General features: G+C 33.1%; 2 protein-coding genes across 4 annotated transcripts; one reads left to right on the top strand and one right to left on the bottom strand.

Moving 5' to 3' along the window:
- Nucleotides 1-131,819: 131,819 nt before the first annotated feature.
- Nucleotides 131,820-132,251, bottom strand: LOC140444300 (uncharacterized). The gene has a single exon (XM_072536050.1). It carries the CDS (start codon nt 132,249-132,251, stop codon nt 131,820-131,822), a length of 432 nt encoding a protein of 143 aa, XP_072392151.1.
- A 180,498-nt stretch (nt 132,252-312,749) lies between these two features.
- On the top strand, nt 312,750-879,422 carry side (motor axon guidance molcule sidestep). Of its 3 annotated transcripts, none has more exons than XM_072534634.1 (14): nt 312,750-313,036; nt 455,242-455,374; nt 484,574-484,788; nt 506,219-506,335; nt 521,936-522,142; nt 525,553-525,704; nt 546,169-546,313; nt 599,741-599,868; nt 649,737-649,896; nt 742,635-742,928; nt 760,921-761,094; nt 765,998-766,156; nt 807,965-808,273; nt 879,074-879,422. In XM_072534634.1, the coding sequence occupies exons 1-14, from the start codon at nt 312,928-312,930 to the stop codon at nt 879,127-879,129; spliced, it is 2,358 nt and encodes a 785-aa protein (XP_072390735.1). In that variant the 5' UTR covers nt 312,750-312,927; the 3' UTR covers nt 879,130-879,422. The 3 variants fall into 3 exon arrangements, with proteins under 3 accessions (XP_072390735.1, XP_072390734.1, XP_072390736.1); XM_072534633.1 differs by having other exon boundaries at nt 765,965-766,156; XM_072534635.1 differs by lacking the exon at nt 807,965-808,273 and having other exon boundaries at nt 765,965-766,156.
- The last annotated feature ends 43,078 nt before the right edge of the window (nt 879,423-922,500 follow it).

The raw sequence follows: 922,500 nt of genomic DNA, 5'->3' as shown, positions 1-922,500 counted from the left end.
CTATATCATTCTAAATCATCTTTGTTTAAAAAAAAAATATAATTTGAAGTCAAGTTCACAAAAATTTTATTATCGCTTTTGTAATATTAACCAAATATAATTCGCCGTTTCTTTTGCGTACTAAAATCATTAAACAAAACAGTTAAACGATATTAAACTAAAAATTGAAGGAATATAAACATTTGTTTTCGCTCTAAAAAGATAGTAAGTGAGGTTATAAATACTTTGACAAACAAACACGTATTAGATCAAGTATTTCTTGTTGCAACTTCACAAAACACTAATTTCATATACTTACTTCAATATTGTATTACGTCATAAATCTAAATCCATTCATATTAGTATTAAACGGTTAAGTATTGGCTTATTTATTGGAAGAATCTTAAATAATTTTTTTATATATTATACAAGATATCGTTGTGTAATATTTAATTGATCACTTGTGAATAATTGCACAGTACATTAAAAATAAAACTTCTTGTGTGGTGAATTTTTGCTTTATATAAATTTGTATTTCTTTATCAAGCACTACAGGTCACAGAACTCGCTTGAGTTAAGAGTCTGCATGTTCTAAGAAAAATAAGTAAAAAAATTCAAATTCAAAATACAGCACGTTTCTTTCTATACTTTAGATAAACAAACAAAATTTTCTTTTATCAATAATAGAAAAGATTCACTTTGCATAAAAAAAAGGCAGTATCCTGTGAGATTTAGGGAATACAAGGTGAGTAGAATAAATGTTTGTCAATTTTTTTTTATATCTTCAGGCGTTCAATAAATTTTATTAAAAGCATTTCTAAATTTATCAATATTACAAATTAATCAACTTAAAAAAAAAATTATTTTTATCTTCATAAAGCTAGCCGGTAAATAAGAGCAACTTGTAGTTTTCTTACATCGCATTCACATATCATAACAATATATATATATATATATATATATATATATATATATATATATATATATATATATATATATAAAGGAGTACAATCGTTTAATACAAAATGTAGTTCAATGTGAGAGTGGAGGGTTATCGGTCAAAAGGTAGAGAATAAAAAATACTGCTACTTTATCCTTTATTTTTTAAAGACGTTTCATTTAGTGGTCCATAAACACCATCATTAAACAGCTACATATCTTTTTATTTTACTCCATACCAGCTCAAATGGATTCAATTCACAGTGATATGGAGGTAGTCGTAACAATTTAACATTGTTTTGTTTTGCAATATTTTCGATAATATAACCGTCATACTGTGACTTAAAAGTTTTAATCACCTGTAACAATTCATAGTTCTTGTGATCTTCTTCAAAATAAAAATATTTTGACAGTAACCATTACTTTATTTTCTCTTTGTTACTACTTATATTGGGAATTTTTTCCAATTCCCTCGAATGGTAGGAAGCACTTCAATGGTCACCACCGTTTTTTCGGGTAGGTTTGGTAGAAGTTGGGTCTTAAAAAAATTTTCAAAAACAGGGCCATCCATTTCATTGTGATAATCTGCGGTGTTCTTTTTTGCCAAAAAAGTTTATTCGGCTCCCAGTGTCCCTGTATGACTTTACAGTACTGTCCACCCACACTACTAACGCTGTGTCCGATATGTACCCACGATTCGTCAATTTAAACTATGTTGTAATTTTCTTACCAAAAACCCCAACACAGTACTTCAAATGAAGGTATTTGGGACTTCTGAAATATTATATTTAGACGGACTGTAAGTTATTCTGCCGACTTAAAACCGGCAATACTAAACTATAAGGTTCCATAAGATTAACATAGCCCTATGCTACTCCTACTTCAAAGTGACTGCGAAACGCGCTCTAGGTAGATATTATCATATCTCAAAAAGTAATTACACTATGTACTTGTAAAAGAGAAATTATATTTCTTAAATAGATCCAGAAATAGTCCTAAGTTATAAAGTTTCTAAAATAACTAGGAATTACTAATACAGAGGGTCAAAAATAAAAAGCGCTTTTGTGTTTCTAGTGGTCAACCAGATTTTTATTTACTAAAAAGTAAATAAACCAAGAGATAAGAAGTAACATGTAAAAAGCAATATCAATTTTGTTCATTGCCGTTTTTGTTCATTACAAAAAAATCGAAATATTTTTTAAGACAAATCTACGAAGAATCAGAATATTCACCTCAATTTTTAAACAGTGTATATATTCTCAGATGTGTTATTTCAGAGCACATTTTAATTTGTCTTTTTTTCCTTTAAAGGAAGAATTTGTCACTGGAAATAATAGACGAACCAGGTTTGCGTTAATTATTTAACAAAAACAAACGGTTACGTGTTACTTCCACTGGGACGTCCCTTAGGAAGGACCACTAACGCATCGCCATAAACAAATGCCGGTTGTTTCTCAATATTACATGGCCCACTTGACCACAACGACTAAGTACAACTGTTTCGCTAACCAGAGTGTTAATTTCGATGTTTAATTATCTTGGCAGAGCAAGAGAGCTGATAATATGTAACCAGCATACGCATTCTGCTTTTCTGGTTTATGGATACGGAAACGATTTAGTAATTTGTTACCGGAAACATTTACAAAACGAGCCATTTGATAAATTTAATTGCATTTTGCAGAAACATCATGCCTTTAATAGTATATTTTAGGTTTTGAATGTTTATTTTTCAAAATAATATAAAAACATAATTCTGAATTAAGTAAATGTTAAGTAAAAATAACAAATTAATATTAGAAAAGTCTCTTTTGTTTAAGTAGGTAATTGAAAAAAATCATTGAAGTCATAATTTACATTAGATCAAATAAATATTGATAATGAATTTTAAAACTTGACTTATAACGTAGCTTTCGATATCCTTAATAATTTATTACACTGGAGAAGACAAAACTGATCATCGATACGGAATAGCTTTCTTCATAAGCAACACTATTAGAAAATCAGTGCTAGGTGTGATTCAAATCTCAGAAAGAATAATAATGCTAAACATTTAAGCACGGAACTGTAATATTAACATGATCCAAGTCTATGCTCCCACAGCTGATAAAACCGAAGATGAGATCGAAAAGTTTTATTCAGAATTGCACAATACAATCAAGTTAACAAAATCTAGAGATATTACTTACATTTTTGCAAAAATTGGAGTAGGTACTGTTAAAAATATAATTGGACAGTTTGGATTAGGAACTAAAAACGAGAGAGGAGACAGGCTTATAGAATTTTGCCAAGAAAAGAATATGGTAATTGCCAATACCTGGTTTCAGCTTCCTATGAGAAGACTATATACATGGACGTCTCCTTCACATACTGAATACCATATTGTCAGAAACCAGATAGACTTTATACTCGTAAATGGCAGATATTAAAACTATATAACCTCAGTTTAAAACTTAGTTAGTTGCTGACGTAAAAATAAAATTAAAAAGAATTGAACTCAGAAAACAACAACTAAAAATTAATGTAAGAATGCTAAAAAACGAAGAAATAAAAAACGAAGTAAAAAATAATGTGAATATTAATATGCAAAAAACAATAACTGACAACAAACAAATTATGGATGTAAATAAAAAGTGGTAAAATATAAAAAATACATTACTGAAACCAAGCTTAAGGTTGATCTGCACCCCCCAAAAGACAAATACCAAATTCAAAAAATTTGAAAAATTTTTAGAAGGTATATGTGATGACTAGAAGTATTTTGACAACTTTTAAACAATCTTCATGTTTTCGTTTTTGAAAAAACTCAAAAAAACTGCTTTTTTCCAAGTATAAAGCGGGAAAACCAAACATAGGATTTTGTTAATTTTTTTACAGCATCAAGATATAATAATAAGAAATAATTATGAATTTTTTGAAAATTTTTGAATTTACAGTTTTGTTCCAATAGGAAAAAATAATATGTTTCGGCTTATAATAAAGTTACCGGTAAGAAACCGAAAAATTTTTTAATAACAACATATATAAAACTGTAAAAGTGGAAAATATTTGCAATAAAACGTTAAATATTTTTTCTTAAACATATGAAAAATCTCGTTAATCAAGAATTATGTCTTGAACTGCCGCCTTCAAATTGTAATGTAGGGAGATGGCTCCATCTGAAGCAATGGTAGTATTTATCATCGATAGATAGCATTACGTTCGGCTTCGAAACGCTTCAACGAAACGTCACACTAACAGGGTTGCCATATCAATTACTTTGTACAACACTTTGGCAGATAACAACAAAATTTAGTTTGATACAACATAGGTCAAAAGCTAAAAAAGAGTTGATGACAGAAGAAATACTATTACAGATAAAAGAAAGAAGGAAATATAAAGAAAAAGATCTACAGAAGTATAAAGAAATACAACGAAAAATTAAGGAAAAAATCAAAGCAGCCAAGGAAATCTATTTGATGAAACAATGTAAAAAAATAGAAGAACTAGAAACAAAATATTATACGAGAAATATGCACAAAAAAATAAGAGAAGTGACTGGAATCGGTAGAAATAGACAGCAAGGACACATAAAAGACAAAAAAGTACTACTAATAGATTTAACAGAGAAATTAAGACGATGGGAGGAGTACCTCAGAGAACTTTTCCAAGATGAAAGAGGTGAAATGCAGAAAATACAAGATTTAAATCCTTTTGAGAGACAGAAGATCACGATAGATGAAATCAAATATGCTATCAAAAACTCTAGAGACAACAAGGCAGCTGGATTAGATGAAATATCATCCCCAAAAAACAAGCACCAAAAGAGTGCTCTGATTACCGAACACTCTGCCTCATGAGTCATACTTTAAAAGTACTGCTGAAAGTAATACATAAGAGAATATACGAAAGGCTAGAGAAGGATATTAGCGAGACGCAGTTCAGGTTCCAAAATGGAATGGGTACTCGGGAAGGACTATTTTCCATCAACATATTGATTCAGGATGTCATGATGTAAACGTTGATCTACACTTGTGCTTTGTTGACTACGAAAAAGCTTTCGTTAAAGTAAGACATGAAAAACTAATATCAATACTTATGAACAAGCGCATTGACAGTAAAATGATAAATATAGTGCAAACATTATATTGGAACCAAAGCCATATTTCAAATTGATGGACAACATTTAGAAGAAATGAAGATCTGTAGAGGAGTTAGACAGGGATGTGTTTTATCTACACTTTTGTTTAACTTATATTCTGAAGAAATTTTCCAAAACACGCTTAATAATATCAAAGCGGGAGTTACCGTTAACGAAAAATTAATTAACAACTTACGATATGCAGACAACACTGTGATCATAGCAACGAGTATAGAAGATCTACAACATCTCATCGAAAGCATAAGCATGAAAAATGCTGAGATGGGAATTACTATAAACGCTAAAAAAACGAAGTACATGCTAATTACAAAAAGACCACAAAATATACATCACATATTGACAATCAATGGTAAAGTGATAGAACAAGTAGAAAAATATCAGTACTTGGGAACTTTGATCAATGAAACCAATGATCATACTGCAGAAATAAACAGGCGAATAGAGATTGCCAGATCAGCATTAATACGAATGAAGCCACTCCTAACGTACAAAAATCTAAATTTGGAGATCAGACTACGTACCATTCGCTGTTATATATTTTCAATATTATTATATTGAGCTGAGACTTGAACATTAAAAAAATGAAATACCTACTAGGTATACCTACAGAAAACTGGAATGCCTACCTAGGTCACGTGATGAGGGGACCAAAATATGAAATTTTGAGACTAATGATACAGGGAAAGATTCAAGGAAGAAGATCTGTTGGCAGAAGGCAGAACTCATAGTTGAAGAATCTACGTGGTTGGTATCAATGCAGATCGATTGATTTGTTTAGAGCAGCAAGTTCAAAAATAAAAATAACCATTATGATTGCCAACCTCAGTAGAGAGACGGCACTCTAAGAAGAAGGTCATAACATAAGTAAACAAAATCTCCAGTGACAGATAAGTCCATAAGGAACAAAGGGATGGAGGACAGTGGTGAATATGCAAAATTTTTGCATATTCAGGCCTGTTGTTTCATTTAGTACAGTTGGTCAACTATAGATCAAATACATATGTTAAGAGATATACATAAACAATGGACCACGAGACAAGAGATATACATAAACAATCTCACCAAGACCATGGTTAGAATACATAGATGGAAATATCATAGAGGTATTTGATATTAAAAATGGTGTTAGGGAAGGTGATGCCTTATCAACACTTTTTAATCTAACTTTGAAAGCTATTGTCAGAAAACTAGATACAGTAAGTCACAATAGAAGGGTATTAGCTGAAGAAAAACAAAAAAGCTAAAGATTTGAAACGGGAAGCCGCTGCATTTGATCCAAACATAAATGAAAAAAAAAAACAAAATATATGCAGTGCACAAAGTCAAATTGACATGATAATCTGAAGGTAGACAACCTTACCTATGTCTCCACCTTTCCTTATCTAGGCTCAATAATAAAAGACTGCATCAACGTTAGTAAAGAAATACAAGCACGGATTCTTGGCGGTAGTAAGTGATTTTATACATAAAAGAACAATGGGAAGTAAATTACCCAGTAGTAAGTCTAAACTTAGAATATACAAAACAGTAATTTAACCATTGGTCATACATGGATGTGAAACGTGAACCCTTTCAACCACTGATAAAAATTAATCAATTGAGAATTTTAAATATGTTGCCTGTGTGAGCACATTTCAATTACTTACTCACAATTAGTTTATTCTACCAAAAACTGGTGCTGTCTGCTAGAAAATATATAGCAATTATGCCAATATTTTATGTGTATAATTGATAGAACGTAAATTTCAATTAAGTGCATAAATAATCAAATGCAAAAATAAAATAAATCTTACTTACATGCCGATGCAAAGAATAATATTAAATATATTTGAGAAAACATAGTGAATTTTGCATAAACGATGTTTACTAGTCTCCAGATTACTATAACGGAATTTTATACTATGTTTTCTATAACATTTATTACTAATCCTTGTATCGGAATGTAAGTAAGAATTAGTTAATTTTTTTTGCATTTAATTATGTATTTAGGGGTTCAAAGGAGTAGTGATGCGCAATATAAGGTGTTGCTTCCTGATAACACCTCTAGCCACTCCTACTCAATTCCTATCCTCACCTCCAAGAAGTGTGACTTAATCACACGGGTGGACCCTGGCAAACCTGAGCAACCCTACCGGAGATTGGGTAACGAACCACAGTGGAAAGTAGGGTCAGGGCCGACGAGGAAGGGAGAAATGGTCCTCCGAAAAGGGGGTTAGGCATAGGGCTAACAACCCTATCCTAGAAAACACACATGTTACGAATGTTCAAGGAATGAAAACCGGACTGATCAAACGACGACGACTGCGCGAGAAAAAGGTACACGATTTAAGAATCGCGACATGGAACATCCGATCCCTATACAGACCGGGAGCCCTCCAAAATCTGCTCGGTGAACTGAATAGAGATGATATAGATATAACAGCTCTGCAGGAAATGAGATGGACCGGGAGTGGCACCATTGACAAAAGACACCACATTATATTCTATAGTTGCGACGCTAAAGACCACGCACTAGGTACTGGCTTCATTGTAAATAAAAAGGTTAAGCACCTCGTACGAGACTTTCGTGCTATGAACCCTAGAATGTGCATCCTGAGACTAAGGGGAACATTCTTTAATTACAGCAACTTAAATGTGCGTGCCCCTACAGAGGAAAAGGAAGACGATGTCAAAGAAAACTTCTATGAAGAACTAGAAGCTGCGTACCATTCATGCCCAAAGAATGACATTAAAATTATTTATGGTGATCTCAACGCAAAAATAGGAAAATAACTATAATACCTACCAACTATAGGTAAGCACAGCCTTCATGAGGTATCCAATGACAATGGCATCAGACTAATAAATCTAGCAACTTCCCTTAAAATGGTCATTGCCAGCACATGCTTCCAGCGAAAAAATATTCATAAGGGGACGTGGAGATCTCTAGATGGGGTTACAGTAAACAGTAAACAGACGTAATAAACGTATGCAGCAGAAGAGAAGCAAATGCAGACTCGGATCACTATCTAGTGGAAAGTAGAATAAGAGAATCTCAAACATTAAAAAAGAAAAGGGATCCAAAATTGAAAAATATGAAATAAAAAACTTAGCAGACAACAACAAAAAGGCAAAATACAAAGAATATATAAAAGTAAGACTAGAAAACAGACAAAACCATCATACAAGACGCGGCCAAAGAGATCCTAGGTCGACAAAACAAGCCCAAATCAACTGAAGGACAGTGGTTCGATGAAGAGTGTCGTAACATAACAGAGAGGAAAAATAATGCATATTCTATATAGTATAACTAATAGTGAACATATGGAATAATAAACAACTGCCGCAAGACTGGAATACCGGAGTAATTATTCCACTACATAAAAAGGGAGATCAGCTTCAATGTAAAAACTACCGAGCAATAACGCTACTGACTGTGGCATATAAAATACTGTCAAATATTGTGTATGACCGATTGAGACCATATGCGGAACAAATAGTTGGGAGATATCAATGTGGTTTCCGCAGGCAGAAGTCCACAATAGATCAGATCTTTGTCTTGAGGCAAATCTTGGAAAAGGCTAGTGAATTTAATATAGACACACATCATCTTTTCATTGACTTTGAGAGTGCCTATGATAGCATCCATCGAGAATTTCTGATTCATGCACTGAAAGAGTTTAATATTCCAACTCAACTCATTAATATCATAAAAAAAACACTTAAAGTAAAAAGCAAAATTCGAATTCAAAATAAACTAACAGATACAAGAGAAAATAATTAGGGAGACAAAAGTCAACACCAGAGGAACAATAATAACAAAAAGTGTACAAATATTGGCATTTGCAGATGATGTTGATATCATAGCCAGAAGCGAAAGAGAGATGATAGAAGCATTTATTGCGATAGAAAGAGCGGCACAAAACAGTGGCCTAAACATTAATGAAATAAAAACCAAATACATGAAGGTCAGTAAATCGACAGGCCAAAGAAACCTACAGAATCTGACAATAGGAGACTATAACATCGAAAGCGTGAAAAATTTTACATACCCAGGTTCACTAGTTACCGCAGATAACAATGTCAGTGAAGAAGTTAAGAGAAGAATACATTTCGCTAATAAAACATATAATGGACTAATTAAACATCTAAGATCTAACAACATCACAAGAAACACCAAATGCAAAATATACAAGACACTGATAAAACCGGTCCTTGTATATGGATCAGAGACATGGACACTATCGAAAAGCGATGAAAACCTATTAGGCACATTTGAACGAAAAATCCTTAGACACATATATAAGGGGGTAAAGGAAAATGACATATGGCGCAGAAGATATAACTTTGAACTGTACACAGCATACAACGAACCCGAGATCATAACATCCATAAAGATCGGACGTCTGCACTGGATGAGCCATGTTGAACGAATGTTGGAGACTGAAACACCAAAACATATTATGAGACAAAAACCAGTAGGACGAAGGTCAAAGGGAAGACCCAAACTTAGATACATGGAACAAGTAGAACAAGATCTGAAAACACTTAAGATTGCCAACTGGAAAAACAAAGCAAGGAACAGAATAGAATGGCGGAAAAGCCTAGAACAAGCCAGGACCCAGAAAGTGTTGTCGAGCTACTGATGATAATGAATTATGTATTTAATTAATTGGAATTTACACTTAATAAGTTGCACATATATCGCCGCCTGAATGTAAGTACTAGGTAACACAATTTTTAACATTTTTGGAGTGGAAGCAAACAGTTGAAACTGATTTTAGTAAGCAAAATTGCTGTATCATCTGAGGAAATTTTGTCATTGCGTTTTATTTATTTTGTTTTAAATTGGTATGGCCCAAAATATCTAGGCAATCATTGAACTTTAAATTTTGTTTTGGCGGTTTTTTACAAAAAAGTAAATGATGCCTACTTCTTACACAATTATTGTATATTTATTCAAATAAAAAACTTACACAGCTAACTAAGAGAACTTAATGTATTAAGATTTAAAGACATTACCTAATAAAAATAAAAAATATTATTTTTCTTTAATGGTGTAACAGAAAATATTAAAATTTTTATTGATCTTCTTCAGTCGTGCCACCATGAGGTAGGTGGAAATCAAAATTATAAAATTATTGGGGTAAAGCGGGTAGCTTAAGATAAAACAAAGAAAATAAATCATTATACTTCATTTCAGAAATTAGATGACTTTAAGGATAGCATGGATCTAATTCTATTACTTGTCTACGTAAAGTTCTTTTTTGGCAATCTACTTATCTAAAGTCGGTTTCCTCAAACGATTCTTTAAATTCAAACTGATAAGGTTTTTCCTTTCTAAATTGAAACCAGCAAATCTTTTGGAATAAAACAGGATTCTTTTTAGTGTCAGTGGTTCTCATTGTAAGATGACTGTTAACAAAGGCTTTCCAATCAAAAAAATCTTTTTTTTTAACATCATGCACAATATAAGGTTTATCTCCTGTTTTGCAAGCACCTCTAGCTATCATCTTCCAATTACCTGACCACAAAGCCTTTCCTACTCGTTTAAATTCTGTTTGAATTGCGGAATGCATTGAGTCACATTCCATTTCACTGTAGCCGTATGTCAAAAATTTAAGTTCAATTTTATTAATATTTTCAATGGTTTGCACAGAATACATGAACATAGCAACGACAAACTTGTTCAAGTTTTGTCCACCACAGTGGTCACTAAAACATGTCACTTCATTAATGGAAGAGGATAGAGACAAAGAGTACTTACAAATAAGGCTGGCTATTTCGCAACTGCCCCTAGCTCCTTGACCCTCGTGCCACATAAAACAATCACCTTCGCGGTTTAAAAATTGTATGTAATGTATGGTTGTAAAATTGTATGTAGGCAAGCGTCTTTTATAAAATAAAGCATTATTTTTTGGGTCACTTAGTGCGAGTAAAACTTACTGCAAGTCAAAATTACAGCTTATCATTGTTTTGATTTCAAGTGTGTTTTCTTTATCTTGCGTCTTGGCCCTTCTGGAATTTTCTGTATTTTTCAAATTTAATTTTTGATCTTCTCTCATTTTCTCTATTCTTTATATGCAGCACAAACGCAGCATCGATCTTTTCTTGGCTTATAAAATCCCAAATTAAAGTTTTCTTTAAAAATATTTCGATACGCCGATAATTTTGCTAAAGGTGTATTGTTTTCTTCACACCAGAATTTGTACATTCGGTACATAGTTTCCAAATTTAAGGTAGAATCTAAGTATTTTCTGTATGTATCCGTTTTTACGTAGTGAAAAGGAACGTATGGAAAACGCTTAATATGGTTTTTGATATTTTCCAGCATCTTTCAGTTATCTACTTTTTACATTATAGAAATTTTCATTAACAACTCTAGCTACTTTGTACACATTTCAATAGATGTCGTCTGAATCATTTTACAAGTTACCTTGTTTGTGTATTCACTTCTACTCTAAACTGTATTATTAAAGAAATAGCTAACTCAAAACAGCCAAAATTTGAGTAACCTATTTCTTACATTCAAGCGGGGATATAATATTGGCATAATTCCTATACACTTTATTCCAGGCAGTACCCTAATACGGGTTATTGTATTTTCAGCATTTAGTTTGCCATGTACCGTTGACCTAAAGATGTAAACCAAATTATAGTATGCGAAACCGGTCGTCGGTAGTAGAATAAATTAATTGTGAGCAAGTCTTATTCTTATTTCTCTTTACATAAATTCAATTGAAAGAGAGATATTTTTACCAAACTGTTGCAGCGATGGTGCGTGGAAAGAAAAATTATTTATGAGATCGCGAATTAATGTAGATGGCAGGTATAGTTAGATTTATAAAGTCATAAAGACTAAACTGGCTTGGCCACTTAGAAAGAAATGCCAGATAATCGAGCTGTCAAAGTAATCCAGAAATGTAAAAGGTAGATAGGCGATGTAGAGAAAGATTTTACAACCATGAACATCAGGCAGTGGCGAAGAAAAGTATTCGACAGGCCAGAAAGTAAGAACGTTGTTAAGCAGGCCAAGACCCTTAAAGGGTTATAGCGCCATTAGAAGAAGAAGAAGATTTGTGGTTTACAATCACTGGGGTAGGACAAAACGGTCTATTTATAGTTGGCGCGTTCTGTCTTGTCGTTTGTCTGTAAATCAACACTATTCAAAGACGGTGGGAAGTTGGTGCACCGCATATACTTACAACTTCTACCCATCCGAAGCGGCTAGGGTCTGCTATGTTCAGAGTAGTGCTAATTTTACAATGGAGGAATCTAACGAACTTGCGCTGTAATTTTTTATCATTGTATGAATTACCCAACTTAGCTAAAATTTTTACCGACAACACTGGTGGAGAACAACAGAAAAAAAACAAACTAAACCCTTGAGTTTGAGAAGACATGTTCCATTTGGGGAGTTATCAAAAAGTAAATATTTATGAATTTTGCAGTAACGTGGCAAGACACACGTGCTCTTGTCCCTTTTCACTATTATCCAGTTTTTATTTCTCTTCTCCGACGTGAACTATAGAAGAGCGCCTCTCCACGCTCCATCAGATCCCAGCTTTAGGAAGGATAAGTCTCAGGCATATTACAGGTAAGCCGTTCTCTCTATTAAAATTATGGGTGATCAAACGAACATATGGATACCTTCTGAAAATTCGTATGTATAGTATTTAATTTATATTGGGTATTCGCCCAAAATCAATTTTAGTTATTTATTCAAATTATCTACATAACTACAGAACAGAAAAAAAATAAAAAAATGTATTTTGTATTAACTAAATACTAAGTATTACAAAAAAAAATTAATATTGTTTTCTACTGAATAATATTCTAAACGCTAATATACCAAAAGCCAGAAAACAAATTGGTGAAACAATAAATCAATATGGCAGTGTGCTTGGGACTCCAGCAAATATTTACAGTTTAATACGTTCCGTGTGTGTTAATGAAGCAGTGCTCTCCACTTAGCAGCTATCTATTTAGATAGCTGCTAGATTTAGAAACTTAGCATATAATGTATATACCAGTATATTATTAGCAAGACGAAAGCCTATCTTATAAAATTTAAATTACGAATGTTAGTATAATATTTTCATCAATCCATTGAAACGAAGATGGGAAAATATAGAAAATTATGTCATATTATTAAAAAAGATTATAAAAAGGGAAGCGATAAAATTAAAGCAAATACAATTAAAAATTATGCATTAAAGTAATGAAATGCATCGCTAAGCTAGTCAAATTTTTCCACCGATTTGTAGTAAGTGTTAAAGTCGCTGTACTATAAGTGGGACTATTTTTTGTCCAAAATACATGAAACATTTATGTCTTCGTGACAAAATAGTTTGTGGCGCATAGATTTATAAGGTATTATGATAGTCAATTTCTGCATCAGATTTATTGCTGCTAGGGACTAAGTTTTTCATATACTTTATCTGGATGTTTTTAAAGTTGTCGTACGGTCGTAGCGTCCTCCTGGTTTTCAGGGGTTTCTGGACGATCTACGGCCGCCGCTCTTGAAGAGGATCTCAGGTTTCGAGAGTCCATCTTCGTTATAAGGAGTTAAATTAAGATACCGGCCTCTACGGGCAAGAAGTTCCGCCGAGCCTTTGTGGTAGGTGAGGGGCCACAGAATTCTCTAACAGTTCGAAATTTCTTACAGACAATATTTCTTACAATGACTTAATTTGTGTTACAATTCTGATACGTAGTGTATGCCTCAAATTCCACAGAGATGTCGGCCTTCTTGCTTCGTGTAGCCGCGTTCCCTCTCCTCAAGAGAGGTACAAGACGAAGTATTATTGCAACTCAACCTGAACCGAAAAGCAATTACAAGTCCCCGTCGGGGCTTTCATTCGCTCTTTACCGTGACAGGCCCGAATAACGCTGTGGTCAGTTCGACACAATTTGAAACAGTTCTAAGACCAATGTCTTTTCTATCTCAGAAAGTCGTGTTCTACTGCAGGAAGCGTTTTGTAGTCGACACGCCGGATCTTGCACACTTGATGATGATTTAACTTCTAAATTGTATAATTAGTCTTGGATAATTATATATAATCTTGAATTTCGACGTCTTCGACGATAGTAGAATATTGGTTGAATAATAAAACTCAAAGGTAGCGTAGTAGCACACCGAGCCAACAAGGTCTAACAAGGCTAGTAGTGAAGAACGACTGGATCCCAATCGGAAAATGTGCTGCCCTTTTATACACATCGTGTTTGAGCATTTGCAGCACATTTCCGCCGAGAGACCAATGACGGCGCAGTTAATAACATGCGCTGTGGTTGGCCGGCCAAAGTAACAATCTTTGTCGTGATTGATTACCTTGGCGACAAAGTTAATTTTTATAGCTACCTAGGCTGCCGCAGAGTTGAATGTATTTAGCAACTCCTACGGGCTTTTTTGTCACTGTCTGAAATTAGCCAGATATTGTTAGCGTGGAATAAGCAGGTGAGATTGATACACATTTTTTTGTAGAGCAAAAAAGCGTGGATAAATTGGATAGACAGTCTAACAGAGAAAGTCCAACAATTTAAAAAAAAATAGGAGCAGTTGTATTAAACTACCTCACCATCGAAGAACTATGGTACAGGCTCAGGAGCAGATTGATACGTTAAGATCTCGTTGATTTAAATCTAAAATTACATTGATTTATATTGAAAATGAACAAGTTTATGTAATAAAACTTTAGGTAATAATATAAGAACAAGTTAATACTAAGAAAAACCAACATTAATAAATATCAAAACTACTAAAATACATTATAATCGGATATGTCAAAAAGAAAGGTTAGCAAGTAATCAGTCTTCTTGGTTCCGTTTGATCCCTTTGAAGTTTTTCTAGGGTATTTTCAATGCTACATCAGAAAAATTTATGAATGCAATATTTTTAACTTGGGGAAATACCCTCAAGTAAGTAACTTGATGTGTCATGGGTGGATCGTGTGACTAATCGAGGTCCTACATAGAATAGGCAAGGAATGCGAGATTATTAACACCATCAAAGAGCGCAAACTAGAATATCTTGGCCATGTTATGAGGAATGAACAGAGATACGGCTTGTTGCAACTCATTCTTCAGGGCAAGGTATTTGGAAAGAGAGGACCAGGGAGAAGAAGAATATCTTGGCTTCAAAATCTGAGAAAGTGGTTTAATACATCGACAACCGGACTATTCAGAATAGCAGAAAGCAAAGTTAGGATAGCCATGTTGATCGCCAACATCCAGAACGGATAGGCATCGTAAGAAAAAGAAGAAGAAGTAATTTGGTATTCAGTTGTACTGTTATTTAATAATAATTTAATACTTTCCCTATGTAGTACACTAAAGACTGCGTTTTTTTTTTAATAAGGAAAAAGTCACCATCAAATATTATATTCAATTACAGGTCTCTTAAAATTTTGTACATTGGGAGTTCCATTTTCCAGCTGTTTTTTATGATCTTTTTTAGTACCCTGTCGTACGGCCGTAGCATCCTCCATGGTATTTGAAGTTTCATGGCGCTCTACAGCCGCCGCTCTGTAGAGGGATCGTAAAGTTTTCGAGTCCATCCTCGTGTTTGTGGAGTTCAACGTAAATCGGGCTTCTACGTTGCGAGAAGTTTGCCGGGCCTCTGTGGTCGACGAGGGAACACCGACAACCAGAATACTCTAACAGTTCGACTTTCTTACAATGATAGTATATAATATATATGGTAAGTATTCTGTGCACAGTGTATATCTCGAATTTCACAGAGATGCCGGCACTTCTCACCTCGTGTGGCCACTTTTACTCTCCTCGAGAGGCACAAGAATGCCGACAGTGTTGATTCTGCTAGTGCTCCTCGCTTCGTCTTACTACCTTTTGTAAACAATATTTTTAATCCTGTAAGGACGGTTATTATTTACGTAAGGTTTTTGTCGACGAAGCATTATCGCAGCTCGTCCACTGAGTGGAAAAACAAATCCAAGCAAACTTGGGGCTTTTATTTGCTCTTTACTGTCAATGACCAAAGGAACGCTTTGTCAGTTCGACACGATCAGCTATAGTTTTAAAGAGCACTGTCTTTTCTATTTTCAATGGTCGTGTCTTGCTGATAGGGAACGTTCTCAATCAACACGCCGGTCCTTGTCCTGTTTTATTTTTTCACGGTTGATTAAGTATTCTTTTGTTCGACGTCTTCGACAAAAATGGGTTACTTGATTAATAATAAAACTCAAAGTGGTGGTAGTGGCACCAAGCCAACAAGGTCTAGCGGGCCTAGTATTGTATGACGACTAGATCCCGATCGGAAGATGTGCTGCTCTTTTATATACTTTGTGTTTGAAAATTCGATGCAATCTTCCAGTTCAAAGCAGTTAATAACGAGCTTTGTGATTGGCCGGCCAAAGTAACAATCATTTCATTATTTATTTTGTTGCAGATATCAAAAAATAGTGGCAAGAAGATGTCTTACAGAAGAAGAATTGGTTCTGGAGTTGGAAAGTTTGTCTGATGTTGACGCAGCAGACTATTCCGACGACGACTTCATTGCAGATCGAGATAATTCATATAAAGGAAATTACGATTTAAGTGAGGATGAATTAGCTGTGTGAGATGTTTATACGATGTAGAAATACCTAAAGAACTTTGATCGCAAAAAAAATTTGAAATTGTTTAAGCTTGTTTAAAAGAATGATCACACATTGTTTACGGCAACATATAAATTTGTTTGCGGTAACTATATATAGCAGATCGTACAAAAAAAAAGAATCAGAATATTTTTCTCATATAAATACATATTTTTATGGATTAATTCGTATCTGTGAAGAACTAGGTGTCAAATAAGAACTGTCACATTCACTATAAAAATATTGTTTGCTTCATTTATATTTTGTTAACCAATAAATAAAATATGACCGCTTGTACCTAATCTGCAATGAAACCATTTAAATATGGTGTATTATTTTTCATTACTCTATCTGAAATATACAAACAATCCCTTTGATAACCGGAATGTCGTTTGTCCGGTTCTCCCGTTTCGTCCCCCATAGCGTCATTGAAGTCGGTAATGTCCAGGAACACGAATTTCTTATCTCTCTTCCTATTGTTCCTTTAATGAATTCAAATCCGGGAGGCGGGTCGCGAAAACGGGGTTTTGCATTTATTTGCATAATTGTATATATTGATGTTCGTTAACGAATGTTGCTTAGTGCACTCTAGAATGAAGGAATCAATAGGCAAGAGGTTCATCCACAAAGATCAATATTCAATCTCTACTCTGATGAGATGAAATTATTTCTCAATTGGATTTGTATTTTGAATTGCTTAAGTTTTGCTTAACTTTAACTTTAACTTTCTATTGTATAAAATAGAATGGGGGCCGAATTTAAAAGTACATAACGTAAAAATTTTTAGTATACAGTAAACTCACTTGAGATTTATAATATTTTAGTATTCAATATATTAATTTATACAGGGTTGTCCTTAAGTAATTATAAAAATAGAAATCGTAGATTCTGCACTTTAAAACATTACGATTTAAACCAACTTGCTTTAATAAAATGTTGATATTAAGAAAAATACAGGGTCTTAAAATGGAAATTTAAAATTTTATTTTTTGTTATAACTTTTACATTTGTAAATATTTATGGACAAAAATTTACAATTAAATGATTTTGAGTAGGATAAATTATAATTTTATACATACTTTAATGTAACTGATAGGAGGAGCGACATATGCCACATGTGTGGCATAAATTTGCGCTTAACTCTTTTGCTCTTTAAGTTAGCTCTATTTGTGTTAAAACATATTAAAAACACATTATTTTTACAAAGAAAAGGTATACCTGTAAATAACCTTAAAATTTAACCATTTTCGAGATAATCGCATTTTATGTGAGCTTAAGTGAGCTGCATAATAATTCTTAGTTGTGATATTAGTGCGATAAAGCACTGAATACCTATGTATAAGCATAACTCATAGTTTATTCTTATTAAAACAACTCAAAGATAATAATGTACCATCAGAAAATGCTTTTTTATGGCTGCTCAAGGTCTCATTGGAGAAAACTTTTTATCTTGTTCTTTAGATGCCGTGTCTGTATTCAGACGTTGGCCGTCATTATGTTTACAATTTCCCTTTTCTTCTGCTTTTTAAGTGTCTATACTGGGTTTGCATTACTTTTTCTCTATTGTAAAATTTTGAGAACTCAAAATATGTGGTTTATGCAAGATAGTACACCACACCACCACATTCTAGAGAGAGGACAGTGGGAACATACTTAAATATAACTTTTCTGAACGTTATATTGGTCGTGGTAGTTATATTCCTTTTCAATGTGGTTAGATATTGATATAATTATTTAGTTAATAAAAAATCCCAAAAGAATACTTATTATTAATTACGTAAGTTGTTTACCCATTTTTATTAGGACAATTATTAGAAACTAGAGCACAGGTATTGAATAACTTTAATTTAATAGAAAACGTAAAATGTTTGATGTAAAATCCTATTATTCTATTATTTTGTCAAATTCTATTATTAATTATCCGGCTGATAAATTTATTTTCTGTAATATTTCGTAAACTATTAACTTTAGTTAAAGGTATTGTATACCAAAATTCAGAAGTATTGATGTTTTTGTCTATTTTTCCTTTATTGTCTAGAGTAATTGCGTTAAATCAGAATTATCCAGCTGATTTGTAAAATACGATTATCTCGAAAACTGTTGAGTTTTGAAGTTATCAATAGGTATACCTTTTTTTGCAGTTTTTTTTATACATAAATGTTTATAAACATGAAAGTTATAGCGAAAAATAAAATATTAAATTTGCACTTTAACACCCTGTATATTTCTTAATATCAACATTTTATTAAAGCAATTTGGCTTAAATCGTAATATTTTAAAGTGTAGAATCTACTGTTTCTTTTTGTACAATATTACTTAAGGACCACCCTGTATATAAAAAAACAATTATTAACACAGAGTTCGGCTCTGACAAAAGTTGTTAACACTACGTTTGTTTCGGCTCTAGACATTTTTGTGTTTATTTGTGAATATTGCAGGTTATAAATTACAGTTAAAGTGTACCAACATTATTTTTTAAGACTATGTCTGAATATTCCTTACTGGTTGAACTTCAAATTGCATTCTAAACTGGATTTATTGGTTTTTTTAATGGTTTATAGTTCATAAATAATTATAATTTAGTCATAAATAAACAACAACCAGTATTGTTTTTTTGCAGAGAGAAGGAGGTACTATTTTTCTGCTACTGTAAAAAATAATTATTCGGTAAGTCGTCCGTAGTCACTATACAGAACGTCTCTTCAAAGAGCAAATCTTATTCAGTAGCAGCCTCACAGCAGAAGTTTTCTACTAAAGCTCAAGAGATAATTTTCTGTGCTACATATAGCGCCCTTCTTTAGGATTATTTTTGATTTCACTAGGTACCTTAATTAATCCAAAAAATATTTTATTTTCTTCTCGTTTATCCGATAACAGAATATGTGTGTACCTAAATAGTAAACTAAACTCACTGTAGATGAATTTATGAAGAAATATGTTTCCATTAAAGTGTAGATAGAAATCTTTTGAGCTAGAAGACTTACAACGCCAGCAGACAGACTAGTGTTATCCATCATCTCTAAAACAATCCCATATAATGTACTTATCCGGGAATTAAAAGAGATGGGCTTAAACGTCGTTTCTCCTGTAACATTCTTAAAAATCAGGGCTACACTACCAGAGTATAACCACAGATTAAGTTTTAGAAGACAAATATTTCTCAGCCCACGTAAAATAACTATTCCAGATTCTATTGACATAAATTGTGAAAACACAATCAACAGAATATTTATATCTCAAGACAATTTGACCAATTATACTGTAACTGGATTTAATTAAGCATCCAGAAATCAGATCTAAGTAACCCAATTCAGTTTAAAAATTTAAAATCCTTTTAATAATATTATTCATTGCTTATTGCTCAATGGGATTGTTTATGTATGACACTGAAAATATTGGTGTAACTAGAAATATTGGTGTAACTGACCTAGTGAAATTTGCAATGTAATCAAAAGCTTATTTAATAATGTGTACAAATTATATTAGAAAAACATGAATGCATAAACAAACGCACGTGAGTTAAATACCCGGAAAATAACGAGAGTAGATCATTAAAAATCAGGAATTAAGAGTTAACAATCAAAGATAGTGTTGTCATCCGTCAACTGCGTACTATCTCTATTATTGTACTTAGAGAACCAATCAATTAATTATGAGTATCCAGTGAGTTCGAGTTAATCAACCCTATGCAGGGGGTAAACTACCCCCAGAGTTCCAGTATATAAAACTCTTGATGGAAGCAATCTAATTAATATTATATGATTATCCAATATTATTATAATACGTGTAAGCAATAATTGTTCAAACAGTACAGCATCAACAACCCAGTCCCAAAATTCAACTATTCCGAATCCTATTTTAACGCCAAATTCGCAGTCTTCTATCGATATTGATAGCCAATTATATTAAGTTTAAGTATATGATCCAAATATTACACATACTCCAAAACCATCTTTAATTTTTTCTACTCCGGAAATTTTTCAATCGCCTTCTGTGTAAAAGAACCGTATTTTCCAACCGTACAACAAAAAACCGTAGAAAGAAAAGAATCCAAAAGCTTCACTGAAAATTACGAAAGAATCACCCTGCTCATCAGTGAAGAGAAGCATTTGCAAAACATTATGTCTCCCATTAAAAACCTATCTTTACGAAAACAGTTGAACATTTTTGGTGAGTATATATTCGATGGAGTAAAGTTAGTTTCTTGTGTTTCTTAAATTTCTGTCTGTAATGTCGTTACCTAGGTAATGTTCCGATTTATTTTTATGTCAGGTGAAACGATGTTTTGTAATATTGTCTGATAGGTATGGATACGATATCATCAACAGAATTATTAGACCAAGAAAATCAACTGTACATTCCTTGAACACTTTTATAGATGATTGACTAGCTTACGTATTTTTAATAAGCCTCATGACTTGATCATAGTTTAACTAATTTGATTCCACAACATTTTTTTTCAATAATACAAGATTTTTTTGAATGTCCTTGTTGTATCTGGGTTAAATAGTAACAATTCATTGTTATTTAACATATTAAAATTAAATTTTTAGCAAAAAGTAGGTGTACTCATACGAGTACAATGGGCTGATCGGGAGACAAAAATATAAAACATTGTGTAAAAATAAAAATATTTTATTTTCTTACAATATAAGTATATACTTGGATATATCCTGTATTATAATCTAAGTAGTATGAAATTGTACAAAACAATCACATTCAATACACAGAGTAACTTCACACTTTATACAAATCCAACGTTTTCTTTGATGGCATAAGCGAAATCGAAGTTGTTTGTCTATTTTCTTTGGAAAATTATCGCTTCCATCCATTTTTAGACTAATTGGTACATATCCTGCTAGTTGTTTCCTAGACTAAGTAGATTTCCCAAAACTTCTTAAATAATGACGTACTACATTTCGTTGAAAAGCCAAAAGATCCATTTCTTTCTTTTCAGCAAATATTTGTAACCTCCACGAGTTAACAAGTGCTCTGAGTTGAGCATATGAGCATAATTGAGCATAACAGCCATTTTTCACCTTGTATACTGACTCGGTAGTTATTAACATATGACCAAAAAGCAACAACGCCCATTGAAGCATTGTATGATGAGAACAATTTTGGTTGGGTTACATAAATTTTTCGTTTGGCAGCAGCACACCAACGATTCACTTTTGAAAGTGGTTCAATACTATCGTAATTTAATGCCATTGTTGTCCTTCCATTTAACAAAAAGTAGTAGACTTGTTTTGTCAAAGCGATATTCGAAATATTCACGATTCTCCTTTTTCGTTACAGCGGAAGGTAACAAAGGACATTTTTTATACTATTTTCTCTTGCTGTCCCTGTTGCCCTAAAGCCCTTATCTTTTAAAGTTTTCATCAAATTATACTGGTTTTTATTGAAAATAATTGACAAAAAATACTTCGTTCTCAGTAGGCACATTAACGACATCAAGCATTTTTAGAACAACTTGTGATCCTAAAGGCAACGCAGCAACTTTTGATTTATCCACTAATGCTCCACAATATGTGTGAAAATTGTAGCAATAACCAGTTGAACTACAAAGCATCCAGTCCTTGTACCCAAATCTTACTGGCTTTCCCCTTATGAACTGTTTAGATGAGTGATGTACAAAATACTTTATCATTGTTTCATCAATTGATGTCTTTGTGAAATATGCCAAATTGTTTAAATTTTTGAATTAGTTTGTTTATGGGAGGCCTCACTTTATACATTCTGTCCCTTGTATTAATTTGCGAATTACCTGCCAAATGAAGGTATTTTTCAATTTCTTGGAAACGGTTCCTTGAAATTGCATTAGTCACGAGGGGAACCTGAAGATCCGCATCTAAACACCAATAGTTGCGCTCTCGTGGCAATCTAGTAAAAAGTAAAATAGCCAGAAATATTTTAATCTTTTCCTGCGTTACACGAAATTGATGATTATTATTTTGAGCGGCATATAAATTTGTCTGCTGGGTAATATATTCAATAATTTCACTGTCGAAACATTTCTCAAATATTTCTATAGTAGATTTACCTCGGATTTGTTCTTTCATATTATCCAGACGACCCTCGTAATCTGTTGTAGATGTCATACTAATATCAGTAATTTCTTCTGTCTAGTCAGATTTTATTTTGTCCCTTCAGTAAATTTTCTCTTTTAATAGCAAGAGGAAGATTCGTCGTCATCAGAGTCATCACTCATGTAATGAACCTCTATTGCTCCGGGAACGTCATTCAGAAAGCTGAGTCTAAAGATCATCCTCATCTATGTCCTCATTGTCAGTTTAATAGTCAGTCTAAGGAGGAATAACTCAGTAGCGTACCTAGAATTTGCCTCTGGGGGGGGGGTTTTGGTTGGTCACCAAAATTTTTTTAATGATGTTACCTCCATTTTGAGTCCTTAAAATGTGTGAGTAACAGTGTCAGAATAGGGTCCTGAGGGGGGGGGGTTTAACCCCCAAAACCCCCCTGGGTGCGCCACTGGAATAACTACCACCGATATATCTTTATGAGTGGAACTCGCTAGGTCATCTGAAGCTAAAGCAAGAGTTCTATAACGCTTTCTATAAAACCCAATGGGACTAATAGGCCGCAATTCTTGAAAATTTACTCCAATACCAATATTGAACCTGAAACAATAAAAAACCAAATAATCATTTTGATCTCATACAAACCCACTGTACTCAGATAAGTACATGTCTATTTCGTAACATAAATACAATAGTAATAAAAAAAATCTTATACTGAATAAATAAACATTAGTAGTACTTTACTACTCTTACTCTTACTGTACTCTTACAACAATTAAAGTTAAAAAAATGATAAATAGTTTCAAAATCACAAAATAACAAACACTTCAATGATACAACAGAAATATGGAGGTTAGCTTATAACTACTGCGGCAAAATTAGGAAGAAGAGCGCCACCTAGGGTATAATTTGTAAAAATCTAATAGAACACTTCCTAATGGAATCGGACATACACGTGGAATACCACTTTTTTACCAAATGTGTCACTACTATGCCATTTTTGCTACTGTACTTAGACGAATACAGTGGGACCAAATGGGTTAATAGAAGCGATGTAAAGTTTTCATTTATAATATTTTAAGAAAGCCAGATGTTGGTGCTGTGTGTTTAGATTTTTTTGGTTTTTGGGCTTTGGTTTTGTAAGATGACAGGAATAAGATAGAGAAATTCCCTGATTCCTCTTTTTTGAACCTAATTATGGATGAAATAATAAAAAAAGCAAAAACTAAAAAAGGATTACAAATGAGAAAAAAACAGCTTAAATCTGCTATGCAGATGATGCAATGACTCTCAGAGTGAAGATGATTTACAACGTATGCTGCACCAATTTAATATAACTGCTAGAAAATTTAACATATTAATTAAACAAAAAGACAAAATGCATGATTATAACAGCAAATTTACTAAGATCTAAATTGGAGCTAGAAGGTCAGATAATAGAACAAGTGATGTAGTTTAAATATCTAGGCATAACAATATCTAGCTACGGAAAGCTCGAAACAGAAGTGAAAGATCAAGTAAATAAAGCAAACAGATCCGCAGGTTGGCTAAATGAAATAATATAAAAAAATAGAAATATCTGGAAAAATGAAAGGCAGAATTTACAAAACAGTCATCAGACTAATAATGACAAACGCGGCAGAAACTTGTCCTGACGTAGAGAGGACAAAAAGGATGTTAGAAACAGCAGAAATGAATACACTTAAAAAATTGATGGTAAAACGCTATGGGCTACAGAGCTAGAAGTACCGATATACGACGTAAATGCAAAGTGAAGAACCTCAAGCCCTGGGTAAGAAATAGAAGAGTAGAATGGAATGATCATATAAGCCTCAACAACAATAGAGTAGTAAAGACGGTAAATACGGTTCCCCAATCGAAAAGCGATCAGTAGGAAGGCCAAGTAAACCATGGAACGACAGACAGATTCATGGCTACATAAAAAGAAGAATAAAAAGTTTCATCTAACAGTCTTAAATTTACAGCATTTTTAGAGGCACACTATTAACAAACATATTTTGTTTGAGCCGCCCGTGCTATAAATTTACAATTTGATTTATTACTCCGTCTTCATTGCCAAAAGATTTAATCCAATACTCCAATAGTTAAGTCGTAATACGTAATAACTTAAACCTATTTGTACTTTCATATGATACAAAGATTTATCCTGTATTAATTCATGTATTAATAGTTTAGATAAAATAAAAAAAAATCAAAGGCAATTGAATTTCATAATTTGTTCAAAAATTTCTGATTTTTCACACATTTCCACACACATTTCCAAGAAAACACGTTATTAAATACTTTTTTCAACAAATATTTGAAAATAATTAAATTACCACTATCGTTTCAAAGGAAAATCTGTTTTCATGTTATATTAAAAAAAATTATCAACGCTTTAAAATTCGATCTCACAATAAGTTGCAATTAATGAAATCCGATATGTTTGTTCCTTTGTGGTTTTACCAGATTTTGTCATATTTGTGTACTAAAAAACATCAAAAACGGGAATATATTTAGAATAAAAGTACCTACCCGAAAGCAAATCTTTCTAAATACCCAATTTTAAATTTTTTTGAAAACTTTTCGGTTGCTTTTTGGTATAATATAAATATTATGATATATTATTTCCAAAATATTATAAATAAAATCATGTGTATACATCTTATAGTACAAATACTTTCTTGTATGCTACACTCCGTTTTGAAATACATGACAGCTCAGTTTTTATGGCAGAAGATTACAACATTAATATACAGGACTTCAAAGCAAAAAATATATAAACATCGATACCTTCTTGGTCATACAAACCAAATAAGATGGACGGGCTACGTACTAAGATCGAGTGACAAAAGACTTCTGAACGCCACATTCTGGGAAAGGCCCGATGGCAGAAGGTCAGTTGGTCACCCAAGAAAGAGATGGAAGGACGCAGTAGCCAGTGATCTACGCAAAATGGGAATACAGCAATGGGAAATAGCTGCTCAGGACCGACAACAATGGAGGGAAATAGTTCGCGACCAATACTCACATAGAGTTGTAGAGCCAAATGATGATGATGACACCTTCTTGCCTTAGCATTGTAGAATCTATCTATATAAATTGCTAGGACAACAATTGACACTATTTTTCCGGTACGATAACTCCTAGCGACACCTAGTAAAGAAATTTGAAGCCAACTCACATTTCAATCATATTTTGTTCTTGATTCATTCTACAAATTGAGGATTCAAACATTTTTGGACTGTGTTGTGGTGGGGAAAGAATACTTCATCGGATTGAGACATATAATACATCATTGGAAAGAAGAGGCAGTAGCGATTACGTTAAGACAGAAAAAACATTGCCAAAAGGGCATTCCATTATGTCTTAATTATTATTGATCCAATAAGAGCCTGTAATGTGTTAAAAAAATGGGAGGATATAACGAATATATTAAGATAGAAAAAAACAAACAAAGCGACTACCAAAAGTACACTATACAGTGTCTTCATTCATAATGAACATATAGTTACATACGAGATATAGATACAATATAATAATAGAGGCACTATAGATAAAAATAAATTTACCGACAATAAATAATTGTACAAAACACCATATGATTTAAAATAGGAAGCCTTAATGGTGGTCTACTTTACTATAGACAAATAGAAAAATATTAATAAGCCCATATATTAATTTGTGCCAATTGTCATATAAAATTTATGATATTGCGTCATCTAATAGTTGACAAATACCATCATTATTATTCTGGCTTTACAACCTTGTAAGGGTACTAGCTACCTCAAGAATATCTCTCCAATCGAAATTTTCATATTTTTCTTATCTTCATCGATGTTATCAACTAATCTTATTTTGGATTTTCCACTTCTTATCTGACCATGGGTCTATCAAGAAGCGTTTTTATAGGTAGATCATTTTATTCCCTCCGCATTACATGCTCTATCTACTTAAAAAGTCCTATCCTAATATATTTTACGATATCTGGTTCCTGGTATATTCTATAAAGCTTTATTCTATAAAATACATTTCTTTCGAAGCATCTTAACATGTTTTCGTTACTTTTTTAGAGTTTAGATCTGTGAATTATGTAAGGACTGGGCATATTATTGTTTTGTTAAGTTTTACCTTTGTATTTCTCCATTTAAATAAGGATTTAAAAATGAGATTCAGTGTTATTTTCAGTATTAATGAGCGCTTCCAGGTATCCAAATTTGTAACTGCTTTAATGAAGTCGTTTGTGTTACATGTACCTCTTGTGCAGCGTCTGGCGTTCTCCCAACAATATTGATATCATCAGTATAGGCAAGTATTTGCACTGCTTTGTTATATATTGAACCAGTTATTGGGATTTTGGACATACGTATTCCTTTTTTCAGAGCGGGATTGAACACCATACAGGAGAGAGGGTCTCTCTGGCGCAGTCCGGTTTTTGTTTAAAAGGTTCAGAGAGTGAATTTTTACTCTACATTTACCCTTTTTACGAGTTAGATTTGGTATGGCACCATAAGGTGGCATGGTATAGTAGAGAATATTGTATACGCTGCATTTAGAAGATTAGATGCATTTAAACCGAGCCGCTCTACTAATGACCAAATATTCACCATAAAACAGATAATGGAAAAATACTTGGAGTTTGATCGTGAGCTTTATCAGATGTTCATTGAATTTAAACAGGCATTTAATAGATTATGCAGGGTTAGACTGTGAAGAGCGATGAAAGAGCTTGGCTTTCCAAAAAAACTAGTCAACTTAATACGATTGTGGATGGAACATTTACGATGTAAGATGAGAGTTGTAAAACAATACTCGGAGACATTTGAAATAAACAATGGACTTAAACAGGGAGATGCACTTTCACCACAGCTCTTTAACTTAGCTCTGGAACGCATAATCAGAAATGCAAAAACCCAAAAACTAAATACAGTATTTCATCGAGAAGTAATAAACTTACTGTTAGCATTTGTAGACAATATTGGTCTAATAGGAAACACTAGATTAAGGATGAAAGAGACTTTCGTCAGGTTTAAGAAGAAAGCAGAGAAGATGAGGCTCCTAATGCAGTTGCATTTATGTCTAACCCGATTTTTGTGTCATTTCTGGGACATCTTCTGTATGCTTGCTCTAGGAATTTGAAAAATTGTTCTTTTATTTCGTCTGGTTTGTCATCAGTTGAAATATGTGCATTGATCAAACTTCAAATTTTTTATTTTCCATTTAAGCGCAAATAGAACATTCTTTGGCTGTAGATTTTAAAGTCGAGAAGTGATAAACAATAATAAGGCCTTTTATTCTTTGGTTTATAATAAATCCCAGCCCATCTATGTATTGACTTTTATTGCATCTATAAAATATAGACTAGGTTATCTTGTCAAGGGTGCTTGTTCCCGTCCACCGTAAAAGAAAAGGATAAGACTTAATAGCAAGTAAGCAAAAAGCATCTGTAAATCAAGAAAACGAAAGGTTATTACAAAAAACATAAAGAAAATAGAAATGTGATTTGTACAAAAAGAAAGTAAAAATTTTTTTCAAGAAGTCCGAAATAACAGCAATGCAATAGGAAAGAGGAGGGAAACGCTAGCAATTATTGAAAGTCTTTCTTACTAAGGTTAAGTGTGGGGTAATCTAAAGTGTATGCAAATGGATATGGATATGGTACTGGGATTAACCTATATATATATATATATATATATATATATATATATATATATATATATATATATATATATATATATATAAGAAATACAGGATATCACGGACTGTCGATATAAACAAAACAACCAGTTTATTAGGGCTGCAGTTAAAAGGTTGGCCAAGATGTTAGAGAAACACTGTTTTGACTTTTTGTCTAGCTTTCGGAATTGTTTTATTCCTTTTTCAAGACACTGTAATATAGATTTATATTTATATGTACAACCTCTCGATTCTATCGCTCTTCTAATTCCTTCATTCCATGAGCGTCGAGGTCTACCTCTTTTTCTTCTTCCAGAGGGCTTCCATCTGTTTGGGGCCAACTTTCGTCAGGCATTCTCAATAGGTGTCCAAACCATTTTAAACCTCTTCCTTCTATTCTGTCAACGACCGATTCTATAGCATTCATGCTATTTCTTATAGATTCGTTGGTCTTAATTTCCAGCCTTAATGTTCTAGCACTTCTTCTCAAATAATCATTTTAACTGCCAACAAATTGCATTAATTGTCCATACTTCAGAGCCATACTTCGATACTGGGATTAACCTTTTTTCAGTTTATTGTATACTCTTCTGCATCCCACGAAATAACTACTTATAACGAATCCAGTATAAACACCGGTCGAGCAATGTATTAGAAAGCATACATTGAGACAGAATACATAATAGTACAGAAATTAAAACCCACCAAATGACATCACAAATGGTGTCGAGATTCTAGTTAAGTTCAGTTGAACTATCGCATTAAATTAACTTAAACGTTTATGTTAATAGAAATGTAAGGCTCTGATGACAGAAGCTGTTTTTTCAAAACTATTTTAATATCATTGGGTCCTAGCCTCCTCAGCCAAGCACATATTTCCATATTTCTCATGTCACTATTAATGTTATCAAAGAACCTTTTTCTGGGTTCTTTTCTGACCAATGAGTCTATTAAGGAGCGTTTTTTTTAGCTGGGTCATTTTGTTTCATCCGCATTATATGCCCTATCCATATCAGACGTCCTATCTTAATGCTTTTGTCCTATGTCTTACGATATCAGGTTCCTGGTATATTCTCTAAAGTTTGAAGTTCTATCATCTTCTCCACAGTCCATTGTCATTCATTGCTCCATAGATTCGTCTTAGTACTTTTCTTTCGAAACATCTTATTTAACCCATATTTTTATTATTTTTTGTTAGAGTCCAGGTGTCTGAACCATATAACCTTAGGACTGGGCGTAGGACTGGGCCTATTATTGTTTGGTAGAGTTTTATTTTTGTATTTCTCGATATAATTGTGGATTTAAGGAGGAGATTGAGCCCAAAATAGCATCTGTTTGTCATGCAAATGCTGCGGTTTATCTTTACGGTAGTATTATTTGCAGTGTTAAGAAGCGCTCCGAGGTATACAAATTCCTTAACTACTTCAATGACCTCGTTTTCTATAACAAGTGGTCGTAGGATTTGTGGTTGTGTACTTATTTTGATACATTTTGTTTTGTTGGTGTTTAATATTAAACCCATTTTGTAGCTGATTTTTTTAATGCTACATACGCCTTTCGTAGAGCGTTTTTCCTTCTCCCAACAATATTGATATCATAAGTATAGGCGAGGATAAGCACTGCTTTATTATATATAGAACCAGTGGTTGTAATTTGTGATATACATATTACTTTTTTCAGAGCCAGATTGAACAGTATAAAGGAGAGAAGTTCTCCCAAGCGCAGCCCTGTATTTATTTTAAAAGGTTCAGAAAGTTATCCCTAAATTTGTACACTGCATTTAACTTTTTCAAGAGTAAGTTTTATTAAATTTACTAAATGACTTGGTATTCCTAGCATTTTCATTTCTCTTCCATTCACATAGTGGTAGGTTGTTTTGTAGTCTATAAATATGTGATAAGTATCAATGACATATTCAAGTGTTTTTATAAAATTTGTTTCGGGGTTACAATCTTTTGAATTGTCGATTTATTAGCTCTTAAACCAACCTGGTATTTCCCTACTGTCCGTTCTGCATATGATGCCATATGGTGACAGTACTGTGGAAAATATTTTATACGCTGCATTTAAAAGCGTAATTCCTCTGTGGTTAGAGCATTCAATGATACCTCCTTTTTTGTGTTTTATGCAAAGTATTCCAATATGCCGATCGTTGTGGAAGGATTTCTATGTCCATATTTCTCTTATAAGCTGCTATAATGCCAGTATGGTATCATGGCCACCTTCTTGATATCTGGGAGAATATCTATTCCGGGTGAGTTATTTCTGGCTAGTTTTTTAACTGCATCTTTAACTTCAAGAATCGTTGGTGGTTCTTCTTCACTCCACTAATTTCATAAGACTATAAAATATTCAATATCTTACATTTTTTGTACGTTTGTAAGTATTTAACATCCTAGAAGGAAATAGGAGTGGTTTGTTGAAAAAATATGGTTGGTGAAAGCAGAGTTATTATTACAAAGGTCTGTGTCTTGGTATTTATTAATTAATTTTAGATGTTCTGTAATGCGGGTCTCTATTCTCATGCCACTTTGGCCGATGTAAACTGCTTTGTTTAAACAATTGTGTATACTATGATTTTTGTTTTAAACATTTTTTTTTCGTACAGATTCTTAGTAAACGGATGATCTTTTCTCGATCCCCTTCCAGTGAAGCGTTTTGGAAGCAGTTAAGAGACAGGAGTGGTAAATTTTGTTGCATCTTTTTGAGGTCCCCAGATTGACTTTTTTCTCGGTAAATTCATATTGTTTGTATAATTTTTTAGGTCAAATCTCTGACGACTGGACTATAATAATTTTCCCAAATAATTGAGCCAACGTAAACAAAAATGTATACGTAAATAGTGTTATATTTTTACATAGTCTCATACATAAATGTACATCCCTACGCTTTCGAATTTGCACAATCTTATTGTTGGTTTAATGAAAATTTGATTGATAACTTGACCTTTAATCTACAGATATTATCAAATTTTGACACTCTGACCTGACCACCGTAATTTTAGCACGTTGTCTAACGTTTGTCATCAAATGCTTTTATACAGGCAGATTGATTAATATCTGATACATAAACCAAAATTTTCCGAGCACCTACAAAGCTGCTTTTAGATATATAATGCTATATACCAGGTAACGTAATGTAAATTTTGATATTTAATCAACTAGACGTGCTTGCAATATTGTGCATACCAGCTTATAAACAATTACGTCAATGTTTAATATAGGTTAACTGTTTGGGTTACATCAATAGTAGATGAATTACTATCGAAGTAGGATTAAAAGCAGAAGATCCCACGGGACTTCTGTATTAGTGCATAACCCTGGTATGTACTAAGCCATCAAATCTAAAATGCAGCGTTTTAATTATTAATGATTAATTAAACAGAGACTATTTTCGAAACCGTAAATTATGTTGATAATAATTATTAATACATATAATAAACTTAACCACAAAAGTTTTGCACGACCAAATAGTTGATTTTTTTTGTGAACCGATAAACGGATTCCGCTAGTTTGTTTTTATTATTTTAGATATTTTCTTTGGTATCTACGCTGTTGGGCAATGTTTTTCCTAAGTTAAAACACCTTGATCTCTGTTATAAACAAAGAACTAAGCAGTGATAAAGAGTGTGATTAAAATTCTTAATTAATGTTAGTCATATTTTACATTTCTCATTGTATAATTGGAATTGTTTTTAATCAAGACTCGGGGACGCTCTAACTAGGTCGAATTTAGTCAATACAAAACTTTAGCAAATACATCATTTTTGCATAGTTGCAAGTAATCTAATGTAATCCGTGGTGGCCTTACTTAAGACGGACTCAAACGACTCGTGTACTTTTTAAGTGCACAATTATTTGCCCACTTTGCAAGTATACGAGCTTTGGATTGCGATGGCAACCAGGGCACTAACACGACGTGTACAATTGACAAGTATACGAGCGTAAACAGACATGGCAAATGTTCGCTCTGTGCGTAACCATGGTAGGGGTACCTTGAAACGATGCCAGCATGCGTAGCGGCGAAATATGACAAAATTGGACCTTTGGATCTTTTTACACATGAATTTTATCAAAAATTAGTGCAGACTGGAACAGTAAGAGGTCCTAAACAGGACCTCCATCCTGGAACAGTAAAAGGTCGACCTTCTATCCTTGCAACATACGATGAAAGAGTTAAACCATAATGTACGACAGATATTACACAGCTTATTTTTCAAGAATAAAATGCCTACTTTAAATAAAATTTTAACTGAAATTAATAACCGCCCAGATAATAAACAACCAATAATATTGTAAAATTCATACGTGATAAATAGTAGTTATTTTAAAATTTCAGTAACTTCTAAATGCAGGCGAATTTTGACAACACGTATTAGCCCGGTTCGTGCTTGTGATTTTACCGTGCAGTATTTTCGATATACGTCTGCACTCAGCAGTTATCGAAAGTTTAAAATAGGTACCATTTAGCACGTATAATTTCAATACAAACTCGTCCGGTTTGTACTTGTGATTCTTCCATCTTTAAGGGCAAAAAGCTGTGTATTTGTTGCTTATTCAATGAAAAAGAAAGATTCCTCAATTTTTGTTTTAATAGTAAATGGTCTAGAGAAAGATGCATCATGTAAAAAGTTATGAGGAACTTTGCTAAATCTTCGACTTCTTGATTTCAATTTTTTAAGAAATTTTAAACAAAGCACCTTTAATTTATATATATATATATATATATATATATATATATATATATATATATATATATATATATATATATATATACCATTTTTAATGCTATTTTTTTTTAGATAAAAATTGGAACCACTTTTTGAGATGGGGGACCTACATACATAAGCGAAATATGTTACATAAGATATAATTGTTTTTAACTATTCATCTTTCCATACACTCTGCGGATCTATTAGCAAAAGTCAGGTGAGTTACATGGTACGAAAGTCCGGACCTGGCAGAATCGCAACCAACACCTACAGCTTACTCCGCAGTTTCCCCAGAAGTTGTCGTATTGTTTCTTTGTTATTTGCATTGTAAAAATTATTATTATTCTCGGTCCTGTTCAGTTTAGATGCATTAAAATTGTAGCTTAGAAATAAAAATATTTTTTAAAAACAAATTTCATTTGTTGAAATTTAAAATTAGCGCAGTCAGTAGGATTTGTGCGAGTCGCGAAACTGTGAATTTCGTATCTATCGGAAAGCAGACTTTTTCGGGACTTTGGTGTTTCAACGCCTTAAGTGCAAATCCAAAGAACATTCCGTTTAGTGAAAAGCAGCCCCCATTGGAAAGCAGCCCTTCAGTGACAGCAGTCCTTCATTTGGGTGGACGAATTTGGAGAAGTAGTTGGCAAAGACTATCGAGGTGAGTGCCAAGTTCCTTCTTGCCTTCCTTATTTATTTTTCATAAATTCGGAAGATAGCTTGTTAAGACATTGTTTATTAGACGATATTTTCATTTTATGATTGACGCTGATTCCTTGGTAGAATCTCCTAAGAATCTAAAGCTTAACTTTAAAGATAGAAAGAATAAAGATAATAAAAATATTAAAATGGCAACTAACCAAACTGTTCAAGCTAATCAAGCGACGGCAACGCCGACGCCGACGTTCGAACGTCGTCCCATTAATTGGAAACTATTTAAGTCAAAAATTTCAAATATTAAACCTTATGATGGAGATACTAATACTTTAAATAAATTTATTTATCTTTGCGATAACTTAATTATTACATATAGAGCATATATAATGACCAAGAATTAAATGATCACATTTTTGAATGTATTCAAGGAAAACTTATAGGAAAAGCTGAGCTTATGGTAGGAAATAGGGTAGAATTAAATAATTGGGCACTTTTAAAAGCCTTTTATACAATGTTTTTCTGATAAACGTAATTTACAATCCTTAACACAAGAACTTACTAGAACTAGGCCACAAAGAAATGAAAATTTAATAGAATTTGGAAATAGATTACAATTGTTAGTAAGTAATATAGTACAAAGAATTAGCAATGATACTAATCTTGATGTAAATCAAAAGGCTGTTTTCATACAATTTTGCGAAAATACAGCATTAAACACTTTTATTACGGGTTGTACCGGCACATTAAAAAATAATATGCATTTAAAAGCACCAGCTTCTTTAGAACACGCCATAGCTTATGTAAATGAATTTGAGAATTTCGAGAAATTTTATTCAAGTAATAATGACAATAAGTCGCACCAAAATAAAGGCAATTTTAGAAATCAGAATTTCCCTAATCCAAACAGGCAATTTTATAATCCCATGAATAATCAAAATTTTCAAACAATCCACGAATTCAATCTGGAAAAATCATAATCTTACCAAAACTAGAAAATTTCTCGACTGAAAAGGTAAATTATCAATTAACCAATTTGAGCAAAATCGATATGAAAGGACTATACGAAATTAACAGAATTACCAGAAATCTTTTACCAGTAGAAGAAATTGGCTTTCCAACTACACCCATTATCAGCACCGGTTAAGTCATCTTATCTATATTAATACTAATCGTTATAATTTACATCATCACCAGATACCGGAAGTATTGCAAAAATAAGAGGGTTCCTGACGAAATTCCATTGGAAGAAAGATGTCCCCAAAATTTGGAATCCAAAAATACCTCCGTTATTTTTTCCTCTTAAGGACGGAGGAGTTACATGGTACGAAAGTCCGGACCTGGCAGAATCGCAACCAACACCTGCGGCTTACTCTGCAGTTTCCCCAGAAGTTGTCGTATTGTTTCTTTGTTATTTGCATTGTAAAAATTATTATTATTCTTGGTCTTGTTCAGTTTAGATGCATTAAAATTGTAGCTTAGAAATAAAAATATTTTTAAAAACAAATTTCATTTTTTGAAATTTAAAATTGGTGTTTATTCGTTGACTTATCAAATAGGAATGAATCAAGTATTTTTTAAGCACATATAAATTTTTTTTTATAATGTATTTTCAACGCAAATATAAAAAATAAAAACTGAATAATATTATTTACAATAAATGTAAAAAATGCTAAACATTTTAAAGTTATCTGTTTGACGATTTTCCTACGTAAATTTGTTTGAAATTCCAACATTAAATTTCCTTGAAAATTATTTTAAAAGTATGTAGGTCGTAAAAGTTAACTTCTTTATGAAATCCTCTCATCCGAGAGACAGGACAAACTAGCTTTTAATGTACGAGACATAGTGTGTTTGGCTTTGAAATTCAAATGCAAGAGCGAGGTACGGAGTTCCAAGATGATGCATGAATGGATAGCCTGTATGTCAGCCGGCCATGAAATTACACAAATAACCAAATTACTAGCCAGTCGAATATTCCATGTTGACTAATTGAAACTCTAATGGAATATGTGGCAAGTCTCATTAGTTAAGGAGGAATAGATATCAGGTAATTTCAGGGAAATTAAAAGGTTTTTAATTCTCCTTGGCTAATTCACCGTGAAAATAAAAGATCAGGACAAAAAGGGAAATGACTCTACGTAGTGCATTACAGTTATTTACAAAAGTATACGTTTGTTTAGAATATATATACATTGCTCTAAATAATATCTTATTTATTAATATACTTTTATTCTCAACCAGATTCTCAAACTACTTTCTTAAGACATTTCTAATTTTAATATACAGTGTGGAAACCACTTATGGAATAAAATTGTTTGTGTCTTTATTTTAAAAAATAATAAAAAATGTTGAGATACCTTAACGTTTAAATTTAAATGTGCGCTTATTAAACATACATTTGAATGTACAGGGTGATCTACGCAAGTCTGGCATAGTCCATAATCTGTATTTTAAATGAAATACCCTGTATATTTTTATGTTTTTAAAAGCTCTTTAACAACCTGATCTCAACGAACTATGTCATGTAGGGTCTATTATGAATAATACAAGATGAAATTTTGAAATTAAGTATAATTTTCTTCAAGACAATAATTCGTAGAATACCCGAGGTAATTAATTGGACTACATTAAAATAAATGCTCAAAATGTTCACACCTTGTTGTTGGCAATAATACAGTCTCCTATAAAACTCGTCCCGAAATTTTTTTAAAGTTTGAGGTGAAATATTTTGTATTTCTGTAGTTACCCTTTCTTTGAGGTCTTCAATGCTAGTTGGTTGTGCTGCATATCTTTTGTTCTTGAGATAACTCCACAGAAAAATCCAAGAGGCGTAAGATCTGACGACCTAGCTAGCGACTCAATAGTACCCCTTCGTCCAATCCATTTATTGAAAACGATTTCATTCAAGTAATTTCTCACCATTAAAGCATAAATTAGTGTTGCACCGTTCTGCTGGAACCAGACAGTTTCATGCGGTATTTCAGATCTATCGAATTGGGATATAAGTTAGCCAACTGAAGAAGAACATCGTCTCTTAGGATTCTTAAATATCTTTCCACTGTCAAATTACCATCTACAAATATAGGACCCATAATATGATCTCCTATAATACCTGCCCAAAAATTCAACTTTTGAGTATACTGAGTGTGTGTCTCACGCATTCAATGAGGATTCTCCACTGACCAATATCTACAGTTTCGTCGGTTTACCTCTCCGTTGGACGTTGGATTCTCTGCGACACTTAAAAAAATATCCACTTTCACCTCATCTTCAATGAAGTTCGGTTTTCTTTTTAACGGTTTGACATGTCCAAGTTCTCTGAATTGTGCATTAATTTTAGACACAGTACCTTGTGTAATATTGAGCAACTAAGGAAACCTTTGATTAAATAAGTCTACTACTTCAACTTGACTTCTACAATTCTCCCCGTAACCGATCATAATTAAAATCTCAATTTTGTGGGTCTCAGTTAAATATTTCATTTTTATTTCTGTAAGAAATTAGCTTTTAATTAGGAATTTATTATTTTAATGTAAAATGTTAACACACCAACAACTGATTGATAATAATCCGCATTATTTACCGATTTAGTTTAATTAGCAGACTATCTAGACAGTTTTTACCTATTCATGACAAAAAATGAATGATGAATGAAGTTTGATCAAGGTACGAAAATTTGGATACCTCGGCCATATTCTGAGAGGAAAAAATATCTCGCAATCCCTCAACTAATAATCCAGGGAAAGATTGAAGACAAGAGAGGAGTAGGTAGCAAACAAATGTCGTGGCTACGGAACATAAAGAACTGGATAGGCATAAATAACACTGGTGATCTTTTGCATGCCGCAAAAGACAGACGTCTGGCCTTAAGATAATTCGCCAACGCACTATAGGTGCACGGCACTATAAGAAGAAGAAGACAAAAAATGTTAACACGGTTACTAAACATAAATTTTCTCCAATATACTGACACTTAGAGTAGAAGTATATTGTATGTAGGTATTTAGCTAATTTAAAATAATATTATAACACGTGATAAATTATTAGTTTTAAAATTTCACCTTGTATTATTCATTATAGACCGTACATGATATAGTTCGTTAAAATCAGGTTGTTAAGAATCTTTTAAAAACATAAAAATATACAGGGTTTTTTATTAAAAATGAGGATTATGGACTATGCCATACTTGCGTAGATCACCCTGTATATTTAAATTTATGTTTAAAAAGCGCACATTTAAATTTAAAAGTTAACGTGTCCCAGAGTTTTTTATTATTTTCTATAATAAGGACAAAAGCAATTTTATTCCATAAGTGGTTTCCACACGGTATATCTATATAAAAGGCTATAATAATAAGTCACACAGTTTGTCCAGTAAGGTAACGACTCCACCTAGAAAAGAAATCTGAACTACCAATACCTGACATTTCAATCATATTTCGTTATTAAAACGATACGGTAGGTTTATTTCTAATTCATTCTATAAATTGATGATTCAGATATTGTTAATTAAAAATTTTACTACTTTACAGTAATTAATTTTTTCGCTAATACCTAAAAATATAAAATACTGTAATTCTAAGTTAAGATAAATGACTATATTGCCTATAAGCTATACCTGTAAAGACTCTGCTATGCCGTTTCTGCTTCCTTTTCCATGCATAATCACAGAAGAAAATGCTAAGATTTATTCGGCTCATTTTTTGAGTTTTTGGTGATAAGAGTAGAATAGTTACATATATTGAGACAGAAAAACACACATTGCGATATTGCTAAGACATGTGTTCTTTGTTATTGGTCCGATTGAAGCGTGTGATACATTAAATGCAAGGGAAGGATATCGCAAATATATTAAGATGGTCGGTTTGGACGGTTCATCAAATGAACCGTCCCCTGGTCCCAGTCGTAGTAGTGAACTAGTGAGTGAACTAGAAGTGACTAGTGAGTGTAGTAGTGTCTGGGGGCTCGGGAGACTGAGACCTCGGAAGCCCTGAAGAAGACATCAGAGAGGATGTCGAAAGCTCGGCAAAATGGATATCGACGCCGTTCAACCCGGAAGACTGGTGAGTTTAATATTAATTTTCATAATAATATTAATCTTAGCTCTAAGTTTAATATATATATATATATATATATATATATATATATATATATATATATATATATATAGGTATATATATATGTATATATATATATATATATATATATATATATATATATATAACGACCAAATCCATTATAAATAAGTCTACTCTACCTCCAGACCTTAAAAAATCTCTTATACCCAGAGAAAAATCATCCCTAATTCCAAAGATATACGGCCTTCCAAAAATCCATAAGCCCAATGTTCCCCTAAGACCCATCGTCAGTGCATACAACTGTCCCACTCAGAAATTGGCAAAACATCTCGCTTCATCCTTACAACCATTAGCCGAAAACGCCTCGTCCATTGTCAAAAACTCTTTTCATTTCATTGATCTTCTGAAAAACTTTCCTATTTCACCCTCAGACATACTAGTCAGTTTTGACGTTGTTTCTTTATTTACCCACATTCCCATCGATGAAACCATTTCGATCTTGGACTCTAAACATCAAATTTCCCAAGACACATTATCTCTTATAAAACTCTGCATGTCTAATACATATTTCACGTTCCAAAATCATTTCTATCGTCAAATCAAAGGTACCCCAATGGGATCGCCCCTCTCTCCCGTAATAGCAGATATCTACATGGAACATTTCGAAACAGTAGCCTTGTCCTCGTCAAATCTCAAACCTACCTGCTGGTTACGGTACGTTGATGACACCTTTGTCATTTGGCCCCATGGTAAAGACACATTATTAAATCTCTTCCTCTACCACCTGAATGGAATACTTCCCAGCATTCAATTCACGATGAAAGTTGAGTCTGAAGCGTCTTTGTCATTCCTTGATGTTCTTATTCGGAAAAATCCACCTCACAGTTTTTCCTATTCCGTGTACCGGAAACCCACTCATACAAACCGCTATCTTAATGCCCAGTCACATCATCACCCGCACAACTTAATTCAGTCATCAACACTCTTATTTCCCGTTCCATAAGACTTAGCGACAACAATCACAGGTCATCCGAAATCAATTCAATAAGATAAACACTCCTACAAAACGGCTACCACAAAACCCAAATCAATAGAAGCATTCAAAAACTTCTAAACCCCATTCCATCCAAAAAAGAAACCTTGCCGCCGGATCAACCCAAAATCTTTTTACCTTTCATTAAAGGTGTCACTGACAAGATCAGTAGAATTCTTACCCCTCTTAATATCAAAACTAACTTCACCACTCACTCCAAATTGTCCAATCTCGTCAGATCCGTAAAAGACCAAATCCCCAATGAAGACCATGGTGTCTACGAGATACCTTGTTCCAGTTGCCCACGTACATACGTAGGACAGACAAACCGACCAATCCATAACCGTATTTACGAACATTCCGAACTCTATCAGTCAAACTTTCCGATACCACTTTAGCCCTAGCCCAACATCATATTCAGACAGGCCACAAAATAGATTTCGAAAAAGCAAAAACCATCGCTTTCATCCGCTCCTTAAAAGCGAGAATCATTCGTGAAGCTATCGAAATCGAAAAACGGCCTAACAGCTTGAACACGCGAGATGACGCGAAACGATTGCCGGCAACATGGCGACCCCTGCTTCAGCGACCTCCCGCCCACACCGCTCAGGCCACGTCAGTTCAGACCACGTCAGCGCATACCGTTCCCGCGCATACAGCGAGTATAAAAGCAGCCACACAGGGTAAGACCAGTTGTCACTCGACACTGAGGAGTAGGCAGATTGAGACCTCAGTGCCGAGAGACAGTTCTTGCAATATAGAACACGATACTGGTACGTGTTGAGTGAGGGGAGTAGGCAGATTGAGACCCCGAACTCGAACCGAACCGTATCACTCTTGATAATGGCTCCAAAATGGGTGCCGAAACGTCGAGTTTTAAATTCTCAACGCGGTTCTTCCCGAAAACTCAGTAATTTTCATTACCGTTGAGTAAATTTAAAATATATTCAATGGTTGAATAGCAGAGGTTTTATCGGTCAATAATTGGCAAATAAAAGTCGTCAACTCCTTTATTGATTTATTCGTATACGTTTCGCTTTTATTTTTAGAATTATCATCAGTTCACTACAAATAAAAAAAAATTTACAATATAAGTAAACAACCAACAGGGTTCATACTTACAAAAACAATTTGTAAGGTTTTTTTTATATATGTTATAAAAACTCTACGATAACTTAACATTAAAGAATAACAACTAGACGAAAGAAAAAGGAAACAAAAAAATCAAAAACAACTGTAAGAACACTAGTTCATTTAATTTTAACAGATGGCTTCATTTGAATGTTGGTTTAAGCTCTTTCGAGGGTCAAACCACACTAATCTTTTTGATTGTTTTCTATCAGCTTTCTTCTCATTACGCCGTCTCCTTTCGAAGGTTGGCGATCCAAATGACAATTGTAGTTTTGGAAACTGCTGCGCCAAAGATCTCTGCAGAAGTATTGCATTTTCCTCTCTTTGATTATTCTTAGTAATTCTTTTTGTTTACACATGCGACGAAGTACCTCAACATTAGTAACTCTTTGTACCCATGGAATCCTCAACATTCGTCTGTATATATACATCTCAAAGGGATCTATTCTTTTTTCTATTTCAGAGTCCATTGTCCAACTTTCACAGCCATACAGTAAGACAGAAAAAACGTAACATCTGATCATTCGGATTATAAGCTGTAGACTAAGATCTGATCTTGTAAAAAATGATTTCATTCTCATGAATGTTTTCCTTGCTTGTTCGATTCTTGATGGGATTTCTTTTTTTGGATTACACTAACTATTGATATTTGTTATATTGTTGTCTATCAGGTCTAGGATGTCATAATTTTCACATGTGACTTTTTGTCGTACATGTGTTTGAATGATTAATTTTTTCTTTTTTTTTTTTAACAAACAAACAACAAAAATGGAAAGAGGAATGGGAATGAACTTACTGTCTAGTAAGGGTTTTTTTTCTTTTTTTTTTATCGTCATACAAAACATCAACAAAAAAACCCTCACAAGACAGTAACTTCATTTCCATTCTTCTTTCCATTTTTGTTGTTTGTTTGTTTTTTAAAGAAAAAGAAAAAATGAATGATTTTTTAAAAAAGGTCTGTCCCCGTTCCTCTCGCTAATTCCCTCAAGAATCGTACCTCTGCCCTGCATTCCAAAGAAACACATGTACGACAAAAAGTCACATGTGAAAATTATGACATCCTAGAGCTGATAGAAAACAATCGAAAAGATTAGTGTGGTTTGACCCTCGAAAGAGTTTAAACCAACATTTAAATAAAGCCATCGGTTCAAATTAAATGAACTACCTTCTTACAGTTGTTCTTGATTTTTTTGTTTCCTTTTTTTTCGTCTAGTTGTTATTCTTTAATGTTTAGTTATCGTAGAGTTTTTATAACATATATAAAAAAATCCTACAAATTGTTTTTGTAGGATTTGTTTTACTTATATTCTAAAATGTTTTTTTTACTTGTAGTGAACTGATGATGCTTTTAAAAATAAAAGCGAAACGTATTCGAATAAATCAATAAAGTAGTTGACGACTTTCATTTGCCAATTATTGACCGATAAAACATCTGCTATTCAACCATTGAATATATTTTAAATATATATAATATATTAGAAGTGATTATTTCGACCAAAAAATAATTTATAAATACGTTGGAATTATCGGGTAAAGTGATCTCTAATAAAAAGCATTCTTTTTTCTAAGGTACTCAATATTTCGCTATTTATTTGCTTGTTTCGTCAAGAGTAAACTGTAAAACAATTTGAACATTACATAAAATGGCGTACAAATACATTTGAAAACACTCACAGAAATTAAAAGATTTCACAAATAAAAACTGACATTGAAGTATCAAGATATCAGATTTCAATATTTCAAATACTTTTTCAGGGAAAGAAAACATTCTCAGGTAGATATGTGCCTTTTCACTCTTATCGTCCGGATGAACAGAAGATTGATCATCATCAAAGGTCTAAAAAACAGAATAAACAGAATTTGTCACCCTTCTAACTACAATAACAACATCAAGTTACTTTATGAGATTCATAGAAAAAAACACTATCCTAAGATGCTACTGAACAAACTGCTCTTCCAAGATATGCCAACGGCAAGAACATACCAACAACAAGCATTAGAAGAAGCAGTAGAACTTTTCTATAGGAGGTTGCCTTACATCAGAAGTCTATCATTACAGATCACAAACCTTCAGTGTATAAAAGATTAGGGACATACTTTACTTATCTGACAGAAAGAGTTAAAAAACTGGATAACTTCAATGCAGTGTATTCTATTCTATGTGGTTCCTTTTCCTTAAGTGTATGTCACTGAAACCAGCCAGAAACTATCGAAAGAATAGCTTTGCACAAGAGTAATGTTTTGAGGGAACCTACAGGTATAATTTTAAGCCAACACATCAAGAATACTGGACACATTGCCAACTATGACAATGTGGAAGTACTAAAAAAGATGAAAAACCAATTCAAAAGAAATTTCATAGAAATGTTCTACATCCATAAATGTAGTTCTTCTATGATCAGTAAGAAAGATGTGGAAAATTTAAGTTGCATTTACTCATTTTTGTTTCAACGAGACCTGACAAGACGTAGCAGACTGGAATATGGAAGCAACTTATCATAACATACACAGAGATGACCTATCTGCACTTAAGAACAAATTTCATCTTCCGGCTGATTGTATTTTTTTTTTAATTTTGTTCCTTCTGTGGGTTCCATATTTGTTGCATGAGGTGTAGATGTAAATATAATCTTATTACATGTGACATCGAGAGGTTGACAAAAGAATGACAAGATTTTCAACAAAATAGAAGAAAAATTCTTCTATTCTAATTTTTCCCCTTGAAGTTACTTTGACATGAAGTTGTGGTTTTTGTTTGTTTTTTATATGTTTTTGTCTTGTAATTGTAAAAATACCCTTTTATGTTGCAATGTTAAATGTTTTTTAACATATTTTTAAGACAATGTTCACTACAAGAACTAACTGAACATTTTCAATGTAAGTTTTAGATGTTAACTTCAACCAATTGTACTAAAAAGTATTCCACTTAGGTGCTGATGAAGGTCTTAGTCTATCACCGAAAATTTCACATTTAGAATAAATTTCTTTACCAAACGGGCTTACACCATTTTTAGCCAATCTTTTACCTGACGCTTTGCCGAAGGTTACCTGCCAAAGAAGTATGTATATATATATATAAATATATATATATATATATATATATATATATATATATATATATGTTGCAGTTTCGCAACGATATATAAACATTTGTAATAAATTAACAGACTTTTTAATAGTTTCGATTCTCCCCGTATATTTAAACGAGATTTGCGTGTACAAGGGCACAGCAGTTTTAAGGGCTAAACATTCCAAGAGGAGCCATCTGCGAGATAAGGGCGAGTTCCATATGCCAGATAAGAATATGTGTTTTTGAAGTTAAGATCAGCGCGTCGAGACACTTCATTGCGGTCAAAATCAGAGTCGAGTTTTATCTCTCAAACCACACACATGTGTGTGCGTTTGGGTTAAGAGTACCTTAAGACACTTGCCAGCGGTCCTTTGACCGAGGAAGTCGGTTTGATGCAGAAAAGTTGAAATTAGAAATTTTGTGGTTCCTGGTGTACGTCGATGAAGACGTCGTTGGTGCTGTGATTTATGGGGTAAGCTACAATACACCATAATTTTGTTGCTGCATATATCAAGTACGTTTACTTGGTATATAGATGTCATATTTGCTTCGAACTTTTTATCAGTTGTGCCGCGATCGCGATTGAACTTGATTGAGAACATTTCATTACCTTTATGTAGATTTGTATATTTTTCATATTATGATAATTTCACTATTCTTTTGTATATATATCACAGTGTTGTGTATTTTATTACCTAATATTAACTCATAATGTGTATTATGAGTATACTTTTGCATTGAGTTTAATAATTTGTTTTTATATGACATATATATTCATATTTTTTATTTGTTGTATATTATTTCTATCTATAACGTGGTATATATATACAATCGACAGTTTTGTTTTGTTTATGGTTCTCTTTTTGTGTGTAAGTTTGTACTACATATATTCTTCTTCTTTTAAGTTTATATTCTTCTTTATTTATAATTGTAGGTATATTGGGTTATGTATATTTATGGTTTATTTCACCTCTTTTTAAAATAGAGTTTTATACAGTCCACTTGTTTTCATTTCTTTTATTTTAATATACATACCCAATCCGAAAGGGGGCAACCAGCGTGTTCTAGAGTGAACAGAATATCTTCTCTCCCCCTTCAGGATGACCAAAATTGTTATATTGAGGTCATCGTATGTGCAGAACGCAACATAATGGTCCTTCGAGCCGGATTTTCTTCTTCTTTTTCTGTTTTTTTGTTTGTTTAGGGTTCTCTGATAGTAGATACCTTTTTTCCATGTTCTTTTTCATGTGTAGTTGCGGTTTCCTTGTGGTAGGAGCCTTGTCGGTTATGATAACCATTTAATATGTCGTTGTTTACGGTTTCCTTATGGTAGGGACCTTATCAATTATGATAACCATTTTATTTGACTTGCTCACGGGTTCCTTATGGTAGGAGCCTAGTTGGTTGTGATAACTATTTGTTGGGGTATTTCTTTTATCTAAAAAGTTACCCAGTCGTCTGCCGAAAGACGATACCTAGTCTGCTGAAAGACTATTTCTTTGTCGAGGTTCTCTTATGCTAGAGACCTTATTGCGGTTATCACAACCATAGTATAGTTGGGGTATTTCTTTTAGCTGGAAAAGATACCCAGTCGTCTGCCGAAAGACGATACCTAGTCTGCCGAAAGACTATTTCTTTATCGAGGTTCTCTTATGGTAGAGACCTTATTGCGGTTATCACAACCATAGTATAGTTGGGGTATTTCTTTTATCTGAAAAGTTGCCCAGTCTGCCGAAAGACATTTTACTTTTTACGTTGTACAAGGTTTATTTACTGTATACCTTTTTGCGGTTATCATAACTATATAGTCAGGTATTTGTTTTATGTAAAAAGATACCTACTCGTCTGCCGAAAGACGATACCTAGTCTGCCGAAAGACTATTTCTTCTTTACATTCTTTGTTCAAGGTGCTCTTCTGACAGAGACCTTCTTTTTGCGGTTTTTATAACCATTTATGGTATATTTCTTTTCTACTAAAAGATACCTAGTCTGCCGAAAGACTATATCTTTTTTAAATTGCTTTCTCGAGGTTCTCTTCTGACAGAGGCCTTTTTTGCGGTTGTTATACCCATTTTACATTACGGTATATCTTGTATACTAAAAGATATCCAGTTGTCTGCAGAAAGACGATTTTGTTCCTTACATTAATTTTCAAGGTGCTCTTTTTACAGAGACCTTTTTACGGTTTTTATAACCATTTTATATTGAGACTGCTTTTATACTAAAAGATAACTAGTCTGTCGAAAGACTCTTTATTTTTTATACACTTTATTCAAGGTGCTCTTATGACAGAGACCTTTTTCGGGTTTGTACACCCATTTCTTGCTGATTTTTTCATAGTGCTTTTAGTGGAGTATTTCTTTTGTCTAAGCATATACTCAGTCTGCCGAAAGACATTCTTACTTTTACTGGTTTAGGGTTTTCTTATGCTAGAGACCTTATTACGGTTAGTATAACCATTTACATTGGGGTATTTATTTTATGAAAAAAGATACCCAGTCTGTAGAGACATTTCTTCTTTTGTATTCGTTAGTGTTTGTGAGGTTGGAAAAAGTATTTTCGGTTATTGCAACCATTTTTTTGTTTAATTTTTCCTGATTGTAGGGACATTAGTAACAGATTGTAATCGTTTTATGTTGGGATATTTCTTTTTCTTGATAAGATACCTGGTCTGTGGAGACTGTTCTTTTTTATTAGGTTTGTAGTTGTCTTATTATAGAGATCTGCTTTCGATTATTACAAGTATCTCTTTGGTTTGTTTCTGTGACAAATCCAGGGATTTACAATTACTTTTACTCATTCACAATCTTTTTCTTTTTGTCTTGTCAGTTTTAAATATTAGCTGCTCCATTTTTGTCTAAACAATGGACACCCTCAAATTCAAGAGACGGTCTGCAAAGAATGCAATTATTCGTCACTGTAATTGGATTGCAGAAAATGTTTCATTGGTCGATATTGATTATCTTTTGAAAGTTCGTCGTGAGTATTTACAGGTTGAATATGATAAATATGAATGCGCACAGGATGCAATCGAGAACTTATTGGTAGATTCCGCTGAAGATAGCGAGGATCGAAACATTGTAGATGATTTGTTTTGTAAGGCAATGGGACTTATAATATGGGAGCCCGTCCTCTCATCATTTACGTATTATAAGGTAGGTAGTGCATCCCATTGTTCTTCTAGGTTACATGTGGGGGAAAGACCTTCCACACTTATTTCAGATTTATGCCATCTACTCAATGTAGTTAAATCTTCTCAAAATTATATGTCAAAAGACTCATCTTTTTCAAAACTTCAACCTTCTTTCGAGACATCCACGTCTCAAATACCTCGTGTGATGGCGCCTAGTTCGTCAGGTCAGCTATTCTCGACTTTAGCTCATGTAGATACTGTCCCTAAGGCGTTACCTAATGGTCTTAGCAGTATTGCATGTTCCCTTCCACCTGTTACAATGGTAAATGATAGTGAGTCCTATAAGACACGTGACGCTCATACAAACGCGAGTTCTTCTACGGGGCTATCCTTTAATGATTTACATCTCTCTGGGCCTCAGGTCCATTCTAATATTCAATCCATGCCCAAGGATTTTTCTTTGTATAATTTCCATGATGGGGTGTCTGACGATGACGCTGCCGATACAGCTTCGCGGGGAGCTAACCCCGATACACTTGCTCGATCGAAATCTTGGCATTGTGAGCCAAAATTCTTATCGTCTCGTGACAGAGACAAATTTAAAGAATCTAATAACTTAGATATTGCGACCCTAATTGGGTCAAAAGTTCCTAGAGTGGCATTACACCCATCTCTAGATTTAGCATTCGGGGTACATATGTTTAAAATGTACTCCTATCTTTCTCGTTTACGCCGAGTAAAGACATTTGTGTTTTGTTTCATCAGAAACGTTCTTAAAAAGCAAGCTGAATTGCTTATCGTTCAAGACTTAAAAAGTCTCTCGTTTCCTCGTATATTGGAATCGTTGCCATCCGGTATTGCCAATCCGGATAATCAGTTGGATATTCCGAATTTATTTCCAGAGGAAATTATTCACCGTGCGAAAGTTAGCGGTATGTTGAGGAATGATACTATTCCTTATGCTAAGAAGCATCCTTTACCTTTTTCTTCGAACAATCTAGTTGTTCTAAAGATGTTTGAAACACACGTATTGGAACATGTAGGGCCCCAAGGTACGTCTAATTGTAGACATCATTTCGGACTTAGTTGTTGCACATTTTATAATGTTGAGAGTCCCATCCATCATTGTGTTACCTGTTCGAGATTTCTTTTTATTGCCATAGATTATGGGATATACTTTTTGCTTAAAGCTTGCGTAGCTTTATTTGTTTATGTATTTGCGCCACGTTATAATAAAATAACGGTTTCAACGTTTGGAGAGTTAAGACATTTTCTATTGACATTGTATGAATTCTTTAGGTACAAAGAATTCTTAGGAGCCGCACCATTTTTGTTTTTGTTCATTTCAAAATTGCATTACTATGTATAAAAGCCTTGTTTATTGAATAGCATAAATGTTCGTATTTTATCTATTCTCTTTATTTCTTTATCGCAATTTTGATTTATTCTAATTGTCTAAGTCTACTCCTAGCTTAGAATTAGTCGCCGCTTTTTTATGAGAGGGAGCTGAGTCTCAACCTGAGATATAATTTTGTTATTTCTGTTCAAATTATCTTTTATAGATAAAGCTTATGGAAGAATACAGTTTCTTCAATTTACATTTTCGTCGTGATTATATCTGTCCAGGTAGATTGCTAATATCTAGGGAGAGTGTTATAATTCATACGATATTTCTTTTGCCTTTGCTGCTTATTCGTTTCGAATATTGTAGTGGCTATTCGGGCTACAATTATTCTGTTTGTTTGTCCTTAACTTAGTTGTTGTTGCGGAGAACCATTTCCTTAGGTTTGTTAACCAGGATATTTGTCTTCTCCCATTTACTTGCTTTTCGAGAACTATTAGAAAGTTATTTGTAGTATTTGTATTGAGTGCCGTCTCTCATCATGTGTCCGAGACTTTCTGATTGTTGCCTTCTAATCATATACATCACTTTTCTTTCTTTCCTCTTTCTTTTTCATACGGTCCCGTTGGTTAACTGGTCCATCCATGATATCCTGAGGCCTCGCTTGAGTAGTTACATCTCGGTGGCGTCAAGTTCATGTATTATATCCTAGGATAATAGAGGAATGCACTTCCTATAAGAGAGGAAATCTGTTTTATGTATAGTACTGAGAATTGTATAATTGTAGTGATGTATATTTAGTATCTAGTTATGTATTTGTAACCTATTATCGTATGTATAAGTTATTGTTCTTTGTGCTCTTCTGTTAATGTAAAGCTTTGTAGTATTTTAAGTGTGGCGTTCGTTTCGTAACCGAAGAAGTGTTTACGGTTTCGGAATTTGTACAGTGCGTCGGGAGTGCAAAGTACAGTTGTGTTTTATTGGCACGTATGCCAACGCGGGGAGAATGTTGCAGTTTCGCAACGATATATAAACATTTGTAATAAATTAACAGACTTTTTAATAGTTTCGATTCTCCCCGTATATTTAAACGAGATTTGCGTGTACAAGGGCACAGCAGTTTTAAGGGCTAAACATTCCAAGAGGAGCCATCTGCGAGATAAGGGCGAGTTCCATATGCCAGATAAGAATATGTGTTTTTGAAGTTAAGATCAGCGCGTCGAGACACTTCATTGCGGTCAAAATCAGAGTCGAGTTTTATCTCTCAAACCACACACATGTGTGTGCGTTTGGGTTAAGAGTACCTTAAGACACTTGCCAGCGGTCCTTTGACCGAGGAAGTCGGTTTGATGCAGAAAAGTTGAAATTAGAAATTTTGTGGTTCCTGGTGTACGTCGATGAAGACGTCGTTGGTGCTGTGATTTATGGGGTAAGCTACAATACACCATAATTTTGTTGCTGCATATATCAAGTACGTTTACTTGGTATATAGATGTCATATTTGCTTCGAACTTTTTATCAGTTGTGCCGCGATCGCGATTGAACTTGATTGAGAACATTTCATTACCTTTATGTAGATTTGTATATTTTTCATATTATGATAATTTCACTATTCTTTTGTATATATATCACAGTGTTGTGTATTTTATTACCTAATATTAACTCATAATGTGTATTATGAGTATACTTTTGCATTGAGTTTAATAATTTGTTTTTATATGACATATATATTCATATTTTTTATTTGTTGTATATTATTTCTATCTATAACGTGGTATATATATACAATCGACAGTTTTGTTTTGTTTATGGTTCTCTTTTTGTGTGTAAGTTTGTACTACATATATTCTTCTTCTTTTAAGTTTATATTCTTCTTTATTTATAATTGTAGGTATATTGGGTTATGTATATTTATGGTTTATTTCACCTCTTTTTAAAATAGAGTTTTATACAGTCCACTTGTTTTCATTTCTTTTATTTTAATATACATACCCAATCCGAAAGGGGGCAACCAGCGTGTTCTAGAGTGAACAGAATATCTTCTCTCCCCCTTCAGGATGACCAAAATTGTTATATTGAGGTCATCGTATGTGCAGAACGCAACAATATATATATATATATATGTATATATATATATATATATATATATATATATATATATATGTATATATATGTTAGTTTGTTTGTAAACGTTTTACAATATTATTCCAAAAAAAATATTCTATTGGAAAAACCTCATTTAAACCTGATTGATCGATCAGTAATAAGTCAAACTAATATTTTCACATTTAATGATAGTTGAAACCGGCTACTGATATATTATTGTTTTTAATTTCACTATTTTCAGAGCGTAAACAAATAAACATAAACTTTTTTTTTATTTTGTGTATATTCCCTGCCATTTACTATATCATCCAAAATAATACTAAATATTTGCAGTGTATTATGTAGATTGCCTAATTTAATTTATCCCATGAATATGTGCACAAACCGTTATTGGTAAATCCAATAATTTATTTTAATATTAGTACTATTCTCTCTGACCGAATACAGTTTGTTTTACTGATTTTCAGATAATATACGACACAAATCAAAACAAATGTGAGAGCACTTTATAAAATATAAATATTTATGTAAATATTTTAGGTAAAAAACTATTTTTTAAAAGATAAAATTAACATTTGGTTAATTATTTTTTAAAACTTTAGTTTTAATACGGAGCCATCATTGTTTTATCTAATAATAATGTATTTATTGAGAACCCTTTTTTATATTCAAGTTCGGATATAGGCCACCTCCTCTGACTTCAACTTTTCTATCCATTGCGAGTGTTTGGGAAAGTATGTAGTATTAATTTTCATATTTTATATTTTTTTTTCTTTCTTTTACTGTGCTATAATATGATCTAGTTTAATGACATTATTCTAACTTATTTGCTTTAAAATATATTGTTTCCTGTTATTCAGTAAAAACGCATTGTTAAACTAGCTAGCTCATTTATTCTGTTTTTAAGTTCAGAGAATTTGACTTTCTCTTTAGTTAAATTTGTGCCGCCAATACACAAAAACGTGTAAAGTATCATATTACTGTAATCATTGAATTGAGTGGTCAATTGGTCAATGGAAGAAGATTTTAACAGAAAGGGTCCACCATAATCTACACCTATTTTTTGAAAAGGTCTTGTTGTAATGGACAACCTATCTTCAGGTAAGTTACCCATTAGTTGTTGTGCAGGAGTGCACGAAAATCGGAAACATGTGGTGCAGTTGCGAATAATTCGTTTTGCTTCCTTTAGAACACTGAGAGGCCAGAATTTCAACCAAAGGTTTGAGAGAACTGTTTGAGCACCAGCATGTCCCAATCTGATATGCTCATTTTTGATAATAAGATTGACGGTATGATGTTTGGATGGAAGTAGTATCGGATGTTTTTGCAAATAGTCTATGTCGGGACAGTTTGTAAGTCTGCCTCCAACTCTGAGAAAATTAGAAGTATCTACAAATGGTTTTAGTGAAACGATGTTTTTATTTGAAATAAATTTGTTATTTTTAAGCTCCGCAATTTCTTTTAAAAATGCATCACCTTGAATTTGTTTGATGATGAAATCCATAGCATAATTTAACTCCGCCACAGAAAGGGGTTCAGAAATTTTTTGTTTTTTACAATTAGAAATAAACCGAAATACGTACGCTACTGGAGGCTTATTTTTCGTTCCTCGGGCAGGTTTTCGAGAACTTTGTTATTTGCTAGATTGGAAACATTGAAATTTTTATCTAGTAAGCATTTAGGGCCTTGCCACCAGAAATCGCTATTGAGAATTTCAGAACCAGATATTCCTCGAGAAAGAAGGTCTGCGGCATTTTGTGCAGACTTTATGTGAAGCTATGTAAAGTTTTGAGTCAACTCTTGGACAAATGCTACCCGGTGAGCCACGAAAACCGACCACCGACTTGGGTGACTTTTACACCACGACAGAGCTACCTGGGAGTCTGACCAGAGGGTGACTGAATGAAATTTTACAGGTTGATTTTCAAAGATAGAAATTATTTTTGAAACAAGTTTTGAAAGGAGAACCATTGCGCACAGCTCAAGCCTAGGAAGTGTTACCGTCTTTAACGGAGTTATCCTTGATTTGGAAGAAACTAATGCACAGGATATGGTCTCATCGGTATAAAAAGTTCTCAGGTATACGCATGCGCCATAAGCTGCCAAGCTGCTGTCTGAAAATCCATGAAGCTCAACCTTTAGAATTACTTTTTCAGAAAAGTAGAAACGAGGAATTTTTAAAATTTTTAATTGTGATAAGTCCTGTAGAAACTTGTTCCAATCGTTTAGAATATTTTTGTCCGAAATTTCTGTGTCCCAGTGAATTTTTTGCAGATAGACTTTCTGCATAAGCATTTTGCCTTTAACAATGAATGGATTGATAAGTCCCAGAGGGTCGAAACATTGTGCTAATGCAGACAGGATTTTTCTTTTTGTTACTGGTGGGCAGAAATTATTTTCGGGGACGGAAATTGTTATTTGGTCTTCCGCAGGGTCCCATTTTAGGCCTAGAACTTTGCTGGAAGTAGAATCGAAATTTAGGTCATATTCCTGAGTAGTATTTTTTGAATGTTTTGGATTGATTTTTTGTAGTAATATGGATGAATTTGAATGAAATTTATGTAATGTAAAACCATGGCGGTTTAGAACAGAATTTAATTGTTGAAGTATTTCGAGCAATTCTTCAATGTTATTTGACCCACATAAACCATCATCTACGTAGAATTGGGTTTCGAGAAAATGTGAGGCCAATGGGAATTGAATTTTATTTTTATTTGAAATCTCTTGCAAGACTCTCGTCGCAAGAAATGGGGGGCTATTCGTCCCGTATGTAACAGTATTAAGTTGAATACATTTTATAGAATCGTGGGTATCGTCCCTCCACAGAATATTTTGTAGAAAGCGTTGATCTTTGTTGATCCACGTCTGTCGAAACATTTTTTGAATATCACAGGAAAATATGAATTTGTATTGCCTGAAACGAACCAGAATATCGAATAGATCAGGTTGCACCTGATACCCTTTTAATGAAATATCGTTTAGACTTTTTCCTGTAGAGCTATTACAACTAGCATCCATGACGACACGTAAAGTTGTACTTTTATTTTGTTCGTTGATGACACATAAATGTGGAATAAAATATTTTTTGTCCGAATTTTCATTCACGAACGAAAGCGGTACATATTTAGCATGCCCTGAAGAAATATATGTGTCAATGAAGTTTTTGTACTCGAAAAATAATTTTTTATCTTTTTGGAATTTATTTTCGAGTGAGAGAAAACGCCGTTTGGCTATGGAAAATGAATCACCCAGTAATTGGTGTTCTTGTGCACTTTTTAATGGAATATTTACTTTAAAGCGTCCATTTTCAAGGATCTTTGTTGTAGTTTGGAATATTTGTTCGGCCAGCTCGTCAGCTTCCGACAGAATAGGTTTTTGAGAAAGTTCTTCCATGTTCCAAAATTTTGTGAGCAGCTCGTCTGTGCTACACGTAGAAAGTAGAGCAACCTCTCCAGAAACATTGTTTGCTACTGTGGGTGCCGTCAAGTGAGGAGCTATCACGCCGGCAATTAGGTACCCCAGATGCGAAGCCTGCAAGATTGGAAGCCTGGGGCCAAGAGGAATTATTTCCGGAAGAATTAGGTCGTAGTACAAATCTGCCCCAACCAAGATGTCTATTTGACTAGGTTTGTGAAAGGAATCATCGGCGAGAAAAACGTCCCCTGGAATTGGTAACTTTTTTGTAAGAATGCGGAACTGTGGAAGATTGCAAGTAATATTTTCTAAGATAGCACATGAAATTTTAAAAGACTTTTTATTATAGTTAGAATGCAATTTTATGTTGACCCTCATTTTTGAAACCGAATTATTTTGGCCTATGCCAGAGATATTTAGAGAAATGTCATACGGCTTATAACCCAGCCTATCAGCGAGACACCGGGTACAAAAGCTATTCTGACTTCCTGTATCGAGTAACAATCGGGCCGTTAAAGGGCTCCCGTTTTTGTCGAAAATGGTGACTTTGGCCGTAGCGAGAAGTATGTTTGAATTTTTTACGGACAAAGCAGAAAAAGAATTTGTAAAAGGTTCTTGCCCTTGAACCGAAGGACCTTGAAAATTTGAATTAGACGAATGCTCACGTTCGTAATTGTTTGAATTTGTAGAAGTTGGCGGACTTTCATTGTTATGAGTCGTAGAAAAAGTATAATTTTTACCCGAAATGTGAAGAACAGTGTTATGGCGCTTTTTAAATATGGTGCATCCATGTTTTGAGGAGCAGTTTTTAGAATTATGCCTACCTAAGCAGTTTACGCAGAGACCTTTTGAATTTACGAATTTTATTTTGTCATCATGCTGAATGTTTTTGAAAAATTGACATTTATAAATTTTATGTCCTTGTTTTTTGCAGTAAATACAATAAAAGTCAGAAACTAAATTATTTGAAATATTATTTTTATTTGAATACTCTGATGTATGCATGATATGAAACTTTTACGTTTTTGGTTTGCCTAGGATTTGTATTTTCCAGACTTTCCAGAACAATGCACCTTTTTTCTAAAAATTTAAGAAAAGCGTCTAAATTTGGTACATCTGTATGATTTCGCTCCGTTTTAAAAAGTCTCCTTGTAGAAAAGTCTAATTTGCTTTGTAGCAGAAAAACTAAAATTATATCAATGAGCTCTGAACTTGAAAATTGCAAATTTTTTAGCAGTTGCATATTTTTTGTTACAGTTGTTACAAAATTTCTGAGGATCTGCGGTGAGCTGTTTCTCAGTATAGGAATGTCTAGAATTTCTGTTAAATAAAAATTTATGATTGTGACCTTATTTTGATAGCGGTTTTTTAGAATATCCAAAGCAATTGAAAAATTTTCATTGGTGACTTTCAAAGAATCCACCAACTTTAGAGAATCACCCTGTAGGTAACTTTTTAAGTAAAGAAATCTTTGGATATCAGAAAGGGACTGATTTTTTATTATCAGTGTGTCGAATAGTTCATAGAAGCTTTCAAAATCACTTACGTTTCCAGAAAATTTGTTTATACTGATTTCTGGGAGTTTTACGGCCATTTCTTTAGTAGCGCTCTCTGTATTGGTAATTTCCAATGATTTAATCCAGTTTTGAATTTTTGAAAGCGTTGCAAAATAATTTTCTTCAAACAAAGCACGGCTCAAATCAGACTCTTGAGAATCGTCCAGGAATTCAATTTCATCCTGTACGCTGTTGAAGTCAGAGAAAAGGTCTTTTAACCTATCTTCTCGTGTTTTGAAGGAGAAAATATCTTTTTCCGAGTCGTGGTTTATTTCTAGCCACGCTTGAATTCTACCAACAGAATCTAGTATAGAATGCTTCTTTTTTGTTAATTTATTTAAACCTTTATTGCTCATTGTAATAACTTTAATTAGTTTATTTTTAAATGAAATTATTATTTATTTTTGAATTAATTAATTCTGAATTATTAATTTTGAATTTTAACAAGCATGCAATAACCTAAACTAAAAATTTAACCCTAAATAGTTCTTTAACAATGTTACTTTATAAAAACACTAATTTGCACTAGATTTTTGAAATAACTTTTTGAATTTATATAAAAAAGTTTGATTTGTACGTCACCCCTGGGTTCTTAGTACTTGAATGTGGGCTGCCTATCCCACTTTGGAATCAGCTAGTCCTGGAACAGCATTTCTTGAAGTAATCACTGGTTTTCTTTAAACTATCACTGTTTTGTTTTGTTTATCGAATATTTATTTGTCCGTAGAATAAACAACGCACTCACTATGTCTCTAGGAATTATTGTCTATCGACGAGAATATCCGAAATACACGAAACTTTTACTGTCTTTTTGAAAGCACAGAATTACAGAAACTTAAATTGAACGTTTTTAGGCCAGAAAGTCGGCTAGTAGGATCAAAATCCGGCTCGAAGTGAACAAATGGAGGGATGCCGGTTTTCAACATCCCTTCAGGGAGAGTATGCTAACAGTGTCTCTTTCAGCGGTTTGTACTTGCTGTTAGTCCAATTGTTTCGCTAGCCTTCGAATGCTCAGTAATAGAAACTTAAATGGACTTTTAAATGTGATTTAGTCTGGCCTGTTGAATAGATTGATAGAGTGAAATAAAACACTAACTTGTTTAGCTAGAACTGTAATTGAAAAGGGACAAGAAATAGAAACTTATAAACTGTGAGTGAATAACTAATCGTAAGGAACCTAATTAGAAATTACAGATTACGAATGAAAACACCATAACACTTCACATTACGGGTTCCTGATATATTACGTAACTTGCGATTGCGAACGTGGAGAAAAACTCTCCGAAACTTGAAAAGTAGGTCTAAGCCCTACGACGATCGCTAATTCACTGGCTTCCCCTAGCCCCTCCGAAATAATTGTCTCTGCATTTTGAAAGATCTACCGGTTTAAGGTCAATATGGGCGGAGATTAACATTCTAAGAAATAATAAGCCAATGCAGACAAGGGATTTATTTAGGTAACCGATGCGGCGGAAATATTTTTATTTATTTTGAAATAGAATTATTTGGTTGGAGATTATTGTTCTCCAACAGCCTGCAAACTTCCAATTTGTGTCTGTTGGTTTTGTACTACATTCTTCATCGTCGTCGTATTCCGTTTAAGTGAAAACAAAACTTGAAGAGTTTTGTTTTCAGTTATTCCAGATATTACCGATTCGTTAATATAAAAGCTAGCTTTGTAAATGGTGTCCAATGTAGTTAATAACCTACTCTATCTTACTATTTTGTATTCCTATTGTGATAACCTCCCAGGTATCATTCATTGCTTTTGTTTCTTATAGGTCATTCTAAGACCGATTTTTCTTGCTTCTTTATCTAGTTCCAAAAGCATATTTGTTAACTCTTTTTCATCACTTCCTACCATGAAGACATTATCAGAGTGTCGTAGATGGTTAAGATATTATCCGTTCGTTCTTATTGTTTTCTCTGGATTTCATTTCTTAAACACATTATCTAAGGCTTTGTTCAACAATTTGTAGAAACATGATCTAAAAGGGAATGAATTTTGAAGTAGCGGTCGTTCGTTTCTAAAGTCACTGCTAAATTATCTTTGAAATTTTCTTAGTTTTTAAAATTTTTAAGAGCAGTTCTTTGAATAAGTGGCCCAAGAATTCTCTATTTCTGGCAGCTACATTACCATAAAAATAAAAATGGAGAAAAAATCTGTTATCTCAGTTTTTGTGTTGAGAGTTACCCCGGTTTTTTATTTACTATATAAATTTTTCTGGTATACAATATCCTTGATTATATTTATTGATCAAAACCTCATAAACTACTCAAGAGGCAAGGCTACCTCTACGCTATTATTGTCTATAGGTTGATTTTCGAACGGAATGGTTTTTATGTCACTTTCAGACCTGTTAAAATATACTGACTACAGTACAGTTTACCAAAAATAGCTGAAAGTCTGAAAATAACCACGCTCATGATGCGCATTCGTCATCCGACGGATCATGCACTGAGCGTCCACTTAATATCTACCGTTTGTGACGTGAACAAGTCGGTACAGTCTGCGAAACATTTTTTGTAAGTCCGAACAAAAGGAGAGTCATTTTCAAATTTGCAAATCTGTGTTGTTTACCTATATTAAACATTTAGTTTAAAACGAATCTGAAGGGAAAAGTCTGAATTATATTTTCGTATTTTTAAATATGTAGGTATACACAGTTCTCTGTAAACCTGTTCTAAGAATTTACACTTTTTTCAGACTTTAGGTAAATATTCAAAGATAAAGACCGCTTTTAACAAAAGGTACTGTTACAAAGACACCATATTTATGCTTCACCGGAACCGAACATCTAATTTCTATTAGTATTGCATTAGACGATTTTATTACTACTTTATTACCCTACTGAGTACGCCTTTTTTCTCCGAAACCTTTTGGTCAATATAATGGTAATATAAAGTATAAATGGTCAATAAAAATATAATTTTTGGTTTAGAATGCCATTAGGTATTGATAGCAACAACAGCGGTTTTTATTGGATCTATTTTTTTAAATCTCACGTTGCATAACAAATACCACAAATATACTGAAATATTCTGAAGAAAAGTAAGACAAAAGCACCACTATGTTAGATCATGTATTTTTATTTTAACAACGCCGTAAATAGAAATTAACAATTAATTATCAGACGAAATATAAAACTAAATATTAAAGTCCGTAAAAATAAAAGAATAAAACAAGGGGTCAGCAAGTCGGATCGGAATTGTAGGAGTCGGTATTCTGTAACTCATTTCGACATCTACTATCGCAGTGTTTCCCAAAGTGGGGGTCGCGACCCCCTGGGGGTTGCATTGCTAAAACAAAGTCAAATATTATAATCGTAATGAGAGCTATGCGTCTGTTTCTGTGAAACTAATCTTTCAAATCTAGTCTGTGTATTTGAGACACACACAATTATATCATTTTCAAGTACGAGACGATTTCTAACTCTTGTTTTAATGGCAGTCATAGACGAGAAACTTAACTCAAACAAATATGATGTTACAAATGGAATCAAACATTTTACAGCTTCACTCGCCAACTGGGGGTATTCCTGCATCTTTTCGGTCCAAAATTGGTCCGAGTTCTGGGAAAAAAATTGGAGCTTCAACATTCCATCACTTGATATTTTAATAAGTTTTTCTTTAATGTTTATTGGTATTTCAACATGCTGAAAGGAATCGGCTTAAAACGGATTTAGTATCCATCTGCAACTGTCGTAACTGTTTTGAATTTCTTCGGGGAAATAATCACAGAGCTGTTGTTTTAAATTGAGCAAAGTAACATGCATGTCAGCAAAAACTTTAATAGTGTGTCTAGATTTGGCTCCTGCTCTTTTTATTGAAAATAGGGTTCTTCTTATATTTGTTTCTGCTGTAAATTTTTAAAGCAGATTTTTACTGCTACACAGGGTCTTCGCAAGCAAAGTTCTATCATGTGCCATTTTTTCATTCAGCTTAAATGACCGATTTTCCGATGTGTGCCTCATCAGCAAGGCGGATGGAGTTTGCGATTTGGGTGACGTATATATCAATATTTTCAGTTAGAGTGAGTTTAGGTAGGAAGAGTTAGGACATGATTGCTATCGTGGAGATCAAGTGTAATGTAGGAGCTAATTTTTGGGTCACTAAAGCTTAAATCAATATTGCAAAAGGAACTAGTAGATATATTAGAATAAGTATGAGAACCCGCATTTAACAGATATGTACCAGAATAGTTAATAACATTTTCGACAATTTTACCTCTACCATATGTGTGATTGGAATCCCACAACAGATTATGAATATTGAAATCCCCGACAAGTATGTAGGGGCTAGGTGGTGGTTTAAATATTAGAATTACCAGTTCTTTTTCCTTGAGAGCGTAGTTGAGAGGTACGTATAAATTATAGATTGTGATTTTATTGGGTCACCAGCTAGTTAAAACTTTGGCTTCTAATTTAGAAGAAAGTGAAAGGTGTGATGAAATATGTCAGAATTAATAAAGATAGAAGTGCCTCCACTGACTCTTATCCAGGTGGTCCTCATATAGTGGTAGCCCCTAAAGTGTTTGATTTTATAAATGAAGAAGTAGGGAATTCTTTAAATTGATTTCTTGAATTAGCTTTCACTGAATTATATTTCACCGAATTAACTTAAATACGAAAATGAGACAAAAGATAAAGTAAAAATATACAGAGAAAAAAAAATAAATAAATGCGAGAGAAACAGAGGGACTTCTATTCATTATGTATGCTATAATTAGATTCGTCATCAGAGGAGTTATCGGAAGAGGCACTTATAATCTTGTAAGCCAGCGGAGTTAGGCTGTTTTTTTTACATTTTTTAAGATTTAGTGATACGGTTCTTTAGTGATCTTAGCTTTGTACCTGTGAAGAGCTGCGATAAGTCCTTTTTAATACTATCGGAGGACAATTTTTGAGCTTGTTATAGGTGCTTGAGAGCTTGGTGGGGGACATCCATAAGAGTCCTCAAGAAAAACAATTAGTTGCGTTGAGTGTTAAATTACCCACATTACCTTTAAAAACCGTTTCTAGAGCAGAAATACAATAAGGTTTCATCAAGTATTCAAATCGAAGATTAGATTTGGACCTTTTTTGGCTGGTTTGGATGGCATGAAGAATTTCGTAGGAGGAAAAGAAGTTGATTGGGCAAAACTAACAGATAGAGAGAGAATAATAGGAGTGTCAGAAGGACTACTGGTAGAGTGCCTCCTTTGTTATCTTACTGTCAATATGAGCTTTGAATTAGTATGACAAAGGATGGATAAATCCATAATGCTAATCGGAGTGGGTGTGTCGTTAACAGGGATGGACTCATTTTCTAAAGAAGGAATTATTTTTCATGATATTAAGGAGCGAGCTCAAACTAAAGAAGAGGGAGGAGCATTAGCTGCAATAAGTATATGGTCTCCACTGGTGATTTTGGGGCAAGACACCGCAGTCTGACTAGTATGCTTACAAAGAAAACACTCTAGTATGTCAGTGGATAAAAATTATCTAAAGGGTGTATTTTCATGGCTAATTAGCAGAGAATATTGCAGTTGTCAGGAAAAGTCGTCGTTGTAGGGAATTAAAACAGTTACATTACGAAAACTCAAGATATGTGCATATTGATCATTTGATGTTCTGCATTTTACAAAAGTAACAGGTGTTACCCGGAGAAATAAGTCTGCGGATAGGGACAGTGCAATTAATTATGACGTACGGTGTATTTTTTATTGAATGATCAACGATGTTGGTAGATGTGAGAAACATGAAGATTCGATTATTCGAAATGCGAGATGCAAAAGTAATATTTTTTAGATGAATTATTTCACCAATTGCTTTATTACATATATTTAAATAAAACTGTATTTAAAATGGACTGCATAACAATAGCTTCTACCCTTTTAGCAAACGCAGGGGGACGAGGCCTAGAGAATGTGGCAGCGACATTCTCCAGCAGGCCAGCAGATTTCCGATCAATTTGGGAATAACAGGCCATGTCGCAACTACAGGGGAAGTACGTGCTATATTTTAAATATTTTTTTATGTTAGAATGTTTGAAAATATCTTGGTTTTGAAATAGTTTTAGGTTATTTAGTATTTTTAAGTTTGATTTAATGCAGTATGTTATTACACAATGGTAGTGATAAAAAAATAATCAAATGACCGCAAAATATAAAGAGCACTAATGATGAATCGATTGCACATGCGAGCTAGGTTCTCAAAGGATTTAAGAAAGAAAAAGGAAGGCATAAGCTTAGCACGCACTGCGTCGGGACGTCACAGTCGGTCGGTACGCATGGAATTTTAAAACAAATTAGCCTTGATTTGCCTTGTATGCACATACTTGGACATCACGGTCAGGACAGGACGATGCGCACTCGCCGCCCTCCTCGAAAAGTATAAAAAAAAGAAAGATTTTCAGGACATTTTGGCATGACATACTGATGACTCATCACCTGTTATGGCATAGCGCGCCGTAATCGGTACGGACTTTCCGCCGTTTCAGCAGAGTTATTCAAGTGATTGATATAATGAATGTCTACAAACTAATTAAATTGCTGTAAGACTACCCTGAACTGTACAATTTGCCGCTTCCGGAATACCTTTATTTCTCCTTGGGGTCTAGTGGTTCTGTGCCATGCTTTCGGGTTAAAAATTGAAGTTATTTTGTGTGGATATAGATGGTTGAGTAATCATAATGTGTGTAGTCCTGGTTATCAAGACCGCAACACAAGATGTGATAGTACCTAATGGACCCTGTCCTAAATTGGAAAGAAAGAAAACAGGATCTCTCGAAAAATAATTTCTTGGGATTTTCACTGGTTTTCTTTAATTACTTATACCAATATAGCCACAATTTAAACTTTTGAAATATTAAACCAAATTATTTACCTGTTATTTTATCCATTGTGATTAAAGCACTTCGCTTCATATTTTCATCTCATCGATGAATGAATTTGTCTGTTTAATATTGTTTAAATCTTTTAAATCTGTGAGGAGTTTCAAAAACCGTGTTTAAACTTTGAGTTAATTGAGGTTTTTTGAATAATTTGTTTATTTTAACTAACATACAGAAACAAGCAACAGTTTTAGTTGGTATAGTATGTTATTCTTAATTTATATTTTTTTAAAATATTTTCAGTGCTAAAAATAATTCAAATATCCTCCGAAGAAAATTATAAACTTTAAACTCTTTGGAAAGTCAGGTTTTTTATGTCAGTGCCATTGCTCATATTTGTTTTTTAACACCGCCACTAATAACAGTTCCATTTTTTGCGTAAGATTTTTACGACACAATATGACAGAAAGCTACAGTCCAACAAAATATGTATAACAATATTTTTGGAGCCGCATTTGTCATTTCGCCGCAAACATTGTTAATTCCGCAGAAATCCTAGCTTACTGCAGTTGTATATCTCTTATCACACCACCAACAATAATAATTTATATTCAGACTATCTCTCTTTAGCAATAGAGTAGAGTAGCACGCAGGTGAGTACTGGCGATTATATTTTAAGTGAACTTTTAATATAATTTATTGTATCATTACATATTATAATCATTTAATCGAAAATTTTTATTAAACATTATAATATAGATTATAATACTGCTAAAACTCTAAAACTAAAATAATATTTTAGAGACAAAGAACCCAATGAAATAGTTCCAAAAAAATATTTATACAAATATTATCTTTATGGAAGTAGGGGAGAGGGGGACAAGTTGTTACATAATTGATTCTATTATTTATTTGGGCAATAGTAGATCTTTTATATGAAAACTAAAATCGGATTAAGGTAGTTGATACATTTACACAAATAATGTTAATTTTAATTTATTTAAAAAATCATATTTAACATTTTGTTATTATCAATTTAACTCAACTTGTAAATTGTAACAACATACCCCACTATGAGGCAAATTGTTACAGTCCATGGGGTAAGCTGTTACAATAGAAAAAAAATTCTAAAAACTTCTCACAACATTATTTAGTGGTCACAGAAAGAACCCTTGCTTAGCTACAAAAAATATTATAAACATAACACAAAATGAAATAAAATAAAAAATGAAAATCTGAACAAACCTGTTTACAAGAATGTTAAACTAGTCACTATCGGACGAGCAGTGAATACAAATATAAAAATCATCGTCTTTTCCACAAGCAATATGTGCCCACTTTTGACACACAATGCACTGAATCCATTCTTCGTTTTTGGACTTCGAAAATGGAACTTAACATACCAGACACGTCGATTCCTCATCCTCTTCCGAGCTTTCAGAATCTGATTTTTTGAAGGTGTTTTTGGTAATGACGGTCCGTTTCTTACATTTTTTAACAGTAGTTTTTACCTTGTTTCTTGATTCACCTGATATGTTTCTTTTGGTTGCCCCCACATTTTTTTTTCTTTGTCTTGCCTTTTCTTCCTCCTCCAAAGCTGATTTAATGGGAGTATCAGTCAAAACAGCGGAAGTTCTTTTCTTCCGACCCCCTTTGGATTTCCTTGGCATTGCTTTTGGATAAGGCTTCAACTCCTGGGGCGTTATATGAGTAGGTGAATCGACAGGTTCATTTATCGCCAAGTTAAAATCTGTGCTTGTAGAAGGGTGCTGTTGGGAAGGAGTTCTATGTGTTTCGGTGCCAATAGGTGCCGGATCTATGACTACTGTTGCGTTTATATTTTCTGTTATTGGCCTATTTGTTACCTCTGCAGGCAAGAATTCATCATCTTGAAAAATTTCTCTGTTGTATGGCCAAATTCCTGTCACACTAAATCCTTTTTGTATATTGAGAGGTGTAACAGCAAGAGGAAATGAATCTTTAAGAACGATAGGTACATCGTAAATGTTCATTACTTTACCGGGATTAGATCTTAACCATGCATCTGCAGCACTATTAAAATATCTTTTAAGTGTGCCAAATACCGTCCTATCAAGTGGCTGCAACTTGTGTGATGTATGTGGCGGGAAACTTAAAAGAACCACTCTATTTTCTTTGCAAAAATTCAACACCGGAATAGACAAATGAGACTCGTGATTATCTAATACCATCAAAACGGGTTTCTCTTTGCTACATCGTACAAACTGGACGAAATGTTTCATAAACAACAATAAGTTATTACATGTCATCCATCCAGAGGAATGAGATGCACCTACACAACCAGGAGGTCCATTGGCTACCATAACATCTTTGAATTTCTTTCTCGGAAATATTAAAAATGGAGGTACAAAATTTCCAGTTGCGTTGACAGCTAATGCCAAGGTAACAAGTTGACCTCTTTCTCCAGATGTGATAGCACCTACCTGCTTAGTTCCCCTTTTTGCAATGAGTTTTGTAGGCCTTTGGACAGTTGTAAGTCTAGTTTCGTCCATATTGTACACTTTTTGGAGCTCAAATTTATATTTATCATAAACTTCGCCGAGATTGTTAAAAAACTGTGACACATTATGACGATTAAACGCGGTAGCTCGACCCATACTAGTAGCTTCAGGTGTCCGGACTGATAAAGTTCGATGCCTCTTCAAAAATCCATATAGCCAGTCTCTGGAAGCTATTTCATTAACCTTCCAATTTTCCGGAACAGATATTTGGTTGGCTGTTGCATATTGAAATGCAAATTTTCGCAAATCAGAAGTTGTAAGACTGTAATAAATTTTAGCAGAATGCTCAGTATATTCGGCAAGTTCCTCTTCTTCAGCATTGTTAAATATTTTTCTGGCCGTAGCGTAGTAGACTAAGTTCTTGTTACTGTTTTCAGCACCTAAGTTTGATTTTCTTTTCATATAGCGGTGCAATGTCATAAAATTAACTCCATAGCGAGTAGCAGCATCCCTAATTGACAAGTGTTCTTGTAAAACCGATTGCGCCGCCCTTTCAAATTGTTCGGTTAGAATAATACCCCTTGTGGTTTTCTTGGTATACGTTCGCACCATGTTAAGCTATCTGAAAACAACCAAAACAATTTCATGATAGAAAAATTTAATAAAACCTAATCTGTGTTTCTAACATGCTTTGCGAAAATAAATGTAGGTAGGTATGCTATTCATTACAAACAAATTACTATCTACAAAATATGTCTGATCATAATATTGGATTTTTAGTGAAATCATAAATTATAGTAACCATATTGTAACCACTGTAGGTATTTCGATATATTCTTACATTAACGTGTTCGGAGCAAATTGTTACAGTAACAACCTGGCCCCAGATTATTGTAACAACTGGCCCCACATGTACGAAATGAGGTTAAGTCAACGTTTTTTGGTAAATATTGAGAATCAATTACTAACAATAGAATGCCAATAACGAGAAATATATACGCTTCAAAACTATATAATACACATATTTATACTACTTACCAATTTCTCACAAATAAAAACAAAAGCCACCTGACAACGGTACAGTTTTAGACCCGAAACCACATTCTAAGCAATAACACTATGATGGATGTCTGACTTGAGTATCAATATCCGTTCACAGATGACGGGTCGGTTGACCCAACTTTCCATAAAATATCGGCAACTCATGATACTTGCTGCGTTTTAAAATAATTGTGTAACAACTTGCCCGTGTAACAACTTGCCCCCCTCTCCCCTACCGTCAATTTCTTAAGCTAACTTTTACATAACCATTTTGAAACACGTCTGGATCACGACGTGTTCTTATATATCGAATTTTTTTTTTTATTTTGAGGTGCATTATTTACTAAATTGTAGGTAGCCTAATTTGTATGTATATATGTAGGGGAAGCCGTGGGTGATTGACGAAATTTTTAAATTTAGACGGTAAGCTCTAAATTAAAACATTTTAACAAATTTTTTTTAAAAAACCGAACAGATTTATGTTTTGCTTATCTCTTTTTATGAAAAAAAAAATGTTTAAGCCGTTCATTTGGATGTAGGATATTTTTTAAAAATATATCTTTATATAACTAGCACCAGGTCATAGTTGGTTAACGCACTACCTGGGTTTGGTTGACACAAACAAAAAAAAACGGGTGTGGCAGTCCAGTGGGACTGCCGGTAAAAATTACACTTCTATACACGCATTCGCCGTTACAAAGTTATTTGGGAGTCAATTTGCATAATCATTACATATGTAATGCTATAGGTCAGACATAGCAGAAAGAAAAACAGAATTAATAACAACTTACTAACAATTAATAAACAACATTTGACCTGTAATAGGAGGATAGTAAATGAAGGATTGAATCAATATTTTGATGAAAATGTATATTTTTATTTTCATATACGTATGAAAGGAGTTGAATGAAAAATTTTATTTACACATACTCTGCAATAAAATTCATTATATTCAATATTCATAAGTATTAAAAAATGGCAATAATATACATAAAAAAATACACTAGAATACAGTGCAACATAATTCAATATAATAATACAATACAAATTAAAATGCAATATTCATAAGTATTTAAAAATGTCAATAATATACATAACTTGTCTACTTACGCATGTGTTTAATTTACTATGTAATAATATTAATAAAAAAGTCCTCCCCGACTGGGAATCGAACCCTGGTCTCCCACGTGACAGGCTGGGATACTGACTACTATACTAACGAGGACATGACACAAACGTATTTTAAAATTGACAGTTCTGGGTCATACAGTGATTTATTGAGATTATTATTTTGAAATACAAAAGACTAATATAATTATAAACATTTAATAAATAATACAAAACATATCACATAAATAATAATATTAATAAATATTTTATTATATATATAATATTATATGTATATATATATATATATATATATATGTATATATATATATATATTTATATATATATATATATATATATATATATATATATATATATATATATATATATATATATATATATATATATATATATAGATACATATATAATATTAAATATAGGTACAAAAGGAATATTTTTATATTCGAGAGAGGAAGAGAGAGAAAATATATCTTCTGTCTGTCTCTTACTCATTATCTTACATATGTAATGATTTCACAGATTCAATCCTATACAAATTTCCAACGTGGAGCGCGCGTATAGAAGTATAAGTTCAAAAAAATAATTTAAAACAAATTTTTACTTGCAATGTAACAATATTTTATTAAACCACTTAAAAAAACCCATAAACTCCTAAAGGCCTAATTTTAAATAACTGCATAACAAACTAACTAAATATATCCATTTAAACTGTAACATATGTACAAAAACATTAAGGTACCCAAGTGTAAGAAAAACATTAATTGCTTTCACAATTCACACACACAAAAAAAATACCAGAATGGTTAACACAAGCGCCTCATGCGTCCACATTTTGCAATTTGTGCATTATATTCAGTTTTTACTTGAAGCAATATCTTTATTTTTATCCATACAATAGAAGAAAAAGCAATCCTCTTCCTCTGAATCAATACAATCATTATCAATATTCTTAATTTTTTTTGTTTTTAATTTTTGTACCTGGTTCTGTTTTTAAACAAATTGATCTTCTGGAAGTTTTCGCATTCGTTGTTCTTCCTCAGGAGCATTTTTTCTAGGTGTATCCGTCAATAATGTAGTATGATGCTTTCTTTTATTATATTTAGGTTGTTCCTTTCTAGCTGGAAATTTTGGTACAGGCTTTAATTTTAATGGACTGATGGGTCCCCCCAATGTAGTTCTATTATTTGTACAATATTATGTAATTTATCATAACGAGTTTCTCGTTAATCATGATAAATTGGGGAATTTTTTATGCAAAAAAATTAATTGGTAACGTGTATTTTCCTAACAGATAATTTTTGTGATTCTGATTTTCTAAACCTAAGAGGCCATTTTTTTATTATATCTAACAAATAATTTACTATACATTTCAATTTGCTCTGCTTTTATTCCAAACATTAAAATCAACTGGAAACATCTTGTCCTTTTAAGACTTATTTATTTATAGTTGTGCAATGGGGCTATATTTCCTCGTGGAGTTTGCATTTGACTTTATGCTGCTTTCTTAATTATCTTATCCAGTACTTGCTCTGAAAGCACTGACATATTATACCAAGTATCATAAATGATTTTCCTTACATTTTTTTTTTCTGAAATCTCTGCATGATATCACTATTACTTGCTTTGGACGATCCCAGAGTTGACTGCTATATACCCATCATACTAGTCGTAGAGTTTGCTTATATACCAGTAATGCATTATGAATAGGTAATCTATAATTGAATTCGTCATTTTAAAAAATGACCTTAAATTTCACAGGAGAGTAAAAAACTTCTTATCCTCTATATGTATTTTTTGGTTTTATGATTTACTATAGAAACCGAGGAATATTATAAAAATGTATTTTTTAATTTGAAAAGACCTAGAAACTGATTTTTTGTTGTAAAAGAGATGACCAGTTTTCAAAATGAACAGGTAATAAAAGTAAAAAGAGTCAATATAATATGAATATTGTTTATGAGAAACATTAATTTAACTGCTACACTAAGTTTAGAAAACAAAAAACAACTACTACTACTACTTATAGTTTATTCGTCTTCTGGGTTTGGACCGTGTCATTTGTGAGTGACCCAAAAGTGGGTTCTTCAGGAGAACAAAAAAAAGAAAACAAAAGACAGGAAGATGGGTAGTTAGCAACGGTAACTCAGTTACTCAACGCAACCAGAGGCGAATACTAACTACCAAGATGGGCATTTGGTCACAGTAACTCAACTACTTAACGCAGCCAGAGGTGAAAACCAAATGCCAGGACAGGGATTCACGTCCAACAGCTCAGAACACTAACGCGTCGAGAGGCGGGGAGTGAATCCGACGATTACTCCGCTACCGCTCTATTTATAGTCGCGGTGACCTGTCGTGTCGGGACGTATCGACACACTCCGTGGCGCGAACGTCAAGAAGCGCGCGCTGGCCTATCATGTGGCTGCATCGTGGTAGCGGGACCGGACGGCGGCTCTAGACTGAGATTCCAGATGGGAGACAAGTAGTATCCTTCCTCTCGATTGATATTATGTGGATTTTTTCGGATCTCTAGAGATTCGCGGATTTTCCTGGAATAAAAGAAGGGGCTCTTAGAAATAATATGGGTTTTTTCGAACAATATGGAATGACCGGTTTCTTGGCAGTGTTCTGCAACTGCAGAATGGGAGAAAAGACCTGATCGAATGCATCTTTGATGCTCTTGAATCCGAGTTTTGACGGAACGACCAGTTTCGCCAATATACACTTGTCCACATGAACAAGGAATAGAATAGACACCACAGGAAGATAGGGGCGGTAATGGGTCCTTAGGAGAGGGTAGATATTGTGAGATTTTCTTGTGTGGTCGAAAAGTAGTCCTGATACCTCTTTGCGAAGAATTTTGCCAATCCTATCAGTGACACTTCGAATATACGGAAGAAAAGCCACAGGAGTATTACCCGAAGATTCTGAATTTGTCGTCCTAGGGTGTAAAGGGGGATCTAGATGTCGGTGTGTAATATTTTGAATTGTGGACTTGGAGTAACCGTTTGCGACAAGGGTTTTTTGCAGATTTACTGACAACCTTAGAGAAGAACTTGGCCATCTGCAAAAAACCCTTGTCGCCAACGGTTACTCCAAGTCTACAATTCAAAATATTACACACCGACATCTACATCCCCCTTTACACCCTAGGACGACAAATTCAGAATCTTCGGGTAATACTCCTGTGGCTTTTCTTCCGTATATTCGAAGTGTCACTGATAGGATTGGCAAAATTCTTCGCAAAGAAGGTATCAGGACTACTTTTCGACCACCCAAGAAAATCTCACAATATCTACCCTCTCCTAAGGACCCATTACCGCCCCTATCTTCCTGTGGTGTCTATTCTATTCCTTGTTCATGTGGACAAGTGTATATTGGCGAAACTGGGCGTTCCGTCAAAACTCGGATTCAAGAGCATCAAAGATGCATTCGATCAGGTCTTTTCTCCCATTCTGCAGTTGCAGAACACTGCCAAGAAACCGGTCATTCCATATTCATTCCCCGCCTCTCGACGCGTTAGTGTTCTGAGCTGTTGGACGTGAATCCCTGTCCTGGCATTTGGTTTTCACCTCTGGCTGCGTTAAGTAGTTGAGTTACTGTGACCAAATGCCCATCTTGGTAGTTGGTTCTCTATATAGTTCTTGTACAGCATTTATCAATGTGTGGTTGATGTTAGATCTTTTCAACGTTGTCCACAGTTTTGTTAAGGGGATGTTGTCATATGCTTTTTGCAGGTCTACAAAAGTAATATGAGTTTCTAGATTCTTAGCCTTTTTTTTTCTATTATTTGTTTAAGACAAAATACGTTATCAGTGCACGATCTTCCTGCACGGAACCCGCTTTGTTCTTCCTCTTCATTGTGCTTATATTCTTCCTCGATCATATTTCTCAAAATTCGTCCATACAGTCTGTTCAGGGTGCTGGTTACCGATATGCCTCTATAATTATTACAATTCCTTTTGTCCCCCTTTTTGTGTATTGAGGACATGTATGCCGTTCTCTATCAGTAGGAAGCGACCACAGACCAGTAAGAGCTAGAATAACGATAAACCTACAAAAAGAAAGAGCAAAGATGATAAACAGTGACAAACGCATAGTTTGGAATTCACCAAATCAGCCAGAAGCGTACATAAAAAATATAGCAGAAACTTTACAGAGTAATAATCCCAAACCTCTAAGTATCGACGATCATAATAAATTAATTACAGACTCAGTTAGAAACGCACAACTTAAATTTTGCAAGAAAAATTACACCAAAAGTGAAAAGATTAGCAAAGACACAAAAGCTCTCATGGAAATACGACGAAACCCAAGCGAGAAAGAAAAGAGAAACAAAGAAGAATATAGAAAACTAAATAAAAGACTTTCAGCGGATATTAGAAGAGATATAAGAAGATATAATACTAATGTAATTACTCAAACAGTAGAAAAGAACAAAGGTTTAAAGATAATGAAAAGAGAACTCACACAAAGTAAAAAAGAAATATACAAGCTAGAAGATAAAGACGGAACGGCAACAACAGATAAACAAAACATTCTGAAAATAACTAGAGAGTTTTATAAAGACCTCTATACCAGCCAAAGACCACAAGAAAATTTACCGACACGAGTAAAGACTCTCATAAATCAGGAATCGGAAATACTTTTACCCATTACTGTGTCAGAAGTAAGATCAGCTTTAAAGGAAATGAAGAACCATCGATCGCCTGGTGATGATGGACTCGTTATTGAGGCAATAAAAGCAGAAGGAGAAATTCTATTAAAATCAGTAAGCGAACTGTTTAATAAATGCTTACATGCGGGTACGATTCCTAAAGACTGGAACAATGCAGTGATAGTCTTGTTACACAAAAAAGGTGATATTACTAAATTAGAAAATTATAGACCCATCAGCCTCTTGACACATATGTATAAACTCTTTATGAAAATCTTAACAAAGAGACTAACACCTAAACTTGATTTCTATCAGCCCAAAGAACAGGCAGGCTAGGAGAGGATATGGCACAAATGACCATTTGCACACCATAAAGATCTTAATTGAAAAATGCATCGAGTACAACATACCACTGGTTCTTGCATTTGTCGATTACGAGAAGGCTTTTGATACTGTAGAGTTTAAAACCGTACTGGAAGCCCTAAATCAAAGCCGAATAGATTACAGGTACACGTCACTAATCAAAAACATCTACGAGAACGCTACATCAAGTATACGACTACACGAAGACACAGAAAAATTCAGCTTAGGTCGAGGAGTAAGACAAGGAGACAATATTTCACCAAAATTGTTCACGGCAGCTCTAGAGTCAATATTTAAGAACACCCAATGGCAAGATATGGGCATCAATATAGATGGAGAAAGATTAAATCATTTGAGGTTTGCAGATGATGTCGTATTAATCGCAGATAACTTACAGGATACAGTTTCTATGCTACATTCGCTTAAAAGTCTGTCTGAAAGAGCAGGATTAAAGATAAACTTTGAGAAAACTAAACTTATGACAAATCTCGTAATGAGTGGAAATATAACTATCGACAATAATACCATACAACAAACAGACACTTACAAATATCTGGGACACGAGATCAAAATAAACAGAGACAATCAAACAAATGAAATACAGAGGCGAATAGGCCTGACATGGGCAGCATTTGGCAAACTAAGCCATATTCTAAAAAGTTCAATTCCCATGTGTCTCAAGCGAAAAGTTTATAACCAATGTGTTTTGCCTGTACAAACTTATGGAGCAGAGACTTTAACACTTACGCAGAAATCTGCGAATAAACTAAGAGTTACACAACGAGCCATGGAACGTGCAATGCTGAATGTGAGCCTCCGAGACCACATAACAAACCGACAAATCAGGCAAAGATCAGGAGTTCAAGACGTCATCGAAAGAACCACGAGACTTAAGTGGAACTGGGCAGGACACTTAGCCAAAACACAAGATGGACGATGGACAAGACGAATTATGGAATGGAGGCCCAAAAATTATAAAAGAAGCCGAGGACGACCACCGACTAGATGGACCGACGACATAAAAAGAGTAGCGGGAAACTGGCTACAAGCGGCCCAGTGTAGAGAACACTGGAAAGAACTGAGGGAGGCCTATGTCCAGCAGTGGACGGGATTGGCTGATTGATGATGCCGTTCTCCATTGTTCTAGTACTGGGTGTCCATTTAGACACTAATTGATCACATAAGTTAATATTTCAAATAGTTTATGAGTTCCATTCTTAAGCATTTCAGCATAGATTTTCTCAGGTCCAGCGGATTTACCATTCTTTAGGGTTATTACAGCCTTCCTTACTGTTTCGATGTCTACCTCGCTTCTTCTCCTTGTATATGTACTGACTGTGTTGGGGAGTTCGCTAGGTATTCTTGTCTTGTCTCTGTCAGCAAGCTTTCGTAGTGATCTTTCATTTTGTTGTTTATCTTTTTCTTCTTCTTCTGGTTCCTATCTGTTTCGGATGTTGGAAATCATATTGGCAATCATGACCTTGCTCGCTGCGGCTCGAAACAGCTACGTTGAGGTTTTCTTAAACCATGTTCTTAAATTCCGCAGCCATGATATTCTCCTTCTACTCTTGTTGTTTATATGTTCTCCTTCTTGTTGTTTATATGTTCATTTAAAAAAGAGCAAAGTTCATCGGGGCTTCTATGTCCTTTGCCTTCGTAGTAAGACTAAAAGGTTGCTTTGTTAGTTTTAAGATTGTGTATTTTGATTCTTCACACCTTTTGTCCGTTTTAAAGGAGGAGATGTACTTGCGCTACTATCACTACACGAGATTGTATTATCCACAGTGTCTGTTTTCAAACAGGTCTATACAATTACTAAATAGATTGCATCGTCAATATAATAAACCCTTATACTGTGGACAGGCCGGATATAATAAACCATTATATTGTGGGTGGGGAAATTCGATAGAAGGCGAAAATGTCAAAATAGTAGAGATGATCCCTTTTTATAATGACCGATTAAATTGTTTACAAAAAAAAAATAAATTTGTATCTGTCTCTCTCGCTTTTCTCTTTTCCTTTAATATATAGTCTCTAGTACAATCCTTTACGTTAACTAATATATTTTAAATTAATTTATTTGTAAAGTTATTGTTTGTGGATATAGTTTTTCATTTTCATGTCGATGAACTAATTTTATTTAGTCACGTCAACTACTGGTTTGCTACTTCTTCACTGATATCTTGTACCGGTATAATCGCTTTATCATATGTCTGCGGTCTGAGCTGGGTAGGACACGTGGCGTGACAAAACAACGAATGATGGACGAGAAATATCATACATTGGAGACCACGTGAGCACGGTCCTAGTCCAAAGTGACCACAAAAACTGTGGTTAGACGATATCAAAGCAAAAGTGGGGAGAAACTGATACCAAAAAGCTCAAACCAGAGAAGAGTGGAGAACTCTTAGGAAGGCCTTTGTCTAGAAGTTGATGCAAACAAGCTGAAGAAGAAAAAGATCATATGCATCAATTCCACAATGTCAAATAACTTAGTTGCTTTCTAGAAATATGGAATAGTGACTTATTTGTTCGATAATTTTTTAATTGCATTATTACGAGAATTTCGTCCGTAACAGATTCATTTTTACGGCAATAAATTTTACTGTAAATGTTCACATTACAACAGTAAAAAAGAAAAGAAAGATTCGAGATCTACTCCGGTACTGGTAGAAAACAACAGGAATAACAATTACAGTGAATTGTCCATTTCGCATTTGCATTACTGCAATTATTGTTATTGGAACTAGCACTACACTTATAAATATTGATATTGTTTAATAAATTATTTATAGGATATCAGCAAAACTGAACATATATATTAATTATATTTCCAATTAACCAGGAACACAATTATCGGTTTTAATTCAGTTTTTAACAACAAAACGGTGATAAAATTAATATGACAGCTTATCATTTACCGCTTAAATATTTGGTGTTTTGGGAATTTTTAAAAATTGGGTGTTTAAAAGTTTCTCATTGAATATTTAGTTGTTTTTTTTGGTTTAACCAAAATTATAATTACCCCAGTCGTCAGATAGCCCAGTCTGGTTATACAAAAATCATCGATTTCACGGCAAAATGTTTCGCAGATATCTGAAGCTTTTAAGACATAGGTGGGGGTTACTAGATGACGAATAGATAAAAAGATACTCCTATTTTTACCTTGCGTTTTTTTTAAACAATAATTTATGGTCAGAATTTGATTTTTTATCCATAAGTTTTTTCCCTTATAATTTAAATGAACAATATTTATACCATTATTTTTATATCAAGAATATCTTTATTTTCCCGTTTTTTCAATTAAAATTGATAAATAATTTACGGAGATATTTGCAAAAAAGCAGTTTTTTTGCACTAATGTATAAATTTAATTAATTTTTTTATTAACAAAATAAAATGTTATTAATATATTTCACCATTAAGGAATTACAGTCCTTTAAATTTGTGCGAAATTTCCCCCTGATCGGTCAAACAGTCAAAATATTTTATAAGTTATTCAATTTGTTTATCCCTGGGACTAATTATTTAAACCATTGATCTTGCCCTATGAATGATGCTAGACACATTTAACAAATTTTATAGGATTCTTTGAGACTTATACTATATCAGAAGTTAAATGAATATTGAGTTTTCATCGAAATTATTTACAAAATAAACGTTTGAAAAAGGGGTATGTTTTTTACTTATAAACAATTGTAATAACTTCTATATTTTTCAAGCTACAGACTTGTACGTACAACCATTAGATAGCTGGTAAAAAACCTCACATTTCACAAAAAAAAACCTTCTATGAACAATAGGAACGAAGTTAGCAACAATTATTTTGTTAATTCTATCTCCATTGTTTATAAACATTAAGAAGTAGAATTTGCAAAAATTTTGAATGAAAATCTAGCCTTTATATTGAATTTAATAGCTATAAAATTCATCCAATTTTTCGAAACTTAAAACCTTTCGAAACGAAGTTACTTTCGAAAGATCGACATAGGAAAGTGGAGGGGAAACTGTTTTAGCTCCTCGCTGCAAAATTTAATATTATGGTTACGGATTTATCATTTAAAAGCTTCAACAGTTCTGTAGGAATTTCATCAGGTCCATTTGCTTTTCCATTTTTAGCGTTTCTTATTGCGTATTCTACTTCTTCTTTCAATATGTCTGGCCCAGTTGCATTGATTATCTGAGTTAAGTTGTTTCTATCGTCTTCAAATAATTCATTCAGGTATTCTGTCCATCTTTTTATTTTATTCTCTAGATGTACAATAAGATTTCCATCTTTGTCTTTAAGTTTACCTATTTGGCATTTATTTATGCTTCCTGTTATCTCTTTTACTTTTTTGTGCATATTGAACGCATCGTACTTTTTCTCATAGGTTTCCATTTCTTCACATTGTTCTTTAATCCACTCTTCTTTGGCTTCTTTTATTCTCTTTTTTATGTGTTTATTTATTTCGTTGTATTTGTCTGGGTAATTCTTCATCTTTCTTCTTTGTTCCATCAAGTCTAGTATATCTTGTGTCATCTACCCCTTATTCTTTGTTGTTGTTTTTGTAAGATGTTTCTTTCCTGCTGTTTGTATAGCTGTATTTATGTACTTTAATTTTTGGTTAACGTTGTTTGTATCGTTAATTTGTTGCTGCACTGAACGGAGGTTTTCATTTATTTCTTCTTCTGTTTCTTGTCGTATATTTTTGTTTCTAAGTTTATTTAAATCTAGTGCCTTTCTATGTGGTCTTCTAATCTTTTTTGGTCTCGCCTCTATCACAGTAACTACCGGGTTATGATCAGAGCCTATATCAGCTCCTGGGTACGTCTTAGTACATTTAACAGCATTATGATACATCCTTGCTATCATAATGTAGTCTATTTGATTTCTCACTATTTTTTCTTTGGTATGTTGTGGAGATGTCCATGTATATAACCGTCGAAGAGGTAATTTGAAAAAGGTATTTGTTATTACAAAGTCTTCACTTTGGCAAAATTGAATCAATCGATCTCCTCTGTCATTTCTGTTTCCAAGCCCATATTTTCCTACTTGTTCTCCTACCTTACCTTGACCCACCTTGGCATTAAGATCGCCCATTAATATGTTAATGTATGGAAAGACTGAATTAATAAGTGAAGACAAACAACCTGCAACAAAAAGGTTCAGACCTGACAGTGAAGTTGAATAAATGAACCAAATTTTAACTTTTAAACCAATGTATGTAAAGAAAATAAAAAAGTAAAGTTCAATAAACATTGTAAAATTTATAAGGCAAGTGATGAAAAAATCGACTTATTTTATCAAAGCAGTAAGGCGATTATATTAATATTGTATATCATATTTGTAAGAAAAATAGAATAAAAATAAATATTGTTAATTATAAAAATACAAACAATTATAAGTAATATAAGGAATATAATAATATAATGTGTAAAAAATTACCTGAAATTTCATTTATAAAATATATAAGTATTATTACATCATTGATATAAAATGAAAAAACATATGTTGATTTTCCGGGATTTTCCGAGATTTATGGGGGTGAAAATTATGTCATCATTATTAATACTAAGACAGACTATTCGAGCAAATTAAAAAAAGTAAGTATTTATGGTGAATTTCAAATGGAATCAATTTTTCCGAGTTTTCCCATATTTTCCGGCCAGTGAAAATTATGTAGTTATTCATATTTCGACGAGCTACCCCGAAATAAAAAAAAGAGGCTTGCAGCTGCAAAGGAAGCCGAGATAATGTAAATTTTTCCTACGTGTTGCAATCTGAAGTTCCGATGCCGAAAAAAAAAACGGAGCTGAAACAGATATCCTCTCCACTTTCCTATGTCGATCTTTCGAAAGTACCGTCATTTCAAAAAATTAGATAAATTTTATAGCTATAAGTTTCAATATAAAGTTTAGATTTTCATTTAAAATTTGTGCAAATTTTACTTCTTAATATTTATAAACAATGGAGATATGATTTTTTTAAAAATAGTCACTAACTTCGTTTATATTGGTCATAAAAGGTTTTTTATTTTTTAATGTGAGCTTTTTTACCAGCTATCCAATGGTTGTACGTACAAGTCTGTAGCTTGAAAAATATAGAAGTTATTACAATTGTTTATAAGTAAAAAACATACCCCTTTTTCAAACGTTTATTTTGTAAATAATTTCGATGAAAACTCAATATGCATTTAACTTCTGAGATAGTCTAAGTCTTAAAGAATCCTATGAAATTTGCTGAATGTGTCTAGCATCATGCATAGGGCAAGCTCAATAGTTTAAATAATTAGCCTCAGGGATAAACAAATTAAATAACTTATAAAATATTAGACTGATCGGGGGGAAATTTCGCACAAATCTAAAAGATGGTAATTCCTTGATGTTTAAATGTATTAATACCATTTTATTTTGTTAATAAAAAAGATAATAAAATTTATAAATTAGTGCAAAAAAACTGCTTTTTTGGAAATATCTCTGTAAATTATTTATCAATTTTAATTAAAAAAACGGTAAAATAACGATAGTCTTGACATAAAAAAATGACATAAATATTGTTTATTTAAAATATAAGGGAAAAAATTTATAGACAAAAAATCAAATTTTGACCATAAATTATTGCTTAAAAAAACGCAAGGTAAAACTAGGAGTATCTTTTCATCTATTCATCATCTAGTATCCCCCACCTATGTCTTAAAAGCTTCAGATATCTGCGAATCATTTTTCCACCTTTTTTTTTAGCCAGACTGGGCTAAGAGACGAAAATGCCACTAAACCTCTAAAAATCATACGAACAAGCTGAATTTTGCGGAGCATATTAATTTTGGAACTACAAAAAATATGCAAAAAAGTTTACCACTTTTATCCCCGGGCTTCCCTCTAAAACCCTCCTCGTAGGAAGGTAAAAACGCAAAAAAATCGATTTACCAAGAATCTATACACCGTAGAAAACAATGTTTTAAATAAAAAACGTAGCTGAGATACTTTTAAACAAAAACGTTTAAAAGCATTTTTTGTGTAGAATGAACGTTTTTCTTAGAAACAACGAGTGAAGCGATCGTCGATTTTGATCAAGATGCATTTTAAAGGTAAACAGTTTAGCTTTTGTATGCAGTTTTTGTATTTTGTTGCAAATAAACTTAGATTTTATACAGGTGTTAAATAAATAAACGTGGCGCGATTTTTGCCATGTTTTATTATTATATATCTCTTTCTTCGGCTAATGACTATGAAGTTTTAATAACTAGAGCCTATTTTTTAAAACCTACAGCGTGAAATTTAGTTTTGAGTTTTGGCAACAAATGTGAAGCATTTGAAATATGCTTAAAATGGCTGGATTTATTAAACTTTCACATAACAAACAATCTAAAATATTTAAAACTAGTTTTTCAATTACACTAGTACGTTTTTTGTAAGAACAAAACGTCTGCAATAAACTACATTTAAAACCGTCTTCCTTAATGCATTTCACGTGATGTGTGGTCGTTTGAAATGCAAAACATTAAATTCTGCGTTTTTTATTCATATTTCAAATCCCTCATATTTGTTACCACAACTCAAAATTGAAAGTTTATGTCAAAGATTTTAAAGATTGATCTCTAAAAATGAAAATTTTACTACAACTGTTTAATGAAAGTGATCAATTTTGTTGACCTCACCAGAATTATAAAAAATCGCAAAAATAGCGCCACGTTAATTGGTTTAACACCTTTATAAAAACTGAGTTTAGTCTTAGCAAAATAAAAAAACATGCATATCAAAGCTGCACTCTTTTCCTCTAAACCGCATCTTGATTTTTGTCGATAGGACATTTGAATCAAAAGATATTGAATTTTTACCGTCAAACTGATACAAATTTTATTGAACATAGATTTCGCGCGCGTAACTGACATGCAAAATCGACGGTTGCTTCAAGCGTCGTTTCTAAGAGAACGGTTCATTCTACTCAAAAAATGCTTATAAACATTTTTGTTTAAAATTATCTCATCTACAGTTTTTATTTAAAACATTTTTTCTACGGTGTACAAATTCTTGGTAAATCGATTTTTTTGTGGTTTTACCCCTCTGCGAAGGGGCTTTTAGGGGGAGGACTGGGAGTAAAAGTGGTACACCTTTTTACATCTTTTTTATGGTTCCAAAATTAATATTCTCTGCAAAATTTAGCTTGTTCGTATGATTTTTAGGGATCAACTTTCTGACGACTGGACTAAATTATATTTTACGTTTAGACTTCCAGCTTGCGAATTATTTTTAAATTACAAATTTTTAAAACATTTATGAAATTATTTTGTTGTTATAACTGGAAAATAAAATTCTAATATTTGAATTTTATCAGTCTATTGTCCATGATTTGAAGGTAAAAATATTAGAAAACCTCTGAATCAAAAGATCATATATACATATATTTAGGGATTCTACAGTATTCACTGCCTTCCCTTGCTCAACCGTTTCCATCTCTCTCTGTTGTTCCATTCTCCATCGTTTAGTCCTCTCTTACTCATGGCGTCGTCTACTTCGTTCCTCTAGGATTTTCGGGGTCGTCCTCTTTTCCTCCTTCCTATGGGGCTCCATTCGGTTATTCTCTTTATCCATCTGCTGTCGCTAGTTCTTCTTACATGTCCATACCACTTTAGTCTTTTTTGTTCTATATATGTTAGTATGTCTGTTTCTATTGGTGTTCTTTGCTTTATTTCGTCATTACTTCTCCTATCCATTCTTGTTACTCTGCAGCATCTTCGCAGGTATTCCATCTCTGTTGCTACTATCTTACTGCTATTTTTCTTGTTTATGATCCAATTTTCAGCCCCATATGTCATAATACTTCGCACTAATGTTTTATAAATCTGCGTCTTTGTCTTCATATTTAGGTATCTATCTCACCATACTGAGTTAAGTTGTCGGATTGCTGTTCTTGTTTGTCCTAATCTTTGTGTAATTTCTTCCTCTGTTGTTGCATTTTTCGTGATTATAAACCCCAGGTATTTGAATTTATCCTTTCCTTTGATTGTTACGTTGTCATCAATCTGCAGATATTCTATGTCTTCTTCACTTGTAGATAGGTACTCTGTTTTTGCGAGGTTAATATCTAGGCTAGCCTTGATATATTCTTCTTGTAGTTTCTTCATCATGTAGCTGAGGTCGTCTTGGTCTTGTGCAATCACTACTTGATCGTCTGCAAAACTTAACGTATATAGGTATTCGTTCCGTACCGGTACTCCCATGCCTTCGCATTTTCTTTTCCATGTAGTCAAGGCTTTCTCTAAGTATATTTTGAATAGGGTTGGAGATGTGGAACAACCCTGCAGGAGCCCTTTTGTTGTGGTGAATTCTCCTATGATTCTTGTTCCCATTTTAATGGACACTTTATTTTCTTTATACGGAGCTTTTGTAGCTTCTATGAGTTCCGTCTGTATTTCTAATTTGTACATTGCCTTCCATAGTTCTGACCTTAGTACAGAGTCATACGCCTTTCTCAGGTCCATAAATGCCAAGTGTATATCTCTATTTTTAGCTTTTTTCTTTTCCAACAGTTGTTCCAGTGTGTATATGTGGTCTATGCATGATCTTCCTGCCGTGAAGCCTGCCTGATCCTCCCCGATTTTGCATTTTATCGCCTGCTCTATCTTTTCTCGCAGTATCTTCCCATATAATCTTCCTATTGATGATATTACGCTTATTCCTCTGTAGTTTTCGCATCTCTTTTCTTTAATATAGATGTCATATATGCCGCCGTTCAATTCTTTGGGAGCTGTTCTCCATTTATGACTTTCTGAAATATCCATTGTATCATCCGGTGTAATTTTTTTATCCATATTTTATAAGCTCAGGTGAGATGCCTCCAGGTCTCGGTGCTTTCTTATTTTTGATTGCTTTTATGGCCGTTCTCATTTCCCTATCTGTTATTCCTATTTCTTGTTGTGGGAATCTGCTTCGTCTTCGCCTGTTTTCTTTTCCAATGAATTGTGGTCTTTGTTCTGTTAATAGTTCCTTGTAGTAGTACTTCCATTCTTTGTCCTGTATATTTCCCAATTAAATTTTTTCTTTTGAGTTTTGTTTCAATCGATTCTATTAATTTTTGGTCTAGACGTTGTTGGTATAGTTCTCTTATAGATCAAAAATCAAAAGATCAAAATTTACCCAATGTCAATATTTGCTTTCCCTGTGGAGGTGGCTATCACTACAACACGGGGATGGAAAAACTTAATAAAAAAAAACCATAGCAGTCGTTAAATTAGTGGATTTTAAAAGAAAAATATGCTTTAGAGTTTTTTTTGAAAAGTCAATATTTTTGGAGTTATTGATCTGCATGTGTTTCAACGGTTTTTCTTCAATAACTTTAAAATTTTTAAAATTTCCCCACTTTATCGGGAAAACTGTTTGGATATAAAATAAAGCTTATAAAACAAAGAGCTTTGTTTTTATTATTACCGTAAACTTTATATTAACAAAGTTATATATGTTCGAAAGTAGACTTTTATTTAGCGAATACAAATATCCAAATACATGATGTTGAGTAACTGGAAAACGGTAAGTTTTTCATTGAAACTTTTTGTAATCTTTCATTCTACGTTTAAATTTTTCAAAAATATTTATGAGTTTTCTCAGGATTCGAAACAAATTGTAACCTCGAAAACCTTTTTTGGATGGTGCTAAAAAGGTCACCAATGGAGACACTGCGGATGATTGGTGGAGAGCGAGTCGTGGGTTCCAAACTAGCTTTTAGAACCGGGAATGGGTCCAACTAACGAAATAATTAAAGATAGATCAGAATAAGATATTATAGAAAAGATACAGAAATAAACAAAACGGTATATGGGTAAAATTACCAAAGATAATATAAGATAGAAAAAGGGCGCCACTTAACTTATTGGAGTTCAAGGGGAAAATTAAGAAACACTAGAATGGAAAGAGATAAGGAAAGATATTTAGGTTCTGAGACCAAATCCAAGGAAGGATATCATTAGTTAATTATTAAATAAACTTTGTCAACACACTACATAAACAAAGAATAATTATAATAGGTGAAGATAATTTAAGGAAAAACGTTGATAATTGCTTAGAATAGGCTGCTCAAAAGTTATAAGATCCTGTGGATTGCGCCAATTTGGGCATTGAAAATACTGCAATTATGTTTGAGCATAAACTAGATGATATAAAACTAACCAATTCGAACGTTGAAAATAATAAGGAGGCAGATCTTGTCGACGAAATAATACCTGCGAATGGAGACGCAAACGGCACAGAAAAAAATATATTTACACTGGATAAAGACGAATTTAAATCTATTTGCTGAAAGCAAGCATGTTTTGAACAAAATGTTCATAGTTTAACATTTAGAGGTGATGAAAATCTCCCAACAAATATAATGGAGTTATCAACACCCTATCAGTTCCTCAGGTAAAACCTAATAAGTCAATTATTCCTTTTACAGTTTAGTATGTAATTTGTTGATTTTTTTTTCAGATACTTTTCAACTGATGAGCTATTTGAGAAAATCACTAAAGAATCGAACCTCTACAGCAATCAAACAATATTTCAAAACCGGCGAATATGACGACAGGAGAAATAAATAAGTACATTGGTATCTGCATTATTTATATGTCGGTAATAAATATGTCAAATATCAGAAGATACTGGTCCGAGGAATATGGATTTGAAAAAATAAAAAACACGATGAGTATCAATCGATTTGAAAAAAATCGTGAAATGCTACACTTCAATGATAACACGAAAATGCTTCTTAAAGATCGTGCATATCATGATCGTTTGCATAAATTGCGGCCAGTTATTGACTCTTTGAACAAAACGTTCCAAAACGTTCCATTTGAAAAGTGTCTATCTGTAGATGAGCAAACGTGTGCAACAAAGGCCCGACACTACATGAAACAGTACATGCCGCATACTAAAGCCGCAGCAAATGGGGCTATACATTATTTGTTTTATCTGGTGTTACGGGATATGTATACCGTATTTGCTCGGGGCTTTGCAATATACTTAGACGAAGAAAATTCTGAGAAGTACCGTTTTCCAAATGTGCCTGACCTTGGGGCTTCAGCAAACGTTATTATATGCTTGTGCCGGTCAATTCCCAAAAACTTCAATTAAATTGTCCATTTTGATAACTATTATACAGGAATTCCTCTGATGCCATATTTATTCTCAAATGCCATTCTTTCGTTAGGAACAGTGAGAAGGAATCGTTTGCCCAACTGCAAATTTTCTAGTGATACTGTTTTCAAAAAAAACCGCGAGGTTCTTTCGAAGAATATGTAACTTCTTTTTAAAATGCTCCGTTTGTCTCAGTTTTATGACTGGATAATAAAGCAATCACATTACTTTCTACATACACGGATTCTTTTCCAGTTCAAGAAGTGAAAAGGTTTGATGAAAAAAGAGAAAAAACGAGTGGAGATACCATGTCCAAAATTAGTGTTAGAACATAACAAACATATGAGAACCAGAAAATGGTACTGCAGATTTTTTTATCATTTAATTGACATTATCATTATCAACGCATGGCTACTCTATCGGAGGGTAGAGAGGCAAATAGAAAACATAGCCACAATGTCAATGGAAAATTTTCGTGCTGAAATCGCCAATGGTCTGTGCAACGTTAGGCAGAATGGTTCAAAAAAGAGGGGAAGGATATCTTCTTCAGTTGACCGAAATTTAGAACAGAAAAAGAAAAAATCATCGTCAACAGCAATTCCTCCAAAAGATGTAAGAACTAACAACTTTGGTTACATTCCGAACTGGAGTAATACCAGGCAACGATGTAAAATACCCGGCTGCAAAAGATTTTCTTTTATTTTTTGTGTAAAATGCAAAGTTCACCTATGTTTGAATAAAAATAAAAATTGTTTTGGTAACTTCCATCAATAAACTGTTAATGAAAATGAAACTCTCCAATATTTTATTTGTAGCAGATATGCTACATGATGCATTGTGGGGTTAAGATTATTTTTCCTTTTTTTTGTATCCTAAGTGTATGTTGTAGCAAATGTGATACATTAAAAAAAATAAAAAAAATATATCGATGGGTTTTTGACAGAACATCGTAAGCGACAATAAAGTATAAAATGCTTTTTTGTTCTCATACGATTGTTGGGGTTGTTCTACATCAGTCCTCATAAAACATCGTACGCTAAACGTACTTGATGTAGCACAATATTGTTTTATTTTGTATCGTAAGTGCCTATTCGGTAAGCTGTCCTAAGAAATTGTAACCGAAAATTATCGTAAGCACCAGTTGATCCCTACAAAACATCTTATGCGACATGAATTCGTGTCGGATACGAAATCAAATCAAATCAGATCAAAAACAATGGGATTATCCTTTACTGTGTATGAAAGAAAAAACAATTTAAAGAAGGCGAACAGGCACTGAATCAAGAAGAAATCGAACATTTAAATATTTTATTGAATGGGATGGAAAAAAAGTCCCAGTATGCCAACAATTCCTTTTAAAAACATTGTGCATATCCCAAATGACATTAAGATACACCAAAGATAATCCAATTGCCGAAACATTTGCTAAAATGGATGAAAGAGGCAGACATGATCCTGCTCACAAAACTAAAGCTCTAGATAAAAATTATGTTCACGAGTTTATAAAGCAGTTACCAGCAGTACCCTCTTATTACTGCAGAGCAAGTTCATCAAGAAAATATTTGCCTACTGAGTTAAGAAATGTATCTTTTTTAAATAAAATTTTTGTAAAGAATCAGCAAGAAAACCATAATCTGCAAGGAAAAACTGTTTCTTTAAAAGTATTTCGTGACATTTTTCATAAGGATTTCAATATTTGTTTTCATCTACAAAAGAAGGACAAATGTAGCATGTGTGAGTCAAAAAAGGATAAAGATATTACGTTTACAACAGAAGAAATAGCAAAACATGACAACCATTTGAAAGATAAAGATGAATGCAAATTACAATTTCTTTCAGATCAAAAACTTTTAAAGCAAGATACTAGTTATTTATGTGTTAGTTTTGATCTTCAAAAAGTTTTAAACACCCCTCACGGAGACAACTTACTTTTGTAATATTCTCGTAAATATGCCATGTATAACGAAACTGTCTATAAAAGTGAAAACAAAGACGTTTTTTGCTACCTCTGGGGTGAAACAGATGGTAATCGTGGTAGTAATAAAATAAATAGTTATTTTTAAATACTTAAAAGAAATTGATGAGAGGAAATATGTCAAAACAGTGGCTTTCTATTGTGACAGTTGTGCTGGTCAAAATAAAAATAGAGCCGTGTTAGGCATGTTGCGTACATTCTTAGAATCATCAAAAAATATATGGTACATTAAAATAACATTCTTTTTTCCTGGCCACATTTATATGCCTGTAGACTCAGTGCATGCTTCTATAGAACGATTCATTTGCAAACGTATTGTATGGGCACCTTACGAATGGCCAACATAAATTGCCAATGCAAGAATTCACCCAATGCCGTTCAGAGTCATTGTTATGAAACCTTTAGAATTTGAAGATTGGAAGACAAGGGCATCGCATAATTTACCTAAAAGTATTAATAAGACGAGTTATGGTCGCGCCTTCCAAATTAGCAAAATAAAAGTAGCATATTTAAAGAAAATGGAAGACTTTATAAAAATAAGATATTCGTATTGCGATTTCGCTGATGCGAACATTCTGCCGATTTCTAGCAAACCAATAGCCAAAGGTAAAACTTATAAAGTAGTTATTTTTAACTTGTAATACTATTGTTACTATATTTTTTAGGCAAATACAACTCAAGAGGTTTTTAGAGGTCAAAATTCTATATCCATCTCCTTTAAGTATCTCGGATAAAAAATATGATAATCTTCAAAAGCTCTGCGAAAATCGTGTAATTTCTGAAAGATTCTGGAATGAGTATAAAACTGTAAGAGCGTAGGCGCAAAATTTCGGGCCAATGCTTTTTAAATGCATTGATTTTTTTCGAATCCTAAAAAAACTAATAATTATTTTTGAAAAATTTAAACGCAGAATAAAAGAATACATTATTACTGAGGGCCTAAAGTCCCTAAAAACTTCTATAATGTTTATTTTAATAAGTTACAGGGGTGAAAAAAAAAGAAAAAATTTAGTGTGATTTTTAATTTCAAATATCTCACTTAAAAACACTTTTTGTTTATTCTAAGGGAATTTCGGCCCTCGATAATAATGTAATCTTTCACTTTGCGTTTAAATTTTTTAAAAACATTAATTAGTTTTCTCAGGATTCGAAAAAAATGATTGCATTTAAAAAGCATTGGCCCGAAATTTGGCGCCTACGCTCTTAAAAGCAAGAACAGATGTACCAGATACCTTAGCAGAAACAGGCGAAGAAAAAACAGAAATGCACATTTCTTAATATTAATAGTATTCTATGAAATAAAATTTCTGAATTTTTGAGGTAACTTATAATAATATTATACTTTATTGTCGCTTACGATGTTCTGTCAAAAACCCATCGATATACCTAATAAAAAAGCAAGATTTTTTTAAATATTTTTTACTCATTCACAGCACTAATACCTAATCAAAAATATTTTTTGAAATAAATTCAAAAAATCATGCATTGTAGGGTTAGTCTTTATTAAACCACTATTAAACTTTCGCCTAGTTCGTATCGATATTTACGGGTCAGAGTCAAATGAATACTCTCTTTTTGAAATATATACTGTTTCTTAAAGATTTTAAAATATGACATTTAATTTAACTGTGTCAAGGACCATAAGCTGTCGAGACACATTAATTTTAAATAAAAAAAAAAAAATTAACTTGTATGTTTAAAAAATTGTCTGTAGCAAAAAGGTTGCCTAATACTATTCCTTTTTTTGAACATACACATTTTATAAGTTTCTATAATGTGAAATTTTAATCTGTTTTTTATTTTTTTTATCGTTTAATATTTTACATGAAAATTAGATGAAAAATGTTCTACTCACATTTTATTCTATTTTTTACACAAACAAAGTTTAAATTAACTACTGTTTAATTTATTATGCATTTTCATATTGTGTAAATACTTGTTCTCGCTATATTTAATAGCGCTTATAAAGTGCAAAACTTCAAAACTACAAGTTTATACAATTTAACGCTAATCGGTAATAGACTGGCAGGCAGAAAAACAACCAAATATCTGAACTGTACTTTATGCACACATAACTCGGCAAAACTAGAAATGTATTAACCTGCCTCATGTATTTTCTATTTCGTGAAATTCATCGTGGCGTGTGCTACTAACTTGAACTTCTGAAATAATTACAACAAAAGCAGCAAATTTCTATATCGAGAATCGAGCGTTAGTTTGCCAAATGAAGTATTGCAGCCTGATTGAATCGCTTGATTATTCTGGTTCCGACAGGCACAACTTCAAAATTATTTTCAGTGGCGTAGCCACCATTTTTAAAGACATCTTTAATATAAAAAAAACATAGAACTAAACAAAAATACCCAGGGATTTTTATTAGGTTACATAGCTTAACTGAAATATATGCACTGTTGTTTATGAAAATGTATAGTTTTGCATGTACCGTAAAACATGGCAACTTTACTTCAAATAATTTACTTTATAAATAATGGAAAACATTTTGCTATTGCTCAAATCAATAATAGATGTGAGGTGTAAGCCAAACTTGCTTCCACGTGATATACCTTAAGAAAAGTTGCAAAATGTCTAAGTAGTTAAGAACCTAGACAATTTTTCTAGGCTATCTTTGACCCTATGAACACATTGACACATATTTGTGCGAAAAAAGAAAACGACCTTCCAGAAACCCACAGGATAAAGATCGCCGGTTCTATCCTACGTACCTGCCAATTCAACATAGAAAACATAAGTAAATCAAAGAGTAAATGTGTACCTCGGAGGTAAAGGACACTATGTCCATTTTTATCAAAATTTAGATTATTGCACTTTTGAATATAACTTTTCTGGCTCTACACATAGGTAAACCATACTATGTCCAGAGACAATTTTACGGCAAGTTACCGACTTTTTAATAAACACCAAGTCCACTTCCAGTCAGAGGTAAACAACACCATGTGGACTTGGTGTTGTTTACCTCTGCTATATGTGTGCACCGTCATTTACCATCCGGACATATTGTTATGTACCCTTCTACACTTCCCGTCATATATAAATGATACACTTTTTTTCCCAATGTAAACCAGTGTTCAGACCAGAGATATATAAGAGAGCCTCTCTTACATATCTCTGGTTCAGACTGGAGACAATGGTTCGTGAAACAATTCATTGTTGCCATCACAGATAACGGAATTGCACTAAATCTAAAAATTAAGAAAATAACGTTCAAAAATGTGTAGATAAATATTATTTTTATTATTAACAACAGAAAGCGGTATCTAATAAATTTAATAACCAGAGAGACGGTTGAGTTAATGTCCAAAATGTTTGACGAATTTTTTAATAATGGAGATATGACAAAATACTATTATTTCAGCAGTTTCGAATTATAAAACATATATTTAAATTCCAGACTTGTTCACTGTAAAAGTTATTCATTTTGTATTAATTTCAAATTAAATTTTTAATTTTTCCAGTGTGTTTTATTTATTCTAGTACGCTACAACTCAATACAGTTTTGTGCTACACTTTACGAGAAACGAACGACAGCTCTCGATTTGAAATTAAACATAATAATTTAAAGTCATGTCTAAATTTTTCATTTTTTAACATTATTTTTGAATTAAAATGTTTTCATAAATTATAATAAAACACGATTCAATTCCTTCTTTTAGCTGGTTTGTTAGCTGGATATTGATAAAATCTATGAGCCTCTAAGTGGTGAAAGCTTAGAATCGGACGACAATGATATGAGACGTATAAGTAAACCAGCGAAAACAAAGGTAAAAGAGAAATCTATTATTACTCCTACAATTAAAGATTAGCGGAGCAACAAAAAAATCTTCTTTAGGACGATTTATCCCTAAGCAGTGATGCAGGCAATTTCAATGAACATTATGGAGTTATTTTAGAAGAAGAGAAAAGTGTTAAAAGAAATGTACAAAATATAACTAAGTGCAAACAAAAAGGTAAAAAACGTGTAGTAAATGAACAAAATTGGGCCTGTAATGTTCGCAAACGAAAAATAGCTGGTGGGAAAGAGTATCTCAGTAAAAGAGGCAAAGACATGCCTGCAAAAATGTTAAAGCCTCCTTGCATGTGTCGCATGAAATGCTCTGAAAGATGACCAGAATACGAAAGACAAAAAATTTTCAACTCATATTGGACTGAGACAAACGTTTCAGATCTTAAAAAGCAATTTATCTTCTCATGTATCGACATCCAACCTACTCTTCGATCAAGAAAAAAAGATCTTTATTCTACCAAATCTAAAAATAATACACTACACTACCATTTTACAACGAACAATCAGCTATTGAAGGTGTGCAAGGTTATGTTTGTAAACACACTTTGTATATCTAATTTAGTAGTAGTAAATATGTTGAAAAAAATTGAGCCAGGAGGTTTAATAAAAGCTGATCAAAGAGGTAGACACACGCCAACCAATTAAACTCCTACCGAAACCATAAATAGTATACATCAACATATTAAATCATTCCCAAAATACGAGAGTCATTATTCCAGAGAAAGGAGTAAGAAAAATTATCTGGGCACAGAACTTACAAAGAACTTACAATAGAAAAGATGTATCAACTATACATTGATGAATGCAATGACAGACATGTAGATCCAAAGCTCAGAGCAAAAAAGTAGTTGTACGCAGATATTTTTAATAAAGACTTCAAGTTGTCGTTTAAAGAGACATTTGCGATACATGCAGTACATTCACCGCTGATCACAGGCTGATCATGATGCTCACCTAATTGAATCTGAAACTCGGTATAACTTAAAACAATTGGACTTTATAATAGCTAAAGAGTCACCAAAATACAAAGTACTATCTGGTGATTTGCAAAATGTTTGCCTTCACCACTAAAAAACAATTGTATTAGTTTCTACAAAAGGAAGCTTTGGATATTAGATTTTACATTACATGATGCCAGTGATTCTTCTGTACAATGTATAATGTGGGACGAATCGAAAGGGGCCTGAGGTGCAAATGAAATTGCCTCGTCAATTTTGAAATGGGCTGACAATACAATTCAAGTCAAGTAGAGAACATCACTCTTTGGACCAATAACTGCTATGGACAAAATAAAAATATAAGTATTATAATGTGCTATTTTTGGATACTGCAAATAAAGATGATCACTCAAAAGTTTTTACTGAAAGGACACACACATATGGAAGCAGACACTGTTCATTCTTTAATCGAAAGAAACTATCCAATTTGGCCATTTTAACACCATGGGACTCGCAATAACTAGTTAGGCAAACATCAGGTAAATACTCAGTGCACAATATGGAACTTGAAGATTTCAAAAACTTCAAAACGCTGTTCGATAAGAAATTGTCATCCAATCCACCTTTTGTAAGTAAAAAAAAATGTTAATAAAGACCTTGTTCTATTTTTAACATGTATTTTCCTACAAGTCCAACAAGAACACATTGGAAAGTTCTTTTATAAGACCGATTTCAATAATCAAAATATGTATGAAGTGGACTTCATGAGGTATCGAAGACAGCAAGTAACGTTTCCAGCCCAATTAAATCAAGTCTCAGTAATCCCATTACCAATCACAAAACAAAAATACAATGACTTAATTGCATTACTGCCTTTTGTTCCGTCAGTTTGTCATGTATTTTATCAAAATTTAACACATAGCGATGTAGCCACAAACGATTATCCACAAGAAGATGAAGATGATATGGAGCATCTTTTAACACTTTTGAAACTTCTCGTCTATAATTTTACTTAATTATTATAACATTATAATATTTACCTCTAATAAAATAATAGTATAGGCTGTTTAATGTGTTTGTATTGTTTATTTCGTAATGACCTTAACATGCAATGCCACATTATTTAAAAAAAGTTGTTAGAGTTAAACAACACTATGTCCAACTACACATTTATAAAAAAAATTTAAATAATGAACGGTAAACATCAGGTATATTACACTTCATGGAATGAAAAACGATTATACACACCACAATAATAATATATTAATCTTGGTTAAATATAAGAAACATTGGAGTATTTACTGATTACAAATTTAAAAATTTTTAAAACTGCTCTCCTGAAAAAGTAGGAAAATGGACATAGTGTCCTTTTTCTAGGTCTCTAGGTACCGAAATATTACTTGAAATTTTTACGTGACAACGAGACAAGATATTAATATCCTCCCTCTACAAAAAACACACACTGCAGACGAAACACAGCTCTAGTAGGGAGGAAGAATTGCAGGGCAAATAATTATTGGTGCAACATACCTTTGAAGCTACATCATCGCCATATATGTGAGGACAAATATCAATAACGCAGAGCTTGTATCTGCTACAGGTAGTCAAAACATTAATGAAACTACGATCATAGTGGGCGATTTGACCATCGTCTATCTACATTTAATCTACATCCAAAAGGATATTGCCACTTTAAAATCAGGCAAATGGAGCATGGAGCTCGAAAATAAACCCTTACCTATGCTCTGTTACCACTGATCAGAAAGCAAAATCCATTTCTGTATATTTCCACATTATTAAATACTTTCCACATATCTAACATAGACCCATCTGTTTCCAGAAACAGATATACAGATTCCTGTATAGTAAGCCGAGTAACATTCTAACATCTAAACTTTGCCAGAGACTTGTATTCTAACATTCGGCCAACACAATAATTAAGCCTGTCGTAAAGACATTCCTTATGAGTTAAAAGAGAGCTAGAAGATATGAGGCTAGAGTGAAAACAGCAAAAGACTGCTTAAGAACTAGGAGAAGAACGAAAGATCAGAAGTTGTTGACGACCTACTGCATAGCCTCAACGAATGAAGAAACGTCAAACGTTATGTTTGCCATTTTCGCTCTGAAACATCCTAAAAACTTGAAAATCCCATTTTTTGGTGGATAAATTCGAATGTAATTATAAGTTCGAATTGTTTCATTACCTGTGTCCGATTCTTCTCGATCAACGATGATAAAATAAAATGTTGAAGTCGTGGAGTAAAACATCAACAAACAAAATTGCTAATAGACTGCGTCCCAAACTAGTACCAAAGCTATCTTTATAATCCCACTAAAATGCTACGATTCATCAAATAAGTGTGTTGCCCTCTGTATAGAACAAAAATCTTTGCCCTTTTGAAAGCTGGCAAATATAATTTGAACCGAGGAACTGATTGCAGGCATTTCCTTAATAAATATTAGGCAATCTATAGTTTGCAGAAAGTTGAACAAACTGTAATTAAGCTACTAGTCGATATGTTTTACAAATACACACGGTAAAACTATACAAATTCAGGAAACTAAGGTTAATGTGGGCTAGCAATTTAATGGACTAATTTGTGATTGAACATTGGTGTTTTACCCATGTTTTTAGCTCATAAATTCAACTGTATATCAATACATAACGATTTTTATTATATTTTTTGAAGTTATACTTCTATACGCGCGCTCCACGTTGGAAATTTGTATGGGAGTGAATCTGTGAAATCATTACATATGTAAGATAATCAGTAAGAGAGAGACAGAAGATATATTTTCTCTCTCATCCTCTCTCGAATATAAAAATGTTCCTTTTGTATATATAATTTAATATTATATATATTATATAAAGATATATATATATATATATATACATATAATATTATACATATAATAAAATATTTATTAATATTATTATTTATGTGATGTGTTTTGTATTATTTATTAAATGTTCATAATTATATTATTCTTTTGTGTTTCAAAATAATAATCTCAATAAATCACTGTATGATCCAGAACTGTCAATTTTGAAATACATTTGTGTTATGTCCTCGGTAGTGTAGTAGTCAGTATCCCCGCCTGTCACGCGGGAGACCGGGGTTCGATTCCCAGTCGGGGAGGACTTTTTTGTTAATATTATTACATTATTGTTATTTTTCAATACCTATGGATATTGCATTTTACTTTGTATTGTATTATTATATGGAATTATGTTGTACTGTATTGTAGTGTTTTTTTTATTTATATTATTGTCATTTTTAAATACTTATTAATATGGCAGATTATTTATATTTTATTATTTTAGGTCTAAATTTTGGTATTTTAAATATCATTTTACCGTTTTCTAAAATAAAATTAGAAGACTTTTCTAACAACGAAAAACAAACTTGTACTAAATATAAGCAAAAGCCTAGCTCGTATATGGAACTTGCTTTGCTAAAACACAGTTCAAATCGAGAAAAGCATATCTACAATAATACTCATAACATTTTATGCCCAAACACAAATGCTGAACAAGATGAAAACGCAATTGTATTATTATATTAATAACAAAATAAACAATGAATTTTACTGCAGAGTATGTGTAAAAAAACTCAAGAAAAACTCCGATTATCGAGAATGACAATGTCTAGAAGTCAGCGTTAGAATACAGGAAGAAAATTCTTGATCCTTTGAGATAAAGGAAGGACTCAGACAAGGGGATGCCTTGGCTCGCCTACAATCTAACATTACCTTGAAAAAGGCAGTCCGAAACACACAAAATAGAGACAGAGGTACTCCTTATAATAGATCGATACAAATTTTAGCATACACTGACGACATTGACATAGTAGGGCGTAGCAAGCGAGATATTGAGCAATATTTCCTAGAATTCTAAATGGCGGCGCAATAGGTTGGTTTAGTCATCATCAAAGACAAAACCAACTACATGCTGGTTACTTCTTACTTCCTAGGATCCTATAGCAAATGAAGAACGGAAGACAAGCGAAGAAATTAAAAGACGAATAAACCTTACAAATAGGGCACTCTAATGACTCCACAAACAATTCCGTTTAAAAAATAAATAAAGAAAACCTAAAATTATTATATACAAAACACTGCTAAGGCCGGTCTTCACATACAGGGCGGAAACATGGACTCTAACTCAGAAGGATGAAAGAGCTCAGGGAATAAATTAAATATGTAAACTAATTTTCGAAATCAATTCAGATTTCTGCTTTAATCTGTGCCTTCTAAGAATTTCAAGGCAAAACAGACGTTGAGGAAGATGTTATTAGAGATCTGGGGAATCTAAAATTGCATTCCACAACATATCTCCTCAACTAAGCAAAAATCCTTAGCGAATTGGTTTCTCGTACTCATAAAGAGTAAACCGGAATTAAAAAAAAACAGTTAAGATTTGATTTCACGTATAGTGCGTCTGTGTATCCACTTATACGTATTTCACCCTAAAAAGGATCTTTGGAGCGGATATTCCCAAACGCTGTGAGCGTTAAAATAAACTTTTCGGGTCATATTAGACGCAAAAACAAAATGGCTTCGATCTAGACGCAACAGCGACATCTGATAAATAAATCCGTAAATTAATTTTCGAAACCAATTCAGATTTTTGCTTTAATCTTGCCTTCTAAGAAAGCTTAATTGGTTTCGAAAATTAGTTTACGAATTTATTTATCAGATGTCGCTATTGCGTCTAGATCGAAGCTATTTTACAGTTGCTTCTAATATGACAGGAAAGATTATTTTCACGTTCAGAGCGTTTGTGAATAGCCGCTCCGAAGATCCCTTTTAGGGTGAAATACGTATAAGCGGATAAACAGACGCACTATACGTGAAATTAAATCTTAACTGCCTTTTCTTTTTATTCCGATTTACTTTTTATGAATACGATAAACCAATTCGCTTAGGATTTTTGCTTAGTTGAGGAGATATGTTGTGGAATGCAATTTTAGATTCCTCATGTCTCTAATAATATTTCTATCAACGTCTGTTTTGCCTGGCAATTCTTAGAAAGCACAGATTAAAGCAGAAATCTGAATTGGTTTCGCAAATTAATTTATAGATTTATTTATCAGATGTCGCTATTGCGTCTAGATCGAAGTCATTTTATAGTTGCTTCTAATATGACAAGAAAGATTATTTTCACGTTTAGAGTGTTTGTGAATAGCCGCACCGAAGATCCCTTTTAGGGTGAAATACGTAAAAGCGTATACGTTGTGCGCTTTTATATGTGAAATCAAATCTTAACTGCCTTTTCTTTTTACTTCAAGGAATATGTGAGCGCAAGATACTCCGCAAAATATTTGGAGCTATAAACGATCACGGACAATGACGTAAAACCAGTTATCGTAACGTTCATTACAACAGATGGACTTAGATGGGCCGGATACATAATACGAATTCCTGATAACATGATTGCTAAAAAGCTAACGACAGGAACACTTATAGGAAAAAAGCACAGGCCGACCGCGAATTAGGTGGTTAGATAGAGTTGAGACCGACTTGGGGATACTAGAGTTCAGAAGATGGCAAAACGTTGCAAGAAACCGAACAGAATGGCGACTAATCTTAAAGCAGGCCAGGATCCACACAGAATTGTCGAGCCAAAGATGATGATGATAACTAACCTTTAAGACTCCGGTTTATTTGGGTCATGGATAATAGATTAACTACGTGTTTTGCAGCACTATCAACACTAATCGCTATCGCATCACTATCGTAACGTCAAGTTCTTTGTGAAACTCAATTTTATCCCCAATATATTGTATTTTGTTAATTTTAATATCTATATTGGTGAGTAGTATAAGCTTCGTCTGTTTAAGCTTTCTTCTGAAGCTTTATTTGCCCTTTTTAAGTTGTTTAAATATTTGAGCTATATCGATTCCTAAAGTTGTAGCTAAACCAGTAGACTTCGTTGTGAGCAATGCTCCAATCCAGCTAAAGCTGTTATTTTTCTTTTCACAAACTTAAAACTGAATAGACTATTGCCTTTTATTTTAGATTTAAAAAACGAATTCTCTCAGATTTAAAAAACGAAATGTGGGAATAACGATTATATATTTCCTAAATCTCGCTATTCAATTTGAAGCACGATTTGCAGAAATTTTTCTGCATGTGTCGGATAATATCTATAAAAGTGTCGAAAGCATCTATCGATATTTCCATATTTCCTATAGCTCTCTCTATCGAATAAAATATTAATTTTTCAAAAAACAGTTTTTTATAATACAATATTAATAAACATTTACACTTATTAAGCAAGACACGGTTGACAAAATAACTCCGTTTTACGGTATGCATTATTTTTGACAAAAATTACAAATTAACCACAGATTAATTTAGTTATTTGTAGAAATATGTTTGTGATTTTTACTTAACGGATTTATTTCACATTCAAATGTTAACCAATGTAAGCCTGTAGATTCTCTCTAGTTAGCCAGAAGACCTGGTTTGTGAAACATATGCAAATCCGGCGGTGAAGCTTTCAGTGGACGACGAGTAAGTTATTTAGTTTATGCGGTAATCAATGTGTCAATGCGGTACTTACACTGCACACTAAATAAAAAAGTAACTTTTTGATTACCAATTAGTATAATGTTAATATCATGTCTGATTTGACTGTCAGTAATATTAAACAGTAAAATAAACTTTTCGTCGTAACAACAAAAAAACTTTATAATTTTTATTTTTAAAATACTTCGTCTTCTTATGGTGCCCTATCCAATTAGTAAATGTTGTCGACAATTCTGGCGTACTCCTCTCGGTCTTGTTTGGCTCTAAAAAGTGCATGGTCATCGAGGTTTGTCCAATCCCTTATTTTTTTAAACCATGAGTATTTCTTCTTTCGATGCCCCGTTTTTCTTCTATCTTATATATATTTAGGGATTCTACAGTATTCACTGCCTTCCCTCGCTCAACCGTTTCCATTTCTCCCTGTTGTTCCATTCTCCATCGTTTAGTCCTCTCTTACTCATGGCGTCGTCTACTTCGTTCCTCCAGGATTTTCGGGGTCGTCCTCTTTTCCTTCTTCCTATGGGGCTCCATTCGGTTATTCTCTTTATCCATCTGCTGTCGCTAGTTCTTCTTACATGTCCATACCACTTTAGTCTTTTTTGTTCTATATATGTTAGTATGTCTGTTTCTATTGATGTTCTTTGCTTTATTTCGTCATTACTTCTCCTATCCATTCTTGTTACTCTGCAGCATCTTCGCAGGCATTCCATCTCTGTTGCTGCTATCTTACTGCTGGTTTTCTTGTTTATCATCCAATTTTCAGCCCCATATGTCATAATACTTCGCACTAATGTTTTATAAATCTGCGTTTTTGTCTTCATATTTAGGTGTCTATCGCACCATACTGAGTTAAGTTGTCGGATTGCTGTTCTTGTTTGTCCTAATCTTTGTGTAATTTCTTTCTCTGTTGTTGCCTTTTTCGTGATTATAAACCCCAGGTATTTGAATTTATCCTTTCCTTTGATTGTTACGTTGTCATTAATCTGTAGATCTTCTATGTCTTCTTCACTTGTAGATAGGTACTCTGTTTTCGCCAGGTTAATATCTAAGCCAGCCTTGGTATATTCTTCTTGTAGTTTCTTCATCATGTAGCTAAGGTCGTCTTGGTCTTGTGCAATCACTACTTGATCGTCTGCAAAATTTAATGTATATAGGTATTCGTTCCGTACCGGTACTCCCATGCCTTCGCATTTTCTTTTCCATGTAGTCAAGGCTTTCTCTAAGTATATTTTGAATAGGGTTGGAGATGTGGAACAACCCTGCAGGAGCCCTTTTGTTGTGGTGAAGTCTCCTATGATTCTTGTTCCCATTTTAATGGACACTTTATTTTCTTTATACAGAGCTTTTGTAGCTTCTATGAGTTCCGTCTGTATTTCTAATTTACATTGCCTCCCATAGTTCTGACCTTGGTACAGAGTCATACGCCTTTCTCAGGTCCACAAATGCCAAGTGTATATCTCTATTTTTTGCTTTTTTCTTTTCCAACAGTTGTTCCAGTGTGTATATGTGGTCTATGCATGATCTTCCTGCCGTGAAGCCTGCCTGATCCTCTCCGATTTTGCCTTTTATCGCTTGCTCTATCTTTTCTCGCAGTATCTTCCCATATCATCTTCCTATTGATGCTTATTCCTCTGTAGTTTTCGCATCGTTTTCTATCTCCTTTCTTAAATATAGATGTCATATATGCCGCCGTCCATTCCTTTGGGAGCTGTTCTCCATTTATGGCTTTCTGAAATATCCATTGTATCATCCGGTGTAATTTTTTTGATCCGTATTTTATAAGCTCAGGTGAGATGCCTCCAGGTCCCAGTGCTTTATTATTTTTGATTGCTTTTATGGCCGTTCTCATTTCCCTATCTGTTATTTCTATTTCTTGTTGTGGGAATCTGCTTCGTCTTCGCCTGTTTTCTTTTCCAATGAATTGTGGTCTTTGTTCTGTTAATAGTTCCTTGTAGTAGTCCTTCCATTCTTTGTCCTGTATATTTCCCAATTTAATTTTTTCTTTTGAGTTTTGTTTCAATCCTCTCTATCTTCCGTTCCATAATAAGCTTTAAGAACTGGTACGTAGAATTTCAAAATATGTGACCCCGATAAGCAGTTTTTTTCTTTTTATTAATAGCAGCAACTCGTTATCTGCCCATTCGATTTAATACTTTTACATGTGTTGTGTGATCTGTAAAGGAATTTTTAAGCAGTCTTATAAATACCCACATTTTAAAGGCCTCCAATCCGTTCATCACATTGGCCTGTATGGTCCAGGTTTCTACACCATATAGCAGTATGGAGTAAATGTAACATTTTACAAAGCGATATCGAAGCGTTTAGTTAAGGCTGCTGTTGCTTCTCATATTAGTAAATGCTGTTCTGTCTTGCTCAATCCTGCTACGTATCTCTATGCCTAGATCTAGATCTTCAGTTATCCAACTACCAAGATATCTTAACTTGGGGACCTTTATTCCCATAGTAAATACTAATCATATTGAACGTAACTTTTAGTTACACACTTTCAATCATTACATTGCTACTTGCATTCAATTGAATTGCAGTTATTGTAAAAAAATATAGAGCAAGCATATCAATTTGCTTACTTGTTTTTTGGTCAGCTGAATTTGCTGAGAAGGTGATTGCAATTTGGCTATCATTCTTTATTTTCAAGATATAGTATTCAAGTGCTTTCAGCTACGAGTAGACGTTCATCTGCTATTTATTGACGCGAACTTTTTATACTGGCGTTGTTTTACTTTTTTCTTTATAGTAAAATGCTGAGACGAGCGTCACTGAACTAGCGCCATAAGATCGGCTGTCCCATTGCAAAACACAGTAACCGTAACAAAACTTTTTGTGATGCAGCCCGATTGGGTGTTTTGATTATAATGTACCTTTTATAAAGGTACAAATTTTAAATAAATTCTTTACAATAACCGTTATTTTTGTCAAAATCGAGTTTTTTATAAATTTGAAGTTGCTGCGTTTTGCTCTACATTCTAATATTTTTAAAACTAACATTGGACCATAAATAAAAAAAATACGGCATACGCAAATCACAGTACTTGACAGTCGATCGAGGATTCTCCCAGTGCAAAACACAGTAACTAACAAAACCCATATCAAAACCAAGTAACTGCCTAAGTAGTTACTGGGTTTTGTAATGGTTTTTGTAGTTACTGTGTTTTGATTTGAGAAGTCTTTAATGTATGCAGGAAGTCCAACCCCTCCTACTCTGTAATCATGCAATTGTAAACACAGCGTGTTTTACTGTTTTTCAAGCAGTTCAAATCTGCTCACCAAAGCGATAGGATGTTGCCACGTGAGACGATGCTAGCATGTAGTACGTGAACTAAAAATATAGTTTTTTCGGCACGCTCGTGTTTAAAGAAGGCAACTTAAAATATTTCTAAAACATCATATTATAATCAATATTATTGTGTGGTTAATAAATCTTCAGATTCTTCTTCTTCTCGTGCCACTCCTAGCGGAGATTGGAAATCATCATGGCTACTGCGACTTTGTTAGCAGCGCGCCTAAAAAGTTCAATCAAACTACACCCGAACCATTCACGTAGATTACGAAGCCACGATATTTTTCTTCTTCCCACACTTCTTTTGCCCTTAATTTTGCCCTGCATGATATTTCTTAAAAGTTCGTACTTTTCACCTCTCACAATGTGCCCCAAATATTCCATCTTTCTAGTTTTTATCTCATTTAGAATTTCGCATCTTTTGTCTAAAGTTTGGAGTACTTGCGTGTTAGTGACGCGGTCCATCCATGATATTCTGAGAATGCGCCTATAGCACCACATCTCGAAAGCTTCGATGTTTTTTGTGGTCAACTGTTTTAGTGTTCAAGCCTCTACTCCATACAACATGGTAGAAAAGACATAACACCGCAGCATTCGTATTCGTAACTTTATATTGATATCACGATTGCAAAAGAGTTTGCGCATTCTATTAAAGACTGATCTAGCGATTTCTATTCTACATCTAATCTCTTTTGTTTGATCAGTATCGTCTGTGATCCAAGCACCTAGATATTTATAACAGGACACACGCTCAATCGTTGTATTGTCTATTACAAGATTAGCTCTGATGTTCTTTGATTTCGTGATTACCATCTTCTTCTTAAAGTGCCTATCCGTTCCGGACGTTGGCGATCATCACGGCTATCTTCACTTTGCTTATTGCAGCGCGGAACAGTTCAGTGGTAGTAGTGTTATACCACTTTCGCAAATTTTGAAGCCAGGAAATGCGTCTTCTTCCCGGTCCTCTCTTACCATTTACTTTCCCTTGGAGAATCAGCTGGAGAAGGCCGTAACGTTCTTGGTTTCTCATTACATGACCTAGATATTCCAACTTTTTAGTTTTGACGGTCATGAGAATTTCACATTCTTTCCCCATTCTACGCAGGACCTCCACATTAGTAACTCTGTCAACCCAGGATATACGTAAGATGCGCCTATAACACCACATTTCGAAAGCTTCGAGCCGATTCATAGATGCAACAGTCAGTGTCCATGCTTCCATTCCGTAGAGCAGAACTGTGAATATGTAGCAGTTCAATAGACGGCATTTTGTTTTTAATGATATGTCTCGACTGTTGAAAATAGTTCTCATTCTAACGAATGCTGCTTTTGCTTTTATTATTCGCTGTTTAATTTCTGTTGAGTGGTCCCATTGGCTATTTAAATTGGTGCCTAGATATGTATATTGCTCGACTCTTTCGATATTCTGTTGGTTGATTGTAAGTTGAGCGTTTAGTATTGGTTGTTTACTAATTGTCATAAATTTGGTTTTCTTTATGTTAAGAGCTAGTCCGTATCTGTTGCTGACTTCTGTTATGCGATTTGTTAATATCTGTAAGTCATTCAGATTATCGGCAAAAACTATAGTGTCATCTGCATATCTAATGTTATTCAACCATTCACCGTTTATTAGTATTCCTTTCGCACAACCGTCTAAAGCTTCCTTAAATACCCATTCAGAATAAATATTGAACAACAATGGAGACAAAATACAGCCCTGTCGTACTCCACGTTCTATTGCAATTTTATCAGTTAACTGGTCTTCTATTTTGATTTTGGCCGTTTGATTGTAGTAAATGTTTCTGATAATTCTAAGATCTTTGTTGTCAATTCCAATTTCTTGCATTAGAGTCATTAATTTGTCATGTTTTACTCTGTCAAATGCCTTCTGGTAATCTATAAAGCATACGTATATATCACAATTCACATCCCTGCATCTCTGAAATAGCACCTGTACAGCAAAAAGGGCCTCCCGTGTTCCCAGAGCATCACGAAATCCGAATTGTGTTCTTGTTAGTTGTTCCTCACATTTTGTATATATTCTTTTGTGGATGACCTTTAGAAATGTTTTAAGTAAATGGCTCATAAGGCTTATAATTCTATAGTCTTCGCACTTTCTCGCATTGGGTTTTTTTGGAAGATTTATAAAAGTTGACACTAACCACTCTTGGGGAACCACGCCCGTATCATATATACTGTTAAATATATTTGTCAACCATTTTATGCCATCATAGTCCATAAGTTTTAAGAATTCTGAGTGAAAATTATCAGGGCCTACTGCTTTACCATCTTTGGTGCTTTTGATGGCATATTTTACTTCTTCGACTGTAAATGGTGGTCCAGATTCGCAATTGGTGTTTGTTGTAATACCAGTGTTACTTCGTATATCTTCAAAAGTTTTTTCCACGTATTTGATCCAAATATCTCTTTTATGCTCTATTTCCAGTACTATGTTTCCCTGATTATCTGTCAGGAATCCAGTGTTCTTGTGTTTATATAAGCCTGCCGCTTCTTTAATCTTTTTATGGAGGTTAAATGAATCATGTTTTTGTTGTAATGACTCTATCTCTGTACACTTCGAGCTAAACCAATTTTCTTTTGCTATTTTAATAGCCCTTTTTATTTCGTTATTTATGTTGTTGTAGTAATTCTTATTATCTTTAGCGTTTCTTCTGTCTTCCATCATACATAGAATCTCCTCCGTCATCCATTCCTTTTTATTTGTTCTTTCAGGTTTTAAGTATTTTTCTGTTATTTCTTGACTTACTTTGTGCAAATTTTCTAGTTCTACATCTGTGTTATCTGTTTCTGTACGGGCCCATGGTTTTTCTGTACGAGCCCACGTTTTTTCTTTTAGGCGTTTTTGTACCTTTTCCTTTACTGTTTTATTTTTCAGTTGGTTAATATCGTACTTCATAATTTTTGGTCTTTGAACTTTCTTTAAACTAAGTTTCATTTTGGCGATAAGTGGATTGTGGTCCGAATTTATGTCGGATCCCGGGTACGCTTTAACAGATGTTATAGAGTTTCTAAATCGTTTGTTAATAAGAATATAGTCTATTTGATTTCGTACTGTGTGATCTGGAGTATCCTGGGGAGATTTCCACGTATATAGTCGTCTTGGAGGAAGATCATAAAAGGTGTTTGTCACTACGAGCTGTTCTTCAGTTGCAAATTCAATCAAACGGTCTCCGCGTTCATTACGTTCCCCTAGACCAAAGGATCCCACTAAATTTCCACTTTGTCCTTTGCCAACTTTGGCATTAAAGTCTCCCATTATTAGTATTATTTCGTTTTTCCGAATCCTTTTGACAATATTAGTAAGGTCATTGTAAAATTCTTCTATGATTTCTTCTGGGGCGTCCGCTGTAGGAGCGTATACTTGAATAATGTTTGTTTTTATGGGAGTTGTGTTTAGCTGAACTAAGAGCATCCTTTCTGATACAGGTACAAAGTGACTGACACAATTGGCGATTTTATTATTCATAATTAGGCCCACTCCATTTATATGTTCGTTCTTAAGATTTCCTGAGTAAAATATTTTGTGATCTTTGATAACTCGGTATCCCGTATCTGTCCAGCGCATTTCGCTTATTCCCATAATATTAATCGAGAGTCTTTCCATTTCTTTAATGGCATTATAGATTTTTCCCGCCTCGTACATTGTTCTAACGTTCCATGTACCTATCTTTATGGCTGTTCGCAATACTCTTAGAGATCCATCATCTAGAATGTAGTTTGGTTCGTGAGGATTTCTCTTGATAACGACCTGGAAGGCCTCACGGTTTGAGCTAGATTTACCTTCCCTGCCGGATCTTGAATTCCGATTTTCATGATCAGTAGTCGGAATCTTAAAGTTTTTTATCACCATGATAATTGTACTAGAGATACTTACAAGAAGTCTTTAATGCAGTGGTTTCTCCTTGCCTTCTGCATCCTTATGCCGTTCACTAAAAGTCTTAGTTCCTCCGCCTTCGAAGCCGATTTCTCAAACTCCAGGACAAAAGAGTGCCCTAAGATCGCAGTATCACAGCCGCTTAACTTATGATGTGAGTGTCGCCTGTGAGTATCTGGAATTAAGCCTACAGGATTTTTACTTCCCACAGCCTTAATCCAGTAATGACATTACTGCTGCCTAATGTCATATCCTCAGTTGATCCGCGGGTACTTATTTGGCAATGCCTTATTCGTACCTGTCCTGCATATCTGCAGGAACTTTCCCTATCAGCCATATGGGACGTGCCGTGTCGAGGTTGAGGATATCCCCCGCCCAGTCTGTCTTCCGTGAAGTACAGAAGAGCCCCTACTCAGTTCGGAGCTCCTCCTCCACGAAAGCGGAGACCGGCCACAGCGGTGATTACCATAAATTTAGTTTTTTTCAAATTTATTTTCAAGCCGTAACTGTTACAGTATATATTGAGACTTTGAACGAGATGTTGTAGTTCTAGATGTAGACGAGATGTTGTCGTTTGAGATTTCTTGTCTATCTTTGTCATCAAAAAGTTGTGATATGTATTGTGTCCATCGATTCATTTTTTGTTGTAAATCTGTTATGAGTATATTATCTGTATCTTTGATCTGTCCTGTCTGTGTTGTTCTTCTCCTTCCTGTCATTTCTTTAATCTTTTTGTGTACATTAAAAAAGTCATATTTTCGCTCCAGATGTTCCAACTCCTGGCATTGCTCACTTAGCCATCTTTCTCTAGCTTCTCTTATTTTCTTTTTTATCAGTTTATCTGTTTCTTTGAATCTTATCGGATTATTTGTTTCGTGTACCCTTCTTTCACCCATCAACTGTAGTATTTCCTAATTCATCCATTCTTTATGTTTCCTTTCTTTCGGTGTTAAATTTTCTCTCCCTGCCAACATTACGGCATGTTTAATATTCTCCCATTTTTGGTCTATTTTATCAGTATTTCTATTCAGTTTCTCTATATTTTGTAAATTTTCTTTGATGTTCACTATTGTTTTCTCTTTTATATGTTGTTCACTCAGTCTTCTCACGTCAATTTGTTTCTGTATGTGTTTTTGAATGATCTTTAGTTTTATTCTTAATGTGACTACTACAGGATTGTGATCCGAGCCTATATCTGCTCCTGGGTAGGTTTTAGCTGAGAGTATAAAATTGCGGAATCTTTGTCTAACAAGGACAAAGTCAATTTGATTTCTGACTACTCTACCTTTGGTGTCACTCGGAGATTTCCATGTATACAGTCGTCTGTTAGGTAACTTGAAAAGGGTGTTAGCAACTACTAACTCCTCCGCTTGACAAAATTGTACCATACGGTCTCCTCGTTCGTTTCGTTCTCCTAATCCATAGTCACCCACATAACCGTCCACACATCCATGTCCTAATCCATAGTCACCCACATAACCGTCCACACATCCATGTCCAATTTTGGCATTAAAATCGCCCATTACTACTGTAGTGTGATGTTTCATCATTGATTTTAGAATTTGTTCCAGATCGTAGTAGAAACTTTCAATTTTATCATCATCTTTATCAGCCGTAGGAGCATATACTTATACAATATTTATAATTTGTTTATTTGACTGAAGTTGTAGTGCCATTATTCTATCAGAGAAGGGAGTAAAGCTTGTTACACAGTTACTGATTTTCTTTGATACCAAGACAGCGACACCGTAACGATGAGTTGAACTGATGGTGCCTGAATAATAAAGTGTTCCACTATTATTCGTGCATTTCCTGATCCTGACCACTGTACATCACTTATACCTAGGACATCAATTTTAAGGTTTTCCATTTCAAGGGCTACATTAGTTAATTTACCTGCTGCAAAGAGGCTTCTTACATTCCACGTCGCTATTCTTAACATCTTAAGGTGATTGACATTACTTACACAGGGATTTCGCTGGTTCACGACCTGAGAGGCCCTATGGTCTGTCTGTGTCTAATCTTCAGATAGTCCTGCACAAATATTGGTATATTGGTAAAAATTATGGTAGATGTTGTTTTAGTAATTCTTGTAGGAGAATTAACGTGCATTGTGAAACCGATTCGATTTGAATATACTGACCAATGATAATTGAGTAGCATAAGCCACAGCGTAATTAATCTTCAAGTTACCGCATAGAATTTTCTGATTTTATTGGGCAAGGTAGTCTAACAAATTTAGCAGATTCTGAAAATATAGTTCCATGGAAGAATCAGGTGATATATAAATGCAAAGAATGTACAAGTATAGATTAAGATTCTTGTTATAAACCAATGAAAGTTCAAAAAAGGCTTTATTCAACAGAAAAGTCATATTTTGTTATAGGAGAGAAATCATTATTCGTAAAAAAAATTTGGGTGTCATCATGAGCTAAACTTTTAGGATCATACCTAGCAATTGTGGTATATTTTTCTACAAAAAAGGCTCGTTGACTTCAATTCAGTGTTCGGTAACCGCAACTATCGGGATAAGTCCTAATTTCTCTAGAAACAAAATTAATTCATTTGTTTTATATCTTACAGTGCAAGTATTAATTAGAATCGTACTAAAGTTGTCATCACTAAAATAATTTGAGGTTTCTAGTCCCACAGAACACGTCGTATTATTTAAAAAATTCGTTTTGGACAGACAACGGAATAGCACTTTCGGAGACTTTTCCTTGATTTTTGTAGGTAAATAATTCTTTCTGAAGTAAGAAAGTACCTAAAAGTAGCAAGATCAGCTTCCATCTCAGTTGGATTAATTCCATATGCGTGGTTAAATTCGAGAAGGATTTTTCGTAGATCTTCAGTCTAATGGGTGTGAAAAGTTTTTTCTTCTATATCCTTGATTGTTCCGTTAGATTTGGAATAGTCTTGGTCTATGATAAGTTTAGTTATGCATTAAATTTTGGAAATAACGCTAGTTAAATGTGCACAGTTCTCAAATATTAAACAAAAATTAAGTGCAACTGAGAATTATTATTTCAAAGTAGTTTTGACAAAACCCTAAGAGCTTTGTTTAAGAGATGACATTTAATAATTTTTTTGAAAAATTAAAAATTAACACAGTCTTTTATTTCGATTCATATCATTCAATATTGCTCAGTTTAAACATTTCATAAATTGAGTTTTACCTTCTAATTTAGAATCAAACAAGGCATTACAAATAATTAATTTTTTTGGGCATTGCTTTTTCATTGTCAAAAATATCAAAGGGTTGAATGCAGAATTGAAGGGCTTTTTAAATAGGGGTTTAATGAACTGTCATTCAAAATTAAAATTTTTGACATGACGATTGCTGTAAGGAGGGGTTGTCGTTGACACAGAGTTGATTTTTATATAAAAATATGGTCCCCTGAATACATTAAAAGCATTGAGTAACCTATGGGTTGTTTCTTTTCACGCAAAAAATATTTTAGTTTAAAAAGGAGTAACGATAGATGTTTGAACAGTTTTAAATAAAATTTAGGTATCGTTTAAAAAAAATATATATATAACTAAGTAAATAAAACGAAAAAGTTTTCTGTTTTTCATAAACGAAAGCATTATATTTATATAGTCTTTACAAGCGCTATAATTTTTATCTATTTTAAAACTAGCTGATCTTGCAAACTTCGTACCGGCACATTTTTTGCCGTCAATACTGTCTAAAGTCTAAAGGCGGCTACAGACGGCACGACACGTACAAACATGCTTGATAAAAATAGAGGTAGTTTAATCAAATATGTCTAGCTTGGGCGACGATACGTTCGCTTTGGCAGCTTTTGTTCCTGTGAAAAAGAGAAAATAATGAATAAAACAGCGTACGGTGTGGTGTAAACAATGGTTGATGAAGAGAAAAACCTATTCTCACATTAGCTTACTAGACCTAGACTAGACTTCTTCTTCTTTAAGTGTAGTCTCCCGATCGGAAGCTGGATATCTTCTTCAGTATCTTTACTCTATCGACTGCTGTTCTAAAGAGTTCTATAGAACTGCATTTAAACCAGTTTCTTAAATTCTTTAACCATGACACCTGAGCGAAGATGCAGGTGTGTTTGTCCTTACACCTTGTCCTGATGCCTTTGTTTCGCGCACCAGTCATAGGTCGCTGGTTTTTTCCTTTGGGGAACAAGTTTTGTCCTTAGGGATATAGGTTCACTTTATATACTTCTTTGAAGGACCACCCAGAAAACTGGGACAAATGAAAGTTTCGAAAAGAACGTTTTAACAAATCTATTTAAACTATTACTACAACGTATTTTGGACGCCGATAACTTGCTTACGATAGCTGATTTATGCAACTAAACTTTATGAAACTATAAAATTAGATCAATTGTCGGTGATACAATATTGCCACGAACTGAGTAACTTAATATCCCGACTGTGTTAAACCTTCTGAAGTGCGGTTGGCGCGAGTATGAGCCTAGAGCTCATCCAATGCTAGATTCGAACTGATGCAAAACTGATTTTTCACTCGGCTTGTAACCGTTTCTTAACATTAAGAAATCTCCCCCTGGCCCCCTCGACGTATCTAACGGATATGTCTCCATTCAATACCTTCAACTTTTATTTTATTGTTAAAATTACCTGAGAAGAGTAACTTTCGTTAATGTTGGGAAATTTCAAATGACTCAAACCGATAATTTGGAAATACTAATCCTTTCATTGTTATGATTCTGTGATGATTTTAAAAGCTTATGTCTAGAAAGTTATTTGAATGCAAGTTATCGACGCCATACAGATTATTGGATGGTACAGAGAATTTTATAAATCTTAAACTAATAATTATATATATGTATATTATACAGTGTGATATAAAATAATGTGACACAAAATAAGATAAAAATATTAAATATTGTTGTTACGCAACAACACCCTCGTTCTTCCTACACTCCTTCCTCCTCTTATCTTTCCCTGTATTATCAGTCTTAGCAGTTCATATCGCTGTCCCCTCATTACGTGTCTCAGATATTGTAACTTTCTTAGTTTATGTTTATTTGCGTTTATTATTTCGCATTATTTTCCCATTTCTCGCAATACTTCCGTGTTAGTTTTCTTTCGTGTCCATGCTATTCTAAGCTTCCTTCTGTAACACCACATTTCAAAGGACTGTAACTTATTTATGTGTTCTTGCTTTAATGTCCAGCTTTCAAGTCCATATTGTAGTATCAAAAACACGTAGCATTTCAGTGCTCTTACTCTCAGTTCTAATCTAAGGTCTTTGTTGCAGAGAATTGTTTTCATTTTTACAAACGTATTTCTTGCTATTTCTATCCTGGCTCTTATTTTGGTAGTTTGATCATTATTGTCTGAAATCCAGGTTCCTAGGTATTTGTATTTATCAACCCTTTCTATCGGTACATTTCCCAAATGTATGCTTGTTGGTATATTTGTTTTCTTTGTTATTATCATGTATTTGGTCATTTTTATATTCATATTTAGTCCATATTTTCTATAGAAACTGTTTGTTTTGTTTAGTAGTAATTGAAGTTGTTCAGCAGAGCTTGCCATAATCACGGTGTCATCTGAATATCTTATGTTGTTAATAGATCTTCCGTTAATTATTATTCCTTCACTTTGAGATAGTAATGCTTCTTTAAAAATGGCTTTACTATATACATTAAATAGTAATGGGGACATAATACATCCCTGCCTAATTCCTCTAATGATTTCAATTTCTCGACTGGATTCTTTATCTATTACGATTTGTGCTCTTTGATTCCAGTAGAGGTTTGTTATTATTCGTAAGTCCTTATGGTCTATGTTTTTTGTCTTTAGAATTTGGACTAATTTTTCATGTTTTACTTTGTCAAATGCTTTTTCAAAATCAACGTTACAAACATGCACATCAATATTTAGATCCATGCATCTTTGAGCTAACACAATAAAAGCAAATAACGCTTCTGAACCCAAACTGACTATCATCGATTCCTTCTTCCAGTTTTTATTTATACGATCATTTGTTTTATTTTCAGGAATAATTTGAGAATGTGACTTATTAGTGATATTGTTTTGTATTCACTGCAATATTTAGCGTTTGTATTTTTAGGGGGAAGCACAAAAGGTGGAGAGTAACCATTGTTTCGGTATGTGTCCTGTTTTGTATACTGAGTTAAATAAGTCTACTATAATGTCTAAGGTTTCAGACTAGACTAAACACTAGAAAGTGTGGGCTCATAACATACATCTGCACCCATTCCAAAGTGATCCGCATTTTCAACTATATTTATTTTCTCTTCTATAATTAGTCTGGAAGGAGTTTATTTTTTTAACAACTGCAGCAACCCTGTTGGTATTAACGTTAATTACTGTAATTTTCTAAAAATATTTTTTATGCTGCAGCCCTCTTTGCTTTGTTATGATAATCTTTGGATTTAACATGCCAAAGACATGGCTGATTTGGGTATTTTTGAATAAACCAATAATTCACGGTTAACCTTTTTGAGATCACTAGTAATGACGAAAATTACTCAAATGCTACTTCACAAAGCAACACAACGGACGCTAACTTGTTGAGCTTGAAAATCTTGGGTACACACGTACCATTTTTCTTGCGCAAGCGCTCTTAATTCAAGCATGCATAATTAGGATCATTTCAATCCTCAAGCCGCTTGTACAATCACAAAGCGTGTACCGACATTAAGTTACACTGACTGCTTTGTTCGGACTTCCGTCCTAACATGTCAATTTTGTCATTTCAATCAGTTGCTATCATCAAGTCCTCGTAGACACTTTGTCTCAGGACCAGCAACTTCATGTGGAGTCGCACATTGCCCCATGTTATTAAATCCACTGGTAACTTTAACATCCTAATATATAAGACTAAACAATGTAAACTAAATTGTAACCTATAACTTTTAAAGGGTTTTTACCCAGATATTTAGTGGCTCAAAACATGTACACCTAGTGTAAGTATTAACCACATTTTGTATTAACCTTAGTCAAAATTTAAACGTCATGTTCTTTTTAATTAAATTGGTTATATACTTTCTAGTTTAGGACACTGATGATGGAACATGGATTCCGAAAACGTTTTGTCTTCTTGACATAGCCCGATTGGGTTTTTTAATTATATACCTTTTATAAAGGATTTTAACAAATTTACGGCTAAATATGTTTTTTAACGTAAACACTTTATCATTTTCAGTACTACTACTAACCTCATAGAAAAAACCTCGTAAGATTTCGCTGTTGTTTTTCGTTTGTTCAACAAAAAAATAATGACAAATATAACTTTGGTAAATAAATTTCATAATTTTTTTGTTACTGTAATAATGCTCATAAAATTCTTTATAAGTAAGGCACTGTTGAACATTAGTAATTCGTTTATTACTAGATAATAGGATTATTTAAAATATTATAATAGATTACACTAAAAGGAGCTCTTTTTGAGGGTTGTTAAGCTTAATGGGAACAGAGTTTTAAGTATAAGCTATAATAATGATACTTTAAGAAACACGAAATATGTCTGGATTTGTAAGATACCTTGAGTGATCGTATGTATGCTTACATTCCAAAGTAATTTTAATTTGGTCATTACCTTATTGTTAGTCATAGTCATGTAAATTGCAGCGAGTTCCGCTTTGTGTCTCGATAATACGAGTAAAGCCCTTTGACGTTGGATTTCTTTGATAGTGTTACGATAAATATACTGGCCTAAATATATGATGACTAATAATTCTGTTTTGTTGTAGAAATTTGGCGAAGGATCTAGATTCAAATTATGGTGAATCCTCCAACTAGATGTTCTCGACTATTCTAGTATATCAGGATTTCGTATATAAATACAACATTTTTATATGGAGGGGCAGTTAATTCTCAAGACCCGCGCTCGCGAATTTGTTACGTACGGATATATATAAATTATTGTCAGATAAGTTAATATAAATAAAGAAATAAATTAAATCCGTAAGTGTTATAAATATTAAACCTTTTAATAAATTCACAACAAATGGTGTCAGAACAGTGGAATACTTAGATAAATTGCGAAAATAAATTACAAGTGAATATAAAATAAATTGTGAAAATGGCTACGATTTATGAGCTGACAGTGACTAATTTAAGAAGACATCTTGAAGACAGAGAATTAGCTTCTACCGGAAAAAAGGCTGAGTTAGTCCAACGACTAAAGAACGCTTTGCTAGAAGAAGGACTAGATCCAGAGACTTATATATTTGAAGATGCTGTCCTCTCGTCGATTTCGAAAGTTTCTGGTGATGTAGCCAAAGTTTCCGGTGATGTAGCCAAAATTTCTGGTGACATCGCATCATTAGAGAACAAAGTTTCTGACGATATTTCGAAAGTTTCTTCTGATGTAGCCAAAGTTTCCGGCGACATCGCTTCGTTGGAAGACAAAGTTTCTAACGAGATTTCTTCGCTGGAAAGCAAAGTCTCTGCTAACATCTCTTCGGAAATCTCTAAAGTCACTTCTGAGATGTCTGCCCTGGACGATAGAATATCTTCGTTAAAAAACCAAGTTGCTGCCGATATGTTGGCCTTCGAAGAAAAGATATGGAAAGAGATGGAAAAGAAGATGGAGGAAACAGGGACAGCAGAGAGAGGTAACAATCCGATTACAGTGGAGATAAAAGAAGATGAGACGAAATGTAAGTTGGAGACACGGCCGAAATTTGAAGGAAGTGGAGGTTCTATTCATGTTAAAGTCCCAACTTTCGACGGAAAATCATCATGGAACAACTACATGAAACAGTTCGAATCAGCCGCAAGAGCGAATGGATGGTCTGAAAAAGAAAAGGCTGTAAACCTGACTATCGCTCTTCGAGGAGATGCCTTAGATGTGCTGCAGACCATAGCCGTAGAGGAGACCGATGATTTCGAACAACTCAAGAAGAGGCTAAATATGCGATATGGCCACGAACATTTGGAGCATGTATATCAGTCACAGCTTAAAAATCGTAGACAGAAGAAAGAGGAGGCTCTTCAAGAATATGAGGTAGATATTGCCAGATTAGTACGATATGCTTATCCAACAGCTCCCGAAGACATGATGGAAAAATTGGCCGTTCAAACGTTTATTGATGGTCTTCGTGATCATGAAATGCAGAGAACACTGCGATTAGCTCGTCACAAGACGCTGGTTGATGTCCTATCCGCCGCCCTTGAATACGAGTCAGCTACGCAGGCCTCTGGCGGGTACAGTAAAGTTAGGACTGTAAAAGAGGAAGGAGATGAAGATAAACTTGACCAGCTCGTTAATATGATGAAAAGTATTACATGCAAGAAAACGAAGACCATAAAATCAAGAAACTCACCATCAGGAAAACCAGAACGAGTCGGCTTTAGGGGAGCAGCTTCGACCCGGAACTTTTCCAAAGATCCTCTTATACTAATAGCTTCTTTGAAATGTCGTGAGGATAGTGTATATGTAGATGGAGACATAAATGGTAAAAAGCATACGTTGTTGGTGGATACCGGAGCGACCAGAACCATTATACGCCCGACAGTTATAAACAGCCGAAAGAAACTGTTACCAACGAGGTTGCGACTTCGGACCGCTACAGGTGAAAATGCTAACATTCATGGAGAAATCCAGGTACAATTGGGAATTGGAGCAGAAAAGTTCGTCCATACTGTTATAGTTGCTGACATCGAAGAGGATGTTATATTAGGAATGGACGTAATGAATATGCATGGATTCCAATTGGATTTTAAGAATAAGGTAATCAAAGTTGGCAACGAGGAGGTATTTCTCCATCCACATAATGACAACACTGTGCAAGCAGCCATTACAGAAGATACAGTCGTGCCTGCGAGAAGCGAAACGATCATAGTAGCGCGACTACAGGGAATTGTAGACGAAGGGACACCTGTTATGATGGAGCCTTGGAACCACGACGATGAGGTTGGCCGTGGAATCATAATTGGAAAGGAATTGGTGACTTCGGCTAAAGAAATTCCTGTGAGACTTATCAATGTTAACGACTACCCAGTGACCATCAAGAGAGAGACAAAAGTAGGAACTTGTGTACCTGTGACATCCATAATCCGTCAGGCGACAACATCTGATAATTCCAACGACAAATTCGACCAAATGGTTGCAGTTGCAGGACAGTCTCTAAATCAGATGGAGAAAAGGAAATTAAGGGAATTTCTTCGGCAGTATCGTGATATTTTCGTACCGAAAGGAGGAAAGACGGGAAGAACTACCGTTGTTAAGCATAAAATTGATACTGGTAATGCTAAGCCAATTCGTCAAACAGCTCGACGATTACCACAGGCGAAAAGAGAGGAAGCTGAAACGATTGTTCAGGAAATGAAGAAAGACGGGGTGATAGAACCTTCTACGAGCCCATGGGTCTCTCCGGTGGTCCTGGTTAAGAAGAAAGACGGAACGACGAGGTTCTGTGTGGATTACCGTTTGCTGAACAACGTTACCAAGAAGGATAGTTATCCTCTGCCTCGGATCGATGACACATTGGACACATTGGCTGGAAGTAAATTGTTTTCTACTTTGGATTTGAAGTCTGGATACTGGCAGGTAGAAATGGACCCAGTCGATAAAGAAAAGACAGCCTTCACCACAGGATCTGGATTGTGGCAATTCAACGTTATGCCATTTGGACTTTGTAATGCTCCTGCGACATTTGAGAGGCTTATGGAAAATGTGTTGAGAGGGTTATCTTGGAAAACATGCCTGGTTTATTTAGATGACATAATCGTCTTGGGGGAGACATTCGAAGATCATTTGAGGAATTTAGAAAACGTTTTTAATCGACTTAAAGCTGCCCAATTGATGCTAAACCCCAAGAAGTGCCAGCTATTTCAAGGTAAAGTCAATTATCTGGGTCATATAGTCAGTAAAGAAGGAGTGGCCGTGGATAAGGGAAAAATCGATTCCATTAAGGAATGGCCAAAACCAACTGACAAACATCAAGTGAGAAGTTTTCTTGGACAATGTACTTACTACCGGAGGTTTATTAAGAAGTTTGCAGATATCGCTAAGCCATTAACGCGACTTACAGAGGAAGCAAGAGAATACCGCTGGGATATAGACTGCCAAAATGCCTTTGAAACGTTGAAAAAGCATTTAATAACAGCACCAATTTTAGGGTATCCACTGCCAGAAGGAGAGTTCATCTTAGATACGGATGCAAGTAATGTGGGAATTGGAGGAGTGCTGTCTCAGATTCAAGGAGGACAGGAACGAGTTCTCGGATATTTTAGTAAAGTTCTTTCAAAACCTGAACGGAATTATTGCGTCACGAGAAGAGAACTTCTGGCAGTAGTGAAATCAGTAGAGCACTTCTATCAATACCTCTATGGCAGAAAGTTTCTAATCCGAACCGACCATGCCGCCCTTAAGTGGTTGATGCAGTTTAAGAATCCAGAGGGTCAGATAGCCAGGTGGATCGAACGACTCCAAGAATACGATTTTAAGATTGAGCACCGGGCCGGAGTTAGCCATAGAAACGCTGATTCTCTTTCCAGAAGGCCATGCCCAGCAGAGTGTTCCCACTGCAACAAAACGGAATCCAAGGAAGCAGCAGTGCTAAGAACGACGATTGTCAACGACGACTGGACGCCTACTAAGATAAGGGAAGAACAAGAGAGAGATCCAGTTATACAGAAAATCCGAAAATGGAAAGAGGAAAACCGTCGACCACCTTGGCAGGAAATATCAAACCTATGCTCAGTAGTTAAGACGTATTGGGCCCAGTGGGACTCATTTATCATCGAAGATGGCTTGCTCAAACGAGTCCTGGAAAATGATGACGGTTCGGAGAAGAGAAGACAGTTGGTGATCCCAAAGAGCAGAATAGCCGAAGTACTTCGTCAGTTACACGACAGTCCATCGGGAGGGCATTTTGGGGTAAAGAAAACCCTTCAGCGAATTCGGGAACGGTTTTATTGGATGAACAGTTCCAACGACGTAAAAGACTGGTGTAAGAAATGTACTATTTGTGCCACGAGTAACGAACATTACCGAAAAAGGAGAGCTCCTATGAGACAATATAATGTTGAAAGCCCGTTTGAAAGAATAGCTTTGGATATCGCTGGGCCATTTCCAGAAAGTGAAAATGGAGGCAAGTACATGTTGGTAGTAATGGATTACTTTACTAAGTGGGTCGAGATTTACGCACTTCCAGACCAGAAGGCCGCCACCGTTGCAGATAAGTTGATCCAAGAATATATCAGCCGATTTGGAGTGCCTTTGGAGATACATAGTGACCAAGGCAGGAACTTCGAAAGCGATATATTCCAAGGAATATGTGATAGACTAGGCATGAAGAAAACAAGAACTACAGCATATCATCCGCAATCTGATGGTATGGTAGAACGGATGAATAGGACAGTCGGCAAGTATTTGACAAAGATGCTGTCCGATCATCAGCGAGACTGGGACCAATACCTTCCGTTCTTCACAATGGCCTACAGATCTGCTGTTAACGAATCAACAGGCCAGACACCAGCCAGAGTCCTATTCGGACGCGAAATGCGACTACCTTGTGATCTAGAATTTGGGTGTCGACCTGGAGAAGATGTAGCAGGTGAAGATTATGTGACCGAATTACGAAGGAGAATGGACGATGTACATGAGTTGGTCCGTTCCCACCTTCAGATCGCTAGCGACCGAATGAAGAAACGGTACGATACACAAGCCGAAAAGGGTTGCTTTAAGAAGAACGACAAGGTCTGGCTCTATAACCCCAAGAAGCGAAAAGGTTGTTCTCCCAAATTGCAGCAGTTTTGGGAAGGCCCATACCTAATTATGGAGAAGATCAACGATGTCATCTACCGAATAAGCAAGATTCCGAGGGGAAAGCCGATGATAGTACACCATAACCGGCTGGCGTCTTTCGAAGGTGACCACGACGTAGATAAAGAAGTGGAGGTAAACCAAGTCCAAGACGTGTCTGACCTCACGTTTGAGGAATTCATGGGTGCCTATGGAGGTACCGGTAAAGCAAGACATGGTGTTACCACTGAAGAAAAGCAAGATCTACTCGCGCTCCCCGATGACTACTCGCTGGCCCTTACCATCCCGGCCAGTATCAAAGACGCACCAGGGTTGGCATCCGTCTTTCGAAGGAAGTTTGGTCGAGTTGCAGAACTTCAATGCCAAGTGCCAGCTCCCGGTAAAACCTTGAAACTCCAAGATGCATCACGTTACCTTTTCTACCTGGTAACAAAAAACACTGCCCGTGACCAACCTACCTACCGATATGTATGGGAAGCCTTACTTCAATTGAGAGAGCACGTACTAGAGTCCGACGTGCAAAAGTTAGCCATGCCAAAGTTGGAGTGCCGCCAATTAGATTGGAGGGTTATCCGAAATATTGTGGAGGAGATCTTCAAAGACACCGAAGTCCAGGTGTTAGTCTGTTGCAATCCGCTAAGTACCTTGTGCGGAGAGAAAACCGTCCCTTCTCATTTTTATACAACTGGAAGTTGTAAAAGAGGGTCCAGTTGCCGATACCAGCATACAGTTCCGGTTCCAGTCCCGACAAGGTTCCAGGAGGAACCATCTTTTAAGAGGGGGGCAATGTTACGATAAATATACTGGCCTAAATATATGATGACTAATAATTCTGTTTTGTTGTAGAAATTTGGCGAAGGATCTAGATTCAAATTATGGTGAATCCTCCAACTAGATGTTCTCGACTATTCTAGTATATCAGGATTTCGTATATAAATACAACATTTTTATATGGAGGGGCAGTTAATTCTCAAGACCCGCGCTCGCGAATTTGTTACGTACGGATATATATAAATTATTGTCAGATAAGTTAATATAAATAAAGAAATAAATTAAATCCGTAAGTGTTATAAATATTGAACCTTTTAATAAATTCACAACAATAGTTTGACATGATATGCATCTTAAATTATGTTAATATGTGGTTGTTTTAATAATATTTTTAATTAATTGATACATACTATATACATGTATATATATTATATACATATTAATGTATTTAATATATATGTGTATGTATATATGTATATATAAATATATATATATATATATATATATATATATATATATATATATATATATATATATATATATGTATATATATATATATATATATATATATATATATATATATATATATATATATTTTACAACAACACAGTTTATTAGGGCTGCAGTCAGAAAGTTTGGCCGGGATGTTACAGAAACACTCTTTTGACTTTTGGTCTAGCTTTCGGAATTGTTTTATTTCTTCTTCAAAACACTGTAATTAGAAGAATGTGTAAATATTTACAGTATATCACAAATTGTCAGTGCAACTTACTAGTCGTTGAGATTATTTATATGAAGCAATGACACTCAACATTAATAACACACATAAAATATAACATTTAAAATAATAAACAAAATACATTTTAAAATTTAGTTAATGATAGTAAAACTTCGTTTGTGACATCTTTTAATGGTGTGGTTTAACTAATCCGTAGAGAACAGAAAGAAAAAACAAAAATAGTATGGTTAAAACGTAATTAAGTGTTTTTCATGTTTTAATAATGGAAGTAGTATATTAAACCTCTCCTGATGGTGTGTAACATGTTTTGCATGCAAGTGTATTATGGTGTGTATGTGTAAAAGTAAATCCTTATTTTATTTTTGATGTTTTGTTAGTAAATAACAATAAATGTTGCTCAGTTTATCTATGTTAGACTTTTTATTAATGACAAAGACAACAAAATCGTCAGAAATCAAATTGACTACATCTTAATAAAACACAGATATCGAAAATTAATTCAGGCAGTAAAAGCATATCCAGGAGCAGGCGTATCCTCTGATCACATTATTCTTATTGCTAGGTTTCAACTTCAATTAAATAAGACGAAAAGAGCCGCAACAACAATAAACTTAACATACAGAAACTAAAGTCAGAAGAAACAAGAGAAAATCTGAAACACGAAATCAACACAAATCTAGATAGAAATCCAAGTAATAATTGCAACGTAGAACAGCAGTGGCAATTCTTCAAAACTTCTATATTGGAGCCAAGTAAAAAAGTACTTACAACAACCAAATGTAAGAAAAAAGAATGGATGACCGAATAAATTCTAGAGTTGATGAATAAACGGAGAAAAAATAAAACCATCAATACGATCCGCTATAAACATCTTCAAACCCAAATAAGAAGAAAAATTAGGGAGGCTAAAGAAACCTACTTCTCTAAAAAATGTAAAGAAATAGAAGAACTGCAAAACAGATATGACAACTTTAATCTACATAAAAAAGTTAAAGAACTAGGAGTAGGAAGTAGAAGAACCTTGAATATATGTCTCGACAAAAATGGAAAGATTATATTGGAGACAGAACAGAAACTGCGACGATGGAAAGAGTACATCGAGGAATTTTTTATGACCACAGAGAAACTAGTACATCTGTAGATAGCCAAACGAGAGATGTAGGCCCAGAGATAACCAAATCAGAGGTTAGTCAGGCATTAAACTAAATGAAAGGCAATAAATCTGCTGGTCCAGATGAATTACCAAGCGAGCTATTAAAGTTGGTCAACGAGAAAAACCTAGACATAATAGTAGAACTGTTCAACGCTATCTATACTACGTGAATCATCCCTAGAGAAATGTTGACATCGGCATTTGTGTGTTTGCCAAAGAAAGTAAATGCCAAAGAGTGCAGTGACTATCAAACCATAAGCTTAATTTCACATACCTTGAAAATTGTGTTGAAAATTATCCACGCCAGAATTCACTGAATTCTGAATAGGTAATTCGAGAAACTCTGGAAGATGAAACAGTCAGCATAAGAGTAAATGGAGTCTTAGTTAACAACATCAGATATGCAGATGATACAGTAATAATAGCTGATAGTTTACAAGACCTGGAAAGACTCATAAGTAAAATAGTAATGTTTAGTAGGGAGTACGGACTCTCGCTCAATATCAAAAAGACAAAGTTTATGAAAATTTGTAAAAACAACCATATTACTAACAAAAACTTGACAGTAGAAGGCCAGCAGATCAAAAAAATAAAAAAGTACACTTACCTAGAAACACTTATAACAGAAAATAATGACTACACGCAGAAATCAAAGTCAGAATCGAAAAAGCACGTTCTAATTTTATGGAAATGAAAAAGGTCCTATGTGGCAAAGATTTAACATTAGCTCTTAAAGTACGCCTAACAAAATGTTACGTATACAGTGTACTATACTATGAAGTGGAATCATGGACGTTAAATCTAGACACAATGAGACGACTTAACGCCTTTGAAATGTGGACCTATAGAAGAATGAATTATGAGGGTTTCCTGGGTAGATAGAGTTACGAACAATGAAGTACTGAGAAGAATAGGTAAAGAGAAGGAAGTTGAACTTACAATTAAAGAAAAAAAGCTACAGTATCTCGGACATATGATGCGAGGCGAGAAGTATGGCATCCTGCGATTCATAATGCAAGGAAAGATAGATGGCAGAAGAAGCATCAGAAGAAGACGAATTTCAGGGCTCAAGAACCTGAGAAAATGGTTTGAATGCAGCTCAAAACAACTTTTTAGAGCTACTGCCTCAAAAATTAAAATAGCTATGATGATTGCCAATCTAAAGACACCTAAACCAACCTCTGTAGCAGAGATGGCACCTGAAGAAGAAGAATAACACTCAACATTAATAACACACATATAAAATAACAAAAATTATTATATATATATATATATATATATATATATATATATATATATATATATATATATATATATATATATATATATATATTTATATATATATAAGAGGTACTGAAACATCTATGCATCTTTGAGCTAACACATTAAAAGCAAATAACGCTTCTTTGGTTCCTAGTCCGTTTCTGAACCCAAACTGACTGTCATCTATTCCTTCTTCAAGTTTTTTATTTATACGACCATGTATATATACGACCATGTTGCACAAAACAAGGAGACTCTAAGTTTATTCCGCAAACTTCCAACAGTGGCCATATTGTAAAATGTTATACCGTAAAAATTTGGTCCATCTCTACTTCTTTGGAACCTGGTGACGAACAGAATTAACTTAATTATTTAATTGCCATAGTAAGAAATATACCTAAATAGGTATTTATTAATTCACTAACTGGATAGGCACTTGTCATAATTTGCAAAGTTAAGCAGATAATAGTGCCTAAAACCTCTACAGATTTAGTTTCTGGATGATCTATGGACCAATCGCGTAGTATATCTACTACAGTATGTACTATGATTTAACCAAAAATCGGAACGAGCTGCATAAATTTTAAACTCATCCTGAACAAGCATATAACATTTTGATGGTAAAAAACGTTTTAAATAAAATATAAATAAGGAAAATTTTTGAAGAGGATGTCAGGCTCAATCTTTCTGATAATGAAATATTGTCCTATCACAATATATAAATAAAAGCTCTTGTATATAATTTCATTTAACTTGCCTTTTTTGCTATTCTTTAAAGCATTGTTTCTAAATTATTCACATGAAGAATGAAAGAGAATACGTAAGATTGTTATTTGCAGTCCACCCCAAAATTTTACTATCCCAATTTCATGAATGATTGAGTACGTTGAGAGAAAACTGTACCAGTAAAAGAAAATTTTCAAGTATAGCCTAACATGTATGAATTAATATAGTAAAATATATAGTTTGGAATTTAAATTTTAAAGTAAATTAAAAATTTACTTTGAAATTGTATCTTAAGTTAGTATTTTGTAATTTTAAATTATTATTTAGAGACCATAGGTAGTTCCTTATAATAATTTTTTTCCTTTTAGGTATTCGCTTAATATAAGATACTACGAATGATACATAAAAAGGTGATTTAGAATCTAATTTTCGTTTTAATCATTAAAGGCCGATAATAAATTAATACAATAAACACGAATTTTAATGAATTTCAATATAATTAGCAAACAAAAGTTATTTATTGAGTTTTAATTCATATAACTGTCAAATTTATTCGAACGAGTACATACCGCTCTTTGAATCAGTATAAAAATTCGCTGTTTATCACAGTAAATACCAGTTTTTAAAAGTATTTTACCATCAAAAAGTGAGTAGTAATTGTTGTGTAGTGTTTTTAACGTCAAGAGCTGCAGTAATATTCAGTAAGAAATTGTTAATTAATACTTTTCTTACCGAAACATTCAGCTGTGTTGTCATTTTTTACCATATTTGACATAAGTCAGTCCTATTAAGGACTGGCTTGGCAAAGTTTTAGACAGGCAACCAGTAATACAGATATGTGTTACAATTTATGCTTATCAGTCGAATCTTAAATACAATAAAACCAAAAATAGTTACTTTTGACTACATGAGTAACAACTTAAATCAATGTTCTCCTCCTGTTAGCAACACCTTGTCTGGAGACAACATTATCAGTAATAATCCTAATTCATATGCAACTGCTACTATATCAAAACCCAAACCGAAATATTCCAAAAAAGTTTAAGCCATATTAATACATGCTGAACCAAACTTATTATTACTCGACTACTTCAAAGCCATAGGTAATATTGTTAGCCCCAAAAACATTATGCTTCGCCTCAAGAATTTCCAATAATCGGATATGCATCTACTTAACAAATTCTGAACTCATCGAATGGATAACTGGTTTACATCACTTATACTTGTGTATAAGTTGCTTTGGATTTACCAAAATAACTAAAATTGGAACGCTAAGAAAAAATAAAACAGAACTGAAGTTTTGAAACCCCACTAAACTTCCAATATATACAAGCATAGCTGGCTTTACAGATGATACACAATCATTTTTTATATCCCAAAGCAACGCAAAAATGTATTATTTGATATCAAGCATGCATTATCATGATGATATTGACATAAACAGTGGTTATAAATCTAAACCAGTAATATTCACTACTTATAACAATACAAAAGGAGGTGTCGACGAACTTGTGCGCTAGTTACCTTTGCTCCCAGAATAGCACAAAATGGCCCACGGTGATATTCTTAACATTATTAAATGTTGCAGAAATCAATACTCAGGTAATATGTAAAACAAACAACGAAGATCCAAATATACAGCGATGACAATTTTTAAGAGATTTAGAAAACGCATTGGTTCATCCACATTTGAAAAGGAGAGCAGCTCTTAGCGATCTTCCGAGGACACTTAAGCTGAGACTTAGTAGAAAGTGACTCGAAGTAATGAACCGGAATATCAAGAAATGCTATTACGTGCTGTACGATGCACCGAATGCGGCTCAAGAAAGAATAGAAAAACTAGTTTTTTCTGCGACAAATGCATTGCATTTATGTGTTTAGAGCATATTACAGGTGTTATGTTTTTTATTTTTGTATTAAAAGCAAAAATTAATACACATGGCATATTTTTTTAATAACTATTAATATCATTGTTTTGTCTAGTTTAATAAAATTTAAATTATTTTTTTTTTACTAAAACGTCTTTATATATTTACCTATTTAACCCTTTCGCTCATGGCGTACTACATATAGTACACCGACTAGAAGTGCACTTTTGTAATGCTAAATGAACGACTTATGCTGCGTGGTGCCATCTATAGCTTAATAGCAGATTTACCCATTTAGTAAAATGGTAGCCAATAACGATGTCTGTAGTTCTAAAAGTTTTCAAACTAGTTGACAACCTCGTGTCCTGATAAACGGTTGCTTTCTTTATTTCCTAATTTTCGGATTACATTTTTTGCAGTAAAAAACGATTGAAAGGTAAGTTTTAATTTTTTACAAGTTTATACTTTGTTTTATAGACTTAAATATTAGGACGAAGACGCCACTTGCTGAGCAATGCTATTCGTAGGACAGCCAAGTGGAGAATTGGTGTAAAATGAATGGTGAGAGTTGCATACTGATGAAACAAAGTTATGCAGGGGTGCTGTAAGACATGTGCACTGGTAAACTTGGTAGTGTGTTGAGTTGGAGTACTGAGCAGTTTGCTGAGGATAAAACGCTTAGTTTGTGCTTCATCAGAATTCCTTGAATCTCATGTTGGGCCACCACAGCTTCTTTGGTGGAAAATTATTCAAGCTCGCTGAAACAAAATTTCCAAATGCTTCGTTCTCATTGCTGTCCATCCGGTCGTCATGGATATTTTGACTAACCTATTGAAGGTCCTTCACTGCTTGTGTTAGAATGTCAAGTCTCTTCTTTTTGCCTCCAGGCTGTCGTTTAAATGTTTCCGATGCCGATTGCTTACGAGATGGTGTTTGTTGGCAGCTCGATGTTTGTGGTAGAGTTATATTTTCCACAGATTGATCTGGATCATCGATATTTCCTTCATCTTCCTGTGATTCTGTGTCGAGTGGATCCTGTGACTCTGTATTGTGTGAAATGGTTGTTTCCTAAAATAAACAAAAAATAAAACAAAAACTAAATTAGTAAATGTTAATTTTAAATTTTGGTTTCAGGTTCCTTCCAGAGACGAACGGAACACTGTGGCTGAGGGTTGTAAGGAGCATTGGAACTTTCCAAATTGCTGTGGGGCTATAGATGGCAAAAACGTTTTAATCAAGGCACCTCCCAATTTTGGCAGTGTTTAGTTATGCAGTGTACACTACCTAAATTCCATAAACACTGGTATTCGCCATACATCTCTACAAGTTTTAAAGTTTCATCTTCGGTGAACTTCATTTTCACTATTTACACAAAACACAACTCCAGCCGGAATGACAGCGTCCCTATGCACTCTACTACTTACTCTACTCTACCAGAATTAACCGCGTTCCATGGGTAGAGTGCGCAGGCGAGTTACTTTGCCATCTGTTGCTAGTCACTCCACTCTACCACCTGATATGTACTCTACTTGCTACTCTACTGCGCCTTAGCGTTTTTATGGGTAGAGTTACTCTACTCTACCAAGTACTTGCATCATTACTCTACCTGTGTAAACGGGTCTTTACCGTTGCGGTAACTGGAATTCATTGATAAATTCACTAAATTTAAATGAATCAACTGTGTTAAAATAATTATTATTATCATCAAATTTAGACAAAATCTCTGTCAAAAACTAGACAACATTGATGTTGGTAGAGTGGATAGAGGAAAGAATTATCTTATACTAAAATACATAAACCGCATTTGAGTATCAGACCAATTGTTTCCTGAATACTTGATGAGAACTTTAATATAAGAAATATATCGATAAAGTGCATTCCAGGGCATTAAAAGAATCTACTTAATGACAATAACAATCTCCATTCTAATTTTTTTTAATGGATTTTCAGATTTATTAGCTCATCAGTTTTTTTCTGAGAAATACTGTGTGTATATTTTAGAACAATACCGTTACAATAAAACTTTTAAAAGTTTAGAATTTCTCATTATTTATGAAATTTTTATTGTGCAAAAGGAATAAAACAATTTTTTAAAAGACTAATCGCGGCATTTGTTTCATTACTCTCTGTCTTAGCTGTAAAAACGTTTACACCTTCAGTGTGATATTTTACTTCCCCTTATTTTTTATCACCCGTTCATCAGCATTTGAAACGGCACATTAAATATGTCGTCACCCTGTACAAGTGTATCACGTACACGATCTAGGTTAGTCTGATGCGGCGGCGGCGTCTTTTGCTCCCTGGAGGGTATTATCTTTATACATGACAAGTGTAGAAGACAAGAGCTCCTTACTAAACTGGAATGCATACTTCATATTAAACATACGCATTTTTGTGTAGACTTTATTGTCGTTTTTTAATCGCTAGGGAGTCACGCAAGGAATTTTCTGCAGTGTAGGTACATTATATTTTATGCAAACATACTATTTTTGTATTTTACTGAATATATGATGTATTCCTAATAAACCAAAAAAGAGAGCAAGTAAAATATGTAATTAATTTAAGGCTTCAAGTGGAAGAATTTAAAAGAGCAAGCAAAATATAGTTTGACCTATGAACTACGGAAGGTATTGTGAGAAAGACACTAAAGGTATTCTGCAACTAAAAAAAAATAATCGATGTGCAAAATCTAAACTTTGGCAACTACTAATAAATAACCACTCATTATAATACGCGCTGTATATAAGCAGCATGACCCCCCTGAAATATTGGATATATATATATATATATATATATATATATATATATATATATATATATATATATAATAACAAGAAAAGGTTAATGCGACTTATTATGAAAAGAAAGTTAGTAGGTATCGGCATAGCTCGTAACAATGGAAAAAAATATAATAAAATATGTTAATAAGATGGAAGGTGACCGTATATACGTATTTATGACTATTGTTCGTCTTCAGTACGTTGCAGCTAAGTTAGAAAAGGACCATGTTAACTTGAGAAAAGATCACTACAGGAGTAATGCGATCAATTTGTGGCACTCATGTTAGAAGACTCTGATGATTCCAGAGCAACAACTAACACATCTCATAATTGGCGTTAACCTTTTCTTGTTGTTTGAAGCGTTCTAAACGTTTGGCATTCCTTTGCTCAAGTAGCTTAGCTTCCTCCGTGGATGTGTTAGTTGTTGCTGTTGAGTAGTCAGTGTCTTCTAACAGTATTGCTACGAACTGCTCATGTACTGAAGATGACCAATAGTCAGAAATACGTATATACGGTTGCCTTCGATCTTATACACATATCGATTTATATAAAAGCCAATGATGACAAGGACAAACGGTGTTGTCCAGTAAGTTAACGACGCCACCTAGGAAAGAAATCTTAACTTCCAACATTTAACATTTCAATCTTATTTTGTTCTTAAAATGATACGGTTGATTTATTGCTAATTCATTCTACAAATTGATGATTTAAATATTGTTAATCAGAAATTTTACTACTTCACAGTAATTAGTTTTTTCACAAAATTGCTAAAAATATAGGTTACTGTAATTGTACGGTAAGATCAATAACGTATAATATGTATATACAGATTGAACGAATTTAAAACGGAACATACGAAATCAATGTATTTCGGCTCAACTCCGCTTTAGGTGGTTGGTCAACAAAAGGTTGTCAAATAATTATATTATAAAAATCCAATACTTCAGCGGGCTGATGGATTCTGAACTCATTCAAGAACAAGTCAAAACTTCACCCAAATAGGTTGCCTAGAATCACTGTGAAAACTAGACTAAACAAGCAGTTATTATGCTGTCAAACCACGATGAAGTTGTCATTTTTTTCGGAAAAATTAACGATCGATAATATGGCTGAAAATTTGCCCAGAGTAAGATCTTGGTATAACTCGACGAAATCCCAAAGGGCGGACGCGAGAGTGGATACATAAGGGGTGGCGGACAGGGGTGAAGTTGCAATTTTTTGGGGAAAAATTAACGATAAGTAATATGCCCGCCATTTTCATGGCTCATTATTTAGCCCCTAAAAACTCTAAATCCAAAAGGGCGGACAGCTGGGTTGGTACAGAGAGCCATAAAACGGGGTCAAATGTACCACTTGCCTGCGCATTTTAGGTCTCGGTAACAATTTTCAAACTGATTTTATTATGATATTTTTATACCGATTAATTTGAAAATTTGTATGCTCACTTCTGTTACTATTCTGAAAAGCGTCAAGTAGAGTTTTCCTCAAAATTTTTAAAAAAAAATTCCGTAAATAAAAATTTTCGTAATTTTTTGAGGTAAAATCTAATTTGTAGAATCCTTTCGATTTTCTGTAAATTATACCATGATTTTTTTCCAAAAATTTTAAAACGATTTTTCCGATAAGAAAAAAAAATTTAAAAAAACTTTTCTAAAACATTTGATAAAACTCTACGTCATCGTCTGAATCTTTTATAGAATATTTTGTAGTTTAAAAATAATATTATGATATTTTTTTTTCAAACTAAAGTCATATTTACTTTACAAATCACATTTTTTTCTTAAATATAAATATTTTACGAATTAATTTTTAATTGAATAAATGTTTGATATTAGAATGAAAAAAAAATATTTTCAATATAATAATCAATTGAAATTATCTGATGATTGATAAAAATTATGAAACCGGTTAAGTAATTTTATTAAATTAAAGTAATTTTATAATGTTAACTATTGAATATTTTCGATATAACAAATAGTAATTTTACTTATCTTTTATTACGATAAAAAGGTTTTTAAATTTATATTGCATAAATAATGGTTGTTCAGATATAAGAAAAATTTGATTTATTATTACATTAATAATCAAATACAAAATATATTATTTCTATTTATCAATAGGTAAAATTCAATTTGTAGAATTCCTTTAACATTTTACAAATAATTATTAATAAAAATCAATTTAATAGTGGCATTATCAATTTTTTAAGTTTTGAAATTTACTTTGTAGATATTTTCAATATGTTTTTTTAACTTTCAAATTGATTGAATTTTTTTTCATTAGTTAATTATAATTTTACAAATTCTGATTGAACATTAATTTTGCATCATTATTATTTTAAAATATTAAAATAATAATGATGCGCGTTCCATTTAGTTCAGTAATTCTAGACGCATGCGCTAAATGTAATAAGTATCAAGATGCTTTTATCCAACTTGGTGAAACTGACTTCGATTGTAATGAAGTTTTTGAAACCTTAGAAACTTTCATATGTCACTTATATGGAACAGGATTAAAGAGAACAATTCCAAAAAGAAAAGTAAACGATGTCAGATTTTCACTATTTAACCGGCAGTTTAAGTGGCATGATGTGCCACTTATACAGGTTTAAAAAAAAACTAAAAAATTTCGATGCTTCAAGCTTATCACCATGTCAAGATGAATTACACCAACATCTACTGCGAGCTCATTATATTTCAAATATTTGGACAAATGCTCATAAAAACGTACCAACAGAATTGATTGTTGAAGAACATGGTTAGGAGCTTGAAGATGAGACATATAAATTCAAATGGTTTAGTGGACCTCAGATGCCAGAATCAGTTCGAGAAGTAGTGATTGAAAATGAAGCAGATAATAAATGTGATATTACTGAAAGTGAAAGTGACGAAGATGATGAATGTGATGCCATCAATGAGAGTGAGAAAAATGACGAAATTTTTAAAGTTTTCCTAAATTTTTTTTTCTTATCGGAAAAATCGTTTTAAAATTTTTGGGAAAAAATCATGGTATAACTGACAGAAAATCGAAAGATTCTACAAATTAGATTTTACCTCAAAAAATTACAAAAATTTTCATTTACGGAAATTTTTTTGGAAAATTTTGAGAAAAACTCTACTTGACGCTTTTCAGAATAGTAACAGAAGTGAGCATACAAATTTTCAAATCAATCGGTATAAAAATATCATAATAAAATCAGTTTGAAAATTGTTACCGAGACCTAAAATGTGCAGGCAAGTGGTACATTTGACCCCGTTTTATGGCTCTCTGTACCAACCCAGCTGTCCGCCCTTTTGGATTTAGAGTTTTTAGGGGCTAAATAATGAGCCATGAAAATGGCGGACATATTACTTATCGTTAATTTTTTCCAGAAAAATTGCAACTTCACCCCTGTCCGCCACCCCTTATGTATCCACTCTCGCGTCCGCCCTTTGGGATTTCGTCTAGTTATACCAAGATCTTACTCTGGGCAAATTTTCAGCCATATTATCGATCGTTACTTTTTCCGAAAAAAATTACAATTTCATCCCTGTATAGCCACCTCCTGTACCACGAGGGGCATCCGCCTGTAAGGCAAAGTCTTAACCCAGTTACAATGAATATATTCCAATAGAGAAATGTCATATCAGTTTAAAATTTCGCCTCTATCTCTCCGACTATTAGGCAAGCTCCTCTTTCCTTTATCTAAGCAGTCAGATATTTCGGATATTTTGAGCGGTGTTGCCAAACTCATTCCTCTAGATGTTTTTTTAAATAAGGTGTTAACCATAAAATATTTACAGGAAAGAAAGGAAATAACTACAAACCATTAAGTTTATTTTTGTTATTAGTTTGTTGTAGTAGATTGGTAAATACAATGAAAAATATAGGCAAATATCCGATTTATTTAAAGATACGAAGAAGATATAACTCTCAAAAAGATCCGCAAATCGGATTATTACACGGCGATTGGCAACATTTACTTTGGGCGGCGCTATAGACGTCCTAAAAGGAGACAAATGGTTGAACGATATTTTATACAATGTCTATCACCGGGTATGGATTTATTTTTGTCCAAGTTTTATATTGGTCCACTATTTCAAATGCAGTTCAAACAGACATATATTAAATTGTATGTTCCGTTTTAAATTCGTTCAATCTGTATATTTATTTCATGTCATTGAGTAAGATAGACATACACTTACTATAAAAATAAAATGACGTTTAGCAAACGTCAACGCTTTACCAAAATAAAATAAGTTTAAAAGTAAATAAGATTAAATAAAATTAAATAAAATTAAATAAAGTTGAATAAAGGTAATATAAGTAACAGAAATAAATAAAATTAAATCAATTTAAACAGAATTACGTAAAATAAATAACAATTAAATATAATTAAGTAAAATTGCATCTGTAAAAGTTTTACCTGTAAAAACACTGCTTCATTTTCTTTTTGCTTCATTTCTCATATAAAATTTCATAAGAAAATGCTAAGGTTTATTCTGCTCATTTTTTGAGCGCTTTATGGTGGGGGTAGAATAGTTGGTAGGGTCGTGACGTATATTTGCCAAATAAGAATATCAAGGAATATGTCTTTACTTTGGTATCAATAGAACCAGGCAATATCCTAGTATAAATTAAATAAAATTATTTGGTCTTTTTAGTACAACTAGTTAAAGGTCCCGTCATTTCGGAAGGCATCTAATTTGCATATTATGAGGCATGTCGAAATTGTATAAGAACCGCCTTTGAAGTTGGTGATTGGATACTGAAATTTTAACTAAAAGACAGTGGTGTGCACTATTTAGTAGATACAGCTAAAACATATTATACTGAATAAAGGCGATTTTTTAGTTTTCAATAATTTTGAACATATAGCCAACATTTGAAAAATTATCAGTAAGATATTTGATGGGACAAAAACAATAATACCTTCGTAATACGTTTTACCTGAACAAAAAAACTATTGTTATTGTACAAAAGAATTATTAAGTTCTGAATATTGACAAGTTTAACAAAAGGGATTTTTAAAATAGCAATTAATTGTCAAGCGTATTTTCCAAAATATCAAATACCAATAAAATACCAAAATATTAAAGAGTGACGATAATTATATGCTAATGAACGGTCCCAATTACATGTACCTAGAACTTCTACCTGATTTAATTCTTTTCTTGGAAGCCTTTTAGTGATATAATAAAGTCATTTTTATGTCAACACTCGCTGTCACTATCGTCACTTCCTAAGTTTATCATAATGGGATTAATATCTTCTTGACGGTCTATTTGGACTTCGGATGTTAAACAACTGTCTTCTATTTTAATTGCATGATGACATCGTTTTCTCCACTCATCTGGGGTTATTTCGGAAACTCGTTTTTCCAACAGTTGTCTCACATCTTCCAATTTGAAAGTTATGTTAGTTTGTGCGATATTATTTTTAATCGCAGCCCATATTAGCTCTATCGGATTTAAATCCGGATGGTATGGAGGTAACCGTAAAGGAGTGTGACCATATTCACGCAAAAGTTCATCGAATTCATACCTTTTGAAACGATTTTTATGGTACTTAATCAACGCATACAATTCGGGTTTAAAACTTTGAGGGTTAAATGTTATATTGTTTTTAATCAGCCAATCAATCATATCTTTTATTTTTGGAATTACTATTAGGCGGAGAATTCACTTGCTCCGAATGGTATGAGGCATTATCGCAAACGATTACTGAGGTTGGCAGTAAATTTGGAATTAGTTTTTCCTTTAGCCATTTGCGGTAATTCGTGGCATTCATTTCTAAGTGGTAGTCACTGGATTTACTACCAGACTTAAATATTAAAAGCGCGTTTGGAATAAATCCCATTTCACCACCAGCATGCACTATTATTAAACGTTGACCATTCGAAATGTTCATCAGTAACCCTTTACTAGAATTATCATTCCAAGTTTTCGACAAAGTATGTCCACTGTGTACATATGTCTCATCGAGGTAAACAATGGGTCTGTTTTCGTTTCTTTAATGTTTGATAAGTCTTAAATATTTGATTCTCCAAGTCCGTATTTCCGCCTTTTCAACCAACAATTTTCTGTTGTCCCGTGCTCTTCTCCAACGGAAATTCATATTTCGAAGAATTCTTCGAAACGAGGCTTCTGATACTTTCATGTCCAAATCTCTCTCAATTTTGTTCTTCAATTTATTAACAGTAACACGACAATTCTCTGTTCTATGAAAATCATGAATTATACGCCGAATATCTGTAATTTCATATTCTGGTAAATCTGTCACAGGTGACTTTCGTAAAGGTCTCTTTAAAGAAAATTCAATTTTGTTTTTATTATCTAGAGACCGTTTGCTCTCTTGTAGTATTCTGGATACGGTCCGTACAGAAATGCCTATAACGACGGAAATATAATCAGCGTGTAAGTAAAATTAAAGATGCAGTCAGAAAAGATCTGGAGAAAATGGGAGTGAGAAAATGGGAAATAGTGGCACAGGACCGACAAACTTGAAAGGCAATAGTAAATGCGGCAAATACTCACGAAAAGTTGTAACGCCATTGATAATGATGATGATGACGGAAATAATAATTCAAAATAATTGGTATATTGCAGAAATAATTCTTTAAATTTTAAATAGACAACATAAAATTGTTCTGAAGCTATTTTCTTGTGGCATTTTAAAGTAATTACTATTTAAATGGGAATAAGCCACAATTATAGGTTAAAGTACGTTTATTGACGTTTCAATTTCCACTTCGGAAATCGTTCTCAATATACAAACATTAGTAAATTACTAATTTTTACAATTTACTAATGTTTGTATTTTGAGAACGATTTCCAAAGTGAAAATTGAAACCTTAATAAAAGTACTTTGACCTTTAATTGTGGTTTATTCCCATTTAAATAGTAATTACTTTAAGACAACATAAAGAAACAAAAAAGTACATTTAGAAGTAACTCACGGCGATATCAGAAAATTAAAAAATGAATAAATATGAGCTTTCTACGAAAACAAGAGCCTATGAACTCTTTCTACACATATGGAAAATGATGACGATCTATTACTAAATGAACTAGCTAGGGGAATAATGATAATTTGGTAAAATTATTTTACAGTAAATGTGGTTATTATTTTACAAAAAGTTATGGTAAATAAAAATGAAGTAGTAGTGGAAACAAACCATGGAATTGTAGATGACCACATAGTAATAGAACTACCTACAGACCAAGAAGTAGTAAACAAAATAACGAAGTAAACGTAATATTAGCTAAAAATAACGACTGTAACGAAAGTGCAGAGAATACGATATTTAGGACACATCGAAGGAATGAAAAAAGAAATAATTTGAAAATGCTATTTTCGACACACCCAATACAAAAGAGAAGCGAAGGTAGGCAAAATGGGGTACAAAAGCAGAGTATGAAAGATTGACAAACAAGTGACATTGAGAACTAAAAGTAAAAAGTGTTGGAACATTGAATTTGAATATCAAAAATTAATACTAAATGCCTTGTGAATGAAACTCCTTACCTGTTGCTTCAGCAGTCTTATTTTTTACCATTAGCAGAGTGTCCATTTCACTTTTCATATTTTTAATATAATTATACACATTAAATATTATTTGACGACCCTGCTCTTTAATAACGCTACGCTTTTTTCCGTCCATTTTCAGCAAAATTGTTCGAAAATAAAATTATCTAATATTTAACACACACAACTTGTTCTCAACTGCAGTGCTGCAGTACTGAGTATTGAAATTATTTACTGCTAAGGCGTGGCTTAAGTAGAAATGTCAAATTTTGACCTCTGCCCAGTGCGATAATATGCAAATTAGATGCCTTCCGAAATGACGGGACCTTTATTTGAACTTTTAATTTGGTAAAAACAGTGTTCGTCAACTTAATACTGTTTATACGTTTATACACTCAGAGTTTGTGAACTAATCGGTTTGGCTCTAATCGGTCTTTAGATCTATCTATGAAGGAGAGTTCCATAAAGTGAACATTTCATTTAAAAAACCTAAAGTAGATACGTGCCATAAATGTGATGTGCTTGGTAATAAAAAACTTAAAGTTACTGAAAGCTAAGATGAGAAAACTAAAATAAAAGATGAGATAAGTATTCATCACACTGCTGCAGACAATGCATATTGTAACGATACGATCGTTAATAATTTAACATTTCGAACGTTAGCAAAATTACAGTCAAATAATGAAATCTAATTCTTACACTAGTTCGTTCGTTTAATTACAGTGAATATTTCCGAAATTTTGTAATGCTTGATATTACGATACTCCCTTATTACTCCTTATTTTAAGCTACCACTGATACTGATATAGTCTTTAGTCACCACACCATGATATGTGTGTCTTTCATATGCAACGTAACAATTTTGTTTCTCTTTTAGTTTTGCTTTATACTAACAACTTCAAAGTGTTTCAAACGATATGTGAGTTTGGTTTTAGAAATTGTCATTTAGATCAAGGAAACGTTTCTCAGAATACGTTGAGTACTGTTATGTTAACCTATTTATGCCCAGCGGTTTTAAAAAACAATATGTCCCTAAGACATAAAGAAAAGATATAAAGAACGGCTCAACAGGTGCGCATCGTAAATGCTATAACGCGTTTTTATACAGCAAAATAAAATCTTATTTTTTATTTTATTATAAATAAAAAAAATTATTGTATTGTATAATATCGTCGCCGTGGATGTGAAGAGAGCTAACCAACAAAAGTCAGTTTCGAGATAATGAGCATTTTAGATTACCATGTCCAGGATAAAATACATTTTAGCTTATAACTTTCCAGCTCATTGAACTATTCTTAAAATTTTTTTAGGATTTATCAAACAAATTGTTACCTACTTTGTACTGAACCAAACACTAATAAAACATTGATTTATATGAGGGTAGAAGGGTTTCGTTTACTTAGCTCCATTCACCACTAGATAACTTTTCACTACTTATTTTTTTTTTGTCATACTGGTTTTTTGTTGTGTGAGAAGATCTAAGTCTACGAAATTAAATGATACAAGGTAATACAAAATAAGTATAATAAATAACACAAAAGTATAATAAATTTAATTTATCCGAATTCCGAATCGTCTGCAGCGATTCTCTCTATTGGTTTTAAAAGTCGGAGGTAGTAATCATGGTAGGTGGCTGGGATAGTACTTGACCTACAAAGATCTTGTAGATCTTTTAGTTTCTGAGGCTCTATTCCTAAAGCAGAAGGATAAAGTTTCGGAACCTCACTGAAAACATTGTTGTCAACTCGAGTGTTTCAACGAATGCACAATTGTTTGAAGTCTACCTGACTAAGTTGTATTTTATAGAAGATTATAATATCAAGGTGTTCTTTTCTAGATTGCAGCCATTTGATATTTAGCCACTTCATAACATCGCCATCGACTGTCTTTGTTTTGTTAATAATTAATTTTTCGCTGTAAGTTTTAAAATCTATAAAATGACTGTAATCTAATTCCTTAACGACGTGTAGAGGGTGATTTACTTTGGCTGTTCTTGCCACTGTGTACCAGGCGTCAGGCACATACATATATATTTATTTTTCGTCCCCTACATTCAATCGCAGAATGAACGCTGTCGCATTCCATTTTGGAATGTCCGGATTCCATGAATTTTTGATTAATAATTTGCAAATTATCAAAAGAAGACAAAGCTTTTATAAACATTGCAGATAAAATGGAATTTCTATTTTGACCTATTACAGTATCAGAATAAAATGTTACTTCACTCACTTCAGATGGTAGCTCAGAAAGCATGTTCCATAAGCATGTAGCTACTTCTGATGATCCTTTTGTACCATTCAATGCATGCCACATGTAGTTAATAGCAACAGTAGTTTTGAGATTATACACCGTAAAATTATAGGTATTTAGTTTCTGTTTATAATATAATTGCCCCACGTCCAATTGGGAAGTCAGTAAAAGCTTTTTCATATGCATAATGAAGGTGCTGAAAATATTATCAATTTTAGCACGATCTTTGTCAATTTTCTTATGCTCTCTAGCCTCCTTCTTTCGAAGTTGATGTAAATTGTATTCATCTTGATGTTTTTCTTTTTCGTCTTCGGTTTTATTTGTGAATTGCGTGCAAAAGCTACATTGGTCTTTTTTTGGTTTATGGAAACCATAGTTAAATTAGGTGCTGAATATATGTTTATAATAATAAAACGACACTGAATCATCTTCCTGATACTCTTCGCAGTATTTTAAATAATCCTGGTAAAGTCGTTTTTCAGATAAACCAGAAAGTAAGTATTTCCTTTTGGTTGAACTTCGACAATAGTGAGAATCAATCACCGGTAGTGATTTAATGTGATTACATACTACCTCCTTTTGATTATCTGGGATTGTATTATTTTATTATTACTATTTGTGATAAATACGACATTGTACGTTTTTAATTTGATTAAACTTTTCTTTGCAACAAGATTTTACACTCAAATCAATGTGCCCAATCAGAAATATTATTATCATCTGTAGATCGTACACGTACACCCACTTGTCTTAAACCTAAGCTCAATTACATAAAATTGTATATCAATATAAATGAACAGCAATAAAATTATCTTACGATTATAACTACTCGCAGACAAAGAAGCTTTCAAATAAAATAAATTTAATAATTGTTTCAATCGAGTACCATGAGATTTTGCTTTAACAGCAAACCCCAGCTAACGATAAGGTGACTAATCGACTGTCGTAATAATTTATCTGTCTGTTGTTATTTGCACACTAAGCTCAAGCGTCTGATAGCTCTGTTCACCACTGACAATATTTTCAGTACCCGGTGGTGGTAAGTGGCATAGATCACTTCACTTCAAAAAATAAGGATTGTGAATTCACTTAGCGTCCTTTCACACTTTAGAATATAAACTATTTGAAACAACATATTCACTTAGATCTCTTCACTACATTATAAAATCTTTCTTTCTGATTGCGATGCTGCAGTTAGCTCATTTTTAAGAAAATGTGGGTTAGCTCTCTTCTCATCCACGACGACGATATATATTGTTTGTTTCCTTTAGAGTCCATAAAAACTATATATTAAAAAGAATATTTAACATCACTTCTTTTTTCTTTAAATATCATGTCTCTTATCAAACGTTAATTGTCATCATCTTTATAAGTTCTTAATATGTTTCTCTATCAGCTGCTGACTGAAATAATTCTTTAATTGTAATATGCATAGTTTAACCCGCGATCACTGTCGATGTTATAAAAAATCTAACAAATTCGAATTTACCCTTATATTTTTGATTTTCGGGTAGTTATGATTTAAAGCTTCTAGATATGCCTGGTGATGCTTTGGATATATTGCATTTTAAAGCGAAACAATGGGTTGGAGTGGGAGGTGCGGACTGCGCGGTCGCGGTGCACGTTGGATAAAATCTAACACGACAGTGATCGCGTACTCGCTGTCGAGTAAGGTTGTTGTTTATTTCGCGTAGTCTGTCGAGATTATTTACGCTCGTCTTTTACACTTATTATCTAAAATGGATGAGAAAACACAAGAACAATTGATAAAATGGTTCGAGGATTGTGAGAGTGATGTGGAAATGGATAATAACTCGGATTCAGATGCTCCATCTGGGCATAGTGAACACTGTTCCGATACAGAACAATCTGGGTTGAGTGAGAGTGAGGAAATAATTGAAAGTGAGCCGGTTCCATCCACAAGTGCTTCAAATATAACTATTTTGCCAATTGATATGCCAATCTCTAGAGGAAAAGACAAAACAGAGTGGCTTCATCACAAAAGAACTGATCTCAGAAATAAAACTTCCCGGGAAAATATAATTACGAAGTTTCCAGGCGTAAAAAATGTAGCGAAACGATATAAAACAGCTCTAGATTGTTGGAAATTGTTTTTCCCTGATGAGATAATTTCCTATATTGTTGATTGCACCAATCAAAAATTAGATAAAATGTGGCCATCATACAATAATTCAAAAAACTGCGCGCCAACCGATTTTATAGAAATTAGTGCATTCTTGGGTTTGCTTTATCTGGCCGGAGTCAAAAAAGCTCAGCATTTGAATACCGCAGAGTTATGGAGCACCGATGGAACCGCACCGGACTTTTTTGCGGCTACATTATCAAAATATCGGTATCATATTCTGGTTCAAGCTATAAGATTTGACGACAGCAATTCAAGGAAGGAACGAGCAAAATTTGACAATTTAGCCCCTATACGTCACATTTTTGATGCCTTTGTTCAACAATGCTTGAATACTTACACAATTAGTGAATACGCAACAATTGATGAAATGTTGGAAGCATTTCGGGGTAGATGCAAATTTAGACAGTATATTGCTAATAAACCGGCAAAATACGGGATTAAAATATATGCGCTTTGTGATGCTAGAATGTTCTATACATCTTATATGGAAATTTATGCTGGCAGACAACCCAATGGGCCTTTCCAAAAGCCCAATGATGCGAGTAGTGTAGTAAAACGACTTATTCAACCAATTAATAACTCAGGAAGAAATGTTACTATGGACAACTATTTTACATCGGTTCCTCTAGCCAATGATTTATACGAAAACCACAGATTAACTATAGTAGGTACAATACGAAAAAATAAAGCCCAAATTCCTCCAATGCTACTGGATGTTAAAAATCGGCCAATAAAAAGTTCCATATTTTTGTATGGTGACAAAGAAGGAAATACGAAAAACCATTGTATATTAGCTTCTTACGTACCAAAAAAGAACAAAAACGTACTAATGTTATCAACATTGCATGACGATGATTCCATAGATCCTTCATCCCAAGATCTGAAACCTGAGGTCATTACCTTTTACAACAGTACGAAGGGAGGTGTAGATGTCGTTGATCGGCTAAAATCAGAGTATTCTGTGAGCAGAATAAGTAACCGTTGGCCCCTTACTGTCTTTTGTACTCTGCTCAATATTGCAACTGTAAATAGCCAGATAATTTTTAGAAGCAATACTAATGTAATTTTAAAACGAAGAGCTTTCATTACTGATTTAGCAAAACAACTTGCACTATTCCATGTAACTCGTCGAGCATCTATACCAAGGTTATCTACAAGTCTTCGTCAAAAAATACATAACGTAGCTGGAATCAAACCTCAACCGGCACCGTCAACAGGAAATAATGAAAAACCAAGATGCTTTTACTGCCCAGTAAGAAAAAACCGCTTTACCCAACATCGTTGCAATATGTTTACTTACCTTTTTAGCTTACTTATTCCCTTTTTGTGTTTTTTTAGGCAGTGAGACAGAATAACGTTAAGCAATTGTTCGCAGAGTCTAAGCAAAACAGGGAATACTTTGCTTAGCACAACTTACTTTTTCTTATCTTTTAACTTACCCTTTTCGGTTTTGTTGCCATAATTATGTTAAGTTTGAATGTGTTAAATAATTTAGTTTCAGTTTTAGCTTATTAAAATGAGTTATTCCCCTTCATATGGACCCAACAGAAACCGACCCAGGGAGAGTCTGACCAAGTTACGGCTCCGGCTACACCTGTCAATACGTGCTCAACACAAGAAAAGAAATTCAAAATCAATTTATTAGAAGAAGACTCAATAAAAGACCTATATAAGCGAAGATTGGACCAAAAGCTAGAAGAGTTTCGGTATGAATCATTAGAACAAACATACGAACACATAAAAACCTGCATGAAGACAGCAGCCCTAGAAGCTCTTGGAGAAGCGGACCAAAAATACACCCACCAAACTACGAAATTAACCGAAGACACAATAACATGCATAAAAGAGAAAAAAGAACTTCATATAAAATACCTGAACACAAAAAACTATGAGGACTTGGAACTATACAGAAAAAAAAATAAAGAAGTGAAAAGAAAAGTAGCAAATGAAAAAAATGAAAGATGGGAAAAAACATGCACAGAGATAGAACAGCACATAGGAGGAACGAGAAATTCAGAGTCATGGCGCATCTTAAAATCGCTCCAAAGAAATAAGACAGAGAAAATCAAGATCGGTCAAATAAAAAAAAACGAATGGCAAGAATACTATAACAAATTGCTAACCGAAGACCGCCCCGAACTCAAACAATCAGAAATAGACGGAATAGAAATCTACACACATGACGAAATCGAATTAAGCCTAGCAGAGGTAAAAAGAACGATCAAAACTCTAAAGAACAAAAAAGCAGAAGGTCCCGGCGGAATACCAAATGAATTGATAAAAAACGGATCGAAAAAGTTATTCCGTATGATACATAAAATGTTTGAGAGAGCACTGAATGGAAAAGACTTACCGGCAGAATGGACCCAAGCATATATGACATCAATATACAAGAAAGGAAATAGAAAAAACTGCGAAAACTATCGGGGAATCAGCATTATATCGTCTATAGGCAGACTGTATGGAAAGACCATAAAGGAAAAATTAGAAATATATGTACAAGATAAAATCGGAGAAGACCAGGCAGGTTTCACAGCGGGGAAAGCATGCTTAGATCACATTTACACGGTCGAACAACTAATAGAAAATAGAATGGCCAAAAATAGATCCGTCCATCTGGCTTTTGTTGATCTTAAGAAGGCATATGACTCAATACCTAGAACCAAGCTATGGGAAGCAATGGAAAACATCGAAGTTCCACGAAGATTAATAAACGCGGTAAAAGCACTCTACAAGAATAACGAAGTAGCTATCAAAACGGGCAATAGAATATGCAGTCCATTTAAGACGACAAAGGGACTACTACAGGGTTGCTCCACATCCCCCACCCTGTTCAAAATATTCCTGGAAAAAACCCTGAAAGCATGGAAAAGAAAGTGCGAAGGAATGGGTATACCAGTAAGGAACGAATATCTATATACGCTAAGTTTTGCCGACGACCAAATAGTGATCGCACAAGACGAGGATGACCTCAGTTTTATGATGAGAAAACTGGAGCAGGAATATACAAAGAATGGGATGGAAATAAACCTAAAGAAAACTGAATACCTAACAACGGAGAATACAGAAATAAAACAGCTGGAAATAGAGGAAGGTAAACAAATCAAAGGAACAGACAAGTATAAGTATTTAGGTTTCATAATATCAAACAAAGGAACAACGGAGGAAGATATAAAAAATAGACTAGGACAAACAAGAGACTGCATACGAAAATTGAATCCGATACTATGGAATAAGAACATCAGCATAAAAACAAAGAAAAAAATATATAATACCATGACAAGAAGTATCCTCACTTATGGGTGTGAAAATTGGACAATAAATAAGAAAACCAAAAACAAAATAAGAGCAACAGAGATGGAATTTCTAAGGAGAAGCTGCAGAGTAACAAGAAGAGATAGGATAAATAACATGGAGATTAAGAGGAGAATGGGCATGAACTCCGACATAATAGACTACATCGAACAGAAGAGGTTAACCTGGTACGGACATGTCAGAAGAGCAGACCAAAATCGGTGGATAAATAGAATAACAGAGTGGAGCCCGATAGGAAAAAGAAAGAGAGGCAGACCGCGAAGATCTTTCAGAGATGAGGTGGACGAAGCAATGAGTAGAAGAAACCTACAGGAAGGGGACTGGCTAAACAGGAAAAATTGGAGAAAACGGTTGAGTGAAGGAATACAGTGAAAACTGTGGAAATCCTTGTATATATAAAATGAGTTATTGGGAAACTAAAATTGTTTTATTGAAAAAACACTAATGTTAGATAAAATCTAACACGACAGTGATGGTGTAATAAAATTAACGACATTGATGCTGGGCTAATATTGCGTAGCCCAGATAGCTATTTACGTAGTATCCATATTTTGCCTTCCACTTTTACCTGTATGATAAGGCGAAGTAAGTGCTACTTGAGTCCTCTGATTATGTGTCCAAAATAGTTGGTTTTTTTTTCATTATGTTGTTCAACAGCCGACGTTCAATGTCCATAATTCTGAGAACACACTTGTTGGAAGTATCCGAGATCTATGATACTCTTAGAATCCGGCGGTATTCGGTATAAAAGGGGTTACAAATTTTCAAAACGTTTTCGGTCCAGTTGGACCATCATCAGTGCGACATTTGAAACTAGCTATGAAAATAGGTGTAAAACCTTTGTAATATATGACAATTATGGTAAATTGTAATAATATCGTCGGAGTTATGGAAAAAGGGCGAATTCACCAAATCTCAATTTTTCAGGAGAGCACTTTCTAAGGTTTAGACCCTCAGGAAAATTATTGAGTATTATTCAAATAAGCTGTAATTTTTTATTTCAATAGTGTAAACATGTCATTTTTGTATTCTTTAAGTTTCAAGATTTCTAGTAAAGCCGTTTAGTGATAATAAATATTTGTATTGCTAAATGTAACCTATTCGCCCTTCTTACATATCTCAAAACTATTCATGATGGCTTTTTGGACCCTTAGCACTTTATTTGTACAAACTAAAAACAGTATATTTAGAAATAAATCAAAGAAAACTAGCTTAATACTCATTTTTTATTACAATTTTGTGTTCTTTACACATAAATTGAATAAGCAAAAACATTGGTGAGAAAATATAAAAAATCATGTACAGATTGTTTATTTTTAATTTTTTTCTTTTGACATGATGATTCTTTGTTTTTCTTCTGACACGATGATTTGATTTTTGTCTGAGACGATGATTGTTCTTTCTGATCAGCTGAAAATTTTCTTGTTGTGTTTACATTCCTTCTTTTACCACATCGAGTGTCACCTTTTGGTATATCCTCAAAGTATTTGTGATGGTACACGATGGTACACAGGTCCATGAGATCTTTGTGTTTAGTGACTGTTATGGGCAACCGACTGCTGCCTTAGGGAGTAAGTCAATTGTAGAGGGCCTTCCCATATTTTTCAGGACTTTGATTTCTTGATAACTTTTGTCATTGTATTCGTACTTGAAAAAAATAGAATCAGGTTTATCTTTCAAGAACCTGAACCATTTGATTTTTTTCCAGCTGACTAAATCCCCAGTTACAGTTTCATACCTTATTTTTTTTTTGTTGGTTTGAGCCAATTCGTTCCAATCTATGAAAGATGTGTGCTCCAAATAAACAATGTTGTAAGGCTTTGGTGTTTTTCTTGCAGTCTGACAAACAACATGCCATTCTGAAAGTACATTAATTTGTACATGCTTGGCTGCGCTTTCAATTGTTGAATGCATCGAATCACCTTCTTGCTGAGAGTGTCCTGGTTTATAAAATACGTGATCGATTACTTTGCAATTCGTACATCTGACAGCATGTAATAATGCAGTTGCAAAATATTGATTTAAATTTTGCCCATAACAGCTATCGGTCATTAGGAACAATTCTTCAGTTTGTGGATGGTTTGCTATGTAATGAAATACACAGGTTCCTATTTTATTAGCACCTCTTTTCCCTTCGGTCTCGTCCCATAGGTTACAAGTTCATTTCATATTCATCTGTCCTTGATTTCTTTTCGTCTAGGGTCAGTGATTTGTAATGATTACAGGTACTGCATTGATCCTTCTTAGGCTTATGAAAGCGCAGGTTTCCATAGGAGTAGAAATAGGCTTTGTACATTAATTTGAAAACAGGGTTTCACAATGCTTTTTTTATTGTTTGAATCTAGTTTTTCATTTTCTATAGTGGTTTTTGAGTTATCTTCCCTACATTTTTCAAGATATAAAATATATAACTTTTCAAGATTGAGTTGTGAAGAAAGGTAGAGTTTATTGCTGGACTTTCTGCAGTAGTGGGATTCTTATTTTGGTATGGATTGAATATGCTGACGGGTGTTCTTCAATCCAGGCTGGTATTTTGTTCACAGTCGAGGCTTTCCCTCTTTGGTCAGTCGATACAATTCCAGCAACGCTCCTTTTTTCCAGACAGGTCCGAACAAATTTTTATGTTACGGACAAAACTGACAGGAAAAATAAACGACAAACACGAACGTGCTCTGAGTGTTTCTCTAAATGATAGTGAAGACTGAAAGTTTTTCTCTGGATGCAGGACTACTTCGTCGTCTACTAGGTTCACTTTCAACTACAAAAGCGATTAGCAACAAACTGTCGTTGTCGGTCTTGACAACGATCATCTTCTCCCATTTTCCAAAACTGAAAGAAAATATAATTTTTTTCAAATTCGAAAAATTTGTCACATTACTTAAGAAAGCATTCACAAAAGTTTGCCTTTCTTTTTCACCATTTTTCCCTTTACATTCCTGTAGGTTTTACCAGCACTCCTTAAACACTTTCTTTCTTCTTGTTTCTTTTTAGTTGTAGCCTTATTCGTATTGTCAGTCTTCTTTTTTTTTAATAAATGTTCAGTATTATTTGTCAAACTCAAAGCATCATCAAATTCTGAAAGCTCCAAAATCATGTGACGCTTCGATATTTGCTGTCTCAAAACCTTTTTGTTTTCAAAAATGATGTTGCAATGGTAGCACATGAACCCCTGTCTAACATAATTTTTGTCATTTACTTGATTTGGGGGTGTTCCTAAGCATGACTGAATATTAGTATCAGGGGGCTCGCATATTGCGTCGTAGGTGATTGTTGGGTCAGTTAAATCTGGATGATTTAATGTTAGTTCTTTAGAAAGTAGGTCATCGATGACTTTGGATGTCACAGCTGAAATATCCACAATGTTTTCTACGCATAACGATAGCATAAATTGCTCATTTTCCTCGATGAATGATGGGCTTGCCGGTTGAAGTTGCTGTAATCTTGTATACGCTCTTCATTATTATCTAATTGGCCTAGCTCTTGTTCTGGTATTTTGGCACTTACTTGCATGTTTGTGTTATTACCGTGGTCAAACTCACTGTTTAGAACCTCCATATTTTGCTGGGCAAGAGCCATGATTTTTTTAGAACGTGATTGAAACATTTTCCCCCCGAAATAAAACAAAAACGTAAATGTGTGGTTTCGATAGTATTTATTGTATCTAGATTTAATAGACTAGATTTAAAGACTTTCCCTACAATGGAAGGTTACTTCTATTTTAAGTTATATAACGTAAAGAGTTTAGGCCTAGTTAAGAATACACAGCCCATAGTGTGCAATTAAAAGTCAACTGGCATTATTTGGTATTTCCATAAACATACCAAGGTACTACAATACAATACTAACAGCCGAATAATTATTTTTGTGCTGTAAGCATGAGTTTTTGACGAATTATAGGCGTACTAACATTTAAAAACACTACAGAAACTAATACTTGGACGTAGATTAGGGATATTAGAGATACTATTTGTAAACAAAGAGTTCAAAAAACCGTTATTAGGGATATATTCCAAGGTTTAGTTCACACAGTTGTGGCTTTGGTAGTAATACAAAATTTTAGCATATGGAAGATGTTACAATAATTTATTGGTACTTACCAAGATAATACACTCAAGAGTGAAATGTTAATACATAAATTACACAGAAAAACATATAAACAATTGAGTAAACAGATATCTACACCACCACTCAGTTTGAAAATCTTTCAGAGCTAACCTCAAAACAAAACAGCTGACAACAAAAGCCGGTAGCCTGATCTAGCATCAGTGCTACCAACCAACGGCTTAATTGTTAGCGTAGTAAAAGAGTGGGTTAGAGAGCTATAACAATGAGGTTTCAAAATAAAATTCGTGTGTTGTCTATCGTTTTGTCACACAATCACAATAATTATGACTATAGTATATCATGAAAATATAATCGTGTTATTATTACTAATGTTAGAAGGTCCAACGTGCACATTCGCCCTTCTTACCTACATGTTCGCCCTATTTACATAATACAAATTGTTAAGAATCAAAAGTAAGAAAGGCGAATGTGCCCATTCGCCTTTTTAACACACTTGAAATTACATTCGCCTTTTTTTCACTTGAGGTTCCTATGGAAACCATTGGTCATACAAGTTCGCTATTTTTACATAACTGTAGCTCCCGATATCCACATGTCAAATCGGCGAAAACATCAAAAACGTAAAAATGGCGGATTCGCCCCTATTACATAACAACGACGATATAATGGCACAAGGTCCATATTATTGGATTTCACAAAAAGGGAACATACATACATACATAATTATATACTTCCCTTTTTTCTTAAGACTGCACTTGCAGCGAGAATTGGTAGGACAAACAAAAATAGTCTTATTCGAACTCACAAAACCTATATTCAGACCGCTATAGAATACCAATCTAACATCTACTGCGTGCTTAACAGCTCTCAAAAATTAAAACTTTTAAGAACAATAAACAACAAAAACAAAAAACTTCATATTCCGTACATTCTGATGGAAACATGCATTAAAGATCTCTCGGAAAAGAACACAGACTTCCTCAAAGCTACACCGCTAGCCTACCGCACTCTCTTTATCTAAGCACTTTTCCTACCCCGAACAATATTATCCTACTGCACAATAATACCTGTTTGCGCCAAGAAAATAGCAGCAACTATTTTCTGGCTCGGCGATGCCGGAGACTGACTCTCGAAAGCTGACGAGACCTGGCCGTCAACTCAGATGTTTCACAACTGAATTTTAGTGTAATACACTGGTTTTGGAGTTAACCGAAAATGTACAAACGGCTACAGGAACAATAGCAACTAGAACAGCAGTTTCTGTTACCATCAGATTAAACACTCACAAACACAATTTTCATACTAACTTTGCTGGACCTAGGGTATTGACTAAAGGCCGACCGTTTCTGCTAGAGTATTAATCTGGTCGATCGTACCCTGTCTTAAAGAATTGATCTGAGACAAACCTATTCTTTCCTGTGACTAAGTACTGATTAGTCGCTGTCCGCTTTTTGCTGGACCTATTATTGATCGGCCAATTCTATCTCTATTACTTTGTCTCGTCCTTCACCGCGTGTGTATTAACACACCGTAATTACCGTTTAGATTTTATGACATTATTAATAGTATTTTATTTTGTGCAGGTATTACACAGTGAGTCATCGAGTCGTCAATACAGCCGTTTCTAGGATTAACGTATAAATAATTCCGTACATATTATTATCTCAGAGACAATTTTGTTTTGTTATTTTATTTATTTAGAATATATTTTTATTTAAATTAAACCTGAGTTTTACTGAATCTGTTGTCTTACTTCTGTACGACGAACCAAATTTAACACAAACCCAAAAGATGATGATGCATTTTAAACAAGGACATGTCATGTTAAATCTCAATACATAAAAATGTACCCTACCCAATTCCTAATCTGAACAACAATGACATAACACTCCGTATATATTAAAGTTCATCACTACTGGAGGAAAATCTACACCGCTGGATAAACTCTCGGTATAGCATAATTGTAAAAAACCTGTGACTCTCATTATGATTAGTTTTATAAAATATAAGCATTTTTTAAATATTCATTTTTGCCCGAAGAGAAATTCTAAAAATATTTGAATCCATCCTGATTTCTTCCTCATATGTTAACCATTGACTCGAAAATATATGGGTCTTAATAACAGGTATGACTATAAACGAAACAGGATCTTCCTTTTTATAATTCATCGGTTTTAACACCTCCACAGGTCGATAGCTAATGCATAATGCATCAATTTAAAAAGTTTTCTGCGTGGTAGCCGGCCATTTTGCCTGTTCTATTATAACAGGGGTGAATTTAAAAATAAATGAAAAAGCTAATAAAAACTTTACATCCAACTTCTTACAAATAATCAATACAGACTGTATTTTGTTACCAGTGTTTGCAATTTTTTATCAATTTACCTCCTAACCGTGGATATTTGTCTAGTGAAAACAATTTAATGTCGAATTTTTTTTGTTTTTATTTAGAATTGTAAGCACTTAGTGGTGCCCATTATTTGTATTTTTTTTTGGCAATCAGTTAATGTCAATATTGGAAGAGGAATATATTATGTACTTGGATGTGTAAATGTTTTTCCTTGCCTGATTAAATCTGATAAGGTAAAATATATTTTAGATATTGTCGTACGTTCAAAAAGTACGTCATTAAATTTTCCTTTTATTATTTATATAAGGTTTCAAATTAAAAATTTAGATTAAGCATTTATGTATACCAGTAAAAGAAAAAATATCTTGTATTGCAAAATTTAGAAATACCTCTTTTTTGCAAAAAAAATAGAGACGTTTATGCTGACTAATATTATGTTCAACGAACAGATCTACGGAGCTTGTATTTCAGTGAATCCAAAAGTAGAGCTGAATTTTTTTTGTATAGTACCCGATGACTCCAAGGCAGTTTAAATGGCTTTACTAGAAGTATTAGAGCTAAATTTCAGTCTTTCAAAATTCTTTGAACCAAGAATCCCCTGACATGTCATCCCTTGACAAATCCTTACGAAACTCTCCAACGTTGGTTCTCTAATAAAAACCTCTTATAATGATATCCTATCAACATCGTACCCTACGCATACAATGCTATATTATTTGTAGCGAAGATGACCTGCAGATGATACTATATCCATTTTGTTAAACAGAAAAAAAAATAGTAAATTAAACAAATTTTGTTTTTTGTTACTTAGTGAAAAATTCTTCTAATAATTTAATTTTATCTGACTGATCTATATTGACAATTCAGACATACATAATACATTTTAAAGTAGACGACTTTAAAATGATATTGCCAATATTGTTGAGTTGCGTTCCTGGGACGACTTTACTTATAAGATAGTTCATTCGATTACATGAAATCAACTTTAACTTGAGAATATCCGTCTGAAAAAATCATAACATGTAATTCGTCTTTAAAAAGACAAATACATGCCATGATGACAGTAAAATTCTCCTGTTAGTGATTCCATAGTAAATTATGAGGGAGAAACCAGGAAAAAACCTCATAATACTATCCCGACATGGTAAGTATTTGATATTTGATCGTGCATTTAGTTTACCTTCAATAAACACCAAATTCCGATTTTATATGTTTGTTATTTAAAAAAAAAATAAATTGAAACGTCAAGAAAAAAATAACAGATGACAATAATAACAGATAAAAAGAATTAGAAAACCTCGATCAAATATTTAGGAGAGGATTTAACAAGCTACCGAGACATCTATAAGAAAAACAGCCACCCAAGTCAGAAAAGCAACAACCACTGTATCTAGGATTGAAAATAAAAAACAAGAGTAGGACCAATACTTACATACGTGATAGACATAAGAACTGATAAAAAGAAAACAAAATATTCCATAAGAACACCTGAGATAAAGACATTAATATCTATCGCAGTATTGGAGTATCATAAGTATTGGAAACCATCAAGACACGAAAGCTGCAATACCTGTTATGCTATTATGCGTAATGAGAGATACAACCTACTTCAATTGATTATGCAAGGGAAAATCCAGGGCAAGAGAAGTGTAGGAAGAAGAAGAGTCTCATGGTTGCGTAACTTGAGGGAATGGTACGGATGCACATCAATTGAACTATTCAGAGCAGCAGCATCTAAGATCAGAATAGCCATGATGAATGCCAACCTCCGTCGCGGAGATGGCACGTGAAGAAGAAGATCTTTCGCAGCAAAAACTAGACATGCACATGTAAACCAATCCGAAAGAGGGTATAAAACAATACATTGAGGACTAGGTTTTAAAACTAGAAATTAATTTATCATTGAAAAGCAGGTGGTTTTCGTACCCCAAGAATATCAAAATCTGACTGTTATGTGTGTATGTTTTTTTGTATAATATATGTTTGTGTAATGTGTATCGTAGTTGTGGTTGGTTATATAAACGTAGATTAATTTTTGTGTATTATATGTAATATGTATGTGGTCTAGCAGAAACACACTGGAGAGTTTAAGGACATTTTAAAACAAAAAACCATGTCATTCAGATATATATGCCTCAAAATATACCCAAGATAAAGACATTAACCACATTTACAACAAATAAGAAAACATCTTGAAGAAAGTCCTACAAATAGAGACAGTTTATATTACTGGAGCCTCTTTTGAGAGATATTGTCGGTTCACAGTAACAGAGAAAAACGTCTCCTAGAGTTTGTCAGTTAAAATAATCTAATGAAAACAAATACGCTTTATAAACATCACCCAAGAAGGATGTTAACATGGAGTAGTACAAATAAAGAAAATAAAAATCAAATCGACTATATACTTTTGGGAAAAGGATGGACCTCAGTATTAAATGTAAACACTATGCCTGAAGCATACTGTAGATCAGATCATGAACTGCCAAAAATTAGCTACAGGCTTAAACTACGTATAACTAGAAAAATACATAGGATAATAGATATATAGACAAAACATAAATAAACGGGACATATTTGGAAGAGAACTGTAGAGAAAGGTTAAGGGGAGACATCGAGAGGAGAACAGTTTGGGTTTATACCAGAAAGGAGGACAACGTATGCCTTGTTTGCATTGAGATAGTTAATAGAGAAATACAGCGAACTGAAAATAGAGCTACATTTCATATTTATAGATCCTTAGAAGGCGTACGACACAGTTCCTAGACAAAAGCTATGCAGATAAAATAAGGACTGCTGTTGAATTGACCGAAAGTTTTCCAGTGACAGTTGGTTTGCAGCAAGACTTTTCACTGAGTCCTTACCTGTTTAATACTTTTGTGGATATACTGACAAGGAAAGTAGGAAAGCTGGTTCCTTGGTCAATGCTCTTTACTCATGATATCGTGCTAGTAGACGAGAACAACAAAATGTTAGAGGAGAAGTTGGAGTGTTGGAGAAGGGCTAATGAAGCGGGGGGGACTTTAAGGTTAACAGGTTAAAAACGGAGTATATGTGGTTGAGAGGAATGGTTGGTGACGTGGAATTGCTGGATGAAAAGCTAGAACGAATGGAAGAATTTAAATACCTTGGCTACCACATAACGGAAAATTAGCCACTAGATCGAGAAAATTGTCCTCAGGCTACAGGCTAGTTGGTTTAACAGAAAGCGAATGAGTGGGATACTTTGTATTCGAAAAATCGAGGAAGGGATAAAAGCAAAGATATATGAGAGTATGGTGAGACGTGCGTTGGTGTACGGAGGTGAAGTGTGGCCTGTATAGAAGATGCAGGAAAAGAAGATGGAGGTAGCTAAAATGAAAATGTTACGGTGGATTTTAGGCAAACTAGAAGGGATAGGATCAGAAACGACTGGATGAAAGCTATGTGGGACGACGGACAAAGCTGTTATACGTTGGTGGAAGAAGAGGTAGAGAAAACCCGAGAAAAAAAGAAAGGACTGTGCAGCAGAGGACTTGAGAGAGAAAGATTTATTTGAAGAAGATCCGATGGACAGAAATAAGTGGCGACGAAGAGTAGGAAACAGCGACCTCTGAAAACGGAAAAGCTCAGGAAAAAGTAAAAGAACAAGAAGATAGTATGCGGTCTACCGTCCCGTTTTTGCTATAGCCTGCGGTTTACCAAGGGAGCTTTCTCAACAGCTTTACATAAAACAACAACATAATCTTTTCCCGGAAGGGTTTTTACACAAAAATGAAAGGCAACAAATCATTTGTACGCAAAATGTTTATTGCTTAATGGTAATTAATATTTTAAAAAATATAAAATAAACTTGTTTTTTAACTATGATATAAATAATATTATAATGTTTTTCCATAATGAATTGCGGAAATAATAACCCCTCTTTTGAAATAAAATGACTTGGTAGATTTACAAAAATTAGTTTTGACGATTAACAAAAGTCGTAACTAATCAACAACACAATATCTGGAACAAGAATGTTGCTGAAAGTCTTCTACAAGAGCGTGATTTTATCAGAGGAGTATGCTATGGCGTTTCTTCGACAACACAGACTTCTTGACGAAGCGGATGATGATCAACCTCGCCATCGTTGTGGAATTTCCATGCAGCAGAAGACACGAAGAGATTGAGATCCAGAGGCCAGTTCTGCGTTGTTCTCTTTGAGGACGTCAGGGTAATTAATTTTTTTGTTACACCGATATCAACAACAAGACCAATTTGAAGCTATCCCTATGCAATATGTTGTAAATAGTGTTTTTCTTTGTGGAAGATATTCCATAAACCAGGACAGTTCATCCAACGGGGAAATCAGCGAATACGGTAACCGACTGGTGCAATATATACCAAGAAGTTTTTACAGCCATCTTATCGAGAAGAGAGATCATAGGAATAAACGAGGACCCCATTTAAATTAAAGAAGAGAGATTCCTTTGGTCGCCAAACATACAAGCGAGGACGTATGCTGCAAGGAGACGGTATTGCAGAATCGGAGGACAGCAATGCTGAAGTGAAAAACCAACGGGATCATTGAGCACAGATCAACGTGGCACATGTTGGGGTTAAAAAATGGGGCAGACTGCCGCTATTTTTTCGACGAGCGAAGAGAGAATGTGACTTTAGTCCCTATTATCCAAAGGAAGTTGCAGCAACTTCCATTATCCACCCTGATGAATGGCCTTCTTATGCAAACCTAAATCAATTGTGATTTGAATATGGCACGGTAAATCATCAAAGGCACTACATTGATCCTGCATCAGGAGCGCACAGACAGAAAATGCGAGGAGTACCACATCAACATTTTTAGTCTCATTTGGAAGACTATTGCTGGAGTATTGTGTGAAAAGATGTATAGGACCTATTTCTCACTATTTTAAGACACATCAGACAGGTACATATGTAGATAGAGTATTTTTCTAAATTTATGGTTAATCTGCCTGCATGACTTTTTGAAAATAGAATCATTGACTAGTTTTCTCAATTAAATTTAGGTGAATGAATTTTTTCTTTAATAATAATATAATTAGGTTACATATAATTTTTTTCTTGTGAATAATTGGGGTGCATTTTTTTATAAATTGTTCCCTTTTATTTCACATACAAGAGTTTTCTTGGTTTTCATTATTTTGAGCAAATCTTTCAGTAATTTTCTTATTGCGATCGGTAGACCGGACACTATAATAGAGCTATATGCACAGACCGCATCTTAGAGGTAGAACGCATACTATGCTAATTTTTATTATTATTATGTTTTTTGTTAATATTGCTAATAGTTTGTCAGTTTTTTAACAATATTCCGATTAAATATGATTGATTTTCTCTTAATCCGATCCTGGTTTTTAGATTCACCAATAAATTTCTTAGCCGTAATAATTACGAGTTGTGTATTTCCTATTTTCGCAGGTGGTAAAGTAGGTAGAATTGATTTCATGTGAATAGGCGCTAAAGGATCACGACTCGGGAACCCAGAAGAGGGTTGGCGTTATAATACCTTATTATTTATTGATAGTACACTTCGTACCTTCTCTATATTCGAAATATTTTTGAGATTCTATTAGAAACTAGCCAGTCGTGCGTATAAATTTTGTAATAAAGTACATGTTATATTTTAAATAAAAATAAATCAAACAAAAAGGAGTTGTTATAATAATAAATTAATTGTTTAAGCTATAATATTATCCATTTTTAATCACATTATATATCTAACAATAACACATCGAAAACTTTCGTTTTCAATACTTCCACAAAATTTATTACAAATTATTAACACTGCAGCCAATTTGGCAGAGTGGTTTTCTCAAGAGATCTATTTTTAATATGCGTTTACACTTTATAGTCTTTAACTAAATAGGAGAAGGGGAGAACTATTTGTCTCAAGTTGGTTATTTAGAATTATGTTTGTATTTTTTAAATTAATAAAATTCATAGGTTCTAATAAAGATAGCTTTAGGCCTTTATTTCGGATGTGAAGGATTTAATATTCTTCATTTAAAGAATTATTATGGTCTAGAAGGTGAAGTGCGTAGGTAGAAACTGTTTTTCTATTATTGAAACCCCGTTTATGTTCTGTTATACGTTTGTCAAAAGTTCTACCAGTTTGACAGATGTAAGTCTTTGGGCAGTCGCCATATTTAAATTTGTATACACCACCGTGTAAGTGTATTTTCTTTTGGCTGTTGTTCTTAATATATTTTCCTAAGTTAGTGTTTGTTCTAAAAGATTATGTTATTCTTTTTTTTATGTATTTGGCTATTTTTATTGATATTTTGCCTGTGTATGTAATCGAGCAGAAGGTACTGGGGGTTTTTTCTCTGGTGGTGGAAATACTAACTTCAGGACTTTCTTGTGTAGTATTTAATTTAAAATTTTTTTTATTGTTCGTTTTATCCATTGTTTACTGCTATTTGCCTAATGATGTTCAATTCTATCTCAACGTTGTTTTTTGACATGGGAATTTCTATTATTATATGTAACATGCTATGATAGACTGCCAATTTATGTTTTGTAAAATGGGATGATGAACTGTGTATAGTTGTGTCAGTATATGTAGGTCTATGAAATACGGAGAACTCATGTTTGTTTTTAACTCTGATAATTTTTAAATCTAGAAAATTTATTGATTGATTCTGTTCTGTTTTTTGTTGTGAATTCAATATGACTATGAAGTAAATCAATATATAATAAGAATTGGTCAAGATGTCTGTTAGTTCCTGTAAAACATATAGGAGAAGGTGGGAATATGGCCCCTGCTTGTAAGTCGGTCCCCGAGTGAATTTGTTACTGTCGCCAATGCCATTGTTGATTTACGCTTGGTACTACATCTATCTTTATCTATCGAAACTTGTCAGGACCCGAGAACTACCGCGTTTAGCCTTTAGTCGACTTACAAAGCTCGCTTCATTCACTTGCTTAACAAAACTTTTTGCCGCTTTTGTGTTTATGTTGTTTTTTCGAAGAAACCAGTTTATAAACATTATCTTTCTCTGATTAGTGTGTAGAAAAACCATTGAATATCGACTTTTAAAGGTAACTATGGACATTTTGCAATAGATATAAATTGTTTTTGATATTTTGTTTATAATGTAACTATTGTTTTAATATGGTCCCCTGAATTTGTATGCATTATGGACCCGAGTCTATATTACATACACATTGAGGGGGCCATATTACATGTTTGCACTTTATTATTTTCAGATGCCTCGTACTAATCTTTCTCCTAAATCTGAGAAAAAATGAGGAAATTGTGGAGTGCTACAGACATGAAAAAGGCAGTAGAGGCTTTTCATAATAAGCATATGGGTTTTAAGAAAGCAATCAAAACATTTGCTGTATCAAGAACTACGTTAAGAAGGCTAGTTTATGATCCTGAGTTATCATTAGATCTGTTAGTACGAAAACCGTTAGGTAGAAAAACTATTTTACCTTTAACTCTGAAGAAACAATTAGTCGATTATCTTTTGCAAATAGAGCGCACTTTTTAGGACCTACTCGCTTGGATGTTAGGCGAATGGCTTACCAATTAGCAGTCAGAAATAACATCCAGAATCCGTTTAAAAATGAAAGAGCAGGTAGAGCATGGCTTGACCATTTCTTAAATAGACCTAAAAAGCAATTAGCTCTTAGAAAACCAATGGGAACATCTTACGCTCGAGTGCAAGGATTTAATCGCCCAGCAGTTAAGGAGTTTTTTGATCTGTTAGTGGTTGAATATGCAAGAAAAAATTATTTTCCCGACTGTGTCTATAACGTAGATGAAACTGCACTTACAATCGTGCAATAAAAAGTACCGCAAGTAATAGAACGGAAAGGTAAAAGGCAAATAGGGGCGTTTACTGCAGCAGAACGCAGGTCTTTAGTGACGTTGGTATGCGCAATGAGTGCAGGAGAAGCTTTCATCGCACCAATGTTAATAGTTCCAAGAAAATTTTTTACAGATGTATTAATGAAAGGGGGTCCGCCAGGAGCAATCGGAAAAGTACACCCTTCTGGTTGGATACAAACCAATTTATTTTCTGAATGGTTCATTCATCATTTTGTATCAAAGACCAATCCAACAGAGGATTCTCCTGTCCTTCTTATACTCGATGGACATTACAGCCACACTCGTAATGTTGATATTCTAGAGTAAAAGCAAACGCACAAGCTGCAACCGCTTGATAAAACATTTATAGGAAATAAGAAAATTTCTGTTACATTCTGACAGAATGCTTAAGCCTCATGATACTGCTGAGTTTTTGGGTAAAGCTTACTTAAAATGTGCAACAGCTGAGATCGCAGTAAATGGTTTTAGAGCGACTAGAATATATCCCTTCAATCCTCAAATTTTTCAGGATGCTGATTTTCTAGCAGAATCACAATCGCTTCAAATGGAAGAGGAAAATATATCATCGAGTACAACTTCTTCGATGATGAACCCACCTAAGCTGTCTGTCGAAACTGCTACATTAACTGTAGAATCGTGTCTCCAGCCCACTTCATGCACTGTTCCTGAATCCTCAATTCAACTGAAATCATGTGCTCCAAGCACGTTAACATCAGATTCAGTATCTCTTCAACCCAAATCATCTAACGAACATAAAAGACTGCTAACTATAAAGCCTTCTGTGTTCTATTTAAAACCAGAAACATCGTCAGCTGTAATGATGAATTTAATGGGGTAGTATGAGCTTCGCTCATACTACCCCATTAAATTTCACCAATATCCAAGCCTAAAATAAAAACCTCAAATCGAGGAAGAAAATCAACAAAAGCCACTGTAATATCATCGCCTTATAAATTTGAATTAGAACAATCTCTTAAGAAAACTAAAGACCGTAAACGGAGTTGTGGACGCGGAAGGGGACGAGGACAAGTTTAAATTTGCAAAAAAGCTCAAGAGAAAGTTCGGAAACTGATTATCGTATCGAAGATTCTGACACCGAAAAAAGTGATTTTTCCAATATTGAAGAGGATACAGATTCCGAACTAAGTTCACAGGGTTCATTTCCTGATAACGACGACTCCGTGTGTTTCTTTTGCGAGGAGTCTTATTAAAGTAATAGCAGAGGGGAATCTTGGATACAGTGTCATAGCTGTCTTTTGTGGGCACACAATGTATGTGCCAAAATTTTTGTATTCCTTTAATACGGCACCCTGGGGGCTCGTTAAAAAAATTAACGATTACGTTGCTACACCGACACCGGTGACATCATCCCTACTTCATGTACGTTATAACATGGGTATTTTATAACAAAAATCGACATGTTTCGGGATTTTCCTCACAACTCGACGTTTCTCGACATAATGATAATATTCCATAATTTAGCCGTTCACTGTATATTTTTGAACATAAAAAGAAGACTAAAGCCTGTTGCTGATGACCATTAGCCTAATGTTCTATACTTCTATAGAGACTGCATTAAGTTGCCGGCGACCGACAAACGCTGTATGCGACGTCTGGCGTAATGCTTTACGTGGCGTACGGCGTTGATTGGAGACCACAGCCTAAGGTGTCGGCCACAAGGGCGCACCGCACATCGCATACTATAACGCACAGCACCATACCCTGACCCCAGCTTAGCCTTCCTCTATGAGTAGGTGGTGCATCCTCTAAATAACAAGTGAATTTACTATGGCGAATTTCACCACTTTTATAAAGACCTTAGAAAAGATTCTCAATGCTTTTTTTATAGATAAGAATGAATATAAATATGTTTTATTATATTTTAAACAAAATTGAAGGAAAAATAAATATCACTTGGAAGAATTGCCATGTCCCATGTCCAACCCATACCAGCTAAAGAACGACTATTACGGTAAAAACGGTATCGATTACGGTATATAAGAACATTACGGTAAGTTAAAAAAAGTTTTAAATAAATATTTTATTTTAAAAGTTTTAAATAAATATTTTATTGAAAAAAAAAAAAATGTATTACAAATTAGTGTGAAAGGTGCATGACATACTTGAGCGCTGAAAATGCAGGTTTTCTGACGGAGCTTGATGATAAGTTTGCAAATCGCCTCCAAAAACTCTCATGGATTGACCAGTTTCTGTGCTGATGTTTAATTTAATACTTTTGAAATTTTCATGATGGATGGGCTGTAAAATACTCTGAGGCATTATAAGGAAAAATTCATGGATATATTTACAAAATGTGGTTTAAATATAAATTTACAAAAAAAATAATATATGGATGTAGTATTCACAGGAGAAGATCTCGAAACAGAAAGCAGAATAATAAAAAATGTTGAGCAGTATGACCGGCTGGGAGTAACAGTAAATGAAGACGGAAAAAATAATAAAGCTATTCTAAAGCAAATAGAAATATATGATTAAAGCACTAAATTTTATTCTTATGGAGTAAAACCCTAACAAATAGAACAAAAAGACCTATGGATCAGGCTATGATTCAGCCAGTATTGACATATCGGTCAGAAACTTTACTTGATCACGTAATAAATAAGGCTATTAAAGAAAAATGGGGGTAACAAATTCGATAATTAATAATATAGCTGCAAAATCTGAAAACTGAAAGGATACCTTTAAAGTTTCGGAAGCGAATATGAGTACAAAGAAGTAAACAAGGGAGTCCAAAAAAACATCTCCATACTGAAAAGGGACGAAGAGGACTCTCCGAAGGAGATTGGAACAATAGTAAACAATTTCGACTGAGATGCGAAAAGTGACATTAACTCGCAAAAGCTAGCTATATGTATAATTTGGAATATTAGAATTTTTTATTAGTCTCTGTTTAGTGTAAAGAAGGCATAAAAATTATTTTTACGTTTATTTGCATTTGTTAAGAGCGTAGGCGCAAAATTTCGGGCCAATGGTTTTTAAATGCATTCATTTTTTTCGAATCCTGAAAAAACTAACAAATATTTTTGAAAAATTTAAACGCAGAATGAAAGATTACATTATTACCGAGGGCAGAAAGTCCCTTAGAATAAACAAAAAGCTTTTTTGAATGTATATTTGAAATTAACAATCACACTAAATTTTCTCTTTTTTTTTATCCGTGTAACTTATTAAAATAAACATTATAGAAGTTTTCAGGGACTTTCAGCCCTCAGTAATAATGTATTCTTTCAATCTACTTTTAAATTTTTCAAAAATACTTATTAGTTTTTTTAGGACTCGAAAAAAATTAATGCATTTAAAAAGCATTGGCCTGAAATTTTGCGCCTACGCTCTTAAATATAGTCGTTAGATATAGAAATTTTTTGTACACTTCATGGATTTTTTGTTTGTTTATACACGTTTGGAACAGTTTTATGTAAGTGGACGAATTGTTACTTTTATAGTTTAACAATTAATCTCTTATTTTTATTTATGTTAAATACAGCTTTATACAGCTTTGAAAATATAGTATAGTAGTGATCATTTTATACTGACGTGAAAGCCTTAATTATGTAAATAGAACATTATGTGTATAAAGTTGACATTGTTTCATAATATTATATTGCGCTGCGTTCCATGAAATATTAAATTTAAAGCTTATTCAAACTAAAACCATCGAATACACATTAATCGATATTTCCAGTTTAATATTGTACCTTGCCTCGTTTGGAATAATATTGCAAACGATAACACCACAATGCAATTACGACCAAACAACTGACTTACCACCTTTCGCTATAGCTACCTGGCAGTAATTTGATTTTGAATATTCGGGAATTGATGGGTATCTCAATCAAGGCTTATTTCATTATTAACCCCTTGTTAATTAGAGATACTATATAACAAGATAAATTTCCAAGCCGCAGAACCCTAATTATACCTAAGGAGTAAAGGTAAGACACGTTACATCCATATAAACAGAATTAATTTAACCCTGAATTACTGGTCTAGTTTTGTCAATGGTAATCACTGGACTATCTAAAGTTTTACTTCAATTAGTATGTCCTAAAATGTTTTTATTACAACATTTTCACTATTTAGTTTGAAATACCTATGTAATCAACATAATAAGTGAACGAAACAGAATTTATAGGCCAGTAAATGAACGGGAAATACGGCGATGCCGTGTAATTTTCCGTGTCACCACCGAATTGCATGAAAACTTGGATTTAGTTTTTAATTAACCTTCACTTTACTTTTGGACTTGTATTGTTGGTTGCTTTTTATTTTTTAGGGTTTAAAACTGCCGTTGCTAGAAAAAAGTCCTATAACTGTAAATTAGGGCAGATAATTTATTTAATCTTTTAATGAAATGTTTGAATGCCAATTAATATTATCCAACATAATTTAATATTTTATTATAGTTTAACTCCTAAATTTTTAAATTTTGATTTTAGGAGTTAAACTAGTTATTTAGGAGTTAAACTTAACCCCAGGTTAATTAAAATTAAAACAATGTCATTGAATACCTTGTCTCCACTGAGTTGCATGGAAATTTGGATTTAGGTTACACTTACCCTCCATTTCCAAAGTAGACTTATGCAGTTGATTGTTTTTTAATATATATATATATATATATATATATATATATATATATATATATATATATATATATATATATATATATATATATATATATATATTCAGGGATTCTACAGTATTCACTGCCTTCCCTTGCTCGACCGTTTCCATCTCTCTCTGTTGTCCCATTATCCATCGTTTAGGCCTCTCTTACTCATGGCGTCGTCTACTTCGTTCCTCCAGGATTTTCGGGGTCGTCCTCTTTTCCTCCTTCCTATGGGGCTCCATTCGGTTATTCTCTTTATCCATCTGCTGTCACTAGTTCTTCTTACATGTCTTCATTCGTCTACATTATTGTTACCTGTAGCATCTTCGCAGGCATTCCATCTTTGTTGCTACTATCTTACTGTTGTTTTTCTTGTTTATGATCCAATTTTCAGCCCCATAATATGTCATAATACTTGGCACTAATGTTTTATAAATCTGTGTTTTTGTCTTCATATATTTAGGTGTCTATCCCACCATACTGAGTTAAGTTGTCGGATTGCTGTTCTTGTTTGTCCTAATCTTTGTGTAATTTCTTCCTCTGTTGTTGCCTTTTTCGTAATTATAAACCCCAAGTATTTGAATCTATCCTTTCCTTTGATTGTTATATTGTCATTAATCTGTAGATCTTCTATGTCTTCTTCACTTGTAGATAGGTACTCTGTTTTCTCGAGGTTAATATCTAGGCCAGCCTTGGTATATTCTTCTTGTAGTTTCTTCATCAAGTAGCTGAGGTCGTCTTGGTCTTGTGCAATTTTAGAAATGTAGGAGCTAGATAACCCCATAGATGCTGAAGCTTCATTAACTTATTATATTCTTTAATTGGCCATGAGAAATATTTAGAAGAAGAAATAGATAAAAGTGCTTTCGAAAATTTTGACTGTTTAGATTCTTCTGGTGTGAATATAGCCTATTTAGAATCTTCACATATTCAATATCTCAGAAATAGTTAATTACTGTTATAAACTTATCAAACGATTTAGTACATATGAGACTTGTTTTTGAGTGACCTTGACCTACATATATTCTATTACATATTAGTTAGTTTGCTTATTTATGTGTTTGTTGTTTTGTACTTGTTATTTAGGAGAATAAGTGTATTAACGGTATTACAAACATTCTATGGTGATGATCAAAGCGTTAGGGAAAACCAAACTCATGACAATTGAAAACCATATTAACATAGGTGTTGTTTAGAATGAAGACGAGCCTGCTGAATATACGATAGTAAATAATGAGGTTGGAAAAGAAATAGAAGAAGAAAGATAAAGGAGAATGTTAGGAGAAACGATACAGTGTGGCTGGCAGATAGTACGCAGGGGCTCCAAAGGATGATGGAAAACGTTGTAGAAACATGTAACAAATACGGCCTAAAACTTAATTATTGCAAGAAGATAAAAATAATGATCATTAGTAAGAAGACCAACATAAATGACCAAATTACAATATGCGATATCCGTTAGAAAGCGTGGAAACAATATGCTATTTGAGCCGCAATATTAAGGATACTTGGGATCTTTCCACAGCTCTTTCAACAGCCTTAGGAAGATTCTCTGCAACTTATGTTTAAAGTGTCAATACACGCATAAGAATTTTTAGATGTTACGTCTTTAGTGTTCTCCTTGATGGAGTAGAAAGCTGGAGCCTTACAAAAGATGTAATAAAACAATTAGAGGCATTTGAAATGTGGTACTATTGACGTATGTTGACGGTCTCATATATACACCGCACAAGTAACATAACTATTCTCCAGAGACTAAGAAAAGACAAAGAAATTGTTAACACCGTAAACAACAGAAAATTGGCTTACTTCGGCCACATCATGCGTAATAATAAATACCGACTTCTACTGTTGATTCTAAAAGACAAGATTGAAAGTAAGAAAGGCCCTGGACATAGACGTACATCCTGGCTGACCAATCTTAGGAAGTGGACTGGTCTAACGTCAACAGATTTATTTCGAGCTACTGTGAATAGAATAACATGGGTCAATGTAGTCGCCAACATCTCTAGAAAACAGGCACATTTAGAAGAAGAAGAAACAATAAAATGTATAGTGCAAGATCTAGACATGTGTGTAGCTGTAACGCTCCTCTTTTATGTCCAGGGCCAACGGCATATGTAAGCAACATATTCTTAACTCATGACATGAAGGCAAGTATTAGTGAACATACCAACCAAGAAGCAACTCACATACCCAATTTACTGTGCAAGAAAATCCGGAGAAACAAAACGTATGAAAAGACATTTGTATTATAAAACTCAATACATTTATTGGAGTTTTGGTTACAGTAGCTACGTTGCCGAAAGCAGAACGTTGCAGAAATGTGGAGTACAGAGGCATCAATTAGTCGTAAAATATTTACAGCATCAATGCCTCGTCGAAGATTTATTCAGATAAGTAGGTAAGCAATTTTATCCGATTTGATGATAACTCGACAAGAGAAGAAAGGCGTGAAACAGACAAGTTGGTTGCATTTAGAGACATATCATTAGATATATATTTGTTAGATGAACAGCTGGTAGCTTTTAGAGGAAAGTTTCCATACAAATAGAACATGAGCTCAAAGCCAACAAAGTATGGTGATAAGATTTGGGCACTAGCAGACATGGAAACAACGTACCTGCATAATTTGCAAATTTACACACGCAAGCACCCAGGAGCGCAACTTGAGAAAAATTAAGGTTTCAGAGTAATAACAGACTTAGCGTCTCCTTTATATGACACTGGTCGAGGACTTACTATATTTAATTTCTTTACGTCCCTAGCCTTGGCCGAATTTCTTGTGACCAAAAATCTAAATTTGCTGGCACTGTTCACAAAAACAAGACCGACACTCCAATAGAACTAAACAGTTCTAAAAACTCAGCTGTTTTCTGGTCTGAACTTAACTTTTCAGAAAAGGCAAATGCCTTTTCTGATACCTGATACTAGCGTCATAGTATCTTATGTACCAAAGAAAAACAAACTCTTCCATGTCCTGTCTAGGTAACATCAGCGTAAGACTGTTTCTGGCAAAGAAAATAAAAAACCAGAAATTATATTATCATACTATTCCACCAAAGGGGCATTTGAGAATGACAGTCCTTATTGACTGTTTATTAACCTTCTTGATATTACTGTACTAAACAGTTACGTCATATATGTAGCTAAGAATCCAGGTTTCTCATTAAGGAAAAAATGTTCGCTAAAACGCAAGTGTTTACTATACCCAACATGCAGCTAAGATGGCAGATACAAAGAGAAATCATAGAATTTACAGAGTTATAGTTGCATGCGAAATAAATACTCCAGAGCAAGAAAATCAAGCTGAGCCAATAAATAAAAAAAAACGAAGGACTTGCAATTTACGTCTTCGTTCAATTGATAAAAAGCGGAACTATAAATGTGCTAACTGCAAAAAATTTATCTCTTCCATTAACACTATATATATATATATATATATATATATATATATATATATATATATATATATATTTATATACATTAGGTTTAATGACTGTTTACATTATCAGCCGGGACATATACACAATAACTCATACGCCGACCTACGTTAACAATTGTGAAAAATATTCTAGTACATATCTCTACGATCTAATATGTACCACATTGATACCTGTAAAATCTAAATACCTCTGTCATTTCAATGTTAGCTTAGATGTTATTGTTTAATAATATTATTTATGTATAGAGGGCACTGTCTGTCGCCAATAGGTACGTTCACCTCGGATAACAAATAATACGACGTCGATGATCATCAAGGTATCTGGTGTCTAGCATGGACCTGGTCTCCTGAAGTTTTTGTTATTTACGATTTTTATTGACATAAAACTCTAGGAGACTAGCTCACCCTTGGCATCAGATATTTTGAGACCAACGCCGTTGTAATGTTCCCGTTGAACAACCCCAAAAACTCCCGAGTAATAATCTTGACTGATTTTTAATGAAAATAACATAAAACTTTATTTTTCTCCACCAAGTAGCGAGAACCATCGCCGTCATAATATTCGTATTCAGCGACCTCGAAAATCTTCGAGTAGGTACTGACTTTCGACTGATTTTGAATGAAAATAACATAAAAGTCCAGGAGACAAGGTCTACCCTGAGCACCAGGTAGCTCGAACATCATCGTTATTATCATATTCGTGTTCAGTTACCACGAAAACCTCCGAGTAACAAACTTGAATCCGTTTCTGTCGATATTTGCCGATTTGCATGTTTTTGCAAATTAAGTTTAGTGCTTTTTAGTCCTTCATTTCGTGGCCAATTCTGCTTGTACCATTAGAGATAATTTCTTGCAGAAAATAAAGCACTATAAAGTTGATTGTCAAATAAATTGTGATTTTTTATTACTATTTAGTATTACATATAAGTTTTCATACGAAAAAAACAGAAGAGGCTAACGACTGACCTTTTCGCACAATTTTGTAAAATAATCTTTTTTTGAAAATTAATTCCGGAGTGGTAATCGGAACGACAACCATTAGGTAAAAATGAAATTTTGATTACAATCAATTGTGGTGTGATCCTATATAAACATATTTAACAGTGTGGAGTTTTTAGACAAATAAGGGTGAAACACAAGAAATAATGCAATAAGTTGTATACTGCAATTGCAGCTATTTTCAATCAGCCTAAACAGAACCAGAACTTGGTGGGCTATCTGTTATTTAATTGTATAATGGTCTACCGTGTACAACTTTTCAGCTTACAGTATTCTTTCAGCGGGGTTACAGTTATATAAAATGTTCAGAGTTCTATCAACTGGACAATATAACACCAAAGTATTCTTTTCACTACTCAACAGCAGATGGCGCCAACAAACAAGACAATATTTGAATTGTTTTTTTAGAATTATTATTTCCATTACAGTATTCTTCACATTTGGTTATAGTTTAAGTTGATATTTTTACAAACTGTAGAAAAATATATAAACAAGCGTTCGTTATACTATCCAGCAGGAGATGACGATTAAACACTATATATTCTGCCTTATTATATATTCATAATTGAGGTAACATAATGAAAATATTAGAAAAGCATGTTTTCCTTTAATATTTTCGTAATTCTGTTTAGGACTATTTTCTACCTAATTAAATTTGTTGTACTCAATAATTTATATATCTACGTTTTAAGCATCTTTAATTGGCATATTTATGCTTTAAAGCATAATAATTAATATGGTCTTTCAATGTTTTTTTCTGATTTTCCTTTATGTTTTTATTGATTGTTATTACGTAACAGAGGGTTAATATTAATGTTATTAATGTTAACAGAGAGATAATATTAATTAAAAAGTAATCTACAGAGAATGTCTGTAAAGTATGGAATAAACTCGATACTTTCTAAATGAAAAGCTTTTTAAAAACAATCTGAAATTCGTTAATCTTTAATTTAATATAAATTAATTTTAAGGTGATAGCGTAGGGGAGAGTGGTCCACAGTGAGACATGTTCCATGCATGTTCCACAGTGAGACAATGCATTTTCTGCGGACATATCAACAGCGCTTTGCCCACCATAAAGTTGTCTCGACACGTAGAATCTACACCGGCAAATCTTAGCTTCAGTTCGCTTGTTCGTTTTTGCGTGTCAGGTTGTAACGATGCTTTGATCGTTTAAAGGCGGGTACACATATGCGATCCAAACGGTATGCATACGGTATGCGAACGCTATATTCGTTAATGTGTACGGCAGAAAAAACCACTTGCGTACTGTTTCATCGTGACTCGTCGCGAACCAAATTGTTGCGGTTTTTTCCACGACTTCAAAGGAAGCTCGTCTTTCAGTTTGGACGGCGCTTACTAGACGCAGCGAACATTTTTATTGTCTTATCTAAAGTCTTATCAAATCGACATTGTGCGAATGACGTGTTCCTTCCTAGAGAGACGTGAGAAAACAGTAAACTGATTATTGTACATATTTTTATTTTTGTTAAACAAGCAAATGCTGTTTTGATTTAACATTTTCGATTGTGCCTTTCATGTGTGTGGGGGAGACTGGTGTGGGTTGTTACAAATCTCACAAATTGTTTTTTTGAGTCAGTTGAAGTTTTTGAAATTTTTAATTTATTCTAGCCTATACTAGGGAGTCTATTACACAGTATCTTTGGCTCAAAAGCTGGTTAAGTATTACAGAAATGATTGCTAGTGTTGATTGTTAGAGAAATTAACCCATAGAGTAAATAAATTAAATAGGAAGTAGTAAAAAATATATTTAATACTACAATGACAGAAAAGAATATGTGTAAGCGTTAGAAATAAAAACAATAACAAATTCTGGTAACATATTTTTAAAGAGAAAACACTAATCACAGTCAGATTTACAATTAAAGCAAATGTATAATGGGCTTTTGTTTGTACAGTTTAAATGGGTAACGTGCTTACATTCTCGACATTGTACTAACCACCAATCTTCGGAGCTTGATGAATATGGACCACCGCATACCAAGCACAAAACTTCCTCATCGGAAGACTCTTTTTCGGTTGCTTTCAGGGGTGCTTTTCTCTTTTTGATATTTTTCTTTAATTGCAAAGATTTTGTCTTTAGATTATGTTCAACCTGAACTTTACGCTTGAAGGTGTCCCTTTTCTTCGAATTTTCTTCTTCAATCAACAGCTTCTCTGGTGTATCAGTCAGAATATAGCTGTCTTTCGTCTCGTTCTTCCTTCTTTTTTGAGTTTGGTTAGATATGCTTTCGGCAGTGGCTTAATATCTTGAGGCGAAATAAATACAGCTGGATTATTAGGCTTGGCTGACGGAATAGTGTGTATTTTAGGTGACAAGGTAGTGGATGGACCCGGTTGACTTTTCAAGTGACTGTTGTCTTGAACTGTAGGTGGTTCAGGTTGATTAATTTCTATGGTTTCTTCATATAGAGGTCTATGAGTTACGGTCTATGAGTTGATGCAGTAAAATCACTATCGTTGGAAAATATCTTGATTGACAGGCCAAATACCAGTGCAGGAGAAACCAGCAAGAATATTGACAGGCATAGTGGTCAAAGGAAATGATGTTCTCATAATTGAAGACCAATCGTATAGTCATTCTTTTTTCAGCATTGTTTTTCATCCACTGATTTATTATCTAAAGGTTTAAGCCTATGTGAAGTGTGCGGCAGAAATGAAAGTGGAGTAATGAAATTAGCTCTCCAAAATTCAATCAGAGAAATTGAAATATGAGACTAGTGGTTGTCTAGCAATACAAGCACTTTATTGGCTTCACTTGATTTTACGTGTTTCGTAATAACAACAAATTCATTATCTTGCATCCATCCAGACTTATTTCTAGTTCCTATACACTCAACTGGTCCATCTCTAATAAAGTGGTCTTGAAAACGTAACCGTGTGAAGACGAACATTGGAAGTACGGTATTCCCCACTTGCTTAGTTCTTTTTCTAGCTATAACTTTGGATAGCTTGTAAGGCTCAAAATTATATCTGTCTAAATTAGTTGACAATTTATTAAAAAAGTTTACATTTTCTTTACTAAAATTCATTGCTCGTGAAGGGCTAGTAGCTTGAGGTGTACAAAGACTTAAATTTGAATTTCGTCGCATGAATGCAATAAGCCAATCTTCACTTGCACGTTTAGTCGTGTCCAATTTTTCTGGGCAGGGCAGTCTGTTACACTTTGCAAATTGAAAAGCTAACTTGCGTAAATCTTTTGTGGTAAGTCCGAAATACAAATATACAGCAGTTTCGCAGTATTTAGCAAGCTGTAACTCCATTTCGTCATTAAATACTCTGTTGTGAGGATTGTATCCAACCAGAGATTGTGAGTTTTCAGCTAACGATTTAACATAGCGATATAAAGAATCGTGACACATACCATAATCTTTAGTCACTTTTCTAATAGATTGGTTAGTATCTATTTCCTTCCTAGCTGCTTCGTCATAAATAACTATTGGTGTTAACCCCAATAATTGGTTAAATGTGCACTGGAACCAGTCTCTTAAATTGCGCAGCCAAGATATACGTCGTCTCCCCACGCTTCGTTTGCCCTGAATCTTTCCTTGGATAATTAACTGGAGCAATCGGTACTTTTTCCCTCTCATCACATGACCAAAATATTCCATAGAAAATAATTAAACTCTATTAAATAATAGTATAATAGGTGTAAATTGTAACATGTTAGAAACGACACCGCAGTGTGTGTTACAATCGACACCAAGTTAACCTATAAATAAGAAAGATGATTTTTGTATATATTATGCCCCTCATAGAAAAAGTTAGCTACAGTAAACGGAGGTAAAGATGTTAAAAAAGATTGGCCTTACCTTAAAATATTTCCAAGTTGAGGTTTGAACGGTAAAATCAACAATTTGTGTCGCAACTAAAATTTACTTTCATGATGATGATAGAAACAAGTGACTCTAACTTGTGCAGTAGGTTACGGCCAACTCTGAAACTACAGTCGGTGGTGTGAGGCAGATATCCGTCTATGCATATTAGTGTGTTTTGATTTATTTCAAATGATTGCGCCAATATCACTGTTGTTACAAATGACACCAGTCTCCCCTACGTATCCAAAATGTGTACGCATTTTGACGTTGAGTTCGCGGTTTTTAGTTTAATTGGTTTAAATTTTGTACTACTTTGAAATAGCTTGTGATATAAAAAACAGTTTAAATTTAGTGTATATTTTTCGGCGTGAAGTTCTGTGAACATGAAGCTAGAAACGTGACGTAATAAATACCCTAATTACAAATTAAATGAATATGACGTGTCCCTAGAGACGTGAGAAAACAGTAAACTGATTATTGTACATATTTTTATTTTTGTTAAACAAGCAAAAACAGAAACATAAATCAGTACAAATTATAAATAAAATGAATCATTTCGCACATGTGTGTTCGTTGTTGGTTTGTCGCTTTCCATGGATCGAGATAAGTATGCGATCAGTACGATGTAGAATATTTTTCAAGGATCTGTACGCGTACGGTACGTATACCGTTTGGCTCGCATATGTGTACCCACCTTAACAGTTTGAACCGTGGGAGTGTCAATATTTGCGCATCCACTTCTATAACGTGAAGGCGTAGTGGGATTCAAACGGCTATTTAAGACGTGTGAATAGCGGAATTAGACAGTCTTGTAGCTAGCGCTCTAGGCTCCCTGACTCGCCGGTGTAGTGAACCAGCGAGTCATTCTGGACAGAGATAGTTCCGTATTGAGGATCATACTCTGTCCCTAACCAAGCGGAACCCATCGGTATTGCGTATTGAGCATTACCGTGGATCTGCACAGAACCAACCGAGACAGAGATTTCCGTATTGAGGATCATACTCTGTCCTTAGCCACTCGGAACCCGTCGGCATTGTGTATTGAACATTGCCGCGGGTCTGCACAGCTAAATATTTTGTTTGCGAGCATATTCGGAGCTTTCGCTGAATTGAAGCGAAAGCGAGTATATTAGTAGTACTAATTAATTTCTTTTCTTTTATAGACGTTTGCCGGGGAATTCATTCATCGCGGGACCCAGACGGAAACGTAGAATTCATTTTATTTTTGTTTTATAAGTATACAACGTAGAATTCCTTTTTTTTAGTTTTTATTTATTGTATATATATATATACTTAATAGATTTATTTTTATTTCAAACCTGTGTTTTACTGAGTCTGTTGCCCCGAAAGAGCTACCCATCACAAACTGGCGCCCGAGCAAAAATTAATAACATGCCGACAAATAAAGACACAGACTCAGTAACAGGTAAGTCGTGGATAAACCGACTTTGCAAAGAGGAATTGCAGAGCGAGGCCGAAAAATACGGCTTAGATCCCAAGGGAGCCGTCGACGAATTGAGAGAACGACTCAGAACCTATTTTAAAAATCGTGAGGAAGCTACAGGAACAATCCCAAAAGAAAAAACTTCCAAGGGAACAGAATCCGACACACTGGCCCAGGAAATTTCGGGCATCCGAAGACAATTACAGGAATTAGCAATAACGAAACAAATGGGGCAACCAGAATTGCTAAATCAAGTACGAAAGTGGAACACACACTTCGACAAGAAACATTCGGATGCAATAGAATTCTTAGAGAGGATAGACGAATTAAGCTTGGCCTACGAGATCGATAAACAAGATCTATCAAGAGCATTACCAGAATTATTAGGAGACCACGCCTTGTTATGGTACAGAAACAATAACAAAAATTGGAAGTCATGGACAGATTTCAGCGAAGATTTTAAAAAAGCTTTCTATCCCAGGGGATATTTGCTACAACTAGAAGAGGAAATCCGAAACAGAAAACAGAGACAGAACGAACCAGTAGATAGATATATCACGGAGATTCAAACATTAATCAGACGAGAAGGATCTTTTTCTAAAAACCAAGAACTCGAAAGGATATACAAAAATTTGTTACCAGAATATAAGCTTTATGCTCGCCGCCGGGATTTCGGATGCTTTGATCGTTTAACAGTTCGAACCGTGGGAGTGTCAATATTTGCGCATCCACTTCTACAACGTGAAGGCGTAGTGGGATTCAAACGGCTATTTAAGGCGTGTGAATAGCGGAATTAGACAGTCTTGTATCTAGCGCTCTAGGCTCCCTGACTCGCCGGTGTGGTGAACCAGCGAGTCATTCTGGACAGAGATAGTTCCGTATTGAGGATCATACTCTGTCCCTAACCAAGCGGAACCCATCGGTATTGCGTATTGAGCATTACCGTGGATCTGCACAGAACCAACCGGGACAGAGATTTCCGTATTGAGGATCATACTCTGTCCTTAGCCAAGCGGAACCCGTCGGCATTGTGTATTGAACATTGCCGCGGGTCTGCACAGCTAAATATTTTGTTTGCGAGCATATTCGGAGCTTTAGCTGAATTGAAGCGAAAGCGAGTATATTAGTAGTACTAATTAATTTCTTTTCTTTTATAGACGTTTGCCGGGGAATTCATTCATCGCGGGACCCAGACGGAAACGTAGAATTCATTTTATTTTTGTTTTATAAGTATACAACGTAGAATTCCTTTTTTTTAGTTTTTATTTATTGTATATATATATATACTTAATAGATTTATTTTTATTTCAAACCTGTGTTTTACTGAGTCTGTTGCCCCGAAAGAGCTACCCATCACAAGGTGGTAGTGTGATTTTTGCTCCCGAAAGTAATTATATTGTTCCTCATATCAACTGATATTATTCGATTGTGAATTGAGTTAGTACTTTGATATTGGTGGTAAGTAAAACTTAGGTATTTTTGCATGTAATTACGTAGCGATATTGCTTTTATTTTATCGAATTTAGAAAAAATATCACATTTTGGAGAAATGTACCTGTGGGTACAGTGAGACAATCCTTAGTGGGGCAGACTGAGACGCGTCTGTACCCCATCGAGGACGTTAGTTCGATAATACAAACTCATACTATTTGTTTCTTTTTTTTTTGTAGATCATGGCAAGGAATAGAAAAAAAAAGACTAACATTGCTTCTTTTTCTGACAGTCAAATGAGAGAAGCCGTGAAATTAGTCACAGAAGAAGGGTTTTCATTGCGAAAAGCAGCAGAACTGAGGGGGGTGTCATTTCAGACTTTAGCAAGGTAAATTGTAAAGAAAATGTTGACGGTAGATTAGGTTTCGCGTAAAAAATTTTATTTTTTCAATAAACAATCATCTTTCTATTTCAGATACGTAAAAAAACAAAGAAATAACCCTGATACCGAAGTGAAAATGAGACCTTTCTATGAATGCCGCCAAATTATGTCGAATGAACAGGAATTTGCACTGGCAGAATACCTCGGAATGTGCTCAAAAATGAACTATGGCCTAACAACTCTTGGATGTCGCCGTTTAGCATACGAAATGGCTCAAAAACATAATATTTGGATTCCGAATATTTGGTCAGAAAATAGAGCTGCCGGCTTAGAATGGATGAGAGGATTTTTAAAACGATCACCTAACTTGAGCATCAGACAACCAGAAGAAATGATGTGAATTGTCTTTGATAAATTGAATAATGTCTTGAGCAGGCACGAAAGCTTTGCCGATGGCTCTAGAATATGGAATCTAGATGAAACTGGGACGACAACTGTGCAGAAACCAAAAAAAGTGATCGCTTGCAAAGAAGTTAAACAAGTGAGTGAAGTAACTAGTGCCGAAAGAAGGTCTTCAGTAACGACTTGCTGCTTCATAAGTGCTTCAGGAAACACAATTCCACCAGCACCTTCGGGCTGGATGAACAGCGAGTTGTTTGTAGAAGTTATGCGTCATTTCATAAACCATACAAATTCCTCAATCGAAAATCCAGCATTACTGTTATTCGATAACTACGAAAGTTATCTTTCAATTGAATGTGTGGATTTCTCCAAGTCCAATGGAGTAACTATTTTAACCTTTTCTCCCCATTGCAGTAATAAACTATAACCATTAGATGTTGACGTTTATTTTTCATTTAAGGCACACTATAACAGAGCTGTCGACTCTTGGCTTATGCATCAACTCGGAGTTCCAATGACAATATACGATATACCAGAATGTATTACGAGTACATTTCAGCATTCAATGACTCCGATTAATATAACATCAGGATTCCGTAAATCGGGTATTTTCCCTTATTATCGGGAGGTTTTTGCAGAAGAAGATTTTCTTCCTAGTTCCGTCACAGACCGGCCTGAACAGTCAACATCTTCAAATGGTACTGTCGAATTTCTAGTTTCAGATTCCTGCACAAATGACAAACATGGGGATTCTACTTCAAATCTTGATACTATGATAACAACACTTACTATTGACCATGATTCTGAAGCAACCGTCATGACAACAAAATCGTTTTCAAGCCCTCAGGAGTTTCGAGGCTACCCCAAAGCTGCTCCAAGAAAACGAGTGCAGAACAGAAAACACGGAAGAAGTTTCATTCCAACAGATAGTCCAGAAAAAATTGAACTTCAAACAAACAACGCCGAAAAACGCAAAGCTAGAGCTAAAACAGTAAAAAAACGATTTATCGAATCCGAAAATAGTTCTTCAAGTGACGAAGCAGAATCCCTGAACAGCTCATCTGAATATGATGCCGACCTTGATGCTCCAATAACAGGATTCGAAGAACTGGATAGAAATGCATTCATTGATGACTATGTTCTTGCAAAGTTCGCAAGCAAAAAGTCAGTAAATATTTTGTTGCCAAAATTTTGACTAATCTTTCCGATGATTTCGAATATGAGATCAATTATCTGAGAAGAAAAAATAAATCGAACAAGTTCTTTTATCCAAATGTTCCTCAAGTTGCTAGTGTTTTATCGCAAGACATAGTAATGATTTCACCTGTACCAGTGTTATATGGAAAAACAAAGAGGTAAAATAATTGTGTTCAGGTCGAAGTGAATTTTGGCGCACTACATGTTCAATGAACGATGTCTCGTTGTGGACCACTGTGTGTCTCAGTGTGGACCACCGTGGGACACAGTGAGACACTTTGCAAAGTCAAAAAGAATTTTTTTTAAGACTTATATTTTCAGGTTCAAATATATTTCTGTTGTGTATTTTTGTAAAATAAAGACCAATTTACAGGATTATTTGTTTGTTTTCAATGTAAATAGAAAAACTTCTGAAAAAATCTTCAATGACCTAATCGGAATTTTTTAAATGTAACACTCTGTATATTAGTACAGTTTTAGATCAATAAAAATGAGCTGATTCCAAAAAAGTAGGATACTTGGTGTCTAACGAATATAATTTCAAAGGTATATGCTTTGAAAATAAATTTTATTGATTTCCAATTATTATTAATATAAGAATTTGAAAGTAATTCAGCAATTAAAACATGACTTTACATTAAATGTTCGAACTGTAGCCCTGGTTGTATTTGGCAGTAACCTAAACGTTGTAAAATTCTTGTTAAACCTTGTGTATAGTTTCTTGTGAAATATTGTTTATTTCTGTTCGAATTCTTTTATTAATTCTTCAAAATTTGTTGATTTCGTTTTATAGACAACATTCTTCCGTTGACCTAACATTATATAATCCGAAGGATTGAAGTCTGGCGACGGCACTGACCATTCCTTATGTTTACGGGTTTCCAATCCAGCTGTTCTGAAAAATGTCGTCTAGGTACCTTCTAATATCTACAGCGTAATGCGGTGGCCTACCATCCTGTTGAAAGTTGAAACCATGAACTTTTATCAAAACGAAAGGAAAAAGACAGTTAAGATTTGATTTCACGTATAGTGAATCTGTATGTCAGCTTATACGTATTTCACCCTAATAGGGATCAGAGACGGCTATTCACAGACGCTCTAAACGTGAAAATAAATCTTTTGTATCTTGGGAAGCAACTCTAACATGGATTCGTATGAACGCAAATAGCGACATCTGATAATAAATCCGTAAACTAATTTTTCAAAACCAAATTCAGATTTATGCTTTAATCTGTGCCTTCTAAGAATTGCAAGGCAAAACACAGTTTTGAACACGTTTAAGTACAATTTTCCTAATAATAAATTCACACATATAAAAAAGGATACAATACTTTTATTTAGATTTGTCATGTCGTATCAACACTATCTCCAACTCTTCTGGAATCAGATCTACGCCAGTTTCTATTTCATTAGCTTTAAATGATTATGATTTTACTTCTTCTGGGTACTCTATTTGGAACACATTTTTCTCATTTTCATTGTTATTTAGATTATTCCATAGAATACAATTGGCAACAGGAGAGGAAGTGATATCATTTCGCATCAAAATTTGCCTCAGTGCTGTCAAGTGAATTTGGTTATTCACTTGACAGCAAAACAGTAATTTATTTAAAACATACCTTTGCGAATATTGAAGAACAATACCTCTACCGCATCTTGTAAAAATGTATAATTCAAGACATATTTATATTTTCTGACAGCAATCAACATTTTGGAAATTCGTAATACAGACTGGCAACTTATTGCAAATCCTATTTCGCTTTTCATATAGCTACTATGTGCACACACCAATACTACTCCTCCTGGTTTTTATGATCTTGCAGAACTCCTAACTAATGATCACCTTTAATTTCATCATTTCCTGGAGGTTTTAATTCAGTATCGTCGACGGCTTCATCCGTATGTCCATATAATCGAAATACTTTCTTTTTCCAACAGGTAAATCCAAAGACAATATTATACTACAAAACTATGTCTTACCTTACCTAATATTATGATTTAAAAATACACTCGTACAAGTAAAAAAATATATTTGATAATGAATATTTGTCGACTAGATTATCTTACGTTAAACTTTAAAAAACAACTCACAAAATTCCGGGCAAAATATCATGGGAAAAAAGGTGAAATTTCAAACATTGTTTACACTTTTTTGTGGCCTTATTTGGTTCACCTAGCGGATAACTCACGCACTAAAGAATAAAAAATCGGCTTCACTAATTTGCCCCCAGTTCTATATCTAATATATTATTACTACACTATGTACAGAATAAGGGCAAATAAGTTTAGAAAGTTTCAAAGAGATGACGACACCATTACATTACGCCATTTCAGCTCTAAGAAATATTACAATTCCCCAAGATTTCTAGATAGAAATAGGATGCTATTTAGAGCATAGACGTATAGGTATATTATTTATATTAACATGTTAATGACTGATGTTAAGAACATGATAAATACTTCTAAAATTGAGAAATCTTGATAATTTTCTTTATATACTCGAGTCAGAAAATTTATCATGTAGTATTGAAGAAAGTTACAGATATGATCCTAGGGATAATTATTTATTTAACTTGATCTAGCAAATATATGTGAGCTTTTTCTTAATAAACTAATAAATGTGTTATTATACTACAAGTATTTAAAACCGCTAATTTTGTACATATACCAACATATATTTCTACATAGATGTGTACCATAGCTATTAGGTAGCGCTATTACCTATACAACGCAATTCAAATATACAAATAAGTTTTTTGTGTCTTGTGTTCAGAATAGAGATTAATATTTAGTGTTCTACATCTAATTTTAAATAGATATTTTTCGAATAAACATCTGATAAGTAAATGTAACATTATTCTCGTCATTAATCAGTTGGAAAATAAACCCCATTGAACCTAAAATGATACATCTCACATTTATTCTAATTTGAAAAGTCTTCTCTTTAAACAGTGTTTTATAAATAATAAATTATAAGAGAATATAGACGCATACTGCTATAAGGTAGCTGCTATCAGGCCTACCATCTACCGGTGGATATTTACACTCTTTAATAAAACCTAGCGGTCTCTGCTCCAACCTAAGAAATCCCTGCACCCGTTTATTGATCGCGTTAAAAGGGACCTGTAAAATCCAGAACTAATTACTTATAGCGTCATCTTCGACAAAGGTTACATACATGCCGGGTCTGTTTCACTTGGCATAGTTTCCCGTTAAAGTTGTAGACTATAATAGGTACTTTGCGCTAGATAGAGCCATAGTAGAAAAATAATCGTGCATTTAAATGGTTTAAAAGAAAAAAATATTTATTGAAATATAAATGTAGGAAGCATCAACAGACGTATAGACATATTAATAAAATAATTTACCCTTCTAAAATCAGAAATACCATAGGCACGTATTGAAAAACATGGAAACTGTAAAGCACTTGGTCCCTATATTCACAGTGAAGTTGTAGAGCTCTTAGAAGAATGCAACTTAGATATCCCTGCAAAAATCTTCAATAATATATAAAAGAAACTTTAAAAAACTTGAAATTCCAAAAAATTAGCTAAAATCTGCATTTATCTGGCTCCGTAAATCCAGCAACGCTAAAATCGCCAAAAATATAACTTTCGACTGATAAGTCCTATGTTCCATACGTAATAATTACTGCTGAAATTTAAAACAAGTGCGAGGAGGATATGGGATCAAAACAATTTCGTTTCGCGGACGGTATGAGAATCCGAGAGGTATTGTTTAGTTTCATTGTGCTCATCCAAAATGCCGCGATCAACAAAAACATACCTATTTGTATTTCATAGATAATGAAAAGACCTTTGATAAAGTGAAATACGTAAAACTACATAAAATGTTAACAAAAACCGAGACTCAGATGATATAAACCGATCCATGAGATAAACAGAATACATGAACTCTATGGGACCAAAATACATTATACAAATACATATAGGTTCATACGAGGCACGGGAAAATATCAGAATTAACGAATTAATACTTGTTTATAATATTCTATAAGCTGACAGTACAGTACTAATTACCCTAAGGGAACAAGAACTACAAATGTGTTGAACAAAGTAGTGAGGGAGGGATTAACATTAATGTAAAGAAAACAAATAAAAAATGGCAATAACGAGAAAATACTCCATATACGTTTTTTTTTGGCTTAAACTTAGACACAAAAGAAATAAGACAGTAACCATCATCATAATTTACTTAAATTCCCTAACATTAAGTTAAGAACACATCGACATTAGGAGAACAAGACATACTCTTCTCGCCTAGGGACCTATCAAGACATTGATTTATATAAGGTCCAACAACACTAGGTCACGGAGAGAAAGAAGTTATACAAATGGTTTAAATTAAAGGTAATTAGATTAACTAAAACTTTTTTGGAGACTTTTAATGAAAATTTGCGATATTTGAAAAAGTTAATTATATAGTGTTATATACATCTACAGAGCTAAGTAATAATAAAAACAGTTTAATAAATCAAACAAAAAAATCCAGTTTGGCCCAATATGTCTGTAGCATTAACAACCCTAGTCCTGTAAGACAAGTATGGAAGAAAATACGTAAAATTTAGCATTAGTTAAGAACTACAGAGAAATGTCTTTCAATGAAAATTTCGACCCTGTATTTCTGGATAATAAACTAGAGGCTCAGAAGGTCTAACTTCTCTCTTGAAAACTACAACATGCCATTAAACCCTCCTCTCACGTTACAAGAACTGAACAACTCACTTAACGATCTAAAAAAAGTCCTGTCTTACGATATTCCAACTATTTTTTTAAAAGATCTTCCTACGTCTGCTAAAAATTACATGCTCCAATTATTTAACTTAATCTTGCAACGATAACAGTACCGATTTGTTTGGTCAAAATCTATCATTCTCCCATTTCTCAAAAGTCAAAAATCTCGTTAGACCCTGATTCCTATAGACCTATAAGCCTAAGTTGTGCAATGGGCAAGATACTAGAAACAAATTACCAATTCAAACAGCGTTTTTACTGATTTTTCAAAGGCCTTTGGCCAGGTTAATCATAATCTTTTGGTCCACAAACTTCATGCATCTGGCTTTGGTAACCCCATGTTAATTGGATGAAAAGTTTTCTGATGGGACGTACACAGCAAGTTCGTATTAACATATATATTTTAAAATAATTTCATTGTCATTCTGGTGTACCACAAGCGTCTATTGTGTCCCTTCTTTTTTAACTTGTTCGTTAACGATATTGGTAACGCTATCAAAAACTCACACTTCCTGCTATTTGCTGATGATCTTAAGTTGTTTCGTTGTATACATAATAAATCAGATATAGATCTCCTGCAAGATGATGTAAATAATATATGTTTATGGTCAAAACAAAATGGCTATCAAAAACTCACACTTAATATAATAAGGCTATCAAAAACTCACACTTCCTGCTATTTGCTGATGATCTTAAGTTGTTTCGTTGTATACATAATAAATCAGATATAGATCTCCTGCAAGATGATGTAAATAATATATGTTTATGGTTTAAGCTTAAATTCAACTAAATGTTCTTGTATTTCATTTGGTCGTATAAATAATATAATAGCTAATAGATATGTTCTTAATGACGTACTCTTGGATTTAGTTACTGAGATAAGAGATTTGGGTGTATTATTAGATTGTGCATTGACATTTAGAAGCCATTTTCTTAAAATTAAGGAAACAGGATTTCGTAATCTTGGTTTTATTTATCGTAATAGTCACGATCTCTCACCTATTATATTCAAATTATTGTATTGCTCTCTGGTACGCTCAGGTCTTGAATACTGCTCTGTTGTTTGGTCCCCATTTCATCAAGTATATATTGATGGATTGGAGAGCGTTCAGAGAAAGTTTCTAAGATCTTTAACTTTGAAAGCACATAATAATATAAAAAATACTGAAAATTTTTTCATAGATTATTCTATAATAATGTCTCAATTTAACATTGCTACATTGAAGAACCGCAGGTTGAGAGCTGATATGTTATTTTTGTTTAAAGTTCTAATCAACGTTATTAATTTTACCTCGTTATTAGCCAATGTATCCCTTTTATATTCCTTTTCATAGGACTGATTATGCTCGCCATTTTCCCTTGTCGAGAATGCTCAGCTCTTGCAGTGACCTCCTATTGGATCCTTTCTGCCCAAACATTAATGCTTTTAAAAGGCAAAGTAAGAATCCAATTATTAATCTAGATATGTGATATTTTTTCATATAAGTATATATTTTTTAACTTTTGTGATTTGATATACTGTTTTAATGTACAAATTTTAACTGTTTACTTGTTTCTTTGTTATCGTTTCGTTTTCTACCATCGAAATAAATAAATAAATAAATTCAAGGCTGACTTGGCATCTGGAAAATTCGAATTTACTTATAAACGAACAAAATGGTTTTCGACAAAATCGATCCGGGATAGATTACATATTAGACCTGGAAAGTAATATTCATGAATCTGTGGCAACAAACGACATTATACAGTAGTATTTTTTGACTAAAAAAAAGCATTTTAAAACATGTTGAAGATCATTTTAAAAAAGTTACAGTCATAGAATATTCGTAAAAATTGCCTTCATTTTATTAAGAATTTTCTAGAAAATAAATTGTTTCGTGTGAGAGTTAATAACTACTAACGTGTAAGGGTTGAATAATTGTTTTGCCGAATATAATATAGATTTCTTTACTATGTTATTCTACTGTCCTACTGTTACTATGTTATCAGATTGGGAAGCTATACTAGAACCCCAAAAAGAAAGACCATACGAAGATGAGACTCGAAAAAAAAAAATATGTTATTTTGGAAGATGATAAATTGATTTCCTTTGAAATAGATCTTATTGCATAGCGGGCTGAGGCTAGTTTCTTCCTTAACAAATCGATATGAAGGGGCCATTTAAGGTTGCTGTTTATAAAAATACCAAGAAATTTTACAGGAGCAATCAATTATTAAGAAGCAAGGGTTAAAGAGCTACTTTATGGGATAATGCTACTATATCATCCACGTAAAAAAGAGTAAATTATTGTCGGACCAGGTTTTTATTCTAAGTGGATTAAAAGTTATAGTTGCATGAAGAGTTGTAATATTAAAGTTCCTCTAGGTACTACTGGTATCATCAGCAAAGGAAACATTTTTCCATTGATTTTTAAGTTATTGATGTCATTTATAAAGAAAAAAAAAAGTAGAGAACTTGTGGTACTCCACATACAATGCTTTTGTGACTAGAGTCATCATTTTCTCTAACTAGTTTTTTCCTATTCCTCAAGTAAGATTGGAACCAATTCAAAGAAATACCTCGAATTCCGTAAAAATTTAGTTTCTTTTAATCAAAATGTCGTGAATTCGCAATCAAAAGCTTTGACATAGTAACAAAAAACAGTGGCAGTACAAAGATTATTGTTTAGTGCTTGATAGACCTCATGTAGTACAGAAAACATAGCATCACTAGTATATTTATTAGATAAAAATCCGAACTGACTTTGTGATAAAATGTTGTTTTCAACGAGAAAGGGCATAAATCGGGATTTTATAAGTCTTTCAATAATTTTGGATATGATCGGTAGTAAGGCAATAGGTCTATGGTTGCAGATATTTGATTTTTCACACCCATTATAAGGAGGAATAATAATGGCTGTCTTTAGGCACTCTGAAAATATACCTTTTTGAAAGAAATCGTTAATTACTGAGACCAGGACTTCAAATACATTTTTTGGTAGATTTAAGAAAATTTGTATGGATAGTCCATCAATACTACAGGAAAATTTGCTTTTCATACTACTGATTGTTTGGATCAGTTCAGATTTATCAACTGGTTTCATAAAGAATGAATTCGAGACATTTTTTAAATTGATGAAATAGGAAATAGGATCTTGTTGTAACAAAATAGTTAATCTTATATCTTTACTGACATCAACAAACTATTCATTTAGATTTTCAAGGTTTGGAAGAGAAAATGATTTTTAGCTGTTCTTGAAAAGTTTTAGAAAGGTACCTCTGTATTTGGAGATATATTCAGTGACAAAGATGTTGGTAGTAAATTTCTTGATGTACAGTAGTAAACGCATATTCTTGGCTAATATGCGGATACCTTTGGTAGTACAGGTTTACAAACTCAGGTGGTAATTCTGTTTTGTTTTTACGAATTGTAATAACTAATGTCAGCTTTTTGTATACAACGACTCTAGCAGATCCATACCTATAAACCAATTATCGGTAGTAATATTCCTTCCTGATCCGTATATGGGTTCACATAATCTTAAGACTACCGCATTGGCAGAGTTGCTCACAGCATAAGGACCATTAGGTTTCTGGCCTACATAGACTTCAAAGATTTTAAGTAAAGTAACACCTGGCACATTCGGAAACGGCTTGCACGATTTTTATAGATTTTGGTGTGTAAGGGTATTGTGATTTGAGCGATGTTGTGGTGATATTTATATTGTTGTCAAATTTTCAGATTTTCTGGAAATATAAGAAACTTTCTTATTTCAGACAGAATACCCTGTATATTTTTTACCTTTTAAAGTCCTTAAGAAATACTCAACATTTTTTATGTAATGTTCTTTTTATCGCAATGCCATAATTTCGGAATTATTTTTACATTTACATTATCTTCGCTGAACTTAAAATATTATATTAAGATGGCTATGACTCTTACAATAATAACTTTGACATTTCTAGAAATTAGTATTGTTGGAAATTTATGACATTTAGTTATAGGGAACATAAAAAAGAATCAGTATTTCTTAAAGACTTCAAAAGATAGAAAATATAATGGGTGTTTTATATAAAATAAGAAAGTTCATTAGAATTACAGAAAAATGGAAGAACTGAAAAATATGTAAATGTCCCCATAATATCGGCCGCATCCTAATACACACCAAAGTCTATAAAAATCGTTAAAGCCATTTCCGAAATAATTGGACGTCCCATTCATTACACTTACTCTTTATATTGATACCTTAACAACAGGCCTTACAACTATATATTGGAACAAACTAAAATACACGCATAATTCAGATAGTTAACGGATTTTTTTTTTAATCTATTCTAAACTGATAGTATGTTATTTACTAATATTATAGGTTCAATCAACAAAAAAAAACAAGATATACTTACTCTAACAGAACTAATATTAATTAAAAACGTGTAATTTATTGGCAAATAAATATTGGGACAGAACGAATATTTCTTTTTAAAACGAAGTAGCATCGCTCTTAGACTTTATGACTGCTCGAATAAGGTTGGGCATTGACTCGAACAAGAATCTGCAGTATTAGGAGGTAAATTTCTTCCAAATGTGCTTTATTTTAGCTTTAAGTTCATATAATGTCTGCTGTGGGTTATTCCGTAGTGTCTGTTTTTTTTATGCTTCACTCTGCAAAATTTCGGATTAGCTATGGGCTCATCCTTATCTCCACTATTAGCACATATATTCACAGATAATTTCGAACAAAACATTGTACACAAACAAGACAACCTGCCCACAGTATGGTGAAGATATGTAGATGATATGTTTTCCATTTGGCCTCACGGACCAGAAAGATTAAATAAATTCTTATGGACATCAACAGTGAAGAAGAATTCAGCATGGAACAAGAAAACAATAATTCAAAATCTACAGAAAACAAACCCACACTAACAGATATTTAAATTACCACTCAAACCATAACGTAAACATCAAAAAAGGAATTATCAAATCCCTACATGAAAGAGCCTGAAGCACCTGGTATAATGAAAATGCATTTCAGGAGGATAAAATCTGCTGACAGAGATTTTGACAAAAAAGTAGTCACCAGCAAGCCAAGGTATGTGAAGCTGTCAACAGGTTCAAAGATATGACTTCGAAAGACTGTTTCCTGTTCCTCATTTGCTACAGGATCCTTGGCAACCAACATCTATTTGGTTTTGCCTTTGTTGATGACTAGACCGACCTGTCTCGTCGCCGTTTTAAATTCTAGAAAATATTGCTCAACATCTCGCTTCCTACCACCTATGTATTATGTCAATGCCATCAGCGTATGCTATGATTTGTATGATTTGAAAATAAGTTCCAGTAACACATGATCCAACAATGCCTCTCCAAATAGTTAACGACCACCTGTTCTGAGACGTATTGCGATTATTATATATATTAATGAATATATTGCGGTAAAATGTCTATTCGTCAGAAATACAATATTTTCCAACAAAGTTACGCTTCGACTTAACATTTTTTCCGCCTACATACTGTTTATTTCATCAATAAAACCGTTTTTGGTATTAATGGTTTTAAATATTGCAAATTGCCTAAAGAAATAAAGCGATTTAAAACTTTTGCAAAGGCTTTTTTTGTAGAATGTCTTCTGCGCGGATATCTTTGATTATACATAAGTTTAAAGCAAGTAAACAGTTCAGTTGAAAAAGTCATATATATATATATATATATATATATATATATATATATATATATATATATATATATATATATATTATATATATATATATATATATATATATATATATATATATATATATATGTATATATATATATGTATATATATAATATATAAATATAATTAATAATATCCTGGGAAAGACCTAATTGACAAAACCCATCTGTACTGATGAAAATTTTAATTTTATTTATTAAAACGGGCAACGGTTTATATTAACATGTTTTATAAATTGTTGAGAGCAAATGATGAAGTTTCTGGTATGTGGTTTCACAATATTTTTAAATTACTCCTACTTTAATCAAAAAATAAATTACATCTGTAAAATATTTACCGGCTTTTATTAATAGTAATCACGTTTTACTTCCTATTTATTTTTTAAAGTTATAATCGCCCTCGTTCTATCCACAAACATTCAGCGCTGATTATTTTTTTCCATCAAAGCTAGAGCTCTTTGGTTCTACATACAAAGTCAATATTTTAATTAATAACACCAACATCCTATGCACTTCAAACGTGATGTCAAGGGTCCGGATCTAAAAATACTGGTTTCAAAAGCTGAAGTAATTTATATAAAACCTCATCGGATGCATTCGTTAGTGAAACATATGTGTATGGATGTTTACATAATTAATGTTCAAACTAATGTTCTTCAAAGCAGATAATTTTTACAAGGGAGAGGATAAAGCGTAGACGGTTTGACAATAGATGTCATCGCCTAGTGTGGCGCCAGGAAATATTTATTCACACAAAGAATAAAAAATCACCCCTAGTTGGTGTTATAGGGTTGATATAGTTTTAAAGACCTTTGGGGTAGAAATGTAACATATATTCGTTATAAATTATGTACTTGGAAACATTTATTTGCGTTTTAATTTTCACAATAGTTAACTAAATACTAATAAAAAAACATCGCCTCAATATAATATCTAATATTTATGTTATAAGACATTTATTGTAAGTTAAATAACATAGTAAATTTTAAAATAAACACTTAGTTTTTTGTTCTGTTATTGGATGTAGTTTTTTTCACTGGTACAAAGTTTATTACTGTAATATGTTTACGTTTACATCTATATACAATCTATTTATATAAAAGTTAGGATACATAGTTACATCTTAATATACACTACCGAGCATAAAATTAGGGTCACCCCGTAATTTGAATTTATTTTAGAAATTATTATTCTGTTTTAACTATTTTCGGTTGTAACATAGTTTACTAATGGATTTCTTGAAAAAAAAATTGTTGTCGTTGTTGTTTCGACAAGCGTTTGAGATAAAAAGGGCCCTTTAGCCCAATTCCTAAAAACCGTTATCAGCACAGTTTTTGTTTCTATTCAATTGTAAATTGTTTGTGTATTGTTATCACTGTCAGTGTATTGCAATGAGCATAAATTTTGTTGTGGCGGCAAGAATTGTGGCGGCGTTAGAAGATGGCCACGGTCAGCGAGAAACTGCGAGAAACGTTGGTGTAAGTCTCTCGAGTGTACAACGAGTATGGCAACGGTGCGAAGAGACCGGTCTGCTTACTCGAAGACCTGGTTCAGGTCGAGGCAGGATTACAACAGCTAGAGATGACCGCTTTGTCGTTTCTAGTGCTTTGAGAAACCGAACGGTCACGGCAGTTTCTCTTCGAAATCATCTGCAAGAAGTGAGAAATGTAAACATAAGTGAATGGACAGTTAGGAGATGACTTCATGCTGCTGGTTTATTTTCTCGAACTAGAGTAACTGGACCGCCGCTTTTTCGTGAATACCAAATTGCCATATTGAATTTTGCACTCGAGCACTTGGCTTGAACAATGCAGGATTGGAGTCGTGTATTGTTTTCCGATGAATCGAGATTCTGTCTTACGGGCTCAGACAAACGTGTAAGAGTGTGGCGACGTCCACGCGAGAGATATGCTCAAGCATGTGTTGCCGAGCGTCTTCCATTTGGTGGAGGGTCAGTTATGGCATGGGGAGGCATATCGTTTGATGCTTGCACGGAGTTAGTCTTTATCGATAATGGGACATTGACAGCGCATAGATACCTGACATTCTAAAATAAATTCAAATTACGGGGTGACCCTCATTTTATGCTCGGTAGTGTAATTACTGTAAGTAGTAAAGGTGACAGTCTTTTAGGAAACGAATTATGGCAGTGCACATGTTTGTAGAACCGAGTAGGTCATTTAAATTATTTTGAAAGTTGTAGTAGTCTCTTTAAGGTTTGTAGAGGACACATTATAGTAATATGTGTTTCACTGTTAAAAAGTCATTACAATGTTCACAGCGAGGATAGTTTTGTATTTTTCTATTTTGCAATTTCCAGTGTGTTTACCAAGTGCTTAATACGTTATTCTTGATACTAACCTTTAGATCTAGATAAGGTTGTATGTTTACCATATTTTCTAAAGACCTGTTTTACTATATGATCAGCGTTCTCATTTCCATTGATACCAACATGGAATGGCATCCAGATGATGGTTAATAAAACATCATTTTTGACTGCTGTTGGTAGATACTGTAGATGCACTGTACAATAGTAGTATATATTTCTAATTGACTTAATTGCGGAGAGAAAATCGGTGTATATTGCTAATGATTTCTCATTAGTAATTCTTTTTTAAGTTTCATCTTCTATCGAAGGTTGGAAATCATCATGGCTATGTGGACCCTGTGACTGCCGCTCTAAAAAGTTCTGCACTACTGCATTCATACCATTCCCTCAAGTTCTTAAGCCACGATATTCTTCGTCTTCCCACATGAGTAAATTTGCCTTCTCACAACATGACCTAAGCACTCAAGTTTTTTTCTTTTAATATTCATTATTATTTCAGCTTCATTTCCTATTCTTCTAGTAACTTCTGCCATAACGAGAAGTAGTGAATATGTAACACCGAAGCATTCTTAGGCGTAGTCCTAACCTTATATCCCGACAACAAAGAAACTTTTTAAGTTTAAAAAATTATGCACTTGTTATTTCGATATGCTTTTAATTTCTTTGGTTTGATCTACATTTGATGTTATCCATATTCTTAAGTATTTGTATGTATCCAAACTCTCAATTACAGTATCCTCAATAATCAATTTGGATGTTTGCATCTGCTGATGTAGTCATGAGCATGCATTTAGTTTTTTTTAAGTTCATCCTTAGTCCGTATTCATGACAGCATTCACTAAGTTGTATAATTACGTTCTGTAAATCGTTGTTGTGAAGACCATCAAAATAAACCGCCTAAGGTGGGTGGGCCACGTTATGCGGATGGATGAGAGTGATCCCACTAAAATAACTATGCTAAACAGGCCGGTCGGAAGAAGAAGAAGGGGGCGACCTAAACTCAGATATCTGGTCGAAGTACAGGAAGATCTGAGGGAGATTGGAGTGAGGGACTGGAGAAGACAGACACTCGATAGGGATGGATGGAAGAATGTTTTGAAGCAGGCCAAGGCTCACGAAGGGCTGTAGCGCCAACTGATAATGAAATCATTGTTGTTATCCGTTATTATTACTTTATCCTCCATTGATAGATATACATTCTAGTGAATCTGATAGCGCTTCTTTAAATACCACTTCACTGCAGACATTGAAGAGAGTTGGTGACAGTACGCAACCCTAGCGGACTCTTCTCTGTATTTTGAAATCTCGGGTGTTCTGGTTGTCAACTCTTACCTTGGCAGTTTGATTTGAATATAAATAAGAAAAATTTTTGTATTACGACTGTCAATATTTTTGCTTTTTAATATTTCTACAAGAACAAAGCATCTCTTGTACCCATATCATTTCTAAAGCCAAATTGTGTGTCACTAATTTCATATTCAAGAGTTTTAACAATTCTGCTGTGTATTATTTTAAAAAATGTTTTAAGTGTGTGACTTATTAAAGCTATTGTTCTGTGATCTGAGCGGAATATTGCACTTGACTTTTTGAATATTGCCACAAAGGTCGATTGCAGCCATTGTCTGGGGATTATGAAAGTCTGATATATTAGATGACACAATATTTCCTTCATATCAGTAATAATATCTCGTTTATTATTTTAAAGGATATTCGTTCTTGTGCTTTTTCTAGAACCTGTCATTTCTTTGATTTTTTTTGTGTGAATTAAAGCTATCATACTTTTTATCCAGATCTTCTTTTCCTTGCATCTGTCGAAATCTCTCTTTTGCCTCTCGAATTTTCTTTCTGATGTTTTTCTGAATTTCTTTGTATTTATTAAAGTCTTTTGCTTTATGTTTTCTTCGTTCTTCTATGAGTTTAAGAATTTCTACCGTCATCTAAGGTTTTGTTTTTTTCCCAAGTGGTTTGAGAGTTTCTTTTTCAACTGACACAATTGCATGTTGAATTTTTCCCAATTTTTGGTCAATAGTTAGAGTTTCTGCATTTCCTTAAATTTTCGTTTGTTTTAAATTTCGTTTCCGCATATGTGTTGTCTTGTTTGAGATGCCTTGTATCCATGATTTTCTTGGAGCTAGGGTGCTTTGCATTCTTTAGTTTCCCTCTTCGACAAAACAACCGGATTGTGATCGGAGAATATGTCCGCTCTTGGATAAGTTTTGAGATGATATTATAGAATTTCTATATCTTCTGTTGAAGATAATATAATCTATTTTATTTCTGACTATTTTGTTGTTATTGTCAGCCGGTAACCTCCATGTGTATAATCTACGTTTAGGAAGTTTGAATAAGGTATTTGTAATTATGAGTTCCTCATTAATACAGAAATCAACCACGTCTCCACGTTCATTCGTCTCTCCAAATCCATATCGCCCCACACAATTCTGCACTTTGCCTTGGCCCACTTTAGCGTCTAAATCTCCCAATATAATATTTATATTTTGTCTTTTAGTCAGCTTTAAGACATTGCCAATTTGTTCATAGAAGTTCTCTATGGTGTCTTAATCCTTGTCTGCAGTAGGTGCATATACTTGGATTATATTTATTTTACATTTTAAAGGAGAGTTGAGAGACAGCATCAATACTCGATCAGAGTAGGGAACAAAGTTACAAATAGCTTTTTGAGACTTCTCTTTTTTTAGATGTTAGTATCAAGAGGGTTCTGGGCATTTATTCTTTTTTGTATCGATGCAAGCTGGTAATAAAAGTAGGTAGCTTTTTGGTGGTTTTGGCGAAAGATACGAATTACTTTATATACATATTACATATACATGTTACGTTTTACTGGAAGGAAAAGTACAGGGCAAAAGATAAGTAGGAAGACGCCAGAACTCGTGGCTGAAAGACCTGAGGGGATGGTTCGACCGCTCATTCCCAAAAATCTTACGTGCAGCAGTTTCCAAAACTACAATTGCCATTTGGATCGCCAACCTTCGAAAGGAGACGGCGCCATGAGAAGAAGAAGCTTTTTGGTCCACGGGGAAATTCTGGACGTAGTATCGGGAGATGTGAGTGTAAGATCTGTATCTTGTAGCAAAATATTTAAAATTTATAATAGAGAATGTGCTCGAGGGTGACTATTTTCTGAAACAGGGTGGGGAGTATTAATTAGTTTAATCACTGGGTTTTTCGGATTAGCAGAATTCTAGAAAAGTAAGACTGTAGTAAATGTTGCCGCCTTATAAAAAGTGGGAGTTTTGAAGATTCGATGTAAAGACTTTCAGAAGGACTAGATTAAAAGACTGTATGGCTAATGCGTAAAGAAGTGTATAAAGACCTGAATTGCATTAAGGCTTTTAAGATAATTGTCAGAAACAGCTACAGTTTTTTAGATATTAATCTGTTTTTTTGTTCTGTATCTGATCTCTCCATGCAAGTCTTTTATCTAATATTATTCCTAATAATTTGTGTTTATTAATCACTTGAAGAGGAGATCCATTTGGGTGAAGTAGAGGAGGGTGAACGTGTTGTCTTCTAGTGAAGTGTATGTATGACTTTTTAGTCGACCTGTCATGAAGATTGTTAAGAGTATTTTTAAGTAAAGAGCATGTGCTTCTTCTAATTTTGCCTTTGCAATAAAAAAACATAATCATCTGCGTGTATTGAGTATTTTACTAAAGGTCGAACAAGAGAGTTTATATCGTTAATGCTAAGAAGGTAACGTGTGCGGTCAGAACTGAGCCGGGGACTCTATTTTGTAATAACTGTGTTGTAGATGTTTTTGAAAGTAGTTTGCCAACGTTATGGTTATGTGATTACACTAATTTTAATTAAAATCAATGTTCTTTTTCTTCTTACGCTGTTTATCCCTTTCGCATCTTAACGATGAGTATGGTTATAATTTTGCTTGCAGCTATTCATATTTGTCAGGTTGAAGACATATTGAACGAATTTCTTAGGTTTTGAAGCTAATACATTCTTCTTCTTCCAGGTCTTTTTTACAAATACCTTGCCCGGAAGAATAAGTTGCAACAAGCCATATCTCCGTTCATTCCTTATAACATGATCGTTCTACTGAAGAAAATCTTATTGATGTACAATCGGAAATACCTGAGGCTTTCGCAATTAGACAACAGTGTATCGGAATATTTTTCGACATTAGTAAAGCCTACGATTTAGTATGGAAATACTCGAGTTTATATCCTTAAATTCATATCAAATTAGTCAGTCTATCAATCTAAGATCTATCTAGTCAATCAAAATCTAACTTCAGTAGGAACTTTGAGGAAAAACAAGCGAGAGAGTCCCCCACAGCTTATACAGATTAAGAACAGACAACCACAGTCCTCGGTATTTGGATTTCTGAAACATATATCTATGGTATCCCTTGTACCAAAAAAAGGGAAAAACGTGATTTTATTATTATCATCACGATGACGAAATAGATAAATCTACCAGCGAGAAACTTTTACCAGAAATAATAAGTTCTTATAACTTTACAAAATGAGGGGTTAATACGGTGGATGAGTTGACAGGAAGTTACAGTGTAGCTCGTAATTGTAGAAGGTGGCCTCTAAGAATTTTTTTTTCACAAATGGACAGAGCTGGAATCAACAGCCAGGTAATTTACAGAACAAACACTAGTGACTATTCAAAAAAACGTCGTATATTTCTGGAAGATCTGGGATTAGCATTAGTTACGCCAATTCTGGAAAAACGAAAAAGTAATCTGCGACTTGCGAAACATTTACGATCCAAAATAGTTCAAGTTTTGGGAGAAAGTGACCAAGTTCCACCGAAAAAGCAACGTACGGGACGTGGACGGTATCAAAACTGTTCCAGAAAATATGACCGGAAAACTAAACAAACGTGCGATCAATGCCAAAATTTTTATTGTTTAGATCACCTTCATCGCCTTTGCGATGAATGTATCCAGTTTCGGTACTCCTAACTTTTTTCAAGCTTGGATATCCAATGTCTTGCTTTTTTATATTTTCATGAACTGCAACTCAAAATGTATACCATCAACATTTAATAGTGGTCTCGGAAAAAAATATTTTAGCACTTTTTCAAATTCTGCAAACTTTTATCAAAAATCTAGTATTTTACTTGGTATAAATTTAGGGCTTTTTCTAATTATCTATTGTTATTGTTATTATTCTAATATTTATTAAGTTGTAATGCTGCAACACAATCTATAGATACACGCTAAAAAACCTGCGTGGTTGATACGTCACGTAAGTAAACAAAGAACATAATAACTATTATTCAATTTAAGAATAAGTTAAGTTAAATATTATTACTGAAGTTAACAATAAATTATTTTACAGTTTATGACGCTTGAATCTTCCGTTCGATTAAGTAGCAATCTATTGTCGGATGTCATAATTTTCAATATTCAATATATTTTAGATAACTATATATGAACAAAGCTACGTCGAGAGTATTAGTCCTCTGCAGGGGCATTCTATTGAAAGAGACTTGCAAATCGTGTTGTATCGTTCTTTACCATCAAAGGACAACAAAGGACGTCCCAGGCACTCCAATTATTTTATAATGAATTAGGCTTTGCCCTGACGTAATTCTTCTCGTGAAAATAACGGCAGCTGATAAATTATTATACCCACTTTTAAGGTACACTGCCGCTTTGTCCCGAGAAAAATCTACAATGTTCGGGAGATTATTTAAACAGTGCTTCAATTTTTGGAGATTTTCCTTTTGGGTAAAAAATGTTTAACTATATAATTACACGTTTGCGATTTCTAAGGTAGGCAGACGAAATTAATTATTCACTTGTAGGGATAAAAGGAGCAGAGCCTTTTAAAAAATAAAGAACGGAAGGGCAGAATAAAATTTTAAATACCGTGTGAATTTAATTTTTTGTATGCATGTAACAAAATTTTTGCCATATCGCTTCCAGGTTCGATGAGTAAACTTAAATGTATGCTAATAAAATTATTACAGTTAGTGTAAACTATTAATGTAAAATTTAAGTGCATAATCGTCTTTTAAACAAATTCATATCTAGAGGCTCTCAGAGCAATAGTGGCCTATGCCCAAAACGCCGTTTTGGGATAAATGCAATTTTTGTTTTTTAACAAATTTAAATAGTATTCTAACACTATGGTAAATAAAATTTATATTATGACATTTTTTATTTCAGTTTTTAATTGGGAAAAATTTTCATAGTAAATTTACAAAAAAAAATGTGGTTTAGGCCAGTGTTGCTTTATTAAAAATTGTTGGATAGATCAGGTTTTTTTCCACTAAATACTAAATACTTAATAAAATATTATGTTTCGGATTCTGCTTCTGAGTAAATAATTTCTTCTGTAGGGGCAGAAGTTGCTGTTACAATACGATCATAGGGATAAAGAAGATCAAGCTTTAATGCCGTCTTGGTGTTTACAGAGTTTCGTTTTGTGATGCTAACCTAGTCAAATAACATCTTCATTATTAGAGTACTTGTACTTAATAACTGATAAATCGGTGTCCTTATAATGTAGCTATTGGATTTTAAGTCATTCGACTTTTCCTACTTTCCTACTTTTGATCCCTGTTTGCTAAAGGTGACGATGATGAACCACCAACACCAGAGGTGACGACAAACGAAATAAATATTGAGGAGGAAGAGCTAAAGGAAGCATTAAGGAAATTAAAAAATAGAAAATCACCAGGAGAGGACAGAATACCGAACGAACTTCTAAATTATGGAGGACCAGATCTGACCAAACAACTACTAAAACTAATTAAAAAAATAATGGAACAAAACAGAATTCCTCAAGAATGGAGATCAAGCATCCTAATACCTCTCTTCAAAAAGGGAGACAAATTCCGGAAACTTCCGGACCCGGAAAATTACAGAGGAATTAATTTATTAAACATAACACTCAAATTAACAATCAAAGTGATAATAAATAAATTGAATGAAATTATAACACTAGCAGAAGAACATCAAGGTTTTAGGTCGGGAAGATCATGCACCGACGCTATATTTATAATGAGGCAAAGTGCAAGAGAAGTTATTAGAATACAACAAACCGGCATATCTATGTTTCGCGGACCTTAAAAAGGCATTTGACCAGGTCAAATTAAAAGACGTTATCCACTTACTGAATGCAAGAGACATACCTCTATATGAACCTAATATCTACCAAAAAAAACACAATAAAAGTACAAATAGAAGAAAAACTAACCGACACTATTGAAGCTGGCAATGGGATAAGACAGGGAGATTCCCTGAGTCCTCTATTGTTCAAAGTGATTATGGACGAAATAATAAAAAAAGTAAGAACTAAAAAGGGATACCAAATGGGAGAAAAACAACTTAAAATAATCTGCTATGCAACGACGCAATACTACTCTCTCAAAGTGAAGATGATTTACAACGTATGCTGCACAAATTTAATATAACCGCCAGAAAATTTAACATGTTAATTTCCCCAAAAAAGACAAAATGCATGGTTATAACAGCAAATTTACTAAGATGTAAATTGGAGCTGAAAGGTCAGATAATAGAACAAGTGATGGAGTTTAAATATCTAGGCATCACATTATCTAGCTACGGAAAGCTCGAAACCGAAGTGGAAGATCAAGTGAATAGAGCAAACAGAGCCGCAGGCTGCCTAAACGAAACAATATGGAGAAATAAAAATATCGGGAAAGAAACGAAAGGCAGAATTTACAAAGCAGTCATCAGACCAATAATGACATACGCGGCAGAAACAAGACCTGACACAGAGAGAACAAAAAGGATGTTAGAAACAGCAGAGATGAAAACACTTAGAAAATTGATGGTAAGACACCATGGGACAGAGCTATAAGTACAGATATACGACATAGATGCAAGGTGGAGAACATCAAAAACTGGGTAAGAAATAAAAGAGTAGAATCGAATTATCATATAAGCCGAATGACAACAAATAGAGTAGTAAAGACGGCAAGAGACGGTTCCCCAATAGGAAGACGATCAGTAGGAAGACCACGCAAACGATGGAATGACAACTTACTGGAGGTACATTGAAAAACAGACAGAATCATGTCTATATATAAAGAAGAAGAAGAAGAAGAATAAAAAGACTTTTCCTTTATCCATGGATAATTTTTTGATAGTAACATTTTTTTTAAACGAACAGTAGATCTGTGAAAGTCGTTGTTATAGCTATGAACGGCAGTTGTTGTTAGCACATTTAATTACTTTATTCCAATAATTTCGGATAGAGATATTCCTCAAAAATTTCTTTTGATTTCCACTAAACCAAAATCTTGGTCAAATGACAAGTAAGAATGGCCACTTACTAGAAACTTGTGGTGAATTTCTCTCACAGAAATTACATTTGAATCAACAATATTCTTGCGTTATCGTTTCAATTTCCACTTCGGAAATCATTCTTAAAATACAAACAATAATAAATTAAACAAATTTTGTTTTTTGTTACTTGGTGAAAATGGATCAGATGTGACACATTCGTAAATGATATAAACGATAAAGAAGAGACAATTACATTTACAATGGAAAAGGAATATAATAACACACTTCCTTTTCTGGATGTTGTAATCTCTAAGAACGATACTGGATATGAGACTCAGGCTTATCGAAAACCAACATACACCAACAGATATCTTAATTGGAAATCAAATCACAACATTAATATTAAAAAGGGAATCAATAAATCCTTACATGATAGAGCCAAAATTACTTGCTCTAACAAAAATTCGTTCTTACAGGAGAAACATTTGTTAACATCTGTTTTATTAAAAATTGATTGTACTTTATATAAAAAAAGAAATTTTCAAGAATCGACCGAATAGAAGAGAACAACTTAGAACGAGATCCCTACAGCACACACAAGGAATAATACGAGGAAAATAACAATACCATATATAAAGACAGGAAATAAATTCAACATTTCAACAACATTTATAACAACAAACATATTTATACATATTTTATCTAAAACTAAACCTAACCATGAACAAAAAAAAACAAAGAATTGTATTTATAAAATACCTTGTGAATGTGATCAGTTTTATTTATTCGAAACATTAAGAGCATTAAATGTTAGAAAAAGTAACATATTATATTAAAAATAGAGAATTTGATAGATATCAAATATGTTAGCAAGGCTGAGAAATTGAACATTGAAATAATGGAACGATTTAAGTATAGTCCTTAAAGAAACATATGATAGAACAAATCAAAAAAACGGCTCCTCTTCTTCTTCTTTTCTTCTTCTTTTTTTCCTGGTTATTTCCTGGTTATTTACTATAGAACCATTAACAAAAGAATTTTACTGTCATCATGACATGTCATGTGGTTGTCTTTTTAAAGACAAATCACATGCTATGATTTTTCTGATGAATATTCTCAAGTTAAAGTTGATTTCATGTAATGAACTATCTTACAATAAAGTCGTCTCAGGAATGCAACTCAGCTATATTGGCAATATCATTTTAAAGTCGTCTACTTTAAAATGTATATTATAATTTCTGAATTGTCAATATAAATAAGTCAGATAAAATTAAATTATTAGAAAAATTTTTCACCCAAGTAACAAAAAACAAAATTTGTTTAATTTATTAATATACTTGCATAATAAGGCAATAATGTTCGTATTTTGACCGTCAAATTGATCTGCATACATGATTAACGTTTCAGTTTTTACAAATTTATTAAGAGAATGTAAAACACAAGACCTTACTTCCTGAGAACCTCTGGAGGCCATGGATTCATTCCATGTGTACATCATTAATTCATGGTTTGCCAAGTTGTGGATCCCAAAGCAATAAGTCCCTAACTGGGCTTGTAGTAACAAAAGTCCTGTGGATAATACTGGCGTCGGGAGAGTTTTCATCAGATCACGTACTATTAGTATATACGTAGTTACTTGTTGTGCATTGTTTCTTGTAAATTCTTTATCCTTCTTCATACCATCTCTTGCTAGATCTGCCTTTCTTTGATGTAATTGACTCTCTGTTTCTAACTGTTGTATTGGGATTTAAGCTAAGGCAGATTTAATTTTATTTGCAAATAAATCACAGTTCTTGCATGAATCGGTAATCGGAGCATAAAAATGCAGATTAAAACTTCTGAGAAACTAAACTTTGACATAGGCGTTGAACATTTATTTTGATATACCTGGTACAGTTTTCCAAGACTTAGATCCTGTGCTAAGTATCCTCGATTTAGATTTTTGTGTCACGACTAATAAGACTTGTAACTTGGTAATATCATAATGAAATTCTTTACCTCATTAATTATATTCTCTGGCGTTTGATCGGCAGTAATTTGTTTTTCCTTTTTATCAGTGGGTGCGGGTAGACATTTATCTTTGCTTAACACAACTATAGTAATTCTGCCACCAGAAATGAGAAGAACCGTTTTAAAAAATTTCTTGAAAATTTTAAATCTTTTTGACAGTTTCATTGTCTAGATAATAAATAGGTGTCGTCTAACGCTGTAAATTTTCAACATTGTGCGTGTAGGTTCTTCATGTGTGCACTATCTTAATTAACGAAAATAAATATGCAGATTTAAGATAAAATATATTGATTTTGTAAAATATTTAAAAAAAAAATTTTTGTTACCTTAAAAAGAACTTTTCACAGCACTTGCCATTACAACAGTTTTTACTCAATTAAAATACTTTTGCGGGGGCAAGATTATTAACTCAGTTCACATATTCTTTTCCACAATTTGGATTGTGTTTCCTAATATTTTTTTCCACATTTCTTTGCGTCTGATTTTTTTAGACGGACATTAGTGTATGTTTTGTTAAATTCTTCACTTTCGAAATCAACAATATTCTCAATGTCCGATGGAATATACCCGGATCCTGAATCTGCATAAGGTTCTTCTTCACTACTTTTTATTTCTGTGAACAAGAATTAAATTTTTTAGAAAACTGATCTCATAATTAAAATTACTAACTAAAAATGTAAGTTATGTATTAATTAAACTTACCTTCAATAAAATAAACTTCGTAATCAATTTTGCGTTAACGTAAGAGCACTTTAATATTAAAATAAAAAACACTCTGTTATGATAAAAATGTGTCAATGGATGCGCACTCACTGTTAAAGCAGCAGTTACCTAGGTAAAAAAATTGAAGGTTAGACCACTGTTGCATTTGCATTTCGAGCAAACTTTATTGAGGCAACAAGAAATTATATAACGCCATCTAGTCAAATATAGGGGTAAGTTGTGTAGACACTGTTAATTCGAAGATCTAATGTTGCTGATTATCATTATCATCATCATCATTTAACCCGGATCTATCTACTGCTGGATATAGGTCTCCATCAGTCTTCCATGTATTTCTGTTTTGTGCTGTTTGCATCCAATTTTTGTCGATCCGTTTTATGTCATCAGACCATCTTGTTGGTGGACGACCTCTACTTTGATGTGCTTCTGGTCTCGGTCTCCACTGTATTATTCGCTGTGTCTATCTGTTGCTGATTATATTGAAATATTAATCTAAAATCTGCTCAATTTGTGGTTTAGGCCACTGTTGCTCTAATGGCTTCAATTTGAATCTTGTAATCGATAGATTAAAGCCCTACTTATTATTTTGATACACTCACGTATGGCTTCTTTAGGACACCAAAAATAGAAGAAACTGTCTGTTAATTTTGAAAATCCAAGTGCTAAACGCATCCAGCGGCAAAAACAACTCATTGAAAATAGATGTATTGATTGTATAATGAGTATTTTAAAAATCTATACTAAATTCTTTACAAAAAACAAAATCGAATGGGCTATTAAAAGCTTCAAACCTTTTAAATCCCCGAGTAATACAGCCCCAACTACAGCGGCTTTTCATAGCAAGCCTTGTGTTAGGTCATATTCCAAAAACTTGGAGGACGTAAAACGTCCTATGAAGCAACCAAACTCTTATTACTCCATATCACTCACCTACTTTAGTTTAAAAATAATGGAGAAACTAGTAGACTACTACATAAAAAGCGAAACTCCAACGAGGAAACCGCTTCACAAATATCAATTTGCCTACTATATAAGCAATCTTCTATAAATGTTTTAAACTCACTAATTAAAAGTATTAAAAAACAATAGTGGCAAAAGAAATAGCTCTTTGCGCTTTCGTTGACATAGAGGTGGCATTCGATAACACCTAATTTGAATCCCTAAAAAGAGCAAAGGTAAAGAGGAGCATTAAAGCCTCACTAATACAATGGATTCAGCCAATGCTAAGAACCAGAATCATTACTGCTAGTATTGAAGAAGAAACTGTGACTGTGGCAGCAGCAAACGGGATGCTCTCAGGGGGGCGTACTATTACCCCTGCTATGGTCTCTGGTCGTGGATAAACTCCTGACTAAATAACTTTCGTTTTACAACCCAAGGTTAGCCAGATCTATCATTAGCTAAGATCTATCCAACGAAAAGACCAAAATATAGAGCAAAGAGGGTTGTTTTGCATAGTTGTTTTGGCTCTGTGCTCGCAACAACAAGGCGTTGCCAAACTCATCAGGACCAGATTTAACATTTGATAATAAGTACCGACCACACAACCGGCGCAAGCAACTAAGAATTTTAGATTTTAGTTGAGTTGATATCATGTAACGGTGCATTTAATCAAACTTATTCCGTGTGTACCAATTATTACAAAGGGCAAATGGATTAACAGAATACCTTAATAACCGACACATTAACATTGACATGAAATCCAGAATATATAAGACCAGTATATAAGACCAATGATGACCTACGGGTCAAAAACAAGACCAGATACATTTAAAATACAGAAAACATGACGAAAACAACAGAAATAAGAATCTTGGGAAGAATTACAGGAAAACGTGATACGCCGAATTAGAAGTGGCAAGATCAAAATAAAATTTTATGTACAGATTACAAACGAGTGGACACTAAATAAAAATTGAGAATAAAACAATCACATAATTCAATGACAGACACAAGAGTTTAAAGAATAAAATAGGAAAGGACAATGGCAATCTTCCAGAGTGGAGGTAATCTGCCAACGAATGAGCAAAATTGTTTGTATAAAGAAATAGGAATAAGAACACTTGCGTTGATAATTTTTAGCAAAAAGGTTAAGAAACCGTATCTGAAGCTCAAAGGAGGCCGAGAAGGTCATAAGTATTACAATTTAGTATCAAAAATTGTTTTTAAAAAATTCTTTTTAAAAGGTATATAATCAGCATTTTGATCAGTTGCTATCAAAAAGTTCTCATAGAAAGTTTGCCTAGGGGCAAGTAACCTCAGTGTTGTAGTCCTATGTTGCCATAAAGTAAATTCCGTCTATAACTTAACCCGGCGTCGTCTGACAGAAGATTCCATATTTTAAATTATATTTTATTGGAAATTGGCACTGCCTACAGGCAACTCCTTCTATCTTATCCTTAAACTATTGAAGCTTGACAAGTGGGTATATTTGCGACAAGTTTCTCTCAGTTCCTAAAAAGTTATCGCAACAATTAGGTCGGGAGTAGTTCCTCAGACGACGCCGGACTGTTGGTGTGACTTTTTTGTATGTCGTGCATTTTTAGAAATTATGGCCGGGCCATCAAAACGAGCGCGTTTCGGCGATGACGATTATGAGACAACTCTTTTATAGTGGTACAATGAGGAATGCGATAGTGACAGTGATGTAGACGATGTTTCGGAAGACCATAACATTGAATCTGAACACGATACATGTTCGGAATTTTCTGATTCTGACGAGCTTGCAGATTCTAATGAATTAGCAGAAAGTGATAGTGACAAAACCTATATTTATGGTAAAAATCGACACAGGTGGTGTACGTCAGAAGTTATCCCCCCATCTAGAACACGTAAACACAACATTGTCATAAAAGTGCCAATTCTAAAAACAAAGGCAAAAATGCTCGGCGAGGCTGCGATACCCTTGTTTGTTTGAAATTGTTTAGTGATAATATTCTACAACATATTGAGCAGAATACAAACCCAACATTACTACCTATGCGTGAGAAATATTCTGCTAGTTCTATCCATCATCTTAGAGAAATGGATGTTATTGAATAGAATAGAAATATGCTTTATTGTCACTAAAAATTATTGAACAATTTTATGGACAAAGCTAAAAAAATCAGTCAAAAAGTACAAAAAGTATAAAACAAAAACAAATATAATAAAAAAATAGAACAATACAATTTTAAATTAGTAAAATTATTGTATCACTTACATAATTTGTACAGACAACAACAAATAAGACACATTGTAGCCACTGCTTGAGACACCCAAATGTAATTATAAACAATACTAATTTTGTTTCTTTGTTATACATTAAGAAACTCGTCTATTGAGTTAAGAGCATTTTTGGGACTTATTATTTACACTGCTATTTTCAACTCCAATCACGAAAATATAGAACTGGAAGAGAAATCTTCAAATCAGTCATGCGCGATAAAAGGTTTGCTGTTCTTTTACTTGCTATCCGATTCGACCATCCTGAAGACAGGGAGGAACGCAAAAAAGATGATCCATCTGCAGCTATTTTATTTATATTCAATACTTTCATAGTTTTAAAGTTTATACGGACTTGGTCAATCTGCCACAATTTATGAAATGCTTGTAAGTTTTCGAGGTAAATTCCGGTTTAAAATGTACATGCCTTACGGGTCTTACGGATGCACGTAATGGTTATTTGTATAATGCTTATATCTACAGCGGAAAAGACTCGAATAGATTTGGTATCAGTGACGAGCACAAAAAATTCCTAAAGCCTACACAAGCTGCGTTGCGCTTAGCTGAACCGCTCTTGGGTAGCAACCGAAATATCATAGCTGATAATTGGTACTCTTCTATTCAATTAGTGGATATTTTATGAACGAAAAACTTGACTTATGTGGGCACACTGAAAAAAAATAAGGCTGAAATACCTCCATGTACCTTAATTACTCATGTAGGAAAAGTGGGAAAGGCTACAGTACTTATATCTTCAATCCATAGAAGACGTTATAGTGATCTTTTTACTGAAAAACCAGAAATTATTTCTAATTATAATGAGAATAAGGGAAGTGTAGATTCCCTATATGAGAAATGCTTCAAAAGCACCTCAAGCGGTCGAACCTGAAGATGGCACTTAACAGTTTTTTTTCGCATATTGGAGATTTCTATAACAAATTCATATATTCTACATCAGTGTTACAAAAACAATCCAGTAATAAAAGAAAAAAGTGTTTTTGCTTTGGAGTTGGCTATGCAATTAGTGCAAGATCACATGAAAAGACCAATGATAATGACGAACATTCCACGTCAATTACGTCTTACAATTAGCCAGATACTTGGAGTTCAAGAAGAACAAGAGTTTGTATCCGAGTAGAAATCGCAGGATGTCAAAATACCTGTGCTTGCGTTGCAAAAAGCCTGTTTGTTTGGGATGTACAAAACCACTATGTAAAAATTGCGTATAAAATTGTTAAAGTTTGACTGATGCTGGAAACAAACATTTTTGATCGATTTTTATTTTACCTAGTTTTTTGTTTAGTGTGCAGTTTGAAGATTTATGCTATAGGAATACATTTTTTTTTCATAGAGTTTTTTATATATTTTTTAATTACTTTACAAAACTATGTACTTTTTCACAAATATTTGTATGGATGTTAGTTTCATTTAAATATTTTTTTCTTAACCCAACTAATGCCCAAATCTAATACGTTCACTTTTATATAAATATATCAGGATATGTTTGTCTAGAATATTATTAGCAACAATGTAACTAAAATTTATTTAACTATATTTAAAGGATTTTTACCCAGATATTTAGTGGCTTCAAACATGTAAACCTAGATAAACAGTGATGATGGAATAGTCATTCCGAATGGGTTCTTTTATATTATTAAAGCTTTTATAAAGAATTTTTTAAATGAACTATTGATATTTATGGTATACAGCCAACTTCAGGAAATTTGTTTTACTTGGAGATTTAATATCTGCTTTAAAAATTAATTTTTATTAGAAAAATATCAGATTATTGCGTAGTAACTAATTTAAAAAATTCTATTTTGGTATTAAAACATAAGCCGCTATTTTACTCCCCACATTTTTGTACCTTGCAAACACACAGACCACCCAAAGTGCTTTATTATACTTAAAAAAATAAATGCCAGTTCTGTTAACCAGATACCTAAAAACGTCGAGTCATCTTTGAGAAGTTAATGACGCAAGACGACTGAGTGCGATATATCGCAATAAAATTGCGCTCATTTAGTTTGTTGGGGGCCTAATGAACACTTATCATCAGGAATTAAATCTACCCCATTTAATGCAATGTAACGCAGTAGATAAACGACGTTGATAAGCATAAATTGATATGAGTAACGCTTAACGGAAACATGGAAAAGATCTAATGATTATCGTTTGTCACGTTTTTTGTAATTATTTAGTTTTAATTAAAATGTAAATAAAATGTATGGCACTCTGCGTTTTACTAAACGGATATGAAGTGCATAATGAGTTTTTTTTAATATTGCCATTTTTGTTAGCTCTTTCATGATAACTGCGTGTTAGTCATTGAATTTTTAGTTTGCCATTGTATATTGTTTCAGTATGAATTATCTAATAATAACAGTATTCTAAATTTTGTCATAACTGTTTTATTGAAAAACTACTACTTTTGATGTTATTATAATAAGAATTAGTGAATAGTGACGAACCTTTACTTTATTATTAGTTCAGATTGTGAGGCCGCTCACGTAGGAAAAATGTTTTTGATTTGGTTTCTTTGCAGATTACTGTTCAAAAATGTCTTCTTTAAACAAATCTTAAAATTTTTTGGATATAATTGTAGAATTAATGAGTAATCCCTTATTTCAATTAAAAACGTTGTTTTTAATTAATAATGTTGTTCGTCCACTCGATTTTTAAGCCAGCGCGACGCGGGCGGTATCTGATAGTGGTGGGTTACTACCCAGTCTCATGACCTAAAGTACATTACCAGTAACACTTGTAAAAACATGTAAATGCAAAAGACTTGCAACACTAATTTTGTTTGCAACTACAAGCAAAATTATGTCAACTGTGTACAATTATGTATATGGTATACTGATCTTAGAGAGAAAGAAAAGAAAAATTACTTAACCCTTAACTGGAGAGACCCTATTTTAATACACACAGAAAGACATGTCGTCTGACAGACTAAAATGTAGGAGAGGGGATAAGAACTAAACTTACAAACTTTTTAAATATAATTATTTAATAGTACTCTAAAAGCTGTTTGTATTTGTAATTGAACACAGTAAAGAAACTCAAAATATTGTCAGAGAATAAAAAAATAACTACGACTTTCTAACAGCTAATCATTTACAGGTCGTGACAGTCACATTTTTTACTTTTCATTTCAGTGAAAAAATAAATATACATCAAGTAAGTTTTTTATATAAAAGGCACTAACACATACCGGATTACGTAAAAATTAACTCGCGAAGTTATTTTGATGTTGAAAAAAATGTTCAGCAACTGTAAAAGTTACATACAATTGGTACAAATTGGTTTCGTACACTGAAGACACACAGGTTTTCTACATCGGCCACAAAGGTATTTTGTCACACGGTTCTTCTTGCGAGGGCACAAATAACATATTTTTCGCTTCTCTAGTACTAATGGCTCGTTATTATCTACTTGGTTATTCTCAGGAATTCTAAGAATACTCGCTATACTAGCACGAATTAGCCGCGATACATGAAAATTACCCATTCTTCGCTTCATATGATCTTCTGCTAATTGTTTTGCTTATATTTTAGCAAAAGCAGATTTTCCTTGAATTTTAGAATTGTTTTTGTAACTTTGATGCAGTATGTACGCATTTACAATAGCAATATCTATTATACGAAAGAAAACAGCAAGAGTCCATCTGCGAGTTCTTCGACTACACGAACTTTTAGCACATTTTTCGTCCATGCAGTCTACACCTCCTTTGTTGGCATTATAATATGAAATTATTTCTGTATCTAATATTTCCTTTCTATTGAAGAATCATTACAAGCTCTATCATGTATTGATGATTTTAAAATTGTAGCTTTATTTTTTCTGGCCACATAAAATACCATTGTACACTCTTCTCTAAATCCATAAACACTAGAACCAGGTTCTCTGGTTTTATTGACCAAAAATTACGAAGGTACTTCACCTTTGTTCTTTTTCAAAGTTCCTACATACGTAAGATTATTTTTCTGCAAAACATCTATTAGCTCTAATGACAAAAACCATTTCTTCGCAGTTATGTTTCTGTTGCTGCTAATTAAAGGTTTAATTAACCGCAAGACTGCTTGTGTTGATTTTGAGTATTTTTTTTCTTTGGGTAACAGACTTAAGCTGTTTGAGTCTTTGCCACGGTATACATATTCGTTATAGAAATAAATGGTTCATGCATCAGTAAGAGCCACTATTTTGATGCTATACTTACATGGCTTATTAGACATATACATTTTAAAACGGCACCTTCCCCTAAAACTGACAAACATTTCATCAACAGTTGCCGATTGACCTAGACCATAGCGTTTTAACAATTTTTAATAAAAGAATTGAATATATAAGAAACTGCTGCTACTGGATCATGTTTTTTTTTCTTCTCGATCATCTGGATTATCAAAACGAAGAGCTGATAAAATGACTGCAAAACGCTTTTGATTCATGACAGTTCTAAAAATTTCCCTGCTAGTTCCATCTGTTGCAAAAAGCGTTTTTATATTCTCATAATTCGATTTGAATATCGCAGAATATACGAGGAGTTCTATGAAAGCTTTCATCTCTGTTATGTCAATATCCTGGAGGCCATGTTTATTTGGATCATTATGCTTTATTTTCAATAAATTCAATTTATGATTGATCCACTGAATAACACATAATAACATATTTTCGTCAAACAATAACTGCCATACCTTTAGACAGAGGATCAGCTTCCTCTCCAAGACTTAGTGCTTTTGTTTTTAGGAAGGAAATTTTTGTTACTAAATTATGTTTCCTTGTACGAGATACTGGTCGAACTTCAGATTAACGCCACCTGAATTGGTTTTTTCCGTAGAAATATGTTTTATTATTAGTCTCAACTATATTTTCTTCCGAAATATTTTCTTCATCACTTTCCGTAGAAATGTCTGAATCCGTCTGGCTATCAGATTGCAAATAAACATCATCTTGTACTTGATCAACATCACTAGCGTCACTATCTAATTCGTCAAACCACTTTAAAGCTGTAACTTCAAAATCAGCATCGGTAAAAGGGATTTTTTTTGATGGACCGGCCATGATTGTAACAAATACGCGACGTTTTCAATGAAACAAAATATAACCTGAATCGAGACGTGTCGTCTAACAGACTAACTAAAACTGACTTCCGGTTATAACTTTTCCAAATATGCATATTTCTTTACCTAAGTCAAGTCACTAATAGTCAATGAATAATATAAAGACGGAGTTATTTGTACAGGGTGTTAAAAATTCTTTATGCTGTAGTCTGTCAGACGGCACGTCTCCAGTTAAGAATTAAGACAGATATTCTACACAGAATTTGCAATTTAATATGCCAAATGTTAATGCATAGAGAAGTAAATATAAAATCTGCCAATAACTCGATAATAGGTTATCACCTCGTTTCAGTGGATTTATAGTGGTTCAGTTATTTCGCCTCTTCTTTGTAATATATAATGTACTAGGAAAGTTCACGAAAAAATTAACAAATATAGTGTCATGCAATAAGCTGACGGTTTTGTCTTATAAATAAAACTATTAAGAGCTGTTGAATAAAAATTTTCTTATTTCTAAATTTAATTCATTTTTTTCAATATCACAAGAAAAATTAAGTATAGTGTTTTGTATAATACAACGCATTTTCCCATAACAAATATAGTACCGTATTTTGGCATATCTACGTGGCGAAAGCACTGTATCAGTGGAAAAGAAAGTGCAGAGGAATGGGCATTGACCTGGGAGAAACTTGCCTATATACCCTACAGTTTGCAGACGATCAAGTCCTTATAGCCAACGATAAAGAAGACCTGACATATATGGCCAGAAAACTACAGGAAGAATACAAGAAGTGGGGTTTAGAACTCAATACACAAAAAACAAAATATCTCCCAATAGGCGCAGAACTATTCAACATTCAGATGGACACAACCGAAATTGCATTCTGCACTGAATATACCTACCTAGGAATTGATTTCGACACCACAGGCACAGACAATAGGGAAATTAGAAAACGAATAACCCAGGCCCGTAGAACAATTGGATGCCTTAACGGAGTTCTTTGGAGCTCAGAAATTGGTAAAAGACGAAAATACAATATATATGAATCTCTCATAAAAACCAGCTTAACCTATGGTGCAGAGACGTGGAGACTAACAGAAAGCAATAAAAGAAAACTCGAAGCAACAGAAATGGATGTATTTAGACGATCACTTCGAATATCTAGAGCAGACAGAATTAGAAACGATGAAATAAGAAATCGGATGGGGGTAGATGGATCACTGGCAACAGACATAGAAAGGAAACAACTTATATGGTATGGCCATGTTCAAAGAATGCCAGAAACAAGACTACCAAAAATCGCCATGAAATGGATACCACCAAATCGTAAGAAACGAGGAAGACCAAAAAGAACATGGAAGGAGGGAATAACAAAGGCAATGAGCTCCCGAGACTTGACCGAAGAACAATGGAATGATAGAAATTCGTGGAAATTAGGCATCGGACAACGACGCAAGACGTTTTGAAACCGATATATATATATATATATATTTTGGCATAACGCTGGACAAAATACTTAGTTGGAGACCATTCAACCATAAAGTAGAAACAACATGTTCTTCTTCAGGTTTCTTCTCCTATCGGAGGTTGGAAATCATCATCGCTATTTTAATTTTATTGGCCGCGCTTCTGAATAATTCTAATGAGCTGCAACCGAACCACTTTCTCAAATTTCTTAGCCAGGATATTTTGCGTCGTCCTGGGTTTCTCTTCCCTTGTATCTTCCCTTGCATAATTAACCTAAGTAATACGTACTTCTCGCCCCTCATTATATGACCCAGATATTGAATCTTTCTAATTTTTGTTGTTCTTTATAACATGTTTAAAAACATGTTATAGAGGATTAAATTTTCTAAAACTTATTCGGAAAATATAGTGGGGAACTGATACACAAACCTATTTATTGTTTTATAAAGCGATATTCATCCGATCCATAATATATTAGGGAAGTATTTTTTATGGTTTCGCCAGTAATACCATTTTAAAAAGATTAGATTTGAATCTTGAATGTGATGCCCGTGTGAGTCCATTTCATATAGGTAAAAAAAAATAAAATAAGACTTACTCACAATTAATTTAATTATACAACCAACGATCGGTTTTGCATACTACAATTTGCTATGCATCTTCAGGTCTAATAGTACCTGGTAAATTAAATGTTGAAATTACAAAAACCCACATTAGGGTGTTGTCTTATAAAGAAAACAATTACAGCAATTATGCCAGTATTATATGTCTGTGATTATTAATCTTAATAAAAATTGATTAAAGCATACAAAGTAAAACCAACAAAATGGCATAAGATAATCTAATGAATTGAAATAAATTAGTAAATAACCAAAAATACTACTTACATTCCGGTACAAAAATTATTAATTAGTGATTTGGAAAACATAGCTCAAACTATCCTGGATTGTTGGTCATGGGTGATCATCGGTTTTATTGTAACTTTTTGACAATTAGAGAGGAAGTTCTTGAGGGGAGAGATACTAACAAAAGAAATAGGATGTAGGTATTGTGTAATTTGTTTTTAAAAAAGAAAGCGATGTTTTTTATTATTTAAAAGTTATCTACATTTATTCAATAGGTATATTTTAGAAATGTTTGTTAATTTATTGAATTATTTATTAAAAGGATAGCTATATGCCTTCATTTATTGTCATGAAGCTATCCTTTAAGACTTAGTAGACTGTTTTTTGATGTGAGTATTAAACAATTTATTTTAAGCACTAGAATGTTTCAGTAATTTCATAAATCTTTGTTAGATTTTAGTAATGGGAGATTATGAACACAGGCAAGCTCCTATTTCTAGTTTTTAGCCCCAGCTGGTCTATCACACCGAGGTTTTATAAAAAACTCTAGTATCACTATCCGAAGGTTAAGCAAACTGTTAGTTTTATAATTAATCATACAAGATAATGTTTACAAATCTGTTGATGACAATACAAAATATAAAATTTTAACTAAAATTACCTTTTAAATCCTTACTCTCATCAGTTTGTACAATTAAAATCTCTTCGTTTGGTAACTGTGCATAATTGTGTTCTGCAACTAAAAAGTTTCATCAAATAGTAACCAATTGGAAAATTATTAATTGTTATCTTCCCAATACGTATTACAATGGGGTATCTCAAATGATTGAAACATTTGTGTAGATTGTACATCTCTACTTGTTGAAGAACTTTCAACTGAAATAAAAAGTTAATATAATAATTTATACGATGATTCACTTTAAGTAAAATAATTTTTATTAATTACATATCAGGGTTAATTACTTTCTGTTACGTTTGCTTCCGCACACAACATTGAAATACTTCTGGGATATAGATTAGAAGGGGAATCTAAAATCAAGCAGCTATTTGTTCTCGGGAACTGCATTTTGGAAGTAGCTTAGTGTTATAAAAGACTAATTTAGATATGATTAATTCCACAATTCCACTACAGTTTTTAAAACAAAACGAATATGCCTCAGGTACTTTGAAGATAAGTTTGCTTCTACATGGTGTCATAGCTTGACCTTAATAATCGTACCAGTTTTCATTTTTCTAAATAGAAGCATTCTGGAGTTATTAAAAAAAACTACTTACAAGGCGCCATGTTCAAAGAGCTCTAGCTCCCTTATGAAGCATTTTAGGACTAGATGAATTAGGTTAAATCGTTTTAAAGAGGAATATGTATAGCAGCTTTTTACAGGCTGTACCTGTAAAAAGCTGCTATACCGTTTCTGCTTCATTTTCCATTTAAAATCCCATAAGAAAATGCTAAGGTCACCGAAAACCTGATGCCAAATGTATTGTAAGAAAGAAAAGTGATGAACAATTATTCAAAGATGGTTTTACAATGGTTCTTCGGTTACTGGTTGGCTGCAAACTTTTTAGTAGGTTTTTCTTGTAATCAGTGGGGAAATATTTATAGGGACCTTAGTTATAATTCTTAAGACGTTAGACACTTACCTATTTAGAATATTTGTTTATACCATTCGTAGCCATTCAATTAGCACAAGATACTTCAATAACGCTTTATATATATATATATATATATATATATATATATATATATATATATATATTGTGATGATGTATTATTTGTGAATGATGAGCAATGAGTGTTTTTTACTAATATATATATATATATATATATATATATATATATATATATATATATATATATATATATATATATATATGTATATATATATATATATAGATATATATATATATATATATATATATATATATATATATATATATATATATATATATATATATATATATAGAGGGTTTTTATCGCGGTTCTCAAAGAATTAGTTTGTAAGCACTTTTTTAAATTATCTTTATTATATCTATTATGAAACACACATATATATCTAACATAACCAATGCAAAATTTAAAATAAACTATCTTTAAATTGAAATTTTTATGAAACTAATTAAATTATATAGACAATGTAAAATTTAAACAAACTATCTTTAAAATTGAAATAATTATGACACTAACTAAATTATATTAACAAAATTTTGTACCTTTCTGTCACTGAATGCCTAAATGAACTGTTTTCCACTATATAGATTTTAATCACCACTCAATGTCTTCGTCCTCAGCCTCGGTTATCCTTGTTTTTGTGAAATTCCGTTTTCCTATTATCAGCTTCCACCAATTTAAAATATTTTTCTTCTTAATAGCATTTATATTTATTCTTCTTTTCAATATACCAATATCCAATCACCAAATATATTATATAATTTTATTTTCAATTAATACTTTCTTGCATTATCCAATCACCATTTATACATAACATAATTGTTAATATTTAATAATATTCTTTTAATATACTTTACAATACTATCAAATTTTAATACTAAATCACTGATTATTGCATACTTTATACTTTCTTCCTAATTCTGACTAACTAATCTTGAACTAACTGAACAACTGACTTCACTAACTTATACTGACTGACTGACCATTTTGAAACTTACTGACTGGACTCGCCCCTCCTCAATCCAAATCACCGAGTTTTATACCCTTTTCAATGTTCCAGAGCCATCTGGCAAGAAATCGTATTCGATTTGTTCCATTTCCTACATATCTGAATCTTCCGGAATAGTCCATTCCGCAAACAGGCCATATTCTGTGATCTAGAGAATTCTTTACTTTTCTAACGAGAATTTTATCGACATTTAGGCTTTTCAGATATAACCCTATTTCACATTCTCAATTATTATTTTTCCGTCTGTCACTTAAATGTATAGTTGGTTGCCTATGCACATGGCTCACTTAAATATATTTACAATATTATAATTATTAAAAAAAAACTTTTTACACTTATTATATGCTAATTTCTTAAAAATGCCCTCACATAAATAATTTTTATAATATTTCCTAGTATGTTACTTATTAAAATAAGCAAATACTTTTAATATCTAATATTATCTAGTAAATAAATTATAAATTAATTTTTTAAACACTATATATATATATATATATATATATATATATATATATATATATATATATACTTGCCTTGGTCTCTACTGATAATTGTGACAATTATCAAAAATAATTTACGATTTTAACTTTAAGTCTAAATAGCGGACTCTTTGATATTATGTCTGTTTATCAGGTTATCGTCTATTAGAATGTTGATAATTAAAACATAAATCGGTGTGTTATATATTTATGTCTGTTTATCAGATTATTGTTTATTGGAATGTCGATGAGAAGGAAAACGGAAGAGGAAAACGTACAATGATCGAAGCTAGTTGACTGGACAGAATATTTAATGCACGAAAAAAGGAACTGGATAGGAAGATCCACGCCAAGAAGAAGAAATACTGGAGGGAATTGTATGACAAGCTGAATAAAGACGTTTGCAGAAGTCAAAATTGCCATGAAACAGTACCACCAGAAATAGTGGCAATCTTGAGGCGGCGTGGTTTTTAAAACACATGGATGTGCATAAACACAGCGATTTCCGGTGAATTAAAAGCATTTTGTGCCTCGTGCTACTCACAAAAGAAGACAAATATCGACTTGTTTGCCTTCTGTTCTTCATAGGTAAACTACACGAGAGGATCCAAAGGAGGACGAATTAAGATAGGCAATAAAGGGTCACGGAGTCTCACCAATGCAATATTGATTTAGAAGGAATACAAGCACGTTTAATGTGGTGAGAGTGTATTTCAATAGTTGTGCAGGATGAAGGCTGACCATAAATGCAGTTTCGCTTTCGAAATGCTTTTAATACCTTAAAATAAAAATAAGCCATATGAGCTTTACAAGAAAAATTCTGTCCTGGTTAATTGATGAATATTATTGTGAGTCTAAGAAAAAAATGTAATGGTAATAAGGATAAGTCCTAGGACTCACGCTGTGGAACCTGCTATATGATGGGGTTATGGACCAACAATATAAAAAGGACATAACTCCCTTTGTATCTTCGCATGACCTTGCTATACTGTTGATAAGGCGGGTCAAGGAGGTTTTATCTTAGGTGCACAGTACAAATTAAGGAATAAATGAGAAAATAATATAGGCTAGAGCTGGCTCTGATTAATAAAATAATCATAGTTCTGAAGGAAATACGGAAAATAGACGCAATAGCAGTAAATTATACAGAAATGAACATGGTTCCAACTAAATATGTCAGATAATTAGATGTCAATCTGAGTTATACAGAAGGTGGAGGGAGTACGTAAAGGCGATAACTTACAGGATTACAATGAGATCGGTCGCGCTGTGATGAATGATACCCAATATCATGGGACAACAATCAAGAGAAGGAGGGCAATCGATTTACTTATAATTTTATGGCACTGTTAACTAAACATTGCTTTATTTAGAAACCGAATTTGCAAAAGGAATAATGCTATTGTACTAGAGATTAAATTTTTTGTTTAAGTTTCTCATATATATTTTTTTCTTTGGTTTGGCGTTAATTCTCAGGTGTGTCATACGTTCATTTATTGGTTTAAATTAGCTAATATTATTTTTAATTTGTTCATAATAATTATGAAGGCAACTTCATATTGAACTTATTTGTTAATGCCCAGAGAACGGTAGCGTGCAGATTTTTTATTTACTTATTTCTTCTTGCCGTGACTCGCTAAATTAAAATTTAAATTTTATTTCATATTATCAAAATGAGGAGCTTGCGTGCAAAACCGGATATATCCACTTTTTACACAAAAACATGTTTTGGTGGTTTCTGGGTCTAAGCCATGATATCTATAGGTCTACATATTGATTTGCAACTAAAACCGTATGAATCCCTCCAAAAGCGTTAATTAAAGTTCGACCTTTGGAGCAAAACTGGTTATATCCAAATTTTGCAGGCAAAAGCGGATATATCCAAATAAACAAGTCTGTGCGTATTCTATTGCAATTTTTTGTTCGTTACTGACATTGGTTATGATCAAACGTGCTTTAAATCGTGCTTAATAAAAGTAGTGTGTTTAAGTTTTACGTTAAAAATTGTATATTATGAAGGAGGATATTAGTGTAAGTGAAGGAAGTGATGGAAGCAGGAAAAGAATAAGACGCGAGAACAAAAGGGAAGCGAGTAAAAAGCAAAAGTAAGGTTAGGTATTGTTTTAAAATTTTAGGTATTTAGATCCCGGCCCTAGATTAGAAGGTTTTACACATCCTCGTAGTCATACTGGTAAAACATATGAATGCTGCAAAGTGAGTACGCAAGATATTATAAGTCTTAGAAAACAGTTTTATAGTAACGAAGAGAAAATTCGCCAGGATATGTTTTTATGTAAATATATGTCTGTTGTGCCAGTTAAACGAAGCAGACAAAATAAAGAAATGAAAGAAAGAAACGAAACAGTTTGTTACATGTTAAAGTCTGATAAAAATATGGTTAGGGTTTGCAAAACTGTTTTCTCTGCTATTTTTGGCGTAACTAAACACAGACTTGTCACTGATACAAAGGTTTTTTAGAAAGGAGGTGTTTCGAATGAGAAAAGGGGAGGTGATAGAGTATCCAAGAAAACTGCATCAAAAAAAGAAAAAGTACGACAATTTATTGGTTCTTTGCGTGGTAAAGAAAGCCGCTACAATAGAAAACAATCGAAATGTATATATCTTTCTGCAACTCTTTCTGTGGCAAAGCTGCATAAAATGTCTAACAGGCAATGTAATCCTGAAAATCAAGTAACCTACGATATGTTCAGAAATATATTTTTAAATGATTTTAATGTCAACTTCTCATCCCCTGCGTCAGATGTGTGTTCCAAGTGCACCAGGTTAAAAGAGCAATTAAGACACACAAGAGACCTACAGCGAAGACAAAACCTCATTATGGAGTACCGCGTTCATAGAAAAAGGCCAAACACTTTCTATGAACTCGCCCAAGAAAAACTTGATAATAGCATGACCTTTTATTTCGACCTTCAGCAAGTTCAACCGCTATCCCAAACACCAATCAGGGATGCGTTTTATTCTCATCAAATTAGTTGGTATTAGTGTTGCCCAAAATCGGTCTTGGTCTTGCAATCTTGGTCTTGTTCTTGCGTTTTTGCAAGATCAAGACCAAGACCAAGGCCGCCTAATTTTAGCAAGACCAAGACCAAGACTGACCGTGCAAGATTTAAGCAAGAACAAGACTAAGCCTGCGAGACTCTTGCGTCTTGCAGTTAGGACTGAGTGTGGTTTTAGCGAGATTTTCTCGCAAAATATGTCACCCTAGCTAATAAAAAATATAATTGTTACGGACACCCACTTAATAAATCAATTTTCTTCCCATTAAAATTTAGTCAGGAGGAATCTAAATAAACAAATCTTATCGGCCTAAGACTATAAATTGTTTCTGCTGAGTGTGTGATGAGATCATTCGGTTAAACAAAATTTGCTGAACAAGCGCGGCTAATATTCAAAAGTAACGAAACAAATTAATAACAGATAATGTCGCCTACCGTGTAAACAAAATACCGAAATATTTAGAATAACCAAGTAAATTAATTCTCGGTTTGTTATTAGATACTTAGGGTATTGGATAGTAACAAACATAAAGTAACTAGTAGTATAGTAGTTACTTTTTCGACATCACTTAACTTCATTCCTAATTCCTTTCCTTTGAGTTTCCTTTTGTGAAGTGAAGTGAATTTCCTTTGAGTCTAATGTAATAATTGTTTTTCATCTAATCCTTGTTGTTTCCGGAGTGACAAGTTTACAATTTGACATGAGGGACAAAGATTCAAATAGTTCTAAGTAGTGAGCGTTGGAGTTATAGATATAAAAGACCTAAAAGCAAATTTGATGACTTTTTTGAAATAATTCAAGCATCCCAAATTGCTTTGTGTAAATTGTGCCTACATAGAAAGGTTGAAATGAGAATTATCAACAGAAACACGTCTCACGATTACAAATATTTCTTTCTGAAAAACAAAAATTCGGTGGAGATATCACAAGCTTTTTAATAACCGCTAGAAAAAGTGAACATGTAAAAAAATGTACTTATTACCTTATTACCAATTACATATATTATGTACCTAGTACTTTATTTTGGTAAATTAAGTAGGATCTCCTTAATTTAAAATAACTTCTTTTGATTACCATTGTTTTTTCAACTATTCTTTATTTTTTCAAGTTAGTTTTTTATATAAAAGTAGAGATAAGAATGGTAAAAACATTTATTTTGCTTTAATAAGTGGATTATAGTTTGTTATCTTATCATCTAAAAAATCTGTGCCCTTGATACATGTATGTGGATTTTTTGCCCATCATGTCCATCAATCCCTTTCTAGGCAGATAATGTTCATTAAAATACAGGCATGCTTATGTCATTAATTTGTTTTTTTTTTGTTTTAACCAAATTTTAGCACATGTAAGCTTAGTAAATGCAAACATTTATTAAGAAAAAGATTGACTTCCGTGGGGCCTGGTAGATAGCTGAGTTAGTTAGAGCATAGGCACGGATCGCTTAGATCGTGGCTTCAATCCCCACCCGGTGTCAGTTGTTTAGACATTTATTAATTTGGTTAGTCTTTATTATGTCTATGCTAATTCAAGCTTAAAATATACTTACCCTGTTACGTTGTTCTACGATCTAAAGTAACGTTTAATAAATAGCAATAGGGGAATGGGTAACTGCAAGACTTGCAAGACTCTTGCTGCAAGACCAAGACCAAGACCAAGACCGGGAGTGCAATACCAAGACCAAGACCAGGTGTATTGGCGCAAGACCAAGACCAAGACTGTCTGAGTCTCGTCTTGTTCTTGCATTTGGGCAACACTAGTTGGTATGCTTTTTGCTGCATTCCTATGACGTCTCGTAATCCGATATTCTATGTCTGGACCGAAGATTTGGCTGGAAGAGGGGCCATTCAAATTGGTTCTGCTTTATTTCATCATCTTCAAAGTTTGAATTATGAAGGAGTACATCTTCTCATACTATTCTGCGATGGATGTGGAGGACAGAATAAGAATTCACATATCATTCACACCCTAATATATTGGCTTAAAAACCAGTCCCCAGATAATTTGACCGAAATAATAATAACATTTCCAGTCCGAGGACATTCTAGCTTTCTACCTGCGGACCGATCATTCGGTAGAGTTGAGAAAATCTTGAAAATACATCCAGTCATAAAGAAAAATACATAGAAATGTATTCGGAAGTAGGTTCGGTAAAAACACTTGGTTCTGACTGGCAAATGTATGATGTTAAAGAACTGGAAAAAGTGTATAAGAAAATAAATGGAATTTCTGAATGCAAAAAAATTAACTTAAAAAATTTGTGAATAAAAATAATGAAACTACTATTAAAGTAAAAAAGTTTAAATTTTATCGGTTCACAGCATCAGGTGACACCACTTAGGAGTCGCTTGTCAAGAAGGGAAAATCAGAAAATATACGGCTAAGTAGGTTACCATTGAGTAATTCAATAACAGATAAGAAGAAAAAAAGTTTGAATCATTTCATTCAGGGAAGATCTTTTGTGGTACAAAAATTAATTAGACAGTAACGGAGAAGAAACCGTAGATATTTCGGAAAATAATGAAACCCAAGAAGATGGAGACAAGCTATGCGATTGCCTGCACGAAGAGACTGCAATACATATTTAAATTTGTTCATTCTATTTTTGCAAATATTACTTTAACTAACTTGTTTTGTTTATTTAATGAAAAATAAATAATTTTTTTCGCTCACAGTGTGTCATTTTGTGTGCAAAACCGGATATATCCAATGTTTTTTTGCTAACACCGCCGAGTTGTTTACTTTTTTTTATAAAAAAATATACGTCATTCAGTTAGTAAACCCCATTAAATTGAAACTGTTTTCTCAAATTAATATAATTTTTTAAAATAAATATGTAGTGTATTTTTTTCATCTCCTGAAAAAACTTTAAAAGTGGATATATCCGGTTTTGCACGCGAGCTCCTTAAATAAGATAATGTTTAAATGAAATCTATACATAACTCTTTGAGCTAAAGAACCCTAAGGATCTATAAGAAAACAATTACAAAACTGTTTTTGAAATTTTTACATAAGTTTAGTAAACTGAAACCATTAAGACTTACATTTTTTATATATGCATTTACGTTTTTCCTCGTATATGCCCACATAAATTACAACAGAGTTTATTATCTATTTTGATGCGTAGGTAGCAGAACAAAAACCTTTATTATGCCTTTTGACATGATAAGGAAACGTAACATTGTTATCATAAAATTATGAAATATTTCGTATTAATCCAAATGAAGTTTAGCCTTGAAACATTCATTATAGTATTGTTCGACACTGTCATATATCGCAGGACATTATCGCACTTGCATTACACAAGTTGTGTATACTAAAGTTCAATTTAAATGTAAGACATTCAATTATTTTAAATTGACGCCAGAAAGTACAAGAGGTTTTATTTATTTATTTTGTAGACGATTTGATAAATAGGGTAATATAAACTGTATTCTGCATTAAGATGTATATAGGTATACACATAAATTGTATGGAAATTTACAAAGCTCTACATTTCTACAACTAAAAACACAGCAAAAAGGAAAAAAAGAAAAAATAGAAGATAGCATTGGAAAAAGAGTGTTGACCCTTCTAAAAGATTAAAATAATAAAATTTGGGGTACCTCGCCATGCAAGGTCAAATTAACTATTTTATATTGTGGGGGATGTATTAAAATGAAATAAAGAGATGGCCTAACTTCTGTATTTATTCTTTACATAAAAGTACATACTACATAAAAGGTTTTTCATAACATAAATAACATAATTACAAGCTAACAATAAATTTTTATATCATAAGTAAGAACATAAGTATAAGTAACACTTTTCATAAAGTGCATGACATATGCATAAACATAAGTAGTCAAGAGTTTCTTAATACATAAAATATCATATTTATGTGGACTTACAATAATAGCTAATACATAGTGTAATAATGGTCATCAGGATTCATAATAGTCCATATATAAATGAAATGGTATCCTAATACAAAATGGTACAGTAAGTTCAAAACTAAAACTGATACTACCATACAACATAGAAATTGCTATAGTTTCGTATTACATAAACAAATAAACTGGTGACTTTCATAATAAATAAAAAAAAAGTAACAAAGGTTGATGATTAATTAGTTTCTGGGTGATGATGCAGCCAAGCCTTCATCTGATCAGAACCAACCACAGCCTCAAAAGGTTTTTGGGTCAACTGAAATCCATTTATGCCTGATACTATATATCTATCAAAATCTTAGATTTAATATGCCAAATGTTATATTAATGTGCCAAATATTCTGTAAAACGTCGTTCTCGCCGATGGCCACTTACTATTTTTTACCGCATCATTGATATAGCTGTTAATTCGCATGTTGTGTACCAATCACTAACAAGAAGATAATATGAAAAGGCTAAACTACACAAAGGAGTTGGCGAAACAATTAGATTTAGCTCATCTGCAAAGAAGACTCGAAAATCGCAGAATCCCGAGAGAATTATTATGTGGTATTGAACGAATACTAGGACAAAAACGCCAACAAGAAGCAGATTTTGAAGAAAGGCTTGAGAAAAAGAAGACGTGTTACTTATGCCCAAGTGCATTAAAGCGAAAGATATTTTATGTGTGCTTTTTTTGTGGAAAACCAGTGTGCTTACAGTGTACAAAGAAAAATTGCGGACCTTGCGCGCAAAATGACTAGTTATTTTATTGTAATTTTTGGTTATTGTCAGAATTTTGTATTTTAGTTTCTCATTAAATTTAAATCATTAGTATGTTTCTTTTAACATTATTTTACCATTTGTTAGTCACAAGTAATCAATTTTTCTTGTAATTTAGTTTATAAACGATTTTGTAGTAACGTCCACCATTTTTTTAAATATTATGCATGCATTCATAATATTCTTGAAAAAGTAAAGTTTATTTTACTTCTACTAATCATTCCGTAGTTGATAGAAAAAACAAATACAGTGATATAAGATAAATTCATAATAAAAACAAAGGAGAATAGGCAACGGCATGACATACCGCATGTCAGAGTCTACGTCCTGAAACATCCACGTCAGTAGTTAAGGGTTAATTTGATTAACGATTTTGTCAACACCCAGATCGTCATGGCATATCCGTATCACATTAGTCATCATATTACCAGCGACATAAGATAATAATTTACCATTGTTCTTTTCTATATACTAACCCATCTTTTAGATCAAAGTACTTATTCTCCTGCTGTTCCTCCTGCTGTACAAGATTCTTTCAAAGGTGTTCCCTTCTATAAGCATTATAAAATAATATCTGCTTAGGGTATCTACGTGACCCATGTGTTTACCACTCCTGTGTAATATGGTATAATCATAATTTTCCAAAAGTTGCTTAAGGTTAGCCTGAAACTGTCACTGTCACAATCAGTTATTATTTTAAACGATATGCCAAATAACTAAACATGGAAACGCTTTATTGCATATACCGCAGCTAAAGTCTCCACTTCAAAACTATGATATTTGGACTCAGCTGGAGTGGAATGCAATTTTTAGATTCCCTTGCCGAGTAATTTATCAAACTGTTTGCTTTGTGTTTTAGAAGGCACAGTGGTAAAAATTTAAATTCGGTTTCGCCAGGTAGAAATTGTTTTATTTTTCTTTTTGTTTTTAGATGGCGTAGTTACGTTCGTATATAGTTATTTTGATAACTATTGTCTAGGACGGGAAAGATTTTTGTTTGGATTCAGAGCAGTGGCTATACCGCTCTGAGGAGACCTAAAGAGGTCGAAATACCTATAAGCGGCTTCTATGTCCTGTATCAAAACAAAAATCTAATACCGTCATTATGTTTTATTACTTTACTCCGTTTGGAGTACCAGAAACTGAATTCACTACGAATTTTGACCATGATGAACGGCATGTGGAATGTAATTTTTAGATTCCTTTGCCGAGTAATTTATCAAGCTGTTTGCTTTGCAACTTTTAGAAGGCACAGTGGTAAAAATTTGAATTCGGTTTTGCCAGGTAGAAATCGTTTGATTTCTCTTTTTGGTGTATAATTTTTTGCTTTTTATTCTATCTAACTGGCCATCTATTAATGGTGGAGGATAGTTACATTTGTTTGTAATTTTATTCAGCTCTCGATAATCTACACACAACCGTAAATCTCCACTCTTTTTTCTAACCAACACAATTGGACTTGCATATGGAAAGTTACTAGGGCGGATAATACCTTCTCTTATTAGTTTATCAATAATGGCTTGTAGCTTTTGTTATTCAGAATATACTAATCGGCGAGGAATATAAAAATTGGCTTATCATGCTTTACTGATATTGACATCTAAAAATCATGTACACTATGATTTTTACCAAAATTTAACAAATAACTATCATAAGTTTTCTTTATCTTAATTTCAGCATGCTCATTATTAGGAACAGATTTTTGGCTAATTTCAATTGACTCACTAAAAGTTACTTGTATACTTGGTTGTACAATAAATTTACGGTAATATTATTAATACATAAATATCTTTTTGAAATGTACCCAGTATCACCAAAGGTGTCCCATTAATCCCTATGAACTTATAATTTTCCACTGTGGGTATAATTAAATTGTGTGGAATATATTTAAGTTTAATAATGCTTATATGTGACTCACTGTCTATTACAGCAGTGATATTAAAACTAGATACATAATTTGCTATCTTCACTGAGTATTTTGTGTTTACCATATAGGGTTTAATCCTACTTCTTGAAAAACATTGGTTGTAGTATCTGGGGGAGCTTGCTCTGGAGAGTCTCTAAATTTATGATCCATCTTTCCATATTTGAATCATGGACCTCGTTCTCTGCGTGTCTGGATACACTCACATAACTTGTGCCCATCTTGATTACAATTGAAGCAGCGGATTCCAGGGTGTTGTACTGCTGGTGTGGAACCTCTTTGTCGATACATACCGGCTGTATTCTATGGAAATCGATTATGGTTATTTTGTGAGACAGTCTTCTTGACCACAGTGGACATTCTGCTAAATAGATCCTCAACAATTCTAATTTCATGCAACATCACCCTAACTGAACTCTGTAGTGTCGAATTGTCAAAACCATCAATAATATATTGGATTAATTCACCTTCAGTTACTCCTGCACTTTCCTGCATTTCCTAAGGTAACTTTTTCTTGATAGTAGTTAGTGAACTTCTCGCCTGCTTTCCAGTTTCTCTTTTCAAAGTTTCTTTGCTATAATTTGCATAATATTATCAAGCAAATTATATACACTTTGTACTGCACCAAGTCTTTCCAGCCATAGCTTAAAGTCTGTGTTCTGATAAGCAACCTCAGGTAACAGGTTAGCTATTTCCTTCTGGCTAAAGGACCGCTCTTTTCTCGTGACTCGGTGTTGTCTTTGACTTCTCTTGATATATTAATAGGGCCCCGACTGTAGATTTAATCATATATTCCATGGTAATTTGTTTCTCTAATGGTAGTGTAGCGGCGGCTTCGCCAGCCGGTATATTGGCATTGTCTTCTGCTTGCATATTGTTTCTTTTTGTATCCGAGTTCTGATCTGTGTGAGATTTCTTAGACTGAAATAATGGGATGGCCAAACTTCTCTATTTATTCTTTACATAAAAGTACATACTACATAAAAGGTTTTTCATAAAACGTGTCTTAACCATAAAAATTCTATAAAATGAAGTCCCTCATTCACGTCACCATCAGTGACAGCTGACAGTTCTTCTTTTTAAAGTGCCATTGTATTAGTAATGCCACAGAATGGATCTGACTTGTATACATATTCCGGATTTGATAAAAAGTATTTCTTCAAATATAGAATTTCACAAATATTCACTTCAGTTAAGTTGTTTTGCAATTACTATAGTTTTAATAGTTTTAATTTTTTCTATGGATATTTTTATGTTATACTTTAAGGTAGTGGTATAGAATTGATGCAGCAAGCTCTAAAGATCATTTTCGTTTTCTGCCATAATTAATGCATCATCCACAATCCTAAGGCGACGGCGGAATTCAGTCGCGATTTTAAATTTACACTAATGTTGATCCATCGAGTTAGAATCTACGGAGAGGGCATCACGTGACTAAAAACGATCTCATTTCGGAAATATTGTTAAGATTGTTTTGACACTTTTGACAGATCGTATATGTTTGTTTACGTTTGTTGTTTTTCGAATATTTTTAGTTTTATAATACTTTTATAGAAACTGTAATAATATATTGTGATAGTGCATAATAATGGTTTCTTGTTCTCAACGTTCTACAGGTTCGTATACAAATATGTGAACAAAGTAATGGCCCGTACTTCAGAGAATAAATTAATAGTGTTTGACTGTATTAATTTATCTTTATGTATAATATATCGTGTTTTAGTGTTTACCGCGGGATAAATAAATCATAGTTTATTAAAAATGTATTGCACTTTTTTAGATTATGATTAAATCTTCTGAATACCTAGTCATATTTTTATAGTAGTTTTAATATTATTGAGTCCGTCCATGATACCACCGTCATATTGGTATCATCATTAGCCACGCCTACCTACGCCGTTTTTATTACACACGTTAATATGCTCATAGCTTCTCCATAGATTCTAACTCGATGTGTTGATCCCTCTTAAAGGTCAGAACAATAAAATTTGGCGTAGCTCGCCATGCAAGGTCCAATTACATCCTTTAAATATACTTTAATTTACCCTATTTAAATTTACATAATAATATTTTGTATCGTCAAAACTACCATTCAGTTTACAAGATTGTTTAATAAATACCATAAAAAGATAATAGATTTTGCGTTTTGTTTATTAAAATTATATATAATGAGAAGGTAAATGTGTTACTTAAAATATTCACTGTATAGCTTTCGAGATTTAAATACGTTTTAAATAATCATTTAAAACATATTTAGTTTTCTACCACACTTATAAGGGAATTACTAACAACCAGCTAAGAACGATTAAGTAAATAATTTTCGCTAAACTAAACTTGATTATCAGATTTATTAGGTATTCTAATGTAGATAATTAGGAAATATATTGCGACCAGAGGTAGTAAAATAGTAGGTTAAATAAATAATTAGAGGGGTAATTAAATTTAATTCTAGACACGGTTTCTGCTTAAGTAATTTAAAACAAGTGTGCTGGAGTGCAGAGTACAGGCTATTCTTAGTATATTCTGTGAAAATTAGGTAAACAATATTTAATAACACGTGGTATGTAAAATTCGCTTTATACCCAGATAGTTATAGTACAGTACACAGAATTCATTAAAAACATCAAATATGTAAGAAGTTATCGTGTCTGGAAATTAAAGTAAATTAAATGGTGCAAGCTGATCAGACATAGTCTTCAATTTTAAAATCAATGTACTTTGGACTGAAAACATCTCGAAGGACCACAAACATAGCAAAAATCTCTCTTTTCAGTCCTAACTCGTCGGAGGAAGTCTAGTGGTCATCGTGATCTTGTGTATTGTTTGTATCTGGTCATTTCTTTAAACTCATGCATATGTCTTTTGCATATCCCTGTTTTGGGTCGATCCATCTTGTTACGGATCTTTTTTGTGATCTTCAACCTTAACATCTTTGTATTTGCTCTGATAACATATCCAAAGTATTTTAATTGTTGGAGATGGATTTTGTTGGAGGCCTCTGCTCACCTTCAGCTAATTAAAAATTAAATTATTTGTTGTGTGGTTAGTCCAAGGAATTCGTAACATTCTTTTCTAGCAAAATATTTTGGCGGCGTCTATTTTCCTTTTTCTTTGGGGTTCAGGGTTCACACCCTCAAGCCGGTATTGGAAATATTAAGAAGTTCGTCAATTACTTCATTTTAAGAATTTGTGAAATTTGAGAGTACTTCCATATTATCCTGGCCATCACCTGGCGAATTTTTCTAAATAACATCTACGTTTTATTTCTTCCTGTAATGACCCTGTGTTTGAGATTAATGATCCCAGATATAAGTTTAAGCTGATAACCTCAAACCGGTGATCATGTGTAAATGATTGTTATGTAGTCTATTCACTATCATGATGTTTGTCTTGATATGTGTAACTGCAGACCAAATATTTGAATTTAGTTTTTAACCAGTTGTATAAGATTGATTAACTTTCTTTCTAACGTCGCAGTTCAGGCATCTTGTTGTTTCTTTCTTGCATTCCAGCGCTATGTGACCCTCTTTGCCATATCTTAACCAACATTATCTTCTATTCTACCCCTTACAGTGCCATTATTTGTGTCCAAAGGCGAGATATCTCAGGCATCTCGGTATTTCTACCCTTGATTCCATTACTCGGCAGGATGTGTAGTCTACTTTTATTCGTTTCATTTCCAAGATCTTTTCGGCTGCGTCTTCATCCACATACATTACGCCACTCATAATCCCTTTTACTTCGCCTCGTCTCTTTCTCCAAATTGTTATAAGGTCACAGGTCCGCTCTTTGCCAGCTGCTTCTTCTGTGGCCTTTTGGATCTCCTCCTCCATTGTGGTGAGATTTTCTGTACCAAGATTCTTCTCTTTTCGATGCTCCCTGTTCGATGTTACTTTTTAAAGCAAAGTGGCAGATTAACTAGAAAATGGCTTGCACATTTTTTCTAAAACATTTTTTAGACGGCAAATGTTCCTCATCAACTAAAAAGTGCAAAAATCGTCGCCATTTTAAATCGAGTCCAATAATAATATAATAATAAAAATACCGTCCAATTGCACTTCGAAAACTTTTTAAAAGAATACTATATGATAGAATTAGCCAAACAATATTCCAACATATAACTATGAAACAAGTAAGATTTTGACCAAACCGCAGCTGTACAGACCAAGTCCTGGCACTGACTAACTACATAGAAACATGCTTTCAAAAACAACTAAAAATAGCTACTATTTTCATCGATATGTAAATAGAGTATTATACTATGTGAAACCAAGTGGTAATATATAAATTAATCTGAGCGATTTTATGCAGAAAGATCATTAATATCATTAATAGTGTGCTCTGCAATAGAAGTTTTTAAGTCGTCATCGGCGATAAGACTAGTAGTTAAATAAAACTAAACAATGGCCTTCCTTAAGCCTTCATACAGAGGACATGAACGAAACCACATCAAAGAAATTTGGATATACAGAGCACTGGACGCTTGCTACGAGCTATAAGGAACTGGAGACTACTAAGCAAATATTAAAAAATGACCTAGCTACCATCAGAAAATATTTTCGCCACTGAAAATTACAATAGAATACCACCAAGATAAAGGTATCGTTCTTCCATTTAAACAGCAGGCTGGCCAACTACCAATTAAAAATTCACTTTTAATGCAAACTCCTCAACCTCACTAAACACCCAAAATATCAAGGTGTTGATATCATGGTGTAATAACACTTGATAACACGCTAAATTTTAAAGAACAATAACAAAGACCACTGCAGTACTTAGAACATGAAATAATATTCTATAAAAGGTATAAGCTACCGCATGGGGTTTCTCAGCGTCTACACTTCGATCGACAGCACTGGAACTCGTATATCCCTTTGCGTAATACTGTCTACCGGTGTGGCTCAACAGCCCGCATACCAATCGTGTTGACACTCAACTAAATTAGGCTTTACGTAGTATATTAGCCACAATAAAGGCCACACCAACATATTAGCTACCAGCACTAAGCCACATAGCCATCACACACGCCCGCCGAGAAAATTATCAGGGAGTATATAAAAATTAACGCTAATCCTTAGCTCCGCTCCCACGTTGGTATAACCTGCAAAAACATAAATAGAACACTAACAAATAAAATTAATTATGGATTCAATTTTAAAGTAATATTAAAATTAAAGCTGAAATTAAAGAATGACGTTCATATGTTGACCAGTGTCTCTTCAATCTTGGTCTGACATTTGGTTGGAGGTGTATGTAGTTGCCTTGCGTCCTCGTTGGGGTAGGATGGCAGGTATTTTAGATAGTTTGTTAATGGTCTGCTGATTTCTTCTGCAAGGAACGGTATACCAGAGTCGTCATGCAATGTTTTGTTACTAACGTACCACGGTGCATTGAAAATTATTCTGAGTATCTTGGATTGGATTCTCTTATTGATTTTGGTATTAGAAGGCTTGGCACAGTCCTATATTTAGACTCCATTTATGTAGCTTTGGCCTTTATTCTGCACTTATACACAAAAACTTTATTATCTGTAAATAGCTGCGATTTGCCTATTAGCCAATTCATTTGACGTATTTTCATGTTGATATGGGTGTTTTTTCCAAGATATGCTTACCAAGTGAGCTTTTGGTCAAGTGTCATTCTTAAGTATTTGACATCTGTTTTTACTGGTAGTAATATATCGTTCAGTGTGGTTTTCGGGCATATGGTGTTTCTGTTCGTTCACCTTTCAGTAGACGCAGTTTAATTTTGTGTATCATTAGTCGCACACGGTCTACTACACCACCGGTCATACAAATAGTCCTCTGAATGCATTTTGTTTAAATTTCAATAACATAATCTATTGTTTGTAGCTTTTTTTAAGATCACTTTTGACATATTTTGTTTATTAAAAATTTTTATTTAAGTAGCACAAAAAATAGTCCACAATGTTTGTAATAGTTTGATTTATTCTCTTTTTTACTAAACAAATATAAAACATTATTTCACTAAGATTCATCATAAAAAATAGCAAAAAAAAGAGATGGCAAAAAACATAATAAAATTATGCCGCAATATTGCTACAATCATTGCAAATTGGATTTACATGTTCCAAACAAAGATACTTTTTAAAAATCGAAGAGAAATATTTTGTTTTTGGATCCTTTTTCTATTTACTATCACCACACCTCATCATAGGCCATCTTCTACTACAACGTGCCACATCAACGTCCTCTCCATGGTGCATAGTGGAATATAACAGAACGTTTTTGATTTTTTTTATGACACTAGTGTTCCTCTTGAACCAAACCCACATGTACTATAGCCAACAGGTGGTTCTTGATTGTTAGAGAAATGTGCAAACAAAGTTCCAAACAAAGGTCACAAATCGAACAAAAATATTTCGTTTTTCGATTATTTGCTCCCGGAGTTTTTTGAACTGGCATGATATCTTCATCCAAATGACAGGTCTTCTTTAGTCAAATCTTTATTGTCTTGGGTATATAGACATTTTGGCCTCAATTCTTTTGGTGGTTGTACAAAAGGCTTAATGCTAAATTTGTCAAAACTTCTCGTCTGGTCTTTGTGGAATTTGGAATGAATACTATTGTATCCTCCTTAGTCCTAATCCCTTTTGGTATGTGGTGACACCATCAGGCCTTTATAGTTGTTTTACGATTTCCCTCCATCCTTCCCTATCCTGAGCTAGTTGTTTGGCTTCATGTAGCCCTTGGTTAATCAATATTTTTGTTTGCTCTACCCAACGGCTTGGAGATCTCCCCTAGGTCTGTTTCCTTCAATTCTACCCTCGACTATCAGTTTTTCCATCGTATCTGTTCTTCTAGCAATGTGTCTAAAATGCTGCAGCATATAACTCTGTTGTATTTGTTTAAGCAATCTATCCTTTACTTTAAGTTGTTCTAATATCGATACGTTAGTGCGATGATTAATCCAGGATATTCTTACCATGCCGCGGTATACCTACATTTCAAAAGCGTCTAGTTTATTTTTATCCGCTATCTTTAAGGTCCACGTTTCGGATGCATATGTGGCTATGGGACAAATGAGTGCCCTTACCAGCCTTAGTTTTGTGTATATTGTTATGCTAGAATTTTTCCAAATTGTTACCAGTTTCATCATAGCTGTTCTAGCCATAGTCATCCTTCTACGTATCTCTCTGTCACACCCTCCGTCATTTGTTATTAGGGACCCCAGGTATATGAAACTATTTACTACTTCAAAGCCCCCAATTTCTTAATGTATTGAAGATTGTTTCGAGTTCTGTCTACTATCATGATCTTTATTTTACTCCTATTTAGCTTTAGTCCATATGTTCTGCTTTTCTTTTCCAGACATCTCATTATATCTTTCATTTCTTCTTGATTTGCCGCGAATATTAAAGTGTCATCAGCATATCTCAAGTTACTGATTTTTTGACGTCCTACTGATATTCCACCCTTCCATCCGTCTAGTACCTTTCGCATAATGTGTTCGCTGTAGATATTAAACAGAGTTGGCGAGATTATGCATCCCTGCCTGACACCTGCCTCTGTTCTGAAATGATCGGAATGGGTGTTGTTTATTTTTACTTTGCACGTATTATTTTCATAAAGACTTCTAATTAGTTGAATTAAATGGTGGGCTGTTCCCATTTCCGCTAGTATGAACCATACCTGCTGCTATTTGACTTTATCGAAGGCCTTTGTGTAATCCACAAAGCACATAAGCAAAGGAGTATTGAATTCACTAGTTTTTTCGATTAGCTGTCTGACATTAGAGAATGTGTTTGATAGAAGAGTATATAACCCCTAGTAAGGTAACTCCCATAGAAAGTTATGGAAGAGTTTCTAGCGCCAAATACTGTGAGCCGAAACTAATTTCATTTGGCGGCAAATTCAAAACGTAGGTTCTGAATTTTAGGCGACAATATTCAAAAAGTATGCTTTTAATGGAAAATAAATATAGTCATAAAATAAGAAATAAAAACTTATTCTATGCCAAAAAATATATTCCCTCGGTCCAGAAATATAGTATACACTTACGCATTTTTATTTATAAATGTATAACATAATATCTGATATAGAGAGGGTATGTATTATGGTACAGGAAAGTTTTTATTTTATAATTATATCTGTTTTTTATTACATTAACCAATCAAAGTCCCAAAAACAACAAAATAAAACACAGACATCCTGACCCTTGTTTATTTGTATAATTTTCTTTGGGTAAGTATTGGCAACAAATATCCTCCTCCTTCTCATTCCTTGAGCCCTTGTTAAGGTGTAGGTGGAGACACTCTAAATATTGTTAGCTTGCTGTCTCCATTGGCTGCAATTATGTACCAGATGGACAACCTTTTGCACCAAGCTTCATTTAATCTTCCCATCGTGTTGGAGATCTTCCTATTGATATACAAATATAGATACCTCTATATTCATTACTAATGGTTTGTTGTAAGTTCCATACCTTCTTAAATACTCTGCCTTAAAGTACCATCTGTAGATAATAAAGTGTAAACTCTAGCATTTCTGCGATCTTGCTCTTCAGGATCATCACAAATTAACATGTAACTCCATGTAACTATTGCTCAGAAGTAGAAGGCCCATGAAAATCTAAAAGAATGAAATATTAAAATTAAGAATGTATGACTTTTTTTTATAAAATAAGGCCAATTTTAGGAATGTAATTATAAGAGTTAAAAGTTTTTTTTATAAAATAAGGGAACTTTTAGGAATGCAATGGTAAAGAGTTGAGAGTTTTAATGATTTTAAAATATATATGGTATGTAACACTAATGTTGGTTAAGATTTAAAGGTAATTTAACTACAAAAACAAAATGTACAAAATAGTATCGAGTTTTTATTTATTAACAAAAGTTTGGTATAATTAGGTGCTATTCTTACCTGGTGCTTGTAAAAATAAACACCTAATCCTCAGAAAGTTTAATAGTCATTTGTTCAACTTTAACTTTCACCCATCAACAAAAAATATTCTTTTGATTGGGAATACTACTATACCATTTTGGTAAGGTACCTTCTTCTCTCTTAGTAGTGTTTATAAGATATATAAAAATTGATGTATACTGTTTTTATCGCCTTTTTCTAAACTTTGGGATACTATGTTTTTATAAAGGCGTGGATTACAATGCTGCCACTATCACATTTTTTTTGGTGGATATTCATAATTCTTTAGAAATAAGTTATTGTAAATTTAAGTGGTGATTTTAGTAGAATTACATTATTATTTTTTTTTTGGAAAACATTGTATAGTATAATCATTATTTGGGTAAATATTCAAAACTAGTAAAACCATGGCAAGGTAAGTGATTTGTGACAAAACCCCTTGCAAAAACAAAACCCCCAAAACAAAAACCCTAACGTGACTAGTAGCGCCGCCGCCATTAAGAACGCCTGGGCCCATGCAAATTACTCTCCCCACCCGTCCTATTCCACTTAAGCTACTATTAGGTATATATTGTGACTGAATACATGTAAACGTACCTATCAAAAGAAGGTACAGAGTCGAAGAAACTCGAAAATTTCCCCGGACTCCCACCGGTCTCCTAGACAAGCTGTGTCTACTGAAAGTTTAAATTAATTCGATTAGATTTGGTGTGGTTAACTTTGATTTTCCATCTATTCATACAATCTTGGATATTATGGCGGTGCCATCTGCTACCGTGGCTACTGTAGTAGTATTTGTTGATGGTATATCAGCCGTGTATGAGGTACAGGAGAGGACCAAGGTCATTTCTTTGAGGGAAGTAAAAATATATGTTTAATCTTTTGCATATTTTGTTTATTACATATTGATATCACCAAATTTATTAAAAGCAGCTGTTAGATACCTGTATCAAATAATGTCACCAAAAAGGTTTTTTATTTACTAATTTCTCTAGTCTATGGCAATTATACAAGGCGTAACTGCGGAGTTCGATTACGAACTGCATTCGAGTAAGCTAACCCATTTTTTGTATTTTTTCTTGTAAACTGTTTTTAAAAATGTTTTCAATTAATTGTTCATAAAACTTATGAGGATAATTATAATCAAAAGCATATATTTTAATCAAACATCACAACGTGACATTAATACCAATGTGACGTAAAATTATGATGCTTATTGGTGTTATATAAAATACGTAGAGTTGCTTTTATGTTGTAGTATTATAAAATAGTTAACGAACAAATAATCTAAATTCCACATTCTCAGTAAATGTAATTGTATGATATTCCAGAAACTAATAATTTGTGGAATAAAGCATGATTCACAGTTACAGATTTGACTTTGACTTCTATCACATAACATTAGTTCGTAGAATTGATAATTACTATTGTAGTAAATATGAGGAAACTAATACCGACGCCACATGAGTTTTAATCAACGCCGCTTTTGCGTTTTTTGTGGTGAATCCACTATCAAATTACGTTCACACAAGTGAAGAGTGAGTAAGTTGAGTGAACTGAAAAATAAATAATGATGAATCATGTTCTGCCAGTCACAGAAAGAAATGTAAATAAATGTATGTTTAATTAGGCGCAAAGAAATTAACCATATTACTTGAAACTTAAAACTACTTTATTTGAACTCATGAAGTTCTTGTAGCCAACTAATACTCAATAAGTATTATTTGCTGATATATACCCATACTATATAATTAAATTTCAAAAAACTTGGTAGATTTTTGAATGTTTTGGTTAAAATGTTAATTTTTTAACATAGACTGTGTATACAATGAGGGACAAAATTTTGCAATAATTTTTTCTTGAGTTCGATTTTTATTTGTAAATTATAATTTTTTGGTAAATTTATATTATACTAGTGAGGTTTTTTTTTAATTGCCGTATTGCCAGATTCCAGTAAGAGCCTAAGAAAGTATCTAATGTATTCTGACAGGCAACGGTGGGGGAAATCATTTTTGGATATCTACGTCACGGAACAAGACATCCAGGCATCTTTCGACCGAGTAGGATACTAAGTTAGAAGACCCCAGGGTAGTGCCGGATTAACCGTGATCCGGCTAGAACCTAAACCACCGTTCCAGAGAGGAGATCTTACCACTCAATGAACAACTAAAATGAAAAACTAAAAATTTATAAATAACCATACCTGTTACCGTAAATCAGAAAATGTTTCAGACGTTAGGTTAGTAATATAAACTAATAAATAAATAAATAATATTAATCATAACCATAAATTTCAGATACCTGGCTCAATTTCCTCTTCTCTCCTCCTGCTCCTTTTTCTTCATCACCCCAGAAATCAGACAGTGTACTTTTCTCCATTCTTTCTCTCCTCTCAACATTATGTTTACAACGTTTCTTTCATCCAGCCCGAAACCCATTCACCTCTCGAAATCTCCCCTCTCATTTTCCCATGTTTGGCAGTTAAAAATGTCCGGTACCCCACAAACAGTACAGTCTGCCGAGGCAGATTTGCCTATTCTATTTGTGAGGGTGCCAAAACTACCATGTCCAGTCAGAAATTGCGTCAGGAAGTAGTCTAGTTTCCTGAACTTACATTCCCAGCACGGCCTCAGATCGGGAATAAGCTCCTTCGTCCACCTTGCTTTTCCGCTATCATTCGCCCATTCTTTCTGCCAAACTACTATCGTTCCTTCTCTCTTGTTTTCATCTATATTTACATCCATACTTAGATACTATGAGGAGCATTCGCCTTTGCGAAGTCTCCATCAGCTTAGCGTATTTCGCAGTGCTTAGTACGCTACACCACATGGGGCAACGTAGGTTACCACCGACTGGAAAACTCCATTTAGCACCTTTTTTTTCGTGCTACCTAGGCCTCCAATGTTTGGCATCAGCCGTATTATTGCTTCCAGATTTCGGTTCGCCTTCTCTACCGTCTTTTGGATGTGTACTCCAAACCTTAGTCCTTTCGACAACCAGACTCCCAGATACTTAATCGATTTAACCGGTGCAACCTCCACACCTTCTACTATAAAGCGAAGAGAGGATTTTTCCCGGCTCCCTTTGAGAACTACCACCTCAGTTTTCTGAGGCGCTAGCTGTAGATCGCTCTCTCTAATCCACCTACTAATGCGATGCAGGGGTCTGTGAGCCGCATTAGCCATGTCCATTTTCTGACTCGCCTTCGCGACCAGTGCGAGATCATCGGCATAAGCTACAAGAGTGCATCCTCTTTGCATCGATAGCCTCAACACTCCGTTGTACATGACATTTCAGAGGATGGGACCTAGTACTAAATCCTGCGGAACATCCTGCCACAAACTGATGCTGGTATCTTTTTCTCTTATGGACCTGTCAGTAAAGTATCTATCAATTACATTGACCAGGTACTCACTAACCCCCAATTATCTTAGCCTGGACATGATTTTTTCCAATGATGCCATATTAAAGGCATTCTTGACGTCAAGCAGGATAAGAACCACCCATCTCTTTGTATCCTGCCTAACTAAAGAGGTTATTTCTGTGACCTCATCTATGGTAGACCTTTTGGCCCTAAAAGCATATTGGTGGTCGCTCAGTGCAGGCTTTTCTTCTAGCTCTCGCTCAAGGCGGCCTTTTACAAGCTGTTCGTGTAATTTAGCTATCGAACTAATTAGGCAAATTGACCGAAACGCTTCCTATTCACCTCTACCTTTCGGGATAAGGACAACCTTAGCTTCTTTCAATATTGTTGGAAACTGCTGTTGTTCAAGCAGTTTGTTTAGCAATCTCAGGAAAACCTGCGGGTATCTTAGTGCGGCGAGTCTTACTTTCTCCGGCATGACTTCATCTATGCCAGGTGCCTTTGGGATCTTCATCCGTCCAACAGCCTCGCCGAGTTCCAACACAAAAAGGTTCCGAATCTACGAAACCAATAACCCTTTCACGCCTATCCTCTACCTGTGGAAAGAGTTCCCGTAGTAAACGGAGTTTTTCATCCTCAGGCAGGGGATAGGGTGTCGTTTTTCCCTTCAATTCGGTACAGACAATTTTGAAGCCCTGCACCCAGATATCCCTTTCGAGATCCTGAAGCAGGTTACTTCACCTTTCTTTCTTAGATCTTCTTATCTCATTCCTGTATTCATTCTGCATTCGCTTTAATTCATTTATTCTCTCTTTCAAATATCCTGCTTACTAGTGAGGTTACCAATAATGAATATGTAATTTTTAAAATGGAATTAATTTAGACAACAAATGAATCTGTGAGAAAATCATCGATTTCACGGAAACTCTTAGATTTTTAAAGGTTCTAAAAGGCATATAAGGAATGGCTTATGATAAATCCTTGATGTACTGCTGATTATTCTTTTTTTTGTCTTTAAAACGTATCTTCAAATAAAAGTTGATCTCTAAAAGTTTTTTAGTTTTTAAATTAAAATACATAAATTATTAACCGAGATAATTACGAAAAACCAATTTATAGATGGCATATACAAAGAAATGTAACGATAAAAGAGATCGTCTAATACAATTCTACCAAGAACAAAGTCTAATAATTACAAATATGTTCTTTAAATCTCTTTTATTCTTGTAGGAACATTATTCGAAGTATTACTTAATGCTATAAAAACGGGTGTATACTAGTTCGCTCCCGCGGTCAGATTTTAATACCCCACAGAAAAGGGGCATAGGTAAATTCACTCCGGCCATATATTTCTTAGACAAGATATTTGAATAATGTCTTCACAAATTTTGTATTTACCTATTAATACAACACTACCATCATTGTTTAAAAAATAATGAGTCTTTTTAAAAAAGACTCATTGTTTTCTTCATTCTCATTCAAAACATTAAAAAAATATTAAAATTATAACGATAATATCACTAAAGTATTATGATGTTAGAGCTCATATTTCCTTGCTCAATATTTGATTGGGTTTTTCCGTATCAGACGTTGCAATTTATATATTTCTTTGAAAAGATTGGTAGGTAATTAGTAGTCTACCTGAAATTTTATGATAAGAAATAGGGGTGGTACGAATCTTAACTCTTAACATTATTACTTTAGTTCCAGTTTGAATGTCGTTATACCTAGTTCATGATGGAGAAATCTGAAGTAAGTGAAATGTTAAGTGAAAAGGGCAAGTCAATATTAGTTATTGACAATTAAAAGTATAACTTCCATTAAATGCTTGCTAATAATATCAAACGTTGGCAGTGTGTAGAAAGAAGTTGCAAAGCATTTGTTAAAACTTTAAATATTTGTAACAGTGTAGTCGAATGTAGTCATAACCATACCCATTAAAGTTTATCAAAAACAGTGTTAAAACGGGTAATAGTGTTAAGCGGAAGGCAATGAATGATTTGTGTGAAAAACCGTTGAAGTTGATACACAGCGAAATTAAACAAACAGGCACTAAAAGTCTTACTGTGGAAGATGTACATTTGATTAGAAAAAATATTTTTAACGATAAAAAGAACAATTTTTATTGAAAAATGATCCGGTAAAAAAATTTGTTGCTTTTTCTTGTATATCTATGTGACTGTCTTAAATTGTTTAAAGACAGAGTGTCAAAAATTGAACTTAAATTTTAGTCTCAAGGTTATGTATGCCGATTTCGAAAAAGCGATCCATGCAACTGTAAGTGAAGTGTTTCTATCTGCGAAAATAAAAGGATGTAGGTTTCATCTCAGACAATCATGTTGGAGAAAAATTCAAAAAGTTAGTCTGGCTGAGTATTCAAACGACAATGAAGTCAGACAATACCTTAGATATATGTTTGGTCTACCTTTCCTAGATCCATTAGAAGTAGGTGAGTGTTTTGCTTTAGACTTTAGTGAAATATTACCAGCACAACACCAAGCCGTACAACAATTTGCTGACTACTTGGTGGACAACTATATTTCTGAAGAGGCAGACTTCCCTCCTGAGACGTGGGCGGAAAACAGTTCATCACTTGAGCGTACAACCAATGCCTGTTAAAGTTTCCATTCTAAATTTAATTCGTTATTTTCCGCACCCTAATATATTTCAATTTTTAAAAGTTTTAAAAGATATTCAAATTGACACTTATATAAAAATACGAAGTTCTTTAAAACCAAAAAAAGTGTACCAAAAAGTACTTCTGGACTAGAGCGTCAAAATTTTGTTGATCACAAAATAGCGGAATTAAAGCAAAATAAAATTAGTAGATTGCATTTTGTCAAATGTATTTCATTTAGATTTCTAGCGAAATAAATGCCTAGTTTTAATTTATATTTGTTTAATTTTGTAATGGCAGAGAATATCCCATATTATGTTAGTTTTTACACTTGTATTGCTTTCTTATTACACCTAAATTTTAGAATAGGCACAAAAATTATTTCAGTAATTTTTAAAAACAATTCAAAATTTCTAATATAATTTCTAAATCAATCACTAACATTTTTCAAAATATATAACAGTAATGAGAGCGCTAATAACCGGCAAAATAACGCAAAAGATGGAAAACATATTAAGGTGTGAGATAAATAGGAATGAAACTAGCGGAGATGGGAAATTTAGCATTAGAACTTATAAATTTACATTTCATTTATTGTTTCCCACCTTGTAAGAGTTTGGAAACTACCGCTGTGACAGTGACAGTTTTAGTTCACATCCTCCTCTGATACGTCTAAAGGTGGGAAACAGTGAATAGAATGTAAATTTATATTTCTCTTTATATTTTTCTATTTATATTCACCTATCTTTCCTTGCGTTATGAGTCGCAGGATGCCATACTTCTCGCCCTGCATCACATGTCCGAGATACTGTAGCTTTCTTTCTTTAATTGTAAGTTCAACTTCCTTCTCTTTACCTATTGTTCTGAGTACTTCATTATTCGTAACTCTATCTACCCAGGAAACCCTCATAATTCTTCTATATGTCCACATTTCAAAGGCGTTAAGTCGTCTCATTGTGTCTAGATTTAACGTCCATGATTCCACTCCGTAGTATAGTACACTATATACGTAACATTTTATTGGGCGTAATTTAAGAGCTAATATTAAATCTTTGCCACATAGGACCTTTTTCATTTTCATAAAATTAGAACGTGCTTTTTTGATTCTGTCTTTGATTTCTGCAGTGTAGTCATTATTTTCTGTTATAAGTGTTCCTAAGTAAGTGTACTTCTTTACTCTTTCGATCTGCTGGCCTTCTACTGTCAAGATTTCGTTAGTATTATGGTTGTTTTTACAAATTTTCATAAATTTCGTCTTTTTAATATTGAGCGAGAGTCCATACTCCCTACTACACATTACTATTTTACTTATGAGTCTTTCCAGATCTTGCAAACTATCGGCTATTATTACTCTATCATCTGCATATCTGATGTTGTTAACTAAGACTCCATTTACTCTTATGCTGACTGTTTCATCTTCCAGAGTTTCTCGAATTACCTCTTCAGAATAAGCGATAAATAATAGAGGTGATAGTGTGCAGCCTTGCCTGACTCCTCTCCTTATTTCCATTTCTTCAGATGTCTCTTTTTTAATTCGTACTATTGCTCGGTGATTGTAATAAAAGTTTGTTATTAGTCTTAAATCTCTTTCATCTGGGTTTTTATTTTTTAGAATTTTCATGAGTCGGTCATGTTTTACTTTATCAAACGCTTTATTGTAGTCTATAAAACAAACGTAAAGAGGACGGGTAACATCCAAACATCTCTGCGTCAGCACGTTGAAGGAGAATAGTGCCTCTCTGGTACCCATACCATTGCGGAACCCATATTGGGTGTCACTAATATCCAGCTCCAGTTTAGTGTGAATTCTCGCGTGGATAATTTTCAACAGAATTTTCAAGGTATGTGACATTAAGCTTATGGTTCAATAGTCACTGCACTCTTTAGTATTTACTTTCTTTGGCAAACACACAAATCCTGATGTCAACATTTCTCTAGGGATGATTCCCGTAGTATAGATAGCGTTGAACAGTTCTTCTATTATGTCTAGGATTTTCTCGTTGACCAACTTTAATAGCTCGCTTGATAATTCATCTGGACCAGCAGATTTATTGGTTTTCATTGAGTTTAATGCCTGACCAATCTCTGATTTGGTTATCTCTGGGCTACATCTCCCGTTTGGCTATCTACAGATGTACTAGCTTCTCTCTGGTCATGAAATAATTCCTTGATGTACTCTTTCCATCATCGTAGTTTTTGTTTATTCTCCAATATAATATTTCCATTTTTGTCGAGCAATACATTCGAGGTTCTTCTACTATTCATTACGATCCAAACTATTAAATGATAATCACTTGCTCTCGTAAACGTGATCAATTCCGTCTTCTGAATGAGATTTACTTATCCCAACTTCCCTCTGGCATTCTCTTATTACGCTTTGAATCTTTTTTTCTGCTGCATCTTTTCGTATTTTCATCGTTGTCGTTATCTGGGTAAATGCATCACTCTTTACTTGCCGATTTTTATAATCTTTATGAGGGCAATCCCAAAAGACGCTGTTGTCTCTAAATATATCACATAAATGCATAGTTGCGTTTTTGACCACTCCATTTTTTCCACAAAACTCAAAAAATATCAAAACAAATCACAAAAAATATGCTTTCGCATTCACTCGCTTCCGGGCTATAATACAACTGAAGAGTAGATTAAAAACATTAAGTGAGGACCCAGTACCAACATGTAGCACCAACATGTTGCCAACATCCTTTCATCTTTACTGCTCACCGACGGGTAACAAATAAATTGTTGAAATAACACGCAAGATGTTGATTTTTAGTAGAATTTTGATAATATGTTGAATAAAATCGTTGACAACATGTTATGTTACTAAGTGAGTACGGGCCTTTAGTAATTGGTATGTTTTTATTGGTTTTTTAATTAATAAATTTTCAATGAAACACTTTTATTTGCCCTTTGAGAAAAATAGTAAATATATAATTACATTTTTTGAATTGTAATGTTTTAGGCAATATTATGCAATAGTTTATTGTACAAGATTTTAGTAATTACTCTCTTAATCCAAGGATTGGTCGAGATACAGATGACCAATTAATTTTATTGGCCTTGATCCGTGGTCTTAATACGTTCGATTCTATTCTCGCTGATCTGATTGTTATAGTGTACAGCAAACCGAATAATTCAATGAATACTTTAGTGCTTAAGCTAATTAATACATTTATAGAGTAGTAAAATAACAAAGAACGAAATAATTAATAAGTTTAACAGACAAGAGATTTAGGTTGTGTGTATACCAGAAAATATAAAAAGCAGTTTATTAGTTTATGTATATAGCATATTTGAGGCTATCAGCGCAAAAATGGTGTAACCCCGGACTACTTACTTAGGAGATAATAAGGAATTAAAATTTGGGTAAACTGATTTTTAATATAATTTTTTTTGTAAACAATATTTTAATTTTTTTGTATTTGATTTATGAAAAATACTTTAGAATCTACACTAATTGTATAGTTTTGTGTTAATTAAGTTAATAATTAGAAAAAAAAAAGTGGGTTACACCACTTCTGCACGTATCATATTTTGGTTGTATGAACAGGTTACACCACATGAGCATAAGTTTTATTAGGAAACAATGTAAATAGTACATAGTTATGGTAATTCTTCGTCTGACTCATAATGAAACATTTTATCTTGGACTCTGTTGGAACTATTAAGGCTATTATAGAAAGTATGATGTACTGGTAGGATGAACTGTAACAATTCAAATAGGTCTTTTTTTTCAGCAATAGTTGGTTTTTCCAAAGCATCTAGTTGTACTACAGTTTCTGAATGCCTCTTCTTCACACTGACTTCTTCAAAGAGGACCTCTTCATTAATTTGAGTATTTGTAGAAGATTGAAAATGGATGTTTGTGGAAAGTTGATTGGAGTTTGATGGAAAGTTTATGGAATTTTAACCACTGAATTTTCAACCACTCCACTATGGTTTTATCAACTGAAATTTTTTGATTAATTATATTTTTTTCTAGTGATTTGGAAGAAAAAAAATTACTTGCAGTCAGTTGTATAACTTTGAAAGTTTTTTTTTCAATCCGTTTTAATTACTTTAATCTAGTTATATGGTACATATATTTCCTTAAAGAATTTTTTATTTTTTTTCTATTAGGCCAAAATCTTGGTCACAGGGTAGGTATGAGTGTCCACTGACCAAAAATTTATGATCTATTTCTTCAATAGTGAACTCCGGATTAGATACCACATACTGGCAAATCAATGACAACTTAATGTTTCTATTTTGCCCCCACACTGATCATAGTACATGATTACTTTTTTAGTAGTCACAAAATTTAAAAAAAAAACACCAAGCAAGATCTTCTTGCTTACTTCTTGCGATCCTCGTGAGGCTTCTGACTCGTTCCAGACAAACATGTAGGCACCATCTGTCCCCATGTGAATACCAAAGCAAAAAGTCCATAGCTGTCGTTTGTAGTATACTATTCCAGTACTTTACACAGGGGTAGGTAGGGTTTTCATCAAGTCAAAAGTTATTACACTGACATTAGTTGATGATTTTGCCAGAGTGGTATCATCTTTTAATCCCTGTCTAGCTCTGCCTGCTTTTCTCTGGTGTAACTCTTGTTCACCCATAAATCCATAAACAACAGAATATGTTATCTACGCCTTAAAGAAAAATTCTTTAATTATAGCTTACTTAGTGTACACGCACCTACGGAAGAAAAGAAGGATAATGAAAAAGATGAATTCTATGACACCTTAGACAAAGAATAGGATCGATGTCCACGTCATGACGTGAAAATCATTGCTGGGGACCTTAATGCAAAAATTGGCAAAGAGCAATTTTTCCAGCCAACTATAGGACGTGAGAGCTTACATGAAGAGTCAAATGATAACGGGTTGGGACTAGTAAACTTTGCAAGTACTAAAAACATGATAGTAGGAGGAACAAGATTTCCCCATAAAATGATACACAAAGGAACATGGAAATCCCCTGATAACGAAACCATTAACCAGATAGATCACATCCTGATATATGCAAGGCACTCTTTCGATCTCATAGACGTCAGAAGCTACCGAGGCCCAAACATTGACAGTGACCACTTTCTTGTAATGGCAAAAATCAGAGGAAGAATATCAAACATAAAAAAAGATAAACACACGAAACAAGACAGAATTAATGTTGATAATCTGCGCATTGAAACCGTTGCGAGAGAGTGTAGGAGACAAATGGACGAGGATATGGAGAGCCTGGAGGTGGGGGAAAATGTAGAGGAACTGTGGACAAAATGTAAAAACATAATTACTGAGAAAGCAACAAAAATATTGGGGAAAACCAAACCAGTTAAAGAAAACGAATGGTTTGACAAGGAGTGCCAAGAAGCAACAGATAACAAAAATAAGGCATACCTAAAGACAAATCAAGCTGGATGCACAAGAAGAGCAAAGGAAGAATACCGGACTCTAAGAAGAGAAGAAAAACGATTACATAGAAGAAAAAAAAGACAATTTGAGCAAAACCAGTTGGAAAGCACAGAATGGCTAAGAAATTAAAATGAAACTCGAAAGTTCTACAGAAATCTAAACAAAATGCGCAAAGAGTATGTAACGTTATAAACGTCACATCTCTATTAATTTATATTTAAATAATTATTTCATTGTAATTTGTTTATTAATTTATTAATTTCTTTATCTTCAGTTTAATTTTTACTATTTTTTATTTATAAAAATAGTTGGCGCCCCATGTTTTCTCTCTTCTTCCTCTGTCTTTATTTTTTTTTCTCTCTTTCTGTCCCATAGAATAAATATTCGCCCTCTCACTTTTGTTCGGCAGACTATTCTGTTCCGTGTTGACTGACAAGCTAGTTTCATGATATCAATAGCAACATCCTATGACATCTGTGCTAACTTCATTCAGTCTCCCACTTTCTGTCAAAACAACTTTTCTGTAGTGGGATTATTTTTTGCTTCTTTTTGAAATTTATAAAAGAAGGCAAAAATTATTATAAGACTCATTTTTATGGTCTACAAATTCTCTTGGGGTAAGTACTTTCATTGTGATATTTATTCTATAATTCTGACCGCATTTCCAATGTAACCTTACTTTCTTTCGAAAGCACATTTTTTTTCTGATATATGCATTAGGACTCTTTAACAGAATTTAACTAAGTAGTAACATTCATATTTCATTTTATCCTTGCCATATGCTATTTGTTTAAGTGTAATTTTGTAAGATGGCAAGGAAGTTAAACCTTCCTTTTTGATGTGTTTCTAATGCATGTTGTTTCTTATCCTTTTAGTTTATTGGACATATCAAAACCGTATTGGTTTATTGGAGATATCAAAACTTTATTGGTCCACTGGACAGTTTATTTTTATTGGACATATCAAAACCTTACTGGACATATCGAAATTTTATTGGTCTTATTGGCATATTTGGACATACAGCCACGTGTGACTGCAGCTCTCCAGAAGCCACAACTTCTAATTCCACAACTTCTAATTGGAGGACCCAACAGCTAGAACACACAAGCCGCCCATCGAAGCAATAAGTAACACTTATTAACTGTTAAGCTTTGGCAGGGTTAATTATTGTTTTTTTTATTGATTTAAATAAATATGTTTGGTTAAAATTTGTCTTATTTGCTATCAACTGAGAACTCAGGTTCAATCCCTAGTTTAAGACAAGACGAACTCACCCTTGAGATACTGAGCTAGGCAAGGTATAGACGATAAGCTCCCATGGTTGATTGAGGTATTATTTTTACAATAGTACTTCAATTCTCTTTGGTAGTCTTATCATTACAAGTATAAGCCAAGAATAAGTAGCTGTAAGGATGTAGAAGAAAACATCCTAAATGATACGGCCTCAATCCTAACCAGATGGGTTGAATTTTTCGATGCAAAATTTAATGGCCATCATATCGAAGAAGCAGATAACATCCTAGCAAATCGAAATAATTGGAATCCTTTCAACCCAAACGAAAGACCACCTACCATCGAAAACGTTGCCCAAGCCATTGAAAAGCTTAAAAACAATAAATCACCAGGAATTGATCAAATTTGCAGTGAGATCTACAAGAATGGTGGCGATGCCCTACTACAGATACTGCATAAGCTTTTACTTCCTTTTTGGCATAATGCCAAGGCGTGATACGCCCGTTACATAAAAAAAGTGACCAGCTCCAGTGTGACAACTATAGAGGTATAACCCTGTTATACTTTTTCCATTGTCAATTTGCCAAGCGTCGGCTTTTGAGGTTCTTTGATGTCGGTGCCGACCATTGGCGTGGAAATTAAGAAAAGGGATCAGTTATCAAACGCATATTTCAAGAAAAATCATATAATTTTTATTAATTTTTACATAATTATATTCAGGAAAATTTCTCAATTTTTGGGCAGAAATTGTTTAAACAATTTTTTAAACAAATTCAAAATATCACCTTTTGTGCTCCAAAAAATATTTTTTAGGTTTTTGGGTGACTCTAAATAAGATCTATGTCATTTTTCTCAAAAGTTAATAGTTTTGGAGATATAAGCGATTTAAAATCCGAAAAATGCGATACCTAATATGCATTTTCGAGGCTTGAAAAATATGTAAATGAGTATTTTTGAGATTCAAGAGTATCTAAACTAAAGTATCAACATTGATTTTGGTGAGAAATCGGAGCAATATTTTCCGTAGCACAAAAAGGTGATCTTTTGAATTTGAATTGTTTCCGGCAAAAATGTCCGGCACCCTTCAACCTTCGATTTGTTTAAACGGGGCATTTTTGAATAGGACTCTTCAAAGGACAGAATCAGTTTTTTTTTCAAATGGGAGCGGGCTCACAACACCGAATAAATAACAAATTAATTCTTTCAAATTAAAGCTTGTTAATTTTAGTGATTTATAAGAATATTGGACTTATTATTTAGTTTTTACATAAACCATAATATTTTTTTACAATTATCTGTAAATAATGGCTCATTCTGTCAGAAAATTTTAAAACATTGTCTATCCAGCAATTAAGATAGTCAACTGAAATTTAATTTTTAAACACGGCCTACTGTTAATGCACAAACAGGGTGAATCTTCAATATTTTGCTTCGAGTTAGAGATATCTGAAAAAGTTATTTGGAAAAGATGTTCCAAATATTATTTTAACCCCACATAACAAAGTTTTATGTCAAAATTCGCACTTTTACTTTTTTCATTAATTGAAGAGCTTATTTCCAGTGTCTTAAATCCAAAATTTCGATTTTTTAAATTTTCTTTTTTTAAACTTTATAGATTTCTTCAAGTCTAGAATAAAGTTATATGTACCAAAACAACTTCTTATTTACCATTTAAAAGTGCATATGAAAATTGTAAAATTGTATAATTTGTATGTTAAATTTGTATGAAAATCTGTAATTTCATGGATTTCATTATATGGATGTAAGACACTTTGGAAATAAGCTCTTCAATTGTAGTCAGGATTCTAAAACGGACAGTTGGCTGTCCCGAGATGCATCTTTAGACAGCCAATTGTAGATTTAGGATCGAGATTACAAATAATACTGAAAAACTAAAATTGCGAATTTTGTCATGAAATTTGGTATGTGCGTTTACAATAAGTGGAACAACTTTTCCAAATAAGTTTTTCCGATTTCTCTAACGCGAAGCAAAATATCGAAAATTTACCCTGTTTGTGGATTCGCAGTAAGCCGCGTTTAAAATTTAAATTTCAGATGACTATCTTAAAAAAATGTGCACTAACAACATGTATGACTGTGCAAAATGTCAAATCTGTATGTATTTTAGTAGCTGATATATAGAGTTGTCTTCATCTTAAATGCGACACACTGTATAATAATGAATACTAGTGTTCAAGATGCATCGCGATAGCTGTAAAGAAATTAATTAGAAGGACTGAAAAGAATCGTCAGTGTGCCTGTAAAATTGTAAACTGTTCGCTGAATAACGTCTTTTGCAGCAGTGTCAATCCTACCCAATTTTTTATTTGGTCGCTTTCGTTTTAAGGAATGATCTGTAACAGTGCCTAATTTAATAATTGTATATATCGTCTTATACCCGATTTTTGTTAATATATGAATTCTCGAAACAATTGCATTATCAGCCATCCCAATATTTTCTTTTTTTAAACACTCATACATATTTAAAACTATTCTTTGGGATTGTACGTGCAAATCTTTATTTTTTAATTCCGGGCTGTCATTAAAATCATTTTCATTATTTATTGATAACACAGAAGTTGATGCATCTTGATCATTCGTTTCAAACGGTCTCCAAAATGCCATTCTAGAAAAATATAATATTACTTACCTTATAAACCTCCGCCTGTGATATCTGCTTCCAAATAGGAATATTTTAGGGTGTCACCGAGCCAGACACACAGGTGTTGATTACGATTTATCGCTTTGCGATGCGCTGTTGTCATAATGCATGACTTTAAAATTACTGAATGTAACTTTAATATAACATATTAATATATCTGCAATTTTTCATGTTTCCAGGTAAGGTATAAAATCAATGAAATTTGGAAAAAAATAATACAATTCTTGTAACCGTTTTTGAGAACTTGGATTCTTAAAAGATGTCTGATTTCTTAAAAGTCGATCATTATATCTATAAGAGTATTACCGCTAAATTCACCAACATGGCAACGTCAAGATAGATCGAATGTTCAAATTCTCTCCAGACTACAATGTTGCCGATATTCGAAAATTACTTAGAGCATAAGTAATATATAAACGTTCACGGTTGCTTTAATTCATTAGTGAAGAGTCCATGAAAATATTAGTACCTAGTTAATTAATTTATAGATATATTTTTTGGGAATATGTTCATATCATTTTTTAAGAGTGTCGTTCTTTGACTAGCAATTGAATAATAGCGGATAGAGAATATTTTTTAAATATAACCTTAGGAATTTTAGGAAATATGTCTGACAACCTTGATTTGAAAGGCGGTCTCTTTGATACCAGAATCAGACATGTTTATGTTGGAAAATTATTAGTGGATGTACTATAACAACTGCTTACAAAATACTAGCAAATATTCTCTACAAAAGGCTGCAAGTATACACAGTGGGCATAGTTGGTAAATATCAAGCTGGATTCACTCCAGATCAACAATTGACCAGATTCATTCAATAAGAAAGTGTCCATTAAAATGGGAACAAGAATCATAGGAGACTTCACCACAACAAAAGGGCTCCTGCAGGGTTGTTCCACATCTCCAACCCTATTCAAAATATACTTAGAGAAAGCCTTGACTACATGGAAAAGAAAATGCGAAGGCATGGGAGTACCGGTACGGAACGAATACCTATATACATTAAGTTTTGCAGACGATCAAGTAGTGATTGCACAAGACCAAGACGACCTCAGCTACATGATGAAGAAACTACAAGAAGAATATACCAAGGCTGGTCTAGATATTAACCTCGCGAAAACAGAGTACCTATCTACAAGTGAAGAAGACATAGAAGATCTACAGATTGATGACAACGTAACAATCAAAGGAAAGGATAAATTCAAATACCTGGGGTTTATAATCACGAAAAAGGCAACAACAGAGGAAGAAATTACACAAAGATTAGGACAAACAAGAACAGCAATCCGACAACTTAACTCAGTATGGTGGGATAGACACCTAAATATGAAGACAAAAACACAGATTTATAAAACATTAGTGCGAAGTATTATGACATATGAGGCTGAAAATTGGATCATAAACAAGAAAAACAGCAGTAAGATAGTAGCAACAGAGATGGAATGCCTGCGAAGATGCTGCAGAGTAACAAGAATGGATAGGAGAAGTAATGACGAAATAAAGCAAAGAACATCAATAGAAACAGACATACTAACATATATAGAACAAAAAAGACTAAAGTGGTATGGACATGTAAGAAGAACTAGCGACAGCAGATGGATAAAGAGAATAACCGAATGGAGCCCCATAGGAAGGAGGAAAAGAGGACGACCCCGAAAATCCTGGAGGAACGAAGTAGACGACGCCATGAGTAAGAGAGGACTAAACGATGGAGAATGGAACAACAGAGAGAGATGGAAACGGTTGAGCGAGGGAAGGCAGTGAATACTGTAGAATCCCTAAATATATATATCATTCAATAAGACAGATTCTCGAGAAAATAGGAATTAAATATTGAAAAACATCACCTAGTCGTCGACTTTACGGCCGCATACGACAGTGTCAAGAGAACAGTACTATACCAATCAATGCATGAGTTTGGTATACCAGAGAAACTTTTCCGACTAACGAGAATGACAATGTCTAACTTAGAAGCCACTGTTAGAATACAGGGAGAGAATTCTAGATCCTTTGAGATAAAGGATGGACTCAGACAAGGGGATGCTCTGGCTTGCCTCCTATTTAATATTGCCTTTTCTAAGGCAGTCCGAGATACACGAATTAGGGACGGCGGTACTATTTACAATAGATCAATACAAGTCTTAGCATATGCTGATGACATTAACATAATAGGGCGTAGCAAGCGAGATGTTGAGCAATATCTCCTAGAATTGGAAACAGCGGCGAAACAGGTCGGTCTAGGCATCAACGAAGACAAAACCAAGTACATGTTGGTTACAAAGGATCCGATAGCAAATGAGGAACGAGAAACAGTCTTTGGAAGTCATACCTTTGGACGTGTTGACAACTTCACATACCTTGGGTCGCTATTGACTGCTACCAATAAAACAAGCGAAGAAATCAAAAGACGAATAAATCTTACAAATAGGGGATACTATGAACTCCAAAAGCATTTCCACTCAAGAAACATTCAAAGAAGAACTAAAATTATTATATTCAAAACACTGCTGAGGCCGGTCCTCACATATGAAGCAGAAACATGGACTCTAACGCAGAAAGATAAAAGACTTTTGGGAATATTTGAGCGTAAAATACTCCGCAAAATATTTGGAGCTATAAACGACCAAGGGCAGTGGCGCAGAAGATATAATTTTGAATTGTATCAGCTCTTTGATGAGCCAGATGTCATAACGTTCATTAAAACACAGCGACTTAGATGGGCTGGACACATAATAGGAATGACAGAAAATACGATTACTAAAAAGGTAACCACAGGAACACCTGTAGGAAGAAGAAGCAAAGGCCGACCGCGAGTTACGTGGTTAGATGGAGTTGAAACCGACTTACGGATATTAAAAATCAGAAGATGGCAACATGTTGCCAGAAACCGAACAGAATGGCGACGAATCTTAGAGCAGGCCAACATCCACAGAGGATGGTCGAGCCAAAGATGATGATGAATTCTTGTTCACGTTGCAATTCTTGTTTTAGCTATTCATTTTCAGCACATTTAATTTTGTTATTAAAGAGATCACATTTTTTGCAAGATAAGTGCATGAAAGCGTAGATTAAAACATTCATTGAAAGTTTTACTGAAAATGAAAGATGAGACAGGTTCATGTGTAGTATCTTTATAAAGAGAATACATTCGTCCAAGGCTCAGATCTGGAGCAAGAAATCTCCTATTCTCACTTTTGTATCTCGTATAATAGATGGAAACTTGCCAATGAATTCTTTTACCTCTGTGATCTTATTGTATGGTATTTTGTTTACAGAACTTGAACTAACTCACTTAGAACTTTGAAGTAAGTCACAGACAAATATAGTTTTGCCATGATGCAAAAGTGGTGTAACGAGGTTACACCACTCTTGCTCTATAGTTTTGCTTAATATAATCGGAGCAAAAACAGATTTTTTTAGCGCCATCCGTTGATGGGTATCAAAAGGTGGCTTACACTACTGTTCTATTGAAGATCATAATGTAACGAATGTATTTTACACCAAAACAGCATTCTGCAAAAAATGTGGGTTACACCACTTTTGCGGTGATAGGCCTCATTTCTTCTTCTTTTTCTTCCTATTTATAAACAATTCTGCTTGTTCATTGATGGATTAATACCTCTATGGAAGGTTAGGTATTTTGCGCAGTTATTCGATACTTCTTCTGCTGATCGTTGACTTATCTCTGGCTATTTTGACGACATGAGCCTCCTCCATTCTGCTTATGTGGTTATTCCATCCTTTTTTCTATTTTGTGCCCATTCATTTATACACAGTCATCATCATCATCATTCAATCTTCTCTTATCCACTGCTGTACATAGATCTCCCTCATAATTTTCCATCTATTTCGATCTTGTGCTTCTTGCATCCAATTCCTATGACAACGTTTTAGATCGTCAGTCCAACGTGTTGGTGGACCACCTCTACTTCGGTAGGCATCATCTCTTGGTCTCCATTTCAGTATCCGCTTTGTCCATCTATTGTCTGTCATTCGAGCCACGTGACCTGCCCAGTTCCATTTTAGTGTTGCTACTCTCTCTACTGCATCAGCCACTCCTGTTCTTTGTCGTAGCTGGCGATTTGGGATCTTGTCTCGTAGTGAAACGCCCAACATAGCACGCTCCATCGCCCTTTGACACACACGGATCTTTTGAACTGTTCTCCTTGTCATGGTCAACGTTTCGGCACCGTAAGTGAACACTGGCAAAACACACTGATTAAACGTTTTTCTTTTAAGGCATATTGGTATATCAGACGATTTGAAAATATGGTTTAGCTTGCCGAAGGCTGCCCAAGTCAGTCTTATACACAGTATGTTACATTTTCTTGTAATATCTTGACTTCTCTTTCGATTTCTCAGCGTATTTCCTGTAATTCTTCTCAATACTCTCATCTCTGCCGTTTCCAGTAGCCTAGTGCCGTTGCGTCTGTGTCGAGTCTTGTTTCTGAGGCATATGTTATTATTGGTCCTACACTGGCTTTATAAATAATTCTTTACTTCATCTCAGTGTTATTGTGTCTATTTTAACATATAGTAGTATTAAGGCATCCTATTTGCTTTTTGTACTTGATCTCTCACTTCTTTATCCAGGTCTCCATAACTAGACAGTGTAATTCCCAGGTATTTTACTTTCATTACTTGGTATCAATACATTGATGGTATCAATACTGATACCATCAATTTCTATTTTACATCTGGTTGGTTCTTTGTTGACTACCATTGTTTTAGTTTTCTGAGATGAGATTGTCATATTAAATTATTTTGCTCTTATGCTTAATCTATGGACCAGATTTTGCAGACTATCTCCATCTTGGGCTATCAATATTGCGTCGTCTGCGTAACAGAGTATTTTTATTTCTTTGTTTCCCATTCTGTATTCTCTTTCTTTGTAAACGTTTTTGATGATTACATCCATGGTCAAATTAAGGAGCATGGTTCTCAATAAATCCCCTTGTCTTATTCCGCTGCCTATTTCTATAGGTTCTGTAAGTTGTCCATTTGTTCTGACTTCCAATTTGTTATTTTGTTAGATGTTTTCGATAGTTTTTATAATATTTAGAAAAACTTATCTATTATACAGAAGCTGGATTGCATTGAGTCTTACTTTATCAAACGCTTTCTTTAGCTCAATCAGACACATGAATGCTGGTCTATTATACTTTAGTGACTTCTCAGTAATTTGCTTTATAACGAACATTGCATCTGTACACGATCTTCCACTACGAAAACCCTGTTGTTTATCTACTAAACTTATACCTTGATTTATTAACACTTGTAAAATTTTAGGTGTAAGTTTTAGGTTAGTATTTAACAAGTTTATACCTCTATAGTTTTTATCTCCTGTTTTGAATAGTAGAATTAGTTCGCCCATTCTACATTCTTCTGGTATTTTATTGTGTTTTATAATTGTATTAATTAATGTTGTTAATTGTTCTGTCATTGCTGCTCTACAATATTTAAGTAACTCGTTTGATATCCCGTCTTTACCTGCTGCTCTTCTGTTTTTCAGGTTTTCACGTATTTTCAGAACTTCCTGAACATTTATATTAAGTTCTTTATTTGTGGTAATTTTTGATGTTTCCGCTTTTAGCGTTGTTTGTTCTTTCTATGCATAGAACTTTTCTAGGTAGTCAATCCACCTATCCTTTTTTATGTGTTTTGGTTGTATTACTTCCTCTACATCCGTTCTTTGACTTCTTATGAAGCGATGTATTTCCTTTTGCAGACCGTAAAAATCATGTTTTTTTTCTTTCGAAAAGGGTTCCCAATGATTAATTTTTATTTTTCTTATAAGTACATGTTTTTTTTTCTAATTGTCTTCTAATTATGCTGTGCCTCTTGTATTTTTTTTTGACATGTATTTTAAGTAAGCTTTTTTTTTTCTTTACATTTTTCCTTCACTTTTGTACAAAACCATGGAGTTCTTCGTCTTGGAAACGACTTATTTTTATTTATATTTTTTTCCCCAAGAACTTTCATAGCCAAGGCTAAAATATTAGATTTAATTTTTGCCCAGCTTTCTTCTACTCCATCACATTCTGTGATATCTGTATTTCTGCTTTTTTCGGTTATTCTTTTTTGAAATAGGTTTCTTCTGAAGTCATTCTGTAAGCTTTCGACTTTTATCTTTTTAGTGTATTGTGGTATTTTGTTATTACATATGTGTTTTTATTCGAATCTTGCACAACACCGATTTATGATCGCTTCCTATTTCTGCTGATGTTAGTGCTCTTACATCCAAGATTTGAGAGGGGTGTAACTCTCTATTCGACAGAATATAGTCTATCATAGATCTTTGTCCTCTACTGTTTTCAAAAGTGTATTTGTATTGTTCTTTAAATGTATTAATAACATACACATTTATTCTGCAGAGGTCCGTCAGGATAGTCTCCGTTTGTTTCTGGAACTATATCATTTCCAACACGGGTGTTAAAATAACTCATAATATTTATATATTTATCATTTGGGGTTTCATTTATTACAGTCTGAAGGTGTTGGTAAAAGTTTTTCCTTGTGGTGGTATCTCTGTTGTTCTCTATTGCATAGATTGCTATCACATTCAGAGGTTTGACATTCAGTTTAACTTTTACACTTACTATTCTTTCAGAGGTATATTTACATTTTTGTTCTTGGTGTAAAATTTTTTTGTAAAAATATATAGCATATTTATATACATATTTTTAAAATATTAAGGATTTAGTTCTCTTATGGTCTAAAAGTAATTGAATTTATTGAGTCACCGCTTAAAATAAAAAAACCTTTATATTCAACCGCCAAATGTACGTATTCATTCATTCAAATTCATAAGTACAACTCAGAAAATTTCAAGTTACATATAAAATTCAAATAGTTTACACTTATGTATAAATAGCGTTAACAGACCCTTTAGGCTCATTGCTGGATGGATAATTTCTATCGTGTTCTGTTCTTAGCTACTAGCTTTCAATCTCTGACTCTCATCTCTCTGACATCTTCCATCTCTACATCTCTCCATTTTCTTTTTGGTCTTTCTCCGGAGGATTAGCATACAATTGGTTCACTTTTATATTAGTTCGTCTGCTCCATTTTCCCTCTACTACTTTTTATAAAGGGTGGTTGATTAGTGTGGGAAAGCTCAGTAGATCTGTAGTAGTAAAAATTACAAAAAGAAAATATTGACAAAAACTGTAGGCAGCTTTACACTCCACATTTTAAAATTAGTTACAATCTTACAGGGTGTTCCATAAGATGGTGGCAGACCAAACTTATGTTTTTTTAAACGAAACATCCTGTATTTTCTTTTAAATTTGAAATCTGCTTCACTTCCACATCACAACAATGTAAGTTTTATTATGTTATGCCGAGTATTTAAAAAGTTATAACTAATATTACCTGAAAATCGTATTACGTTTAACTCACTGTATAATTAAAAAGGAGTATAGGAACATTGATCTAATGCAACCATAGTTTTTTAATAATTGTTAAAAATTACAACACATATTCGTTTTTATAATATTCGTTACATCAAATACATGGTAAGTCAAAATGCAAGTACATTATTTTTTTGATAATTTTAAATAGAACACCCTGTATTTTATATCACTATCGAAAAGTACTAATATCGTACTTCAAATTTTATAAAGTACTCCCTATACCTAAAGTTATCAGTTTTCTAGATATTTTTAATTTTCCATCAAAGTATTAATTTGGTAGATATTTTAACGTTTACCAATAATAATTATTATTGTGAGTTGGCCATGATTGATTTGTCAGAAACTGACAGTTTTGACATTATTGTTTATCAATTCAATATTGGAGTACACCGTAAATTAGCAACAATTATTACTTAGTAATTCAGTAATTAATTCCATTTAAATTAGCAATAATGAATTTTACTACTGATGAAATGATTGGATATTCGTTGAATGCAATAAAAATTCATTACTATTAGCTAGAATTGATCAAGAACGGTTTCCAGATAAGCGGCAACCTAGACAAGATACATTTTAAAAATTGAAAGATCCATTTAACCGCACTGGTTCAGTGAATTAGGAAAAACATGAACGAACAAAAACTAGTGTGACAGAGGAAGACGAAATGAGTGTGTTCATGGCAGTTACAGAAAACCCATACACAAGTATAAGGAGTATTTCCAATGAACAAGAACTTAGTTACTACTCTGTTCAACACATTCTATCTAAAAACAAATAGGCGTAACTTTCACTACTATTCAACAAGTAATCCATACCACATAGTAACACATAGTCAAACAAGTTGGTCTCTCAATGTGTGGGGAGGTATCGTCGGTAACCATGTAGTAGGACCATATTTTTTTGAAGATAACTTAAATGGTGAGATTTATTTAGATTTTATCGTAAATCAGTAACCGATATTATTGGAACAGGTTCCACTTAATATACGTGAACAAATGTGGTTTCTACATGACGGTGCTCCTGCGCACCACAACGAATTAGTACGTGGTAAACTTAATGATCAGTTTGGTGAAAGATGGATCGGAAATAATGGACCGGTAAGGTGGCCCCAAGGTCACCAGAATTCAATCAAATGGATTCATTTTTTTGGGGTTACGTTAAGAATGAAGTATATAAAAACCTCCAACAAAAAAATTGCATTTCAAAATATTTCTTTACAAATGCTTAGTAATGTAAGCAACTCTTTTAATGACCACTTTCAAGTATGCATAGATGTTTTGCTAGGTCATTTTGAACACCTTACTTAAGTAAGATAAGTTAAAATTACTGTTGTTTTTTATTTTTCTATGTGCTGTTATTTTTTTTTAATTTTCCGTCGGTTATTTTTTATAAATTTTATTTGAAATAAATTGTTTTCTTTTATGTGTCGTTATTTCGTTACTGAATTAATAAAAAATAATGTCAAACTGTCTGTTTCTGACAAATTAATCATGACCAACTCACAATAATTATTGGTAAACGTTAAAATATCTACCAAATTAATACTTTGATGGAAAAATAAAAATATGTAGAAAACTGATAACTTTAGGTATAGGAAGTACTTCGTAAAATTTAAAGTACGTTATTAGTACTTTTCGATAGTGATATAAAATACAGGGTGTTCCATTTAAAACAACATAAGTTTGGTCTGCCACTATCTTATGGAATACCCTGTAAGATTGTAACTAATTTTTAAATGTGGAGTTTAAAACTGCCTACAAGTTTTGTTCATAACTTTTTTTTGTAATTTTTACTATAACAGATCTACTGAGCTTCCTCACACTAATCAATCACCCTGTATACTGTCTTCTCCGCGTCTTTAGAATTTTTGTTACTTTTTTGAGTTGTTCGGCATACCTTTCTAGGTCGACTTGTTTTTACAATCGCAAACTTTTTAATCTCCAATCTGATCTATTTTTTACCACTGCTCTACATTCGTCATCGAACTAGTAATTTTTTTATCTTCTTGTTCTTGGTATATTCTTTGACGTTGCTTCCTTTATAGTGAGGGTCGCCTATATTGGACCAGCTCCCAAATTGGACCTTTGCAGATTTGAGCAAACCGACAAGTGGTGCTATCCGTTAATACCAACTATAAGCTACATAGAGCTACATAGCTACATAGAGCTATTATAGAGGTACATCCCGAAACCTGTTTCGACGAGTTTCAACACGTGTGCAGCCGTAAACAACGGTTGAGAAAATATAAGTGTTTTCGTGATTATTTAACTTCCGATACAAAGATACTACTACTTTTAGTTCACGTAAGTAATTACAATATGTATATTATATTTATTTCTCAAGATTCATTAAAGAGGCCATGGTTCAAACCTCCAAATTGGTAAAACCGGTTGTGGGTAAAATTTAATGTTGTTAAGCTTTAGCACAAGGTTTCCTAAATTGGATCAGCAATTGACTAGTAAATGGGATCGGTCCAATTAAGGCAACCATATTGTCAATCAAACCACTCCCATTTGGTTTTTGATAGATTTATTATTTATTTCAGAATGTCATCACGTGGTAAATACGGCAAGTGGAGCACAGAAGATTTAAGCAGTATTATTTTTGTATTTTGTAATGGTTCTTATGGGCTTAATAAATGTGCAAGGTTGTTTAAAGTTGTCTAAAGCTATACTAAAACGACTTCTCGAAGACAAAAACAAACAAGTAAATAATACAATTAAAAAAATTGGCAGTTTACTGTATTTAATAAAGAAGTTGAAGCAGAATTGGCTAAGCATATTTTGAATTTCGAAGAACGAATGTTCGGGATACGAGACGTCCACAAACTTTCATTTGAATTGGCAATTTCTTGAACACAATTCCAACAGAGATAAACGTATGCCAGGCAAAAAATATCTCATCTTAAGACATAAAGAAATGTCGTTACGGCAGCAGGAGAAAATATCAATGACAAGGGCGGCAGGATTTAGCAAAGCACATATTTAACGTCGATGAGACAGGTTGCTCAACCGTACAACGGCAATGTCAGAAAATATTAGCCAAGAAGGGAAAACATTAAATTGGGAGCGCTTGTAGTGGAGAGAGTAGGATAAATATGTATAAATTTTATAGGAAATATTGATTTAATAATTACTAGGTAAATGTTAACTAATTACAACTTACATTACATCATCTGATTTGCTTTATTTAAAGTAGCCTGCAAACGATTATGTAATTAAAAGTACGATTTATTATAACACGTTCTAAAATACTCATAAATATATTAATAAATAAGTTAATAAACTGCATATAACTGTCTGTTGGCAATTAGGATAAACAAACACATCAATTTAATCAAGTACAACGTGCAACCTCCTATTAATTTTAGTAAGTGTGTTGAAATTATTACTGTATAAAATTTACTTAAATTGCAGTCAAGCAATACTTAAAAAAAAATTGTAGAACGTATTAAAACAAAATTAATTTTTAGACGTAAATGTATTTTAAAGCAGTTTGATTTCGATATATCTGTTTTACAAATTATTTTTTTTATTAAACTCCTAGATTTTTTAGAATCTGTTTCATAATAAAAACAATAAGTAAAATTTGTTTCTCTTTAAAATGTTTCCAAAGCTGCGAATAATATGACCAAATGGGTTTTATTATTACTTTTTATATTAGCAGCTTGTTGTCGAACGATAAGTGTGAATTTTTTAACACCATCCAGTAAAGTTTTCTGTATAAAATTCCCAGTTGTAGTCTTTTTGTCCATATGTTTAATCTATATTAATCGGTTGTATGGATGAATCCCTAGATATTTTACGTCATCCTTTTGGAGTAAAGGATGTCCGTATACCACTACTTGTGGACATATACCTCTTCTTAGAGTAAATGTAATATTTGTAGATTTTGAGGGATTTAGTTTAATTCTCTAGAGTTTAAACCATTAATGAGTTTTGTTTAGATGTAGTTGCAGTATCTCTGATGCTATTGCTCAAAAAATATTAACTAAAAAATTTCATAAAAAGTGTGATGTTTCCTTAGCTTACTTTCTACTAAATTTATAGGCATATCTTACCTAATTTGCATTCCAATTTAAGATTTACATGCGAATTTATCTATAGAAAAAATCACAAACCGTCAGAGATAGAACAAACAAATTTGAAGACGTCTTTCAAAAAGAACTACTAAGAAAAAATAGTTAGTGGTTGCAAGATAACTTAAACGATGCAAAATTAATTATATCTCATTAAAACACTCAATATAAGGTAACATAATTTTATATTGAGAGAATTCTAAAAAAATTGTTTTGCCAAATCCTTACTAAAGCCAAACTCAGACGACTGGTGTACTTGGCGAATAATCGTTAAAAATGACCCGAGTCAAAGGGATCACAATTATTCGTACACTTTCGAAGTACATACTTGTCTATACTTTCAGAGGCGCTCAAACGAAATGTATAAATAATTAGCAGTTACTGCGACCATTCATTTAGTTTTTCCCAGGACCGGCGCCTGGTCTTTTATATCTAGGTCATTGCTCTCCAACTGAACAGCACCTACAATATGATCACTTTGTTCGTATTCTATAAAAATTAGTTCTATATCGTCGTAAAGGTCTTTTTAAGATGGTGCATCTGAAGTATTTGATCCACTGTCAGATTGCAGATCATCTAATAAAGTATATCTGTTGTCAGAAGATAGGTTGGTGCCAAAATGCCACTTTTCTAAAACCAAAGAAAATAATAATAAATGATATTGTTATGTCCTAGTGGTACTGTATGGAATCATAAGAAGAGTATCTAATGTATACAATATTTTTTAAATTGTTATCACTGGGCCTACTTTATAATTATTATTACAAAAGAAAATGTACAAAACTTACCGGGCATTTAAAAAGTTTGAGAAAAACACCTAATTATAAGTCGAAGCAACAATCATTAACGATTTTTGTATACAACTAAACAATTAGGAACAGCTTGCTAGACACGCTTACAAGATTATTCTAGATTCTAATCCCGAACGGAGAGGGGATACGTTAGAACAGCGAACGATGGCGTGAGGTTCCAGCTAGCGTTTACTAGGCCAGGATATAAAATTAAAATAATTGTATTACTTTATTGGAACCACTGGGACGCAAAAGGTTAGAGGTTTTTAAAAACAAAATACTTATTACGATAGAACGAGACTAACACTAACACAAAAAAACCAGTATCAAAGGTAGATAATTACAAAAGATGCTCGATGGGATGACCATTAGTCTCTACGCATAAATTTGCCATTTTGATTTTTGCAAATATTCCAAAGTTATTTCTAAATTTCTAAATTATCTTGTTCCTTAGCCAGAGTTGTGTATGATTTTGTATCGGAACGAAATAAAAAAATGCTTTTATGTATCCTCAGACACAATAATCGCAAGGATTTAAATCCGGCAACTTTGCTAGCCAAGCAACTGGATCGCCTCTTCCAATCAAGTGGTCTTCGTACTTATTATCAAAAAAGTCTCGTACATTCCTTCTAAAGTTGGCCGGACAGCCGTCATGCGAATTCTTCCTGAAAATCTTCTTGTAGCAGTGCTTGCACCTTCTGTTAAATGAAAAATATATAAATTTTCGTTGTGTAAGACATTTCCTAAGAAAGATTTTGAAATTTTGAGATACCTAGCGGACAGTCTTTGAACGCTAATTTCTGTATTTTTCTTAACTTCTATTAAAATAAAATCTTATGTTGGCCTGTTTCATTATTTTTTGGAACCACTGAACCTGTTTTTCTTAATCGTTGATCAAGAGCTGTAAATGTGAAGTGAATTGGAAAATGCTTTTCGTCATAAACTAAATACGAATCAGCGTATTCCTTATTTCCTTATCCAAAAAATTTTCTAATGGATTTTTCTAAAAAACGGACGCCTATGACCGGTACTAGAAATTCACAATATTAATGGAATCGATTCAGCTCTGGAGAAAAAATAATCGTACCAGTTTTCGTTTTTCTAATAAGAACCGTTCTAAAGGTATTAAAAAAAAAACAATTAGAAAGTGCCATCTTAAAAGAGCTTTAGCTCCGTTAGGAAGTATTGTCGGACTAGGTGAATTGGGTTAAATTGCCTTAAAATTATCTGGAAAATCTCCGGTCTTCATTTGTCAGGAGATTTTCAGGACACCCTGTATAATTTCTCGTCTGATACCTTGTTCTGAATAAATTTGTTTGAGAGTGTGTCAAGCACTTTAACTGATTATGTTCTTGACTGGCGAATGAATCCCTCTGTCTTATTCCATTGCCTGTATCTATAGGTTGGTCCCTATTTTGATCTATTGGTCCCCTACTATAGAACCCATAGAATAGTCATCATCATCATTATTCTTTTATAGTTTCTGGGCCTCCATTCCATAATACGTCTTGTCCACCGTTCATCTTGTGTTCTGGCTAAGTGCCCTGCCCAGTTCCTCTTAAGCGTCGTGGTTCTTTCGATGGCGTCTTAAACTCCTGATCTTTGCCTGATTTGTTGGTTTGTTATGTGGTCTTGAAGGCTCACGTTCAGCATTGCACGTTCCATGGCTCGTTGTGTAACTCTAAGTTTATTCGCAGATTTTTGCGTGAGTATTAAAGTCTCTGCTCCATAAGTTTGTACAGGAAAAACACATTGGTTATAAACCTTTCGCTTGAGACACATGGGAATTGAACTTTTTAGAATATGGCTTAATTTGCCAAATACTGCCCATGTCAGGCCTATGCGCTTCTGTATTTCACGTGTTTGATTGTCTCTGATTATTTTGATCTCGTGTCCCAGATATTTGTAAGTGTCTGTTTATTGTATGGTATTACTGTCTATAGTTATATTTCCACTCATTACGAGATTTGTCATAAGTTTAGTTTTCTCAAAGTTTATCTTTAATTCTGTTCTTTCAGACAGACTTTTAAGTAAATGTATTATAGAAACTGTATCCTGTAAGTTATCTGCGATTAATACAACATCATCTGCAAACCTGTGGCAACAAGAAGCACAGAACCGTGAAGAGTGGCGAGAAATGGGAGAGACCTATGTCCAGCAGTGGACAGAAGAGGTTGCATGATAATGATGATCTGCAAACCTTAGATGATTTAGTCTTTCTCCATCTATATTGATGCCCATATCTTGCCATTGAGTGTTCTTAAATATTGACTCTAGAGCTGCCGTGAACAATTTTGGTGAAATATTGTCTCCTTGTCTAACTCCTCGACCTAAGCTGAATTTTTTTGTTTCTCCATGTGGTCGTATACTTGATGTAGCGTTCTCGTAGATGTTTTTGATTAGTGCCGTGTACCTGTAATCTATTCGGCTTTGATTTAGGGCTTCCAGTACTGTTTCAAACTCTACAGAATCAAAAGCCTTTTCGGAATCGACAAATGCAAGAACCAGTGGTATGTTGTACTCGATGCACTTTTCTATTAAGATCTTTATGGTATGCAAATAATCATTTGTGCCATATCCTGCCCTGAAGCCTCCCTATTCTTTGGGCTGATAGAAATCAAGTTTAGGTGTTAGTCTCTTTGTTAAGATTTTCATAAAGAGTGTGTACATATGTGTCAAAAGGCTGATGGGTCTATAATTATTTAATTTAGTAATATCGCCTTTTTTGGGTAACAATACTATCACTGCATTGTTCCAGTCTTTTGAAATCGTACCCGCATGTAAGCATTAATTAAACAGTTCGATTACTGATTTTAATAGAATTTCCTCTCCTGCTTTTATTGCCTCAATAACGAGTCTATCATCACCAGGCAATCGATGGTTCTTTATTTCCTTTAAAGCTGCTCTAACTTCTGACACAGTAATGGGTAAAAGTATTTCCGATCCCTGATTTATGAGAGTCTTTACTCGTGTCGGGAAATTGTCTTGTGGTCTTTGGCTGGTATAGAGGTCTTTATAAAACTCTATGGTTATTTTCAGAATGTTTTGTTTATCTGTTGTTGCCTTTCCGTCTTTATCTCTTAGCTTGTATATTTCTTTTTTAGTTTGTGTGAATTTTCTTTTCATTATCTTTAAACCTTTGTTCTCTTCTACTGTTTGAGTAATTACATTAGTACTATATCTTCTTACATCTTTTCTCCAATTTCCTGAAATTCTATAGAATATTAATCGTACGAAAATCTTTACAAATATATGGGCATAAGACATCAGGATCATTAGCACTATCTATTATAATCAGATCGCTGTGGTAAAAGAGAACAACGTCTTTTCAAATGAAATACAGATTAAGAGGGGCGTCAGGCAGGGCTGTATCCTGTCTCCTACTTTGTTCAATTTGTATTCAGAGGAAATAATCCAGGAAGCACTAGAAGAACTAACTATGGGAATAAAAGTAAATGGCCGACCAATCAATAATATAAGGTTTGCCGACGACACTATTCTATTAGCGGAATGTCTTGAGGATTTACAACAAATGGTTGACGGAGTTGTAGAAGTCAGTGAAGAAAACGTACTGTCCCTAAACACGAAAAAGACACAATTTATGGTAATTACAAAAGCCCAACAGCGCCAAGAAAATATAATAATACATGGAGAACAAATTAAAAAAGTTGAAAAATATAAATATGTGGGTACAATAATTAACGAAAATAATAAGTACACAGAAGAGATTAAGGCAAGAATAGAACAGGCAAGAAATTCTTTCGACAAACTTAAAAAAGTACTCTGCAGCAGGGACATTTCAATTTCTTTAAAGATAATACTTCTGAGATGCTATGTGTTCTCCGTATTATTTCATGGGTTGGAGGCTTGGACATTAAAGAAAGATGTTTCGGACAGATTAGAAGCCTTCGAGTTATGGGCCTACAGAAGAATATTAAGAATAAGTTGGGTGGATAGAATCACGAATGTCGCTGTGTTGAGAAGAATAGGAAAAGATAAAGAGCTGTTAAATACAACTAAAGTCAGAAAACTGCAATATCTGGGACATGTCATGAAAAACGAGCGTTATAACTTGCTGCAATTAATAATACAAGGAGGAATACAGGGTAGAAGGAGTCGCGGAAGAAGACGCATCTCCTGGTTAAACAATTTGAGAGCTTGGTTTAACTGCACTTCTGCTGACCTCTTTAGAGCAGCGGTATCGAAAGTGCGAATTGCCATGATGGTTGCCAACCTTCTTAGTGGAGATGGCACATGAAGAAGAAGAAGTGGATCGAAAGGTAAAATTTTACAAATAAAAATCGACGATCCCAAATATTATAATTTTAATCTTTGTTTTCTTCGATAATAGCCCCTATTAGGACTATTTGAACAATTAATATTTATTTGTTACTTACAAGTTTCCAACTTCTTCGACATTTCAAATAGCATCTTTCTAACGGCACTTACACGAATTGTTTCTGATTATATGGGATCTTTCGTACGATATTTTAAGTTCGATTTATACGTAAGCGGTATTGAAAAACCATATATATTCCTATCCAGACGAAAATTGCCGAAATTACTCATCGGTATTTGATCGTTGCCGGCCGAATGCGTATAGATATCAATGACAAATGAGCTTATCTATTAAAAACTCCTGCGTTCCACACCAAAAGCTTCGGAATTTACGCCCCAAGGAAATCGTAAATTTCCAAACATGGCCGTTTTCTTTTTCACTAAAGTGTAAAGGGTCCTTCCGAATCGGCAAACTTTTCTGAAATAATTCATCTAGTATGAGTTTTCTTGAGATGTGTGTGAAAACTATTTATTGAATTGGAAAGCATTTTTTAATAACTTCAAAAGTGTAATTTGCATACGCTTCATAAAACCATTCAAAATAAATAGAAGATATTCCCTTATTAATTTCTGGTGACTTATAGAAATTAATATAGCAGATATTTTATCTAGGAATGTTGTATGTTAACACACCAGTTGAAGGAAAAACTCTATTAATTTTTAATTTACTATTCTACCTTACCGAATTTTATTATGAGTTAATCCATGGAATTACATGAATTTACGGCTCGGTAATAGTCTAGTCACATAAAGTTTGCTTAGAGATAAATTTTTTCACAGGAGTTTAGTTTATAAATAGATCTAAAGTAAACAACTAGTCGCAAAATAGTGTGAATGAGTTTTTAACTACATAAATAGTTGGCTATTTATTTGGCGTATGGCTACATACAATATTAATATAATATGATCATAATTAAAGCTCGGATTATAGGCAAAATGTTTCCCTATTTTGCATATTATAATTGTGTTTTGCACTTTTTGCCTTTTTTCGTAAATTCCGCCTATTTGTGCCTTTTTTAAAATTTCATGGTACTACCCATGATATTATTCTATTACTAAACCATTCTATAATAAAATTTTGGGTCAATAATAAAATATCAATGGTTTGTTTATATAACAGATTTCTAGGAAAATGTACCTGATCGAGACTTGAGGGTTAACTATTTGGAAATCCCTAAGCTTTATTAGTTTATTATCAGTTGTACAGTCGGTTACTGTATCAGAGTTTAGTCACAAATTGCTATATCCTAGTTTAGTTTTGTTGCGTATACCGAAAAGCAAAGAACACGTTTTAAAACGTTTTAGACATTTGTGTGAAAAGATGACATCTAAATTAAGGCTATGGATCGCATCTTATTTGGAACTTTCTCTAGGAGATGGAGCATTTTGTAAACCATGCCTCAAATCGGTAAGTTTTATTTTTTCTCGTCCCACAACATAACTAAATTCTAAAGCGGTTTTAAAATTCTAATTATTTTTTTTTCTCAGATTTCAAGTAGAAAAAAGTACTTTATTGACCAGCATTGTGGAACCCCACTTCATAAACGTAATTTGGAAAAATTAAATTCCTCTAAGTAAGCCCAAATATCTCTGCGGGATAGTTTAAGCAGTTCAAAAAAAAAGGAGGAAGACGCATTTAAATTTGATTTATGCCAGATGATGATTGCATCCAACATTCCTCTATATAAAGTCAATAACCCTAGTTTTAAATGCTTTTTCGAAAAATATCTTAATAAATCCTTACCGGACGAGAGTACATTGAGAAAACATAATGTGGAAAAATGTTATGTGGAATGTATTTCAAAAATTAAGCGGGAGTTATTCGAGAAGCAAAAAAAATATTAAAAAATCCCAAATTGACACAGGAACTCGCTTATATCAATGACAATTATAACTTAATAGTTACCACAATTACCTTATTAGAAAAACAAGAGATGAATTTATGTGAGTCAGTAAAATTAATAGATAATTTAAAGACGAAAATTAAATCAGCACCTGGAAGTAACGGTCAATTAATTAAAAAAAAAATGAAATATGTTTTCGACAAGAATGAAGGTTTTTCGTTTTCATCTAATGTTGCTAAAATTTTGAATGGGACATTTTCCGAGGAATTTCAAATTATGCCAGATATATTATCCGCTCTGAAATATGCTCCAATTACATCTGTCGATGTCGAACGTTCGTTTTCAATGTACAAATTAATTTTAAGTGAACGAAGACATAGTTTTAAGACCGAAAATATTAAAAAACATTTAGTTATTTCTATTAATGATAAAATTTTAAGTGGTTACAATGTTTAATTATTAATTTACAGTTATTTAGTTACTAGTTTATTTATACTAATGTTATGATTATGATGTGCAAATATACCTGCCTTAAGTTAATATTACGTTAATTCACTTTGTACAATAAATAAGTTATATTCCTTTATTGCCTATATTTTGCCTAAATGTTAATATTCCTGCCTTTTTTAATAAATTTGCCTATATAGGCGCCTTTTTCTTCAATTTTTGTTGCCTATAAATCCGAGCTTTATTCATATGATAGAATACACTACTCCAAGAAATTAACGCACATATTTACAAAAAGATAAAAAGCGATTCGTTGGTGTTTTAAATTTTTTTTCTATTCATTTTTTATGGAATATACCATGTATTTGGAATGTTTTTATCAGGTTACTTGTATTGTTTTTTTTTGTTTCAACCGGTTGCTAAGGAACACAAAACAAAGGTGCTGTAAATTTGTTAATGTCGATAAGAGGTTAGTGTCACTTTTCAGTCGTTGTGTGAACTATTGCTGTTTGGTGGTAACATTTTGCTATTGTTTTAATCAAAATTCAACGCGAATCGAGAAATTTGACTAATGAAGAGTGTGCTTAAATAGTGGTTTTGCACGAAGAAGGTTGGAGTTACAGACATTTAGGGGAACGGTTCGTCGTACACCATACATCGGTTTTACGAATGATGGAACGGTACAGAGAGACCGGTAATCGCTCTAGCCGTCCAGGACAAGGTGGACATCGTGTAACAATGTCCGTTCAAGACCGTTTTTTACGACATCGCACCCTAAGAGAACGATTTTTAACTACCAGAAGCTTACAATCCCAACTTGAAGATGTTCATAATACTTTGTACAATAAATAAGTTATATTCCTGCCTTTTTTAATAAAAATCTTTACCTATATAGGCGCCTTTTTCTTCAATTTTTGTTGCCTTTAAATCCGAGCTTTAATCATAATGATATAATACACTACTCCAAGAAATTAACGCACCATTTACAAAAAGATAAAAAGCGATTCGTTGGTGTTTTAAATTTAATTGTATTCATTTTTTATGGAATAAACCATGTATTTGGAATGTTTTTATCAGGTTACTTTGTTTCAACCGGTTTCTGAGGAACACAAAACAAAGGTGCTGCAAATTTGTTAATGTCGATAAGAGGTTAGTGTCACTTTTCAGTCGTTGTGTGAACTATTGCTGTTTGGTGGTAACATTTTGCTATTGTTTTAATCAAAATTCAACGCGAATCGAGAAATTTGACTAGTAAAGAGTGTGCTTAAATAGTGGTTTTGCACGAAGAAGGTTGGAGTTACAGACATTTAGGGGAACGGTTCGTCGTACACCATACATCGGTTTCACGAATGATGGAACGGTACAGAGAGAATGGTAATCGCTCTAGCCGTCCAGGACAAGGTGGACATCGTGTAACAACGTCCGTTCAAGACCGTTTTTTACGACATCGCACCCTAAGAGAACGATTTTTAACTACCAGAAGCTTACAATCCCAACTTGAAGATGTTCATAATATTCGAATCAGCTGTGAAACTGTTCGTCAACGTCTCAAGTAAGGTAATTTGGTAAATCGTATACCTGACAGAGGGCCAGCCTTGACCGTAGCTCATCGCAGAGCGCGTTTAGAATTTTCACGAAATCCTATCCATTGGTTGGAGGCTGATTGGAATAGAGTTCTGTTTACAGATGAGAGCAGATTCGACAGCAGGAACGACGTTATTACGTGGAGGGTCGGTTATGGTCTGAGGTAGCGTTTCTTTAACGGGTCGTACAGATTTGGTGGTGTTGAATAACGGTACTATCAACGCTCACTGATATATCGTTGGCGTTCTTCAAGACCACGTTGTGCCATTTGCTGCTTATATTGGCGAAGATTTTTTTCTAATGCACGATAATACAGGACCGCACGTTGCAAATATTGTGCAAAATCATCTAGAGGAAGATGGAATCGACGTTAAGGAATGGCCAGCAAATAGTGCCTATCTCAATCCTATACAGAATGTTTGGGGAAAAAAGAATAATTAAAGAAAAAAAGCGACTATACAGAAAATGGCTCACTACAAACAACGATGAAGTTTATAAAGAATATAGAGAAAAAGATAGAGAAGTGAAAAACAAATAACACAAAAAAGAATGAAGAATGGGAAAGAACCTGCTTAAATATTGAAACATACATAGGAGGTACAAGAACTTCGGAGTTATGGAAAGTCCTGAGAGCATTGAAACAAAACTCCAAAGAAAAAATTAAATTGGGAAATATACAGAACAAATAATGAAAGGAATATTACAAGAAACTATCAGAACAAAGACCACAATTCATTGGAAAAGAAAACAGGCGAAGACGAAGCAGATCCCCACAACAAGAAATGGAAATAACAGATAGGGAAATGAGAACGGTCATAAAAGCAATTTTAAATAAGAAAACACCAGACCTGGAAGCATCTTACCTGAGCTTATAAAATACGGATCAAAAAAATTACACCGGATGATACAAAGGATATTTCAGAAAGCCATATATGGAGAACAGCTCCCTAAGGAATGGACAGAGGCATAGATGACATCTATATTTAAGAAAGGAGATAGAAAACGATGCGAAAACTACAGAGCTATAAGCTTAATATCATCAATAGGAAGATTATATGGGAAGATACTGCGAGAAAAGATAGAGCAAGCGATAAAAGGCAAAATCAGAGAGGATCAGGCAAGCTTCACGGCAGGAAAATCATGCATAGACCACATATACACACTAGAACAACTGTTGGAAAAGAAAAAAGCAAAAAATTGAAACATACATTTGGCATTTGTGGACCTGAGAAAAGCGTAGCGCTCCTGCAGGGTTGTTCCGTATCTTCAACCCTATTCAAAATATACTTAGAGAAAGTCTTGACTACATGGAAAAGAAAACGTATACACGTTAAGCTTTGCAGACAATCAAGTATTGATCGTCTGCAAGGACCAAGACAAGGTCCAAGACGACCTCATCTACAGGATGGAGAAACTACAAGAAGAATATACCAAGGCTGGCCTAGATATTAACCTGGCGAAAACAGAGTACCTATCTACAAGTAAAGCAGACATAGAAGATCTACAGATTGATGACAACGTAACAATCAAAGGAAAGGATAAATTCAAATACTTGGGGTTTATAATCACAAAAAAGGCAACAACAGAGGAAGAAATTACACAAAGATTAGGACAAACAAGAACACCAATCCGACAATTTAACTCAGTATGGTGGGATAGACACCTAAATATGAAGACAAAAACACAGATTTATAAAACATTAGTGCGAACTATTATAACAAATGGGGCTGAAAATTGGATCATAAACAAGAAAAACAGCAGTAAGATAGTAGCAACAGAGATGAAATGCCTGCGAAGATGCTGCAGAGTAACACGATAGGAGAAGTAATGACGAAATAAAGCAAAGAACATCAATAGAAACAGACATACTAACATATATAGAACAAAAAAGACTAAAGTGATATGAACATGTAAGAAGAACTAGCGACAGCAGATGGATAAAGAGAAGTACCGAATGGAGCCCTATAGGAAGGAGGAAAGGAGGACGACCCCGAAAATCCTGGAGGAACGAAGTAGACGACGCCGTGAGTAAGAGAGGCCTAAACGATGGAGAATGGGACAACAGAGAGAAATGGAAACGGTTAGGCGAGGGAAGGGAGTGGAGACTGTAGAATCCCTGAATATATATATATATATATATATATATATATATATATATATATATATATATATATATATATATATATATATATATAATATCATGGCCACAATACGTAACAAACACGGAAACATTAAGAAAGATGAAAAAAAAAAAAGAATCACTAAATACTGTAAAGGAAATTGAGCTACTTTGAATGTGTCTCATTATTAACTGTGTCAGAGAAATTCCAACTAAAGTGTCGTCAGTGAATGCAAACTATGACCTAACCCTAAAGTTGTAATAAAAAACTGTAGTATTAATAGCGTGCTTATTACGAACTAACTACATCTATTGCAGTTTTTGTAATACACAAAACATACTTAATTATACAAGTACAATTTATACAAACACTTGTTAAAACTATACGATACTCTATAGTGAAGATGCTCTCCGTTTAATAAACTTATAAGGCTCAAAAGTTAATGCATGTTTCTTTTGCTCGAATAAAAAATTTATCATATATTGATTATTTTATTTTAAATGTCAACAAAATGAAAAGATAATTGATGCATGAATAAGCAAAACTTTCTATATTCAATATAAAATTTCAATGCTAAATGTAGCTACTTTATACATTTACTGTATACGTCAAAAGATTGATGAAGGGCTAAACATCTTGCGACAGACTTTTTACCCGAGAATATTCCACTGTCAGATTTACTTGATGGAGTAAATGACTCATCGCAAAGTTATCACAAAACGATAGAAGGTTGCGCTATTTTCGGAACTGTCAGTATATTGACCCAACTTTACGAAAAAAGACGAAAAGATCGTATCGCTTGATTTCTTAGAGAAAAACAACGTAGTGTAAAAATATTAGAAAAAGGGAAACTATCTTTTTTGGAAATATTTGTGGAATAATAATGCAATTGTGTAAATTATAAATTAAAAATAAAAGTCAAAAAATAAAAGTGTCAACTATTTAATAATTTATTTAATATGGTTAGTGGGTTAGTGCATTTGGACTAAATAAAATGTTTTGTAACATCAAGTTAGTTCTCAAATCGATTTCAAATTTAGCACTACGTATTAAACAAAACAGCTATTCTCCGTTCATAAATTGTTGAGAGCACGAAATGTGCCTCAAACTCATAAAACGGTCGTAAACCACAGGCGCTCCTGAGGTGTTTATTCATTAAATAATAATATAATATTTTTTAATACTGTTATATATTTATAATATTAATAATATTTTAATACTAATATATTTAGCAAAAAAACAATTAAAACTTTCACTTTAATCATATACTCTACGACACTGGTCGTTCATCTCTAACCATTCAAAATACCTCCGTTATAGGATTATAAGGTATTGTATTCCTTCAGATATAAGATGGGTTAGTCGAAAACGTCTTAAACCGTCAGTTTTAGGTTGGTTTTTAGTATTATATCGTATTACCTATCCTCTCTGTATTTCAGTTTTCTAATTAGGGTTAAACTTGTAGTGAGCTATCAACAAATTTTGAACCGACTGTACATACGTGAATGGCAACGTCGCTGAAACTCACTACATGGTCGCATACATAGACATATCAAGGTAGACTGACTGCTGCAATACAGTGGCGTTCCCCCAGTGCGACAGAGAAAACTGACGCAAAGCAGTTTTGCATTATGACCTTCTCATTGGCCATTTAGGTCACGTGGTCGATAAACCTGGCAAATTAGAAAGAGATGCAGTGATTTCTTTGCGTCAGTTTTCTCTGTCCCACTGGGGGAAGGGGCTGGTATTGAAAGATCACATGATACAATGAAAGAAAGATATGATATGTAGAGTTCCAAATTTCGTTCAGGTTTGCGCATGACGTCAGGTGATGAGAAGATCTTTTAAATTTCTAATGAATTTTTATGCTATATGGTTTGAGGATTTAAGTTCATTTAAGCTTTTAATATAAAACGTGCAACTTTCTAGAGATGCTGTTTTGCTGGGTATGATTAAATAAAATGATTGAGAATATGCCTAATATTAGAAGCCAATTAAAAACATGATTTTTTATTAGTAGGCAAGATACATCTAATTATATATTATACTATATAATACTCCTACTTAGGTACATTGAAATAAAGTTATTAATTAAATTGTAATGTGTGTTACTTGATAAAAAATGTTAAAGCTGCGTTAGTAATAAAGCTTATCAGTTATATTTTATCAGATCAAGATCTCTTTTACATTAGTATTATATTTAATACCTAAGGACTATTTAAATCTAAAGATGAATATAATATCTACTTATCTCTACATTTTACCGAATAATAAGAAAACACTAAAGCATATAAATTATATTCATTATACATTTAGAGGGAAAGATATTTTAATAATAAAAAAATTATTACAATAAATTACAGTAAACAAGATTACAAGAGACAAAAAGTATATTAAATACTCAATAAACATAAAACCTCACTGAAGTAGAGCTACTATAAAAGTAGCACCCCTTGTGCGTGAGACTTAAAAATATATATTCAAACAAAGAAATATAACAATTGTATACATATAAATAAAACATATCCGTACTTTCATTATACATACCAACACATTAATTAAAATTTTAATATAACATATGACACAACAGTGAGTACACAAATGTAGGTACGTGATATGCAGTAAATTCAAGAAATGTAGTTTTTAATCAAAGTATATTCAGATATTTATTATTTATTACCATTGTCCATAAATCAGTTCTTCATAGAATTGTGTTGTTTTGTTTTTAATCCATTGTTTAATTTTATATTTTATGTATGTTTTTTATAATTTTTAATTTGTTTTAAAGTTTCTGGTAGATAATTGTAAAATTTGGGTCCTATGTAACCAACATATTTCTGGAGTATGGATTTATTACATTTAGGTAAAATTGCATTATTCCTTGAACATCTAGTTTGTTGGACATGAATGTTAAAGTTTATTATTATCTCTTTTTCACGTATATCTATAAGGGCTTTGTAACAGAATAATTTACGTACAGTTAAAAATTGACTTTCATTATACCATGCGGTCTATATGTATGGAATAAATTCATTTTTAGCGTTATTATGTACTATCTGAAAAAAACCTGAAACAGGTCGATTTTTATTCTTAAATTGACAATTTACAGTATGAAAATATTATTCCCTTCCAGCACCCCCTTTGAATTATAAGCATCCTCTCGAAAATTTTAAATAACAAAGGGGGTCGTGTGGCAACTTTGAATATAATAAAATATTAGTCAAAAAGAAAAATAAACAATTGATATGAATCTAGTAGGCTGCTGTCATTTAGGTATTTAAAGTTACCAAAAGACGTCAGTATAATATTTGTGCGCTTATTAAATTTAATTATCGCTCATTTGTCCGAGACTTAAAAAATAGACATTTTAATTATACTTTGATCAGATAAAAGGCATATATCGAGCACAGTTTAATTAAATCTTGCCCAAGTACTTTCGATCCCTAGATCATCTTCAGGGGCATTTCGTCAATTGTGGCCGAGACACATGTCACCCCAACATTTCCGTTAGATCAGGAGCCATTCTGTCTCCGACTTCTTCAAGCAATGTAGCCTTCCTTGAATTATTTTAAAGTGTTTGTTTGTCTATTTGTAGTGTAGTGTAATGTACAATTATATGTTTATGACATCTTGTTCTTGCCGGATACGCCACAATTGACGAAATGCCCCTGAAGATGATCTAGGGATCGAAAGTACTTGGGCAAGATTTAATTAAACTGTGCTCGATATATGCCTTTTATCTGATCAAAGTTCATTTATTCGAGCATTCAACCTTATATTTATTTATTTTAATTATAATTGGTTTTGGTAATAAAACAAGAACTCAAAAGGAGGTTTGTGAAATATTTAATAAAAAATACCCTGGTCAACAAGTTTTGCAGTCACAGTTAGAAAAATTGAAAAGAAGTTTCGTTATACTGGACATGTAAAAAATATTGAAAAACCAGGTAGAAATGTTAAATTTACTGATGAAAATGTTAGATGTACTTCTAGAGATTGAGGATAATCCGCATAAGACAACTCGAAAACTGGCCGTCGTCAATTATGTAAGTAAATCATCTATTTTGAGAGTTTTGCATAAAGAAAAATACCACCCTTACAAAGTTCAGTTGGTTCAGGAGTTAAATGAAGATGATCCTGATAGAGGGCAAGAATTCTGTGAAATGATGATGGACAGAATGAACGCAGATTTGCAGTTGATAAACCAAATTGTTTTTTTCTGATGAAGCGACATTCAATTAAACGGAACGGTTAACAAACTCAGAGAAACTCCTCACTTGGTGTGTGAGACTCACGCAATATCCTAAAAAAAATTAACATTTGGGCTGGTATCATTAACAATAAAATTATTGGTCCTTATCTTTTTGAGGGCACAGTTGATGCGGTGAGGTTTATCTATATTTTTGATTAACTTTTTAGTGCCTACATTACGAAGTCAAATGTAGTATACAAATGAGATAGATCAATCTATTTACTACCAACAAGACAGAGCTCTTCCGCATTTTGCACGTATAGTTAGAAATTATTTAAACGAGGTTTTTCTAATTGGTGGATTGGAAGATGTGGAACGATCGAATGGCCGGCTAGATCCCAGATTTGACTCGTTTCTATTACTTCTTATAAGGTTATTTAAAATCTAAAGTATATTCTAATAGATCATACAGTATTGCTGATTTAAAAGTTAGGATAACGAAAGAAATTAACAAAATAACCCTCGAGGTCGTACAAAATGTTGTGCGAGAATTCTAAAATCGCCTCGGCTATTGTCAAGAAGTGAATAGTGCTCATTTTAAACATTTAATTTAATTGAAAATTACATTGAAAAATACATTCTAAATATTAAGTGACATTATTATCTTCATTCAACCTAAAGTTTTGTGATAGAGCCATTACCAAAATTTTACATCTTAAAAATCAATTTTCTCAGTTATGATTGCACCAAACTTAAAAAACTTTATATTTATAAACAGAGGACTAAAATCCTTTTCTAACAAGGTACCATACGGCATCCTTTGTTATTTAAAATTTTTAAAGGGGTGCTTATAATTCAAAGGGAGTGCTTTTTTTCAGATAGTACATAATAACGCCAAAAATGAATTTATTTCATACATATGGACCGCATGGTATAATAGCTCGCTAGAATATCTTAAATTTTCCCATAAATAATTCTAATCCACCCCATCCTTAAAGGGCATAGGTAAGTTGAGATTGTATAAGTGCATAGTAAAGAATTCCTAAATGAGTAATTCCTAAAAATTGTTTTAAAAATTTAAATCTTGATAGTAGCCCTCTTAATTTAACTACTATATTATTTGCTTGAGAATTCTAACGTTAATGTTTATTATTATTATACCTAGATATTGGATAACTATTCTTGGATAATTATTCTTGAATTTTGACGTCTTCGACGATAGTAGGATATTGGTTAAATAATAAAACTCAAAGGTAGCGTAGTAGCACACCGAGCCTAACGAGGTCACAAGGTCTAACGGGGCTAGTAGTGAAAAACGACTGGATCCCGATCGGATTCATTGTAGCGCTGTCCTGTTTTAGGCTTGTGCCTCTTCAGGACGTGTTTCCTTTGTGATGGATGTGGCACTGGGATTTTTGATGTGTCCACTGGTGTTGCGGTGTTTGTTGGTTGATGCTGCTCTACTAGTCCTGGACAATCGGGGGCGAAAGGGATACAAGTGAACGGTTCCTTTCAGATTTTTTTTTGGTCTAAAACATAATTAGTAAATATATGAAAATTATATGTTTATTAATTAACAAAATCTGTTTAATTTTTGAATGAATGTCGCGACGCGTGAGGGCAGCTGTGGACTGGTGCCTCGAAAAACGACGGGGTATCATTGTGCAATGGGATCGGAAAACCACAGAAAACCGATCCCTCCCCCCCCCCCGGCGGTGTCAGTTCGAAGTGAACATTTAGTATTATAATAAGCGACGGTAATAGAGGGGAGTTGCCTCCTGAATGTCAATGTATTCATCAGGGAGCTCGTTGCTGGCGAGTTCCAGCAGAATAGCGGGTAGGAATGGGAGTTTGGGTTTAGGTCGTCTTCTAAATACATTGCCGAGAGACGAGCAGGTAGTTTTGAGAATGCTTTGGGCTCTGAGGTTTTGGCCCCGGATGGTGCGAATTGTATAACTCCTGCTCAGAGATGAAAGCTTCTCATTGATGGGTTGGATGTTCGACAGGCGATGAATGAGTGCCGAAGGATAGTCGCGTCGTTTTCTGTTAAGTTTACGTAAGATTCACCTTTCCAGTGTGATTAGTCTATTGTTGAGATGTTTGGGCATCACAGCACAGATGCAAGATCTGTACTCGATGACCGGTCTGATAAATGTTTTGTAAGTATGGATAAGTGTGCGTGAGTGAGTGCGGCCGAATCTGCCAGTAAGAGCGTTGAGAAGTCCGAGTCGGCTCCTAACCTTATTACAGGTTCTTTCAGTGTCGTCACTCCAGCGTAGTGTTTGCGTAAACAGCACGCCGAGATATTCAACCTGGTTTCAAAGACGGAGTCGTTCTCCCCATAGACTCAAATTGTGCCTTTCGGTGATGATAGGTGTAATGTATTGGCTGCGATACGGGTGTCTGAAAAGGATCATCTGTGTTTTGTTAGGGTTAGGTGTCACTCTCCATCTCTGACACCATTGTTCAACAAGGAGCAGATGATTTCGAGCGAACCTAAGTATAGAGTCGACGTGTGGTGTAGTTGTAAGGAGAGCAGTATCGTCTGCGTATAGTAAGGTAGTTGTATTTGTATATCTGGGATTAGGGAAGTCGCTGTTGTATATTGTGTAAAGTATTGGTGCCAACACGGAACCCTGAGGGACTCCCGCAGTGGGAGTGAAGGATGTAGAGTATCGATCACGCTCCTTGACTGTAATCCGCCGTTGAGAGACATACGAGTGGATGAGTCTGACGAATGGAGTTGGTAGCCCGATGCTCACGAGTTTCTTGACAAGTCCCACATGCCAGACTTGGTCAAAGGCTTTTTGAACATCGAGGAAGATGCCTAGTAACAAATTACCGTCGTTCAGACTTTGTGTAAGGTGTGTGACGATTTCAGTCAATGCCGTTTTGGTAGAGTACCCTTCTCTAAAGCCGAATTGGTAAGGTGGGATGATGCTGTGTTCTGTGGTGAAGTCTACGAGTCTTTCTTTAAGGATTCTCTCGAAGACTTTCGCCAGGGCGTTAAGGAGAGATATCGGCCTGTAAGAGGAGGGTCGGTACGCGGCTTGCCCTTTTTCAAGAGCATAATTGTATGTGCTACTTTCCAAGGTTTTGGGAAGTAGCAGAGTTTAAGAGTGGCATTGATTATGTTCGTCAAGTATAGAGTGACGCTCAGCGGGAGGTGTCGCACGCAGTTCCTGACAATCTTGTCAGGCCCCGGTGCGTTCGATTTGCCGATTTGGCAGAAATGTATGAAGGTTTGGTGATCCACAGGCGCCATGATTGGATGTTCATGGGGTGCCTGATTGTCGAAAGGGGTTCTGAGCAGTCGTGTTAGTCTCTCACTGCGCGATCACAGAAGGCATGATCGAATCTCGGATCATCTGGGGATACTAAGGTATTTTGTAAGTGGGTTTTGAAAGCTTCTGCTTTCTGTTCGTTTGAGTTAATAATATGATTGTTCACCACAAGGTGAGAAGGATTATTGGTTTTTTGTTTGGTTAGGCATTTGAGTTTTTGCCAGAATTTACCGCTGTCACGGTAATCAAGACTGGAGGTCGCTGCAGCCCATTGTCTGGACTGCAGATTGTTGACCTGAAGTTTGATCGCCGCAGACGGTTGTATTCTGTTTTGACAAGGGGATTACGGGTACGTTGGAATTGACGGAGGAGACGTCTCTTTTGTTTAATTTTATTAATGATAAACTGAGGTAGAGGTGGTTTGTTAGGGTTGATAACCCTATTAGGGACCGACAAATCAACTGCTTGATTTATCAGGTTAGTAATTACCGTGATACCTCGGTCGATATCATCTGGGTACATAAAATTGCCTAACTCTGGAGTGTTATTTGACAAGTATGTTTGGAAGAGTTCCCAGTTGGCGCGTTTGTAGTCTCTTATTACTTTAGGAGGGTCAGGAGATGAAGGATTTAGTATCTGTTCCCTAACCAGCAGAGGTAGGTGATCCGACGTAATCGAATCACCCAGGAAGCATTCGTCAGCCAATCGATCAATTAAGTCGTACGTGCATACGATATGATCGATGACTGACAAGCCCTGGGGACCCACAAACGTCGGCTCACGGTTACGAATACGGTGTAGGGGGAGGTTAAGGAGCAAATCCGAGAGGACATTGCCTGCACGGTTCGATACCGTGTCGCCATATCTGGTGTGTCTGGCGTTAAAGTCTCCTAGAATGATAGCCTTGTTCAGGCTGGAGACGTAATCAAACAATGTCTCGGACAGCGGTTGAAGAGGATGCTTGTAATAAGAGACTAGGGTGATGGTCTCGTTGTTGTCGAGGTGGATGCCAAGGATGTGCGGAGGAATGGTATGTGGGGAAAAAGGGATGCCATACTTAATCAGGAAGCCAATGCCGTGTGAAATTTGGCTTTTAGGTTGGTGTAATGTGCAGTAGCCTGGGAAGATGGGATCTTGTTTGGCGAGGGTGTCGGAGAGGGCAAGGATTTGTATATTATATTGTTGGAGGATATGCTTGATGAAGGGGCGTTTTCTCGCAACACGGTCAGGGAGGAGGTTGATTAGGATGAGCGAGGTGAATTCCATGACCGTCTTCATATCGGAAGTCAGTTCGTATGGAGGATCTCGCTTTTCGGTTGAGATTGGCTGTGTCTCTTGAGGAGTCTTAGGTGTTTCCCTTCTGTGGGGGCATTTGACCGAGTAGGCCGCATGGTCTTCGCCACAGTTGGGACATTTAGGTGCTTGTGGGGTGGGACAGGCCGTGGATTTATGGTCTTGGCCACAGGTGGGGCAGCGGTACTGCTTTTGCGGGCACTCCGTGATGGTATGCCCGTTCTGGCTGCACCTGCCGCAGTATTTTGGAATGGGAGGCACTGGGTTTGCATTGAGTGGTAATTCTACGTGGAGTCGGAGGCCGTCCATAAAGATACCTCTGGTCAGCATCTCCGTGTACTTAAGTTCACTCGACGTGACCAGCTTTACGAACGTGGTGGGAAGATTGGACTTAGATATAATCCTCCATAGTCGAACTACGGGGATATCCATGTCCGTGAAGGCTCTGGTAAGATCGGCGTCAGAGTAGTCTCTTTCGACCCCCTTGACGACGACCATGTAGGTAGGTTTGGATGAACGGGTGGGATTTCGGGGTGTTGGAATATGTTTGGGTGTGACGAGGACTTTAGGATCGCCCAGCGCATCACGGAGCTTACGTTGTAACTCGACGTGGTTTACCGGGTGGAAGGTAGTTAGGTGGGCAATTTGGGTATGAAGGACCTTGACAGTCGAGATTTGGTTGAGAAGGATCTCTCGAGTGTTAATGATACGAAAGAAATCTCTTTGGTTCGATTTCTCTCGAGGTATATTGGTGATGGTATAATTGAAAGATTTTGGTTGTGTGGAGGTAGTGGCCTGGGATGCAGGGACGGTAGGTCTGGGAGTGGTGGCAGATTTATGCCGGCACGACCGTTCACAGACTCCGACGGAAGCTGATAGCCCCAGAAACGGCCTACGTGGATGGCTTCTTACAGGACCACCCACTAAGCCTACACCGTGACCAGCAGAATCTCCGTCAGAGAGTACAAAACGCCGGTAGGCCAGCAAAAAACACAGCACTTACCTTATTAGTCTCCAAGTACGGCCACGTGGCGACCACGTGGTTGGTTTTACCAGGTTATCTCTTCGATACCGTATTCGACGGCTTTGTACTTCTTGGCGGCTTCCAAGCGGTCAGAGCTTGGCTTTGTCTATGACAGCCGTCTGACCCTCTGCTATAGGAAACCTAAAAACCTAAAAGCACAAACACTAAAACACTGTACACTATGTACTCACTTCGGCGAACGGACGAAAGAGCACAAAAAAAATGATCCCGATCGGAAAATGTGCTTCTCTTTTATACACATCGTGTTTGAGCATTTTCAGCACATTTCCGCCGAGAGGCCAATGACGGCGCAGTTAATAACATGCTCTGTGGTTGGCCGGCAAAAGTAACAATCTTTGTCGTGATTGGTTACATTGGCGACAGAATTCGTTGATATAGGAGGATGAGAGGAGGGATAATCACATAGTTGAAAAGGGACACAAATAGGTTTCTCGCGCACTATTTAATCTTTCTCGCTTTCTGTCAAGGCCATTGGATAGAGTATTAGGTTTTATGTCTGTATCAGACTAAAACTCAAAATTTGAAATTTTTGATGTGTGCCTTTACTTTACTAAGAGTGCGATGTGTGGTAGAGACTAATTAATTTCGTCTGAAAGTTGGTTTGCTTCAGGACATCAGCAGTGTATTTCCTTATTTACTCTCAGTAGTATTCGATTATAAAACACGAAACTAAAGTATAATATTCCCTGGTACGTAACATATGCTGATGATGTAGTGGAAGTAGGAAACACTGAATGGTATTAAGGTATTAATTGTATTGTATTGAGATGTCTACACTGGATACGTAGGAACCATACTCAAAGACCAAAAAAACTAAATGTATGGTCGGATATAGTGCTGTAGATACATTTTGCTGTAAATATTAGACGATATTTAGATTGCGTTGGTAGATTAGATAGTACTGAAATGCCTCTTCATTCACCGGTTTTGAATCCTAAAGCTAGAGTTTATAAAACTAAACCAGCAAATGTTGAAGATCTCAGGCAAAGAAATATTGATAAATCCATACGAAGTATCGAGGACCGCGCAAAAGGTGAAGTGACAACCTTCCATAGAAGTATTAATCCGCCAATAAACAAGCAGAATTGCTTATAGAGAGAAAGAAGAAGATCTTTTTAAGATGTTTCTGACTACATACAATCGAAAGTAGTGAACATGGTTGAACTGGTATTGAAGTGGAGATTTCAATAAAGGTACAATATACAGGCTGTTGTATTTGTATAACTAAAGTGACTCATATTATCGGAAAAATGGTAAATCTGGCAACATTGTAAGTATCAAATTCAAATCTTCGTATTTCAGGATAGGCGTATTCCGGTTTTTGTATAATTTAAACCATTCATTTAAGAGTAATAATAATGTTGTGAATTTATTAAAAGGTTCAATATTTATAACACTTACGGATTTAATTTATTTCTTTATTTATATTAACTTATCTGACAATAATTTATTATATCCGTACGTACAAATTCGCGAGCGCGGGTCTTGAGTATTAACTGCCCTCCATATAAAAATGTTGTATTTATATACGAAATCCTGATATACTAGAACAGCATCGAAAGATCGAGAAGCTTAGCCGGCTCATTCACCATAATTTTGGTTCTAGACTTCCACCGAAATTTCTACAATAAAACAGAATAATTAGTCATAAAAGTTAGGCCAGTATATTTATCGTAACATTGCCCCCCTCTTAAAAGATGGTTCCTCCTGGAACCTTGTCGGGACTGGAACCGGAACTGTATGCTGGTATCGGCAACTGGACCCTCTTTTACAACTTCCAGTTGTATAAAAATGACAAGGGACGGTTTTCTCTCCGCACCAGTAACTATGCGGATTGCAACAGACTAACACCTGGACTTCGGTGTCTTTAAAGATCTCCTCCACCATATTTCGGATAACCCTCCAATCTAATTGGCGGCACTCCAACTTTGGCATGGCTAACTTTTGCACGTCGGACTCTAGTACGTGCCCTCTCAATTGAAGTAAGGCTTCCCATACATCTCGGTAGGTAGGTTGGTCACGGGCAGTGTCTTTTGTTACCAGGTAGAAAAGGTAACGTGATGCATCTTGGAGTTTCAAGGTTTTACCGGGAGCTGGCACTTGGCATTGAAGTTCTGCAACTCGACCAAACTTCCTTCGAAAGACGGATGCCAACCCTGGTGCGTCTTTGATACTGGCCGGGATGGTAAGGGCCAGCGAGTAGTCATCGGGGAGCGCGAGTAGATCTTGCTTTTCTTCAGTGGTAACACCATGTCTCGCTTTACCGGTACCTCCATAGGCACCCATGAATTCCTCAAACGTGAGGTCAGACACATCTTGGACTTGGTTTACTTCCACTTCTTCATCTACGTCGTGGTCACCTTCGAAAGATGCCAACCGGTTATGGTGTACTATCATCGGCTTTCCCCTCGGAATCTTGCTTATTCGGTAGATGACATCGTTGATCTTCTCCATGATGAGGTATGGACCTTCCCAAAACTGCTGCAATTTGGGAGAACAACCTTTTCGCTTCTTGGGATTATACAGCCATACTTTGTCGTTCTTCTTAAAGCAACCCTTTTCGGCTTGTGTATCGTACCGTTTCTTCATTCGGTCGCTAGCAATCTGAAGGTGGGAACGGACCAACTCATGTACATCGTCCATTCTTCTTCGTAATTCGATCACATAATCTTCACCTGCTACATCTTCTCCAGGTCGACACCCAAATTCTAGATCACAAGGTAGTCGCATTTCGCGTCCGAATAGGACTCTGGCTGGTGTCTGGCCCGTTGATTCGTTAACAGCAGATCTGTAGGCCATTGTGAAGAACGGAAGGTATTGGTCCCAGTCTCGCTGATGATCGGACACCATCTTTGTCAAATACTTGCCAACTGTCCTATTCATTCGTTCTACCATACCATCCGATTGCGGATGATACGCGGTAGTTCTTGTTTTCTTCATGCCTAGTCTATCACATATTCCTTGGAATAGATCACTTTCGAAGTTCCTGCCTTGGTCACTATGGATCTCCAAAGGCACTCCAAATCGGCTGATATATTCTTGGATCAACTTATCTGCAACGGTGGCGGCCTTCTGGTCTGGAAGTGCGTAAATCTCGACCCACTTAGTGAAGTAATCCATTACTACCAACATGTACTTGCCCCCATTTTCACTTTCTGGAAATGGCCCTGCAATGTCCAAAGCTATTCTTTCAAACGGGCTTCCAACATTATATTGTCTCATAGGAGCTCTCCTTTTCCGGTGAGGCCCGTTACTCGTAGCACAAATAGTACATTTCTTACACCAGTCTTTTACGTCGTCGGAACTGTTCATCCAATAAAACCGTTCCCGAATTCGCTGAAGGGTTTTCCTTACACCAAAATGCCCTCCCGATGGACTGTCGTGTAACTGACGAAGTACTTCGGCTATTCTGCTCTTTGGAATCACCAACTGTCTTCTTTTCTCTGAACCGTCATCATTTTCCAGGACTCGTTTGAGCAAGCCATCTTCGATGATAAATGAGTCCCACTGGGCCCAATACGTCTTAACTACTGAGCATAGGTTTGATATTTCCTGCCAAGGTGGTCGACGGTTTTCCTCTTTCCATTTTCGGATTTTCTGTATAACTGGATCTCTCTCTTGTTCTTCCCTTATCTTAGTGGGCGTCCAGTCGTCGTTGACAATCGTCGTTCTTAGCACTGCTGCTTCCTTGGATTCCGTTTTGTTGCAGTGGGGACACTCTGCTGGGCATGGCCGTCTGGAAAGAGAATCAGCGTTTCTGTGGCTAACTCCGGCTCGGTGCTCAATCTTAAAATCGTATTCTTGGAGTCGTTCGATCCACCTGGCTATCTGACCCTCTGGATTCTTAAACTGCATCAACCACTTAAGGGCGGCATGGTCGGTTCGGATTAGAAACTTTCTTCCATAGAGGTATTGATAGAAGTGCTCTACTGATTTCACTACTGCCAGAAGTTCTCTTCTCGTGACGCAATAATTCCGCTCAGGTTTTGAAAGAACTTTACTAAAATATCCGAGGACTCGTTCCTGTCCTCCTTGAATCTGAGACAGCACTCCTCCAATTCCCACATTACTTGCATCTGTATCTAAGATGAACTCTCCTTCTGGCAGTGGATACCCTAAAATTGGTGCTGTTATTAAATGCTTTTTCAAGGTCTCAAAGGCATTTTGGCAGTCTATATCCCAGCGGTATTCTCTTGCTTCCTCTGTAAGTCGCGTTAATGGCTTAGCGATATCTGCAAATTTCTTAATAAACCTCCGGTAGTAAGTACATAGTCCAAGAAAACTTCTCACTTGATGTTTGTCAGTTGGTTTTGGCCATTCCTTAATGGAATCGATTTTTCCCTTATCCACGGCCACTCCTTCTTTACTGACTATATGACCCAGATAATTGACTTTACCTTGAAATAGCTGGCACTTCTTGGGGTTTAGCATCAATTGGGCAGCTTTAAGTCGATTAAAAACGTTTTCTAAATTCCTCAAATGATCTTCGAATGTCTCCCCCAAGACGATTATGTCATCTAAATAAACCAGGCATGTTTTCCAAGATAACCCTCTCAACACATTTTCCATAAGCCTCTCAAATGTCGCAGGAGCATTACAAAGTCCAAATGGCATAACGTTGAATTGCCACAATCCAGATCCTGTGGTGAAGGCTGTCTTTTCTTTATCGACTGGGTCCATTTCTACCTGCCAGTATCCAGACTTCAAATCTAAAGTAGAAAACAATTTACTTCCAGCCAATGTGTCCAATGTGTCATCGATCCGAGGCAGAGGATAACTATCTTTCTTGGTAACGTTGTTCAGCAAACGGTAATCCACACAGAACCTCGTCGTTCCGTCTTTCTTCTTAACCAGGACCACCGGAGAGACCCATGGGCTCGTAGAAGGTTCTATCACCCCGTCTTTCTTCATTTCCTGAACAATCGTTTCAGCTTCCTCTCTTTTCGCCTGTGGTAATCGTCGAGCTGTTTGACGAATTGGCTTAGCATTACCAGTATCAATTTTATGCTTAACAACGGTAGTTCTTCCCGTCTTTCCTCCTTTCGGTACGAAAATATCACGATACTGCCGAAGAAATTCCCTTAATTTCCTTTTTTCCATCTGATTTAGAGACTGTCCTGCAACTGCAACCATTTGGTCGAATTTGTCGTTGGAATTATCAGATGTTGTCGCCTGACGAATTATGGATGTCACAGGTACACAAGTTCCTACTTTTGTCTCTTTCTTTATGGTCACTGGGTAGTCGTTGACATTGATAAGTCTCACAGGAATTTCTTTAGCCGAAGTCACCAATTCCTTTCCAATTATGATTCCACGGCCAACCTCATCGTCGTGGTTCCAAGGCTCCATCATAACAGGTCTCCCTTCGTCTACAATTCCCTGTAGTCGCGCTACTATGATCGTTTCGCTTCTCGCAGGCACGACTGTATCTTCTGTAATGGCTGCTTGCACAGTGTTGTCATTATGTGGATGGAGAAATACTTCCTCGTTGCCAACTTTGATTACCTTATTCTTAAAATCCAATTGGAATCCATGCATATTCATTACGTCCATTCCTAATATAACATCCTCTTCGATGTCAGCAACTATAACAGTATGGACAAACTTTTCTGCTCCAATCCCCAATTGTACCTGGATTTCTCCATGAATGTTGGCATTTTCACCTGTAGCGGTCCGAAGTCGCAACCTCGTTGGTAACAGTTTCTTTCGGCTGTTTATAACTGTCGGGCGTATAATGGTTCTGGTCGCTCCGGTATCCACCAACAACGTATGCTTTTTACCATTTATGTCTCCATCTACATATACACTATCTTCACGACATTTCAAAGAAGCTATTAGTATAAGAGGGTCTTTGGAAGAGTTCCGGGTCGAAGCTGCCCCCCTAAGGTTGACTCGTTCTGGTTTTCCTGATGGTGAGTTTCTTGATTTTATGGTCTTCTTTTTCTTGCATGTCATGCTTTTCATCAAATTAAACAGCTGATCAAGTTTATCTTCATCTCCTTCCTCTTTTACAGTCCTAACTTTACTGTAACCGCCAGAGGCCTGCGTAGCTGACTCGTATTCGAGGGCGGCGGATAAAACATCAACCAGCGTCTTGTGACGAGCTAATCGTAGTGTTCTCTGCATTTCATGATCACGAAGACCATCAATAAACGTTTGAACGGCCAATTTTTCCATCATGTCTTCGGGAGCTGTTGGATAAGCATATCGTACTAATCTGGCAATATCTACCTCATATTCTTGAAGAGCCTCATCTTTCTTCTGTCTACGATTTTTAAGCTGCGACTGATATACATGTTCCAAATGTTCGTGGCCATATCGCATATTTAACCTCTTCTTCAGTTGTTCGAAATCATCGGTCTCCTCTACGGCTATGGTCTGAAGCACATCTAAGGCATCTCCTCGAAGAGCGATAGTCAGGTTTACAGCCTTTTCTTTTTCAGACCATCCATTTGCTCTTGCGGCTGATTCGAACTGTTTCATGTAGTTGTTCCATGATGATTTTCCGTCGAAAGTTGGGACTTTAACATGAATAGAACCTCCACTTCCTTCAAATTTCGGCCGTGTCTCCAACTTAAATTTCGTCTCGTCTTCTTTTATCTCCACTGTAATCGGATTGTTACCTCTCTCTGCTGTCCCTGTTTCTTCCATCTTCCTTTCCATCTCTTTAATCTTTTCTTCGAAGGCCAACTTATCGGCAGCAACTTGGTTTTTTAACGAAGATATTCTATCGTCCAGGGCAGACATCTCAGAAGTGACTTTAGAGATTTCTGAAGAGATGTTAGCAGAAACTTTGCTTTCCAGGGAAGAAATCTCGTTAGAAACTTTGCTTTCTAAAGAAGCGATGTCGCCGGAAACTTTCGAAATATCGCCAGAAACTTTGTTCTCTAATGATGCGATATCACCGGAAACTTTGGCTACATCAGAAGAAACTTTCGAAATATCGTCAGAAACTTTGTTCTCCAATTTCGAAATCGACGAGATGACAGCATCTTCAAATATATAAGTCTCTGGATCTAGACCTTCTTCTAGCAAAGCGTTCTTTAGTCGTTGGACTAACTCAGCCTTTTTTCCGGTAGAAGCTAATTCTCTGTCTTCGAGATGTCTTCTTAAATTCGTCACTGTGAGCTCATAAATCGTAGCCATTTTCACAATTTATTTTATATTCACTTGTAATTTATTTTCGCAATTTATCTTAAGTATTCCACTGTTCTGACACCATTTGTTGTGAATTTATTAAAAGGTTCAATATTTATAACACTTACGGATTTAATTTATTTCTTTATTTATATTAACTTATCTGACAATAATTTATTATATCCGTACGTACAAATTCGCGAGCGCGGGTCTTGAGTATTAACTGCCCTCCATATAAAAATGTTGTATTTATATACGAAATCCTGATATACTAGAACAGCATCGAAAGATCGAGAAGCTTAGCCGGCTCATTCACCATAATTTTGGTTCTAGACTTCCACCGAAATTTCTACAATAAAACAGAATAATTAGTCATAAAAGTTAGGCCAGTATATTTATCGTAACAATAAGGCGTTTCTATAGGATATACAATTCTAATAATTTCAGTTAGATCAAATAAAAATATACGCTAAATTTTAATTAAGTTGTGTCCTTTGTGATTGCCACAAAAACGTTTCTCTAGCAATCATATATTTAGTTCATAATTATGGTAATTTTATTACCAACGCATTTTAAAAAGAACAAACAAAGATAGTTAACTTTATCGTCCCCTTTAAAATATTTTCTTAGAACCCGAAAACTATTTGGCTAAATGCTCATGGGACTCGTTTAGAGAGTCAGCTGTTTTCTTCTATTTCCCAGATGAATATTTTAGGAACGATGTGAATCTCTGTCTCCGTTTCTAAGAATAACTCAAAAAATATAACCTCGTTCTGGCAGTATAGTAATTAAACGTATTCTGGTACATAAATAAAAACATGATCGAAAAGGATGCAGGGTTATTGAAATGTTTTCTAAATTTTGAAAAGAATTTATATTCAATAATGTTATACAGTTCTCGTATTTTATAGCGATGTATGTCTAAATAAATTATAGGCTACAACGTGTTAAAGAAATTAAATTTAATTAAACAAATTTAATATTATATTTTTACTTTGAAGTCAAAAGTGATTGAGATCGTCACATTGATCTATCATCACTTGCTTTTTTGATTATATGATTTGCTTCTTCTTTACTTGTTGATTTTTTTGTGATTCTATTAATGTGTTTTTTATAATTGTGTTTGTTCTAAAACATATTCCTCTTCGTCTTTATAGGTTTTACTTTTCTACTCTTTTTAAAATTCATCTTTTTTTTTATTTATTATTCTCTGCAACCACAGGGGTTATTAGCGACATACAATATAATACAATTAATGATACAATAACTTATATAAACCAGTATCATAACCTATTAGATTTTTAACATTAATGTTTTCTCCTCAACTAGCCCGACAAAACTGTTGCCGGCCCATGCTCAGATAAATGATGAAGGAGCCTACAGCCAGATTAGCGCCGTACTGATAGACTTTAAGAAAGTCTCTAAACACAAGAGAGCAGAAAATTACAAAAAAACTTGTAGAAAAGAACACAGACATATGTGCACTACAAGAGACGAAGAAAAAAGGAAAGGGTCAAATTATGCTAGATAACTATCTGATGATTTACAGTGGTGTTGCGAAAGAAACCAGAGCCAAAGAAGGAGTCGCCCTGTTAGTACACAGAACATTTTTACACAAAGTACAAGAATGTAAATATACCTCTAAAAGAATTTTTTTTTGAACCTATTCTCTATCCTTCCATTATTGGATGTAGGTCTCCCCCAGTTCTCTCCATCTTTCCCTATCTTGAGCTGTTCTCTGCCATGTGGGACCTCCTTGTTTCCTGATGTCATCTTTCCACCTCATATGTGGTCTGTCATTTGATCTCGTTGCATTGTATGGACGCCACTTTCCGATGGCATGGTTCCATCGTTCGTCTTGGAGACGTTCATTGTGTCCAGCCCATTTCCATTTCAGTTTTGCTGCTTGTTCTATCGCGTCTACTGTCTTTGTTCTGGTTCTGATCCACTGGTTACGTTTTCTAAAAGAATAGTAAGTGTGAAAGTTAAACCGGATGTCAAACCTCTGAATGTGATAGCAATCTATGCACCAGAGAACAACAGAGATACCACCACAAGGAAAAACTTCTACGAACACCTTCAGACTGTAATAAACGAGACCCTAAATAATGAATATATGATCATGGGTGATTTTAACGACGTGTTGGCAATGATATATTTCCAGAAATACAATAGCGATATAATGAAAATATCGGAAATATAAACGGAGACCTTCTGACGAACCTCTGCAGCATAAACGAAATACATATTAATAATATATTTTACCCTCACAAAGATCAATACAAATACACTTTCGAAAACAGTAGAGAACAAAAATCTATGATAGAATATATTCTGTCGAATAGAGAGTTACAGCCCTCTCAAATCTTGGATGTAAGAGCACTAACATTAGCAGAAATAGGAAGCGATCATAAATTGATATTGTGCAAAATCCGAATGAAAACACATATATGTGATAACAAAACACCAGAATACACCACAAAGATAAAAGTCGAAAGCTTACAGGATGACTTCATAAGAAACCTATTCCAAAAAAGAATAACCGAAAAAAGCAGAAACACATATATCACAGAAAGTGACTAATAACCTGGATAAAAATTAAGTCTAATATCTTAACCTTGGCCAAGGAAGTTCTCGGTGAAAGAAATATAAATAAATATAAATCGTTTCCTAGGCGAAGAACTTTATAGTTTTGTACAAAAGTGAAGGAAAAATGTAAAGAAAAGAAAAAAGCTGTCCTGAAATACATGTCAAAAAAACACAAGAGACATACTTACCATAATTACAACACAATTAGAAACGAAACACATGCGCTTGTAAAAAAAATAAAGAAATGATCACTGCAAACGCTTTTTGAAAGAAATGAAACATGATTTTTACGGTCTGCAAAAGGAAACATGGCTCTTTATAAGAGGTCAAAGCGCGGAAGTAAAGGAACTAATAGAACCAAAGCTCATAGAAAAGAGTACGTGGATTGACTACCTAAAAAAAGCTCTATGCAAAGGAAGAACAAGCGATGCTAGAATCGGAAACACCAGAAATTACCACAAATCAACAACTTAATATAAATGTACAGAAAATTCTAAAAATACTTGAAAACCTGAAGAATAGAAAAGCAGCAGGTAAAGAGGGGATACAAAACGAATTACTAAAATATTGTTGAGCAACAATGACAGAACAATTAACAACATTCTTCTTCTTCTTCTAATGGCGCTACAACCCTTTGTGAGTCTTGGCCTGCTTAACAATGTTCTTCCATTCTGCCCTTTCGGATACTTTCCTTCGCCACTGCCTGATGTTCATGGTTTTAAATCCCTCTCTACGTCGTCTATCCATCTTTTACGGGACCTTCCTCTTGTTCTGTTTCCTTGGGGCTTCCATCTCTGGACTACTTTTACAGCTCGATTATCTGGCATTCTTTCTAGGTGACCAAGCCAGTTTAGTCTTTGTGACTTTACAAATCTGACAATATCTGCGCTCTGCATTAGTTCATCCAGCTCGTGGTTCATTTTAATTCTTCACGAACTATCGCTGCATTGGGTTGGTACAAATATCTTCCTTAGTATTTTGCGCTCAAATATTCTCAGTTGATTTTCATCAGTGGTTGAGAGGGTCCACGTTTCACATCCATATGTGACCACTGGTCTAAGTACTGTTTTGTAGATTCTCAGATTCTCATTCTAACAACATTAATTAATAAAATTATAAAACACAACAAAATACCGGAAAAATAGAGAACGAGTAAACTAATTCTTTTTCTTTAGCCTCAAGTAATCCAATTTTGGACATCCTTCTCAGTCCTAATCTCTTTCGGGATGTGGTGACACCATCAGGCCTTTACAGTTTTTTCACGATTTTCCTCCATCCTTCCCTGTCCTGAGCTAGTTGTTCGGCTTCAAGTAACCCTTGGTTAATCAATATTTTTGTTTGAACTACCCAACGGTTCGGAGATCTTCTCCTAGGTCTCTTTACTTTAAATCTACCCTCGATCAGTTTTTCCATCGTACCTGTTCTTTTAGCAATGTGTCCAGAGTACTGCAAATATCTCTGTTGTATACGTTTAAGCAATCTATCCTTTACTTTAAGTTGTTCTAATATCGATACGTTAGTGCGATGATCAATCCAGGATATTCTTAACAGGCGGCGCTATACCCACAATTCCAAAGAGTGTAGTTTATGAGTGATCTTACCAGCCTTAGTTTTGTGTGTATTGCTGTGCTAGAATTTTTCCAAATTTTTACCGGTTTCATCATAGCTGTTCTAGCCATAGTCAACCTTCTACGTGTCTCTCTGTCACACCCTCCTTCATTTGTTATTAGGGACCCCAGGTAAATGAAACTATTTACTACTTCAAAGCCCCCAATTTCTTGAATGTGTCTAAGATTATTCTGAGCTCTGTCTACTATCATGATCTTTGTCTTACTCATATTTAGCTTTAGTACATATGTTTTGCTTTTCTCCTCCAGACATTTCAGTATGTCTTCCATTTTTTCTTGATTTACCGCGATTATTAAAGTGTCATCAGCATATCTCAAGTTACAGATTTTTTGACCTCCTACTGACATTCCACCCTTCCATCCGTCTAGTACCTTTCGCAGAATGTGTTTGCTCTAGATACTAAACAGAGTTGGCAAGATTATGCACCCCTGCCTGACTCCTGCCTCTGTTCTGAAATGATCGGAATGGGTGTTGTTTATTTTTACTGTGCACTTATTGTTTTCATATAGACTTCTAATTAGTTAAATTAAGTGGTAGGATGTTCCCATTTCCGCTAGTATGGACCATAGCTGCTGCCAGTTGACTTTATCGAAGGTCTTTGTGTAATCCACAAAGCACATAAGCATAGGAGTATTGAATTGAGTTTTTTTGATTAGCTGTATGACATTAAGGATGTGTTCTCTTGTGCCTTTTCCTGGGAAAAAATTTCCCTCTTGTTCTTCTAAGATCTAATATTAGGGTTACCGTTCTATAGTTGCTGGAATATAGCGGAGTTCCTTTTTTGAATATAGGGATGGAAGTGGATGTTGTCCAGTCGTTGGGCCATTATTACCATAATTGGTTTCGTTTGAGTCAAATATTTCACGTCCAGTGCGTTTGTGTATCCGCTTGTACGTATTTCACCCTAATAGGAATCATCAGAGACATCTTAGGAAGCAACTCTAACATGGCTTCGTATAGACGCAATCTAGCGACATCTGATATTAAAATCGAAAATTAGTTTACGGATTTTTGCTTAGTTGAGAAGACATGTCGTGGAATACAATTTTTAGATTCCCCATGTCTCTATTAACACCTTCATTAACGTCTGTTTTGCCTTACAATTCTTAGAATGCACAGATTAAAGCAAAAATCTGAATTTGGTTTCGAAAATTAGTTTACGAATTTTTATAATTATTTTCTTCTATAAATATTACAAAGAGTGTGAGCTGTAAACTTACTAATATCCACTTCAATGTTTTTACATTAGATACTCCTGATAATTCTGCTTCAGTCTTGTCTTCATTAACTGGTAGATAAACTACACTAACACTCGTATTTGCTTCATTATTATCACAATAATTATGAGTTTCATTTAAGTCAAACTTACTATAAGTTTGAGCTGTAGATTCAGTATCCTTAGCATGTCTTACTGTAGAAGTTTTCAGCACAGGAAGTTCTCCACATTCCCTAAAAATAAATTTTATTATTACCTAAGATTTGCAACACTGAATATCTCACACTGCATTTTAAACTTGTAAAAATCTATAATTATATTAATGTTCAATTAAATATTTAAGTAGTTTTTAATTATAAAGATGTGTAGTAATAAAACTAAATTGTTGGAGCTATTATTCTAATAATAAAACATTAATAATTACTTACATTTTAAACGACTAGTAGGAGGTGATCGTTATTGCTTTAAAAACTACGTGAGTTGTTCACTGTTGTGGTAAAGTTTGTTTCACGAAAAATGGTTGAGTACTTAATGGTTACCTGAGTTGATCCTATTGTGTATACAAGAGTCTCTCAATAAACTACCTAAGTACACAGGGTCGCACTTCAGAAAGTTTGTTATTTAATATATTTCATTGGTAGCTGTGTAATACACGATTATAAAAATTTATTAAATTATTTTATATGGTATTTTCAGGTTGTTCAAGTGAATATACTTGATAATTGAACAATTTTTAACATGAAGAAAGGAGTCTTTGTGTTCTACGTGAATAATTGTAGTATATGGATCTAAATTCAGAAAGGTACTTTCCTTCACACTTTTTACAGGCTTAGGACTGTCACCAAAAAACTGGCGTGTTTAAAAGTTTTTGCTCTTCCTAATCGGATATCATTAAAAATGTACAGTAATAATAGTTCTATTTACAGTATATACATACAAACGAATACATAATGTACAAAAAATAGATGAATTGCCCAAAATAACCAAAATATATTTATGAATTCCTAAATACCTAATTCTGTTTCGCTGTCGCTATCCTCTTCAAGATTAATAACAATTGGTTTAATTATTTGATTCAAAGTAACATATGAATTTTCTACGTTCATTACATGGCGTACTGAATTTTTTCAACTTTCTGGGAAGATATCATCAACACATTTCCTTATTAATTCGACTATACTACCACTTAAAGTCGGAGAAACATTTTGTGACCTAACATTTGACTGTAGTTGATGCCACATATGCTCTATGGGATTAAATAAAAAATAGTAGGACGGAAGCCGTAACACTGTATGTCCCATGTCCTCGGCCAATGCGTCACAAACATATAGTTTTTTAATAGAAAATGATTTTAACACTTCTAACAGTTCATTTTTTAAATAACGTTCTTCAAAATATATATTGCTTTCTAACCGGTAGTTTTGAATTTCAATTTTCGTGTTATTTGCACTTGGAGACTTATGTAATTAACGACTGTGGTAACTTGCATTGTCCATTACTATCACACTATTTTGAGAAAGGTTAGGTATAAGACAATTCCTAAACCATTGCTCAAAAAGCTCTGCCGCTGTATCCTCATAGTAGTCCACGCAGGAGTCTTTAATGTTCTGTGCAGAAAGCCATAAGGCATTTGGGACCCAACCATTTTCTGATCCTGCATGTAAAATTGTTATTCTTTTCCCTTTGTTTGATGGAGCTTTTATTTGACACCTGTTAAAAGAATCAGACCATCCTTTGGATGGTGTTTCATGAGTGTCAAACCATGTCTCGCCCAGATAAATTATTGGTCGATCTTCTGTACGGTACTTTATTATGGAAGTTATAGGTATATTCAGTACGCCACTTTTGTAAACGATGGGACTTCATAAGCACTTGCCTTTTGTCAATTGTACGATATCTGAAGCCCATTTTAGACAAAATCCTCCAAAGTCCTTATCACTTTCGTCAATACATTTGGTAGAACCGGCATCCTTACGCTTCCTTCTTGACTTAATGGAATTTGATGTAATTATTTTCACTGTGGTTAGAGGTATTTTCGTTAAATCGTATCGTATATTCTTTACTTAAGTTCCGTAAAATGACAAAAGCCAATGTATCTGAAAGACCATATTATTCAGTGGAAAATTTCTTAACGAATAACTAAGAAATTAAAACTAGAAAGACTAAGACTACTAAGACTAAAATTAGAAAGTAACTAAAATATTTTTTATATATATTTGGTATCACATGCGGCACTTAAACTTATTAGTTCGTAAGGCTTTATTATGCAATATGCAATTTATTTAAATTTTATTGTTATTTTTCTGACTTTTGTAAGCTTTTTATCATATTTCTTCTTCTTCTTCTTCTTTTATAAGAATAAGTGCTTGTATTATTTGTACAACTCTGCAGTTTATGAAGTAATAAGTTTAAATTTATATTTTAAGGACGTTCTTGGTGCGAGAATGGCTGAATCAACACCATCTGATGATTTGTATGTAGTTACCCTAGAAAAGTTTTAACGATATATATATATATATATATTTTATTGACTAAATTATGTCTTTAATTAGATGAAAGATAATATAAAAATACAATACGCTTTCATTCTGAAGTTATACTCACATGACAGAACGGAGTGACCAACTGACAAGTATATTTTGTCGACTGAAGTGGGGCAGAGATATTTTATACAGTGTGGAAACCACTTATGGAATAAAATTGTTTGTGTCCTTATATTAGAAAATAATAAAAAACGTTCACTTTTTAATTTAAATGTGCGCTTTTTAAACATAAATTTGAATGTTCAGTGTGATCCCCGTAAGTCTGGCATAGCCCATAATCTGTATTTTAAATGAAACACCCTGTATATTTTTATGTTTTTAAAAGATTCCTAACAACCTGATCTCAACGAACTATATCACGTAGGGTCTATTATGAATAATACAATGTGAAATTTTCAAATTAAGTATAATTTGCTTCAAGACAATTATTTCATAGAATACCAGAGGTAATTGATTGGATTACATTTAATTAAATGCTCAAAATGTTCTCCACCTTGTTGTTGGCAGTTACATAGTCTCCTATAAAACTCGTCCCGAACTTTGTTTTCGGTCCGGAAGTTTGAGGTGAAATATTCCGTATTTCTGTAGCAATCCTTTCTTTGATGCCTTCAATGCTAGTTAATTGTGTTGCATATACTTTGTTCTACCTCACAGAAAAAAATCCAAAGGCGTAAAATCGGCGACCTAGCTGGCCACTCAATAGTACCCCTTCGTCCAATCCATTTATTGAAGAAGATTTCATTCAAGTAATTTCTGATCATTAAAGCATAATGGGATATTGCACCGTCCTGATGGAACCAGACAGTTTCATGCGGTAAGGTCGGATCTATTAGATTGGCTTACGAACAGAGACCTTCGGTTGCATCTCAGATTGAGGGCTCTAAGATGTTACATATTTTCTATTTTACTATACGGAATGGAAGCTTGGACATTGAAGAAACAACACATAAGAAAAATAGAAGCGTTCGAAATGTGGTGTTACAGAAGGATATTAAAAATTCAATGGGTTCAAAGGATTACCAATGCTGAGGTACTACGACGTCTAAATAAGGCGTTAGAAATTATGAACAGCATAAAAAGAAGAAAACTAGAGTATTTGGGTCACATAAGCAGAGGAGAAAAATATGAGCTGCTGAGAATTATTATGCAAGGAAGGATCCAAGGAAGAAGAAGCATAGGAAGAAGACGCATCTCCTGGCTGAAGAACCTTAGATAATGATTTAACTGTAGTTCACTACAACTTTTTAGAGCAACAGCCAACAAAGTGACCATAGCCGTTATGATATCCAACCTCCGATAGGAGATGGAACTTTAGGAAGAAGATTAGATTGGGATATAAGTTAGCCAACTGAGGAAGAACATCGTCCCTTAGCATGCTTAAATATTTTTTCGCTGTCAAAGTACCATCTACAAATATAGGACCAATAATATGATCTCCTATAATACCTGCCCAAACATTCAACTTTTGAGGATACTGAGTGTGTTTCTCACGCATCCAATGATGATTCTCCGCTGACCAATATCTATAGTTTTATCGGTTTACCTCTCCATTCAATGTAAATGTTGATTCATCAGAAAAAAGAATTGTGCCAAGAGCTATTTCATTTGTGTTAATTTTATCTATCATTCTTTCGCAGAAATCCATTCTACGATTATTCTACACTTTCAAACAAAATATCCACTTTCACCTCATCTTCAATGAAGTTCGGTTTTTTTTAATGGTTTGACATGTCAAAGTTCTCTTAATTGTGCATAAATTTTAGACACAGTACTTTGTGTAATATTAGGCAGCTGAGGATATCTCTGATTAAATAAGTTTGCTACTTCAACTTGACTTCTACAATTCTCCCCGTAACCGATCATCATTAAAATCTTAATTCGGTGGGTCTCAGTTAAATATTTCATTTTCTGCAAGAAATTAGCTTTTAATTAGGAATTTATAATTTTAATATAAAATGTCAACACACCAACAACTGATTGATAACAATCCGCATTATTTACAGATTTAGTTTAATTAGCAGACTATCTAGACAGTTTTTACCTATTCATGACAAAAAATGTTAAAACGGTTACTAAACAGAAATTTTCCCCAATATACTGACACTTAGAGTAGAAGTGTATTGTCTGTATAGCTAATTTAAAATAATACCATAACACATGATAAATTATTAAAAAACTTCTGACTACGAAGATATAGCAAATAAGTCGACAATTAGAAAATTGGGTTTAGATTGGCAGGTGTATGACTGGAAGAATGAAGCACAAGTAAACACCAAAGCACCATCCTCATGGCACTTTCAGTTTAATAAGGCTAAAAGGTTTGTGCTTACTAAAGGGAAAACCAATGCACTAATACGAGGTGAGCCCAATTATTGTGTTGATGTCGGTGAAGCCAAGTCTGTTGTTAAGAGAGGAATAAAATTGACACGTATCAATCCTACTCAACTTTCTATTGGCTGCAAACTCAAAGGCGATAAATCGACAATAATTTCTCTTCTCAAAAAACATTATGGAAACGCCTGGGAAGAAAATCCTGATTTGGTTTTCTTTAAAGAAAATCTTGTTAACCCTCGAAGGGTGGAAAACCAGACTTCTGTAAACGATGTTAAAGCTGGCTGCAGTGGTTTAAAACCTTGCGATATTAATTTACCAATTTAATGTAATATGTAAATAACTGTTTAATTTCTTTGTAAATAAAATTTGTTCCAAACTATTGATGTAACATTTTTTGGTGCAAAACTCACTAAATGCATTTTTTTTCTTCATTTATTTAAAAAATCTGCACTATTTTTTTAAAATATGTTAAAGACTATTAGAGGTGTATATGTTCTAAAGGCACGCTAACATCATTAATTGGTTATTAACAAATATAATGCAAAAAACGTTTTTTGTACTTTTCTCAAATTGACTTTACATGCATTAAGCGAGTTTTGCATCTCATGCACTCAAATATTAAACAGAATACTTAGTTTATAGAAGAATTAAGCGCCAAATATGTTTAGCAGAAAAATAGTGAAACAAAAGATAAAGTTGAACAAAATCAAAAGAAATTAAAACAAAATAATTATTTGAAGATAAACAACAAACATGTGACATTTATACACTAGAAAAAATTATATAAAAATATATTTTTTAAATTTTTCATTTTTTTAAAACAACAATCAATAACGTGACCCAATATTTTGTAGGGTACCTATTTGTTAAACTGTAAAATTCGTAATGTGAGTTAACGTAGTAATAATTAATTATACTCGGTTTTGTATTGGTGGTTAGCAAAATAAATAGAAACTGCTTCATGTCGATGCTACTCGCTATGTATTAATTAATATCTTTGTTGTATAAATGTTGCCATTTGATGATTGAATATTATCTTAATCATCTATATTGTGAAATACAAACTGACCGCAAACCGACCCAATCGTAGTATTAAGACTATTGCATAGTTGAATAGGATAATGTCTAACAAAGGAATATGATATTATTTGTAAAGCTATACCTAGATTTCTTTTGCGTATATTAATAAATTTTAAAAAATGTAATAAGGAATTTTTATAAAATAACCTATAGTCATAGTTGCTTTATACTGCTCACTTTAGAATTCCGCGATAACCAGAAGAGAAAAATTTCTGAATTTTGAATTCTGAATATAATGAAATTACATATTTCATAATTCGCTAAATCATAAAAATAACGAAATACAAATATTTCCATACGTTTTAAAAACTTTTGGAAACAGTTTTTTCTTGTATTTAAAAAGATTATATAAATTTTGACGTTCCTAACTTCCATATAAGGTATCTTTTCCTTTCGATAAAATTGACGAAGTCTACACAGTGGCGGATCCAGAAATTTTTGTCAGGGGGGGTCATTGGTCTTGAGTGTGATTTTGATACAGGATTTAGCTTTTTGCGGCTGATCCCCAGAAGTATTTGTAAAATTTTTTTTTCGGCAGGTGGAGGAGGGGACGGTAGGGGGTCATTGGTCTTAAGGCTGATTTTGATATAGGATTTAGATTTTTGCACCTTTACGATTGATATGATTTGTGCCTCATGTAAGGGAACCATTTTCTCAATAATTATTTTAAGCGATATATGACAGTAAAATCTAGTGTACAAGACTATTAAACCAAAAGAAAGTTATTAAAATATAAATACTGAAAAATCAAGGACTGTCAACTTAAACTAGGTATTTTAAAAACAAATAATTTAAACCCACCTATCCTATAGCTACAAAATCAAGAACAAACCAAGGGTAAATGAGTATAAATCAAACTTAAGTAATTTAAATGCAATAACTCAATGTAGGTGTAAATATTAATGAATGTATTTAACATTCCTAATAAACTCTATCTTATCGTTGGATATCCGATATCAATTTGTAAAAACATTCATTTATTCCTTATTGCTCTACGGAGTGGAAACATGGACTCTCGGAATTACAAGCATGAGGCGTATAGAACCCTTTGAAATGTGTGTTTTTCGAAGAATGCTGAAGATTTCGTAGACAGAGCATGTGACCAATAACGAGGTGCTGACAAGAATGAAGACTGAGGGAGAACTACTAAATATTGTAAACAACAGAAAAACGAGTTATCTAGAACATATTTACAGAGAAGAAAAATATAACTTTTTATGACATACTGGAAGGGAAAGTAGAAGAAAAAAGAGGTCCAGGAAGAAAAAAATGCTCCTGGCTGAAGAATGTAAGAGACTGGACAGGCATGGACACACATTCGATACTAAGAACAGCTCAAGATAGAGAGCAATTTGCTGTAGTTATAGCCACCCTTCCGTAATGAAGAAGAAACCTTAAGAATAAGTGTAAACAGCATTTTATTTAAATTAATTTATTCAACAAAAAACATAATCTAATTAAGGAATAGGTATTTCTATAATTAGGCATATTAGGCTATAAGTGAGTGAAATATTTCTTCACTTGGTATTGAAATTTTTCTCACGAATTGTCAGCAACAGCCAGCAACGAGTGGTAAATAAAAATTCAGTGATTAAAAATACTATAAGAAAAGTAAATATTATGTAATTTTATAAAAATGTATTCTTTTCGCCTATCCGATTTAGCAAATCGCTATATGATTGCATCAACATCTAGAGAAATTTCACGATGCACATTGATGAGTGCTAAACCAGTTAACCTTTCCGCAGAAGTTCAATTTCTAAGCCAAGTCTTTAGACGCTTAAGCGTAGAACGCTCTGTTGTTGCTGCACTGACTGGCAGTGTAATTAATATTTGCAGAAATATTCTGATATTTGGATACATATGAATATCGCAGTTTTCTTATACTTCTAAAATATAATCAGGAAGTTTTCCATTATTTTGCATGACTCTTTTCTATTTTTGAATACACAATAAAATCTCTTGTTCTACTGTGAAATATGCAGTAAGTAGTTGGTCCAATAATATAATGGAAGGTGGAAGTTAAGATATTGTCTAAAAGGGGTAAATAAATAGATCTTCGGAAATATTCTTCGCAAGAGTTAGCAGATTGGTTTTGACGAGAAACTATACGAGGCATCTTCAATTCATGTTTAGTTGTTCAGCTATTTGTTTACTTCTTAGTAAAGTTTGCTAAAAACAGATTCAGCATTTAATATTTTATTTTGAAGAATGCATTTAGTGTCCTCTGTGGCCTCAGTAGCCTACGTAAAATCTAATTTTGGTGACTGAAGAAGACGACTAAGTGATACAGTTGTAACTGAAACATCACTAAGACAAACTACTGTTTCACAGTTTCACAAATCCCTTGGACAGCAGCCCCAGTTCCTTTATTTTTATTCACTAAAGTATCAGACAGAGCGAATGCAACAAAAATATTCACTTTGATATTTATTATAGATAAATTATAAAATGTAGCACACAGTCTCAAAAATTATAATACATATTCAAATTATAAACAACCAATTCGTAGAAAAGACTGAAGATAAAAAATACCTAATACAAAATAAAAATGTGCTGATTTCGTGCGAAAAGTCATGTCATGTACATTGAATGAGCAATAATGTGTGGGCGGTAATTCTATCTCATCGATAATCGGACGATTCTCCGGCACTCAAATGACGAATTGACAAAATTTGAAAATCGCGTAACTCTGAATTCGTGGAAGTCTTAGTCAAGGTATTACTGTATTTAGAATTGTTGATTTTTTTAAAGAGTAATTTAAAAAGGCTTCCGTATAATTCTACACTTACCCCTAGAATAAATGAGTTTGAATCATTTCAACTCTTGACTTCCTACTTATAGGGTTGAAGGGTTTTAAATTATTTTTTTTAGCATTATTTGATTGATATTTAATTTGGTTTTGGGGGTGGTCATGACCCCCGTGACCCTCCCGTTGGATCCGCCATTGAGTCTACAGACTTAATATTTGGCTCAAAGAAGCTGGCCGTAAGGAGATTTAACTTTAAAAGAAATTTTCAGCACCTAAAGAAGACGGAAGAAGAAACTTAGAAGCTTCTACAAACTTTTACCAAAATAAACTAATTCGACAAGGTACGGTAAGCATGATTCATGTTTATTTGCAGTGTATTTCATATTATAAAGTCGATATGATCAATGCTTTTCTTTTGGATCAAAATTTATATGACGTCATATGTTTTTTGGAACACTGGCAAAGTGAAGAAAATTTAAAATTAAATACCATCTCCGGCTTTTCATTAGCTAATTTTTTACTGGGTAAAAAGAAATAAGATGGAGTAGCAATTTATGTAAAAGAAAAGTTTATGTATTCTTCCCTTAATCTAAATAAATATAATGTAGAGGAAAGTTAGGAGTTTTGTGCAATTTGTATACAAATCGGGTAAGGGTCATTTTGATTTATTTTTGGTGAATTTTAGTCTACTCTTATCCATTTTACATTATCACGAAAATCAACCTTTTCATTTGAACTGTTTGTTTGCTTTTTACATAAATATAGGTTCGTCACTAGATTTTCAATGTGATAATGTCACCAGTGATAATGTCACGATATTGATCTGTAATAAAAATTGACTGATGTTTTCTTAGAACTTTTTCTATCCTTCCAAAGTACCTGTCAGAATCTAAATAACTGTGGCCCACTTCAGGAAATTTATGCTCTAGTATCTTAAAATATCTATTTAAAAAGATATATTATTGATAGACCTACAATTATAAAATTTTTGTCATGATCAGAACATAAATCTAACCATATAACCAAATGAATAATTTAAGGAAGTTCTTCTTTTAAAAGCTTACAAGATCGGAACAAACTAGCTATTTCAGTACTACCTCGGTTAGCTAAATCTTCAGTCCATGTAAAAAAGTAAGATTTTTGATATAAGTAAGATAAATAGAATACTGTTGATGTTGAAAGCCTAGGTAACGGCATTGTTTGTTGGAGATCCATCGTGATGCAGCACATATTGTTCTTAGATATTGGCTTTTGCCTATCTACTTTTTGAAATTCAAATGCAATGCTACAGTTTTCTTTATGCTCAATAGTATTTTCTCCATAATCACATGTGCTACATGTATCACTTTTTGGTTATCCAAATGATAGATTGAATTTAGTATCGAACACATGGCGATACATGGAGAGTTTAACTAAATATTTTTCACCAATTTGTAGTTTATCGCATCTATTTAAGTACAGTTCATACAATTTTGTTACATTTAATAATGGTGACAAATACTTTCTATTCTGATTTTTGTTTCGAGAATAGTGAGAGCCCTCAGCTGGAAACATTTGAATATGTTGAGTAATGTAATTTATTACCGCTTCAGAGATCTTGTGAGGCCTGTTTGTATGTTGCCCTTGTTTACTTGCACTTGGACTTTTTCGTTTTAAAGTATGAAATTTGCTGATTGACCTTGTTTAAGTTGTTTTTAAAGATTTAATATTCTCTTAACTTCTGATTTTTACCTCCAGTACGAATTCGGTGTCTTGAAGTTTGATTTATGTCAATGCTAATAAACAAAAGACAGTTCAATGGGTTATTTTCTAATTTATAAAACCTTTTCAATATAGATTTTCTAGCTTCTAGGCTGAATTTGGTTCCACACTTTAATCTGCATGTTGCTTTACATAATACTAAATTTTCCTTAATTTTTTTGCTGATATAATTTTTCCATTTTGCGAAACCATAAGAAATCATAAACCTTTTCAGCCAGGCTTACGTACGGTATCTGTGTGTTTTTTTTTATTTTAATATCTCAACAGCACGGAAACAAAATGTTGCTTATCAAAAGCTCTTGAAAATAATTTTATTAAAATCCATAAACTAATTTTCGAAACCAAATTCAGAATTTCGCTTTAATCTGTGCCTTCTAAGAATTGCAAGGCAAAACAGACGTTGATAAAGATGTTATTAGAGACATGTGGAATCTAAAAATTGCATTCCACAACATATCTCCTCAACTAATCAAAATTCTTAGCGAATTGGCTACTAGTACTCGTACAGAGTATATCGGAATAAAAAGGAAAAGACAGTTATTTGATTTCACGTACAGGGCGCCTGCGCATCCGCTTATACGTATTTTGGCCTAATAAAATAAATCTTTTCTGTCTTAGGAAGCAACTCTAACATGGCTTCGTTTGGGCAATGCATAGTGTCTATGAGACCTTGAAACAGCCCAACTATACGATATTACAATAAAATAGTTGATAATACAGATTATACAATATTCAAAAAATTATTACTATTATATTAGATACCTTATCAACGAGGCTGGAAAGGTAAAATAATTATTCCTTTACCGACAGAATTTCCGGAAGCCGATGGTGGCTGAATATCTGTACAATGCTGTTTATTGTGTATTGTGATTGTGACACTGATTTCAATAACATAACCTATAAAGTTAAATGTCTGAAAACCAACTGCTGAGCGACTGAACATTTAAGTGGATAAAAGTAATATGTCCGCGATTTTAGACATAATACCTTTATCCACTATAATCCGAAAATTTTGTGTGACACATTGCTTTAATACCTTCCTGTTTTTTTTAATTAGCTAAAAACAGGTAATTTTAAAATTTTAAAAGGTTAAAAAGCATATTAGAAGAACAAAAAACCAATAAAACAATTTTCTCAAAAAAGTGACATATAACCTTTATCCACTTATGTCTTCAATCTCTTACTAAATTTACACACTTAGCATTCCATGTCATTTTTTGCACGTTTATCTATTTTTCTTAAACAAGAAGCTTAGAAATTCTTCGAATTCGTTCATGATTAACAGTGTGAATTAGCATGAAAGTTTGTTTGTAATCAACAATTTTGCCGGCCGAGCCTTTCACCAAGCAGTCTTTATTTTTTTCGGTATTATTCTTAATACTAATTTTGTTCTATATTTTTTGTCCAAATACAAGCCGCCAAAACCTTAAACCATTTTAAAATAAATTGTATACAAATGTTTAACGTCGAGCATAAAGTAAAAAATAAAATACAATATATTTTACAGCTTTTCCAGGAATTTAATTTCTTAAATAATTAAAACTCTACGTATCACTCGCAGGCCGGTTCACTCTTCTGTTTTGGTAGTAAATTTAATAAATCATAAAAATATGATCATATCTCTAAAATGTTCGTGATTTATGATTTTGTGTGCTCATTATCTCGACAGAAATAGCTTTAACAAGTTCGCAAAATGTGGGTATAAATCAAAATAAAATTAAACTCCACTTTCGGTGTTTTTCAACTTCTGCCAAAATCACTTCACAATAATTGCAAAGCATGCAAATAAATCATGTTCTGCAAGTGGCAAAAGTGTTATTTGCAATTATTTTAAGCTCGAGTGTATAGGGTCGATCGTTTTATTATATGTAATTTCTTTTCGAGAACCAATTATACATCTCACAAACCAATTAAAAACTTTTATTTAAAAGTAAGTTAATAAGTTTGATTATGATCTTTATATTAAATATTATATCACATATAATGATGTCTATAGAAAAAATTATCGCCTATCTCAGGAAATCTATTAAAACAATATAAGCACAGTATGGTTCGAATTATTCCGAGGAAAGCTGCTGAAGCACAATTAGAAAAAAGTTTAAATAAAAAAATCGATAAATTTTAGTGATAAGTGTGGTCTACCCACAACTCAATGCACGTTTAATTAAAAATAGAGTATATAAGAAATACGTAATCTACAAACAGTTCCAAGCAACATTCTTGAAGAAAAGCTTATATACTGGCGTTGTATTATTTTTTTTTCTCTATAGTAAAATGCTTCGGTATTAAAAATAACTAACAAAATACAGACATTAAATGAAGAGTAAAAAATTAAAATATATTTGTCGATATAAAATATTTGTCAATAGAAGATTCGATTCGCAACGATTGTCAAAATTCCTAACGAGTTTTGAATGATCTTGTATGGAATCTGCATAAAACACCCGGAGAATAGGTGAGTACTATGACGCCCTGGGCACCAAGTACCACGTATACCTTCGCCGACATAATATTCGTGTTTAGCGGCCTCAAAAACCGCTAAATCCCCGAGAAACAAGTTTTGAATGAGTTTATGTGGAATCTGTAGAATATTCTTGGAGACGAGGTAGGTACTGTCCGCCCAGTGAAGTATTTTATTCACAATTTGCCGAGATAATTTTTTTTTAATTTGCAACATTAGAAAATGCCTTTTCCAATTGCAATTCTTCGTTTTTTATGATTGCATTAGTTCACAAAATTTCTTGACGATCTCGCAAATCGAAAGCACCAAACTGCATCTTAATCCTTCTTACTGCGCCAATTTTCGAAGATTGAGTCGATTTTTGTGCTTCACTGCCTCAACTATAAGCAAATATCTAGAACAATAAACTACTAATCCAGATATAAAATGAATACTAGAATTTGAAAACATATATTGAAAAAGTAGCTTATAAGATCTTAGACAAGCAAAAAAAAATAAAGAACAGGAAAGAATTACTACATTGAAATCAAGAACTTGAATTTAAAGCAAATAAAAACAAATGATAAAATAAGAAAAAAGAATGGATGACCGAAGAAATTCTAGAGTTGATGAATGAAAGGAGAAAAAACAAAACCATCAATACGACCCGCTATAAACAGCTTCAAAACCAAATAAGAAGAAAAATTAGGGAGGCTAAAGAAACCTACTTCTATAAAAAATGTAAAGAAATAGAAGAACTGCAAAACAGATATGACAACTTTAATCTACATAAAAAAGTCAAAGAACTAGCCGGAGTAGGAAGTAGAAGAACCTCGAATATATTGCTCGACAAAAATGGTAAGATTATATTGGAGACAGAACAAAAACTACGACAATGGAAAGAGTACATCGAGGAATTATTTCATGACCAGAGAAAAGCTAGTACATCTGTAGATAGCCAAACGGGAGATGTGGGCCCAGAGATAACCAAATCAGAGGTTAGTCAGACATTAAACTCGATGAAAACCAATAAATCTACTGGTCCAGATGAATTACCAAGCGAGCTATTAAAGTTGGTGAATGAAAAAAACCTAGGCATAATAGTAGAGCTGTTCAACGCTATCTATACTACGGTAATCATCCCTAAGAGAAATGTTGACATCAGCATTTGTGTGTTTTCCAAAGAAAGTGAATGCCAGAGAGTACAGTGACTATCGAACCATAAGCTTAATGTCACATACCTTGAAAATTCTGTTGAAAATTATCCACGCCAGAATTCACACTAAACTGGAGCTGGATATTAGTGATACACAATATGGGTTCCGCAATGGTATGGGTACCAGAGAGGCACTATTCTCCTTCAACGTGCTGACGCAGAGATGTTTGGATGTTAACCGTCCTCTTTACGTCTGTTTTATAGACTACAATAAAGCGTTTGATAAAGTAAAACATGACCGGCTCATGGAAATTCTAAAAAATAAAAACCTAGATGAAAGAGATTTAAGGCTAATAACAAACCTTTATTACAATCAGCGAGCAATAGTACGAATTGAAAAAGAGACATCTGAAGAAATGAAAATAAAGAGAGGAGTCAGGCAAGGCTGCATACTATCACCTCTATTATTTAACGCTTATTCTGAAGAGGTAATTCAAGAAGCTCTGGAAGATGAAACAGTCGGCATAAGAGTACATGGAGTCTTAGTTAACAACATCAGATATGCAGATGATACAGTAATCATACCCGATAGTTTACAAGACCTGGAAAGACTCATAAGTAAAATAGTAATATGTAGTAGGTAGTACGGACTCTCGCTCAATTTCAAAAAGACGAAGTTTATGAAAATTTGTAAAAACAACCATAATACTAACGAAATCTTGACAGTAGAAGGTCAGCAGATTGAAAGAGTAAAAAAGTACACTTACCTAGGAACACTTATAACAGAAAATAATGACTACACTGCAGAAATCAAAGTCAGAATCGAAAAAGCACGTTCTAATTTTATGAAAATGAAAAAGGTCTTATGTGGCAAAGATTTAACATTAGCTCTTAAAGTACGCCTAACAAAATTTTATGTATACAGTGTACTATACTATGAAGTGGAATCATGGACGTTAAATCTAGATACAATGAGACGACTTAACGTCTTTGAAATGTGGACCTATAGAAGAATTATGAGGATTTCCTGGGTAGATAGAGTTACGAATAATGATGTACTGAGAAGAATAGGTAAATAGAAGGAAGTTGAACTTACAATTAAAGAAAGAAAGCTACAGTATCTCGGACATGTGATGCGGGGCGAGAAGTATGGCATCCTGCGACTCATAATGCAAGGAAAGATAGATGGCAGAAGAAGCATCGGAAAAAGACGAATTTCATGGCTCAAGAACCTGACAGAATGGTTTGGATGCAGCTCAAAACAACTTTTTAGAGCTACTGCCTCAAAAATTAAAATAGCTATGATGATTGCCAACCTCCGTAGCGGAGATGGTACCTGAAGAAGAAGAAGAAGAAAAAACAAATGGATCAACAAAATAAGTTCTTGTTCTCTAATAATATTTAGTGATTTTATATTGTTTTGTTACCACATTGATAATGTTTGTCTTTTTTAACTCGTTGTTGTCTTTGTATATTTCGTTGTCTCTGGATCAGTTTCAGGTCTGTTCTAGTGGGTAAGTGTGTCTTCTTTTTTTACCCCAAGTGTTGTTTACAGGCATTGCCTAAAATCGCTTGAGACCCAACAACATAAATTCTAAAATACTAGCTATACTAAAAATCATTTTATTACAATGATGCTATAAACAAATGTATACAATACAAAAGGTAGCACTAGAAAAAATAGACAGTTATGAGATCTTAGAAATACTACCAGAACTTTATAATTTAGCTTAAGAATTGAAAACGATACAATTAGAATTATAAAACAATATTCAACTGTCTTCGTTATAAAAGTCATCCGATTAATAACAATATTGAATCAACCATTTAAATTTTTAAACCCATTTATAATAATTTCATATAAATACAATTATTATTTTTAACCCTCAGCTACTATAATCTGGGTCTGTCAGACCCAGAGAGCTCTCGATCACCACGCACTCTCCTTAACTTAAATAAGTTTTGGCTGGGACTCCGGCTATTCTCAGCTTATTTAGTCTGAAATACGATAGTGAAGAGTGCATAAATTTTATTTGGAACTAGCGAGTTTTATAGACATAGCTGGGTGTATTAGACCCACTTATAGCAATTACGGAATTTTTACATAATTATTGTATTTAAGGTAAATATTATTTCATATCAGTTTAATTTATTATATCCTAATTTATTTTATTTGAACTTGTTTTTTTAAGTAATATAATATATGTATTTTCTTTCTTTCAGTTTAAAATTGCTCGATATTAACCTCTTACCGTCGAAGATATTGATGCCTCATTTCAAAGTGAGGATTTTTGGCGATCCGGAAAATGTTGCGTCAACGTCGGCGTGATCTTCAACAAATGTTTTACTGGGCACTGAGGAGATCCAAGCAGAAGCCAATATCATCCAAATGGCCGATGGCACAGATCAAAGCGATAGCGACCAAGAAATTTTTAGTGATCATGATTCGGTCAGTGATATCGACTGGAATCCATCAGATGAAGAGCAGATTCAAACTTCTAGTGAAGAGACCAAACAATCTGAAAATAAAGATGCAATGGAAGAAAAAAGCAAAGAAATTACTACTACGAAAAAGACAAAACAAAATGGTCGAAAATTCCACCAAAAAGAACTAAAGCTTTTAAAGAAAATATTGTGACAGTTCTGCCTGGTTTAAAAGGTTTAAAAATATTAATTTGACAATCAGACTACGTACCATTCAATGCTATATATTTTCAATATTATTAATGGAGCTGAGCTTAAAAGGAATCGAAGCTTTCGAACTCTGCGTGCACAAGAAAGTATTAAAAATATTATGGACTGATAGAATTACTAGAATTACAAATAAAGAAGTACTGAAGATGGTTGGAAAAGAAACAGAACTAATCACCACTATAAAAACAACATACCTATTCCACGTAATCGGGGGACTAAAATATAAAGACTTATTATGCAGAGAGAGGTAAGATGTAGAAGATCTGTTGGTCGAAGGCAGAATTCTTGAAAGAACAATTTATGTGATTGGTATCAATGCAGACCGATTGATTTGTTTAAGCAACAAATTCAAAAATAAAAATAGCCATTATGTGTATCTTAATTTAAAATTTGGCGCGTTTCATGTTTGTTTAAATAAAAATTGGGTATTGGTAATAAGCCGATAATATTTGTATTTTAGGATTAAGCGATTACAGTTTAATTTGTAATTATTATTATTACACTAAAAATGGCAAGATACATTTGCTGTTATTTTATCGGTGGGTGTATCTTAATTTACAATTCGGCGGGTTTCATGTTTATTAAAATGCAAATTGGGATTTTAGGATTAAGCTTACTATTTTTGATATCGTAGCGATGCCCGTTTTTAGTAAATATTTAGGTATTATTGTTTTAATTTTTTTGATGAGGTAATTTTATGTTTAGAGGTTTTACTTATTACTAGAACATGCATCATTATTCTCTTTGTATCCCATGTGGGATTGACTTCTCTAATTATATTACTCACAAACTTTTCTGTTCTGTACCATATCAACATGAATACCTTTTACACCCATATATTGTCTCCACTGATCTAGTCTTATCTCCAGTTCTCTCTTAGACTTTCTTACCAACACCAAATCATCTACATCCATTAAAGACCAAGGATCTCACCTTGAAGTTAAGCTGTTATCTAATCTAATACGAATGAGAATTCGGGCTTAACACGGAACTTTGTTTAAGTCCTACTTTCACACAAAATTTGCTAATTTAACATATTCATTCTAATGCTAGTTTTTACCCTCACATGTGTTGCACCACTCTCACATATTCATTTGGCACTCCTTACTTAATGTCTTCTACAGTAGGTTTCTGGTAAGTTTGTTATATAATGTCTCAAGATTAATAAAAATTATGTGTAAGTCTTTCCTTTTTACTCTTAATGTTTTCATTAGCTGGTTTAGAATAAAAATTGCTATTGTTAACCTACCTTATATATATATATATATATATATATATATATATATATATATATATATATATATATATATATATATCCAAATTGACTTTAATCCACTTTTATTTCACCATTAATGTACAATAAAAAGATATTTTGAATTTATCGATGTGAAAGATTGTCTGAAAAAAATTAAGCTAATGCTTACTTTAATCATTTGCAAATCAAATAAAACACTAAATAGCTATGTTTAAAATTTATCATTCATTAAAATCTGGAAAATTAAATGAGGGGCGCCTTATTGGTGCAATGGCGAAAGTAAAACCCCTCTAAACCTCGCCTAGGGCCTAGGACCCAGTGCATCCCGATTTTAAAATACAAATTTAATATAAAAGTCTCCAAATAACTACTTAACATGGCTTTAAAATTCAGGCCTAAACAAAGCATGCATACATATATTTTATGAAATTTTACTATATTACTAATCAAGTAAACATATAATGATGTTAAATTAACTAACTTTCTTGTAAATAAGCCTATAAAACTATAATAAAAATTCAATACAGATACAAAAACAAAAAATACACGTGAGCTACAAGAGTTATTCAAATTAAATTTTTAACCAGTTTCTTTTTTTATTGGAAGGAAAATATTCCTGCTTTTCCATTATTCGATTCTTTGTAATATCCTTAGTGATTTCCTGAAACTTTTCCTTCGCTTTGCTTCTTGAACAATTCTCATAAATTTATCATGTAATTGCATATAACTTTCATCAACCAAGTCATCTAAGCTGTATTTTCCTGGATCACATTTCTCTGTTCCAGCTTACCTCTGACAAATTCATTAATTTCCTCCTCATGACTTAATTTGATAATTGAATTTTCTTCTAAACACTTTGCAGCATCATATAAAACAGAGTTAGTACCCATGCTCAATTATTTTGTATATTTTGATAAACTTTATTTCTATTATTTAGCTTACTCTTTCAATTACAATAGAAATTACATTTTACTGTAGATAATTTAAAACTCCAAAAATTTAAGTTATAATATTGAGCCCACGATATGATAGATCTGAGGGGCAAATGTAGAATCTGAACCTTCTGAAGGCAAAACGAAAGAATCTTCAATAACAGATTATACAATAAAGCAAGTCATGAAAACTTAAATGAGTAAAGGGAAACATGTAAAAAAGCCATAAAATAGACATCCAAAAAGTATTAGGCATAAAGAAAAAACAAAGAAGTGAATGGTTTGATGAAGAACAACTGAAAGAAAAAACACAACATATAGAGGACGAGGAGGGTAGAAGCAGAAGATGAACAGCTATGAAAAGAAGAGAACCAAGTCCACAATAAAGAAAAGTGAAATTATAGATAGAGAATAACTCCAAGAGTTATAAAACCTAAGTAAAAGAGTAGTGGCAAAAAAGTCCTACATGAAAAAGCAGATGAAGAATTTAAACCTAGGACCATGATGTGCTGAGATTGAAGGCAATATATTGGAAGAATAATATATATAATCAATAACCCTTCTACCCTAAGGTGTTGGGTGTAAAGTCTCTTTTTAGGTTTCATATACAAACTTTCTCCAATTCTTCTTGTTGCTTGCCAATTTCTTCTCTTGCTCTTTGGTGACTCCTCTCCTGTCTAGGATGGCGGCAATTTCATCGTCCCAGGTCTTCATGGGTCTGCCCGTCGGTCTTTTCAAGGTTCTTTTCGCTTCCCACACTTGTTTCACTTGGCTTTTTTTATCCATCCTTACCATGTGGCCGTACCATCTCAGTTGGGCTTCTTCGATTTTCTTCTCTATTGATTGGACTTTAAGGCGTTCTCTTATTTCATCGTTCCGTATCCTGTCCATTCTGGTCACCCCTAGTACTCTTCTTAGATACTTCATTGACATACTTTGCAGTTTATTTTTTAGTCTGGTGGTGAGCGTCCAGCTTTCACATCCAAATGTTAAGATAGGTACAAAAACTGTGTTGTAGATAGCTATCTTTGCTTTTTGGGATACTTCTTTTTTCGATAGGAATGTGCTCTTAATTGCGTGGTATCTCCGGGAAGCGTTTGCTATTCGATTGTTTATCTCTGCTTTTTGTGTACCCCTACTCTCTACTTGCACTCCCAGGTATTTAAAGGTTTCTACTTGTTCTAAAGTATAGTTATTGATTTTAATGTTTGTATGTTGGTCTGTTTTCCCACATACCATGACCTTGGTTTTACTTTCATTAATTCTCAAGTTACGTTTTTCAAGTTTATCTCTCCATATCTGGAGGTTTCTCTTAAGTACGTCCTCGTTTCTTCCAAATACGACGAGGTCATCTGCAAATGCGCACTCCGCTATCTGTATCATCTCCAGGTTTCTATGTCCAACAAATATTCTCGATGTTTTTTCTCTAGTTTCCTTCATTACATCATCTAGTACAATATCGAACAGGATGGGGCCTAGTACACCTCCTTGTCGTAAGCCATCATTGACTCTAAACTCTTCTGATTCCATATTATCTGTTCTTACTCTGTTTCTTGTGTTCTTGTATAGGCTCATAATAGCTTTTCTGAGTTTGCTGTCTACTTCTCTGTTTCTTAGGCTTTTGTCTATTTCGGTTCGCGGGGTTCTATCAAATGCTTTTTCGAGGTCTATCAAGGCTTGGTATAGTTCCGTGCTTGTATTTCGTGCATTTTGTATTAGATGCTTGAGTGTAAAAACATGGTCATGGATGCTTCTTCCCTTCCTGAAACCGCTCTGTGACTGCTCCAGCTTATGGTCTACTTCTTGTAGTAGTCTTTTCTCCAGTACTCGTTCGTAAACTTTGGAAGGGATACTCAGGAGAGTTATACCTCTGTAGTTGCTGCATTCTCGTCTGTCACCTATTTTGAAAATGGGAAAAATATTACTAAATAAAAAGATGGACAGAATATTATAAGCAAAAACTTGAAGACAGCAGGGATGCGAACCATAAAAATTACATTTAACCTTAGATAGCAGAAAGAAATCTACCAACAATGGTGAAGATTGGAAGAGCAATAGATAAACTAAAAAATAATAAAGCAGCCTAATCAGACTAAATATACCTGAGCTGGTTAAACAAGGAGAAAAGTCATTACTGAAAAAAAAAAGGGGAGACTATTTGGAACACAGAAACTACCACAGAGTCACACTTCTGAACACAGGATACTATATATATGTAGCACATTACAGCATAAAATAACATTTCAGCATATTATTATGCAGAAAAAGTTATAGACAAGTACAAATGTAATTTCTGAAGGCAAAAATCAATAAGAGACCAGATATTTTTTCTACAGTAAATTCTTAAAGCCATCAATGCAGTATCAACAAACACAATCTTATATTATATATTAAAAGTGAATATGATAACATAAATGTAGGGTATCTAATCTAAGTAATGACAGAAAAATCTTGAGCCACACATATAAATGAATAAAAGAAAATTGTGTGTGGAGAAGTATTTTTAGCTGTACTTGGATTTGGATATATCATAACATTCATTCAAATAGGATAACTTTAGTAGAAGAAACATGAACAGAAACAAATAGATATCAGGTAGACTTAAAACAAGAGAACGATTGAAAATTAAATATAAGGAACAAATAAAACATTACATGACAATTTTAACATGCAAAAATTGAAAGATTACAGAGATAAGAAATATAAGAAACATACTACAAAATAGAACAGGATGCGGAAGTATTTTTAAATACACCAAGACCCAAAAAAGGTTGTTTAAATGATGATGAAAGAAGACAATTACTTAAAACTCTATAGTTATTTAAGCTATTATAGCACATTCATATTATATTAAAGTTGTTGATTTCTGAGAAGTGTAAGATTTATTACATGAGAGAGGCAAAGGTACAGCAGTAAATTTGCCACCACCGCCACAAAAACATTAGCTTTAATGTAAAAAGGAAATAACTACAAACTTAGCAGATATATTATTTAAAAATGTTTATTGCATATTATAAAAAGATTTGTTGCATGAGCCATGCAAGAATAACAATTCACATAAGTCAAATTGGAATTAATTATAATTGTGGTAGGTATCAAACAATTTTTTGGTGTTTACCTTTTTTCTTGAATAAGAAAGCATAATTCTTACTGTTGGCATTCAATTCCTGAACCTTTAAGGCTGTTGCTACCATATCATTATGATTGATACACAATTGATTTGAATAGACAATTACATAAACTCACAAATCAATATGTCGATAACGACCAATCACAGCAAATGTGCTGTGCCAGTTTTAGTGTAGTCTAGTAGGAAGAATAGTATTGCAATATTTGTCGTACTTTACATATTCTTTTAGCATTTTTGGGTATGTATGATTTTACAAAAAAATTGAAAAATTTCGGATTATCGGATTATTTAAAAGCCTTAAATATTGTTACAGATATATCCATCGGCTCCTTTCATCTTTACCATTAGATACGCTTCTAATATTAAAATAACCCTTAATCATCTTCTTCACCTCATCAACACAACAAGATCATTTACTGACATTTACCTTCACTAATGGCACGACAGAAGCGCTCGACATTCGAAGAATCTAAAAATATATTTCTCACAGAAAAAAAAAACGAATAATGTTCAGTAGAGTCGCGTGTGAGTTCAAACTGTGACTTAGTTTTATATGCGCCCGGGGAAGCCTGCAGTGCACATACAGATTATGTCGCTGTCGTGAATAAACGCGCCAAAGACGCGAATTAATGAAAGGTGCATTATTTATATAGTACCAGAAGTGGCGGACTTTGCGGTAAATGCTGGCGTCGCATGATGGGGTAGCAAAATGCGGGGGCAAATTTGCTATTTCGGTTTTGACTGGTTGGTGTTGTTTTCGTTCTTTGTGAATTTTAATAAAGTGTTGTGCCTGGATACAAAGGAGTTTCAAAAGACTTGTGAGTACGAGTTTTGTCTATATAAAAAACGAAAATGTTTTTAAAATAAGATTTAAATATGACAATTTATTTTTGACTTGAATACCCTTTTATTATTTATGAAGCTCAACAGGCCTTGAAGGCCTAGGGCTGAAAGATTTAATTTTTCCTTACAATTACTATTACATATTATATAAAATGATATATCCTATACTACTACATTATATACAATATTACATTTTATATAAAACACTTAATACTACACTTAATATTCTTTATAGTCTTTCCATACATTTCTTCACCACTTCCTTCCATTGTTTTCTGTCCAAAGCTTTTTCTTTCCAGTTTACAATATTACTTTTTTTTAAGTCTTCATATACGCTGTCCTTCCATCTCCTTTATCTCCTTTTTGGTCTTTCTATTCTTCTTTTTTGTATTGGTTTACGTAATAGAACCATTTTTGGCATTCTCGCCTTTCCCATTCTTTCAATGTGTCCTAAGTATCGGATTCTCTGTGCTTGGATTGCCGTCGTTATTTTTGGTTCATTATATAGTTCTTCAAGTTTCTTATTATTTCTTCTCCATTGTCCATCTATTTTCACGCCTCCATATATTGCTCGTTGTATTTTCCTCTTCCATCTTTCTAAAAGGTCTATTTCTGATTTTTTAGCACCCATGTTTCACATTCATATGTAGCTGTAGGTTTGATAACCGTTTTGTAGATTCTTATTGTTGTTTTTCTTGAGACATATTTTGATTTTATTAATGGACGCAGTGCTCCATACTTTTTGTTTGCTTTTGCTATTCTTGCTTTTATTTTCCATTCCCCATGTCCCTTTTCATCTACATTTACACCCAGATAAGTAAATTCTGAAACTCTTTTAAACGCGCATGAATTTTCTCCTTCTACCTTCAATGTGGAATTGTCTTCTTTTTCTTTATCTGTTTCTCCCATTATCATGTATCTTGTCTTTTTCTCATTTTGAACGAAAATTTTTGCTTCTTTTATTATATTGGTCATTAATTTTTTTAGCTCTTTCTTACTTGTTGTTAATAGTAATAGATTATCTGCGAATTAATGGCCATTTTTAAAAATCGTTTCCTGTGTGTTTACTTTACTTTTTCTAATTATTCCTTCCAGTATTACATTAAAAAGAGTCGTTGCTAGTGGGTCTCCTTGTCTTAATCCTTTCTTTGTTTCAAGATTATTTGGTTTATGTCCCTTCCATGCTATTTCGTTTGTGGAGTTATCTATAGTCATCTTTACCATCCTGACGATTTTGCTTGATAGGCCCATTTCTTTTATTAGTGCGTACATCTGTTGCCGCTTTACCGTATCGCAAATATTTGGTCTGTCGCCGACCTATTACTTTTGAATCCTGACTGATATCCGCCCAATATCTTTTTCGTGTATTGATTCAGCTTTTTTCTTATGATGTTAGTCAATATTTTGTACACGATTTCTAGCAACGCGATACGTCTATAATTTTCAGATCTCAGTTTGTCACCTTTTTTATGTATAGGGCATATCCTTGCCCTGGCCCATTCCCCTGGCATTCTTTCTGTTTCCCATATACTTTTTATCAGGCTATGTATCTCCTTGTGTAGTCTTTTTCCTCTTGCCTTTATCATTTCCGCCGATATTTCTGTTATTCCTGAGCTTTTATTGTTTTTTAGTCCTCTTATTTAATTTTCTATTTCTTTCCTCGTAGGTGTTTCTATTACTATATGATCATCTTCAATTTTCTGGATTGTTCCCCTTTCTTCTTCGTTTTTATTTAAAAGTTGTGTAAAGTAAGTTTGCTAATTTCTCATTATTTCCCCAGGTTCATTTATTAATATTCTTTTCTTATTTTTCATATATGGGCTATGTTTCTGATATCCCCTTTCTATTTTTCCTGTTTCTTGGTAAAGGGATCTTATTTCCTTTTTTTTTGGAATTTTTCCTCTATCACTTTGAGTTTTTCTTCGTTGTATTTTTTTTTATTTCTGCATGTTCTCTTCATAATTCTCCGCAATTCTCTATATTCTTGTGTGCTAATGTCACTATTATTTCTTAAGTTTTTTATTCTTATGTTTCTAATTTCTTCTGCTATTTTTTGACATTCCTAATCATACCATTCTTTTGCTTTTTGTTTTCGTTGTGGTTCGTTCGTGTTGTTATTCGTTGTTCGTACTTCTTCTGTGTCGTATTATCTTTTAGTATTGCTGTGTTGAATTGTTTTTTCTTTATATTAGCATTCAATTTATAACCTGCTCTTACAAAAAAGCGACCTGAGTAACATTCCGCTCCTCTCATACTTTTTATGTTTATTATATTATGGGCGTGCTTATTCCCTATTAATATGTGTCTTAAATACAGAGGGATCTTAAAACCATGAACATCGGGCAATGGCGAAGAAAAGTATCCGACAGGGCAGAATGGAAGAACATTGTTAAGCAGGCCAAGACGCACAAAGGGTTGTAGCGCCATTAGAAGAAGAAGAAGCTTTGATTTATGAACCTCAGCTTAACATTAAAGTAAAATTTGAAACATATCCATAAAAATTTCACCATTATTTTTGCTCAATAACGTCCCTCAATTTTGCACATATTTGCGCTCATATTAGATTTTTTTACATCCATAATTTATTGTAATCTGTTTCTATCAAAAGAAAATATTAATCAATAAGTTTATTACGTAAATAACATCGGGGAGATCCGTCCAGTGACAAAAATCCTTTGAGATAAATGTCTAATACATATAAATATCTGAAATATAAATAACAATTTACAAAGATAGTAACATTAAAATATACCAATAGTTAAAATACACACACAGTTGGGTATAAAATGATTGATAGAGTGCCTATACATTTAGGTATTTACAGGTATAGAAAGGTCTAAGGGATCACGGCATTAGTCTTCCTCTCCTCGCTCGCTTAAGTAGGTCTTGAGCAAGCGTATTTGGATGGCTCAGTAGTCTATTTTTGTAAGCGCCATTGAGTGTGACAAAGGTGTCTTTCATGTTCTGGATCTGAAGGTCTCGATGTATAACAAAAATGGGCACATACCATGGTGCATTGGTAATAGGTCTCAAAATTTTAGATTACAAACGCTGAAGTTTCAGTAAGTGAGAATTAGAAGCTGTACTCTATATCAGTATACCGTAAGTCCAAACTGGCTTTCACAAACCCTCTCCAGTACTTCCTTATTTGTAATTCTATTAGTCCATGTCTAGTCTAGTCTAATTACTTGTTGTAATATAATTTAACAATGAGGTTAGATTGGAAGTCAGTACAGTACTAGGCACTCGATAATTTGATATTTCACTGATAATGGAGTATTTTACTTAGTATATTATTTAAGCCACCTGATTATCAAAGATATACGTGTGTAAAAGTAGAGTATGTCCTATTCAGAGCAGGTTGAGGATGACTTAGTAAAATACGCTTTGTAAGTCTGGCCGTTGATATTTACTTTGTGATCAGTCCAAGGTATTTGATTTACGGCAGCCAAATTTTTGTTGATTATTGCATTGCTTTTCACTTCACCATTAACACTTATCCTCTTGCCTGCCAAAATTTAATGGATACCTTCTTAGACTCGTACTGAAATCTGGCAATACGGCAATTAAAAGAAAAATTTTCATATAGGAAGCTATCCAAATAAGGGAGACATCCTTATGTTAAGCCTTTAGATAAGATAATTTTTCTCTGTTATAAAGAAGTATAATATAAGTTGTATCTGTTTTCTTTTAAGTAATTTACTCATGTGTGATTTGAATATTCGATTATAATTGTTATAGGCTTGCGTTAAGATGAAGATAAAAAGAACAATGCTGCGACAAAATCAAAACAGGCTGGACACATTTAGAAATACAGAAACACAGGAAACATTTAGAGACGTATTAAAGGAAACTAGTATGTTGCACACACAAGACAACCCAGAAGAAATGTGGAAAGGTTTCAGAAATGCCATAGAAACCTCTGTAGAAAGAACCAGAACCGAAAAAAAGATCATCAAGAAAAAACACTGGATGACAGGTAGAACGCTGCAACTTCTCGAAGAGCAAAAGAGAATCAAATCTCTCATATATCAAAACGACAGTAACAAACGAATTAGCAAGGTTAAATAGAGGAATTAAAAGAGCATTTAGGGATGATAAAAATAAGCATATAAATGAAGAATGCGATGAACTAGAGAGGCATGCAAATCGGTATGAATCCCATGAGCTACATAACAAAGTCCGATATCTATCCAGGGAATTTAAAGCAATCAAACAAACAATAATGGATCAAAACCAATATATTATAAATAGAGAGAAAGGGACTGCGGAGGTATAGAGAAAATATTGTCAAAGTCTATATGCAGATGATCCCCAGAATGCAAATCACGACGAGAAATCACCGCAGAAGTTACTGGAGATGTTGGAGTAAATGCTATGCATATGATCTGCAAAAAGATTTGGGAAACCGGATAGTGGCTTAACGACTGGACAACATCCACTTTTATCCCTATATTCAAAAAAGGAACTCCGCTAGATTGCAGCAACTACAGAACGGTAACCCTAATATCCCATGCAAGCAAGGTTCTACTTCATGTAATACATGAAAGACTAAAAGCTTATCTATTGCCTCAGATGTCAGAAAAACAAGCGGAATTTGTCCCAGGAAAAGGTACAAGGGAACACATCCTTAATGCCAGACAGCTAATCGAAAAAACTCGTGAATTCAATACTCCAATGCTTATGTGCTCTGTGGATTACACAAAAGCCTTCGATAAAGTCAAATGGCAGCAGCTATGGTCCATAGTAGCGGAAATGGGAACACCCCACCACTTAATTCAACTAATTAGAAGTCTGTATGAAAATAATAAGTGCCAGTAAAAATAAACAACACCCATTTTGATCATTTCAGAACAAAGGCAGGTGTCAGGCAGGGATGCATAATCTCGCCAACTCTGTTTAATATCTACAGCGACCACATTATACGAAAGGTACTAGACGGATAAAAGGGTGAAATACCAGTGGAAGGTCAAAAAGTCAGTTACTTGAGATATGCTGATGACACTTTAATAATCGCCGCCGGCAAATCAAGAAAAAATGGAAGACATAATGAGATGTCTGGAGGAGAAAAGCAAAACATATGGACTAAACCTAAATAATAGGAGTAAGACAAAATCATGATAGTAGGCAGAGCTCGGAATAATCTTCAACACAATAAAGAAATTGGGGGCTTTGAAGTAGTAAATAGTTTCCATATACCTGGGGTCTCTAAAAACAAATAACGGAGGGTGTGACAGAGAGATACGTAGAAGGTTGACGTTAGCTGCTAGAACAGCTATGATGAAACTGGTAACAATTTGGAAAAATCTTAGCATAAAAATACACACAAAACTAAGGCTGGTAAAGGCACTCATTTTTCTCATAGCCACATATGTGTTCGAAACGTGGACCTTAAAAAAGCGGATAAAAATAAACTAGAAGCTTTTGAAACGTGGGTATAACGCCGCATGTTAAGAATATCCTGGATTGACCATCGCACTAACGTATCCATATTAGAACAACTTAAAGTAAAGGATAGAATGCTTAAACAAATACAACAGAGATTTTTGCAGTATTTTAAGGAAAAAGACCTAGGGGAAGATCTCCAAGCCGTTGGGTAGATCAAACATAAAATATTGATTATTCAAGGGTTACATGAAGCCGAACAACTAGCCCAGGACAGAGAAGGATGGAGGGAAATCGTGAAAAAACAGTAAAGGTCTGATGATGTCACCCCATCCCAAAAAGAATTAGGACTAAGGAGGAGGAATTTGCTTAGTAAATTGGTGATAATAACAAATTTGTTTGTAAGGAAAACCTACATCTATTTACGTCCTGGTGATTTGCTGTAAATTATCCGATAAGTATATAGGCAATAATTTTCTGGAATTCGTACGGTGACCTTAATATTTTAGCAGATATAGGTTGCAGTATGCCCTCCATCACACTTTAAAATATTAGTTAAGATTTGACGGGTGTATAGGTATTTGGATATTAGGTTTTTAAAAGCTTGCTGAATAGACAAATGATGTTCGAGAATAAATACGCGTTATAGAGATGTATTTTTGTTTGAGGTTTAATCATCCAGGGCAATAAACATGAACGGGTAAGAAAGATTAAACTGTTTTATTTCCAAAGCAATACGTTTTATTTATTCACGAAATGGTAAAATTTTAAGTTTTAACATTACGATTTACTGATTGAAGGGTTATTTCTGTTTCTGGTTTCTGTAAATATTGTTAAAAATAAATAATGCTTTGATATCATCATCATCAATCAGCCAATCGCGTCCACTGCTGGACATAGGCCTCCCCCAGTTATTTCCAATGTTCTCTACACTGGGCCGCTTGTAGCCAGTTTTCCGCTACACGTTTTATATCATCGGTCCCTCTAGTCGGTGGTCAACCTCGGCTTCTTTTATAGTTTCTGGGCCTCCATTTCATAATACGTCTTGTCCATCGTCCATCTTGTGTTCTGGTCAAGTGGCCAGAGCCACTTTCCCAGTTCCACTTAAGCGTCGTGGTTCTTCCGATGACGTCTTGATCTCCTGATCTTTGCCTGATTTGCTGGTTTGTTATGTGGTCTCTAAGACTTACGTTCAGCACTGCACGTTCCATGGCTCATTATATAACTCTGAGTTTATTCGCAGATTTTTGCGTGTGTGTTAAAGTCTGTGCTCCATAAGTTTGTACAGCCGAAACACATTGGTAATAAACGTTTCGCTTGAGACACATGGGTCTCAAGCGAAAAGAGATTATTCATTACGAGATTTGTCATAAGTTTAGTTTTCTCAAAGTTTATCTTTAATCCTGCTCTTTCAGACAGACTTTTAAGCGAGTGTATCATAGAAACTGTATCCTGTAAGTTATCTGCGATTAATACAACATCATCTGCACCTTAGATGATTTATTCTTTCTCCATTTATATTGATGCCCATATCTTGCCATTGAGTTTTCTTAAATATTGACTCTAGAGCTGCCATGAACAATTTTGGTGAAATATTGTCTCTTTGTCTAACTCTTCCACCTAAGCTGAATTTTTCTGTGTCTACGTGTAGTCGTATACTTGATGTACCGTTCTCGTAGATGTTTTTGATTAGTGTCGTGTACCTGTAATCTATTCGGCTTTGCTTTAGGGCTTCCAGTACTGTTTCAAACTCTACAGAATCAAAAGCCTTCTCGTAATCGACAAATGCAAGAACCAGTGGTATGTTGTACTCGATGCACTTTTCTATTAAGATCTTTATGGTATGCCAAATTGTCATTTGTGCCATATCCTACCCTGAAGTCTGCCTATTCCTTGGGCTGATAGAAATCAAGTTTTCAAAGTGCTTTGATATGCATTGTATAAAACAATAAATACAATTTATAAAAGGTAATATCTTTAAGACATAAGCTCTACAAACTTATATGTTGTATAATTCTTTTTTAAAATCATGATTTTCTCATTGACTACTAGAGAAGAAATAATTAAGTATCTTCCTTAAAGTTAGCCCATTAACATTTCAAACAAAAAAATGTATCCGTATATCCTATCTTATTTTAACAACGGTAGTAGCTAACTTAAATAACCTTTAAATGCCTCCTAATCAACATTGATAAGATTCCTGCTACTAAAACAGGTGACTTCATATATTTTAGGCTGCCAATTACTCCAAAAATAAACCGATAGATCGCAAATAGTCACAGCACTTGGATCAACAACATTATTGGAATGCTCCCTATAAACCAATTATATATAGGGCACAGGTGCGCGAAGCCGAAGTGCTATCTAAATAAACGTAGCGCCCAAAAGAAAAGACAAGTAATATCCTAAGAGATATGCTTTTATACATCAACTATTTATATAGGCTCTCTCCTAAAATCTTTTAAGATTAACACAATATTTATTAACTAAAGAAACGTATGGCGGTTTAAATACATTTTATTAATACTTAGTGCTTAATGTATAATAACTAATGTAAACTTTTATTTTATAAAATATTTTTTAATTCTATTAAGTAAAAATTTCACCCATTTGTAAAAACGCAAATTTTTGTCAAATGTGTTCAATGTAAGACAAACTAGAAATAGGTGCGAGTAAATGATAAACAAGAATATAAAATCAAAGCCGTACCTAGGGTAACTGCCCCCGGTTGCGAGAGTCGGCGGGCGTAATTTCGGCCGGTAATCCCTTGGCCTACCTGCATAAATCAAGGGGTACCATTTATGACAGGGGTAATTTCGGCCGAGGGGTTGATGTTTACGATGAGATTAAAATATTGGTAATTACGCTTCATAGTTTCTGTAAAATATTAATTGTGTATTTATTTGGAAATACCTAATCCTGTGTACCTGTCGGAAATACCTTTAATTTACTTATCTCTTTATTCTAATAACTATGTTGTACCTACTTAAGATTATTCCTTTAAATGTATAAAATTCACAAATAACAGGTATAAAATTATTATAGCTAGTCAGTATTATAACTTATCTTGAAGCTACTAGTCGATAGAAAGCATAAAATATATTATTTGTATACGATGGCATCTGTTTCAGTAATTAAGAGTTCACGCGGTTGTGACTTACTAGTTGTAGAAAAGTTTCAGTTTTGTAAACAGGACGTATTAAAAAGTGGTGAAGTACGTTGGAGGTGTATAAAGAAAAATTTAAGATGTTTAGCCAAACTGTACACTGTTGGTGCGGAATACACAGTTACTAGAAGTGAATTAATCCACAACCACGAGTCCGATGAAACTACGTTGGAGAGAAAAATAGTGACGACTTCATGCAAGCGCAAAGCTGAGGAAGACATATCGGAGAAACCTTCAAAAATTATTAAAAGCGTTCTTTCAAATCATTTGCCAGAGAATTTGTCATCGATAGATGTCAGTCTAATAAGAAGAAATTTGTACAACAGCCGCCGTAAGCTCTTACCAGCCCTGCCTAAGGATATTCACGATGTACATTCTGTACTCGATATTTATGGACCGAAAACCACAACAGGTGAAAATTTTTTGTTTATTAACAGCACAGCTGATAATATCATTGTTTTTTCTTGCCATACAAATATATTAAGTTTATGTAAAATGAAAGATTTTTACATGGATGGCACATTTTCTTATTGTACAAAATATTTTTATCAGTTATTTACCATCCATGGACTGGAAAATGGGCATTATGTTCCTCTTTTGTATTGTCTGTTGCCCAATAAGACCAGTGACACATATATGAGACTTTTTCTGTTGGTAAAATCTAAAATTTTTGAACTTTATAATATTGTTTTTGAACCGAAGGAGGTATTTGTGGATTTTGAAATCGCAATTCATAACGCATTAAAAGTTGTCTTTCCCAAAACCAAACTAAATGGTTGTAGATTCCACTTGCACCAGGCGTGGTATAGGAAAATACAATCATTAGGGTTAACCCAAATGTATAAAGATAAAAACTGCGAGGAAAGCAAATGGCTTACTCATACTTTTGGGCTAACTTATTTAGACCCCTCTGAAGTTGAAGATTGTTTCATATTTGATCTCATGTCATACAAACCGGACCATAAACTTATAGATAAATACGCAGACTATTTATTAGAAAACTACATAGCGCCAGAATCTCATTTTCCACCAAATATATGGGCATATGAAAACCCATCAATTAAAAGAACCACAAATGCCTGCGAATCATTCCATTCGCACTTTAATTCTAGTTTTTATTCAAGTCACCCTTCTATATTTATTTTTATAGAAAAATTAAAAGATTGTCAGATCGATGCATATTTAAAAATAAAAAATTTAAATATTCCAGCAAAAATTAAAGACAAACAAGTAAAAAACAAACTAAAATTTATCGAAAACATGGTAAATATGCTTCGATCTGACAATATTTCTAGAATTAATTTCGTTAAATCTGTATCACATCAAAACGTTTTTTAAAAATTTATAGTTTACTTAATTTATAGAAATAAGTTGATGTAATAATTTTATTGAAATAAAGAAATAATTTAGTAAAAAGCATTCTGTTATTTTATTTGATTTGCGGCCGAAAATACCTATGAGATAAGGAAGCAACTTAAAACCTCCGGCCGAATTTACCTACCGGCTTTTAGTACCTGCTCTTTTTCCGGCCGAAATTACGTCCGCCCGCGAGAGTAATTTGTCCGCCCTCCACAAACCTAACCCTCCCAGAAAGTTAAGAATTTGTAAACCAAAAAGTTAAAATAATTTTCCGTTAAAAAAACAAAATTGTAAGAAGCATAGAGAGTTTCTTTAATATAATACAATTTTACAACTTATTTGTAATGTTCTATATCTTCTTCTTCTTCTTCGTGCGGCTAGGATTACTCCTGTTTGTCTGCATCTTATTCTGTTTCAGTCGTTGTTGACTGTACATTATCTTGCCACCTTTTTGGCGGCCTTCTAACGGGTCTTTTGCTGTACGTCTTGTTGTTTTTACAGATGTTCGCTAATCTATCTGGTCCCATTCGGTTTACATGTTCGTTCCAGTTTTTTTTCTTGTTTTTATCCACTTGTTAATATTTTGAATTTTGCATTGTTCGCGTATACTTCTGTTGGTTTGTCTGTCTCTTAATGATATGCCCGCTATTGATCTTAATACTTTCATTTCGATATTGTTGATTTGTTGTTTCGTCTTTTTTGTATCGGTCCTTGTCTCCGCTGCATATGTTCATCTTACTGTTGTTTTGTATACTTTCATTTTGCTTTCCGTGGTCAGATATTTGTTTCTCCATATAGTTTCTCGGAGGCAACCACTTACTCTTGCCGCTTTTGATGCTTGCCTTGTGGTCTCTGTTCTTATATCCCTGTCACTAGTGATCTCTACTCCTAGGTAATTGAATTTCATTACTTGTTCTACAATTTTGCCGTCTATTTCTAGTTTGTATCTACGCGGCTCTTTACTGATCACTATACATTTAGTTTTTTTCTACTGATATTCTCATATTAAGTTTGTTTACTGTGATATTGAAGGTATGGAGCTGCCTTCGTAGCTCATCTTCGTTATCAGCAATTTGTACTGCATCATCGGCATAGCATAGAATAACAATGGGCTGAGCGAGTATCCTTGGCGGATTTTTCCTTTTAGTTCTATGCATTCTGTTTCCCCTGTTGGTATCATAACTCTGGTCTTGTTGTTCTAGTTAATTTCATTAATTGTCCTTATTATCTGATGGTCTATTTGTTCAGCTTGTAATAAATTTAAGATGTCATTTCGCTTCACCCTGTTAAAAGCACTTTTTAAATCTACAAAGCACATGTATGCTGGTTTTCCATATTCAATAGACTTCCCTATTATTTGTCTGATAATAAAAATTGCGTCTATTGTGCTGCGGTTCTACCGGAAGCCTTGTTGTTCATCTGCCATGTTCGCTTTGTCCTCGATTTTATCTTTTATGACTGCCGTTAACAATTGTAATGTGCTATTCATCAGACTAATGCCTCTATAATTTTCAGGATTTCTCGAGTCTCCCTTGTTAAGTATCGGTAGCAGGAGACTTTCCTTCCATTCCGCTGGAACTACTCCGGTATTTATTATCTCGACAAATAATTTTAGAAGCCATTTGCATAGTGTTGTTCCTCCATTTTTTAGCAGTTCATTGTTTATCTTACCAGGACCAGGTGCTTTTCTCTTTTTAAATTTTTTTATTCGTTCTTGTAGCTGTTCTTCTGATATTAGTACTCTGTCGTGAGTTTCGTTAATGATTCTCTCGCTGTTCGCTTCTTCTCCTTCTCCATATAATTTTGTGAAATGCTCAGTACATTACTCCTCCGTAATTTTATCTATGCGTACAAATTTATTCAATTCTGTTTTTTGTCTCCTTATCATCTTCCACACTTTTTTCTGAGATCCATAGAGGTCGTATTCCATATCTTTGGTAAATTTTCTTCCAGTGTTCTTTTTTGATGTTATCTATTTCTTGGTTTACTCTATTCCTAATTCTCACGTAGTCTTCTCGTGCCTCCGGTGTCTTCACTCCTTTGTATGTTAGGAAAGCTTGTTTCTTTTCATTTGCTAGTGCTTCCACCCTTTCGTCGTACCATGGAGTTTTATATTCCCGTTTATTTCTGTTAACTTTTCTTTTACCTAAAGCTTCTTCCACTGCTTGTAGGATACATTTTTTAATAATTTTCAAGGTTTCTTCTATATTCTTTTTAGTCTCTAGGTTATGGCTGTTTAGCTTTTCTGTTAGTCTGTTTCTATACAAGTTCTGTGTCCCTTCTTCTTCTAAGCTTTCTATGTTTAACTTTTCTTCTACTTTTGTATTTCGATTGCCTTGTGTGGTGATTGCTATATTTATTTTTCCTAGTACCAGGCCATGGTCGGATCCTACATTGGCGGAAGATATAGTGCGCACATCTATTATATTCTTGGGATGCATTTGTCTGTTTGTTATAATGTAGTCAATCATAGAGTTACGTCCTCTTGTATCTGACCGGGTGATGTTCTATATTAAACGTATAAATACATTAATATAAATACAAGACAGGATGTAAACCTATCTACTAATAAATTAATAAGTCAAGTAAACTTAGCTTTTTTAGCACTTTTTAAGACAAATGTTTAAACAATGTAAAACACATCTATATTTTTTTAAATATTCCCTTTCAATAATAGGTACTAATAATGGTTTTAAGCATCTGAAAGGGTTTTTGCACCCATTGTGGGTCGTAGATAATTTTAATTATTTTAAATTTTGAAAAGCTGCTTCTTCTATTACTATTACTTAATTTGGAAATAGATAGATGAAGTTTTTGGTAAATAAGTATGGTAAAAATGGCATAGCTACCAAAACGGAGTAATTTATATTAAATGAAAGTTGATATTTGAAATTATTTTCTTATATAGTGATTCTTGTATCTGTGGTTTACTATATTATTCACAGTTATTAAATGTAGTTGTAGTTTATATTAAAAAAGTGTTAAATAAAAAAGTACTCGTTAAGTTTATATACCTATTAGATGGGTTAGTTGGATCAAGGCTATTATCACTGTGGAGATAGTTGTCCTATAAATCAACGCATATTTATGATCAATTTGTTTGATTTCTATAATTAGCAATGGCACATGGTATTAATTACAAATTCATTATTAATTAGTCTTAAAATAAGTTGTTCTTATATCTTCAATTTAGTCAATGATTTTTTTTTAATAATTTTTTTATTGCATCGAAATTTATTGTAATAGTTGCCATACGTAGTACAATTTTCATGTAGCCAGTTTTTGCACATAATACATTTTACTCAGTCTACCCTCTTAAACTATTTCACTGTGTCTGAATCAGAATCGCTAGAAATAGACATCTCTTCGTTAGATTCTTTAATTTCTTCTGGTTTTTTCTTTCATAGTCTTTTTTTATGAATCTTAACTATTTAGTTGGCATAGTTGTTTCAGCTTATCGACGTTCATTTTTGCATGATATTCCTACTGCAGCTTTACCTTTGACTTTAGCTTTCTTTGCTTTGATATTTCTTTTTGTATTTAAAATTGCAGCTGATTGTTTTACCCTCTTATAAAATGGTACTGAAGTGGTTGGTATCGGTGAATTTATTTATAACATATTGCCAAGGAAAGCAACACAGGAATATTTATAGAAAAATGGAAAGACAGGAGAGACGTCCTTATGTTGACAACTAAATATGTTCCTGAAATGGTCACTCAGGCAAAAAAGTCTGGCGAAAGAACCAAGCCAAGGAGTATCATCGAGTATAACAAACACAAAGCTTATATCGATATATCGGACCAAATGAAAGCTTACAATTCTTCGTTGTTCAAGCGTTGTAAACGCTTATGTGCTCCCTCAACTCATAACTAATGACAAAATGTCTATTACAAAATTCGGAGAAGAAGTGATCAAAGATCTTCTAAAATCTACAGATCTACCAAATTTCGAGGACAACCAGAAACCAAGTCACAATCTTGAGGATAGTCAGAACAAGAGGTCTTGTAGTGGATGCTACGCCAAAGTTTCAGAGGAATCAGGGCGTCAAGTTGCCAAAAATAGGACCCCCATAACCAAGTTTAGATGTAACGTATGTCAAAAACACTTTTGTTTGCAACGTTTTTTTGATTTACATATTTCTGAATTAAAATAAATATTTTTTTGCTAAAATTTTAGTTTTAGATTTATTTTTTCCCTCATAATTCTTTTTATACTTACACAATGGCCAACTAATCTCCCATTTTGCTTAACATCTCTACAAAAGATTTCCATATAGTTTACATAGAAATGTCGTATCAGTGTTATGCGATGGGGCTCTAAGTGATTTCTGGTCCGTCGGTTTACATTGATCCCCCACGGCCAGAAGGAATTAAAATGTTTAAGCAGAATGGGGGATCACGTTAATCCCCAATGGCACTTTACTTGTTAATTGTTCTTACTAATTCCTATTCGATATTAAATATAAAAGAAAAAAAACTGTTACAAAAGGAGTTATTAATAACTGTCCCGAATTCTAACTATTTTTTCCGAAAAAATATTTTCAACATCTTTTGCACGCCTTTATTAATAGTCCAATAATATACATTTTTCTCGATGAAAGACTAACTGTGACAGATTTATATTGTTTGTATAATATTAGTTAATATTTTACATATTAGATGCATTTTATTTTTATATTTGAATCTAAAAATAAACATGATGTGTTCATTTATATTTTCAAAAATAAATATCTCCCCTTCTCAATAAAGCATTTCTTTTAAAAGTGAAACCAGAAATAGTTATTGTGTAAACAAATTTATATACGTCACCTACTGCTTTCCGTTTCTTTTGATCCGAATATTTATGATAGGCACTTGTGGAATTTACTGCATACGTTACTTAAATCCACGTGTAACAAACTATTTCTGAGAAAGTTTAATGCAAAGGGGATAATGTGGTTAGGTTGTTGATTTTAAGATGAACTGGGTTTAAACTTAAATATGTTTTAGATCTCGGGTCGGGATCATAATATTTGTCACTCTATGCAAATAAAACAACACACATTTGGTTTCATACTCTATATAATTACGGATCGTTTTATTGGGTTAATGTTGATATTGTTATAAGAACATTTTACACTCGAATCAGTTATATAATTTTAGCTCTAACATTGTGCTTTTTTATTTTTATTGCAAATTTTTAAGTCAAAAATTCTAACGCCAGGTATGACATTTTATAAATAGATATATGGCAACTCATTAATTTTTATAACTTTTAAAATATTAATTACCTCTGCATACATGATTATGTTATACAGTGTGTCCTTGATGGATTGCCTAGAAGGAGAAACTTTTTTATTTTTAAAGGACAAAAATATAAAAAACCAATTACAATTGGTTCTTATTGTAACTGAGGTGGTTAATTGAATGGTGAGCCACAACAATGTTGTAAGCGACAGAATTGAAATTATGCAAGAGACTAAAAAAAAACATATTGACAAGTTATTTATGAAAATAAGCACTGAAAAAAAAGAAAAAAAAGATAAAGTTATAGATGTGTAAACAAATTATGCAGGTTTATACAGAGTAAGCAGAAAAAAATTATTTTAAATAAATATCCCAGCAACAATGTTGTATATACTGGATATATAACAGTGTTGCACCTGATTACTATGTGATATTTTTGCTTATTTAGGTTTTGGAAAAAGTATCTAATATTCATAATAAACTATAATCAATTCAAAATGTTTTTAATATGTTTTATATGCTAATTATACAGTTTATTGCTCCTTAAATTTAAACATAAAAATCATGTTTCATCTTATTCTAAAACTAAAACTCTCGGTATTCGGGTTTCAGGTACTGGACATCCAGTAGATTTTTGCGTTTTTTTTCTTTTATTTTTATAGGCCGGCGGGCGAACTTTCGACACCAAATTGTCTTTGTACCTGGGGTAATCGAAGGGTCAAATTTTATTATAGGAAATTTCGACACCGCGGCGTAAAGCAGGTAGGTAGGTAATTAGCGGCGATGGACATTTGCACCCAAGCAGGACAAGCGGGTTTTCCCAAAATTTATTGTCACGGCGGGGGGCGTGGCACTTGTGTACTTGTGACTAAATTATTTCAGTTGTAATTTATTTCTTGTTTGACGTTGACTTGTGCACGTATACGAATATTTAAAAAATGAGTTTGATAAAAAGTTCCCGTGGTCGAGATTTATTAGTGATGGAGCATCATTCGTTCTCGAAACAGAAAGTGTTAAAAAGCGGCGAGATATTTTGGCGCTGCATCCAAAGAAACACTAAGTGTTCCGCAAAAGTGTTTACAATAGTCTGTGAGGACCTCACCATCACAAGAAGTGATTTGGTACATAATCATGAAGCCGATTAAAAAAAAAGCTTGAAGTAAAGATGGTAACCAATGCATGTAAAAGAAAAGCCCAAGAGGACATATCGGAAAAACCTGCCAAAATTACAAGAACTGCTATTGCTGAGTGTGATGCCAATTTGCTGACGGTTCCTGACATAGCTAGCATAAGAAAGAACATTTACAACTGTCGTCGTAAACTGTTACCAGGTCCGTTACCAAGAAGCATATCAGAAGTCCATAACGCGGTTAGTAATTATTCTCCTAAAACCTGTCGCAATGAAAGTTTTTTGTTTTTAAATCATCCTGAATTAAATGTAATTGTATTTTCATGCGAGACAAATATTCGTTTGTTGTGTAAATTAAAAACTTTGTATATGGATGGTACATTTTCATACAGTACCAAATATTTTCTACAATTATTTACTATACATGGCTTGGAAAATGGACATTATGTTCCTTTAGCATACTGTTTGTTAAAGGACAAATTGTCAATGACATACAAAAATTTATTTAGACACTTATGTCAAAATAAATAGTTTACATATACCAGCAAAAATCAAAGACACTACTGTTAAGGCTAAATTTCATTTTTAGAGAAAATGATGGATAAACTACCATCCCAACAAATACGTAGGTTAGATTTTATAACAGCTGTATCTTATCATTCCTATAATAGCAAATAAATCATTGTATACAAGTATATTAACGGTAAAATGTACAAAAATTAGGTACTAGTTGTATTATATTTAGATATTATTACAGTTATAAAGAAATAAAATGCACATTACTTTTATTAAAATAAATAAATTAATTAATTATGGTATTTTATTTATGCCGTAGCTATATTTATTTGGTGTCGAATATACCTGTAAGATAAAAACTGGGGAATTGGGGCTGGTGTCGAAAATTGCCATTAAATTTTAGTCGCTACCTGCTTAGTGTCGAAATTTCCTACGCCCTCGGGAACGTATCAATTTGGTAGTTGAATGTTCCGATTTCTTATGCACCCCATTTTTTATTCACAAGTGAGAATGTTTGCCAAGGTTGCATGAAGTTGTGAGAAGTTTTAGCCATTATTCTCTAGGATCATCGCTGTCGAATTTGAACCAACGGTACTCAGTGATCTTACATTCGGGATTTTTCCATAAGTAGTTTTCATATGCTGAAAAGTCTTTGAAGTCTTTTTGCTTCATGTAGTACACATTGAAGGGCTTAATGGGACGTGAGGTGGCAATCACTGCCACCCAGTTGAAGGGTACATTCATTATTGCTCTTTTTTTTTTCTCCCTTTGAGCGAGAAGTCACGGTCGCAAGGTAAGAAATTTTGTTCTACTTAAGTGAAATATCTATTCGCAATCAGCAAACGGAACATGGATAGCATTCTCCAGTGATTATTTTGGCCGACTCATCGGTCAAACTAGACTATGAGTTTTTTATTTCTCCTAAGTTCAATGGACGAAAGTTAAGGTTTATGTAACACAGTAAAGCTGAAACGATATCTGTAGAACCACGATACAAATAGATTCATGTCACAACATCATAGTGGTATCGTTTGAACATGCATCGTGAATATCATAGTTGTAAGTGGCGTACTGACGTTGGTAGAACACTGAAGAATGATTCAATGTTGGACAGTACAATACTTGCTGAAGATCAGTGAAGAGTACAACGAGTTGTGGATTAGCCTTTTCAGCATCCAACTTCAATGCATTGTATCCAGCTTCAGCACGTGCAAGGTGGAGTTCACTGTCAACAAGAATAAATAGCATTTCTTTTTGGATAGTCTGGAGTAACCACAAGCTTGATATACGTTTTATCACAAAACGTATACGTATCTGAGCGAGGGTAGTTTAATTCAGCAGGAAGGCAGTTCTTTGTAAATGCAGCGCGACTACAATGGTTTTCTTGATGTGGAAACGAGTTTATGTTTTCTCTTCTATTATTTTCTCGTTGTCGGTTACGTTGATTTTATTAGGCCTATTATTGTATTTTCCACGTTACTCACTTAGCGGTTTATCTGTTTTTACCTTCTGCTGAATGTGTTGGATTTTTTGAGGTATTATTCCAAATGCTTGACATATAGTTTTTTGGCACACTGGTAATTTCTTCAGCTCAATCTGGATGTGGTATCGTACAGTATATTCTCGTCTGGAGATATCTTTTGGAGTCCGTCTACGTTGTGGCTCTTGAAGATCCATACAACTGACCAGATGCGCAGTTTGTGCATTACAATCCAGCCTATGAAATGTTGTGAAGAGATCTCCAAAGCTGGACTTGAATTTTAGCAGCCGCGCAAACAGATTTGCACTTACATAGTCGCTCCTAAAATATAAAAATACTTATTTGAAGTTGCCGAAATTAACGAAATATGCCGCGTTTCCTAACCAAATATACAACATTGTTGCACTTACCTTATGTGGACAGGGTATTGCTGGTACATTCTCGTTTCTAGCAGATACATATATGCTTCACCTGCATTTCTCTGACACTTACGGATGTTTCTCTTCCACTGGTTAATATTGATTTGCGTTTTTTTCGTACGAAAACCTCAGGGAAGGCAAAATGTTTTTAGCCAGATTGAAAGATGCTCAAATTGATCTTTGGATATACAACAATATTGCATTAAAACCTCCCTTTTTCAAATCTGTCGCTTACAACATTTTTGCGGCCCACCATTCAATTGTAACTACGACAATCTAGAAACGGCTTGTTGTATATAATTCGTTTCTTTTCTCAACGCCAAGCGGAAGAGATCGAGCTTCTAATGTTAAATTCACTGCAGTGTTGTTAAGTATTTAATTATTTATTTGAAGAAATTTTTTTTATTTATTTTCATAGCGTCCTCCCAAGCCTCTTGCTTCCTAATTTCCAGTATTCTTTCAACCTCTCCTAACAATGTCTGTTTTGGTCTTCATTGTTTTCTTTTTTCAACTGGTACCTATTGTACTATTTGCTTAGAAAATTGTATATCATATACTCTTTAGACATGGCCATACCATGGTTATCTGCATTCATTTTTTTTCAATAACATTTGTTGAGACTTTTTTGACAGGTCTTTGCTAGAAGTTCATTTATAAAGACAAAAGGCGACGTTCTAAGAACATGTTTAGCTGCCATGCTTCTTATCAATACAGTACGATACTTTTAAATATGAAGTTTCAGGAGAGGTTTTTATTTCTAGATATATCTGTGACCACACTATTGAATTTAGACATCCTAAAACCTTTTTCCCTTCTAATATCCCTTCTTAGATTTCCTTTTCAGTCCAGCTTTTATAGTTTATTGTTGAGCCTTAATATGTTTACTTCCTACAAACGTTAATTAAATAGTTCTCATCTATGATCAGGTTTTTTGTTGATTTTTAAGGCACAAGCATTTTATTTTTCATCGATTTACGTATAGATCCCAGTCTTCACATTCTTCAGATAAACTTGTAGACATAAAATTATGAAGCATCTTTGTCCTGGGCTATAACCACTTGCTCACCAGCGAAATAAAGAATGTGCCCAGTATTCTTCTCCACTTTTTCAGAGATTTGTTTATTTTAAACAAAACCGAAGAAAGACATCATCTCTGCCACAATCCTTTTTAGCACAGAGAATTCTTTCATTAGGGTATTTTCTATTAGGTGCTATTTATTGAATAATTTTCCAGAACGTGCCATAATTTTGTTACTGGTTCTTTATTGTATGCTTTTGTTAGTTCAGTAAATAATAGTAAATAACATCTCTTAGTTTTTTCAATACTTTTTTTTGTCAGATATTTTAGTAAAAATAAGATTAGGACATGATTTTTCAATTTGAAATCCTGCCTGTTATTCTTTTTTATACGGTTCATATTCTTTTTCGATTAAATTTTTGCCATCGCTATTCAGATCATTGAAAGTGGTACACTATTGTAATGCTTTTGCCAGATCTATAAAGACTACATGAGTTGAAAGGTTGTGAGCTAATCTTTTCTAAATAACCTGCTTTGGAAAAAAAATGCTGTTTATACAGGATCTACGTGCCCGAAAACCATGTTGTTCTTCTACATCTGTCATCTGTTTTAATTTTATTTTTTATTATTTTTTCATAGTCTTAAAGAGTGAATTTATGACACTACTACCCCCTGTAGTTTGAACAGTTCTTTCTATCTCCTACTTTTTAAATGTTACTATGTGCTTTTGTCCACTCCGATGGTAAGTGATGTCCTTTAAAAATAAGATAAAAATATCCTCTAATGATTCCTGCAATATTTGTGAGGCGTGTTTCAGTAAAGCGTTCAGTACACCTTGTAATCACACAAACGATTACTCCAAAGAAATCAAAGTTAGGTTAAGAAATCAGAGTTAGGCTGGCAAGGTGTTATATTTTCTCGTCTCTGCTTTATGGGATAGAAGCATGGACACTTAGCGCGTCGACTGCTAAAAAGTTGGAAGCATTTGAAATGTGGGTGTATAGAAGAATCCTGAAGATATCATGGACCGAGCATGTAACAAACAACGAAGTCATGAGAAGAATCAACAAAAGAATGAAAGTATTGGAAACCATCAAGACACGAAAGCTGCAATACCTGTAGCATGTTATGCGTAATGAGAGATACAACCTACTTCAATTGATTATACAAGGGAAAATCCAGGGCAAGAGAAGTGTAGGAAGAAGAAGAATCTCATGGTTGCGTAACTTGAGGGAATGGTACGGATGCACATCAATTGAACTATTCAGAGCAGCAGCATCTAAGATCAGAATTGCCATGATGATTGCCAACCTCCGTCGCGGAGATGGCACGTGAAGAAGAAGACACCTTGTGATCCGCATGCTTTTAGATTTTTTAGATTTCGTAGTGCATCGTCTTCATCGTATTTCTCTTCATATGTAGTTGTACTGGAGTTCGTGAATTGTTGTCTTGTTTCAGTCAGAAGTTGTAAGTAATGTTTGATCCAAGATCTTTCTTCTATTAAATTTGTTTTACTAACTTTTTTTCTGTTTGTTCTTAGGTTTTTGACAATTTTCCATCTCTTTCTCCATTCTCTTTATCTTGTTGACCCTATATATTTGTTGAGCTCTTCTCATTTACTGCCCCAAGAAAAAATTGTTTGCTTTATTTACTAAATCTTTTAATGCTCTGTTTGGTCTTGAGTATGCTCGTTTATCATCTGGGTCATTTTGTTTGCAGCCACTTCTGATATGCTTGTTTCTCGTTGTGTACTGTATTAGGCATGTAATTTGTACAACACAATTAAGTATCTGTTTTGTTTCTTTTGGTCGTATCGAGTGCTTCATAAGCTTCATTGACTTTATTTATTATCTTTTGGTAGGTATTCTAGGCTGAGTAGATTAGGTTTGTTAATTTATGGCTAAGCCGTAACTTACACAAAAATGATGTTAAGTCGTTTTGCAGTGCATCATTATTGTGTATGTGTGTAGAGCAAAGGGATGGCCTTAGATGTAGTCAATTAACCACAGGATTCATTTTTATTCATACACATATAGGTATATATTAGGTGCTTATAAGGTTAAATATCGATTTAAGCTTCTTTAACGTAATTTATTATTGCATCTAAAATGCGTTTATTATGGCTTGATAACAGGGAACCAATTTTGAGACAGAGAGGAGTGTTGTATTCTATTAGAGAATTATATAGTCCAGAGATAGCCGTATCTTTTTTTACACTCCAGAAATATGTGGTTAATATCAACTATGGACATGTTGTCACAGTAACATAACGGGGAGTTTAGTATCCCTAAGAGTGTTACTGTTAAAGTATATCTTTTTATATAATCAAAAGTAATTTTCGGTATTCTATTTGGAAGCTGTGGGTAAAGCTGGAAATAAAGATTTTTTGATGTCTTGCTAAAATTATTGTAAGATTCTGACCATCTGACTTTAATAGCTTTTTTTTTTAGGTTAGTAGTTAAGTCAGTATAAGAAAAAATGTCTACAGATTTATCTGATTTACAAGCTTCTTTTGCTTTACAATCTACCATTTCATTACCTATAATACCGCTGTGACCTTTTACCCATATGAAAATTATTTTTTTATTTTGTTAATTTACTTGGTATAATAAGTTTTTTATTTCACAAATTAATTTTTGATCATAACTATTTATTGGACTTCCTTCAATTGCTTGCAGAACGGACTTTCAATCTGACATAATAGAAACCGTTTGAACTGGATTTAGTGTGCACCATAGTAGGCTTTTTTTTATCGCGATAGACTCAGAACTGTAAATAGAGAGTGCATCATTATTGTATTTAGGTGGATTCCTGTCAAGTGGTTTTGATGTACTAGTTGGTTGTCATTTAGGTGTATTGATAAGGTTTTGTAGAATATTTGTTTATCTGTTTCTTTTAGCGCATATATTCCAATGATCTCAAGATCGTACCCTTTCCACGTAATAGACACTCTCATATTTCTTTCATGGATTATTTGTTCCCAGATTTTCAGGTTTCCTTTGTTCAGAATTTAAACTTACCTATTTACTTAGTATTACGACCTGTCAATTTTCTACTGTTGGAAAATTACAAAATTATACGTGTAATTTATATTTTGTTAAAGTTGTGTTAGCAGTTTATTTTGGTTTAGACGAGTCTATCAATTTTAGTGTAGGAACTAACTTAAAACATCAGTAAATGACCTTTTATATTTATTTTTTAACCACAACCTGGTTTATTTACATGTCTTTCTACTATTTACATTTTAACCCCTTTAATTAAGGACACGTTTGTGTCTTTGTTTACACAGTTGCAGTTTGATTCTAATAAGTGACTGGTTAGTTTGCCTTTTATTGTTTATTCTAAAAGGGTTAAACTCACCTGCTTTACGATGTGAATAATATATATGCATAGTATGGACAAATGCCGCTGTGTTTTATCACCAGCATAAGATTATAAATGCATAAAATGCAGCTTTATAGTCTAATTTATATAGGAATAGCTCATATCTAATATATTTTATTTTTCACTTGCATATTATTTGTTTATTTTACATTGGATAAGGTTACCATAAACAAACTTGTTATATAATGAAAAGAATATCTCTAATGTGGTTAGTAAGATAATACAATTACTAACTAAGTTAAACCGCAAACTTGTAAAAATTCTTTATTATTTAAAACATTGGATATTAAACCAATACTGCCAGAGATGGGCAAATGAGAGGGGATATTTCGAGAAGCGAATGGGTTTCGGGCTGGATGAAAGAAACATTGTAAACATAATGTTAAGAGAAGAGAAAGAATGGAGAGAAGTACACTGTCTGATTTCTGAGGTGATGAAGAAAAAGGAGCAGGAGGATAGAGGAGGAAATTGAGCCAGTTATCCGAAATTTATGGTTGTGAAATTTATGGTTAATATTATTTATTAGTTTTTGGCCTAACGTCTGAAACATTTTCTGGTTTACGGTAACAGGTATGGTTATTTATAAATTTTTAGTTTTTTATTTCAGTTGTTCATTGAGTGGCAAGACCTTCTCTCTGGAACGGTGGTTAAGGTTTTAGCCGGAATACGGTTAATCCGGCACTACCCTGGGATCTTCTGGCCTAGTATCCAACTCGGCCGAAAGATGCCAGAGTCAGGCCAGGGATCCCTGTCAGAATTCAATGGATACCTTCTTAGGCTCTTACTGGAATCTGGCAATACGGCAATTAAAAAAAAAATCTATTGAATTTTATAATATTGCTATTCGAACTATACTGTATATAAAGTTGCCTATCTCCTTATACCTTCAGGGCATAGTATAAGGGACTGTTTTAGTATGCGACTGTCGCTTGATGTGTGTTAGGTGTAAGAACTAGATTGTGTCCTGTTACCATTGTTATCCACGCGTGTACTTACGTAACCCTAAACTAAAAATAAATATTACAAAATATTTATTTTTGTTCTAGTTATTAAGCAATGTCCCGACCAAAAAAAGTAAGATTCGGCGACTCTAATTTTCAAAAAATGCTGATGAAATGGAATAATGAAATAGAGAACGAACAGGAGCCGAATATAGATGGTAGTGACGACGACAGCTGGTCAGATAACTATAATGTTGAGCAATGTGTATTTGATAATGTTCTAGAACAAGATTATACCATGTCTAAACAACAATCGAAACAAGACTGTGAGGAAGAGGTTCAAGAGGAACAAGATGAAGAAAAAATAATTTCAAAATACTATTTTGGTAAAAACAAAAAAACAAAGTGGAGTAAGGTGTGTCCTGCGTCTACTTCAAAAACTCGTGCAACAAATATTGTTTTAAAGTTACCAGGACCAATAAGAGAAGCTAGAAACGCAAAAACGCAGTTTGAATGCTTCAAATGTATGCTAGATGATAATATCGTCAAAGAAATTACGTGTTGTACCAACATCTATAATAAGAAGGTAAGAGCAAATTTCCAACGCTACAGAGATGCTAAAATCACCGACGTCGAAGAGATTTGGCGACTTATTGGTATACTCTTTTTAGCAGGTGTTCTAAAATCTGGACGACTAAATGTTTTGCAAATGTGGGATAAAAAGAAAGGTACTGGTGTTGAACCTATTTACTTGACAATGTCTTTAAATCGGTTCAGATTTCTACTGAGATATTTGAGGTTTGACGACTTTAATTCTAGACAACAAAAGAGAGAGCTGGATAAACTTGCTCCTATACAAGTCATTTTTGGACTTTTTATTGATAATTTTAAAAAACCGTTTACACCTTCAGATTAGCACTTACTTGCTTTTAGGTGAAAATGTCAATTTCGTCAACTCATCCCCAGTAAACCATACAAATATGGTATAAAAATATTTGCGCTAGTAGATAGTAAATATGCATATACCTATAATATGGAGATTTACTGTAAAACACAACCAACTGGTCCTTTTAAAACTGATTGGAGTAGCGCAAAGATTGTTAAAAGAATGGTTAAACCCATAAAAGAAACGGCCAGAAATGTCACCATGGATAACTAGTTTACCAGGATACCTTTAGCTATGGACTTGCTTTAAAAGCGATTAACTACTGTTGTTACAATTCGTAAAAATAAGAGGAAGCTATCATAAGAATTTATAACGTCTAAAAAGAGAGACATACATTCTTCACTATTCGCATTCCTCCAAGAAAAATGTATCTTGGTAACGTACGTTCCAAAAAAAAAAAATAAGGTCGTATTAGCTGTTTCAACCATGCACCATGATGACAGTATTGATTCTGAAACACAAAATAAGAGCAAACCCGAAATAATAACGGATTACAACAAAACAAAATTCTGTGTGTATCTGTTTGACCAGTTGTGTGCACAATATGATGTTTCCCGAAAATTTCGGCGTTGGCGACTTGCTGTGTTCTTTGATTTATTAAATATATTAGGAATTAATTCATTTTCCCTGTATGAGGTTAATAGTGTCACTGCATCACACCTAAGAAGCACTTTTCTTCAGGACATTTCGTTTGAGTTAATAAATGATGTTAAGGCGACTAGAAAACACTCACATATCAACAGAAATAAAAGAAAAATTAAATTTCTTTTAAAAATAAATAAGGAAACTACTTAAGAAGTTCCGGCTCGAACTTCGGTCCTTGGGCGTTGTCATTTTGTGGTCGAGCAAAGAATAAGAGCACAAGAAAATGGTGCAGCAGCTGTGATCAGTGGACTTGCCCAGGACATTTAAAGCAAATATGTATGCATTGTGCTGAGATAAAACAAAACGTGCAGTCTGAATCAGATTAGATGTTATATTTAGCATATTATAGAACCTAGTTTGGTTTGTAACGTTTGGTTATAGGTAACTTTGATTTATAGTATTTGTTTTTAAATTTTCATTGTTTTTTTATTTTTTTTTAATTTATTGTACAATTTAGTTATAAAATAAAGCCAATTATAGATTGCGGTGGTGTTAAAACAATAACACTATTTTCAAATATTATTGCGTTTCCAGATATCCAGTACGTATGGATTACTAATGTAATTCACGCGTGAAGTCACGTAAAAAAATATAGCGCTTGTACTGGAGGGTTAAAGTATTTGATATATTCGTAAAGGTCATGTTACTAAAGCACACTAAAAGCAGTCTTTGCTATTAAAGATACTCTAATAGTTTTATTTGTGTTTAAAAATATAGCACTTGTGATAGCTGTGTTGGAGTTATTATTAGCGTTTGAGTTAAGCTTTTTTTCTGTAAAATTACTTAAGAGATCATCATGTTGTTTCAATGGAAACATACATTGTCTAGTGTTAAAAAATTCAAATATTAGTGTCGTCATTAGGTATTACAATGGAATCAGAAATTGGAATTTTAGGTAGGGACACAGTATGTTTTTATATTAACAAAACACAGCAATATTTAACAGACTTTTGCTCTAGTGGTTAGTGCTCTCGCTTTGTTTTATACCCAAATACTTCTGCTCTAAACCGTATTCATTTTACAAATTCCCAATCGTCAATAGAACCACGTGTAAGCCAAACAGGGTCGTACTGATGTACGACCTATGTATCATATGATTTTTTAAAATATTCACTTTTGAAACTGTTAGTGTAAGAATTTCTTGAAATTTAATCATTATTATCACAATTAAACTAAACTCTAAAAAATAACACGACCAGTAAATAACTTAACAATAACTATAACATAAAAAATAATTGAATTTAAAATGCTGGCAAGTTCGGATCTGTAACATGAGAATTTGTCTGTCTTAAGGTAATAAATTATATTTAATAGCCTCTTGACGAATGAGACGGCGAATATCAACACGTGCTCATGTTTACTGATGGGGATTTGGTAAACGAATGTACTTTAGTGGTTAGTGCTCTCGCTTTTTTATACCCAAAAACATTTCGTTTTTGTTTAGAGCTGCAACAACATGATATAGTGATACATTTATTTTCTTTAGTATCAACCGTGTAACAATATTTTAAAAACTTTTTTATTTCTTGCATAATTTATTGCATGTGTTGCTTTATTACTTAATTAGTTCTCGTTTAATATACTAATGGCTATATAATCAATTATCTTAAAGCTATACCAATGAGTTAATGTATTTCCGTTAGATTAGTCGGTTTTTATAATTATTGTCCTATTTGTTATCCATAAAGCAACCATTAAATTTGTACATTTTAATTTGTTTTAAAGCCAATTTGATTGAAAGCTAAACTATGTACACGTTGACCCACAAACTTTTCAATATGGAAAATCAATTCTTTGTTATATAAATCAAGTACTTAAAGAAACCAATAAACACTTTTATTATTATATAAAGACCGTCTAATTTGATTGAATAAGAGCTTGTTTTGTGTAGAGTAGAGGAAAAGTATTAAACATTGTGGAAGACTTTACATTTTATTTAATATCACAAATTGAGAAGGAGTGTAACAACTTATATTTTCTTCTTCTTTTTAAAGTGTCTATCCAGTATGGATGTTGGCTGTCACGATGGACCACATTTCTCTATATATTACCGTTTTGAATAAACTTGTTGTTTTTCTGCGTCCTGCTGACCTTTGACCTTGTATTTTCTTCTATGGAATAAACTGCAGCAAGTGGTACATCTTATTTCTCATGATATGCCTAAATTACCCCAATTTTCTATGTTTGCTAGTTGTAACAGATGCGTTGTAAGATGGTTTCACTAGATATAAAATATGATATATTTATGGGACTCTCAACATGCGTCGGTAGCACGATATCTCAAATAAATTTATGCGTAAACATAAGGCATCTGTGAGAGTCAAAAGTACATAATATTTTAGAATCTCTGTAATCTGAGAGATATTATCCATTTCGTTTACCAATTAAATTTCTTTAAGCTAAAATTCTAAAATTTGTAACATAACAAGGATGATTTTTTGTGAATACTGTTATTGGTTTTACATTTTCAAAATGCAGAGTTTGGGTACTATAAGAATCCTTATTAAATATTGACAAAAAACATACAATAAAGTGTTTTAATAAATAACTAATGTAAAGTCTTACAAAACAATTTTTTTTGTTTACGTATAATAGAGATGAACATTACATTTGTCGCATGTCATTTGTGATTTGCTCTTACAACCAAGCAACTTACATCTGGACGTCTGGACGACTTACATCTACATTAGGTTTTTCATCGTGTTTGGACCAATGATGAAATCCATCTAGACTTACTTCTTTGACAGGGTGCATTTCAACCACGGTACACTTGTGGCTCTTCACTTGATTGTCCCGGCTGTCGTTCCGCAACAGCATTTGGACAGTCTCTTTTCCTTGTAGGCATTTTTATGCTTTTCAACAGAACTTCTAAAACAAATGCTCTGAAATGTAGAAAATCTAGAATTCTTTTCTTCTTAACCCTTAAAGAAGCAGCCTTTTTTATACTGTAACCAAGCGTTAGCACATGATAAATCAATTGCATGGAGAAACATTTTTATCTTCCATTTCTTTGTTCTAATATTAATTCTGTTAGAACAATTAAACCGATATTTGAAAACCAGATATTACGATCAGTGTATCCTCCCTTTACTCACGTATGGTTCACAGACGTGGACACTTACCAAGTTTAATATGGATAAAATGGCAAAAGCACAAACAGCGAGGGAAAGATCAATGCTCTGGATGAGACTTATAGACAAAAAACAAACAAATGGATTAGAAGCAAAAATAAAGTAAAAGATGCAGGAGAACATACTGTCAAATTAAAATGGAGCTTCGCAGCACACAATACCCGACTAAAGGATAAAAGATGGAACCACTAAATACAACAATGGAGACCATGGTTAGGGAAGATAAGCAGAGGAGGACCACAAAAGAGATGGGATGATGATATTAAGAAGATCGGAGGACATAACTGGAAGTAAGTGGCGCAAAATAGAAAACACTGGATTGATTTGGGTGAGGCCTATGTCCAAAGTTTAATTACTTAAAGCTGAAGAAGAAGAAAAATATAAATTCTGTACTGAGTTATAAGCTAATCTAACTTACCTACGCCTTTTGTGTGTACATTGTAGTTTTTGATAACCTCAGGTCGTTGTACTATTCTTTGTTGGTTTTGTCCTACCGTGTGCATTCATCATCTTTGCCAATGCCCATATAGTTGGATGCCATAGTAACGGGTTAATTGATGAACCATTCTATCATAATGACCTTTTCATCACCAATAATTAGTTCTTGGTATGATCCTCTAACTTTCTTCTTTATTTCGCTATCTGACAAAAATGGTATCTTCTCGAACGTATCTTTAGCTGTGCCAGAAACGTAAATGTGCTTTTTTCTCAAATATTGAAATTTATTATAATTACTAAAGTAGTTGTGATAGTATAGTTGAAAATTAGGTGCGGTTAATGTTTTTGATAGAGCTATATCTACAGAGCCGCCCAACCTAAATGTAAGCGATTTTGTTTCATCAAATTCAGTAGTTGCTCCTGAATATATTATGAAATCATACAACAGCCCAGTGGATCCGCATAATGCGAAGATTTTAATACTTCAAGGTTTCGGTTTATTTTTAACATATTGTTTTATGTTTATATGTTCCTTAAATGGCACTATGTCTTTATTTATGCAGAGTTGCATTTCCAGAGGCAAAGAAAGGCACTTTGTTCTTGTACAATTATATAGTGGCCTCACTTTTCATAGCCTGTCGTTATCAGCAGGTTTGTGTTCATCAATGTTCACAAAATGTACATTTTTTTAAAGTTTACAGAATTTGTTGAGAAGCATACTTTCAGCAGTAATAAGAATTTTTAAGGATGAGGACTTTTAAGTTTAAGGACGTTAGAAGTGGCTTCCTTATGCCAAGGTATATCTAGGGTTAAGTATGTCATGTTCTTTCTCCATTTGATATCTTCTCTTTTTTGTTGGATCGTTATTTTCCATAAAATCATTTATTCTTTTTATTTAACTTTGTTTTGAAACCCTAGACTGCCGTTCTTTTTAAACTTTTTCTTCTCATTGCTTCATAAGCCTCATTGCTTTAGATACTTCAGCTTTCTGCTCTTTAATATAATCTTGCAATTCCAGTTCTGTAAGATGCTCCGCAACATTATTACGTTAATTGAATTGTTCTTCCCTACCACCATCTTTGGCTTCATCACTCATGTATCCAATATCAGATCAACTGCAAAATCTCCTCGTCGGTTAAGGGCCTTCTTGACCTCATTTTTCTCTTCTTTTTCTAAAAGATTTAAATTTTTTTACACTATTTAAAAAAAAATTAGGTTTTACCTAAAAATTAATTTTTCCCTTAACTCACAACATCCACAAACAAGTGCGGCAAAATCGTTATATCTAATTTTAAGCAAAACTGCTATTTCTAACAATAATTTATATATTGCTTATATGGGGCTAAAAGGAGGGACTAAACAATCACTGGTCTTGGAGATGAGGTAAGCAAAAAAAAATGAAACGTTTGTGAACGGTTACTCGTGTTTTGAATGAAGAGCAAGATTGTGGATAGGAATTCCGTTTTTTGGAGAGGACTGGGAGAACTAACTACGAAAAAGAATTCAAGAAATACTTACAGAGATGTCCTGGGCAACAACAAGACGATTCCTAAACTATTTAAAATTAGGACGCCACTTAAAAAAATCCTCTTGCTGCTTGGAAAGAAAGGTTTTTCTTCCCTAAAAAATTTAAAGAGTGAATATCTTTTTAAAACAAATAATTTTTTTAAACTCCTAGTTTAAAAGAAAAGTTAAATTTATTATAGTGACAGTTATTATACATAAACAGTTATTACAAAAGATATCTAAATTTATTAACAAACATTACGCTCATTTGAACCCTATATATATATATATATATATATATATATATATATATATATATATATATATATATATATATATATATCTATATATATATATATATATATATATATATATATATATATCTATATATATATATATATATATATATATATATATATATATATATATATATATTATTATATTTGAACAAAATATAATTAAAACTATAGTTATATACCAAATGGCAGAGAAGATGTACTAACTGTCATATGTCGAATGAAACTGCTCAAATTTTCTGAATTATTAATAAATTATCAAAGGTTAATTTAATTTAAAAGAAACTAAAATATGACAATTAGCTGATACATAAAATGTATATATATTTATAAATTTTTTAAATTGACATGAGTGCAAATTTACTGTATTAAAGATAAATGTTTATTTAAAAAAAATAACAGAACTGCTTGGTTCACTGGCTAATTATTTCTTTTTAAATTATTAAAAAATTGTGTTTATTTAGATTGGAATAAAAAATCATTGTCCCACTAACTTCAAAACAATTTAAATCAAACCCATGGGAGACACAAAACGGATGCTGGTATAATTCCCGGTACAAACATGACCACGCCATTTATAATAGTTAGAGATGGAGGTTACCCGTTACTGCAATATTTGATAAGACCTTTCGGCCACAGAAATCTTGATAATCGTATAAGAATTTATAATTATCGTCTTTCAAGAGCTCGTAGAAGCATGACACATGAATCTAATTACCAAAACCGAAGCGATTAGACGCTTCGGTTTTCTTTCTTCTTCTTCGAATTCTTCGATTCTTCGAATCTAATTACCAAAACCGAATAAATTCAAGTGCAACATAGAAGTTTTGTTTCGCATACCAATCAGCAACGTCCAAAGCACAGATTTACCAGTCGGGCCCTACAAACGAGAGAAATATTAGTTGATTACTTCAATGGACCCGGAACAGTACCTTGGCAAAATATTTATGCCCTTACCGATCATATTATATAGAACACAAGCACATGAGTAAAAGACAATTCAGACGCAAAGTTTCTAAACAACGTACAAAATTCTTATCTAATTACGATAAAAAGTTTTTTAGTATGTAGTGTACTTATTAGAGCTGGGTTTTATAAAGCGTGTTTCTATACGGTTCTTTGTTTATGTGCCTGGAGTAGGTAGTTATTATTAGTTCAAATAAAATGTGTATGTAACCGTCTTTGTTTACTTCTTTTGCAACATCTTCTCACAACTATTTTAGTATTAGCACATTCTTGTGGTGTGTATTTGATGGGTTTCCTTTTAAAAACAGCAGCAATTAATACTTCTTCCATTGACATTTTACATATCACTAGGCGACTAACAAAAATTAACCAACACCTCCGTTCGCTACGCTACTCCCGTGTAGTAAGCGAGGCTCTTTGTAGTGTGGCCTTACCCCAAGGTTTTACAATAGTGCCTATTGACCTAGCCTTTTTTATATGATGAATAGAAATGCAAACTTGAATCCTACAAGAGAAGATCTGGCACACAGTCTGAAACATTTTCTTACGGTTCAATAAAAAACTATTTTAAAAAATATGTGAAATATATCATTTTTTGAGTAAATAAACACATACTAGTTTTTTATACATGTAAACCTGGTGATGGCATTGACCGTAGCTTTTTAGGACTTTTTAGGATTAATGGTGAAAAAAAGTGAACAAATTTTGGTATTATTTACATATAATTTACGTGTGCGAAAATGCATTAAAATCGTTGTTATCTTGAGTTAAAAAAATCAGGGTAAATAGGTGAAAATTTGTATAATACTAAAATATTGATAAACAAATACGCTGTCACAAACACAACATTGTTAAAACTCAAACTTGCCAGTGACAAGTATAGAAATTAATTAGTGTACTTGTTAATATTGCTGTTTCTGTTTAATGTTATTGTACGTGTAGAGCCGATTTATTTTATTTAATCAAGACTTTTAAAACTAAACCTAAAGTAAACATGGCTCTAAAAATAATATGTGAATATTGTCATACCTATGCAAAGAACCAGCGGAAAGACTATATAAGTAAATGACAACTGCTTGCTATTAAATACAATTAAAGAAACTTATTTCTTAAGTAATAAAAATATACACTAACATTTGGTATTGCTAAAATATAAAAGTGTGCAAAATATGTTTACCTATTAAAATAAATCTAAAAATATACGTTCAATGCACTCATAGTTACCTTTTATTAATTCACTTGACAAGGAGCCATGCACATTTTTCGAAATTATCACCCAAACAAAATTTGCAATCCAGACAATCTTATATTATGCAATCCAATCATTTAATTAATTATTGTCGTATGTATATGTCACAATTTATTACGGTATTTCATCTTATTGCCAGCACGAGATGTTTGCAACCCAAATCTTTTGGAAAGGACAAAATTTCGAAAATAGACTATTTTTATTAGTGTTAAATGCTTTTTGGCCACCACTAGTTTATAATTTAAGAGAAATTAGTTGAAAATACATGTTTTTATTAAATATTTTCGAGTTTTACAGAAAAACATCATTTGCGTCAGTAACACCCAAAGCGTTAAATAATTATTTTTTAATTATATTTTTTCTATTTGTTGAAAAATACAATTTTAGATTTTCATATGAATATTTTTAGTCAACATTCAGCATAAGATCGTTGACTTTTGTGAATACAGAATGAGCCACATAAAACAGTCCACTTTGAAAATTAACGATAATTTATTAGATTTTGTGAAATTCAGATAAAGGTTGATTTTGATTTTAAATAGGGTATATTTTAACGAAACAGCTACTTATCAAGCCTTTTTCTTTAAGTTCTTCTGCCACTCCTTACTATTATAGTTAGAGTGTCCGTCAGCAAAAAAACTACAAGACGACTACATAACTATACGACACTATTCTGTAGTCTGAGACGGTTTCCCTCTGCAATTTTTTTTGGTTCTGGGGCGTTTTTCTTAAACTCTCCTAAAAAATGTTGATTTTATGACTTATCAAAAATTTATAGATACTGCTTCTCTTTTTTAACACATTACGCGCTTTGTCTATAAAATACAGTAATGAGTGTCTTACCACCCGGCAAAATAGCGGAAACGATAGAAGATAGATTAAGTTGTGGGATAGTACGAGATAAGGCTAGTTATTAGACGTGTCTATTTGACTTCAGTCATAATTATACGGATGACCTCGAAAATATTTTATTTTAATAATTTCTGATGTTAGAATTAATGATTGAATAAATTAAGATATACTATAGTAAAAAAAAACATTAATTAGTAGCGATTTTAAATTATAAATCTTTAAGTTAGTTAATAATAAAAATAACTTAACTGAAATATTTGATGACACTAAAGGTAGATATGTTCTTTTCGAAAACAATTTCTGTATGTTAAATTGGTGTAATAGTAAGAGACGTGGTCTATTGACAAGAAGGTTGAAGTTCAATTCACACCAAGGATAAAATTTTTGTTTTATTCAATCAAAAAATAATAAAAAATATGATACATATTAGGTAACAAGTTTTAAAAAACTCATTATTTACAATTTATTCTTATTCCATTGTTATAAAATAGAAATACAAAATAATTTAAATTAAATTCCAGTTTTACAGTCTTCAGTTGTAAATGCAAAATAATCCGGTGAAGACTGTTTAATGTCAAATCCATCACTAAATTCTCAGTGATAATATCAATTCCTCTGTACAGGTAATGATTTTCAAAACAATTGACAACATTGGAATGAATGCGCGCGAACAGCTGCCTGCTTTACAGCTAACCAAATCATCAAGCCCTCAGCCATCAAATAATAACATATCGAGAAGTATTTTTGCACGGTAAACAGAAACGTTTTATTAAAAAAACAATTCGTAAAAATGGTTTTAACGGTCGAGGAAAAAGTGCAAATTGTTGTCTGGCATGTGAATGGATTATCAGACAACATGATTAGACAACAATTTGTAAATATGTTTCCAAATAGGCCGGCTCCAGCACGATCAACAATTCAGTCTACTATCCGTAATTTTTTTTACTTATGGATCAGTGTTCGCTCCAAGAGGTGTTCGTAGACGAAAGGAGCTAAATCCAGATTTGGAACTAAGAAACACTTTGATTTGTGCAAGTATTGAGCAAAATCCTACCCAATCAACATCTCGTCTCGTAGAACAATATGGAATTTCAAGATTTAGAGTAGGTAAAATTTTGAAAAGACATGGATACGGTCCCTATAAACTTCATAAATCCAACGAACAATTCCCTGGGTAATAATATAGATGTTTAGAATTTTGTCAAACTGCAATGGAAATGTCACATTAAGATGAACATTTTTTAGAGAACGTTTTGTTCACCGATGAATGTACGTTTTCATTGCATGGCCATCACAATTCAATGAATGGCGGTATTGGTCTCGAGGAAATCCTCGTCAGATTTATGTCGCTCGTACCCAGCGTCCTCGAAAAGAAAATGTTTGGGGAGGCATAATAGGGAATCATATAATTGGTCCATTTTTTATAGACGGTATGTTGACTGGGCGGAAATACTTGGAACTTTTGCAAAATCAAATTGTCCCAGCCCTTCGTAATTTACCAATACCTTTCGATTCCATATGGTTTCAACACGATGGTTGTCCTGCACATAATTCTCGCATCGTCAGTAAATATCTCAGTGCGACTTTTCCTAATCGATTGATTAGTGGTCACGGAGATATTTTTTGGCCTGCAAGATCACCTGATCTTGCACCTTATGACTTTTTTAAGTGGGGATATATCAAGTCCAAACTATATGGGATTGAAGACGATAGGCCTAATTCTCTCCAAGAATTAAGAGAAAAGATCTTTGATTCAATGAGAGGTATTAGTCCAGAAACATTAACTAATGTTAGACGAAACTTTTATAATAGATTGGGTTATTGTTCTGCTACAAATGGAGGCTTATTCGAACATTTTTTTGTAAATACATTTCATTAGAATAAAATACGTTCATTTAGAATATTTTTATAGAATTTCTACCTATTTAAACATTTTTTTTGTAAGTACATTTATTTAGAACGTTCTTTTATGTTTGAAGAATTTTTACTTTATTTTCGAAAGTACATTGTTTTTTCAATAAGATTTTCATGTTTTGCTATAAACACTTCTAATAAAGGCTGAAATAAATGTTTAGTGATTTAAAGCAAAACGATATAATATCTGCATAATTTCAAATTTTAATTTTTAAAAAAGTAAAACCTCCATGTTGGATTCGAACCCTGAGCGCCTGGATGAGAACATCGTGCCTTGAACTCTGATCCACCAGACTTTTATAATTATTTAGTGACAGTTTTCGTTATTGTTCTGCTGCTGTTCAGATCATAGTAGAAATTATTCTTGGTTAATAATTTAAAACTTTAGATTCAATAATCACTATAAATTAAATTATTTTATTCACATTTTTGCTTTATTGTGGTCAATCAGTTTTTACTTTATGCGAAATTAAAAAATGGAAATACAGCACACATACAACGTTACACATAATAATTATGACCGAGGTGATTTAGCTCGAACCTATCGTCTAAAGGTGTGAGACTATCGATATTGGTAATGTAATGTAAAGTAAATTATAGGTTTCTATCGATTATTTCTCACCTCTACGAGTTTCATCTCTTTTTATTTTACAATGTAACTGTGTTTTCTATCTCTTACGTTAAAAAGCCGGGTGGTAAGGCACTCATCACTGTATATACACAGTAGTCGCGTCCAGGGCGCCGTGTGTATAGTTTTTATTCACAATGCATAGCTATATTCTAGGCCGTGTTTATGCGATTTCTGCACAGTTAATGTAGGTATCTTATGGGATATGTATTGGTGTGGCGCTACGCTACATCATATCAAATTGGCAGATAAATTGGTTTTGTCGATAATTTTTTTACAGTTTTGTTGAGACATTTCTGTTACAGTAAAAAATTAGCAGTTTCAAAGTAAAGTATCTATGTTTGTATTGATTATTTGTTTATTGCATACAAATTAAACACAAGTAGTATAAAATAAAATAAATTTATAGATTCTAAAAACAAAACAGAATATTCAAAACAAATTTCAGTCAGTAAGTTCTTACTGTAAGTTCAGGTCAGTACAGTTCAGTAACTTTCAGTTACTTAATTTAAACTTCTAAGTTATAAGTTAATAAATGTTAGGTTGATGAAGAGAGTTGATTAAATAATAATGTATGTTATTAAAAATATGAAAAACCAATAAAAGTAATGGATGAAGAATGAATTAATTAATATTGTATCATAATCATAATTATTAAAACCACATATTGTAATACAGAGAAGATTCGAGTACATATACATAGTAATATTTTATATAATTACTTTAGAATCTACATGCCAGTGTTTGTTACATTAGTTGCTCACACGTTGCCAGCAGAAAATGTTTTTCGTCCAATTTTTTTTTAAAGTATTCAATTTACGATTAGTGTCAACACTCTCATCGTAGGAAAAATTTTTCCAAAATTACTAGATTAAATATAATGTTTGCCAAATATTTTCCTTATATAATACACATCACCATATATATATATATATATATATATATATATATATATATATATATATATATATATATATATATATATATATATATATATATATATATATATACATATATACATATATACATATTTAGGTATTTATGTATTAGTAGCAACTGTATAGTTTCATAGTTATAGGTTTTGAATTTGTTAGTCAGTCTTAGATTCGAAAGTGTTTAGGCCAGTCTATTTATGTTTATACGGTCGAAAATCTCCAATAAGTCTTTTTTAAAGAATTTGGGAGAAAGTACAAGGGAGGATTGATATAAAACTAGCCTTTGATAGAAAAAACAAGTTTTTTGGAATTAAATCAATTTATTTCTCAACATAGTCCTCTTTCAGCTCGATAGAGTTTCATCGACGACTTCATCATTTTTGCGAAACGGCGTCCTCCCAGCTTTTTTTAAGGTTTGAAAACAGGAAAAAATCGCTGGCAGCAAGATCTGGGGAATACAGTGGGTGTTCAACCAATTCATAGCACAATTCGTCTAATTTTACCATGGCGTCGGTGGATCAGTGAGCCGGTGCATTGTCTTGGTGAAAGAGCACATTTTTGCGTTCCAAACCGGGGCGTTTTCGACCCAATTCGGCATCGAATCGATCCAATAATGCTGCTCACCATTGATTGTTTTTTCTTTTTTAAGTAGTCGATGTGGCCCTTCGCATCCCAGAAAAAAGTCGCCATCCCTTTGCCAGCCGAATGTGCACTCTTTGCCTTCTTCGGCGGCGCTTCGCCGCGTTTGCGCTAGTGTTTCGACTGTTCTTTCGTTTCCGGTGTGTAATAATGCACTCAAGTTTTATCAATGGTGATAAGTCGGCGAAAAAAATCCTACGGATTGCACCGTATTATCGACAAAAGCGTCTCTGAATTGGTCAAACGTTTTTGTATTTGATCGATTGTCAGCAAACGCGGCACCCATCGCGCGGATAGCTTTTTCATGTCCAAATGATGGTGAATGATGTATACGCATTCGTAGGAAATGATTAGGACCTATATTAACCCGCGAAGCTTAATTCGACGATCTGCCATAATCATGTCATGGACTTTGTTGATCATTTCCGGCGTGGTGACTTCATTTCGCCTCCCGGGACGCTCATCATCAAAAACACTCGTACGACCACGAACAAATTCAGCTTTCCAAAATTACTGTTGCTAACGAAGGTGTAACCTCACCATAAACATCGTTCAGATCGGCTTTGATTTGCACTTTCGTTTTACCCTTTTTGTGGAGGAACTTAATCACCGAACGATACTCGATTTTTTCCATTTCTCCGAAAATACAAAATTTGCTTGCTTTTGACGGCTGTAAAAACCAAAATAATTATTTTTAAAACTTAAAATTTTGACAGGCGTCATGTCATGAATGGCAAATGTCAACCCAAAACCAATTCGGTATCAAGTAGCGCCATCTATCAAAGGCTAGTTTATTATCAATCTATCCTCGTAGAAGAAAAAGTATGTGTGTTTGAGTTTTTGTAATTTGGGAATGACTTTATGGTCGTGGCAGGCTTTATGGAATCCTTAATAACAAAGAAGACGATTTTTACATAGAAGTAGATTGCTATATGATTTAGTGAGCTGGTAAAATTCCTCCCCGTAAAGGCGAATACAATGTTTGTAAATTTTCGCGGTTAGTACAATTAAACACAAAACTAAGATCAATATTATTACAAAAGTTATTATTAAGCCTCACCAGGCTTCCAGGTTAAACCGTGTCGATTATTACTGCGCCGAGATTTCGACATGCTCTCTGACGTCTTTATCAGGGTTTCCGGAGTCTCAGTTTTTTGAGCCCCCAGACACTACTACACTGTTACCTAGTCACTGCCCTACTGCTACTGGGAACAGCGGACAGAATTATATATTTTGATGATGATGTCGATAATGGAGCGGTTTTGGTGGGGTTAGATTTCTGATGGCGGAATATTAATTGGAAGGTGGAGGACACAATGTTTTCTTTATGATAGGTATCTATGTCGATGGTAAATGGATGCCAAAATCTCTTTTATTTAGAAAATTTGACATTCATTTTTTAATCTCTATGGCTCGGATAATAATTATTGGCTTATAGAAGCAGATGCAGGCTATAGCTCTGCAGTTTTCTTAATAAGTTTTGTTACCTGTATAAAATGGTGTTGAACTAGAGCTAAAATTGAAACCTTATTTTTGATTCTACGGTTTGTTTGGCTTACATAAGATTAGGGAAGTGCAAAAGGACTTAAACTGCATAAACTACTTGTTGTTTATTTAAAATGTTGTCTTTGCTTGATTTAACAAGAGAAGACTTGATTTAAAAATTCTGTCGCTTTGTCATTGACAGCTTTGATGTAGGAAAAAAAGCTTTTGTGTGATCAGTGGCTGGATCTTTGGGTAGAGATTAAGTGAAAAATTGATGTCTTTGGATGCTCCTGTTAATTTGATTTTTTCCAGATCAATACGCCTTTGCGATGCTGCAAGTAGATTTGCTACGCTTTCTACTTTAAAACAAGCCTTCAACCAAAATGGTTACTGTGAAAAATATTTCATTCGTTCTACAAGATGTACTTCTTCTAATACTTCCCCAAGTGTTAGACTCATTTTCTGGTTTGGTTATGAAGCTATTTTCTAGTGGTATTTTTATGTTATTTGCTATCTTTCATGAGAATCCACCATAGTTTTAGTTTCTTCTTCTTCTTGTGCCACTCCTATCGGAGATTGGAAATCATCAAGGCTATCCTGACCTTGTTTACAGCTGACCTAAAGAGTTTATTAGTGGTACAGCCAAACCACACTCTCAAATTACAAATTACGCAGCCATGACATTCTTCTACGGCCTGGATTCGACTAGTTTTAGTTTAACAGAAGTTTATTTTGACAACTTGATTCCTATTTGAAATTCGTTTTTTAAAATAAAGTTATTTTGTTTTGTTAGTTGGTAATACAAATTTTTTTTCAAATTAGATTTTATCTGCCTCATCCATATAAGGCAGATCTATTTTTATCATTCTAAAGTAGATATTTGTTGAGCTAGAGTTTTGGCGCAAGAATGTTTTAAAAACAAAAAATAATAAAATATACTTATGTATTTTGAATTAATTAGGAAATAAAAAATTGTCTTGTTAATTAACTTTTTAAAAAATAATTGGTGTTCCCCTTATATTTGTCCTCCAATACTTGTTTTTAAATCACTGCCGATATATCTTTGAAATCTTGGTCATTTCTTATCCCACCATGACTGTTAACAGCTGCCACTTAGATTGGATACTCTAATTTATTTAACCGACACCCATATAATCTACATGTTCCATTTTCTTTATACAGGGTAATAGATTCGATTTTAATTAAGCCAAAAATAAAGCACAATAAATAGTTCATTCAAAAATTTAAAGTATATTGACATAATAAGCAAATGTTCCGAGAAATACTAGAATTACATTAGTAATTTCTTTTTTGAAAAATAAAACTACGTTTTTCTATTTTCTACATCCTTGACGAATCCAATGTGAGTTATCCGTCATACTCGTACTTTCCCATCCATCTATACAACATCCATCTAATCTATTTTCCACTTTTTTTTAATTACTTCTTAAAGAATCCTCTTTGCTAGTTCGGATCCACAATTATGGCTATGAGAACATATTTGGGCTTTATACATCAAAATTTTTTTCTCATCTTATAACAAACGCCGGCATTCTCACATCGTATTTGTATTTCACACATGTATGTCGTATTTCATGTCTTACTACCGCACTTACATTCAGGTAGTGTATGGACGCTAAAAAGAAAAGAATTTCTACATATCTTTGTCTGTTACATCCAATTAGAAAAGGAGAGAGTAAACAATTTTTTATATTTATTTTGGCTTCTAAAATATTTTACTTTTTATGCCTCGTAGACGAAGAAGAGATGATTAAAATAGAAAAATATGGTTCCATAATTGGTTGAAGGATAAAACCCGTAGAACACAAGATAATTACGTTACCTTTGTTAGACAGTTAGCAAGCGAAGCAAACAGTACATTGTGTACAACAAAGATTATGTATAAACATAGATAACATTTTTGGCTCTAATATTTTAACATAAGCTTGAGAAAAAAATAAAAATAATATAATCAATGAACGATGTGAAAACATTTCACAAATAGTCAGACCACATAAATGGACAAAAAAGATCCGAATATGAGACATATGATATTACCACAACGGTGAATTAAGAAGCTTAAATCATAACAAAAAATATAAGCAAAGCATTTAAAAAGCCAAAATCATCAAAGCACCCGAACAAGGAGATATAAAAATGGAATTGTTAAAAGGAGAATGTGTTGAATCATTTAATCGAGTATTTTTCAATAAAATTTAAAAAGGACAAAATTCCAGACGAATGAAAATTATCATACATGTCGTCTATATATAAAAAAGGGGACAAGAGATTCACTAATGACTATAGAAAGATTATTGTAATGCCTTCATTAAAACTACTGAAACACACATGACCTTCATATATTTGAAAAAAGTAGATGACAGTATACCCAGGAAATAACTATGGGAAGCAATGAGAAGGATAAATATTGCGGAAAAATGAAGAAATATAAAACAAAGATTAGATATAGGAGAAATATAACACAAACAAGGGTCTGGCCTGTCATCTACACTTTTTAATTTATGTAAAGACCACGCTTTAGAGAGGTATGTAGAAAATCCGGAACGATGACCAAGTCAATACAAGACAATATATGGCACTTCCTACTTTTCCCAGAAAATCACGTCACTTTTTCACAAGAACAAGAGGACATGGAATATATGATAATAAAATTAAAAGAAGGTACCTGGGAGCAGAGGCTTTTAATGCATTAAACTGATCATCTGCAGGTAAGTCTATGATACCAAGGCCGCCCAGTGTTTAAAGAAGAAGCTGTTTAAGAATGTTGGGATGTGGATAATAATTTTGAGATTCTGAGTCTGATGCAGTAGTCGTTACTAGCCTTGCCATTCTTTGCTTATCTTCTGCTAAAGCACTCCATTTTACTGGGGGTTTGCGATCACTACATCAATATGTTCTCAATTCTGTGCCACGCTTAGCAATTGTTGGACGTTCATGTCTGTCCAAGTTCTGATCCCGCGAAGCCATGACATGGCTCTTATGCCTAATCTTATTCGGCCCTCTATCTTTTTTTTAATTATTAATTGTAGCAGGTTATTTGTCATTTACCATTATGCGACCTATGTAGGTACGAGGTCTTTCTTTTCCTAATAATTGTTATACGTTCTAAATCTCAATTTATGGTGTTTAATACTGTTCGATTCGTAATGTGTTGTGCCCATGATATATCCAGATTTTAACTCCATATAGAAGCACTGGCCAAATGTAGCATCTAATAACTCTAATTCAGATGTCTAAGCTTAGTGTTTGGTTTTATTTTGTTCTATTATGTTTTAGTGTTTGTTCTATTATGTTTTTATTTTCATATCTGGATCCCACTTATCATTTAGTACCACAAGTATCTGAATTTGTAAACTTGTTCTAATTTAGTATTATTTAGGTATATGCGATCATTTTATCGGTTTTACTAATTATCATTGTTTAAGTTTTTGATGATTTATTATCAGTCATTGCTTTACTTGCATTATTAACTCTGTCTAGTATATTTTGTAAGTCTGTCTAGTATATTTTGCTGCTATGAGAACCGTATCGTTGTATACTTAATATTGTTAATATATTTACCGTTTATTTTTATTCCAATTTCAGCGCTGTCTAGTGCTTGTTCGAATATGCATTCAAAGTACAAGTTTAAGAGCGACGAAGAGATGACACAGTGTGGTCAAACACCTCATTGTATACAAACGTAGTGTGGGTAAAATATTTTAAGATTGCTTCTTGGTTACAATAAATGTGTTGAAGTATGCGAAGACATTTTTCGTCTATGTTCATTTTCTGTAGTCATACAACAATTTTTTATGCTGGACTTTATCAAAAGCCTTTTGGTAGTCGATAAAACAGAGACATACTTTTTCTTGAAAACCAATTTTTAACTGAGTGTTTCGGTCGCAAACAGCGCCTGTTTTATTCCTAAGGTCCTTTTAAATCCAAACTGAGAGACATGTATGTCTATTTTTCATTTTTTATATATTCGATTCTGTATGATTTTTAGCAGAAAACATCGGACTTCTGATTAACATCCAGAAAACTAAATATATGCCGGCCATATCAAAAATTCAACAAAATAACTTAGAGGTGGAACACAAAACGATAGAAGTGGTAGAAGAATTCTGCTACTTAGGATCACTGGTAGACTACAAAAATAACACATCCAACGAGATAAAAAAATATATATATGCGTGGCTAACCGCTGTTATTTTGGCCTGGGCCCTCAACTAAGAGCGAGAAGTATGTCAATAGCAACAAAGTGCAAACTTTATAAAACAATAATACGCCCAGTGCTCACATACGGATCGGAAATATGGGCAATGACGACCCGAGGTGAAGAGTTACTGCGAGTCTTTGAAAGAAAAGTATTGAGGACCATATATGGCGGAGTAAACGAACAGGGTCTGTGGAAAAGGCTATATAACTTAGAACTCTATAGACTTTTTGGTGATGCAGATATTGTGAAGACCATCAAAATAAACCGCCTAAAGTGGGTGGGCCACGTTATGCGGATGAATGAGAGTGATCCCACTAAAATAACTATGATAAACAGGCCTGTTGGAAGAAGAAGAAGGGGGCGACCTAAACTCAGATATCTGGACGATGTACAGGAAGATCTGAGGGAGATTGGAGTGAGGGGCTGGGGAAGACAGACACTCGATAGGGAAGGATGGAAGAATGTTTTGAAGCAGGCCAAGGCTCACGAAGGGCTGTAGCGCCAACTGATGATGATTTTTAAGAATCTTTTCAGTAAGTGACTTATTAAGCTAATGAGAATAAATTCGTTAAATTTGCGGGAACTAGATTTCTTTGGTATTACTTTCCATTTTCATTACCATATAATATATGTTGTTAAAAATGCGTGTTAGTAGTTATATGTTGTTATCTTCTATTAGTTTTATTACATTTATTTCTATTTCGCCTGCCTTTCCAATGACTTGCACATTGTATCGCATATTTTACCAGTACGGTTAGGATTAGGGGTCCTTCCTTCTGCCATGTCGACGTCTGTTGCAATTCAGCTAAGTCGTCCGCAAAGGATTTTTCGATAAATTCCTCCCATATTTGAATTTGTTCTCCTCTCTCTCTCTAATTATTCTTTCTTTGTTTCTAGATACAGTGGGTATATTATGTTTCTTGTTATTATTGGAGGTTTCTTTTAAATTTTTGTAGATGTTGAATTCATTATGTTTATCATCTAGGTTTTCTATTTCGTCACACATTTCATTTATCAAACTTTTTTTTGTTTGATTTATGAACCTATGGATATTTGAAGGCTTTCAAACTCTGGTTATACCGCAGAGTATGAAAAATATCATGCACTGATAGAATTACAAATAAACAAGTACTGGAGAGTGTTGGTAAGGAAACAGAACTAATCACCACTATACAAACCAGAAAACTGGAATACCTAGGCCATGTGATGAGGGGACCATAATATGAAATTTTGAGACTCATCATACAGGGAAAGATTTAAGGAAGAAGATCTGTTGGCCGAAGGCAGAACTCATGGTTGAAGAATCTACGTGATTGGTATCAATGCAGATCGATTGATTTGTTTAAAGCAGCAAGCTTAAAAATAAAAATAGCCATTATGATTGCCAACCTCTGTAGGGAGACGGCACTCTAAGAAGAATAAGGATCTTTGAATTTTTTTATATAGATGTAGGTTGTCTTTGTGTTTTCTGCTCTCTCCATAAATTCCAAAGTATCTTTTGTCATCTATTTTTTTCGTTTCTTACTTTTCTTATTCTTAAATTTTTCCCTTTCTACTGCAACTATGGCATTTATTATGGTTTGCCATATATTTTCTATTTCATCGTCCTCTGTTATAATTGTTTTTTTTTTTCAGGCATTTTTTAAGTTTGGTTGCTACTTTTTCTTTATTAGCTTCGTAGGTAGGTTTTTACACTCTGGGTGCTTGATTTAAATCTATGATTAATTAAAGCAAAATCTATTTAATCCCTTACAATCTTTTAATTATCATCCTAAGATGAGTGATTTCTATGTATATCTTCACCAGGACAGTATCTCCTTCTTGGCAAAATTATATTAAACGATCACCCCTGTCATTGGGTGTGAATAATCCATATCCTCCAATGATATCAGCTACTTTTTTTATTGTCGATTTTTGCATAAAAATCGCCCAATGTAATGTTGATGTGGTGTTTCTTGAGGCCTCTTGTGATATCCGTTATTCCTGTATAAAATACTTTCAGCTTATTCTCTGTTTGTTTACTGAAGGTGGATACTCTTCGTGTCTTCGCTTATGTACGACTCGTTTTAAGCGTGCTGAGATAAAGGCAAGTCGTTAATTTAGACGACAATAAAAAAAGTTACTATTAACCCATTTGGTCCCACTGTACTCGTCTAAGTACAGCAGCAAAAATGGCCAAGTAGTGAACATCTAGTAAAAAAGTAGTACTTCACGTGTATATCTGATTCTATTAGGAAGTGTTCTAGTAGATTTTCACAAATTATACCCTAGGTGGCGCTCTTCTTCCTAATTTTTGTCGCAGTAATTATAAGCTTACCTCCATATTTCTGTTGGATCATTGAAGTGTGTTATTTTATGATTTTGATACTATTTATCATTTTCTTAACTTTTATTGTTGTATGGGTAAGTACTAGTAATGTTCATTTATTCAGTATAAGGTTTTTTTATTATTGTTGTTTTTATGTTACAAAATAGACCTGTACTCATCTGAGTACAGTGGCTTTGTATGAGATCAAAATGATTATTTGGTTTTTATTGTTTTGTGTTTAATATTGGTATTAAAATGAATTTTCAAGAATTCCCGCCCATTATGGAAAACGTTATAGAACACTTGCTTTAGCTTCAGATGACCTAGCGAATTCCACTCATAAAGATGTGTCGGTGGTAGTTATTGCTCCTGGGACTGACTATAAAACTGACAATGAGGATATATATCAGGATAATCTTTAGACTTAAAGCTTTCCGAATGATGTTCCAGGAGAAATATAGGTTCATTACATGAGTGATGACTCTGATAACGATAAAGAAGGCGATCTTCCTCTTGCCATTAGAAGAGAAAATTTACTGAAGTGTCAAAATAAAACCAAGAAATCTGACTGGATGGAAGAAATTACTGATATTAGTATGACATCTACGAGGTTTACAGGTTACGAGGGTGGTCTGGATAATATGAAAGAACAAATCCGAGGTAAATCTCCTATAGAAATATTTGAGAAATTTTTTGACAATGAAATTATTGAAGATATTGCACAGCAGACAAATTTATATGCCGATCAAAATATTAATCATCAATTTCATGTAACGCAGGCAGACATAATGATATTTCTGGCTATTTTACTTTTACTGGATACCATAGATTGCCACGAGAGCGCAACCATTGGTGTTTAGATGAGGATCTTTAGGTTCCTCTCGTGACTAATGCAATTTCAAGGAACCGTTTCCAAGAAATTAAAAAATACCTAAATTTGATAAAACATTAGTGGAAAAATCAAAAGTCGCGGCGTTGCCTTTAGGATCACAAGTTGTTCTAAAATTGCTTGATGTCGTTGATGTGCCTACTGACCGAGAAGTATTTTTTTTTAAAATTATTTTACTAGTTACAATTTAATGGAAACTTTAAAAGAGGAGGGCTTTAGGGCAACATGCACATCAAGAGAAAATCGTATAAAAAAATGTCCTTTGTTACCTGTCGCTGTAATAAAAAAGATGAATCGTGGATATTCGAATATCGATTTGATAAAACAAGTCTACTACTTTTTGTATAATGGAAGGACAACAATGTGGTCACAATGGCATCAAATTACGATAGTATTGAACCACTTTCAAAAGTGAATCGTTGGTGTGCTGCTGTCAAAAGAAAAATTGATGTACCCCAACCAAAACTTTTCTCATGATACAATGCTTCAATGGGTGGTGTTGATTACTTTGACCAATCGGTTAATATCTACTGAGTTAGTAAACAAGATAAAACATGGTGGTGGCCCATTTTTACTTACATGCTCAACTCAGCTTTTGTTAACTCGTGAAGGTTTAACATATTTGCTGAAAATAAGAAAATGGATCTTTTGGCTTTTCAACGAGATGTAGTACGTCATTATTTAAGAAGTTTTGGGAAATCCACTTATTCTAGAAAACGACTAGCAGGATCTGTACCAATTAGTCTAAAAATTGATATAAGCGGTCATTTTTAAAAGAAAATAGACAAAAAACTTCGATGTCGCTTATGCCATCAAAAAGTACGTTGGATTTGTATAAAGTGTGAAGTTATTTAGTAAGAACAAAAAATATTGTAAATTCTTCTTTGAATTGAATTATCATGTACGCCTTGTGCTCCTGATCTTTCGCTAGAACTACCTGATTATCTGCAAAAAGCATTGTATAAAATTGAATGTTCACCATCTGTATCTCCATGGGGCTGCAATTCCGTATCCACTATTTTAAAGTGCTACGGCAAAAATTTTAAAGAGAGTTAAGGAGAGGCACGAACCCTGTTTAACACCTTTTGTTTGTGAAAAAGCGTTAGAGGTCCAATTTTTGATTTCAACAGCAGCTTGATTCACTTTATACATTAATTTTACAGCATTTATGTGTACACTATATTTGGTTCTTTCAGATCGACTTATAATTTCTGCAAAGAAATCAAGTCCAATACTTTACAAAGTTCTAAAAAGTCGTGTGAGTTTCCATTTCTCTTAATAAACTATTTTTTGTTAGTTGTTTTGTCATGAATATACTATTACTGCAGGATCGTTCAGGTCAAAATCCACTTGGTTCTTTCATTTTGGTTGCTTCCTCTTCTAATCGGGCTCCTATGAGTCGTTCGTAAAGCTTTCCTATTGACAATATAATGCTTTTTCATCTTATTGGGCAGTCTCCTTTCGAAGGTTGGCGATCCAAATGACAATTGTAGCGTTGGAAACTGCTGCACTAAAGATTTCTGTGGATGAGCGGTCAAACCATCTCCCCAGGACTGTCAGGCACGAGGTTATACCTCTGTATATAATGTTTATACCTCAATAATTACTGTAGTCTCTTCTAGGTACTTCCTTTTTATAAATGGATTTTATGTAAGAGCTTTTCCAATTTCTTAGAACCATTTTCCCTTCTTAATAATTTAAAATTAAAGTTAGTATATTAAAATTAAGTATATTGGTTATATTTTAAGAAATAATACAAATCTATACTCTCAAATCTAAACTTGTACGCTAAAAATTTTCGCCAGTAGTATGAACAACGATACTTTTTAGAAAAGTAGATCAGATCAGTAGATAAAGATCAAATTGCGCTAATTATAGGCCAAACGTTCGATAAGAGACCTTAATCAATCAAGAATTATTTATCATGCTCAGTAGTTGCGATTAAACAAACATTTCTTAAATTATCTACAATTTTATAAAATGTGCTCCAGACAAAAATTGATAAGTTACAATATTTTGGATTTTGAAAGCGTTTATAACCGATATATAACACAAAAAACGTTTATAATCGGTTAAAGAATAAAATTTTATTTCTTTAACAAAAAATGTTTATGTCTTTATTAATTATATATTGTATTCATTTTAATCGCTATTGTCAACTTTATTGAAAGTATACTTTTAAATTTACCGATTGTATACATAACTGATGAATTTAATATTAACTATAAATTGCTGTATGTCAAGCATACAAATATTCTGTTAAATATACTCTCTTTAATGTCAATTGACAAAACTTTAAACCTAATAAATATCAAATAAAAAATTGTAGGCATCGCAAGCCAAACTTTTCAAAAGCTATTTTTAAGCTGACGATAAAATTATTGCGCTATCCCCGCATTCCTGATTCCGTAAACATTTGTAACCCATTCTTAAAAATACCGAAACCGGTTACTAAAAATAGTTGACATCCTTCTCATACTTTTACTTAATGTGCTGCCATTGTTCCAAGAATGTCGGTAATTTCTCTAGAGCCAGGAATCTCTGTCACATAAAACAAGGTAATAAAATAGTTTTCTAAATTTGGCTATAAGTCCTGTTATAGCTAATAGATTTTTAATTATTTAAGAGGTGCTTTTAAAGTGGTTTTATATATCTAAAAAAAGTCCTTTTTGATTTTCTAAGACAAATAAAAATTAAAAATTTAAAAGCTATATTTCTATTTACACTTCATTACGACCCAACCTGACTATTTTTACTTTATTTGCTGATTCCAGTCGTAGATATAGCAAACAAACTTCATTCTAGAATTTCAAAGCCAGGAAATTATTCGTCCGTCTGGATCTCTTCTGCTTTGTACCTTCCCTCACAATGTAAGCTGCACTATACTAAGTAACTCTTTTTCTCATTTTTTTATAGATTCAGTATATATATTTTTAGTTATATTTTCAGTATATAAATTGTTAAGCTAGTAATTATATTGTGTCACTTCTGATTGAGGTCGTGTGCTCTAGAGAACTCAGAACTCTCTTTCACCGCCCAGCCATTGAATGTTCTGCTCTCCGCTTCTATTGTTCTCGTCGCCGGTGATCTTCTGATATTTCGTATTATCGCGCGAAATTCGTCATCCATCCCTTCGCTGGCTATTTCTAGAACAGTAGTACTTATTATATAAGACGCTAAAGTGACCTTTTAATGATTCATTACCAGCGAATTGTTTGGTAAGCCATATTCGTATGAATTGTAATTAGTAATTATATGTGTAACACTAAATTATAATTATATATGAATATATTCCGTACACTTTTTCCATTAAGTTTCTTGTGTAGTAGCGACTCTTGTATTTTATTATGAGTTAAAGATCTTATTAAATACGATGTAATCCGTAGTATTCCTTGTTGTCTATATTTTTTTATAAATTTCGATTGAAACTTATTTTGTCCTACTCATTTCCAGTCTTTAATAATTTTTATTTTTGTTTCTACTTTACCAATTACACTTGGAGATTCAGTGGTATATGTTACATAATATAATAGTATGATTCTTCAAATGTTTCCTTCACATAACTCGTCCAGATTTTCTTTTTTTTTATTTCATTCTCTTTATAGATTCCTGCAACTTATTTGACTTCTCATTGCGAAATAACTAGTCATATATTTGTTGAAACAATTCAATTTTGTCATATTCTTTACTTATTTATTTATTTTCGCAGCACTATATTTTTGTAAAATTTTGTATATTCCTATCTAATATCACCACGTCATTTTCAATATTCGTTGGGTTTATTTTAGTCATTTGTTTCTCTATATATCATGGATCTTCATGGATTCGGCATTTAGGATATTTTAATTTTTTATGCTCCTATTTTATGTAGGCACCGGAATATTGTGTAACTGATGTTACTGCATTTATACAATTCTTATTAATAATATATTATACTAAAATCAATCGACAGTTTTCTCTTTTATCATTATAATTAAAAAAAACATATTTAAAAAACCACCATTTTCTAAGAAAGAAGAAGAAATTAAAGAAGGCAAATTTATTTAATTTCGGTTCCGTGCCATATTTACTTTACTCTATTACGAAGCGGCAATAATAGCTTACGAAAATGCAATACTTGGGTCATGTGCTGAGAGGCGAAAGATATGAATTACTTCAAGTTATACTGGAAGGAAAAGTACAGGGCAAAATATCAGTAGGAAGATGCCAGAACTCGTGGCTGAAAGACCTTAGGAGATGGTTCGACCGCTCATCCGCAGAGATCTTTCGCGCAGCAGTTTCCAGAACTACAATTGCCATTTGGATCGCCAACCTTCGAAAGGAGACGGCGCAATGAGAAGAAGAAGATTACGAAGCTGGTGAGCATCATCTTAAAGAGAAAAGTAATGTATCTGTAGTAGTATTAATTTCAGTAACTACTATTTAACAAATCTTACTTAATATGAAATAAGCCGCTGAATGTAAAGAAAAGACATTTATAAATTGGGGTTCGCTTAGAAAAAAGACATGGAATAATCGTCAACTATTATTGATGGTAATATAAAATGTTAAATAACTAAAGCTGAACTACTGATATCATTTTAAAAACTAGGTGACCCGACAGTCGTCCTGCTTTAGCTATATGAGTCAAAAAATGAGTAGAATCTGGCCTCTGTTTTTCTTCTTTAAGAGCGTAGACGCAAAATTTCGGGGCAATGCTTTTTAAATGCATTCATCTTTTTCGAATCCTGAGAAAACTAATAAATATTTTTGAAAAATTTAAACGCAAAATAAAAGAATACTGAGGGAATACTTATTATTGAGGGCCAAAAATCCATGAAAACATCTATAATGTTTATTTCAATAAGTTACAGGGATGAAAAATAATAGAAAATTTAGTGTTATTTTTAATTTTAAATATCTCGTTCAAAAAAACTTTTTCTTTATTCCAAGGGACTTTCGGCCCTCGGTAATAATTTAATCTTTCATTCTGCGTTTCAATTTTTTAAATATATTTGTTAGTTTCCTCAGGATTCGAAAAAATAAATGCATTTAAAAAGCATTGGCCCGAAATTTTGCGCCTACGCTCTTAAGTGCCGTCTCCTTTAAAAAAGTTGGCTATATTACGGCTATCTTCACCTTTAACACCGCTGTTCTAAACAGCTCAACAGAATTACAATTGTACCATTATCTCAAATTGTGTAGCCACGATAGACATCATCGGCCCATACTCCTTCTGCCCAATATTTTTTCCTACATGATCTGCACAGCGCATATCTCTTACCTCTCATTACATGACCCAGATACTACAATTTTTTCATTTTAATTGTATTTAATACCTTATTTTTCTTGTTCATTCTTTTTATAACGTCGTTCTTTGTAATCGTATGGACGCAACTTATTTTTAAAATTCTTCTATAAGCCCACATCTCAAACGCTTCTATTCTGTTACTTAAACCCTTTTTTCGTATTCAAGCCTAAATTTGCAATGGTCATATATTTCTATTTTTTATATTTCAAGTAAGTCCGGCCTGTTTGCTACTATTTACAATCTTATTCATTACAACCTTTAATTCTTCAACCGATTTTGCGAATACTAAAGTATCATCTGATGTTATCAAAGTATCTAAAGTATCTAAAATATCATCTGATGTTATTTATAGGTTCTCCGTTGACTTTAATTCCAATTGATGTTTACCTAGTACTTTCTAAACTATTTGTTCTGAATACAGGTTAAAGAACAGCGAAGAAAGTATGCATCCCTGCCTTACTTCTCGTTGTTTTTCTATTTTTTCTGATAGTTAAAAAAATTTCTTTATAAAAGGTATAATAATAAAAATGTCGGTCAGATAGCCAAGCGGGCTGGGCGGCCGGCTCTCACTCGCTTCACTGCGAGTGGTTCAGTTGTTCGAATCCCAGCTCGGTGTACAGAAAACAAAAAGTCTAACGCAGCAGTTTAAAATTCTAAATGAATCTGCGGCTTAGACTAGAATATGCTGGTGTCTGATCGGCCTATGGTGGGGCAGTACGGCAAGAGATAAGGGCTTGCGGCTCAGTGATACTCCTCCATAGATCCCTACCGGAAGGGCGAGGCGCCTAAAAATACCGGGTATATATATATATATATATATATATATATATATATATATATATATATATATATATATATATATATATATATATATATATATATATATGTATATGTATATATATATATATATATATATATATGTATATATATATTTATATATATACAAGAATTACTGGATATTAGTGACGGTCAATATAAACAAACAACACAGTATATTAGGGTTGCAGTCAGAAAATTGGCCTAGATGTTAATGAAACACTCTTATGACTTTTTGTCTAGCTTTCGGAATGGTTTTATTCCTTTTTCAAGACACTGTAATAAGAAAAAAAAAAGTGTAAATATGTATAAAATATCACAAATCTTCAGTGCAACTTACTAGTCGTTGAGATTATTTATAAAAGCATAGACACTCAACATTAATAACACACACATAAAATATAAAATAGTGGACAAAATGCATTTTAAAATTCTTTAAAATTTAGGTACAAGTAGTAAAAATTTTGTTGTCATCTTTTACTGGTGTGTTTTAACTCTGGCACATAGAGAACAAAAAGAAAAAATCCTATGATTAAAAAGTAATTAGGTGTACTTAATATTATATTTCTTTTTAAGAAATACTAGAGGCCCATCTTAGGTGATTTTAATTTTTAAACCTGTCTTAATGGTATGCAACATGTTATGCATATAAGTATAATTTGTGTGGGTACGGGTACAGGTAGATATTAATTTTAGTTTGGATGTTTTTCCAGTAAGTAACAATAAATGTTGCTTAGTTTATCTATGTCTGACTTTTTGTTGATGCAAGATGTACTAGATTTTATGGAACACATTTCCAAGAAAACACGTTTTGAATGGTTCTTTTCCTTTGCCAAAATACAGGAATTCTCGAAATTAAATTCATGTTTCAACGTTAATGCATGTTCTGTCAATGCACATGCATTTATTTTTTTGGTTTTTATATCGCTACGATGTGAGATCACCCTACTGTAAAAATTACGAGATGATTCTTCTATATATATTTTGTTACAATTATTACACGGTATAGAATAAACAACATTCGATGACTCCTGTATTGTGAAAGGATCTTTTGTTTTTGTGTATAACTTCGATACCGTTTTCACATTTTTGGTTGTAATTTTTAAATCACTTACATTTTTGAATTGTTGAATTGTTCATTAGCTTCGATGTCACAACTGGAATGTAGGGTAGGCAACCATAAGTTATTTTAGATGGTATCACTGATGTGTTCTGTGTCAATGTCCATTGTCGGACCTCATTGTTATGAAAATTTTGGTTGTCAGAAAAATGCGAAGGAAAGGGAGAACCGAAAATGAGTTTATTTAACAGCCCTATAGGGTAGGAGTTCTCTTGTAATATAGATCTCAGCTTTTTTAGTCCCTTGTCTCTGAACTCGATGTGTCAAAAGTTAATAACCCTAGTTTTCAGGGCCAAAACCAAATTTGTTTTCATCTTAGATGGATGTTGAGAATAAAAGTTTATAAAACGGTTACTAAAACAAGGTTTACGATACCACTCCGTCCTTAGCATGCCATCATTGCCAAGATGGATTAGCATGTCTATAAAAGGAATCATATTATCAGCCTCTCTCTCAACCGTAAACTTTAGGTGTTCACATTGGGCGTTAAAGGTGTTTAAAACATCAGTTACTTTGTTTTCAGGGACCGATACAATCAAATCATCAACATATCGTTTAATGAATGGTATGTGAAACAGTATCTTTTCTTTACACGTTGTTATAAGTTCATCCAAAACAAAGTTACATAGTATGGGGGATATTTAGCTGCCCATTATAGTACCAAAGATTTGTTTAAAGAAATTACCATTGAATAAAAAGATGTTAGAGTCAAATATAAATGTTAAAACTCTTATGAAATCAGATCAAAATCATTAAGAGGATAAATCTTTTTATTTTTATCCAGCACACCTTCAGTTTTTTTCTTTATTATAACCGTAACGCATTGTTTTAATACTTTTAATAAGGGGGATTTTCTGGTAAATAACAAAAAAAAATATTTTTACCTTATCAAATTCTGTCCACGCAGGTTGTATTTTTCCAAATGAAGAAAAGATTGCCAATTTAAGTCCATAACTAATGTCTAGAAGATCCTTACAATTTTAAGTAAGTTTTTATTGTTAAAAAAAATAACAAACCTTCATAAAAGGTACATGTATTCTAAAAATACCTTTTAGGGTTACATCACAGAATGTTCACGAACTTATAAGTCCATCATCAGTGCAGGTACTAGGTATAATGGTAACGCCTTGCAAGGCAACGCAATACTCCCAGGGGTTGCCAACACAAAAGAAGGGGCCTCTATGGCAGCTCGATAGCAAAGATATTTTATTGTAGAATTTCTAAGCTACCGGCTTCGGAGCTTACAATATATGTGACATGATCAGACCACAGTACATAAGTCTTTGTTTTAACAAAAACTAACAGCTGAAAACGACGGGTAACAAAAATGACCACCTAATTCAAAACAAGAGTTAAAATAAAAATTAAATTAATCAAGCAAACAACTGTAATCTTAATGAAGTAAAAGAGTTGGTTCTATACATACTGTTTATTTCTTAATTGAACTGATTGATTTAAATTGATTTCTAAATTAAAAATTTAATTTAGTCAGAAAATTGACATAAAAAACAGTACACTATAGTCAGTTGATATTGGTTAAATCGATGGAGGGTGTGTATATTAAATTTAAATTATAAGTATAAAGTAAAACAAATTATATGAAGTAATTACGACTTACACATCAGATACGTGAAGGCTTTTCTATTGTATAAGTTTGCAGCCCACCACCACTCTTAAGTGACCCATGTACTCGGATATGGAAATATGTAATATTTATTTTTAAGTTATAAGCCATAATGTGGGCAATGAGAAGGTATTGTCTCACATGAATATGATATGAGTTTGGTTAATTGTTGTATTGGAGTAAAATTTTAATTATTTTAATTATAAGGACATCACATACATTGAATTTACAAACCATATTTTAAAATATCATTATATCACAAGAATGATATATGTTGTGATCTAATGATAATGTAATACAATAATATTTTAAAATTGGGTTTGTAAATTCAATGTATGTGATGTCCGTATAATTTAAATAATCAAAGTTTTAATCCAGTACATCTGACAAAAGGCAACAACAACTAACCAAATACATAATTCGAGATAAAACCTCCCTATTACCATTATATTGCTTGATATTTTCTTTAGATAAACAATTCAACTTTTCTATCTTTTTAAAACATAGGAAATGTGTGCATAATGTATTATGCATTACTTAAGAATAAATACTACAATTTTCTGGCTAACGACCCCAAATTCCTGCCAAAAAGTTAATAAATTGTTTTCACAATGTGACTGCCAAGTAGACAACTAAAATCACTTAAAATATAATTGTAATAATCTCGAGGTTTTACATTTTCCCGGAACAATCTTATATCAATCTTATATTGTTCTGTAGGAATTTAAAACTAATTTATTATTTTGGTTTATAAATACTTTGGAAAAGCTAATGATCTATGGCTATAAAATATTTTAGTACATATGTTATAAATTATATTTAACTGATTTTAAAATCGAGTTCTAAATATATATATATATATATATATATATATATATATATATATATATATATATATATATATCTACACAGATCTAAAAACACCTTTATATTACTTTTTTTTATTTATACACAAAAATCCTGCATCATCCACTAAGGGTTATTAGCGGAAAGACATGCACATGTTACGTAATAATACTTTACAATTTGGAATATAGTTTAGTTATTTTGAAATAATTTATTAAAAATGTTAAATTTGTCAGTACATTTTTTAAATTGTCATCAAGGGCACACACGATCAAGGGCACACACGATACTTTCATTTTGATCATCGAGCAAAAAGACAAAAGAGGGAATCTAATTGTTATGAAAAGGAGACCAAAAAAGTGGCCTCTGATGGCGGACATATCTGGAAATGCGAATGCGCCAAATTTAAATTTCATTCACAATACACTTCACAATAATCATACAGTGGTGTAGGGGTTCTAATTTATCTATTTATTTGTTATATTAGATAATATTAATATTACATAATATTAATACATAATACACTTAAAATACTTGTTTTTAAACTAGGACACAATAAAGTTTTAATTAAATAATAACAATAATAGTCTAAAATGTGAAGCAATGGTTAAAAAACTTGAATAGAAAATACAAATAATCTTTCATGTGACAGTTGAGAAATAAAATAACCTAACTAAATTTGATTTCTTGAACAAGGAAAGAGTCTCTCTTTCCTTGTTTAATGTGGCCTCTCAAGATGGCACTTCCTGTCTAACAATATTTTTGCCCCCACTACCTTTACATTCCCTCTTTTGTCTTTTTGCTCGATGATTTTGATATACTGAACAATTAATAATTATACGTTTCAGTGATAATTGACTGTTGTTTCACTGATAACTGATCAGACAGTCTCGTTGTTGAAGATATGCTTGTGTGTAAATAGAGTATATTCTATTTGGTGTCGGTTGATGATGACTAGGTCTTTTCTATTACTCGGTAAGAGGTCTATATTTGAATTTGGTTGTGAAATGAAAAGGTACCCAAATAAAAAAATATCTTTTTGTTAAGTTTTTAAATGTTCAAATTCTCCATTAGGCTTGAGATATATAGCTTGAGTTGTATAAACCTATTTTATAAGTAGTGTAGCCATAGTCTAACATAACTAATATTAATGATCTATATAGGGTAAGTAAGGTTGGTTGATCAGCTCCCCAGGAGATATTTTATAGAATTTTTATTAGTTTAATTATATTATCCAGAACGTTGCAGATTAGTTATGCGGCTATCCCATTTTAAGTTACGTACGTTCAACAGAAAGTCCTAAGAAATTTATGTCTTTGGTAAATCGATAAATCCGTTTAATTTTAGTTGAAACGTAGGATAATTTTTTCTGTTGTTAAAAATTAAATAATATATCTTTTGTCAGAGAATATAAATCCTGTGTTATAAGACCAGCGTTCAATTTTGTGTAAGGAAATTTACAATATATAGGGCGTGTCAAAAATAGCGGTTCATCGGTTTTGCTAATCACCATTACTTTATGTGATTGGAAGATTTATTGTCAGTCCCATTGCTTCAATTGCAATATTAATTCTGTCTAGTATACAGTTATCATCAATATTATTATATTTACTGGAGCTACGAAATAGGTAGGTTACAGATTTATATGACAGGTAGATGCAGATCGGTTGCTTGCAATTCTGGATGCCCAAAAAATATTTTTGGGCTGCACTATTGATTCAACAGCGTTTACATATTTGGAAAATTTTCTTCCTTTTATTAGTATTAGAATTAGTAATAAAGTTCATCTATCTTCTAGCTGAAAATTTACATACATCGGAATAGGGACATGAAGCCAGACCTGGCTGCTTAACAAAATTGAGCCTACAGCCTGACGTACTTAAACTAGTAGAAAGTTGTTATCAATAATTCAAAAGTTAAATTAAAATCCATCAAAAATAAAATAGACGGTTTAGATTTGATTTCATTACAGCGTAACACCATTAGCTGCTAGACAAAAAGACCAACGTTGGAATCATCATCATCATCATCATTGGCTTTTACAACTCGTGAGTTTTTGCCGCGTTTACTATTGCCTTCCATTAATTCCGATCCTGTGCTATTATTTCTCATGGCCTTACTTCCATCTTCTCCAGGTCTTCCCTGACTGCGTCTTTCCACCTTTTTCTAGGCCTTCCTGTCGATCTTCTACCATTTGGTCTTTCCCAAAACACATTGCTTATCAGTCTGTCGTCATCACTCCGTACCACGTGGCCTGCCCATCTTAATCTATTGGCTTTTATGTATCTTACGATGTTTCCTTTCCCGAAGAGAGTCTCTATTTCATTGTTGTATCTGCTCCTCCATTCATTTGTCACGCTGTCCCTGCAAGGATCATATATAATTCGCAGGATTTTGCGTTCCCATACTAATAGCTTATTGATTTCTTTCTTTCTCAATGCCCATGTTTCACTTCCATATGTCACTGCTGGTCGTATTATGGTTTTGTACATTTGGATTTTGGCACGCCTTGGGAGAAGCTTTGACCTCATTAGATGTTGAATGGCAAAGAATGATTTATTCCCCGCCAGTATTCGTATTTCAACCTCCTGTTCTCCTGTGTTTTCACTGGTAATTGTTGCTCCTAGGTATTTGAATTCTTTAACCACCTCAAAATTATGATCGTTTATGGTAATGTTTTGTCTTATTCGCTGCCTTTCCTTTTTTGATACGACCATGTATTTAGTTTTTTCTTCGTTTATTTTCAGGCCTACGCTTAGTGTTGCTTCTTTTAAGTTCGATACTATATCCTTAACTTCCAGTGTTGTCTGTGCTACTGCATCTACATCATCTGCAAATGCGAGAATAATCTTTGCTCCTCTGGCAGTTATGTCTGGTTTGACTCTGGTATAGATTTTTTGCATTGCATATTCCAATGTTAGGTTAAATAGTAATGGGGACAGCGGGTCTCCCTGTCTGAGTCCGGTGCTTATGCCGAAAGCCTCTGAAGTTTTGCCTCCTATTCTAATTTGTGCAAAGGAATTGTTGACACACATTCGCGCAATCATGGTCAGCTTCTTTGGTAGGCCTAACTCCATCATTGCACTCCACAGTTTTAAGCGATCTATGGAATCATATGCTTGTTTGAAATCTATGAAGATCTGGTGTACTTCTTTATTATATTCCCAATACTTTTCTAGCATTTGTCTGATAGTAAATATTTGGTCGATTGTTGATATTCCAGGCTTAAAGCCGCATTGGTAATCGCCAATAATTTCCTCTGTATAGGGCAGTAATCGTCTTAGTACAACTGAAGCTAATATCTTATATGTAGTACCGATTAGTGAGATTCTCCTGTGGTTGCCACATGTATCCTTTCTGCCTTTTTTATGTATTAGCACGATAATACAGCCACTCCATTCTTTTGGCATTATTTCTTGTTCCCAGTCTTCTTTCATTAATTGGTGTATTTTAGTTTTAAGTTCATGCCCTCCTTTTTTAATCAGTTCTGCATCAATATTGTCTAGTCCCGGGGATTTGTCATTTTTTAGGGTTTCTATCGCCGTGATAATTTCTTCCAGGCTTGGCGGGGGTACTTCTATCTCAGCCACTCAACGTTGGAATACCACAATACAACATTGGAGACCTTACGAAAGTAAACGACCAAGAGGAAGATCACAGATGAGATGGGTTGATGATATTAAAAGAATAGCCGGAACAAATTGAAAATATGTTGCTCAGGATAGTGACCGACGGAAGGAGTTGGGAGAGGCTTATGTCCAAACATGGACGACAGAAGGCTAAGAAGAAGAAGAAGAAGACCATTAGCTGATTTGTATATTTCTACCTCCTGGCTTCATCAGAGCGAACTCATGGCAAACTCTTAAAATCTATTAGTTAGTTGCTTTTTCAACTTGTCTGCTTGTGAAGGTCACTATTAATGCAGTTTTGTACTCACAGGTTCGTAGCATTTTTAGCATTTTTGGTGCACTGCCACCTTTAAATATTTTTAAAATTAAATACTTCTTTCAATTTTATCCCCTCGAAATGATCAATTTTTCAAAACCAATATTGAGCTGTGTGAGCTGCTTAGTATCGAGGCTGGACACAATTATTTATTTTATTCTATCAAATTATACTATTTTACATTCTATTTTACTGTGTATCTCGTGTTTCATTACGGAAGTAAACTTTTAGAGCTAAGCCATATTTAAGCTCAATTCTTAATGTCAAATTTAAAATTAGTAGAAAGAAATTGGCGTTTCAGATATAACTACGACCATAATAAGAGCTACAGGAACACAAAACAATCATGTGTAAATTAATAAATTAAAAGATCTTAACTTTAATTTTTTAAATTGCCAAACATAAATGGAGCTTTGCGGGCCACACTGCTAGACAAAAAGGCCAAAGTTGGAATAATACAATACAACATTGGAGACCTTACGAAAGTTAACGACCAAGAGGAAGACCACAGATGAGATGGGTTAATGATATTAAAAGAATAGCCGAAACAAATTGGAAATATGTTGCTCAGTATAGAGACCGATGGAAGGAGTTGGGAGAGGCCTATGTCCAAACATAACCGACTGAAGGCTAAGAAGAAGAAGAACTTTAATTTTACAAACTACCACCTAGATGCCTGTATACGTAGAAATCACCTAAAGACAACGGAGAAGACGTTATTATAAAAAACCAAATATACTATATACTTGTTAATAAACGATATCAAAATAGTTTCAACAGTGTTGAAACCTACTCAGACGCTGATATTCAATCTGACCACAGTCCTTTAGTGGGCGTGTATATAACCAAATTAAAGGAAACATGGGGAAAAACTGTAAAAAACGTGACATGAGAAAACTGAAAAAACTGAAATGTAGTGAAGTAAAAGAAATAGTCAGCAAAACAATAAATATAAAATTCAAAGAAACCGATAATACAATGGAAAGCACAGAAGAGAACATAGAATCCCGTATTAGAACAATAGACGACATTAAAGACAATTTTATGAAAAAGGAAGAACGTAAAAATAAGACATTGATGACGATTGTGCGTGTGATGAGATTCTGCAGCTGATGAAAGAAAGAAGGAAAAAGAAGAACAATAACTTTATGTACAAAATATTACAACGAGATGTACAGAGAAGATCACAGAAGCCAAACAGAAATAACTGGAGAAAAAATGCCAAGAAATCAAAATTCTACAAAGTAAATACGACGACTTTAACGTGAATAAAAAGGTAAGAGAAATTACGGGCAAATGTAAAAACACAAGAGTATGTAAACTTGATAATGACAACGGAGAGGCAATCTTGGGCAAAGAGAGTATTAATAATACTTGGAAAAATTTAAATACGAAATTTTTTTTTGATGAGAGGGAGAACCAGTTTCCAGTACCTACGGAAACAGTACTACCTATACTAGTGGTAGAAATAAGAGCAGCCATAATATCACTAAAAGAAGGGAGAGCTCCACGACCAGACGGAGTACAGTCTGAAATTCTTAAACTGCTTGATGATGAATATTTAAGAATACTATGTAAAATCTTTAAAAATATCTATGACACAGGCAATATTCCAACAACTTGGCTAGTTTCAGATTTTATTACGTTACCAAAGAAACAAGGATCGAAAAATGTGGAGAATATAGGCTAATAAGTCTAATGAGCCATACGCTAAAACTTTGCCTTAAAATAATACATCGCAGAATAGGCTTATTTGGATTCATGGAAAAATGATGGATGTTCTAACAAAAGCCCAAATAGATGGTAAAGACCGGCGTATCATACCAATTTTATACTGGAACCAATCAGCCACAATAAGAACAAATATTCTAGATAGATTCTGCAAGGCGTTAGACAAGGATGTATACTTTCACCTATATTATTTAACCTACATATAGTCGGAAAAATAAAAGATTACCCATAAGCGATCATATCAATCACTTATTTTGTATTTGCTGTCTTTTTCTATAACAAACATTTGTTATTTATAGAAAAAGACAGCAAATACAAAATAAGTGATTTATATGATCCTTCATGGGTAATCTTTCATTTTTCCGGCTGTATATGCAGGGAAAATTTTTAATCGATCCTTGGAAAATTGAGACCATACAACTCTTCTAAATGGAGATGACAACCTGAACAACATTTTATGCAGATGACATCGTTATTTTTGCAGACAGTTTAAACCGTTTACAGCAACTAACAAACAAAGTAAATTAAGTAAGTGAAAGATTTTCAAAGTTACAAATAAACATATCAAAAACTAAATTTATGGTCATCAGCAAAAATAAAATTAGAGAGGTCCAACTGATTAACAAGAATACACCAGTGGACCGAGTAAAACAGTTTACCTATCTTAGAGCAATATTAAACGAAAAATGGAATCACTCACAAGAAGTAAAATGTAGAATAGAGAAGGCTAGGAGTGCATTCAACAACATGGCAAAACTCTTTAAAAGCCTTAATCTATAATCTGGAGATAAAAGTAAGGCTCCTACGATGTTATATCTTCTCGATATTATACTACAGAGTTGAATTCTGAACACTGATTGAAGCGATGGAGAAAAAACCAACGAGACTGTACTACGATAAATGGGAAAAGAAAGAGAAGTGATGTATACGATAAAAAGGAGAAAGTGAGAATATCTCGGGCACGTAATGAGAAACATCATTAATTACAGATTCCCGAAAATATTCGTTCAAGGCAAATTATTCGAAAATGAGGAATTGAGAGAAGAAGAATATCTTACTTACTTACTTAGTCCTAAGCCTTTCTACCGTTAGGTGTAAGGCTGGTGGGGTTAAGATTTGCACTGTTGTCTCCATGCTATCCGGTCTTGTGTTAGATTTCGTGCACTTTCCCATGTCAATCCTTTCTTCTCAACTTCTTTTCTGATTTCGTCTACCCACCTAACTCTTGGTCTTCCTCGTTTGTTTTTCCCTTGCATTCTCGTTTCACACTCGTTTTGTTAATCTTTCATTCGAAATTCTACACACGTGCCCGAACCATCTTAGTTGCCCCTCTACTATTTTTTCGTTTATTGGTTCTAGTTTTAGGTTTTGTCTGATTGTTTCGTTTCGTATTTTGTCTGTCCTCTTTCTGTTTACTATTTTCCTCAGGAACCTCATTTCCATAGCATTGACTCGAGATTTTTGTCTCCCAGTCAATGTCCATGACTCGCTATTATAGATGATCGTAGGTCTAACTACTGATTTAACGACTGCCGTTTTTACCTTCTCCGGTATTTCTTTTTTCCCCAAAAATGTTGTTTTCATAGTGTTAAATAAGCTTCCTGTTTGTCCCATTCTCTCATTTATTTCCATGTCTTGTTTACCGTTTGATTCAATTATTGCTCCTAGGTATTTAAAATGTTCCACTTGTTCTAGTTGTTTTCCGTTTAATTGTATTGCGTGTGTCTTTCTTTTATTTGAAATTATCACTGTTTTTGTTTTCTCTGTATTTATTTTCATATTTATGTTTGACAGTTCTTCTTCTAGGATTTCAAGGTTGTTCTGTAGGTCTTCTCTGTTTTCTGCTATCAAAACCATGTCGTCTGAAAATAGAAGCTCTGATAGTTGAGTCTGTTTCATTTGCCAGTGTCCTAATGTTAGTTTTCTCATTTTTCTCTTGGCTTTCTTTATTACTTCATCCAGTACCACTGAGAACAGCAGTGGGCTCAAGACGCATCCCTGTTTGACGCCTTGACTTGTAGTAAATTCTTCGGATTCCTCGTTGTTCGTTCTCACCGTATTTGTATTATTATTGTACATATCCTTTATTACATCAATTGTTATCCTGTCAACTCCTCTTTCCTTTAATGTCCTCCATACGTCCATTCTTTGTATTCTGTCAAACGCCTTTTCCATATCAATAAAGCATATATGTATTTCTCTATTTTTATTGATTACTTTCTCACTTATTTGTCTTATTGTGAATATATGGTCTTGCGTGCTTCTGTCCTTCCTGAATCCACATTGTGTATCTTCCATAGTTGGTTCTATTTGGGTTTTTATTCTTGTTTCTATTATTCTTGCGAATACCTTCCCAGGAATACTTGATATAGTAATACCTCGGTAATTATTACAGTTTCTCTTGTCGCCCTTTTTGTGTATTGGTAGTATAATGTCTTTCTTCCAGTCCTGTGGTATTTCTGCTCTCTTTATGATATCATTCATTCATCATCTTCATCAGAAGAATATCATGGTTAAAAAACCTGGAGAAATGGTTCTCCACAACAACAACTGATCTATTTAAAGCATCAGTTATTAAAATAATTATAGCCAGAGTGATCGCCAATATTTGAAACGAATAGGCACCAAAAGAAGAAGAAACAATAATGTTAACTATTTTTGAATTGTCACTGTTTATTTCTTCCTATGTAGAATATGTATTATAAAATAAATAAATATTTATTTATATAAAGACTTTTCCTCATAACAGCACCTTCCATTAAAAATCTGGCCATTATTTCTAATATACCTAATCATATTAAAACATACTGCAACGTATCTTCTCCAGAATGGTTCTAGCTATTACCCAGGCGCCAGATTTAAGATATTTTTAGTTTAGTAAAGGAATCCTGACGCATACGACAAAATTTTTTAAATTAAAAAATGTGGCACTAATTTAAGTGTCATTTACTTTTGCTGGAAACAAGTGACAGTGACAAATAAACGAAAGCTCACAGGAAATGGAAAAGCGGAGCACTTTCTTTGAAATACCGAGTTAAATAAATACATTTGTATTATTTTTAAAACCTTTTTGAACCATTGAATCATCGCCTTCCTCGTTATAGTTATTACTCTATTGGAATTGCAATTGTTTAATATTGCGGAGAAGTAAATTTTTACAGCTTACGAGTAAAAACAAAAATGACAATACTGAAAATGTTCGTAAGTTAATTTCCTTTTTTTTTCGTTTTGTATACATCCTGTATTAATATACAGGGTGAGTCATAACTATTGGGCCGTAGCCTAGCATTCGGTAATAACATAAAATTGTACATAATCCAACAAAACCAATAGAATGACTTAGCAGTAACATTGACCTATATGTCAAACACTGACAAACTTGACAGGATAAAGTTGTCTAAAAGCTTTTAAGTCTACAGCCAATGCAATACCAAGGAGGTTAATATTGCATCGTTCCTTCACACTATAGTCTTTTAAATACCGTTTTAAATGACGACCTCTTTTAGATCTTCTAAGAGCCCCTAAAGTAGGCAATAAACTTCGCTGAGAAAACATTGAGGGTCATTCAAGACCGCATCAATCTGGTGGAAGGAGAGATATAGACGTATCTGCTCGGAGCTGTATGTTTTGAGGGTTTTATAATTGGATGAGGAACCATTGAGGCTTGAATATAACTTACGTAGGCCCTCTACCAACATTGATTCTTGACCTGGTAAATCTTGTATTTCTCCTACGCCTCATTCGATTAGTACCAGATGACGATTATTCACTGTAATCTCCTCAGGATCTCAGGACTCAGGATTTACCTCTGCTACCTCCTATTCTTCTACGATAGGCTAATACTTGTTTTACCTATCAAGCCTTTTCATCAGAACGTTTACTGATTCTGCTAGATATGACGGTATTGTATTTCCATTTGGAGATCGACGAGTGTGCATGAATATTCTTTCATGCGGCGCAACTGGTAAATATTGTTCTCAAGTCTCAGTAGATGCTTAATGTGATTTAGAGGCCCATTAAATAGCTTTCCAGACAATTTAGTTCAACTTCTGTTTTTGGTCATTTCTTAGAGGATTATAAGCAGAAGTTCTACTTGCGATTTCTAGGTTGCGATTGATCTAAAGTTGGGAAAGTCTTTGACTTTAGCTGATAGAAATTGAGTTCTTTCATCTAAATGAATGTATTCAGTCATTACTTAAATTTTAATACAGTAAATTTTTGATTACAGTTTTGGCACTAGTGTCACTAAACAGGAATCTGAAATACTCTTCTATTACTGTTAGAACATAACGGTTATTAATATATATGAAGGCACTCGTTCTTTAAGTCGATACCACGTTCGGCTTTATTTTAGCACATACTTGACAGTGACGAGTCATAATCTTGACTTCATCGAGGTTGAAAGGTAAATTTTTTATCGAGTGTCATTTGGTGGATGCATTATTAACAAGGGTTGTAATCTACTACCATCGAGCTCTATTACATGGTTTATTCTTATAGTATAACCAAGTATGTTTATTACCGCCTGATTGGATTTGTTCTTTGCTTTGTTTAAAGTAAAGCCATATTTGTCGGTGACTTTCAGAAAGTTCTCAAAATCTTTTTCGTGTTCTCCCTTCGCCTTACCACAAACTGTTATGTCATTATGGTAGGCATCCATTTAAGGTTTTTTGTGCGTATGAGTCACTTAATGGTTTTTTGGAAAATGGCTATATTATTGGAACACCAAACGGAATAGGTCGAAATTGGTAAAGTTTTCTAGCGAATTCAAAAGCTGTATATAGCTTTTCATGTGGAAGGATAGAAACGTGATGATCTGTACTTTTCAAAATGTATTGCCCTGAAAACAATGTATTGTAATACTTTAAGACACCATTTCTTCCATTTTTTTGATATTTGGTGGTGTTAGGTAAGTATCAAGTTAAGTAAATAAATTAATTGTCTAACAATACTCAATAACCAAAAACTTCTTGTGAGTTTCGTTTTCGGTGATAAGGACTTGCGCTCTCCAAGGGGATTGACTTTCTTTCAACAATATCATTTCAAAGATTTTTCTTCTTATATTAAATAAAAATCTGGTCCTTAGCACTGTGCCTCCCTGATTTTACTGCCATCGGTGTACAGTTCCAAGTCTGCTGAAAAACGTTTCTTTCATAGAATCGAAATCTTTCGTCATTATCGACCACGCAAGTGAAATGGTATGCTGTATAACACTACGGAATCGTGTTAAAATGTCGGGACTGATGTCTTCGGCTTAAATTGAAACTACATTTACATCATCAGTTCGATATCGAAATACAGGAATTTTATTTTTTGTGTGGATCTTGTTTAATCCTTATTTGATTCGGCTAATTTTGTGATAAATAGGATCTCATCAAGCACGAAATACAAGACTTTACAACCACTTTCTGCAACACAAGTGAATACTTAGCGTGGTGAGAATAAATTTGCAGTTCTTGTGATGTGCTTGCTATTTTGACGATATTATCAGGGTACCTGATTTTGTTTATGGTAGTTCCGTTAATTTTTATTTCATCTTGGACCTTGTCTAATAGTTATCTGAACATACGCTCCGAATACACAATAAAAAATAGCATTAAAAGACGCAACCCTGTCGCACTTATCGTCCGATTCGTATATCTTCTTTGAACGCTAGAGTAAACATGACGATTACTAACATCCATAACGGTGGTGCCTCATAAAATAATTAGAATATTACTCACGTCTTCCACATTAGGAATCTTCACTATAATTTGGTCTAGCATTTTTATATAGTTTTATTTTAGTATAAAGTGTTTTACAATACTTGACATAGAAATATTATATTTTCAGCTTTAAATTTATTCTCACTGCATCTACACCATATCGCCTTATTAATTACATTTTTTCATCGACATAAATGATGGTTCAGATGTGTTAAAATTAATAAATCAATAATTTGGTTTCCTGTTGTACGATGAACCCAAAGAAAAAAAACTAACAAATCTGTTGTTATATTTATTTATACCTACTTCTATTAACTGACCGGTATATATTATAATGGTATAACCAAAGACAAAAGGGATAATCCAAATAGACATTAGTATTTCCGCAACGGGCCTTTCCCTTCTTGCCTTATTCGGGATAACACTTGTACTCCCTAAGTATCCACTTTTGGTTAAAATTACATGTAAACTGGATATAAACTCTTATGTAAGGGTCAAGCAATGAATTGGGGACATATACAAGAAATAGTTTCGGTAAAGGATTTTAACAGCTATATTCATCTTTCTTTAGTCACAGGATTTATTATAATCAATATTATTTTTACCAGGTATACTAAAATAAAAGAGCCAGACTTTTTAAAAATAATTTCTGGCAGGTCAATATGTAAAGTGCCTCATTAAAAGTATTAAAAAATTTGGAAAACAACAATAATTAAGAAGTTAATCGAATTAAAAAATGTGTAAAATCCGTAAACTAATTTTCGAAAAAAAAAAATTCAGATTTTTGCTTTAATCTGTGCCTTCGAAGAATTGCAATGCAAAACAGACGTTGATAAATATGTTATTAATAACTAAGAGCGACTATTAATAGACGTTCTGAAGAGCACTTTTACGGCGTAATACGTATAAGCGGATACACAGACGCATTATACGTGAAATCAAATCTTAACTGTCTTTTTCCTTTTAAAAAATGTTTCTTTAATTATTACTACTCTAAAGTTATAATATTTCTGTGGTGTTTGGGAAAGACATAATAACTCCAAAATAGCGAAAATTGTGTTAAGACCCTCTCGTTTGTTATTCTGTCGCGTCTGGAGATTCTGGACAAGTCCATTTCTGTTGCTCTAAGCATTTTCTCTGTTCTGTCTTTTAGAGGTCACACTTTGCATCCATATGTTACTGTTATGTGATACTTTTTATTATGGTGTTGTATATTTTTCTTTTATTTTCCTTAGAGATGTTTTTATCCCACAGTACGCTATTCAGTAAGGCTATGTCTTTCCTTCCCTGTGTATTTCGTTCCTTAAAGGCTGCATCTAATTTTCCGTTCTGAGTGATCTTTACTCCTAGGTATTTGTAGTCTGTTTACAAACATCAATATTTGACAGATTTTGTTATCATGCGATTTTGTCCATAACCTACTATCGGCACAACCTACTTGATGCATTACTTTGATCTAATATGATCTAATATGATCTAAATATGATCTAAAGTCTGAGAACAACTGGAATTGACGGAACAAGACTTGCGAATAATCTCAGAACTATATTGGCATAAAACGGCAACAATTAAAATAGAGCTCGAAAATTTTTGTATTTTAATTTATAGACGAACGTGTATTGAATATCAAGAACGAATTACTTTTAAACATACACACCCTACGATACGTTTTGATTTATTTGCATTTTCTAATGTGATAGTGCTAATAAATATGAAGCCTACGTACCTTGTTCACTTTGTAGTAAAAATATGAATAAGGGCTGCGTTTATGTTTTCTAGCGTATGTTTAGCCTACCCTGTCTGCTATTGCTCCTTTCTCGAAATTTAGCTTTCGAAGTTTAAACTTTTTGGAGCCAAAAACTTTTTAGTGGTTAAAAAATTAAACCTGTTTAAATTATTTTAAAAATAGTTTAAAAACAAATTTTAAGTGAAATAGATTTGTAGGCAAATCCTAAAGTTCATAAACCAAAAATAAATGGAGACGACTCTGCTTCTGCAACAGTTAGAAAAATATATTTAATATTGCAACTTACGAGTTTTACCCAAACCTTCAGGTGTATTTCCGCTTAGAGGATGTTTTTGTCAACAAATTTCTACGCGCAAGCCAAAACGTCATGAGTTATATCAGAGGAACAATAAGCAAAATTCTGCATTGTTCCGTAAAAGCTTTGACAATGGGTACGAGGACAAGCGTACAAGCAGAGCGGAAATGTAGTGTAACATATGTGTGTTCAACAAACATTTACTCTAATATGGGGAATGGATTATGGCTGGTAATTCCCGGTATGTAGGGATTATATAAGTTTTTAGTGTCTAAGAGTCCCTTGCAGAAGCAGATACTGCAAAACAACTAAGTTTGTTGCATAAATTTGGATATAAATGAGAAACGTGTAAATTTAATACATGATGCACAATAATATTGTATTCTGTTATAATTTAGATAATAGGATTAGACGCTTTTAAAATGTGGTTTTCGCTAATAAACAATTATCCACAATAAATAATTATCCACAAGGTTAACGAAAATTTTCCAAAAACTTTAGTAATAAAAGTAAATTATAAATATTACCTATATTACTAAAAAAATTTCAGAAAACATTTTCAGACAATTCAAAGAAAAATTCTAAATGATAATAATCACGAACTAAATTTCTTCTTCTTCAAGTGCCATCTCCGCGGCGGAGGTCGGCAATCATCATAGCTATTCGAACTTTTGAGACGGCTGCTCTGAAAAGTTCATTTGATGTACATGAGTACCACTCTCTCAGGTTGCGCAGCCATGACATTCTACGCCTCCCTATGCTTCTCTTTCCTTGGATCTTTCCCTGCATGATCAGTTGGAGCAAGGTGTATTTCTCTCCACGTGTAATATGTCCGAGATATTCCAATTTTTTTGTTTTTATTGAATTTAAAATTTCCATTTCTTTGTTCATCCTTCTCAGAACCTCTTTGTTTGTGACGTGTTCTGTCCATGATATTTTCAGAATTCTTCTGTACACCCACAGCTCAAATGATTCCAGTTTTTTCATTGATGTAGCATTCAAGGTCCAAGATTCCATTCCATAAAATAAGGTCGAAAAAACATAGCACCTCGCCAACCTAACTCTTAGTTCCAGTTTTAAATCCCTGATACAGGGATGAACTAAATTTAGAGATATTTAATTTTTGGAAAATTTTCAGATATAATATATTAATGAAACAAATATAAAAGAACAATAGAAAAATTACTTTTTTATACTTTAGTGATCTACTTATCTACGTTTCTTGATAGCATCGCAATTTTCACTTCGGAAATTATAGAAAAAATATATAAACAAGATATAAAACCGTAGCAAAATTAGAAAACATAGGAAACTACTAATAATTATTAAGCAAAAAAAATTGCAATGTTATATTTTTGGAAGAGAGGGGTATATAAAGATTTATGGCCTAATAAAAGAAAAAAACGTAAAAAGAAAAGGTAAATATAAAAAAGAATTTTGTGTGTAGATTAGTATAATTTTTGTGTAATTTTACCTTCTTAAATCTGTTCTTTGTGCGAAGCACAGAACTAATTCCAAATTAATAAGACAATAATATTATTAAGACAATTAAGACAATAAACCCTTTCAGCTTTAATATCCCCGTTTTAATTTAGCAATGATAATTTGTCAAAACTGCACCACTTCCATGTGGATATAATTTCAAGTGGCACTAACAAACATCAAGCGGTTTCCCGCAGCTCACCCGAATGACACCAATTTCATAATTCCGTAATTATTATAGTAATCATCTTAATTCTCAACTCATAGCGACGGTCCTAGGAGAGACATTGGTCCTAGGTCATTTTCGGTGGAATTATTTAATTTAGGAAATCTGGCCAAGGCTTCCAGAGGACCACTTAAGTCTAGTAATTAACACAAACTCAGGGATTATTTAATCTCATTTTACGCCTGACCTGTAAGACATTTCATCAGATTTAACCGTTATTCTCACCGCTAGACGCGAGGAAGAAGGTCTTATGAATATACCCAGTTGAGATAATTGAGTTTTGCAAATTACTTGGATTGCATTATAATATTGATGAGATGTTTACAGAGCGTTTGTGAGTTTTCTACTAAAGTCAAAGTGAATACAGAGACGTTCCGTAAAGGAAAAATATACCTTTAAAATAATTGAATGCAAAGTAGATGTCTATCTAACCAATATTATTTATTTTAACTAACTAAAAAGGGAATTACAGTTTGTATACTTAAATTACGGAGTCCCGATTGTAAAGAGGACATTAAAAGTTAACATGCATGTACATTATATTTATGCATATTAAAAGACAAATGTCCAAAAACAGGGAAATTCCCCTAAATGAAGGATAAAGGTACAAAAATAGTTAAATACTGTATTTATATGAGATTAACCCACATACTTCTACTGTCCTTTTAAAAGGCAATCGATATATTTCCCTTAAACTGATAACTAATGGTACAGCTCATGGTGGCTCGGCGGTAATCATCCGCAGCTGCATATCACATCATGTATTGCCGAAATATGCAACAGAAAAAATACAAGCAGCAATCGTTCAAGTAAATGCAACGCCATGGCACTTTAACATATCTGCAATGTATAGCCCACCTCGTCACGCAATCTCTACAGATAAATATAAAGCCTACTTCCAATTACTTGGCAGCAAATTCGTAGCCGGGGAGACTGGAATGCGAAACACATACACTGGGGCTCAAGACTCACAACAACAAAAGGTCGTAATATTCTAAAAGCAATGGCCGACAACAACTATGATTGCCACACCAACGGAATCCCTACGTACTGGTCGAGTGACCCCAGAAAACTTCCAGATCTACTGGACTACTACATAAGCAAAGGAGTGCCCAGAAACAACTGTCCAATACAATCTAGCTATGATCTCTCATCGGATCATACACCGGTTATTATGAGCCTGAGTACTATAGTTATAAACAGCTCACCACCTTCTCGACTCACGTCAAAAAACACCAACCTGGCAGATTTTCAATCCTACCTAGAAGAAAACACCAATCTTAATTTGCGCATCAAACCTACACATGACATAGATACAGCAGCTCAATACTTCACCTTCTTATAGTTCACAACACTTGTGCAAAAAGCGGTATGGCAATCTACACTACGAACTAAACGCATACCAACACATACCACAAATGTTTCTCTGCACATTCGCCAACTCATTGCTAAAAAACGTCGTGCAAGGAGAACTTGGCAAAGATCTAGAAACAACATAGACCTACATATATTCAATAGACTACGTAGGCAACTTGGAGTAGCCATCAAAGCCGCAAACAACGAAACCTTCGAACATTACATTACAAATTTTACAGCAAAAGACCAGACGTTATTTAAGGCGACTAAGAAGCTTAAGAAACCATACACAACTGTTCCTCCCATCCGTAAACCAAATGGCGAATGGGTCTTTTCCAACAAAGAAAAAGCAGACGTCTTTGCTGAACATCTCACAAACGTATTTCAAACAGAGCCAGCAGACCCTGATTAAGAAGTCGACGAACTAATTAGCGCAGCATGTCAAATGTCCCTACCAATTAAAAGTTTTACTCCTATAAGAGTCAAGCAAAAAATAAACAAACTCAACTCACGAAAGGCCCCAGGTTATGATTTAATCTCGGCACAAGTACTAAAACAACTTCCTTGCAAGACCATTACTTTGCTAACAGTTATATTTAACCGCATGCTTAGGTTATCATACTTTCCAAAAATATGGAATTTTGCTAAAGTCATTATGATCCTCAAGCCAGGAAAAGAGCCCAATGAAGTAATATCTTATCGACCCATCAGCCTACTCTTAACCGTAATCAAAATTTTTTGAAAGATTGCTGCTACAAAGGATATATGCAGATCATGAATTCCTAACATTACTTCCAAAATATCAGTTTGTTTTTCAGGAAAATCACTCCACTACTCAACAAGTTCATCGAATGATAAATAAAATATCAAAAAGTCTTGAAGAAAAGAAATACTGCAACGCTGTATTTCTAGACATTTCACAAGCGTTTGACAAAGTCTGGCACAGAGGTCTGCTTTACAAAGTAAAAATAGCACTCTCCAGTAACTATTTCCTCCTACCTAAATCCTACATATCAAATAGATATTTCTCTGTAAAATTTAAAGACCAACAATCCAACCTCTGCCCTATCAACTCCAAAGTCCCGCAGGGTAGTGTTCTAGGGCCGCTGTTTTTCTCACTCTACACAGCCGCTATACCAGAGACTAATAATACTGCAATCGCTTCCTTTGCTGACGACGTAGCAATACTAGCTGTAAATGAAGATCCTATACAAGCCTCACAAAACCTGCAACATCATCTGAACATACTTAGTGATTGGTATACGAAATGGCGAACAAAAGTAAATAAAACAAAATCAGCTCAAATAACATTTACCAACCGTCACAACATATGCCCACCTGTAAGGATGGAAACTGTAAGAATACCAACAGTAACAGACGCTAGATACCTTGGTCTCCATCTTGACCAACGTCTCGCTTGAAAGAAACATATCCAGACCAAAAGAAGGCAGCTCGACTTAAAATTTCGGCAAATGTATTGGCTTCTTGGACGTAAATCAAAACTTAACATCCAAAACAAAATTCTTCTATAGAAAGCCATACTCAAACCTATCTGGTTCTACGGACTACACCTATGGGGTTGTGCAAAGCCAAAGTCGCTGAATATTATTAAATGATTTCAGTCTAAAGTGCTAAGATCGATAGTGGATGCACCATGGTACATAAATAATCAAACACTTCACTACGACTTTAAAGATTCCTTTTATCAGAGAAGAAATCCATCGAGCCACGGAGTCACAAAATGAACTTACCATTCACCATAAAAATGAGCTAGTAAGGGAACTATTCAACAGTGGTCCAGCCACAAAAAGACTAGATAGAACCTGGCCCCAAGACCTACTTCAAAACTAATCCAAAATAGAATAAGGTGAGACATCATTGGAAGTCTCTCCTTCACGCGCAAAACCTGTAACACATTTACTTAATACTCTATAATGATGTAGATTGTAAAGAAACATAAAAATAATATAATAATAAAAAAAAACTGATAACTTAAATTTACTGTTGATAGATGGCGCCTGTGGGGTTATTAGTTAAACTAATTACTATTTAAATGGGAATAAGCCACAATTAAAGGTTAAAGTACGTTTATTTGACGTTTCAGTTTCCACTCCGGAAATCGTTCTCAAAATACAAACATTGTAATGTTTAAAGCTTTAAAAAACTTTGCAAAATTACTTCATCTTTATTAAAAAAAAAGTTATAACAATTAAAGAATAAAAATGTTACTAAATATTGCGAATTAATTTGTTTATAAGAGATTTAAATAAAATTAAACTACAAAATTTAAAAATTTTGCTAAAGGAAGTTATATAATAACTCAAAATGAACATTGTTAGCTTTGGTAAATGTTTCTATGTTAATTTTTGACCAAGATATGGAACTTTTAATAATGCGCTATGGAGCACACGGGCTGCTCGCGGCTATTATAGGCGCGTAAACCGCACAAGTAAATCAGTTTTCAATATTTCGGCCAAAAATTAACATAAAAACATTTACCAAAGCTTAAAATGTTTATTTTTTTTTATTGATTTATTTAATGTCGTTCGAACCACTAAGGTTATAGACGACAACAATAAAAAATACATATTAGAACAATGAAAGGTAAATATTAATTACATACTAACATGGAAGAAGATTGATATATGTAATTTGTGATACAGACTAGATTTTAATTTAAATATCTTTTATGCCTATAGCCGTTAAAAACTTTATAATATTGTTTAGATGATTGTTGTCTCTAAGAAGCTCGCCTATGTCGCTGGGAAGGTTGAGTTTACTTCTCGTTTCCTGGAAAATTTGACATTCGGTTAAAATATGTTTTACTGTACTGTTGGTTTGACACTGGTTGCAGTATGGGGGATTGTCTCTTGTAATTCGGTAAAGATGTGTATGGCGGGTGTTACCAAGTCGAAGTCGAGAAGAGATGACTTGTTTTTTTCTAGGTAACACAAAGGCTTGTTTTTGTAAAGCATTGTCTTTAATTTGCCTTAGTTTTTCGGAACAGTGCGACCATTTGTTTTGCCACGCACAACTATCTACGTTTTTTAAGCACAATTTAAGATCACTTGGCACTATTTTATTTAATTGCACTTGACCATCACTTGTCGCTGCTTCGTGAGCTAGACGGTCGACAATCTCGTTACCGTGTATTCCAATATGAGATGGAACCCAGATTAATACCACGTGTTTGTTTTCCTTTGCAACACTTTGAAGTTCTTTGTAAATGTCTTTATGAATAGGGTTGCTGGAGTATATGTTTTGGGTGTCACAAAGGGCATTTATTGAATCAGTTATGATTGTGTAATTTTTCTGGTTCGTTTTGTTATTGAATTTTAGAGCTTCAAGGATTGCGTATAGTTTGCATTGGAGATAGTCCAGTTGTTATGCAACTTAAATTTGGCATTATAAGTATTACAGAAAATGGCTGCGCTGACTCCGTCCGTTGTTTTTAATGCATCTGTGTAGATCTGTCGGTAGTCGCTAAATCTATCCATAATATATTTGAAGTGGTTTATTAATAAGGCTGGTGGGGATTCATGTTTATTAAATTTTGATAGATCAGTAATTACTGGTGGTTTATTTACAGTCCATGGAGGAAGAGGGTTTTCGGAAGGGTGGTATATTGTCGGGAATATTATGCTATATTTATGAAGTAATCGGTTAATTCGTTCATAGAAATGCGGATTACATTGAGGATGAGATGAGAAGTAGTGGCTAAAACGATTGCTATAAACGTTGTGGTAGACTTAGTGATCTAGAGAAGATAGAACTTTACAAGCAAACGACAAACTTAAAAAATCTCTTCTAAATTCTAAAGGGGTTTGCCCTGACTCACTGCATATACTTAGTATGGGGCTTGTTCGAAAGGCACCCAAAGCGACTCTCAGTCCCGTATTTTGAATTACATCTAGTTCTTTAAGAACAGATTTCTTGGCTGAGTTATATACCACTGAGCCGTAGTCAATTTTTGATCGAACTAAGGATGAAAAGATTCGTAGAAGAGTTGCTGTATCGCTGCCCCAGGTGATGTTTGACAGTGTCTTCAAAATATTAATGTTTTGCTGGCAAGTATCTTATAGATTTTTAATGTGATTTTTCCAATTCAATGTTTTGTCAAATGTAAGACCGAGGAACTTTACTTCTTTTACAAAGATCAGATTCTTACCATTCAATGTTAAAATTAGATTATCCTCTTTTTGCTTTTTTGAGAAGAGCAAGCATTTTATTTTTTCGTTAAAGAAACTAAGTCCTGTTTTGTCAGACCATTTCTGCAGATTATTTAATGCGCTTTGTAGGATTAGTTGAGTGGATTCTAGATTTGTTTCTCTTAGTAGGATAACCAGATCGTCTGCGTATAGTCTTGCTTTTACTGGATGTTGACATTGTTTCAAGATGTCGTTAATTGCAACAAGAAATAAAGTTACACTTAACACCGATCCTTGGGGGGACTCCGTTTTTCTTAATTCGAGTTGATGATAGTGTTCCATTTGCTCGTACCTTAAATGTTCTATGCTGAAGAAAATTTTGAATTAATTTTAGGAACTTTCCATTAATACCCCAGGAGTGAAGCTTTTCTACTATACCATATTCCATGTGCAATCGTAGGTTTTTGTTATATCGCATAAAATAGCTAGACAGTGTTGTTTGTTAATGAGTGCTTTGTAAACTTCGGATTCAAGATCAACTAGGTTATCCCTCGTTGATATATTTTGACGAAAGCCATTTTGCTCCGGAGTAAGTAATTTTTTATCTTCCAGAACCCATGTAAGACGGAGGTTTATAATCTTTTCAAATAGCTTACAGGTTGACGAGTTTAGGGATATTGGTCTATAGGACTGGGGATCTGTTTTCGGTTTTTGGAGTTTAGGGATTGGGATAATATATGATTCTGACCAAGAGTTTAGAAAGCAGTACTGAATCCACATTTGGTTCAAAACATTAAGGAGGTATGTTCTAGCGTTTGTGCTTAGCTTTTGGAGAAAAATTATTGGTATATCATTTGGACCCGAAGAAGAGTTTTTTATGCCAAACAATGTATCGTCCATTTCTTCCAGTAAAATTGGAGAGTTTATGTAGTCTTCCGTGTTTTCTCTGATCATTATCTCCTTCTTTTCATTTATAAATTTAAATTGAAGACAATTTGGAGAGTAGTTATTAGTGCTGGAATTTTGTTCGTAAAGGTTTGCAAAAATTTCTGTGATTCCTTCTGTTGAGGTAATGAAGTGATCATTATGTTTTAAGAACTAACTAAGAGTTACACCAACTCAGTTGGTTGTTACCTCTCAGACCACAGTTCCCTTTTTCGAGCATGGAAATTGTACATTTCTTTAAAAAATGTAATTCTTTATCATCGACCTAGTGCCTTAATAATTATATTGGTCGTTACTCTAATTATTTCATTTAAAAGCCATCTAATCTCATTATGTGGCTAGTTCCAACTACTTTTTAGACTTTTTCACTAATAATGATCTGATAGGATCAAAAAAAATAAATTCGTGTTGGATAATTTTTAAAAATTTTAATAATAAAATTTTATACAGTTTTAGAAAAACAAGTTTTTACTGCAGTGTAAGTTTTTTTTAACTGTGGTATATAGTAACCACTGCAAATTTCCCTTTTAAAATTTTAAAATACTAGTAGACCTTATTGATTTGTTTAAGTTTAAATCATATATTTTTAACTTATATTTTTTAAACTATATTAAATAATTGCAAAACATATTAAAATTATTTTTCTTAAATTACTACACTTAAATAATTTGTAAATTTTCTTCTAGTATTCTATAGATCCGTAGTTAATCCTGGTGAAATGTTTTTTTAATATCCTTTTGTACGGCTATGACGGAAATCACATAATTGCGTTCAGCAATAATTTAAAGCGTAAACAAGATCTTCGTTAAGTTTAAGTCAAAGCTTTAGGTATTTACATCTTATATTTTTAATAATTATGTTTTATCTCTTGCTGTAATAAAATGAGTATACTGAGGGTAAAAGCTAATTTAAACATAAGCCAAATCCCGACATCGCCGGGAAAAAAAAATAAATTTTTATTTACAATTTTTTTTATCTCTTATAAAGAGAGAATCCATTAAACTTACTTGTAGAAAGAATAAAAAGTAAAACCGGAAACGACAGTTCAAATTGTGTTTACTTTTGTAAATATTTTGTAAACATTTATTATTTCTTCGTCATTTTCTTGGAACATAAAACCACATGTTTTGTGCACACAAGTGTATTGAAGTACAAGATTGCATTGCATTGCATAAATACCGTATCAATATAAATATTGTAACAGCACTTGTCCGAAATCATACCTTCCTATTTTCGTAAACAATCCACTCCAATATCTTTCAGATCATGTCCTCTGTCATCCTGTATATATTTCCAATCAATTTTAACTGTATTTTTCTATTCTTCCGTTTATATACTTCACCGTATTATTTCATTTGGGATTAATTCGTTGATGAACTCTTCTTTAGTTTGGATCTAGCGCAATTTTATTAGTCCTTTCTATAATTATTTTAGTAATATCCCATACTTTTGAATTGTGGAATGTAATGTTTTGTACTATACATTATGTACTATATGGGGTAGTGGATAGTAGTCTTCTATAGTCCCAGTAGAGGACGTACTTATTCAAGACCTGACAATAGTGCCCTATAATAACTACTATTTCTCACCTAGGCTCCACTTTTCAAGGTGCTTTCAAATTGTCATGGATATAGCCCACGCCTTCAAAACTGACATGACACTTGAAGAAGAAGATTTCATACTCTAGGCTAAAAAGTTATCACATATTTATGGTTAGAGGTAGCAGAAATCCCCAGTACCAAATTAAGGTGCATGAAAAAGGATTCTCGACAGGCTTGTCATTGAAATACCGAAAGTGGAGCTGTAATAACATAATAGTAGTTGTGCTACTGTGATGCAGAAGATTCCACTGCAATATTATTCCCAAGAAAGTCAAGCATGACGCCATCTTATATGGGCCCTCAGATGTTATACCATATCGAGTCTGGGTAGAAGAGTTGAAAATTAGCTACCTGCCATGCGACTGTTAATGAATAACAAGGCATCGTGTGAAAATTCAGCTAGTGGTCTACAAAAGTTACAATTAGGACTCATAAAGGATATCAGTATATGGAACGTGCAAGGACTGAAAATTCATAATAACAGTTGATAATTTATTATTAACAGATAGCTGTTAAGATACAACACCGACGTTTTTAACTAGCTGAAACATATGAGTTAATAGAAGGTAATTTCGGAACGCAGAATAGCAAGTGTGTCTATTTCTCTCGCAGTAGTTCCCATATTTTATCTTAGTAGCCATTATAAACTCATTTAACTAGGGGGCAAACCACCAAAACTCAAGATTATATTATATGGGTAGTCAAACTAGATAAGACACCAGATCCAGATAGAAGAACAGCAGACATTTTCAGGGCCTTAAAAGAAACCGAAATAAAATTGCTTTATAACCTCTGTAAACACAATGACATTTGGCTCTCAAATACATTAATTAACAGGAGAGTAGAGAAGGAGCCGAAATGCTAAATTGGTTATTCTGTATGGTATTAAAAACATCATCATACATATAAAAGCTAACCAGATAAGATAGGCAGGTCATGTGGTAAAATCAGAGGAAGACAGAGTGCTAAAGACAGAGAGACCATACGGTAGAAGATCAGTAGTCCGTCCCAGAAAAAGATGGAAAAATAATTTTTGCAATTTTTGCACTCCCTTAATATTCCTGACCAAACACAATCTACAATAACAACTTGTAATATTTTTTAAGGTATAGAGTAAAAAATACAACTATTTTTTACCTCTATTCTCTGCCTGTCTACACCTGTTCGACCACTTTTCTAGGAATTTGAGTGTTGATTGAAGCAGTGACATTTTTTTGAATTTTAGGTATTGCATACTTTTTCTTGTAGCATTTTCGAATCGTATTACGTAATGAATACCGAACTTATTTTGCAATGTTAGATTAATTTCCACAAAATTATAAAATCGATACATTTTCAAAATGTTCAGTGATAGAACGTCTAGAAGACCTTTTAGCAATACAAAATGTGTTATGTGATATGTGATAAGAAGGACAAAAACGTGGTACCATTGGATTTGTCAATAAATTTTATCTATCTAAGGCGCAAATCTTGACTTTGTAGCATCGGTATCGGCATGGACGAAGTTATGGCAGTTGTACGCAGATGTATTTTAGGGCAGGGGTACGCATCTATCAGAGGCATAACCGTTTAAAGTAAGCGTAGTAAAGTAAAGTAGTTTAGCGGAAACTGAAAAATGAATTTTAAGATTGATGATTGTGTTTTTGCCAAAGCCACCTTATTTGATAAAACGAATAGCAATAACTCATGAAATATTGCTGTTTTTGAACTAAAATTCAATTCTGGAGTATGTCATGGTATTATAAAGTCCATTTTAGATAATGCTGCAATTTATTTATGGGATATAGATAACAGGAAAATACCAATTTAACTAAATTCCTTAAAAAAGAATATGTAAGTAATCTGATTCTTAAATTTAAGCTTCATTCAACAAATTCAACAAACAACGATGTGCCAAATACTACTGGCATGATGAATGATGAGTGTAGCATCTTTGATAATTAAGTTTTTTTATTTTCATCTTTATCAAGCGATAGTGAAGATAAAAGTTTAAGTGACGTTAATACGGCACAACATGTTACCCAAGGTAACAATATTTTTGGCGGTAAGAAGGTAACTCCTCACGATACAACTTTGAATTTGTGGATTGAAAGAAGAATAGATCAGTTTAAACACTAAATATAAATTCTGACAAACAAATTCGGAGCATAAAAGAATTAGATTTTTTACTATTATTTTTTGTATATAACATACGTCCGAAATAAATTGGAAACGACAAATAAAATGTTAGATCCAACCAAAAAGAAATGTACGAAAAGAAGTAAATTTTTTAATATGATCGGAATAATTTACGCTATAAGTACTAATATACTACATTGCAGAGGAGAATACTGGTCTTTGAAAGATGAGGAATTCTCTGCTCCCGACTTTGGTAAATGGTTTGACAAGGGTTGCCATAAATCTGTAGAAATTTTGCAAGCTTTAACATTTTCCGTAGAAACTATTAAAAATAAGGACAAGTGGAATTCTATCGAATAAAATATAATAATTTGCTGCTCCTCTTTTATTGGTCTGCCCCATATGTTGTTCCCTTTTGTTTTAGATTTCCACACTCTGTTCAAGTGTTCACTCTGTTACCGTTCATCCGCGTTATATAACCGAATGGTGCTAATTTTTTCTCCCTTATTTTTCTTTTCTGTTTGTTTCTAAGGAAGGGTTTAAGTTTAGGCCTGTTTCTTATTTCTTCATTTTTAAGTCTGTCTGTCTTTCTTGCGTCTTGTCCAGTTCTTCTGAGGTATTTCATCTCTGCTGCGTGTATTCTACTCTAGTGTCTTCTGTTTTAAATCCAGTGTTTTGCTTTATATATCAACGTTGGGCTATATATTGTTTCCTATATTGTCATCTTCGTTTTCCTTGTTATTAAGTAGATATTGTGAAATCCTCTATTTATAGCCTGGAATAGTTTTGTTGTATTCTAGTCTCTTGTTGAGATGGTCCTTGACGCTTCCTCTGTAATTTACTACTGTACCCAGATATTTGTATATTGTCGTGGAAAAGCTGATACAAGTTAATAACAAAAAACTTCTCGTTCACATTACTTAACGATGACACTATTGCTCAACTCAGGGAGCTTCATTGGGGAAGGTAAGGATGTAGATGGTAAAAAAGTGTAGATCAAAAACAAAGAGATAAATGATAGAAAATAATTAGATAACAAAATATAACAGTTTGACAAAGAAAAACAAAAACCACGGAATACAGCTAAACTGTGAAACAAAATGGACAAAAGAAGTTTTAACCTGAAACTTATGAAGGAACTCAAAAATAAATAAACCAAACAAACGTTTCTCTCAAAAACATCTGACAAACACACGTCAGAAAACATAAGAAATTCATCAAAGAAATCCCGAAAATCGACAGAATCCATAAACTGTAAAAAAAGGTACTGTAATAAAATACTTAAAGATTTATTTCGTCTCTAACCAAAAATAAAATAATACGTCACAATAAAAAATTATTTTTATTCAACTGTCAAATTTAAGCAAACAGGAATTACAAAAATATAAACAATAAACATTGTTTATTACCCGTCAAAAATTTTATTATTAAATACATATTAATAAAAAACAGATAATGACACATTTTGTCATCAATAATCTTATACTTTATCTAATTTAAATAATAAACTTAAGAAATTACTTTAATCATAACTTTAATATCCCAACAATATATATATATATATATATATATATATATATATATATATATATATATATATATATATATATATATATATAATTGACTGTAATCTGAACAAATTTCATTGGCCATTGTTCCGTTTTCTTCCAAAATTAACTTTACAAAAATACAGAAATTTCCATCATTCCTATACTTAATTAACTAATCATAAAAATAATGTATAAACATTTCACTTCTTTAAGAAAAACTTAGGTAAAATAAAATCGATAAACCGCACACAAAAACAACAAAAAAATATCTCTGGCACTTACATTCTGTCAAATCTACTGGCCTCTATAGGAAATATGTGTTCATCTCTGAAAACAGGTACATCTATATGTAGCAAAACGATATGTTTGCCTCTTCGGCAGAAAATATCATCAACATTGACAAAAGGGGTTTGCCTGAGAATGCTAGCGTCAGAAAATGATTGCCAATTAAACTATAAATAAACGAAAAAAAAAAAGAATCTCTTACTATCACAATTAATTAAAAATGAACAATTAATGACTTACTACAACATTATGATTTTCTAGATCATAACTTAACTACAAATATTCACGTCTGAATGCATATTGTGATTGAATTTTTCAGAATGTTGTGAATGTTCGGTTGGGTCATCATCGTCAGAAGTATCGACAAATGCTTTTGATACTAAGCTATTTATGTCGTCTAATTCTGACTGAATGTAGTTCCTTTTTAAGCGTCTTTGATATTCTTGTGGGCTTATTTTTTAGTTATCTGGAGGTTAGGTGTGGATAAATTGCATACATGTCAGATAAAAGTGAATTAATGTCAGAAGTAATTTGCTGGGCTTCTATTGTGAGGTTACTACTTAACGGAGCGTTCTTAAGAAAGACTATGAAATGATCTGGTGAAGTAGAAAAGCTTTGGGGGTTGTTGATATAAAGATCTGTGATTATTTGCTTTGATGCATCTGATATTTTGGATTTATCTGTGGGATCAATTTTTGACTTCTTAATGTATTTTGTGCTTTTTTCTATTAAGTCTTTAGGCGGAGGAATTAGTGACTAGTTTTCAAGATGAGGATTAGATATTAGTTGGTCAATAGGGTGGGAGTCCAGTGTGCTGAGTGGGCTCGAAAGTGCTCTTTTTTGTCCTTGTATAGGTTCATCAGATAATTGTTCTAAAGTAGTTGCTGATGAGGGTTTTGTTACCGATGATTGTTCAACGGCAGATTGAGGAACAATAGTGACAATTTGACAATTTGTACAACTTGTAGCTGTATGGCCAATTTGCTTACAAATAAAGCATTCCATTCTGTCAGTAGATAAAAATATACGGTATGGTGTGGAATCGAATTCAATGACTAGTGAGGAGTGAAGCTCATAATTTTTAGTAGATGGAATTATGTACACTGGTCATCGAAATGAGCGGATGTGGCTATATTCATCTCCTTGATTTCCAGCTTTTTCCAGAAAGAGACAGGAAAAGCAAATTGTAAATTAAGGCCGTTTAAAGCATTTTCTATGAGATCGTGAGGAATCGAGGGACGGACATTTGAAATTATGATACGTTTTGATGGAATAACTAATCTTCTAATAGATAGGTTTAGAGTGTTTACTTTTATAATGATATTGTTGGTAATAAGCTAGTCAACAAGTTCCACTTTGCTTAGATATATGCAGATCCGGTTTTTAGAAATTCTAGATGCAAATATTATATTGTTAGGTCCAACAATATCACAAGTGGATTTAACATAGTCGAATAGTTTTAAGGTTTCTTCTGAGTGATAAATAATTGCATGCTCCTTTTTAGGAAAGGAAGGCTTGGGCCTAGATTTCATAGAGGCAACGTAAGATGTGGGTGTTGAAGATTCGGTGTTACTGAATGTAGACATTGCTGTGGTATTGACTGTAGATGTATTGTTTAAAATTTTATTGCTTTTGTAGTCAAAAGCAATGGAGTGATCAATATTAATGTTTATATTTCTCCTGAAATGTCCGTAAATAACAAACTCTCATATTGTAAAATGTGTTGCCTATATTGGTGTTCCAAAAGCCTAAAGCTCTTGGCGGAATTAATTGCTTTCTTATCAGTAGGTTGATAACAAAAAACTAGATAATTGTTCATAAATATTGCAATACTTGCTTGTGGCCTGGAACACAGTTGCAGCAATGAAGAAAATATCACCAATTTGTACACAATTGTTTTATATCACTATTTATTTTAATTAAAAACTAATAAAATTGGTATTTAGGGTAGTAAATTAAAAAAAATCGGCACTAATTTACAGAGCGATATGTACACGTACCTACACTCTCTATAGGCCAGTCTTTAAGAGTCTTTTAAGCACATATTTGAAGCGATAAAAATTAATAATTTCTCTAGATATAGTATTGGAAATACAGAGTCGTAATAGAAAAGCATGCTACAATATGGGTGCTTGCATTATTTTTTGTTGATCTATCATCACTTTGATTAGGTTTTCTGGGCCTTATTTCCTGCTAAAATGCATTATAGTAAGATTAAAATTAAAAACAAAAAAGCTACTTACATTTATATTCATGTTTGACCATCAAAAGACAACAGCAGGAGTGTTTATATAAGCAAAGACATAAAAAATAAAACGAGTACATTTTTTTTCCCTCGCCGCATATGGCGCAGATGGCCGCCAGTTCCCGATTTCTTTATTTCATCGGCCATCCTTAAGACTTTCGTTTTGTCCAGCCCATTTCCATTTTAATTTAGCTGCCTGTTCGACAGCTTTTTTTACTTTTGTTCTATTACGAATGTCTTGATTGGTTTTATGGTCTTTGAGTGAGATACCCAGCATCTGTCTTTCCATAGCTCTCTGAGTTTTTCTGATCTTCTTCATGTTTATTTTAGTGAATGTCCAGGTTTAAGCTCCATATGTAAGTACATATAGGATACAGGAATTTAACACTTTGGTTCGCAGTCGTTGAGGTATATTTTTATTTTTAAGTACGTATGAAAGTCTTCCGAATGCTGCCATCTCATTTTAACACGTCTGCTAATTTCGGTAGTCTGATTTTCTTTGCTTACCTTGACATTTTGACCCAGATATGTATATTCATCTATGTGTTCTATCTCTGTCCCTTGGATATTTATCAATTTATCATTTATCAATTAAAATTAATTTTCAGTCCCTTCTTAATGCTTCTTCTATTGCCCACAGTTCTACGCTATCAAAAGCTTTTTCATAATCTATAATCTATGCCAGTCAGGATGGAAAATTGTATTCGTTAGTATTTTTTATTAGGATTTTCAAAGTACATAGATGGTCACAGTAGCTGTACCCTTTTCTAAATCCAGCTTGTTCTACTGGTTGATATCCGTTAAATTTAATTGTTAATCTGTTTGTAATATTCTTTGCAAAGGTTTTGTAAAGTAATTGATGGATTCGACCGAGTAATTGATGGAAATTTATTTTATGTAACAATAAAACACTGAAAACTTTGTTTTCAAAACTTCCACAAAATTTATTTTAAATTCTTATCACTACAGCTGTTTCGGCTGATTGCCTTTCTCAACTTAAGAAAGTAGTATTGTATTAGAAGTATTCCATTGTTCGGGTATGTTGCCTTCGAATAGACATTTATTAAATAGTAAAGGAGTACATAATATTGCTGTAATTCTGAAAAATAAAATGTGTAAATACATAGCTTGTTCTTGTTTGTACATAATATGTACTGGAAACCATGTAGTTTACTAGATATTATGAGAGAAAACGGAACAAAATCGCAAATATAATACAAATAGTGACAAAATGAAATGGCGTTAAGCGCTAAGCCCATGTCAATACAATCTGAAAATAGATGAGCTTGTAGAGTTACAGACGGGAGACCAAGATAAATGAAAAGAGATCCAGGCAGATTCCAGGAAACATGGGCACACTTTATCCTAATTACGCTAGAAAATACTGCATACGATGGAAAACAAAGAACATGACAAATTTCAGTAGAGAAACTTAAGTAAGACTATTATCGAGAGTGGATTACCATTGATTGAAAAAAAAAAGAAGAAACAACCAAAGGGAGATCATACCTCTAAATGGTTTTGAAATATCATAATCAACGATAAATATGTAAATAACATTTGAGTCATCCAATGATTTATATACCGATGCCAAAATAAACTAATATAAAACCATTTCTACGTATTTTATTTGTTTTCTAAATAAAACTTTGATAAATATTTGAAAAAAGTTGAATGACGGTATTTTTAACCCGAAGGATTTGGTTCGCGTGGTAACATTCCAATGATTGTATCATAAAAATATTTTTTCTGGCAATAATACCGCTTAATCATTTGACAAATATTCTTTGAATTTTTTATCATGCCTTGACACATGGTGAAAGATACTTTTGTACGCATTTCGTTAAAATGCGTAGCAGTGGTAATATTTAAAGTTCACCGGATGTTTACACTGTTCGCACGTTAGTCACAAAGGTTCCAGAAAATACAAATAAATGTTAATGAAATAAAGGCATTTCCTCTTCAAGTTATATTGAAAATAAAATCGAAAGCAAGTTAATGAGAATTTTATAGTTAGAAACCCTCCGGGGACGGGAAAAATAAAATTACACAAACAAGCGGGTATCCTGTGAAGACCAAAATGAAAAATTTCAAAAAAAGATGTGAAAATTAAATAAATTGCCAAACTATTAATTCCTTTTGTACTTCTATAATATAGTCCAGTCATCAGAGACCTCTAAAAATCATATAAACAAGCTGATTTTTGCTGAGCGATTTAACTCCAAAAAGATCAAAACAATTTACTTTTACCCCCCCCCCCCCCCCGCTGAAAATCGATTTTACGCCGTAGAAAAAAATGTTTTAAATAAAAAAAATGTCAATGAGATAATTTTGAACAAAAATGTTTATTAGAATGAGCTGTTCTCTCAGAATCAACGCTTAAACGACCGCTGATTTTGAATGTCAATTATGCTCACGAAATCAATTTTAAATAAAATGTGTATCAAATCGACGGTAAAAATTCAATACCTTTTGATAACAGTATCAAAATACGTTTTATAGGTAAAGAGTGTAGCTTTCGTATGCTATTTTGTATTTTGCTGCAAATAAAGTGGGTTTTTATAAAGGTGTCAAATAAATAATTAAACGTTACGCCATTTTTTATCAATTAATAAAATTTATCGCTTTCATTGATTATGAAATTGGTAATGAGATTTTTATTGTTAGATACTCATCTTCAAAACCTATAACATAAAATTTGATTTTGAGTTTTGTAAACAAATATGAGGCATTTGAAATATGTCTTAAAAACGCAGAATTAAAGCTTTTAAAGTACAAGCGATCACACGTCATGAGAAAGGTCTTCACGAAAGAGGTATTGAGTGGAATTTGTAGCTAAAGTTGTGTAATTTTAACCCTCCATCACTCACACCTTAAAAAATTACGCCATCACTTGCGTGTTATATTTTATCTAACATAATATGGGTATAGATCACATAAATGGGTCATTAGTACTTATTGGTTAATTTTATTGGCTATTAACTCACAAAAAACGATAAACTTATATTTTTTTAAAACAAAACTGCAAAAAAACTACTAGGTAAACTAAAAAAATATATACATTACCCTAGAACAAAACAAAATTCAAATTTGTTTATTCCAAAATTAATTTATTGCAAAAAAAATGTACGCATTACGCATAAAATTAGATTTCTTCCTCTTCTAGGTAGTGGTGGCAAGTAAAATTTGTTAAACCAGTGTGCTCTTTACATATCGGTAACTTACAGTTAGTACAATATTGTTGGGTTACCCTGTTCTTCCTTACAGGGCAAAAAGAACATCTTGATTTTATAGTTGGAGTTGCCCCTTGAAAAACGAATGGCTTTTCTTCGGCTATATTTCGGATCCTGAATCTCAACTGAAAAGGCAGATTTGGGATATTGGAACGTCGTTGAAAATGAGACATTAAAAGTTGCTTCTTCGAGATGTTACAATATTAGTGTTATTGTTGTAAATTATTTGGATGTTTACAGTTGAAATATTTAGTAGGCTACAAAAAACAGTAAACGGCCACCGATTGGTAAATCGAGTCACCGAGTATTCTGCCTTTATTTTATCAACAAGCCGCCTTTTGTGAGGTTGTAGTAAGTAATAATCTCTGGCTTCATGGTATGCTCTTTGGTGTTCTCATTAATTAAACCATCGTTGTGTAGTGTTGAAAGTAGTACTACATTCTTTTCACTACTCTAAGATTCCAGTTCCACCAAATGTATGGACGAAGCGGTTAAGGACTTAATACGTCGAAAAGTCTATACCATGTACGAAGAGCAACCTATACCTACATTAAGAGCTCTTAAGCAACGGCTCAATGTTGACGAAACCCAAATAAGCTGTAGTCTCACCAGCTTATCGAAAATTTTGAAAAGTATGGGCTTTCTATATCGTATAATTGACAAAAGACAAGTAATTATGGAATCTTATAGATTACAAAAATGTCGTTTTAAGTTTAAGTCTAAGCTACCACGTGTTAGTTGAGAGGCAAAAAATTAGTAGAAATCGAGCAGAATCATGTGATATTTAAAAATTTTTTTGAAAATTTACATGCAAAATTTGAATTAGCTAGCTCATATTCGAACTTTCACTTAATAGCTTAATATTGACTTCCCACAAGGAGTAGTTAAAGTGTGAAAAAATACTAGGGTGGTAATAAATTTGTAAATACCTATCAAGACATTGTGGTATTTCAAAAATATATATTTTTTAATTCTGCTGGCTCAAATATTTAGCTAGCGGGAACGTTTCAAAAGAAGATTACTTTAGTGCTGGAAAATTATCCGGTTGGTGAAAGTGTAGCAAAAACTTACCACAACACTTTTTTTATTTCAATTATAAGTAGAGTACAGTGAAATATAAAAAAAAATTTCACCATAAATTTTAACCTAACAGAATTATTGATTGATAGAGTACAGTAAAATTGTAAAAACAGATTTTTCATCAACTTAAATTTTAACCTAAGAATTGTTAACTTTCCATGTGGGTTAGTTGAGGGTGAGAAATTACTAGGGTGGTAATAAATTCGTAAAAACCAACACTGTGGTATTTCAAAAATAATTTTTATTAATTTCGCTGGCTCGAATATTAAGCTAGCAGGAACGCTTTCAAATAAGATTGGTATAGGGGTGAAAAATTATCATGGTGATCAAAGTTTAGTTTAAACTTAACAAAACACTTTTTTATTTCTGTTATAAGTAGAGGAGAGTCAAATTGTAAAAGAATATATTTTTACCCTAAATTTTAACCTAACAGAATTATTGGCTAATAATTCTGTTTAATATTGGTAAATAATTACAAGGGTGGTAATAAATTCGCTAAAACCTATCAGAGCACTGAGGTATTTAAAATTTTATTTTTTTTTCTAATTTCGCTGGCTCAAATATTAAGCTAGCAGGAACGCTTCCAAATAAGATTGGTTTGGGGGTGCTAAATTGTCAGGGTGGTGAAAGGTTATATAAAAAACACTTTTTTATTTTAGTATAAGCAGAAGACAGTGAATTTGAAAAAGTAAAGAATTCTTCCCCTTAAACTTTAATCTAACAGAAATATTCCATAAGGGGTAGTTGAGGGGTGAAAAATTTAATAAATTCGTAAAAACCTAGCAGAACACTATGGTATATTATAAATATATTTTTTTAAATTCGGGTATTTTAACCGTTAGCCAGCAGAATCGCTCCCCCTAAGGGTGGTTTGGTGGTGAAAATTTTTTAGTGTGGTACTAAATTAGTGAAAAATGTATGAAAAAATATGCCATCGCCAAATTTTTTTTGTTTGAATTCTGCTAGCTTGAATCTTAAGCCAGCAGAACCGCTCCCCTTAAGGCTGGTTTGGTGGTGAAAAAATATTAGGGTAAAGTATAACGTAGGTTAAATTGGATTCCGGTAATTTGTCCCCGCTAGCTTAACCCTACAGCAGGCGCGCCGACTACCGTTTCATAACCGAGCACGCTGTGTATTTTGTACACAAAACACATTTTAGTTGATTTTACCAAATTTAGTGCGTTTTAACAAAATGACAACCACGATTTACACAAATAGTTTATTGTTACATAAAATAATAAACATAAAACATGTACCTACGGGTTACTTCACTCGATTTCTTCTGATTGCTGCCGTTCATTGTTCTTACATTTTACGCAGGTAATTGTGGTTTCTGAATGCATTTTACATACAAATATTCTACATAGCCCACATCTAACTGTTGTGCTGGAATTTTTTGAGCCTGGACATATTGCACAACGTCCACGTTTTCTAGAGCTTTGCACTTCTCTTCTAGTAGGTTCTTCACATGATTTATATTTCATTAGAAAACCTTGAATATCATGAGGAAGATATCGCATTGTCGCTCTTTCTGAAAGATGTACTTTCATTAAACTCAAGCTTAAATTCTTTAGAAAAATTCGGCGACATATTTTGGGATTTGTTTTATTGGCACAAAACAACACCTGCGCGTTGATACCCGCCATATCCATTAAAGAAAAAAATATAATTAGTGGCCATCTTCTGGTTATTCTTTTAACAGAAATGATGCACACATTTGGTCAATAGTATCCACACCGCCTTTTTGTGGCATTATAATCGAGAATAATTTCTGGTTTTTTAGTTTTGACGTCTACGGTGGCAGTGTCATGCATCGTGGATAAAAGTATGACCGACTTACTTTTTTTTGGAACAAATGAAACCAAAGTGACATTTTTCTGGAATCCAAAGAGTGACGTTCCCACTTCTTTTTGTTTTTGGGGTAAAAATTCAATAGGTATTTCCCTTTTGTTTTTTCTCAAAGTGCCAATTGTAGTTATTTTATTTTCCAAAAGGGAAATAGCTAAAGGATAACTGGTATACCAATTATCGGTTGTCAAATTGCGATTTGAATCTTTTATATAATCAATAAGCCTATCTACAATATCACTGGGAGAGTTTGATACAGCATAAGGCCCCTCAGGTTGTCGTCCACAATAAACCTCTAAATTTCCAACAAAGTAAGTTTGTGCATCGCCCAAAATGAACAGCTTGATACCGTATTTTGCTGGTTTATTTGGTAAATACTGGATGAAACTACAACGTCCTCTGAATCCCTCTAGTTTTTCGTCTATTGTAACAAATTCACCAAGATTTATAGGAATTTTTACAGTTACTAACAAATGCGTCCAATATTTTTCTAATTGATGCAAGTTTGTCATTCATGTCATGTCATTGTTTTTCGTTCATGTCTTGTGGTTTTGTTATCAAAGCGCATTGAACGTAACAAAAATAAAAATCTTTTGTAACTCATTACAACTCTAAGAATTCCTATACCTGTTTCATTAGATGTCCAAAGTTCAAGTGCGTTAGTATGGTTAGCCTTTTTAGTGCCTAGGAGGTAAAGCACTCCCAGTAACGCCATTATTTCACTTTTTGAAGTATGTTTCATATCTCGTTCTCTTTTATATTGAACAGATTCTTTTTTACTATCAATGTACAAATTAGTAAATTGTACGATGTTCTCTAATATATCAGAATCTATAATTTTTTCAAAAGCTGAAAGTTCTGAGGTCACTTTTGAAGCCACTGCCTTTGGTCCTGGAAGTATTTTGATAATATTTTTCTTTTTAATTTTTGATTGCGACGACAGCGGAGTTTTACGCCATGCAGTTTTTTTATCTTTACCTTGAGAATATTCGAAAGCAGTCGTACTTACTGCAGTATTATCCTCGAAGTTACTGGCTCTGTCGTGGTCATTCTGTTCTTGTTCAGATTCAGAATTGTGGTCATCATGGTGTATTATTTCTTCATCTGTCTCAGATTCATCGGAATATTCTATTTCACTAGTTTCTGCTTCTGGGTCTTCATTAAGAATTTTATATAACTCAGCCTCAGTTAAAAACTTCTTTCTAGCCTTGCAAAAATAAAAAAAAAGTAACACACGAATAATATAACAATGCAACTAAATTCTTACATGATATTCCTAAACCCTAAAAAAACCTAAAATAAAGTAAAACTAAAGTTAATTTGACTTTAATTTTGAATTACAACTTTTTATAAAGTAAAATAATTAATGGATAAAATACTTACACTAGAAGGCGGTGTATTATGTACACAAAACGGCAGATCTCTACTGGACGAATAGACGCAACGATATCGCCAGATTGACGACACTTCTATTTTTAGACGACTTTTTCTATTGGACGTGTACAAAATACACGGGCGCGCCCGCTCGAGGGTTAAGGGTCCTGACTAAGTTGTCCACCCTTTCGAACATGGAGGATGTATGTTAACTTCATATTAGATCGATAACATCGACCTAGTGTCATTAAAATATTAAAAATCAACCATGATTTTCGTGTAAGATAAGGGTTTCTGCATATGTTTACGTAGCTAGTTTTAACTACTTTTAATGCTTTTCTCCTGATGATGGTTCGATTGGACCGAAAACATTTTTAGAATGTGGAATCTCTTTTTAATAATATTTTTAAATTATTTTAATATATATACAAAAGAAAATCTTACATCTATGTAAGTTTTTTTAAAGTCTGATATACAGCTAACCACTGGATTTTTCTTTTTTACTTTGTAAGTTTTAAACATCATATAAACAAGAAATCTTGGAATATTATGAAAAAAAGGATATATTTTTTTTTCCAAATACAAAAAAAGATTGAAAGTAGAGAACGATAGGTGAAAGCAAGAAATTTATGGTCTTAAGAATTTTAAACAGTGGATAGTTACTGGAAAACGATAAAAGTGAAAAGATAATTTGGATCACATCAACAAAAAATATAAATAGTAAAAAGTAAAACTAGCGATAAAAACTTCCACATTGATAAACTTCAAAGAATCGTGTTTACTGTGTATTTATTGCCGAGACAAAACAAAATTATTTGATGAAGTATGAAGATGCGAATGTGTGTACGCGTCTGTTTTTTACATAAAACTGATTACCTTGACTTACACTACAAAGCGTGAACGCAAAAACAATGTTCACAACGTTCAATTGCTTAACCAATGATTTAATTTCACTTTTCCTCTTAAAATAACTTTCGTATGCACCTGGCATGGCAACGCAGCCATATGTCATTTGTCTTTGTGCTATTTGGAGTGTAAATCGTAGCAGAAATCGTTTTATTTTGAATTTAGTGCTACTCGTTTTGTAACGTTTTATTTGTTTTCAGCGTGGATGATCTAAATTTAGGGTGCACGCATGAAGAAGGGTGTACACTGACGTATGTTAAGCCCAACCTGCATAACTTAAAATAAAGTGTCACAATGTTTTGTTCTGTTGTGGGTTGGGAATTGATATTTGTGAAAACGTAGATATACCTTTCAGATTTTTTAGGTTGGTTTTATATTTTTCTCTAACTACACTACAAAAAAAATCTTTTGCATAAAAGATCTTTTACTGCAGAAATGTATGTACCTTCTAAAACCAGGGATCGCATAAAGTTTGTATATCTAGAGTTAGTGTTTGATAAGAAAAAAACAATATAGATCCTCTTCTTCCTTTTTTTCTTCTTTTTATACAAACACGACTCTGTTTTTTAATGTGCCTTCAGTAAGTTGTCGTTCCATCGTTTTCGTGGTCTTCCTACTGCTAGTCTTCCTATTGGGGAACCCTTCTCCACTTTTCTTGCCGTCTTTACTACTCTATTTATTGTTGTCATTCGGCTTATATCATCGTTTCATCCTACTCTTCTATTTTCTACCCAATTCTTGATGTTAATTCAGCCAGATATTCCCAAATTTCCTTGGTACAAATCTTGTAGCGCCACCAGGAGGCACATAACTTCCATTATTAGAATACGATTCAGGCACGCATGTTATCCAAAACACTTATTTAAAATACAGGTTTTGGATGATGACAAATGTGAGAATTATACAGAGGAAAGTGATTTAGATCATATATTTTTTGGTTGTACTAAAAAAACAGTCTACTTATGCAAACTTAATAAATGATTTATTAAAATATAAAATAGCAGCTCCTTGGAACATACTATATATTATTATCACTTGGCTCTGTAGATGTTTACAACTCTTTAATTAAATTTTTAAAAGACAGCAAATTATCATTATAATTCTCTAAAAATTATTTAGTTAATTTTGTTACTTTTCTTTTCTCTAAAAATTATTTAGTTAATGTTGTTACTTTTGTTTTAAACCATTTGTATAACCTCCTCCTCTCCGTAACCTAGAGTTTTTGATGCCTTGATAGATCCCTAGGCAAGAAGAGTGTGTCCCTGTTCTCCTAATATAATGTAATCTTTATCTTTTAAGGCCGTTCCTCGCGATTCTGGGCATAGCTAAATTCCAATGTAAAAGTTTGTATCAAATACCGCAAAAACTATGGCAGATATTGAAATTATTCTTTTTTTATATGAAAGGTCTTTAAAAGTTCTAGTGAACTATTTTGTTGTACATTAATAAATTGTTTAAATAATATTTTTTTTTCAAATATTTTTGGTTAAAATAAGCGTAAATTTTTATTTTTGGAAATAGGGCACTACAGAATTTGACCCACTTTCCGAATCTGTTTTTATTTTTATCATAAAGTGTAACACAAATCAGCTATTTGGTATAAACTTTTTAAAAAACTCAAAGTTCTGCTAAATGTTACTCTCTCTCTCTCTCCGTCAGTACAGGCTGTCCTTGTCGATAGTTTCTGGATTCTCGCCGACGCGTAGGTAAGAATGAGATAGGGTCATAAATAATGTTGAATACCATTATTAGGGCTTATTCCGACTTTTGACAAACCAGTGTGTTAATTGTTTTTAATATGAGTAGTAGTACCTATAATTTGATTAAATTTCTATATGAATAGAAATATTTTCTGTTGATTTGTGACATTTTCCTTCTAAATATTTATACTGTTTTTATAATAATACTATTGTTTCAGTATTTGCTTATATAATAATAATTTATTATGTAGAGATTTTGGTCAATCAGTCAGTACATTTTTTTGTATTTCAATCAGAATTATTATTTTCTTTTCTTCTGTACATGAGCTCAGAGTTATATCCAAATATTTTGCAGTATTTGAATATGGGGTTTGAATATTTATATTTATTGGACAATACCCAAATATTTTGCCGTACTTGAATATGGAAGTTGATATTATTGGAATTATTATTATTGGAATTATTGGAATATTTATTTTGAACATTTTTGTTAGTAAAGTTTACATAATATATGAAGTTTGTTTCGTCACTTGCTTGTCCAGCCATATTAGTCCAGGGTAATAAGGATTTTCTCGTGACAATCAATAATCCAGGTAGCTGACAACTTTTTTAGTAATTGTAGACATATAAGAACAAAACCCAATTTGTTGCTTTGCAAACTGCAAAATAAGTGACAATTGATATTTGTTAAAAACTTTTAGTAAACTTAAACTGTAAACTTTAGAGTTCCAGCCAAGGTTGGATATTGGGGTACTTAACAAACCCTCCAAATTTGGAACCGATATATTAATTAGTTTAAAAGTTATTGTATTTGTTTATCCCAGAGGCCTTTCTTTTCCAATAACATAAGACAGAAAATAATAAAGATAGGGTAATGCTGTGGGTGACAAATGAAAGTAAAAGACTTATACCATCAATATGTATTAAAAAAAGATAAAAAAAATGATTTATTATAATCAAAAATCCTGATGATAAATTTTTGAAATTATGTAGTTTATAAACATTTAGAATAGCTTTGTAAAAAACAAAATTTAGAGCAGGAAATTAATTACATTCCTGAAATGCAAAAGTGTGGTTTGTTGTCCGATATTATATCATTCAGCAATAGGCTCAAATATCATGCAACAAGTTTGATAAAAAGCGCCACCAATAATAACGCCGAAACCTTCAATTCTGTTATAGCAAAATTTGTTGGAGGTAAACGTGTAAATCACACCAACAGAGGTGGCTATCGGTTAAGGTGTTTGGCGGCAGCAGCCTCATATAATTCTCGAGGAAATTATTTAAATAATATATAATAATTTTGTAATAATAAGTTTGAGCAAATAATTTATTTGCTCAAACAAAAATTAAAAAATGGGTCCAGCAAACAAAAAGACAAAAAAAATATATTAAAAAACAAAGTAATAATCAACCTGATAAAGACTATGGCCTAAATGCAGAAGAGTTAGTTCAGTTGTCAGATGAAGACTTCGAAGCAAAAAAACTGGAATTTTTAAAAAATTACAAAAAAATATCTCGGAAAGAACAGAGATTTTTAATAATACAACGAGTCAAAATAACAGTGCTGCATGGTTTATTGAACGTAAACAACGATTAACGTCCAGCAATTTCGGAAAAATATGTAAATTGCGAGACAAAACAGACAGAACTAAAACAGTGGAACCAATATTGAATCCAACGTTTTGTGGAAACAGATTTACGGAATACGGAATTGCGAACGAACCTAAAGCAAAAAAATGTTAGAAATAATTTTAAATATAAATATTGAACCATCAGGTCTTTTCATACATGATGAATATATCTTTCTTGCAGCTACTCCTGATGGTTTAATATGTGACTCAGGCGTAGTCGAAATCAAATGTCCATATAAAGCAAGAGAACTTACGCCTGAAGAAGCTATTGAACAAAAAAAACTTCAATTTTGCCAACTAATTGATGGCCAAGTGCATTTGAAACCAACTGATTCCTGTTACTATCAAGTGCCGGGACAGTTATTTATATCTAATAGAGAATACTGTTATTTTGCAGTATGGACCCCAAAAGGTATTTAATTCGAAAAGATCTATAAAGATGTAGAACTGTGGGAAAATATGCTATCAAAATTGCAAGATTATTATTATAATTTTTATCTGAAACAGCTTCTAAAGAAGCATTACACATAATTCTACTATGTGAATTTGATACTAATATGCCTGATTTCTCTTTAAAATATATTTATTATCTTTCACTTTCATATACTTTAGTATTTTCTTTCTAGTGCATCTTTAGGCCATAAATATTTGCTGAAATTGGACATTTAATTTGGACAATAATATTATCTATAAGTCGATCAGGTGTTGCAGCTCAAAAACGGTATTCCTGATGAACAAACATTCCTGATGGGCAAATATCTAAAGCAAGTATCAGCATAGTATCTCATTTCATGACACCCCCGAGAGCTATAATTTATTCTTTTACCTCCTAGAAATTTGATATTACATTATTATGTACTGTTCGGCATAATTTGTACTCATATTATTTATAAGACTATTTGTATACAATTTTACTCTTGCTGCACATGAGCTAATATCTTTCAAGAGGCTGCGTTCTTTCATTGGTATTGTATAGTCTGCTTCTGATGATGTTCTGTGACAAAAAGAATCTGTGCAATTCGAATAGTTTCCAAACACATAAAGATGGCTATTAGATATATCATATATTGGTTTATCTGACTGTCCATGATATTCAGTTGCTTTTGTAACAGCTGTTCTTAATCTTAATATGTTAATTTTGAAAAGTTTTCGTAAGCAAATTGGTACCAGTTTGCCATCGGAACAATATCGTTTTAATGCTAATTCTAATTTAAGAAAGGATAGAGGACCGAAGAGGAGTAGGCAGAACAACAATGTCATGGCTACGCAACATCAGAACTTGGACAGGCATGAACGTCCAACAAGTGTTAAGAGCGGCGCAGAATAGAAAAGAGTTTGATGCAGTAATTGCAAACCTCTAGTAATGGAGTGCACGAGAAGAAGAAGATAATTCTTTTAATCTTGTACAATAGTTTCTTATAAGATGGTTACGACATTCAATTTTCTTAACAAAATTATTCACATAATATGGTCTATTTTCTAACATTTTTTGATCAACAGTACTATCTCTATCGGCTATTAACAATTTGTAAGTAATGGCGTGCATGTGCCATTTAAATCCGTCTAGAAACATTTGACTTTTTATTGCAGTCGAAGCTTTTGTCCAATCGTTATAACATACGTGTTCTTTATATTCTCCGTATAATTTACAGTAGCACCAGTATTTGTTCTAGTTCAGAAGCACTAAGATACCGAATCTTTTGGGTTCTGTATCTTGGTGTTTCAGTTCATAAGATTTTTTCAATCTCCCACACTTTTTAAGTTTGCAGAAAAAAAAGTACAGAAAATATCATTAAACTAATATTTCAAATTAACTAGTTGATTCACGTCTCGTTTCACAACCGTGTAAATAAAAGCATGCTTTTTACCACAGTTTCTTGGGTTGTAGTGCTAGAGAGAGCACGTCAGCTGAGCCAAAACAAAAATAATCCTCCTTATTGCTTCAACTAGAATAAGCTTGACCGTTCAACTGGGCCCAGACTACTTCCTTTTAATTTTTTAAACTCCTGTTTTGAAATTAATAATACTCATTATTTTGTCTAATTACCTATTTAGTTATCAAGACAGATACATTGTTACCTAAAGAAGTGAAAGTGGATAAATTTAGAAATTATATGGTAAATAATAAATATTTGAAAACTGATACACGTATTCCTAACGCGATTTGGGCTTTAAGTACTAATTTTATAAATCGCGCCACTAATAGACGTAAATCCTTTCATTTTAATTTCATGAATGTTTTTATTCTCCACATCTCAACATTTTCTATTTCAGAATATTTATCATCAAACTGTAATCTACGTTAAAAGCCAATTTGTCAGTAAAAAAAAGTAACAAAAATAAACAAAAGAAAATATAAGACATAAAAAAACCAATAGGTACTGTGACCTCAAAATATCTTGTTATATATTATTTTGTAATAAAATTTTATAAAAGTTTGTCTTAGATTTGATTGTTATGAATCATTTACAGGACGATTATTTGTTACTTGTATGTATCCTTGCTAAGTTGTAAATTAATTAGAATAGAATTAGAATAGATTTAGAATTAGAATTAGAAAATAGAAGACCGCCAGATCGCTTTCTTGTATAGACCTAAGACTTTTCACCACAGGGGGTTTTAAGTAGGTATAAATATAAAATCTAGTACAAGATGACGTTAAGAATATTCTTCGTGAATGGATTTTGTTTTCGTAAAGAAAGATATTTTTGAAATAGATATCTCACTGAATTTTACCGTTAGGATAAGCCTTAAAACAAAGGTTTGCAAATTCCTAAGCATATTGAAAGACGAAGACCAAAGACGACTGCTAAGAAACGCTTGGACAAACATATCTTTTGAGGCAAGCAATGTTGATATAAACTAGGATATAAAATTATAAAGAACCAGCATTATAATGGGGACAAAGAGAATGATAATGACGATATTTGTAGTTATTTACTTTAAGACTTATTTGGTAGTTACTTGAAAACAATTTGAAAAAATAGATACACTGCTTTTCTATTACGAATAAAGCTTATGATTTTTAATTTATTCAACAATTCCTGCAATATTTATTAAAATCTTAATGGTAGTTAATTATAAAATGTGTTTTACATTTTTATTATTCAAGTACTTTATATTTTTCCATCTAAAAATGTTCAAGATTTTAAAAGCTTGCCTTCTGAATTATATTTAACTGTAGAGAAGTCTGCATTATCGCTTAATGGCATTACATTTTTGATCGAACATGATTTTATCGCGACAATAATGAAAGTTTATTAATTTTTTTTTATTTTGAATTAACGTGTCTCGATATCTTTTGACATTGTCAAGCAAATTCTACCTACAGAGTTATGATACAGAGTTTACAATAGTAAAAAGTAACAGTATTATGTAAATTATATTTTCTTAAACAATTTTGTAGTCTTTAACAAGTATATTTGGCTCTTAAGTCGTCTTGAACAGTTCATAAGTTCTTTTAAACTGTGAGTTATATTGTTGGCAATGCGAGTGGCTTGGTGGTGTTGACATTCTGTGAGGATGTGCTTGACGGTAATAGGAATATCGTTACAGTGAGAGCATAACTGTTGGTCTATAGAGGACATAAGATGACTGTGTGTCAAACGTGTGTCCTATCCTTAATTTTCGTATTGCTATCTTCTTTTTTCTGTTCAGAGATCCTAGGGATAAAAAGCTGTTAACATTAGGTTGCATTTTTCTGAGCTTTGTGTCTTTGGTAATCCAACCACTTGTCTTGGATATTTCTTTTGAATTTTGATTTTTTATCGTCTTGGAGCTAGTTGTAAGTTGGACGTAGATGCTACTTTTGCAGCATTGTCAAAAATATTATTTCCTTGGATGCCGATTTGAGAAGGAAGTTTCTTATTGGAACATTTTATTGGAACATTTTATTGTTATTGCAGTCCTTTGGAAAGTCTGAAGATGGATCGATTCTAGTATTTTTTGCACTAGGTGATGCTAATTGTAAATATTTTTTAACGAATGAATTGCGGATAAGGAATTGCTGTACAGAGCTATACTTTGATGATTGTAAAAAGGAACTCGAGAGCTTTTAAAATACTGAAGAGTTCTCCTGAAAACTCCACTCCATACCAAAACACTCCACTCCACTCCAAAACACTCCATAATAGTGAGATGTATTTACAATATCCTTGAAAGCTGGTCAAAAAGTGATATTATTTATTTGTTGCTTATTAAATTTACAGAGCCAAGTGTTTATAAAATGAGGTGTTCCAGAACATGGCAGGAATTCTGATTTAGTTGATGAAAGTATTTGAGATAATTTTGTGTCTTGCCACAAGGGTAGTAGGATCTGTGGGATCGAAAGTATACATATAGGTTAGTTTACGAGTCCAAGTCTTGCCGAAGTCACAAGATTAAATACAGGGTTAGTCGGATTCTATAAAATTTTGCTAGCATAAGATAGGAGTAGTTGCTACCCCTGAAGGTAAAGGAGTTCATAAAGATTTACAATAGAGACTTTCAGCGGGACTAAATCGATATGCTTCTAAGCAAATTTGGAGAGCAGTATTGTGAACAGAGTTTAACGATTGTAATAAATTGTTGGATGAGGACAAGTAAACTATGCAACCATAGTCTAATTTAGGTCGGATTAAAGCTCGATATTATTTTGAGTACACTGTCATCGGCACCCCATTGCTGGTGGGAGATTTTATATGAGAGTAAATATCATTGGTGACTAGTAGAAACAGGGTAGAACTCAAAGTAGAACTACACCATTTTTAGTGACACAGTTGTCAGATAATACTTCGTTAACTGTGATTAGCAAAAAAAGGAAAAAAAAAAAGAAAAAAAGGAAACAGGTCACCTTTACGTCAAATAATCACCTGTAGAAAGTGTGATGCAATACAACTACCTTGGCATCATAATAAATGAAAAATGGACCAACAACCAGGAGATTAGAGCACGTCTTGGAAAAGCTAGATCCACCTTCAATCGGATGGGAGCCTTCTTCAAGAGTTACAACTTCTCTCTTGATACAAAAGTAAGAATGCTGCGATGCTACTTCTTCTCTGTCCTTTTTATGGTGTTGAATCGTGGAACTTGAACGAAAATATGTGCAGAAAACTGGAAGTATTTGAGATGTGGCTATATTAAAGAATGCTTAAGATCCCGTGGACCGACCGAGTTACAAATAAGGAGGTCCTCAGAAGAATGAATAAGAACCGAACAGAGGTACTGACCACCATCAAATCTCAAAAGTTACAGTTCTTTGGACATATTGTGCAAAATGAATCCAGATATGCTCTCCTTCAAGCTATCCTGCAAGGAAAAACATTTGAAAAACGAGGTCCAGGAAGAAGAACATGGTTAAAGAACCCCAGAATCTGGTTCAATACAACATATGTGCAGCTTTTCCGCGCTGTTGCAGATAAGATAAAGATTGCCAAATTGCCATGATGATCGCCAACATTCGTAACGGATAGGTACATCAAGAATAAGAAGAAACTATGATTCTAAAATTTATATTATTAAAAAAATTGTTTATAAAGCATAATGTTACTTGTTAGATTATTTTCTACCAGTTTTTTAAGGATAACCGACTTACATGTTTAATCGAAAGCACTTTCTATATAAAAAATTACTGCGATTACGTCTTGCTTGGAGGCCATAGCATTTGTTATATCTGTTTGCAGAATCACTAAATTATCAGTGGTGCTTTGATTAGGTATAAAACCTGATTGACAAGTATAAATGATATTGTTTTTCCTAAATACCAGATTAATCGCTTGTTAATCATTTTTTACTTGTTAATCATATTTACACAATGAAATTATCGATCGAGTTAGCAAATTCAAATATTTAGGCACTTTTATAAATGAAGACAACGATAGCTCAGCAGAAATCAAAATAAGAATAGAAAAAGCAAGATCCATATTCACTAAAATGAAGAGAATGTTCTGCCGAAGAGATTTGAGCCTTGAAATGAAACTTCGCCTGATGAGATGTTACGTACTTTCTGTGCTGTTCTACGGAGTGGAGTCATGGACGTTGAAAAATATTGATATCAAAAAATTAGAGGCATTTGAACTGTGGATGTATCGCAGAATCCTGAGAATATCATGGACCGAGAGAGTTACAAATGTTGAGGTCTTGAGAAGAATGAATAAAGAAAAGGAAGTCATATTTACGATCAAAAAACGAAAACTGCAATACTTGGGACACATTACAAGAGGCGAAAGATATGAACTGCTTCGAATAATTATGCAAGTGAAAATAGCAGGAAAAATGTCCATAGGAAGAAGACAAAACTCCTGGCTAAAGAATCTACGGGAATGGTATAGCTGTAGCAACAACGAATTGTTTCGGTCAGCAGTTTCGAAAATACGTATAGCCCTGATGATCGCCTACATTCGAAACGAAGATGGCACTTGAAGAAGAAAAAGAATCATTTTTTATAATAGTTTGCAAAGGGTGCATGTTAGGGAGATTGGTCTAAACGAGTTTGGAGAGTTAGAAAGGGAGCTGATTTTTTTATAGGAGATATAATGAATTTTCTCAATTTGGAAGGAAATTCTTGTCGGGACCAGATTAGGTTGTACAACTGAAGCAATTTATTTATAGTTTCTTTATGGAGATATTTGGGGAAAATTAAAAGAATGTCATCAGGGCCAGCAGTTGATTTTTTTTGTAGTGGATAGGGCTAGAGTGAATTCCTGTTTAGAAAAGGGTAAGTTTATTGGGTTTGAAATATCGTTCGTTTTACCATTTGCACGTTTTAAAAGTGCGTAAAGGAGACTTATTTTTCAAAATAAAAGCTTTACGATATTTATTTTGGTTTAGCGTTTTGACTTTTAATTTGAGTCACTATTTTGTTGTCATGAATTAAGACACAGGTTTTGTAGGCGGTGCATTGACCTTTCATATGTTTAATTTTGTTCAAAACTTGGATTGGAGATGTGCTGGAAGAAATATAATTGATAGAAAGGTTCCACGACGTCTTTTTGCTTTCTTTTATGATAGGTTTTGATTTAGCTTTCGCTAATTTAAACTTAATAATATTTTCATTAGTTCTTGTTCATATTTAATTAGAGCTTTCTCACATACACGAACTGCTACAGTACAGGGGTCATTCCACCAAGGAACTAATCTTCGTGTAGGTGTAACAGAATATTTTCCTATATCTTTTTGAGCGTAGTTAATTATGCAATTGGTAAACTGATCAACGATATAAATCGCAAACAAGTTTAAAAACTATTTATAAACACGGTAATTTACGAGAAAGGCCAGTAAATTTTTTGTTTAATTATTTCAAATATAACAACAATTTTTTTATTTCTTATGTGTTACAACAACCTTTAGTGTTACTAAGGATATACACTATTCTCCAAAAATTAACGCACCACCTTAAATGTACCCTAAGTTTGATGCTATTTTTCTTCGGAACTGTTCATTAAAAATTGCTTCATGAACTTTTTCTCACAATATCGGTCTACTTAAAGAAATTACTGTACAAATGTTTTCTGAAAGTGTTAACGTTTTACCTATATAAAATAAAATTGTGCTTTTTCATCTTATTTTGAAGGACACTGTGGAGTTTATTAGAAACAGACGACAGACGCTACACCTTACTAATATTGTGAAATATCTTTATTTTTTGTCAATATTTTCATACAACAATCACTATATCTTTATTATAAAAGATTATAAAAAACTTTAAATCCAAATTGGTATGAATATTTGAAACATTTAAGCCAAATGCAAGCAAAGACAACACTACTTGTCTACTTACTTCGTTTTTTCTCTAGATGTAGTTTATAATGGAGATTATTGATGATTTCTCCAAACTCGTCTCTATCCTGAGGTTTTCCTATTAGGGTTTGGAAGTCTAATCCTGTCCAATCCTTGGTGTTACGCTCCCAGGTCATTTATTGTCTAATAGGACCACGCTTTTCTTCTATTCTATTTTTCCTACCTACCCGTACTTACTATACTCTCCAAAACAATTAATAACGAATATTTCGCTTGTTTAATTTACTTTTTACAGCGACTAGGCATACTTAGAATAAAGCACCGTATTTGGTACAATTTGGAACATTTGGAACATTTTGAAACAATTGCATTCAAATTTTCTCTTACCATAACTTGTACGTCGTCAAGAGAGACAGATAGTAGTTGTCAGTTTTTCAGTTGATCATTAATATCCCACAAATTCTCAAAGGGATTTAGATTAAGGCTGCAGGGTTTGTTTACCAAATTTCTCCAAATAAACAAGGACCACGCGTGCAACATGTGGTCTTTCTTGTTCATGCATTAAAAGAGAATTATTTTTTACATAAAGATTAAAGGAACTAAAATTTTAAGAGATATTTCTCTTTAAACTAATATACAGATCCTCCAGTAAAAAAAATTTTAGATCTTGGTCTTGAACGTCGAATAATTCTTACTCGTCTGTCAGAGCTATATAATCATTATCTTGATTAATCTGTAAACTATACATGCTCCCACTCATCAACATTCTACGTTCTACATTCAACACAAATGCATTTAATATGCTGCAGTAGAACGGGGTAATGAAGGTAATGGAGAATGGAAGAGAGAGAATGTCCTGGTTACCTGATTAATGGGGTGGCGCAGTATCTGTCCGAGAGAACGGCATGATCTGTTGACGTGACGGCCGGATTCCCCAGGAATCTGTCTTGGGACCGACGCTATGAAATCTGGCATATGACGGGGTTATAAACTTTGAATACGGAGATGGTACAAACCTCTTCACATTTGTCGATAACCTCGCTGTATTTGTAGTGACGCGGGATGAGCCAGATCTTAAATACCCGTTTTAGAATAAAGTAGGCGTCGTAAAGAAATGGACGACGCAGCATGGACTAAAAGACGTGCGGGGGCATGTCTATCATCCAAGAAACACGTAAGGTACCTGGGAGTAACGTTGCACCAGAATAGAACATGGGGGGAGCACGTACGGGAGGTGGCCCGGAAGCTTTCAAATAGTGCAGGTTCTTTGAGGTGGGTAATGTTCAACATCAGTGGTCCAAACCCGAAAGGAGGATGGCCTTACACGGTACAATTAAAATAAATTTGAATAAATATTAAAATTTTAATTTAATTAATACATACTTAAGAACGCTATTATATTAAGTGTGCGAAATATGATTCATATACTTCCTGACAGTAATGTACCCTTTTGTTAAACTCTTGTCGTACTTGTTTAAATGTGTCGGGATAAATTGCCCTATATTCTTCACCAGTTCGTTGTTATGAAATGACAATACTGTAGAATGCTGTAGCGTGAACCTTAGATTTTAAGAACCCCCACAAAAAACTTAAATGGTGTGAGGTCCGGTGACTAAGCTGGCCATTCTATCGAATTTTGTCTATCAATTTATTTACCACGATATTCCTCATCTAGGTAACGTCTTACTGCACCTGCGAGTAGTGTGCAGGAGCACCATCTTGTTGAATTATTATTTCTAAGATGCCGAATTTATTTAGATTATCTTTTAGAATTTCAAAAACTGACAGCTCAATTAACACGTAAAAAGTGGTTTCTCAAAATATGTGCTTAACATTTACTTTTTCTGGAAATTAAGTATGTTTTTCATGAAAGACGTGAGGATTTGTGTCACTTCCACTCATCACGTTGTGTGTTTTAATATTTCTATTGAAGGAAAAAGTACTTTTATTTGCAAAATAATGTTTTTTTTAATAATCTGACTGTTGGTTAATTTTGTTGGACACATTTTCACAGAATTCTAGTCTTTAGTAGAAGTCACCAGGTGCAAAATAGTTAATTTATATAGATGAAATTTGTTTTGAGCCAACAGTCGGTGTACTGTCCCTTGACTGATGTCACAAATAAACGCAACTTGGATTGTGTAAGAAGTAGGATTTATTACCATTTATGAAATTATGTCAATTTTTTACTATTACTAATTGTTGGTCCATCAGATCATATGGCATCTTGAACACTACCCGTTTCTTTAAAGTTCCGAAAAAGCTTACTCAAATAGGTCCGTGCTATAGGGCGACTGAGGTACCTCTCATTAAAAAGACGTTCTTTTAAATAAACATTGTTTCTACATTCACCAATAATTAATGTAAACATTTGCCTATTTGATACGGACACTCTATCAAAACTTCAGACTTTTGAGCTATGGTCATACAGAAGGATCCTGAAGATACCATGGACAGACAAAGTCACTAATGAAGAAGTATTGCGAAGGATGAACACAACTGCGGATTTAGTCAACATCGTAAAGAGCCGTAAGCTGCAGTATTTGGGACATATAATGAGAAATCAAGGCAGATACGAGCTACTTCAATGCATTTTGCAAGGTAAAATTGAAGGAAAAAGTGCCCCAGGACGAAGAAGAATATTCTGGCTTGCTAACCTGAGAGCATGGTATAGAAAGACCTCAACACAGCTATTTCGTATGGCAACCAACAAAGTCATCATAGCCAGGATGATCGCCAACGTTCGGAACGGACAAACACCCTAAGAACAAGAAAAACTTCTACAAAAACTTGCAGAGTAAAAATGACTAGAGAAATAAAAAACGTCAATCTTTTTAACAAATTACCAGTGGCGGACGTTAGAATCTTAATGTTAATTGAATTGAATAAAAATGTTAATGAAATGCGAAACTATTCGCTGTCTGCAAGTACTTGGAGTTGATATGAAAAACGCAAATGCTGTGTTATAAATTGTAAAAATACTTAAAAAAAAATAGTAAATTCAAGTTCTATCGGTTTCCAACTTCTAAGCACTAACTAATGTAACGAGGGAAGTGGATTTATATCATAATAAAGCAGAAGTAAGTAACATAACCCAAATTCTGCCTTTTAATGCTAGATTTTGTAATATGTTTGACGTGAACATTAAATTAAAGTTCACTTTAAGTATAAATTTCAATAATATCAAGTTCACTTTAAAGTGTGAATTTAAATAATAAGTTTGTTCAATTTAGTCTAAAATAAACATTAGTTAAAGTGTTCTTTAGGTTGTCATTATAAAATCGGGCGGTAATGTCGCTTAATTTTTTGATATGATATGCAATAATTATTAATTGTATTTAACAGTGGATATGATAGTTAGTTGAAGAATTATTTTATGATTTATTTTCTGGAACCCAGTTTTTATTATTGCATCAAAATTAATAGTAATACGACATTATTACATACAATGTTACAAACAGTATTACTACATACAATGTTTACCGTTTAATAACTTCACAACGTCAAACTTAAATGTCAAATAATTAAATCTAAACGTAAAAAATATACTTAGGAATATTTACAGTTAAAACCACTTTACCAGTTTAAGTCACTTTATTTTCAGCTAATATAAGACTAAAATATTAATAGTGCTAACACCTTCGCTGATTTATGCCATTAGCTGTCGCTCTTCGGAACTTGCACATAGCGAATAACTTTAGTGAGGTTTAGTGAGCTTTAAAATTTATTTAACTCTTTATCAAAACATACTACAAATTAAGTTGTATCTTTACAGGTTTACCCTTTTAAGGTTGCTACTATTAAATTAACACAATAACTTAACATTAAATTAAATAATAATAATAAATTAAATTAATTAAAGAAAAACAAATTAAATTTACTGCATCCACCTTCTTAAATGACCAATCACTGTATAGTTTACCCTATAACTAAAGAAACACTTGCATTTATTGGAATCCCAAGTACGTATTACACTAAATTGAAACGGGCATTGTCGATCTAGTACTCTATAAATAAAATGCTTTCTTCGGTAGTTCAAAATTATCTCTAAATACTTGAGATGTGAGTCATCGCCATATTTTGTAATCTCTTTTAGTCTCAGTTCCAGACTATGTGGAATTTGATGCAGTTGCTAACACGATTTTGTATAGTTCTATTTTAAGGTAATCTTCATGTAATAAGAAGTTTATATCAAACGCGGTTACACTTAATTAAAATTGACATTACAGACAGTTAGTGCTTACTAGTATTATTAATAATAATATATTATTTGCTATACTCTTATTTGGTTAAAAAAATTAAAAAAAATGAAAAAGAAAACACAATTTTTTTATTTCATATTTTTATATCTTTTTTCTATCTCGTAAGTTTTTGTATTGACTAATAGTAATTTAGAATCAATTTGATACAATTGGGAGTTTTTTCATAGTTTCTAAAGATTGTTCAGGGAAATCTTCAATTTAACGTATATGTGTTGGGATAATATTGTGCAGCGTTTCATTCATAACCTCATCATCATCATCATCATCATCATTATCATTCATAACCTATCGAGGTTTTATTACAGTTCTAATTAAATTCAATTAAAATCGTTAAAATATTTTTAATCTGGTACGATCTGAACATAACTGTTATAATGTTAAGAGCGCCACTTTATCTTTTCTTGAAAAGACAAAAAAACTCAAAACAAAATATCCACATTGTCTATCCCTCCTCTGGTGTTTTTTAATTAGCAAGTTTCTATAGTAGGAAAATAAAGGTGGGAAATAAAATACCACTTGCGGACCAACAGGTAGGCAGACGATACTCTTAAGCTGCAGTGAAAGCAAACCATCTAGGAGAAGGACAGCTCCAAAATCAAACCCTGGTCCTCCAAGTTGGGGGTTGGGGCATCGGGTTAACCACTCGATTCTCGTCAGAAATGGTAAAGGTGTAAAACTCCAAAATCCAGCCTCGGAACGGGACTGATATACGACGACGAAAAATGCTACGGAACAGGAAAATGAATTTTGCGACATGGAACGTCCAAGGGATCTCAAAAAAGCTCCAGAAATCTTAGAAGAACTAAAAAAATGACGACAGACATAGCTATTATTACGGAAATCAAACGGAAAGGTCAAGGATCGAAAAACCTAGGTAAATACGATCATTTCTACACCAAAGACACAAAAGAACGTAGAGCTCAACAAGGAGTCTCCATTATGATACACCGTCGCTTCAGAAAGTATATCATAAAAAGGCATCAACGAATGAATAATAAAAATGAATATATGTATAAAAGGATACAGACTGACCATTCTGGGAATATACGCAATCAATGACGATGCTTTTGTAAATGTAAAAGATAACTTTTTTGAACAACTGAATGAAGAAATCACAAAGATGGGTAACATAAAATCACAAAGGTGGGAAATAATAATCTTGGGAGACCTCAACAGCAGAGTCGGAAAAAAGAACAACGATAAAGTAGTTTAGTCCATTCTGATCTATCTTGAGCAATTTTCATTCAATTTTTTGATATTTTCTTTAGATCGTCAGTCCAACGATTAGAGGATCTTCCTCTATTTCTTTTGTCTAACTTCAGCCTCCACTTAAGCAATCTCTTTATATAACTTTTAGAAGTAGCTACTTCCTTAGAAGTAGCTATAGCACGCTTTGCTGCTTGTTTTACTTCCTTGTATAATATATTCTTCTTTATCTCTTTTAAACCGTAAAAATAACTACGACCAAGAAAAGAAGATACGAGTAGCAATAGCCAAAAATTCTTTTATTACATTTAATTACCACTTTGGTCAGAGCGAAATGATTATTTGCCAGTTCCCTTTCCAGGTACATCTAAATCTGACCATTGTTTTAGTATTGAATGTTTCTCAATTGTTCTTACTAAATATCGTTTCTAAGAAAAATGCCGCCAAAAATGACTGGAATTAATTTCGAAATAATTCTGTATCTTCTTAATCATTCATTTTAATCATTTTTTCCCTGAATAAGTAATTGAATACTTGGATCTGTTTACTGCATGAAAGAATGCTGTAAAAAAATAAAAGCGCAAGACAAATTACTATCACGTTTTTTATTTTTAGACCAAAAAGAAGCAATGTATCAAAAAGCATTACCTATTATATTAGAAAACATTTGGCGTTGAGAAGATATAGTTTTATATAAAAGTATTATGAAAAAATAAATTTGATAATTTAGTACATTCATGTTTACGATACCTACGAAATAAGAGAGATTCTATGCTGTTAATAAAAAAAAGAACAGAGGGATAAATGGGAATGTATAAATAAAGATATTCTTAAGTTTATAAGTCACTACTATTCTTTATAATCAACTGTGCCTCCAAGAATCATCATCATCACCCTGCCCTTTGCGTCCACTGCTGGACATAGGCCCCCCCATTTTAGTCCATTCTGATCTATCTTGAGCAATTTTCATTCAATTCGGCGACGTATCCAGCCCAGTTATATTTCAGTGAGGCAATTCGGGAAATTGCATTGGTAATCTTCATTTCTAACTTGGTCGCGAAGTACTATATTTAACACTAACCTTTCCATTTTTCTCTAAGCCCAAGAATACAATCTCCTATATATCAGGTCCAGTCAATCTATAGTTTCAGGGGCTTTATTTAGCAAATCACTTAAATAATATAGGCTCTTTGTATTACAATCTCGTAAAACACATACTCAGCTGAGTAAACTACAATGCATTCATTACTGAGATTGGTGGATGTTGAATTAGGTCCAAAGCCAAACTCTTTGCTTCACACACATACAAACTATTTTAACCCATTTGATCCCACGACATTTTTTTCGATAATACAAGATTTTTTTAAATGCCCTTGTTGGATCTGGGTTAAATAAAAACAATTCATTGTTGTTTGACATAAAAAATTAAATTTTTAGCAAAAAGTATGTACTGTGGGTATATAAAGTACTCATACAGTACAATGGGCTGATCGGGAGTCAAAAATATAAAACGTTGTATTAAAATGAAAATATTTTATTTTCATACAATATAGGTACATACTTGGGTATATCCTGTATTATAATCTAACTAGCATGAAACTGTACAAGACAGTCGCGTTAAATATACAGAGCAACTACACACTTTATACAAATTCAACGTACTCGTTGATGGCATAAGCGATATCGAAGTTGTTTGTCTATTTTCTTCTATGTGGAAAATGACTGCTTCCATCCATTTTTAGACAAATTGGTATAGATCCTGCTAGTCATTTTTTATAATAAGTAAATTTTCCAAAACTTCTTAAATAATAAAGTACTATTGTATCTTGTTGAAAAGCCAAAAGATCCATTTCTTTATTTTCAGCAAATATTTGTAACCTCCACCAGTTAACAAGAGCTGAGCTGAGCATGTGGGTAAAAATGGGCCACCTCCATTTTTTACCTTATATACAGGTTATGTTGACTCGGTAGTTATTAACCGATTGGTCCAAGAGATCAACACCGCTCATTGAAGTATTGTATGATAAGAAAAGTTTTGATTGGGGTACATCAATTTTTCGTTTGGCAGCAGCACACCGACGATTCACTTTTAAAAGCGGTTCGATACTATCGTAATTTGATGCTATTGTGACCACATTATTGTCCTTCCATTTACAGAAAGTAGTAGACTTGTTTTCTTAAAGCGATATTCGAAATATACACGATTCTTCTTTTTCATTACAACAACGGAAGGTAACAAAGGAGATTTTTTATACGATTTTCTCTTGTTGTGCCTGTTGCCCTAAAGTCCTTCTCTTTTAAAGTTTCCATCAAATTGTAACTAGTAAAATAATTGTCAAAAAATACTATGTGATCAGTAAGCACATCAACGACATGAAGCATTGTTTAGAACAACTTGTGATCCTAAAGGCAGGCCGCAACTTTTGATTTGTCCACTGATGCTCCACAATATGTGTCAAAATTGTAGCAATAACCAGTTGAACTACAATGCATCCAGTCCTTGTACCCAAATCTTACTGGTTATCCCCTTATGAACTGTTAGATGAGATGCCCAAAATATTTTATCATCGCTTCATCAATTGAAGTCTTTGTGAAATATGCCAAACTGTTGAAATTTTTTATTTAGTTTTTTCACGAAAGGCCTTACTTTATACATTCTGTCCCTTGTATTAATATGCGAACTATCTAACAAATGTACCATTAGGCACGAGGGGAACTTGAAGGTACTCATCTAAACACCAATAGTTACGCTCTCGTGGCAATCTATGGTATTCAGTAAAAAGTAAAATAGCCATAAATATCTTTATCTCTTCCTGCGTTACATGAAATTGATAACTATTATTTTAAGCGGCATATAAATTTGTCTGCTGTGTAATATATTCAACAATTTCATTGTCGAAAAATTTCTCAAATGTTTTTACAAGAGATTTACCTCGGATTTGTTCTTTCATATTATCCAGACCACCCTCGTAACCTGTTTTAGATGTCATACTAATGTCAGTAATTTCTTCCGCCCAGTCATATTTCTTGTTTTTATTTTGACCCTTCAGTAAGTTTTCTCTTCTAATGGCAAGAGGAAGATTGTCTTCTTCGTCGTTATCAGAGTGATCAATCATGTAATGAACCTATACTTCTCCGGGACGTCATTCGGAAAGCTTAAGTCTCGAGATCATCCCCATCTATGTCCTCATTGTCAGTTTAATAGTCAGTCTCAGGAGGAATAACTACCACCGATACATATTTATGAGTGGAACTCACTAGGTCATCTGAAGATAAAGCAAGAATTCTATAACATTTTCTATAAAACCCAATGGGACTAATAGGCGGCAATTTTTAAAAATCCATTCCAATACCAATATTGAACCTGAAACAATAAAAAACCAAATAATCATTTTGATCTCATACCAATCCACTGTACTCAGATGAGTACAGGTCTATTTTGTAACATGAAAAGAACAATAATACAAAAATCTTAGACTAAATAAATAACCATTACTAGTATTTACCCTTATAAGAATAAAAGTTAAAGAAATGATAAATAGTATCAAAATCACAAAATAACAAACACTTCAATGATCCAACAGAAATATGGAGGTTAGCTTATAATTACTGAGGCAAAAATTAGAAAAAAGAGCACCACCTAGGGTATAATTTCTAAAAATCTAGTAGAACACTTTCTAATGGAATCATACATAAATGTAGAGTACCACTTTTTTACCAGATGTGTCACTACTAGGCCAATTTTGCTGCTAAACTTAGACGAGTACAGTGGGACTAAATGGTACCACTATTCGTAACTATGTTCAGTAATCTACAAAGTGGTTATGAAGCATACACGCACCGCAATTTTTGAACATGTAAGTTATAAATAAAACATATTAAATGATTAAAACGTTGACTTATTTTGGCAAAAACTATTTAATTTTTAATATACATTTGACGTAATTGTTTGTTCAATCCATCATACGTTTAATTCAAATACACATTTTTTCTTGCATTATAAAATTTTTACCATTTCACAATTTCCAGTTCTCCACAAAAGAATGATAGAACTTCACTAGCGTTACAAACAACATTTTACGGTTTTCGCTGAAGAGGAAACTAAAATTACTCCGAGCATATATTTAGAAGGAATCACCTTTCATCTTCGCAGCAGTCATAGGCGGATACATTTTGAAATTACCAAATACGATTTTGTTTTATTTTATTTTTTTTAATTATCTTGAATAATGTCAGCAGTTTATACAAATATAAAATATTATGCATATTTATGTAAAAAACAATTCCTTGATTATATTTCATTTTAAATAAATATTAATATTTTTAACATATACAAAAAATTTTACCACACTAGTCTTTCCATATGAAATTGCTTGATTTCTTCGATTTCATCTTAGTTAATTACTAACTGTTATCAATTTCATTTTGGATAGTGCTGGCGTGACCTATGTTGTGTCGTTTATTTCACTGATATACTCGTTCCATTCTTTTTTTTTGTTTTCAATACTCGTTTATTTATATTTTTACTTTGCCCACTATTGTGATATATTCACCTTTTTTCCGTCTTCACAAAGTTTAGCGTCATTATCTCTGTGGTGTTGAGTATTTATTTTATTTTTAATATTTCTGGTCATCTATCTAATTGGTACATGATTATTAGTCGCACAGCTCTATTATACAACACAAATTACACTCAAGTACAAATTATTGTTGGTGTAAAAAAAACAAGTTGTTAACTAATCTATATTTTGCAAACCAGGCCTAAAAAAGAATAAATACTTGCGACTCTCGGTGTATTACATAAAGCGCTCAAATTACACCAGAGTCGATGTTATTGTTTCGTTTATATGCGGTTTAGTGTTGGAAACTAGTGTACAAGAAATATCATATGCGAAAGACCTGGTGGTGCTTGTAGAGCACTACGAAAACTTGTTAATTATCCATAGAGGGAACCGAGCCCTCAACAAAGAGGGAACCGACACCTCATCCTGGTGGCCGAGGTGACTAAAGATATAATCCTCATGGTAGATTAACAGACCCTCAAGATATCTTCTTAAATACAATATAGTTTTTGTCCTGGTGGAAGAGAGGACCACACCTGCCACAAAAAAAGAGTAATCCTAGATACAAGGAAAACTTTTAATGATTACGTAAAAAACGTAATTCGTAGAGCAGAGAAGAAGACTGGGGACGCCTATGGGATGGATGGACATAAGAAAATGTTAGCTAGAAACACAAGCATAATGAAGTTAACAGAATGGATAAATGTGTAATGAGTATAAGGTGAGAGCGACCTGAACGAAGGTGTTAATTCTAAATATCGCAGAACCCATAAAGTGCGGTGACAAAGACACTAGCTACTTTTTCACCCAATTACTGAAAAGGCACGGCTCCTTTACGGCCTACCTGAAAAGGATAGGGAAGGCTTAGGATGAAAGCTGCAGCATAGACTGTTACGGCCAAGCCCTGTGTATTTGATTGCAGACTATTTGATGATAACAGAAATAAATTACACAGAAAAGTATGTAAACAAAAAGAATTACTAAGAATAAACAAAGAGAGGAAAATGCAATACTTGGGTCATATGTTGAGAGGCGAAAGATATAAATTACTTCAACTTATACTGGAAGGAAAAGTACAGGGCAAAAGATCAGTAGGAAGACGCCAGATCTCGTGGCTAAAAGACCTAAGGAGATGATTTGACCGCTCATCCGCAGAAATCTTTCACGCAGCAGTTTCCAAAACTACAATTGCCATTTAAATCGCCAACCTTCGAAAGGAGACGGCGCCACGAGCCAAAGCAAACACGAGTTTGTTTACGGCTGTTATATTTAGGGAAATGTTTTATTAAATACACGAAATTTGCTGACGAAAATGTTAAATGCATTTTTCAGAAGGCGGTAATTAAAATTTTTTTATAAGCAGCAAGACTTTTTCTAAAATGTCTTTTTTTGTTAAATAAAATTTTAAGAGATATAGCTTTAGTGAAAGTGAGCAATGTTAAAAATTTCAACGTCTGATTCAACCCCTTGACTGCCTATAATAATATATATTAGACAATAATAATTCTGATTAGCAGCCGCCATCAACACTTGCTTCCATTATGCGGCGAACCAATCATTGAAATATGTTTGCCATCAATAGCTTCGCAGCAGTAAGGAAAATTCCAGTTTTTTCAAAACCACAGTGTATCTTGTGACGAAGAAAACTAAAATAAACGTTATATTATTAGATTTAATTAAATATTATACAAACCGAAGAAAATATTAACGGTGATGAAAGTCCACATTCTTCACCACTTCAAGATGTATCACAGCTAACTTACTCAAGTTTACAACAATTACAGAACACTCTATCAACATCACAGTTTGCGGTAACTGATTAAGTCCCACGCAGCCGTTAAAGGAAGCAAATCATTCCATAAGACAAAATATACAACAGCTACATGAGACCGTTGCAAAACTTAGTAATGTTCAAGAATGTTTACGTATTGATGCTCCAGAAGTGGAGCGCAACGAAAATGATAATGTTACTGTTGGTACATAATATGTAGGTGTGTCACTAACTAAATTATCATTACAACGGTCCATAATAGCGCAAAGCGAAATAAAGGTATTCTAAGTAAATATCGTCTTCGGGCGTGTACACAAGGTTTCTGCCTTCACCTTTGCCGAAGTCTACGGATACACGTCCGTCATTAACTATCGAACATCCTTATGAACATGACGGTACATCTTAAAATTTATCATGGTATGAAGATCGGCCAGATTTTATACAATCACTACTATTCAACCGAGCCCCTAACTTTTCAAGAAGATGTCCATATTACTAATACAACTTAGCGTCTTTCTCAAGATATATAAGTCAATCCTGGAACTATAGTCAGATACTATGTTTAGATGAACACTAATAAATAATATTAAAGTAAAATGTATTAAATTTCAAAACTTACCTTAATGAATTTACTAAGGCGTTGATAAATGTCATCGCATACTTCTGCTGAAATTTCTGGCTTAGAAACTCTGAACAAATGCTGCAGAGTGCTGAAGCTGGTGCCAGTAGCTAGAAAATTTAATGCGATTTCTAATTTTATTAACGGTGATAAGACTTCTCGTAAGATTGTGTTACATTTCTTAATTTTTGAAAATACTATATCTAATAATATCTTAAATATTTTAGGCGTCAGTTGCAGATATAATCTGTACTCTTACACATATTCTCCACCAAGTTCTATCAATAGAACCGCAGAAGCTCTATGACTATTCTTTTTGTGTAACCAATCTCGACATATTTTTTTTATTCTATTGTCCTCTTTGTCCATAGCTTCAGCTACTTCTGTAAGAGAATTATCAGCAGCATGTAGCACTAAATTTTTGATACTCTCAATACTAAATGCTATTATATACTGTTTACGTGAAAATGGCTTCACTACCAAACTAAGTATAGTCGAGTTAGCTCGGCTAAAAAATATGCTAATGACTGTATCATTTACTCTACTAACGAAAACCCGCCTTAACTGATATATACGACACCGGTGGAATACTTATAAATAACAAACGATCGAACAACAAAATATACGCTAATGCCACTATTATTTAAATGATATAGTCAATAGTAGCCTAATAAATTTTATATTGGTAACTTTAATCATGGCATTTGAATTCTTATCCAGACCTGTTGTGTTTATTTCTCCATATTAATATTAGGATTATTGTATGTTTGTGTTTTATTCTTTACAAATAAGTTTATCTTTTTTGCCAATATATACTATATATTCTTAGTCTATCGAAGGAGGAAATCGAAGCCGTCATTCTAAAGGGGAAAAGGATCAGGCAAAGTGTGGAACTAGCGAATAGTGCGGCTACATTATTGAGAGTGATGAGTAACATTTGAGGACTATAATCTGAAAGAAGGAGGGCTTTACACCGTGTTGTGCAGTACATTGTGCTCTACGCGGCACCAGTCTGAAGTGGGGTGGTAGAGATACCGGCCTACAGAAGGCTCATGACACGAGTGAACAGAACAAATCTAATGCGAGTAGCATGCTGCTAGAGGACTGTGTCTGCGACAGTCTTGTGGATTATCACTAAATGTATTCTGTTGCATGTTTTGCAGTGAAAAGAAAAGATCTGTATGAGAGAAGAGGCCTAAACCTTACTATGGTCGAGAGAAGAAAGGAACGTTAAAGGTCGATTGAAAGATGGAAAGAAGAATGAAACAACACGGAGGATGTGGCACAGTGGACAAATATGCTGATCCCGAACATGAGAGATTGGATGGACCATGGCCACAGGTGACTGGATTAGTTCCTAACTAAGATCTTTACAGGACACGGGTGTTTTAGGGCCTATCTCTCTAGGATCAAAAAGGCTGTCAAAGATGAATGACTTTAGCGCGGAGACTCTGACACTGTGACACATACGGTGTTAGAGTGCAGCAGTTTAATAGTAGAAAGGAACAGAATGTAAAGAGAGAAGGTGTAAATTTTGTTACAGTGAGAGAAACGATTAAGAGAATAATTCTTTTGTAGTTTTTGTTCCAAATCACAATTTGGATTTGCATCGGTATTTGGTTATTTATTTCTTTATATTTACGTGTATTATTATAATGAATATTTAAGCTTTAATTAAAGCTTATTTTATTATTTATTATTCAAATAAATGAAATTTTCATTCATTCAGTATAAATACGTTTTTTTATTCTTCTCAGGCAATTCGAATTGTTACAAAGTAGGCGTATTGTTTTCTCTTTGTTTTTTCATCTTAAATCCCTATTTTTTAGGGATACGCTAATGAAAAATACACTCGTGTTTCGTATGATATAAAGTAAAGAGGGTCCGAGGCCACGTTCACGCTCTTCACCCACACGTTGCGTTTGTGTCGTGTCCTGGTTAAAGCCCCTCAAGATGGGCACAATGCCAAAATTGGCACACGACCAACGACGAGGACGCTTGCGGGGGTTCCCTTTTTATTTTTATTACAGTATATTTTTATGTTTGACTCATAAACACGGGATCCTAGATTTAATTATTGTTTAGAAAGGTAGATAGAAAAATATGTAGAGGTAGTTTGGCAGCTGATCGGAAAAAGTTAAAATATGTTAATTATTTACACATTTAATGTGGATGAAATATTTTTGAGACAATAAGATTTTAAATATAAGGTTGAATGCTCGAATAAATGAACTTTGATCAGATAAAAGGCATATATCGAGCACAGTTTAATTAAATCTTGCCCCTTGCCCTTGGGGCAAGATTTAATTAAACTGTGCTCGATATATGCCTTTTATCTGATCAAAAAAAAAATAAGTTTTTGGACTAAGGTCAAATTAAGTGGATATTTTAAGTTTTTTTAAGCTTAAAACTGTCATAACTGGGGCTAGAATCTGATTATCAGCAAACTCAGATAATATAGGTACCATAAATGCGACAATTATAGAATCATCTCACATTTGGACAAAATAATGCTACACATAATCAATAAGAGACTGAAAACTTATCTACAAAAAAAAAATAACATAAGAGCAAACTGAAACCAAACACATAGGTACTCGAGAACATCTTCTAAATATAAGACAAATATTGGAAAAATCTAGGAAATTTAATATCCCACTATAGGCGTTTGACAGGGTCAAATGGCAACACCTATGGTAGATACCATTTGACCCATTGGAAACCACCATTGGAGGAAGAAGAGATTGGGATAAAAGTTAACGGCCAACCAATTAATAATATTAGATACGCAAATGATACGGTTTTAATGGCGGAGAGAATAGAAGACCTGCAAGCCATTTTAAACAATTTAGTCACAGCTAGTGAAGAGAAAGGGTTAACAATGAACGTCGAGAAGACGAAAGTCATGATTATTTCAAAAAAACAAAGATTGAATGCAAACCTGTACATTCACAATAACGAAATCGAACGGGTGCACAAATATAAATATTTGGGAACAAGCGTTTATAACAACAATGACATAACAGAAGAAATAAAAACTAGAATTGGAAAGGCTCGAGTTGCTTTTGTTAATTTAAAGGACATTCTGGGAAGTCATGACATTAACTTAAACCTGAAAATGAGATTGGTTAGATGCTACATCTTCTTGATACTGCTGTACGGAGTAGAGACTTGGACTTTAAACAAGAGCAATACCGATAAACTAAAGGCCTTCGAAATGTGGATATACAGAACAATTTTGAAAATACCTTGGACAGACAAAATAACAAATAGTGTAGTTCTTCGAAGAATGAACAAAGAACGGGAGCTGTTGATTACCATCAAGAGGAGAAAGTTAGAATATCTTGGTCATGTGATAAGAGGGAACAAGTACCGATTGCTCCAGTTAATTATCCAACGAATAATTATATACGAATAGCAATGATGATTGCCAAACTCCGTAGCGGAGAGGGCACTTGAAGAAGAAGAAGAATGGTAGATACCATAAGCAACAGCTAATTTCGCTTATAACTAAACTATACGAATATATGCGGTATATTATGAGTATATTATGACAAGAATGCTTAAGAGAATGGGAACAAATATCTCAATAATTGATCTCATGTGACTGGTTGAAGACGAAAGTCAAATATTTGGTCTGTAGTTAAACATAATAAAGACAAGATATGATAGTGGAAAGACTACATAAGAATCATCCACATATACCCACTATTGACCAGTTTGAGGTTGTGAGCTTAAACTTACATCTGGTATCATTGATCACAAACACAGGGCCACAACAGGAAGAAAGAAACAACAGTCGCCGTTGGAAAAATAACCAAAATATGGAAGGAATCTCAAATTTAACGAATTCTAATAATGAAGTTGATCAACTGCTTAATATTCCAATACTTAAGGATGTAAATTTTGAGCTTAACAATAAGAGGAAAGAAGAAAGATAGACGTCACTATAAAATTTTGTTGGAGGACAATGAATTCAAAGAAAATTAACATTAGCTTGTCCTGGCATTAGCCGGACAAAGGAATTAGTAGATATGACTGAATAGTCATAGATAGATGACAGTTGAGCTAGTCTTTCTGCGTTATATTAAAATAACTGGTAAACGACATCGTTTACAGTGTGGTAGCGCCCTACTTGTCTTCCAGTAACTGGGGCCAAATAATTAAAAATATTTTTTGTGTTATAAATATATTTTTTTTTATAAAATATTTCTAACCTAATTATGATACACATAGCAATAGTGGTACGTTTCATTAATGATCTTTGGTTTTCATCCTTTTTAAATTCTAATTCTTTCAATAACTGACTCAATCATGGATTGCTTATGAATACAATTTATTTATTTTTTTATTCATCATTTAATCTTGTGACGGTAACAAGCTTGTTTAAAAAATTAAACATGTAGTTAGTACTTTATAAAAAAGAAATTCAAATCAAATATTCCACACAATATTTATACATTGTTTGATATTTTGCAATTATAAATATTATTTGGCTACAAAAAGTAGTATTTTTGTTCTAAAATTGGTTTCATTGCGCATTTGGTTCTATTAGCAGTAAGTTACTTATTTATTAAGAAACAATTTTACAGTAACTGTTGAAAATAATGTATTTGATCGGTAAAACAGTTTCTGATCTAAAACAAAAAACCTGGCTTACTTCTATAGCTATTTATTTTTTAATGAGTAAGTAATAAAAGATGACTTTTTCAGAAATGCCAATTAATACTAAACTTACTTTGTTCATACATAATGTATTCCGTATAGTCATTTTTGTACTCTCAGGTAAATCAGTGGTTTTAGATTTTGAACGAGGTTCGCTTTTTCCAGGTGAAGAAAGAACTGGATAATTCTCTTTTCTTTTTTTATTGAATAAATGGTTCTTCTGGATATTTTTAGTGCAGCGGCGACTCCCTAAGTTTAAAACCAATTGTTTTTTTTTGTTGGTTTAAAACCATTTTAAAGTAATTACTATTTAAATGGGAATAAGCCACAATTAAAGGTTAAAGTACGTTTATTGACGTTTCAATTTCCACTTCGGAAATCGTTCTCAAAATACAAACATTAGTAAATTAAACACATTTTGTTTTTTGTTAATTAGTGAAAAATTCTTCTAATAATTTAATTTTATCTGACTCATCTATATTGACAATTCAGATGTACATTATACATTTTAAAGTAGACGACTTTAAAATGATATCGCCAATATTGTTGAGTTGCGTTCCTGGGACGACTTTTCTTATAAGATAGTTCATTCGATTACATGAAATCAACTTTAACTTGAGAATATCCGCCAGAAAAGATCATAACATGTAATTCGTCTTTAAAAAGACAAATACATGCCATGATGACAGTAAAATTCTCCTGTTAGTGATTCCGTAGTAAATTATGAGGGAAAAACCAGGAAAAAATCCTCATAATACTATTCCGACATGGTAAGTATTTGATCGTGCATTTAGTTTACCTTCAATAACCACCAAATTCCGATTTTATATGTTTGTTATTTAAAAAATATAAATGATGTATCCTCTATATGTTACTGACTTACCAATACTGGTATTTTTCTTTTAATAACTTCCTCTTTCAATATGGTTAACCAGATCCTACTACATTCTGCCGAGGAGTTCGCGACACAGTTGGTCTCATTTAGCATAATTAGAGCCGCTTCTTTGATTATTCTCTTTTTACCATCAGTATCTTTTAGGACTATATTTGAATCATTACATTGAACCCATGTTCATTATCTCATAAGTGTTAACATATTTAAGATCTATAAAATTCTCTATTTTTAATATAAGATTGATGTTCACTTATTCTAACATTTAATGGCCTTGATGTTTCACCTAAATAAAACTGATCGCATTCACAAGTTATTTTATAAATGTAATTTATAAAATACAAATGCAAGAATTTTTCATTAAGTAACAAAAAACACAATTTGTTTAATTTACTAACATTTGTATTTTGAGAACGATTTCCGAAGTGAAAATTGAAACGTCAATAAACGTACTTTAACCTTTAACTGTGGCTTATTCCCATTTAAATAGTAATTACTTGAAAAGTCGAGAGTAATATGTACACGTTTAGTGAATTCATACAAAGAAATTAATTATATTAACAGGTTATTACGTACAAATTTTATTGACATATTTTAATTAAATAAATACTTACCAAACCAAAAATACAATAAAATATCAAAATAGCTCTTAAAAGAACTGAGTTTATTTAAGTAAATACAACTGATTAAAAAAATTTATAAACCCCAAACCGAATCTAACCTAACACAAACGTAAACAAAACAATTTACTTTGAAAGTGGAACCAGTTATAAGGAAAATCGAATCTGTCAGATTATAGTTGATCTGCACGATTACTCGAATAGTAGTTCATTCAATCATTACCTCCACCTATGTAGAAAGTTTTTCTAAGAATTACTTTAGAAGGACAAACATAATCGTTAAAAGTTAAACTACGTTTATATTAATCGCCGTCTTACTCTGTCAATTACAAATATGTAACTGCGTATGTCTTGGATAACGTTTTTGCTTACTAGACAACACTTCTCTCTCTCTCAAGTACGTTATTTATAGAAAAATACCGCAAACACAAAATATGTGCTTAATATGACCGTTTATGGGTTATCTTTCATTTTTACCACTGTAATTATTATTGTCGGAGTTGCTATATTTTTGACTATTAGACAGCACCGTTGACCATGTGGAAAAATTGACCTGCTTCAACATATTGTAAAAACTGAATGTATGTTACTTAAAAATAAACGTTCTTTGCCAAAAATGTGCTTAATTTGACTCCGCAAAAATTAGAGCATAGAAGTTCTAACATTCCACCCCGGCATCCTACATCATATCAACTTTAAAGGTAAACTGTGTCTGCTTATGCCATATGTAGTATTATTATGTTGGTGGTCGGCCAATAATAGACTTTAATGTGTATGAAATTATTAATTTATGTAAGGTTCTATCGGTGCTGGTTCACTGATAATAGGTAATTAGCTGTGTAGATAATGTACCAGCGAGACTGCTTCCTACAAGGCTTAAATCTAGCCCAATATTTTTAGTTTTATTTAAAACAGGTATAATAATCTTTGAATAAATCAATATTCTTCTTCATCTATCATGGCAATCTGTATTTTGCAAACTGCTGCTCTAAAAATATTAGTAGTTCTTGTATTGAACCACGTACGTCGATTTTTCAGCGAGGAAATCCTTCGCCTTCCTGGTCCTTATTTTCCTTCTACTTTTCCTTGTACATTTAATTGCAGTAACTCATATCTGTCGCTGTTCTGCATAATGAGACCGTGATATTCGATTTTGGAAATTTTTACTAAACCTAATAAAACGTTTTGGTTAGTAACGTGGTCGGTATAAAATATCTTTAGGATTCGAAAATAAAGCCACATTACGATAGCCTCAATTTTCTTGCAGGTAGCGTCTGTAAGAGTCCACGACTCTGTACAATAGTATAGGAAAGATATAACATCTTAGTAACCTAATTTTTATAGGTACTGATAAATGTTGACATTTAATATTTTAGATATTTTTGAAATGCAGACCTTGCTTTTCCTATCCTACATTTTATTTCTAGGGAATGTTCAAAATTTTTATTGACGTTCGTACCAAGGTATGTGTATGTTTTTACTCTTTCTATTGGTTGGCCATTCACACTGATTCTTTCAATTTGCTGTTCCTTCTTAGAGATTATCATACATTTTGTTTTCTTAATGTTCAGTGAAAGTCCATATCTCTGATCACTTCTACGATTATATTCATTAACTCTTGAAGGGGTTCATAACTCTTTAGCTCATTAGCAAAAACCGCAAGTGTCATCCGCGTATCCGATGTTATTGATACGTTCTTCGTTAATTCGAATTCCGGCTTCAACATGTTTACTTCTTACAACTTCTACGGTTTCTTGAAAGATTTCCTCAGAGTATATATTAAACAGCAAGGGTGATAGTATATATCCCTGTCAGACACCATTGATTTTGATATCATCGGGTTCTTCTGCCTCCGTACGGATAGACCATGTTTGATCACAGTAAAGATTGCTTCGTCCTAAATGTCACGTTAAGGACGAAATGAACTACTTTCGCTAAAATTCTGAAATGGATATTTAAAGGTTTGATGATAAGCTTGCAGCCTGTCACCGATTAACTGAAACAAGACTTACATATTTTTAGTTGTCAAAAGCATTCGTGACATCAGCCTACTAAGTTAGGATTTCTCGTAATGCATTAAAGATTGTCTAAAGTTGACATCAAGGCTGGCTTTAAAATGAACATATTTAGCCGCCTTAGCAATGCATTTTGTGGTGTTAAATATCCCATCTAAGCTGTTTTTATAAGAATAAACTAATAACTATGCTTATTCACAGGTATTCAATGCTTTAAAATACCAATATCACAAGTAAGAATTATTAGGCAGCTGATTTGTAACATGCGATTATCTCTAAAACTAATTTTTGCAGTTTTTAACAGATGCCAGTTTTTAATCAATAGCAATAACTTGAAGCGCAAAAATTTAAGCTCAAATGTATGCCACATATGTGGCGTCCTCTGTTAGATACATTAAAGTATGCATAAAATTGTATTCACTCAAACTCAAAAGCTCCCAGTTTTTATATACACTCGTCACAAAAATTATTGTCAATTTCGTCACAAATCTCTTAAATTGTTTTGGGAATGCCAGGGAATGAAACGTTGGAATGTTTACCAGTGGTTTTTTCCGGTATAATAAAAAATCAAAGACTAACAGGCCAAAAAAATCAAAGTAACAATTATTCAACAAATACGAAAAATAGAAATCCATGAAATAAGGAATTTCAAGGACAAGCTAAACATTTTGGTATTTACTACTGGCATCTGGCTCTAATGACGTCCCTCATTCTCTGTGTAATGCTTCTTCTGAGAGACCGTACTTACTTGAAATCCACATTTCGCTATTCTTCCGTTAAAGCATTTCTTAGTTCATTAATGTTATCTAGAGCGATAATACGGGCTCTTAGGCATATTTCTAGGTAGTCCCAAACATGCTCATTTGGGTTTAGGTCTGGCCTGACAGTTGGCCAATCGAAAACTTAAATACCAACCTCTTGAAGATACTGCATTGCTATTCTAGCAAGGTGCGGGCGAGCGTTGCCTTGCACAAAAATGAAATTATCTCCAATAATTGAAACAAAAGGCACGGCACTTTCTTCAAGAATCTCTCTTATTTATATACTGATCAGCTATCAGGGACCCTTACTTAATACTGTTAATTATATTACCTGCAAAGCAGATGCCTAACCAGATCATATTCACGCACCTTTAATATTTCTGACTGCTCCTGTGATCCACTTAGCAAATCGCTCACCGGCGCGTCTGAAAACTGAAATAGGTGTGTCGGATCCACAAAGTGCAAATCTTGATTCATCAATAAAAAGAATATTAGCCCAGTCGTCAATATCTCAATCGGCATTCCCTCGTGCGAACTTGAAACGTGCCATACGGTATGTCCTCGTTAACAGTGGAGCAGTACCAGGCATTATTTTATAATAATTAACACTTTTTCGAACACTACGGACTGTGGAAAGATCATATCGCAGTTGCCGAGCTCTAACGTGATGTGTATGCAAAGTCTGCAAACGTAAATAACGGTCATCTGCGGGGTTCGTGCACCTGGGATATCCTGGAACTAGTTTTGTGTAACCTTCAGTTTCTCTATACCTTCTTAAAGCTCTTTAAATGCTGAATTAGTGGATTCCCATAAAATCAGCAACATTACTGCGATCTTATTTTTTGTAAGGTACCATCTCATTGGAAAATCAGGTAGACATGGTTCACAGATCAGATTCTCAAACACAAATGTCCAAAATAAATATTCTCTCTTATTAACTTTTTGTTTACTTTATTTTTTGACAAAAACACGTTTCAACCTCAAAATGTTTTGGATTTGTAGAGAACTAAAGAAGAACATAGAGAAGTATTATAAAATTCTTCTTAATTTTTATTTCCACGACAAAAATGTTTTAAATTTCAATTTTAAAACCCTGTATTATTCTTGATATCAACATTTTATTAAATCAAGCTTACTGAAATATTAATATTTTAAATTGTAAAATTTACTTTTTCCTTTCGTACATTTACTTACGGCCACTCTGTATACATACGTCTAACTGTATCCAAGTGAACGTTAACTTCTCCAAATCACATCTTACTCCACTATTACCGACTGGGAATATTTGAAAGAGATGCGGTGAATCCGCCCTTCTATTCAATATCATCAAGGATGAAAAAATAAAATAAAAACATTGCATAATCTTAAAGGATATAAAGTGGGGAAAATAGTGTCAAGATATTTTGCTACACAGCATATTATTATGTGAGTTAATTGTTCGCTATCTTATTTCCATTTCATTGTCTTAATAATAAAAGATATCTAATGAGTACAAAAAAGTTAAGTTTTAACCATATACCCAAAAAGATAGATAATACTAAAATAAAAGCGAGATTTAGTTGGCTTCGTTTATTAACTCCCATTCATTTCTCTCATTATATGCGAAAATGCCCAAGTTTGGCTCTAACTTCTCGATAAAACCACTGGTAAGTTTGGATTACAAAATAAAACTCTCAGCTTTATACTCGAGTTAATCTCAAAATCAGATAATTATTACTACATAACGGTATAAAATAACTGGATATCCAACTAAAAACTTCCCGGAGATGAACATCAGACCATTGAAACACCGACTAAAAATTCCTGGATTTATTTGAATGTTCACAAAGTGTTCTACGTACCTAAAATTGCACTTTAATAATCTGCCTTTATTCTGGAAGCCATAAATTTGAGATTTTCAAGTTCCGGTCCCATAATTTATTCAAGTACTATGTAATTTTAATTCCTGGCAGCACTAAAAACTTATTATCAGGAATGGAATAACGTGGATCGCTATGCAGTGGTCTCTATGATGAAGTAATAATTAAAAGAAACTTTCGTTTTTAACAACCATGTTTTAGACTCTGCTGACGTTTATTCTACATTTTTAAATACCGCATGAGTAATAATATTTTTACAACAGTGATGGTCGTTTTTACTCAGCGTTTATGACATTCGTATTTCAAAAAATGTGTGCGCCAAAGACTCTGGCTCTGAGTGGTTAATGTTTCACTAACAAAAACTAAACAATAATAATTTAGCCAATAGCACTATCACCAACTTTTGGACATTATTACAAGTAAAAGTATAACGCTCTTGGATTAAAGTTATTAAGTTGTATTAATATTTTACTGAAGTTATATTACTCAGAAAATTTGGAAAACATTTTTAAAAACGAGAAATATATATATATAAATATATATATATATATATATAAATATATTGTCATACTTTTTCTTTCCCAACCAAAGAAAAATAAATAAAAATATCCATCGGAATAAAATTTTAAGATATCATTATAAACAAAAATGTATATAGTAATTTAAGATAAGATTTAGTGTAGATAAGAATAGAAATTTGTTTGGCAAACGACCTTTTTCCGTTTCAAACAAAATTATCAAAAAAAACCTTTGTTTAGAATTAGAAGACATTTTACCTGTCTTAGTTAATCTTTTCATTGTTTGTATAGTCGAGTATTAAATGACCATATTCTAATCTTTTGAAATATGTATAAATTGTGTATTGACAAAACCAATTTTAAAGCTATTTAGTTTTTCTCTGAAACCGAAATTAGGCTTTTCCAAAATGATGGTAAACACAATTTGAGCTTTTGATTGGACGGTCGTTTTTAAATGGGAATTTGTGAGCCGATCAGGAGACCGGAGGAGTTAGTTATATTTTGGTCATCGAAAGGAAACAGTCGTTTGTCTCAAGATAGGGTGTGGTTCGTGAGTTTGGATACCGGCGTAACGAAAAGAAGTGAATAGTTTGCAGAAGGAGATAACAAGTAGATTAAAAGAGGTCCTTGTATCTACCGTGGGCATTTTATAAAGTATATGTGAAAGTATTCTTACGGCATCAAGTTGACAAAAGGAGGTCCTGGTGTCATAAATAAGTAGCTGAGCTTGGAGAAGTGAATCAGGTGTTTTTTGTGTAGTCTGCAGGAGGTTTGCAGAGACGTTAAGAAGGAGCCGAGGTGACAAAGAGGAGAGATCACATCGTTGAGGAGACTGGAGTTTTCTGGGTATGTTCCAACATACAACTCAAGAAGAAAATAAGCTGTAAGTGTTTGTACAATTGAATTTTATATCTGTGAAGGATCGGTTTGACATCATGGTCATTAGCATTCAAATTTAAGAACTGAGGTTTTGTTAGGCTAATCAAAAGTTTAAAGTTTTGTTGTTTCTTGTTTCAAGTAAAGAAAATTTTAAGTAAAATTGGTTTTCACGTAATATAAATGTATGTAGCTTTATAATCTTATTATTATAAAAATTTGATTTATTTACTTGTATGCTGCTTGATAAGATAACGACAGAATTTAATAATTGTTTTATTCGTTCATATAAAATAAAGAAACGTAAATCTTTGTAATATAATATATTTGTATTCTTATCCTTTCTTCTCTTCCCGATAAAAGACAACTAGAAAATCTTTTGAATCCATCGAACACAGGTAATATAAGGATTATTTTACTTTTGATAACAAATAAGTTATAATTCTTTTTTATTGGCTCAATAAACTAAGATTAAAGTCAAAATAAACAATCATAATAATATATATATATATATATATATATATATATATATATATATATATGTATATATATATATATATGTATATATATATATATATATATATATATATATATATATATATATATATATATATGTAATCTTTAGAAATAAACGAATGTTTTATACCGAGTGGCTTAGTGATATATCTAAAAAGATATTTGAAACTTATAACTTTTTGTCAAAATATGACGATATAACGAAAATCTGCTTCTTCTTCAAGTGTGATCTCCGCGACGGAGGTCGGCACTTATCATAGCTATTCGGACTTTTAAGACAACTGCTCTGAAAAGCTCATTTGATGTACATCCGTACCACTCTCTCAGGTTGCGCAGCCATGACATTCTACGTCTCCCTATGCTTCTCTTTCCTAGGATCTTTTCATGCATAATAAGTTGTAGCAAGGTGTATTTCTCTTTATGTGTAATAAGTTCGAGATATTCCAATTTTCTTGTTTTAATTGAATTTAAAATTTCTATTTCTTTATTCATCCTTCTCAGAACCACTTTATTTGTGACGTGTTCTGGTCACGATATTTTCAGAATTCCTCTATACACCCACAGCTCGAATGATTCTAGTTTTTTCATTGATGTCGCATTCAAAGTCCAAGATTCCATTCCATAAAACAAAGTCGAAAAAACATAGCACTTCTTAGTTCCAATTTTGAATCCCTTGTACATAGCACTCTTCTCATTTCGTTGAAATTTGTTCTAGCTTTTTCTATTCTGATTTTGATCGGAATGTAATCATTTGTGGAGTTAATCATTGTTCCCGTATATGCATATTTGTCCACTTGTTCGACGTTGGTTCCGTTTATTAGAAGACTCTCGCTATTTCTTTGAGTTTTCGATATCCTTAGAAATTTCCTCTTCTTGACGTTCATTGTTAGACCGTACTTCTTTCCATACTCCGCTATTCTGGTCACCATTATCTGAAGATCTTCCATATTTTCGGCTAAGATCACAGTATCTAATGTTGTTAATGGGAACTCCATTTACCTTTATTCCAGCTATTTCACCCTCAAGAGTTTTTTTCAGGATCTCTTTGGAGTGGGCATTAAAAAGAATTGGCGACAATATGCATCCGTGTCTCACTCCACGTCTCATTTCAATTTCTTTTGACAGCTGTTCGTTATCATGTACTTTTGCTGTTTATAGTATAAATTTGATATGATCCTGAGGTCTTTGTAGTCAATCTTCTTCGATTTCAGGACATCCATTATTTGTTCATATCAAACTTTATTGGATGCTTTATTATAGTCAATAACAAATGCGTATAATTTTGATTGACGTCTAGGTATCTTTGTATCAGTATATTAAGTGAAAAAAGAGCTTAACGCGTTTCTAGGCCTTTGCGAAAACCAAATTGTGTATCATTACCGTCTATGTCCAGTTTGTGATATATTCGGTTATGAATGACTTTTAGTAGTAACTTTAGCAAGTGAGACATCAAGCTAATAGTGTGGTAATCGCTACATTCTCTTGCGTTTTTATTATTGGGGAGTCAAATAAAAATCGACGTTTACCACTTTCTGGGTAATACGCCTTAACTATAAATTTGGTTCAAGCTCATCTAGAATTTTTAGGATTTCCATAGGAAGCATGTCAGGTCTGGGGCTTTTTCCACTCTTTATTGTTTTTGATGAGCGTAAAATTTCTTCTTTTGTAATATATGGACATATTTCTTCTGGCGTAAGTTCTATGCGCTCCAGATCTCCTGTTTCATCATTGAATAGTTCATCAATATATTCTGCCCATTTTTTTACTTTCTCGTCCGTCTGTGTTATAGTAGTCCCGTGTAGAGCCAGAAGTGCACCAGTGGGATTTTGTTTTCTTAGTCCTGCCAGTTCTTTAACTTTCTTGTATTGGTTAAACAGATCATATTTATTTTGAAGGTCTTCGATCTCATTGCATTTCTCTTTATAGTATTTTTCTTTTGCCTGCTTTATCATCTTCCTGATTTCGTGGTTTATCCCTCTGTATTTATTGTTGTCTTTGTTTTTAAATTATCTCCGTTGTTCCATCATATTGGGTATCTTGTCATTTATCCATTCTTCTTTTCTCCTTGCGGAAGTCTAGTATTTCTTTACAGAGTTCCAGTAGACAATGTTTTAATCGATCCCAGTACTCGTCAATATCATTGGTATTTGTGTTCAATTTGCTACAGTTTGCATGCAGTTCATGTTGGAGGCATTCTTTCACGTTAGGTTGTTTAAGTTTTTTGTGTCTATTGTAGGGATGTTTTGATATCTTTTAATATTCTTAAGGGTGAGTGTAATCTTGGTAATAAGTGGATAGTGATCTGAGGACACGTTTGATCCAGGATATGCTTTTATTGCTTTAATAGCATTACAATATCTTTCTTCTTCTTCTTGTTCGTGTATATTTGTAATTTTTTTCACAATATCCCTAATCTTCGTTCTACGTCTTATCTTGGTGTTTCTAATCTTGTCTCTCAGTGATATTCCAAGCATGATTCGTTCCATTGCTCTTTGCGTTGTTTCTAATTTTTTAGCAAATTTTTTGGTAAGGGCTACTGTCTCCAAGCCGTAGATGTAAACTGGTAGTATGCATGTGTTATACACCTTTTTCTTTAAGTTTGATGTATTGTTATATTTGTCTCGTCTCGGCTTAGTATTTTTGTTTTACTGTAGTTCATTTTAAACCTACCGCTCCTGAAACTGCATTTAATTGTTGAAACAAATAAATAATAAATAATTAATAAATGTTACAACAATTAAAAACGGTGTCTTTAATTGATCATAATGTAGTCTGCCTGGTTCCTGACTACTTCCTCCGATGTATCTGCGAGTAATCGCCATATATACAGTCGTCTGTTTGGTAACTTGAAAAATGTGTTTGTAATAATGAAGTTCTGCTCTTGATATAATTGTACCAGACGGTCTCCCCTATTGTTTCGACTTCCCAGGCCATAGTTTCCTATACACCTTCCGCTTTGTCTCTTTCCAATCTGCATTCAGATTAACTAGGACTATCGTAAGTTCACTTGTTTTTGTTTTTCTCAGTGCCTGTTCGATATGTCGGTAAAATAATTCCACTGTTTCTTCGTCGGCATTTGCCGTAGGAGCATAAACTTGTATCAAATTCGGTTTGGCCGAGACGTCACCAACTTCAGTACCATTACCCTTTCTGAGATAGGGAAATAGTATTTCACCGCTCTATTAGATTTTTTATTAACTTTTACTGCCACGCCGTGTCTGTGTTGGTTATTCTCGCTACCGGAATAGTATATTGTGGATTTGTCTGTTAAAAAATAACCTGAGTTGGGCCACCTGGCTTCACTGATATCGAGTACATTAATATTTAATCTATAAATTTTAATCTATAAAATTCTCGCCTTATCTGGCTACCCTCACTTAGTTTAGCCTGCAGACCAATACAGTTGTGCGGGGTGTGGCATTTGGAGCCATAAGTGAGAGTTAAGTGTCTTATGAGGACAAGTTATTAAGAACCATCTCCCGTCTATGATGCTCGATGTGGTCGTTTCGATAAAAGGTGCTACCTCTATAACACAACCCTACATTAACGAAAATCACTTGACAAAATATGGCTCCTTTATGAATATCAACTTTATAAGTTCTTCTTTGTCTTCTTTGGTAGAAGCGATCAATACGAATTTTGCTTGTTTATTGGCAAATTAATAACTAATTAAAGTTGATCATTTCATTGTTTGCGCCATCAGCCGATATTTCTTCTACAGTTTGTTGATCCATCTCTTCATTTTTGACCACACTGGTGTCTTCCATTTTAATTAGTATTGATTTTTTTCTGTTAATTATGAACTTGTTTATATTTGTCTTGTTTCTGATAAGTACGTTATTGTTACCTTTCTACTGGCTTTATCATTTCGTCTCAGTCTTAATACGTCGGTTTCTCCATATGAACGATCCATACAGTCATCCTGTTAGTCTATTGACTTATTGTACTTGATCTTCTCGGGTATCGATAACATGAGAAACATTTAAATTTTATTTTTAATTAGAAGGATATAATTGCATATTTAAACATTGTTTTGAATTACAAACAACTTTTCATAATAAGAATTTTCGATATTCTGAAATATAAATGTATTTTACTCTTGGGGAAACTTCATAATTTTTGCTCGTAAGATTGATAAACTTTTATATCTGATTGCATCATAGATTTTAGAACTTTTTTTCGGAAAATTAATAACTAAAATGTTTCCCATACGATAAGACGTTATGCAGACACACTGTATAAATGTTAAAAAAAAATAAATTTTAATTATTATTCAAGGCTGTCTTTTGTCGGTCCGTCTGTCAACGCGATAACTGAATTGATTCTGATTTTGAGTTTGGTAGTCTGATATAAAACATTTGGCACGTCTTACCCTCATAGTTAGTCGATTGCTACTTTGTAATAAAACATAAATTTTGATATTTCATATCCACCGGGCTTTCCAAGATGACCCTAGTATCTTTGTACTGAAGGTTAGTCACCACTTAATAAAAATCTTTCGATGATTTAAAAAAAACGGTTAACCATTAACCGGACATAAATACCTTTTACTAATATATTTTTTATAGCGCAATATTTCACGAAACAAATAAAATATATCAGAATAATTAACGAAACGAAGAGAGCATAACTAATACCAAACCGGAATATCACTGCGCAAAATGCCAGTCTGCTGTTAATTGAGTGATTATTGTTCCATATTTGAATGGTATCTGTTTGATGGTGTTTTTCAATGGATAATTTAATTTGATGCTGCATGTATCGTGATTTCAATGCAATCATGAAAACAAACCTTTTGTTTTATATATTCATACGACTTTGTATTTCGAAAAGCTATAAATTTTTAAATGTCATGGTTTCGTAAATAAAAATAGAGTCGGATTTGCTTTGGGAGGGACTGACAAATTAAACTTTCAGTGCTCACTGAGAGTTGCAATAAAAAATTAGTGGTTTTAATTTCCGAATACAACCATCGCTCTGTAATTTACAAAAGTAATAATCGGCTTAAAAAGGCATAAAATTGTTTCAATTTAAATAAGTAACTTAATTAATAAAAGTTTTATACTATAATGCATTTTAACCAAACAGCAATATATTTAGTATGTTTAAACGAACAAAATAAAAAGATTTATCCGTGAAAAAGGCTACTATAAAATAAATACGTAGTGATTTGTTTTTTTTTTATTTTTTTTTTATGTTACATACAAACAAGTAACAATAAGCATTTCTGTTAAATGAACATAATATGTAAGCAAGAGTTTTAGTCCAATGACTATTACCTCCTAGTAAGTTTATTAGTAATAACTAGACTTCGGCAAATATGCAAATAAAAATGTAGAAAATATGCGCATAAATATGCACGTGTTTACCCGAAAATATGCAAATATTTTACAAAATATGCATACAAATAAATAAAAAAATCGTAAAATAGTAACAATTTTAGTTAAAAAAAAGTGTACATAACTAAATATTTCCTACTATTCATTAAGATTTACATTTATTTTAAGTAACTACATCATTTTTAAGTATGAATAAACTTATTTAGAATTATGGTAACAATAAATGACCAAGTGGTGTTCAAAATTTTCTAACAAAAACTTGTGGCTTCTGTCTGAGTACATATATTTATATATGGAAAAACTTCGTTCAACATCAACTGATGTAACGGGAGCATTTTTCAAACTAACCAAAACATTTGGTTCTAAATTAATTGTTTCCGAAATATTTCCAGCTAGAACACTGACTACTTCAGAAAGAATATGGTAACCTTTATTTTTTTCCATAGTAGCTTCAAATTTTTTTAAAATATCTTTTCCAATATTACCTCTAACGTTCCGACAACATGACGCAAATTCTTTTATTAATGCTGTACTTTCGAACAATGACAGTTTTGGTGATTCTAACTGAGTAATTGTTTTTTGAACAAAACTAAAATTTGATTTTATAAATGAAAGTTCTTGTTGAAGCAAGTTACTCTGAAAAGTTTGTTTAGAATCCAAAAGAGATTGGGAACTTTCATCTGTTAACGTATCAATTATGTTCTTTATTTTAACAAAATGATCTGCATAAAAATTAGCTGCTTCTAACCATGTTCCCCACCGCGTTAAAATAGGTTGTGGTGGAAGAGGAATGTTAGGTAGCATTTCTTTATAAAGTTGAATTCTTATAGGATATTTAAGAAATACTTTTTTGACACTGGATATCATGGTATTTACAAGAGGAAACTTTTTTCGTATTTCCTCTGCAACTCTGTTTAATCCATGTGCTACACAAGTAACATGTATTAAATCTGTTAAAAATATTTTTAAATTTTGTCCTGCTTTCACCATATAAGGAGCAGCATACGATAAAATAAGCAGTAATTTATTAGAAGGAATAGTTGTCGGAAGAAAAAAAGTTGCTAATGTTTCTTGTATAAAACGCGAAATTGTTAAAGCATTTGTTTTCTCAAGTTGCTGGCATGAAATAAGATGAGATTTTGGTAAGGTATCTTCTTTAAGAACACCAATCAATAAATGAGCAATATACTTTCCTGAGGAATCAGTGGTTTCGTCTACAGATATGTAAAAATAATTATCTGCAATTTCTTCCTTAATATTAATTAACACCGACGAGTATAGCCCGTTCACATTATTTCTTCTTAGAGACCGATCACTTGGAACATTAAGTTTGCAATATTTTTTTAGAAACGAACTAAAATTTACATTTGCTAATTTTGAAAGCGGTATGTTTGCAGACACTAATGCGCGACACAAGTCTTCATTAAAAGTTTCTTGCTCATCTAATTTTTTTGAAGTAGATTGGAAACATTTAGCCATTGAAGTTTGATGTTTTCCTCCTATTTTTCCTTTTTTTGCAATGTGTGAAGCAGTTCTCACATGTTGGTCTATCTGAAATTTCTTCTCACATGCTATCTATAAATAAAAATAAAAACCTTTATTTTAACCCAACCTTTAAAATATAAAAATATACAAGGTGTTTTTGGTTAATCAAATAACTGGTTTGGAAAAAAAAAACACTCGCTAAGTGTTTTAAATGCAGTATTAATCCACAAATTAGTTTTTGTTACTAACCATTAGTACATCATATAACTTATTTTAAAATTCAACAAAAGTTTTTTTTTTGTTAATTCAATTACAATAAAAATAATTGTGTTTTAGAATAGCTGACTTCATAAAAAAAAGTAAAGGTGAAAAATTTTTCTAAATACACACCATTGTATTGTACCATGGACAATTTTTTCTCACTAAAGGAAGCTATTTTTTATTTAAAAACAACCTACGAGTACTAAATTTCAAGTAAATACGTTTATTGGTTTTAAAGTTATTGTTGTTATTAACTAAAAGAATTTAATTTTTTTTAATTTTAACACCCTGTATCTCGAAAAGTAAATAAGTTTGACCACTCATTAACTATATCGTTTTGTTCAATTTTTCGAGAAGTATCTACAGTCAAACGTTGTAAGTGTCATTTGGAAACACCCTGTATGTATGAAATGTTAGATATTTAATAGAAAATATTAGATACTTACAATTTTGCCACAGACTGAACAGTAGATTTTTCCCATATCCATAGACAGCTCTTTATAAGGTTTAATCCAAGTTGAAGCACTGGTTGTTTTAGGCATTATAAAATCACAATCTTCCTTTTTGTTACGCACAACGAGTGTTTACGCTTTGAATATCAAAACAAAAGTGATTTACAAATCTGAGCATCAAATTAGAAATGTTTAGGTACCTAATTCAATAAACTGGGAGATTTTGGAAAATCCCTAAATTAGGAACAAAACTATTAGCCGTTTACCTGCTGTTAAGATACAATAAATTGTAGATAGATTTGGGGATTAGATCATAAAATGCAAATGAGCGAACCCTTAGCGATTATCCAATAACTGAATGCCTCAGTGACCGAGACTTTCTAAGAATGTTGAGGGCTACTTAAATTGATCTTCTTTGAAATTGTAAATGTTTTGTACCTGTAGAGATTACGTACTTAGATCATTTCTTGATTAAAATGACTACAAAATTTTATACAAGAATTGAAATAAATTGGTATGTTTAAAAATTTTCAAATACAGTATAAAAATCTGAACTTTTATGCACTTTATGCAAACTTTTATACAAATATGCCAAAATATGAAATATTTGCATAAAATATGCACAATATGCAAAATATGCAATATGCATATTTGCCGAAGTCTAGTAATAACTAAAACTAAGTCTAGACACCTATTTTCTAAATGGTGAGTCAAGAGGAGTTCTAATGTTCAACCTACTTAGTTGTGTGAAATTGTCCAATTGTCTCGCTGTTTTGATCTTTAAGTCACTGTAAATATCTGTATTTTGGAATAAACCACGGTGTATCAGTTATGGCATGAAGAACCTTAGATTGAACCTCTAGTATTGGTATGTTGCTATCTGCTGCAGTTCCTCACAGTTCAATCCCGTATGTCCAGATGGGCTGGATGATTGCTTTATACACTAATATTTTGTTAGATAATGATAATGTAAATCCGTCGAAGTAACCAGTAGCGTTTTTTGAATTTTATTTGTAATTGCTTCCTGTTCCCCCAGATGTGTGTCCTCCATGTTAGCCCCTTGTCAAGGTGTAATCCAAGATATTTTACAGTATCATTTTTGGGAATGTTCTTGTTCCGCATTAGAATATTACGTGTTTCATTGTGACATTTAGTTAATGTTAGGTAAACTGATTTTGCTTCGTTGATTTTTATCTTTCATCGTTTAGCCCATATTTCAATTAAATGTATGGTTTGTTGTAATATTTTAGCTGTTTGTATGGGATCTGCGTTTCTGACCAGAATAGAAGTGTCATCTGCGAATGTTGCAATTGTGGATTCTTCTTCGGTTGGAAAATCAGCTGTAGAAATAGTGTAGACAATTGGTTCGAAGACACTGCCTTGCAGGTCAACGGCATTTCTGTTGTGGATTTATGACACACTTTGGTATGATTTTAGTATCGTGTATAGCGGTTAATATATTGGTTTCCTTAAGTTTGAATAGTAATCCTGGATACTAGACCTTGTCAAATGCTTGACTAATATCCAGGAAAATGGCATTACAAAAGCTCTTTTTCTGGAAGGCTAATTGGTCGACACGGAGAATTCTAGAATGGAGACCAAGGATGACAACAAGAAGGATGGGAAAACCTCAAAAAAGATGGGTAGATGAGATAAGAGCAGTGGCAGGCAAACAGTGGATTAGTTTGGCGCAAGATAGAGAAAAATGAGAGCAATAAGAGAGACCTACATTCAGGAGTGGATGGAAAATGGTTGACAAATAGAAAGAGATGTACTTATTCAGTTGGGTCGTCTGGCAAAAACCGAACTAATGATGAGATATAATATTTTTGTTTTGTATTTAAATATTCAGTCTACTTGCAATGACTTTCTCTCCGACTTTGGACATAACTGGTAATAGGCTGCTGGGTCGGTAGGATGTAATCTCATGTGAAGGTTTTCTTGATTTTGGAATCGTAATGATTTTTGCTAACGTCCATTGTGCAGTAAGGTAAAGTGTTCTTAGTATCGATTTTATGATTTGTGTTAGACTTAGTATTCCTTTTCTGTGTAGATTGTTTAATATGTTGGGCGTTATCAGATCATGTTCATGTGACTTATTTTTATTAAGGTTTTTTATTAGACTTTTTACTTCGTTATTAGTTGCCTATTTGGATGAATGATTCATTTGATTAGGGCTGTCTAAATACTCATAGATGTCATCATTTTCATTAGCTGTGTTTGTTAGCGGCTGAAATACCTTTTCTGTTTTGCGACAGCGTCTGCTGTTTTCTGATGTGTCTTTAACCATCTTAAATCTTCTATTCTGATAGGTGGAATTTGGTTTTGTGGCCGCTTCCGCTTGTTTCTTTTCATAATGAATAACCACCATCTGGATTAGGTGTCAGATTTTCTAGGCAATGTTTTAAATTGGCGTTGCTATATTGCTTTAGTAGTTCTTTTATTTCTCGACACATTCTATTCAATTTTAGTTTTGCCTTGAGGTGGACGAGTTTGATGCCATGTTTTACGAAGTCTTGCGATTTTTATTTCTTGTGGTTGTTTTAGTGGAATTTTTAGGTCTATTTTTTCTTGTGGGATTTTTTTGAAAATATTCCAGTCTGTTGTTTTATTCGTTAGTCTTGGAGGTGAACATTTTTCTGATGAAGTGTTTTGTAGGATCGATGTTACAATTTGTAAATATTGCCATTTCTACGTTTTTATTTAAGAAGGGCAAAATTGTTGGCATAGCCTTTGGTCTGATACGAACTTGTAAGTATTCCTCTTTATGGTCAATTTTTATTTCTTTTGTATTATCTGGATTTTATTTGTTATATTTTATATCAGTAATGGTTGGGTCATACGCTTTTATTCCTATTCGAATTAAGGAATATCCCCCTTGGTTTAAGGCTGAGCAGTCTTTAAAAAACGCATGGTCTAACATGTTTATTTTACATGGCTTGGTTCCTTTTTTTACTCGATCTGCAGTGGTAGTTGAGTTACTTGGTATATAGATTTTCTTATTTGTAAGACTTCTTTCTATCACATTATGTACCAAATTTCACTTCATTTGAGAGTGACACGGTTCCAGAGAGTTTTGCATTTTTAACACCAACATAATATTATGCTTGATAGTAAAATTTAGTTAAGCGTTGGCCATGCCATTATTACGATATTGATAAACATATCCATCAGAATAAATAACGACTGGGGTTTTGGAATCCGTAACAAATTTCTCTAAATAATGTATAATAAAGAAAATAAATGTGGTTATTCTTCTCTTCTGAAAACAAGTAATACACAATATTAGGCGTTTTTTGGTTGTAAACTCTAAAGTTATTCGGTTATGAAGTACATTTTGCTCGCTGTTGTTGTGTCTTCGTCAAAATATTGTCTAAAAATGCAATACAGATATTGCACTTGTCTTTTTTTGTTGTATATAAGGCGAAATTTTTCTACTTGAATCGTTCTGAGAAGTCGTTGCGACCTAAAGAAGTTATATTTTCTTCTTGACAAAAACTATTCATATAAACACCATATAAATCTGAGATAATGTTACAAGAATATTCTGCTATAAAAATATGGTATAGGATGGAAAGTATTAAGAATGCTGTAAAAATATGGGAGTACCTAAACACCTAGTTAACCTAATAAGAAATCTGTATGATGAAAATACAGCTAAAGTTAAAATAAACAAAATATATTTAGATGAGTTCAAAATAAACAAAGGAACTAGACAGAGCTTTTTACTATAACCATTATTATACAACATACATTCTGACTATATAAAGAGAAAAGTACTAGACGAATGGGATGAAGAAATCTTTAAATAAAATTTTGAAGAAGAATTTACCACTAATAACATGCATTTCCTTTTGTTTCAGTACCAGCTCGTCTTGTTTGGGGCGTACCTGGAAAAGACGTAGAATTACCTTGTGATATAACTCCAGCTCTTCCCAATGATAATGTCACAATGCTTTTTTGGTTTAAAGATAACTTAGGAATGCCTCTATATAGGTAAGTACACGAAATTATTTTTTAATTTGTACTCGGTTCTGAATAATTACATTAATTTATCCCAACAGACCAATTACCAGAAACTGATCAAACGTGCAGTAAGCTCTTTAAGAATAATGACGATACCCTGACACAGATACTACATAAAATTTTATTTCTTATTTGGCAAAATGAGAAACGTCTCTAGGTGCTATATACCCGTTACATTAGACTTACTTCATGGTCCCGCAAGACTCCCAGGGGTTGCCAACCCGAGGATGGCAAACATCAGTTGCTATCGAGGACCCCTATAGACACCTTGTCTTGGGATAGCAACCCCCGGGAGTCTTTCGTTGCCATGAAGTAAATCTGTTTAAACCAACGTAATTTACATTTAACAACAGATATGTAATAATTAACAAATTTAACATCATTTAAGGGGTTTTTTATTAGTTTAATGAGTCACACGCTCAATTTTTTTATGAAAATATTACATTCTCACATATATAAATTTTGTGAGGGGATAAGTGGTGATGAGCAGTTTGGTTTCCGAAACGGCATGTGTATTCGGAAAGCTCTTTTTTGCATGCGAATACTTAAAAGAACATTGAGTTTAGGAAAAATATAAACGAATATTTTATAGAGTTTGAAAAAGCATTTGGTAGAGTACGACATACAGTACTATTTCAATCCTTAGGCATAGTTGATCTGGACACGTATGACATTGGATTGCACAACAATCCTTACTACAATCAGACCGCTTGTATTAAGGTGAATCAAGAGGTTTTAGCTCAAGTTTTTATTTAGCGTGGTGTCACTTAAGGACGTGTTATGTCACCGATTTTGTTTAATGCCAAAACTGAACCAGTTTTGGCATAACACCGCCATAATGGCAGAGAGTATAGAAGATCTTTAAACCCTGTTGAATACCGTTAATAACGAATGCTTAAAATTCAACTCAAAGAAAACAAAATGGCTGGTAATATCGAAAAAATTAATATCGAAGATCAGTGCTAAAATTAAATAACAAAATCCAGCAAAGGGCACAACAATTTAGATATCTGGGTAGCTGGATTGACTACAGGAATGAAAGCAACGAAGAAATTTTGATCAGAATAGAACTTGGATAAAAAGGCTGTATATGGTGTAGTAGAAGTCTGTTATTGCCCTTACGTCTAAAAGTAATAAAGTGCTACGTTGGGTCCGCATTATTTTATGGATGCGAAACATTAACTACAAAAATGAGAAATCTTAACAAATCAGAAATTTAAGTTGTAGTGTTACCGTCACATGTTCAGAATTCCGTGGACATCACACATATCTAAATAACGTTAGCTACAGATAAAAGATGGACAAAACGTTTAGTCGAGTAAAGACCAAGACAAGAAGCACTACGGAGCAGAGGACACCCACCAACTAGATTAACTGACGACCAAAAGCGTGTTAACAGTTACTGGATGAAAGCCGCAAAATACAGAGAGAGATGAAAAGAGCTACGGGAGACCTATGTCTAGTAGTGGACGCATACAGATTGATGATGATGATGATGCTAGAGACCGTGCAGAAAGAGCGACAATTGGTAAACATCATCAAAATAAGAAAGGTCTAATACTTCAGTCATTTAATGAGAGGACCTAAATATCACTTACTCTGGTTGATCATTCAGGATAAAATCGAAGGAAAACGAAAATGTTGGATCGAAAGAAAAACAACTGTCCTGGCAGCGTAACATTAGATGATGGACAGGGCGAATGGTCAAGTAATTGTGTTACGTTCCAAATTTAAAGTAGAAAGTCCCACCTCTATTTTATCAAAATTTAAATAATTCAGGACGTGTAAGAGCGGTTGCCTATAATATATTATAAGCAAGGTGGCGAAAATAAAATTAGTAATTTTCAAATAGGGGTAATGTCTGGCAAATTGTGCTGAAGTTAAGGGAACATGTCCTCTTTTTTGTGAAGAAACTAATTTAGATCGTTCTTTCTAGAGTTATCTTGGAAGAATTGGGATCATAAAATTGAAATTTTTGAATCTCGGTATTATTCGGTGACCTCCGTGTGTCAAGTTGTCAAGTGTTCGGAAAGACGACGGAAAGAAAGTGATTCCAGGTTTGACGGTGTAACTGAAAGGTTGGGCTAGATTAGAAACGGCATTTTGTTTTTTTTGCTTTTGCTGCTGTTCCATGTGGGATCTGGACTAGTCCGAACTGTGTGGATATTCAAGGGGATTTGCTGCCTTCGTGGAAGGGTTTTTTTTTGGAATATCCACAATTTCGCTAAAAAAAGCGGATCTACAGTACACGTGAATACCGGGAGTCGTATTTAGATCAAGAAATTAGCCTTAATCACGAGTCCAAATAGCCGGCTACGCTTCGGTCCAATTTGGGATATTTCAAACCCCTAATCTGGCTAAGAAGGGTGAGTGTTAGAACATTTCGTTTTTAATTAATTAAAAAGTTGTAGTTATTTTTTTATCCCATCTCTAAAAAGCTATTCACATTTTTATCAGTTTTCATACATTCAAGTTCGGAGACAAGTTTTTTTTTGTATTGCTCCATTATCGCCAAAAGGCAGATAAACAAAGTGTTAAAATCAATATATTTATTTCCAAATAATTATTTTAGACACAGATGGTAATTAATGTTTTCTTGCTTCAGGGTTGGTTTGTTTGTTTTTTTTTTCTGCTTCTTCTTCTTCGTATTTTTCCGTCTGGCTGTAATTTCCAACTTTTCAACATTGTCACACAAGTCTATGTACATCGGCAATCGTATGGGATTTTGGATTGAAGACACGCTGAACTATAACTGGAATTCCACGCGGTGAAGTATATGAAAATTCGAGGTATGGATCGATAATTAATTTTCAACGGAAGATTTAAGCGCCGTCTAATTTGGTTTGCGGAATACAATAGTTTTTTTTTAAAGATTATTTGCTGTTAGTTTTTATTTTCATATTTACAAATACTTTACAGATTTTTTTAAAGATAATTTGCGGTTTATTTTATTAATTCAATATTTACACATACCTATTTTAATTTTGTAAACTGCGTCTAAGGGGGGGTTATATATTTGAGATTTATTTTTTTATATTATTTTCTGCGCACGCACTTGAGCTCACGTGGTGTCCTATTTGCGTTAATTATTTTTTTTGGTTGGTATTGAACCGCACACCCCTTAGCGTCCGGTACTTTTGATACGTCCTACCTTTCATTTTGTTCTGTTAAATAGAAATAACTTATGAATTTTTGTTAGGCAAGCAGAAGCCGCATTTTTATATTATTTTTTTATTAAGCCTATGGTAAAGTTAAATAATATTGTAATATGTAATATGTATGTATTTATTTTCAACTATCTTGGGAATCTATTTATTAAAATTGACTAAATTCTAATCTGACAATTTCATTTATTTTTTTATTTATTCAGGTTGTATACTGTTACTTAGTATTTTAGTAGTAAACCTATTGGTAAGTTGGTGGTTTATTGAATAGCAACGTAGGGAAGGCTGTGGGCCAATTTACCTGGCGCCCCTGATATAACTTCGGATTTTTTTTGTTTTGTGGACCGCACGACCATCTCCACTGTTTTGTCTAGCCGCGAGCCATTCCCAGACTGTCACCGTATAGTACTTTTCTTTCCGGGTGTACGTCTGATTTATATTTGGTACATTTTGTAATTTTTTTATATAGATTCGGTTTTGTACGCCACATATTTTGGCGCCCAACGTGGGGCCCTTAATTAATTAACCTTTTTTTTTGTCAACCCCTTGTGTAGATTCCTTTTAATTAGTTAACCTAACGTGTTTGGGCTTTAATTGACTAACTTTGATTTATTTACTTTACCACTGGTTTTGCACTTAGTAGTAGTCTTAGAACTTCGTGTTTAGTGGAAGTGTATGCCAAGAAGTGCTTACTAGTTTTTTTTTGTGTGACGTGAAGTTGGAAGAAGCCAAAAATGGAACTTAAAAGAAGATACTTTGAAGTGGTGTTGTGGAACTTAGAAGAATTATGGATATATTAGGACTTTGAAATATTTCTATTTCAGTTGGAGTTCAAATTTATTTTTTTGAGAAGTTGGACTTCGAAATTCTACATTGTGGTTTAACTTACTTATGTTAGGGAATGTAAAATCTTTTTTTGAGATTATGTTGTGACTTGTAATTTGTTCTGAAACAATGAAATTTTGAAAATCTTTTGTGAAATTTTATAGATTGAATAAAGCGACTATTACTTTTATTTTGCTTTTGGTTTGCTCCCATTAATAAAGTAAACTGTACCTGTGTGTTAATATTTTTACTTATATCTTGATTTTGTTTGAATATTTGCTCCTTTCGGTTGATACATTTTTTTTAAATTTTGAACTTTGGCAAGATGGTGCGAAAACTTGTACCCAACTACTTAAGGAAAGAGGAACTGGAATATGAACTCAAAATTCGTGGAGTGTCTACTGGCACTGTTGAGTCTATGAGGTCTAGTCTGTCTGATGCACTTAGTCGTGAGGCAGCAAATGAAAGCTTTAGATATCCTGAGCACCCATTCACCTTTTCACAGGATAAAACTGCAATCGAGACTAAACTTGCGGAGCTGAATACGGCTGTTGGAAAGTTTGCCGGAACTCCTACTTGTGCTGAGTCCTTGAGATTGCGGACACAGATTAACCATGTCTTGGGGAGAATTGATCTTATGGTATTGCCAACAGGTGATGATGCAGACGCAGCCCAGGTTGTTAAGTCAGACTTTCTTGCTGAGATTTTGAAGTTGTCACAGGATTTACATGATAAGCAGCATCCAATCGGATCTGGTTCGGTACCAGTAGCGCTCGATGTGATTTCGGTTTTAAATCAGTCTTTTCAGGCAGGGGTAGGACAAGTTCATGCTTCTTCTCCTGGAGCGATGTCACAAGCTGGTAATAATGTTCTTTCAGGGTCTGTCTCTAGTTTTTCTTCTGGGATGATACTTCCTCATAAATGGGGAATAGAAAAGTTTTCAGGTTCTGCTAGGGGTATGTCTATTTCTGCATTTTTTGAGATGGTGAATGAATTGAGTCTCGCTCGTCATGTACCAGATAGTATACTTTTGGAATCAGGTATAGATTTATTTTCGGATAAAGCCTATCAGTTTTATAAAGATGTTCGTCTACGTGTAGGGAGTTGGGCTGAATTAGTTGAAGAGTTTCGTAGGGAGTACCTGTCAGCTCACCATGGGGAAGCGCTTTTTGAAGAGCTTCGGAGGAGAACTCAGCATTCGTCTGAGACTATTGGAGTTTACTTGGCAATAATGAATAGTTACTTTAATCGCTTGCGTTGTCATGTTCCAGAGGAAGTTAAATTGTCTATAGTTATTAGGAATTTGCATCCGTTCTATCAAGATAGATTACGTGATCCTTTGCCAGCTACCTTGGAGGAACTTCGTGTTCTATGTCGCAGTATGGAGGAAAGACGTGATTGTATTAGGAACTATGTTGAACCGAATAGTAGGAAAATGAATACTTTGGAAAAGGACCTAGCTTATATCAGTGTGGATGCTGAAAGTTTTAGTAGTGTTAGTGAGGGTCCTGTTGCTTCATCCGAATCGGAGTCGGCTAGAGGAAAGTTTAGGACTTTAATCTGTTATCGTTGTAATCAGTCAGGCCATAAGGCAGTAGGGTGTCTAATGAAGAAGGAGGCTGTTCACTGTTTTAAGTGTAAGAAAGAAGGGTTTACAGTCAGAACTTGTCCTTCGTGTAATTCGGGAAACGGAAGGAAGCGCACCTAACTGGTCGAAGAGGTGTTGCCGACGTTGACTCGACCAACCTACGTCCTATTTTAGACTTTATTTTACATCATTCCGAAGGAGATGAACGTCCATATTTGAAAGTTAAAGTCTTAGGAAAGGAAATTTTGGGATTATTGGATTCTGGTGCTTCAAAGACCATTGTAGGAAGAACTGGTTGGAAATTTTTACAAAACTTGGGTTTAGAGTTGGATACTTCGAAGAAGACCGTTTGTAGAGTGGCGAATGGTCAGATGTGTGAATCGTTGGGGGAATGTTTAGTACCTTTCATGGTTAGGGATCGCTTGCGTGTCTTGCCAGTATTAGTTATTTTGGACGTACCGCACATTCTGATTTTAGGATCTGATTTTTGGCGTGTTATGGGTATCGTTCCAGATTTGAGGCATAACGAATGGTATTTTTCGGACGCTCCAGCAATGGTAGGTTCAGTGGATCATCTCCGAGGTCAAACTATTTTGACCGATGCAGAGAAGTCGCAATTGGAGGAAGTTATTAATAGAAGTCGTGAACTAATGGGCACTTCTCTTGGTTGTACTGATGTCACTGAGCATGTGATTGTTTGTAAATCTGCACCCATAAAACAACGTTACTATCCTGTATCCCCAGTAATCCAAAGCCATATTGATAAAGAGCTAGAAGATATGTTGGCGAAAGGAGTAGTGGAGCGATCGAATAGTGCTTGGTCGTCCCCGATCCTCTTGGTGAAAAAAAAGGTTCCAGAAGGTGAAGAACCAAAATGGAGGTTCTGCGTAGACTATCGAAAGCTTAATGCCGTAACAGAGAGGGATGGCTACCCATTACCGTACATCTCTAATATTTTAAATAAATTGAAGAACGCGCATTATCTTTCCACCATAGACATTAAGTCGGCGTATTGGCAGGTACCTGTTGCTAAGGCTTCCAGGCCTTATACTGCTTTTACGGTTCCTGGTCGAGGTCTTTTTCAGTTTTGCAGAATGCCTTTTGGATTACATAATGCCCCGGCTACATGGCAGAGGTTGATAGATCGTGTCCTCGGTCCGGAGTTGGAACCCTATGTTTTTACTTACTTGGATGACGTGGTCATCGTGACAAAGTCTATTGAAGAACATGTAAGGATCTTAGAGGAAGTCTTTAGACGCTTGAGAGAAGCTAAGTTAACCGTTAGCTGGGATAAATGTCAATTTTGTAGACCGGAACTAAAGTATTTGGGTCATGTGGTTGATAGGAATGGACTACATGTTGATGGTGATAAGGTCAAGGCTATGCTACGTATCCCAACACCCACATCCGTCAAGGAAGTTCGTAGCATCATAGGCACATTTTCCTGGTATCGAAGATTTATTCCTTCCTTTGCGACACTACTAGCTCCAATTACAGCGATATTGAAGAAAGGAAGAAAATTCAATTGGACCCCGAGTTATGAAGAATCTTTTCAGAAAATAAAAGAATGTCTAGTTTCTGCTCCAATACTTAATTGTCCTGACTACAATTTGCCTTTTGTTGTCCAATGTGATGCCTCAGGATATGGAGTGGGCGCCGTGTTATTGCAGCCAGGCCCTAATGGTGACGAAGTAATTAGTTTCCTGAGCAGATCACTAACGCGTCAAGAAAGGAATTTTTCCACGACGGAACGGGAATGTTTAGCTGTGTTATGGGCAGTCGAAAAACTGCGTCCTTATTTGGAGGGTGTTCCTTTTACGGTCGTGACTGATCACGCATCCCTCGTATGGCTTCAAAATTTGAAGGATCCTACTGGAAGATTAGCTCGATGGGCGGTAAGACTGCAACAATATGACTTTAAGATTGTGCATCGGAAAGGAAAAGAACATGTTGTCCCCGATTTGTTATCTCGTTCAGTTCCCGTGCTTGATATGGTTGAAGAGGTTGTACCGCTTCCTAGTGGTGATAGTTGGTATGATAAACTTTGTAGAAAAATCGAGTCTAATCCCTTGAAGTATCCTCAGTGGAGAATGTCTGGTGGCAAACTTTATAAATACATCCGTCCCAGTCATGGATTTTTGGTCGAGGAAGCGGACAATTGGAAGGAAGTCGTTCCTAAGGGTCAACGATTGGAAGTGCTGAAGTTGTGTCATGATAGTCCTTTAGCAGGTCATATGGGGATCCTGAAAACTTATAAGCGTATTAACGAGAAGTATTTTTGGCCGAAACTGCGGAGTGATGTGTCTCGTTACGTTGGACGTTGCTCACTGTGTGCCATGCATAAGGTGGAACAAGGTAAGCCCAAAGGCTTTATGACTCCTCAACCTAAAGCTACTCAACCATGGGAGATAGTAGCAACCGATCTTATGGGACCTTTCCCAAGATCAACTCAAGGCTATAAGTTTATCTTAGTGGTAATGGATGTGTTTAGTAAATTTTCTTTGGTATTTCCGTTGCGATCCTCAAAAGCCGTGCATGTCGTTAAGAAAATAGAAGAAGAAGTTTTCCTCGTATTTGGAGTTCCACGTCTGTTACTATGTGATAATGGTGTCCAGTATACTTCGGGTATTTTCAAGAAAATGATGGAAACCTATGGTGTCTCAGTTCGTTATAATGCGTTGTATCATCCACAGTGCAATCCATCTGAACGCTATAACCGAACCCTTAAAACAATGATGGCAACTTATATAGCTGACAACCATAGGAAGTGGGATGAAAATTTGGCCAAACTAGCATGTGCTACGCGCACTGCATACCACGAGTCGACTGGTCAAGATCCCTACTTCATAAATTTCGGTCGGAAGATGGTAGTGGATGGACGAGATTTTTCCCGAAAGGACAAACTCGGAGACCCGGAGGACGAAGTAGCTAAAATGGGATATAATCGATCGCGTGGACTCCAGGAATTATTTGTTGATGTTAGAAAACGTTTAGATAAAGCTTCGGCTAAGTGTGAGAAGACCTATAATCTACGGAGACGTCCAGAAAAATTTCAGCCCCATCAGTCAGTATGGCGGAGAAATTTTGTGTTGTCAGATGCCGCTAAATATTTCACGAAAAAGTTAGCTCCTAGATGGATAGGACCCTACTTCGTGAAGAAGAAAGTTTCCCCCTGGACATATAGTTTAGAGGATGAAAATGGCAAGGATCAAGGTATTTGGAATATTAAGGATTTAAGGATTAGTAACCCGACTGGTGATCCCGATAGGATTTAGGTCGGAGTAGAACGGACTAGCAAAAGTTTTGTCTAGTCTAAGTAAATTTAGTTAGTCTTCTGAAATTGGTTGTATTTATTTTTTTTTGTTGTGTCCGTGAAGGATGACTGAGTGTTGGCTATGATGGGTTCTTAGGATGTATTTGGATGGTCAACCGATTCGTTTTTTTTGTGTTAGGTAGCCAATACGAAGTCGTAGGGTTGCGGTAGCCTTAATTTCTTTTGATTTATGGAATTGAATGTTACTTAGGTTTGGTCAGAAATATGTTGTCTTCGATGATATGGCGTTGGGATTTGTTTTGATGTTAGTAAGCCATTCTATTTAATTGGGATTTTTTCGAAGCCACATAATTATGTTTTGGTGAATCTTGTTTTATAATAGCTTAGTTTTGGATGATTCACTAAATTTCGTTGTATACGGATTTAAATTCTGGAAGACCTATCTCATTTTTATTTTAATGAACAATTGGAATTACACTACTGTTTCGGTAGATGTTTCTCGCGGTATCAGTAAGAGTGGAATGGTGGAGAGTTTCTTATGGACTCATGTTATGCGAGGTATAGTGAAGTACTAGCGATGCCCCAGAGCTGGGAGGTCGCGAATAAGGGCAACATCCAGTAACCGACCTAATCAGTGTTGTCAGATTGACGTTGGAATTTGAAACTATTCTACTTGATCTCATACGATGAGAGATGACTGTTGTGTGGAAGTGGAGTAAGTGTTGTAAGTAAGTTGTTGCTTTGTGCGTGTGGTTTGAGATTGGTATGTCTTTCGTTGTCCAAGTACTTGCGCATGGTGAAGACGGTGTGGATGATGATTGTGTTGTGGACTTCGCTCGGAGTTTAGGTAGTGCGTCGCTAGCGCGAGGGAAAATTTTCTTCGTCTAGTTTTTCCTCGTAAATTTTCCTCTGGGAAAGGGAGGTGTTGTTACGTTCCAAATTTAAAGTAGAAAGTCCCACCTCTATTTTATCAAAATTTAAATAATTCAGGACGTGTAAGAGCGGTTGCCTATAATATATTATAAGCAAGGTGGCGAAAATAAAATTAGTAATTTTCAAATAGGGGTAATGTCTGGCAAATTGTGCTGAAGTTAAGGGAACATGTCCTCTTTTTTGTGAAGAAACTAATTTAGATCGTTCTTTCTAGAGTTATCTTGGAAGAATTGGGATCATAAAATTGAAATTTTTGAATCTCGGTATTATTCGGTGACCTCCGTGTGTCAAGTTGTCAAGTGTTCGGAAAGACGACGGAAAGAAAGTGATTCCAGGTTTGACGGTGTAACTGAAAGGTTGGGCTAGATTAGAAACGGCATTTTGTTTTTTTTGCTTTTGCTGCTGTTCCATGTGGGATCTGGACTAGTCCGAACCGTGTGGATATTCAAGGGGATTTGCTGCCTTCGTGGAAGGGTTTTTTTTTGGAATATCCACAATTTCGCTAAAAAAAGCGGATCTACAGTACACGTGAATACCGGGAGTCGTATTTAGATCAAGAAATTAGCCTTAATCACGAGTCCAAATAGCCGGCTACGCTTCGGTCCAATTTGGGATATTTCAAACCCCTAATCTGGCTAAGAAGGGTGAGTGTTAGAACATTTCGTTTTTAATTAATTAAAAAGTTGTAGTTATTTTTTTATCCCATCTTTAAAAAGCTATTCACATTTTTATCAGTTTTCATACATTCAAGTTCGGAGACAAGTTTTTTTTTGTATTGCTCCATTATCGCCAAAAGGCAGATTAACAAAGTGTTAAAATCAATATATTTATTTCCAAATAATTATTTTAGACACAGATGGTAATTAATGTTTTCTTGCTTCAGGGTTGGTTTGTTTGTTTTTTTTTCTGCTTCTTCTTCTTCGTATTTTTCCGTCTGGCTGTAATTTCCAACTTTTCAACATTGTCACACAAGTCTATGTACATCGGCAATCGTATGGGATTTTGGATTGAAGACACGCTGAACTATAACTGGAATTCCACGCGGTGAAGTATATGAAAATTCGAGGTATGGATCGATAATTAATTTTCAACGGAAGATTTAAGCGCCGTCTAATTTGGTTTGCGGAATACAATAGTTTTTTTTTAAAGATTATTTGCTGTTAGTTTTTATTTTCATATTTACAAATACTTTACAGATTTTTTTAAAGATAATTTGCGGTTTATTTTATTAATTCAATATTTACACATACCTATTTTAATTTTGTAAACTGCGTCTAAGGGGGGGTTATATATTTGAGATTTATTTTTTTATATTATTTTCTGCGCACGCACTTGAGCTCACGTGGTGTCCTATTTGCGTTAATTATTTTTTTTGGTTGGTATTGAACCGCACACCCCTTAGCGTCCGGTACTTTTGATACGTCCTACCTTTCATTTTGTTCTGTTAAATAGAAATAACTTATGAATTTTTGTTAGGCAAGCAGAAGCCGCATTTTTATATTATTTTTTTATTAAGCCTATGGTAAAGTTAAATAATATTGTAATATGTAATATGTATGTATTTATTTTCAACTATCTTGGGAATCTATTTATTAAAATTGACTAAATTCTAATCTGACAATTTCATTTATTTTTTTATTTATTCAGGTTGTATACTGTTACTTAGTATTTTAGTAGTAAACCTATTGGTAAGTTGGTGGTTTATTGAATAGCAACGTAGGGAAGGCTGTGGGCCAATTTACCTGGCGCCCCTGATATAACTTCGGATTTTTTTTGTTTTGTGGACCGCACGACCATCTCCACTGTTTTGTCTAGCCGCGAGCCATTCCCAGACTGTCACCGTATAGTACTTTTCTTTCCGGGTGTACGTCTGATTTATATTTGGTACATTTTGTAATTTTTTTATATAGATTCGGTTTTGTACGCCACAATTGTTTAATCAAACTGCAGATCGAGAAACATTTATTCAGCTTGTTAATACGACAATAAATTGAAGATAAACTAAAATTACTCTTTTATCTAACTGAATATGGGATAAATAAATTACAAGTACAGTCGCTCGGTAATCCCCCAATATTTATTTGTTGGTTAAAAAGAAAAAGACCCACATTTTCGATGAAGTATTTGATATCTCAACTGTTGCTTGCTATTATTCTGCTGTACTTTTAAAATACAGCAGAAAAATAATAGATATACAAATAAATGACACAGATCAATTAAGAAACTTTGGTTAGACCCTTATTCATAGGAAAAAGTACTAAGTACTTGAGATCTAATTTTGGAAACTTATGGTGACTAGCACACATAAAGAAATCTATACCACCATAAAAAGTGACATGCAACATTGAAAATAAGGTCTGGCAGCTCAATTAATAAATGTTTATTCACTAAATTCTAAAATATCATTAAATATAAAGGGTATAGTAGTTTAAAAGGTACTAGAAAGGTACTAGATGGATGGAACGGTATAATATCAGTAGGAGGTCAAAAAATTAGTAACTTGAGATATGCTGATGACTATGACACTTTAAAAATCGAAGCCGATCAAGAAGAAATGGAAGACATATTGTCTGGAGAAGAAAAGCAAAACACATGGACTAAAGCTAAATAGAAATAAGATAAAGATCATGATAGTAGACAGAGCTCAGAATAATCTTCAACATATTAAAGAAATTGGGGGCTTTGAAGTAGTAAATAGTTTCATATACTTGGGGTCCTTAATAACAAATGACGGAGGGTGTGACAGAGAGATACGTAGAAGGTTGACTATTGCTAGAACAGCTATGATGAAACTGGTAACAACTTGGAAAAATTCTAGCATAATAATACAGACAAAACTAAGGCTGGTAAGGGCACTCATTTTTTCCATAGCCACATATGCATCCGAAACGTGGACCTTAAATAAAGCAGATAAAAATAAACTAGATGCTTTTGAAATGTGGGTATACCGCCGCATGTTAAGAATATCCTGGATTGATCATCGCACTAACGTATCAATATTAGAACAACTTAAAGTAAAGGATAGATTGCTTAAACAAATACAACAGAGATATTTGCAGTATTTTGGACACATTGCCAGAAGAACAGATACGATGGAAAAACTGATAGTCGAGGGTAGAGTTGAACGAAAGAGATCTAGGGGAAGATCTCCAAGCCGTTGGGTAAATTAAACAAAAATATTAATTCACAAGGGTTAAATGAAGCCCAGCAACTAGCCCAGGACAGGGAAGGATGGAGGAAAATCGTCGAAAAACTGTAAAGGCCTGATGTTGTCACCATATCCCAAAAAGGATTAGGACTGAGGAGGAGAGGAGTAGTTTGAAAGTAGTTTGTGTAGTATTCCAATATTCTATAACTGTATAATTGTTTAGAAACTAAATGGACTTAATTCTCGTTTGATGTTAGATATAAATTTGCAAATGGTGGTAAATGTGGATAGTTTATTTAATAAATGTTATTGTCGTCAACTGTCCTAAAATATTTTAGTTCATTTGTATAATGTGTAAAGATTTATTAAACTTTCCTTACAAAATTATGTGAATCCTATGTATTTTCTGGCGGTAAAAATGGCACAATATGACTTTGGTTTATTTTACATTATAATAATTTAAAAAATACAAAATACGGAAATACATTAAAATTATATATTATTAGAATAATACCTTCTATCTAATTTTTGTCTGGTAATAGTTAATGTCAAGTAGCTTTTTCTCCTATGCGAAGCACTCTGTTGTTCCCGACAAAGTGACCAACAGTAATTACCCATCATGTTGGTGTTTCAATGTCCCTAGCATAGTTTCTCAATTACCTTGATAACCTAATCTAAACAGTCACATTGTTTGTTACTGACATTGCCCAGATTTTCAGGAAAAAAGTCAAGATGGTTATGCAGAAAGTGGATTTTAAAGCTCATTAGATATCCTAAATCTTTAAACTTATCTAATAAATTAGTTACCATAAGGTCGTAGTTAGGGTCTTTCATATTACCTTAAAACTTGGTTACAACTTTTTAAATGCAATTCAAGTTTTTTTTTCCTCAGTAGTCATCTTGGTTTTAAAGGTGGAGTCACAGTTAAAACATTATTTTCTGAATATCTGGCCAAACAAAAACACCTTCTTTCAATTTGGCTTCCAATAGATGGGATAGCTTTTCACTTGAGTGATCTTAAACACCCAAGTACTTAAGACATTCTTCATCTTTAGGCAGAGTCTTGACAAACTGTTTCATTAAGCCCAACTTGGTGTGTAGAGGTGGAACGAGGATTTTTTTTGGATCTACCAAAGTTTTGTACAAAATATTCTTCTTGCCAGGTGTTAAAACATTTTTTTATGGGCCATTGATTTCTGGACCAGTGTTTATTTCTTGCTCTACTGTCTCATTCACAAAAAAATCACGGAAACTTTGTTAATACTTTTGTTAACCAGGTAGAATCCAAACAACCTTTAAATCTCCACAGATCATCCAATTGTAAGCTGAATAGCTAATTTTTTGTAGAATTGTTTCAATATTTTTATGTTTCTTTCACATGGACTCAAGGCACAATAGGAAGTGAAGCGTAAGTAAAATCCACAAGGAAAATAATTCCTGTAGCTGGCTGTATACCACGTATAACAAAAAGAGGTTAGTCTTTGTATGTGGGTATATTTTATTTTATAAAAACCCTTAAAAGGGCAACATTAAAAGCACGAACGTTTTCGGAACAACTGTTCCATCATCAGGTTAAAATACAGGTTACCATGCCTGAGCCACCAAAATATTTGTGTAAAAATGGTGGTAACCAGCTGAAGTCCGTTTGAAGAGGTTTACTCTCCGGACACTGGAACTCACTTAAGCATGGGTGTATGTTACCTGAAGTAAAATTTAATTAAAATATTAAACATCATATAATATTATCAACATCATGTACAATCTTTGGTAACACATTACATTTTAAAGGGTTTTTACCCAAATATTTTGGTGGCTCAGGCATGGTAACCTGTATTTTAACCTGATGATGGAACAGTTGTTCCGAAAACGTTCGTGCTTTTAATGTTGCCCTTTTAAGGGTTTTTATAAAATAAAATATACCCACATACAAAGACTAACCTCTTTTTGAAGCGTAAGTGTTCCCATTGTGTAAGAGTAAAGCTTTTAAACTTTTTTTTGAAGAGTCTATAAAAAGCCTCCAATCATCCGTATTATACTCAATAACAAACTCATTTATTAGACCACCAACATCATGACAGTAGACCAAATCCCTATTCTGAATAAAAAACTGAGGAAACTGTTGATCTCTGTACCTGTACTTGTAAAAAGATGTACCAGGCGATAACAAATTCGTTTTTTTTTAATCTTGAGCCAAGTAATTCTGATTTTTCCTTTGTTAAATCCAAATCTTTTACAAAGTCATCTAACTCAGCTTGTGTAAATAACTGTGGTTGTAAATTTTCTGAAGGACGACACTGTGATTCATAATCATCTTGGACCACTTTCATCATATTCTGATTTAGAAGTATGTAAAACGTCATCAATACGTAGAGGAGGCGCAGGGATTGGGAGTTGAGGTCAATGTTCTACCAGACGGATAGCCGACGGAAGGTTAGGATAAAGAATCACTTTCTTAGTTTTGGAGTTATATCCAGAAACGTCGAAAGTACAAAAATAACATTTGAATGATTTTTCTACTTTCTCCATACCATAGGCACTGCAAATGTGGAAGCTTTTTTTCTTTCTTCGGCCACTTCCTGAAGTCCTCAATATAAACATAACGTACATTGTGAGGAGCCTATGTCCTGTTTACCAATTTTTACACCAAAATATCCAAAATACACCTTTACGAAAAGTCAGTAATGTTTCTCTGATGTTATTTGAATAACAAAATCATCACATATGTAACAAAACGTATTTGGACAGTTTTTACAATCGCGACTTACTATACTTAAAAGCGTATAAGTCAAATACTGAAAAGTGAGGTTATGTTTATTAGAATAAAGGAACTATACAGCTGTTAATGAAGAAGAAGAAGAACAAAGAGTGTTGTACAATTCATTAACAGTGCTACCAACCAAGTAACATAAAATTTATCTGATGGTTACACAAAATAAACTCTAATTATTATGCAATTTTAAATGTTAAATTGTGAAAGAATGGACACTAAAATACATAAGATAGAGGTAATTTTATTAAAAAAGTTTTTGGCCTGTGTTATCTGTCGAGTTGTTCATTAAACTTTATTATTAAGGCCATTTTTTTTATTTTCATAATATGAATGTTTGTATGATAATGTATTAAAAAAGAATTTCATTTAATATTTTGTTTCTATTTTTAAAACTTGTTTTGCTGCGTATACACTCTCTTTCAAAAAATATGGTAGTGATCAAGGAAAGTGCCCTATAACATTTATTTTAAAAATTGCATATCGATCAGCAGTACAGACATGTACAGGAAGCAACTTCTGGTGGATTCAGAATATTTAGCCGAACTAGATACACATAAATCAAAGAGTTCTGGAACCTGGATGCCAAATTGCTGAGCTCAACACTTTTATTGGTGAACTGACAATGACAGAGACGTACTGGGATTGGAATCGGTTTGGAATTCTAATGCGTGGGAGATTCTCGATGGGATAAAAAATTTGCATACATTTTTCCATTTATTAAAGAAGGGACATAAAAAAATGCAGATGTAATGCTTTAGGTAATTTACAGGCTTACGAACGATAAATCGTTTTACAAACGATAAATCGGTCTACGATAAAAATTCTGAAGATATAAATTTTAAGTTTATTTAACAAGTTGTCGTACCAATTAAAAAAATTAATTTCCTAATTATTAAAAGTTTTGTTTTTTAAGGATTTACTATAGGGTTGCTCACTACATGCTCCCTTTCGCAAAAAATATGTTTATATCAATAAGCCTAGTGCAGTATATTTTAAAAAAGATGTGTCATTGGGACGAGTACAAGCATAATATCATATATATTAAATTGATAATGTGTATAGTTTTCTCGTTATATAACATCGATGGAAAAAATTTATTGTTGGCTAGTTGTATGTCTGAACCGTCTGCTAAAAACAAGAGGTAACCATAAATAATCATTTCAAGAAATAAACTAACATCTTCAATCCAATTCTTCAATGGAATATTATCGGATTCTATACCTGTTTAGAAATGCTTTTTTTGACTGAACATTTGTGTTCAATAATCTCGTCATCATATGCATATAAGATACATATAAGAAGCATATAAGAGACTTCAGCAGCGCAGAACGATATTAAACCTGGAAGACTATGAAAATCTTAGACGAGAAGAAAAAAGGACGTTTAGAAGGAAAAAGAAAGAGCCATAAAATGCTCTAGAGAGAGTGTTAACCACCACAATAGAAAAGACTCGCGAACATTCTACCAGAAGACAACCAGCTGCAGAAAAGAATTCAAACCCAGAATAGCAGCATGTAAAGACAGATATAGTTCCATAATTAGTGAAAAAAAAAACAGATAAACAGGTGGGCGAATTATTTTGATGAACTGCTTAACGACAGTCGTGATGAAGACCAAATAGAAATTACTTTGCCTGAAATGGATGAAAACGCTCAAGAGCCGCCCCCCACCGAAGAAGAAATTAGAGAAGCTATTTCAAAACTTAAAAATAACAATGCCCCCTGTTTGAACAATCTTCCTGCCGAACTCTTAAATGGTGGTGACACCCTTTTTAAACACATGCATAAATTAGTAACCGAAATCTGGCAACGAAAGAAAACGCCCGCGGACTGGCAATTAGGTGTAATGCACCCTCTTCACAAAAAAGGAGATATGATGTTGTTTGATAATTATAGAGGCATCAAACTACTTAACGTGGCATATAAAGTATTGTCCAACGTATTGTACAGAAGAATAATCCCATATGCTGAAAAATAGTTGTGAAGTACCAGTGCGGTTTCCCACCCAATAAATCAACAACCGATCAAATCTTTACAGTCAGGCAGATTCTTGAGGAAACGCTTGAGTTCGGAGTCGACACTCACCACATATTCGTGGATTTAAAAGCCGCATACGACTCAGTCAACAGACAAAAACTTCTACAGGCTATGGTGGAATTTCAAATGCCGCTTTATCTTGTTCAACTAACGGAACTTACACTCACGGGCGTAGAGAGTGTAGTCAAAATCCAAAACGACTTTTCAACACCCTTCCATTGTAAAAGTGGACTGAGACATGGAGATGGACTGTCGTGTCTCTTATTTAACCTTGCACTAGAAAAAGTAATTCGAAAGTGCCATATTAATATGAATGGCACCATCTTTAATATATCTGCACAGGTGGTCGGATATGCAGATGACATAGACATTATTGCTAGGTCCACAGAACCTCTGATCAAAGCATTTCGATCACTAAGGGCTTCTGCACTGAGAATGGGATTAAAAATAAATGCACAGAAAACCAAGTATATGTATTTTACTAGATCAGGTAACCAGATACCTCAACTATTAATTGACGATCTGGAACTGGAAGGTGTGGACACCTTCATCTACCTGGACTCGCTGCTGACCAAAGACAACAATGTCAGCGAAAAAATTAAAAGAAGAATAGTGCATGCCAATAAGCGATATTATGGCTTGAGGAAACAGATAACCTCAAAACTACCCAGAAAAATTAAAGTTACCATATATAAAACACTAATAAGGCCAGTGTTAACATACGGGTCAGAAACGTGGTCACTTACACAAAACGAATAAGAATTGCTTTAACGTATCGAGAGAAAAATTCTAAGGAAAATGGAGGAGTCCCAGAACAGGGTTTGTAGCGTAGGCGCTACAACTTTAAATTTTACATAGGTTTTTGGGGAACCTGACGTTGTTCTTTTTTTCAAGTGCCCTCTCCGCTACGGAGTTTGGCAATCATCATTGCTATTCGTATCTTTGAAGCTGTTGCTCTAAATAACTGACGAGTTTGGCAATAATCATTGCTATTCGTATCTTTGAAGCTGTTGCTCTAAATAACTGACGTTGTAAAATGTATTAAATTAGCACGCCTTCGATGGATAGAACATGTAATTAGGCGAGATGAAGATGCAACGATCAGAAAAATTTTCGATCGAAGAGGACCAGTGGGAAGACGAGTCAGAGGAAGACCAAAACTTAGATATCAAGATAACATAGAGGATGATCTAAAATCCATTGGAGTTAAAGCATGGAGAAGAATTGCCATAGACAGGGGCGAATAGAAGATTGTTCTGAAGAAGGCTTTGGCTCATAACGAGCTGTAATGCCAGTGATGATGATGAATCTCGTCATCAATTATTTGTTTACAAGAAACAAACTTTAAAGAACAGCATAGCTTTGACATAAGGAATTATTGTTGTTTCCATAAAAACCGAAACGACGCAAATATTGCTAGTGAAAGAGTTGTTACATATTTTACCCAAAAATATGAATGAAAAGCATTATTAATAAATAGTAAATTAGAAGTAGTAGGAGTATTAGTGACCTTTCAACAAAAAATAAATATCTGTAATACTTAATATATTCCACATGATTTACCAATCACAGAAGCAGATATTTCAGATGTATTAAATTAAATTTCCAGAATAATTGTTGGTGACTTTAATAGTCACAATCCAATATGGGAGTCGCTCGAAATAAATTCCAAAGATAAAATTTTAGAAAACATAATTACCTTAAAAACCTAAACTTGCTGAATGATGGACAATCAACAAGATATAATATTCATACAGGTACCTCATCAGCTAACGACTTATCATTATGTGATCCTGTACTGTCACCAAATTTTTCATGAGATGTAATCCCGTTTTTATATGGAAGTTATCATTATCCTATCAAAGTCTCTTTCAATAATATTTATGCAGATATTTATACAACTTCAATTCCAAAATGGAATCTAAAGAATGCCGATTAATATTTATTCAAAAAGTATATCCAACAGAACTGCCATACCAGAAATCAGCGGAAAATACCATAAAATATAAGAAATTATGGGCTAAAGCTAGATACAAAACTAAAAAGAATAAAAAACAATCTTGGCAAGGACTTATGTCAACATTATGAAACTTATTAAGCAATACACAATAAAAGATTCCTTTCTTATGCAAAAAAACAGATAGTGATATCCAATAACTGCATAGCAGAATTACTAGCAAAACAATTTAAAGTAAACTCCAACAGTAACAATTTTTCTAAAAAGCTTATCAATAATTAATTAATAGATTTTGACTGAATTAAAGATAATCCTCTTATCCTCTTAAATCGGTGCCAGGACCACACGACATTCCTGTTAGTTTGTTACAGAATCTACCAGATAATGGAAAGAATATTTTCTTAACCTATACAACCGAATTTGGACAAATAATGAATTTCCCACAAAATCAAATAAATCACAAACTAATCCTGATTCATTTACGCCAATTTCTCTTACCAATACAATGTGCAAAATCTTAGAAAAAATGGTAAATTATAGACGAAGATATTTTTTGGAAAATAATAAATTATTAATCAACAAACAAAGCGGCTTTCGCAGCAACAGATCTACTATAGATAATTAAGTAGACCTGGAGATTGAAATACATTAATTATTTGCAATTGGACAGGAATATCTTGCTGTCTTTTTCGATATAACAAAAGCGGTTGACATGGCTTGGAGATACGACATTTTTAACACACTTAGTCACTGAGGTGTTAAAGGTAACATGCTATATTTTATTCATGATTTTCTTAACAAGAGACAATTTAAAGTTAAGATAAATGCTACAATATTCAGCACTAAGGACCAAACAAACGAAATACCTCAAGAATCCATTATTTGTTGAACACTATTCTTAGTAGCGATAAACAAAATCTTTGGTGGGATTGCAGTTTTCTACAACCAAAATCAAATATATTTTGTTTTCAAAAAAACGGCACTCTACAAACACAGATCTTTAGTTATATGAAAATAGCTTAACTTGGAAATACCATATTATGCAAATTAAGCAATCTTGTCAATCTGATCTTCATTTAATGCGAACACTGTGCAATCGTAATTGGAGCTCAGATTTTAAAAGTCTGATTTATATTCACAAATCACTAGTATGGTCAAAACTCGAGCATGGATCAGTTGTAAACTCACCTGAAGAGAAGACTCTTCTTGCTCAACTAGAAGTCATACAAAATACAGTCCTAAGAGTAGCTACAGGAGCATTTTGTACTAGCCCCGTTAAAACTATACAATGTTAAACCGGAAAACATCTTTACATTTTAGAAGATTGTACTTGTCATTAACATACACATCATCCATGTGTGCTATTATACTATGCCACTTTTTATCATACTATCTCTAAGTATTTAAAAGATACTTAACAAAGAAATATAAATAAAAAAAGGACGAACCCTCCCTTTTACGAGAGAATCAGAAGATATCTCTTCCTCCACAGTATTCAATTACAATTTTTTTTTGATCAGACAAATACAGTCATACCTCCCTCTGGACATTTCCTCTTGAAATATGTGATTTATCTCTTTCTTAATACAATAAGCTTGAGAAACCCCATGCAACAATTATTCAATCATTTTACAACCTACTTGCATCTTTCTCAGATCATTGTGATGTAATTATACAGATTCATCCGAAACTATTAATGCTTTGGGATTAGCAGTTATAACTCCGAACATTGCATTATGGTTTAAATTATCTTTCAGTTGCAGTATTTATTCTGGAGAACGAAACTCAATGCTGCAAACCCTCATTTATATAAGTACCTAAAAAATTCCAAATTCTGTCATAATTACCGACTCTTTCACATAGAGTTATATACAAGTAATCCTATAGGTATTTTAATAAAAGAACAATTACATTTGCGAAACAACGCGGGGCAGCAAGTACACTTTATATGGGTTCCATCACACATTGGACTTCAAGGAAACGAACAAGCAGATTTTCATGTAGGGAAGCAATACACAGCGCCTCTTCAGTGTTAGTGAACTTATTGTCTGTTTTCGACTACAAATCTTTCCTTAAAGAAAAAATGACAAATGAATGGAAAAACGAATGGAACTTTTTAAAATCAACTCTACACATCGTAAAGCCCTCAACCGGATCTTAATACAAGATAAAATTAAATCGCCAGCTGTTTGTTAACCTAAACAAACTATAGGTCATAGCAGACTAACTCACAGCTACCTAATCTCCAAATGAAATCGCCCTATTTGTGACTTATATTACTGCGACATTAATGTAACACATATCTTAATAGAGTGTCTGAAATACATTAGTTAAAGATATTCGAAAGATATTAATGTTTTTTAAACTCTATTTACAAATTGTCAAATCTGACATTCTTACCTAATTATGAACCTAGAATTGAGAATGTAAACAGAATTGAGTGGTTCTTAGAACACAATCATATTTTAAATCCATTGCAACTTGGTTTTAGAAGGAGTAGAGGTTGCATGGAATGCATTTCATTACTAAATTCTAAAATACCACAAGGATTTTCATTGAATCAATTTACCGTAGGATTTTTCCTAGATATTTCAGCAGCTTATGATAGTGTCATCATCTCTCTTTTATACTCTAAACTAATTAAATATAACATTCCTATTGAACTAGCAAATGTCATTTATTCTACACAACAGAATGACGGTATTAGATTTTTGTTTTGATACAGTGCAGCATCAACCGCTGATACGTATTTCGACCTTTTTAGGTCTCTTCAGAACGGTATAGTCACTGCTCTGGCCAAATTCGGTTTCGCTAAGTAGAAATCGTTTGATTTCTCTTTTTGTCATTTATTCTATATTAAATTATCGTAGTATTTATGTAAAGGACAAAACTGGTCAAATTCATGGTCCAAGAAAAACTAATCAGGCTTACCTCAGGGCTCCCCTCTAAGTCCAATGTTATTTAATCTGTATTCCCTATCTTTATACGAGATTATTCCCAGCGGTTGTAATCTGATACAGTATGCGGATGATTTGGTTATTTTGGTTAGTGGGGCTGATCTACTTAAATTAATTATTTTTTGAACTTGTTAATGGATAGGATGGATCTCTGGTTATTAGAACACAACTTTAATCTGTCTTACAATAAGTCCTCAGCAATTATATTTCAAATAGGGAATCGTAAAATTTATCTTCCAAACGTAAGAATTAGAGGTCATGCAATGAAATGGCTGGATACAGTGAAATATTTAGGGGTAGTTATTCAAAAAAACCTGAAGTGGAAATCATATGTGGATTTAATAGAATTAAAAGTAAGTCGTAGCTTGAATGTAATGAGAGCTCTATGTGGAACATATTGGGGTAGTGATCCTAAAACTCTCCAGATAGTTCATAATGGTTTAATACAGAGTCATTTAGATTATGGATGTCAAATATTATCAGATTGCCCTAAGGCGCTAATCAACAGGTTAGATAAATTACAATATAAGAGTACTCGTATCATAACAGAATGTATGAGATCTACCCCTATTCATGCATTGTTAGGTGAAAGTGGTCAAATTCCTCTAAAGTACAGATGGGAATGGCTTAATTCTAAATTCCTCCTAAAAAATCTTATGCTAATTAATAATCCAATAATTTCTGCCTTAAATCAATTACAGATATCAATGCAATCAAATCATAATTACTGGAATAGAAAAAGTATTCCCCCCTTAGTTTCCATCATGAATAAATTCCAGCATACCCCAAATTTATTTTCTAGTGACTTATTTCCGTGCCACAATTTTGAATAAGAATATCAATTAACTTCTATCCCTATTAGGAATGTGCAATCTAATAAAGGTGGGTCAGTTGATAGTAAGGGCTCAGCAGGATTTGGTGTTTCTTGTCCTGACTTTGAATACTCATACTCTAGTAAACTCCCTACGCAGACTCAAGTTTGCACTGCAGAGATTATTGCAATTAATCATGCGATTCAATTCGTCTTGGAGAAGGATATTAAGAGGGCCTTAATCTTGTCTGATTCTAAGAGTGCTATCCAAAAGATAGGGACAACATCTTACTCAATGGAAACTGAACATACCTCTATTATGACCAAAAGGGGCATTATAGAAGCCAATCAAGAGAACATCAGTATTATTCTGGCTTGGATTCTAGGGCATTCGGATATTAAGGGCAATTGTGTTGCAGACAAATTGGCAAACATAGGAAGATCACTAAAAATGCCAGCCAAAGTTAAATTGCATTATTCAAACTACTTATTTTATATTAAAAAGCTAATTTGGACTCGATGGGCACAAGAATGGAATTCAAACTTTATTAAAAATATCTACGCCCTCTCAAATTTTTAAGAGTCGTCTTCTTTTCTCTTTATAATATAATTTATTAATTTCCATCATAACTGTTAGGACCATGTTTAGTTTTTTTAATCTGTTTTATCATTTCCAATATATCCTTGCTTGTTAATAAAAGATTGTTAATAATATAAAATCAATATAAATATGTAGAATTCTCTTAAAAACCAGTTTTTAAATTACTAGGAAACGTTTAGGAAAAGTCTTTAGTGTCTTTAGTGTTGAAAATTACTCGGTTACCGATACTATATTTAGACAAATTTACAATTACTAAACTTCAAAGGACACACCCAGTAAATTATGTTTGGGTACGTAACAGTTTTTTTAAACTGTCATAACTGTTTTTAGCAAGCACATCTAAATTATCCAAACCTGATAAATTACTAACTACAAAGGGTCCCAATATTGAGATGATATAGGCTAATAATAACACATCAGACTAATTGCTCACCGGTTAATTAAAAGTGTGCATATAGTGGGTTAAATGCCAGGAATACCGACCACAAAAATTTAAATTATTGGTTGGAAATCCTGGCGCCTACAGCAAAAATGTTGCTATTAAAATGTTTCATAAATATTTATGTCAAAAAATTACTGTTACTGCGCGTATTGCTCATGCCACATATGAAAAAATATTTATTTCAAATATAGAGTGGGTTACTTTTAGATGTAACTTTGTTAATATAAACGTAGTACTATATTATTATCATAGAACTATAAGCCATATATAATAATAAGCTATATGGCTAATAAGCTATAAACTGTTCGCTAAAATTGATCCTAAAAAAAAATACATAACCGTATGTTCTTTGTATGATCTTAAAAAATTGGTTAATGACATTAGTGAGATACCTTTTGGATTCCGCAATGGAGTTGGCACAAGGGGATCTATTAGTGTACACTGGCTAACTTAATGCTGCCTAGATGTTAGCAAAAATGTGTGCGTCATCTTCGCGGGTTACGAAAAAACCCAACATGAACAACCAATAAAAATTCTGAAAGAAAAATAACTAGATACTAGAGATATCAGAATCATAGAAAACTTGTATTACAACCAAATGGCAAATTTCAAGATAGAAAGCATAGATAGAGTGTAACAGCGCTGTATTTTTTCAAAACTATTGTTCAATATATATGTATATAAAGTGCTAAGACGACAATTTTGAATAATAACGTATATTAGTGGACACTAACCACGTCAGCGGTTTATAAATTTATAAAGATATATTTATTGAATAAATATGATGAGCAAAATGTTATGAGCAAGTAAATGTTGAAGAAAGAAAAATTATATTTATAAATTTTAGTAGAAAATATTACTTGGCTGAAAGGGAAGTATGTAGAAATTTTTTTGTACAAATCTTGCGAATTTCTACTAAACGTATAGACACAGCACTTAAAAAAATGCGTTCTAACTCTTTCCTAAACAAAAGAGGAATTAAAGGGGGCTCAATAAAATTTCTAATTCTTGAAAAAATGATGTAGTAGAACATATATAAATAAATTTCCAAAGTGCAAAAGTCATTATCGACGAAACAATAGATTCTTTGTACTTGCCAACTGATATTTCGCTAATTAAAATGTACTCGTATAATTTATATAAAAGTGAGTACAGCAACAAAGTGTCTTCCAGCAAGTATAAACATATTTTTAGACTTTAATTTACGACGTAAACCACTCAAAAAGGTACTTGCAATCAATGTGACACGCTTATTCTACAGATTAATGATGTTGACAATAGTACTGAAAAACAGAAACTTCAGGAAAATCATGAGGAGCATGTGTCACTTGCAAACTTAGCTCGAGTTCTAATGAAAGACGATTTGAAGTTTGCAAAAGAAAACAAGAGTTCAGAGACATTAACATTTGAGTTGAAAAAAACTCTACCATTGCAGCGTATTCCAAGTAGCATCATGTTCTACAAAAGACAAGTGATGTTATACAATTGCGGAATCCACAGTGGCAAGAGTGGAAAGGGCTTTTGCTATATTTGGATAGAGGCACAAGCTGGTCGGGGCGCTCAGGAAGCATCTTGTTTATACAAACATATTATGGCTAATGTTGACAAGGATGTCACCAATTTGACACTATGGAGTGACTCGTGTGGTGGCCAGAAAAGAAATATCAAGATAGTTCTTATGCTAAAAACGGTGTTGAAAGTCCAAACTAGCCTTCAAAATATTACTATGAAGTTTGTAGTCTCTGGGCCCAGTTTCCTGCCAAACGACAGTGAATTCGGTGACATTGAGTCTGCCCTGAAATTCCAGCAAAGACTTTACACACCTAAAGACTATATCAGTGTTATGAAGAGTGCTAGAAAACGAAATATTTTAAAAGTAGTAAAAATGGAATCTGTTGACTTTAAGTCTACAAGTGATATTGGAAAAAGTATTGTTAACAATAAAAAAGATACAACAAACACCAAGATAAACTGATTGAAATTTAAACAAATCCGCATTATTAAAAATAAACCAATGTCTATTTATATTAGTAACAACTACAATAACGAATTTGTTGAAATAAATGTGCAAAAACAAGAAGTTGGCAGGCCCACTTTCATGTCAACTTTGTTGAAAAGTCTGTGTTCAGAAGGAAAACCAATATCGCATGAAAAGCTTAAGGATATCGTATCATTTCTTCATTTAATTCCGAATGATTGTAAAATCTTTTATCGTAATTCATCATCTAACGAACAAATTAAAGATGATATTGATGGGTACAATAGGATGCTGGACTTTCAAATTGAAATCGATTAAAATACTATTCCATTGCATATTATATTAAAATTGAACAAAAACATCCTGATTTTTTCCATTACACTAGTATTTTCATAATTATTATTTTAAAATTTTATTATTTTAGTTCAGTTTATGTTTTATTTTTAAGCTATAAAATAATATTAGATTTGCCTTTATTTTTTACTTAGTCTTTCGTATTATTATTTTCAAATAATTACAATGAAAATATAATCTAAAGAAGTTTGTGTTTTTATTCTCTATTGTGAAATGTAATTAATTAATATCTATAATACGCAATAAGGAACCAGTCACCAGTGTTTGGGAATACCAAAGCTATTATTATACCATTATGTACTATTATGTACTATCTGAAAAAAACCTGAAACAGGTCGATCTTTATTCTTAAATTGACAATTTACAGTATGAAAATATTATCCACTTGCAGCACCCCCTTTGAATTATAATCACCCTCTCGAAAATTTTAAATAACAAAGGGGGTCGTATGGCACCTTATTAGAAAAAGATTTTAGTCCTCTGTTCAGCAATATAAAGTTTTTTGAGTTTGTGCAATCATAACTGAGAAAATTGATTTTTACAATTAAATTAAATGTTCAACTTGACCACAATTATTCACTTCTTGAAAATAACCGAGGCGATTTTAAAATTCTCGTACAACATTTTGTATGACCTCGAGGGTTATTTTGTTAGTTTCTTCCGTTATCCTAACTTTTAAATCAGCAATATTGCCTGGTCAATTAAAATATACTTTAGAAATAATCAGGTATTTTCGTATCTGTTCGGCTAAATATTAGGGAAAAATCTTTGAAGATAATAAAATATTATTGTATTGTATAAATAAACAATTGATATGAATCTAGTAGGCTGCTGTCATTTAGGTATTTAAAGTTACTAAAAGACGCCAGTATAATATTTGTCGATCTATTTAATACCAACAAGACAGAGATCTTCCGCATTTTGCACGTATAGTTAGAAATTATTTAAACAAGGATTTTCCCAATAGATGAATTAGAAGACGTGGAACGATCGAATGGCCGGCTAGATCCCTGATTTACCTCATCTCGATTACTTCTTATTGGGTTATTTAAAATATAAAGTATATTTTAATAGACCAAACAGTATTGTTGATTTAAAAGTAAGGATAATGGAAGAAATTAACAATAATAACCCCAGAGGTCGTACAAAATGTTGTGCGAGAATTCCAAAATCGCCTCGGCGACTGTCAAAAAGTGAATGATGGTTATTTTGAACATTAAGTTTAATTGAAAATTACATTGAAAAATACATTCTAAATATTATGTGATATTATTATCTTCATTCAATCTAAAGTTTTGTGATAGAGACATTATCAAAATTTTACATCTTAAAAATCAATTATCTTAGTTATGATTGTACCAAACTTAAAAAACTTAATATTTCTGAACTGAGGACTAAAATCCCTTTCTAACAAGGTGCTACACGGCCCCCTTTGTTATTTAAAATTTTCGACGGGGTGCTTATAATTCAAAGGGGGTGCTGGAAGGGGATAATATTTTCATACTGTTAATTGTCAATTTAAGAATAAAAATCGACCTGTTTCACGTTTTTTTCAGATAGTACATAATAACGCCAAAAATAAATTTATTCCATACATATGGACCGCATGGTATATTATGTCAGTTTAAGTATCAACAATAAAAATACTATCTCTCTCAAATACGGTACAACTTTCAGTAAGGTTGTAAGTTATACCTTTAATTTACAATAGATAGCTTTGCGAAAATGTCTTTCCTGAAAAACACACTTTTTGGAGTTGAGTCCTGGCCTATGTCCAATTAGCGTAAATTTTGGACTGGTTTGAGTTTTCTTAATGCTTTAATTGTGAAAAACCAAGGATTACAGTATATTTACGTACAATTTCAAAAATTTATACTGACTAACAATTGATAAGATTCACAAAGATGATATTACCAGTCGATGCACGGCACTATGATTTTTGGATAGTTCAAAATTCAATTTTAAATATTGATTTTTTACTATCTAAAATCGAAAAAATATATCACACTTGCTATAAACGATTTAACTTGTATTAGGCCACTTTCAGTATGTTTAAGATGTTCGGTTTTCTTGTTTTAAGATATAACATTTAGACGATTTTCTATTATAAGATTTTTATATTTCTACTGCAACAAAATAAAAATAATCAACTTAATGCTTTATTGTCTGGATGTTTTGGATTTTTATTTTTGAACTATATTACCAATGTTACGTATTTCTACAATAATCCAATCAACACGTTGCATTTTTACTGTATTATTTATGAAACTTTATAAAATTTAATACCATATAAAAATTAATAAATATTATTACACACTTCTTTTTTTTCAGTTTAGACGCAAGAGATGGTCCCATCGATAAAGCGTCTCATTTGGCTATGAGCGATGACTTGGGTTCGCGAAGTTATTTTGTAACTGAGGATGAACCCTCAAAAGCTCGACTTAGGATACAAAATGTAAATATGCACGACCAAGGAGTCTTTAGATGCCGGGTAGACTTTGTCAATTCTCCGACAAGAAATTACCAGGTTAATTTGACTTTAGTAGGTAAGGTAGTTTAACTGTCTTTTACTATGTTACATTATTGAATGGGTTAGACAAGAATACTTGTGATTGTAAGCTTATTACCTGCATGTATTTATTGTAACCTTTGTGGGTAAAATGACAGTTTGTCAGGTGTTTATAAAGGTACTTATCTAGGTTCCTTAATATTTTTATTATTAATTACTAATTTGCCAGTGTTTATTTATAATTAAATCTCTTAATTGTTACTGAATGTGAAATGATTTAGACCTTTTTGAGTAGTTAGCTGCTATCATATTCTGCTACAGGGTAATCATACTTCTCTTAATGACAGGTGTGTTTTAAATGGATTGGTAATAATATCTATTGTTGGTGGAAACGGGATCAAATGTTTCTCAATTAGATTTTATCACTCCCACTTACCGTTCCTAATGTATAAAATTGATCATTGTGACGGGTGTCTCTGTTAAATAGGAGACATAGTAAAACAGATTGAATTTAAATATAAATATATGCTAAATAAATAAATACCAAAATAAAATTAGATTCTAAGTAATAGGTACAAAAATAAATAAAATGTAAATACTGACGACGGTATCGATGGCGATTTGATTACACCTGCGAAAAATAAATACGATAAATGTCATAAAAATCGAAACAAAAATACGATGGGTTTATATACAAAAACACGCTGAAGAGATGGAATAATCTGGGTTAGAGGTGGACTCATCGACCAATCTAGCAAGGAGCGGAAAGTGACTAATCAACACTTGTCACGGAACGGATCGGTCTCAGATCAGCAATCTAAGACTGTATTTAACACTTGCCACTAGATCGACCGTAGAAGCGGTTAGCCTTCCGTTAATACCTTTGGGCCAGTAGAATTATTCGCAGATCAACACTCTGATAAAATTACCAGGTCGGTTGGAGATTGGTCACCACCTAAAGGCCCAGCGGAGTTCCCACCAGATCAGCACTCTGGCGGTACTTGATTCTCTCTTTCATCCAATAATGTTTATTTGCGATTAGGGTAGGATTTCTTTTTAAAGTTAAACTTACGATTTTCTTTAAAATCTAAAGTTTAACGTTGATTCGAAATTTTCTTTCAAAGAACTTACTAATAATATGGAAATAAAGGAAAAAAATTGATACATTTTATTAATACATTCTCAAAAATACTTGTTCTGAAGCTATTTTCTTATGGCATTTTAAATTAATTACTATTTAAATGGGAATAAGCCACAATTAAAGGTTAAAATACGTTTACTGACGTTTCAATTTCCACTTCGGAAATCGTTCTCAAAATACAAACATTAGTAAATTAAACAAATTTTGTTTTTTGTTACTTAGTGAAAAATTCTTCTAATAATTTTTATGGAGTACCGAAAATTCATAAAACGAATATACCACTTAGACCCGTTTGTAGTACCATGAATTCTCCTTGTAGTGAACTATCAAAATTTTTATTAAATATTTTAAAACCAATTGCAAATAAAAATGACACATTTATAAAAAATACACAACATTTTTTAAATAAATTATCAAATATTGAATTTACGAATGTGCCGTTAGATAAGACTTTAAATATAGTCAAGACAAAATTAGAAATTGATGATACATTGGCAACTAGAACAAGACTAAATATATCAACTATAATGGAGTTAATAACATTATGTACTGATAATAAATACTTTTAACTAAATAATGAATTCTATAAACAAAGTTTTGGACCAGCAATGGGCTTTAGTTTATCTCCATTATTAGCCGATATATTTATGGAAGATCTTGAAACAAATATTATTTCTAAACAAAATTTAAAACCCTCATTATGGTGGAGATATGTAGATATGGCCTCATGGATCAGAGTTGTTGGACACATTCCTAAATGATATAAACGATAAAGAAGAGACAATAACATTTACCATGAAAAAGGAATATAATAACACATTACCTTTTCTGGATGTTTTAATCTCTAAGAACGATACTGGATACGAAACTCAGGTGTATTGAAAACCAACACACACTAACAGATATTTAAATTTCAAATCAAATCACAATATTAATATTAAAAAGGGAATTATTAAATCCTTATACGATAGAGCCAAAATTACTTGTTCTAATGAAAATTCGTTCTTGGAGGAAAAACATTTGTTAATATCTATTTTATTAAATTATATGATGATTATCCTTTATCGTTTATAAATAAGGAATTTTCAACAATCGATCGAACCGAACAAAACAACTTAGAACGAGATCCTACAGCATATGCAAGGAATAATACGAGGAAAATAACAATACCATACATAAAAGGATTATCGGAGAAGCTTAAAGGGATAGGAAATAAATTCAACATTTCAACAACATTCAAAACAACAAATACGTTGAGATCTATTTTGTCCAAAACCAAACCTAACAATGAACAAGAAAGGACAAAGAATTGCATTTATAAAATACCTTGTGAATGCGATCATTTTTATTTAGGTGAAACATCAAGACCATTAAATGTTAGAATAAGTGAACATCAATCCTATATTAAAAATAGAGAATTTGATAGATCTCAAATATGTAAACACGCATGGGATAATGAACATAGGGTTCATTCAATGGAATGAATGATTCAAATATAGTCCTAAAAGAAACGGATGGTAAAAAGAGAAAAATTAAAGAAGCGGCTCTAATTATGCTAAATGAGACCAATTGTGTCGCGAATTCCTCGGCAGAATGTAGTAGGATCTGGTTACCCATATTGAAAGAGGAAGTTATTAAAAGGAAAATACCAGTATTGGTAAGTCAGTAACGTATAGAGAATACATAATTTATGTTTTTTTTTAAATAACAAACATAAAATCGGAATTTGGTGTTTATTAAAAGTAAACTAAATGCACGATATAATACTTACCATGTCGGGATAGTATTATGAGGTTTTTTCCTGGTTTTTCCCTCATAATTTACTATGGAATCACTAACAGGAGAAATTTACTGTCATCGTGGCATGTATTTATCTTTTTAAAGACGAATTATGATGATCTTTTCTGACGGATATTCTTAAGTTGAAGTTGATTTTATGTAATCGAATGAACTATCTTATAAGTAAAGTCGTCCCAGGAACGCAACTCAACAATATTGGCAATATCATTTTAAAGTCCTCTACTTTAAAATGTATATGGTATGTCTGAATTGTCAATATAGATGAGTTAGATGAAATTAAATTATTAGAAGAATTTTTCACTAAGTGACAAAAAACAAAATTTGTTTGATTTACTAATGTTTGTATTTTGAGAACGATTTCCGAAGTGGAAATTGAAACGTCAATAAATGTATTTTAACCTTTAATTGTGGCTTATTCTCATTTAAATAGTAATCAAAAATACTTTTTATGATACATATATTTAGGACCTTATTTTTTGTCTCCTTGTGATATGTATGTGTCCATTATTTAATGACGGTAAATAAGAACTTTAAAAAAGGTAAAAGGGAAATATGCTATATTTGCGATATACGACGTATAAATAGTATTGGGGCTTACCTTTTTCATCATGATTGGCCTCTTTTTAAATATTAAGCATTAAATTTGATTCTTCTTCTTCTAGTGCTGACTCCACTAATAAAGGATGGTTATAATCATTGCGAATTCGTGTCTATCTGCTGCTTTTGTGTTAAAAGTGATGTGTTAAAAAGTGAATAAATACATTATACTAATAAATATATTTTTTCACTTACCCCAAAGTTATCATCCTTTCTTCAGGACTAAGGCATTCCCCCATTGTTGTATTACTGTTAACAATTGCAGGACAAATTCTATTTACAAAAAGTATGCAGGTATCTTTGCTCACTGTACAGAACTTATGAAACTTTGTATCAAAAACACAACAAATAATCTTTAGTTTATATTCCTTCTATATAGAGGTGGACCCAGAATGGCCTTCTGCGTCTATGTCTACGATAGAAAATAGCTATCTTATCTAGCTCATCCATTATTTATCACCACACAATAGATTATAGCCAAAAGTAAAGAGGAACATTGCAATAAATGATTGGTTGGTATACTAATATTTTTCTAGTTATGTTCGCATCGCTAAGTGTGCGGGAATCGAATATCCAACTGCTTCGTTACTACACTACAGCATTTAAACAGTTTCATCAAAAACCAGTCGCTCTGTGGACAAGGAGTCTTAAGCTGCACACTCGGTAGCAGATGTAATAAAACAGTCAAATGTATCTTGCATGACTTCAAGGCATTAGATCGCAGGCGGCAAACACTCTTTGGAGACTGCCAAGTGACTACAAAAACATACAGTACGCATTCAATGGACTTGTACAAGCTAATACTGACATCCAGAATTATGGAATAGGTATCATAACTGAATGGAAGAAATGCTTATGGGGAAACTTGATTTATCTAATTGTAATTCCTCTCTTAATTGTAGTAAATATTTCTTTTGTGATAAATTATAAACTTAAACAGCCTCAATATTTGTCAAAACGGTTATTATAAATGATCTTATTCTTCTTTTTCCTTCTTGTATGTAGGCTTTGAAGCTTGTTTCTTCTTCAATATTAGCCTCCTTAATTGTGTTAATTATCGAATCATCTTTTTTCTTGGTCTGCCAATACTTCTTCGTGCTTTTGGTGACTTATCGCGTGCTATTCGTACTATCTAAATCCTCTGCCATTCTCCTAATGTATTATTTCCACTCCTGTTTCTTATATTTTCCTTTCTCTCCCTACACAACAGACTTTTTCCTGATATTCGCAGGAGTATTTTCATCTCTGTTGTTTATAGTAGTCATCTCGTTTTATATGTCTTGTCTCCGCTGTGCATGTAAATATAGATCTAGTTGCTGCTTTATAGATTATTGTTTTTGTGTCTTTTCTTAGGTGTTTGTTCTTCCAGATTGTGTCATCAATTTCAATTTTTCATCGTAGTGGGTATTTAAATGTTGTCATACATTTGGTTTATTCTGCACATATCATTATATTGTATTTCGTGGCTGTTGTATTGAAGATGTGTGTTTACTCTTTGGAGCTCGTCTTCTGTCTCGGCGATTAATGCGGCGTCGTCTGCATAATGTGGGCTTAACGAGTCACCCTGTTTGACTCCGCTTTGTATTGGTGTACACTGTGTTAGCTTTTCATTTATCTTTGCCTGTATTTGATTATGAAAGTAGATGTTTTTGATGGTTTGTTTAATATTCACTGGTATGTTTTTTTATTCAGTATGTGTCTGTCTGACATCCATGTCTTCGACATGGATACGATCAAAAGCCTTTGTCAGGTCTATAAAACATAGATATGCTGGTTTATTGTACTCTATGGCCTTTTTTGTGATTTGTCTTATTAAAAACACGGCGTCTACGTAAGATCTTCCGGATCTGAATCCTTGTTGTTCATCTGATTAAGTTGTTAGATCTTGTTGGTTAGGACTTTTGTGGTAAGCTCAAGTGTGGTGTTAAGTAGATTTCATCATCATCATTGGCTCCACAACCTATGGTGGGTCTTGGCCTGCTCAAGGATAAGTCTTCATTCTCTCCTATTCTTCGCCTTGGCTTTCCAGTTTCGTACTCCCAACATTCTCAGGTCTTCCTCCACCTGATCCTTAAATCATGCTCTGGGTCTGCCTCTTCTTTTCACTATATTCTTTGGTTATAAATATGTTTTGGCAACTCCATCTCATTCGTTCTCTCTATGTGACCTAACCACTGCAGCCGGTTTATTTTGATTGAACTAATAATAGGTTAAGTAGAGTTACACCTCCATTGTTGGGGTTTTCTTTATTTCCTTTCTTAAACATTGATAATATTATGCCGTTTCTCCATATGTCTGGTATCTTGCAGTACAATATTAGTTTTTATGACTGAATTATTTCATTTCCGATTTTTGCATTAAAGTCACTTAGAAAAATAAAGGGTTCTTCATGAGGTACTTCATCCAGGATGGTTTGCAATTCTTCGTAAAATGCTCTCGTTCCTCTTTAGGTTTGCAGTCTTGGTGGTTATAGATAGATATGACATTTAATTTTTGGTAGTCCATTGTGATGTTCATGTATTATTCTTTAGGAGATATAACGGCAGTTATTTATGTTGTCTTTAAGTTTTTTATGACCAAGTATACGTACGCTTGCTCGTGCTCGTTCTTCTTTCTTCACTCCACCGTATGCTAGAAAATATTGGTTACAGTCTCTTTGAACTTTACCTTTCTTCTTGGTTTCTTGAATTGCACAAATGCCTGTGTTTTTATTTATAAGTTCTTATATTATCTCTTGGTCTTTATTGTTGAAAGTAGTAATGTTCCATATTCCATCTGATTGTGGGCTTAATTTTCCTTCTCGTTTTCCTTATCTGTGCGTGGTTCGTCATCTTAGGTTCCATCTAGTTCCGAGTTTTTATATCGGTTCTTTGAGCCTTGTTTTCTTTTACAATAGGTAGGATGCTAACCTGTCCCATCAACCCTCCTCGTTTATCCGGGTTTGGGACTGGCTGTGGCCATGAACGCGGCTTCTGAGCTATTCAACCCACCCAGTCCTTGCGCTAATAATCCCCAGGCAGAGTTATTATAAATGATAAAATAGTTGTTCAAGCAAATCTATTCATTGGGAAAATATCATAGACAGTTATTTTTTTAAAAATCATTTGATGACTAGGCTAATATAAGTTGTATTTTTTATACAACTGTATATTAAATACATATTTTTTGTATTACTACTATTTGGTTTGCAATGTTAAATATAATATTATTTTTGAAAAATGGAATCGTATAATTCGAGGCAATTAAAACATCAATTTAGGTTGATTTATATTGGAAACAAAATTTATTTCACAAACTAATTGATAAATTATATTATTAATGATAAAAGATTGTAATAATGAACAATGGATTAATTTATTATAAATACTACCACCATAGAAGTCCTATATTATAATTATAAACAGGTAACTGAAAATGAACAATATTACGAAATTGTTTGCAAATAAAAAGGGAAAATAAAACGTGGGTGAACTAAGTATCATATTCGTGCCCTTCTTACTACTAGATTTGATTTTCTACAAATCGAATTTGGCGGGTTTTAAGAAGTAGTTATTGCTCGTTTTTTGCCATACAATACATATTGTATATTTATTCTTCATTGGCGCACATACAAGTAATGGTCTCATTTTATTTTTAAAGAAAAAAATGGCACTTAACTGAGACTTTTTAAATTAGAAATTATTTTTAAATTCTTCGTTTAATTTGCGACAAAGAATCATTCTTCTTTATTTTTACATATATGGCTCCGTTCTTGCACAAAAAAAAATAAATAAAACATCTTAGCGCTTATTTTTCATTCCATGAATACATTTTAAAGAACCTAATACAATAACATTAAACCAGAACAATAACAGTATTCGTTGGACAGTTAACAGGTGAACATCGTTCGATAAATCTGTGCCGTGTCCTTAACTAGTGCTATTATCAAATTAATAGGTATTTAATTTGAAAATAAACCAACCGATCTTCAAAAAAGGTAGGATCTAATTATTTATTATTATGAGTGAATCGGGGGGTGGTGTTGAGCCACCCCAGAATAATATATCATCAATGGATACGGAAGACAAAAGGTATATTAATTTAAATAATAGATATAAAATAAATGATTCAGGGTATTATAATGTCTTTGTAGAATCTACAGACAAAAACTTGTCCCGTTTATCACCAGTACGTGTCGGTCATTATCTATTTAAAAACCAATATTTTAAACACGATGTACTAGACATTAAACCTGTTGGCAGAAATAAGGTAAAAGTAATTTTTAAAACTTATACTTGCGCAAATTCTTTAATTGAACATGAGCTTATTAAGGATAATAAACTTGTAGCGTATATTCCATCATTTTTTACTCAAAAGAAGGGAATTATTAGGGAAGTCGATACGTTTTTGGATGAAAAGTATATTTTAGAAAATATTGTTTCAGATAAAAATGTTGTCGAAGTAAAAAGGTTAAAACGGAAAATAATTGATTCGGATAATGAAACAATTCTTGTACCTCGCCAGATGGTCATTTTGACATTTGAAGGAAATAGCATTCCTAAGACTGTTAATTTAGACTTGGTTAGGTTTAATGTTGAACAATATATATATCCGGTTGTTCAGTGTTTTAATTGCTTTCGTTTCGGTCATACTGCTCGGCAATGCAAATCAACATCAAATCGTTGTAAAAAATGTAGTCAAACTCATAATAATAATGAAACATGCACTAACTCCCTATTTTGTTTACATTGCAACTCCACTGAACACAACTCACTCTCTAAACAGTGTCCTGCATTTAAACACCAATACAAAATAAAATCAATAATGGCTTTAGAAAACACTACCTTTAAAGAGGCAGAAACCATAGCTAACAATCCTTCATACGCCAAGGTAACTACAAATAATAGATTCGGTATCCTCAATACTATACAAAATTTCCCCGCCTTAACCCCTAACATCCCTGAAGGTACAAATCAAAATCAATCCTATGTACCTACCATTAAAAAAACAAGAAACAAGCGTAAAGCTATATCTCCTACTGCGATCAAAAACGCACCAACTTTCCCAAGATTTCCAAATGCTACAAACACCTCATCCCAACCTATAATCCCTAATCCCTACAGGGACGAGTTTATGGCGTATAAAGAAAAAATAGAATGTAAAATAATCAATGAAATTCCAGCCTTGATAGAAAATATCATCAAGAAAATTAACCCTAAAATATTTTTACCTAACTTACAAAAAAATACAAAAGAAGAAATTGAAAAAATGTTGAACAACCTAACAGATATTGAAAGCGATGGGGAACAACAGGACATTTAACATACTGCAGTGGAACTGTCAATCTATAAATAAACATAAACCTAGTTTACTTAATTATCTCGAGCACAATGTTGTTGATGTCATTCTGCTTAATGAAACATGGCTTTCTAAAAATAAAAATTTTGGTTTAACAGGTTACAACGTTATCAGAAGCGATAGACCTGATGGTTACGGTGGTGTAGCCATCCTCATATCAAATAACCTTTGTTTTACTGAAATTAATGTAACGAAAAACTTTAATAAAGGTATTGAAACGTGTGCAGTTTTTATAGAACAAATTAAATTGGTAATCGTTTGTATTTATAAACCACCCAAAGTGATAGTCAATAATAGAGATTGGGAAAAGCTTTTAACTCAATTTAGTGGTAGGGTTGTCATTGGTGGGGACTTCAATGGACACCACAGTAGGTGGGGTTCCTTGAAGGATTCCGCTCAGGGCAAGTGTATAGTAGACGCGCTTGATAACAGTAATTTAGTTCTGCTAAACGACTGTAGACCGACCAAAGTAACAAGACCTAATGAACTTCCATCAATGGTGGATCTATCCCTTGTTACACCAAATCTAATTGGATATACCACATGGGATCCTGTTTCCGATACTCTGGGTTCAACTCACTTACCTATAGTAATCACCATCGACTTGGACTATCACCCATGTACAATAATTCCTTCATCCAAATGGAAAGAGTCTTCAGCAAACTGGAATATCTTTAAAGGCCATATAGAAAAAACATTATCCGAAAATATAACCGATAATATCACTTCAGCGGAACGTTTTGACTTCCTGTTAAAGACAATTGACGATGCTGCCTCATTTTCTATGAATATCAAAAATTCCTTTCAGCCAAAATCTCGAATTCCAGTCTGGTGGGATTATGAATGCAAAAATATGATCATTTCACGAAAAGTTGCATACAAAAGATACATTGATGCATCAAATTTTGAAAACTATATTAAATACAAACAAATTCAAGCCAAAAGTAAACTCCTCTTTACAAACAAACAAAAAAGTTCGTGGATTAACTTTGTAAATACTTTAAACAAAAATACTCCCATCAGTAAAATTTGGAATTTTGTTAATAAACTAGTGAATAAAAATTACCGTACAAGACGATATCCCCTGCCAAATGAACTAATAGAAGAGTTGCTCGACAAATTTGCTCCGCCATATGTTGACCTTCCTATTCAGGATAACAATAAAACTAGTAAATACAATATTTTTCAGGAAAGTTTTGATATGATAGAATTTGAGGCTGCACTTAAGTCTTCAAAGTCCTCGGCTCCGGGGCGCGATCAAATTACTTATAACATAATATATGAATTACCTCTTATAGCTAAACAAAGTTTACTAACAATTTTCAACGATTGGCTTTTCAATGGAAGATATGTGGATCATATGAAAGAAATAGTTATTTGTTTAATTCTTAAACCTAATAAAGATAAAACACTCTCCTCTTCTTACAGACCGATATCATTAATGTCTTGCATATGCAAGACATTTGAAAGACTTATTAAGACTCGATTAGAATGGCTTGTAGAACATTATAGTATCCTTCCAAGTACACAATATGGATTTAGGGCTAGTGTTGGTACACTGGATGCAATATCACATTTAGTTACCGACATTCAAATAACGTTTTCCAGAAACAATTATCTTGCTTGTTTGTTTTTAGACCTAAAAGGGGCATATGATTCTGTTAATTTATCCATTTTACACAAAAAACTATATGATATAGGATTACCTCAAAATATAGCGACTAATATTGTTCATCTTTATAATAATCGTGTTATATATATTAAAGATCATTTAAACCAACTACACGGTCCTAGAATTGCTCATACAGGTCTTCCACAAGGATCAGTTTTAAGTCCGTTATTGTTCAACATATTTTCAGCAAGTATTCATGGCATTTTTGACAACACAATCAATTGCATCCAATACGCTGATGACATATGCATCTATACAGAGCGTAACTCGTATACTGACTGCCTGGAGGCTCTGGAATCCATCATGCAAAACGTTAATAACTGGGTAAAAAATCATGGACTGACCATTTCCCCTGACAAATCAGCCACAATGATATTCACTAGACATAGGATTCGTACGCCTGATAAAATAAAGTTGTCTGGATATGATATACCTATTGTCAAAGAATACAAATATCTTGGCATTCTTCTTGATCCCAAACTCTTATGGTCAAAACATGTGGAATATATAAAAAGTAGGTGTGAAAAAGGTATTAATATTCTTAAATGTGTTACTAATCGAAGATGGGGCGCTGACCCTAAAGTTGCATTGATGTTTTACAGAGCCTACGTGCGATCTATTGTAGACTATGGTTGCATTCTGTATGGTGCCGCCAGTAACACAAACTTATTAACTGTAGACCGCATTCAGTTTAAATGTCTAAGAATATGCTTGGGCACCATGAAGTCTACTCCTTGCCCTGTACTACTTGCTGAAAGTAATGAAATACCTCTTCAAAATCGTCGAGAAATTATGGCAATTAAACATATCCTGAAGCTAAGATTAAATAATAATAATCTACTTAGTCAACTGTATGAGTTATCTATTGAAAACCTCTCAAATAAATACTGGCGCATAAAAAATTCTCCTCCACTTGCTGATGCTTTCTTAGAAACTAATGAGTATCCTAATATCTATGGCAAAGAAAAAAGATTACCAATATATAAAGCTAATTTTCAGGTAACATTAAATAAACCAAAAGTCATTATACCAAAGTACACAGAATCCCCACAAATAAACTTTGTCTTACTTAGATCCATATTGAGTGACTATAATGATCACGTAATAATGTATACCGATGGTTCCAAAAAAGAGGATGGTGCCACAGGTTGCGCTGTTTACATTCCACATAAAAGCGAATCTTTGAAAATTAAACTTCCATCACATTGTTCAATATATACTGCTGAAGCGGTAGCTATCGAAAAAGCATTAGATTGGCTAGATTCACACAATTTAAATAAAGCAGTAATATTATCAGATTCATTATCGGTCATTAAAGGATTAAACTCAGATATGACTCAACATAAAAGAAATAATATTCTTTGTGCTATTAAAAATAAAACATATAGTAAAGATATTACAGTTATTTGGGTTAAAAGTCACATTGGTATCGAGGGAAATGAACTGGTTGACCAGCTTGCTAAAGATGCGACCCATATTGGACTCTATATTCCCATATTTACATTGGAGGACTTACAACAACATTATTATAACAAAATTTTTATAAATTGGAAAGAAAAATGGAAAAACATAGCAACGAATTCAAATAATCAATATTATACTATCCACCCTACCTTGCCACAAGATGTTGACTATATTTTCAAATATGCAATGCCAAAGAAGTTAACAGCCACAATTACACGACTGAAAACTAATCACGGTGCATTCCCAGCTCACTTGGCTAAGTTAAATATTATCCCTTCTGGGGTGTGCTCATGCGATAATATATCACAATGTGACATCAACCATATTCTTTTTAAGTGCGATAAACATAGGTATGAAACAGATCAGCTGTATTCAAAACTATCAGAACTTAAAATTCAGACTCCCATAAACATCACCCATTTACTCTCCTTAGATAGTAGAGAAGTATACGAACTAATATGTAACTTTTTATTTAAAGTTGGTTACACTATTTAAAATCTAATAACTTACATTACAATTCTGTGGCTAAAGGACTAGTTTCCAAGCCAACTCACCAAACACACACACACACACACACAGAACAATAACGGAAAGTATCAGTAGTAAAATTTTAAATAGGCCTAAAGCTACATAAAATGTTTAAAATGAGCTCCTAAAACTTGGCACAGGATTCAACTAATTTATTGTTGCAGTCGTGCAAATATTCCTGGTTTATTTCTTATTGACTTATGTAAAAGTGGTTTGAGTAGAATTGACTAAAACTTTGCACAGAGGTAGCCTTGATCATACTAATCAAAAGTTATGAGTGCTCGAAGACTCAAAAATCAATTGTTTCTGAGTTACAGAGCTCCAAATTGTCAGTTTTTGTTCTACCTTTTAAAATAATTAATTTGGAAACGTGGCGCCCACACGTTCAATATATTGGCATTTCAATCTGAATAAATACGAATATGGTATCGACATTAAATTTCTCTGTTAAAAAATTCATTCAGATCCCATATTCATGTCGATTGCGATTTAGATGTAGTTTATTGAATAAGTGGGATGGATATTTCAAATTCATGATTTAAAAAATGGACCAAAAACCAACATTTTAAAGCTCTATAACTCAAAAACAATTAATTTATGAGTCTTGGAGTACTAAGAAATTTTATTCAGCATAACCACTTTGACATAATTAATAAATCCACATATAACTTTCAATCTCCACCCGAGTCGATAGCCGTAAAGAACGGTTTGTTTTGATATTGCTGTCGGTGCGAGTTTGATAGTGATCGCTATTGTGTTATTTTGTGAATTTGTTTAGTGCAAATTAGGCCCATAATTTGGTATTCCAAAAAATCTAAGTATGGAAGAAGATGCTATTGGAGGTCATAGACCGCCCGATGAATTACATTCCGTAAACACGTCTGAAAAAACTAATATTGATGATAACAGGTCTGTAAATACTTTAATTGATTTTGAAAACCGGTATAAACCCAGCGATAAGGCCCCATTCTTTGTATATATTGAACACAAAAATAAAAATATCGGTAGGTTATTTCCAATGAAGGTAGGACATTTTTTATTAAATGATTCGTCCATTAAAAATGATGTACTTGATATAAAAACAGTTGGCATTAATAGGGTAAAAGTCATTTTTAAAACTTATTCTATAGCAAATAAAATAATTAATCATGATTTAATAAATAAAAATGATCTTATAGCTTATATTCCAAAATTTTATACACATAGAAAAGGCATAGTTCGTATGGTTGATACTTTCTTTTCGGAGAATTACTTAAAGGATGCGATAATATCCGAGAGACAAGTGGTAAATGTTCAAAGGATGCAACGAAAAGTAACGAACAACGATGGCACAACTCAATTAGTACCAAGACAAATGATAATTGTAGAATTTTTGGGAAACGAGGTTCCACAAAACATAATAATTAATTTATGCAACTTTTCAGTAGATCCATACATACACCCGGTAGTGCAATGCTATAAATGTCTCAGATATGGTCACTCCTCAAAACAATGTAAATCTAAGGACAGTAGATGTAAAAAATGTACAGACACCACCCATACTGTAGAAACTTGTAATGAAAATAATCATTGCATATATTGTAAAACCAACGATCACACCTCGTTGTCTAGAAAATGTCCAATATACGAAAAACAGAAGAAAATCAAAGCAATAATGGCATCAGAAAATATAACATTCAGAGAAGCAGAACAATTACATAACAATCCAAGTTACGCAAAAATAATAACTAATAATAGATTTTCTATTCTAAATAACACTTCCAATTTTCCCAGTTTACCTACCTCGTCTAACAATGTCCCTAATTTCACATTAAATAAACCGGTAAGGAAAACTATTCATATTTCTACAAATAATAAACGTAAAGCAACTTCTCCACCAATTTTACCCCATACCTCTGCGTCAACTTCTATCAAAAGACCTACCCCTAAATCTAATCCTATAATACCCAATCCCTACAGGGACGAATTTATTGACTATAAAGAGAAACTTATATTACTTGTCACATCTCATATTAATCAACTTATGTATACCAATAATCAATCTCAACCTATATGCAATTTAGAAAATGAATTAAGAAAACTTATTTCTAATAATTTAGAAGAAACAGGTAATAACAGAGAAACGGATAATTTAGCGACGAGTGACAATGAAAGCATTCACTCGTATTATTAATTTCCAAATGCACAGTCAACTTACTCAATCTTCCTTAAATATTTTACAATGGAATTGTAGATCGTTAGTAAGTAATAGGGATAGTCTCATAAATTATATTAATAATTCTCATGTAGATATTATAATTTTATCCGAAACTTGGTTGAAAAACCAAATAGACTTTAAATTAAAAGGGTATAATTTTGTTTCAAAATGCCGTGAAAGTGGCTATGGCGGTGTAGGCATTTTCATACTAAAGGGCATTGATTATCAAATAATTAACATTAACTATAATTTTAATACCGGAATAGAAGTGTGTGCAGTCTTACTTAACAAAATTAATATATCTTTTGTGTCTATATATAAACCATCTGACATCAGAGTAGAAAAGACTGATTGGATACATTTATTTGAACAATTCGATTATAATAATACAGTTTTTTGTGGTGATTTTAATGCCCACCATTACATGTGGGGTCCGATCCCGGATGACCGTAATGGTAGAATATTAGTCGAAAGCATGGATTTTTTCGAATTAGTTTCTCTAAACGACGGATCACCTACTAGAATCGCCGCGAGTGGCAATCATTCTGCCGTTGATTTGACTATCACCTCAGCCTCATTAACAAATCGTATAAACTGGTCAGTATATCCCGACACACTGGGATCCGATCATTTTCCTATTAAAATAGAGCTTAAAATTAAACCTACTTCTTTCCTAATTAATCCATCAACAAAATGGAACGATTGCCGCGCTGACTGGAAGCTATTTCAGACAGATTTAGACAAACAATTATCCACAATTTTAACATCTAATAATCTTTCTAACGATGAGAAGACAGCCCTACTCTTTCAGACTATCTCTCTAGCTGCTTCCAAATCTATGCCCATAAAAAAACCTTTTACTCCCTCAATTCCAAGGCCTTATTGGTGGGATGAGGAATGTACATTCATAATAAAAAAACGATCAGAAGCATTGAAAGCGTATCGAACCCAAAGTAACTATAATAATTACATAAACTATAAAAATATAGCAGCCCAAACCAAACGATTATTTAAAACAAAGAAAAAAAGTAGTTGGATAAATTTTTTAAATAGTCTAAACAAAAGCACACCTCTTTCAAAAATATGGTCAACCGTCAGATCAATTTCCAATAACTATCAGTACAACAAAAAACCTCAACTTTCTGAAAATCTCATTAAACAGATGTTAGACCAACTTGCACCTTCATCTGCCTCTGGTAATGTTGGTAGGATTAAAGAATTTTTTCGTTTTAATACTAGTGTAGATTCCATGTCAAAACCTTTTACTCCTTCAGAACTTGATTTCGCACTAAAAAAAAGCAGAAATACAGCCCCCGGTTTGGACGGTTTTACTTATAAGATATTGGACAAATTGCCGTCAAATGCCAAAGATGTTCTCTTACAAATCTTTAATAGTTGGTGGTTGAAACAAGAATATTGCGATACTTTAAAAAATATTATCATATGCCCTTTACTCAAATTTAACTTAAACCCAGAACTTCCATCATCTTATAGACCCATTTCTCTATTATCATGTGTGACAAAATCCTTTGAAAGGCTTATAAAATTTAGATTAGAACATTTTATTGAAAGTAGTTCAGTTTTTCCCTACTCACAGTATGGATTTCGTAGAGGTCGAGGTACCATTGATGCTCTCATACATTTAGTTACGGATATTCAACTCTGTTTTTCAAAAAACGAATTTATGCTATGTTTGTTTCTAGATTTAAAGGGTGCATATGACGTGGTTGATTTGGATATATTATATTCAAAAATGGTGGGGTGTGGTATCGATAAAAGATTATCTGTAAATATAATAAATTTGTATGTGAATAGAAAAATATACTTACGGGACCATAGAAATGTATTACACGGTCCAAGAATATTATATAACGGTCTCCCACAAGGCTCAATTCTAAGTCCTTTATTATTTAATGTTTATACTGCAGATCTGCATGGTTTGACGGATGAAAAATGCAAAATAATTCAATATGCAGACGATATATGTTTATATACCAGCCATAAATCCTATGAAGATTGTATGTTGAATCTAAAACTTAGCTTTAGTAACTTAGATAAGTGGGTGAAACAAATGGGTTTTAGTATATCACAAGAAAAATCTTCGATTGTATGTTTCACTAGACGTAGACAAAAAGTCACAGGCAAATGCCAGATAGGTGATTATAATTTCCCCTTAGCAGAAGAGTATAAGTATCTAGGCATGATCCTAGATAAAAAACTCTTGTGGTCCAGCCATATAAAGTACGTAAAACAAAAGTGCGAGCGTGGAATTAACCTTCTGCGTTTCGTTTCTAAAAAAAGATGGGGTGCAGATCAAAATATCTCTTTAATGTTTTATAGATCCTACATACGATCCATTCTGGATTACGGCTGTGTTCTTTACGGTTCAACATGCAAAACAAATCTATTAACTCTTGACAGAATACAATTTAAATCAATAAAAATTTGTCTAGGAGCTATGATGTCTTCACCAAACCAAGCAGTTCTAGCAGAAGCCCAGGAACCACCTTTACACATACGTAGGCAAATGTTAGCCAACAAACGTCTAATAACATACAGATCGTTTAATACAACTATGGTTCACAAAATAGGTTTACTTTTGACAGAAAATTTAACAAATTCTTATTGGAGAATAAAAAATTCTCCTCCTCTTGCAGAATCTTTTATCGATACGAATTCATTTCAATCTTATATATTACAGCTCCCAAAATTTCCTCTTTACATACAAGACTTTGAAGTTCTGATAGACAAACCAACCATTATAATGCCCTCTTATTCAGATTTGCCAATTTTAACTAATATTATATTCAAATCCATACTAAGCAAATTAGGGGAAGATTTAACAATAATTTATACAGATGGTTCAAAAACTGTTGAAAGTACTGGTTTCGCTTTTTTTGTTTCAAACAGCAATTATGTTGAGAAATATCGAATTCCTGAATGTTGTTCTATTTTTACAGCCGAGGCTGCTGCTATACAGAAAGCACTAACTTGGTGTGTCACTAATTATTGTGAGAACATCGTAATAGTATCAGATTCTCAGGCAGTATTACAAGCTATTCGTAGCCATCCACTGGATAGTTTTCAAAACTCCATTATACTTGATATCAAAAAATTATTACATGATCTAAAATTCACAAAAAAAACAGTTACTTTACTCTGGGTTAAAGGACATAATGGAGTAATTGGAAACGAATTAGTGGATGGTATGGCAAAAAATACATCTGAGATATCAGAAATTACAAATTTTTACTACTTTAAAGATCTTTTTTCTATTATCAGGAGTATTGGCAGGGAAAGATGGATGTCAAAATATAAAGAGGTTCAGAAGTCTTCAAGAAACCATTACTTTTCTATTCATCCATGCTTACCAAAAAATATTCCCCATTTTAATTTTAACTATAATAAAGTACATTCTTCGTTAATAACCCGGTTAAAACTTAACCATGGCCTCTTTCCAGAGCATCTGCATAGGATTGGAATCTATGAATCCCCTTTCTGTCCTTGTGATGGTAAATCTGTCGGAGATTTGAACCACTTATTTTTCGATTGTCCTAATCATAGGGAACAGACTCGAAGCCTATATCTAGATTTAATTGATCTCAATATTAGCCTACCAGTGAACATCAGCAATCTGTTATCTTATTCTGACAAATCTATATATAATATTCTAATCAAGTTTATAAATGATTCTAAAATAAAAATTTAAACATCCTTATAACAATTTTCTGTGGCAAAAAGATTTTTTGTCTAATGCCATCTCTCTCTCTCACACACACACACACACACACAACTTTCAATCTCATGCGTCCACCAGTAGGGGTTTTTTTCTTTGTTCCTATTCGTTACGGTGGGCAACTCAATAGCGTTCTTTAGTGCCTTTCTGAGTTGGTCAAGGTCGTTTATTTTTCTGACTTCCGGTAGGTACACGTGCTTAATAAATGTTTTCCCAGTATATTCTATCGGCCGTCTTGTGATCCGCCCCTTTACATTAATTTCATATATAATGTATCGGTCGTATAAACAGTTACGTCAATGTGCGTTTGGCTGGCTCCTCTTATAAAAGTTGGTTTATTAAATTGAGTACCTGAAGGACAGCCTGGGCTATCCATATGTTTCATATCTGCTCTTTTTCGTCATTTGCGGGAGAGCATTGTCGAGATTTGTCATTTATGTTCCCGGCGATCATAATTTGTTTTTGCCTAATGGCGGTGTTAATTATTTCGTCTACCATATTTTCATATTCTCTAAGTTTAATATCTGGAGATACATAGCATGCCAGTAGGCTGAAATCCCTCATTTTTATGAGCATGTAATTCTCACCCCTGACAATACCACACACTTCAAGATCTGTTTTTCGGAACAACATCGCCACATTTTTATTGGTGTCTTGCACCCGGTGACCGTCCGATGTAATTTTTTTGTTCGGTTCGGGGCAATGGGCAGGTCTGTTTCGAACATGCAGGCTTTTACGTGACAAGATCGTAAGCTCTTTTCGCTCTACCCACGTCCACCTACAATATCCTTATACCAGGTTGATCTTTAAGGTCCATTTTCGGTTCAGTTCCCTAGAGATTCGACCTTACATCGGTGTTTCTGTTTATATGATCCTAAATTAGCTAAAATAAACAAATAAATATGAATGAATAAATAAATAAACGTATAGATAAATAAGTGATTGTATAATTAATATGGACGGCACGTGGAAGGCTAAAACAATAAAATATATGTACAGAAAAGATAAGAGCACCTAAGTAAAATTTGGACATACAACATAAAGAATAAATAAAAACAAATATTAAGACGTGTGAGATATTTAAACCTATGCAACATGGATAGAACCAATGGTTGGAAGATAAAGGGAAAGATTTTGTGCACCTTGATGAGCTGTAGAGGGGCCCACCAATTATACCTGGATATCTATCTAATATTATTTGTATGTGTATATTTACTACACTTGCCCTTTCTTCTCCCCCCATATACCAGGGCTCTGTAGACTGGTAAGGCCATCCTGTCCATCCTACGGCCTTCCTTTTACACACCGTACATTGGCACAGCTTTTCACTCTATGCCCATCTTTTAAACAGTTATAGCATAATGTTGCATGATCTATACCCTTATATTCGAACGTATTGTGTTCAAATTCTAAACATTTAAAGCAACGTGTTATGGTGTATAGCTCCATTATTGGGCACCCTATCCACCCTATTTTTATTGATCGGTGTCTTCTCATTTGTTTGGCTCTAGCTGACCTCACTGCGATTTTTGCCACCTATTGGCTCCATTTATTTTCCCTCAGGGCTCTAATCTCCACGTCGTCTTCGGGGATGCCTGTTTATTTTTTGATGGCTTCATTTAGGATATTTTTATTTACGGATGGGCCAATGTTGGTAACGGTAAAGAGGTTTTTTTTTTCTCCTCACGGTCATGCTTATACTGCCATCTTTGTCATTTAGTTCCTGCTTCAGTTTCGCAGCCCTCTTTCTCTGTTAATTTTACCAGTATATCTCCCCTGTTGATTTTTTTTAACTGATCTACTTTTTGTCCAATTTTTGTCACGTCCACCTTGTCATTCATTTTCTTAATGACGTCTGTGTATGACATATCACCCGTACGTATCAAAAGGGCTTTTTCCGCTTCCTTTATTTTGCACGCTTCCATGTCTCTAACCAGAATCCCCAATGTGATCTCTTCTCTTCTCCCTACAAATTCTAGGGCCTTTCTCATTCTTTTCTTTTCTACACTGTTGCTCAAGACCACTTGCACTTGTTTAATTTTTTTCTTCTCTTGTCTGACAAATTTTATAATCTTTTCTGCCAGATTATATTTTCCCAATTTGGTGACAAAGGTATACCATTTTTTTCTCTACTTCGGAGGTTCTTATTCTATTTTTGATAAATTCAACCTCTCCCTCTTCGATCCCAAACATCCCTCAATGATCTCCGCCAGTTCTTCCCTGACTTTTTTTATGACATGTTTGACTCCCGCTGAGTTGTCTCATTTTTTTGTTAATAATAAACAATCGGTCTTTTCAACAGGTATACTTCTTCTTTTGGGGTTTCCCTTTCTATTTCATACTGTCCTTTTTCTTTCTTTTTTTTACTGTCCTTTAATCTCAAGACTATCTTTCTTTGTCTCTTTTATTTTTGCCTCCTTAAAAGCTCCAATTCGAAATTCTTTCTTTCTTCCTCTTCCCTAATTTTTCCCTGTTCTTCCCTAATCTTTTGTATATCTTCTGTGTTTATACTATAGTTACCTTTCTCTTCTTCTTTGTTCCTTTGCATTTCATCTTGTTTTGGGTTTTGTTTCTTGTTTTGTTTTATTGGTACCATCTGAATCCCAAGAGTTGAGATTCCACGTCAAGGCTTTTACTACTCCACGAGGTCGTCAGGTATCCCGGAGAGATTGATTGTGGTGTTCTAACCCTCACACCTCTCATATTCTTGGCACGATGCCTTCCATCGTAATACTGAGGATTTTTCTCGAGGTTTACTCCTCTTGGCTTTTTTTTACTGCTTCCTCCGGACGCAATCGTGCTAAAAATTCAAATTAAACATGTTCTGTTTTTATTACTTGATAAAAAATTCTTCTAATAAGTTTATTTTATCTGACTTATTTATATTGACTTATTTGCCTGAATTGTCAATATGAATAAGTCAGAAAACATAAATTATTTCCTAACAAAACCCTGTATACAACATCAGTATTTATAGCAACATTCTATATTTCAGCTCAACCGTCAGCTCCTAGAGTATTTGACGCAGAAGGCCGGGAAATTAAAGTCGGCCATCCCGCAGGACCTTTTTTGGAAGGACGTGAATTGTTTTTATCCTGTCAAGTTACAGGCGGTAAGTGACAAGCATCTCTACTTTTAATTAGTCTGATTTATAACCGGAAATATTTACGACATTTAGGGATAAAAATATATTTTTTAGCAAATCCGCAAAAAACAATGAATTTGTTTTCTTAAAATAATGGTAGAGAAGTATCATGTCGTAACCTGTTTGCTATGTTTTTCAATAATAATAAAGGTTTATTAATTTATGGTCTAAATCCTAGATAAAAGGAGTACGATATTTGAGAAATACTTTGTTGAGAATGTATGGCACATGTTTCGAGAACCACGTTAGTTTTAAGTTTGTAGTAGATTATGATATATTTTATATCTTTTGTCAATAGTTTAAAGAAATCCTTGATTTTTGCGATCAAAAAGTGTCACTGTTTTAACAATTTACAATAATAAGTCAAATAAAGTTCAAACATATTACATGATAGATATTTACAAGAATATCTTAGTTTTAACTTTAAATTTTTTTTAATGGCGTAGGCAAGTGCCTTACTGCCAGTCATAACATGCTGTTGTTATAATATAAAACGATAATCTGCATTTTAAACTTAAGAGTAGCATTACAAATTTCAAACAGTAAAATAATTATTAAGGATAATTTACGGATAAAACATGGACAATCGTTTCTTGAGGGACTTATCAAGATATTGCTTTTAAGACAAACTAGAGTAGGTCACAAGTAGGAGGTAACGACAAATGGGGTAATCCTGGTGTTAGAATTTTGATTCGACTCCAATATTAAGCTTTTTTGCAGATTAATTCTGCAAATTTTAAAATTTGTATTCTCTCTGCATACATTTAAAGTTGAAATAAGAATACGCTGGACATGTAGCTAGGAGCGATCGAACAAATGGCACAGATCAATTTTAACCTGGAGACCATACCAACACAAAAGACCCAGAGGCAGACCTCCTATGAGATGGACAGATGATCTGAAAAGGACTGCCGGGAAAAATTGGCTACAAGTAGCGTACAATAAAAAACAATGGAAAGGAAGACTTGAAAAGGCTTATGTTCAGATGTGGACGTGAATGGCTAGACGAAGAAGAAGAAGAAGAATGCATACATTACACTATCAGTAAAAAGGCTAAATTTCGGTAGTGCAAACTGAATAATCTGGCTTCTTTAATGCTATTTATTAAGGACATGGCAATTGTAAAATCTTAAAGCAGAAGGGCAATAAGTAAAAAACTTAGATTCGAATATTAACCCTAAAACAAAAAAAAAAAAAAACAGATAAATTGTCCACTTGGAACAAAAGACAAGGAAGAGTCAGTCATTGCTGGAATATTTAATTAAGAAAGTTATAGTAGTAATATTAGGCAGGCTGGAAAACAATATAATAATAAATGTAGTAGAGATGTAGAAAATAATAATCCGATGAGTGACAGAACAGTTAAACTGAAAATACATGGAAAAACCATTATGTTTTTTGCAGTATACGGTTTAATAAAACACATCCTAAATAAAGCAAATAAATAACTTATCGAATAACTTAAGTAAAAAATAATTACTTACTTCGTAGCATTACAATCCTTCATTACAATCCCGGCACCGACAAAATTTTCAATTTCTAATTTAACTGAGCTGCCACCGTGCTTCGGAGGGCACGTAAAGCCGTCGGTCCCGGCTACGAAAGTAGTCGTTAAGTCATGTTAGAGGCGCTTGCGCGGCCTGAAAACCCTAACACTAGACCTTAGCCAGAAGGTTACACGAACTTACTTACTTACTTACAACCCTTCATGAGTTTCAGCCGACTTGACAACACACCTCCATTTCATTCTGTTGTGAGTAATCTCCATCCAATTCTTCACGCCCATAGCTTTAAGGTTCTCTGCTATGTCATCTCGCTACCGGAGTTAAAGTCATCCATGTGGTCTTGTTCCAGTTTGGACTTTTTCCGATACCAGCCTTACTATTCTTTCGTCAAAATTTTTTCTAAGCTGTCCTGCCCACTGGAGTCTTCTGGACTTTATTTCTTTTATTGTGTTAGCAATGAATACAGTTCTTCTGGCTCTTTGTTAGTTCTTGACCTATATTGTCCTGCTGCTCCATCAAGCAAAGGGCCAAAGATCATTTCATGGAATTTTTGTTTTTCAAACACGTAGTCACTTTTCGTTTTAGTTTGTCACAATCCATTCGCTACTATACATTAGTACTGGTCGTATGACTGTTTTATATAATTGTATCTTTGTAAATCTTGTTAGTTGTTTGAATTTTATGAGGTTTTGAAGGGCATCAAGATACCTGTTGCCGGTTTGTATCCCATTTTTTATTTCTTGTGATCAGTTACTATCTTTAATTATTGTTGTTTCAAGATAGTTAAATAATCTGATGTGCTTAAAGCTTAAGGCATCAATGGTGATGTTCTGTCCGATTCTATATCTGTTTTGATTATTGGGACTTATATACACATACTTTAATTTAATTAATTAGTAGTCCCATCTTCTCCTCTTCCTTCTCAGCCTGAAATGTCTCCTTTATTCGTAATCTGGTGTTTTCTATTAGAAAATGCATCTAGTTCTTGTATCGCTGTTTACATTTTTACCCTACATACACTATAAAATGACTGTTTCAAATATATGAATATCTAATGAAGCTAACTATCAAACTCGCAGCATTTTTTTATTATTTCTTTTATAATAAATATCTGGTCAATAATAGAGCGGTCCGGTCTAAATCGACATTGATAATCTCTATTTTTGGGTATTATCAAAAAATAAATAACATCAGGCATAAATTGGAAGTAATTATTGTACTTAGCCTGCCTAAGACAGGTATTAGCATTAAAATTTGATTAGCATGAAACAAGCTTTTTTTCCAACCTAAATTACTAACAAGAAACTTAAAACCCAGGACAGTCTTAGTCTGAATTACTACCACAGAGCTAAGTTTGAGAAATAAATGACTTCACTGACATGATAATGCCATTTTAGAGAATAGTTATCATCAGTTTTTGACAGATACTATATCTTTACTATTTTTTAAAGGATATTTAATTGATTTCAACTTTTATTTTTTATATCTTTGTTGGTCTTAAAATAATATGCCTTCTTCAAATACCGTCTTCACAAATTGTGCCAAAAGACACTTCGTGTGAGAATAAGTAGAAAATTTATAAACACTTAAAAGTTTTAGAATGGTGCGAACGGTCATATCCAACTCATCAGTGTATGCTGTAATGTGCGTTCATTTATTAAAAAGATTTCGTTAAATCACAATAATATCCATCTTTTAGAAACATAAAAACAATACATAAAACAACACTTCTTTACACCATAACCAAACTGTCGTATCTTGGAGACTTTTAGAACACATTAAGATAAAGTTAATCAAATTTACTACTATAAATTTTTTTGGTCTGTTTTGGATTGTGTTTTAGATTACGTTATAACCAGAGATATACATCCATCAGAAATAATTGGCGTAAGATGTCAGAAATCAGCAGATGTAGGTAGCGACTACTGTCCAGTATAATATAAAATAAGAATCATTAGGAAATATAGCTCACCTAAGAGAGCATCTCTAATACAAAAAAAAATTATCAGAGTTAAAGGACTGAATATGGAATTCACGGAATACTTATACAGAAAAAAATATCAGGAGGACTGCTGAGAATGAAATATTAAAAAATAATTATATCAAGAAAGGCCTTAATGCAGCAACAGAAAAACTAGGAGAGAGGAAAATAACGAACACTAACATATCAAAAAAAACGCCATGATTTAGAAAGGAAATAGACACAATTGTGACAAAAATTAAAAAAGAATAAGCCTTTTTTAAAATAAAAGTTATAACAAACACAACTACTGTGAGCAAATCCAAATGGAATAAATACTTTAGTCAGAAAAATAAAAAGGGAAAACTAGGGCAGCTTCTCAAAACAGATGGAACACGACTCCTACAGAACACAAAGAGAAACATGGTAAAATCTAATAAAAAAGAGAAGTTTAGAAGGAAATATGGGCAGACTAACAACTAACCAACTATCCAATGCCATAAGCGGCGATAAACGGAGAAATAAACATTGAGCGGGAAGAGGTAAAGGGAGTATTAAAGAAATTTAAAAAATAAAAATCACCAGGAGAGGACCGAATACCGGACAAACTCCTAAACTATGGAGGACCAGATCTGACCAAACAAATATTAAAACTAATTCAAAAAATAATGAAACATAACAGAATACCACAAGAATTGAGATAAAACATTCTAATACATCTCTTAAAAAAGGGAACAAATTGGACCTGGACAAATACAGAGGAATTAACCTATTAATTACAACACTAAAATTAAAAATGAAAGTGAAAACAAATAAATTAAATGAAATTAAAAAACTAGTTTGTGATTGAATTGTGAATGTATGAAATTAAAACACTCAGCTGTAATGTTTTTGCATACCTGATTGACTACAAGAAGGCTTTCAATAGAGTCAGGCATAAACAAATTATGGAAGTGCTGAAGAGGACAGAGATTGATGAAAGAGACTTAAAAATAATAGCTACCCTGTATTGGAATCAATCAGCGGTGCTCTGAATAGAGAATATACAGATCAGGTCAAAATCTTAAGAGGATTACTATTTAAATGGAAATAAGCCACAATTAGAGGTTAAAGTAAGTTTAATGCCGTTTTAATTTCCACTTCGGAAATCGTTCTCAAAATACAACAAACTAATGGTGTTTTCGAAGTGGAAATTGAAACGTCAATCAACTTACTTTAACCTTTAATTGTGGCTTATTCCCATTTAAATAGTTTATCTATCTATCTACATAAGGATTTTTACAGCTGTCACCGCCTTCCTTCTTTCAGCCAACGTCTCCAGTCCTTTCTGTTCTGCCATTCTCCATCTCTAAGGTCTCGTCTTTCCATGGCCTCGTCCACTTCATCCCTCCATGATCTTCGGGGTCTACCTCTTTTCGTCCTTCCTATTGGGCTCCAATCGGAAATCGTTGCTATCCACCTTGTATGACCTGTTCTTCTCACATGTCCATACCAAATTAAACGTTTTTCTTCGATGTAGCTGAGTATGTCTTGTTCTACTGCCATTCTTCGTTTTATCTCCTCATTTCTGATGCGATCCATTTTTGTCACTCTGCAACTTCTTCTCATGAACTCCATTTCAGTTGCTGTGATTTTGGACATGTTTCGTTTATTTATTACTCAATTCTCTGCTCCATATGTCATTATACTGCGTACCAAGGTGTTATAAATTCTCTTCTTTGTATTTCTGGTAATCTGTGTATCCCACAGTACCCCGTTCATTTGTTTAATACATGTTCTTGTCTGTGCTAATCTGCTGGTTGTCTCTTGCTCAGTAGTTCCATTTTTTAAGAGTATGAATCCTAAATATTTGAATTTGTCAGTGCCGTTAATTTCCCTATAAGCAAAACTTAATGAACAAAATAATGGACACAAGTAAAACATATGAACTGGATACAAACACCAGCAAATCCAAGCTAATGATTATCAGCAAGGAAAACATAACTGGAGCAAATATGTATGTGAACCAAATGAAAATTGAGCGTATCTCACAGTACAAGTACTTGGGAACTATAATCAATGAGTCGTGGGACAATACCCAAGAGACTAAATGTCGCATTGGAAATGTAAAAAGTGCATTCTTGACTATGAGCTCTGTGTTCAAGAGCCATGACCTCACCCTAGGCTCCTAAGGCTCCTTAAATGTAACGTGTACTCAGTGCTTCTGTACGGAGTAAAAACGTGGATATTAAAGGCGGGAACTTAAAACTTCAGGCTTTTGAGCTATGGTTATATAGAAGGATCCTGAAGATACCATAGACAGACAAAATTACCAATGAAGAAGTACTGCGGAGGATGAACACTTGGTCAACATCGTGAAGGGCCGTAAGCTGCAGTACTTGGGACATATAATGAGAAATTAAGGCAGATATGAGCTAGTCCAATGCATTTTGCAAGGGAAAATTTAAGTAAATAGGGACGAAGAAGAATATCCTGGCTTGCTTACCTGAGAGCATGGTATAAAAAGACCTCAACACAGCTATTCCGTATAGCAATTAGCAACCAACAAAGTCATCATAGCCAGAATGATCGCCAACGTTCGGAATGAACAGGCACCCTAAGAAGAAAGAAAACACTAGTAAAAAAACAACAATGGCATGTAACAAAATGGTATATTTATGTTTCATGGACCTAAAGAAGACATTTGGCAAAATCAGATTAAAGGATGTTAGCCACTTACTGTATGCAAGAGAGATACTCTAGGAATGTGGACGGACGTAGCTCAGCGGCAAGATATTTGCCAGAGCGTACGAGTTTGAATCTCGGCACCAACAATGATATTTTTATTTCTAAAAATGATAGGAGCCGTTTACTATGCCTCGTAGGGCACGTTAAGCCGTCGTTCCCCTGGGCTAGTGTTTACATTGACACTTCATCTTCTTCTTGTAATGCCGACTCCACTGATGAAGGTTGGCTATAAACATTGTAAATTCGTCTCTACCTTCTGCTTTTCTTAAAAGCGTCTGTATGTTTAACCCGGCCCAACGCGAATGTTTCTCAACCAGGATATTTGTTGTTTAGCAAGACCTATTTTTCCTTCGATTTTACCCTTCATCATCAATCAGCTGCAACAATTCGTACTTCTCATTTCTAAGTATGTACCCCAAATATACTGCCGTTCTTCTTTTAATAATCGTCAAAAGTTCTCTGTCTTTTCCCATTCTGTGCAACACCATTTTGTTCAGATATGATCGGTCCATAGAATTTACAATTCTTTTAAACTACACATCTTAAAAGTTTCCAACTATCTTATTAACAGTCTAAGCTTCGGCACCATAAAGCAGAGTAGAGTGGATATAAGATTTTTTCATACGGTATTGAATTTACAGATTGAGACTTTGGTTACTTAGAAATTTTATCATCTTCAGAAAGGCTGCTCTTGATAGCTACTTGAAACAGTGTTAAAGATTCAAATGGCACCGGAATCTGTCCGAAAGGATCTCCCCGGTAAAAATGCCATACGATATTATTATTATTGTTATTATTATTATTATAACCAGAACAACACAATAAAATTAAAAGTAAAAGAAGAAGTAGACAAGCTAAGGATTTTCTGAGCACGTCTTATGTTCAGGCTGTTTATGCATGAAATAATAGAAACAGTAAGAATAGAACGGATACTCGATGGCAGAGTAATATAATACTAATCTTCTATAGTGAAGATACCGCCAAAAAATTGAGTATGATAATTTCACCAAAAAAAGGCAAAATGCATAGTTATAAAAGCAAATTTTCTAAGATATAAATTAGAGCTAAAGGACAAGTAATAGAACAAGTGATGGAATTGAAACATTTGGACATCGCACTCTCTAACTACATAAAACTCGAAACAAAAGTCAAGAATCAAGTGAATAGAGCAAGAGAATGACTGTATAAAACAATATGGAGTAATAAAATTATAGGAAAAGAAGTAAAATGCCAAATTTAAAAAATAGGTCATTAGAACAATAACGACACATGTGGCGAAAACAAGACCTAACACCCATGGAATAAAAATGGCGTCAAATGTTAAATATTTTTGAATTTACAATTAAACTAAATTATAATTAACTTAACTTCTAGTCGGTTCTTCTTTTTTTTTCCTTTTACCTCTACAACTGCAAGTGAATCTTAAACGCCTTTACTATTTTCCTCTACTCTTGCCAGTCTTGTGCAGCAATCTTTCATTTATGCACCCTTGTCTTACGTAAATCACTCGTTACTTTTTTTCTTAGGCGACCAACTGACCTTTTGCCCTCGGGCCTTTCTCAGAGGATTGTATTTAGTAGTTCATCATTCGATCTTAGTAAATGTTCTGCCCATATCGGTTTTCTTAAGATATCGTACTATCTTTTCTCCTACAAAGAGTACTTGAAGTTTCTGGTTGTGTCATAGTCTCCAATTTTCTTGTCTCTATAAGGCACAAAGATTGTCCGAGGATCTTCCGTTCGAAGACCAATAATATTGTTGTTTTAAGCTGGTTTACTGTCAACGTCTCACTTCCATATGTTATTATGGGACAAGAAACAGTTTTATATACCCTTGTTTTAGTTTTCTTTGAGAATAATTTTGATTTATGTAGCATCGCTATAAAATAATATTCTCCATTTTTTGCTATAATTCTAGCTGTTACATATTTTTCATACCTATTTACGGCTGCTATCATTGCTCCCAAGCATTTAAATTCTTTGACAACTTCGAAATTGTATTCATTTGCCAAAATGTTTTGTCTAATTCTTAGTCTTGGATTTTTGGTTACTAATATCTACTTGGTCTTAATTTCGTTGACTTTAACGTCTCTTTCCCTGGACCCGCTATCAAAATGGGTAAAAACTTCTTTCAGATCTCTGGTAGATAGTGATATTTTATTGACATCGATAATAAAAGCTAACAGTATCTTATGGTAATTTATAGTTGGTTGGAATGATTATTCATTAACACTGTTTTTATTTTTGATTTTGGTATTATTCTAGTAAAATTTTTATTTATTATGATTACGTGTTGCATATTTTTATTATTTTTTAAAATATTTAAGTTATGTGAATACTGTAATTCTATAAAATAAAATATAGATAATTTTATTATTTAATAATTATTTTTATCGTAACATATTCTGGGTTCGTTATTGCGATTTATTTTAGCATTTCATTCAGGAAATCATGTGTGATGCATAATAATGGAATTTGTAATTATTCAGTAAACTTGGCATACATGTACCCTATAAATGTTATTTTTATCATCAGTTTATTGTTCCGAAAAGTAAGCAATATAAAATAATATGAAAAGAGACGTCAAATATTTTTGTCGATAATAAAAAAACTATACATACATTATATATATATATATATATATATATATATATATATATATATATATATATATTACACCTATATATATTATATATATATATATATATATAAATATATATATATATATATATATATATATATATATATATATATATATATATATATATATATATATATATATATATATATATATTTTTTTTTTTTTCTTGGGCTTAGGTTCATGAAAAATGATACTGACATTTTAATTTACTTTTTTCTATGTTTTGGCAGGAAATTCATGCCGTTTTCAAGAAATAATATTGACTAAAAAACATTTTATCAAAGACATTGTAAGGTTTAAAAGAGAAACTTTTGACTTACCAAGCATGTAAAAATTCGGTGCACAAGTATACATAAACGTCACAATTAAACTAATATTAAAGCATAGGACAGACCCACTAAGTCACTACATGTAAAATGTATTTTAAAATTTAATATGTTGTTTATTGATGTTGGTTTATCATTTAAACAATGTGCCTTTTTAAATTAAATTAAAATATATCTTATTTAATTTTTTTATTATTTATTGCATTATTTTTCTTTTACGTTCACTTTTTAGAATCTTTGTTTTTTTCAAAATCTAATTTATGTTTCTTTTCGTTTTCATGTTTTGTGAGGGCGGTTGAGTTTTTTTTTTGTCATATTTGTGAGGACGTATTCTTGAGTTAACTAGCTGACTGGTTTGTCCAATATATACTCCATCACAATTCGAGCAGGGAATTTCATTCACAACGTGCAATTTTTTTTATTTTTTGGGGTTTTTTGTTTTTAGTCTTGTAAAATTATTTTTTAAAACATTGTGTCCTTTATGAGCAACCGTAATGTTATGTTTAGACAGGACAGAAGATTTGCAATTTGTTCTGATCAACCTTTTATATAGGGGAGAGACATATAGTTTTTCCTTACCATGTAGGTTTTATTACCGTGTCGATAACTACAGACTTCTTTTGAGACAAGGGATAATGAGAGTTAAACTTTAGATATCTCGTCGACCAGGTTTTCTTGGTGTACCATGAAGTAGTTATAGTGCTGTTTTCTATATGTAAAGTCAGGTCCCGAAAATAAATTTGACAATTTTATTCAACTTCTAATATGAAATTTAGTTTTCGGTGAAAGTTATTGAATTCATTTAGTAAAATATCCATTTTATTTTCTGGTGCTGCACCCAAGCAGTCATCTATATGGCGATAGAAAAAAGCTATATAAAAAACTATTTTATTTAAAATTATTTTTCCTAGGTGAAGAGGCTATTTCAAGAGATCGCTGTTTATTCCTGCTACCTAAGTTTTGCTATAATAATCCTGAAAGAAATGATTATATAGCAAAAACATGCTACACTGATGAAGTGGTTTCTTGTTTGAAATAAACTTTTGTACAGGCGAGGACTAAGTTCCCATCAGTCTATCGACGAATCAATGATTTAGTTCAAAGGAAGATCTGCTCTAAAGCAGTATCTTTCTATGAATCCAGTAAAAAGAGGTATAAACATGTGGCTACTGGAACTCTAGGAGAACGAGTCGTTGAAACTCTCGTCAACACCATACAGTTACCAAATGTCTATGCTTTATGTCTAACCTGTATGGCCAATCGGGTAAACGTAGCTAAATTTGAAAATAACAAAATGTTAAGAGGTGACATGAAGCCTTTAATTTTATCCGAAGGGATTTTAGTGACTAAATAAAAGATACGAAAGAAGTAATGCTGATATCCAATTGCCATAGTACAACTTTGGGAATTATCAACAGAAAGCTGAAAACTGGAAAAAAATCTGAGTTGACTTGTCCAAAAGCAATTATTTTTTACAATAATTTTACGGGAGGAGTGGATCTTGCCGATTAAAACGTTAGCACGTATGATATTGGCCGAAAATCTGCTAAATGGTGGAAAAAAGTTTTTTATAGATTAGTTTGTAACGTTATAAACGTCACATCTTAATTCATTTATATTTAAATAATTAGTTTATTTTAATTTCTTTATTAATTTAATAATTCCTTTACCTTCAGTTTCTGTTTTACTATATTTTCTTCAAAAAAGTAGTTGTCGCCCTTTCTCTTTTTCTGTCCAGTAGAATAAATATTCGCCCTCTCTCTTTCTGTCCGGTAGACTAAATATTCTGTTCCTTTGACATAAGAGCTAATTCCATAATAGGCATACGTCCTATGGCATCTCTGATAAACTATGTTTTAATTTCTTCCTACGTTTTATTTGTCAATCACCTTTTCTAAACGTGGTGGGATATTATTTTTTTCTGTTTCTGAAATTTATAAAAGAAGGTAGGAATTATTATAAGGTCATTTTATCCTCTGCTAAAATCTCTTGGGGTGAGTAGTTTCATTGTAATCTATATTCTATAATTCTGACAGCATTTTCAATTTCTATAACCTCACTTCTTGTAAAGCCACGTTTTCAATTTTGTGCATGTAGGAATCTAACAAAATTTGTCCAAGTTTAATAGTAATTCTATTCCATTTTATCCTTGCCATGTACTATTTCTTGTAATATTTCAATTGTAATTTTGGTAAAATAATTAGCAAGGAAGTTAAACCCCTTTGATGTCTCTCTAAAGCTGTTATTATATTCCAGTTTATTGGAGAATTTATTGAGTTTACTGAATATTTTATTGGATAATTTCTGCAATTATATTTAATAATATATTTATTGGAAATTTCAGTAATTTTATATAATATATTTATGGAATAATATAAAATAACTGCAGCTGTCGGTAGGGTCTACCCACCTTACATGCTCTGGAGGACCTATCCACATAATCTGGAGGCTACATATATTTAGAAGTAAGCAACCTATCGATGCCTTAAGTATCAGTTACAAATTTATTTAATATAAAGCGTTAGGTAGGGTTGTTTTTGCTACTTAAATATGATTTTTTATGTAAAATATGATTAGGTAAATCATTGTTTTATTTGTTACCAGTTAAATGTTCATTGTTTAATTAATAGTTTAAGGCCAGGCGGATTCACACTTGAGAGACTGAGCTAGACGAAGCATAGACGATAAGCGCACATGGTTGATTGAGGTATTATTTTATAATAGTATTTCAATTCTGTTTGGTAGTCTTATCGTTACAAATTATTGTACGCTATTGTAAATTCTTGGATTATTATCTTAAAGGATTTTCATACAAGAAAAATTGAAATCAAACGTAAAAAGACGAATAAGTGGCCGTTCTGGAAGAATATCTAAACGACAGAAATAGATGATCAACATTGGAGACCATTTGTCACAACAAATACCTACCAGGAGAAGGTGCTTTACATGTTCAAAAAATAAATCAGAAACTCGAACTATGACTATTTGCCTCTATGCAAAAATTGTTTTTTACCACATCATTCATAAGAAGTATTTTTTTTTTGTGTAATGTACTTTTTTTTATTTTGAAAACAAGTTTGTTTCTTTACTGATGGGATTTTTTTATCCCACCATTCAACTCTAATGGGACGTAATATGTCTCATAGTTTATCTAAGGATGAAAGGACGCAATAATGTAAAAAATCAATCGCTTTGTTAGGTCTCTAGATATCAACGGATATCATTCAAGCCATTTTAAAGAGTTTTGTTTAGCTACATTGAAATCAGTAATGAAATGTTAAGATGACACGAATCCTTTTTGTTTATTCCTATTTATAACATCAGGATTTTATTACAAATCAACTGATTACTAGGTTAAGTATGTTGATAAAACTGTTAAATTTAAAAGGTTAACTGAAAATGTAGTGAAAGTGTTTTCAAACAAGACACGCATGTTATCCAATATGTGTGCCCTAGTTTTCTATACAATTATTTATTGGATATATAGAATTAAATATATCTTGGATTACTGTATTTATCTCAGTGGTTTTAAGAAACGCAAATTATACTATTTTAATACTACAGGGCATAGTGTTCCTAAAAAGTAAAGCGTCGTTTTAATTTATAATTTTAAATATTTATTATCTTCTTCTTCTTCTTAACATGCCATACACCAAAGTGCGTAGGCGACTATCTCATTACTAGAATTCTGTTCTTGGCGGCGTGACACAGCTCGCCTGTATTGTGTATTCCTGTCCATTCTTTAATATTCCTTAACCAGGATAATTGTTTGCGGCCGGCTCCTCTCCTACCTTCGATCTTCCCTTGTAGGATTAACTGTGGTATTTCATATTTTCTCCTCTCAATATGTGCCCAAGGTAACCAATCTTGCGTTTTTTAATTAATTTAAAGAGTTCTCTTTCCACACCGGCTTTCTTAAGGACGTCATCGTTTCGAACTCTATCCACTCAAGGTATGCGCATAATTCTTCTTAATGACCACATTTCAAATGCTTTAAGTTTGTTGATAGATGTTTTTTTTAAGTCCACGTTTCCATGCCATAAAGCAAGATGGACCATATGTCGCACTTGGCCATTCTGTAGCATATTTCGAAATTTAGGTTTTGATTACATAGGAGCGGTCTGAATTTCACAAAAGCTTGTCTTGCCATTTGTATTCGGGTTTTTATCTCTTGTTGTGGATCCGATTGGTCATTGATTGTGGTGCCAAGGTATTTAAAAGTTTTCACGCGTTTTATGCGATCGTCACCTATGCACATTATCGGGTTTTCTGGAGGGTTTCTGCTAATGACCATATATTTCGTTTTCAAAATGTTGATTTTGAGGCCATATTTTTTACCTATGCTATTCACCCTATCAAGTAATAACTGCTGATCTTCCAAATTTTCAGTTATAATCACTGTGTCGTCCGCATAGCGTAGGTTGCTAATTGGTATGCCGTTCACCTTAATGCCTAATTCCGTGTCTTCTAATGCTTCCTCAAATATATTTTCAACATATAAATTAAAAAGCATCGGAGAGAGTATGCAGCCTTGGCGGACACCTTTCCGGATTTCAAATTCATTCGTATATTGGTCTTGATCAATCCTCACCTTTGCCATTTGGTTCCAGTATAGATTCTGAATAATTCTGATCTCCTTCTGGTCAATGTTGGCCCTATGTAGTAGTTCCATCATGATATCATGTTTAACATTGTCAAATGCCTTCTCGTAGTCGATGAAGGTGAGGTAGACATCGTTTCGTTGATCTAAACAGTTTTGTATTAAAGTGTTCAAACATAAAATTGCCTCTCTTGTTCCTAGTCCTCCCTTAAGACCGAATTGTGTTGACCCGCTAAGTTCTTCTAGTATCTTGTACATTCTTGAGTGTAATATCCTAAGGAAAAGTTTCAGCAAGTGACTTATTAAACTGATTAAGCGGTGTTCATTGCATTTTGTGGCATTAGCTGTTTTTGGGATCATCACAAAGGATGACTGCAGCCATTATCGCGGAATGTAACCAGTATCATAAATTCTATTGAACAGCTTTACCAAGATTTCCATATTCTCCTCGTCTAGTAGTTTTATTGCTTCTATATTAATTTCATCTGGACCTGTTGCTTTATGCATCTTTGTGGTTCTAACTGCATATTCTATTTCACTTCGCATTATTGATGGCCCTGATAAGTTTTCGGAAGGAAGTTTGCGCGTTGGTTGTGTTGGTCTTTCGTCATTAAAAAGTCTTTCTGCGTATTCTTTCCACGCCATTGCTATCTCCCCTTCTGACTCTATGTATTCGTTTCTGTCGTTGCGTATTCTTGTTCTGTGGTGGCTTTTGTGTATATTCGATATTTCTTTGATCTTCTTATGTAGTCCAAAACTATCTCATTTTTCCTGAAATTGTTCTATTTCGTTGCACCTTTCCACCATCCAACGTTCTTTTGCTTTCTTAATTTTCTGGCGAATTTCTTTGTGTGTCTGTTTGTATTTGTCTTGATTACGTTGTTGTTTATGTTGCCTTCGCTTTTTTATTAGATCTATATTTTCGTCCGTCATCCATTCGTTATGCTTTCTCTTTCTGATCTGTGTTTGAACTTCCCTGTTTACTGCCAGAATCGTTCCTTTAATATCATTGACCATCTCTTCGATATCATCATTTTGTTCTATTATTCGCATTCTTTCAGATTTTCGTCTCTCATCAGTTCTCTTTTATTTATAGGCGTGCTGGTGTTTGTATTTGTTCTCTTAATTTTTGCTAGTTTTAACCTCACATCTGCTATTAGCGGATTATGATCGGATGCAATATCAGCACCTGGATATGCTGCGATTCTTTTGATAGCGTTACGAAATCTTCTGTTTATTAAAACGTAGTCAATTTGGTTTCTAATTATTCGATTTGGGCGGTCTCCTGGTGATTTCCAAGTATATAACTTACGAGGTGGGTGCTGAAACCATGTGTTCATGACGACAAAACCGTTCTCCTGGCAGAATTCACACAGCAGGTCGCCTCTTTCATTTCTAACTCCAAGGCCGTACTCTCCAATTATGTCTTCATATCTTCCTTTACCCACCCTGGCGTTAAAGTCGCCCATTATATTTATTATCTAGTTCAATAATATATCCACTGTTTTGTAATGGAGTTATTGCGCAAGTACTCTTAAGCTCACTGAAGATGGTCTTATAAGACCGAAAACATTCATTCTGAACAATTGTACTTTAGTTCGATTTTTAATTTTAATGTTTTATTAAACCAATTTTACCAATTATACTGAAAGTTTTTACTTTATTAAATTTTTTATCCAAAATGGGTCCCAATATTATGTATCGCTAAGGAAATATAAAAACCGCAATACACTAAATAATATTTTAACTATAAGGCTGTATTGATTTGAATATTTTTAAATTGTAGCTTAATTGTCTTTAATGTTTTAGGTCGCCCAAAACCCACTTTAACTTGGTGGTACAATGGTACAATTTTGGACAGTGTGATAGACTCAAGTCGTGAGTCGTTTACGACTGTCAATCAACTTGTGATAGCCTCTACTCCGAGGTACCTTAAAGGAGCTCACTTTGAGTGTCGAGCTTCTTCTTCAGAGACTGCTGGATATATTTCCAGAGAAATACCTGTAACAGTATTTTGTAAGTATGCGTTAATAATATTTATAATATGTTTTAAAAATAATTAATTTCATTACATATATGGCTGTGTAATTAATGAATACGAGGATGTATTGAAAAATTCTTGGCCTACTAAACAAGCACATAAATTTTGACAGTCTAACTATTTTATCATTTAAAAAACTCTTCTCCTAATTTGACACATTTACTGGAACTAATCTACAACCCCTCTAGATCTTACAAACCATATTGTTTCTTGCTGTTAACTTCAGGCCTCCACAGCTTAAAGAGTTTGATTCCAAATTAATGTTTCTTTCCTTTCACATATTGGCGAAATTTTAAACGCCCGCGAAAGGTTATCGTTACATCTATGCAGATATTTTCATCTGGTACTATAACCTTTTTAAAATTGGAATTTAGCAAAGTTACCAGGGACTGAACTTTGTACAGTCTGTCTTCTGCTTGACATAAATCATTATTTGCGAAGTGCCACATACGCAACAAAATTTCAAATCTATTTCGAGACATATATCCTGCATTTCTCCAATAATCAGCAAGTTTAGGTTTATGGTCCAGACCCATCCAAATCAGTACCTTCAAAAAGCAATATATTTTATTCACCTCCATTTATGCAGTCTTGAAGATGGACCGATGGTTTCTTCAACGATGTTATTCACAATCACCTGATTTGCGAATATGTTTGCTTGTTCGACAATAATGCTGATAATTTCTTCGTTCAGAAAGAGTTCCTATATTTTCTTCAAAATTAAAATTTCTCATATCGCCAAATACTAATCCCCAATCAGACCTATATTTTCTTCTTTCCATGAAGATTCTTGATTATTTGACTCATCGCTATCTGAAACAAAAGATAAACAAAATTTAACAGCATGTCAATAGAATCTAAATATCTAAATCTAAAAAATCTAAATATAAATTTGCATTCAAATGTAGTCGTACATAACATCTTGTGTCATTCGCATATAAACATTACCTTATTGCACTTGTAATTTTCTAGCCTCTTTCGCAAGCTCATTGGGATATAATAAAATAATTACAAAATGATATATTTACTTATAACATAAATAATTATTATTTCATCGGCAAATATATATAAGTATATAAACTATCAGTTACGACCCTATATTTATTTATTGATCTTTATTCAAACTTATCCTTAGTCGTTATCCGGGGTCTTTTAGTTGGTATGTCACTGCTGTCTCGTGATCTCTCTGTTTCGTAGTCAGGATCTTCTTCTCAAATGGATCATCATTATCATTACTCATATCTGATATTTCATCCCATAATGCATGAAGCTGGGCCTGTTCTCTCTCATATGATGACATTTTATACACTTATACAAGAAAAACTACCTTTAAAAATAATTGAACTGCACAATACAACATTTAGAGTTGAACTAACAAATACAAGCCAACTTCACGCTACCGTTTTAGACAAAATACAACAAGTCTAGACCGTGTATCCCTACTTATACACGCGGCGTAGAATAAAAAAATGCATTTCCTTATATATTTTTCGTGCACTAGTCAAACTGAAAAAAACATAATTAAACTATTTAAGCAATGTATCTAAGGTATGTTGATAAACAATTTTAAATACATTTTCATAAAAAAATTAGTGTGGCGCACAGGACCTTTATGGTGAATTTTGTGTGGCAGTCAAAGTGTGAACGAAATGCGTCTTTTTTTGTACGCTTTGGACAATATTCAGATATTTAGCAACCTTTTCATGTTTAAACCAACCTAAACTATATCATGGATAAGTTTACATAAAATATTTAGTGCCTTAAACATTCAATTTAGCCCAATTCAATGGTCTAATGCCATTGTCACTAACTGCTTTGTGACTACAGAAACTATCCTTCTCGATCAGTTTTCATCTTCATTGGAAAATTGACCTTTTCTAAAACTACCAATTTTATTTTTTTTTCTATCGTATACAACAGATTTTAATAATCTTTTATTGATTATTCTAGGTATATTTAAAGAATAATTGTTGATGTAATAACACGTTTCATCCGTATTTTAACAATTCAAAAGGTGTTTCTCCAGACCAGGGGCTTTTCTGTCTTTAAAAACCTTTCAATTTTTTTACTTCTGACTCCTATATTCTCATCAGATATTTCATTATATGTAATATAGTTTCTATATTTTTACTGTCTGTAAATTTGGATGTAGTGCCTGTTACATTACAATTATTATTACAATAAGTTTTCAACCGTATCCACTAATGTATTAACTGTATACTGTAGGTTACTATGTAGCGCATTTGCTACTTCTTCGCGTATTTCGTAACCCTTAGGTAACGTTTTCTCATATTTGTTTCTCAGTTTACATTTTATTTAATCGTATTTCTACTTTGACATTAACTAGATTGCCGTAAGGACTAAAGCCGATAGCTACAATAGCAATTAACTGCAAGGTATAATGAACATCGCTCTTAGTATGGTAAGGTGGTACTGACTTTATATCAACATTGCAAATACCCAGTTATTGATAATCATTAAATAGCCTTAAATAAATGCTAAGTTAAAAATACATATTTAAAAGATCCATAGACCGGATTGTCATTTGAGTATCTTATCAATTTGTGTATCATATTTTCTTTAAACTATCCAATATAGGTCTTAAAGTGGTACATATGGCCTATCCTGATATATACAAGTGAGACCTGATCATTTACAGCAGTCTAAATCCTATGGAAACTTTTGAAATATGCTGTCTTAGAACAGGATCCCATAATTGCGTCATCAATGGATAGACTAAGTTTAGAGTTTTCTTGTTTTTTTTTTCAAGCAACTTATTTAATGTGACACAGCTGTTTGTAGAAAATTTAGTTTTCTAGAGATTGTAGATATGGAATCATGCTTCGAAGAGACGTTTTTGTTATTTTCTGACACTCCACTCTCTGGTGTTCAGCTAAATTATTTTCTTTCTGTTAGATGTCAACCTGTCATTAATATTATCTTTGGCTCGACAATCCTCGCACGACGTTCGAATATTCCCAAGTCTTTTAATCTTCTGCGTTATAGTCCATGTTTCTGCTGACACATACAGATGTCTAGGATATAATTTGCACTTACGACCTTTCTAAAAAAATGGTGCCGTACATACAGCCACCGACATCTATGAGAAGCTTCTGAAACTCTAATTTTAATGCTGATATTTCTACAGTAATAACTTTGGCACTTTGGCCCTTTCTAATTTTCGCTCTTGAATTGGTCACTATAAATTGTATTTTTTATTTGTCCCATGTAGTTGAAATATTAACGGTCCCAGGTAGTTTAACATTTGAAATTGTTATAATAAAAATACATATATGTAATATTAATTAATTGTTTGTTGCAGTAGTAACGTATTGATTAACACCTTGATTTTCGTTGTATTACACATGTTTCTGTTTTGTTTTAGTAAAACCAAATAAAGTAAAAATAGTGAGTCCCAACGATTTGCTGTCCATCAGTAAGTCACAAAACGTAAGATGCGAGACTTCCGGTTCTTATCCACCTGCCAAACTAACATGGCTACTTGATGGAAGGGCCATTAGGAACGCTGTTGTTACTGTAAGTGAGTTACAACGTGTTACACTAGCCGAGTTTCTAACTAATTTTAGGTGCAATATCAGCACTCTAACTATTAGCCTCGTTTTGCGCTTTCTAAACCAGTGGCGGTAACACAAAAGAATTTTATAACACTATATATAACTATTTACGATTATGTATTATATTAACATGCATTTTGTTATAACAGTTTTATTATTTGTATATACAGTTCCAATATTTAAAGTTTTTATGAGTTTTTCGAATAATATCTGTACATTTCTTTACAAATATGTTGCAATTTTTTGTTTACATGGGAACAAATTCCTATGTGATTAATACTAGAAGAAGAAAAAAATTAATAAAGCACAGAAAGATGCTTACCCGACGAACTAGAATAATTGTAGAGAATTACCAGACAATGAGAAGAGAGGAAAAGAGGATACACAAAAGAAAAAAACCAAATCACTTAAATATGGAACTTATTCGTAAGAATAGAAAACATCAACAAAGAGAAAGAATTTAGAGCATTTTATAAGAAAGTAAACATCAATAAAAAAGTATTCAAGGCAGCCATAAGACAATGGCGGAATAAGTCAGAATGGCGACCTATTAACAACAAGAAAAGATGAATTGAATAGATGCGTAAAATGCTTTATCTAGGCACTTTATAAAGAGAAAAAAAGCAGAAAACCTGGAAGACGAAAGAGATGAGATTAGGGGAACAGACGAGAGGAAGAGGAACCACCAACGATTCTTAAAGATTTAGTTAAAAAGCTAACCAGAAACAAATCACCCGGAATAGATAATCTTTTAGCTGAACTATACAGTATGTCACGAGCAAAAGCTGCTATCAAAAAATGCTTGAAACTGTTTCTAGGATAGTAGGGGATAGTAGAAAAATACCAGACTGGTTCCAGATGTGTTAAATCGACAATTCATCAAATTACAACCCTGAAACAAATTTTGGAAAAAACACTGGGATATGGCATTGATACTCGTCACATATTTATAGACTATAAAGAAGCCTACGACTCTGTCAATAAAAGAGAAATGTTCAAAGTAATAAAAGAGCTAGGAATACCAAATCAGTTGGTAAATTTAACAAAACTAACTTTTGAAAAAGTTGAATGTAGAATACTAATTCGGGGGGAACTATCTGAACCTTTTAAAACAAATAACGGGCTACGCCAAGGGTCTTCTCCTGTATACTGTTCAATCTGGCTCTGGTTAAAGTAATACGTATGTCACAAATCACAACTACTGGTTCAATATATAATAAATCAGTGCCAATCCTGGCCTATGCTGATCATATCAATATTGTTGGGAGAAGGGAAAACGCTGTACGCGAGGCGTATGGAGAATTAAAAGAATCAGCTACAAAAATTGGTTTAATAATAAACACCAACAAAATGAAGAATATCAAAATAAGCACGCAACCACAAATCCTACGACCACTTATTATAGAAAACGACGTCATCGAAGCAGTGAACGAATTTTTATACCTGGGAGCGCTGCTTAATACTAAAAATAATACTACCGCATAGAGACAAACCGCAGAATTTGCACGGCCAATAGATGCTATTTTAGGCTCAATCTCCTCATCAAATCCACAATTATATCGAGAAATACAAAAATAAAACTCTACAAAACAATCGTATGCCTAGTCCTAACATATGGTTCAGAGATCTGGACAACAAAAAATAATGAAAACATATTAGAATGTTTTGAAAGAAAAGTACTAAGGCGAATCTATGAAACAATGAATGACAATAGAGTGTGTAGAAGACGATACAACTTCGAACTTTATTGAATATTGTAACGTTATATATGTAAATATAAAAAATGTCACTTCTTCATTAATTTGTATTTAAATATTTATTTTATTTTAATTTCTTTACTAATTTATTAATTTCTTTATCTCCAGTTTAGTTTTTACCATTTTTTATTCAAAAAGTAGTTGGTGCCCTCTGTCTTTCTTTTCTTTCTCTTTCTTTCTTGTCGAATAAATATTTGCCTTCTCTCTATGTGTCCGGTAGACTAAATATTTTATTCTATGTTGACATAAAACCTAATTCCATCATAGGTATACATCCTATGACATATGTGCTTCAGATGTCTTAGGACTGTCAACTTTATTTTAATCTCCCACTTATTTTCCGTCAATCAGCTTTTCTAACATAGTGGGATATATTTTTTTTGTCTATAATTAAAAATTTATAAAAGAAGGCAAAAATTGTTATAAGCTTAATTTTATGGTCTGCAAAATTCTCTTGGGTTTCTTGGCTGTATTAATTGGCCGTATTCTACATTTTGCTGGCCGTATTATGAAGATTTATTGGTTTTTAGTGTAGAACCTACCCACTTAATTGGGAGGCCACACATATATGGAATAACTGCAGCTCTCAGGAGGACCTGATCGTCTAATTGGGAGGTCACACAAGCAGCCCATTGATGTCATCGATGCCACAAGTATCATCTACATCGTATTCATTGTAAAGCATTGGCAGGGTTCATTGTTTCCTATTTTTAATTAATATGATTAGTTGAAAATTGTTTCATTTGCTATCAGCTGAGGATTCATGGTTTGATTCCTACTTTAAGACAAGACGAACTCACACTTGAGATACTGAGATGAGCGAGCATACCAGGAACCTAATGTCGTAAAACATATTAAAATAGGACATCGGAGGTGGATAGGGCATGCAATGCGGATGGAACAAAATGAGCCAGCTAGAAAAATGCTCCTTGATAGACCTATTGGTCAGAGAAGAAAAGGAAGACCGAGAGCAAGGTTCCTTGATAACATCGATGAAGACATGAGAAATATGAAAATACGTACTTGGCGAAGAAAGGCAATGGATAAGGACGACTGAAGAGAAATTTTTAAGGAGGCTAGGACCCACGCAGGGTTGTAACGTCAAATGATGATTATAATACTAAAAGCAATTGTTCTTGTTCACAATTGAAACAAGTTTAAATTCCTTACCGAGTCATCCCATGGCTTCAATATTTAATACAAGATTCACCCAAGATATTTTTAATATTGTTTTATAAAACCACATTTTAAAAACCTCCAGTCGACTAAATATTGCTTTAGTAAAGGTCTATGATTCTATCATGTAAAGCATAACCGAAAATATATAGCAACAAAGAAATCGGGTGTTGGTGTTTTTATTGGCAAATTAAGTTTCTTAATAATTTTACTCATTTTAACAATCAAAGATTTGTACTATACTTAGTGAACAATATTATTAAGAAGTAAACTTATAACACCAATACCTGAAATACACGAAGACTCTGTTGCTCAGTTCTAGTAGATTATAGGCTGGGTGTTTATAGAGGTGAGAAACGCAAAAAAGAACAGATACAAAACAAGAAAAATAAAGCAGGGAAGAGAACAACACTTTAAAGGAAAAGCGCCTTCGTTTTTATATATTTTAATGGTAAAAAATAGAAATGGTATATTCAAACAACAAACAAAAAAGAAATAGTATCATAAAAAATAATTTAAAAATGGTAAAATTTACAAGATATATTAAAATATATTTAAAATCAAATATCACAAATATAACAAAGTAATTAAACTACGTACTTAAATGGAGTAATCAAATATATCAAATATATAATGAGAAACAGGAGAACGGTCTTAACTAACCTAGTTCTTTTTGAAATGGATCAACTGTGTTAAAATAAAAAACATGCAATTAAATGAGAAAATTAAATACACCAAAAAAAATATTACAAAATAATAATCAATTTTGGTTTAATATGTGTACCCTTCCACCGCGCCGGGCACGGCTGTTCAAATTTATACAATAGAAATATTTTGTGCCAGTATGTGTGTCTCGTAAACAGTCGGGAACTGTCACCTACCTCTTAGCTTCCTACCTCTTATTATTCTGGTTATCTCTATTATTCAGAACGTGATCGGTTATTAGTGAATATGTTTTGTTAGAAAAAAGATATTTAAATATTGTTCATTTTAATATACCGCGCCCATTTTGTCTAGCACACACTGCTAGACAAAAGTCCAACGTTGTAATGCCACAATACAACACTGCAAATCTTACAACTGTAGAAGACCAAGAGGACGACCACAGATGAGATGGGTAGCAAAAGAATAGCCGAAACAAATTGGAAGTAATTTGCTCAGGATAGAGATTGATGGAATGAGTTGTGATTAAACAATGGAGGACAGATGAAGGCTAAGAGGTAAAAGAAGTTCTTATATAAATTTGCTTTATATTGGCCAAGCAACTGTTAATTTATCATTTTATGTATTTTAAAACATTACTGAAAAAAAAAACGTCAAAAAACTGTCAAAGTGTTTAGACGCATTTCAAAGTTTCTCTTAAAAATTTAAATATTTAAACGATTATTAAAGATCTTATTTAGATAAAATATACTTTTTTCATCTATTTGGATTTATATATTTAAGTAAACAACTGCAATCAGTTATAAGTATTATCCAATTTACATGAACTGGTATCACAACGAAAGCTGTAAAACAGCACCGGTTTTAGTCGGATTTTAAAATCCATTTAAAAGATGTCATCTTCCAATCAGCTACCACAAAATGCATCATACTCAAAAGCAGTTAGTCAACCACGTAGTATATTAATCCCAAGCAGAGATCAAGCTATTTTGTTTAACACTCTAGAGAATTGTACAATTAATGACTATCTTGAAGGATTGAGTCAGCATATAGAACCGAAAAATATAATTTTCGCATCCCGTATATCAAACGGTAGAATATGCATATATCTATCATCCAAAAACCTAGTAGATAAATTCATAGCAGAAACAAAGAAAATAATAGTAAATGGAAATATACTAGAAGCGAGAAGATTAATAACTCCATCAGTCCGCTTAATTCTGTCCAATGTATGTCCAAGCATATCTTCTAACATAATAATGGACGAATTAATAAAACTAGGTTCAAATCCTCTCTCAGACATATCATATCTACGGATAGGAGCAACCAATCCTGCCTTTAGCCATATTCTAAGCTTCCGAAGACAAATTTTCGTTTCACCTTTTCCATACAACTTTGTACTACCTGAATCTTTTATTATCGAGTTGGAACAAACATCATACCGCATATTTATAGCCCAAAACGAAAATTGTTTCAAATGAAAATTAACTGGACACCAGGCAGCTAATTGTCCAATTATTTCACCTTCTACCCATCCTCACAATGATAGTGCAATGCAAACAGAAATAAGACAAAATTTATCAATAAATCATACTCAACAAGATAATCTACAAAATACTCCCGCAATCTCAAATACCACTCCCTCCACACTTACTACGTCTTCTCAAACCACATTACAAAGAGTAGCAATCCCAAATTTATCAATAAACCAAACCCAACAGTGCTCACTACAAAATACATCCATACATTTGACCACTTCTTCAGTTAACACTACAATCGCAACACCTACATCGTCTGAGTCATCCTCTAATACCCAAAAACATAAGTCAACCTTGCCCGAAACAAGTCAACACTTACCTCCAAATAAAAATACACATTTGAATTCTTACGAACCCCAAGTAACTTCGAACAAAGCAACCAGAAAAAGAACTCTAGAAGATGCAATCACGCCACCCTCCGAAGAAAACTTTGAAAAACCTAAGCTTCAATTAAAGAAAAAAACCAAAACTGATGACAAAAACTTAAGAAATAATATACCAAATCTCCATTCATTATTGGAACCAGTTAGAGAATATGTAGAAAGGGAAAAGCAATTGTTAAGCTTCGATCAAGTAGTGGATCTATTCGAACATATACAAGAATCAAAAGACATAATCAGCGTAACAAAATTGTACTCAGAAGACTCTTATGTACTTATAAAGTTTCTAACGGAATTACATTCATACTACATCGACAAAAGAATAAAAACCATAAGCACCAAATTAATACGAAAACTTGGCAAACACATAGGTTTACTCTCTACAGTGAAAACTTCATTATCGGAAGAAGATTCCGACTCATCGGTAAATAATTCCTCTAAAGAATAATAATATCACTGTTGACTTAATGCCTGTTCCATCACAAGTCTTAGGAAAAAACATGAATATTAAAAAACACAATAAGTTATCTTAAAGACTTAGAACTGTATCAATTATTGTAATTTTTTCTACCTTTACCTGTATTATATTTTTTAGGTCGCTAATAACCCTTGTGGTTGCAGCGTAAATAAATAAAACATTACTAGTTTTTAAGCCAATCATTGTTATATTATTCCGAAATATAATACTAGTATTTAGCAGCGCCACTGTTTAAATTGGCGCATAAAGGTGTAGGGTATAGCGGGTGTTCGAACTTTCTTCGGACATGATAAAGCACCTATTATTTGTTGCTGATTTAGGAAATTACTTAAAGGGTTTCGAAAAAGGGACAAATGATATGCAAAATTTATGCGCCATGTAGATTGCAGAAAATTTATTGATTTTTGTAATAACCAAGCGTTAAATTAATGGCAGTCTAGAAGTGCTCACTAGATTTAATAAATAATTAAATAATTGTAGAAATTGTAGCAACCGTCATTATTGGAATCAAAAATGGAACGGTTAAGCGAATAAAACAATAATATAAGTTATAAATCGGTCATCAAAAGCACAACTCAAATCCGGACGACGAATAGTTAATTAGAAAAGATTATATCATAGGATTAGGATAAAGGTTTATGTAAGGTTTCTGTCATTTTCTGTCTTTGTTTCTTTTGATTCAGGTTTTGTGTATGTCGTATCTTGCGAAGCAGAGTCTTCTGTTTCAGAAAACATGTTTTTTGTGCATCAAAGCACTATGTGTACTTAAAATTATCTCAGCTATTGAATGACTAACAATGTTTTGTTCATTACTGATTGTTTTATTTTTTAAGGAAACGTATTACAACAATAATGTATTGTCAAATGTTTAACTTTTATATTCCTAATCATAATTATTGCACCTAAGTAAGCTGAAACTTGTATTTGCACAGGTATAAAGGCAGAATTTCTATAAATTAATTAATATCAATTAAAATTAATGAAACATATTTAAGTACTGTCTATTTGCACATATATAAACATTTTACATTGGTCGTTATATTTTTGAAGTTATACTTCTATACGCGTGCTCCACGTTGGAAATTTGTATGGGAGTGAATCTGTGAAATCATTACATATGTAAGATAATGGGTAAGAGAGAGACAGAAGATATGTTTTCTCTCTCTTCCTCTCTTGAATATAAAAATGTTCCTTTTGTATTCGCTCCGTGCGTGACCATGGTAGGGGTACTTTGAAACGATGCCAGCGTGCGTAGCGGCAAAATATGACAAAATTGGCCCTACCTTTTTACGCATAAATTTTATCAAAAATGTGTGCAAATACATATTGCGTATTTAATTGTGCTAATAATAGCAAAAATAGTAAGTGTAGTTTTTATAGGTTCCCAAAGATTACATATAAATTAGAGAAAAGAAAAAGATGGATCCGTGCTATTAATATGAAAAGTAAATATCACATAACTTCATTTTTATGCAATTGAAATAGAAAAAATTTAAATAATTTACCTTAAATGATATTTTATAAGGCTTCAAGCTAACTGCAGCGTGCCTGATGACTTTAGCTTTTATATTATAACTTTTACTATTACTGTTTTTAAATATATGCTGTTTCACGTAAAAAACTTGATTTGCCAGTACTAGATTTTTCCCTTTCTTTTCCGTTTGTGGTTGAAAAGATATATTATGATGAATTTTGAGAAACCCAGTTTTTAATACTACATTTATTTTGTACATAAACTAAAAAAATATAATTAAAAAGTTAATTATTAATAATTGTCAATTTCGCATGTATTTGTCAATGTCAAACAGATGTCATATGTTTAACCTGAAAATTGGTAGGTCCAAAACTGTCAGATGAAGGCGGTAGGTGTCGCGTCAGTCACGCACGGAGCGATTATATAATTTAATATTGTATATATTATATAAAGATATATATATATACATATAATATTATATATATATATATATATATATATATTAATATTATTATTTATGTGATATGTTTTGTATTATTTATTAAATGTTCATAATTATATTAGTCTTTTATATTTCTAATACTAATATCTAATATAAATACTAATCTCAATAAATCACCGTATGATCCAGAACTGTCAATTTTGAAATACGTTTGTGTGATGTCCTCGGTAGTATAGTAGTCAGTATCCCCGCCCGTCACGTGGGAGACCGGGGTTCGATTCCCAGTCGGGGAGGACTTTTTTATTAATAATATTACATGGTCAATTAAACATATATACGTGAGTAGAAAAGTTATGTATATTATTGTCATTTTTAAATACTTGAATATTGCATTTTAATTTGTATTGTATTATTATATTAATAACAAAATAAACAATGAATTTTACTGCAGAGTATGTGTAAAACAATTTTTGCATTCAACTCCTTTCATACATATATGAAAATAAAAATATACATTTTCATCAAAATATTGATTCAATCCTTTATTTACTATACTCATATTACAGGTCAAAAGTTGTTTATTAATTGTTACTAAGTTGTAATTAATTCTGTTTCTCTTTCTGCTATGTCTTACCTATAGCATTACATATGTAATTATTGTGCAGATTGACTCCCAAATAAATTTGTAACGGCGAATGCCTCTATAGAAGTGTAACTTCCACCGGCAGTCCCACTGGACTGCCACACCCGTTTTTTACAATTGGCTGTAGTTTTTATATTATTTTTTTTTTTGTGTAAAACTAAAATAACGAAAAAAAAATGCAATATTTTGACTGAGTAAGTTAGCAATTAATTGAAAAATGACAAAAATACCTAGCGTAAATCATAAATAAAAAAAAAATTAAAATCCTTAATAAAAGGTATATAATTAAAATACCTAATCGGGCTATATTACAAAACGTTTTCGGAATCTGTATTCCATCATCAGTGTGTCTAGGTGTACAGGTTTTGAGTCACTAAATATTTGGGCAAAAACTTGTTAAATGTTATTAGTTTAAATTTAGGTTAGATTACTCGATCTTATATGTTAAGATGTTAAAGTTACCAGTGGAATTGAAACATGGCAATGTAAGACAAAATTTCTACGAGGACTTCTTGATAGCAACTCGTTTCAATCTGGAAACTGGAAAAGTAATTCTTGGGTGGAAAAAAAACGAAGAGCTCAAAGATGAAGTAATATCTTTACTTAAACGTTTGGGTCATGAAAAACTACATCGAAATCGAAAAACTCTAAAAAAGTTTTTAAATTACTCCGATATTTTATCTTTGATTCGTCGATAGTATCGCGAGAACTTACATTTTCTAATTAATTATCACCGATACCAATGTGCAAAGGTATCCACAAGAAGTTTATTGTTATGAGATTCTCCTGGGATTTCTGAACTTTCAATTTTTTTTATTTACCCTATAAAATTTTTCGGGTAGAGATTTTACTTGGCATTAATTGTACGGAGACACTCTGAAAGATGGACACAATAAAAGATGTTTTTGGTATTAATATGTAAAACAACGCAAGCAGTTCTGATGAGTATATGGTAGAATAAGTGGCAAGGTCAAATTTTAAAGGGCCGTCCGATGTAAAAATAGCTGCACAAACTCTCTGTTTGATTCTTTATTTGTCGGTAAATATTTTAAAGCATTTTTTCTACTGCTGATTCAACATAAGGTTCAGGTCCACTTTTAATATTGCTGGATTTATTTGATCCTTATTATTTAAGCTTAATGATACTTTAAGTTTCGGTTCCGTAATAGTCCGTGGAGACCAGTGACCAGAGTAGTGGAATAGTGGAAAAGCTTTTTGAAATTAAATATTTAATTGAATAGTACATTAGAATTCTTTCATAGTAAAGTGTTGGTATGTGAGATCTACTATTAAAGTAGTTCGTGTACTTATCGTTGAAGATATTGTCATACACACATTTACATGGATCTGAGGCAATGAAAGTTGAGTGAAATACTGAAAAAGACTAAGGCACATGTAATTAACCGGTAATCTATTTTGGACCTTATCAATATTAAATGTATCCTCCATAGGGTTGTTTGATCTGATTCCCACTTTATATTAGCTAATGTTTTTAATAAGTTTAGTTTTTTACCACAATCGGATATAGTTTATTTTATATGCTCTTGCCTCGACATATTTTGATAAAACTACATGCCTAGGTATTTTGCGGATGGTTTTAATGCCACTGAGTAGTTATACAACTTTAATGTGGGGTAAGCTTGCAAAGGATTTTGGTGAAGAATACTGCCGAAGTTTTTATCACCGAAAATTAGAAACCTGGTTGAATCATGTATTTTGATACACTTAAAATTTGTAATAAAAACATTATATACTGTTAACAAAAAATAACTTAACATAATTAAACTAATGCTTTAAAAATAGTAGAATTGAGTGTTGTAATATAGAGTCCATAGCGAAAAATTATAAAAGCTCCAATTATATGCCCCACATACAAAAAAAAGTATTCGAAGGAACGAAATCCGTTAAATAAAGTTGTAAAATTAGATAGCAAGAAACTTATTTAGTAATATCTTTAATAATTATATTAGAAGAAACGATATATTATAGCCGATAAACATTAGATCTAATTGATAAGAGAAAAAGAATTAAATACTGAAGCAGGAAAAGTTGGACAACAAAGAATAAAAGGTGGATGGCAGGGCGCCTTCAGCAAATTATATATTTTAAAAAGCGACATTATGGTAGAGGAATAGAAGGGGGATGAAAAAAACACCGATAAGGGTAGGAGGACTAACTAAAATAACAAGAAAACCAATCAAGCTATTCACTACGCAATAAAAACTGGTGATAAAGAACCGAGAAGTATAAACAAAAAAAAAATGAAATGAAAGGAGAAAAGAGAGAGAGCTGATCATAAGACTTAATAAGATCTACCGTACAAGTAAGATGATCCTAGTGATCTGAAATGTTAAATAAATATTTTGTGAAGGTGTGTTAATAGGGCTAATTAATTAGATAGAGAAATATAATAAAACATACATCTTGTTCATGCAAAAACAAAAAAAAATTATCACTATTTAAAAGTAGAAAAAAAAACAAGAAATAGAAAAAATATTTAAAAAAGGCTATAAGAATTTTAATACATACTACATAAAAAAGAGGATAAAATACTAATACGTTAAAAAGAACCAGTTATGGGTATATGGAAAGTCATTTATACACAACATACAGAAGATAAGGAAAGTTTTTTTTTCTGAAAAATGGCTTTGGCAGAGCCAATTAGCCAGACTTGTTTGTGTTTATTGTTAAAATCGACTGAATTTCAATTATTATTGATTGCAGATTCATAGTCAAATGTTAGTACTACATATAGCTAATATTTTTATGGATACATACATTTTGTTTTGATATATTTTTATTTTGTTTTTTTATTCTTTTATTATTTTCTTTTTTTTTGTTTTGTTGCTTTTTTGATTTTTTTTTGTTTTTTGCTTTTTTTTGTTCTTTTTTATGGATTTATTTTTTTTTATTTCTATTTTTTTAATTCTTTTATGTTTTTTTTTCTAATTTGTTGTATACTTTTTACTTTTTACTTTACTTTTTTTTTCTTTTTTTTTTCAAATCATATTAACAGATTATGTCTTATAATAGAGGAAGATTATATAATAATAAATTTACGGCAGAATGTGGGGAAGAAATTACAAATTTAATAAAGGGTCTCAAAAATAACAAAAGTTCGGGAGAAATTAAAGAGAATTGTTGTAGTAGAAATGCTAAAAACTAAATATGAAGAGTCCCAAAGGAGGGTGTATAAACTTATTAGGAGAATATCGGAATAAAAAAAAATATGTCCACATGATAGATCAAGACAACATTGTGAAAAATACCAAGGTATGCTTTGTTAGATACCTTTTTCCAGTTACCAGTTTGCTAATACAGAGACTAAAGAAGTTTGCTGAATATTAAGGTGGTTTTCAAGACAACAGATCAGTCGCGGATTACATTTTTGACACTAAAAGAAATTATGAATACCTCCTATAAGCATAAGATAATCATTTGTATGGAGTTTATAAATTTTAAGAAGCCGTTTGGTATAAAACACAGATCTCTCATGGTATACTCACGAAACTGTTTAAATCAATGAGAATGATACCCCAAAACGTGCTTCTCATTGGATAAATTTAAATAGGTCTCAGACAAGGATCCTTCATCCATGCTGCTTTGTAATTTGATACAAATAATTATCTAAAACATCGGAGTAAAAACGACCGCATCTATTTACAACAATAAACATCAATGCCTGGCTTATGCTGATAATTTAAAAAGAACAGACAATCCGGCAAGATATTTTGTACCAGAAATAAACCAGGATTATCCAGGATTCTCCTGTTCGCCTTATCCAAAAGGAATATAACAGTACAGTTCAGTCTGAAAAAGAGGTAAAACTTAGTTACTATTTAAATGGGAAAAAGCCACAATTAAAGGTTAAATTACGTTTATTGACGTTTCAATTTCCACTTCGGAAATCGTTCTCAAAATAAAAACATTAGTAAATTAAACAAGCTTTTGTTTTCCGGTTATATAGTGAAAAATTCTTTTAATAATTTAATTTTATGTGACTCATTTATATTGACAATTCAGACATACATTATACATTTTAAAGTAGACGACTTTAAAGTGATATTGCCAATATTGTAGAGTTGCGCTCCTGGGACGACTTTACTTATAAGATAGTTCATTCGATTACATGAAATCAACTTTAACTTGAGAATATCCATCAGAAAAAGTCATAGCATCGAAATCGTCTTTAAAAAGACAAATATATGTCATGATGACAGTAAAATTCTCCTCTTAGCGATTCAAATATAGTCCTAAAAGAAACGAATGGTAAAAAGAGAGAATGGAATCAGTAACAGGAGAAAATTACTGTCATCATGGCATGTATTTGTCTTTTTAAAGACGAATTACATGCTATGACCTTTTCTGATGGATATTCTCAAGTTAACGTTGATTTCATGTAATCTAATGAACTATCTTATAAGTAAAGTCGTCCCAGGAGCGCAACTCAACAATATTGGCAATATTATTTTAAAGTCGTCTACTTTAAAATGTATAATGTTTGTCTGAATTTTCAATATAAATAAGCCAGATAAAATTAAATTATTAGAAGAATTTTTCACTAAATAACAGGAAAACAAAAATTTGTTTAATTTACTAATGTTTGTATTTTGAGAACGATTTCCGAAGTGGAAATTGAAACGTTAATAAACGTAATTTAACCTTTAATTGTGGCTTATTTCCATTTAAATAGTAATTACTTTAAAATGACACAAGAAAATAGCTTCAGAACAATATTAAGGTAACACTTAGTTCAGATAAAGATGATATTCCCTTATCACAAGTACGTAAACATTCAAAATATTTAATAAACTTCAAAAATAAAAGCATCGTGGTTAAGAATGGTCACAAATGGTAATCAGAGTTGCCTCAATGATGTAAGAGAACAGCTGTTAAGATGTTAAGAACATCGTACATTTAATATCGGATCCTAGAGGGACTGCTAAAAACTATCCTACGGTGGATGATTATTTTGTGCTGACAATATATTTGGTATAATTCTGCAACATATAAATGCAGAGATTACCGTTTAAATTCAAAAATACAGTGGCCACCAGGTTGTTATCATAACGAGAAAAGACGAATTTAATGTTTTATTTGGTATTTTATTTCTTTCTGTGGCAAAAAACAACCATTTATCAGGACTTTTATCAGGACATTTATATTACATTTGATGCCACTACTTCAAGTTTTACAGATCTGGCCAGTTTCACAACTAGCAAGTTTTACAGATCTTGTACGAATTGTAATCGGTTTTTATTTCTCCTAGACTCTCTTAGATTTGATAACAAGGAAACAAGAGACGAGAGAAAGATAATTGATTAGTTTACACACATTCGATATCGATAAGTTTGAAAAATTTTTATCGATACGTATAGAACATCGTATTCTTTATCCTCATACGTCACAATTGATGAGCAACTTTTGGCATTTCGAGGATGCTGCCATTTAAAAAGACGTATATTCCGAACAATGCGGCGAAGTATGGTATAAAGATTGTTATGGTATGCGATGCCTTAACCAAATACATGATAGATGCAAGTCCTTGCTTGGGAAAAAAATCAACGGTTTGCCTCTAGTTGAATTTTATGTAAAAAAGTTGACTAAATTAACCACAATAGGGACTTTGCGTAAGAATAAGGAGATCAACAAGGAGTTATTAAAAGTAAAATACCGAAACTGTAATATGCCAGTGTTTTGTTTCGATCGAAAAAATATGTAAGTACCGTCGAACGGGGTAAAACCAATCACACCGATCAATCCGCGCGCTAAGGGTTTTTTAATTAATATTTTCAGGATTAATAGTATATGTGAATTTACCGCCAAATAAGCGTTCGTACCTCTCCGAGGATATGCCAGTCGCCATAGTGAGCTCAAAGTAACAGGTTGAAAGTGTCGCGAGGCTGTAGTGTAGACTAGTAAACAAAACGTCGTATTCGGGTGTTTTTTACAAAACTTGGAAAGATTTACAGATAAAGTGATTACTATAGAACATTTCTGGTAAGTGTTATTTTGTTGTGGAATTCTTAGAGAGTATTAGTCATGGCCAATTATGCGATTTTTCTGTTTGGGTTAATTTTGATATATTTTTTTCTGTAAAATCTGAAATTTGTGGGGTAAAAGCTACCAACAATTCCCTAGTTATTCTATAGATGGTACCTACCTAATTCTTATGGATATGAACGTTATGGGCAGCACAGAGTGTGGCGGTGGTTTGGTGCCTTATCACCTAGCTCCTCTTCAAATTGGTGTAAGATTTAGATTTTAACATATTTTTTTTGTTTACAGACAATGCCTCGCACCTATAAAAAAAAGTTAGGGCCAACAAGAGAATTACAGTACAATGAAATTTATATGGAACGAGCATTGAAAGCTGTTGCTAGTGGTTACCTTAGCTGTATAGTTACCTTATACCACCTTACAAGAAAAAATTCGAAAAAAGAGGGAACATTTCAAGATTGGAGTTCTTTGAGAACTTTGAGAATGAAAGTTCTTTGAGCTCTTTGAGAATCAAAGTTCTTTCTGAACTGGAAGAAAACAAGCTGGTTGACTGTCTATTAGTGTGCGCGGACTAGGGATATCCTCCACACAGTATTGACATTCGATATATGGTTCAGCAGTTTTTTAACAAACCAGGAAGAAGAGCAAAAAGATTCAGAGACAATTTACCAGGACCAGATTGGTTCTTCAAATTTATGGACCCACATAAGGATCTCACCGTAAAATTGGTAGAGAATACAAAAAGGGTAAGGGATGCAGTCACTTATGAAACAGTTGAAGAGTATTTTAGTCATCTTGAAGAGTCTTTGAAAGGGGTCGCACCGTTAAATGTGATAAACTATGACGAAACCAACTTCACGGACGATCCTGGAGCTGTAAAATTCGTGGTCAGAAAAGGATCAAAACACGCTCATCGAGTGATGGACACGTCGAAAACGAGCGTAGGCGTTATGTTTTCAATTGCAGGTGATGGAACACTGTTGCCACCTTATATAGTGTACAAGGCAAAGCATATGTATGAAGGATGATCCGATGGAGGCTTTCCTGGTGCACGGTATAATAGTACGATCATTGGTTGGTTTGACAGCACTACTTTTGAAGACTGGTTTCTATCGATAGCATTGCCCTACTTTAGAAACTTAGAAGGCCCTAAAGTAACGATAGGGGATAATTTATTCAGTCATCTTACAGTCAATGTTATTGAGCAATGTGAAAATAATGGTATAAAGTTTATACTTTTACCTTTAAACTCCACAGATTTATTACAACCACTTGACGTTGCCTATTTTCGACCTTTAAAGAATGCTTGGAGGAAAGTGCTCACAATTTGGAAATTGGAATCAAAAACAGGGGTGCCTGCCCAAAACTGTTTTTTCAATACTGTTAAAAGAAACAATAGAAAAAGTGGGTCTGAAATTAACCTCAAACACCCAAGCAGGCTTTAAAGCTTGTGGCATTGTGCCTTTAAATCCAGATCAAGTGCTCAAAAAATACAACATTTAAAAAAAGGAGAAAATAAAAATAGCGAACAGGAAGAGACTAGAGTCAAGCAAATAAGGACGAATACCATTGTCGATCATTGGAGAGAACTAAGAACAGATTCAAGTGAAAATCCAAAGAAAGGTAAAAGAATGAAGGTGGCAGCAAAAAAAAGTATTTCTAAGAAAGACCTTATACAAGAAAGTGAAGGTTCTGAAAGTGAGCAAGGGTTAGAAGTACACGATCTAAGTTTTTGAGAGTTGGAAAATGACGAGGAAATTTCAGAGGACACACCCCAGGTTTCTGATGATACACATTTTCAGCTTGGAGAATTTGTTGTCGTTAAATTTGTTACGAACAAAAGAGATCTGTTATCGGTTCTACTTCAACCTATGGGGTAAAACCGATCACCTTTTGAAAATATATGAGAAAAAAACTATTACGATGATTTCAAAAGAAAAACCACGAATTGGCACTTCAGGTATGATACTTTAACATTTATAATTTGCCGCTTTCTCAATTCAAACATAATCATGTGTGTGTGTGTGTGTGTTTTGTTTTATGGCACTGGAACTAAGCCAATTAGCCAGAACAATAACATAATCATGAAAACATGAAAAAAACCTCTAATTTTGGTCGGTTTTACCCTCTTCGACGATATTTTACATACCAAAGAGAAACAAGCAGAAAAACACGGAGATGGCCATTATGCGTATTTTATGTAATGATAAATATCGCCAGCATAAACTCTTACGTTATTTATACTCTAATGTGTTAAATAAAAGCGAAAAATCTATCTCCACATATCAATATATAATTGAGTTAAGCCTGTGTCTTGCAAAACTATGGATGCTAAACAATACAACACCACCGCAAGTTTATGTCAAAATATTCGCCACATAATACAAAGACATAGCTAAAATTCTCAATATTACTAAAGAGGGAAATGGGAAAAATCTATAGACGATTGGAAACCCATAAACGAGAGAATTGCTAAACTGAAAATCAAGATGTATGGCAGAGAAATTATAATACTAGCAACATACGGTCCAGCGGAAGACAGTCCAGCCAATGAGAAAGAACGATTTATCGAACAACTTCAGGAACAAATGGATAAGAGAAAACCTAAACAAGAAATAATAATAGTGGGGGATCTAAATGGAAGAGTCGGAAGAAAAGACAATGACAGAACAGTTGGTCCATTTGGAGAAGACACAATTAACGACAATGGAGAAAGATTGGTAGAACTATGTGAAGTAAATGATTTGAAAATTATAAACGGATTCTACAAACACAAAAATATACATAAGTACACATGGACTCAAGAGACAAGAAAACTAAGATCCATTATGGACTACATTATCATGAACCACAAAAGCTCCATCAAAGTGAAAGACACCAGAGTGAAAAGAGGGGCAGAGTGTGGAACAGATTACAAACTTGTGGTGGCATTGATGGAATTCCCCTATATCTGGACAAAACAAAAACATACATCGATTGTTACAACGGGAACGACAATAAACGAAAAGAGGCTCAAATTACATCTATTGCAGGAAGAATCAATAAAAGATTTATACAAAAGAAGACTAGACCAAAAACTAGAAGAATTCAGATATGACACGTTAGATGAAATGCATAAACACATAAAAACCTGCCTGATTTCAGCGGCCTTAGAAGCTCTTGGAGAAGACGACCAAAGGAACACCCATCAGAATATCAAATTAAGGGAAGACACATTGAAATGCATAAAAGAAAAGAAAAAACTACACATAAAATACCTAAACACCAAAAAACAGGAAGACTTAGATCTATATAGAGCGAAAAACAGAGAGGTAAAGAAAAGAGTAACAAATGAAAACAAGCATGCACAGAGATAGAACGACATATCGGAGGAACGAGAAATTCAGAATCATGGCGAATAATAAAAGCACTTCAACGAAATAAGACAGAGAAAACCCAGATCGGCAAAATTAGTGAAAACGAGTGGCAAGAATACTACGTAGAACTACTTACAGAAAACCGTCCCCAATTTCAGGAAGAGAATATAGAACATGCAGGAAATGGGGCATAAGACCAGATAGAAATAAGCCTGGCAGAAGTTAAGAGAGCAATCAAGACATTGAAGAACAAAAAAGCCAAAGGACCCGGAGGAATACCAAACGAACTAATTAAAAACGGAACGGAAAAGTTATTCCGCATGCTACATAGAATGTTGCGAAAGAGGACTAAATGGAGAAGAAATACCTGCGGAATGGACACAAGCATACATCACATCCATACATAAGAAAGGAAACAGGAAAAAATGTGAAAACTATAGAGGAATTAGTATAATGTCGTCGGTAGGTAGACTTTACGGGAAAATTATTAAGGAAAAACTAGAAACTGAACTAATAGGAAAAATTGGAGAAGACCAAGCAGGGTTCACAGTAGGAAAATCGTGCCTAGATACGTACACATTAGAACAACTGATAGAGAAGAAAATGGCAAAAGGTAGACCGGTCCATCTGGCCTTTGTTGATCTAAAGAAAGCATATGACTCAATACCTAGAGTCAAATTATGGGAAGCAATGAATGATCTCGGAATCCGACAAACACTAATAAAAGCAGTTAAAGCACTATACAAAGAAAACAAAGTAGCTATTAAATGTGAAAATAAAGCCTACAATCCATTTAAGACGACAAAAGGACTTCTACAAGGCTGTGCTACGTCCCCTACTCTGTTTAAAATATGCTTGGAAAAGACACTCAAACCATGGAGGAGAAAGTGCGAAGGAATGGGCATACCAGTAAGAGACGAACACCTATACACCTTAAGTTTTGCCGACGATCAAGTAGTCATCGCACAAGATGAAGAAGATCTCAGCGTTATGCTCAGAAAACTAGAAGAAGAATATAAAAACAACGGAATGGAAATAAACTTAGAGAAAACCGAATACCTAACAACAGAAAACAAGGATATGAGAAACCTAGAGATAGACGAGGGAAGACAAATAAATGGAACAGATAAATTCAAGTATTTAGGAACCATAATATCGAACCAGGGAACAACAGAAGAAGATATAAACAACAGACTGAGACAAACAAGAAACTGTATAAGACAACTAAACTCAGTGTTGTCTGATAAGAACATTACGATAAAGACAAAAAAGAGAATATATAATACCCTGACAAGAAGTATCCTGACATATGGGTCCGAAAACTGGACAATAAACAAGAGAAATAGAGGTAGAATAAGAGCAGTAGAAATGGAGTTCCTCAGGAGAAGCTGTAGACTTACAAAAAGAGACAGAATTGAAAACGCAGAGATTAGGCGGATAATGGGAGTGCAATCAGACGTAATCGACTATATAGAGGAGAAGAGACTATCCTGGTACGGCCACGTCAAAAGAGCGGACAGAGGACGCTGGATAAACAAAATCACAGAATGGAGCCCGATTGGAAGAAGAAAGAGAGAAAGACCCCGAAGGTCATTCAGAGATGAAATCGACGAGGCTATGGAGAAAAGAACCCTGCGAGATGGAGACTGGAATGACAGGGAAAATTGGAGAAAACGGTTGAGTGAAGGAAGACAGTGAAAACTGTGAAAATCCTTAGTAGTAGTAGTAGTACTAAAGAGGATGATGATATCTGGCATAAAAAAGAAGGGGAAGACTTGTTTCTACAGTCCAAGCAAAAAAAGGCTTATGACCACCAACCATTGCAAGCAGTGCAAAAAACCAATTTGCGAAGCACATCGAGGAGAAATGTGACTAAAAATACATAAATGACTAAAATGTTTGTTTTACAATTTTATGTTTTTGTATTTATACTGAGAATCTTAATTTTTTTCATATAATGAATAAAAAATTTAAAATAAAAAATATTGGCTTTTTTTTATGGAGTAGTAAAATTTACGATAGTCCCGTATTTTCCCTTGGGAGAAACAGTCCCATATTCTAGTGTAATACAAAACCGTGTAATTTGTAAAGCTTATAGCTACCTCTGATTTTTGTAAATAACTTTTTGTGGTATCTCCTATAATAACACACATCACGGACTTTGTCACAAAGTTAATAACCTTGTATATAGATGAGGATTAATCGAAATATTTTTAATCTGCTACAGAATAAACAAACATTGTTTGCTCTAAAAATCAGGTGTCAATAGTTTACACCTTCGTTGGAAGAAAATTTACAACTTATGAGCGAAGACATGATATCTCAAAGTATTCTTATAGTTTTGAGATGATGTTTTTTACCCATTATATTTTACGAATTCGTTATTTAGATATAGCTATATTTTTTTCTGTTAATGCCTAAAAATACTCGAAAACCACACATTCTTATTATTAAATTTGTATGACGATTTTCTTAAAATGTTCCGATCAAACTACTAATTGCGTTATTATTTCTTGAAGGAGGAAGAGACCGAAAGTTTCACAGGAAGCATTTTGTCGCTTAATGTGGCAGTAGAAGATGACGGCAAGGATCTGGTGTGTCGAGCAGACAATCCTAGATTTCCCGGGGGATATGCCGAGGATCGGAGACAAATACATGTTGCTTGTGAGTTCTTTGGTTCTACACTTCCAATTTCTTATACGGTATAGTCCAAACGGGATGGGATCTTATATAAATATTTTAGTTTCTGGCCATAACAAAAAAGTTTTGGTCAGAGTAGACAATTATAAAGGGAATAAGGGTTGACTATAGAATATATATATATATATATATATATATATATATATATATATATATATATATATATATATATATATATGTAAATACTTTTTTCTTTTTGGGTGTGGTAGTCAATAAAAAATAGAGCTTTGCTAAGGCGTACTATTTATTTTGAATTCAAGCTTTCGGTGGTTTTTTGCCACCTTTATCAAGGTCTACAAAGAAAATTACTATGTTGTAACAATTTGAATGGTGCAAAAAAAGGCTATAAAAAACTATGAAAAACTTACCCGAATGTAAGATTCGTGGCATAAACAACAACGTTAAATAACATGATAATACTGAAGCTGCAACTAAACTTAAAAATGTTACTGTTAAAAAAACACTTTAAAAATTAATAAATACGTTAAAAGTTAAAAACAAAATGAAGGACGACATGTTAAAACAGTCGTCGTTGCTAGCTTGATTTCAGTCACATTTCAAGAGCAGAAAGAGAAAGTGGGTGGACAATTATTGTTTAAATAGTTTGAAGAAAATACAAAAAACAACTTTGAAACTAACGTCTCACAAAATACTGTTTATGAATTTTTAGTACTACCAACTGTATTACCAACTTGAAATTAAGCGGAAAATTAAAAATGTTATTTATAACATAAGCAATCGAAAGAAAATAGTATTTATTAAATAGGTTTAGAAAAATAATAACTCAAACAAAACAAAACTGAATTAGTTACTGAAGTTTGATCAAAAATATTCAATTAATAATGAAATTTTAAAAAAAGAGAACAGAAAAAAAGAAAAAATAATAAAACTCTAAATTGCAAAATAGCTCAGTCAAAAGTCAATATAAAATTGTAAATTTTGCTAAGATTCTGGATCTCAGATCTTTTATTCAGATTGTTATTACCACTCTTGCTGATATGTACCATCTCTAAGAAAGTTCTCTTAAATTTATTTTTCTTTCTGGCTAATATTTTTACATTGTTGAAATCTATCTTATGGTCTAGATCGATAGTATGCTCTGCCAAAGTACAAGTAGGTTTGTTTAATCTACAATCACTCTTATGAGAAATAATACGGCTCATCCCACGATCTTCATTGCCAATTCGCGGCTCGAAACGTAAAACTATGCAGTTACCAAACGTTTCCTTCAATAAATCAATTATGACACGAGCTGTGTGACATGTTGCGCCTTCTTACTGAAACGACGGCTCCTGCACATCATGCTTGTTCAATTGGGAAATAAAAAAGGCAGTACTTATGTTTCTATAGCCATCACCATTGACTGTAACATTCTGGTCAGCATCGTTTTTTACAAATTCTCTTTATGCCATCAGTCCATCTTGTGGGTGGTCTTCCCAGGTTTCGTCTATCCGCTCTCGTTCTCCACTCCAAGATTTTTTTGGTCCACCTATTATCCACCTATTGTCCTGCTTACCTCCATTTAAATCATCTTGCGTGATTAAATAAGTTTTATTTTGTAAGCACGCAAAGCAAGATCTTTTCACAAAATCCTACATTAAATTGATAGACACGTATCCAATTGCTGCGCACGATGGCAAATAGACTGATTCGGGTCTTCCTGTATGCTACGCTCTACAGCAGCAACAACTTCTTCTGTATGCACTGTACGACGTATCAGTGAATACATATTATCATTTAGAGTAAACGTGATGCAAAAACGTTTTATGGTTAATCGAATTACTTGTTTTGATAAACTATTATGTTGATCATAAAATGGACGTAGTGCGCGATGTGCATTTCGAAAGGAACCACAATTTTCAAAATTAATTTGTACAATTCGGAAGCATTGTTTGGACGTCAAGTCTATTCATGCAGAAATTCCAAACCGAACTTAACACAAATCACTTGACAGCGTTCAAAATGGCCGCCAGTTAAACAATTGTTATCAACATGCATTTCTATACCTCTAGAAAAAACACCATTTAGTAGGTTCCAAAAAGACACAAAGTAAAATTGATAATTATGCCGCTTCAGTCCTAACACGTTTTTCACACGCCATTTTTTATCACCTGGTTTTCCCGTTTCATGAATTTCTTAACTTGTAATACGTATGAATGGTGAAGTAGTTTATCTTGATGAAGTTGATTACATAATCTCGGAATTGTTCTTGGGCACGTTCTAATTTTCAAAATATGTAAATAATTGCAGAGCCTTCTTCGAGAGGTTATACCAGTTTTAACCCTACCAACAACAGTTCAAATAACTAAAGTTATTATTGCAAAGTTCTTTTATTGTAGTTGTTGACATTACGGAAAAAAATTGTGACTAAGACAAGCAAACCATAGGTGTTATTTTTAATTTTTAAAAGATCCAATACTTTTAATAATTTGATAATTTTTTACCAGAAAATGAGTTAATATGGAGAGGAAAACTGTGGATAACTGAATTTTTTTAGCGACATGCCTATCTAATAATGTGCCCCACATCGTCTATTCTCTATTTAAAATTATGCCTTTTGGTACTGCATGGAGGTGGTTGACAAAGCCATTGGTTGTTTGATTTATGCTTATAATAGATCAACTGTGTCGAATAGCTGCAAGTAATTATATTTATCTCTCATATCTGACTAGGAGATGGAACTTAAAACCAAAAAGAATCAGATTTTATATTACCTAATTATGTACCTAATATTATTTTATTAACTGATAGTTTGTAACAATTATTAATATTATTAATAATCAAGATAATATGTATTATATCTCTTAACATACTTGCTTTTAAGCAGCTGAAGGATCATTTCACACTTCCGATACAGTAATAAATCCATCAGAATGTTTAATACACCGTTTTAAATTTGTGTTTGTTCCAAATTAACTCGTTGCTTTTTATTTAGTCTTTATTGATGCTAGCAGCTCATAAACATAAGAAGCTTATTTGAAACATAATTATATACAAAGGAATTATGTTTGTTTTGTTAACGGTTCACTCGTTCACACGCTATATCATCATCAGTAACACATTAGAGAAGAACAAATCGACAACGTGTTGTGAGTTGTTTATTTTTGCAATGAATGTGGCGGTTTATGTGAGCATTAAATATTTTGGCGTACCAAAAACGTGAAAAATTAAACACATTTTATATCAACAGAGAAAAGCAATCAATCCTTAATCATGATATTAATATCAATTTATTACTACACCAAATATTTTAACAATGTGTGCAAAGTATACACGTACAAAGTATAAAGTACTTAATAATATACGTATATTTGATGTTGAATAAACTGACGAAAATAATATTTTTGTAATTTCTCAACATCAATATAAAGTTTTGTGAAAATAGACATATCGTTACTATATAGTGAAAACCATGTACGTTTGTAAAGGTAAAGTTGATTGAATTAGTATATTTAAGAATAATGCTCAAAATATGATACTTTAATTGCGTGGCTAGAAATTATTTATCATTTTTCTCTATTACCTCTAATTAGGGTTTCAACTAATTTCATGGATATACAAGGTTTAAGGGTAAGTTTTAAGAAAGTTTAAGGGAAATACGAGTATTTCAACACGTACAATGAATTTATGAAAAATACCGCTGGCTATCATATTTTCACTGTTCTTCTTGGTCTTCTCTATATAGCTAGCTGCTGTCTGGCACTCCTATGTACTGTCCTTTGGTTTTCGTCATAGTTTCTCAACTGTCTTAATAGTCTACTAGGATGGTTCCTGAGATCGTTGAAGTTCACCTGTGCTTTCTCTTCTATTGTTTTTAGGATTCTATTTTGTTCTGAGTCCCAAAATACGTACCTTAATGGAACCTTACAGGTACCTTACAGGTATATTTAGAGCCTCTCGGATCATATGGCTCTGGAATATTTTTATTTTGTTTCTGTTCGATTGGCAAGTGTGTCTTTATGCAGCCGAGGCTTATGTTAGTGTTGGTAAAATTATACACTTTGCCATCCTAATCTTTTGACCTATTAATGACGAGAGTTGACTTCTAATTATTTTAGTTTTCTGAACCGTTTGTTTAACGTGTTCTGTGAAGGTCAGCTTTTTGTCCAACGTTACGCCTACATATTTGGCTTGATTTGACCATTTGATTTGCGTATCGGATAACGATAGAACCCCGTTTGGTCTGCCTCTTCTATTTTGGTACATGAAGGCCTGTGTTTTGATAGGGTTGACAGGTATCGTACACTGTACATACCAATCTTGTAGTTTTTTAAGTGTCCTTTGTAGGCATATTGTTGCTGGATCTGGGGTGGTACCGCTAACAGCAATCGCTGTATTGCCTGCGTATAGATTTAGCAACGACCTGAGTTTGGTTGTCGTATCTGCTATGTATATGGTCTATAGATACGGCAACGACACCGCTCCCTGAGGCACACCAACTTCCGTGGTTCCAGCTTCGAACAGGATTGGCCCTATCCGAATTTTGAACCTCCTGTCGGCTAGATATGACGAGAGAAGACATGTCGTCGCCTCACTCTAACCATATTGGTTCGTTTTATACAGCAGAGCTCCGTGCCAAACTTTATCAAATGCTTTACTGACATCTAGAAAGACGTATGCTGTATATTTCTTTTTAATGAACCCTTTTGTGATATATTCTTCTAGACGCAGTACCTACAGTTCATATGTGTGACGTTTCGATCATTATTACATGAGCTTTCTTTTATCTGCCAGGAAAATGTCTTTTTCTTAGGATGTGATTGATTAAATTTGTTATGTATACTATTGTTTTTGCTAGAGGATTGTTCAAAGCTCTCTTCGTAATACGATCTGGTCCTGGAGCATTTTTGGTGTTAGTACGCTTGATCAACTGTCTAACCTCTTCAGGACAGGTGTGGGTAATATATTTGTTGCCCCTTCTTTTTTTACTACCCTGTATCTTCTTTCCACTTCTTCTGTGAAGTCAAGATCTTCATAAGGATGATAATTTTTCCTACATTATCTTCCTATTTATAGCGTATTTTTTATAACTTCCACTTTATCTTTTTCTGCGTACACAATTCCATTTTCTCCATGTAAGGGTGGAATTGTTTTTTTTTTATATTTTTTTAAAACAAATTCTCCTAGTTTCTGTTTTGTGTTTATTGTTGTTATTGCACCGAAGTTTCGCTTACTTTTTTTTTTTTAGTTAGGCCACATTCCCAACTTTTTTCTTGTAGGTTTTAAACAGTTTGTTTCTACTGCAAGAATGTATACAGTCTGTCTCACCATGAAAGTATGTAGGTTTTGTGGGTCCTACCACTATGGTGTTTTATCTGTCTTCTAGATAGCCACACAATAGTCTCCCATTACGATTTGTGGTTCTGTCAAACCAATTGGGCGATCTTGCGTTGAGGTCTCCAATGATAATGGTGGGCTTTTCTGTTTCCAAAATGACATTCAGATCTTCATTAAAGATCTGATCATTCAGTCTAACATGTGCTGAAACAATCTTTAGCTTATGATTTCTCGTTTTGATCCTTAATATGAAGGCTTTCATAGTGACCAGACCATCTGGTGTAGGAATTACTTGGTGTTCGATTCCTTTTGTCACCAGAATGTCAGTGTCTCCCGATGTGGCCCAGTAGTCATTTGTGTAAACATCATGGCCCGGAAATTTTGTTTTTGTTTTGGTTCATTATTTTAGTTTCTTGTAAAGCTACGATGTCTAGTTCGAGTCTGTTGGCAAACTCGTCCAGAGAGTTGATTTTTGTTTTAGCTCATTATAATTCCATGACCCTATTCGTAGATTATCTAATCGGTTAGACAGTTCTGCTTACGCCAATACTGCCCATTGCGCTTACTAAACTAGTCATCTTCTCGAATATAAACATAAATTTCTTTTATGTCCATTGAGGCTGGCTATAAAAATTGCTGTTTCAGAATTGACGACTTTGGTTCTTTCGGCTGTTGTGTCTTCCTGGTTGCTTGTGCGTAGCTGACAGATTCTGGTACTGGTGCACTTTGTATGCTTCTGCTTCTTGGTTGTGTGTGATAATTTTTCTTTTTAAGTGCCTTTGTACTACCGCTGTAATTTGCTGTATATAATTATTTCCTTATTATTTTTCTTTTTATCTTTTACAATATATCCTCATAGAGCAGAGATCGGTGACTTTTTTAATTTTTGGTCGTCTTTCTCGTTGATGGTGACAAGGAAAATTAGTTGCCGCTCGCTTTTTGTCTTCTTGTTTTGATATTATGTTTGATACCTTGATAGTGTCAGTGCCTTTTTCTTTCAGTTCTTTTTGGATGAGTTTTATGTCTGTTGTTTCCTACAGTCCTCTTATCACCACTCGTTTGCTTTTTTTAACATGAATTGGATAGGCAATCCACTTTATTTTATTGTTTGTCTTATATTCCTCCAACACTTTAATCATGTTTAGGTAGCCATCTCTGTCATTTGTTTGGATTACGGTCGATCTGCCAGATTAGGCAGATTTGTTTGTCGAGCCTCTGCCTTTCTCTGCTGCTCTTTGGAAAATATCTTGGCTTTTTCCAACCGTCTTTAGGATGAGTGCCAATGGTTTGGGCTCAGCATTGGTTGTTATTTTTCTGCTGTTTTTTCAGCGTTTTGGTTTTGTGCCGTTGGTTTGGGCTCAGTTTTCTTAATTTTTTTTTATTATCTCAGTTTTCATATCCACTATAATGTCTCTGTGTTATTCTCTTTTTCTTGTTGTTTTGTTAGCATGCCTTTGGCTTTGCATGTTTTTTTATTTTTTTTTTTTATTATAAGTGTCTGCTTTTTAGCATCACTAATTTTTTTTGTTTCTTTTACGACTTTTTTTTTCGTTGGACTGTCCATTGTTTGTTTCGTTTTCTTTGTATATATTTGCTTGTCCAGTACTAGTACTGAGTCTATTTTGTTCTTGAATTTTTGCCTGCCATTCAATCTTTTTTGCACAGTTTTTGGTTTTTGTTCAAGTTTTTTTAGCTTAAATCGATTTATCTATCGGATTTTCTTTTTCTGTATTTTTTTAATCGTTTCAAATACTTAACTTTTGTGTAAATTTTTGAATTTTTAAGTCCTTAATGGTTATTTTTGCCTTAAATCTGGCCAGTTGTTTTTATTTTCCTTTAGTATATTTTTATTTTCCTCCTGCATCTGACGGATTTGTTTTGTCAGACATTTGTTCTCCTCTTTAATTCTCTTCATTTGCACAACCAATGTTGGCATTGAGTTGGCTACGTTCGATTCGATCTCCATTCTTCTATTTTCTTTAGTTCTTTTAACAGGACAGTGTCTTTAAAACTACTATCCAAGTCTTTTCCCGGGAAGAATTGCTTTTTAGGTTCGCTGATATTTTGTGTGTATCGCGATAACTGTCATTAATACTATCGTTCTGGGTAATATTGGTAGTCACTTTTAAGTCTATGTCATGCATATGCACATTATTGTCTACTTTATTAATGTTTACTCCATACTGCTATATGATGTAGAAACCTAGACCATAAAGGCCAATGTAATGAACCGATTGGAGGCGTTTGAAATGTGGGTATTTAGAAGACTACCTAAAATTTCCTGAACAGGTCACACAACAAATGTCGAAGTATTAAATCTAATGGGCAGAGAACGAGCATTGCTGCCAATAATAAAAAGAAGAAAAACTGCTTATCTGGGTCAATATTTCGAAATTCCAAGTACCAGTTTTTAAAGCTTATTAAGAAAGGGTAGATAGAAGGAAAACGGGGCATCGAAAGAAATAAATACTCATGGCTTAAAAACATAAGGGATCGGACAAACCTCGATGCCCATGCACTCTTTAGAGCCACACAAGACCTAGAGGAGTATGCCAGAATTGTCGATAACATCCACTAATTGAAAAGGGCACCATAAGGAGAAGATTAATGTTTATTTCTAAATTTGTATCTGATGGACCTAAATTTATGTTTTTATCAACATTTAGTTCATTAATGTCAGAGTTGTGTACAGTATTCTTGTCTGATGGACGTGAATTTATGTTTATGTCAGCATTTAATTTTCAGCATCAATATTCGAATTTAAATTTAAATTTGCGTCGGATGGATCTGAATTATCTGTATTAGAGTCTGTACAATCTGAATTTGAATTTAAACGATAATTATCATTAATATCTGGTAAGTCTTCGTTAATATTATAGTGAACTATATCGCTAAATTCACTTATATTTTTGGTCATCTGGAGTTTCTGTGCTTCTTCTCTAGGCCAACAGGCCCTCTTTGTGTTGTTTTTAGATAGTGTACACTATTATTTTATTAACTCTTCGTCACGCATAAACAAAATTAAAATTTTATTTTAATTCAACTTCAATATGAAGTTTATTACAGTAAAATTCGTTAAAAAACCGTTTAATAATATTTTAACAAATCGGCGCCAACTTTCAATTGAGGCTATGAGGACAATAACGGACTAACCCCAATATTGATAAGTGTTAGAAAATGAGTTCGAACAAAAAGTGAAAATTAGGAGATCCATTGTAACCTTGCTTTAGAATAGTTTTTAGTTTAAATGAATGAAAGTGTGTTAGATATTACTTATTTGATAAATTTGATTAAAAATTTTGGATAAATGCCTGTATTTGATTTTTTAATGTGAATTGGTCCACTTTACATTTAAAATAATTTTAGTTGGTGAATGGGTTATCTCACAAAATAATACAATCGATATTGCATCAAATAGTTTATTACCACAGATCGTGTATAAAAACATATGAAGTTAAAATAACCAATCCTCTCCGTCGTCAAATGGGCCAATTACTTCACCTCCGGCTGCTTGAGCTGAAGATCTTAGGTTTTTATAAAATTCATGGTGTATAGGGGGTATCAATTCCATTAACTGAAGGTCTTTTTTTTAGCTTCATTAATGATATCATCATTTGGATACACAAGTGGCAATTCCATTGTTTTCTTGGAAATAGATTTCGTTTTATTAAGATCCACTGTTTCAAAATCAACATCTTGATTGTGGGAATACTTATATTAAAGAGTATTGGCAAAGTCTTTTCTAAACCTTAACCATTACATTTTAAGTCATACTACCTTGGTTTTTGATTCGAAAACTTTTCTGTTGGTTATATTACTTTCAAACAATTTCGTAGAAAAAAAATTGAATTTGTTCATGTTTATTACTGTAAACGGATTTTTCGTTCTAGCGTGTTTTATCACTGTATGCTAGTCTTGGAGTATAAATACATGTGGATGGAATTTCTTTCCTTTTTTTATTATACCAAAATCTTGGTCAGAGGGCAAGTAAGAATAACTACTTACTTAAAACTTGTGGTCTATTTCGTCCACGATAAAATATGGAGATGTAGTTATTTAATTGCATAATAACGACATTTTAATATTACGATTCTAACCGTCACATTGGTCAGAATACATAATAAATTGTTTCGATTTTACACATTTTTTTATATAAAATAAAATGAAGGATCCTTTTGAGCACCCCTAGAGGCGACGGTTTTATCCCACACAAACATAAACGAGTTGTTAGTTCCCATTTTATTAACATTGAAGCAGTAGAACCATAATTGCCGCTTGTAGTAAAATTCTGCGGTAAGCACAGGTGTAGGTGCAGTCTTCATCAGACCGAAACGTCTTTTCGTCTTCTTTTAATGCATTTTTTTTTTCAGTTTTAAGTTTTTTACTTGATACACTAGTGGCTGCCTTTATTTTGACTTCAAATATATCACACTTCTTAAAAGAGTCAGTAAATGGCAGATGAAAAAGTAAATTATATTCCTTGATAAACGTTTCTCGAAAAATAAAATAGGATAGAGGAGTCTGTGTTTTACTTTTATATAACTCGTACATTTTACCGAGATTCAAATCCAGTCAAGTATTCAATAATTTTCAATAAATTCCTTTAGTTCCATTTTCTTTGCGTCAGATGTTTTATTGTGCGGTGGATGTTTGCCATGTTTATCACAAGGTGGTGGTGTTCATATGGATTTACGTTTGAGTAGTCTGTCTAATCTTTTAACAGAAACTTAAAATACCGCTTCAAAAAATGGTTTGCACACCTTATACTCAACACCTTCCTGACTGGGTAAAAAGTTAAGCCTAGTTGTTTCCTTCTTAGATTCTAGGTTCATAGTGTAGCTACCCAACTTATTAGCGGCTTTAATTAGGGCAAATAAATATGCAGTATGCAAGTTAAAGGATTCTAAAGTATAGAAAATCAAATAGTTTAAAAGATTTTAAACGCACAACTTTTCAGTCTCATTCTCTTCAGTCTCATTCAGTCAGGCACACTTTTTTGTTTTGTTTAAGTTTCTCCTCCATTTTTCACAATTGCGGAAACGCTTTTTAGGCTTACAATGACTAGATGTCGTTGATTTCGCTCTATCGATATCTGCTTCTTTATCTTTGCCCTTTTCCACGTTCCTACTAGTTTCCACCAAATCTCCATCTGAAGGCAAGTACTCTTATCCAGAATCCGCAAATAAATCTGATTCTGAGGCTGAGCCGCCTACAACAAAACGGACAAACGACCAAATAATATTATTTAAAAGCAAAAACTACCCCAGAAAAAAAAAATTTAATCGTAACCTAGAAACAACGGTTTTTACTTTCATACTTTTTTATTTATCTTTAAAAAAATGTAGCTACCTTGTCTCTACTTATAACAGATTTTCAAGAATAACAACTTAATTTATTAAAACGAAATTAAAATATTAAAATCTAAATTATTTAAAAGCAAAAACTATATAAGAAAATTAAAATAAAATTATAACCTACAAACAAAGTTTCTTACGTTCATACTTTTTTATTTCTATTTATAAAATATACTTACCCACCTCTACTTGTAACATTTTCATCGAAATTCATATTTACAAAATAAACATATTTCACAACAATTAAATCGCCATGATAATTTACAAAATATCCAAAAATATCAATCAAAAATGATAGAAAAACATATAACTGTCAGCAGCAAAGCGGATTAACCGCGGAGGGTCCACTTTGCTTCTCTAAGATCCTATCAAATATGGAGTTCCAAAACTACTTTAGTGCAGTCATCTAGTAACAAATAGAAAAATGTGGATTAGTCCACTATGCAGCTGATAGATTCCAACTAGACAGTTAATATTCTACAATCAAATAAATTTTGAACTTTTGTGGGTTGGTCCGTTATTGCACTCATAGCCTCAATTAATAAGCTGCTGTTTTTATCAATATTCACTATTCACACATTCAAACCCGTGAAAATAATCTTCTAAATATTTTAATTTTCAAGAGGAAACTTATAAATGCAATACAGGTTTTTGACACAATACGGCTGTTTAACGTTTTTATTTAAGATAAACAAAATAAAAAGCAATTTCAAAATAAAACTTTTATTGTTTTGAGGGTTGCTCTTCTTTATTTAATCATATTTTATCATATTTTTTAAGCTAGGAAGTTTTAAGCATATCAATCCTTCTGTTTTCCTTATTTTCTTTCAATACGTTTGTAACTATTTGTTGTTTCTGTTTTCAGTTTATTATTTCTTTTATTGTTGATGGTTTATGAGATTGTATACTTTTATTGTCTGAGATCATAAAAGACAAAAATACGCTAAAAAATTAAAAAGATCTGCAGTTGGCTGCAACAACGTTGCGGAAATATTTATCAAGGAAACGAAAGACAAGCAAACATTGAGTGTCCTAATTATAAGCACAAGGATCTGTATGTGTTAAAATAACAAAAGCAACAAAAATAAGTTAATGAAAGTTTGCACAGTAAAACGTAGAAGCTTTGTAGCTTCTTTCTAAAAATATAAAGTCACTTATAAGTAAATATTGCAATGGATTAGAGATGTATTAACACGCGTTTAATTAACAAAACTTCTTGTCTTTACGTTTGTAACGCAACATTTTAATTAAAATATTTAAAAAGTAATAAATTTATTAGACTACTAATTGCAAGGAAAGAAGACAAATGGATAAAAATAAAGAAATTAACATGCTGATAAATGTGAAAGGCTAGTCAACAATTTGTGTACTTTTTTTTCTCTATAGTAAAATGCTAAGGCGCGCGTCACGGAACTAGGGCTACAAGATGGCGTCGTCGCGGATAGTGTCATAGAAGTTAAAAATTAAAAAAGAGTATCTATCACTAAAAGATTGTATTCGTAACCATTGTCATAATTAAATGCAAGTCATAAATGACATCTAATAAATAACAACATTAAATCATTTGTTTTAATTTTTATAATTATTATTCTCGTTTTAAAATATTTTCATGTTAATATAATTGAGGACAGTTTCTTCATGTAAAGAGATGTTCCATATTCTGTGTTTCTCCACAGTCAAAGTTTACATCATCTTGGTCCATTTTTCCTTATTTTGAAATGTTTGATTATACTGGAGTACCCCCGTTCTTATCCTATTCATAGTTTTTCACGGTTTTTAAGTCTGGAACCTGACCGGTCCATTGACCTAGGGAAGAGGAAAATACTCAGGCGGTTCATCCTACGCTGTTTCAAGGAAGCTTTTCCTCGATTTTAGTCGCTTTCGTGGTGTTCGAGGTTTGTATAGGTATGTATGCCGCTCTTCCGCGATCTGTTTAATGTTCTCTATGTGTCCTGCAACGCCTCTTCGTGTTAAACGTTCTGCAAAATACCCTGCTTTATATAGATTTGAGAGTGGCGTTGATTTAATGCACCCCGTTACTATCCTGCATGTCTCATTTAGTATCAACTTGTTTGGTGTGGGCAGATCTGCCCCAAACGGGGCACGCATATTCAGCAGTTTAGAAACACAGTGCCTGCGCCGTTGTTCTTAAAACGCCAGGACGTGCACCCCATTTACTTTCCGTTAGCTTTCTGAGTATTCTGTTTCTAGTTGTTACGTTCCCTCCCGTTTGTATGCAATGTTTTCTGTAGGTGATGGACCGGTCTAGAGTGACTCCAAGATAAATAGGTTGGTTTGGTGTTCTAACTTATTACCATTTCACGCAATTTGGAGTTTTCACTTGGCTTCCTATTCGCGAAGGTGAAGCGCAGACCTCAGAGAACTCTGCAGGTAGTACGCAGTCATTGTTTTTAAGGCAGTTTCGAGTTTCTCCTCCACTTTTTTAAAACTATTTCCTTGAGCGCATATTGCAAGATCGTCAGCATAGAGGAAGTGTTTGGTTTCGGTCGGCGTAGGTAAGTCGTTTGTGTATATATTGAAGAGCATTGGTGCTAAAACACTTCCCTGTGGGAGGCCGTTTTTTTTAACTCTCCATCTATTTACTTTACCCTCCAGCATAACGAAAGAACGTCTGTTTTGCAATAAGGAATATACGACCTTACTCGTATATTCTACTATAGATCGTGGTCATCGAGAGTGTCGTATAATTTGCGGAGCTATGTTTTGTGATTTACTGTGTCATAGGCTGCTGTCAAAATTTTTCTTTACAGCCCTCTGCAATGTGTTCTGTTAGTGCGAGGACTTGAGCGGTGCAAGATTTGGCGGGTCTGAATCTTCCTTGTTGTGGGATGAGGTGCTTGTCGACATTTCTTTCTTTTCTGGTGAGTATAAGTCTCTCATATAGTTTGAAAAGTAACACAACAGCGAAATAGGTCTGTAAGTACTGGGATTTTCTGGGTCCTTTCCTGGTTTTAACAAGACTATTACTTTAGATTTCCTCCATGATTTTGGAATTTTCCAGGCTTTCCAGCACGTGTTATAAAGTTGCAAGATCCAGTTTTTTGCTTCTTGGTCTAGATACTTTAGTTGTTTACTCCATATATCATCCACACATGCAGCTTTCCCGTTTTATAACCTGTTTATACCGTCGTGGAGTTCTTTGAGCGTAAAAGGAATTCCTGGTTAGTTTGTCTCCGAATCCAATCTTCCTGTAGTGTTTGGGTTCTTATGTCAGTTCGTAGTTCTTCCATTCATAAGGAGTTGAGCAGCGACTTCGTTTGCTGTTACCTTGCAAGGTGGTTTATGTTCTTTTGGATCACAAAGTTTTTTTACAAGGTTCCATGCTATTTTTCTACTATGTGTCATGTCCCTTTTTTCCAGAGTCTTAATCCACTTTTCCTGTCTGGCTTAAATTAGCTGTTGGGGTACTACTGCTCCGCAGTCAACCGTTTCTTGGCTAAAATTCTCAGTGGAATAGAGGGTTTCGTATGTTCTTTTTTTTTTTGACTCACTGGACTTCCTGGGAACATATTGTTAAGTACATCCTCTGGGTATACCTTCTATATACACATTATTAAATACCTCTACTAATTTTTCGTAGTTTGCTACTTTTGGTTCAAGACGTAGCAGCTCAGAACCTAGCATATCTGCATACTTTTGCCAGCTTGACTTTTTGAAGATAAATCTCCTTCTGAATGGAATAGCTTGTGGTCTGACAATTGAAAGATATTTATACCAATTAGTCTATGCTGAGTTTTTGGTATAGAGCCATATACTACTTTGGTACATCTTTGGTACTACTTAAAAAACATATTTTTCCAAACTTGGCTCTGAAAAGATGGTGAAAGTTTAGGATCATGGATTAACGTGAGGCCACTCGTTTCGGCCCATTCTTCTACTGCGCCTCCATTTGCGCCCAAATCTGCATAGCCCCAGCGTAAACTGTGATTGTGAAAGTCTCCCAGTACAAGCTGATTGGGTTTTGATTGAAAGTTAGTTGGGGGTGAAAAAGTTTAAAAGACTGGTTTGGGGGCTTGTATACCAAGGTTACTTGGTATACAAGTGCATTTATGAAAATTATGAAAATATAAATAAATAGCATTTGATAGTAAATTTATTTATTATATAAACGAAATAACTTATTTAAAAATAACAAGTTATATTATATTAAAATAATTGAATAAATTATTATTTTTGCTCGCAACGCCACCTGGTAACGTATTTAAATCATGCATTGTTTACTTCTGACAGACCTGGTAAATTTAGACGAATTATTCAATGAATAATAAAATAGAAATAAATATCATTTGATAGTAAATTTAAATATTTTAATCAAGGGTTGAAGAGCTTCTTTATAAGATAATACCGTTTATCAACGGTAAAAGAAAGTAATAGAGTCAAATCAGGTTTTTATTTTTAGTAGATCAGAAGTTATAGTTGCATGAAAAGTTACAATATTGGGTGATACTGGTATCATCAGCATAAAGAAAAATTTTTCCATCGATTTTTAAGTTAGTGATGTCATTTATAAAGATAAGAAAAAGTAGAGGACCCAATACTGAATATTGTGGTACTCCATATACAATCCTTTGGTGACTACAGTCAGTATAACTAGTTGTTTCCTATTTTTCAAGTAAGATTGGAACCAATTCAAAGAAATACCTCGAGTTCCATAGAAATTTAGTTTTTTTTCCAAAATATCGTAATTTACGTAATCAAAAGCTTTGGCATAGTCACAGAAAATAGTGGCAGTGTAAATATTATTGTTTAGTGCTTATAGACTTCATGTACAATAGAAATCATAGCAACACTGGTACATTTATTGGATAGAGCCGAACTGACTCTCTTTTAACGAGAAAGACCTTATGTCTTTCTCGTTAAAAGCAACATTTTCTTTCGGGATTTTATAAGTCTCTTAATAATTTTGGATATGATATGATATAGACCGGTAATAAGGGACTATGTCTATAGTTGTAGATATTCGATTTTTTACCACCCTTATACAGCGACATAATATCTTGCTACCTTTGGGAACTTGATATACGTTTTTCAAAGGAATCGTTAATTAGTGAGACCAGGACTTTTAACACATTTTTTGGGCGATTTAAGAAAATTTTTATTAATAGTCCATCAGTACTACATAAAGATTTGCTTTTAATACTATTGATTGTTTGAATCAGTTCAGATTTATCAACTCGTCTTATAAAGAATGAATTGGAGACCTTTCTTAAATTGGGAAGATAGAAAATAAGATCTTGTGGCAAAACAGTTAATGTTATATATTTACCCACATTAAAGAAGTATTTCTTTAGATTTTCAGGGTTTTTTAGAATATTAGAGAGGTTTTCTAATATCTAGTACACACATCAAACTAATATTTAGCAACAATAGTAAAATAACAAGTAAGCTGGAAGTTTAAAGAAAAATTATGTAAAAAGTTATAGCAACTCTGGCTTTATAAGTGTGGAACAAACTCGTATGAGACCAAGTGCTTAGATTTTTTTAAACATGTATTCTGGTACTCTTTTTCGTAAACTTTTCCTTTTAAAGTCAAAGAAAACAGTCCGTAGAGCCATTCATTTTCCAAAACGTGGCCCGCATATTCCAGATTTCCTATATTTAACTATATTTAAACTGTCACATTTTTTTTTTCATGTTAGTTGTGTCGTTAATAAAACCAATCCCACGTTTCTTCATCAAAAATTGAGAGAAATTGTCCAAGTTTCCATTAAGGTATGATTATTATTAGAGCCAACAACAACAACGTTGAAATTGGTTTTATTTATTTAGAAAAGCACTGTCAATAAGAGCGAGAGCTGTGAACACGGTTAAACGGGTTTTGTCTAATCAAACTACGATGATAATAAATATAAAAACACACACATAACAAAAAACACCAAGATTCATCTTGTACAAACATTGCTTTTATCAATATTTAGGTAAACCTCTAAAACTCACTCATTGTTTCCTACAGATTTTTTAAGATAAAGAGATTGAATAAAAGAAACTCTAGGGGTTTAGTTCCCGAAGCAAATATTTGCAATAAAGTGCCTGCTTCCGTATCTGAAATTCCATTGAAATTTACCATTTGTAGCATTTATTGGCTTTATAAAATAAGTTGATATTTTTTTGCATTATATATCAACACTATGTCCCAATAATTTTGACAATTCTGCTTCCCTTTTTATAAATAGGGCATATTACAGTCTGATGTCATTTTTTTAATTTTTTTTTTTCGTCATCATCATCATAAGTGACTCGACAATCCGTTGTGGATCTTGGCGTGCTCACAAAGAAGTCGTCACTCCTGTTAATTCCTGGCAACTTCCCTCCATCTTCTAACTCTTAGAATCTGTAGGTCTTCTTCCACATCATCAATCCATCTCATTCGTAGTCGTCATCTGCTTCTTGTGCCCCCCGGTTTTGAAAATGTTAATCTCTTCGTATATTCGTAATCGGACATCCTAGCAATGTGTCCAGTCCATCTAAGTTTCTGCACTTTAACGAATTTCACAATATCTCTTTCTTTTCGTATTATACCTATTAATTTATAAATCACTTGCGTTTCCACATACCTGAACATATTAGCTTTTTGGTCATTTATTATTCTGAATTACCTATATTATTTTTTGTTTCTTGTGGGTCATATATGTCTAAAATAGAAAAATAGGTTAACCAAAGACATATAATATAAAACCATCATAGATATACCTAACACATTGCATACTATCAATGAATCTATATCAGAAATGTAAATTTAAATTTCTTTTACCATTTTTTTTAATATGATGTATTCATTTGTATTCATTAGCGCTTAACTTAAATTTTTTTAATAGTTATAATATTTGTAAGCTAACGCTTAAATAGTGTTTTCTGATTTAATCTGATAACCACAGGCTTACTTAGCCGTATCTCTGCGTAGCAATTTAGGTCTAAGAAGTTCCCCTAAAAGGTAATTTGGTCGATTATACCAAAACGTAAACTTCCGAAAGGAGCTAGATCCAATTACAAAAGTTTCTACTCCGGCCCTGACGCAGATGTCTTTAACAAAGCTAACTCTGGCCTTTTCCTGCAATACATGCCAAGAATTCCGGATGACCCTTTCCAGTGCCGGCAATGGAATTCGGTAGGATTTCTTTGAAAGTTAGTAAATATTTTTAAAATCGGGGTCGTTTGGTAGCAAGTTGTAGAGATATGTATTTCAATATTCTTCCATAAATATTTAAACGGAATATTTAAAAATTCTTCTAGAATATTTTTGTTTACATATTTATTCATTATACATATATAGATGCATATATATATATATATATATATATATATATATATATATATATATATATATATATACAGATTGAACGAATTTAAAACGGAACATACAATTTAATATATGTCTGTTTGAACTGCATTTGAAATAGTGGACCAATATAAAACTTGGACAAAAATAAATCCATACCCGGTGATAGACATTGTATAAAATATCGTTTAACTATCTGTCTCCTTTAAAGGAAAGAGGAGCTTACCTAATAGTCGGAGAGATAGAGCCGAAATTTTGAACTGATCAGTAATATGACATTTCTCTATTGGAATATATTCATTGTAACTGGGTTAAGACTTTGTCTTACAGGCGGACGCCCCTCGTGGTACAGGAGGTGGCTATACAGAGATGAAGTTGTAATTTTTTTCGGAAAAATTAACGATCGATAATATGGCTGAAAATTTGCCCAGAGTAAGATCTTGGTATAACTAGACGAAATCCCAAAGGGCGGACGCGAGAGTGGATACATAAGGGGTGGCGGACAGGGATGAAATTGCAATTTTTTTGGGAAAAATTAACGATAAGTAATATGTCCGCCATTTTCATGGCTCATTATTTAGCCCCTAAAAACTCTAAATCCAAAAGAGCGGACAGCTGGGTTGGTACAGAGAGCCATAAAACGGGGTCAAATGTACCACTTGCCTGCGCATTTTAGGTCTCGGTAACAATTTTCAAACTGATTTTATTATGATATGTTTATACCGATTGATTTGAAAATTTGTATGCTCACTTCTGTTACTATTCTGAAAAGCGTCAAGTAGAGTTTTCCTCAAAATTTTCCAAAAAAATTTCCGTAAATGAAAATTTTCGTAATTTTTTGAGGTAAAATCTAATTTGTAGAATCCTTTCGATTTTCTGTCAGTTATACCATGAATTTTTTCAAAAATTTTCAAAAGATTTTTCCGATAAGAAAAAAAAATTTAGAAAAACTTTAAAAATTTCGTCATTTTTCTCACTCTCACTAATGTCATTACATTCATCATCTTCGTCACTTTCACTTTCAATAATATCACATTCATTATCTGCTTCATTTTCAATCACTACTTCTCGAATTGATTCTGGCATCTGAGGTCCACTAAACCATTTGAATTTATATGTTTCATCTTCAAACTCCCAACCATGTTCTTCAACAATCAATTCTGTTGGTACTTTTTTATGAGCATTTGTCCAAATATTTGAAATATAATGGGCTCGCAGTAGATGTTGGTGTAATTCATCTTGACATGGTGGTAAGCTTGAAGCATCGAAATTTTTTAGTTTTTTTTTTTTAAGGCTCGTTCATATCATGCAACTTATACTGCCGGTTAAATAATGAAAATCTGACATCGTTTACTTTTCTTTTTGGAATTGTTCTCGTCAGTCCTGTTCCATATAAGTGACATATGAAAGTTTCTAAGGTTTCAAAAACTTCATTACAATCGAAGTCAGTTTCACCAAGTTGGATAAAAGCATCTTGATACTTATTACATTTAGCGCATGCGTCTAGAATTACTGATCTAAATGGAACGCGCATCATTTTTTTTTTAATATTTTAAAATAATAATGATGCAAAATTAATGTCCAAACAGAATTTGTAAAATTATAATTAACTAATGAAAAAAAAATTCAATCAATTTGAAAGTTAAAAAAAATATTGAAAATATTTAAGTAGGTACAAAGTAAATTTCAAAACTTAAAAAATTGATAATTCCACTATTAAATTGATTTTTATTAATAATTATTTGTAAAATGTTAAAGGAATTCTACAAATTGAATTTTACCTATTGATAAATAGAAATAATATATTTTGTATTTGATTATTAATGTAATAATAAATCATTTTTTCTTATATCTGATCAACCATTATTTATGCAATATAAATTTAAAAACCTTTTTATTGTAATAAAAAATAAGTAAAATTACTATTTGTTATACCAAAAATATTTAATAGTTAACATTATAAAATTACTTTCTTTCTTTCTTTCTCCCCTTCCTTTTACCCTAACAGGGTGTCGGATTTGGGCTAGCTATTTTAATTTCCATTTACCCACCTCTTCCATTCTTTTCTGTTTCCTGCCATTATTTTCAATTCCTCGAGTGATTTTTGTTTAAGTTTTCCCGCCTCTATTACTTGCTGTATCCATTTTTTTCTTGGTCTGCCTCTTTTTCTTTTTCCGATGTTTTTTGCTTTATAAATTTTTCTTGTTATTCTATTGGATTGCATCCTCATCAGATGCCCATACCAGTTCATTTGTCTCTTTGCTATTTTGTTCATTATCGGTTCCTGGTTGGCCATTCTCCTAATAGTCTCGTTGCTTAATCTATCCCATTTTGTCTTTCCAACTATCCTTCTTAGATGTCTCATCTCCATTGCGTTTATCCTGCTCTTATGTTTTTCCAGAATTGTCCAGTTTTCACTTGCATAGAGCACAGTCGGCATCACTATTGTGTTATATATTTTTATTCTTGTTTCTCGTGCAAGTTCTCTTTTTCCCATTATTGGGGCTAACGCATAATATAACTTGTTTGATTTCTTTGCTCTATTTGTTATTTCCCAGTCTATTTTTCCATCATTAGTTATTATACTTCCCAGGTATTCGTAAGTTGTTACTATTTCCAATTCTGAGTTTTTACATTTTATCTTTATTTGATTATCTTCCTTATCTCCTTTGCCGCTGATTATCATTATCTTACTTTTTTCCTCGTTTATCTCCATTTTAAGTTCTTCTATTTGTTCTACCCATATATCCATTAGTTTCTGCATTTTATTCTCGGAATCTGCTATTAGTACTATGTCGTCTGCATACATTAAGGACTCTATTGTTACCGGTTGTAATCTGCGGTAACCTATTATTGTCTGTAGTTGATTAGTTCTGACTCTAGTGTTTCTTATCAACTCGTTCATTACTATTATGAATAGCAAAGGGCTGAGACTATCTCCTTGTTTAATACCTCTCTTCCAATTAAATTCTTCCGATCTTTCCCTTGTTATTTGTACCCTTCCTTTTACCTCTTTGTAAGTACTTTCTATAATTTTTATCAATGCATTTGGTACGTTAATTTTCCTCATAAAATTACTTTAATTTAATAAAATATCAAATATCAAACATGTATTCAATTAAAAATTAATTCGTAAAATATTTATATTTAAGAAAAAAATGTGATTTGTAAAGTAAATATGACTTTAGTTTAAAAAAAAAAACATTATCATAATATCATTTTAAAACTACAAAATATTCTATAAAAGATTCAGACGATGACGTAGAGTTTTATCAAATGTTTTAGAAAAGTTTTTCTAATTTTTTTTTCTTATCGGAAAAATCGTTTGAAAATTTTTGGAAAAAAATCATGGTATAACTGACAGAAAATCGAAAGGATTCTACAAATTAGATTTTACCCCAAAAAATTACGAAAATTTTCATTTACGGAAATTTTTTTGGAAAATTTTGAGGAAAACTCTACTTGACGCTTTTCAGAATAGTAACAGAAGTGAGCATACAAATTTTCAAATCAATCGGTATAAAAATATCATAATAAAATCAGTTTGAAAATTGTTACCGAGACCTAAAATGCGCAGGCAAGTGGTACATTTGACCCCGTTTTATGGCTCTCTGTACCAACCCAGCTGTCCGCTCTTTTGGATTTAGAGTTTTTAGGGGCTAAATAGTGAGCCATGAAAATGGCGGACATATTACTTATCGTTAATTTTTCCCAAAAAAATTGCAATTTCATCCCTGTCCGCCACCCCTTATGTATCCACTCTCGCGTCCGCCCTTTGGGATTTCGTCTGGTTATACCAAGATCTTACTCTGCGCAAATTTTCAGCCTTATTATCGATCGTTAATTTTTCTGAAAAAAATTACAACTTCATCCCTGTATAGCCACCCCCTGTACCACGAGGGGCGTCCGCCTGTAAGGCAAAGTCTTAACCCAGTTACAATGAATATATTCCAATAGAGAAATGTCATATTACTGATCAGTTCAAAATTTCGGCTCTGTCTCTTGGACTATAAGGAAGCGATAAGTGGTTTGACAGCATAATAACTGCTTCTGTATATACAAACAACCAGTTTATTAGGGCTGCAATCAGAAGGTTGGCCGGGATGTTAAAGAAACACTCTTTTGACTTATTGTCTAACTTTCGGAATTGTTTTATTCCTTTTTCAAAACGCTGTAATATAGATAAAAAGAAAATGTAAATATTTACAAAATATCACAATTCGTCAGTGCAACTTACTAGTTGTTGAGATTATTTATAATAAACTTTGCCTCAACATTAATAACACAAACATAAAATAATGGACAAAATACATTTTAAAATTTTGGTAAGGATAGTAAAACTTTGTTTATTCTATGACATCTTTTGATGGTGTGTTTTTACTCTGATACATAGAGAACAGAAAGAAAAAACAATAAGATTAAAAAGTAAGTAGGTGTTCTTATTGTTGTATTTCTTTTCAAAAACCAAGAGGCCCATACTGGGTGATTTCTAATTTTTAAACCTGTCTTAATGGTATGCAACCTGTTATGCACACATGTGTATTGTAAAGTGTATATGTATAAGTAAATATTTGATTTGGTTTTTGATGTTTTCCAGTAAATAACAATAAATGTTGCTCAGTTTATCTATGTCAGACTTTTTATAGTTCAGACGTACTAGATTTTATGATTTTATGAAACACATTTCCAAGGAAATGTGTTTCATAAAATAGTGTGTTATATTATATATATATATATATATATATATATATATATATATATATATATATATATATATATATATATATATATATATATATTTACTAAGTTTTTAGGAAGAACTACCTTGAGAATTTAAAACTCGACGTTTCGGCTCCCATTATTAAGAGGAATATGTTTCCGTTCGAGTTTGGGGTCTCAATTTGCTTACTTCCCTCACTTGTGACGTACCAGTATCTTGTGCTGTAGAAATACTAGAATCGTCAAACAGCACTGAGGTTTCAATCTGTCTACTCCTTAGTGTCGAGTGACGATCAGTCTTACCCTGTGTAGCTGATTTTAAACTCTCAGTGTGCGCGGAAACGGTATGCGCAGAAACGGTCTGAGCGCAATCGGTTGGGGCCGGGATCACTGAAGCAGCAGTCGATATGCTGCCGGCAGTCTTTTAGCGTCATCGCGCATGTTTAAGCTGTTAGGTCATTTTTCAATTTCAGTTTAACAGATATAGAATGTTCGTGAATACTGGAACTGGAACAAGGTAGCTCGTAGACACCATGGTCTTAATTGGGGATTTGCTCTTTTACGGATCTGACGAGATTGGACAAATTGAAGTAAGTAGCGAAGGTGGTTTTGATGTTTAAAAGGTTAAGAGTTTTACTGATCTTGTCAGTGACACTTTTGATAAAAGATAGAAAAAATTTGGGTTGGTCAGGCGGCAAGGTTTCTTTTTTAATGGAATGGAGTTTAGATGATTTTGAATGCTCCTATTGCTTTATTGTTTATCCTAGACATTTTATTAGAGTGTTAATAACTGAATTAAGTTGGGCATTGAGATGATTTGTCGGTCAAATAGCCAAGCGGACCAGGCGGCCGATTCTCATTCACTTCACTGTCGAATGGTTCAGTGGATGTGGGTTTAAGCCCGGGCTCGGTGTACAAAAAAAAGCTAACGCAGCAATTTAAAATTCTAAAACGAATCTGCGGCTTAGACTAGAATATGCTGGTATCTGTTGTATGGGTGGGTTTTCGATACACGGAATAGGAAAAACTTTAAGGTAGGTGTTTTTGAAATAAACATCAGGGAATGGTAAAGACGCTTTATTCTCTGGCGTTTGTATTTTTATGAATAGCACAAAAGGTGGAGAGTAACCATTGTTTCGGTATAAGTTCTGTTTTGTGAATTGTGTTAAACAAGTCTATTATAATATCTAAGCTTTCACCATTTATGCATTTTTCTGTTTATTATTGCCATTTTAATTTTCTCTTTTAATATCCTTAAAATCACACCATTTTCTACTTTTATTTCCATCTCTTCTGTCTTATTGTATTCAAACAACTCGTTTATGTATTTTCTCTATCTCTTTAATTTTTCGTTAGTATTTTCCTATTTACAAAATCTTTATTTCCAGTTTTCTTTTTCCATTGTTGTGAATTGATTGTGTGTGAGTTAATTCTTAAATTTTTTTTGGGTGTTAAAACTATCACGTCTTTTCTGGTATTCTTTTATTTCTATGTATTGTTCTTTTAACCAGTCTTCTTTTGCTTGTTTAATTTTGTATTTAATTTGTTTATTCACTTTTTTGTACATCCTTGTTTTAATATTGATGTCTTGATCCACCAAATTCAAAATTTCCTTCGTCATTTCGTGTTTCTTTTTGTATCTAGTTGGTGTCAGAATTTCTTTTTTAATTATCTATATATCCTAATTGATAACCATTCTGTATCTGTTACAGTATTTTGCAGAATGTGTGCTTCAACATTCAATAATCGATTATTGATTCCATGTATCAGGCTTTGTCTTATGAACGGATTTCCTAATTTACTTGTATTGATGTATACATAATGTTATTCTTCATTTTAATATTTCATTTTGAGCCTAATTTTGGTCATTATTGGGATGTGATCTGATCATATGTCGACACTGGGATATGTTTTTGCTAATATAATTTCGTTCCTGTATCTTTGTTTAATTAATACATAGTCTATTTTATCTTGCAATTCTCTTTTCTTGGTCTATTGGTCACTTACACGTTATAGTCTTCGCATTGTCAATTTAAACAATGTATTCGCTAGAAAGAATTTATTGTTTTGGTAAAAGTCAATTAGCACTTTTGTTTTTGTTTGGCATATCATATCCTCCTGTACATTCTTCTACTTTTTCTTCTCCAATTTTTGCTTTAAAACCTCCCGTTAAATTGGTAGCATTTGCGTTTTAATGAACTTTAAAATATTGTGTATATCTTCATCGAAAGTTTCAATATGGCTGTGGTTTGTCTGCAGTTGGAGCATAAATTTGTATATTGTTATAGTATAGTTATGAAGCAAATAAAGATATCGATAGTAGAAGTCCAACAAATAATAGACAAGAAAATGGCTAAGATGATTTTAAAACAAAAGTCCATTTAAAGAAGCTGACAAGTGATTTAATGCAGGTGGATCAATTGGAGTCATGGACAGAGGAGAAATGGAGATATTGAAAAGCTTTTTGGTACAAAACACAAGCAATCAATAATTTAAAAGATATTGCAATGAAGTTTGTTGTCGTTGGTTTGCAAGGCCTGTTAAGCATTTTAATAAAACAAACACTGATAGCAGTCACGAGGTAGAAAAATCTGAATGGGGTGTTTATGTCGCATACAAATGTATTGCACGTGAACCCAAAAATCGTGATATAGAGGTTTCTATCCAATCAGAGGTGCCATTGTTTTATTATAAAAGGAAGTTTAAAGTGTATAATTTTACTATCTTTGATATTGGATCTGCGTAAGTTTATTGTTATGCAAAAATTATAAACTGTTTTATAATTTGTAAATGTTCATTCTGTAATAAATTAATCTAACAGGTATTATTTTATTGACTTCTTGTTTGTACGTATGATGTGAATTCTTAGATACTTGTTTGAGTAAAAAAATTCACGTTAGGTAAAATCAGTAAAAAAAAACTAATAATAATCTCCTTATTTTAAAATATACTCATTATTTACCATTTATATGTACCTAATCAAAGAAACATACTTTGTTGAAATATCATTGTACTGTATCTACCACTTACAATGATCTTCACCTAAAATTCTTAAAAAACTTGGTATTGTAACTAGAGCTAAATCAAGACCAGTAATTTTAACAACAATGCGGTGCGTGAAAGTAAACAGCTGAGAAAAAGTTATAAAATATGGATTAAGAAAACTACAAAAAATATTAAAACTTAAGTAATAAAAAAAATGCGGACATTTTTTTAAATCGCTCTCCTCGAAACTAAGCAAAAGTAAATTTTTCATATCAGATTTTACTCACATTGTCGGGCGCGCTGCGGCACAGAATGCCGTAAATTCAACACCTATTACTTCGACGGCTCATTGACAACGAAATTAATCATATAACAATGCGTTATGTGCGTCGTAAGTAGCCTAATATATCGTCGGTACAATACCACCCCACGAATGTGCAAAATTTTCGTTTTTCACCTAAGTACACCACGAATATCTCAGTCACTCCTATACTTTGCCACAACCACGAATGTGATTAAATGCTAGGAGATGGCGGGGAGAAGATACGCACTTTCACAAAAGTCAGTCTGTATTGTTCATTTGCAATGCGTGCATCGCGTATGTACCAACTCGTGTTTGTGACAGAGTAGTGATTAAGTTAAACTGTGACGTGCATATCGCGAAAGTGACACTTTCGTGTTTGTGGCGGTATGGATTTTACATTTGTTTTACATTAGTTGTCTTGTTTCAACCAAACATTCTCAGTTTGTCTGTGTAAAAATGAACGCCAACATAATATAGAAAACATGTCCCACATATGAAAGATGATGACAAACTACTGATTCGTGAGCACATTCTTTCATTTCCAGCCGTGAAGTCTCATTATTGTAGGGCCACCAGTACCAAAATTATTTGGATTCTTCACTAAACGTCTGCATTATGCACAAATTGTACAAATTAAAGTGCTCAGACTTAAATGTCCATCCAGTTTCTTTCGAAAAGTATTGACGAGTGTTAAGAACTTATAACTTTTGGTTCCATAAACCCAAAAAGGACTAGTTAAAAAGTGCTTAAAATATCCGAATATGACATAGGAAGGAAAAACACACGAACAGACTCACAATAAATACATGCTAAGGAAACAATTAGCTTGTGAGGCTCGAGACGAAGACACAGAATAATTGAAATAATTACTATTTAAATGGGAATAAGCCATAATTAAAGGTTAAAGTACGTTTATTGACGTTTCAATTTCCACTTCGAAAATCGTTCTTAAAATACAAACATTAGTGTAGCACAAAACGAATTGAAAGTTTAAAAGTCGGATATCTGCTAACGCACATTTCGCACATTCGTGGGTGTGGCATTGCACCGACGACATATAGTCATTGGAAAATAGCGGTACGGAGAAGAGAATGTAACTAGTAATATGTAACGGTATCTATAAATTAGTAAAAAGACCACATACAGGACCGATAATGCGCTCGTCAGAGGGTTAAAGAAATCAAAATTTAAAAAAATATATTTTTTCCCATTTTTTTAAGGTACTTACATTCATGTACAGTCAATTTTAAAGGAGGCAATTTAATTATTATGCTGTGTCATTATTTTTATAAAAGAAATTATAAGAACTCACATTTTCAATAACTTTACTTTTTAACATTTTTGTCGAAAAGTTGAAAATTTCGAAGTTATTGAGCAAAAACGGTTTTCCTTTAAATGCAAGAAGGTGGCTAACGCGATGGCAGAATTCAGTCGCAATTTTAAAATTAACACTAGTATTGACTCTTCCCTAAAGGTTTGAATAATAAAATTTGGGATAGCTTGCCAAGGTCAAGTGACATTCCGACTGGACTATAAATATTATTTCCAATACAGCAATATAATATTAATTTGTTTAAATTTTTATAAATCGACACTGAATTTATTGGCAAAACACTTTACTCCAAGTTAAAAAGTATTAAATATAAATATATATTTAATGGTTTTTACGATACTTTCAAAGAAAGTCGGTCCTGAAGTAAGGCACCTTGTTTTTGGAAACCGAGCATCACAAATGCTCTGTTTTGTATTCACATCACTTCCTCCCCAAAGTTTTGTATCTTCTTAACTTTCAAGACGGTATGTAATCGCTTTAGAGGTGGGTCAGAAATTATCTGAGAAACACTGATTAATTTGTCGGGGTTAAAAAGATGCTTCGTAATTCAATTTTGCTGTTTCGTGTTATTATGTTATCTTTACTTTCTTATCCTTCCCCATTTTACTTAGTGTTTGGATGTTCAACAGTAGCTTTTTGGCACATTTATGTAATTAGGTGACATATTTAGAACAAAGTTTTTGCGGTTTTTTATTATCTAAAACTTTTATTATAGATTTATACGTTAAATATTTTTTATATATAATTAATTAAAGACTGAAAATAATCAATTTTCTTGTGGTGTCAAGGTTAGGTACATTTTTAGCATTAAAATTGCCGGAGATTGTCATTTGATCACAGAACGATTTTCGTTCATCTGTAATTTGTTTATCTTTTAACCTTGTTACACTGCTTTCAAATAACTTTATTTAACACCAATTTGTTTACAATACTTTAACTGAATGACAACTATAAACTTCAAAACTCAAGATAGTACTGTTACAATTAACATATATGTTTATACAGGGTGGTCCTTAAGTGATTGTACAAAAAGAAACAGATTCTACACCTTAAAAAATTACGATTAAGGCAAACTTGTTTCAATAAAATGTTGATATTTAAAAAGATACAGGGTGTTGAAGTGGAAATTTAAAATTTTTCTTTCGCTGTAACTTTCATGTTTGTGAACATTCGTGTATAAAAATTTACAACTCGGTGCTTTTAAAATTACAATTTAGTGCAAACATTAATATAGTTAATAGAGGGAGCCACATATGTTACATTTGTGGCATTAATTTGCGCCTTACTTTTATGCTCTTTAAGTTAATATTAAAGATACATTATTTTATCAAAAAAAGGTTTTTTAATATTGTTCTGAAGCTATTTTCTTGTGGCATTTTAAATTAATTACTATTTAAATGGAAATAAGCCACAATTAAAGGTTAAAATACGTTTATTGACGTTTCAATTTCCACTTCGGAAATCGTTCTCAAAATACAAACATTAGTAAATTAAACAAATTTTGTTTTTTGTTACTTTGAAAAATGTGAAAAATTCTTCTAATAATTTAATTTTATATGACTCATCTATATTGACAATTCAGACATACATTATACATTTTAAAGTAGACGACTTTAAAATGATATTGCCAATATTGTTGAGTTGCGTTCCTGGGACGACTTTACTTATAAGATAGTTCATTCGATTACATGAAATCAACTTTAACTTGAGAATATCCGTCAGAAAAGATCATAACATATAACTGGTCTTTAAAAAGACAAACACATGCCATGATGACAGTCAAATTCTGCTGTTAGTGATTCCATAGTAAATTATGAAGGAAAAACAGGAAAAAAACCTAATAATACTATCACGACATGGTAGGTATTTGATCGTGCATTTAGTTTACCTTCAATAAACACCAAATTCCGATTTTATATGTTTGTTATTTAAAAAACATAAATGATGTATTCTCTATATGTTAATTATTAATTATTGTCTAAATGACACCAATTGTGTCGCGAATTCCTCGGCAGAATGTAGTAGGATCTGGTTACCCATATTGAAAGAGGAAGTTATTAAAAGGAAAATACCAGTATTGGTAAGTCAGTAACATATAGAGAATACATCATTTTTATGTTTTTTAAATAACAAACATATAAAATCGGAATTTGGTGTTTATTGACGGTAAACTAAATGCACGATCAAATACTTACCAAGTCGTAATAGTATTATGAGGTTTTTTTCCTGGTTTTTCCCTCATCCCGCTCTGAACGTGAAACACACACACACACACACACATACATACACACACACATTAACACACGAGGTGATCAACCCTACCCCTAGGAACATGTGTATACGAATATAAGAGTGGGATCCACATGTTCGAAGATCAAACCGGTCACACCTCGCTAGTCGAGGTGGTACCTATCTGACCCCCAGGTTTTTCCTCCACCCCTCCTCAGCGTATGACTAACGTGAGGAGGCTTATGATCTAAGAGTTTACTTAAGGTACTTTGGGTAATGAAGTACCTTTCGTTTTTAGTAATTGTGGTTATGCCACCTGACTGTAGGGGTAGCCTAAATGTCGGTTTTTCTCCCTATTTACTTTATTGATTCTATTTGATTTATATTAACGTCGGGACTGAGGTCCCTAAAAATTTCGTGTGTTCCGATCAGAGAGTCACCAGCCGGGGCTAGCGGCTCTCTGATCGAAAGTTTTTGTGTGTGCTCGTTCACTCAGCCGACGATTTGACAAAACGAATTTTGTTCTCCTCTTCGGCTGGGCGCTCGAAAGGTGGCCCGGCCATCAAGCTCATGTTTGCCGCACATGGTCTTGATGCTCGGAGTTCGCGATTTTTTATGCCTCAAGGGCCTTTGCCTTATGGCTTTGACTATATATATATATATATATATATATATATATATATATATATATATATATATATATATATTAATCTTAACTTGTTGTTTAATTAGTAACTATATGTATCCGACATATAGTATTTTTTCTTCAAACGTCAAATAATGATGACATTACTTGATCCACTTGATCTAACTTGATCCTGTCAAAGTTTGATGTCTCCGCCGGCAGCAGTTTTTTTTCCCCATTTCTTTACGGCGGAGGGAAAAATATTGTCATGGCAACAATATGAAACATGTCACAAAGCAACAATACAAATGTCATTAACAACAATTAAACATCATTTTATTTATAGTAATATTAAAAGTACAATTAGTTAATGAGGCATTTTCAAAATTGAAACCGTGCAAAAATGTTCCCGACTCTTGATACGCATTGGTAATTGTTGATGATACTAATGGTCGAGAACAACTTTCAGCAATCATTCCAACGTGCTACTGCATCATTAGCCGCGGACTCAATTTCGTTTAGATTTTCCATTTTCGCACTAAATTTGCGCTTGCGGTTACAACAATAAGCTGTCTTTAATAATTGCAAACTGTCAAACAACTGTAACCAGGGAGACGCAAATCCCACCGACGACTTAATTATTTTAATTTCTAACATCTAGACGACTTTGATAGTTGTCACAGTTAATTTCGAGTAAAAATAGCGTATGAATTGTACTATTTATGGTTAAAAATTGCTACGTTTGAAGAAAAAATAGTATACTTTATTCGGCAAAGAAGCGACTTTTCTTGACTTGCCCTCTATTACGCGCCTCACTTCGTTCGGCTCGAAATATCGGGCGCGTCAAGAAAAGTCATGCTTCTCCGCCTCATAAAGTAATATACTATTAACATTTTTCACTCGGTATATTAATTATCTCTATTCTTTATGGCGACCAGCCACTGAAGCAGATGATATAATTCTCGGTTTTGCGGGTGATATTAAGATCCGTCGCTGTTAGTTCGTTATTTTATTCCGTTTTCCATATGATGCTGATAGTAAGATGTGTTTTTTAATTTTTGTTAGTGATGTGGTTTTATTAGCTAGTGAGCATTTTTATTATTTTTTCCCTATCTACTTATACTAATTTAACTATGGAGTATGCATTCCCAAGTGTATAACGCTCTCACACACCTGATATGCCTGAACGTGAATAAAAATAAAAATAAAAATAAAAATAAAAATAAAAACGTTTATTGCCATTCTAAGATATTTACATGTCAAAACTTAAGAAATTTTAGCCTTCTTTCTTCCTCGACGTCCCGCTCGTGCACCGCCAGCGCTTGAAGATTTCTCCTTTCGGTTCCTGGGTTTTCCTGGGTGGTGTCCTCGTCTGCTTCTGTAGGTACTAAAATCGGCAAACGTACCTACTTCCCTGCACGCCTGGTTAGACCCTGATCAGGTGGTCGATCAGTCTATGGGTGGATCTGTGTATCCTCTGGATCCTGTTCTTCTCGAGGATATCCCTGGTCTTTCGCAGTCTTCGAGTGGCCTGGTTGAAGAACCACCTGGTTCTGTTCTCGGCCACTTCCCTTAGTGGCGTGTATCCTAACCTGTTCTTGATCGTCGCGTTTGTAACTCTATCCTCCCATGCTGCTCCGTCGATGATTCGGTAGCATGAGTTCTCAGTTGCTTCCAACTTTTTCCAGTGTGATTCCGCAATGGAGCTCCACACTGGTATAGCATACAGAATCACCGACCTAACATATGCTTGGTAGAGTTGAATTTTCTTCGCCTTCGAGAGTGGACTGGACCTAAAAATGAAAATAAGTATTAGTTTTTTAGCTGCATTAGCTTTTACCTTAGTTTTTTGTGTATGCACCCGGAAGTTGAGTTTTCTGTCGAGGTGGACTCCTAGGTATTTGACCGTCTCTGTTTCCTGAATTCTGTTGTCTCCTACTGTGATCTGGTTCCGTAGTTGTCGTCTATCCTGGCCGAAAATGATGAACTGCGTTTTTTCGGCGTTGATCTTGATTTTCCATTTTTCGGTGTAGTTCGTGATTCTTTCCAGGTGGCTCTCCATGTTATCTATGATTCTTCTTTCGTCTTTTCCGGATGCATACACTGCTGTGTCGTCTGCATACAGGGCTGTAGAAGTCCTTGGATCTGTAGGGAGGTCTGAAACAAGAATGTTATATAAAATGGGTGATAAGATGCTGCCCTGAGGCATTCCTTCCTGGATTTCTTGAATCGTCGACATCTTTTGGTCAGCTGAAACTTGGAATGTTCTATTAGATAGATACAGGTCGCAGATGTTGATGAGGTAGTGTGGAAGTCTAGCCTTGTCCATCTTGTAGATTAGTGCCTTCTTCCAAACCGTGTCGTATGCTTTCTCTATGTCCAGTATGGCTAATCCTGTCTTCTGTTTCCTGTTGAATTTTATCTTCGTGTCGCTGATGATCCTTGCTAATTGGAGTTCGCAGTTTCTTCCTTTTCTGAAACCAAACTGGTCTTCTTGGATGACTCCTCTTCTTTCTGTATGCTTCACCAGTCTGTTGTAGATGATTTTTTCTAAGATTTTTCCCATCGTTTCCAGGAGTGATATGGGCCTGTAGCTTTCCGGTCTTCTTCCATCTTTCCTTGGTTTCAGAAGAGGTATAATCTTGGCGTGTTTCCAGTTGTTTGGAAAATGTCCTTTTTCCAGGCAGTATTTGAAGATATAGTACAGCTGTACTATAATCTTCTTCGGAAGTTCCTCGAGGGTGATGTTGTGGATTCCTTCTTGTCCTGGTGCTCTGCTTCCTTTCAGTTTCCTGATGATTTTTGCAACTTCACTTGGGCTGATATGGTCTTCCTCGTCTATTTGGAACTCGTTCCTTCTTCTGATCCTGTTGTATTCTTGCTCGACTTTCCTCTTTGTTCTTGCATCCGACATATCCTGGTTTTGTCTGTGTGTGGCTGCCATCTTCCTTGATATTGCATCAACTTTTCCTTGGGTGTCGTAGTGTGTTCCCTCTTTGTCCATGATTTCCTCTAAGTTACAAACATTGATTCGAAAACTGGCTCATAGGTCAAAGATATTGTACGTGCCTTAATTAAATCTCTTATATCTTTTATCTTATTAGCATCAATAGACATTCTTTTTTAGTAGGCTGGCAGTAAATTGGGAATTTTCGAGATGACCTTATTGGCTCTTTGGCGGAAAGTAACTACTTGCATTTTGTTTCGTAGCTTGTGTTCAAGTAAAAACAATTCGGCCGGTACTTCTCAAACATCATCATTTTAATTTCAGTTATTTTGTGCTTTTGGCCTGATTCTTCTTCTTCTTCTTAGAGTTCCATATCCCTACGGAACGTCGGCGACTACCATGCTTATAATATTTTTATACCGATCTCGGTCTTGCGCTACGTGTAGCAATTGGTCCGCTGTCAAACCTGTCCACTGCCGCAAATTCCTCAACCAAGAGAGTTTCTTCCGTCCTATCCATTTCTTTCCTTCGATTTTACCGTTGAGAATTAGCCGAAGGAACTCATATCTTGGTCCTCTGATTATATGTCCAAGATATTCTAGTTTACGCCTCTTAATAATATTTAATAGAGTTCGTTAATGTCCCATTCTTCGAAGAACTTCTTCGTTTCTGGTTCTGCTAGTCCATGGAATTTTTAGTATCCTTCGATACAACCACATCTCAAACGCCTCGATTTTATTCATGATATCGGCGATATCATGATATGATATTGGCCTGATTGATCAATCTCAAAATTTGATCCCAGCTGCTTCTGAAGACTTTTGAAAAGTCTTTGTTGATGGCCTTAAAATGGTGACATATTGTTGTGGTATGAAGATGGGTCCACTTCTCAAGGTCTTCTTAATTTGCTTTTCAATGAGAGCATGAGCGGCGTCCCCCTCATTTTGTGTGTGACCAACAATCAAAAAATTATGGGTGATTGCCTTAATCTTGAGAGTGGAAGTTCTTACTGCATAAGCATACATTGATATTATCCACCTGTTCTTATTTTGGCCACAACAATTATCAGAGTACAAAGTAACTTCTAAATTATCATTATCTACCTCTTTTGACAATTTTGTGAGATAATTAAAAATACAAGTTGCTATTTCGTTACACCTTGGTGCCAAAAGTAACAAGTTGTGTTTAAATTATTGATATTAGTTATAGTGAAATTGTAAAAAATAAGTTTTGACTTTTAAAAGAGAAACATTGCCAATGGGACATGGCATAAACTTTTGTAGTCAAAGCAGCAGATATAGTGAAGCAGATTTTCCTTCGCTTTGTTCTTTTCTAACTCTTTGGCAATCCTGCTTAGCACTTTTTCGTATTGATGGTTTTCATAATCTTCTTAAATTTCTTGGTCATTTGGGTCATTTTTGAGAGCTTCACACAGACCAAATTGGTATTTTTTTTTATGAAGAAGAAAATGTTAAATTTACTCCGAAAGATACAGGAAAAGGTAACCAAGAGGGCAGATTCTTTCCCTTCTTTTTTTTGAATCATAGAATAGTCACGGTAAATGTCAGCTAAGCTTTTGCCACCATTTATAAAATCTCGGTTAGACTTTGCCCTGGTATAGTGATTCTCGATTCTTGGTATCTTCTTTATGAAATCACGTACAGAATCTTTAACTTTTGGGCTAAGAGTTTTATGTTTGCCAAGAAAAGATGTGGAAGACTTAAGATAACATTGAATAACAGCCGCAGTTTCGTTACAGTCATTGTTTTCAGACTTATCATTATGATTGGCTTTAATTTGGGAAGTTGTTGGCACACACTTTGAAAGAATAACACTTTCTGAGAGGTAGGGCGCTACATTCTCCAAATTGGCATAGGTTACAGAAGAACTATTTAACAGCCACGTCTTCTAGACACTCGATGTATTCAGGTCCTGCTTCGTCGGGATGATCACTTTCAACACCTTGAAGCAAAACATAATAATAATTAATAATTACGTTATACATTTAGGTCCAAAAAAGATTTCTGTAGCATTTGCACGTGTAGTAAGCTCACAATTAGAAGAAAGGCTAGGTAGATTAACTAGCTACTTGCAGAATTACTTGAAGGGGAAAGTGGTGGCTTGTCTTTTTTTTGTTTCACTATTTCGTAGGCAGCAGCTGCGTCTTTTCTCGATAGTTTAAGTATTAATGCACCCCTTGAGTTCATTGGTATGGTTATAGACTTATTCTGATCCATCTTTAAAAAATAGGAATTGATCTGCTAGGCTACTCCAAGCACCAATTCGATGTCAAAGCCAAATACACAATCTGAAATAAACAATAAAATAATTCTATGTCAAGGTAGAATTAGTAATAATAGTCTGGTTTTTACAAACAGTGATAAAGTCACATCACCCTGTTGAGGCAGTTATTATCAAATTAATTACCAAAATTGATCATAAATAATGTCACAACACAACTGTTAACACTATTGTGGCAGCCTTGCTACATAGAATCTAGTCACATCAGTGTACAACAGTGCCATATCATAAAATATAACACTGTTTAAAAAAAACTTGCCATTTCTTGCAATAATTCGGACCACAACAGTGCCGTAACAAACTTAAGGCAATATTAATGTTCCATTTAGTGTATTTTTATTGATACTAACACCATATCTATAACAAATCATTATATAATAAGGCAATATTTATGAACGAAAACAGCTTACCATTGACGGACAGCAAGGTTATGGCACTATTTCACTCTCTGTGCATCCTCACTTTTGTCGGTGGTCACGGACAAACCAGCTTGTGGCAGTTTAGCAGACTGGGTTTCAACAGAAAATGCTCGAGGCCATAACGACACAATGCGCTCCAGGTGGTTATTTGTGACACTACAGTTACAACGTTAATATACAACTGTTCGAAGATACCGATTTTGAAAGTCATTTGCGACAAAAACCTCATTTTCAATTGTTTTTGTGTTATGGCACTATTTAAGTCGATGAGCGATATGACAAACGTGATAAATTTTTAGAAACCCATTTCTTAATACTACATCCATTGCATACATAAACTGGAAAAATATAATTCAAAAACCAATTTTTAATAATTGTCGATTTCGTATGTATTTATCATATTTATGTTTAACCTCAAACTAGGACGTCCAAAACTGTCAGATGAAGGCGGTAGGTATCGCGTCAGTCACGCATAGAACGAATATAGTTTTAATGTGATCCTTATTTTTTACTAAACAGCATCCCAATCGATTGTAAAATTCTGGTCTACAATTAGCCAGAACATGTAGCGATATTTTTACACACTCTTTAATAATTAGTATTTTATTAAAGTACGTTTATTGACGTTTCAATTTCCACTTCGGAAATCGTTCTCAAAATACAAACATTAGTATTTTCTTTCTTTAATATCTGTAAATTTTCGGTCAAAACAGATTTTTGATTTTAGATGGCCCCAAATAAAATAATCGTTTGGAGCTAGATATGAGCTATAATTTGAATTGCCAAAATAAAAATATTGTCAAATATCAGAAACATCGATATGACCAAACGCAACACATCATACACATTATTGCACCGCGTGTGGCCTGACTTTTAAGGGTGATCTGAAAAATGTACTCTATTTTGCAAAATTTGGAAATACGTTTAATATAAAGAACAATTTTAACATTTGTTTTCAATAAAAATTTCAGTCCTCTACAAATAGTTTTCCATGACTTTTGGTGTAACATAATATTAGGGAAACAGGAATTTCCCTTTGAGTATCTGTGACCTGTTTGACGATTCACCATTCTGTATAAGTGAGCTTACTGTACAAAATAGTGATCTTTTTCGTCCACAGATCTGGTAATCGATAACTAAAGGGAAATTGTAAAACCCTAATATCATAGAAAAGCAAACTGTATAATATATTCAACCGAATATTTACACAAAGTCCTCAATACCAAAGTTATTAAACTATAACTGTCCAATTTAGCGTGTGTATTGCAATATTAAATGTTTTGTATATTTATTTAAAGTTTATGCATATTTGGGTAGTTAAATTAGCCAGTAAAACACCATTTCATAATACTCGTACTTGTTCAAATTGCTGTAATGAAAACAAAATGAGTATGTGTTCGCTGAATAAAACATTAGTTGATGAAAATACTATATGGTGATATCTAATTTAAAAATTAAAATTTATATGTGTTATATAACAAGATACCGACTTTTTATTTTCAAATTATTTTTTAATTATTCTAATATAGACCAGAGCCGAAGCTTTTGAAAATTATAAAAAGTTAAAAAAAGTAGTAACAGGATGGAACCCATTGTAAAAATAGAAGCAAATAACACAAAAATTGAAGAAAAAATAATTTAGTGTTGATCCGAGGTCGGCAAGTGGTAAGGGTTGACTCTTTAAGAGTAAAAAAACGGTTTATCACAATTTTCGGCAAAACTACAAGTCCCTTGAAAAAAAAACTTAAATGTTAAAGTTATAGGTAAAAAACTATTTATTATTAAATTAAAATTTTTTTTTGGTTTCTAAATTTTATCTTCTACAAAAAAAAAATTTTTTTACAAAATTTGGTGGAAACTAATCTCTTTGTCCCAAACACACTGTATTTTTTTTTAATTTAAAATAATATAGTCGGAGATCCGAGGCCCATTTGTACTTTTTGTTAGTAACAAGCTAAAGAGTATAAAAAAAACCTCTCGTTGTATTGAATGGCACGATAAACTTCACTGGTGTTCTTCATAATGTTTAACACTTTGCTAAATTTTGTTACATTTTTTTTAATAAATAGTATTCTTGCATAATGTTATTTAACTTAAATTTCTTTCCCCTACTTGTTTAATAATTTGTATTCTAGTACTTTTGTCATCGAACCGAGTGTGTCTTAAAATGAACTGGAACCTCTTTAGCGACATCGTAAGGCGATAAATCTACATTGAACTTCTATCTGTTCTAAATAAATCATCAGCATTCTGATGATTGCTTTTGTTAGCACCAGATATGTACAACAGGCCAAACAGAGCTTTTAACTCTATAAGATCAATTGGCCTAGTCCTTCTCTTATTGACTGTGTCATAGCGTTTCAATGCTATGAAGTTATTGGTGCATTCTACTATTTTTTCTACAATACCTGCAGTGAAAAACATTTCCAAATCTCTTTGTAGGGGATGTAAGTTAAATCTTATTAGAATTTCACGTAGAGTAATGCAAAAACAAATCACTAAAACTAAACTGTTTTGAAGAAATAAAAAAGGCACATGTAAAATATTTCGTAAGTATAAATTATTTAACACTAGCGTCCTTATTGTACCGATGTTGTGATGAGACTGTTTTCTGTCCGCAACTACCTGTAGCCCCTCACTCGAGGTGTAAGATATAGGTCGAGTAAAATTTAACTAAAAGTATATTGTACATGGTTGCTCGAAAGTTTTAACACTCTTTTATTACCAATTTTTGCCTAATATCACCTTGTTGTCTTGCCAGATTGGGTAGAAAATTTTCAGTACGAGTTCGAACGTTACGATTAAATTCATGATGTTTCCTTCACCTTTTCCATCTTTTCCAAACAAACGTGGTCTGCGCGGTATTACTTCTACTCTTACATGATTTTCGACATATTCTTCATCACGGAAATCCTCCTCTGAATTGGTATCATATTCTAGAACTTCTGAACAGTCATCTTACAAACTTGCGTCGTCCTCTTCTGGTTTCGGTTCGGAACTAGCAACAATTTCGTCAAAAAATTGTTGCAACCCATTTGTTCTCTTTCGTAAGCCATATTCACATACAACTCCTAAAATGAATATCTATTATTTAAACTGACCATGGACTAAAAGCGACAAAAACTTACCGTTGAGTATAACACAAATGGTAACTTCGGTCGCTTACACCATCAGGTCGAATAACATATTAACTATCCGCACTCGGATACCTGGCCACGCGGACAAAGTAATATACGTATTTGAATTTTAGCGCGAAAAATATACTACGTCAGTGTCAGGGATTGTACGTTACCACTTGAAGGTTAATGTCTGTATTTTTTTAGTGTTTTTTATGCAGTTTTTGTTTAAACCTTCTTATAATAAATATATATATAATGACTAGAAACGAATTGACCGAGAGTAGTAAATCGATGTAAAAAACCGCCATTTTGTGAAGCTACTCGTGATGTTGCCATCTTGTGGCGCTAGTTTCGTAACGATATTCTTGACGACGTTATCTTGTGTCGCTAGTTCCGTGACGCAGGATTCAGTATTTTACTATACAGAAAAAAGTTATACAACGCCAGTATAAAAGGTTTTTATCAAGATTAATAAAGACACCCTTACATTTAATTTCCAATTTAATTGATTTATTTAGGATGAATTTTTCGGTAATATTTAAACAGAAAAAAATGAATCTGTTTAAAATAACGATACCAAAGATATATTATTACAACATATTAAAACACAAAATATATTAAATAATTTCGACAAAAATATTACAGCTCGTTTGAGAAATGTGTCTGATTTAGGTGCCGTAAAAGCGCAGTATCATACTTCTTGTATACATATTTTTTATAAGACAAGAACTAAATGAAAAACGGGATGTTCCTGTGAACCCGTGAAACGGGTTGTTGCGTGTGAAAACACTAAGAAGTTTATTTATAACATGTATTATCCTAATATTACTTTACCTATTATAAGAGTTTCTATGATACAAATGTAATTTAGAATTTAATAAAACAACTTTTTATTACAAAAAAGGCAGAAGTCACATGTTGTCACATGTTGTTAAGCTCCTGTGCGTTGTTAGGAGAATGTGTATGGGTTTGAATACGTTTTTTCAAATCGTCCTAGAGATGTTCAATGGGATTCAGGTCCGGAGACCTAGCTGGCCAGGGTACCCTCGTAATTCCAACTTCGTCCAAGTATTACATACTTATCCTGGCAACGTGCGGTCGCACGTTGTTCTGCATAAAAACGGCGTTTTCTCCAAGCCCTGCCATTTTGGGCATAACATGTTCTTCCGGAATCTCCGTAATGTACCTTTGTGCAATTAGGGACCCGTTTTCGATGAAGGGTAATTCTGTGTGGAAGTCGGAATATATACCTCCCCAAGCCATGACCGAGCCTCCACCAAATGGCATTCTTGGAGCAATGTAAGCTTGTGAAAATCGTTCACCGGTTCTCCTCCAAACTCTTACACGTCCATCGGATCCAGTTGGGCAGAAACGGGATTCATCTGAGAATAATACTTTGCTACAATCGTTAATTCGGCAATGCGTGTATTGTCGAGCAAAAGCTAGTCGTGCAACTCGAGGCACCCGGCGAAGTGGCGGTCCTCTAGCCATTACCCGAGAAGATAGTCAAGAAGAACGAAGTCTTCTTCTGACTGTTGCAACACTAAAATTGCGATTTCGTACTTCCTCTAGACGATTTTGATGCATAACCGCAGTTGAGGTCCGGTATCGTAAAGCCTGAAACACAAGAAAACGGTCATCTAGTGCCTTGGTCGTTCTTCTTCGTCCAGAGCCAGGTCGCCTGGTTAGCAAACTTGCGTTGAAGCACTCGTTGAACCGTAGAAAGGCGTACGCCAACAGTTCTTGCGACTTGCCGTTGAGTGTGACCGTCTTTCACAAGTGCAACAATTTGTGCTTTCAACAACAGTCAAAGGCATTTTTGACAAAAAATAAACACTAATAATGGCACTAATAAAGACTAATGATGGCAATAATAAACGTTTGTCCGTTGCATTTGAACAGAAAGTCGAAGTACAAACGAGACATTTAAAACAAGCGGAGTTGTTCATTTTGGGAAGTGCACTTTACCGCGAAATCGGCACTATTGGAATTCTTTGTTACAAAGGAAACATTAGTTTGTATTTGTGTTATTATTATTTACGATAAAGCTCGTTAAAAATGAAATATCGGTGATTTTCAAGGTGACCCGGATTTTATGATTGCGAGGTATAATGAATTTATAATTTTTAAAGCGACGTTTCTATACTGGCGTTGTATTTCTGTTGTTTTCTATAGTATAATACTAAGGCGAGTATCAAAGAAGTATTACCACGAAACGAAATAGCGCTTCGCATCACAATAACAGTTGGAAGAACCCACTAAGGCGTGGAGGTGAATCCGTTATATGCAACATGTACACTTTTTAAATTTTATTAAAATCCTTTGAGGTTTCAAACTTTGTTGCTAATACAAATGCCACGCAATAAATTTCATTATTGTGTAAATCTGCTGTTTACAAAATACAAGAAATGGGACGTCGTAAACTGTTACAAATATATACACATAAATCAACAAAGATAAACATACACAAATATAAAACAGAGTTTGATATTAACAGGTTTATTTTATATATTTCAGATAATAGGGATGCGATATAATATTTCAAAGTACATTTATATCTGTACATCATTCTTATAGTAATTATAAAATAATCAAGTACAACGCTTTACGCAAGAGGCGTAAGTAAAAATGGGTACGATACCCCAAACCCTAAATCCGTGAAATATCTACAAAGGACCTACATAATTTATTACATATATAAAACTGTTGTGACGTTCATTCCCAATACCATTTGTTCGTGTGTAAAAGCTTAATACTCCTCCAGTTATCTTTCAGCTAAATACATTAATTGTCACCTCCTGTCCGGCCGATTTCAAAACCCTACAAAATTTAAACGCAATGAAAGAAATAAACGGAAAATCCCAAGCGAACGTTCCGCGACCTTTCCGCGTGACAAATGTAACTTTGGTCCTTGCAGGCGGGCCCAAAATGGCCGCTAGAGCTAAAGGGATTTACACAAGGTATATATACGAGATATAGCGGCTTTTAGTCCCGATTTCGTGCATGACGAGTTCATTAAATGAATTAGACGAGTGTAGCGTTCTTTGAAACAGTGACAGCTCAAGAGGGTACTCGATTCACATTGATTTATCTGCTCAGAATATTTACTGAAGTTAGTGGTAATTATCAATTTAAAATGTGGATTATATCAATATATATATAAAGTATTTTTTAGTTTATGCAAATAAGATAACTGAAAGAACTGAAGTAATATAAATTTAGATCTAAAGCGAGTTCATAAAATGTATGTCATTACTAGATACAGGGAAGGTGAGGGTCATGGGGAATCCAACTACTACGAAATATTCATGTCTGGAGCCAACAAAACCGGTCAAAAATGCGTAGCAATACTGGTACAAAAGAACCTGGCAAAATGTGTATATGAATACCTTAAAATAAATGACTGCCTAATTAAAATTACTCTCGATGGACAGCCAACAAAGATCCATGTCGTATAAGTGTATATGCCAACATGCGATGGAACAGATGAAGAAGTGGAAGAGATGTACCATTTATTAAACAGCAACATCGCCAATATACCCAAAAAAGAATCAGTCATAATGTTGGGTGACGGGAACGCAAAAATAGGCAAAACAACAACAGAAGATCTGCTGAAAGGAACAGTTGGAGGGTTTGGAATAGGTGAAAGAAATGAGAGAGAAGAAAGGCTATTACGATTTGTCATCGACACTAAACTTAGTATCATGAACACCATGTTTAAGCATCACCTGCGAAGACTATTAACTTGGACCTCACCGGGGGAAGATATAAAAATCAAATAGATTATATTCTTGTCAGCAAACGTTGGAAAAGTTCAGTAGCCAACGTAAAGACAAAACCTCACTTTCATACTTATAAGCTGATACCCATTTATAAGAAAGGCTCACCAACTGACTGTAATATCTACCGCAATATAGCCCTGATCTCCCACGCAAGTAAAGTTCTGCTAACTATAATTACCCAGATATTAAAATCAATACTTCTACCACAGATCCCATAAGAACAATGTGGATTTGTCCCTGGAAGAGGCACACGAGAACAAATTCTCAATCTCAGACAAATTATAGAAAAATCTAGAGAATTTAATCTAGAATTGTGCTTCGTCGAGTACTCGAAAGCGTTCGATAATGTAGTGTGGTAAAGTGGCATAAAATGTGGGGAATACTGAGGGAAATGGGTACCCCTGAACATCTAATTTACCTACTAAAACAACTGTATATAACGTAAGAGTCAACAACATATACTCCGATAATTTTAAACTAAAAGCCGGTGTTTGTCAAGAATGTATTATCTCTCCCACGTTATTCAATACATACAGCGAACACATGATGCGCATTGTATTGGCGCATATGGTACGGAGGAATATCAGTCGGAGGCCGAAAAATCAGCAATCTCTGCCCGAACAGACTAGATACTATTAGTCGTGAATGTGGACTTAAAATTAATGTACAGAAAACCAAGGTAATGATAATCGATCGAATTAGAAATAACCAGCCCGAAATACGAAACGTAGTGGGGTTTGAAGTGGTAAACCGTTTCAATTACTTAGGTTTTGTTATCTCAAACAATGATGGATGCGATGAAGAGATACGTCGATACCTTACAATATCGAGATTAGCATCGGTCAGCAATGGCCAGGTCAAACTTACTAAAATCTGTCTCAATATTGACAAAACTCGACATCAATACTAGGCTTACCACAATCAACAACCAAAATATATTGAGGTACTTTGGACACATTACCAGACGAATGAAACGCATGGAGAGGTTGGTGGTTGAAGGCAAGGTAGATGGTAAAAGAACTCGAGGAAGATCGCCACTCCGTTGGTAAGACCAAATAAAGTGCGCTACCGGTTAATCTCTGTCTGAGGCAGCACACCGCGCCCAGGAGAAAGAAGAATGAATAGCAAACATTGGTCAAATACCATAACGTCACCACATCCTTACGAAGGATAAAAGACAGAGGAGGACGAGGAATTAGATACAGAAAATTTTTTACTTTTGCACTCCTTCGACTACGAACATATTAAATTAAACAAATCTGTTATCATAGCTTTCTGAAGAGAATATAAGTTAAATTTATATAATATGTATTAAAATAAATTAAATAAATAAAAATATTTACTTAAATTCAAGAAATGCATGAAAATTTAAAGATCTAGAAGATAAATTATCATTTTCAGATCAAAAGTCGAGAGTAAACCAGTTGATCGTACTGATCATGCTAAAATAAGGGGTGCCAAACCATAACGTTGTGAGTGTTACTCGAGCTAATATATATTTTATGATTAAATCGTTGTATGAGCCGACCTTTACTTGCACTCTTGACGCCAAAGTTCTGAGATGCCCTAACCTTGAATACTGAGAAAGAGAAAGTCATAACGTTGTAAGTGCCTTATCAGTTGCAATCATAGTTGCTACAATCAGTCTACGCAAAATGATAGACGAAGTACTTGAGTGTGTGACTGTAGCGTCAAAAAACGTGTTTTAGATACACTGAAATGGAAAAAAACTATTAGAAAGGTAGTAAAAATAGAGAACTTAAGTATAAAAATACCAGAAATAAAGAAATATGTGAAAAAAGTAAGCCAAAGGAGGTACGTCCTGATAAAAAATATTTTTGTTGTGATATTAAAGAAAATATATTTAAAAACATTAATAAACGCTATATCTTTGGTTTCTGCTATATTTTTTGCATAAAGTGTTTTTTATTTATTACTATTGTAAGCAAATACAATTTATTTGGTCATTAGGGTTAACATTTTTTAGTTATTATTTTCCTTTAAGGTATCCTGCGAATGGCATTTCTCATGAATGTGTATAACATTATATTGCCGTAAAAAGTTTTTACGTGACTTTTGGGATATGGGGAATTATAATGAACAACAAATATATCTAAAAAACCTCATTTAAGAGTCTGTTTGATAAAATGAAGGAAACATGGTAGTTACGATGATGCAACCCAAAGCAATACAAATATATGCTAACTCACAGATGTTTACACAACAGGTCTCTTACCGTCATTAGACAACCACCATTACCCAATCAATTTCTAACTTTAATTTCATTGGATTTCAGTTTAATCTTTTAGTATATACTACTTTCTATATCATTTCTTACACTATTATGTGTACAGTACCACATCATTTCCTTTCACTTTCTACCTCAATCAATTTTTATACTATCTACGATGTCACAGATTCAACTCAAACATTATTTCCACTAATTGAATAACTTACTTGTTTTTTCAATAATAGAGATTTACAGATTTAAGGCAATAATTACTATCATTTTAATAAATTGAATTTTAACTGAAGGCTTCCACTAATAAGATATTAGGTACTATTACAAAAATATTATATTTATAAAAAATTACATTAGTCTCTGAACATACTCATACTTCGTCATGTTAATGCTGTCTTCTTGAACTATATTTCCCGTCACCTCAGCCCAAGAACGGTTGACTACATAGGATAGTTCCATCGCCCAAATTTGTCTGTCACTGCAACACGCGGCTGTGACGTAGGTGTGGGGATGACGAGCAATGATCGACCTTATTGTTACTATTTAATTTTATGGAAGATGAGCCTAATTTGAGATGAAAAAGTTTAAAACGAAAAATTTACGTTTTGTTTTTGTAAATAAATGGCAGATAATCAGATTTTTAACAGTACCTCAGACATTCAAACTTATAATTTCTTAATGGTCTGTTTTACATGGCAAATAAAATTTATTTTCGAAATGAATGCATTTGCTAGTGTTATAATTAAATTAATAAAAAATGTTATTTTACTCTCAAAGTAAATATTTCTGGTAAATAAAATCTATAAATCCGTGTTTTACTTACGTAGTCAGAGCACAAATTAATATCAAAAACATTTGACAATAAATAAAACTATTTAATACTGAACCATTTATTTCATAAACATACATAAATAAAACTAAACAGTATACAATACTAGGAAACTTTAGAAACATTCCCTACCGAACAATTTTATTTAATTCGTCCCCTTACTAACAAATATTATGGAGAAATATTGATAAAATATTTTTGTTTGGTTTTACAAGAGATATTACTGTTGATTTCAAATATTCATAAATTATTACTCTACAATAATTTTTATACATTGTTTACGATCATAAATCTGTGAACGAATGGAGTCTTGAATATTTTTGTATAGTAAAAAAAATGTTTGTTGTGTTAATGTTGAGATACGTTTATATGTTATTAATGTAATCCTTGATTTTTTTATACTGGTTACGTTAGGCAATAGACTGGAGTTATTTATTTATAAAAATACAAAAACTAAAAAAATACTAAAATTAAAAATTAATTACGCACAATATTAATCAATTCGTTGGCTGAATCCAGCGTGACCGTGTGTATACCACTATTTAGCTTTTCATAGAAACTGTGATTTTTTATATTAAGTTACGTTAGGCAATAGAGTTGCTTTATTTATTTATAAAAATACATAAACTAAAAAATACATCTAAATAGATACTAAAATTAAAAATTATTACGCGCAATATTAATAAATGTGTATTCGTTGTCTGAGGAGTCTGAATCCAGCGTCACCGTGTATACCACTATTCAACTCTTCGTAGAAGCTGTGATACTGAGGTGGTATTACACCTTGATCGCAAAGGTACTTTAAATCTTCCAATTTTTTAGCAGCCACTTTCATAGGATGAGTATATACCTTTTGAAGTTCTAAATTATTATTCTTGGTAATTCCCCTTGTAATCCGTCGTATGAGTTTAATTCTTTTGAATTCAGGGTAGGTCTTGTCATATTTGAAATAAATATGATTTGGATCATGTTTAATATACTTTAGTAGGGTTATTTTTAGCCAGTTAACCTTGTTACCATCCGTGTCAAATTGTTTGTTTTTAATAATTTCTTTTTTCAAAGCTGCAGCATCAAAAAACATAGCTTGATTCATCTCTATTACCTTGTATTTAGGTTGTTTTGATGCAATTCCGACCGCTGCATATCACCCAGAAGGATGATATATATTTAAGTTTTTGGTTGATTGTTCAATATGGGCGTGGACCGAATTGAATTCCATCATTGAATGTCCTGGTTCAAAATAACTATGTTCAATTTCCGGAATATCCAATACCTGTACGGCATAAAGAAGAGTCGTTTCTAAAAAGACATTCCGGTTTTGACCACCGCAGGTATCACTCATGATGACAAACTTTTTTCCTTTAGCATGGTCTGACAAATACTTATATAAACTTGATGATATTTCATTAGAACCTCTTGCAGCAATACCCTCATGCCACATTTAATTTGATGCACATCTTGACTTCACATCATAGATTGTGGCAATATACACAGCAAGTCAACATTTATAAAATATTGCTTTTGACGATACTTTGGGACAATATCTCACAGCCTCTAAATCTATTTGTATAAAGTTGTTAACATTAATTTCTGCTAGCAACTTATTATCAACATGAAAATTGCGTGCTGCAATCTTACGGCGAATATGATCCATGGGTAATGGAAATAACGTAGGCTTTTGTTCTACGCTACAATTTTTATATCTGACGCACGCATCACACATATCTTTGCGTGGTTTATTAAATTTAAAATTAAAATTATAAAATTTTTTTCTATAGTGCCATATTTTCTCTGAGATACAATTTTGCTCATGGCAACGATCAACATACAAATTATAAATCAATGAAAGTGATAGATCTTCTGCTAATTATTTATAATTTGTTTTTTTTTCGATAGTAATGGGATGGCACGCTAGGAAATGATAGTATGTGATTTTCTATCATTTCTTTGGTTTCAGTCGATCTAGTAATACCGGGTTGGTGCTTTCCTCTTCTGCTGGATACAACAATATGGATCTCATTTCTATTATTTAAAATATTTTCCACGAATCCTTCAGTTATATCTACTGTTGCAAGAAAGAAACCTTGACTTACTTGCACTTTTTGGCCAGCATTGAACAGGAAAAACTGCCGGGAGTTGTTTCGCCTTGAATTTTTGCCAGTAGTTTTGACTTTTTTGGTCGTTACCTCAACCAACGTTGATATATATTGCCTTTGTTTTTCTGAATTTCCTAAGGCCCAATACGCATTATGAATTTCTATTCATAATGCGTATCTTAGCCCGCAAGTCTTAGCCCTACATTTCGCATATATCCAGGGAGCCTGATAATAACATAAAACATGACGTTGATAGTTGCGCCGCACGGTAGTTGATATTACGCGGCGCAACTACCAAATTTGTAAATGTTACATTGAGTTTAAGCCAGAACCTATTGGCTACAATGCAATTTTACGTCACTCGTGCGATTGTGCTAATGGATTGAGAACTGTTTTATCCTGCTCACATGTTGCTGCTATTATATATTATTTAAGCAATGCTAGGTACAAATCGGACATTATTAGACCAGCTAAATTTCTTTCAGAAATATTTGGTGAAACGGAGATTGATCTGGTAATCGACGAGGATTAATTAATTAATTATTCTGTCATTCAATGTAACTAGATTAAATAGAATATTGTAAATATAGGTTGTTAATTAGTAAATATATAAATTTTCTTTGCCTCTAAAAAATATATTGTTTTCCTGCGTATGATCAGCTGTAAAAATTAATTAAAAATATCGAAAATATGGTTAATTTTTTAGAGTCTTTTGAGGTTATGTAGTAAAAACATGGAGAAAATGGAGTTTTTCGGTTTTTGAGAATGTTGTGAAATAAAACTAATGCTTTGAATAGCTGAATATCATTGTAGAGGGAAAGATACATGTGAAAATGTAAATTACCATTTATTTAGACACTGAATTTAGAGGTTACATAGCAAAAGCTTAAAAACAACGCCGAAAAAACGGGGTTTTTTCGGTTTTTAGAGCATGTTGTAGGAAACAAATAATAGTTTTAATAGCTTATTTCGATTATAAAGGTAAAAATACATATAAAAATATGAATTATAATTTAGATTTATGTTGTTGAGGTTATGAGTCAAAAACTTCAGAAAAATGCCAAAAAAGCAGTTTTTTCGATTTTTAGGCATTTTCCACGTTGAAAATGATCATAATACCTATGCAATTCGAAAGAACGGGAAAAAACCCATAAAAAACATTGTTTTAAAGTTGGCCAAAAATTTCCGACATAACCTAAAATATCATTGAAAATTTCAAATATTTTTCCTGGGCTCAATTTTCAAGCTAAAAATCTGAAAAAAATCAGGAAGTTTTGTATTAATAAAATAGGCTATCATGATTTTTTTTTCCAAAAAAAATCTTTTTTTTTTAAATACTTTTTTTCCTATAGCGAACCCCCAGAGGCACCTAGGGACTTGAAAATTTAACTGAGTGAGTTTTTAATTATGTACTTTCGAATGGCCAGACCCAAAACTGAATCGATCATGGTGCAATTTTGACCATCTTATCCCGCTATAGCCTTTGTTTATATATCATAATCTTTAAATTATTTCTAGTGACATTTATTGATAAAATTTCTTTAAAATTGTAACATATAAAAGATTTCCGCTTTTATATAATTTTAATAGTAATTTTGCCTAAATATACAAAAAAAAACTGAAGGAAAAATTCGCCCCACCTGGTAATTTAAAATTGACTTGTTATTAGGAATGTTAATTTTAAAGATATCCTCATACGTTTAGATTGGTTAAAATATTTTTATTTTCACATAAAAAAGATTAGAAAATATCGTATTAATGTTTTAATAACATTTTATTTGTTACATTCTACAACCCCAACCAATTAAGATAATTACTTGTGTGTCTGGGTACAATGTCTCCATAATATCTAAGAGTCGAGTGCCAGAGTATAAACAGAACGCTTAATAATTTTCTTATGATTCCGAGACATCATTATATCTTTTATAGTTGAATAAAACTCCAACCCATTACATTTACCCTTTCTAGTTTAAGTTAAATTAAAGATGAGAATCAATTAAGAAAATAGTTGTTAGTGTATATAATTTTTCTATAAATTAAATGAATTTTTTAACACAATGGAAAAAAGGATAAAATAAATAATATGAATAAATATTATAATATAATGTTAAAATTCTGGATGGAACTTGGTGAACAGACAAAATCGTTTTTTCCTTAAAAGAACAAATTAATTAAGTAATCTATAATATAAAAATGAATCGCAAAATGTGTTGGTAAGCGCATAACTAAACAACGCATGGAGCAATCTTAATAATTCTTTTTTTTTAAATGTTCCTTGAAGTCTAAGGATGGTTTTTACGGCAAGAACAATTCGAATAATTTCCGGGAAAACCCTAAAACAGCCCTTTTTTTTCCCATGCAAATATTTTCTAACTAAATGTAGAGTCAATTTGAACTTTATTGCTATTCAATAAAGTTTATATTAAATTACTAGCCGACCAGATAGATTTGGAATGTATTAGCTAATGCTGCCAATAATGTAGCGCATTTCTTATTGCGAGACACTCCAAATAAACTGCTTTTTTTTGCTTGTGATGGAGTAAATTATTTCGAAAAACAGGCCACCGGGTGCAACTTCATTTTATTGTATCTGTTTTATAACTGCTCCAACTCCTAAAGCACTGGCATCAGTAAATAAAAACGTTCTTTTTTGTGGGTCAAAAATTAACAAAATTGGACTCTGACAGAGATATTCTTTATTTCGAATGAAGGTTGCCTCGCATTCATTTGTCTATTTAAACTTTTATGATTTCTGACTTTTGATGGCTCATCCTCCTTCTCTATCATTTCTACTTCGTAAGAATATAGTGGCGTCATGTAATTTGTTTGACTATTTCTGTCCAATTATCTCTCTCTATGATCTGGATTTTTACCCGCTATCATTCGCTCCATGCCTTCTCTCTTTCTAGTTATATATCCAAAATTTTTCCTTACATTTTGGTTGATAGTTGTAATAAGTTTAGATTTTATGTTAAGTTCAGTTAGAATTGAGTTTTTTGTGCGATGGGCGGTCCATGGTATGCGCAACATTCTACGGTAGACCCACATTTCAAATGCCATTGTACGCTTTGAATTGGTTTTTTTTTTATTTTCCAAGTTTCTGAAGCATAGTTGGCGATAGGAAATATCAATGCCTGAACAAGCCGTAATTTTGTGTTTTTTGTGATATCAGTGTTCTTTCAAATTTTTTTGAGTTTGGCTTTTGCCGATCTGGCCATTGTGATGCGTCGACTGATATCGTCTTCGCATACTCCTTTGTTAGTTATAACGGAGCCTAGGTAAATAAATTGTCCGACCTCATGTTTTTTCGATACTTGATGACCACTTCGTAACCTGCCATGTTATTTATCTCTGCTTGGTTGTTTCTGATTCTATCGATGATCATCACTTTGGTTTTCTGAAAATTTATTTTCAAACGAAATTCTGTACTCCCATAATTTGTTCCAGTTCTTTTGGAGATGACGCCAATATAATAGTGTCATCAGGATACCGTAGGTTTTTCATTTTACTTTCTCCTATCGTTGCTCTACCTTGCCATTCCTCAAAAACTTGACGCATAATATGTTCACTATATATATATATATATATATATATATATATATATATATATATATATATATATATATATATATATATATATATTACCATAATCTGCTTTTTCTTACTTTTACATTAACCTTTTATTAATTTAATGACTTTAATAAATTAATTAATTAATTATCTAAGTGTCGCAAATCGAACATAAAAAAAAAACAATCTCAGGGTACCATTTTATTATACAAAAAAAATATGTCAGCTTAGGTTATACTTATCTTTTTTCGTGGCTTCCAGTATCTCTTAGCTGTTCCTTATCGAGATAAAATAGGAAAAGGAAATAAATAGAAATAACATAAATAAACAAATACCTAATATCTTTTATTATCAAAGGAAATAATATGAAAATTTTGAAATATTGGAATCTTTGTTTATATGTTTTTGTACTAAAAAAAAATAAAATTCTGAATATTATAAAAAGAAACTTCTTAAATTTATTAAGCAATATTAATAATTATTTTTAAGCAATATTAATAATTATCCTGATGTCCTGGAGACTCCTTTAAATAGAAGAAACCAAGTCATTATTAATCGTTTAAGAATTGGCCATACTGCCTTAACACACAAATACCTAATAACAAAAGAACCACTACCTATCTGCTCCAGCTGCTCTAACCCACTGACTGTAAAACACATTACACACAAAAAAATTTCGACAGTGTTAAGCTATTTAGAAGACATCAAGTTATTCAATTTTATTTAATGTAATTTTTCATGTATTTGTTGTATCCACTAATAACACTGCGCGGTTGATGTGGTTTTGCCACCCACTTCTAATTATTAACACCACTGGTATTTGCTTCTTAACTGACTACATAAAACTTCCCTTGCTTCTTTCGGATGACCATCACATAATAATCTTTTCTACTCCAACTTTCAAAACATTCACTCTCTTTCATCCCCATTCCAAACTCGCTAACCAATCAGAGAATTCCTATATATCCCGCCTCTTATTTGTCATCAGAAAAACTCAAGCATCGCTTCTAAATAACTTTCGTTGAAAATGATAACGGTTTTATCTTATAGGTACTTTCTAAATACAAAAACTACCTGGTGGCTTTGGCCTTTCCAGCGAAACAAAACCAAAGGCTTTTAAAATATAACATCTACAAATACCGGGGAACAATTGGTTTCTGAACAATAATCACATTTAAGTATTTACTAGTGTTTCAGTCCTTCAGGGTAAAACTCATTATGGATAAAAGCACTACTTAAAACTAACTTATAACAAATATTTACAAATTGATGTACAGGGCGTTGCAAATTTATGTGCTCGCGTTCTATAACAAAATAAAAATTTTATTCTATCTTTGATTGATTATATGAAACACAACAATATATATATATATATATATATATATATATATATATATATATATATATAAATATATATATATATATATATATATATATATATATATATATATATACATATATATATATTGAATAGAATAGGGGATATTATGCATCCCTGTCGAACTCCAGATTTTAATTTGAAGTTTTTCAAAAGCACAATATTAACTCTTACATTAGCAGTAATATTTACATATAGTTTTTGTAATAAATGGATAAGATGTTCAGGCGTACCCATTTCAATAAGTATATGCCACATTGTATCCCATTTTATGGTGTCGAAGGGCTTTGAATAGTCAACAAAGCATAAATATTTTTCTATCTTAAACTCTCGAGATTTTTCGATAATTTAACGAATATTAAGAATATGTTCTCTTGTTCCTTTACCTGGGACGAATTTGCATTTTTTCTTCGGGAATTTGTGGTAAGAGAATTGATTTAAGTATTTCTTTGATGATGGTTAGGGCTCTTATTAAGCAATAAATTTGAAGTCAATTTTAGTAGCCCTTACTAATGTTGTCAAGTCCATATTAAAATGATTAGTTTCAAAATAATTAATCACTATGTCAAATTTAATTTTTTTCAGATCCTCCAAGAGTATCAGTGCAACTTGAATCAGGTTTACAGTCTCCAGTAAAGGAAGGTACAGATCTTACCTTATTATGTAAAACTTCCGCCAGTCCAATTGCTGAAGGTTACAGCTGGTATCATGAAGTAAGTAAATAATATAATAAAAATGATTTAAAAAATCTTATATAAAAGGTATAATATTATGGAAGAACCCTTTCGGACACAGAACGTTTTCGAAATGACTATTAGTACTTCAACAGTGCTTTTACTAGGTAGACATGACTGAATACTAAATACAGGTAAAAACCCTTTAAATATAATTAAATTAGTTAAATATTACATTGTTGCTGGTAATATTATACATTAGCAAAAGAAATGAATCACAATTCACATTATAAATTTTTAAATTTATTGTTGTGATGATATTTCCCCCCTTAATCTTGCACCGCAAATAACTTATATACTCCATTTATGTGTTTTATTTTGAAACATATTTCATATGTAATATATTCACCTACGCTTTCGCAATCAATACAGATTTAAGCAATATCCTACCGTTTTTCTCCTGTCTTTTCATTTCAGGAATACATGGAATTGCTGTTATTTGCAATACTATATAAAATTTTATGAAAATACCAAGATTCTCATAAATATGTATACATCTATTGAGGAGTCTACTCAAAATGCACTCTTTTTCAAAGACTTTTATGGATTTTACGTATCTCAAATATTCGTGGTGCTTTGTGGATTTAACGCTGCCAGTTTGTTTTCAAATATAACAAACTTGTACATAAAAAAACTGTGAAAACTGAAGGAAATAGCATAGGGCACTTTGTATTTAAATAAAGTTGCAAAAGATAATTTCAATTCATTTTATGTTGAGTTCTCCGCGACGTGACATACATTCTAAAATTATCTCGTTATTTTTCGGCTTGTGATCGATTATAAATTTGATAAAATACTGTTATCAGTTGCTTGTGTTAATTTTGAATGTTTTATTTTATCCTTATTGTCAAGTTAATAACCTGCTCACTGTCGAAATGACCGAGCGTTTTTTACAATTTGAACTCACTTCCAGTTAATAGTAAAATTAATAAAAATATAAATAATAAAAATAAATAATCAATATTGTACATTTGTAATGCTTAATTATGAAATTTTGTTTGGACTTTAATACACTAGCCAAAGATAGCGAAGAGCCTCGAAGTGCGCAGATAAAGCAAATTCAGAACAGCAAGCAAGCAAGCAAGCAATTTAATTAAACCCAGCCTGTGAGAAATGTTCACCCCTTAGAATTACGTTCGGGTGTAACAAATCATTGGAGCAAGGTGTGTTAACTCGAGTAAAAACAGGAGTCAACCCACCGCGCTCCAATGGTCTAGACCATCCCTTTCCCCCCTATAGCACTTTGATGCGCAATAGGGGCACAACTATCAGCCAAATGCTCTTTATGTGGAGGTCCTGGGTAATAGAACCCCAACATGGTTTCCTAACCAAATGCAAAACTCAGGACAGCGCATTGTCGCTAGAACCCTGTTATCTTAAAGTGGCTTATCCGCTTGGGCCACAAGTCTCCGCTCTGAGCCAGGCTCAGTTCGGCGACTTGATGTCCGAGTTTTGGGATTTTTGTTAATTTTTTTTGTTGGCTTGTGCCGGTTTTTGTTAGTATTTTTATAAATTTTTTTTGATGACCGAGGCCGGTTTTTTGTGTTTTTTATAATTTTTTTTTGTAGGTGGCCCTGAAACAAAAACTAAGAATTAGTGTAAAATCTATACTATAATACTGAAAAATATATAAAATATAGAACAATATGACAATATAGAGTTAATCCTCTTTAAGGCAACCGGGCCCACTTTGTGTTTGGCAATAGTCCATGAGTGTTTTTGAGCTACTGTCTTCTTTGTGCATTGTTGTTATTTTTTTAGTATCTTCTCTCTAGTGTTTTGTTTTTTTTTTTCTGGTTATTTTTATAGATCAAACATTTAACCCTATTCTTATTGTCAGACTCATCCAAGTTAGACGTTTCACTTTCTGTTTTGTTATCATTTGGTGGCTCTTCTTCACTGTCGCTTTCAGTTTTATTAGGTTGCTGACCTACAACATCTTTTCCTGGCTCGCTTAATATTTCGCTTGAATGGTGCAGCTGAATATCTTTTCTACTTTAGATAATGTTAAATCCAAAAGGTTGTCAATCCATTCGACCAAGTCCATCCAACCCCCATATATTCTTCCCTTCCCACACCTCGACCAAAAGGTCGTTCAATATGTCTGATAAAGGGCAATAGCGATTGGCAGTACCAAGATAATGCACATAGGAAATGATCCTAAATCGGCTTATTATTGGATATTTACAAGTGATGTCGGGGGAATTATTATGTCGAAATGCTACCAGAATCCTCTAATCAGTAGATCTAAGCTGCTTTAAACCTCTGAAAAATTGCCTGGAAACTTTCAGTTCTGAAATGGCAAAGAAATATTCCCTTTATTGGATTGACCAATACTTATTTTGCGTCAATATTAGATAAGATATAGCTGTTGGAAATGGGAATGAAAAGGAGACAGTTGCAAATTGACATATAATGACTGTATTTCCATTTTTTAATAAGAATAATTAAACCAACTTAAACAGTACAGGAAAAACTGGGTGGAAGGTGATAAAAGTGAAGATTTCCATTTGCTTGTAAATTTTTTTTTAAGATTTACAAATGGGGAAGCTGCTGAATCATGCAGCTCTAGTGTAGATGATTTCTTTGTTACTGTGCTGTTTGATGGTGAAGAGTGTCAGTTACATCAAAATGAAGAGAAGCATTTTGAAAAGTGTAATCTGCGTGTACCGTAGTTAACCCAGAAAAGTATTAAAGATATGGAAATAGTTTTCAGAGATAGTGTACTTATCCAAGAGCAATCTGAAATCATAAGCCACACTAAAACGAAACAAAATTACGAAGACAATCAACTTAGAACGATTTTAGAAAATTTAGAATTTCAACAAAACAAAGGAAATCAACTAATTATTGATCAAGAACTACCTTATGTAGATGGCAAAAAAAGTCAAGTAAGAGAGTGCCACATTCAATATAATACGCCAAACAATTGTGATTCTATCGTGGAAGCTGCTGATCACGAATTTCGTTACATTCGAACACATTGTTATGGCAACTGACACCAGAGCGAAAGTCTCAGCGCACAACGGAAAAAATTACATACGTGATAACGTAGTCTAATAATAATCTAGAGGGGGAAAAATTCATTAAAAAAATAAAGAAGCTACGCTACAGAAAAAAAAGCAGACAGAAAAAAATAGGAAAAAGTGTAAAACAAACAAAATGACTCAAGTAACAAAATGCCAGGAAAATCAAACCACATCAGAAATTTAACAGCATTTTTGACGTATAACGAAATTCCCAAATGACCAAAAATCCACTAAATCAACCCAGCGGAGTTCTGAAAGCAAGTAATTTAAGCAACGAGAGGATGTCCATAATCCCAATGCGCCTTCCTAAGGATAATATCATTCGTAATAAGGGATTGTGTTTTATATGTACGAAAAATGCAACAATAGCAAATTTTGGACCTAAGTGCCAGAACTGTATGAGAATGTACCATTACAATGCCTGCTGGAAAAAGATTTATACACACCTGATTATTTATGCAAAGTGCGCTAAAGAAATGTAGTAAGCAAAGTATCCAGTTATTGGCACTTTAAGCAAAAAATTTTAGGTAACTGTAGTATAAAACAGTATTCAAAACATTGTTAGTTGTATTTTCACTTACAGATTTGGTAGTATTTTTAGATTATATTACTGACTTTTTATTCAATAGTCTTTTTATTGAAATACCATCCGAATTATTTTGTATAAATTATTTTTTGGGAATCGGTTTATTTCACCAGTTTTGGCACGTAGATTTTCTACCCATTTTCCGCAAAAATTTCTCGTATTGCATCAAGTTTATTAGTACGTCTCCTATCCTGTCTAGTAGTCTTGTTATGAAAACGTATTACTTGCGAAATATTTAAATACTTCCAGGGACATTGTTGCTCGAAATACACTACGACCCGTTTCTTCATTCCAGAGATTTTTAGTTGATTCGCCATGTGACTTAAAAACTCCAGCTAACAATAAAAGACCAATGTATGCTTGAAAACCAATTTTATCCAAGTCTTTCCAGTTGGTTCCAAAAACACGCTGTCCTTCCATGTTGGTCATATTTATAATTTGGTTTGCAACTATGTCAGAAAAGAGTGCATCAAATAAATTTTTGATAACGAAAATTCATACACATGCATACCTTGTAACTTTTGAAACAATATTTATAACATTGACCGTGGAAAAACGACCGCGTTGATAAGGAGGATCGAGAGACCACTGGATATTACCGTCTTTTGAAAGAACTGTTACAAAAGGTTCTACAGGATGTTGTACGTATAATGGAACAGCAGAATCATCACTACTTTGTTCGTCACTCTCACTACTTTTATTGTTTTCTGTGTCTGATATGACCTCATCACTCTCTGACACGTTCGCGAGTTCGCGAAGCTCATCTTCGGTTAGCGTTCTTCGATGCGACATTACCAACATGCAAACATAGACTGAAATCGTCGCCGTGGATGTGAAGAGAGCTAACCAACAAAAGGCAGTTTCGAGATAATGAGCATTTTAGATTACCATCTCCAGGAAAAAATACATTTTAGCTTATAACTTTCCTTTTCATTGAACTATTCCTAAAATTGTTTCAGGATTTATCAAACAAAGTGTTACCTACTTTGTTCTGAACCAAACACTAATAAAACATTGATTTATATGAGGGTAGAAGGGTTTCGTTCACTTAGCTCCATTCAGCACTAGATAACTTTTCACAAGTCATACTGTTTTTTGTTGTGTGAAAAAATCTAAGTCTACGAAATTAAATAATACAAGCTTAAAATGTTTAATTTGGGATACAAAAATAACACAAAAGTATGAGAAATTCAATTTAGTTTTTAGTCTTTAACACTGAATATTATTTAACATTGAATATACAGAAATCTTATTATTTTATCGCTACTCGGATTCCGAATCGTCTGCAGAGATTCTCTCTATTTTATTTAGAAGTCGGAGGTAGTAATCATGGTAGGTGGCTGGGATAGTACCTGACCTACAAAGATCTTGTAGAACTTTTAGTTTCTTAGGCTCTATTCCTTAAGCAGAAGGATACAGTTTCGGAGCCTCACTGAAAACATTGTTGTCAACTCGAGTGTTTCTACGATTGCACAATTGTTTGAAGTCTACCTGACTACGTTGTGTTTTATAGAAGATTATATCAAGGTGTTTTTTTCTATATTGCAGCCATTTGATATTTAACCACTTCATAACATCGCTATGTTAATGTTCTAAACGTTGCTAAACTGTCTTCGTTTTGTTAATAATTAATTTTTCGCTGTTTTAAAATCTAAAAAATGGCTGTAATCAAATTTCTTAACGACGTATAGAGGGTAATTTACTTTGGCTGTTCTTGCCACTGTATACCACCCGTCGGGCATATATATTTTAATTTTTCGTCCCCTACTTTCAAACGTAGAATAAACGCTGTCGCATTCCATTCCGGAATGTCCGGATTCTATGAACTTTTGACTAATAATTTGTAAATTATCAAAAATAGACAAAGCTTTTATAAATGTTGCAGATAAAATGGAATTTCTAGTTTGACCTGTTGCAGTATCAGAATAAAATGTTACTTCACTCACTTCAGATGGTAGCTCAGAAAGCATGTTCCATAAGCATGTAGCTACTGATGATCATTTTGTACCATTCAATTCATGCCACATGTAGTTAATAGCAACAGTAGTTTTGAGATTATACACCGTAAAATTGTAGGTTTTTACCGTTTATAATATAATTGTCCCACTTCTAATTGAGAAGTCAGTAAAAGCTTTTCCATATCCATAGTGAAGGTATTGAAAGTATTATAAATTTTAGCACGATCTTTGTCAATTTTCTTATGCTCTCTAGCCTCTTTCTTTCGAATTTGATGTAGATTGCATTCATCTTGATGTTTTTCTTTTTCGTCTTCGGTTTTATTTGTGAATTGCGTTCAAAAGCTACATAGATCTGTTTTTGGTTATGTATAAATATATGTATATAATAATAAAACGACACTGAATCTTCCTGATACTCTTCGCAGTATTTTAAATAATCCTGTTAAAGTCGTTTTTCAGACAAACTAGAAGGTACGTATTTTCTCTTGGTTGAACTTCGACAATAGTGAGAATCAATCACCGGTAGTGATTTATTGTGATTACGTACTACCTCCTTTTAATTATCTGGGATTTTATTAGGGGGAACTTTTTGACCTATCTTGTCCTCCTTGTGATACCTGACGACTTTGAATGTTTTAAAGCCGTTTCAACTTTTTTTCCAGATATATCAAATGTACTCAGAAAAAACTTTTTACATACTTATGTTCTCGTCGTCCAACCTTAAATTGTACACCATAGTGTATTTGCGTCTAGAGGCAGCATCTTCATTATTTGTTTTATATCGCCGATTAGGTATTTTTTGCGTAATTCTACTACTGATAATGCTCCATCTTCCTCTTTTATCTTGAGTGGAGTGAAAATCATCATATAATTTTTGCCTCTTTTCCTGGCTAATGTTTTCTGTGCACCTATAGTGACATCTACAATTACCGGGTTTAACAGATTTTCCTCTAACAATATTACCTTTTTGCAAAATATGTTCCTTTAAAGAAAGTCTGAGGCTCCTTTGTCGATTGCGTTTCCAAGTTGATGGAAGCCTTTTGCGTTTACGTATAAAATAAATTTACTACTTGTTACAATCGAGTACCGTGAGATTTTGGTTTAACAGCAAACCGCAGCTAACGATAAGGTGACTAATCGACTGTGTCATAATAATTTATCTGTCTGTTGGTATTTGCATACTAAGCTCAAGCATCTGATAGCTCTGTTCACCACTGCCAATATGTTCAGTACCCGGTTGTGGTAAGTGGCATAGATCACTTCACTCCAAAAAATAAGGATTGTGAGTTTACTTAGCATCCTTTCACACTCTAGAATATAAACCATTTGAAACAACATATTTACTTAGATCTCTTCATTACAATATGAAATCTTTCTTTTTGATTGCGATGCTGCAGTTAGCTTATTTTTAAGAAAATGTGGGTTAGCTCTCTTCACATCCACGACGACGAAATTTGAAATGTAAATGAATGCGCTTGGCATATCAGTGTCCTACTAGCCCACTTAAATACGTGGGTCATATTGACCCAAACGTACTATAGGTAAAAATTTAACTTTTATAAAAAAAATAAAAAAAAAGTTATTTTTTATCTCGTATGCAATTGAAAGATCTCATATTAAAAAGGGTTAAAACTAAAAATTTAAATATTACAATTGTGCTTAGATATCGCGAATTAAATATAAAATAGCAATAAAATTATAAAATATTAATTTATATTTTTTCCTTGACTATTTACATAGTCTCCCACTCTAATCAAAAAATTTTACTCAAACATGTTATTCAAATCTTTAATATAAATATTTTCCTACTAAGTTTGCCCATTTCTAGTGAGTTATGGGTTTATCTAAAACTAAAGTATTTTTTGGGGGTTCGCCACTTGCCTAATAAGATAATAAGCCCATTTTTCGTTTAGCAAAATATTACATTATTAAACAAAATGTGAAAACAAATAAAAAGATATCTAATTTTAAGAGGACAGTCTTAAGAATAGATAAAAGGATTATTTTTAAACCTATGTAGGTATAATTAATATTTCTATGCAGTTCGGTTCTGGAAGCAACCAGATTTCTTAAAGAGATATTGTGCTGAGAGGCGAAAGATATAAATTACTTCAAGTTATACTGGAAGGAAAAGTACAGGGAAAAAGATCAGTAGAAAGACTCCAGAACTCGTGGCTGAAAGACCTGAGGAGATGGTTCGACCGCTCATCCGCAGAGATTTTTCGCGCAGCAGTTTCCAAAACTACAATTTCCATTTGGATCACCAACCTTCAAAAGGAGACGGCGCAATGAGAAGAAGAAGGATGGAGTACAGGATTGGGACCTGTTTTTTCTCCTAGGGGAAGCTTAGGAGAGAAACAATAGCTAGCGTAGAGGCAGGGTTGGTAATCCCTTAAGTAGTGAAAACATTACTGAAAACTGTAAAATAGTACTATCCGTTATGCCATGAATATTTACTCTTTAATGTCTTCCATGTTTACGTAGAATCCATCATACAATGAAACTACATAACTGGAAACAATTTCCACCCTCATATTAGTACAAAAATATATCTTTATCTCCACTTTGTATTACAGTCTATTACAATTTCAAAAAATATCATCTGTCACCATTAAATAACACTTCAGAGATTTAATTAACTTCTATTCCGACTACACTGTATACTTATTAAATGCGTTTAAAATTGAAAATAAAGTCGAAGAGGTAATAATCAACAGCACATTGATTCTCTGAAGAAGAAGTACAACAACAAAGTTTCACAGCAAGTAAAGCGAAGGGATCTCTTAATAATACAATCTGGAAGAACAAACACCTAAAACAAGACACAAAAACAAGACAAAACAAAAACAATATAGGTCTATTTGCTGCTCTATAAAGCAGCAAATAGACCTATATTAACATACACGGCGGAGATAAGACATGACACATCTAAAACGAGACGACTACTAGAAACAACAGAAATGAAAATACTTCGACGAATATCAGGAAAAAGTCTTATGGAGTGAGAAAAGCGAAAACATAGGTAGAGCATGCAATATAGAAGACATCAATGGATGGGTAACAAAACGGAAACAGGAGTGGAACGAACGCATTAGTAGAATGCCAGAGGACAGAATAGTACGAATAGCACGAGATAAGTCACCAAATGGACGAAGAAATATTGGCAGACCTTCAATATTGAAGAAGAAACAGGTTTTAAAGCCTACATACAAAAAGGAAGAAGAAAAAAATTGGTTGCCTGTAAAGTCGGTTTTACGGGCGAAGATTTTACGTGACAACGTCTTTTTCTCGGTAGAATATTTATTGATATGAATATTATTAAATTGCACAATAGGAACAAGGAATTGAATGAAAATAAGAATTGCACAAATTTTAACTATAGAAATATATTTTGTTTACTAAAACATTGTAGGGTAAACCATACAGTTATTGGACACTTAAGAAAATTTCAACTTTAAAAATTCGTAATTCACATTGTTCTCTGCAGATTGAATTGAAATTTATACAAAAGGTAGTCTAAACAGTTTATTACAATATGGATAAAAGGATTTAAAGAAGGTGTTAAATATTTTTTGTCAATATATATTTATTAAAAATAGTTACAAAAATTATAGTTATTGGACAGTTTATTTAGTTACAGGACACTCAAAATTAGTTATTGGACGACTGCTTTAACACAATAAAAAAACTAGAAACAAATAAAAATTACAGGAAAAACGTAAGATTTCTGTGCGGTATGGGGTACCTATATACAGTTGACACAATTAAATTTTATAAATGCTTTTGTGCTTCTTTGTATTGAGTGAAAAGTTCGTCAATGTCTTCATCCTCACTGTCTTGGTTACTGTTATTAGCATCAGAATCACTATCCTGGAGATTGAAGCAGTTGTGACATATAAATAGATCACCATCGTTAGGTATATGCTGTCTATGATTAACAGGAATACAAGATTCGTGATAATAAAGATTACAGTCATCGCATTTTAATTTGTTCAATTGAATATCATTTGAACAAATAAAACATTTGACTTTTTTTGAATTCTTTTTCTTGCTACACTGGTTTATGGTTAATTTTTCTTCTCTTTTCTGTTTCCTTTCTTGTTTTTGTTTTTCCAGCTCTTCTTTTATCTCCTCCTTTTTCCGTAACATTTCTTGATATCGTGCAGATGTAATAGCAAAAGGAAGTCGTTCCGTGTTACGTTTATTTTTTCTTTCCGGTACAGTAGGAGAAGTTAAAAAGTTACCCAACAATTCGTGTTTAACAATAATTTTACTTGGAGAGGGTAAGTCATAAACATTAGTTTTATATTGTTGAAAATGGATATCATTGGTACTGCTACTCTCAGAAATATTTACATTTTCAATACCACTCTGTTCTGATGTTTTTATTTCAGTATTTTTAACGGGAGATGTGATAACCACATTTTGAATAATATTAATGTTTGTGTCTCTATTTTTTAGAACCATTGGATTATCCGAATATTTTGGATCATGTTCAAAAAAATTCCAAATTTTGAACAACAAATTCAAATTATCATCGCTAGGTAGATTATTCTTTGGATTTTCTTTTAAATTCTCTAAGCTATGAACTTTTTCAGGACCTAAGATATTTACAAAAGTATTATAGTCCATCTTGGGTTTCTTTTGATGATCTGAAATGATTAAATTTTTTACTACTTCTTTGCCTAAACATTTTGTATAGTCAATAGCATCTGCATTAAATGGAAACAATCCGCAAGCCTTGAAACCATTTACTACTGTTTCAGTTTTACAGCTTTTTTTTATAGCTTGCTCCAATATAGAAGCAAATACAACCTTATTCACTACCCCTCCTGGATGCTGTTCTTTCCATTCTCTCACTGATTGCCGCCAAGCTTCTTTTAATGGACGGAAAATAGAAACGTCACAGGGTTGTAAAATCCTTGTGGCGTTAGGATAAAGTGCAATCGCTTCAATCTGCAGTTCATTACACAATACACTTAATTGGTACCTTAAGTGACTCTTGTGCCCATCTACAAAAAGAATAACTGGAAGCTTAATATTATTTTCAATTAAGTGTGGGAAAAAACATTCGCAATATACTGATAGAATGTCTCTGCCGTCATCCAACCATTATCGCTTCTGCCCACACTCCATTTAGGATTAATACCTTTAGCAACCTTTTCAGGAATACGTTGATAAGGATAAATAACCATAGGCACGCAAATTTTACCGTCTGTTGAAAACGTAACATCACAGTGACGTTTTATTTTGAACAGCTTTTTTCAACGTTATAAACATTTTTGGAACCTTTCATAGCAAATACTTTTCCAGTAGATGGACATATTTGAAATCCTGACTCATCTCCATTAAAAATTCTTGATGGATCAGTTAGAACTTCTTCTAAATGTTTTTCTTTAACATAGGTTTCAATATTTTTAAACCAGTTTTTGATGTCTCGTTCAGATACACAAGCGCTAGCTGCCGTCACACCTTCACTTGTCCTTCTAGAAACCCCTGGATGTCGCTTCAAAAATCCCTAAAAAAATCAAACGATGAATACAGATTAAAATACATTTTTTTGGTGACTTACTTTTAACCATCCATCTCCAGGTCGATTATCTTTAAAGTTATTGGGGCGCGGATTTTCGATTAAAAATTTTTGCACGCTGCTTTTTAAATCGTTAGTCTTTTTGGGGAAACCTTTTGAAGCAGTTTCTTGTATCCATCTGGAATATTGAATGTAAAATAAAATAATGCTATGGGTTAAGATAAATTAAATGAATTTACCTAACCAGAGTATTCTTCTCCTCGCAAGTTAAAATAGGAGACGGTCCAAGTGTATCTTTATGTTCCGGATGTTTTAATTTAAATTCTATAGTGGACTTCGGAATTCCATATTTTTTTTCAGCTGTTCTATATGATTCAGTGCCATTTTGGACATCCTTAACAGCTTCTATAAGTTTCATCTTATCATATTTTCTAAGTTTGGGCATTTTACTAAAAAAATCCATTTTTAGTGAAATACCTAGTGAAATATACTCTTGTTGGCACTTGCAGAAATCTTATTCTCGTAAGTTAACACTGTAATGTCCAATAACTGTCTCGTGTCCAATAACTGGCGTTTTACCCTACATGTAAACTTAAACTTAACTAGTTTCTATTTGAGTGATTTTGTTGAGGATAGGACGATGATAGGAGAAATATGAAATGACACAGCTGACGATACTTTAACCACACGTGTGAACTTGTATTATGACGCTTTCTCGGTTTTCCAACGCCAAGAACGCTCGAGAAAGACAGAGACACAAGCACGCACCGATTCAACGCGCCTAATTCTCTAGTGCTGCGCGCGCAGCGGACCGATCATGTTTGAGTGGGAGAAAGACGCAAGGCATTCGCCGGTCCGGCGGGCCTCTCTCTCGTTCGGTGACTCATCGTAACAGACGTGAGCGGGCGTTACACTTTTTCATGAGTGACTCCGAGCCACAACCTAATTTAAGACGTTGTCACGTCAAAATAAATTCTCAAACATAGAATTCCAGATTCTGCAACTTTAAGAACAGTACAACTTTACACAATTCACAAAGCGATATTGCACCAAAATGGAAATAAGATAAATACAATATTAATCGTAACAGATTTTATGTCGTGACTATAAATGTTAGGCAAAAATACATGCCAAAGAAACCATAAACTATAGTAGTAGGTATCATCATGCCACCCCAGTCTGTGAGTATGGATTTAAAAAGCTACTTCATATAGCAGAGAACTAGAACAACCAATAAAAATCCACACCATAGAGCTTCAGGAGATAAAAAATAAGATTGGACCAAAACAACCACTTTTTCAAACATTTTTCGTTTACGACTTTGACATACCCAATTTTCTCATGAGCATTTGTTTAAAAAGAAGATCCCCAATTTGTGATATGTGTAGTTCACCTCTTACAATAAAACAGGTGCTAGATGTAAAGAGCAAAAAGTTTAATCGTTACAGAATTCCATACCATTTACTCAATACTCTCATAGGTATTTTTAATTTAAATAACACTATCGATAACCTACTCTTGTCATTAAAAGACTTTAATTTAGTAAGCAAAGTGTAATCAGCTCTTACCGCTTCGCTAATAACCTTATCAGCTTGTAGCGGGTTTCTTAAATAAAAAAACCAGGTAGAGTTTTAATATTCGGTTAAAATAAAAAAAAAGTGAACTATTATTTTTGAATTTTGTGTAGCTTACTAAGAGAGATACGAAACGAAATGTTTGCTATAAGAGCATTATATATTTTTTTAAGTCCTACATTAAAACACCAAACATGAAATCATTTAGTCAAATTATTAACGTCGAATTAATACCGTAAAGACAAATATAATTATTTCGATTGATATTGTCAAACACTCCATCGTTGCAGATTATTTTATCTCCGAAACGGGGAAATAAATTAGTTCCTCAAAATGAAAACTGAGAAAAGTTAATTAAGTGACGTCAACAACGGTTGTGATCTAAGTTCGTTACTTTTGTATTTGTGAACAAAATTGACTGAACTTTGCTTTCACGATCTTCTGTTTACTCCGGAAATATGTTTGCCTATCAAAGATCAGCTCCAGTTGTTCTACTTTGTAATATCTCTTTGAGAAATCTGGTTGCTTCCAGAACCGAACTGAATAGAAATATTAATTATACCTACATAGGTTTAAAAATAATCCTTTTATCTATTTTTAAGACTGTCTTCTTAAAATTGAATATCTTTTTATTTGTTTTCACATTTTGTTAAATAATGTAATATTCCGCTAAACGAAAAATGGGCTTATTATGTTATTAGGCGAGCGGCGAAACCCCAAAAAATAGTTTAGCTTTCGATAAACCCATTACTCACTGGAAACTGGGCAAACTTAGTAGGAAAATATTTATAATAAAGATCTGTATATCATTTTTGAGTAAAATTTTTTGATAATAGTGGGAGAGTATGTAAATAACCAAGGAAAAAATATAAAATGATATTTTATAATTTTAATGCTATTTTATATTTAATTCGCAATATTTAAGTACAATTTTAATATTTAGATTTTTTATTTTAACCCTGCTCTCCTGTTCGGACCTATTTGACCCAAAAAAAATTATTTCTTATTTTGCAAATTATTACGCGGCTTAACGTTTTGGTGTTTAGTATATTTATAACCTAATATGAGATCTTTCAATTGCATACGAGATAAAAAATCAATTTTTTTTATTTTTTTTTTTTGATAAAAATTAAATTTTTACCTATACTACGTTTGGGTCAATATGACCCACGTATTTAAACCGTTAAAAATTACCTGTGTACGTATATTTAGTTGGCAGTATTTTATATATTTTCTAACAGTTTGTAAGTAAGGTACGAAACAAGTTTCTGCAAGCTAGAACTTGTAAAAAATGTGTAGTGTAGCTGGATAATGTCATTTAGAAGGGCATGTCATGTAGCAGGAAGTGGAGGTGGTAGGCAAGTGGTAGGCTGGTAGGACATTGATATTCCACGCGCATTCATTTACACTCCAATTTTTAGTCTATGTTTGCATGTTGATAATGTCGCATCGAAGAACGCTAACCGAAGATGAGCTTCGCGAGCTCCCGAACGTGTCATAGAGTGATGAGTGCTGTTCCCTAATCCATCTGGTAAACATTTTTAATACCGCGAAGAGCAACAACTTTATCCTTCTTTGGACAAAAGAGGAAACAAGTTTTGTCCCCGTTGAACACTCTGTTTGGATCTTGAAATATATCAAAATAATTTTTCGCCTTTAAATAATTTTCGATACTTGAAAACCAGTTTTTCCTGGAGTTCTCAGGGTCAAGTTTGTAGATCGGCGTCCAAGAAAGATTTCACTAAAGACTGAATATCGTCCCTTTTTTCTGAAGAAACCTTTCCTGTAGTAGTCAGTAATCTACACCTCCAACACATTTTCCTCATGTTTTTTTAAGTACGTTGCAGGTCGTGGCCATTTTTTTTTTATTTTTCACTCAGTCTATGTTGAAGGGTTTATTTGGAAATTCCATATTTCCTCGCTGCCAGTTTCTTAGACACTCCATTTTCAATGTTTCTTAAAGCCTACTCTAAAGTACTTTCTTTTTGTATCTTTTCTGATATTTAGTATCTCTTTTGACTTTTGGCATTGTAAACAATCTGAAAAATAACAGTGGAATGTTCACTTTACAAAAAAAAATATTTTTTTATATGTAATCATCTCAAAAGTTTAATAATTAATAATAAAAAAAAGTCAATTATTATTGCTGATGCCGATAACTACATCTTATCAGTAATTTCAGAGTTTTGGTTATTGGTATAAGTGCCAATACTTGCTCGCAGCACTTTTTCAAGGTCGAGTAACTGGCACTCTTTTATTTTTAGTAACCATCTAAAAAAGACGCAAAAATATACGCAAAATTGTAGTAAAATAGTATTCTTTAAAGTGGCATTACTGAACTGCACTTATATTGGACAGCGGCTAATAAAAGCAAATCACAAACCTACTGCATTCTTAAGAAAATTGGAAGGAAACTTACCTTGTATGATGGTGTCAACAATCGCAAGCCAACGTCTGCAGCGATATGCAAATACAAAACCAATACCTACATTATCCATAAACAAGAATGCGCCATCTCTCAAATGGCGTACTGATTAGTATTTACGGATTCCTCATTTTCTTATAAAACAGCAAAAATATTTAAAGTGCCAGTAATTGAGCCTATACCGACTACTAGCGCATCTACCCTACTATGGGATTTCATGAATTACAAATCTCAATTTTGATTACAATTGAAATTGTGATTTTTTTAATATTTCCTATGCTACTTATCAAACATTTTTTAAATAAATTTTACAATAGAATTATTAAAAAATTATTGCAATTTTTATGGAGACTACGAGTAGCGCATAACCTCGTTTATTTAGATTACGTGTATTACGCACAAGGAGAATGATTTCATTTTCGTGAGAAACTTATAACCCTTTGATAGTCGACTATAAAGTGCGTAGCCGATATATACCCAATGTCAAAATTGTCCCAGTGGAAACTTCACTCTAAATTTTGAGGTAATGTTGTAAAATTGTTGTAAAATGTTGTAAAACGCCAAAAACCATTTTTTAGTCATAACTTGTTTCATTTTTTACCAAAATAGATTTTGTTTTTTTTTATATTAAAGGTTTTTTGTGCTGTTTGTGCTCAATTACAATACTATTTGAACAAAAATAAGAGTTGGCAGAAAATTCAAATTGATTTGAGTGTTTAAAAATTTTATAACGCTTTTAAAAAAATTACAAAAAATACGGATCGCTCAACAAATATAATCTATAGATATCGTGCAATCACCAAAGATATTATTCAGAATTTTTGTAGAATTTTTAATGAGGTAGAAGGTAGTTAAAAATCGAAAAAACCGGTTTTTACTATTTTTTGAGGTTTATTGAGTTACATTGTTAGTTAGAAATTGGCTACGCTTTTAAAGTTATTTAATTAAATAGCTAATATCCATATCTTTAATTTAAATACCAGATAAACCATATTTTACTCTTAAAGTTAGTGTTATGGTGTTTATTAAAGTTAAAAGACGAATTTGATTACCGTCACATTGGTTCTTCAGCGTTGTCACCGTTTTTTCGTTATACCTCTAGTTAGAGAAAAGCTACTCTTTGTAAAATGAATTTAGCTATCAGTTGACATAAACTTATTTAATTTGAACTCGAAATAAACTATATTCAACCCTTAAAACCAGAGTTATGGTGATTAAAAAGAAAAAAATGTAGTTAGAATCTTCAGATTTCCGGATATTTTGCCATTTTTTCGCTGGTTTGTATTATATTTCTAGTTAAATTATTACTTAACTAACTTTTTTTAAAAACTAAAATCAAGGCATTAAGTTAATCCCCAAATTTGGACCTGTGAACCACTTTATAAGCTAAGCAATACGAATCAAAAATTGATAATTTGGTTAGTAAAAAGGTTTTCCATTTTTTTTGGTATTTTAATGCGTATTTAACGTATGATTCACATATGAAACATTTTGTATGTCCAGTTATAGTTCTTTGAAATGGTAATAAAACATATTTAATTTATTTTTCTTCTTTACAATACATTCAAATACTGAGCTAGAAGACTGAAAAAGCGGATAGAGTGTCGGAAGATTCTTGACTGCTTTTTACTTTTTGGCTACTTTTTACCTCTTGATTGTCACATTTCACTGTAAAGCTGACTTTGAATTAAATGAATACTTTGTGGAGCATTTTTAGCATATTTTATCATGCGACATCAAAAAAATCAGATAATTTTTCAGCTTCGGATTCTGATTCAACAATATTATTACTTCTTGGTAGTTTATCGGAAAAAATGCCAGAATGCAAGACATTCTGAGTGTGCAATCAAACATGTTTTTATCACGACTGGACTAATAAAGAAAAAGATAATATACGAAAACTATATTTCTATTTATGTAATATAATATCACGATAATAATCAAAGTAAAAAGTTTGGTTGGTCATAATAAGATCAAATAATGTTACCAAAAATATATGAAATTTAATTCCCAATTCGTAGAAACATTTGTATAAAAGCTGAATCTAAATTTGTTGCACAAACTACTAACTATTATGATTTCATAATTGTGTTACCAACTAAAGCAAACTTACTAATGAATTTTGAATTAGCTGTTGATTACTGAAATACAATTCTATAATTCGCCATAAACTTCTAAGCGAAAATATAATTTTGTGCTGTACAATATTCATTATAACCCAAACAGGTATAAAATAAATCGGTCTGTTTTTGGTTATATAGCTTCAAATTGATATTTTTAAGATACAAGAAAATAAAAGTTTTAAAAATTTGAGCGATGAGACCTTGGTAGTATATCAATAAAAATAAATCTTTAAGTCGATTTATTATATCCAATATAATGCTCAATTATTTAAAATTATTTATATTTCTTTAGTTTAGTATTTATTTATATATTTTATTACTATGCGGAACTTTGGGAAATCAATCAAAGAAACAAATTACAAATTAAGGCCATGGAAATGAACTATTGAAGACGATGTTACGAGCATACTAGAATTGATAGGGTAAGGAACGTAGACCTGCAGAGAATACCTGAAAATATATATATATATATAATGGCTATACACCCCAGTGTGGGGTTAAACCGCGAATGCTTTCTAGATCCGTGAATCTTTAAGTGGGTCAGTCTTTTTTGTTTATCTTATCTTCTTGACAATATCTCTATATATTGTCCTGTCTCTAGTTCTTCTTCTCCATTCTCTGACTCCTGCCCTTTGGAGGTCTTCTTCAACTTCTTGCAGCCACTTTGATCTCGGTCTTCCCCTTCTCTTTCTTCCTCCTGGATTCCATTCTATCATTGCTTATGTCACTGCCTCATCGCCTGCTTGCCAAATGTGACCTAACCATCTCTGCATTGCTTTATTTTAGTTACGATGTCTTCCTTAAGTTCTTCCTTAATCTCTGCATTTGTTCTGCTTCTATATTCATTTTGCTCTGTTCTGATTGGTCCTAGTATGGTTCTCATAATCTTTCTCTCTGTTATTCTTAAGTTTTCTTCATCTTTTTTAACCATCGTCATTGTTTCTCCTGCATATAATAATATTGGCCTAATTATGGTGTTATAAATGCTCATCTTAGTTTTCTTGGTCAGTGTTTTGATTTTAAGTAATCTTTTGTTTGCAAAATAAGCTTTATTCGCTGCTAATATTTTTTCTTTTATTTCGGATTTCCTTTCTCCGGATTTTCTTATTGTAACTCCTAGGTATTTGAAGTATTCTACTTCTTCAAACTCAGAACTTCCTATTTTGATTTTTTCTTTCATTGGTTTTTTCCCTAATCTTAATATTTTTGTCTTTTCTCGATTTAATCTTAGCCCCATTACCTTCACTTTCTCTCTTATTTCTTCTAGCATTTCTTTCATTATTTTTCTGTTCTTTGCAATAATAGCAATATCGTCTGCATATGCAATTATTTGACCACCTCTTGTTCTGAGATTTCCTTTATTTATATTTCGTAGTACATATTCTAATGCTAGATTAAATAGCGTTGTTGATAAGGCATCTCCTTGTTTCATCCCTTTATTTATACTGAATTCCTCTGTCTCTCCTCTTTGTGTCTTTATGCTTATTTTTGTAGTTCTCATTGTCATCTCTATTAATTTTCTGAGTTTATGTGGAATTTTTAATTTTTTAAGTGCTATCATTAATCCGTTCCTTTTAATTGAATCAAATGCCTGTTTGAAGTCTATGAATAACATTTCCAATTCTAATTTTTACTCGTTTGCTTTTTCCATTATTTGTTTTAATGTGTGTATTGCATCTATTGTAGATCTTCCTTCTGTGAATCCACATTGGTACTGTCCTACTGTCTTCTTTGTGATCTTTGATAACCTCTTTTTTATTATTGATGTCAATGTTTTATATGTTGTATTTAGTAAGGTTATTCCTCTATAATTTTCACAGATTTGTTGGTCTCCCTTTTTATGTACTATTATGATCTGCCCTACCTAAAATACCACAAATATTTACCAAAGTGGTCTCCAGAATACAGAAGCCGTAAAAACATATAAAAGAGCTTTGAATAGATATATTCACCACAAAAGTAATGAAACTATGGTAAAGTATAAAAGATGTCGGGCAGAAGCTAAATATATTCTCAAAAAAATGAAGGAAAACATTATGGCAAAAATTTGTCTTAAGTATAAATAATTTAACACCAGCAAGTAAAGTGTGGTAAAATAGAAGAAAAATATCTGGAAAAAAATACCCTTCCTATCAAAAGAAAACAAAATCATAAGCGACCGAAATGAAATTGCGGAGCTATTCGACAGTGAATTTGAGTCAAATTCTGGTAATGATAACTACATCTTTACAGAACTGTAAGCTTAAGAAACAAATCACAGAAAAAACAAAGTTGAGTACTACTCTCATGAGTACCTATAACATACTGAATGTATCGATTACAATTCAAAAACTAAGGGATGCCATAATATCAACTAAAAATTCCGCTCCAGGTCTAGACGGTTTCCCAATAATTTTTTTGTTAATCCTACCGGAAAGTGGAATGTCTTGGCTTTAAAAATTATAGATTTTTATTTGGATAAATCAGATCTTTCCATCTGTATGGTCAAACAGTATCATAATTCACCTGCTCAAACCCAACAAAAACAGAACAAACATAGGCTCGTACCGTCCTATATCACTCACTAATGTATAATGAAAAGTTTTAGAAAAAATTATAAACAAAAAGACTATTGTGGTAGTTGAAACAAAAAAAACATTTAATTCCTCAGCAAAGTGGATTCCGTCAAAAGAGATCATGCGTAGACAAGTTACTAGGTTTAGAGTCAGAGATACACGAACGTTTTGCAACTAATCAAGACACCATCGCAATATTCTTTGATATAACCAAGGTCTGCAACACAGTTTAGAGGTTTAATATTATATCAAAATTGCAAAAATGGGGAATCAGATATAATACGCTAAGATTCATAGAAAAACTTCTTCGGTCAAGAGCTTTCTCTGTTCGCGTCGATAATTTTATTTCAACAAAAAAAAATAAAAAAACGGAATACCTTAGGGGTCAGTTATAAGCCCAACTTGGGATTTAAATCATGATTCAATTGATGAATGGCTCAAAAACACAAGAATCTATTTGGAAACTGGTTCTCGCCAGTAGGCGCGCAATTCTCCCCACTACAAACAAGATGCATGCTTCTCCCAAGAAGGTAACGGCTCCAGGCTCCAAATAACTTTAAAACCGTATAGCGAGGCGCTCACATTCTCACACAAAAATTAATTTTCTCGAAATGGTATTTGAACAAAAACTAAAGTAGAAACAACATATTTCAGAAATAAAAATGCACAGTGCGATCCCAATATAGCTTGCAGTTGTTATTCTCAAGCATACTTTCAGGAACGTATTGATAATATTGGAGATAGTTTGTTTGTAGAAGTCCCAGTTTAAAATCTATCTCTTGATAAAGGATCGTCCCAACTGAGTCATGCCGTTCTTTATATTCAGTTACAGCAAATGCCTGGCAGCTCCCGGTAAGATGTTGTATGGTTTCTTGGGCTTGACGTCCATATCGGTATTTATCGTTTTCTACATTAGGTTCTTTTATGATATATTTCAGGTAATTTTTGGTTGGTATAAACAGATCCTGAGTGGCAAATAATAAAACTTCAGTTTTAGGGAACATCTTTCCTGATATCAACCAATAGTTCGACGCTATATTGTGGACATAGTCGCGACACTGACGGGATGTCATTCATTGGGATACCACTCATGCAGAGGTTTACCCATCCAAATGCCCATTTTTTCGTTCTTAGTAAGATGGTTTAAGCGCATTTCTTGTTCCCTCCGTTTGATCGGTGGTGTATCATTTACTGAACAAATCGCGCGATGTAGAGTAGATGTCTCCGCCTGCACCTTAAAATAAGTTCTTAAATTAGTAATCTTTTTTTCCAATTGCTCACTTATATCCAAAAATCCTCGTTTTCCTAAATACCGCGATAATGTCGTTCTTTCTACTGCACTTCTAGAATGGTATTTTTGTACCTTTGTGAGGTGTGTTCTTACTTTTCGCTGAAAAGTTTCTTTATCCGTTTTATTCCACTTAATAATCCCAAATGAGCAGCTAGAGCGGAAAATGCGTAGAAGTTTAGTGCCTTAAACAAATTTTTACTATTAAGATGTGAACGGAGCAGCTGTTTTATCCTTCGTATGAACTCTAAAGTTAATTCGATTTTCATTTGTTTATGGTCAATCTTCACGTCAATAATTTGAATTAAATATATTAGACAATTGTACGCAACTGATATGTGAATACTTCAAATTTTTTGACAGTTTAGCGTATGGCAAAATTGTTTAAAGTGTTGCCGCTTATTTAGAGTAAGAATTTTGTTTATGTTTTGATTTCTTACACAATTTGATTATAGTATATTATATATTAATCAATTGTATTTATAAATACATATTAAATTTAGATTAATAGCTTTAAAAACTAATTATTGTTGTGTATTGTGATTGTGCTATGCCAAAACAACTAAATAGTCTGTAGAAAGCTGATAAGCTTTCATATAAGATTATTTTGAAGAAGAAATAATGGCAGGACGTTTTTACTATTAATGCTCTAAATAGAGATAAGTTTAAAATTTAGAATATATAATTTTGTATTAAAATGTTTTCTTATGCATTTTAGTGTATTGCAGTAGTCTTAAAACTAAGTGTATTTACTGTTATATAATAGTTTGACAAACAGTTGACATTTTAAAAATTTCTCACTTACTAACTATTCTGATGTTTTGTTAACGCATTTTTACATGAAAAATACTATATATACTTCTATACTATATATATATATACTATATACTATACTATATATTCATGGACATTGAGGGAGCGTTTGATAAAGCCATATTTCCAACCATCACCAAACAGCTTAACGTCATGAATGTTCCCCTGGCCGTAAGTGAATGGATATTCAGTATGCTCTTTAATAGAGCCATAAGCTTAAATGTAGAAGACGTTTCTGTAAGAGGCATGGTTATGAGGGGGTATCCATAGGAAGGGGTGCTATCACCAATCCTCTGGAACATAGATCTAGACATCCTGGTTGACCAACTCAGCAGCAACGGGTTCTACCCAATAGCCTATGCAGACGATATTGCTGTCCTGCAAAGCGGTTTGTTTGAGAACACACTATGTTAGATATTACAAGTTGCTCTCCGACTAATAAAAACATGATGCAAGGAACACTCACTATCTATAAATTCTACGAAGACAGACCTCCTTACCAGAAAAAGAAGAATCACGGGCTAAATACTCCCAAGAATTTTAAACTACAGTCTAAATTTTTTTGACCATGTAAAGTACCTTGGCATTATCCTTGACAGAAAGTTAACATGGAACTAACACTTAGATGGTAGAGCTAAAAGAGCATATATTGCCTATAAACAATATCGACGAACAGTTAGAAGAACCTGGGGTCTTTCGCCCAGGGTGATCGCCTGGGTCTACACTGCTGTCATTAGGCCAGTGTTAACTTACGGAGCTATTGCTTGGGTACCAAAAGTGTTACAGGTAACAGCGATTAACAAACTAAATCATATTAAATGGATGGCTTGCATAATTATAACAGGTGCTATGAAAACAACAACTGCTGCAATGGAGTTAATCATTGGCATCACGCCTCTAGACATATATGTCAAAGAGGTGGCGCTGGTAATAATGATGCGACTGCGCTCAGCTAGTGCAAACCTTGATGTAGGAATGGGATAATTGAGAACTCATTTCTGGCTCGGAGAGTTAAATGCGCTACCCCTGCTATAGGCAGCTGCGACTCAATTGAACAGAAGTTTGTCTTTGACAAACCCTACAAAATCGAAACAAGACAGTATAGGGAGAAAAACCGATGGCTTTAAAATAAAAGCAGGCTCAGGATGCAGGATATACTCCAGATCATCAAACCTAAGAATAAAGTGGGGTATGGGCAAAAATGCCAGAATAGTTCAGACAGAATAGCCGCAAAAGAGATAACATAGAAAGATATAGCCGCAAAAACTATAATAATTTACACAGATAGCAGACAAGAGCTACTTACCTTGAATAGACCACCTGTCACATCAGGGTTAGTAATGGAATGTGACGAGTCACTAACTCAAGCTTCGGATGGTAATACCGTATCATCCTGCGTTGGGTTTAAGGACACGATAAACGCATTACTGAGCAATTGGCTAGGAAGGCGGCAGGCTTGAGATTCTTAGGGACCTGAGGATCTTTTTGTTGATCAACTACAATAATCGCGGAACTTGTCAAATGCCACTCCCATGCGCAAACCATAAAAAGGTGGGAAGAAGGGCAACGATGCAGACTTGCCAGGGTAATACTAAGTAACCTTGAAAAGTCAGCATCAAAGAAGTACTTGGGAATGACCAGAAAACACTACGCTTGACAGTTGGTTTTTTAACTGGTCATTGTCAACTAAGCAAACACTTCCACACACTGGGGCTAGTAGACACACCTCTATGTAGGAAGTTTGAATAAGAAGACGAAACTGTAGAGCATGCCTATGTGAATGTCCGGAGTTATCGTTAATACTAGGGTACGCGTTGGGCGAGTCCTGGCCCACACCTGCCCAAATAAGAGAGATGTCTACTGGTGATTGGCCACCTTTCTAGAAATGGCAGGATGGACAATGAGCTAAAGACCACAGCCCTTTGGGGGAATGCACAATGGGTCAATTGTGGCCTAAGTGCTGTGAAACTTAACTCGCTCTCCCTACTTTACAGATACAGATGATGACGAAAAACGAATTGATCGAGAGTAGTAAATATATTATTATGTGATAAACTGCTATTACGTGACGCCACCCGTGACGGCTTCTCGTGGCACTATATTTACCTTACGCTCGCCTTAACATTTGCTATAGAGAAAAAAGTAAGAAAACGCCAGTATAAAAGCTTCTTTTCAATTATAACACTTTAATAAGTATTCCCTTTATTGTTTTAAGCAGTTTGTTTACATTTCTGTACTTATTTAATTCTTTAGACTATTTTGTTTATTCATTACATATTAATGAGCTCAGCTGTGACTTATGTGTTTTTCAGAATAGAGAAAATTCCTTAATATCCCCCTTTATAAATTTCACAGCAACTGCCAACTTTAATGCATTAAAGCAGTGTTATTACAACATAAAAACAAAAAAGTTTAATAAAGAAGAACTATCTGCACTTGTTAGCAGAATTTACGACAGCGATATTTAAAAATTTACATCGTGAATGCAGATGTATATGTAAGTGTGCAATCATAATATTTTCTAGTCATATAATATTTTATAAGACAGGAACGTAATATCATACTCTTATCTTTGTGAAAAATAGAAAAGTAGAGACAAGAAAACTACAAATTTCCCAAGTGTGTACACGTTTTATGGACAAAGGGGAAATATAAACGAATACTACGCATACCGTTCCATAAATGCGTGTTTTGTAACCGTAGCCGAGTTATTTTTGTACTTATTAAAATAGGTTGTGTTATAAAGATACAAGTTACCATCTTAAATAAATTATTAATATTTTAATATATAAACAAAATAATTAAGTCTTTTTTTATGTAAATAAGTTATCCATACAAGAAAATTTAATAAATTTTGTTTGTGTTTCTAATATGTAGAACTGGGGAAATATGCAAAATGCATATTAAGTGCATATTTGCATATTTTGGATAAATTGTATAAGTGAATATGCATTTATTAACCCTTTTACTCACGAGTTTTTGTTTACACAGGCAAAATTTTTTTTGGTTAATATCTTGGTAAAATATGATATTTAACACCGTCAAATGGTTTTTTTAACAATTGGCTTCCTTAGGGATATGAAAAAAATAATGTCTACAATTGTAGACATTGGTAGTCGTATAAAATAAATTATAAATCGTTAGTCGGTGCGTTTTGATTTAGTTTATTTAGTTTGAGTCTTCTTACAAAACTCTCTCTGATTACGGGTAGACCCAGAAACACGTGTTAGGGACTGGTAAGAGACTAAAGATTAAGATTAAATCGAAACGCAACCGTTTTCGTATAAATAAATTATACTATTTATTTATATAACACAATGTAAGGAAGTAATTTAAAATGTAAGTATTTATTATATATATATATATATATATATATATATATATATATATAATATATATATATATATATATATATATATATATATATATAATATATATATATATATATATATATATAATATATATATATATATATATATATATATATATATATATATATTTAGGGATTCTACAGTATTCACTGCCTTCCCTCGCTCAACCGTTTCCATCTCTCTCTGTTGTTCCATTCTCCATCGTTTAGTCCTCTCTTACTCATGGCGTCGTCTACTTCGTTCCTCCAGGATTTTCGGGGTCGTCCTCTTTTCCTCCTTCCTATGGGGCTCCATTCGGTTATTCTCTTTATCCATCTGCTGTCGCTAGCTCTTCTTACATGTCCATACCACTTTAGTCTTTTTTGTTCTATATATGTTAGTATGTCTGTTTCTATTGATGTTCTTTGCTTTATTTCGTCATTACTTCTCCTATCCATTCTTGTTACTCTGCAGCATCTTCGCAGGCATTCCATCTCTGTTGCTATTATCTTACTGCTGTTTTTCTTGTTTATGATCCAATTTTCGGCCCCATATGTCATAATACTTCGCACTAATGTTTTATAAATCTGCGTTTTTGTCTTCATATTTAGGTGTCTATCCCACCATACTGAGTTAAGTTGTCGGATTGCTGTTCTTGTTTGTCCTAATCTTTGTGTAATTTCTTCCTCTGTTGTTGCCTTTTTCGTGATTATAAACCCCAGGTATTTAAATTTATCCTTTCCTTTGATTGTTACGTTGTCATCAATCTGTAGATCTTCTATGTCTTCTTCACTTGTAGATAGGTACTCTGTTTCGCGAGGTTAATATCTAGGCCAGCATTGGTATATTCTTCTTGTAGTTTCTTCATCATGTAGCTGAGGTCGTCTTGGTCTTGTGCAATCACTACTTGATCGTCTGCAAAACTTAACGTATATAGGTATTCGTTCCGTACCGGTACTCCCATGCCTTCGCATTTTCTTTTCCATGTAGTCAAGGCTTTCTCTAAGTATATTTTGAATAGGGTTGGAGATGTGGAACAACCCTGCAGGAGCCCTTTTGTTGTGGTGAAGTCTCCTATGATTCTTGTTCCCATTTTAATGGACACTTTATTTTCTTTATACAGAGCTTTTGTAGCTTCTATGAGTTCCGTCTGTATTTCTAATTTGTACATTGCCTCCCATAGTTCTGACCTTGGTACAGAGTCATACGCCTTTCTCAGATCCACAAATGCCAAGTGTATATCTCTATTTTTTGCTTTTTTCTTTTCTAACAGTTGTTCCAGTGTGTATATGTGGTCTATGCATGATCTTCCTGCCGTGAAGCCTGCCTGATCCTCCTCGATTTTGCCTTTTATCGCTTGCTCTATCTTTTCTCGCAGTATCTTCCCATATAATCTTCCTATTGATGAGATTACGCTTATTCCTCTGTAGTTTTCGCATCGTTTTTCTATCTCCTTTCTTAAATATAGATGTCATATATGCCGCCGTCCATTCCCTTGGGAGCTGTTCTCCATTTATGGCTTTCTGAAATATCCATTGTATCATCCGGTGTAATTTTTTTGATCCGTATTTTATAAGCTCAGGTGAGATGCCTCCAGGTCCCGGTGCTTTCTTATTTTTGATTGCTTTTATGGCCGTTCTCATTTCCTATCTCTTATTTCTATTTCTTGTTGTGGGAATCTGCTTCGTCTTCGCCTGTTTTCTTTTCCAATGAATTGTGGTCTTTGTTCTGTTAATAGTTCCTTGTAGTAGTCCTTCCATTCTTTGTCCTGTATATTTCCCAATTTAATTTTTTCCTTTGAGTTTTGTTTCAATCCTCTCAGTACTTTCCATGACTCCGAAGTTCTTGTACCTCCTATATATGTTTCAATATTTAAGCAGATTCTTTCCCATTCTTCATTCTTTTGCTGTGTTATTTGTTTTTTCACTCTCTATCTTTTTCTCTATATTCTTTATAAACTTCATCGTTGTTTGTAGTCAGCCATTTTCTGTATATTTGTTTTTTTTTCTTCAATTATTCTTTTTGTTGGTTCATTTATTTCATGATAGTGCTGTTTATTTGTTATATGTTCTTTTTGCCCCAAGCGCTTCGAATGCTGCTTGCTTTATACTCGCCTTTATATGCTCGTATATTTCTTCGATGTACTTCGTACGATGTACGAAGTATTTATTTTCCATGGAAATTTACAAAACAGATTTTTCTGAAGGCACAAATGCACCTTACATTTATTGCAAGTCTACTTAGACTTGCCCTAGCAGCCAACATTCTTGCACCGACTAGGAAATGACACCCCAGTGTGCTCAGGCGTATGGTTTATGTTGTCTAATTGTACCGCTGCAAGGGGCATTACTTCAATCCTAGTTCACTTCAGTTGAACAACGACGTCATCTTTGAAGACCTTCCCACTTTTTTCCTGGAAATATCATTGCCATGCTTGATGAGCACCTCCCCTATCTCTATTTGGAAGTGCAATAAGTCTAGTTGTTTTTTTTTAAGATTGCCTAGTAATTGGCAATCTTTCTGTACTCTAACCAAGAATTTACAATATAAGGGCGTCAGATTTGTCGATTCCGCAAGTTGAAGTATTGTATTTCTTCACTGTTTGAGGTCGATTTATTACAATTCGTTGTTTTGCAGTTTTATCCAACGTTTTACTTTGTCTTGGTTTTCTATTCTCACATAGTTTGAAGCCATTATTATTATCCAACCAGTTGACCAAAACAACTCCACCATTTGATATTACTTCCTCAGAAAATCCCCTCTGCTTCTTTCCGAATTCTTTTTCATTGGTAAGAGGAGGTTTAAAAAATCTGTTTAGTCTGATTACCAATTTGCAACTTGAGTGGGACACAGTTGTGTTTGTTTGCAGTGTTTTGATCCACCCCCAATCCCAAAAATCCCCTTTCTTAAAGGAAATACATCAGCCAGAGTGATATAAGGCACTTTTTGTTAAACATTTTTCTAAGTAAAAATAGACATTTTTCATTAATAAAAAAATTGCTTTCATGACAAAATAAAAAATTGTAGTAAATAAAATTATAAATTTTATTGATGAGATAATTGTCATATTAATTATATTTAAATAATGTTAACTGTTATAAATAAAATTAATGTTTTAAAAACGTTATTATTTTATTTCGACATATGACAGTTATAATTATCTCTTTCGGACATTTTTGATACATAACCATAACTTTGAATTGTTTTGTTTGAAGGTTAACCACAATGTAAGCTCCGGTAAAAAATCTAGATATTTTCATTCCTAGAATAACTTGTAGATTCCTACAAGTATCGCCCAATCTCTGGAGCTTGTTTTAAATCGTCACAAATAGCGCCATTGTAAGTTTCGTTTTAAATTTTGTTAATATTATTTGTAAATACCTGTTGATGTAAAGTAATAATATATATGTAATGTTTCTCTGTAAACCAGCAGTTGTAGAATTATTTTCTTTAAAAAGATTTTCACCCTTTAACAATTTTTAGGAAATAAAAGCCTTTCTTTTTATCCAGTAGGAGGATTCTTTTAAACAGCGTTCATTTTAAATAGTTTAGAAACCTTCTTGTCTGTTTTGTCCAGGATATCTATGTAAGTATTTTTTGATTTCTTTCTCTGTAGTTACCTATTCAGTCCCTCTTTTATTCACTTACTTACGACCCAGCTCTCCAACAAAACCGAGAGTGACCGTTCGTAAACGTTTCGTTTTTGTTTGCTTACCCTATCTCCAGCGCAGTAATTGCTGTCCCCATTTTCAACCCCCTATAAGTGATACCAATGTGGTAGGCAAATTATAACCGCTACAATTTCACTTAAAATCTTACCTGTTATAATAATATTATAACTTTTCTCCAGTCACCTCTCAAAAAATCAACACGCGCTAACACTCGCCTAGTTAGATTTTTTCTAACGCTCGAAGAACGCGATCGCTTGCGTGTTATATTTGAACTATATTATAATAACCGCTGTCGATTTTAAGATAATAGGTACTCCTAGTACTATCTAACATACGCGGACGAGGGCCACTGGCATGACAAATAGACCAGCTCTCTATAAGATAGCGCTGGCACACAGCAAAAACTGGCGCAAAAAAGTGTTTACACAATGCCACTGCTATGTCAGCGCTGCAATTGGCGCCAGTTACTGGATACGTGTAAACCTGCCTTTAGAAAACATAAGTACAAGGATGATGGGTGCCCGCTTTCATTTAAGCGAATGGTAGATATAAACAGGTTTAAAAGAATAGTGATTTCCATTTCTAATGACCGGGAATTCGGGTAAAATCGGTCGTTATACGACGGTGGTCACTATATAGGAGTGTTAGCTTACAGAGGTTTTACTATATAATAATTATATAAGTTTTTAAAATGGAACTTGTATATTACTGTCATTTATTTATTTCAATATTTCTCGCTAAACTTCTTTTACCTGATTATGTTTCCTAACCAATAAATTAAAGGCAATATGGATTAATCACTTCGACCTAAGTAAAACTAACTGTTACGTTTGTTTAGTAATTAATATTGTTAGTAATCTTTACAACGGCATTCGGTATATTCTTTCATAATAGGATTATAGAATGAGAATATTTTGTTTTATCCATTTTCTATTAATATCTATTTGTATTTGAAATTCAATATTGTAAGAAACTCATTAATTTTGCTCAATTAAAATAGAAACAAATGAACAAATGGAGAAAACAAACGGTTCAATTGATGAGAAAACTTCCCTGTCAGTGGAAGACATTCAGGAAAGCGATTAGCATAGTCGAAATGATACGATTACTGTAGACGTAGATGTCACAAAGGGTCGAGAAGTTTTCAAACTTTCCTGATGACTATATAACAGCCTCCGGCTGAATCGAAGTAAAACGAACTTCCGTTTTTGGAATTGTATGACTTACAAGATAACTACGTGTTTGAAAAGAAACTTTTCATTCGTCGGTAAGTGTATCTACGGGGAATTTATTCATTTCTGCTGATAAAATTTTATCACAGGAATGTGCTTCTTTGAGCGTTAAGATTAATGAAAAGGACCAAATTATCATCTTTCGCAAAACTTGTAATAATATGAAATATATTTTAGGTAAGTTAAGGTAATATTTCAAAGGGCCTACATGAAACTTTTTTAATTTAATAAAATTAAATTAAACCAAGTTTAACCCTTTAAGGCGCAAAACTTTTTTTTGCGTCGTACAAAGCTTATATTCATTAAACCGATGCAAAACAAGTATAAATAGAGTAATAATGTATCCTTTTGGCATTATGTTTTTTTCTTGTCGAACAGGACCTGGTTGATTTTTCAACCAAAGAACCATTGCGGTCTCAACGACTTTGAAAATTTCACTGGTTGAAAAATCAACCGCTTGTTCAATTTGTTAAGTAAATTGTGTTACTAAATAAAAAAACCACTTTAGACAAAGTTTTATTCAAAAGGCAATTATTATAAGAGACAATTACAAATGGAAAGGTGTAAAACATTCCAAACAAAAGGGCAACATCACATTTTTTGCATATCATGTGAGATCGCTTTGGTTTGTTTCTTCTCTGTGCTACAGAAAGCACATCGCCGAGAGGTGCCTTTTACAGGTAAATGTTTACCAACTATCGAACTTTTAACTACAGTATCAGTAAACACCTTTCGTCCTTCAATCTTGTTTATTTTACGAAATATTGTCGCTACAGGACCCCTTCGTTTTCTACTCAAAAAAATGATTTATCGGCTCATTGGCAAAAAAGCTGCGGTATGCCAAATGCGACATAGGTTTGCGAGAATTTCTTTTCATTCCAAGATTATACAATATATAACTGTTTACTACTGTAGCATTTAGGCTGTAGTACAGTAGTTTCATCCTCCATTTTCTGGATTGCCAAAAGATATCATAGCAAGAAAGCATCTGATCGAATCTGTCGACGCCTCCCATAAACCGATTGTAATCAGAAACTGCTTTTGGGCATTCAATTTCTTCCCGTACTCCAGCTTTATTAGTATGCTTTACAGTTCCGTTTTCAGCAGGATTATGCATATTGCTGATCACTACCACACATTTTTCCCTCTATCTCTCCATTTTACCACAGATATGTCTCCAGTTTGAGCAAAGTCAGAGTCTCCAAGTTTTATATCTTTGTCACTTCGTAAAAACTCTTTTGGGTAATATTTTCGGTTAATTCTAAATGTGCCACAGCCAAATGATTGTCTCTTAGACAGTTCTTGTAGAAGGGGAATACTGCTCAAAAAATTTTCGAAGTAAAAGCAATAACCTTTATTACACACGTCTTTTAAAAGGGATAGGACAACCCTTTCCCCTAATGAGTAATTGTCGCTTTCAGTGGACTTATCTTGGTACACTTCAAACGAATACATATATCCTGTTTCAGCACATGCAGCAACCCAAACTTTAAAACCTCGCTTAGTTGTTTTAGAGGCATATATTGCTTCAAGCTTGACCTACCTTTGAAGCCAACCATACTTTCATCGATGGATATATTTCGAGAAGAAATATATCCTGTTTAAAATTATTGTTGATATTATCAATCAGTGGACGTATTTTGTATAGTTTGTCAAAATTGGTTTCACCTTTTTTGGCATTTTTGAATTATCATTTATATGGATGAATCGTAATATTTGAAGGAACCGCTTTTGGGGACATCACTTCGCAAATTCTCTCTACCCTAAAATTTTTATCACTTGACCAGTATAATTTGAGAGACGGTAAGGGATGAAATCCCATTATGACAAGCACCCCAAAAAATGCATTGAGCCCCTGAACGTTCAAATTTAGTGTCATCCCATGCTGCTGGGCATATAAATTAGACTGTTACACTATGTACTGCAGCATATTTTGACCAAAAAGTTGGTGGAAGATTCACATCGGAGAGTCAACGTTGACTGGTGTAGTACCTCCACTTCGTTCAGAAAATGTAGTTTTAAAACAAAAGAGGATTAAAGCTTCCTTTTTATATGTAAGGAAATTGTCATCGTTATCAGTAGGAATAATATCACCATCGTCGTCATCATCTACTAGCATCATCAGAGTGACATATTTTTTTACTGGAATATTGATAAGTCGGGTCAGTCAAAGAATCATCAGAGTCAAATGCTGTAGCTTCTCAAACTCATAACTGAGTCGTGGCCTATCAGACAAAAGATACTTTTAGAGTTACCATTAGCTGAAGCTAAAAAATAACATCAGTTAGTAGGTATGTCTACTATCAATACATTCATACTTACATGAAGGAGCATCCACATTTGAGCGTGTGCATGTACCATTTGTTACATTGTATATTACAGCATCCTCTGCATCACTGTCACCACCATCTTCTGAGTCTATGGCTTAGTTATCAGTTATACCATCAATTCATCTGTAGAGTTGATTGGGATCTAGCTCTTGTAGCTTGTCAATCCTGATTCTGGACATTCTGAAACAGAAATTTCAATAACTATAACAAAAAATTAAATGTTGCTTTTATTACCAATGCTTTATAATTATTATTTTGTTATAAAAATTTCTATCATTATTATACAGACAAAATAAATAATTACCAGTTTTAAATCAACTAAGGTGTTGGCAGTATGAACTGGAGATAACATGGAATAACATCTCAGCCGAAACTTTATATACTAATTTTGGATTTTATTTCATACATATCCCACAACACTGAGTTTAGCACCACTTTTATAAACCACTTGTGACTGCAGTTCGCGCGCGTTTGCATTTACCGTTACTACAGAAATCGTTAAAGGGTTAATGAAATTTTGAGTATAACAGTTTTATAATAAACACAAAAGTCCAATATTATTCTTACTGTTTCTTCTACTTTCAGTGCCTACGGGAAACTTAGCTTGCAATTATTCCGAATAGTTCGGTTGTAGATGTATTGAACCATTTTTTTTTAAACAAAGATATTCTACTACTGCCTGGTCCTCCCTTTCCAAATCCTTTGCTTTAAAGAATAAGTTATAACAAGATATAGCTCTGTTCAATTATCATAACATAACCAAGATATTCCAATTTGCACTCTTTAATTGTGTTAGTAATCTTGCGTTCTTTATCCATTCTACGTAGGACCTCAATCTAGGCTCAAGGTCTTGAGGTTTCCTAATAAAGCTTTAGAAAGTGTCCAAGCTTGTTGTGGGATAAAAACATTACGATAAAGACAAAAAAGAGAATATATAACACCCTGACAAGAAGTATCCTGACATATGGGTCCGAAAACTGGACAATAAACAAGAGAAATAGAGGTAGAATAAGAGCAGTAGAAATGGAGTTCCTGAGGAGAAGCTGTAGACTTACAAAAAGAGACAGAATTGAAAACGCAGAGATTAAGCGGAGAATGGGAGTGCAATCAGACATAATCGACTATATAGAGGAGAAGAGACTATCCTGGTACGGCCACGTCAGAAGAGCGGACAGAGGACGCTGGATAAACAAAATCACAGAATGGAGCCCGATTGGAAGAAGAAGAGAGGAAGACCCGAAGGTCATTCAGAGATGAAATCGACGAGGCTATGGAGAAAAGAACCCTGCGAGATGGAGACTGGAATGACAGGGAAAATTGGAGAAAACGGTTGAGTGAAGGAAGACAGTGAAAACTGTGGAAATCCTTAGTAGTAGTATTTCATACATATAATGTTTAGTTAATGAAAATAAGCTTAAAGAATTTTGCTAATACTACTAATTTTAAAAGTAGAACAGAAATAAAAGCACTCGTAACCTAAAAATTTTGCCTTCTAACTGTATTTTATTGTATTTACCACTAATAAGCTGCATTCCGTTTACTTTACATAATGTGATAACGTTCTGTATAAACAAATATAATATAAAATAATTAAAACTTACCTAAATATCGGTTTTTTTTTATAAAAATCGGGCACTTAAAACAACAAAACAGAACACCTGTAACACAGCTAGTACACTAAAGGCGCACAGGTTGAATTATAAACCACTTGTGACTGCAGTTCGCGCGCGTTTGCATTTACCGTTACTACAGAAATCGTTAAAGGGTTAATGAAATTTTGAGTATAACAGTTTTATAATAAACACAAAAGTCCAATATTATTCTTACTGTTTCTTCTACTTTCAGTGCCTACGGGAAACTTAGCTTGCAATTATTCCGAATAGTTCGGTTGTAGATGTATTGAACCATTTTTTTTTAAACAAAGATATTCTACTACTGCCTGGTCCTCCCTTTCCAAATCCTTTGCTTTAAAGAATAAGTTATAACAAGATATAGCTCTGTTCAATTATCATAACATAACCAAGATATTCCAATTTGCACTCTTTAATTGTGTTAGTAATCTTGCGTTCTTTATCCATTCTACGTAGGACCTCAATCTAGGCTCAAGGTCTTGAGGTTTCCTAATAAAGCTTTAGAAAGTGTCCAAGCTTGTTCTGTGTATAATAGCATAGGAAACACATAGCAGCTGATAATACGAGATGATGACAGCAAGTGGTAAGTCGTAATTTCTGAAAAGAGACTATATCTTTACGAACGCTAATCTTGGTTTCCCTATGCGTTGTTTTATATATGTAGAGTGCGTGGTCCCATTGGCTGTTTGTGCTGGTACCAAGGTATAAGTAGCTGTTTATTTTGCCAATTAGCTGTCGGTTACCTAAAAGCCGTATACTTTATATTTGGCGCTTACTGACTACCGTGTACTTTGTATGTTTCGTATTTAGATTCCGTTCATCTCTTTTTCTTTTAGTACCCTGTCCTATTATTGAACGTTGGCGATCATATTGGCAATAATAAATTTGTTTACGTCAACTCGAAATAAATTAGCGGATGTCTCTTGATCACTCTCGAAGATTTTGTAACCAGGATATTCCTCTTAGGTCTGGGTCTCTTATTCCGTCAATCTTGCCATATGTTATGAGGTAAAGAGGTTTTCTTTCTAGGTGTCCCATTATATGGCCGAAATATTGTAACTTTCGATTTTTTTTTTTATTTTTATTATTCCTGTGCTCCTTTTAATTCTAGTGTAAAACATTATAGTGTAAAAATATTTAATTTCTTATTTGATCAACGCAACTTATCCGCAATATTTGTCGGTAAATCCACATCTCAAATCCAATTTTTTAAATAGTTGTTCTGCAAAAGTCTAGCTTTCCAGACCATACAGCAATGTGGAGAACATGTATCATCGTTTTAATTTGATTTTAAGGTGTAATGTAATATCTTTATTTGTCAGAATTTTCTTTAGTTTATAGAAGACGGCTCTGGCTTTTTTATTTCTTTGATCCTATATCATTTGTAGTTAATATTGGCGCCCAAATAGTTGCTGTAAACTCTTTTTAACTGTATTCCATACGCTCTGATGTTCATTTGTTGTAACGCCAGTTGATTTCATCTAAGGCTTCTTTGAAAGTGGATTAGGGTAAATAATAAAAAATTGAGGCAATAAAATACACCCTTACCTCACCCCACGTTGTATTTCCACTGTTTTCATCGTGTTTTGACCAATTCCTATGTTTGCATATTGATATCATTACACATTTTGGATAATACGGAGGTCTTTGTATTCAATTTTCTCTTATTTAAAAACAGCTATCAATTTTTCGTGAATGACTCTGTCAAAGGCTATGTTGAAATCGATAAGACACATATTTACCGATTGTATATCTCTACATCTTTAAACCATGAACTGCAAACTGAATAATGCTTCTCTAGTTGCTAGATTGTTTCTGAAGTTAAAATGTGTTTCGAACTTCTATTATGTAATTTCTCGAGTGCAGTATGTTTACATTGCTCATCAGACTGATAGTGCGATAATCGTTACATTGTTTAGCGTTAATTTTTTTCAGTATAAATGTTGACCGTAACCAGTCTGTTTGTATATGCCCTGTTGTATATACTTTATTGAAGAGGTTTAGAAGATAATGTTTGCGTTTATCGTCCAGTAGTTTTGTTATTTCAATGTGAATTTTATCTCGATCGGTTACTTTTCTATTGGTTGTTATTTGTATGGCTCTTTACATTTCATCTAAGGTTATGTTTGGACCAGTTATTGTCAGTTGTTCATCATATATATATAACCTCCATCTCTATAGCTTGTCTTGTTCATTGACTATAATATTTTTTTATTTATCAAGTAAACTACTTGTAGTTGATCTATATGTCAATATAGGTTTTTATTTTTCTGTTTTGGTCTGTTTTATATTAGTCTTATAATATTTTATAATATTTCATCAGTCAGCTATTGTTGTTTGCATTTATTATTACTTTTATACTTTTTGGTTGTTTCTTGCACGATGGCTTTGATCTGATTCCAGTGGTTGTAACGTTCGTCACTTTCTCTTTCTAATTATTATCTTACATTATTAGTCATTCATAACTACTAATAGTTAGACCTAGTAGAATTCATATTACCTGCATAGAAATTTCAATTTGATAACTATGGTAGAATGGTAGAATTTAGCAGGCGCAGCTGGACTTGAGATCTGACACGCTCTTCCACGTTATATTTACTTCCAATCAAGACTTGAAACTAGTAATACCTGTAGCATAATGGCAATGTCCAACTTCTTCTTCTTCATGTTCCTTCTCCTATCAGAGGTTGGAAATCATCATCGCTATTTTAACTTTATTGGCCGAGCTTCTGAATAATTCTAATGAGCTGCAACCGAACCACTCTCTCAAATTTCTTAGCCAGGATATTTTGCCTCCTCCTGGGTTTCTCTTCCCTTGTATCTTTTCTTGCATAATAAATCTAAGTAATACGTACTTCTCGCCCCTCATTATATGACCCAGATATTGAATCTTTCTAATTTTATCAGTTTTTATGACTTCACATTCTTTCTTCATTCTTTGTAACACCTCTATATTAGTTACTTTTTCAGTCCACGATATTCTTTTGATTCTCATGTAGCACCACTTCTCAAAGGAGTTTAATTTTTTGATTTCAGACTGTTTTATTGTCCACGCGTCCATGCCATATAGTAAAGTAGAAAAAACGTAACAACGTAGCATTCTTGTGCGGATCTCTAGATTAAGGTTACGGTTGCAAAGTAAGTTCTTCAATTTTATGAACGTCTTTCTTGTCATTTCTATTCTTGATCCGATTTCTTTTGTTTGATCTCCATCTTCGGTTAGCCACGTTCCTAAATATTTATATGTTGTTACTCTTTCGATCGTTGTATTATTGATGATCAGGATATCTACATTTTGTGGTTTTTTTGAGAATATCATTGATTTTGTTTTCTTGAGATTCATTTGCAGTCCGTACCTTTCACATTCATTGTATACGTGTTGTATTATGTACTGTAGATCTTCCATGTCACTTGCAAATATGACCGTATCGTCCGCATATCTAATATTATTAATGCTATTTCCGTTGACCAAAATACCTTCCACAATATCCAATAAAGCTTCTTGAAATATCACTTCACTGTAGACGTTGAATAAGAGTGGTGAAAGTATGCACCCTTGTCGAACTCCTCTAAGTATACTTACTTCCTCTGTTAGTTCTCCTTCGACTCTTATTCTTGCTTTCTGATTTTGATGCAGATTCGATATAATTTGTAGATCTCTACTATCTATGTTTTTGGTCTTAAGAATACTTAAAAGCTTTTCATGTTGAACTCTGTCAAAAGCTTTTTTAAAATCTATGAAGCAAGCATATATTTATGTCCTGATTCATATCCAGACATCGTTGTGTCAGAACATTGACTCCGAATAATGCTTCTCTAGTTCCTAGACCCTTTCTAAAACGCATCCGTGAATCACTTATTTTTTGTTCTAATTTCATGTGGATTCTGTTATGTATGATTTTAAGGAAGGTTTTCAATGTGTGGCTCAATAATGCAATTGTCCGATAGTCTTGCAATCTTTAGCAAATGCGATTTTTGAAATCAATCGTTACAAAAGTTGAGAGAAGCCATTCTTTGGGCATGTGTCCCGTCTTGTATATGGAGTTAAAAAGTCTACCAAACCATCAATATTATCTTCATCAATTATCTGTAATAGTTCAATTGGTATATTATCAGGTCCTGGAGCTTTTCTACCTTTTGTGTGTTTTATGGCATAAATAACTTCCTCTTTCATTATTTCTGGTCCCGTGATTTCTCCGTCAACTTCTAATTGTTCTACTTTTTGGTTATAAAATAGGTGTTCAATGTATTCTTTCCATCTACGTAATTTGCCTTCCGTTTCAGTTATAGTGGTACCATCTGCATTTGTTAATATCCCGATTGGTTTGTTACGATTTCCTGAAATCAGCTCTTTAACCTTCTTATGGGTGTTGAAAGTGTCATACAAAGTGTCATATAAAGTACAATTGTTTTGGTTTTACTAGTTTTACTAGTTTTTGTTCAGTAATTGGCCCTGGTGAGTATTCAGTTTGTAATTTTTTTCTAAGACCTCTAGAAATTAAAACGATTTCAATCGTTTCAATCGTCAGATCTAAACTAATGTCGTATTTTTTTTAATATTAGCTACATAGGTATGCTATATTAGTTAGGACATTCATCGGAAATCAAATTAGGACTACGAATAATTATTTTCAGTTGGGGTTATGGTTTTGCTGTAACGAGAATTTGGTTTATTTTTTTCTTTCAATTAAGTATTGGTTTGGATGAGAATTTCCTCCAGTGCCGTCCCTACCAGAGGTTAGGAATCGACTGAGGGATATCAACACGTTTGTTTTGATTTTGTTTTGAAACAATTTTTATGTCATACTTAATTACTTAAATTGCATAATAATAATGATAATATTCACTTACTATAATTTTGATTAAACATAATTACTTACCAGGGTAGGCTGTAATACCCCTTCAGATCTCTTTGTGAGGTATTTGTGTACAAATCTAACCAGAGAGTTATTTTTTTTATAAATATATGTCAGGGGACTAATTCGTCAGCTTAGTTTCTCGTTTCACATACGATATTTTTAATCGTAATCCGAAATATCGAAATATTTTCTAGTAGGTGAGTAGGTTGTACTTTCAAACCTGGAGGTTTTATTTTTTATGTTGTTATAATTTAATGCTAAGGTTTAAATACAAGGGTTTATAGTTTATAATTGGGGATGTTAATATATTTAGAAGGTAGGTTTAGGCTGTACACAATAGGGTAATGAAAGGTAATATAGGTTGAAGGATATGAAGGGTAATATAGGTTAAATTGATTGTAAATTGTATATTTTCTGTAACAAAGTAGGGATTAAATTTGGTTGTACATAATATCTGTTTAATTAATATTTTTATTTTTCTTTCTGTTCATTCAATTAGTCGGTTTTTAACGTTTAACTTTTTTAAATTTGAGTTTCATGTTACTGATTAATAAGTTATGATCCCAGTATCTTTCAGTAATTGAATCGGTCATATCAAAAAGTGCATAAGTCCACAATTTTCAGAAACTAACTTTTTGTGAGGAATAGACTCCTCAAAGATAAACTCACGTTATGTGCAAAAACGACACCAGTCCGTACATAATCTTTCGAAATATTCTACAACTAAAATTGAAGGTCTGTGCAAAAACAACGCGAGTCCAGAACGTATGCAGTTTTTGCTGTGAATTTGTAAACATAATTTCTAAGAATTTGGTTGGTAGCCGAGATCGTATAATTGTTGAGTCGTTTATGTTACCATGTTTTTATTTAAGTTTTCACTAATGTGTTGTGTTGTGGGGTTAAGTGCTTGACAACGATTAATTTATTGGTTTTTTGTTATTTAAACAAAGAAATAATATGCCTACTTCATCTGACGATAGTCTACATGAGCATTTACTTTTAAAAAAGAGGAAACTTAATGCAGATACATACTGAAGAAATGTTTTACATAATGCCAAAGTTAAAGGTTTACAACACACTAACTATAAAGGAAATATTGTACCGGCTAGAACTACAGGGCCTTAATGCAAGTAAGTAATAATTTATGCTGTTATGTAGGTTTAAAGAGGTTTGTTTATTACCGTTTGTATCAGCAATAGGCAAATTTTTATAGTTTTTATAACACAGTTTAATATTTCATTAATAAAACCATATTTTTTTCCGCGATACATAAACAAACTACAGTAATGTAATATTGTCGTTAAGGTTCTTGTTTTGCAAATGTTAAAAATATAAACTAAGTGTCAGTTCAATGTACACTTGTTTCAAGGATAAAAATCGGCGTTTTTTGTAATATAAATTAGAAGTTTAATATCACTATATAGGAATTTATTAGCTAGAAACTTATTTTATGTTCTAGTGTGCTAGAAATTTTACCATTTCTTAAAAATCTCTTTTCTTTTTAGATGCAGAGCAAAATGTTTCCAAAAATTTTCTGAAGAAAAATTGGCTATTTGTGTTGACACACTAAACAACTCTTTCACCAAAAATGAGCAAGATATATTCTTGCAGCAAAATATCGAAAAGCTGCCTGTTCAGAGACACCGTGCCCGAAAAGAAGGAGCAGTGTTGAAAGAGTTTCAATTCACCTATGATGTTCCAAATCGAAAGAAGAACGAAAAGGTCTGTAAAAAGGCTTTTACTTCGATTTATGGGATATTAGAAGGTCGTGTAAGAAGAATTTGCAGCTTGCTTCTTAATTCTTTGATCCCCCATGATAGGCGAGGACAGGACCCGAAATGGAATACCAAATCCCTGAAGTTCATAAACCCATTTATGATCATATTTTGTCATTTCTCAGAAAACAGACACACTATGCAAGTTAAAAAATTTACACGCTTTGATGTACGCCTTGATATCAAAACCATGCAGAGTCTTTTTAAAGACAAACATCCAAATATGGATGTTAAGTATAAATACTACGCAAAATATTTTAAAGAGCAGTTTTCTTTGCGTTTTGGTAGCCCCCAAGTTGATACGTGTATTAAGTGCAAAGAATTGGTTACAAAAATCAACAGCCAGTCCCTAGGAGCACATGCCAAGCGTATCGCAGAAGCTGAACTAGCGGTTCATAAAAGAAGGTCCAAGAAATTTCACAAGATAAATTTTGTAAGAGATATTTGTGAAAATCAAGTGAACGCAGTTGTTATCACGATCGATTTTATGCAAAATCTTCCTCTGCCCTGTATACCGATACAAGAGATATTTCATTTGTGTCAACTATGGGTGAACTGCTTCGGTATAAAAAATGTTAAAACCAAGGAGTCTGTATTTTACGTTTATCATGAAGGCCAAGCCAATAAAGGCGCTAATGAAGTTTGTTCCATGTTGTCCCATTATTTTGAAACTTTTTTAATCGATAACGTACAAGAAGTATTTTTGTTCAGCGACAACTGTCCTGGACAAAATAAGAACCATACTATGACCCGGTTTTTGCTCTCATTGACGGATACAGGCAAATTTTCCAAAATATTCCATTACTTTCCAATCAGAGGACATTCATTTTTGCCGAATGATCGAGATTTTGGGGTGCTGAAATCAAAAATTAAGAAGCATGACAGAATTTATGTGCAGACGAAACTGTCCTTGTTGCAGATAGTGCTGAAGGATTACAAAGACTGATAGATCAAGTAGTTATATAACTAGAAAGGAAGACAAAAACAAAAAAAGGTTTAGAAAGCAATTTTATTATAGAACTAGAAAAGCCTTACACTGGCAGCCTGCCAATAACTGAAAAGAAGAAAAAATACCTTACTAGCATTTGTGAAGACAAGAATGTTCCACCAATTCACGCTGATTTCTACCTACATTTAAAGCATTTTTAATTATAACTTTTCCTATTTTTATTAATATATACTTTTTGTTTTGTTCTTCTTATAGTTGTTAATAAACACATTTTTTCATATAAGTAACTTGTAGTATGCTTTATTAAACCTTTATTTCTGTTGATAGGAATAACAAAAAATGCAAATTTTGTCTTTGCCTTAATTATTAGTCTTGAAAGACAAAATATTGATGTGTAACAACGTGTTTAATTTAAAAGTCTGTATTATATGTAATTTACTAAAGGCTACCTAATGCTCTCCCAAATACACCAAAATTTATTTTTTTCAAAAATCCCAATAAATGTAGTAAAGAAAATAAAACAAAATTATTGGCACTTTAAACAAATAAATTTTAAATCCCTGTTATGAAAAATTACGAGGTTTTGTGTTGTGCTACTATTGCATACAGCCGACGATTTCTTCTTCAAGTTGGGGAAAAGCAATATTTTTCCCAACACTCATGTCCCATACCGTAAATATATTTGAATATACATTTTATAGCTCCACTCGATATATTACAAATAACTATTTGATTTAACGATTTTAAACAGTTCATTTGTGTCAGTATTTTTATGTCTCGAAACACGAGTCATTTGCTCCATACTAGCAAACAAAATGCAAAATCAATATGTCTCGAATAACTGATACTCGACACTGCCATGAATCTCAAGAAACAAGCTCGGCAAACATAAACAATTGCTCCTTTCACGGTAAATATCGACTACTCCCTTTTTGTTTAGCACACATTTATCCAGTCACCGCTTTCATCGATCAAAGTGACAGTAGATTTGTGCTATCTGTGTCTGTCTTGCCAGATATCTATCTGCCGTTCCTCATGTCCCTTTTCACGTCATTGCCCCCGTCCGACGTTTTTTCTTTGGCTTTTCTCCTGCATTGAGCGCCCTATGACTTGAGAAAATTTATAGGGAGATGTTGAGAGAAAGATAAGAATTAATTAATTTTGAGTTGGCTCGATGAATTAACGCTTGATATTATTTTTTATTTTTATCAGCGGGGTTTAGACAGAATGTCAGTCCTAATTAAATTAAAAATGTGAGTTTTCGCAAAACAAAGCCTTTTTGTTGGGAAAAATTACTACATAAATTAAAACAAAGTTTTGAGTTGTAAAACACTTTAGAATCAAGTTGTTAACACAGACTGTTATTAAGTTGACTGTATATAGTGTGGCCACATATTTTAAGTAGCACAAAAATTTGAATGCATAATAAATAAGTGTTGAATTTTTAAATTGAACTTCAAGTAATATTGGGATGTATTTTCTAAAAATTTCTTGGTATTTACTCTTTTATAAATATTAGAACAATAAAATCGTTAGATTCTTTAGACCATGTTATGCATGTCATGAAAAAATTAAATGCGGTATCTGGTTTTAATAATTTTACAGTGGTAGTATTTGATCGCTCCCATAGTTTTTCTTGTTGTAATTATTCGGGTAAACAATTCGGCAAATAATAATAACGACAAGACTAGAGAAAAAGTAAGATTTCTATCAGCCCCGAGAACAAGCTGGCTTCCGCTCAAAATTCGGAACAAACCATCACCTACAAACAGTAAAAACCTTAATAGAAAAGTCGCTAGAATATAACATTAGACCACTGGTACTTATCTTTGTAGACTTTCACAAAGCCTTCGACACTGTGGAATTACACAGCATTATAACGGCTCTGAACAATAGTAGAATAGATTACCGGCTCACAAAGCTAGTACAAACATTATACCAAAATGCCACAATGCATGTAAAACTACATGATACCACCAGAGAAATTCATATCAAGCGAGGTGTGAGACAAGGCGACACTCTCTCACCTAAATTATTTATAACGGTCCTCGAATACGCCTTTAAAATGCTAAAGTGGGAAAATAGAGGAATAAAAATAGATGGAGAAATGCTCAATCATCTGCGTTTTGCCGACGACATAGTACTTATTACCGAAGATCAGGGTGAAGCACAACAAATGGTACAAAAATTAGAAAACGTATCTTCAACAATAGGTTTGAAAATGAACATCAGTAAGACCAAATTTATGACAAATTTAGTTCCCAGCGAACATCTAATCATCCAAAATGAAGTGGTAGAATTGACAGAAAAGTACATATATCTTGGTCATGAAATCAGAATAGGCAAGGGCAACCAGACCTGCAAATTTCAACGACGAATAACACTTGTTCACTAAGAGACATCTTTAAGAGCAACATCCCGATAGCTATAAAACGGAAGACATTTGACCAATGCGTTCGTCCTATTATGACATACGGAGCAGAAACTCTCAGGCTCACAAAAACAACAGCACTAAAAATGCGAGTGACACAAAGGCGCATGGAAAGATCAATTCTCGGCGTGACAAAAAAAGACAAAATAAGGAATCAATACTTAAGGAAAAGAACAGGTATCAGTGATGTCGTCGAACGTATAGCCAAGCTGAAATGGAATTGGGCAGGTCACATAGCGAGACTGAAAGACACAAGATGGACCAGAAAACTAATTGACTGGCGCCCACGAGAAGACAAACGCAGCAGAGGACGACCACCAACACGCTGGATAGACGACATTAGACGAATATCCAAGAAATGGCAACAAGAAGCACAGAACCGTGAAGAGTGGCAAAAAATGGGAGAGACCTATGTCCAGTAGCGGACAGAAGAGGTTGCATGATGATGATGATAGTTCTTCTAGGCTTTCTTTTCTTTCTTTTCTCAGTTTTTTCGGTCCCCTCAAACCAACGATTTAAATATTCTTCACTTTTATCAAATCCTCTTTATTATAGATTTTGAAACCAATTGGCAATAGAAATATTACCTTTAGATTCTTATTTTTAACTTTCTTTTGATGCAGAAATTATTGTATATGAATACCTAGGACATAAAATTATGATTGGCACGGATAATCAGATCCAAGAATTGAAGAGCAGAATCGGCCTTGGGTGGGCAACATATATAAAACTAGGAGATTGTTTTAAAACTGAGCTGCCAACATGCCTAAAAAGAAAAGTATTTGATCAATGCGTCCTCCCAGTGTTGACATACGAAGCAGAAACATTTACTTTAAGAAAAAGCTCGGCTACTAAAATAAGAGTCACACAGAGAAGAATGGAGCGATCCATGTTAAGAAATCTGCGAGACAAAATAAAAAACGAAGAGGTAAGGAAAAGAACCAAGTTTACTCACGTAATCGATAGGATCGCCAAAATAAAATGGAGATGAGCAGGACATATAGATAGAATGATGGACGGGCGATGGACAAAGAGGTTTATAAAAGGGAGATCAAATGAAGAAAACAGATGCATCGTTCGACCACCTACACGATGGGCTGACGATTTAAGAAAACCAAATAAAAACTAGATATGAGTGGGGCAAGAAACACGGAGTTGGAAACACCAAGAAGCCCATGTTCAGCAGTGGACTTTTAAAACTCAATGATGGTGATTAGAACTTATTTTAGGATTTAGATTTTAGATTTAGAGGGACTAAGACATCCTTTAAATTAAATATTTTGGGACACTACGTTACCATTCCTAAGGATTATTAGCATATGATAGATCAGCAAATTATTTGTATACAACGACGATGACTTTTGTTTTCTTTATATTTATTTTAAGACCTTAGTCTTCACTTATGTTCTTGACCTTATAGCTCTTTCTCATCATTGTCAAGGAGGGCTGTCTCGTCAGTATATCGAATGTTATTAATAGGTTCTCCATTTCAACTTTTTCCTTTTTTCAATATCTTCTAAGGCCTTTTGGAAAATAGATTCAGCATTTTATAAATTAAACAGGAGTGGTGAAAGGATGTACCCCTGTCCTACTTCTTTAAGAATTTGAATATCTGATGTTGTCATCTTTCTGACTTTTATGTGACCTGACTCATTCCTATACAAGATCTTGATAATCTTTCTGTCTTTACCATCTAACCTAATTTGTTTGAGCAGATTTATAAGTTTGTTATGCTTCTCGTTATAGAATACATTTTTATATTTTAAGTATAAAATATGCGAAGACATTCTTCTGCTGATAGAGACATTTTTGGATTAATATTTGCATTACGAATAAAGAACCTCGAATGGTCATACTATTTCTAAAATGAAATTGTCTTTCACGAATATTTTCATCTATCTGTCTCCATGGCCTAGAGTGTAGCGTTTGTAGAAATTTTTTTAGGAAATGGTATGGAGACACAATTAACTTTGTTATACTTATAAAAGAAAGATAATGGGAAGGATATTGGAATCCATTTGAGAGAGAAGGACAATGGTATGTGAAGAATAAGGTTTTTTTTGGAGTTATACGATTACAGGCATTTTAAGGCTCATTCGCCGATATACCGATTTATTTTACAATATAATTTCCTATACTTAAAACTCCTTATCCTATTTATCCTACCATTAACCACTTGATATACCAATATTACAATGAATCTATAACAAATTTTGCAAAATTACAAATATTGCGTTAAGCCGGTCACCTTATAAGAATTGGTCATAATAGAACACCTAAATATAATAGAACGCTTAGTGGAACTACGGTGGGACGTCGGCCAGTAGGAAGACCAAAGAAAGAGTGAGTAGACGAAGTGAGAACCAATGGATAAGAGATATTGAGGGTGGAAAACTGGAGAAGAGCAGTCAAAGAAAGGGATGTTTGGAGGCCGATTCTGGGGGAGGCCATAGCCTAAATTGGGCTGTAGCGCCACAGAAGAGAGAGGATACTATATAAGACTTATTAAACGGTACTAGTTACATCTTTTTAATTTGGATTTTTTAGAAAGCGTGACAAATGAGTATTGGACCTATTGGCTGGGTATTTTTCCAGTATTATATATTCTGTTAAAGAGCTTAGTAAACAATTAATAGTTTCCTTATCCAACAGTTTTAGAACTTCAACAATTAAATCATCTGGACCAAGACTTTTTCCATTTTTAGGGTTTTCCAAAGCTGTAAATATTTTTTCTTTAAGTTTGTTGGGTCCGTCTTACTCGCCATCTGATTTGTTCTATTCGGTCTCGATTATCAGCGAGACATTCAGAGATGTAGGTTTTCCATATTTCTGCTTTTTTCTGTTTTCCTATTATCAATTTGATATTTCCATTGATAAGTTTTGCGGGTGCCCTGTGTTATTAAGTAGGTGTTATATTTCTGATCTTTTTATGCAGATTAAAACTCTCCTGTTTACTTTTAATTGTTTCTATGTCATTGCACTATCCATTTACCAATTTTCCTTGGGTTTTTTTATTTACCTTTTTATGATTTTGTTAATTTATTCTATTTATTTTTGTTATCTTGTTATGGTTTTCTATCTTTCATCGGCTGCAGGATTTGATTTGCCATCCAATCTTTTGATTTTTGTTTGTGTTTACTTGCATTTTTCAGAGTTTTCAATGTAGTGACTTTTGCTGTGTCTCTAATATTTGTCCATATCTCATCTATATTTGCAGTATCTATTTTGTGCTATGTGCTTTTAATCATTGTGCTTTTGGTTAAGTTGTGTATATATAGGGGAAGGTAGGGGAATACTACGCACTTAAGTAAAATCGTCTTTATTGTTGTTGTATTAAGTTATTAAAAGTATTCAAATTAATACAGATAACTTGAGAAAATTTATCATAGACGTATATAAAACACGTAGAGTCAAACGGTTAATACACGTTCTGAAATTATCAATTCAATTACTTTGGTTGGTGTGCAAAATTCCCCATATATGTGGTTAATTTTACGCAGTGTGTCGGAAAATTTTACACAAATTATAAAAATTATACAGTTTTTATTACAAAACATTTTATATTTTTTGAACTGATTGTTTAGTCGTACGAACATTCTCTCGCAGCGCAATGAGCATGGGTGCAATACAAACAAGATTCACATTGATACCACAATTCTCTGTCCTTCCCAAATTCTCCATAAATCAGGCAGATGTTAATTTGACTAGTCGGATCCACGTCGTCTAGTTCACCATCATGACAGATGTCATACTCGTTAATTCCAACTCCTCCGTTTTACTTTCTGGGAATTTAATCTTCTTAACATGGATTGATTTTTGGCCTCTTTGCCAAACATTTTTTTTGTAGCAACTACCTTTTTCTCATTTCTCTCTTGCCTCTTTAAGTCAGCTTTCTTGAGACTATTCTTCATCGGTGTAGATGTCCATTTTCTTTGTACACGTCCTAGTTTTTTTATTAAGATTGTGTGGACTTTTGATAGTGATAATAAATCCGACAAGGGAACATTGGCTTTTGATAGTCCAGAAATTGGATCTATTTCAGAATTTACTTGTGGTACTGCCTTTGGAACACTTAGTATCCCTCATACCTCGTTTTTATTTACAAAACTATTATTACTGTGTACAGGGTGTTGCAATTATGTTTAATATATATGACTTATTTATAATACTCACTTTTACAATAGAGCTTTAATAAATAATCCACAACCAGTTTCATACAAAAAAAATGCCTTACATAAAAAATTTAACAGACCAAATTTCCACTTTTCAAAATATTTCCGAACATTAAATTAATCAAATACAATCCACTTCTAAATTAAAGGTTATTCTAAAAAATAAAAGTTAAAACTCCAAATTCAGTAATGAGTAATATAATTTAGCGAATAAATTGCAGTCAATATCAAAGTTGTTTTATTGTACAAAGTCAACATTGAACAACGTGTTAAACAACGTGTCATTCAACACAAAAGTGACTGTAACTTACAAAAAAACTCTTATGCCTTAGTGGACCACTACTTGAAGACAGGAATAACTTGAAGTTTAATAATGTAAAAATCTTGGAACAAGTTGATAATTATAAAAATCGACTTTTCCTTGAAATGATACACATTAATAAAACTCCTAAATCTATAAATTATAATCCAGACACCAACCATTTAAGTAATAGCTACTGCAACATATTAAACAGTATATGATATGAAAGATCCTTACCTTTAAAAACAAACATAGTAATTGTCTAGTAACTCTACCTACAACTTTATTCCATTTCTAAATATCAGTATTACAATAACTGACTACGTACCATCAATTACATTTTATAGATCAATTTACCATGTTCCTGATTCTTTCTCATTCCTCTACTATTAATTCCATCTTTTCACCTTATAATATGGATAATACTGTCATAATAATTGTTTATTTTAACTTATTCATTATAAATTGTACAATAAGAATTCACTCTATAAAATATTGCGGTTACCATAACTCCTAAATAAATTAAAATCAAACAAAAATGACATTTACCTAGATATGTTAACAAAATTTAAATTTTTACTCTTATAGTTGTAAGTATTGAAATATTTACTTTGTTTACATATAATAATTATTCTAATAAATTTACAGTTTTCTTCTGAAGACGTCACAAAATCGTGACGAAATATTGAGACATAGAACAAATAAAGTTTTATTTGTACAGATCGATTGCTGATATTATAAATCAATATATATATATATATATATATATATATATATATATATATATATATATATATATATATATATATATATATCACACCATATAATTAACTGTAGTAAAGTGGCCGCATCCGTATGCTTTCCAATATGATTCTCCAATCCCGCACACTGATAGGTTCGCTTTGGCAACTTCTTTTTCTAAGATTATGTAATTTTCCAAATTTAAAAACGCCTCATACATTCCATTTTCCTAATTTCCTAAATGTATTTGATTGCAAAGGTTGATATGAAACAATGATGTTTTGTATTATGAAACCAATTTCCGAAGTAAAAAATCGAAATGTTAAATAAACTTATTTTAAAGTAAAGCTTATTTCCAATAATAAAAATACATTGTATAAGTTACCACAACAAAAATATCTTGAAAAATATATTTAAGGAATTGATTCAATAATTTAGACACGCTCTGTATATATATTTATCACCATATATATTATACGTATTTATATAATATTTAGTATTATTATTAGTATTCTTATTTTCAGAGTCACTTGATACCCTATAACGAAACAGCGGGAATCTTGCCGGATGGAGAGAAACTGGTGTTAAAAGGCATTCGCCAGAATTCAGCTGGTTATTACGCTTGTTCAGCGATTAACTCCGAAGGTGAAACATACAGTGCTCCATTTGAACTCGGAGTGCAATGTAAGTAATTGCTTGAATATATTTTCTCTGTGACCTTTCTCAATGGCAAATAGTTTATTTAAATTTATACTTGTATACTGTAAAAACACACAACTTAAAAAGTTTAGTTAATATAAAAGAGCTGTTACTATAAAACAACTAATAACTGCCTGTTCATTCATGGATAAAAATAGAAACATAATAATAATCACAATAAACCATAAATAGTAGATATGTACTGAAAGATCACAACAAATTAGAGTGTAAAAAAATATGTCTTATAATTTTCTTCAGCATCGATTATTATTATTTTAATAGCATCTTCTTTATGTATCATACCCAATTTTAAGCGTAGTTAGTTCTACAAACGATCAACTATATATGGGCTATTTTAGGCAGATTACAAAATTTCGAGATCTTTTAATTTTGTTAAATTTTGTAATGAATGCACCTACTTCAGCGAACTAAATGCAGATACTTTCTAATCGAAACCAAAATTCAGATTCTGTCAGCGGCATGTAATAAGTCTTCGACGCAGATGTCATTGTAAAGGAACGTTTCAACTTCAAAAAATTCCACAAGTAGCAACGAAACAAGGATTTTTGAAGGACTTCCCAGATAAAAAACGAATTAGTATCTCCCAAGATCAAATATGGAATGGAAGCTTGGACATTGAAGAAACAACACATAAGAAAAATAGAAGCGTTCGAAATGTGGTGTTACAGAAGAATATTAAAAATTCAGTGGGTTCAAAGGATTACCAATGCTGAGGTACTACGACGTCTAAATAAGGAGTTAGATATTATGAACAGCATAAAAAGAAGAAAACTAGAGTATTTGGGTCACATATCCAGAGGAGAAAAATATGAGCTGCTGAGAATTATTATGCAAGGAAGGATCCAAGGAAGAAGAAGCATAGGAAGAAGACGCATCTCCTGGCTGAGGAACCTTAGAGAATAGTTTAACTGTAGTTCACTACAACTTTTTAGAGCAGTAGCCAACAAAGTGACCATAGCCGTTATGATATCCAACCTCCGATAGGAGATGGAGCTTTAAGAAGAAGAAGATCAAATATAGTCTTTGACAATATAGGGCACAAAAAAAACATAAATAATATTCTCAGTGTGATAAGTGGTAAACTGGATACCAGTATATCTAAATCTAATATCAGGATAAGTGTCAAAAGAGCTAAAAAGACCAGGGTCGGAGCCCTCATCCTTGAAGTAGCAGGGAAAGAACAGGTCGAGCATCTGAAGAAGACTATTGTGGCTCGTACAAAGGGAAACACGATAGAGTACGTCCGGGATTATCAGGTTTAGGTGGACATATTTGACATAGACGGAGATGTCACAAAGGAAGAAATTTTGAGGCAGGTCCAAAGATATACCGGCAGCAGGGGGTCCATCTAATGACGTCAAACTCTTTTTTATAAGGGAAAATAGAGACGGGAACACAACCGTCACGGTCGGACTGATGCGGATCGCAGCCAAGAAAGCACTGGAAAAAAAACACATACCCATTGGCTGGAACTCGTGCAAGATATGAGAGAGACTACATATCCATCGGTGCTTTAGATGCCTGCAGTTCGGGCATAGTGAAATCAACTGCAAGGGAGAAAACAAAGCGGACTGCTGCTACAGATGTGGCAAAGAGGATTACCAGGCACGAGAATGCAGTAATCAGGAGGCTTTTTGCCTCACTCGTAAAGAATTCGGGCAAAAAGCCGACAACTTACGATGCCCGGAGTATAGAAAACTCATCCTGGAAAAACGGAAGCTCTAGACCCTATCAGAAAGGAGGAGAAAAGAGTGGGTGAAAGCACTTAGGGACAGGAATCAGACAGCGTACATGTAAGTAAGTTAAAGAGATAAGAACTATTTATTACGAAGTTTCTATAAAAAAATGTGGGAACGTCGAGGGCTGCTCACGACGTTGCAGAGGCACATGCACAAAGGGAAGGTTATGAGATGATCCTATTTCAGGAGCTCAACGTAAAGTTGGTCTCTCGATAGGGATCATTAAAGATACGAAATCTGACGTGACCGTATACGTCGTAAATCGAGGAGCTGGCATTACCAAACACTCCGTTAAGAATGGTTATGTTAAGATATATGTCGAAAACCTGGTATAAAACCATAAAGAGGATATTTGGACAGATTATTTTTATAACACTCGCCTAACTGGTGTTATCTCAGTTCCAATTCCCTCTTTTACATTAATTAATCCTTGAGTAGTTGGATGGGGCCTGTGAGACCAGCGACAATTCATTTTTAATGCCTCACTACTTATTTTATGTCTGAGTGCGCTGCGTTCGTCAGTACCTTTCAGTCCACATATCGAACAACAGTAAACAACGGGGTTTACATTAGTGAATAATAGTTCGCTAGTTATTTGCACTTCTGGTCCGTTAGACTCTACCCGACTATTCGAGTAACGTTTGTGAGTTCGATAAGTAAATTTATTTTCCTATTTTTGACCTTTTACCTACATAGAGTAAGTATTTTAATTCCTAGGGCTATATATAAATATAGTAATCTGCCAGCTGTTAATATTTTTCTCTTGTATTTAAGATTTCAGTGATGGATCCCTATCAGAAAAAATGCAAAGATTACAACAGCTCTATGATGAAGTATAAGAAAAAAATATTGATTTGGAAATAAAGCCAGAACCAGACAGGTATGAAGAAAGTAACCACAACACAGACACAGAAGAAGAATGGGAAGAATAATTGGAAACAGAATTAGAGGAAGGATTGGGGGAGGAACCTGCAACTTCAAAATATTTTAAAACAAATACAGAAAACCGGCAGCTCTTTTATTATGCAAAGGATGTGGTATCCTGAAGAAAACATGCGCCTCCAAAAAGTGTTTGGACATGAAGTTCTAATTTAATTTCATACTTACCAGGTTCAAAAAAAAAAAAATACTCGTCAAGCAGTTGATCCTGTAGAGTCTTGGAAATGTTTTATTGATGATAATATTCTAGAAACCATTATACGAAACACAAATATATTTATTTCTCAACTAAGACCTACAGATACTGTGTAAATAAAGGCGTTAATTGATCTATTATACCAAGCTAGGGTTTTTAAAGCAATCCGCCAATATTGTAAAGAATTTTGGGCTACTGATGAAACAGGCGAAGAGGTACTTCGAGATACTATGTCTTATAGGCAATCTGTATTCTTGCTACGTTGATTGCGTTTTGTGACGTAAACACTAGAGAAGAAAGAAGAACCATAGATAAACTTGAACCAATAAGAAACGTTTTTGGTAAATTTAATCAGGAATCAAACATAATTATGCTCCTGGATCTTACTCAACATTAGACGAGTTCCTTTTTGCATTCCGTGAACGTTGTGGATTTCTCATGTAGATCCCGAACAGCAGGCAAAATATAGCTTAAAAATATTTTTATTAGTGGATGCCAAATGTTTTTACACGGTAAATATAGAATTATACGTTGGAGCTCAGCTTCCAGGGCCATATCGCGTTAGTACTAAGACCACCGATTTAGTGGAAATAATATTATGTGAGCCTGTGTTTGGATCGTCTAGAAATATAACCATGGATAATTGGTTTACAAGTTACGAAATTGTAAAACGCATGCTGGAGCAGTACAAAATTACAATTGTAGAAACAATTCGAAAAAATAAAAGGAAGATTCCAAAGAAATTACTTGATCCCAGCAGACCTTAGTACTCGTTTATGTTTGCATTTTCCAAATTCATCACTATCACCTTTTGACTATGAAGACTCGGTAGATGAAGATTCTGGAGATGCTTGTTAGCCCAATAAAATTATTTTTTATCAGGCGGTGATGAACACCCGAAGAAGGCCAATGGTCATTTTTTATAATTTACTTAACATTGCAGGCATAAACTCTCACGTCATACATAAACGTAGTGCAAATGAAAACTACCCAATTTCGGAACGAAGATTGTGTCTGAAATGAATTGGTGGAGCCTTGACAAGAGATAACATGCTAACCAGAGCCAGAGACCCTCATTTACATAAGGATATCAGAAATATCGCCCAAAAATTAAGCGGGGTACATGCAGATCCAGCGTCTCCGCGTCCAAATACACGAGGTCGTTGCTCCTATTGTCCAAATCGATATTTTTGTATCAAATGCCAAAAATGGCCATGCTTAGAGCAGGTTAAACCGATTTGGTAGGGCTGCAGTAAAAGTTGAAATTATCATTAGAATTTTGTTGTTAAATGTAGAAAAGTTCATTTTTGTTAACGTTTTTTTTGCATTTTAAAATAAAAAATGATTGTACATATATCAAATGGTTTTATTTTAATCATTTCTAATGTACTGTGTAAAATAAAAGCTAGGCCTCACAGACCCCACACGAATGTTCATGTAATTTGCATGTCCCCAATTACTCAAGGGTTAAAAATCATTTATTTACACTGGAAAGAAAGTGTTTAATCACCTAACATTCGATATAAGATCCTTAAGCTATAGCTTTGTACCTCGTAGAGCAATCAAGAGTTTTGTATAATCTAAGTGTTACTATGGTGTCGTAATTAGTACCTTTGTTATTATGAATATTTTATAATAATTTTTTTAATGTATCTTTTACTTTGTTTGTACTGTATCATGTTGTGTTTTATAATTGTAACTCGTTTTGGAAACAATAAATTTTTCTCTTCCTCTCTCTAATAAAAATAATATAAAAAAAGCTGAGCATTATAAAGACGCCAAACATCCCGACATTTACGTTATAAAATGAAACACTTAAGGCTAAAGCTGATTCTCTTACACCCATTTTTACAAAATCTCCACAAAATACATCGTATCTATCCTTGATAAAAAAAATCCGTTGTTTCTTTTTCGAAGTTAAGGTTAATTTCTCTTTTCCGGCAGAGAATTTACCGTAATAAAGTAAAAGATTTGTAGCAACCGCAACGTATTACGTTCCAAGGCGCACTGTTTCCTCCTACTTCGTTTTACTGATAAATAGTAAGTATAAGAGGGACCATATTTCACTCCAAATTAATTCACCGAAAACTTTGGAAAAATTCTTTTTTCCCAACTCAGATGTGATATATCTTATATAACAGCAGTTACCTCAGAGTATATCCAATTAAATGTTTTGAAGTAAATTGAGGAGTAAAGCTTTGTAATTAGATAAGGCTTATAAATCGCCTTTACGTTGTTAGTGTAAAATGCGGGTATAATCTTTTTAGATTAACTGTAAAGTACGAAATATAGAGCTTGTTGCAGTTTACAGAAAATATGTACACTATATTGAAAATACATATTTTGATGATTTTGGCATTATACACTACTGCCCAAAATTAAGGCATCACTTTAAATGTACAATAAGTTTGAAGCTATTTTTCTTCTAAACTGATTATTAGATTTTAATGATTTTTTTTTCACATTATACGTATATTTTCAATAAATCACAGTATCTATGTTTTCTGGAAAATATTAAGGTTTTACTCATATACGGGGTGTGAAAATAATATAGTAAAAATAAAATTTTGTATTCATATTTTGCAACACCCTGTGAAATTTATTAAAAAGAAACGCTATATCTTAGTAATATTTTAAGATAGCTTAAAGTCTTTCTTAAGATTTCCGTAAAAAAATTATCTTGATATCTCTATTATTAAAAATTATTCTTGCAGATGTTTAAATGTAACAAGTTTTAAGTAACATTTAAAGCCAAAAAAATACTATTTACAAAAATTTTATTGACATTTAATTCAACTAAAGCATAAGAAAACAACCAAATTATGTTTAACATTCTATTCTCCCAAAAACACTTAATAACGAGTATTTGCACCTCTACATCTAATTACTTCTTCACAGCGACGAGGCATACTTAAAATCAAAAGGCATATTTGGACTTGATCAATTGCATCCCAAACTTCTCTTACCATAATTTCTTTGTTGTCAAGAGAGACAATTCTTATCATACTACTCACCCGGATAATGCAGCCAAAGAAGGTAGTGCAGTAATAATCAAAGAAAATATTATGCACTATCAGGAAATGGGATACAGACCTAAAGAATTTCAGGCCACATCAGTAAAAAATAAATATAAAAACTATGAGGTAATTGTTACAGCGATATACAGTCCGCCAAGAGTTGCCATCAAGAAAAATCAATATGTAGGTTTCCTGGTCAGTAAAGGACATACATTTATCCTTGGAGGAGACTTTAATGCAGAACATACGCTTTGGGAGTTACGACTGACTACCACCAAAGGGAAAGAATTTTTAGAAGCAATGAAATATATAAAATGCGACGCAATCTCAAAGGGAAAGCCAACATACTGGCATACTGACACTAATAAAATCCCAGACCTTATCGACTTCTTTGTAGTCAGAAATGTTTCAATAAATTACATAGAAACAGAAAAGGCATTGGATATGAACTCGGACCATTCTCCAATTATTCTCACATTCAGTGACACTGTTATCAAAAAAGGAAGCCCCCTAGACTTGTTAACAAAAATACTGACTGGAAAAGTTTCCCTATAGACCTTGAAGAGAAGATTAACCTCTCAGTTCCCTTAAGAACCGTTGATCAACTAGAGTCAGAAGTACAATTACTCAATAAAAATGTACAACAAGCTGCTTGGAACAACAGCACGAATAGTGTCGAAAGAATAAAAGGAAATAAATATTCGAAAGAAATCAGAGAAATAATATCCGAAAAAAGAAAACTGAGACGCAAGTTGATAAATCTAGATTAAATAATGTCACACAAGAATAAAAAGAGAAATTCAAAAAATTAAAAACGAATCGGTTAGCACCTACCTAAGTGAACTATAAAATGAGAGCGCTACTGATTACTCATTGTGGAAGGCTACCAAACGGTTAAAAGGCCAATATTACAGAATCCACCAATTAGAAATACTAATGGTAGCTGAGCAAGAAGCAATATACAAAAAAAGGCCAACAGGTCTGCTGACCACCTAGAAAATACTTTTCAACTAAATGAAGAACAAGAAATAGTTAACTGAGAACTCCCTGATCAAGATGAAATGGAGATTATCCCTGTAACTACCAACGTAGTATATTTGGAAATAAAAGAAAATATTAATCCAAAGAAAGCTCCTGGATTTGATCTAATTACTCGAAAAGTGTTAAAGCAACTTTCAAGGAAAGCTATAATAAAATTAACACATCTTATAAACGCTTCCTTTAGGCTGAGGTACGTACCAAAGATATGGAAGGTGGCAGAAATTATAATAACACTAAAACCAGGAAAACCTCCACAAAAACTTCGTCATATAGGCCTATTTTACTGTTACCTGTCATGTCTAAATTATACGAAAATGTACTCTTGAAGAGACTAAAATCGATTATAGAGGAAAAAAAATCTAATTCTTAATCATCAGTTTGGGTTTAGAGCAAGCCACTCAACGATAGATCATGTGCATAGAATTACAGAAATAGTAGAAAAAGCTCTAGAAGAAGGAAAAGTCTGTTCCACAATTTTCCTCGGTTTAGCGCAGGCTTTTGACAAAGTGTGGCATGACGGATTATATCATAAAATGAGATGCTACTTACCAAAACAATATTCTGAACTACTAGAATCATATATATCCGACAGATACTTTCGAGTTAAACATGGGGAAGCATATTCAGAATTAAGAGAAGTTAAAGCTAGAGTTCCACAAGGAAGAGTCCTGGGGCCAGTGCTATACCTGCTCTATACCAACGATATTTCGTCATTATAACTTAACACAATTCCGACATTTGCAGACGACACATGCATTCTAGCAGTCAGACAAAACCACGAGAATGCAGCAATCATGCTACAGAACTCTGTTGAACAAATTAACATCTGGACCAGGTGATGGCGTATCAAATTGTATGAAACAAAATCTGTTCATGTTAATTTTACTAACAAAAGAGAACATATTTCAGTTAAAAAAATCCACAAGGAAAATAATTCCTGTAGCTGGCTGTATACCACGTATAACAAAGGAGGTTAGTCTTTGTATGTGGGTATATTTTATTTTATAAAAACCCTTAAAAGGGCAACATTACAAGCACGAACGTTTTCGGAACAACTGTTCCATCATCAGGTTAAAATGCCTAAAATAAGTATAAACCATTTAGTTACAGCAAACGTGGTTTAAAATTTTGACTAAGGTTAAAAACAATAAAATGGTTATACTTACAGGTTAACATGCCTGAGCCACCAAAATATTTGGGTAAAAACCCTTTAAAATGAAAAATGTTACCAAAGAATGTACATGATGTTTATAATATTATATGATGTTTAATATTTTAATTAGATTTTACTTCAGGTAACATACACCCATGCTTAAGTGAGTTCCAGTGTCCGGAGAGTAACCCCGTTTGAAGAGGTTTACTCTCCGGACACTGGAACTCACTTAAGCATGGGTGTATGTTACCTGAAGTAAAATCTAATTAAAATATTAAACATCATATAATATTATAAACATCATGTACATTCTTTGGTAACATTTTTCATTTTAAAGGGTTTTTACCCAAATATTTTGGTGGCTCAGGCATGTTAACCTGTAAGTATAACCATTTTATTGTTTTTAACCTTAGTCAAAATTTTAAACCACGTTTGCTGTAACTAAATGGTTTATACTTATTTTAGGCATTTTAACCTGATGATGGAACAGTTGTTCCGAAAACGTTCGTGCTTGTAATGTTGCCCTTTTAAGGGTTTTTATAAAATAAAATATACCCACATACAAAGACTAACCTCTTTTTTTTTTTTATATTTCAGTTAGTATAAATAGAAACCAAATACCTTATGTAAATATGGAAAAATATTTGGGTATGACATTAGATTCCAAGCTACGTTGGAAAGAACATATTAAGAAAAAAAAAGAAGGAATTAGAAATTAAGTTCAAAAAGATGTACTGGTTGATGGGAAAAAAGCCACTCTGTCTTCTTATAACAAATTGTTATTGTATAAGCTAGTTCTTAAACCGATATGGACAAATATGGGATATAGCTATGGGGCTGTACAAAAGAAAGTAACATCCAAATTATACAACGATATTAGAATAAGTTTTTAAGGAACACCGTTAACGCTCCATGGTACTTCAGAAACTGTGATCTTCATCGAGACCTCCAGGTGGATACGGTTATTCAGACAATAAGTAAGAGAGTCATGAACAAAGGCTCTCCAACCACATGAATGTCGAGGCCATCAAACTCCGAGACAACGCCAACCAGATAAGAAGACTTAAAAAAACGAAGCCGTTTGAGTTATTGCTATAAGTGAGTGAAAGTAAAAAAGCAGAGCAAGTGCGGCTAAAGTGTACACGTTAGCTAGTAGTACTATAATGTATTAGAGCTTAAGGAACATTGCTGAATGTAACCTTAGATAAGTTTTTTGTAATATTTTGTATATAGAACTAACTTGCTTAGTGATCATAGTGAATGATCAGATAGCAGTAATCAGAAGATTCCTATTGGAGTTTTATTAAATAAAAAAATAAAAAAGAGAAAGAGGTAGTGGTTATCTGCTCCTGAGTTGGTGATCAATAATATCCCACAAATTCTTTGTAAGTTTTAAATCAGGGCTGGAGGGCGGTTGTATTCCAACCTCGTCCAAATAAACACGGACCAGATGTTCAACGTATTTTCGAGCATTATCATACATTAAAATAAAATGAATTCCTACGTAAGCAGCAAATGGAACTACATGGTTAGATAAAAGTCTGTAATATACCTTTCACTTATTAATAAACCTCTTCGTGAAACATACAGGTCTGTTCGCGCTATAAGACACATTCCTCCCCAAAACCATTACACATCCTCCATTTAAAAAAGTAATAGGTCGTATGCATAGCGTTATCTACGCCGTCGAGTAACTTACGTTTCTCTATAACACGTGCTTCCAGTCATCAACATTCCAGTCAAGGTGCTCTCTAGAAAATTGTAATCTATTTCTACGATGATTTACGTTTAAAACTAGTGCCCTGATTGGCATCCTTACATACATTATGGTTCAGCGATATGCCCGTGTATAGTGTTTCTACTAGTTTGAATATTAGAAATATGTACCACTTGTATTTGTAAATATCTGATTGTAACAAACCGTTCTCTTATAACACGAAGCCCGATAAACTGATCTTGGAGCTATATTATGAGTCTTCCCCTTCCTTGTTTACGCCACCTCGTATGGTCGTTTGTTTCTCGAAAACGTTGAATGACTCGCGATATTGTAGTATGAGATTCTCTTAACCTCAAGCCTATTTCACGATAACTTAACCCAACATCAGCTAATGTAATTGCTTGCACACATTCATTGCTGTTCAGATTTCTTTAAATATGGCCCCTGTCAACGAACCAACATATGCAAAATGGAAAACAATTTATAGCATTGAAAATAATATGGACAGTCTAAAACTGCCCTGTCAAATTGTTTGATTTTTAATATCCAACTAACTGCTTCCATTAATGAGTATTACAACTCAATAAAATTACGTTATGCTTTGAACGTGTTTCTCTTTTTTGATAATAAAGGTATCGATGATTTTTTTACAAAAATGTTGAAAAAAATGAAGCTGTCTTTGTTTGTTTCTAATAAATTCTACAGGGTGTTGCAAAATAAGATGAAGAAACAACTTTATTTTTACACCCCGTATACATTATTCACTTAGATACATGGCTAAAAAAAATCTTTGAAATCCAATTGAGGTATAAAAAGAAAAATAGCTTAAAAATGATGGTACAGTTGGTGTTGCGTTAATTTTGGACAGTAGAAAATCACGTTATGCTTTGAACGTAATTTTCGTTTTTAATAATAGAAATAAAGAAATTATTACGATGTAGCGTTTGCTTCTAATATATTCCATAGGGTGTTATATCTTTGACCTCTACTATTTATTACCTATAACCACAAAAATTGAGTCAAAATTTGCAATAATAATACCTAATACAAGACATTTGTTAAAAAATAAAAATACAATAATACCTCTTAACGACATCTGCACCCACGGGAAAATTTTCCAATGTCCAAGCAATCTACAAAATAACCAAGAACACCTATGAAAATAACTTTGAAGAATTTTCAAAAAAATCTCACAAACAGAATCACACCCATCATAGAACAAAGAGAAAATTACCACATTCCCAGCATTTGGACGATCATATTATATCTTGCCATTGTACTAATAATCATCTACATTATCTATAAGAAAATAACGATAAGAACAAGAAAAGAAACCAAAAGAAAGGAAGACATAAGAATGTCAAACATACAGGAACCAGACGATTCCAGTTCGAAAATTCACCTACCACAAGGAGCCTCAATCTAAGGGAAGAGGAGTTATAGAGCGACGCCTATATATACGCCTTATATTCAGGCCTTGAACATAGGAGTGCTGACGTGGTCAAAGACATTAAACGTAAGAGTGCTGATGCTATGTTTTCGTAATATTGTGAATTGTATAATTGCAATCGTATATGTCTTATTTTAATTAATATTTTATTCAGTTTAGAATCTGGTCTTATTGTAATTAGTCGTTTTAGCTCTAATAAATTCTTTTTTTAAAAAAAGACTTCTCGCATTCCCAAATTTGAGTTATATATCTATAAACATTAATGAAATAAATAAATAAACATAAATATATATATCTATAATATAAAAATGAATCGCAAAATGTGTTGGTAAGCGCATAACTCAACAACTCATGGACCAATCTTAACAATTCTTTTTTTTTTAATGTTCCTTAAAGTCTAAGGATGGTTTTAACGGCGAAAAAAATTCGAATAATTTCCGGGAAAACCCTTAAACAGTCCTTTGCTTTTTCCCATACAAATATTTTCTAACTAAACGTAGAGTCAATTTGAACTTTATTGCTATTCAATAAAGTTTATATTAAATTACAAACACTCACTGTTGTCTACACAACAATGTAGGTGTGTTCCTAACGTCGAAGAGTCAATTTGCGCTTTATTGTCGCTGCACAAAGTACAAATTCAATCAAATGGATGTGTGTGCGCGTTCGTGTGTGTGCGTGTTCGCATTGGGGGATCTAATGCGTTCACACAAAGGTGGTAATATCGTGAACCCGACCAAATTGAGAAGTAAAAAAATGTAAGAGCTATAGATTTGATTGGCCTAGCAATATTATTTCTTTTGTTTTACTATACTGAAAGGAAAGTATAAAGGAGAAGACGTTTTGATACCACGCATCCCAATGATTCCGACTGATGTACCATTTGAATTTAAACGACTACAGTTTCCAGTACGGCTTGCTTTTTTTATGGCCATAAATAAGTCCCAGGGGCAATCATTAGGTGTTTGTGGTAATAATCTAGAAAAGCCATGTTTCCCACATGGTCAATTGTATGTTGCCTGTTCCCGTGTTGGAAAACCATCAGATTTGTTTGTATATTCACCAGGTAATCAAACAAAAAACATTGTATATCATAAAGCACTACAATAAAAAATAAACAGATTTTTGTTAATAATTATGATTCACCCGAGCTGACCCTCACACACCGCCCATCATCATGGTGACGGCTCTGTTCAGGAGAATTAAAGAAATAAACTGTCCGCTTGTATATATATATATATATATATATATATATATATATATATATATATATATTATATATTATGTGTGTATATAAAGTATATATATATATATATATATATATATATATATATATATATATATATATATAATAGTTTCCTTTCTTTGAGTCCTAACCAAGTAAAGCCGACGTCCTGGTGGACAATGTAGAGAAATATTGGCGGCATATTCAGACAATTTCACGATTCAACGAATGCTGCAAACAAATAAATTACCATAGTCAACGTGAGGGCCATCTCAATTGGAAAATTATTGTATTCATGCTGATGGTTTTCCGATCTCGATGCTTGATTGACACATTATTCTACGTTGTAAAGTGTTCGAATGCTCTTTTGTTAGCCGACTCCGCTTTTAAATGGCGTATCGCGAGATAACTCAGTGAAAAATACGAAGTATTTGAAATGGCAGAAAAATTCGATTGTTCACTTGTAGGTATGTGTCCCAATTAAACCAACGAATCGTTATTCCTTGATTTAATTGCGACTGAATATACATATGTTATATTATACATAATATTTCATAAAAATTTAGCTCATATATTTTACACAAGTAGCATTAAAAGATTTGTAGCCATTTAGAACTAAAATGTTATTAAATATCAATATTCACTTAGTTACTTATAATACCTTGGCACGCGAAAATAATAAATTAAGAGTAAGACGTACTTGTAAAGTAACTGTACACTATAAAAATCACCATCACAGTTTTGAAAGGTAACTGTTAAAAATTAATTCTAATTGGTAATTGTTGTGGAAAAAAAAATCATTATACTATCCCAACATGCTAAGTATTTGGTCTTACATTTAGTTTACTCTCAATAAACACCAAATTCTGATTTTGTAACCAGATCATACTGCATTCTGCAGAGAATTAGCCTTGGAGCTATCAGAAAGGAACAGGAAAAAGGTTCAATCAAGATTTAAAGAAGATGAAGAGAAGTTACCATAGAAGACGGGATATAAGCATGGCGACTGATTACTGCTGGACATTAACCGTTTTGTCTATACCCAAGTACTTAACGGTAGTCTATACCCGTGTTACTCAGGTATTCAGCCTTATTTCGATACATTTCACTTGTAGCTTCAGAAAATAACAGATCTAAGATAAAAAATTTGGCATTTAACAACTTACAAGTTGTTAATATTTTTGTGACTATATGCTTGTTTTATGTTGTAATAATGACAAGAAGAGAAGTGAATGCTAGCAAATTTAGAAGGTAAGTTATTACGGGTTATTTTTACAATGTTTTATACATAGATCATCCATTTTTTGGAATGATGTATGATGACCAACAGAAATAAATGCAATAATTTATAGACGATTTAGATAAGGAAGTAGACAAAAATATCGAAAACCAGGAAGCAGATGAGGATTATGTTTCGCAAAGCCAACCAAATGAAGATGAATCTTCTGAAGTATAGGATGTTTTTACTGATATCAATAATAAGATTGCAATCGATAACAACGACAATAATGATAGTGATAAAGATTTTGACTATTTTCAATGAAGTTCTTTCTAAAGTGATTGGGAATAAATCGCTTTTGGAGTATTGGCAGATTATCACTATTTGATATTGACAAAACACGTTTAGAGCGTTTGCAAAATGATAAAGCTGCAGCTACTACAGATATATTCCATCTTCTCAATGATAATTTATGTCGTAGCTATGTACCATCGAATTAGTTTAATGTGGATAAACAGATATTTCCTCTTAGAGGTAGGACATTGTTTACGCAATACTTGTCATCAAAACCTGCCAAGTAGGTCATCAAGGTTTGGTGGATTTATGACGCCCGTAATTCGTATCGACATACTGAAAAAAATTCAACTGGATGTGGAAATTATTAAGGTGAACGTGCAGTAAAAGATTTGTGTCACAGATACAAACATTCTAAACGAAACAACAATGGATAATTTTTTAACAACTCTTCCACTGGCTGTCTCTTGTTGTATTGAAATTTATCATTAGTTTGTATTTGAAAAGAAACAAATTATATGTTCCACAAAAATGTTGCCTTCTTCAGAGCGTGAGTCTGAACCGTTTTTAAACGAAATCAGTGCAGATCATGTTACCATTTCTTCGTATGTGCCAAAAAAGAAAAAAAACATTATCTTGTTGTTGACAGCGATAATATAACTGGCTTAAAAATAAACCTGACATAATTCAGTACTATAATAAAACTAAAGGAGGCGTAGACAACATGGACAAAATGGTGTCTCATTATTCCATTAAACGCAGAACTTTGCGTTGACCAGTAGATTTCTTTTACAATATTCTAGACGTAGCTTGCCTAGAAACATATATAATTTATGTAGAGTATAATCCACAGAGTGTTACTGAAACTAGTAAGCGTCTAGTTATCTTCAAGAATTAGAAAAACAACTAGTGTTGCCTGCAATTTCTACTAGATCCAAAGTACCAAATGCCTATACAAATTTTTCATCAAGGACAGTAATTGAGTGTATGTTAGGAAGACCTTTACCTTAAGATTTAAATAATACCTCAGAGTCATTACTAGACTTCGGCAAATATGCAAATAAAAATGTAGAAAATATGCGCATAAATATGCACGTGTTTACCCGAAAATATGCAAATATTTTACAAAATATGCATACAAATAAATGAAAAAATCGTAAAATAGTAACAATTTTATTAAAAAAAAAAAGTGTACATAACTAAATATTTCCTACTATTCATTAAGATTTACATTTATTTTAAGTAACTACATCATTTTTAACCCAGATACTCCTACTGTCCGTTAAAACATACGCTTTACAAATTTATGTATTATTCGACTTTTACTATTATTTACTAGATGTCACAACGTAGCCTGCTTTTTAAATATGCATCAGTAGTGGTTTGCATTTATCTGCAGTCGACGTTTAGCTAAGTAGGGTGTCGAAAATTTGCAATAAATATTAGCGCACGTGGTATATACAAAATGGATAAAAGGAAGTAAGTATTTTGAGGATACTATGGCATTATTTTTTCAGAAAGATTTAACATTTACTTTCGTTTTGGATTATATTTTACTATAGTTATTACTGTTATCAATATTTATTCTTTTTTCTGGGAAAAATAATGCTCAAAAACGACTGTATGTTATAACATACGGTAGGATAACATGCTACTCAGTCATAACATTTTGTAACTTTTTAGTTATTGGACGAAACCATTGACTCTCAATGAGTTATTAGATGAGATTGAACACCTAGATGATCCATCTTCATTAACTGATGGTATTATTGTCTTCCCTTCATCCGAAAAATATGATACCGACGAAGATTCCGGGAAAAAAACCACATTGGCATAAATAACCTTCCAGGTAGTCAATTAGAAGTACAAGCTGAAGTTGTTTTTGATAGTGCACCGTTGGAGGATGAAGGGCAGAATGAAATTATTATTTCGGGTCCAGAAGATACTACAATTGAAGATTCTGATAGTGAAGATAACCTCCCGTTGTCTGTGTGTGTCTCGCTTTGGTGTAAGTGCTCCACAACCTAAACCGAAGAAAAAAAAGAGAGTATTCCTGGAAAAAACAAAATATTGATCCCAATTTTTCCGACTGGAAGCCAGTAAGTGCACCAAAAAATATTCTCACGCCTTTACAGTTATTTTTCCTTTTCATTGATGATGAAGTTGTGGACCTAATTACCCATTTTAGTAATCTATATGCATCTCAACACAATCGCTCTGGAGATATCAATCAAAATGAAATTAGGTGTTTTATTGGGATATTACTTCTAAGTGGATATTTCTCATTTTCTCGAAGGTCTATGTATTGGGAAAACAACGATGACGCAGGGTGTAAGTTGGTGTATTCGGCTATATCGCGAGATAGATTAAATTTTATTATGCAAAATATACATGTTTCTGATAATATCGAATTACAAAAGGCGATAAATTTGCTAAAATGCGTCCGCTATTTGTCATAATCAATAAAAAATTTCATATGTTTTGTACATTTGAAGAAGATCACAGTGTTGATGAAGCGATGGTCCCTTACTATAGGCAGCATGGATCAAAACAGTTTATCTGAGGAAAACCCATTAGATGGGGCTATAAACTATGGATCGGAACCACAAAACAGAGATATGTCTAGTGGTTTGAACCTTATCAAGGTGCCACAACTCCACTTTCTGATACATACAAGGAATTAGGATTAGAAGCCAGTGTCGTATTGTCATTTGCCGATAAATTGCAATCTGATAATCCAGGTGCGCCGTTTCACTTTTGATAATTTTTTTACCTCACTTTTACCTCTACTACTTTTTACCTTAAAAAGTCAACTTACACATTTTGAGTCAAGGTACGATAGATTAGACCATATCGTCATTTATCAAGAAAAACAAACAAGGTGTGGTGTATGTCATAAGCAGACAGCGTTCAGATGTAACAAGTGTGATGTTGCACTTCACCCTATATCATGTTTTTTTAGTTACCATAATAAAGAATAACTTTAATTTTTATACTTAGTTTCATTTATTGTATAATGAAATCATTGATCCTTAAGTAGCTTGAATTCCTACTGTTGGTTATAACATACACCTGATAACTCAAAAACGGCCAACCTAAATGAAAAATTTTATTTGTAAAACTCGTATATAATTGAATTAGAAAGCCATTCATAGCAGAATTTAATAAAAATTTTGAGATAAAAAGTTTTAGGAGTATCTGGGTTAAGTATGAATAAACTTATTTAGAATTATGGTGACAATAAATGGCCGAGTGGTGTTCAAAATTTTCTAACAAAAACTTGTGGCTTCTGTCTGAGTACATATCGCACCCTCAGTGCAAGACTGCAGTAAGTCAAAATAAGTAAGTTTCGAGATAACAACGATTTTGTTTATTTTCGTGATAATATCGGTGAAATAAGACACAAGATTTAAGAAAAATTAACAATTAATTATGATTTTGCATGCTTTTTAGCCTATATTACATTAACCAAAAATAGAAATTTAAATAAAATAATAGTTATGCTAAAAAAATTAGGAATTTCAAAGTTACAACACTTTTGCACGAAGAAAATTGTTAATCACTACACATTTAGTATTAGAATTTTAAAGTTACAACACATTTGCACTGAGAAAATTGTAAAAAGTGTAGACACATTTTCTGTTAGTTGTTGTCCTCTTCTCGTATATCATCTTGGGCCAAAATTTTTTTATAAAAACTATGGTGGGCTTCTGGTATCATACCCGAATCGCATAAGTATACCAAATCATTCTTTTTGGCCATTTGAAGTTTTGACTGTTCTTTGTAGGCAGGTTTAAGTAGCACTTCTCGTATATTATGTGTAGTTCGTGATGATTTTTTTAGATAGTTCCATAGTTCGTCATCATAGTTGTAATAAAAAAAATTGTGTGCGGACTATCTTTTCTGCATTGCAGAATTTTTATATCTGTCCACTTCACATTTTCTTTATTTTGATCAATTTTATAGTTGTTTCCCAACAGAAAGGAAACATGTTTAAAATCAATGAAGTCCTTTGTTTTCATTTCTTAAACTATATAGGATGAACCACTTTTTTTGCTGCATTTCATTACAATTCTATCAGATTCTATCTCTGCACATGTTTCTGATAGCCATAATTCCTTCGCTTTGTAATGACAATTTCAGAACAAGGTAGAAAAATTATTTATAAAACTTTCAATATTTTTATTTAAATTCAAAACAAAAGGACTATAATAAAATAGGCAAATCAGGCTACCTTGAGTACAGTGATTAACAAAAGGATTGAAATTCACTACCTTAGTGAAAGTTGGGAATTATGGGGGGACAATATGATAAGACAATTGCCCCCGAAAGGTTACATGAAGATTTAATACAATTTGGGATTTAGTTTTTATAGAATAAGTTTTTTGAGAATAGATTTTTTAACCTGTCAGTATTGTTAATACACAAGTTTTAAGATAACTGTTTTTCCTTTCATAAGAAAAAATACTTTTTGGCTGTGAATAATAAGTCTTAATTTATGTGTTTTTAATCCAATCTAATATATAAATGGTCAAATATAAATGGTGCGATATGACATCGCACACATTTTATGGAAAATATGTAATCTGACGCAAAGGACATAAAACTTACATGAATAGATTGGTCTCGTAAATCTTTGTTTATTGTCTCGGCCAGTAAAGGTATTACGTAGACATGCTGTATATTAAAATTAAACACCACAGATATAGATATTAAAATAACAAATATCTTACTTTTTTCGTGCCTTTCGTTGCTTGTTATCGAAACTATTGCAGTGTTCCGTGCAAAACTGTTGTAACTCTGTTACATTCGAATTACAACAGTTTTGCACGGAACTTATTTACAAAAACGCAAAATAGGTAAACTGTTGTTGTTGTAATATTTAGCCGGTTGAGCATTTGAAAGTTACTAAAGTTTTACAGGGGATAGATATGCATGTTTACAATTGAATTCCATGATTACTTCATTTTCATAAAATTTTGAGATACTGCAGTCTTGCACTGAGTGTGCGATATATTTATATATGGAAAAACTTCGTTCAACATCAACTGATGTAACGGGAGCATTTTTCAAACTAACCAAAACATTTGGTTCTAAATTAATTGTTTCCGAGATATAATTTCAGCTAGAACACTGACTACTTCAGAAAGAATATGGTAACCTTTATTTTTTTCCATAGTAGCTTCAAATTTTTTTAAAATATCTTTTCCAATATTACCTCTAACGTTCCGACAACATGACGCAAATTCTTTTATTAATGCTGTACTTTCGAACAATGACAGTTTTGGTGATTCTAACTGAGTAATTGTTTTTTGAACAAAACTAAAATTTGATTTTATAAATGAAAGTTCTTGTTGAAGCAAGTTACTCTGAAAAGTTTGTTTAGAATCCAAAAGAGATTGGGAACTTTCATCTGTTAACGTATCAATTATGTTCTTTATTTTAACAAAATGATCTGCATAAAAATTAGCTGCTTCTAACCATGTTCCCCATCGCGTTAAAATAGGTTGTGGTGGAAGAGGAATGTTAGGTAGCATTTCTTTATAAAGTTGAATTCTTATAGGAGATTTAAGAAATACTTTTTTGACACTGGATATCATGGTATTTACAAGAGGAAACTTTTTTCGTATTTCCTCTGCAACTCTGTTTAATCCATGCGCTACACAAGAAACATTTATTAAATCTGGGAAAAATATTTTTAAATTTTGTCCTGCTTTCACCATATAAGGAGCAGCATCCGATAAAATAAGCAGTAATTTATTAGAAGGAATAGTTGTCGGAAGAAAAAAAGTTGCTAATGTTTCTTGTATAAAACGCGAAATTGTTAAAGCATTTGTTTTCTCAAGTTGCTGGCATGAAATAAGATGAGATTTTGGTAAGGTATCTTCTTTAAGAACACCAATCAATAAATGAGCAATATACTTTCCTGAGGAATCAGTGGTTTCGTCTACAGATATGTAAAAATAATTATCAAAAATTTACATTTGCTAATTTTGAAAGCGGTATGTTTGCAGATACTAATGCGCGACACAAGTCTTCATTAAAAGTTTATTGCTCATCTAATTTTTTTGAAGTAGATTGGAAACATTTAGCCATTGAAGTTTGATGTTTTCCTCCTATTTTTCCTTTTTTTGCAATGTGTGAAGCAGTTCTCACATGTTGGTCTATCTGAAATTTCTTCTCACATGCTATCTATAAATAAAAATAGAATCCTTTATTTTAACCCAACCTTTAAAATATAAAAATATACAAGGTGTTTTTGGTTAATCAAATAACTGGTTTGGAAAAAAAAAACTCGCTAAGTGTTTTAAATGCAGTATTAATCCACAAATTAGTTTTTGTTACTAACCATTAGTACATCATATAACTTATTTTAAAATTCAACAAAAGTTTTTTTTTTGTTAATTCAATTACAATAAAAATAATTGTGTTTTAGAATAGCTGACTTCATAAAAAAAAGTAAAGGTGAAAAATTTTTCTAAATACACACCATTGTATTGTACCATGGACAATTTTTTCTCACTAAAGGAAGCTATTTTTCATTTAAAAACAACCTACGAGTACTAAATTTCAAGTAAATACGTTTATTGGTTTTAAAGTTATTGTTGTTATTAACTAAAAGAATTTAATTTTTTTTAATTTTAACACCCTGTATCTCGAAAAGTAAATAAGTTTGACCCCTCATTAACTATATCGTTTTGTTCAATTTTTCGAGAAGTATCTACAGTCAAACGTTGTAAGTGTCATTTGGAAACACCCTGTATGTATGAACTATTAGATATTTAATAGAAAATATTAGATACTTACAATTTTGCCAGAGACTGATCAGTAGATTTTTCCCATATCCATAGACAGCTCTTTATAAGGTTTAATCCAAGTTGAAGCACTGGTTGTTTTAGGCATTATAAAATCACAATATTCCTTTTTGTTACGCACAACGAGTGTTTACGCTTTGAATATCAAAACAAAAATGATTTACAAATCTGAGCATCAAATTAGAAATGTTTAGGTACCTAATTCAATAAACTGGGAGATTTTGGAAAATCCCTAAATTAGGAACAAAACTATTAGCCGTTTACCTGCTGTTAAGATACAATAAATTGTAGATAGATTTGGGGATTAGATCATAAAATGCAAATGAGCGAACCCTTAGCGATTATTCAATAACTGAATGCCTCAGTGACCGAGACTTTCTAAGAATGTTGAGGGCTACTTAAATTGATCTTCTTTGAAATTGTAAATGTTTTGTACCTGTAGAGATTACGTACTTAGATCATTTCTTGATTAAAATGACTACAAAATTTTATACAAGAATTGAAATAAATTGGTATGTTTAAAAATTTTCAAATACAGTATAAAAATCTGAACTTTTATGCACTTTATGCAAACTTTTATACAAATATGCCAAAATATGAAATATTTGCATAAAATATGCACAATATGCAAAATATGCAATATGCATATTTGCCAAAGTCTAGTCATTACTCTTCAAGATTCCACTGAAGGCCTTAAAAGGCAAAGTTGCGGCATTTGCACGTCTTTAGCAAAAAGCGGCTAAAAAAGACACGAATATCCTGTAATGCTTCTAGGTGCGGACAGTTTGTTTACAATGTAACTTTTATTTATATGTTTCTATATTACTTTTATTATAAAAAAATAGACACTTAGCTTCATGATTTACTGAACATTAGTGTTACTCGGGTACCACGGGTGTGGACGTAATGATGTAAAAACGTTGACAAGTATTTTTAATATATTACATATATTTTTTTCTTTTATTTTGATTATAAATCACTTCGTTCTAAATAATTTTGGGAATTACTAGAAGCTAGAATAAAAATATATACTATCGTAATGATTTACATAAAACAATTGCCAAGGATGCCCAGGTACCTGGTATGGACACAAAGGTTAAAGAGGAACTTGTACAAAAATCCACAAAAAGAAAACTACAAAGTGCAATTTTCATGAAAAACAGAACAATTTTATTCAAAAAAACTAACGACTGTCTAAAGTAAAGCATATGCAGATGACGTGGACATTATAACAAGAACTAGGGCGAGAACTGCGGAAATCCTATCCGAGCTAGTAACAGCAGCAGAACGAATGGGGTTACAGATAAATCAAAATAAAACCAAATTCATGGCGACTAACACAAACACAAGAGCTGGAAATGTTGACACAAATTTAATCATCAATGACCAAAACTTCGAAGCAGTCAAAGAGTTCATATATCTAGGGACATCGGTTAACCCCAATAATAACACCTCTGAGGAAATAAAAGGCAAATAATAATTGCAAGCAGGTGTTATCATGGTCTATCAGAGTACTTAGCTAACAAACGTCTATCTCAAAAAACTCGTACAAGGCTGTATAGAACACTGGTAGTCCCCGTTCTCAGATATGGATCAGAGGTATGGACGCTAACGAAAACAGATGAATCCACTCTATCCATTTTTGAAAGAGAGGTGCTACGCAAGATATTCGGAGCGGTCTGTGAGAACGGAATATGGAGGCGTAGATACAACTTTGAACTGCAGAATATCTACAAGCATACGTTTGGTGGTAAAGATATTACCACTATAATTAAGCGAAACCGCCTGCAGTGGGCAGGACATGTAGCCCGGGCCCCTGAGTCAAAAATGATAAAAAATATTCTAACAGCACAACCCGTGGAAATGAGAAGACGAGGTAGACCAAAGCTGAGGTGGATGGACGGGGTAACACAAGATGCCGAGAAGATCGGAGTCGGCAACTGGAAAATGCAAGCGAGGGACAGAATAGAATGGCGTAGAAAGCTTGAGAAGGTCGAGGCCCTCTAAGGGCTGTAGCACCAAGATAATGATGATGATGTCTAAAGTAAATTAGCTGCTCAGAACTTAATTTTGCAGTAGAATTTTCTATTATTTATATTATTATAGTTGCAATAAATATTTTCTCAGTATTTTTGTCAGTTTCCATGAAACATTTTAACCCTTAATAAGACATGGGATATAAGGAGAATTAATTTGTTTGTTTATATACTTTTGGTATCTAAAGGAGGTAAATAAAACATATGTTTGTTAAAATAAAAAAAAAAGTGGTGGGAACTATTTTCCCGTTGTTCCTTAAAGAATTTTTGTAGGTGGGAAATTAATTACCCTTGTACAATTAGTGAAACAATTTATTTAATTAAAAGGTACACAAATGCATATATGGATGACAAAACTAATTTAAGTCTTAACCACAGCTGTGTGAAATGATTTAAAACATATTTTTGGGCATAAAGCTTGGCAATAACTACATATAACGTTAGTTCGTTTTTTTCTCATTTTGTTGAGCAAAATCTGCATCTTGTATAATTTTGTTGAACATCTGCTAAATGTGGTCCTAAATTTCTCAGCCGAATTTTGTCTGCAACACCAAAGTTTCTCGTTTTTTTATTTTTAAATCACAGGTCGGGATGACTTTACTGTAAAGTCACCTATGAGAGCTCTTCCAAGACGAAGCCTAAAATCCTTGTGGGAAGTATTTTTTTGATCATGAATTCTTGTATACATTATATTATATGCAATAATCACACTTGCATCTAAAAAAAAAGAAAAATCTCATCCACGATTTTCTAGACTTTCTACTTATGGGATATGATGCCCTAAAGTGGTCAAAATGATCAACACCTCCCATGCTTAGTGTATAATCTGCAATCACTTTTGGGCACATTATATCTTTCTTTGTGCCATCTCTTTGTGTATGTTTTATCATGGTTACTTCATGTGGTTGATTGGCAGTTGTAATAACCGTGACTTCTTTGGTATCTAACCACTTTATTGCTGTTATAGGGCCACTGCTCAAACAATAGAATTCATTTTTTCGAAGTTTTTTATTTTTGGTTTGTTTTTTTCTCATGAAATCAGGTAAACCTTTGCGAATAGGTCTGACAGTACTATAGCATACAGCTGTTTAGCATATATATCTTCCAACAGTTTGCAACTCATAAAAAAGTTATCAAAAACAACCAAAGATTTGTGTGGTATATCTTGGCATAATTCAGTTACAACCATATGTCCCAAGCCATCATTTTCACTGCCTTCAGTTTTTCCAGTGTAGATAAAAAACTGGTACAGATATCCAGTAAGAGCATCACACTTTGCCCAAATTTTATACCCACGCTTAATTGGCTTCTTGGGCATATACTGTTTGATAGAACTACGTCCTTTAAATTTCACCATACATTCATCAATAGAAAATCTACTTCCAGAAGAAGCTTGTTCTTTGAAAATTTCATTTAGTCTATCTATAAATGGTCATAATTTATACAATACGACAAAGTTTAATGAGCCTCTCTCTGCAGCTGCTGAATTATCATTTAGATGGATATTTTCTATTAACTTTTTGAACCTGGTTATTGACTTGGCACTTGACTAATATAAATCCCTGTCTGGTAAAGGGTGCATTCCCATTATAATAAAACACGAAGCAATGCCCTTATTTCTTCTTAACTAGTGTTTTTGTAATTTTTGCTGTCTTTTTGTAGAACATATAAATTCGTTTGAGCAACAATTTGTTCTATTAGATCAGAAGAGAAGAATTCTCAAAATAAAATATTGGTTGGCTTTTATGGGTGAATTGAATATTTGACTGTAAAACAGACTCAAATTTAGGTATGTCTGGAACATCTGTTTCAGAGATCAATTGTCTATTTGATTTTTGAATTCGTTGCTCAGCAGTAAAAATATTTAGGGGAACCGCTGAACTCTGTTCTACCAAGACACATTGATTTTCCTGAGGGTCATTCTAAGAGGTTCTTTCAATCGTGAAATTTACTTCGATGGATGTAGAAGGAACATCTTCATCAGCTTCACCAATCAATTGCTCAATTCTGCTATGAATAACGACTAGATGAGGATGGTAAAAAATTTCATTATCATTACCATCAGAGTCGAGATCAACATCAGACCAATCTTCTTCTAAGGAGACAAGGAGTTCACGCTCTGATAATCCCTTTCTTGAATTCATAATGCTAAAATTTAATAGAAATTTTACTGTTTTTGACCTATCACTTTGCGTTTTTTTTATGGATTTTTACAAGGGGAATTATTTTCCCACCAACTTCAAAGGCAAAAATAAGTATCTTTTCATAAATTTTTATAACAAATTACAATGTATTTAGCTTGCCCAAACAATACATATATCAAAAATACAATTACTTTAGGCTTACCAGAAATTTTGGAGCAGATTCGCCAAATAATTTGCGAAATTGTAATAAAAAACAACTTTTGGCGGCAAGAAATATCAAAACCTATAAACATCTACTTGTCGATTGTCAACTAAACATCAGATCCGTCTAGTAACTATCAGACTAGTTGGGAATTTATCCATGAAGCGAATACTTACTATCACAAAATTCAACATTATGTGTATTGACAGCGACAATTCAAATTTGGCGGCAAAGTAAAGTGGGAAATTTGTTCTCGTTGTCTTATTAAGGGTTAACACGCTTTCGTAAAAAACCTGTTGTGCTAAAAAAACTAGCCATATTATTGTGATCAGCACACCCCATTTACTATAGGATTTTTATTAAACTTTCCATTAAACAAAAACAAGTATTTGCTTATGATGATTTATTTTGTTTTTCTGTTTATTTGTGTTTGTATGTTCATTTATATGAAATATTTTGATTTTCTTCCATAACATTTAATATACTGTTCGATTTGCTTGTCTATTTTAATCATAGTTTCAAGATTCTGAATAAATAAATCCTATTTTGCTAGAATTCGAAAGGTATTTTGCATTTAATTAATATGCTGCGGTGTAGTATGCATTTGAGTTTGTAATTAATGTATAATGAGAATTTGCCAATATTATAAAACTAGAACTACTTTATCTGTCGTTTTGACTTTCAGACTAATGACTACCAAATGAAATTTAGTAAATAACGTTCTAGCAAATGAGGTTTTAGGCATTAAAGGAAAACTTAACAATAAATTATTTATTACTGACATTTATTTTTTCGTATATAATGTCATAAGAGAGGAAATTTCACCGGCAATATTTTCAACTGGTATGAAAGTTTGTTGCCTGGAAATTTTCGCGAATTCAATTTTGACAGATTTTGCCAAAATTTCATAAGCGAAAATTGCCAAAAGACAACAAACATGAATAAAACTAGAAGAAAATTTTGCCGGCAAATAATTTTCTCTCGAATGATATTCGACAAGACAATTTCACGAGACCATATCATTAATGCACCATTTCAACGATAATCTTTATTTATTTGTTAATAATATTAAATATACAATTATTATAAGCTATAGTAGTTCATTGTCATCATCATTTTGGCTTTACAACCCTGTGTGGGTCCTATCCTCCTCAAGAATTTTTCTCCAGTCGTCCCTATCCATCGCCTTCCTCCGCCAAGCACGTATTTCCATATTTCTCATATCTTGGTCTATGTTATCTAGGAATCTTGTTCTGGGTCTTCCTCTTTTTCTTTGACCAATAGGTCTATCAAGGAGCGTTTTTCTAGCTGGGTCGGTTTGCTCCATCCGCATTACATGGCCTACCCACCTCAGACTTCCTATCTTTATGTGTTTTACGATATCTGGTTCCTGGTATATCCTATAGAGTTCGAAGTTGTATCGTCTTCTCCAGACACCATTTTCATTAACCGCTCCGTAGATGCGCCTTAGTATTTTTCTTTCGAAACATCCTAACATGTTTTCATTACTTTTTGTTAAAGTCCAGGTTTCTGAACCATATATTAGGACTGGGCGTATTATTGTTTTGTACAGTTTTACTTTTGTATTTCTTGATATAACTGTAGATTTAAAAAGGAGATTAAGCCCAAAATAGCATCTATTAGCCGTGCAAATTCTGCGGTTTATCTCTGCGGTAGTGTCATTTTCAGTATTGACGAGCGTTCCCAGGTATAGTAGTTTGCACATTTTATTTTATCAAATCATGATTTTGTATATGAATAACCTGTAGCATTTGGGAACTCGAAGGTCCAGCTTCATTTGTTGTTCTGAGATTTTTGATCAACTTCTGGCGGTGACTTGAATCCAATTGCAGATATGGTTTTGGAGAACTTGCATTTAAGTCACCCGTTAACTCGTAATTAATGCTATTCCTAAACACCTTGCTTGAACAAGGCTGTTACAGCTGACAGTCGATGAGAATGGTTTGTTATTTTAAGTTTTTTTGTGTCTATTCCAATTTTCAGCTGATATTTTTGTCCACTTAGATACAGTGTTGTGGACAACAAAAATCAAATTTCGTACCGGTTGTATGGTGACAATAAAAGGTCTAAAAGTTCTGTTGCAGCATCTCGAAAGGGCCGGATTTGTTTACTTAAAACTGAGACGAATAAACCAAGATAGTTTAGAAAATGTTTACACACGTTTAAAAAATATCAAGCAAAATATTTTCGAACCTATAAATGTTACAAAAAATATAAATACCGCTATATATATTCCTGATTCAAGCTACCGGTACGAAAAAAATATAGGTACAGAAGGTACATAGGTGCATTTACTTATGTACGAGTATGTGGATATTTGATCAAAAAAGCTTTACAAATACATGATTGCACTCTTTGCAATAAAGTTTTTCAAGAAGCTGAAATTATGAATAACAGTAATCTATTCACTAGACTAAAAGCATACAGTACTAAAAATAGTTGTTTTAGAAATCTAATGACACCAAGTTATCAGTTCGTTTTGTTTATTAACCAATTGGAAATGATATATGTTTTACCACTTTGAACCATTTTGATCAACTTTCTTGCAAAAGTGGAATTTTTAAAACTTTGTTTAAAGAGATGTCAAAAATACTTTTTGACCATCCATATCTTAACTTTTCAATATCATACATTGTGAATGTATGAGATTAAAATTTTTTTATTCGTTAAAATATACCATGATGTAGAGACCTACATCATTTAAAAAAATTAAAACCATCTAAGAGAAAAATAAACATTTTGTCTCATATTTAAATTCCAAATGAATATTTTACGTTGTCAATATTGCAATTGGAAACTGTTGAATGTGTCTTTATTTTGCAGAAAGAATCTTCTGTATTATTTTGTTGGCTTAGCAACAATACTTAAATTGTACTTTAGCTATCGTTATTCTTTCTTTGCCGTTTTTCGATTTGGTAAAACTTAGTACTTTCAAAAGTAATCACTAGACTAGGAATTTCTAAAACTTTGTTTAAAGATCTTGTTGTGAAGCTATGTATCTGTGGTCTGTGAATCTGTGGTATGAGTTTATATATTTTCTTTAATCTTTATAGATGTGCATTATGGCAAATAAAAATTTAAACACAGGGATAAAAATTAAGTAAAATAATCTCAATGCTTGTATCCTTGATTATCGATACACTTTAAGGAAAAGTACCATGTGTGACAAGACATCACCAGTTTTATTGATTCTTTACTGTAAAATTAAAATGTTTTGAACTTGTGATATTTTAATTAACTTTAAAATTTATATTAAAACTTTTAATTTTCTTAGTACTGCGTGAATTACAATAAAGCAAATTAGTCTGTATGCAGCGCTTTTAAATAAAACAGTAGTCATCAGTATTTTTATTTATTATTTTAAATATAAAATATATACAACTATTTATTTATCTACATAGAAATGCATGGAAAAAAATTTCATAATCAAAACAATTACATTAAGCTTCTCCTTATCAGATACTTGATGTAAATATGATAAATATAGAGTGTTCAAAAGGTACCAGTATAGCGGCATTTTTGGCAATACCAAGCAATACTTGGAATGTCTACTAAACTCATACATTCAAAATGATACCAACCTATATTGCAATCTTCTACATCGCACTGGATCATATGTCTTCCAAGATATATACTGCGATAAATGACTCAGAGCTATCCCCCATTTTCTAGTAAAATATTTTCTTAAGAGCTCAGCCATTATGAGCTCCAAATTGAATTTTATTGCAATTCACATTCTTTTTGGAAAACATTAAAATCGGGCAAAATTCTTTCTTAAAAAAAAAAACAAAATTGCAATATGTTAAGTTCGTTAAAAAAATTTCATTTGCACCTGCATATGTGATTTTTTGTATCACTGTTCCTATGCAAACAATTTCTTTTCATTCTTAAATACGCCTTTATGTCTATACAATTATTTTTGTATAACAAACAAGGTCACTTTACCTTCAGGCTTCCCCCCGAACAGCACTCACAATACAATTTTCACTTATAAGAAAACCAACTGCGTTGATATGAAAATCGTGATTTTCTGCCATATGGCAGAAGAGGGAAAATGACAGAAATCAACAATCGTGCAACTTCTTTGTGAGCAGGCCAAGATCCACAACGGATTGTCGAAACACTTATGATGATGAATCCTGTCGACCCTTTGAATATACCAATTTTGGTTTTCTGATTGCTGCTTGTATTTTTTTCAATATTCATAATTTATTCAAAATCTAAAGACAAGTTGGTTAATTTTGAAATTTTTATGAGTTCGAGATAATTTTTATTCGTGTGACTTTTATCGAATACTTCTAAAACATAAGGGAAAATTTTGTTTGCCTCTGATTTAAAAGCACTAGAAAATGGTTTCCCAATTCGCACAACTGAAGCATTAAGTTCTAATTCATCCATTCTTCTTAGGATATTTTGAATCATATGATTTGAAACTTAAATAACATTTCTATTCTTGGTTTGCTTCGTGAAAGAGTTTCCCCAATCCATTTTAATAACTGGTACCAAGGGCACTTGTGAAGAGATTGATGGCACTGTATATCTACTAAGTACGCCTGTGCAAGATAATTCAGCCTTTTCCCTGCTTCCATACTCAGCTGTAAATAAAATTGCATCCACATGGCTACAAACTTCACTATAGTCAGCCATACATATGCATTGATCTTCTGAGAATATTTGACCTCAAAAACATTATTTTTAAAACTTAAAAGAACTCTTGTACAATCATTTGACTAATCAATAATTCCACTAGACCATGCAGTTCTAAAAACGTACCTTTCCCAATAAAATGAAGAAACCGTTAACCATGTCCCAGAATTTACAACAAAACCAGACTCAAAATACTTGAACAAATAGGTACAAGTTTTTGTAAGACTTTATTTATTTTTTTGGTGTAGTAGCTGTGTGTTCAAACTAAATAAGAAACAATATCCATGTTTTATTTATATCTAGTTCTTGCAAATTAAATGAAAGAATTTTTATATCATGTGACAACTTCAGCTTCATTTGATATCTGTAAATAAATATTTTACTTAATAACTGTAAAAAACAAACACTCCTATTTTGTAAATAAAGAAAAATGAGATTTTGCAGCTTACCTTTTACAAATATCAGGATTTTCAAGCAATATTGTCTTTAAATAGTCACTCTGCATCTCAAATAACTGTAAAAAACAAACACTCCTATTTTGTAAATAACGAAAACTGAGATTTTGCAGCTTACCTTTTACAAATATCAGGATTTTTAAGCAATATTGTCTTTAAATAGTCACTCTGCATCTCAAAAATAATATTCAATCACAAAAATCTCTAAAAATACTGAAAAACAACGAACAATAATGCTTTGTTATGATACTTTATCAAAAGGTTTGCCCTCGGACGCCATGTTGTGTCACGTGATAAATGGCTAATATCGCGCAGTCATTATGCAAGCGCTCATTAAATCGGAAACTGAACTGCATTTTTTCGTAAGTCGATTTAGTAACTGTTTTTTTCTTTATCAGAAAATATAACATTTCATTTATTACTACGTTTTCAAAACACAAACATTACTTAAGACTAAATATATTGCATAAATGGTTCAACTGGTATCCTCCTTCTCCTCAGTCCTAATCCCTTTTGGGATGTGGTGACACCATCAGGCCTTTACAGTTTTTGCACGATTTCTCTCCATCCTTCTCTGTCCTAGGTTAGTTGTTCGGCTTCATGTAATCCTTGGTTAATCAGTATTTTTGTTTAATCTACCCAACGGCTTGGAGATCTTCCCCTAGATCTCTTTCCTTCAACTCTACCCTCGACTATCAGTTTTTCCATCGTACCTGTTCTTCTAGCAATGTGTCCAAAATACTGCAAATATCTCTGTTGTATTTGTTTAAGCAATCTATCCTTCACTTTAAGTTGTTCTTATATCGATACGTTAGTGCGACGATCAATCCAGGATATTCTCAACATGCGGCATATAGCCACATTTCAAAAGCGCCCAGTTTATTTTTATCCGCTTTCTTTAAGGTGTACGGTTCGGATGCATATGTCGCGGAAAAAATGAGCGCCCTTACCAGCCTTAATTTTGTGTGTATTGTTATGCTAGAATTTTTCCAAATTGCTACCAGTTTCATCAAAGCTGTACTAGCAATAGTTAACCTTCTACGTATCTCTCTGTCACACCCTCCGTCATTTGTTATTAGGGACCCCAGGTATATGAAACTATTTACTACTTCAAAGCCCCCATTTTTTTTTGTTTTGTGGAAGATTATTTCGAGCTCTGTCTACTATGACGATCTTTGTCTTACTCTTATTTAGCTGTAGTCCATATGTTTTGCTTTTTTCCTACAGACGTCTCATTATGTCTTCCATTTCTTCTTGATTTGCCGCGATTATTAAAATGTCATCTGCATATCTCAAGTTATTGATTTTTTGACCTCCTACTGATATTCCGCCCTTCCATCCATCTAGTACCTTTCGCATAATGTGTTCGCTGTAGATATTAAACAGAGTTGGCGAGATTATGCATCCCTGCCCAAAACATGCCTCTGTTCTGAAATGATCGGAATGGGTGTTGCTTATTTTTACTGTGCAACTCTTATTTTCATATAGACTTCTGATTAGTTGAATTAAGTGGTGAGGTGTTTCCATTTCCGCTAGTATGAACCATAGCTGCTGCCATTTGACTTTATCGAAGGCCTTTGTGTAATCTACAAAGCACATACGCATAGGAGTATTGAATTCACGAGTTTTTTCGATTAGCTGTCTGACATTAACGATGTGTTCTCTTGTGCCTTTTCCTGGGACAAATCCCGCTTGTTCTTCTGATATCTGAGGCAATAGAAAAGCTTTTAGTCTTTCATGTATTACATGAAGTAGAACCTTGCTTGCATGGGATATTAAGGTTACCGTTCTGTAGTTGCTGCAATCTAGTGGAGTTCCTTTTTTGAATATAGGGTTTAAAGTGGATGTTGTCCCGTCGTTGGGCCACTCTCCGGTTTCCCAAATCTTTTTGCAGATCATATGCATAACATTTACTCCGACATCTCCAGTCTCTTTTAAAACTTCTGCGGTGATCTGGTCTGCGCCAGGAGATTTTCTATTTTTCAACTTTTTGATTGCCTTTTCTACCTTTGACTTTAGAATTTTTGGTTCTCTCTCTGTAGTGAACTCATCGTGATTTGCATTCTGGAGATCAACTGCATAATAGACTTTGACAATATTTTCTCCATACCCCGCAATCCCTTGCTCGTCATTTATAATGTTATGTTGGTTTTGATCCATTATTGTTTGTATGATTGATTTAAATTCCCTTGATAGATATCGGACTTTATTATATAGCCCATGAGATTCATAGCGGTTTGCATGTCTCTCTAGTTCTTCGCATTCTTCATTTATATGTTTATTTTTATCATCCCCACATGCTCTTTTAATTTCTTTATTTAACCCTGCTAATTCGTTTTTGTTGCTGTCGTTTTGATATATGAGAGATTTGATTCTCCTTCGCTCTTCGAGAAGTTGCAGCGTTTTGTCTGTCATCCAGTGATTTCTTTTGATGATCTTTTTTTCGGTTCTGGTTCTTTCTACAGAGGTTTCTATGGCATTTCTGAAATCTTTCCACATTTCTTCTGGGTTGTCTTGTGGGTTTAACATACTAGTTTCCTTTAATGCATTTCTAAATGTTTTCGGATGTGAAATATCCAGCCTGTTTTGATTTTGGTGCGGCATTGTTCTTTTTAGCTTCATCCTAAAGCAAGCCCATAACAATTTATGTCAGCTCTTGGTCTAGTTTTTACGTTTGTAAAACGTGTCTTCCATGTGTTTCTAATCAATATATAGTCGATTTGGTTCTTGTATTCTCCATTTGCGCTGGTCCACGTCGATAAACGACAAACGTCGATAAACTTATCAACTGGTATAATAAACCTCAAAGAGATTACTTCAACGATACAAAAATTTAAAGATCGCATTTTTGGTCACTTATTGCGTTTTTTCTTATAGAAAAAAATAGAGTAAATAAATAAATTTTCAATTATTATTTATGTACCGCCTGAATGGCCATTCATTTATTAAGAGCGGATGGTATTCTTTTCTTTCGTATTTATTGCATAACAGTTAACAAAAAAATACCAAAATTATTCGAAACATCCAAAATAATTCCGATATTTCAATGATATCTTCTACAAGTGGTAGAAATATAAGAAGCTTATTACGATTCAAGCTTCCTCCTAGAAGTAATAATAATCAAAACAATAACAAATGTTAGTTCTGTCAGACTTACAAATGGTTGAACACTAATGGCGGTTTTTTATTCGAATTGGCGTAAATCGACCGGCCTAGCAATGTTTGATTAATTTACGAAGCAATATAATTCGATGCAGTGATTAATCATTTCAAAGTATGCAGTGTAAAAGGAGATTAGAGATTTTATTGATTTATAAGCTAATCATCCAATTTGAAAAATAATGGACGATTTTAAAGTACTTGAAAAAGAGTAATCGCCTTTGTATGAAAATAAATGTTTTGTTTTATGTAAAAACAATTTTTTATACTAGCTTTGAAGACTTCGTTTCTAATTGATTGTTTTTACGTGTGATTGAGATAAGTAATGAACACTTTTTTTGCAAATAGATTATATTTTTTTTTAACAGTTTTTGTATATTATATGTATTTAAACTCAATTATAGAGTATGGTCACATATCGATGGCTAAAATGACAAATATTGTATGTCCAAAATTGATGTTTACAGCAATATTAATTTGAAAGTTTGCGTTAACCTTGACAAACCGTACATATTTTAAAAGTAATTAAATTACAGTTGAGTTCATGTTACACATTTTTTATATATTATTCAGATCTATTTCTATTAGGGTTAAATTTTTATTTTAATCACATTTAACAAGCTAAAAGGACATACAATACATGTAAAGTAGAATATAGACATACAAAATATCATTATTTCCATACTGTAATTGTGAAAATATCATAAAATCAGGTTTAATATAATAATATTAGTACAAAAGAAATTTTTATTAACGGAAAAAACATGCACAAAGTCAAACACAATTAAAACTTAGTCAGTTTCGTATTCAGAATCCCTTGGAACAATATCTTTATCCTCTACGGAGGTAGGTAATGTCTCTACAAAGTTTCTGTAATCTTCTGGAATTACCTTCTCGCGTAAGAGACACAGTAGGTCATGCTTTTTGGATTGGATATTGGCAAAAAACTGTTATACTGTTGTTCAAGATGTTCATCATGGACATTTTCACACTTTTGTGTGTTCTCTAACTGCGTGTGCCTATGTCATCTACGTTCAATTTTAAAAAGTCTATAGAGATTAGACTACCAAAGAGAATTGAAGTACTATTATAAAAATAATACATCAATCAACCATGGGAGCTTATCGTCTATGCCTTTCCTATGTGGGATCGTATGTATCGAATATATCTGCAATAAAAAACTGTTTTCAGAACAACATATTATGAGCTTTTAACACAAATTCAGATAATGAAATAGATAATGAAATGTAAGGTATGAAGGAAACATTGAATTTAATTAAAAAATTGACTCAAGGTATTTTGGCAAATGTGTAGCTAAAAAAATTTAAGAAATAAGTCTTGAATATATCAAAGTAAATACGTTTTAGTTTTGTAATGATATCAGTCCATATCTTGGAGTCCTAACTGCAGCGAAGGGCGAGATTGGTAAGATCAAAGAAATGGTAAAGTCACTGAAGTATTGGAGGTGGCCTATACGACCTAATTACATTTGGTATACCTGGGACTTTGTATCTTCTTTGTGCAATAAATTCACTTAACCCTGCTGTACCGTTCGAGTCAACTACGCAAATATACTGTTCGTGTCAGTATGACCCAACTATGGTTTAAGGTCCTTAATCGAAATAAAATAAGCTAATGGTGCTAAACAAATCTAAACAAATTAATAAAAAGTTAAAGGCATTTTTTTCTTTCCCAGAAAAGCGTTAGAACAAATACCTACAAAATTTAATTTAGTTTACAACTGGGACAGTAATAAAAAGAATGGGTTGTTCAAATACGTTTGTGACATACACAACATAAAATATTAGTCTTGTTATCGTTTTTAGAGAAAAAATTACAGCGTGCTCGTTTAGCAGGCGGAGTTGGATTGTTCATCGACGGTTCACTAGAATTTCCATCTTCTCTATTCGCTTCTGTTCGTGTTCTTTCTACTAATTTTTGTGAATCTTCAGTCCTTGGTAAATTTTTCATGGAAAGGATAAGTGGTTTCACCAGTGTTTTTCCCAATTCCTCAAGAAAAATTTGCCGTTTTGTAAGTTTGTTGGTGCTCCATTGGGGATTTATTGATGTCCATAAAACTAACGCGTTGTAGGCATAAATGTCCAGCATATTATAAAATACAATCAGAGGCCGGCGATTTGTCTTCCTATTACATGTATATGTACCAACAAGCTGATCTAGAGTGTCCTCGGCTCCCTTACTGGAAGTGTAATCTAAAATAATTTGAGGTTTTTTGTCATTTCTGTCACTAATAGCCTTAACATGATGCAAAATACTCATAAGAATAACATTTTTATTCCTTTTAGGAATATAGTTAACAACAGTAGTATCTTGCGTAAAGTAAAAAGACAAACTATGAACTTCTTTATTCGCAATTTGTGTTGAAAGCTCTGGCTAATTTTTTCTTATAGGCCCCAGCATTGTATGTTTTTATTTTAGAAGAAGTTGTCCTAAATTATATAATGTAAAAAAGTTCTCACAAGTAATATTGTGGCCTTTCTAATCACTACACAAGTCGCACACCAACGCATTCCCTGATCCCGTTCCGGCGCGGGACCTGCTTCCTTTACTGTATAGATCTGCAATTTTGGAGCATACGAACTTTTACTGTCACATAAAGCCAAACTTTTATGCCACATTTCGATGGTTGGCTTGGAATGTACTGTTTGAAAGGACAGCAGCGTCTAAATACAACTAACTGCTCGTCGACAGTAATATTTTCATCAGGGTTAAAAAATTTTGGTAGATTTTTTACCCATTTTTCCCAAATTTCACGTATTGCAGCAACTTTATCAGTACGTCTCCTATCCTGTCTAGTAGTATTGTTATCAGAACGTATTACTTGCGAAATCTTTGTAAATACTTCCAGGGACATTGTTGCTCGAAATACACTACGACTCGTTTCTTCTTTTCACAAAATTTTAGTTAATTCGCCATGGGACTTAAAAACCTCAGCTAACAATAAAAGACCAATGTATGCTTAAAAACCAATTTTATCCAAGTCTTTTCAGTTGGTTTTAAAAACACGCTATCCTTCCATGTTGATTATATTTATAATTTCGTTTTCAACTGTGTCAGAAAAGAGTGCGTCAAATGAATTTTTGCGTACCTTTTAATTCCTGGAACATTATTGAAGTTATACTTCTATACGCACGGTCGGCGTTGGAAATTTGCATGAGAGTGAATCTGTGAAACCATTACATATGTAAGATAATGAGTAAGAGAGAGACAGAAGTAATATTTTCTCTCTCTTCCTTTCTCGAGAATAAAAACGTTCCTTTTGTATATATATTTAATATTATATATAATCTAATATGTATTAATATTATTATTTATGTGATATGTTTTGTATTATTTAAAATTAAAAAGTTTATAATTATTTTAGGCTTCTGTATTTCAAAATAATTACTCTTTTACCGAGAACTGTCAATTTTGAAATCCGTTAGTGTCATGTCTAATTGGCAAATCCTTTACGTGTTTGGTTCATACGCTGGTGGTTGTGAGTTCGAATCCCAATTATGAATTTCCTTTTTTATTTTTGAAATATTTAAAAACCTCACGTTAATCTTATTAAATATATGTAATATATGCAAAATACATTAATTTTAAAATAAAATAAAAATTTACAACATAATCCGAGTTGTTGGTTTTTTATTTTTATCTTCGTAAAGTAAGTTATGTATATTGGCAGTTTTAAATATTTATGAATATTACATTTTAATTTATATTGTATTGTAAGATTGAATTATGTTGCAGTGTATGTGTAATTTTCTTTGCATTCAACTCCTTTTATACATATATAAAAATAAAAATATATATTTTCAATAAAATATTGATGCAATCCTTCATTTACTATACTCCTATCACAGGTCAAATGTTTATATACAGCAAACGATGCACCATATACCTATATAACTAATTCTTTTTCTCTTTCTGCTCTATCTTACCCATAGGATTACATATGTAATGATTGTGCAGATTGACTCCTATATAAATTTTTAACGGCGAACGCGTGTATAGAAGTATAACTTCTACCGGCAGTCCCACTGGACTGCCACACCCGTTTTTTTTTATATAACATTGGCGGAAAAACGACCGCGTTGATAAGGAGGATCGAGAGACCACTGGATATTACCGTCTTTTGAAGGAACTGTTACAGAAGGTTCTACAGAATGTTGTACTTAGAATGGAACAGCAGAGTCATCACTACTTTCTTTCTCACTCTCACTACTTATATTATTTTCTGTTTCTGATATGTACTCATCATTCTCTGACACGTTCGTGAGCTCGAGAAGCCCATCTTCGATTAGCGTTCTTTGATGCGACATTATCAACATGCAAACATAGACTGAAATTTGCATCAGTGTCCTATTAGTATCAGCCTACCACTTGTCTATCACCCCCACTTCCTTCCACGTGACATGCCCTTCTAAATGATATCGTCCGGCTACACTACACATTTTTTACAAGTTCTAACTTGCAGAAACTTGTTTCTATTTATAGACGTACCTGACTGACAAACTGTTAGAAAATATATAAAATATTGTCAACTAAACATACGTACACAGGTAATTTTTACCGGTTTAAATACGTAGGTCATATTGACCCGAACGTACTATAGATAACAATTTAATTTTTATCAAAAAAATCAGGAACTTGATTTTTATGTCGTATGCAATGGAAAGATATCATATTAGGTAATAAAGTCACGAAACACCAAAACGTTACGCCGCGTAATAATTTGCAAAATAAAAACAAATTTTTTTGGGTCAAATAGACCCGAACAGGACAGCAGGTTAAGCAAATGTTCAAACGTGGTTGTTGTTCTATACCTGATTGCGACAGATTATGGTTAAACCAGGTTGAATTATAGACAGTTGAACTAGTATTCGTTAAATTTATTTTGGGTAGTATCCGTTATATGAATTTCTTCTGTTTTTGCTGTATGCGACCAATGGTGGTTACGTCAAATGTTATTATAAGCGCAAATATATTTTATTTTTGTGTATTTTTGTATTTATAAAAACTTAAAATCTCTAAGTTGTCTTAATTATTTGCTTAACAATATTAAAACTAAAAAAGAATTGATAATAAACAAACCGCGATTTCTTAAACTTTGTTTAAGAAGTACAGTGATGTAGGGTTTCTTTGCCCCAAAAAAAAATTTATTATAAATTTACAAGTCTTAAATAAACAAGTCTTACTTTATTGAATTGAATTAAATGGCCTACTTTGTACTATATTTCAAATGGACGAATTCTAGACCTTGTCAATCTATTATTTTTAAATTAAAAGCTTAAGTCAGGAACTTATTACTTATTTACTTGTATGTTCCAATCCATTTTTGGTATTAAATTGACCTCTTAATCTACATAATATTATAACGTTTTTTTTTAAATTTCCATTTATTTTATTTATTCATTTAATAATAAATACTTACTCTAAATTAAATATAAAATCAATTAAGTATTCACAAATAATTGATCAGAAATTTTACATTATCAATTTGTATTTTCCTAAATGAAACACCATCTCTTGCAATCACGCCAACTGTGTAAGTACATGAATTCGGTGATTTGCAAAATTGTTTGATATATTTTCTATCAATTTTCTTTCAACACGTTTCGTAATTATTGTAGAAAGAGAGTTTTAAAATAAATAATGGCCTTTGTTATTTCCACACTTCGGCACGTTTTCTCAATTGGAGCTTTCCATTATTTGCTCGTTTTTCTAATGAAAGTCTAACGATGGATATTACGCTCTGTAAAGTAAATAAATATACCGGATATTACAAATTTAATTTGCGATATTGTTCAACGTTTTTCGTTAATATTTGCAAATATTAAATTATTTCAGTGTTGATTCAAACAATAATTTATTATTTTTAAAAGTATAAAAAGTTGAAACAGGAAAACTATGACAAGTAGAACGTATCTGAGGAAAGTAACGTTGGTACAAACATGACCTGTTCCAGATCAATGGATAAGCAGCAAACCTTGCTACCAGGTTGTTATGAATATCCCGGACTGGATCAGATACCACCCGAGGCAGTGAAGGGTCTAGGACAAGCGGAGCCTGCGTGGCTTCTGGAACACATAAATGGACTGCTAGAAGCACAAAGCTTCCCTGAGCCTTGGAGGACATACAGGTTAATACTGCTCCCCAAGGCTAGGGAAAAGTATCGCCCCATCTGTCTTCTTCCATGCATTAGTAAGCTGTATGAAAGGATGCTGCGTGTACGTATAGACGACATGATTGAGAGATCAGGTGGTTTATCTTGGAGGCAATTTGGTTTTTGTAAAGGGAAAAGCACGATTGATGAAATCATGAGTTTACCCGGATTATTGCGCAACAGAGGGGAGAGGAGATGGATAGTAGAAAGGAACAGAATGAAGAGAGAGACAGGTGTGAATTTTGTTACAGTGAGAGAAATGATTGAGAGAATGATAGAAAATAAATCAGATTGGACTAACATACACAGCTATATCCGTGCAGTGATCAAGAAAAAGGAAGAGGAAGAAAGACAGCTGAACCAACAGCAAAGGTAAAAGATGCTGAAAGTTGAAGCTACAAAAGTGGGTCAAAGTATATAAGTTAGAATGCGTGAGTCAGACTGTGGGGAAGGAGGAAATGCCCGTCTGGGAATGATGCCATACTAGGAGCCATGAGGATCTTCTACGCGCTACCTGGAACGAGACGGGGAGCCTCCTTGCTGATGAATGGAGTGTGGATGTGTATGAATGAATAATGAATGAATGAGGTAGTGCTTCGGAAGCGATGCCGGTCTTACAGCGGCCATTCCGCTTCCGGATCGCTGGATGACAGAGGAGGGTCTGGTTTAGCAGGGAGGCGTTCGGCATAGACTCGGCGACGAGAGTACATTTTAAAGTACCTCGAAAACTATCGCCGGGAGTACGAAGAACGAATCCTGCACTAAGGTCAGTCATGTGGCGTTCTGGACTAAGATGTCTTTTGAAGATTCCTAATTCCAGATAGGTTGTTGTGAATGTATTGTATCATGCCTAAGTAGTTGTCTTGCCTTTTCGGCTTTTCTTTGGTGAAGTTTTAGCTCACATTTTGTAGCTAAAAGTAAAACTAAATAGAGATCTTAGACAAGGATCTCCTTGTCTAAGACCTCTATTTACTGTAAACTCATCCGATGAAAATCCTTTCCATATTACATGATTTCGTGTACTATTTAGAGTCATTCTTACTAAACTAACCAGTTTTGCGGATATTCCCAAGGAGCTTAATGCTTGATACGTTTTATTCATCATCATAAATCATTATAGTTATCATTTACCTTCAAAGATTAATTCAGTCATTAATTCCCTTTTCTTCAGATCAATACGCATTTGCGATGATGCAAGTAGATCCGCTGAGCTCTCTAGTTTAAAACAAGCCTTCATCCAAAACAGTTAGTGTAAAAATTACAACAATAGGAGCATCCACAGACGTTAATCTCCCACTCAATCTCAAACCAAAGACCTAGACCCTCACCATACGAAAGATTTTCTTCCTTACATCAAATGTGTCACTGACAAAATCGACAAAATTCTTTTGTCGCCCCAACAAAACTTTTTATTTCTTTTCAGATCAAATTAACGTCACTTCCAACACAAAAACAAGTTTACAATTCGAATTCAACGGGTCAAACTACATCCTAAAATTCTATGGAGTTTGATCGGCTACAAAACAGCCCTGGCCTCTGGACTATAATATGTGAAGGTTCTGTCGTTAATCGTAGTACGAGAGCTTGCTATGTATATTTCTGGCCTAACAATGAAAAACAAATATTGTTGGTCGGAAATGACTTTATTGCTTTATTGCCATAAAAATCAACACACTTTTGCAAGCCTTTGAACCAATTTTTGAAGCACTTTTTCCTCAGATGGATGTGACTTCAAAAGATGGATTTTGATAGCTTTACCTGCTTCTCTAGAAGTTGAAAATCGTTGGCTACGCAATTTATTTTTGATGTGCAGAAATAACAAGAAGTCATTGGATGCCAACTCAGGACTGTACAGGGGATAAACTGTAAATTCGATCTTTTGGCCGGTCAAAAACTCGTTTGTTTTTATTCTTTTTTCGAATTTTACTAAACATTTCTGGTAAACAAATGATTGTATTCCATTGAGAATTGACCGCTTTACATTTTGTAACGGCACTGTAGCTACATGACTATTTATTCTAAAGAAACAAGCGACCATTTGTTCTGATGTGCTTCTGCCACGAACAACTTGTGTTGGATGTCGTTCATTTTGATGTGATGTCGTGTAGATGTTATACACAGCAGTTGATGCACAGCGATCCCATTTCTTCAACATTTCGTTGCCCCAATTGACACGAGCCTCTTTTTGGCCCCTTTTCAGATCATGTGAACAAATATTTTTTTACAGCCAAATGATCATGAAATATCTTATTGATGATTGTAATATTAATGCCCAAGAATGGTTTAATGTCACGGTATGTCACACGGCGAATTCGTCCTGGAGAAAGGTTTGACCACGACTCAATTCATTGTACCAATTTTTTACAGTGCTAAAGGATGATGATTGATCCCCATATAATGATCTAAATTTATAAATGCACTCTTGTCTTGATAATCTACGTCGAAAATTATAATAAATTAATGCACGAAAATGTTTACGCTGCAACTCCATTATTTGGCCGAGAAAAATTTCTCAAGCCACTGTAAACAACACAAATATTACTCATACGTAAAAACATTCTGAGTGCGCTTATGCTAAAAAATGTAAAATTTGCCAGTGTCAGTAAGCAGTTGGCAGTACTTAATGTTGCCTAGGCCAGAAATATAAATAATCTTCTTTTTCTTCTTCTTATAAATACATTTTCTCTTCTTGATAAAAAAATGCAACAAAAGAGAACTGTTCTGGATCCCTAAATCTATATTAAAAAAAATGAATCGCCAAAATGTTTGTAGGCGCATCACTTCAGAACGACTGAACCAAATAAGATAATTCTTGTTTTGTTGTATTTGTTATGATCAGTAGAAGGTTTGTGCAAAATATAATTTTTAAAAAATTGCATCGTGTAATCGCAATATAACTCATACATGGCGCCATACTATGACTAACAAATTACCAAAATAAATGTCACTATTGATAGATTGGGCAACAGGTATACCACCTTCTCGTTTAATCGTCGAACTCAAGCAGTGTCGGTTGTAGTTATTACTTGGATGTGTGGCCACTTGGGAAAACCGTATGTTGTTGACATGTGAAATCTTCCTTCCACGAAACTGCTGGACTAAGTGATAAGAGTGGTTCACCCCAAACTTTTTTGTGAAACAATTTTTCTATTTTTATGTTTATATAATTAAATCCATTTTAAAAATTAAAAAATACCTGCAGCCCTTAATTTTAACCCCTCTATTATTAACCTCTATTTAATAGCCATGTTAGTGGCACAGAGTTAGTTGCCTTACTTGAAATAACTACACCGATTTTTATGAAATTTTACAATGGTTATTCTGTAGTTCTGAAAATAAGTTGTAGTCTATTTTTCATACCCCTAAGGGGCAGGGTGGTTCACCCCAAATATATTTTTTTATTTTTTGGACAAAATTTTTAATTTTTAATTTTTTTGAGATGTGGTATTAAACAGTACATACAACCCTGTGGTTTTCACCCTTTTCTGTCATGGAGTTAGTTGACATCCTCCTCGGAAAAGCCGTGACTGATTTTTATGAAATCTTTTATGTTATTAGGTAGGTTTGATAGGTAGGTCGTAATATATTTTCATAACCTTTAGTGATAGAAGTGGTATATCCGAAACTTTTTTTTTTATTTTGTGTACAATTTTTTTTTATTTTAATTTTTTTATGATGTGGCATTAAGCAATACAATAGCCAATAATTTTCGCCCTACTATTACCAAGCCCTAATTTTTTTTTAGCCATATTTTAATGTCACAGAGTTCGTTGCCAGACTTCTCCGAAATCGCTTCATCAATTTTGATGAAGTATTATTATTATATTTGGTTAGTATGAGAATCAGTAGTGATCTATATTTAGACTCCTAAGGGATAAAGGTGGTCCGTCCAAAATTTTTTTTTTTTATTTTTTGAACACAATTTTTATTTTTTTATGATGTGGCATTAAAAATATATACGAACCTTAATTCTCACCCTTCTATCACCAACCACTATTTTCTAGTAAGGAAATTAGTCTGACAAAGTTATTAGTGTCATAAAGTTAGTTGCCGCACTTCGAACCGGCTTGATTGATTGTTATGAAATTTTATAAATATGTATATTCGGTTGAATATACTACTCTGAAGTTTCTTCTAGAAAAGTTGTTCTCATTCAAATCAGTTGCCAAAGTTTTAAATCAGAATAACGTAGTCAAGTATCCTACAGAGTTTTTAAATTCATTGGATTGCCTGGACTGCCACCTAACAATTTTCAATTAAAAGTAGGATCACTTGTCAATAGGCTGTGTAACATTAATCAACTTCGACTGTACAATGGACCAGGAGTGACTATGAAAAAGCTAATAAATAATGTCATTGCGACAACGATCAAGGAAAAATAAAAAAGAGAAGATGTCTTGATCCCGCGTTAACTGGTGATTTTAACAAACGTACCATTTGATTTTAAACGTTTACAATTTCCCGTGTTTTTGGCTTCTGCAATGGAAATAAACCAATCACAAAACCAACCATCGGAAGTTTGCGGAATTAAGTTTGAGTTTGCATATTTCGCATATGAGCAAGTATTCGCGTTTTTTTGGTTTTATTTTCTGTTTAATTTTTAAGACACATTATTTAATTCTAAGGCGTTATGAGGTTTGTTGGGTCAGCTAGTCTTTATTAAAACTATATTGTACATCACCATTTATATTGATGCAAATTCTGTTTAGTCACCATGCAACAAGTCTTAACAAAAATGTAGATTGTGTATCTTAAAATAATTTATATCTCGCGTCTCATACAATATAAAATATAATAAATAAAACGTTTACAACCCACTGGCACTAAAAATAATACAAAATTATGTTGTTCAATAAATCCCTAGCTCAAAACATAAAATCATGAAAGAAAATAACTGGTTATAAATCAAACAAGCCAACATAAAAATGCTACTCTTAATAATATCGATTTTAATTTAATACAAAGCAAATAAAATCTGTACCGGGAGTGTTTCTGCATCAATTTTAATATAAATAGGATATCTGGTTATTTGGTATGGAATTGGCATAGTGGAAAATTTATAAAAAACTTAAAAGAATACAAATGGAATTTTTTAATTTTGTGCCAGAGGGAAAAACTATTTTCAAATTTTTAATTTACATCAAATGGCTTTAAAAATGTATTATATTAATATCTACGTTGGAATACAAAACCGCGGAACTTGAAAATTAAAATTTTTTAAAATAAATTGAAAGCAATCAAATGGTAGAGTAATAAAAATTCAAAGAAATAAAAATTAGTAAAATATACTGAGTGACAAAGGTAAATTAGTCCAGTATTTTGGGCGGTAAATACGACCTTAAAGATTATATTATTACCGAGGGCCGAAAGTCCCTGAGAATTAACAAAAAGTTTTTTTTGAATGAGATATTTGAAATTAAAAATCACGCTAAATTTTCTCTTCTTTTTCACTCCTGTAACTTATTAAAATAATTATTATAGAAATTTTCAGGGTCTTTCGTCCCTCAGTAATAACCTAATGTTTCATTCTGCGTTTCAAATATTTACTAGTTTTCTCAGGATTCGAAAAAAATAAATGCATTTAAAAAGCATTGGCCCGAAATTTTGCGCCTACGCTCTTAAGCATTTTATGCATTGAAGTCTGATTGAATTAGGTAAAATAAACCTATAATATAATACCTGCAAAAAGTTGACCCTACCTGTAGTATACTTGCTCCTAAAATTTCAGTAGACAATAAAAATATCTTCAGGGCTCTACCGCGCATCAAAAAAAGAAAAAATCAAGAAAAATCGATTTTATTTATTTTTTACTTTTAATAAATAAAAAAAGCTGCTTTCATCGATGTTAATTATTTTCTATTATTTTAGTGAAAAACAATGTCATTAGAGCTCTATCTGTCACCCAAGTAAAACTATGAGCAATATTTTTGGAAATAAAACAGATCAAAAATCTCATCAAATAATGTTCAATGTTCGCCTTACAGTTAATTTTTATTAAATAAAGCTACACCACTAATGAATTCAATATCGACACATACCATCTTTTCGTAGATTTCAAATCGGCCTATGATATTGTCCTAAAAAATAAATTGTATGAAGCTATGAATGAATTTCATATCCCCGATAAACTGATAAGATTGGTTAAGGCTACAATACGTAAAGTTGTTTGCAAAGTCGAAATACAGGGCGAACAATCACAGGCATTCTACTTATTAGAAATGAACTAAAAGGTATGGATTCCTGTAAGGATCCTCGTGTTCTAGTTATTTCTCAATTACTTACCAGTGAAATTAAAGCCATCTAGGAAAAAACCTCAGTTTCCACTGTATCAAGCAATCGTATTATTCGATTAATTCGTGATATCCTGAGTAAGTACCAAACTCTCATCAAATATCCAAAACAAAAACGTAACGAGACTAATTTAAGAGTAAAAAAGTTCAAAGATGATTCAAGAAAACTCTTTGATATCGCAATATTGCCATATTGCTATATTAAATTTTTTTGAAGAATCCGGTATTGGCACATGTAATCTTTTAGTAGTAGGCTGCGACGGTACAACAGTCAACACTGGGAGAAAGAATGGGGTTTTACGGTTTTTAGAGACAAAACCGAAACGTCCTCTGCAGTGGTCAGGTTACACATGAATGAATTGCCCCTCCGGAATATCTTTCAATATCTCGATGGAGAAACTTCGGGACCTTGTGAATACTCTGGCACTATAGGTAAACTATTGGAGTCTTGCGAAAATTTGCCAGTAGTCCATTTTGTTCCTATTCATACCACTCTACCACAATTAAATGCTGCAGTTATAAGGAACCTTAGCAGTGATCAAAAGTACTTATACGAAATTTGTCATTCGGTTTCTAGTGGAAAGTGCTCGATAGATTTAGCAACTCGTAATCCGGGTAAATTATCGCATGCACGATGGGTTACAAAGGCAAATCGTATATTGCCTGTTTACGTCGGAAGTGAAAATCCGCCTTCGGTTTTAAGATCTTTTGCTGAATTTGTGTGAATTTGTGGTAAAAGTTTATGCGCCAGTGGTCTTTAATATTAAAACAAAGCCATCCTGAAGTGAAGGAGCAAGACACGCCTTTAAAATGATTCAATTATCACGCTACCTGAGCAACGAGTTAAAAGACGTCATTGATCCTGTTATCAAAAGAAATTCGTATTTTTGTCATCAGGAGAACCTTCTCCTAGCAATGCTTTCTAATAATCTTTCTGCCATAAGACAACTTGCCTTACACAGAATGTTGAAGACGCGCACAAAAATTCCTACTTTGGACAATAATGTAAGGGAATTTCTAATTCCTAAATTAAATTTCAATGCTAGTGAATATTATGAACTCAATTGATTGGCAAAATCGCTGTTACAATTCCTCCCTTTTTATGTGCTACAACTGATGAAGATATGGTGAAGAAATTTTTCCAACAAACTTTCGTTCTGTCGTCGGCTATGACTCCAGAGATGGATTTATTCAAGCAAGGATTCATTCAAGAGCCATATTACCCCGATTTAACACTAAGGCGCAATACAGTGCATACATTTTTTAGGAGTTTAAAGACAAGTAGTAGTTTAATGTCCATTTAATAAACTAGGATATAATATTTAGTTGAACCTTTTTTTTAAGAGAACCTGTTTATTTAGTAAATGGTTTGTTTTCTATATTAAAAGTATTTACAAAATAAGAAATTTTTATTGTTTATTATATTAAAAGTTTTTATATAACAAGGGATTTATATTTTCTTGTCGATTTAAATGTAGAAGACTTTTTAAAACTATTAAAGTTGGTAGAAAGCCTAATAGTCATTAATATATTTAGCTTCCGCGCTATTACATTAGAAAAAAATCGGTTGCCTGTAAAGTCGGTTTTACGGGCGAAGATTTTACGTGACAACGTCTTTTTCTCGGTAGAATATTTATTGATATGAATATTATTAAATTGCACAATAGGAACAAGGAATTGAATGAAAATAAGAATTGCACAAATTTTAAATATAGAAATATATTTTGTTTACTAAAACATTGTACATGTAAACTTAAACTTAACTAATTTCTATTTGAGTGATTTTGTTGAGGATAGGACGATGATAGGAGAAATAGCATCGCACCAGCGGACCGATCATGTTTGAGTGGGAGAGAGACGCAAGGCATTCGCCGGTCCGGCGGGCCTCTCTCTCGTTCGGTGACTCATCGTAACAGACGTGAGCGGGCGTTACACTTTTTCATGAGTGACTCCGAGCCACAACCTAATTTAAGACGTTGTCACGTCAAAAAATACATTAGCACGTTTAAATGATAATAGGTGAACCAGAAGACCTACAGAATAGAGATCTAGATAAAATAAGACACACCGAGGTTGACAACCAATAAGATGGGTAAATCACTTATAGAAAACAGCAGGAAATTTGATACAGAAAACACATTAATAGCCAACAGTGAAAGAGGATGGAAGAGACCTATGTCTAACAGGGGAATAAAGAGATTAACACATGATAAATGCAGTAAATATATGTGCAGTAGACATTAAAAAAATTAACTAGCATCACAGTAAATGAGAGAAAAATTAATAAATAAAAATCTATAACCTTATCTGTATATATTTTTCATTTTTGATTCAATTGTAGAAATTTCTGTCCAAAACAAAAAAATACACAGCACTAATGAATTCTAAACCTACTTTTATTCAAGGCACACAAAAATTCCAGGTTCATTGGTTCGTTTAGTGAAAACGAGCCTCTTTAGAGAAATTCCCTTTGAACGATTCCCAATAGCTAGCGGTCGACGAGAAGCACGCATTAAAACAATTACAGGCCGTTGTTATTTGGTTAATTACTGATGTTTGCTTGATTGTGTTTGCCTTATCGGCCACCATCTTGTGTTGAATGTGAAGTAGCTAGGTAGTACATTTTGAGGACGCAAATAGACTTTAACGTTTCGAGTTGTATGCATGCTTTTTATCTGATAACATAAAATTGAGTTTCGCTGGAAATGGTTTATGGGAACAGTTTTTATTTCATATTACTAACATTAAATAATGAACTTCATTTCATAGTAATAGTTATACTTAATCGTTATATAAATTGGGGGTATTCGTTTTTCCGTATTGTGTACTGATAAATTGTTCCATTCAAAAATATCTATTAAAATAATGGACTTTTATAGAATATACCATCAACTACAAACATTGACAAACTTTGTGCTATGGGGGTAAATTATCGATTCCCTTTTTTTCATTCTTTTATTGATAACAGCATCAACCACTTCGGGTTATTAGCTGTACTATAGTTATACATAGTAATTTTTTACATATATACTTAAATCTAAATAGTATTTTTAAAATAATGCTAGGTTTACAATAAGGTTAGAATGTCATAATTTGCAATTTATAATTAGTGTTTACAAAACATTAATAGATACAGTTTGTTTAAAACATTAATATCTTTCAGGTAGTTAAATGTATTTGTTAATTTACAATGTGCTCCTTAGACAGCTTTTATATTCTTAGGTAGTGAGTGTTGTTGTCTTTCACTGATATACTTAGGACACTCTATTAAGATATCTTCAACATTATTGTCTTCTTCTTCTTAAAGTTCCTTCTCCTATCGGAGGTTGGATATCATAATGGCTATGGTCACTTTGTTGGCTGCTGCTCTGAAAAGTTGTAGTGAACTACAGTTAAACCATTCTCTAAGGTTCCTCAGCCAGGAGATGCGTCTTCTTCCTATGCTTCTTCTTCCTTGGATCCTTCCTTGCATAATAATTATCAGCAGCTCATATTTTTCTCCTCTGGTTATGTGACCTATATACTCTAGTTTTCTTCTTTTTATGCTGTTCATAATTTCTAACCCCTTATTTAGAAGTCGTAGTACCTCAGCATTGGTAATCCTTTGAACCCACTGAATTTTTAATATTCTTCTGTAACACCACATTTCGAACGCTTCTATTTTTCTTCTTTGTCGTTTCTTCAATGTCCAAGCTTCCATTCCGTATAGTAAGATAGAAAATATGTAACATCTTAGAGCTCTCAATCTGAGATGCAACTGAAGGTCTCTGTTGGTAAGCATTGTCTTCATTTTCACAAATGCTTGCCTTGCAGTTTCAATTCGGACTTTGATTTCTTTGCTTTGGTCATTTTTATCATCAACCCAGGTTCCCAGATATTTATATGTCTCTACTTTTTCTATTTGGGTTTGCTCTATCATTAATCTTTCATTTCCATGTTGGGTTTTTGAGACAATCATAAATTTTGTTTTTCTCTTATTTATTTTTAGTCCGTATTTAATGCAATAATCGGTAATTTTATTTACCAATTCTTGTAGCGATTCCAAGGTGTCTGCCATTATAACGGTGTCATCAGCGAATCTTATGTTATTTACTATTCTTCCGTTTACAGAGATTCCATTATCCAGATCCGCTATCGCTTCCTGGAATATGGCTTTACTGTACACGTTAAACAGTAATTGTGACAGAACACAGCCCTGTCTTACTCCTCTCTTTATATCGATATTTTCAAACTCTTGTTGTTCTATCTTTATATTGGCCTTTTGATTCCAATAACGATTGATAATGATTCGTAAGTCTCGTCTGTCTATATCTTTGTTTCTCAGTACTTCTATCAGTTTTTCATGTCGGACCCTGTCGAATACCTTCTCGAAGTCGATGAAACAGGAATAAATATCTAGGTTCATATCTAAGCATCTTTGAGAGAGGACATTAAAAGCAAACAATGCCTCTCTCGTTCCCAGTCCCTTGCGGAACCCAAACTGAGTATCATCCATATCATCTTCTAGTTTTCTATATAATCTTCCATGAATCACCTTTAGAAATATTTTGAGGGTATGGCTTATTAGTGATATTGTCCTATAGTCTGAACAATCTTTGGCATATACTGTTTTTGGTATTGCTACAAAGGTGGACACCAACCATTCCTGTGGGATTTTTCCAGTTTTATATACTTTATTAAATAGGTCCAGAAGTACAGGTAGAGTTTCATCGTCTAGACATTTCAGTAGTTCCGCAGATATTTCGTCTGGACCTACAGTTTTTCGGTTTTTTGCGTTTCGTATTGCTTGTTCGATTTCCTCTATTATGATCTCTGGCACCATTTCGCTGTCGATTTCTTCCGGTTCTTGTCGATTATCCTCAAACAGATCTGTTATGAATGTCTTCCATTTTTTTTTAATACATATTACATTTTTATACATTAAGGTCGCAATTACATAAGTCACAAATAGTCAAAAATAAATTGATTTGGATATTAAGTAACTGTGAGTTAGTCTGCTATGACCTATACGTAAACGGGTTAGCTTAACAAACACCAAAATTCGGTTGAGGGCTTTACGATGTGTAGAGTCGATTGTGAAAGATTCTATTCGTTTTTCCATACATTTGTCACTTTTTCTTTAAGGAACGATTTGTAATCGGAAACAGACACTAAGTTCACTAATATTGAAGAGGCACTGTGTATTCCTTCCCTGGCATGAAAATCTGCTTGTTCGTTTCCTTAAACTCCAATGTGTGATGGAACCCATATAAAGCATACTTGCTACCTCGCGTTGTTTAGCAAATGTAATTGTTCTTTTAATAAAACACCTATGGGATTACTTGTATGTAACTATTATGTAATGCACTGAGAGAGTCGGTAATTATGACAGAATTTGGAATTTTTTGGATACGTATATAAATGAGGGTTTGTAGAATTGAGTATAGTTCTCCAGAATAAATACTGCAACAAAAAGATAATTTAAACTGTAATAAAATGTTCGGAGTTATAACTGCTGATCCCACACCATCAATAGTTTTGGATGAATCTGTATAAATATGACAATGATTTGGGAAAAGAGAAAGTATGTTGTAAAATGATTAAATAATTGTTGCATGGGGAGTCTCATGCTTATTGTCTAATTATTTAGGATTGAGGCTGTAAATAAATCTAATAAACCACTCTAATAAATGCTGTCACCATTGTAGAAGACGTCTGTCTCAATATCCTTATCGATGCATCTACAATTCTTAGGGGATACTTATCCCTGCGAGCGGGGCAAGGCTTACTGGTTCCACTAGCCTGGACTGACTGGTTCCGCCCTCACGGATTTACAAGAGGGTAGTTATGACCAATAATGTTTCGATCAGGCGCGAAGGGAGACGAGAAGAGACAAGGCAAGGAATTAAAGGGCGGACTATTCCGTATATTAGATATACCTTGGGTTAGTATATAGATCTTAGTTACCTTCGCGTATTTAGGCTCTAGCTAATGAATACGCCTCCAGTCCTACAAGAATTCAAGATCCGTTAGTTGGAGTACGGCGCTATCACGAACTTTCGAATCTCCAGATACCGGCACCTCTAGTGTCACACTGTCCCGTCGAGTTACAACAGCGCGCCCGATCGCCGCGCCTCTCGCGTAGGTGGACCGTTCCTCCTTGCAGGAGGAAAGGTCCAGGGGGAGGTGTGACTGTATTTGTCTGATCAAAAAATGTTGGTAATTGAATATTAGGGAAAAAGAGATATCTTCTAATTCTTTCGTTAAAGGAAGAGTTTGTCCTTTTTTTACCTATATAAGTTTCCTTGAAATGGTTAGCGATAGTACGATGGAAAGTGGAACGCGATTTTATCGCACATATGGATGATGCTTATGGTAATGATAAGTACATTTTTTTTTAAATTTAAAGGTAGTTCCTCGGTTAAACATTCTTTACTTTTAATGGGACTAGTATAAAATGCTCCTGTAGCTATTCTTAATGCTGTATTTTGTATGACTTCGAGTTGCGCAAGAAGAGTCTTCTTTGCAGATGAATATACAACTGATACATAATCGAGTTTTGATCGTACTAGTGATTTGTAAATATGAATCAGACTTTTAAAATCTGAGCCCCAATTACAATTGCACAGTGTTCGCATTAAATTAAGACCAGATTGACAAGATTGCTTAATTTGCATAATATAATATTTCCAAGATAGTTGAAAGATCATTACTAAAAATGTTAAGTGTTCCACATAAAATAAGTTCTTTCCATATAACTTAAGATCTGGATTTGAAGAGTGCCGTTTTTTTGAAAATAAAATACATTTGGTTTTGTTTGTAGATAATTATAATACCACAGCTTTTGACAAGTTTTCAAGGTTTTATTGCACATAATAAGATTTTCTGTATAGAAAGAATATTTTTTCCTCTTGAATATATATCCAAATCATCAGCGTATAATCTCTCCTTAACAAGTTTTGGAAAGTTTTCTAAGATTTTGTTTATCGCTACTAAGAAATAGTGTTGAACTAATAACGAATCCTTAAGGTGTTCCATTTGTTTGATCTTTAGTGCTGAATATTGTACCATTTATCTTAACTTTAAATTGTCTCTTGTTAGGAAAATTATGAATAAAATATAGCATGTTACCTTTGACACTCCAATGACTGTGTTAAGAATGTCATATCTCCAAGCCATGTCAAACGCTTTTGTTAAATCGAAAAAGACAGCAAGACATTCCTGCCCAATTGCAAATAATTCATTTATTTCGGACTCCAAGTTCCTGCGAAAGCCGCTTTGTTCATTGATTATTAATGATTATTTTCCAAAAACCCTTTTAGTCTATAATTCACCATTTTTTCTAAGATTTTGCACATTGTATTGGTAAAAGAAATTGGCCTATTCTAAATATAATTCTGTTGTATAGGTTAAGAAACTGTTTTTCTCCATTATCTGTTTAAGATTTAAACTCTTAATTTCCGCATTGTATTTGTCACATGTTGAACAAGTATCTGTTCAGGGCTATCAAAAAAAATATTTAATTTATTATTAAAGATTTTTCTGTAACTCTCATACGATACAGGAAGATTGGGAAATTTTCCTTTGTAAAGTTCATAGCATTTAGATATCGATAAATCTTCAGGTAGGTAAATGTTTTCAGTGTCGTTGAGGTCGTAATGGTTTCTTATACCTCTAAATGAGTTTATATGGTCATAGACTGCCTGTTTTTTCTCATCACTCAATCTTTGGGGCCGATTTAATAATAATCTTTTATAATCCTAATCCTATCGTCGGGCGGAATTATTTTAAAACAACCAAACATTGAGAAGTTACAATCAGGACCTGTTTCATGACTACTAGCTAACATTCTTTTGTTTACATCAGTTAATCTACCAAAAGTATATTTTTTCTTAGAAGGTTTAGCTGACGATGGCTTCTCTCGCTCATCACCACTAGTATCTACACATTATGTCAATGTCAATTTCCATTGTTCCTATATAATTAATTACTAATTAACCCTGACTGATGCTCACTCAACGACAACCAATAGCGAACTGATGCAATGGCTCCAAGGAAGGACTGAACACGTTCTTTGCGTTTAGGCAAGCGACTAAGCACACTCTTTTCGTGTGCCTCCAAATTAGAAACGGAAGTATCTCACAAACTAAACACGCTGTTTGCGTGTAATATAGACAGGTTCGTAGTACTCGCATTGAACTACCAGAATGCGTTATAAAACAAAATTCCAAAAAATGGACTGAACACGTTTTTCCCGTGGACCCTTCATATGTTTGTGATGAGCCTGTTTGTGTGTGTTTTCCTACTCTGTCATATTCATATAATTTAAGCACTTTTTACACCGGTCCTTTTTGGGTTTATGGAACTCCAAGTTATAAGTTCTTAACACTTGTCGATACTTTTCGAGAGAAGCTGGATAAAAATTTAATTCTGAGCACTTTGATTTTAAAAATTTGTTTAGTGAAGAATCCAAATACCTTTTGGTAGTAGAGGGTCTACAATAATGAGACACCACAGATGGAAATGAAACAATGTGCTCACGAATCAGTAGTTCATTCTCATACTTCAATCTCTTACGTGGGACATGTTTTCCATATTATACAGGCATTCATTTTTACACACAAACCAGAAAATGTTTAGTAGAAATAAGACAACAAATGTAAAACAAATGCAAAATCCACACCGCCACAAACACGAAAGTGTCATTTTCGCGATATGTACGTCGCAGTTTAACTTAATCACTGCTCTGCCTCAAACATAAATAATTGGTACATACGCGATACACGCATTGCAAAGAAACAATACAAAATGACTTTCGTGAAGGTGAATGTCCTCCCCACCTTCTTCCAGTCATTAATGGCATTCCTGATTGTGACAGAGTATAGGAATGACTAAGACATTATTAGTGGTGTACTTAGGTAAAAAACGAAAATTTTACACATTCGTAAGTGTGGCATTGCACCGACGATGTCTAAATTATCAATATGAATGGGACAGATAAAATAAAATTTTTAGGATGTTTTTTGTATTACCAAGTAACAAAATAAAATAATTTTTGTTCAATTTTTTTTATTTACGAGAAGAAAACAACAAAATAAACGTATTTTAAATTAAAGTTGTAGGCAATATCCAATAAAAAAATAAAAAACAAAGTCAAAAAAATAAAACGTCATTAAAAAATATCTTCAGAGCATCTAAAAATATTTTAGCTTCATTTTAATTTTTAATAGAATTTTATTTTCATTAGAACTTTTTAATCTTTTTTCCATTTAACAAAATAAATAGAGATGTGTTATTTTTTTTATTTTCTGTACATTTCTTTGATAACTTCTTGCATAATATCTCAGATCCATCAAATTCTCTTCGCTCTTTTCCTAGAAACTATACTTCTGGAAAACAACTTTAACTTCCTTTACACAAAACAACCAACAATAGAAAATTCAGGCCTGATTCAATTAAACTTTTCAGAGAAGTGCACGCGTATTGATACTATCAATTTAGTTAATAGAAGTTGTGAGCTATAAAGTATGCCAAAGGGCATCGCACGGCCAATCTGAATGTAAATCTATCACTTGTGGAATCCTGTGTTTGCTGCTTTACGTTGATATGGCTAATACTAATTCAATAGGTTTACTGGTAAGTTTATAATCAGAGTATAATAAGACTAATCTAGATTTCTGTGATATAATGTAAGAGACATCTATACTCAAACAGGTAAGCCCATTAAGTTTAATCTGTTAGTTAGTAGAATAACAACACACTAATTAAGGTGTTTACGTTGAAGTAGGAAATATAATCAAGGTAGGATAACTAAATTTTAAAGTTTGTAGCTAAACTTCGTTTACAATGTATATTTGTACGTCATGGGTAATTATTTGTGTTAGTACCTAATTAATAGTAAATCAATAAGGTTAAAAAATATAAGGACCAACACTGAAAACTTTGTTTTCAAAACTTCCACAAAATTTATTTTAAATTCTTATCACTACAGCTGTTTCGGCCGATTGCCTTTCTCAAGTGATCTGTTTTTGGCATGGGTTTACACTTTATAGTCTCTAATGAAATAGGTTGAGGAGGGGAGAACTGTTTGTCTCAAGCTGGTCATTCAGAATTATATCTGTGTTTTTTAATTTGTTGATTTCCATAGATTCTAACAAAGATAGCTTAAGGCCTTTATTTTGAATGTGGAGAATTTTAAATTCGTCATTTAAAGAATGATTATGATCTAGAAGGTGAAGTGCGTATGTAGAATCTGTTTTTCTATTATTGAAAGCCCTTTTATGTTCTGCTATTCGTTTATTAAAATTTCTACCCGTTTCACCAATGTAAGTTTTTGGGCAGTCGCCACATTAGTGTATATAGTGGAATAGTATTTCCACCACCAGAGAAAAACCCCAGTACCTTCTGCTCGATTACATATACAGGCAAAATATCAACAAAAATAGCCAAACATATAAAAAAAAAGGAATAACACCAGCTTTCAGAACAAATAACAACCTAGGCAAATATATTAAAAACAACAAGAGCCAACATAAAAAACACTTACACAGTGGTGTGTACAAACTTAAATGTGGCGACTGCCCAAAAACTTACATTGGTCAAACGGGTAGACATTTTAATAAACGAATAGCAGAACATAAAAGGGCTTTCAATAATAGAAAAGCAGATTCTACATACGCACTTCACCTTCTAGATCTTAATCATTCTTTTAATGACGAATTTAAAATTCTCCACATTCAAAATAAAGTCCTTAAGCTATCTTTGTTAGAATCTATGGAAATCAACAAATTAAAAAACACAGATATAATTCTGAATGACCAGCTTGAGACAAACAGTTCTCCCCTCCTCAACCTATTTCATTAGAGACTATAAAGTGTAAACCCATGCCAAAAACAGATCACTTGAGAAAGGCTATCAGCCAAAACCGCTGTAGTGATAAGAATTTAAAATAAATTTTGTGGAAGTTTTGAAAACAAAGTTTTCAGTGTTTTATTGTTACATAAAATGAATTTCCATCAAGTAACGGTCGAATCCATCTATTATATAAGGACCAACTTTTGACATAAACAAATATGCCTTTTTAACCTTCCGTCGGTCGCAACTTACGGCCCGTTTACACATGTCTACGTTTTACTGTTCCATTTTATCGTGTACGTGTTTGTTCGTCGATGGCGTATGTATGAGCGTCTTCACACATGGCACAGTATTCCGTATACAGTAAAAAATATCGTTCCGTTCAAAAATGACATTCCGCTTTGTCATCGAATACTGGACGACGGAACAGTTAAAAATATAAGGAATACGTAGTTGCTGTTGGTGAAACGCATGAAAGCGTCTCTGCTAAATAAACTGAAGAACACACAGAAGATGACACCACGACATCGAATGAACCTACAAACGACGATGACAGTGTGACTACAATGACACAACTTGATAATAATAGTCAAAAGGACAAACAAAATCTAGCTTCCCTGCCAAAACGCAGAGCACCAGCCAAAAGAAATTTAAATGAAATTGATGCTAAAATGATGTCCTACATTGACTATCAGATAAAACAGAAGAAAATTGGGCAGGATGATTGCAATTTATCGTTCTTCAAAGGTATTTTGCCGTCCTTGGCTTTGCTTGATGATGACCAAACTTTGGAATTCCAATCAGGGGTGATAAACCTACTACAAAATATTAAACATAGGAGAGTTGGCCAGTCAACTCATGAGTGGTCAGCCTATACACAAACATCTGGTGCTAGTCACTATCAATTCCAGGGCTATTTTAGCAGACCACAGCCTACTGATAGTGCACTATCGCCAGTACAATCTGTATACAGTGATGCTACGTTAGTAAATCTGTCTGAGTTTTAAAAATAAAAGTACGTACCTTAAAAATATCGCTAGTTTTTCTTCTGGGCAGATACTTTTCCTTCATCAAGTATCTTGCTTTTTTAAATCCTTTTTCAATATTTTAAGAAGTTCATCAAAAGTGGACATTCGTCCCTACCATTTCCAACCATCGAATGTGAAAAATCGGGTTTTTCAAATTAGATACCTTGTCCTTGTATTAGACGTGATATACCTTGTAGCAAAATATTTAAATTGTAGCTTGATAAGGAACGTGGGACATATTTTGTTTAAACTATCGAATATGAACATTTTGTCATTTTGTTCTGGTCAAAATATCGAATATACTGGAAACTAAAATAGTGGATATTTTTGTTTTGTATAAATATAGCTAAAGTCATATTTGTATAACGCAAAATGACGAATGTGTCACATTTATGAAATTTCACAAGCCGAAAAACGACCTTTGCAAAGCTTGTGTCACTTATGATGGTAGTCCAGTGACGGAAAGGTTTTAAACCGCGAAGCTCATCACAAACACCTCAAAAGAAAAGATGCAGCGAGAAAAAAAAGGGATGAAGATAAACAGTCAGCTTTGGAGAATAGGAAAATATTAGCATTTAATATGTGAGAAAACTTACCGTTTATAATTTGACCATTTATAATTTAGGAGACTCTTTCATCCGTTGACTGATTTTCCGCATCTGTATCCGGTTCATCCTCGAAATCTTCCACTCGGTAGGGACATCTTCATTTTAGTCCTCTTCTAACATAAATTTTCAAAGATCTTTTACATCATTCGGATTATTTAGGTTATAAATCCGCTTTGAAGCCATTATACTAAAAATAAAAATATAAGATAACACTCACGTATAATAATTAGGCCGAAAATAACCTAAAATACGACCAAAGTAAAACAACACTTACACGTTATGTCGCAATGTATTAATATGATACAATACGCTTGTATGTAAACACACTTAATCACTAGGACGTTACAAATACGACTGAGCGATAGACTAAACTGGTCTAGGAAGGTACTATGATTCTAGGATGGTATCATTTTTACACATGCGACCGACGGAGGATTAAGAGATGTTTTTAAAGTGAAGTTTTCATAATTCAACGAAATAAGTCTTCCCTAAGAAAATCTGGAACAATGTAATATAAATTGTAAAAATGGCCTTTTGTGGTAAGCACTAATTTATCAATAATAGGGAGTTGGCTGATGTAGTGACTAATCTAACATAATGAAAGAGATGTGCTCACAACACAATATGTGTAAGCTATGCTAAAGTATGACTAATTAAGCTTAGAAAGGATTAGTCAAATTTGCATGCCAGTAAAAGACAGTTAGCTAGATTTAAATATGACAGACTGATAGAAGAATAGGTGAACAAGAAAAGAGTACTGAAATAAGGAATGAAATAAAATGAAAATTGAGGGCGCCAGAAAAGTACCAATGTCACTTCCCAAATATATTATATTACTGTAAGAGGTGCTTTAATTAATTTTTAAAAATAAGAAAAGAAATGGTACTAATAAAACAAAGATACTATGTACAACCCAATTTAAGTTGTACTATCTTATAGAAAATGTACAATTTACAATTAATTTAACCTATGTGACTTTTCACCTATCGTCGGTGACCTGGCAATTTCTCCTATCTGCATTTTTTTATGAAAATGAGTTATCGATGAATTCGGAATCTGCTTATAGCAAAGATTTGTCTGTAGAACTCCTATGAACGAGAAAAATGTCTAAATATATAAAAATGCCACTTGCAATTTCTCCTATCTAAATTCACGCGGTAAACTACATGCAACATGTCCTATCTTGTCAGTTTGTATAGTGCAATCATAGGGTATAGTAAGCTGTTAGACTGCGAGTTGTTTATCAACGAAATACGATATTTCTGGTAAGTTTCACAAGCTATTATGTACATATTAATGATAATATTATGTGATTATAAAATCTGAAGTAATAGGATTCTAAACTAAAACGATAAACATAGACAAAGATCTAGTTTTTATAATTTTTTTCAGATAGGAGAATTTGCAAGTAGGCAACCGATAGCGATTTACTGATAGGAGAATTTGTGTGTCTTAATAAACTGGATAGTAATCATATCGAAGAGAACTTTGCGTATGCTTGCAATGGCTAACGAAAACTTAGTTGTAAATAGAAGCGACGAAATAGACACTCTACTAGTAAACGAACTGGTAAACTCTGGTGAAATCAACGAATGGGAAAACCTAAATATAGACAGTACGCCTATAGTTATGGTAATAGACGAACCTCAGCCTGAAGACAATCATACGATTACTACGCTTACAACATTGCAAAATTGTACGGAGCAGGAAGACTTTGCGATTGCTTAAAAGACTTTAACGAAATTGACTCTTTAGCGGATAATAATAATTGTATTATATCAAGTGATAGTGTATCTCAAGAAATTCATTTTTTGAATAACAGCTGTTCTGATGACAATAACTCTGTAAACCTCGCGTTAGATAATTTAACAAATAAACAAGTACTGTTGCCAAATGAACAAAATGAAAGGGTGGTATCTCTTGTGCCATATGAATGTTCTAGTGACGAAGACGAAACTTATGAAGCTACAAATACCAGTGATGATCAAGAAAATTCTAATACTGGTATAAACAATAATATTGAAAGAAATCTGGTGAACACAAACGGTGATGTTGAAGTTACCATGAAGAGAAAAAGGAAGCTGGGTCAGAATAAAAATGAATGGAAAAGATATAAAAACAAAAAACTGCGAATGAAAGGTGAAGTATACATGGGGTTTAGTAAAAAATCCGGGAAGATCAAGCAAGATATACCAAGAAAAGCAAAATGTTTAAAAGAGGCGTGTACTTCAGAAAAATGTCGAAACTCCAAATTAAGATATTGCAAAGAATTTACCGAACAGTGCAGAAGTCATATCTTTATGAAATTCTGGGGTATGACTTGGGATCAACGTAAGGTCTTTGTAGCATCTCATGTATTTAAAACTCCAACATTTAAATCAAACAAGGAAAATGCAAGAAGACAAGGTACGTACACTTACTATTTACATGACGGGAATGAAAACTTACAAGTATGTCGTACCATGTTCACAAACACATTAGATATAGGTTATAAAACTATTCACGATTGGGTTGATAATAGTTCTTGCGGTATGACTGACGAATCATCATATGTTTCTACCAAGAAAATGGTAAAGAATAGGTATACAGAAAGTCATAAATACTTGGAACAATTTTTTGAGAGTTTACCAAAACTTCCATCACACTATTGTCGTAGCGAAACACAAAAATTATATTTAGAATATTCTTTTACCAGTATGTCAGATTTGTATGGTGTTTATGTGAATAGTTTTTGTCAAGAAAAGAATATAACTCCTTTAGGTCGCAACGTATTCTCAACACGATTTAAGGAGAATAATTTTGCTTTATATACACCAAAAAAAGACCAATGCAATATTTGTTTTGCATTTAAATACAAGAATACGACTGAAGAAGAATATAGAGCTCATATAAAAAGAAAACAAGACGCCAGAGAAGCTAAAACTTTGGATAAAGCCACAAGTGAAAGAGATGAAATAATAGCACTAACAATGGACCTACAAGCCGTAAAGTTGTGCCCATATGTACCAGCGAACAAAATGTACTTCAAAACCAAATTGTCCTGCCATAACTTCACAGTTTACAACCTAAAAACTCGGGATGTTATGTGCTATTGGTTTTCAGAAAACGAGAATAACTAGCTCAAAGCATCCACATTTGTTTCCTGTATCATACATTATTTAGAGGAGAATTGTGTTACCGACTCCAAAACGCCAGTCGTTATTTATTCTGATGGCTGCGGTTATCAAAATCGTAATAATGTCCTGGCCAACGCTTTACTAAACTTTACCATCAAGCATAATGTGAAGACTATTCATCGTCCAACCACATGCAATATTCCTCAATCCGACCTGGAAGAAAAGCTTATGACCCAACCATAAATGATATAAAATGTATCAAATACAATCCAGCAGGGACCATAGAAATAAAATTTGAACATAAAGGAGAATACTTGCAAGTCCCCATCAGACCAAAGAATATCCCAACAATTTTGAACTATCCACCTTTATTTCTATTGCCTCCTAAAATAAAAACGGAGAAATGGCAACATTTGCAGGATCTAAAGTCGACCCTACCGAAAGATACACTTTTACTGCTACATTTTATGATAGCCTTTTACGCGGGTAGATCCTTTTATTTTGTTCGATTTGACATAATTATGAAAATAATTTTTGTTTGTTGTTTTTTCGAAGTTTCGAGTGTTTTAATAAATGTTTTGTATTAGTATGAATAAAATGTTTAATTTAATTTCAAAGAATTATTTATTTTATTTGGACAAAAGGCAGCTATGCTTAATTTTAATAAACAACAACTCCTAAGTTCACATTAAATGAAAAGCAATATCTCCTATGAGTAACAGTACTTAAAGCAATACCTCCTATCTCGCTTAACAAAACTAAATTCACTTAAATATTAACTTTTTTATAATAAGTAAACATGTCGCTTTCACGCAGATCATAAAACACAAAAAAACCATTGAAATATATTAAAATGTTATACTTATAAAGTTTTTTGTCTCTCCTGAAAAGTTTAGGTGAAGTCACATAGGAGATATTGCAAGGTCACCGACGCTATTATGTACAGTTTGACACCTTCAAATATAATGAAATACCTGACTAAAAAAAGCAATAACCCTGTCAACTATGTAAACCCTAATATTAAATTAAATAGTAAGAAAAGTACAAACTATTTATTTAAGAAAAACGGTAATTTACTGGCTTACTAGAAAAAAGTATTTCTGAATTTCGGCTTTCGGTTAAAAATATCCAGGCAAGTAAAATTGAGGCTATCCTGACGGGGTAGATGTCTAAGGTTTACCTATATGTTAAAAAGAAAAAAATATATTAATTTACCAATTATATATGTACAGAAGAGATATGTACAATTATATATGTACAATTATATATGTACCTGAACAAGAGATTATGGTGTTACTACAACAACCTCATATAAATATTAAATGATTATTAGTTGAAATTACAATTATTTATTATTAGAGAGAATTTTAAAGACTTGAAGAGAAAGTAAGTTATCAAAACTAAAATATGAAAAGTTATCAAAAATAAAAAATAATATTTAAAAAACAAATAATATTGTTGAGGTCCAACAACCGATTCCGAGCCTCTGGTATGGACGGTACTGGAGGATCCACTAGGAAACTAAGTTCCTGTAGCTGGCTGTATACCATGCAGTTGGTGTTGGGTTAGTTGGGTTTTAAGGTGGCTCTGTTAAATTTACTAAAGTTATGTGATGTCTTAATATTATTGTCCAACTATTCTTGCAGTTTTTACATATCGTTACAATACACACCAAAAACCTATTAACTTCATCTACCTACCTTAAACTCAAACTTATAACTCATCCTATTTATATTTTTCAGGTACCAAATGTTCCTTTTAACATGTAGGGCCTTTTTCTTTTTCTTAAGTTATAACTTGAGCAATGTCGGAACAATACAATACCAAACCACCTATCAGCTATCAATTTTCTGTTTATATTGCATCCTGGTCAACACACAATACAACTTACCATCTTTACCCTTCAAACCGAACCAGTTTTTTATGTTTATAAACTTATAACTAAAAAATCTATTATATTTACTAGGTACCAAATATTTTATCAAAAGGGCTATGCGATGATAATGGAAATCTACAACTAGACCCCGACAAAATAGTTACAATCTGGGAAACTTATGTGGAACAACTGTTTAATGATGACCGTCCTAGTGGGTATATACTGAGCAATGATGATACTGGCCCTTCTATTCTAAAATCAGAAGTGGAGAATGCTATAAAGGGTCTTAAAGATAACAAAACACCAGGCAACGATAACGTATACGGGGAAGTATTGAAAATGCTGTGCGAAACAAACAGTCAATTTCTAGACTCACTCGTCAGACTCTTTAACAATATTTATAATAGCGGGGAGTTTCCTGAAGACTGGCTAGAGTCAACTTCTGTTGCCATACCGAAAAAACCAAAAGCAAAGTCTAACATCGGATGATAAGTCTAAGTAACCACATTTCGAAGGCATACACCAAGGTTATTTACAACAGAATAAGCAAAAAATGCGAGGATAACATTGGAGATTAGCAGTTTGGGTTTCGGAATTCTCTTGGGACAAGAGAAGCACTTTTTAGTCTACAGGTACTTATCCAGCGCTGCAGAGATATGAACAAAGACGTGTACATATGCTTTATAGACTACGCAAAAGCATTCGATAACGTAAAGCACGAAAAGATAATTGAAATTCTCCATAAGATCGGAGTCGACTACAGAGACATTCGAACAATAGCGAGTCTCTATTGGGGCCAAACAGCTAAAGTGAAAGTAGGATCTACATTTACCAATAAAATTGAGATCAAGAAAGGGGTACGACAGGGCTGTATCTTGTCTCCTATTCTCTTTAATATATACTCAGAAGAAGTATTTAAGACAGCGCTGGAGGAAAGCACAGAAGGCATAAAGATAAACGGACAAATAATTAATAACATAAGGTATGCTGATGACACTGTGATTCTAGCAAGTAGCATGGAGAAACTGAGTTGCCTAATGAGTAAGATACAAAAAACAAGTGCACAATACGGACTCAGACTAAATATCACAAAAACCAAATGGATGTTAGTAAGCAAAACCCAACAACCACCACAGCAACTGATATTAGACGATGAAAGAATTGAACACGTGGATTCGTACATCTACTTGGGAACAACAGTTAACTCAAATTGGGATCAAGCGAAGGAAATACGTATAAGAGTAGAAAAGGCAAGAGCATCGTTCACTAGCATGAAGCAAATTTTCACCTCTAAAAGCCTCACCCTACCTCTCAAAATTCGACTTTTGAAATGTTATGTATTCCCGGTTTTGTTATATGGAATGGAGGCGTGGACAATGACCGCAACATTGATGAAAAAAGTAGAGGTCTTCGAAATGTGGGCTTACCGACGTATATTACGTATATCCTGGACTGAACACGTGACCCACGAAGAGGTACTACGCCGGATAGGTAAAGAGAGAGAGGTAGGAATAAGTATAAAGAAAAGAAAGTTGTAATACTTGGGTCACGTTATGAGACACAATAAATATAGAGTACTACAACTGATCGTCCAAGGGAAAATAGACAGCAGAAGGAGTCCAGGGAGGAGAAGACACTCGTGGCTCCAAAACTTGCGGCAATGGTTCGGATTGTCATCTGCTGAACTATTCAGATCTGCCGCAAACAAAGTCAGAATAGCCATGTTGATTGCCAACGTTCGGAACGGACAAGGCACATGAAGAAGAGAAGAAGAGGTAGCAAATGTTGTTTTCTGACATAGAGGGCCTTCCATACTTAAGTTGTAAGTTAAGCAATACATGAACATTACATTACAAAAACATTCTTTTCATATTCAAATTTCATCTCAACAGCAAATTCAAACATATCATTTACTATATCACTCCTTAACAATAAATTTTATAGAACCATCTTCCTACATATGTCTTTTTCACTATTTCCTAGGTACCAAATGTTTTATAACATACAGGACCTGTTGTTAAAATTTTTAGTTAAGAACAATCAAATTTAGACATATGTATAGTTGGTTGCCTATCGATACCTACAAAATTTCATGTACTCCAGTTTACCTAAATTAATTTATATTTTTTAATGTTTTTCAACTTAAATATAGGACAAATTCACATTACAGACTACAACATTTATGGTTGATACTGTTATATTATTACAATTTAAATTTATTCAATTTTAAAGAATGCTGGCTTCTGTCATTTTAGAGAACTACCGTGAGTTGCACTGACTGCTTTGTTCCGACATCCATCCTAACATGTCAATATTGTCATTTTTATCAGTTGTTATCAACAGGTCCTCGAAGACACTTTGTCTCAGGACCAAGTCAGCGATGTAGAGCCATACGTTGCCATGTTACCAATTTCAACGGTAACTTAAACATCCTAATTTTCAATAACATATAATGTAACATATTCATAAATTTATAACATTTAAAGGGTTTTCACCCATATATTTTAGTGGCTCATAGCATGTACACTTTGTAAGTATTAACCACATTTTGCATAACTCTAGTCAACATTTTAAATCTTACGTTCTTTTTAATTAAAGTGGTTAATTACTTTCAGGTTACAATGATGATGGAATTTACATTCCGAAAATATTCTGTATTTGTGATATAGCCCATTTGGGTATTTTATTTATACTTTTTACTAAAGATTTGAAATAAATTTTTTTTGGCACTGGAGGAGTTTTCAACTATCCCAACTGTTTAACTGAATACTGAAATCCTGGAGAACGAAACCCAAAAAAAAAGCAAGTCAATATTACAGTATTATCCGCATACCTAATTATTGGTGTAAGTACGAATTGACTACGAATTAAATAGTAGAAATGATAAAGTATAATCCTGTCTATCTCAGTTTTTGAATTTACGTGCTATTTAATAAACAAATAATATACACTGTTCTTTTAGAAAACTGTACAAGCTACTAGTAAACACTGTCACTCGGCATTTAGTTTTACACCTGCACGAAAATAATACACGGAGATAACTTAACTGTTTTAAACACAATTTTCATTTAATTTTCTTAAAGAACTTTGTTAAAACAATATAACCATAGCCAATCTTGGTACTGACAATATAAAGTCATAAATATTATTTAAGACGGGGAAAATTGGTGCTGACTAAATTACCGACATGCCGTATTTTTAACTAATTTAACAGTTTATCTTAATTACAAGTTTTTACTGCTTGTGATTTAAGTCTATACTTAAAACTGCATACGCAATAGTTTATAGAGATGTACAATTTTCCTAATGGCCATAATAAATAATAAAATGCAAAAAAAACGCCTTATAAACCAGATGCCGTCACAAATTCAAAACCAAGCAGTAATTTCATCCCGCCTAATATATAATTTAAACGAGCATTGTGAGGAAATTAAACATGCCACAAAGCACAACAGAAAGCTTTTTATATTTCTCTTCTACACCTTGCCCGGACTGCGTGTGACAGGTTAGTCAACATATGCAGACCACGAAGCAGAGCCGACTTATTTTTTTCCGTGGTAAGTTACATCAGTATTTTTTGTAAATAAATAACGAATCGTTTATATTAGGTTATCTAATATATATATATATATATATATATATATATATATATATATATATATATATATATAGAAAAGAAAATAAATTTAATCTTTGCAGATAAGTTAAATAGTAAACTCTGAAATATTGGGGAAATCTGCAAGAAAGACTCTAATGAGTATCAATTTTTTCGCCGAACGTTTTCGCCAAAGAGAACTAATTTGACTTCTTCAAGGCTGAAAGAGAATAAATTATAATTAGCTACCATATATTATCCATTAAAAACATTATTGATCTTACCGTAACTTAGAATTGTAGAGTTAGAATGTTAAAAAACTTAGCTAGTAACAACATAGTGGTGTTTTTTGTTACTGTGTGCCTTCTTATACGACCCACTTATGGTGTCTTTTTTCTACACTAGATGCATCATTGTGTAGTTGATATGCTCCTTCAGGTTGTTTGCCGGGGTAAATTTCGAGATTTCGTGTGAAACATGTTCTAGCGTCCACCAAGACATAAATCTTGATTCCGAATTTCGCTGGCTTATTGGCTATATACTGCCTAAATTTGCATCGACCACAGAACGCTTCCAACATTTCATCTATGGTCACATAGAATCCACGAGTGTATGCAGATAAACAGTTAGTGACAAACATTTCATATATTTCTCGAATGGGTGCAGGATAACAACTGCCGAATTTTTTTGCCTCTTAGTGGCGTCGTCAAATCTTACAGCTTGAATTATTTGGTGAAATATTTTCATAGACATAATAGCTGCAAAAATATCTGGAGCTGTGCCATCTAATTTCCAGAGTTCGTCAGTATTTAAATGTTGCGCTCTCTTTACCCCAGCAAGAAGCAAAAGTCTGATAGATGCTTGCATTTCCTCGTAGTCACCAGCAGGACAATGCCTAGGGCGAGTATAAAACACTCTCATCATATCTAGTTTTTGATTTGTATATTTTACAATATTATTAATCATAGCATCCGAAAAAAATAATTTCCAGCATTCTAATATGGTTTTGGCGCCTTTTGCTTTTGCTTTTACCCCAGGTAATTTCGTAACAATATTACAAGCTTTGGTCTTACCTTTGGGAGTGTGTTTCTTATGTTTCAACCATGGTGTTTTATCTTTGCCATAAAATCTTAGATAACCATCATCATGGCATCTTCAGGATCACTGGGTAGATCTTGTGTGAACTGCTAAGAATCTGTATTGTGGATACTGTGTACAGAATGAACATCACTTAAGTCCTTATCAGAGTGTAGTGGTTCCACATCGCTGTCTATCTCTTCATATCATTTTATTAACTGGTTCTCCATTATCTTGTCCATATTTACCTGCAATAAACCGAAATAGCGTTTATAATAACGGATGTTTAACAATCTATAGGTATTTCACTGAAAATCTTAACTTTTAGGATAATATTATAACTTTTCTTAAATGATCTCTCTAAAAATTAACACACGCCAACACTCGCGTAGTTAGATTTTTTCTAACGCTCCGACAAACGCGACAGCTCTCGTGTTAAATTGGAACTAACAACAACTACTATACTGTCGGCCATAAGATAATAGGTGCTCCCACCAATATTTAACATAGTCTTATACGAGTCTTAATAGGAGTATTCCTGGTTGCAGAACCCAAAAGCAGCAAAATTTCGAAAATTATGGCGAAATATTTAAAAATGTTAGATTTTTTCTAACGGTGCGAGTGGTGGAGGGTTAAATAAGTTAAGTTTAATATTTTGTGAATTTCAAAATTTAATCTCATGTTGTAAGTTTTTGTGCTAGTTTTATACAATGTTTTTTAATTCTAATTTCATTGTATTTACTGATAAAATAATTATAATCATATTTTAGCATATCCTGAAGAAAAGAATAAATTTTGCGAAAGCTTTATAAAAGAACAAACAGTTTTACTTATTCTGTCCCAAAAATGACTGCAATCTCAAAATAAAACTTTAGTATCTAGTACATATTTAGTATAAGCTAAACCTAAGATGAATAATATTTTAAAAATTATTATTAAACCAGGCTTTCAAGTTTATCTGAGTCGATTATCACTACAGAGAGCTATCGACTTACACTCTACGCTACACTGTTTACTAATCACTGCACTACTGCTGTGGGGGATAGAGGACGGTCTATTTATATCATCGATAATGACGTGGTTCATTGGTGTTAACAAATCCAGCTATTCTTATCACCAATGTTGGCTGGTTTGCAGATACTATAAATACCTGTCAATACTACAATAATATCCCTCACAAATTATTCACAATTGAAAAAGTTTTGAAACGATATAAAAGGGCATTGTAACTGGAAATCTCCTAAGCCAAACGCAGTTCAAAACTTCTCGCTTAAGAAGATGTGGAGTGTTTGAGTGTTTTTCATCAATTATTAATCCTGCTATTTCTAATTCTACAGAAAAGACTCTCATTCATTATTCAAGGAACCATTTTTATAATATCAAAGGATCAAAATAATACCTAAGATCCAGCTAAGTACCACCCAATTCTGTATTTACCAACGCTGTGCTCTAAATATCATAGAGCCTCAACAGAAAGGATGCGCTAGGGATCCATGAGCTTCAAATAACAACTTATATTCGATTTAGTTATTTATAAACAAGCATACAACAAAAAAGTACCTTTTTACAGTCTTTATTAACTATAAAAAAGCATTTTACTCAGAGCCGCATAAATGGCAATAGATATATTGGCAATAAAATATTGAATCTCGATAAATATCTAGTGACCTTTTTAAAGCATATCTTAAATTCACCTTAAAATATCTGATAAAAACAGTATCAATGTATTTAGTACTGGAAAATAAACTGGGACTTCGCCAACCCAACAATCTTCCTTATAATCTCTATGTCCCTGACAGAATGCTGGAAAACGACAAGTATAAGCTATACCGGGACTATATAAACCAGCTTTAATGATATGACGATACTCAACAACAATAATATGTATGTTAATTACAAAAAAAGCGCCAAGTACAGATATACTAATTAGTATAGAGTGGGGAATGAAAAGTACAGACAATATCTATTATTGTCTGTACTACTAAAATCCTTCTAAAGAACCTCATAGAAAATATAAAAGAGCTATGTCTTTGTGAATATATTTATAAGAACAAGTAGAAAGTGGTACTGATCTTAACATTCAGATACGCAAGACAACTTTTGGGAGATAATACGGAATACAACGTAACCTAGTGTTTGAAAATTCCGAAAGAACCCGCCAGTGCTCAATCCTTTTGATACCTTCGATATATGTAATAACTGAATTTTCCTCTTAGAGGTAGTAGATACCATATGGTCTAAGTTCTAAATAACAATAAAGTAAACTAATACTCTCTGTATGTTTGGTTTTAAGTCTATGGACTTGGTGTCGGTCGATATGCGCTCGACCGTTTTGCGCCCTTACCTGAAATCGGCCGGTTTGCGCTCTAACACTTTCTTAATGGAGATGTATAGCTAATTATTTTCTTATATCGACCGTTTTGCGCTCTCTTGTAATCGGCGTTTAATTTTATTCTACTATAACGATCAGGTAACGGTTAGGCTAGTAAAATTAGTTTTAAAAAATCATAAAACTATAAAAAATAAAAATAAACCATCTTCCCTTCACACTTTCATTCAGGCTTAGGACTGTCATAGTTTATACATAATATAAACATTGGCGTGTTAAGAAGATGTTTTTTTTTATTGTTTCATTTTTTTCGTTTTTTTTTTTAATTTGTTAATTTTTTTTTGTTTTTTTTTATTTTTTTTGTTTTTTTTTCATTTTTTTTTCAAACTTTCTATACAGTAAAATACAAAAAATTCAGGTAATTTTTCTATTACCATACCCTTTGTTAATGACTTAAGTAGTTACCAGTTCGCATTATCAGGTAGAAAGGAACTTTAGTTCCAGCAATCTCTCGTTTTGGCAATTCTAGTTACTAATTATATCTAAACAATTAACTTCCAGGTAGAAGTATTATAAAGAGAGGTATTAAAGATTAAAGAACACTTTGTTGTTTGACAGTATTAGAAAAATTTAATAATTTTGTTAGTTTTGATTTGACATTTTTTTTTTCAAATCTAAAGGAAAAAGATGTTTATTTGACATGTTAGTTTGTTCATTTCAGGTTCACCAGACTATTATTCTAGAATAAAATTAAAATTATATTGCACAAAAGCGCAAATAGGCTAATTAAGAAAACTATAGTAGTTAGATATTTCTATTATGAAAATTGCAAAGCGCAAACCGGTCGATTTCAGGTAAGGGCGCAAAACGATCGAGCGCAAACCGGCCGTATTCTATGGACTTCCCTTTCTGTTCCGGTTATAAAAGTAGTTTATAACTAAAGATAACTTAATTGAGCTCAAAACAATATATTTGAACATTTTTGACAACATCCTTTATACCGCGCTCTTGCTTTTTCTTTTTCTTGGAACTGTTAAAATATTGTTAATAATGTAGTTAAACCGTTGTCTGTTATAGAGAAAGCCCATATGAAAATAAATTTGGACCTAAAAATACAAATCTGGTATATCAAATTTACATTCTAACGTAAGCCCAAGCCGGTCCTTAAGCTCACGTTTATCCACATGTCAGTTTAGCTTTAAGATAAATGTTCCAAAATTGTTTCCAGTTGAAATTAGCATTTTCATTCATTAAAAAGTCATGATGTTTTATCAACGTAAAAATCCTCACGATGTTCCTATGAAAATGAGATTAAAATTTAGATTTAAATCAAGAAAATTATACAACAAGCACGTGATCAAATTTAATATCATTGTTGTATTAAAACTAATTTAGAAACATATTACCTATACCCTCTTAAACATTAACCTACATATATCTATAGAAATAGAACTATATAGTATTCAATATAAATATTTGGCATTTACTTTCCAAATTTGCCTTCATTTGGAAGAGATGGAAATTTAAAAAACTTAAATAAAATTATCACACGTGGCAGTTTCAATTACCGTAAATAACACTCCTACAAGAACCTACGCACTGATGCGTTACAACTGGCGTCTCTAAAGGTGGGTACACATATGCGAGCCAAACGGTATACGTACCGTACGCGTACAGATCCTTGAAAAATATTCTACATCGTACTGATCGCATACTTATCTCGATCCATGGAAAGCGACAAACCAACAACGAACACACATGTGCGAAATGATTCATTTTATTTATAATTTGGGTACTGATTTATGTTTCTGTTTTTGCTTGTTTAACAAAAATAAAAATATATACAATAACCAGTTTACTGTTTTCTCACGTCTCTCTAGGAAGGAACACGTCATTCACACAATGTCGATTTGATGAGACAATAAAAATGTTCGCTGCGTCTAGTAAGCGCCGTCCAAACTGAAAGACGAGCTTCCTTTGAAGTCGTGGAATAAACCGCAACAATTTGGTTCGCGACGAGTCACGATGAAACAGTACGCAAGCGGTTTTTTCTCCCGTACACATTAACGAATATAGCTTTCGCATACCGTATGCATACCGTTTGGCTCGTATATGTGTGCCGACCTTTAAGCAACTAACGTTAAACGAACGATACAACAGAGTAGTATAGACGTGCCCTGTTGCCAAGCTTGGTCAGGTATACCTAGCGGACTAATAACATTATAGTCCTCCTCATATGTATCTCACACATTGGATTCTGAACCACTCGGTATATAGTAACCGTCTTCCATTTCATCTAATATATCAGATGCTTTAACTAAAGACATGTTAGTTAGATTTAGTATGAATTCATATCTAAAACAAAATGGCAATAATGTAATTCCAGGCAGAATTATTACTCGAGCTGTACGGTGGTTTAAAATTTGGACTCTTTGATGACTGCAAATTGTTTCAAAATAATTTAATTTTGCATATACCAAATACTTACTGGAAGTTTATTTAATCGGTTTATTTACTAATTTTAAAAAATATACATATCTTAGCTTTTGTTCGATAGTTCGAAGTTGCACGTATAACATGACCTCACTTTTCACGAAATATTCACGTATGGCCGATAACTAAATTATCCGAATTTTACTAGTTATACTTAACAGAGAGAGACGGAATAAGTGGTACAATCCTCTTACGTATGTTCAACTTGATAAAAATAATTAGTAAGTGTTCACTTTGTGAACCACTGCAACATGTAGCAAAAATTTGGTGGTTTAAACTTCAGTCCGGTAAGCCGAAAGGGTTGGTCTTTATAGTAGATGACTGTGCTAGGAACAAATTAATAAACTTATAACTACACATGGGCTTTCTGTATCATTCTGTTTGAAGAATGTTGTTTTTATTCCTGTGCAACATCATAATGATGTGAATGGGACATCAGTGACTCCCAGTTCGGGTTTAGGCAAGGTTTAGGAACACGAGAAGCAATAGTAGCAACACAGGTGCTGGTCCAAAATTTTTACGATCAGAAGAAGGATGTGTTCCTATGCTTTTTAGATTACCAAAAAGCGTTTGATCGTGTCCAACACCACAAGTTAATGCAGATCCTCAAGAAAGTTGATATAGACCAAAAAGACATAAGATGCATTGAAAACTTGTACTGGCATCAAACGGCACAGTTAAAAATAGACAATTCTATATCCAAACCCATACATATAAGAAGGGGCGTTCGACAGGGATGTGTGCTTTCCCCTCTTTTATTTAACATTTATTCGGAAGCCATATTTCAAGAGTCTCTGGAGGATGCAAAGATGGGAATTAAAGTGAATGGAGTACTGATCAACAACATACGATATGCTGATGATGGTGTCTTAATTTGTGACAACATAGTCGATCTTCAACAACTTGTCACTATAATCGGAGAATACAGTAAGCGAATGGGATTAGAGATTAATACCAGAAAAACCAAATTTATGATCATCTCCAGAAACTTGGATGCACTTGAAAACTCCACCATAACACTGAATACTAAGTCCATTGAAAGAGTGAGTAAATTTAAATACCTGGGATTGTGGCTTTTTGAAGACTGGGCATCGGACAGGGAAGTAAAATGTCGCATTGAGCAAGCTCGACAAGCTTTCGTAAAATTCAAGAAGGTACTGACTTGTTCAGAGTTCGATCTTCAACTGAGACTAAGGTTTACTAAGTGCTACGTATGGTCAGTGCTGCTGTATGGCGTAGAGGGCTGGACACTCAAAACGAGGGATATAAACAGATTAGAAGCTTTCGAAATGTGGCTCTATCGCCGTATCCTAAAAATACCATGGACAGCGAAAATCACAAATATAGATGTCCTTAAAAGAATAAACCAAGAACGCCAACTTTTCGAAACCATCAAGAAAAGGAAAACGGCGTATCTAGGTCACATCATGCGAAATGAAAAATACCAGTTCCTCCAACTTATAATCGAGGGTAAAATTGAAGGCAAGAGAGGAATGGGACGCAAAAAAATGTCCTGGCTCCGAAACATAAGGCAATGGACAGGGATTAACGACATACAATCTCTGATACATATTGCAAGAAATAGAGAATTAATGGAAAATGTGATCGCTAACATCCATTAGTGGATTTGCATCTAAAGAAGAAGAAGAGCAACATCATATCTGGAAATACTATGCAGTTGTTGTTTCCTGATTCTACTGTGTATTATTGCAAGTTTTGGCAATGACTATTAAAATGTCTAGTGTATCATAGTCTTGCCTTTTGAAGTGCAAGAATTAGATCATCCATGTATTTCTTTGATTTCTACCTCAAAAATGATGGTAACTTGCTAATACGTCTTTAAATTAGGTCATCCAGTGCAAAGTAGCATGGGATTGGTAACATTGTATTTCCCGTGGGTGTGTTATGTTTCAGTTTGTAATATAACTCGTAAATATTGCAAAAGTCAGCTATACGGATCATATCGTCCTCAAAACTAAGACGATGTTATTGTCTCAATCAATAGTCATTCTTCTGGTATCTTATTATGGTGTCTTAGTTGTCTTAGGTGTCTGATGTCCCGTTCGATTTTGATTTTATTTGTGGACTTGACACGTAATTTTATCGATAGTGTCATATATATATATATTTAGGGATTCTACAGTATTCACTGCCTTCCCTCGCTCAACCGTTTCCATCTCTCTCTGTTGTTCCATTCTCCATCGTTTAGTCCTCTCTTACTCATGGCGTCGTCTACTTCGTTCCTCCAGGATTTTCGGGGTCGTCCTCTTTTCCTCCTTCCTATGGGGCTCCATTCGGTTATTCTTTTTATCCATCTGCTGTCGCTAGCTCTTCTTACATGTCCATACCACTTTAGTCTTTTTTGTTCTATATATGTTAGTATGTCTGTTTCTATTGATGTTCTTTGCTTTATTTCGTCATTACTTCTCCTATCCATTCTTGTTACTCTGCAGCATCTTCGCAGGCATTCCATCTCTGTTGCTATTATCTTACTGCTGTTTTTCTTGTTTATGATCCAATTTTCGGCCCCATATGTCATAATACTTCGCACTAATGTTTTATAAATCTGCGTTTTTGTCTTCATATTTAGGTGTCTATCCCACCATACTGAGTTAAGTTGTCGGATTGCTGTTCTTGTTTGTCCTAATCTTTGTGTAATTTCTTCCTCTGTTGTTGCCTTTTTCGTGATTATGAACCCCAGGTATTTGAATTTATCCTTTCCTTTGATTGTTACGTTGTCATCAATCTGTAGATCTTCTATGTCTTCTTCACTTGTAGATAGGTACTCTGTTTTCGCGAGGTTAATATCTAGGCCAGCCTTGGTATATTCTTCTTGTAGTTTCTTCATCATGTAGCTGAGGTCGTCTTGGTCTTGTGCAATCACTACTTGATCGTCTGCAAAACTTAACGTATATAGGTATTCGTTCCGTACCGGTACTCCCATGCCTTCGCATTTTCTTTTCCATGTAGTCAAGGCTTTCTCTAAGTATATTTTGAATAGGGTTGGAGATGTGGAACAACCCTGCAGGAGCCCTTTTGTTGTGGTGAAGTCTCCTATGATTCTTGTTCCCATTTTAATGGACACTTTATTTTCTTTATACAGAGCTTTTGTAGCTTCTATGAGTTCCGTCTGTATTTCTAATTTGTACATTGCCTCCCATAGTTCTGACCTTGGTACAGAGTCATACGCCTTTCTCAGATCCACAAATGCCAAGTGTATATCTCTATTTTTTGCTTTTTTCTTTTCCAACAGTTGTTCCAGTGTGTATATGTGGTCTATGCATGATCTTCCTGCCGTGAAGCCTGCCTGATCCTCCCCGATTTTGCCTTTTATCGCTTGCTCTATCTTTTCTCGCAGTATCTTCCCATATAATCTTCCTATTGATGATATTACGCTTATTCCTCTGTAGTTTTCGCATCGTTTTCTATCTCCTTTCTTAAATATAGATGTCATATATGCCGCCGTCCATTCCTTTGGGAGCTGTTCTCCATTTATGGCTTTCTGAAATATCCATTGTATCATCCGGTGTAATTTTTTTGATCCGTATTTTATAAGCTCAGGTGAGATGCCTCCAGGTCCCGGTGCTTTCTTATTTTTGATTGCTTTTATGGCCGTTCTCATTTCCCTATCTGTTATTTCTATTTCTTGTTGTGGGAATCTGCTTCGTCTTCGCCTGTTTTCTTTTCCAATGAATTGTGGTCTTTGTTCTGTTAATAGTTCCTTATAGTAGTCCTTCCATTCTTTGTCCTGTATATTTCCCAATTTAGTTTTTTCTTTTGAGTTTTGTTTCAATCCTCTCAGTACTTTCCATGACTCCGAAGTTCTTGTACCTCCTATATATGTTTCAATATTTAAGCAGATTCTTTCCCATTCTTCGTTCTTTTGCTGTGTTATTTGTTTTTTCACTTCTCTATCTTTTTCTCTATATTCTTTATAAACTTCATCGTTGTTTGTAGTCAGCCATTTTCTGTATAGTTGCTTTTTTTCTTCAATTATTCTTCAATTATTCTATAGTGTCAAATTCTTGTAAATTCTGTGGATAAGGTTGAAATAGCGATAATTAATAAGTAGTGTTGGAAGGCTTTTTGGATACTATTCACTCCAGTGGTGTCCAAAACCTTGCGAAAGTCGACAAAAGCTAAATATAAATGTTCGTCGTAAAGTTACTTGTTTTTTTATTTTAATTAACCGCTTCAAAGAATAAAATTTTTGGAGGAATAATGATTTTTGTGTAGTATGCGTATTGAATAACTACATTGATGACTTTATAAAAAGTCGCTTTATACAAATTTTAATACAAATTCAAAACTTCGGACAAATTGAAACTTAAGACCCCTTTGTGTAAAATCAGAAAATGTGATTAAATTTTTGAAATATTTTCATATAAGAAACATATCCAATATAACAAAACTAGAAATATCAAATCGAGAATGCCAATATCTTTTGAGCTGAATATGAGAAAACAATATTGAATAATTTTAATTATGGACAGTTTAAAATAACGTATACACTTTCTAAAATTTGACACCAATTTTAATTAAAATTCAATCAAAAAAATCACATACAAAAATGTCTAATAGGAAATTAAGTTTAACTTAAAGGAGATTTAACATTAATGAATCAGAACGAGTTATATAACAGCTCACAGGAAAAGGCAGTTGAATTACACCCAAAGAGATGGAAGTGAACTTCTGTTCGAGATAATGAAATGTCTACTGTCTACAGTGCAATATTCAACATCTGCTCTGTGATTAAAATCGCTCCTTTCACGGTTATCCGAGTAGTTTGGAGTAAAGATCGAATAGGACGATTCAACTGCGTGTATAAACGTCACTTCGATAAGAAAGATCGCAAGGGACTTACTTTAGAATATTATCGTTCAGAGGATCGTGATTTTCAATAGAGAAACATTAGTCGCTTTTTAGTTTATATATACATAGCAGGTGATAAAAATTAAGAGGTTTTAACTGATTATTTATCAACGTTAGAATGAAAAATATATAAAATGGTATAAAGATACAAAAATTATTTACGATGACGCGATGGGCTGATTTAAGCTTGGAAATAGTAGAAAATGTAAAATATATTATAAATAAATAACAAAAATAAAAGTAATATCCTTTCAAAATCCACAAGGAAAATAAATTCCTGCAGCTGGCTGTATACATACATGGTATATGAAGTTTTAGTGGCCACTAAAAGATGTACTCTCAAGTTGGATATATCGTTCATCTCACAATGTATTAACTACAAAGTTTTTCCAACCTTTTGTGGAATCAAAACTCCAGGAAATGTTCCGGTCACCTTAAAGAACACCTTTCAACTCAAAAAAAATTAAAAAAGGAGATTTGTAACCATTATGGAAAGCTTAACTTTTTAAACTGTAAGCTTAAGGTAACACATGACTTTTTACTTGAATCCATAGGCTTCGATAACTTAAGTAACCTTCTGAATGATGTTTAGGGCAGAATGGACAGTGTAACCTCTATTAAATTTAGTAAACTTAAATCTAAACTCAATAAACTTATCAGTAATACATCTAATTCACAAAATAATAACAGTAACAAGAACAACATTAAATTCTCTGAATGATGTTTAGGACAGAATGGACAGTGTAACCTCTATTAAATTCAGTAAACTTAAATCTAAACTCAATAAACTTATCAGTAATACATCTAATTCACAAAATAATATCAGTAACAAGAACAACATTAAATTCTCTAATTTTTCATTTCACCCTATGCTCAAAAATCTATCTTCAGTAATTTTTAATAAAAGTGAACTTAACTTATTGAATCTAGGTCTAAAATACTCCATTCCGAGGAAGGTTTCTAAAAAGGACCTTCAGAGTCTCTCCATTGAGCTAGATGTTATTATCCAGAATCTCTCAGTCCCTATAAATAAAAAAACTTCAATTAGAAACTCTTGCTACAAAACTATCTATAAATTTAAAAACAAAAATTTTCCATCATCTTCTACTGCTTTCAATAATTCCATTTCCAATACTCCATCGAATACATCCAATAACTCATTATCCATTAAGCTACTCTCTACTTCTCTAAATTACTCATTCAATGTTTCTTTTCCTCAATTCTCTGACAAAAAAACAGAAAGACCAACTCCAAATCCTCAAGTCTATCCACAACAAAATTAAATCTCACAATCTAATAATCAGTAAAGCAAACAAAGGTAATTGTTTAGTCATTCTAGATCAAAGTTTATACAACGCCAAAGTCACTACATTCCTTTCCGATAATAATTTCACTCTACTCTCCGAAGATCCAACAAAAAAGTTCATCAACAAAATGAAAGCCACCAATAAACTTTTCGCAGAATTTCTTTCAGAACACGATGCTCCATATTACAAAATACCTAGCAACCCATTGACACCCAGACTGTATGGTTTACCTAAGATACACAAAGAGGGCATTCCCATTCGTCCCGCTGTTAGTTTCATAAACACTCCAGTTTCCATCTTGTCAAAATTCATGTTGAATTTCATTAACAATATGACGAACTTCACCCCTCGCTTTTCAGTCAAAAATACCATTCATCTAGTCAACAATCTTGTTCTTCTACAAGTGATATAATGAGGTCATTCGGTATTCTGTCCGTTCCTGGTGATTTTCAATGTTTTAATTTTCTTAATGCTTCCTTCCTCTTCCTCCTCAATATTTTTTTCTAAGTTCATTTTTTTTAACTATCATATCATTCTTTATATTTCTTTTTATGTTCTGTAGAAGTCGTGCTCTATATGTCAAATAATGAGTAAATAAGAACTTCAACTGTTTAAAATTTCCTATTGTTTTTTATGATTGTTTTGAGTATCTACTACTCGCTTAGAAGTAAATCTCAAATTCTAAAACAAATTAGATTTTTTAATGAAAAACTCTATTTCGAAAACGTATATAAATATTACACACATTTTTTTTTTTGACACAGAACGAACACCACTGATTTTCACAATTTTCGTCAATCTTTCAACATATGATAAGTATACAGCTCGCGGTTTCTATTGTGTGTGATGTTTCAATTTCTAGTTCAGAAAATATTGCAGAACGTAATACGCGTTAGGCCGTTCTTTTTATTTTTATAAAATGGCTTATGACTTTGTCTCGGGATGAAAAATATCCCCCTTAGTAAAAAAGAAACCGTAAAACACGTTACGTGAGAATGTCTTCACAGTTTCCTTTTATTAAAATAACGCAGAATTTTTTGACGAATTTTATATTTGAGGTCACACTGAAAATATTTGTTTAGAGGAGAAGAATATAGTAACAAATATAAATACATACAATACATGGTTAGAGACCTACAAACTAGATGAAAATATATATTAATATATTTTCATCCTTTTCATAATTTTATTGAAGATGTTTCGTTATTAATTCATACACATAATTAGGTCATATACAAATAAGTTAAATAAGAAAACATCCATAGTATACATCCAGAGTAATACAGTACTTTTTTTTACATTTTTTAATTAATTAAAAGTAAAAACATATGAAAAACTGTAATTTAAAAAAATTTTTTACTGCAAACCGGCACCGACAAAATTTTCAATTTCTAATTTAACTGAGCTGCCACCCTGCCTTGGAGGGAACGTAAAGCCGTCGGTCCTGGCTACGAAAGTAGTCGTTAAGTCATATTAGGGGTGCTTGCGTGACCTGAAAATCCCAACACTAGACCTTAGCCAGAAGGTTACACGAACTTTACTTTACTTTTTACTGCAAAAAAAAAGATGTTACATACACGTAACACTGGGATCTTATGTAGACATTAACGAGAGTTTGAATGAAATGTTATGTTACACTTCAAACAAACTCCAACATCGCATTTGTTGCACATAGTTGTGGTACTACCAGAACAACCTTCTCCAGTACAATGTCTTCGCTTCTTGTCAGGAATGGTAGTTAGGAGATTGTCCATCCCATCATAGCGAAGTTGGTCTAAAACTCTGTTCAAAGAAATACTGCAACCACACTATTTTACGATATTTCTTATAATTTGGCGTAATTGTAAAATAAGATCTGATCTAAGGTCCATTATACACTATCTTTGAGATCTGTCTTATCTGGCAGCATAAATTTTGATTTTTTCACACGCTTATTCGTTACTTGTTTCATGATTACATTCTTATCAGATGTACTGCAAGTTGGTTCATTTAAAGTAGAGTGGAGAGAAATACTTATTTAATCTGGGAATTTAATTTCGACTTGTGTTCCTAATTGGCGGCCTGATAAATTATTCAAAGTACCTCCAGTATCCTCGTCTACAGAATCGTGTGTCAAACCATGAGTTTCCGGTGGTTCTATGAATGTCTCCTTTGCTTAATCAATGTATGCTATTTCTAACAAATAATATGATTTTCTTTTTTATATCTGTTTTAACCATATATAACTACAAATAATGATAAAATCATCAATTTATACTGTAAACATTTTTTGGCTTTGTTTATAATAACCTTGCGTAACATATCTGTAACACAAAAAAAGCACCGGTTTTGCGTAGTGTATGAGGGCTGAAATAAGAAATATTCCAATTGACCTTCGACGTATAATAAGGCGTTTCATTGGAGTACCTGCAGAACATCCCAGACAAGATAATCCCCATGACAAGAAAAGACGGCGATGTCACACGACATGTGTTCTAACGACAACAATCACCCAAAAATGTGCTCAGTATGTACTACTTTTTAAGGATATTTGTGAGGAGCATAGCATTGAAGTGGTGCAATGTTTGTACTATGCGGCGGATTAAGTCTTCAAATAATTCCAAGGTACAAAATACCCTAGAAATTTTTGACTAAAATTCTTAATGTTTAATTTCTTTTTTTTTTACAGGATGAAATAAAAAATAAGTTGGAAAAAGAAGTACCTAATTATATTTAAGTTTTTTTAAATATTTCAATTATTAATTAATTAGTTTTCGTATAACCGTACAAGAAATACAATGTTTATGAATAATTCATAATAATAAGGTACATATTCTGTTTTCATTTATTTTCTTGTTGTATATGTTTTCTAAAGGTTTAATAAATAAAATAATCTAATTAAAAAATAACATATTTTGCGTATTTAAAATCGTGTAGGTTTTTTATTCGTGGGTCACCATTGACCCAGCATACCTTAAAAAGATAATTAAATCACCATACCACTTGAGGGTTAATGATCCTGTGTACGATCGACTTAGTAACACCTGATCTGCTTTTCTTTGACTGCTTTGAGCTGTTTTTCGTTACAATATTAACAGATTCGCAAAACACATAATTGAAGCTAAAAAAATAAATAAAAAAATCAATAGAAAAGTGTCGATATAACGTACATATTTAGAGGGGGTTGTAAATAATATTTAAAGATATTTTATTATGTATTTTAATATAAAAACATCCTAATACTGTAGAACTGTATTGCAAAAAAACATCTTACATATAAAATAAACATTTTTTAAAGAAAACAACACTCAGTATAAATATTTTCTCCTGCTTTTTTATGAATCATCCGTAAGAAAAAAATGTAGCAGGATACTTGTTTAGTTTTATCTTGCCGGAGAGCTTCGTCGTCAACCCAAATGTGTTTTCACAGTTACACAAAAACCATAAAAAATGATAAATTCAAGAAAAGTGGGCGTGTGACAGGGTGCCATCATCTGCAGCTGAGTGAAGTCGGGAAGTGGAGTCACGGAGTGCATGTCGTAATAAATCCTACTTATTTATGAAAGCAGAAAATGCCGAGGACATGTCTGATAGGAACTGGATATGCCAAGAACTTTGCAGATATGTCTTATAATACCAGTTATCTCAAATTATTTGAGCATCTTGAGTTATTGTCGTTACGTTTACATTACTTTTAACCGCAATTTGGTTTCTTTCCCAAACTGCTGTTAAGAAGTAATAAGAAGTTTTCTTTAACGCATAATACTAAAACAAAAAAGTAAATTTAAGAGTTTCTATTTTTTAACCAGTCCAATCAGGCTACAAGTATACATTATACAATATAGAAACTGAAACTGGTCAGTTTTATTCAATTCTTTTTTTTTTACTTTAAAAACATAAAATTTGGATAAAGCTCTTTTGGTTTTTGAAAGATTGAATGTCCTTATACAAGGACAATGTTACTTTAGGTAGTCACAGTAAAACCTTAAGAAAAAAGTTAAAAACTGAAATATCTTGAATTATTACAAAAAAAATACATAATTATGTTTTGTTATGATACATACAAAATAAATGTATGAAAGCATTATGATATTAAAAAAATTTAAGTAAAAATCCTTTATAAAAGGTATATAAATTAAAAAATCCAAACGGGCTATGTCATGAAGACAAAACGTTTTCGGAAACCATGTTCCATCATCAGTATCTAGGTGTACATGTTTTGAGCCACTAAATATCTGTTACAATTTGGTTTACATTATTTGGTATTCTATTTTAACATGTTAGAGTTACCAGTGGATATGATAACATGGCGACGTATAACTCCACATGAAGTTGCTGGTTCTGAGACGAAGTGTCTACGAGGACTTGATGATAGCAACTCGCAAGTTACACCTAGAGACTGATGATGGAACATGGTTTCCGAAAACGTTTTGTCTTCATGACATAGCCCGTTTGGATTTTTTAATTTATATACATTTTATAAAGGATTTTTAATTAAATTTTTTGTGATACATGGTATACAGCCAGCTAGAGGAACTTAGTTTCCTTGTGGACATTATGATATTCTTTTACTTGAACATAAAAAATGAACCTTACACTTTTGACACATAGTAAAATATTTTTTGGGGCATTTTTTCATCTTCCACATACTAGCCTATTTATTATTATTTAAAATAAAAAATAAGCAGATGCATGTATTAATCATACCTAGTTTCTATAGAAGGATTTAATTTACGTCGGAACATATTGAACGCTTTATCTATTTTCGTTTGAAGGACGTCCTTGTTTTAGTGTTTTAATGGTTCTCTATACTGTATCAAATATTCTGCAGTTTGTAGAAATTTCTAGATATCGAGACTATGCAGTTTAGGTATTCCAAAACATTTCATCATCATCAGTTGGCGCTACGGCCCTTCGTGAGCCTTGGCCTGCTTAAAAACATTCTTCCATCCTTCCCTATCGAGTGTCTGTTTTCTCCAGTTCCTCACTCCAATCTCCCTCAGATCTTCCTGCACATCGTCCAGATATCTGAGTTTAGGTCGCCCCCTGCTTCTTCTTCCGACCGGCCTGTTTAGCATAGTTATTTTAGTGGGATCACTCTCATCCATCCGCATAACGTGGCCCACCCACCTTAGGTGGTTTATTTTGATGGTCTTTACAATATCTGCACCAACAAAAAGTCTATAGAGTTTAAAGTTATATCGCCTTCTTTACAGACCCTGTTCGTTTACTCCGCCATATATGGTCGGTCCTTAGTACTTTTCTTTTAAAGACTCGCAGCAACTCTTCATCTCGGGTCGTCATTGCCCATGTTTCCGATCCGTATGTGAGCACTGGACGTATTATTGTTTTATAAAGTTTGCACTTTGTTGCTATTGACATACTTCTCGCTCTTAGTTGAGGGCACAGGCCAAAATAACAGCGGTTAGCTACGCATACTCTTTTTTTTATCTCGTTGGATGTGTTATTTTTGTAGTCTAGCAGTGATCCTAAGTAGCAGAATTCTTCCACCATTTCTATCGTTTCGTGTTGCACCTCTAAGTTGTTTTGTTGAATTTTTGATATAGCCGGCATATATTTAGTTTTCTGGATGTTAATCAGAAGTCCGATGTTTTCTGCGGCATTTTTGATACCTGTGAAAGCCTTCACTGCTTCATTTTGGGTTCTTCCAACTATGACGATATCATCAGCGTATGCCATTATTTTTATACTATGGGTATATATCGTACATTTTAAGTTTATTCCCGAATCTCTCATAACTTTTTCTAACGCTAGGTTGAACAGCGTGTTTTGAAACATCCCCTTGTACGCGCACTTTACATTCGACTTTCATCATTGTCATTTTAATTAATTCTACCAATCCTTTTGGTATTCCTAATTCGACCATCGCCGAATATAATTGGTACCTGTCAATAGTATCGTACGCTGCCTTAAAGTCTACGAAGATGTAATGGCAGTCTATGTCGTACTCCGTCGTTTTTTCTAATATTTGTCTGATGGATGATATGTGATCAATGGTAGATTTATTTTTCAAGAAGCCTCTTTGGTAGGATCCTATTATATTGTCAGTATACCGTGCCAGTCGTTCGTTAAGTATAAGGGACACAATTTTGTACGCTGTATTAAGAAGGGATATCCCTCTAAAGTTGGAACATTCAAGAACGTCTCCTTTCTTGTGTATGGGGCATATAATTTCAGTATTCCAATCTTCTGGTAACGCGCGTTCTTGCCATACCTGTATTAGTAGTTTGTGAAGGAGGGTTACAAATGTTTGACCGCCACATTTAAATATTTCTGCGGGTAGGTTGTCTGCTCCGTGTGACTTGTTTCTGGCATTCCAAAACATTTACCTAGGCTTTATACTCTAACCAGCAATTAGCCAGTGCAATGTCAATGGGATGATTAATCTTATTATACAGATAGTTCATTTTCTATGGCCAACGTACGATCTATTTATGCTAACAAAAAAAAATAAGCTTATCAACTCCTTCCATATTTTGGTTATACAACATAACATCATCTGCTTGGGTGCAATAGTATATTATTTATTCTATTTGTCCCATCTTTAACAATTTCTTAGTTCTTCTACACTAACAAAATGAGATGCAACAATCACTGGTTTATTATCAAATAATTTTGTAACGACCACTCTGTCTTTGCTTGCAACTGTATCACAAGTACTTTTTCCCCCTTTCTTTAAATGTGTTAGTTGTCAGTGAAGGTTTTGAAAATCTGTTGGCTCTTATTAAACTAACAGTACATTTTTTTTAATTAAGGAACTGGAAAAAATTATAATATGTACTAAAATAATTTTATTATCGAAGTAGTACAGTCCATGGTTTTCTTTTCTGTGATTCTCTTCTTCTTCTTTAGGTACCGTCTCCTCTAAGTAGGTTGGTATTCAGCACAGCCATTTTCACTTTTGAGATTACAGCTGTGAACAAGTCGACTGAACTTCAATTATTCCACTTTCTCAGATTGTTGAGCCAGGAGATGCGTCTTCTTTCAATACTTCGTTTTCCCTGTATTTTTTCCTGCATTATGGTTTGTAGCAACACATATTTATCCCCTCTTATAAACGTGGCCGAGATATTTTAACTTTCTTATCTTAATCGTGTTCATGATTTTCATTTCATTTGTCATCTTGCTGAGGACCTCAACATTTGTTATTCGGTCTACCCAACTTATTTTTAATATTCTTCGATAGGTCCGCATCTCGAATGCTTCAAGTCGATCGCTTACCTCTTTCTTTACGGTCCAGTCCTCCACCCTATACAGCAGCACCGAAAACACATATGAACATAATATTCTTATTTTGATTTGCAAACTAAGGTCTCTCTGCATAATACTTTTCTCATCTTATTAAATGTTGCTCTAGCTTGTCCAATTCTTATTTTTATTTCTTCTGTATACTCGTTATTTTCATTAATAATTGTACCAAGATATCTGTATTTTTTTACTTTTTCTATTGGAACCCCTCTTATGTTTAAAATGTGTTTTCAAAATTGTCATAAATTTTGTTTTATTAGCATTAAGCGTTAGTCCGCTTTCCTCACTAGCATTTACTACATTATCTAAAAGTATGTGTAGATCTTGTATATTCTCTGTAATTAGTATAGTATGATCGGCATATCTGATATTGTTGATGGGTCTGCCGTGAACCTTGCCTTACGCCTTTTTTTATCTCTACTTCCTCCAAAAATTCGTTTCCTACTCTGACTTTCGCTGTTTGGTTAAAGTAGAAATGAATTATTGTTCGTAAGTCTTTTTTGTTAATGTATTTATCTTTAAGTAACTGCACAAGACGGTTGTGTCGGACCTTATCGAACGCCTTATTGTAATCAATAAAACAAACATAGAGTGGTTGCTTTACAACCATACCTTTATGCATGAGGACGTTAAATCCAAATAATGCCTCTCGTGTATCCATGGCATTTCTAAATCCAAATTCGGTTTCAGTGATGTCTTGTTCCACTTTCCTGAAAATTCTTAAATGGATACTGTTTAAGAATATTTTTAGTGTTTGTCTCATTCGACTAATTATATGGTGGTCATTATATTCCTTAGCATTAGGGTTTTTTTGGTAATGTAATAAATGTTGATTTAAGCCAATCTCTCGGTGATTCTCTTAGATAGCTGCATTACTATTGCAGCTCCTGCATGTCACTTATCTTGGTAGTTGCTCCTCGAAAAATAATAAATTTATATACGAAACCGCTTTATTCAACAAAAAAATATTTCTATTCGTGTTACAATTTATATGATGCAGCACGTTTGTCCTTTCTGAAGGACGTCGATATTTTCAAAAATATACAAAGCTTACAAGAGCGCTAAGTGTATATTAAGATAAAAAACATAAACAATTAAGCTTCTACTTACAATAGAACCAATTGTATATATATTTCAGCTTTTAATTATACTTTTAACTCAATCACAAATTTGCACGTGTCTGAAGGTTGGACATTCGCGTAAAACTGAAGTAACCAACTTTATATCATTGGTACGACGTTAGATTATGGATAAGTAGCACCATCATGTCATTTCAGTTGATGTCCATGTAGTAATATATTGTGACCGAAAGGGTTAACCAAATATGAATAAACAAAAAATATTTTAAAGTTACAAAGCTTTCAAAACAAAGTATTAAGGAGCAGCCTCGATGCCCCTTGGTACGTTTAAAACAGTTATATTTATCGAGATGTGAAGATGGAAAATATTGAAGAGATAAAAAGAGATTATGCCAATATTCATGAGTAAAGATTGCATTAACATGAGAATATCGAGGCTTTCCAACTTTTGGATAATACAGATTTAGTAGGAAGACTGAAGAGGGTGAAGGCCTTCCAGTTAGTGTAGTGATTAGTTCAAAAGCAAAGTATAGCACAGCTTACTGAATACAAGTGCTTGTGTACATAATTACTGTAAGTTAGAAAGATGGTGTACCTGTAGAAACATTAATAAATGTAAACATAGCTTTGAGTATGTGTTAATATGAATTCAGGACGGAACAGAACTGCTCATTGATATTTTTAATCAGATTGGAGTATAAAAGACACCTCTTAATGGATGTTGAATTAATGAAAAAACTAGGCCTGTTGATAATTAAAATTATAGTTTTCAATTGTACAATTAGATGTTAAACATCTGGTATGGTTTAAATACACACCTATCACTTTTATTGTCGTGGAAGAACATTTTTGGCATTTAAAAATATTTTTGGTGGCATAAGGATTATTAAATCGTACAATATCAAATTAGGTAGATTGGATTGTGAGAGCTAATATTTATTTTAGTTTTAAGTGAAAAAAAGACTAAGTAGATACCAACATGAGTATTATTCTATCTATGCATAGTGTTATAAAAGCTATGCATCATCCCTTATATTTAAAATTATTACAGTTTTTTAAATTCGTGTCGTCATCCCAATTTGAATAGGTCATTTTTATATGAAATACACGTTTTTTGCTTTTTTTTTATTTTATTTAAATACCTATTTATTTGATCTGGTTTTCCCAAGGTGTAACCATTTGCAAAATTTATTTTGGTAAAATTTGTGAACATGATTTATAATGAACCTTAATTTAATTTCCGAGTTGGACCTTGTAAGAATTATCGTTTTTGTTAAAGAATTCCATTCACAGCGGTTCGTGGCGGAAAGAGTGGGTATTTTTTAGAGTGATGTCTCATGAATATGAAATAGGTTTCTGGAAACAAATTCGATAGACCCTGATTTACCAATGAGCAACAACATAGAAATAGCAGAATTTTCATTCGGAGAAAGTCTTTTATGTCTATACCAGCCCTCCAAAGAGACTTTAGGTATGCTACAGAATTCAGAGTATCGTTGGATGTAAGAAGAAGAATTTGAAAGTCAGGTTTGTTGAGTCGTCGTTATTAGTTCATCAGCTATAACCCAAACATGTTTTGCACCGCTTCCAGTGGGCTAAAGAACACCTACAGCTCCCTCAATAGTTTTGGAATTTTATGCTTTTTTTTTCTTTAAACAGAATCTGTTTAAATAGTGATTGATAGCTAACGAATTCATTCTGCCTTTCGCTAGTGGTAGTATTAAGTTTTGGGCAGGTATTATGGCAGATGGATGCATGGAATTGGTGTTTATTAAAAGGACTCAACAGAACAGAGGTATATTACACGGAATTTAGAACCTCGTGTAAGAATATGACGAGCAGCTGTGGTTGAACATTTTGTATTTATGGATGATAACGCCCGCTTACATGGGACTCAAGCGGTTAATGTCTCTCTTAAGACAGAAGGTATTAGCTATTTGGAGTGGCCTGCGAGGTCTCCAGACATAAATCCAATTGAACATGTATGGAATGTGCTCTCCAGAGCTGTTGATGGCCAAAGAAGTCCCCCTAGAACCCATCATATACCTATAATTGCCTGTAGAGAAGAATGGGAGAATCTGTCATAGAAAATGATTGATCGACGTGTTAGCAGTATAAGAGCTTAAATCCAGAATTGCATTGATGCCCTTGGTGAAAATACACTTTAATAAAATTGTTAAATACATTTTGCTTATTGTTCTGCCAGAAAGTCTATTTTAAAATCTCTAGATACAATTCATAATAATGGGCTAAGGATCGCATTGTTTTATATTTTTTAATAAGTGTAGATACTATATTTTAAGTGTAATTGTTATTTTTATCATATATGAATGTTATAAATTGATTAATTTTGTATGTATTAGGGCTTTCCCTATTTTTGAATCAATAAACTTCTTCTTCTTCTTCGCACTACTAGCATTTAGAAGTACACCTATTGAGAGCATATACGCTGAACTTGGTGAGCCATCCCTTTACCACAGGCGAATGCAACTGACATTAACACATTCATCCTCGGTATTCTGTAATCCAGAAAAACCTATTTATAGTAACACCTTCACAGATAAGTATAACGAACTTTTTAATTATAATTATAAACTACGAAAACCATACTATGAAAGAGTTAGAACATATTGCAAAAAATTAAACTTTGATTTTCCTGACATATTCGATCCAAACATCACCGATCCTCATATCCCTTGGTCAATCAATATTCCACAGTGTAATGTATATTTGAGCAAATATAGTAAGTCAGAAATACGTCCTTCTCAAATAAAAACTATTCTGTCATATATACTCCAAACTTATGAAAATTTCTCCAAAATATTAACAGATGCTTCAAAATCTAGCAATGGAGCTGGTGCCGCTTTTGTGATCAATTCAAGTAAATATCAATTTCAACTATCTCCCCAGTGTAGCATATATACAGCCGAATTATTCGCTCTTTATCAAGCAATTAAGTTTATTAATGATACCAATATCGTCAAAGCGGTGATTCTTTCTGATTCTCTGAGTTAGATTACTTCAATTCAACGAGTATATCCTAAACACCCAATTGAAAAAATGATTAAATCAGAACTTCACACATGTCAAGAAAAAGGAAGAACAGTAGACTTCATATGGATTCCTTCTCATGTGGGCATCCCCGGAAATGAAGAAGCAGACTTAAGTGCGCGTAGTGCAGTGTCTAGTGCGGACTCAGAAATAATATTAAAGTGCAGTCCAGAAGATTTAAAGCTTTTTATTAAGGCAAAAATCTTAGAAGTCTGGCATAACGAATGGCAAATATCAATGTCTAAACTACGACAAATTAAAGACACAGTTAAAGGAACTAAACCGTTGTGCAAAACTTGCCATGAACAGAGTGTAGTTAACCGATTACGATTAGGCCATACTAGACTTACACACACTCTTACCTTTTTTCAAAATGTAACCGACCAAGATGCGAGCGCTGCAATTCAACCTTAACAGTAAAACATATCTTTGAATGTGACAAATTCAAACATCAACAATCTCTTTATAATATAGATTCAAATTTATCAGTTGTGTTAGGTCAAAATAGTTATTCAAAGAACTTAATAGATTATTTAAAAGCTATCGATGTGTTCCATAAGATTTAACTTTTTTTGTATAGTATTACTGATTTTTTTAGTACTATTGTGTAGGACAAAAAAAATCTTTTTTATAACCATGTAATATAACTTCTTCTTATGGTGCCGTGCACCTATAGTGCGTTGGCGAATTATCTGAAGGTCAGACGTCTGTCTTTTGCGGCATGCAAAAGTTCGCCAGTGTTAGTTACGCCTGTCCAGTTCTTTATATTTCGCAGCCACGACATTTGTTTGCGACCTACTCCTCTCTTGCCCTCAATCTTTCCTTGGATAATTAATTGAGCGATTGCGTATTTTTCACCTCTCAGGATGTGGCCCAGGTATCCAATCTTTCTTGCCTTGATCAAGCTGAGCAATTCTCTCTCAGTATTTGCTCTTCTTAGGACCTCCTCGTACCGACGCACTCTTCGTATATCCTGGACCGAACATGTCACCAACACAGAGGTAATCCAAAGAATCGGAAAGGAGAAAGAAATCGTGAATACAATTAAACAAAGAAAGCTTGAATATCTAGGCCACATATTGAGACACGATAAGTACCGTCTACTGCAATTGATTGTCCAGGGAAAAATAGACAGTAAGCGAGGGCCAGGCAGGAGAAGACACTCGTGGCTCCAAAATCTGAGGAAGTGGTTCGGGCTCACATCGGTCGAACTATTCAGAAGCGCCGCAAATAAGATCAGAATTGCCATGTTAATAGCCAACGTTCGCAACGGACAGGGCACTTGAAGAAGAAGAAGAAGGACTTCCTCGTTTCTCACCCTATCTGTCCATGGTATGCGGAACATTCTTCGCAAGGTCCACATTTCGAAGGCTTCCAACTTGTTAATGGAAGATATTTTCAACGTCCATGTCTCCATGCCGTATAACAATATGGACCATACATAGCATTTAACCATTCTGTAACGGAGATTGAAGGAAAGATTGCGATTACAAAGTAGCGGTTTAAATTTAAGAAAAGCTTGTCTTGCTTGTTCGGTACGGCATTTTATTTCTTGTTGAGGATCCCATTGGTCATTCACCATCATTCCCAAGTATTTGAATGTTTTTACTTGCTCGATTGGAGCATTATTAGCAATATAACTATTCTTGTAAAATTGTACAGATCCGTCGCTAATAACCATTAGGTGGATGCGACTTTCTCTTTAAATAAAAAATAATAATAACTATTGTTATGTATAAATATAATTGAACTTAACGTTTCTCGTTTTACTAACCTTACCTTGATTTCAGTAAGCTAATATTCGTCAAAAATGAAGTGCATAGAAAGTAATACATTCATGACAAAACCAATAAAACGGTTTAACGTATACAAGCGCATATTTAGAGCATTTGTTATGCATAAAAATTCCAACTTTACGTATGATTCATTGTATATAAATATTGTTCCAATGATATTGTATGTATTCTGATAGTATTTCTAGTACTCTAAATTGCTTTATTAATTTACTGTATATTTTTGATCTTAATATTTTAAAATTATTTATAAAATAAGAAATGTTTTAATAAGATAAAATACCGTGTAGTCATCTATATCAAATAATAGCAATATATTATTTTTTCTTTATGTAAAATAGAAATTCCTACAACGAACAGTTAACAAGTGTGCTTTTGTCTGTGATTCCCAATTGCTCAATCGTAAAAGTCCAGCATTCCCCTTTAATCACGTTTTCCAATAACAATCTATTTTCTCTTCTTTCAGACGCTCCTCGATGCAAAAAAGGGTATGAGATAATGCGAGTTGGCGCCCTTCCCTTTGAGACACTAGTGGTCCAATGTCACGTAGACGCTATTCCAGACGTTGCCCGTTTTTCCTGGACGTATAACACCAGCAGGGGCGTTCTGCCCATCCAGGGGGGTAAAATGGAAAACGAGGGCAATGTGTCGATATTACGCTTCACACCTGGATCTGACGATGTCGAATCTCTGGCGTGCTGGGCCACTAACAGCGTGGGGAGACAGGAGAAGCCATGCCTTTTCTTTATCGTGCCTGCGGGTAAGCCGAAAATTTATATTCAACCGTTCTATTGGGTTGGTATAATAACGTATTTTTAACTGCTACATATATTACTGTTCTTTAAAATAACAAATTCAAAAGTAAAATGATGATATTTTATAATAACTCACAAAACAAATTTTCAGTAACATCTTAGGATTTTTATTTAAAAAATGGGTACTAATAAATATTATTTTATATTATTTTCTTTATTAGGTTCTTCTTTCATCTCTTCAGGGGTTTGGTGAAAAAGTTCCTGACGTTGGTTATCTTTATATAGATCCCGGTAATACTATACCTATGTCTGTGCTCACATTTTTTAAGGCAGAGACTTATTATATATTTTTTTATTATTACCCTTTCAGTTATTTTATGTTTTTATCCATACATCGCCTAGCCAATTCAGTCAATACGTTTTATACTGTCTTAAACTTAGTTTAATCTTCAGCCTTCAAAAATTCTTCTTGTTTTCACTGTTGTTTGTCTAATATTGGTAATAATTCTGCTTAAATTCTTCTGTTGATAACCTTGTATTAAGACTCCTATTGTTACTCTCAGTATTTTAAGTTATTTGAGCGTTTTAAAGATGTGACGTTCATTTATACACGTATAGATGATAATAATTAGAGGGACTTTGTCACAGATAGAAAGATTTGATGAACAATCAACCCTTACATCTAAACCAAAAGGAGCAAAGTAAGCAGTTTAACTTGTATTGAGATATCTATTTAAATGTGTAAACTGAAACATTAGTCAGTACTTTCCAGGAGCCTTTACCAGAACCCAGTACCTCTCGTTTAAGTCTACTTGCGTACCCAGTAAGGAGTGAAAAGTAAGCTAGATAATTTTAATAAAGTTATATATAGGAAAAAATAAATATAAGGTTGAATGCTCGAATAAATGAACTTTGATCAGATAAAAGGCATATATCGAGCACAGTTTAATTTAATCTAGCCCAAGTGCTTTCGATCACTAGATCATCTTCAGGGGCGTCTAAAATAAGCCAAGAAACGTTTTTTATAACCAAAGAAATTAATTAACTTCGATAAAAACTCGAAGTTTATGGTTAAAAAAGAGTTTTTTTATGTTAACGTTTATAGACTTACTTCGTCAATTGCGGCCTATCCGGCAAGAACAAGATGTCATAAACATATAAATGTACATCACACTATACTACAAATGGACAAACAAACACTTTATAATAATAATAATAATAATTTTAAAGTGTTTGTTTGTCCATTTGTAGTGTAGTGTGATGTACATTTATATGTTTATGACATCTTGTTCTTGCCTGTCTTGCCGGATAGGCCGCAATTGACGAAGTAAGTCTATAAACGTTAACATAAAAAAACTCTTTTTCAACCATAAACTTCGAGTTTTTATCGAAGTTAATCAATTTCTTTGGTTATAAAAAACGTTTCTTGGCTTATTTCAGATGCCCCTGAAGATGATCTAGGGATCGAAAGTACTTGGGCTAGATTAAATTAAACTGTGCTCGATATATGCCTTTTATCTGATCAAAGTTTATATATAGGAATTGTCCAAAAATGGTTATGTCTATGGTTCCACGATTTTGGGTTAATTGTCTCAAGATGTTCTTCTTCCCTAGAGGGTTTATGGAGTTTGTTTAAGTTGATGTGATCTATCCTGAATGGTTTGAATTTCTGTGATCCTAATTTTGGGCAATTGCTGGAGGTCGTGGGCTCTAGTGGACGGTTTTGATAATAATTTGGTTATGGTAGAAGTTAAGTGGCTTTTCTGAAACAGGTATGCCAAGAACTGAATTTTCTGCTGCTGTATGTCTTGTTTCATTTCCGTTTTTGTCTTTGTTTTGATCTTCTGTTTCAACCATATTTTCTGAGATATTTTCTGGGATTAATTAATTTGCTTTTTTCATTACAATCTCGTTAACTATTCGATCTTCATCTGGATTAGTATATGTAGACCATCCATCATTTTCTGTGTTTTCTAAATTATCAAAAACTTCCTTAATTTGTGAATTTATGTCCTTAATTTTTTTTGTGTGTATTTCAATTTGACGCAGTGCATCTGCGTTGGTGTTGACTGCCTTTTTTGTAAAATACCTCGTAGTCAAATTCTTCTAATTTTAGTCTGCAACATACTAATTTGGAGTTTGGTTCCGTTAAGGAAAATAGGTATTGCAAGAGGCGGTGATCTGAAAGTATTTTAAATTTCCTTCCAAAAGAGTAGGGTCGGAAATACTTAGTTGCCCACACTATTGCTAACATTTCCTTTTCTATTGTTGAGTAGTTAGTTTCTGTTTCATTCAATGTTATGGAAGCAAAAGCAATCGGTTTATCACTGCCAACTGGTCCTTGGGAAAGTACGGCTAGAGTAACGTAATTGCTGGTATCTGTTGTAAGATTAAATAGTTTGGAAAAATTCGGGTATTGCAATAACGGCTCGTTCAATAATTTGCATGTGTTAAAGCATTCTGCAAATTCGGGTGTATGTTTGATTTTAGCATTCTTTTTCAAGCAATTTGTTAGAGGTTATGTGATTTTTGCAAAATTGAACTTCCTGTAATATCCCAGGAGTCCAAGAAATCCTCTTATTTCCTTTGCTGTGTTCGAAATTGGGTATTCTTCGATCGCTTCCATTTTGGTTGAGTTTGAATTCCTTCCTTGTGTTAATATCTTAGAAAATTATCTTTTTTTAAGAACTCACATTTATCGCCTTTAATTTTTAATCGGGCTTTTCTTTGTGGTTGTAATACCTTTGTGAGATTTACAATGGGTTCTTGTAGTTATGTTGAATACACGATTACGTCGTCTATGTATACTAGACATATCTCTCCATGGAGTGCTTTTGGAGTTCTAAAGCACTAGTCCTTAAGTAAGCTAGTTAATTAGTTTCAAGTAACATTTTAACATTCAAACTTTAAATTACATAATTAAATAAAAAAATTAAAAGCCTTTCTATACCTGTAATCTGGCAAATAAGGACAATAATGTTCCCTTTTTTCTATCTTTAATATATATATATATATATATATATATATATATATATATATATATATATATATATATATATATATATATATATATATATATATTGGTTACATTTTGAAATAGTATTTGATGACACGGCTAGACTAGATGCTAGAACAGAAACAGATAATCTTTTTAATGAATCTCCCATACAATCTAGGAATGGTGTGGAAGAGCAATATAGGGAATGGAAAATATAATTCCCAATTTTTTTAAATCAAATAAGACTTAATTTGAAAGTGACTGTGAATGTAATAGAAACAATATAGCGGTATTTCACAACATCGCCATAGAGAATAAGGTGTTATTTTATGTAGATCATGATCTAGATTAATAAGAAACCTTTTAACTAAAGCCATAAAAAGGAAAAAAAGAAGACAATTTCACTCGATTTTGAGGTAAAATTGAAAAAACATTATTATGAATTAGGTATGTACTTGAAAACATTTTAAACATTTTGCAGAACTAGGTTCACAATTTCTAAATAAATATTTTCTATTAAACCCATTGTTTTGTTTCTGAAGTAATTTACAAAGTATAAATTTTACACTTACTTTTACCTTTGCCAAGATAAATTTTATGGGATATGATGGTGCTCATATTTTAATAATTTGCACTTTTATTATTGTACTATAATAATCATGAATATATCAGTTCAGCTATTTCTATACAGTGTTCTTAAAATTAATTGGCTTTTCTTTCTCTCCTTTGTTCTCTTATCGTTTATTCCCTTCATTTAAAACTTTCAGTTTTCATTCATATTTTTTAAGTTATACTTCTATACGCGCGCTCCACGTTGGAAATTTGTATGGGAGTGAATCTGTGAAATCATTACATATGTAAGATAATGAGTAAGAGAGAGACGGAAGATATATTTTCTCTCTCTCTTCCTCTCTCGAATATAAAAATGTTCCTTTTGTATATATATTTAATATTATATATATACTTACATATAATATTATATATATAATAAAATATTTATTAATATTATTATTTATGTGATATGTTTTGTATTATTTATTAAATGTTCATAATTATATTAGTCTTTTGTATTTCAAAATAATAATCTCAATAAATCACTGTATGACACAGACTGTCAATTTTGAAATACGTTTTTGTCATGTCCTCGGTAGTATAGTAGTTAGTATCCCCGCCTCTTACGCGGGAGACCGGGGATCGATTCCCAGTCGGGGTGGATTTTTTTATTAATATGATTACATGGTAAATTAAACATATGCGTAAATAGAAAAGTTATGTATATTATTGTAATTTTTAAATACTTATGAATATTGCATTTTAATTTGTATTGTATTGTTACATTGAATTATGTATTTTTATATTAAAAACAAAATAAACAATGAATTTTACTGCAGAGTATGTGTAAAAAAATTTTTGCATTCAACTCCTTTCATACATATATGAAAATAAAAATATACATTTTCATCAAAATATTGATTCAATCCTTCATTTACTATACTCCTATTACAGGTCAAAAGTTGTTTATTAATTCTTAGTAAGTTGATATTAATTATGTTTCTCTTTCTGCTATGTCTTACCTATAGCATTACATATGTAATGATTGTGCAGATTGACTCCCAAATAAATTTGTAACGGCGAATGCGTGTATAGAAGTGTAACTTCTACCGGCAGTCCCACTGGACTGCCACAGCCGTTTTTTTCTTAGTTTTTCTACCTAATTTATTTATACATATTTAGATACTTCCTCAATAAGTAACAGTTTCTTTTTTTGTGAAAAGAACTAGTTTTTGATACAGACATAATTAATAAAAATTTACAATTTTACACACAAATTAACATACAAGAAGAAAACTAAGCATATTTCGACAAAAACAAAGCAAAATTACGGTTTTTAATTTTATATTCTATACATTCATTTTAAAATAATTTTTTATAAATATAATGTCCAATTAACATTGTAAATTGATCAGGACATGGCTTTTTACGAAATAGTAGTTACAGTAAACAATTGGAAAAAACCATTTACGTGACGAGGGGTGACCGTTATACAATATGTAAACATTTTCAATTTAATTAAAATCTATAAAAATAATAAATAAATGATAAAATTACCTTCCGCCTAATGTTAAACTTCAATAAAAATCAAACTGAATCGATAAAAAGATCAAAAAAGCTATTAGGATAGCTAAGGATACACATCTAAGAAAACAGTGTGAGGAAATACAACAATTGCATCATAAACACGATTCATTTAATATGCACAAAAAAGTTAAAGAAGCCGCAGGCTTATACAAACCTAGAAGAGTTGGGTGTTTGGCAGATAACCAAGGCAAACCACTGTTAACTGTGGAAGAAAAACTAGACACTTGGAAAAATTATGTGGAAGTGCCAAACAGGACCCCCGATTACCATTGAAGAAGTCACGTCAGCTATTAAAAGAACTAAAGATGGTAAAGCGGTAGGGCCTGACGAGTTTTGTGCAGAATTCCTAAAACTTATGGATGAACAGGGAATAAAATGGATAACAACTGTATTTAACAACATATACGTAACTGGAAAAATACCCCAAAGCTGGTTAAAGTCGACCTTCGTGACCAAACCAAAAAAAGTAAATACCAAGACATGCGAAGACTACAGAACAATTAGCCTAATGAGCCACTTACTTAAAACGTTCTTGAAAGTAATACACAGCAGAATATATAAAAAATGCGAAGAACAAGTATCATGGACGCAGTGTGGATTCCGCGATTCCTTAGGCACCCGAGAGGCTCTATTCGCTGTCCAAGTGCTTATGCAAAGATGCAGGGATGTTAACTGTGATGTGTATACTTGTTTTATTGACTACAGGAAGGCATTTGATAGAGTAAAGCATGATAAACTTATAAACATCTTGAAAGAAGTGGGGTTAGATGATAGGGATTTAAGAATCATCTATAATTTATATTAAAACCAAACAGCCAATATTAAAGTGGATGGCCAATTGACAGAGGCAGTCTCCATAGATAGAGGAGTGAGGCAGGGATGCATTCTGTCCCCGGTGTTATTTATTATATACTCTGAATATATCTTCGAGCAAGCGCTAGGCGAACTACAAGAAGGCGTATTAGTCAACGGAATACGTCTAAACAACATTAGATATGCCGACGACGCAGTAGTTTTTGCAGATAGTGTGGACGGTTTGCAAAGAATAATGTCGCGGATATCAGATATAAGTAGAGAACACGGACTTGATCTTAATACGAAGAAAACAAAGTACATGGTAGTCAGTAAGCGCGAAATATTAAATACACAACTTTTGGTTAACCAACATCCAATAGACAGAGTAGATAGCTACACATACCTTGGTACCAACATTAACAGCCAATCGGATCACTCCAGTGAAATAAAACAACGCATAGGAAAAGCGAGATCGGCGTTCATAATGATGAAGTCTCTTTTCAGAAGTCACGATTTACCACTTGCTACCAAAAACTCTCTCATTAGATGCTATGTATTTTCTACGTTATTATACGCAGTAGAGGCCTGGACACTTTCCGAAGCTTCTTCAAGAAAACTCGAGGCATTCGAGATGCAGTGTTACAGACGTATTTTAAGAATTTCATGGGTGGATCGTGTGACTAATGTTGAGGTCCTACGTAGAATAGGCAAGGAATGCGAGATTATTAACACCATCAAAGAGCGCAAACTAGAATATCTTGGCCATATTATGAGGAATGAACAGAGATACGGCTTGTTGCAACTCATTCTTCAGGGCAAGGTATTTGGAAAGAGAGGACCAGGGAGAAGAAGAATATCTTGGCTTCAAAACCTGAAAAAATGGTTTAATACATCGACAACCGGACTATTCAGAATAGCAGCAAGCAAAGTTAGGATAGCCATGTTGATAAACTTATTATTTAAATTTTAAAAATACAGAAAACATAGTATGAAGCATCGCGCTGGTCTACAGTACCACCTACTGTACCACTTTTTTTTATTGTCATGATTTAGGATACCAAATTTTAGGCCCTAACCTCGAATATTTTTGGACTAAATAAATATCGTAAAATACGTCATCTTTACGATTTTTTCTCTTAGAGATAAAATCTGTTTGTCTCTAGAATATATTTATATTTGTGCCATATTCCTTAAGTATGAAAACAAAACAAAAATCAGTATTTTCCTTAGTTCATATATTCGTTTCGAGCCACATCAGATAAGCATCAAAATAAATCCCACGTGAAAAACTGATAAGTAATGAAGTTGAGGCAATGTTCCACATTTTGTGTTTCTAAACGCAGTGTGACAGTAATGCTGAATGACGTACAAACCAAGAAAATGATTGCCAAGTCACAGCCCGGGGATTACGCCATTTCATGCGTCGCCGCTTCGAAGTTATTCAAGGATTGTGACATTTATTGAGTTATTGTCTAAGGCAAGCCGTTTGAGGTTAGTTACTTCGATTTCCAACTGAAATTCCAGAGAAAGGGAAAGCTAATATCACGTATTTCACCTGTTGGATGTTGTGATACTGACTGTTAGCTAAAATCTAGTTCGGAATTAATTTCATACCGTCGAGAGGCAATCAGAGATAAAGGAAATTACAGAAACAGATCTCTGCGAATAAACAGTCTTTCAATCTAAACTACAAGATGTAAAATGTAAAATGTTTGATGATCTTCACTTGAAAACTTTTTGTTTCCGTTGCAATACACACTAACTGACACTAGTGTGAATTAAAAAAATATTATTACTTAGAAAATAAAAACTTTTAAATGAGCAATTAAATCAAAATAATTTTAAAGTAGGTTCAACTATATAATAAGATACTTGTAATAGGAAAACTTCGTCAGATTGACATATTTTTGGTGTAACTTAGTTAAATTTTTTTACTTCACTCGGTTTATTGTATCCCTCTGTGGTATATTTTTTATAATCTTGAGTTAAATACTCGAGTAATCAAGAACATATACTACAACCAATCAGCAACCATTCGGGTGAAAGACCAACTAACAGAAGAAGTTGCAATAAAGAGAGGAGTACGACAGGCCTGCATACTTTTCCCTCTATTATTTAACGTCTATTCGGAACACATAATGAGCCAGGCCTTAGAGCATATCAAAGAAAGTATTCTCATAAATGGTGAGCGCCTAAATAACATCAGATATGCAGACAACACCAACTTCTTTGCAGACAATTTAGAAGGTTTACAGACACTAGTAACGCAATTGTGGAGAATCAGTCAATAATACGGGTTTGAATTTAACATCAAGAAAACAAAATACATGGTCATCAGTAAGAAGCATATTCCACCTAGTCAATTACTGGTAGATCAGCAACAAATACTCCAAGTGCTCCGTTACTACTATTTAGGAACCACCATAAACGACCAATGGGACCACTCAGTTGGGATAAAACAAAGAATTGAAAAAGCCAGGTCAGCATTTGTCAGAATGAGCAAGATATTTAAGAGCCACGACCTACCCTTAAAAACGAAAATCCGTTTATTGAGATGCTACGTGTTTACAGTGCTGCTCTATAGGATTAAATCATAGATATAAACCTAGGCATCCATGGGAAAACTCGAGACGTTTGAGATGTGGTGTTATACACGGATAATGAGGATCTCCTGGGTGGACCGAATATCAAACATTGAGGTTCTACGTCGGATGAATAAAACATGTGAAATTATATCCATAGTGAAACAGCGCAAGCTAGAATATCTTAGACATATAATGCGAAACGATCATATATATAACCTGCTGCAAATTATATTACAGGGAGAGGTCTACGGAAAAAGAGGACCAGAAAGAAGAAGAATATCTTGGCTCCAGAACTTACGAAAATGGTTTTCCTTGACCACTTCAGGACTATTTCGAGCTGCGGTCAATAAAGTTAGAATTGCCATGCTAGTAGCCAACATCCGTAACAGATAGGCTCCACAAGACGAAGCAGAATCTTGAGTTCCGGGAAGTTAAAAGGCCATGTAAAAAATATTTACATCATGATCGAATATCAACATCGAACTATTTCTCTGTAGATTTGACTGTGTAACAAGCCTTTTCATTGTCACCCTTGCTTCAAGCCAAGTCCAAGCAGTCGAGTAAAAAACGTGTAAACGTTAATTAGTAAATATTTGAAAACAGAATAGCGTTATAAAGGGTTATGACAATACTTTTTTTTAAATGGTATCCCCTCAAGGCCTTATTCACTGACAATTTTCAGGTGAAATAATATTGAACATATTTATATATTAAAAAAAATTGTCAGTTATTGTTTTCTCTTTTTTCTTGATGGTCCGGGCTGCGGTGTAGCTTCTAATTCAGAATCGAATGTGAATGTTCGCAAAAGAACGAAAGTTAGAGTTTGCATTGCAGCATTTTCGTTTAACCCCGTATACCGTAAAAATAGAAAAATATTCTTAATCTTTTTGCGTTTCTGAGATTAATAATGTAAACACTTTGGAGTCTGTTTATAATTGCTCTTTCGTTTGATCTCGATTCCGCTTAGATATTTACGCAGGAAGGATAATGATTTTTAAAGATAATGTCAGAATGAGTCACTTTTGGGGGAAGTTAAATAGGAAAATCAATAATGTAGTGTAGTACTACGAATAAAGTACAACAGTTAAACCAAGATAAAATAAAGTGATGAGTTTTAATTCAGTTAAAATTTTTTTAGTGAAGTCTCTGGAACTGCACAGTGGGGTCTGAAAAATCCAGGCGCATGAATTGTTCAATGTAACTTGCGTAGGTCTGCGTTTTTTGGCGATACCTTGACGTAAATTCAGTTAAGAGGCGACTACGTTGAGAGACAGTCGCTGGGCCGCGTTAATTTGTTGCATAGTTTGCTGTGACGTTTTTAGTGGAGCTGTGGGTACTTCGGACCCCAGTGTTCAGTTAAAGGGTGTTAAAATTTTGAGGTGGTTTTTGCTATTTGCTAGTATGGCAGATTCTAAGAGAAAATATCAGCGTCCACTGACAACAAAAGAATTAGAATGGGAAGCTGAAAACCTGTGAGCGAATGAAGATGAACCGGAGACCATCGAAGATGATTTTGGAGACTCATCAGATGAATACGATGATTGTGTACCCCAAAATCAGTCTGACACTGATAACGAACAACACAGTGACGACGATAATGAAAAAGAACAAACAGAACCCAATACCTCGCAAAGAAATATCGCCAGTATACTAGGAAAAAATGGTCATCGTTTTAGACAGACAAGTTTTATTAAACTGGAATTTTGTTTAATTTTTTTGGTTATATCTGCATATTTTTAAAAAAGTGTGATAAAAGTACTAGTTTATGTTTTCTCACTTTTATCAGATCTAATGAGAAATGTTTTTTTTTATAAACATATTTTAAAAATAAGATATTGTTGTTTGTTGTTTTGTACTACATACCACAGAAAAAATAAATACGTAACAAATATTACAAAAAAAAACAATTAGGGTTTTCGAGACCCCACTGTGCGGTCTATGTTAGATGAACGAACTGTGCTGTTCTAGGGTTAAGTTGAAATTAATTTTAAAACTGGTCCGAATGTTGGAGATCGCTAAATCGCTTTTGGTCAACTAAACAAATATACATGTTAACTTTTATTGTCTACATATCTAGTGCAGTGTAGTGGGAATTTTTTGACTTTTAATTATTTCTGGTATCCTGTAATAATCTTTGTTTGTAACAACAGCCTAAAAATTTGCATGTCAGTGTTCTGAGGATTAAAGGGAATTTTTGTGCCCTTTTGTTTGGTCAATTATTGTCTATAATATTATGTTAGTATGCTATAACTGAGGTTATGCCTAAGTATTTTTGCTAAATTTTACTATTTGAATTCATTTTGCAGTTTTACCCAGTTATAAAAGTATTCCACCTAATTTTAGAACTATTTACTTAATACCTGATTTTATCTAAATTTGTATTTTTATTTTTTTTTTCTATCTGTTTTATTTTATTTATGTGTAATTGGCTAATTTGTTAACATTCCATAATACGTTTATCTGGCTGAACTTTTGAGTAATAAAAATGATTATTCGCAACCACTATTTTTTGTTTAATGCTTTCCTATAATCTTCCTTTCGACAAAGGACAAGGTGGCGCCCTTTATTTCCCCCCTTTCTTTTATTACCAAATTCTCTTATTTTGGGGGTAATCCATATTTAAATTATTCAAAGTTTTTCGATTAATTTTAATATATTCATGAATTAACTGCAGGTTTTACCAGAACTATTGAGGCACACAGCAGAGCATTAGAGGCCTACTTGTCGGCAACCCCACATACTTTTACAGTTTTCCTTGCATCTGCAAAAAATTAATTTCAAAAGTTCGGGTGTGCTGATATTTTAAAAAATTTGATTGGTATCCAAATTTTTCCATGCTTTTCCAGTCCCAATATTCAGGATCGCAGTTTTCACCCCAGCTCTGTGATAAACTCTTTCACTATTTAAATGGGAATAAGCCACAATTAAAGGTTAAAGTATGTTTATTGATGTTTCAATTTCCACTTCGTAAATCGTTCTCAAAATACAAACATTTAGTATTATAACTAAATATTGAAACAAGAGGTTTTTAACAAAATAAAATAAAAATTAATACTGCTTAACGTTGCCCTTAACTTATATAACAGCCTCAACTCTATTAGGCATTGTCTTAGGCCAAAGAATTCAGGGGTAAAACTATCTCATATTTTTTTAAATTTAGCACGTAGTTGTAGCGAAGTACACTGAGGGTTATTTCTTAGGCGTTTTTTTATTTTATGCCAAAGTGTCTCTATTGGAATAGAATCTGGGCTGCTAGAAGGAGGTGACAAAACTTTAATGTCAGGTTCTCCTATCCATTTTTTGGTAGATTTAGCCGTATAACATAAGACTCCATCCTGCTGATAGACGGATGGATGGAAGTTTTTGGATGGATATATAACTATGTCGCACTTGGTAGAAACGAATTTTCAAGAATATCTGGATATTTGGCTGCGTTTACTATGTTTTCAATAAAATGTAAAGTTCCAAACTCTTTATCCGACATACAACCCCACAACATGATGCCCTGTGGAAACTTTACAGTCTTTTTGAGACCATCCTTATGAAATGCTTCTGTTTTGTCCCGAATCACACGATTTCAATAATCTACCAGACAGACATCAAATTTGGTTTCGTCGCTATAAATAACTTTGTCCCAGTTATGTTTGGTCCACGAAAGTTTTGATTTAGCCCAAATGTAACGATTTCTTTTTTGAGCTTCCGTCAACATCAGTTTTTCTTTGGCCTGCTTGAAAAAAATAAAAGGTAGAAAATTTATATCATAAAGAAGAACCTATCAAACATACCTATCTTAAACTAAGACCGCTTTTGTTGATATATTTGCGACTGCATTCTCTGAAATCATTTATTTCGGTTTCTATATTATACCTAGCAGGTACTTCTCGTAGTCTATTTCTTCTTGCTGACTTACATATTCTAATTAAATTCCTTAGAGTCCTTTGAGAAACAGCTTTTGGACGACCTGAGCTTTTGCCGCATACATTAATACTGGCGGTTTTACCATATTTCTTAATTATATTAAACACAGTATTTGTTGCCACAGTCTACTCCCTGCAAATTTCACGCATTGTTTTCCCTTTATGGTACTGATAAATAATAATTTCTCGAACTTTTGGATCAGTAGGTTTTTCACATTATTATATTTTCCTTATAATAAAACTAAGAGTTGCTAATTATTCATACTCAAATGACGCGTGACAATTATTATTGAAAACGCATTACCTAGTCGTATTATTGATTTCGAAGCCTCCTTTGCGTCAGTCTGATACAATTTAAGAAACGTGAAGAAAAGCAAAAAATGTTCTTATATTTAGTTGTCAGCAGTTTTCGATTATAAAACAATTAATTAAATAGTAATCAATATAAAATATATAATTTAACCGCAAAAACAATTCCATACATCAGAAAAAATGTTGATTATTTCATATTTACAATTAAAACAAATTAAATAAAAGAATCTCGGTAAATTAACTGCTTGTTTCAACAAATAGTTGTTAGAGTTCGTAATAGAAATAATGTAAACAACTTTGCTACAGATCTCTGATAAAATTTTTTAAAGTGTTACTAGTTTACAGCGCGAAACCCCTTTCCGCTCTTTTTCCAAGATAGCGGCCCGGGGAGAAGTGTGGCAATCCAACAATCTTGAATTTAAGTCTATACTTACCCTCCTAATACACCAAAAAAATAAAATTGCGTCCTTTAGGAAATGCACTTTGGGCATAAAAAAGTAACTTTTAAATGGGCTCTCGATGAATTTTGTTTCTTATTTATTATTGTTTTTGAAGATGAATCCGAATAATAAGGGGATATCATATTTTTTGCAATATAATAGACTTAGTTTTCGTATTATACATTTGAACAAATACAATAAAACCCTAACATTAATAGCTTTATCCTGAATTGTACAAAATAAAGTTATCCTAACAATAAACACTAAATCTCTTAATATTCAACTCGTGATATTCATATTATTTTAGGATATTCACTGATTCATATGTTGAGTTCTGTACGAAATTCACTTCTCCGTATTTATCTTTCACAGCCAACTTTACTGCTCATTGTCTCCATGCTAACGTCTGAAATTAAATTCATCATATTTAAAATTAGGTAGTTTAATAATGAAGCAACGTTTATATACTACGAAAATTTGATAATATGACTCCAAGTAATTTCATTACCATATTCGCATCTCTCGAGTTTCCTCTCGAGTCTTATGAATATTCAAACTACTTATCCTAACAGTAATCACTTACTTGATAAAGTAGTCGAAACCTCTTGCGAGAATTTACTAAAAAATATTCCCGATTTTCCCTAATTCTTGTCGTATTTCCTTCTACAAAGTTTGTGATTAAGATAACTAGAATTTAAACAAGGAAATGTGCATAAAATATAATTGAATTTAAATCTAAAACATGTTTATCAAATTGTGCCTATCAAATTGTTCGAATTTTAAGGATAATACAATTATTCTTGAATAATACTTTTCAAGTAGTAGAAAGTAACATTGCAAACTTGATAGGAGTTGTATAATATTTACCATTTTACTAGAAAAGCTCTATACTTCGCGTATACAAATGTAAGCTAGAAATGCGATTTAAACATAAAATTGTAAAGGTATATTTTTTTATTTTCAAAAACTTTCAGTCATTTTATCCAATTTTCCATAAACTGTGTTGATTGTTTAGAGCAAATGATAAGCACATGCTTTAATGAAATAATTTATTGTATCACTGCAATTGCAGTTAACGGAAAAGTTTTATTGAACATTATCAACATAATGGACATTAAAACTGATAGTATGATAAAAACATTCAATATTATATATTTTTTTATTTACAAACTCGCATCAGCCTGTAAGGCTATTAGCGAAAAAAGAAAAAGTATTCACAGTAATCTTGAGTGCAAAATAATCGACTCAAAATTATTTTTCGAAAGTATGTCTCTTGTTTCAATCTAAAAAGTGTAAATTTAAAAATATTTAGTATATAATCAATAACCTCGTAATTAAGTTCTAAAAAAGTTTTGTTTTTTGGTGAATCCGATGACTTATTACAAGTAAATAATGCAATACGTAGAGAGGGTGTCAGAATTTGACTCATTTAAATCGACACGCACCGACTTAACGCATTCGGTTAACATCGTACGTATCAATTTCCATAGCAAACCCACTATTACATAAGTCACTAAGTTCGCAACTGCATTACAAATGGATACCATATCCGTCAAACCAGCTCAAGCAGTAGAATTATTGTGAGAAGGCCTGAGTTAGAGGGCCGTGGCAAATCGACTAAATTTGAGCCAATCTGCTGTGTCCCGAGTGTATCGTCGGTACCAAGATACTGCTGATTATGTCCGCCACTAAGGAGGAGGCCGTAAACGAATAACAACGGAGAGAGATGATCGATTTCTTGTATCGAAATCCCTGAGAAATCGACATTTAACTGGTGTTAATTTCAAAAAAGAGCTTAGCGAGGTCCGAGGTGTAGTTACCACTGTTTGGACAGTCAGAGGGAGACTGAAGGCAGTCAACCTGACACCAAAAAGGGCAGCTACGGGTCAAAAGCCAGCTGCAGTCCAGAAGAAAATGCGATTAGAATTTGCTTGAGAACATCTGGATTGGGACGACTATCAATGGAGTCAGGTATTATTCTCCGACGAAAGTAGGATATACATACATGGCAACGACAAGAGACGTCGAGTCTATTGAAGGCCAGGAGACTGATTTGGTCAATGTTGTATACTATAAATTGTGTCATATGGAGATGGTTCTTGTATGTCTTGGACAGGCATTTCCATGGATGAAAAAACCGAGTTGGTTTTTGTGCCTGGTGGAGGACGTTGAGGAGTTTTAACGGCGGATCGTTATATCAGAGACATTTTGGAGGAACAGATGGTTCTATACGCGGGATTTATTGGTGATGCCATTATTTTATTGCACGATAAGGCACGATGCCATACCACACGAGTCACCATCACCTATCTCACTGAGATTGGTATACCTGCAATAAATTAGTCTGCGTTGAGCGTGGACATAAATCCAATAGAGCATGTTTAGGATGAGTTTAAACGAAGGGTCCAGGACATGAATCATGCACCAAGGAGCATAATGGAATCGAGAGCTGAGCTTAATGATGAATGGGAAGCAATGCCTTAAGAATTTATTATAAAAGTCATCCGATTCATGCGAAATCTTTCTTGCGTTAGTTCCAATGATGAATATTTGGGAAACTTTGTTCGTATTGCATATTGTTTTTATAATGCGTCTTCCAAATAATGCAATAGCAGTTTTTGTAAGTTCAATAATAAAATTATTGTTTGCACATGACGTCTTTTTATGTTCATACTTCTTACATTAAAACAGAAGGTGTAACCTCAAATATCACGTTTGAGTCTATTGTTTTGCACTCAATTGCAGTTTATTGCTTTTAGATATTGGATAATCACTTTTGCACCGCACTTTAAGAATAGTTTTCCCAAATTCTCCAGGATTCCGAATTTACATCTTTCCGCACTGTGTAACGGGCACTCCACTAGAAGGTGTTTTACTGTTAGCGGGGTCTCGCAAGCATACACTCCGCTTAGGGATCCCTTGTCATTAGATGTACATGCGTAAGGCAACTATAACCAAGCCGCATCTTTTGTGCCATCTGCTATTCCATATGTTAACCATTTTGCTGTGGAAATATGATTTGAGATCTGTCGCTGGAAATTTTGGATAGAACTCAATAGTTGTGTCCTCTAAGGCATCTCGTGCATATTTATCCGCCAGATCGTTTCCCGTGATTCTAATATGAGATGGCACTCACAGGAAAGCAATGTTTGTGTGATTTAGGTTGTGCAATTCTTGTCTAATGAGTTTGGCCACAGAATGGAAAGAATAGATTTTTGAGATGATTTCTAGAGAACTTAGTGAGTCAGTAATTATTAAGAAGTTAGTTTCAGGACATTTTGTAACGTGACATATGGCCTTATATATGTCTTTGTTACAAAGGCAGATGCTAAACAACGTTTTGTTCTAGATCCATCTGTGAAGGTTTGAAGGAAGAAAATTGAGAAATTAAGGTTTGATATTTAGAATTAATTAGATGACGATTGCTTTCTTTCTTATTTTATGATAATAGATCCAAATTTATGTGAGGAGAAGATATTAGCCAAGGAGGGGAAGTTGGCATCTTGCTAGGATATATTTCGGGGACTTTAAGGTTTAATTTATTTATGATCCGTGTGCATTTTTCGTAAAAGGGTATGTAGGTTTTTGCATGCTGGATATTCGAGCAGCGAATGGTTTGGTGATATTGTAATGAGTACCGCTTCGATGCATATGAGAGCAATAATTCCTGTTTTCTTAAATCTAATGGTAGTTCACCGAATTCGGCCTGAAGACTTAAGATAGGGCTTGTTCTAAATGCACCGCTTATTATTCTAAGAGCTTTATTTTGAATGGTGTCTAAAACTTTTAGAGTTGTTGTTGAAGCAGACAAGTAAACGTGGCATCCATAATCGATCTTGGAGCGGATCAGATTTTTATATAATATGAGTAGAGTTCTACCGTCCGCTCCCCAGTTCGTACCAGAAAGACATTTGAAGAGGTTTAGTCTTTTTTGACATATAGCTGATATATATTTGATGTGGTCCATTTAGGTTAGAGTTTGATCAAATATTACACCTAGATATTTAATTGTATTTGCATATTTAAGTGTCTGACCCCCAAGTTTTAAAGTAGGTATTTCTTTTATCTGTTTTGGTCTCTTTGAGAATACGACACAGCGAATTTTAGATGAAGCAAATTGAAAACCATTTTTTTTACACCATGCTATAAATTTATGGAGTTGATCTTGTAGTAATTTGGCCATAATCTGTATATTGTTTTCATTTAAAAATATTATAAGATCATCCGCGTACAATCTCGCTTGAAAAGGTTTGGTCATTAATTTGATTATATATCATTAATAGCTATAAAGAAAAGCGTCGAGCTGATTACCGAGTCTTGGGATGCACTATTTTTTTCATATCTCACATTAGATAGAAGACCGTTTACTTTTACCTTGAAATTTCTATTTAGAAAAAAACTTTTAATAAAAGCAAGTATATTTCCTTGATAGCCCCATGATTCCAGTGTTGAAATTATCTTGTAATGCCAAATGCTTAGTGCAAATCAAAATAAATTGAAATACATTTTTGGTTGTTGTAGAATACGTTATTAATATGTGATTCTATATCTTTTAAATTGTTGGTAGTCGATCTTAAAGGACGAAATCCAGATTGTTCATTAATCAGTTGTTTATTTTCTTCCAGACTATAAATGGTGAAATAAATTTACAAATGTTTTGTGCTTTAATTGCATTCTATAGCAGAAAGCCCCTCGCAAAATCTACTTTAAGTGTTTAAAATTGTAAGAAAAATTTTCTCTAGCATATAGAGCTCTTATACTTAAAGTTGTATTTATAAAGTTTTTGTGTACAAAGTTAGTATTATTTTCAGAAGCCCCTGAATCGCCGAGAAGTTGTCTTGTTAGAAACGCGACACATGGAGAGGGCCTGGAGGTGTCGTGTATCGCCGGCAAAGATGGCGGATTACACCAAAGTTTCATCCTCGAAGTTTCCGACATTTCTGTACCTTCGAATCCTCCAGGTGTTACCACGCTTAGCGATCAAGGTTAGTATTGTTTACTTAAGGGTTGATTTAGAGATTTGTATGTGCTTGAATAATATACAAAATAATTTTAATTGGAGTTGTCACGTAGCAACCAAAGTCTACATACAAGAAGTAAAGTTAATAACAAAATGTATGCTCAATGCGAATAAATTCTAATCCAGGAAAAAATATAAAAAATATTAAATTTTACGGAATTAATGTAGTCGTAGCATAATTTATTGTGGTAGCATTGCTTTAATATAATTTCTTTTTTTTATTCCATTAATATGGACATTAATGCCCATAAATGAAAGTAAAAAGTTACTAAAGCTGTATATTAGCTCATTTATTTTTATCACTTTGGTTACTATCATATGATTTGTATTTACGTTAATTAAATTAGAAAATTATTGAGATACAAAGGGAAAATGCGCTGTTTATAAATCTTTGCATGTTACTATAATGACACATAATACATCCCTATTTACCTGATTTCATATTTTTTCCACAAAAAATCGATCTAACAATCTAACAAGAAAATACAATTGTAATTATAAACATTTTTATTACAAAAAGTTAGAAAACATGTAAGTCATAGTAAGTGATTCAAAAATTATAGGGGCATAACAGTTTTAAATGTCATCTACAAGATATTATCAGGAATTATATATAGCTACCTGGAATCGTTTTCGGAGGAGATTATTGGTGAATACCAATGTGGCTTCAGACCAAAGAGGTAAACTATAGACCAAATACATATGTTAAGAGGTATACATAAAAAATGTGTTGAATATAACATACCTATTTACAACTTGTATATCGATTTTAAACAGGCGTTTGATGGAGTAGATCGACAAAAGATTTTAAAGCAACTATCTATGTTAGGGATACCTAATAAATTGGTTAAACTTAAACGAATGACTCTGGAGGGTTCCAAAGCTATGGTGAGAACAGATGGAGATATGACGCAGGCCTTTGATATTGAAAATTGAGTTAGACAAGGGGATGCTTTATCAACAACACTTTTTAATCTAACTTTGGAAGCTTTTGTTAGAAAACTGGATATTAACGGCTGTATTAATACAAGATCAATGCAAATATGCGCATATGCGGATAATGTTGCCATAATAAGCCGTAACAAAAGGGTATTAAGCGAAAAAGTTAAAGAAATAAAACGAGACGCTGCTACGTTTGGTCTATATATAAATGAAAGCAAAACAAAATATATGGAGTGTACAAAATCAAATGAACATGAGAATCTGAAGGTAGACAACCATACCTACAAATATGCCTCCACTTTTCCCTACCTAGGCTTAATAATAAATGACAACAACAACATCAGTCAAGAAAACCAAGCACGGATTCTTAGCGGTAATAAGTGCTTTTATGCATACAAAGACTTAATGAAAAGTAAGTTACTGAATCGTGACTCTAAGCTGAGAATCTACAAAACAGTAATTAGACCAGTGGTCACATATGGATGTAAAACGTGGACCCTCTCAACCACTGATGAAAATCAACTGAGAATATTTTGAGCGCAAATTACTAAGGAAGATATTTGGACCAACCCAATGCAGCGATGGTTCGTGGAGAATAAAAATGAATTACGAGCTGGATGAACTAATGCAAAGCGCAGATATTGTCAGATTTGTAAAGTCACAAAGACTAAACTGGCTTGGTCACCTAGAAAGAAAGCCAGATAATCGAACTGTAAAAGTAGTCCAGAGATGGAAGCCCCAAGGAAACAGAACAAGAGGAAGGCTCCGTAAAAGATGGATAGACGACGTAGAGAGGGATCTTAAAACCATGAACATGAGGCAGTGGCAAACGAAATTATCCGACAGGGCAGAATGGAAGAACATTGTTAGGCAAGCCAAGACTCACAAAGGGTTGTAGCGCCATTAGAAGAAGAAGAAGAAGTAAGTGATACAAACATAAATACAGTCGATGTACTCTATGCTAAGCAGTTATGCGCTTTTTTTTTACTTGGACAATGTAAACATGCATTGCGTTTCTTTTCTTTAGGTAACGGACGTTCAACTTCTTTGGAAATTCTGAGGATATCTTTAACATGTTGGGTAAGATTTCGACGTAAAGTTGTAATAACTAATAGTTCTGTCAGCCAGGGTTTGACAAGATGACCAGCCAATTCAACTATATATTCGTATCCGGATAAAACTTTTCTGTTTACTTTTAATTTTTTTGTGATGTAAATAGCATACCAGTTAATACTTGCAATATTTATCATATTATAGAAGTTAGAAAATGTCCATCTCTGGCTCGTTTTACGACCCGCATTCATATTCAAACACATCTGGTCAAATTTATCCACTACACCTTTCGTTTCATTATAAATAGTTATTTAATTATGTTTACTATTTATTTTGAAAACATTCACACCTTCGTGAACTGTTAAAAGAAGTAAAACTACCTTATTTTTCGGCATATATGATACCAATGTTGCTCTTATTAACATCTACGTTTAATACCCATACATCGTTTCAATACTTGTCGAGGTATTAGTTCACATTATTCAATATTTACCTATTTGTCTCAAATCCTAAAAGTATGTTTATTTGCCTAATGTAAACACGAGATTTTAGAAAATCCCAAAAACAAATTTAACGTCCAAAGAAGAAACAGGTCACTTTATGTATCCTCTACCTATATAAGTCTATTCCCGACAATTCCCATACAAACATTAAATTTTTTGAATGCTGGGTATATGCTTCGTAAATTAAATGAAGATTTTTATTATCTCAAAAAGTTGCTTTATCGGAAAGCACTACATTGGCAACCAATGTTTGTCGTCATTACAAATGACCATCAGTCTTTAGCAAAACTTTATTCGTCTGACAGTTCTTGAAGCAATTGAATCTTATAAGGATTATGCTTTTCAATTCTCCATATATTTTTTACAGAATGTCAAAGTATATCATAGTTTAATACCAAGTTGCGGATAACTTCGTTAGATGCGGTCTCGCGGTTGACGATGTTACAGGTTTTGGGAAATGTTTAACCGTTTCAGTGACACTAAAATGTTGCATTGTTTTAGTAATCGTTAAACGTGTTATTATAAAACTTATTACTGTAAATTGTGGTTTGGCAACAATAACCCACTGATAGTGGAGATAATACTAGTTTATTTCTTTTTACCATCTTGGTTTTGAGTTTAAACCTGCTTAGAGTAAATATATGATGACTAGTAACGAATTGATCGAGAGTAGTAGTAAACTGTCAAGAACTGCTATTCTATGACGCTACCCGTGACAACGCCAGTATGGAAGCTTCTGTTGGATGTAAGGGATAGTGATGCTCAAGATATAGCCTCCTATCCAAATGTCAAACTCACCTTCCCGTGCGAGGATCTTGATTCTCATTATCTTGTGCATGCGGCTATATAAAAAATGGGGATCTGACGTTCGAGTGATTGCCGGTATAAGCAATCTTCCACTTACTGACCAACGGCTTTTCGGGGGGATAAGTTGGTAAGTGGCAGGTTGGAAGTCGGCCCGCAAGGCGGATGAATAAATAAATGGTGAACGGCATAAAAACGCAAACGGCAAAAAGAAACCACTGTAATAAAGACTCATAGAGTACCCTCAGAAAAATCATCATGGAATTGACACATCAATTGTGAAACGTTACTTATCATGGAGTGTGGCCAATATTCGGCAGAAAAGGGGAAACATATTTATACCACGAGGCGCCTCTCAGGTCGTTGACATACAAAAACTTCGTGAAGAAATCCTAGAAAATAGAAAATCTAATTTGAGAATATACACATGGAATGTTAGAAATCTATTTTCGGCTGGAAAACTTGACAATGTAATTTAAGAAATAAACAGAATGAGATCTACTGGAAATCAGCAAATTGAGATGGTCAGAGTCAGGAACATGGAAAAAGGTTGGTAGGTTATTATATTATTTATTAATCGTACAGAAGACTTGCCTCACAAAAATGGTGTAAGTATATTAGGAACATCAGAACTGAGTAAATATGTGACCAATATATAGTACTTCGTATCAGTCTCGGATCGAATATTATTACTCCAAATAAATACTCAACCATTCAAAACCAATATTATTTAAATGTACGTCCCGACTACAGATAAGCAATATGACGATGAAGTCGAAAAGCTATATGATCAAATCCTTCACATCTTACAGAAGTTTAATAAGCATGAAATTTTATATATTATAGACTATAATGCAAAAATTGGGGAAGGGAATCAACGAGGTCAACGAGGTCAAACTGTAAATTATTTTGGTCTTAATTAAGCTAACGATCGAGGACAGAAATTGTATGAATTTTGTAAGGATAACGACATATTCATTGCAAATACCTGGTATAAGCTATTCAGGTGACGACTATATACTTGGTAATCTCCATTTGATGATGGCAGCAGCCCATTTTATTAATTTAAATTTAGTACTAGAATTTTTAACCATTTTTAATATCAACAACCATTATTTTTGTTGTTTTTGTAAGGTTTTTTAACATTTGTAGGTACTCTTAAGGTTTGTGGAAACATATAGCGCTTTTAGTTATTTGTAACAACTTACGGCCTATAAAATTCGGCGGAAAGCATCATTGGGGAAGAACTATCAATAAAATTTACATATGTTGTTAGACTAAGGATTAATTAAATAATTAATAATAGACAAAGCAGTTTAAAAACAAGAAAAAATAAACTTCACGTTATATTAACACTATTATTTTATCAAACATGACAACCGTAATATTTTCAAAATATACTCAATAATATTAATACACTACTGCATCTCGTTTTTAGTGATGTGCTAAAGTGTGTACAGCTTGCCGCTTAATGATAACAATTACTACAAAAACGCTTGCTGAGTTGTAGTTGATATAGTTGCTCTTTTATAGGTGATCTACCTCCACCAAAATATCGTGTTCTAGGGGAACGGCCAGTCTTCCGTCTTCACAGCCTTCAACCGGGAAAGGATTACCAAGTGGCGGTTTATGCTGAAAATGCGAAAGGAAAGAGCTACCCTCCTGTGATATTACCTAATGTTAGGGTAGAAAACCCCATGTCTTCTCAGTATTTTAACGCAGATGGTATGTATGTACACCTATTTAAATAAAATACAAAAGTTGAGATTAGTAAAAGAAATAAAGATTTAGTTTTTATATATTTAGAATTAATTTAATTTCGATCAAAATCTTACTATGATCAAAGTTGTTTCTTCATTATTATTAATGTGACTTAACACCCCTCTTAACACAAAAGAGGAAGTGTCAGTGGTAGTCACTAATACACACGTGTGCCATATCAAAGATCAAATTGCCTTAAAATGTTATCTCTATTTCTTTTTTTTTTTATTGGTAGTTGTTATATTTTAATCTTTTGTTTTTCTACATACTTCTAAATGGGATACTTTTATAATTTCCTTAGCAATCTATTAAAAATTTGTTATAATCTTTTTGGGAATGTCTTGTCATGTTTATATAAAAGAGTGGAACTGTAGGTTACCGTATGTAACGCATAAGCGCGTTTATCGTAAGATTAATTATTTAGACTTGTTATTTAGTTTTGTATAGTAGCCTTGTATATCCGTGAGACTGTGTAAAAATGTAAATATCTTCTTCTTTCTTCTTTGTCAACCATTTTCCATCCACTCCTGAATGTAGGTCTCTCCCAATTGCTTCCATCTTTCTCTATCTTGCGCCAATCTAATCCACTGTTTGCGTGCCACTGTTCTTATGTCATCTACCCATCTTTTTTGAGGTCTTCCCATGCTTTTTGTTGTCGTCCTTGGTCTCCATTCTAGAATTCTCCGTGTCCACCTGTTGTCATGATATCGAGCTACGTGACCTGCCCAGCGCCATTTCATTTTTGTAATTTCTTCCACAATATCCCTAATCTTCGTTCTACGTCTTATCTCGGTGTTTCTAATCTTGTATCTTAGTGATAATCCAAGCATGATTCGTTCCATTGCTCTTTGCGTTGTTTCTAATTTTTTAGCAGATTTTTTGGTAAGGGCTACTGTCTCCAAGCCGTAAGTACAAACTGGCAGTATGCATGTGTTATACACCTTTTTCTTTAAGTTTGCAGGAATGGAGGTGTTTTTCAAGATATATGCTAATTTGCCGAAAGCACCCCATGCCAGTTGTGTTCATTTTTTAATTTCAGCATCTTGATTTGGTTTTCTTAGTTTGATAACATGACCTAGATATACATATTGTTCAACATTTTCTATAGTATGATTTTATATTGTTATATTTGTCTGGTCTTGGCTCAGTATTTTTGTTTTGCTGTAGTTCATTTTTAAGCCGACCGCTCCTGAAACTGCATTTAATTGTTGTAACATATCATTTAGTTCTTGGATATTATCGGCTATTAAAACTATGTCATCTGCGAATCGCAAGTGGTTTAAGTATGATCCGTCGACGTTGATACCCTTATTGTTCCATTCTAGTTTCTTAAAAATGTCTTCTAGAGCAAGGGCAAATAGTTTGAGAGAGATGGTGCCTCCTTGTCTTACTCCCCGTTGTAGTCTTATGGGATTAGTTTTTGTGCTTTCGTCGAGCTTTATCTGCATGGTGGCATTTTCATATATGTTTTTAATTATGTTAGTGTATCTTGAATCTATACGTGCATTTTCTAGAGATTCAAGCACTGCCCATAATTCGATGGAATCGAATGCTTTATAGAAATCGACGAACGCCATATGAATTGGAACATTATACTCGGTGCATTTTTCTATCAGTGTTTTTACGGTGTGCAAGTGGTCTATGGTACTAAAATGTTTTCTGAATCCAAAAAAAAATATAAATATATCTGTAATAAAATCATTCAATAAAAATACTCTACCAGAAGTCTGTAAAATTATCAATGACTCAGACGTATAATATTACAAATTTTAAGATTCCACTTGATATTAACATTCAGACGTGCCTGGTATAATGTTTTAAAATATGGGGAGTCAACCAATTTCATCGAACTTATGATAAGTCCACGTGGACTAACGGCCAATGAAAACATCGGATATTGCTGTTATGACAAATCATAATGCATTATCTTTTGTCGGTAGACTTATTCATACTTGGGGTAAGATTATATCAGTATTTGACTGAGCTTGCGGAGTCATGATATAAGGTATCAGGTTTCGACCGTCCAGTGTCGAAGGGACGGGGCACTTAGGTAGGCCAATTTTTATAGCATTTTATTTTTAAATTACGGATACGACCAACAGATTTTTGGGAGACAAGAATATTTTTAGTATAATCATAACTGCTACAGCGTTCAGTCAAATTCAAATTTCAAATAGTGAACCCCAAGTTACTTTGGTAGTGACTTTTTTTAGTGTTCTTTCTACAAAAAACTTTTTACATTTTACGTTTTTTACTTTTTTTGGATACGTTTTTACGTGATTATACGTTTGATACTTTTAAAATATTGCGTCCGTGGTGCGATAATAATTCTGTAGCTGAAGAAACAATGGAACCCTCTAATCAATTGGAAGATTTACAAAGGCGTGTAGTAAAACGTAAGCGACATTATTAATACCTTTCTGATGATGCCAAACGTATGCTAAAAAATGTTTATGAAGGACCATGTACTGAATTGTCCAAATCAGAGGCAATTGCAGAAATGTTTTTTAACCAGAGTGCCCAAAGCAACCTGCTACAAACTTATAGGAGAAATTGAATCTATAACTAAACTTAATTGAATCTATAACTAGAACAATATAACAAATGTATGCGGCTAATATTTTTCCAACTATTTAAAGCCTTCGAAGTGAATTAGTTCGAAAGGGCATTCTCTCGTGTTCAGCAACAACACTTCGATTATTTCTTAAAGCCAATTATTTTAAGTACAAAACTATAGACAAGCGACAGATACTAATGGAAAGTACTAGAATAATTTCTTTAAGAAGCAATTATATCAGACAGATAACTGAGTATCGAAAAATGAAACGAAATATTGTTTATTTAGATGAGACCTGGTATGATACTCATGACACCGTGAAGAAAAGTTGGACAAATAATAACAAAAAGTGTTTTAACTCAGTACCGCCCAATAAAGGAAAGAGGATTATAATTTTACACTGCGGTGGAGAAAATGGATGGATCGACGATGCATTATTAATATCTCCAAAACAAATTAAAGACGCGTCTCTGGATTATCATGACAATATGGAAAGTTCAATTTTTGAATCATGGTTTGAAAAATCTCTTCTTCCGAAATTACCTAAACACAGTATGATTGTCATGGACAACGCATCATATCATTCAAGGTTAATGAAAAAAACTCCAAATAATAGTTGTAAATTGTTATTCACGAAAATTTTGTATTTTGAGGCATTTATACTAAAAAGCAATTGTTGGAGATTGCTCATAGTAAACAGTACGAAAAGGAATATGTTGTTGACAACTGTGCTTTTAGTAACGGGCATACTGTGCTTAGACTTCCTCCTTATTATTGTACATTGAACCCAATAGAGTTAATATGGGCTCAACTTAAAAGAAATATAAGGAGAAGAAACGTTGCTCCTAAATTTTCGTCTACTGTTCTCCAGTTAATTAGAAGAGAAATCACAAAAATCACAGCAACCAACTGGAAAAATGTAATAAAACATATGATCGGAATGGAAAATGACTATGTTAAATTATATTTACCAGCATTAACCAAATTAACTATAAATTTAGATGATACGAGTAATACTAGTGATAACAGTGACTCTGAGTAGATAGTAAGTACTTAATTCGAATTAGGTGTTAGTTGAAACCTTTATTTCTATTGTAAATGTAGATATTCTCATTTTGCTTATATATCTTTGAAAACAGGGTATAAACACACTCCTTAATAGGACAAAAATTATTAACGTTTTAGAGGAGTATGTCAACTAAAACTGTCACTGTCACACTGGCAGTGGCCAAACTCGTCCGATACATCTAAAGGTGGGAAACAATAAGTAGAATGTAAATTTATAGGTTTTTATGGCTGAATCTCCCACCTTCACTAGTTTCATTTCTTTTTATCTCATAACTTAATGTGTTTTCTATCTTTTGCGTTATTCTGTCTCGATTAATTATAATTTAAATCTCAAGTAGTTGATAATTATACAGTATGGTGGAAATGAAAGGAATAAATTCGTTATTTCGTAAACCGGAGACTTTAAGGAAAAATCCTGAAACCCGTCGATTTTTATTTTTAAATAAGCTATTCGTAAGAATACATTTTTATTTTTGACGTCATCTATGTGAGCGTAATGACGTCATTGTTAAAATTTTTGAATAGAAAGGGGGGTATTGTAATACATCATTTGAAAGGCCCTTTAAATACCTATTCAGCTAAAGTTTGTAATTGTTAAAAAATAATAAAATTTTTATTATTACAATAAATATTTATTAAGTATTATTCAATAAATACAACGAAACCTTAATTAAGTGCTCAAATTGTTTACCTTCAGCTAAAATACAATGAGAAAGGCGTGCCACGAACTCTTCTCTAACATTCTCTAAAACTTCCGGAGTTATTTGAACAACCTCATTACGTATTCTTTCTTTCAGTTCATTAATATTTTGTGGTCTATTTTGATACACCTTACTTTTTAAATATCCCCATAAAAAGAAATCAAGAGGAGTTAAATCAGGTGACCTAGGCGGCCATTCTATTGTTCCTCTTCGACCTATCCACCGATTTGGAAAGACGTTGTTTAAGTAGTTGCGTACCAAGACAGCATAGTGTGGAGGCGCACCATCTTGCTGTAGCCATAAATCATTTCTGTTTGAAAACAACTGGTTCAATTCTGGAAGCAAGAAATTTTGAAGAAATTCTAAATATCGAGGACCTGTTAAGTTTTCTTCGAAAAAGTATGGTCCAATACACCTATTATCTATTATTCCCACCCAAACATAGATAAGTTTGACGATTGACATGACCGTTTAGTAGAAATGTAGCTTCATCAGAGAAAATAATCTTTTTTAAAAACATCGGATCTCTGTTATTTCGTTCCATTATAATGTCACAAAATTCAATTCGTCTATCAAAATCATCTTCCATAAGTTCTTGTACTAAACTTACTTTGTAGGGATGCCACTTTTCCTTCTTTAGCTGTTTAAGAACTGTTGAATGGTCCATGTCATTATCTAATGCCGTGAACTGTTATGAGGATTATCTTGAAAAGCTAACAGAACGTCAACTTGTTGGTTTTCAGATATTGGTTTTCTACTACCTTTAGGAAGGTCTTTAACATGACCCGTTTCTCTAAATTTTTTCTCAATTTTGCTTACAGTGGATTGTGAAATTGGTTCTCGACGGGGATATTTATTATTAAATAACTCACATACTTCTTTCTGCGTACGTGTTTTATCTCCATAACCTGTAAAGGTAAAAAGTAGATAAAAAAGACATTTCATTACCAGTGTTGGCCTTTATAAAATTTATTTTTGGGTGTCAATAATACATCATATCAATACTTAATAAATATTTATTGTAATAATAAATATTTAATAATTTTTTTAAACAATTACAAACATCAAATACTCAGACATATTGATATGGCTGAATAGGTATTTAAAAGACATTTTAAATGATGTATTACAATACCCCCCTTTCTATTTAAAAATTTTAACAATGACGTCATCACGCTCACATAGATGACGACAAAAATAAAAATGTATTCTTACGAATAGCTTATTTAAAAATAAAAATCGACGGGTTTCAGGATTTTTCCTTAAAGTCTCCGGTTTACGAAATAACGAATTTATTCCTTTCATTTCCACCATACTGTATATATTTTTTCTAATTAAAACAAAAAAAGGTCGTAGAAAAGGTCACTCTGGGCAAACTTCATCATCGTGAGTAATAGGCATCATTACATGCTCGTTGAATAATATACTATTATTAACAATGTTTTATATAGATAATATTATTTTACAAAAAGTTCTGTTCAGTTGAGTCGATTAGGGTTATCACTCCCATGATATATCACAGAAGTTAACAACACCGATATTTTTTTTTTAAACTTTACAGAAAATGAAACTTTTTGGTAAATAAAATTAAATAAAAGTAAAAACTTTTATTTAATTTAAAATTAGATATCTACGCTACTGTTCAATAAAGTAGGGGTCATTCTGACAGTGTTGCCATTTTACTAGTATTTTACTCGCTCTGGTTCCTATAATTTTTTTCACGAAATTACGTATCGACTATACAACAACTTAACAATATGAATAAAATAAGAAAACTATAACTACTTTTAGGATTAAAAAAATATTTTTATACTACTAAATTTATGTTAAAATCGTTGTGTTATTATAGCCATTCGTTGTCGCAGATTAGCAAAATTTTAGTTTCAAAATCCAGCGTTGTCTGTAGTACAACTTATTCATTTCCATTTGCAGACGAAATTCAAGACATGCAGAACGCGTATTTGGTTATTGTTAGTGTCGCCCTTAATTAAATAAACCTTTTCCCTTGTGACCTACCGACTGCGACTCGAACTCCGTTCATTTCAAGTGCTCAGAGGCATTTCAACGCGATTTCGACATTATCAGACTAGGGAACTACCTAACCATTGAAAATGGAAGCACACACAGCGGTAATCGTACAAAAGTTTGGTAAAATTAGTTAAATTATTTTGTTATAACTAAATTTGTTTTTCTTTATTGAACAGTCACATTGCATAAGCAGGTAGTGTCCTTTGTATGAAGAATCTACGAGTATATACTGAGAATAATAACAACTCAATCATTAACAAAAAAGTATTTAAATAAAATATATAAATATAATACCAATGCCGATTTAACACCTAAATATTTTTATATACAGTGAATGGCAAAATTGTTAAATAAATTCATTGTTCGACATTAAGCAACTTTGAGTGCCAAATTAGCTAACTGGTCGATTCATAAATTAATTTACACAATAAAAAAAATGTCTGTAATTTATTTCATACAAAACACAATTGACTGCTGTCAAAAAAAAATTAAAAAAAAATGTTGATTTGTCAAAAAAAATCGTTTTTCGCTTAAATTAAATCGTCGAATTACAATCCATTTGCCTCCTGGCAAAAATTTCAGCGACGACGACAATTTTCTTGAACATTATGGAGCAATTCTAGAGTTATATTATGAATATTTAATTAAATGTGGTTTTTAAATCTTTTAAATTTTGTAATCGGTGTAAACGATGTAATCGATAATTTTTATTATCCCCATAGGAAAAAATCAAGTGATATAAAATCTGAAGATCCTGAAAGACACTCTTACTCATTGTTTCTCGTCTACCAATGTTTAAAATATCACGAACAGGAGGTGTAAGAGCCGGAGGGGTAACGTCTTGCTAAAATTATATCGTTATATATAAATCTCTAATTACATTTTTCTATTTAATTTCTTCTAGTTTGGGTCAACATATCATGATGCCCAGTCTTCTTCCTCCACGTCTTGTTTGGTGCCACTCCTAGACTAATATAGGCATCCTTAATGTTATCTTTTTTGTCGCTCCAGTCCTCCATGTAAGCATTTGAATTTCCACCACATACACTGTGTGTTTCTCACTTTGTTTAATCGCCCTAAAGATCATCTTCTTCTTCAAGTGCCATCTCCGCGGCAGAGGTCGGCAATCATCATAGCTATTCGGACTTTTGAGACGGCTGATCTGAAAAGTTCATTTGATGTACATCCGTACCACTCTCTCAGGTTGTGCAGCCATGACATTCTACGCCATCCTGTGCTGCTCTTTCCTTGGATCTTTCCCTGCGTAATTAGTTGGAGCAAGGTGTATTTCTCTCCACGTGTAATATGTCCGAGATATTCCAATTTTCTTGTTTTAATTGTTTTTGAAATTTCTATTTTTTATTGATCCTTCTCAGAACCTCTTTGTTTGGGACGTGTTCTGTCAACGATATTTTCAGAATTCTTTCTGTACGAATTATTCCAGTTTTTTCATTGATGTCGCATTCAAGGTCCAAGATTCCATTCAATAAAACAAAGTCGAGAAAATATAGCACCTCGCCAACCTAACTCTTAGTTCCAATTTTAAATCCCTTGTACATAGCACTCTTCTCAATTTGTTGAAATTTTCTTTAGCTTTTTCTATTCTGATTTTGATCTCCTGAAAGTAATCATTTGTAAAATTAATCATTGTTCCTCCCAGATATGCATATTTGTCCACTTGTTCGACGTTGCTTCCGTTTATTAGAAGAATCTCGTTATTTCTTTGAGTTTTCGATATTCTCATAAATTTCGTCTTCTTGACGTTCATTGTTAGACCGTACTCTTTTCCATACCGCGCTATTCTGGTCAACTAGTCTCTGAAGATCTTCAATAATTTCGGCTAAGATCACAGTGTCGTCCGCATATCTGATGTTGTTAATGGGAACTCCATTTACCTTTATTCCAGCTGTTTTACCCTCAAATGCGTTTTTTAAGATCTTTTCGAAGTAGGCATTAAAATAATTGGCAACAATACGCATCCGTGTCTCACTCTACGTCTAATTTCAATTTCTTCTGAGAGCTGTTCGTTAACACGTACTTTTGCTAGCTGTTTATAGTATAAATTTGATATGATCCTGAGGTCGCTATAGTCTTCTTTGATTTCAGGACATTCATTAATTGTTCATATATATATATATATATATCATCATATAAGTTCATACTTTATCGAATGCTTTATTATAGTCAATAAAACATGTTTATTGACGTCCAGGCATCTTTGTATCAGTATACTAAGTGAAAAAAAAACCACCTTTGCAAAAGACAAATTGTGTATCATTAACGTCTATGTCTAGTTTGTAATATATTCGGTTATGGATGACTTTTAGTAATACCTTTAGCACAAGCTAATGGTGCGGTAGTCGCTGCATTGTCTCGCGTTTTTCTTTTTGGGGAAACAAATAAAAATCGACGTTAACCACTCTTTGGGTAATACGCCTGAACTATAGATTTGGTTCAAGAGTGTCACTAAAACATCAATGTGCTTCTCATCCAGAATTTTTAATTCTTTTATAGACCTATTTCTTCTGAAGTAAGTTCTATTTGTTCCAGATCTCCTCTTTCATCATTGAACAATTCGTCGATATATTCTGCCCGTTTTGTACTTTCTCGTCCGTATGTATTATAGTATTCCCGTGCCTATCCAGAATTACACGAGTGGGATTTTGTTTTCTTAGTCCTGCCAGTTCTTTAACTTTCTTGTGTAGGTCTTTGATCTCTTTACATTTCTAAAGATCATAGCTTGTGTCAATGGTCTTATGGACATATGGTCTTATGGTTAATCGAAATTCTTCTGTAACACAACCCAGTACTCACTTTCTTTCACTTCATATATCTTGTCCCAACTTTGTTGCATGCTCCTCCATTTATTTTCCCAATTTTTTGTTACAGAGATTCTAATACTGAAAGTTATTACTTCTTACAATAATTTAAGTATCCCAAATCATTGGGATTCGTGGTGGTTATTTCATTTCTATTTCATTTTTATAAATATTCCAAATATTGGGTTTTGTCCTATTAAGTATTAAACTTTTTTTTAAGAGCTTATCTTCCCTATTCCAGTTTTTGTTTTAAATCCGTTTCAGTATTTCTTACAAATAATACATCACCAGCATATTAAACACTAAACCCTGATGCAATTCTACTTTAATATCAAATTTTTCAGTGTCTGTCATACCATGTCCTAACAATAGTTTTTACTTGTTCATACATGTCTCCCCCAATTTTCAGACACTCACCAGAAACTGTCTTCTTAATTAGCGCTTACCATATAACCTTCTGCGGAAATCTATCACACGCTTTTCCAAGATCGATGAATACCATATAAACCTTTGTTTCTCCAGTCCGATATTTTTCTATTCTTTGCTTTATAATAAAAATTGTGTCTATTCTATATCTGATTTTCATAAATCCAAACTGATTTTCAGATATTTTTATTTCTTTCTATCAATTACTCTCTCTCTCTCTCTCTCTCTCTCTCTCTTTCTCTCTCTCTCTCTCTCTCTATTTTTCTGTCCCCCTCACTCACATTTTCATAGTGTGACTAAGTCGCCCTGCAGTATGGCCCTGTAGTATGTGCATTGTTTTATATCTTTGTTTTTGTAAACAGATTCTAATTTATTTTTTTCCATTAGTTTGGCATTTGTCTCACTGCCTATTCATTGCTCCCTTAGCTTAATTGGTTTAATGTCAAATCCTTAATTTAATACTGAAGTAGTACCACCTCTTCTTGGTGCTAAAAGTAAACTGTTTACTTTAAGCACCAGTAAGAAATGTTACTACATGACTAGACAATGGTAACTGCCACCTTGCCGAAACGTCGTCAAAATAATAGTTTTTCTCAAAACCAAAATTATTCACCGCCTGAGTAAAACTCGGAAAACTACAGAAAGCACATATAGCTCCCACGAAAATTATATTGGAATGCACTTTATATTCATAGATTCTAAAAGCGCTTTTGATAAAATTAATAGGAGGAAAATGATGAAAGAAATAGATCATCTAGAAAAATTATAATATCTGCTAACAGTGAGTCCAGAAAACATCACAGCAACATAAGTTTTAACGGAACAACTTCCAATGAGATCAAAGAAAACAGCTTCTACTATACAGATCAACTTCAAGTTATAGCCTAGGCAGATCAAGTAATAGCATTTGTATCATGGTAAAGACGAATATGAAACTTATAAGAGAAATTGAAAAATAAAATAAGAAAGATAATAGGTGTTTTGTGTAAAACTTAAGAGGTCGCTGGTTAAATGAATTTAGAATAATAATCGAAGAAAAAATTCAATACTTTGACTGTAAATACATTAGCGAAAAATAGCTACTATCAATTGTAAATAAATTACGAGAATTAACTAGCTTTACTCAATACTGTTATCTGTACAAAGAATCGACTTACCTTTTGAAATATTATTGTATTCGTAGCCAGTGAATTAGCATGGGTACCACGTTGCGCCCGGCGCCGAGGCTCAAAAGAGAACTAATACTCTCGATGTTTTAAGTACGCTGTCTCGTGATTAGGTGTGTGTCTTGAGATGGTCAGAAACCCTCTGGCCACGCTTCGAGGTGGTCCGTAGGGCGAGGATATACCAATAAATGACTATTGGATTGCGATTTTAAATGGCGACAATTTAAGTTATTTGTCACGGTAATACTTTACATCAGTTTCTGTGTTTGCGAAACAAAAATAGAAACAGAGAAAGTCAAATTCTCTTAACAGACTAAATGTGTTTAAGAAAGTTTAACAATGAGATTTTATTGAATAACAGGAAACAATATATTTTAACGCAAAGTCGTTAGAATATACCAATAACTTACATCATATTATAGTACAGTAAAATAAAGTAAAAAAATCTAAAATTAAGAAAATAAATACTACATACTTTCCCAAACAATAAGGTTAGAGAAAAAACACCACAAAACAAAATACATGACGATAAGGAAAGACGTCACAAAAACTCAGAAATATCTAAATAACACAGAACCATAAATTTGAAACTGTATCTACCTTTAGCTACTTGGGAGTAACAATAGGGAAAACCGAAAAAGAGAGAACAGAGAAAAGAATTTTGAAAGGCAAAAAAACATTTGGAATAAATATAAATCTATTAGAAAGCAAGACTCTAAGGAAAAGGGAATAAAGATGAACCTATATAGGACCTTAATAAGACATATTGTTGCATATGGCATAAAAACAACGATGACTAAAAAGAAACAGCAAGACAGCCTTCTGAAATTTAAAATAAAAATAATTAGAACAATACTGGGCCCCAATGTAATAAGAGAAGGAGAAAAAAGTATGAAAACAAATGCCGAAATTGAAGAACAAATAAAGAAAGAAAATATAGTCAGGTACATAAACTGTCTTTGCTTGAAATTGATAGAACATATACAGATATGCACACATTAAAAAATGTTGAAAAGGATAACAAAATGAAGAACAGTATGGCCCAGGTGTAAAAAGCCTAGAAGAAGAAGGCTGGATGACGTAAACAAATAGATGAGAACAGTGAATGTTAAAGACTAGAAAGTTCAGTGCAAATACAGGAAGGAATGAAAAAGAGTAACGACAGCAGCAAAGACGCAAAGCAGCAAGCTAAGAAGATATATCTCCCCTAAGAATGAATAAAAAAATCGTCATCACTATTAGTTAGAACGTCAATATATTTTTTTTTAATGGTAATACCTTATTTTGATACTTCTGAAAACTTACCGAAACGAGAGCATCTTTCTATATACAAATGTCATATTTTTTCTTATCTCGCTTATGTCACATGACCGTATATTTGAGAAATAAAAGATAAAGAGGACTAATTAAACTTACAGACTATTAAATTAAATACCTTAATTGCAAACCATTTACCCCTTGAACATATGCAAGACGATGTTGAATCTATTAAGATTATCGGCAATAATTAAATTAATTTCGGTTCTTATTGTCTATTTAAGTTCATCAATACTATAGGTACGTGAAACTTTAGTAGAGACAGATCAAGAGATCTGGCTGGCCACTTTAAAAATTATCGTCGCCGATTCATATATTAGGAAAAATATTATTTAGGTATTCACATACAAGTCGTGCGCAATGCTGTAGTGCTCCATGTTGCTGGTACTATAGCGAATTGTCTGGTAGCTGACGATTTCGATGATTTGGGTATAGAGCGGAAAATGAAGGAATTATTCGCTGTTTAAGTAAATCAAAATACTTGATACTGTTCAATGAACCATCAATAAAAAATAAGACCACAATTTTATAACCAATTATTCCCGCTCACACGTCAAGTATCTGTGGATACTGAGTGTGCCCTTCTACCGCCCAGTGAGGGTTCGCTTGAGCCCAGTACCTACAGTTCTGCCTATTTACTGTACCTATCACGGAGAAGGCTGCCTCATATTTTAAAACACATTTCGGTAGGAATTGCGGATCATGATTAAATCGATTCATCATTAATTTAAAAAATTCTTTTCTGCGATAGAAATCACCTTCATTAAGTTAGTGCCACTTATATCAATTGCTTCAACATAATTTAACAGGTAGGTTTATGAGGATTTTCTTGCACTGATAATATTCCATCCAATTGTTGATATTGCGTAAGGCCGTAATTTCGTATATTTATTACCGACATTACCAAAATTTCTAAATTTTGCCTCGACTTTGATTATCGTCGACTGTGTAATAGGTCTATCGGAATATTTATTGTTAAATAAATTACAAACCTCAGCTTGTGTAAGGATTCCATCTCCATAACCTATTATGATTTAAATCTATGTGTTTTGCATTTCGCTTAAACGGGCCATGATGTCGATAACTTTTTTAAAAAACAGTTTGATAGCTAACTATTATTTTAAAGTCGAATTAGTGCAATTTAGTCTTAATGAGACATGTTTTAATCCACTAAAAGATTTAAACCGATAGAAATTAATTTTAAAAAATTATTTACAGGCATAGGTGGAGGAAAATTTAGAAAAATACGTATTTTAGTGTTCTTGAATTACTTTCTGGAAATGCTATACAACATAACTAACATAAGAAAAATATGGCATTCGTATACAAAAGGATGAGCTCTTTTGGCTCTTTTCGATATTAATGTCAAATTTAGGTATTACCCTTTAAAGAATGATAATCATCAATGATGACATCGTATCTCGAACAGTAATGACAATTCAAGAGCAGTCAAGAACGGTCATCAAAAATATGAGTTCAGCAAAAAATGCGCAACTGAAAAATAAAATCGACCTGTCTAAACTTTTTTGCCCAATGGCTAAATCAAGCTTTTAACGAACTTATTTTAACTTTACGTTTTCACGGTATAATTACAAATTCATTTCCACGCCTACTCTTTTTTATTGCCATTAGTGCTGAATTAGTTAACCCTTAATATCCTGAATTATTGTATTTTAAAAAAATGATATATTTTATGGTAATTTATTGTTCGTATGAGTCCTCTAGTTGTGTTTCTGAGCTTATTTTCAAAAAAAAGGTAACAAAAAAAAGTTACAACCTGTGACTTATATGTCACTCTAGGACATACAGGGAGCAAAATAAGAAAAAACGCGAAAGCTTTGTTAAATTATATATTTAAACAAAAAATATGTTTTGCATAGATATGTATAGAGAATTATTTTGTATGAAACTGCTCATTACAATCAATGCACAACCCCAAATCACACTTTCTACACATGGTTCTAACAACAGAAATGCAATTTTCAAATGCGCACCGTCGTCTTTTCTTGTTTGGAATATCTTTCCACTTTCCATGCTTTATTCTTTGGGTTTATGCTATTATTTTCTGCTCAGTGTACAAATTGCATAATGTACTCGAATCGATTACGCCTCATTGCATTTTTAACAAAACGATGCTCCATGTCTGGTTTTGAATCCCAGTAATATCTCTTTCTTGGTTTTGGATCGTAACCACTAAAAATCAAAATTACAATAAAGCATTTCAGTTCTTTAAATGAGATATGTGGGTCGGCAGCATTTTTGAAAAGAACATAGACTCTAAGTATTGGAATAACGGGCCATCCCAGAATAACTCGAACGATTCAATAAGTGTTAAATTCTCATAATCAGAAAAATTTGGTGTTGGAAAAGTACCCAGACGATTTTGAAAATCACCTTCTTTTAACCAAGAATATGAAGATTTTGATGGCTCATCTCTAGGTGCGCTGGCTTCAGTGGCGCCAATTCTATCATTATTTAAAAGTTTTACCTCGGCTTGAACACGGAGTTGTCTCCCTGGCAAATGGTGAAGATCTCCATCATCAATTTCATCTTCAGATTCTTCGTCTGTGAGGACGTTTACTTCTGGAGGTTCTGTGTAGATGGCATCTAAATCTAACTCTACATCACCGTAAGCTATTTGAAGTGCTTCTTCAAGGGTAACACCGCGCCTTAAATGGAAAAAAACCCTTAAATGCCAAATAAGAAATACATTCCCATAAAGACGTTTATGTATTACATAAAAACAAAATCTTCTTCTTCTTCAAGTGCCATCTTCGTTCCGAAGGTTGGCGATCATCAGGGCTATACGTATTTTCGAAACTGCTGACCGAAACAATTCGTTGCTGCTACAGCTATACCATTCCCGTAGATTCTTTAGCCAGGAGTTTCGTCTTCTTCCTATGGACCTTTTTCCTGCTATTTTCCCTTGCATAATTATTCGAAGCAGTTCATATCTTTCGCCTCTTGTAATGTGTCCCAAGTATTGCAGTTTTCGTTTTTTGATCGTAAATATGACTTCCTTTTCTTTATTCATTCTTCTCAAGACCTCGACATTTGTGACTCTCTCGGTCCATGATATTCTCAGGATTCTGCGATACATCCACAGTTCAAATGCCTCTAATTTTTTGGTATCAATCTTTTTCAACGTCCATGACTCCATTCCGTAGAACAGCAGGTTTATGCTATTATTTTCTGCTCAGTGTACAAATTGCATAATGTACTCGAATCGATTACGCCTCATTGCATTTTTAACAAAACGATGCTCCATGTCTGGTTTTGAATCCCAGTAATATCTCTTTCTTGGTTTTGGATCGTAACCACTAAAAATCAAAATTACAATAAAGCATTTCAGTTCTTTAAATGAGATATGTGGGTCGGCAGCATTTTTGAAAAGAACATAGACTCTAAGTATTGGAATAACGGGCCATCCCAGAATAACTCGAACGATTCAATAAGTGTTAAATTCTCATAATCAGAAAAATTTGGTGTTGGAAAAGTACCCAGACGATTTTGAAAATCACCTTCTTTTAACCAAGAATATGAAGATTTTGATGGCTCATCTCTAGGTGCGCTGGCTTCAGTGGCGCCAATTCTATCATTATTTAAAAGTTTTACCTCGGCTTGAACACGGAGTTGTCTCCCTGGCAAATGGTGAAGATCTCCATCATCAATTTCATCTTCAGATTCTTCGTCTGTGAGGACGTTTACTTCTGGAGGTTCTGTGTAGATGGCATCTAAATCTAACTCTACATCACCGTAAGCTATTTGAAGTGCTTCTTCAAGGGTAACACCGCGCCTTAAATGGAAAAAAACCCTTAAATGCCAAATAAGAAATACATTCCCATAAAGACGTTTATGTATTACATAAAATTATGTAAAAACAAAATAGTTTCTTAAAATTCTCTGTTGGTGAATCCTCAGATGGAAATAATCGTTGTTCCTCAAATTGCCGAGAATATCGTAATATTTATTATATTATAAACATATGTGATGACACAGCGACCGTGAAATTGATACCTGATACATGATATCTGGTCAATGATAATTGTTATCCAACTGGCAGTTAACAATGATATATAAATCTTAGTAAATAATTCACTGGGAATGAAATCACGTCTTATGTTTATTTTTTGTGAAATACGGTTTTACATTATCCTAGCGTTGCATATATTTTATGTAATACTGAATTTTGGGGCTACCCAGAACTAAGTGGTAGTGAAATATATAAATAAAATTTGAAAGATGTACGTTATGTACCTTTATGTAAAGCTTAACTTACTTTTTGAGCTAAAAAATTGCAAGATAAAAAAATAAATGTACTTACTCTAGATTGATGTCCATTTTTTCTAAATATTTATCGACAGCTTATTTTAAATGTTTACAGGCACAACATTTTCGCACACTATGTCTGCAAACTAGTAAACATGCATTAGAGGAACTGTCAAATTGCACAGTACTTACACCATCTATGCGATCCTATCACAAGTTTCCTTACAGGGCGCTGTTTAAATTACACAATAATGCGTAACTTATATGTCACGCTAGGATATTAAGGGTTAATAAAGAAACTTCAAAGTAATACTGCTTGTTGCTGACTGTATGCTGATGATGTAATATTAGAAGAAAATACTTCAAGTCAAATAGAATATTGTATGAAAAAAGAATATGTAACTCAAGGCAATTTAAAACTGTCAAAATTATCAAATATGCAGAATTAATGAGTTGGAAGTTATTGGAAGAAGAATTCTGTTGCCCGTTCCTTTTCTATTGATTATTCAAGTGATATTGTTGACATCTTTTTGATTGTTTTCGAAAAATACTGCAAGATGGATTACCTGAATAATATGCATTGTTATAAATCCTAATTATTCAATTCAAAAAGTAGTTTTCGAATAAAACTTTCACTCATAAAACTCACAGCTAAAAAACTTTAAATTGATATTTTTAAAAGCAAACAGAGAAAGAGTAAAATCCTCCAGCTATAAAATAATTGGCCACTAAAAAATCCATTAAACATCACGAAACCATTTTTGCGAAAATGATTTTAGTAATTTGGAAAGTTTTTCAGATTACAAATTCACTCTTTTTAATAAGATGGAATCAATATTTACGGTAAATATAATTATGAAACAAATTTCAGACGGACTTGTAGGGATAATTATACGGAATTGCCTGAGGCTGTAAAATTAAAATTTTCGACGAAAATTCAAAATGAAATGTTGGAAAAAGTTTGGCTTGTAAGGGAAACTGTTCAGTAAATTACATTTTAAGACTAATATTCGCCAGTGTTAAGTGAGTCCGATGTACTTTATAAGTAGTTTTCATAGCATGTATAGATACTTTTTCAATATTAAATAATTAAGAAACTTGAATTTTTTTTGTTTAAGAGTGAAAAATGCTTTTTAAGTTATTATTCAAGGAATTAGGTATTCATCACGAATGCTGTGTTAATAAAAATTCTAAAAAAAAAGAGTTGTGATGAATGAGTATAACACAGCTGCTCCAATATAGGAGTTACGACAAAAAGGTTTAACAAAATACAGGGTGCTCCTTAAGTAATTATACAAACAAAACAGCAGATTGTACACTTTAAAATATTACAAATTAAGCACGCTGGCTTCTATAAAATGTTGATATTAAGAAAAACACAGGGTGTTAAAGTTAAAATTTTAAATTTTATTTTGCTCTATAGCTTTAATAATTGAGAACATTTATATATAAAAAATTATAACTAGGGCCTTTTGAGCATTAATCGCCAAGACAGAAGACGAGCTCCAAAGATTATCACACATCTTTAACAGGTTAAGTGCCATGAGAGGCCAACACGGACTCTCACATAAAAGTATATACGGGACGCGTGATGCCAACGTGGACCCACGCACTAGTTCGTCAGAAAATGCTGTGTCTCTCAACAGCGGCTTCTCGAACTCATTTAAAATACACGGGGACATTTCGAGCCTGGCCAGATGGTCTATAAACTATATTTGGCCTGTGCCTCTGAGATGTCAACGAGGACTCACATGGCCCATAATATGTATAAATAACAGTTGCGTACTTATACATATTTTTGTTATATATTCATAGTAAGAACACATTTTGGGCAAAATAAGCTTTATTCTCATAAAACAAACGTAATAACATTATATCAAAATTGTATCTAAAGTAATAATTTTTTGTTACGGAATGTGTGACAAAAAACAGTCAAGACAGTAGAATTTTTTACAGCCATCACATGTCAATGTGGTGTTGGTTGCTTTCCTCTGTGCTACTTGCCTTCCTTCCTCTTCTGCCATTTTTGTGTAACACGCTGTACATCGTCTTCTGCCTGCACGGCCAACATCGATGAGTTTGTGACTATTTTCCATAATGACTGTTGTGACAATAAAATCTCCTAATAGACCCCGAATTACCTCTTCCTTGAATTTGGTAATCGTCATGCTTTCATTGGCAATGCTTTGATGGACGACATAGGCATTTATAAGTGCTGTTCCAGTCAAGAGCTCCATCGATAATTTTCTGTACTATTTTAGTCCTTTACGTAATGGCGAATTATAACTTTTCATTTGATCTGATATATCAATTAAGCTGTTGAATTTATTATATTCGATGACATTCTTTGGCTTTACAGCATCACCGCGTGCCTTTTGCATTGTCACCATTTCGTCTGCGAATTTGATACTAATCATCAGCACATCTCGCTTGTCCTTTCACTTCTGAACAACGATGCCCGAATTACTTTGTTCAACTACATATTCGCCTACTTTTAATTTTTTGGAAATGACGTTATTGGGATTATATTTACGGTTTGCACGCAGCGTACCAATCATATAAGTTTTTCAAAGTAGGAGTTCATGTGCAAGTGTGACAGAACTGTAGTAGTTACTAGAACTACCTTCAGCATGTTCTTTTCCACAATATACGTTAAAATCGTAGGTATAACCACCTTCCAGACAAAGTTTGAATAATTTTATCCCAAGTTTGTGCCTCTTGTTGGTAATATACTGCTTGAATTTTAGACGCCCTTGAAAAGGCACTAAAGTTTCGTCAATGCACACGTTTTCCTTTGGAATGACGGCAGCCTTGAATTTATCCTTCAGTCTGCTAACCAAGGGAACAATCTTCTGCAAACGGTCATCTGTTGTTACTGAATTGTCATTGAAGTGCAGCGTTTACCACAATAACTGGAAGCGATTCCCTGACATTACTTTTTTGATATTATTCACATAAAGATCATTATTTGACCAGTAGGATTGAAAAGATGGAAAATGACATAATTCCATCCATATAACTATACCCAGGAATCGTTTTATCTCGGCGACGTCAGTGTTGTGCCACGCGGTAATACGTGCACTTTTTTTCTGATTTTTTTCCTGACACTGCAGGGCATAACGATTTGTTTCTTCAACCTAAAAATTAAAAAAAAAACAAAATCAGTTGAACAAAATAAATTAGACATTTTTACCATCATGGATAAAAGATCATCGTCTACAAAATATTCGTAGAATTAAATGGGCGATTTGTTGTAGAAGTTTTCGTATAATTGTGTATGAAAACCTGCAGAATCATAGTCCTTAAATGTAAATTTCTGTAAATTTTCGCTGTTAACCGCCCCCCAGACTATAGCTGCAATTATTTCATTAGATACTATTGGTCCTTCTAAAATTTCCTCCTCAGAGACTTCAGAATGTTGGGCAATGACAGATTCTATAGCAGCATCAACATGTTATCCGATACTCGTATATTCTTTTCCTTTACTGGTGGACGCCCATACATCTTGTCCCAACGGTTTGGTATTTCCGGCGACTCGTTTTCTTTTTGGAGCACTCGATTCATTTTCACTATCACTAGAATCAGTTGGTTGGTACTCGTCCGAAAGATACGTGTCGCCAAACTCATCCAACTCTTCATCTGACAGAATTTCTTGCCAATATTTTTCATGTTTTTGTTGCTCTTTCTCGTACGACTGCATTGTACCGCTCTTATCAAGTACTGACAAGAAATACCCGCAAGCCACGGCCCGGCGCCTTCGCTTGTTAGATTTGCCGATACGTTATCAACAGGAATAGACAAGTCAAGGCGTCACTCCACGTTGGACTCACACTAGCATTTTGTGAAAAAAGTCTTGCTGGTGGCCGCGAAACTCCAACGTGGACTCATATTTTGAAAAATGAAATTTTGACCAAAATTCGCATTTTAGAGTGTTAGTTTTTGATGTGAAAGTTAAAGAAAGTAATAGAAATAGTGAGGTATAATAATTCATTATTTTACAATATCCACGTTTACATCATCTTCCTGTCCATTCTTTTTTCTTTTGCTATTTCTCTGTCATTTCATATATCTACCATCCACTCATTAGTTCTAAACTCAGTAACCATTTAAACACAATCTAGCAAATCATCACAATTCACTTTCTCTCACTTTGCCAAAACCCTTAATTAACCATTGCTCCCCCCTCTCTTAGTCAACAACTTAGTACATCATACTCACAAATAAAATTTCAGGCTTTTATGTACCGAATTTAATATAATCAAAATATATTTTGTTCAGGGTGCTAGATGCTTTAAGCATGAAGGACCTCTTTCATCTATAATTTTGTTGATTAACTCATTTATTTTCCTTTATCCCACTCTCCTTTATTCTTTAGTCATTTCATTTACTTTTATTCCTGCCAAGTCTCTGAGGATCTCAGCCTTTTCAATTTTTTAAATTTAATCACATATATTATAACTCTAATTCCTTCAGCCGGAAGATTTTTAATCCCATTTCTCAATCTATTGGACTCACTTATATTAAAAATTTTTACGATACGAGCAGTATTAAACTATTACATTTAAATACGAAGTCTAACATTAGCTACAAATATATACTATTTATTTTTTTCCTTGTCCTAGATGTAAGCAACATAAAAGGACATTTCCATATATTTAAGCTAATTCGTCACAAATTACACTTTTTAGACCACACTCCATACGATAAAGAGTAACATAAGCTGCCTAATGCACACGTCATTCTCTTAAACATGACCTTCAACAACACCAGTAATTTACATCTTTTATATCCAATATTAAATAATTATAGAAAAATTTTTTAAATCCCAACACCTGGATTGCTGTTATCATTTTAACATCATCAAAGTTTTTTAATCTTTTGGCTGTAGTAATACTATGTTTAACTAATATTGTTTCATGGTACATTGACATTTTGTTTTTGACACCGTTCATGGGTATCTTCTTATCAATCAGTTACCAGCCGAAGTCCGTTTGAAGAGGTTTACTCTCCGGACACTGGAACTCACTTAAGCATGGGTGTATGTTACCTGAAGTAAAATTTAATTAAAATACTAAACATCATATAATATTATTAACATCATGTACAATCTTTGGTAACACATTACATTTTAAAGGGTTTTTACCCAAATATTTTGGTGGCTCAGGCATGGTAACCTGTAAGTATAACCATTTTGTTTTTTAACCTTAGTCAAAATTTTAAACCACGTTTGCTGTAATTAAATGGTTTATACTTATTTTAGGTATTTTAACCTAATGATGGAACAGTTGTTCCGAAAACGTTCGTGCTTTTAATGTTGCCCTTTTAAGGGTTTTTATAAAATAAAATATACCCACATACAAAGACTAACCTCTTTTTGTTATACGTGGTATACAGCCAGCTGCAGGAATTATTTTCTTTGTGGATTTTGTTTAATATGGTGGCACTTAACCTGTTAATACAATAGCCAAGAAATATAATATGATAATGTAACGAAAATATTTTGCCTACCATAGGGTAAGATTATAAGGGGTAGAAGATTGGGGATAGAAATTACTGGGGGCGAAGATAGGGAAAACAAAACAAATCGAACCTTATTCGGACAGCACTCAGGGTTTGTTAGGAGAGCTGAGGTCGTGGATAAGTAAATGACAAGGGGTTTGGATTAAGGTAACTACAAAAATATAGAACAAAAGGTCATGAATCTCTTGGGACAAGTAAAACAAAACATAGAAAGGAAACAGGAAACACACAAATTACTATATCGATTAATAGTTACAGAGTACAAAAATAACAAAGTAACTTACATGTATCCTAGCCGTTTACAAACTCTATTGCTAAAAAACTTACAAAATTGCTTGGAGGTTAACCTTCTTTAAAAATAAGACAAACTAAAGTAAAAAAAAATAAAATAGCGAGCTGTCTTATGTTAACATTAAATTTAAAACAGAAAAATTAAAATGACAGCTAAAGTCAAATCCTAAAATTTACAATTTTGAATATTACAATTTTTTAAATTTTATTAAAAGCAATATATTTAAAAAAAATATCTGTCTTTATTTTAAATTTAAACACAAAAAAGTATTCTGGAACTATAACTGGAACTAAACAAACTGTTTCAGGAACAAAACAGGAACAGCGAGAGTGAAGAAGCACTTATGCAACTTTAGACTGGACTTCTTAAAAAAAATAGGAAACTGGAACATCAGAATTGCTGCAGGCGACACAAATCTCTTAAATACTTTTTTAACCTCCTCTGTAACTACACATACTCCACACTTTACTTTACACCGCTACAATTTCCATAAAAACGGGCAAAAACAGAAAACTTTACAAATTCGACGAATAAATTTGGATACAGACCTAAGCCGACTGTCTTTTACAGCGACTCAAGTAAGAATGCGGAAATTATCTTTAAAGTTCATTCACATAATTTGGAATAACAAAACACTTGACGAAAATATTTATTTAAAACGAAGAATATGAAACGCAAAAGGTGCCGAGGACGTGCACATCTGTAAAATATAAATAAACTCTAAAAATGTGTTTATATTACTCGGCGACGCTAAGATGAATTGGAAGAATTCGGTGTTTTAATACGTACGAATTTTCCACATCCAGAAACATAAAAAAGCAAACAATCTATTGACAATAAATCAACTTTTTTGCATAATATTTAAGAAAGCCATTAATCCATAGCATTATTTTTAAGCTTTCATATTACCCGAAGATAAAAATACATTAATTTCATATTGTTTTAGAAATATTTAAAAATACCATTATTTTAGTTTAATGAGAGGTCGATCAGCAATATTTTTCATTAAAAAATCTATTAGAAAATGTCAAATAAAGTACTAGAACAATTAGCGTCAACTCGTTAAGTTTAGATTAAATTACCCTGTTTACTTATGGCTGATCTGCACTATTATCTTCTAATAATTGAACCGTGCTCCTCTCAGTTTAACCACGTCGGAGTATAATATGGACAGGACCGCCCTTAGTCGACTATTGTTACAAGATGGTAGTTTCAAAACATGCTAAAATAATTCCGAAATTATTTTTTCAGTAAATACAATGAAATTATAATGAAAGGACATTGTAAAAAACTAGTAATAAAACTTATACTATGAGGTTAGTCCATATAATTATTAAAACTAACCCAAAACATTAATATGAAAGTTCTTAGTCTACTAAAAATAATTATTATAATGTTTTACTTTTATTTAGTTTGAACAAATACATAGTTTGATTAATGGACGCCGTTATGTAATAACGGATTAACCCATTCATGCCCAAAACTATTTATGCTTGTAAATGTCTGAAAAATTTGCGCTCTTAAAGTCACAAAATTAACAAAAATGTATGTTTACAAAATGAATAACTTTAATTTCTTTGATAATTGGCTGTTGCGAAAACGCAGCACGGGGCAGTTAAGACGTAAAAAAAAATTTAAAAACACGTTGTTTGGAATGATTTATTAAATCATACAAAAGGGTTTTAAATAAACTGACAATAAAATAATACAAAACACAAACATTTTTCATGTAAGGCAACCTTACATTTAATAATACATTTTTTATTGGTTGTTGAGTGACAAAGTGTTCGTTTTTCTTGGGTAGAAATAAGATGGCCGATATTGTCAAATCGAACATCTTGTGTAATGTTGTTTATGAAAGATTGAGAAGGAGCAGGATCTCTTGGAGAAGTTCCGAACATCGTCAACAAGGTTTTGGCTATATTTCGACGAAACTGCAGCAAATCCATTTCGGGTTGTTCAGGAATAATGTGTCTCATTCTATGGTAAATTAACTAAGCCATTTTTATGGAGACATCAAGATCCCAGATAAATAAAGGCCAATACAATTTCTTGGATCTTGGATATTTGTTTTGTAATAGGCAATATTTTGATCCATCTGATTAGTTCCTCCCATATTTTCGTTACAAGCCCGAATGAGATGTGGTTGTGTTATTTTGATTTTTTTGCTTTGGGCAAAGGACTATCTTTTCGCTTGATAAACTGGCGTCGTTTTATGGTAATTCAATGTGCAAAAGTAACTATGCTGTTGTCATTCCACCTACATAAAAGCACCTTATGTTTCTCGCCGTACAAATTTTCGTAAATTCCACGTATGGTTTTTAAACTTTTCACTAAATGGACACATTTCTGTTCTATTTCATCATATGGTTCCTACGTAACTTATTTCCTTCGATGTTAAAAAATTAATTAGTTTCACAAAGGTTAAATAATTATTATCAGCATATAAACAATAAAGCATAAACCTTCTTCTTCTTTAGGTGCCGTCTTCTTAGCGATGGTTGGCGATGACCTCTGCAAAGTCTTCCCTATTTTGGGCTTTCCTTATTAAACTTTGAAAGTCTAATTCTGTCCAATCTTTGATGTTGCGCAGGCAGGTCATTTGTCGTCTACCCGGTCCGCGTCTGCCTTCTATTTTCCCTTCTATAATAAGCTGAAGGAAGTTATACCTGTCGTGTCTAAATATGTGTCCAAGATAAGACGTTTTACGCTTCTTGACCATTTCTGTGAGTTCACGTTCTCTATTCATACGCCTTAAAACTTCTTCATTTCTAACGCGGTCGGTCCATGGAATTTTCAGCATAAACCTATCGCGTTGAATTTTAGGAATAAGTTAAGCAAACTACAATATTATTCCGTCTTCAAGGCCAATTTTTTTTGTATTCATTGGATTTTCCCTTGGCTATTTGATAAATATTGAAATCTATTAAGTAACCAGATTTTTATTCCAACACCACGATTTATACCCAAAGCGTATGGGTTTGCCCTTTATATGTTATGTCGTACCATGACGCCCATAGTATGGTATCATGGCCATATCTATACTAGATTTGGTTTCTCATACAATATATTCAGTAAATGATTTGTGGAGGCTTTCAAGGTATGGAGAAATTTTGTATGTTTTGTCTGAACGATCTATGATTAGGTTATCGTTAAAAGAGGAATCTTATAATGGTTTAATCTCAATAAATTCATTGTGTTCGTTTTAAACGAAAAAGGCTGTTTTAGAAAGGTCTTTCGGATCGATTTCGATCTGATGAAACTCGGAGGCAAAATCGAGAGTTGTAAAATATTGACACTTTGCAAGCTGGTCTAAGAGATCGGAGATATTAGGAAAAGGATATTTATCGTCAAGGATATCGTCAATTTATCGTCAATTCATTGAGCTTGCGGTAGTTTATAACTACTTGCTATTTTTGTTCTCCAGATGAGTCCATTTTTTTGGGAACGACCCAATCAAGATATGACCAAGAAGAAGTAGAGAACCGCCTACGTAGAGAAATGCCTTCGTTTACCATCTTATTTACTTGAGATTTTACTTCCTCTTTGTGAACCTAAGGATATCTGTATGACTTCGTAAAAATGGGTTTGGCGTTATTGGTCTCAATTTGATGTTTGATCTCGCTGGTGAAAGTGAGGTTGTCTCCCTCTAAGTAAAATATGTCTTCATAATTTAAGCAAAGATTTGTAACTAGTTCTTGTTCCTCTTCGTTAAGATGTTGAGTTCGAAGTCGAGATTTGATTTTGTTGGTTCGGTCAATTTTATCAGAGCAATAATTTATCTTTTGACTAGAAATTTAGGATAGGGTAGTTTGAATAGGGTTCAATTACGATATCGGAAAAATCAATAATTTTGGGAATTGCGTTTGCATTTACTACGGATGACAGAAATTCTCCTTTTTAATTTACGTGTACTAACGTGTTAGGCATATGGACTTTACCTTTTTCTTTTTTGTGCAAAATTCCATCTGTATTCGACAGATGACTTGATAACTTAAATATTTGCTTGGATCTAGGATCTATTTTAATTTAATTAGGCGGTTTATTGTTACACGAATTAGTTTCTACTTTGTAGAGAGGTAATGTTTTAAAGTTTTTGATTAGTTGTTTATTTTTGAGGTCTATTATACATTCGTAATGTTCCAAAAAATCGAGGCCTAAGTTTCCATCGAAATCAATATCTAAATTATGGATAAACACCTTATGGGGGTTTACGGCTGGAAACGGGACCAAAGTTGATTCAGTGACAAAAATCTTCTGGTCTGTAATACCCTGTATGGTAAGTTTTTTTTTATAAGAAAACATGGTTTGAAATTTTTCGCGGTATTTTCTTTAAAGATAGAGATACTATCCATAAGTAATTTAAACGTATTTGATGCGTCCTTTATATACTACCGGTTTTTAGAGTCTACAGTAAGAAGAGAGTTCAGAGATAATTCTGTTCTGGAAAGTTTAGAGATGGATTCATGTTGTCCAACTTCAGAGTTTGAATCTGATTCTGTATTTGAGACAAAGATTCGTTCATTAAACTGTCATTATCTGGTGGATGGTTCTGGTTCGGGACTGTGAAAAAATCTTGATAGTTTTGGCTAATAATTATCTCGGTTGATTGATAAAATGAATGGTAATAATGAGGATGTGAATAATTATTATTATCAAAGAAATCTTCGTACTGGTAGCTTTGATTTGGAGCTGGGGTATAGTCATTAACATAGTTGGGTTCATAGTTACCGAAATGAACTATGTGCCTATCGTTCGAAAAATTAGGATTCTTGATAGATTACAGAAGCACGTACTTGTGAGCTATTTTGATCTGGTGTGAATTGAAGTCTTTGTTGTTCACTGGATCTATTGTTTTGGTAATTACTATTTTAACTGAAAGTTGGTCTCTGAAAGCCACTGTTTTGAGCGTTATTGCAGTTTTGATGAGTATTAAAATTTCGGGAATTGTTAAAATTATGGGAGTTGTTGAAATTCTGCAAGTTATTTTGAAAATTTTGCCGAGAACGACATTTTTTCTTCGAGTAGCCCATACGTCCACAACGCGTGCATCTAGGTGGTTGAAGGATTGGTCTTCTGATAGGTTGATTGTTTTGATTTGGTTTTGAAGAATTGGGTCGATTGATTTTCTGTATTTCGAAATAGAATAATTATAACTCTCGTCTGATGTGGACCTGAGATTCAAGAAGGTCTTTTGAATTATTAGCACGAATAATATGAGCGATCCTTGGATCAAGACCTGTCAATAAGGTATTGAGCGCCACTGATTTGAATAATACAATTTGGGCCTGTTTCTTTACAGCAGCGAGGTTAGATTTCTGTATATTAGCATGCATTTTTGCATTGAGGACTTGGACACGATTAAGGAATGTAAGAGCCGATTCATTCGGTAGCTGCTTGACTCTATAAATCTTGTATCAAAGTAAGATAGGTGTCTAGTATATCCAAAATGAGAAGTAAGAAGCTGCTTGATTTCAAGATACGATAATGAAATTTTTAAAGTTGCGCTGCTCTTCCGCTTAATTAATTTTTTATGTGAATTACTAATAGTTATTTTTTATCAAGCATTTAAAAATGTGTGTAAAAATATCTGATCGCCTTAAAATTCGGGTACGATAGAAAATATTTTAGATAATTTATAAGGTTCTTTTTCAGGCGAGAAGTGTTGCCGTTGTCATTCTTGGTGGTCAATAAATCAATAAACTAAATACAAATATAAGGTTATGTCCATTATGATTAACTAAATAAGTAATCAAAATATAAATATCAAAATAATTAATCAATATATCGGAAAAGGCACTGCCTGATTAGCGGAATAATTGACAAAAATATTCGTCTAATAAAATAAAAATAAAAAAAATCGACGATTTACAGAGTAACCTCCAAAAAAATTTATAATTAACAAAGCCATCAACAACAATGTTCAAATTCGGCCTGCACTTATTGGTTAACAGAATAATTAATATTAGAATATTGAACAGTCATCATCATCAATCAGCCAATCGCGTCCACTGCTGGACATAGGCCTCCCTCAGTTCTTTCCAGTGTTCTCTACACTGGGCCGCTTGTAGCCAGTTTCCCGCTATACGTTTTATATCATCGATCCATCTAGTCGGTGGTAGTCCTCGGCTTCTTTTACAGTTTCTGGGCCTCCATTCCATAATATGTCTTGTCCACCGTCTATCTTGTGTTCTGGCTAAGTGCCCTGCCCAGTTGCTCTGAAGCGTCGTGGCTCTTTCGATGACGTCTTAAACTCCTAATCTTTGCCTGATTTGTTGGTTTGTTATGTGGTCTTGAAGGCTCACGTTCACGTTCCATGGCTCGTTGTATAACTCTAAGTTTATTCGCAGATTTTTGCGTGAGTGTTAAAGTCTCTGCTCCATAAGTTTGTACAGGCAAAACACATTGGTTAAAATCCTTTCGCTTGAGATACATGGGAATTAAACTTTTTAAAATATGGCTTAATTTGCCAAAGGCTGACGTCAGGCCTATTCGCCTATGTATTTCACGTGTTTGATTGTCTCTGCTTATTTTGATCTCGTGTACCAGATATTTGTAAGTGTCTGTTTGTTGTATGGTATTAATATCTATAGTTATATTTCCACTCATTACGAGATTTGTCATAAGTTTAGATTTCTCAAAGTTTATCTTTAATCCTGCTCTTTCAGACAGACTTTTAAGCGAATGTATCATAGAAACTGTATCCTGTAAGTTATCTGCGATTAATACAACATCATCTGCAAACCTTAGATGATTTAATGTTTCTCCATCTATATTATTGCCCATATCTTGCCATTGAGTGTTCTTAAATATTGACTCTAGAGCTGCCGTGAACAATTTTGGTAAAATATTGTCCCCTTGTCTAACTCCTCGACCTAAGCTGAATTTGTCTGTATCTTCGTGTAGGCGTATACTTGATGCAGCGTTCTCGTAGATGTTTTTGATTAGTGTCGTGTACCCGTAATCTATTCGGCTTTGATTTAGGGCTTTCAGTACTATTTCAAACTCTACAGAATCAAAAGCCTTCTTATAATCGACAAATGCAAGAATCAGTGGTATGTTGTACTCGATGCACTTTTCTATTAAGATCTTTGTGGTATGCAAATGGTCATTTGTACCATATCCTGCCATGAAGCCTGAATGTTCCTTGGGCTGATAGAAATCAAGTTTAGCTGATAGAAATCAAGTTTAGGTGTTACTCCCTTTGTTAAGATTTTCATAAAAAGTTTGTACATATGTGTCAAGAGGCTGATGGGTCTATAATTTTCTAATTTAGTTATATCGCCTTTTTTGTGTAACAAGACTATCACTGCATTGTTTCAGTCTTTTGGAATCGTATCCGCATGTAAGGATTTATTAAACATATTAAACAGTTCGCTTACTGATTTTAATAGACTTTCTCCTCTTACTTTTATTGCCTCAATAACGAGCCCATCATCACCAGGCGATCGATGGTTCTTCATTTCCTTTGAAGCTGCTCTTACTTCTGACACAGTAATGGGTAAAAGTATTTCCGATCCCTGATTTATGAGAGTCTTTGCTCGTGTCGGAAAATTGTCTTGTGGTCTTTGACTGGTATAGAGGTCTTTATAAAACTCTCTGGTTATTTTCAGAATGTTTTGTTTATCTGTTGTTGCCTTTCCGTCTTTATCTCTCAGCTTGTATATTTCTTTTTTACTTTGTGTGAGTTTTCTTTTCATTATCTTTACATACATTAGTATTATATCTTCTTACATCTTTTCTAATTTCCGCTGAAATTCTTTTATTTAGTTTTCTATATTCTTCTTTGTTTCCCTTTTCGTTCTCGCTTAGGTTTTGTCGTATTTCCATGAAAGCTTTTGTATATTTGCTAGTCTTTTCACTTTTGGTGTCATTTTTCTGAGTCAGTTTTCATCAAAATTTGAGTTGTGCGTTTCTAACCGAGTCCGTTATTAATTTATTGTGAGCGACGATACTTAAAGGTTTGGAATTATTACTCTGTAAAGTTTCGGCTATATTTTTTATATATGCTTTTCGAACAGTATATAGTAATAAAAGTATAAAACAAAAAAACATATACGAGATGATTCAATGTTGGACTAACATTAGTTCCAAAAACATCAAGTCGCCCTGTTCTCGACAGCTGTTCTACCAGGGTCTTCACTTGGTGTTCCGTACGTAGACTTCTGCAAAGTTATTACGCTACTGCTTTTTGGAGTTTATTAGTTCTTTTCTGATTAAAGGATTGGAATCCACCGTTGTCAGTTAAGTTTTTCCTTATTCTGCCAATGTTTCCAGATCCTACTGACTGCGACACTTTTTATATAGAAACACTTTTTGGACTTTTTAAAAAATAATTTTATTTTGAAAATACAAGATGCAAAGTAACGTGCTACAATTTTAATCATAATATAATGAACAAAAATAAAGAGTGACAAATTGTTTTATAAGATTGGTAACTGCTGACTCAGTGGGAACGTGTAAAAACCTCATGTTCCGCTAACTATGCTGATACTACATGTGCAGGGATCCGTATCGGCTCTGGTAGTTAGAAGTTGAAACCTGATACCCTGGGAATCGCAGTTATAAGTAACATTGGTTGGTACAATGCATATAACATTATATAATACCATATAATATGTAGTATGCAATATATAGGCTAGCAGCGAATTTTTCTAAACACAAACAATGTAAGTAAATATGTGAATAAAAACTATATTATCAAACTTTTCGAAAAATTTGATGCAACTGTGTGCGTTAGATTCTTTTACCATTTATATTTACAATTTTGGGTACCTATAATCTGTTAATCGGATTTCCCTTATTTGTAACAAAATAGTCTTAAAACCGGCCCTACGTACAAATAGCCGCTTAATAGCTGGCAGAAGATCCAAGTTCTAGGAGATACGGGATCTGTTGGAATATTGTTTATGTTTCAATGAGGTTTAATATATTGGTGAAATGCAAATGGAAGTGCATTTGCCAACTCTCAATAACCCTAAATTGGATTAATTGGAGAGGTAATGAAAACAAGATGGCGCGGTTGTTAATTTTAACTTTAGTGGATCAGTATTCCTGAGTGTTGCATAACGTCATTAACAAATTCATTATTATGATCACATGGTTTTTACTATTGAAAATTATAATATCCTTATATTTACTTATATTTTGCGTATGGTTACATCGCAGTTAACCCGCCGTTACACGCTTCTTCTATTGCGACGTGGTTGCACGCGTATGAGCGTCGCCCTCACCTACATCAATTCAAATTATTTTGAGGAAGAATGAATTTAAACATATATAAAACTAAAATGGGTTATACTCGCATATCATAGAAAGTCTCATAAACCATTTTTTTTTATTAATTTAACAAAAGTCATAAAGTAATATAGATCAAAAGTATAAAAATGTCGAATACATAAAGCAAAAATAATATGATAATATGCAAAAGAAATAATCAATACACAAATGAAAAGTTTTAAAAATATTGCACAAATCTAAAAATAATAAATGCATCTACTCGGATTCTTCCTCCTCTATTTCCCAACAGGAATTACACAAAGTTTTTGTGTGTTGCTTACAAATTGGTCTTCTACAATTTGGCTTGCAGCATTTTGTCTGGATTTTTCGGTTCTTCTTCTTAGGACAGTATGCACATTTATTAGATACTTGTTCCATTTCTACAGGCTCTGCTTCGTTTCGAATTCCCAAATGGTCTTTTATTTGCATTCGTAACAATACAGGGAGAGTTCTTATGTTCATTAGTAACATTTGATGTGGTCTAATCAGTTTTAAAGCCAATTTTTTTTAGAAATTTACGTCGTGGTAATTCATTACTAGTATTTTCATAATAAATAATATGACAGTTTATTCCACAAATTTTTAACAGATTGAAGAAAATTGTAAGTGGCCATATACAACTTATTCTTGAAACTGAATATAAAGATTTTAATTAATCTACCACATCTACACCAGATTTGGTTTGGTTGTAAAATGTTAACACTTCAGGCTTTTTAGCATTACCTGTTTTATGGTCGATAATATCTTGATCGTGCAAAGTTGACAAAACTAAAACATTTTTATTTTTCTTTGGTACGTAGGAGATAAGTAAGCATTCTTTCCCAAAAGCAAACATAGATATATTTTCGTTCCTTTCTTTCGTATCGAGAAAAATTGTTAGTATCTCACGCTTGTTTTTTCTTAGAGTTCCCACTAATGTAGTCTGCATATTATTTAGAAGGTCTATTGCCAGTGGAACTGAAGTGAAGAAATTGTCGCATGTAATATTACGACCTGTATTTGCAATAGGTTTTATCAAATGTTTTACAAGTGCTGCCGAACTATTATCTTGCTGAAATGGGCCAATTGGCTGGTTACCTACATACACCTCCAAGTTACAAGTGTACCAGTTTTCCGCATCAGCCAGTGAATAAATTTTAATGCCATACTTCGCTGGCTTACTAGGAATATATTGCCTAAATGCATATTTCCCACGAAAGGCTTCCAGCATTTCATCCACTGTAGCATACCATCCTATTTCATAATTAACCTTACATTTTTGAACAAAACAGTCGAATACTTCTTGTATCGGCGCCAGTTTGTCCGTTTTCCTATGCTCTTCTCTGTCGCTAAAATCATCAAATCTGAGTGCCCTTAGCAGAAGACGAAACCTATTTTTCTCCATTGTTATTCTGAATATTACTGGCCCATCTGCAGACCATAAGTCATCCACACTTACATGAGCACTTTTCCAGGTCCCAGCGAAGTAAAGTAGTCCAAAAAGAGCTTTAATTTGGTCTAAATTTGTGTTCGTTGCGTCTCTTGGACGGGATATGTTTTGTCGAATTTTGAAGTTATATTTGTTTGTATATATAACAATTTTTTCAACAATGTCATCTGGAAAATATAAACTCTAACACTCAGATGGAATTTTTTTTTTTTTTTGCGGAACCTTTTACTCCACGTTTTTTGGTAAGGATATTCCTAACTAGAGTTTTAGAATAATGATTTTTGTGGTGGACATTCCAAACGATTTGATTACCTTTACTTAAAATTAAACAACTTTATTGTAACAAGTCTATAATCAAGTATTTGAATAAGCTTCATATCTAAATACGTAGGACTGAGTGATACACTAACGGGGAGGCAAGGAATATAGTCCCCCTCGTCTTCAGAACTTGCCGACATTTCACTATCCGTATTATAATTTTGTATCTCTACCTCATTAGTTTCACTTCCTTCACTATCATCAAGGTTTTCCAAACTTTCGCTGTTTTCTTCATTTTCAATTTCAGCAAGCCACTAAAGTAATTGACGTTCTTTACGTAAATCCATTTCACTAAAAATGCAAATTAAAATTAACAAAGGATTCCTAACAAGAGCGCCCATAGAGAAATTTGTAGGGGGGGGCAGACGTGTATTTTTGTTAAAATGTTTGTCTATATATGTAGGTATAATACGTATAAATATATAATATAATTTGTTATAATTGTATAATATAATTGTTCTTTCCCGAAAAGCTAGGGGGGCCACGGCCCCTCCTTGGCCATGGGTATGGGCGGCTATGGTTCCTAACCTAACCAAAACAATAATATTTTAATTAAACTTACCCAAATATTAAACAAAAATCTAAAAGTTTCTTTGAGATAACACAAATGTGATTTCACTGTGATTGCACGCTCAGTGAGGAATACTCTCACCTGAAGAGGGATGTCACTTCTTTCAAGTATCAGAGCACACTGACCGCTTGAAATATTCTACAACTTTGTCATCCCTTCTCATGAACGATGATAAAGGCATTCCTCGGTGCTCAAGGTTATCGTATTAGCCAAGACAATTTTATTGGTTATAAATAAATATGGTGAGGTATTCCCTCATAGCGTGTGTAACGGCGGGTTAAAGGGTACATTTTCTATGTTTGTGCGAACATAGGTTGCTACAGTAGCTCTATCGTAGGTAACACCAAGTAGATCTTAGCCTTGGATTTTTTTTCTTGAACTTACTTGGACTTCGTTTTCTGTATATGTATCTTATATTAAGGTCGGGTCAATATCGGTTTCTTTTAAAATTCTATACAGAATTTCGCATTTTGCTCTACTTACGCTTTCTATATTAAGTTGTAAAACTTGTGTACTGGGTTCAACTTCTTTTGTCAATTGGTCTTTAGAAGGTCCATTTGTTGGTAGTGTCATCTTTAATAACTTTAAAAACTGTGATTTCTTTTTGCTAGAAAATCTTGTGAAAGATTGTCTGGTGCCCCTTGTGCTAGTTCGTATAAATTACCCAGGGTGCACATGCAGTATTTTACTGCGGACGCAAGATATGTAAAACCCTTTAAAAGTAAAAAATGAGTATATAAATTAGATATAAATAAAATATATATTTTAGCCATATTTGGATACTAATTACCACAATAAAAACCGGTGCCTTAAGAACCGGTAAAATAGCGCAAAAAAATACAAAACCCATTACGTTGTGAAATAAAAAGAGATGAAACTACTAGAGGTGGAAAATTATCGATAGAAACGTATAATTAACATTATATTACATTAGGACTATGTATAGATAGTTTTCCACCTTCAGACGTTAGCTCATGAGATAATTGACTTTAGTCATAATTAATATACCTACGACGTCAAACATTAACATTTTTTTATTTATCGACGTTCTTTTTTTTTGCAATAATTAAAAATTAAACTTTGAAATTATGCAGATAACGTTTGCTTTAAATCACTTAAAATTTATGTCAGTTTTTTTTAGAAGTGTTTATAGTAAAACATAAAAATATTATTGAAAACACATGTTTATGTCGTATTTTTAAAAATAAAGTAAAAATTTTACAAAAATAAAACAACGTCCTAAATAAATGTATTAAAAAAATGTTTAAATAAGCCTCCATTAGGATCAAAATAATAACACAACCTATTATAAAAGTTACGTCTAATATTAGATAATGTTTCTGAACTAACACCTCTCATTGAATCAGAGATCTTTCTCTTAATTCTTGGAGAGTATTGGGATCATCGTCCTGAATTCTATATAGTTTGGACTTACATATATCCTTATATAAAAAATTACAAGGTGCAAGGTGAGGTGATCTTGCAGTCCAAAAAATATCTCCATGGGCACTAATCAGTCGATTAGGAAAAATGCGCACTAAAATATTCACTGACGATGCAGGAGAATTATATGCAGGACTACATTCGTGTTGAAACCATATGGAATTAAAAGATATTGGTAAATTACGACGGGCCGGGACAATTTGATTTTTCAGAAGTTCCAAGAATTCCCGTGCAATCAACATACTGTCTATAAAAAATTGACCAATCATATGATGCCCTATTATTCTTCGCCAAACATTGACTTTTTGAGGACGCTGAGTACGAGCGACATAAATCTGATGAGGATTTCCTCGAGACCAATACCTAGCGTTCAATGAATTTTAACCTCAATGCAGTGAAGGATAGATCGGTGAACAAAACATCGTTTAAAAAATGTTCATCTTGATGTAATATTTCCATTGTATTTTAACAGAATTGTAAACGTCGATATTTATCCCCAGTGAATTGTTCGTTGGATCTAGGAAGTTTATGCGGACGGTATCCATGTCTTTTCAAAATTTAATCTACTCTAAATCTTAAAAGTTTATACTGCTCTCCGAAACGAGATGTTGATTGGGTATGATTTTGCTCAGTACTTACACAAATCAAAGTGTCTTTTAGTTCCAAATCTTGATTTACCTTACGTCATCAACAAACTCCTGAAGCGGCCACGGATCCATAACTTTAAAAATTGCGTAGAATAGACTGAATTTTCGGTCGTGCTATTTGGAAAGATATTTACAAATTGTAGCCTAATTACGTTGTCTGATAATCTATTCACATGCCAAATAACAATTTGCACTTTTTCCTTTACCGTAAAACCATTTTGACAAATTGTTTTTTCAACAAAAAGTTTATGTTTGTCTTGCAAGAACACTTCTTGATGTAAAATCCACAAGGAAAATAAATTCCTGCAGCTGGCTGTATACCATGTATTACAAAAAGAGGTTTAATTATTTGTAAGTAGGTATATTTAAAAAACCCTTAGAAGGGCTACATTAAAATAACAAACGTTTTAGGAATAATAATTCCATCATCAGGTTAAAAGCCTAAAATAAGTATGAACCATTTAATTAAAGCAAACGTGATTGAAATGTTGACTAAAATTAAAAAAAAATGTACATATTGTTGTTAAAAATGAAGGATGTTTAAGATTTTATTAGATTTAACTTCAGGCAACATATAACCATGTCTCACGTGAGTACCAGCGTCCGGAGGGTAGACCTCTTCAAACGGACTTCAGCTGGCAACTGATTGACAAGATACCTATGAACGGTGTCGAAAATAGAATGTCAATACACCATGGAACAGTGTTAGTTATACATAATATTACTGCAGGCAACCCATTCAAAAGCTTTAGTGATGTTAAAAATGATAATAGCAATCCAAGTGTTGGGATTTAAAAATTTCGTTATTTTTTAAATTTTGGATATGAAAGATGTAAAATTACCGATGGAGGTAAAAGTCATGGTTAAGAGAATAACGTATGCATTAGGCAGCCCATGTTACTCTTTGTCGTATGGAGTGTGGTCTAAAAGTTGTATTTGTGACTGATTAGTTTAGATATATGATATTGCCATTTATGTTGATCACATCTAGGACAAGGTAAAATTGAATTGTACATATTTGTAGCTAATATAAGACCTCATTTTTAAATGAAATTGTTTTTGACTACTCTTATGGTAAAAGGTTTATATAAGTGGGCCCAAAAAATTGACTAAAGATTAAAAATCTTCCGGCTGAAGAAATTAAAATTATAACCTATGGGATTAAAGTACTAAATTAAATTACTCCTTGATGTGTTACTGTTTGATCAGGTATCCGATGTGGTATCAGTATGTTTTAAACCGGTAAGCTGTTCGCATGCAACCCACTCCATAGAACTGGAAATAAAATAAATCAGTAAATAATTTGAATTATTTTGAGTTTCCATTTTATTAGAATAGAAGTAGAATAAATTACAAATGAGTTTTCCAATACTTGTTACTTAATATGTATCCTTATTTCTATTTCTTTTATTTTGTCAAAAACGGGAATCTTTGGTGACAATTGAACCCTAATCTGCTGGACAATAGACCAACTCTCTAACCATTTTACCAACTCTACACGCAGTAATTGTTTTCGGTCAGAACGTGACGTTTAGTTTAGTCAAATATTTTAGTAAAGTTGTTGTTAGTATTAGTTGTATAAATAGTTGTGATGAATGGTAATTACTTACCAGAAGAATTTAAAATGTAAGAAGGTAAGTAAAACATGACAACATTTAAAACCGCCAATACACTGAGATCTCTCTCTCTCTCTCTCCAATGGCGCTATGGCCCAAATCGGGCCTTGGCCACCTCCAAACTATGCCTCCAACCTTGTCGGTCCCGCGCCGATCTTCTCCAGGTTCTCACGTCTAGCCACTAAGATCTAGTCTGTCAAAAAAAAAACAGATGAGATCAAAGAACTGCGTCTATAAAATACCTTGTAAATGCAACAAGTTTCATGTGGAATCATACAACAAAAACAGAGACTTCAACAGATTTCAGACATGCCTGTTTGGCTACGCCTATATGGATGTTTACCTACTTGATCAAGGATAAGTAGGTCACTCATTAAATTTGGCTAAAAGAGTGATTATTAATAAACAATGAGAGGTTATAACAGCTAAAATATTCTTTTTAAAAATGATTTCTGAAGTTGAAATCGAAGCGTCTAAACCAACGTAAAATATGATGTTATTACAATCAGTTTTTCGTTTAATGATATATAAATATAATATTTAATTCTATTTAATGAACAATTTTACTGGTTGTTTTATTTATTTTAAGCTAAGAAATAAATATGAATTATATTTGTTGAATAAACAGAAATTAATTCATTTAAAACAAAAGGCAAAAATTCATCCTTTAAAGAGAATTTCAAATATAAAGCAAACAAGTTTTAAACTCATATCATCAACTACTCGTTAACACACAAACAACGTAACTTAATGTTACAAACTGCTTAATATTTATAAAATGAGTAGAAACTTTGTTCGACTAAAAGTAAAATCTGTCATGAGCTATTTAATTTACTTCTAATCAGTCGTTGAAATTAATATTTTCTATAATATATGCTCAAATTTTTTAGTAAATATTATCATTATAAATATGGTAGTAACAGTATACTTTATATGTTGATATGATGTCTGAGTTGGTCAGCGTACTCATTTTGATATGGACTACAGTGACTACAGTGTCTTCGTAACTAATTGTTTAAAATTCAAAATACATCTGCGAATGAAATAATCCTAATGCTTAATATTACGCTGCTGGATTGGTTTAGTCGATGAATGTGTAGTAAGATAAAAGATCTTATGGCTCGATATTACTTTTTCCATTGATTACAACTTACGATTACTTACAGCTTGAGTCTCGACCTTTCCCAGTCATTTTTGTTCATCGTCCACCGTTGCCAGTTTTCTACCCTGATCTTTCTCGCGTGCTCGTCCATTAATAGGGTGTGAGTCTGGGTGCGTAATTTCCATTTTCTCTTGCCACATGTTCAGCCCATCTATGACAGGACTAATCTCATCGTACTTGGGTAGCTGGAGGTTTAAAGTTCTGATAGGACAAGCCTTGTCCGAGCGCGGAGTTCCGGAGGCCGGAGTGCAACAGGAAGCGGTCCTGTTACCTTTACGGTATACAATATACACCGCCAATGTTCCAAGAACACCAGGAACACTTCTCAGTCTTTATGAAGATCACACAGCAATTGCAGCTAAACACAGAAGCATTGATAAAGCTGTAAACAACTTACAGACAGCATTGGATAATACAGAAAAATGGAGTATCCAATGAAAAATAGCCATCAACTCAGAAAAAACTCAAACAATTATGTTTAAAAAGAGAAGAGAAACTCCAGACAACCAGCTTACATTACAAAACAATCCCGTCGAATGGAAAAGAGAAGCAAAATACCTAGGAGTCACAATGGATCAAGGACTAACCGTCTCGGAATATGTGGACCAAACCATCCAAAAAACAACCACAGTCAGGGCAGTAAGAAGAAGACTCGTAGGTCGAAAAAGCACATTAAGATTAAAACGAAAATATTAATGATTAACAGTATCATGCTAACAATAATAACATTATACATCTCTCGCATGGCGAAACATAAGTAAATCGAACAAAAAGAGAATACAAGCAGCACGTAATAACAGCCTCAGAGAAGCAGTAAATATACCCCGATACGTTTTTGAACGTTTCCTGTTCAGAGAACTGAAACAAGTAAGGTTAACAGACACGATGAAAGAAAAAGCCAGAACAAAATTCGCTGAGCTAGAGAATCACCCAAGCCCGATACTGCGAGAGATAATAAGATATAATGCGTTTCATAGATGGAAGCACAAAAGACCACAACAGCAACTACTTTCCAACATGTAAAGTCTAGAAAATCGTAGCTCTATCAACAGAAGACAACCCAGCACACAGCACTGGCAATTTTTTAATGACTAATGATATTACTTTTTAGAAATCTTTCAAAAAAAATTACAAAAAACTTAAAATCGGCCCCGGCCACCAAAAAAAAAAAACTAGTAATAAAAAAGCGAAAGCCACCAAAAAACTGAAACAAAACTAAACAAAAAACCCTAAACCCGGACACGAGTGACCCACATCCTCGAGCGCCAAGTCTTGGCGCCCGAGCAAGCAATTTCAGATTCCATGAAAGTCACTAGAAATAGCAGGAAAAGAACGGCTTACGCTAACCTGCTTTGATCGGGATAGGAGATCGTGTTCTTGTTACAGGACTTCCTCACGACAAGCACTTTGCTGATAGTTGTGCCCCTATTGCGCATCAGGGTGCTGTAGGGTAAAATAGGATGGTCTGAAGCATTCGGTCGCGATGGAGTGACTCCTGATTACAAGAGTTATTCCTCTTGCCTCTTTAGTGTCATTCTTAAGGGATGTACAAGTCTCACAGGCTGGGTTAAATTAAATTGCTTGTTTGCTTGCTTGTTCGTCCCATCTAAGCCTAACTATTTTTATGAAGGATATTATATCTCTACCATTACCTAAAGTATATCGCCTTCTCCAAATACCATTCTCTCTGCTGCGGTGCTATTACCTTCTTAATTAAATTGATTAAAAATTATTATTGAAAAGATTTTCTTATATCCTAAACAATTTACCCAGTTGGTTTCTTTTGATATAATAGCATGGCTTTTTATCTTTGTTTTACTACTGACCTAGAAAGTCCGGTAGTGGTCAAAGGTCAAATTAACCATTTTTGTAGGTTATGTAGCCAAAATATTACTCTTATTCCTGGACTTCTTTTTTCATGCAACTCACCTTGAAGTATGGTCCGAAGTAGGCCGTATCGTTGTTCATTACTCATTTATTATATGACCTAGGTATTCCAGTTTGCGACGTTTTATGGCTATGACCACTTCGCGCCCATTGCCTATTCTCTGTTGAACTTCTTCGTTGCTAAAGTTATCTATCCAGGAAATCCTCAACATGCGTCTATGATACCACATTTTAAATGCTTCAACTTGCTTTTAGTGCAGTATGTTTACCGCAATAGAATTTGGGTAAACTTATTTTAAATGCCTAAATGATTTTTTTGGTTACTCACAACATTCAGTAAAATATTACTATGTATGACTTAGTTAGGGACCTAGTATAGTGCACTAAAAATCTAACTAAGGACCTTCGATGATAACCCTTACAGTTTAATATCATATGTACAGAAATACAAACTGCAATAATAATAACGCTGCTATGTTGGGCGTTTCACTACGAGACAAGATCCCAAATCGCCAGCTACGACAAAGAACAGGAGTGGCTGATGCAGTAGAGAGAGTAGCAACAATAAAATGGAACTGGGCAGGTCACGTGGCTCGAATGACAGACAATAGATGGACAAAGCGGATACTGGAATGGAGACCAAGAGATGATGCCTACCGAAGTAGAGGTCGTCCACCAACACGTTGGACTGACGATCTAAAACGTTGTCATAGGAATTGGATGCAAGAGGCACAAGATCGAAATAGATGGAAAATTATGAGGGAGATCTATGTCCAGCAGTGGATAAGCGAAGATTAAATGATGATGATGAATAATGTTATTCCATTGTAGTAAACTTATTTCATATAAAGTAAATTGGTACTTACGAATCAACTTTTATAAATTTTATAATTTAACTCTTAACGACTTTACTTTGCCAATCTTTTTATCTTTAGACATAGCTTACCACTATTTGTATTTTACATAGGAACCGATTAAAGGAAAATAGTAATTAAATTCTAATAGAGTAGTAGTAGTACAGCAAGTGCATAAGAAATATAACTTGTAACGTTAAGCTCAGTGTGTCATTATAACTAGGGACTTTTCAATATTATGTTTTTTTCTACATGTAAAACGCTGATGTATGGACTATTACTGACGGCTCATGTAACTGAAATTATCTGAATCCGCTAAAACGGTTAATGAGTTTTCTTATCAGATACAACATTAACAAAAGTTAATAAACATAAACTATCAGCCACTCATTATTTATTTCAGATGCTCAATCTTCAGAAGTTGTACCAACTGCGGAAAATTCCACGTCCAGTATAAACTTAACTGCTATAATAGTAGGTCTAGCTTGTGCTGCTGTTATTCTAATAATAAGTATAGTATCAGTATCAGCAATTCTAGCCTGCAAGAAACCGAAGACCGGAATTGTTAAGCGAAGAAGAAGAAGTAGCAAGCCTCCTGATGAATTTGATTTGTCCGAGGATGGTTTTGGAGAGGGATTTCATAGACGAAGTGCACAGTATAGGGCAAGTATGTATGGGGAATGTGAAGAACGGATATCCAGAATGATTGAAGGTAATAATATGTTGGTATAGCAAAAAAGTTTTAAAACTAACCTATTTTTGTATAACTTTTTTTAAAGAAGAAATACTAAAAGATTAGAAGATTATGTTTTATATGAACAATTATTATTTATATAGTAGTTGATACATATGCCGATATAGGCCTTCCAAACTAGAAAATATACTAATTGAAACAATTAACGGAACAAATAACGTTGTAAAGTCGGATGAGATATAATCTCAAAACGAAGTAGCGATTAAGGTTTTCCTTTTTTTTGTGCCGTCTATTGTAAAATAATCTTACTTTAGCCAATCAGCTTGTTTATCATCTAGTTATTCAAGATCATTATCATTATCATCATCATCAACCTGTATACGTTCACTGCTGAACATAGGTCTCTCTCAGCTCTTTCTACCTGTCTCTGTCTTGTGTGGTTGCATCCAGTTATTGGTAATACGCTGCAGGTTGTCAGTCCATCTAATTGGTGAGCATCCTCTGCTCCGTATTGCTTATTTTCTTGGTCTCCACTCTACAATACGTTTTGTCAATCGGTTGTCTAATAATCTGGCGACGTGTCCTGCCCAATTCCATTTTAGCGACGCGATTTTTTCGATGGCGTCTGTTGTTTTTGTTCTACGGCGTATTTGTTCGTTTGTAATTGGGTCCCTCAGAGAGATACCCAACATCTGGCGCTCCAAAGCTCTCGGAGTCACGCGAATCTTATTCACTACCTTTTTTGTAAGTATTAATGTTTCCGCTCCATAAGTGAGTACAGGTAACACACATTGGTCAAAGATTTTTCTTTTTGAGGCATATGGGTAGATCCGATTTAAATACATAGTTTAGTTTACCAAACGCTGCCTAGGCTAATCCCATGCGATATGGGATCTCACATGTCGGGTTATCTCTGCCCAACCGAATTTCATGTCCTAAGTACCTATACGACGATGTAATCTGCACAACATGATTTATTACTTGAAAAAATGGCACCTTTAGCCTCTCAATTAATGTATTAAGATTTTTAAATTAGTACCTAGCAGATAGAAGTCAGCAAGTTAGAGTTGGTAATTTTTTCTCAGAGGAATATTCCGTAACTTCTGGAGTTCCTCAGGGCAGCAACCTGGGACCACTCTTATTTGCTTGCTTTATTAATGATCTTTTTAGTTCTAGTTTAGTTTTAGTTTAGTCTTAACTTTTCCACTTGTTTAATGGTTGCAGATGATTTTAAGATGTTTAGAGTTGTAGAAGATCAATAAGATTGCCAACTATTACAACTAGATTTAATGCGGTATCTAATTGGTTTCAGATAAATAGAATGGATCTAAATGTTAAAAAGTGTTTAGTGATGACCTTCACACGTAACAGGAACTTTATTAAAATGGCTTATTATATCAATCTTAAAGAATTGCCCTGAAAATCCGTGTGTAAAGATCTTGGTGTGAATTTTCAGCAAAGCTTGAACTTTAATGATCACTATCACATTGCTACTAATAAGCGTTTTAGGATGTTAGGATTTATAATTAGAAACACCAAACATTTTAAGATGATAGATAGCATAATTAAACTATATAATTCCTTGGAAAGACCACATCTTGAGTATGCTTCTGTAGTCTAGGCACTCCATGCAGAATTAAATATAGATTTAATTGAAAAGGTACAAAAAAGGTTTTTAAGATATCTGTATGTTAGAAAGTGTAATTCTTATCCATACTTGGTGTCTTACCGGAGTAAGTTTGAAACTGTCAAATTTGTAACACTGGAACAGAGATGGAAAATGCAAGCAATGCTACTTGTATATTATATTGTGAATAACTTAAAATATAAAGACTTATTCTTGATCAACTATATAAAGATCTACCTAAGTATTACCTAAGATCAACTTAAGGTTAAGTCATAGAGGGCTGCTTTTTTTATTTGTGAGACAGACTTCTTCTTCTTTAAGTGCCATCTCCGCGGCGGAGGTCGGCAATCATCATAGCTATTCGGACTTTTAAGACGGCTGCTCTGAAAAGTTCACTTGATGTACATCCGTACCAATCTCTCAGGTTGCGCAGCCATGACATTCTACGCCTCCCTATGCTTCTCTTTCCTTGGATCTTTTCCTGCATAATCAGTTGGAGCAAGGTGTATTTCTCTCCATGTGTAATATGCCCATAAACAACATGATGAGATAGTACAATATAATACTAAAAAAAAAATATAAGTATAAAAAATAATACTAAAATTTTTATTACTAAAAAAAATAGCGACATAGATATATTTAATACCAACATCAAAACAATTAAATCTAGCTTTCTATCCGCTTCGATCACTTTATCTTAGCATGTAGGTATTTCTAATGTCAAAATCCCTACTGATAATTACATTTTATTCTATAAAATGTGTTTGTTGTGGAATAAATAAATAAATAAATAAATATCTCTTCCATCAACAGCAATATTTCGATTTAGCACCAGATTAGTCATTATTTGTGTCTTGTTCATATAGCGTGATATAATTTTTCAAATATTATTATTGCATCATCCATACGATCGGCTATAAGGATGACGTCATCTGCAATTCTCAAATGACTGAGATTTATTCAAGATATTCAATCCATAATTCTGAAACCCTGTACCATCTTTTACAGATCTAGTTGATAACTACCATATATTTCTGGAGTTACTTGACGGATCTTTCTTGTCTGGATCTGGTGACTGACAGTTATGGAATATATAGTTTACTGTTTGTATTGAGTCTGCAGTTGAAGTCTTAATGACACAGCTTCATTGTATGCTGATGTCTCTTGACTAGCGCATGTTTAGTAAGGAATTCTTATTGTCTTAATAAAGGAATTTATGATCATCAATTTAATTTCTGCTTGTTTTTCGCAGTAGTTCAGTCTTATTAGCACATATCCGTCAGGCATTAACTTACCAATTTTACTTTTTGGCATGGCTTATGATGACTTAAAAAAAGTGTTTTGAAGCTGATCGCTTGTTAGCAAAAAGAAATGGTTTTTCAGAATCAACGAAAAACTTATTTAAAATAATGCATAATATGTTTTTAATTAATATTAAAGGAAGTTTCTTTGTACTCTTAGTTAAATAAAAATACTGAGAGTGAAGTTATTTAAAAATTCACCAAATGGTATTTTTAATTCTGGATCACACTGAATACATCAACAAAGATTCCACCTTTTAGAATAATAATGGCCTCATAGTACTTCCACATGACCCACTGAACAGATTCATTAATAAACAAAAAGCCTTTTTAAAGAAATATTCTACTTTTTTCACTGATTTTCGCGCACCATATTACAAAATCCCTAGTAACCCATTAATTCCTAGACTGTATGGTCTTCCAAAAATCCACAAAGAGGGCATTCCAATCCGTCCAGTAGTCAGTTTCATCAACACCCCTGTCTCCATAATTTCTAAATTCATACTCAGGGTAATCAAGGACATAACAGGTTTTTCTCCCAATTTTTCCATCAAAAATTCATCCCAACTAATATCCAAACTCAATCACATAAATCTCCTACCAGATATGACTATGCTTTCATTTGACGTTAGCAATCTCTTTACTTCTGTACCTAAACTTGAAACTATTCAGTTAGTCCACGACCTTCTCACATCTAAATCAACTAATCCCTCAGTCATCACACCAATAATAGAGATACTTTCCTTTTGTTTATCACAAGATTATTTTTCTTTTAATAATATTTTTTATAAACAACCTGATGGCTTGGCCATGGGAAGTTGTCTTTCCCCCTTTTTAGCTGACCTCTTCATGAATCATCTAGAATCCACTCAAATCATGACTAACAATACAATTCTACACTGGTTCCGTTACGTTGATAATTGCTTAGTTTTCATTAGAGGTAACTCAAATACAGCTTCTTCCTTACTAAACACTATCAATAATATTCACCCCAATATTAAATTCACTATGGAATTAGAATCCAACTTCTCCATCAATTTCTTGGACCTTTCCATCAATAGAATTAATAATGTCTTTGATTATAGCATCTACAGAAAACCCACACAAACAGATCATGTCATACACTTCAATTCTAACCATCTCATTTCACACAAATTATCTGCATTCAACAGTTTCATTCATCGTTTAGAAACCATCCCATTATCCAACATTAACTACAACCAAGAACTAAACATAATCAAACAGATTGCTTTCAATAATGGCTACAACCCTGATATCATCCATAAACTCATTTATAAAAAGAAACGTAAATTGCTTCAACAATCAGCTTACCATAACATTACTTCAGATTCTCCATCTTACTTCTCATTACCATTTCACTGTCCAACACTCTCCGAATCAATCAAAAACACTATCCTGAATTCTGTTGAAAATATTAAGATTTTCTTTAAAGTTAACAATAAATTGAGTAGATCATTATGCAATAGTAAGGACTCTATTGACTTCAGCAAACGCAGTGGAGTTTATAAACTTCAATGTTCTGACTGTGATGCCACTTACATTGGTAGAACTTGTAGATCTCTAGTAACCAGGGCCATTGAACATTCTAAGTTAGAGAACACTTCTTCTTTTTCCCATCATCTCAAATATCACAATCACACAATCAAGGTACCAGATGATATTTCTATTCTTCATAACATCCCAGGTAGAGATTATCTCAAACTTGACCTTTTTGAGGATTTGGAAATAGTCAAGGAAAAGAAAAACAGTCCCAATTGTATTAATCGTCACACCAGCATCAACAGAGACTTTGTCCCACTTCATCGACAATTATTCTCCTGATCTAACTTTCTTTCTGTTAACTACACATCCAGTTTTACTTACTTCTACATTTCTTTCTATTTTCCCATAGCTTAATATCACCTTATATAATCTGCCATACTTAACTCTATTCTTGTCATCATTAATACGCTAACACCCCCTTTTCCAATATCCAATTTCCCATCCTCTCCAATAACTACCATCTATCTAATCACATAGGTTTTCTTATAAATACTCACTTTACATCTATCAATCTCTTATTACAATCAGTTTTAGTATCCCCAGCTTACATCTTTACATTCATCTCATATTTCCTTTTCTTTCTTTTTCTTTTATTTCTTTTTCCTCGATTCATCTTCCATAAATTTCAAACCAACTTTTATCTATACTTACTTCATACAAGGAAACAATTAGGTAATAACATTCTTTTTATCGCCTTTAAAATTATTTATTAATTTCAACTACCTAACTTAAATTTTGCCTTACCCTGGTATACCAAATTTATTTTACATCACAGTCACTCATTGTTTTACATTCTACCACCTTTTTAAAATACCAAAAATTGCTATTGATCTTACTACACACAAAACACAATTCTTCACTAAAAACTGCCTATTCACAAACTTAAGCACAATGACTTTTGCTCCTACTACATCATTCCACTTGACATTGACGGGTACTAACTGATTTTTCATACCATCGTTCTATCAGTTAGCCCAAGACTCCAGCACAGATCAGAGGTAATGTAAGTCGATAAAACCTCACCAGCTACAGGGGGTCATGTAAAATGCCCCCATTTTCAGTTTTTAATAATCAACAAGTTAACAGTCTATTGCATTTACCTTGATAAATACCATGAGGATTATTTTTTAATACGGATGTCCTTCCAATGTTTTTATGTGGCCATACAATGTTTTTTAACAACTTTTTATGTAAGTAGTAAAAAACCAACGTGTTCTTTTTATATATTTAAATTTTAACTTACTTGTTTTTTAATATTGGTATTTTTACTCTCTCTTTTAGTAAACTGATGATGGAATGATTTAATTCCGAAAAGATCTTCTTTAAAATAAAAAACTTTTAAGCTTTTAATAAGCATTTTTTATACCTTAATACACACGAACACCACGTGCTAAATATTATTTTGTGTTACTACAATTTGATTTACTATTTTTTTCTGCGGTTTACTTTAATTTTTGGACTTAACAATTTTGGAAAATAATTCTTGGTATTTGTTAACATTGTATTTAAAGAGATTGTATTACACGTTAACAAATACAGAGAACTGTTGTTTTTGACATTAATAAATAATTCAAGAGTGTTTTTAATTAAGTTTATATTATAATTAAACAAATTCAGATACAGATAACAAAATACAGTATTCTTGAACATTTTGCACTTAATCTATATATTTAACAAAATAAAACTTCCAAAAAAAGAACACGAAATCTAGTCATATTTAAGTAATTTGTAGTTAATAGTAAAAAGACATACTTAAAAAAAACAAATTATTTAAACTTAGTTTGAATCAGTCTAAAAATAAATTAATACTGATTACAATTAAATACAATTTTAATGTTTAATCGGTCAAAGTCTTATAGCAAGTTTCACGGTAACTACTGGGTATTACATTGTTGTTAAGTAATTCCGTTAAGTTCCTTTTCTTATTTTGAGTTAAAGGTATCTTGTTTGTGTACTGTCGTGTCAAACCATTAGCAAATAACGAAGTCTGGTTTTCAGTTCGTCGTAAGCTACGTACACTTCCCGTCATATAAAACTGGTACACTTTTTTTTCCCAATGTAAACCTGTGTTCAGACTGGACACAATAGTCCATGAATCAATTCGTTGTTGCCATCACAGACCACGGAATTGCACAAAATCTAAATATATAAAAAATAACGTTCAAAAATGTATAAAGTTTTTAGATAGGTATTATTTTTATTATTAACAACAAAAACTCGTATCTAATAAATTTAATAACCAGAGATAGGGTTGAGCTAATATCCAAAATGTTTGAAGGATCTTTAAACCTAGGGTATTGGCACAGGGAACATTGGAATGCATATACTGTAATTTTATACTTCAATTACATACCGAACACGAATTGTATTTTGTGTCAATAAGTTTAGTTACATGCAAACTACCAAAATTAAATTATTATTTATTACAAGAACAATAAATGTGAAAAACTAACATTATACTTTATCTTATGTATATACTATAAACTATAAAATAATTATCCGGGACGAAAAAACGCTTTTCAAAACGTGACAGTTACAATCCAATATCTCACTGTAATGTTTTATTATAATAATTTAAAGTTATGTCTAGATTGATTTATCTATCATTATTTTTAAATTGAAATATTTTCATAAATTTTAATAAAACACAAATCAATGTGTGGATACTTAATTAAGATTATCGAAAATTACAATAGTAATGGGAGAATTTTTTAGGATGCATGTTTAAATAAATGTGACTGACTGATAGAGAATGATCGATAATGTTTTAGTTTTTAATATACTCAAAACTGGCGATCTGTCACACAGCCCTACTTTTAGCTGGTTTCATATAATATTTTCGTTGAACTGGCAACAGTGCCCTAGAAATTAGAATGACACATGTGACAAGACCAACGTACACAACTTAAAAAACACGGTTTTTGGTTATAAGAGTTGTACCAGTTTTTTATGACGCGAACGGTACGAAAACTTTTTGGTAATCTTCATCTTCGTAAAAGTTCTTATAAAAGAAAGTAAATGGATGTTTGTTTTCAACGTGAAACACCTTAATGCCATGCCATTTTATTTTGCTTTTCTCCTCATTAACATTAAAATTGTTGCCCCACTCTTCTTGAAGTATTTTCGGATTGTAAAATTTTTCATTAGTCATTTCAGTCACGCTATACGGTTTGCCTGTCTTTTTAGCCGTCTGAATTAATGCCATATATTGTTGTGGAACATACACTGGACCAGATTTTACGAAACGCTTTCCTTGCTTTTCTATGACGCTATGCACATTGTCATCCTCGTTTTGAGAGTGACCGCAAATCAGAAATGTATGGGTTATGCTTTTTGACATTCATTTTCTGTACTACGTGCGCATATGCTGTAAGGGCGTATTCATTTTTTTGCTGCCCGCAACAATTATTAGAATAAAATATAAAGTCCAGTTCTCTACCAGGATTAACCTGTATAATTTTTTCCATATATTACAGAGTACAACTCCCAATCTCATTCTCTGTTTACGTCAATCTCTTGAAGTACTTGATAACTCGTAAATGGTGAAGGTATAGGTGGTGGTTGTACTCTCCCAAAGTCCCTGTTTTCTATTTGGGCACCAGGTTCATTATTTGTACTCTTCCTCAGTATTTGTTGCCATAGCAGTTGTTACTATTAGTTATTACTATCCGGTGATGGACAAATAGATAATGATTAATAAATGTTTTACAAACAACAACAAAAATGATTTAAAGTGATGATTCAACAATAATGTAGCATGTCAAAAATAATGAACTGAACCAAGAATAGTCTCGTTAGTAAAAATATTAATTTAAAAAGTGCTGGTGTAAACCAGTAATAGTGTAATAACTAGAAAAATAACATTGTTATGGTTAGCTTTAAATCAACAAGAATGTAATAACTCGAAATATAGCTATAAAAATTACATACCTGATTCAGCAATACCGTGGAAACTCGAAATGATGAGCAAAGCAACACGTGCGTTCCCGATCACTGTTAGTCGCAACTAAAGATGACGCAATATTAGAGAGTTTTTGTGCAAGCAAATACGTATACGTAACGTATCTTTTTGACATATAAGCATGCGCATTAATGGTTGAACTAACGTATCTAGATACGTATTACTTAACGTAACGGGATGGTATACTTTTTCCAATGTCAATTTGCCAAGCGTCGGCTTTTAAGATTCTTTGATGTCAATGCCGACCATTGGCGTGGAAATTAAGAAAAGGGATCAGTTCATCAAACGCATATTTCAAGAAAAATTATATAATTTTTATTAATTTTTACATAATTATATTCAGGAAAATTTATCAAATTTTGGGCAGAAATTCTTTAAACAATTTTTTAAACAAATTCAAAATATCACCTTTTGTGCTCCAAGAAATATTTTTTAGGTTTTTGGGTGACTCTAAATAAGATCTATGTCATTTTTCTCAAAAGTTAATAGTTTTGGAGATATAGGCGATTTAAAATCCGAAAAATGCGATACCTAATATGCATTTTCGAGGCTTGAAAAATATGTAAATGAGTATTTTTGAGATTCAAGAGTATCTAAACTAAAGTCTCAACATTGATTTTGGTGAGAAATCGGGGCAATATTTTCCGTAGCAGAAAAAGGTGATCTTTTGAATTTGAATTGTTTCCGGCATAAATGTCCGGCACCCTTCAACCTTCGATTTGTTTAAACGGGGCATTTTTGAATAGGACTCTTCAAAGGTCTATTTATAATGTTATAAATAGACACATATAACTATCAAATAATTAATACAACACATAATGTAATTTCAAAAATTTTTTCAACTATAACACACCTTATAGTAAATATTAATCAAATAAACAACTACTACGTCAACACCATGGAACTAATTATCTTCACAAAAGTCAATTAATAACATTCGATATTTGATAGTTCTAGTACTTAACCTTAATGACATTTACCGAACTAAACGTTGTGTCTGTTTTATTTTTGATTTGAATTGTATTTGTTTCCTATATTTTAATTTGTAATCAACATCAACTACATTCAACATTATTCCAACAAAAAAATTTTTACTTGATGGTATTAAAATAAATCGCACTGCCATTAACCTCAATTAAGTAAGTATATAAACAACAAACTATTATTAAATTATATTTTACCATGTTTTAAATAATTGTAGCTCTCATCTGATGATGCCAATGAAAATTGGCGAAATATAATGTATTGTTAAACAGAGTACACTTGGCTTTTAATCAGCTGTATACCCAATTAACCTCAACCCCTTATATATATATATATATATATATATATATATATATATATATATATATATATATATATATATATATATATATATATTTAGATAAGATTTAATTTTCTTTTTTTAAACTTTATAGATTTCTTCAAGTCTAGAATAAAGTTATATGTACCAAAACAACTTCTTATTTATTTAAAAGTGCATATGAAAATTGTATAATTTGTATGTTAAATTTGTATGAAAATCTGTAATTTCATGGATTTCATTATATGGATTTAAGACACTTTGGAAATAAGATCTTCAATTGTAGTCAGGATTCTAAAACGGACAGTTGGCTGTCCCGAGATGCATCAATTGTAGATTTATGATCGAGATTACAAATAATACTGAAAAACTAAAATTGCGAATTTTGTCATGAAATTTGGTATGTGCGGTTACAATAAGTGGAACAACTTTTCCAATTAAGTTTTTCCGATTTCTCTAACGCGAAGCAAAATATCGAAAATTTACCCTGTTTGTGGATTCGCAGTAAGCCGCGTTTAAAATTAAAATTTCAGATCACTATCTTAAAAAAATGTGCACTATCAACGTGTATGACTGTGCAAAATTTTAAATCTGTATGTATTTTGATAGCTGATATATAGAGGTGTTTTCATCTTAAATGTGACACACTGTATAATAATGAATACTAGTGTTCAAGATGCATCGCGATAGCTGTAAAGAAATTAATTAGAAGGACTAAAAAGAATCGTCAGAGTCTTCTGAAGTCGAATCGTTCCCAGGTTGGATAACTATTGGTGCTATTGCCGGTAAAACAGGATATTCGTTTTCTATTTTTAAAACATGAGCTTCGCAATTTTTCCACACATCGCTATTAATGCCACTAATTACTTCTCGAATATTCTCAATGGCCACTGCGCTTAATGTTAGTGACTGATTATATGTTCGCAATCGTTTTTTTACGGTACCCCAAACCATTCCAATTGGATTAAAAATGCAATAGTATGGGGGTAATCGCAAAAGAGTATGGCCGTGCCTGCTGCAAATGGTGTCAATAACGTATTCGTTTTTAAAATTCCGACTTTTGATCATTCTAATTAATTCTTTCTTTACTGGAATCTTTTTAGGAACAGTGATGTTTTTAAGTTGCATAAATTTTAAAATTTCGTCCTTTTTCGTGTTATTATTAGGTATTTTATTTAATATGCGGGAATGATACGACGCATTATCCATAACAATCACTGAATTCGGCGGAATATTGGGCAAGAGTTGTTCAACAAACCACTTTTCAAATAAATCGGCTGTCATATCTTCGTGATAATCGGCAGAAGACTTTGTTATATTTTTGGCCGACAATAGCAATGCATTAAATACAAAACCATCTTTGCTTCCGGCATGAAGAATAATAACACGTTTTCCTCGTGAACACGGTGTATTTAACGCACACTTGTTTGTGTTGTCAACCCAGCCGTACTTGACAACATCATGCGTATCGAACCAGGTTTCGTCTAAATAGATTATGTTTCTGTTTGAATTACGATACTGTTTTATTTTACTCAAATATTCTCGTCGAAGTTCAACAATACGCCGAGATTCCATTATTACCATTCGATTATCTAATTTCTTATATTTAAATCTACAACTTATCAAAATCTCGCGCAGTGTTTCCAAAGATGTATAATTATTTTCAGGGAAATCTCTCAATTTTTCACGAATCAGTTCTAAAGTAGGCACTCTATTTTCTTTGTAAAAATTGTAAACTGTTCGCTGAATAACGTCTTTTGCAGCAGTTTCAATCCTACCCAATTTTTTATTTGGTCGCTTTCGTTTTAAGGAATGATCTGTAACAGTGCCTAATTTAATAATTGTATATATCGTCTTATACCCGATTTTTGTTAATATATGAATTCTCGAAACAATTGCATTATCAGCCATCCCAATATTTTCTTTTTTCTAACACTCATACATATTTAAAACTATTCTTTGGGATTGTACGTGCAAATCTTTATTTTTTAATTCCGGGCTGTCATTAAAATAATTGTCACTATTTATTGATAACACAGAAGTTGATGCTTCTTGATCATTCGTTTCAAACGGTCTCCAAAATGCCATTCTAGAAAAATATAATATTACTTATAATTATATCTTATACCTTATAAACCTCCGCCTGTGTTATCTGGTTGCAAAAAGGAATATTTTAGGGTGTCACATATCCAGACACACATGTGTTCATTACGATTTATCGCTTTGCGCTGCGCTGTTGTCATAATGCATGAGTTTAAAATTACTGAATGTAACTTTAATATAACATATTAATATATCTGCAATTTTTCATGTTTCCAGGTAAGGTATAAAATCAATGAAATTTGGAAAAAAATAATACAATTCTTGTAACCGTTTTTGAGAACTTGGATTCTTAAAAGATGTCTGATTTCTTAAAAGTCGATCATTATATCTATAAGAGTATTACCGCTAAATTCACCAACATGGCAACGTCAAGATAGATCGAAGGTCCAAATTCTCTCCAGACTACAATGTTGCCGATATTCGAAAATTACTTAGAGCATAAGTAATATATAAACGTTCACGGTTGCTTTAATTCATTAGTGAAGAGTCCATGGAAATATTAGTACCTAGTTAATTAATTTATAGATATATTTTTTGGGAATATGTTCATATCATTTTTTAAGAGTGTCGTTCGTTGACTAGCAATTAAATAATAACGAACAGAGAATAGAGAATATTTTTTAAATATAACCTTAGGAATTTTAGGAAATATGTCTGACAACCTTGATTTGAAAGGCGGTCTCTTTAATACCAGAATGTGACATGTTTATGTTGGAAAATTATTAGTGGATGTACTATACGTTACGTTCATACGCATCCCTATCGAGCCGAAGGTAACCGAATGCACAAGCGGATCTTACCCGATTACGAAAATTTCAACATCCATATTTCATAAGCACAGGTGGTACGTGTTTTTTCACATTTGTGGTTAAGTATATTTGTTTTGATTTTTATAAATAATGGACAGCAGTAGAGAACGACTTCACTTCAGCAATGAAGATGATTTGTCCTTGTTGAAGTAAGTCATAGGCAAGAACTCTTACGACCATCCAGAAAGGTGAAATTTAATCGAAAATTTTTACACTTTATATCAGACATGCTATCAAAACTAAAGCGACCGTATAGTCGTGCAAGATGTGCAGAAGAAGGGCATCTTCTATGTCTTCGTCTTCTTCATCATCAATAAAGGCACCTACATTTAATATCGCGTCCATCTCAAAAATTAAAAATTGTTCAAAAAAATATTTGTTATTTATTTTGAAAATCAAAAATAGGATTAAATGACAAGGACAAGACTGGCACTGACAATTTATTAGTTGATCACTAATTCGATGAGGGCAACACCATCGTTACGTTGCGTGCAGAACTTTAACTCTCAATTTAACGTTCATCTTTTTCGATACGTTAGTTCTTTACGTATAGAGATATACGTTACGTTAGGTAGTTACAAAAACTCCCTATTGTGAGGAGGGTGACGACAGTCGGTCAGTCATGAATACCGTCTTATGGCGCCATCTCTTATTCATTTATTGCACTATTAAAACAAGAGTTTTAGTGACTTATAGGGAATTGAATTTTACGTGTAAATATTGTGTTATGTCAATGTCGAAACATTTTGAGTTGCGACACTATTGTATTATTAGTGCAATGTGTTCCCGATGACCATCATTGTCTTTGTGGTACTGTTATACTTTTTAGTTTATTGTGATCTTCTTGGCTTCCCCACATTATTGTAGAAACCTTGGGGCTCCTAAGTTTAAAAGAGCTCATGTTGATTTTCCTTTTACAATGCAAGATGGCACATATTTTTGTCAAGAATACATAGGCATATTATCCTAGTAGAATAGAAATATTTACATTTTAAGCAGTAATGTAAACACCTAGAAAAAGAAAGACATATTACTAGCCGGCTAAAGCCAGTATCACTATATAAAAAACGGTTGAAAATAGATTATTACCTGAGTACTGCAAGACAAAATCACCGATCATAAGGAAAAAATATGCCTTAAGCAAAAAGTTTTTTTTCCGAATTCTGATAGTTTGAACCTTAAGCCAGCAGAATCACTTCCATTAAGGGTGGTTTGGTGGTGAAAAATTATTAGGGTGGTAATAAATTAGTGAAAAATGGGTGAAAAAATATTACGTAGGTTAAATTGGATTCCGCTCATTTGTCCCCGCTAGCTTAAGAGTTTTTCTTTCAAAGCCGACAATTCGACAATTTTTTTGCTTTGATTACTCATTGTTGCACAACAAACACGCACATTAAACAACCACAGTCAAAGCTTGACTGAGTAGACTGGCACTTGACAAGTGCAGACTCGAATAAGGCAACCGCTGGCACCACCAGTATAAATATGCCGCCTGTGCCTGGGCGACACCTATTCCTTAAACAGGCGACAGCCTAAACAAGGTTAAAGCTCTGGTTCCGGGCGGGCGCATACGCCCACTAAAGGTTTTTCTTTTGAAACATTTTTACTATTCTTATTTTTATTCAAATATGGAGTAATTATTTTAGAAAGGCATGTTTATAATTAATATGTGCTTGGCGTTTGAGCCATTTGTTTTTCGTTTATATGGGGAGTCAACCTGTTAATATTAAAAAGAAAGTGGTCCCCAAATTTTGTGAAGTAGCGTATTAACGTTTATTTATCTACTTGTTAGTTAGGTATATTAAGGTAAAAAATATTACATAAAACATGAAAAATATTACTTACAGTTTAGTAAAATTATGCACATCTCGTTAAAATTTATTTTATAGCTAAAGATTTCAAACATAAAGCAGTATGCACCCTGATTTCGATAATACTGGGTTTTATACTAACACACAAATTTGAAACTATTTGTCTTATAAAGCAGACAGGTCCATATGATGAAGGTCATAATTTTCACACCAGACATACAATGCATTCCTTTGGGACAGCAAAACTCTTTAGAAGTTGTTCTGGCTTGTCGTAAACTTACCGTTTCGTGTAGAGATATGCCGTCCGTTGTAAATAACTGCATATATTTTTATGATTGTTTTTAATATTTTATATTTCTATATCTAAGTCTAAATAGATTTTGTATTAGTGTAAGATTATTACAGTGAATATTTATTAACAGTAATAAAACATGAATAAGTAGTGTTTATTTTTGGAATGTTACCCAAAGTTTATCACGGGAAGCTGCAACAATTATAATAAGCAGGTTCCCGTGATAAACTTCGATTAAACTTTTAACTGTAACGTTGTAGCAACATAGTTTTTCAATGAAATCAAGATTTAAAAAAATTTCAAGATTTCAATGAAAAATTCAGACGTTCGTAAAGTCTCTATATCCCGAAATGCAGCGGTATATCAGTTTGTTTATGAATTTTTTAAACAAAGTTTCTATAAAATCAAAATTGAATTGCGTATTTTGAAACTACTGGACTTACTCATTTTTTTGTTTTCTTAAATTCTACGTAGAAAACATTGAAAAATGGCTTCGAAAAACGCTTAAATATGCTTTTTCGGCAAGTAGAGGAGAGTGGCAATGAAACGGACATTTTACTGTATGGGCTTAAATTTATTGCAGAGAGGTTTCAAATACAAAAATAAATTGGCAGTGAAAAAGTACATCCTTAAACTATCAATAATAATAAAAATGGGTTTTCTAAAACTAAAACATCTTGACATTACAGAACATAAAAATAATTAGTTGATTTGCCCGTTTCACTACTTCGGTGTATTGAAACGGACAGATGGTGTTTTGAAAAGGACATCAGTTTACTTACCCAATTACTAAGATAATATTCATGAACCTTATCAACAAATATGAAAAAACAACATTATTAACAACATAAAAGCATTAAATAAAATATAAAACATTAATTACAATTGTAACAAAAGAAATGGCGAACTCCTTGTAGGCCACAAGATTCGTGACTCCACCTCTTGCACATATAACATTGCAGCCAGTCTATCTTACTTTGAATGTAGTATCCATTACACACTCTGCATGTCTCATCTTCTTCATTTTTTTCATTAGCGAATTGTGTCTGATTTTTATTTGTTTCCTTCTTTGTATTTTTTGCTTTCTCAAATTCATCAAGATGCAAGTCATCTTCAATGCTTGTCGTTTTTTCTACGTTTTTTTAATACCTATTTTTAATTTTCTTTTTAATATTATATTTTTATCTTTGGTTGTGTCAAATTTAAGAGAAATGTCGTCATCGCTTGAGTCGTGTAACGATATATTTGAACTTGAGTCATCAGCACTTGATTCTTGACATAAGTTTTGAATGCGTTTTTTTGTGACTTTTGATATTTTCCGTGTTTTACGAGCAGCTACTTCTTTTTCCTCCATAAGTCTATCCTTCTCGTGGGTGTCTGTGATAATTGTAGTTTTACCTTTTCTGGGCCCTCCTAGCTTTGATTTTCGGGGGCCAGACTTGGGATACGGTCTTATTTGTTGCGGAGATACATATGGAACATATCTTGAAGTAGATGGAATATCTGTTGAAGTAAATGGAACATCTCTTAAAGTAGAAGACAAGTCAAGATCATTACTTTCATTTAATGTCAATAAAGATTGTGCATCATCAATTTCATCGGTTGATGGGCATGGATTAGGTCTATCCGTAACAAAACATGGTAAAACATCATCATTTAAAAATATATTTCTATTAAATGGGTGAATACCTGTCTTAGCAAATCCTTTTATTATATTTTCCATAGAAAAAGCATGAATAAAGTCCTCATTAGCAAATGACGCTACTTCATATATTGTGACTGTCTTGCCATGATTAGACAACATCCATGCGTTCATAGAAATTTTAAATCTTCTTTTAAAAGGACCAAAGACGGAAACGTCAGCTGGCTGACCAAAGACGATGGCTGCAATGTGGTGGAAATGTCAGAATAATGATATTATTTTCCCGTGCTAACATTACTGTCTCCAAAGTTATATGTGTTTTGTGATTATCCATGAGAATAAGACATGGTTTCTCTTTGGATGGACTGGTATACTTGATAAAATGTTTAATTTCTAATAGAAATCCTTCTTCTGTTATCCAACCGCTTGGATTAGCTAAACCTAAAGCGCCTTTTGGACCATCTTTTAGCATAAAATCTATATAATGAACTCTTGGGAACCGAAAGTTAAACAGTTAAGTTAACATAAAGCTTAAAAGTAAACCTCTTTACGACCGTTTCTAAATTATCATAAAACCTAGCTACATTTTCATAATTAAAAGATGTAGTTCGTGATAAAGAAGTATTCTCGGCCTTTCTGTTAGAAAGAGTAGGATTTCGTTTTATAAAACCACGTAACCAATCCTTAGTGGCCTTTTCACGTTGGTACCAAATAATAGGTGCCACATTATTTACTTTATTGTACTGAAAAGCTAACTTCCTAGTTTGTATGGTAGTTAATCCATAGCACATCTTGGAACACGTTTTTAAATAGTCAGCTAGCATGTTTTCTTGCAAAACAGAGAATATACGTTTATTACCAATGTCCGGCTGATGATGATATTTGCCTTCATTTTTCTTAGCAGTTTTACAAATTTCTGAAAAATATGACTTTGAAATACCATGTGCGACCGCCGTTGATCTAAATGAAATATGAAATAAAAATCATATAAAAAGGAATTTAAATGTTTATTTTTGACATGGTGTTTTGAAACGGACAGACATCAATGCATTGAAACGGACGTCCGTTTCAATGCTATATTGCATGTCCACTTCAAAGCAACGGATAGTTGATGTTTTTAAATAGAAAATATTCAAACTACAATTGACTTGGAGATAATATTTATATTTAATTTAAGGCCAGAAGAATGTATAAAAACAAATATATAACTATAAATTTTTAATTACTTACGGTTTACGTCAAATAGGGTTCGGAAGTTGCACAAAAAATTTACTTTTTACACGGCCCGAAAATAAAAATGCACGTGTAGCTTGGATTAACTTCAGGAACAGACTGGTATTTATGTAGGCTGACGTAATGGATACAACGTTGCCACGGTGTGCCGCAGTGGAGCTTAGATTAAATTGTTAAAGCAGTTACAGCGACTGTCCGTTTCATAACCCGTCCGTTTCATTGCCACTTTCCCCTAAGTATTTTACGAAAAAATTAAAACAGTATCCGCTAAATTCTAAGAAAATGATTTGTAAACTAAAAAAAGGCTTTTTTTATAATGTCTTTAAAAGTTGCTATAACTAGATAGGTTTCGGTGAAAACCTTTCGGTAAAATTTTAAACATAGCATATTGGCATTGCATAGTCTATCGATTAAAGGATGAATATGATTTTTTATTAAGTTCGTAGTATAATTGATACCCTGTAGAATTGTAGATATTAGACGTCAAAAAGTATATTTATATCATTAAGATACCGAAATAATTTTTGGTACACAGTGTTGGTCAAAACTCGGAATAAGGATTTTTTTAGTTTCCTTATAAATGGAACACCCTAAATTTTAGTATTGTCATTTAATGTTGTTTTATAATACTTTGTTATTTATTAAGCATTATCTATGCGTAACTGCTTTAACTTGTGAGTTATTTGTGATTTTTAATTAAAATTATATATTCGAGACTGAACCTTAATTTGCTAATATTTAATAAGATGTCAACATACGTCAAAATAATCACTAAATAAGTGATTATTAAAGTAAAGTTACGTTTAATATACAAATAAAATTAAATATCAAACAAGATATTTACTTAACAAAAATAACAAAAAAAACGGGACGTGGCATTATGGGAGTGGCCGAGGAGAGGCAGCATAGCTTTTTTAAAGTCCATGCAAGGAGCACTGGTTTTAATTTACTTTAATTTATTTTATTTAATTTTATTCTTCTCTATTCTATTTATTTTTATTCGATCCGATAATAAATTTAATCAGGATCGATAAAAGATTCGATTAGATTACGAATCGTTGATTGATTTGATTCGTTAATCGATTTCATTTTTTGATAATGGATTCAATGCAATCATCGATTTGATTCGATTCGATTAGATTCTGTTTTATTTTATTGTATTGCGGTTCGATTCCATTCGATAATCGCTTTGATTCGATTCGATAATCGATTTGATTCGATAATCGATTTGATTCGATAACCGATTTGACGCGAAAATCGATTCGATTTTCTGATATATGAAAATGATGAAACTAGAAAATTGTGTAATTTATACAACCTTAAAGTATGTTGCTGGACTTTTACCAACCTCGGGAACAAGCTGGTTTCCGCCCCAATTGCGGCACAAACGATCACCTCATCATCATCCAGCCTCAAGAGTCCACTGCTGAACATAGGCCTCTTCCTCATGTTTCCAACCCCGTCTATCTTGCGCCGCTCTCATCCAGTTTTTATCGAGTCTTCTTAAATCGTCAGTCCATCTTGTAGGTGGTCGACCGACGCTTCTCTTGTCTTCCCTTGGCCTCCATTTCAATAACCTCTTTGTCCATCGCCCATCTGTCATTCTGGCTATGTGTCCTGCCCATCTCCATTTTAGTCTGGCTATCTTCTCGATGATGTCAGTCACTCCGGTTCTTCTCCTGATGTCTTCGTTGGTTATTCTGTCTCGCAGAGTTATTCCTAACATGGACCGCTCCATTCTTCTCTGCGTGACTCTCAGTTTGGTAGCTGCTGCTTTTGTTAAGGTAAGTGTTTCTGCTCCGTACGTCAAGACTGGGAGGACGCACTGATCAAATACCTTTCTCTTTAGGCATGTGGGCAGCTCACTTTTAAAAATTTCTCTCAGTTTTCCAAATGCTGCCCACCCAAGGCCGATTCTCCTCTTCAGTTCATGAGTCTGGTTATCCCTGCCAATCATAATTTCATGTCCCAGGTATTTATATCTATCTACGAGTTCTATTTTTTTCCACCAATACTGATGTTCTGGTTGGGTACCAAATTGGTACCTACTAGGATCACCTGCAGTGCCTCAAAACCCTGATAGAAAAACTAACGAATATAACCGTCCCTTGGCATTGATATTTGTAGACTGTAAAAAGGCGTTTGATATAGTGGAACTACCGTCCATCTTAAGAGCACTACAAGATTACAGGGTCGACCACAGATATTGTAATATAGTTAAAAATATATATGAAAATGTCACAACAACCATAAATCTACATTCAGCAACTAATAAAATAAAGATAAAAAGGGGAGTCAGGTAAGGTGCTACCATGTCACCGAAGCTGTTCATTACCGTTCTTGAGTATGCATTTAAAAGACTAACATGGCAACAGAAAGGAATATCCATCGATGGAGAAAGATTAAACCATCTACGTTGTGCGGACGATATCGTGCTTCTGTCAGATAATCTGGGAGAGATCAAAGACATGCTCCAAGAACTGAATGACATACTACAAGAAACTGGTCTGGAGATAAATTTCGAGAAAACCAAAATGATGACCAATATGGTTCCCAGCGAAGAGATACAGATCAATAACAACAAGGTAGAATAAATCGATAAATACACATACTTGGATCATGAAATTAGAATAACCAGAGACAACCAAACCTGCGAGCTAAATAGACGAATCACGTTGGGATGGGCGGCATATGGAAGGATGAGAGACATTTTTAAAACAAATACCCCAATTCACCTGAAAAGGAAGGCATTTAACCAATGCATCTTACCAGTCTTGACCTACGGAGCAGAGGCCCTAACTTTAACGAAAGCTACTGCCGAAAAACTGAGGGTAACACAAAGGCGAATGGAGAGATCAATGCTGGGCCTGACCTTGAAAAATCGCGTGAGAAATGAGGAGATACGCCGACGAACTGGCGTAGACGATATTATACTGCGAATCAATAAACAAAAGTGGAGGTGGGCTGGACATGTTGCTAAAATGGAAGACGGAAGATGGACGAAGAGATTATTGGAGTGGAGACCAAGAGCCGACAAGCGAAGTCGAGGCAGACCACCCACCTGATGGACCGACGACCTAAGGAGAATAGAAACAAACTGGATTGCAGCAGCTAGAGATAGAGAGAACTGGAGACGTTTGAAGGAGGCCTATATCCAACAATGGATGTGAAAATGGGGCTGGATGATGATGATGATGAACGTATGTTATCCTTTTTATAGGTATATAACATATATATATATATATATATATATATATATATATATATATATATATATATATCTATATATATATATATATATATATATATATATATATATATATATATATATATATATATATATATATATATATATATATATATATATATATCAACAAGCCGGTTTCCGCCCTAATTGCGGCACAAACGATCACCTGCAGTGCCTAAAAACCCTGATAGAAAAACTAACGAATATAACCGTCCCTTGGCATTGATATTTGTAGACTTTAAAAAGGCGTTTGATATAGTGGAACTACCGTCCATCTTAAGAGCACTACAAGATTGCAGGGTCGACCACAGATATTGTAATATAGTTAAAAATATATATGAAAATGTCACAACAACCATAAATCTACATTCAGCAACTAATTAAATAAAGATAAAAAGGGGAGTCAGGTAAGGTGCTACCATGTCACCGAAGCTGTTCATTACTAACAGCTAACATGGCAACAAAAAGGAATATCCATCGATGGAGAAAGATTAAACCATCTACATTTTGCGGACGATATCGTGCTTCTGTCAGATAATCTGGGAGAGATCAAAGACATGCTCCAAGAACTGAATGACATACTACAAGAAACTGGGCTGGAAATAAATTTCGAGAAAACCAAAATGATGACCAATATGGTTCCCAGCGAAGAGATACAGATCAATAACAACAAGGTAGAATTAATCGATAAATACACATACTTGGATCATGAAATTAGAATAACCAGAGACAACCAAACCTGCGAGCTAAATAGACGAATCACGTTGGGGTGGGCGGCATATGGAAGGATGAGAGACATTTTTAAAACAAATACCCCAATTCACCTGAAAAGGAAGGCATTTAACCAATGCATCTTACCAGTCTTGACCTACGGCGCAGAGACCCTAACTTTAACGAAAGCTACTGCCGAAAAACTGAGGGTAACACAAAGGCGAATGGAGAGATCAATGCTGGGCCTGACCTTGAAAGATCGCGTGAGAAATGAGGAGATACGCCGACGAACTGGCGTAGACGATATTATACTGCGAATCAATAAACAAAAGTGGAGGTGGGCTGGACATGTTGCTAGAATGGAAGACGGAAGATGGACAAAGAGATTATTGGAGTGGAGACCAAGTGGAGACAAGCGAAATCGAGGCAGACCACCCACCCGATGGACCGACGACCTAAGGAGAATAGAAACAAACTGGATTGCAGCAGCTAGAGATAGAGAGAACTGGAGACGTTTGAAGGAGGCCTATATCCAACAATGGATGTGAAAATGGGGCTGGATGATGATGATGATGAAAGTATGTTATTTTTTTATAGGTATATAACATATATATATATATATATATATATATATATATATATATATATATATATATATATATATTTTCGCAAAAGAGAATTAATTTGGCTTCTTCAGGGCTGAAAGATAATAAATTATAATTAGCTACCATATATTATCTATTAAAACATTATTGATCTTACCGTAACTTAGAATTGTAGAGTTAGAATATTAAAAAACTTTGCTAGTAACATAGTGGTGTTTTTTGTTACTATGTGCAAAAAAAGTTTTTTTTAAGGTTTGAAATGTATGGTAGCTTTGAACTTAACACGCAAAGGTTTACCCAAGGTTGATCGAAAAACCCAATGTAACTACATTTAAAAGGAGGTAATTCTTTGAATTGTCGGCAATAATCAAATTTTTGATTTTTAGAAAGTTTAAAAGTGAGGTTCTGTTTTAGTCAGAATGCAAGCGCTGACAAATTCAGTAGTTCTTATGAATCTTTATGTCGTTAAGGTTCATTGGTAAAAAACGAATGAAATTAAATCCCAGTATAGGGAAATATTATTTTGATTTTCTTTATTTAATTATATTCTATTGTTCATGTATTATTATATCTTATTGAGATGTATCTAAGAAAAGCAAGGGAATGTTATCTTTTTTAGTTAATAAAAATTAATTATAAAGGTAGGTTAGTTGTTAATGGATATATCAGTCAAGTTAGTTATCTGTGATGTTGTATTGTTCTTGGTATCTGATTTAAGTAAGAAGTGGTATATATCGCTTAGATTCTAAATGTCACTCTTAACATTAATGGAGAAATCGTTAAGGAAAATATAAGACATTTCAATGAACTCTCTTTTAAATTTATTGTTCTCACGGTGGAGAATTGTAGTGTTCGTATAGTCCATGAGATGACCAGTGGAATGGACATGTTTGGCTAATGCACAACGGTCAGGGTGAAGTCGAGAATCACTTTTGTGTAGTGTAATACGTGATTTCAATGATTGATTTCAATAATTGAGATGTCATTAAGTTTAATGTGGCTTGAATAAACATTGATAGATACATCTCAATAAGATATAATAATACATGAACAATAGAATATAATTAAATAAAGAAAATTAAAATAATATTTCCCTATACTGGGATTTAATTTCATTCGTTTTTTACCAATGAACCTTAACGACATAAAGATTCATAAGAACTACTGAATTTATCAGCGCTTGCGTTCTGGCTAAAACAGAACCTCACTTTTAAACTTTCTAAAAATCAAAAATTTAGTTATTGCCGACAATTCAAAGAATTACCTCCTTTTAAATGTAGTTACATTGGGTTTTTCGATCAACCTTGGGTAATACTTTGCGTGTTAAGTTCAAAGCTACCATACATTTCAAACCTTAAAAAAAACTTTTTTTGCACATAGTAACAAAAAACACCATTATGTTACTAGCAAAGTTTTTTAATATTCTAACTCTACAATTCTAAGTTACGGTAAGATCAATAATGTTTTAATAGATAATATATGGTAGCTAATTATAATTTATTCTCTTTCAGCCCTGAAGAAGCCAAATTAATTCTCTTTGGCGAAAACGTTCGGCGAAACAATTGATACTCATTAGAGTCTTTCTTGCAGATTTCCCCAATATTTAAGAGTTTAATATATATATATATATATATATATATATATATATATATATATATATATATATATATATATATATATTTATATATATATAACACTAAAAAATAATACAAATAAAGAACATAACATGATAGGATATATTACTTTCATATAAAGTTTAGAAGATGATGAAATATCTGCTTAAATAAACGTGTTATTCTTGCAATAAATCTGACTCTCAATGCTGCCAACCACATAAACTTATTTTTTCCTTAAAATTTAGAGTGTTATCAACTTGCAACCAGAAATTTACCCCTCTTCCACTACTTTTATCCCCTGGCATAAAACTATTTTTGGAGTTACTGGCCTAAAAAGAAATTTTACAATCTAATGGTATTATTTAATATTTTAAGCATATTATAAGTCAGTCTAATTTGGTGTTTTGCAGATTAAAGTATGATAATACAAAAAAGTTAACTTAGCTTTCTAACAGACACAAAATGATTCAACATACTTTAATTCGTATATTTTATGTATCTACCTAACTGCTAAATTGCAATTTACTTTAATTGGATAAGACTGCACTGTACTACTCAATTTGTAATTAACTTTAATTTGTATATGTATATCCTCCCACTAATAACTCTCAGTAGTAAATGTGGTATAAAAATAAAGAGGAAGTTACGTGTACTATAATATTGTAGCTCTTGGTTATAATATTTTCATTTTATATTAATTCCACTGAATACTGCACTACCCTTATTTTATATATGCATATTTTTTGCATTTCAGCAATATCTAATGCAAATTATTCTAGCGTAAGAAGCACCAGATATTAATATTTGGTTTTTAAATTGAAAGTATAAACAAAAAATAAAAAATATCCATCTCTATATCAGGAACAGTCTTTCGTTGAGCGTTAACAATGTGGCGGCGTACAAAATAATATCTGCTTGTGACACTTTCGACAAGCGGTTCGTTCGGACCAGCATCGGCTAAATGGAGGCCCAAATAAAGGGCATCCACAGACCCACGTATGCAGATAAGTGCCTCTGATAGTTTAATAGTTTTGTGAGGGTATAATGGTTTAGAGGGTTTTGTCGTTGCGGCATTGTGACATTGAAATGACTAAAGTGGTTGAATTGAAAATAGAGGAAAGAGATACTTGAAACTCTATTAGTTCAAAATGAGGTTAGGACTTTTGATATGATAATTTCGGTCCGTTTTTTGGAAATATAAACGCACTCGAAAGACCGTTCCTGTTGGGTATACATTGAGAATTCCCATGTGGATTTAATCTATTTTTTATTTATTTTGAAAGTTTCTTACCCAACTCATTATAGGGTGAAGGCAATACGTATACAGATATATTAAAGGAAATAAAGTATTTTTTTAAATAATTATAATTCCAAATAAAATAGTGAATGACCAAAGAAAATTGGTTAAAATCACAGTGTGAAAAGATCAGGTATCCAACACAGCTAGCAAACTGCGAGATCAACAGGGCAACATCATCACAGATAAAAACCATGAAATTTGCATATAGATCAAATACATACAACTCCTTAATGATAATAGGTCCGAACAACCAGCATTCTACTTATGTTATGACGACCTACCCATCACATTACATAAAGTGGAAAAGGCAGTATCACAACTAAAAACAGTAAACTTTTGGACCTGATAATAAAAAATATATATATTATACTTAACTCATAAAACTATTTAGCATCGACGGTACTCAACATTTAACAAAAATATTTATTCGCTTATTTTTAATCGGCGAAGAACACAAAAATATGGCGAAGTCGACGTTTACTGCTGTACCAAAGAACACAAAATCCGTATCCTGTAATGATTTATAGATATTATGATATATAGCATATGCGAAGAAAAAATCAGCCGTATACGGTTTGATTTACGAAATGCGGTTGATACGAGACAGGCTCTCTTTAGCATAGAAATGCTATTTTAAAGGTGTAGAGACGTAAATTGGGATATTTATGCATGCTTTATTGATTAAAATCGATACAAGTACGACAAGCTAATAGATATTAACAAATATTGGAATAAATAGAAGATCAGATCAAATTAGTAGACTTATATAATACTATATATAATACGGGTATTATTCCTAGAAATTGGCTCAAATCAACATTTATTACATAACCAAAAAAACCTAATGCAAAGGAATGTAATGACCACTGGCACCGTATAATTAGTCTTATGAGTCACACACTAAAAATATTCTTAAAAATTATCCATTTAAGAATTTTCAGAAAAGTGGAACAAGACATCACTGAAACCCAATTTGGATTTAGAAATGCCATGGGTACACGAGAGGCATTATTTGGATTTAACGTCCTCATGCAAAGATGTATGGATGTAAACCAACCACTCTATTTTTGTTTTATTGATTACAATAAGGCGTTCAATAAGGTCCGACACAACCGTCTTATACAGTTACTTACAGATAAACACATTGACAAAAAAGACTTAAGAATAATAAAGCATCTCTACTTTAACCAAACAGCAAAAGTCAAAGTAGGAAAAGAACTTTCGGAGGAAGTAGGCGTAAGGCAAGGTTGCATACTCTCCCCCTTATTGTTCAATCTATATTCGGAAGAAATAATTAAAAAATCAGTCGAAAATGTAACAAAATTGGAATAAAAGTCAACGGCAGACCCATCAACAATATCAGATATGCCGATGATACTATACTAATTGCAGGGAATATACAAGATCTACAGACACTTTTAGATAATATAGTAAATGCTAGTGAGGAAAGCGGACTAACGCTTAATGCTAATAAAACAAAATTTATGACAATTTCTAAAACACGACAACAAGACATTTTTAACATAAGAGGGATTCGAATAAAAAAAGTAAAAAAATACAGATATCTTGGTACAATTATTAATGAAAATAACGAGTATGCAGAAGAAATAAAAATGAGAATTGGACAAGCTAGAGCAACATTTAATAAGATGAGAAAAGTATTATGCAGTAGAGACCTTGGTTTGCAACTCATAATAAGAATATTACGTTCATATGTGTTTTTGGTGCTGCTGTATGGGGTGGAGGCCTGGACCTTAAAGAAAGAGGTGAGCGATCGACTTGAAGCATTCGAGATGTGGACCTAATGAAGAATATTGAAAATAAGTTGGGTAGACCGAATAACAAATGTTGAGGTCCTCAGAAAGATGACAAAGGAAATGAAAATCATGAATACGATTACGATAAAAAAGTTACAATATCTCGACCACGTTATGAGAGGGGATAAATATGTGTTGCTACAAACCATAATGCAGGGAACAAAAGAAGGGAAAACGAAGTATTGGAAGAAGACGCATCTCCTGGCTCAACAATCTGAGAAAGTGGTATAATTGCAGATCCGTCGACTTGTTTAGAGCTGCAGTGTCAATAGTGAAAATAGCTGTGATGATTACCAACCTCCTTAGAGGAGACGGTACCTAAAGAAGAATATTGGAATAAACACCAGTGACCTAAGAATTATTAGTACTATTTACTGGAATCAAATTGTCTATTCGTATATAGGCAGGAGAATTCGATGATATCAAAATCAAACTACTAGCACTCCTGCTGTTCAACATGTACTCTGAAGAAATCTTTTAAGAAGCAGTAGAGGATAATAAAATGCCACAATTCGAATTATTGAAAAATGTATCAATAACATCAGATACGCGGACGATATGGTGGTATTCGCTACCAGTTATGAAGACCTCCAGGAGTTAATGAATAGGATCACAGAAGTAAGTCAGATATATAGACTTTTACTAAAAATATCAAAAAAACAAAAATAAAGATCTCAAATAAGGAACAAGAATTTGAAAAAATCATTGTGAACGGTCACAAATAGAAAAAGTAAAAACTTACACCTACCTTGGTACGAACGTCAATGAAAATTGGGACCATTCCCTGGAATTTAAATGTAGAATAAATGCGCCAATTCCCCGCGCTAATCTGCATGACAACCCCCACGCCAACCGTTACCCAAACCACGTCACCATCGACGGTATAAATGAACCATTCTGTTCTCAGTACCAGTAATGCATTGGTAAGTGATCAGTGTAGTAGTGTCTGGAGCTCCGGAGACTGAGACCTCGGAAACTCTGAAGAAGACATTAGAGAAAATGTCGAAAGCTCGGCACAATGATAATCGACGCGGTTCAACCCGGAAGGCTGTTGAGCTTAATATTAATTCTTGTAATAGTATTAATCTTAATTTAAGATTTAATTGCACCAACAGCAGAAATCTTTCGGAAAACATTCATATGTTTCGACAGGTTCTCGTGATTTTACGATTAATAAAATTTATTTAATATATATTTTGATAACGATTTCCGGAGTAGATATCGGAACCTCAAAATAAACTTATTTTAAACTAAAATTTTTGTTAATTCCCAGTAATGCCAGTATATTGTATTAAAATTCTCTAAGAAAATACGTTCAGAACAATTCGAAAAATATTTATATCAAATTTATCTGGTTTTTGGTTGTACCGTGTCAAATTTCTGAGTGTCAGTCTTCTGGGCGCCAGGTCATTTTGATAGTAAATCGTCCACTTTTTCGGCAATTCAGTCGGTTACGGCTCATTTATACCGTCAGTTTTGATACAGTTTTTTTGACGTTACATTTTTCGTAACAACTAATGCGAATATTCTTAATTATAGGAACTGAATCGATGGACGAAACGGACGATATTTAATTAAAATGGCCAGGATAAATGCTATGTTAGTGAGCTACGTCACCGTCTACATTATAAATGGGACGTCAGTGACTTTAAGCAGAAACAGTGCAGTAAACAGTAAACAATATACTACGGAAGTAATCTGGGGACTCAGTTCTTCACTCCATGACTAAGAGTAGGAAAAAAAATATCAGTCCACAGAGAACAGCATAGTCTGTGTCACGTCAGAGGACCCAGGAATAAGCGCTGTTCTTTCTCTGTGGCAACAGAATTTTCGCGCAAACAGATTTATGGTCGGATAGCGACAGTATTTTAATAAAGATTGGTGGTCTTTATGGCGAGAAGGGCTTGGTAGTTTCAAAATAACGAGGCAAACGGTCATAAAAAGCAAAATAGATGCGAAGCAACGATTTTATATGAATTAAAAACAAGTTGTCTAAAGTGGTATCTAAGAGACAAATAATCAGTTTATTTTTAAGAATTTCTAAAGATAATCTGTAACTAAGCCTTTCGATATATTCTCTAGAAATAATCGTAATAATAGAAACGATCGAAAATATTTACCAAAACAACGCAATAAAAGTAAAAGTGGAAGAACTAACCGACCCTATTGAAGCTGGCAATGGGATAAGACACGGAGATTCTCTAAGTCCTCTATTGTTTAACCTGTTTATGGATGAAATAATAAAAAAAGTAATAACTTAAAAAGGATACCATATGGGAGAAAAATAAGACGACAAAATACTACTCTCTCAAAATGAAAACGGTTTACAACTTATGTTGTACCAATTTAATATAAACGCCAGGAAATTTAACATGTTAATTTTCCCCAAAAAAAAAATGCTTGGTCACAACAGATTGACACAGAGAGGACAAAAATGATGTTAGAAACTGCAAAGATGAAAACACTTGATGGCAAGACACTAAGGGACAGTGCTAGAAGTACAGATATACGACGTAGATGAAAGGTGGACATTAAGAACTGTGTAAGAAATAGAAGAGTAGAATGAAATGATCATATAAACCGAATGACAACAAATGGAGTAGTAAATACGACAGGAGACGGTTTCTCAATATGAAGACGATCAGTAGAAAGACCACGAAAACGATGGAACAACAACTTACTGGATCCACATTGAGCTAGAAATGCTATTGCTGTTGGCTGAAACAGCCGAAAACACGTAATAATGCGACATTTTGACGAAAATTGTATTTATATATTCCGGAAAACTAAACAAAATATAAAAGAACTATTCTTTGTAACTTGCAATTTCCAAAATAAACATTATACATTACAAAGAATAGTTCTTTACGTTACAAAGAATAATTGAATTAAATTTACGAACTTTTACGCATCATAAATCAAAGTGTAAAAGAAATGAGCTCCTTGTAACGCCTACTTAAAATAAGTTTGAACTCTTCTTTAGGAAAATCTAAATAATTATAAGTTTAATATATTTTTTACTGAAAGTTAGATAAGTCTATACTGCTTTTAGATCAATAACTTTCTGTCTACTTTGATGAAATATAAAAAACAATCTTGGTGAGAAAGTTTAAAATAACGTCACGTATTATAATTTTGTTTTTTAGTACTTGAACTAAATAAAATAAAAACGTGTAGGTGTATAAAACTTTGGTCTGATTGATCTTCTAAACTCCAATGGAAGTTTAGAATAGAAAAAAACAATCACTGAATAAAAATTGACCTAGTCTTTTGTAGCATAGCCGGAGGTAGGATATTGGAAATAAAATATCACTCACAAGGCGAAATAAGTAATGTATTTTTGACACAATGTTATTAATAAATTATATAACAATGTTTTTATTTGTCATCGTAGTGTTCTTAAGTTAGGTACTTATGTCATTTTTGGAAGCCTAGCTTCTTTATCGCACTGAGGTGTAAAAAAAATAAAACTGACTATAACGACTATAGGAATAGTAAAAACTGTGACGACAGTAAAAACTGTAACGACTGTAACGACACATCGTGCGACCACACACTGCGGGTGACCACACGTCATCTGCGTGACCATCTCGTTCGATGGTTAGTAGAATAGTTGGATGAGTAGGAAAAAATAACTTACTCACTGCTTAGATCATTTGGGACCTACACTAATCTAAAAACTAAGCTTCCAGGGAACTGGAAGGGGGTACAGCCTTAAAAGAGTTCGAAAACCGGACTGGACAGTAATTGCACTGGTGCGCGGAGTCAAGGATTCCAAAGGAACCGGCCAAAGCTTAAATATGGCGCACACTACCAATCGGGTACACCCTGTAGAATAAGCAATCACTATTCGCCAAATCAGAGTACGCGCTCTAGGAAGTGCTCGTATTCCTGATCCAAGGAATATGGATTCCCAGCTCTACCGTCGAGAGGGTTTGTACTAGGATGATTTTAGGTGGTAAGGATGAAACACGACGTTCACCCTAACGAAAATATAACTGAAGGTCGTTTACTGGAGGTTTGGATAACTCGAGCCGCACACTCTTCTGCCAATTACGTCTGGCGAACGACGGGCCAGGCAAAACCACAATTGCAGAGCCAAATATTGATATTTATAAACACACATGGCACTGCGTGTGCCCAATATAAATCATAAAAATATAAAACACAATAAAGTACTGGAGGAATAGAGAACGAGCGAACTAATTCTACTATTCAAAAAAGGAGATAAAAACAGACAGAAAACAGAGTTACAACCTTGTTATATACTACCCTTAAAATACCACCAGGTATTAACCTGGCGGTATTTATGAGGAACACCACTTAACATGCGACTTTGCATGTATGTATGTATGAATGTATTACATGTATTGTACGTTTAATAAATAAAGTAAGAAAGCTATCTATAGTTATTTATAACATGGTGTCAGGTTAGTTGAAAGAACCTTGGCCAGTGAAATTGCTACGGGTTTCAAAGTAAACTGTATAATTAGTTTGTACAAGATCGAGGATATCTTTAGAACATTCAAAGCCCTACTATTTACCAGGTTAAGTGCCACCATACTGAAAATTTCAATGTAATCATTTTTTAAATTTTGGTTAAAACTTCATTTTTCAAAGTGTGAGTCCACGGTGGAGTTTCGCGGCCACCAGCAAGATTTTTATCACAAAATGTCTTTGAGAGTCCAACGTTGCATCACGTATCAGAAAATCTAACAAGCAAAGACGCAGTCGCTGTAGCTTGCGTTTTTATTGTCAGTACTTAGATTAGAGCGGTACAATGCAGTCGTACGAGAAAGAGCAACAAAACCTTAAAAAATATTGGAAAGAAATTCTGTCAGATGAAGAATCGGATGAGTTTGGTGACACGTATCTTTCGGACGAGTAACAACCAAGTGATTCTACTGACAGTGAAAATGAATCGAGTACTCCGGAACAGAATAAAAAAAGAAAACGTGTGGCCGGAAATACCAAACCGTTGAAACAAGATGTACCGGCGTCCACCAGCAAAGAAAAAAATATACGAATTTTGGAGAACATATTGATGCTGCTATAGAATCTGTCATTGCCCAACATTCTGAGAAGGAGAAAAACCCTAACACCCCAGTGGATCTAGGACTGTTTGCTCTTGTACTGCTAGATGTTAAAACACATCTGCACTATAAGCAAGATTGTTGCAGTGTTCCAAATTAAGCATTATTCCAAATTGGTTTTATTTGCAGGTGCCAAAGTTTATTACGGATAATTTGAAGTTATTCTAGGGTGTCCGATTAGTATTTTGCCTACAAAAGAAAAACGAAAATTTATAGAAAGTGACATTTTATTTCTCAGCATAGTCTCTTTTTAAGTATATGCTTGACCCACCGATGACATAACTTTCTTAACCTGCCAAAAGGATACGTTTTATAGAGGTCTGCAACGTAAACCTCCGTGGTGGCGATGACCTCTTTATTTGACGTAAATTTCTGCCCGACTAATTACTTATTTAAGTTTGGAAACAAACAGAAGACGCACGAGGCCAAATCTGTAGAATACGGTAGATGGGGCAGCAGTTCGTAGATCAAGTTGACCAATTTTGCAATGTCTAGGGAGGAGGTGTGAATCGCTGCTTTGTCATGGTGGAAGAGCATACTTTTATTCGTCAAGTGGAGCTAGTTTTCCTGTAATTTTCGGCCCAATAATTCGGCATAGTACAGTCCTGTGACAGTTTTGCCCTTCTCCAGGTAGTCGATGTAGATCACATTTTCTTTGGAGCACGTTCGTTGGGTAAAATCCACTGTTTTGACTGTTGCTTGATCTCTAGTGTATACTAGTGGATTTAAGTTTCGTCGATAATTATAAAACGACGTATGGTAATGGAAATAATCTTGGCCACTTTAAAAACCAATAATTTTCTTTTTCTACTGATAATTATTAATATTAAAGTAGTTTATTAACTTACCTTAAATTATTAACAAATTGGCTTGTTGCCCAGATTTTCTTTAATCATAACCGTAGTTTATTTTACCAAAATAATAAAATCAACATATTATAATGTATTTATTATTAGCTGATGTATTTTCTTCAATATTAAACATCGATATTTTCAATTGATTATAATTTGGACAGTTGCGTACCCAGTTATTGATGCCATTTTTCAATAATGTTTTTTTAATAACGTAACTAATATAAGTAATGGACTATATTAGACTCCATATTTGAGTCCTTTGAATTATCGCCGCTTTTTTGTTAAAACGTTCAGAATTTGATCTTTCAGCAACTTACTGCATTTCATGTTCATGGTTTGTTAGAAGCATTTCTATAATATTATTTTTATCTTGCGGTGTTTCATTATTTTCACTTAAAATTGCTAATAAACGATTCTACTTTTCACTTGGCTCAGGAATATCCAGTATTTCTGGACTAATGTTACTTTCTAAAATGTTGAAACATATTTTTATATCGTTAGTTGAAATTTGTTGGTTTTCAGGAAGATTTTGCTCGTTATTAACCCTCTACAAATTTGTCTACAAATTATTTTTAAATAATTCACGTTATTGGGAATAAAAGGAAAGAGGCCACAAACGCCACAGAGGCCACTAACGGGTGGTTATCGTTGTTTGGCTACCATTTCCTGACATGCGATTTCCATTGACATTTCAATGGATGAAAAACAGAAACATCTAGAGCAGTGGTCGCCAACCTCTTCAATGTGTTGAGCTACTTTATTAATTTTGGAATAAACAGCGAGCTACCCACACGGAAGCCACGTAACGCAACGTAAATGAAATATTCCAGACTTAATCTATCATTATATTGTATTTATTTTACTGGTAATGTATAATACATAGGTACTAATAATAAACTAATAACAAAATACGAGTAACTAATATTACTAGTACGTACTTGTTCATAGCTACATTCCTACCTATCAAACGAAGGTATTTGAAAAATAACACAAACTTTTATCCAGCCATAACGGCATGTCACGTATGATTTAAAAATAGTTAATAATAACAACAAAAAAGTAACGCACTATCATAAACATAAACATTGAAAAATAAAAAAAGCACGTTCAATGAGAAGGCTGACACTCAGACTCATCGATAATTTTTTTAATATTTAATGCAGTATAATTTGATGCAGCCATTCGAATACAATTATCCAAATGTTCATCTGTAAGTCGATTGCGATATTTGTTCTTAATAAACTTCATATTGGAAAAAGAAGATTCACACAAATAGGTTGAACTGAATAATGCTTTCACGTTCAAGGCAACAAGGCATAGAACTGAATATTTGTCTTTACTTACAATAGGCCAGATACATTCAGTACTTGAGACTAACGATTTTAAGGCTAAATCATTTTGAAACTTAATGACTTCCATTTCTGTTGCAGCGATGTCTTTGCCAAAGTTCTGCATAACACAAGCTGCAAACTGCTGGATATCAATTTCCATAAAGGGTGAAACAACAAACTGCGCTACTAAAGCCATTTCATTGAAATCCTTAAAACGATTTTTGAAGTTACTCTTCAGGGTAGAAATTATTTCTAGATGAGATATTTGTTGTCATGGGGTTCTAATGGATTTTGAGATATTTTTTCTGAAAGAATAGAAAAATGCTTGGAATCGCTGTTAATTAGGCTTTGTTCCCAAAACTCCAGCTTTTTGATAAATGCTTTTATATCAGAAATTATTTCCGCTAGTTCTTTGTCTCTCCCCTGAAGCTGCAAATTAAGTTCGTTTAATTTCTCTGTAATGTCCACGAGAAAACCAAAATCTCTAAGCCAGATTGAATTTTCTAGTTCCGGAGTCGGTTCATCGCGTTGTTTGAAAAATTCAACTATGCCAGATAGGACATCATTAAAACGTTTCGGCACCCGTCCTCTACTTAACCATCGGACTTCAGAGTGAAGGAGTAGGTCCCCGTATTGACAGTCAACTTCATTGGCCCAGGTTCTGAATAATCTTCTTTGTAACGCTTGAGCTCTAATCTTGTTCACAATTTTTACCACCAGTTTCATAACATTGTTTAGTTTCAGGAAATTTCCACATAATGCTTGCTGATGGATAATGCAGTGGTAACAGAGAAATTGCGGAGAAGTTTCATCTTTACGACATAACGCCACCAGACCCTTATCACAACCCACCATAGCTGGAGCGCCATTGGTTGTCAAGCCTACCATTTTCGATATTGGAATTTTCTCGGAAGAAATAATATTTTTTAAATGAGAAAACAACTCCTGTCCAGTAGTGTGTCCTTTCAGTGGAATGAACTTCAAAAAATCTTCTTTAATCGTAAAATCACTAAAAACCATCCTGACGAACACGGTCATCTGGGCAGTGTCAACGACATCTGTTGATTCATCCAGTTGAAGTGAAAAATAAACACAGTTATCTAAGTCAGTTCTTAACTGTAAAAAAATATCATTGCTCATTACTTCTACACGTCTTATCACTGTATTAGCAGAAAGTTGCATAGATTTTATAGCTGAAACTATCTCGTCTTTATTTCTAAAGTTGGCAAATAACGAATCAGCAGCTTCTAAAAACGCCTGTTTTATCATTTACCCGTCTTCATAAGGTTTCTTTTTTTGTGCAATTATCTGGGACACACGGTACGATGCTTCAGTTGCAGCCTTATTTTTGTAGACTATTCTTAAAAATATTGATTGTTGTCCAATTAACTGTTCTTTTAACTGTTTCAGTTTCTCTTTCCGGGGGCAGAAGGTAGTGGGAATGATTTTTCAAAATTAGAATGTACAGTTTTATGATGTCTCTGAATGTACAGTTTATGTTTAATATTATGACAATTAGATTTTTCTGTGAAATTTTCGGAAGCTTCTCTGATTTTTGCAGTTTGTATTTTTTAAATTAAAATCGTTGTGAGAGCTACCAGAATTGCCTCCGCGAGCTACCGGTAGCTCGCGATCGACAGGTTGGCGACCACTGATCTAGAGGTTAGAATACATGCATTGCAATTGAATAAAATGTAACTAAAATGATTTCTTTTTCACGTAAAGAAATACTGAGATGTAATGTCAGATGCGATTGGTGTTCATCCATAAAAAATATCACAGTTCGTTCTATGTTATTTTCTGTTAACCATGGCTCAAATATATTCGCCGTGTATTAAAAAAAACCTCTCCCTTCATCCACTCATTAGCCGATTATCCCTGTCCCCAAGATTTGGAAAATTTGTTAACAATATCTGATATACATTATATGGATATGCTACCATAGGAGGAGAAGTTTTTCCAGAAACTGATACAGTCAGTAAAACAGTAAGATTTTTTTTCTGGCGTTTTTGAGACACTATAGATATTTTTAACTCCTTTAGGTGCCAAAACTTTCCCAGTTTTAGGGCATAATCTAATGTTTCATCAGCAGGCAAAATATGATGTGTATGTTCCTAAAATTTTACAGTAGCCATTATTTTTAAAATAATTTGAAACATCTTGAAACCAATTGCGTATTGTTGCTAATTGACCACGATAAGCGGTAATTTTCAAACGTGGTCAAAACAAAACTATTCGACTGAAATCTGACAAAAGTCCGATTCGGCTGAAATTTTGACATTAGCCGTCTACAAAAATGTTTGTAATTTTTCTTTTTTACTGCATGTAAATAGGATGTCAGCATATTGCTAGTAATTTAGTTATTATATATTTACGTTAATAGTTACATTTTTCGAGACTAGCTTTCTAAACATTTTTTTGGGTAGTTGCAATTTTTATTATTTATTTTAAATATTACCTTCACAATATTTTTGTTATATTTAATATGTAATTTTAAAAACTCTCGTTACGTTCATGTACTTCGGCAGAAAGCATCTAGCAAATTTTAATCAGACATCAAACCTCTGCCCGCAATTGAAATCCCGATCACAGATCTGCAGAATTACAAACGATATGTTCTGAGTTAATGGTAGAATCCAAGAGAGCTGTACACGTTGAACTACATACAAAAACATTCTAGCGACTTTTAGGCAACCACAGAGTCGACGAAACCATCGCGATTTACCGATATATCGAAAATGAAACTGTTTCATTTCAGAGAGTAGAAGTAATCGTTCTATTTATTGTTACGGGTGTCTGCTATTTGAACCTTTTTGCTAAATTGAAAATTAGAAACTACTATTTCTTTTAAAGAAACTTATAGAACAAAAATAAAAGTCAATTTAAACGTTGATTTGTAAAGTATATTTACTTATATATTTAGCATTATCACTAGCATTTTATTTGCCTTTATTTTCAGGTTATCGAACGTTGACGATCATATTGGCAATAATAACAGCAGCTCTAAATAAATTAGCGGTGGTCTCTTGATACCATTCTCGGAGATTTCGGATCCAGGATGTTGTTCTTCGGCCTGGGCATCCCCTTCCGGCGAACCTACCCTGTATTATGAGGTGTAGAAAGTTATACCTCTCTGGATGTCTCATTAAATGACCGAAATATTGTAACTTTCGAATTTTTATCATTTTTGTTATTTCTGTGCTCTTTTTCATTCGATGTAAAACTATTTCATTTCTTATTCGATCAACCCAATGTTTCTGTAAGGGTCCAGCTCTCCATACCATACAGCAATGTGGGGAATATATAGCAGCGTATTAATCTGATTTTAAGGTTTAACGTAATATCTCTATTAATTAGAATTTTCTTTAATTTATAGAAGGCGGCTCTGGCTTTTTCAATGCGTATTCTTATTTCTTTATTTATATCCCAGTTATCGTTAACGTTTTCGCCCAAATAGGAAATATTGTGGACTCTAACTCTATTCCATACACTCTGATGTTCAATGGTTGTAACTCCGTTTTGCGGACAACCATAAGTTTTGTCTTAGAAGTATTAAGTTTTAGCCCATATTCATTGCATACTTCGGTTACCCTGTTTATAAGTCATTGCAGGTCTTCTTTTTTGGAGGCAATAAGTACCGTGTCGTCTGCATATCTGAGATTGTTGAAATTAATTCCGTTGATTTTAATGCCTGTATCTTCAACTAAGGCTTCTTTGAAAATAAATTAGGAGTAGATATTAAAAATTAGAGGCGATAGAGTACATCCTTGCCTCATTCCACGTCGTATTTTCACTGCTTTCGTCATATTGTACCCAATTCGTATATTTGCACATTGATGCCCATATAGATTTTTGATAATACTTCTCGTAGGTCTTGTTCATCAATTTCCACCTGTTGCAAGACACCTATAAGTTGGTCATGGTTTACTCGGTCAAAGGCCTTTTCTAAGTTGATAAAACACATATATACCGATTGTTCGATATCCCTACATCTTTGAACTATGACTAGCAAACTAAAGAGTGCTTCTCTGGTTCCAAGGTAGTTTCTGAAACCAAATTGTGTTTCACTTAGTTGTAAGTACTATTTTCTTGTAAATTCTAGAGTGCAGTATTCTTAGAAAAAATTTTAGTGCATCACTCATCAGACTGATAGTGCGATGATCGCTACACTGTTTGGCATTTATTTTTTTTTTTTTTTCAGTATCGTTACAAATGATGACAGTAGCCAGTCTGTTGATATATTGAAGAGGCTTAGAAGATAATGTTTATCCTTATCGTCGAGTAGTTTGATTATTTCGCTAGAAATTTCATCAGGACTGGTTGCTTTCCTATTCTTTGGTAGCTTTATAGCTCTTTCCATTTCATCGAGTGTTATGTTTGGACCAGTCGATATATTTTAAATTTGAATTTCTCAAATCGCCATCAAACAGCTCCTCAATATATTCTTTCCACCTCTCTAATCTGTCTTGTTCATTGACTATAATATTCCCCTGTTTATCAAGCAAACTACTTGTGGTTGATCTATATGTTCCAGTTATTTCTTTTACGTTTTTGTACATATTAAACGTGTCATTCTTTTTCTGCAGTTTTTCTATTTAAAGTCATTTGTTGCTGTACCATTTTCCTTTTGCATTCCGAATTTTCCTTCCGATTTTTTTATAAATTTTATTGTATTCTTCAGTGTTTTTATTTTTCTGTTTTCGTTTGCTTTCCATTCGTCCCAATATTTCATTAGTCATCCATTGTTGTTTGCCCTTATTAATAGTTTTATACTTTTCTCTTGTTTCTTGCAGTTGTTTTAGGCAATATACACTAACCTAATTATATTTTACTTTATGCTTCTATACAAGGTTATAAAAATATTAATTTTTGTAAGTCTTTAAGTTTTATTTTTTTATACTTTCAAAGACTTCAGGCGTTGCGGATGGTAAGAGTAGTTGAGAACGAAAGAAAGTTTCGATAAAATTGGGAATAATCTAAAAAACTCAAAAAAAATGAACCCAATAAAGCGTATATGGCACGGCAGGCACTCATTTGTACAATGAGAATTAAAACCATCAAAAATTTGTACCATAGATAGGTCTTATTTCTCTCTTTTCCACACGTCGCAGCCCGAGCGCCCTTCCTGTTATAAGGGCTTCGGTAATGATTAAAAATCAATGTTTTAAAATTTTTTTTTTTTTTTTTTTTATTAGAATTAACGTGTCTCAACATCTTAGGTCATTGACACGGGAGCAAAGGTTTACAATAGTACTTACAAAGTTATGATACAAAGTTTACAATTGTGAAGAATAAAAATATTATGTAAATTATATTTAAAATTAAACAAGCTCAAAATACTTATCTGAAAATGATAGAACAAGGTTTAAACCTAAATTTAGGTCTATGGTGAATTCAAAAATATTATATTTTAGTTGTGTTATTGAATCTTTAAAATCTTAATTTTGCTAATTTTGCATTTTTTTAGTTTTAAATTGTTTATTACTTGAAAGTAATCAAGTTCACAGAAAAATTATAAGATACCTGTGTGTTCAGTGTGATCCAAAAAAAAAATAAAAAAAATTGTCCAGACCGAAAAAATTGATTGTTACAATTTGACTAAAAAAAAACTAAACTCTTGAATCTTACTTTGGGGTTATATCCTGAAAGTAATTATGCAAAAAAATTTCATGGGAATATTTTTCCGAACGAACAGTAGCTTTTCGCCTTTTCTAAATAGTAAAAAGTTTGATAAAAATACCTGCACAAAAACAAAATATCCATTGATTCTTAAAACCAGAACTGAATAAATGTCTCACATACATCTCACATACCATACTTATTGAAAATAAATTAAATTGTGATTTTTAGTTTTGAATATTATTTTCATTGATCTTTGACTACTACTTTTTAAATTAGAAATATTTATCTGTGTCCTTCCTTTAATTAATTACTTGTAAGAAATTTAATTCTTTTATATTGGTACTCACACTTTTACTCAATAAATTTAATATCAGTATGTTATTTTTGCTTTAAGTTCAAATCGACATAATACATTACAGCGAATATCGCTGACTAAGACGCTGTTTTAGCGACGAATATATCATGTTACGTTCTTTGACTTACTTTTTTTCCGGCTTTTTTGACTCCAAGTTTAGGGTTATAGTAATGTCAAAAACCCTCTTCTCAGCTATTTGGCCAGTCCGTCACAAGTTGAAACAAGTCCATTGCCATTGCTTGCCACACGGACGACGCAATCCGACGTATTGGGAATTAACGTGATACAAAGCTTCGGAAGCCAACTGGATTCTTTCGATAAGGTTGAAAGATTTACCCTCGATCCATTTTGGTATAAACGTGCTCCTTTCATTTGCTTCGTTGGCATCTTCCAAAGACCGCTTGATTTACCGGCCAAATACGTAAATGTGAAACACATTCTCTCTTTCCTTCTCTTTTTCTCCGTTAAAAAATTACCAGCACGGCGGTTTGGTTTCGCTGCAATAAAATTAGAAAATAAATGTCTAGGGACATGGGCGGCGCCTAATGTTATCTCAGCAGTAGTAAAAGATTAAAAAAGTTGAATTAAAAATTTTCAATATGACGAAATTTTTATTTTAAACACAAGTAAGTACTATTGTAGGATTTGACGCATAAAATTTCCCATAAATGAAGGGCTCGGGTGAAGATAATGGTATCTAACATTTTTGGCGAAATCGACTTTTTATATGGAAATAATGGTAAATGTAGCTAGAAACAGATTCCTTGTGAAGATTTATCGATATCTTAATAGATGACGCTACAGTAGCACCCTAACATCCTGGTAACTGACAGTCGTCGTGACGAATATAATGGTATTTGTCATCATGGCGGCGAACAATAAGTTGTTTACGTCTCTGTGTGAACAAAATAAGCGAAATTTGCAAGAAATATGTGACACAAATGGTAGTTCAGAATGCGATGATATTGATAAAGATCCAGACTACAGTTTTAACGAAGATATTGGCAAGAAAAAGGTAAGTTTTTGAATATTTGTCTCCAACTTGATTTAGCTTGAAAATAATGGTAATTGCGTAGATACCATTTTTTACATATAATGACGAGACTAACGAATATAACCAATTCACAAGTAGTTACCATTGTTTTCATCAATTTAATGCTTTTTAAACGCATTTATTTTTTTCGAATATTCACAAAACTAATAAGTATTTTTGAGAAATTTAAACCCAGAATGAAAGACTACATTACGAGCGAGGGCCGAAAGTCCATGAAAACTTCTACAATGTGTATTTTAATAAGTTACGGGAGTGAAAAAGAAGAGAAAATTTAGTGTGAATTTTAATTTTAAATATCTGATTCAGAAGAAACTTTTCGCTTATTCTAAGGGACTTTTGACCCTCGGTAATACTGTAATCTTTCATTATGTGTTTAAATTATCAAAAATACTTATTAGTTTTCTCAGGATTCGAAAAAATGAATGCATTTATAATGCATTGGCCTGAAATTTTCTTGCGCTTAAAAATGTTCTGTTTGTACAAATGTACAATTTCTTTTGCAGAAACATCGTAAGATATGGCCTACACCGTTATCCAACCACAATCCTAATGCAGTATCTGATGAACCTGACAAAGAAAACCCTGTTCGAGGAAGAAAAAGGAAACGAGGATGTAATATTGATCAGCGACAACAAAACACACGGAACAGTGGTCAATCATATACTTGTAAAAGAGGAAAGGGAAACGTTATACCACAAAAATCGATGGGAGAAGATTGTTTGTGCAAAAGAAAATGTTTTGAGGTAGACGAAAGGAAAAGTATTTTTCAGAAGTTTTGTGAGATAAATAATTTTAATACCCAAAATGCGTATTTATTTGGATGCATACAGATTAAGACAAAGGCCCGCAGTACCAAACCAAAGGAGTCGCCTTCCCGAAGGAGTCACTCTGTCGATTATTTAATAACAACTACAGGCAACACGAGGTATCAAATTTGTAAGAAAGCATTTCTAAATATTCATGGACTACAACATAATAGGGGTAGAGTCGAGAATATTGCTAAAAACATCAAACAAGGTTTACTAACGCCGAAAATGGATGGAAGAGGACGTCATGCAAATCACAAAAAAAAAATTTCTAATGAGAACATCCTATTTCTTAAAGAATTTATTGAAAGACTCCCAAAATATTAGAGTCACTATTCCCGAAATGACAACTGTAACACGTATTTTATGACAATGGACTATACAATAGAGAAGTGCTATGAAGTTTACAAAATTGAATGTCTATCGCAAAATCAAGAATGTGTATCTGCTGATAAGTTTCGAAGAGTATTTACTGACGATTTTAATATTAAATTCAAATCACCTAAATCCGATACGTGCCATATATGTGATTCAATCTATGTTAGTATGAAAGAGGCTACAATACAAAGAAATGACGAACAAATTCAAGCGTTAAAATTGAAGCAAGAACTGCATCACAGGAAGGCTAAAGCTGGACCAGACGCGATAAAAAATGCAACAAAAAAATCACAAGAGAGCAATGAAACATATGCAATAACATTTGACCTACAACAAGCATTTCCAACCCCCAAATTGTCTACTGGTCCTACATTTTATAAAAAGAAACTGTTTTCTTATAATCTGGGTATACACTCGTTGTATCCCTCACAGGGATACTTTTATTTGTGGGATGAGTCAACCGCTGCTAGAGGTGCAGACGAGATCGGAAGCTGTCTGCTTAAACACTTCTAGAGGCACAATATTAAAGGACATACGTTAATAGCTCTCTCTGATAACTGCATCGGCCAAAATAAAAACTGGTCTTTGGTTGGAGTGTAGCTTCGTTTACTAGCTCTGTGAAATTTAAAGGAAATAATACATATTTTTCCACAGGTCGGACACACAATGTTACCATCAGACAGAGATTTTGCTGTTGTAGAAAAATACGTACGAGCTCATTGTCAATATGTATATTCTCCAGCTGAGTTGGAAAACATACTAAGAACATGCCAAAAGAAAAATCCATTCATCGTTTACAAGATGAATCAAGAAGATTTTTTAAAAGTGTCTGAAATGAGAAACTATTTTGTACAACCCAAGTCTACACCGGCTAATCCATGTAGTATTAGAAATGCTGTGCGAATGCGCTTCTCTGCTGAGAACTTTGAACAAATCGAAATCGCTGATACATCCAATGGTGAGTTTAATTCATACCCAATTCAAAAAAGAGGAAGAACTGGGATCCTACAAGAACATTTTATTTGAGATCTTTAGAAAAAATATGCTACACGGCTTGGTATTGAACCTAGTAAACTTGAACATGTACTTTCGTGTTTGGATTGGATTCCCAATGTTCATCACGAGTTTTACAGGTCATTATTTGCAAAGTCCCTGTAATGTTTTTCTTATTTCTATTATTGTTTCTTGTGTTTATTTCTAATAACATTTTTTAGTATATTTGTTTCATTTTTATATCCTATGTGCAATTCAATAAACGTAAAAAATGGTATCTACAGTGTTTTTTATTCAAAGTATCGTTTTACTCGTAAATTTAAAATTCGTTTTCAGCGGCGAAGTTAAAATAAGCTAGTTAGAAGATTAACGAGTATACATGTGAAAATACTGCTATGACAAATGTCATTGCAACAGAGCAATCAATCGGTAAACTTTTAAGTTCAATTTCTGAACATTTGTAAAAATGTGACTTACCATTATCTTCACCCGAGCCCTTCAAATATATGTTCATATATATAAATTCATTTATAGAAATGTAATATGTAACAGTGTTTAGCAACACATAATGTAATAACCTGCTTGGGCCCAAACATGAATTGCAATGATTTTTTTGTTACCAATCAAAAGAATGTTTTAATTTGGGGTTACCCATCATAAAAAACAAAAACTAAAAGAACCCTTTTGGTTTTTTCAAAAATTATAGCATCACTAGTGATACTTTGGGTCTACGCTGACAATAAAAAAATTAATATTCACTTATTATTTTTATTGATGAAATTTAGTAAAACAATTTCTATTGACACTACAACATTTGACAAACGTCAGGTTGTGGCATCCAGCATACCTGCAATTTGATCTTGATTTTTGGCTTTTAAAAACGAATACTGGGAGGTGTTTAGCTTCCTTTGACTGTGAGCGGTTATCAGGGATTGGTTCAGTATTTCTTCTTTTTCTGGTTACATTTTCATTTTCTTGGCCACTTTCGTCGGATGTGGGTTCACTTCTGTTCTTGGAATACAAGAGCGACCTAGCAAGCAAAAACTTAAATAACAGGTAATCTTGAATATGTTTTTTTAGGAGTTTCTGCAGCTAAACAATCTTTCTTGTATTGTATCCAACTAGCTGCAGCACAAAAATCAATAAAGGCGTAAAGACATCGTATTTTCCATTTATTTGTTCTACTGCTTATAGGGTACTTTGACATAATCATATCCAGCAAATCTACTACACCCATGCTTCATTGTAGTGCTTAATCAGTGCTGGACGATTTATTTATATGTATTTTTTATCTTTTACTGACCAGCGCCTACACAATCCCAAGGGTTTAGCTCCAAATGCTGATGAAGCCATATAGATTGGTTTGGAATCAAATCATTTTGTAACAGCTATTTTGTTGTCTTTGTTAACGAGCATATCGTGGGAGCCTCTTCCTTGTTCTTCTTCAAATGCCGTCTCCATCAATGGAGGTTAGCGGTTATGGTGGCAAACGTTTGTCTATCTTCAGCTGTTCTTAAGAGTTCCTCAAATCCAAGTCCTGTCCAGTTTCTGATATTACGTAACCAGGACAATTTTTTTCTTCCAATTCCTCGCTTTCCTTCTATTTTGCCTTTTATTATCAACTGAGGGATGTAGTATTTCTCGTTGCGCAACAAATGCCCTAAATAACTGGTTTTTCTTCTTTTGACTGTTCTCAATAGTTCTTTTTCTAAATTGAGTCTCGCTAGTACTTCTTCATTTGTTTTTCGTGCTGTCCAAGGAATTGTTAAAATTCTACGGTACACCCACATTTCAAATGCCTCGATTCTATTCAGGCTCTTTATTTTTAAAGTCCATGTTTCGACTCCGTAGAGAAGAACAGACCAGATAAAACATTTTACAAGTGTTAATCTCAATTTAATATTTATATGTGTATCGCAGAATAGAACGCGCATCTTAAAGAAACTATCCCTAGCTTGAGCAATTCTCGCTTTAATTTCTTGTTCTGGGTCCAGCTTGCAATTAATCCAACAGCCAAGGTATTTGTATTGGTTTACCTGTTCTAAAATATTCCCATTTATTTTTATAGGTAAGGGGATATTCTGTTTTCTTTGGATCACCATTACTTTTGTTTTTTTTTCGTTGATCTTCATTCCAAACTCTCGACAAGCATCCTTAAGGTGGTCTATAACCCTCTGTAAGTTTGTGTCTGTATCAGCCAGTAGGACAGTGTCATCTGCATATCTTATGCTAGATATTGGTTCTCCATTAATTTTTATTCCTGTGGAAAGGTTTTCCAAGGCTTGCTTGAATAGTAGTTCCGAGTAAAGATTGAACAGCATAGGGGACAGTATGCATCCTTGCCTTACTCCTTTATTTATACTAATATTTCTAGATGTATGATCGTCGATCCTAATCTTGGCACTCTGCCTCCAATATAAGTTCTTAATTAGTCGGAGATCTTTGCTATCCAAGTTGATGCTCTGCAAGCCTCTTCCTGATTTTCTTAAATCTTTATCTGTCTTAAATGTCACATCAGTTTTTGGTATCCTATTTTTCATTAGCGTTTCTGTTACATAAAGCTTCCGTGAATGTAATGCATCAATCAATATTTTTGACGTAAAATATCTGTCAACAAAAATAGATACTCCTACTGGCAGAGTATCTGTAAGTTTTAAAACAACCCTTCCCCGATATCCAGCCGTTTTGGTGTAAGTACCAAGCTGGATTCAATAAATCTGTCTTTACCTTCATACATGTGAAAATCAAGTAGAATCCCCCCATAGTCGTCATGACAAAATTCTTCAATCATACAGGGTAAGGTTTTTCTCGCACAAACTGTCTCATTATTTCCTTTCCATTAAAGGAAATCATTTGCTCATCGACTGACACTTTTTTAGTTCTTTCATTATTCAGACAAGCCCTTTGAATTTGATTCAACAATGGTCTTACTTTCCAGAATCTATCACTTTCTTTACTCTCCTTGGTTACAGAATCATCGTCAAAAACTTTGAGTCGTGTTTAAATGGCAAAAAAACGATTTCTTGACATGTTGTCTGAAACTATTGGTACCCTGGTATCCATTTGCCAAAACAGTCGGATTCAAGTTTTTTTTAATTCCTTCGTAATTGTGTACAACGCCATGGATTCAAAAAAATTGCTGTCGATGTATTTATTGACGTAGTCAATAGGTCTTGGAATATTTTCGGGATTCAAGGGTTCTTGCACAGAAGGTTGATATTGGGTAAATTGTGGTGTAAAATGTGTTCTCTTCCATTCTTTTCTGTCTTTTTTAGGAACAGAATTTGCCGTGTTCTATCTATCTATCTATACAGCTGTCTAATTTTAGATATAGGCATCCTTTTCCGTTTTCCACGTCTTTCTATTGTAGATAGTTTGTATCCACTTCGGGCCTGCGTGTTTCTTGCCGTGTTACTCTCTTTTAATAGCCGTGTTGCCAGGAGCATGTCATTATCCGAATCATCGTCGGATATGTCACTGATTTCAGCGTGATTGTCACTCCTTTCTTCCTCACTTTCAATAATTATTTCATTCTCATCTAGATTTCTAGATTCATCCCATTCAAACACATCATCACTGTCAGAAAAAAGAAAAAGATCCACATCAGAGTCATCTAAATTCACATTATCTGCGATTTCCTGAAGTTCAGCCGCAGTCAGCCACCCTAAAAATAAAAAAAATATTATAAAATACTCTACCGTTTATGACCCAAGGTATCATCAATGATAACTTGTGTTTAGGGCCAAAGAACTATTGTACCTATTATCAGTTTATCACAATTTCAATTTAGTACCATTTTTTAACACTAAAATGCATTGATCAATTGATCATACACAGAAATATGCTAAATATTACGTACTTACTTTTATTATTGATGTTTTTTAGTGTCTGCCATGATGTATTTACTTACTCACAACAAAAGTCTGACTAACTCATTTCAATGGAGAAGTATGCCACGGCGCATTTTCTACGCATAGTAGATGCTTAACACGGGCGATACTTACGAGCAGAATAACTGCGTTTGCCGTCGAAAGCAAAAAAAAATGGTTGAACCGTAGTATCATATAATATGATACCTGGGGTCCAAGGAGGTTAAAAGGTTTGATAGCGTTGATTATGATACATAATATATAGTCAGCGAAACTCTGTCACTAGCATAGTTTCACATACTTGAAACATGACACAACAGATATCACCATTTTCTTTGCCTTTATTCCTATTCGGGGTCAGATTCTTTTCATGGTAGCATTTTTCTTTCACTTTTTTTGAAATCTTTTTGTCACACAACATAACACTCGCTTCTTTTAAGTTCATGAATGTCGCTGTAATTGTGCTGTATGCTTCTCTATCTATTTTTCAATTACTCTGTAATACCGATCCTAGCTACTTGAAGTATTACTTTTCACAATTACTTTACCAACAAAGTTATCATTTTATTTGTAGTAGTTATATCTTGAAGGCCTTGTCCTAAAATACAATTATAGTCACGTTGAGGTATTTCATTCATTGGAAATGTAGCTTCAATAGTGGCAACTTCATAATGTTTTCGTCCTAATATGTTGGGAAATTTTACACAGGATTTTTGTCCATTTTTTTCTATTTACCACAATGAACATGTCGAGTCTTTTTTCACAACTTTTTGCTGCAACCTCATACAAGTAACTGTTTTATCTTATTTTGTAAATTATAGTATTTCACCATTTTGTAACGCGATTGTAGCTTTCGTCTAAAGATGTTAGAGAAATCTAATGAAATATAACGAAATCATTTATAATAGTACAATTGGCTTTTATTATTCAGCTGCTACCCAATGAAACACCTTTTCAATACACACACATTATATATATATATATATATATATATATATATATATATATATATATATATATATAAGAAATTACTGGATATTAGTGACTGTCAATATAAACAAACAACACAGTTTATTAGGGTTGCAATCAGAAAATTGGCCGGGATGTTAATGAAACACTCTTATGACTTTTCGTCTAGCTTTCGGAATCGTTTTGTTCCTTTTTCAAGACACTATAATAAGAAAAAAGTGTAAATATTTATAAAATATCACAAATCTTCAGTGCAACTTACTAGTCGTTGAGATTATTTACAAAAGCATAGACACTCAACATTAATAACAACACACATAAAATATAAAATAGTGGACAAAATACATTTAAAATTTTTTAAAATTTAGGTACAAGTAGTAAAAATTTTGTTGTCATCTTTTACTAGTGTGTTTTAACTCTGGCACATAGAGAACAAAAAGAAAAAATCCTATGATTAAAAAGTAATATATATATATATATATATATATATATATATATATATATATATATATATATATATATATATATATATATATATATATATATATATATATATTCATGATGTACCTATACAGATATAAATATATATGTATATGTATATAAGATATAAAGGTATTACGATGCAGTTTATATTAAGGTCTCGGGGGAACGCATTACCTAATTGTAAATGATTAAACCAAATACCCCATTTTGCTCCGACAATACGCGCATAGTTAATTACCTACATGTAAATAAAACGTAGACATGTTATTTACTTAAGAAGCAAGATAGGTCGATTACTTCCAACGCGTGCCAACTCATTTAACGTTTATTACCCACTATTGCTGTTTCTAGTAAGGACGAACCACGGTGGAATACGAAATTTTCACGAGACCTAATTTGACGACTTTATGGCTGACTCCGAGTCATTCTGAGAATGTAGGATGCATGCAGAATAGGAGTTTGCTGAACTTATAACTGTCGTTAATTATTAGTGAGTTTTATATCAAGTAACATAATATTTTAATTACTTTTATCTTTAAGAAGCGAGCAGTTATTTAACAATAATCAACAGATAATCTTCACTAATTTATAAAACAATAAAACAACCTAACAATAAAACAACACTCTTCTTTATTGCCACGAAATTCAATCAACTTTGTATGATTCTTCTAAACATTAGCTTCCTGAGAAACATGATAATTTAAAACTTTTTTTGTGCTCTTTCCTATCCCTACAAGAGCAGTCTTTCTAAGATCGTTAATTCCTTAAATTCCGTTACCTTGGATTAATTTTTTAGTGTTAAAATCTACAAAGGTATATCAAATTCAAAGTAATGGTCAAATTACTTGTTCTGGACTAAAAATTATACGACCAACAAAAAGGTATATTTATAATATGCAATATAGACTTAAAGCTAAAAAAGCATTGAATAGAAAAAGACAATGTGTACTATTAAACATTTTACAAGAAGTCGGTTTACATGAAAAGGACAATGATCTGCTAAATAATTTGTACTTGAACCAAAACGCCACAAATAGACAGGGGTGTGTTTAATCACCCCTACTATTAAATCTATATTCCAAGTTCCTTTTAGTGTCTCTATTTAAAGAGGCACTAAAATATTCCAGAGACGAAGGCCAGGTGAACAGCGCAAACACCAACAGCATCAGATACACCGATGATACGGCGTTGATTGCGGATTCGGTCTACAAGGACTTATCAATAGAACCAAATCGGTATGAGAGTGATTCGGTATAAAAATAAACATTTATAAAACTAAAGTACAACCATTCATATTAAATAGGCACATTTTAGAACAATTTATTCAATCAATCTTAAATATATATTTAAAATGTGGATCTACCAGAGGATCCTCAAGATTTCATGGATATCGCATACCTGAAATGAAAAAGTGCTGCATAAAATAGGCAAGAAACGAGAACTTTCTAACAAAGTCATAATTAAAAAAACATAATACCTAGACCAAAAGATATTAAGACAAGTAATAATAGGCCCAACAAATAGAAAAGAGAAGGTTATTTTCATTCCCACTTAACGATTGTTCATGGTACATTAAATAACTCATTAATAATTTTAAAGATAAACACGTCCCACGTGACACAGAAATATTTTAGGTTAGGTGAACTTGATAACCCTATTATCGGTATTTCTCTGCCGTTTGAAGCAACAAAAATTTATTTGTTACAGATGAATCTGTGTTGCACCAAACAGAATAATTGGAGCCATGTGAAAATGTGCTTCCTAATATGTAAATACTTTAGATAAAAACATAAATGTTGCTTTCAAAGACGGAAAGGTACTTTTTAAATAAGAAATCACAGATTTTATAAAAAAAAATTTAGACATCTCCTTGTTGTAGCAAAGTCTTTTGTTGAACATGAAGGAAGACCGTACTAGTTTTATAGTGTTTACGATAGTTGTCAGAAATAAATAAATATTTACTTGGATAAAAAAATTAAATAGACATTTTTTGTATTATTTTTGACAAGTTTCCTTATAATGCATTGTTTTTCAGCCATCCCGAAAACTAGACTTTGGGTATGATTTATGAACAGTTCGAAACAAAACGAAAGTTCCTCTTTACAAAAAATCGTACCTAAAGCACCTATTTTTGGGTTGAAACAATCTTGAGTATCTACGTAGGTGACCTTAACAATAATACAAACTTGTATTTTTTATGGCAGCGTTTGTAATATAATATTTAAAAGTGTTTTCGCTTTTCCATTTAAAAAAATGGAAATCAATATTAAAATTAACGACGAATTGATTCCATATGAGATAAGTAAAGCTGCTAAAACGGCTTCTTATGAATTATTGCCACTATAGTCTAAGTTGTATGAATTAAATCAAATAATTAATTAAGAGTTGTATTTTTGAGAGGACACAATTTTATTTTTTTGATATGTTGGGGATAAGAATAAGCCCAAATTTAAATTTGTGAGGTTGCCCTGGGAATCTAAGAAATACAACTAAGCCCTAAAAAATGTAATATTTTTTCAATGGACTAGTAGACGTCGAATAATATTAATATGTATAAATTATGATTATTATTGTGTAATTATTATTCATAAAAAAAATTATTCACAAGAGCAATTGTTTTGTTAAAAATAATTTATAATAAAAAGTACATAAGTAATGTATCTATTCAGATTTTTTGAACATATTAAACGCCTGTAGAAAAATATTGTACGAAACACGTACAGAAGGTGATTTTACGGGAAACTTCCTAATAATCCCTTAAAATAATATCAGTTCATTATTTCAGTTCAGTTTTGGAACTTCTTACCTAAATAACTCTTTAAATCTTGGATCGTAACATTTTAAGTTAATCCGTTAAGGTTTCTAAACGCTTTAAAAAAATCAGGCAGAATAGTATTATTTTTCCATGAAAACCAACAAAAAACGCTCAGATTCCTGGCATGAAACAGTGAATGACTTTAATCTGTAATATGGTCAATCAATCTAGTCGATCAATGAAGTGTCCCTTCAAAGAAACTGATTCAGTATAGATGAAAAAAACTTTAACCTTTTTTCTGTTAGATTTCGGATAATTCGGAGCCTTAGCTGTTAATTTAAAAAAAATTGGAATACGAGTTTTTAAATTATTGATTTATCAAATATGAATTTTTGATATGATATTGACTGTCTTTTAAGCCCAATCACTAAATTAAGCTATGGTATTACACTGTTTTTTTAAAGTATAACTCCTGGATGTGAACTGATAGCTCGTTAAAAGTTTTTGGCGTTTTGTTTGACTGATGAATACGTTTTGATAAATTTTTATAAACATTAATCGTCGCCACTTTATTTTAATATTATATAAATTGGACAGCAAATTAAGTAAATAATTAAAAAAAATCCAACACACTTCCCTTATTATATTAAATAAAACAGAATATTGTAGGCTCTGGTCACCAATGTCGAAAGAAAAAACCAATAAAATTAAAATAATGCTGTAACAATAAAACACTGAAAACTTTGTTTTCAAACTTCCACAAAATTTATTTTAAATTCTTATCACTACAGATGTTTTGGCTGATTGCCTTTCTCAAGTGATCTGTTTTTGGTATGGGTTTACACTTTATAGTCTCTAATGAAATAGGTTGAGGAGGGAAGAACTGTTTGTCTCAAGCTGGTCATTCATATCTGTGTTTTTTAATTTGTTGATTTCCATAGATTCTAACAAAGATAGCTTAAGGCATTTATTTTGAATGTGGAGAATTTTAAATTCGTCATTAAAAGAATGATTATGATCTAGAAGGTGAAGTGCGTATGTAGAATCTGTTTTTCTATTATTGAAAGCCCTTTTATGTTCTGCTATTCGTTTATTAAAATTTCTACCTGTTTGACCAATGTAAGTTTTTGGGCAGTCGCCACATTTAAGTTTGTACACACCACTGTGTAAGTGTTTTTTATGTTGGCTCTTGTTGTTTTTAATATATTTGCCTACGTTGTTATTTGTTCTGAAAGCTAATGTTATTCCTTTCTTTTTTATGTGTTTGGCTATTTTTGTTGATATTTTGCCTGTATATGTAATCGAGCAGAAGGTACTGGGTTTTTTCTCTGGTGGTGGAAATACTAAGTTCAGGGCTTTCTTTTGTAGTTTTTGATTTAACATTTTATTAATCGTTTGTTCGTTGTATCCATTGTTTACTGCTATTTGCTTAATGATATTTAATTCTGTCTCAAAATTGTATTTTGACATAGGAATTGCTGTTAATCTATGTAACATACTATGATAGGCTGCCAGTTTATGTTGTGTGGGATGGGATGATGAATTGTGAATAGTCGTGTCAGTATGGGTAGGTTTATGAAATATGGAGAAGTCATGTTTGTTTTTAAGTCTGGTAATTCTTAAATCTAAAAAATTTATGGATTAATTTTGTTCTGTTTCTATTGTAAATTCAATATGACTATGAAGAGAATTAATATACGATAAAAATTAGTCGAGTTGCCTGTTAGTTCCTGTGAAACATACCAGTACATCGTCTACGTATCTCCACCAATATAAAAACTGTTTGAATATGGGATGTTTTAAAATCTTTGTCTCTAGATGATCCATAAATGATGATCCATTGCTATCAGATATATAGCTATATTGCTATAACCTAGGCAAATATATTAAAAACAAGTAGTGGTAAGAATTTAAAATAAATTTTGTGGAAGTTTGAAAACAAAGTTTTCAGTGTTTTATTGTTACATAAAATGAATTTCCATCAAGTAACGGTCGAATCCATTAATTATTTAAAATAATGCTATTTGGGTTATATCAATAACATAAAGAGAATACACCACGTATTGTTTGAAAGTCATAGACATATATAATTAGTGTGTAATGTATATCTGAATTTTTATTATGAATTCATCTTCTTCAAGTGCCATCTCCGCGGTCGAGGTCTGCAATCAACATAGCTATTCGCACATTTGATACGGCTGCTCTAAAACGTTTATTTGATGTATATCCGTACCACTCTCTCAGGTTACACAGGCATGACAATTTACGCCTCTCCATGCTTCTCTTTCCTTGGATCTTTCCCTGCATAATTAGTTGGAGCAAGGTGTATTTCTGTCGCCTGTAATATGTCCGAGGTATTCCAATTTTCTTGTTTTAATTTTATTTAAAATTTGTATTTCTTTATTCATCCTTCTCAGAACCTCTTTGTTTATGACGTATTCTTTCCGCAATATTTTCAGAATTCTTCTATACACCCACAGCTCAAATGATTTCAGTTTTTTCATTGATGTCGAATTCAAGGTCCAAGATTCCATTCCAAAAAACAAAGTCAAAAAAACATAGCACCTCGCAAACCTAACTCTTATTTCCAATTTTAAATCCCTTTTACATGGCACTCTTCACATTTTGTTGAAATTTTCTCTAGCCTTTTCTATTCTGATTTTCCCAAATATACATATTTGTCCACATGTTCGACGTGGGTTCCGTTTATTAGAAGATTCTCGTTATTTTTTTGAGTTTTCAATATTCTCAAAAATTTCGGCTTCTTGACGTTTATTGTTAGACCGTACTCTTATCCATAGTCCGCTATTCTGGTCACAAGTCTCTGAAGATCTTCAATATTTTCGGCTAAGATCACAGTGTCATCCGCCTATCTAATGTTGTTAATGGGAACTCCATTTACCTTTATTCCAGCTGTTTTACCTTCAGGATTTCTTGGGAGTAGGCTTTAAAAAGAATTGGCGACAATATGCATCCCTGTCTCACTTCACGTCTAATTTCAATTTCTTCTGACAGCTGTTTGTTAACACGTCCATTTGCTCGCTGTTTATAGTATAAATTTGATATGATCCTGAGGTTATTTTAGTCAATTTTCTTTGATTTCAGGAAATTCATTATTTGTTCATGTCGTACTTTATCGAATACTTTATTATAGTCAATAAAACATCTGTATCTATCTTGATTGACGCCCAGGAATCTTTGTATCAGTATATTAAGTGAAAAAGCAACTACGCGTTCTTAGGCCTTTGCAAAAACTAAATTGTGTATCATTAACGTTTATGTCCAGTTTGTGATATATTCGGTTATGGATGACTTTTAGTAGTAACTTTAGCACATGAGACATCAAGTTAATGGTGCGGTAATCGCTGCATTCTCTTGCGATTTTTTTTTGGGGAGACAAATAAAAATCGGCGTTAATCACTCTTTGGGTAATACGCCTGAACTATAAATTTGGTTCAAGAGTGCCCCTAAGACATCAATGTGCTTCTCATCTAAAATTTTTAGGATTTTCATAGGAAGCATGTTAGGTCCAGGGCTTTTTCCACTCTTCATTGTTTTTAATGCGTGTAATATTTTTTCTTTTGTAATATATGGACCCATTTCTTCTGACGTAAGTTCTATGTGCTCCGGATCTCCTCTTTCGAACAGTTCGTCGATGTATTCTGTCCATCCTTGTACTTTCTTGTATAGTAGTCCCATGTCTATCCAGAAGTGTACCAGTGAGATTTTGTTTTCTTAGTCCTGCCAGTTCTTTAACTTTCTTGTGTAGGTTAAACAGATTATATTTAAATCCGTAAATTAATTTTCCGAAACCAAATTCAGATTTCTGCTTTAATCTGTGCCTTCTAAGAATTGCAAGGCAAAACAGACGTTGATAAAGATGTTAATAGAGACAATCTAAAATGGCATTCCACAGCATATCTCCTCAACTAAGCTTAAATCTTTTACGAATTGGTTTCTAGTACCAATAAAGAGTATACCAGAATAAAAGGAAAAAGACAGTTAAGATTTGATTTCACGTATAGTGCGTCTGTTTATCTGCTTATACGTATTTCACTCTAAAATAGTGTAGTTCTGAAGATCCCTTTTAGGATTTAAGTGTGATTATTTGTAATGTAAAACATTAAATTCTGCGTTTTCTATTCATATTTCAAATGCCTCGTATTTGTTAACACAACACAAAAATAAAATTTCGTGTCATAGGTTTTAAATATTGATATCTAAAAATAAATATTTTACTACTGTTCAATAAAAGTGATCAGTTTTATTGATCTCTCGAGAATCGTAAAAAATGGCAAAAATAGCGATACGTTAATTTATTTAACACCTTTATAAAAACTGAGTTTAGTCTATGCAAACTACAAAAACTGTATATGAAAGCTGCACACTTTGCTTTTGAAAGGCATCTTGACTTTTGTCGGTAGGACATTTGAATCAAAAGATATCGAGTTTTTACCGTCAAGCTGATACAAATTTTATTAAATATTGATTTCGCGCGCGTAGCTTACATGCAAAATCGACGGTCAATTTAAACGTTGTTTATAAGAGAACGGTTCATTCTACAGAAAAAAGCTAAAAAACCTTTTTTTTTAATTATTTTAGCTACATTTTTTATTTTAAACAGTTTTTTCTACGGTGAACATTCTTTGTAAATCGATTTTTTTGCGTTTTTACCCCCTGTTTGGGGGAATCCCCGGGGTAAAAGTGGCAAACTTTTTTGCACCTTTTTTGTGGTTCCAAAATTGGCATTCTCAGCCAAATTCAGCTTGTTTGTATGATTTTTATTACTCAACTCCCTGACGACTGGACTATAATCAATTCGTGTGAAATGAATATTACGGATGGTACATTCAAACACTAATTATTTATCAAATACCATAAATGCGTGAAAATGTAAACTTTTTAGTATTTTTACAAATTTTAGGACTTATACGCAATCGGAAGATATGAACTGATCTAAACCAAATTAAAACACAATATTTACATGCTCTAATTGAAGACATTACAAACTATTACATTACTAAAACATATAATTCAACAATTTAAAACATAATTACAAAATGTTGTTTTTTTCATATTTTGTCAAAATTTAGGGCCTATGCGAGACCGGAAGGTGTTTACGTTTTGGAAGGATTTTAATCACCTTTTTTCTTTTTTCTTTATATAATTTACGCTATTCACTCTTTAATTTCGAAAGAAAAAAAATTGTTTTTGGCCTACCCTAATATATAACACTCTTTTAAACAAAATATCTTCTTGGCTAATAAATATGAAGTTTTAAATAAAATCATGTTCTATTCAGAAAACATTTTATTTTAAAATAGTATAGGGATACTTAAAAACAGCGATTAAGATTACTTTACATTACTTAAAAACTAAAAATCTAACATCGAGTTAATCAAAAAAACTTACAACACGAAAACAAGAAAAAAAACAAAGAAAAACAAATCGTTAAAAACAGTTGAAAAGTCTCGACAAGTCGACAATACTCACGCTTGCAATAAACGCTCAGTGGATTAAACTTGTATGTACCACTTTATGATGCTATTTTAGTTTTTTCATCAATACTTGGTGTTGCTCGTACTGAGAGCCACCATCTCACGTAAAGTTGCCGCTGTTGCTATTTCGAAAGGAATTTTGCTTATTTTAGCAATATATAATATAAGAGTACAGTAAAACCTCGTTATAACGGACCTCTATTTAAAGGACATCGGATATAACGGACAAAGAATCTGGTCAAACATAAAAAAATTAAAACGTACTGTTAATATTATAAATACATGCTTTACCCATCCCTTAACACTGTATTTTACAAAGAATTTCAATATAATTTAGCACAAGAGGACACATTTCTAATAGTAATATGTATAGTTTTTTTGCTCAAAGATAAATAAATAAATAAAGCATTTGTAAGAGAAAGATAATATTTTATCGTAAACATATTATAATGTATGTACACACATGAGATATAAATTTACACATTTGTAGGCAAGGAACAGAAAGTAAGAACATCACACACTATTAGGGGATTCCCTGAATATAATAACGCGTAGGTTTCTATGATTATATGGGCATTTATCACGCTGACCGGAATTCAGGCAACTCTACAGCAGTTTGACTTGTTTATTCGTTCTGCATATTTCAATGAACTCATTAAGTTTACTGTATGTCAGTAAATAAGTTAAAATTTTCGCAATCCTACCCTTTTAATATGGACAAACGAAAAATAATCAACTCCACCTGCAGTTTTGTTGAGTAGATCGAGTAGCTCGACAGAACCGTTGCCGGTCCCAAGCCAGGATAAAGGAGGAGGAGGTCTACAGTCAGGTTAGCACCCTACTGATAGACTTTAAAACCATATAGCTCATAGCAACAAGATTATGCCTTATGGAACAGGAATGATCTCATTAGAGGACAACGAATTTATAAAAAACAACGTGAAATATACTTCGCATCGGTACTTAAAACGTAAAGTCTCTACGCACAAGAGAGCAAGAAATTACAAAAAAGAGCTTAAAGGATAAAATATAGGCATATGTGCACCACAAGAGACGAAGAAAAAAGGAAAGGGTCAAATTATGCTAGATGATCTGATGATTTACAGTGGTGTCGCGAAAGAAACCAGAGCCAAAGAAGGAGTCGCCCTGTTGATCACAAAAAAATTGTACACCAAGTACAAGAATGTAAATATACCTCTGAAAGAATAGTAAGTGTAAAACTTAAACTGGGTGTCAAACCTCGAAATGTGATAGCAATCTGTGCACCAGAGAACAACAGAGATACCACCACAAAAGAAAAATTCTACGAACACCTTCAGACTGTAAGATTTTAATGCCAGTATTGGAAATGATATAACCAGGAATAAAACAGCGATATAGCGAAATTATCAGAAATGAAAACGGAGACCTTCTGACGGACCTCTGAAACATAAACGAGATACGTATTAATAATACATTTTTCCCTCACAAATACACTTTTGAAAACAGTAGAGGACACAGATCTATGATAGACTTTCTGTCGAATATAGAGTTACAACCCTCTTAAATCTTGGATGTAAGAGCACTAACATCAACAGAAATGGGAAGTGATCATCAATTGGTATTGTGCAAAACACACATAAAACACACAATAAAAGTCGAAAGCTTAAAGGATGACTTCACACGATACCCATTCCAAAAAAGAATAACCGAAAAGAGCAGAAATACATATATCACAGAAAATGATGGAGTTGAAGAAAGAAGGGAAAAAATTAAGTCTAGTATCTTAGCCTCGGACAAGGAAGTTCTTGGTGAAAGAAATATAAATAAAAATAAATCATTCCCAAGGTGAAGAACGGGTCCATGGTTCTGTACAGAAATGAAGGAAAAATGTAAAGAAAAGAAAAAAGCTTACCTGAAATACATGTCAACCAAGACACAAGAGGCATACCATAATCACAAGACAATTAGAAACGAAACACGTGCAATTGTAAGAAAAATAAAAAATGATTACTGGGAACGCTTTTTGAAGGAAATGGAATATAATTTTTACGGTCTTCAAAAGGAAATATGGCTCTTCATAAGAGGTCAAAGAACGGAGGTAAAGAAACTAATAGAACCAAAACACATACAAAAGGATACGTGGATTGACTACCTAAAAAAGCTATATGCAGAGGAATAACAGACGACACTAGGATCGGAAATACCAGAAATTACCACAACAAATGAAGAACTTAACATAAATGTACAGGAAGTTTGGAAAATACTTGAAAACCTGAATAACAGAAAAGCAACAGGTAAAGACGGGATACCAAACGAGTTGATATCTTGTCTTTACCTGCTGCTTCACAATGACAGAACAATTAGCAACATAAATAAATAAAATTATCAGCAATAAAAATATTATATAAAACACAATGAAAAACCGGAAGAATGAAGAACAAGCAAACTAATTCTACTATTCAAAAAAGGGGATAAAAAACAGAGAGAAAACTACAGAGGTATAAACTTGTTAAATACTACGCTTAAACTTACAACTCAAATTTTACAAGTGCTGATAAATCAGAGGATAAGTTTATCAGATGAACAACAGGGTTTTCGTAGTAGAATATCGTGTACAGATGCAATATTCGGTTTAAAACAAATTACTGAGAAATCGCTAGACTATAATAGACCAGCATTTCTGTGTCCCATTGACCTAAAGAAAGCGTTTAACAGACTAACACTCAAAGATGTAATCCATGTTCTGTATTAGAAAGAAGTTCCCCTAAATATTATAAAAACTATCGATCTACCAAAACAACAAAATGGAAGTCGGAATAGATGGACAACTTACAGAACCTATAGAAATAGGCAGCGGACAAGGAGATTCATTGAGCCCCATGTTCTTCAATTTGATCATGGATAAACTCATTAACACCGTTGACAAAGAAAGAGGATACATAATGGAAAACAAAGAAATCAGAATACTCTGTTACGAAGACGACGCAATATTGATAGCCTAAGATGAAGATAGTCTGCAAAAACTGGTCCACAGATTTAACATAAGAGCAAAAGAATTTAATATGACAATCTCATCCCAGAAAACTAAAATAAACAGTAGTCAGCAAAGAACCAACCAGATGTAAAATAAAAATTTATGGCATCAGTATTGAACAAGTAATAGAAATAAAATACCTGGGAATTACACTTTTTAGCTATGGAGTCCTGGACAAAGAAGGCTACTAAAAACAAAAGAGATGAGTGTACTGAGAAGAATTATAGGAAATCCGCTGAGAGAATAAACACAAAATAAAAAAAAGAATAGAATAACCACATAAGAAGAATGGAGAAGACCCGCGTCGTCAAAATAGCAAGAGATAAGTCACCAATCAGCAGAAGAAGTATGGGACGACCGCGCAAAAAGATGGAGTGACAACCTTCTATAGAGGTATCAATCTGCCAATGAACAAGCAGAATTGCTTATAAAGAGGAAGAAGGAGAAGAGGAGGAAAATAATCAATCTAATGATCAATAATAAACTAGAGATTATACAAAAGTTAAAATCTAGTATATTTTAGCTCTTAGAAGGTATGGTTCACCTTAGATATTTTCAAAAATTAGTTTTTCACAGAAGTTGAACCTTCAATGAGAAAATTTGAAGGGAAGAAACGCTTCTGCTTACCCCTCAAAACATATTTTATGTTCAGAAGATGGCAACTTTAGCTGTATGTTTTTGCCAAAAAATACAAGATTGCTTATTAAACCCATGAATCAGAGAAGAATTTTGGCAACCAAACCAATATATCACACAAAGTTTTTAGACGAAGAAATGGTTGTATTGCACGATGGAGATAATGCAGAAAATACAAGAGGGCAGCGTACCTTGCAAAACTTAAGGTCTTACAATTTAAAATCAACAATGTTTAATTTTGCTGCGGCATGGGAGGAGGTGAAAGAGCAGATATTAAAAAAAGGATGGACGAATTTGTTTAATGGTCAAAATGCAGAAATAGATTTAGAAGGGTTGAAAGTTTCTGATTTCGGTAGAAAAATAATTAATAATGCCGGAGAACATATAGCTGAGGAAGATGTTTTACAATGGCTAGAAGTAGATGAAGGTGATGAAGTTATAAAACAAAAAAATTAGGATGGAAGTGAAGATAGCTAAGAAGACGACAAAACAACACTGTCAAAAATAAAGTTATCAGAGGTAGGATCGCATCTTGACTAAATAATAACATTTATTGATTATTCATCAGATAACAAACTTCAACTGTAATCTACGCATTTTTGTAATTTTAGAGAGTTGATCATAAAAAAGATACCGAAAATTCAAATAAAACTTGATTCCTTTTTTCAAAACAGGATTACCGACAACAAGCGCGTCGATATCAACAGCAACGTCACTTAATGATGAATGTCCATAGACAATTAAATCGAACTTTGTTTGTATTTTGTATTTTTTATATATATCTTAGTACAGTGTACATACATATTTAAAAAAAAACAAGTTTTTTAATTTATTTCAAATAAATTTTTATATAACAGACTTTCGGCTTCAAAGGACACCCCTTCCCCTAAGTATTCCGTTATATCGAGGTTTTGCTGTATTCACTTAGGGACCAATAAACTTTAAATGGTTAATCTAAAATTGTGGTTAATTCCCAATAAAAATACTTAATTATATTAAAATGCCACAATAAAATAGGATCACAACGGTTTGTTTTTCGTTATTAAACAAATTAATCTCTTAAAAACTAGCAATAGATTCTAATGATAGAAATGTGTATTTCCTAAAAAGAAAAATAAATCCAATTTCTTTGATTAATGCTGCAGAAAACCCAAAGATGATAAAATAATGGCGAAATAATATTCGAATACTCGAAAATACTACCTCCGTTCGTTTATATACCGCCTCCAGCTTTACTAAGCCGAGAAAGATCTGCTTCAAATACGAGAAATCAGTTAATCTTATCATCATTTTCTCTCCACATCGACATATTTCGGTATTTGGTAAAATTTATGTTTTTTCCAACTTCGGTCATAAGTAAAGGACTGCGCAAATATATATTTTGTACAGAAGACGAAGTGGTTGAAAAGAGAAGCTATAATTTAAAATTTAAATATGAATAGCATCGAAACTTTTCAGTTTTACAGAAAGAGCTGTATTTATTCTTAGCTTTGAGTGGAAACCGAATATTGTTTAGCCCAGTTAATGTCAATAGTTCGATCAAGATAAATTTAGCAAATTATTTAAATAAAAATAAATATTTTCAATTTTTATTTTATTTTGTTTAACCCTTTCAGTACCGCTTTTTTTTAGCAAATGAAAAAACATTTTTTGACTAAAGTGTACTTAAAACAATTCATATAACACTATAACACTACATTTGTACCTAAAAGTACTTAATAAATCAAAAAAACTAGCGCATATGATACATAAAAAAGCAATTTTTTCCTTTTAAAGGCACAAATGAACATTGCACTTCTGACATTTCTATCTTGATTTTCCTATACAACCCGGGTTTTTGCATCTTAAAAGTAAAGGTAGCTGTATATGCTCTGAAAAATGTCCAATATTATCAAATTTTACCTCAACAAGAGGTCTAATTTCAATGTTCTGGCGTTTTGCAGCGACTACTTGATTAGATAAATCGCTTCAAGGTCTTCCCCGTTTTCGGATATTAAAAGAGCCATATGACACAATTTATTGTATACAACATTGAGCAAATCGGTCTCCTGGCCTTCTATAGACGCCTCTTGTCGTTGCCATGTAGGTATATCCTACTTTCGTCGGAGAATAATACCTGACTCCATTAATAGTCGTCCCAATCCAGATGTTCTCGAGCAAATTCTAATCGCCTTTTCTTCTGGACTGCAGTTGGCTTTTGACCCGTAGCTGCCCTTTTTGGTGTCAGATTGGCTGCCTTCAGTCTCCCCCTGACTGTCCAAATAGTGGTAACTACAACTCGGACCTCGCTAAGCTCTTCTTTGAGATTAGCACCAGTTAAATGTCGATTTCTCAGGGACTTCAATACAAGAAATCGATCATCTCTCTCCGTTGTTATTCGTTTACGGCCTCCTCCTTAGTGACGGACATAATCAGCAGTACCTTGGTACTGGTTTATTAGTTGTCTGGTCGTAGTTGATGTCGATGTACTTTATGTAAATAAAAAAAATATTGTAAATTTATGAATTATAGGTTAAACATGAGCTGTTACAAAGAAATATTTTAACAATAGTAAAACAGAAGTTAAGATTATCTAAAAAACTGGGATTAAGTAATACAAATCTTAATAATTGCGAATTATTTATTTAAAATACTGGTTTTTAAAGACTAAAATCCTTCGACGGCTCGTTTGATAATTGCACTGAACAGCCTTAACTGAATATTACGTTGTATTTCGCCGTATACCATTTTCCAATTACAAATATTAAAAACAAACACAACCCCAATTCAGATTTCGTGATTCCACTCAAGTAATACTGTCGACTTTTAAGAACATTTTCTCGAAAATAAACAACTTTATTATAACGAAGTTAATTTAAACTCATACAGAGCGGTAGATTGCCAAAACTCATGCAAAGGTATAAGAAAAATATAAATTTACATCAAGCCCTAACTGCTTTCTGAACCAAAAAAGAAAATTTGATAAAACATCTCATGGCTCCGTGATCCAATTTAAACAAGGTACAAGGAAAATAGGTAATGCCGTTATTTTCGCTTTTCTATGCATATAAGGGGAGAACGAAAACATCGCATTAGCTGAGAAACTGGATCCCGACTTGATATTTAATCAAAAGCTACAATGAAAGGATAAAATGCAACAGGAGACGCATTTTAAAAATTCCTATTTTGTCTCTAGATTGGAAAATACGATCAATTTTCGCATGTTACTTATGTTATATAAAAATTGTATGAAAACATAAGCTATTAATAAAAACTTTAAAACGCGGTACCTAATACCTAGTCACTTATCGCTTTACGCAGAAGTTTTATAGAATATATATTTCGGATGCATGATATTAATCAAAAATAGTAACATGATATAAATGTTAAAATTATAATGGAACTATTTTCACTTAAAAATCCTTTTTTTTGTAAAAGATTAGCCCCCTTTAAGGTTTCTAGTTTATATGTCCCCCATCTCTAGTTTTTCGTAACATATCTTCTTCGTTGTGGTCGCAGGATTAGTAGTTGCGTGCTTATTTTCATATACTTCGTCTGTTGCTCTTTATTATTAAAACCGTTTTTGTAGCCTATTCTTTTAATTCTCTATACGCCTCTCGTAGAGCGTTTTCCCAACAATATTGATATCATCAGCATAGGCAAGGATTTGTACTGGTTTACTATGTATTAAATTAATGGTTGTGATTTGTGACATACGTATTACTATATTAAAAGCCAGATTGAATAGTATACAGGTAAGAGGGTCTCTCTGGTGGAGCCCGTTATTTATTTTAAAATATTTAGACAGTTCCCTCTGAATTTGTGCTCTACATTCAATTTGTTTAAGAGTTAAATTTGTTAAATTTGCCAACTGATTTGGTGTTCCTAGCTCTTTAATTGTTTTGAACATTCCTCTTCTATTCACAGAGTCGTATCTATGCCATACTCCAGTAATTGAAATAAAAAATATCAGCCTAGTATTTTTCTACTAGTCGTTCTGCATATAGTGCCATATGGTAACATAGATCTGTGGAAAATATTTTATACGCTGCATTTAGCATAATTCCTATGTGGTTAGAGCATTCAAAGATATCTTCTTGTCTGTGTATGGTGAAAAGTATTCCAATTTTCCAATCATTGGGGAGGAATTTCTGTATCCATATTGCTTTTATAGGCTGAGCTGTAGTCCCATTATGGTATCGTGACCACCTTCTTTATATAATTCAGCTGGGAGATTATCTATTTAATAGATCTTTCCTTGCTGTTAATTGGTCTATATATAATCTACAACCTTATAAAGTTTGTCATAGGCCATCTTCGAGTTTAGCGTCTATAAGAACATTTAGCAGTTTTTTTTATTTAAGGCATCTACACCCCCTTTTGTAAGATTGTACCATAATATAATTTCTAGTTTATTAGTGTCCTCGTCCATAACTCTAGCGTGGTGTATAAATGAAAACAAAAGAACAGATTCGTTTTTCTTTGGAGTGTAAGACAATAATGGCGTAGATGTTTCGTAAAACCGTATAAGCTGTTTACAACTTCTCTTGTTTTATTGGTTAAAAATAGTAGCGAAATTTTTCTTTTTATCTATTTTAGGGTAACATCAAAAGTTAACTTATTGTTCAGTAAGTAATTAGCTGGTTCTACCGAACTGTAACAGTTATGAGCTGTTACATTTCTATTCGAATTATACAGTGGCTTCAAAAATCTGATGACTGCTTGAGTTGGAATCGATTTCTTTCGTTCCTTATTAGAAACACCGTTACCATCGGTTTACTTTCCAGCATATATATATATATATATATATATATATATATATATATATATATATATATATATATATATATATATATATATATATATATATATATATATATATATAAATAGAGAGAGAGAGAGAGAGAAAAGAAAAGAAATTTAATATTTGCAGATAAGTTAAATAGTAAACTCTTAAATATTGGGGAAATCTGCAAAAAAGACTCTAATGAGTATCAATTATTTCGCCGAACGTTTTTGCCAAAGAGAATTAATTTGGCTTCTTCAGAGCTGAAAGAGAATAAATTATAATTAGCTACTATATATTATCTATTAAAAGCATTATTGATCTTACCGTAACTTAGAAATGTAGAGTTAGAATGTTAAAAAACTTAGCTAGTAACAACATAGTGGTGTTTTTTGTTACTATGTGCAAAAAAAGTTTTTTTAACGTTGGAAATGTATGGTAGCTTTGAACTTAAAACGCAAAGGTTTACCCAAGGTTAATCAAAAAACCTAATGTAACTACATTTAAAAGGAGGTAATTCTTTGAATTGTCGGCAATAACTAAATTTTTGATTTTCAGAAAGTTTAAAAGTGAGGTTTTGTTTTAACCAGAACGCATGTGCTGACAATTTAAGTAGTTCTTTTGAATCTTTATGTCGTTAAGGTTCATTGATAAAACCAATTGAAATTAAATCCCAGTATAGGGAAATATTATTTTAGATTTTCTTTTTTATATTGTTCATGTATTTTTATAATAATATCTTATTGAGATGTATCTAAGAAAAGCAAGGGAATGTTATGTTTTTTAGTTAATGAAAATTAATTATTAAATTAGGTTAGTTTTTAATGGATATATCAGTCAAGTTAGTTATCTGTGATGTTGTATTGTTCTTGGTGTCTGATTTAAGTAAGAAGTGGTATATATCGCTTAGATTCTTAATGTCGCTCTTAACATTGATGGAGAAATCGTTAAGGAAAATATAAAACATTTCAATGAACTCTCTTTTAGATTCATAATTATGTCAATGGTTATGACCCCTACATCCAGTTCACTATAGAGAGGGAAGATGGTAATTGGTCCGTCCCTTTCTCGACATAAGGATGATCAGGGAAAACAACAACATTAAAATAGATTGGTATCAAAAACCGACCCATTCTGGTAGATACCTTAATAACCACTCTTACCATAATAATTCTACCAAAGTCAACTTAATCAAACAGATAAAAAATAGAGTAATAAAACTATCAGATCCTTCATTTCACCTCACATTTAAACTTTCTAACAATCAAAAATTTAGTTATTTCCGACAATTCAAAGAATTACCTCCTTTTAAATGTAGTTACATTGGGTTTTACGATTAACCTTGGGTAAACCTTTGCGTTAAGCTACCATACATTTCCATCTTTAAAAAAAACTATTTTTTTTCCACATAGTAACAAAAAACACCACTATGTTGTTACTAGCTAAGTTTTTCAACATTCTAACTCTACAATTCTAAGTTACGGTAAGATCAATAATGTTTTTAATAGATAATATATATATATATATATATATATATACCCGGTATTTAGGCGGCACACGCCCTTCCGGTAGGGATCTATGGAGGAGTATCACCAAGCCGCAAGCCCTTATCTCTTGCCGTACTGCTCCACCATAGGCCGATCAGATACCAGCATATTCTAGACTAAGCCGCAGATTCATTTAGAATTTTAAACTGCTGCGTTAGCCTTTTTGTTTTCTGTACACCGAGCTGGGGATTGAACTCACATCTCTCGCAGTGAAGCGAAGGAGAAGCCAGCCGCCCAGCCCGCTTGGCTATCCGATCGACCAATAGATAATATATGGTAGCTAATTATAATTTTTTCTCTTTCAGCCCTGAAGAAGCCAAATTAATTCTCTTTGGCGAAAACGTTCGGCGGAACAATTGATACTCATTAGAGTCTTTCTTGCAGATTTCACCAATATTTAAGAGTTTACTATATATATAATAAGAAAAAGGTTAATGCGAGTTAATAGTAAAATAAAGGTAAAAGGTATCGGCATATCCTTTGTTGCGAGCTGATATATATATATATATATATATATATATATATATATATATATATATATATATATATATATATATATATATATATATATATATATATATATATATATCATTGAATAAGTATAAAGTACGAGCATCTTTCAAACACTAAATTTTCAAACCCTACTTTGTTTGGCTTATAAATTTTAGAAACGCACCTACGTTGGAATATTACTAGCATTTCATCTACCCATGCAGAAGTATCAACGATGTAGGACTTTTAAGCAATTTGTACAAATAAGCTCAAAAATTCGTAAATGGCTGCGATCTGAATGTGTAGTCAAAATGAATATTTTTCCTTTCTTCTCTGTTCGTCAAATTATCACATCTTATAGCAGCTAACAATAGTAAGAACCTTATTTTAGAAAAAACTACTCTAAATATCTCTCGACCAGTACCATCCGTTGCAAACATACTTTTGACGTCTTCATGATTACCTTTAAAATGGATGTGTGCAATAGAACTCATAGGAATGCTCGAAACTAGAACGTTTATATTTTGCTTTCATATTTCGCAGGTTTTAATTTGTATTTTCGATACGTAATTGGCACATGGCTAATAAAAATATTTTTCAGAAGCAGGCACTACATTTTCTAGCGGTGTGCGTGCCATAGATACTTTTATATTTTTACAGGTAGGCGTATTCAGCACATTTCGAGAAAAATCAACCTTAAACCATTTGAATCAATTTTTTTTTCGTGGTAATAATTATCTTCTCCCTCACTCTCGTTCAAATAATTACTGCAAGTACTTGGTCAGGTGAATTGTATTCAGAAGTCGCTGTTCGATTAGTTTGTTTTATTTCTATACTATCATTGTCACTAAAGTCTATTTCACTATCTGAATCATTTTCACTTGTTATCTCAAAAGCTTTGTCCACTACCCAACTCTTGATACCAACGCAAGCATGTTTAATTGAATTCTTGAAGTCCAAAACGTTACGAGATCTAGGACACCCATGGGGAAATGGAGTCTATGAGACTCCGACGATTACGTTAATAAAATATTTTACATGTGAACGATAGTAATTATTCGGTATACGAGAACTGCCTAAAAGCCAGGAAGGTACACGAATTCATGGGACTAAAAAATATCAGTGAAGGAAGACACGAAGGTGTAAGTGGAGCGAGGAGTCTTGAAGACTCCGTTTCACCAGATAAGGGTTAAAAGGAATATATCGTGATCCGATTCAGTATTTACATTTACAGTAACTATACAATCTTCACAATTTGTATACACATGATCCAAGATATTTCTGTATATGAAAGTCGACCTTTTAGGTTTAAGTTTTCGAGAGACAATCCATAAGATGCTAGAAGACAGGCAGTACATGTGTCTGAATTATTTAGTGTCATGGAATTTACAATAAAATCACCTGTTAAAAATATAAATGGATTTAGTTTAAAATTTAAATTCAAAATAATATAAAGTTATTTATAAAACACATCAAGTTTATCTTTAGGAAATCTATAGCATACTAAAATAATTGTGTGTTGATTTAAATTATAATACCCCTTCAGTCCACATACCTCAATATATTTTTAAACACAGTACTGATCTAGTAAAATATGTTATTCTGATAAAATATGTTATACTCTGTTATTCATAAGAATGTTTATTCTGGGATCTACTAGAAGAATTTACAATTTTAAAATTTGGAAAACTATAATTATTCACCTCTTCATCAACTGATCACGCCTCAATGGCGAAAGGCACACGTTTGGCTGATCCAATTATGTTTACAGCAGAATAAACCGGCATTTTCTTCTTGCTTTACTTGCCACCCTGAAATTGGTTGTTTTGGAATTCGAATGTTTTATCAAACTTGCATCTGTAAAACAAACCTGTTTCGTCTGAGTTATAAATTCCTTCTGGTGAAAACAATTTTTTTCCAGTCCTCTCAAACTACCTCATCCTCACTCGCACTCTCACCACATACCAACTTCATACTAATGCCAAACCGTTTTTTTTTTAATTTGTCAGCCAATCACTGTTAGTACTAAAGTCTTTATAGACTATATGACTGACGTAAGTTAAGACCTTCTCTTAGAGGAAAGTTCAACTGATTAGAATATTTTTTCTTTGGTATTCCTGAAACCATTTTAGAGGACATTTGTCAAGATCCAAAAAATCAAATTTCGATCAAAATTTTTTGATGAAGTTGCCTTACATAAAACCGCTAAAATTGTATCCTTGCTTTTAAGATTGGTAGACAGCTTGCTCTTTGCAATGTCTAACATTTTTGCAAGTTAACTTTTTTCTTATTTTCTTTTTCCACAAGGTTTATTAACTCAATGATTTTTCATATTGTTTTGACTGAAGTTTTTTTTGTAGCCTCTTCTATATTTAACAATAAAACACTGAAAACTTTGTTTTCAAAACTTCCACAAAATTTATTTTAAATTCTTATTACTACAGCTGTTTCGGCTAATTGCCTTTCTCAAGTGATCTGTTTCTGGCATGGGTTTACACTTTATAGTCTCTAATGAAATAGGTTGAGGAGGGGAGAACTGTTTGTCTCAATCTGGTCATTCAGAATTATATCTGTGTTTTTTAATTTGTTGATTTCCATAGATTCTAACAAAGATAGCTTAAGGCCTTTATTTTGAATGTGTAGAATTTTAAATTCGTCATTAAAAGAATGATTATGATCTAGAAGGTGTTCTTTTATGACACTTTTATGAATGATTATGTTCTTTTAATGACGAATTTAAAATTCTACACATTCAAAATAAAGGCCTTAAGCTATCTTTGTTAGAATCTATGGAAATCAACAAATTAAAAAACACAGATATAATTCTGAATGACCAGCTTGAGACAAACAGTTCTCCCCTTCTCAACCTATTTCATTAGAGACTATAAAGTGTAAACCCATGCCAGAAACAGATCACTTGAGAAAGGCAATTAGCCGAAACAGCTGTAGTGATAAGAATTTAAAATAAATTTTGTGGAAGTTTTGAAAACAAAGTTTTCAGTGTTTTATTGTTACATAAAATGAATTTCCATCAAGTAACGGTCGAATTCATCAATTCTTCTATATTTGATAGGATTAAACTAAAAACTGAACGTAATTAATGTGTCATTAGAAAAATTGACAAACATGCTCAGTAATCACAAAAGGTTAAAAATTTGGCAAGTCCCGAATGCTTTATTTTACTTATTATTCTTTATTTTACTTCTGATTTCGTTATTATTGTATTTATAGGTTAGATCATTTTACAAAGTTAATTTTATTCTTTGCTATAAACATATAGTTATCAGGTTATTATAATTATACACTTTTTATAGTTTTTCCATTAAATTATAGTTAATTTTAAAAAGCTTTTTTGTTTCAGGTCCGGATTTAATATTCTCCCCAATAACCAACTCGCAAAATAGCTTGCAGTTCTAAAACTGCTGACATATTTTTAAAATATGTGTAGCTTTGCACTAAAGATATAATTTAAGATCAACTTTTGTGCCATCTAGTTTGGTAAATTCTTAGTTTAAGCAACAAATTACTTATGATAATGATATGTATATATAGAGAATGTTATATATTAAGATACTAAAATATAGGTAACAATCATATTTTTTTATTAAAGATAGCATATTTTAAAGAGCTTAAAACTTAAATTGCTGATCATGTAATTCTAAAAATATATGGAAGATGAAATAGGTAGATAATATATGGGCGATTACGTAAATACATAAAAGGCATTGTTAGAATGCTGACATAGGATGGAATACAATAGTCTAAATTAAAGACTAGTAAAGACAGCAAAAATACTGCTTATGTCCGAAAATGGCTAGTATAAATATTACGAAGTAATTTTTTGTTTTGGCGCGATTTAAGATTATTGACATTACGTAATTTCATTCTTGGTATATTTAAAGAAATAAGAAACATAATCACATATGTATATCCAATACGATTTTTTATGTCTTAACTATAATTAGCATCATTTAATAGCCGATTGCGACTCTAGCATCGAGCAAAAAGACAAAAGAGGGAATGTAAATGTAGTGGGGGCAAAAATATTGTTAGACGGAAAGTGCCATTTTAAGAGGCCACATTAAACAAGGAAAGAGAGTTTCTTTCCTTGATTAAGAAATCAAATTTAGTTGGGTTATGTTATTGTTTGTCCCAACCGTCACATGAAATCTTATTTATATTGAAGTTTTTTAACAATTGTGTCACATTTTAGACTATTATCGTTAATATTTAATTAAAACTTTCTCGTCTAAGACACATTCTGAAAAATATTTTATAGATACTGTTAATAAGTGCCGGAAAATTTAAATTTGGCGTCTTTGTATTTCCGGATATGTCCGCCACATTAAGAGGCCAGTTTTATGATTTTTGGTCTTCTTTTCATAACGTTTAGGCTTAATCTTTTGGCTTTTTGCTCGATGGTCTCTAGATGGTTTTTGGTTTTAGAGTTGTTCGGTTGTATTTATCTTAATGAATTTGGTGGTTTAATGTGAATAAACTTTTATATAGCTTAATAGGCAATCTCCGAAATTGTATTTTAAAAATTTTTAAGTCTTACTAACCAGTTACTTTTTTCAATGTACATAAGCTATTTATATTCTTTAATAGGGTCTATAATGTTTAATTGACACTGACATTGATAACAACTATCACTTTATCGCCCTGTCCTAATGAAATATAAAAACGCACTTTATGTAAAACATTCTAGAAATATCTAATTTGTGAGCAATTCTCACATTGCATTCTAGACTAGGCGGGATCTGTAGAAATTCAGACCATAATGGACATTTTCCATAGGAAGCTATTTTTTTGCTGAAATGCCTTCAGGATGTACCCAATATCGATAATCACGATATGCGCCAGTCGCAAACCCTGTACTAAATTTTTTATTTAACAAAATCTGAAAACAATTGAAAATTTCTCATTTTTTTGCTCCTATTTTCGTTTATAATTCAGAAAATATTGATCCTAGAGAAAAAATTATAACAAGGTAAAAGTTTTGTTATTCAATTTTACACAATATTTCGTTAGCTAGAAATTGAAAATTTAATGTTTATTGTTGAAAAAATAGCAATCATTGGAAAAAAACTACAAAAAAATGAAGTTAATTCTTTAAATGTTTTCGACTTTCTAAACTTGACTTACAAGCTCCATATTTCGCCTAGAAAAACTTTTTGATATGTTTAAAACGTGTGCTAAATTTTGTTAAGATCGGTCGGATAGGTTTTGCATAATAATTTTGCAATCCAGCCTACTGGAAAAAAATCGCAAATTTTCAAATTTAAGTAGGCCCTAAATAAGGCTCTCAGATAGTTGCAATTTTTTTTACATATAATAGAAGGCTCAAACTTTCAAAAGCTTTTTGTAAAATTCAAATAGGTTTACTAGGAGAGCCTAGAAATTTTTTTAAAGTTTTAAACATTTTTTAGGCTTATAAACAAATTGAATAACTTTACGAGCTTTAAACATATCAATTTCAAAATTTATACACTTAAAGAACATTAAAAGACGCTTCTTTAAAAAAAAACGATACATTCGGCTTACTGGTTGCCGAGATATTGAAGGTCGAGGTCAGACCTGAAAATTCTTGTCCTTCCAAAAAAAGAAAAAGACTTTAAAAAAAATTATTGAAGATTGAGTCAAAATAAAGTTTATTTATGAAAAAAAAAATTTTTTTTCGTTCGCCTTTGTTTTAACAATTTAAATTATTTATTAACAATTTATAAATACATATTTGTTTATCAAAAGTAACAATTTACTTCAATGTATAAATTGCAAGCTCAAAAAAAATGTATGAAGAAAAAATGCACGTACTTGTTTAACATACAATTGTTTATTGCAAATTTCCCAATTTTACAATTAAAAATGGAGTTTGAAAATATGATATTTGAAATCCTTGTCGTCCGAGACATCGACTCAAAAAAAAGAGCAAAATTGGTTAACAAGAAGCTGAGGTAATGCAATTTTTAGCGCGCGCTATGATTTAGAACTCGCCGATTCATATTTCGAGTGAATGTCCCCCACCACCATTGCTCATGCATTCCGAGCGACATTTTACGTAAAAACGGTTTTTTATTTGCCTTTTTTATGGATGTTGCCATAAAGCGCATTACGTAAAACTTTTCATATAAAAAGTACTTGACAAGACGAGGGTATTTGTTTAAAAACGAGCCCTCTATCACTTATGGTTACACGGCAAATGTTTGCCAACTTTGACCTTTAATATCTCGGCAACCAGTAAGCCGAATGTATCTTGTTTTTTAAAGAAGCGTCTTTCAATGTTCTTTAAGTGTATAAATTCTGCAAAAATAAATTTTACAAAAAGCGTTTGAAAGTTTTAGCCTTCTTTTATGTGTAAAAAAAATTTGCAACTATCTGAGGGCCTTATTTAGGGCCTACTATAAATTTCAAAATTTCCGTTTTTTTTTCAGTAGTCTGGGTTGCAAAATTATTATGCAAAACCTATCCGACCGATCTTAACAAAATTTAGCACACGTTTTAAACATGTTAAAAGGTTTTTATAGGCGGAATATGGAGCTTGTAGCTCAAGTTTAGAAAGTCGAAGTATTAACTTAATTTCTTTGTACTTTTTTTCCAATTATTGCTATTTTTTCAACAAGAAACATTAAATTTTCAATTTCTAGCTAACGAAATATTGTGTAAAATTAAATAACGAAACTTTTACCTTGTTATAATTTTTTCTCTAGGATCAATATTTTCCGAATTATAAACGAAAATAGGAGCAAAAAAATAAGAAATTTTCAATTTTTTTCATATTTTGTTAAATAAAAAATTTAGCACAGGGTTTGCGACTAGCGCATATCATGATTATCGATATTGGCACAGCCTGAAGTGATTCCGACCAAAAAATAGCTTCCTATGGAAAATGTCCAATCCAAAACAGATCCCGCCTAGACTATTCAGCTTTATTCAAAACAGAGTTATTATCCTTTCGATAGTCGTGAGTATGCGGTACATATAAATACTTAAACTCCCACCATTGTATTTGTAAATTTGAGGGAGTGGAGCTCATGCTTTTATCCATTTTTCTTTTTTAGTAATGCTACTCCGTTGTCCAATTTTGTCATTTAAGGTCACTGTATTCAAGTAATTATAAACTCTATCGTATTTGGTAGACACTTAACTTTGATAATCCAGAAGATATCAAAGCATTATCGAAGTAGAAATATTATGATTATGGATAGTGATTCGAGTGATAAAAAAGATGGTAGAATAAGCGGTGCAGTAGACTAGAGCGAAGCTTTATACTTTGTGTTTTGTATTTTTAAAATTTAAATAATGTTTTTAAAAAATTGAACAAAGTAATTTTATTATTTAATAAAATATCATTTGGCAGTTAATTTAATTATTATATAAACTAAATAAGATGTTTAAAAGTAACAATTGTATTTATACAAAATTATTTTAAAACAAGAAGTGTCATAAGAATATAAACACATGATTCAATATTGTTATCAATTGGATGACATTTATGGCTTTTAAATTTTGACAGTCGTTGCAAATCGAATCTTATGATTATCCTTTATCGTTTATAAATAAGGAATTTTCAACAATCTATCGAATAGAACAAAATAACTTAGAACGAGATCCTACAGCATATACAAGGAATAATACGAGGAAAATAACAATACCATACATAAAAGGATTATCGAAAAAGCTTAAAAGGATAGGAAATAAATTCAACATTCCAACAACATTCAAAACAACAAACACGTTGAGATCTATTTTGTCGAAAACCAAACCTAACAATGAACAAGAAAGGACAAAGAATTGCATTTATAAAATACCTTGTGAATGCGATCAGTTTTATTTAGCTGAAACATCAAGGCCATTAAATGGTAGAATAAGTGAACATCAATTCTATATTAAAAATAGAGAATTTGATAGATCTCAAATATGTAAACACGCATGGGATAATGAACATAGGGTTCAATGGAATAATTTAAATACAGTCCTAAAAGAAACGGATGGTAAAAAGAGAAAAATCAAAGAAGCGGCTCTAATTATGCTAAATGAGACCAATTGTGTCGCAAATTTCTCGGCAGAATGTAGTAGGATCTGGTTACCCATATTGAAAAAGGAAGTTATTAAGAGGAAAATACCAGTATTGGTAAGTCAGTAACATATAGAAGATACATCATTTATATTTTTTAAATAACAAACATATAAAATCAGAATTTGGTGTTTATTGAAGGTAAATTAAATGCACGACCAAACACTTACCATGTCGGGATAGTAATATGAGGTTTTTTTCCTGGTTTTTCCCTCATAATTTACTATGGAATCACTAATAGGAAAATTTTACTGTCATTAAGGCATGTGTTTGCCTTTCTAAAGACGAATTACATCATCATCATTATCAGTTGCTCGACAACCCTTTCTGGGTCCTGGCTTGTTCTAGGATTTTCCGCCATTCTGTTCTGTTCCTTGCTTTGTTTTTCCAGTTGGTAATCTTAAGTGTTTTCAGATCTTGCTCCACTTGTTCCATGTATCTAAGTTTGGGTCTTCCCTTTGACCTTCTTCCTACTGGTGTTTGTCTCATAATATGTTTTGGTGTTTCAGTCTCCAACATTCGTTCAACATGGCCCATCCAGCGCAGACGTCCGATCTTTATGGATGTTATGATCTCGGGTTCGTTGTATGCTGTGTACAGTTCAAAGTTATATCTTCTGCGCCATATGTCATTTTCTTTTACCCCCTTATATATGTGTCTAAGGATTTTTCGTTCAAATGTGCCTAATAGGTTTTCATCGCTTTTCGATAGTGTCCATGTCTCTGATCCATATACAAGGACCGGTTTTATCAGGGTCTTGTATATTTTGCATTTGGTGCTTCTTGTGATGTTGTTAGATCTTAGATGTTTAATTAGTCCATTATATGTTTTATTAGCGATATGTATTCTTCTCTTAACTTCTTCACTGACATTGTTATCTGCGGTAACTAGTGAACCTAGGTATGTAAAATTTTTCACGCTTTCGATGTTATAGTCTCCTATTGTCAGATTCTGTAGGTTTCTTTGGCCTGTCGATTTACTGACCTTCATGTATTTGGTTTTTATTTCATTAATGTTTAGGCCACTGTTTTGTGCCGCTCTTTCTATCGCATTAAATGCTTCTATCATCTCTCTTTCGCTTCTGGCTATGATATCAACATCATCTGCAAATGCCAATATTTGTACACTTTTTGTTATTATTGTTCCTCTGGTGTTGACTTTTGACTCCCTAATTATTTTCTCTAATGTGATGTTGAATAGAATACAGGATAGGGCATCTCCCTGTCGTAGGCCTGTTCTCACATGAATTGTATCTGTTAATTCGTTTTGAATTCGAATTTTGCTTTGTACTTTAAGTGTTGCTTTTATGATATCAATGAGTTGAGTTGAAATATTAAAGTCTTTCAGTGCATGAATCAGAAATTCTCGATGGATGCTATCATAGGCACTCTCAAAGTCAATGAAAAGATGATGTGTGTCTATATTAAATTCACTAGTCTTTTCCAAGATTTGCCTCAAGACGAAGATCTGATCTATTGTGGACTTCTGCCTGCGGAAACCACATTGATATCCTCCAACTATTTGTTCCGCATATGGTCTCAATCGGTCATACACAATATTTGACAGTATTTTATATGCCACAGTCAGTAGCGTTATTGCTCGGTAGTTTTCACATTGAAGCTGATCTCCCTTCTTATGTAGTGGAATAATTACTCCGGTATTCCAGTCTTGTGGCAGTTGTTTATTATTCCATATGTTCACTATTAGTTCGTGTATCGCATTCAATAGGGAGTCTCCACCTTCCTTTATTAATTCTGCGCTGATATTGTCTAATCCAGGTGACTTGTTGTTTTTCAGTCTGGTAACTGCTTCTTGCATTTCAGCCACTGAAGGTGGGGTTGTTTCTCTGTTATCCGTTTTATCCAGTATAATTCCATCATATAGTGGATCTTCGTTTTTTTCAAACTTTTCTTTGAAGAATTCTGTCCATCTTTGTAGTATTTCACTCTGTTGAGTTACTATATCTCCTTCTTTGCCTCTACACATCATTGTTCTTGGTTTAAATTCTTTTCTACTTTTGTTAAGTTTTTGGTAGAATTTTCTGGTTTCTGATGGTTTATTTAGTTCTTCCATTTCTTGGAGTTCTTTTTCTATGTGTTCTCTTTTCTTTCTGCGATGTATTTTCTTCTCTTCCCTCCTTAGCATTCTATATTCCTCCTCTGCCTTTCGTGTTCTATGTCGTTGTTGTAGTCGTTGATATGCATTATTTTTCCTCTCTGTTATGTTGCGACACTCTTCATCGAACCACTGTCCTTCAGTTGATTTGGTCTTTTTTTGTAGACCTAGGATCTCTTTGGCCGCGTCTTGTATGATGGTTTTACACGCTTCCCATTTTCTGTTTATTCATCTGTAAAGACGAATTACATGCTATGATCTTTTCTGACGGATATTCTCAAGTTAAAGTTGATTTCATGTAATCGAATGAACTATCTTATAAGTAAAGTCGTCCCAGGAACGCAACTCAACAATATTGGCAATATTATTTTAAAGTCGTCTATTTTAAAATGTATAATATATGTCCGAATTGTCAATATAGATGAGTCAAATAAAATTAAATTATTAGAAGAATTTTTCACTAAGTAACAAAAAAACAAAATTTGTTTAATTTACTAATGTTTGTATTTTGAGAGCGATTTCCGAAGTGGAAATTGAAACGTCAATAAACGAACTTTAACCTTTAATTGTCGCTTATTCCCATTTAAATAGTAATTAAATCAAATCTTTTTTTGACAGATATTCTTTTAATTATTTACTTCTCGTTTAATGTCTGTAGTTTGTTCGTTGTTTTTATATTACTTTTCTCAAAAAGTATAGCAGCTTCCCTAAAATAAATTATAGACGACAGTTACATCGATAAAGTGGCGACTATTCAGGAATGTGAATGGAATTCTTATTCTTATTCATTAAAAACAAAAATGCTACTGAACCTCTAAAAATTGTACGAACAAGTTGAATTTTGCGAAGAATGTCAATTTTGGGATCCCAAAAAAGATTCTGTAGGCCATAGAAAAAAATGTTTCAAATAAAAAATATAACTGAAATAATTTTAAACAAAAATGTGTATTAGCATTTTTTCTGTAGAAGAAACCAGTATCTTGGAAACAACGCTTAAAACGATCAGCGATTTTCAATGTCAGGTATGCGCGCTAAATCAGTTTTAAATAAAATTTATATCAACTCGACTGAAAAATTCGATATCTTTTGATTAAAGTATCCCATCGACAACAATCCAAATGCTTTTTAAAGGCAAATAAAACAGCTTTTATACGCCAGTTTTAAATTTTTTCGCAAATAATATCAGTATCTATAAACGTGTTAAATAAATAAACGTTTAGCGATTTTTACCATTTTTTATGACTCTCATGAGAACAATATTATTTATCACTTCCGTTGACCGGTCACTATGGAACTTTCATTGTTAAATATTAACCTTTAAAACACATAACCTGAAGCTCCGGTTTTAAGATTAAACAATAAATGTGAGGCATTTAAAACATGCCTAAATAGCGCTAAATTTAAACTTCCACATTACAAACGATCTAAAACGTTTATAACTGCTTTTTTTGATTACACACCTGAGTTTTTTGTAACGACAAAACTTTAGCTATAAATTCTACCTATTAGGTTTTAAGAAACCAGATAGACTTTATTCTCATTAACAAAAGATTCAAGTACAGCTTGACTTTGGCGAAGACCTTCCCAGGAGCACACGTCTCATCAGACCACAACCCACTAGTGGGCCAGATAGAACTCAAACTAAGGAAACTCATCAAAAGTAAACCTAAACATAACCTGGATTATGGCACTCTAAAAGACCCTGTAGGTCGTCAGAACGTAAGAGATGTAATATGAGAAAAAATAGAAACCGCTAAACAACAAGAACAGAGTGTAGAACAAAAATGGAGTTATATCAAAGACGTCATGCTAAATGCGGGAAAAGAATATCTGGGAAAGAAAACAAGATTAAAATATAAAGAATGGATGACATTCTGCAGATGATGAACAAAAGAAGATGAATGAAAAACAGGGACGCAAAGGAATACCAAGAAATTAACCAAACAATTAAAATAAAATACAAAGAGCAAAGGAGACATGGATGCACGAAAAATATAAACTTATCGAAGAGCTTCAAGTGAAACACGATCATATAAATATCCATAGAAAGATTAGAGAAGCCACTGGTCAATACAAGAAGAGAAACACGCACCTCCTCAAAAACAAAGACGGGAACCTGGCGACACTAGTTAAGAAGTTAGTGACCTGGAAAATGGACATCCAAGAACTTTTCTGGGACCACCGAGGTAACCTTTCAGAAATAAATTGCATGACAGGGCCGTTAATACTAGAATGCGAGGTGAAAGCAACTTTAAAACAGTCTAAAAATCAGGTCCGGACGAAATCCTCGTTGAACTTATTAAGGTAATGAGTGAAGTGAGCACAAAGGAGTTAACTGAACTGTTTAACGTCATATACGATTCAGGTAATATCACAGAGAAATGGCTGTTGTCAACATGTGTAACACTACCAAAGAAGCAATATGCAAAATCCTGCGAAGATTTGCGAACTATCAGCCTTATGAGTCATGCATTTAAGATTTTTTTTTAAAATCATACATGCCAGAATTTACAAGAAATGCGAAGAAAATATCGGTGAAATGCAATTTGGATTTCGCAATTCCATGGGTACACGTGAAGCACTTTTCACCTTACAAGTTATTCGTCAAAGATATCGCGATGTCAGTTGTGATGTCTATAGGTATTTGTTTTATTGTCTTGCCAAGGCATTTGACCGTTGTCAGCACCAGAAGAAGTTCGCCGCCTTACAAGTCAAAGTCGATGACCAGCTGAACGACCAAGTGAAGATTATGCGAGGAGTAAGGCAAGGCTGTGTGCTCTCGCCAACTCTTTTCAATATCTGAGGACGTTTTTACTGAAGCCTTAACAAACCTAAAGAAGGGAATCCGAAAAAACGGTAAATACATCAATAATACTCGCTACGCAGATGACACTGTGTTACTAGCAATCGGCCTAAAGGATCTACAAGCCTTACTAGATCGAGTGAGAACTGTGAGCGTAACATACCTTAATATAATAAGAAAACTAAATTCATGGTTGTCAGCCATGCGAACTTAGATCCCGGGGCACTAATGGTGAAAAGTGAAATAAACGGGTCAGATTCGTCACCTGGAATAATAGAAAATACATAATATAGTAAACTACGAAAAAAAATTAAAAATCAGTTAACTTTAAAAGATTCATATATCTGTTTCAAAAATGAATATCGATATTACCTGACATTTCAGCATCTTTCAAAACAAGTTCAATAATTTTTCTGCTTTGATTACTCATAGTTTCACAACAAACATTCACATCAAGCAACAGTTACAGCTAGACTGAGTAGACTGACACTTCTCTGCTTGACAAATGCGGACTCAAATAAAGCGACCTCTAGTATGACGGCCGCTGGCACTACCGGAATAAATAAGCCGCCTGTGCCCGGGCGGGCGGATACGCCCGCTAACGGTTTTGTTGAACAATTTTCACTACTCTAAAATTTTTTTCTATTCAAATATGGAGTGATTATTTTTGAATGGCATGTTTGTAATTACTGTGTGCTTGGCGTTTGGGCATTTTTTTTTTTTTCGTTTATATATGAACAGTTAACTTGTCAATTTTTCTCCCTCGTAACTTTTTCAGGAAGCCAATTTTTTACCTACATACTTTTTTATATATCAAGAATGATGAGTAACAAAGTTGTGTTTTAACCACAGTTTAAAATACTTTTATTTTAATATTTCGATGTTCACTTTGGCAGTTCTTCTTTATATCGTATAGAAATATTTACTTATTTACAATATAAACAAACGATTTAAACACTTATAATCTCGTGTTAATAAGCTAATGACTATCGTTACCCACATTCTAGTATGACTGTACACTTAAACTGATTATTCCCAAATAAAACATACAACAAAGATGTTAATTTTAGATATTACGTAGTAAGTTTCTGAAACAAATCCCAAGAGGATGAAACTCAGTCCTGACATGATTTTGTAGTTTGTTATTTAATTCAGGCTAGCTTTGTTTATTCCATTTTGAATATGTGTTTTAGCTTTTACATTACTTTGTAAACTATTTGTAATAAGACTCTTTGCCTTTTATTTAGCTTCATGTACAATATTATAATTTTTATAATTTGTTATTTATATCATCTTAATTATTAAGAGCTATAGTTGCAATTATACAAACATCATGGACAAACAATCTACCTGTAATACAGTTTTAAATTAATTAATTATTAACTTACGTAACTAATTAACAAACGTTTTTATTTTTTCAAGGAATAGTATATTACAATTACCATCAATCAGCTATTCGAGTCCTCTGTTCGACATAAGCATCTCTCAGTTACTTTCCGTGTTCTCCTTACTAAGCCGCTTGTAGCTAGTTTTCCATTACGCTTTTTACGTCGTCTGTCCATCTAGTCGGTGATCGTCCTTAGCTTTTTCTATAGTTTCTGGGCCTCTATTCCAGGATTAGTTTTGTCCATCGTCTACCTTGTGTTCTAGCTAAATGCCCTGCCAGTTCCACAAGCGTTGTGATTATTTCGATGATGAACTTCAGATTGTTGTCTGATTTGCTGGTTTGTTATGTGGTATCGAAGGCTCACGTCCAGTCTTTTGGAATCGTATCTTTCTGTAAGTATTTATTAAACAGTTTACAGGATTTCTCCTGCTTTATTGTCCCAATAGTAAGTCCATTATCATAAGGCAACCGATGGTGCTTTATTTTCTTTAAAGCTGCTCTTACTTCTGTCACTATAATGTTTAAAAGTATTTCACATTCCTTTTTTATGAGAGTCCTTACTCTTGTAGAAAAATTGTCTTGTGGTATTTGACTATATAGGTCTTTATATATTTTTTTTTATTTCCAGAATGTCAAATTATCTGTTATTGCCTTTACGAGGTTGGATTGATATAAAACTAGCCTTTGATACAAAAAACAAGTTTTTTGGAATTAAATCGATTTATTTCTCAATATAGTCTCCTTTTGACTTGATATACTTAGTAAGACGATGTTCCAATTTTTTTATTCAATCCGAATGGTACTTTTGCTCGAGCTCTTCAAAATAGGCCGAAGTTTCAGCGACGACTTCATCATTTGTTGCAAAACTGCGTCCTCCGAACCATTTTTTTAGATTTGGAATTTGCCTTCTTCGGCGGCCCTTCGTCGCGTTTGTCCCACTGTTTCGACTGTTCTTTGGTTTCCGGTGTGTAATAATGCCCCAGGTTTTATAAACGGTGATAAATCGGCAAAAAAATCCTTTGGATCGCGCCGAATCATCGCCAACAGCGTCTCCGAAGTGGTCACACGTTTTTGCATTTGATCTATTGTCAGCAAACGGGGGACCCATCACGTGGATAGATTTTTTATGTCCAAATGATGGTGAATGATGTTGTGTACGCGTTCGTAGGAAATGTTTAGAACCTCTATTAACTTGCGGAGCTTAATTCAACGATCTGCCATAATCATGCCATGGAATTTGTTGATCATTTCCGGCGTGGTGACTTCATTCGGCCTCCCGGATTTCTTATCACTAGACTTCGGCAAATATGCAAATAAAAATGTAGAAAATATGCGCATAAATATGCACGTGTTTACCCGAAAATATGCAAATATTTTACAAAATATGCATACAAATAAATAAAAAAATCGTAAAATAGTAACAATTTTATTTAAAAAAAAAGTGTACATAACTAAATATTTCCTACTATTCATTAAGATTTACATTTATTTTAAGTAACTACATCATTTTTAAGTATGAATAAACTTATTTAGAATTATGGTAACAATAAATGACCAAGTGGTGTTCAAAATTTTCTAACAAAAACTTGTGGCTTCTGTCTGAGTACATATATTTATATATGGAAAAACTTCGTTCAACATCAACTGATGTAACGGGAGCATTTTTCAAACTAACCAAAACATTTGGTTCTAAATTAATTGTTTCCGAAATTATTTCCAGCTAGAACACTGACTACTTCAGAAAGAATATGGTAACCTTTATTTTTTTCCATAGTAGCTTCAAATTTTTTTAAAATATCTTTTCCAATATTACCTCTAACGTTCCGACAACATGACGCAAATTCTTTTATTAATGCTGTACTTTCGAACAATGACAGTTTTGGTGATTCTAACTGAGTAATTGTTTTTTGAACAAAACTAAAATTTGATTTTATAAATGAAAGTTCTTGTTGAAGCAAGTTACTCTGAAAAGTTTGTTTAGAATCCAAAAGAGATTGGGAACTTTCATCTGTTAACGTATCAATTATGTTCTTTATTTTAACAAAATGATCTGCATAAAAATTAGCTGCTTCTAACCATGTTCCCCATCGCGTTAAAATAGGTTGTGGTGGAAGAGGAATGTTAGGTAGCATTTATTTATAAAGTTGAATTCTTATAGGAGATTTAAGAAATACTTTTTTGACACTGGATATCATGGTATTTACAAGAGGAAACTTTTTTCGTATTTCCTCTGCAACTCTGTTTAATCCATGCGCTACACAAGTAACATGTATTAAATCTGGGAAAAATATTTTTAAATTTTGTCCTGCTTTCACCATATAAGAAGCAGCATCCGATAAAATAAGCACTAATTTATTAGAAGGAATAGTTGTCGGAAGAAAAAAAGTTGCTAATGTTTCTTGTATAAAACGCGAAATTGTTAAAGCATTTGTTTTCTCAAGTTGCTGGCATGAAATAAGATGAGATTTTGGTAAGGTATCTTCTTTAAGAACACCAATCAATAAATGAGCAATATACTTTCCTGAGGAATCAGTGGTTTCGTCTACAGATATGTAAAAATAATTATCTGCAATTTCTTCCTTAATATTAATTAACACCGACGAGTATAGCCCGTTCACATTATTTTTTCTTAGAGACCGATCACTTGGAACATTAAGTTTGCAATATTTTTTCAGAAACGAACTAAAATTTACATGTGCTAATTTTGAAAGCGGTATGTTTGCAGACACTAATGCGCGACACAAGTCTTTATTAAAAGTTTCTTGCTCATCTAATTTTTTTGAAGTATAATTGGAAACATTTAGCCATTGAAGTTTGATGTTTTCCTCCTATTTTTCCTTTTTTTTGCAATGTGTGAAGCAGTTCTCACATGTTGGTCTATCTGAAATTTCTTCTCACATGCTATCTATAAATAAAAATAAAAACCTTTATTTTAACCCAACCTTTAAAATATAAAAATATACAAGGTGTTTTTGGTTAATCAAATAACTGGTTTGGAAAAAAAACACTCGCTAAGTGTTTTAAATGCAGTATTAATCCACAAATTAGTTTTTGTTACTAACCATTAGTACATCATATAACTTATTTTAAAATTCAACAAAAGTTTTTTTTTGTTAATTCAATTACAATAAAAATAATTGTGTTTTAGAATAGCTGACTTCATAAAAAAAAGTAAAGGTGAAAAATTTTTCTAAATACACACCATTGTATTGTACCATGGACAATTTTTTCTCACTAAAGGAAGCTATTTTTCATTTAAAAACAACCTACGCGTACTAAATTTCAAGTAAATACGTTTATTGGTTTTAAAGTTCTTGTTGTTATTAACTAAAAGAATTTAATTTTTTTTAATTTTAACACCCTGTATCTCGAAAAGTAAATAAGTTTGACCCCTCATTAACTATATCGTTTTGTTCAATTTGTCGAGAAGTATCTACAGTCAAACGTTGTAAGTGTCATTTGGAAACACCCTGTATGTATGAAATATTAGATATTTAATAGAAAATATTAGATACTTACAATTTTGCCACAGACTGAACAGTAGATTTTTCCCATATCCATAGACAGCTCTTTATAAGGTTTAATCCAAGTTGAAGCACTGGTTGTTTTAGGCATTATAAAATCACAATATTCCTTTTTGTTACGCACAACGAGTGTTTACGCTTTGAATATCAAAACAAAAATGATTTAAAAATCTGAGCATCAAATTAGAAATTTTTAGGTACCTAATTCAATAAACTGGGAGATTTTGGAAAATCCCTAAATTAGGAACAAAACTATTAGCCGTTTACCTGCTGTTAAGATACAATAAATTGTAGATATATTTGGGGATTAGATCATAAAATGCAAATGAGCGAACCCTTAGCGATTATCCAATAACTGAATGCCTCAGTGACCGAGACTTTCTAAGAATGTTGAGGGCTACTTAAATTGATCTTCTTTGAAATTGTAAATGTTTTGTACCTGTAGAGATTACGTACTTAGATCATTTCTTGATTAAAATGACTACAAAATTTTATACAAGAATTGAAATAAATTGGTATGTTTAAAAATTTTCAAATACAGTATAAAAATCTGAACTTTTATGCACTTTATGCAAACTTTTATACAAATATGCCAAAATATGAAATATTTGCATAAAATATGCACAATATGCAAAATATGCAATATGCATATTTGCCGAAGTCTACTCATCACCAAAAACACTCGTACGACCACCAAAAAATTCAGTTTTCCAAAATTTTACCGTTGCTAACGAAGGTGCAACCTTACCATAAACTTCGTCCAGGTCGGATTTGATTTAAACATTCGGTTTACCCTTTTTGTGGAGGAACTTAATCACCGAACGATACTCGACTTTTTCCATTTCTCCGAAAACACAAGATTTGCTTGCTTTTGACGGCTGTAAAATCCATGTCAATCTCCAATCTTTTATTTTATATCTATGTAGGTATGTTTGTTTACCTACTAATTTTATATATAATTTGATGTGTTTACCTTCCCGTTTTAATTCAAAGTCGGGAAGAACAACTGTAATTACGAATACCAATTTTAATGTAGTTTGTCTTTATGTTCACCAGACTTGTAAGAGTCTATTAGTATTTTTGTCTGTATACTTTGGAAGTTCTTGTTTATTGAAGTTTATTGCATGTGACAATTAAGAAAATGTTTTAAAATATATACAGCGTGCACAAAAAGGGTAATTTTAGATAAGTTATAATACAGTTTATAGAGTTTAATAGAAAAATGTTAAAGTACCTAATTTATATTAATCCTGCTGGATAAAGGATTTAACATTTAAAAAAATATTTATTTATTAATTAAAATGTAATATAGATCGTGTAAAATTATCATTTATTTGTTCCTGCTCTTGTATTAGCATAGTTTCTTTAATTTTAAAATAATGTAACCATCTCTTTTAGTTTTAAGCGTAAAATTAGCTAATTATTTTCTGTAGTTACAATTTTTTGTACCATTTTAGAGATTTAAAATTATTTATTTTTATGGTAAATATGTATGATGTATATTTTTTATTTGTCTAGTTTTTTAAAGAATTATTTTTACTGTCAAACGTATAAAAAATTTTGTATCTCAGGTAATCATTTAGGTAAATAAATTCTCCAATATGATCTTGTTTTATTTTTTGATTGCAGGTTTCTAAAGATAAATTAAAAGAAAATGTACACGAAAAGAAAAATATTTTAAAAAATAATTGGAGTTTAGATGAAGGAGAATTTATTGACTCAAAAAAAAATTACATTAACATAAAATAATGAAAAGAAAAGAGACGAGCAAGAAAAAAGAATTAAGTAAGAGATAGAAGAAGTCAAAGAATAAAATGGACAGAGCATGAAGCCCTTAAACCTCCATTTTTACAGGTACGCGCGTAGGAGAGAAAATATTGAAGTACAACCTATAGAATCACTTGGTATATTTCGAGCATCTAGCATATATATGTCGATAGCATATATGGAGGACCAAATTATTTCGGTTATTTACAGGGAATGACAAAAAAAGATTGCCAACAAAACTTTGGGAATGGACGTTACCTAAAACAAGAAAAAGAGGAAGGCTAAGACACTCCTTAAAAGAAGATGTTGATGAAGTAATACCAAGCTGAGGCTTAACACAACAATATTGTTTGGATAGAACACGTTGGAAGCTATGATACAATAGATGGCGCCAGACGTAAAATAAATAGCATAAGATGATAATGATCACAAGAAAATAGACGGATGTCAAGACTAAAGAATACACAGTTTAAATCAGTGCATGCTGTATTGCACATCAGATAACTATAGGTACTGAACTGAAAAAACTTCCAGGTAACTTATTTACATTTTATATCAATACCTCATACAACACAAGATGAACTAACTGAAATTAAAAAATATTTCCTCACTTATACTAAACTTTCAAAAATAATGTAAATAATAATTATAATAATAAATAATAAAAAAGGAGTAGAAGTGTAATATTTTAGGGCAGAAGCCAAATATTTTAGGAAAGAAGCCAAAAATACGAGCTATACAAACTTTACCATTAGTTCACCGGTTTAAACCCAGAATTTATAATATAAGGTAAAAATAACAAATTGTATAGTAACTAGAAACCAGTTGATGATAAGTATACAAACATAAAAAATGCCAATAGAAAGCAAATACAACTGTCTAGGTAAAAATCAAGTCAATAACAGTTCCTTTGGAACGTTCCTTAGGAGTTTTCCGTTAAGGTCGTTGCTCCTATGGCAAAGCAGAAGACATAGCTCATAAATAAGACTCAAAATTTCTTGCGGGGCTCTCCCGCTGTCTTCACACTAGTGTATCGACAATATTTACTACTTCTGGATAAAAACTATCTCCTCGAAATGACTATCCCCCTAAAAATAAACTTAAGTTTAAGATCTAGAGCTAAATCTAACTCGAGTGAGAGGAAGAATACATCCACTAGTGAGAGTTTCCCAGTCCCACCCAATAACTATATAGAAAGCTCTCTCCTATCATCATATTATTACACCATAGTATTATTGTATTACAGTAAACGTATGAAAAACGAAAAGTTTTATGTAGTTGCTAATTCTAGTAAACGCATGGAAAACGAATACTTCCATGCAGTTTCTAATTAAAATAACAAAAAGTCTGCTACTAGTTTTGCAATTAACTCCACAACCAATATATATATAAATCAGCTACCGCAATTTCTAACTAGAAGAAATTCTCACTTCATGCAGATAATAAAAGACCAACAAAATTCTTTTACAAAATTGATTATATATCAAATGGACTAAATAGCCAAAGAAATCTTTTTCGATTCGTCAACATACAAGAGACTACTTCTCAGAGGCTACATGTATGACCCTACCGTCATTACTAACAATCAACTGACCTTCCTCAAAACCAAAAAACCTGTTAATGTAGAGGACATTACCAAAAAGCTAAAATAAATATCAGGGGACACTTCTATTAAAATTATCCTCAAAAATTAGGAAAAAAAAATTAAAATGCGCAACTAACTTCTAAACCACCGTCCTTCCACTTGGTACTAACCAACCTCTACTTAGAAATCACAATGGAAGAGATCTTTGAATTTTTCGCTGACTAAAGCATCGATCTAATATCAACTAACCGCAACAACAGCAAACCTACCTCACTGATAAGCATATTTCTAAAATCAAAGGAGCAATCCACAAGATCTTTATCTCAAGGTGTCCAAATTGACGAACAGATAAACGCCACGATATTTCTGACTGGTGGACAAACAAGTCCACCAAGTACCCCTCACTTCATCTCAAATGACCAAACTACACAGGTCAGCAGCCGGCATGGCTACATAGATGTCCAAAAAGACAAGAACATTGTAACCACTGTCCAACAGACTAAACCTATATCCCACGGAAATAAAATACCACACAAAGTACTCTAAGACGACATCAAAGCCATGTTACAGTTAACAACTGTATTGCTGACTAACATCCTTCCAGATCGCAGAGACATAATCTTTAAATTTTGATCAAAACTCACTTATTTTGCCTTTGCACATACTATCTTATATATGCAAATAGGGATAATATGATTAAAATGACCTTTTTCTTACATTTTTAAAATGAACTGTATGATTGGAACAGTCAACTGCGCAGGTGTTAGTAAAAGACATCTTATCAAAAATCTACTACATAAGTACGATGTACAATTCCTTACTTTAATTGATACCCTAATACAGACTCTCCCTAATTTCTCCTGATACACCACGTATTACAGCCCTTAAGGCTAAATCTCTCAAGAGATTGCCATCCACATACACAAAGACATCCCTACAACACTTCGCACGCTCTCTCCACATACTTAAGTCCCAAACATCGACTAATAATATTAGTAAGTCTATAGTAAGCGATTACATCACTGTAATCGCTTACTGTAGATATCCAAACCACCCCCCTTGTAAACCTCTGATTCATTTTTTTCCACATTTAACAAATCCAGTATAATGGGTGACTTCAACGCCAGACACACGCAATTCACCACTAATCGTAGCGGCAGTCACCTCTTAGATTTCCTTCTAGATTTGCCTAACGACAGAATTACCAACAAGAAAGCTACGTTATTTGGCCACAATGGTATGTCTATCAACGACCACATCCTATTTACTGAAAGCAATATGGACATATTCAAAGATAGCTGTATCATAGGTAACTGAATAACGTCAGACCACCTGCCAACCCTAGTCAAAACTGACCTATGGACACTCAAATAAAACACTTTATTTTTTTAAAACAGCGATTAAAGAAATGCCAATTGGGAATGATTCTAAGACAACCTCGCTCATAATTTTCCAGAATTAAGTAGTCTCTCGTCAACAAACGAAGCTGATATAGGTATCTCAAAAAAATCTTTTACAAGAAACTTCAAACCTAGCAATTTTATTCTCAAAATAAATAATAATAATAATAATAAAGAATTCTCGCAACAATTCAAATCAAGTGCCGATTTCCAAGGTAGTATAAGGGATTCCGAGTCCCTCTCATAAAAACGGAATATGACCTACTATCGGCAACAATCAGACTAGAGGTTAATCTGTTGAAACAACAGAAATGGAAAATAAATTCTGGAAAAAATTTAAAATGATAACTAAACAAAAACCCAACATCATTCATATCTCAAATACAACAATCAAATAATTACCAATCCACTAAATAAGGCTGAAATCTTCAAAGACACACTTCAAGCCACATCCATAACCCCTTCTACTTCAGACAATAATTATGTACAAAAATCGAGCCAAACACACAACACCTTCTAGCAACAAGAGAACTACAAGGAATACAACATCTTCTGGCAAGACTACTATCGCGAGAAACCGTTAGAAGACTGTAAATCCTAGGCAAAAATACAGCCGCTGGCCTTGATGACATACACAGGAGATGCCTTAAAGAAGTTCCAGAAGCCATATTCCCGCTGCTTGCCGAAACTATAATGTCTGCCTCCAGGTGGAATACTTCACTACCCTTTGGAAAGTATCCAGTACAATCATTATCCCGAAACCAGGGAAAATTCCAACCAGTGCTAAATCCTATAGACCTATTTCTTTACTAAATACTATACGAAAGATCTACAAGAAGCTCCTAAAGGTCCAATATTTAATACTCTTTTGTACTGTAATTTTCCTATTTATTTCTGAAAATTGTTCTATAGTTTAACACTCTTCCTGTGTGTTTTGTCCTATCTCGTGTCTATCGATAAAAATTTCAACAATACTTCTTGAGGGGTTGTAAAGCTCCCGACCTCGAATATAAGCTTGATTTTGTATGAGCTCACATTACGTTTTATTGTTGTACGCAGCTGCATCCTCATTTCCTTGTTTTTTTTTCTAATGTAGCTATCACCATTTTCAAGCTGTCACCTCTTAGTTCTCTCTTTAATGTTGCTTTTATATCTAAGATAGTGCTTTCTGTAGTTACTAAATTTGTAGCTTTGTTGGTTATTATTGTTTTTATTAGAGTTATCGTTGTTTTCTAATGGCCTATCGATATTTTCTCCAAAAGTTTGAGTACATCTAAGAAATGTTGTAGTTTACCTGCGCTTCTGTCAAACTCACTTAGTAAAATTTCACTTAAATTATTTAAGAATCAGGTAATGTTAAAAGCCATGGTTTCTTCTTGTCCCGTATCGCTTTGTCTTGCCTCTTTATTTTCATTAATCTGTTAAGTTTTCAGAGAAGGAACAAATATTCTGGAATTTATACGTTGGAACCATCATATAACTTCCCCTCGTGTTTTACTAAAATATCTTCTACAGGTATCCCTTTGAATATCAGTTAAAGCTTCCCAATTTTTATTTAAATGGTGTGTGAAATTATTAACAATTAACTCTTTTTTTAAGGTACTTTTGCTTTGTTAAGTTATATCCTGAAAGTCTAAGAAAGTGCAGAAAAAAAAAAACAGATAGTATGTAGACTCACCACTTAGACGTCTTATTTTGTTCTTGATCTTGCCGCTATGTCCAGATGCATTCTATGCGTCAGATTCCTCCTATGCGCCTTCCATAGCCACCATATTAATCCCAGTATTAGTACTGTGGTATTAACGTATAACAATACCTTTGTTTCTCTATCTGGTTTAAACTCTTTACTCTTTACTCTTTACTACAAAGTTGCTGTTAATTACTCCGTCCTCTTGCAGATTTTCCTTTGACAATTTTTCTTCAATTCTAATGCTACGCCAAACGTCTGTTTGGATGTATATTTCGTAGATTTGTACTGAATTGAATCGCCATATAATATAATGTGTAACGATAAGACCACCTGCCAACCCTAGTCAAAACTGACCTATAGACACTCAAATAAAACACTTTATTTTTTTAAAACAGCGATTAAAGAAATGCCAATTGGGAATGATTCTAAGACAACCTCGCTCATAATCTTCCAGAATTAAGTAGTCTCTCGTCAACAAACGAAGCTGATATAGGTATCTCAAAAAAATCTTTTACAAGAAACTTCAAACCTAGCAATTTTATTCTCAAAATAAATAATAATAATAATAAAGAATTCTCGCAACAATTCAAATCAACTGCCGATTTCCAAGGTAGTATAAGGGATTCCGAGTCCCTCTCATAAAAACGGAATATGACCTACTATCGGCAACAATCAGACTAGATGTTAATCTGTTGAAACAACAACAATGGAAAATAAATTCTGGAAAAAATTTAAAATGATAACTAAACAAAAACCCAACATCATTCATATCTTAAACACAACAATCAAATAATTACCAATCCACTAAATAAGGCTAAAATCTTCAAAGACACACTTCAAGCCATATCCATAACCCCTCCTACTTCAGACAATAATCATGTACAGAAATCGAGCCAAACACACAACACCTTCTAGCAAAAAGAGAACTAGCAGGAATACAACATCTTCTGGCAAGACTACTATCGCGAGAAACCGTCAGACGACTGTAAATACTAGGCAAAAATACAGCCGCTGGCCTTGATGACATACACAGAAGATGCCTCAAAGATCTTCCAGAAGCCGTATTCCCGCTGTTTGCCGAAACTATAATGCCTGCCTCCAGGTGGAATACTTCCCTACCCTTTGGAAAGTATCCAACAAAATTATTATCCCGAAACCAGGGAAAATCCCAACCAGTGCTAAATCCTATAGACCTACTTCTTTACTAAATACTCTACAAGATCTACAAGAAGCTCCTAAAGGTCCAATATTTAATACTCTTTTGTACTGTAATTTTCTTATTTATTTTTGAAGATTGTTCTATAGTTTAACACTCTTCCTGTGTGTTCTGTCCTATGTTGTGTCTATCGATAAAAATTTCAACAATACTTCTTGAGGGGTTGTAAAGCTCCCGACTTCGAATATTAGCTTGATTTTGTATGAGCTCACATTAAGTTTTATTGTTGTCACCACTGTATCTGTCGTTTATTTCTTTATACAATCTATAAGCATTCCTTTTGCTATGTATGCGACTTCCAATTGTTCAGCTAATTCTTCTACCCCAGATGCGTAAGCAGCTGCATCCTCATTTTCTTGTTTCCTTTTTTCTAATTTAGCTATCACCATTTTCGAGTTGTCACCTCTTAGTTCTCTCTTTAATGTTGCTTTCATATCTAAGATAGTGCTTTCTGTAGTTACTAAATTTGTAGCTTTGTTGGTTATTATTGTTTTTATTAGAGTTATCGTTGTTTTCTAATGGCCTACTGTTATTTTCTCTAAAAGTTTGAGTACATTTAAGAAATGTTGTAGTCTACCTGCGCTTCTGTCAAACTCATTTGGTAAAATTTTACTTAAAATATTTAAGAATTAGATAATACTAAAAGTCATGGTTTCTTCATGTTCCGTATCGCTTTGTTTTGCCTCTTTATTTTTATTAATCTGTTAAGTTATCAGAGATGGAACAAATATTCTGGAATTTATACGTTGGAACCATCATATAACTTCACCTCGTGTTTTACTAAAATATCTTCTATAGGTATCCATTTGAATATCAGTTAAAGCTTCCCAATTTTTATTTATATGGTGTGCGAACTTATTAACAATTAACTCTTTTTTTAAGATACTTTTGCTTTGTTAAGTTATATCCTGAAAGTCGAAGAAAGTGCAGAAGAAAAAAAAAACAGATAATATGTAGACACACCACTTAAACGTCTAATTTTGTTGTTAATCTTGCCGCTATGTCCAGATGAATTCTACGCTTCAGATTCCTCCTATGCGCCTTCCATAGCAACCATAATAATCGCAGTATTAGTACTGTGGTATTACCGTATAACAATACCTTTGTTTTTCTATCTGGTTTAAACTCTTTACTCTTTACTACAAAGTTGCTGTTAACTACTCCGTCTTCTTGCAGCTTTTTCTTTAACAATTTTTCTTCTATTCTTATGCTACGCCAAACGTCTGTTTAGATGTAAATTTCGTAGATTTGTACTGAATTGGATAGCCATATAATATAATGATATCGTTATATAATATAATTAATAAATATTACTCGTATCGGCACTTTCATTTTTATTTAGGAACACAAATACTTGCACTTATTACATACTAATCTTTAATATTCTAAATAATACTTAGTTGACGTTGTAATGAGGTCTACATCTCGGCATCTAAGGTATTGACTCTACTTAACTCCAAACTCAACTTAGAAATGTAATTATAACTCTAAGATGTAAACTGTAAGAACTGTAACTGTGCTAAATTCCTTTTTTTTTTTAATTTTATAAACGTCCTTGCCTTGTGACATGATTGCTCAACTCTATTTGAACTGAAGGGTCCAATGCATAAACCGGGCAAGTCCACTTTTTGGGCAAAATAAGTTAAGCATTTATTTATGCACAGTATAAAATTCTACATCTTCCAGTGCATAAAGCAGCTCGATAGGATTCAAAATATCAATACTAGAGCGTATAATGTGTTGCCTGCATTTTGATACTTTGTATAAACCGGTGGAGTCCAGGACTTGATCGGTTAATGCACAGTGCTCTTAGTCCTCAGTCAAATAGGTTATCAGTTATTGTGTTATTGTTGTTGGCGTCAAGGTGTTGTTATTTTGAGTAATTCACAGTGTTTATTAATAATTTTAAAGTTAAAAATAATGTCTTCTGATACAGAAAGTGTCAGTGATCCTTTTGAAGGCACCCATACATCCAGTGACGAAGATTATGTGTCAATTAAAAATAAACATAACCACAAAATTCAGTCCCTTACAAACTATACTGCATCCGATGATTCCGTTAGCTCTGATAGAGAAAATAAAGAACCTGAAGCCATTCCTAATACGTCAGATGGTCCTGAAATGTCTAATAATACGACACAAAAAGGAAAAAAGCAATTTTACGTACAGCATCATGGAAAAGAAACATACGAAAAAATAAACGAGTTAAGGGTGAGCCTTATTTAACCATTGCTGGTGTATATGTTACGAGCAATGTCCGAAATTGGACAATCCTAGCATTGTACAAAAAATCTTGTCCACTTCTAGCATTGTACCCCTTTACTGTACAATCTCCGAAATATATAATCGGCGGACTTTGTATAAAAGAATTGCTGTACAATGTTCGAATTTCAATAAGTAGCCATGCGTCAAAGTTTAAGATAATATATCAGATATCGATTCATATCGATTTTTACGATTATTCCCCATTTGTTATTAACGACAAACAAACGTAGAATTAAATTATTTTATATTATCATACATCTCTCTGGAAAATCTAAGATGTTTTACAAACATCTTCCCTATATTATAGTGATGTATCTATCTCTTGAAGCTTTGAAATATTTCACTAACAATATCTCTATTGTAGAAGATAATTCGATTCGATTTTTCAATTTTTGATTTGGTGTGTCGCTTGTCAATAATAATCGATTCGAACCGATGAGCGTTTCGACAATTATTTTGATTATTTCGGACATTGTACATTTTGGGGGTACAATGCTAGAAGTGGACAATAATTTGTGTACAATGTTAGGATTGTCCAATTTCGGGCTTTGCTCGTAACATATATAAACCCGGAAAACATATTGGTACTAACTGCAACTGTAAGCTAAAGTGTTTTGAAGAAATTGGGCATAAACACTGTACCAAAATATTTAGCGATTTTTGTGCCATGGGAACAAAAGATCTCCAAGATGCTTATTTATATGGAAATATTGACAAATTAGAAGTTAAACGAGTAAGACCACATTCTGGCCAAGGAATTAAAAAGAAATCATCATTTACTTACAAGGTAATATTACTGGTTGAAATATGAAATATAAATTGTTTGAGGTTAAGCTTTTACCAAGTATTTAAAATGTTTTATTGTTTCAGGTTCGCTGGGATGGGGCGACACGGAAAATTTGCAAAAAGGCATTTCTTTCATTACATGGTATTTCGAAAGCAAGACTTGAACATTTACCGAATTACTTACATATGGGACATGGAACTCCTCCTGTGGATGGCAGAGGAAAACACGTAATAAGACCTAATAAACTACTCGTCGGCACTGATGATAAGATACGTCAGCATATACTTAGTTACCCAAGATACAAATTGCATTACAGTTTGAAAGATAAATTGCAGCACTATTCCCTCTCGTCTCTTTTAAATATTGCAAAAATGCATCACATGTACTTAGAACAATACGAACCTGAACAATTACTTCTACAAAATGAAAATATGAAACCGATTGTAAAGTATGAATATTATAGAAAATTGAGAAAAAAGAACATTGGAAACAGAGAAAAAACTACATATTACAAAAGCTGAAACTTTTTATCAAGACATGAAAGAAAAAACAGATTTAGCTAAGAATGATTTACAAGTAGAAGTTTTAACATTTGATTTTCAGCAAAATTTGCCACTTCCAGTGTCCTCGAGTAGTGAAGTTTTCTACAAAATTCAACTTTGGGTATACAATTTTTGTATTTATGTGGGAAGTACTGGAAAAAGTTATTTTTATGTTTATAATGAGACAATAGCTGCAAAAGGACAAAACGATGTAGATAATATACTACATCATTTTTTAAATAATCATATTAATCAAGACGTAATCACTATTTACATATTTTCTGATAACTGTTCGTCTTAAAACAAAAATTTTGTACTGGTACGGTTTTTTTATACCATTTTGGCAACTACTGAAAAGCTTAGACTGATAATGCACAGATACTCTGAACCTGGACATAGTTTCCTTTTCTGTGACAGAAGCTTTGGAGCAGTAGAAAGACAAAAACGGAAACATGACAAGATATATTTACCCCAAGAATACTCAAAAATTATTGAAAATAGTAACAAAAAGTTTCAAGTTATTAATGTGACTCAAGATATGTTTCTGAACTTTAAGACCCATTTTCAACAATTTTTTGTGAAAATCCTTCACGGAAGAACAACCAATTTACCATCTCAAAATATCGTGTCATGCGATATGAAAAATTAGATAGTGAAATGACGTTTAAATGTAGCGAAACCGTCAACTTTACTGTATTCAATACTTTTGAAATAAGAAATAAGAGGAACTTGCAGCCCCTGACCTTACCAAACCATGACCATAAGTTGTACACTGAAATGAGAAAGCTGAAAAAGAACATATTCGAGCATGTTATGTCTTTGGCAACAAATTATGTGCCACAGTGTGATCAATGGTTTTATGAAGCAATCCGAAATTACCATCAGAACGTCTCACCAGACCATAAGGAAACTTCGGTATCAGAATTCAGTGACAGTGAGTAAAGAAAAATATATCAACTCTTTACTAACATTTAGTTGAAACTATGTTCTTGTTTATTTCATTTAATAAATCGCTAGAAAATAATTTTTTGAATATGAAATTCTATTTTGTTTTATTTTTTCCCGCAAAAAAAGATGAATACTTTGCATAAACCAGTCAAGTCCAATGATTTTGCACTCATAACTTTTTTGTTTTTTAACTTAAAACTTATTATTTAAAAAAAATAGTGTTAACAAGATGTTAGAAAATAGAATGTTAGAAAATACAAAATTTATCAGGATTTCATAGTTTTCGCTCAAAATGTTTTTTACTTCTCCTGAACATTTTGCTTTATTTGACTTGACCGGTTTATGCATTGGACCCTTCAACTGAGATATTTATTATTAATAAGTGTATTTAATCAAATTGACCTAGTGCGTACGTCCTCGATTCTTGATTAAAAACAATTCTAGCTACACAGAAACGAAAATGAAAAATATGACTAACATTATTTATGTATTTTAATATATTAGAAATAATATCACACAAGACAAAGTTGATTTTTTTAACATGTAATGATGTTCCTTATATATATTTGGACTTTTGTATTACAAAACGCTTCAATATTATTTAGTGGTTTTTTAATTATGTATTATTGTGCTATGTGAAATATTTTACAATTTACGTATTTAAGTATTTGGATGATAATCTTATTTTTTAACCACAACCGCGTATAAACTGTAACATATTGTTCGTTATCGACATATTTCCAAAAATTTTTACTGGTAAAAACACGTTCCCCAAAAATTAAAGCAGAAGCGATCTGAAAAATCCCTCTTTGTGTATTTAATGTATTTTATCGAATAAATAAATAAATAAAATAACTTCTAATTAAGACACCGCTTTTGAAAACCCACCAAGGGAAATCGGAAAATATACGCGGCATATTACTTTCCATAAAGTACATTTTATCCAAGCGATTTTCATGCATTCAGCTTACTTTATTAGGGTATTATTGAAGCCAATATACGGGAAAAAGTTCCCCTGAATTATTGGTAATATCTGTTATAAAACTTGTGGCAGATTTTTTATGATTCTCGCCCGCAAAGGGTCGAATCCAATATTTTACATAGCCATGAAATGAGACTTTTGAATAAGGAAACCATTCTTTGGTATGCAAAACAAGGGGATGATGGAAAGACTTGCGGATTAATGAGTTATCGAAAACTCGTCTAAAAATTTCTTTGTAAAAAGTTTCTCAGACTTTAAAAAAGAACAGATCGGAGTAAACTAATAATAAAATGTCTATCAGAAAGTAATAAAAGAAATAAAATAAAAATTTAATTTGAAATTAGTTTACAAGTGATATTTTATTAATTGTATTAAAACTAAAGGCTGGAAAATATTCCCTAAAAAAAATGTCTTAAATATTCATACAATACGTATTTTAAAACAGGCTGAATATGCACAAATAGGCACAAGTAATATGCAAAGATACATCTATAGTCTAGACATCTGCACTGCAGTGTAGTTTGAATTTAAAACAAATTTTAATATCATTTCTTGATAAATTTTCTTAAGCTGATCAAGTTTTCTGACAAATAAAACGGCAAAATACCATATCTTAAAATATTTTATTTTCATTACAAGATAAATAAAAATACAATAACACAAATTTACATATTTTTATTGTTACAATAATTAATCATAAGTATATTCATTTATATTTTCTAAGGCAATATGCTGTCTCGTATCTGTTAATATTTGTTTAAGGAAAGAAAGGATCTCTCATCGTCACAAGAGGTAAATATTCAAGAGGCATTCAAGTTCTACCATGGCCAGCACACAGTTTCGATCTTAACCCAATTGAGCATATCTGGGACAACCTCAAAAGACGGGTAAGAGCAAGAGTACCAGCCCCTGCATCCTTTGAAGAGCTGAAGACAGCTGCGGTAGAGTAGTGGCACAATATCCCCCAATCTGATATCCAGAATATCATAAATGGATTGCCAAACCGGCTCCAAGAAGTCCTAATGGCTAGAGGCAGCAACACCCATTATTAATACCCAATTTTTTTTTCAATTAGATTTTGATTTCCAAAATATTTTTAATTTAAATTTTCTTCGAAGATTTTATTCATTGGATTTTTACTGTAACAAATGACTTTTTTTTCAACAAGATTATTTTTTCTCTTCCGCGGAGATAAAAATTGATAAAAAATATGTCTAGTTGTTAAAGCACCTAACTTTTGTATTATCCAACATAAGTGAATCAATCTATAACATATTAAAAGAATCACTTGAATCGGACAACAGGTTTAGGAGATAATAAGAAATCAAAAATTACCCATTTTTAAGGCGGCCGGTTAATTTTGGCCCAGAGTGTATATTTTCCACATTTAATACATGAATACTTGGTCGGATGGTTTTTTTCTTGAGAGTTGCTCACAGCATAAGGACCATTAGGTTGCTGCCCTACATAGACTTCAAGATTTGAAGTAAAGTAACGCTTGGTATCAACTAGAGCGAAAATTTTAATCCCATATTTATTCGTTTTATTTGAAATATATTGCCTAAATGAGCAACGCCCCCGAAATACTTCCAATTTTTGTCCACTTTTACCAAACAAAAAGAACTATAAGCAGTTTTGCAGTTGGCAACGAAGGCATCAAATATTTTCCGTGTGGGTGCTAACTTGTCTGGTTTCTTACGTTGTTCGCGAGTTTCAGAATTGTCGAATCTTAAGTGCCGTAAAAGAAATTAAAACCTGTTTCAAGAAGGTTCTTCTTCCTCATCATCTAATAATGCTTCCTTCATCAACTTTTAAAGGCGGTTCTGCTCTGATTCGTAAGACGCCATCTGGAAAAAATAAACAGTCAAAAGTTACATTAGCTTCCAATTATTTGCAAAAATTATTTGTTTATAAAGAGAATTAATTTTTATTGTAAGATTATGCAGAAAAAATATAAATTTACACATTAATATTATGGAAATATATGCTCATATATACTAACTAGAATAATATAAGTTGAAAAAAATAATATAAGCTAAACACCGCAAAGACAAAGGTGATGGTCGTCAGTAAAACGCCAATAAAACCGGAAGTGGTAACAGCTTATGGTGAATAACTGGAGAGAACTAACAGCATCACTTACCTTGGTTGTAATCTAAATGAGAACTGGGACATGAGCAAAGAAATTAGAATACGGATAGAGAAGGCCAGAGCTGCATTCTTTAAGATGAAGAAACTGTTATGTGGAAACAATATTACTTTAAGTCTGAAAATTAGATTAGTGAGATGTTATGTGTTCTCTACTCTTTTGTATGGTGTCGAAGGTTGGACTTTGACGGATACACTTCTCAAGAAACTGGAAGCCCTTGAAATCTGGGTGTATCGGAGAATCCTACGAATAAGTTGGGTGGATAGAGTTCGTAACGAAAGTTGTTTTGCATCGGATGGGAAAAGTTACGGAAGTCGTCAAAACGGTTAAAAATCGCAAACTTGAATATTTTGGCCATGTTATGTGCCACCCAGAGAGATATAATATACTTCATTTAATAATACAAGGCAAGGTAGACGGAAAAAGAGTGCCAGGTCGAAAAAGAACGTCATGGCTTAGAAACCTGAGAGATTGGTTTAACAGATCCTCTGCATCTCTTTTCCGAGCTGCCGTCAACAAAATGACTATAGCCAATTTAATAGTCAACACTCGACAATCGAGCTCGGCACATGATGAAGAAAGAAGAAGAAAAAATATGATCTTACCTTTTATGAATTAAATACTCCAACAAATATAAAACCTATATCAGTTACAGCAGTACACGCACGCGGACTCTCAATTCGCATTTGCTTATAATTTGGAAAGAAAATAACGTACTAATTTCTCAGTCTAGACTAACATAAAACAGCCGAGTGGAAGTAGACTTACAAAACGGCTACAGAAAATAGAGGAAAGTATGCGAGAAATTCTATATTTCAATCAAATGCGGACCGTCAGTCTGCGCGTGCGTAGTGAAATGTTACTCAATCATCAACAATAGAATTACTATTCTTAAGACATACATTTGGAGCCTTTATTAATTAAACTTTCAGTGATATAAAAATTGGATTTTATATAACACAATAATTGATTTTTAATGGACTTATATTTAAAAATATTTTCACATTTAACGATGGCGATACAAGTGGGATTAAAACTTTAGACTACCCTATTGATACCGTTATAGTGATCAGCTAAAAATATAGCACTTTTTTAAGCCCAGCCTTTAATTTGGTTAATACTGGTTCTGGTGGCAAAGGAATATCGGGGAGCATCTCATATATAACTGCACACGTAGTGGTGCTTTCATAAATACTTTTTTTACATTATGTTTTAAGGTATTTACATTTGGAAATTAAACTCCAACTTTTTCTGTAATTCTGTTTAGGCCGTGCGCCATATACAGGGTGAGTTATAACTATTAGGACATAGACTAAGGACAGGTTATTTGGAACAAAATATGGCTATTGGGCCAAATATGCCTTAATAAAAAAGATACAGGGTGTTAAAGTTAATTTTCGTTTTTCGTTTTTTGCTAATAGTTTCCCTGTATATTTATAAATTGCTATCAAAATTGGCACAGAGGCATAATCTTAGACAAGAAATGATATTTTATTTACAATTTTACGTTTTGTCATAGAGGGCGCCACGTGGATCATTCCTAATGATCAAATTAAGTCTAAACTTTTTCTGATAAAACTTTTTAGTAAATTTTATTAGAAAATATGACATACATAACATAATTTTTACGTAAAATTGGTACTCTTGTTTAAACATGATAATTTCAACCGTTTTCGATAAAAACGCAGTCGAACTGCTTAGATTTTTAAATAAGGATTTCAAATATTATTTCATTTATGAAAAGTATGCTTTGGACTGTCAAATAATTAATGTTGGTAAATGTCATTTGTTCAGAGTAAATTATTTTTGATGTGACAGTGTAGTGTTATATTGCATTTTTTAAAGTAATCATTACTTTTTTTGATTGAAATGCCTCGTCACAATCATTTTACTAATGAAGAAATGCGAGATATGATTTGCGTATACGCACAAGAAAATTTTTGCGGTCGCTCGGCAGCCAGAAGGTATGGAATGTTATACGCAAACAGAAGGCAAACCAAATCACAAAACTTTTGCAAGATTATATCGTAGTTTAGGTAAAATTGGGTCATTTCACACTAAAAATCGGGGTGGTCGACTGAAATAAATCACACCTACTCAAGAAGATGAACTTTTGGTTCGAGTAGATGAAAATCCTGAAATAAGTTCACGACATCTATCGGCAGCAACAGGAGTAAGTCAGTCGTCTATTGTTAGAATTATAAAAAAAGAGAAACTCCATTCTTATCACTTCACTCCTGTTCAAAATTTATTTCCAACACATCTTCCACGACGGTTACAGTTTTGCCAACGTATTCTGAATAAACATCGCAATGACAGACACTTTATTAAGAATATTATGTTCACCGACGAAGCAACTTTTACCAGACGAGGGGTTTTTAATTGGCGAAATAGTCATTATTGGGAAGAAGAAAACCCGCATGCTATTAAAGCTAGACATTTTCAGCATGAGTTTAAATTGAATATTTGGTGTGGCATTATAGGCGACCAACTACTAGGGCCTTATGTTATTCCTCCGAATTTAAATGGAGATTCTTATTTATCATTTTTGGAAAATATTCTTACTAATATTTTAGATGATCTGTCACTGAATGTAAGAAGAAAAATGTGGTTTATGCAGGATGGAGCGCCACCTCATTTTTCATTAGCTGTTAGAAATCATCTTAATGTTGTATTTCCTCAACGATGGATTGGCAGAGTCAGTGATTTTCAATGGCCACCAAGAAGTCCTGAGTACAACCCGCTAGATTTTTATTTTTGGGGACATATGAAGTCCTTAGTTTATGTCAATGAAATTAATACACCAGACGAACTTTGGAGATACATTCAAAATGCAGCTAATCTTATAAGGGGACAGAATAATATTTTGTTTAACGTCAAAAAATCCTTTATAAAAAGAATTAGAAAAGGCATAGAAATCGGAGGAGACCATGTAGAACATTTAGTTTGAGTTTTTGTGAGTTCTTTTAAGTTAAAGTGTGTTTAGTTTTGATTTATCGTCAAAACGGAAACCTTACGTTAGTTGCAACTTTGTTTGCAATTTTTGCAAAAAGAGGCATACATTTGAATCGTACTAATAACATAGGTCAAAATTTAGTTAATTCTGTAATTAAACATGTAGCATTTGTAAATTTATTGAAATCCCCTCGTATATGTATTAAATGAAATCCCCTTATATATGCATTATAATAACGAAGAATTTTTTCAATGTTTCTTAGTTCGTATCTTTCAATATTTTAAGACCCAAATAATATTTGCCAAGTTTAATATTGTTGTTGTATTGTAGTTGTATAGTATTGTTAAATAATACGCTTTTCACGTCGCCAAGTCGATAATAAATCATTTTATTGTTTGGTTATGTCACAGGCGCAAATTCTTCGTTATTTCTTTGTTGTTCAAACCTCGCGATTTGAGTTTTCAAATTAATAAGTTACGTCTTAATTTCAGTTGTGTTTTGTTTATACCCAAAGTGCTTTGTTTATTCCAACTTATGCGATCAATTTTTGAAGATAATTTCGTCACTCTCAGTGGAGCCGCTGTCAGAGGCAGTGGTTTCGGTGTTAGTCCGAATTTTCATCTAGTTCGTAATGGTTTTTCCTTATTGTTTTTTTTTTATCGGAATTAGTGAAGTTTTTTTAGTATGTAGCAGTTCAATGTGTAGTTACAGAGGTCAGTCAATTTGTTTAAAATAAGTGGAATTTTACTCTTATGTAATATGTCAGATTTAGAACAGTAACCACTTGTTTCGATGTTCTAAAGATTTGTGTGAACATCTGAAAAGTAAATAAGATGGTTCCCATTTACAAGATGTGCATAAGTGCCAATCTTCAACCTAACTTTGTTCCTGTTCCGTTGCTGGAGCAGTTTTGTATTTGAATGTGCCAGTTTAAACTTTCAACCTCAAATAGATCCAGTTTTTCTTCGATCGTGTCGAGATAGTTCCCAGAAATATTAGTAATGTCCAGTATCCCGTTTAATCCTCAGAAATTTCAGTGCAAAATTTTATGTGAATTAAAGGTAACATTTTGTGTTTAATTTCTATAGTAAGATAGACCTTAAATAACAATAATTGCTTTCATAACAATTTAAATAAGATAATATGTATTTTATATTGTAAATCAAGGCGTGGTTATGCTGTCAATCGATTTGCTCTTTGTCATCAATTGTCAATTGTCATATTTTTGTAGAAGAGGTTAAACCTGTTAAAGTTGACACATGTAAGTTTTTTTTTGTATTTTTGTATGTTGGGACTATTGTTGTATCATTTTTGCACTGTCTATTTTGTAACTGTTTGTGGCGACACAAAAATAAATGGTAAATTTTTTTTCTTAACATTTTGTTTATTTTTTTTAACTAACCTTTTTTGAGTTTAATTTGAAAAAGATATGTTTTGCATTTCTGATAATTATTTCGAAAGTTACAACTAGCTGTTGTAATGTTATAATTAGGCACCTCGAAGTGGCGCTCTTTCTAAATTACTAGAGGTGTTTCCTGTTTCTTGTTGTTTTGTTTATCCCAATAGATTCATGACCTTTTTTTTATATTTTTGTAGTTGTCCCAATTTGACCCCATATCATTTACTTATCCACGACCCCAGCTCTCCTAACAAACCCTGAGTGCCGTTCGCACAAGTAGCGTTTATTTTGCTTACCTTCTACCCCTATTAGGCCAATCTTCTACCCCTATTAGTAATACCCTACGGTAGGCAAAATATTTCGTTACAAACACATAAATAGAATTCTCAGAAAAGTATCTCATCATTATAGAATTGTAAATAATAAAAGACCTTCTGTTAAGCAACACATTTATCCGAAGATTTTTAATACTAAGTTTAACTTGAATCAAAAACAGATTTGTGTTCTATCTGTGAGTCAAGTAGTGACGAACAAGAAAATAAAAAAAAATTTTGAGAAGCATCCAGAAGAAAAACGTTTATCTCGTACAGAAAAGAAACAAGATGATAATCAGGCTTTGCGAGATAGAGATAGTTGTATTTTATTATGTTTTTATGATTTACACTCTGTTACTCCACTGATAAATGGTATAATAAGAAAAATGGTAAAATAACTTTGTTTATATATATATATATATATATATATATATATATATATATATATATATATATATATATATATATATATATATATACATAACCAAAGCACCTGCTTTGTTTAAAAAACCCACGTTAAGCAAGCTTCATAAGTAAACACAAAAAATCATAACTTATTTTTAATTCTTTTACTCGTTTATAAACTTACTTATAAATGACTAACCAATTAACAAAATAATTTACCTTACGATATTGTATAAATATAATGTACCATTTCTTTTATCTACCAATTACCTACTGTATAAAGCTCACGGGATAATGACACAATCGATCTTTCCCAAGATGTTAACGTCCTGTGATTGTGTTTCGAAATTTTCCCTATTTTTCCGGTAATTTAGATCTTTTCAGCTGTATTGTCTCAATTTAGTTTTCGCTCAATTCTATCGAGCAGAGAATCATTAAACTTATTCAATGAATTGTAAAGACGCTAATGAATTTAGATCCATTACCACTGGCTGACTGAGAAATTTTCGAACATTTTCTGATAATCAAACTTAATTAGCCTTTCCATAGAGTGCACGGTGTTTTAAATACGAGACCTCAGTAGTTTTTACGTATTTAACTTTTTAAAACTAGTATTAGAAATATTTAATAAATATTAATGTTGAACTTTTAAAATACGGCGGAAATAAAAATACGGTGAAGATTTTAAATTTTTACGGAAATTTGCAAATTTTGTGGAGTAATTATTAAAAGTTTAAGTATAAATAGTTAAGTGACAATTATATGGAACACCAGTAAGTAAACATATCATATTAGTTACGATTACAATAACGTAGAAAAACAGTTTTTGTAATATAACAACTATCAATAAGGTACGTCTTAAAACTTTCATTACTGATTGTAGCTCAATAAAGCTATTTAAAATGACTATAATGATATTTGTTAATACCTAGAGACGTAACAAAACGATTGACTTTTTTACATTGTTGCGTGTCCTTGTATCCTTAGAAAAGACATGGGACATATATGTCCCATTAGTGTTAGATGGTGGGATAAATAAATCCCATCAGTAAAGAAAAAAACTTATATTCAAAATAAAAAAAGCAGATTACACAAAAAAACATTACTTCTTATGAATAATTTAGTAAAAAACAATTTGTGCATAGATGCACATTGCACGCTGCACAAATAGTCGTAGTTAGAGTTTCTGATTTAAAATTAAACGTGAAACTGGAACAAAACCATGAAGTGGAGATATCCAGGAGTGTAAAAGAATTGGAGATTCCAATTTTGTAAAATTATGACTAGCAATTTACGAGATAATTGGTCGTTTCCAGACTTTTAGGACACTCTGTATATATATATATATATATATATATATATACATATATATTGTTATTCTTGTGGATATATATATATATATATATATATATATATATATATATATATCCACAAGTATTCTTCTTCATGGTAAAGCTCTGGAGAAGAACCTTTCTGCTGGAACGGACGTAGGTCGAATTAATAGGATATCTTTGGCCAAACCAGCCATGGTAGGAAATTCTCTGGTACACCATCTTCTTGTACAATAACAACATTTTGAAATTGTCCTCACCACTAGAGGACCCAGAAAAAGATCCAACTTCCAACTTGTTTCCAAGTTGATGCTCTTTTTTGTATATTTTTATATGTATTATTCTCTGAGTTTTGTCTGTTTCCTGTTTCGGGGAACGGCTCCATTGCGATAAATCGAAAGTTTCCAATTTGTCGCGGGGATCAATTGCTAGAAAAATACAGTACACTCAATTTGTTTTATTGTAATATTTGATAATCTTATTTTCTGCTGCTATAAAAAAGTTTTTAAGTTAAATTCTTCGTCATTGTTTTGGTTAGTATTGATTTCTAATATGTATTTTATTTACGACGTATTTGAGTATTAAATTTATGTACATGACCACACTGGGAAGCGCGACATACTTTTCCCTTCCTAGTAAGTCTGTAAACTTTTTGCAGATTTTTAGAGAATTCAATCAATTAAAAGAATTGTCGAAAACATTTTATAAATTCCCAAATGCGTTAATGCATCATCAACATCCAGCCTTCATTTATCACGTCCACTGCTGGACATAGGCCTTCCTTACACTCTTCTTCCTGGATAATAATTAATCTTATTTTCTGCTGCTATAAAAGAGTTTTTTAAGTTAAATTCTTCGTCATTGTTTTGGTTAGTATTGATTTCTAATATGTATTTTATTTACGACGTATTTGAGTATTAAATTTATGTACATGACCACACTGGGAAGCGCGACATACTTTTCCCTTCCTAGTAAGTCTGTAAACTTTTTGTAGATTTTTAGAGAATTCAATCAATTAAAAGAATTGTCGAAAACATTTTATAAATTCCTAAATGCGTTAATTCATCATCAACATCCAGCCTTCATTTATCACGTCCACTGCTGGACATAGGCCTTCCTTACACTCTTCTTCCTGGATAATAATAAAAGTGCAGTTTGTCTGGAACATGCGGGAGGTCAAGTCAGGTCCAGTGTCCCGTCTCGTATTTCGTCCCGCAGAAAACTCGCTGTCCCGTCCCGCAACAAAAAATCCTGTGTCCCTATTCACGAGTGGTCAGGTATACTTCGGTTGAGATTCTGAGGTTCCAAAAATTTGCAAAAATAACAAATCTTTACTGTCTTATTTAAATGGAACGAATAAAACCTTCATTTAATCCTAGGATTTCTCAACTAACTAATTCTAATATGTAGAAATAAAACATTTCTGACAAATAAAATGTGTTAACTTGGTCTCTAGTTTTTGCTTCGTCTAGATTTATGCTTTTCAACCCTTTCGGTGATGTAGTGCTTGAAACACTAAAGAAGGTAAGAAGTAAGAAGAAAATTAATTTTTATCACCAGAAAATATAAAAAAAGGATTACTCGTAAATAAAAAAAATTGCTGGTATAGGTCAAGCTTCAGTGTATAAGTTTTGAACACTCAGACTACTCATTTTTTTGTTTTTATTTGTATGTTAAATTAAAGCTATACCTAAACACCAATTATGTAGATAAATAGTTTGGTAACTAAGTAGAAAAACAAATCTAAATAATATAATAACGAGGCAATATTCTAATATGACAATGAAAATTATAAGAAACTATATTGTATTCAAGCAACTACTTAGTTATATTCATAAACTTAACATTGCTACCCCTTTAAATTTGGTTTAATTACTCCCAGCATAAAATCTTTTAAGTAAATACCTTTACAGCTGTATACTTACTGTTAAAATTTGTGATATATCGTACGTCACTGTCCAATGGTTCAATCGAGAAGGAAAGGTTATGCAGTGTACCTATGGGTATATATAAAAACGACTTTCCCGAATATGGTTTTTCGTCTCGGTAACACTAACTTTATGCTTTTTTATGTCATCCCCTGACACAGTTTCATCTTTCGGAATATTGTATACTTGTATTTCGCGTTCTGAAAAAGAATAAATATGCAAATTTAAGTTCTCCTTTTGCTTTTGTTCGCGGTTCTCGGGTATAAACTAGCCACAAAGCGGTTGATAAAAATAACATTCTTATGTAATTCTTTAGAAAAAGTTTTCCAATTTGAATTCATAATGTAAAAAGTTACTAGAAGGAGTGAGCTTTTAAAAGTGTGTATACTTTTATACATCCATCGGAGCGATATGATCTTCAATAATTTCTCGGAGCTTTCCGAAGTTTACATTAGAATTTGCGAGACCTAAGGTTACCGCAAGTTCAACTTGGAGAAAACTTTTAAGTAATTAGAAAACAACCAGATATTTACTCGTAGTTTCAATGTATTTACTGATCAAAATTAATACATTCAATGATAACTCAAATAGATGAATGCATATCAGATGCTTAAAACATGATAACGCTTCAATTTTTTGATAAAAATGATAAAAACCCTTTTGACTACTTTGTATTTGTCTTATATCCTATATATGTATATATATATATATATATATATATATATTGATACGATTAGGGTTTATAGAAAATAATTTATAAGTTATATACTACATAATATTAGATATTTGGTTGTTTTAAATAAGTTATATACTAGAGAATTTAATAAAAATATATTTATGTGAGGGTATTTTTAATAAATTAGCATATAATAAGTGTAAAAAGTTGTATTTTAATGTTGTAAATATATGTAAGTGAGCCATATGCCTAGGCAACCAAAAATACTCTCGAATTGACAGATAGAAATTAATCATAATACGAATATAAAGTGGGGTTATAATAATATATTGTTTGAATTGTGTATTTTATTAAATTAGAGTGTTAGTTACTAATTTGAATGTTTATTCTGATCTGAAAAGCCTAAATGTCAACAAAATTATCAATGGAACATTAACGAATTCTCCAGAGTGCAGAATTTGACCATTGTTTACGGTCGAACATTCTCGAAATAATGATTATGGCGGTGGATCGAACAGATATTTTTTTCGAGAACATCTATATAGAAGTTAATAGAACGAATGGAACATGATCTCTTACCAGATGGTTCTGGAATATCCAAAAGGATATAAATACCCGTGATTTGGATTCAAGATGGCAGTTTTTAGTCAGAAGTCAAGCAGTCTATTATGAAAGTTAGTAGATAAGTAGTGAAGTCAATTGTTCACAGTTTTAGTAAGTCAGTCAAGCAGTTTAAAAAGAAATATGAAAGTTAGTTGGAGTCAGTGAATCAAGTACAAATAGTCCAATTGTTTAATATAGTGAGTTAAATGAAGATTAAAAATTATGCATATATTTAATGCACATTTATAATTATACACAAATAATTATTGAAGATTATAAAAGTATATTAGAAGAATATTGGATGGACATTGGAAGGAATTAAAATTATATTATGATTGGAGATTAGTATAAATCAACTTATAATAATTGGATATTGGTATATTGAAAAGAAGAATAAATATAAATGGTGTTTGCTGGTGGTGTATAAATGCTGGTGAAGAAAACTATATCTTAAATTGGTAGAAGCTGATAATTGAAAAAAGTAATTTCACAAAAACAAGGATAACCGAAGTACGAAGACATTCAGTGGTGATTAGAATCTATATGGTGGAAAACAGTTCATTTAGGCATTCAGTGAAAGAAAGGTACAAAATTTTGTTAATATAATTTAGTTAATGTCATAACAATTTCAATTTTGAAGATAGTTTGTTTAAATTTTACATTGTCTATAGAATTTAATTAGTTTTATAAGAGTATCAATTTAAAGATAGTTTATTTTAAATTTACATTAGCTAGGTTAGATATATATGTGTGTTCCATAATAGTCATAATAAAGATAATTTAAAAAAAGTACTTACAAACTAATTCTTTGAGAACCGCGATAAAAACCCTATATTATTAAAAATACTCATTGCTCATCATTCAAACAAAAAACACATCATAACAATTTGGCACCCAACGCGGTGGCTCTCTATTTAAAAGAATTAGTTTGGGAAGATAAGTGCTCTCATATAAGTAAATTAATTATCACTAAAAAAAAAAATTATAGATTTTATTTTTAATTATATTTGAACAAGTAAAGTCTCAAAATGTCTCAAGGAAAGAAAGGTACAAGAAGCAAAAAGAATGAAGAAGATGTGGAAGTAGAAACACAACCTATACAAGAGGAGAGTTTAGTTCAAGTTCCACAAGATACTGCAGAAATGAATCCAGAAAGAGAGGAAAATGTCAATATGGCAGCTTTGATGTCATTAATGATGCAGATGAACAAGACAATGGAAGAGAATTCAAAAGAAATCAAAGAAGACATAAAAAAAATGGAACAGAAAATGGAAGAGAATACGAAAAAATTGGAAGAGAATTCAAAAGAAGTCAAAGAAGACATAAAAAAAATGGAACAGAAATTGGAAGAGAATTATAGAAAATTAGAAAAGAAAATAGAAGATAATAATAATAAAATTGTAAAACAAATGGATAAAAAACTTGAAGCTGCAGAGAAAAAAGTAGCAAATGAAATAAAAAGTATACGGAATGACTACAAGAAAAGGATAGACAATGAGAGGACAGAAGTAAAGAGGATTATTCAAGATAATAAGATAGATATAGAACAGAAAATAGAGTTACAGAAATGTAACTTAGAAGTAAAAATTAACGAAGACAGGAGAAACACAGAAGAAAAATTAGACGATATACAACAAAATATCCAAATAAATTGTAATCAAATAAGAAATGTGGAACAGAGAATAGATGATATTTCACAAATAAGAGACATAGGGAGACCTTACTTAAATTTAACAAATGAGACTGGGATTAAATTCTCTGGTAATATAAAAAATTTGCATCCTAGAGTATACATAAATAGTTTAAAACATAAATTAAGATTTGTGAATAATATTAATGATATTAAAGATTATATTAGAGTGACATTAAATGACAATGCAGCAACTTGGTTTGCTAGTATTGAGAATGATTTAGATAATTTTCAAACATTTGAAAATAAATTTTTAAATTATTATTGGGGTGAATTAGAGCAAGCCAAGTTTAGAGAAATTCTATATTTTGGAAAGTATAATCAAAATTTAAAATCAAATATGGTAGATTATGCATTGAAATTGATAACAGTTGCAAAATATTTAGAACCACCACTTAGAGAGGATGAAACAGTCTTAAATGTATCTAGACATTTTGATGCTGATGTTGTGCAAACCGTAACTGTACAAAATATTCAAACAATAGATAGTTTTATTAATTTTATTCAAAGAATACAAAGAGGCAATATGACAAGTAATAATAACAACAAAAAAAACAATAATAACTTTCAATATAATAAAAATGATAATCAACAATATAGACAATCATATAATAGATATGGTAATAATTTACAAAATTTTAATAATAATAACAGTAATTATAATAAACAACATTTTAATAACAGTACTAATAATAATAGACAAGATTTTAACAATAGAAGAAATACAGAGCGACCTAACTATAACAGACAGGTAAATTGTGTTCGAAGGAATAGAAGCTGCGAAGACAGGGAACGAAATAGTACAAGGCAGGAAAATGTGAGTAGAAGTCATAGTAGGGAAAGACATAGGACATCAGATCCAAGTGGTCAGATACAATCTGACAATTCTAATAATCAAAATTTTGTGCAGTAAACTTTCTGAATTACAAGTTAGGCCATTGCTATTATGAAAAACCTTCTGAATTTATTTCTTTAGATGAAGATAAAATTATTGAATCTATTAATTTAATTTATATAAATGCTTTGGCCAAAAATAAAATGATTAAGATTATGATAGATACTGGTTCAGAAAGTACTTTAGTCTCGGAGAATTTTATTTTTAATACATTAAAACTATCAGATATAATAAAGATTCCAAAAATTAAAATTATTGGTGCAAATAATAAGAAGTTGGGTGAAATTGATAAACTAGCCAATTTTAAAATTAATATTCTTAATAAAGAAATTAATATGCAAGGATTTATTGTCAAGGATTTATGTGTTGATATATTAATGGGAAATGATGAATTGGAAAAGAAGAAAGTAAAGATAGATTTTGAAGAAAGAATGGTAACTTTGGAAGGGCAAATAATTAAATTTATGCAGAAAGATGAGGTAGAAGAAGGAATAAGAGTTGATAGGATATTATTAAAAGAAAATAATGATGTTTATGAAGAAAAAATGTATTTTGATGATAGGGAAATGTCCCAAAAGAATGTAAAGAATAATTATTGTAGTGAATATTTAAGGAATGGAAATTTTAAGCAGATGGATGCCTACGAGGCGGAGTGCGTAAAATTGGAAGCAAGGAATAATGAGTACATAATGAAGAATAATTTTATTTGTAAAGAAGAAGATATAATGAAAGTTTTAAATTGCCCTGAAGAATATAAATCAATAGTCATTTCCATATTGCAGCAACACAAGGGACTTGTCAATAAAGAAAATAGAATTGCACAAAATTATATCCATAGTATAAAAGTTAAAGAAGAAAAAGATTTTAAAACAAAATCATACCCAATACCATATAAATACAGAGAAGAAGTAAACAAAACAATTAATAATATGTTAGAAGATGGAATACTAGAAAGAATTACAGAAATGTCATTTTTCACTAAAATTGATTTACTGCATAGTTTTTGGTTAATACCTCTAGAAAGAAAAAGTAGACAGTATACAGGATTTCAGATAGATGGAGTAGTATATCAATTCAAAGTAGTACCATTTGGACTTCAATCATCTTGCAGTGTTCTATGTAGATGTTTTCATGATATTTTGGATCAATACGAACATTTTGTAATTCACTACATTGGTGATATATTAATTTTTTCTAAAACTGCTGAAGATCATGAGAAACACCTAAAAATTATAATAAATAGATTAGGCAAAGTTGGACTAAAAATAAATAAAGAAAAATGTACAATTTTTCAAAAAGTAGTGATATATTTAGGTTATAAACTTAACACTAATAACTTACTGATATATACATTTTA

Source organism: Diabrotica undecimpunctata, chromosome 6 (assembly GCF_040954645.1).
Source record: "Diabrotica undecimpunctata isolate CICGRU chromosome 6, icDiaUnde3, whole genome shotgun sequence".
In the NCBI taxonomy this organism is placed as follows: Eukaryota; Metazoa; Arthropoda; class Insecta; order Coleoptera; family Chrysomelidae; genus Diabrotica; species Diabrotica undecimpunctata.
Note: the sequence above shows the minus strand (reverse complement) of the source record. Positions and strands in the feature narration are given on the sequence as shown.

Bases quoted from the DNA above. Each gene is read 5' to 3' on its own strand.
- LOC140444300 (XM_072536050.1), bottom strand. From the start codon at position 132,251: ATGATTGATTGGCTGATTAAAAACAATATAACATTTAACCCTCAAAGT.
- side (XM_072534633.1), top strand. From the start codon at position 312,928: ATGCGGGGGCAAATTTGCTATTTCGGTTTTGACTGGTTGGTGTTGTTT. The intron at 455,375-484,573 runs GTAAGTACACGA...CTTTTTTTTCAG, and splicing joins TTAGGAATGCCTCTATATAG to TTTAGACGCAAGAGATGGTC. The intron at 599,869-649,736 runs GTAAGTAAATAA...TCTTATTTTCAG, and splicing joins GTTACAGCTGGTATCATGAA to AGTCACTTGATACCCTATAA.